At 39.4% G+C, this 933,174-nt stretch overlaps 9 protein-coding genes, 4 long non-coding RNA genes and 2 other non-coding genes across 38 annotated transcripts; 7 read left to right on the top strand and 8 right to left on the bottom strand.

Annotated features, from left to right (window-relative positions):
• Positions 1 to 33,261: 33,261 nt before the first annotated feature.
• Positions 33,262 to 217,812, bottom strand: SPTBN1 (spectrin beta, non-erythrocytic 1). Of its 6 annotated transcripts, XM_074341142.1 has the most exons (38): positions 217,580 to 217,811; positions 165,696 to 165,890; positions 146,734 to 146,758; positions 135,009 to 135,103; positions 100,150 to 100,301; positions 89,144 to 89,317; positions 85,337 to 85,428; positions 84,010 to 84,090; positions 83,520 to 83,635; positions 80,173 to 80,285; positions 79,206 to 79,393; positions 78,048 to 78,165; positions 76,881 to 77,039; positions 75,912 to 76,214; positions 73,690 to 73,843; positions 72,144 to 73,014; positions 71,904 to 72,041; positions 70,337 to 71,093; positions 69,325 to 69,527; positions 64,429 to 64,519; positions 59,392 to 59,538; positions 58,287 to 58,550; positions 56,875 to 57,099; positions 56,372 to 56,461; positions 55,930 to 56,211; positions 55,148 to 55,278; positions 53,706 to 53,910; positions 52,944 to 53,318; positions 48,886 to 49,130; positions 47,572 to 47,710; positions 46,711 to 46,795; positions 44,875 to 45,071; positions 43,669 to 43,781; positions 42,879 to 42,942; positions 38,316 to 38,554; positions 36,935 to 37,108; positions 35,412 to 35,454; positions 33,262 to 34,609 (listed from the first exon to the last, which is right to left on the bottom strand). In XM_074341142.1, exons 2-38 carry the CDS (start codon positions 165,841 to 165,843, stop codon positions 34,391 to 34,393), a joined length of 7,215 nt encoding a protein of 2,404 aa, XP_074197243.1. In that variant the 5' UTR covers positions 165,844 to 165,890; positions 217,580 to 217,811; the 3' UTR covers positions 33,262 to 34,390. The 6 variants fall into 6 exon arrangements, with proteins under 6 accessions (XP_074197243.1, XP_074197238.1, XP_074197240.1 ...); XM_074341137.1 differs by lacking the exons at positions 135,009 to 135,103; positions 146,734 to 146,758; XM_074341139.1 differs by lacking the exons at positions 135,009 to 135,103; positions 146,734 to 146,758; positions 217,580 to 217,811 and adding an exon at positions 216,892 to 217,042.
• Positions 217,183 to 403,153, top strand: LOC141573330 (uncharacterized). The gene is made up of 3 exons (XR_012498969.1): positions 217,183 to 217,540; positions 328,514 to 328,814; positions 401,515 to 403,153. It is a non-coding gene; the product is annotated as an uncharacterized LOC141573330 (long non-coding RNA).
• Positions 248,181 to 262,569, bottom strand: LOC123615915 (uncharacterized). Its single transcript, XR_006723726.2, has 4 exons — positions 262,497 to 262,569; positions 261,328 to 261,490; positions 257,228 to 257,324; positions 248,181 to 248,404 (listed from the first exon to the last, which is right to left on the bottom strand). It is a non-coding gene; the product is annotated as an uncharacterized LOC123615915 (long non-coding RNA).
• CIMIP6 (ciliary microtubule inner protein 6) lies at positions 309,705 to 329,953 on the bottom strand. Of its 2 annotated transcripts, none has more exons than XM_010951860.3 (5): positions 329,203 to 329,953; positions 325,786 to 325,996; positions 319,587 to 319,740; positions 311,036 to 311,151; positions 309,705 to 310,206 (listed from the first exon to the last, which is right to left on the bottom strand). In XM_010951860.3, exons 1-5 carry the CDS (start codon positions 329,226 to 329,228, stop codon positions 309,838 to 309,840), a joined length of 876 nt encoding a protein of 291 aa, XP_010950162.1. In that variant the 5' UTR covers positions 329,229 to 329,953; the 3' UTR covers positions 309,705 to 309,837. The 2 variants fall into 2 exon arrangements, with proteins under 2 accessions (XP_010950162.1, XP_045370291.1); XM_045514335.2 differs by having other exon boundaries at positions 325,963 to 325,996.
• On the bottom strand, positions 349,745 to 568,111 carry ACYP2 (acylphosphatase 2). 12 transcript variants are annotated; one of them, XR_012498963.1, is made up of 7 exons: positions 567,825 to 568,110; positions 564,330 to 564,390; positions 495,965 to 496,025; positions 490,877 to 490,945; positions 475,751 to 476,242; positions 471,240 to 471,280; positions 470,159 to 470,833 (listed from the first exon to the last, which is right to left on the bottom strand). XR_012498963.1 is itself a non-coding variant. In XM_074341148.1 (6 exons), the coding sequence occupies exons 1-6, from the start codon at positions 567,836 to 567,838 to the stop codon at positions 350,070 to 350,072; spliced, it is 378 nt and encodes a 125-aa protein (XP_074197249.1). In that variant the 5' UTR covers positions 567,839 to 568,098; the 3' UTR covers positions 349,745 to 350,069. The 12 variants fall into 12 exon arrangements, 5 of the variants coding, with proteins under 5 accessions (XP_074197249.1, XP_074197250.1, XP_045370301.1 ...); XR_012498965.1 differs by adding an exon at positions 496,866 to 497,000 and having other exon boundaries at positions 471,240 to 476,242; positions 567,825 to 568,042; XM_074341148.1 differs by lacking the exons at positions 470,159 to 470,833; positions 471,240 to 471,280; positions 475,751 to 476,242; positions 490,877 to 490,945 and adding exons at positions 349,745 to 350,184; positions 456,328 to 456,437; positions 457,914 to 457,930 and having other exon boundaries at positions 567,825 to 568,098.
• On the top strand, positions 376,661 to 379,100 carry TSPYL6 (TSPY like 6). The gene has a single exon (XM_010951927.2). It carries the CDS (start codon positions 377,847 to 377,849, stop codon positions 379,098 to 379,100), a length of 1,254 nt encoding a protein of 417 aa, XP_010950229.2. The 5' UTR covers positions 376,661 to 377,846.
• A 155-nt stretch (positions 568,112 to 568,266) lies between the features above and the next one.
• On the top strand, positions 568,267 to 653,564 carry PSME4 (proteasome activator subunit 4). Of its 2 annotated transcripts, XM_010951858.3 has the most exons (47): positions 568,267 to 568,647; positions 584,158 to 584,298; positions 585,052 to 585,168; positions 594,533 to 594,577; positions 596,573 to 596,722; positions 597,975 to 598,038; positions 598,609 to 598,683; positions 599,826 to 599,948; positions 602,062 to 602,154; positions 602,695 to 602,960; positions 605,284 to 605,470; positions 606,245 to 606,334; positions 607,042 to 607,106; positions 607,385 to 607,535; positions 609,187 to 609,285; positions 609,501 to 609,570; positions 610,004 to 610,071; positions 610,689 to 610,904; positions 611,375 to 611,532; positions 612,510 to 612,605; positions 619,719 to 619,774; positions 620,621 to 620,677; positions 620,894 to 620,949; positions 621,043 to 621,141; positions 622,461 to 622,523; positions 622,648 to 622,743; positions 623,692 to 623,823; positions 625,933 to 626,142; positions 627,212 to 627,348; positions 628,176 to 628,229; positions 628,507 to 628,636; positions 629,258 to 629,339; positions 630,530 to 630,683; positions 631,019 to 631,088; positions 631,952 to 632,077; positions 632,618 to 632,770; positions 634,337 to 634,441; positions 634,962 to 635,053; positions 635,824 to 635,955; positions 636,313 to 636,521; positions 638,177 to 638,262; positions 644,556 to 644,684; positions 645,628 to 645,783; positions 648,895 to 649,057; positions 650,523 to 650,656; positions 651,398 to 651,536; positions 651,994 to 653,564. In XM_010951858.3, exons 1-46 carry the CDS (start codon positions 568,406 to 568,408, stop codon positions 651,530 to 651,532), a joined length of 5,532 nt encoding a protein of 1,843 aa, XP_010950160.2. In that variant the 5' UTR covers positions 568,267 to 568,405; the 3' UTR covers positions 651,533 to 651,536; positions 651,994 to 653,564. The 2 variants fall into 2 exon arrangements, with proteins under 2 accessions (XP_010950160.2, XP_074197244.1); XM_074341143.1 differs by lacking the exons at positions 568,267 to 568,647; positions 584,158 to 584,298; positions 585,052 to 585,168 and adding an exon at positions 592,451 to 592,512.
• A 297-nt stretch (positions 653,565 to 653,861) lies between these two features.
• LOC123615943 (U6 spliceosomal RNA) lies at positions 653,862 to 653,969 on the bottom strand. Its single transcript, XR_006723772.1, has one exon. It is a non-coding gene; the product is annotated as a U6 spliceosomal RNA (small nuclear RNA).
• Positions 653,970 to 656,617: 2,648 nt separating this feature from the next.
• Positions 656,618 to 669,570, top strand: GPR75 (G protein-coupled receptor 75). Of its 3 annotated transcripts, none has more exons than XM_074341135.1 (2): positions 656,618 to 657,154; positions 661,707 to 669,570. In XM_074341135.1, the coding sequence occupies exons 1-2, from the start codon at positions 657,118 to 657,120 to the stop codon at positions 663,116 to 663,118; spliced, it is 1,449 nt and encodes a 482-aa protein (XP_074197236.1). In that variant the 5' UTR covers positions 656,618 to 657,117; the 3' UTR covers positions 663,119 to 669,570. The 3 variants fall into 3 exon arrangements, with proteins under 3 accessions (XP_074197236.1, XP_074197235.1, XP_010950159.1); XM_074341134.1 differs by having other exon boundaries at positions 661,473 to 669,570; XM_010951857.3 differs by having other exon boundaries at positions 656,620 to 657,154; positions 661,400 to 669,569.
• An 8,243-nt stretch (positions 669,571 to 677,813) lies between these two features.
• On the bottom strand, positions 677,814 to 701,495 carry ERLEC1 (endoplasmic reticulum lectin 1). Its single transcript, XM_010951856.2, has 14 exons — positions 701,186 to 701,495; positions 696,165 to 696,269; positions 694,938 to 695,018; positions 694,282 to 694,359; positions 694,082 to 694,145; positions 693,388 to 693,422; positions 691,137 to 691,360; positions 690,915 to 691,044; positions 686,678 to 686,839; positions 685,990 to 686,049; positions 683,026 to 683,150; positions 681,429 to 681,506; positions 680,990 to 681,065; positions 677,814 to 678,721 (listed from the first exon to the last, which is right to left on the bottom strand). The coding sequence occupies exons 1-14, from the start codon at positions 701,345 to 701,347 to the stop codon at positions 678,650 to 678,652; spliced, it is 1,452 nt and encodes a 483-aa protein (XP_010950158.2). The 5' UTR covers positions 701,348 to 701,495; the 3' UTR covers positions 677,814 to 678,649.
• A 22-nt stretch (positions 701,496 to 701,517) lies between these two features.
• Positions 701,518 to 784,967, top strand: ASB3 (ankyrin repeat and SOCS box containing 3). 2 transcript variants are annotated; one of them, XM_074341136.1, is made up of 11 exons: positions 701,629 to 701,745; positions 707,849 to 707,879; positions 727,445 to 727,653; positions 732,534 to 732,692; positions 748,060 to 748,172; positions 748,747 to 748,882; positions 751,508 to 751,685; positions 756,690 to 756,887; positions 766,182 to 766,439; positions 771,209 to 771,342; positions 783,159 to 784,967. In XM_074341136.1, the coding sequence occupies exons 2-11, from the start codon at positions 707,872 to 707,874 to the stop codon at positions 783,362 to 783,364; spliced, it is 1,599 nt and encodes a 532-aa protein (XP_074197237.1). In that variant the 5' UTR covers positions 701,629 to 701,745; positions 707,849 to 707,871; the 3' UTR covers positions 783,365 to 784,967. The 2 variants fall into 2 exon arrangements, with proteins under 2 accessions (XP_010950157.1, XP_074197237.1); XM_010951855.3 differs by lacking the exon at positions 707,849 to 707,879 and having other exon boundaries at positions 701,518 to 701,745.
• On the bottom strand, positions 714,591 to 723,099 carry CHAC2 (ChaC glutathione specific gamma-glutamylcyclotransferase 2). Of its 2 annotated transcripts, XM_010951926.3 has the most exons (3): positions 722,835 to 723,099; positions 718,017 to 718,052; positions 714,591 to 716,325 (listed from the first exon to the last, which is right to left on the bottom strand). In XM_010951926.3, exons 1-3 carry the CDS (start codon positions 722,967 to 722,969, stop codon positions 715,927 to 715,929), a joined length of 570 nt encoding a protein of 189 aa, XP_010950228.1. In that variant the 5' UTR covers positions 722,970 to 723,099; the 3' UTR covers positions 714,591 to 715,926. The 2 variants fall into 2 exon arrangements, with proteins under 2 accessions (XP_010950228.1, XP_045370298.1); XM_045514342.2 differs by lacking the exon at positions 718,017 to 718,052 and having other exon boundaries at positions 722,835 to 723,098.
• A 29,597-nt stretch (positions 784,968 to 814,564) lies between the features above and the next one.
• TRNAA-UGC (transfer RNA alanine (anticodon UGC)) lies at positions 814,565 to 814,637 on the bottom strand. Its single transcript has one exon. It is a non-coding gene; the product is annotated as a tRNA-Ala (tRNA).
• A 24,461-nt stretch (positions 814,638 to 839,098) lies between these two features.
• Positions 839,099 to 850,347, top strand: LOC123615926 (uncharacterized). The gene is made up of 3 exons (XR_006723735.2): positions 839,099 to 842,774; positions 845,915 to 845,978; positions 846,161 to 850,347. It is a non-coding gene; the product is annotated as an uncharacterized LOC123615926 (long non-coding RNA).
• Positions 850,348 to 850,475: 128 nt separating this feature from the next.
• On the top strand, positions 850,476 to 917,535 carry LOC123615925 (uncharacterized). Of its 2 annotated transcripts, none has more exons than XR_012499098.1 (3): positions 850,476 to 852,686; positions 885,662 to 885,794; positions 916,879 to 917,535. It is a non-coding gene; the product is annotated as an uncharacterized LOC123615925 (long non-coding RNA). The 2 variants fall into 2 exon arrangements; XR_006723734.2 differs by lacking the exon at positions 850,476 to 852,686 and adding an exon at positions 866,613 to 866,751.
• The last annotated feature ends 15,639 nt before the right edge of the window (positions 917,536 to 933,174 follow it).

Genomic DNA, 933,174 nt, shown 5'->3' with positions numbered 1-933,174 from the left:
AAGAGGATGTGAACTGGTATCATTCTTTGTAAGGAAACAGGAATCTATAAATCTGTCAAGTCCCACGGTACTCGCCAATAAGGGCACTACCAAATTTAAAAACAAAAACAACAACAAAAAACATGGTCTGAAAAAGATTTGGGACATAAGCAAAATTATAGATGACCAGTAATGCCATGCTATAAAACAATGCCAATGAATTACATAGACAGAAAATTCTATATAAAAATTCATAATATGAGGAGCTTTTCCTCCTCAAAGGAGCTTTTCCTCATAAGTCAGGAAAGACTTCATGGAGGAAAAAGGCAATAAAGGTAGAATTGAGATAAGTAAAGGTACGTTGAAAGAGCATTTTTACATGGGTCTATGGAATAAAAGGGTAGATGCTTGAGACAGCAAAGCTAACCCAACATACAGGTCACTGGTATTCCTAAATTGGAAAAGCCAACAAATGGAACAGAAAATAAAACAGGAATATATTAAAAAAAAAAAAAACTGAATCTGCAGATTAAAGAAGTACAGTATACACTAGAAAAAAAAAAGATGATCTTGAATACTCTCCATGGAGGCATATCCTAACAGAATTATTTAACTTCAAGATAAATAATATTTCAAAATTATTTGACAACTTTAGAGAGAACTATTATACTATTTCCGCCAATTAGTAATTAAAGAGAAACATTTAAGCATTTACTGTCTTCTTGGAGGAACTGAAGTTTACCCTTAGTTGATAAAGAAAAGCTGTTTACCTAATAATGCTAATATAATATTGTAAACCAACAATAATTCAGTTTAAAAAATAATAAACCATTCCCCTTAAAAATATCTGTTGATGATAAATTGTACTTTTATTGAAATGATATTTGTCATCACTAGGACATACCCTTTGGTTGATCTTTCCAGAGCCTGTTAAGTGGCAATATCAAAAGCCTGCCAGATCATTGAACACAATTAGGGCATATGAGTGTAGTTGTTTAACTACAATTTTCTCTGTAAAAGCTAACCAGTTTGTTTAGAACTGGAACTTGTAGCCTTGATCTCATTAGCATCACGTTTTAGATACCACTGAACTGGAAAAAAAAAAAAAAAAAAAAAGGCACTCTTTCACCAGCAATCAACTAATGGAGTTAGAGTCAACATTTTTAACCAAGTAAAAGACTTAAAAATAAAAATAGCACATGAAAAGATGCTCTACATTATTAGCCACCATGGAAATGCAAATCAAACCCACAGTGAGATACCACTTCACACCCACTGGAATGGCTATAATCAAAAAGACAATTACAAGCATCAGAGAGGATGTGGAGAAATTGGGACTCTTATACATTGCTAGTGAGGATGTAAAATGATGCAGCTGCTTTGAAGAACAATCAGGCAGTTTCTCAAAAAGTTAAGAGTCACCACGTGATGCAGCAATTCCATTTCTAGATATATACCCAAGAGAAATAACATACATCCACACAAAAACTTGTACATGAATGTTGATAGCAGCATTATTCATAATAGCCAAAAGTGTAAATAATCCTAATGTCCGTAAGTTGATGAATGGATAAGTAAAATATATATATTCATATCATAAAATATTATTCCTCAATGAAAAGGAATGAAGAACTGATACAAGCTACAATATAGAACCTTGAAAATATTATTCTAGATGAAAGAAGCCAGTTACAAAAGACCACAAATTGTATGATTCCATTTCCAGAAAGAATGTTCAGAAGAGGCAAATCAGTATAGATAGAAAGTAGATTGGTGGTTTGCTAGAGCAGAAGATGGGTAGGTGGGGGAAATGTGAATGATTACTAATGGGTACAGGACTTTTGGGGGGTGAATGATAAAAATGTTCTAAAATTAGATTGTGATGATGATTGCTCAAGTCTGAATATTCTGAAAACCATTGAATTGTACACTTTAATGGGTGAATTGATAGTATGTAAATTATATCTGAATAAAGCTATTAAAAATAAAAAACAAAGTTTGATGCATTTTACTTGGTTGTTGGATGTAGATTTCCTGTATATTATACACACTAATCATTTCTTTCTTTTTGATTTCTTAAATGCCAGTAATTTTTAGAGCAGAAATTATTTCTTATTCATAGAGGAAAAGATTGATTTTTAAATTAAAGTTCATGATTTTTAGTCTATCACCCAGAACTTTTCCTATGTTAATGTTGTTTAGAGGAATATCAAACATTTTAGGTAAACTATACAAGTCACATTAGAAGATACAAAATGTGAGGGATTAAAGGAATGGGTGATTTGTAGAGAAAAGAATTTTAAAAGTTTTTCCCCCATCTCTTCTCAAACATTTTTAACAAAGGATGAAGAGGCTCTGTCTACTGAGCTGGAGTAGACAGCACAGTCTCAGAGAAGATCAAATCAGTGAAAAGCTTCCATGATTTTTTATTGAAGACAGAGTTCCTCTATTTTCCCTATTCAATAAAGATAACATCAAAGAACCAGATCAGACAAGTAAGAAAAAGCCTTTTTAATCCATGTTTGAAAAGGGCCCATTCTGAAATGCATTCCTAGATACCCACCCACCAGAAGGTTTGTCTTTGAAATGTAACTAGCTATGACTCTATGTAAAGTCCAGTTTACCTGAAGACCAACTGCAATTTCAGATATCTATAACTTTAACACATCATTAAATATTTCTTAATCTAAACATTTGCCCTTGTAATAATTTTTTTTCTGCTCCTGGTAATAATTCAATCACAGTGTTCCTAATAGAGTCCCTATTGAAACTCTTGCATGAGCTCTGTAATCTTAAAGAGAGAATATGAAAAATTAGTCATATAGCTAATAACATATGCTATATGTTCAGTACATTTTAAATGTTTTAGGTTGATTATAATAGGGGTAACGTCTAGTTGTTAGATCTGGATCACTGAAGCTGACGTCATTACATATTCTTCCTAACTAGACCCTATAGGCTAATTAATGTACCTTCTCTACAATTTTTGCAGTGTTTCCTAGAAAGGGCAATGAGAGTTTCCCATAGATGTTAATTTGTGTTTCAAAACTTTAAAGATGTGCACCAATCTCACTGATACATAAGTTCCTATAATAATAATTTAATAATTATTATTTTGAATTATTAGTAGTTTTGTGTTAACTTCAGGTTTACTTTCTCAGTCTTACACTGAAGGAGAAACCATAATCATCTCCACCTGAGATTCACAGGATTCTAGAGCTGAAAGCTATCTTAGAGATACCTTAATTTTACTACTGAAGAAGGCTAAGGTCATGGCCAAGAATGAAGTGCATAACAACAACTTTATTGACTGCCTGTAGAGTTAGCAAGCAGGTAATTCCTGAGTACTCCTGTGGGGAGGGATTAATAATGCTATACAGAAAGTGTCACGGGAATAGTGTGATAGAGGGAAATCCTTCCAGTTCAGAAGACAAGGCTCTGGAGCCAGACTGACCAAATTGTAATCTTTACTCTGCCACTAAGTAATCTTTTGGCCTTGGGCAGTTTCCCTAATCTATGCCACAGTTTCCTCATCTGTAAAATGGACATAATAGCATAGGATTGTTGTAAGGATTGAATGAGTTAAATACATAAGCAACCTGAGGCCCATATACATGAACTCTCCTCTTCCTTATGGAACAAAGATTTTTCAGGGCCGAGGAGACATTCCCACCCAGAACCCATACACCTCCTGTCTTTACTCCAGGTGTTTGAGAGCCTGGAATTACCTGCACAAATGTCTCTGAGCCACATACAGGTCTGTCTTCTGGACAGCTCTGCCTGGGTGCTCTCTCCTACATCAGAGGACGACCTGAAGGGAGAGCTATCTATGGAGTGGGAAGGCATGAACCTGAAGCTGAATGCAAGGCCTCTCCAGGTGTGGATGGCGTGGGAGGTGGGACAAGAAGGGAGGCAGCCTGGAGGCAGGGGGCCGTTTCTCCTCACACGGCCACATTCTATCATGGAGCTCAAAAGTGTCTTAAGAATTCTACGTTGAATCTGTCCTTCCAGGTTATTGGGAAAGCACATTTGACATTAAGACATAGCTTGCCAGATAGCTAACTTTTAAGCATGTAGACATATGGAATGACCTGTAGTGTTCTCGCTCTGCCCCCAGGAGGGCTGGGGGAAGCCCGGTGTTTTGCAGTAAGTAGTCGATATATTTAAACCAGTATTATTGTTGTTATTACTATAAGAAATTGACTCTTCCCACAAAAGGTAGCAGAATAGAAGCTTGCCTTTCCCCCACGGACCAGAAAGAACACAGTCTGCCAAGGGGATGCTGATGTGCGAGCACTCAAGGGGGAAGATTTCCTAAGGCCCAGGCAGTGGCCCAACCACTTCTCAGGTTGGTGAGAACGCAAGGGGGGCAGGCAGAGCTCTGTGCAAAGATCAGCAGACAGGAGTTCCATATGAGGCATGAACTCAGCATCAGCATTGGTAAATATGAAGAATAAGAACTCCCCAGGAAAGTCTCTGCCGCAAAGAAGCCACATTGGCCGCATGGAGTGGTGGGGTAAGAGCCCTAAGGCCAAGAGGGTGACCAGCAGGTCAGGAAGGAGAGGCAGCCAGACCAGAGCAGAGCAGAGAGCGCAGACCAGACCGTGGATTATTCTCACAGCTAAGAGGGCCCAGGTGTCAGAGCCAGATCTTCAGGAAGGATGGGCTGGAGGTACAGAGCTGAGCTCGCTGTGGTCTTGCACTTCTCTGCTCAGATCACAGCAGAAAAGGCAGGTCTGTGTCTTCTCAACAGATCCCTTTGTTATTCTTATAAAGTCCTGAATTTTTAAACCTGCTCTGAAGACAGACCTTGATTCATTCCTTACACCTGACACCTGTATAAACTTCAAATGGGTCAGAAATAGACAGCTGACCTTTGAACAACACAGGAGTTAGGGGGCCCCAAACCTCCCAGGAGTCAAAAAAATCTGCATATAATTTATATTTGGTTCACCATATACAGTTCCTCTGTATTCATGGTTCCGTATCCCTGGATTCAACCAACCAGTAATTGTGTAGTTCTGTAGTATTTACTATAGAAAAAAATCCACAAATAAGTGGACTGGCTCAGTTTAAACCCCTGTTGCTCAAGAGTCAATGATAAATGTAAAAATAAAATAATCAATCACCATAAGAAAGCATGAGTTAATTCATCTACAACCTGGAAAAATATTTCTAACTATGATGCAAAATCCAGAAGTAATATGGGCAAAAATTGATGCAGTCAATTATTTTAAAAATTAAGAATCTTTTGCATGGCAGAGAATAATACAAGAAAGCAAAAAAAAAAAAAAAAAAAAAAGATTAACTGGAAAAAACATCTATAATCAATATTACAGAAAAGGGATAAATATCTCTAATATATGAACTTCTTTTGATAAAAATAAGTCCACTAATGCTATGGAAAACTATGAATAGGCAGTTTACATAAAAAAGAAATAAAAATGGCCCTTAATCAGATATAAAAAAGAAATGCTGAAAATAAGAGAAATGCAAATTAAAACTCCACTGATTTTTTTAAACCGTGGAAGATAGGCTGTACTTTCCCAAGGATGTACCTAAGGACAAAAAAATAAAATAAAGTGGTTATGTCCCTGAGGATAGAGTCTAAAGGTAAAAATGAAAATGTTTCCAGTCATCATGTTGGAGCATAATAATAACACAGAAATGCAATTAGCAAAATCCAGACTTTGGGTAATTCCAAGGGAAAACTATTTTTATTATTTTTTTTTAATCAAATAAATTATAAGAAATAAAAATGTCAGATGGAGGGGGAAACTGTGTGCTAGAAGATACTTAAAAGACCTACCAATCTCAGGGAGTTTACTTGGAATCTGATTTGAACAAACTATTTAAAAAAAAAAGAAATCCACTATGAGATAACCATGGAAATGTGAATACTCACTTAATATTTGATTATTTTAAGTGTTAGAATTTTCAGGTAATGGCATTACGAATATACTTTTTAAAATTTTTTTGTTTAAAAAATTTTTTTCTTTATTTAAAATTAAAAATTTTTGTTGTTTTTTTCTTTGTGATTATGCTCTGTATTTTTTTTTACATTTTTTATTGAGTGATAGTCATTTTACAATGTGTCAAATTCTACTGTAGAGCACAATTTTTCAATTATAGATGAACATATATATATTCATTGTCACATTTTTTTTCCCTATGAGCTACCACAAGATCTTGTATGTAGTGATTATGCTCTTTAAAAGAATCCTTATCTTTTAGAGATACATGCTGAATTTTTATGTATGAAATGTTTTGAGGTCTGAATTTGCTTAATTTGCTTAAAAATAATCTGGAGAGGGTGGGAGATGAAATCAGTCTGGCCCTGAGTTGATAATTACTGAAGCTGGGTAATGGCTACAGGCAGTTCAGTCTACTATTTTCTCTGCCCTCCCCTGACTTTTTTTTAATGGAGGTCCTTGGGATTGAACCCAGGGCCTCATGCATGCTAAGCATGTGCTCTACCACTGAGCTATACCCCCTCTTACCTTTTTTAATATGTTTGTAATTGTCTGAATATTTCATATTTCCAATGTTTTAAAAAAAACTACTCCAAATATTGTTACGGCCAGGATTCTGGAACAGGGCGGATCCTCTCTAACTGCTACAGCTAGGATTCAAAGTGGCACAGTCAGAAAAGTCACATTCCCTACAGAATTCTCTTGAGTTTATTTCCCTCTAAAAATGTTCACTCATTACTCCTGCAAGTGTTTTCTTTATTACATTTTCATTAAAATAGATCAAGTAAAATCTTGGTTTATTACTTCCACTGATGAGAACCAGGAAGTGCATGGTGATGGTTAGGGATTCAGGCTCTGGAGACAGATGCTTGCAAGCACAGCCACCTCTACCAGCTGGATATGAGACCCTGGGCAAATTATTTACCTCCCAATGTCTTCGTTTCTTCCTCTGTGAAATGGAGATGAAAACAATAATCCAATTCATAAATATGTTGTGAATGAAATAATATATGTAAAGTGTTTAGAATGCCTAGCACATAGTACATATTCAAAATATTTATTATTGTTAATGATATTATATATCATCAATATTTAAAATATCCTCCCACAGAAGGCTCCCAAAGAATCTAAAATAAGATTTTGACTTAATTGTGCATGTGTCTGTGTGATTGCCTGAGATACCATTGTTGTGTTTATATGCTGCCTGACCATGAAATTGGTGTCTGTTCTCTGAACCAAAGTTTTTTGACAAAATTGTAGAATATATTGGAACTGATGCTGTATCAAACTAGTAATTCTCCACAGCCTCAAGGGCATCAGCACTGTTTGAATGCAAAGATTTTAATGAGCTAAATAATATTCCACAAATTCGCTAAGTCATTAACATTGTAGAATATAATAAGTTCAAAACTGGACAAAGAAGGCACGGTAGTAGGTCATCAAATAAGTGGTAACACAAAGCCCTCAGAATCAACCGGCCTAGAGGGAGGAAAATTAGAGAAATATTTATAATCCAAATCTCTTGACCCTTGAAATCCTAAGTTTCTGAAAACATTTTACTAATGGGAAGGGATGAAAAAATGTATTACTTTTATAAACCCTGGTGCTGGTACCCACAAATACCTGATCTTCCATATTAGCAAAGGTTTTGATTCCACTGAGGAAAGGTGACCAATGAGAACAGAGGACAGATAGGGGCACATGGAGTCGAACAAGACCTGAGTTCCAGCCTTAATCACTTCCTGCACAGCTGCAAATAGGCTCTTAGTCTCTTCTGGTCTCAGTTTACTCGATAAACAACCTATAGGATCTCTTCATCTCTAAAATGTTATGACTAACTAAGAACGTTAATCTTATCGGTAGTACGTATTTCCAGGAAGTCGTACAGTTCAGCCACACATCACTTGTTGAGTTCCTACTTCAAAAATGGTAAAGAGAATCAGAGCTATTCCCGCCCAATCTAAGGCTCTCTAAAAAGATGAGGCTAAATCCTTGTGAACAGACGTAAAACAATGTTGTCAATTATATCTCAGTAAAACTGGGGAGTTGTCATTAAAACCACAGAATTATACATTTTTCAATGTTAAGTTGTATAGTATGTGAGTTACATCTCAAGAAAGAAATTTTCTTAAAAAAAGAGACTGCTCATACCTCCAGGAGTATTCTCAGCGGCCTAAAGAAACTTAAATGGTGATGTGGAGCAGAATATGAACCTTTATAACTGAACTAAGAAAACACGGACCGCACATTCAGTTAGACTGACAGTGAGAATTACCCTTTACCAAGGCCGGCTACATAATTTCCATGGTCCAGGACAAAATGAGAATGCAAAGCCCTTGTCCGAAAATTGTTAAGAATCTCAAGACAAACAGCAGAGCATTAAATCAAACTCGAGCCCCTTCTGAGTGGGGCCCCTGGGTGACTGCACAGGGCACACACTTGTGAAGCCAGCTGTTGTTACTTAATTGTTAAGATTTTTCTAGGTCCAAGGCTGAACACTTTACAGACAACTCTTTCAGTTTGCACCACAACCTTGCAAAAGTAATATTATTATCCCCTTTTGTGATAGAGGAAATAAAGGCTTAAAGAGGTTAAAGGACTTGTCCAGTTTCCCACAGCTTGTTAAGGACAGAGCTGGACTCTATGCTTAGGCCTGACTCCAAAGTTAGGCTCTCACCCATGGTCTTCAAACTTACTAGTAAAAATTTTTAAGTGAATATTCCAATGAATGTGTAAATATGTGACAATAGACTATATACCTATATTACTGTGTTAATACAGTATGTACCTTATAAATCGTGCAAAACAAAGATGTTTTGAAGATTCCATCAATAGAAATTCTAATATTTCCTTCCCATATCTCAACCAATCACTTTTCACATCCCTGTTGTACCAGGGGCTAGGGCCACCCTTGACCCAGCCAAATTTAGAGTTAATGGCACTTAAGATGTTAATTTCCCTAGGAAGTGTGAGCATTTTAATAGGATATTGTTAAAAGCTATCACTCAAAAAGGTGAGTTGTTCATGATGGAATTTTAGGCCCTGTGAAAAGCAAGGGGTATTTTTTTTTTTAAGTGCTAGAGGCTGACTTGCCTTGGAGAAATCTCATTTCACTCACTGATAAAACAAGCTGGCTGGATCTGACCAGGATTTTTGGTTTATTCTCAGTTATCTGCAGTTATATAGCAAAGGTTGATTAGCTGTGGAACATGAGAAGGAAAATATTCACTTGATAAACATTGATTGAGTGCCCATGATGGGCCAGAAAGTTCACTGGTTGCTGGGTGGACAGAAAGTGAGAGAGATTCTGTGACAGGTCCTGTCAGCAAAGGGCTCGGGTATGTTCTAAAGGAACAGAGAGAGCTCCACACCGACAGAAGTAACCTTAGAAAGAGATGCAGTTGGTAGCAGCACTATTTAGAATAGCCAAGACATGGAAATAGCCTAAATGTCCATCAACAGATGACTGGATAAAGAAGATTTGGTATATTTATACAATGGAATACTACTCAGCCATAAAAACCAACAACATAACGCCACTTGCAGCAACATGGATGCCCCTGGAGAATGTCATTCTAAGTCAAGTAAGCCAGAAAGAGAAAGAAAAATACCATATGAGATCGCTCATATGTGGAATCTAAAAAAAAAAAAAAAAGCATAAATACAAAACAGAAATAGACTCACAGACATAGAATACAAACTTGTGGTTGCCAAGGGGGCGGGGGGTGGGAAGAGAAAGACTGGGATTTCAAAATTGTAGAATAGATAAACAAAATTATACTGTATAGCACAGGGAAATATATACAAGATCTTATGGTAGCTCACAGGGAAAAAAATGTGACAATGAATATATATATGTTCATGTATAACTGAAAAATTGTGCTCTACACTGGAATTTGACACAACATTGTAAAATGATTATAAATCAATAAAAAAAGTAAAAAAAAAAAAGAAAGAAAGAGATGCAGTTGGTCCTCTCCTCCTTGAAGATAAACCTTTAAAAAGAAAGGACCGTGCTCACAGGTATATTTTATGAATAAAAAATAGTTTAGTATACTAGAACTTGATGAAAACCCTAAATTTTCCTTAAAAATTTAAGAATCAACCTTTCTTAATACTCTTTTTTCTCTAAACCATGGTCCAGTTTTTAGATGTTCTTGTAATATCTGATACAAAGTGAACTACGAAATTTCTTTTAAAATTCTGCTTTTATCTCTTTGTACATAACAAATAACCTTTGAGTCATGCAAGCGCTAAAAATCGACAGCCTAAGTCAAGATAAAGGACAGTTTTAAATCTCTTCCTCTAGATGGCGGCATAGGACTGTCTTTAAAACAGAGATCTGTCCCAAGAAACCAAATTGTGCTGTTTATATTAAATGGAAAATACAGACTTTGTTCCTTACTAAATCTACAAGGGAAAAAAAAAGTGTAAATAAATGATATCTACAGGACTAGATTTGTCTAGTCTCTGGTTCATTTAAAGGGTGGACTGTGGACAGTTTGTTTGCTTTGTAAAGGTAGCAATAGAAAAATAAAAGGATGTGAGTGGAAAGAAAATTGGGTGGCAGATTATTTATGGAGCTGGGTGTGTCAACAACTCTTCAGGTTCCTTTCTTTGTTTGCTATGGTAACACCAAGGTTTATTCATCCCAGGCCTCATTTTGATGCAGCTCAGAAGTCAGTGGGATGTTGGAGCTACAGGCAGATTGCCTCCTTCAAATTCCATCTTCAACTTTCACTAAACGTGTGATTCTCAACAAGTGATTTTTAACGTCTATTTCTGTGCTTCAGATTCCTCATCTGTAAAATGGGGGTGATGATTACTGTAACACACTTAGCACAGTGCCTGGCACATACTACACGTCCAATAAATGAGCAGTCATCACCAAACCACCATCATGGCCATTGCGTGCTATCTAGGAAGACTCATCAAAGCACTTCTTTCATCATATTTTAGGAAGAGGTATGATTCTTGGTATGGACCAATATCAGACAAGGAGGAAAATACTTTAGGAGCTAAATAGTATAATTTGAGTATCTTTGACTTATTACTTAAAATGTCAAATCGTTCAGTTTTTTATTTGATGCAATCAAATAAATTGATGGATGAATCACTCAATTCTGTTTAATTGTCATTTCAAATCTTTGTAATTTTTGCTTTCACTGATAATTACATAAAGTAAATTTATGCAGAAGGCCACATTTTTAAACAACATATTTCTTCTTTAAATAATTTTTACATGTTCCAATCCATGTTTTGATTTCAGGATTTACTCTGTAATTATTATGAAATAAAGAATAAAAATATGCATCATTTTCCAAATTGCAACTTTCCAAATTGAACAAGCAAGTTCAGTTAACTCATGTTTGCAGGAGAAGTTTGGTGTTATTTTACTACTATCCTCTTTTGCCTTTCCTTCTTGATATTGTTAATTACATTAGGATTTAAGAAGTACTTTCAACATTCACTCTCTTCATTGTCATTAATAATTTTCCACATTAACAGCCAATATGCCTGCTCCCAGCTGGTCGAGATTCAGTTAGTCTGTTGATTTGGTCAGTCTGTTTTGTTTTTCTTTTAAACAGATTCCATTTATCTGCAAAATCCCAATTTTCTTGCTAGCATCCCTTAGCTAATTAATTACTTAACCTCTACACAGAATTGTCTTTTGAATTTGAATGCTTTGCTTCAGATGGAATCATTTCTCATTTTGGTCGAGTGACTATCAGTGAGATGGCAGGAATTGCAGAGAAATCTGAGGCCACAGACAGAGATTAAGAATCCAGGACAAGGAGAGTCAAGAGGACCCATCTATGTAGTGGAGCTTGTCTCCCTTTAGCTGGATAAACTGATACTTTCTAAAACTATGCTGCACGTGACACGTTTTACCTTTGTAATCAACACTACTGGGCTGCACTCTAAGATTTTTGAGGGGTGTTTTTTAAAGTCAGAGGAACTTCACCTGTGTGATCTGTGGTACTATTTTGTGCTTCACTTGCTTCCTACTAGTGACTTCATCAGAAGGAAGTCAGTCCATCCTTTCAAACAAAACAGTAGAGAGAAACATGGTGCGGCAGCATGCCAGTCTGGTGGCCCCAGTGAAAAATACTCCCTGGTTTTCATGCCCTTGTGCATTCAAGCCCGTGAATCTGGCCTTGGTCACGTGACTTTCTTTGGCCAATGGGACGTTAGCAAGTGTGGTGTCAGCAGAGGCTTAATAAGCACTTGCACATGGGGGCTTGTCCCCTTGAATACTTCGTCTTGGAATTAGACCCCTGAAAGGTAAAAGGCCAAGTGGAGGGCGACCCTAGAGGCCACTTGGACATTCCAGTTCCAACCAAGCCACCAACAGAATGCAACAGCTTGAGTGACCTCAGCCACAGAACACGGAGCAGAAGCTCCTCTCAACGGAGCTTAGTCAACCCACAGGATCATGAGAAATAATAGATTGTTGTTTGGCTACTACCTCTTGGGATGGCTTTTCACACAGCGATAGACAGCTAAACACATGCTAATAAGTTACCTTCTTACTGACACATGGTACTCACCCTAGGTTGCCTCTTTGGAAAACATTACTGTGCACACATTTCATTTTGATAGATTCAGCTCTAAATTTATAACCAACTGAAATGTCAGAAGGATGCCTGACACCCTGCTTCAGCCTCTGAGCTATTTAAAAACATGTCACCCAGCTCAGCCTTGTCCTCACTGACATCTCTTCTGGGGGGCCTGGGTGGCTGGTGCTCCAGGCATTACGCATCTTATTTCAGAAAATGCTGACAGATTGTTTCACAGACTATTGTCACAATACTGTGTTATGGAATCTTGAGCTGCCTTCATGGTAGCAGATTCCTGCAGGAACTGCCCCTATCTTTTCAGATTTCTATGACTCTGTTTATGTTGAATCCTTGAAATTGGATAGTATCTCCAAATTATCATCAATAACTGCAAATTCTGATAAAGCTTTAATAGCCTAATCAATAGTTTTAATAAAGTTTCCTTTTTCATTCAGATGTATATGTATTAAAGGTACTTATGAAACTATAGAAACAAAGAAAAAGTGTACCTATAGAAAAAATATGAACATTGACAGTGGACTAATTGAATAAACTCCTGTATGTCCACACAATGGAGAGCTATGGAACTATTTTTTAAAAAATGAGCACTTCCTTTCATACTGATATGGAAATTACTCCTAGGTACATTATTAAATGAAAAAAAAAAGCAAGTTTCAGAACAGTGTATATGGTATGCTTTCCCTTGAGCAACAAGGGTGAGAAATTTGCATGTATGTGTAATATATTTTAAAATCTGAGGGCAGGAGTGGGAAACTGACACCTGGGGTTTCAGCACAAGAAGGAGATTTTTCACTGTACACCTCTTCATACTTTCTGGTTTTTAAACAATGTGAATGTACTATCTACTCAAAATATGAAGTAAGTTGTTGAAGTTTGCGGAGACAATAACTAAAATATTAACAGTGATTGCCTCTGGGTGGTAGGATTTCACATACAGTTTTCTTTTGTTTATATTTCCTATTTTTTTTTTTTTTGCAAACAAAATGCATGTAATTTAAAAAGCAATATTTATAAACAATTGAATAAAGGAAAAAAAATCCATTGCTAGTCCCACCATTTAATCCAACCACCATTACTATTTTTTCTATTCATAAGCACTGTAATCACAAATATATACAATCTGGTATCTGGTATCTCTTATCTGAATATACCAAGGCTTACTTAATTGGTATATTAAGTAATTACTTAACCATTTCCCTACAGCTGAACACTCTGATAGCTTTTATTGTATCCTTTGTAAATAATGATGCAATAAATCTGTTTGAACAAAACGTCTTTTTATCTGTAGGATAAATCCTCAAAAGTGAAATTCTGTTTCACAGGGTGTACACATTCTCAGAAGCCTGATATATACTGTCTAAATGTTTTCCAAACGGATTGTTGTCAGCAGAAATTTATGAGAACTCCAGGTTCATTAAATTATCACTAGCTTTGATTTTTAACATTTTAAAAATCTTTGCTAGTAGGCCAAATTTGAATCTTTTCGTAATTTTTTACATTTCTTTTGCAACTAATGAAGATGAACATTTTTCTATTTGGGTTCCAGTTTAATTCCTCCCTAAAAATCTTTATTTTTTTCCAAATCCTTTGTCCATATTGAGATCTCTTTGCTTTGTTTATGGGTTTTAAAAATATATTTTAGTTATTAGCAAGTGTTAGACCTTGTCTGTCTTTTCCATTGGAAATATTTTTCCTCTGTCATCTGCATTTTGCTTTACTTTATTTATTGCATTTTATAGGGTTAAGTTTTTATGTATTCATATCCAGTTTACATGTTTTGACATCAGTCCCTCCCATCAGAGGTCTAATAAAGATTCCATTTAATTTTCTTCTATTTGATATATTTAGATTTTTTTAACATTTCTTTAATTTATTTAGAATTAATTTCTGTGTGCAGTGTTAGAAGAGGATTTGAATAGATATTTTGAGACCATCCAAATTCCTTAATAGCATTTATTGAATACTCTTTCCTCATCAATCATGTGGGCCTTCCTTATAATATTTTTATTTCTTTTTTTTACATTTTTAAAGTGAAGTGCCATCTGTTACAATGTGTATATTTTTCCCTTATGTATACTAGTCTCCATTTCTATACTAGGTACTATGTTCCACTGATTTACATCAGTATCATACTCTTTACTGTAGTCTGAAACTATCTTTCCACAAATGGCAGTGCTAGTACACAGTAGGATGGTCACAACCATTTTCTTTGATGCCATCTCTTTCTTTAATATTTATCCATTATCTATTTCAGGTAAATAGTTTTAACTTGCAAAGCTGGTCCATGGTTTTTATTGGAAATTGGTATAAATCGATAAATTATTTAAAGTAGAAATTGTTTCTTTAATATATTCTTGCCTCCAAAAAGAGCATGATTCTTGCTCCCATTCAATCTGGCCTCTTTGCAGCTCATCACCATTCCTGTTTGTCTATTCAGTCGGTTGGTTGGTTGGTTTTCTTCTCATAGGTCATACATATTACACATTAAAAGTATTCCTTGATACTTTATGGGTTTTTCCCCTATTGTGAATGAGGTCTCTTTTTATTATATTTTCCTAACTGCTTATTCCTTACATAGGGGAATGTTATTGATTGTGTATTTACCTTGAATCTGGCCCATTTGGGGACTCTATTATCATACTGGAAAATGATTTCCAGTTTAGGTTTTCTGGAAATACAAGCTGTTTTGACACTTAAATGGGTCTGGAATTCTGTTAATTCATGGAGAAAACAAAAATCATTAGTGGCATCACAATGGCCAATCAACTGGCTGATTTGAATGTTTACTTTCAATCAACTTCCAACTTTACTGTCCTATGGACATAGGCTATGTCTTAGGGACGTTACCATGGAATCCTGTAAAAATAGATATGCGAATGAATGCTGATGAATTACAAGTACAATAGCAGTTCTTGATTTAGCTATGAGCAGGGTACCCAGCTCACTCTCACTGTGCTGACAATCGCAGGTCAGGAGAAGTGAGAATCCTAAAATGGAAAGGAAATTTAAGAAATCAGCAGAATGACTGAATCAGTGCAGGTGAGTTTTAATTACCTGCCTGGATGCCTGAGTCCATTTGACATTTAATTGGCTCTACCTTTGTCCAGATAGATTTGGTACCACCTTCATCCAGAGAGATTCCTAAGAAAATCTGAAAGGCACTGGCTTCAAGGATATTTATCACTGATGCCTTCATCTTAGACAAAAAAAACACCGTCCTTCTGTGTTATCTTCATCGCAAGTCTCCTCTAGGTACACAGGGAATGGGACTCTGGCTCCCTTTGCTTTATCCCAGGAGCCAACATGGCCAATCCTGCTGCCTCTACTGGGAGAAGCCGCCTTGCCCCAGCCCCTGATGACAAGGATGTAGAGAGGTAGGAGCAGGGCACTCTACCCCAAAGAAGACCTGCAGGAAGTGCAGGGGATAAAAACACTGAGAGGACAATCAGGAGAGGGGTGAGGAGGGAGGGAAGCTGAGAAAGGCTTGGTATGGACTGACAGGTGTCATAAGGGTAAAAAAAAAAAAAAAAAAACGGTTATAATCCATTCTCTGCACTCTGTGTATGCTCCAGCGACTAAAAGTCAGAGTTTCCTTCTGATGATGGCTGAAACTTCCTGCCTTCCAACTGTTAAAGGCCTGATCGAGGGGTTACCTGACGCGTGAATCTCTCTCCTCTGGAGAAAGTTGAAGAGAAAGGACTACAGCACGTGGGCCTCTGCCTTGTCTAAAGTCCTGTTTCTCCATGGAAAAGGTGAGTGAAAAGTCCAGCTGGAGTAGCAGTTTAGCAGAGGATGAATGTTGGAGCGGTGCACTCGCTTTAGTAGGAATGTTTCCACTAGGCGATGCCAATCAAATGCCAGGAGTTTCAAAGCAATATGGCTAGTAAAGAGCTAAGAGAAATGACTTTTGCTCTGAGAAGCAGCTGGAGGACAGTAGAATAGGGTCATTTTTTAACAGTAGTGAAGTAAACATAAACAGGCAATCTCTCTGTTTGATAAGATCTGTGGCAAAGGACCCTTGCCTGGAAAATCAGCGTCTGGATGCCCAGTGGCCCTGCCACTCAGAGAAATCCCCTCAGAACGACTAACTCAGAGCGTGGAAGGCCTGAGCAAACGAGCATGCAATTGCTTTTCTTCTTTAATTGTGTGTTCTGACCTCCAGCCTCCCTCCCTTCCTCTTCTTAGATGGCTGCTCTCTTGAGGGCTCGCTCTGGTATAAGATTAGGTAAACTGTCATTCCCAGTTACCTAGGGAGAAATGGGTTCAATACAATCTCCTTGAGGTGGGAAGCCCCATAAAAAGACCAGCAAGACCCCCAGGCAGGGCCACTACTCTCCTGCCAGCACCATCCGGTTCCCTGGCCCAAAGGCTCTATCTCACTTTTTGCCTCTGAAACGGCTTACTTACCCCTAAAATTCTATTGGTTTCCTGAGCTCACTCCTGACTGGTTGTTTCCCTCACTCCTGATTGGTTATTTCTCTCCCTCCTGATTGGTCCATTTCTACAAAGCTTGTTCCTAATTAGTCAACTTTTGTTATACCTTATTTGCATATGATGTTGCAAAGCGTAAACTGGCAGCCTATAAAAGCCTATGTAAACCTACAGATGGGGTCCAGAGCTTGGAGTGTTAACTCCTCTGGGTTCACTGGCATAATAAACCTGAGTTCTCCAACTCTCTGAGTGCTGAGCTGTAACACTGAGGTGTAACACATTCCTTTTGCAACATCCTGTGCTAGGACATCTCTTTTTCCTCTAATCTCTGAGCGAAACTGATTGCCTGCATTTGGGGATGAACCAGCCCCATCCTCTCCGGGAAGGGCCTCGCTTGCCTTGCTCACTACTACCCCCCGGAGCACGACATGGTGCATAGCACCATTAGGTACAATTGTTGAATGAAGCCTGCGCCAAACTATGTGAGCTCAACGTGCGGTTGTGATCCATCTCAGAGACGTCTGCGGGCAAAACCAAAAATTCCGAGCAGATTTTTTTGAAGCCTGAAGCTTATACAATTTGCAGAAAGGGAGCAGTTTAAGGGGAAAAGAACATAAGTTGATAAATACAAAATTAGCCAAAGAGCCTTGGAAGGGGCCTGAGCAAGTGAGGGTGAGGAAACATCAGCGTCCTCTGTTTTGTGATAAATCCACCTCTGCTACCCACCAGCGGTGTGGAGGGCACCGCCCCCCCCCCCAAAAAAACCCCAACAACACTACTAGTCCACAAAGATGGGGACAGAACTCTCCTGATGAGTTGCTGATCTCCCACAAGATAACCACACCCCTGGTTGACCACAGGCTTAACAGTTGTTGCAAACGCACCTAAAACGTTTGGTTATTCACATCAGATTCCTAATGTGAGTATCTGTGGCCTCCATTATAACCTCCATACCAAGACACGTGAAAGCAAGTCTTAGATTGAATTCTGCCACCCATGGAAATGTGGATTCACAAGCAAGCACGAAACAGTCCTACACATTCTGGGATCTCTGTGAAGTCCCAGCTCTGTTCTGTGCATGGAAGGTTGACTAGATGCAAATATGACAGCATTCTGGTGACAGGATATTATCAGATTCAGGCACAAGAATCCTGTATAAATATTTCAGAAGTTTTGTTTTGTTTTTCTAAGAACAACGGCATTCTCCTAGATAAGAACTGTACTAACATTAAAATCAGGAAATTTAACATTGATGCAAACCTATTATCTAATCCACAGTCCATATTCAAATTGTGTCACTGTCTCAGTAATGTCCTTTATAACTCTTTTTCTCTTGGTCTGGGATCCAGTCCAGGTTTACAGACTGCATTTGGTCATCAACACATTGCCTCCTTTAATCTGGAACAGTTCCTCAGTCATTTTTTGCCTTTCTTGACCTTGAAGTTTTTGAAGAGTAAAGACAAATGAGTTTGTAGAATGTTGCTCATTTTGGCTTTGTCTGCTGTTTCATGACTAGATTAAGGTTATGCATTTTTGGCAGGAATGCTGCAGAAGTGATGCTGTGTCCTCAGTGCATCATAGCAGGAGGCACAGGATAATGGCTTGCCCTGTCACTGGGTGATGTTCATTTCGATGGCTTGGTTAAGATGGGGACCATGCAAGATACCTCACTATAAAGCTACTGCTTCCCCTCTTCATAATTAATGAACAACATCGAAGAGGACACTGTGAGACTATGAAAATACATCATTCATCCTGAAACTCACCCACTGTTTTGGGCAACATGGATGAGTTTCTAATTCCATCATTTCTTTTATTTTTATTGTTGAATTTCTATTATAAGAAATTTTACTTGATTGTTTATTTCAGTTGGAACTCACAGAATTTTATTCAATAGGTAGTAATCCACTATCACTAAAATTTTAAAACCCTGTTTAGGTAAGAGTGGGATTGCCTGTAATTTCCAGCCCCCATCTTGTACACATCTCATTTTCCTGACGACATCCATTTGTCTAATTAACAGAGCCTCAACTGCTCAGCCAGGGTAAAGACAGCAGAAGCATTTTTAGCAGCTCAAGGACCCCTGCAGTGTATGTTCCTGAATCAAGAAAACTGAATTCTCAGATTGTAGATTAAAGCAAACACGCTTATTTAGATCACAGTGCCTATGCCGAAGAATGTAAAGTAAATTTTAGAGTACATAACAGTAATTAAACCGGGGAAGACAAGAGAATGGAGAGCTAGGTAAAGTTAAGAGGAAATGCTCCCACCTCCTCTTGGAGCTAAATTAGTATGCTTTTTGCTCGCTGTCTGAATTCCACCTCAGCTCAGCCCCTCCTCCCCTTTTTGCTCTTGGGAACCCAGCTTGCCTGCATGGAGCTCAGACTCCCTGCTCCTGACCAAAGCTGTAGGCTTAACAACAAATGTCCTGCCCTCCCCGGAGGAGGCCTGAGATGGTCCAGCACCTCTGTAATTGGACGGGTAGGTCTGGCTGGTGCTCAGATCAGTTACAGATCCCATTTGTCCTAACAAAGCCACTTCCTCCAACCTACCCTTGATCTGGTAATAAAGTTAATATTTTGGCCTTTCTCCAAAGAACACCTCTTGTCTCATTTCTCAGTTGGCTTGGAACATGGCTGGGAAGAGGCAAAATTTATCAGAGACCTCAACCTCCCAAGGTCCACCTGTTCCATTGCTATTTCAAGGCATTTAAGCAGCCTCTCTCTGCTGACGATGCTCTCTCAATCTTTAATGGACCGAAATGTCTTCGGATGAGGAGGAACACCCCGCAGCCTCTTCCTCACTAAATGCCGGTGCTCCCCGGGACTCGTGGATCCCAGGACCCCCCTTTCTCTTCTCTGTGCCACCTCCTTCAAAGTTGGCTTTCTATCCAGCATCCAGAATTACTCTGTGAAACAAAAGTAATCTCTTCTGTGCTCAGAATGTTCCTCCATTCCCCACCACCCTCAGAGGAAAAGCCTAAGTCATTACCTCGGCCTCCTGAAACACAAATGTGGTTCGGGTGACAAAATGGGGGTGTTGACTAAGGTTATCTTGCCTGTGGCCTGGCCCTGGCTCCCCGGCTCCCCTTCTAACCTCTGCCTCCTACCCTTCCCCTGCTCACTCCTCTCCAGCTATTCTGGCGTCATTTTGTGGCTCTAACACACCAGGCACATTTCATTCTCAAGACCTCTGCCCTGGCTGTTCCCTCTCTCGGGAACAATTTCCCTCACTTATCTGCATGACTCATTTCCTTACCTTCTTTGATATTTATCCAAATGTCATCTTCTCAGGGAGACCATCACTGAACCACCTACCTAAATTGCAACCCCCCCAAATACATACACCTCTTCAGTCTCTCTTCAGCATTTATCAGCACCTATTGTTATTATATATTCTATTGTTAATTGTCTGTGTCTCACACTAAAATGTGAGCTCTCTCAGGACAGGGCATACAACTGAAGAAAGAATTTGAAATCCGGAATATAGAGCTATTACGCAGAACGCCACTGTTGTGGACTGAATGTGTCCCCCCATCCCCAAGTTCATATGTTGAAGCCCTAGCCTTATGTGTGACTGTATTTGGGGATGAGGCCTCCAAGTAAGTAATTAAGTGTGGGGGGGGGTTCCTGATCCAATGGAATTATTGTCCTTATAAGAAGAGACATTGGAGAGCTCCACTTCCAACCGTGTCTCTGTGTACACAAAGAGGTCGTGTGAACACACAGCGAGATTGTGGCTATCTACAGGCCAGGAAGAGAGTCCGCACCAGAAACTGAAACTGCCAGCACCTTGATCTGACACTTCTAGCCTCCAAAACCATGGGAAAATAAATTTCTATTGTCTATGCCACCAAATCTGTGGTCTTTTGTTATGGCAGGCTGAGCAGACTAATACAGCCACATACAGAGATTTTTCTTTTTTTTAAGACACAGAGTAAGATGGTAGAAATAAAACTAATATGTGAGTAGTTACATAAACATAAAGAGATTAAACTCTCCAATTAAAAAAGAGAGATTGTTAGACTAAATCTTTAAGAATCCAGGTCTATGATATTTATAGGAGATACACCTAAAACACAAAATAATAGAAATATGGGGAGTGGGGGGAAGAATGGAAAAAATCCACATTAGGCAAATACTAGCCAAATGAAATAAAACTAATATCAGACAAAATAAAGTTTAAGGCAAAACCATTACTTGATAGAAAGATGGTAACTACATAAAAATGTTAAAACTTCAGTTCATCAGGAAGATAATAAAAATTCTAAACTTGTAGAGACTTAGTAATGAAGCTTGAAACAATATAAAGCAAAATTGACAGACTAATCCCCAACTCAATTTATGAAGCTCTCCTAACCTTGATAGCACAAACCTAAAAGGATGATGTAAGAAAGGAGAATGATACCAGTCTCACTCATGAACATGACGGCAAAAATCCTAAACCAAATTTAGTAACCAAATCTAGCTTTGTAAAAGCAGACAACATAATGCATCACGACTAGTTTATCTCAGGAATGCAAGTTGGGCTAAATATTACTGTTGCAATTTACTTTTCAACGAATTAAAGGAGGAAAAACATGATTCCATCAATAGACACAGTTCTGCCACTAACACATGCAGGGCTTGGGGCATGAATACGAGTGGAAGCCTGCATATCATGAAAATGAATTTTAAAGTTATAAATCGACCTAGGAAACTGATGAACAAAACATGCTTTATCCTTTTACCTTGATAAATATACCTTCATAAGGACAACATTTTAAAATATGCACAAAGCCTTGGTTTTTTATAATATCAAGTTGTGGTTATTTGTTACCGGAGCCCCAAGGAAGCAAGACAAAACACAGCTGTAGGCAATTTGTGCAACGATTAACCAAGGAATAAAGAAATTAATCACTTAGCAATTGGAATTTAAAGTATCAGACTTGAAAAAAACCCATGAAGGCCTGTCATACCTCGTATGTTATTGAAGAGCATGCAAAAACATCCAAGATGACTAAATCTAAGTATTATTCAGCATATCTCGATAGTCTTTTAAGGGACTGGCTATATTTAAATGAATAATAAACTTAAAACATAGATAAGGTGTACATTTGTTCCATAAAATATATTTTTATCTCTTCTGTTCTAGTAAAATTACTAATTTTGATGTTATAATCAAGATTGTCATATAACTTGTTGATAGTAATGATCTAAGTGACTGAAAATAAAACAATTTTATTAAAGACACAAAATTTGAATATATTTTCATCAAAAAGATAAACTGAGATAAATGTAAAAGTTAAAAAAAAAGCCTATTTTTATTACATTGTCTAAGAGAGCTATTTTATTTACACCCAGCACTGAAGTGTAATGTACCCTTGAAAAGAGAAATTGCAAATACATTTAACAAGCTGTGGTTCTACTCCCAAATTTCCACCACACTGTAGACTATCTGTGGATTAAATTGTATCAGTTACACATGAGATTAAGGACTAACCAAACAGTCTGAATTTCCACACACGTGCTGTCCTAGCAGACACAATTTTAATTTTTCTGACTCCCCTCCTTTCACTTTGGGGTGAACTAATACCATTGTTACAAACAACACATGAATGCTTACTGATTCACAACTTGTTAGGTAAAAGCAAATTTAAACTGTTACTGAGTTAGAATGCTTCAAATGAAAGCTGATGCATTGCTAAAAACATTCTAACTATACTGAGACTCACAGGAATAAACAAGTGTACTAAACACTATTTCACTTCAAAACAGACACCCTTCTGGATAGAAAAAAAATCAGTGCTTACATTTTAAATCCTTGAGTATTCTTCCTCTGCCTCTTTAACTGCACCCTCTTAGAGTTCAGATTTGAAAGAAAAATTCTCTAGCAGTGAATGGTGAAGGGAAGTTATCAAGAGCTGCGTCACTCGGGGGACTTTGATTAGATGCTTTTGTTCTGCAGGAGTGACAATCACTATCTCCAGAATCGAGAGCCCTGTCCCAGCCCCATCAAGCACCAGTCTGACTACCACCTCCCCATCCCTACTTCCCAGCACTTAGATCTGAACATGGATATCAGTACCTGATCAAACACCATATCAGCAAAATAAAACTGTAAAAACCAACAGCATCAAACCCTAGGAATCAGAAAATGACAATAGTAAGAATATGTGGTGCTGGTGGAAAAAAAATACATACAATGGAACAAAGAAACTAGAAATAGGCCCCCCAAAGTACGGAAAAGAGGATCATAGGGTGAAGTAGTGAAACCAACAAGGACTGACTAAAATATAAATTTATTATTAATACTCATTCATTTGTTCAAGAAATGCTGTGGGTTAAGTGCCTGCTACGGGTTGGGTTTAGGCACTGGGTCCAGGGGATTCAATGTGAACAGAAGACAGGGGCCTGGGTTCACCTTGTGTTTTTGCTGTGAGACAAAAATTAAGTAATGCTAACTGTACCCGGCACTTAATAAATCTTAGATGCTCTGTAGAAATCAGTCATTAAAATTCTAATATTGGAAAGAGGACGAGTGAAGATTGCTTACTAAATAACATTGAGACAATGGGCTATTTAAAAATGGGGGAAAACAATTTAGAGGCACCCCTTATAAAGGTCATCAAAATAAAATTCAGAAGAACTTATTGAACTATAAACATTGTATAAAAAGCACAAAATAACCAAGTTATTATATCTATGGAGAAGATGACTCTCCTCCGTGTTGAATAAAGTCATCAAGAGAAAAAAAAGGATAAATCTTAATATTTAAACATTTTAAAACTCCATACCAAAACCAAACAGCAGACCGGGGAAAATATTTTGAATCTGTATAACTGATAAACAGGGTAAAAATCTAGAGAAAGCATATCAGTTCATAACCAAATCACAATAAATAAATGTGATAGGCAGAATAATGCCCCCTCCCCAAAGACATCCACATCCTAATCCCAGAACGGAGGAATAGGTGACATTCATTACACAGCAAAGACGAACTAAGTTTGCCAATCAACTGACCTTAAAACAGGGAGACTCTCCTGGATTATGCCAGTGGATGCAGTGTAGTCACAGGAGTCCTTAAAAGTGGAAGAGAAACCTAGACGTTCAGAGCGGTGTGTTGCGAGAAGGACTTGTGTCCGCACTGCTGGCTTCGAACATGGAGGGAGGGTCCACAAGCCAAAGGATATGGTAACTCTAGCTGCTGGAAACGGCTAGGAAACGGATTCTCCCCCAGAGCCTCCAGAAAGGCAGCCGTGCTGACACCTTGATTTCAGCGCACTGACACTTGTGTCCGGATTCTAACTTACAGAACTCTAAGAGAATAAAATTGTGCTGTCTCTAGTTTACGGTAACTTGGGAAACGAATACAGCCACCCAGAGTTTTAACCGCATTCCTATGTTGCTGGAATTCGTAAACTCTGGGGCAGAACCCTCCCAAATAGAAAATTAAGATTCCTTTTCCCAGCATCCCTTGCAGTGAGTAAGTGCACGAGGTCGTGGCCCCCGTGTCCACCAATTATACACACCTGCATGGCTGTAAAGAACCTTAGCCTGGTGCCCTGGCCCTCCTGGAAATGCTGGGAGCCTTAATAATTTTCTTTTCTGCTAAATTAGCCAGAGTTGGTTTTTGTGGTTTGTGATCCAGAAGCCTCAGTGAACCAGGTATGAACAGATCATTGATTCCAAAGGAAAAAAGAAATTGTCAGACTCAGGAGAGGAAGTTTACCACAGCTGGTAGTCAGAGAATCTCAAGGCAAGCTCGAGATGCTATATTGCAATGATTTAAAAAAAAAAGTTTTTGTGGCAAGGTTATCTTTGTTTACAGTTAGTAACTAAATAGATGCATTGTTTGGGAAGCGGTAACAGGAAAATGAAGTAAAATCTGTAAACATGTTCTTAGCTTTTGACCTACCAATTCCCAAGAAAATGTGGCCAGGTATGTGGTAAGATGAAACTTGATTATTTGTGCATTTGTGAGAGAGATTACTGATGCAGGCTTAAAATTTGGGGGGTTGGGAAGATTTTAGGGAGCCAAGGGATAAAGACTCAATTCCAGTTTCCTGAAATGTAGAGTCCCTGAAACTGTCAGGGTGGCCGAGGTCAAAGCCCAGAGCTGGAAAGGGCAATGAATCCCCAGAGAGAATATTTCCACAAAAGTGGAAAGAGATGGGCTTATGAGATGTGTACCCTGTACCCAGGCAGGTAATTAAAAGAGACTACGGTCTGTGAAGTGGCCCCACCTGGAGGGACTTTATGCCCCTAGAGAATTGCCTTTGGAAAGAACCATGTCAGAGCTGTAATTTTTGGAATGCAAGCCTTTGGTGGGGAGTGATCTTAGTGCTAAATACCTAGCACTTGGAGGAACATTTTAATAACTGGTGGTGCATTGACCCAAAAGAGCCCTTGAAATAAGAATCACAAAGTCTCTGAGCCACATGGCAAAATATATGTGACGTATATTTAAATGAAAATACGATATAGAATGAGTACATGTGGGTTTAGCTGTGTAGGATCATACGCATGTGGGCAGTGGAATTATTAGAGAATTTTTAAAAATCTTTAAGAATGCTTTTGTTATCCTCTTTCCTATTGAGAATGTTGCATCTCTTATCAGTGTATTTCATTTAAAAAAATTTATGAATTAACCAAATCCTTATCTCAGGAATCAATTTTTTTTTCTTTTGAAATAACCCAGGAGGGTCTGGGTTTTAAGCTGAGGCATGATTCATTTTGCCCCCTCTCTGAGGCTACAGAGCACCCTGCTAATGGAAGATCCTCCCACCTCCCCTCTCTCCAGCCTCACTCTCTTCTCTCCTTCCCTCTTCACTTCCTTCCAAATATTTATTGTGTTCCTTCCAAGCCTTTTATCTGAGCTTACATTTGACCCAAGAAGGACTTAAGCATGTAGATTGTCCAAATCTGGGCAGCTGAAGATTTGTAAGGCTGAATCAGGCACCAACTGGCCTCCAATTACACTGCACACGCCTTTGAGAGCAGACGTGTGGCATGTCTGCCTGCACTTAGAGCAACATGGGCACTGGCGGTCAGTGAGGAGCTGGGACTCTGAGAACCCAGGCTCAGGTGGCTGTTTTAAGGAACTGACACTGGTCGTTACAGTCCTAAAAGGCCACCTTTAAGGGGATGCTTTACACACGAGACCATGGTTCTGTGTTTCACATTTCATGATGACTTTTCCTGGGCCCACAGAGCACAGGAACAGGATCGAGGTGAGGGACTTCCAGCAACAAGTTTAGTCTGAGAGAGTCTGGAAAGGCATGTCTGAATTTAAATCCCCAGTTGCTATTTACACAGGTGCTTAAGTCTCTAAGCCTTGGTCTCCTCTGTACAATCAAGACGACCACCATGAATGCGCTCACAGAGCTGCCACGAGGAGGCAACAAGATAACGCATCTCCCACGCTCAGCACCCTGCCTGCACGACGTTACAGCTAGTGTCAGTGGTTATTATCAACAAGACAAAGTCATCTGTCTGGAGAACAACAAAGGGTGAAATGTGTAACACCAGTTGTTCAAAGCCCTCTACCTAAATCACCAGCTGTTTTTTTTCCAACCTGTTGTTCTGGCACATTCAGACCCAGCCTGTGTTCCTCACTTCTCAGCGAAGACCCTCTCCCTTTCCTCTGCGGTATGTTTGCATGCACACGCCCACCTCCCCAGAGCCCGGGCTGGCTGAAAATAACAACTCAGCTGAGCGGGTGTGGGACTGGGGGAGACATTGATCATGGTGACACCAGACCTGGTCAAAGCTTCAGAACACTTTGGGGTGCTGTGTTCTTGGTTCTACCAAATGGTTCTCCAGTGTGGCTGTCTTCTGTTCCCTGCAGTGACAGTCTAGTCTCAGCTATAACAGTACCCTGGGAACAAGTGTCTACCTCACAGGGTAGTGCCATCACAGGTGAAGAGCTAAGGGCCACACCAGACGCGGACAGTCAGAGTCCAGCAAATGCTGGCTGTCAGTGCAGAAACGACCCTCCTCTTGGATGGGCCCCAAGAGCTCTGAGTACAGCCCCTGGACCACAGGCCCTCCACCGGCCTCAGCTCACATCCCCAAGATCTGACACAGCTGGGCTGCTCCCCTGAGAGGCAGCTGTGATAGAGAAATGATGGAAATGCTAAGCATCACAATTAAAAAGATAATGTACAGACAGGTTCATCTTTGCAAACCGTTCTGCTATGGAACTTAAATCCCTTTCCCTCCTCACTGAGGAATGCCAGGCATTCTGCTTTCCCTTCTTTTCCAAAAACTGATGGCAGTTTCTTCCACTCAGACCTCTGACTCAAGTAAATGGCTTTCCTCAAATTCTGCCTCAGCTCCCCCAGCCCTCAGGACACCCTTGGCCTTTTGAGTCATTCTGAGTCCGGGTACTTCCACCTCCCAACAGTGATGAGAGACTGTGTAAGAAGTAGGGTGCTGAGTGGTGAGGCAACGGCCCCTTCATGGGGCCAGGCACCCAGGGAGAGTGCACACCCAGAAGGCTCGTCTCTGCCAAATGAAGTTCCAACCATTAGCTCAGGCACTCAGCACTCCTCAAAGAGACAGATAACTAGCACCTTCTGGAAGGCTTTATTTGAAACAAACAAACAAAAATCCAATTCCTTAGACAAGCATTTGGTTAACTCATAAATGAACAGCATCCCAACATCAGCTCCTTTGCCTGCGGAGCTGGACCAACGTCTGAAGTCACCCCGCCCCCATGATGCTGAGGGACCCCTGCAGCTGCAAATGGGACTAGACCCCTCAGGTCCTTCTGACTCATGACCAAGCATCTGTTCTCCGAAGCCAGGTGCTCCCCAAACAAGCACCTTGGCGGGAAAGCCCAGGGGCGGTCTCAGCACCTGCAGTCAGGGGAAGGGCTTGAATGCATGAGTGGATGTGCTTTGTACACACAGGGAGCTTCAGGCCTGATTCCAAGAGGTGTTCCTTTTAGAACCACCACTCCTCCTTTTGCAAAGAAAAACTGGCTTTCAGAGAAGCTCCCTTCTTCCCATGTTTCTCAAACTCCACCCCCCGTTGGGGGCCAGCACTTTCATGCTGAGATAGGCAACATTTGGGGGCCTGGGCAGAAGGCGGGGGCTTTAGCACCCCACACTCACTCACACATAATCTCCATCAACCCCCACCCCGCAAAGCCACCCCTTGAGGTTGCTATTCGTTGATGTGGTTTTCTTGGTCTTATGTTGTAATGGGCACTGGGGTGTCCATCACACCCATCCCACTCACGTCCACTCTGTAACGGCCTGGGTTTGGAGAGATCAGGAGGGCACTCTGGTTGCCAGAGGTGATGTCTCTTGCGGCAGGTGTGGTTCAGGGATGGGTGCAAAACCTCTTAATCCACTCAGAGTGAAACTCAGTGTTTTGTTCTATGTTTGGAGGAAGACCCCCACCCCCCAGGACGTGACCAAAGACATGGTTCTGAAGGTGCTGGCAGCTGCCACACCCAGGAGGGAAGCCAGGCTGAGGCCAAAACTGACCCATGGAGGAGGGTGGGGTTGAGAGAATACAGACAAAGTCAACTGCAGTCCTGAGAATCTCTGGAGCAAGTCAGCCCATAGACGGGCCCTACTCAGGGATGTTTCAGTTGTACAAGCTGACAAAGTCTGTTATTTGCCCCATTTGGATGTGGACTTTCTGTTACTGAACTGTGAAGCCCTCTAATAAGATCATCTTTGGGAAAAAAAAATACAGGGGGCCTTTCCCTGGTAGTGGGAGAGGAGGAACTGATTTATGCAGTGCTGTCCTCATTTCTTCAAGCCCCTTTTAAAGAAAAGATGACCCGGGCGGGGAGGAAGCAGATGGTAAGGAGGAAGCTCCACAAGGGCTGCTCCCCAGAGTGGCTGGCACTTAGTAGGCGCTTTGCCAAGGTGATGAGGGAAGAATTATTGTCTGGCTGGTCAGTGAAGGGGCCACAGTTCCAAACATCGGGGCTCAGAGCCCATGCTCTTTCCCTAGAAGAGCAGAGGCCGGGCTCGCCAGATGAAGTAATCAGACCACATGCACCCAAAGCCACGGGGAAGCTGGGACAGCCGCGTGTTAACAGCGGGAAGTGGCTGCCTGGACACCAGTACACACGGGTCAGATGCATGCTGTCCCTGGCCATTTGACGAAGGCCCTGGGTGGGACAGTAAAACCTTGAGGGACATTTTCCCTCACAAAATCAGAGCCCGAGGAACAGCAACACTGTAAATCACTTACTGTGACAGAGAAATGGAAGTGGTGATGGAACAGAGGGGACCCTCCAGGGAAACCCTGTGAGCCGAGGCTCACCCAGCCCCAGGGGAAAAAGACCCAGACTCTGGAATGCAGGACAGACGCTCCCCCTCCCACCATTTCTATGTCCCTCTGGGCTTCAGGGAGAGAAAACTCCCTTTCCCTTTAAAGAAGCAGTTCCAGGAACTCCACCAACGTTCCGCCTCCCCCATTCCCAGTCTGGACACAGAGGGTCCCCAGAGCCTGATCAACGTTGGGGAGGATGCATGGACATTTGCACTGGGCCCTGATGTGGAGCCCGCGGGACGGCTGGTGTGGGGACAGGACAGAGACCAGGCTCACCAGGGAGCAGCCACAGGCTTTGGGGAGCAGGGTGGGCAGGAGGCGAGTTGGGGCCCCAGCTTCTCTTCCTGCTGTGATGCCAACCTGACCCTGAGAAAACCCATCCCCCCACCCGGTCCCCCACCTCACATGACCTTTGAACAGTGACAACTGAGGCAACTGAGGCAACCAACCCCTTGCGCCTAGAAACCGGGGCGTTTCTGAGGACCCCAGCCTTCCGAGCTCCTTCATAGAAGGGAGAGGCAAATGAGGTGCTACCCCGGAAAAATCTGGATTCTACCAAATAATTCTACCCACCGTCACGAACCCTCCCAGGTCACCCCCGTTCACATGAATAAGTCTTGGGTTGGTGGCGCTTCCTCTATTTGAAGGAAAATTCCCTGAAGTGCATGGGAAAGAAGCATCTGTTTCTCACACATCTTGACCTTTAATTTAAAGGGAGAGAGTACGTCCCTCAAATTCCATTTCCTGAATCCCTCCTTTTAGAAGAAGTCTGGCCTTTTACAAAAACATACAAAGCTCCAAACAGGATGTAACATTCTTTCTCACATCTGGGCCAGTGGGATTTTTTTTTTTAAACACAAGTTGAAAAGCTCTCATTTTTCTAGGGTGGACAGCATTTTTTAAGTTGGGGTTAAACTTTGAAAACCTTTGGAAGTTTTTCTCCCTTGGAAAATCTTTATTCAGTTCTGAACATAACAAAAGAGCACTTCACTTTAAGTGCTTGACCTAGTGAAGTGGCCAAAAATAAGGAGTTGGGGGGAGGTGGAGGCAAGAAAGAGGAACGAATTAAAAAATATAGATATACACATCAGCCACACCAAGGGAATGCGCTTCAGACAACCAGCATAACTAGAAAACACCTACATGTGGATTGGTGGTGACATATACGATTATTTGCAGAACTAAAACTGCAGGAGAGTTAAAGAGGGAGGGGGCAGAACCAGTAGCTCAGACACTGTAGATACAGTGAAATAGCCTCGAGGTTGGGGTAAAGGGGAGAACAGAGAGAGCACATACAAAACGTCCTTAAAAACTGTTCTCAGCACTCCTGGGCATTTCTTACCCCAGAGAAAGAAGATGTATGCCCACACAAAAACCCACGTAAATGTTTATAGTGGCTCTATTCATTAAAAACCAAAAACTAGAAACTACCCAAATGTCCTTCAGCAAGTGAATGGTTAAGCAAATGGTGGTACAGCCACCCCACTGAATACTACTCAGCACTGAAAAAGGAATGGATTTTGAATACACACAGTAACCTGGATGAATCTCCGGAGAATTATGCCAAGTGAAAAGAGGCCAATCCTGGAAGATGACATCCTGTGTGATTCCATTTATACAACATTCTTGAAGTGACAAATTTATGGCAATGGAAAACAGACTGGTAGTTGCCAGAGGTTAAAGGGGATGGGGCTGGGAAGCAGGAGGGATCTTTATGTCGATGGAAATGTTCTGGATCTTGGCTGTATCAAGTGTTCTGGATGTGATACTGTACTATAGTTTTGGAAGATGATACCATTGGGGGAGCCGGGGTAAAGGGTACTGAATTACTTCTTAAAACGACATGTGACTCTATAATGATCATAAAATTGAAAACTTCAATTAAAAAGATAAGAACTGTGTCAGTTAATTATATTGGTGGTGGTATTATTGCTATTCTGAGTTTAGGCATGTAATATAGGATAAATTACATGAGTAATTATAGGATATTCTAATTCAGAGCCTCCGGTGTCCTTGAGTGCCTTTATTTCTGAGCGAGAGACTAGGATGTAATGTAGGAAATGTTAAATAAAAACCCTGCCACCCTAAGCGGACAGTTCCACCTTTCTTCTTTAATGGCTTTTTGGGTTATGGATCCGGCTTAGAAAGGTTAGCTCAGATCACGGTAAAGACTCAAGCATTCACCCTGCCTCTCCTATACGAATTCTCCCACTAGATGAGATATTCAAGCACCCCAACTAATAAACAAAAATAATGTATCCAGAAGGAAATATCACAGCCACACCCCCCATACACAACCTATCCTAAAAGTGCCAAAAACTTGGTGAGATCTTGCAAAGTGTCCACTGCCCAGTCTGATATACCTCATTTCACTGACTGAAGATCTGTGGGTTATAAGAAGCATCATCACTCTAAATACAAAGAAAACACAACGCTGAGGTTGTGAATTGAAGATGCGTTCCAACTTCAGACATGCAAAGGTGACGAAAACAGCCTGTAATCAATCGAGAATGCCTGCTTCATATTCTGACAGTCTTAATTTACTGCTGCTCACTTTTCAGATGTATAATCACAGACCAATTTTATCACTCTCCTCTACCACCAAAAATCTGAGTAAAACAGCACATTACAGCAACAAAAATAAATGTGCACAATTCTCAAAATGTTAGTGTATGATTTAAAAAAAAAATCTATTTACCCTGACAGGATTGAAGATCACGATTCTATACGGCCTGTAATTTCAGCCCGTGAGCACGTCTTCGTTTGGATTTTCTAATCGCATCTGTTGACATTGGCTCCTGATGACCCACAGGAGCCAGTCTTCCACCTGCTGCCCATCAACTTCCATGTTCAGGCCTCAGGCATCCTCAGCAAAGGCGGTAAGGAGAGCATGTACCACCAAACCCAGGCAGCAGGGGTCTGCGAGCCTCTGGAATTGTGCAAAGTGTTCCATCCATATCTGTTTTTTGTGGGATTCTGGGATTGCTGGATAATTTCCTTCTGAGTGTGGCCTGCTTGCCATCTGCCTGGCTTTGTTAGGTAGGCTGTGATCAATCATGCTTATTTTCCAAGATGCTTTTTCTTAACTAAATATTTTGGTCCCAGGTTCACCTGTTGAGAACTGAACAACTCAACTCCAGTCCTGAGTAAGGCAAGGGCAAGGGAGTGTCACACTGAGATAAACGGCCTTGGGTGCATGTAACAGGAGTGGGGAGGAGATGATGAGTTCTAGGTTCACCCAGGGGTAACAGAAAGCTCTGATACTAGTCAGCTGCGGAGCCTAGGACTAACATCACATTAGGCATGGCCTCTGGGGAATAAATCACTGGCAGTCTGTAATACTAGCATCCACTGCTGGTTTATATGATAAAACATGCAAGTGGTTTGGAGTCAACACACACAGATAAACGGACAGGTGTAAGACGCATGTCTAACCCGTGACCTTGCGCCAACATCAGGAAACTGGCCCACGGGCCACACCTGGCCTGTCATATGTTTCTGTACGATCAGTGTAAAACAGATTTTACGTCTTAAATGTTTTTTTTTTTAAAAATCGAAAGAGTATTGTGTGGCCCATGAAAATGACGTGAACGTCAAGTTTGTGTCCCTACATGCAGTTTTACTGGAATGCACCCATGCCCACTGCTTCACACATCGTTGATGGCTGCCTTTGTGTCGCACTAGGACAAAGTTTCAACACAGACAGTATGGCCCACAAAGCCTAAAAGACTGACTTACCTCTGGCCATTTACAGAGAAAGTTTCCCAACCCTGCCTTGGAGCCCAGGTTTAGCAAGCTCTCTGATAACTTCTTCGTAAGTGAAAGAAAACATCTGGATGTACAGATGTGAAACGTTCCATGTCTGTTACTCAGCTGGCTGTAATTTCCAAAGCTGGTGCACCACACCTGCACGAGAAGGCAAGACAGGAACCGAGATGGACAGTCTAACATTGCCCCTTCGCTGTTTCCCAAACACGGCGTGAACGCGAGGAGAGGAAAAACAACAAGTACCCACTGCGCTAGATTTAAAAGCATTTAATGACATAGCATATATTTAACAGAGAGGGCAGAGGTTGAGAGGTACAGGTCATACGACGGAGCACCGGGCCTGAGTGACCACCTCCCTGCTCAGGCCCAGCCTCTGGAGTTCATTCCTATCAATGCCATTTTGATTGTGCAGTAAGATGAAAATTTGTCATTACAATCATTACAGTGACAGAGAAATGCACACTATGTATCAAAGAGCAAGGTAATGAAGCAAATTATAACACAGTGTGGCAACGCACAAGCAAGTAACCATTAGGGTAACATTACTTTGTCCAGTAAATGCTTCAGTTCCACTTGTACACTTACCAATGATTTAAAGGGTTTATTATACATCTAGTTTTATTATACTTTGTACTAGAATTATCTCAAACATACAATATAATGTATTTCAGCAAAAAAAAAGAAAAATTGAAATTACAGATTATTTAAAACAGTATCAGTTTTCTATTCCTTCTCGTATACCGACATTCTTCACCGTTGTCACAGCTGATGCGGAAAAGCCGCATGTCGCGTGTTAGTAAGTGATGCCAGATACAAACGGTTTGGTCTGCAGAGTTAACAATGGGGCCGCGCGACAGCTGCAGCAAGATCATAATACACAATCTGTTTCATCCAGGTAAACCCATCGCGAGCACTTCTAATAGTCAAGACTCAGGGTAACCACTGGAAGTAAATGGAAGAGAATGGTGTCGGGAAATCGGTACATTTGTCTGTGGTGAGCATGGGAAATATTGTTTGAGCACCGCTGCCTTGCATACCAACAGCACTAGAGGCGGGTTATTTCCAACACAGCCTCACAAAATTGAGGAACAGTTTAAATATTGAGATCTCATCTATATAATTTCATTTAAAAAAAATCTGGTCTTCCCTCTGCACCTCATACTTTTGTAACTTGGAGATAAAGTGTTTAGGTGTATTTTTCCCCACCGCCCCCCCACCCCAAGAAATGCTCTATAAATTAAAAAAAAAAACAAAAACAAAACCCCAAATCAACCACATTGATGAACATTTAGGCACAGAGAGTACTGTGTTGGTTCTGAGCTTGCATGCTGGAATTTCACTGAAAAGGTAAGAGAAGGGCAGGAGGTGAAGGAAAAGGAGTTCACTTCTTTTTGCCAAAAAGGCTGAACCTCTTTTCTTTGTCTTTCTCTTTGTCCTTCTCCCGTTTGCCGGGACTGGACTCGCTGGTGATGGTGACGACGCTGGTGGGCAAAGTCTGTGCCCGGCTGGATGCTGGCGTGCTCTGGGTGCTGGCAGACACCTCATGTTTGTCAGAGGTGATGGCAGAGGAGATGGCCTGGATCCATGTGTTCATTTCCTCCTGGACGAAGGAGGGGACACAGGTGAGACTCAACCAGGAGGGATGGGCGTGAGATGCTCTCACTCTGCCTGGGGACCATCTGAGCCTCTGTGGGTCAGAATGCTGGGGAACAGTGTGTCTGCCTAATGCGGAAGGGAAGGCAGCTCCCAAATGAACCTCTGCTTTGTCACGAGAGCAGTGAATATGGTTCAACTCGCACCAGAATTTGCTTTGTGGTACCTCAAGGTCCTCACTCTAGTACATGGTCCTATAACCATGGAGGAGCTGGAGGACTGGTCTACAGTAGGGTGGCAGGTCCCACCCTAGAACGTGCTTCTTCTTTTCTTTTTTAAATTGAAATATATGTGACATACAACATTAGGTAAGTTTAATAGAAGTTGCTTTTTTTTAATTTAAAGCCCTACACATGGTGTTTTCTCATTGGCGGGCCCCCTCTCCCTTCAAGGAGGAGCCTGGTCATGCAATGGTTAGTTAGAGGCAGTGGAGTATAGCGGGGAGGTTCCATGCCCAGTCCTGGGACCACCTCCCTTGGGCTGGGCAGTTTTCCTCCATGGACTTCAAGGGACCCTGTGCTGGCTCTCCTGCCATGGCAGGAGGACAGCGAAATGACATTCACTGAGAGATATGCCTCTGAGAGACATACGAGAACCAAACACCTTCCAGCGTTCGTGACCTTGGAGACTAGAGGACAGAAGCACCACTGATCATCATTTATATGAAGAACATCATAAATAAAGCTCATTGTGGTACAAACACTTGCAAACTTCAAAGTGTTTAAGAGAAATGAATCTTAGAAACTTACATCGTCTTTGGCTTGGAAGAGGTACTCATTGCCATCATTTAGTCTGTAATTTGAAAGAAGAAAGTCAGTCACAATATAACTTAAGAAAAAAAAAATCGTTCAACTCTCTTGTCCTACGTGGGATACAAGCAGCCACAGGAATCACACCTGAAATGCCCATTGGAACTCTGCACACATCACCCACCAGGCCTGGACATCAAGTCGCCACCTAAAAGCCACATACATCGTTGGGCCAATAGACAGAGATAACTTGGGTGTTTCAATCGCTGGAAGGATCAAAAAAGTTCCAAACATACCAACATCTGGATTTTGTTGTGACAAAGACCACTTGGATGACCAGTCACTGCTCTAAGTTGAATTCAAGAGAAAGCTCTTTAAAAATCATGAGCCCTTTTGAAATTCTGCCACTGAGCTTATACCCCCCACATTTACAAACACTGGACTTTATGAAGTGATATGTGGAAGAAGTCTCCTGGGTTTCTCATATGTGTGTCTCAGCATGAGAGAAACTGCTCTTGTGAGGAGGGTGGGGGGAGGGGGCTCCCTCGCTTTCCACTGGGGTCTAGAGGAGGGGGCGGAGGCGGGGCAGAGTTGATAAGTGCCCTCTGCTGATATCCTGACCCTCTGAAGCTGCATCTGGGAAGTACAGAGCGGCAGGCAGCCAGGGAACCATGCTGTCTGCTGCTGGCCTCCCAGTGTGTACAGCGTCTCAGGTCCTGAAGAGTCTGCCTCCAGTGCTAGAAATCACACCATCTGAACCGTTTCTGTGTGCAGTCCTCGGCCTTGTCCAGCTAGCGTGAGACGCACCGGTCACTGAAGACCTGAGCTTTTCGGAGCCCGAAGCAACAGATCAAATTAGTGTTAGACTAAGTATCATCCCAACAACTGACATGTTTACTTTTTTTATTTTTAGAAGAAAAACTGATTTTTCTGCCCTTTTCCAAGTATAAGCAGAACTTCAGACCTTGGATCCACCCTGCGGGGAGGTGTATGTGTTCTCCAGGGTAGAGAGATTTGGAACGAGATGGTTCCAGAGGCATCTGGAACATCCACTGGGTGAGTCAGGGGAGCACAGGGCCCCAGCCCCACCCCCCACTTCCTGTTTGTCTCCATCCAGCCCCAGGATGACTCAGCTTGACCCTTCTCCAGATAAGTCATGAGCAAAGAACAGCATCTCCTGGGTCTGGATAAGCTGTAAAGATGGGGAAACTATTTTTCTAAGCTTCCCTTAAACTACAAAACAGCTCACCTTATCTTAGGAAATGGTAAGCTCTAGCTTACAAAAACGGAAGTGCCCTTTCTTCAATGTTCAACTGCGCCATTAACCACAGGGATGCCAGCGACTGGCCACAGTGCCCAGAGACCCTAACCGAGACTTATGCCTGTCCAGTTTGTCACTTTATCGGTGATTTTCTAAACAGCAGGAGAGGAACTGACTGATCACCACATCTCTGAATCTATCTAAGAAAACCAACTCCCAGAGTGGAAATAAAACACATCCCCGCTACCCCGGCAACTCTCACCTTAGCTTGAACACGTGTTTCTTCTTTTTGTAATCAAGGGCCACTTCACAGATGGCTTCTTTCAAACTCACAGGGACCTCGCTGTGGTAGGGAATTCCAGAAGCAGCTGTCTTTGCATCTTTGTAGAAACCCATTTCTTGGTTATTTATGACACAATAAACATTGTGCCAGGACCTGAGCAGTAAAGAAAGGGAACGTCAAGGTTCTGTTCCACATTCCCTTAAAGAACTAAGAGTTTGATTATTAGGTAAATGATTCTCCCACGACAGAGTGTGATCCCATGTTAAAAGCCCTTCCTAAATTCTGCTAAAAGTAAACAAAGGAACAAAATTCCTCTATGTCCTCCATGTCCCCAAGACAAGGCACATGTTGCTACAGTGGCAGGTTTTGGAGGGCTACTTCTTGCTCTGAATTGGAAGAAAACCACAGTGCCCTCTTCTATTAAATAAGGGTACTCTGCTCTGATGGGAAAGCTTTTTCTTGGTGTTTCCACTCTTTGCTGTAGTGCCTTTTCATGGTAATGGGGTGCAAGCCAGCCTCCTTACTGCAAACATGCCTGTCCTTAAGCAGCATTTCAACCTTAGCTTCATTCTTTGACATGGTCTGGCAACTTGACAGGGAGACAGATCCAGGGCCACTAGCACTTAGGGTACATCTTTGGATGAATGATAAAATGGTAGCCTTTCCCCCATGATATGGCAAACTGTCATAATATACAGATTTTATCAGAACAAGATACTTTATTGTATTAACAAATAAGTCTATATTGTCCTCACTGTGGATGGCAACTCTTAGATGGGATTCCCTTGTACAGTGTACAACCAGCACAACTGTACATGATGGTCCCAGGCAATTTATTTTACTGGTTAAGCACCCAGGCTGTGGAATCAGATGAGTTTCACCCCAGCCATGTCATTTCCTAGGTTACTAAACAGGGTGAGCTTTCTTAACCTCTCAGAGCCTCGATTTCCTCATGTGTAAAACAGAGATAATAGAAGTAGGGCTATTGGGAGATAATGAAAATAAAGACTGCCATAGAGATAAGGTCGGAGAAATGGTGAATGTCTTAAAACATCCCACAAAGAGGAAAACAATAGGGAAATCATTTCATTCCAGGGAGGACTCTTCCAGCTCAACCCCCCTTCTCAGGAGGAACTACTGAAGATTCTTCCTGCTGTTCCCACACACGCTGAACTCTCCCTTCTCCTGCTGAATGAAAAGTACGCTACTCCCACTTCCCGGTGTCGTTCCTGAGAATGTGATGCCTGGGAAGTTCCGGGACAAACCAACCACCTGAGTGCACGCTCCCTGTTCAGCTCAAGGGCAGCCCGCCTCCCCCCTAATGGGTGACTTCCCATCTGACCACCTCTGCTACCCTCACCTGCTTGAGGCTTTCTTATTGTAGGCCTCCCACTCGTGCTTTCGATTCAGGAAGCCTTCCATCTGGGCCGAAGGCGTCTCCTGGGTCCTGGCTGGCAAGGTGGCGGCACTCTGGGCTGGGAGGGCAGTCTTGGCTTTGCGATCGGAGGTCGGGGAAGGGATGGGGCTGGACTCTTTCGAGCTTGTCCTCTGTTCTGCAGCGCCATTGACCATTTCGCTGGTGTCCACCGTTTCTGCCATCTAGGGACAGCGGAGAGGCCATTCAGCAAACCCCGTGGGCCCCGGGGGTGACCACATACGCTCTGACTCGCACACGTGGCTGTGTATAAATGCCTGGCGCAGATCGAGGCAGTACAGTAAAACCATCACACATCCCACAAAGCCAGCGGGACACCAAGGACATTAGAAGGTGGGAGTGGATTAATACCCGCCCATTTACGGGGAGATGAGAAAAGCGAAATGCCAGTATGAGTTTTACTGCACTCTGCTCCTCGGATCACTCCATTTTCTCTAATAGAACTCAGATCGTTTCCTCTCATGGTTACTTTAAAACAAAAGGACAACGGTAACAATCACACATATTAAGTATGAGAGAGTGGACGTTATACAGCAGCCACCTTACAACCAAGGACGCCACCAGAAGGGCTGGAGGTTTAAGCGAAAGGGCATTCACAAACAGATCTATAGACAACTCTATCAGAACTACACAGCATTCCCCCGAAGTCAGACAAGAAAGACCTTTGGTGTCTGAAATGCTCTCCGGCTCGCCCCACCCCCCGCCCCTGGATACATCGTCATAAACACATGCAGAAATTAGGACGGCAGTCATGCACCTCACATCTACCATCCCCGTTAGACTTGGGAACTTAGGAGCTGGAAAGAAATGAGGCAAGTCAACAAACATCAACTGAACCACATCTGCCGAAGTTGTATCGTGAGTGGGTTGTAGTTTGTGTTAAAGGAGCTGGAAAAGCCAATCACAGTCACTCAACACCACACGGCTATTTACCCCCAAACACAGACAGAACCAGGGCCTTCCCCATCACGTGCTGGTTGATCACGGTGCCTTGCTGCACTGAGACGAGGAAGCCCAGCCAGCCAGGCTTCCAGCGGCTCTGACCCTTCAGGCGGGAGACGTCTTCAGGAGCTGTTCCTTCCCAAGCTCATTTCTATTGTAACCCTCAGGGCTTTCCGGCTTGGGAAATGCGGTAGGGTCTCCATTCATTATCGCTTTCAGCCTGTGTGCCATCAACTGTGTACCATGAACTGTAGCAGCCCCTGGCTGGGACACCCAGGGCGTGGGATTAGCGAGTTACTGAAGCCGGGGGTGGCTGACGCTTTAGTGGATTACAGACAACCTGCACCCCTCGTACACGGACAGACATGGAGGTGTCAATGGCACGCTCGTTAGATACGTCCCCCACCACTGCTGCCCAGAACCAAGTGACGCCAAATCAGCAGCAACAACCTCGACAGGATCAACGGTAGACTGGCCACCTCTGCTTGAACACTCAGATATGTCAACTCGCAGGAACTGGATCTCTCCGTTAGGGCTCATCTAAGTGGCAGGGCGGGAGTCAAGTTTATATCCTGTCTATACGAACTATCACTGTTAGCATCAGGGTTTAGGGCCAGACTAGAGGCTATGCAGTTGAAGGGTGTTTTTGATTAGAATCCTTTATCCACACAGAAATGTGGACAACGATTCTTAGGGCAGAAGAGCTTCGGGGAGGAGATGGGCAGTGATTATCCTGGCCTTGCAGTGACAGCCTGCAGACATGAGCTTATGAGCGATAGGCTACTTAAGTTTTTCTCTCTTCCCTTTCACTTTTAAAGGAGAGATGGAGGGGAAATTAATAACCAAAATGCAAAATCCCAAGTAAGAGAAGGTGGGTGGATTTTAAAGTTGACAAATCTGTTCTAGTGTGAGATTTCAGGAAACTTCTGGTGTGAAGTGTGAGATTGGTCTGGAAGGCCTGTGCCAGGCATGAGTCCAGGGAGACATGGGGTTAGTGTGTATAGAAACCAGATTAAAAAAAAAAAAAAATTAGTGCTGCAGCTGTGACTTGAAAACTGTTAGTGACTGCAATGACCTGGATAGGGGAATGTTTAATGGAAAAAGGCTGAAATTTATCATACTTGGTCAGACTTCAAGGTAGCTGAAGGCCAGGGGAAGCCTCTTCTGGGGGAAATTCTGCAGCAAAAATTTTTTTTCTTTAGAGTTAGAAGGAAAGAGAAAACCCCAAACCAGTATGCAGAGATAATTAATGTTTATGCAAATGAATCACTAACCAAGGAAACAAGGAAAATAAAAGGAACAAAATGAATTTTAATGGACATGTACTTAAGCATGCCAACAGACAACACGCCACTAGAGACAAACATCAAAAGCAAATCATAGTGCTGTGACCAAACAGTGGGTACATGTGGATACACCCCCACCCCCACCCACATTGCTTCTCTTTAGCGATTAGTCCAGAGTGCTTTAGTGGCTCGGTACACCTGAGATATTTCAATCAGGAGGTGAACATAAATGCAACGTGACAACTAGTAGCACAAGAAACACCTGATTGGTTTTCTAAGTGTACGAAGCAACACTATTACTTTCAAGTTCATTAACTTGAGTCTCTGCACCGTAACTCAGAAAAAAACAAATGAAAAGAGCTTTTCTTCTTCTGATACAATCCAATCACAATTAAAAATTTTTTTCTGGCAAGCTACAATTTAAAAATCTAGATAAAACAGGCATGAGAACAAATGCCAAAAACATCTTAGCACTCCTTTCCTGTGTGCTCATGTGGCATTTTCTTTTTTTTTGGTCTTCTGAGTATAAAAAGCATAAAATTGGATGTTAATCCTGATGATACAAAATTTAAACATATATATATATGGACACATCACATATATACATATAGACCAATGACACATATAATTTGGAGCCAGAAACACATGCTCCTAAAGACCAAAGATGAAGCAGTAGTTTTGTTCTAAAATGAATTTTGGTGTGTTTTAAGGCAGAGACCCAATAATGGTGCGGACTACCCCCAGAACAGAAGAAGCTTGGCATCTATCTATATACCCATCTACAGTCGCAAGTAGATAGATATGTACATAGAAATAAGGAAAAAACAAACAAGATGCTATATGATGTTATCCTGACAAAAGAAAAAAAAAAAGACATGCATCATGAAATGAAAAGACAAATTAGACTTAACTCATGGAGAACACATATCAAAACAGGTTTTCTGATTCCACTAACATCTAAATATGGCAAATGAGCAAGTGAATGTCTCCCAAGGCTTTGACATGATACGGATCTGGTTTGGTTTTGCACTTTTCAGTACCAGAAAATCACCTCCTCATTAGCTTCTATTCCTAAGGAACAGAATTTCTGTTAAAACATTTTCGATTCCTGCTGGTGGTCTGATAAATGCCATCCTAGAAGACTCATTAGAGAGCGCCACAAAAAAGTTGTAAGAAAATGAAAAACGAATCAGAAGATCCGTACAAGACGTACAACGGCCTTTCTGTCTACGGAGACACTGAAAGGACTTCTAGAGCTGGGACACACGCAACGGCTCCCGGTTGGTCCACCAAGGGCACGGGTTCAAGTCATCAGGGCGAACCAGAATGGCTTTTGTTCCACTTGTTTGAAAAATTTAAACAGTTTGACACCCTGAAGTCATCAACTGTATGGGGAGGCCAGGAAGTCTGGTAGGCAGGCTTCTGAAACAGGCCGAGAAGTGCTGTCACGCCTGCCCTGACCCGAGGCCGGCTGTGCTCTCTGCCGCAAGTCAGCCTGGAGTTCCCAGCTCGGGACTTGGCAGAAGAAAGTAACAGAGGAACGGGTTTGTAAAAAAGGAACAAATGATCCGAGGATCTTAAAATGTTTCAGATTCTGGGCCTAAAATTAAAATAGCTTCCAAAGTAGATTCAACTGTTGGGTTTTTTTGTTTTGTTTTGTTTTGTTTTCAAAACATGAATGAATCTTTCATGGAATGTTACACAGCTGACTATAAGTTTTAATCCTAGTACTGAAAGTCTGCTTCCTTATACACCAGTCTTCCTACTTACTGGTAAACTACTGCAGGTTAATAGCGTCTGTAAAGGGGGCTAGGTATAGTGCGGTACTGCGCTCTGTTAGTATAACTGGGTGCGTCATACCTGTCGGATTCTAGTTTTCTTCTTCATTTTGTTGTAATCTCACTTAATTTCAATTACTCACGTAAGGCTTTTGCTGCAAAATCTTAATAAAGTAAAAAGCTCACGATAAATAAACAAAAAATACGTATGCTGCTTTCAGGCAACTGAGCATCCATCAGTTAAAAGACTCAAATAAACATGAATTAAACGCAAACAAATATGAAACCAAGGAAGGCTATGAATTAAGTAAAATTTTAACACTGTGGGTGAAGTGGAAGCCAAAAGGTCAAACCAACAGGATTTGGAAAGAGTGGTTCTTGACAAACGGTAGCGAACTTCACAGTCCAGACCACGGCTGGTCACTGGCTGTCCGTCTATTAAAGTTTTTGTAGTTTTGGTAGGTTTGAGAGCGGTAACTAACCCGTGGAGATCCCTGATCAGCCGGTAAACCATTCTGGGAAACTTGCTCTCCTTTTGAAGTATCCCTGTTGGGAAAAGGGGAGAAGAAGACAGAGGAGTGGAGGGAAGGAGAGGGGGACGGTGGGAGGGGAAGGGAAGGAAGAAGAAGACAAGAGAAAGAGAGGACGAGGAGGACAGGACGGGGGAGAACACAAGTCAACGTTACCACAGGCTTTCTCTCAGAAAACCACACGCAACCCTCTTTTACATAATGAGATTTCTTTTTTAAAAACTTCCCCAAGTGTTTCAAATCCACCCTAGATAGAGAGTAAGCCCACAGGCAGGACCCCTCCCTGCCCATAAAGGTGGCACTAGGGGTTGTCACAGAGCTTGGCCACAGGAAAATAACTGGCCTTTCAGAAATAAGAGTGACTTCTTCTGTCTTTTGTATGAAGTCACTCGATCTTTCAGAAAGCACCACCACACAGTCACTGGCCTGACATCTGGGCGGTTCCCTCCATCCATTTCGTATGGAAACTCTTAATGAGTGTGAACGTGCACACGTGAGTGCACACATGTGTATGGACACGCATGCACACAGCAGAGGAGCGCTGTCTACGTTCCATGTTTGCTGCCGACGCAGCACCGTGACTGGACAAGTCAGTGTCCCCAAACATGGTCCAGAGGTGACTGCGTGGAGTCTGAACAGTCTACGGACATGATTAACAGGAAGGGCCTAGCGCAGCACGGGCTCAGGAAACGCGCTCCCTAAACCTCCCGTGCCCCGGAAGCTGAGAACGCCCATGACTCACCACTGCTGCTGGGACTCGGTCTCCTCGGAAACCTTCGTGCTCGGCTCGGGAGAAGGCGGCCGCCTCTTCCTCTCCTCTTCCTCTTGCTGTCTGCGCACTTCCAGTAACTCCAACTGAAGGAGAACACAGCGATGCTCAGCAGAGCCCCGAACTCCACCTCTTTTAAGGCAAGGGTTCTGGGTGAGCTCTCCTGTCTGAGTGTGTCACACTGGAGCACAGTGGACAACCAGAAGCTCTGACAACCTCAGCAAAAATCACATGAAGGTCATAGGAACTGCAGCAACAACCCCAAAGCACAGGAAACAAAGGTCTTAGTGATGAGACAGGTCTGTTCTGGGGGCTGGCAGAATCCCTGAGTTTTGTGTGCCCCCTGGGTCGTTGGGTTCAATCTCTGAATGAACTCTGCAGCTCTCAACTTTGCGTAGGAAGACAGCACCTGAGCCTGAGGGTCTGTGCCGGACATCCCATCAGAGCTCAGACAAACCCCACTAAGACAGAGCTGCAATGACTCCCAGGGAGGTTTCCTGTGCCATGGTAGGGACTCAACCCCCTCCTACCCCAAACACATTAAAAAAAAAAAAGCTATGGAAATGAAATACAAGCAATATGCATGTACCAGAAGTATTCCATTTTAACACAAATGTATGCAGGTACATTTTAGATGCCCAGAACTGTAGAAAGCAGAAGGAACACCATTTTTGTACATCGTTAAAGAATCAGCCTTCCACCAGGAGTCAGAGTGTCTTGGGAGAGAACACCAGTGAGCAAGCCCTATTCTCAGGCCTTTATTTTGGCAGAAGAGGTTATTAGGAATGGGGAGAATTTTCAGTGGTCTAGGATCAAGCTGCTGCTATTTGATGGGACTTCTAATTCTGAAATCAGAGAAAACTGTAAGGCTGTACTTCCTAGAAACCACAGCTTCTAGGAGGAAAAGCAGATCAAAAAAGAAAAGCAAACCCTGATCAATCAATCAGTTCCCAGACAGGAAGTGATCACAGATCCAGGGGTCCAGAAGGTGAATGAGGGGGCAGTAGCCCCGGACAGGCTCCCGAGGTCCTGTACCAAGAGAAACACCATCGTCAGGAAGACCCTTCCTGCTGCTATGAACAGAGCCACGAGGTGAACTCCCCAGCCTAGGAAGTGAGCAGGAAGAGGCTGCCCATGGGCACCAGGAGCACAGCGCCCCGGCTCCCAGTGGCCGCTTACCGTTGTCAGCCTCTCCAGGGCGGAGAACCTCTCATCCCAGGTCGCTGCAGACTTTTCAAAAGCCTCGTGGCGCTTGATGAGCTTCTCCACCTCGTCCACGCTCTGGCCTATTTCTCGGCTGGACAAGTACGGCTCCTGTCCGAGCAGCCAGGCCTCGGCCACGCTGGCGTCCCTTGAGAACTGATGGACCTCCAAGACTGCACAGGGAGCCAAGAGTGAGTGTGGAGGGCAGGCGGGGGTGGCACTGCCCTCTGGTGGCAGCTGCGGGGCCCCAATTTACAGTCCGGCCTAGAACAGCGCCGTCCAACACAAGAGCCTTGTGAGCTACGTGCGCAACTTTAACGTTTCCACTAGCCACGTTAAAGATGGGTGAAATTAATTTCAAAAGCCTGTTTTTGGACAACCTGATATAGCGAACCGTTATCATTTCAACATGTAATCAGTATGAAAAAATTACTGAGCTGTGTTATATCTTTTTTCTTCTGTCTTTGAAATCCAATGTGTGTTTCATACTCAGAGCATATCTCAGTTTGGACCAGCCACATTTCAAGCTCTGAAGAGCCCCACGTGGACAGTGGCTACTCTATGATCGTGCAGAACTGGAAGGTATACTCTGCTTATCCAGCCCTGCTTCAGTGAGGTAAGCCCCACAGCCCTGTAGCAATCTGCAATCTATGCACAGCCAGATGATGCTGACGGAGCAGCCACGCATTGGTCACCCTTTCTGGGGTGGAAGTGCTATGTTTTCCTCAGAGGGCGGAGAGGGAGGGGAGGATCTGGGAGCACTGTAGGAAGTGGGGACAGTGCGGGCTAAGGCTTCTGCTTTGTCCACCCTGCCCCCTCCACACGGGAGGAACACAGCATGACCTCCATCCACTGCAGCCGTGAGAAGCAGGTCAAAGCTCAGCTCTGCACTAGGGACATGTTACCTCATCAGGAATGCCCAGCGTACAACCTGGTGCCTAGCTCACAGTGGGGCATCACCTGGGTTTTGCTGAACTGAACTGAACTGAACCTGCCCTGGCCATTGGCAAAATTTATGGACCAAATCCTCATCCAAAGAACGGTCAAAAGTGGGATTTCTTTTTCAAGAGTTGAGGTGCCTCCACCACATCTTTCAGAAAAGGCCCCTTGGATTCTGCTTCTAGAAGGCACCCCTGCTGTTTGACAATGGGGTTACAATGCAAGGACAGAGCCCAGAGCCCCAAACAAGGAATGGCAAAGTGTGGTAAATAGTCATCAGCGGGGCTACTGTCAGTGTTCATACCAGCTATGAATGCTGTTCCCAGTGCTGTGTATTAGGAGCTCTGTGTTAGCTCACATATTCCTTTATAAAATGAGATTAAAAGCAGAATCTACCTGAGAGGGTTACTGCGGGGAGTAAACAGAGAAGAGTGTCTGAAACACTCAGAATAATGTCCAGTCCACTACAAAATCTTTACCATTGTTAGCTTTCGTAAGACCTAATTAAGCCAACTTTCCATCCTCCTGACCCTGCAGTAACGATCCTCCTTCAAGACAAGAACGAGAGGCCTTATTTGCACCTTTCCCGAGGGATGCCACATTCTGTCCTCTCCACACGGTTCCTGAACACCCAAACCCTGCTTACAACATCCAGATCAATCGTGGGATAGAAACATACTGAATATGCTGCTGGGAACTACTTAAAAATACTTACTAACGTGACGTGGTGAAATAGCACATTAAAAAAGAAGCATTTAGAAAAACTCCAAAAATCATTAAGTGATAAACATCGTATCAAGTCAATTAAAATAAACTCGCATGCTTTCAGTGCACCGTAACCAAAAAGAGCAGAGACATTAAGCACGTCCTTACTCAGTCTCAACCACTCCCATCGGTCTTCCCACTTGTCAATCATTTCTTTCCTCTTCTCTGTCAACTGCAGTAACTTCTCCTTGATCTGTGAGAAAAGAAGGACCCCAGGACATCTTAATGGAATGTACCACACCCTCCTAGTCCGCCCTTCGATGGGCCACTTCACAGAAGAAAAACACACGTTGCGTAGAGACAACCACTAAGCCAGGAAACATCTAGAGACCCGCTCAGTCTATCTGCGCACTAGGACAGGAGAGGAAGGTGTGGCGACGTTCCTTCCAGAAGGGGCTGGGAGGAAGGCCAGGCTCCACCTGAAGCTGCTTAATTGCGAGGAGGCTAACAACACACTGAGCCCTCCCTGCCAGACTCAGGGGCTTACTCAGGAAGAGAGGGATGAAGAGACAGGCGAAGCCCCGAGCTCTCCGAGAGCCTGTCCAGACCCTGGGAGGGGCCACACGCTGAGGCACCCCTCACCACTCCATTACCAGCACCCTAACTCGAATTAGCAATTATCCACCAAAGAGCAAACTGATCTGGGGCATGTGTGACAGAGAAGGGGGTGTCACCCAGAGGGAGGATGGATGGAGGAGGTGAGAGAGGATGAACCCTCAACTGGGGGCCCTCAAAAATTGTCTTCTGTGCCACAGATTTATTGGCTCTGCACCTAGAGTCTTGCCCAGCTGTCTGACTCCACACACACAGGAAAAAGGCAAGCAGTTCAGAAGTACCTATCAGTGTGTGTACATGTATATGAGGACAGAGACACGCACAGACACACATACTCACAAAACAGTCATTTTACACCTGCACACCAGCTGCACTCACGCCAGGGACCCCAGGGCAGAGCGGCGTCCATCTTACCTCCTCGGATGCGTAGTGCTTCCTTGCCAGCAGGGATTTCCCAAGTTCAATGCAGGTTGTGAAACTGTCATTACGAGCATCGATTTCAGCTTTGATACCTTGGTGGTTATTCATTAATAGTTCAACAGATGATACATCCCTAAAATTAGACAAATAACACTTCCTTTAGGAAATGAAGCTTTTCAAATAAACGTGTGGGTTTCAAAACATGCAGTTGGTTTGAAGGAAACTGGTGGCACAGAGTGCGTTTCAGGTCTGATTCACAGTCTGGGCTCAGGATGGGTCACTGAGCTACAGTACAGCAGTGTAATGCAGGACCAGCCATGCAACCTGACACTGAGAATAAAGCTACTTTTATTTATGTGTGTGTGTGTGTGCTCGGAATAATTCAAAACTGTTGCCAGGTGGAGACCAGAAAAACCACTGGATTTCCGTTCACACTTCTACTTTATAACGCAATTCAGACTCTTCAAGAGGTGCAGAGGCTGTAACAGGAGTCCCCAGTCGGACCCCAATAAGTTAGCTGCCAAAGGTTCAGGACATGTATATTTCAGAGAGCAGCAAATACTGTCTCCTGATTTAGACATGAAGACATACAGTGCAGAAACCAGCCAAGAAATGAGCTGTGAGAACTTCTTCCCAATCAAAACCTACTGGCCGTGAAGTGCTGACCTAAGGAAACACAACTACTCTATTGTATATAACAAATACATTTCTCCTCTTGGGGCAGAGTCCATTTCTCAGTTACGCTGGGGGCTGGCAGTGGCGGGGGTGGACGGGGGGGGTTTCTATGTGTCTGCTTGTTCATCTACCAGCTTCTCCTCACTGCTCTGCATGAAATGCAGCCAAAGAGAAGATATAGAACAAATATTAAATAAGAATCCCAAGACACCATTAAAGCAGGTGTTGAGGGTAAGAGGCGCCTTTAGTAATGTGTATAAAAAAGGATACGGTGGTTTTCAATGTAACAGACACAGGAAAGAAAACTCAGAAAAGCCATCTCATTCCCATGGTGAGCGGAGCTAATCATGCCCAAGGTGTGCAGCTGCTGGGAAGCACGAGGCCTGCAGACGAGGGCAGGCGGGCCCGGCTGAGCGTGGACCAGGAGGACAGGGCTGGGAGGGGGAAAAAGGGAGGGCTTCACAGCATAGGTGCCTCACTCGCTGACAATCATGTGCAGGAGACAAGTGAAACAGCGGCGGCTCCCCCAGGACTCCTCCCCGCCCCTGCTCTGGCCTCAAAGCTCTCAGGCTGGGGCCCCAGGGTCAGGGAGCCTGATGTGCTCCCACATGTCCGGGAGGCCGGCAGCATTACCTGGGCTTCTCCTGGGCTTCGATCTGCCGGATGACATCCTCCATCCACAGCATGAGGTCGCGGACCATGCTGAAGAAGCGGAACTTGTCCCCCGTGTCCACCAGCCGCACCCTGCGTCCCTCACAGGCGTCCAGCAGGGCCTTCCAGGCTTCCAGGACCTCGTTCTCCCGCTTCTGGATGTCGTCGGCCTTGTCACCCGCGTAGGCTGCCTGGAGGCGGGCCGCATCCTCCTGTAGCTGCCTCACCTGCAAAGCCACGGGGGAGACAAGCCAGGTCAGAGGGCTGGGCCCCTGCTCAGTCGCCTGCCGCCCACTCCCTCTATACTCGCCACACACTGTTCCACCTTTGCACTGATAAAAGCACTGAGTCAAAATGGGGCTCCCCCATCCAGAAGCAGCTCACAATTTTTTGGGGAAGATCCAAGTCAGAAAAGCCCAGGTTTACTATATTCTGAAGTTCTGCACTAATGCTAAGACAAATAAAATGCTACACAGATGCAGACAGGAGATCTGGGTCAGGAAAGGTCCCTGAAGGTGGCCAGGGGTGTAAAGACTGTATAGAAAAACACAGTACATATCCAGTATGTTTAGAAATAAACGCCCAATCTGTTTCTGCACTTTTTAAAATCATGAATGAGAAACTGCCATGAAGAACACGTTTTGAAAACACCCTTTTGTTGCTATGTGATGTTTTTGCTGAAAACAATACACGATCACCTATAAAAGCTCCCACAATGGGACATTTCAACTTGAAAAACAAAATGCAGCATTTAATGTAACTGATGCCAAAGAAGGTGAAATTTTAACTGGACAAATTTCAATAAAAACTTTGGAGAACAGGAAATGCAAATGAGTCTTAGGAAAAGATGCTACATGGAGATGCTGTAACTTGCCATCACTTAGTCGGCAAAAATTCAAGCTTGATGATTTATCTGCCAGTGGTGCGGCTTCACTGCTGACAGGACAAAAGGCTACAGCTCCTATAGGAGGTGTGGGCAGTATCCACCAAACGTACAAAGGCATGTGCTTTCTGATTTTATGATTCCACTTTGGAGAATTTACCCTATGTATATTGCACTCTTAGGAAATGAAATACACATAAGGTTATTTACTGCAGCAGTGTCTCTAAAAGCAAAAGACTGAAAATAAATTGAACGTCCATCAGTGAGGGGCTGGTTAAATTAGGATAGCACCTCTGCACCGGAGGCTCCCAGGTGGTCACAAAGAAGAACGAGGAAGGGCTCTGCTCTGCGAGCTTACATGGAAAGTGCCCCGGGAGGACGGCTATGGAGAAAAAGCCAAGTGCAGCGATACCTACTTTCCGTGGGAAAAGAGGGAGAAAAGAAGAGACTTTCACCTTTTGTTGGGGGTGTGGCGGGGAGAGACACCTTTACAAAGCAAACTAGTAACCAGGCCTTATTTTATATCTGAACATTTCCTTCTCTTATGTTTTATACAAAGTACATAAAGTATTAGTAGTGCCCTCCACAGATACAGCTTTTAATGAAAAATGTATATACACATATGGGGGAATGTAATGATACTCGGTCTTCATCTACTGATCAGAGTCCAAAGACAACGGCTGTCCTGGACAATAGCAGTCTTTAGATGCCTGTGAGGGGAGGACGTGAAGAAACACCACGAGATGGATGGACAACACTGGGGCTGAGGGAGGTGGACCACTGACCCTGACCACACAAAACGGCTTTAGGTGGTGGTAGGTAAAGAAAACTGCAAATGATGCAAAGAATCAGTGGGGTTTGGTTTCCATGGTGATTTGATTTCCATATCCTAAGAGAATTTTGGAAATACTCCTTAATTATGGCTCAGGTATAACTGAAATTACAATGAGCAAGTTCCTAGGAAATTATCTGAAAAGCTACACAACTAATCAAATCTTTCCAAACAAGTAGAAAAGAGAAGGAAAAAAAAACTCTGCCTCTGGCTGTTTTTAATTTGTTCTCACAACAACAACAACAAAAAAGGTGGAGAAAGGATAGCAAAAGTGGAGATTCTCACAAGAATTAACTACTGCTTTGAGAAGTCACTGAAGATCATCATCAGAGGCACAGGCTGAGTGGTTTCCTCAAACCCCATGGCCCCATGAAGAGAGACTGGGGGCGGGTCAGGCTGGCACATGAGCATAACGGCCAAGGAGCTGTCAGATGCCACCAGCTTCTGGGAGCCTGCACCACATGTCTTCCCTGCTGCTCTAGCTCTGTTCTAACTGCAGGCTTGCAGAGTTTGTAGCTGAAATAGACTGGCCTGGCGGGTGCTGTAAGGTGGGCTGTCAGGCCTGATGGAGCAGATTCCTGCCCCGAATATTCCTGGACCCTCAGTGGGCTCCCTCATCTCTCTGAGCCTCACAAAGTGAAGTGGTTTAATGAAAAGATGAGGGAGCAACTCCATCATCTCTAGAGTCTCTTGAAGCTCTAGAAGTAAACGGTTTCAGAGGTGCAGAGGAGAGACCTGCTGCTAATCAGGCTCCCAGGCATTCCAAAAGTTCCCCTGAGCATTTTAAAAATATAACAATAGTTGAGAACATTCAGAGCTCCTGTGATAGCATACGTTCTGCACCCATGTCAGTCCTTAAAGCATCAAGGAACTGAAGCTCAAGGCGGGAAATTAAACTTGCAGCCACACAGGACTGTTGTCCAATTCAGTCCAAGGTCTGCCCGTCTCTGGTGGCCTTGCTCTGAGCGCACGTCAGACTGTATGGTTCAGGCTCCCTGCGTGTTCACACGGTGACATCACGTGCAATGAAAAATGCTGAACAGAAAGCTGACAAGTTTCAGAATGGTGGGTTTCCACAGAGCTGGGGGGTCCACCAGCTCTGAAGGAAAGCCTGGAAACGCTCACAATGCACAATGAGCCCTTTTAAATCCTGCATGATGCAGGCCCTCAGCCACTCTGTGTATCTCTTTTAACTATTCCCTCCACACCTGCCTCCTTGATGGAAAAGCTGAAGCCACCTAAATCTGAACGGAGCCCTAGTTGTGACCTACCTCTGCTGTGAGAAGGGGCAAATTCAGAGGACAATGGCAGTAAAGGTGGTCCCTCCACAGAGCAAACCCCAATGCACACACAAGAGTGGGGCCAAGGCTGACGCACCTCATTGGGGGTGGCCTGCAGCGGAATCTGGGCTGTGTGTTTTTATAAATAAAGATTCGCTGGCACACGGCCACACCCTCACTTCCGGATTGTCTACGGCTGCTGTGTGCTACAACAGCACAGCTGAGCAGTTGCAACAAGGACTGTACGTCCCACAAAGCCGAGAACATACTATCAGGGCATCCACAGAGAAGCCTGCCAACCCCTGCACGAGATCGTCAGTGCACTTCTGACAGATAAGAACAAACCCCCTGACATCCTCAGGGCTGGTATCTCGAAGGAAACTGACTTCTTCTCTAGGACCATGAAATTTTAGGGGAAAAAACAGACACAATTTATTTTTCACCTAACAGACATAAGGCTAAACAAGAAACTACACAGAATGAGTGTGAACTAGGGAGTGGTTATACCACAGATCCTTAATGTCATGTTGTTATCACTTTGTCAGACATCTTTTAAACAAAGTCGTAGTGTTCCCCCTTTATACTGGGGTGGGGGAAGACCAGGCATATTAAAACATTAGAATTTTGCTTTCTCTCTCCTTGGATATATAACTCAGACTCTGGTTGATGGAAAATAGTATGGTATTGTTTCAGAAATTATTCTGGATGGATACACCAACGTAATACAAATTCTTTTTGAGAAAACTTGTAACTTGCAATTCTTTGTGCGTGTACCTACTTTATTTTAATCATGGGGATGTTCATCTAACAATGTCTGCAACTGTGGCAAACTTAGAATTTCATGCACTGGTAAGTTCTCCCAAATGGAACATTACAACAATGTGAGTGTGTTTGTGTGTGAGCATATGCATGTGTGTTTAATGTGGGCAATTTTCTGAGGCAAGTTCTGAGGAGCCAAGGACTGGAGAGAGATGCATCAGAGAAGTACAAAGATGCTGTCTGGCAAGATAACCTCCCAGCACCCCTGTGCGGCGCCCCCACCTACCTGGGTGCCCAGAGCCTGGATGTCGTGCTCAAATGTGGTGTGCATCCTCTGTAAGGTCTCCACTGTGTTCTGATCTCTCCCGAGCTCCTCGGGGAGTTTCTTGTGTTTGTCCTGGATGCGACCGAAGATCTCCTTGGCATCGTGGTAAAACTTGTGCAGTTCATAGGAGGCGGCGAGGATCTGTGTCCTTGTGTCGATGAGCTCCAGGAGGTCAGCCCAGGCTTCATTGAGCCCGTCCTTCCACTCGGCGATGGTGGCGGCATCTGAATGTCCAGAGTTGATGAGTTCGTCCGCCATGTGATTGACCGTGTCCACGCGCTCCTGCCCTATGTTTCCCGTGTCACGGGCAAACTCCCGGAATCGTTCCTGCAGCATCTGAAATGGGGATGAGTGAAAAGAAATCAGTGTGATGATGGTGAACACTTTATTCCTTGATCACATGAATGCCCTTTGGAAAGAAACTCTTGACTTAACAGATTTCAGCTCTAAAGCCTCTTATCAGTCAGGCTTCCGTCTTGTTCTACACTGCAGTCGACTAGGGCACGGGCTCCATCTCCTTTGACCAGTGGAGAAGAGGGAGCACAAGTTAGGCAACCTCCAAGTGGCCAGGAGAGAAAAATGCTGAGTTGAAACGAAACCCTGTGACCTTTGATTCAAGTCGAGTCCGGGGTGTCTTCTCTGCTTGCAGACAAGGAAGGCAAACAGGCTTCCATAATCCACCACACACAGCGCACCCACTGGCACCCTGCCCGTGGTACTTGCCGTGACGTGCTCGTAGTCCTGCCCCAGTTCGTGCGAGCCTGCGACCACCTCTCTCTCGGCGATCCACTGCTCCAGGTCATCCACCTCCCGGTTGAGCTGGAACAGCCGGTGCCTCTCGTCCAGCTTGCCCCTCCTCTCCTCAGCGAGGTCCTTGAGGCCCGCGTAGAGTTTGTCCACCTTGGACTGCCGCATGCTGATGCGCTCACTGCGGGGAGGGGGTGGGAGAGGGGCCATAATGATACATCTTCTTCAGGGAGACAACAAATGAGGGGGAAGCGCCAAGAGAGCACATTCTGTATAACTTCTCAAAGCAAACTTTAGGTGAACCTATTTAACCTAAAAAACAGAACTCTGAAATTTCACCTCAACTTCAAGTAATAGAGACAACATCTAATAAAACACAGCAATTAAGGACAAAGGCCACCCTGCTTGTGGTGACAGAGGAGGGGGAGAGACGCCTTAACACGGCACTGCTGGCTCTGTACATCAGGATTTCCTCTGATGTTAAAAGTTCACCCAAGATCCGGGGCCGTCCTCTGTTCTCAGGTGCCATTGGGCCAAAGGGAAAATGACATCCCTGTCTGCATGCACCTTGACCTTCTCTGGCTTTGTGCTCCTCCCCGCCAGGAGGGTGGGCCCTGCTGCTCCGTTGCCTGGGGGCACTGCATCCACCCCCACCCTCCAACTTCCCTGAGAATGACTGTCTTTCAGCAGGAGAGACAAGGACTTGCTGGTGCCTGTCCTTGGCAATGAGGAGGGCGACTTTCCTGGGACTCCTGACCACCAACACCTGAAAGAACCCCTACACCAACACAGCCACTGGCCTTATCTCCAACCTGCCTGGGTTAATGCACAAAGCCAACTCCTGAGTCATAAAAGGCAGTTACAGAGAAAGCCGAAAATGAGGGCCAGGAAAGTGAGCCCAGTCTGTAACAGGGCAGGAGTACCACACACAGCCCTCTTTCTCCCTTATCCCTGAGGCATTCTCAAGCCTTGATGTTTAAGAGTTAGAAGGTGGTATTAACTTTGTTCTTCCCGGGAGTTCTTTTATTTTACAGATCTGTGTCTTCTTATACACCACTCTCTTAAAAATAATAATTACTTTCCTGAACTGGATCACTTTTCAACCCAGGGGTAGGTGTTTTGACAACCTGTTTATGTGTGCAGGTCAGTCTGTACTTCTGACTCACGACACCAATCAACTCTCAGTAAGTCTTGGCCAACAGGAAGCATGTTAGGAAATACCTCCTGTGGATTAACTAACAGTTCACCCTTCCTATTCAGCACAGGCCTACTGGATCTGCTGTAAAAATGCTTCCCAAAGACCTACATTCCCAGTTACTCACGATGAACGCTGCCATTTTCTTCTCATGGGTCAGAGCAAGAGGCCCTGAGTGGGAGGAACTGCTGGGTGGGTCTCATCTTTACAGGACGGCACTCACCTTTCAGGGTGGCTGTCAGCCACCAGGGCCCGGCTGGTCTTAGAGAGCTGATGCACCGTCTCTGCATAGTCCTCCACGGCTTGTTCCAGGATCTGGTGCTTCTTCAACATGGAGACGGCACTCTGCTCATCCTGCCAACAGAAGGGGCTGTCACAACCACAGCCACGCCCCCCCCACCTGACACCACCTTAAAGAGGGACCTTTGCATGGGGCGGGGCCGGGGCAGGAGGAAGACTCATCAGAAAGAAAAGATCCTCGAGGGGCTGAGGGCAGTGGGACGCAAAGCTCTTCAAGAGCATCAATGTGGACTGGACTGCGAGAGCCTCTGAAAGGCGACCATGAGGATGATGCAGGCTGATGAGGACCCTCTGCAGGACCCTCTGCAGAATGGGGGGAAGCCCAGGCAAACAAGCCAAGGGGCCCGGCTGCCTGAGATGCTTCTCAGTCTAACAGACACATAGACGACGTTCTCGTGGGAATACTGTCACATACTCTGAAACTGTTTCATAAGCACCTTGTATGTTGTCAAAGAAAGACTCCGGCAAATTTCTATTTAGAAAAAAAGGGCAGGATGAACCCAGTCTTAATGACATGCCAGGATTCAGAGAAGAAAATTCTGCATCAACATCAAGGGACAAACAGCCAGGTTCCAGCTACCTCTACGCACCATGCTGCCCCTGTGACCAAGGCAACAGTGCAATGATTCATAGAGATGCCACCAGCAGCAGAGAACAAGTTGGAGTCTGGTCAGTCAGGGCAGGGCTGGGGCTCAGCTTCCTTACCTTGGCCTTCTCCTCTGACATCATGTACAGCTCCTGCTCGCTCATCCACGCCTCGGCCTCAGCCGCATCAAAGTAGTACTGCTGGGCCCGGTGCGCCTCCTCCAGCCGCCGGTGCCGCTTCTCTGTCTCCTCGATGAGGAGGCCCCACAGCTGCGTCAGGTCGGCCAGCCTCTGCCGGATGGCCTCAGCACTGGGGCTGCTGCTGTCGGCGACGATGTTCTGGCTCCTCTCGAAGATGTCGTCGATGCGAGGCTGGTGCCCCTGGATTTCCTTCTGGAGGGTCTGTGGGAGCGGGGACACACTGGGGTTCACCAAACAGCATGCCCCTGTGCCACGCTGTGGAGGCCAGGGCCAACCGCCAGCCCTCAGAGCTCTCACGTTCTCCCCGGTAACCTGGAGCCAGTATCTATTGGACAGAGTAGGCCCTGGTGGAAACGCTTACCTGGTTTTTCTTGATTAACAGCTGCACGGTCTGGAGGTTGTGGCCGTGATCTGTGGAAGTTGCCAAAGGCATCCTCTCTCCAACCCACAACTGGAAGGAATTATAAACAGGTGGTCAGGGCCGCTCAAAAAGAACAAATACTGGATGCAAATGAGAGCAGGAAACGATAGCAGGGAGGCCCGCTTGAGAGACAGAGTGGGTTTAATCCCATAGGGAAGGGTGGCTGCGGGCACCTGCCCTTATTCTCCGACACAGGGTGGGGCTATAGCCTTCAGCCCTCACTTCACCCTCCATGGCAGACTCTGTGAGTTCTCATTCTCTGTTTTTGCAACTCCTATTCTAGGGGCACCAAAACCCTTGAATTATCTTTAGCAAACCAGACAGAAAAATAAGAGTTGTACTTGGTGTGAATACACAGAGCTCAGCCAACCAACGCGGCCCGAGGTGGGTCGAGCATGGAAGCGGGAATGTGGGCACCAGGCGGGCAGGCAGGGGTCACTCACGATCTCGTCTTCCACATCCCTGTTGAACTGATGGATCTCTTTGGAGGCCAGCAGGTTCTGCTTCCTCTCGTTCAGGGGCTCCAGCAGCTCCATGAACTTGGTCTGCACGGTGAGGCGCTTGCTGTCCACCTCGTCCGTGCTCTTCCCCTCCTGGCTCAGGGCCTGTGCCTGGCTCTGTAGCTCCTCGATCTCCTTCTTCCGCACCTCCATCTGATTCTCCAGCATCTGAGGGCAGGAGACAGACCTACCTTCACACCTGAGTCAGGGGAAACGCAGACAGTGCGACATGTGTCCCCCTTTGGCATCAGCCCAAGTGGAAGCTCGAGAAATATTAACTAACACAGTGACAGCCTAAGAAACGGTTCCGCCTCCGCAAACTAGCAATCAGCATGCCACTTTGTCAGCTGACTTTAAAAAAAAAACCCGTTCTAGGATTTCTAAAACTTGGGAGCAACAGTCAAGTTTATCCAGGAACTTAGGAGGCAAATGATGGGGGAAACAAGAATTAATTATGTGGAAAGGACAGTCTTCATCTGTCTGCTCAGAAGCCATAAGGATGTTGGAAAACAGCTTAACCAGCAGGAAGGTGTCAAGTCTAAGGTTTCCAGTTCTTTTAGGCCAGAAGGACAGCTAATGTTACCATCTCTTGATTTCTTCAATCAGAAAACTGATCATTCTTTTCAAACATGCTGGATAATCAGCTGCAAACAGACTGACTGTGTATTTACATGAGGCAAACAGGCAAAAGCAAAAGCAGAGGTGTTTCATTCAGGAAATATTGCCCTGGCAAGACCAGGTACTGATGGCTTAGAGACAAGGGGATAGCTTCTGGGAGTAAACTGACTCCTTTCTTAAGGTGGGAGAGGACTCGGCCATGCCCTGCAAACCGAGCCCGGGGAGCTCCTGGAAGGTTCTGTCACCAACTTGCTTGTCAACCTCACTGGAGCTATTATCTCCTATATTCGAAGTAAATTCGTTTGCCCTGAGAAGGGCTCTATCATGATGCAATCCCCCATCCCCAAATTTCTTACCTAAAAGGTACCCTGAACAACTCAGGTAACTATCACGTATCTACAGGTTATATAGTGAAGTATGAGAGTATGACTATGTTCTCCACGTAAACTGCGGAACTAAATGAAGTGAATATTTACTCAACTGTTGAAGGGTGATACTACATCAACTGAGATGATAGTGAAAGAAGATTCACGCACGGATGCCCAGTACTCCTAGTGACGCTGTGTCTTTCCACCTGACTCTACAAATGTCCTGGACACTGTCAGAGCCCACTGTGCTGGGTTAAAATCCCTTGCACAGGAAGCAGGTATTTGAGAACCGGGCTGCAAGTTAAGACTATGAGCACAAGGGCAGGGAAACAGCCCCGCCCCGAGAGTGCACTGGCCCCGCCCACTCGCCTGCTGCTTTTTCAGCAGGATGTTGACGCTGGTGAGATCTTTGCCGTAGTCATCAGACTGAATCTGACTCTCCAGGCCATGCAGCCACTTGTCCAGATCTGCGCAGCTCTGGGTGAAGAGCTCAGCCTTGTTTGCATCAAAGAGCCGCTGGGCCTTGGTCTGGGTGGTGGATTCAAGGACTTCCCACATTTTATGTAAACCCGTGAGTTTCTCCTTCACCACGGCTTCTGTCTCAGGCTTTTCTGAAATGAGCTGCATTCCTTCCTGGAAAAACACACATAAACACAGTTTTCAGGAGAATAGATGTCACTGAAAAACAAACCTGAGATATCTGATCTGTGATTTAGTTACTCATTTAACACACACACAGTCTTTCCACACGCAGTTCCGACTCAATAAAACCCACAATGGCCCGGTCTATTATGGCCTTCACAGGAGTGGAGCACCAAGTGACTGCTGGGGCTTTGGGACATTTAATGCTAATAACCTACAACTTCATCCCCTTCACATCACCCCCCAAGAGACCATATGCATTATTTTAACAGTTAAGAGTCTGAAACAATATAAAGAATGTGGAGAAAGAGAAGGGACGGTGGGGAACGTCGCACGTTCAGTTATGCTACAAAGAACCTGTGCCAAAATCATACATTTTAAATTATTACCGTGTCTACTATAGGAGTCACCCAGGAAAAATAGAAATATTATGCATTTTAAAGTTTCTCTAAGTTCTGTATCCTTGGGGCTGACCAGTCTCTGTTGCAGCCCAGTACACGTCACACGATCAGTGAGGGCGCCGCCCCGGGCCACGGTCTATGGAGTGCAGCAGACGAGACACGACAGAGATCAAACCCCTGGACTCATTAAAAGATAATGGAGGCGATTTGTGCCACTGGACTGGGTTTCTGCTTTTCTCCCTTCTGCTGGGTTGAAGTCAGGAGTTGGTAAATGGAGGTGGGGCTGCTCCTGGCTGTGTAACTTCTGTTCGTGGTCAGATACGACTCAAATATGCTAAAAATTGTGCTAAATACAAAGAAGCTCATTCCTACCTCGTTCGTTTTCTCACCACAGCTGGACTAGTGAAGCCCCACCAAACATTTTAACTCACCTTCTCAATTTTGTCAAGCCATTCTTTGTTGGATGCGAGTTCTGCCATAAACGCTTGATGTTTTAACCATTTACTGTGCAGATTTCTGGCTTCATCATAAGACATGTCCTGGGCTGTAAGCATCTTTTCATTGATCCAGAGGGACAGCTTAGGAATTAAAAAAAAAAATCAGGAAGGTTTCAGAGATTGTGATCAGAGACATCAGCCTTTTTTCTGCCTGGGAAGAGGTGTTACGTCACACTATGCATACTGCATGTTTCCATGGCAACAGACAACCAAACATTCACTTTACAACTCTGAGCCGTCACAACACATATCTCCACTGTATGGATGCTGTACCTGAGCCCTGCTCCAAACAATGTATCTAATATTAAACCCAGAAGCACAGAAGTGCTCTGAGCCAGCTTTCAAACTGTTTGGCTCTCTTAACCAGCTCTTCCCTCAAAGGCTTGTGTTTAAAATTCTGCCCTGACCAGTCTAAGTCACAACCTTCTCTCTCCTTCAAATATCCATGGCCAGTTATACCACGTTAATCATGATTAACTGTCTTTTATTCCATTTGGTAATCTTTTTACTCTTTTAGTTCTACTGTATAAAAACCAAACCCCTCACTCTTTTATCCCTCCCTCCCTCCCGGGCGTGTCTATGGGAATGCCACAGAGCAGAAGTAACTTGCTCACTGCAGGGGTAAGGTAACAACAGTGTCCTCTCAATGCTCCCTTCAAGTCTGAACCAACTTCACCTTTCCCTCTAAAGCCTGTCACTGTAAAGAGTCTTTCATTCACACCAACAACACTTCACACGACTTGATTTTGAGACCCAACACATCTGCCTGGATCTGAGCTCTGAGGAGCTTCTTCACAGAGCCTGCCGGCCACTGACAGGTCTGAAAGGGGCTTCTCTTCAGCCCAGCCCCAGGCCCTGGACATGTTTCTCTTGCTGGCTCTCATCCCAATTTGTCCAGCTCCGCACTGCCTGCCTGTAGTTGGCCATGCCAGGGTCCCAACTCCTGCCCCATACAAAGCACTAGCCAGGAAGAGCTTCTGTTTGCCCAGGCGGAAGATACGCAAATACACAAAGGGTCAGCCTGGAACCAGAAGCAAGTGTCTTCAGGGGCCATGTCCCTTCTGTGTGACTATGAGAAGCCACTTTTATGCCCGGTGCTGCCACAACAAATGTGCGCCCAAACTGCAGTATGGTGCCGCCACCAAAGGTTTAGAAATGCTGTATAAAACCAAGAGGAACCCTTGAAATCAACAATCCCAAGGCTATTTGCTCGCACTCTGGGCTGCTGCTGGGAAAGGCTTCTCCATAAATTTGCTTCAACAATAGGAAGTCTGTTCTTTGGAAACGATGTCGAGGGGTGTGAGGGTCACAGGAGCACTCCGGCTCTACCTTCCCCAGGACACTCACCCACCAGGCAGGAGGGGCTGGGGGCTGAAAGCAAAAGGTAGCGAGATCTCTTATGTCACTCTTTATTAAGGGGGAAAGCAGCAGTAAATTTCATAAAGCTCTTTGCAGGCAAGGACCACAGATTTGTTCCACAACAACAGAGACACTGAATTTCCTACTTTAAAAGAATTACCTATTTTCCTTACAGTTATCTAAGTCGCTAAGATCTGACATGCTATGGCCATTCAATCTAAGGAGAAAAGAGGTTAAAAGGAAACCAAATGGCCAAATGCTCCCCTGTATTCCATACACACACACTAAACACAATAAAAGGCATTTATCCAAAGTGCAAAGGGCATTCACATATTTGCGCTATTCATAACCACCTACCCGAGAGAGATTTAAAAAAAAGAGCTACATAAAAATCAAAGGCTTATAAACAAATCTGCTCTTTGCTGAACACATCATCCTACAGATAAAGCAGCATGTAGTGCAGCACAATGAAATGGAGCCATGGAACTTGCTAGTTCATCAGCCCTCCATCAGCATTCTGGAATCAGAACCACAGTTATTATCTGTGGGCATTTACAAAGGTCATTTAAGAATATACTCATTCTCTGCAGAAAAGAACACTGTGCAGATTGGGAAAGGATAGGAAAAATGCTTTGATCGCTGAATTAAGCTCAAAGCAAAGCACTGAACTCGCTACCCCTGTGCCACCACATCTAGTTACACTGTTTTCCTGGGGGGAAAATCAGTTTCAAAAAACAGGAGGTATGGTGGGAGAGAATAAAACAGGAAATTAGTACCTTTTAAATCCTTCATTTTTCAGGGTATCACCTTAAAATAACACTACAAAAATCACGATGCTCTCTGTAGCACCATGTGTAACTGGGCCTAGATGGCCCCTGCTCATTCCCCCACCACTCCGCACTGCTGCACTAAACTTACCCCTCCAGAAAGAGTCTGCGGAGGGTGGCAACCCCGGGAGGTTTCACTACCCAGCCTCCTCTAGCCCCCAACGCACGAGGAAGGCAGTGTGACAAGGAGGCGACCTGGGCTCCCTAGACCTAGAATGGTACCAGCAATGGTATTAAATCTGACCCCTGGGTGCTCTGTAAATATCTAGCAGCACAACAATAGGAAGGTTTTCAAATGTAGGACTGGTCTACATGCAAGCTCCATTCTTAGAGTCTGGATCTCTGAGAGTCTGGGGCATATTTTAATGAGGCTGAACGACGGGAAGTTTACAGCCAGGGAATAATACCTATCACCCCTTTGCTTGTACTTCTTCACTAAGGGTTTTACAGCCTCCAAACCTGACCTAAATTCCGCCACTATGTGGAAGCAGTCTCTGCTACTGTGGGACAGCTGGGACTCCCAGCAGATCCTAAGGTTGTACTAAATGATATTCAAGGAAAGAAAAGGTAAACCAGGGAGACTGCAGAGCAGTCCCAGAGAGAACTGTGAATCATCTCCGGCACAAAAAGCCCAGCCAAGACCCTTGTGCATACTTTCAGGAGAAATCACGCAGGACTGAACGCTCTGGGCGTGCCTCACAGTCACTGGTGTGTGTTAAGGAGTGAACGCCTTGAACCAAGGATGCTAATTTGGAACAAGCATTAACAAAGATCTAAAGATCTACTGAAACTGACTATTTCCTGTGATTCTACTTGGAAGGACTATCGTTTTATCTACTTACTTTTCCCACACATTTCTATTTATGAATCCACACGTATGTAAAGGGAAAACCGGGGGCTGGAAATTTCAACTGAGCTTCTCTGGCCTCTCACCTTCTGCTCATTTCCTGGCATTCTTCTTCCCAAATGTTTTACCAGGCTCACGTCAAGGAATTACATCTCATCAACTTGCCGTTTAAGCAAGGATATGGAATCCTACTGATTTCCCCAGCACATCCCCTTCTATATGGCCTGAGGTTAAAACAAGTCACCGATGGTGCTTCAAGGGAAACATCCAGGTAGTTTAAAGACCTCCAATTTGGGAAGGCACAGCCCAGGCTGCACACACCTCCTGACAACCTTCACTCCTTCCAAAGCTGAAGGACCACTTGGTATTCACTGCAGCACAGTATCAACTCCGCACAGCTACCAGTGGATCCCATTACACTCCCCGATGCCTTGTCTGGGGACATGAATGCCTCTTTTAAATGGGTATCCTCTTCAAATGGGTTGTTAATGCTGGGTGTCAGTTGAAGGGGCACTCTTGTCCTAAGCCTGTCTGGCTCCAGGCAAATCCTCCAGAGCCCAAGATTTATCAGTATGGCCCTGAAGCCGACAGACCCTGAGCGACATAGTTTAGGGGCTTTCTTTCCTTTGTAAGGTTTAGCTGCTAGAGCATATTGTAAGATTCACAGCAAGACAGCAGTTTCCTGGACATGAAGGATGGCTTCTGTCACCGACGATCTAACACGACTGTTATTAGAGCTGTATTTCTCCTAACACACAGCTGCAACTTTGCACGTGAGGGGTTTGTGATGGCTTCAGTCATGTTCTTAAGCACAGGACCTCGATCCTCTCCACACCTTCTAGCTCCCTCTCCCCAGTGTCCCTGCAGCTTCACTTAGATGCTCTTCATCCCATTTTTGCCTCTGATAGGATTTAATCTAATAAAACAGAGAGGGCTGAGCCTCACCGCTGCTCTCTGGGAGACAGTGAAACGTGATGTCCTCGTGATCTCACACATGTGAAGTCACCTAGATGCTTTCTGCCAACCAGCTTGCAGAGAGATTGTATTTTTCTGGCTGACTTTAGTTTCCCAAGTTTGCTTATTATGCATGTATCAGGGGAGAACGAAATAGTATGAGAATCACCAGATTAATACCACATGTTAAAACTCGGAGTTTGAAATCAGGGTTACTGCTCTTGGACACGTGCCTGAGGAGCCTGAAAGATGAATAATTTCAAGGTCTTCAGTGAATAAGAAACTCATTTTTTATTTTTTTATTTAGTTGTTTGTTTAAAAATTCTTGTGTGTGGGGTAGGTAATTAGGTTTATTTGTTTCTTTGATTAATGGAGGCACTGGGGATTGAACCCAGGACCCCATGCATGCTAAGCATGCACTCCACCACTGAGCCACAGCCTCCCCAGTTCGTATTTTTTTAAATCTTTCTTCTTACCTGGGTAGTCAAATGCAGTTCCCTTTATTCTTTCCTTTCATACTATTAAATATGTGTTACTTTAAATAGTTAAAACATAGTATTAGATGCTTTCATGTTATAGAATGTGTTAGAATATCACCACCTTTGACAATGGAAATGTCCTACATCTGTGTATCCAATGTGGCAAGCCGTGAATCACAGCTGGCTGCGGAGCACTTCAAACACAGTCAGTGTGACTGAGAAACTACACTCTTAATTTTATTTAATTTAAAATGAGATAGCCACATGTGGCTAGTGTCTTCTGTACTGGACAGCACAGTTCTAGACACGATATTCTAGATTATAATAATCTGGTTACTCTAAGTGGCAGTTTGTAGGTTAGAGAACTGACCGGCCCCACCTGCAAATTATGTAAGTGATATGAATTTCTGGCCTCGGGTAATTTTATAATTGAAAGGGCTCTTCTGCCCAATGCTGGATGGCTCTTGTTACAGAAGAGGAAAGGAGGGGTTAAAGGGAGACATACCTCCTGACAATCTTGCAGGAACTTCTGAAGATCTCTGTTGTCCTTCAGTCTCATCAGGAGCTCACTGGCTGCCTCACGATTCTTCCTATGTCTGTTATAATAAAAGTAAGAATTACTTTTAAAAAAGGAAGTAGGGAATCTTGAAAAACAGAATTTATAACTCAATTCTTTCCTGGGTTTCTGTATATGCTGAAAACAGTTTGCCTACGGTTCTCAATTACGTCACAGAGACAAGACTAACAAGAGAGTGTAGCATCTTCAAAATGAGTAAGCCATGGTACAATAGACCAAAACACCTGTCCCAGCCAGGCAACAGGCCAGGAAGCAGTCAAATGAGCTTCATAAATCTGGTGCAAGGGGAAGCACCTGAGCACACGCTGTTGCCCATGTTAGGAGCTGTGGGAGAATATGAAATAGATCTTCAAGAAACTCAGACCTGAGTGGCAGGCTGTGTACGCAGCTAAGAAAATATAAAACCACATGACTGGCTTTTAGTGAATGTTTCCTGATAACCAGATTCCCATCTTGAGAAGAACTCACCCAAAACAATAAACCAAGAATGAGAAGTTGTAAACGTGAGATTATCTACCTACTCAATCCCACTCTTTACTAACAGATAAGCGTAACCGAGGTTTAAAGAAGTTAAAGCACAAAACCTTAATCAAAAAAAACTTGCAAGACTTGGAAGGAGCTGCTGAGCTTGGTCAACGACAAGAGACCTGGGTGAATGTTCCCCATCTCGAACGCAGTACACAGGGCTTCTCAGCACACAATGCGGAGGTGCCAGAACTCACCACCACCAGCCTGTGGACAAGAGCCACGCGAATTCCATGAGTGCTGTGGAAAGGGCCACCTTCACATGGTCCTACTGCCACAGGGGAGAGCGGGCCACACTGAGAATCAGAAGCATTGCAGGAACACAGCTCCCCGAGAGTCCCAAGGAACCCAAGCCAGCGGGCCAGCCGAAGTGCAGGGCGTGGAGAGGAGCGAAGGGACAGTGCAAATTGGGAGGTTTGGGGTTTTATATCCAACCCCCAAGGCTGTGGTGCTTGAGCAAGGTCTCTCGACCAGCCCTCCAGCCCCCATGGTGGGGAAGAGGAAGATCATGACCTCTGACTCTGCACAACGCCAAGAAAGGGCAGCTCGGGCAGCACTTGCCACTGACTGGCTTTTAGAGGACCCTATTCCGGACCAAGAAAGATCTTACAGGAATGCCATGTGTCACCCAGGTCCCCAGTGAGCGCTGGCAACAAGTGACAGAGACAGCACCGCACCCGTGGTCTGCCTGGGACCAAAGGGAAATGCTCTCCGCTCCTACAGCTACCAGTGACTACAGAACACAGAAGAAAATAAACACAAGTAATACTGTCAGGGAATTGCAAGACACATACAATGACTTTTCAAATTTTTTTCTTTTTCAGTTGAAAAGGATACCCTAGTTTTAGGAGAAGAGGTCTTAATAGGTTTATGCCCCTTAGGCAAAGTGCAGAAACAGAAAAATACTTCTTATATAATGCTAAATGAAAAGAGTTCAGGCAGAGCCAATGACGTAAAACTCCATGGCACAGATGAGAAAGCAGAAACTAAAATGGTGTGTGTGTGATGGGGATGAGATTAAAAGGCAGTTTTCCACTTCCCTCCCGTTTTTTTCTTTATTGTGATTCTGCCCAAATTTTTAACAGTGGCTTTTATAATGACAGAAAACTGAAGGCCAAAGCCCCTCTACTTCACTGCTATCCTTTCTCAGAGACCAAAAATTAAAACAAAATTTTTTTTTCAAAGACTGTTACTGATTTGGGGCTAAAGGAATGAGTCATCTAAAAATGTGGGTGGGGATGGAATGTCAAGAAAAGCTCTTCAAGTTCCCAACCCTCAAATTCCAATCACCACCTGTAGGGGTTTTTAAGAAAATAAAACAAACGTTCAGGAGGAAGGTAACCTGAGTTGGAGTTAAGTCACAAAATGCAGGAATCCTGCCTTTAGTCAAAAGCCTTGAATAAAAGGGCCCGTTCCCTCCTGTGGCGTCAGACGAAGATGCTACCATGGCAGGGAACAATCAGAGACACGGGCAGTTGCATCAGGACGTGCAACCTTGAAGCTCATGGGAATGATGGAAGTAAAAATAACTTCAAACACTATCAGACAACTCACTGAGAGACACATACCACCAGACAGAATCTTGAATGTATCTCTTACATAATCAAGATTTACACGTGCCCAGCAGATTTGTCTGGACAATTTTTCTCTTGCAGTGGGTCCATGGAGGAGGCAAAGGCCTAATGGTAACTTAGGGTCCCGTGTCCAAATGACACAGATCTGCGAGGCATGATGATGGCCTCTGAGTAATGTGCTCTGTGGAGTGAAAGCAGCTGTACTAGCAGCTGAGACCGGTGGCTGCTCAGAAAGCCCCAGAGGGAAGAGAGAGTGGCTGCACTGTGTGCTTGTGGTAACCGACAGTGCTCATGGGAAGTGAGACCGGAAAGGTCTTTCAAGGCTGGATCGTGGATTTACTTACAGGGAAGGACCTTCTAAAAATCGGCTGTAGTTTCCCACAGTCCTAAGAGTGCTCTCTGGGGTGAGGTTAAATCTCTTGCTTTATTTCCATCTCTTACCTACAGTGAGACTCAAAATGAGGTGGATACGGGGTTTAACTCTCCCTCTAGTGAAAAGCGAAGAACTAAACAGGTATCTGTGGCAAAGTGGGATGGTAATTTTAAAGCTTTTTCCCCATGTGAGACAGGGTCTGGCTTTATGAAACTGGACACTTTTTCCTTTTTTCACAGGACGGCCTCGGGGCTGGAGTCTTCCTGAGCCAGGAAGCTCACCCGTTCGCATCCCCCGGGCAGGCTTGGATGGCAGGCTCCTTTCCGCCCAGTCACAAGCACTCTGAAGGCCACTCACACCCCACCCACATCTGTTCAGAGCCAGTGTCTTTGTTCTAGTACTTTTTCATTTCAACAGACTCAGTGGTAACAGGCGAGATTTCCAGAATGTAAGCACATTATGATGATTTTGCGTTCTACAAAAATAGCTTCACAGGAGCATCAGAATGTTTCTGGACAGGGATCAGATCTGAAGGATTAGACATTTACTTTAGCTTGTGCTCCAACACCACATGGAACTCAGATTTGTGGGGGTTTTTTTTTGTAACAGACCTGTATCCTCTAGAGTCAGTTTCAGATCTTGAGGCCTCTGGGGATGTTAAAGTGAAATCAGAATTCAGTAAACACTGGCCGAGGAAAATAAGAAAACATAGTCCTCCTGAGGGTAGATCAGTGGAAAGCCCCGTCCCCCTTCCATCTTTCCTAGGCTTATGGAGAGAAGAACTCTCCTCCCACTGCCTTTTAGAAATAGGTATCCTAAGGGGACCTTGGAACTTTAGGAGCCCAGGTTCTCCAACAAGGGCAAAAGGAAGGTTAAGCCACAGCTGAGAGATGCTGAAACATTTTCTCATATCCCGGAATCTCTGGTCTTGACAGCATCACCTGCTTCCAAGCCCTCGCAGCTGCAGCACCGGGGACGTATAAATACACCGAAGAAGCTGCCAGGCAGCTGCACGCCTGCCTGAATACAAGTGTCCCCAACGGCCAAGCCCGCTGTCAGGAAACCAGCTGTGTGCACCTAACGTGGAGGAACGTGGGGTATCATGTTTACAAAACAATGAGAATTAACATTAGGAGAAAAGGAAATTCTATTTCCAGGTTAAGAATTCCTTGCCCAATGCTTGTTTCTCACACTCATCTAAGAAAGGCCTGGCAGAGAGATCTTTTCTTCTTATTTTTTCCAGCTATTTAAAAAGCAACAGACACAACATTATCCTAATGTACCATACACCCTATTTCATAGTACCACACTTAGGGTATATGGATTCGGGTCTAAATCAGCGCAAAAGGCAGGCTGGCTAAAGTCAGGAGTTCAGTCTTTTTTGGGGAAAGAGTAATTCCCTCTCTTCACTGCATATCATAAAAAGTTCATCTGGCCCAGGGTCCCAGGAGACCCTCTCAGACATGTTAAGTAAAGAAACACTCTGAGCAAGGAGTTCTTCCTCTTCACTGCACTTGAAGGTCACAGAAGCCTTGGGGAAGAGCTTGTTTCTCGATGACATCAATCTCACAATGAGCCCTTAAATCCACCCAAACTGGGACCAGAGAAGATCAGCTGGAACAAAGGATAGCGACTGACTGAGATGAGCCACCCTGGGACAGAAGTGGCCGGCCCAGAGCCAGCCCACGCTGGTACATCCAAACCAGATCTGCCCAGACGTAGCACTTCAGTGATAACCAAGGCAGACAGAGAGTTAGGGATGTCCACAGAGAACACTGGCCTTCAGGCAGGGAGAAAAATCTTTTGGAATACAAAGAAAGAAAAAAGTAAAAATAAAAACAAGATCACCTAATCTTGGAGATGCCTTGACAGAAGAGGAAAAGGATCTTTTCTCCTATTATGAAGAACTCACGACAGTATTATCCAAGCCAGTTTTCTAAGAAAGGCCTGATGATGCTCCTTTGTAGCTCTGCCTGCTACTCAGGACCAGCAAACCTTGCCCTCCCTCCCCACTCCCCCCGACAGGCCTCAGAGGAGTCTTGCATGGATGAAGGTGAGTGTGGGTGGAGCTGGGGAAGCGCCTGGTTCTCGGGGTCCCGTTAGGTGACATGCTGGATATCACCTCTCAAAGGGCATGGCTTACACCCTGAGTGCCACTCAGCACAAAGACATCTTTGGTTAAGGATTAGTTTGGCTTCTCAGGCTTTTCTTTTGTAGATTAGATTTTGCTAGGTGCCCATATCCTGCCTGCTGGGGAATTTACACCCACAGCCCCAAGGACTGTGGCCAGTGATTCAGATGTTATAGACTCCCAGGGTGGACAACTCCCTTAAGAACCTCAGGGCACCATACCTGTCATCGATAGAGTCCACCTTCTCCTGGATGCGGTCTGAGTTGATGTTCCCATCGCTCACCAGCCTCCGGCCAGTCTCCACAACTGCGTTGATCTTCTCCTCATTGGCATCCATGGTGGTCATGAAGTCCTCCTGTTTCTTAATAGCTGCTTCAGCCCCTTCCAAAGTGGTGGGCATTTCAGTATGGGCCAAAACATATTCCTTATTTAAAAAGGGGAAAACAAAGTTATAGCAAAATGAGACATCATGAAACACAACTCACTTCCGGAAAGACAAAAGCACTCTTTCCTACACCCTACGTTTTCAACATATGTGGCAACACATTTGCTTTGTTACACTTAAATGAAATTATGGAGTCAGATGACATACAGTTGGGAGGGAAAAAAAATCCTGTGCAATACTGTAAGTGGTTAAATGCTCTAAACTTCTTCCCAAAGTGAGTGAGGGAAGTAAACAAAGGTTTGTGCATCAGCCACAAGAGTTCACTCATGGGCTCATAAGGCAATAGCAACAGGCCCTTCAAACTCCATCTTTTAAGAGAGATTAACCATCAGGATGTTGGTGGTCAACCTCAGCTCTTTTTCTCTCTCTGATCTCTGCCTTGTGTCATTGTCATCAGGAGAAGTCCCTGAGCATGGAAGACAGCCATTCAGGGGGTAAAAAACAAACAAAAAAACCCCCCAAAAAACACCTCACTGTACGTTTTAGAGGAGATGAATAATGTAACAGAACATTACCAATTGCATGAGCCACTACGTGGACATACTGTGAACTGAAGAGGTCCTCGACAACAGAACTGTACTTCGCAAGGTAAGAAAGCCCCTGCAGGAACCTTCAGCTCCTGACCCCTACACTGTCACTGGTTTCAGTGCCTTAGAAGGCAGGAGAAACTAATGTCTCTCAGTTACTCTTCTGATTGCACATGGTGAAGTTTAAACTGGCGGCCCCGTTGGCAACATTTCCGAAGGCAGGGAGGCTGCTCCCACAGGGAGGTGGCGGGGATGCTTTACCTGGTTGTTAAGAAAGGCTTCAGCCTGCTTCGTGTCCCGCAGGAACTGCTGGTAGGCGTGGGACTGGGAGAGGAGGTTCTGCCTGTTCTCCCACATCTTGTGAAGCTCGTTCCAGCCGGTGTCCAGCGCCTGCAGCCGCTGCCGCAGGAACATGTACTGGGCGTCGGTCTGGCCCTGGGTGACCATCTCACCCATGTCCCTCATCTTCTGGTAGTCCTCCTCGTAGTTGTCGATCTCGTTTTTGATGTTTTCGTGCTGCGTCAGGAGCTTCTCGGCCTCAGTCAGGGTGTTGGGCATGTCCTCCGAGGCAATGGCCGTCTGGGTCCTGGAGAGCCAGGACTGGAAGTCGTCCAGGTCCCGCAGGAACTGCTGCAGCTTGCTGGCCTCGCCCAGGGAGGCCTCGCGGTTCTTCAGCGTGGTCTTCATCTCTTCCCACACGTCGCTGATCTCGGCCAGCCGAGACAGGATGGCTTGGGCCTGGTCGGGGTGCTCGGATTCCAGCTTCTCGGCCTCCTTCTGCAGGTCGCTCAGCTTCGCCTCGATGGCCACCAGGTCCCGCTCCATGCCAGTCAGCTTGCGCTGCAGGGCCATGACACCAGCCAGGTCGTTGCCCAGGTCCTGAGTGGATTCGATAACTTTGGTCTTCTCCCGAATCCAGGATTTGGTTTCGTTGCACTCAAGATGGTAGTTCTGGATGCTCAGGGCAGACAGGAGAGCATCCTTCTTCCGGTCCACCAGCTCCCTGAACTGACTCCACCTGTGGGTGCAGGGGCGGCAGAGAGAGCAGTGTGAGAGAGGCCAGAAGTTCAGAGCCAGACACTGACATTAACAGTGATGGTCAAAGCTGCAATTTTCTCCCCTCCATCTCAACTTTGACTACGTGTCTTTGGAAAATCATCTCCCTCAATGAATGGACACCAAATATCATCACCGAAACTGCTCAGGGACACAATATAATCTGGAAAAGTCTGACACAAAGAGGGACTTGTAAAAGAGCTGCAAAGTGAGCAGTGATAACACATCTTTCCCCCAAAGGGTCCCCTAACTCATTTACATGCATATTTTACTTATCCCTGAGCTGCACCCTGTGAACATACTCCACACCCAAAGGCTGACTGTCACCTTCAGAACCCAGGCCAGCTTGCCACCACGACCTACTCAAATGTGTTTATTCAACAGAAAGATAAGGCCAGGACAAAGGTCTATGTTGATAATCAGGACTTTCATTGGCCAATTACCTCTCTAACAGGCTAAAACCCTGGCCCAGAAATTATTTTAAAAGGGATAGCACAGGTGCCACGCTGATGCTGTGATCCACCAGGGGTCTCACCCAGGCCCTTGCATCCCACGTGGTGAGGGGCTGCCCCAACAATGTCACCCCAGAGGCACTTCTTGTAAAACCAGGGTCCATCAAAAGGCAGATGCCAATGCCATGACATCAGCGCCACGATGCCAGTGACCCTGGGCAGGAAATTCCTGACTGTGAAGCTCAGCAAGTGACATCACCACCCCACCCCTAGCCAGCTGGGTGCACAGGGAGCCGGCATGCCTCTGGCCTCCTGCTCACCTCGTGTTGAGCTTGTCCTGCTGGGCCTTGATCTCCTTCTCGCTCGGGTGGCCACTGTGCATCAGCTGCCGTGCGATCTGGTTCACCACCGCGACCCGGGAAGCCTGGTTGTTCATTTCTGGTTCCAGGCTCTCGAATCTGCAAAGGCAATTCGACAGGGCGGTCACCTCCTCAGTTGCCAGTGGTCACGAGGGGTGGACAGGCCAGCTCCCTGCAGCGTCCCTGTCGCACCCCGCTCACCTGTGCTGGATGACCTCCAGGTCCTCCAGCTTCTCTGGGATCTGCATGTTGTTGAGCCACTGCTCCTTCTCATCGATCCAGAGCTCACAGGCGTCGGCCTCGCTGAACATCTTGTACAGGGCCAGGGTGTCCTGCAGCGCCTGCTTCCTCAGCCGTGTCAGCTCGGCCACCTCCTTGTAGCGTTCCTCGATGCCTGCCAGACGGCCCTGCACATCGGGAGACTCAGCGTGCTCCTGGGGGAGGGCGCCGGCCTGCTCGTGCAGTGAGTCGATGGTAGGCCGGTAGTTGGTGATCTCCTCAGCCACATCCTTGTGCTTCTTGACCAGAGACTGGGTGGAGTATTCATCGTGGCCCACGTCGTTGCTGGAGACGATCTTGAGGATGTCCAGCATCCAGGCGTCGATGTCATCGGCGTCCGCCTGGAACTGGTGCAGCAGCGAGGCCTCCTCCAGGCGCTTCTTGCGGATGGCCGAGAGCTGCTCCAGGTGGGCCCACTGCTCCCGGATGTAGGCGATCCGCTCCCGGATCTTCTCCGACCCGAAGTGCTCCTCAGCAATCATGTCTTCGCCCTCCTTGATGGCCTGCTCGAAGTGGCCGCTGCGGCCGCTCATCTCGTCCTCGAACGCCCGGTGCTTGCTGAGCAGGCGCACGACGCTGGTGAGGTCCTTGCCATAGTCGTCGGAGGACAGGATCTTCTCCTTCTCCCGGATCCAGCCTTCCTCCTCCGCCATCTCCCAGAAGAACTTCCACAGGCGACGGGACTCCTCCAGGCGGGCCCGGCGCTCGGCCGCTAGCTGGCAAAGCTCTTGGTAACAGAACTCCATGTGGGCCACGCGGTCTCGGATCACCTGGGGGTCGCAGGGCTTGTAACCTGTTTAACGCCAAGGCAGGCACATGGGTGATGGTGTTCAGCCCAGGCTCCTGCACGTCTGCAGGCAGTAATCTACACCCCCCCGCTCTTCCTACTAGATTACCAGTTCACTCTAAGTGCAGGGCCACGCTATGGGGTAACGGAGCACCTTCTAGGATTGTGTTTGGAAGAGGAGGGAGGGGTAATGGTAGGTGGTTTTTGTTGTTGTTGTTTTGCCTCAAATATTATTATTTTTTTGGATCACTTAGGAACCAAAAAAACTCACAAACTGTAAGAAAGAAGACAGCTGCGTTTAACTGTTTCTAAAATAGGACAAAACCAAATCCTTTAAAACATCCTTTAAACAAAGATACGTACAACCAGAGGTATGAAAACCATGAGATGTCTGAGCAACCACACTGGTTGTGGGTGAGCATAGGGTGTGGTCTGGCCAGTTTCACTCCCCAAAACCAAGCCACTCAAACCCAAGCAGCATTCGAGTATTTAAGGTAAAGACAGATTCATTTCAGAAAAGCAAGATAGAGTAAAATCATTCAGAAGACCACCCTACTGCATCTCATTATACCCAGGACATGGCCCTCTGGGAACCCACAGTCTCTTCAAAGGCCCCATCTACTTCTCTCAAACAGATCTCTGGTGATGAGGCTGTTAATATCTCAAACAGTCCATCCTTACCTTCCCCATCTGTTGCAAACTTCTGGGCAGAGGCATTGACACCTCTCACCCGTTCTGCCTGGATGCCAATGTCCGCTTCAACCAGGGCGTGCTTCTGTAACAGGTCTTCCACGCCGAGCAAGTGTTTGCCGTAGTCTTGAGACAGTAATAGCACCTGCACACAAGAGGCAACAGAAAAGGTGCCCATGGATACAACCCTCACTTCAGTGTCTCCTATTCTCTGGATGGGATGGGAGCCAACAACCGACCTGCACCCTCCCTCTGGCCAGACAGCCTCCCCGTATTTTTAGGGGAAGGTGATGGAGAGCAAACCAGGGCAAAACAAACCCCAATGCCGGCAGCAGGAGAGACATAATAAACTAATGATTGTCTACCTTGGAATAAGCAAGACAAACCTATACTAAAAAGTACAAAACGGGGGGAAAAAAAAGGAAGGGGGAACCAGTAAGAAATATAAACTGAGTCTCCAAGAAGAAACTGCTACAGTAACAGCTGTTCCAGAAGATAAGCTATACAAAACAGTAACAGACTCATAGACATAAAACACAAACTTGCAGTTGCCTAGGGGGCGGGGGGTGGGAAGGGACAGACTGGGATTTCAAAATGTGGAATAGATAAACAAGATTATACTGTATAGCACAGGGACATATATTTAAGATTTTGTGGTAGCTCACAGCAAAAAAAAAATGTGACAATGAATATATGTATGTTTATGTATAACTGAAAACTTGTGCTCTACACTGGAATTTGACACAACATTGTAAAATGACTATAACTCAATTTAAAAAAAAAGAGAAGATAAGATAAAGGTAATAGAGCTGTTTCATGTCAAAGTTTAAACAAATCTCAAAGAAGTTGCTGACACCTTAACTGGACGCGCTCCTCACCTGAGAGCTCATTGGTATGCCTCTGCAAAACTTACATAGTCAATGGGAGAAGAAATCTATTTGAAAAGCTTATAAACCACATCTCTAACCAAGTAAGAACAGGGTCAGGTGACTGTCATGTTTAGGGAGTCCTGAGCAACACCTTTGGTGGAAGTTTGAACTCACTAACATTTTCTTTTATTTCTTCCATCGGCCCAGTTTGGAGGTCTCATCATACATCTTCTCCAGATGGAATTTCTACTTTATTTTTATTTCTGAGGAATCTCTGGCCCAATCTGAATTATAAAGTGCATCGTGATTTCTAAAATGAAAAGCAGCTCTCTACTAGATTTTATGAAAATTTCTATTTTAAGAGATCAAGATAGACCATATATGAGAACATCATAAATCTGGGACAATAAGAGGGAAAACTGATGGTATCAGGTGACCTTCCACCTCTGTCTCCTGCCAGGAATGGTTCAAGAGGTAAGCCAAAGACCACGGCTTACATCCCAGGAAGGAAATCTGTTGCATGAGGTCAAGCTTGGGAACATGGTGTGCTGAGATAAAGAAGGCTTCAGGGTGCGGCCTGCAAACTGCCCTGTTCTGTCCTGGCTGCGAGGTTTCCAGCAGGGGAACTGCTGGACACGGGTGAGCTTTCATCAGAGGCCTGCATCAGAGGACGTGGACAGGCTCAGGACTATGGCACCATGCAAGTCTCTTCCTGCAGGGGCTGGAGAAAGCTGGGAACTCTGCGCTCAGAGCTGTCAGGAATGGAATGCACACACCAGCCCCATCCTGTGACGTGTGCACACAGCTCACACTTACTCCTCGCTGTAACCAGATGAGGCAGACAGTAGGTACATGCTCCACGTACAGGTGAGGGAGGGAGGCTCACAGAGATTTGGAACCTGGCTGCCTGGTTCCCGGGCTGCGTTCTGTCCAAACTGCCTGCTACTCTTCCATTTCCCCACACCACTTGCCTGGACCCCTCCCCAAAGCAGAGCCACTCACCCAGATCAGTGAGATGGGAAACTAGCTCAACTCTGAAGAATTAAAACCACAGGAAAACCACAATTTGATTGATTTTCCCAGCATGAATTATATCTAAATTAGATCTGCATCACAGCAGCAGACCTCCAGCTATGGAGCTGGTCGTCGTTACAACTTCTTCACGCTTCACATCTCATTTACCTCGTGAGCTAACAACCTTCCTGGCGGGGGACGTGGGTCTTCTCTGGCTGTCAGTGGCAGTTAGACCAGGGGCGCAGATGAATGTTGGGGGGTTAGTGGGTGGGTCCCAGAAAAGAGAGGCCTGACTGGATTAGCTCTGGCCTCCACTCGGCCCAGCTTTACCTTCATTTCATCCATCCAGTCCATGATGTAGAGCATTTCCTGGAATATTTTCTGCAGCCCCAGGTTCATCTCGAGACGCTGCCTGCGGGCCCGGAGCAGCTCCAGCAGGTACTCCCAGAGCCGGATGACGTTGTCCTTCCTTGCTGTGATGCGCTTGATATCGTGGTAGTTCTCCGCCTCCAGCTCCCTGGCCACGGCCACCACGGCCTGCACGCGCTCCTCATACGCGGCAATGTCCGTCTCTATGGCCTCATGCTTTTTCGTGGCGGCCTCGACTGCGGGAAGGTCAAATCCAAAGTTGTCCTAAGAGAAAAGGGAATGAAAAGAAGTACAAATTCAGAAGCCATTCAACTGGAACAAAGAAACAGAGAATGGAAGTGGAGCCCCGAGCACACCCCTTAATCTTTGGTAGTCCCAAAGCCAAACATCAACCTCCGAGTCCCAGCTCCCACTGGTCTCTGCCTTCCCTGGGGCCTGAGGACTGTGCCTGAGCTCAGATGTCATCCCCAAAGCAAACCAGCAACTTCTCACTTTGCAGAAGGGCATGGTTCGTATGTAGCATCTGACTTATGAGACAGGAGGAGGTGATGGCTATGTTAAGCCAAACAGGAAAGAAGTCATTTATTTATTTCATGACCAGTCTACCTGCCTTCAAGGGGTAAGCTGGCCAAAGACTTGGGGAAAGAGGGAAATGCTTAAAAGCTACAGAAATGTGAATGTTTTACACACACTCACTGGCTCTAAACAAACTCTGTTTAAGCTACTTCCAGATCTATGAAACATTAGCTAAATAGAAGAGAAAGTATATTGGAAATTATAAACATCCTCTTCATGAGAAGTGGTGAGATGGCTTAACAGCTGCTTCAGAACACTGGGTGTTAACTAACAGCTGCCCTAAGGCCCCTGGGTACGGTCTAGGTTCTAGGCCACCCAGGCAGCAATTTCTCGAATGCTGTTCTAGAGTAGGACCTGAGACACCAGACGCTGGTTCTCGCTCAGCCAGGTCTCTCTCATAGCTGCCTTGCGGTCGAATCTGCGGGCGAGCTGTTCCAGTTTCTCCTGTCTAATGAGCTCGTTCCGCAGGGCCAGTTCTCGCTCGTGCTCCGCTTTTTCCAGTCTTTCCCAGGCCTGTGGAAGTGAAAGAGAACAGTTTCCTGCAGTGTTCAAGGAACCGTCCTTGGCTGCGGTTAACAGCCAGTGCTTCTCAGAACTACCCGAGAACTTAAAAGGGAAATCTCATTTCCATCCTCAGTGACTCAAGCCTTGGGAAAAAACTCCCTTTTCTCTCAGTTGAGTCCCATGGGAACACTCTCCCCAATCTAAATCTAAAGATTCTGTGTTGCATCTGGGAAACAAAATGGTGTGCATATGGAGCAATGTAACTAAGTTACAAATCTCTTACTTTAATTGTGAGGAAACAAAGTATTTTCAATGGTTCTGAGCATAAAAAAAAGATAAATAATCTTTCCGAAGAAATCATATTATGAATCTCTCATCTACATCACCCTGAGTCACTTGTTTTTAATTCAGGAGTATTTTTTTCAAAATTCTCATCAACAAATAAATTCATTCCTATGAAATATATCTTACTTCGTATTAAAAAATTTCCACTGAAAAGAATCTAAATGTGAACAACTGACCACAGTTTTAGATTTTTTAAATTTCTACTTGGGAATAATGCTCACTGTGAAATTTTATAATTGCAGACATAATAAGCATGGTAACAAAAAATTTTTGACAGCTTCTTTAATGGAAGGAGCCCAAATCCTAAACCCCAATCTCTAGGGAGATTCCAGATACATGAAGTAAGACTTTGAGTTCTCCCATCTTCAATTTAAAGATGTTTTGAGTCAAATGCCTCAGACAGATGAGAGGTAAATTGATTGTGTACCTGAGTAACAAGATAAACAGGCTGAACCAAGACAGGTTTGATAAAATCTAACATCCCCCACCAAACCTCTGACAGGCTGGTCCACCGCAAGCACTCCCCCGACCCTCCACATTGCCTGAGCAACAGGTGCCACTTATCAATGTGGCAGGACAGGAAGGAGCCTTTCAAAATCACTTAGCAGTCAAGACCCAGTGAAAGAACCTGAAAGTCTGGCCCTCCCGGGACACCAGACGGATCCATTTTACCTTGTTAATATCAGAGATGAGCTTCCCCTCCCGGGGCATGTAGACCTTCTGGTTATTGGCCCTCATCTTGCTCTGAATAGTGAAAAGCAGGACTTCCAAGTTCCCCTTCTCAGTAAATCTAAGCAGAGAAAACCAGCCATTAAGATTATCTACTCTATTTTGTTCCTTCAAAGGGGAAAAATTCATTTGCTTCTGGAGGAAAAAAAAACTTTATGCAGCCACACCGTTTTAAAAGTCATTTATCTCTGGTTTGATTTATGTGGAACGCATGTTAGAGAAACCGCAGTGGGCTAGTTTTGGGGCATTGCTGACCTCAAAATGGGGCCAACTGTGGGATTTTCCTGTGGCTGTTTGCTGTGACTGAGATTTATATTTTGGGGTACAGAATACTATTCTTCTGTTAACCAACTCCATCAAGACTTAGACCCCAAGCCCTGGATGGTGAACTTGTTTCATTCAGAGAGCACAGCTGAATGCATTCAACAAAGATCAGTTTAAACTACTACCCGCTGTCACTGTCAATGGGTTGCAGGGACCTCAGCCAGGAATTCACAACTAAGTGGAGCTTTCAGGAAAAGGAGGAATGACTTTTGCTACAATAAGCAAGAGATAAGGCCCACAATCCTTACTGGACAATTATGCATTTTAAAGATATGTGAAAAATCAAACTTTTGAGGGTAGTAAAACCCGATCCGAACTGCTAAGAAACTACTGTCTTTATTCATACATTGTGAATATTAACAATTTGCTACAGATATGTCGGTGGGCTTGATTATGAGTTACTGCCTCAGACTCACCTGGAATCTTACAGTACACAACATAACATGCATCCCGCTACTTCTCTAAAATCCAAAAACTATGGAACTCTGAAACACATTAGGCCCAAGAATTCTGGATAAGGAATCGGGGACCTGCACCATTTCTTGGGATTCTCATCTATCCCAGGTATCAGTGGCACATTTCTACTGGAAAGGGCTCACAGAGGGTATGACGTGTAACACAACTCAGCAACAGAGGCTCAGGTGAAAAGGAGCAGGACAGGCTGCTGCTGAGAAGCATTCACTGAGAGAGGAGACCACACAAGTCAGAAAACGGGTCTGTGGCTGCCATGATCTCTCTTCCCACGTTAAGGGTAACATGTTCCAATCTGCATCTTACTTGGGTGGTTTCTCCACAGTGCGGTATGTGTTGAATGCCTGAAGCTGTTGCTGAACCCCAACCAGCGAGTTGGCAAATTTGCGATTGTTCAAAATAATGATGGTTTGTTCAATCCATTCCAGAAGGTCGGAGGCAAGGGATTCATACTTTTCAATCATTTTTTCTGTTTCAATAGCATTGTCAAGCACCTGCAGACAAGAGTTAGAACAATGGAAAAGCAAGATCGTATTGTTACTTAGAGGGAAACATGACTGCAGCCCTATAGGAAGCACACACACACTTAATGACTGGCTTTGAACGGGTCTAGGAGGCTTTGGCACAAGCACTTTTAAACTCCAGGAACCATTTGCTAAAGGCACTCAGATTGTGGATATTACTTGTGAGCAATGACATCTTAACTCAACTGCAACTGGTTTCGTAACCTCCCAACCCCCAGGCAAAGGGTTTAAGATCCTGAATGACTCCTGATGCCTAAACTCCAAAATTCCTAGAGACACAAAAAGGGCTCTATTTTGCTAGGTCCTGTCCTGTGAATCCCTGTGACGTTTCCTTTCTATTGCGCTGGGGAGACAATGTCATCTGGTCTGATGTGTTTTGAAATAATACATGGCAGGGGCAGGAAGATCAGCCAAACGAAAAATACTGAGGCCTTTCCAAGTGGGGTAAGTGGGATTTTCACTCCCATGACGTCAGGCAACTCAGATTCTCAATACTCAATTTTCTGGCAAAGCTGAGGGGAGGGATGTTTCTGGGTCTGAGATTCCCCCTGAAAGCCCTTCCTAAATATTTAGCCACCACTCCTACTTCCTGTTGCTCTTTGGGATGGAGTGGCTTCTGCCCACTTCCCTGCCGTGTGACGAGTCCACCACGATCTCCTAACAGCTGAGTGCCTGAGTGCGTGGCGGCAGCACATTAAGACATGGCCCTTGATTATGTCCCACGACTTACAGAACTAGTGCGAGCTCACCTTTCCAATTCGTTTTCCTTCAACAGCCAAGGCCTTCATCTTGGAGAAGTAGTGGTAGTAGGTCACCACGTAAGTGATAATGGACTTCTCATCGGGGTGGTCCACACTGATATCTGTAACCCAGAGAAGCCTCTGTTCAGTGCTCTGCTCAGGGTGCCGCCGCCCAGGCAGCAGGAACAACCCAGGACAGCTGCTCAACACTGAACAGGCTCATGCTTTTGTTTTTTGCACTTGAGAGTTCTGCCATCAGTGTGTTAATTGTACAGCTAACTAACTAATGAGGGTGAGACCCTCTCACTGGCTCTTTTACCACACAAATACTCAAAATGCCTTCTACTGCAATAAGGACACAAAAGTCTTAATAGACACAATTCTTTCTCTAGAGGATCCCAGGCCACCAAGATGACAAAATATATGTAAAACTACTATACAGAAATGAAGAACATAGTAAGAATTCACTCAGCATTCTTAGCAATGTGGTTACTACTCAGATACACCAGGTCCACCTCCCTACCTCCCCCATCTACCAAGCTGGTCTGTGCTTCAGTTCTAACTTTTTTCCCTAGTCACTAAGTCTACAGACATTGTTGTCTCCTTGTTACCCATGTCCAGTTAGTCACTAAGTCTGAAAACGAATGACGAAATCATGGTCACTCATGGGGCTGACTCTCATGGTCACACAACCAGGCCTGACACAATGGCTTCCTCACTGGATCTCCCTGTTACTCAATTCACTTTACACACTGTCCCTAGCTGATCTTCCAGAAACACAGCTGTGAACACACCTCCTCCTAGACTGAGTTACTCAAAAGTGCCCTGCAGTCTGAAAAATAAAGTTTAAGCCCCCAAGTTCTCCATGAATTGCTGTAACTTTCCTTCCTTCCATCCAGCTTCAAATATTTACAGGCTTCCTTAAAGTGCCAGAATTCCGTTTCAGGCATTCTACTAGTTCTTCTAAGACACCTTAGATCTGAACCAAACGGGACTATTCATCACTTCCCCCTACACACCACCATCCTCCCACCACCACAACTCCCAAAATTCCCTCTCCTCACTGACAAACACCCTTTGCCTGAAAAGGCTTTCCCCACCCCATCACCGTCTTCCTATCCTTCCAGGTCCAGCTTAGAGGCTACCACTCCTCAGGGCCATTTCTGACCCCTACAGCTGGAGGAACTCTCTCCTCTGGTTCCATAAGGGCTCTGTTTACATGGACACAGAGTTTGCCTTCTGCCAGGAACTATGATTACTTATGCACATTTCACTAGCCTCACAAGACTAAGTCCCCAAGGTAGGAACACAGTCTTGGGGAGCCCTTTGCCACCCTACCTCCCAACCTCTTAAGGGTGCTGTCTATGCAGAGAGGGTGGCCAATGAATGTTTATCGAGGAAGGGAGCAAAAGAACGAAGGTGGCAAGGCTTCCAGGTACGGCAATGTTCAGGGAGGTGCTCAGCTCGGAACAGACTGAGGAGAGAAGCCACAGATGGTTCATAATCAAAAGATTGGGCTCTTTTAAAATGTGCGTTCACATGTGTACCTCACTTCTGGCAGCCTGTGTGAGGCAGGGTTGTTTCTCTTAAAGATGAGACCACCAGGGTGCAGGGCAGGAAAGGTCCCTGCTCAGGGTCACCGAGGCAGCTGGTGGCAGTGGGGGCCACAGCTACTGTTCCCACCCCAGGGCTGCTGAGGCGGACTCCTGTGTCTGCCCGGTCCCATCAAAGTGGGCCCTTCGTAGAGAGAACTGGAGGGAGGCTAGGGGAAAATGACGGCCCTGTACGCAATTTAATAAACACAAAATGTTGACATAACCGGCAACGAGCAAGCAGGCAAAACCTTCCCCTCAACCCCTTTTTAACTTGTTTACAACTGTAATTTAATTGATGATCTCTGGGGCACCGGACAGCTAATAATAGCAGAGGACAACTAATAATCAAGATCAAACCCACAGAGTAAGTGACATCAACTGCCTTTTTTAGCTCCTTGTCTTCAAGTGATCTGGGAAACATCAACCCCCTTTTCACAGTGAGCAGTCATTAGAAAGATTAACTAACAAGTGAGTTATTTTAAAAATTTTGTCTTGGTGATTAAAAAAAAAGGTTCTTTATCAAAGGTTCTTTCCCAAAGCTAGGATTCAGGAAGGATGCCTGTCCACAGTAAGGCAGGGGTTAAGTACAAAGATTTATCATAGCCCAAGGAATTTTAGTTTTTTGTTTACGTTGAGAAATCATTTAATGGGCTAGAGCAAAGATAATTTTATCTCAGCTTCCTGCAGTGAACATATCAGTGAATCTGATGCACTGGAAAATAGCAAGAAGCCTGCCTGCAGCCTCCTGACCTTGAGCTGCCCTTGGGGAGCTCAACTTCCTGTTCTATATTTATAAGAACTTTAAACTTTCACTCTCTAATATTTGCTCACAGTTGAGAGGTTCTAAAAAGCTCCAGCACTACAAACAAATCCTCTTACATTTTAAAGGTTTCTCTATGTTAGAAAAAGTCTCCACAGGAGCTCACACTAAGACAAAGCCTACAACTGGGATTGTGTTAAGCAAGGGAGCTATGACCTACGGGACGGCCCCACACAGGTCAGCTCTGTGTCACCTGCAGCCAGTCTTTGGGTCCCACTGCAGGGATCTGCAGAGCAGAGAGAGGTGGGCTCCATGCAGAGCCTGGGGTGCTGGCCCCAAGCAGCCAGCCGTGAGGAGGGCTGTGAGTGTTATCTTCTGCTACCCACTTGCTCCTGGTGCACCCTCCTCATCTAAGCTCTTCTTGCTCAGGAGCAGACACCAGTCTCCTAGGGAGGCCCCCGCCCCCATCTCCACAGGAGCCAAACCAGGCTCTTGCCACCATGGGCTGAACGTCAGTCAACAAGCGTGTGGAGAACCTACAGCATTTCCTTTCCTTGAGAACAGAGGCTAAGAGCCTTCAATGACTCCCTACTGCCTGCTGAACCACATCTGAAAATGTTAACCTATCAGGCCCCCGCCTACCTCTCCAGTTGTATTTTCCCTATTACCACTCTAAACACCATCCCCAATGAACTGCTCATCCCCAAACACAGCCTCCTCTTTCCTGGTCCCTCTGCTCACACAAATCCCTCTGCCTAGCACGTCCTCTCCTTGAGAACATGTTTATTAAATCATACTCATCTTGCAAGGCCTTTTAACATGTAATCTTTTACACAAATTCTCAGGTAACTCCCACACCAAAATTAAGCTCCTCTTCCTGAGAGAATCTCCAAAGCATGCTCACTGAACAAATAAAACTGACACAAAGCAGATTTTATACTTAGCCCTCAGCACTAGAGATGCCCAACCAAGGTCCCACCTCCCACCACCCGAGTCCTCACCTTCGGGATCCAACAGCTTTGTGAGGCCGAGGTGCTGCTCTGCCAGGTTGAATGCATTCTGCAGATTGTAGTGTGCATTGGATTTCTTCAGTTTGTCAAAGTCTATCAGGTCAGGCCTATGAGAAACAAAACACAATAAAAACTGTGGCTTGAAAACACATCATGTGACCAACAGGACACAATGACTGCTCCAAAGAATCTCCTTAGCGTAGTCAAAGCCTATAGTACTATGTAATCATCAAACAAGGAAAACCGATTTTTGAATAAACACCTTGAAGTTTATTAAGAGAATCGAAGAGAATGGGCGAACTTGTTGCTTTGTTTTGGGAGAATTCACACATTCTCTCCCATTTTCCTCAAGTGGAAGGCAGGAAATTCCACCGTGGTGCAACATCTAAGGCAACGGACTTGTCAAAAGTCACCCGGATCTGCTACAACTGGAGGTCAACATCCTCCCCCAAAACTGTTAGCGTGACTTCCAAGGACTCACCGGTGTTTGTGTATCAGTGCGTTGAAGGCCATGCCATCCCTCCAGCTAGTGGTGAAATTGTGAATGTTGACGTTGGGGTACCTAACACCGACAAGGCACAAGAGAAAGGCAACGCAATTACCAAATAAAGGTCTGTGCTTTTGCAAAATGCAGTGTTTTTTTTAAAAGTCTGTAAGCAGTGTGAAAACATAAGGCAGTGAATATCAATAAGGACAATCAAGTCCAAGCGAATATTGCCTCAACTTCCACTTGCTGTGAAATAAAAATAAAATACACACCCACGTGGCTTTTCTTCGCTTGGCAATTCAATCTGAGAAAAGATGTGAACTGTGTCCTCGACTGAAAACACCACCCTTACTAAGAAAAAAGCGACCACAACCTAGGTGCCTCTGAGGCCTCCCTGCTTCACTGGCTTTCCTTGCCCCCGAGAGAGGTACCACAACCCTGAAGTCACCAAGACCCAAGTTCACCCAGCACTTCGGGAGAGGAAATGGCTGGGATGACCCGTTCGAACACCCAGCTTTCTTTCTTCCCCATATCACTGAGCTGGATGGGGTTTTGTAAATCAAGTAGCTCCCCAAAAGACCTCCCTATGTTTGAAACTTACCCCTCCCTTATCAATCAGCTACTCTGCACAACACTGACTGAATAATTTTCTATCTGTGGTTGATTAAAAGTTCATTCCTAACTTGATCCTCTTATTAAGCCTGACAACTCTTTATTTTCCATAGTTATCACTGACTGATCCTATTCCCTATAGTTACATCTATCCTCCAAGAAGTCCTGACAGTACCTTCTAATTACCCTGGTACAAAACCAGTTCTCAATAAGTACCTATGAGCTTGGACAGTTTCAGTGAGCAATAAATAAGACGCAGTCCTCTAAAAAAATCATTTCACTGAAATTTCAATAAAAGACTAAAAGAAAGGGAAACTGAGATAATGTGTAAAGATAACCCTGAAGTTTACTGCACAAAGCTTCCCAAAGTAACAGAAATTAGAGAGACAAGAAAACCCACAACTTTTACAAATGTCATGGACGTGATTCTTAAACATGGTTTCAGGGTTTTAAAATTCAAGATAAACTGCTCTCCAGGGCTTCCCTAATAAACAGAGGGAAACTGAGCAGACGACAGGTCCCCAGTATACATCAGAACTCCTTCTGTTCTGAGAACTAGCTGAAATGTTAGTATATCAACAGCTTTCGAGTTAACAAGATGGCTCATTGGAAGCAGTGAAAAGGATACTAGTCAACGCCTTGTTAAGTGATGACCATGGCAGAACCTGGTCCTGGGAGAAGCAGCCCCAGGCCCCGAGTTCACGCTCACCCAGCTGTCTTCATCTGGCACCACAAGAGCAGAGCGTCCTTGGCAGATTTCTTCTCTTTGTTGTCTTCAGTTTCCACACTGATATCCTGGATCTAAGATTTACAAAGAAATTTTAGATGAATAGATGGGTCAGCTTCCTAACGAAAGCCACAGAAGACCAGGTCTGCGTATACATAAAGAGTAAACTTTAGATCAACACCCAGCCCTGCAGACCGGCTACTCTGAGGGTCAGACGAAAACTGGTCTCTGAAGCCAGGGTTCACCTCTTAGAAACACCAACAGAACTCGGTTTTCTACTCTGCACAGGGAGAAGAGTGAAGACTAGTTATCTGCATGACTTCCCAGAAACAATCAGGGGTCACTTCTACCCCCAGCATAACCCACCTTTCTAACTAAAAGCCAGCATGGTGGTTCACATGGTAGACCTTGAACCTCACTGGACTCCAGAAAAATACTAGGTTTGGTTTTTCATAACCAAAGATTTTTCACACCAGGGAGAGCGAGTCCTTTGTGGATGACGACAGTGTGTGCATCATTTCCTGAAAACGGACCCAAACTCTGAGAGAAAGAGCGCACTTAAATGCTGTTTACGTGGTCTGTGCTGTGTGGTCTGAGTGGATGTACCCCCCACAAGTTCTTACGTTGAGATCCTAACCCCCAAAGGCAATGGCATTAAGAGTTGGGGCCTTTGCCAAGGTGCTTAAGTCATGAGAGTGAAACCATCACAAATGGGATCCTCGCCTTATAAAAGAGGCTCCAGAGAGATCCCCAGCACCTTCCACCCGGCGATGACATGATGAGAAGTCTGCAAGCCACCTGACCATGCTGGTCTCAAACCCACAGCCTCCAGAACTGTGAGAGGCAGATTCTGTTGTCTGTAAGCCACCCAGCCTGTGGTTCTTTGTTAAGCGGCCTGAACGGCCCACGGCAGTCTGCATCCATAAGCTACTCACAGGCTGCTCCTCTTCAACATCACGCAGAGCCTGGTCCACTGGCACCAAAGTCAGGCTTCCTGGTCTGAATCCAGGCTCTCCACTGACTGTGCGTCCTTGGGCCAGCTCCCTGGGGTCCCCTCCGAGGAGTGGCTATCTAACAGGGCTGCTGGGCCCTGGAACTCTTGGGGAGGACACCCGAACAGGTGGGCTCTTTGGATCACAGGCTGCCTACCAGTCACACAATTTTAGACAAATGCTCTAAATCACCTTTTGCCTTTAGTTCCTTGGTTATAATAATAAGATACGGGGTGGGAAGTAGAGGAAACAGTGTTGGCCTAGAAGGCCATCCATCCATCCTCTTTCAGCACTAACCAATTCAAGCTTTCCTGTCCTGGCCCCCATCAAAGGTCTTACCATTTAATCTAGAAACACAACCCAGGATTCTTTTTGAAGAAAGAAATAGGAAGAGGATAAAAATATATAAATGTAAGATTAAAAATCAGAAACTTTCAAGTAGGAGTAACACCTAGAAATTGGAATAATCATACTTCTAAAAAAATTCTCCACTTTTAACTGTAGTAAGTAACTCAAGTCAACTATGAGTTTGTGTAAGCTCCAAACTCCAAAGGGTGAATGTGCAAGAATGATTCTCCCTGGAGGGGTGAGACACGGACTCAACAGGCAAGGCAGTGGAATTTTACACACTAACTCCTTGCCTTTGTATGAAGGGACTGTGCTTCCAGACTTGTTCATTTAGAAACAAAGTCTACCCTTCTGAAATGAACATAGTTCCCTATGTGGACTAGGCAAACTCGAACACTTTCATTCACAGTTTCTCACACCAGCTTTTACTCTCTCTTTCAGGGAAAGAAGCATAAAACCCATCCGTCATCATTGGTATTCAAAGGACACCTGCTACACCCATCAGGGCGAGCTATGTCTTGGAGGCTCTGGGGACACACACACGCTGGAAACATAAGACAAGGCTATACGTTCAGGAGCTGGGGGAAGAGAGATCTTTGTCAACACTTGGGGAAGCTTTATAGGGGAGGCAGAATGTGCACTGGCCCTTGACTGGTGCAGAGTCAATGTGTCTGTGGAGCAGGGGATGATCTGACAAAGCTGCTGGAGGTGGGGGTGAGGAGAGCGTCGTGCCAGACACCAATCCTGCCGGCCATGCAGTAACATCACCGGCCTGTGTTTCTTGCCTCAAAGGAAAGTGAGAAAGTACTTATCAGCATTTACAGGTTCAAGCACAGAAAAAGGCAAGCTGGCAGGAAGCTAATGAGTCAATGACTCAACCCAATTCATGCTGAGAATCCTGGAAAGGGCTGTGTGTGCCAGCTCCCCAGTCCCCATGGGCACCGACCTGCTGTCAAGAGAGGCCACGCTCTGATTACTACAGGCCACAGGCAAGGGAAACAGAACTTTTTACTCTACAGAATGGATATGAGGCTCAAGGAGGGTCCTGCTCATTTCACCTCTGCTGGCCTAAGGCCGAGAGCAATAATTAGTGAATTTAATGGTATTCACTCCATTTTCAAATCTTTCAGGAACTAAATGACATAAGCCTACATAAGCATTCTGTTTGCAAAATAAAGCCGTTGATTGTTGCAATTAACTCCATTAATGATGTCATCTTCAACGGTGGTTCCCACCTCAGACCTACTTAATTAGAAGTGCTGGGGCTGGGAAGGGGAACCTGAATTAGCAGAAAGCTTTCCCAAAGAGGCAGATGATCACTCAAGGCTTAGGAACTACCCATTGGGGGAGTGTCTTTGTTCAGTCCCATCCCTCCACCCACACAGACCACTGAACTACAGCCAGATCCGATCCTGAGGGAAGTGAGAAGGAAAGCGATTGGTTAGAGGTTGAATACAAAGGGAGCTATAATTTGATTTCTGTTTTTGCCCTTTTTGGTGAGATTTTTATTTACCCAGATAAATCAATCAGACTTCATCAAAGGGGCCTAACAGGAAGGAAAGGCACAGAAAACACAGCCACCGAGGAGACAGGACTGCTAGGGCTCTTGTTTATAGAGTAACCTGATGCGACAGTAAGAAGTCTGTCCTGCATTTCAGATTTTAATTGAAAAGCAAGAGCATGAAGCAATATCCTGGAGAAAGAGCCAGTAATCAGGCCGATGGTACTTCAGACAAGGAAGGCTGAGCTCTCTCCTATGGGGTCAGAGGCAGACACAGCAGCCCAGCCTGGCCGTGCGATCCCTGGCAAGGCTCCTCCCTTTCCTCACAAAGTGAAGGAACCGCACAAAATGACCTTGAGAGAGTACTTTCTGGCTTAGAGTATTTCTAGACTTAGAACCTAGTATAACAAACCCATAAAAGCATCATCAATTCAAAAGAGCATAAGGCTTTTGCACATTCCCCCCATTCTCCCTGAAAACTGCTTCCACACATCCAAAGGAGAATGAGAAGGTGAAAACGGAGCCCACACATGTGTCATAATCCTAAACAGCTTCTCCTAAAAAAATATTCTATGATGCATGCCACAATCTGGTGAAGCTCAGATGTTCTAGAGGTAGTGGCTCTGCCACATCCTTATACCCCTGCACCTGGAAGATGAGCAGCAGACACCAGACATTCAGAGTAGGTACCGATGATGTGGTGAGCTGGGACACAACCCAGAAACCACTTTAAAAGAGCCCAGATTTTCAGGAGCTAGCAAGACTGAAGGAGGATATGGTGGCTGCCACATGCCCACAGGGCCGCCAAATGTGATACACAGCGCCGCATGCCTGACTCGGAGATGCCATTTCAACATGGTCTTCCTGTCCCTCTGAGATGGGGAGCCAGATTCACAAGGATGCTCGTAGCTGGGAGGAAGGCAGACGTGCCAGGGCCATGTCCCTTACCTGAAAGCGCAGGATGATGGTCCAGATGAGGCCAAGGGTCAGCCGGTGGTTCCCATCCACGATGTCATGGGAGCCCATGTTCTCAAGATGGACTCTCTGCTCCTTCAGGAACTGAAGGGCCTTGTCCACATTTTCCAGACAGTGGATGCGCATTCGTCCCTTGGTAGGTTTAGGCTAGAAACGAATGAGCAAAGGTAGAAACAGGTCATCTGGCAGGGCAGAGACAGGCTCAGAGCTGCTGCCCAGAGCTCACACGTGCCCGTTCATGCAGCACTCTCCCGCCCCCACAAAACAGCAAAACCCTGTGCTTCTTCAGTCCGAGGACAGTATTTATCTAACAGCCTTGGGAGAGAGAAGTTTACTTAGGGGGCGACAACCGATCACTCTTTGGAGGTTTGTTTAGTTGTAGAAGCTACACAATTTATAACGAGTACAGAAGCTGGAAGTTTAGAGAAAAAGGAACCCAATTTTTATAAAGAATTTCAGAAGCTACTGTGGCCATCCACATAATTTTTTGCAGATGCATGGCAAAACACAGAGGAGTTTCTGGCTCCTTTAAACGTGAAAATAGGTTTGCCACCGACTGGTTTGTGTCGTTTCCTAAAGTTGGCTCAAAATGAAAAGGGGGACACACCGCCAAACCAGAAGCATTCCGAGTGGGGTTTTCGTGAGGAAGATGGGGAGGGGGCTGAGTAAAAGGGTGTGACTTACTGAACAGAAAGGATACAGGAAAAAAAATATGAGGGTAGTCTACTTTCAATATCCCAAATGTCTGTTCCTTTTATTCAGTTATGTTGAAATCCAAAAAAGGCCCTTTGAAGGTGAACATTTTAAATAAACAAAGCAAACGATAAAGAGATATATATATTCACACACACACGAAACTTTCAATGGGTCTGTGTCGTCTCCTGTGTCAAGAGCAAGCTCAGGGCTCTCCCGCTGGCTCCGTCTTTCCTAGCCCCTCTGTCACCCATCACTGCCCTCTAGCAGAGGCTGCGTCTCAGGCTGATCTCACTCTTCCTCACAGCTGCCACCAGGCTGGACACATCCCACTGGCCAGAAGATGTGCTCGGCCTGGCTGCTGTCCTACCTCCTGGGCCACCACCACACCCCACTCATCTTCTGATGTTCGGTTCAAAGCTCATCTTTCCTTCTAGGAGTCACTCCCAACCATTCTCAACCACTCCAGCTCTCTCAAGTCTCCCTCCTCCCAAGACCTGTATATTCATGGTCTGGACCACAGAGTTCAGGAACTACTCATGTATCTTACATTTTTGCTATTATTTCATATGTACCGTTCTTAGTAATTCCAACTAGATTACTGGCTTCTTGAGAGCAGGGGTGATACTTTATAATTGTTATATTCTCAGTGGCCTCTGGTTTGGTTCAGAGTACAAGGCCCACATAGAGTGAACCGAATGCCCACAGATGGACAGGGCACGGTGTGTGCTCTGAGCTGGTGTCCCCCAGGAGAGGCAGCCAGGTGTGCAGCGACCTGAGCACACGCAGGTGAGGGTGCGGCTGGTCCCACGGTAACATCTTGCCTGTTTCCCACTCTCCCCTCTGTAGGTGAGATCCTCTGGTACATGCTAGATGGAAAACATCTGCAGAGAAGACGACTGGGGTAGCAAGTGGCCACTCTAAGTACCAAGCTTCAGAGCACATTATTTTTCTCCCTTGACCTTCTCTTCTCCTACAAAAAAGGACTAGCAGGCACAGAACAATGTGCTTCGACTGAGGAAGTAAGACTACAAACAGAGGCCTTACCACAAGCCGCAGGTTCTATTTTCAAATAACAGCAGTGGAAAAAGAAATCCCTGAAAGTCAGGCTCTTCACACTAGTCGGCCCTGCGTATGTATCCACGGCAGGTCCCGGAACCAAACCCCTTGGGTACCCATCCAGGGAAGTCTGTATTATGGGAGTTTTGCTTACAATCTCCCCACCAGCAAACAAGACATTCTCTCTCAGAAACTCCACAACTAATACATTTCAGGTATATCAGAAATGCTAGGACTTGTTATTCACGTTAAGTCAAGTGATAACATTTACATCAAAATCAAGCAATTCAGCGTGGTAAGAAAAAGGTTAGCTATGAAAAAGAAAGGCGGTGGGACACCATCTAAAATTCCAGGGAGCGTCCAGAAGCCTCCCCCGGGCACCCTGCACCAGGTGTCACCATGCTCCTTCCTCAGAGGGAGAGATGCCTCCGAGAGGTAGGGGTGCCTGCGCTCCCTCGGGGAGGCAGTTGCTGCCTCCGCGTCTGTTTTCATGTGTGAGCTTTCAGTTCTGATTTTCTCTGGATCAGCAGTCATTTCTCAAGGTGACAAAGTGACAACTCACAGTGGTCCCTTGTTTTTCTCATGTCCTGGGGGCTTCTGGACTGAATGAGGTTCCTGCTAAACCTCAATTCAAAGATGAGTGATGGGGATTAACTGCCTGCAGGAGGTGCAGGCACTCTGGTCCCCAGGCTTCTGACATTTCTCACTGCTGTTCCACGTCTCTCTAAGGCTGGAGCCCCTGACTGGAGAGACTGGGGCTGAAACACCCTGTGCCTGGCAGCACATGCCGAGATGGAGGACGGCAGTGATGTTCTCCCCAGCCTACCTCTGCAAGGCCAGAGGAGGTTATCTCCTACCTGAGCGTGAGAGGACAGTGCGGATGGCATTAGAATGGATGAAGGGAACTCAAGTATCAGGACCCACAAAACGGAGGCTGCCCCAGCGGCCCAGCCCATGTCACAAAGCTAAGTCAGCCTGCACGGAAGGAAAACCCCAGGCAAGGAGACCGACCACCACTCACTGCAGCTTTTCACCCAGCTTGGCCAGCTCACCGCACTCCGGAAAACAAGGCCCGCGCCCCCTAAGCTGGTCCCCTCCCTGGTCCCCTGCTGCCTCTCTTAACCTCTGTAAAACCCGCTCTGGCCCAGAATCCCTCAGGAAGACTGCCCCACCGCCTGTGAGGTGCAATCCCCCACCCATGGACTGTGTTCCCTTGAATAAAGGACAGCAAACTCTACTAATTGTTTCAGTCCTGTCGGTTGACCTGAGCAGGAGGAGAACAAAGAACAGGCTGGGCTGGGGGGCTGTAGGGAGCTTCCCAGGCTCCAGCAGGCACGACCATTGTTCTTTCACACTTTCTCTTGAAAACCTCTATCTCGAACACACAGGAGACAGCTTAAGCCTCTGTTCTCTCTCTGCGAAACTCCAGTGGCTCATGTGTTGGTTTCCACATGAATATAGGGTGCAGTGGTGTGGGAGGGGGAGGGCTGTGGGAGGGTCCAAACCTTTCCCGCAGGGTGGGAAAGTCTAATGCCACACGGCAGGGACCCCATGCAGGTGCTGACTGGTCATACCAGGTGGGAGCTATGGGTGGTTCACTCCAGACCTAGATGCAACTCAAGTCCCCTCAAGCACCAGCCATCAGACACCAGTGCATGGAACACAGAGGAAGGAACTATATTAAAAATGGCAGAAAAACCTCTCCAGGTAAATGATCAGACTCCTTCAAATGGTTAAAAAACAAACCTCACCAATTTCCAAAAGTCAGAGGAAATGGAAAACTTCCAGGAGACCCCCTCACCCTGCTTTGTTTTTCTGCAATTCTCCTAAAAATCAAACCAAGATTTGGGGGAGGGATGACACTCTGCTCTTCTTCCGCTAAAGTTCCCCTTTCTTTTTAATTTTCCTACTGCTCCTGGCCTTGATATCTTTTAAAACATCAAACATGAGCAAACCAAGTCTATGCATATGTTACTGCTGGGCAGTTTTGGTGTAGAAGATGATACTGGAGTTAAAATGTCCACATTTAAGTTACAACTTCCCTTCTTTCTAGCAAATCAGTGCCTTACTTCTCAACTGTTTAATCTATAAAAGGGCGATAAAATCAATAATTATCTCAAAGGGCTGCTACATAAATCGTAAACTAATCATTATGATATTCTTAAACCCAAAGTGTCTCTACCAAGAGGGCACTCTCTTACTTGGGCTTCAAATTGTTTAAAAATACTCCTCTCTGGAGACAATGGGAAACGTTCAGGGTCTGGACAGAACTCTTCCTCTGAGGACCAGAAAAGTTGATATATGTCAACTGAAAGGCAAATTTAAAGCCAGAGGAGAATGTTACTTAAAATAGTGGTGACAATATTACTCTTCTAATCCTGACACCCCTAAATTAAACTCTGGACCGGAATGAAAAGAAAAGGTGGTAGAGAAAATGCATGACTGGTTGGTGTCTGGAGAGGGGGAGATGGGATGAGGGAGGGGGGAGGATGTGAAAATACCCAAACCTCAACCTTTGGGCTTCTATACATAGTAAGAACTCTAATTCTAAGCTCACTAGAAAACAAGTCAGGAAAGATTTACCGAGATATTTTAAATATTACTACTACTGTTGTGCAGCTAGTAATTAAAACTAGGCTCACTGTTGTGTAGCGAAAGTTGCTTTATCGCCTCGCTATACCTCACTTCTTGTTTTTCAAACACTTCCCCACGTTTCATCTTATTGAAGCTCACTCATTTTCAGTGGCACACGAACCCCCTTTAAACCAAAAGAACAAACCAGATGTGCCAAGGTCAGACGATGTACTGGTGGCACAACGTGAGGGGTGAGAATCAAGACTGAAGCTCAAGAACACCAGCTCCCAAAACTTGTGCTGCATCAGCTTCAGAGACGGATTCGACAATGTCCTCAGGAATGAAACCCGGGCAAGTTTACGGAGCAATCGTTACAGGGAATTAATTTTAAGAAGTGTTAATGATTGCACGGAGCTGTACATCAAAACATGTAGGGTCATATAAACGGCAGAGCTCCCAAGACCTAGAAATTCTTAGCTGTGCAACCATGTTCACCTCTCTGTTAGGTGGTTTACATCTGTTATCACATTTCACTGTTGCAGTAACACTGTACAGTAATAATAACAGTTACTCTTGTTATTTTACAGATGAGGACACACCGGTTCAGAGATGAGGGGTCCGCATGGCTGGGGGGGCATGTGCTGAGCTCGGATCCCGGAGTGTGTGCTCGTCCTGCTACACCGGAAACCAAGATGCTCCCACGTGAATGTAAACAAGGAGACGTGGTTTCCACCTGGCAGAGAGTTTCCATTTTTTCAAAAAAAGAGCTATTTTTATTTTACTCAACTTCCATCTTCTCAAAAGGAAGATGAGATAACAATGGAGAAAGTAAACACAATGGAACAGGGGGAAGGGTGTCTCTCAGTAAGAAGCACTGAAGCGTTTCCCCAAGAGCAGCTTATTCTGCCAAGAAAAGGAGGCTTCTCTGTCTTGTCTCCATTAATTATTTTCAGATTCCCTAGGGTGGCACAGGCCTGTTTCCAGAGCAACACGAGCATCTCTGTCCTCTGTGTCCTTTCTGACAGGGCAGTGTGAAAGGCCATTAATGTGGAGGCAAGGATCGGTACCAGACTTGTGTGCGACTCAGAAACAAGGGGGGCTCTGCAGGCAGGGAGGGTTCCTCTGAGGAAATGCCTGTTTTTACTGATCCTCTTTTAAATCACTCTAACAAGTATCCCTGCTCTTCCCACACCAGGGCCCGTGTTCCTGTGTTTTGCAGGCACTTTTCCTGTTTCCCCTTCCCAAGGTCCCTTCTGTCCCTTCTAGTCCCAAATCTCCAACCACAGCTCCAACCCAGGGCTTGCTCCAGAACCCTCTTCTTTCCAACTTCAAAGGAGGAGTGGGAATTATGGGTCTAAATAACCAACCTCCAGCAGCTGACAGCATAATTCTAATTGCTTATTAGAGCAGCTAGTCCAAGCCCTATCCCCAAGAAGAGATGTGGTCTTGGGCAAACTCGCCGACCTCTCCCGGGTTCGTATCTCTCCCCCAACTGCCGCTCAGACTTGAGTTTGGATCAGTTACACGTGGAGGGCATCAGGATTTGCAGAATTATGGAATAACCACAATGGCAGGGTTTCTGTCAGAGTCCAGAGATGAAAAACAGAAAACAAATGTTCCCTGGAGCTGTTTTTAGTCTCCTTGAATAGAAGAGGAAGACATGAGGGAGGATTCTTGGCAGGGTATTTTGGGAGGCCCGAGGGGGGCTGGACCACTCTGCTCCACCCTGGTAAGCCCCATTCCGTCTGGTTTTCTCCATGGGTGTCCAGAGCCACCTGGAGCCACCTGGAGCAACAGCCCTCCGAGCACTGCAGGGCAGACAGAACACCATTCCTGGGAATTGGGAGAGGCCGACTGCCACATGCCAGCCGGACGGCCTTGCCGGCTGCTTACTCTGAGTTCCAGGACCTATGAGATAAAGGGGTCTAACTTCACTAAGTCACTTCCAGCTACAAAATACAATCTATGTGTAGAAGGGTGAAAGACCACTGGCATGCAAGTGCCTGCTGATCTCCTGTCTGGGTGAAGAAGAGATAGACAAGACACTACTGGTCTCAGTATACCAGTGTGATGGACACTTGCTCATGTTTTGTCTTTTAATCAAAAAATGTTTCCTACACACACCGCACACAAATGCTTCATTTAATAGAGAGGAGAGGATGGTAAGCACTAATTCCAAAATCCCCTCTGATATACAGCCAAACTCATTTCACTTTAAGTCCCCAACCATCTTCCCTACCCATCACACTTTGAGCTTTAAGCGTATAAAGGATTCCTGCCTGATTAAAATTAAACAACATGCCATGTTCCATGAATTCCTACACATCTCCTTTCTGGTCGAGACCCACCCCCAAGGAGAATCTTCTTTAGCAGGCTCAGCACAAAAGGAGGGGACCAACAGACAGGAGAGTGTGTTGAATTCCAATTATATTCCACAGTAGCAATAACTGGTCTTGGGCAAGACCCTAGTCACTCTGTCTGTTTCTTCTATAAAGTGTAAGTGTCCACTTTATTAGACTGTGAGAACTAAATAGATTACGTATGTGACAGTAAACATGAAAAGTAATGGACCATCACCACTCCTTCCAAAAACAAACCCCGGTTTAGCCAGGATGCTTTGCCTACACCAGCTCCCCGCTGATGTCCACCCTCAAGCGCTCTCTGCACTTATCCTCACGGCTGACCCTCAGCCCTCTGTTCTCTGGCTACCCACACCTGAGCCTCTCCTCCTGGATCCAGTTGGACCCCACCTGCTGGCTAGGGTTTCTAGACACTCCATCCAGAGAAGGTGTGTTTCCCCTTCTGAACTCTAGGGTTGGGGGTCATTCATTAGGTACTTTATCATAAGGTATTACTATTACCTATTACTATTAATTCGTTTTTCATATTTGTGTAATTAGACCTTAATTTAACAGTGGCATTCCTCTGTGGCCGGTTGTTTAGAAAAAAAGCAAATTCTCCCACACAAATGATATTAAAAAATAGGTAGGTTCTGTGGCCAGTTCATAAAACCTCATTTCTACAACAATACATACCAGTATGGTTCTCCTAACAAAGGCTTTATGTGAAACTCACGCAGGGCAGTTCAACGTGGGATTTAAGGCTTAGCAAATCTCATGTAAATCTATCTTCTCCACCTAGCTCAGCCTGTTTTGGAATTAACGGTGGCAAAGAAAAATGAAGTCCTTTTTTTTGGGGGGGGGGTGTTTGTTTTGTCTTCTTTGAGATTGATTAGTAGAATACGAAGACAGAGTATCAGGAAAATAACAGGCAAGCAAAAACCAGTGATATCTGCTACTGGGAATAGTGGGGGCTGAGGCGAGGGCAGAAGTGTTCAGAAAACCTTGTCTTCCCGGTCAGGGGTGGGGGCTCAGTCTGGCAGGAGCAAGGCAGGACACTGTCTTACTCAGAGCCACCTGGAGCAACAAAGCCCCTCTTCACGCTGAGGCCCACGGAGGACAGGGACAGACCCGGGCAAGCTTGTAACCTGGACGAGGACCCGTGGGCTCCATTTCACCACCGAAGCTCACAGGCCCCACTCCCTCCCAATGTCAGTGTTGCCATAGGACAAACCTCTACCCCTCTAGTCCCATTCTAATCTGGCTCTGGGACCTGGGACCGATGACAACATGACCAGCAGAGGTTGTGTTCACCCTTTTAACCTGGTCAGCAGATGTGAATGTCAAGGGTGGGTCTTTATTCTTTATGGAACTTCAAAAAGACATTTATGAAGTTAGAGTTCATGGTAATTCAGAGTAACACATTGGAAATGAACGGTTTTCTCTGTTGTCAACCCAATCCTGGTCAGCAGCAGCTTCCTGGCTCAGCCTCAGTCCCGTCCCCCCCCTCCCCCCCCCCGCTCCCGTTCCCTGAGCTGACACACCTTGAGGCAGAGACAGCAACACTTCTGGACACGGGCTCTGCCCAAGCTGGGACCAGAGGTGGGGGTTCTGCCCTCTGATGTTCCTGAGCACATCAGAATCAAGTGCCTGGATAACCCAAACACCAACCACAAACCTGTGCAAATCTAACTCAAACTTCATTAAGCCGAAATGCAGGGTGGGGTTAGGATAGAACAGTCTTGATCATTAAGCTAATGTGTTTCTCTGAACTTCACTCAGTAAAAATCAGACAAATTTCCTCCTCTGTAAAGAGGGATTAACTGGCTCCGAGAATCTATTAATAAAACAAACTTAGATACTCCAGTCCCTCAAACATTTACCTACTACCTACTGCTGGTGCCAAGTGCTGGAGCTGAAATGCCGATGGAGACATGGCTCCAGATGGAGCACAACTGTTTACGTGACCGAGTTTTGGATCACTGGTGCAGAAAGCTCAGTGCAAACTGAATGTTACCTGACAATACACATTTAGTTGTGGACATTAATCTAACCAATTCTGGAAGCTCTAGCAACCTCATTCGTTTTGGAATCTGAATATGCAAGGATCCTGTGGGGTGAGCCTTTGAGGATGGATGTCCTCTCCTGCAGGGAGGGTCTCTAACATGAGTGTCTGGCAGCCTCTGCAGCCAAGAGCAGAGTGTGGTCTATGTCCCTTCCAGAAGATTCCATGAACCAAATAAACCAGCGGGCCAAAGAGGCCAAAAATCTCCAGTACAAATGAATAAGAGCTCTAGCTCACTCTATCTATGGTATCTTTATTTTTGGAGTAAGAAGATTAATCAGACTGCCCAACCTATAATCAGGGTTGGCTGTGAGAAATTAATAGTAAAAGCAGTCAAGGCACTTGGGGTTTTACAAAGTGGTGGTCACTGCTAAACACAACTTCTGGCACTGACTACCTGAGAGGTTGGAGATGGTGGCCTCTCATGTTCCTGCCCATCCCTACTCTCCCAGGTCTCTGGGATACTGCCAAAGAAAGAAAAAATTATTGCTGGCAGCAAACAAAGAGAGGAGTGGGAGGGATCCACAAACAACCAAGAATTATGCTTTGCTGGTTGCTTTTTTTCCTCCCTACTAATATTTTTGTTGCCCTTCTCAGAATAAAGGGCAAAAGGCCTGATCCCATGTATTATGTGGACATTATCAAGGGCACAATCTTCTTGGTATAAAAGAATTATGGCCCTTCAAAGGTGAACAATTTACTCCCTACAGCCCTGAAGACTGGACACTGCTGGGACAAAAATAAATGTTCAAACTAACTTCTATCCACGTGACCTTTAATGATTTTTTTAAGCTACTTTCAAAACATCATTCCAAAAGAAAAATCAATAGACAATCATACTAGGTTAAACATTAAAAGGAAAAAAAGAGGGGATTGAGAATTAGGGTTGAAAAAGTCTAGTTACCAAAATTATATTTCAAGATGCACATCACAATAAATCTAGCCTAGACTCACCTCAAAACCCAAAATGCAGCAAATGACCGGCCCTCCCAGTGTGGATCCACTGGCCCACTCCCAGCTTACAAACCATCTTCCAGGCAGCCATCAGTCACAGAGGCAGGAGCCTCCTTTGTTTATCTAGTTTGTCTAGCTTGACCCACGACCTCTCAAAGGAAGCGAGGCAACAAGACCTGCATGCTCAGGGATCACAGAGCACAGACAAAACTCACTGAGGATGAGACAGGGCTGCACTCTCTTTTAGGGGAGCCTGTTCTTGAACAGAGGGGCAGGGAGAGAGAAAACCGACTGATTTTACCCAGGCTCAGAGAGGCCCTTTTGTCCTTGGGCTAATGACAGGACAGCGTACCATCTCAGCCCCTTGCCTGTGGTCAGAGGTGTGTGGGTCAGTCTGCGTAAAGACTCATTGTGGCTGTCAAGTTACAGGGTGGAGATCAAGCTAAAAATAGGGCTTTCTGGCAGCCCTGCCAACCACCAGCATCATATTTTCCCAGTGATGTCACTGCAGATGTGGGGCTCTATCCCTGGGCGTCAGCCTTTGGCTCGGCCCCACCACCATCTACGGAACTGCGTGTATTCTGGCAGAAGACAGCATCCATTTTCAAAGCATGGTGAGACAAAACCTGTTGGGTCAGTTACAGAGACTGGTTTAAGAGTCCTTGGTTTCAGGTTCATAAACAAAAATCACATCAGAGATAGCTGTGGTAGCTCTGGGAAACAGAATGGGGATAACATTTTCACTGTAGGCTAACAACTCACATGCCCAAAAAGGCTTGGTGAACTCATCAGAAGCTCCAAGGTTCCAAGGAGACAAAACACCAGCCTCTCCCGCCACTCCTCAAATAAAGAGTGTGCGGAAGAAAGCAAAAAACGCCGGAGACCTCTGAATTGAATTCCTGCCACCTTAAAATGGCAGCTCAGATTTTCCAGAGAATCAATAAAGACACCAATTTAAAATTATTCCATGATCTCAAGGGATACAGATTCATCTTGGAGCCAGCCCCTGAGCCTGGCCCTTAAATTTCCAGCACCGTGCCCTGTTTAACAGGGGACACCAGCCAAGATCTTTCTGACCAAAATGAGGCTGCTTCATTACGGTTCAACAAAATCACCCAGACTCAGAATGTTACACGGGAGCTTTCCCCAGCTTCAGTGCTCATCTAACTTACCAAATGTCTCTTCCTCAAAAATACCATTAATTGCAGAAATCAACAGGAGACGACAAGCCCACACTTGATTTTTAGAAAACACACTCCCACCTGCGGTGCAAGACACTTAGCACCCCCACTTACCAGTCTCTCTCCGGAGAGGACCTCCAGCAGCTTGATGAGCATCCGTCCATCCCGAAGGTCGGTGTACAGGTCTGTGATCCGGCAGGACACCCGGGCGAGGTGGGAGTTGACCCACTTGGTGAAGGTCTTCTTCTGCACAGCTTCACGTTCATCTGCAAGCAGAAGAGAGCTTGTTTTACCACCAACCACAGCCTGGGCAGCAACCGACATGTACTGGTTGGGGTACGAGACCCCAGCCAGAGGAAGAAGAGCAAAACCATACCGTAGGGACATGCAGCTCTTCTTCAGCACAGTCAACAACTTGGGAACAGAGGACTCATACAATCCTTGAACACTGGAGCTCTAAGCATAACCACCAGCAGAGTATCCTCTGCTCACATTAATTTCATTTTCTCCCACCTCTGCTGAAGAGGCAACAGGATGCAGAAGGTCACAGTGGGGTCCTCTGCAGCTTGGCCCAGCAGTGTAATTAATATTTGACTGGTGATGCTTCCTAAGTGTATGCCATAGCTATTACTCCTCCAAATGCAAGTGTGGGGGAAGCACAAAGTACACAGAAAGATGTGGGACAGAAAAGCTCAGGAGACAGCAAGAGATTGCTTCCCTTGTGTTCAAAGGATCAGGCAATGCCTGACGATAAGTCACTCATGACCTTGATCTGCAATGACCCTTTCACCCGCTTAGTTGTGTGTTCAGTGAACAACAAAGAAAAAGGCTAGCAACAGGGTCAAGTACTAAGAGACTCGGCCGGGCACTGGGAGAGCAGGGCCTGGGCCTGAGGTTTCATAAAAAATGTGCTAAGACACTGGGTTCAGTGCCCCTTTCTATGAAGTGAATGGACCACTATCATCTCCAAACTTCAACCATTTGACGAAAAGGCAGCTGCCAGTTAATGCTCTAAAGTGTGGCAATTGTACGTCTAAGTCATCCAGGAAACAGTATCAGTTTTTCAAGCCTCAGTGATCAAGTTCTGTCCAATTCAAAGCACAAAACTGTAGACACTTGTGCTTAGAACCGGCCCTCACATCCCATACAAACAGGCTTCCCATTTCCTTGCTTCTGAAGAATGTTCTCAGTGCAGGCTGCTGAAGACCTTCCACAAAGGCTCACAAAATGTGCCCTGGACCCACAACTCACTCCCCGACTGTTCTCTACAGAGCTGCTGCCCATCAGACACTAATCCTACTTCTAGTTCCATCAGCATGAACTTGTCTCAAAAGGACCCGAGACTTTCTTCTTTCACTGTTAAGCCCAAACCCACCGAGCAGTTTATACACGAGCTTTCAACTCCACTGAGTGGCAACATAAAAGCCATCCTTGCTGATGGGGCGTGTACTTGGTGTCCTTGGTTCCCAGGCTGGCCAGAGCATCCTGGGAATGTCAGCCTGGAAGGCTCCGCTGAGGTCTCCACCCACCACAGGCAGGGAGCGAGGCAGAGACAACAAGAGATGAGCCTTTACTGCTGCCGACCTGGCAGGTGAGGCTGACGGGGCACCTGCCAACACAGCCACCCACCTGCACAGCCAGCAGCTCCTCCCTGCCCAGCCTTCCCCTAAGGGAACAGCCCGCCAGAGGAAAAGAGGGCCTTTCCCCCTGGACAACCAAAAACAGACAAAGGATCAGAAAGGGCAGGGCTAGGGGAAGAAGAAAGAAGGCAGTGAGGGGAACAGTACAGACTGAAAAGGGAGCTGCACCAATAACATCACGATGGGTCACAGAGAAAAGATCCCATGCATTTTTAACCACCAATCATCCTGATGGAGGGTAACTTTATGACAGTGACATGAGAGCTGTATTTTTTGGCCTAAGGTTGTCTGTTTTGAAAGAGCAGGTCCAGAGCTGAGTACACAGATGTGTGAAGCTTCTCCTAGATACATGTCACAGATGGCAAGGTAATTTGTGGTTCAGATGCATTTAGGGTCAACTTTTTAAAATTATGGTATCTTTTATGCGCTACAATGGAGTTGGAAATGTCTTTAATAAAGCCCTTGATGGGTATCCTAGGCTGTAATTAAAGGGTTTGGGGCTCAAAGTCACTACCACACCCAGCCTATCAAGGCAATAAGATCAAAATGAAAACCTGCTTGGATTAAGTTATTTCTAAACAAACAAGTACCAAATGTGTCCTCCACCAACTATCACTCCTCTGGGTGAATCTCATATTACCTAAACACCCCAGCTTCTTTCAGGCTCTGAATGAACAGGTTCCTTTACAAGGAGATTCCGAGGATTTGCTTCCAGACAGTCGACGTGCACCCCCAGCACCCTGTCCTGAAGAGTCACAGCCCAGGCCTAACCCTCCTCCCAACGAAGATGTCACAGGTGGAGCAGAGAGAACTGAGAGGAAACAGAATGGGCTGAGGGCTCCCTGGGGCTGGTGCTGATCCTCAGGAAATCCAGAAGAAGGGAGGAAAGAAGAGGAGGAAGACAAGTTCAAAAACACAGCTAAAGAAAGGAGTGAGAGCTTGCTTTCTTGCCCCCTCCTCCTTCCCCTCGCTCTATTCTGCTCTTGGCATCAGGAATAGGCTCCAGGGAGCACGTATGTGTTGGAAAAGCAGAGGGTCCATGCTCCTCGGGCTCGTACCACCACACTGGAAAAGGCGTGGAAGATTCCATCCAGAGACTGGACCAGAATCAACACCCTCATGACACACTAGGGGCGGGAAATGGGCTCAGTCAAGAGCCACAAAGCCGAGCCAGTGTAGCGTGTCCTCTTACAATGGAGTGCTTGGTGAAGAACAAACCCTTCTGAGGCCGGAAGGAGGGGAAGGGAGGGAAGAAAATCTACCCAGCAGGGGGCCAGCTGAGGATGAGGCTGCCTGGTCCTTGGGGACTCCGTCCTTTGTTCCACCCTTCCTGGGAAGGCGCAATGACATCACCCCTCACTCCCAACCCAGCGAGGCCGGGGCAGATTAGGCCAGATGCTGGCCCGAGGAGGAGCTGGAGGCCCTTGACACAGACAGAGGAAGACAGTCCACAGGCATGCTTCCAACTTCAAGCCAGAGCTGGGTGAGGAGGCGGTGGGAGTTGTAGAGGGAAAGGCACCCACTCCTAGTTCTTCAAGTACGAGCGACTCTGGAGAGGTGAAAAGGGAGCCCTCCCAAGATCCCTTCTGATTTGGTTATTTAGACCAGTGGATCTCAATGGGGAGCGATTCTGCTCCCCAGGGGACATTGGGCAATGTGCAGAGACAGGTCTGACTGTCACAACCGGGGGGCAGGTGCCATGGGCATCTAGTGCATAGAAGCCAGGGATGCCGCTAAACATCTACAGGGCACAGGCAGCCCCCATGACACAGAAGTATCCAGCCCCAAATATCAGTAGAGCTTTGTGTGTGTGTGTGTGAGGGGGGTTGCTGAGAAACCCTAGTTCAGACATTCTGGGCTTACACCAACCCCAGCTGGCATTAGGACACCTGAGTTGGGGTGCTATTCATTCATGACTCCCTTTACTCGCATCAAAGGGTGTTTGATCCTGATGGCGTGCTGGTTGGTTGATGGCAGCAGAAACTCCCTGCCCTCGGGCCTGCTCATCCCACAAAAAGCTGGCTGCTTCCTTGAAAGGCAGAGGGAGAAACACAGGGGTGGGCTTGGCCTGGGTAAGTGTGACATAGGCATTTCTGTCCCCCATGCCACTTCCGCCCTCCTTTCCCCTTCCCGGGCCTTGTACTGCTATTCAAGCCAAATCCTGCCTGCCTTTCCCCAGAACTGACCCGAAGGAGCCCGACGCTCTGGCAGGTCCCACCAGCTGTGCCCCAAACTCCACAGGTTGTGCCTCCAAGGACCAGGTACCCATGGCTGCTCCCTGTGAGCATCTCAGCTGTGCTGCCCTCACTCCGCATTACACTGATGTCGAGATGTCGAGGGACTCACCTAGAGGTTGCTCTGGACATTCAACGAGAGGATGTGAAGTTCACCTCAAAGTGCCCGGCGTGTTATAACTGCTCATACCCTGGTTACCTCTCCCTCTCCCCAGCAAAGCAGCCCTCTCAACAACTCAAACCACTGGAGAAACTTACCAGGGAGCATGGAATCATATTTCCTAAGGGTGGAACAAAGCTTTAGCAGTCATCTGAATTAACTTTCTTTCAAAAGCAAAAACTCCCTTCTACTGCACCTGGACCGGCTAGTTAAAAATTCCAAAAAACGGGGGGAAACTGTATACGTAGCAGGAGATTGTTAATAGTTGTATAGGAAGAAAATGGCTTACTACTTTTTATTAAAATAATAATAGCATTCACTGTGCACTTACTATGTCCCAGGTATTGATCTGTGTGCTCTACGCTAACTACTCCATGAGGTAGGATCTAGTAACTCTCCAGGGCAGGCTGGCTCCAAAGATCAGGTTCTCAATCACTATGCAATAATGCCTCTGCCACAACATTAAAAAAAGGAAAAACATGGATCAGTGATACAAGATAAACAATCAAGGATCATCTGTAATCTCACCATCCTAACCCAAGTCCTTATTTTGTGTAAGGGGCCGCTCTATCACTGGTTAGCTCCAATTATTGGGATGCTGTCTCCCTGAAGTCTTGATCTCACTCTGAGCCCATCCAGGCTCACTCTACCTTTGAAGCTACGGAAAATAGGTCTTTTCACTCCTCCACAAAGAGGCCTTCAGGTCCAAACACTCCTCACCGACCCCTCTTTGCATGACTGTCACCATGGGGTGGGCAGAATGGAACCCAAGATGGTACCTGAGGACATGGCCACCTCTTGGTCACCTGAGTATCACTGTATACTACAGATATAAGCCTGGACTCGAGGCAGCTGCAGCACCAGCAGTCCAGAGACAGGAAAAGTGGAGAACCATGTGAAAAAAAAAGGGCAAAAAGAAACCAGCAGCCCTCTGCAGGAGGGAGCCTTGTGAGGCAGCCTGTGCGTCAGTGCAGGGGTGGTGGTCAGGAAGATGCTCTCAAAATAAGTTTGCCAGAACCACAAATTTTACCAACATGCCTCTGGAACCCTGAGAACCTAAGAATCAGAAGCTCTTCTAAGTGCAAAGGTCCAGCCAGCTAAGCCATAGCAACTCCACAGAAGCAAATGGAAAAACTCAATCTTGACTGAGAGGCCACGTCTGCGTCAGCTTTTGATTGGAAGGCGCCAATTATGACATTCTAACACGGTGCTCCTTCCTGAAAACAGAATTTTACAAGATGGCGGGCCTGCAGTAACACCATCACACATTTGAACAGCAATTTATACTTTATCAAAGCTTACTGGATCTGCACAGCAACTCTGTCAGGGAGATGGGACATTAGCATCGTGATCTCCAGCAAAGCCCTAGGCTTGGTGAGGTGATGGGGTGCTCAGTGTCACCAGCCAGCCGTGGTGGGGCTGGTGTACGCTGGGTGCCCTTGGGCTGCTCTGTCTCTTCCACTGTTCGGGTTAAAAGGATCAGAGTATTTGGCTACATGTTCTCCTCCAAGTACCAAGATTCACTTTCCTTTGCTCTTGATATGTAACTTAAAATTTTCAGAAGATGATGAGATATTTAGAACAGAGAAACATATTTGCTTAATTTTAACCAAAGGGCTGTGAATATCCTCTCCATCATCCCCTTCTAAAAGCACCTAATCAACTTCCTTTCTTTTCAGGGAATGACTATGATCTATACTGGAAGGTTGAAACACTTCAATAGTTATTTACTCTGGAGAATTGGCTGTAACTGGAAAAACAAACATGGTGTTAACATGAGTTAAGCTACAGGATAGAGAAATAGCCTTGATGAACAGAAGGGCATTGTGTTACAGAAATGACTGTACAGTGTCTTTCTGCAACACACTCTGTACAGAATGCTAAACATAACCATATTCACCATATGCCACAGTCCTAGCTATGGAAAGGGCTGGGAGCCAGGGAGGAAGAAAGACCTGAAGGTAACCATCTCTGGATGGAAAAGAAGGGAAATACAGAAATAAGAACTGACAAATGACCCCATTCATTATTCCCTCAAAGACTGAATTCATACCTGGCTGAGGGGAGCTAATCTTTTTTCTACTTTTCAAACAGTCTGAACCTGCTGGTGTAACCCAATAATATTTTCTATCAGGATATTCCTCAACTGTGCTAAGATAATGGCCTATCTTAAGAGTTGTATGATTTTTTTTTTTTTTGCATAGACACATAGCTAAGTTAGGTGTAGACTTGAGTTCATAGGAGGGAAAGTGGTACAAGGATGGAAGCTAGAAAGAAATCAAAAGGAGATAAAGCAATCATAACATGAACACATCCACATAACTGGCTACTGAAATCAACAACACTAGAGAGCTAGCCGAGTAAGGACCGATCTGAAGTTGAGAGTATTAATAAGCTCCAGTATTTACAAAGCGCATACTGCATGCAGAACTCTCTGTATAAGATAAGCTCTCATGCCCTCCACGAACTAGAAGTCTAGCTGGAGAAACTAAACAGAAAGTTAAAAAATAACAAAAGATATTGCAAAGCAGTACAGGATCAGTTGCTAAGAGAATGATTTCAGCAATGTATTTTGGGTGTTTGGAGGGAAAAGCTCACTACAATTAGGATGCTTTCAGGCCCCAACCTCTCCCAGTGACTGAAATCCTCTGCCTTGTGCCTTTCCTTACCCTCCTTAAACATCACCGCCTTTAGTTGTCTTCCCCAAACAGTGGTTTTTCAAAGTTACGCCACTGAACCAAAACCTTCAACGGCCCCCAGCCATCTACAAGAGGGTCCAAATCTGAGCCTGGCTTTCAAGGGTCCTGAGCAACCTCTCCCAGGGAACCTGCTTCCCTGGGATCTTCCGTGACATGCACTCATCTTCATGTTCCATCCAACCCCAGAGATCTTCTTCATCATGTTCTCAGCTCTCATCTCACATAGTCCTCTTTCCCACCTTGGCTTACACCACCCTCCTAACCTGGAAGGTACTTTCTCTTCTCTCACCCTCCTTTTAGCACCCAGGCCAAGATCAGCTCTTCCAAAAGGACTTCACTGACGGGATGAGTTCGTTCTTATCTTTTTATTATGTATCCTGTGTCCTATCTCCTCAATTAGCCTGTATAACTGCCTCCAGGGCAGGGACCCAATTCACATCCATTTAGAGCCTCAGCATGTGCCTGGCAGGGTGGGTGCCCAAAAAACAGTCTTGAATCTTGCTGCTGCTGATGGTCCCAATGAAATTGTTAACGAAGAAAAAAATTCCAAATCACACAGACAGGCCCCAAATAGCTAAATGTTATCTTCTTAGGTCACTAAAAACTTTAACAACTGAACTGTAATAGTAGTTCAGGGTCTGATAAATGATGAATATGCAGTTTTGTGGTACTGTCTTTCAGATTAAAAGGAGTCCAAAGCTAATCTAAAAAGTTTCACAAAATTTTATTTGTTTTCATTTTGTTTTGGGGCAAATGCCACCATATACCCATACAGTAAGAGTGAAGCCGTAAAACACATCAGGTTGTAACTGCAACATTATTTTAATGTGACCCAAACAGGCCAATAGTCACAAGACTTAAAGTATACTAATTTTAACTGATTCATTTAAGCTCAATCCTTGAGCTGTTTAAAAAAAAAAAAAAAGTTCTAATTTAAAACAAAAGAATACAGCAGGGTGGAGTCCCTCTGTGTGCCTTGGCTTGAAAAAATAAATAAAACATTTCCCATGAGCAACAGGCAAAATACACCAAGCAGGAAACTGGAAACAGGCAACTGGCTGTACTGATAATAGAGAATCAAACTGTTATCTTGAGGCAGCAAAAGGAAGGAAACTAATCTTTTGACTGAAGGCCCTGTGACGAATTCGTCTGGGGGCCTTTAATTTATGTTTGCTGATTTGTATATAAATAGAACTTGAGTTAAAATACTTTTCCTAACAGTTTAACCCACTTCATGGACAAAACACATGTAAACATCTGTTCTAAATGCATGTGTAGCAAACATGCCATTCTCTGCTAACACTTAACACTCTGATGGCAGACTATAAAACCACCCCAAACTCTCTGTAAGGCACCTACAGCTGACGTCAGAGGAGCAGGCCCTGTTCACAGCTTCCAGAGGGTCTCTCTTCTGGGCGGTCAACATGGACACCAAGGCCCTGCAGGGACCCTCTGGAGGACACCCGCAGTGCTGAACTGAGAAAGCAGGCCAAGCTGCAGGGGTCCTGCCCCCATGTCTACCATGGTTATCACCTCAAGGGGAGCCCCTTAAAGTCGTAAACCACAGAAACCCAGGGGTGGAGGAGGCTGAGGTCACGGTGGGGGCCAGCTCCAGCTCTGAGTGCGAGTGGGCAGAGCAACAGCACAGATTTCTCCGACAGGAGAGCCATGGCGAGAACCAGGGTGAACGAGGCAGCGAAGAAGCCAAAACCAGGAGGGAAAAATATGAGTCTCGGAAAACAGAGACGGGACCTTAGGAAGAAATATTCAGAAACCATTGGCTCAATGTGCCTGAAAATGGGTTGCCTCCACAGACGGGAAGCCATCCATGAGCCTGCCACTCTGCTCCTCCCCCTGAGGGCCTGGGGCGGGCCAGCAGGGAGCAGCCAGGACCACCGCCGGGCAGAACCGGGAGGACCAAGGATGCTGTCGGTCCTGCTAGGCTCCTACGCACTGCTGGACCCATGTCAGGCTCCTCCTTCACCCTACCTGGTTCGTTAGAAGCCACCAGTTCTAACTAGACAAGGCCGGGAAAGGTTCCGGTGACTCTCCTGAGGGCGCAAGGCTGGTGGAGGCACATCCAGGACCAGAACCTTGAAGGGCCCCTAAGTGCCCCCTCAGAGCGCCGCCACACGCTGCCCGAGGGAAACGAGACGTCACTTCCCCAAACAGCACAAAAATTGCAGCCGTCCACCTCAGCTCAGTTCCTTCGTGACTGAAATTTAAAGCGGGCATCGGCGCACTTGGGCCTTACAGCCTGTTTCTGACAGCCGAGGAGCCAGAAGGGTTCTCCCCTCTTCCGAGGGTCGGGGAGAGGCGCCAGAGGAGGATGAGCAGATTTAACAGAGACTCTCTGTGGCCCGCAAAGCCTCAAAGGGCTCCTGCCTGGCCCTTTACAGAAAAAGTGTGTCAACTCCTGGTTCAAAACATGTGTCACTGGTCGCAGACCCACTTGTCAGCTTCCGCGTTCAAGGACATGTAGCCAGGCTGAGGTGCGGAGGCCACATGCGCTTTTTTTGGAGTTACGTTACTAGGACACGGCGCATGTGCCAGGTCAGTAGAGGGTGAACTTGGGGCCCTCTCAGCCGAGGGGTACTTAACTGTTCCCTCGGCACAACAGGATTCACAGAGCTGCCTAGGCGGTCAGGAGGGGCGACGCGTGGTGAGCGCCTCGGGCTGGAACGCAAGGTCACCTCTCTTCTCGCGAGAGCCAGGAGGCCGCGCCCAGACCGCCCACCCCTCCAGGTGCGCAAGCTTCAGGTCCTCTGTTCCTACTCTGATGGGCATTTTTACTCTTCACCTCTCCTCCCTCAACCCTCCCTGGAAGGAAGACGATGAAACATTAAGTCCAAATTGGACTGGGGGTAACTTCTCATGTCCTCAAAAGATGGACGAGGCTTGTAACTGAACAGACACCGCATCCTTAATTAACTTATACGGCAGAAGGCTAACATTAATACAGACTAACTAGGAGAGAATTAAAGGGCAAAAACCATAGTAGGTCCACTAAAAGCGAGACTTTATGAAGGTAATTCATTTGCGGTATTTGAAGGTGTGTGTCTGTGTGGTATAATTTTCTCTGAGCAACAACTAAAGAAGCAGTAGATAATATATTCTAAACCAGACGATTATGTGGTACACAAATTCACTGGTGAAGATAAAATCCTTTACTTCATTTTCAAGGGCTTAATGGTAGGTTTATATTATAGGAAATCTTGAGATTAACTGGAGGTGGTGAGACAAGTTTACTATGTCTCTTTTTTTCATGCAGAAAGGGCAGCCATTCTGTCCTGTGGACTACATGTAGTTGGTCTAAGCCAGTAAATTAAAAATCAAATAGTGTGCACCCTTAGCCCTTGCTTATGATGTTTTGATCTTCTCCAGTTTTCCAGAATTCTTAAGGTCAACAGTGCAGGGAGGAAAACAGAACTCTTTCTCACACACTAGAGTGCCATTACCGTCAGACATTCAGGATATAAGAGGATACTTACTATAGTGTTTTCAGAAAGGCTGATGCTGCCAACAAGATGACTGCACCAACTCCAGCCACTTGGGATAGTTCCTGATAGCTCATCTCTACAATGAGGATGTCCAAATTAACTGTAATTCCTTGAGTTCAAAAAGCTAAGATGCAAGGGACTCTTTTTTAAACCAGGAAGACTCACAAACAAGAAGGAAGGAGCAAAGACCCAAAGGTAACCCCAAAGCTGTCTGCTTTCCATGGATGGTGAAGCATTTACTAAAATAATCATTTCTGAATGAATTATGGAAGCCCCCATGTAAGAAAACCTAAGATATCATGGAAGTTCTCCAAGTAAGGGTATGTGTGTAAATGTTATCTGCAAAGGACTGGCATTTTGGACAAAAAGCCACAGTGACGGCCAGTTATCACATGGATCTATATAGTGAAGACAAGGTTCCACTTAATGAGAAGAGAACTTATATTTAAAAACAATTGAAACAAATGAATTTTAAAACTGGCTTCTGTCCTAGGGAGCATTATGAATCAGTCACCTAAACCCCTTTTGGCCTATAACCATGATGCACTGCAGAAACTATCAGGGTTGAAATGACAGAATAATAAATTAAGTAAGACTGTCTCAACTTCAATGCCAAACTCCAAAATTAAATAAGCCCAAGCTTTCGTGTGTGTTTGGGGGGAAGGTGTCCAAATTCACTTGGATTTCAGAAATAACGAATGATTGTGCCAAGATTAAAAAACAAAACTCATAATGTTATTAAGATAAGCTTCTCTCTGGGCTGAACTAAATAATTTTAGAGTTTAGCACTGTTTTCTAACTTATATCCCAGGGCATCAAACCAAAATTTCACTTCTAATTGCATATTCTTGATCCAAGAAGTAATTACTGAATGATAAATTCTGTCCCAATTCTCGATTATGTATTTAACTCAGCCAACTCTTCTTTGGAAATTTATTCCATGCAGAACAGCAAATGTTACACACACCAGTATCTGACATTCAGCCATACAGGTCTACTATCATTTTTTTTTTCCATCTTGGGTTAATCTATCAACCAATGAGCAACCATTTATGGAGTAAGTGGTATGAAGGCACTGGAAAGGCACCTAACAGCATTAAGAATTCTTACCTTATGATGATCACTTCATAATATATGCAATTATCAAATCATTATGTAGAACACCTGAAACTAATAAATATAATAATGTCTATCAACTATTTCTATTGGAAAAAGTTCTCTCCTTAAAAAGTCAAGGAGCAATTTTCAATTCCTTAAGAATTCACAGCACTGGATAATTGATACCCATACTCGACTACCATTTAGTTAGTTTTAAGGTGTCAAAAGGAAAAAGAGAAAGTTATCACTCACAGGGTCAGACACTAAAAAACAATTCTGCTAACTTCTTTTGTGGCTTTCCTCAACCCCACATACAGAATAAATGGTTACACAAGATTTCTTACAAGGCCACAGTACAGAGTTTTGGCGGGCAGATTCTATAAGTACACAATGTACGTTATCTTGTTTTAATAAAGGAGGAGAGGAAAAACTGGAGAAGGAAATGACCTCAGATTCAACCCCTATAATGATCCAGTCAACAGGTGGGAGCCCTCTCACTAATCAGAGGGTAGGGCAGTTAACAGTTGACACTGGTTTTGGTCTCCCCCCCCCAATCAGTACCTGTTTTCCATTCATAGGAACCCTAATCAAGGCTTTCAGAAGACAATGTACAAGGTGTGATCTGGATCACACTGAACCTTCTTAGCTTAAAACTAGTTATCTCCCTTAATTTAATTTTTTTTCAAGTGAAAAAAGTAACAAAAGGGGGCATAAACAGGGCGATCAGTTTTTCTATTGTTCTATTTGTTTTGGAAAATTAAACCTGTTGCACAGTGTTGCTTAACTTAAATGCAAGTCTCTTCCCACAGAACAGAACGCAGACCTTTATAATGTCCCAAAGTACACACCCACCTGCAGGTCCCCACCTCCCCTTCCCTCCCATCCCTATGAGCAAGGTGGTAACTCTCACTCCACAAAATTGGGGGTTTACAACAGGTGTGGGCAGCTGGCTGCTGTAGCTCTGCCTGTCGGGAGGGGAATGGGGGACAGAAACCAACCCTGTCACAGGAGATGTATTAAGGTTAGGTACCTAGATACGGCCTGGGAAGACCACTACTACAGCCGATTTGTTCTCAGGGACACTTTATTGCTTAATAAAGACCTTGGCTGTTTCTCTGCAACAGCCTCTATAAAGATAATCATCTTGGAACTGGGTGGGGAGGGCTGGAGGCCCAGAGATGTTCCGCTGGGGTGGCAGATAGAAGTTCCACTTCCAGGACCAGATGGAAGGAGGTGAAACGAACTGTTCCCTGAACTTGAAAACCAAACCTTGTCACTTACTGAGGACCTGGGGAAACAGGCACACTAGTATGTAGTTGGTGTGAGGGTAAGTGAGCAGATTCAGACCTTTTAAAATGCACGTTCCTCCATCTATCAATCACACCTGTAGATATTTACTTTCTAGAAATGACTCTCACAGCACATAAAGTACAGGATGTGAAATGCAAATAAAAATAAACAGTTTCAAAAATAACTGTAAAAAAACAGATAGCAGAAACAACATAAGACCAGAAACAAATGAATCAACAGGCTGACTGATTAAAATATGGTGTATTCATATGTAAGAACAGTACGTACACATTAAAAAGAGTAAGGGAAATCTGCAGGCTTAGCAAGGTGGCCATGAATGAAGCTGTTACTTACAAAACAGTATATATTTAGCATGATCTTATGAATATTTACTTATTTAAATATCAATAATTACATTAAAAGGTACAGGATACTTTTCAAACTATTAACTTTGATTATCTCAAGGGAGTAGAACCAGATGCAGAAGGCATTTCTGCTTCTGTATTTCTGCAGCATTTGTTGTTTTTAAATGAGCAGATACCAGTTTTAAAATTACATAAAGGGCATTTCCATTTGATGGGAAAGCACACAATTCATTTTTATTTATAAATCTTTGTAAGGTTCACCAGTGGGTCTGAGATTGATAAGCACAAATTAAAAGGGCACTCACTGGAGGAAAACAAATTCTCACAGGGCACCACAGAAAGGGCATACATGAAATGCTGTCTTCAATGAGTACTTTAAAATAAATAAAATGCCACCTTGAATGTTCATGTCTTTCTTCTGGAGAATACTAAATCAGTACTGAACTCTATACAACACTTATAAGCAGAATAAGGGAAACAAATATTAATACTTCCTTTTAGTACACCGGCAACCAAGGATATTAATACAAAAATAAGTGACATTCCCTGAAGAAACACGTAAGTCTACAGGATGCTAGGCAAGTGGTTTTCAAACCAGGTTCCCGGAGGTCGGGCTCCAAGTACCACGTTTTCACCTGCACTTTGGTCAGAAATGCTCCATTTTATACCCTTTATTTACTGGGGGTTGTGCCTCAGACTTAATCTACAGGAAAGACAAATTTCACTTTTCAAAAGTGGTTGTAATTTGCTGTACTAAGCAATGGGAAATACAGAGAGATGCTGGAGCAGTTTACATTTAATGACACACCAGTCTCAACGGCAGGTAATTATACTGCACGGTAATGAGGAACAGCACGGAAGGATGGAACGACCGGTGGTGAGTCAAGGGGTCAAAGCTTCACAGTTGAGATGAGTCCAGAAGACGTCCCCCATCAGCAGCAGGGAGAAGATAAGAGCCGCCTGGGGCTGGTCCACCAGTACCTCAGCTACAGAGTGGGACGTTCCACAGACATGATCCTAAAATATGGGGATGTCCACTGTCATCTCCCGTACCCACCCCCATCCTTGCTTTACGGAGCACTTACTGTAAGGGCCACACACCCTTCTAAGCACTTCACCCACAATTAATTCTCATAACCACACTGTGAAGCAGGTACTCATACCATCAAACATTGTGCCTCAGAGTAAACTCAGAGAGTAAGGCTCGGAGAGGCTCAGTGGCTTGCCCACAGTCACAAAGCAAGCACAGTCCCAGGAGTTTGACCCAAGCTCTGACAACACAGCCCCCATTGCTCCAGAAACAGAATTCTGCACCAGCACAGACCTTACACTGCAACTGTGATGAAATGGGGTTCAAGCCTGAATGCTGGATTTGTTCTTCCCCCACCTATAGGGAGCACATGGAAGTAAGTCTCTTAAGTTACCCTGCAGCTTAATTCCTAACAATTCCAAAAGTGAGAGTTTTACTCGTAATTCAATGATGGCAGAAGCCCTCATCAGAAAAAATCCTCCGTATTTTCAACTGTTCTTTCAATTCCATCAGGGTCTCTCTTCAGTTCTCATCAAGGGAGGTGTCCCTCTCCCCTGCCTCACATCTGGGACAAGTGTAATTCGCCTTGCTCTCAGTCACCACCAATCCAAACCCAAGATCAGCACTTTCCGTCTCACACATCACTTTCAGCCACAGCACAGAAACGTCCATTACTCTCGCCCATCCTAACCACCCTTTAACTTATTTTTCAGACTGTGGAACCAACAAGCCAAGAAAATTAGCTTTGCAATTGTTTTGCTATAACAGATGAGATCATTTAAGATTGTACCTGTTTTTAAAAAAGCATCAATATCAACTGAAGGCTTTGAACAAGCTAGGTTACACACAGCCAGACTTCCAGGTGTGTTTTTCTTTTAACTTTGTTTCCAGAGCCACCCTATTGTTGGCCCTGATAATTACAGGCACCCATGTACCAAACCACAGAGCAGCACCTCTGCAGCCTGGGGAGAGTGAAGTGCCTGTTATCTGGCATGGGGAAAGGTCCCCATTCAGATCTGAAAGCAAGTGGAGCAATTAATTAATAAAAAGTATAGCTCTTAGTAATTAGCGGCAGCAACAAAAATGTTTAGCTGAGTTTCCCCTTTTTATCTTGAGGCAATTCCGATAGACAGATGCTCAGGATTAATGAAGTTTAATAAGACCTGCAACAGCTGGCTAATTAGTTGGTGAAGAGGAAGCAGTAATGACAAGAGAAAAAGGGTTTTATTCTTGTTATGAGCTCAGGCCTTCGGACAGTTTTCTTAAACTGTGGGGCTAATATCCCACCCCCAGAAAATTCCTGAAAAGCCTCAAAGTAGTCCCAGGGCAAATAAAATGTAAACAAACAAACAAAAAAAGGCAAAGAAAGCAAAGCATGAATGCTGGCTTCCCCAGGGTTGATTCAGCAACTGGAAAAGAGTAACTGCAGGAGCCCAGAGGCCACCGCAGCTCTGCAACAGCCAGGATGCCCTGAGAGCAACACCAAATTCTGTCAGCATCAAAGGACGACCACGTGCTGGGCAAGCTGGATAGTTACCATCTTGTGTCTCACTAAAGATCTCATTGAGAATTCTCAATTCAGAGAATCCCTTCCTCCCCAATGCTAAGAATAGCTAAAAGGTTATGAATTATGAAGAAGCACTTAATGACAACAGACAACGCCTCTGCTCTCCATCCTGCATTAATCATTAAATTGGTTATGTGTGCATCTCATCCTGGTAGCCTGGTCTGCTACTTCTGGAACTGCATGGTAGGAACCCAGGTCCTTTCAGAATTAACTAGTTACTGGCAGTAACATTCTCATTCTGTCAAGAAACAATGAGGGAGGCAAGATTTTTTTTGTTAAGCAGCTGATGGCAATACTTTTTTTTTTAATTTAAGTATAGTTGATTCACAATATTATGTTAAAGGTGTACAGCAAAGTGATTCAGTTATTCATATATACACAACTATATATATTCTTTTTCAGATTCTTTTCCATTATACGTTATTACGAGATACTGAATATAGTTCTCTTTGCTATACAGTAAATCCCTTGTTGTTTATTTTCTATATAATGGTGTGTATCTGTTAATCCCCAATTTATCCCTCCCTCCCCCTTTCCCCTTTGGTAATCATAAGTTTTTTTCTATGTCTGTGAGTCTGTTTGTTTTGTATACAGATTCATTTGTATTATTTCTTAGATTCCACATATAAGTGATATATGATCGGTATGTCTTTCTCTGTCTGACTTACTTCATTTAGTATGGTAATCTCCAGGTTCATCCATGTTGCTACAAAAGGCAATATTTCACTCTTTTTTTTATGGCTGAGTAATATTGCATTGTATACCACATCTTTATCCAGTCATCTACTGATGGGCACTTAGATTGCTTCCACGTCTTGACTACTATAAATACTTGATGGCAATACTATTGATTCTCCCAACTGACAAGGCCTGTACTTCAAAGTGCTTTCCCAATAATGTGAATGTATCTGTCCTTTATGTATTCAAGAAACAGGCTATGAAGAGTCAGTGTGGGCACTGAAAGTGAAAAGTACCCAGCCAAAGTGGGCCAGAAGCCTTTAAATGTTGCTGGTTTCCTAAAAGTTTCAGGTGATTTTTTTTTAGCTCCACGTATAGTTCTAGCTTTAACCTCCGCCACTCAGCAAACCAGCAAGAAGCAAACTCTACCTGTTATGTAACAATAAAGTCACCTCAGAGTAACCTTCACACTCTCTGGGTTTTACTTCAAAGAAAAACTGCCTTGCAGCCATCACTGCCTTGAAGAGAATATTCTAGGGTTCCATTTGAAAGCCTAAATTATTTCAGCATTAGCTTCCTTCCCTGCAGGGGCCAGAGGCTGTCAGAACTAGCCTGGAAACCACTTTCATATATGGATTTAATGTAAATGAAAATATTCCCCTGTTAATTATTTACAGAAGGAAGGTCATACAGGCTTGTCCCAGCAACACCAGAGAGCTGTTCTTGTCAGCAGCTCTTACTCCGGGAAAGGGGAAATAAAACACTCATTCAAGTCCAGCAGAGATTTGTGTTTATAACCTGTTTCCAAAGTAAAGACAGTTAAAAGTGCTCTAGGCTATTCACCTTTACTGGTTTAGGATCTCTGTCACATTGTACTTTCCCGAAAGACCTGACAAACAATACAATCACTTTAGTCTTCATGCATTGGCCAGAACTGGTTCCGACATTTCTCATCAATCCTCTGAGACTGGCATTGTCTCTAAACCCAAAGGTCAACAATCAGGAGCTATGAGGCCTCACAAAGGTGCTTTTCTTTACAGGGAGACATCTTCCCAATTCAAAAGCGAGACCGCTCGGCAACGCTCAGCGACCCTGATGTGCCCCAGCTAGGTAAGGACCTGGTCTGTCCAGTGTGCTGGCATTAACAGAACAGTAGTTTCTGGCCAACTGTGCTGTTCCTACTGTAACGGGATGAAGCGACCCTCACTGGGTGCTACAGTCCCTACATGCTGAATGTGAAAGATGGGTAGTTAGGTGTTTTCAGAAACATCTGGTGTGTGATATTCTATGCTTTACTCGTGTACTATAGAATATCGAAGACACATCTGGCTGTCAGCTCTACAGAATCAATCTCAAAAAATGGTAACTGATAATAATCCTGTTTTCTGTCTCTTTGGGTGACACTCTTAAAGCCGTGGCGTACCACATATTGAATGGAAACTAATACAATTCATCCTGGTTGCATGCTTGTCATAGCTCCTTCTACCCTTTAAGTACACTGTATCTCAAAGGTAAAAGAGATCACTTAAACTATAAAAATCCGTAAAATAAGCTTTACTCTCCAAAGAGATCAAAATGGAAGTTTACGACATACACACTCACCACATAGGAGGGTTTTCCTACAGCACCCTCAAAGGAAAATTTCTTGGGGCAAAAAAGAACTGTAGCAGGGACATGGCACCTTTCAGTCTAACAATGTCAGACCTCCCCAAGAAAGGCATTCACATGTTTCTGGACAGAGGCGCCAAGGAAGAGAACAACCCTAGTGTTCACCAACCGAACGATCCCATGATGAGTCTTGTGATTCCCAATGCTCAGCAGCAGGATGACCATCACACACACACACACGCACACACACACAAATGACAGTCAGGAGACATTCGCCTAGGCTAAATTAAATCATTTCTTAAACTAGGTGGGGTATAAACAAACATATATTTCTTGCTTCTTTTATGCCAAATTTACAACACAATGGATGGCAAACAAAATCAAGCTTGTGGTTTTAGGGTATAACAAATAAGGATGAACTGGTGCCCCTCTTAAAAACTGGTTTTACAGCTGCTACAGGGAAACTCAAAAGGTGGCCGGGGGTGAGGGGGTGAACAGCAGCTGGAAGTCTTCACTTACACTTGGCAGCAGCCGGACCAGAAATAGGGATTATCTACTTTATTCACACGCTGGAAAACCACAGAACAAAAAGGCAACTCGGCCTAAATAACACCAACAAATGCTCCAGCAGCTGCAAATGTTTAAAGTCCAGAAAAATGAGCAAACTCCAAGCATCTGAACTTACATCGTGGGTTTTGGCCCAGCTCCATGCTCCTAGGTGATGCCGTCACCGCTGAAAACCGCTCCAGGTTTACCTTCTGTAGAGCCGGTACCTTAGGAGCCAACATCAGGCTCCACATTTCTACTTCAGGACTGGGACCCCTCACTCCACATTCTCAAAGTTCCTTCACAAATAACTTTGTATGCTGGCAAAAGGCCAGGCAAATACAAACAAACACACCACCACCAAAGCAAAGCATCTAAATGACAAAATCTCAATAGTGGTAGAATAGAATGGTGGGTTCATGATGCAGTGACAAATAACTTGTACCACCAGGGGAAAAAATCGAAGAGTCTGCACCGTCAGCTCAGTACCTCCTATTCTGCCAGAATCACCAAAGTGCCATCAAAGAAAAGGAAACAAAGTCTTCCAAGATCAAGCAACACTTGAGTTTTACATGTGTTTATCGTGCTGCCTCTCACTGTCGCTGCCAGTTAGGAGCGAAAGTCAGCAAATCCCTCACAGTTGGAATGGGGCCAGGAATTTCCACCTCTCAGCAATTGCTTTCACCAAAGCAAGGTTTCCCAGGTGCTAATGAAATGCTAATCTGGGACCTACAAGAGCACGGGCCTTGAGCACTATGTGGGAAATGCTCTGGAGAGGCAGTCCGGCAACATGGTCACAGACTCTCAGAGTCCAGGCGCAGCCTGCCAGGGCTGGACCCAGACTCTACCACCTACCAGCTAAGCGTCCCTGGGCAATGTGCCTCCTGTACCTCAGTTTCCTCATCTCTGAAATGGAGATAATTCTTACCTCACAGGAATGCTGTGAGGAGCACAGGAGTCAATACATGCAAAGTACTTAGAACAGCACTGTCCCAGGATTAAGTTACAAGACGTTTTAGCTCTATTACTATTACCGCCACCACCACCTCAGGGCTAGAGTTTAGGTGGGAACCTACTTTCCTTCTCTCTTTGCATGAGGATCTATTTTTCTTTTGCTTTCACTCTCCTTGTTAGCCTGTTAGTTCCACCACAGGACTAAGTCTGTGAGCCTAGAGAACAGAGAAGCCAGAAATGCTTGCGGTATTTTTTTTAGCAGTGGGCATCTATCCAGCAGTCTCGGAGGAGCCTTTGGTGAAATGAAAGTTACCGTGGGATGGCCAGTAGTACCCTCCATGCACCCATTTGCAGAGGCCCTTAAATCTGCATCAGATGATGATCTAACAACCCTTCCTGACAGGTGAGTTGCTTGTGCAAGGTCATTTCACCGACATCAGCTCCTAAGCACCTGATTCCCTATACATGTGCCAATATTAGCTGAATGCTGGCTAACAAAAAGGGTTAGCAAAACCCCTGACTAATAATCATGAGCATTAATAATTGAAATGGAAGGTAAACATATACATCATATCCTAGGCAGAGGCCTAGCCAGTCCCCCAACATGCCTCAGGGTCTGTAGTTCCCTCTGGTCATACCCCATCCACACCCCCAAACACCCATGATCTCATTACCTAATCCTAGTCACATTCAAAGTTGCAGCTCAAATGTCAACTTCTCCAAAAAGCCTCTCTCACACCCCACAACCCAGGGGTGTTACTTGTTTGTCGTAGGATACCTGCCACTTTCTACCTGGTACTCTCTTCTAGAATGTAATTTGAGACCCTGGCTGTCTCTTACCCCTGTTTTTGCAGTGTGCTCAACAGCACTGTAACTTGCTGAACTGTCGAATGAACAGGTGAGATGGATTTGGTGGCTCCTTTAAAGATCTTAGAGCTACAAAGGTGTTCTAAAAACTCATCCTGCCTTCACCCACAGCACTGATTCTTCATTAATTAGGAGTCAGAGGCTACTCTATTCCAACAGTCAGTAGGAACTGGGGAATCGACCAGAACACCTTATAAGTGACTGACTTCCAGATTTTGACAGCTGAGCTCTGAATACAATTTCTGGATATCAATATTTCTATCACCAAAGTAAAGAAACTGGAGCCAACAGCAATTTTCCTGGGCCTAAGTACACCTCTCATCAGTGTTCCAGCTTTAAGTCATTCCTTGAGCCAAGGGAGCAGCAGAAAGAACAGACTGACCTGGGTAATGACAGGGATTAATGCAAACCATCACCATCACCCACCCTTCCCTCTAACTCTGCTGCCATAACCTACACTGAACCAGGTTCTGGAACCTGCCCTGAGCACCAACCCAAGCATGTTTCTTCTGTGCTGCAGGTTAATTCCTGTCTCACCCAGGAGAAAGGAAGAAAGCCCAGGTTTCCATGACTGCCTAAGCAGAGGCATGTTGGGACCCAGCTCTCCAAATGTAGGTAAGCACATTTTCCCTCTTTTGGTTCAGAGGTTTGTGGGCAGGTTCAAATGAGTCCTTGGTACCTTGAAGCCGAGCAGTCTGCTTGCTGCTGAGTCCCCACCACATCACTTCATCACAAGAGATGCTTGGCTGCAAGCAGCTCATCTCCAACAACTCAGGATCAGAGCCCTCACAGTATTAGCAGTGGGTCTATATCCATGTCCATGCCCTGAGGCTCAGTATCACCTGAATTTAGGCTGTTACATGGCTCAACATCCCTCCAAACAGCCCAAGTGCATTCACCAGACACTGTATCGACACGTGGGTGACTGTCAGTTCTGCCCTTCAAGGTATGCAGATGTGTTACCCGTCCCTGCAATGCCACGCCCCTTGCAATATCAATGGTAAGCAAATTAGCAGCTTGTGTTGTTTTTAATGCAAGGATTTACTCATCAATTGCAACAGTCTTCATTAGAAATTGACATGTGAGAAACCTACTGGTAAGCCTTCCATTTTCAAGCTGTGCATTTCATTCAATGTTAGGTTAAGTGGTACACCTATGAATTTGGCCAGATGCAAGTAAGAATGATTAAATACACGTTTTAAACAAAATTTGAAACAAAAATTAAAATCAATAAAATTCAGCCATGTGCTGCCAGACACATACACTATGCCCTGCTCTCTGCCTCCACCTATTTAGAAAAAGCGTGTGCTTGAAGTTCAAAGGAATGCTGAAAACGGCCCCCTCTTGCTGCAGAATTTCATGAAGTCACCCAGTTTGTCACTTGCTGGGTAAGAACCTGGCCACCTCATTGCGCCTTTCTGATCCTCAGGCTCCTGAGTCCACAGAGCAGGTACAATGCCACTTACCTCACAGAACTGCTGGATGGAAAAATTGTATGTAGTTGAAGGTACCTGGTTTATACCTAGTTCAGGCTGATAAGCCCACAAAAACTTCTTTTAAAAAAGTCACATTCAGAGCAAGAGAGAGCAGCTTGTGGTTTAACTTTTACATCACAGGAAACACTAGATTCATGAGCGATGTGGTTGTAAGGGTGTGACCTCCAATTCCAAGCCAGACAGACCACACGGCTCCGGCCCAAGCAGCACCCCAGCTTGCCGCGGGGTGACACGAATGTGACCCATCCTGAGCACAGGTGGGCAGCACAGTAGATCATCAGCAACCCCGGGGGCCACACCCCGGGGGAGAAAAGCTGACCTCCAGCGGCAGGAGGAAGGAAACCACATCATAAATCTCACACCTAGAGGGGAGGATGGTTTCTGAGGAGGCAGCGCTGAGGGAGATGCTTCAAAGCAGACTCAAGAAAATGTGTAGGCTGTTACAAGACCTGGTCCAACCGCTCCCTCCGCACCCAGCCACACCTGGGTCCTCCTGTGAAGACAGCTACCTCCGAGAGGCAGTGCAGTGTGGGGCTCTGGGAACATACAGCCGGGTGTCCCTGCCCGGCCCATCACTTACTGGCTGGCTGGCTCTGAGCAAGTTGCTTCACTTCTCCAAGCCTTGGTTTCCTCATCTGCAAACAGATAACATCTGTGCCCATCTCTAGCGTTCTGGGCGTGCAGTGAAGAAATGCACATAATAAATGGCACAGAGTCTTATTATTGAATAAGAATTTAATAAAATGCTGCCTGTTGTCACTCAAAGTTCTCAGCTTCCTACGTCAGTGGACACCAGACCAGCTGAGTGGACCTGAGCACAAGGACGGCCTCACTGTTTGTTTCCCTACCAAAAACTTCTTAGAATCAATTAGGAGTTTGTGTTTTTCAGCGGGAGTTCACACATTATGTAACTGATTCTCACAGCAACCCCAGGAGAGTGGGGAGGGCTGGCGTTCTCTGCTGCGCAGGTGTATAAAGCATCCCTCTTCCTCACACACATCCATTCAAATCCTATTACAAAAATGCTCTGACTGGTCTGTGAGCTTCCTGAGGACAGGGATTGAAACTGGACCCTAGTGACTAGCAAAGAGCTACAGACAGAGGCCCTCCATAATGCAGAATATTGACCAGGGGTTGTGTAACACCATTCATTATTCTAATGATCGGGCTTCCTACTCCAACAGGAGTTTTGTTTGTGGGTTTTTAAGGCAGGGAGCCTTAGCAGATCAGTTACAGTGTGAATTCCCCCTGGTGGAGGGGGAACAGAAACAGAAGATTCCAAAGCAATTGCTGAATCACAGAGTGACCTGTGCCTCACTTTCCTCTCCCCAAAATCGCTGAGAAGAGAAGAGCGGCTCCTTACCTTATCACACAAAGAGGGCTCGAGGGCCTGGGACACTATGTGTGCAGAGAGCTGTGAGCTCATATGAAAATGAGGTAAGAAAGGTCATCTCAGAATCCCTGGGTGATGACAATGGCTGAGAGGAGCTTCTGGGCCCCTCTCCCAGCTGACGCCCAGCAGGTCTCGGCTCCCCTCCCTCAACTCCAGCCTCTCCCTTCCCAAAAAGCCATCTGAATTTACTACCCTGATGAAGAGCGCATGTGGTCCCGGGGCCAAGAACTCCTAGTCGAGACTGGCTGCAGTCAAGCCCACTAAGGAACGAGTATGACTTTTAGAAATTGCTTCCTTGTGTTTCAAGGGAAAAAATAACCTCCTGTCTCAAAATTGAAATCATATTTATTTGCAGATGAAAACCATTTTTTTTTTAAGGCGGGAGTAGAGATTGGAAGGCACTGAGGGCTGGGGAGTAGCAGTTCTCGGGCCAAAATTAGTTTTCTTGTGGCTGTTTCTTCAGTTTAAAAGGCTACCCTTGCACATTTCTCTGGTATCTAAATTTGAGGCCCTACCTTTATTTGCTCAGAGTATTATTAACTGCCTGGCTTCTAGAAAGGCATTACTCACACGGCATCACCGTGAGCAAACGCATATTCGCATTAGAGAAGTGGCATTTGTTGTATTTACAGTCACACAATATAAAACTCTGAATGGCTACCACACCTAGAAGAATGGACTGCAGTTTCGCGCACTTTTACCTCTTTTGCTGTGTATTAGCATTACCCTTAAATTCTTCTCCTGGTCCAACTGCTCTTGCTCACATCCCACTCAAAGGAAAAAGAAAACAAAAATGAAGCAATAACCTGATGCCTAATTCATTTGGGGGGAAGAGTTCCTCTCTCCAAATCCGGTAGTCCTGTGGGTTTCCCTCTCCTCTGCTTTCCACCAGAGTTAAGTAAATTCCCCAGTGACCTGCAAAGTACAAGGGCTCTTTGAGGGAGGTCCCTGGGGTCCTATCAAAATTTCATTTTATCAGAAAAGTAGACAGACTGAGATAAGCCCTTCCTAAGTTATAGCTTAGCTACCTCACAGAGCCAAAATCATTATCGTGAGTGATTCATTCCTTCATTCAACACACTATTTACTACATGGCTGGTAAGGCCACCTCCTTCCTCAGGGAATAAGAGGCAACAGGGAAGGAGAGCCGCTAACTCACTTTAAAACAGGTCTGTGTGCATTACTGCTTCATTACTTGACTCATGCATTCATATATTGCTTTGTTTATGGGCCAAGGAAGGGATGCAGGGATGAGCTAACACACAGACATCCTCCTCTGTCCTCCACTCATAGTAACAGGTGCTTTCGTACATCACCCAGCTTGTCTGGGACTCAAGGAGAGTCCCTGGATGTGGAACGCTCAGTGCTAAACTGGGAAAGTCTCTGTCAAACGGGGATGAGCCGGTCACCTGACTTATATAATATCCTAATTCAAGCTTCCCAACCACCCCAAGGGCTCCTTATTCTTCCCAGTTTTTACAGAGGAAGAAAATGGGGCTCAGTGAGGTCACTGGTGGAGCCAAGATTTGAACGCTGCCTTATGTGAATCCACAGCCCACGTGCTTTCCACCACCCTCGTGTTTCTGAAACAAGAGCTAAGATGTTCTAACTCCAACACAGCCTTCTCACCACTGCCAGGTTCTGGCCACTCTCCCCGACTGCTCCCCCAGCCACTGCCGCCTACTCTCTGCCACAGACTCTGCAGCTGGGATCTCATCAGCTTGGCACTTGTTCGCAGATAATACATTATCTCTCTCTACCACTGCAAGACTGATTTTTTTTTTATAGCAAGTTGTTTAAACCTCTGTAGGAATAAACGTCTCCCTCAATAAAAATCAGGGCACCGTTCGTTTTTAAGCACCAGAAACACACTTTGCACGAGATTTGTATTCACCTCTCAACTACTATATGTTCAAGCTAGCAATCCACAGAATCTCACTGGCATTTAACAGTTCAGACTTTAAAAGACTCCACAAAAACTTTTAAAAGTTTTTCTTTTAAAAAAAATCTAATGCAAAATGCCAAGGCTACATTCCAAAGGATAACCACCATTTGCTTGTCAGTGTCACCAAAATACTGTCAATAGTTTGTGTAAGGATTTCAGGCCAAACACACACACACACACACACACACACACACACACACACACACACACACACACACACACACTCCTGCAACTAGTTGTATACTTAAACTGATAGTTCTCACTCCAAAACTCCATCACAACTGCACTCTCAGTGGGGGGGTAAAATTCACCCAAATAATGACACAGCCTGTGTAACTTCCTTGCCACCAGGGAAGATCAGGGCCTCTGGACTTTTTATGTTTTGCTCACATTCTTCATGAATGAATCGTGCCTCAGTGATCCTCAAATTAACTTTCCACTTGCATCATTTAAGCGTTTAAAAAAAGACTTTAAGGCCAGATCTTTCACAAGGCCTTTGTGAGACCAAATATAGGCCAGTCTGTGTCTCCGTGCCACTGTGTGTGATTACTGGATTTGCTACTTAAAGGTCCTGTGCCTCTTGAAAACAAGGTTGGGGGAGAGAGAGAGAGAAAGGCAAAGAAAGGCCTTTCAAAAGCACACACAGTAGAGGCATTCAAGAATCTACAGAGGGCAGTTAAAGTGAGTTTGGCCACGGCCGGCATCTCTGACAACGTGCCGGACGCCCTGGATGCGGCACTAACCGCTTTGCATTCTTTTGATGAACTTGGGAGAGGCACTGCCACCGTGTCCTCAACCTACATCAAAAGTAACCAGACTCAAGTGACTGCCTCCAACCCTGTGTACTTTCTAAAGGGGAACACTAAAAGGGGGTGTTTCAGCTGGGTGCACTTTCGGGCCAACTCAATGCTCTTCTAAACACACTGAAGGAAGCCACACCCAGAACAGGTTTCAGGGGTGGGGTGGGGTGGGGGTTGAAGCCTCAAGTTCAAAACTCTTGCCCTGCAGGGCACTGCTTGACCTCCCTAGGACCTGTAATAATAAAGCCTGTCCCTGATGACTGGGGGCCAGCTGCGCACCAGGTACTGTGCCTGAAAAATTTCCATGGAGAATCTTGCTTATTCTTCTGACAACCTTATTACATAGAACTCATTTTACCCACCATCCCACAGGAGAGATAGCTGGCTCAGGCTGGTAAATAAATCGTCCTGATTTGGAAAGCAATTTGTCAAGAGGCATAGAAATACCACATAGTAAAAGTTTACAATGTTAAGTAAAAAAAAAAAAAAAAGATACCAAGACAAAACTAAGTCTATATAATGATTATAATAACCATGTTAAATTGTATGTAGAAAAGAACTATCAGAAAGTTAAGATTTGTTGGGGCTACAGGATTTTACATGAATTATTCTTTCATTTGGAGGTAACATAATATGACTGTGAAATAATAAATGTAAAAATATTCTGGAGTAACACAAAGAAGAGCTGGAATGTGACTTTTGTCTATGAATAACCTTCAACCCTGCCTTTGAAGGAACACCGTCTGAGTCACCTCCTGACTGCTGCTTTCACGACCCACGCCCCTTCCTCATCAGAAAGGTTCTGGAGTGGCGCCAGTCCGGAAGAGAAGTCACTCATCTTCCCACCCCTTTTCTTTCTTCTAAGGGGCAAAAGATTTTGGCCGACAAGTTGTAGCAGGTGCTTTTTCTCCCCTACCTAATCAATAACCAGTAATTTTGAAGCTTCACCTGCAGACTCACAGGAAATGAGCACTTACCAAGTAACAGACATCTAATGTATTTCAAATCCACCTTTAACACCAAAACCTGAAGGCACTGCTGGGTAAGTCTGACAAACGTGCAACTGGACTAAAGTCTGACCAACTGCAAGACCAGCAACAGTCATGTAGTTAGGACCATTTTACTAAGATGGAGTGGGGGCAGGAAGGGAGTATTTTTGCTTAAAAAATAGTTTAAAAGTATACAAAAGGTTTAAGTCATGAATCAAGTATGGACTGATAAGCCTCTACTTCCCAGGACACCGTGTTGAAATTCTGGAAGAACATAGATAATGTAGCCCAGAGTATTTCTGTACATTAATACCAAATGGATAGATGAAAAAAAAACCTGTGTTTTTTTTAACCTCACAAATTTCTAGAACTGCAGGATTAGCAAGTAAGAAAATCCTAGCCAAATTCTACAAAGAGTTTCAAAGCTAAGAATTAGCCAACCATGCTTTAAAGCCCTGTAATCTGCTGGGGTAACACTAAACTCCCTTTAATTAACTATTATTCATTTGGATACTAGATTATTTTTATAGTTACTTAAAGGACCCAGTTTACTTTAAAAAAACACACATACAACTCCTTCCTTTAATGCAGACTATAAATGAAACACAAATGTGAAACCTCAGAAAGGTCACAGCCTTTCTAGGACTATTTCCCTCTTGGCCCATGGGGAAGAGGGGCAGGCAGAGATGATTTCCAAGGCAGAGCTTCTTAGACTTGACTGTGCATACAAACCACTTGGGGACCTTGTTAAAATGAAATTATATGAGTCAGGAGGTCTGGAGTGAGCCTGAGACTCTGCATTTCTAACACACTCCCAGGTCACCTAGAGACCCCACTGAGTAATAAGGTTCTAAGTACTTGCAGTTCAAAATTCAAGGAGGGTATGTTGTTTCCAAGTTTCTCACCACAACAATGCCACAGCCTCCTAAAGGACCTCCTGATTCCTCTCTTGACCACCACCCACCCTCCACAACAATCACTGTACTCAGGAATCAGATCAGCCTGTCTTTAAGGGGAAAAAAAAGAGTCCGAACAAGTCACTCTTTTATTTAAAATCCTTCAGTAGCCTCCCACCACCTGCCTTACTTTCCAGCTCTGTAACTTGACACATAGGACCATGCATCCTCTGGCATTTGTCTGTTATCCTTCCTCACTCTGCACTCTAAACTCTGGCCACCCTGGCCCAGCTTGAATTCCCCTACCCGGGTCCCTCACCTGGACCAAGTTTACTTCTCCACTTGCTTCTACTCATCAGTCAGCTCGGTCAGCATTTCCAACATAGCTGAAACACGTTCACACACTTCCTAACCAGAGGACAGGTGCTCACTGAAAAGCAGGCAGTCAAAAATATGTGTTAATAAACAAGCAGAACCACAAACGCAAGCCCTATATTGCTTAGATCAGTTTCATTTTATGATCTGATTTCCTAGGAGTCTTCTTGCTTTACATAAAGTAGCCCAGATTGGTGACCAACTAATGTACCTTTACATGGCAAGTCCTTTGCACCCATGATATACAAACAACTGCCAAAGTTGTAATTAAGCCGATCAAGCAAAGAATATTGAAGTCAGAAAAAGGCTTTACAATGCCCCTACCATTTATTTCCCCTGTCATCAGTTTTTCATCACTGGGGCTTCTAAGAGTTGACAGAAACTTGTCAGGCCAAAGGGAGACAAGGCCCTCAGATCTAAAAATGGCTGAGGTCTACCTGTGTATTTTGATAATGTGCACAGGAGTGATTCCAGTTGGAATAGATGAGTGGGTGTGAAGCCATGGTCCCCTGGAAACCTGAAGCTCTGACACAGTGTTAACCTCATTTGGGAGCTGAGGTGGCTGAGGCCCACGGATGTTAGATGGCTTCTCTAATTCAGGAGGGTAGAGTTCATTCCTGACTCACTAAGTTCCTTTTCCACTACTACACAATTTTGTTCTAAAACATACTTTTCCCCAGCTCTTCATTCTTCAATAAGAAATCAGATACAATACTTGCTCCCATCTGGGAGGAATTCCTGCCATGTGTTCCTCCCAAACCTTCCCACCCCCAAATTACAAAAAGTATACAAATGATCTCAAACTTTTAGTGCACCAGTCACCTGGCGGGCTAGCTAAAAACTTATTACTAGGCCCCACCCACAGAGTTTCCGATTCAGAAAGTCAGAAGCGGGGCCTGAGAATATATATTTCTGTCAAGTTCCGGTCATGCTGCTGCTGCTGCTAGTCTCATTTTGAGAACCACTGTGATAAAGCAGTCCATAATACTAACTTCATTCATTTACTCCTTAACAGATACTTAGTGACTGCTATGGGTACATCAGACTTTTTTCTTTATGCTCCCAGACTTTGTAAAATGTAAGGAAAACAAAGAGGCAGAGACTCAAACCGGAAACAAAAGCAAAATCAAAGGAGAATGACCAAGTGCTCAGACTTTAAATCTCAAAGGAAAAGAATCCAAGCAGAGATTCTGATCGCCTCTCCCTCAAGGAATACTGAGAATTTTAATGGCATCTGAACTGAACCTCAAAAAAATGACCCCGACACAAGAACTAATTCCCAGGGGCAGAAACAAGGAGAGCAGGGTCTCAAGGCCAGGAAAACGCAGGGGAGGTCGAGGGCACCATGGGTACCGTGGAGTAAGGAGCAGCTGGAGCTGGAGGTGGGAAGGTCGACTGGAGTCAAATCCCAAGAGATTTTGCAGGAAGGAGATTCCTTATCAGGGCCTGCCCTAGAGAGCTGAGGCAGCTGCATGGGGCAGGGGGGAAACGCTTTAGGAAACCACAGAGAGGCTCACACAGAGGAGGCGGCAGTGGGGCTGTGAACAGATGCCTTCCCAGGCCCAAGGCACGAGAAGAGGTGAAAAATTGGGAACACAGTCATTCAAAAAGCTTCCTCAGTAGAAGGGTATTCAGAGTCCCGTTATTTCAATGCCCTAAGTAAAGTGGTGTCTCCTCCTCAAAAGGTGTTATCTATTACCCTCCCCTTCCTCCTGACTGGTCTCCAAGAGTCCTTTCAGCAGTCCTCCCAAACACTGGACTTAAGCTCAAGGAATCAGTGTTCCTTGTCTGTCAGTGTTCCTAGCTCAACAAAACCCGAGAGCACCGCATGTCCCGAAGCTCTTCTGAGCTCGTTAGTTTTAACGCAGTCACGATAGCTGGGTAACTGTGTCATGGCTCATGCCTAACCCACACTTTGTGGTCCTACAGGAGGAGATCAAATCTGGAGTCAGAAAACCTGGATTCCAGAGATCGCCTCATACTGGTTGATCTCAATCCAATGATTTGTTTATTTATCTACAGAAAGTAATAGAATATCTTTTATTCTAGGATTATTATTAATCTAAGGAAATACCCACTTATTTAGAACTTATTAAGTACTAGATTCCATGCTGGGTACTTTGAATAATCTCATTTAGTTAATTAAGCAAGATGATACATACTAACGTTAAGTACTATACATATTAATAATAACTAGTAGCAGTAGGGGGACATCATTCAAAAAGGATCCCAATTCACAAACCCATTAGGAACCTCTAAATTTTGAGCTGAAACTCAGGTAACTGGTGAAAGGAGGGTTTGTTTTTTTGTTTTTTTTTCAATTGATGGCTTATACTACAAAGTTTTCTGGCCTTAGAAAGTCCACAGTATCATAGTACAGTATTGGAAGCTATCCAAACCAAAACCCCAATCTTTTATGCTTTCAGTAAATCCAGGAATGTTCTTATAAATCCTGCCCTCTCCCCTAAAAAACCAGGGTTATCATTTGTCACCAAACCTTTTCACTGTCACAATGGGACCTATTTGAAGGCTATTACTTTATATCTAAGAACTTTAAGTTTTCCTTATGACAAGCAGGTGTAAACCCAGCAATCTTTCTCTAAGGTTTAAGAAATTACACGAGAAAAACATCTAGGTACCGTAACAATCCGGAAAGTTCTTCTTAAAAACCTAAGAATACATTTTCATCATGATCCATGGGTGTACACCCAGCAATATTCTTTCCCTAGCAGTTAAGAAATCAAAAAATGAAGAAATTAAAGGCAACCCTGAGACAGCATGTAATAAACTCCCTCCCATGGCCTGCAACTCTTCAGTCTCCCTCTATGTCCCCTCCCTCCCAGTAAAAACAGGCCACTTCACAGCTCCTTCTGGACAGTGCGACAAATTCACTGAGCCAGAACAGTTAAGAGAAAGCACCTTCTCCAGAAACGCCAGGTGCTGGAGTCATGGTCAGGCTGCAAAGGAGGCAGAAAAAGTTCATTTTGATGCTGTTACAACTCCACTCGATGGCCAGAACTGACAGAATCAGCGCTCTACAGGGCTGGCAGGCAGGCGAGGGAAGGAGGTTGGGGAAAGCATTTCACAAGGTCACCCTGCCTCTTTTATGGCAGAAATACAATATTAATATCTAGAAGTCTGGGAGTAGAAATTTCGAGAACAACAATGTGCAGCCTGACATCAACAGTACCTGGGACCCGGGACAAGCTGTTCAACTCCATCTTATCTCTCAAACCTGGGGAGGAGGGGCAATGTGGGGGTAAGGGATTAAGAGGTACAAACTATTACAAATAAACTACAAGGATATATTGTAAAACACAGGGAATACAGCCAAATATAGCCAATATTTATAATACTATAAAGTATAACACAAATAAAAAGTGAATCACTATATTGTACACCTGTAACATATAAACTGTACATCAACTATAACTAAGAACTTAAATTAAAAACTTTAATTAAAAAACAACCTCATACATGTGCTGTGAAGACAACATGAGACACCACAGGCAAAGCTCCTACTAACTTGTCTGGTGTGTGGCAAACACCCCAAGAGACCTTTTCCCCACCAACTCAATGAGGAGCCAAGGAGAAGCATTATGGAATAATGGAATGTAAGCACAGTCTTAAACTGCAGGAAGGATTTCTATCAGGAAAAGGGAAGGGCAGGGCCCTTGAGGCAGAAGGCAGACTATGAAGGCAAAACCCAGGGCTGGGTTTCATGAAGAGCTGCAGGCCTGCCCACCTGGAAGATTTATTTGGTTGGGTTGGAATGTAAGAGCTGGAATCGGAATTTCGTGGTCTGGGGCCATTTGGAGGAGGGTCCTGAGTGCCAGGGTGAGGAGCCTGGAATTTAATTTACACAATAGGCAGGAGCCACGGTTTCCGAGGAGAGACGTAGCAGGAGGTCTGCCTCATAAGGAGTGGAGCCAGCTGATGTGAAACTGGAGAAAAGGTATCATCAGGAACCTCTGTTACTACAAACACATTTTTTAAAAAACACATGAGGTTGAATTCTGTTGTGTTTCAGCATGCCTCTTTTAAAAAAGAAAAACCAAACAATGACTCCAACTTTATAAGATAGATGAACAGACTCTGAGGAAGGTGGTAACTTAATCTTGCAGGTGAAAAACTTGAAAGAGAGCTTGAGTGCATGTTGGGTGTGCCCATCAGGTGCCTGCTGGGTGTCAGTGGGTAATGTTCAAAGCCATCAGGGGCGGAAAGTCCTGGCTGTGGTCTTCTACAAGGAGTTATCAGTACGCAAGACATGACTCTGCACCTCAATCCCTTACATCAATGAAGTTTATTTTTAATCACACTTGCTTATTACTTACCAATAAATCTAGAAGAAACAATTTTAATCTAAAAGACCAGACTCATTTTAATATCGTATTTCCCTTAGCTAGAACATCAAAACTCAGTCTGATCCCTCCTGAAATTTCTAGAATCCAGTGTGAAAATATTTGAAACCAACAAAAATGCAGAAATAACTCCTACAAAAACTACAGTACTTTCAGACTCTCAGGTGTAGACGCTAAATGAATAAGTTCATATAAGAAGCACTTAAAAAAAAAAAAAAACCAGTACTGATTCAGATGAGCCGTTTGACAATAGAGGAGTATAAGTACTAGGAAAGATTAAAGAGGAAAAAGGCAGCTTAGTAGGCATGCACAAAATTAAATTGGCAGATAGAATCTATATCAAAGATGTGATGACTGGAAGAACTACAAATACTAAACAGTAAGTAACAAATACCAGACTGTGAGTGGAAGGTGGGGATGGGAAAAGGTTATCAAAAATATTCCTAAAATTGCTTAAAATGCAGTCAATTCCATTTGTTACTAAGGACGATGCCAACTGTTCATAATTCTCCTGGGATCCACCACACTTGAGCGTTAATTCACACTTTCTCAGTTCCTCAACATGGGTGGTTTTCTGTTATAGAAATACCAACACTAAACTTGTGCAACCCTAAAACCACAATATTTAGAAATAAGAAAGTTATCTGGAACTAAGTTAGGGGACAAAGGTCATTAAAACAAAAAAATCACACAAAACGTGAAGCTTGCCCCTTTTGAAATAATTTCCTTGGGAAACACAACGTAAAATATCAGAGGCACCCCACTTTTTTAATTTAAATTTTACTTTTCCAGAGAGGACGGTTTAAGACATTTCCTGTGTGTAAGCTCCACCCTCGTCAGTGAGCAGTTTTACAGCCACACTCCAACCCTTCAGAATAACAGCCTTTTGTTATGGGTGGGCCTGTGGGCACACTCCTCCCCACACCTTCTTCTATTTTCTATTTGGTTTTGCATTTCTTCTGAGACTGCAGGAGGGGGCTGGCTGGACACTGAGGACAGGTCTTCTGATCCAGGATCCTCATGGGTGCGCTCTCAGCAGTGGGACACAATGAAGGAGGGAGCCTGGGTCGTTTGAAGAAGAGGTGCATTCTGAATTCTCAGACTCTCAAACCTCAAACCTCAAACTCTGGGCCTTTGATCACACACCCAGAAGATAACGGACACCCCCCCCCCCCAACTCATCCATTTACCACCTACAAGTTCCCCTCACCACCCCTGGCCTCCACTAAGTTTTCCAAAAAGCAAATTCTACCTTCAGAGAGCTCAAGAGGAATGAAGCAAAGATACGGAGCTTCCCCTGAGCTAACTGCCTCAGGAATGCAGCAAGCCCAGCAAATGTTTAAAATCACGTCCTGCTCTGCCTCTTGTTTTCCAGAAAAGTGTCGTTACTGTCAACTATTTCACAAGACAAATAAACCTGTGAATGAAAGATCTCATCCCCCCTCTTCCCAGTGAAAACATTCTAGGACGGAGCTGCTTCCTTCCTTCCTCCTCCTCCTCACAGGAACCACATTTGTGGCACCAAGAGGAGTTAAAATAAGAAACATACAAGGTCTGCAAAGGCTACTTTTCCCACTAGAGCCATTCCCATCCTACCACTTCCAGGGGCTTCCTAACCGAAGGAGTCCTGTCTTCAGTGAGGAATCCTTTCTCATGTATAAGCTCCAAGACGTGGCCGGCCAGGCCCGCTGGCAGGGCCAAAGGCTGCAGGGGCCACTCCCGCTGCAGGCCCTCACCCCACACACCGCTCTCCATAAAAATATGTGAGGTAAAATATTAGAGTCATTCAGTTTGTCTGAGACTCACACAGACTCCAAGTAACCTGTAATTGATCCAACTAATCCAACCCAAAGCATTGGAATGACAATAATGGTTTTTATTATAAATTACACAGCCCACTAAATTGATGGGAAGGCTCTATCCCAACACAATACATCAAAAGAGTTAAAATTAAGCTTCAGAATCAAAACTGTAATTTACCCAAAGCTTAGGAACAAAAAGACCACTCCCTCCTCCCCTTTGCTATTGTTCTACAGGGTGTCCGGTGGTGCACTTTACACCTTTAGGCTTCCGAGAGGTAAGAGGATGGGGGCTGGGAGACGGAGGCTACCGGGAATCAAATACTTGCATGCTAATAGGTTTATTAGCACCGATACGGCAAGATGCAAGACAGCTAAAAGGGCAGAAAATGTGTGTGCAGTGGGCATCAGATACCTGCCAACCAAGAAAGCCAAAGGGAAACTGGAGAGAGAGAGGGAGGGAGGGAGGGAGACTCCAAATGGTGGCTTTTCTGGAGAAGAGAGTGAGAAACTGTCTCCTTTAAGTAGTGAATGGGGTGCTCGCAGCCAACCAGAGGCTTTGGGGCCGGGCGAGCCGCTGGCGGTCTTCATTAGGGTCACGTACCATATGGCACAAATAAAGCCTCAGAACCTCCCGGAGGTACGGCTCCAGGGCAGGCCCGGCCTTTGAGAGGGGGGCTTACCTTGTAGCTGCTTGAATCTCCCTTCCAGCTGGTTGTAGTTGTAAGGCACCTGCCCCGTGTAAGCCGGCGACAGCGGCCCGGAGATGCTAGACGTCCTGTGCAATTCCATTATGCCCGGCGTAACGCCCCGGCGGGCTGCACGGTGGAAATCCCGCTCCGGCCCCCTCCTACCCCCATCCAACACGCAGCAGCTTCCGCAATGCTTGGCTCCCGGCCCGGGCTAAAAGGGCTGGACCTTAGGCAAGCCCCATTCCGGTCTGAAAGTCCAGCGGGGTGATCTGATAGCAAGTTGGCCGCAGGAGAGTCCACCTTAGCCCGGCCACTCACGCATCTAATTCCTTGTTGCTTTCCTTCCTTTCGTGGCCCTCGGCTCTAACCTTGAAATAAATGACTGAGGAGGGGAGGGAGGGCGGAGGGAGGGAGGCGCAAGCCCTACTTTAAATTTTTTGAAAATATGGCCAATCCTAAGCACGCCCTGGTCGCCAAGCCCGGGAGCTCGCGGGCGCAGCTCACACACCTCCTCCCGGCTGCCCGTGGCGGCCGCCGGTTTGTAATTTAATCAGGAGCCACTCGCCGTGCGCCCGGCGGTGATGTCACCTGATTAGCATAACAGCATTGTAGAGGAAACGCAGGCTGTACCACGAGGGGCGCAGGGGAGGCCGGCCGGCCGCGGCCCCCCACCCACCGGCCGCCGCAGAGCCCCGACCCCCTGGCCGGGCTCAGGACGCGCCTGCAGCGGTGGTACCTTCCCAAACAAAGCTGCTGGAATTACGATCTTTTGTTGAGAGCCTCACGTAACGGAAAAGTCTCTGATTACTATCACATGAAAAGGAGGCGGCCGGTAGGGTAAGGAGCCCCGTAGGTCCCCGGACCGGGCGGCTCATCCACTATTTAGCGTCTGCGGAGATCACGCGGCCATGCGAACCGCGCACCTGGGCGCGCGCGGCGTCCCCACCGCGCGGGCGCCAACCACGCGGCGGCGGCCGGGCTGTGCCAGCGGGTGAAAGTAACGCAAAGTCCCCCTGGGCACTGGGCCAGGCCACAGCGAGGGTTGGGGGCGGGACGTGTAAGTTCAGGCTCACGGAAGAATCTTCTCAACAGACTGCTGCTGCCAGCACGAGATGTTAAGCGGACGTTTTCTGGGGTAACTCCGGCCCTGTAATAGTAACTCGATGCAAGATTTATGGGAGCACCGATTTGCAAGGCATTGTGGGAGAAAGGTACACAGGTAAACACCTCCGGAATCCGTGACCGGGATGATTGTGAACCAATGAGGAGATAAAAGAAATTACCCTCAAACCCTACTGTGATTTGTAAAACAAGGCTTTACACTTTTGAGCTCTTCAGAAATTTAAAACTCTCCTCCCTAGCTGCTTCTCCCACCAATCTCAACCAAAAATAAAATCCCCTACATAGAAAATAACAGTGATCAAAATGTGTTCTTGGGAACACATAACTGACCCTAGTTACCCCCTACCCACCCATCCCCTTTCTCAGTAACTACAGGCAGACAACACAATACAAGTTTAGCATTTCCAGCGTGGAGCCATGAAGCCAGCCATACTCACTGAAGAAGGTGATGTCATTCCTAAGGGATTCCAACCTGCACTAAAGAGATGGGCCTCCCTTCACCTCAGGTTTACTTTAGTCCCCAGGGCACTTGTAATTCAAGTAACTGCATCCTGTTCAGGGCTAAAGTTAAAGCAAACCCAGAGTCTAGCTAACTCCCCAACTCAGATCAACCCTACTCCTTCCATCCGCACGAATGTATTTAATTCCTCCAGTGTCAACCTTCAGCTTTCTAAAGCCAGGTCCAGGATTCAAAGACATGTCTGATCATCCAAGATGTAGAGCATTTTCCAAAGCCCCTTTACTGCAATTGAAAATGCTAACAGCAAGGTGGCAAAATGAGGGGTCTTGGAGGAGGCCTTTGGCTAGAATTCCCAAGACCTGAGTTCCCAGTCCTGGCCAAGCCTCTTAATCACCTATGACCTTAGAAGGAACACTGGATTCTTTCTAAACCTCCGCTGTCAGACAGGGATGATTAATGCCTGCCTACAAAGTTACTGAAAATGCCCTCATACTATTCAAAATTGGGAGTATTTCTTGCAAAATGCACCTTTCTTGGATTTTCCCCACTATATCACATCAAGGCTACAAAGTGTAGGATAGAGAACTTCCTCATTTGACATATTTTTAACAGGCCCCTCTTCACTTTTAAATACACTGGTGAAGTGGTAAGTCTGTAAGTGTCCAGCTATGGGCACCAAAATGAGACTACAAAGTGCCTGCCAACTGACAACACTTTATTTTTAATCTTTAAGCCACTTAGTGAATAGAGTATGAGTCACCACTCTTAAGAGTCTCCCTTTCAGTTCCCTCTGGTATACGGAAGGAGGTAAATTAAGCTTTCTAATTAGCCAGGTTACATGCAGTGTGATGAAGACAGAAGCTGGGACTAGTGCAGCCACACCCGATACTAAAGAGCAGACAGAACAAGCCAGGAGCATTAGAACACAGGTATGTATTAGAAAGAAAGGTTTTGAGGCTAGGGGAGGGTTTAATAACCCCACAGGGGCAGGAGGTGAGAAGTGGGAACGCTCCGGTGTGATGGGGCCAGGGAAGAAGAGGACCCAACCCTGACAGGTTACATGACCACCTCCGCCTTGGCAGTGTGGAGAAGGTAAAGGCAGACCAGAGGCACTCATTCTTTATTCCGTGCAGTATCTACTGGACACCAACTGTGTGCAGGGCACATGGTCCAGTGTTTTGGAGGAGTCAAAGACAACTGCGAGAGTTGCTGGCCAAAGGAGATGGGGCAGATATGCCAAGAGTCCAAAACCAGAAGAACAAGGCAAGGGTTAGGTAGTGGAGCTACAAGAGTTCACAGGACAAGGAGGTCACATCTGCCTAGGAAGGCAGGTAGGAACAACTCCAGGAGGGACTGGCATTTGACCAGACCTGGAAACACAGGTAGACTATCAACAGACTTGACAAGGGGGACGCCTCCTCTTCTAGCTGGGGGAAAGCAGCCCCAGGAAAGGCACCGGCACTGACTGGACTGTCTGGGGAACAGCACCAGTGAGGGCTACTATTTGACTGAAGTATAAGGGACAATGGTCAGGGAGGAGGGAAGCCAAGAGAGGCAGGCTTGGGACCACTGGAGATTTTTGAGCCAGAGGAGGATGGGATCTGGGTTGGGCTTTTGGGACGATTAATCTGGCAGTGGTAGATTAGAATGGGTGGGAAGGACAGACACCGAAGGCAGCAAGGTCCACTTGTCCAGATCAAAGGGCCAGTCAGGGTGTGGAAACAGGAACAAAAAGGAATGCACTGATGCAAGAGTTAATCCATAGGATTCTGGTAACCAGCTAAAGCCCTATGGGACTTCAAAGGCTTTGGGAGGTTCAAAGGCTTAGGCTGAAGAGGACTCTGGGGTTTTAGAACTGGCTGTGGAGTATGGGGAGGATTGAACATTTCCTTCCAGACAGGCTGCAACACCACGGGGGGCATTTCCAGAAATGGTTGGGGACATGGACATAGAGTTCAAGGCTGAAGATACAGCCCATGCACAGTAGGCTGAAGTCTAGGAAGGGACATAAGAGGCAAGGGCCCAAGCAGAGAGCATCTGGGCCAGCATCTGGGAGGGAGGAGACACAAGAGCAGAGAAACCAAGGAGTTATAGAATGAAAATCCAAGAGAGGGGAGAGAGACTTGAGCAGGAAAGGTGGCGCCATGTGCTGCAGAAAGAACATAGAACTAGCAGTCAGAGAAAAAGTGATCCAGTGTGTCAATTAGGAGATCAGGGGGTAAGAAAAGCTGATGTGAAGTCACAGGAGTTGGAGAGTGAGGAGCAAAGGGAAGGTGCAGGACAGGAAGGTGGAGGCGGTAAAGGTAAGACCAGGGAAGGGTTCTGGGGCACATCCTCTGTGCACAGGCTCCAGCCCCGAGTTGGTACAGGCAGGAAAAGGCCAATGGGAGATGGCTCACAGGGGTAGGTGGCCTGTGTTAGCCTCAGCCAAGGAGGTCAGCTTACCTTCAGAGGCAGGAGGGCAAGGACGGAGACATTCTGAGGAGGAAAGTAGGAATGTAAAGGTGCTTGCCCATCTCTAATTTAATAAAGCAAGAGGCCAGGGGTCCAAGTCACAGTTTTATTTATAGTGATCTAGGAAAAAGAACGCTGCGGACATCTCCAGCAGAAACATGCAGCCGATGACTGGGGACAGCAAGGCAGGGAGAGTTTTCAGAATGTTCAGTGGTCAAGCTTCTGGAAGAAACAGACCCTGCAATTTTACCCTATCTTCTCCATCTTTTCTAATCTAAAAAATGACTGTCCCTCACCCACACCACCAAGGATACGGACACACGTGGCCAACTCTGACGAGTGGTTCTGCCTGCCTTCAAGCTGCATGAAGATTCCAAGGCACAATGAAAGATGGCCACGACCGATTGGTAAAGTCAGCTATGGGACTGAAGCAACTGAGCCCAAGTCACACGTATCTGCTGACCTTGTGATGCCAGAAAGGTAAAACCAAGTCATTCCAGTGATCTGCAGACAGCACAAACCAGAAGTGCTGTGGTGTGGTGGAAAGACTCAAGTCCACAGTCAGGCACTCAGGCTCACCCCAACTCCTGAGGACCACCCAGGAGCCAAGGAATTGCATGTGTGTCCTACCCCGCTGGGCCCTGCAATCCTCACTCATAAGTCAAACAGGCTGGAATCCATGGTCATAAAAATTCCTTCTGGTTCTAAATGTATTTATGAGTTATTCGGGTTCCCCTCTCTTGGAGACTTCCACTGTAGTCCCAATTAACATCAATCTCCACATGAACCGAATGGCCATAATAACATCACAACATTACGGCTATAAAACGGTTTCACGTACATTTTCTTCAGTGAGATAGGTACCGTGTCCATTTTGCAGACAAGGCAACAGAGGTTCAGAGAGAAGCAATGCCTTGCTCAGGGCCCCACAGTTGGTGAAGCAGTCACACCTGGACAGCAGACCTACCAGTCTAGTGCCCCGAGTATGAGTTTACTAATGGTTTCTACACTTTTCAGAAAACCCCTAAGACTCGATAAATGATCTCAAGGCAAACCTAAAACCCAAGCAAGCCTCCACATGAACCTATAAATACTTAAGTTTGGGTCAGGGCCGGGCACATTCTCTGCTGGTTCACACCAAAGTTACTACTTAGAGGGTTCTCTTGCTGGGAGGGTTTTGTTTGGTCTTGTTTGGGTTTGGTTTTATTCCTTTTCTCATACTTGGTGGACCTGTAGCTGAGATTCTGTATGACTTAGCATGTAGCATGTGAATGGGAACACTAAGGGGGTGAGATGAAACCTCTGATTGTTCCAAAAGGCTTTATATAGTCTGAGCGGTCAAAAAAAAAAAAAGGAACACTTTTCCTGCATTACAGGGAGCTTGAAAGGGTAAGCCATGAGGTGGTTGATTTCCTGAACATCTAAACATTAACAAGACTGAAAATGTCTGGGAGAGGATGGCCAAAATACTAAGATGTGGTGGGATTTGTACACATTCAAGGACTTGAAAACACCAACCCAAGAGCTGGGAAAAGGTGGTAGGAACAGAGAGGTACAGAAAACAACAAGGTTTCAAATATAAACTTTTCTGCCAAATTCTCTGCTGCTTTCTATCGCTGTTTCCAGATCTGCCTTTTGTTCATTGCTGTCAAATCCCTTGACAGATGGATGACCACAGCCAATTTCTCCTAAGCATTTCTTTACAGGAAACCAAAATACTACCACCAAAATAATCCTCTTCCACCGCTGTGGCCAGACAGAGAAGCCAGCTCCAAATCACGCCACTGCGTTTACGCTCCACACAGCTAAAGCTTACATGATCTTTCTGCCTCATCTCTCCAGTTCTACTTCTGTCTTTCCTCTCGGGCCCAGCTGCTCCATTCTGCGGGAGCCCCCGGCCCACTTCCCCTAGTCTTGAATTCTCAACTGTGATCTTTCTTCTTCTATTTCTACTCTATAATGCCTGGAGAGTCTCCCTCCTGAGAATTACCTAGTTCCCGCATTCCTCACTGTCCAAAGCCTGCCTCAGGATGTGTCTTCTCTTAGAAACCCATCGCTTTCTCAATCGAAATTGCCTTCCTAACCAGAAAACTCAACCAAGCCTACAGCCATGAAACCCAGCCAAAACCAGAAAACAAAAAGTTATCTGAAACCTCTTCTTCCCATCCCAAAGAACAATTTTCACAAAGTCCCACTGGCAGAACACATCTGTGACAATGGCATTTGTGTGCCATTGCTACCTGTCTGCCACCCTTCCAGAACGTCTCCCTTCTCAGGGCCCATGGCCTGGGCAGCTGAAAGCCGTCAGCAGCAACTCTCCTCCGTCACATCCCACACGACTCCTAGGTCAGGACTGAGACCAGCCCTCTCCTTACCCCTGGAGTACCGCCCACTGAGCAGCTGGGTCGGGTTTTGGAAATGCAAAGCTGGAGGAAGAAAGGTGATTAAAAACAAGACTTGGAATCTAGGAAGCTGGCTATGCCACTTCCTAGTTTGTGATTCACTGAGCCTGAAAAATGGGTACAAGAATGGGACCAACCTCATAGAGTTTTTCTACGATTGAGTTAAATGTTCAGAAAGACCTGTCCTAGCAGCTATGATCACTAGTCCTTAAACTCCTTGTAGAGGAAATTTCAAAAACTAATTCCACCCCACCTCTTCACCGAGGAAGCTACCCGCTGGAGGATGCCGTGGGTTCCACGTGGAATCACCGTCCTCAGGCTGGGAACCAGAGTGGTCACCCCTTTGGATCTGGGGACAAGGACAGTTTGGAATAGCAGGACCACTCCTCCTACTGGGAGGGACTGAGAAACCCCTTTCCCTTCTCTTTAACTCACCCCATTACACACTGGGAAAGGCATATTCAAAATCATATTTTAGTCATAAAAGTAGCAGTGTCTCAGAGATAGCAAGAACACAATCCTCACCATGAAATAAGTTATGAGAGGCCTATGTTTTCAGAAAGGCCAATGTCTGTTTGAGGTGGGGCTATCAGATTTGATACTTCAGGACTTAGCAAAACGAGAACAAAGATTAAAGGGAGGGCTAAAGGTATTTTCCACTGACAACAATTGCTAACTCTGTTCCTTGGAGGCCATGGATGGATGGATGGATGGATTTCTCCCTCCCTCCACCTGCCACACTCCATTCCCACAAAATCACCTACTTATATGGCTGAAATACCAGGGCAAATCTAATTTTTATTCATATCCTCTTCCTGTTTCTTGTCCCACTGGTCACAGCAGAACTGAATACAAAGCACTGACATCTCTGCTGAGAAGGAGAAAAATGGCAAGTTACACTCAGTGACAAGCACCCAAGGTCCTGGGGAAGGAAGGAATGCAGTTTATTGAATCTTCAGCCCCAGCCAAACCTTATCCTGCATTCTTATCTCATCTGTTATCTGCACACACAAAGCTGCCCTGTACAGGCAAAAGAATGCCCCAGTCCAGAGGCCCCACCTTTGGCAAACAGGTGTTGCTATGCCTGTGAGTATGTAACACCAGCCAGGGCCAAGATCGGGCTCCTCGCTACAGGTAGAGTGGTTCAGAGGAAAGAACAGCTGAGGAATGCAGCGGGCCCAGGCCTGCGCTTGCCCACGATTCTTGGTTCCGCTTCCCACCTCCAGCGTGGAGGGAAGAGGCTGACAGACACAGGTGTTCAGAGCCATTGGGCCAGAGTTTCACAAGGACACAGGTGGGGCAGTGAGAAGACGCCGTTTCTTGGTGGCACTGCTCCTGGGAAAGACATGGGGAAAGAGGAAATACAAATCTAGCCTTTGGGAAAACAGGCCTTTGGACCTTACCCACAGCCATTCATACCCAGGTTATCTTTTCCAGGACCTTAACACAGTCTGGCTGTAATGAGAAAAGGTGAAAAGAGCAGGCTGAACAGCACCTGGAGAGGAGAGGAGGAGGGGAGTGGGGGGATTTAAACCTCATCATCAAGACACAGGCCCCACACTGCCTGGTCTGCAGAGAGCAAACGCCAACCCATCCAACAAGTTCTCAGCCCCACCATGTCCTCAGCACAGGCCATCGGAGGGTCCCCCACATTATAAGAAGTGATTTCTTCTCTGCAGGTACTTCCAGCCTAGCTGAGTAAGCAGGACACACAGGCATGACACACAAAGACGTGGTAGAATAGAACAAGTGAGGTTAGTGACAGTTACAGTGAGTACCACTCTGAATAGACCGACAACAGTGTTCTCCTTGGCTGAGAAAAGACCAGAGCAGAATGGGGTTTCTGCCCCCCGAACGCTCTCTGTTGCTCTACCATCATATTCACAATTTTAATGCGGCTTCTAACTAAATCGCTGCCAACAGGCGCCATACTACCACGAGTGTGCAGTGTATTGTATTTATTAATTGGGGTGGAGGGGGGGCTGATTTCTTGCTCTTTGAAAAACAGGCCCTGATTACCCAGGTGCAGGGCCACGGAGCAGCACATGCAGCACTGGCATGTTAAAACGTGAAATGTTTTAAGGGTGCAACCATTCCTTCCTCCTTGGCACCTGAGCTTCTGCCGATCCCTCAATGAGATAGCACAGCCTCCTTCCCACAGGACTTTGCCAGGCAGCAACTGGCTGGGCACAGGCCCTGAATAATTCATGGGCAGCCTGCTCACCCAGGAGCACCAAGGCCCACCAGCTGCCATGCACTGGGAGGCAGGCTCCAGGCTTACGGTGAAAGAATGAATATTATCAACTCCCTTGGAGACCTTCTTTACAGAAATGGACCATCCATCCCTGACCTTTTACTGACTGACTTTCACTCTAAGGTGGACAGGTCCCAGGTATAGATGGGGTGGGGAGAAACTGATGTCCTCAAACAAGCGCTTGGTCAGGATGTCAATCTCCCTCCCAGCATGCTGAGATGATGCAGGTAAAGGGCCAGACACTGTGCCTGACACTAGACAGATGCTCAATAAATGCCAGTCCTCGTCCCCTACCCCTACCTGTCCCTCTGCTCCAGCCAAATCTGATCCAAGCTTCACCACCTGTCTCGGGCTTTCCCACCTCCATGCCTCTGCTCTTGGCGCTCTCCTGCTCTCTCCCTTCCAGTCTAAAGTCCACCTATCATCTAAAGTCCACCCATCCTTCAAGCCAAGCTCAAAACTTCCCTCCTCCAGGAAGGCTTCCCAGATATTCCGGCTGAGACGATTGCTCCTTCTCAGAAACCCGATAGCCATACTGTCAGCCCCCCTCATGTGGCACCTATCCTGTGCTGCCTTATAGTAATGCTTATCTCTTCTTGGGTACCAGTCTTATCTACCTAATTAAAATAATGGAGAGTGCCCCAGTGACAGACTCAAAAGAAGTGAAAAGTGGGCTCCAGTCTCAGCTTTTGACACTGACTAGCCTTGCTGACCCCCAGTCAGTCCCTCGACTTCTCACAATGCTCTCCCTAAAGCCCAAGGGATCTGCAATAGAACATCTCTAAGATCCTCTGGATAGAACGCTCTTGGAAATACACCATTTTCTGTTTTAGGGTGGATACAAACCTTATATAACCTTCACTCCATACCTAGTCCAATATCCTCTAAGAAACAATTGTTCAAAGGCAATTCAGCCATTTCAGAAACCTCAACACTGAACAGAAGCCTGAACAGAGCCACAGGGCCTCCTCCACCTTATAGAAACCTCTGCCCCGACCAAACCTTAATCCTTCACAACGACAAGAGAGCTAGAACTCCTGACAGGTGTCAAGAAGGTCCTTTGCAAAATTCATTCACCTGAACCAACCATCTTATTTATAGAGAAGGGAAATGAGGCAGAGTGGCATGGCCAGAGACAGAATAAGTCACTGTGTACCAGTACCCAGAAAATAGGCCTCCTGAACTCCTGCTGCCTCTTTCATTCCTAGGGAACACCTGAAGGTATCGGGAGCCAAGGACAAAGGACGTGACACCCATTTCTCATGCATTTCAGTCAGTGAAGCAGGCCCAGGGCTTAAAATCAGGGAGCACGAAACCTCATTCACCCCTCTCCCACCTCACCTTCCAGCAACCAACACCAAGTTGGAGCCAGCAGGCTTGTACTAAGACGACCCGAATCTTTCCGTGTTCTCCAACATCCAACTTGTACCCGCTCAGAGAGGAGGCCCCAGGCTGTGGTCCCGGCCCCTCTGATCTCAGCCTCCCAGCCCAGCAGAGAACCAATACACAGTCAGCCCCAAAGGAACGGAACCCCAGGGTCTGTTGTTCAAATCCCCTTCTCTCGGTCTTCTTCACCGGACTTTTCTCTATTATTATGATGTTCAAAGGGGACAGTTTATTCAGGAGGCATTTTTAAAAAGAATATCTGACAAATGGATTTAGTCATTATAACTAGAACTTTAATGTTAGGTAAAGAATGAAGTTGGAGAAGAGAGAGACTAAGCTCTTTTCTAAAACCCGCCAAGTTCACCCATAACCACCTTTCTACTCACCTTTTTTATTACCATTCCTATCACCCTTTTAATTACCACTTACCAGGAAAAACATGAATTATGACCATGATGGTACCTTTTCTCCACTGCATCTTATCTTAATAACATAATAAAAGCTTCACTAAAGGATGGGGAGAAATTGGAACCCTTGTGCACTGTTGGTGGGAATGTAAAATGGTGCAGCTGCTATGAAAAAGTATGATGGTTTCTCAAAGAATTAAAATTGGAATTACATGTGATCCAGCAATCCCAATTCTGGGTTTCTCCAAAAGAACTGAAAGCAGAATCTCAAAGAGACACTTGCACACCCATGTTCACCACAGCATTGTTCACAAGAGCCAAGAGGTGGAAGTAATCCAAATGAACGAATGGATGAAGAAAACGTGGAACATACGTACAATGGGATATTATTCAGCCTTAAAAGAGAAGGTCATTCTGTCACCTGCTACAACATGGATGAACTTGAGGACACTATGTTAAGTCATTATGAAAAAAGGCAGTCATAAAAAGAAAGGTAACGTACAACTCCACTTACATCAGGTACCTGGAGTAGTCAAACTCAAGGAACCAAAGTAGAATGGAGGTTGCCAGGAGCTGGGAGAAGGGGAACGGGGAGTTGTTATTTAATGGGTATTGAGTTTCAGTTTTGCAAGATGAAAAAGTTCCAGAGATCTGCTACATAACAATGTCAACATAGTTAACACTACTGAACTGTACACTTAAAAATAGTTAATATGGTAAATTTTATGTTTTTTAACCATATTTTAAAAAAATAAAATTTTAAAAGCTTCAGTAAAGACTTGGGGGGAATCCACTCCAGGCATGGGAAAAAAACAGATCTAAAGCCACGTTATGCGTCCATGACTCTGAACTTGAACAAACTGTTCTCAAATGCTATCAACCAACACATTGATTCCTCCAAGTCCTCCAAGTCTACTCTTCAACTCTTAAGGAAGAAAAAAAAAAAAACTTCTATGGGAATCCTGCCAGGTCTCATTTTTACAACGAAAGTCCTAATAAATTACTTATTGACTCCAAATTGCCTCCAAGCCTCACATCTGTGTACACGGTGCTGCAGAGTAACCTCCACTGACCACAGTTACCCCTGGTGTCAGGCCTGATCCCTGTTAAGTCCAACCTTCAGACCTGCCGCCCAGCTAAAGAATACTGATATCCTGTCAACGGAGCACATACATAGTTTCCTGCTAAGAATAATTTTAGTGTAATAAGGGCTCGTGAAGCAACAGATCACGGTTCCTGCTGATCAAAATGTCCTTCTATCCCACCTATTTAAGATTATGGAAGTGCAAATGGCAAAAACCATTACACAGGAGAGAAGATTATAAGCCAAGTCTTGTTAACACTCTACAAGCGCCTGTGTTTCTGACTCATCAAACATAAAAAGTTAACAGAAAATTAACAAGAGACTAGGACCTGAGTCAGAGTCACACGGCATTTATTATTTCCCGGAGAAGGACAAAGGTTGTCATCATCCCTAGACTCATACACAGTCTGCATCTCACTGTGTACACAGAAACCACCAGGAAGAGAGGCCCAAACTCACCTCGGTAACCACGGGAAGTCAGCCTTCCTAACTCCTCAGGAGCCCACACACAATCTTACAGGCCTCAGGGACTTGAGTATCTAACCAGCCCGCCCCCTCGTTTTCCAAATGAGGACACTGAGGCTGAGAGAGGTTGGATGATTCAAGTCTCATCTCACCCAGCCCAGCAGGACCCAGTCTCGGGGCTGCAGTAACAGCACTGACCACAGCCTCCTATCTGAAGTCCTTCTGTCAATGCCATAAAAAGCTGTTTGACCTAAGAGAAGTTTTTCCTAGAATTTAACGCCCCTGTTTAATGCCTGGCTTTTCTCTAACAGCAGAATAGCAATGGAATAGGAAGCACGTTAAATAAAGTGCCCAGCTAGTAACTGTCACTCGGTGGGATCTTAGGATATCTTCACTTATTTAATTCCCTCCTTCCTTAAGTAAAAATGTAACCTTTTGCAAAACACATTTTTCACGTTGTTTCTACAACCTACCAACAGTCATATCTAGGATATATTTTATACCTCCATACTTTACAAGGTAATTCACACCACCATACCTTTAGTACACTATTTAACATAAATAAACGTTTGACCTTTTTTAAAAATAGGTCACCAAGGCCCCCCTTTTTAAACTGGTCACACTTCTTTTGTGCTTGACAATCAGAAGAAAGAATGCTGTAAAATATCTGATTCTTAATTCAGTTTTTCTGTTAAATATAGGTAATGTTTGGCTCTCCTGGGAAAGGTTTCAAAATAAGCTCAGTCACCAATGATGTCCCAAATGAGTATTCATTACTTAAAAAAAAAAAAAAAAAAAAACGACTTTGCTCTAACTTCTGTTCCTCCAGCAGTTCTAATCTTCTAAGTTTACTCAAGGTATTGCAAAATCTTACTCGTCATTCTCTAAAATGGAGTAATTGAAGGGAGAGGTACAAGATTTCTTTTTCATGAATTAAAGGGCATTCAGAGGCCTACAAATACTTATGCGAAGGAGGGCAATTTCCAAGAGAATTAGAGAAGACAGGTCAAAGATAGGCATCAGAGGTTTGCAATTACTGCCCTGGAAAGCAGGGGACTCTGATTTGTATTACCACTAACGCAGGCAGGCTGGGGCAAATGACCGACCACATTCAGAAAATCTCAGACGGAAATCTGTGAAATGGGGGCAAATGGCCTCTACCAAAGACTGCTCTGAGTATTACAGTAATATTTTTATAATCTTCCCCAAGATGAAAGCAATACACAAATTTTAAGTATTATAAATAATCCCCCTGAAAATCTAGAAATATTTCTTTTTTATTATCCCCTGATACCAAACTACAGCTGTCTCAACAAGAAAGGACAGAGCACTAAAGCTAGTAACCCCCACCAGGGACCAACCCTCTCCTGGCAAGTGCTGGCTTGGATGTTCTGTGCTGAGCACCGCCCTCTCCCTCCAAGGAACGCAGGTCTCCCATCCCTGTCTCCATCCCACCCTCCGTCCGACCTTGGTGATTTGCAGGGAAAAAAATAAACAAATTTCTCAACCTCCACTCCAAGGAAAGTTCTTATATATTTATTGCACTTTCCCCCAAGTCACTCTCAAGAAATGATCATTTTAATGTGCACTGAGTACAAACCTAAAACAGGAAAATGTAGCAAGAGAAGACGCAAAAGCAAGGAACCTAATTAGGTTTTTTTTAATTAAAAAAAATGAGTCTTTTCCGGTTCTTTTCTCCCCCCACCCCCCAACGAAGAAGGCCTGGAGTCACAAATGCACTCTAAACACCCACAAGCAAAGCCACAGGCCAGCACTGTCTCTAGGCCATTGGACACATGCCCTTTGAATGTTCTTGCTTTTCCACCTTGACTTCTGATCTTCCCATCGTGCATCAATGTAATATTTCTCAGTACGGAGAAGACAGGAGCCCTCTCTTCAGAAGATTTACCTTCCTAATGCAAAGTTATAATTAACACTTCCCACGTGTGCCTATAGAGTGCAGACACTGAGCTAAGCACCTTCCCACATTACAGTTCTCTCAACATCCCACCAGGAGGATGTTTTGATTCTCTTCCTATAGAAGTAACTCTGCCCACTACCTTACAGCTGCTAAGTGGCAGAGCAGGGGTTTAACCTCGGACTCCAGACCTCGAAAGCCACTCTTTTCCTTTCTTTGCATCAGCCCTGAGACAAACGGTCCTGGACGCCTGAATCCAAACGGACGAAAAACTGGGGGCTTGGGCCCTAGGAGACCTGCACATGGGTGCGTGGAGAGGCAGATGAGAGAGCCTCGGAGCCCATACGGTTTCCAAAGGCTAGAGAGAATGTAGGCAAATGCAAGCAAAGGAAAGCATAATTCTGAAAACTGGAGGCCATGTGATAGAGCCAAACAAAAACAAAAACCGAAAACTGAACAGTGGCCTGCCTTGCAGATTCGTGACCAAAATACCCACATCAGACCCTCAAGATACCCCAAGCATCTGGCACCCAGAAGGAAAAATTTAGCATGAGGCTTCATATAACCAAACCTAACTCACCTTCCTCCCTGGTCCCTTTTCCATGCCCTCCGCAGCCCACTGAAGAGCAAGTCCTAGGACTCTGATGAACAGTTTAAGCCCTTGCTCTCTCAAACCCCTGGCCACTGCTCCACTTTCCGGACTTCCTCTCTGCTCCTCCCTGGACAGACAGGACCATCTCCCAGAACGGCCTCCCACTCCAGCCGTTCTCCGGAGCCTTCCTCCACGGTGTCCCCAGAGGGTTCCTGCTGAGACCAAGCCCCATCCGACTGGTGCTTCTCAGGCTAAGTCACTAGAAGGCTCAGGACCCTGGGGGGCGGAGATCTAGGCGAGACCACTCTGTTTCACCCAGAGTGGCTCCAAGTTTGCCATTTTACCTACTGAGGTAACAAAATTCTACTTAAAATTAAAAATTCTCCTGAACTCCATGTTGAAAACGACTGGCTAAAAGGATAAAGACTAAACTCCTGGGCAGGGCATTCAAGGACCTCCTCATCCACTTCTCCCTGGCAGAGCTGGGCACCTCAGTGCCGTTCAGGGCACCCCCTGCTCAGCCTGAACTCCCTTCCATCTACTGACACTGCCTCTCCTCTGTGAGAAGTGAACGTCTTTCCCACTGACCACAGGCTTGATTTCACTCAATCACCTATCGCTACACAGATGACCCTTGAACAACACTGATTTGAACCGGGCAGGTCCACTAATCTGCAGATTGTTTTCAATAGTAAGTACTACAGAGCTACACGATCGTGGTTGGCTGAATCGGCAGATGTGAAACCGCAGACACCGAGCACCCATGATACAGAGGGTCGCCTGGGAAGTTAGAGGCGGCTCTGACCGCATGGAGGGTCAGCAGCACGAATCCCCACACTGTTCAAGGGTCAACTGCATTTCTACCATTAATCACTGTGCCTGGCACACAGCAGGTGCTCAAAAAATATCTCTCATTCACTAATGAATGAAACAAAAAAAATCAAATAATCTCTAATAATCATGATTCACATAGCTCAGAAAAAGAGAGGCCACTTAGACATACTTTCAAACGTACCTGCTACCACAGGGCTTTCCTGTTAGTGATAAGCTCTAATTAGCGGATCAATACTAGTGTTAAAAAACGGAACTGAAAATATCAGAGCATCTCATGAAATGCAAGTAAACACTACTTTGTGAAATTTAAATGTGGGTGGATATATTCACACATATACTCATTTACAGACAGTCCCTGACTTATTGTGGTTCAACTCGACTTTGCAAAAGCAATATGCATTCAGCAGAAACTATACTTTGAATTGTGACTCTTCATCTTTTCCTGGGATAGCGATACGCCGTGCGCTACACAGTACGATGCTGGGCAACAGCACATCAGCCACACGATCACAAGGGTAAAGAAGCAGTATACTTACAACCACTCTGTCTCTCACTTTCAGTGTAGTATAAACAACAAATTACATGAGACAGTCAACACTTTATTATAAAATATGCTTTTGTGTTAGACTCAGGCTACTGTAAGTGGTCTGAGCACATTTAAGGTCGGCTGGGCTAAGCTATCGTTTAGGTAGGTTAGGTGTATTAAATGCATTCTTTTGACTCATGACATTTTCGACTTGCTGATGGGTTTATCAGAACGTAACCTCGTCATAAATCAATGAAGATCTGGACATATGTTTATGTGTGTGCTAGGCTGTCAAGTACAATATATTTCTTACCGATACTTTGCTCAATTTGTTTTCTTTCAAAATCTTAAGTCAGTTCTAGATTAGATCGACGTAATTAAAGTACTCCATTCAGTTTAAAAACCACAGAAACACCATCCTTCATGATAAAAATTCAGTTCAGAGAGTAATGGTGGTGGGTATGCCGATTAAGATGGCTCCCTGAATGAGGGAGTTAAAAAAAAAACCCTGCACGTGGTCACACCTGACGATTACGGCTGATTAAATGCACAAAGAAAGCAGCACAAGCACACCTGTTAATTCAGTGCCGGGGGTTTTGGGTTTCGAATGGGTATCAAGTGCCTCCTCCAGCCTTGCCTCCTCTCCATCCTGCACTTTGCAAGGCAGTCTTGAATACCTCTACATTATTTACAAGCATCCCCTCCACCTCTGGCTTTCTCTCAAATGCTTGGGGACAGCTTCATGGACGGTGTGTGGAGGGGCTCAGGGCAAAAGTGAGAGATGCACATTAACCCTCTGCAGGGCCACCAGCTGCAGGTACAAAATTTTGTATTTTTCCGGCAGAGACATATCAAGAGCTAACAGATTTGGTCTGTAAACTTATTTCTCCAAAATCGCATATAACACAGCTTCAGGATTATCAATCCATGGAACTGTCGAGCCCATGTCCTGAGAAAAGGTAAAAACCGACCCGGGGGCCAAGCTGGCTAAATGACGTGCCACTAGCCCCGTGGATTTGCAAAGTTACTAGATTGTTTCTGTTGTTAACCACAGAGGAGAAGGCTTACATTGCACATCAGTCAGGACAACAACCATGACAACAGCACTCCAGTCCCCTTGGAGCCTAGTCCGAGGAATAGACGAACGGCCTTTGGCTACTGCAGCAAAACGGAGGCATTCTAGGAACCATATACAATGAGAACGTTTCCTTCCCTGCCGTGTGCGGCCACCAGTCCCTAGTCACAAATTCCCTACGTCCTGCAAGTCACAGTACAGTATTCCAGGAGGGAAACTGAGGCCAGCTTTTACACATTTCTAATGAACCATTAAATTATCAAACTCCAACTGTTGGCACCCACTTGAGGATAATGATAGCACTTAGGAAAACACAGGCTAAACACAAACTGACCTGGGCGTGGGTATCTCTTTAGAGATGCCCCCCTCTGCTAAGCACCTTTAGTATCCTGGGCACATAGAAGGCAAAGAGACAAAGAAGAGGTTCAGAAACACTGCAGTGACCTGAAGAAGGAGTAGACAAATAAAGAAATCTTAAGCTTTAGCTCTTCCAACCAAAAAGCATAAAACCCTCAGATCAAACCCGTGCAGCACAAAAGGAGGCAGGAGCCAAATCGAGAGTTTCGTGGAAGGATGTCTGATCCACCATGTAATGGTTTGTACCAGCTTCCAAACAATGCCCTAAACTTCCAAAAGCATCTCTATCAGTTAACGCTGAAGTAGGGAGACAGGATCCTGCAGGAATGAAAACTGAATGAAAATAACCTTGGTGGCAGAAAGACTCAACTCCAGACTGGAACAATCAGCTGGTCCTGCTACTGTTTACTAGGGCAAATACTTCAAAAGATATGCATCAAACTTTCAAAAGGAATTATCTTTTGGAATGGGGATCAGTTTGGGGAAACGGAAACAATCACTGTCAGCTTCTGCAGTGTTTTTTTTTTTCCTTTCCTTTTTTTTCTTTTATTTTTTTGCAATGCAATGCATTATTTTATATGTTCTAATGTAAATGTATTTGTAAACATAAAATGTAAATATATTTTAATGTAAAATTCTTAAATACATAGAGCTCATTTTTCAATGGGTATTATAGAAATTAGGGAGAAATTTTCCCTAAATGAGGTGATACTTAGTAGTTCTGACCACGAATGGGTTCTTCAGTCTGACAAAAGTCATAATCGTGATCTGCCTTCCATGAGGTGCTGTAGAGAATGCCGAAAGGAACACTACTCGGTGACACCGTCTTCAAGACGCTTAGCAACCAGCCAGGGAGAGAGTGTGCCTACACCCACCCTGAGCACACACATGAAACTAGTAAGACTCAGGGAGTAGGGCATGGAATAACAAGGGCCAAAGAAGTTTCTTGAGAAGGTCAGTGTGAGCCACACAGGCAAGAAGGCTCCATGGAGCAGCTGGGGCTCAAGCTGGAGACGTGGAGAGGGCTTGGGTTCCCGGAAGACTCACAGGGCAAGCCGACCGGTAACCAGCAATGCAGGGAGGGCCAGGGACCTGGCACATGGCCCAGCATCTCCCTGACTTCAGTCCATCTGTTTCTTACGATGCCTCCAAACACAGTCATGTGGCTAATAAAGCAATTTCACACACACATTTAAGAAATCAAAGGAGTCTGCAGAAATTTAAACCTGGATGGCAAAATTTTTATCAGCCTCACCCAGTAACAAAGGCCCATCACCCAATTATGCCACTACCTTATTCTGAAAATTCACAGGTTTGCAGGAAAGAGATAAAAAATTCCCTTGAAAATTATCCAATGATACTATAGAAGAGATAAAAATTGTGGAAAATGGACCTGTTTATCAACCAGAAAATGAAGAGACTAAGATTCAGGTTTGGGGGAAGTGTCACAGCACTTTTATGTAATACTGTCACCTCCACTGACTATATTACACATACAATCTATTTCCCCAAAATAGATTACATGCTCCCTTTTTGGGAAGAGCTCCGTGTGGTTCCAGGAGAGCTACCATGTTCTCACATCTCCCTCCACCCACACCACAGTTCACCAGCTCAGGAGTTGCTCCCTGACTAAAGCCTCATAAATTACAGCCTCCTTATCAAATAGCCCCAATGTTTCCAACTGGAACTAGAAACACAGGGCAAGTGGTGGACAGTAAAGTGCTGGGACAGACGGCAACCACAGTCCCCCTTATCTGGAAGACCACCTGCAGGGGCAGAGACAGAAGCTAAAATCAAGAGATTGAGAGACGGAAAACCTTAATTTCTGTTGTTCTGGGGCCTGTCTGCGCTCTGACTTTTCCTCAGATTGGCTGTTCAGCTCTTCCTTTGATCACACAAGATACACCGATATCTTTTCCCGAAAGCCCTAATATAAAGTACCTTTCCACCCAACCACACACAATTCTGCATTATTTCTAGTGGAGGCCAACCACAGATCCAACTGCCAGCTAAATCCCCTCTAAGCCGTGGATGGATGGGCTGGTATGTTTTATATCTATGGCTTTCTGCTCTTCCCCATGTTGTGGCTACCTCTTCTAGAAGTCATCATTTGTAAGTAACCAGTTAGTCGTGACCTGATATAAAAAGATCATCTGGGCCCTCAGAGCCCCATCTCCATACTCAACCTCACAGAGAGCTGAACTAGAAAAAGCCAGGATACTGGGTCAGTTAGTAATGAGGTCAAAAGAGAAACCACTGGCTGGAGGCAGAGTTGGAGCCACAGCACACCTAAGCCAAGTGGGAGCTGAGTTATGACAAGCAGACGCTAGCACTGAGGAGGCACTGCCCCCTCTGAACGGTGAAGAATGCCTCCAGCCCTACAGCAGCCTCCATCACTAATGGATTTCTGGGTCTCAAGTACCTGAAATTTTGCAATAACCTACCCCATGCCCCCACCACACCTGGATCTTTTTCATTCAGATACTCAAGTGAATCTCTGTTCCTGACAACCAGAAAGGACTAACCCCAAATAATTTTGGATGCAGGATTCTTGCCAGAGAAGCCAATCAGCAGACACAGACCAAATGCTTGTTACCTTGCTACCCAGAACCCTCCCACCGGATTACTATTTAATGTGATCATGTCACAACTACTGATGAATACACAGTTTAATAATCAAAACCATCTTCTTTCATCAACTTGGTGTCAAACATCAAAATGTAGTTTAAGAAACTATTTAACATCTACCCAGCATCAATTTCCTCTACAAATTAGAAAATTAAACTGAATAGTACTGCTAAAAATGGTAGTTAAATAAAAACCTTAGCTATCTGAATTGCATTGTTAATGTAAAACCTACTTTGTGACATTTTTAGTTTGCTCTCATTGTGGGACATGTTTATAAAGTCTTTACAAGACTATAAATGACCTGCATAAAAATTACACATTTTATTTTTACCTCCTTATATTTTCTTCTTTACCTGCTCTCACATCCACTTTGGTAGAAAACTGGCAAAAGAGTTAAATTGTGTAAGTGAATTTAATAGAAGGAACAAAGATGAATGACCATATGAGACAACCAAACACCCACCAGTAGGCTTTTCTGATGACCACATCCAGGTAAAGGAAAAAGTACTTAACTCTGTAGTACTTTCAGATGCCTACAATGGAGCTGCCATCTGCAACCAACAAATAAAATCACAGTATTATGCTGTTGGAAACTTTCATACAATTTTTTTCTGTTCTTCCTCACTTATCTGCCACTACTCCTTACATAAGAGAACAGAGGGAGAAATGAGGGACTGATACATGTGACAACGTGGATGAACCTAAAAAACATTAAGTGAAAGACACCAGTCACAACAGCCACATACTGTATGATTCCATTTAGATGAAGTGTCCAGAATAGGTGAATCCATCGTTAGAAACTAGATTAGTGGCTGCCTGGAGCTGGGGGGAGGTGGAAATGGGAAGTGACCACAAGTGTGTACGCAATTTCTTGTGGAGGTGATAAAAATGTTCTGGAATTAGTTTTTTTTTTTTTGGAATTAGTTTTGACTGTTGCACAACTTTGAGTATATTAAAAAAAAAAAACCCAAACCAAAAAAACCCACTGAATGTATGCTTTACAGGGATAAATTTTATGGTATGCAAACAGTATCTCAATAAAGCTGATACTTAAGAGACAGACAGATGATGGCAGGAGCTGCAGGGCATACATGCAGAGAGAGCCAGGAAAAGCAGAACTGACAAGGAAAAGCACAAATTTTTCCTCTTTTGTTTACATAGGCAGTCCCCAGCAAAAACAGGTCCTATTCCCTAAGTTCAATTATAAATCAACCATAAAATGTATGGGATTTTCCCATAGACACGGTGATTACAGTTACTCAAAAGTAAGAGAATGACTTAAGGAAACTGTTCTGGTGGGGTGAGGAGTTAAGACAAAGGCTAAGGTGCAGGAAAAGACGAGCAACAGGATGAGGAGGGAGACGTTCTCCTACATGACTGAGGAATGAGACGGGGGGCTCTAGAAAGAAAGCCGAGGGGCAGGAATGGGGGCTGGTTAGGAAGAGGGAATGGTGTGTGGTTAAGAGGTTTAATGAAGGAGAGAACTAGTAGGCTGGTTTTCCCAGCCAGATTACTCATCTCAGCTCCTAGGGGGTTGCAGCCATTGCTGAGGACAGAATTTGAGGACTACAAGGAAGGGTGGCAGGAATCGAAGCAGTAAGGAGACAGAGAGGGGAGAGAAACCTGAGGAAACTGGGCCAAAAAAAGAAAGAATTCCTGCAGTCCTGTGGTCAGGAAATTAATGAAGCCTTATGTATAAGAAAATAAACAGAGGGTATGATCCAGGATGACATGTAATGACCTAAACAGACTCTCTCTTGCACGAACCTCTTTGATATGAAATACTCGTTCAGATTCAGATTTCAAAAATGAGGGGTGGTGCATTCACTGTGCACTAGGGACCATGCCTCTCTCACAAATGAGCCCAAATAATGCTTAATTTAGGCAAAGAGTCTCAAGAGTGGATGAGGGAAAAGATGGGTAGCTATTAAATCTGTTAATCCTGACTATAAAAATCCACTCCATCATGCAAGGAGACTTTCCCTGGGGGCATAAAAGTGTTCCATCTGAACAGGCCAGTGAAGCATGTGAGTAAGAAAAGCTCTAGCTTAATTTTCAAGGAGTGAGTCCAAGCTTCAGGTGGTGTATCATCTTGAGAAGCCAAAAGCACTTTCTGTTTCACTGAAAGGGGTCCTCAAAGACCTGCAGCCTGGCCTCCTCTGTTCTGCTGCAGTGGAACTGGAAGCAGGCGTGCCAAGGTTCAAGCCCCAGTCTCTCTCTCCAAGTTCCAATGGTCTTTACATTACTCGACCCATCCTCTCAAAATGACTGGTTTTTCCCCTTTTGTGATCAATCCTCCCCTCAAAATCACTAAGAGCACTCACTGCCCATACTACTTCCTTGGCACTGGCATACAAGTTTAGTTCATGTTTCATGTAAACAGGTCTCTTCCTCCTAATTAGATCATTCCAGATCATGTTTTATACACCCCTTTGCATATTCAATAGCAAGCTGGCACCATGCTCTCACCAGAAGGAAGTCACATATCTTGCATATATTTATTTCTTCGTGTATTCGCCTTGGCAGAGGGGACTGACTGATTAACAGTCGTATTCTGGGAAGTTTCTAAGTAAAACCATCATATTACAGGAGATCTTAAAAAGTATGAAGCCAATATCTAAACCACCTAATTGAAACTCATGACTATAGGTAGAAAAGACAGTAAGACAGCTCTCAAAAAACGTAAACTGAAAAATCTTTTACAGTTTTAAAATAAGTTTTCCTCCATTTAGGTGTAGGTCCATCTATTTAGGGATTAAGTAAAAAAATTTAGGTATATAATTTTAATACCTTGAAATTTGCAGTCAACTGGCAGAAAGTGATGGCAAGTTCTGTTCTATTTCTCAGTGTATAAAATCCAGTTCTTTTCCTCCTAAGAAAACCCTGGGCCTAAAGTATTTTATCTGTAAGTGCACAATTTTTTTTTTTTAGGATATACTTTTGAAGTGTCCCCACTAATTTTAATTAGCACTAGAGAGCTAACTTAGGCACCCAAGAAATTTTCTGCCCTCCTGGAGGTTACAAATCAAAAGGCCCAAACAAGTATAGGGGCTGGGGCAGGGGGACCTCAATCACCTCCTGGAGAAGGACCCACCCAGACAGGGGCTATAATGACGGCAGGGATTACAGCAAGAATGTGTTCCTCCTGCCAGGAGACAGCTCTAAACTCAGTTCGGGCAGGATTAAGCCTTCTTAGGTGTTGAGATATCAAAACATAACTGTGACCTACCTACTGGGGGAAAGGGCAGACTAATATTTTAAAGGAGAGATGAAAGTTGATTTTCACTTTGGTGAGAATATTCAAGGATAATAAGATCTGAATATCAAGTGAGAACACTCAGGACATGTCTCAGGAAAAGTATTTCTCAAAGTGTATCATATGCATTAAGAAATGCAGATTCGTGTGCTCTCCCACGGTAGTGAATCTCAAACTTCTTGGTGGGGAGGGAATAGATTGGAATATGCATTTTTATACAAGTGCACTATTAAGTCTTCTGCATCCAAAAATAGTGCTTGAGAACAGCACCGAAGTCTTCAGCTGAAAGGGCAGAGTGCAGACGCAGAAGATCTGTCTTTGATGCTACTTTGCATCCATTTAATGAAAGTTTAGTGCCGGAAAGTGCACACACATAAAAAAGTATTTATTTTAAAAATAATGACTCAATTGATGGGTTATTCTTCATCAGAATTTAAACCCACATTTAGCCAAGTGGCCAACTACTACTTCACAACTCTACCCAAGACTAAATCTGTGATGAGTATTTTAAAGCCCACATTTGTTCAGCAGGCTCTATAAAGTTTTAACCAATAAAAACGTCTGTGTGAAGGCTCTAGAGATGCACTGTTCAAACCAGCAGCTACTGGCCACATGGGACTAAAAATGACCACACGAAATACACACTAGATTTTAAAGATTTAGTATAAAATATGTACAGTATCTCATTTATAATAACGTTTCACACTGATTACATGTTGACAGTATTTTAGATAGTCTGATTAACTGATGTACCTTCCTTAGAAAATTTAAAATCACATATGGCTAGTATTATATTTCCTCCAGACAGCACTGATCTGACATTTAAAGTAAATCACTGCTTTAGCTGATTAAATACTCCACCAAAATTCTTGGTCATTCAAGTGCCTATGTTTAAAGGGAATCTGACCTACACATATAGCCACTAATAACTGTTATTTACTGCATCCATGTAATGTAAAAGATACAATTAGGTGCTTTCACCTCATTTTCCTATGTCTCTCAGCTGTCCTTCAATCTCCCATAACCATATAAACTCAAGGTCAATTTCTTTTGCTATGTCCATAGCTTAGCTGAAAGGCTCTTTTGCAAAATTTTAGTTCATAAATGCTGGTGAGTAACAACTCCCACAGTAATTCTGTTTATAATTTCTGTCATTTTTAAATGTTCATTCATACACAGGCTTTCTCCTACCATCTCTAGGCCACTGTTTTGGGGGAAAATTAATCAAAACTTGTGAATGTTAGATGTTAAGAGGTTTTTATGCTTTTTTTCCTAATTACAGAATAGCTCAGATTTATTTCAGGAAAAATTCAAATACAGGTAATAAAAAAGTAAAGCCACTTATAAAGACACTCAGAATATTTTGGTACACAGACTTAATTTTTTAAATTCACTGTGAGTGTTGATATAAAGATATTAATTCTAAATACTTTATCAGTATTTTCAAGCTAAATGTTGCACTTTTTAAAAGACCACTTTTCCTACTTCTCTAATTTGTGTTGATCCCACAAAATATAACCTAAACCATAAATACACATCCCCTGTAAAAAGAAAACGTTTACCTTTTACATTTCTTTAAAAGGTTACAGTTTTTTTAATATGTCAGTTTCAGGTGTAGAGCAACAGAACTCAACAACTGTATACACTACAAAGTGATCACCAGCAAAGGTCTAGTTACCATTCATTCACTACCGGGTCAAGCCCCCTCACCCCTTCACACCCACCCCACCCCCTGCCTCCCTTTGCTTCTGATAACCACTAATCTGATCTCTGTATCTGGGACTTTGTTTCTGGTTTATTTTGTTTGTTCGGTTTTTGTTTTGTTTTGTTTTAGATTCCACATATGAGTAAAATCACATTCTATTTCGTCTTTCCATCTGACTTTTTTCACTTAGCATCATAATACCTTCAAGGACCATCCATCTCATTGAAAAGGACAGGATTTCATTCTTTTTAAGGCTGAGTAGTAAATTCCATTGTGCATGTATATCACATCTTCTAGTTTTGTTAAACTAGAAGTTTAAAAACATTAAAGTTTTATGTTTTGTTTTTATTTTTTACAAAATTCTGGTTTCGAAAAAAAAGTCCAGTTTATCGTGAATCACTGTCTTCACCACCACATGGTCCACACTGCTGCGGCAACGTCGTCAGAGGCCAGGAATGCAGGTATGCCCTCGCAGGATGCAGTAACCAGTTACAGAACGCAAATAGTCACTGCACAGCGCTCTTGCCTTGGGGAATGGGCAGGGTGATCGCTTCACTACACAACATGATGGATCAAAGCTCTTCTCATCTTCGTTTCGAATTGTAAATGGTAGCACATTCAATTTTAGGCATAAATACGTATCTCACCAGCCTTACACACATAAAAATTTTGAATACGTGGCAATAGTCAATATTAACGCTGTTTTTGAAAGTTCAAAGTCTTGAACTTTTCACCAGCTAAAGATTCGAGAGACAGGGATCCCTCTTCACCTAACTTGCATGAGGTGGAACCTTCAGATGAAGGATTTCTCTACTTTGGAAAAAGCTGCTGTTTCCAGTCCCACCAGTCTCCCATGAAGACAGGAGAATTCAGTTCCCTGCGCATCCACCTGTGTTTCCCGCTTATGTTTCTGACCAATAAGGAGCAGAAGGGGTGATGAGTAACAAGACAGGAATCGGGCAAATTTTCAAGCCAAAAAGTTTAAGGAAAATGGAGAGATTCAACACTCACTGGGCAATGGAACTGAACCAACTCCAGACTCTTTCTTGTTTATGATGATAAACTGACACTTGATAAGTGACTACAGGTCAGGTTTCTAGACTTAAAAAAAACAGACACGTCACACACCATACCAGAGAAGCCATCTCCCTCATGAAATAGCCTACTGAGTCTGTTACTCCAACACGAAATGGGTGTCCTAGAATTCAATTCAATTCTGACCCTAACTGACCAGAGTCAGCACAGACTCCACGGCTAAGGGCTCAGCCCCACAAGACTGCTCCCACTTTCAGACACCACGCTCCTGCTCTGGGCTCTGTACTTCTGACTGACTGGCTCTTAATGCAGGCGTTCCCATGACCACCTCGCCTCAGGTTCGATAATTTGCTGCAGCAACTCACAGAACTCAGAAGAACACTTTACTTATGTTTGCCAGTTTATCATAAAGGTTAGAACTCAGGAACGCCAAGAGGTGTGCAGAACTCCCGCACCCTCTCAGGGAGCACCACTCTCCGAGAATACTGATGTGTTCCCCAACCCAGAAGCTCTCAAAATCTTGTTGTTGAGGGGTTTTTATGAAGGTTTCATTTGTAGGCATAACTGATTGAATCATTGGCCATTGGTGATTGAACTTAACCTCCAGTACCACCTGTCTCACCGGAGGTCGATGGGCAGGGCTAAAAGTTCCCACCTTCTAAACCACCTGGTGGGCAGCCCCGTCCTAAGGCTATCTATCTAGACGTCTCACCCTAAGTCACCTCCTTAGCATAAATCCAGGTATGGTGAAGTGGCTTTTTATGAATAACAAAAGACACTTGTTAATTCTAAGGATTTTAGGAACTCTGCCCAGGAACAAGGACAAAGACCAAATTTATTCTTCTTACACCACACTGAGTTAAAAGCAGTTCCCAAAGATGAAGAGAATGAAAGCAAGTAAAACTGAAATTAAGAATGATTTTTACAGTTCACAGGAAGAAAAAAAATGTATATATATATATCAGCCTAGTAATAAAGGATCTATAAATTGGGTAAAAATTAGTAGCAAGTAGTTTACCTAGCCTACTTCCTTAGAGATACAGACATTTAAAGCCACTTAGTAAAGGACACAACACTAAGTGGTGGTTACACTATCAATAAAAGATACACTGCACTGCAAAAAGATGAATTCCTGCATGACAGTCTTTTGTAAATTGCCTCAAAATTCAGGCAGCCGTCTAGGGAAGACTAGACAGGTAGAGCACCCTAGAGGGCCACAGAAAACTTGATGTGTACATTTCTACTGCTCCAACCCATAAGTTCCTGCTTCTAAACATGCTTTTGGAACAGAAACCCTACAACAGCACTCCCTTACGCTGAGCCTATCACTAAACCACTTCCTTATAAGGTAACAGAAGCTATCTCCCTTTCCTCAAAATCAGGTGGCCAGCCTTCCACATCATGCCCACATAAAGTGTATCTTTTAAGCTAACTCTGTTCAGTTTGATATTCTAATTCTCCCTAGACTTTAGCTGGGTCTGGATGAAATGGTCTTAAGACACCCAATGAAGCAGACCTGATGACCATCAACAGACTACACCAGTCTCAAAATGTGATGCCCCAGACCAGCGCATCAGCACCACCTGGGAACCTGTCAGAAACATAAATTATCAAGTACCATCCTGAACCTACTGAATCAGAAACTCAGGGGAAAGGGGGCACCATCTGTGCTTTAACAAAACCTCCAGGTGACTCTGAAGCCCACTCAAATTCTAGAACCATGGTTCTAGACACTGCTGGCTGACCTATTATCAGCATAAAAGGTTTCTTAGCGCAGAGTTTTTGAGTTTTTGGGTTTTTTTTTTTTTGTCCCACAGAACTGGGAAGTCAGGTAATAAGATAATTTCTTCCACTAAACAGACAGTTTTCCTGCTGTCTTCTGGATTCACTCAAAGCCATTCTTTTTTCTCCCCCACATTATTTATCCTAGAAGCAGCAAGTTTTCTTTACAATAACTTCTCATGGTTACTCATGGCCTTTTCCAGGCCACAGGATGCATTCCTGAGTTCTAAAGATCTTTTTAACATGTCTGAATTACCCATTATCAATACTCTACACCAACGAGCTTTGCATCATTTTATATTTAACTGAATAAATACTTAGTATACACTCTAGACCCAGTCTGCATTCAGCCACTTATCAGCAGTGTGATCTTGGGCAAGCTACTTAATCTCTCTGTGCCTCAGTTTCCTCATCTGTACACTGTAGATAATTATCTCCCCCATACTGTTGTTATGAGATTAACCGTTAATATACACAATGTGTTTAGAACAGTGCCTGGCACTCAGTAAGTACTATATTGAGTATTCACTATTATTATCATACCTACAATTGTTCAGGGACCTGGATAACATAGAGGGAACGGCATCTTAGGAAGCGTAGGGACAACTGATCAATGCTAAGGACAGCTGGAGATCTCCTCCGGAACTACAGAACAGACGCAAAGAGCAGGGAGCTGCTCTGCAGTTCACATGGAAAATTCTCCTTAAAAGGGAGCTAATACAGTTGACCCTTGAACATCATAGGGGTTAGAGACACCAATCCTCTACAGAGTTCAAAGCCATGGTGTTCAAGGGTCAACTGTACCTGGTATTCTGGAACCAGAACGTAAGTGACTCATGACCAAAGATAATCAGCCACTAATACACTGGTCTAAAGGCTCAAGTGAATACTCAAGAAAAAGAGGTAAGAGATTAAAGTACAAGTCAATCCACTAGCACAAGACTGGACCATGGTTTCCATAAAGTTCAATGTTAATGAATAAGCCAGAAAATAAAGCTCCAATTCTGGAGTGACTATCTGGTTAATCATTCATTTATGCCCTCAAATCAGGCAAACTCAAGAAAGATACTTAAAACCACCAGAAACAAATGATCCTCAGGCAGCTGAACAATTTTCCTATGGCATTTAGTTGGCTGCATCCCAATATCCATTTCCTTCTTCCTCCTTCCGGTTAGATTCCAAGTTTTCTAGCCAAGCAAGTTGTTTGGGTGGGACTGACCCCTCACCACCCCCCCTCCCCAAACCCCTGCACTCCAAGATGCATCCTGATTAGCTGGTGTCACTCAGCATAGCCTCTTCCCACTCAGTGCAGAGAGGGTCTGAAAGAGGCATGTGGCCCCAGCACAATCAGTCAAGGCAGTGAGGCTGGTCCCAGGGCCATGGTGGGAGTACAGCACTGGGGAGGTGGAGGTGCTCTTTTCTGCTGGATGTCCTTATGGTCAGATCTGGACCTGGGGCAGCCATCCCGGGACTCCAGGATCCCAGGAGCCTACCTGAGAGTGGAGTCCACACCAGCAAGTAAAGCCCAAAAGTGGAGAGAAAGAAACTGGATCCTTGGCACACCATTTAAGCCCGGAGTAAGTCTGGTTTAAAGGCTGAATTGGTCTACTATTCTGTCATTTCTCTTTGTCATTTAAACCACTTTGGGTTAGGTTTCCTTTTGCTTACAATCAAGAGAACTCTAAACAATGCACGCCTCATCATCAGATTACACTGTAAAGATCACAAAAAAGTGAGCTATCTTCACAATGAACAGTCAACTTACCTGTTTAAGTTACACCCTCAATTTACTTGTCATAATTAAACATAGTAGGGAAAATTTTTTCTTTTCTCACTTGGAAATATTTTATTTGAAATCTCAAAGTACAGAGGCAAGATTTGAATAAATTCCACATTGCCCCTTGGTTTACACAGGTTCAATACTGCTGAGTTTTCACTGAGATGGAATGCCTTCCTGATCTTCAGGGCAATTTCAGGACAAAACACTCCCCAGCCCATCTAGGCCATGGTAAAAGTGTGCTCCAAGTATTCAACGACAACAAGGGAGTAAGAAATCACAATGTAAGAATGCGTTCCTGTTCACTTTATCAATGGCAAATTTACCTGTTATATTGCATTAAATGTGCCCTCACCAGATTAAGCTATTTTCAGATCTAAAACCCTTATATGTGATACTGACCTTGGTCACTCAAAGTAAGTACTGTAACAGGTCGAGTTAATTCATATAACCTAAGTACACAGGTTAATCAGTACACAGTTGACCCTTGAACAACATGAGTTTGAACTGTGCAGGTACACTTTTACATGGATTTTTTTCAATAAATCCATATATGTACAGTAAATGTATTTTCTCTCCCTTACGATTTTTCTTAGTAACATTTTCTTTTCTCTAGCTTACCTTATGGTAAGAATGCCAGTATATAATACATACACATACACCAGTATATAACACATATAACTGACAATACATGTTCATCAACTGTGTATGTTAGAAACAAGGCTTCTGGTCAACAGTAGACTATTAGTAGTTATGTTCTGGGGGAGGGGAGTCAAAAATTATATGTGGATTTTTGACTGTGAGGAGGCTGGCACCCCTAACCCCAGCATAGTCCAAGGGTCAACTATATTTTTGCATAAGGTATAGTACACTTCAATATTCTAAACTGTAACATGTGTCAAAAATAAAAGTATTCTTACAAATCTAGGCCAGCTCTTTCTGAACTGCTATAAAACCACCCTGTACTCTGAATCATTTTGGCCTTGGCACTGACAGTTCCCCCAGTACGGAACTGGCCACCTTATGAAACGGTCAGCTTGCTCTGGTGGGACACGTTCAAGTAGGGGGGAGCTGATCTTATAGTGGGGACAGGGTGGATGATTTTAAGGGGCCTGTAAGGCTCCCCGGGCGTCTGCGGTGGGGCGTGAGGGAGACTGACCGGCCAGAGCCTTGATGCGTGACCGCTCAAAGAGCCGCGCTGAGCTGTTCTCGTTGTCCCAGTCGTCCACGTCCCAGCGGTTGTTGACATCGCTGTACTGCTGCTGGATCTCAATGTTGTCGTAGTCTGTGGCTACTGTGGTCGTCATCTTGGACTGTCTCAGCTGCTCCTCCACATCAGCTCCTTCTTAGAGGTCTGTGAGAAAGAGAAGGAAAACCCTGTTTAGAGGTCTAAGCGTGTAGATTCCCAAGAAACCCATGGGGACAAAGGTGGGCAGAAGGAAACACAATTCCTACATGCCAAGAGAAGGCCTCTGGAGGCAACCACAGCTCGTTTTCAGCTTCAGCACTGCCTCATGACATGTGTGTGACTTTGGCTAAGGGACCTGACATCTCTGAGCCTCAGTTTCCCCAGTCATTAAAGGGGGAAGGTACTCTACAGGTTGTCGACAAGATGGAAGGAGATGATGGGTGCCCAACAAAGGGTGGGTTCCTTCCTTCTTTCTAAAGCTTAAATTATGCAGTTTTAAAGCTTCATTAGAGCTGGATGAATATCTACCTTGGGCTTCCAAATGAACTAATTTATTTCTATTGTATGTCACCATAAACTACAAACCTTTAGCTTCTCCTGGAAATTCATAAAATGTGATATGAGAGAACAGATCATTGTTATCAAAACATCTTATTTACATATCAGAGAACTGATGCCCCAGACTAAATGAATAATAAATGTATGGCACCAAGGACAGGACTGCTGTTTAGCGATGCTAAATAATGACCCAGTAATGACTGCAATTATGTATATGGCTGTTATTGCATATTTCTACTACCAACCCCAATACCCATACCTCAGGGACCCTCCCAGGGCCAGTGTTTTACAGAGATACATGAGAAACTAGAACTTTGGCCTCAACTTTTGGCCCACTGCCATCTTTAGTTGATCACAGTGCCCTCACAGAAGTAAGAGAAATATATTTAGCTTTACATACATAGTTTCTCCCTTCAATACAGCTATTATTTACTCATGGAACCAAAATGTACTGCAGACCTACTACACATTCAGCACTGTTCCAGATGCTCGGGATAACAGTAAATAAGACAAGGACCCAGATCTAGTGAAGCTTACGTCCTAGTAGGAAGAGCTGGACGAAAAGCACACAAAAAAAGGCAAGATAGTTGAAAGAAAATAAAATGAAACTGGCCTGATGTGGTAGTGAGTGATCAGCGATACTGTATTATAACCGTTTTGCTGCACACCTGAAACTAATATTGTAAATCAATCACACTTCAATTAAAAAAAAAATACTGCATTAGACACCTCATAGCTGCGAAGGGGCTAGACTCAATCATCCTCACCATAAAAGAGAAAGGATGACTATGTAAAGTGACGGAGGTGTTGGCTAACACTGCAGTGGCAATCATACTGCAACACTTAAAAGTATCAAACCGCATATCCTTAACCCTGAACTTACAAAATACTAGCTGTCGGTTATCTCTCCATTTAAAAACAGAAGAGAAAAGATGAGTGAGTGACTATTTTAGATCTGGTGGTCAGGGAACACCTGATCTCAGTGATCCTGTCATACTTAGATCAAGAGAAATAACATTCCAGGCAAAGGAAACAGCTCGTGTAAAGGCCCCGCGGGGAGAAGAGCAGGGCCTGGGGGAGGAACGAGGAGCTCAGTGTGGCTGGAGTCTGGTGGGCAGGGAGACAGGCAGGAGGAGGCTGGAAAGGCAGGTGGGCCAGACCACGAAGGGCTGTTAGCCTAAGTGTGATGGGAGCCACAGCAGGATTCTGACCTAACAACTGACATCACCGGATGTATATTTTTAAAAGATCAACCCTGGTGCCGTGTGAAAGACAGCTTCAAGAAGGTAAGGAGGTGCGCTGAATTCTTATTGGTGTGGTTAAGTTTCTGCACATTCTATAGACAAAGCTGTCTGAGTAAATTAAAAAGAGGAGAAGGAGGAAAAAGAAAGATGCACACATCCCCCTCAGTGGCAGGACGATGTCCCGAGGGAAAGGATGTTTGTCATCTCCCCTCCCACCCTCTCCCACCTGCTCCATCTTAAGATTCAAAAATTAATGATAAGATTCTGAACGTAGATGCTCATTTCACGAAAACCTCATTCAGCGAGCACAAAGAAGGTGGGCACAGACCAGAGTCAGCAGCCTAATCACTAGAGCTCGTGCACCAACAAGACCAGACACCGTCCAGCAACCACAGAGCGACCACCCAAGCTGACATCTTCCCCTCACCAATGTCACCAAACAAAAAAGCCAACAAAGCCACATACTCAGAAAAGAAACATTTCTCTTAACGTGCTTCAAAATGTAGCTTTTCTCAAGTCCCAGCACAGAACCACACGTGGCACATGGAACCAGGATTCCGTGGTCAGTAAGTTAAGCTGAAACAAACGAGCTGTACCTCAGAGTGTTATAATCAGTGACACCAGCACAGATCTGCCCCCTATTGTCATTAGCTGTTTTCCCATAAGCTATCCGAGAACGCCACCAACACATCCTCTGTGTTCCTGCGGAGGAAGCAGTGCGTCCACCTCACAACTGAGCCACACAGCTGTCTCTCACAAAGTCACCCACTTTGCTCAAACAGGAACATCTTGGATGGGAGTAAAATCCTGGATTTCCACCAGGTGGACATGATAAACATCAACAACATGAAGTTATCAGAAGATTCATTTTAACATCTTCATTAGCAATGTATTTTAGAAATTTTATAATAACACCAAAACAATTCAGACAGCTAAGCCAGTAAGTATATTCTAGTAAAGGATCTTACAGTTGCCTTTTACATTCAGAGTCATAACCCCTTCAGGAAAAAAAAAATCAATATTGCTGTGTACCATTTGACCTTGGAGATGGTTCATTTTTATGACTCTATCAAATCCACAGACTTCTATAACATTCAGCCTTATAAGAGGCCATCTCTAGGGGGAAAGAATGTGAAAATGGTATTAACTCCAAATTGCTGAAAGTACACAAAGTGTGATTTACACCAGCTCAAGGTGAAATCTAAACACCACGTACCTCTTTCCAGATTTGTTCTGGCTATTTGGTGCCACCTGCTGACCAATGAGAACCAGCCACACCACATCCCGCAGGGCAGCTACCAACCTGTGCTCCAACACCCTCACCCCCGACTCTGCTTAAATAAGCCCAGCTACAACCCCACGAATTTCTCTTCCAACCCTGACTTAGCCCCCAAATCATTGGCTGCTTTCCACAAATTTCTCAACAAGCAAGTGTTAATCCTTGACTTAAGTTTAAAATAACTCATTCAGAGAATGTAAGCACATTTTTTCTAAGTATCTTTCTTTAAAGGTGTTCTTTAGTAACATCATTGTTCCTCAAAGTAAAGAGGTGACTGGAAGCTAAAGTTCCTATAAGTCTCTATACAAAAGTAATATCAGCTATAAGCTATTCTTTTTACTTCATTGTTTCACTGGAGTGTCTAGAACTTGCATATCAGGGCCATTTTTTTTCTTCAATAGTCTCTGTCCTAAGCCAATATCCTCACCAAGCAGTGAAATTTCATAATGATGGAATTACTATTTCTTTAATTTTCAGGGAAATGTCAAAGAAAACACCCCACACCCCACCAGGGCCATAGTGAAAGGGTGCTCCCTAGTTTCAACAGCAATAAGACAGGAACGTGAGGGTGAGGAAACAGTCAGCATCAAGGAACGAGCATGGAGGAGTGTGCCCGAGGCATGGGGATTCCAGAAAGCGCAGGGGCTACAGACATCACTGCCTCTGACCCACTTCCACCAGGGGCCGTGCCAGCTGCCAGGGCAGTTTACATCACACATGCAGCTGCCCCCACGAGGTTATCTGCAAAGGGCTAGATTTCCCCAAGGCACTATCAGCCCTCGATCCCAAGGGCCAGTGAAGTAATCTGTCCTTAAATGTCTGTGGGAAGACCAGGAGGAGAGAAGAGAGGAGGGCTGGCCATCTTGGAACTTCGCCTTGGTGGGTCCACCACTGGGAAAGCTTGAGAAGCCTTGTATGGCTGGCCTGAGTAAGACGGTCTCCTCTCCAGAGAAGTGTTCGCACTGCCTCCACGTGCTCAGTGAGGACCCGAATTCTCACATGATCACCACCAGCAGGAAATGATCCTGAATGAACAACAATCAGTCGTATCCCAGATGGGATATGAGTTATACCCATGCTTTCTGTGGCTAGATTCAGGGAAGATGAATAAACGTGCTTCCCTGCCCTTCTCCATCTGAACTATGTGTGCATGTGTCTCAAAATAAGGAATAAGTTAAAAAAAATAATGATAAAGCCAAGGTGAACCCCCTGCACCACGGTACTCTTCTCTAATCCTCTCTCCTTCTCCAATTCCTATGAACTGGAATTCTCTAAAAATACACAGATACTCCAAAAGCTTTTTCACTTTCTGCTTCATTACAAAGACAATCAAAGACAGAAACAGACGAGGAGACTTCTGTCACAGATCTACAGGGCAGAGAGGTTCCTCCGCTCGGGCATGTGCCTCCAGAAGGTGACAGCGTCAGGAGAGAAACTGAAGCATCACCACCCTCAGTCTGAGGAGTTAGTTCTTAGTTCTCTTCACTGATTAAATTCTGAAAGTCAGTACCCAGCAAAGCCCAGAGGGAAAACACTTCACCCGTCTAATTTCCCTGTCATGCAGGGAGTAGATAAATACACAGGTTTTTGTCCTTTAGAGTTCATCTCCAAGCTTCCTTCCACCGCCCTCTTGTCACTCTATGAAACCTCCCTGGGTCAGGTTCCCCACCACCCTATGCTGACAACAGTCCCTGGACAGCTACGGGCAGGGTCTCTGAAGGATCACCAAGTCGGTGTCTACAACTGAACCCCTAAGTGCCCCCTCCAAACCCTCTTTCTCCCCTGTCACTCCCTCATTTCTCCCAGTCACCTCAGCTAGGAACCTTGAGGTCATCCTTCATTTCTCTCTCCTCCCATATTCAGGCCCCAAGGTTGCTCACACCTCCTGAAAATCTCATAGCTCAGCTCAAGCCATAGTTCCTTATTCCAGTGCCCCACCTCTAATTGTAACCCCTCATCCACTTCCCTACACTGTCGCCGGAGGGACTTTTCTAACATGTAATCCTCATCACTTTATTCCACCCATGCCCATGCCTTCGGAATAATAAATGCCCACGCCTTCAGAATAATGCCCAGAACCCTTTGAAGAGAAGTAAGAACCTTGGCGAGGGGCCCTGCCCAGCTGTCCGGCCTGGTCCCAACATTCTTGTCCTAAACCCTGTAGCTCCTGAAGGAAACTCAAGCGCTGGTCTCACCTCCAAAACTACGACCTAGAACAGCTGTCTGCTCTTCCCACAAGCCCAGCTGAGGTGTCACTTCACCCAGGAAGCCACCCCAATCACTCCACCACCACCTGGTCTGACCTGGACGTGAGACAGCCTGCGTATGCCTCCCTCCTAGACCCCGTATACACCTCTGCCCGACTCCTTACCACAAGGCTGTTTCCTAGTTACAAAACTTCTACTCACTCATCATCAACAGGCCCCATGCTCTTCAGGTGGTGTCCCCATCCACTGTCTTTGTATTTCTCCACTCCTACCGGGGTGTGTGGAAACAGTGGGTGCCCATGAAATATGTATGGACCGGCTGGGGGGTGGGTGCATGGGAGACTAACAGGTGGAGGACTGGAAGGTGAGGCCGCAGGAGCAATGTCACTTCAAGCTACCACTCTGGTTCCATCTCTGTCAGCCGTGAAATCCAAAACGCATGCCCTTCTGAGCTACAGAGACCTGCTGGGCACTCTGCCTCCCAGGCAGACACACTTTTAGATCAGGCTGCTAATGGACAAGAACATACATTTAATTAGGTGCTTCTCTAAGTACGTATTAGAATGTATTGCTTCCTTTCTAATTTACCTTTTACCCATGAAAACTATGTTTTGTCCAAACTATCAGATATCCAAGAGTAAAGCAAGGAACAGAGAAGAAACAGAATGTTTACTGGCGCTACACACATGCACAAACACAGCCTTCATTAGCACCCAATATTAAATAAAGGCTCAAATACATAAAAAAGGAAAAGGTGACCAACATGCGCCAACCCCTTCTGAGGAGGAAAACCATATGCTAAGAATTACTTCAAGAGAACACTTCTTTGCACCAAAGAACTGGAATTTCATATACCATGGGCCCCACTCATCCTGTCGCTGATACAAAAATTCACACTGGGCTACCCGCCCCTTGCCTTAACGTACGTACTTGAGGGAAACAGTGATGATTTAGCCATCTTCTGCCTGCAACATTCAAACACTAAAAGCACTCATTATAAGCCTTCTGCTACAGGCTGAATGTCCGTGCCCCCCCAAATCCACATGTTAACTCCTAATGCCCAACGTGATGGTACATGCAGAGGGGCCTCTGGGAGGTGATGAGGTCAGGAAGGCAGAGCCCTCATGATGAGGACTAGTGTCCTTACAGAGAAGACCTCAGCGTGTAACCTCACTCCCCCAACCGCGTGAGGACGCAACAGGAAGGCGGCTGTCTGTGAACCAGGAAGCAGGCCCTCACCACACACCAAATCCGCCAGCATCTTGACTGTGGACTTTCCAGCCTCCAGAACTGTGAGAAATAAATGTTGTTTAGACACGACCCAGTCTATGGTATTTTGTAATCGCAGCTCATAGGGACAAAGACACCTTCATTCCCAAGTTTCAGAAATCACCTCTTTCCCACACAGATGAGATGCCACTGGAAGGCCGGTCCTAATTTTCTAAACCAAGTTCTAGGGACAAATTTTATGTCTCAACATGGGCAGGATAAATCAGGCTCTACTACCTGGAGGAGCAAAACTAACCCTTACTACAAAGAAAATTAATTATTTTAAAAGATTCAGTAGTATGAAATACACCGACTATAACTCACTTTATTTTAAAACAACCTATAAAAAGATTCCATCCCTATGGCTTAAGAACATATTGTTATTATACAGTATGACCAAGAATACACTTCTACAAGGAAAAATATAATGTAAGTGGAAAAATAGGGCATCTCCTTGACCCTCCACTTTACAGAGTAAACTGCACAACAAAGAGTGATTTATAAACAGATTTATTATTTGAGTGCCTTAGATGAAAGGAGAACTTGATGCATTGCATAGAATTTTCTCTTCATGTACAATTTGTACATTAAAATTTCAAATAAAGTACCTTCTTTTCCCTGCTTATATATGACACATCTCATACTATCTAGATTCTAAATATAAATTTGCAAGCCCTAAAATTTTTTCAAACTAGCTTTATTTCAAAAATAGATCTAGAGGAGGGTCACCTTTTCCAGTATGTACCTATAAGCCTCAAAATCACCTAATTTGAACCAAACAAAAACATTTAAAAATTATGCCTGTTAAATACAAGACTACCCTTATGTACTTGGCAGATAAAGGAGATTCTTGTTTTTGTTCTACCTACAGAAAAAAGCAATTAAAATTAAAATCATTAACTCAACGCAGACCTAATGCCATGGTTTTATGGCCTATGTGGGGTTTCTCAGCCCCAATAAATAACCACTTTGGTCTTATCTTTCCTTCTAGATAATTTGAAGTTACATTAGGATGTAGATCTAATGGTACTGCTGCAAAAATGCCAATCCTGAATTTCAGTGAGTTTGACATTTCACTGCCTCATTCTTTGTGAAATTTCATAAGGCATGAGCGCCTGAACCACAGAGGAGCAATAATGTGCTATTTGGAAGCTGACTTTTACTCCTAGAACAGTTCAGTGCCAAAATTCTCTTCAAATCTATGAAGTGAAAATGCCTATCTCAATTTCCTGGAACAAGGATCAAATGAAAGGAATATGTAAAATCACGATGAAAAGCAACACTACATGAAATGATGGATCAGGCACACACACAGATACACACACACAGCTCCACGAGGGCAGAGACCCTCTGTGTTCTGTTCATCTTTATACCACCACCACCAGCCAAGTGCTTAAACCACAGCACATGCTCAAAAACAAGTGCTAAATAAAATGGCAGGCAGGTAGGAGTGGTGTTACCACAGAGCATTCTAACTGAAACACAATGCTTCTTTCTGCCTAAATAATATGTATCCTAGAGCAGGATAAACTGTAGTTGTTTCGTAAGGGGCAACCGTCCCCTCACCCAGATTCATTAAGCAAAGGATGAATTTTTGTCAGAAATTTATTTTCAACCAGCAAAATAAGAAAGGTCATATCTGGATAGGAATGGAGTAATAATTTCAAATTTCACAATCTCATTTGGGATAAATAAACTATTTTAATATGTAATATTTTGAGAATCACCCCCTTTGCAAAATGACTTAAACCCTAGGCTTATCTAACAATATATGAATTTCCAAAGGTTTAAATATTATTAAATTGTCTCAAAGAGTAGTTCAAACAGCTCTCATTTCTTAGATTTCAACAGCAAGTCCTTCCCTTTTGCAGGGTTGGTAAATGTTTCCCAAACTATTTAGAAATCTGTAACCTTCCAGATAAACAAAATGAGTAGAAGTTGGCCTTTGATACTTGAAAAGGAGAAGTGACATCAATCCCAGAGAAAGCATTCAAATAAGTACCAGTTTAACATGATCAAATCTCTATTACCAAAATCTGTTTAAACCTGATCAATGTGAAAAAAAAAAACTAAAAAAACAAAAACAAAACCCACAGTTTAACAATATATACACACTGGAATCTATTAGAATTCTGCACATTACTGTTTATAAACCTGATTCCAAAGGTGCTCGGTATTAAACTTGGTAACAATGGTCTGTCAAAGTAAATGTGGAGATTCACTTTGGCTTTCCATAATATTTAGATACTGATACACAAGAAAAATGAGCCACGGTGTTTAAAACACTGCCGTAAGTTTAGGATCAGAGAGGAGCTCTCTGATACAGAACTACGAGCATGCATTCACCATAGGTGACCAGACACTAGCACACACACACCTACCACACGGCTGGACCATAATCCAACCACGCAGACAACCCAACACTCCAAACTTCACAGAAAGACACAGGATCAGGCACGGCCTATCCAAATTTGCTTGGCTCCCACTCTATTGCTCAAATTACTTCAAAATGAAAATAAGGTCTTAGCTGGTGAAGCCCTCATTCAGGTGCAAGAGCAAAGGAGCAACAAGGACATACCGTACAGCACAGGGAATTACAGCCACTATCTTGTGATAACCTATTATGGTGTATAACATGCAAAGATAACTGAACCAATAGGCTATATACCTGAAACTAACATAATAAACATAACATATACTTCAAAATAATAATTAAAATTTTTTAATTAAAAAAAATAGAGCAAAGGAAGTCAGCAACTTTTCTTGTTCCCTTAACAGGGGGATACAGGTTTAAAAGAATACCAACTAAAGCATCCAGACCACTCTAAATTTCTTTAAAAGCTCCCTGGTGATGTGGTTTTGGAAACTGTATCTTTGAACCCCTTGCTGGACCAAATTCAAGCCTGTACTTTCATCTCCTAGCAGCCTGTTACTATTAATAAACCAGTTTTCTACTTCCCAGAATAGCTACAACATAACATGCGCTTTGTTTTTCCTTCCTCCAAATACTTTCCAAGAAGTTAGCTGCTTCTCTTGTCAAATTCAGCAACAGAATTAAGCAACAGAATTAAGAATGAACAGGATGGTAAGGCAGTTTAGAGAACTGGAGGGGATCAAGTTCGGTTAGCATGCAATAATGCGCAGATTGGGGGCTGAATCTTCAGTGGTGTCCCAGTGAACTCTAACGCTGTCTTCCGTGTCATGAAACACCAATTCCAAACCCAAAAGTATTCTGTAATTAGGAGGGCTCTCTAATCTCATTCACAATGGAGCTGCACTCTCTTAATAATCTGTCACTTTAAAGATAGGGACAACAGACAAACAAGAACCAGACTGGCCTAAACATGACTTTCTCCAGGAAGGCTCTTCTGAAGCCCCAGCCGAGGGCCTCCTGTCACATGCTCTTGGAATCTTCTCTTCCCGGCATCTACCAAAAGTGTTTAAATAATTACCTGAGTAATTGTTAAATGACTGTCTCGCCTTATTTAGCATTTCTCTCTTTTTCAGCCATGTATCCTTAGATATAATGCCTAGCACATAATAGACAATAGGTAAGCATTTAACAAATAAAGTTTATACTTAAAAATGTCTAATTTTCCAACGGCTTTTTTTATAAGCACTCTCCCTACCAAAGCAGCTGTATCAAGAAGAAAATTTTTCCAGTTTATCCACTAGTAAATTTGTTCAAGTGAAAGCTATAAATAGTAAAAATCAAACAAACAAAACTGAAATAAACCCTTAAATGATTAAGAATGATCTACATTTTAAAAAAAATTTTTTTTACTATACTTGCCACATCAGAATTTTTAATTTCCCACAACGGACCAAAGGTGCTGACTTGAAGATGAAAGGTGGTGGGGCAAGTTCACAATCCAGTGCCCAGGCTAGCCAACGCTTTCCTCCTGACCTCGGAAAGCACACTCAGCACCATGGAGCACCCTGGACCACGAAGAGACTCAAAACTGTCCAAGAACACATCGAGTCCCACATTTAGATTTTTTAAGAGGTACCTAAAATTACAGGGAATAATAGCCACTATAATGAATATAGTGGCTATACCGAAGTCAGCTTCTGCAAAGCAATGCAAAGAGAACATGGGAAGCTCAACATGAAGCCCCAGCAGGAGGCAGTGCAATTGTAGGCAGCCTCCTTGTGAGAGATGAAGTCATCACTCAGGGTACAGACTAACTCAAGAGTGTCCGGAAGGGGGCAGCCAGGCTGTAAGCAGCTTGGGAGTCCTGGCCCAGGACTTAGGACCCCCTTAGGGGGAAAAAGTCTTAAAGGCATACCAGACAACAATCTTTAAGTAGCTTCAGGAGCGAGCCCTCCTGTGGGTACTGGCACGAACTCCTTGGCAGGCAGCGAGCAATAAATTCATAGTGATTCAGGGTTAGAAAGAGCTTTCTAGCAACTAGAGCTCTCCAAAAATGCAGAGGGCTGGCTGGAGAGCAAGGGAGCTCACCAGCATCACCAGGGGTTCCCGAACCCAGGGTAGGGAAGGACCATCTGACAGGGCAGCCACAGGGGGATGGAGTGCTGGGTGCAAAGCAGGGCTGCAGGAATTCCAAGATCCCTGCCAACTAACAGGCCTCTGCGATCTGGTTAACCACAACGCGTTCACCACTCTTCTCATCAGCACACCGCAGTAATACTACAGTACTCACAACTTGGTTCCCACTGTATGCACAGTACACCAGAAGAATGGTTTCTCCATTCCCACTCTTAACTAAGTCTCTACTGCTTTCATTATAACCATTCTTTGTTGGAGTGTTTTCATATTAAGAAAATGTTTACATTCTCTTTAAAACGAAGTATCCTTCTGCGAACATTTATAAACATTTTCATTAGGTTTCACAACTGCACTGAAAAAAATTTGCAAAAAGTTTTGAAAACAGCTTTCACATTTTAATGAAAACATTCATTTTAAGTGCACCACTTCATTTATCAGCAAAATAATTATTTCATCTCGTAATTTTACACTTTGTTTAATGTCATAAGATGCCAAGTAAAACATCTATTCATTAAAAACTTTTCATTAGAAAACACTGCCTATGATGGTATGACATATCATTGGGGGCATATTATTGAGTCTGGGATTTTGTTCTTCACAAAAAGTGAAAACATTCCTGCTATCTAAATAGATATGAAAATGCAAACAGGTTTTATCTAAGAATGTCATAGAAAATCAGAATATAAAACAGTTGATACTTCACAAGTCTTCTGTCTATACTGCTTACATGAAAACTTCTCTTTTATTCTTCAGAGTAGGGGGAGAGAGAGTAAATTTCAGGTTTCCCTAAGAAATTACTCTCTGATCCTCCTGATCAGATTTTTGCTCTAACAGACGGAATTCAAATCATCAGTCCCATCTAGTGCATTATTTAAAAGTCAATGCTCACATATCCAGCATCGGACATTTTACAGTTAAATCCTGACATAATGAGGAAGATACTCAGAGGATGAGCTGGTGACAAACTAAATCAAATAACAAGGTACCACACCTGCGGTCGACTTTATCATGGCTTTTTTAAATGCGTTCCCAGAAGTGTCCTTATCTCACCCGTTTTCTATAGGTAGATTATGATATCACTAAAAGCACTTCTAAAAAAAGTGAACTGATATATTTGGAAGCATCAAGAAAGTACAGAAAAGCCATTCTTTGTAACCATACTTAGTTACAGGATGATGAAGAGTTAGGCACTTAGCAGTTTCCCAGCCAGAAGTTGGTTGGTTTTGCTTTATGGCAATGGGCATATATTTTTGACACTGATGTGTGGCTCAAAAAGAACTGACTGGTACGTTCAAAGACTAAAAAGGGAAGATGTGTTTGTAAGACCAGTGATTGAGAACAAGATCAAACTGGCGACCTTCACGGATGGTCATTTTCTTGCTTATGGAGATTTCTTGCCTTGGATACTGTTAAATCCCTCAGATCCTCCAGGGGAGGGAGCAGGGGCCAGGGTCAAAGAGCTCTTTCTAAAACGCGTCTTGCCCCACACTGGCCTGCAGAAGGATGACAGGAAGTGCTGGTCTCCTTAGTTTGCTCTGACTGCAAAGGCACCAAGCAGGTGAGCAAAGAGACCCTGCTCGCTACACCTGGTCCTCTGAGAAAAGGAAGGCAGCTGTCAGCTGATGCAGCGTGCTCACAGACTGGCCTCATTCCCGAAAGAGCATTCTCCTATCTCCAGGTGCAAAGAGATGGGGCATAATACATCAGAATGGAGACTCCAGACTTGGGGGCAGGTGAGGCTGGATGATCAGGCTTCAAAATTGTCTTTTTTTCTTTTTTTTAATGAATAAGCTCAACAGAGTAAGCTCCACATGGCAAAAGGATTTTCTTTTTTAAACGTAGGGATTGCTACCAGAAAACTAAGAAAGTACCCAGTTTTTAAAACCCCTCTTAGTGTAAAATCCAGAGTGACCGCTGTGCCAGGAAAGATGCCAGCTACACGGGCGGGAGCACAGCTCTCTCCTTCCTCATGACCACAGAGGGAACACGAGAGAGAGGTCAAGTGCATTCTCCCGGGGGTGAGCTGGCCACTGTGTTATTAGCTCAGGAGTCTGGGCAGAGCTCCCTTCTGACTCTGACTGAGGGCAAAGCCAACAAGTACTGGCCCTCTTCCACCCCCCTGCTCACCACTCACACTCTCCAGGTTCTCCCTCTACAAGTTCCAGAGAGGTTCTGCTAACCAGCTTGATAGGCTTTCTAAGTGAGGGAGGAGGAGCCCCCTCTCCCTTGCTTTCAGTGTACATTCCAAAAAGAAGAAGAAAAAAGGAAAAAAAAAAAAACAGCAAAGCCAGAGCCTGCCCCTGGTTTTGCACTGAGCTAGATTTTTTATCAACACATCTCTGACTGACTTCAAACTAAGTCCGTTAATCTGTAAACCCAGAACCGTGCAGGAAAAGCAGGCAGGGGGCTGTCACCCATGTGTGCCCATGCCGGCCTCAAAACGTATTCTTTAAAGTTATTTATCTGACTTCCTCTAAATGGCAGCAGGCATCTTCCACCTCTGCTGTCTGTTGCCAGAAATCGACAGCGATGTCAGGCCTTCTCAGATGTGAACCAACTCCTCACAGAGCAGGAATGGGCAGGTAAAGCCAGACAATGCCGGCAGCCCAACCTTCCCACAGCCCCAAACTGATGCCATCTGACCATGACATTCCTTAGGTCCTTCTCACACCAGCTCCTGACAAGAGTAAGACACTTTCACCATCAGCTTCCAGATGATAGCAGGGGTGATTCCTTTGGGGCCAGAAAGCAGAAAGTTACCAGCTTTCCCATTTCAGTCAGAGGTTCACTCTGGGTGGGGTGTGGGGGGGGGGGGTGGAAGGTGGGAGGAAGGGATTCATGTCAGAGGCCAGTGAGCATTTTAAAAAGATGAGTGAATTCTCTGATTGGCAGCCTGAGAAGAAAAATGCACATCTTTCTTTTCCTCATTGTCTTCATTTCTCCAAGTTTCATATTTGGAAATGGATGCTGTCACATTACAAGAATAAACGGCAGCTCTGGAAATGAACCAAAGCCCTTTAATCCAGTCTTGCTTTACAATGCAAATGTTTTTCTATCAAATGTTCCAAAATATGCTAATCATCACCTGCAGCACAAATTTTCAGAGAGCTATAAATACTTACCAAAATGTGATCAAACTTCTCTCAAGAAAAGTCTCGGTGCACACGAACTCCTTCATACCCTGGCTTCCTCTCCTCTCACAACCCCCCAGCCCCCCTTCTCTGTGACCTCCTCACCCAGGTGGGGTGCCCCACAGGTGCCCAGTGCAGGGAGCGGGGTAAGCCAAGTTACCACCCGCCAGGTACCACTGTCCAGTGCGCAGCCACAGCACCGACCTGCCCCAGCAGTGACCGGCAGAAGTATGCAGGCAAGGAGGGCATTTCAGGCAAAGCCTCTAACAGGAGAAGGGCTAACAGACCAACTCAGAGTGCATGCCGTCCAGCCCTGCTTTTGGATCCCACAGACCTGCACTATGCTGTCCAGTTAGGTTAGCACTTAATTGGTTTAAATTATCCTTAATGAATATACACAGCATTAGCAATTTGTCAGTTACACCAAACACTGTGCCTAAATAATATGTACTATTTCCCTAAAAGGGGAGAAAAGAGGCTTCTAAGATAGACAGGAGGTGACCAGCTATTCAAAAGGCTCTTTGGTGATAAACAGTAAGTGGTCTGGAAGCTACATCTCATTTAGCTAATTACAAACCTATTTGTTTCTGGGAAAAGAAACAGGAGCACCTGAGGCAGTCTAGCTCCTCTCTCACTGAAGAATGCCACAGCTGTAGCCGAATACAGAGGGCGGTTTCTACTTGGGTGCAAGGGGCAGGGAGATCAACGCTCCATCCTCCTCACTGGGCTCCTGCCTGCCGCAGCCTCCTGGCCGGACTCTCTGCAGGGCAGTCCGCTGGCCTCTGCTGAGATCACAATCGGAGATCACAATCAGGAGATCTGCACTCAGAGACCCTGACATCCCTTCCAGAAACCAATTACCCCACGTGCAGGCCACACCCAGGGAAGGCCTTGGGACCAGTCACCGATAGGCTCTGGGCCTGTGTCCTCGTCTGTAAAGAGAGAGGACTGGACTGGAACAATGAGCAGTTCCTAGCCCTGGACACATGTCACCATCACTTCTGGTGACTCTGTGATTTAATGCGGCTCAGGTGTGGGTGGGTGTTGGGCTCTTTAAAGCTAAGGGTTGACTGAGTACGACTGATCAACTAGAGCCCCTTCTCACTTAAACAAAACACTCCCCAAGCCCCAAGTATCAATTCAATTATCTGCACCCTCCCCCTCTAGTGGCAGTAGATGAGGATAAAAAACTGAGCTTATCAACAAGGAGGGCAAGTATCTCAAAGCCAACCTGGCCCTGAGAAGGCGGATGAACACTGAGGCTGCAGCCTACCTGAATGATCTCGATCTTTCCAGTCAGCCCTAAAATTTGTACACTACATTTGGGATTCAGATATTCTTCCCTCTGCTGCCTAAAACATGAGTCTCACAATAAAGTATCTTGAACGAAAATGTTGTGGTTATTTTAAGTAAGTCTTCCGCTAACAAATGAGACTACTTGCCATTGTTTTTTTAAAACAATGAAAACTGCTTGAACATTTGATCCCTCCCTCACTGTCAGTCGATTAAAGATCACAGAAAAAAACATAAAACAAGTCCGAACAAATAATTAACATAACAAAACTGAAAAGAATCATAATACTAAGTTGCCAGAAATATGCTTACATTTCGATTACTATTTGCACTTTCATCTGGAAAACATATCCTCCGTTGGAAAGCACCCAGGGAAACAGCTGCATTGTTTTTTCGACTTTCACAAACACGCTAAAAGTTAGCCAGAACTCTGTGCTGGCTGACATCCAGGGTTTTATTATTATGTACTATTAGTTCATAGTGAGAAATGTGGGCTGAGGAAGGAGGAAAGCGAAGTAACAATGGGGGCTTCCTAATTGTGTGCAGATGTGCAGGTTTCTGCAGCTTTATCTGCCAGAGAATGTCTCCCGTTTTACGTCTATTACCTGTAGCCTTTATTAATTAGATATTTACAAATGTCGTGTTCTTAGGACATGATTTAGAGACTTTAACTTGAAACAATTTTTCTTCTGTCAGTGGCTCGGCCATGTGACATTTCAACATTTTTCATATGTAAAGCAAACTGGTCCAGTCTCCCCCTCTCCCCGCACTTCTGAGCAAGGGCAGGAAGCAAATTTAACAGGACAATTCCCAGTCCCCTTCCTTCATTATGTCCATTTCTCGTCCAAGCAATTATGACTCAAAAGACTCTCACTTCTGGTACTTCATAAATGTTGGGGCTTACATTATTTTCTTTAAAGGTATACACAAGCCAAATGGAGTGGTAGGGTCCAGCACAGACTTTTCAAGATCATGAACCTGCAAAGTTAAACAGAAAACTAGAGGGACCAACATGGGTTTCCAACTTTTATTTAGTTACATAGGAGTAAAAATTAAAACGGGGGCGCACAAACACAAAAAAAAAACAAGTATCTGATACTGCCGCTATTTTATAAAGAAGACCTCAAAGAGGAGAAGCAACAGCATCACCATCTGAGAACTGAAAGATCAATCCTTTGCAGAAGAGAACAAATGGTGGTCTTACATCAAGGCTCCCGAGGTGGGCAGTGAGCTCCAGAGGCCACACCTGGTACAGAGGCAAGTGTGAGCTAGTCATCAGGGGAGGAAAGCTGAAGTCCCAGCTAGCTGATCAGGAACGGGCACAAAGTTTCTCCAGGCTTCTGCGTCTATACCTGAACCTTGGCCCTACTTCTGAAGTCCCTTCCTGTTTGAAGGTCCCATAACCATTAGATGAGAACACTCTGCTAGACTGCTACCTATTTTATTAGGATGACGGATAAGCACCAAGTCTCTAATGCCCCACAATGTGTATCTCCAGCACCCAGCACAGCCCTGGGCACAAAGTAAGGGCTCAATAAATATTTATTGAATAAATTACTTTTCCGAGCTCCATAGTACTTAAGGGATTTTAAGAAAAACACACTGATGATTGATGCTTCGTAGCTTCCCGAAAGAAAATATAACATGAATCCAGCTTTAATTCTTAACTTTATGAATGGATGTGTATTTGCATTATTTAACAAACATGCACCTAGTTCTATATGCCAGACCTAAGCCCTTTATAAATATTAATTCATTTAATCCTCCAAATATCGTTTTTGAAGTTGGCACTCTTGTGTTTTACAGATGAGAAAATTGTGACACAGAGGGGTTAAGGAACTTGCCTAAAGTCAGAGGTAAAGCTAGTGGAGTGAGGATTTGGAACCAGGAGGTCTAGTTTCTGAGTCCATCCTGTGCTGTCCCATATGGTTGCCATGAGTCACGTGGGGCTATTTAAATTTAAATGAATTAAAATTAAATAAAAATTAATACTTGGCTCCTCAATGCACTAGCCATATGCACTCAGAAGCCACATACACACAGCTTAGGGCAACAGCACTGAACGAGGCAGGTAGGGAACATTTCCACCCTGGCAGAAAGCCCCACCGGAAACACCAGTCTACACTCTCAGGGGACACTCTACGGCTGCCTCTCCAGACCCTGTAGTCCCATCTCCATGCCGAACCCCGAGCCTAATAAAATGACACAAAGGGGATTTCCAATTGGGACTCTCGAATGCCCATTCTTTCAGCAAAAGTATGTAAAAGCAAGTCAACAGCAGCTTGATTCCCAACAGACAACCTCAACAAGAAAGCTTGGTCTGGTTTCCCCTTCCTTCACTCTGCTGTACTCCTTCTCCCGGCAGGATGTTTGCAGAAATGGTCTCCGGCTGTTAGGTCACTGGTGCACACTTGCACCTGTCCTGCTGTGAAGGGCAGAAACCCTGTTTTATGGATTTTGTGAGTAGAGTTCAGCCAGAGGGTAGCCCTGCCCAGAATTTAGCTCCCCAAATATTTGCAGACGTTTTTCAAAAGATAGAAGGCATATCACACAAGACTCTTTCTGTAAGAGAGAAATAAAGTTCTGGGTATCAAGGTAGCCTCTAAATTCTGTCTCAGAGGATGATTTAAGGTGAGCTGCCATTGAGGGGTGGGACAAGGGGGTGTTGTGATTTCTGCATCTCCCCAAATAGCCCCATCTTTGAGAAAGGGTAGTTAAGAGAGTATAATTACCTAAGAAGGGTGACACTTCAAGTCATTGTTCAATCTAAGATCTGAATCCAGAAGGACTTGAGGGAAAATGAGACCCAGGACAGGGAAACTTTGATAGGAAAAAAGTCAAGTCCCAGAACTGAGGGGCAAGAAAATAAAGAGGTAAAGAGGAAAACTTGTTGGGTGGAGCAAGTCTTAAGGGAAGAAGGAAAGCAGGAGGAATGGAAAAGCTGTGGCTGGCCTTCCAAGCTGTAAAATTCTATGTCTAATCTATAACAAAATGTATTCATTCCATCTCACCCTCTTCCAGTCAAGGCATTTTGATGATGCTTATTTTCAGAGAACCCCAGAGGGTTCCCCATGGAAACTCCAGGGCTTTCTTGACCGGACAGGTTTCTCTGGCATTGCAGTAAACAGAGGAGGAAGCCAGGTCTGCTGGTTTCCCGGTAGGGGGCCGAATACCCACAACCAGGGGGTGCTCAGAGTGTGGACGGAGCTCGGATCTTCTCCATGCTGTGTCTGTCCCCACTTACAGTCAGTCCTCCACATCTGTGAAGATGGAGGCTGCCTGCACTATGCCATTTTATATAAGGGACTGCAGCATCTGCAGACATTTGCATGGGGTGGGAGGGTGTTCCTGGAACCAATTCCTCCCCCCCACCCCGGATACCAAGAGACAAGAGTACTATTCCCTGAACAACTGTTTCCATGAACAGACGCCCAAAGCATTGTTTTTAATTGCTGAGTGTTGTTCTACAGTATGGTTGTGCCATAAGTTATTGAACCAAGTCCCTTATAAGATACACAGTTGTTCACTATTCTCAATAATACACTCACGAATGTGGTAATATCATTGTAACCTTGTCCATTATTATTTTACTACAGTAAATTTCTAGATGAGAAACCTACTGCCCAAGAGAAATGGATCCTCCCAGTAGTACTGTAGGAGAGGGTTCGTTTCCCCTCCATCCTGATCAACGCCAAGTAGGTGAAGATCACTGCAAGTCTCTAAAGTGACATCTCACTGTTATTTTAATTTGCATGTCTTTGCTTCCTAGTGACATGACCTTGAATATGTTTTCATAACTAAATGGATCACTTATTGGGGCAAATCACTAACCTCTCTGTGCTTCAGTTTATTTATCTGTAAAACAGGAATAATGATTGAACCTGTCTCACAGAACTGCTTTGAGAATTAAATGAATTAATGCATGTAAAATGCTTAAAACAATTCATGGAACATTCAAAGAAATGTCAACTATTAGTTACACTTTTTAACTTATTTCTGATAAGGAAGAACTCTTTCTTTGAAACAACAGCATTCACATTGGTAGTTACTTTTTGAGAACAGCACAGATGAAATAATTATCACTGGGTAACAAAGAAGCACTGTAAGTACCCATGTGTAATTCTAGAATTGGGTCTCCCTCCCCTTTGTTTAGTCATAATATCCACTAGACCAAGGCTATTCTTCTCTAATATAAACAAAAAAAGTTTGAATAAAATTTTAATAAATTGTATATTCTTGGATTTATTTTTAATAAAATTCTGATTTTTCCAGAATTTTAAAAATTTTATAACAAAATTTTATAACAAAAAGGAAATCACCAAACAGAACTTAAATAAATCATGATATATGTAATAGACTTTCACACATCAAATAAAAAGAATGATATTTACTATGTATGTGTAAAACATGGGTCGGTTTGGATGAAACAGCAGGTAACAGAATACGGACATGATGATTCTATTTTTGTTTGAAAACAGACATTTATGTGGAACAATACATATACCAAAATGTTAAAAGTAGTGAGCACTCAGTGGTGGTATTAAAGGCAATTTAAATTTTCTTATTTTTCTGAAGAAAACTATATTTTCTTTGGTTTCTACCAAGAGCATTTTATTTTTGAAATGAGGAATTTTAAGTGTTTGTACAGGTGGGATTCCAATGTGGTGTGCAGTTTCTTGGACAGAGCAGAGCTGTCTGGCAAGACAAGTCCCTCTTGGATAACAAGGTTCTCTCCAGCAGGAACATTCTTTGCACAGACTGGGGAGCGGCATGTCATAAGGGCTCCTGGAGCTCAGAACCTGAGATTCCCACCTCTCCATCCTCCCAGATATGCGCGAAGGTCCTGAGCTGATTTTGTCTTCCCCTATTTACCACCCATCAATGATGCCCAGGGCTTGCAAAACAAAGCTTCAAACTACCTGATAGGTATACAAAGCCCCTGCTTTCCCCCAGTTTCATTCCATCACAAACCCACACACCCTCAATTCCTCAACCCTCTTGCAGTTCCCAGACTCTGGACACCCACTGAGATACCCCTCACTCACACTCGCCTCAAGCTCACCTCCTGCAGGGGGCCTTCCCAGTACCCCCGTGCCCATATCTAGCACAGCGTTCTGCACGGTGGACCACAACTGCTGGCCTATTCCCACCCACATCTTGACTGTGAGTGGATCAGGTGGGATACAGCAGAGTAGTGGAGCCAGTGAACAGGTAGGGGAGGACTTACAGAGGTAGAGCTGACATATGGTTACTACAATGAACTGCACATGTATATAAATTACACAAACTGGTAAATCCTGACATGTATACATCTGTGGAGCCATCACCACAATCAAGAAAATGAGCATATCCATCACCCCCAGAAGTGTCCCTCTGTAGTCCATTCCTCCCAGCCCTCCCCCACACACCCCTGGACAACCACAGGTCTGCTCTCTGTAGGACGCATCTTCTATATACACGGAATCATTCAGTATGAATTTTCTGTCAGGCTTCTTCACTCAGCACAATTACGTTGAGATTCACCCATGTTATCTGCATATAGCAACGGCTGTTTCTTTTTTTTTTTTTTTTTACTGCTGAGTAGTATTCCGTCGTGTGGATATAACACAGTTTATGTATTCATTTACTTGTGATGGATATTTGAGTTGTCTCCAGTTTAGGGCTACCACAAATAAAGCTGCTATGAACATTTGTGTACAAGTTTCTGTGTGGACAAGTGCTTTCACTTCTCTTGAGTAAATGATTCCGAATGGAACACTTGGGTCATACCATAGGTTATGTGGTAATTTTTTAAGAAACTGCACCACAGAATATTCTAATGAAGTTTAAAAAAAAAGCAAAACCAAAAAAAAATGAGCAGACAGGTACCCAAATGCACGAGGGGAATATCCTTTTTAAAGAAAGATAGTAAATCCTTTTATAAGGGATGAGTCATTTTACAATGTGAATAATCAATCATTCTCTGTGACTTTTAAAATTCAGTCTTCACATATGAAGTTTTCTTAACTTCAAATGAGTCATGCCTGTGGTAATTACAGTTACATAAAAATTTGTAGTCTGTCCACTGCCCAATTCTCCTGCACTGAGCCGCATTCTTTTCAGGATTTGGATGGCACTGTTCAATTGCTTCTCTCTCTGTAACCGTCTACAGTGGTGCTGTGACAAAGAGCATGACGTGATTCTATCAGTCCTGAAGAAGGATCTTTTCTTTGTATGTGTTCCAAGAGAAGACAGTAACCCGCTCACGTGACTTTGGGGGAGTTACATTAACTTTCTGTGTCTTTGATAGCCACCCTATCAGCACCCAAAATTAGATATGAGATGTAAAGGGCCTTTTGTTTAAGAGGCTATTCAGCAGTAAATACAACATGAGCTGAAAATAGAAAGCAATTCTACATGGAAATAGTCTATCTTGGCACTGAGGCTGGGACCCTCTCCTCCAACTTAAACCTATTTAAATATAGAACACATAAAAGGATACAGTTTGTAGAATATAAAAGTAAGAGTAATCTGGAGCATAGAGGAAATTATAAGACAACTGCTCTTCGGTTCTATCTAAACTTCAAAGGATTGGGTTTTCTGGTAAATACTGTATTCAATATTCTGAAGACACTTTAAACTGCACAACAATTTTCTAAACATAGTTTTAAATGAATCTGTGTATAAAAAGCGTAATAGAGCTAAACAGTGTTTGACAGCTTTTATTATTTCTATTAACTTTTCTGCTCTAGTTTATACAAGCCAATAAAGCTCATTTTCATTCCACATGAAAAGAAAGGAAATCCGCTCAGTAGTCAATTACATTTCTGCTGCCGGCTGGGAGTATCTTTGCTTGAGACATAAGACACAGGTCCATGTGTCTTCAGCGTGAAAACCACTGTGATTTACATAAATGTTCCAGAAGCAAACCTTTTAAGTAACAAAAACCAAGTCCCATATAAAATGTCACCAGCCTGCTTAGGTTTGAAGGCATGGGCCACAGGTGTGAGTCAGTCAATACGAGGGCAGGAGGTAAGATCCCTGCAAGGAGGTCGCTGGGATGTACAGCCTTAGAAACAGGTGGTAAATGAAACTCCTTAGATCCAGCAACGCCCTGCTTAGTAATCTATGGGAAAAGGTGAATCTGCATAAAAATTTGAATGCAGTGGTGCTCACATTATTGTACTTTCTATAGTAGCCCCCCCAAAACACCAAAACAAAACAAAACAAAAAAACCTGAAAACAACTTAAATGCTGGGTAATAGGGGACCATATGGGTACTTGACATAGTCAAGAAAATCATTTTCAAAAAAAACATTTTTAACATGGACACAACACATGATGTAACAAAGTGAGCAAAATTATATAAAAACGACAGGGTAGTGTATGTGTGCGAACAAGTGTAAATACACAAGACCGGGGAGGAGTACACCCAAATGTTCACAAGGGTTAGCCCTGGGACTGCAGGACTGTATCGCTTTCATAATCAAAAGGCTTTTTTTTTTTTTCTGAATTACAATATATCCTCAAAACAAATATTTTACCAGTTTTTAAGTTCTTAAAAGTACCACAGTATCTCTCAGGAAACATCTAACGAAATACCTAAGTTCCCCAGCAATGCTGAACGTCAATTTCTTTAAAGCCTACAGGCAAAGGTTAACAGGGAAATCTGGATTTATACAAGAGAGAAATCAGAAGTAGGTTACATTAAAATGATTCTTCAAACCACAGAAGTTTCAAAAGGATTCATTTAAATGGTACATGGATAGAAGGCATTTAAAATATAATGTTCAGATTTTTACTTCACATGCCAACCCTTCAGGAATATACTGATTCCAAAAAATGATTCTTTGATAACATGACCAACAGTTTCCAATTAGTTCTTCATCAAGAATGTTGACCACCACAAGAGTTTAAATCTTAATATCTAGTAGGTAATGAAAAAATTGTTTCTACCTAACCTTAGAGTAATAAAAAAAAAACCACATTTGAAAATTAAGTTCTGTTAATAATGCGGGCAAATCTTCAACCTGTGAATCTGGATTTGGAGACTCTTTCCCATGTATGACTACGTGGGAGAAAAGGTAAACCCACGCAGTCACGGACCATGACGCCCTGGAGATGCAGTTTTTCCTGTCAATTTCTCTAGACACCCCCAAAATTATGAACTATAACCCTGACTTTGGTTACAGCATTTCTTGACTGAATTACTGCTTACTCTGCCTAATATTATGCACTACTGAAATTCATTCTCTCCCACACTGGAATCCAAGGAGCTTTGTAAAACACAAACTTGCCTGAAATCTTTCAACAACCTCCCCTTTCATCTTTTGGGTAAAACTTCCTTTCAAGGTGCACAAGACCTTCCACCTTGCTTCACTTCCCTTCATCCTCAACACGTGCCCTCCACTCTGGCCTTCACAGAGCCCTTCCCCCAAAGCACACTACCCCCTCCTCTCTCCCTGACTTTGTGCATGTGGTTCCCTCTGCTTGGGACTCCCCCATGCCCTAATCTTTCCAGCCACCACCACTCATTCTTCAAGAGTCACAGCAGGCATCATTCTTCTGCAGAAAGCTGTCCATATCTCCTCCCATCTGCCACCTACCTGCATAAGATAAACCAGTTCTGTGCCCACAGTTTATACTAATCATGACAGTAACTTGTCACTGGTTCCCTGTTCCCTCCTCTGAACACTCGCCCTGTGAGGGCAGAACTGTCTCATTTCTGTGCCCTGGGGCCAGCGCTGCTGAACCCAGCAATGGGAAGTACTCAATATACTGGCTGAAGCTCCACACCCATGATGCTAGTGAGGTAGTGATCCTACTCAATCCAATAAAACACATTCAACTACTGAGGGGAAATTCAGACATGGTAGATTCATCAAAGTATCCAGTTATTTTTAAAGTGCTTATTCCCAACCTGAAATTTCTGGAGAAACTGCCTTTTGAAAGAATGCTCTTATCATCATTTCAGTGGTGATTTCAAGATTGTTCAAATGTCGTATTTTCCTTTTTTTGTGGACCCTACCTGAATTAAAGCACTACCAGAGTTTGGAATTAAAAGATCTGTTTATAAAATCTCCAAAGATCTGATTTAAAATCCCCAAAGATCTGTTTTCTATTCTCTGCATCATCAACCCAGCAAAAAAACAGATTTTGGGATGGCTCTGTGAGATCAGCAGGAATGATTAATGGTAAGGTGCTCTTGTATTCTTAAGGAAACACGGCTAGGATTAAAAATATTTTAGGGTCTATTAAAAAAAAGTGGGCAAACATTATGAATAGCAAATAAAATTTGTAAGTCATTAAATTATCTTGTAAAAAAATATTTTAGGCTCAAGTAATAGATCACAGGTCTTCTCCTTGATCCAGAAAAATCCAAATTAAAAACTACAGTGAAAAGATCATTTCAAAGGATATTTTCTATAAATAACATAGTAATATTTTGCAAAACATTTCCAATTACGAATTTCGAATTTTGGTATGCATGCTCTTTGCAAAAGGCTCTTAATCATCTGAAACATATCAGCTCTCAAGTGAGAATTACGATTTAAAAAAATCTGAATATTGCCATGTATTTTTCAAAATACTTTCAATTACATCATTTTACTTGATTCCATTTTTGGCACTCATTTCTAAACATTAAACCCAAGAATTAAAAGTTCTTGGAAACAGCCTAAATGTCCATCAACAGGTGACTGGATAAAGAAGATGTGGTGTATTTATACAATGGAATACTACTCAGCCATAAAAACCGACAACATAATGCCATTTGCAGCAACATGGATGCTCCTGGAGAATGTCATTCTAAGTGAAGTAAGCCAGAAAGAGAAAGAAAAATACCATATGAGATCGCTCATATGTGGAATCTAAAAAACAAAAACAAAAACAAACAAACAAACAAAAACAAAGCGTAAATACAGGACAGAAATAGACTCACAGACAGAGAATACAGACTTGTGGTTACCAGGGGGGTGGAGGGTGGGAAGAGATAGACTGGGATTTCAAAATTGTAGAATAGATAAACAAGATTACACTGTATAGCACAGGGAAATATACACAAAATGTTATGATAACTCACAGAGAAAAAAATGTGACAATGAGTGTGTATATGTCCATGAATGACTGAAAAATTGTGCTGAACACTGGAATTTGACACAACATTGTAAAATGATTATAAATCAATAAAAAAATGTTAAAAAAAGTTCTTTTTCTTAATTTTCTATTTCTAGAAAATTGGGTTGTTATTTTAACATATGATCTTAAAGATGTAGAAGAGTAACAAATGATGTGAACATGTAACATTAACAATATTCTTAATTTTTGCCAGTGGAGTTAAATTTTGTATACAAGTATGTTTGTTCAGTGATTAGTCACTTTACAGAATGAGTCCTTTGTAAGGTTAATAATTTCATTAAAATTGAAAGTAAAAAAATAATTCATGAAAAAGTGTGAAAATTTGTTATTTTTTTTCCCTATACAAAATGTACCATCTGGAGTTAGTCTGTAGCCAGAAATCTATCAGGAGATAAGACTTTTTCTTTTTAATGGTGAGGGAAGAAAAGACATTGTAAATCACAAAGAAGCCACCAGGATGAGATATGCACAATACTGAAATCTGAGATAAAAGCTCCCAGAGATCACCCTCAAAGCTCACACCAGCTTCTGTGACCACGCAGGACATGTGACATGCCACTCTTTATAATGAAGCAGAAAATAGGATTCTGGGAATGAAATGGAGCAGAATTTTACACACTGCCAAAATTAAAAAAAATAAAAAGTCAATTTCAGAAGACTATAGAGTGAGACATCACATCTAAGGTGAAATCTGAGAGATTACTGGGTGGGGGGAGACTTCGGTCTAGTCCTGGTCTAGTCCTCCCTCTGGCTACCTTTAACTTCAAGGAAATTAGTTCACCTCCCTAGTCCTCAATTTCCTTATCTGAATATTGAAGCAAGTGGTCCTTAAACTTGGCTACTCACCTAAATCATCGTGGAACTTTAAATACAGATTCCCAGGCCCTGGGCCTTAGAAATTCTACTTAACAGGGATGTGATATGGCTGGAACCCATAATTTTTTCAAAATCTGTCAGGTGGTTCTGATGTACATGTCTGGAAATTACCAAAAAAAGATGATTTCTAAGGTACCACTTCATCCTTTGTTTTAATTGCAATTTAACCTCATTGTCAAGAATACCAGTCTATTTATTTCTAGAAGATTTCTCTGTGTACTACACTAAGAACTAAAAGGTTACATATGATATTTCAGAACACAAATTTTCAAAGGCTTGGGGGTAAGTTTTCTACTTGTCCTTTAAAATTCAATTCTGTAAAGATGTCCAAAATCCACAAGCAACAGATAACCAGCTGCACTCTGCAAGTTTCCAGGAAGGCTTCCTACTACACAAGATATTGATGAATCAATTCTTGCTTTCCTATTATTCTTGGCATTTCTTTGTGGTCTTTCCAATCTTCCATTTTCCTGCTTAAAAAAAAAAAGGCAACATTTCCTATCTAAGCTCTCTGAGCTTGAGAAAAGAGAATATATAAAATCAGGCAAAATAAAAGTGCTGGACGTAATTCAAAATAAAAGATGAGTGTTAACAATGTATAGAACGACAGACAATAGAAAGAAAAGGAAACATGCCTCTTCTCCAACAGCCACAAGCAGAGTGCAAGTCATGGGGGGGAGGTCACAATCACTTACTCCGCAGGGGAAGGCAGGCATACTATGGCTTATCATTTGCCGAAACAGATATTTAAATATAACCCTGTCAAGAACACCTACCTGGCCAGCATACCAAAGTGAGGGAATGAGGCACTTACACTTCACCCTGGATTAAAAGAGGACAATGACAAAATAGGAAAAACTCAAGTGACTCACAGGCCCGATTAAGCCATTGGACACACACCCCTGGACCACTTGCGTGCTTTTGACTCATGCACTGTCAGAGCTCTTCCTCTGCTCTCCCTGCGCCCACAAACACTTGGCATTTTCTTTTTGGTGGGCTCAGGGAAAGCAACAGAAATCTTTTCCTGGAGAGGTGTTAGTGTCCAGTGAAATGAGAGAGAGGCAGGCCAGCAGAGAGCCTGGAGGGTGTAGACTTCAGTGCTGCAGAGGACCTGCCTGCGGAGAGTACCATTTGGAAAACCCACATCTTTAGCATCCTCCACCCTGTCCATTTTCCATGATCCTACCAAACGTGGCTGTTTACGTGAGATGTCTAAATAAAAATGATTCCATTTGTCCTATTCTCTCCACCCCTATCTGTGCAACCCCCCAAGAACAAGGGGGCTCACAAAGAACTTTATTTCACTGGAAACATGTGCCTTCTCTCCCACACAGTAGAGATGCACCCAGAGAGGCAAACGACTGAGGCAGGTGTCTCTTCAACAGAAGAGATAAAACCTGTTTTACCTAGTTTTACCCCAAATCCCATGCTTCCGTCCCAAAAGGGCATTCCTCAGCTCTGCAGGAATAGAGCTTAATTCTCCCCTCCCTGGCCCTAGACGCCTCAGGGTTCACATTTTCCTGCCCTCAGTGGTTACCACATCCCCATCAGGCCGGCCGACCTTAAACGGGGCCTTTCAGCAACATGCGACACCTAATCTATTGAGCCAACTGCAGCTTCTGGTGCCAAGAGATCATTGACAAAACGGCTGCTAAAAACGTATGCGGTAACCGGGTCCTGGCAAGTCCTTTTGGATTAACTCTATTCTAAGCCTGTCCTTCCTGTGTAAGATTCTCAAATGTTCACCGCTCCCCCCATCTCGGTGACATCCTACAGACAGCCTAAATCTAGTCTGTCTTCCAGAACTTTCTCCCACATTGCAAATGTTCTGTAGCTGCAGAATCTATACAGTAGCCATGAACCTGATGTGTCTACTAAGTATGTGAAATGTGGCTAATGTGACTCAGGATCTGAGGTTTTTGTTTTCCTTAATTAATTTAAATACAGGCAGCGACATGGGGCTCCCGGGTACCCGACCAAACAGCATAGGCTACAGCCATTAATTCTCAGTAGACCAAGGGATAACACGCAAACTTGGTTAGAATCCCCTGGGTAACTGTTAAAAAAGTTCCAGTGCCCATTTCTGTACCAAATTCTCTGGGGGTAGGACCCAGGTATCTGCATTTTCTAAAAATTGAAGAATAGTCAGTTTACAATGTTGTATTAATTTCTGGTTACAGCAGAGTGATTCAGTTACACACATATATATTCTTTTTCACTGTTGGCTATTACAAGATATTGAATATGCTTCCCTTTGTTATATAGTAGGACCTTAGTATTTATCTATTTTATATATAGTAGTTAGTATCTGAAAATCCTGAACTCCCAATTTATCCCTCCATCCTCCCCTTTCCCCAATGGTAACCATAAATTTTTTTCTATGTCTGTGAGTCTGTTTCTGTCTCGTAAATAAGTTTATTTGTGTCATTTTTTTTTGAGATCCCACATATAAGTGATATCATATGGTATTTTTCTTTCTCTTTCTGGATCACCTCACTTAGAATGATGACCTCCAGTTCCACTCATGTTGCTGCAAATGGCATTGTTTTGTTCTTTTTTGTGGCTGAGTAGTATTCCATTGTGTGTTTTTGTGTGTGTGTATGATTATTTCCACATCTTGGCTATTGTAAATAGTGCTGCTATGAACACTGGGGTGCATGTATCTTTTCCAATTAGAGTTTCCTCCAAATATATGCCCAGGAGTGGGATTGCTGGATCATAGCGTAAGTCTATCTGCATTTTTTAAATCTCTTTGAATGATTCTAATGCGCTGCCAAGATGGAGAATCACTTCTCTAAAAGGTGGAAATTTCTACCATTAACAGCCAATATTCATCCAACCAGACTCATCCAACCAGACACCTCCAAGTACTAAGCCATTTAAACAGTTACCCAAATTTTCCACCCATCATGCCAATCAATTCTGTAACACTACGATACAACACTATGACACAACATAATGAACACTATCACAAGCCTGAGGAGCAAACCATGTTCAAAGGCAATGGGCCACTGAAGGAAGCAGTGAGGAGTTAAGCAGACAGCTCAGAAAGGGAAGCAAAAGGAGAGAAAAGAGTTTTTCAAAATAACTATCAGCATCCAAAGCCTGGCTAGCATGAGTCTTTACATATGAATAATTCATTTTCTGGAAAGCCACCAGTTAACAACAAAATACACCTCAAAATTGAGTACTCACCAAACAAATCCAGCTCTAATTGGATTTTTTTCCCTCAGCTAATCTACCCACACACAGTCTGTGCCTTACAGTAAGCTTTCACCACTGTGTATTTTTCTGCAAAGGATAACCTGAAATCTGTGCTTTTTCACTGGGTATGTTAAACTTTTTAAAAGGCAGCAGTTAAAAAGGGAGCATTGGTCCAAAACCCGTTCGCTCTGGCTCACCTCTCCAGTACGCACAATTGCAACCTTCACTTGCCATTACGAATTTCACCAAGTGTATCATTAACCAGGTGAAGCTTTTTCTCCAAGACTTGGCTTAACAGACGCATCATACCCAGAGTGTAAAAAATGCAAACAGACACTCAGGTTTCCACAGCCTCTAATCTTCCAATCAGCATTTCCCAAAGGCATGCAGTGCCCTTCAGGTTGAGTACAGACAGTTCCAATGCTGATGCAAAAACTTCACCAGCATTTTCTAGGCAGCACTACTAAAAATGGGAAAAGTATTTGAAGGTCACTCATCATGACTGTAAAAGCTGTTGCCTCTATGCTGACAAGTGAAATATAAATGAGCCAGAATGAAATTCCCCCTCTTCCAAATTATTACTAAAGTAATTCAGTCACAAACTGAGAGCTCCCTGAGTTAGACAAGACTTCAGTAAGTCACCTTAACCAATGGACTCCCCTCCAAGGAGAAAGAGCTGGCTTGAGTCCATCCAAACTCACAGCCAAGAAGTTCTCACAGAGCAAGTGTAATCCCTGTTGCTGTGGCAAAGGAGGCTGAATGCCTTTTTACGTTGGCCTTAGTGGGTACCCAGCAGCAGCTACTCAATAACAACTTTTCTCAACTGTCCATTCCAAGGGAGGGTGAAAAACAGACTTTTTAAAAGTTAACACAAAACCTACAATAGGAACTGCAATATACTTTTGTATATACATCTGAATGTGGGTTATAGGATTATAAAGTCTCTTTTGACTATATAACTGAATTGCCAGATAAATACAGGATGCCAAGTTAAAGCTGAAATTTCAGATAAACAATGAACTTTCACTAAAAGATGTGCTGTTTATCTGAAATTCAAATTTAACTGGGTATTCTGGTTTCTCTGTTTTCCTAAATCTGGCAACTACATATCAGTGTGCTGAGAAAACATACTTGAGAGAGGCAAGGATGAGGTCTAGTTTTAGGGACTGAGAAAACATACTTGAGAGAGGCAAGGATGAGGTCTAGTTTCGGGGACTGAGAAAACATACTTGAGAGAGGCAAGGATGAGGTCTAGTTTCGGGGACTGAGAAAACATACTTGAGAGAGGCAAGGATGAGGTCTAGTTTCGGGGACTGAGAAAACATACTTGAGAGAGGCAAGGATGAGGTCTAGTTTTGGGAATCCCCACCCACTCAACCATCCAACCATCCCTATATCACAAGGTCGACTGTGAAAGCTGTGCTCTCTAGTGTGACTACTAATTAGCTACCACCTGATAAACAAGAACCCCAATGCCCATCCTTCTCTGGACCACAGGTGCTAATTATATAATTCAGTGTCATGGATAGCTGACCAAGTAAATTTTACTTTAAGAGCCTTTATCAGAGCAAAAATAAAGACACAGATAAAGCAAGTAATTGAGTCTGAGCAGGTACCCTAAATGGAAGAAGTCATTAGTAGACGCAAATTCATTCAATAAAACTAAAAGCAAAATTTGCTGTGGAGAAATAATATGAAGATAACAGAAAGTAAACTGACTATGTAAGTGGCTATTATGTGAATTAAGCATCCTGAGTAATATTTTTTACGTAGCTAACTCTGCTGAACACCTACTACGTGCCAAACAACATTCCAAGCACTTCACATGTTTTACTGCACTTAACCTTCACCCCCTGAGTACTATCACCATGCCCATTCTATAACGTGAAGAAACTGAGACACAGAGATTAGGCAATCTGATAAAGCCGGGGGACCCTATCACCTGGTTTGCCTCAGACAGTCCCAGTTTATGCCTGTTGTCCTAGTACAATTTTATTCAAAGTGCCCACTTTCACACTCATGAATTACCCAGTTTGGATGATAAACCACTGTCAGTAACGAGCAGAGGCAGGGTTCCATCCAGAGAGTGCAGCTCCAGAAAGAGACGCCAACCACTGAAACACACTCCCTCCCAAGCCCCACCTACCACGGCAGAGGATTCCAAAGGGAGATGGGATTAACCTTTATACTTTTACCCTCATACTCGCCAGACTTCCTGCATGGTTACAAATCAATGTGGGCTGATGGGGGGGGGGGGTGTAGGTGAGGGTCATGTTTTTCAGAACCATCCTTTATCTCCCTTTAAATCATTGATAATACACAGTACAAATCATCTGTGAGCAGAGAGAATTCCTCAGTCAACCTATATCCACAACCCTGGGTCTGAAAAATTTTAAACTTAATCAACTTAGAGTAATGTTTAACTAGATCCTTTTCTATTTTGGAATGACCTTCATCTTCCTTCAGCCTAGTCTGGGCAGCCAGGACACAGCTGTTTGCTATTTTTATTAAAACAAAGGTAGGCATGCTGTATGTGCTGGCTTTTAGTTCTATACACGAGCTTTCCTTCTTTCCCTAATAAAATAAGTAAAAATTTTAAATGCTCTCCTTTAAAAAAAAAAATCCTTGGTAACACACTATCTATTTTCCCAATAAATATTTCCCCAATAAATGTTAATGATAGTTTGACAGCCTGAAGACAGAGAACATGAGCATTAACTTGTAGGCTCACCTCATACACATAATTTGGAAATGCATCACAAGTGGTCCAAGCAAGCACAGGTGAGCCGCCTTACAAGGTTCAGCACAAGGAAATGGTCACAGGACGGCGTGTTCCCACATACCTGCAAATGCTTCAGAATAAGTGTTGCCGACTTCACGTGGTAACTTCAGCCCTTCACAGTTGACGCTGTGTGACTCCGCCTGGACTCTCTGATCTTATCTGCTCCTTATACAATGGAGTGGATGGACTGAGGTCTACAGGGTCCCAATCAGCTCTCAAACTTCTAACTCTACATATTCCCTCCAGTCTTCCTGCTGTGCCCTGCAGCCTACAATGTGAAAAGTCTGCTCCACCACACACCCTCCTAACATCTGGCTGTTTAGCCGACTGGTCCACAGAGGTGGTCCATGAGGGGACAGCACCATAGATCCCCAAAGGCAAGGAAATCGACATTCCTCTCTCAATAGCAGACCTACACCAAGGCTACCTTTGCTGAAAACCAACACAAGCATCTGAGGTCATCAAACACCTGAAAGACCTTGGACGGACAATGGTCCTATGACCTGGCCTGGGAGCTGCCCTGTGCTCAAGAGGGATGTTCTCATGTCTCACATATTCCTGAATATACTGAGTTTGACTCCTCTCAGCCCCAGGCCACGTGAAAAATGTTTTTTTAACATTTATTTGTGATGGGTCACGAATGCTTTTTTTCTACAATGACACTAAAATCAACAAAAAGGATAAAACTGGGAACCATGGCTCTGAAGATTTTTTCCTGACTCAGATTCTCACCAGTCACCTTGAAAAGGCATGTTTACCACTGGTCAGGTCCTGATTATAACAGCAGGGTGAAAGGGGTGGGATGGGGGCTGCTGAGTTAACCAATAGATTTAAAAGCGTGTTTCCTGTCACGTAACAGCGATGGCCCTTCACATCTCTTCACTCACAGAGGGAAAAAACAGACAAAATAGAAAATGAAAACTGAATTCTTGGCCTGGATTTCACATGATTTCTCACAGAAACTGAATTCATCACATAAAAAAAAAAAGCCATAACTTGGAGGTCTGGGGAGTTACTCATGCACAGTTATGAAACAGAAGGAGCACCTTCTCACCTAAAGTTTTAGTGCATGAAGTTTACAGCCACATTTAAGTGAAAACTTCCATATAGAGATTTGTTACATATGCAGGCATAAAAATCCCTGGCAACAAACATGACGTTTAAATCCAAAGCCTCCTGGTAGAGAAATAAGTTATACTTCTTGACAAAAGTTGTCCCTCTGCTTCTTATCAAAGCCCTCATTTTCAGTAAATGTCAAAACTTCTAGAAAATTTGTCATGGAAAGTCAGAGAGAACCAAGAAAAACGCTGAAAGCAATAAACAAAAAAGTGTGTGTGTTTGGGCCACCTGTTCAAACCAATTTAATCTTTTATAACCACTAAGAGTGTGGTCACGGTTTGTTTACCTTTCCCTTTCCAATGGTAAGATTAGAACACAAAAGCTACTAAATGAAGACAAAAACCGATGGATTCAACACAGGCATGAAACCAATAATGACTAAATTTTTAAAACAACACTGCCTGCAATGTGATTCGTAATAGCAGAAACCAGACCCTTCAAATAATCAACACTTTTAGCAAACGATAAAAACAAAGCTTCTTCCCAGGATATGTAGTCATTAAAACACAATCTTAATAGTTTTGCTTTGTATGAGAACAGACTGGACTAGGGCATCTCAAAGCATATCCTATGAAACCCTGGCCTAAGAGAGACTATGAAAAAAACAAAACAAAACAAAACAAAACAAGAATTTCAAAGTCAGGTAAGTTTGGGAAACAACACTCATCACTCTCTCCCTACAATGCCTGTTGGCTTACAAAGTCTCTGAGAAGTCCTTCTCTAAAGAAATCTATTACATTTTACTTCACCTAGCATTCTCTTTTTAAATAAGACATATTAACATACTGCGAAACTAGCACTTCAAAAACTTGGTAAGAAATGCCAAGTTAGACCATATTACCTACACCATTATCTACGTTCCGTCAGAAACTTCTAACGCTCACACATACCCAGTCTCTCCTCTTTCCCATCACATGCGTAGATTATACCTGCCTGTTCCCCTGCAGTTGGGCAAGATCACATGACTAGTTTTGGCCATTGACTTATATGACCCATCAGCCAGAGTTCCTGAGGGCAAAAAACACAGGGAAGAGCCCCCTGCCACCCTTGGATGGACATAAAACATGAATGAAGAATGCATTTCTGTGGGTTTAAGTCACTGAGATGTTGGAGATTTTGTTATTGCAGCACCAGCCTAACCTGCCTGATATGACACAGAGGGTAATTTTCTTAAATAAATCAGTATAAATTGACTGAAGTGACAAAATAGATATAGAGAAAGAAATATCTGAAGGATGGGGAGGTAGATAGGAGAATAAGCGTACAACAAGAACGCGTTTCTTTTAAATTACTAATTTAAGCCACTATATATATAGATAGATTTTTTTTAAGTTTCTGCTGTATAGCACCGGGAACTATGTTCAATATCTTGTGATAACTAATGAAAAAGAACATGAAAATGAATATAGGTATGTATATGCATGACTGGGACATTGTGCTCTACACCAGAAACTGACACATTGACTGTACTTCAATTAAAAAAAAAAAAAAAAAGACAAGCTAGATATACTATAAGGTCAAAAAAAAAAAAAAGCATCTTTAAGAAGGCCACTTTGGTCTACAGAATCTTAAAGCAAGCACTAAAGATCAGAGAGCTAAAAGTAAACACCATGGTATGGACTAATGTGAACTGGCCAAGTTCAGTTTGCAGTTTAGTTTGTTGGCAAGGGTGGGCAGTGAGGGTAGTAACATTACTTACCAGGTGCCTATAATGTGCTAGACCCTGAGAAACAAAGTGTACAGACTGCTGCACTAAATCTTGACCCTGTGATAGCTGGTAGGTGGTAACTGCTCGCATCACGTCCCTTTCACATAAAAAAACCAAAACTCCTTAGATATTTTGTCTAAGGTCATATCACTAATAAATGGCATTCATATAACTATATCCTATATTGTCTATGTGTCTATATTCTCCTTATTACACCATTAGTCTGAATTAGTAGAAACACTTAAATTATGAAATTAAGAAAAATACATTTTGGAGTGTCATTACTCTAAGGTACTTTGTAACAATGTGAAAGTACTGGAGAATCGAAAGGAGGGAAACTGGCCAAATGGAAGACTTTGAGCTTTTAAGGAATAAACAGGATGTTCTCACAATCAACATACTATTTGCTTGCAAGGCATAAACTTTTTTTGAAAAGTGCATGTTATTTTTTCAAATTATAAAAGCAAGACATACTCAATGTAAAACCCAAGAAAACACAGAAAAGCACTGAGACAAAAACAAAAATCACAAGTAATTCTACCACTCTCCCCCCAAAACTAATATTTGGGATATTTTCTTTGTATCTCTTTTTCTTTGTTTTTCTACATAGTAGAGATAATACCACTTATAATCCCGTGTTCTGCTTTCTTCTCTTATATTAAAATTTTTTCTATGTTATTAGAAGGTTTTCAACAATATTTTATCAGTATAATAATAACTAATAGTTGTATATTTGCCAGGTATTAGACTAATCACTTATATTAACATATTTAATCCTCACAATCACTCTTTAAGGTCTGTATCATAATTGTCCCCATCTTACAGATGAGGAAACTGAGATAGAGTAGGGTTAATGACTTGCCCAGGGTCACAAAGGGAATCCATGGTGGAGTCGAGATTTAGACCCAGGCATAACCACTATCTTGTACTGCCTCCATAATATTCCTTCCTCTAACTCACTGACGACAGACATTTGGGCTACTACCAATTTTTTTTCTATTATAATAATGTTATAGACATCTTTACAGGCATCTGAAGCAATATTTTCTATAAGCCTATTCAGACAGCAACTCTTACCATTTCAACAAGTTCAAATTATTTTCAGCTAGCTGACAACAGCTGTAGAAACATCTAAGACAGCCACCATTTCATGAACCAACTCATTACTCCACCTATCCCTGGTATGAACTTCCATGTGGTCCTCACCTGTCCACCCCACTGCCATCTGCAGCAGATTTCTGTAATGTTCCCATCTGCCTTCATACGGCATAAAGAGCCAATTAAAACCCTGGGTTGTTATGTGTGTCCTCCAATATATATAAGCAAATTCCATAAATTTTTATGTCTGGAATATTTTAAATGCTAACCTTATTTGTTCCTAGTCTTATGAGCTTGTCCTAACACAAGGCACACACATGTAATATGCATGTATAAAATTAAAATAAATCATCTTCTAAGATAATAACCTGAAAAGGAATATTCAGATAGTTTCTTTTTGCCAGCTTTTCACTGCTTAGACTGAATGCCTGAATTCTCTTGCAAGATTAAAGGAATGGTCTAAGGTGAAAGCTACCCAAAATAGTTTCACAAGAAGATCAGATAATGGTGTTTGAAGTAAAAAGGGAACTGGTTTGTGGCTCTGGCCCACAGTTCACCCCTTCTGAGCTCAACTTACCAATATGGCTATTCAACAGTATGTTTTTAAAAACAGGGAATGTGTAAAACAAAAGAAGGGAAAGGCAGAAACATAATTAAAAAAATTGAGAAATCATAAAGAAATTTCCCAATATGTCAACAATACCACATAGAGAATTCATTTGCCATTTAAGAATGAAAAAGACCAGTATTTCTGAGAAGCTAAGTATCTCCACATTTTCCATGAAATATTTTTCCATGTTGTAAAAACACAAAATGTTTTTTACAGATTCTGAAAACATACCTAGAAAAATAACCTCAACTCTATTGACCAAAAGCCTAATAATTATAAACTATAAATCTCTGTATAAGGCACTTACATAGAGCCAGAAATGATGTTTCTGCACAAGGAGAGGACCTCTGAAATATACGTAGGATAATGAAAGTGGCAAAACAAAATTCAAAATATTATAAATCTGAAGAAAGCAATATAAAAGAAGCCAAGTCGTTTGCGGGGTACTCTAAAAAGCTTTAAAACTATCGCAATTAGTCTAAGTCCAAACTTCTAATGGACTTTGATTTAGAGGATAATTAAGATATCTGTTAATACCGTCTTTCAGAAAATTCTTAATTGGAAAGGGTTTGTATTTAAGCCCTTCAAGATAAAGTTCACTCATTGTGTTCATATTATATTCAACATCTAAATCCTCTGTCCTTATTTTATTTCCACTCAATACTCCAAATACTGCATTTTTAAAAACCTCACCTTCACAGCACCCAAACTAACAGGTTGCGTGGATTATCCCTGCAGGCAGCCCCCTCCGACCCAGCAAACTTCCACCCTCCACAGATGCTGCTCATGTTACCCTCAGGCTCTGACCTGCACAGGAGCCTTCCTGAAGAGTATACATACCCATTTCACCTTATTTTTATCATGCTGACTTAAAAAAAAAAATCTTTCTATTCAAAAAAAATTTTTGAGAGACCACAGTTAGAAATTAAATCAACCACACATAAGAATCAAGTACTGCACACAAATGGCCAATGAACTCGTTAATACGAAGTCAGAAAGTGAATTATCAAAGGGAAAAATAAGATTCTGCAGGACAATAACCAACGCCTTTCCCTCTGCTTCTACAATGATTCAGTGTCCAAGCATCAATAATTCATATTCACATGACTATCAGACATATAAAATACAGGACTTGTTTGTTTAAACCTTCAGGGCCCAAATTTTCCTTCGGACCACAAAGACTGCATATTTGGCAGGGAGTGGAGTAGGTGGGGCAGGGGAACCTCCGCGTCAAGTTTGCGAGAATGCGTTACTCAGTCCAGGTAAAAGTATACAAGCTGCGTTGTTACACAGAAGGATTTTCCTACATACAGTCCCAAGATTTAAGATTACTGGAACAAAAAGATAAATAAATATAAATAAAGCTTGCTAAACTAAAGAGGAAAGCCACCACTTTTTTGCTCAAGTGAAATGACGAGTTTCAAGATATTTTGTTAAACTGTAGCTATTTTAAGGTAGGACAGGCTGCATCGGTGCTTGTCACACAGCTTGCTCCCAATCTCTTGGCAGCTCTCCAACACATTCCAACTTTTTATGCACAGCCTTGCTGGAATCTCACCCCACTTATCTCTAAAGACACACTAAGTAAGATGTTGCCACATTACTCAACCAACCTGCCATTTATTCCCATCAGTTCACTTTGCACTATGTCTGAGTAAAAAAAAAAAAAAAAAAAAAAAAAATCAGACCACCATCTGCGCAGATGCAGCTTAGTCCAAATGATCCAGTTCACATGGGTCCCCAAAACAAGTATTAGCATACTGCTCGAACGAACTGGGAGGAAAAGCTGTGTCTCAGTACCCAGAAAAAGGCTGATTACTCACCAACCAAGGAAGGAGAACTGACGTGAAGAGAAAAAAGCAAGATCAAATCCTGACTACAGAGGCTAGACCCTAGTTGTGCCCCAACTGCCTACATTCTGAAGCAGATTATTAATCAGGGTGTATTTTAAAGGTTAATCTCAGTATTTAATGAGGCCCATTACCTCCATGAAAAGAATGATTTAACGTAGCATTAAATCCTCTAAGTCAGTGTACACTCTAATTGTTAATATTTGGCAAAAAAAAAAATCCTCTTCAAAAACAAACTGGATGGTTAACCACATGCTGCTACATTCCATTCTTGCTAAAAAAAAAAAATAACATATATATATATATATATATATATATATATACACACACACACACACACATACACGTAAAATTAGCACATTTGAGCCTCATGCTTGCACAGCTGCACAACATTCTAGTGATAGGCTAGCTATCAATATACTCTTTACATTAAACATCTACTTACTTTAAAAGTTGGGGAGGCTAAGAAGCAGTTCTCAAGTATGACCCACTAAAGATATATTTATTTCATGTGAACAAGTTTCCCTTTAACAAGGGTGTAGTCCAAAGGAAATATATACTATAATTAAGAATAAAATATTCATGCAAATATACACTAACAAAACCATTCTTCAGAGCTGGAAAAAAAACATATTTACATAATTCAACTGACAGGTAAGAACAGTCTTCCTCAGGAACAAGGCAATAAATTAGCCTGCTCTCTAAACTTGCACCCTTTCTGAATCAAAGGAGATTTTTAGAACTAAGATGAAAGCTGATGTTCTTAATGTCAGGAATACACACTTGAAAAGCAAAACAAGCCTTTCAAAATGAGGCATCACCCTGATTGTGTTCATATTATATTTAACATCTAAATCCTCTGTCCTTATTTTATTTCTACTTAATACTCCAAATACTGATTACCAGGGAAACTCAGGAATTCCTTTAGCAGTGGGTATTAATTTAAAAACAAGCAAACAGATAAACAAAAAACCTACCTTAAAACAAGGAATAAAACACAGGGTGTGCCCTGGTCTCTCTCCTGCTCAAACGGCACACAAATGTCTGCTCCAGGATCAGGATGCTTCCTCAACTCTGCCCCAGGAGATAAGTTGGGTATTTAAGGACAGCTGGCAGCAGAGAGTTGTCAACCTCACCGTGAGAAGGACCAGGCCCCTCTCATAGAAGTCACTCGACTGACACCTCTGACCACTCGCCTCTTAAAATAGTGAGAGGTGTGCTCATCCAGTCAGAGGTCCAGATAAGGCACATTCCAGCCCCCTACTTTCCCAAACCTGGGATGCTAGGACCACACTCTGGACACTGTCTCATCTCAATGCATCCCCAAGTGCCAAGACCCAACGTTTGCAGCTGCCTGCAGGTCAAGATGAGATCTCTCCCAACTCCAGGCTTCAGTCAGCCTAGGCACATGAACCATCAAGCATTTCCCTTGATGGCTTTTGGCCATCCTCCAAGGGAATGATTCTATCAGGTTGGCAGTTTCTGAATAATCCCTCATTTGGAGAGAGGAAGTACACATAGTGTAGCTAAGCTCTACCACCAACCCTCCTCCATCCACCACCCAGCCCAGCTCAGATTTCCCCTCTAAACTGTGCAAGGTGCTACCATGGCTTTAGTGTTTCAACCCAGGAAGAAGGTCATTTGCCACTTTTCCATGGGGCCCGCCACCCCAAGCAAGACCAGTAACAACCACAAAGCACCTCACAGAAATTGCTGGCAAGGGCTTTCTTTCTCTGCCAGTGAAAGGGTATTTCTCCCCTCTTCCCACTCCCTCTGTCCCTTAGCACATGAAGAAACCATTTTAGCACCTTCTTCAGGAAGAGGCCAAACACTAGAATTCAGGCAACAAAGAAGTGCCAGCAAGTCAACTCCATCCCCTCCACCTATCTGATGTCCCAGGGCTTAAGGAACTGGCTTGCATAATCAGATATGTATATTGCTTTTTCTCCTTGAAATAGACCCCAGATCCAAAGACAGAATTTTAAAGAGTTCAGCTGATAAAAAGATCCCAGAAAAGCGGAGCTCTACTGTATGCTTTCAACAGTCACAACCAAACCCAGCCCAGTAAAATGTATTACATTTAAAACCAAGATTATATAATGACATGCATTCCATTTACGACACTTTATAGGGTAGCTGTTTCAAAGACTCTGAAATCTGGAGACAAAACTAAAATCATATGTTGTCCAAAGCATGGGGAGGTATCTCTCAAGGGAATTCATGCAACTCTGATGGGAATTCCTCTCAAAACAAAACAGAAAGCACACATTATCTAATGAGAACTTAATCTCTGGTACTTTTCCACTGTAAAACAGTTTTTTCAAAGAAGAGAAGTACCTACAATAAACAAATTTTGGACTCTCTCGATCTTTGCCATTTTTCTTTAACACCCCCACCACTAAAAGCAGCTCAGGGAAACCAACAGTACCCATATGCCATAGCTTAAATATGACCAGTAATAGTAAGATTTTATGTTTTGTGATGCTATGTATACAAAGGCAACAAAGAAGTTGTTGGAAGAGTGATAAACAGCAAGAGATTATTTAGACTGTCAAAACTTTACATCTTTAGCTTAAGATTTGAGAATTGACCCTTATTTATAAAATAAACAAATAAGGGGCAGTGGGAAAAAAGGTTTAAAGGACAAACACCAAAATGATAACTGCATGTTTCTGGGGTCACTGAATGGGGTGAGTGACTTTAATTTTCTTCTTTGTATTCATTTGTATTTTCCGGACAGTCTACAGTAAATATTTATTATTTTGGTAATAAACACTATTTTGAAATTCTTGAAATTTTTATGTTATGATGATTTTATGCTAACTTATACCTTTATGAAAATATACATGCTTCATAAATTCATAAAACACTATGCATATTGTATATATTAGCAGACACTTTCAAAAATTCAGGGATTCTAAAAAGGTGAAAAAAATGAGTAACTTTTAAGACTATTGTTCACACTTTAAAGCACTCCTATGTTAAAAAAATACGATGGAAAGGTTTAGACATCAGGGAAAAAATAAGTATTGTTTTAGGCAAGAATCTAGGTTTTCCTTCCGCTTTAAATAAGATAAAAGATGAAAAAAGCCCTAAATCATGATAAAAAAAATATGTATTATCCCACCCCAAAGACTCTGTACAGCTGGTGAAGAACATTCCAGAAAGACGTGTAGCCCTTGAACATTCACCAGGACAAAAAATTATCCCTGAAACAGCCACCCAAGAGGGTAGGGAAACAAGAAATTTCACCCAGAGCCAAAGGCAGTAGCAATTCGTTGGCGGATGCTTGTCAGGCTCCCTTGTGGCCCCGTTTCTACATCTTTTCCCACACTCCGCGGAAACGGCAAGGCTCTAATACAGTGCACATTTAAATGAGGAGTGGAAAAATCTTTTCAAAACTTCAGTGTTCTTTCCACCTTCAGTACTATTAATATTGCACAGAAAGCCTTGGTAGAAAAAAAATCTGAACAGCAGAGGTATATTTGCTGATCAATCATTCCACCTATTAGTTTTTATCCAGCTAAAATGAGGTTTGGTCCGATACGTGTTAAGATATTTTTGATAAAGATCAAGAGTTTTTGTTAAGTATTTTCAAAAAATTTGGAAAATAGGGAGAGATGAAATTAGAATTATTCCACAATCCCATCTCCCAGAGATAACAACTGTTAGGCTAATGAACTTCCTAAGCATAGACATATTTAATTATACAAATTAAACACTGAACATATACACTTAAAGAGAATAAACTCTACTTATATATCACTCTAAATCTCATCCTAGTTCATCTGCTGAGTAAAAACCTGTGGTTACATTCTGACACAGATTTTACAGCCTAACTAATGGCTTCAAGTTTTTATGTTAAAGATCAGAACCAGCAAGGAATTCTAGATTCTAGGGCAGAGATGTCACGTGGTTCTAAAAATCATTCAGGTGTTTACTCGTACAGCTTAGAGTTTACCAAGAATGGAATTATGACACCTATAACAAGGGCCAATTTTAAAGCAATCTTGAAATTATTAACATCTTACTTTCATATCTTAAAGCACACATAACCTGAAACCTCCTCAATCGAACATTTAAAGTTCATTGCAGAAAAAATACAAAATTCATGGAAGCAAATTAGTTCATTTTTATAAGCTACACTTTACAAAGCACCAATCCAATTGAAGATTTGGACCATAAAACAAAAAGTACTATTTCCTCACAAATATTTCCCCTCACAGGTTAAGGACAAAGTGACTCATTGCTGGGATTCACCTTTAAAAATCTCTATTAAATTCCCCACTTAAAAAGCCTTAGAAGTCTTAAGATAGCCCTCTGCCTTCCTTCATGGTGGAGATTACTCAACCACACACATTTCTCTTTCTCATCTATGTGATGGACAGATCACATGCATACATCATATGCATACATAAACATCACATATAACACTAAGAATTTCCTTTCATATGAAAAAAGGAAGGATATCATTAAAATTCATTCCTCCCACACTCAGCCTGAATATTCCCAAACGCTGAGAAATCATTAATTGGAAGTCGTCTAAATCTGGAAACATGTTTATTTTAAAATTTTTACTTGGAATTTTATCTACAATTCTGACCAATTCCAATGAAACCTGATGGTCTAATGGCTACAAAATTAGCCCTAGCAGCTGCGTCGGGGCTTCCGTAAGTGAGAAGAAGTACGCCACAGAAATCCACTGCTCTCTCCGTGCAAGTGTGCAGTTTGGAAATAATAAAGAAACCTGCACTCCCCCACTCCCCACTCTTAAAGCTGACCCAGATTAGCACAGAGTCAAGTTCGCATTCCATTTCGTCTGAATGCTCTTCTCCTTTCTCAGACCCACAACTTTAAGAGGTGACTTACAGATGCTAGTGTTTCCCACAGCTTGTAGCTAAGTGCGGAGGACAGGTACGACAATCCTTTGCAACTGCAAACTACTCCCTCATAATCATCTACAGTTGGCTGGATTTGCTTTTTTCCTCTTCTTTTTTAAAAATTAAAGTGTTGACTGCTTTTTTGATTATTAACAAAATGATCTGCATGGTAGTCTATTATATTATTTACTGCACTCTTCTGTTTGTAAAATATTTCAAAACTCAAAATGAGAAACATTAAGTCAGGAATTTCCTTTCATAGAAGAAAGGAAATCACCCATCAACCAACAATCCAAAGCAAACCATGAACATTTTAATGTATTTCCTTCCAGTCTTTTATTTAAAATAACGAAACTGGAGTTACACCGTATTACACAGCTTTGCATATGAATATTTCCACTGAATTGTTACTGTATTTTATTGAATTTATTGAATTGTTACTGTATTGTAAGCATTTTCTCTCTTCAGTAATACTCTAAGAAACCATTATTTTAAGCACTATATTGAATGTCATCCTATGCCTGTGCCATAATTTATTTTGATTATGCCACAATTGCTTTCTCACTATTAATAGTGCTAAGTAAATCCTTGTTTAAAAATCTGTCCTTATTTTTCACTCTTTCTTTAGGTTATAGAACTACAAGGGGAATTTCGGTCCAAAAGCTATAAATATTTATAACAGAAACCTTATATATAAAAGAAACCATATATATAAACATATACTATATATAAATATATATAATTTATATATATTTAAAATTTATGTGTATGTATGTGTGTGTATGTGTGTGTGTATAAAAACCCACTGTTTTCCACTAAGTTTGTATTAATCCAAATATTCTCCCAACAGGTAATGCAGGGGTCACACCTCACAGCATCCCCGAGAGCATTATTCCCGTACCAATTTAAATGGAAAAATAATCTAATTGTTTTAATTGGGTTTCTTATTACTGGTGAGTTTGAACAATTAATTGAATATGGTTACTGGCTTCTCTGACATACTCTTTTATAAACTGTATTCCTATCCTTTCCCTAAATACTAGAGTTTTAGTGTTTTCTCGTTTGTTAAAAGGTAAATATTAATCAGGTTTGCCTTTCCTATTATTGAGACATAATACACAGGGACAAGTTTCATATAGACAGAACTTAGCATTATTTATCTGAATGATGGTATTGTTTCCTGGAATGTATCTTTTCTGAATAAATCAAATTACTTATTTGAAAAGAAGCACAAAATTGAGATAAACTAAGCAAAACTTCAGGTGTATTGTGATGGGTACTGGATTATGTCGATTTATCTTTCATAATCCTTTGTGATAGACATTGTCAATACCACCACTTTGCAGGAGATACTAAAGAACGTAGAGAGGTCAGGGTCACTCAGTCAGTGCATGCACTGACCAGGATGAGGAACTCCAGAGCCTAAAGCTCGAGACCCCTGCACCCAACAGCCTCCCTTCAGTCACACTGGCCTTGACCGCTCTCCTTCAACTCTTCAAATGTCATCTCCACAAAGGGTTCTGCTGGAACCTCAAATGTGACATGTTTTAAGACAAAACTTATCCTCTTCCCAACTAGATATCCACTCTTCCCCTTGTCTATTTCTCTCATCATGGTGACAACCATGCTTCTCTTTGTCATTATTTGAATTTGAATCCTTTATTTCAGCTCTGCATCCACTCAGGTCCACTCCCATACAGTCACCCTACTAACAGTCAGCAAAAGATTGGATCTCACAATCTTTCTCCCCCTCCTCCCCTCCCCCTCATCCCCTCGGCGTCCACCACTACTTGCTCCCCTAACCTCTGGACTCCCACCATCACTTCTTTCCTCTCTCCTTGCTTCTAGCCTCTTCCTGTTCCACTGTTTCAAACATTGCCGCAGTGTTGTGTTACTCAAATATCTTACGATCACAGAGGTTTAGAGATGTACAGCGTCTTAAAAACTAGTGCCAGATCAAATCAGTTGGTAGTTCCTGCCTAGAACATCGCATTGAGAGCATTCCTGAGGCTCTATCTCAGCTCTGCAGAAAGAGTGCCATGACTGATTTTCTATGCCTGCCAGGGACAGAGGGAGTGGTGCCCATGTGCCAGGTTTTAACCCCCACTATGACTTCATCTAAGTTTTTCATTTTATAAATTTAGATCTGAGACCAGAAGGATTAATGGCCTGCTGAAGTTATACACCTGGTCAGTAAAAGGTCTTCTATCCTCTGTGAACATATATAGAGTATGAATAATATGGTAGGATTATGTAGTCCCTGGATTCAGAAACTAGTTCTTACCCAACTCTAAGCCAGCCCACACCACCATCACTCTAACCCGATGTCCAGCCCTGGCAACAGAAGATATCCAGTAATTATTTACTGCATTAAAAACGATATTGCAAAGTAATCTTAGAGTAGCAGCAAAAGAACATTAGTATAAATGCTTCTTAGTAAAAAGAACTATACTTAACACTACTTTCAAGAACAGGAGACTGAACTGATGGAGGGTTTCCACTAAATGGTCTTGTACAGCCTGCGTTAATCAATATAAAAATGCCACTTTTAACACAGTCTTTTAAAAAATGAAAGAACAATAGCTCTTTTACATAAAAATGTTAACACAGCTTTGAGAAAGCACTCCAAAATGGGTCAGTGGTTCGTATAGCTTGGGTAGTCAAAAGAGAAAAGAACGGAACTGTTATCAGCTAAACACCTACTACGAGCCTAGCACTGTATACTGTGGTCTCACAATCGTATGAGAAAGTATTATTACTTCAACTTTACTGATAAGGAAACTGTGGTTCCAAGAGTAATGAACTAACCCAAGGACCTAGATGTGACCACATGGCTAGGATCCAACAGCATTAGGATCTGAGCCCATATCAGTTTAACTCTAAAACCCAAGCTCTTTCCAAACTAAGGAAATGTTTTCTACAATAACAAAGTCATCCTCACAATCTTTAAAGGACAAAAACTGATAATGACTCTACTGAAATTATGAGTGATTGTTCATCAAAAGAAACCACAAAGAGTTTTAAAAAACAAACACAAACTGGGAGGTAGTTGTTGCAACACATAATCCACAACAGATTATTAGGCAATCTACATTAAAAACTCCTACAAATCAGTAAGAAAAAGAAATCTAAAAGATAAATAGGCAAAAGACTAAATAAGGACTTCACAAAAGGGACCCAAAAGGCCAATAAAATAAATAGATACTTAATCTCAACAATTAGGCAAATTGCAAATAAAAAGCACAATGAGATAACAGTTCATAAATATGACTGGACAACATTTTGAAGTCTGGCAAGGTTGTGGAACAACATCTACATATTTCTAGTAGGAATACAATCAGTGCAATCACTGAGGCATTATCCAGTAAGGTTGATGATGCACATACCCTATGACCTAGTGATTTCATTTCTGAGAGAAAAACAGCTGTTTCTGTACATGTGCATGCACCCCCACTAATGTAATAAGAGACACATAGAAGACCCACTCATAGTAGCCCTTTTATAGTACCAAAAAAAAAAAGCTAGAATCAACCCAAATCTCCATCTACAGTAGAAGGAATAAAGAAGCCATAGTGGAATACTATAAAGCAGTGAAAATGAATGGACTACAGCAACAAAATGAGTCTCAGGAATACATTAATCAAAATATATAAGTCACAGAAAAATACATAAAGTATAATTTCATTTATATAAAGTTCAGAAACATACAAAATTAAGTAAGAATTTTTAAAAGGATAACCCATAAAGAAGATCAAGGGAACAATAAAGACAAAATCAGGATCGTGGTTGCTTCAGATTGACAGAGGCGCACATAGGGGACTCTGAATGTATGATGAGATTCTTCTTTTTGAACTAGGTGGTGGCTGCCTGGGTATCCACTGGTTTGTGATTCTGTAACAGATCTTTTATGAGCATTATTCTGTATATACACATCACTTAATTAAAAACAACTTTAAGAAAAAAATGGACCAGAAGGGCAGGATATTGAATATACCAGGAAAAATAGCTGATGTAGCTGATGACAGAGAACAAGATGCCAGAGGGGAGCAGAGGGAGTAGAGGGGACCCGGTATTCAGGGGTTTAACTCCCTGGACTCCAGTTCTACTGTCTCAAAGCTAATGCCTTCTTTGGTGGTGGGAGGGGGATTGTTTTTCAGCTTTAGAGGTATTCTAGGAAAAAATCGTAAAAAATTGACTGATCTAAATGAATGATAAATCAAACTCTTCCACCCAAAAATTATAAGAACTTTATAAAATATTTCTATATTCAACAACTTACAGCAAGTGCATCAGTTTCTTGCTGATGCAAGGAGGGAGGAAATGTGATGACACTTTAGCAAGACAAAAGATACTACTAGGAGGAACCTTTAGATATGGAGGTCCCTGAGCTGAAGAAGCAGAGCAGTTTCTTTATTTAATGTGCATACAAACCACTTAGGGGTCTTGTTAAAATGCAGATTTTGATTGGACAGGTCTGGGTTGCCATCTCTAAGGATCTGCATTTATAATAAGCTCCCAAGTAAGTGATCCTGTCTCGATGTTGCTGGTCCATGAATCTCACCTCACTACGACAGCAAGAGACATTGTGAAAATGCCTTCTACAGGGATGTTTAAAAATAGAAGTATAAGGGTATCTAATTGGGATAGTTTCATTTTCCCACCAAAGTAGAGCTTGATAATGTTATTCCTGCACTATAAAAACTTGGATACAGAACAACTGTTACCAGAAAAATCAAGAGTATTAAATTCGGTCTCTTGCAGAGAGAAGGTACTTTGAGAAACAGCAAAGACTGAAAACTTACAAGAGAACTCCATGAGATGTTTTATTCACCTCCAAAGACCTACAGAAGTAGCTTTCCAAGCAGGGGTATTGGCCCTTTCCTTATGGAAGAACGGTTTACATTCATTCCCAATAGTCTCAAAGGAAGAAACCAGGACTACCTTAAGGATGTCCACAGAACATTAAGGCCTGATTACAACGCAGATGTTGGTCTGGGCCAACATAATTAAAGGAGCATCGCATCATTGCATGTAAAAAATATATATGTTGGTCTTTAACATTCTAAGAATATGCTCTTAAAATGAAAAGCTTATTATTTTAACAAAAACCACATCAAATAATTTCCACTCATCCTGTTTGTTTGTTTAGTAGCAGTAAAATCCTTCCATCTCTAAATAGTACTTCTACATGTGAAGTCATACTTTCATACAGCAAGACAAAATAACCACTCAAATACTCTTCCAAGGAAACTCTGCCAATGCCAAGTCTCTGCTAAGGATGTGTCACAAGGAGAGTGAGGTCTTCTCACTTGCTCCTACAACATCACAGACTATTATTACTACTCTAGTCCAAGAGATGCCTTTTGCAGAAATCCTGCACAGCAGGGGACGACCCAGTGCCGGCAGTTTCTTCACTGCCCCAATACTTCTCATTCTCTCAGACGAAAGTTTTGGTCAGTCCAGAGCTGACAGAGTTACAAAGAACTTAACCTAACAGAATTCTGCACCTGGTGTGTAAGTCAGAACAGCTAAACCTCCCATGACATCAACACAGGATATTTTCTTACAACATAGTAAATCCAAAATGTCTGGATAATCCATGGGAACAATACTCCCAAACATCTTAATACAACATAATTTTATACAACCAGCACAATGATGAAGCCCAAATTTTAAAAATTCTACATACAATATAGTGGCCCTCTAGTATTGAAACTCAAAGTAATGCACAAAAACCACACAATGTGCAGGCAGTTCTACTCTGCAGAGCCACATAAAATCAAATGCCATTAACCTGGATTCACTAGAGATTTAAAAAATAAAAGTGGACACGCCCTTGCTTTGAAACACTGATCTTGCCTTCCTATTAACATAGTGAAATTCCCTTTTTCATCTATACATTCTAGAAGAGCCTGGGGTGACAGCTGAAATGTACCCTATTTGCCATCCCATACTGAATAAATGAATTGTAAAAGTGGCATTTAGAAGGGAAATACCCTATGATTAGCCCAGACTAAACAGATGAGGATACTGGAACCATCTCCCTCTGACCAGATATCAGCCACAGAGTCCTTGGTGGCCTGCCCTTCTCAACCCCCTCCCCAGCCACATCTGCAAAAAATGTGTAATCAACAAATACATATAAACAAACATAAATGCAGTCAGTTAACATCATAATCCCAGTTAAAGACTTAACTTGGCTTTCAAAATCAATCTGAATACCAACTCACCACCAATCCTGACACTCATTCACCGAATAATCCTTAATAAAGAATCCAAATATGTAACTGTATTTGATTTACAGAAAAATCAAACGATGAAAACAAAGCAAATACAGGTTCAAGAAATCATTTGCCACCCATCAAAAATATACATAAATTCCTTCTAAAACAACCTACAGAATGTTCATATTTTTAAAAACGTCTCAGGGACATATGATCTAGAATACATCAATCGTTTCATTTCAAAAAATGGTTTCCTATAGGAAAAATTCATACTTTTAGTATTGACCAAAGACAGAGGTACTGTAATGACATAGCTGTGCTGCTTCAATTAATAAACATCAACTTTTCACATATTAAGAAATTCATGGATAGTTGGGTTGAGGTTTACAGATTACGGGTGATCCACAGAAAGACGCTGCGACTCCCAATACAGACTGCACCACTGCCTCCGCACACCACGGGGCCCCGTCCTCCCTGCAGCCCCTCCCTACCGCTCAGGTCCCTGTGTCGGAGATCAGATTCTGGTCCGCAGCCGCAGGCCCACTCCCTCTGCCCGCATTAGCACTGCAGGGCACCCCTTCATCCCAGCACAGCCCAACAGGCGGGGCGGAGGGGGGCACCCAAAGAGAAAACTCCCCCCTCACAGCTAGGTGACCTGGTCCTCCTGACGCCACATCCAGCTGAAGCAACATGACAAGGTAGAAGCAGCTCCGGGTCTCGGCCAAGGGCAGCCCGGGCCTGGGTGGGGCCGGGCTGGGGCCGCAGGCGCCGAGCGGCCGTGCCAACCCCGCCAGCGAGAACCAGGGGAGGCTGCGATACTGCTGCATTGTGCTGCATCACGGCAAGGGCACCGTGAGCCATCCATCTTGCCAAAAAAAAATCACATCCTCGTCCAGATAAACCCCACCGAGTCCATTTTTCTCCTCCGCCGAAACAACCCCACACTCGCCCTCTCCTCATTTACTATCTGGTTTGACTTTTGATTGGAAAAATAACAGACATGGTTTGCGTTCTGATCCCCACAACACCCACAACACTCCCCCCTCCATCTGATGGCAGGCACTTGGCATCTTTCCTATCACAAAAACAAAGGGAAGGCTCCCCACCAAAAAGAGGGCCGCGGGCGTGGTGTGCGGGCTGATGACGAGAGGGGCTTCCAGCCCACCACCCCAAAGGCAGACCCAGAGGGTCCCCGCGCTGACACAAACCTGTTGAAGAGAGGGTGGCAGGAGCTGAAGGGCGGGCGCAGCGGCTGCTCCGCGCCCCGAGGCGGCTCCCGCCCAGCCCTGGGAGAGCGGGGACGCCGGGAAGGGCGGAGGGCTGGCGTGAGGATGGGCGGGGGTGGGGGGCGCCGGGCCGCCGCCTCCGGTTCAGCTGCAGCGCGGCGCAGCCGGGACCACGCCTGGCCGCATCCCCGGTACCGTTACGCGCAGAGCCTGGCCCTGTCAACGCCTCCCATGCTCGCCACCAGCCGGGGCTGGAGGGAAGGCACCCGAAAATATACCCTCCCTGCTGCCCACTCCGCAACCACCTCCGCGCCAGGAGGAAGGAGGCGGCGGACTCAGGGAAGAGGAATCCGCGCCGCTGCGCCCAGGGATGAGGCTGGGCGGCCGCGGTGCGCACGGCGGCTCTGCGGCCGCCTCACTGCGGAGCCTGCTGCCCACCGCCCCGCACCGCCCGCGTACTAATAAGCACTGGAGACCTGGCTCCCCGCGCCACCCCCGCCCGGGCTCTGCAGCCTCCCCGCCCCCACGCCGCTCCCCGGGCGCAGGGCAGCGGCGGGGCAGCCGCGTCCTCCCGGCCTGGGCCCGCGCCCCTCCTCCCGCCGCCCCAAAGCCAGCCCAGGAGGCAGCCCCAGTGAGTTGGCATCTTCCTGCTTCAGGGCCCCCTACCTACCTCCCGCGGATAGGGGGTTGGGGGCGCCGGGGTCCCGTCCTCCTCCCGCTCCTCAGCGGCCGGGCGGGTGGGCCGGGAGGCGACTCCGCGGGGCTGTCCGCGGCTGGGGCCGGGGCTCACAGGACGGGACCGGTGGGCGCTGCTGCGCGGGGCTGCGCTGTCGCTCTGGGCGGAGAGGCTGCCGAGGGAGGGACTGGAGGAATCCGCAGCCTGCACGGCAACAGCTGCACTGATTCCGGGGGCTGGGCGGGAGCGCGGGGAGGAGGGGAGGGAGTTGCAGGGAGGGAGCGAGGGGCGGGGAGAGGAGGCGCGCGGGCGCAGGCGGGCGCCGGGAGCGCGCGCGCGCGCGCACGCTCTCTCCCGCACACTCTCCATCCTCCTCTCTCTTGCGCTCCTCCCTCCTCGGTTCCTCCCTTTCGCCGGCCCTCCGCGCTTGCCCGGAGCCCCGCAGCCGCCCACCGGGCTCCTGCTCCGCGCTGTATCCGAACCTCGGGCGCGTCCTCGCTCTCCTCGCCGAGGCTCTGCCCTGGCCCAGCGCCGACCTTGTCCCCTGCCGCGAGGACTGGCCGGGGCTGGCCTGGGCAGGGTGGGCACCGCCGTGCTATCCGAGCCACGGGACAATGGGGGCTTTGTCCCCACAGCGGGCGAGGGCCAATTTCACGTTTAATTTGAGGCTAATTCGATTATCGCCAGGGAAAGGGGCAGCCTAATTTTCTACGTGACTTCTGCAGCCTCTTTTTGCCTGTGATGTTTGCGTTTGGAACGTGATGGAGAGAGCGTGTTGGGGGAGGCTTTAGAACGTCGTTTGATTGGTTTAGTTTTGGATCTAAGTAGTGATGCCTTTTAAGTTCCGCCCAGCCTGATGAGCGATAGTGACTTCTCCGTGGGAAACCGTGGGCCACGGAGGGAGGGCGAAGTCAAGAGGTTTCTCCTTTTGGAGTGCCTTTTCTCTCTTTCCTTCGGGGTAGCTAAGAACAGACCTGACAAGGGTTCGTTCAATTCCTGTCTCTCTTGTCCTAAGGCCGGCTCCCTTTAACCTGATTTGGGTGCCCTTCCCGAGCCCTTCCGTGGGAGAGGGGCGTCCCGGCTGCAGTAGAGGCAATGGCTTCAGGGCTTGAATTCTCCCGCTACCCACATACCCTGAGACCGACACCTGATGATTCCTTGAGTTTTTGTCAAGAGCTGGTGCAGGTTCTCAACCAGCTTACCCACCCCGCCAATCCCCCAGGCTATGTAGAAATTCTGGAATGGCCACTGGTGAGGAGAAACGATGGTGTCATCACCATGACCACGAATAGAAATGCTCTTTAGAAAACAGTCTAGAGAAACTGACTTTCTGCCTGCTCTGTAAGTGCCCACGGCGGCACTGTAAGTCTTCTGAGGGAAGAGGGCCTTTCTCGGTTAGAAAAGCTCTAAGGCTTTCCCCCTAAAGATCTTACCCTCAATCCCTAAATTTAAAAAAAATTAAAAGGTAGTCAAATAGTTTGGATCATGCTTATATCTCAAATCAGTAGACTGGGGGCCTCATGAATTTATATATTCGTGTATATTTTTAAATGAATATTTTAAAAATAAAACTGAATGAAATTGTCCCAGCAAAGTGAAGATGATTCTTCCTTATACGCCTTCACCATCAGTTTGAATGTTTGTACCAATGTTTATTTACATTTGATATATATGAAAAAATTGAGGGAGTCAAATAATTTAACGTTTTTCTCAGAAGGTTGACCGACACAGCCAGGTGAACCCTCTAAGGCAGGTGGAGTTCTTTGTTCACTGTTCGTACATGGCAGGCACTTAAAAGGTGCTCAAAAAATGTTTGTTGAATTGAATTTGAACAGAATCAACATGCGGCTGTCCTTATTAGGTAATGCTGGAAATACACTTGTAATAAAAGTTGTTTCCCTTTCACTTATTTTGTGCCAGGGCCCCCAGTGCCTCCCCACCCACAGTGTTAATGAAATACCAAAAACAAAAAAACACTGAACAATGGCAATACTGGGAAATACCTGTTTAAATTCTTCCAATTTTACTCTGAAATGGTGACTCTTAACTGCTTCCTTCATCATAGATAACAGTACTGAATAAATCTTCATATGATGGATGAGTCACCACCTCCCCTACCTCATTCCACTCCCACTTACTTTTTAAATTTTCCCTTCAGAAAGGGAAGCCACACACAACTTTAGTAAGGTACTCCAGTAAAGTGGCAGTTAAGTATTCCAAAAACGTGAAAGACAAGGACTCAGAGTTTCACCATAAATACCTGACTAGAAATTTCAAATTCTTACCCTTCGGTGGAAACAGCAGTATCACCCAGGAAAGCCCAGTGTACCACTGACCAAGACAAAGTAACAGCTGGAAGAAAAGACTGTCTAAAGCTGAAGAGGTTACTGGAGAAGATACATATCCCTGTGGAAGGCAAGAACCCAAAAAAAGATAAAGAGTCTTAGGCAGTAATGATGGTAACTCAACAGGATTATTCTCAAATATCTCAGAAGCAGCTTTGCTAAAGTTTATCCTTGCATTAGAATCAAGGTTGATTTAAAGGAACCCAAAACCCCTTGGTTTCCTCTCTGTAACATTCTACTCTCCATTTTAAAAGCCCTGTGAGTATATACAGCTTTGTCTTCCATAGAAATAGTACTTTTTTACAAAATTTTTGCAGATATGAATGGTTATTTTAACTTTCCATTCAAAATGTAGGGGAAAATCTTGTCAACATGTATATTAGTTGCTACAGACTAGGTTAGGATGTTATAACACCCAGTTCCCAAATCTCAGTATAATATGCAAGTTCTAGATCAACAAAAACTAATTTATTGCTTATGCAAAGTCAGCTGTGGTTCCTAGAAACTCTTTGGGGAAGCTGACTTCCCAGTGTCATCTTAGTATTCTAGAATACTTTAATATTATGGTACCTCCGTGTCAATGGGTACTTCCACAATATCCATTGCAAGAGAAGAATGTGATGGAGGGTTAAGTACCAGTAACTAAATACTTCTGCCCAGAAATGATACAATGGCCATCATCCATGTTGCTGCAAATGATATTATTTCCTTCTTTTTATGGCTAAGTAGTATTCTATGTGTGTGTGTATATATATATATGCAAACCAGTTATCTGTTGATGGACATTTAGGTTGTTTCCATGTCTTGGCTATTGTAAATAGTGCTCCTATGAACACTGAGGTGCATATGTCTTTTCAAATTATAGTTTTTTTCCGGATATATTCCCAGGAGTGGGATTGCTGGATCATATGGTAATTCTATTTTATTTTTTTTAAGGAACCTCTATACTGTCCTCCACAGTGACTGCTCCAATTTAGATTCTCACCAACAGTGTAGGAAGGTTCCATTTTCTCCACATCCTCTCCAGCATTTATTATTTGTAGACTTTTTAGTGATGGCCATTGTGACTGGTGTGAGGTGATACCTCATTGTAGTTCTGATTTGCATTTCTCTAACAATGAGCAATACTGAGCATCTTTTCATTTGCCTGTTGGCCATCTGGATGTCTTCTTTAGAGAAATATCTATTTAGGTCTTTATTTTATTTTTCTTTCAAAATGTGCTTCAGTGATCAGGCAATGAATTATTAGATAAGATACCAAAAGCATAAGAAACAACAACAAAAATAGACAAATTGGACTTCATCAAAATTTAAAACTTTTGTGCATCAAAGGCCATTATCAAGAAAGTGAAAAGACAATCTACAGAATAGGAGAAAATATATGCAAATCATATATCTGATAAGGGTCTAATATCCGGATTATGTAAGGTACACTTACGACTCAACAACAAAAAGACAAACAACCGAATTCAAAAATGGGCAAAGGAGTTGAACAGAATTTTCTCCAAAGAAGATATAGAAATGGTCAATAAGCAAGTGAAAATATGTTCAATATCATTAGTCATTAGGGAAATGCAACCCACTAGGATAGCTTTAATTAAAAAAAAAAAGCAAAACAAAAATAGAAGAGATCAAATTTGTGGTTACCAGAGGAGTCGGGTGTTGGGGGTAGGGGGATTGGACGAAGGTAGTTAAAAGGTACAAACTTCCAGTTATAAACAGTTACTAGGGATGTAATATACAACATGATGCCAGTACTTAACACTGCCTTATGATATATATGAAATTTGTTAAGAGAGTAAATCCTAAAAAGTCTCATCATAAGGAAAAAAATTTGTTTTCTTTTTCCTTTATTTTGTGTCTATAGGAGATAGATGTTAACTTATTGTTGTAATCATTTCACAATATATGTAAGTCAAATCATTATGCTGTACACCTTAAACTTATACAGTGCTATATATCAATTATATTTCAATAAAAATGGTGGAGAGGATGGAAAATAACTAGTGTTGGCAAGAATGTGGAGGAATTGAAATCCTCGTGCATCGTTGATGGGAACAGTGCCACTGCGGTGGAAAACAGCTGGGCAGTCCTTCTAAATGTTAAACATAGAACGACCACAGGATGCAGCAATTCTTCTCCTTGCTCTATTCCCAAAAGCATTGAAAACAGGTACTCAAACACTTGTACACAAATGTTCATAGAAACACTATTTACAAGATCCAAAAAGGTGGAAACAACTCAAACGTCCATCAATGGATGAATAGATAAACAAAATGTGGTATATGCATACAGTGGAATACTGTTCACCATGAAAGAAATGAAGTACTGCCATGTCCTACAGTGTGTCGGTACACTTAGCATAGTGTGAAAAAAGCCGGACACAAAAGTAGTGTATTATATGATTCCATTTATATGAAATATCCAGAATAGATAAATCGATAGAGATAGAGATAGAAAACAGATTGGTGGTTGCCAGGGGCTGCAGGGAGAGCGCAAGTGAGGATGGGGTATAATTGCTTATTGGGTATGGGATTTATTTTAGAGCAATGAAAATGTTTTAGCACTATATAGAGGCAGTAGTTGCATAACATAGCGAATATAGTAAGTACCACTGAAATGTTTGCTTTGAAATGGCTAAGTTAATGTTATGTAAATTTCATCTCAATTTAAAAAATGTAATTCAAAAGTAAAATTTTTTTATTAGTTCCCCATTTAACATCATTTTTCCATAACCAACCAACCACTTGTCACATCAGGTAAATGGGCTTCTGCATGTTCTTTAAAACCTTCCTACGTGCTCCTCTTGAGAAAGGGATTTTCACAATTTACCTCGCAGATACAAGTTAATTACTACACTTGCATGTTTTCAGGCAGCTTGATTCTAATTATCCCACTACAGAAATATAAAAGTGATTCTGAGTCCTTATGGTTGGAATCAAACTAGATATTTTAACAAAGAATTTTCTGGAGTCTCCCTTTGGCAAGTAGCAGCTGAGGATGGAGAGGGGAAAAGCTCGGAGCATGATGACTGCATACAACACTGCACTGTTCTTCATCTTCTCCGCCTGCACAGCCCAGTACAGGAGCCACTAACCACGTGTGGCTCGTGAGCACTTGAAATGTGGCTGGAGTGACAATGTTTAAATTTAAACATTGATTCTTGGTCACTATTAGACAACTTTTAAGTATGTTTAGATAATGTGGGTATTTGAATCTACTTGTTCTAACTGTAAATCTTATGAAATCTACATACACACCAAATTCAAAGACTTAGTAAAAACAAAGATTATGAAATATCTCAGTTTTTAAAATACCAATTATATGTTGCAATGATACTATCTTGGATATAATGGATTAAATAAAACATTTAAAATTAATTTCATCATTTATTTTTAATGTTTTTCAAATATAACTGTTGCAAAATTTTAAAATTACATATGTGGCTCACATTATATTTCTCTTGGACAACTCTGTTCCAGACATTGTCAATGGGGACCTCAGTAACTGGCATCCTGACTATTTAGGCTTAGGAAAACTGAAGAAAAGAGACTAGAATTTGGAATATGCCACAAAGCAAGAACTCCAAAATGGGGTGGTTTCCAACTCCCAGGCTTCCCATAATGCCTCCATCACGATGACTTCGGTATCTGTGGGCAGCAAGCCGTGAGGCTTTTTGAGAGCAGAAGGCAGGCATGGCTGATGTTTTCATGACTGATGCCATTCTTTTGGAAGTCCAGTAACAACCTTGGCAATGACATCGTGCCTTTGCCTCAAGAGGAACCACCCACCCACCCCACTTTGACATAGTTTGCCAGCCTATGTAAAGGATTCCAGAAGTGGGCTAGATTCATGCCTAGAATTCATTCAAGAAATTGCAGAAATTCATAGGCTGATGGGTGAGGAACAAAGAGAAACACAGAGAAAAACCGATTCCTCGCAGAGATCAGGGAAATTTAACATGTAGCTGGTCTGAGCAGAAACTCAAAGTGGATCGAGTGACTGGCCCTTGCCTCCTCATGGTACTCGCAGCGTTGCGGTACCCTCACTTCCTATCCTCCGCCCTCAGGTGCTGGGCAGGCAGGGATGTGTGGTCACAGCACAAATGCTCCATCTCTTTCTCAGAGGATGACAAAAATCTCTAAGCCTATCTAACCATCTGCCCCGGAGGCGATGAAATTCTGTCCTTGCTTGCTTCTCACGGTTTGCAGGCTGGTCTCTTCTCTTGGGTTCTTTCTTTTACACACGAGTCACAGTTAAAATTGAAGCAAGAGTTCAATTTTAATGATAAACCTTAAAGACTGAAATTGGGACCCTTGAAGAATCACAAAAATAAGGAAATATCTGCTAAATTTCAGTTAATAAGTATTTTCCCCAAATGAGAAACAAGATACCATAATTTTTGTTATTGTTCTAACTTTATTTTTGCTATATATGTACACAGGCACTCTGCTAAGTACTCTACACATACTTATTTAATCCTCACAACTAAGCTATGCAATGTGTACTATAATTATTGCCATTTTATCCATGAGGAAATTGAGGCACAAAGAAGTTGGGGTAGTTTCCTGAGGTCTTAGAGCTACCAAGTGATGAAAACACAGTTCAAACCCAGATCCCTCCGACACCAAACCTATTTCCAAAAGTCTGAAGAGGGAAATGGGATCTTATTCCTTTCACTACAAGCTTTAAAAGCAAACATAATGGCACAAGATACGTGGTCAAAGGCATTCTTCTTTGTTTTAACTGACATAGAGTTAATGAAACTTTAAAAAGGTATTTTTTAGATGCGTCTGTTTGAAAAAATGTTAAGCACCTGGACTCTAACGTGCTTATGTTTCAAAGGTCACCACCCAACTTGAAAGTCATCCATTCCTTAACAAGTGCGGCCAATATGGAAAAAGGAGGAAAAAAAAAAAAAACTTTAAACAGAAACCCCTCCTGTGTTTGGTGAACAGAGCGCTATTGTTGTTTGTTTTTGGAAGGGGACAGGAGATGGGGGTAGAGGTGGGAGTGTTTGCTTTTATGAGGTCTGTCTGCTTTGAAGAGCTTTTCTGAGGCCTTCCCAGGAGCAGGCGTGCTGGGGTCTGATACAATGCGTGCTGGGGAAGTCGGGGCCTGTCTCAGCTGCAAGTGATTTACACTCCCAGGATTCTCTCCAAAGAGGACCTTTGAACAAAGCAAGCTGAGAAAATCATATATTGGATTTCCAATTGCTATGGGACTCTGGTAGGAACAAAAATATTTATAGGTCTAAGTTTCTTAAGGCAGTAGGCTAACTGAATTTGAGAAGAACTGGGGATTTTACCCATTTCGTGGGAAGATTTATGCTATCTGAGGGGTAGATTCTCTGGGAAGGCTGGACCAGTTATCCAAAAGCATGTTTTGAATTGTGTCTTAGCTGTTGGAGTATAGGCACTACCATCTCCCAACCACAGGAGAAGAATCCAGCCTCCTCCAGCCATTCCTCTGTTAATTTGCCCTCCAAGAGGATCTGAGAATTTACTAGGCTGCCCCGGCCTCCTCCTCAACTGAATTCTCCCAGATCCTCCAGACAGAATAGGGAAGCTGATACTGTAGCCGTGGGCTACACACAATCACCGTGGGTTACATCCCAGATGGTTGGAGGCCTCTGGTTTCTAAGCATCTGCATCTGGTGGCATGAACTGGAGAATCAGTGCAGCTGGCCTGAGAAGAAAACTCCAGGAATGTCTCGACTGAATGTTTCCCCTTTCCAGTGATAAGTCTGCCACAGGGATTCATACCCCAGCACAAAGCTGCAGCAATAAATTAGTAAATCATTCCTTAGTTCTTCCCTAGCCCCGCTGAAAACTGAAAATCAACAAGTAAGTTAAACTTCTGTTTTTGTTAAAAATACTCACTGTCACAATCAGGCATTTCTCTTTTCACTTTAGCTTTTTCTTTGCTTTGGCCTTACATTTACATTCTTAAATAATCAAAATGGCATTAAAAGGTATGAAATTCTCACTCTCACCCTGTCCCCACTCACCTCATGGCCCCATCTCCATTCCCCATAGGTAACCACTTTTAAAATTTCTATGTACTCTAACAGGACACCTGCCCAGTATCTCTTTAGTCATGTATAAACAAAATCAAATATAGATTATCACTTCTGTCCCTTTATGATATAATAGGTAGCATACTACAAACACTGTTCTATACTTTACCTTTTTTCACTTAATGCATCCTAGAGACCTTTCCTGCTCAGCACATGGTAAGCTTCCTTACTCTTTGTTGTTGTTGTTACAGCTGCATAGTATTCCATGATATACCATCCTCTATTTATTTGAATTGTTCAGTCTTTCGCTTTTAACAGTGCAATCAAAGGTTTCTGAACAGTCACTTGAAATCCCACAGGCAGCCCAAGGTATGTACACTAGGCTTACAGAAGGGTAGAGATAGAAGAGGCTTCAGAGCTTGTCTAATCCAATGCATTGTTTTAAGAAAGAGGAAACCAAAGCTCCATGAAGTGACTTGCCCAAGATTACAGAGTGGTTGGCCTGGGACCAGAGCCCTGTTTTCCTGGTTCTCAGCCTAAAGCTATCCCTGCTAGATCACACTGCTGGGTGCTGAGTGTGTGTGTATGTGTGTGTGTGTGTATATTGGCTCAAAACTCATCGGATACAAAGTTGAACATGGTAAGAGCCCAGAAAGAGCTACGAAGCCCTGAGGGGATTCCTTTGAGGAGGAAGACATCAGGATAGGGGAAATCTGGACAGGCTTCTTCAAGCAGGTAGCATTCATGGTTGGGCCTGGATGAATGGATAGTACTTTATAGGCAGGACAGGTGGAGTAGGACATTCCAGGTGAAGAGCAAAGACATGGACATGGGAAAGCATCAGGTATCTTTGGGTAACCAAGAACCCAGTGTGTCTGGAGCATAGTGTGTGATTAGAAAATAAAACTACTAGTAGCTTTAATGAGATTATGAAGCACTTATCTTATGCCAGGTGCTATTCTGAGTGCGTTATCAATATTAACTTTTTTTCCCTTTTTGGGGCGGGGTGAAGGTAATTAGGGTTTTCTTTTTAAATTTACTTATCTATTTTTTAATGGAGGTACTAGGGATTGAACCCAGGACCTTGTGCATGCTAAGTACATGCTCTACCACTGAGCTATACCCTCCCCCCAATATTAACCTTTAATCTTCACAACTGTATGAAGCAGTTACCATTATTAGCCCCATTTTATAGGCACTCAGTGCCTGAGTGTCCATAACTGGATTTAAGTCACAAGTCACACAGTTTATATTCTAGAGAGTCTGGCTCTACAACAGTGTTAACACTTCATGTTCCTGAGAGATGGGACTGGAAAAAGAAAGTGGTCGTGATAGAGAGGATATTGGAGCTTATGTTGAGACACAGAAAGACTGATACCACCATGGACTGCCTAGGGAAGGAGGCAAATATTTATTGAGCGTATACTATGTTTTCAAAGATCATGAGAGATAGATATTATTTTCCACATATTGCTGATGAGGAAACTAGGGCTCTCAGAGAGTAAGTAACTTGCCCAGATTCTCAAAGCTATCAAGTGGCAAAAAAGCCTTTGAGGTCCTCATGTTTAAGTGAAAGCTAGTGGTCTTGCTTATCCACAGGTAGCCCACAGAATGCTGGTGCATGGCCTAGAGGGGGAACGGGGTTCTGTGGTCAACCTAGCTTGGGAAATGCTAAGTAATCAAAAATAGACCTTGATGTAATTGCATATTTTCCCAGACTTTAATAGACCACCATGCTTCATAAAATAGATGTCGCATCTCCCATTTCCAAAGCTAATTTTACCACAATCCCCTCCTCTTCCAATACTCTCAAGCCCTTTGTTCAAGTCACGTTCAGTGGAAACAGTGCTGGGAGGGGAACTGTTTGGGAAAACCTACATAGACCACACTGGAGAAAAGAAGGAAAGGTGTGTTTCCTGATCACCTGGGTGTGTGGCCTCCCTTACAGATACATAATGCTAAAACACAAAGGGCACCTGCATCTCACTTCCTGAGAACTGCACAGAAAAGAAGTTATCTAAACCTCCAGAAAACCGGTGTGTTTTGTTTTTTGTGGGGTTTTTTTCTTTTGTCTTCGTTTAATTGTTTTAGGGATCAAAATGGAAAAACCTGATTTGATTTCTATGGTAGAAATTTCCCAATTCCTCGTCTGGTTCTTTCATACCCTAAGGTAAAGATGTCGGGATATCAGAAACTAAAAATCAGATGTAGGCCCTACTTGACTGGGTTATGCCTGCGAACTTAATTTCTAATCAGCTGGTGGTTTAATATATAACCCAATGTTGCTATCATTATCACTATAAAAGAGAGTATGTCCAAAAGGAATACCTTCACCCTCTCCCTTCTGACAATCCTCATGAAATGTAAAACTTATACGCAGTGTAACTGAACCAAGTAAAACCTTAGGCATTAAGAAAGGATTCTGTAAATCTTAAACACTGTGTGAAAATAATACTCTTTGACTGACTACAAATTCTACCTGTCAAAGGACATTTTTGTAGGCAGCTTTTTATTGCATTTGGTGAGTTGGATGGGCTTCCTTTTCCATTCTAGTGGTATTTTAAGAATTTTTAGGAGGATTATTGGAATGGCCAGAAATGCCATTGGTGGTGGTTTTACTACCCAATAAGATGACCTAATTGTAAGAATGAGAGGCTACTTAATAATGCTCATTCTTATTTAGAGAGCCAGGGTATGGGTGAAGGCTCCAAATTTTTGCAAAAACTTGTAGAGTCACTTGCAGTAGTTTTATTTCATGGTTTGGGGGCTGTTTGATAGTGATCTCTTCAGATAAAGACAGAATTGACTGTTGGGTGTTTTCCCTGAGAAAATTTTTGTAACGAGTAGCTTGTTGCTGCAGCAGCTGTGGCTAAAATGTAAGTTTAATTCCTCAAGGCTGTGAATGAAGTCCAGGCTCCCTTTTTTACCAACTGCATCATGACTGGATGGTGGAATATTGAGGATTATCATCAGTTCATTTTTTGTCCTTAGTCTATATGGGAAGAGGACCCCAACGAAAAAATATAAATAAAAAAGGAGTGTTCATTCATAATCTTTCTTAGGCAAAGTGAGCAGTATCTAGTGATGCAAATGCTACTGAAGCAGATTGGAAAATAGAACAGTACAGGAAAATTGAGGAGAATGCAAATTACAACAAAATACAGATCTGCGCCTAACCTAATTAATTCCAATCTAGCTATCCTCTTTCTTTTGGACAGCCTATGACATGTACATCTACACTGGAATGTTTCTCAAGTATAGGCAATCGGGATCCCCAACCAGAGAAACATAGCAGCCTAGGGAAATGGTTCTTACCTTAGGAATCACAGGAATTGGAATTCTGTACAATTCTGGTGGCTTCTTAGTGATGGAAGCAGGTTGGAATTCTGTGTTCAAGATCTTGGGTGAAAGGAAACTGGAGATGGGCGTCTGAATTGTAACCCTGGCACCACCCCTTCCTGTGAGCTCAGACAGATGACTTCATCTCTTGTGCCTGTTTTTGCATCTCCCAATTTCTATTCTCATTCTTTTGCATCCAGAGGTGCATGTCATCTGAAGCCTTAGGGGCTTTGCATAGGAACAAACCCAGGTGGGAGAATGAGACAGGTACCTGGTTCCTAACACTAAGTCTCAGCATAAACTTTGCACTAGGTTTGATGAACCTGTGGTAATGTATGATGTTTCATGGGCTGCACCATTTCTTCACATTTTCTCCTGGTCCTTGGAAAACTGGTTTCTGTGGAACATTCCATGAATGATCATCAGTGTTATATCCTACTAAAATAACCGGTACCTGTTTATAAACCATAGGAAATTGTTCTTGCTCAGGACACAGTCTGAATAAGTAATTTAGAAAATGGAAAACATTGCCTGTCATCCACATGTTTTCTCCATTGACTATTTTCCAAACTGGCCTTGAGCGTTTCTATCACTATACCTTTGCTCATGCTGGTCTCACAGCCTAGAACACCCTCCCCACTTTTTCACATCCTCTCTTCCCTTAAGGTTCAACTTAAATGCCATTTGAGGGAGATAGAAATTTCGATACCTTTTTGACATGCTCCTTCATCGCCATAACCCGGGAATCTCTTTTTTCTCCCAATTCTGAGTCACTTTTAGCCCCTAACATGTCACTTAGCACCTAAGTGCTACCCTACATTGTTCTCTCCTTTTTGCCATTAGATAAAACTGGGATTTCCAGAGAGATTCAAAACTCCTTCAGAAGAGGGTCCTACGTGAATAACCCAGATAAGCACCCAACACAGAGCCTAGAACATGGACAATACTTAGCGTTCTTTGTACGAGGTGGTGGTTTTTCAAGTGATTTAAGCTAAATGAAAGAAAATCACAGAGATCCAATGTGCAAAATAGATGAAGGCTGACCTACTGTGGTAGAAGTTGGGGTAAAGGTAGGTACACTGCATCCTGTCAGCTGGACCCCCCTCTCTGCCCTCCTCTGAGCAGCTCTGGAGCGCCGGAGGGTTCATCCTCCTTTGCTCCCCTGTTGGTGTCCTATGTTCTCAGGCTTTCATGCTGGGAACCTAGGCTTCCCCAGTACCCAAGCTTCCCCATTCTGTTCCCTCCAGATGTAAGCATAAATGTCTCTGAGCTGAACTAGTAAAACTCTTGAATGTCTGCTAATGCAACCCAGCCTCCCCCAAATGAGTGCATTCTTGGAGTTTTCTTGTAGAGCACACCTTGACCTGACCCATGCATCCCCAACCAGTCAGCTGGAGAACTTGGTGTCGCTGATCACAGGACAGTCCCTGTGACCATATTCCCCCATTCCTACTGCCCCAGCATATTCCCAGAGGAATTCCTGCACGATTGAAATTCTGGAGTTCCTTTCAGATCAAACTTCCTATCAACACAAGCACACTCTTCCCCATAAGCAAACATTTCCTTTCTCCATACTCCCAGTTGACTACAAGGAAATAGAGTAAACACATTTTCCGGTGGTACTTTTAATGGCACAAGATACTTCCCCTTCAAAGCAGCAGGGACAGAATGAAGAATGGCTGTTCCATCCACCCTTTGACCCTGGCATCACTCCAACCCATCCCACCCCAGCATTGTATGGACTCCTTCAACACTGGCTACCTTGGCTGCCTGCTATCCCTGGCTTCATGTTTGCACTCTTTCTCTGGCCTTGATCTGTCAAACAATTGTAAGAGCAACATGAGTTTGTCCTTGACTTCACATCCTGCGGATCTCCTTGGATGTGGGGATCCAATTTTCATCCCAGGCCCTAATGCAGTCTGGTGCTCTTACCTGTTGTCCACTGACCAGTGGCTCTTCCAGGTCCACCTGATCCTGCTTTCAAGACACTAGACCCTGCACAAATAGTGAGCCACACATGCCAGCTGAATCTAGGACTGTTTTCCAAGAGACCCTCTTGCCTGGCTCTGAATTGTCTGTCCTACTAGCCCATTTCCATTTAGGTCCAAACCCTTGACTTAGCAACCCCAACCTCAGTAGCCTCCTGACTTGACATGGTACACATTCTTCCAGCCATTTGACTTGCGCTTACCTCCACAAACATCAGCCTGGCTCACCTTTGTGCTTCCAGTGCCCTCCAGAACCTTTTGCCTAATCCCCAGTACCTGCCCCACTACAAGAAGTCACACTCTCTGAGGGGAGGGTATAGTTCAGTGGTAGTGTGTGTGCCTAGCATGTATGAGGTCCTGGGTTCAATCCCCAGCACCTCCATATAAATAAATAGAGCCTAATTTACCTCCCCCACCACACACAAAAGTATACAGTGCTGTATGTCAACTGTATCTCAATAAAACTGGAAGGAAAAAAATTTTAAGTCATATTCTCACCATCACTATTGTAGGACATTCCATTGGCCCCAGAGGAGTCATCATGAGCCAGTCAGGAAAATCATTTTACAGAGACAAGCTTTTTGATTTCCTTAAATTCACCGTGTTAGTCAGGAGATTATTCTCAAAAGGAAATATAAAATAGGGGATGTAAACCTGGAGTGTGAGCTCAGTCAAGAAGGAGGTACAAACGTCTTCTAAAGGAAAAATGATTTAATCTCTTTCCTATCTTTCTACCAGATGGGATGAGGCCTTCTGGGAATGTGTGTGAGGGAAATGCTTATTAGGAGGCCACGTAAAGGACTCAGGACTCTTTTGTGATCCACCTTCCATAGCAGTCAGTTGTTTTCTCTTTTGTATTTTTTAGAGAGAAAAAAAAGCGTTGGCTTGAACTCTGAGTGCTTTCTTACGTAATAAAAGAGTCAAGCCAAGGGCATGTCTTGGTTGGGCGTGGACTGGGCGGTCTGCCTGCTTTATCACAAGTGCTGGGGTTGAAGGCCCCGTGCTCCTGGAGGAGTGTCACGCAAGTCTTCTCCAAGTGCTAAGCCTCTTTCCAGGCAGAGGGGGCCCATCTCAGGGCAGGCCATTAAAATGCCTGGTCCCTTGGTGATGTTTCAGCAAGGGTTAAATCACTCTTTACGGGCTTATTGTAAGGGTACTAAACTTGAAGGCAAGATTGCCAAAACCAGTTTTCCTTCTAACTGACTCTGGGCACACATCACCTAGCCCGACTGGGTCCCTTTGGCTCATCTGTCAAATCATGAGGTTTGTTCCCATGGAACCTCAAAGACACCTTCCAGCTCGGAAATTCCCCAACTTCATAATAAAGCCTTGTTGGCATCTGGGCACTAACTGGAAATCTGTAAACCAGATAAGACATTCTAGAATTGAATATATTCATATCCCTCAGCAATAATAGTAATAATTAGAGTTTTAGCTTCAATAAGAAGTCATCTTCCTCTCCTATAAAATAGCCAAGATTCAATGAGATAATATATCCACGGGACCAACTGGGGGAGGGTGGATGGGGTGGACAATACAGTTCAGTTAAAGAGGCAATTCCTATAGTAGTATTTCCCAAAATATAATTCTAGAATTCCTATTCTTTCACCTAGATTCACCAAGCCAACTGTGTCCTAAAAGTCCTTTATACTGTTTTTTATGCATTCAGGATCTAGTCAAAGATCTCACATTGCATTCAGTTACTGGCTCTATTTAGTTATTCTTACTTTAGAACAGTCTCTTCCCATTTTCCATAGCATTGGCAAATTCGAGGAGTCTGGGCTGGTTGTCTTATAGAATATCATGTAATCTGGATTTATGGAATTGTTTCCTCGTGTTGAGATTCAAATTTAACATATTTGACAAAAAACTACTTCAGTGATGTTCCTATTATTTTTTTAAAACTATTTTTATTTTACCTTTACTATGTGATCAAATATTACAGAAATACATACGGCAAAATGGAAGGTGCTCCGAAATGCCACCGCCAGAAATAACCAGTATTTACATTTTAGCATATATGCCCTTAGATTTTTTTCCCCTTTGTATATAACAAAAACGGAACCATTTCTATACCATATTTGTAACTTGGTCTTTTCACTTGTTGTCATATCTTAGAATACCCTCTGTGTGAGCACATATAGATCTACCTCATTATCTTTACTGGTCTGTTTCCAGTTTTTGGCTGTTAGGAACTAGGCTGCAATCATCATCCATGTGCATATGTCTTTGTGTGCCCACGTGAGTGTTTCTAGGTTACATTCCTAGGAGTAAAGTTTCTGGCTCAACTTTGATATTGAAAACTTGCCACTATGAAACATTACATCAATGCGTTCACCAACAATGTATGACAGTGACTGTTTCCTCACATTATATCCTGATATTACCTCTCTTTTCGATCTTTGCCAATTGGAAGTGAAAATTACTATCTCATCATTATTGGAATTTTCAAACTATGAGCAAAGTTGAGTGTATTTTTATATGTCTGTTTCCCATTTGTGTTTCTTTTCCTGAACTGTCTGCATATATCCTTTGCCTATTTTCCAAAAGGATTGTTCATCTTTTATTGATTTGTAAGACTCACTTTTTAAAAAATTATTTCATTTTACTTTTTGAGGAGGTACTGGGGATAATTAGTAATCAATTAATTATTAATTTAATTTTAGAGGAGGTACTGGGGATTGAATCCAGGACCTTGTGTGTGCTCAGGATGCGCTCTACCACTTAAGCTATATCCTCCCCACTAACTCATTTTTATACTAAAAAAATTAGTCATTTGTTTTCTATACGTTCAGCTAATTGGAACACCTAAGTAACATTCCCATGAGACATGTTCCAAAGAATATGCTTAACTTAGGAAGAAGCCACGTTTACATCCTCCTCTTTGAACTTTCCATATAGCAAAAGGGCCCAGGCACCCATTTGATTTAAATCTTGTGTGAATAAAATATACGTTATGTATTCATGCACATACACGTGTATACTCTATGTATAACTGGAAATTGGCTTTTTAAAAATGTTTTCTCTGTCATCATTTTCTTTCAAAAAAATAAAACTACATTAAGATTCTTTAAAATTGGGCTGTGGTGGGTTATAAGGTAGAAGCAGAAATTGCTCTGAAGCTGGAAACTGGCTGCAGATAATTAAATCCAGTGTCCACAGCTGGCCAGATCTCCCCCCTAACCCCCCGCCCCCTCAACCCCAATGGATGTACACAGTTTGGAGCTCATCACACTAGAAGGTGTCAGGAAGCTCTGATAAGAAGACATCTTCAGAAGGTAGACTGTCCACTTTATTTTCTCCCACCTAGACCTGCTGGGTTCAGTTCCAAGCAGCTGGCTGGCTGCCTGCAGACTGCGCCTTTCGTGCCCTGCAGGCCCAAGTTCAGTCTTGAAAAATCTTTCCTAACATAAAGGACTTGTGGGCCAAAGTTTCGTCGTTTTTGTTTTGTCTTTCCTATCCCAACCAAACTGATTCCTTTTCTCACAATTTGGGTCATGTTCCTGCATTTCCTATGAGTAAGATTGGCAGCTTCAGAGACACCTATATTTGGTGATAGTGAATTCTGTTCAGCAGTTTTACAACATTCTCCTTAATCATCTCTCCCAAGCCACTGGATGTGCTGGCTCTGTGCCTGGTACAAAAATTAAAGATTAGTTAACTGAATACACTAGGTACATCGTTGCCAGCTCAATGTAGGGCATGATTAACTTTCTTACCTCTCCTAAGTGCTGCCCTCACCCCTTTGCCCTAAAACTAATGCAGTCTTTCTTGTTCAATACTATTGACTCTCTACAAAAAGAAATAGTGGGGGAAATGTCTCCAACTTTTGAGAGCCCAGAGCTGGATTTGTCTGCAATCTGAAATACATTTGGTCTCCAATAATAAAACATTTTTATATGTTGCTCAGAGGGAGTTAGAATATATTTCCTCGGAATTTGATTTCACACATGTAGATGGTTCATGAGGGCAAAAGTAAGATGTCCATCCCCAGCCCCCAGCATAGCCATGAAATAGGAAATAGAGAAATAAATACACACAGCCAAGAAATAGGAAACAGGAAACAAACAGACTCTGAGAGTTAAACTATGAAATCAACACACAATGGCTCTGGGCAGAGCTCTGTAAAATCTTTAAGGGGCAGAAATCAATTATCTAGTCCATGCCTTTAAGGCTTGACTGCTGTCAACTCAAGCATAAACACATATTCAAAGGAAAAATGCACACTATTTGCAAAAGGAAACATAGAAATGTTACATAGCAGCTTTTTTGGTTGTTATATAATATGGATATATTAATTTTGTCTCGTCACTGCTATACTTTCCATCTGCCTTTTTTCCCATAGGAGATACTCCCTGAATAAAAATATTTTCCCCTTTTATTTTTTTAAGTGCTCTACTTGCTAACATAGCGGATCTGCTTCAGTGCTGTAATTAAACACAGTCATCTGATTTAGTTGGGCTAGAACCTTCAATATCTACTCTATTTAAGCTACAGCTGAAATATTTTGATAAGAAAAAACAGGAAGTCGTTCTACAAATAAACAAAGGTACATTCAAGATGGAATCAAAACTTTTCCTTCATGGAAAATAAACTAACAATATCTCTGTTTTCTTTGGAACAGAAAAGAGCTAGCATAGAATATGGCTTGTATAGCACTGTTAAATTCATTTAAATTAGCACTTATAGATGAAACAAACAAGTTAGGTCTTACAGATGAAACATGACTATCATATCATTTGGTTGGACTTCTCAGCAGCTGTCCAACAAACTAGGCTTCGTAAACAGAACATTGAGAAAAATATTTCTGCTGCTTCATGGACACACCCATAACACACTCATACAATGGTCTTCCCACGCCCTGGACTTACACGCTCTCCATAGTACACAGTGAACAGTCAGTAATCAAATACATGTTGATTTGATTGTATCACAAGCTAATTAGCTAATCATTTGTCAAGGATATTAATCTCCGAAAAACTTTTAATTGCTAGAGATTTTGACTGAATTTTTTCAATCAGATTTGATGCTCTCCTACCATCTCACCAGTTAAAAGGAAAAAAACCCCGAAAACGACTGCACTCCTCATCCTTCCGATTTGAGTGATTGTGCCATGATTACTTAATTTGCTTTTCATACTTGGTGGAGGCATTTAAATAGCTCAGATGTTTAACTCCTGAAAAAGTGGTTACTAGTCACACATAGCAACTACTTCCTTTAAGAAATGTCACAAGGATGTGTATAATTTATTGCTGGGCTTGTTCAGCATAGCATGCAAATCGACTTACATATTTACATCCTGCATCAAATAGGATCTTAAAAACAAAGGCACCGGTCGTTGGCAGTACCATGGCTCTGCTTTTCCTCACTTTAGCATTTTTCTAGATGTTAAAATAGTCCCACTCCTATGATGTAGGAGTGCATGTATGTGGTCAGAACCACCAAACACAAGTAAAAGGTGGTCTGGGCACCACTCCATGACTGTCCGTAGACCTCAAAGCCTTCACCAGAAGGTGAAGGGAAGTCCAAAGCAAAGGCCTTACTGGAAACCATGGGAACTGGGATTTAGTGGTTATTTCTCATAAGCCCTGGGGAATAGTTGTATGACTGGCCCCGAACCAGAGTGATGGCAATGACCTTGTGGAGTTGATCCCTAATATCACACCTGAGAGCACAGGTAGAAAAACATCTAGGCTCGATTAATGGATTCTGAGATGAGAAGGATTTCAGAATCAACCTGCCATTCCTCGGGACCATCACCCGGATAAAAACCCTCTCCAACTACTGCTAACGGCTGTCTAAAATTGCCTTATTTCTTTGGCTTAGGACTTTTATAAGCCTTTTTTAAAATGAAAATATTTGAGGGAGATGTAATACTGTATGCTGTTGTTAGTTACTCGTGTATGAACAAGACATAGAATGTTCCTAAGATAAAGTGTGTCCATAGAGCTCAGGGATGTAGGAAGAACCTGCCTGCAATGAACCCCTGAGGAGAGGATGCTACTGAAGATGAGGAGCGGGGGCTTGATGCTTGATGTTTTGCTAACAGCCTCCCTGGTACCCTTCCTTTTGTAAGTTTCATTGCCATGGAGAGCACTCCTGTCTACATTGCCTTTTGGTGATCCCTTACAGAGCTGAAGCAAACAGGAGGTGGGGCTGCCTGGGTGCTGAGCAAGAGAAAGAGCTGCTGCTCCACAGAGGCAGTGCTGTGCAGCAGAAAGAAATGGGACTTGTGGCTGAGAAACCCTTTTGTAGCTCTCTGTGGCTTATAGGTTCTTCCTATACAATCGAGTCCCCTCTTATGGAAGACCTGCCCTCTCTAGATCATTTACAGAATTAATATTTCAAGTTAATTCCCAAACCCAGCCCAGCCCTGAGAGCCTGCCAAAGCATAGGGCTGCAGAAACTCTTCTGCAGCAATGGAATGGCAATCGGTGGGTGTCAGGAGAGGGGCCAAAGTCCCTCCCCGCTTCGTCACTCTTGGCCACCACTGCGTCTCTGCCCAGAGATTTAAGATTTGTTTTGCACCTTTCTCAGTGGGTCTCAAGGCCCTTTACAGACAAGAATAAGGGTTATCCCAGGACAGGACTCGTAGTTTGTATTCATCAGATTACACTTGGCCAAAGCAACAGTCGCAGTTGGAAGCAGGAACAGGCTTCATGCCTCCTAAGAAGTCTGGTAGGGATTTTAAAATCACAGGATGAGTCTGGAGTCCGAGGCAAGTCTCAAAGTAACTAAAAAAATGTGGTAGAGGCGTGCTTCACTGGGACCTACACACTACATATGCTCTTTCCTTTAATCCAATCGGCCAGGTGGTGGTTGTGGGCAGTGGATAATAATAACAAAAGGAACAACTAACACTTACGTAGCATTTACTAGGCACCAGACACTATTCTAAAACTCATCGGTACATTAACTGATAACAACCTATAAGACAGGTATCATTAGTATCCTCCCATTTGCCGGATGAGAAAACTGAGGCACAGAGAGATTAAGCAATCTGCAAAGGGCACATAGCAATAATTGGACTAATTACATTTTAAATTCTCAAAATAGCGTCTACTCTTATTGCCTTCATTTTGCAGATAAGGAAGTTGAGGCTCAGAGGCAAGTAACTCATCTAAGGTCACACAGTGTTGAAGTGGTCGGGGACTTAGAGCAAGAGTACAAATAGAGACCCACATTCCCTGGCAAATGTTTTACACCAAGATAAAGTTAAATAAAATATATTCTCTTCTCCTGCTTTGAAAAATAAACCTTTAAAAACAACCTGGAAGACCAGATTCAGATTTAGACTTTTCAGACTTCTTGGTCTGGGCTGGAAAGAAGTGATGCCCAGAGTCACACCCCAGCCCCTGGCCCAGGGCTGGTCTTCTCTCACCTGTGAAACTCAAATACAGATACCCCAGCATGCACTGTCCAACTCTAGTTCATACTCTCTACAAACACCTGTCCCTAAGCCACCCTGAAATCTAGGGGATACGCACCCTGGGAGGACACTCCTGGGAAGAGGCTTGCATAGGTCCTGGAAGCAGGCTCGGGGCCACTAGCACAGGGAATTCTGGTGTTTCACTACGGTCTAGAGGGGGTACATGGGCTCTGATAGGCACGTTTCTTATACCTGGTAGGCTCTTCACTCCATGGGGTGGAGCATGCCTTAAGGAGGGCCACAGGAGCACCCTCTAGGGTGCATGGCCCAGGGCAGAGGGCCCTCAGACCTGGGTCTGAGAGTAGCACTGGTCATAATACCAGGCCTTTAAACACGTCTGCCCCACTCCAATGAATGTTCCCGCCCTACTGAACCACCATTAATGTCACCCCTCTGCTTCTGACCCCCGTATGGGACTCAAAGTGGTAAAGGAAGGAGGGTGTCCTCAGAAAAGGGGACAAGGGATGAGGGGGAGGAGCCTCAGAGATTTCCCCTCACCCACACCCACATTTCCCCCTTTCCCCTGGATCCCGCCTCAGGCAGCTGGCCGGGCTGCATAAACACTGCTGGGAGCAAATCCAAGTCCTGACCACACCCTTCCCTTGTTTACAGACACAAAGCAGGGAAAGAATAGGGACCGCCTTGAAAAATGATTCTTTCAAGAACTGTTAATTCTCTCTTCCAGTCTTATCCTGGAAGATAAGACTCCTGAAAAAAAGAACTTACCTAGAGACAGACCTTTTTCTTTCTTCAAACTGTAGGACAGCCAAGAGGCTTGCCGGCCTAGCCAGTCCCTGCTAGTGCAGTTACTTCCTGGCACCTGGCTTGGGCTATTTACATGGATTTAAGAAGGATCCTGTCAATCTGTCCAAGTTTCTAAATTTAGTTTCCATACATAAATGCAATTTCCTGTGTTAGTTATCGTAACTAACATTTTCCACAGGCTTAATTTTGTATTGTTGACGCTCAAATATCATCATTCATGGTGTCATACTGCCTTTTTTAAAGAACCACTTTAACACCCTGACTTAACCAGCAGCTTGCAAGCCCTCAGAGCTAAAACTCCAGCCGGCAGTGGCCGTGGATCCAGACTGTTGCAGGGCAATCCCAGTCGACGGAGGGATGAGTTCATTCGCACACTCTTTCCTTTTCCGAAGGCACTGGGGGAAGTGAAGACAGACCTGCCCAAATACCAGAGCACGTGTGTCCTAGTCCTGGAAACTCAGAAATCCACTCAAAGCAGCATATGAACAAAAACGTCGTGTTCTGTCGTAAAGGGCAGGCCAGACTTCGAGAAAAAAATGTATCATATCTTTCTGGAGGGTTGGAAACAGAATTAGGAAAGGTGTCAGGAACCGATCTTTTCCTCTCGGCAACCCCTATGCCGCCACGATGGTTTATTGTGTCTCTTTTCTCCCTCCGATCCACTTTTCTCTGCTTCCCCACCCCTCTGCACCCCAAATCGCTGGGCAGGAAGCTCTGCAAAGCCGCTGGTTAGGAGCACTGGCTTAACTGACGCGCAAGTCCAAATCCAGAGCATCTGACTGGTCCAGCCTGAGTCAGGTGTCCATGTCTTGTCCAATCAGCGTGGCTCAAGAGGGTGGTGCGTGGAGGCAGGGACGCTGCGAATAGGCCTGCGGGTCAGCTCCTCGCGGTGGAGTGGGTGACGTCCTCGTGGAAGACGGGGTGGGCAGATGCCTTAAAGGTAAGCCGAGGTTCACTACCTAGATTATACCCGTGTTTAAAACAGTTCGACTACTGCCTCTTCACGTTTGCCTTAACTATTTTGGACTTTTAGCAGTTTGCGGTCAGGTTTCGCGTCCGTGCTTGTTCTGTGGCACCTTGTGCACCCTTATTTACCACGAATCATCATCATGGCAATATCCTCCTCATCACACCTCTCACCATTAATATCTTTTCTGGCGTTAAATTATGGAGTCATGCCTGACGCCCACTCTCAAAAGTAGGAAGAAATACTGTTCAGAATCCAGTATAATCACTACTTAGCATTGTGCCTGGTTTAAGCCCGTTTGAAACTTGCACAGAAAATGACTATTGTCAACTCGGTTCATTTTTTAGGCCCTGAGCCCAATCATAGCTTTCACTGCCTTTAGTTGACTTGTCTAATACGTAAAACAATAGCCTTTTCTACAATCTAAAATATCATAAACCTCTCAGTCCATAAATCTCAGACTGGGATATCTGAGGAATTTTTGGCAGATCCACCAAGAAACATGGCCAATCTAGATGTTAGAGGAATTTCTTGAGTTTCAAGCCAACCAAGAACATTAACACTTCACCCATATTCCAGAGGAATGCAATAATTTTGTACAGTTGGACTGTCCTTAAGGAATGGGCAATATTACTGTTATATATTTTAAGAAATGTGTATTTGGTTTCCCTGACATTAATGTTCAGGGGGAACAAAGCACTCATTGCAAACTAAATTTTGAGCAATATATAATCTGTGCTGCCAGATTAGTTTCTTTCTTTCTTAACTTTTTCTTTTTTTTTGCTGGAATAACTAAAGAAAAATTCTGAACCAAAATCAAGATGTAAGCTAAATTTCATTAATCCCTGTATTAATTCACTTGCTGTTCTTTGGGTATTTGCTATGAGCTGGGCACTGCACCAGATGCTGTGTATGCAGAGATAAAGGACACAGTCCTTGTCCTCATCACACTGCAGTCCAGCAGTGAAGACAGATGTATAGACCAAAAAATGACAGTGCCACGTACCAAAGGTATAAGTACATAGAATGTGAAGGGAGGACAGAGCAGGGACTCCAAACTCAGCTTGGGTTGAGGAGGGTGAGGAAAAGATTCCTGGTGGAGAATGAGGTCTAAGCTGACTTTTAAAGTTGAGAAAAGAGCTAACCAGGTAGATGAAGTGAGAAGGGTATTCAGGCAGGGGAGATGGTGAAAGAGTAATATGCATTGTGGGTATTGGTGATGGCTTGGTTTGGCTGGAGTTTAGGCCAGGAGTAGTACTCTTAGGACTGGAAAGGTGGGCCTGGGACCCGGTCACAAAGGGCTTTAGGCCAGACTAAAGTATTGGAACTTTATCCTGGGTTGATAGGGAGTCTTCAGACTATTTGTTTTTTAAGAAAAATGTTTTTTGAAGTATAAAATAAATGCAGGAACGTGCACATGTGATAAGTGTTCAGCTGGATGAATTTTTATGAACTGAACACAGCTGTGTAGCCAGAAACTAGGTCATAATGTAACCAGAACCCCTGAAGCCTGCTCTTGTTCCCTTCCAGTCAGTCTCCCTCTCCAAGGGGGACCCCTGGCCCGACTTCTAACGTGATAGATTTGTTTTGCTTGTTTTTGAACATTATTTAAGTGGAATTTTAAAGTGTGTAGCCTTCTGTGTCTTCTACCAGCCAGCACTGTTTCTGAGCATCATCCATTCTGTCATATGGAAAGACGGTTCGTTCAATCTTACTGGTGTACAGTATTCCATTTTTTGAATTTGCTGTAATTTATTTATCCTTTCTATTATGTATCAATATTTGAATACTTCCCAGTTTGAAAAGTGCTGCTCTGAACATTCTTGTACATGTCTTTCAGTGAGTATATGTGTGCATCTCCACTGGATAAAATACCTAGGAGTGAAATCTCTGGGTCATAAGCTAAGTCTATAGTCAGCTTGATTGGATTCTGCCAGTTTTACAAAGTGATTGGACTAGTTTAAAGCCCCAGAAGCTGTGTATGAGAGTACCAACTGTTCCAGTTTCCAACAATTGATATTGTTTGTCCTTTTCATTTTAGCCATTCCTGTGTGTGTGTAGTTAGTTGTCTGTCATCACTGAATTTTGCCTTCCCCTCAAATTTCTATGTTGAAGCCCTAACCACCCCTCACTCCAAATGTGACTGTATTTGGAGTTAGAACCTTTACAGAGGTAGTGAAGGTAAAATAGGGTCATAAGAGTGGGGCCCAAATCTAATAAGACTGGTGTCCGTATAAAAAGAGGAAGAGACACCAGAGGCCTCTCTCTCCCTGCACAAACATAGAGGAAAGGCCATGTGAAGACACAGTGAAAAGGCAGCCAGGAGGAGTCCTCATCAAAACCAACCTTGCTGGCATCTTGATCTTGAACTTCCAGCCTCCAGAACTGGGAGAAGACAAATGTGTGCTGCGGCAGCCACCCAGTCTGCGGTGTCTTGTTATGGCAGGCCCAGCCGACTAGGAGAGAAATGGAATCACATTCTAGTTGTAATTTGTGCGTTACTCCTCAAAGAGTTTCAAATAAGAGAGGGAAGTTGTCAGATTTGTACTTTAGCTGCAGGACTAGTAACGGGGAACCGATCAGAAACCTAAAGGAAGAATCTAGGCAAGAGCGTAAGCCTAACAAACTCAGGACCAGCTGGGTTGGTTAGGAGGGGTTAGGTCAGGAAGTGTGAAAGAGGTAGAATTGGCAGTCATTTAGGTGTGGGGAGGAAGCAGAGGGAAGTGCCAATTTTGCATTTTGTCTAAGAATGGCTCTGGAGTCAGACTACCTGAATGCAAACACTGGCCCCATCATTTACTAGCTCTGTGACCTTGAGCTACATATTTGACCATCCTAAACTTCTATTACCTCAATTCTAAATAAAGGAATTAATAAAAATAATAACTTCCTTTTTGAGTTACTATGAGGACTAAATGCGATACTGTAAAATACCTATTTGGGAAAAAGTTATTATAAACCCAAATATATTTGACTTAGCCTTGATTACAATCAAAGTTAAAACCAGAGGCTACAATTTATTTATTATTAAAATGTATTAGTTTATTATTATTTATTAAAATGTATTAGTTTATTAAAATGTATTAGTTTATTATTATTTAAAATTTTTATTTTTTTTTTAGGGGAGGAGGTAATTAGGTTTATTTATTTACTTATCATTTTTTAAGTGGAGGTACTAGGGATTGAACCCAGGATCTTGTGCATGCTAGGCAGGCACTCTACCACTGAGCTACCCCCTCCCCTTATTATTATTAAATTCACAAGAAAGAGAACATTTTTTAAGTCTGATGAGCACTTGTTTTCTATTATTTGTGAATATATATAATTGTGGAAAACATAAATTTTGTATCCTACTCTAAAGGCATTATTTCAGCAAATATGAAAGTGTAGTTTATTGAAGATGCTGACAAGATTACATCTTTCAGTTTTCTTTGCCCATATTTAGCTGATAAAAATATAGGAGAAAATACCCAGAAAATCTTTAAAGCTGGAATGAGTCCAGTCCGGGGCAAGGGATTAGTAAATAAAAGGTCCATTAAATGACAGAGAATTTGTTTTCATTTAATCCTTGTGAAATAAGTTGATGAAATTTACATGCATTCTATATCATCTCATTATAAAGTTGAGATTTTCTTATAAATAAAATAAAAGGTGATTTTAATGAATAACTTTGAACACAATGCAGGATTTGTCTTTTCCTGGACATTAGCTCAGAGCAAGGAATGTGCTAGGCAGTCAGTAAACATAAGCTACCATCACCACCACCACCACCACCACTACCACATTATCATTATGGAGACCTCTAGAATTACTTCTGTGGTAGACTGCAAAAATCGTTGCACTTCTCAATCACTGCATATCCGCACCAGTTACAATTTGACTTTGTAGCTTCTTCTATCAAGATCTGTGTGTATTTCTCCATCCCTTGAGCTTGGGCTGCCTTTGTGACTTTTGGCCAATGGAATACAATGAAAGTAATAGTGAGTTCATTTCCATCTTAAGCTTCCAGAAGCCTTGAATGGTTTCTGCTTTCTCTCTTGGACCTCTGCCCATCTACCACATGAATAAACCTAGGCTAATCTGGTGAAGGATGAGAGACCATATGGCCCAGTTAGGCCAGTTGTCCCAGCTGAGGCTCCAGACACAAGGGAGTCCTGCCAGGTTCAGCTGAGTCTGGCTCAGGTCAGCAGAAATGCCCAGCTGACCCATGGACTTGTGAGCAATAATAAATGGCTGTTGTATTAAGCCACTATTTTGGGGATGACATGTTAGGCAGCAGTAAATAACTGATACAACTTCCAAACAGACATAAACTGAGGGAGAGAACATAGGAGGGAAAACCCATCTGAAGGTGGGAGAGCTCTGTTTCAGGCATAAGGAGTTTAAGATAACTGAGAGACATAATGTGGAGGTGTTGAGAAGTACAGTCTGATCTGAAGGCAAAGATTTGAGAGAATTCATCATTAGTTGGAAGCAGATGCCCCAGAAATGAGTTTCATTTTCTAGGAAGACAGAAAAGAGAGCTGAGGAAAGAACCTGAGGGAAAATTAACATTGAAGGGATGAGTGGAGGAAGAAGAAAGTGGGAAGGAACAACTAGAGATGTAAGAGGAAAACCGGAAGGGGTATAATGCAAGAAAGACATGAGAGTTTTGGCCTCATTTTCTTTTAATTTTTAAAAATTGAGGTAACATTGGTTTAGAACATCGTATACATTTCATGTGTACAACATTATATTTCTAATTCTATATACACTACAGTGTGTTCACCATCACAGATGAAAAATTTAATTTCCATCTGTCACCGTACGGTTTACCCCTTTCTCCCTCCCCCTCACTTCCCCTTCCCCTCTGGTAACCACTACTCTGTTCTCTGTATCTGCATGTTTGTTTTTGTTTGGTTTGGTTTGTTCATTTATTTCGTTTTGTTTGTTTGTTTTTTATATTCCACATGAGCGAAATCATACAGTAGTTGTCTTTCTCTGTCTGACTTATTTCACTTAGCATAATACCTGCAAGGTCCATCCATGTTGTAACAGATAGGAAGAGTTCATCTTTTTTATGGGATATGTATATACCACATCTTCTTTATCCATTCATCCATTGATGGGCACGGAGGTTGCTTCCATATGTTGGCTATGGTAAATAATGCTGCAGTGAACATAAGGGTGCATAGATCTTTCCAAATGAGTGTTTTGTATTCTTTGGATAAATACCCAGAAGTGAGATAGCTGGATCATATGGTCGTTCTATTCTTAATTTTTTGAGAATCTCCATACTATTTTCTGTATGTAAGTTCCCACCAACAATAAAAGGTACGAGAGCTTTAAATGACATTATCAAGATAAAAGAGAAAGTATGGAAAAGATCTAAAGCATCCTCCCATACACGGATGACTCTGTGTATTGAAAGTGCGAGGGGAGCATGAGATTAGCCCAGAGAGACCATGAAGGATCCCATGTACCATCCTGAGGGGTCTGGATTTCAACCTGAAGGATTTTTCCCAAGGGAGTGTCTTGAAACAAGTTTTTGAAAATCACTCTGTAGCAATGTGGTAGGTGGGCTGATTGGAAGGAGCAAGGCAGAAATTGGGGAGACTAGTTGGGAGGCTCTGGGAGAGATCCACGTGACAAAGGATGAAGGCCTGAAATGAAGGAATGACTGTGAGCATGAAGAGAAAAGATGGATTCAAGAAAATGTGGGTGATGGAACTGACGGCGCTTTGTGACTGAGTATCCGTGGTAGGTGAGATAATACAGAATGACTCCTAGTTTTCAGGCTTAAGCGTTGGGGTAAATGGTCTGATTTAGATGGAAATAAATGTAATCCAGAAGGAATACCCTGGCCTCACTGGCCTGTGACTCCAACATAAAGTTATTCTTCCGTAGTTTATCTAAATTCTTAGAGCATGGAGCCTGCACTGGAACTACTTGCTGGAGCCCAGCTCCTGTCAGAATGTCTTGTTTGTTATTTCTGACAGCATCTTAGAGGGCCTCTCGGCTGAGCTACTGAACAAGTCCCTTGGGTTCTTCCTCTCTGACCTGCTAATCTTGCCTCTTCACTGCTGCTGCTTCTGTCAGTGCCCTTCTGAGATCCTTGCTCTTCGGGATCAGATGACTTATGGTCCCTGCTGCCTGTGGACCCTTATTCCAGCCTCGGAAATGGGATGTCCCCTCTAGGAACTGACCACGTCCACATTTGCTGCCTCCATCTGGCGTCTCCAGAAGTTGCCCCTCCCTGTTTTTTCTTTCGGCCTTGCCTTTCCAACCTCCACGTTGCTGCTAGGTCAGAACTTGGTGTTACCTTTCACTACCTCCACGTGACAGCAATTCCTCTGCCAGTAGAGCGACTCTAGGCTTCTCTGTATCTGAGTTGGTCTGAGACCCTAGATCTTTCTCTCTTCCAGTTCAAAGCAGTCCCCATTTCCTCTTTCTTGTCCCAAGAGAAACCACTTCTTAGGACGATGGAGCAGAAACATCCATTCTTTGCTGGGAAAAACTCCATATCCACCCACCAATCTGTGGTCTTATTCCATTGCTCAAAAGATGCCTTCACACAATAGTTCAAGGTTACCATGTTTCCCGTTGGCCAGGTAAATCACCCTTATCCTTGGTTACCTTGAGAAGTTGAGAATAAAGGGAAAGGTTTATGGGAAGATGGTGTGTCCATTTTGCCTTTGATGACGTTGAAAAGATGTGACATTCAAATAGATTTGATTTTGGAACAAATGAGAGAGAGAGAAGAGGGTGGGATTTCAGCATGTAGGTGGTAGTGGAGCTGACGGGCATGGTGGCGTGCTGGAGCCGGCTTGTGCTGCTGGTGAGGGCCGGTTTTGTGCATCAGTTCCCAACTCCACAATGATTGGTGGCTTGAAATCAACAGTGGCGAGAGTATGTACACCACACAAATCAGCAAACACTACAGATCTGGGGCTTTTTACCCCCCTGGAAGAGCTGTTTGTTAACATTTACCACACACTGTTGTGGGTTGAGGGTGAAATCATCCAAAGAAAACAAATACAGTAAGAGAGGAAAGGCTCTGAGAAAGAGCGCTAGGGAAGTAACATCTAGGGAGTGGGCAGAGAAGGAGGAGTTGTAAAGTATAACGAGAAGCACCCAGAGTGCAGCAAACACATTGTACTCTCGACACTAAGAGAGGACCGTTTACAAAATAACCCTGTGGGATATGTGTCTCAAGATATCCATAAACAAGGTCACATTATGTGACGGAGACCAAAGGATGGCTATTCTTAATTTTAAAAGCTATTTTAGCTATTGTGAAAAGCTCTTTTAAGTAATCAGAAGGACCACTTCATGGTCAAGCCAGTCAGTGATAAGGTTGCCGAAATCATCAGCCAAGTGTTTTTTAATCTGGTTATCTTGGTCATTTCAATAACTGAATGATATAACCATTTTATTCTTGGGCAGCAGACCTAGTCAAACTTTCCGTCCAATGACACAGAGTTATAAACATCAAATCACGTTATTTTGGAACTAGAAAGGATATTAAAGATCATCAATACCCTAATTATCCAGCCAAGGAAATAAAGTGCAGAGAAAGAATGTGACACCATGTGACCACCATCCAGGCCTCCCAGCTCTGTCTCTCTCCTCCTGTCCCCACCTCCTCACAGGGATTCTCCCTAGGGGTAAAAGACTAACCTGAGTTCAGCTGAGATAAATCTTGAGGCAAAAATGTTAGAAGCCTTTTCAACCTTTTTTATTAAAATTCAAATAAATCAGGGTCCCTGGGTCTGTTCTCTTCTGCTTGGGAATATATCCCCAACAGCATGCAGGATTCAAGCCCAGCTCTGAATGCTGTAACCAAGGGAGACCAGAGGGTCTGCGAGCCATTTTGTTTCCAAGATGTTTGCAGGAGGAGCCTGTTTGGTGGGCATTCTCTGGTCCAGGAAGCTTGGTACCAACGTTCTTTGCTTGTCTCGCGTACCAGTGAAAGACTCGCTTGCTTGCTGCATCAAAAGAAAAGATTTTGAACTGAATTCTAAATCACAAACGTTGTTCAGTGTTTATTTAAAATATGACAACTTCTACTGGAACCACGTAAAAAGAATAGCTTTGGTTTTATCGGGAATTCGAATGTATCCACTAGTATTATTTTCCACTTAAGCTCTTCAGGGGACTTGTGGTTCACGGTATCAACTTACTGAACAGCCTCATTTCCTGACTGCTGTTCAGAAGCTCAAAAAACACCCCCATGGCTTAGAGAGTGTGTGGGAGAAAATTCTACGCCTTTCCCTCATCAGAGACAGCTGCTAATTGAGTTTTCTTACTTCTTGACTTGAGTGGATTATGTGGCTGCCCCCTGCAGAGCTGGAGATCCAGATTGGAACCATTATTCCTCTAATGATTGTTCCCTCTTATTATTGTTGTTTGTCTGGAGAGCCAGACGCTGAGTCCGCTTACTGCCCTCCAGGAGCCCGCAGGTCAATGAAATGACCAGAACACTTAGTCCTTATTGTAATTTGCTGTATGTATGACTGCAGTCACCCGATGCTCCCCTTGAGCCCTAAATTATTAATTTCTTAAAGTGGCATCTAATGGGCTGTGACACACGTCCCAGCCACCCTGCCTCTTACACATGCAGGCTGGCGGATGCCCCTCAGCCCAGGTCTTTCTCACCTTCTCCCTTTACAGCTGGTTTCTACTCACTGTCATTTTCGTTCTGCATATTCTCTGCAAGCAGATTTCCTCTTTTCATCTGAAGTAAGTCATCTGGGGAAATTATTCACTTTTCCATTTTCAAAATATATTCTCCTTCTCATGTGGGTGTCATTGCTGAATAAATGGGTTCAGCAGTGAATGTGAATAACCCTTGCTCTCATCTGTCTTGCATGGTTTTGTTTCTTAATTTCCCCAATGGACTAAACATTTTTTTTTCAATTGTCTCTGTTATTTGTACCTTTTTAGCTTATTCTTTAAAAAATATTGATTTCTAAAACAATGTACAGTAAAAAGAAAGGAAACTCTATTCTGTGTTTTATGTAACAGAACCACGATACTGGGTGTCTTGGTCACTGTTTTCAGTGGGTCCTACCAATCTTTTTTACATGTTACAACTCTACTCACCCACCACCAGTTTCTTTTTTCGTGCATTATACACACACATGCACACTCACACACCCATGAACATGCACATACATGTATTCATTCATTTACTTGTTTCAGATATCTTACTTTTTCTTTTTGAATGCCTGGCCTTATATCTGGTTAATGTATTTGAGAAAAATTCTAAGTAACATTTCAGTGCCAAGTTTCTGAGGCCACTTGCACATCGCAATACCCTGGGAGAGAATATTTATCCGAGAGTTTCACTTGGCTGTAGACAAGTTGAGAAGTACAGACTTGGGAAACTTCCAGTGATGGCCTGTTGACCTTGGACAGTCACTTAAGTCAATGGTTCCCCACAATGTCAGGGGTGACATTTCCAAAGGACCATAGGGCAATGAGAGAAATAAAATCAATAAAGGAAGTTTACAGAAAATTAGGTTTATTCAATTTGAAAAAAATGTGAAGTTTACACCTTTTCTCCTTTTTTGGAAATTAAATGTCCTTTATTTTATGATGGTGGTGACAATAGATGATAACTCTCCCCCCACATATCTTTACTTGGCTAAATAAAAATAAAATGATTAGTGTATGTCAATCTCAGTTATTCTGGACACTTAGGGATTATTGGAATCTCAAAGTCTGAAAAGCGAACAATTTACTTCTTTGTGTTCTCCTGTTTGCTCACCTCCCCCCACACACATCCTCTACTCTCTTCACTGTCCCAGTGGCATTTACTAATCCCGAATCAATTTAAAAATTCAAGGTCATGCCTGCATTGGTGTCTTCTTCCTTCCCAGTCATCATGCATGCTTTTTGTGGTAATTACCCTCTGGTTTTACAGGAAAACAGACCTCCAGAGATGCATCTGTGCATGCCTGTATGCATTCAGTAACAATTTGTTGAGTGCCTAGTTGTTGGTGGACTAGCAGTGACTAAGACATATGAGTCCCACCTCTCTCAAGGCGCCTTCTATTGGGGTGAGGGGCAGAACTGTGGGGCGGGGGTGAGAGTCACAGGAAACAAGTCAACACTTAAGTAACAGAATTCCATATAGTGACAAATAGGAGGTTAGCCACTGCAATGACTGGTGGTGGTGCTGGGAGGGAGGGGCTGATTTAGATGGGGGCTCAGGGGCAGCTCCATGAGGGAACTGATGTTTGAACTGAGATCCGAATGACAAAGAGGAGCTCTCCATGAAATGACTGGGAGAAGAGCGCTCCAGGCCCAGGGAAGAGCACGTGCAAAGGCCCTGACCTAGAATTTGCTATTTGGGGGGACAGGGGTGTGGAGTGAGGGGACAGAGTCCCAAACTCTGTTCTGAACATATTAAAGTTAAGTTGATCATTGGCATCTAATGGAGATTTCACATGTGCAGCTGGATATATTAGTTCTAAGTTCAGGCAAGAGGTTGAGGCTGTGGATAAAATTTGGGAAGCAGAGGTGTCTGGATGACTTGTAAATCAGGTAGGGGTGAGAGGATAGGGCCGAGGAATGAATGCCTCTCATGTGAGTTGACATTGAGGAATTAAGGATGAACAATCAGGAGACAGAGAAGGAGCAGCTACAGAAATAGGAGGAAATCCTGGGAAACTCAAAGATGAAAGAATTACACAAATGGGGGCCGACTATGCCAAAATGCAATGTTCGTGGAATTTTTTAAATACCAAAAAAAACCACCTTTGTTTATGTTATTTTAATAAACCCGCAGTTGTAATAAAGGCACGGGTAGCTTCTTTCACTTGATTTGGTCGCTGCTTAATTTAAATTAACCCCGGTTCCGTGCTCACCTTCCCTCTCCTCCGCTCTGCTTGCTGCTTCTGTTTTTCCAGAACAGCCTGGACCACTGGATTCCAAGCACCAGGTTAGGTTTGGTTACTTTCCCCGGTAAGGGCATTCCAGTGAGTTCAGCCCACTGACACAGGGATCACTCTTTATTACCCTCTAATTCTGAAAGCTTACTTTCCTCTCATGCTGAGAAAAGAGAATATAGAGTTTTCAGAGACACTGAGTCTGCTCAAATTCCAGGATAGAGTCAACCCAGTCTCCCTCTACCTAATCAATGTAGATTAAATTTATTTTGCATAGAATAGTTTTGATTTCCCATGAACAAGGTTAGTGAACTCTCAGATTCCCCACCCCGTCTCTTTTTTAGAACTTTGATGTCTTTAAAGAGTGGTCTTTTCCTCTATGCCTTTGAAAACCATTTAGAGAAGCAGAACATTTCGAAAGCAGGCTCATGTGGCGTTTCTTGCATTCCCCTTTGTCTGAGTGATGGCTGTGAGGATAGCCTGGAAACCACGGAAGCTGGAGAGAAGAGGAGGCCTTATATTCTTAATTGTTCTGACCCTGTTTTCGAATATCAGTTGGCAAAGGCACAAGATAGAACAAAAGATATGGGACTGGAATTTGAGAAAGCTGAATTCTGCTCCTAACTCTGGGCAAGTCAAAATTTCTTTTCAGAGTTTCAGTCAGAGTTCCTCAGGTGAATGGGGCAGGCCTCCCTGTCCCAGCTAACATGGTATAGTATAAAAGGGTAGAATCATCTCCCTCAGGCAAATATAATATGAATACATGTCAAAGATTGTATTTATTGAGGGGAATATTACGATGTTAAAACTGGTCCAAAGAGCGTTAGAGGTGTGTGTATACAATTTAATTTTAAAAATTGTAAGATTGCCAAGTTAGCTACAAAACCAGTTAATGTTCAACAGGACAGTAAACTAATCTTTGTAGGGCTTACCCGCTCAATTGGACAGAAATGATCTACATCTTCACCAGACAAAAATTTTCAAGTTAGCCTCTGCACCTACCGAGGTATAAAGTCAGTAGAAAAGCAATCCCATTTCTGCACTGAAAAGAAGGCTTAGTAATCTCGGCCTATTTTCAAGTGTCAGATAATTTTTCTGAGAAACATGTATAAAACAATAGTTGGCTAGCATTTCTTAAGTGCTAACTCTGTGTTGGTCAGCACTTCACATGTATTATCTATTTGGATGCTCACCACAATCCTATGAGGTAGGCACTTTTATTATCCCATCTGATAGGAAAGAAGATTAAGGCTCAGCATGGTTAATTAATCAGCCCATGGTCACACAGCATGTAAGTGGCAGGGGTCACAATCAAATTGAGGTCTTTTTCCAAAATTTTTGTTTGACCTTGCCCCTATTATTATTGTTATTATATTAAGGGTCAAAAGGAATCATGAATGTGAAAGTGCTTTAAAGATTGTGAATGTGCATGAAATGAGAAGCTTTATTGTTGAATCGACATCACTGTTAAAGAATAAGGCAGTACGAGTTATTGCCAGCCCAGTGCAGAGGGAGACGTGTTAATTATGGAAAAAGCCTATTGTCCCAGGAATGCCTCTGAGACTTTATCTTAAATCTGTTCCCTTGAATTGAATAGGTTTTACTTAACTCAGCCTACTCTTTCCTTCCTCTTTTTTTTTTTTTTTGAGGGTGGATTTCATTGAGTTTCTTAGCCCATTTTTTATTTCGTATGTAAAGAGGTATCTACTCTGAAACCCTTTCTCCTTTGTGTTTTCTTTTCTCAGCCTAGTAGAGTGAAAAGAACATGGGTCTCAGAACTAGATAGACCCGAGTCTGAATTTCAGCATCACGATTAACTCTGTAAGACTTTGGACCAGTTACTTAGCCCAGCTTGTCTCAAACCCTGTCCAATTGCATTGGAATCTCAGGGGAGAGAGGGATGGGTATGGCTCATTCAACACACAGGAGAGGGTGCTGAAGAGTCTGAAATTTCAGGTCCTCATTGGAAAGAGCAACATTGGTACCTACGGTGGAGGTGGTTTTGAGAAGTGATATCTAGTAGGACATCAGAAGCATTAGTTCCGTTCTTCCCCTCTTCTTACCAATGAAGTCTGTTCATTTGCCGTTCTCTCCTCCTGTCCCCTCCATATTTCTGTTCCCTCCCCTCCATTCCCTTCCTCTCCCCTCCTGTCCATCCAGTCCCCTTCCTCCTTTCCTTTCTCCTCTCATCCCTGCCTGTCCCCTCCCTTCCCTTCCCTTCTGTCCTTCCCCACCTCCTCTGTCCCCTTCCCCTCCATCACCTCCTGAACTGCCCCTCCCTTCCCCTGTGCCCCTCCTCTCTTGTTTTTCACCCCCTCCTTCCCCTCCCCTCCTCTTCTCTCTCACAAGGACCCTGAGACCAGACAGCACCTAAGCAATGAGACAGACCTGGTCCTCACTTTACTGATTTAGAGAAACTATGGAATTTCAATTTAGTGACAAGTGCTGGGGCCTCTTTCTATTCCGACTCACTTTATCAATGAGGGAACCGGGAACAGAGAGGTTGAAGCCAAACCCACCCGACTGTGGTCAGTGGTCCTCCTAACACCTAGCTCATCAGGCTGCCTCTGCCCTCTGCACTTGAACACGGTGTTATGGGTCACCCCCATCTTCGCTTCACAGTTATCTGGAGACCAGGAGAAACGGGGTGATGAATTATTGCTGTCGTTTGTTTGTGAAGAGTGAGATACGGAATTCTAACTCCTGAGACCACCAAAGAAAATGTGCTGTGGTGACAAAAAAAAGTCAGACTTCGCCACCAAATATGACCTTAGCTGGTCAGGAAAACATGGCAAACTCAAATTTCAAAGAGACTCATCTGTGGTCATTTCCACTGAAAACCAGAGCTTTTACGTTCAATGTCCGTGGAAGAGAAACAAAGTGGTATCCTGCAGGAGAGGAAGAGAGTTAATGAACTTGGTGAAGGCGGCCAGAGGCCAAGACACCACACAAGCCATGCCTCCTGCCAGCACCGTGGTAGACAAATGAAAACGCAGCCTGGGTTTCCTCTGTGCATGACACCCCCCACCCCCACCCCACGTGCTTCCTGCCCTGCCCTTGCCCTCTCTGCACACTGGTTTTCACTGGTCTCGCTCTCTTGGTATCAAAAAGGGAAGCTGGGAGGTGGGAGCTCAGGTGGTGCTCATCTCAGGGAGTAGCCGCTCAAGTTAGGAGGGTGACCTTGAGAACCCCACAGAGCCAAGCTACCTGCTCCTGAAGCAGAGTCCAGTTTCACTTGAGTGTCTGTTGAATTCTCTTGTGTTACGTCTGAGGCTTTACTAGGTGGTGTTTACATGCATTCTGTCAGCTGCACTCTGGGGAGGGCCAGTATCACACTGGGGAGACTGGGGAGACTGGGCCAGAGCACTGAATGGGTGTTGCCCCTGCTTACCCAGGCCCGCGAAGGACAGCAGGGGTTCAGGAGGCTTATCAAAGGTCAAGGTGAGGAATAGGCACGTGCACAGACACGGAAGGTAGATCAGTGGTTGCCAAAGGCTGAAGGAATGGAGAGTGACTGCTAATGGGTTCCTTTTCCAGGTGATGAAAGTATTCTGGAATTGGTGGTGATTTTTGCACAACTTTGTGAATATATTAAAAGCATGGGTTTGTATATGTTGAGTGAATTTTATAGTATGTGACTTTTATTCCAATAAAAAATTGAGGGGAGAAAAGGGGGAAAGGTGAATTTCAGAACAATGCTCAGTGCTGTCAAGGTCAGCTGCTCTCCCCCAGGTATCCTGCCTGCAAATCGTAAATGTTTTTAAGTGTCTTACATACTTTTCATAATTTTCATTCTTATGGTGGAACAGTGGTCCACTGTGTATCGTAGTTCATGAAGGGATAGTTCCAATGTTGGTGGTTTAAGAATGTTCCATTTTTTTTGCTATTATAGATGTCAAACAAGGGCAAGAAGTTTCTATTTCCACACTGCCACAAATCTTGGTTTTCCACAGACTTCCTCCTGGAATCTGTTTCCACAGTGCTGGACCCCTCCTTGTCCCTATTTTAACTCTCTGTGCCTTTTTGACTATAGTTTCACCTTATCCCCTTCATAAGCCTCCTCTCAACCCTGCCACCTGCTCTCTCTCTGCTGACTTCCCCTACTCACCCCCATCATAAAAATCCAGCTCATCTGACTGCGTCTGTTTTTATTGCTGGACTCACTGAACCATTTTGTAATATATTTATTTACCTATGTGACTTCTCTGCCAGACAGTGAGCCCCCTGAGGTCAGATACAGTGTCTTATTAATTTCTGATTCCCTACTGCCTCTGCTTGGCAGGTGGAAGGTGTAAAATATATGCTAATTGAATTTAATTAAATTGTCAAGACTCTGAAGAACAGTGCTGAGTGTGTCTGCTTCCGTTGAATTATTCTCCTTAGCGCTAATTGCAAAAACTGGAATTACTGGGTCAAAAGGCACAAATGTTTCTCCGTGTTTCTCAAAGGCAGTACTAATTTGTAGTGCCACCTGAAACGAATGAGTGTGCCAATATCACTGTCACTTTGCCAGCCCATCATTTTAAAAAATGCTAATTTAGTAGATGTCAAATGACATTTCAAGGTTGCTTTAATTTGCATTTCTTTGATTGCTACCAGGGCTGAACATTTTCTCAGGTGTTTATTCACTGTTTCTTTTTCTCCTTGGGAGAATTGCTAGTTCATATCCTTTGCCCATTTATCTATCAGAGGGAAGAAATACAGCTAATAAATTTAAACCAGCTCCTTTTACATTTTACTTATGACCCGATAGTCTGTCACATATGATATAGGTTTTTTCATATTCTGTACTTTTTTTACACTTTTGCTATTTTTTATTGTACAGAAGTTTGCAGTTTGTATATGTATTTACCTATCTTTTTTCTTTCTTTATGGTTCTTTATAAAGTTTTACGAAAAAAAGTTCTTTCTCACAAATTTTCTAAATCTTTTAGTGTTCTGTTCTTTTCTCCTAATAAAAAATTAACTAAGTAATCCATCTGAAGTATATTGAGTACTCAGCTAATTTAAAATTGCTATCACTAATCCAATACCTCTTATCAAATATTTCTTGTATCAGTTATGGTTATATGACCACAACTAACAAAAGTCCAAATAACAGTGGCTTAAACAAATAGAGGTTTATTCTTCTCACTTTGCAAGAAGTCTAGAGGTTGGTAGCTGTCCCGAAGTATACTTGTGAGATTTTAATTTATAGAGGTAACTGAGTGATGATGACACAGATAGATAAATGGCATTGAAAAAAGAATTTATTACTTACATTTCCTGATTGAAGAGGGCATGCCATGCCATGCAGGACCACCGGAGAAAGATTAAGTTTTGTTTTAGAAGCAGGAGCTAGAAAAAGCTTAGGCCAGAGCCTTTACTGGGGCTTCTGTGAGAAAGACAAGGCGGGGCAGAGTGAATGGCTCAAAACTGGCTAGTTTGAATAATTCTGGTTGGCTTTGAGCTGTAAGGGTGGTCTGCAGTTGCCTTGTATGTGGCCCTGAGATGATGTAAGGCAGCAGAAATATTGGCTTGATGTATGAGAGTTAAATAAATAAATGGAGTGGTTGGTTGTATCTGAGAAGAGCACTTCCCAAGCAGCTCATCCTGGGAGGGCAGTCTCTCCCTGGCCACCAAGATTTTCAAGATGTAAAAACATTATAAGATACAGAAAATTTTAAAAATATGATTATTATAGTGGTTTCTGCATCATTTCAGGGTCTCAGTGATGTTGAGGTTGGAGACCAAAATTCTCTTGGCCTTTCCCTCAGGCTAACCCCCTCATGGTTGCAACATGGCTGCCGAACCTCAAGCTATCATATCTGTATTTAAAGCAGGAAGAATGTTGTATTCAAAGCAGGAAGGAAGGACAACAGTGAGAACCACAGCAGTTCATTTTAACAGGAAGGCAAACATTTTCTCAGAAACGTACCTGCAGACTTTCATTTATGTCTCCTTAGCCGGAACTGCATCACATGATCACATCTAGCTGTAATGGTGGCTGGGAAAGTATTTAATTCTTCCTGCTTCTGTAGTAGAAGACAGCAAGGGAGAAGGGGATTGAGAAGGACCATTGAACCAGCCAACAGAAGTGTGTGCCACATATCTTCATACTCTCCTTACATTAAAAAAAACTATTTTGTAGTATTATGTATAATATATATAATTTACATAGTTATACTTCAGTTTACACAAATGCTTCTGTAAATTGTTAGGCCTTTTAAAGTCCGTTTTTGGTTCCATTATTATGATATAGTTAGCATATTATTTTAATCCTTACTCTATTATGTAGTAGGTTTTAATGGCTAGTATTGGTAGAAATTTTTATTGCTTTCCTTTTCTGTACTCCCTGTTGATGGTATTATTATTCTTATACATATATTTTAGAATAGTTTCGTGGATTGAAAAAATTATTGGACTTTAGCTCAGAATAGTATTAAATCTATAAATTCAATTAAACTTAAATTCAATTCTATCAATTGGTACAGACATTTTAATAGTGTTAAGTCTTTTCACCTTAGAACTGGCTCTGTTTCTCCATTTATTTGAATTATCTTATCATTTTCTAAATGTTCTAACAAAGATTTAAAGTTTTCTTTTTAAAAGTCACATTACATAGTTCCTAATTATTTTAAGTTTTGAAACTTGTGAGTGTGATGTGATGTGTATGTAGTTATAAATCAAATCTCTTTTTTCATTGTGTTATCTGCTTATGTTAGTAATTAAAAGTATGTAGGATGTCCTCTATTTTGTGTTTGTCTTGAAAATCAAGCTTCTTCATTGAAGATGAGTAAGTTGTAAGTTGTAGATCTGGGACTTGCCTACCTACTCGTTGAACCAATCTCACCTGTATCAGTTAGGCTGGGTTTGATTTTAGGTAACACAAAACTCCAGCCATGCTGCTCTAGACAAGAGAGGCTCACATCACTGAGGTTAATTCAGCAGCTCTACCAGATAATGAAGGGTTTAATTTCTTTTTAGCTCTTCATTCTGCTGGGTAACATAGCCTTCCTGTGGAGGCTGGTGGTCCTTGTGGTGATCAGAGGGCCCACAGTATTGACTAAGCCTATGCACTTCTTTATTTATGTCCAGTAAAGAAAAGACAGTGTTTCTTTCCTAGACCTTCCCCCATTTCTCTCCATCCCACCCTTTTCCATGTTTTTCAGTTTTATTGGCATAGTTTAGGTCCTTGCTCACTCCTGAACCAATAATTGTGACTAGGGGCATGAAATTCTGCTGTTTAGCTTAGACTTGAATTGAGGGTGTTGAAATTGTTCCCCGCAAAGCATGTGGGCTTCATGGAGGAGGTATGAGTGTCTTTGCACTCCGACATCCCCCACCGAATCAGAGCGATTACCGGGAGCTGAAGTGTGGATGCTGAGATGGCCACCACAACATCCACCACGCTTTGGACGTCACTTTTTCCAGGACACCTGCCTGCTGCCCTAAGTCCCTCGTATGTGATCCTGCAACACAGGGAATCACACCACAGTAGATCTGCCTGTTTACTTATGGGACCAGAAAATAAAAAAGTATTTATAATCCGCTGCCCTTCTTATAAGCAGGGATATCTCGTTAGTGAAAGGATCTTTGTTTGACACCTGAGATGTAAGACTTAAACAGTCTGCGTAAGGAGAGAAGAGCCAAAGAGTGGCCTGCAGGGCAGTCCCTGGGCCAGGGGGGCCTGTCCCTGGACTGGGAGACTAGGGGTAGGGTAGGGTCGGGTGAGGAGGTTAAGGATTGATGTGGTGGGAAAAACAAAGATGCTCACGGGAGACTTTTGGAGAGAAATTCTTTGTATCGTGAAGTGTAAACTCCTTCCCCTATGCATTCTTCAGTAAAATAACCTTTCCTTCCTGGCCTTATAGAATGGATTTATTTTAGGAGAATGAAGAGAAGGGCAGAGGTTTGCATTCAATATGGCAGAGCAGGAATGGGGGTGAGCATTGGGACACGATGCATTGGGTTTCACCCGATGGTGCTTCTCCCGGCCCTCCAGGTCCTGTGAGACTGGGGGACGAGGTCTGTCTTGTTCACCTCTTCGCCTGGCTCAGTGCCTAGTACACAGTAGCTTAGCTAGTATTTGTTAATGAATGAATGAATGAATGAATGAACAAACAAGCTTCATAAAGTCAGAGAAACCTTCATCAAATCCCAAGTCTGCCACTTTCTCGTCTGTGGAATGGAGGAAATAGTAATCACCTTGTAAACTTGTGAGATTTAAGTCTAATTTAATAAATGGCAACTATATTCCGATTACTAGCTCTTCCCAAATGCTACCAGCTAACCTATAAATCACTAATAGTAACAACTGCTCACATATGTTGAACATTTTCTTTGAGCAAGACGCTTTGGTAAGCACTTCGCATGTGTTACCTCCTTTAATTTTAATCCTTTCAACCACCCTGTAATTATCCAGATGTCAGCTCTTCCTCCAGGATTATTCATATACTCAACATCCAACAATATCTCTCATCACTCACGGCACCAAAATCTAAACAGGCAGAGAAGGAATCCTTTGCTGGTCTGGTATTTGCTATTCCACTCTAGAGATGCACAGCTCAGTTGCTCTAACAAGGCTGGACAGAATGTAAGTGACTGGCAATTTACTTGTAATAGTGAAACATGATGGATTCACGGTTGTTGTAGCAACGAAGACCCAGTGACCTTAGAGGCAGGCAGAGGCTGAGCGTGTGGTCACTAGTGATGGGAAAAGTCAAGGGTGGATTTGTGAACACCAGGAATCAGTGGGCTTTATTTTCTGGCAGGGTCTATTCCTGGAACAGCTGAAAATTCTGAGGGCTAAATTCAGTCTCCTGGGTGAGACACGAAATTGACTAGTGAGCAAGAGAAGGGAGAAGGGGACTTTGTTCCTGGGCACGTTAACATTTGGGGATGTTAGTGTTCTCATTTCTAGAATAGAAATAAGATATCTGACTCCCCCTGTCTCATAGGAGTATTTGGGTGTTTAATGAAGTGGTGTTCAGAATTTCTCTATGGAAAAATGCTACAGATACACAAATTATTTCAATAACTAAATATATGCAAACTATGTGTATGCTGAAAAGTTAAAGGAAAGATAACACAGATGCATTTAAGATTAATTTCTTAATGAGTTTCAGATCAGTGTTGTGCACTGAAATCTCCATAACGCACAATTCTACATGTGTATATAATATAGATAAATGTACTCATAACCTTGGATGCTTTTATATGCAGAATCACATTGCTTCTTGCTACTCTTAACTCTTTAGATTTCTGTCTTTCCAGAAAATAGCAAGTGATCAATTTGACAATATTGTAATAGTATCATATAAAGTTGTCACTTGCTTTACAAGTCAAAGGGATTGCTCAAAACTTAAAGCAGCTGGTAAAGAATGAGGTAAGAAGAAGAGCTGCCTTTAAGGCTTTCAAATCTTCTAGACTGAAGTAACTCCATGGTGCAGGAGAAGATTTTAATCGAGAGTGATAATGATGATGCCAATGATTGTTAGTAGGTTTGGGTGGTTAAAAAGAACATGCCTCAGTTCTCTGAGATAGATCCCCTGGAATGGAATGTTCAATCCTCTAATCATGAGCTTTACTCAATTCTAAAGGGTTTGGCATTTGGAGGACCTGTGTTCTGGTCTGAGTCTTGCCACTGGTGACCCTGGGAAGGTCACTTAATCTTGCTGGATCTCTGTTTTCTTATCTGTCAAGGGAAGAGAATGGAGTAATTAATCTCTACAGTCCTCTCAGCTCTAAGGCATTGTGATTACTTTCAATAATTTCCAGAAAACTTGGTGCTTATCTTGGGAACACTGCTAGGCAACAGTCTGAAATGAGAGCTAAAAATTAAATGAGGCCCAGGAAGGTTACAATAACAGCTAATGCTGACATCGATGAGTGACTGCGCTGCCAGTGCCTCATACTTCGCATGTATTGCCCATTTAATTGTCAGGATAACCTCAGGAATACCCGGGCACACATCTCCAACAAGGAATTATAGCAGCTGTGGAACTTCCAGCTCCCAGCCGACTGGTCCTTACTTACATAAAGACAGATCCAGATCCTGTCAACGTCACTTTGGAATAGTCCAGGGAGAGGCGGTTCCTGGGATTGCTTTACATGACTTCTGATCCATTTTAGGTACGTGGGAGTTTACCAAGCGCCAGAGCGTAAGTGCAGATCACATCTTAGTCTTCAGCTCACTAGACTTTTGGGTAGCGTGTGACGTGGAAAATTGAAACTCTTCTTGAAACAATTTCTTCATCTGGCTCCCGGGACCCTGAACCTACCTGGTTCTCTTCCCACCTCTCTGACCTTGGCTGGATCCTTCTCATCTTCCCAGTCCCCACTTGACCACAGCTGCTTCTCTTCTCCCCCATGTACCCACTCCCTTGCTGATCTCATCCAGGCTCTTGGTTTTAAATACTACCTATACCTGAAGATTCTAAAATTAAACCTCCAGTCCCGATTTCTGCCCTGAACTCCAAACAGATATATTCAACATCTTCACTTGAATACCTAATCTCAGACTTAAGAGATCTGAATTTCTGATTTTCTCCTCCAAACCTGCCCCTCCCCATGTGCCAAAATGCAGTGAAAAGCACTATGGAGTCACCTAGCCAAGAACCTAAGTGCCACACTGGATTCCTCCTCTTCTCTTACACACCACACTTAATCCATCGGCAAATTCTGGCAGCTCTATCCTGAAAAATTATCCATCACCTCCACCTTAGTCCAAACCCCCAGCACCTCTCACCTAGACTGCTGCAGTAAGTCTCTTAGCTTTCACTCTTGCCTCCAGTGTTCTCCGCCCCTAGTCTGTTCCCCAAGCAGCAACTTGTGGTTGCTTTAAAATATAAGTCTTTGCAAACCCAACTACTTTCCTCTTACTGGGAACACAATCCCAAATTCTTACCTTGGCCTATGGGAGCCTATGGGATCCAGCTTCTGGGTTTCTCTCTAATCACATCTCTTTCTCCCTCACCCACTGAACTTGCTCTTTTTTCAACACATCCAGGATGCTCAGGTCTTAGGACTTCTTTACTTTTTCTTTTCTCTATCTGGAAAACCGTTTGCCCAAATATCTGCATATCTCAGTTCCTCGCTTCATCCTGGTCCCGTTCAAATGTCACCTCCTCATCAGAGAAGGCTTCTAGGACCTGCCATACGAGAGAGACCTTCCCTCTTCTCCCAGACGCTCTCCGTGCCCTTACCTTTCTTTTCTTTCCTCAGGACGGTCAGCCCTCCTCTCTGGTTAGGGACTTTGTCTGTTGTGTTTAATGCTGCCTCCCAGTGCTGACAATAATGCTTGGTACATAGGCGGTCCTCAATAAATATTTGGGGAATGAATGAATGAATAAATGTGGTAATTACAGAGGCGTATTTTAGGATGTGAATAGATAATTCACTCCAGAATAAACAATAACAGTAAGAAGACATCTTGGCAGTAATTACAGAAACAATCTGCTCTTCCTTCCGAGTCTAAAGGTCTGGTCTGTCTCCTGCCTTGCTACAGGGGCTCCTGACAAGCAGCTGCCCTCAAGCCCTTATTTCTAGCTTCCTGTCGGCTCGATTGGCCGTCTGCTCCAGTCTCCAGTCTCTGTGGACTCCCCACACCTTGGCTGTAGATCCGTTGTGTATTCTTGTCTCAGGTTCTCCATATTCTTTCTGATGACCTTTTTGGACCCTTTCATTACTTACATTTGCCTGTGCCAGAGCTATCAAAGTTCAACTTATTAAAAGTAAAATAATATGTTGTAATTGCTTTAAACTCATCATCAAATTAATACATATTCAGCTTATAATTAGAAAAAAACTAGGCAGAAAATCAAAATCAGACAAAAATCTCCCTCACATACTTTTCAGAGATACCTTTCAAAAGATTATTAGCATTTTGGTTTAACTTAGCTCTGGGTGAGAAATTATCTTGCCCCAACTATGGTCATAAAAGATCCTTCCTGGCTGGTTCAGTCCTCTGGTCTCTTTGCCAGGAAACAGGAAAATAATGGAAATTAAATATATGTAACATCTTATAGTTGATAAATCAGCAAACAGACATCTAAATAATGACAATACCATGCTAGTGAGGTTGTGATTAAATTTGCATATATATATATATATATATATATAAAATTAGTAATATTTTAAACCACAACAGTCATTCTGATAGTATAAGAATATGACAGTATTTTAAAAGTTATAAAAATAGTCATAGTTCTTTTTGAGGGATACTTGACATATAACATCATATAATTTTCAGGTGTACAACATAATAACTCCACATTTGTATATGTTGTGGAATAATCACCGCAGTAGTCTGGTTAACATCAGTTACCATACATAATTAAAACTTTTTTTCATAGGATGAGAACTTTTAAGATTAACTCTTAACTGGCAACTTTCAAATTTGCAATACGATATCAACTATAGTCACCATGCTATACCTTATGTTCCCAGGACTTCATAGTTTTTTTGAACTTAAAATAATCTATTAGCAGAAGAAACTTATACACACAAAGATGTTATTATAATATAAACTATTCTAGCCAAAAAATGGAAAATCAACTGAGTTCAATAATACGGAAATAGTTAAGTAAATTGTGATATATAAATATTAATAAAAATTTATTTTTCCATTTAAGGTTAAGATTATGAACAATACATAGAAAAATAGGAAAATATGTATAGTGTGATATTAAATGAAATAATGCAAAATTAGTTTGTAAATAGGTAAAAAATATTTATGAATATGGACTATGGACAGTGAGAGGAAAACAATACACAAAAATGAAGCCTTTTTAACAGGGATGGAATTATGGGTGATTTCTTTCTTTTTTCAAAGTACTATTTGAATATATTTACTGCTATTATTGTCTTGATTTTTTTTTGCTTTGTTATAAAAGGACACAAAGCAAATAAAAATATGCAATTGGTGATCATTAAAAATTTATACTCTGTGACAGATGTTGGTGGCCTCTTTGCCTATCTCCCACACACAAGGTTGAAAATGTCATATTAGATTTTCCAGCCCCCTTTGCAGCCAGTGTTTGCCACATGACCCGTTCCTGGCCAATGAAATCCCAGGGGAAGCCTGTTGAGGTGCTGCTGCAGTGTCCTCCTTGATAGAGAAGTGAGACTCATGAAGACAGTCCTTTTTTCCTTTGGCGTTTTGCTTGTGAGGACTGGTTCTGGAAGCTGTGACAGCCATATTGAAGTGTCACCAACTCTTTAAGAGGGGCAGGGTGGAGTGATAGAAAGACCCTTTGTACTAGGCATCATCACCGAGTTACTGAACAAATTCAAGGACAGGTTGCCTCAAGACTTCTTGATAATTAGACAATAAATATCCTTGTGGTTTGAACCACTATTAGGTTTTCTGTTACCTGAAGCTCAATGCATTCTAATTGATATAGCCAGACAAAAATGAGACTCACCAGCACACACAGCTATCCAAGTGTATAGAAACCACAAAGTGACGGGAAACATCACAACAAGTATACAGATTAACGTGAAAAATTACACTGTTACAGAAGGAAGTGAAAAACCAATAACCCAGTGAGTACTTAATTTGTTGCAAGGTTCCCTAGATCTGTTAATATTTCCTGATAGAAAAAATATTGCTTTGCATTTCTGATTAAGATAAAACAAGCATTCAGACACCTTTTGGGGCTTGTAATCTTTTTCAAGTTTGTATGAGTCAGGAAGCAGCCTGTTAGGGGATGATATGGTCGTGGTTTTTCTCCCTCCCTTTATCCTCCGACTGCTTGCATTAGCATAGATACTACTAAATTATGTAAGCTGGAGCTCCCTGGGATTTGAGGATCGCTACCTGGTGGGGTGAGAGTATGACTTCTTTATTGATCTAGTATCAGGAGTCTCTTCAACTCAGTCTCTGTCTCTACTCAGTACAAATCTGGTTTTGAAGATAACGAGTTTTGGGATTTGCTGAGAAAGGAATTGATTGCCTAAAAGCTGGAGACGTTGGTGACAAGATAGCTTGTTATAGTGGACTCTTTTATTTGAAACATAATTCTAATTTATCCTATTTTTTCTAAGTGGTAAATGACATAGCAAGTTAGCTGACCCTTAGGTTAAAGAAGGAGGGCAGGAAAATGGACACTGTGATTATTGTCAGTGAGGTAGTGGCTTTGTATAGGCGGTGAGAGTGAAATTTAAATAGCATGTAAGTGGTAAGAGTGAAGAAATTGGCTCTGCCCTACAGTGTTATTAAATGAGGATGGGGTGGGGGCAACATGGCCACACCATGTGTCATCCCTGTGGTCTCTGGTGTTAGTTTAGGTGCTCTGGCTGGCTGAGGGGTTGGGTGGGGAAGAGAGAGGGTGAGCAGCCTCTTTCATCCTTCACTGCTTCATGAAGTTCCCTCCTGAAGCTGCTTGGGGAAACAGTGGCTATCAGTTCAGATAGCGATTATCTGCAGGTAACAGAAAAGCCATCTCAAAGTGTCTTTATATTCATATCTTTCTATTTTGTTTGTGTTTTCCCACATAACGAGACCCAGAAGTAGGCTGATGCCTGTTTAGCTCAGCTGATGGACAGGACCACCAGGCTCCCAGTCTCTTTGTATATATCTGCTGAACCATCCTTAATGTGCCAGTTTTCATCTTCATCCTGGACTCCTCATGACTGCAAGATGGCTATAAATCCATCATTTCCAAGCCAAGGCAGAAAGATGGGAGGGGAGGGGAGGCTACTACTAGCTAGATAAATTTTTTAAATCTAAAAAGCAAGATATTTCATTGAAAAATTCATTGGTCCAAATTGTGTCACTTGGCCATCCCTGATACAGAGGGGCTGGGGAAGAAAATAGCTTGTTATTCTGCCAACCTCAGCAAAATTGGGATTCTGTTAGCAAGATGCTGCTGCAAAACTATAAAAAGAGCAGGTACATTCTCTCTCGCTTTGCTAAGTATCATTGGGACACTTTGGGTTCCTTGAGGGCTCCAGGAGCCATGGTGGAGACAGCAGCAGAGCCCAGGAAGGGTAGCAGTGTTCTAGTGGAGGAACATCCCTAGAACAAAATCCTGGCCTCTCTCCCCACCCCTTACTTTCTTTTCCTGGTGAGAGGAGGAGTGACTTCTCTGATGGGGGATTTTGGAGAGAGGAACTGGGCACACTCAGCTCATTCCTTTCCTCCCCCTGCTCCTTTGGGGTCTCCTACTTGTCTGTTCCTGATCATGCAGGAAGCTTAGCGGACAGACCTTGACCCTGGGCATGAGAACTGAGGTTATCCAGCTGTAATTGTGACTTGGACAGCGTGGACTAAGCCTATCATCCCACAGCGAAGCTTTGTCTTCTAACTTAGCCTTTTTCAGTAATGAAGCTGACCATTTTCATTATCATTTATCTGACACCTATGTCTAGCTCTTAATTTTTATTGAACTCAGATGGGTACAAGCTAGGTAACATGTATGAACACCCTAATATCCTTAAATGCATGAACCCCCGTGTACCCTCAGCCTGGTATGGCCTGAGGACACTCAGGTTGCTTATGCTCCACACTGGTAAACTTGAATTTGGAGCACAGCATCGAAAGGGGTAGTCTCCTTTAATTGGGTAATGTTTGACTTCCATTCCTATGTCTTTTTTCCTGCCAAGATCATGTAGTTGAACACTTGTAGGCCCAGCTGGACTGATTTTAGTCTGTTTTTTCCCAACATCATAGGCCGTTTTATTTATTTATTTAAAATATAGTTGATTTATAATATTATATTAGTTTCAGGTGTACAACATAATGATTTGGTATTTTTGCAGATTATATTCCATTACAGGTTATTACAAGATACTGGCTATAATTCCCTTTGTTATACAGTAGGTCCTTGTTGCTTATCTATTTTGCACAGAGTCATTTGCATCTCTTAGTGTCATACCCCTAATTTGCCCTTCTCCCTCCCCTCTTCCCTTTGGTAACAACTAGTTGTTTTCTATATCTGTGAGTCTGCTTCTGTTTTGCATATAAATTCATTTGTCTTATTTTTTAGATTCCACATATAAGTGATATCATACAGTACTTGTCTTTCTCTGTCTGACTTATTTCATTCAGTATAATATGATTTTAGTCTTTTTGCTTCAACTTAAGCAAAATGAATCCAGCATAATTCAGCTAAGGTGTAAGGTCGATTAAAGCAGTAAAGCCACCCCCAAATTACTTCAAGTTTGGATATTTGGAGTTAACAAAAAATAAGTCTTCATTCTTGTATTGAATGAAAAACAAACTCTAGAGGAAACAAAACAGATTTCTGAAAATATCCTTTCCTTCCCTTCATAAAAAGAATGTTGGCAATCTCCATTGTCAAGCAGCTGTGTTTGGAAACTGCTCTTATTCACCAAGGTTTGGGGTTATTTAAGATCCTGTGCAGGTCATGACCCGTATACCTAAGTTGGATCCAAAAGAAACTCTCATGTTCAAAAAAAAAAAAAAAGGCATTATAAACTTTTTTTTGAGAATTTCTTAAAAAGCTTTCCAGATCCCACCAGCTCTCTGCATAAACATGCATATAACCAAAATGTATTTTTGTGGCTTTTGGGCAACTCTCATAATCTGAAACATATTCTTTACAGTCAACAGACCCACCCATGTAGAAGAGTCAAGTGAATTCTCACTGCTTGGCTACTCAAGGAGATGACTATTTTCCCTAAGAAGGCCTCTTCTTAACACATCCCATAATGTGGGGAGGCTTTCTGGGCAGATCAGAGGGCCTCAGGATGCCCTGAACCACCCAGCTCCCCTGGAAGACTGGCAGCAGGGCACCCCCTGGCCACTCAGCACTCCACTAACCCATCCGGGGCTTGTTCGTATCAGAGAACCTAAAGTGAAGTTGCTGGAAAAAACCTTAAAATGCTCTGAGTACAGGAATGGAAGCTGATGATAATACTATTGGTTCAAATTCCAGGTGTCTGACCCAAATAGAAATGTTTGGGTAATGTACCGAAATAGAAGTGTGACTGGGGATTTCCCACGCAGGTGAGGCTGAGGGACAGGTAACTTTGACCTTAACAGTTGTAGCTTAAGTCCTTTTTCCTTCATTTGCCAAAATGCACCCAACCAAGGAGAGTTAGCATATACATCAAGGTTTTATCAGAGAAGCACAACCACCAGGTGTGACATCATAATAAGGGATTTATTTTAGGGACTTGACCTTGTTTGATTGTGCAAGCTGGTTACATCATTTCTGTGAGGCTTTACTTCTGCCTCTGCTGCTGGAACTTGAAGTTCGCAGGCAGACAGTCGGGAAGGAAATATGGGTGTGAAGGGAGGTGTAGACACACTGGAATGTGTGAGGATGAGGCAGAAACTACCAGGATGGCTGGGCCTGGAATTGGACTCTCAGCTACCTACATGCCTCCAACTCTAGGATTCAGGTCACTTTGCAGGGTAAGCTAGTGCCTCTCTCCATGGAGAATGGTGGACGTGGCCTTGGAGTCAGAGAAGTTGACACAGGAGACTTGGTGAGACCTGGAGAGCTGTGGGCCAGACCTCTGCCCCACAGCAACCAGTGGAACCATTAAATCTGCAGTGACACGTGTAGGGGCACCCACACCCCATGCCGGTATCAACCTTTTGAAGAACATAGCTGCTTCATTTCTGCCTTCTGAATCTGAAACGCAGTTTCTCTTATGACCCAAGGCAACTGTGTGAGGAGGAGAGTTCTGGGAAATGTAGTCCAAGCTTAGCTAAACTGACACAATACACATTCACCATCGAGAAGGAAAAGGCAGCTGGGCAGACTAAAAATATTACTATCTCGCTCATGTTTCTGGATGGAAACTTGAATGTGCTTTACAGTCAAGTAGCCAGATCAATTAACTGAGGGTGGGAAAATGTGAGCATTTTCACTTTACATGACAAAAGGAGTCTGAGATGGAGCAAATAAACACTAAAAGCCCAGCATACATTATTCAAAATATAAAAAGATACAGAGAAGATTAATAGATACCCTGAGTAGAATGAAGGCTAAAGGCATATGAACTGCCTTTGGGGGAAAATAAGGTTCCTTGAGGGGTCTCTAGGAGCCAGAGCAATAACAGCTCCAGCTGAAAGGGTACCTGGGTCCTCACTGACATCCCTCTGAGTGAGGAGCATGGATGCAGGAGAGAAAACCAGGGAATTTCTCTGCTCTAAAACTCCCTCTGAAGGAAAGTTCCCTGTTGATCAGCACTCCTGGGTCAGTTCTCAATATCTCTAGAGAAGGTGCCTCTGCTAAATTATCCAAAGGATTAGGGCGAGGTAGTGTACCAAGATATGTGATCTGCCAATATTGTCACGTCATTAGCAGCTTGGGGGTCCCGATGGTGGATTTATGCTTGAGTTCCTGGAATTCTTCTCTATGTGTCTGTCTCTCATGCATTTTTCAACCCCCATGATTTTCTCTAATGGGAAACTAGAGCCTTGAGTCACATCCAGATGGGTAGAATAAACCAGCCACTCACTTCTACAAAGGAAAATGGCAGTTCTTTAAAACCATCACTGTGATAACTGCTAATGACAGACATTCTGACATGTTTCAGAGACATTTGGAAGATGTATATTTAGCTAGAGAGGCTTATGTTATTTGCAACTGTCACTTTTTCTATATATCATTAGGCTGTGCATCGTACTAATTGCATAAACACAATCACCCTCAGTGCTCTTATCCTTGACCTGCCCACGTTATAAATATTTCAGATCCATGTGCTTCTCTTCTCGTCGGAGATTACTTGTGATTCATCTTTTCCTCTCTGGATTGCAAAGCAGGTTGCTGCTTACGGCTTGAACAGAAAGCTGGGGAGCATTATATTTTGGGTTTTATGAGGGTATTTTAAGGGGAGAAGAATTTTAACTAACATGAATGACATAAAATATAAATAATGACTGCACATTTGAAAGGGAAATTAATGCCTTGAAAATTGAAACTAAAAGAAGAAAATAAATACATGTTTTAATGGGTAAAAAGATAGGCATCTTGTTAACCCCATGAAGGAACAAAATCTCTCCCTGAATATCCTGCCTTATCCTCCGAATGTTATTTTCAATGTTTTACAGAAGCTAGGCCTTGACATTTATGAGGTGTAAGTGCAATTTATATCAACCATATATCAGTTCTGTGGCTTCTGACCAGCGCGAACTGGAAACATCTTGAGAGCACCCAACACAGGTCGATTATGGAACATCCTAGCAGCATTAAAAATATTCAAATAACATTAATACATGGATTTTGTGCTTAACCAAAGTATTCCAAGATCTATATTGTTCAAATCCATTTCTACTGAAAGATCTATATGGTTTGAAAGTTGTGACACTAAAAGCAGTTTTAAATAAGAGCTCATAAGAAATGGGGCCTTAACTGCTTAAGGTCTCTAAATGGAAAGGGGTGAAACTATGAAATGGAAGGTCCCTGACAAGATCCAAAGAGCCAAAAAGCCTACCATTTGGTACCGCTGGTGCGCTCTTTAAGGACAGCTGCCTTTCAGGGGTTGAATGCTCACAGCCTGATTGGTATGGAGGAGCCTAAAATACAGGTCAGCCTCAGACAGAATTACTGTCCAAAGCCTTCCCTAAAGTCAGTCAGGGGGGGACGGGTGAAGGCTGCGGGGAGCGGACGTGGTCAGATGAGGGACTACCCTTTCTCTACAGGTCACTCCCTGGAGACCTTCTTTCTTTAAATGAAAAAAAAAAAAGGGGGTTAGAACAGGCATGTCCTCCCTCCCCAGCAACCAAACAACAAAAGAGCCATTTGAATGAGTGCTCCGAACACTTCCTCTCTCACCTTTAGACCCTCCACTACCCTTTGGTCCTTCCCTCTGTCCCTAGCTCCACACTGAGAGAACGTGGATGCAGGTGCTGATAAGTTATTTACTGGGATTCAACTGCCAGCCCTTGGTTTCATAGATTAGAACAGATTCCTCCCAGGGTAAAAGCAAGGCCTAATCTGAGTTTGTGAGGGACTCAGCCCCTTTCTGGCAGCTACACTGAATCAGGGAGGGCGTCTTGGTGCCCCCGTGTGCTGGGATGGCAGTGGAGCCTGGAAAATCCACGCTTGTGGAGCTGATGTTCTCCAACAATCTGCTCTCTCTGCTGCCCTTGGCCTTGAAGGGCTTGACTGGAGAGCCTGGACTATTCCATGGAGAGCTTGGGCAAGAGCAGGACAGGTATGAAACATTCCCCCTACCCTGAAGTTTCCCTGGGAGCACCCATTTCTCACTGGCCTAGGCCCCATCTTGGCTCTTGGTGGCTCTGAAATTAACAGGGGTCTCCAATTTCAGAGAGAATCACAACAAAACGGTGTGATACCAGCAACCCGCATCCCCAGGAGAGGACTGCCAGCCACAGAAGCAGATTGCTTAAGCCTCTCAGGTCCCTCTCAAAAGCCCTCAACAGGTAAGCTAGGGCCTCAGAAGTAAGGGGCTGGCAGGGTCGGAGCCAGGTCCCCTACCCCACACCCAATACACCCACAGACACACGCCAAGCCTACCCTGGAGGAAGAGAAAAAAGCTTTGAATCCCTTATGAGATTAGTTTGGACAAATTTTAATAACTAAATGTAACTTGAGAAATGTCAAATCTGTCTAAAATGACATTAGGGATAGAAATGTTACTGAACCAAACTTGAGTCCACTTGCCTGCACAAAGTGAAGTCAGTCTACTGACACTGGTTGTGCTGTAGGAGAGTACAGCATTTATTGTAGGGCACCGTACAGGAGTCCGGGACAGCTGGTGCTCAAAAAGCCGGAACTCCCCATAGGTTTCAGCAAAGCATTCTTTTTTGTATATATATATTTTTTATTGAAGTATAGTCAGTTAACAATATTGTGCCAATTTCCAGTGTACAGCACAATGCTTCAGTCATATATGAATGCACATATATTCATTTTCATATTCTCTTTCACCATAAGATACTACAAGATATCAAATATAGTTCCCTGCACTATACAGTATGAACTTGTTTATCTATTCTACATATACCAGATAGTATCTGCAAATCTCTAACTCCCAGTTTCTCCCCTCCCACACCCTCTCCACCCTGGTAACCACAAGTTTGTTCTCTATGTCTGAGAGTCTGTTTCTGTTTTGCAAATAAGTTCATTTGTCTTTTTTTTTTAGATTCCACATATAAATGATATTATATGGTATTTTTCTTTCTCTTTCTGGCTTATTTCACTTAGAATGACAATCTCCAGGTCCATCCATGTTGCTGAAAATGACATTATTTTATTATTTTTGTGGCTGAGTAGTCCATTGTATAAATATACTACAACTTTATCCAGTCATCTGTTAATGGAGATTTAGGTTGTTTCCATGTCTTGGCTATTGTAAATAGTGCTGCTGTGAACATGAGGGTGCATGTATCTCTTTGAATTAAGGTTCCCTCTGAATATATGCCTAGGAGTGGGATTGCTGGCTCATATGATAAGTCTATGTTTAGTCTTTTGAGAAATCTCCATAGTGTTTTCCATAATGGCTGCACCAAACTACATTCCCACCAACATTGTAGGAGGGTTCCCTCTCCAGCATTTATCATTTGTGGACTTTTGAATGATGGCCATTCTGACTGGTGTGAGGTGATATCCCACTGTAGTTTTGATTTGCATTTCTCAGATAATTAGCAATATTGAGCATTTTTTCATGTACCTATTAGGCATTTGTATGTCTTCATTGGAGAATTGCTTGTTTAGGTCTTCTGCCTATTTTTGGATTGGGTTGTTTTTTGTTTTTTTTAAACTTTTTTTTTTTATTGAGTTATAGTCAGTTTACAATGTTGTGTCAATTTCCAGTGTAGAGCACAATTTTTCAGTTATACATGAACATACATATATTCATTGTCACATTCTTTTTCTCTGTGAGCTACCACAAGATTTTGTATATATTTCCCTGTGCTATACAGTATAATCTTGTTTATCTATTCTACATATTCCTGTCAGTATCTACAAATTTCGAACTCCCAGTCTGTCCCTTCCCACTTCCCTCACTCTTGGAAACCACAAGTTTGTATTCTATGTCTATGAGTCTGTTTCTGTTTTGTATTTATGTTCTTTTTTTTTTTTTTTTTTAAGATTCCACATATGAGTGATCTCATCTGGGATTTTTCTTTCTCTTTCTGGCTTACTTCACAAAGAATGACATTCTCCAGGAACATCCATGTTGCTGTAAATGGCATTATGTTGTTGTTTTTATGGCTGAATAGTATTCCATTGTATAAATATATACCACATCTTCTTTATCCAGTCATCTGTTGATGGACATGTAGGCTGTTTCCATGTCTTGGCTATTGTAAATAGTGCTGCTATGAACATTGGGGTGCAGGTGTCTTTTTGAAGTAGAGTTCCTTCTGGATATATGCCCAGGAGCAGGATGACTGGGTTATATGGTGAGTCTATTCCTAGTCTTTTGAGGAATCTGCATACTGTTTTCCACAGTGGCTGCACCAAAGTGCATTCCCACCAGCAGTGTAGGAGTGTTACCTTTTCTCCACAGCCTCTCCAGCATTTGTCATTTGTGAACTTTTGAATGATGGCCATTCTGGCTGGTGTGAGGTGATACCTCATTGTAGTTTTGATTTGCATTTCTCTGATGATTAGTGATAGTGAACATTTTTTCATGTGCCTATTGATCATTTGTATTTCTTCCTTGGAAAATTGCTTGTTTAGGTCTTCTGCCCATTTTTGGATTGGGTTGTTTGTTTTTTTCTTATTAAGTCTTATGAGCTGTTTACGTATTCTGGAAATTAAGCCCTTGTCAGTCTCATCTCTTGCAAATATTTTCTCCCATTCCGTAGGTTGTCTTTTTGTTTTGCTTAGGGTTTCCTTTGCTGTGCAAAAGCTTATAAGTTTAATTAGGTCCAAATTAAGTTTTAAAGGCCAGGTGAGGGAGGGGCATCCCAGGTTGTGTGATCAGCTTGTGCCCAGTTCTCTGGTTGATGCTGAGGTAACAGGGTAGTGTCACAGGGGTGAACATTATGAGTCCTTAGGTGCCAGTAGGTCTGGGTGCTCCATGCTCATGGTCATTAAGTAGTTAATTTCCTCCATTTTGTGGGGGTCTTAGCAGCTGTGAAACAAGTCAGGAAATGTGCACCAGATACTGTTATCTCTGTGCTTCAGAGAGGAGCTACGGCAGAGGGTGTAGGGGATGGGTCTGTCCTGGGAAGGCCCCACTGGGTCCTGCCTCGTTCCAGAAAGGATGATTTGACAGGACGTGGTTGAAAGCAATGATAAAAAAATACATATCTAAAGCTATTTTCTTATATTTCCTTCTTCAATTTAAGGCTCTTCCAATAAACCAGCCACCTAAAATGTTTAACAGCATGGCTTCTGTAAATTTTAAGTGTAGAGATAAAACAATACCATGGAGAGAAAAAGGGAAGGCCAAAAAGTTCAACTTTTTCTAGTCTTCTGCTCTGAGGATGTTTCACCTGTCCATAAAAAGGATACCTTGGCAGCCTGGGGTCTCAGAGCACTGTGCAGTGAGTCATGAGCCCGGGGCCCTGGCTCCAGCAGTGGCAAACCTGTAGGCTCTGAGAAGTCCCCTGCCTCTCTAGTTTCAGTTTTCTTGTCCATCAGAGGCTCTGTAGCACTGGTTCCCCAGCTGCTTCCAATATCCCCTGGACTGGCTCATGGATGACTCATAACCTGAGCTCTTGTAGGGACCAGAGTATTTGAAACACAGTAACTGTAGGTTAAATACAGCTCAAATAATTTTCCTATGTGAAACACCAATTGAGTAAGTAAAGAAAGTCCTTCACTCCAGGGTTTGTGTGTTATTCTGGAAGTCAGGTTAAATCTCTCCGACACTGCAAAGTGGAGTTATTGCAGTATGCATCTAGTGTGGTGGCTGTGGGATGGGCTACCTGGGACCCCTGAAATCTCCACCCTCATCAGCAAGTGGGTCCTGGTAGCCAGCAGCAGGCTTCCCCACCACGGCTGTTTTGCCATCTTAGTATTAAAGGAGGAAGAGGAAATACACCAAAGCCTTTATTGAAGGAGATGCTCCTGGCTTCTTTTTTCCCCCTCAAAAATTTTTTAAAAAGTTAATTGTTAAATATTTCAAGTGTGCAGTAAGATACAGATGAAACTGTAATAGCACACGTTTACCTATGCCTGGGTTTTTACTTTTCTAAAGCTCTTTTTAATTTTTATTTTCCTTAATGGAGGTGCTGGGGATTGAACCCAGAACTCTGCACGTGAAGTATGTGCTCTGCTGCTGAGCTATACCCCCGACTCCTGACCCAGGTTTTAAAGTAAACATTTGGCCACATTTACTTCAGATTAATAAACAACAATTTAAAAAAGATAGGAAGGAGGGAGGAAGGAGAACCTTTTAGTTACAGTTGAAATGCCTTCCAAGTCTCAACTGAGGAGATATTACCGCTCCCCAAAGGTAATAACTTTCTTATTGTTCATGCGCGTTTTTCCTGCTCGTGTTTTTATACTTTTTCTACCTATTTGTGCATGAGTATATATATTATTGTTTCTGTGTTTTAATATTTTACACAAAGGGCATCATACTGAAGATGACTTTTTGTAACTCGCACTTTTCACTCAACATTATGTTTTACATTAATCTATGTTGAAATATGTAGATGTTATTTATTCATTTTAATTGAGTATACTGTTTGATTGTACGATGATGAAACCACAATTATCTGTCCACTGTTGGAGGGTGTTAACCCTTCCAGCCTATTCACATGACAGTGGACACCCTCGTGTGTATCTTCTTCTGTGTCTGTCTGAGCAGCAAATACCTGAAGGGAAGTCGATTCCTTGAAGGCTATGAGCATCTTCTACATTGTTATTTAGCAGATATGGCAAAACTGCTCTTCTAAATTGTTGTACAAATTTACACCCCCAACAAGTCATACAGCAGAGTTCTTGTTCCTCAATATCCCTGCTAACGTTTGGTATTGCCACACTTTTGGATTTCGGTCGTTCTGGTAAGTGTGAGGTGGTACCTATCTCATTTTGGTTATCATTGGCGTTTCCCCGATTACTAAAGAGGTTAACGATGTTTCTTGGTCTTTCAAAGCTTCTCTTTTATTAACTGACTGTTTGTGTCCTTTGCACACTTTTCCATTGGGTTGTTGCTTTTTTCTTATTGATTTGTATTTCCTTCTATTTCGAGATACTAATCCTTTCTTGGTTGAAAACATGAGTTGCAAATATGTCGTGTTTATTCTGCTTCTTGCTGGTGGATGTGACTGTCCCTCTTGTTGGGGTGGTAACAACTGACATGGGGATGGAGAGCAAGAGTTAGCTTTTCACTTGGCTTTGGGTTTTGGCTCTTCAGCTGCCCACCGGAGCAGTCTCCGTGAGCTCCGGCCTAGCTCACTCCAGTGCTGCAGTCAGATTTGGGGTCCAAGCTCCTGACACAGTGTTCTTGTTTTGCTTTCTTCTCTGCGCCCCTCATAGGGAGGGGGGTGTCGTTTAGAAGGGCTTAGGATCCCAGTGAACGTACACCTGTGTTTCTCATGACTACCTGCACATCCAAGTCACCCGGGGAAGTTCTAAAAAATAATATAGATAACCTAGCCTTACCACAGAGCAGTTAAATCACAGTTTCTGAGGATGGATTCCGGGCATCTCCAGGTGATTGTAATGTGCCTCCAGGGAGCCAAGCCACTGCCTTAGACAAACACATTCTTCACTGGGTCCCATCAGTATTTCCAACACTGTGAAGTTTAAGTCAAGACACTTGCCCTCATTAAGAAATATTAATTAGCTACAGGGAGAGGTTGAGTTCCCTATGCAGATATGAAATAACTATTAGCACGTGTATTGTTAAAAGACCTGAGAGACTGATGACTATGCGATCCAACAAAGCTTCCAAATCACACGCAGCGTCAAGGTCAGTGAGATGGGGAGCTCTGTATTCCTGCTTCCACCCCTGGCATTATTTGATCTTGTTTTGATCTCCCTGAAAGACAAAGCTGCGCAGTCTGTAACATTTTGCAGCTGGAAGGGTGGTCCCTGAAGCCTGAAGCCTTCGTTTTATTCTGAGGGTTGCAATGGTGACCCCAAGGGATTTACAGTATTTTTCTGTCCTCATTACTCCCGTCTCTATTTTCCAGTTAATCCCGCAGCTCAAAATCCTCTCTACTATGTTGTGCTGCATTTTAGTTCCACGGAGGATCCTTTGGCTCTGACCGCCTGAGGTCCCATTCTCCAGGGTTACCTAGCTTCCCTCGGCTTCCAAGCCTTCTTGAAGGTCAGGCCAGATGCCTCCTGCATGCATCACTGGGGAGAATGGCGGTTCTTGGAAGATGCCGGGTCTCAGTGGACAAACTGTTTCCAGATTTGCCTTTTAGGCCCTCGATTCCTCTCTCCAGGGAGAGGGACGACATTTCCTTTTTGCATTGGCAGACTGTTCAAATGCAGTCCCAGGGGTCGTTAGGGTATATGAGCAGGAGGTAACTGGATGATATTCAAAAGGACACATGACTAAACTCTTGAAAAGAAATGCCTGCTGGAGGGAAATACCGGGCGCTGTCGCCAGACCATTAGGAACTCCTGGATCAATTATGCAAGTCTTGAAATGCCACATTGTTCCCTCCACCCACCTCTCAGGTCTACTGACATGGTCCATTCTTCAGTATTCCTACCTCAGCAGCACAAATTTACACTTGATCTTAGCCAAAAGGCCGAGAAATGATTCAACAGCACGAATTTAAAAATTCAACCCAGCTATGCTTTTTAGCCTCTTTCCACGCTGGGAATGCATGTCTTTTCCTTGATCGTGTTTTCCACTTCATCTCTCATCAGTTTTTTTTTCTTCACTTGAAAGAATGTGATTCTTTATCTCACGCTAATTATTTGCCTTGAGACTTGGGTTTCCTTTAAAAATCCTTTCTTCTTATCCCCTTCAGAAGGCTTCTCCCACGCAGTAGCACTGGTGTTACCTCAGAAGGAGGGATCTGGAAGGGGATGATGAGATTATTCACTTGTTCTTCATAAAACTTTTTTATCTTTACTTTTTTAAGATGGACACATGTTACTTCAGCAATGAAACATATTAAAAAAAAAAGTCACCAGAAAACTAAAAAAGTACGTCCTTCATTGGAATTTATGCAACCCCATAATATGTACAGTTAATATAAAATATAAACACATATATAAATATATACATGTATAAATACATACATATAAATACATTCATGTTTATAAAGCACTTAGGACACTGCCCAGCATGTAGCAAATAAACGAAAACAAATATGTGTGCCACCGTGTAACAAAACAAAGGGTTTGCATTAAATCTGTGACAGGAAATTCCGTGTTAAGGGTGAGAATACAGTGCTTAGCCCAGCGTGGAGCCAACTGCACTGCCGATGGATAACTTCTGATGTTTTCTTTGTTCTCATTTGAGAAACTGGAATGAGTTAAAGTCAAGGAACATGCTGAGGTTTAACGCGTTCCATAGTTCCAAAGTGACACAAGGCGTGATTTAAAGCCAGACAGCCTGCCCAGATTTTCAGTTCTTAGTGGAAGTTGTCTGTCTTTGATTGATTACACAGGACCAGGGGTTCTGAACACCCACTGTGACTGACCCAGGGCTGAATGGAGCCGGGCAGATGGTTTGCTGCAGTCCCCATAATTTTTCTGGTTCCAGTCAAAGCCTTTGGAATTGAGTAGCTATGAGGTTGATCTGGGATTCCTTGGCTGGTCCTGGACCCAGCATCTGCTGCAATGGCCTCAAATCATCTGGGCCAGACCAGGGCTTCCTGAACCTTGAGAGGGATGGTACGCAGACCAGGGCTTTGGTCACCTGCAGAACTGGAGTTGGGCTCCGAGCTCAGTTCCGTTGGGGGTGGGAGGCAGGGTCAACCAGTTGCAGCCACAGCCGAGATGGTCTGAAACAGACAGAATCCTACTCAGACTTCTGCCTAGCAGGGAGGTCCGGCTGGACCTGCTCTGACCTCAGCAAAGTGGGTTTAGCCAGCTCTAGGTCAGCTATTGTCTTGGCCCAGTTGAGTTGGTGTCAGTGCTGCTCTTAAAGTTTTCTTAGAAGGCAGCCAAAAATGGGAGACAGTTACATTTGCACTATATTTTTTTTGCAAATATAGTCTTCTGATCTTTAATACTTTTTAGTTGCTCTTCTTTTTTATTAGAAATTCTGAATCATAAATAAACATAAAAAAGATCTATTAAGTGGTTACTTTGGTGATTGGAAACAGCCTCTTGGTAAATTAAAAAAAAAAGTGTAACTTGCTTTCATGAAAAAGGGGAATTCTACAGGGACTTGAGAAAAAGTACAGGGTCTTCTTTTGTATTCTTAGGCACTAATTCAAAGAATTCAATTGTTCATGGATCAATAGTGCTACAACTATTATAACTTCTGAGGGAATTCATTCTACTGGGGTTTCTTTAAGCTTAAGGGAGAATATTTTTATGAGGCTGACTTTGATGGAGGAAAATTCAGTGTGGATTCATGATTGCTTAGGGAGGGATAGTTCGGGAACTTTCCTGATGACTCCATCCAGAGTGAGGAGCCAAGTCCAACCCCTGGCACCACAAGGTCATGTCCTTCCGGCTATTCTGGCTGCAGAGGGAAGTCCAAGAACACCTCCTGTCCTGAGACAACTGGTTAGGGTGGGGACCAGTCAGGATACAAAGCCAAAATACCAGAAGCTCCTGCCCTGTCCACGTCCCAGGCTTACATTCTTCCTTGGCTTTTTTAGCCTCGTTTAGCTCCCTGAATTGGTACTCTTTGAGGATCTGGCTTTCCTAAAGGGATAGGAGTTTATCTGTAATGGCTTCAGGACAAAATCAGCCGTGCTGGAAATTAAGTGTATGCACATTTCATATAGAAGATAACTAAGCATTTCAGTTTCATTCCCAATTCATTTCAGTTCTCCAAAGACATATCCTGGACAAAATATTGATAATGATATTTTGACATGGCCTGGGTACTTCTATTTTTTCTATTAAGAACAAATGTTCCCATAGTTGGAGTGTAATTTCTCTTATAAGCTGTGTCTACCTGGTAGCATAAGAGGCTTAACAAATATTTGTTAAATAAATGATAAATAAATGAATGAAGAATAAAAGTTAGGTTTAATTCTATTTGGAACATTTATCGAGTGCCTTGAACAGACAGAAATAGCTGCCCCTAAATCTGGCCAATCTCAACCTCAGACGTGCTGTGTCATCCAAAAGAGAGATCACCATCCTCCCCGCCCCCAATCTAATCAGCTGTTCTGTGAGCACAGCTTCAGGGTGAATTTCTACACATTATGTAATGGAGTCATCATATTTGTATCACAACGTGAGCACTATTGGCATCGTGAACCAGATAATTATTTGTTGTGGGGACTGTCCTGTGCACTGTGGGATGTTAGCAGCCTCCCTGGCCTCTACCCACTAGCTGCTGGTAGGACCCACCCCCCTAGTCATGACAACCAAAAATGTTTCTAGATTGCCAAATGTCCTCTGGAGGAAAATCACCCTGAGTTAGAAACCATGAATCTATATAAAAGAACAGAGGGAGGGTATAGCTCAGTGATGGAGTGCATGCTTAGGATGCACAAGGTCCTGGGTTCAATCCCCAGTACCTCCGTGAAAAAAATAAATAAGCCTAATGACCACCCCCCAAATAAATAAATGAATATACATATATTTTAAAAAGAAGACTATGTGGTAACCTTAAGCAATACTAAAATGACAGCAAAACCCAATAACCCACTTTTTTTGTTGTTGTTCAGTTTTCTGTAACATTCCGCTGCAAGGAACACACACTCAATGGACTTTTCTCTGAGAAGCAAGTCTTCTATTTACAGAACAATAAGTGTTGTTTTAGGGCAGAGATTTGTAGTTATAAAACTGACCAAAAAAATCATATTTGATTTCCTTTGAAACAAAGTAATAGAAAAACGAAGACCCAAATGGTCACAATCGTAATCTTGATGAACTCGAACGTTAATAAAATAAAATTAACAAGCACAAATGGTAAAAAAAAATGAATACAAGAAGGTAAAAATAAACAAGTATCTCCGTCCTTCTGTTCCAATCTCCCTTTCTCTCCCCAAAGCTCACTGCTTGCAACATTTTTCATTTCAGAAAAAAACAAAACAAAACAAAAAAACCTACAGTAAGGAAAGGTTAAGCTTTGCTTTGGGAGAGCTGGAATCAACATAGGTGTGAACTTGAACTTGAGTGGAAACAGAGTGGTGACTTGAAGCTAATGCCAGTTCCAAACAAACCAGAAAGGAAGGCGTGGGCTGTGCTTTCATGAGAAGAGTTTGAGACTGTTCACAACTCACCTACCCTCCCTGTGTCCCGAGGAAGGGATAGGCTTCTTTTTCTCATGATGCACTGGCTGCATACTTTGGAAATTTAGCTGTTTTTAGTTTAAATCTGATAGCGTTCTCTCTCCTGGAGCAGGCCGACTGAGACCGGGTTTTGGCCGAGAGCTCTGTCCCATCTTTGTGAAGGCTGACCTGTTGTGGTGGTGCCAGGGACTCATTTACTGCCTTTTCTCCTCAGGACACAGGGCACCCACTCTTCCCCTGCACTGTCGCCTTGTTCTAGAGAGAACAATTCAGCCTTTGTCTTGCAGCTGAGGTTCCTGAATGGACACAGGTTTCTGGTGAGCCGGCGCCATCGGTCCACTGGTGACGGTCCTCTCCTGAAGGGGTGCCTGTGGACTCAGCAGCCTTCCTTAATGAGCCGGCTCTTCAGAAAAGTCCTGGCTTTACTTGCTGTCCTGAAGCACTTGCGGCTCTTTATCGGAAAATGTAGACATTATGACGAATCTCTCAGCATTCTCTAAGCATGCTTTTCATCCCGTGAATGAGTCTCTTTATGCGTCCCAGCCACTGGCAGCCTGAAGTTCAGAGGCACACAAGTAAAAAGAGGCATTTGTATGAGGGAAAAAATATTTCGGGACAACAGAATTTTTTGATTATTTGTGAACTTTCATGGCATTTCCCTTCAGCATGTTACCATTTGTTTATTGACTTATTCATGCAGTCGCAGACATTAATTAAACCACAACTGTATGCAAGAGACTTTGTCGGGCTCGGGCTCCGTGTGGGATACAAGGTCACTGGGAGGGGGTGGATCAGAGCGGCTAGAGCTCCAGTTTGGGAAGCAGAACACTTGTCAGCTTCGCCTCTTCTGGGCTATGTGATCTTGAGCAGATCCCTTAACCTCTTTTGGTCTGAGATTCCACATCCGAAAAATCAGAATAATATCAGAATCTACTTTGAAGGGTTATTGTGAGAATTAATTGAGATAGGCTGGCAGAGCACCTTCTAATCGCTCATTTGATACTCATTTAAAAGAGAAAGCAACTCGTGGACTAGAATGGAAAAAAGACATTTATGCAAATAATTATATCATATGTGGTAAAGAACAATAAATGCTAGGAGAAGTAGAAAGGAGGGTGTATTAACAGAATAAACAACACTAGCTACTGTAACACACAAGCCCAAGCCTGTGGTTTAACACGGTAGGGGTGGCTTTCTAGCATACCTCTCCTTTAGGTGACTCAGGGATCCTTCCATCTTGTGGCCTTCTAGAGCTTCAGAATTAGTCACTTCAAGGTACACGTGTAGGAAAAACAAGAGTGTGTATATGAAATACTACTTGGGGTGTTTTGTAGCTGGGCTTGTAAGTTAGTTCCCTATTGTTGTGTGACAACTTGGCCCAAATTTAGCAGCTTAAAACAACTCATAATTTCTGTGGGTCAGGAATTCTAGAGCAGCTTAGCTGGGTGGTTCTAGCTTTGGGTCTCTCCCGAGTCTGAAGCCAGAATTTGGCTGGGTTGCAGTCATTTGAAGGGTTGCAGTCATTTGAAGGGTTGCAGTCATTTGAAGGCTTGCTTGGATGTGGTTGGAGGATCCTCTTCTAAGACAGTTCAGTCACGTGGTTATTGGCAGAAAGTCTCAGTTCTTGGTTGGCCTTTGGCAGGAGGTCTCAGTTCCTCGCCATGTGGACCTCTCCACTGGGCTGTCTGTGTCATTACAACATGGCAGCTGGCCTCCCGGAGAGCCAGTGATCTGAGAGAAGACGAACAAGGAGAAATCTCTACTGCCTGTTATGATCTAGTCTCAGAAGTCACAAGCTGCCGTTTTTGTGATATTTATTCATTAGAAGAGAATTGCTAAGTCCAACTCACACTCAGGGGAGAGGAGTTAAACTCTAATTCTTGAAATGAGGAATACCAAAGAATTTGAGGACCAAATATATATTGAGCACAGAGCTCCTGAAACCCTTATAATATCCTAAGTGATAAGAGCAGAGCAAAGTGAAAGGAGTCTCTTTTGTTATTGATAAGACCACCCTGAGTTTATTTTAATGAGATATTTCTTTGAAAGCCACTAAGGATTAGGGGCTCATTGCTAGGGGAAGCAAGTTTCAGCCTTACTCCTTGCAGCCTCCAGTGAGGGAAGAAGGGCTAGACGCATTAATCACCAACATGCCTATATGATAAAGCCTTCATAAAAAACACTAAAGTGTGGGGTTCTGAGACCTTCCTGGTTGGTGAACATATCCACCTGCTAGGAGGGTAGGACACCCCAACTCCACAGGGACAGAAACTCCTGCACTTGGGACCCTTCCAGACCTTGCACTATTTATTTCTTCAGCTGGCTATTCATCTATATACTTTATAATGTAATACACTTCTCAATACAGGTATTTCCCTGAGGTCTATGAGCCATTCTAGCAAATTTTCAAACCTGAGGAGGGGGTCATGAGAACCACAATTTATAGGTAGTCAATCAGAAATGCAAGTGACAACCTAGGACGTGCAATTGGTATCTGAAGTGAAGGGACAGTTTGTGGAATAGAGCCCTTAACTTGTGGGAGCTGAACATTGCTCCAAATGGATCATGTCAGATCTAGTCAAGCTGCAGGATGCCCAGCTGTGCTGTAGAATTGGTTGGTGTGGGGATAAAAACCCACATACCTGGTCACAGAAGTGAGTAAAGCAGAGGAAAACAAGTTTTCCTTTCATAGTTTTTAATTCCTTCTTTGCTCCTCACAAGCTGTGTACCTTTGGACAATTTACTTACCCTCTCTTGGTCTCAGTTTCTTTATCTGTACAATGGGAACAATAATATCCCTTTGAATGGGTGTTAGGATTTGAGAAAACATAAATAAAATATTTAGGGCAGTAAATGGTAGCTCCAGTGATCAATGGAACCTCTTTAAGGTGAAGAAAGAAACAGGCTTAGAGAGTTTTAACCACTTACTCAAAATCATGTAGGGAGTTAGGAAATAGATTAGAACCTCACATTAGAACCTCAGATGAACAAAAGCATAGGGTCTGGACCAGAGGTGGCAGAGGAAGGTTTGGGCAGAGTGGGGCGGGGAAACACCAGCCTTGAAAGCAGGAGAGGAGCTTGAGCTCCTTAATTCTTGGGCAAGGGGTGGTTTATGCAAACATATTCTGAGATTCGGTTGCAAACAGATGAATGATATAGTTAATACAATAGACCTTGAACCAGAAGTAGGAATACAGTCATTTAGCCACCAAGCTCCGTGGAGAAAGATCTGCTAAAAACCACCCAGAGGCTTTTCATCATTCTCAATATGTAGTCAGGGAAACAAGGAGACTGAAAAAGATATCACCAAAGAAACACTGTTTTGAAAATATCTATAAAGGAAAGAAGGGAACCAGCTATGCATTCTGTGCCCACGTTCCCATGGCAGCTCATGTCTGTGTGGGTGACTACACTCATAGGCATGGGTGTAATTGTGTGTGTGTGTGTGTGTGTGTGTGTGTCTGTGCGTGTGTCAGAGCAGGTGTGGAGGACCCACACCCAATTCATATGGTGTTGCAGTTGGGAGAGAGGGTATAAGCACATGGTCCCCTATAGTACCTGCAGGTGGATGAGGAATTCCCAGCAGCTTATTTTTTCTTCTGAAAACTCCCAAATTATACTCAAGCCCAGACTTCTTTTCTGAGCTCCAGACCTACATCTGACCTGCTTAGCAGACATTTTTATTTGAATGTCACATTGACATCTGCAATGTCACATCCAAATCCAAAATCATGATTAAGAATGTTTTCCTGCTCTTGGATTGGAAGAATTAATACTGTTAAAATGGCCATACTACCCAAAGCAATCTACAGATTTAATGAGATCCCTATCAAATTACCCAAGATAGTTTTCACAGGGCTAGAATAAATAATCCTAAAATTTATGTGGACTCACAAAAGACCCAGAGTTGCCAAAGCAATCCTGAGGAAAAAGACCAAAGATGGAGGCATAGCCCTCCCAGACTTCAGACAATACTACAGAGGTACAGTAATCAAAACAATGTGGTACTGTCACAAAAACAGGCATGTGGATCAACAACAGAATACAGAGCCCAAAAGTAAACCCACATACCTATTGTGAATTAATCTTCAACAAAGGAGGCAAGAATATACAATGGAGAAAAGACATTCTCTTCAGCGAGTGGTCTTAGGAAAGCTGGACAGCCACATGTAAATCAAGTTAGAACACTCCCTCACACTATACACAAAAATAAACTCAAAATGGCTTAAAGACTTAACTATAAGACATTGACTCCCCGCAACTCCTAGAAGAGAACAAAGACAAAACAGTCTCTAAATTGTAGCAACATTTTCTTAGGTCAGTCTCCCAAGGCAATAGAAATAAAAGCAAAAATAAACAAATGGGACTTAATCAGACTTCAAAGCTTTTGCACAGCAAAGGAAACTATAAACGAAGTTAAAAGGCAACCCATTATACCTAAATAAAAACAAATAAGCAAAAAAACACAAACAAACAAACAAAAAACAACCTATGGACTGGGAGAAAATATTTGCAAATGATGTGACCAAACAAAGGCTTAATTTCCAATATACACAACAGCACATGTATGTAATTCAATAACAACAACAACAAAAAACACAACCCAATTAAAAAATGGGCAGAAGACCTAAACAGACATTTCTCCAAAGAAGACATACATATGACCAATAGGTGCATGAAAAAATGCTCACTGTTGCTAATTATTAGAGAACTATGAATCAAAACTCCAATGAAGTATCACTTCACACCAGTCAGAATGGCCATCATTCAAAAGTCCACAAACAGTAAATGCTGAAGAGGGTGTGGAGAGAAGGGAACCCTCCTACACTGTTGGTGAGAATGTAATTTGGTGCAGCCACAATGGAAAATAGTATGGAGGTTCCTTAAAAAACTAAAAATAGAGTTGCCATATGATCCAGTGATTCCACTGGATATATATCTAGAGAAAACTCTAATTGGAAAAGATACATGCACCCCAATGTTCACAGCAGCCCTATTTACAATAGCCAAGACGTGGAAGCAATCTAAATGTCCAACGACAGATAAATGTATAAAGAAGATGTGGTACACACACACACACACACACACACACACACACACACACACACACACTGGAATATTACTCAGCCATAAAATGAATGAAATAATGCCATTTGCAGCAACATGGATGGACCTAGAGATTATCATACTAAGTGAAGTAAGTTAGACAGAGAAAGACAAATATTATATGATATCACTTATATGTGGAATCTAAAAAAAAATGATACAAATGAACTTATTTACAAAACAGAAACAGACTCACAGACATAGAAAACAAACTCATGGGTTACCAAAGGGGAAAGGGGAAGGGAGGGATAAATTAGGAGTTTAGGATTAGCAGATACAAACTACTATATATAAAATAAACAACAAGGTCCTACTGTATAGCACAGGGAACTATATTTAATATCCTGTAATAAACCACAATGGAAAAGAATCTGAAAAAGAGTATATATATATCTATATATCTATATCCAAATCATTATGCTGTACACCAGAAACTAACACAACATTGTAACTCAACTATAATTCAATAAAAAAAGAACTTTTTTCTTTTTAAACTCTTTTTTAATCTAATGTTCAGAATCTTAGTAAGGGACACCACATCCATTCAGGTATTCAGTCTGAAAACTTGGACATCATTTTCTCCCCTCCTTCTGCTTCACCAAGTTTGATTGTTCTCATACCCCTGGATGGAAGCAGCAATCTCTTTATAACCTAACCTCAGATATAGCATTACTTCTGCTGTGTTCTATTTGTTAGAAGTGAGTTGTTAAATCCAGACCCCACTCAGGGAAAGGGTATTCCACATTTGGGGGCCATCTCAGAGGCTGCCCACTGCACTCCCCACTGTTGGAGCAGGCTTGGTGACGATTGCTGGGGTCCTTCTGTGGTGCTCGAAGCCCTGCCAAGGTCTTCTCTCCTTACACTGCCACAGGGCCTGGTTGAAGCAGTTGTCAGTTCTTCTTTTGGATTCCAGTGCTTGGCATAGGCCTAGCAGTGACCTGCTGAACTGAGTTGAATTGCACATCTCTAAGCCATGGTTAGACTGTATCAGTGGTGTTGATGGTTGGGACTAAACTGAGATGCTTTTTGAGCTTTTAGCTCTTAGAGCAAATGACCTATGGAGGAGCATCTCAGGGGTCATTTTTGGTCAATATAGAAAATAGCTGGAATCTGGGATCCCGAATGTGTGCAAATGGGAGGTGCTCTGGGTGGGGGTGGGGTAGGCAGTGTGTTGTTGTGGAAAGAACTGAGGACATGGCGTCAGGTGGACTTGTTTGGAATCTAGCCTTAGTACTAACTCACTGTAGGGTCTTTGGCAGTTTGTTTCATCACTACATTAGTGTCTGACAGTCATCACTGAAAAAAAGGGTAAAATCTACCTTTAGTGGTATTGTGAAAATCAAGAGGCTTCTTAAATATGAGTACCTGGCATGTAGGAGGCAACATATTTATTTCTCTTCTCTCTCTTTTCTTCTCAATAAGAGTCTCAAACTTTATAGTAACATACAAGTCTCCTGGGAGATGCAGCCCTCACCTCACCTCCAAGAATCTGATCCAATAGCCTGCAAATGGGGCCCATAAATCTGCATATTTAACTAGGGCCACAGGTGATCTGATGAGGTCATTCAGCAACCACACATTGAAAGGCATTGTCCTAGAGGAAACTAGAACGAGAGTCAAAAATAGAAGTCAAAGGATAAGATCTCATATGAATAGCATGGGTCCTTTTCTGGCTATTTTATTATCCAGGTAGATGAGGAGGCGTTGTTAGGAGCAGCCAGATCACTTTCCCGAGATGTCAGTCACAGTGACCTAAGGCCAATAAACCACATTTATAGCAAAAGTCTGGTTTTTAAGTTGAATCAATGTAATCTTCTGTACAGCCAGGTGAGGAAACTGAGGGCCCCAAAAGTGTGCTTTACCCAAATCCACAGTTGTTCCTTCATTTGTTGCTTCATTGGTTCATTTACTCATTCATGAAATGAATTGCCTGGTACATGAAGTTTACGTAAAAGTATGGCACATGTTCTCTGCCCTCAAAAACAAATGTTAAATATGACCTTTTGAATGTCTACAAAGGGCAACAGTAAAGAAGGTGAGGAAAGTATAAACTGAGCTGTAGAAATAACAAGTTCTCTAGCTGCAAGAATATAGGCCATGGGGGTCCAAAATGATTTACTGGAGCCCTTGTAGGGACTTGAAAAGGAGGGTTGAATTGAATAGAGTGAGGGGAAGGCATTCCAGCTTCCACTTTCATTGAAAACTTCTTTTTTGTTTATTGTTTTGTGAATTATTATACATGCTTTAGTCTGTAGATCTGTTACTAAATTTTGTCATTCAAACCAGTACCTCTGCACTTCGTTGATGATTATAATATGCTCTATTTTCTGGGCAAGCTGGGCACTCTTGTATTTCTTCTTTTCTAGATAATTTATTTTGGTCATCTCACCTGCATATTTTCCCAGGTACATTTTAAAATGAATTTCTGATGTTCTACAAAAAAAATCCATTAGCATTTATAAAGTATCCAATGTGATTAATTAATTAAGGAAGAATGAAAATTGTTACAGTACATACTTTTCCTGTTTAAAAACTTTTTAAACTCCTTTCAGGCTTGTTTAGGTGCAGGTCTAGCACCCTGGATAGGTTTGTGTGGCCACAAAGCATGTGAGGCTGAGATTTTTCTCCAGAATGAGTAGCACTGGTTATCTAACCTTGGTGACCCAGAGGAATATTATCACCCCAAAGCCAGGAGAGTTCTAGCTCTAGAACTTTCCACCCCACAATGACAACCCTAATTGACAGGGTTAAACTGCAGACTGTAGCCAGGCGCCGAAATGATACAGTCAGTGTGTCTCCCAGCCTGATTCCCAAATCAGGTAAAAAGAAAAAGAGAGCCAAGTTCAGTCTGCCTGTGCTCTGACACTGCCTGGCTCTGCAGGTCTTTCTAAATAGCTCTAATCAGTTACCTGGGGGATCTGTGGAGATTCTCGATAAAGAGAAAAATTGCTACTATTTATTTAGCTCCTGTTATGTGCTGAGATTTGTTTTGTTTTGTTTTGTTTTTTACAAATATCAATCCTTAAACCTCACATCTGCTCTGTATTTAAGTATGTTCTCTACCTCCTCTCTTTCTTCTTACAGCAATCCTATAGGTAATATATTATTAAATTAAGAGTTAAAGATTAATTATTTTTATTAAAGTATAGTCGGTTTACAATGTGTTAATTTCTTGTGTACAGCATTGATTCAGTTATACATATATATATTCCTTTTCATATTCTTTTTCATTATAGGTTATTACAAGTTACTGAATATAGTACCCTGTGCTATATAGTAGGACCTTGTTATTTATCTATTTTATACATAGTAGCTTGTATCCACAAATCCCGAACTCCCAATTTATCCCTCCACCTCCTCCTTCCCCACTAGTAACCACAAATTTGTTTTCTATGTCTGAGTTTGTTTCTGTTTTGTAAATAATTTCATTTGTCTCACTTTTTATATTCAACATATAAGTGTTATCATATGGTATTTTTCTTTCTCTTTCTGGCTTACTTCACTTAGAAAGATGATCTCCAGGTCCATCCATGTTGCTGAAAGTGGCATTATCTTGTTCTTTTCATGGCTGAGTATTCTCTATCTATCTATCTATCACAACGTCCTTATCCAGTCATCTTTCGATGGACGTTTAGGTTGCTTCCAGGTCTTGGCTATTGTAAATACTGCTGCTATGAATATTGGGATGCATATATCAAGTTAAAGGTTAATTAAATTGCACATTGACACAGAACAGTGAGTGATCTATTTGACTCCAGCATCCATGCCTTTCTTCATCTACTACACGGTACAGCCCCAACACCAAGCCCAAGGAGGCATGAATACAGACATACCTCCATGTACAGACACCTGTCTACACATAAACAGACATATGTATTCTCCAAAACATTGGGAGGTCTGGGCTTCCATTAAGGAAATTGTCGGAGTCCTAAAGAAAGAAAGCAGAGAGAGACAGAGCTATGGCAGATTCAAGTCTATTTTTGGAAGACCTGCAGAAGGGGTCTGTAATTAAGACAGGAGCCCATGCTCTGCCTACAGGATTTGGGAGAGACCCGCAGAGAAGCCTCTCCAGATGGGACTAGAAACTGTTTTTCTGCTTGCAGGCTTGATTATTTAACCCCATAGGTGTGAGCTGATTGGTGGGTTCTTATGCAAATGAGGGGTTACTGAGAGGTAAGTTTTGATTGGTGGGTATACTGAAAGTGAAAGGGGCTTGTCTAAAAGAGAGAGGGGCAGGGATGAACTTTCCCGCCAGTAGTCCTCAATCAGGGAGGTGGGGGAAGGAAGTTGTTATGCAGATAAGGTAATTGCTGATTGGTGGGTTTTGCAGAAGGTGGAAGTTGTTACTTGCGATAGGCTAGTCCCGAAATAGCGGCGGATCGGTGAAACGAGTGGCAGTCGGAGAAACTGAGGTTCGTCTAGCTATCAGAAATAATGACTGTGAGTTCTTCAGGAGAAAGAATATCCATAACATTTGCAGTGTGGTAGTCTCAGGGTGGTGTGGGAGCTGGCTTATATTTGCAAGAGTCAGTCGTTGAATTTTCCGAACTTTTGTGGGCTAGTTGCTAAACTCAGCCATTGTTAGAAATGTATCTATATAAACTTATAATTAAGTACATTTTAGTAAAAAAAATGTCATTCTTACAACTCCGTGCTTCCTAATATTTTATTACACTTTACTTTGCCTCTGCTCTTGCGGTAGAAATACTGTACAATGTGTGCTTTGAATTCATTGCTTCCCTGCTGACATCCAGTGACATTTTGTCAGTAATTTGAATTTGGCCGTGGGAGTTGCAGCCACATAATGGAAATCAGTAAATATCACAAACCAGGGCATAGTTTCTCTACGAGAATCAGTTGTTAAACATTCACCAACACACCACTGGGCAGTTCCCATATAGTTATTGTAGTGAATTCACTTTATAAGGACATAAACAGTCCACAAGCACTAACAAACATCTCCTGTAAGCCCAATAGTGCTCACCACTCAATAGAGACTTGATCAGAAAGTCAGGAAAACAAGAGTCTGTTAGCAAGTTGGTAAGGTGAGTAGTCAAGTTTCCTTACAATGGAAGAACAGTAGTTCATTCACAAAATTGTGGCACAGGCTCTTGTGTGAGCGTGACAGTGATCCTGAAAGGTAGAACCATTGCCCTCAGGGAAAACCAAACCTGATTTGTGCTATGGGGACAGAAACCCTGGAGTGTGGAGTGCTTTTTCCAGAATAGTCTGCTTCCTGGGCCTCAGTGCTGAGGGCCAAGCGAGGGTAGCCCTGGCTCAGGTGTGGGAACACACATTCACAGCAGGTTGTGGGATGTGGTATCTGACTGGCTTTCTTTAATTCACCCTGTACGACTCCTGATTCTGGGCACTGCCAGCCCATTGCCCTGGACCCTGTCTGTTCTGGGAGGCCTTCACTAAAGGTAAGATTTACTTCCATGGGGAGAAGGTATCTGGAAACGAGTAAGACAGAATAATTGGGAAGAGATTCAGAAATGAAACTCATGGCCTCAAATGTGAAATCATGTATCTCTACTCATGCCAAGAGAAGGGGCTGTAATGTAAACTGGAAATTTTAAGGTAAATATGGTCTTAGGGATACTGAAAGCTTGGTAAGTCGATACCCATGAGAAGAATATAGGTAAGTTTTTTTGGATATTGTTTATCTTCAGTTATTTTCATAAAAAAATTAGAAAGTGATTCATGTCACTATAAAATGTTTAGACAATATGTAAGATTATAAAGCTAAAAAGGGAGTTGCTTCTTTATCGCAGAATCCCACCTTTCTGGGGATAATCCCAATGATGTGTATCCTTCCAGAACTTTACACACACACACACACTTATCTACATGATTTGAAGATTTTTAAGTAAAAAATTGGATCATACTATCTATATAAATAGTTTGGTGACTTGTGCAGTTCACAGTATATCTCTGAGGCTCTAACCCATGCTTTTCATGTACAATAGAGAATTCTACTGTATCAATGAACCATAATGTAAAGAGCTCTCTATTGAAGAGCACTGAAGTTTTCAACTTGCAACTAAAATAACATAGCATATAAACATCCCTATAAATATGCTCTTGCTTACTTGTTTAGTTTCTGTAGGATGGCTACTGAGGCATAAAATTATAGGATAAAAATGTATATGCATCTACAGTTTTGATTTTTGTCAAATTGCCCTTCAAAAGAGTTGTACCTACTTATTCTCCCACAGCATTATAGTAAAGTAATTGATCCTTATTCCCCTTGATCCTTACCAACATTTTGTATGAACAATCTTAAATTTTGGCTCAACTCGGGTGAAAACTTGCATCTTGTTCTTATTTTATAATTATTTGATACTGCTTATATATTTTTTGTATTTCTTCTTTAAATTTCCTGTTCATGCCCTTTTGCCCACTTTCCTATTAATTTGAATGACTTTATTTTACTGATTTGTATGGGTTCCTTATATAGAGCATTTTATATCTTTATATATTAGGGAATATATTAATATTTTACCATATGCTACAAATGTTTTCTCTCTCTCATTTATCTTTAACTTTATTAAAGGTATATTTTGGGCCATATTAACATTGAACATTCTTTTGTAGAAAAGTCTGATTTGTTCCTTCTGACTTCTGGGCTTGGGGTCGTGTTTTGGATATTTTTTAAAGGCTGATAAAGTAACTGGAAAGCCTTAAGGAGAAGCCTGGAAAATTTGAACTGATTAATGTCATAAAGTGATGGCCAGCATTTACTTAATACTTTACTAGATATTCTATTATGTGGGGAAGCAAAACCAAAAAAACAGTTTTTCCAAGAAGATTAATTAATAAATAGTTTTTTACAGATCAGGGAAGAAAATGCAGAGCAGAGAGCTGCGCTGAGCCTTCTGTGCACTGCAGACATGCAGGGAGCAGAGTGAGGGAGGCAAACAGGAAACGGAAAGGGTGTCCTGATGTGTGCATTTCATTACTTGCTCTAGAGCCAAAATTTAGCACCTGCTTATTCGGTCTTTATTTGCCTTGTAAGAAGAAAAGAAAGGGAATTAGAAATCAGTCAAGTGCTCAGTGTTTGAAAAGTGACCACTGTTTTCAAGGCCAGTGCTGTCTCAGTTTTCTCTTTGTGACCCACGTTTTGGATAATGTGTATGACAGTCCTCTAAAGGGACCAAAATGGAAACTGGCTGATGTTTCAGTTCTTTAAATGGAAACAAACAATGTTGTTATTTTGGGAGGAATTATTCTCGGAGAAACTTAGGGCATATTTATTGGTTCTCTAAGCATTGTTCTGCTTTTACTTAAGATATTAAAATTCTTATGCTCCTTTTGCCCTGAGATAGCTTTTCTTTTAACTTGAAATCCCATCAGTGGCCAAAGTGATTGTCCAAACAGTGATTAAATGTCATTCTTCAACCAGATAACTCAAATCTAATTACTCAAAATACCTTGTTTGAAATAGGACTCCCAGGACATGGGTAATCATTGCTTGGATAATCTCATAATAGAATGAGAAAAAAGAAAAGAAGAAAAGGTTTTCCATTTTCAGCATTTTAGGATCCCATCTGTATGAACTATAGTGTAAAGCAAGAAATGCTCAGACAAAATTGTAAAACCAGTTACTATGGAGAATATTGAGGACATGAGAGATAAGTGCATTGCAGGTGGCATCTTGTGTAGTAAAATGCAGGTTAAGATAATTAAGATAATTGCAAAACAAAACAAAACAAAACAAAAAAACAAAACCCCAGTACTTCTGATGTCAAATATCTATAAACCGTTGCCTAAGCAACAGGCAGTAAAGAAAGTGAGCTTGCTCTCTGACACCCAGAAAGCAGTATGACCTCATGGGCAGTCCTGAGACTGGATGTAGAGACACCATGACAGGAACGGAAGGTTAGACGTTGAGCAAGAGAAAGAAACTATTAGGAAGATAAATATATGAGTAGAAATTCAAACCCTGAGGACAGTGTCATGCTGGAGATGAGCTGGGTGCAGACAAGGGGAGAGGGGTTCAGGAGCAGCACAGAGGTGGACAACGCCCACCCACCTGATTGGGCAGCTTCAGCTGTTTAGCCATTAAACTAAGTCTCCTTCAGCCCACAGACATGGGTGTTGGTCACAGATGCCATGCTCAGGAGTTCTGTCTTCAGTGGAGAGCCACCGACATTATTGAGGGAAGGTGGCCTGTTGGGGGCTGTATTTTAAGAAGCCACAGTATGTTAGGGTGGAGAGTGTTCCCTGAATTAGAGCAGCAGCAGTGGGAATCCTAGAAGCACTGAGGGAGTGTATATTGTATGCCAAGTGGGCTACACAGTAGGCCCTGGAGATGCAGACAAGTAACAGGTACGTGCTACAGAGTGACACGCAAACTGGGAAACAATGGGATGAACAGGAAGGAACAGTTTGTTCTGCTGGGAGCTTTGGAGACGGTGATATCTGAGTAGGCCTTGGAGGATTAAAAAAATGTTACAGACGTGGGGGAGGTGTGAAGTCGTGGGCGGTCCAGGCTGAGGCAACAGTATGGATAAAGGCACAGAAGCATGAACGTGTCTGGCATATTCTGGAAAGAGTGAGTAATTCCAGGTGTGAGCACAGGGCATTGGGCTGGGGGTGGCCACCTGGGAGAGGCTGCCTGGCTGTGAAGGACTTGTTAGTCCCTTGGGCAGCAGTGGGGAGCTGTTAGGTTTTTGCAAGGCTGAGACTGATCAGACGTACGTGGATCTGCAAAGATCAAACCCAGCTGCAGTGCAGAGAATGCAGAGGGTGTGAGAAGCTACAGGCAGACAGGTCAGTGAAGAGACTGTGGATGAGTGGCGTGGTCCTGAGCTAAGGAAGGCGGAGGCAATGGAAATAGGAAACAGGAAACAGATGGATGAAGTAGAACTTGGTGACTAACTGGAGATGGAACCTGAAAGTTACCCATCAGGTAACCTATGGTGCCACTAACTTAAAGGCAGAAATAAGGGAGGCAGGGATGAGTCTGGTTTGGGACGTAATGAGTGTTCCAGTATCGATTGTAGTACAATAAGTGACTCCAAACTTAGTGGCAGATGATAATAATCATTTTATTATACAGTGGACATGGCTCATCTCTGCTCCCCAGTCTGGGGCCTCCGCTGGAAAGATGGGGGATGACTCAGATGGCTGGAACAGGAAGAGCTGGAGTTGCAAGAGCTGCTTCCAAGATGAGTTTTTCTCTCATGTATCTGGCACCTTGGTGGAGAAGTCTGGAAGGCTGGGCTCCACCAAGGCTGGTTGGAATGCCTGCATGTGGCCTTCTCTGCATGGCAGCCTTGGGGAAGTCAGAGTCTCACATGGTGGCTTAGTGTGCCAGTGGACAGTTGTCTTTTATGACCTAGCCTGGCAAGTCCGATGTCATCACTTCTGCCTTGGTCTCTTGGTCTGAGCAGTCACACGCCCACTCAGATTCAAGGCGAGGGGGCACAGACTCCTCTGAATAAGAGGAGTGTCAAAAAGTTTTAGGGGAGGGTATAGCTTAGGGGCAGAGTGCATGCTTAGCATACACTAGGTCCTGGCTTCAATCACCAGTACCTCCACTTTAGATAAATAAATAAACCTAACTACCTCCCCAACAAAAAAATTTTTTTTTAATTTTTTTAAAGAATTTCAGCCTGTGTTTTAAAACCAACACAGTAAGTCTGAGAGAATGAAAACAAGAAGACAAATAAGGGACACTCATAGACTCTACAGATCTCAGCACTGATTGACTATTAGGTTAAGGGGGAGGGAAGCCTCCAAGATGAATACACATATCGACATTGCCCACATTATATAACACTACTGCTAGGATAAAAGGGCAGACTTGGTCACACTCCCCGGATCTGAATACCAGCTCCATTGCATATTAACAGTTTGACCAGAAGCGAGTTACTTAATATCTCGTGTGCCTCATTTTCCTTCTCTGTTACCCATTTTAATGGGAGTAATAATAGTAACCTACCTCAAAGGGTTGGTGAGGCGTCCAGGAAGACATGTGAAGTTCATGGAACCCTGGCAGGGTGCACAGCACCCACGCAATACATGTTAGCAGCTATTACTGTTTACAGAGCATTCCACACAGACTGTCTCATTTATTCCTCACGGGGACTGTCTCATTTATTCCTCACGGGGACTGTCTGATGCAGCTGTTCGCATTATCAGCGTTCAACAGATGAAGGGAGGAGAGGGGAGGTGACATTCTCAAGGTCACACAGCTGGAAAGTGACTGCTGGAACTCAGAAAACTGCTTTCCTGCTTCCCTGGACTCGGCTCTTCCCACGGCAGCCAGCGCAGCTGCTTCCCAGGCAGGAGGAGCCTGCCCAGGCCCACTCCCGCGCCCACCCACACTGTGGGATTAGCTTCCTGGCAAAGCGCTGTGTTTCTGGCACTGATGTCGTCCTCCCAGGCGGGAGACGCCGCCGTGGCTGCCTGGGCCCTCACCCACCGCCAGCATGTCTGAAATTTACTAGAGGCAAGAAGTGACAACTGTGACAGCAGGTGTGACTCCTGCAGGCACCGGGACTCCCTGCTTGACATCTCCAGACTGCTGCATTTGCTCTGGAACAGGGGTGGGATGGAGTTGAGCCCTTTCTCCAAAGCCATAGGAACCCGCGACTGGACACATCAATGCACCCTCTCTCCCTCCCTCGGGATCCGGCACCAGAGCGGATGCCGGGTCCAGATGTTCCTGCCGCCTTTCCCGGCCCAGATGGCTGTGGGGATGGGGGTTGCTGAACAAGACAGGCCTGCCTTTCCCCGAAAAGCTCAACACAAGCCAGCAGCCTGGCGAAGGCTATCAGCCCGAGGGTGGTCCCTGCTGGGTGGCACCTCTCACTCCGTGGGGCACTGGCCCAGCGTAGGGCTCTTCCCAGTCTCACCCCGCCCCATCTTCCTCTCTGGAGGGAGGGTCAAAAGCGAACAAAGAAATATTCAGAACAGTGATGGCTTTTTTCCTTCCTCCCCAAGCAGCCTGAAACATTGATACATTGGTGAAAAAATGACTCTCTCAACCCATCAGAGACCCTGAAACTGTGGAAAGGAATAACAATGTCGGCTGCTTTCTGGTAAAGGTCATCCGCTAGGCCCTGGGGAATTTTTCCTGAATTACAAAGGAGGAACAGATCAAATGCCTGTCATAACACACTTCAGAAAACAAGGAGCAACCAGAAGTTTCCATTCATCTAAGGAATCTTTGAAAATCCTGCCTTGGGTGGAGTGACATTTGGTAACAATAAAAACAGTTCCCTTGGCAGGCGGCCCTGGGTCTGGCCAAAGCTGACCGATGGACTGTGCCTGCAGGGATTGGGCCCCACCTCCCAAGGCTTCCAGGAAGTTCCCAAGAACATTGGGAACCCTGTCTGGTCTTGGTGGGTCCCAGCCCACTCTCCACCCACATCCCAAAGGAGAATGCCTATAAATTTTTTTTGATGGAGGTACTGGGGATTGAACCCAGGACCTTATGTGATGCTAAGCGTGCACTCTACCACTGAGCTATATCCTCCCCTGGGAGTGGGGCCTTTAAGACAGAACTTTCTTCTAAAGACCTGTGGGGCTACTTCACCTTTCCCCACAGTTTAAGCTGACCTAGGACAAAGTTTAAGCCCGTTTAGGAAGAGTCACCAGGCAGAACTACTCATACATTTGTCTGATTCCAACAAGATATTTGAGTTCCAGCCCAATTCAGATTCTGAGGGGTGGAATCCTGGATGGCAAAACCAAAAAAATCACGTCAGCTGTTCAGCAACAGGTCTGACTTAACAAACTTGCTACTCTTCTATATGTGTTTTTTTTTTTTTAAGAAAGCACTAAAATAACAACTCATATTTTTTAAAGGAGTATGTAATTTTAAAGGATGATGCCAAATATTTTTTATAATTAACATCTCTTGATTTCTACAGCATTCTTGTAGAGGGAGCAGGGAATTGTACCTTTTTCCCCTCTTCCTTCTCTGAAAATGTAATTTTGACTTTTTTTTTGATAGCTGGCAGCACTGAAATATAATATAGGACTAAAGTAGCATCGTAGAAATACTAAGTGTTTTTGTATTGTGTGAATTTATTGGCAATAATGTTAGAAGCAAGATGAAGAAAGGAACATCCCACTCCAGCATTCTGCAGCTGGACGCCGTGCGTTGCTGTCACTGAATTCTTCTAACGACTCTAGCAACTTCAGTGTGATTGGTGATGAGAAATGTCAGCGTGACACTGATTTACAAACTACCCTGTGGCCTAAGAAGGAATAATTTCACATACATACATATGAAAATACATGCACTCAGTAGTAGGCTTTCCTCCCTTTGAAGCAGCCCTTCGCTGTAACCAAGGAACTTTCCTAGTTATTTAAGCTACCATTTTTATTTGCCTTTTAAAATTTTCATAGTCATGACTTCAAAGATGTGATCTTGAAACCCCACATCTGTCAATTGCTTTACAAATTTTAAAGCACCTTTCCAGCCAGTTTTTGTTTCCAGTTTCGTCCTCAAGATCATCTGTGACTGAGTCAGAGCTGAATCTAATTGCTCTTGCTTGAGGGATTAGAAAACTGATGCTTCTGTAGATGAGATGACCTGCTCCAAGTCCTGCCTTGGTTAGAAACCAGGTTTTTCGGCATTTGGTTCAGGTTTGGGCCAAGCTGCCTTCCCAGCAATTTTCAGGACTTTTTTTTTTTTTTTTTTTAAGCCCTGAGAAGGGATTACTGTCAGATGATACTAATCAAAATGTCTGTCTGTGAGTCTAGTGATCATTTCACTTCAGACAGACAGACACACCCCACACAAGTTCTTGAACATCCAGCCTATGTCAACTTTTGTTTGTTTGTTTGTCTGGTAAACTGAGGATGTAAGTGCTTATGATGAGAGGAGTGTTATTCTGTGACCTGGTGTGATGGTGTAAGGTTCTTGTGGCCGGGGAGTGCTTCATGTGCCTGAGGTATGAGGCACCGCAGGTGAATGAGGAACTTTAGAGTGACTGTGCAGCTCCCGAGGAAGCTGGGATTTGGTTTTGAGAGGATTCAAGATTTCCAAGAATGTTGGAAGGACGGTTGGGCTAGACATGATTGAACCTGCCTACTGGAACATGAATCGGGATTCCCAGATTGGGCAAGGGGGCGGCAGAGAAGGGGGTAACGTGGCTGGGGGAACACCCCTGGCTCACTCCCGGTGCTCTCCTGACCTGGTCCCACGTGTGGGAGACAAAGGAGATGAAAGCTAAGAAGTGATAACCCACCTTGGAGGGAAACGCCCTCCCCCTGCTCCTCTTCCCAGTAAGGGGGTCTCTAAGAGGGCTGGTAAGATGATGAGATGAAGACCTTCTTAGAGGGTGCTTCCTTGGGGCTTGAGGTCTGAGTCTGTATATTTTTTTGACGAGCCCTGTATAGTTAAAGTGTTTCTGAATTATGATATCTTTAAAGGGGCCTGGACTCCAGAGTTTTCTACAGGTTTAAGCACTGCCTATTGTCTTTTTTGTAATAACGTCATTGAGATGGAATTCACATGCAACAAGAATTCCCCATCTTAAAGTGTAGAATTCAGTGCTGTGCACTGATCACCGGTATCTAATTGTAGCACATTTTCATCACCTCAGAAAGAAACCTCGTATCTTGCAGTCACTCCTCCTTCCCCTTCTCCCACCCCGAGAGCCCCTGGCAACCACTGATCTCCTTTTGTCTTTATGGATTTACCTATTTTGGGCATTTCCTATAAATGGAATCATACAACTTGAGGCCTTTTGTGTCTGGCTTCTTTCACTAAGAGTAATATTTTCAACATTTATCCGTGTTGTAGCACGTATCAGTACTTTGTTTCTTTTTATGGCTGAAAAATCTTCCATTGTATGCATATACAGACGGTCCCCAACTTAAGTTTTTTTTTTTTTTAACTTTAGATGGTGTGAAATTGTTATTCACTCGGTAGAAACCATCAGCCACATAATCATGAGGGTAAACAACAAATGCACTTAGAACCATTCTGTTTTTCACTTTCAGTACAGTGTTCAATAAATTACTTGAGATATTCAACATTTATTATAAAATAGGCTCAGTGTTAGATGATTTTGCCCAATTATAGGCTAATGTAAGTGTTCTGAGCACATTTAAGGTAGGCTAGGCTAAGCTATGATATTTGGTAGGTTGGGTGTATTTTCAAATGCATTTCGTGTTAAAATATTTTCAACTTACGATGGGTTCATTGGGACGTAACCACACTGTTAAGTTAAGGAAGATCTGTTCTGCATTTTGTTTATTCATAAATTGACAGGCATTTGGATTGTTCCTGCTTTCTGCCTCATAAATAATGCTGCTAGGAACATTTGTGTATGCGTTTTTGTGTGGACATATGTTTTCTGTTTTCTTGGGTATATACCTACGAGCAGGATTGCTGGATTCTATGATAACTCTGTGTTTAACTTTTTGAAGAATTGCCAAACTGTTTTAAAAGTGGCTGCACTGTTTTATAAACCTACCAGTAGTGAATGAGGGTTTCAACTTCTCCACATCCTGGACAACTCTTGTCTTCTTTTTGATTTTGCCATCCTAGAGGGTAGAAAGTGGTTTTTCATTGTAGTTTGTTGTTGTTGTTGTTGTTGGGGGGGAGGTAATTAGATTTATTTACTTTTTTGATGGAAGTATTAGGGATTGAACCAAGGACCTCATGCATGCTAAGCACGCACTCTACCGCTTGAGCCATGCCCTCGCCCCTTCATTGTAGTTTTGATTTGCAATTCCCTAATGACCCAAGAAGTTGAGAATCTTTTCTTGTGTCTATTGGCCATTTATACAGCTTCCTTGAAGAAATGGTTATTCAAATTATTTTCCCCTTTTTAAATTAGGCCTTTTTTATTGTTAAGTTTGAGTTGTTTATATGTTTTGGATACAAGTCTCTTACATGATTTGCAAATATTTTCCCCAGTAGGTTGACTTTTTACTTTTGTAATGGTGTTCTCTGAAGCACAAAAATTTTAAATTTCGATAAAGCCCAACTTGTCTATGTTTCCTTTTGTTTTTTTTTTTTTGTTTTTGGTGTCATATCTAAGAAATCATTGCCTAATCCAAGGTAATGATTATAAAGATTTATACCTGTGTTTTATTTTTAAAGATTTATACCTGCGTTTTATAGTTTTTGCTTGTAAAAAAAATTGGCGATCCATTTTGATGTTAATATTTCTTAGATGTAAAGAAGGGGTTCAGCTTTATTCTTCTGCATGTGGTTATCCAGTTGTCTAGCACCATTTGTTGGAAAGATATTTCTTTCCCCATTGAATTGTCTTGGCATCCTTCTTGAAAATCAATTGACCATAGATGTATAAGTTTATTTCTGGAATCTCAGTTCTATTGCATGTGTCTATATGTCTATCCTGGTACCACACTGTCTTGATTTACTGTAGCTTTGCAGTAAATTTTGAAACTGGGAAGTGTGAGTACTCCAACTGTGTTCTTCTTTTTCAAGATTTTTTGACTGTTCTGGGCCCCTCGCATTTCCATATGCTTGTTAGGATCAGCTTCAATTTCTGCAGAAAAGACACCTGGGATTTTGAAAGGTATTGTGCTGACTCTGTAAACCAGGCTGGGGAGTATTACCGTTTTTAACAATATCAATTGTTCCAATCCATGAACATGCACTGTCTTTCCACTTATTTAGAGCTTCTTTAATTTCTTTCAATAATATTTTATAGTTTTCAGTTTGAGTCTTACACTTTTTTGTTACACTTATTCCTAAGTGTATATGACAAATATACTTAGAGCTAAACAAATGCAATTTATTTATTTTATTCATTTTGAAAGTGGGATGGGAATAGGGCAAGTTAAAACACTGCAAGGCTCACTGTTTTCATAGAGGTTAGTTCATTTTTACTGAATAAATGCTCTTCCAATTGTTGTAAGCCTTTGGTTAAGTTTCACAGTTTTGAAACAGTTAATTTAGACAACTTTTGCGAGTATTCTCATTTCTTTCATGGAGGAATGGATTTTCTGAAGTCTTTTCTCTGATGCACCAGAAATCAGAACTGTGTATTATTTATACCACTGCCTTAGTTTGGTTACCTGCCTGGCCTCTGAGGACATTTGAGATACAGAGGTAGGTGACTCAAACAAAGACGTTTATGATCCAAAAGTTCACTGGGTCACAGGGCATCTTGGCTGTCAAGGTTGTATTAACAGACAGATAGATTGAGCCAAAATTCCTGTTACTGAGGCCACAGATAGAGTGGTGTGACTGAGGAGTGGTAAAACTAGAAGTTGTTCTTAGGGAAATGGAAGTGAGAGAGCAGTGAAGTGTCCAATAATAAGGCATTTTTTCATGTTTCCTGGTAAAGGCTCAGACCAAGAGGAATGTCATCAAGTTCCTAATCTAGGAATGACAAATACATTTCAAGTGTCAACTTTAATCAGTTCACAGTTACAACCTGGAGCTTGGTGTTGAGACGGTTCTGTGATCACATGTGGCCTTAGTGCCAATCACTGTATCAGGCAGTTCCAGCTAGAAAATAATGCCCACCCAAATAGGGTGAATGAGGATAAAGGGATTGTTTAGGGAGCTGTGGACAGAGTTAAAGGACGTCAGTAAAGAGGGTCCTATACCATAGCCCAGAAACAGTGATTATCACTTCAAGGCCTAAAGGACCTTTTATAGTATTGATTAAAGAAATGAGAGTTTTACTGACTGATATAGAGTTCTTCTTTTGGTCATTTCTTAGTACCATAACTAAGATAAATTGTAGTAAAATCACTGCTTTGTCCTTAAGTTTTTCAGGATTTCTTGGTTGAAAATGCTTGGGAATATTTTTAGAGCTAAACCAATGCAACTTATTATTAACTTCTATCAAACATTCCAACTCCATCTAATACAGTGAGAGAGTCTACATTACCAAGGAGTTTCACTATAGACTTAATTATCTTGCTTAATCCTCACAACAAATAAATCAGCATTGCAATGTTCAAGATCCCCCAAGACCATCCTCACTTCTGAAATATTGTAGATCATCTTGATATAATTTATCAACCAAAAGCATTCTCTTCATAAATCTTAATAAGTTACCAATGAATTTCTGTGGTGGAAGGGGTTTTTTTCTTGCATTTAAACATTTTGATTTATAGCATGCGCTTTGCTGGGACATGTCTCTAAGAGAACAGTGATTCTCCCTAATGGTTACATGCAGCCAGTCGTCCTTACACCATGAATTCAAATGTCCAACAAAATATCTTATTATCAATAGTATTTTTTATATGATACATTAGCAATTAACCTTGCTAATTTGCTTTTTCAAAAAACAAAACCTTTGTTGCACAAGAGAGTAAACCAGTCGTTTCTAGCCTTTATGACTTCACAGACTGGGAAAATTCCCAAAACTTTTTGGGAAACTGACATAGAATTTTTTTTTTTTTTTTGCCTAATAAAGACACTACAAGGGAAAAAAATTCCCTAGAATCTAGTATCACAATCATTTCACAAAAGAACATTTTTGTAGTTAATATATAAATTAATCAATATGATTTACTGATTTATTTGTCTTATTTTTCTGCTTACATCTTACTTTTTTTTTTTTTTTTTTTGGTCAGGTTCTCAATGTCAATCTTTTAGTACTAATTTCAATGAAGATCTGTGAGTAACAAACTCCATTGCCTTGTGAGTGATTAAAACCATGGTATCTGGCACAGAATGTCTGCACTTGAATCGCAGTTTGGCCACTTATTAGCTGTGTGTCCTTGGGCAAGTTACTTAACCTCCCTGTGTCTTAGGTTCATCATTTTTAATAAAGTAATACTAATAATATCTCAGAACGTTGTTGTGGGGAATTACTAAGTGAACGTATATAAAGCGCTTAGAATAATACCTTGTAAAATTGTATTATGTAGCACTTACTATTATTATGAATCTGTGTATGTCTGAAAATGTCCGTATTTTGTCCTCTTTCTTGAGCTATAGTTTAGTTAAGCATGGAATTCTATGTTGACCGTATTGCCTTCGGCATTTTCAAGATATTATCCACTCTCTTCTTGCATTTATTGTTGTGGATGAGAAGTCCGTGGCTATTATGATTGTCTTTCCTTTATAGGCAAGAATCTCTTTTCTCTCTGATTTGCTTTTAAGGTTTTTCTCTTTGCATTTGGCATTCTGTGCTTTCACCATTGTGTGTCCATGTGTGAATTTATTTTTGTTTTTCTAGCTCAAAATTTTTTCTCCTTCAAATTGAAGACACGTCTTTTTTCAGTCCTAGAAAATTCTCAATCATTGTGTAAATCAGGATGAGGTTCTGCTGCAAGTGATAAAAACAAACAAACAAACAGAAAAGCTCTCAGTCAGAGGGGTTTATACAAGATAAAAGTTTCTCATATAAACTAGGCCTTCCAGGTGGTGTTTGATGATGTCAGGGGCTCAGGGACCCTTCTATTTTATTGTTCCCCCATTCTCAGCAAGTAGATTCTCTACTCAAACTTAAACTATAACTAGCATTCCAGTTACTAGGAAGCAAAAAATACAGAAAAGGGCCTACCTCTTCCCTGTAAGTACATTTCTGGAAGTTGTATCTTCTGTTTTGGTTACATCTCAGAACATAGTCATATGGTCAGTCTCGACACAAGGGAAGCCGGGAGATACTGTCTTTATTCTGGGCAGCCACATTCCCAGCTCAAAATGGGTGATTCCATAAATAAGGCAGAGGGGGAGACTGGTGACTGGAAACAAGTAGTAGCTCTAAAAGCCATTTTTTTTCGTTGCAGATTTCTCCCATATTCCCTCTGTTATGTCCTTCTGGAACTCTTAGCAATGTTCTATTCTCTGTGCCTCTTTCTTTTTAATATATATATTTTTTATCTTTTTGTGTTATATTCTGTGAGATTTCTTCAGCTCTATCTTCCAATTTACTGATTTTCATTTAAGCTATGTTTAGTCTACTAAGTTTTTTTTAAATGATCTATTTTTATTGAAGTATAGCTGATTTACAATATTAGATTCAGGTATACAGCACCATAATTCAGTATATTACAGATTTATCTCCATTAAGTTATTACAAGATAATGGCTATAATTCTCCATGCTATACAATATATCCTTGTTGCTTATCTATTTTACACATAGTAAATTTGTACCTCTTAGTCTTGTACCCCTAATTTGCCCCTCCCCTCTCCCCTTTGGTAACAACTAGTTGTTTTCTATAGCTGTGAGTCTGCTTCTGTTTTGCATATACATTCATTTATCTTATTTTTTAGACTCCACATATAAGTGATATCATACAGTATCTGTCTTTCTCTGTCTGACTTATTTCACTAAGCATAATGTTCTCTAGGTCCATCCACATTATTGCAAAAAATTAGATTTTTTTTATCTTTAGAATTTCTGTAGCTTTTTCCCTGAAATATGCCTGTTATTTTTTTAATGCTATAACATTTTTTTTTCTGTATAGTTTGTATTCTTTTAGATCTCAGATGATTTAAGTACACTTCATAGTCTCTTTTCTCTACTGTCTGTAATTCTTGAGGGAATGAATTTTGCTAACTTCCTCCCATAGAAGAGATATACGCATAGATATAGTGATACATACAGATGTATAAACATATGTGTGTATGTGTGTGTGTGTATATATATATATATATGTATATACATTTATGTGTGTGTATTTTTTCCATCCCATCCATGATCTCTTTTTCTAGTATCTCATGAATCCAGGATTGCAAAGTGTTATTATGGAGCAGCTTTGTATTGTCTCTGCTAGGGTCCTTCAGGTTTCCCTGGTTCAAGCCAGTTTTTCTGTTGCTACTTTAGTTTGGGTTCCCTGCACTATTCATGAATGAACATTTGGCCCCCATTCCTGTGCACAGTTCATGTCATGTGGGTGGTAATCAGTCTGCCTTCTCCCCTAACTGTCAGGCTAATGGGAGAAAGTATTCTAGAACCCTTTTCACAGCAGCAAAGCTCTTCTGGGATCCTGGCTCTGTGCTCAGCTCCAACTCCACTGTACTTGGAACCTTCCAGCTCAGGTATTAAAATCCCAGCCCTTAAGTTCAACTTTCAGTTCCATTTCTCCAGTTGCCTATTTAGTCTCACCTCTTGCTCACTACTTTTTAGTGTTCTCTTCATTTCAGGCATTTGAGGATTTTAATTTCTTGTTTTAGTGCTTAGTTGTGCATTTCAAATGTTTTTAAATTGTATTTCATGTAGCATTTATCTGTGTTAGGAACGATGGGTGCTTTCTACATCAACTTAGTCCATCACAATGATAAAAAGTCTGGAAAGGAGAATTTTCAATCCCTCAAAGCAGTGGAATGAATATCTCTGTATACAAGTGTTGAAATTATTTGCTTTAATACTTCTTATACGATCCTTGTTTATTCATTTGTAATGGGTCAGCATTGCCCTTTGGGTTGACATTTGAGAATTAATGGAAAGAGTATTGAGAAACTTAGGTTCAGGTCCTGGATTTGTTGCTTGCTAATTGCAGACTTGGGGAAATTACTTAAGTTCTCTGAGCCTATGATTAGCTGTAAAATTGGCGTATTATTATTTGCCCTGCTTCACAGGATTATTATAAGGATCAAATGAGATAATGAATTTGAAGATGTTGTAAAGCTTAAAACACATCATACAAATTTATGGTATTATTAATAGCAATGTCAAGGGTTGAAAACCACTAACACATTTATTAAGATAGTCTTAAAATATGAAGAATTGTGGGTTTTTTGGTTTGGTTTTGGTAAATTGAAAAAAAATCCTGTATCCTAGTAAAAGCTATAATTCTATGAAAATACCTAATAAGGGAACTACTTGGAAACATTCAAATATTCTTGTGAAATTTAAGAGCAGCATTTGTACTGACAGGCAGCTACAACTTTAATAGACTATAGAATTCATTGCAGAGAGATACACTCTTAGCAGTTAAAAAACAGAGAATCTGAACCTGGAAGTCATGATTGCTTTTTGTTACTATGTGTTTTCTCAAAAAATGGATATTAAAAGTTCAGTTACTGTTTTATGAGAAATACAAACTTTTAATTTAATGCAGAAAAGATGTCCTCATATTTGAAAATGTTGAGAACTACCAACCTAGCCTATGGAAGTGGTCCACTAACTGGGCAATTGGGTTCCAAATCCTCCATCTCTCTCTAACATATATTCTCTAAAACAGAAGGACTATACCAGTGATTGTCAGTCAACAGTGAGGTCTATTACAGAGTATCTGTGATTTACTAATATTTAAAGTACTAAGTTTGCAAATTATTTACTTAAAAGAAAATCAAAGATTGACTCAAGATGGCACACTGATCTACACCTCTATCATTCACTGTGTACTAAATCACCTTTGTATGATTTGTAATTTTTGTTTGTGACCTTATCTTTACCAGGGACTGTTTTTTCTGTGGATTGTGGAAATACCTCTTTACGGAGCGGGGAGCACATTTGCTTTTGTCAGGCGTATCAGTGGTATCACCAGCAGGATTATTTTTTACATTAATTTAATATCCTATGAGATGATGTGCATGTAAACTCATATCCAAACTGGAATGTGGCGCAAGCTTGAGGTTTTACTTCCTCGCAGAGGTTTTATTCAGTATCTATAGCTCTAGGCAGAGGCAAACATTCTTGCTGTCTACTCATTAAATGAGTGGAGTTCTAGTCTTCCTTGTACTGAGATGCCAGCTATTCCTGGGTTCCAGCTTTATGCAGGTTTCAATTCCATCTCTCTACTTTGGAGGCCATCAGATTCCGTCTTTGTTTTGATGTGAATTAAAATTCAAATCTGAAGCCTTTTTTTTAAAAAAAAAAAAAAAGTATTCTGAATTTTTTTTTCCAAGTCCCTAGCCTTTAAGACCTCTCTCCAAATCTGCTAACAACCTCCACTTCCTTCTCCCCTCACATGAAAGCTTGTGTTCTTGTTGCTCCAATTATATGGTGTATCTACACTATGAAAGACTCTGCTGCTATTAAAATAATGAGGTAGTCTACATGTATTGACAAGGAAAGATCTTCAAGATACATACTGGTGCACCAATAAGCAAGTTCTCTCTTTTGGAACATGAGGGTTTCTCTGTTTTGTGAGCTTGGCTATAAATTTGTTTATTGTTTCATTTTATTCAGCATTTCAAGGTGTTTGTAATGAAAGGGGTTCACTATTAGCCATAATCTGCCACGTTTTAATAATTGGAAGTCCCCAATAAACAAATATTTAATAATGGCATTCATTCATTTGCAGTCCATTAAAATTTCATTAGTGGAGGAATAAAGATACACCTGTAGTCTTACCAGTACTACAGGTAATAGTGTGCAACCATATATTCCCAGGGAAATTTGTTGGGCCTGTAAATATTCTCTTTGGCAGCAGAGGACTACTTCACCTACTTTCACTTGTGTGCAACATAACATAGCTTATAGTAGATATATTTTTGGCACACTAAAATGTACCAAGTAGAATAACTGGTAGAATTAACCATACCAAACTCAGCCAAGAAGTAAAGGTTGAGTTAGTGCTAGAAATAATTTAAGTAAAATAGAAACCAATTTAGGAAATATTTTGATATTCTAAGTACTCATGTCTTAGAATTAAGAGAGAGAAAGAAATGTGTGTGTGTGTATTGTGTGTGTATGTGTTTATTTTGCACTGGGAGAAATGTTTTTAGTTTTCACTCTCTTAATTGTATGTAGAGGAGTTCAAAGTTTTAGAACAAGAGGAAAATTCAAGTTTATAGGAGAATGTCATCCTTAAAGTGAAATTTTAATTATAGTAAAAGTGATGATGTGACTACACTGAGCTCTGATCAATGCGCATGATCTCATGCTCAGTATCCTTAGGAAGTTGCTATTTTCCTAATTTTACAGATGAGGAGACTGAAATCTAGAGAGTTTAAGTAGTTTACCCAGAGTCACACAGCTTATATGTGATGGAGCCAAAATTCTAACCCTAGTTTGATTCTAGAGCCATGACTAATGACTATTTAATAGGGCTTCCCCTCTAAAAATTTTATAATATTTGTTAATTACATCCATTGTTGTTCAAAACAAAGTTGTTATAGTTACAAATATTATGACATAGAACTATGTATCATATCCATCACTTATTGGAGACCACATGTACATTTTTGGTGTATTTTATTATCTTTTTTTCATTTTCCCATTTATGTAAATCGTAATTTTTGAGGTTATTGATAACAGAAAAAGCAAATGTCAGGGCTTTTACGATGATCTTGAAATTTCTCTACATTCCAAGGATTATGTTTGTATCTGGAAAAGATAATTTATCCTGATTTGTCCTGACTTTTTATTGGTGGACTTAAAGGATCATGCCTGGTGAGAAGAGCATTTACTGCAGTTATTTGAAAGACGCCGGCAGTCCTCTCCCTTCTCTCAGGAGTTCTGGGGCATGCGTTGGCTGCCTCTCTGATGTCTGTTTCTGATAAGTGAGTTGTAGTCTCCAGCAACTCCTGGGAATTTTGTCGGGAGAGACCGGGTGAGATCATTTTGCTTTCCGCTGAGTTTCCTTTCTCTGTTTTTTTGGATTGTTCTGATGAGCATGACCCCAGAGCATTCAGTAATACCTGTGTTCCCTTAGGAACTGTTGGCCTACTCCCTGGTTTTATCTCTGTCTGCACAAAAACTCCATGTCGCTGGAAAGGAAAACAAAGCTGACATTAACCAGGGCTCACAAGTTGCTGGAAGATGCAGCTGTGAACTGAGTTCATGCATTAGCTCAGGTCCTGGTGAGACAGGCACTTATGTCTCTGTCTCTTCATTGGCTGTCACCTTAGTCCAAAACTGAAGACAGCAGCATAATAATTATTAGTGAACCTTTTAAACAAATTATAAACTAGAGTGCACCAGCAAATGGACAGGAAGGGAAAAACAGGAAGTCAGAGGAGCGGCATCTCATTATCTCTCATTCGCAATTTTTCTATCATTTGGATTGTGTAAAGCTATTTATATCAAATTTCATTTCTCTGTAAGTTGCTATGGATACAACAGAAACTACAGTTCATAGACCTAAGGATTTATGATTGCATCACAAATGTTCCAGCAACTAATAGTTGTTGTGAAATGTTATTATTAGCTATAGTGAAATATGAAAACAAACATCTGCAGTCGGAAAAAATCCAGCAATTGACTTACGTTTCTGTTTCAACTTATAAACCTTATGTTCTTCCCCCTGCCACACACATATGTAAACATATCAAAAATTTATCAGACTGATCTGATGTTACCTTAAGTGAATGATTTTAATAATTTGAACCAAATTCCAAAGACTGTGATCCAAAATTATGACATCACTCTTTAGTTTTGACCATGATATGTGGTTAAGATTTTATCCTCCTAATAACCATGTTAGTTTGTTTAAATAAACTTTGAGAAAGATGATTACCACTTGAAAAAACTTAAATTTCTACCATAAATCTTTCCCATCATAAAGTATTAAATAATTGATTCTAAATACTGCCTCACCTTTCCCCGGATGGGCTCATTGGGTGATTTCCTGGCATCATATTGATGTATAAAAGAGATGCGTTCTATAAAACTCTTTTGAAGTTCTGCTGATGCATCAGGAGAGGCAAGTGGAACTAAAGAAAAAAAAAGAGCTTTTGTGAAGTCAGGATAAAAGTTAGATTTGTATATGGAAATGTAATCAGTATTCATAATATTTCTGCTTTGTCAAAAATGCTAATGAAACTAAAATTCTTTTAGGTATGCAAGGTTACTTAAACACATCTAAATAATATAATGGATTCATCATTCTTTCTCCATGTAAAGAATCAAATCAAAACAACCAAATTAGCTCCACATGTGGAATTGCTAGTAATTTTGAAAACTAACATTAATGCAATAATGGCTTTTAAAAATCTACTGTTCGATATGCTTCTTGTACATATACCAGCCAAAGTATTAGGAAAGGCATAAGTACAATTTATTTGTCAACTTATTTTTTGACTCCTAGAAAGGCTTTGAGAAATGTATGCGCAAGTTGCTCCCAGCAAGCGCTGACAGATGAACTGGAAGACTCCAGGGCTGCTGCACTTAGAGCTGAACACATAATTCTTTTCATTTCCCATTGATGGAGGGTCTGAAAATTTGCAAGAATATTAAACCCCCTAAAATCCACTTTTAAATAATCTTTCAAACCGTGTCATAGGTATATAAGGGTTCACGATACTGGTCTCTCTCAGCTTAAAAATTCGAATCATTTTGAAAACTCACTTTAGTTTTGCTTTGAGCACACAAGGTTATGTAAGAAATCAGAGTAACTTCCAGTTTAGTGATACGAAATTCTGTCAAGGAAAAATTTAAAATGTCTCCCTTTTATAAAAAATGTAAACGTAGTACATTAAGTACACCTACCATATCTGTGGTATGATGACAAGAAACTGATGGCAGTGGTTATCGCAGGGGGAGGGAGTTAGCGGACTGGAGTATAGAGATGGGTTCGCTTTCACTGTTTATCCTGTTGTACCATTTGAATTTTGTACCGTATGCACATATTAACTATTAAAAAATTAATTTTTAAAAACCGTGCTTTTAAAATTAGGGAGGATATATAAGAAGGAAAAATGTTACTAAATTCACATTTATTAAGCATTCATGAATTCAATTCAATATTCAGACATTGATATAAACTAATTTTACTGGCAGGAATGATGAGTATTCAAACATTTGTATATTCCATGATAGGAAATGGCAGTCTTTTTCAGTGAGCTGAGAAAAATGCTAATTGATAACATTTTCTGGATTTCTAATTGAGATCAGATACTCAAAACTCATTTTCTACTTGATCATTAACCTGTTAGGATTTGCTAGCACACAAGAGAATGGCAGGTGCCAAAGACTTAACAAAAATTTGTGGACAACTACTACACTGAGAATATTCTAACCGTAACTTGTATTTTTCTACCAATTTGGAAAAGATTACCTGGTTTTGAGTGAAGGCCACCATGGTCCAGCTCACAGAATGTTAGTGTTTTCAGGAAAATAGTTTGATAGCTTTTTGAATAAAATGAAGCGGCTCTAAATTTAGGTGTTAATCAGGTGGGGTTAATGGAGTAACCAAAGCACGGGCTTTGGGATAAGATAGATATGTTTTCAAATTCCAGCTCTACCACATTTCCTAGATGTGTCACTTTGGACAAATCACTTCCTCTTCCTCTCTAAAGTGAGGATAATAGTAATTTGCTTCCAGAACGGTGAGCATTAAAGACAATGTTTATCAAGTCTCCAGGATGCTGGGTCAGATTAGAAAGGGGCTTCCAAGTTAGGCAAGGGGTGGAAGCGCTTTTGTATCCTGACAAAAGGGGAAACCACGGAAGCAGCGTGAAACTAATGAACTATCAAAAAAAACTGAGAAACCCGAAGGGTTTGGTGAACTGATATGAAGGGTTGGTGGCAGCATGGGCTGGAGGACAGGGAGATCAGATGTAGCCAGTAGAGAACAGGCTGGGGAGAGCTTTTAAAATCTGCTCTCAACTTTTCCCCCACACTGCCTTGGGAAGACCATTGCTTGCCTCAGGGCAACAGAAACTGGCAGCGATAGTCTAGCCATCTGTGGTCAACTTAGAAATATGGGAGCAGCACAGCAGTGCCTCCAGGGCAAGGAGCTGCTGAAAATGGATGCATGCGGCCCCCCTGGGGATTTCCTCCTCCGCCATTCCCCTAGCAACTGTCAGTGCTAGTGGACTAAAAACATCAAGAGATTGCCTTCTCTCGGTGATGCCTCTTTTTAGGAGTTTAAAAGGGAGAGGAATGGAGCCCTGACCAGAGGACTGGTCTAGAATAGTGACAACAAATGGAGACGGTCAGAACTGGTTCTGTGGGGCCCGACACTCTCCAGTCTAACGTTTTTTCCTTCCTTAAATTCATTGGGAGGCACCCAGGCCAGACCTTGGTGTTTAGCCTTTGCCCACACAGCGCTGATGATTCCTCTTGGGGAATATGACCTAAGATAAACTAGAGAGACACTGTAAAAGAAAGACAGCAAAGTTTAAAACATACGCTATGTGAAGCAGAGTTCTTAGAACCTGTGCTCCAAGAATTTAAACTAAGTATAACCGATACCTGCAAAGGTAAGATGGTGTTATTCATATAAAGCATGATCCTAGGAGTGAACGCCTCCTTCCATTTTGCACCTAGACCTCTCACTTGCCTCACTCTCCTCCCAATCCTGCATGGTAGAGAAGAAAAAACTCACACCTAAATCACGTTATAGAGAAATTTAAGGTCACCCAAAACAAAGAAAAAATTCTAAATGTTTTCAAAGAGGAGTGATAGATTACTTACAGGGGAGTAAGAAAAAGATTTATATCAACTATCACAGCAACAATAATGGACACGTGATAACTGATGAATTTTTTGTACTGTTAAAGGGAAGAGAACTTGAAGTCTGGAATTTTTATATCCAACCAGATTGTCATTTAACTATGAGGCCAAAATATAAAATATTGGGAGGCAAAGAAGGCCTCAGAGTACTTCCCCATAAAACAAACCTGCTTCAAAAAATTCCTAGAGGAAGAACTCAAGTAAGAATAGAAGTAAATCAAGAAGGGTGCCTAAGGAAGCAAATAACAAAGTTTTTTGTTTTCTTAAAAAGACAAAGACTAAAGAACAGAAAAATAAGTAATATACCTATAGTAATTCAGAACTTAAATTCTACTGTCAACATATTAGTGGAGATTCTGGTGAATATTATAAAGAATGAAAAAAGTAGTATAATGGTTGCAAAGGAAAAGAAAAAACTGTCATTATTTGTAGGTAATATAATTACCTGAATAGAAAAACCACTAGAATCAATAAATGATGAGAACAAAGGTGTGTCAAGACAAGCAGATAAGTGTACAAAAATCAAAAGGATCTCCTATAATGAAAATAACCTTCTAGAAAACAAAATGAAAAATAAGATATAGTCCCTGTAGGAATAAAACTATACAGTACAAAGTTTCTAGAAATTAACGAATTCACAAGCCCTCTATAGAGAAAAAAAATTTAACTCTCTTAAAGACAAAAACAGAGCTGAATAGACTTTCTATTCTCTTAGATAGAATGGGACAGTATGTTACTGTAAAGGAGACAATTTTTCCTAAATTAATCCATAATGTCAACACAACCCAATCAAAATTCTAGCTGGATATTTTGAGAAATGTCATAAATTCCAAAGGTGAAATGGAAAAATAGAGGTCCATAAGTAGAGAGCTTAACTATGAGAAGGAAGCGCAAAGAATGGGGATTTTTTCTGTCAGATATTAAGACAAGCTAAAAATCTATATAATGAAAACATTTTAATTAACAATCCAAGAACTGAAAATTCACCTAAGGAATATCACAGAGAGCTCTGAGACAGACCTATTTATGTAGCAATCCCTAACATACAGTTGAGGTGGTTTCCCAAGTCAACAGGGCAAGTGTGGATTGTTTAGTAGATGGTATCCAGAAAACTTCTTCACTTCATGGAGAAAAATGGAACAGGTTCCATAAAGGTGGATTAAAGATATAATTATGCAAGGTAAAATTATAAAATCAAAAGAAAAAATGTAGAATATTTTTGTCACTGAAGGGTAGGAAAACTCATTTACACTATTTATATGTTTTTTAAGTTTTTGAGAAGGTTTTGATTGTCAAAGTTTTACGTTGTCTTTGTTATTTAAATCATTTAAGAGGAAAACATAATTAAATAGAAAAAACAGTTTAAAATGCTCATGGAATTTAACTGACTCTGTAACCTGAGTTAATCAAAGAACAAGTGAAAGTAATTAATCTAATGTTATACAATATTTAAAAATTAATAAGGCTTAAGTAAAATGTTTTTTAATTTATAATTTTAAAATTACAATATTAATTTAAATCATAAATAACTATAAATAACTTTCTATATACAAAGACCTCCTTAGAACATGAGAAACATATCACCTTCAAAAGATTAACAGCTGGACTGCTTGCAGACTTGACGTAACAATAGAATCCATTTAACAATGGAATAGTATCTTCCAAATGTAAAAGGTTAAGTAAGTATGTATCCAGAATTTCATAGCCAGCTATAGTTTCATTCATTAAAGAGTGAGGGCAACTTCAAAACATTTTCAGACAAAGAAAGCTGAAGAGCTGGCTATTCCTAAACTCTCATGGAAATAACTATTGAAAGACATGGAAGTGGTCTGTTACATTGGTGGCCCGAGTGGCTCAGGCCTCCTAGTCCTCTCCTTGTGAATGTGAACTGGCCTTGTAATTAGCTTTAACCAATAGGATGCGGCACAGGTAACACTGAGCCGGTTCCAGGCATAAACCTTTGCAGGTTCTGTTTTCACACTCTTGGGAGCCCTGAGCTGCCATGTGAGAAGTCCAGCTACCTTGCTGGAGAAACCACATGGAGAGACCACATGAGAGAAGCCCAATCATTCCAGTGTCCTAGCTGAATCTAGTCCTCAGATGACCTGCTAAGTAAATTCAGCCATTCAAGTGCCCACCAGCAAGACCAGCCAAAGAACGACCCAGCTGAGCCCAGCCCAGGTTGCAGAATCATGAGCAAATAAAATGATTGTTGTCTTAAGCAATGAAATTTTGGAGTGGCTTGTTATGCAGATAACAAACAGAAATAGTTTAGAAGGAAGTCAATTAAATCAATTAAAGTGAATCATCTTTTATACAGTGATGTAGAACCTCACAGAACCTTAAAAATAATAACTTAAAAAAATTCTTCATGGAGACTAATAGAGAGGAAAGGTAATCTGAGCTATTATTATATAAAGAAATCCCCTACCCAGACATCATACCTACTAATAGTATAACTACCATGGTCATTTATGCAAATGGATGAGGTTTTTAAAGAAGCCCACAATAGTGAAGATCATCTAAGTGGGAAAACATCAAAGAAGATATTCAAGTTCTTAGTGGTTGCTCTACTTAAGAATTCAAATTGGACCCAAAATAATTACTTAAAAGAAGCCTTGTTAGATGAGGCTTACAAAAAATACGGCAAAGTCCATGAAGAATGTTTGAAATCCACTCTCTGTTTCTTGGAAACTTCATCTAATTAAAATAGGGATTTTCCAAACAAGGATACAACAAACAAGTTGGTGTCTAGCCATCTATATTTTATCAGCAAAGCCAGGATTTATTCAGACACACACTTGCTCCTCGTATTGATGAGAATTCAGCAGCTTTTACTTTGAGAAATTTTCTTAACTTTTTGTGTGTGTCTACTTAAAAAACATTCATCAGTATTATTTTTCTATTAGAAACTCCATTTTCTGAATACTATTTATTTTCATCTTATATGAAAAAGATTATTAATGAAAAAAGTACAGATTTCAAAATACAGTGAAAAAAAAGAAACTTGAACATAACTATATAGCAAGAAATCGTTATGTTACACCTTGGTACAAAAGAAGCAACACAAACTGAAACCCATTTTAGAAAAATATTTTTAGCACTGTATCTGAACTCACAATTTGAAAGAAGGTTGAAATATTAAGTAGTTGACAAATAGCCAAAGTTTCATTTGTGTGAGACAGCTCCCTCACAAATTAGATCAGCTTTTCCAATTTTATTATATAAAACCAAAAGTTTTATTATGTAAAACACTTATTCTTACGGGGACTCAGATATGATGGAGCATAGCCATTTGTTGAACTGACCATGGATGGCAGCCAGGAAATTGTGTGGTGGTACAAGACATAAAGGGCACTTTCATTATCAGCACAAGATGACATTGCTGAAATGCCAAAACTCAGGCGTAATTAAGTGGGCTGATGGAACAGAATGACTATGAGATGACTTTTGTTACTAATGCATGATTATATACACATTTTCTACCTCTATATGCATATATAGAGGTATAAAATCTGGCATATACAGACTAGCTTAGATACGTATTTTAATATGTTATATAAAATATTTTCTTTTAAAACTCATTCTCATCTAGTATCCAAACACCATCTAAAATATGAATAAATGGCTGGCCTATATTGTGATTATATATTCATTTAAATTACATTATGACTTTAAATAATCTGTTGAATAATATGCAATTATCATTAAATTAATCAATGCACATTTGTTGAATCTGGGCATTGCTGTAGGACCTGGAATATAATAATGATCACGGCAATGAGAAATACCAATAAAAGAACAGAGAGAGAAATGAAGGAGAAAGAGGAGGAGGAGAAAGGGAGAGAGGGAAGGGATAGAAGGGGAGGGAGAAGGGAGACCTCCATGCCAAGTTTCCAAAGCTAGATTCCAACCCAACAACTAACTTAGTACAAGGCAATAATTAACAATAGAAATAGCTACCATTTGTTGTCTACTATGTATGAAGCATGGTGGTAGGCAACTGACATGTTATTTCATTTGTTTCTCAAAACAATCCTACAAAATAAGAATTATTACTCCCACTTCATAAACTGAGTAAAACAAGATGATGAAATTTAAGTCATGGGCCCAGAATCAAACAACTCTAACTGCTGATCTCATATTAAATTCCAAGGGGAGGTAGTGTTGATGGTGATTTCCAGTTAAACATTGCAAATTCAACATGTGTATTGCCTCAAAGTCTCTCCCCCAGCCCCAGTACAGTGATAGTAAAGAAAGGAAAGGGGCTTAAAGCCTTAAGGGAAAAAGAGAACTAAATGCGAGCAGAGCCGTTAACAAATTTGGAAGCTGGAAAGCTGATGGATGAGCTGCAGCTGACTTGAGTAGAGCACAGAAAACTGGAAGCTAAGTGCTTGTGGAGGAGAAGGTGGGATGGAAATCAAGCCAATTCATGGCAGATCTCAGGGATTGGAGGCATCAGACACCTCTGAGGCAGGGAGCATGGGTTGTGGGACCAGTTGAAGCTGTAAACTGAAGACTGGGAGACTCCCAGATTTTCTGTCTCCCACTCCAGGCAACGGCTTGGAGGATTCCTCTATGGGAAGATTGACAGACCTACAGACACTGATTTGGGGGCTTCCCTTATGAAATGGCTGGGCCCTGCCTGATCATCCTAGAACAAAGTCTTAACTCTCTTGTCTCATCTTCCACCGCTTCCCGTATTGAACTAGAGAAGAAACAACTGCTCCTTATAAGGAAGTACTGGGACTTGATTGGTTAGTTAACAAAAAGTCAGTTAAAGCAAAGAATCATAGAAATTATATATACCAGACTTAGATATTTTAATCAGTTCATTCACCAAATTTTTATTGGAGTGCCAAGCATTTTCCTTGAGGAAGTATCTGTTGGTTGGAATTCCACTTTGTATTTCTTGCACAAACCACATCCCTAAATGCATCCTTTTCAGTTGCTGTGTCTTTGACACAGAATGGAAATTTAAAGATGCGTCTGAAGGAAAATGAGTACAGAGTCCTTCAAGATTTTAAAAAATTCTCTCTAACTCGTCTTTGATAGTTATTTTACCCTCATCTAATCAGCATGTTTAAAGTTAGTGTTTTGTGAGATACCAGTCATGTGAGATGATCTTCTGAAAAAGGGTGAAATTGTGAATATTGGGGAAACAGCATTCTTTATTCTTCTTCTTGGAAATTCATTATGCTTATGCTTAGAATAGGGTTTTAAGAGTTCTGTAGAAAAACACCATTTACCTTTATAGATTCGGTTTTTGCCAAACTTATTTGACTTTCCCTGTTTCTTTGAGTAGTATCTATAATCATCATAAAAACTAGTGTCCCTCAAAGTGCACTTTGAGAAATACTGCCCTACAGTGTGCCTACTATCTTAACAGGAACAGTTTCTAAGGTTTCCTGGCAATAATGAGCAGAATGCTACTAAATTTCTGACTTGGAGGCTGGTGTTATCAATGATTATTACAATTTTTATTATATTCTACAGAACATGTTTGAAACTAAGTTGTCCACCAGGACCTGATAAAGAACAAACTTGACAAGGGCTGCACTTGCTGCATGTATATTTTCAATGCCTGTAGAGGACTAACTTTCTTAGGAGGTGCCAGCACATCTAATACATCTTAATTTGATCGCAGTAACCTGAAACCATGGAGAAGAGGTTTTACCACTGCTAACATTACCTATTCCACAAGAAGGCTTTTGCAACTTGCTGTATTTGATTGGCGAAACCAATGGACATGTTGGTTTTTGAAAGTCACTCCTCTGGGTGCTCTTAGTGTCATAAGGTGTTTGGAAGGGGTTTTCCAGTCCTTTACTATGTGACCACCAGTCACCCTTTATAGGGGAAAAAAAAAAGGAAACAAAATTGGATATGGTAGGACATTTTCATGTGCTGCTTGATCTCTATGAGTGTTCAGTTATTTGATTCAACAAGTTATTGGATTTTCTAGTACTAAAATAGACTTCTGAAATCTAAGAATAAATACATTTTCACAAAAACTATTTCTTAAGAAGTACCTAAAAATGCATTACCATATATTTTTAGCTAAAATACAGCTGCTAAATTGTTAAACTACCTTCTATCAACAGATAGAGTGGTAAAAAATCAACAAAATAGTTATGTTTCTATATTTTGTACTCTAATTTTTATATATATGTATACACACGTATGCATATGTATATAGTATACATGATTTACTCTAAAAATTATGTTCTATACTTTTCATTACGGCAATATAAATAATGTGCTATCATCTAAGATGGTGGTTTTCAAAGCTTTTAGTCCGTGACCCACACGATGAAATACATTTTATGTCACCTAAGAGCACACACGCATACACGTATGTGAAACTAGAAGTTTCACCAAACAATACTCTAGACATACAGTGCACTTGGCTATTCTTCTATTCTATTATATTGCTTTTCTCATCTATTTCATTTCATAATACTGATTGCAGCCCACATTGATTTATAATTCACTAATGACTTAGTTTGAAAAACTTTGTTCTAAGCAGAAATATCTCTAATGTTACTGAATTTTTGATAATAAAAGCTGACCTCAGTATGACTGTTTGGTCTCTTAGAAGTTGAGAAAGCCCTGACGGGAATTGTTACTCGTTTTAATGCTGACTAAATTTTTTTTTTTTTAATCTGGTTGATTGGGTAGAAGAGAATCTTGGGGGAAAGGCAACTGTGACACCTAGGAGTTCTTGGATATTTTAGAGAATGAAAGTAACCTTGGGTATATTCAAACACCCACCTGGGGCTTTAAGGAAAGAGATCAGCCTTTTTAAAAAGTCAACTATGATTGCACAGTCAGAGACTTTAAAATATGATTCAAAGGGGACAAATATAAGATTCTAATAAGTTAAATACTGGCAGTACAATTGAAGCTACATTGATATAAAAAGGAGGCATTTAAAGAAACATATGTGGTTGCATAGGGAGTTGGCTTTCAAATGAGCTTAGTTTCTAAAGAGACAAGTATGTATAAATGAGGTGCATAATTTAAAAAAAATTATTTAATGGGAGTTAGCTTGTCAGGAGATTGTCTAGAATCTTAGAAGAAATTCATGAAATATACCAACGGCAGCAAAAATAGAGTATTCTGGGGAAAAAAATTCTGTTGTAGCAAGAAATCAAAGAAAGGCTTAGAATTTGGAGAAGTGTACATTGTTTACAGCTGAAAGTCTGAGCTATTCAACTTTTGGTTCTTTGTTAAGGGAAATTATCTTCAAACTGAAAAAGATGAGAAGAACATGGGAAAAAGAAGAAACTAAGTCCTGAATAGTTGAAGACAGAGTCAGACCTCACTTTGCAACTTGAAATGAGAGCCACTTTTCTAGGCAAATGACAAGCTGGAACCAGGGGTAAAAATGAGTAAGTTTGCAGAGGACAAAGAAATTTAGGAACTAGGGAATTTTGGAGAATAGGAGAGATGGACCAATGCCTCATTTTTCAGAATGGGCTAGAAGGTGAATTGCAAAAGTAAGACTCCTGGATGTAGATCCTAGGAATTCTAGAACAGATCACTAAACAGATGGTGTCTTCTCTCTCTGGCTCAGAATAGTCACGCCTTACTGTTTCAGAGTGCCTGCTTCTTGTAGCTCTTCTCGACTCCGGGGTGACAAGAGCGCTTATATGCCCCAAGGTCTAGGCCTTCTCTCTCCTGTTCTCATCACAATTCTACGAGGTACACCCACTTTACAGATGAGAAAACTGCTGGGAGATTACGGTGCATCACCAGTGGGTAGCAGAGCTGCCACAATTCAGGCCCCCACCTCTCTGTGCACACCTCTAATGGCCGTGCTACATTGTTATACAGCAAATCTGCTGTGGAAGGCAAAGCCAGATAAGCACAAACTTTTTTAAATAATTTCAAAAGTAAAAATAAAGAGGCTTGAAGTAAGTACCCTAACAAAGATGTTCTACAGTGAGGTTTTAAGGCGTACTCTTTACATTTCTTCTTTTGTTGATCAGGACTTATTTTGCTAACACCCAAGTTACTGCAGAAGTGACTCTGAAGTAAGTTAACCACCGTATCTGGCAGTCTCAATTTTTTTCTTAAACAGGAGCGTACTACCAAAAGCTGCCCTTAAAACAGAGATAATAATTCACCTTTCAAGAAGACTTGAACTTAGAATGCTACCAAAGTGGTCTCTTTGGTTTCACATATATGTATAAAGGAAATAATGAACAGTTTATCCTGAAGTGGGATTAAAGACTTTAAGACCCTTATAGCTGGTGAGTGTTCTAATTGGTGTTGTAAATTGGATGAATCTTCACTTCAGTAGAATGAAATCCTACAGTTCCAAAAATGTTGTTTTTAACTTTTCTATTTGTGGATAGTCTGCCCTGCGTCTGAGAAGTCTGGTTCCTTCCTGGAAGAGTGAGGGTGCAGGCGAGCCCATGCACATGTGCATGCCTTTCTGGTCCAAGCATTTGCTCAGAGAGACTGTAAGACTAAAGATAAAGGTACAGGCTTGTTTTTTTCTTTACCTCACACCGACAGGAAAACCAAGAATAAAAATTGACTGCTCTGTATACTGTCACTTACATTGGATTGTGAGTGGTTGATGTGGAGTTACTTATGATGAAATAAACCAAACTGGGAAAAGTCCTCTATGAGATTGCTTTGTCCAGGCACTGGGGGTCAGACCACATCATGCAGATTGTGGAGGCGGTTTTGCCTAAAGAGAGAATTGTTCCCAGGTCAAAACTTTGGACCCAGAGAAAGGACGACGTCCTCCCTTCCAGCCCAAGGCCTATCTCTTTTCCTGCCCCAGGATGACTGCCATTGGGGCTCCATGGTAGGGAGATGCCTGGAGATTCCTGATGACAAGTGTCCCTGTAACCCCCGGCTGCTGGAAGGCTTAAGAGCTATTGTATTGTGAGCCTCTTGGCCATGTTTGGAAACCACTGTGAGGCAGTCTCTATGGTATACTCTGTCATCCCTATGTCTTCAGAAATGCATCAGTAAACATTACTTATTTCCATTCTTTGGGAAGTTAAGAGAGAATACAGGCGGAACACAGTAAAAGCATCCTGGAGAAACAGTAAGAGAATGCACGCGGTAAGCCAGGCTCCACAGCAGTCTGGCCAGGATGGCTGCTGCTGCTGCTGCTGCTGGTGGTGGTGATCAGTGGAACACAAAATGATGCTTTAGGAATTTCTAAGGAAATACGGACTTTTGACAATACCTTACAAGTAGATAATCATATTAGTAGAGCACAGTGGCTTTAAAAAAATTTATAGTGTTATCGCAAACCCTAGAGTTACATTGTATCTCTATCCATCTCCATTTTGTTGTGGTCACCAGAAGCAATGCTTAAAAATTGCTTTTTAAGCAATTTGTAATGTCCCCAATTACAGTTATTCCTGAATTATGTTCTCTGGGACACTGGTTCTGCAGCATATTAAAAAGATGTTTTGCAAAAGAGGTTTCCATAGTTAAATACATTTGAGAAATATTGAGATAAGCAAGTTAAACCATTTTATCACAGGATTTCTCAGAACCTTTATATACTAACGTGATTGTGATACTCTGAGAAGGGGTATAAAAGTACAGCTTTTCCAAAACATATTTGACTTTGGAACTTTACTGAGCACATAGGCAAGGGCTAGTGCTCCAAAAAATACACTCTGGAAAACACTGACCTAATATAATCTTTTTTGAAATATCAATTATTCACCAATGTTTAAAAATACAAGACAACCAAATTAGTTTTCATTGGAAATGACTGGGCAAAAGCTCCTTTTAACTTTTTCTAGCACCACCAATTTTATGTCCCTATGTAGAACTGTATAATTGATTATTTCATTAAAGAATCTTGCCAGTAAATAAAATCAACCAATCTGGTATTTTAAAGAATATATGTCAATTTAAATATTTAGGCAACTTTATTTTCTTTTCTCTTAAAGCCAGTATTACTATAAACCAGTTAATTGTTTTTAACCAAGCTAACCTTTAAAAAGAAAACTGTCATCTTAAATAAAAGAACGAAGGTTACAAATACGTGAAATGAGCATTCTTTATTACTCCTTAGGTACTTGGAAATGAATACATTTAGGGGTTTTTTGGTGGTGGTGGCGGCGGTGGTTTGTTGTTGTTTTTTAAATATGAACATTCCCTTTACTCCACACCCAAAGCAAACACTGAACTTTGTGCTGCATCTTTGGTCTTTGTCACTCCTCGTTCATATCCACTATCAACCTCACTCAGCTATCCTCTTTAAGGTCTCTGACTCACGTAGCTTTCAGCACTAATAAAGATTCTACTACCACTGTGACCTAGTCTGGCTGTTAGCAGCTCCTAACGCTTTTGTTCATTTATTTTATTCAAGACACCTACAAACTAAGAGCAAGAGAAAATTAGATGGATTAATTCTTAAATTTATTTATGTTTCGTATTTCTATTCTCAAACCAGCTTTTCCTGATTGTCTCCAAGGTAAGGAAGGGTTCAGGTAACAGTCTGGTTTAAATTCAGCCCTGAACTAGAACTCAGGAGAGACATTCACAGACTCTTGTAAGAAATATCAGAACTTCACTAACCTGGATTACTGTATCAGATTTATTTCCCCAGAGGCCTGGTCTATCAATGTCTTTTAAATCCCAAATAATTGTTTATAAAACAAAACAACCTTAAGTAAGCCCTTGTAAGGGTTTACTACATGATACTAAAACACATTTGACTATAGGAATTCCTGCCCTGCAAAGATCTCACATTCACACAGTGCCCTGGTGTGCCATCTCTTTTATGATGAGAACAGCCAACGTTATCAGTGTAAGGAGAGCTCACTAAAAGCAACTCCATTTAAATGTGAAGTTAAATCACAGCTACATCTAATCTTACATGGCAGAGGAACTCTGCAGCTGTGATTAAGTTAACTGCTAAGAGGAGGTTATCCTGGATTATTTGGGTGGTCCCAATGTCACCAGAAGGGTCCTCAGAAGGAGGAGGCAGGAAAGTCAGTCACAGATGTGAAGGTGCTATGTTGCTGGCTTTGAAGGCGATAGCAAGGAATGAAGGCAACTTAGAAGCTGGAAAGGACAAGGAAATGGATTCTTCCTTAGAGCCTCCTGAAGGAACCAGCTCTGCCAATAGCCAATGAGATTGATTTTGAACTTCTGAGCTTCAGAACTGTTGAGAATAAATTTGTGTTGCTTTAAACCAGTGTTTAAGTTTGTGGTAATTTGTAACAGCAGCAACAGGAAACTAATCGAATAGATTATACCCCAACAAACCTGGTTTAAAAAAAAGATAATGGAATATATTTAGTATGGTAGTGAATAAAAGTGTGATTTGGCTAAACTACAGTGCCGGGTCAGAAACATGTCTGTGACACTTGCTTACTATGTGAATAATCTCAGGTATGTTAATGTACTACTTTGGAGCATGTTATCATCTGTAAAATATTTCCTAGAATAACTCCTAGAAATTGTTGTGCAGATTAAAGGGTGTAATTTATATAAAACACTTAGCTCATTTCTAACACTTCATATACTTTCAGTAAGTGGTAGTTATTATAGGAAGTACCTGAATTACTGAGTATCATGGGAAATTTTTGTTAGAATGTGTCACAAATACAATATTATACAAGAGATTTCTTCAGTAACCCCCTCCCCAGCCCCCAAGCACTGCTGACTATAATCTGACCCAACCTAAAAAACCAACTATTTGAATTCCTTCCCTAAATATATTGTTTGTTTGCAAAGATTATCTGCGAGAATAGTTCCAGGTTACTGCTTTTAACTGCTGAATTATAAAAAGTATTAGTCTGAGATATGCCACATCCTTTAAGTAGTCTGTGACAAAATTAGACTGTGAAACAGCTTTTGAATCTAAATCTATATTTGTATTTAATGAACATCCATCCAACCTGATCTTCTGGCTCTTTTTTTGGATCTATGTAGGGAACCGGTTCATTGCATGTTCTTGCGTTTGTGTTAATGAACTTAGCATAATATACACGTCCTCTCCCGACACATGGTTTTGACTGTTGTACACTTTTTCCAGGTTTTTTTTCATGTTTGAGTTCTTCTTTTTTTTCAGTTACATACACTATACCAGCATCTTCTATTTTATGCTGTCTGAAAAACAAAATTAAATAGTATATCATTTATCCGAATGAGCATTTCAGTGATGAGTCATAATTACATAAGATAAGATTTAAATATATTTCAAGTGTTGAGACAATTTAGGCTTTAATAATAACTACTACGGGCTTGTGCAGTTAAAATGTGGGAGGGTATCATTCAAAATCATATAAAAGATATAGAGATTTGTGTTAATAATGATTATTCATTACAATATACCAATGCCGTGTACAGACTCATTTGCTTGGAGTCATGAGTTGTGCTTTGATCCTGCTCACAAATCCTGTTTACAGTATTTATTCATGTGCCTAAGATACATGCTAATCATAACTCATCTTCTTTAAAAGTTACTCAGTAAATTTAGCCATCTGGACCAAGAAAACTAATTTTAAAGCCTCACCTGGCAAACTTAAAAAAGCTACTAAGTGACCACTATTATTTCTTTTCAGGAAAAGCGCACCATGCAGACATAGAACAACTAATTCAATCTCCACACTTTTTGCTTCTAATTACTACACTGGAACAAAAATAAAAATTACTGTATTTTTTAAATGTTAAAAATATTTTGAGAGAAACAATTTATAAAAATTTTCTCCTTTTAAATAAGGAGTAATAGACATTATAAAAGGCACTATTGGAAAATTTCACATACTTGAAAAATAAAGGTAAGAACAAAATACTTGAATTTGGATACTTTTCATGTAGACATTTAAGAAAAATCAAAGCCCTGACCCAGGGGAGTAGCTAAGACTCCAAATTTATATAGAGAGAGTGAGTAGGTCTGTTAAGCCTTGTCCGTGGCCCTATCTTAGTTCAAACTAAAGCCAGGTCCGTCTCTTCTGCCATGTCATTTTTCAACTAAAACCCTCCAGTGACTTTCCATTGTATTTGCTATGAAACACTTCCTCCTCATCTAAGGGCCTGTGTGACCCCGCTCCAGCTAATCTCTTCAACCACACTCCAGCCTCTTCTCCAGCCAGCCTACCTGCCTTCTTTCAGTTCCTGGAACACACAGCCTCCTCTCCCCTCAGGGCACCTGCGAGCTACGTTCCCTCTGCCCCCACTACTTTTCCCCAGCTCCCTGCACAGCGGCCTTATTATCATCAAGGTCTCAGCTGAAAAGTCATCGCCTCAAAGCTTTTGCTAGATTTCCCCCTCCCCATCCATGTAGACTCTATTTTAGAACTCTGTTCATTTCTTTCCTAACACGAACCAGAATTTATAATTTATGAACCTAGTTTTTTGTTTACTTGTTCTAGTAAGCACTCCAAATACCCTTTACTAGCCAGTAAGTTCCATGAAGGTGAAGATCAGGTTTCATTTATCCTTAGGTACCCAGCACCCGGACAAGCATCCTGTGCATTGCAGGTAAATACGATTTATATATTTCGGGTGAACCTCCTGGACTTGTTTTTCACTCTGGCTTTGTTTTAGCTGTACACCCCTAACCCTCACTCCAACTCACACACAACATTCCACACCCTTGATTCTAGTTCCCTGCATCCCAGCAAAAATTGCTCTCTGTGAAGAATTTGGAAAAAATGATTACTAGTAACTTGTAAATTACTTTGAAGGCTTTTTCTATTACCTTTCCAGGGATGTATTTATTTAAAGGCCATAACTGATTCATCGTTGTAAACTTCTGGCATCAGTTTTTTCCACCTGTTTCTCATAGTTGTAACCCAGCAACACACTTACACTGGAATCAGGTCCTTAAGGAAAGGACTGACTATTTGCTTGCATACTGGTGCATTCATTTGATTAAACATCTGTGGTGTGAGTGGCCACAGACTGACTCATAAATGGGAAATATATGGTTCTGTAGTAATCTTTTAGTAGAAGGAAAGCACAGTTAAAAATACTAGTTGGGCTATGAAGTAAGTTGGACCTGGGTTGGAATCCTAGCTCTGTCATTTACTATCTGCCATTTACTATTTACAATCCTTTGCATGATATAGGCAATAATGCCTATTGTGAGACGTGAGAATAACATTAAATAATTCGTTCTTTAAATATTTATTGAGTTATGTACCCAGTGCTGTTTGAGGCACTGAAGATAATGGAGTAACAAAATAAACAAAAATTTCTGCCCTCACAGAGCTTACATTCTAGTGGGGGAAGGCAGATGAGAAATAAAAGAAAAAGTAAAATATACAGTCTATTAGATGGTTTTAAGTGCTAAGGACAAAAATAAAGCAGGGAATGGGGGAAAGAAGCGCTCGTATATGGGAGGTAGATGGCATTTTTAGGTATGGTGGAGGCTGCGCTGTGAAGGTGGCAACTGAAAAAAGACAGGAAAGAGGGGAGATTGCTAAGTGGTATTTGAGGAAGAGCGTTGGAGCGGAGTGACCAGTAACTGCCAAAGCTTTGCAGCAGAAGCACCTGACCATACCGTGATTTAGGGTCCATCAGAATCACCTGGAGGCCTTTTAAACTCCAATTAGCGTGCCCTTCTCCTAGAGTTTCTCCTGTGGTATGTATGTGGTGGGGCTAATTTGCATTTCTAATAAGTTCCCAGGTGATGCTGATGCTGCTCTGGAGACCGCACTTTGAAAATCACTGCGGAAGTAGCAAGGAGGCGTGCGTGCTCGCGTAGAGCCCTGGCAGACGGAGGCAAGGAGCAGACAAGGCCAAGTACAGCAAAGCGGCACGTTGCGTAGGCCCCATAGGCCATCCTAGGAGCCTTAGCTTTTCCTCGGCAATGGCTACGGGAGAACAGTGGTCCAACTTTATGCTGTAAAAAGACCACTCAGACGGCTGCGTTGAGGAGGCTGCAGAGCAGCAGAGGGGCCCAGACTATCGCAGTATCCAGGTAAGAGACGCTTGTTGTTGGGCTAGGGTGGGAATGATAGTGGAAGTGATGAATCATGGTGGATTCTGCATATATTTTAAAGGTAAAGCCTACAGAATTTGCTTCTAAATTCGATGTGGGGTGTGGGAAGGCATGGATGATTCAAAGTGACGTCAAGAATTTTAGGCCAAGCAATGCCTGTAAGGTGCCCAATACACAGTAGGTGGCCAGTAAACAGTGCGTTTAAAAAAGCATTATAAGCGTTCAAGACTAGAAATGAGAGGTAGGACTAGGGGTTGGGGGAGAGGAAAAGACCTGAAGACCCACCCCTCGGGTCTCGATTAACCCTCCCCGAAGGAGGAAAACATTCTTCGGAAGGGGAAATAGAGAACCAAACCCCTGCACTTACTGCTGCTTATCCTCCTTTCCCTCCATGGGCTCCTACGGCCTGACACGAGGCAATGAGGAGCCTCACGGGAAGACGAGGGACTAAGCTCTGCCAGGAAAGGGGTGCGCGGAGCGCCGCGACTGTGACTCGTGCGTTGCTAAGCGACAGCAGGCTCTGGGCACCAGGCCTCGGAAAGCGGCTTGGGGCGGGACCGCGAGCGCGCAGGCGCAGGAACCAGTAACGGGGTCCGCTCCGCAGTTAGCGGGCGCGGCTACGCGGCGGGGTGGGGCGGCTGGCTGGGTCTCCCGGCGTCCTTCCCGGACCAGCCACGGGCTGGACACCGTGCGCCTGAACTTGGCCTTCCCGTATCGGGCTGGGCGGGGTATTTATCAGGGCTCACACTGTCCTTGGGGATCAGCAAGGGCCGGTTCCGGAACCGCTCCCGCGGCCCTTGGCCCCGGTGCCGGGGGCTGCGCAGTTCGCATCCCTGCATCGCCCGCCTTCCAGAGCCCGGCAGGACGCCGCCCTGCGTTGCCTGCGTCTGCCGGGGCTGGCTCCAGAAGTGCGGGCAGGCAGGAGAGAAACTTGTTTTTCGGTGAACCATTAAACATTGTGCAAGTCATGATTTGCTGAACCCGGACTGCATAGTCTTTTTGCATGAGAAGGCTTGGCTGTCGCTGTTCTCCATGATTTCTGACACATCCTCCTTCCCCAGCTTGGCAGCGAGCGTTAAAATAAAACGAGAACCCTCACTTCCTGCAAATGAGGCTCCCTGCGGTGTGTGCATCTGCTCCAGCCTGAGCGGGGTTCAGAATCGGGTGGAGGGAACTGGAGGCTCTAGCGGCAGGTTGGGGCTTGTACTTGTAGCGCTTATCCAAAAAGAGCAAGCTCCTGGGAAAAGCAGTTGATGACTTGTGTCCACCTTCTGGCCCTGGAATTTCTTACCTCATTTCACCATTGCTTCCCAATTTCCACTTCCAGAGCCAAATGTCTCTGGCATCTGTTACGGTAACTCATGAATTTCCCTGGATAATGGGGAGAGAAAATTCCTTATTGAGTCGAATTCTGCAATGTATCGGGCTATGCATGTGCTTCTGTTTTGTAACCCAGAGTCAGTCTTTGTGTTTACGTTTATCTGGAGAATTGTGGGAGATAAGAGGTTGGTCCTAGGATTCATTGAACATATTCGAGTTTAAGTCCTATGAGGAAGAGTATATGAATAGAAGTTTGATACCTAGTTACCCAGATATCTGAGTGTGGACCTTGCTGGTAAAAAGAATGCAATGTGTGTGAATGTGTTACGTGTATGTGTGCTTGGGGAGTAAGGAGTGGATTGGTAAATAAATATGGAGTGAGTTGAAAACCCCCAAAGCGGGAGAATTAACATTAATTGAAGCTCCTCCTTGGGAGCCGGGCATTTGCCCTGCACTGTATTAAATGCCACATACTTACCTGATTTTATCCTAACGATCAAACTGTGATTAGGAGCATAGTCAGTGTTTAAATCCTGGTTCCACCACTGAGTAGCTGTTTCAGTAGGGCAAATGTTTTAACCTCTCTGAGCCTCAGTTTCGTCCTCCACAAAATGGAAAATAGTATCTAAGGGTGTTGCGAAGCGTAGATGATTTAACACAGGCGGAGCACGGAGAGGAGTGCCAAACGCATAGTAAGTCCTTGGTTATTAGTTATTACTTTTATTGAGTAGTTTGATCTGCATATGCTATCAGACATCTTAAGGCTTTCGAATTTCTATTCAACCCTCACCAATCTCTTCAAGCTCCTAGAACCCCTCACCCTCGGGGACAATCTAGCTGCTTGATAGGGAAAGATGCGGAATTTTCTCAACTTCCTCCCTCTCAAAATAACATATTCATCTGCATCCATACAGGCTGACAGTTGTTTGATTTTGAGTTGTATAGTATTAGTCTAAAATGGAAATGTTTTTATGTGAATCTCTTTCCAACTGTTAAGCAGTTTGTGTATGTATAGATTTATTAAGGAATATAAGACACATTTTAAAAAAGTGTGCCTACCACAGGGAAGTCACAATCTAGTTATGAATACAGGAAAAAATTGTGAACAGCAATAATATATGACAGCATTTTTAAAAATTGAAGTATAGTCAATTTACGATGTCATATTAATTTCTGATGTACAGCATAGTGATTCATTTAACATATATGTGTATTCCATTTCATATTCTTTTTCATTATAGGCCATTATAAGGTACTGAATATAATTCCCTGTGCTATACAGTAGGACCTTGTTGTCTATTTTATATATAGTAGTTAATATCTACAAATCCTGAACTCCAAATTTATCCCTCCCCATCCCCTTTCCCCCCTGATAACCATAAGTTTGTTTTCTGTGTCTCTGTTTTGTAAATAAGTTCATTTGTGTCCATTTAAATTTTTTAAATTTATTTTTTAAAAATAGCATTATATAACTGATAGTCACAAATGTTAAATTTCAATACTGATAAAAATACAGCATTATAAAAATGTGCCAATGGTTTATTGTCGGAACATCCTCTGCAGGGCACTGCTAATAATATGGATTTTTATAACAACTATTGACTTTTTAATGTAGAAAAAGCACTAGACTGCTATTAGTTTTTCTACTACTAACTAGCTAGTCTGACCGAGCAGAGACACTCCCTGCTGTGGAGTCTCACTTGTAAAGAGAGGTAGTCAGATTAGATCATCTTTATGATCCCTTCCAACTGTAAAATTCGGTGATTCTGTTGGAAAATTTATGTCTGAAAATCAGTGAACACACAGGCCTAAATAATACATGTAATTTTCTCATTTGTGTTAGGTAATTTGGATACTTGTCCACACAGAATAATTCAAAGTAGTGTACTAATATTGTGCAAGTTAAAAATACCAGCGCTATTTGAGCTAGAACACCATATGTGAGGAGAAACAATAGGATGGAAATTGCTCATCCAAAGTGTTAGAGATGCAGAAAATTGTCAACACTTTTTTTCGAACCATAGGAAAATGCCAAAAATAATGAAGGTGCAGTTGTATAACCTGAAAGGCAAGCTGAGGTTCAGGGAAATCCAGCTTCTTCTCAGTTCTTTCTTCAGTAATGTGATATGGGTGGGGATCTCAAGAACATGGCAGAAAAACAAAGCCATCTTTAAGTTTATTTATCATTTTAAAGATAGGGTTTTTTGCATCATGTACATGTGTTCTAAGGATTAAATGACAAAATGCATGCAGAGAACTTATCCTAGCACGTAGTAAACACTCATTAAAAGTTGGCTGTTAGTGTTCTTCCTATCTGTATGATTAGTAGGGTAGAAAGTTCATTAAGTACATGCATTACATTCTCTTTATTTTATTACCTTAGACTATAAGAATTTTGTCAAACCAAAATATACTTCAATTAGAGGGCAATGGGAATGAGAAATGTTAGTGTTGGGTTTGCCCATCTTTGAGGATGGATGAGTTCAAATGAATTACAGATAACAAAGGGCTCTGAGTTTTCCTCTGGTCTGTTCAGTGCTAACCTCACTTTTAAGGAGAGAGCACATAAGTATGAGGTGTTACATCTCTTACAAAATAAAAATCTCTAGTATAACTCATCTTGATCACCCTGATATACGTTATCCTAGATGTGTACATGGTGTGTTTATTCATATAGATGTATGAATTAAAATCTTAAAAATTTTATGAAATCTCTTGAAATAACTAAAACAATTACCGACAGCCTGAGTTACTCCAAAATCATTGTTAGGGATCACTAGCTTGGAGATCCACTGATGGAAGGAAGAAAACTGTATTTTTATGATTTTGAAGGGTTTTAGCCTCCTCTATAATTTCATGATTCAAGTTCATTTTGAAATAATCCAACTATGGTCACTTATATAGAAGCTGTATAACCAGAGGATGACTGAAAATCTGATCTTGGGTGGCTAAAACAGTAGAGGGCCATTTTGGTACTATGGTGGTCTTTTAAATAGAGTGATTGTGTAAAGATTTGTGAATAGCTCTGGACAGATAACTTCTTGAGGAAGGAACGATGCAAAATGAAACATGGTAAGGGTGTTACTATTATCAGAATGTTAGGAATCACTAGTCTAAGCTGTCTAGTTTTGGTGGTTTTCTATGTCTTCTAGTTTCTTTTTTGAACTATTTCCCTTGTTCTATTGGTAGGCTTCCAGAGATGTAATCATCTTCCTTGCAGGTTGTTACCTCATCTTACCTAATTATTGAACAACCCAGTATATTGAGCACCTTGTGTATTTAAACCTATTCTCACTGGACTGCGAGGTTGTAGTTTATTCATTTGAGATTCTCAGCATCTAGAAAAGTACCTTGCAAACAATAGGCCCTATGAGTGAGATTGTCCCAGAAAAATTCTTCTTTCTAGCCTACAAAATATATACTACGTTTCTTTTTTGTAGGTGTTTTTTATGGACACAGTAATTGTTCGACAAATTCCTTAGAGAATCTCCACATTTTAAAAATGGTAATTAGAACTATCTTTTAAGCTAAGCAGCTTCAACCTCTGCCCATAAAATCTACCTTTGATCCCTGTGATGATACAAATTGCTATTCTCTGAATTTTCCTTTGGGGAAAAGAACAAATATTTATTGAACTTCAGAGTTAGTAGACATGAGTTTAAGTCCTAGCTCTATGATTAAAGCTCTGTGACTCTGGGCAACTTATTTAACTTCTTCAAGCTTTAGATTTTGACTATGTCTCATGTTAATCTGTTTAAAAATAAATGAATAAGAAAAGACCCCCAAAGAGTAGGAATTTAAGAACTTACCTTGTAGGGTTGTTGTGTTAAATAGGATAAGTGTAAGGCACCTGGCACAAAGCGGGTCCTCAACAAGCTGCCCTCCACACTTCCCCATCCTTACCCCTTGTGCAAGGTCACCAGCTAGAAAGTGATACAGCTGGGATTTGGGTTTAGATCCATTTCTTTTTTCATACCTCTGTGCCTTTATATCTAGTTTCTCTACCTCTTGCTTTAAACCGTGACAATGAAAATTGAATATAAAATTCTAAATAGGGTCTTCCCAAAGTCACTATGGTATGATGAAAATGGGTAAAAATAACTAGAAAGAGTAAACTTGGCCATTGTTACAGGAGTGGATGCCTTCTAGACAGGAAGGTGTCCTGGGGGAGGAGACTGTGATAACCATGCATTGATGGGGGGAGGACGTATGAAAAGTGAAAATTTGTGTACCATCTACTTGTAAAATGTCACCATACACAATGCGTTCTGACAGATGTGCAGCAGTTAGGTTCTGTGGTTGGTAAAACAAACAGTAACAATCCAAGAATAAGCACACAATCACAAATCACCACTCCGTGTAAACTCATGCCTTTACATGGTGCCACACTTTCAGAAGATGCCAGGGAACTGCCAAACAATAGTAGTCATTTTGATTTGGATGGATGGTCTATTCTATAGACCTATGATAAATTAAAAATTGCTCTCCTTCTGTAACAGAAGTGAAGAGTTAGGAGATAAATTTAGCTTCTATTTAAAGAAAAATGAGAGGTTTTGCTTAAAAGGTAAAATATACCTAAAAAAGAAATCGCAGTTGAGGTTTTAAATAGAAAAGTACAACACTTTTAATTAGTAAAGTTTAGTTTCGTTTACCTCAGATACCTCCTAGTCCCATATCATTCCTTTCAAAATGGTATGGCAAATAAACATTTTAAAAGTCATCGTTTTTAAACTATTTTTCTTTTTTTTTTTTTAATTGAGGTATAGTCAGTTTACAATGTTGTGTCAATTTCTGGTGTACAGCACAATGTTTTAGTCATACATGAACATACATGTATTTGTTTTCACATTTTTTTCACCATAAGCTACTACAAGATACCGAATATGGTTCCCTGTGCTATACAGTATAAACTTGTTTATCTATTTTATATATACCAGTCAGTATCTGCAAAACTCAAACTCCCAATTTATTCCTTCCCACTCCCTTCCCTCCTGGTAACCATAAGTTTATTTTCTACATCTGTGAGTCTGTTTGTTTTATATAAAAGTTCATTTGTCTTTTTTTATTTCTAGATTCCACATATGAGTGATATCATATGGTATTGTTCCTTCTCTTTTTTGGCTTATTTCACTTGGAATGACATTCTCCAGGATCATCCATATTGCTGCAAATCGCATTATTTTATTATTTTTCATGGCTGAATAGTATTCCATTGTATAAATATACCACAGCTTCTTTATCCAGTCATCTCTTGATGGACATTTAGGTTGTTTCCACGTCTTGGCTGTTGTAAACAGTGCTGCTATGAACAGTGGGGTGCAGGTGTCTTTCTGAATTAAGGATCCCTCTGGATATATGCCCAGGAGTGGCATTCCTGGATCATATGGTAAATCTATTTTTAGTTTATTGACGAATCTCCATACTGTTATTCACAACAGCTGCACCAAACTGCATTCCCACCAACAGTGTAGGAGGGTTCCCTTTTCTCCACACTCTCTCCAGCATTAATCGTTTGTGGACTTCTGAATGATGGCCATTCTGAGTGGTGTGAGGTGATACCTCATTGTTTTGATTTGCATTTCTCTGATAATTAATGATATTGAACATTTTTTCATGTGCCTGTTGGCCATTTGTGTGTCTTCACTGGAGAATTATGTTAAACTATGTTTCTAATCTGTCCTTTTTCCCTTATGTAATTGTAATGGTGTTATGTGCTTCAAGTTATAGTTAATTATTTTGGCATTTATCAGCTTTGCAAGCGTTTGGAAACTTAGCTATGTCTTTATCCTCTTATATAAGCCTGGGAGCAAACTATTTACCTGATTTAAGTCCCGTTCCCTTCCCTTCCCTTCCCAGTCTCTGAGGCTTTAATAATGTGTTGTAAGATTGAGAAGAAGAAATCTTACAAGATTTTCCTATGTTTTAAGAGAGGGTAGGCAGCATTAGAAAGAAATCTGGCATTTCTGCAATTTTTTGCCAGGTAGAGAAATATCACAGTCATTACTTTAAATGGACATGGCTGGTCAACCCCACAGGGATTGCAGGGACGACTTGAGCCATTGTTTGAGGTAATTGTTGAAGCCATTGTGAGTTACCACAACCAACAGGGGCCTGGGCTTCCTTGTAGGAAGCCAAGGTCGGGGAAGTCTGACCTTTCTGAGCCTCTGTGCCTTTGTCCTTACTCTCGAATACTCACATTTACCCTCCCTGTCCCAGCAAGGTTAGGGGAGCAGCCACACATGGAAGAGCTTTGTTCAGCTGCTCTTTATTAAATGCATCAGTTGGGCCATAGTGATGTCCTAACTTCACCCTCTTGGGGTTGGTTTTGCAGGACAAGGCAACTCCCTGTGTGTTAAGTACAGTTTTCCTCAGCATGCACTTTGGTAACAGCCTCTCTTGTAAAATTTGCTTTTGCTTTTTGTTTATATTTTAGGTTCTGCTTGTTTGTCAAGCCTGCTTTTTATCCTCATTTTAAACCATATTTCAGCTGTGAGAATAGGAGTCTGAGATGCTCATACACAAGATAATCTGCTCCAAACTCATGTTTCTCCCAAGACAGGCCAGAATAGTATAGGACCAAATCCTTTCCACTTTTGCTTTAACTGGAATATGAGTTGATTAGATTGGATGAGGACAGAAAGTCTTACTAATGGGAAAATAGAATGATTCTAAGTATGCTATTTCTCTAATGAATGGTTGAGGTTACATCAAATAAAATATATAGAAACCATGTAATTTTATCTTGGGCATACTTCATGCTTCATGGGGTTATATCCCAAGCTTATTATTTTCTTTCTATCAATTTCTATTCACATATAGCAATGGGAGACTTGTGATTTTTTTTTCTTATGATTACTATTCTTTAAACTTTTTATTTTAACTTTCTTTTAAGAATTTTCTATACTTTTTTGCTTAGATCCATTATGGTCTTCTGAACTGAATATAGATAGAACTGAAATTCTACTTCTTATTTTTAATATTCTTTTTGCTTCTCATTCAGTTTTTGAAGCAATATAGCATCATGGTCACAAACTGTGCCCTGAAGTTGAAAACCTTGTTAGCAACATGACTTTGAGCAAGTTTTATCTTTCTGAACCCTAATTTCCTCATCATAAGGTGTTAATAATTACGGTACCTGCCTTTCTTTTTTTTCTGGGGGGGGGTGTAATTAGGCTTATTTATTTATTTTTAAATGGAGGTACTGGGGATTGAACCCAGGACCTCATGCATGCTAAGCATGCACTCTACCACTGAGCTATACCCTCCTCCATGTATCTGCCTTTCTGATGGCTTTTTTTGTGAAGCTAAAATAAGATGCTCCCTAATACTCTGCCTGGCACGTAGCAGGTGCTCAGTCACTTGCTATCTATCCATGTTGCCATCAGAATCAAAACGTCTTCAAGGTTGAAATTGTCTCATATTCTCTCTATGTGCCCAGCCCCAGGCACAGTGCTTGGCGTCTGGCAGATCCTAAGTAGATATTCCCTGAATAAATGGCAAAAACATCCAGTAAGTTTTATATAGTCCCTGCTCTTTCTCTGCCAGCCCACTGTTTTCTCCCTCCTTCTGGGATTTTTCACTGAGAGTTATGGTACCAGGGACTGGACTTCTGGAGTATCCTGAGATCTTCATTTTTTTTGGAGGTATAGTTGATGTACAATAATTTTCAGGTGTACAACATAGTGATTCACAATTTTTAAAGATTTTACTCCATTTATAGTTATTATAAAATACTGGCTGTATTCCCTGTGCCATACAATATATCCTTGTAGCTTACTTATTTTATACATAGTAGTTTGTACCTGTTAATTTCCCACTGCCCACTTCTCTCTCCTTACTGGTAACTAACTAGTTTGTTCTCTATATCTGTGAGTCTGTTTCATTTTTGGTTATATTCACTAGTTTGTTTTATTTTTTAGATTCTACATATAAGTGATATCATATGATATTTGTCTTTCTCTGACTTACTTCACTTTGTATGATAATCTCTAGGTCCACCCATGTTGCTGCAAATGGCAGGATTTCATTCATTCTTTTTATGGCTGAGTACTATTCCATTGTGTATACATACACCACATCTTTATCCATTCATTTGTTGATGGACACTTAAGTTGCTTCCATATCTTGGCAGTTGCAAACAGCGCTCTGCATGTATCTTGTCAAATTGGTGTTTTTGTTTTTTTCAGTGAGACCATGTTTAGGCAAGAAAGATTTCACCTTTCTAATCAGACTGCTTATTTTCCCTTGGGTATTATTTTGGCTTTGGCTTTCACACTCTGAAAAGGCATGAATTTCTGGTCCCAGGGGTCTCATTGCTCTGCAGTTTGGATCCTGTGATCCAAACAGAGTATTCTTTTACCACAAGCCATCCTCATTTTTGCTTTGCTCTGCTGGTGGATATAGTTACACTTATCTGGACTGCTTTTCCTCCTTTTTGGGGAAGGAACTTATTTTCACGTTTGTTCATAGGTTAGAAGGAAATTGTTGCTCTATTTGTGGCATCCCTCTCTCTACCCGCTTCCGTTGCCCTGGAGAACAGACTTGCTCAGCAGACTGTCAGAAATGGAGGTTGACTGGGACCATTTTCCTGTATGAAAGATCACTGTATTAAAGGTCATTGCTCAGGGATGGTTCACACCCTTCCCCTCTCGTGTATTTGTCTCCAGGAACTGGACAAGCCAGACAGGGTCTGTCTCGCTGTCCTGGCCATCTCAGCCCTCTCTGTTCTACCCGCCGATGGATGGGGCCGATTATCATCCACAATCATGCAGCTGTTTGGGGAACGTACAGAATTCAAGGGCTATAGGAAGGAAGTGGGCTCACTTTGGCTCCCTACTCTAAATCAACATCTGTAATCTAACTTCTACTCGTAATCTACTTTCACTCCATTGTTGAATTGGGTCCTTGTCCAGGTGTTGAAATCAGTACTTAGTTTGTGATTTGGCTACTCTTTCTCGTCTTTATGCTCCTTCAGCAGAGAATTCCAAAAATAAGACCAAAGCCACTTGCAAAACCAAATCCTTAACACCATTCTCCATCCAGAACAACCTACTTCACAAACCTTTTTAGACAGCCATTGTAAGCATCTTTTTCTAAAACTGGATCTTTTACAGTATTCGGGTGCACAGCCTATTCCAGTCACCTCCTATTCATCTCGTTGACAAAGGAGAGATTTCCTGCCCCAGGGTTATGGGGATGGCTGACCACATGACACCTGACACTGGACAGGACAGATGAGACTGGCAGCAGTTTACAGTCACATGTGCTGACAGCCAAGGGGACAGGACAGCACACCACGCAGGGCCACATCGGGGTTGCACTCAAGAACAGAATGAACTACCAGAGGCTGTGGGAGGCAGGTTTGGAGCATCAGGAGGATGAGTTCACCCCTGGTTTCCACTGGAGGATGTGATTGGCTTGTTGGAATAATTTTGCAGGCTGGCAGAGAACTGAAACTTGCTCCTTGAGGATAAGCAGGATGTGCATTTGGTCCCTTGTAAGGACAGTTGTTTGGCTCCAGGACTTTTTTCCTGGGAGCAGACTGGCAAAGAGAACTTGTAGTTATGTGCCATTTGAGACCCTCCGATTTCATTAGCTGTCAGGGCAGCACATAACATCAGGCCTTAATTTTAGACTTATACCATGCAGACCATAGTACCATAACATCATTTGTTTATTACCTTGGAAGTTTACTCTAGATGTGTGATTGTGAATATCTTATTTCCTATTGAAATGGTATGGGGGGCAGGGTAAGAGCTCAGTGGCAGAGGGCGTGCTTAGCATGCACGAGATCCTGGGTCCAATCTTCTGTACCGCCATTAAAATTTTTTTTTAATAAAATAAAAATTAAAACATGAGTGAACTACTCAGGGGCAACCAGCACTTAAAATCAATGCACATTATGGTTGGGAAAACATAATTTGCATTAAAATGATCTCTTCTGTCACATCTCAAAGTAATATTTTCAAATTTCATTATACAAATACCATTTAATACACCCAGGTTTTGTCTTTGGACGTGGTTAATTTTTTTAATGTAACAAAACTTAGTAGTGAAGGATGTGCTAGGTAGCATTTAAACCTGTATTAGTAAAGAGTTTGAATTCGTGGCTGGCAGTGACGCCCATGTATACACACACTGCTGAATTAAAGGCATGTGATGTGCCATGGATTGACAGCTCTAAACATTGAGAGTTGCCCACATATGCTGACAGTTGAGAAGAGCTAATGGGGTTTTTTCCCCACTCTCTTTTCAAACAATGGGTGAAACAATAAAATGAATGGGACACTGGCATTCTTTTTAAAAAGAGTTAAGCTACAGCCTAAACACCAGAATGCTGATGTCTCAAATGTATTATTCAGACTGCATATTGTAGCAGTAATGAGGCCCATTAAGAGCTCTTATTGTTGCCAAATTGATGCAAATTGGTATGAAGGAGGGAATGTAAGGAGGTCATACACAGATTGGAAGAATTTACAGTGTATCTCCTCAATTTTCTTTAAAAAAAATCTAATATTAAATCTTTTATTCATCTCAATTTAGGTCCATTAAACTAATTTTATTTTCTACTTTATTAAAATATTTGTTAAATTTTATGCAACCAGAATGCAAACTCTTTCCCTTTGAGTTATGATATGCAATTAGACAAATGACTGAAAGTTTCAACATTTAACTGATTTTTATACTGTGAGAGAAATCCATTATGTCTGAGAATGTCTTTTCTCATATTTCTTACAAATAATTCCATTTTGATCCATCACAGTGCAGACAAAATATTATTGTTGTAATGAAACTACTCATTTCACTGTAATGTGAAAATTTAAAACTGATTCCCTTACATTAAAATGAGATTTCCATTGCTAATCTCTTTGTTGGTATAGAAGTTTCTACCGAGTGATAAAAACTACTTTTAAGGATTAAGTGCTAATTCAGTTTTTGTACTATTAGAGTTTCTAAACTTTTCTGGAGACATCACCACTTATCAATCCAAGTTAGATATTAGGAATTTAATGTACACATTTTAAAAATAGGTTTTTTTTTCATATTATTAAAAGAAAACATATTCTAGAAAAAAATTACTAAACATAGATATAAATCAAAATCTCACCAGCTGGAGACAACCACTGTTCAGTTTCAGTCGGCATGTTTCCATTTTCCCCATCAGTCTAGAGCTGTGCTATCCAGTATGGTGGCCATTGGCCACACGTAACTTAGCTTCCCTGAGCTTCATCCTCTGCCTGCCCTTCAGCAAGGTGTGCGGGCGCTGTTTGGATTCCCGCTTCCTACTCCTGTGGTCTGGACATCAGCTTCAGGCAGAAAACCGTGGCAATTGTAGGGCTCACTTCACTTGTTTCCCTTTTCTAAGGAATCATGCTCCTGCACTGCCTGTTGTCCAGTGTCTGAAAACAGTTGTTCCGTGTATTTTGTCCAGCGTTCCGGTTGTTGACCATGGGAGATTAAGTCCGTTGGTTGTTACTCTATCAGGGATGATTGTGGAAGTTTTTGTCACCTTATTCTGTGTCTTTTATAATCAGCATATGCTTGGCTTTTGTGAAGGTTTTTATAGAGGAGTTTAACCTATTTTTATGTATAATCATGAATGTGCAGTCTTACTTCCATCATCCTAGTTGAAGCCCTTGGGTGGATATTTCTTTTCCTCTATTTTATTCAACAAATACTATTGAGCATTCGCTGTGACCACGGGTTACTGTAGGTACCACATGTACAGCAGGGTCCAAACCTACTCAAATTCCTGCTCTCACGTAGTTTACACTGGGATGAAAGACTGAGTAAAACATGGGAGACTAGTTAGACAGTGATAAGCACCATGGAGAAAGCAAAGGAAGGAAGTAGATAAGGAGTTTGGGGACTGACTGTTAGACAATTTAAATAGGTGGCCAGGAAAGGACTCACGGATTAAGGGACATTTACCCCAAGACTGGCAGGTAGTGAGGGAGTGATGTCTGAGGATCTCTGGGAGGAGAGCATTAAGTCAGAGAAGATAGTACATGGAAAGGCCTGGGCACAGAGGGTATTTGGGGCATTAAAGGAATAGCAAGGAGTTCCTCGCGGCTGGAGCAGGACAAGCAAGGTGGAGAATAGTAGGAGGTGAGGTCAGTGATACAAGGGGAGGCCAGATGGCACAGGGCCCAGTGGGCCACGGTGACAATTCTGGCCTTTACTGAGAGTAAAATAGATTGCGATCAGAGAGTTTCAAGCTGAGGAGTGTCATGATCTGATGTCTGTTTTGACAACATCCCTCAATGCTGTGCTGAGTACAGACTGAAGAAAGGCAAAGGCAGAAGCAGGGAGTTCAATTAGGAGGCTATTACATGGTGACTGGATCAAGGGTGTTGCCTTAGAGTGAGAGGTGGTTAGATTTGAGCTTATATTTTCAAACTTTTTATTCGGGAAAATATAAACAAACAAAAAGACAGGGAAAGATCTAAGGAACCCCTAGGACCCCCTTTAGTAGTTGTCAGCTCATGTTTAATCATGTTTTATCTATACAACTGTCCACTTTCTGGCCCATCCTTCCTCCTACTGGATTATTTTTAAGCAAATTACGGACAGTTGAAGACGGAGACAACAGGGGAATGAACGACAGAGAAAAGTCGATGGTGACTTTTATTCGCCCTGAGTGTTTGCCCTAAGCGTCTCTAAATGAAGTGTTGCCACCATCAACAGAGGTATAGACAATGTTGGAGGAGCCATCAGCTGAGGTGGGGGATGTCTGTGGGAAGAGTACATTTGGGACTCAGTTTGGAACATTAAAATTTGAGATGCCCAATAGAATTCAAATGGAAAATGTCAAGTAGGCTGTTGGTTATATGAACTTAGATTTGAGAGAATAAGTCTGGATGGGAGATGTAAATTTTGGGGTTGTCAACAGGTACATAATATTTCAAATTATGAGACTGGATAATATTGCCAAAGGGATGAGTACAGATTAAGAAGAGAAGACGTCCAGGGCCTGAGTTCTCACATCCTCCAAAGTTAAGAGATTGAAGAAAGGAGGAGGAAACACGAAAGAAAACTGAAAAGGTGTGAATAATGAGGTAAAAGGAAAATCAAGAGAGTGTGATGTCCAGGAAGCCAAGTAAAAGAAAAAAAGTGCTGATAGGTTTAAGTAAAGAGGACAGAGAATTGACCAGTGGAGGTAGCAATTCTGAAATGAAACCATTAGGGGTAATAAGAGGACTGTTGGTAGACAGGAGGGGGAGCAAAAGCGAGATGGAAAGACTCAAGAATGGAGGGATGGGATTACAGGAAATGTGGACACATGTTTCGGAGTTTATCTGTAAATAGCAGAGATCTGTGGTGGTAGTTGGAGGAATCAAGAGAGGGAGGAATAAAAGCATGTTTGTAGACTGATGGGAAAGATTCATTCGATAGGAAACAATAGTTGGTGTGGAACTGAGAATGGCAGGAGCAGCATCCTTGAGGGCACGGCATCCAGGCGTCCAGATAGTTTCTCTGTGATAATTGGCACAAATGTGGGTAGGTAGGTGCAGTGGCAGCTTGTGGAAGTTCTCTTCTGCTGGAAATAGCAATCAAAGCCAAAGCTAAGTTAGGAATATGCGTGAAGTGGTTCTCTAGGAGGGTGGGGGAGTGAATGGATTAGAGAAACAGAACAGTTGCTGGGCAGCAATTAGGTCCTTTTTGAAATAAATGCTAGAAGGTTTTTTGTCTATATTAATAATTGATTTTTAGCCAGGCTTTATGTATGAGCCTCTTTTAAATAATTTTTGCTTAAAACTTAAGTCGTTCCTAACTGTATAACTTTATACTGTATAGTTTATATGCTATAACTCAAGAAAGTTTTCTTCTATTGTAACTGATTTTTCCTTCTGTTTGAATTTTTCTGGTTTTTTTCCCCATGAATTTCTATTATTGATTTATTAAAGGATTAGTCAGATGCATAGGTGCCCTCTTTCCTCTAGATGAATAATTTTCCCTCTCACATTTCCATTTCTTTTCCTGATGAACTTTTCAGATTTATTCTCTACACCAGTGTTTCCTAAGCCTGGCAGATTGTCAAAATCACCTGAGGACATCTTTAAACATGCAGTTTCAGGGACAAAACCCATGGAAGAGGTCATTAGGTCTAGGGTGGAGCCTAGTAATAATTCTATTTCAAATGCTCCTGAGTGGGGTAAGGTATAGCTCAGTGGTAGAGTGCATGCTTAACATATGCAAGGTCCTGGATTCAATCCCCACTACCCCCATTTAAATAAATAAATAAACAAATAAAAACCAAATTACCTCCTCCCACCCCACCAAAAATGCTTCCAAGGTAATAATCACCTGGGTTTGACAATCACTGCTCTATAATGCTAATGAGATTTGCCAGTTACTAATTCTAGAATGGATTACAATTCTCCTGTCCTCTTTTGGGTTTCCTATAGTCTGTCCATAGCTTAGAATGTGAGTATGTGTGTGTTGTCTGTTCTTCAGAATATAATTTTTATATTTCAGTTAATCCATATATTTTATTATGTTTTGCTATTTTAAAATTTTTTTTAAAATAATTTATTATTATTGCCAACAGAGTGTATCCCTCTCAGGTCTAAAGCCTTTGAATGGTTGATCTGCCCTATCCAGGTTTTTGTTGTTGTTTTGCTATGAGATTTCCTGGAGCCTTAATTTATATAATAAAAAAATGAAATACATCATAGATATAGGATGTATAAAATAATGTATAAATAATTATAAAAAGAACATTTATAAAGCTACGTTGCATCAGCTTCCATGCTTTAAGTAACAGGACTTCCCAACCTCCACTACCTGTTCCTTCTCTTCCCTGTGTGCTGTGATTTCAGAGTTTTATTATCCCCAGTCGTTGGACAGAGAGTAATGGTTGGGATCAGAGGAGGGAGTGGAGGCATCTACCTACCTACCCATATTTGTGTCAAGTACGTCCTCTACCTTCCTGCCTATTACCATAGTCAAACTGTCCAGATGCCTAGATGCTGTGTCTCAAGGATGCTGTCCCTGCCATTCTCAGTTCTGCACCATCAATTATTGTTTCCTATTGGATGAATCTTTCCCATTCTTCTGTTGCTACCTTGGAAAATAATACCCGAGAAGAAGGATTTGTTTCACTTTTTTCTGGTTGTTGTAAACACTGCATCTCAGAAATAATGGTACATACCTTCTAGTCACTTTATGCCAATTTCCTGATTAAATATTGTAGGCAAGTTCTTAATCCAGATTAATCTGCACTGAATTCAGTAGAAGCTCTGCCTTAATGCTTGCAAATGACCAAATGGCTGACTATGATCCTTGCTCTTCAGAGTTGTTTTGAAACAGAAACGTCATTTCCAATACAATGAACTGCCTGCATTTTCTATTTCTATGTCTTCTAGTATTTGTTTAAAAAAAAAAAAAACTAGAAGAAAAAAAAAGACACCATATTGGAAACTTGTATCCGCTGCTTCTTGTAGAGTTCATTGTGCCAACATGGAGAATAAAACTAATCAAAGAAAAACTTAGTTTGAGGATGAAAGATGTGTCTTGGACATCCAACCAGACTGTATACTGACCTTTCAGCAGAGGAAAGAGCATAAATCGTGCTCTCTAGAAGAGGAAGACCCCACTTTCTATAGAAAAATCTTCTAATGAGATCACACATAACTAGATGTTTTAATTCTAAAATTTAAAATTTTTTCAGACTTGGGTTTTATTCAAAATCACTTGAACCTATTAAGAAAAGGAAACTTAGCTTTTACGCATAATTCTAAAATTTAGGTTAAAATCTCCAGGATATGCTTATAAAACACTTTTTAATTAAGCCTCCAATTATGTATTTATGTTTCCTTTTGTATATGTTTTATTTTGGTAACATCACAATAGAAACAAAAGACAACAGAGTATCAATTTCAGAAATATTTTAGTTACCATGGATCTTTATCACAGTCACTATAAAAATAAGAATTTATTTCCAACATTCCAATAGTCACTTGTCACAAAAATGGAAATGGCTACAGGTAGAGTATACATACCACACTGGTGTGACAAAATTAGTCAAGAGACTAAGCAATGCATTTGACTTTAGCGTGTGTAGAAATTTAGAAAAGACCCCAGGTACTAAATTCAGTGTCTTTGTTGTTGTTGTTTTGAGGTGGAATTCTTCTCAGTATGTCTTTTGGAGAATCTTAATAAATGAAAGAGATGAGAGTAGGGCTGCTCTGACTGGGGCTCTCAGCCGCCCATCTTCCTAACTTCCCTCTGTAGTCTTCTGGTACCACCTCCTGGAAGGTGTCTTTCTTACCGGAATCCTATGAGACGTCCCAATGCAGTCCAACTTCTTGACTTTGCAACTGAGTCTACCTGGGCACACAGCTAATGAGCGGGTGGGCGGAGCCCAGAATGCAGGTCTTCTGATTCCTAGACCAAAATAATATTCTCTACCACACCATGCTGCCTATTTCCAGTTCCTGAAATTAGTTCCAGATTTGAAAATCTTGTTCTTTTAACAAGTAGTGAACATTCTTTGATATCTGTTTTAATGGAGGCCAGGGAGAGCTACTATATGAAAAAATATTTGTGGACTGGACTCTATACTTCCAAATACAAGCTCCTTTTTGGAAGTGGATTGTTTTTTTTTTCTATTGTCTCTAGGAGTTCAGAGACACATGCTTCTGAAAAATTCCTTCAGTAGACAAAATTGAAAATCTTTTGTTGTGAAAATGGTGACCAGCTTCCAGCAAAGTCACACTAGTGGGTGTTGTTGCCATAGTAACCCACACCTGTTAGTTCCCCCGCCTGCTGGTTAGTTTGCTCCCTCATGCTTCTCTGCACTTTGTTAACACAGCTCCCCCCCCCCCCCCCACTTTTGAAGCACAAGCCTTCTTCAGGCTGCAGGGAACTCCACTGTACTTAGAAATTCCCAGTCTCAGATGAAACTTGAATTGCTTTTTCTCAAGCTTAGAAGTCCATGGACTTCCAAGTAAAGAACATCTGTTTCTACCACACCCCTGTTGCTTCTCTGTGCCCCGCCTGCCACAGGGTCTGTCTTGTGCATCTTCCCCCCAGCCTAGAAGATTCTACTGAGCCTTACTTCTTGAGTTGGCTTTTTTAAAAGCTAGGTATTTTTATGTAACTATGAAAAATAGTTAAATGTTTTTACAAATCATATCCCCCTAATACTGATCTATTCCTTGAGGAGGGTGTGGGCATGTGGAGTGTTGATATTCCTGGTTGATGGTCACTAAGGTCGATTCCCATCTTTTGCTCAGTTTTTTTTTCTTATGTTTTAAAATGCCTAATTCTGGCAAAATTAAAACCTATCAAGGTTTGCTGTTATCTGAAAGATGATACTGAAATTTAAAAGTCCTTATGTTAAGTTCAGTATGAAATTTGACATTCTAAAGTTATTGTTAAGATGTGCTGTCTGGTCCCTATAACAATTTTTAAAATTGCTTTACCTTTTTTTCCCTCTTGTTTTCTATCAGTTCATGCACACCCACTTTTACTCATTACCTACATTTTTCATCCAGTAATAGAACTTGGTTATGTATTCATCATTAAGCAACCTTGACTAATGTGATTCACTTTGTGCAGTTAGAAGATAGTGCCAGCACAGTGTGATTTTTAAAATAAAGAGTAGGGAAGGGAACCACCAGAGGAAATCAGGCTAATAAATAGTGACATATTGGTGTCACTTCTGAGATTATATTTTTCTAAAATCATTCAGCCTTTCTGTGTGTAAAGAGATACAGATTTTATTTTCAACTTGACTGTGTAAGAAATGTCTAAGTCAAAATGAGCCTGCTTCAAGCCCCAGCTTGTCTGGGAGGTGGGAAGTTAAATCTTTCATCCCTGGTGCTTTGCACCCTCTCTCAGAAGGATCATGTAAAGGAAAATGCAGAGAGAGCATTTAGGGAAGATCTGGTCTCCTCTCCGTACCAGTTACCAGGACTACCATCCAAGCCACCATGGTCCCTCGGAGTCAGGATGCTTTGCAGCACTTTTCGGGAGCCGGAATCATGCGAGGGCTGGGAGTCCCTGGGCCTGGGATCCAGCTTCTCTGGGTAGGCCACAGCTGCTCCCTGTCTCAGGTTTGGCCATCCCCCAGAGGTGCTGTTGGAGAGAAAGGTGCAGGTCTCCATTTCTTGGGAACTCTACTGCACTTGGTCCCTTTCCAAAGCCTTGGATAATCTCGTCCCCTCGGCTCTTGCCACTTCTGCTTCTCTTTCATGCACTTAAGGTCTGGTGTTTGTCTTTCAACTCACAGCATAATGCTCTCTTTAAAATGAAACCTGGTGAGGGTGGGAGTATATAATTCAATGATAGAGCGCTTGCTTAGCATGCACAAGGTCCGGGATTCAATCTCCAGTACCTCCATTAAAAAAATAAAATAAAAATAAAATGAAACCTTGGAAAGAAAGTTGTCTTCAGGGGATCTGGTACCAAAACCCTCCCTGAGGTAAGGGAACTCAGACTTGTCTACCTTCCTTGAACCAGGAGTGGGGAAATAAAAGGAGAGCAAAATCCAGAGTATCACAATAGATTCTCCTTAACATGGCAATGGTATTGAAACAATGGGAAAGTTCTTTATTCAAGTGTATTTGGAGAGTTAAAAAAAAAAATCTTTGTCATTGTCTAATGTTGTGTTGCCTTTGTGTACATATATTATATATACACATATATATACACACACATATACATACATATATTTGATATCAATATTATCATCGAGTTAACCATTCAAGTGAAAAAAACTCAGCCTATCTCCTTCTCTTACCTCTAATTTTGCAGCAGGTAGAAAAGAGAGGCCTGAATTCTTTCTCCATGCCATGGAGTATAGCAGTAGAGATTTGTTCCATAGATAGAATGGTGATTTCTAGCCTGTATTTCCAAGGCATTTGAAATTATTGGACAATTGCAGAGGGAAAGTGAGACCAAGTGTGCAGGGCTCGAGTGACCCCCCCCCCAAGCTTTCTAATCATGCTAGTTGTCCTTTTCCACTTGCTTTATGTATTAAATTCCACTGAAATTTATTTTAATGGATATATTATAAAATTTTGGAAATCATCGAAGGGATATGTAAGTATTACCTACAACATTTGAAATTCCTCAGTACTTTGAGTTAAAGGTCTTCCTTTTTCAAGAGTGTAATTCTGTAGTATAGAAATAAACCTTTCCCTTAGAATACTGCTTAATTATCATCCAAATGTGAAAATCCTCAGATGGTAGGCCAAGTATGGGGACAGTATGATTTATTTAGACTCTCAGTTACTTTCTGGTTCATAGGACATCCATTGCAGATGGTTGTCGCCATAAACCTTGCTGCTGACTGTACTAACACTGTGGCTTCTCTACTCATCTGTTCACTACAGAGAGCAATACTGTTCACAGAAAGCATTAACTAGCTCCAACCTAAGTACCAAATCATATTCTCATTTAACCAGAGGTTTAAAATTAACTCTATTGATTTTATGGCTATACGGTTGGTCATCACGTAGACATTTATATCTAACTACTGGTTATTTTTGTTTGTAATTGTTATTAAACAAATTACTCAACTTTAACAACAAATTATTTTTCAGATTTTAGAATTCAATTCAGACAACGGAACCTAAAAATAATTTTAAATGGTTAACTTTATTATTATGTCCAGCCAAATAACATACATGCCATAATATTCATTAGAATTAAAGATTCCATGAGACAATATTGTTTAAATTAAATATTCATATTAAATATTTTGTAATGACATTTTAAATTTTAGAATGCTAAGTTTTTGCTTGTTTAAAACACAGCTGAGTAAAACTATCTCAGCATCAGACACTTGTAGTGACAATGTTACAGCTTTCAGAGCAGAAAGTTCCGTTTTTTAACCTACTCTGCTATTATTTTAGTCTATAGACTTAAGAGTACAATGTCTATCATACAGTATAATTTCTCATATTAATATCGAATACTAAAATTAGAGTATTCAAGTTTAGAGATGCTTTTTTCATTGGAAAAATTGGTGCGGTCAATACGAGAACTAGGACTTCCAACCTTGCTCAGCCAGGATTTCCTACAAAGGAAAAAAATTGAATAAAAATTAGCATTTAAGTATACAGACAAGCTAAAATGATCCCACAATAGGTAACAATGGGAGTTTACTTTTACTAAGGAAACTTTGCATATAATGTGAAATATATATGTGTATCTACAATGTAAAAAGTTTTATATCAGAATACCAAGAGTTTAACATAAAATTTAATGTAAACAAAGGAAAGCTAAAAACAAACTAAGCATAGTCAATTTCTGATAATTTCATAATGGGGTTATTTCCCTCCTCTTAAAACATCCAAGGCCATTATTACCTAGTTCTTGTATGCAAAAGGATAAAAATATTTTTACAAAGCGGTAACTAATAAAAACAATTCACTGTGGGTTTTTTCCTTACCCAGCACATGGCAGATGTTTTATACATTTATGTGCAGAATGAGAGAGAGAAGGAATAAAGAATAAATGTGATTTTTTCCCACCATAAACATTAAAATAAAATTAGATTAACCTTTTTTCTTACCTATTCAAAAACCATTTCTTAGCACATATATTAGCAAAGCAATTGCATTAAAGGGACAAATTTAATGTTCTGATACTTTTTCTGCTTATACAGTGCAATGGTTTTTCTTACTGTATTAGTGTTCTCCATGTGTCTAATTTATGCTTTTGGGTACTGACCTGAGATGCTTCATATATAATCCAAGATTATTGTAATATTGCTGATACCTCAGATACTGTTATGGATTTTCTAAAATCTTTCTACTGAAAGATTTTTATTTATTTTATAAACAGTAGTTTGTTTTAACCCCTTTCTTAGTTCTTATTTGTAACAGTTTTCCCAGGTAAATTTTCACTTTTCTTTTTCAGAAGCTAAGCCATCAGTACAGTAACACAATTTCTTCACTCTTTCAGTTGAAACCTTAAAAATAAAAAATTTTATGTGTTGAAGAATAAAGTTACTATAAAATGGGCTGATGGCTTTAGTTTTATCAGTCAAATCTCTTTGACACCTTCTAGAAAAGAAAAGGCCAGAAATAATAAAAGCTAACATTTATGGAGCACTACCTGTTGGCTCAGCACTGTGCTAAATTCTTCACATATCCTATTTCCTTTAATCCACACATTAACCATGTAAGCTATAGTCCACTATTCCTCCCAGGATATTGATGAGGAAAGAGACACAGAAGAGATAAATAACTTGCCCAGGGTAGTAGCAGTGGTGGTGGTGACAAGTGATCAGACTCTGGATGTATTTTGAAGGTACGGGCAATAGATTTGCTGACAGATTGGATATGGGTGAGAGGACAGAAGGATGACACCAGGGTTACTGGTTTGAAAAACTAGTAGGATGGGATTGTCACTGAAAGGGAAAGACTGTGAGAAGAGCAGATTAGGGGGAAAGATCAGTTCAGTCTGGGAATGTTAAATTTGAGATATCTGTTAAACATCTAAATGAGATGTTGAGTAGGTGGTTGGATTTATGAATCTGGCTGGAGAGAGAAAATCTGGACTTTGTCTGCAGATAGGTGGTATTGAAAGCCAGTAAGATTGGAATCACCAAGAACATGAACATAGATGGAAAAGGAAAGTGGTCCAAAGACTGCACCTTAAGGCACCCCAATGTTAAGAGCTCAGGAAGTAGAAGTCAGCAAATGAGAAGAAAGCATGCAGTGAGGTGGGAGAAAACTCATGTCCTGGGAGTCAAATGAAGCCCCTGGGAACAGAGGCAGATCAGCCGGGGCAATGCTGCTGGCACATCAAGTAAGGTGAGGACTGAGAAGTGACCACTGCATTTAGCAACACGGAGGTTAGGGACCCTGACAAGAGCAGTGTTGGTAGAGTGAAAGTCATGTTTGAACGGGCTCAAGAGAGAATGGGAGGAACTGGAACCAGTGAATTTATGACCAGGAGTAGTGGCCATCGGTGCTGCAATGACTAATCCACTTGAGTTTTAAGTCAATGTATTTAACTAGTTAAGAGCCCGACTGCCTCCTTCTAGCTGGTCTACATCAAGAACTTCTTCACTGGCCAGACCTACGGCCAAGGAGAAATTTATGCCTTTGGTAGGGGTATGCGGGTCATGCTGTTAGGTGATTCCACTCTGTTTACACTGTGTGTGTTGTGGGGGGGGAGGTGAGAGAGAGATGGCTCCACACATGCCACCCCTTTTGCTAGGAACCATCCTGCCTGACCTGCCTACTCACCTAGGAGTGTTCTGGTCACCTGTCACCTGACAAGCCCTAAGACCTCAGACTTCATGTGCTGCTCTTCCAATCTGGAAACGGCAGAAATAAGAATTCTCCTAGCCAAAAAGTAATTAGTCACAGATTTTTACACAATTTTATGTCTAATTAGTGTGGATATGATTGGGATGAGAGATTTTTTTACTCACCCTTAGTGTGAAAAAGAACCACATAATCAAACAGTACCCATTAATTCAATATGTATTTAAGTAGCACTATATGCAAGCTATATTCTAGATACTGGAGTGAGTACGTAGATACTTACAATGCTTTCCTTCCCTTAGTGACTTAACAGTCTAAGAAAAGTTTGAATAATAATAATATAAAAAGGCAGAATGTGCTGTGCACTGTGATTCTATAAAGGGAGAGAGAGGAACTAGGGGGGTTAAATTCTGGCCATTTCTTAGGGTTATCTTTTTGACAGCATTGGCATTTGGGCTCAGTTTTAAAGAAAATACTATTCAATTTTTCAAATGGGAATGCCACTTTAAGCATGACAGGAAACCAAAAAGCATAAGAAATATTGACAATGTTAACTATTGAAATGTAATACTTTTGAATCATCAAAAAAATGTCTTAAGCAAAGCCAAAACAAACAACAAACTGGAAAACTTATTTGCATTTTTCTTTATATACAAAGAGCACTTAAAAATCAATGTAAAAGATGGCCACCCAATAGAAAAATGGACAAAAACTATAAAATGGACAATAAATATATTCTCACTCTTACTCCTAATTTAAAAATAGAAATAATGAAACGCCATCTGCTTAGGAAACGTCAAATATTGGAAAGTTTGAAGTGGCAAGTTAGTGTAACCTTCACTGAATATGTCTGTTTTCAGCACAACCTGTATCTTTGCACCTGTAAGATCCTCCACTCTTGAGTATGAAACTCTGCCTTGCGCCTGGAGGACAGCTGTACCCCAATGTTGGGTGGGGAATAACTGCTTAGTAAATTTTGAGTTAGTCCTCCTATTTTTAACCCCATCTTTCTGCCCACTTCCATCGCCCTGAGCTTTGGCGGGCTTCCGCAGTGTTAAATGGGCCATTTCTCTGCTCCCCGCACTGCAGGTTTATAATGTAGGTCTGCGTTACCACTAGATCATCTGCTTCCTAATTGCCAAAGTTTTGTTGCTACAGTTTTCTCCCCCATTCTTGGTTCTTATAGGTTTTTACACCTTTTTAAGAATCCACTTTATTCATACTTAAGTAGGGTTTAGGAAGGAACAGTAAATGCATTTGTTCAAAATGTAACCGTCTTTAAAAGTATGACTTTATCCTATATATTTAAATCTTTAATCCATTTGGAATGGTGTGATTGCATTATATGAAAAAGATGACTTGGTTTTGATGGCTAGATATTTTTCCCAGCACAACTATGATTAATACTAAAACTGTATACATGCCTGAATCTACATCCTAGGTATTCTGTTTAGCTTCATTGATCGTTTGGTACTGGCGTAGGGATTAACCAAAGACAATGATCATAGCCTGAGAATATATTTTCATGTCCTGCAGTCCCTGCACCCCCCCACACCTCATTATTCTATTTCTAAATGTCCCTGTCTCAGTCTACTAGATTTTAGCATAATTCTGCCCAATCCCTTCAAATCTCCTTTTAAATCTTAAAATAATTCGGAGAGAACTGACATTCTATCAACATTGAATCTTACCATCAAGAGTAACAGTTTTGTCTACTTTTGTTCACGTCTTTATGCTCCTCATTAAAATTCAGGTCCTGTGTATTTCTTGGTGAGTTTATAATTAGGTATGTTCTATTTTTCTTGCTATTTTGAACAAGATGCTTTTTAATCCATGTTTTTAAATGGGTATAGAGGGAAACGACTGATTTCTCATCTTGTAAGCAAATGCCTCACTGAACTTCCTTGGTGGTACAGTAGTTTTTCTTTTCTTTTCTTTGGGGTGCCTCGGTACACCACCTCATGTATTTTTCCAGAGTTCATTGTTAGTCAATTCTTATCCCACTGACCGAATAATTTCAAATTGCTCTTTATTTTAGTCTCTCTAGCCGCATTTTGGCTGCTTACATGCCTTTTAGAGAGACTTGCTACAGTAACTATGCAGAGAAAGGATGAATCATGGCCAGTGTGCGTCCAGCACGATCATAATACACTAATGCATGCTCTAACCAGCACATTTTACCTATTAGTTTCATAGTCTCAATAAATATTGAATGGATGGTTGGATGGATGGGTGAATTATATTTGCTTAAAGAGACTGAAGTCTATTATTGCTGCTGTAAATCTGAATCTGCTCTGTGTGCATGTATCTTCTAGGTATTTTTATTTAAGAAACATGATCCACTGGGAGGCTTTAAAAGCCAAAAAAATAAGAGGGTTCAATATATAAAAATGAAAGAATAAGAATGTAAGTTGGAAAATTACATTGACAGAAGTCCTGTTACTTGACAACCGTGTCCTCCCTTCACTTTGCTGTAAAAGCCTTAGGTAGGGATGTTGAAAATGAAACCAGTTTTTGTAAAGCTTAGTTCTTTTACTAAAACCATGTTGCCTTTAACCATTAGAAAGAAATAATGGAAGGAATTTCATTGGGTGCATTTCTTACATGTTGGAAATGGATCACACACAGCTGTGAACTTTGATGGTGTGCTAAAGGATAATGATCTTGCACATACTACTTTTAAGTATTCTTCAGGCCATCTCTGCATTCAGAAGAAGCTGATAAATGTTCGGTGACCAAGGGAAAAATCTATTCATTCCATAAAGTAACTATGCTGTGTTTTTCTGTTTCTATTCAAGTCGTCACCGACTATTGGTCCCCTCAGGGTTTCCACAGCATTCTCTAATTCTTGGGTACAGATGGCACACATTTAGCTGTCAAGCGCAGTAAGTGCCACACATTTATGGCTTGGCAGCCAGCAAACAGGCCAGCTGTGGCCTTCTCAAATGTACTTAGGCTTTTGCCCTCCCAGAGACCCTTCTTCTCTGACTGCTCCTATTTAGAAAGGTCCCCACCCCCACCCCATTGTGTGCATGATGGGGATTCCCACTTTCAATAATTGCTCTGTCTATGGAGTTGTTTATGTCTTCGCTAAGAGCCTCCTCCACATTAGAATGCAGATTTTAAGAAGGCAGGGTCAGAGTCTTACTATTGTAGCTCCAGCATCTAGTAGGATGCCCGGTGATAGTGGGCACTCAAGGAATACTGACTGAGAGAAGTGGGTTGCGGACACCTGCCTGCCTTCCTCAGGCCTACAGCTTCCACCCAGGAGAGGGAGGGCTGTTTCTAGGGTCCTACACTGTCCACACACAGAAAGGAACCCTCAGTGTGACCTGTTAATTGTTTCATTTTATCTCACACAAAGCAAAACTTTCGAAGTATACTTCTTAGACTCTTTGAGAGGTGAAGAAGCTGTTGCTTCTAGTACAGAGAGTGAGTAAATGTTTTATTCATGGCAGCTCTCTAGGAAATAACTCAAATAACAACATTCAATCTCAAAGGAAGTTGGAGGCCTATGGATCTGACCTAATACCCTGAATATAAGCATGTGATCCAAGTTTATCTGAAGAATCTGTCCACTTATTTTGCCAGCCCCCAAATTTTACTGTGTTTCTTGTGGTTATGAGTTGACTCATGACAGAAATAAACATGGTAACTGATGTCACCTGGAGTTCAGGGTGACCATGACACCACCACCAGGGGGCCAGATCTATCCTGCAAACCCAGTCACTTGGCGTGCCGCCGGCTCAGTCAGGTTCAGCGCCTGGTTGGTTGTACGTGCTCATGCATATTGTGATTATCGAATAAAAATCCTTAGACATTTTTCTTAGTATCCCAAAGGTGTACAAAGATCTACTATTTGTTGACTTGTTGCATTAATTCAGGATTTCTAAGCTTTTTAAAGAGAAGAATCCCTTCCTCCAGTATAATCTTGCACAAAAGCTTAATGCTTAAAGCAGGCGTAAAGTGCTTCTCTGAAGCAAGGGAATGGTTGGGGGATGGGGGTGTTTAGAACCTCCCCCTCAGGCCTCTCTCCTTCCCCAACTGCACTTCAGGTACCGCTGGGGAATCCCAAGGGCTCTGAAGAGCTCAGTTTGAAAATGTGTCTATTAACCTATCACTGAGCAAGGATACAGGAGGAGTGGAATGTATGGAGAACCCATCGCACGCAGAGGTGGAAATCAACATAGGACTATCTTCTCTATAACTCAAGTCAGTGTTTCCTACAAAATGTAGTAAGCTCCTGCCATGGTTAAAAAAAAAAAATCCCATTTAACTAATGTCATTCTCTGAAACAAAGAGGTGAAATTAAAGCACTAGAAAGCCGATACTGTTAATAATTCATAGCAGTTCTACTTCCTAGGACTAAAGTGGGGCAGCATACTCCTTCCGTTCAGATCTCTGCAGCACCAGTATAAAATGTAGACCAGAGCAAGAAAGCAGACAGCCGGAAAAGACAGCTAATGAATTAAAAGCTAACGTGGTGCCTGCTGGAAAATATTGAGTTGCCTGCTCATTTCAAGCTTTCAAACAAGCATTAATAATGGAAGGATAGGATATAATATTTTTGCTATTCTCCTTTTGTTGCCGATAGATGCAACTGGTGTTCCAGGTTCTTGTCCCATCCCAGAAAGAATTAAGAGACAAGAATTAGAGGTTAAAAAAGGTAAAGTGAGGATTTATTAAAGGATGGATAGTACACTCTCAGGGGAGAGCGGGCAGGCTCAGGTGAGTGGCTGCCCTGAGTTTCTTTGGCAAGTTAGCTACATAGGGTGTAAAAATGAATGGGTGGAATATTCATTGGGGAGGGAAGGGTTTGGGGTCCTATTCCCTGATTATTATCTCAACTCCACCTTCCCAAAGGGAGGAGGGATTTTTGTTCTTTTTGGATGGGAAGTGTCATGGCATTGGTGCATGATGGGTACTTCTGATCTGCAAGGCTAATTTTATTGAAATGAGGGCATAATGAGCAAAAGGTTACATTCAGACACTGGAAATTCCTGCCTTTTCTCACCTTTCTTTGTTCTTCTCCAGGCCACTTGTCACCCCAAAAAGCATGATCCCTTATCAGCCCCAAGGTTCCTGCTTTTCTTTCTCTGCTCAGGGACCCCTGCTGCTTACATGATGTGTGGTGTCCTGCATTTGGCTTGTGCCCCTCCTTTCTGCCCAATTCCTGCCATTTGGTCTGTGTTCCCCTTTCTCTGCTCATATCTAGCTGTCTGCCTGCTCTAACACTTCCTTTAGCAAGCTTTCTAACTCGGTTACATGTAGACAGATAATACCATGTACTTCTTTATTCTCAATACAAGCATGTTAAAGGTATTTTGATATAATGTCCAAAGTTTCTGTTAGATATGTAGCCCATGATTAGTGAAGAGTTCAGTGATTATCGAGGGAATCCCAGGACATCCATAATTCAGCTGAGACCAGATTCCTCATCTTTAAAATGGGATAATACTCACTTCAATGAGTTATCCAAAGGATTAGAGTTGATAAGAAGATTAAAGAAGAGAGTCTGTGTTAAGCATTTAACACTATCTAGAAAATAGTAAGCACTCATATTTTTAGCTCTTGTATCAGTCAGGGTGCAGTAGCAGGTAATGAAAACCACCTTAGTTATTTCACAATGGATTTAATATAGGGAATTAGGTTCTTACAAAATCACTGGAAGGGCTAGAAGAACGGATTTGGATGGGCCTATTGGAGTAACTCTAGAATTGGCTGCTGACGTATAAAATGTTAAAACTGTGATTCTCATGCAAATATACAATTTATGTCAAAGATTTCTATTCAACACATTAATTAATGATGGAACCTGGAAGATGTTATGTCTAGTTCAAAGGAGAATATAGACACACACACATATTCATGCATACAATCAGGAATGCTGAAAACTTGCTAATAGATGCAAAACTAGTTAAAATTCACTGGGTAGCACTGTCCAATAGTACTGTTATGTGAACCTCAAGTGTAATTTAAAATTTTTGAGGAGCCACATTAAAAAGATAAAATTAATTTCACCCATTTATTTTTAACAATATATTGTACTTAGTTCAATATATCCAAAATATTAAGATGTAATCCATATAAATAAGATGAATGAGATTTCACATACTTTTTTATATCGAGTCTGAAATCTGCAGTGTGTTTTACACTTACAACACATCTGCATTCAAACTTGCCACAGATGCTCAACAGCAGCACGTGGCTAGTGGTTCCTACATTAATGTAGTTTTAGGGCAATGAAAAAGGAAGGTTTGGGATTATCTCTTTTAGGGCAAAAGTCAACTGCATATCAGAAATTTGTTTTGCTAGGGACAAAAAGTATTTGCATTTGTGTCGTTTGCTTCAAGTAAATTTCTACCTTAATGTGGTTGTAAAATAGCCTGGTCAACAGGAAATTGGTCAAAGGTGCACATCCGTATAGAATTCTAAAAATTCCTGGAAGTTCCATTAGACAATACCCAGAACCTCCCTGAAAGACACCCTCTAATCTCCATTTTCAAGCCTTGGACAATTTTTTTCTGAGAGGCGCATTAGAGGAACTGCCAGGAATCAGGAGGCTGCCACCTTTATGAACACACTACCCTAACCACAGTCCAAGAGTCAGGAAGCCCCTCCCAGCATTGTAGGCTCCAGAGCCAGGTAATGTCTGCTCTATCCTCACCCCAGCTAAATGGATGACTCAGGCCCGGCTGCTTCTCTCCTCACCCAACTTGGTTCCAAATTCAAACTTCACATGAGCACTTGCATTTGAAACTACCTGCAAGAGAGTCCGAGAAACATAGCTCTTGGCTCTCAAGAGCCTGCAGTAAAGGAAAGGCACCAGAAGGCGTTTGGAACAGAGGTTGAGCAAGGCAACACACCATGTCTACCCCTGTTACTATTCAGTTTACAACAACTTCGTGAAACTCTACAGTGTGGGACGCCGGAGATCAGAGGTATTTTTTTCCTGGTCTGCATGATAGCAACACTTTTGTGAACTCTCTCAGACCTGGAGTTCTTCTCAGCACTAGAACAGAATCCCAAGAAACACTAACATTGAAGGGTCAGGTGGAAAAGAAGTAGATGGGGGACCAGAGAAGGAATGACCAGCGAAGAGAGAAATAACCACAAAGTGCGGCGATAGCAAAACTAAGGACACAGTATATTAAGAAGGAAAGAGAAGTCGACTTCCAAATGCTGCTAAGACCCAAGTAAAATCTGAAATGAAGAGTGCTTTGGGGACTTTAGCAAGTTTCAACAACGTGGTTGGGGTGGAAGCCCGATTAGGATGGTTTTAGGAGACAGCAAGAACAGATCAAGCTCTTGAGCTGTCTAACTGAAGGAGCAGCTTTACACAACTTTTAAGGTTCTTGGCAAGCCAAGCCTCCCTCAATTCTGAATTCAGTGCTTTCCAATATTTACAAACGCCTTGTCTCAGAACAATAGTTGGGGAGGGTTGCTTTAAGGACACACGGTCTAGGATGTTTTCTATTCTGAGTATGCTAAAACCTCCTCCTACATGGAGCCAAAGGAGAAGGGAGCTGGCCAGACTCGCCTGTATTTTCACCCCTCACTGTGACCTCTCCACCTCCCAGCAAAATGCTCATAAGCAGATTGAGTTTGGGGGGTGATGCCATTAGCTGATAGAAGGACTGCTTGATTTTAGAGTCAAACTGTGACCCACCCAGAGTGGAGGCCATTATTTTAGACATTTTTTAAAAGCCTTGTTCCTGGCTCTATTTTATGTCCCCACCCTTGTTTTTTTATCCTCTTTCACTTTTAAATGTGAAAAACTAAACTTGTTACAGTCTTATGCAGCCTTACAAATCACTTTAAATCATATTGGGAACAAAGTGAGGTGAGAGTTTTATTTTGTTTTCTTTTTCTTCTTGAGACTGTTTCCTTGATTTTTATAAAGGAGATTATTGGAAGCGGATGTGGAGATTTAGTTCGTTTTTTTCGACTTAGCTAGATACCTTTTCCATTACAGCGAGACATGCGTCGTTCTGAGGCCATTAAAAACCACGTATCTACAAGGCAGCCGTCTCCGCAGCCACCCTCCTGACTCGGGCCTTGAACATGGGGACTAAGAGCTCTCAGCCGCGACCTCGGGGACCAGGGCAGCTACGGGCAGGATCCAGCCTCCCGCCCGCCGGGTGCTGATGCCCCGGTGCTGATGCGGGGCCCCGTGCAGCGCTTTGCTGCGGCTGCTGCGGGCGGAGAAGCCTAGCAGAGATGCCCGCGCTGGCTTTAAAGACAATTCACAAAGCCTCTCCGTGACAGTCACTTTGAAATAATTTGTGCAGACTTGAATCAAAAGAACACTTCGAAGGCAGTATGGAGAAGCAGCTAATGACAAGTACCATAGATAAAACAGGAGATTTGATAGGTGGAAAATCAGAAAAATTAGACTAATGGAAGGAAGACTGTTGGGCTGTGTTTCAAAGGGATCGTCTGTGACAGAGCTCACTGCACTACATGTTGTTAACTCTGAAGATGCAGGCTTTCAGAATACCGGTAACTATCTGATAAGAAAATGAAAATAGTTAAACTCTTCTTTATGGATATGTCTCATGGTTGGGAAGTGGCTTATGTTTTGAACCAACAAGGGTTTAAAAAAATATCTTAAGATTCTGATTTTCCCCTAGGAAGGTGTTTTATCTTTAAATGTAAGCCTGTGACTCCATTCATATGGAAGTTCATGATAGGAGGTAAGAACACCATTTCAGCTCGTAAGTGGTGCCACCTGACAATAAATTTAAATAGTAACTGCTTGTTGGATGACTTAAATTAGATTTCTTTATGAAAAATACAACAATTCTAACAGCTAGATTAATCTTAAATAAAAGGACATCAGTATATCCAAGTTACCTATCTAGGTGGGAGTTGACAAAATGAAAGAAGAGAAAAGGATTTAATGGAAGAGGCTGACATACATGTAATGAGCCCCCTCCTCTGAGGTAAAATTCTACGTAATTTGAATATTGCATTCTAAAATGTGCTTATTTCTCTGAAGCCATTAATAGACTGATTAAAGAACGTCTCCTACTAGACTCAAAATGCAAGTTAATTAACTCCATCTCCCTCTTTTGAATTGAAAGCTACTTAGATAGTAAACGGTTGTCATACTTAGTTTTCAAAATGACTCTCAGATGAGGCCATTCAAACCAAGCATATAAAGCCAGACTCACCAGAGTGATGTTTGTATCTGAACAGAATTAAAAGTCTGAAGTCTCAGAAGTATATACCATGAAGCTAAAGCCAGAACATGAGTCCTGCTGTGGAAGAAACCAGACTCCCTGACACCGGGTCTAGAAAGTACTGTTGGATGTGATAATCATCCTGATGAAGACTGTTTGGGAGCCTCTTCTGATCACACTATTTCCTGCTATAGCTGAACTTACATCAAAGAGAAAAAGAAACTAGCTAGCTGTCTCCTGTAGAATCCTATGAGGCATCATTACGTTGGTGGAGATGCCAACGGCCTTCAGTGGTCTAGGGAACTGATCTTAAAAGCTTTCTATGAAATGATCAAATTCAGGGGAACACATGGATGCTAACCAAATTCATAGGAGTTCAGTTTATAAAATACAATACCACGTATTCATTTATACTGGGTGCTGTATTGGCCAACATATCATCCATTTATATAAGAATTTTCTGACTAGGGAAGCACACTAATGAGAGAAAATACAATAGATTGTTCTTTCTCCAGTTTAGGCATATTTTGGTCTAGAATATATATAATGATAAAACCCTCTTCCCTAGAAAACAGTGAAATGGTGATATTGATCTCCTTTTAAAAAAAACTCTACACAATCCACTGCTTTGCACTTAACACATCATTGCCTCACACAGGTTACTGAGCTGATGGTTTTCTTTACAGTGGCTTTGTTCCTGTCCTGAGGAAACTCTCTGGACACCTGGATTACACTGAAACATATTCCAGTACGTCCTTGTTTCTAGGGCGGAGACAAAGAAAAACCTATCACTCATTGTATGGTGTTTACAAACCATATCTTAAGGCTATATTTTAGTGTAGGCCTATCATATAAAACTACTCAAGCCAGCACATTCTAGAAAAGGTAGTTGTTGAACAAATTTGTATAAAAGCAAATTATCTTTTCTACCAGCTTTATACTTTGTGACTGACATATAAGAAAAGTTTTCTTTTACTTGCAAAATATTTCCAGTTGTCAGTAAGTGAAAGGAGGATTGATCTGAGAGACAGAAGGTTACCAGAAACCTCCAAATCACTAAATTCAAAGCATCATATTTTTTGCCCTCATCTTGGTATTTCTCCTTCTCTCCACCTACATTTCTGGGACAACTTTTCGTCTTCCTCCTCCGTCTCCAGGGGCTCCTCCTCAGCGGGAGTTCCTCTTTCTTTGTTCAGTCCTTACTTTGGTGATCTCTATGTTTCTGCTCTTAATCCCTTGTTGTCTTCATCGCTACTCTTGGAATGATTTCATCTAAACCTTGACTTAGCACAAAAGCTCCAGATTCATATAATCTACTATGTACTGAGTCTCCCCATTTGATTGACTATACCCACTTCCACCCAACTCCGGTGCCCACCGGCACGTCCCTCTTCCAATGTGCTCTTCCTCCTACGTTCTGAAATTGGACAGAACCTGGGAAGTCAGACTCTCAACATCTGTGCACAATCAACCATGTCCCATTAATTTCAACCATCTTTCATCTCTCTTCCATCCTTATTACACTGGATTTACATCAGGCTCTTGTCTGTTTTCCAGGAACACAGGTCAAGATTGGCTCTGAGGCTGGGGGCCATTACTTAGCAGGTGCAATGAAAAGATTTGAGATGTGTTGCCTTCCTATCAATAGTAATTGGCTTGGGACAGCTCCTATGTTGGGGGGGGGGGGTGTCTTGGTTAGGAATAGAAAAAAAGTCACAACATTTGCATTTTGTCTTCACAATACTTGACATTTATCTTAAAATAGCCACAGAAGATGAGGTGGCAAATGCAAACCAGGGAGCACGTAGTTATTAGGTATCTATTTTGTAACCTGTGTCAGACATCTGGGCTCCAAAGACAAATATGGCATAGTCCCTGCCCCCAGTGCACTCAGACTAGTGGGAAAAGCCAATGATTACAATTATCAATTACATGATAAATTTGATGAAGGAATGTGTGAAGTGTTGTGTGAGGACAGGAGAGTGTTTTCATTCTGTCCTCACTGCTGCTAGCCTGGAAGATAGTGAAGGAGGGAGTGCCTCCCTTCCTGAGAAAGTGGAGTAGGGCTTCCAGAAGATATAAAAATGCACCCCATCTTATAGTAACTTCAAGAGATTATAGCTCAGGATCCTGACACTGGGGATCTGCGGAATTTTGCCAGCTCTGTCCTCAAGTTACTCACCTATTTGATTCCTACTTTTCACATCTCTAAAATGAAAAGGTTGGTTTAAATCAGAGGTTGGCAAACTTTTTCTATCTAGGGCCAGATAATAAATGTTTTAGGCTCTGTGGTCTTATAGTCTGTCAGAATGATTCAACTCTGCTTTTGGAGCACAAAAGCAGCCTTAGTACAGCAACAGATGGACCTGACTATTACAATACAACTTTATTTCCACAAACAAGCAGTGGGCTGTATTTGGCCCATGGGATGTAGTTTGCCAATCCCTGGTCTAAACGATCTCCAAGATGCCTTCCAGATATACTAATCCATTGGTTCCAGAAATAGCAGCTCTCAACTACTTGCTATACTTCATATTGGTTTTTGAATTTACGTTTGTTGTGGCTAGTTAGCTCAGTAGGTGTGAACGTGAAATTTCAAGTGATAAGATTTGGGGTTTGATTGATTATGGGTCAGTTACTTTCTCTGATCCATGACCACAAACCACACCACAGAATTCAACAAATTCATACTGCTTGGAGCCACATCAAGCGTTGTGATTGGGCATAGGCTATCCTTTCCTGCTTCTCAGGACACAACCCTTGCACGTGCATCCCTAATGATGGTGAAGGAGCATCCTCTTTACATATGGACCAACATCATTGAATTCATTTCAAAAGAGAAACTTATTTAAAAAAAAAAAAAAAACTTGTAACTATAATGGCAGGCACTGGGGAATCTGTAGGTAAGCAGAAGTGTCTCATCATCTTACAATAAATCAAATTCATTTTTATGCTACTAAGCAAAAGAATGCTACAGAAGCATGCTGCTATGCATATAAGCTAAAGCAGAATCAGAAAACTATGGCACGAATGCCAACAATCTTCCCCCTTCTTCCCGTAGTAGACACTGCTAATCAATCCCAGACCTCTCCCCTACAGGTCCTGCATGTGTTCTCACAATTCTTCCAAATACATTGAATCAGGAAGCTATACTAAGTTGACCGGCTAGGTTAAAGCAGTTGTCACATTGCAACAGAAGTTACTATGCCTTATTTTTCCTTTCACTTTCCATCCCTACCACCAAGTTACTCTTAATTTAAAAGATATGCATATAATACTGGATGCAGTGGCTATAAAATTCAGCAATGCGAAAATGAAGATCATATCAATCTTATATGTAGATAGGAGCATAAATCAGCGAAAACCTTTTACAGAGGAAAAATTGGCATTGTTAAGGGCCTTAAAATGTAGATACAAGGTGGGTAGTTGGGGCTTCATTATATTATGCTACTTTCTGAAGTCTTCTGTAATAAAAAGTTCTAAAAGTGTCCAATGAAGATAAAATTATAGTAGCTGATAAGTGACTTAAAAGTAAAGTCTAAAGTGGTAATACAGAACTGAAATAACTCAATGTTGCCTTATTGTAGAAAGCTGTCTGCCTATGATTATCTAGCATATAAAATTATAAAACAAATTTCACTATTGAAGCCATTTTATTAATTTCTTAATATGAATATACTAAGTGATTTATATGTATAAGCTTATAAATGTATGACATATACAATTTGCAGAACAATCTGTTCTGCAAAAACAAATGAAAGTACTAAAAGTAGCTGCCTCCCAGGAGGGAGAAGAATATTTAAAGGAAAGGAGAGGAGGGTGGCTTACTTTTCACTGATTATCCTATTGTTCCTTTTGAATTTTTGTACATCTTGCATGTTTGCCTAATTAGATTAATAAAATGTGACTCAGTGATTCTAGTCTGAAAACTTTATCCTAAGGTATCATTGATGATGTAGGTAAAGATTTTGCCTGAACGATGTTCATTGTATGTAACAGGAAAATAGTTCAAACAATTTAAATGTCCAATAATTAGGATTTGGTTAAATAAGTTACTGTATTTCCATATAAAGGAATAATAGCCATTAAAAACATGAAGATGAATTTTTACTAATTAAGATACTTGTAATATGGCATTAAGTTTTTTAAAAGCAAGTTGCAAAACAAGATGTATAATATGACCTCACTTCTATATGTAAACATATAGAGACAGAAAAGTATTTGAAAGATGTACCAAGTGGTAACAGTGGTTATCTCCTGAAATATGATTACTTTCTTTCCTTTTTTCTTTGCTTGTTTTCAAGTTATTTTCAAAATTCTGTAATGACTATGTATCAATTCTAAATTAATAAGATTATGAAAGTGTTTGAAAAATGCCCAAGGAACTAGAAACAATAATTCTTTTTTTCCCTATGGCAAAGAACAATCTGAATATAGATCAAAATGTAAAATATGGCTTTTGTGATCCAAATCAAAGTTATTAATGAATGCTGAAATTTTATTGGCTCTCTTGCTGGGAAGTGATGACATCCAGAATTAAATACGACATAATATTTACCAATGGTATTAAGTCTTTTCACTAGGTTTAGTAACTCCAACATGGTAATTCAAGGAACGATTTTTCCTCATGTGTAAATGAGTTTTATACTACTGAAAGCTGTTAGGCGAACTTACTTATGGTATGTTATTAACAAAAAGAGAATGGTGGCTGAAATACCTGAACTAACAACGTGAAGACAACAGACAGAGTGGGAGACTCCTACAGATTAATATGGGTCATGGAGCCATGACTAGATGGGGAAGCGTCTTGTACAGCTTGCTAAGGATATAGATGTTTTTCTGTAAAGACACAGACCGAGTTGTATTTCTGAATGAAAAGTCAAGGTGTCCACAGAGGATAGATTAGAGGGAGTAAATATTAAACAGAGTACACCTAAGGCATTTATAATTTCTTTGAAGTAATTTCTCCTAACAAGCATAGAAAGGGCAAACATGTAAGCTATTTTACTTTCATCTTCATTTTTTTCCCAGCAAAAGATATGTATGATATAGAAATATAAAACCCATAGCAATTGCTATGTAAACTACTATAAAATATAGTTAGAGATATGCTTAATGTTGTATTTTATTGTTTGACTAAATATTAACTGATTAGAAATTACATTAAATTGGAGCTTATTTTGTCCTTATCAAATACACTATTAGGCAAACCAGGTAGGGCTTGGATGTTCATTACAGGTCGGCACATGACATTCCAAATTCTCCTAAATGGAGTTCACTTAATATGTTAGGTTCTATAAACTTGCTTAATCACTTCTCAGAGCTTGATGTTCCTTAGAAAGAGGACTGTTAAATACCTGCAAAGCAGAGCCACAGTCAGAGCTCTCAACTACCCCCCAACCCCACCCCTCTGCCCTGAGGGCCTCGGAAAGCACCTCCCTGAGGACGGATGCTGAGAGAAAGCACTAGAAGTTTTCCCCGTTCTTACCTTATTCCAAGATTTTGGGGAAAATGCTTTAAAAATGGTTTTCTTTCCTGATCTAATACCAGAAAATAGAAATACTCAAGTGGTATTAGTTTTCTTTCAAAATTAAAAACTGTGGAAAACATATTTATGTGACTGTCACCTCTGTCACAGTCCCACAGAGCTAGTCCCCAGTTGCCTGTGGCTGGGAGTCACAGCGTGAGATGCAAGCAGTCAGATGTTACCAGGAAAGGCCACTTGGATGCGGGTTCGCATTGCTGTGGCTCTCTGTTCAAGAATATAGTTGAGCTCATACGGTTCAAAGGCTTATCTGAAATTTAACTTGAATAAATACAGAAAAGCAGCCCCATTAGAATCATCCAGTAGAGCTGGATCATTTAAACTCAAGGTCAAAATAAATCTTATTGGTGCCTTTATTAAAATCAAGGTTATTTAGGTGATGAGATTTTTTTTCCCTCTTACATAGCCTACCTTGCACAGAACTTTACTATTAGGAAACCTGAAACAGTCTAGAGAATTCAGGACCATCTCAGTTCAGGTTGCCATGGCATTTTCTAGCAAACTAAAATAACACTGAGAATGTAAAAATTATGCACACAATGAAATGTTATTACCAAAATGTAATTAACATGATGTTTTCCTTTCCTTGTTCTGGGACAATAAAGCTAAATGCTATTACAAAGTGGTAGAAACATTTTTTTGAAAGTAAAGACATTTGTGACCGTATTGTTTGCTTCTCAGGTTGCAGCTGAACGCAGATATTTTGGTTCAGTTCAAGGATATAGAAAACACCACTGATGCTCTGTACTGTGGCGGCACAAACCTGCTGCTTCCATGACGTCACGCTCCTTTGTCTCCATGTCGGAGAGGCTGCCTGGTCTCTGTAATGTTTTCTTTTCCTGCAAGTACTAGGGCTCATAAAAAACAGCTTGACTCCTTACAGCTTTTCCCCTGTATGCTTCCTTTTCTATAAAAACTTAGTTTTGAAAAAATGGACATTTAATTTTCAACAAAAATTTAGTTTCTCCAGATTTTTCTTTTAGTTTCAGAGAATAATAATTTTATAACCTTAATATAATGCTGGTTTTTGTGAATCTCAAGAGACAAAACCGGACACTTGTGCATGCTGCAAATTCCTATTTTGATTCCAAAAATAACCTTTGTAACTATTTGGCAATACAGGTCTTCCCCCTGCCCCCTTCGGCTGGGGATGGTGGAGGGGGTAGGAAGGTTGTTGAGATATCTGTTCAGAATTTTTCAGACAAAGATTTAGAAATATTAACTAATGACTTCAATGAGATTTCAAGTTTAAAATCAGTAATTACAAAATCCACATAATTCTATGCCTCCCAAGAGCTGCATACCTTCCTTTGGATTTTTTTTTTCTTTTAGCATAAAAAGAGAACGTGCTGTTAAATAACGTGCAAGAAATTTTATTATATCTTCTAAGGGTGCATTTAAATATTGTGTTTAAATTATAGATATGAACATAAGACTTGGTAGTTTTCTATTGTATGTCCAAACAGAGGTGTTAAGACATGCTCCCCACAGTTCATCATGTATTCAAAATTGAGTTTGGACAGACTCTAGTTTTATTAGATTTGGATAGTCACAGTTTTGTCATGTTGCTGCTAGAACAGCAGCACAGAGATAAAAACAGCCCAAATAGCCTTGTTAGAGAAACATCTATCTGCCGCAGCTCTCAACCTGGATCCTTTCTAGGCTTCCTGCTTTCCTAACCTTAATTCTTTATTCTTTTCAGAGGAAAACAAGCTGACCTTTGCTAAGCATCTTCTTACAAAAAAGACTCATGACATATGGCATCTTTATAAAAGATTCCACAGTTGAAATGTGAAATGAGACTTCAGGGGGCCCCCACAGGAAACTCTGTTCTAGCACTGAAAATCTCTTGTGAGAAAAGCATTGACTCTTTTCTTTGATTGATCAATTCATTCATTCATTTTGCATGAACAAATATTCATTGGGCACTTGCTATGTGCAAAGAAAGCAATATGAGTGATTCAAGAACGTGGAAAATATAGTCTCCATCTTTGAGGAATTTGCAGAAAAGAAGAGTGTAAGGTATATTCAACAACAGTCAAACTGTCAAAACTGGATCGTTTATCTGACTCCTTCATTGTATAGATGAGGGAATTACTGCACAGAGAAGTGAAATGACCTGCCCAAACCACACCACTCGTGTAGACATCACTGGGAGAATGGAAAGACCACTGGCTGGGGAGCAAGCCACTTACTCCCTCACTCACTGATCTTGGATAGATTCCTTAACCCACTGAGCTAAGCCAGACCTCGAAAGCCTGATCTGGGTTGAAAGGTTGGGGAGAAGGGGAACACAGACTTCCTTCAGGTTTGCTCTCACTCACATTTACTGTGTAACCTGGAAGCAGGAAGTGGGGAGCATATGTACACAATAAGGATGAAAGTGAGCTGACGCAGCTTCTCCATGCCGCCCCAGCTCCCCAGACCCTTGGCCAACGTTCAGTGTCAGTGCGGCACCCAGGGAGGCATCAGCCTGCCAGGTCAAGGTCTCCAGAGCCACGGGCCCACGGCCTTTCTCACACACACACTGTCATAGTCAGACACTTCCGTGTTCCATTTCTTATTGCTTTTTTGGGCCTAGCATGGGCCAGCCTTGGCTTCTCTACCTGCTAAACTTCCATTTCCTTACCTAGGATATTTAATAACATCCTGTATGCAAGATGGACTAGGTAGAGTGCCTGACCCACAGAAGGTGCCTCACAGAGGGCTTTCACAGTTGAGGAACTGACAGTAGGATTCAAGTTTCCTGACTCTCAGCCTAATGCTCTTAATACTCATGTGGCAACTGCCACTTAATGGGTATTCACACTGTGCCAATAGAATGATACATGAAGAGAGAAAACTAGGATTATTTGCAGAAAGCACTGCATGTCTAGAAATCCTAAGAAATCTGTTTGATAAACTTACAAGATAATAAGTTTAAAGTGACCAGGTTTATAATGAAAAGGAAAGAAATTCCATTCAAAAAAAAAAAAAAAAAAAAGAGGGTGGATAGATAAACAGAATTGCCTATGACGGTTATAAAGAAAATTATAAAGACATGAGCCATAATGTAATGAAAACCATAAAGCTGCATTGGAATATATAACAAAAGATGAACCAATTGAGTTACGTACTGTGTTATTATACAGGAAAACAAGTTTCACCAAGTAAAATCTATTTGTTAAATATTAAAATCCTGTACTAACCAAGAAGCCTTGAGTTAGGATGCTGATCTAGTTCCCAGAAAATCCTAAAACAAAGTATATTAATTAAAGGATTAAGATAAAGAAGTATGGGTGAAATAGACATATTTAATGTATTATATAACTATCATAAAATTAGGGAAGATGTTTAATAATTGCCTAATTCTATTTAATAATTGCCTAATTGTACTTTAACATTGCCATGATAACTGGCTAACAGTTAAACACGAAACAAAAAGCGATTTGGATCAGCCCTTAACACCGCATTACCAGTGCAGGCCCCTAGTGGATTGAAGAGTAACTATTTGCTTTAATTCTTAGCAAAGCTATGAGAAAAAAGAATCAAATATTTATGAAATCTTGAGAGGGACAGTATGTTTGAAACGCTTAGGGAAGTGATGAAAACCACAGAGGAAAAAATAAATAGCTCAGAAACATCAAAGAAAAAATGGTTGTAACAAAAACTAACAAAATGAAAAGAAGAGAAACATAATTGGGAAACATTTGTATTGATCATGATAGAAAAGAAGTTAGTATATATAATATATAAATAACTTATTCAAATCTTCAAAAGTATTAAAACCTCAAGAGAAATGGTTAAAGGATATAAACATAGAATTCATTTATGAAGAAATACAAGTAGATAATACACATTAATAAGTTCTTTGAAGGATATTTCTAATAGCAAAATACTGGAAACAAAATGCCCAATATAAAGTACACTATATCAATTCAATAGACTATTATATAGCCATTAGAATTATAATTATGAAAACTGGAAAAAATTATTTGATGGTGGAAGGGAGCCAAAAAAATTCTATTATGCACATCAAAAAAAGCAAAAATGAAAATCGCTATTGACAAAGAACAGTGGAGTCATGGATTTTTTTTCATAAATAAGATTGGGAAGGAAGCAGGAAACCACTATACTAGTAGTTGAACAATACTAGTTGTTAAACATTAAAGATTTTAACATCTATTGTATTTTTCAACATCTGGATGAAGAAAGCAAAGAGTTAGAAGAAACCAGGAATATTAGTGTCAAATGGTTAAGTTATTAGATTTCGTCGAGTAAGACTCTTTCACGGCTCCAGAACCTTACAGAGAGCAGTCGCATTTCCCAGAGGCACTGGAGAATGCAGGAACACACCTTGAGAGTCAAGTGTGTTATTTTTGCCATACCTTTGTCTATGGAGCCCCTTCTGGGCCATTGGTACCATGTTTGTCTTCCTCCTTCCTGATGCTTTAATTTTACCATAATACTTGCTTTAAAAGTTTGCCTGCATCTAGACAAATGTCTGCTTTTACATGTGAATTTCTTTTTTCTAATTCCTAAATATTCTGATTTATTTTTATGATCCTTTATCTCCTTTCACTGCCTCCCCTATAAAAGGCATAATTTAGATTAGGAGTTAATAACTCAGAATATCTGACATGGATTTGAATCCTGATTCAGTTATGTGACTTTGGGCAAATTACTTATTTGTAAGCCTCAGATACTTTTATTTATAAGATGGAAATAATAATGCTTCATAGGATAATACTTCATAAGGTAATTATGAGGTTTAAACTAAAAGACATAATTCATGTAATATACTTGGTGTTGTACTTACTTGTAACACTGTAAACTCCAAAGTAATGTGACATATAAATAAATATGGTACTTGAAACATTATTCAAAATGTTAACTATTAAGCAAAAAAACTCACAACCTTAAAATGGTTCTTTCTTTCCATACATCTGGCAGATCACATTTCTTTGTAAGAGTCATGGCTTAATTGAAGAGAGGAATTTTCCCATATTTTTCTATCCTGTGTTTGCCTTTTTAAAGATGCTTTGAATCCGTATGGATTGGAGTCATGTTTAAGTAAATAGATATACCAAGTTTCCTTAATCACAGTACCTAACTGAAAATTTTCCTGAAATTGGAGAGAAGACAAAGAGAAAAATGCATGTATTCTGTCCTGGCTTTATGAGTTTAATAGTCCAACCATCTCATTTCACTACTGAAGGCTGTGGAATGGTCAAAATCAAACTACAGAACTATTGGTATAGCTCTTATTTAAACTATTTAAACTTTTGAAATGAAAATGAATCTCAGTTGAAAAGTTCAGGCAGGGAGGAAGGGGCATTTTAAAGGAATTGAAATGTAGGGGCTCAGGTTCAAAGTAACTATGACTGGCAGAAAATCAAGGCTTTCCATATTGTGTCAGGGGCTGGAGTGTAGGGTTTTTTGTGTGCTTTTTAACACTCCTTGAAATCGATAAGTGTCATATGAGCATTACTTGGACTTTATTTGAATTTATTTGAATTTCAACAGCTACCAACAGATGTGCTTAGAATGAATAGGCCCCAATTTCCAAATAGCGCAGTATTTCAAATCTATTTTAGACTCTGAAATGAGAGCCGACTCCAGGAAGACAGCTCTGAATCTTTCTCCCAGCTGCAGAAATAATTCCTCCTGTTGCCCCTCTGACCTACACCAAGGGAAGCCTCTTGAAAAGATGTTCTTTTGCCAACAATCATTTTACCATTGCGACCCACAAATGGAAAAATAAACTGTTGGCTCCTCTTCAGAAAACCTATTCTTACAACGCCAGAAACAGGTAGAGAAAGAAAACCAGAGTTCTTTATATTCCTCTCTCATTTTCCAAAATGATCTTGATATTTTTGTTACCTCAGTGAGCTTATAAAGTGGGGCTTATCTACTAACAAGTCACAGTTAATATTCTCCAAACTAAGTTCATTCATCCAGTGTTCTAGGACCGCCCCCCTACCCAATTCCTCAGGACTCTGCTCCATTGGTTAATTCCTACTTGCCTAAACCAATGGGCTCTCCCTCCCACTGGTTCCCACCCCTCACTTTAGGATGTACAAGCCCCTCCTACTGGAAAGTAAAAACCTCTAACCTGAATTCTCCTTTAGCTATTCCCCTATCTTCTTCCCTTCACACCCAGGCTTCCAGAGATGACAAATCCCTATTCAGTCAAATGGAAACTCTGACCTGGCTTTCAGACATAATGACTACGGGGTGCCTCTCTGTGCCAGGCTCTCTTATGGGCCTTAATATTTTTTTCTTGATTAAAAAATACATGAATAATGCATGCTCATTCTAACAATGCAGGAACAGATAAGTACAGCATCAACATTGCCCAAGCTGAACATTTTATTTAATTGTTGCAACCGCCACAAGAGATAAGAATTATTGACCCTATTTTATTGATGAGGAAATTGAGGCTGAAAGACTCAGAGTGTACCCTGCAGTGTTTAACAGGAAGAGCTGCAGGGTCTGATTACTTGGGTTCACTTCTTGACTTTGCCATTTACTCTGTGTCCATAAGCTTATTACTTATTTTCTGCACCTCAGTTTTCCTATCTGCAAAATGGGGCAAATGATAATATCTAGTTCATAGAGTACAGTGAGGATGTAATGTAACAAAACAAAAACGTTGTTTCTAAAGGGAAAAAAAGATCAAAAAGAGAAGTTATTTAAAAATGACAACTGAGGAGAAAATACTAGAAATTAGAGCAAAACTGTTCACCATTCTGCTACTAGTGTAGAGTCTGAGTTTTTAAAGCTGCTAGAAACTTCCGCCCCAAAACAATGCTCTCAGTGCAATAATGACATCAATTTAGTTTGTTTTTTAAGATCATACTATTTTTTAAAAGATCCAATAGTATTATTTCAGTTTTTCATGATTAAATTTTATTCATTTACTATAGTATTAATTCCGTTACTTAATATTTTTATCTCAGGCTAGAATGATTCTCGATGTTTAACATTTAGATATTATAAGCATGTTTTATATCATGTTTTGACCCATATTGTCATTTTTGTAATGGCTCTGTATATCCCTGGGTGATCTGGTCACCCCTGCCATGTGGCCCTACCCCCCAACCTACACAGACTTTAGCCTCTTAGTTTCATCAGGCACCATAACATATATTTGCGCTCTGTGAGTGCTACAGTAGTAGAAAATGATTAAATCCTAATTTTTAACTTCCCCAGGGCAAATCATTACCCACACCCTGGTAACTCATATATTCTCTCTCTACTTCTCTATATTTATATGCTATTTCTAAGAGGTAGTAGAGATGACTGCAGTTGTAACAGCTACTTGGTTAATCACTCAAAGCTGCTTTTTTACCATGTCCTTTGCAGTTTAATGGACTTTCTATGGGAAACAGAGGAAATTAACGAAGTGTACATCTCCTTCCCTTGTCTGCCAACATTCTTTTGAGTCTTAAGAAAGTAACATTTTATTGAGGCCCTCAGCTTTCTAAACTGGGTGGCCTAGCCTGAAGAACAGTAATTCGGTATGCTAAGCCACTAAACAAACATACTTGTTTAAAGAATTCAGGTCAAGGATGAGAGATCCCTTTCAAAACAAGTAAGAACCGAACAACATTATTTGAGGAGTCGAAGAAAAATAAGACTATACAATTCACAGGCTCTCTTCATTCATCTTATATTGTTTATCTTTTAAAACCTCATGCTGTTTCTGTTTCCCAGAGAATTTAAACAGTTCACAATTCTATGATGTGAAGATTTATGGCTAAATTGTACTCTCCCCAAGAAGCCATCTTCTTTCTTTACTCATATTTCTTCTTTTATCTTTGTCTTTCTCTCACTCCCCCTTCTGTCTTTCTGCCTCTGGTTGATTAGATATTGCTGAGATTTTGTATTAGCTCTCCTCATTCCCCTTAAAAATTTTTCTTTTGTAGCCAAAATGTTTCAAGCCCCAAGTTAAAATCATTTTTGCTCTTTTCAGTAGTTTCAGTCCACACTCTAGGACACAAGCAGAATGAAAGATCCCAAAAGAGAATAACATTTGACACTGAACTCAAAGAATATGATCACTACTCACTTTCCAATTTTAGAAAACATATGCATTCCTTATTTTTGATCAACTAATATATGTGTATCCTTCTTCTGAACACTTTTAAGAAAAAAGTAATGCAGGCTCTGTGATATTAAGTAATATGAAATTCTAAAGGTGCCTCCCTTCCCACTCATTTAGCCAGAGGTGGTGTCGTTACGCAATGAACCTCGTCCCTAGAATACAGATCCAGCTTTAAGTCTCCTTTCATCGGTTTAGATCACCTAATGCCCTACATTCTCATGTCATTTCCCCCTCATTTCTCACAGATTTTAGCTCCTGGCTTATTCTTACTTCTCTCCTGTCTTATCTTTCACATAGGTGATCCTTCCCACCCAGGCCTCTTGGCTGGCTCACCTCCTCCCCTACCATGACCTTGTGCTCAGTGTGCCTCATTACAGCCCAGGTTGGATGGATGAGTAGTGTTCTAACCAATCCCCTGCAATCCACTCTCAGACCACCATCTCTCATCCTTCTAGCTCATTCTAGTACTTGGCCACCACGACCCTTCAATTCCCTGGGTCTTCCAACCCTCTGATCAGGCCACCCTTTCACTGCCCCTCATGCCTATGTGTCCTCTATTCTTCCAGCGTAGATTCTAAGATCGATCATAATCATTCTCTTGCCCTTCTTGCTTCAGGTCTGACTAAATCCAACTCTGCTTACTCATGCTGCACCTGTAAACTGACCATGGATGAAGAAAAATTCACAATCATGCTGATGCACCCCACTTCAAATTCATGATCTTAATGCTATTCAACAATCATACCATATGTTATAGTCCAGTCACTCTAGGTAACTGTTTCTTACCTCTCTCTCCCCAGAATCCCACTGCCTCGTGCCTCATCCTCACTCTCACTTGAGTTGAATCTTGCCTTCTCCTTTACTGAGAACACTGAAGCAATCAGAGGAGAATCTCATAGATTCCACCATCACTTCTTCCCACCAGCCAGCATCTACACCCTCCTACTTTGCCTTCCTTCCGGTTCCCACAGGGGAATTTGTCATGCTCCTGTTAAGGGCCGACTGTTCTTCCTCTGCTTAGGCACTAGATTCGCTTTCACCAATTCAAGGATATCCTTCCAACAATTCTCCTTTCTCTCTTCTACACCATTAATTTTTGCTCTCTGCCCAATCATTCGCATTAGCATGTACACATACTTCTTTTTCTCCCATTTGAAAAACATTTTCTTTGACCCACTTTCTCCACCAGCCATCATCCCATCTCTCTGGAGCAAAATTTCAAGAGTCATGTATACTTGCTATTTTCACTTTCTCCCTTCCTGATTTTCTCTTAAACCTGTTACAGCCAGGCTGTCACCCTAACACTTCTCCAAAACTATTCTTGTCGAGTGGTGCCTCCATTTAGTTCCCACTGGGGCAAATCCCTCAAGAGAATTATCAGTATTCACAGTCTCCAGTTTCTTTCCTCCCATTCCCTTTAAAGCCTATGCCAACCCCCCACCACTTCTCTTTAAAATCCACTGGTCAGTTCTCATTTTACTTGATCCGTCAGCACCACCTCACACAATTGAACACTTTTTACACATTTCATCTAAGTTGGATAATGTATTAGTCTAAGTCTGTCCAACATGTTCTCTTATGTTTCTTTAAATCACTACTGACTATTTTTCATTCCAAAAATTGTTTACTTATCCTCTCTCCTTTTATTTTTAATCTTTGATTAATACTCTCTATTGTCTTTCATTAATTTCTCCTCTTATATTCATCATTACCTTTTCTCTACTTTCTTTGGCCTAAACTCTGCTGGTCTTGTACACACTACTCAAGTTACAGTTTGTGGTGCACTCATCAGAGTGCTTACCAATATTTTCAGTTTCCTTCTCCTAATCTCAGGGGAGGATTATACTTCCCTGACCCCTTAAAGCTAGGCAAAGCCATCTGAGTAGCTCTGGCCAATGACATGTTACTTTTAATGGAAACATCAAAAACCTATGCATGGGGAAGGATGGTCTTTTCAATAAACATTACTTGGTCAATTAGATAATTTTATGGGAAAAATTAATCTAACTCTTATCACACCATTCACAAAAAGCAATTCCAAGTGGACTGCAGATATAAATGTGAAATATCTTAGAAAGACAAGATTTCTTAAAAAGGGCAGAAAAAGCACCAAGGGATAAAATAAGTTGGAATATATGAAGATTAAAAACTTTTGTTAATCAAAACATCATTAAGATACTGAAAAAGCAACTCACAGTAGGAGAGGCTGTTTGAAATACACAGATCTGAAAAAGAACTTGTGTCTAACACGTATAACGGATTCCTACAAATCAACATGGAAAATATAAAACACGCCAACAGGAAAATGAGAAGACTCGGCTACTTTACAAAAAGATAGCCAAATGGGGAAATCAAAACTACATGAAAAGGTTCCCAATCCATTAGACATTAGGTAAATGCAGATTAAAACCACCAAAAGACACGTCCATCACAGACGCGCCAGAATAGTGAAAATAAAAGATGGCAGAAGCAGTAGAAAGTTTCTTGTGAGACCAAAAGTGGGTGTCGCGAGACTGAAGGCTAAGTATCGCGAGATCGAACGACGGATGTCGCGAATCCGAAGGGTGTGGTGTTTGCTTGAGTTCGTCTTTGTGAGAGAAGCAAACGTCAGGAAATAGCTGGTCAGGCTCCTTTACCACCATGAGCGTCCCGCGTGGGGTCGACGGGATCCCTCTCCCCCAGACCTGCCATTTCCCTGTTCCTGACCACGCGCTGGAAGACCCAGACCCACAGCAGTGCCGGAAGCGTCTAGAGGAAGCGGAGGTGAGGCAGGTGGTGACCGAGACAGGCGAGGGCAGCTTGGGGATCGTCGCACTCCCACCACCCCAGCTTCTGGAGGAGGGGTGCGCACCGCGGGACCCCGCGGACTGTGGCCCTACTCCCCAGATCCTAGTCAATGGGGGTCGCGGTCACGGAGCTGCCAAAGCGGGGCAGGAGGAGGCCATGCCGCCCGCGGAGGGCATGGAAGCAGCCCCTGTCCCTGTGGCAACCGAGAGCAGCCTAGGAAATGGATGTCAGCGGGGAACTGGTGGGGAGAAGGCCCTAGAAACCTGTGGCACAGGGAGGTCGGAGCCTGAGCTGATGGCTGGGGCGAAGGTGAGGGAAGTGAAGACTGAAAGGGGTACCATCTTCCCTATAGTAGTGGATGATGAGGAGAGGAAGGAGAAGCCAGTGGGTGAGGAAGTGGAAACGGTGGAGGAACCCAGAGCCGTAAACGTGGTGAAGGATGAGGCAGGGCCTCGGGCCCTGAATGAGGGTCTCCATGTGAACCCCTTGGAGGCTATCCAGCTGGAACTGGACGCTCTGAACGCTCAGGCTGACCGGGCCTTCCTCCAGCTAGAGCGCAGGTTTGGGCGCATGCGGCGACACTACCTTCAGCGGAGGTACCGCATCATTCAGAACATCCCTGGCTTCTGGATGACTGCCTTTCAGAACCACCCGCAGCTGTCTGCCCTGATTAGAGGCAGGGATGCCGAGATGTTCAGGTACTTAACCAATTTGGAGGTGAAGGGGCTCAGACATCCTAGGATGGGCTGCAAGTTCAAGTTCTTCTTTCGAAGAAACCCATACTTCAGAAACAAGTTGATTGTCAAGGAATATGAAGTCAGACCCTCCGGCCAAGTGGTGGCTCTTGCCACTCCGATCATATGGCACCCAGGCCGTGATCCTCCGGCTTTCAATCCTAGGAACCAAGACCTCACATGCAGCTTGTTTGCCTGGCTTTCAGACCACAGCTTTCCAGACTCTGACAGGATTGCTAAGATCATCAAAGAGGACCTCTGGCCAAATCCACTGCAGTACTACCTATTGCATGAAGGGGCCCAGAGAGGTAGACTTCATCAGATAAGGGAGCTGGTGGAGAGCCCCAGGCCCTGTGGATTCCAATCTGGTTAACCTTTGCTCTTAGGAATGCTCCCACACAAAGTCCCCTGCCAGACCTGTGTCTTGGCAACAGCAAGGGTATTCCTTTCTTTGTTTTTGTGTTGACCTTTCTGTACCTTCCCTCCTCTGGACATTGAGTTCTCTCAACTTCTAGACTGAGACCTTCCTGGCTGTGCTGCTCCACTTCCACATGGTCTTCATGCTGCATTAACGTTCTGCATTAACATCACATGCTCCATGGTGGTGGCTCACACTCTTCTAAGCCAAATGAACGATGCTACAGATTGCACTGCCTTTGTCTGCACTGCTTCGACCCTGTTTGTTCCCAAGGCTTCTGGTCTAGCTATTACTACCTGGATTTCTAGCTATGTTTAATAAGAGTCTGTTTTACTCATTTTGCTATGCACATGGCCTGTGGACAACTGCTGGGCATTAATAAAGTCAAGAGAGCAGCAATGGGCCACTTGGTCTCTGTGATTTATGCATCTATTGCTCTTCTTGCTCCTCTGGTCACCTATTGCTGCCTGCTACAAGCTATGCCCACCCTCTTAGGCTGCCACCTGTGCACGGACATTTTCCAGACCATTCTGGTTTTTGGTATATAAGGATCTTCAGAACTGGTGGTAGAACCAGGTTTGCCACCAGCCTATAAAAGACCTCTCTGTATTTTCCCTAAAAGACTTTAATTCCTCACCATCACTCAGGAACCCTACTGTCAGGCAAGTGGTTGAGGTGACAAGTTAGACTCTATCTGCATGACAAGGAGAATGATGCCCTTGCCAAGTACTGGGCTTTTTCAGCCTCAACCAGCGAAGCCATACAAAATTTAGGTACTTTTATTTGCCTTCCTTCCTCATCCTAAAAGTGGTAAGGTGCCAGCAGTGCCAGGGTAGATGTAGTTTGTCTTATCTCCCTTTCTCTCTGTGTCTCATCTCTCTCACCTTCCTCCCTCTCATATCTCTTCTCTTTAAAAAAAAAAAAAAAAAAAAAAGTGGTAGCTCAGAAACAGCTGCAAAGAACAGGCTTTTCCGTGTAACCTGACTGTATCATTTCCAGAGGCGGAGAGGCTGTCCTGTAAAGGAGACTACCAGAACTCTTATGCCCTCTCTGCTTTCTTCCCAGCCCCTCACCCACCTATAGCAATGCCTAGAAGGTTTGAAGGAAGACAGATATACATGCAGTGAATGGATGGAGATTGTGGTGGGTGCCCCAAGCAGGAAAACTGAACAAAAGGCCAGAGGCAGACATGAGCCAGGGGAAAAATGGGCCTAGAATTAAGAGTGGGTTGACTGAGGGATACCTTCTCTGTCAGTGGTGATGGGAGGAGAAATATTTTCTCAGAATTGGGATGGGAGAATTGAAGGTGGTTGAAGGGTTAACTATGTTGCCCTGAAAAGGGTTCTTTAAAGACATACAAACATTGCAGCTTTTTTTTCTTTCATAATTTCACACTCTCATGAAAAACTCACTTTATTGAAGTTAGCATTTTATTTAAACTATTACGTTCATTTTCAATTATTCATGTTTTTCCCTGAGAAAATGAAATCATAATTTAGGGCTGGCTGGGGTGCTTCTTGGAACTTGAGTATTAAGAGATGGGGTCCTAAAGGGTGTCTGTCATTCACTCGGGCAAAGCATGTATTAGAGTCAACAAACATTGCAGCTTTAAGTGTTTTCTGTTCTCATGTGATCGTATATACGCTGAAGATGAATACTGTGCCCTTAATTTCACTGGTATTTAGTAAAATCCTCTTACTTTCTCTGTTGCTGCTTACTGGGAAGATTTGGCTGTACAGATTTTCTTTTGCTTTCAGTTGGGAACATTTGGAAGAATGTCAGTCTCTTTCCTGTACAATATAGAGACTTATGTGAATATTCATAACAGTTTTCAACTTTTTTTCTGTTAAAACTGTATCTTTAGAAGTATAATCTGAGTAACTTGGTCTTGTCATAGTGAAGGCTTTGAAAACTGTTGTCTTTATGGAAAAATGACCTACCAAAAAATTGTGGCGCTGATTGTCTTGATAATTTACCTTGGTAATACCTTAATTGATAAATCTCTTTCCCTAAATAGCAGAAATACTCGTGAGATTGCTCTGTAAAATTGGAAGTGTACCATATTTATCTTTCCTTATGTGCGTGTTGATAAAATAAAAGCCTGTCAGTCTGAAAAAACAAAACTAAAAAGTTGGAAAATAACAAGGGTGGAAAAGCACACAGAGAAACCAGAATGTTCCACTAGCAATATATGAAGACTAGCTTGATGCAAATGCTTTAGAAAATTGTTTGGCAGTTATCTCTGCACACCCTCTGGATCCAGCTCTGGGAATATACCCAACAGAAATGCATACATATATTCACAAAAACATGCATAAAATTGTTTATAACAGCATAATTCTAATAGCAGGACCTGCCCCAGCATCCATCTCTAGTAGAAAAAATAAGTTTTTAAATATTCATACAATGGAATACTATGAGAAATGAAAAACTATGCCTGCGTGCAATAATATGAATGAATTTCACAAACATGAGGTTGGATGAAAGAAGCCAGATTCGAGTACGTGCTATGTAATTGAATTTATATGTGAATTTTAAGCACAGATATTTATGGTGGTAGAAGTTGGAATAGTGATTACTACCAAGAACAGTAAAGGGTCTGAGATTTTACCCTGCCTACGAACTAGTATGTTGGTCAGCCTAGTTAATGGGTGCTGAGTCAGAGACAGAGAACCTTACAACTCAATAGCCTGTATCAGTATTACACCAGTTCCTTGAGCCCTAATTCCTAATTATGAAAGATGAAGAAAGCCAGGTGACACCTGCACACACAGTGCGTTGCATTATAGGAGAGGAATCCTGAGTTTAGGGAACTTCAGTCTTTTAGAATGGCAAGTAAACATGCCTACCTTTGACTTTGAAGGGAGATACCCTGTTGTACTAAACAGTGTAATAAAAGACAATAATAAGAGACGATCTATTTTTTCAAGGCTTGAGCAAAATGGCCCTTTTCTCTGGAGGCAAACACTGTTTTTGTCTTCTAAGGCTATTCACGAAAAGATACTCTGAACAAAGGTAGATAGTATCTCTGCTCCCAAGGTGTGCAGAAATATCAGAGACCCATGATAATTGTTTCTTAACAGCTGTAGCGGGAGAGGGGGTACCTGTTGACTGGAAAGGGGGTATGATGTTGGGTTCTGAAGAACTGGAGATGTCTGTGCCTCCCCCTGGGTGCTGGATACATCGGTATATTCAATTTGTAACACTCATTGAGTTGTACACTTGTGAAACATGCTTTTCTATGTATTTATTATATTTAATAAAATACGCTTAAGAAAAAACAAAGCCCAAAGTAAACAAAAATAAAAATTAAAAAAGCCACCATTTCCCTGGAACTTCAATGCTAGAAAATGATAGGCCAATATAAAAGTGTGTTTCATATCTTTCTGGATAGGCTGTAAGTCCATATATAAGAATTCCAATAGGATCATTCACTATAACACAAATGGTTAAAATCGACTTTCTGTGGGAAAAAATATTTATCTAGGTATGGGCCATCAACTTTTAGTATTTATAGTGCTCCTGCTTATTTTTCAACTAACTCTTATCAGAGTAGAGTTGTAAAGAGTTTATTAATCATGGCTTGTGATGGTTCATTTTCAGAGCTCAGTTCTTCCAGCCAAATGATAAAATCCACGTATTATTTAGTTCTGTTGCTCAGCAAGGATGATGCTATTCTGAGAATTGGCCTCATCATATACTTGCTTTTTAAAATGGTCTGTATCAAAGTTTCATATCCTTTCTTTTTAGGCCTCCCTTTTCGAGGTAAAAATATTTCACTGAGTTAAAAACAGAATTTTAAACTACACCTTTGGCATATGCCATAGAAGACTGCAGTATTAATAGCAACAAAATCTTCTGTGAAACTAATGAAATCATTTGTTTTGGCTTCTTTGAGCTAAATCTTTCCACTATGTATACAGCAAGGTATTTGGGGACAATAAGGATAATTCAGTGTTGAGAATGCAGCAGGGTTTTTTTTTTTTTAACATAAAGGATATAAAAACATGTAATAATGTATAAGATTAACTTACTGCCTTTGAAACCTAAGGTAGATGTTTTAACGAGGCTTTTTACAATTCCTACTATCAATTCATATCACACATTATAATTTTAAATGGCATCCATATGGATGGCTTGCCCTGTATTTTCCAAGGGCAAAATTTTCTCTTTGCTATTGGTAGCTAGAAACGTAAAAGACACAAGATACTTTGATTTATGTAAAGAGATCCAAAATTCAAGTTTAGTCTGTTTTAACAACATAGATGAGGACAGGAGAGGTGGTAGGTCAGATTTTTAAATTTAGCATAAAACTAGAGTCTAGAGCATTAAACTAATAGTGCACTGAGTTGTAAGTTGGGGCACCTGGGTTCTAAAGTGCTCAGCCATAAACTGTAGGCAAACCACTTAATTCTAACGACAAAAAGTCTTCCTTATCATTTTAAAAACAAGTTTGAAACATCATTTCTTCTAAGTCTGAAGATTTACTTACCCCTTAAATCTACGCTTCCACAAGGCTCTGTGGCCTCCCCCTGGCTTGCTTTATCTGTGCTCTTCCTGAGTGACCTTAGCCACTGCCAGAGCTGCTGCCGTCACCTTTGAGAAAAGGACTCAAGTTTGGAATCTCCGATTCCAAGATCAGGGTCTTACTCCATGATCAGGCTCTGACATGTCCATCTGCACAGTGTTTCCAGAATTGCTCTCTTCCTTTCCATGTCTATTTTTCTTCAACATCTCTTGTTTACATTACTAGAAATTTCCAGACTTCTCTTCCTGAATCTGATCTTTCTCTTTCATCATTCATACTGTTGACAAAGTGATGCAGTCCCTTTAATACAAATACTCTGGTCAACACATCACTGCCTGCAGAACAAAGTTCAAACACCCTATCACTGCCTTCAAGGTCAGCTACAGCCAAGCCCCTGCCTAACATTCTTGCCAGTGTCCACACACATTGGTGGCCTTGCTGTTTCTCAAGCAACCCACGCACTTTCTTGCCTCTGTGCCTTTGCTCATGATGTTCCCTCATCTTGGATTCTCTTCCCCCACCTCCTTATCTATGGAAATTCTATCATTACTTCTAAATTCAATTCAAATGCCATCTCCTCTAAATAACCTCCCAAACTTCCTACTTCACATAGCGTACACTTTGTGGCATTTATTTCATACAAGTTTGTATTTAAGTTAGTTCTTTATGTGTTAGTAGTTTATGTACGTCTTTGTCACTCAATTTTAAGTTATTTAAGGGCCAAGATCACGTTTAGGTATCTTTTTCTTCCTGTCCTTACAGTCTGGCATAGGAGACAAAGTACTGTGTAAGAAATGCCAGAATACAAGTACAAGCAGACAGTGCTATGGGACCACATAAGAGGACTGTTTCCCCTGCCTGAAGGTTAGGGGCATAAAGGAAGGCTGATACTATTTTATAAGAAGTGGCTTTTAAGTTCCTTTCTAGACACTATACTAGATTGTAAACTTCTTCACAGTAGGGATCTTTTCATCTATATATCCCTAGGGATACCTATTTTATGTCCAGCACAAGTTAGGCACTCCCAAATTACTTTATGAACATGTCAGTAAAGATGCCCGAGTCCTTTATAGCTCTAAATGTGTACAGTATGAATCATATTAGTCTTTTGTAGGAGTTTTTTATTTCACTTATCAGATGGTCAAAAAAATAACTGGCTACCGAGAGCCTAATAAAAAAGGTAATATAATTATAGGCTTGAGGTTTTAGGTAAGTGTTAATTGCCATGCCTGTACAAATCATTCCTAAAAGAGCCAGGGCAGACTTCAGTCAAATCCCTTCAAGTACCTTGAGGAGAACTAAGTCTCAGAAAGAAGGCTGTGTCGATAAATGAGCTGTTTTGCAATTACGGATCCATATTGAGTCAAAACTGTGATATTTGTTCCTTGATCTCTAAATTCATATAATTTAAAGAAAAACAAGAGGCTTTATTACAGCCCTTAACAACAGGCTATACTAATAACTCTCATTTACTAAGGGCTTACGTCCTGGTACCACTGTGCTAAGCACTATATGTGCATTATTCTCTTAATTCTCATACAACTCTATGAGGTATTCCTGTCTCCATCCTGCAGGTTAGGAAAATGGGACTCCGTTGAGATTATGTTACTTGTATCCAGTCACTTAGCCAGGCAGAGGTAAAGCCGGGATTCAAACCCAGGTCTGACTCCAGAGTTTGGTAACTATATATAGATAGAAATGCTATCTTTTGTTTTACAGTAGAAAATTATCAAAATAATTTTCCCAGTGCTGTTTTTCTCATTTGTACACAAATTTTCTTAGCATGTTTACTAATTTTGATGTTTATTAATGAAAGTTATGACACATCAAAATCAGAAGTACAGTACTAATATGTAATTGCTTATTTTTTTAAAGATTATAAAGATATTATGACCTAATTTCTTTTGAGATCTGAATACCACCCAAAAATGAATGTAAGATACATCACTGATGACACATCTACTATTGGTTCACATCCTCTTGCACTGTCACAGCTGAAGCATGTTTTCAGGTGTTCAAATGGTGCCAACAAGCTTTCTGCCGTAATTCCAGGAGTAACCAGCAACACTTGGGAGACAGTGCACTTTGTCCAAATAGCAGAGGTCTTTTGGGTGGGGAAGGGATTATGTCACTGTCTAAAAATCCTTGATAAATTTGGCTCCTCAGCAATGGGGAAGAATGCAGAGCCAAGCAGCACATGTGAGGCCCCAAAAATGTGATGGAAAGAGAGGGACAAAATAGAAAATTTTCAAGGAAAATGCACAAAGGAAAAGAAAAATAATCATAAAAGAAATTTTCAATGTTAGTTTTATGTACCCAAAAGAACATTAGTGTGAGACCTAAGATACAATGATTTTTTTTTTTTTTTACTTCCAGCTTGTTTTTTAATATAATTTTGGGACTCCTGTGAGGAATTGATTGGAATTTATTACTGTGATTGGAGTTTATTACTCATAATGGGAGGGATATAGACTAGAAAGTCTTAAATTTCATTTTAGAGCTTTGGTCTTATTATAGGGAGGCTATAGATACACACCCCTGGGGCTTTCTTATTTAGAAAATGTTTAAACTTAATAAGGTAGAAATAGATGCATACCTTCTCAACTTGATCAAATATACCTCAGTGCTAAAGTGACCATCATGCTTATGGGGGCAACAGCAGAGGCATTCCCACTAAAGTCGGGAACAACAAAGGATGTTCATATACCACCACTATGACTTAGCAATACTGGATGTTAGACAATACAGTTAATAAGAGAAAGAACCAGAAGTACAGTAATTTAAAGAAAGAAAAACTATCACAATTTGTGGTCTTTATGGAAAACCTGAGCTATTGAACTGAAAAAGTACCATAATCAAGCAAATTTAGTAAGGTAGCATGATACAGAATTACATCAATACATTTCAGATGAACGGAATACTACTCAGCCATAAAAAGAATGAAACAATACCATCTGCAGCAACATGGATGGCCTCAGAGATTATCATACTAAGTGAAGTAAGTCAGACAAAGAAAACTATTGTATGATATCACTTATATGTGGAATCTAAAAAAAAATTATATAAATGAACTTATTTATAAAACAGAAAGAGACTCACAGACCTAGTTTACCTTTGGTAAACTTATGGTTACCAAAGAGGAAAGGGTGGGAGGAGGGATAAGAGTTTGGGATTAACAGATACAAATTATAATTATGTATAACTGAATCACTATGCCATATATCAGAAACTAACAACACTGTAAATCAACTACAATCAAAAAAATACATTTCAGGTAAAAAAACAGCAAGTTAGAAAATGAAATGGGGTAAGATTTCATTTACCATAGTAACAGTATAAGATAAAATATCTAAGAAAAGACATTAGAAATAGACAAGATTTATGACTACAATTTTGAAGCATTCCTGAAGGATGCAAAGACTCATACAAAGAGAACAGTGTAACAAGTTCTTAAATAGGAAGTCTGAATCTCATAAAGTTGTCTTCCTAAGCTAATTTAGAAATTTATTGTACTTACAATAACAAGGCCAAAATTTGAGGAAGGGGTTGGGGAGAGACAAGCAAATTCCAAAATACATTTAGAAAAAGAACGTCAAGGAAGCCTCCAAAAATAAATAGAAATGAAAGGGGCTATTCCTAACACTTGTAAAGCTACAATAATTAAAAGTGTAGTCCTGACACACAAATAAACCAATCAACAGGATGGAACAAGAGATCTAGAAATACATCCCAGGGCAAACAGAATTTGGTATAGGATAAACGTGGCTTCTGAAGTCAGTGAGGAAAAGATAGACAAAGCAAGGTACTGTCTTTAGACAACTGGAGAAACATTTTAATAAAATTAAGCCTCATGCTGTGTACCAGGTGAATTCCAAAGAAGCAAAGATTTAAATTTTAAAAATATAAAATCATAAAAATACTCTACACAAAAGAGAATGTATTAACTTGTATTAACTCTTATTTAAAATCCAGAGGGATAATGAGAAATATTAATAAATACACCTACCTGGAAAAATTTTTTTAATCTGCATGGTAAAACAAAAAATTCCATAAGAAAGTCAAAAGAAGAATCACAAACTGGGAAGGAATACATAAATTCATAATAAGCAGATTTTTAGAATGGTGAGAAAGGAAGTATACTAAAGGGTTGCAAATCACTGATCCAAGGATTTGCCAAAGAAGGATGCTAACTTCAGATTATACAGTTGGCTGTCTGTATCCACGGTTCCACATCCGAAGATTCAAACAACCACAGATTGAACATTTTTTAATTCCAGAAAGTTCCAAAAAGCAAAATTTGAATTTGCTATGTGCCAGCATCTATTTACACAGCATTTACATTGTATTAGGTACAACAGGAATTATAGGTATTACAAGTAATCTAGAAATGACCTGGGGAGAGGGTATAGCTCAAGTGGTAGAGCACATGCTTAGCATGCACAACAAGGTCCTTGGTTCAATTTCCAGTACTGCCTCCAAAAATAAATAAACCTAATTATCTAACCCCCAAAAAATCCTAAAAAATGAGTCACCTAGAAAATGCAAAGAAAAAAATAATTTGATAGAAATGATCTAAAGTATATAGGAGGATGTGCATAGATTATATGCAAATATACACCCTTTTATATAAGTGCTTTGAGCATCCTCTGATTTTGGTATCCACAGCGCCCAGTGGTGTCCTGGAACCAATCCCACACAGATACTGAGGGATGACTGTATATTTTACCTCAAGTGCCAAGTCGAATATAATCCTATTTTCCATTTTAACGCAGGAAATCAATCACCACACCACCACTGGGGCAAAATGAGTAATACAAACCTGCAATTGCCTCAGGAACATCAGTAATAGGCAAGGTCACCTCAAGATTACTAAATTCTGTAAGCATATTCTATTCACCAAGCCTCGTGGTTTCGTCATGTGTGATGCTATTCTGTAACTGCTATAGACTGCAGTGACTGCACCGTGAAAATCATTTCCGTAGTGGCATCCACTGGTTTGCACAGATTAACTCATATGTTAGGAACACTGTAAACCTGCCGTTGCCTTCACCAAGTGTGCAGTACAGTCATGGAGTCTGCACTTTCATTAGGCCTGTTATAAACACATAGGTAATTCCTCTCATATACTATTATTTCATCTGAAATATATTCATACTCAACAGCACATACATTTGAGGAATAAATCTGGTACTATGGAATATGATTTTCTCTCTTGAACAAAAACTTTATTTGATCATTCAGGAAAAGAATATGATTACTATCTTGTAATAACCTTTAATGAAAAAGAATATGAAACTGAATATATGTATGTGCGTGTATGACTGGGACATGCCGTACACCAGAGATTGACACACTGTAACTGATTATACTTCAATTAAAAAAAAAAAAAAGAATATGACTACTACTGCTTCTCCTGACACAGGTAAATCTCCATCTCAAAGGGAGAAAAAAAAAAACCCGCAAAACTTTTTTGTAATCTTTCCGTTTGACTACAGATAGAAACAACACAGTAACATCAGAGGTTTCAATTAAAGAAACCTAAAGGAAAGCCCAGGGTTACCGCACCTTGAATCTTTTCAGGTAATTTTTAAGTTAGGCCTACCTCTTGTGCACCTGAGAACATACCTGAAATACATTTTATTAATAGAAGGTTTCTTTTTTAGGTTCAGTATCACACTTAAAAAGCAGCTGGAAATTTTAGAAACAGTCCAAGAACATACTTGCTATTTCCATGGAAATCTGGATAAGGGTCAGCTGGCATATGTCATAAATAGTTTCCCATGATATGCCAAAATTAGAGATTATTTCAACTAATAACCGTATTGATTTAATTAAAATGTTTTCATTTGCAGGCATTTGGGGGAGGGGAGAGAGGCGCTCCACTCTGGTACTCCTTGCTCCAAGAGTGCAAAGAATATATTCTCAGACCGTGTCTGTGGCACTCGCTCTCCAGCTAGCCAAAAGAAGAGAAAAAAACAAAAATACAGGCTACCAGGTTGAAAGTGACGGCTTTACCAAAAAATAAAAACAAAAATGAATAAGGCCTCTTTACCTCAGTGAGAACAGAAATTCATCCCCTCAGCCTAAATGTTTTCTTTCCAGAATCACTAAAATAAAGTGCTAGTTCTGGGTCCCATGTCAAAGGTGAAAGGGATTTTATTTTGCAGCTTAAGCTGCTGAAGCTGAAAAACACAGTCAAGGTCAGGCTGTTTGGTAATAAAAGCTCTAGGTCTAGCCCTCGGGTTTTCTGACTCCTACATTATTGTGTTCCTCAGCCTGTTTACTGGAGAAGAGCTCATCTCAGATGCTCATCTAAAGTGCACCCTTTGTAATAGAAGCCTCAGTCTCAGGAATTTTCACTCATTATGGGTATGAAGAGGCAGGGAATGCTGCAACAACAAACTTCTGAGGACCCATAAAAATGGGAAAACTCAAAGTTGAAGAATGAGAAAGGTATTGATTTATATCTTTAGGTGTGATCCACAATTTCTGATTAGAGACAACATTTCAAGTTATTAGTCAGAAAAAGAAACATCTCTAAAGTGGAGAAGCAGAGTGAGTTCTCCAGGGCACAGAAGTGTTTAAGTGTTACTTTTCGGTAAAAGGCCATTTTCTTTTATGATTGATTCTCTGCTTGCCAGGGAGGTTTCAGTACAAGTGCGGACTGATACCTGAATGAGGTGTGTTTTCCCCCGTTAATTAGTAAACTGATTTATCCCTTTCTTCTTAAAGGATTGTGACTTCATTCCTCACCTAAAATTTAGTTTCTAAAAATGCAATGCTGAGATACGGTGATACTCCCTACCCCCACCCCATTGAGGGGTGCCCTCAGTCCCGCCTGCCTTCAGTGCAGTAACCCCAGATCCCTCTCAACCATCCCCTTCGTCACTTGGGTAGGAACACACCTTTAACTTCCTCCTGAGAAGAAATTCCCACCGCTAATGACAGAACTCTCAGCCCCTGGACCACTGGGGTTACACTTCCTTCTAGGGAACACTCTTAATTTTTAATTGGTGAGTGTGTGTACAATCTTTGATATAAATATTTTAATTTAGGGATTCTTTTTAAAGTGCATAGTTCTCCCAAGAGAAGAATTCTAAAAATAAACAAATTCATATGTAAATATATGACATTTAGAAATATTTACCAGTTTCTTCTTCCCTATTCCACCATGAGAACAGCTTTTTGGCTTTCTGGTGAGCCATGACTAAGCTCCTCTATTTAGAGCTTGTCTGCCATCCCACCTTCTCAGGTCACCATGGGTGTTCAAGTCAGAATCACATTAAATTTTAGCTCAGCTGTGATAATGCTGTGCCCTTTCTACCCTTGGTGGCTTAGACAACCCCCTGGAATTTCTTAGTCATTAAGAGCTCAGTGCTTCCGAAGGGGACGTATGGCACAGCGCCAGATACTCCTCTAGATCATATGAGATGCTGAACAATCCTATTTCAGGAGTGAGGAACAGGAGAGGCGGGGGGGGGGTGGATGCTTTCCTCCTCAACTTTTCTAAGAAGCACTTATTTACCCTGTTAGTTTCATTCTAGACTAGAAAGTACATGGGCGGTGGGGGCGGGCGGACTGAGTTGATGGCTCTATCAGTTCCATTTCTGTTTTGAAGCTGGCTAAAAGCCCAAGACAGGGACCACTCTTGCTCTCTTTATAGGCAGTGAAATGTTAAGAGTATAGCATCTTTTTTTTCAGGCAGAATCCCTTTGAGATGTTCCTGGAAAAGCAGCACAATCCATGAGCATCAGGAAGGCATGCTGACCTCAGGCAATCTAAAAAGACTGTAGGTGCCAGTGAGGCGAAAACATGACAATTAGAAGAGTCAGTTCTCCAGCCAGGTAGCTTTGTCCTACACTGTAGATTCTTTCTGAGTAGGTATAATGACTGCATACTGTGTGTAGGTCTAGGCATTATAGGTGGATTTGTGATTTATTTAGGGAAAGAAATTTACAAAAGACATTTAGAAAGTCAGAGTTACGTCTTTTGCTCATTAAAAAAAAATGATGTTTTCATGTGAGTCCCTAAATAGCTACATACTAAATAGATACCCCACAAACCACAAATGAAATAGATCAGGCATTACCCAGGTGCTGGCCAATTTAGGCTTTGTACTGATAAGTATTCACAATATTTTGCAAAAATAATTTTAATAAATTTTTATGTGCAATCACAATAATTTCACACTCTGAAAACAGAGTCTTGAATGTACAGACTCATTAATTCATTGGAATAATGCCTATTATTTGGCAGGTGCTATGAACTGAATTGTGTACCCCCCCCAAATTTGCATGTTGAAGCCCTAACTCCACTATAATGGTATTTGGAGACAAGGCCGCTGGGAGATAATGAGGTTTAGATGAGGTCAAGAGCATGGGTCCCTAGTGATGGGGTTAGTGCCCTTACAAGAAGAGGAAGAGATACCAGAGCTCGCTCTCTGCCATGTGAGAACACAGCAAGAAGGGATCCATCTACAAGCCAGGAAGACAGTCCTCACCAGAACCTGACTGCGCTGGCACCCAGATCTTGGCTCTCTAGCTTCTGGAGGTATGAGAAAATCAATCTCTGTTGTTTAAGCCACCTGGTCTGTGGTATTATGGCCCTCCAAGCTGACTTACGCAGGAGCTATAATTTTTTTTTAATTGAAAGCCTTTAAAAATGTATGGAGCACATGTGTAAACTAAATGATGAGATGCCAGTTAATTTAAACTAATGAAAGAAATACTTTGAAACATATTAATGTTTCATTTTGCTCTTCTATGTAACAATGATGGAAAGAAATGTGATCAATGATACTATCTTTACATACAAAAGAGCAAAATATAGATAAAATTAAAATCCTTGCTTAATTTCTTCTTGTCTGCTTTCTTCACTTTCTATGGGGAATTCTATCTTCCCATATCCATTATCTATTAATCATTCATTCATCCCACAAGTATTTACTGAGCCCCTAACTCTACTCCAGACACTATTCCAGAGATTGGGATATACCTGTGAACAAAATCTCTCTCATGGAGTTTATGTTCTAATGTAGGCAGACAGAATAAGCAAATACATATTAAACATATAATGTGTCATACTGTAGTAAGTGCTACGAAGAAACAAACCTGGTAAAGGGTTAGAGTACAATGTAGGAGAGGGAAAACCTGGGTAGTAATTTTGAAAACGTGATCAGGGAAAACCTCTCTGAAAAGACCAGATTTAAGCAGTGACTAAATCATGTACAGAAATGAGTCTTGGACATGTCTGGAAAACAGTGTTCCAAGCTAAGGAAGCAACATTTTCAAAAGTCCTGAGACAGCAGCATACTTGACTTGTTAGAAAGACAGCAAGATAGTTAGAAACAAGTGAACAAGACAGAGTGTGGCAGGGGATGGGGCTAATAGGTTGCCAGGAATCCATGAAGGTCTGACCAGAAAGTGAGTGAGGAAGGCCCCTGAAGCGGGTGGTGGGGGGAGAGAATGAGAAAGAAGCAATATTTGAGAAGATAATGGCTGAGATTTTCCCCAAATTGATGAAAGTCATAGATTCAAGTAGTTCTCTAAGCCTAAAGTAAGATAAATTTTTTGAAAAGCACACTGTGGCACATGGTAGTAAAAATGTTGAAAATTAAAGAGAGACTATTAAAACAAAACAGAGGGAAAAAAGAGATTAACTTCAAAGGAACAAATATTAGACTGATAGCTGATTTCTCAGAAGAATCAAGGGAACCCAGAAGCTGGAAACCTAGGACTACCTACAAGTTACCCTTCAGTAATAAATTGGAAAAGACATTTTTCAAGGGGTTGGGGGAAGTAGAAATTTTTCACTAACAATTTACTTTAGAGAAAATACTAAAGGGTGTATTCAGCTCCCAGATGGGAGCTCAAAGATGCAGAAGGAGTAAAGAACAGTGAAAAGGACAAATACGGATAGATCTAAATGAATTTTAACTGAATATATCATACTTATAATAACATATTAGGGTATTTTAAGTATATAATAAAAAATTAGGGGATTTTGTACATAAAATGAGGATGCATAAACAGCATATAAACCATATTTGTATCAAACAAAGGAGACTTTAAGGCAAAAACTATTACTAGAAATAGGTACTTCAAATGATAAATGTTTAAGTACTTTAGTAAAAAGATAATGATTATCCATTTTATGTACCTAATAACATAGTCCAAAATCATATATTAAACAAATATGGACAAAAAATAGACAAATAAAAATATAGATTTTTTAAACATACCTTTTTCAGATACATGACATAAAATAATTTATAAGGATTTACAAGATTTGAAAAACACAATTTATATATTCGACCTAATAGTCACACATACATCACTGTACCCCAAAACTGCAGAATACCCATTGCTTTTAAATATATATGGGCCACAGCAATCCCACTCCTGGGCATATATCCAAAGAAAACTAATTCAAAAAGACACACACACCCCAATGTTCATAGCAGCACTATTTACAATAGCCAAGACATGGAAGCAATCTAAATGTCCATTGACAGATGATTAGATAAAGATGTGGTATATATACACAATGGAATACTACTCAGCCATAAAAAAGAATAAAATGTTATTTGCAGCAACATGGATGGATCTAGAGATTATATTAAGTGAAGTAAGTCAGACAGAGAAAGACAAATACCATATGATATCACTTATATGTGGGATCTAAAGAAAAATCATAAGAATTCTATTTACAAACCAAAAACAGACTCACTGACCTAGAAAACAAACTATGGTTACCAAAGGAGAAAGGGCGGGAGAGGGATAAATTAGGAATTTGGGATTAACAGATACACATTACTGTATATAAAACAGATAAACAAGGACCTACTGTATAGCACAGGGAACTATATTCAACTTCTTATAATAACAACTGAAAAGAATCTGAAAAGCAAATATATATGTATGTGTAACTGAATCATTTTGCTGTACACCTGAAACTAACATTGTAAATCAGCTACACTTCAATAAAAAATAAAATTTTAAAATATATTAATAAATTTAAAAGGTGTGGTATATATACAATGGAATACTACTCAGCCATAAAAAGAATGAAATAATGCTATTTGCAGCAACATGGATGATTATCATACTAAGTGAAGTCAGTCAGAGAAAGACAAGTATCACTTGTATGTATAATCTCAAAAATGATACAAATGAACTTATTTACAAAACAGAAACAGACTCACAGACATAGAAAACAAACTTATGGTTACCACAGGGTAAAGGGTGGGGGAGCGATAAAGTAAACATATATATACTACCATATATAAAATAGATAAATGACAAAGTCATACTGTAAAGCACAGGGAACTACATTCAATATCTTGTGATAACTTATAATGGAAAAGAATACAATAGCCAAAGATAGATAGATATAGATATATATAGATATGTATATATATAGATATGTGTATGTATATATATATATATCTCACTATGCTGTACACCAGAAACTAACACACTGTAAATCAACTATATACTTCAATTTAAAAATAAATAAATAAATAATCTCCCCCTCAAAAAAATACATAGATTATAAAATCAACCATATTTGAAAGCAAACTGCCACAAATTCCAACAAATCCAATTCATACAAAGTAAATTCTTTGACTACTTAGGAATTGGACTAGAAGTCAATAAAAAAAATGCTTAGAAAATCTATAATGCTTGTAAATTAAGAAATACCCTTCCTAAAAAAACCAATGAGTCAAAGAAATCACAATGAAAACTAAACATATTTTGAAGTGAATGTTCATAAAAATTTGAGATGCATTAAACCCATTTTAAAAAGAAAATTTTTGTCCCCAAATACATGTATTAGAGAAGAAAAGCTGAAAGGTAATGAGTTAAACGTCCATAATAAAAGGTTATAAAAAGAACAACTTAAGTCTAAGGAAAATAGGAGGATAGAAATAAAAAGATAAAAAACAGCAATAAATAAAATAGAAAACAAACATACAGTAGAGAAGATCAAAGACAAAACTTGGTTCTTTGAAATGACACTTAAGTTTATAAACCCCCCATGGAGAATAATGAAGAAATACAGAGGGTAAGCTTAAATAATCAATATCAGGAATAAAAGAGGGGACATCATTATAGAGCCTACAGATATTTAAAAAGTATGTTATGAACAACTTAAGATCAATAAATTGTATATTTGTTAAAAATCATCAAGCTTTATGCCTAATATTACCACATTACTGTGTTGTTATATTTCAATAGAGATCAAGAAAATGTGCATCTTACAAAACCTGACAGCACAAGAAGAAACAAAATGTGAACAGTTCTGTATCTATTTTTTTTAATCAAATCAATAATTAAAAACCTTCCTACAGTGAAAACTGTAGGTCCTGTTGGTTTCACTGGTTGGTTCAAACCAAATTCTTAAGGAAAAAAATTACAGCTTACACAAATTCTTTCAGAGAATAGAAAAGAGAATGAAAAACACCCTCCAGCTCATTTACGAATCCAGCATCACTTGGATACTGAAGTATGACAAGGGCATTAGAGGAAGAAAAACTACAGTCCAGTCACGTTTATAAACATACATGCAAGAATCCTAAGCAAGATGTTAAATAAATGAATACAGAAATATGTAACAAAGAGAGCTAACACATAATGATTATGTTTGGTTTATTGCAGAAATGGAAGGTTACTTTAACGTTCAAAAACAATCGGTAATGCAACTAATCTATAGTGACAGAAGATAGATCCATGGTTGCCTGGGGGCCTGCGTGGAGGGATGGGTAAAATGAAAGGGACTGGTGAGAGGGATTACACGGGGGCGTGTGGAAACTTTTGGAGGGGAGTGATAAATATGTTCATTCTTTGGATTTCAGTGATGGTTTCACAAAAATATACATATGTGAAAAAACTATATATTAGAAATATGTGCAGTTTATTATATGCTATTATACCTCATTAAAGTTTTTTAAATTTATCAGTATAATTTATCACTTTAACAGAATAAAGAAAGAATTCACACGAACATCTCAACAGATTCAGAAAAAACTTCTAATAAAAGTCTATTTTCATTCATGATTTTACAAACACTTAGCTAACTGTGAAGGTAATTTTCTTAAACTGATAAAGAATACCTTTAAAAAATATATATATACATATATATATATATATATATATATATATATATATATATATATATATATATATATACACACACACACACACACATATATAGCAAAATACCATGACTCAAGGTAAAATGTTGAAAGCTTTCCATGTGAGATTGGAAACAAGACAAAGATGTCTTCCCAGTACCACTTCACCTCCTGCTCTATCATGCCCCTCTGTGATTTGGGCAACAATGACTACAATTTCTGGTGTAGGTTTAAACTAAGCAGATTAGCATTATTCCTCCTGTCCAGTGACTGAATCAAGGAAGGGCAAGGATAAGCCAGTCAATGCATTCCAACACCCCCAGCCCCAGTGATTCTGTCAAATGCAACACAAGATCAAAATTGATCCAGTCAAAGGAAGTCCAGAGGTTTATCTGGAAGAATAGAAGCTCTCCAATTCCCATGGAAAGTACAGCATAAAAAGATGTCATGTCAGGAACTGCTGTGGCCATTTCTAATACAGTGAGAGGAGCCATGGAGGAAGACAGAGTGAAGACAACCATAGAGAAATAGAGCTCAGTGAAGAATTATTCAGTTGTGTATGTGAAAATAACTCCATTTTTTTTTTGAGCCAGATCAGTTCTCATTCTCTATTATTTGCATCCCAAAGACTCCTAACCAATAATAGAGTTTGGGTGCATAAAGTAATTAGTGCAAAGTTTGCATAGAATAAGGCAGATAGAAGTAAAAAGAATATATGTTCTAAAACAAAACACACAGGTCAAAGTTGTGGCAGAAAGTCAGAGACCAAAAGTTTCCTGAAAGGATTATTATTACGATTAAATGAAATACTCTATCACTTAGTATGGTACTGGATACACACCAAGCTGTCATCTTTAATGGCAGATACCAATAGCTAATGGTGCAGCAGGCTGCGTGGAGTGCCCAGGAAGGCAGGAGACAGTCTTTTATATCAAAAGCAATTTCTTATAATTTGAAATTATATAACCCTAGAGTGGATAATCTTAAAGTTTGGGTGCCAATGAATGGTATCAGTAAGCTTCTACTGAAAGCCTACATTTGCAACTTTAAGTACATTTGCTTTTTCATAAGGATTCTGCAAGATAGGTATCATTGCCAACTGACATCAGAACAAACTCAGAGGTGAACTGACTTAGCAGCTCCTTAAACGGTGATGCCTGCATTTAGCACAGGTCCCAACTCAAACCCACGCTCATTCTTCATCTCAGGCCAACCCCTTAAGGTAAGATGAGACTCAAAAAAGCGTATGAATTATATCAATTTAGAGAATTTATGTAACAGAAAGTAATTGCATTCCCTGGATGCATTCTGTATTTTAGCATTTTTTTCTTTTATACATCTCAGACCTATTTCATAACAAAGCTATTTACTAGACAGAACATGACAAATGCATGGATTAAGCAAGAGAAATATTTTGGGGTAGAACCAACCCTAGGTTATGCCAGTCATCAGGAAAACAGCTTCCTAGCACAAATGAAACTAAACTGGGTTCTTAAAAATATTTTGGAAGAAATTTTAACAGTGCTGACAACTAGATCTAGGCCATTATATCCTTTAGAAAGAACAGATAATTGTACAGTTTTTAGAGCTGTTGTAAGGTAAAATATGGAGGCAGCTGGATAAACACAACTTGATTTTTATTTTTTTCTTCCACAGAATAGAGGATGGGACTGGCAAATGAAAACTCTTTAAATGATTTTCCAAAGTACTATTATCTTGAATTGAACGTTCACTCTATCTTTTAAGGATACAAATCAAGAGCCCCCCAAATCATCCACATTCTCCAAAGGTTAGACAACAGCATGAACAAGTGATACGAATAATTAAAAAACAATTTCATATCTAATCATTCTTCCTAATAACCTCCCAAATGGCTTAGCAAACTCTACAATCAATATGTTACATAACATACCGTGTTCTTAAAAAAACAATAAATAAGAGAAAAACAACTTAGATTAGGCCATAAGATATATGTGAAAGGGTTCTATTGAACTTTGTAATAATTATGGCCTGAAAATCCGCCTCCCTGTTCCACAGTGCTTGGATATTTAACGTCACTGTTACATGATCTCCCACCATCTCCCATAGAAGCAGGGGCTGCCGTGGTGGAGAAGTAATGTTAGTAAAATTAGCCTCTTGCCTGGAACTCTAATCCAGTTGGGTTAATTTGTAATGGCCTGCCTGGCTCTATGCCTATGCTTTTCTTTCGCTCTGAGCTGAATCTGTTAAATTAACCTGACTTACAGCTATGCATGTGACTCTAGGGCCAGCTCAGCCCTCAGCAGGGGAGAGAACATAAGAAATCCTTTGTCAAGATCTCCTTGCCTCTGCCCTGAATTACAGTTCCTCTGATTTCACACCAGTCCACCATGACTGGGTTCCTTGCCTTGTATCCCAGTTTCCCACGAAGGGTTTCTCACTGTCAAGTCTCTATCTCCTTGTTATGGGTCCCTAATACTTAATGGGAGACTGCCACAATACCCAATGCCTGTATTTTTTTTTTTTTTTCAGGATTACCTTGGTATTTAAGGTATTTGTGCCACTTCCTTAACAATCTAGAACTTGGCCTCTGTTAGGGACATGTTCCACCAATCTGCACCATCCCCTCCCCAATTAACACCAACTGATGGACTATACACATCTACTTTTCAAATTCATGGGAGGCAGTATGAATACCAGTTAAGAGTGTGGTTTCTGCAATCAGCTTTGCTAGGTCTGAAAGCTAGCACAGCTATGAATGACCTCGATTAAGTTTCTTAATCTCTGTATACCTTGATTTCTTCATCTCCGAAATAGGGATAAAGACAGCACCTGCCTTGCACATGGATAATCTATAGACAATATATTACTACTGTGTCTAATAAATAATGAGCACTCCTTAAATGTTAGCTGATGCTGTTATTATGTTTTTATCTACCCATTTATAGAAGTATACACTATATTACTATCTTTAGACCTTAAAGCCCTTGAGTTTAATGCTGAAGATCTGCCTGATCCCATATGTCTATTGATTTCTGATCTGCTCCCATACTTTATGTAAATTCCTCCTTCCTAATTTATAGTAAATGTGATCATTTCCCCAAAACCAAGTAGTAAGGCATTGAAATTCCTCACTTCTATCTTCCTTTCCTTTCAAAAAGGAAGGAGCTATTGCTCAACCAGCCTGAGCCTGTCCATACTTCTCTTTATGTATGAGATATGACTTTTATAGCCACTCTGTTGGAGCTTGTCTTGAAGAGCAGCTGGGGTTTAGCTTGCTGAGCAGATGATTTGGAAGTTTTGCAAAATCAAACCAAAATGGTGGTAGCTTTGAGTACTGGCCTGTTCCATTCTTGCGCAAGGCCATTTAGATCCTCAAACCTGGAACTTCTAAGCTGTGATCTCAGAGGTAGAATCTGAAAATTGTCATGTGTGGACCTTTGCACCTCATTTCATAGTCCCATATATTTGTGCAAATTTTATAAAATATGAATAAGAGTAAAGATTAAATGATATAACATTTGTTTACATGATTCTGTTTTTATTCTATGCCAAGTTGGTACCACTATTCACACACATAATAATACCTTGGGTTAATAAAGTCTTAAATATCACAATTATGTACATATATGCATGCCTGGGACATTGTGCTGTACACCAAAAATTGACACATTGTAACTAACTATACTTCAATTTTTAAAAAATCACTATTTCTGATATTTGAAGGCTTTATCACAAAGTGTGTTACATGTGTGACATCTTCAGAAACAGGGGAGCCAGAATTAGTGTGCATATTCTATAAATAAAAGAAACAAGAGATGGATAAAGTAAGTGATTTACTCCAAACTCTTGAAGAATTGAACAAAAACTCCAGTCCCTGAACATCTGATACTTAGCTAAACTGCCTGAGGAGAAGGGGGAATTGTTACTCATTCTTTGAAAAAAGATAGTCTAAATACACACAGGTATTAAGGCTGGACTTAAAGTTGAATATATCCTAACACTAATGATCCAATTTTGAAACATGAAACACTCAATTTACAGATTCAGCTCATGTTCAATATTTGTACCTAATGGTTTGCAGACAGATCTTCAGAATATATGTAACAATCCCTTACTCAATTTCACAGACTTGGGCAGCTTATCATTATTCCAGCCAAATTGATTGATAAAAAGTCTAAATCTGTGTAGAAAAATTGCACCGCCTTTCTTTAAGCATCAAAGGAGTGTCCTACTAAGGGTTAGCTATGGTAGTAGGAATGCCGTATAATTTTCAGTGCCATTTCTGAAACTCTAACTTAGGAATAACTTATCCTGTGCTTTCATCATTACTAATCAGTGTTGATTCATTGTAAGGGAGCGGCAGGGGCTTAGAGGAGGGAAGTAGACACTGCCAAGTCTAAACGTGGGGCAAGAATACAGACTCATCCAAGACTGTGTGTTCCACTCCGGGGCTGAACCCTGTCACCTCTCCCAGTATTTACTTCCCCTCTCTTTGGCTTCCCTTAGGGATTGATTACTCAGACTCATCTTGTGACCCGTGGCCGATGAACTGCCCTGCTATTACTTTTCAAGAGATGATCACAGAAAGTACATTCACAGCTGTTTAAAATTAACACGTCTTTCTTATCAGAAACTGCTCTTCTCCTGACATCAACACATGATTGAAAGTTCTGTACTGTAAATTCTTTGTCCTTCCTGACTCTGCCCTTTATTTCTGCCTACAGCCCATAATAACAACGGATTGTCTGTCAGAGGAAACTGCGGCCTCACCCAGGCACATAAAAATTCCAGACGCTCAACATCTTTAAATGATGGGTCCAGACTTATCCAGGAGAATCAGTTTCAACTCACTTGGGTATTTAAATATTTTTAGTTTAGGATATTGAATGTGGAGTTGGCTCCCATCTCCCAAAATATCCAGGACATCATGTGAATTTATGGTGACAGTGAGGACTTGAGTCACATTGGTGCGACTCTGGGATTTCTGCAGTAAATGCCAACAATTAAGACCAGCATGTTTATACAAGACTTCATTTTCTCACAAATGTTCCTGTATTTTCTCCAAATATTTAAGTTAAAGTAGGCACCAAAATGGTAACTCTACTGGAGTAAAACGTTAGATACAACACCAGATTACCCACCTCCCACCCCCTGGATTTTCTGCAGTGAGTTTTTAATCCTAGGTTGGCTGCCTTATGTTACTTGGCATCCTTTGGAATGTCCCTCACTCCCTTGTTGTATACTCAGAAAGTGAATGCCTAATTTATTATTTGTCTAAGAAAAAAATAAATAGGAAAGAAATCCTTAAGGCATTCCAGAGCCAAAAATGATTATCACTAATGGGGAGTAATCTTTGTCATTGGGTCCTCATTAGTATGAATAATGTATTATCCACTTATTTCCTTTAAAAACTGTCAAAGATAAGGATCACTAGCAATTTAACTTTTGAACACAAAAGAGGAAAATAAAAATGATGCCAAAACACTTAGCATCCCAGAATAAGGAGAACAGCAACAAGCAAGAGAGGTGAACCTTATTGTGACAATAATGTCCTTGAAACCTAAGAAGAGCTCCAGTCACACTCTGCCCAGCCCTCTCCTCACTCAGGCCTGCTAGAGATGCACAGCTGTGTTGTCCACACCTGGACTGGAAATTTTTAGAAAGCAAGGACTGCATCTCGTCATGGTGTGTATCCCTAATAACTAACATGGTGCCCAGCACATTGTAGATACTCAACAACCACCTGAAATGATTGGAACAGGCTTTTGTGAGGGCCAGTTAACAAGCCCAGTCATACGGTGTCCCAGGCTGGTGGTCCCTTCCCTGGCCATCTTTTAACCATTTAGGATTTGAGGACTATCCATTTTCAGACACGCTGCAGGAACACGTTTAAGCCCAACTTTCCTTCTCCTCCTCCCTCCTGCCTACTTTTTTGCCCCAAGAACATAATCACTCATGTCTGTAGGTTCTGTACACTGCAAAGTACTTTCACATACAGTGTTTTTCTCTAGACCTTTTGAAGTAGGGAAGGCAGACATAATTCCCATTTAACACGTAAGGAATGAGAGGTTTAGGAAGGTTAAATAATTTGGTCAAGGTCACACAAAGGTAAAATGCTTTTTTTGCAACCTTAGTATTAAGACCAGATGAACATTAACAGAAGCTTAATATCACTGTTCCATGGACTAGTGAGACATCCTGCTTCCAAATGCACCTCACATTCAGGAGCTGCCCGTCTTTCACTCAGTCTCCCTTACTACTGCTTACGTGTCTGAGACACATCCTAATGCAATGCTTTGCTTAATAAAGAAAATAACGTTCATTAAATGAAAAACAGTACCACTATAATCATGGAATATAAGAAAACATCAGTTCCTCAAAGAACCATGAAGGCAGTATCTTCGGTAAGGTTTGCCTTAAAGGAACTAATGTCTACCAAATTACTAGGAAAATTGCCTCCTAAATTAAAGATGAATCAATTAAAATTATATTAGAAATGAATGAGAACCAAAGTTCTTTGGGTCAACCAGTTTTCAGCTTTCTTCCATTTAAAATAATTCTGACAGGAATTAAAATTTTAGTGGCAAATCACAGAAGCAGAAAGCAGTTCTTCAATCATTTCTAACCCGTGCTGTAAAGGCAAGTGCTTGAGACTATTTAAATTCATATCAGTATCTAAATTCTATGCTCATAAACCAACAAAGCTCTCAAACTCCCAAAATTCACTCTGAATAGCTAATAGGAAGAGTGGTCTAGGGAAAAAAAAAAAAAAGTACAGAAAAAGCTTACACCCAGATTTATTCTGTAATTTTTGTAAATCACATTTTTAGAAAGAGGTAGGAAGTAAGTAAAATTCTAAAGATAGGCTTTTTCTTAGTTATGTAAAGTATTTTATTTCTAATCTAAGAGGAATAGCTCTTTCTTTTTTTTTTTTAACATTTTTTATTGATTTATAATCATTTTACAATGTTGTGTCAAATTCCAGTGTTCAGCACAATTTTTCAGTTATTCATGGACATATACACACTCATTGTCACATTTTTTTCTCTGTGAGTTATCATAACATTTTGTGTATATTTCCCTGTGCTATACAGACACAAGGCTAGCTCTTTCTTATATTAGATGTTTCAGTTCTCACCATTTAAGGTTAGTTGAACAAGGAAAATTCAATGAAATACAAATTAAAATTGAGCCAAATGGGAGCTGTCAGACTGATGAGACTCATTCTGACTTCTGCTGTTTTCCCAAAAGAATCTCACAATCTTTGTTTTTAACAAGACAGAGACAAGGAAGGCAGACATACATACTTCAGCTTGAGGGTAGAGTTGTGACTCCCAAAGCTGTCAGGTACCTGGAATATCATGGCTTCAAGGGAAAGGGAAAGCTATTCTGCAAAACAGAAGAATTTGAGGGTGGGCAGGGCATTGCAGTTAAGGGACAAGAACGAGAGGGAAAGGATAGTGGAAGACCTTATGGTTTGCAAGGGGACCCTTACCAATACCCATAAAATGCTTGAAGGCATGTGCTGTAGAAACTGGAAAGGATGGAGATTTATACCCAGACTGACATCACAAATTGGGGTGGTCTCCAGAGAGACACAGGAGAGAGACCATAAGGATGTAAGACCTGGGAATTAGAAATTGTACAGAGAGCTTCAGGCTTCCAAAGGCTATAAAATGACTGGGATCTACACTAACTACACAGATTTCTCAGTGCTGAGGCAATTCCAGATGATACAAGTTATATAGCAAATGATTACTAGGGATCACACAATAACACATATTAGGTCAATCAGTTTGTAAATTCTATCTTTTCTTGTACTCTCATTCTTCCAAACATCAAGAATCCAATTGTAATAACAGCATGATCTTTGAAGTCAGACAGATCTTAAGTCAAATCCTAGCTCTGCCCTTTCCTAGCTGTGAGACTTGAGCTAGTCACTTAACTTCTGATCCTCAGTTTTTCATTCAATAAAAATGAGACAATACACCTTGCGATGGCTGGCATATAGGAAGTGCTCACTAAATATATGTTTACTAATTGACAGGTTTGCTGTGAAAGATGTGACATGAATGCCAAGCCCATGTGTGGCCAGGCCCTCAACAAACCTTAGCTGGTGGCTCCTCTAGTCATCCTGTTTTGTGATTACTTGAAGGACCAAGGTTAATAAAGAACAAGGCGCTTCATGCCAGGCATTTTACTCAAAATTTGCCATGGCCACTAACCTAGAGAAACTCTCATGTGATTGGTGTTATGTGCTATTACTAATAAAGCAGGGAGTTGATAATTTAGTCATGTATAATTATGCTTTTTATTAATGTACATATAAGGACCTGTTTTTTTTAATAGACTGTATTAATCAGCTATTACCACAATAATCCTACAGAATAAAGCACCCCAAACTCAGTGAATTATAACAAGCTGGTTTATTCTCATGCTCACGTACATTAACAGAAGTATGGCTAGGGCTTGGCGAGGTGGCTCTGCTTCCACTTGTGAGTTGAGCCAGGTTTACTCCCCCTGTGTTCATTCTGGAACCAAGCTAAAGGGCCAGCAATTGCCTAGGGAAAGCCCTTCTCATGGCAAATTACCAGTGTGCACAACAAAAGCCCAACTACAAAAGCATACTTAAGGACTTGCATCACATTCACTAACAGTCCATTGACTAAACCGAGTCTCATGGCCAAACAACACCAGTGGGATGGGGGCTGAACAACAGTCAAAAAGTACCCAACAATGAATAGTAAAAATTTAGTTAGTTGAGTGTAATGGCATTATATATCTGTATTTCTACATGGAAATAAATTTATATTAATGGGACTAAAAGGAAAAATCTATGCTAATTAAGGAAGAGATTCTGAAGAGATGAGGCACTAGTGAAGATGAAAATTTCTGATATTCCAATTACTAAATAAATGAGGTAACTCAGGATTCAGATGTTCATTTATAATTATACAGGAAATACTTTCAAGCATGTTTTACATGTTTCAACTGAATCAGCCTTTTTACTCAAACTGCTATATATCAAACTATCAAAAGTAATTGATACCATTATTAAAGTAGAAGATAACAAATCCTTACTATTTTGTGAGATTTACAGTTGAATAAATATCTGTCATCTTTTCAAATTCATAAGTGTATTTGGAGAAAGTTCTAACACACCTCATTTATTAAAAAAAAAAACAACTTTGCAAAATGTATTAAGATTGTTTTTTAAAGAAAATAAAACATTAGGCCAACATAAGCACTTTAAAGTTTAAGCATTTTCAACAAACTTAAAATTCTCGGTTGAGAAAATAGCCAACAACAAAAGCACATGTAGTCAAAGGAGCACCAATCTGTTTTCAATCATCATTTTATAATTTATTCAGTGCAAGCTTAGAGAAATGATTTTAATTAAGAAAGATTACACTTGGGTATTAATATGATAAAATATGCTGACATAATATTTCAAATCCAAGGGGTGATAACAGAAACAAAGAATTCCTTGGCAGTATAACAGAAAATTTAATTTCTAGAGCTCCATTGTTCTCCATTTGGGGCTTCAGTGAAATAATATTAAAAATCCACTTTAGGTATTGGAGATTCCTTAGAACCAACTACTTTGGTAAAAAAAAAAAAATGCTGTGAACTGCCTTTACTGGATAGGAGGTACAGCATTAGATATTAATTCTAATAAGCTAATCTGTGATATATTCTTTTAAGCTCTAACATATTGTCATTTCTCTTCTACTTTCCCTCATTATTCCTCTTTTCAGAAATCTCCAATATGTCTGCTGATCTGAACAAATCTCAAATCCAAACTCCTCATGGTAGCATACATAATCCCCCATCACGCTGTCCCAACTCATTCGCGGTTACCCCGTGATATGAGTGCGTTACTCTTGCTAAACTCATCTGATGATTCAAAAACATATTTTGAGCATGTAATTCCTCACTTGCAAAACAGGCATCCAGTACCTCTGTGTAATATTTGACCCATTTTTAAAGGCTCTATTCAAGTCCCACCTCTTATATTGACGATTTCCTAGTCAAGTTCATCTTCAGAGAGTTCTTCTACCTCTAATCTTTGACAGCATTTATTGTCTGACTGTATACATGTAATTTATCACATAATCATTTTGAGTGGTTGAACTTTTCTTGTGTATCTTAATATCCCTTTGTAGATTATAATGGCTTTAAGGGTGAATTCCATGTCCAAAATACATACTATTCCAAGATTCAGTCTCCTTTTCTCCCTTATGAATAGAATTCACATTTTGTTTGGATGGCAATGCACCCATTTAAAAATACTCACTTTCCAAAATCCCTTGGCAGATGGAAAAAAGTCCATGTGACCCAAGTTGTGACTAAAGAGATAAGAGCAGAGATCTCTAGAAAAGCTACTATTTTCCTGATAGAAAGGGACAGAAACATGAATGATACTTGGAGGCGGAAGAGCCTCAAATGACCTCAAGGACAAAAGCTATATGTAGGACAAAAAACCTGAGACACTGATGACATCGTAATACAACTGTACCAGCCCTAGACTGCCTACCTCTAGCCTTGTTATTTGAGAAAAATAACTCTTGTTTGGTTAAGCTACTCTAATTGGACTTCCATTACATACAGCAAAATGGCAATCCTAAGTGAAATGACTTAACACTATTCTTATGAATAAGATATTTTAAATAATTAACAATTGTTCAATGCTTAGCATTGTGCTAGTATGCAGAAACAACAAAAATAAATACATATGATCCCTGCTGAACAAGTTATCAATTGAAGGAAAGACATACAAAGCAAATGATTAATACAAGTTGGATGTGACTCATTTAATATTTATTGCGTGCATGTATGGATATACAGCACGCCAGCAAAGGGGCTCTTCAGGACAGAAAGGTAAATTAGTCAAAGATTATTTCCTCAAAGAGCCTAAAAAAAATTATATATATATACACACACACACACAAATACATACATACACTGTATTATTTACAAAATCTGTTGTAAAATCTATCTTTAAATAGATATAGATATATATCTGATAAAGGCAATGTGTAGGTCTAAGCATTATAAAAAGAAAGCAAAAATTAAATCCTAGTTTCAAGGAAGGCAGAACTACTTTTAATTAATGAGGTCAAGAAAGGGTTATTTCATACAGAAGGTACACTTGTGAATGACCTTGAAAAGGGGGTAAGATGTAGCCTTGTGGAAATGGGGGTAGGGTGAAGGAGTATTTGGATTTTAGATAACAAGGAAAAGAGAGAAATCAAAAAAGTGATAAGGTTTTGGGCTAAGATAATGGTGGCAGTGTTAACAGAAATAAAATAGAAGAAGGTACATATTTGGGAGGATAAATAAAGTGTTGGATTTAGGATCACAGTTAGTCTTAATAACAAAATCAACAGATGGAAAACAAGGTTTCCTTCAACCCTCATCTCACTCCACCCATCATTCTATCCTCTACTTCCTTTCACATCCTGCTGAAGGCACGTGTTTGGCAATTATCTACATGATAATCTTACTTTTACTCCAGTCTTTAAGCCAGCTTTAACATATTAAAGACCCAACTGAAATATTCAACATAATTAACAATGAAAACCTGGACTTGTGCTGCCCAATGCAGTAGCCTCAAACCTGTTGGCTGTTTACATTTAAATTAATTAAAATCAAGTAAAATTAAAATTCAGTTTTTCAGTCTCATTAGCCCTATGGTAAGTGGTCAATGGCCACATGTATTGCCTAATGGGGAAATACTCCCACAGTTGCAGGAAGCTCTATGAGGCAGTGATGACCTAGAGTCTTTCTCTCAAGTCAGGGAAAAGCTCTGCTGCCTTCACAATATTTTCAACACTTTTCTAGACTAGGTTTGAATTTATGCAATGAGTCAGAAGGGAAATAAGATGTAAATAATGGGAAAAATAGGAAAATAAAATAAAAATCTAGTAAAACGAATGATTGAAAAATAACATAAAACAAATATAATTAATATGTACCTGCACTAGCGATAATCAGAAAATGTGAGAAAAGGCTCTCATTCACAGTATCAAAGGATAAAGTATTTTGAAATAATCTCCACAAAAATGTGCTACAGCTACATACATAAAACTTTAAAAAGTCACAAGCAAAAAAATAAGATGAATAGAGGTAAATTTTATGTTTTTCCTGAGTTATTGAGAAATAATTGACACGCAACATTGTGTAAGTTTAAGGTGTACAACATGATGATTTGATGTATTTATATACTGTGAAATGATCACCACAATGAGGTTAGTTAACATATCCATCACCTCACATCGTTACCTTTGTGTGTGTGTGATGAGAACATTTAAGATCTACTCTCTTGGCAGCTTTCTAGTACAGAACACAGTACTGTTGACCAAAGCTATCATGTTTCATATTATTTGATGGGAAGATATTATAAATATGTCAGTCTTCCCAAATTAATCTTTATATTTAACATAATTTTGATTTTAAAAAAACACTTAAGTTGCAAAAAATGTTTGCAACTTGACAAATTATCCTCAAATTTATCTGGAAGATGAGCAGCTGTTAGGAAAAGCCAAAAAACTTTAGGAAGAAGTTTTGCTCAACCAGACATCAACTGAAGCATATTACAGACACTCAGTAATTAAAACAGTATGCATCTTGCACAGGAGTAGAACAGATTAACAAAACAAAACTTTAAAGCCTAGGAAAGATCCAATTATTTATATGGACCATTGTTTATGACAAAATTGGCATCTCAAATTAGTAGAGGGGTGAATTATTTAACAAGTTTTAGAAAAACAGAGCTAGATTCCTGTCTCATAATATTTAGAGTAAATTCTACATGGGTTAAAGTTTTTAGTTTTAAAACAGAAAACACCAAAGTACTAGAAGAACACAGAGTTGAGTAATTTAAAAATACCTGTATTGGGAAGGAATTCCTAAACATGATCCCAAAGGCAGAAACCACAATGAGACTGCCAGATTGGATTCATAAAAACGTAAGATTTATGTATGGTACAAACTCCACCATAAACAGTTATCAAAGAATCTTTAATGACCTAATTTTCATCATTATGAGCTTTGTTACATAAGTTTTTTATATAATTTCATATAATTATATAATTTTAAATATAATCTTATACCTCAATACAGTGGCATGTCATACAGCTATTAGTAATGACCAAGGAGGGAAATATATATATATACATATACATACACATACACACACACATATTTACTGACATGGAAAGATTTACAAAAAAAATTATATCTAAATAAGTATGGTGTGCTTCCAGTTTTATAAAAAATTACATACCTAGTCATAAATTTATATAATTTACTATGTAATTAAAAGTCTGGAAGAATAGATATCAAGATCTTAATATCAGCCATCTCTAGATATTATTATAATAGATATTTGTTTTATTTAATCTACATCTTATCATTTTTCTAGAAGTAAATCTGTATGTATTACCTAGGTAATAAATAAGATGTATTTTGAAATTCTTGTGGTGAAAATGGCCAAGACATAAAAGTAAAAGGTAGCTTCTATTAAAACGTGGTTATTTCTAGGTGACAGGATTATAGGTGATTTGAATTTTTTCCTTTACATAAGGTTTTTCACTGTTTTTGTACAGGAACATATTTACTCTTTTTAGTCAAAATGAAATAAACTTGATTTATCAACTGCATCTGGCTCCTGTGCAGCCACAGATCACACAACTACTTTATAAAAGGAAATCTGCTAGCCCAGTGGGTGAGTTGACTAATGAAGGAAACACACGTCCCTCAGTTTCACACTTATCACTGGGATCATATGTCATAAGCTGTGTGTGTAATGTCAGAAATAAAGCATTTTTCTTTGTACCCTTTCAGTGTTTTCACGCCTATTTTGATACTGGAAGCAGGGAAGCAGAAGGCCTGCAAGTCAGACCACTATTTATATGATCATAACCGGGTTATTCCAGCCCCAGTGAAGCACAGGGAAATGTATTTGGTCAGCAGGCAGGGGAAAGGAAATTGCCTCTGAGGTTCCAGGATGACAGGTGAACTCAAACTAAAATTAAAAAGCAAAAGAACGTAGAAAGCCTATGTGTAATTTGATGTGTGATCTATGACAAGTGTTTCCTGTCATGTGAGAGGCAACCCATCCACTATGGTTATGCAAAGATCATGTTCATCCTAAGTGTTAGCCAGAGGAATTAACAAATTAACAAGATTTCCACATCTCCAAAAATAAATAAAAGCTCAGGCAATAGGAAGATCAGTAAGACAAAGTCTCTAGCTTCAAATGGAGAAACAATCCAAAACGTACCCTGCTAAAAAACTAACACGGACACAGCATCACCTCTACAAGGACACCAAATTCATTCATTCACTCATTTCATCATGTGTTTAATCCTTCGTTCACCCACAATGAGCACCTACTATGTAAGTTCTACCTACTGCCTGCTTTAGTGCTTGGCAAAATCAGCCCCTTATCAAATGTAAACATGTGATGCCCTTGACTGAAATCCTGCCAGAAAAAAAAAAAAGAAAAAAGGAAATCCTGCCAGATATAAATTAACTACAAATAAATTAGAAAGAAAAAAAGGAATAAACAGAATAACTGGCATTACGAAAGATACAGCTTTGGTCTGATTGGATTTTCAAACATTGGTTAGCCTACCCTTCTGGTTAATTAGAGATGGAAATAATGAGTTTTAAAGTAGTAGGTAAAGAGGGCACTGTAATGCAATACATACAGAAATGGGAGATGTCATTTAGATATTGGAAACACAGACAGGGTAGAAAAAAAAAACTGGTGAGACTAGAATTTAATTTATTCTTTAGTAAATGAATTGCTTCTACAATTTAGGAATTAAATATAAGTAGTAAATATCTGAAAATTGAACATCATAGTCCTCAAAGTAAAAGAAAAATGATATACTCAAACACAGAAATAACAATCCTGCCCAGAGCCAGGTCTGGATACAGAAGACATCAAAGCTGGGCTTCATAGTCTTTCAGCCCAGCTAATTAGATGACGATGCTCATAGCTTTCACAGAGCAAGGGACTAACAATGGTTAGGTTTGTCTCTTAAAACCTGGAACATACCTAAATTCCTTGTATTTCACGTCAGGTCCTGGATATCAGATTTCAATATCATTGTAATGCTATGCTTCAATAATGGATCTAGAGTTGAGAAACTACCAACTTAAATAGACAGAAATCTGGATTTGGAGCCGAAAGTCTTTTTTTTTCACCATCAGGAACTGTTGTGTACTCTACAGCAGTATATTTCAAACTGAGATCCACAGATGTACTATTAAAGGTCTTCTAATTCTTGATGTTTTGAAAATACTCTTTGTTTTAATTTTTATGATCATCTTTTAAAAAGAAATTTAAAGATAGTATGCATCTTTTGGATGACCTCATGCAACTGCATACTGCTGTAAGGTTTTTATGCAGTAGTTTGTATGTGCAAGTGAGTTTATGTCGAATAACATCAGGGAAAACTGTATGACTGGAAGGCTCTATGTAAGCAAAAAGGTGGGAGAGCCCAGTGTTATCTTTAACTGCCAACTCATATCAACTTATTGGGAATGAGTATGGTCATAAGGACACAGAAGAGTTTTTCTATTCCTGATTCTAGCAATAGTTGCATCAAATATGTATTTAAGGAAGATATCAATTAGAATAACTTTATCTTCAAGTAATAAAGCTTTACAGAGTTGCCAAGTGATATATCTTTAATCTGCTGTTTCAAGATTACTCACTGGCAGAGTTTTACTCAAGATGCAGTTTGATTTGCCTAAGTTCTAAATCAGAGATATAAAGGTATTAATATTGTTTGAATAACAAAACTTATGTAAGCAGGCATTTGCTAAGTATTGTCAAAACCCAAATACAGAACTAGATAAATCACAGAACTAGACTTGTGGTGACATCTTTCTGCTATAATTCTCCAAATCAATGCTATTTCAGCAAAGCAGCGTCACCTATCCCATTAAATCCACGTTGATTTGAACTGAATTGTAATGTTCAATTGTAATGGTTTTGTTGTCCTATTTAATTTGTACACTTGTTTTGGTTTGATTTAGTATAAGAGTCATAAGCGTAAAATTTATCTAGTTTTATGTTTGTGCATACTAAGTAACATACTAATATAAGTAAAATGGATAATTTAAGTAATATTATAACAATTTCAGTTGACACTGGAAGTCCACAGGGATTTTATTTTTCTTCAAAAGGGTAGGATACATCCCTCAACTTGAGGAACTCTGCTTTATGACACACATTAATTTTATTTAGGATTTAAAAAGAAAAAGAGCATGGTACCATGGTTCTCTATTGGAAGCTGAAATTTTACTTTTTGTTTTCAAAATAAGTTTCTCTGCATCTTTGCTTCTGTTTTGTTCCCCAACTTCAAAGCTCAAAGTGGCGGAATTGACACCAACAGGAAAAGGAATCCCTTTTCTAACAGTCACTCTACTGAATATAATTGCTTTCATTTTTGTCTAAATAGTCAGTTTCTTTAGAGACAGGACAGCGTCAGAGCCTGTCACAACTTAATAAATATCTGCCAAATGACGGGACGAATCATCCCAGCTTATTTTCTCAACTCTTCTTACTCTAGTCTGGTTCAAATAAAGTGCATCAGAACAATATCTTAACCTAGTTATTTTAACTGTGTAAGAAATACTCTATAAAGACAGAGTTGTTGTTGACGGATCAAATAGTCACGGTCTACTAGCAAGTATCAAAATCCTTGGAGACTAACCCTCTCGTAAGGAGCTCCCTGAATAACAAGAAACTATTCTAAGGTGACACAAAGTGTATTAAAATTTTCCGGAGAAAATAAAAATGTGAGTAACTTTCATCTCCTTTCCATAAAAATCATTAACTATGAAATAATGAACACCCAAAACAAGCCAGAAAGCCAACATGGAATTAAAATAAGCAGTATATTAAAAAGCAATATTAAAAATGTACTATTTAAATATAGTTTTCAAATCTGCTAGTGCACAAAATGCCAAGATTCCCTATTCTACCCTGCAAAATATCTTATTTTCAGAAAACAGATTTGTAAAAAATTTCTGGGTGGTACTAACCTGGGAGCCAGCAAACATTCCTGGCTTCATTCTTAAGAACTGATGAAACACATCTGCAAAAATCAACAGCTTGAAAGAGCTGAGTTTGCCAAAAAATTAATAAAAACAAAAACTTGTTTTGATCACTTCCTCAATATTTTTCTTTAATAATGGAGAAATCAAAGTAAAAGCTAATAAACTTTACATTAAGGATTGCCTGAGTGAACCTATGTGCACCCCCAACTCACAATCACACAATAGGGTATAAAGACACAATCTGACAAATGACTAGTCCTTTAAAACTTGATTTATGACACAGAATATTGCTCAATACTATATGAAACTAACATTTTTTCTTCTTTCTTTTCTCTGTAACTGGGGCCTATCTCCAGCTCAGGGGGGAAAACAAAATCTCCCTTTCCTTCCAAAGTCTAAACATAAATTCTTATCAGCAGGCAATCTAATGAGTTAAGTCAATCTTAGCCACTCTTTCAATTTGTGCTTTTGCAGCAAAGAGGCTTTGGCACTAAGAAAATCATTCCTGTTGTATCCTGCTATTCTGGACAAAAACTAATTTCCTGCCCAACCCTGGGGGTCACAAGAAGGCAAGCCAATGGAAAGTCATATAGAGATTAAGCTCAAACAATTAAAAAGATACACACACACACACACAGCTTCCATTCACCATTCTAGGATTTAAAAAATAAATTGCAGTAACCTTAGAAAAACAACATAGATGGAGACTGCCACGTAAGTTGAAATCCAAGTAAGGAGAGAATATTATTAACATCAGGATCAGAACTGAGAGAGAAGAGAGGAAAGAGACAGAGGGAGAGAGGGAGAACCACTTCAGGACTGTAGGGGAAAAAAAAAAAAAAGATATTTTATGTGAACTGAACTATGGAAGACAAATAAAAACTCAGAGACCAAAAAAGAAAAAAAAAATTAGAGGGCAAATGTAACTAGAAGACCTCCAACTGAATCATGCGAGGACAAAGGAAAAGCAAGCTTGACATCTCCCTGAGCTGGAAGCATACACAAACCACATGAGGAACATAACCCAGAAGATACATTTCATAGAAACGTGTGAGGTCCTGGAACATTCTGTGTTGTAACAATTTTAGGATTTCAGAAATTCCACAGGATAGCAAGTTCATTAATTCCCACATTTTGGCTACTTTTCTAATTATGTGTTCAAAAATGCCAATACTGAATGCATACACAGAAATTGAAAGCTAAGTTTCAAAGGACAAACTGGAACAACACTACTATAGGAGATTACCTGGGAAGAAAATATTATGGAAAAAAATCCAAACTAGTAAGAAGGATGGTTTATGGTTTATATGTTTCATGTCCCACCCACTCAACTTTGGAGTACTAATGTATAAATTTGCATCTTTATTACTGCAGAATTATACTAAATATTGAATCCAAGCTACCAAAAAAACCTAGCTACCATTATCTTTAATTATGATTCATGCCTGAAGTGACAAAAATGTATGCAAGATTCCCACTGATGATTAATTTTATGTGTCAACATGGCTAGACTATGGTACTCAGTTGTTTGATCAAAAACTAGTTTAGATGTTGCTGTAAAGTTATTTTTTAGTTGTGATTAACATCTACAATGAGATGACTTTAAGTAAAGCAGATTATCCTCCATAATATGGGTAGGACTCATCCAATTAGTTGAAGACGTTAAGAGCAAAGACTAAAGTTTCCAAGAGAAGGAATTCTGTTTCCAGCCTGCAGCTTACATGTTTTACCTGAATTTCCAGCCAGCCAGTCTGCCCAACAGATTTCAGATTTGCCAGCTCCCACTATAAAACTCTCTCTCTCTCTCTTATATATATATATAGTGTGTGTGTGTATATATATACACACATACATATATACAGCACACACATACACAATTGATTCTGCTTCTCTGGAGAACCCTGATTAATACAATGCCCAAAACCGTAACAAAAAGTAAATTTATTGCATTTTTCCTAACATTATGCAAATTTTACAACTTGAGGAAAACAACAGCTATCATCAAATATCCAAGGGTTTTAAACCACTTAAATAACCTGTGTTAACATGGAGAGAGCCTACGAATGTTCCCTCTGTGGTTTGTAGCTTTTATTACACACATTAAGAGTTTACAACAGATTGCACCCCCTACAGGGGAACATTTAGTTTGCATTTCGAAATTATATTTTGGAGTAAGTAAGTGAATGTCACTCTGCAATTATGGAAAAGATCATAAAGAAGATTCAATTGAACTAAAGTGAAATGGGTTGGTATACCTGTTTCAGAGAAACAAAGAGACACCAAAACCACGGAGAATTTATATAATGCTAATAGGCACCTGGTATAAATAAAGGATGTCATTTGTGAAAACTACAAGAGTCTCGGGTCTGTCAAAGCACACAGGATAAGTTATCTTGTTCTCCAGTAGTTTTGAATCAAACACAATAGAGATAGAATTTGCTAATTATACCTTTAGCAAAGTGACAGGCAACCTAATTAAATGAAAACACAATAACATGTTTGGGATAGAAACATTTTAGAAACAAGACTTAAAAAAAACTTTTCAATTGGATAGCAAAACAACTCAAAGTCATTCTCCAAGCATAGCCAGCAATGACAGTAAATAACAGACCTGAATTACAATTCATGACATAGGCCTCTAATTCACAATATTATCCATTGTAAATATTTAAGATTATTTGCAAGCAAATACATTACAATGACATCTTGAGCCCAAGGTCCCAAACTTCAAAGCCAAATGCCTTCAAAGATAGGGGAGCTAATAAAAATGTAGACAGTGTCAGGTGTAAGTGAGGTGTGGGGAGGCAGGGCGTGCCTGTCCCATCAAAAGGTAAGCTTATATTCAAACAACACAATAACAACTTTATTATATCCCAACTGAATGCATCAGCCCTAGGTGGAATTCAGCAAACAGCTGCCACTTCATGATACTTGAACTAGACAACAGAAGCAAATTAGAACAGTAAATACATGAATTATTAAAAGAGAAAAGAACCATAAATATCGAGAAAAATATACTATAAAAGGAGATAAGGACATAACTCATGATTATTGATCTGTATTTAACCCTAAAGCAAAGCCTGAATCACATGGCAGGTACAAAAGGAGCTGGAAGTGAGTATCCCTGACCCAATGACGTGAGATACTTTGGCCAATCTGTACAGATTAAAGGCTCTAAGAAGACAGTTAAACTTTAGGGAGTGAAGGAGAATTTCACAAAGGGGATTGAGGAAAGGAATGAAATTGTTTGGAAGAAATGCCTACAAAGGAGCTCCCTGATGAGGTTAACCTAAGTCACTACAATAAGGATGTTGAGTAAATACAAAACAGAAACAGACTCACAGACATAGAATACAAACTTGTGGTTGCCAGCAGGCAGAGAGGTGGGAAGGGACAGACTGGGAGTTTGAAATTTGTAGATACTGACAGGCATATGTAGAATAGATAAACAACATTATACTGTATAGCACAGGGAAATATATACAAGATCTTGTGGTAGCTCACAGTGAAAAAGAATGTGACAATGAATATATGTATGTTCATGTATAACTGAAAAATTGTGCTCTACACTGGAAATTGACACAACATTCTAAACTGACTATAACTCAATTTTTAAAAAAAAGGATGTTGAGGAGCTGGGTCTCCATCTCCTGAGCCCTGTGTGGAGATAAAAGCATCTCACGGCAACAATGATGTGACTGCCGCCCAGTCTGGGAAGAGAGATCAACTCAGGCACCTCGGGAAAGGGGTGGAGGGTGGGTGTGTGGTAGGAGCAGGTGGGGCGAGGAGACATAACTTGTATCCTAAGAGGATATGCAAAGGTTTTGTGAGAAACCAAGGACAATTAACAAAAAAACAGCAGGCCTCCCTGTCAAGAACTGAGGTTTCTGATCCTTCCATGGCTTATCTGCTCTTCTCTGGGTGTTACCTCTTCGATGTTGACTTGTTTCCTCTGGTTCTTTATCTTGCCTTCAACTAAAAGAGCCTCTCTAAACCCAGATGCTGTCTCACAATTTTTGAGCTCAGTTCCTGCAGGTCACTGGCAACACTCACCATGGCCCAAACAGCCTTCACTCGCCACACCTATACAGGTGTTTGGGAGGACACACTCCTCGGACCTAAGAAAGCAAAGAACTTTCAAAGACATCTAAGAAACTGCTTAGCAGTTCAAACTAGGGAAACCAGAATGGGCAGAACAGGCAGCTTCTACTAAGCCAAGTTAATGGGAGAAACAGTAACAATGTAATAAGAATGTTTAAAGGGATGCACATAGAGAATAACTACAAACATTTTGGAGAGGGGCGACTAAAAGGAACATGAAATCTAGGGGTTAACATTGCAATACAGAAGGTATTGAAAACCAAACTAGTAAAGAGGAAAATGAAGTGAAGGAACTACTACCTCATAAAGCAAAAAAGTACAAAGAAATGTCAATTATTGGTAAAAATGTAAGAGACATGGAGGACAGGTCCAGAAAACCTAATATGCAAATACTAAGATATTCAGAAAAAGTGAAGAAAACAAAAGCAATGATCAAATAATAAAACTTTTGAGCTGAAGAAAGAACTGAATTTTCAGATCAAAGAAGTTCACCAAATGCCAGGCAACTATAATAGGGGGAAAAAAGACAACTGACACATTATGGTGAAGCTTTTGAACCCTAAGAGTAAAAATCAAGTCTTATAGAGAAGAAGAAAAGGGTACTGACAAGGGTAAAATAAACAGACTGCCACTGGAGCTCTCCTGTGCCATACTGGAACCTGAAAGGTGTATACAGACTAAGGAAAAAAGGACTGCATTCCAAGAACCCTATGTCCAGGTAAGATATAATCCATAACTGAAATGAGAAAAATTTCAGACATAAAGGATTCATAAAACTAATCACTCATTTACCCTTTTTAGAAAGAAAAAAATATTAGAAGTTCAACACATAAATCAATGTGGGTTGGGAAGGGATAAATTTGGGATTTTGAGATTTGCAAATGTTAACCACTATATATAAAAATAGATAAAAAACAAATTTCTTCTGTATAGCACAGGGTACTATATTCAATATCTTGTGACAACCTTTAATGAAAAAGAATATGAAAATGAATATATGTATATAGATATATATGCATGACTGGGACATTATGCTGCACACCAGAAATTGACACATTGTAATGGACTATAATACATTTTTTTAAAAATCAATGTGATATAAATTAATAGAAAGAAGGCAAAACAAACCATGTGACCAGTTCAACAGATGCAGAAAAAAATTTGCCAAAATGTAACATCGTTTTGTGACTGAAAACCACTCAACAAACTAGGACTAAAAAGTAGCTTTCTCAATCTCACAGAAGACATTTACAAGAAATCCATAGCTAACATCACACTTAATGGTGAAAGGCTCCCCCCTAAGATTAGGAACAAGATGTCTGCTCTCACTGCTTCTGTTCAATGCTGTACTGGCGGTTCTAGCCAGGGCAATTAGGCAAGAAACAGAAATAAAAGGCACTCAGATTGGAAAGTAAGAAGTAAAACTGTATTTACAGATGACATAATTTTATGTATAGACAATCCTAAGAAATCCACTAAAAAACTATCAGAACCAATAAATGGGTTCAGTAAAGTTGCAGGCTGCAAGATCAAATCCAAAAATCAACTCTTTCTAAACACTTGGCAATGAAAAATCTGAAAATAAGATGAACAATTCTATTAACAGTAGAATCATAAGGAATGAAATACTTAGAAATAAATTTAACAAAAGGAGTGCAAGACTGCACTAAAACAATGTTGAAAAAATTAAAGACCTAAATAAATGAAAAGAAATTCCACCTTCATGAATTGGAAGACAATATTGTTAAGATGTTAATACTCCCAAAACTGATCTACAGTTTCAGTGAAATCCTTATTAAAATTCCAAATTCCTTTTTTGCAGAAATGGACAAGCTGGTCTTAAAATTCATATAGAATTGCAAGGGACTACAAATGGCCAAAAACAAAAAAACCTTGAAAAGGAAGGCTAAAGTTGGAGGACTCACAGTTTCTAATTTTAAAACTTACTGTAACTCTACAGTAATCAAGACTGTGTGGTACTGGCATACAAGTAAATATATGGATCAATAGAATAGATCTGAGAATTCAGAAATATGCCTATATATGTATGGTCAACTGATTTTCTACAAAGGTACCAAGATTATTTAGTGGGGAAAGAATAGTCCCTTTAACAAATGGTGCTGGGACAACTGGATATCTAACTGCAAAAGAATGAGGTTGGATCCCTAGCTTTACATCATATATAAAAATTAACTCAAAATGAATCAAAGACCCAAACATAAGAGCTTAACATGTAACCTCTAGAAAAAAAAAAGTGTACATTTTCATGACTTTGATATAAGCAAGATTTCTTTTATATGACAAGAGCATAAGCAACAAAGGAAACATGAATGTCATCAAATTAAAATATTGTTGTGCTTCAAAGACACCATAAAGAAAATGAAGGAACCCTTAGAAAGGGAGAAAATATTTGCAAACTCTGTATCTGATACGGGTCTAATATCCAGAATCTAAAAAAGGACTCTTACAACTCAATAATTAAAAAGACAAATAACCCAACATTTAAAAAATAGTCACACGATTTCGACAGAAATTTTTTGTCAGAGTATATATGAATGGCTGAAAAACACCTGGAAAATGTTCAACATTATTAGCCATCAGCGAAATGCAAATCAAAGCCACAATGAGATGCCATTACATATCCACTAGGATGGTATAATAAAAAAGACAGTAACAAGCATTGGGAGAATGTGGAGAAAGAACTCTCATACACTGCTCTGTAAAATGGTGCAGTCACTTTGGGAAACAATCTGGCTACTCCTCAGAAAGTTCAACACACAGTAACCAAATGACCCAGAAATTCCACTCCTAGGAATATACCCTATACCCAAGAGAACTAAAAATATGTCCACACAAAACTGTGTACATAAATGTTCATAACAATTGTGACTATATTTCAATTTTAAAAGTTCATAACATTATTCATAATAGCCAAAAAGTGGAAATAATCCAAATTCCATGAAGTGATAATGGATATACAAAATGTGGAATCATCATACAATGGGAATACTATTCAGTCATAAAAGGAATGAAGTACTGATACATGCCACAACGTGGATGAACCTTGAACATTATGCTAAGTGAAAGAAGCCAGTCACAAAGGATATTTATGATATCATCTATGTGAAATGTTTAGAATAGGCAAATCCATAGAGACAGGAAGTAGGTTAGCAATTGCCAGGAGTTGAGGGTACAAGGGGTGGGAGAGTGACTGCTAATGGGTATGAGGTTTCTTACTGCAGTGACTAAAACATTCTGGAATGAGACAGTCATAATGGTTGCACAATCTTATAAATATGCTAAAAGCATTGAATTGTTCTCTGAAAATGGAAGAAGAGGAAGTCAGAGATTTGAAGGATTCAAGGCATGGTAGCTGGCTTAAAGACCAAGGAGGCCATGTGGCTCTTAGGAGTTGAGAGTGATCCCCAGCAAACAGCCAGCAAGTAAGCGGGAACCCCAGTCCTACAACCACAGGAAACTTAATTCTGCCAACAACTCATAAGTGCTTGGAGGTGGATTTTCCCCTAGTTACTCCAGATGAGAGCTCAGCTCAGTCAACACCATATTTTCAGCCTTGTGATACCCTGAGCAGAGAACTCAGCAATGCCACGTCAGACATCTGACCATAAAACTGAATTTTAAATGAGTGTTGTTTTAAGCCACTAAGTTTGTAGTAATTTGTTACCTAGGGACAGAAAACTAACATTCCCCAAGGGAAAAGTGGCTGGGTGTTTATCAATATTGCTCACCATTTTTATCAGTGAAGGGAAGGAGGGTTAATGCCCCCGGGAGTAACCAATGGGAGAGTCAGTGCAGAAATTTCCCAGCTTCTTCCCAACCTAGGGAGTGGAGAGAGGAAAATAGTTCTGAGATGCATTCTTCCCAGCTCCTCATAAGTGTAGTGCCTATGGTCCTGTTTTAACAGATCCCAGCTCAACATCAACCCTTCACTGACTTTTCTTTCTTCCCTGTTTCACTCTTCCTTCTCTATCACTCAGCTTCCTGGGATCATCTCCCAGATAAACCACCCACACCCAAGTCTGGGTCTTAAGCTCTGCTCCCAGAGGACTTCAAGTTAAGTAACCTCTAAGCCTCATTTTCCTCATCTGTAACAAGTGGGTAATAATACTTTCTAATATCATTAGTACCATCTGCTAACACAGTGCTGTTATAAGGATTAAATTAGGTAACATAAGTAAAGTTCTCATCATGGTGCCTGGCACGTGGTAAAAAGTCAACAAATACTACTTTGTTCATGACACTGACAGTGAGGGGCACTTAAAGTTACACTTAACCTACAGGGATATATTTTTACAGGAAACCAAACACAGTTCAAGTAAACATGGGGTTATCTTCCAGCACAGTGTTTCTCAGGGGGTACCCTTGCCCCCAGGGGAACATGTGGCAATATGTGAAGACAATTTTGGTTGTCACAACTTTGAGTTGATACAGAGAAGCTGCTAAACATCCTATAGCACAGGACAGCTCCCCACAATAGAGAATTATCCTGCCCAAATATCAATAGTGCAAAAGTGGAGAAACCTTGTCTAGCACAACATCCTGATTTTGATAGCAGTTTGATGTTTGATGTGATTCACCAAAACAAACAAAAAAACCCCACTACCTTTTGAAATAATTACATCAGAATAAGAAAATTAAGTCTTGACGAAATGTTTATGCTGATCATAGAAATATACAATATGAAACAGATCTCCATGACTCCCTTGGAAAAAAGGACAAATCTTAAAAATAAAATGGGTTAAATATTAAGATGTGGCAGAAGTTTCTAAATGCCCATATAATACACATTCAGCCTTTTTCCTTAGTAAAAGAACCCCAGTCTAAATTGACACGACAGTATGCCCAGCTGGATGGTATTGGCACAAAAACAGATATATGGATCAATGGAACAGATTAGAGAGCCCAGAAATAAACCCACAGACTTACAGTCAATCCATCTTTGACAAAGGAAGCAAGAATATACAGTGGAGAAAGATAGTCTCTTTAGCAAGTGGTGTTGGGAAAACCAGACAGCTGCATGTAAATCAATGAAGTTAGAACACTCCCTCACTCCATACACAAAAATAAACTCAAAATGACTTAAAGACTTAAATATAAGACAAGACACTATAAACTTCTTTGAAGAAAACATAGGCAAAACATTTTCTGACATGAATCTTAGCAATGTTCTCCTAGAGAAGTCTACCCAGGCAACAGAAATAAGTGCAAAAATAAACAAATGGGACCTAATTAAACTTATAAGCTTCTGCACAGCAAAAGAAACCATAAGCAAAACAAAATGACCACCTACAGAATGAGAGAAAATGTCTGCAAATGATGCGACCGACAAAGGCTTAATTTCCAGAATATACAAACAGCTCATACAACCTAACAAAAAAAACAAACAACCCGATATAAAAATGAGCAGAAGACTGAAACAAGCAAATTCTCCAATGAAGACATACAAATGGCCAATAGGCATATGAAAAAATGCTCAGTATCACTAATTACCAGAGAAATGCAAGTCAAAACTACAATAAAGTTATCATCATCATCTCACACCAGTCAGAATGGCCATCATTCCAAAGTTCACAAATGAAATGCTGGAGAGGATGTGGAGAAAAAGGAACCCTCCTACACTGCTGGTAGGAATGTAGTTTGGTGCAGTCATTATACAAAAAAGTCTTGAGATTCTTTAAACAACTAAAAATAGACCGACCCTATGATCCAGCAGTCCCACTCCTGGGCATATATCTGGAGGGAACTCTAATTCAAAAAGATACATGCACCCCAATATTCACAGCAGCACTATATACAATAGCCAAGACATGGAAACAACCTAAATGTCCACTGACAGATGACTAGATAAAGAAGCTGTGGTGTATTTATACAATGGAATACTACTCAGCCATAAAATAGAATAAAAGAATGCCATTTGTAGCAACATGGATGGACCTGAAGAGCATCATCCTAAGTGAAGTAAGCCAGAAAGAGAAAGGAAAATACCATATACTATCACTTACATGTGGAATCTAAAAAAAAAAAAAAAAAAAAACTTGTCTACAAAACAGAAACAGACTCACAGACATAGTAAACAACTTAAGGTTACCAAGAGGAAAGGGAGTGGGAAGAGATAAATTGGGAGTTCAAGATTTGCAAACTACTATATATAAAATAGATAAACAAGTTTCTTCTGTATAGCACAGGGAACTTTATTTACTATCTTGTAGTAAACTATAATGAAAAAAAGAGTATGAAAATGAGTATATGTATATGTATGACTGCAACATTATGCTGTATGCCAGAAATTGTAAACTGACTATATTTCAACAAAAAAAGACTAATGTTTCCCCTTGGATTAAAAAATAATAATGATTTGAAATTTAAAGCAGAACAATGCCCCTTTGTCCTCCTCCCATGGTACAGGCCTCAAAAATACTACTTATGTGATTTTTAATGAATGAACAATATTTCATTATATGAATATATTATAATTTATTTAACCAATTCCCTATGACTGAACACTATAATTAATTATAATTTTCACCATCAAAAATACCTGTGCTTATATGTAAGTCTAAGTACACCTAATTATTCCCTAGAGTGAAAGGAAAGGGCAAGAACACTTTCAAGGTTTTTGGCTACATACTGCAAGTTTGTCTTCGAGAAATATTTACACCAATTCTTAATACAAACTGCAGTGGCTGAGAGTAGGTGTTTTCCCCTTACACTTCCCACACCGGGTATTATCAATCTTTTTTTCCTCTCTCTTTCAAAATTGAGTTGAATTTCATATAACATGAAATCAACCATTTTACAATGAACAATTTAGAACATTCACAATGTTGTACTAGTATTCTTTTTCATCTGCTAATTAGGTGGTTGGAAAAAACTTCTCTCTTTAAATTTCCTTAACTACTAGGGATATTAAACATTTTGCATATATTTGGTGATCATTGGCTTTTCTTTTTTGTGAACTACCTGGCTATTTTTTTTTTCTATTTGGATTTTTTGGGCCGTGTTTCATGCAAGTATTTAATACGTGTTATATTTACAACATACATAATGCAACTATATTGACAACTTACCTTTTGACCATAAATTTTGTTTATGATTGGCATATAAAGTTTTAATACTTCAAAACCATCCTACATTTCCTTCACATTTTATTCGACATTCCATTTATAAGGCCCTCACTACAAGATTTGTTATCTATACGTTCTTCCTGTTAGTTAATGGTTTCATCTTTTACATTGAATGCTTAATCTAGATAGGATTTATTTGGTAGGAGGGAGGAAACGAACTTACTATTTTTGCAAATAGTTACCAATGGTCTCAGCATTGTGTATTAAACAATCCTTCTTGATCATATAGTAATTACATGTATTAGGGTCTGCTTCTGAATTTTCTGTTCTATTTCATTGACCCAACTGGCCTGTATTTGTATTAGTATTACACTGCTAAAATTACTGTAGGATTTTAAATTCTTCATTCTTCTAAATAAGTTTTAAAAGCATTCTGTTGTTTCTCTAAAAAACATCCCTAGGGGCTGAACACTGTATTAGTTAAAATGTCCTAGGTAGCAAAAAGACTGAAAGCCAATTCAAAGAGGCTTAAACAATAAAGGATTTTATTGGCTCTCAACTGAACCCAAAAGTAGATCAAATTTCAGAGTTGCTTGAAAGAATGGCTCATCAATATCATTAATGACTCATGTAATTGCATCTTCCATTTTCCAGCTCTGCTATCCATTTTGCCAAGTTCACCCTACAGCTAGGTCTCCTCATAGGTATAGGACAGCTGCCAGGAGCAAATCCAGTCACTGAGTCTTCACATCTAGCAGAAGACTAGTAGACTAGGAACCTTCAGCAAACTGCTTTTTGCTGAATCATCAGACTGAATCCTATCACCTACCCCCCCCTTTTTTTTTTAACCAATCACAGCTAAGGAGGACAGGATTAAAATTATTTGCTTGGATTAATCAGGAGCAACCATAGCCCTGACATGGAATGGGTACTGGGGAGACAATCCCAACTTTTACTATAATTAGAATTGCTTTAAATGCATTAATTTGAAATGAATTGGTATCTTCATAATACTGAATCTTTTTATCCAAAGATATAGCACCTCTCCTATTTAAGTTTTCTGCTTTTCTTATATTTTAGTAAGGGCTTGTAGTTTTCTTCACATATATTTTGTACATGTATATATTTATTCAACCAGTCTCTTTAATTCTAGGTAATTTTATTTAGGGTTCTATTGTGAATAGGATCTTATTTTCTGTTATATTTTGTACCTACTTGTATGATTTAAGATCTTCTCTTTTTTTAATTTTAGTTTACTATTTTATTTATTTATTTTTAAAGTTTAAACTAGCTTAAGCTTAAAAGAAAGTTTACTGGGTTATATAACTGGGAAGTCCTAGGCCACTCTTAGATACAAGCAAGAGGCCCCCAACCCTGGGCCCACACTCTATAGGGCCCCCACATACAACAGAAAAGAGAAATTTATTAAAGAATGCATGAATGTCTCTGTTACTCAGGATGTGGCACTTAGAACTGACAAGTGCGACTTTTAATGCTGAACACTCCTTTTCATGACTACCATTGTTCAGGCTCCTGGACTGTTTCTCCACATTTCTTGCTCTGTGACCTCAAGTTAAAAAATGACTATTTAAATATTCTACCACTCTGACCTTGGAGACAAACCCTGATCCTAAGTAAGAATAATTTAATTATGTTTTCATGAAAATAAAACTAAAACAAGATTAAATTTTCCAGAGATTCAATTTTGAAGTTCAGATTTAAATTTTATTAAAATTTGATATTAATTATTATAGTTCCTCTTCAAATATCAATATATAATTTAAAGTATTTCAGAAGATAAGCAGCACATATGAAAACATTTAATTTTTCAAATTTTTGCAATTGTTTTAATTTACATTTTTGATGAAGTATATTCAAATTGGGTATATTTTAAATATCATTACATTTTAAAATATTTTAGATCATTATTGTGAATGAAAGAAAATTAATATTTTGATTATAATAATGTTAGTGCTGAAATAGAAGCAGGAGAAATTTTATAGAATAAATTATGATTTAAGAGTCATAATTTATTCTGTTTTATACTACCATTATATTACCACTCATCCTAAAATTCTGGCCCATCCTCACAACATGCAGGTTTGTGTTTTAAAACGACATAAAAACAACACATGGTTTGTGGACCTCCATTCTTAGTCTTACCCAGACTCTGCCAAGATTAGGGCAGGACCTGGTCCTGAGTTTTCTGTGGCCTATTTGTAGGTGGATCCAGGGATCCAAAGGCATTGTCAGGGTCGGATGGTGCTGACAGTCCACTCATATCCCAGCCTAGTAGAAAGTGAGCTTCTTTCTCTCAGTGTTTATTAATCCCACTTGGACCACATGCTCATCCCAGACAAATCATAGTACTCAGGGAATATGGCACCATGACCAGCAGCATCTCATATTTTCCCTCGTAACTGGAAGTTGGAGCACATGGAGTTAAGAAGGAGCGAGTTCCTAAAGATGCTGGCAGTTAAAATTAAGTCCATCGCACTGGAACCTAAGGTAGGTACTTAATTTTGCAAATTCATTTTATATCTTCCCTCTTATCAAGCTCTTAAATTCTAATAGGATTTCTGGGTTTTGTGGGTTTCTGGATAGACAATGCTGTAAGATGTAAATAATGATATGCCCCCGCTTTATAAAAAGTTGTATTATTTTGCCTTTCTTATTATATTGCCTCAAACTCTCAAAGCAGAGTTCAATGGTGGTGACAGCAAGTATTCCCTATCTTGCTCCTAGCTTGAATTGGGTGTGCCTTTAGCATTTCAGGATTAAATATCATTTTGATGTTGTTTTAGCAAAGGTATTCTTTGTTCTTTCTGTGTGGGATCTTTCCGAAACTATATGGCCAGTTCCCCCTGCCAAGTTTTGGGGAAACTAGGTCTGCACCAATGTGGGCACTGCCACTGTATACAAATGATAAATCAAGAAAAAATAGCTCCTATTTTCATAAACAAACTGCTGTAAATCCAGTCACTGCCAGTCCTGCTAATGTGACATCACTGAGTGCCTGCTCTGTTCCTCCCAGACTGAAACAATCCAGAAGAAAGGCTGTCTAGACTCCAAATGGTGGTCATAAATTTCACCATGTATTTTTCAGTTTCCTTTGTTATTTTTAGCAGAGGAATAGTAGAAGTTTATAACAGGCACATAAATAAGCATTTGGGGTTTTATGAGTGAAGACTCAAGATTTTAAGATTCGTGGCTGATGTTTAAAGCACTTTGTGCATCTTTATTTTGCAACAAAAATTTAACATAAAATATCCTTATTAATGAAGTGAAAAGTTGTTATTACTAATTAGGAGGTAAGGAATGGCCTTGTGAGTCATGGCCAAATAAGATCATTAAGTGAACTCTGATGAAGCAGAATGGTGTCTGTTTCACTCAGCATTATTATCACCATGGGTTGGCACACTGTAAGTGCTCAGTAAACATTTGATGAATTAAATTGATTCAAAGATGTATAGAACAGTTTCCTGAAGTTAGGTCACTGCAAAATGGGCATTACAGAATTCAGATTATATATAAGTTTTAAAAAGTTAACAAGTATATCAGTATTTATCTGTGGCCTGGCAGAAAGTAATGCTTACTATGTTCAGAACTGTCTGAGTCAACTCCACAACTACTCTAAGTAGTAGGCATTATCATCATCTATGTTCAGCCTGTCAGGGTGTTCAGAGAGGTCAAGGACCCTGTAAAAGGTCATGAAGCTGGGCCTCAGATTCACTCCCTCCTTCCACTGAAGTAATCTACCTACCATAACACAAAACATGAGGTTTTTATTTATTCCTGACCATCCACTCTCAAGTTCCCTGCCTCATTTACTTTTTCGTCATCCTATTTATTTCCTTCTAGTACTTACAGTACTCCTTGATTATCTGGTTTATTTGTCTGCTTGTTAACTATCTGACTCTTGAGAGATAGTGCTATGAGAACAGGTAATTTATCTAACTGTTCACAGCCATATGCTGGTACCTAGGACATGGTATATGTTGAATGCATTGAATGAATGAATGAATGAATAGATGGATGGAATCAAGTGCTTTTTGTAATACTAGAGGAAAGTCAACCTAAGTAAAGAGAACTTAAACAGGGTCACCAAATAATGAAGAGAACTAGCAGCCCAGAATTTTAAAATTCATGGTTACTTCATTCCAGTCTCATACTCCCTGATTAAAACCTTACTCTTACTGTTTTCAACTATAATGCTATTCTTATGCAAGCTACATGATGATCAAAACTATATTCTCTTTCAAATTCTTTCCACTAAATGCTTTATATTTTTCTAGAATTACGAGCACATAATATATAATATTATGAGTCACCTAGTCCACTATCCAGCATCTAAGCAAAGTCTGGCCCAGAAAACAGAAAAGATCTCAGATTCAAGTAAAAGTGTTGTTTACACCAGTTCAAATGTTTTAAGAGCCCAGAACTAAGGACCTTGAAGTTGTGGGTTTGGGCCACAGCCTTGCCTTAGTCTATGGTAGCTACAGAGCACAGCCAGCCAACCATCCTGGAAATACATTTCCTTTGTCATTGTTAAGCACTGTATAAATCAGATGAATGAGAAAAAAATCTCTGTTACCTCTGAATAAACAACTCAAGGAATGTGCTTCACCCATAATAAAGCAGTCATTTTAAAAGGTGTTTACTGGGAGTTTTTAATGGCATAATAAATGTTTTGATATGTTGTGATAAATATCAGTATAAAAATTGTATATATATTTCAACAATAGGGAATTGTTTAAAAAAAAACAGAACACTAGTAAGTCTGCATGATGAAATTTCATGTGGCCAATAGAAGTCATGTTTTAGAACACTTAAAGAAGTGGGAAATGCTTTTAGTTCACCTTTGTATCAGTCATGGTCCTACCAGGAAGTAGATGGGGTGACTGAGAAGAGTGACTATTCACAAAGGACTGGGCAGGGATAACGGAAACAAATGGGAGCTGGTAGAGCACCTTGGGTGCTAGCATCCCTGGGGAGTCACTACCGTCCAAAACCAGAAAGGGCAGGGAGGGAGCAATTAACCTGAGCAAAACACAGTAACACCTGTAGCTGTCAAAGAGGGCCTCGTGGTGGGACCTATGGCCTTAGGTAGAGAAATGCTCCTTCTAACCACAGCCTAGAAAGGAGTGATCTGGGGAATAAATACCCAGGCTTTTCTACCCCTCTGCCATCTGATCTCATGTCAGTGCTTTCCATTGTCAGAACCAAACTGGAAGGCAGAGGGTGAGGGAGCCCATTGATGGAGTCTATAGAGGTCAGCCTCCCAGAACAGGGTTGGATGGAGGAGGGAGGAGTGTGGATCTGAAGGAGCAAATGGAGAATACCCAGCACAATATTCAGTGAACAGTCAGATTGTAACACAGTATTACAATGTAATTCCAAATTTATAATTAAATATGTAATATATATATATATATATATATATATATATATATATGCACGCACACACAAAACATACACACACAGCTCAGGTTCCCCAGCAGATAGACTGATTTACATGTAGGAAGTTTGTGAAGGACTCTTGGGAACAGTGATGCGAGTGGGGAGGGAAGCAGGATTGACAGAGGGACAGGTTGAACTGTAACTAGGTTGTAACAGAGGCCATGGCCATTCCTACGTGGAGCTCAAACTGGGATGGCCCTTCAGAGTTGTCCCAATTGAATCAAGAAGGCTGGGCTCTGGTAGTCCTTCAACAACTGGTTATTGAACGCTGGCTGCCCCATGAGGCCAAGGGCAATGCCTGGGTAGAGCCATTAACGGCTAACACCCCCAGCACTGAGTGACTGAGAGCATCATCCTACAGACAGTGGGGGGAAAGGGGCAGGGAACTAAGGTATGGCAGGTAACAATGGCTGACTCTGGGTCACAGAATTATGGTTGAATTATTTTCCTGTATTTTTTGTTTGTTTGTTTTTTTAGTAATACTTTTGTGTTGTTTCAAATGTTCTAAAAAATAGGAGGCAACTGGCAACCTGTATCACAATATGTCTTAGTTTGATAATCAGTAAGTTTACAGTAAAAATTAAAAAAGGAAATTGAGTTGTTGTTATTGTTTGGTAACGTGCATACTCCTAGAAGACTTAGAACAAAACTTTTTCTTCCCTTTTAATTCTTCTAATTTCCACTGCGTTGCAGACACATATTGACAGAAAGTCAGTGCTCTTGGCTACATATTCCATAGAATGGCATAAGAGCTTAAGTCAGAGGCTACCGTTACAATGTCTATTAATACTTCAGTCTCATCAGTGTGATATTAAGTAGGTGCCAGTCAGTCTAACTGTTAACGCTGGGGGTGGGCAGGTTACTTGCTATTAAGTATCACAATGCAGAGTGGTCAGCTGGCATTATATATAAAAAAGGCAACATTCTAGAGGCAGCGTCTACAGATCTTTCTGCCATTCAGATCAATCAATGACACTCTGCCAACTAGCATGTTATCTTACTAAAAATACAATTTTATTGGTGAATTACCGACTTATTAATTGGCATGTGTTCAAAAAAGATTATCACTGGTGACACTGAAAGTATTCAAAATATGCAGATTAGCTTGAATGATTTAGGAACACCCCTCAATCCTTGTACAAATAGAAGAATCCAGCCAATTCTAACACGTACTACTAGAGATGACATCAGGGGTTTGATTCTCTAATTGGTCCCCCGTTCTAGCTACTGGTTTCAGTGGAGTTCTAACTGCATGAGAGTGCCCCGTCTGTCTGCTATGAATTTCGCATACAAGATGAAGTGTAAGCACTTAAAAGAATTCCACAGAGCAGGAGGATTCTTTTGAGTTTATAGAAAGTTTGAATGAACTACTTTGGTCTACTTGCTAATGAATGCTTGGTTTAATAAACGCCTTTTGTGTACCTAAATTTTGCCTGAAACCTGCTTTTATTATTGCTAATGAGTGCTTCGTTAACAAATGCCTTTGTGGGCCTGAGTTTTGCCTGAAACCTGCTTTTATTATTACTTGGTAGCAAGTTTGTGAGGTATAGCTAAACACACCACCTCCTTGATAGCTATTATTATTCACCAAGAAGAATCTAAGAGTCATGCATGTCTAAAATGGCTTAGGCTCATTTGGCAACATGTACTAGCCAGGCCAAATACCAGGGACATCAAAAGAGCATTATTATTCTTTTCCTTCCAGAGCAAACTATTGATTCAGAATTGATTTACAAGAATATTGTTGCATTCTACTTTTAGGAGTAAATATATTGATTTCTTCACAAAAACAAGCTCCCCCTTTCACTCTGCTTTTTTAATTAAATCACTATAATATGCTGGTCGTAAGTGCTGGCCAATCATTGTTCATCAGAAGCCCTCAAACTCCAGCCCATAGGCCAAATCTGGCCAGCCATCTGTTTTTGTGCAGCCCACAAGCAAAAAAAAAAAAAAAAAAAAAAGAGGTTTTAACGTATTAAAATGGTTAAGAAAAATGAAAAGATTAATATTTATAACATGTGAAAGTTACATGAAATTCAGATTTCAGTGACCATAAATAAAGTTGTATTGGAACACAGTTTCATTCGTTAGTTCACGTGTCATCTGTGGCTGCGTTTATGCTACGATGACAGAGTTGAGTAATTGTAACTGAGACTATGAGGCCAGTGAAGCCTAAATCACTTGCTATCTGGTCCTTCACAGAAAAAAAAAATTTGCTAAACCCTTCCCTTGACGATGGGACATACCATTAAGCAAGTCAAAATAGAGGCTCAATTCTCATGAGACTTAGGTTCTTGAGGGAGACTGAACACACACACACACAGAAATACACAACAGCAGTAAGTGCAATGGAAAATAAGAATGTCATACGGAGTGACAGGCCTACTGACATGGAGGCCGACAAAGTCCTCTCTGAGGAAGTGATATTTGGTTGGGGATCTGAATGACAAGAAGACAGCAATATGAAGATAGAGACTCCAAGCTTGGAGTACTGGGGAAGCAGAAAGATGGACAATGGACCAAGTGCATGGACAGCGAGGGGACAGTGACAGAAGAGTTTATGTACTCCCTTTGTTTCTTAGAATTGTCAGGGACTGTAAGATAAGAATCTCCCTGGAACTTGGTGACAGCAGCTGAAGAGTCATTAACAACTTGGTCAGTGTAAAACAGTGTCAAAGGGCAGACAGGCTGAAAGATTCTACCATCTCCATCAGTTCATACCCCCAGAAGAGGCAACAAATCACCTGCAAATTCTCCTCTCTCCTCCCACTTTTCATCTCTAAAGTATCTGAGGAAAGATGTGAGCAAATGAGTGGAAATCAAAGTAACACATAAACCTTGCAAGGTCCATGAGCTACAATCTGGAGACAGAGGAGCTGCCAATTTCCCCCACCTACTCCCATGCTCATACTGCTCCTGCTCCTGGTGTAGAAGTTGACTTATCTTCTCACCATTCACTCACTGTCATGGGTTATACACACTACTGTATGGCTGAAGATCTGGGGAAATGAAGGAAATCTGAACCCACGCCATCACTTCAGTTGCTACAAATGTGTTCACAAATAAAAACACGTGATCACCTTAAACAACTTCAGTTTCAAAAGCTTCACTTAAAGTACCCAACTTTTGTGCTGTCTCTTAGCCAGCATTTGTATGTATTTTTAATGATTATGGTTATATGGGGAATATGAATTTTTAAATCAATATTCCTATTAGTACAGGCAAAGAAGTCAGCACCTTTTTAAAGAAAAACAAGCCTCTCCACTGGAATTTGACACATTGTAAAATGATTATAAATCAATAAAAAATGTTAAAAAAAAAAAAAAGAAAAACAAGCCTCTCAAAAGAGGAGAATGAAATGTAATTAGAAATGTATTAAGGTTTAAAAAACTGTTTTTAACTTGTTTCCTAAGAAACCAAAAATAGAACTGACAAGTACAACTTCCAAAGAAGCTTAGATCTACTTACTCTATTATTAAATTTTCCAGTTTAAATTTTTTAGAATCACTAATCTAAGGGGTGAAAAAAGCTCTTACATGAAATAAAATTAAATTCCCCAGTTAATTGTGTTTGTGGTTATTCTACTAGTGAACATGGATCTTCATGAACAAAGAAAAGTGCCAGGGTTGCTCTCAAACAGGCTAGTAACGTTATTTTGCAACCAACAACACACTGAAATTCTTATGCAGCCACAAATACCATCATAGTCTGCTAGATTTGTGCAAGTAACTGCCTGGCAGCTAAATTTACTTAATTAAAAAAAATTCAGCCACCAAGAATGAAAACTCTTAGTAGGGAGACAAAAGTAAACTCATTCTTCTGTAGCATCACCTCTTCCCACTCAGTGTCTTCAGGATGAGGAAGAAACATGTGACTGAAACTGAGCTCATACATTTATTTTTAAAGTGTTTCTAAGTAGTTATATGAGATGAAAAAGTCCGTATTTGGGGCTGGAGAGAGTAGACATGCGAGAAGGCCAGCAGAAACTTCGGAAATATGCGATTAACACGTGAGCCTCGAAAGCCATGTGCTCAGCCTCACGTGCTCCCACCATTCCCCCCACGGATAAGCCATAGTAGAGGGCAGTAAAAGGTTAGCTGGAGGAGAACCCTCCTCTCACCTTTGACTGCCTTCACTATGTTCCATTCCAGGAGCTCCAGGGCTTCAGATAAAAAGGTCAAGAGACCAGGAGTATACAGCACATTCTCCTTCCTTTTGCCTGTCCCAATCCTAATCTTTCCCTTCAGATTCCCTCTTCTAGGTGAAGCCACAAGCACAATCCCTGCTCTCAAGACTCTTCACAGTCCAGCCAGAGATATGAATATGCTTCCAACCATTTAAGAGGTTGTGTCTACTCTGATTAAATGTTTTAATAAAGTGTAACAGGATTTGGGGATCAAAGTTTTCCTATTGCCTAGAATTGACAACCAAGTATTATTAAGTATCACCAAATTCTAAAAGGAGAAATGAACAGCTGGAATGAGATTCCTCCTTGGAGGTTACTGAGGAGGGAAATGAGCAGCTGCACCCCACTCTCAAGTTTTAAAAGAATAAGAGAAGGGGGAGGCAAGTCACGTGCCTGCAAGTGCAGCCTTCTAAGTGCCACGTTCTTGGGAAATACACTGTCTTGCTTAGCAGTCAACATATGGTTCTAGGAAGATAAAAACCGACTGCTGATTCATTTAACCAGCAGTCAGGTGTAACCATAATGGGAAATGAGAGAAGGAAAGCGTCGTGTAAGTAGTGTAAGAGAGTTACGTCTTCATCTATCATAATAGAAAGTCAAGAGATAATGTCTAAAATTAATCATTTAAGAGACAGCAGTTTGAGTTATCTTAATTTGAAACTGGGAGGAATGCCCAAAGAAATCACTAAAACTGTTATTGAAAAGTGAGATGGGGTGGGTTGAGAGGTGCGCGTTTTTTAAAATATATTTTTAGCACTTTGAGACTTAAACATGTGCAGGTATTATTTTATTTAAAAAATAAAATTAACTTATAAAAACAGAAGACTTTTTATTTAGGTAATAATTTTTGTGGACCTTTTCTGTGTGCCGTTTATCAAAAATGTACAAAAATTTAACACTAGTAACATGGATATAGCTGATAGATTACAACTGGTCTTAAACTCCTAGAGGTTGAAGTTTATTTAGTATTCTAATGTGAGGGCCAAATAAAGGTGAGTATATGTGTATGTCTGTTAGTAAAACCCATATATTAGAAACTGAAGTGGGGGTAGGGGGTTCTCCTGCACATGCCCTAACGTCACAGAAAGATAAAAACCAGGCAGACCCACCCAACAAAGTACAGAAGAGTATCATACAGGGACACAAGAACTTATCAACACGGTGGCCATTTGGTGTTGGCATAAATAGCACTGCACGTGTTGATCGGCCCTGTAAGAGTCATTGCTGAATTTATAGATAGAAACTGTCAAGTCAGAAACCATTATCACAAGAAGGTTAAGTTCTGCTAAAAAGCTTCCAATCTGGGGAGCAAAAAGGGATGAGTTTAATACAATCTAAAATGGTTTAGGTAATAAAATTCTTCTGTAACATTCCTAACTGGCAATTCAAGCAGCAAAATCAAGTTTTACAAATCTCAACAGATTTAAAGAAATGCAAACTGGTGCCAAAAATAGAGCTTTGGTTTATCTTACCAGTCTTAAACCATGGTTGACCATTTTATGTGCTATTTAAGTGAACACATGCAATGCAAATTTTGACTTTATCATCCTTAGCTATCCAGAGAATGGCAATACCTAAAATTTTATTTCTAATAGTTATAGACACAGCCAGACTACAACTAATGTATTATCTGTAATAATCATCCTCTACAGTAGTAGGGTCTTATCCATTTTAATTTTCCCAAGAGATACTTTAAATTCACATTCACAGCTCTTCCTCTTGATTAACTTCATTGAGTTTCTCTTAAAGTCAAGGATTACATATACATATTTTAAATAACTCAGCAGATAAAAGTAATTGACTTCTACTATACCTGTCTATTATCCTAGTATAGGTCTAAAATCACATTAATAACTCTTTCCTTGGTAATACCCAATTACTTTTTATGATCCCTACATCACCATTCATTGTTGCTTTTTTCCTTTATTGCACATTCTGATGTAGCAGATGAGACAGTGGTTTTGTCTGGGACACACTTTGATGGAGCCAGCAGGCAATGTGGACATTTTAACAAAACAGTTTGGAGAATTCTACATCCAAGTATAGAAACAATCACAGTAAAACCAGGGGTGCAGAAATGGGATGGAGTCAGGCTCTGGGACTGCATGAAGCCCAAGAAAAGGATAAAGATTTCTTTCTTGCACATTAAGTGGTAATTTTTTAAAGTTGGCTTGTTATTTAGAACTTATTAAAATATTCTAGACTCACAACAGCCGTATCAGTACAGACGGACAAGGATCATTTAGCCATTATCCCGACTCTTAGCTGCCTCCTAACCAACTCTCTTCCCATTGGATTCTTCAAGACAAACCCAAGTACTATAAGACTATGGACATCGTGACGTTTCACCCAAATACTTCAGTACATAGCTCGGAAAAATCAAGACGTTTTCCTACATAGTCATGGTGTTACTTTAACATCTAACAAATTTAGCACTAATTCCTTAATGTTCTTTAATACTCAGGCCATATTCAAATGTCCGCATCAATAACTAAAATGTTACAGCTGGTTTGTTCAAATTAGAAAAAAACTGTTTCTGACAGAAATATGGAAAATATTACAACTGTAAAATCGAGATGTAGATGTTTGTTATGCAATTGCCTTTTCTATGCATTTGTAAATTTTTATAATGTCCAAAAGAATTACATCATATCGTTGCAAATATGTCTGTATATGTGAAAGAGGAACTTTCTAAATCATGCTACTGAGCCCTGTCCTGTTCGATACTGTCATAATTATCTGTACAATGATACAGAAAGGATGTTTACCGTATTTCTCAGGTGATGAGCTGGCAGGAATAATTAATGTGTTAGACAGCTGAATCAAAACCCAAAACCATAACAAGGACGGATCAAGAAATGAGTAGTGATACACTGAATATATTTTTATGGTCAACAAGAGCTGGAAGCAAAGGTCACAGGCCAAGAGATATAGTAATGAAGAAAGGACTGAAGGATCACCATGTAGCTTTTGTGACGGCTAGATCAAGTGCAATTGTTGGAAGCATTTTAAAAAATAGGGTGTTTTATTAAGAGGGGCTGCTGTCCTCCCTGACTGTGAGCTGCATAGTCTAGGAACTTTGCTTCAAGTGCACTCCCAGTAGAGACAGCAAAGAGGGAAGAGAAAAAGAAGTGGCGACAAAATGTTTCATCTGTGTCACAGGAAGGTAGCTGTTAACACTCCTTTGTACACAGTAGGGTAAAAATAGTTGAAGCAGTTACTATAGCAACAGCTATGTTATCCACAAGGTTTTATTCTACTAATATTATTCAGAAAAGGAAACCCATCTTATAGAAATTCTGTTTTAACATTGAGACTTATCAGAAACAGGAACCATGGGAAACACATCCCATTCGACATTAAATACCATGATAACATTACAGATTTAAGATGGATTTGAAAATGACCCTGAGGCTTGGATTTGGATTCTTTGATCAAGCAGTGTAACAAAAATATGAGTTTTTATCTCTATGGCTCTAAAACAAGAAAATGAGAACAGAGCAATACTGAGAATGTTCAATCAATTAGTTTTTAAAAATAATCTCAAACAGTTCCTTTTTTTATAAAAAACAGACGCTCAAAATTATAAATAAAACAATATATGTATGTATAAACCAAAGAGCTCCACCTAGAGTTTGAAAAAGTGTTCTTATTACTTAACACACACAAATACAAATAACAAAGCACTATTTACACATATCTTATCTATACTCTTTTTGTTGATGTTGAAAATATCTATTTTTATTAAATCTTTATAAAAAACAGTTTTTAATGATGCTGTCTATAAGCTATTTTTCTTCTAAAAATTTGGCAGTAGTATTTGTTACTGTGGATGATTTAGAAGCCATTATCTTAAGGCCAATTATTTAAAGGTTGGGATAGTGTTTAAAGCATTGTGGAGAAGACAGCTTAAAAGATGGATTCTTACCTGTACTTGCTGTAGGCCCTTGAGAAGCTCACCTGCCAGCTCTGAGTTTTCCCATCAGTGAGGGTTAGACAAGATCAGTGGTTCTCAGCCCTGACTGCACTTTGGAATCACCTGGGAGCAATAGAAAGAAATTGATGCCTGGGTCCCACCCCCAGGGATTCTGATTTAGTCATTTTCCTCTGGGGCCCAACCTAGATGCCATGAAAAAGCTCTCCAGGTGATTCTAATACACAGATTGGCTCCTTAGGATCAGATGATCATCAAGCCCTCTTCCACCCTCATGTCTGTTACCCTAGTTGGTGGTTCTTAGGCTTTAGGTACTTCAGAGTCATCTGGAAGTGAAAACAGAGATTGCTGGACCTGCCCCCAGGGCTTTGATTCTGCAGGGGCCCAGAATTTGCATTTCCAACAAGTTGCCAGTAATACTGATACTCTAGTTCAGGGTCATACTTTGAGAATCACTGTTGTAGATGTTGACCTCAGAATTACATTTTCTGAATTCCTCAGATTATTCTTACTCTACGGCAAACCACAGTCCAATATTGTTAATTAGTCTCTCTGACTCCAGTCTCTCTTCCTCCAGGTCTTAGCCCATACTCCCAACAGTTAGTATTCTAACCCACTAATTCTGTGCTACTCCCTGGCCTGAAACTTTTCAGTTACCCCCTAGAGCTAACAGAAGATAAGACAAACACTACAAGCAAGGCTTTTCAAGTTTGACCCCAAACTTCCTTTCCCACCTCAATTTCCAATAGTCTCTGTCATTTGCCTATGCTCCAGTCTCATACCCAAACACACCACAAAGGCAATTTCAGCTCAGTTTCTTTGAACCTGATATTCCCTTCTGGAATGTCCCTATTCTGCCTTTTTCTCTGTGCTGTCACTGTCCATGCTGTGTGCCTGGTACTGTGCTAAGCACTGGGAATTCAAGGAAGAACAGGACAGACAACGACTTCCCTTAAGGGGTCTTGAGATGTAGACACTGTTGAGCAGTGAACCCAACACCATTACCCTCCTTCTCCCTCACTGTATTGTATAGATTTTTTAACTTTCTATGTATCATGAGGTTTTGACATCTTGAAAAACCTTTCTGGCTAGAGAGAGACTGCCTCTCCTGAGGACTTGCCAATTCTTAGAGATTGCAAAAAGCTCAGCCCTGAGCCTGCCTTTAAAATGCCCACTAACCAATCTAGTGTCCCACCTCCTCTATGGGGCTGCGCATCCCAGGAGGTAACAGTCTTCTCCCTTCAATGTCCCAGGGCCAGAGGCCAGGCAACTAGGGACCATCCCTACAGTCCCAAGCCTTCCAGAATATTTCAGACTAGCCAATCCTAAACTGTCCACCTGCCCTGCCTTTCCCACAGACACCCCAACAGAAGCTTTGGCCTAAACCTTCCCCTCACTCCCTCCTAACTACCCTGGTGTTGTCCCCTGTGACCCTGCATGCATGCCAGGCCTTCTGTCACTAGGACCTGTGAGCATAAACCTTTTTTTTCTGAGCCTCAGTGAGGCTACCTCAGAAAGGTGCCTGCACCTAACCAGCCATCTCATTGAAGAACACGGAACACTCACCTTCCTCACCAGTGGCTGGAAAAGCCACTTACAGCTAGAGATGACCAATGGCACACCCCTGGAGTGTGGAGCAGGCTTCTGGGAACGTTTGCTTCCCAGATAGGATGGAACAGACCCAGAGCCACGTCTTCCTCCAGCCTTGAGTGTGGCTGTGATGCTGGAAGTTGGCGTGGTCTGTTTACAACCAGGAGAGAAAGGACAAGAAAGCCGAGACCCAGACATGGACGAGCAGCTGGCGGAGTGCAGCCTCCACGGACCACCCGCCCCTTCGTATCTGAGAACAGACCACTCCCGCCCGCCTGCTTGGGCCTCTTGCTTTATACCGTTACTTACAGCTGAAAGCATTCTCTCGGGGTAGAGCGGGGGATATTAAACAATTAATTCTTCATAACAGCTGTGCTAAGTGACTTGAAGAGGCAGAGCCTGTGGTGAGAGGGTGTAACCGCCTGAGTGGGAACTGGCAGGGCGGGGAATAATCAGAGAGGCCTCGAGATAAAACAGGCAGAGGAGAGAACTTCTGCAGAAGTCCTAAGGGAGGGAGAGCATGGGGTGGCGAAGGGATGGGAAGACCAGCGAAAGGGAGAGTGGCAGAAGAGGCCAGAAAGAGAGGCAAGGCCTGGCCTGCGCCCCAGGACAGGAGGGCGCGCCTCCCACCGTGCACCCCGGCTAGGCATGCCCAGGCTCCACCCTTGCACCGCCCATCCTGCGCTGAATCACCTGTTTCCCTTCTTTCCCCCAAGGGATACTCTCTGCCTTTTCACAGTACCTTCAGTCATCTTTGTACCTAGCAGAGGGACGAGGAAAGACACCTACTAAGTATTCACTGAATGAAAAAAGTACCATCATAGGCGATTTTAACCATTAAAAACTATCTCAAAAAGCCATACACCAATAAGGGGACTAATTTATGACTGTTTTTGAGGCCCAGGTCTGCAACTGAGTCCCACCAGGCACCCACTTTGCCATCTTTACATGATTGGATGAGATGTTTGCTCCTTTAGAAACCTGCTGGGGTTAAAATATTAGATGACCTTCGATGGGCCTGTCAGCTCTATAATTCCCTGACTTGAGTACTTTTTAAAATCATAAGGAGCCTGATGTTAGCACCTCAGCAAAAGAGAGAGACAGAGATAGAAATAGTTCTATTACGCATTGAAATATTATCTATATTTGCCTTTAAGCTGTGAGTTTTTGGGTGATTTTATTTAATGTCCGTTTCTTAAATTTTTATAATTGTCTTGATTCACTTAAATTACCTAGATTGGTACAATTGTCACAAATGACAAAGAACAAAACTTCCTCTTCCATGAGTCCTTATTTTTCTCAGTATTTATTTGAAAAACACTTTATAAATTTTATAATTAAAAGTGAATCCCCAAGTTTAAATGTAAAATGTACATAGCCTATTTAACTCACGTCCAGGAATCAACACATCAAAAATACTCGGAAAAGCATACAATTTCAGCATTGTGATGGGGAGGGCAGCAGGGAGCAATATTTTAATGATCTTAATTGCTGGCACCCAGTGGTAATAAAAAGTGGACTGATTTTAGTTGGTTTTCAGGCTCCCTGCACGCCCACCCTTATTGACTGCACCCAAGCCTGCATGCTGCTCCCTCCGCTCAGATTCAATGCACTGGCAGCCTCTTCACCACGCAGCTCTCAGCCCAGATGTCACCTCCCTGGAAAGCCCTTCTCTGACCATCCCATCTAAAGCAAGGAAAGCACTATTCCCTTCAGGGCATTTACTGCTTCATCTGAAAATAGCCAGTGGATTTATTGTTTGTTGTGGGGATCTCTACACAAGGGACTGAATGTCATCCCTGGCTCACTGCTGAACCCCAGCATCTGGAACTGTACCTGGCACACAGAACAGGTACCAAATAAACCAGTATCGAATAAATGAAAAAGATACACATATACATATGCACAAGAATGCTCAGGTAACAAGATTCATGAATAGCAAAAGAAAAACTGTAACAACCTGAATGGCCAGTAATAGATGAATGATAAATTATGATTTATCCATACAATGGAATACTCTGCAGTGATCTAAAAGAACATTTACTGCCATGAAAAGATGCTAACAATATACATACAGCACAGTGAAATTTTTAAAAGTTGTGGAATAATATGTGTAGCTTGATCCCATCTTTATAAATAATGAGATAAATGTAATTATATGGGTATATATAGTTGGGTTTTTTTTTTAACAATAACAGAATTATACTATACATATTTTAAACATATATGCATGTTTTTATACACATAGGGGAAAAATGTGTAGGAGTATAGTATTAGAAGGACAGGCAGGGTTTATATCTTACTCCATACAATTCTGTATCATTTTAATTTTTTGAACAACCATGTAACCTTTTGCAAATTAAAAAAAATTATCACATTTATTTTGTGGTGGGGGTGACTGAGTAGGTTTCAAGCTTTTGGAAATTTGAGATGTATTTTTCAAAAATATCTTATGTTCACATTTTTATATTGTAGATTAACATTAAAATATATAAAATAAATACTAAAAAGGATATTTTATTTACAGTATCAACTTTTAAAAAATGAATTAGTCTCTTGACTGCCAAAACTTGGAAGCAACCAAGATGTCTTTCAACAGATGACTGGATAAACTAACTGCAATATATCCGTACAATGGACTGTTATTCATCAATAAAAAGAAATAAGCCAAACCCATAGAATGTACAACACTAAGAGTGAACCTTAAGGTAAACTATGGGCTTCAGGTGATTGTGATGTGTCAATGTAGGTTCATTCCTGGTAAAAAAAAATATACTGCTCTAGTAAGTGATGTTGATAACAGGGGAGGCTATGCATGTATAGGGGCAGGGGTATATGGGAAATCTCCATACCTTCCTCCCAATTTTATTATAAACCTAAAATTGCTCTAAAAATAGCAAAGTTTTTTTTTAAAAAAGAAAAGTTAAAAAAGGAAATGTTCTTGTAACTTTATAAACTAAAGCTATAGAATTATCATCTAACCAAATTCTGTTTCTTGAAATGAATTCCAAAATCACACACACACACACACACACACACACACACACACACACACAAAGAAATGAACTATCAAGTCACACACACATACACACAAAAGAATCTTACAGGGATATTTCTAAATGAAAGAAGGCTGTCTGCAAAGGCTATATACAGTATGATTCCAGCTACATGACACTCCAGAAGAGGCAAAACTATGGAGACAGTACAAACTTTAGTAGTTTTCAGGGGACAGGGGAGAGGAAAGGAGGGATGAATAGATGGAGCACAGAGGATTTTGGGGGCAGTGGAACTAGTATTCTGTATGACACCGTAATGATGGATACAAGTCATTATATACCTGTCAAAACCCATAGAATGTACAACACAAAGAATGAACCCTAATGTAAACTATGGGCTTTAGTTAAAACTAGCATATCAATATTGGCTCATCAATTGTATCAAACACATCACACTAATGCAAAATGTTAATAAAAGAGGGAATGGGGGAAGGGAGAGATATATGGGAACTGTACTTTCTGCTCAATTTTTTTACAAACTAAAACTGCTCTAAAAATAGTCTACTAATTTTTTTAAAATTAGTATGGCATTATGCATTCATTTTATTAAATAGGATTACATTACTAAATTCACACATTTAAAATGTAAAGTTTAAAGCAAAAGCCATGCATTTAAGTAATTTTAATAAAGATGTTATATTCCAAAAGAAAATAAATGACCTAGTATTAGAGGTCTAAAACTTGATATTGGAACTCTGACTCTTCTGTAGATATTTTTCATGTTTCTAGCTTTCCATTAGAATAATTTATGTCAATTAGGTTACACTAAAATTTTTTTTACAAAATTTCAGCTCCTTAGTGAGTTTTTGTTCTGAAAAATGTCCAAGTCTTCTATTTTTCAACAAAACATCCAATGGAACACACACACACATGCATACACAAAAATAGAACATCCAATGGAAATTTCTTAATTGCCCTATTTGTATAAGAAGGACTTTGAAGAATAAGGTATAAAAATATTAGCAAAGTGCTTTAAGACTCTCAGATGAAAAAGTTAGGAAAAATTAGCAACTCTGGCAACACAGAAATTCATGCCACTAATGGTCTGTCAGAGAAAAGTTATTTTTATAAATTTTAAATAATTCTGAATCTGACACTACCTAATTATTCACAAAATCCATTGCTTCATTCCAATCCACTACATAACAGCTGGAAATTTAAAACAATGGGATTTCATAGTTAAAACAAAATTCTGTTGAAATTTCACATTTCATACAAATGCTTACTATCTGTGGAAGACATAAATAAAACCATATTGGTGAATACATCTATTCTATTTCTGACTCTCAAACAATGAACATATTTTAAGCACATATATTTTATCAACTCTGTACAGAATCACAGACTCTGAGTCGGACAGGACCTTTGACGTCACCCATACTAACTATCTAGTGAGTTAGATCTTCTACAACACCCTTGACTGGACTGTTAACCACACCAGGGGTCCAAAAACTTTACTATAAAAGGCCAAATATTAAATAATTCAGGTTCTGTCCCCATCTGGTCTCTGTTGCAAATACTCATCTCTGCCATGATAGCACAATGGCAATGGCAGACAACACATGAATAACTCGGCATGGCTGTGCTCCAACAAAACTTTATTTACAAAACAGGAAGTAGGCTAGATGTGGCCGGAAGGCCATACCCCTGATACAGACTCCTCCGAGTTACTGATAAAATTCCATTAGGCATATTAGATGCTTTTGGAGGAAGATCTTTTGTTAGGGAGAACTGAAATAAGCATATTCATCCATTGCTATAACCAAAATTATTGCCTTCTGAAACGAAGAGAACATATATCCTTTGCCATGTATCAGCCCTTCAAATACTTGAAGTAAACTATCATGCTTCCCTCAAGCAGTATTTTCTCCAGTCTAAATACCCCCAATGCCTTCAAGCATTCCTCCTATTATGACATAGTTTTCCAGACCATGTGACCAATTAATCATCCTGTTGTATACATACTTCAGCCCCTTAACTATCCTTTGAAGTGCAGAGTACAGATACATGACATATGGTTTTTGAAATATGTAGTAATCAAGATGGAATTTTAATTTTAGAATTTGTCTAACTGTCTCCAAATACAAATGTTTTTAGTTTTCTGAGTTTTTTATTTTAACAAAATTACCATTCAGTCTTTAAGAAAAATATATTGTGTGTAGATATAGTCAAAAGTTTATGTCCAGTATCATTAACTCTATACATTACTTTAAAATGATTGTCAAGAAATAGAAAATATTTTTGTTTAATTTTGAATAAGAAAAAAAAGTAAGTAGGCTTAATAAAACAATAGATTCAAAATAGTTCCTACACATCCAAAAATGTTGGCTGAACTTACCTCGACAATTGGAATCATATAGTGCAATTTATAAAAGAAAACCATCAGTCATCTTTTCTGAGAAAATGAAACACAGAAGGGGAAGAAAACACACACACCACATGCAGTGTGTCCTTGGATGCCGCTGGCTTGTTAGCAAGAACAGAGCAGGGCTGCTACAGTCATAGCCAGGCCACCTCTAAATGATGTTCCTTCCCGTGGTCCACATTTCAATAACTTGGGAAGAAACCACATCCACATTTTTAATGACAATTTAACTCTAATTTCCGTGACTTACTGTCATAGCATTATAAAAAAAATTTATAACTAGAAGAAATTAAGGCCATATTTATATAGCTGTAAACACTTTATAACCCATTTCTGTAACTTACCGTGGCTTAATTTTTTGATAATTCAGTACCCTAAAGAGTATATTGCACATATTAGATGCTAGAGGAAGAAATTCATTCTTTAATATATGGACATTTTTATTTGTCATGACACCACAATTTATAGTGTTTGTTAAGCTTGATTTACACTCTCTGGTGTCTGCTTCCTGCTTGCTTCATCACAAAAGCTCTCCCTGGGTAATCTCATCCATGTACCTGACTTCAAACACTGTCCACTTACTGTTGATGACCAAATTTGTTTTTCAAGCCCAGTTTCTCTGCAGGCATGACCCATATATCTAAGAGCTTAGGGGTACTTCCACCTGGACAGTCCAACTGCCACTAAAACAACATGTGCAAAGGTGGAACACCATGGGTCATATAATGATAGAGAATGTTTACTGATTATTCATCATGTGCCATGCACTGTGCCAAGTGCTTCCCATGGATTTTTTTTTCAGTCTTCACAGTGCAATTCAACTTGCTATGTTCATTTCCTTTTACCTGAAACCCCATTAAAACGATAGCATCAAAATATGAAATATGTAACAGACATCATTCACTAACTACCTAGTACCCATTCCACTCCCCTTCTTCCTGGCCAAGAGAGCACAACTTTGCTCAGTGCATCAACATGTCAAACCAATTTCTCAGTTTTCTCTGCAGCACGGACTAACTATATGACCCTATAGGAGGAGCCAATGAAACACAAGGAGATGTCTGTTTTGGGAAGTTCAGGAAAAGCAACACCATCCTTATCCTTTCCTGCCTTCTTCTTGACTTAATAGTGAATATTATGTGCAGCTGCACTGTTTATTTTTGGACCATGAGGGAGAGGCCGAGAGAACCACAGAGACATTGGCCCTCATATCACTGAGCCACTGAACCAAGGCCAGTGACCATCTACCTCCAGACTTCTTGTTACTGAGAAAAATGAACTCCTATTTGTTATCTCCATTTTCAGTACGGTTTTCTATTAACTTGCAGCTGAAAAAAGTCCTAGTGGATCTAAAACTATAAACAAGAGATTTCAACAAACTAGAGGGAAAGCAGATGGAGGAGGAGTAACTACACAGAAATACAAACCCTAGCACTTGTAGAAGGAAAAACAATGAGAAGCAAGCAAGTCAGCTCACCTCATGGAACCCACAGAAGACTCAGGATTTGGAAGCACCAAGGACTACAGAAGACAAGACCTACAGATAATAGCATTTGGAGGTTTCCCAACAAAAAGCCAGCTTTCCACCACTCACCACCCTTCTTCAAGCCAACAAGTCTACAATTACATGTTGGAAAATTTCCTTAAAAGTCTGTTTCTTCTTGGCTGTCTGTTTATATTTATGAATAAGTCACTGAAAATATGATTGTAGGGAAAGTCTGTGGTATAAAAGAAAGAAGCAAAACAAACAGAAATAAAAAAGGAAAGGCAAAGATGGGTGAAAGAAAAAAAAAAAAGAAACTTAAAGGAAACAAAAACAATGCAGAAAGCAGAAGGAAACCGCCAAAAGAAAAACACACACTATCCTCAGAGAACTATGAGGGGGGATAAAAAAAGAACAAGGTGCTATGAAGTAGGAACAATCAAAATAGCACAGCAGAGACAAAGAAAATTAGTAGGAAGGTTGGAAGATGAACTTGAGACAATTTCCCAGATAAAAAAATTGGGAGAATAGGTGAGAAAAATTGAAAATTAGAGGATCAGGGCCATGTAGAAATTTCAAAAGAGGAGAACCAAGAAGAGAGAGAGAAAGAAACTGTCGGAGAAAGACAATTAATTCCCCTCCCCGAAGAGCCCAGCATCTAAAGTTAAATTAAAACAAGCATGAAGGCAGATGACTGAAAATGCAGAAAAGGAGGGATAAACTGAACATCTCAAAAGCTTTCTGGGAGGAATAAATAGGTGTAGCTCCCAATCCTTTGGGAGAATGACATCAACTCTCTCATCAGAAACACAAGAAATCATGGAATTATGCCTTCAAAGTTCTGAGTGGGAGATAATTTTGAGTGTAGAAATTTATAACTCCAACAACCAATTAAGCATGAGGGCAGAAGGCAGGCAAGGATACAAACTTTTTGTCTCTCATGCACCTTTCTTGGAGGAGCTTATGGAGAATTATGTTTTAACAAAATAAGGAGCTAAATCAAGGAAATGAAAACACATTAACTGAGGAAACAGAAACCCGCTCCAGGAAAGGGACAAGGGGAGAATTGGAATGACAGCTGTGCAGCAGGCCTAGATCCAGACTGGAAGACAAGCTTCCAATGAGAAGTGTAACTGATAGGTTATTATGAGATTCACTTTGACATTTGGAGGTAGATCTCCTGTGAGGATTAAAAAAATAGATTGATAGGTACATAGAGTTTATGTTAGAGAAAAATAGCCAAGTATTAGTTTGAACAATATGAAATTGCTGTCTTGTTGCTCAAAATTTTGTCCAACATTGGCTGTTTCATATTGTTCAACGTAACTTACAAGTGAATAATATGATGCAGGAAATTTGCATCAAATACTCTAGCAATAAGAAAAACAAGAGAAGAGTTGGAGGAATATGTGAAACAAGAATGCCAGATACTGTTATTGAAACTGGGTAATAGACACATGAGGTAGTTTATTGTCCTGTATATGTTTGAAAATCCCACGATAAAAAGTAGTTTAAAAAAAAAAGAATGAACGAAGGAAAAAGAAGAAAATCATGACAACACAAAAATGTGCAAAATTTCAATAATCTTTCAGATACCTGGAGGGATTTCTACTTAACAATGTTCGGATGAAGTTCAGTTGTAGAACCCACTGGAGACAGAAAGAAAAAAGTCAGTGACAGAGCCCATCTATACTGGACCATTACTCACACTGGGTCAGGCAACATCAGGGATGCTTCCCATCCCCTGTTCCATCTCGTCCTTTATGTATGGACTCCACTGACTTCTAGGACTGCACTGTGCAACAAAATGGTACTGACAGCTGTTAAAATCCTTAGATCCAAAACTGAATAAGGCAACTATTTCCCACTGCCCATCAATTTCTTCCCGGTTCATTTCTCTTCTTGTCCAAACTATATTCCAGGATTCATCATTCTGTTCACACCCTTGCAAATACCCTCAAGTTCCGGTTCTCTCACTTCTGCTCCTTGTAGCTGGCAACAACCAGCCCTGGATGAACCCTACTTCCTGCCTTCTCTGCATCTGTACCCAGAGAGCTAAATATTACTGGAGAAAATCATCTAAACCAGCTGACAGGCTTAACGTTATATTTATTACTGCAGACTGTAAACTGGCAATTTTATTATTGTTACTGTTTTAAATGAAGCTAAGTTACTTTCAAGAAGCAAAGCACAAAACCAACAGCCAACTTCTCAACGAAACAATGAATACCAGAACACCGTGATGGTACCCACAAGGCACTGAAAAAAAAAGTAAATGCCATGTTAGAACTCTACTCACAGCAAAGATATTTTTCAGGAATGAAGGTAAAATAAAAACACAGAGACAAACAAGGACTGAGGTAACACATCGCCAGTAGGCCCAAATTAAGAAAATACTAATGAACATTTTTTTGGTAGAATGGAAACACTCCTACACAGAAGCCTAGAGAACTTAGGAAGGAAAAAATAATAATGAAAATGGCAAATATAAGAAAAACCCCTAAAATACTGACTTTTAAAAATATCTTATGATCTTTAAAATAGGTAGTTAAAATACATCACAATAGCATCTTAAGTAAATGAGAGATAAATGGACATAAAGGGTGCTACAGAGCTTGCATTGTTGGAAAAGAGCATAAAGTAATATCAGTTATGGTTGTATGTTGTATTTCCAGGGGAAGCACTAGTAAAAGGAATAAAAGAATACACAACTTCTAAACTAATAGAGAAAAAAAGTAGAATAATAGAAAATAGTCAATCCAAATGAAGGCTAGAAAAAGGAAATGGAACATAAAACTGATAGAACAAGTGGAAAGAACAAAGAAGATACAAATTTAATTCTAAATATATCAGTAATGCCATTAAGTTTAAATGGACTAAATACTCTAATTTAAAAACAAAGATTATATGACTACATAAAGAAACAAAACCCAACTGTTTACAATGGATACATATAAAACATAATGACAAAGAAACATTGAAAATAAAACAATGAAAAAAATTCTAGGCAAACATTCAAAATTAAGGTTGTGATATCCCTATTAATATCAGATAAAGTAACTTTAAGGCAAATAGCATTATTAAAGACAGAAACATTCCATAAAGATAAAAGGCTTAAGTCACCAGGAGACTATAATAGGTCTAAATTGCATGCATCAAATAACATGGACTCAAAATATATAAAGAAAAAATTGACAAACCTACCAGAAGAAAGAAGCAAATCCACAGTCATAATTGGATAAGCAGTCAAAGACAAAATCAATAAGGGTTTTGGACATTATGACTCGGTAAATTTGATTTAATGGCCATATATAGAACACTATATTCAATAATTACAGAATATACATTCTTTGCAAGGCATAGTGAACTTCTATAAAAATGATCATATACTGGGCCACCATCTTCTTGCCCAACAATCATCTCTTGATTTACTGGCCTGTTGTGTGGCAAGCAGTACAAATTTGGACTTGATAACAAATACATATATTGACGTATATATAAGTATATATATATATGAAATCTCATATGTCTTAGAAAGAGAATACGCCTTCTTTTCAGGTCTCTTTTACAGCAAACATTGTTGGGTATCTCCCTAACAGCCATTCCTCTCTCTCTTCCTTGACACCAAATCCCACCTGCTAGGAGGAAAGCTAAAAATGCCAGAGACTTCCCTAACAGCACTTGAGGCCAGGGCACAGGCCTGAGATCTTGTTCTGTCCAGTGGGACCTGTAGAGAAATCTTCCAGGGTCTTTTAAGAATTTCCTCTCTGAGAAGAGAAGGTTGTGTGATGAAAAAGCCTCACATTCTTCCTGCCTTTGAATCAGTTTTGTAAGAGTATGAAGGACTTGCAGGCAAGCAGAGGAGATAGAAAGCCAAGAGGGATCCAGAGAAACTGACCCCAGAGCCCTAACATAATGGTGTTCCAACTCTGGAAGTGCCTGCCCCAGTCTTTTTGGAAAGTAAGAAAAACCAGCCTCTTCATTAAGCCACTTTTAATCAGATATTCTGTTACTTGCAACCTAAAGCATCCTAATTGGATCATCCATCCTAATTGATTTATCCAAAATAAATCATGTCATTGGAATGGTATAACAATCATTTTAAAGTAGAGATCTAGGCCCCATTCTCAGGTGATAATCAAATAAAAATAGAAATGAGTAATAAAAGATGACTTTAAAAAATCATAACCACTGGAAATTTAAAAACGCATCCCCAGAAAACCATTGAATATTAGCTCAAAGAGGAAGTAAAACATGAAATTATAAACCATCCAGAAAGCAATGAAAAGAACACTTTTTAACAAAACCTATGGAAAAATCAAAAGCTATATTCAGGGGGAAATGCCTAATCACTATCATTAACATAAAAGCACTAAAACTAAAGGGAACTACCACTCATGTTGAATACTTAGAGAATGAGCAGCAAAGAATTTAAAAAGAGGGAATTAATAATGACAAAAGTTGAAATTAATGAAATGAAAACCAAAAATGTAGAAATGATCAATATATCCAAAGCTGTTTTTAAAGATATACCAATAAAATAGATAAATTTCTTCTGAGACTGATTAAGGAAAAAGGAGGAAAGAGTAAAATTATATAAGATTAAGAATTTTCAAAGGAGATATAGACACAGATACAAAAGAGATTTTAAAAATTATAAAATCTACAACTACAAATTTGAAAACCCTAGAACAACTGGATAATCTCCTAGCAAAATATAAATGAATATGGGAACAAGTGGCAAACCCAAATACACCAATTACAATAGACCAGACTGGAAAGATGATTAAAGGACTATCATTAAGAAGAAACCAGGACCAAGTGATTTCATAACTTATTTTAGTTAACTCAAGAACAGTAATTACAATATTACTTAAATCATTCCAGAATGAATGAAAAGGGAAACCCTCTAATACATTGCATGAACCAGTAAAACTTTTAACACCAAAATTTGATACAGTAACCACTCCCCCTACTAAAAAAAGGAAATCATAATCTCACTTGTAAATACAGATGTAAAATTTCTAAATAAAATATTAGCAAGCAATATTCAGCAGACTCAAAAGAACAACACACTGTGAGCAATCAGAGTTTAATTCAAGGAATTCAAGAGTGAAATTCAATGTAATGAAGCATATTTACCAAAAATCAGCAGCAAATATCATTTTCCTTGGTGAAAAACTGAAACCATTTCAAATAAAATCAGAAACCAGACAGGGATACCTGCTATGGTTATTATTATTCAGCACTGTCTTGAGGCGTTTAGCAAATGAAATAAACACTGGGGAAAAGATAGACTTTTTCTGCTAAGTACACGGTTGTATACTTGAAAAATTCAATAGACTATACAAAACAAAAACAAAAACAAACAAAATCCAGTACAATTAATGCAAATATTTGAAAAGGTAACTCTATGACGTAACATAAATACACGAACATCATTAGGCTTTCCTTATTCTACCATAAGCACCCAGAAACAAAAATGGGGAAAATATTCCATACACAACAGTGAAAAAAGCAATAAAATACTGTTATGGACTGAATGTTTTTATCCCCCCCAAATCCATATGTTGATACCTCATCTCTAATGTGATAGCATTTGGAGATGGGGCCTTTGGAAGGAAATTAGGTCATGAGGGTGAAACCCTCATGAAAGAGGTAAGTGCCCTTATAAAGAAGAGACCAGAGAGCTAGCTAGCCCTCTTTGTGACATAGGAGGACACAAGGAGAAGTTAGTAGTCTGCAACCCAGTAGCAAGCCCTCACCAGAACCTGACCATGCTGGCACCCTGATCTTGCACTTCCAGCCTCTATAACTGTGAGAATTTCTGTTGTTTATAAACCACTCAGTCTATGGTACTTTGTCACAAGCACCCAAACTGACTGAGGCAAATACTTAGGAATAAACTCAGCAAGAAAAGCACAAAACTTTTATAATGACAACCATAAAATCTCACTGAAAGATAAATTTTAAAACCTGAGCAAATGAAAAGACATCTACATTCTTAGATGGGAAGATTTAATATCAGTTCTCTTGATATCATGAATATGTGCAATTAAAAAGCAAGTAAAATATGGATTCGTAAAATAGAAAAGTTAAAAGCTGAGGAAACCTAAATCAACCATAGACTTTGGTTAATACTAATGCATCAATATGGGTTCATTAATTGTAACAGGTATCATACTAATGTAGAAGGTTAACAGAGGAAACAGTAAGAAATGTACAGAAACTCTCTGTACTATCTTCACAATTTTTCTGTACATCTAAAACTTTTAAAAAATAAAGTTTATTTTTAAAAACAGATTTGTAATAAAATTAGAAAAATTTTTAAAAAAAAATAAACAAATATCATTTCAATTAAATGGATTAAAGTATCTTAAAGTTTAGAGAGAAAATAAATGCCCAAGAAAGCAAATAAATGAATGAACTATAAAGCCACAGTAATTAAATCAATATGAAGTATTGGTATTGGAACAGGTAAATCAATGAGTGGACCAGAACAGAGAACCCAGAAATAAAATCCAGTTTATATGAGATTTTAACATATGACCAAAACGTATTTCAATTCAATGGGGAAAGAGTGACTATCTAACAAATGGTGCTGGCACAACTGGCTACCCATCTGGTAGAAAATAGTCCCCAGTCTCATATTGTAAAGAAAAAACAAATTCCAGCTGGAGTAAATGCCTGATGTAATAAATAAAGCATCAAAAAGTTAGAAGGAAAGCTAAGAAACAGCACTTACAATCTGTTTTTTAACCAGAAAGGGAAAATAGCCATATCTGAGTTTACAAAAATTAAAAACAATTTATGTTGCAAAAGTGATCATAAACAAAACTGACAGGCAAATGATAAATTCTGGAAAACAGTTGCAAAAGAGATAACAGATAATGAGTTAGCAGTCATCACCAATATACAAAGTGCTCCTAAAAACTGGCAAGAGACCAGCAATCCAGTGGGAAAATGGGTAAAGGTTGTGAAAAGAGAATCCATGTGAACAAATTCACATGCGTGAAGATGCGCAAACAAACCAGTAATTAGAGAAATGTAAATTACAGTAAAAAATAACACATCACTACACTCAAACAGATAAAAGAAAGAAAGAGAGAGAGCAACAGTACCAATTGCCAACACAACGAAGATTTTTAAAAATGTAAATTGCTTACAGTTGTTTTGAAAAGCTGTCTGACAAATATTTTTAAAGCAGAAGTACATAGAAACTTTAGTCAACCAATCACACTCCTGGAAATTTATCCCCTAAAATAAAATCACCAATAAAGTGTTCATTACAGCATTGCTCTTATTGCAGGGGAAAAAATACAAATAAAAATAACACAATGAGTTCCTAGCAATAAGGTAATAAATAATGATATGCCTATACTGTGGAATATTAAGCAGCCATTAAAAAGATTGAACTAGTGCTGTATGTAACACTTGACTTGGAGGGACTTTCCTAGGTGTATTTTTGAATGATAAAAGTGAGATGCAGGGAGGGGCATACACCATGACTCTGTTTTTAAAAAGCAGATATTGAATAAACCCCCAAAATATATGTGCACCCAAGTGAGTGTGTATGTGTGTGTGTGTGTGTGTGTGTGTGTGTGTGTGTGTGTTTGTGTGTGAAGGACATGGAGACAAAACACAAAAGAAAACACACCAGGTTGCTAACATAAATGACTGTCAGTGTGGCAGGGGAGGGGGTGTGCAGGGGCTGGAAAGAAAAAACTGGGCAGAATATATGATACGATTACATAGATGTTAAGGAAATTATCAAAAATCTGCTATAACATGGATTAGGATATAACATGATTGGCACGAGTGCCCATCCTCCATGTAGTCCTCATTCTCAAACTGTTTCGTAGTCACTTGGCATTTTTCTCATCCACTGACCTATTAGTTCTGTCAATGTTAAGTCTCACAATCCTTTCTTTTTTGTATTTTGTGACAATCCTACTGAAAAATAGTTGTTTTCATTTACTGTCACCCATATTTTATGAAATTGAATTTGTGCACCCCACTTATCAAGTTGGGGTACAGTTTTACACACAAATGCAAGTATGTACCTCATACACAAGGAAATTAGGAAAAATAAGAAATTGGTAGTTACAAGTTTCCTGATTGCTGAATATACATAAAGTGAAAAACTAGTTATAAAAAAATGCATAAAGTATTCTATTTCAGTAAAAACAAGCAAAATCCTAATTATAAACGTACTCAAGTATTTTCAAGTGAAAGGCTAAGCTTCAGAGAGGATTCACAAAGCCACTGGCTCAGGTTACATAAAGGGAGAGAAATAAATGGGAAGGACCAATTACTAGCTTTGCTTTTATACCTCCCTGTATTTTATTACTTCACTTATTACAATAAGTAAAAAAAAAGTATTGCTTTTGAAATCTAAAAACATTAAGTAAAGAAAACAAAGATAAATTGCAAATGATAAAATAAAATAAACTGGGTATTAATTAGTACCTACCTCATAAGATTGCTGTGAAGATTACATGAGCTAATTCATGTAAAGTGTTTAGTATACTACCTAACATGCTGCAAATGCTCAGTAAATAGTAGCTATTTTTACTTAAAGCAAAAAACGCTACAGAGAGCAGTGGAAATCAGGAAACTGAAAAGACAAGGTCTTTGAAAATGACATGGTGTACAAAGGGCACTTTTTTCCCTATTACTGAATCTGTTCCCCTTGGACTGAGAGGACTCATTATGGTAACCATACAGCTCATCAAACACACATCCATTAACAGTAGAAGTAAAATTACAATTAGATAAATAAGATGTTTAAACAATAAAAAGGAGATGGCAACCTTTTTGCCTTGCAGGCTCTTTAAGAACTTCAAGAACCATCCTACAGCACAATGCTTCTGCCACAACCACTCCAGGTAAGAAATACTTGGACAAGGATGTTTTCCTCATGTTAGAGGAAACTGAACAGAACACAGTTCATACAGATGGGAGAGTGATGCTACTGCTCTTTTTGACGGCCTCAAGTGGGAAATCCATTCCCAAAGGCAGAAATTCCGCTTTCGACTCCGAGGATTTCTTTGCTGGTCTGCCTAAAAGCATGTGAGACTAGTGATAACCTACAAACTGAATTCAGTTCATCAATACTGCTGGCTTATTGTCCAATCACCAAACATGAAATCAGTTCAGAAGTTGCACGAGTGTGTTATTAGTCTTATTACTTACATAGAATTGACTTTCTCCTCGGGGCCTTGCACCTGGCCTGTCACGGTCCCTTTGCTGGTGTTCTTCACCCAGCCAACCACTCCTATCTTCCTAGCCTCATCTTCGGTGTACTGGTTTCAGGAGAAAACAAGAGAGATGAAGTCCATCATCAAAACTCTGAGAGCATCCTGATTTTAACATTCAAAAAGTAATAAGCTGATCATGTTTTTCTACAATAGAGTCTAGGCCAACCATTGTGTAGCTGACCTATGGTAATAGCTATATTTATAAGATCCTTCATTTAAGTGGTATTTTTCGTTAAATTCCACTTTCAGCAAAGACAGGCATGTTATGAGAAGATAGACTGATAGCGGGAAGTACCAGAAAACAGTTTCCATGACACGTTTGGGATCCGTAAAATTCAGCTGCGTTGCCCTTACGCCTGCTAACGCTACATTACATTGTCAGTCTGGGTTCCAGGTGATGATCACTCCAAGATTCTCACTCACTGATAAAAAATATCCAGTTATGATCAGTATCAAGTACTGGATTAAATGATTCCAATGTTTTCTGTTGGCTCTGGACTTGCCACACAAATGTTGTAATTGTCTCTGGGTAAATTTATTTCTCCTATTATTCTTAATAGTTTTTTAAAAATTCCTTTCCTGGTTCCAAATTCAGTTATGCTACTGCCAAATGAAAACCCAGCAATATTTTGGTTTTGAATTATTTGAACTACATCATACTAAAATTCTCGTAGCTCCCGTCTGCTAGCCCTTTTTAGAAACATGCTGTTCGCCTGTTTGGGGGACAGGATGACCAAGAGCTCTACAATCCCGTGTCCCCAGCCGAAAGAAGCAACACAAACTGAGACAATCCATCTGGGATTGATGTAAGGGCTGGTTCTGAAACTAAGTTGAGCCTTCACAGATAATAAGGAAAAAGGAGGCCATCTGAACTGCAGAGGGTGGGATCACCTCAAAATGCAGAGACTTTACTTGTGGGAACCTGTTAGAACCCTCAGAGGTTAGGAACAGACACCCACCTACTGATTCCCAGCTCAGACAGTAGGTGAAAATACATGCCACATTAACATTTAGGAAAGGAGTACTATATTTAAAAAAAAAAATAGATATTTGTAAAGTCTTTTAAAATAAATATTTAAAAAGCAATATTTTAACTTGAGAAACCAAGGAAACACTTCCTTATGCAACATGGGCATTTCTTATTTTATAATTCAAGATATGTACCCTTGCCTGGAGAGTTTCTTCCATGCAGAACAAGTGGAAGATCCCATACTATGTATTAAATATACCTAATCAAAATGCTTTATTGGATCACCCCGAGAGAAGTAACTTTGAAATTCACAGAAATATTTACAAAAAACTAGGAAGGCTGTAATGTTTTTAATAGACTGCTTTTAAAAGACATCCTTAATAAAAATCTCAACCAGTAATTTGAAAGAAATATGAATATTTCTTCATTTGCTGTCAAGGACAGGAAATAAGCAATAGGTTAGTGCTAAGTAGAAAATTGCTCTGTCTCTGTGACTAGAACGAACTGTGGGGGGAAATGGCAAAAATAATAAACAGATTGTACTGACTTACCATTCTGAAGCAAACACCTGTAGAAGAGAAAGATAAAAAGAAATGTCAGCTTGTCTACCTTTAAAAAAATTACGTATTTCCTGACTTGACTGTCATATAATTTATTAAATAGTAAGTAAATGATAGAAACAAAACATTTAATATCTGAATGTATTAAGAAAACATTTTTAAAAAAATTATTTTCTTTTAAAATAAAAAGAGAAAAGAAAAATTTCTTTGGAGAAGAAGAGTAAGATTCTGAAACTAAAGTATAATGAAATGCTAAACTGCATATTCATTCTATTTAATTAATTTATTTATTGAAGTAAAATTGATTTACAATGTTGTGTTAGTTTCTGGTGTACAGCATAGTGATTCAGCTATATATGCACATATTCTTTTTCAGCTTCTTCTCCATTATAGATTATTACAAAACATTGAATATAGTTCTCTGTGCTATACAGTAGGACCTTATAGTTTATCTATTTTATATATAGTAGTTTGTATCTGCTAATCCCAAATTACTAATTTATCCCTCCCCACCTTTCCCTTTTGGTAACCAGGAAGTTTGTTTTTGATTTCTGTGAATCTGCTTTTGTTTTGTAAATAATTTCATTTCTATCATTTTTTAGATTCCACATATAAGTGATATCATATGATATCTGTCTGACTTCACTTAGTATGATAATCTCTAGGTGCATTCATGTTGCTGCAAATGGCATTATTTTGTTCTTTTTTATGGCTGAGTAGTTCATTCTATTTTAAAATGATAAATAAAACAAAATACTTATTACAAGAACAGCTAAGTATATTGGCATAAAATTTACCCATCCTCAGCTTTTAGAATGTCTTCTCTAAATATAAGGACTAAATTCAAGTTTAAATGTAGTAGGACATTTCTATTTTAATTTTAATTCCACATTCTGGAAAAGGCAAAACTACAGGGACAGGAAACTGATCTGATTGCGAGGGCTGGGAGTGGGAAGGAGAGGAGAGCGGAGCATGAGGGGAACTTTTGGGGGTGATGGCACTGTTCTGTATCTCAGTTGCAGTGGTGGTGGTGGTGGTGGTTACATGACAGTATGCTAAAAAGGATAAATGTTACTGAATGTAAATTATATCTCGGGTTTTTTTTTTTTAAATTAAGGGAAAAAATATATTGGCAAATCACAGGGGATAGATCAAACCAATCTCAGAAAGGTCCAAAGATATTGCTTCCACAAACAGCAACTGAGCCTGGTTAAGAGGATACAGAAGAAGAGATCAGTGGCTTAAGTAATTTTATGTAGTTTTGTAAGCAGATTTATCATAACAAGGAGTATCATTTGTTTCCTGATGGTTGTGTATTATGGTACCAAATGAAAATGAAGAAAAAGAGCAGTGAAGCAATAAAAACCGGATACTATCACAAATGAAATTTTTATGGGGCTATGAAATACTCTAAAAGATACACATAAAATATGGAGGAATGATGAGTGGGGACTATTGATCTGAAGGGGAATCAGAAAGGCATTCTGTTATACAGATGGAGAGAAAGACAGGAGCTAGTAGATATCAAAGGAAGGGGCAGAAAATTCAAGAGAAACTTCAGGTCAACCGGACCATATAGAAGAGAAGACAAAACAGGCGGAACTGTCAACTGTGCAGTCATTTTATCCTAAGACTGAGGGGATCCCGGAAGATGTTAACCAAGTAGAGCTGAAGGTCTGGGTTGGGGCATATTGCGCATAGTCCCCTCTGAGTTCCTTAACAGCGCACAGCCCCAAATGATGCTGACATTAAGAAAAGAAAGCATATCAACTGAAGTAAACAGAAATTGGAAACATATGGTCCAGCTCTTGCCTATTCAAATTGTGGTCCATGAACCAGAGGCATAAGCATCACTTGAGGATTTTTTAGAAAATAAAGTTCTTGGGCCCCTTCCCAGACCTAAAGAAACAGAAACACTACAGATGGAGTCCAGGAATCCAGTTTTAATATGCTCTCCAGGTGATTTTATGCCCACTAAAGTTTAGAATCAATGGTTGGCTCCATCTTAAAGGAAGGTCTGGGGAAGGTTTGAAAAGGACTTATATTTCAGGTAAAGAATTGTATCACAAGGGGGAAAATGCAAATCTTGTAGGATGCTGCAGATCTGATGCATTTCCCACCGATGCTGTTTAAGTTCGTCCTTGCATATCAATATTGCCTCAGCTATTTCATAAGTCGGCAGCCCTAAATGAAAAAAACTATGGACAATGAAAAGGAAAAAAACAAAACAAAACAAAAAAAACCCTGTCTTGCGCTCTAATTGGACTTGGTATTGGAGCAGCCTAGGCAGCCTGTCACTTTGATCACTCCCTCCATCCTTATTACTCACCACCAGAAATACTGGAGCTGCCAGAGAGGAAGGTTGACAACATGCTGCCCACCCCTAACCTCCACCCCGCCGGCACCCTCATCCCCACCTCCACGCCTCTGTGAGGAATAATACCTTTCAACATTTATGAATCCCCAGCAGCTGTTTCACCATCCATTTACTGATGACAAAAAGGCCATTTGCTTACAGTGACAGGGTTTGAGAAATTTGTAAAAGAGGTACTCCACACATTGCAGAGTTAAGGAAATTACCTACTGCAGTCTACTGATGTAATAACTAGTTTCACACAGACATAGTCTAAGAACCGGGCATCTCAGATATATTTAATAAGCAGACTATTTGACATTCTGACTATTCACTTAACAAATATTCATTAATTGTCTAATTCTAAATGCAGAGAATGAGATGAGTAAATGACAATTCTTGCCATCTAGGAGCTCACAGTCCAGTGGGGAAGACAGACAAGTCAACTGGCAATTGAAACGTAGAACACAACAGGGACAAACTTCTGATTATAAGATATGTAAGACTAGGGATGTAGGGTACAACATGATAAACATAATTCACACTGCTGTATGTTAGATATGAAAGTCGTTAAGAGAGTAAATCCTGAGTTCTCATCACAGGGAAAAAAAATTTCCTATTTCTTTAATTTTGTGATGACCTATATGAGATGATGGATGTTCACTAAACTTACTGTGATAATCATTTCATGATGTACATAAGTCAAATCATTATGCTGTACGCCTTAAACTTATACAGTGCTGTGTGTCAATTATATCTCAATAAAACTAGGGGGAAAAGAAAAAAGAAGAAAATGTTAAAAAATAAATAAAAATATAACTATGGTGAGTTGTAAAACGCATAAACCAGGATGCAAGTAGGAGTTCACAGGACAAACAAATGACCCAGTCTTGGGTGATTTTAGGGTAGGTTTATTGAAACAGGGTCTTTGAGACAGAAATGATGAGCAAAAATTAGTATGATGAGAATGGAATAACATTACACACGGAAGAGCATGTGCAAAGTCCCAAAACCAGGATCACCATAGTTAAATATTCAAAACCATATCATCGCACTCATTTTACTAATTATTTCTAGCCCCAAACTTCACTTAAGACTTGCTAAAAAATAGTTTAATTCTGTTTCAATTGTTTCTAGAAAAATGGGTAAAGATGTTTTTACACCCTGGTCCAAGTTATCATCATCTTTCAACTAATCCACAGCGACTGCCTCCTCAAGTAGTGTCCCTGCATCTAGTTCTGCCCTCCTACAGTCTAGTCTCCATAAAGCAGCCAAGGTGGTTTTCTTTTCTTAAGTAAAATAGAATCACTTCTTTCCCCAGTTTAAAACCCTATAGTAGCTCCCCATTACCTTCAAAATAAAATATATTCTGGTTACCACAGCCTCCAGGCCCCTTTCTAATGCTCTACCTCACCTCTTAAGACTCCCCTTTGCTCATTCCATTCCAGCCAAATGTTTCTTCCTTGTGTTCCTCAACATCCCAAGCATATTCCTGCCTCATGGCCTTTGCATTTACTGTTCCCTCTGCTTGAAATGCTTTTCCCCTGATCTTCTCATGGTTGGCTCCTTCTCATCATTCACATCTCTGCACCAATGTCATGTTAACAGAGAAATATACTCCCTGACCACTTATCTAAAACAGCAATGTACTTGTATATATTTCCTGGATATGGATATCACTGATTAACATACTACATAATTATCTATTTATCTGTTTACTTTATGTTCATTTCCTGTCTTCACTGTCAGTTCTTTTAGGGCAGGATTTTTTCTGTCTTGTTCACCACTATGCCCCCAACACCTAGACCAAAGCTTGGCACATAGTTCAATAAATAAAGGAAAGAAAAATCATCTGGTGAATATTTAAGTGAAATGTTTTATTTGTCCTGTAATAATTCATTATTAACATTGCAAATATATATATATAAAACGATATTGACCAGAATTTAAGTTTAATTTCAAAGTGATGATGATAAATTCACTGCATTCAAAGATGGAAAGAATCATAAAAATTCTGTATTGATTCTAGTAGAACTTAACCTAAATGGTAATACATAGTGTTTGGTGTGTGTATGTGTGTCTGTTTATACATAATATACTATATGCTATAAAGAGTTGAAAGAAGTCACTAGATAATGCCTAAGTTAAAAAATCAAGAAATATTAATATGAGTATGTGGCTTACAAATGAAAGTTTAATAACACAAGAACTGAGAAAAAAAATTGGTTGTCTACAGAACTTAGAGGACTTGGGATAGGAGACTAGAGCAGGATATGGTGGCTGTATTTATAACTGTGAATGATAATGGGCACACATACATTTATCTTTAAACAGTAGAACTAAAGGACTGTCCTTTAAGACTTAATTTGAGGCTAAGTTCATACTGCTTGACAAACAGGTAGATAATACAAGTGTTATTCATTGCTTTAAGCAGTGATAGGTGGAAAAAACACTAGACTGAGATAAGTCATATATGAAAGACTCGATATGTATTTAATAGAAATTTAGGTTATCTTGGTTGTGGATGAAGTGTTTTGAGGTTGAGATCATGGAGATCAAAGTCTTTCAGTAATCAGAAAGCATCACTATTTGGGAAAGAATACCAAATGTAATTATTACGTTGTTAAATTTCTTTAATATGTGAATATGCATGGCAGACACTGCTAGTTGCCTATACTAAATCCATTTTTCCCTTCTGCTTTTCTAACACAATTCTGATTTTACTTGGGCAGCAACATGCCCTTCTATAGTTCCTGGTTTTTCTTATAAAAGAAATGGCCCGTGAGATATAAGCAGTCATTGGTTGAAGCTTTCAGGAAAACTATTTCACAGGAGATGGCTCAGCCAGGGATTTCGTCCTTGTAGCCTCCCTCTTCCTGACTGCAAGGTGAATGTAATGATTGAAGCTACAGCAGCCACCTTGAAACCATGAGGTAAAGTCCAAGGAAATCACAGAGACCTTGGCTGAGGGATGGGGGAAGTGTGGAGTGTGGGATGGGGAATGACTGGTAAAGGGAATTGTCGGGCAGGGACTCTCTGGGGTGACGGAAATGTTCTAAGTTAGATGGCGGTGACAGCTGCAAAGCACTGTGAACATAGTAGAAACCACACTATATCTGGTATGCTTTAAATGCTTTAAAAGATTATATTTAATATTATGTGCATTAGATCTCAGTTTTTAAAGATGTCACACACACCAAAAAAAGGAAAGCAGAAAACAGGACTGTGATGTAGTCCTTCCTACCTTTCTCTGTAGAACAAGGGCAGTCGTTCTCTGATTTTGCTCAATGTACAACCTCCCTGACTTCTCCCCTAACTGTGCTGTGCAGATCATCTCAAAGTAATAGTTGAGCTCTCTCTAGATTTTACAGCTCATTTTTTTTTTAAAGGAGAAACATACATATCCCAGGTGCTTCCTCTTCCTCCTTCTCCTGGGAGTTAGTTACTCAAAGGGATCATCCCTTCTGCTCTGCCTGTTGAGGGAGCCCTGCTTGTGCCTGGGTTGCTGTGTTCAATTCCGCAATACATTTTATCATAAAGTCCACTTCCCTGAAGATTGACACCACACCCCCAGAACTCTGCTTTACTCGTTGTATTACTTGTCAATAACTCACATAATTAAGAGGGGTCTTACTGACTAGGGCCCTCAACCACGACCCTTATTTTGAAGACTTAGAAGGAATGTGTATCAAGAGATGTCAGGACCTCCAGCCCATCAACTTTGTGAAGCAGTGAACCATGCGGGAATTAACTGCTCAAATCTCCATAATCCACTTGGAATTTTCTCAGAGTCTTTTTGAGAGTCCTGATCCCTAGTTTGAAGCATGCTGTGCAACACAGGGAGGTCCATATAGGAAAAAAAAAAAGGAGGGGGGTATGTGGAGACAGATCTTCAGCAGTTGCTCCACACAGGCTGGAACAGAGCACTCTGGGGACAGGGTCTGTGCTGGAGAAGATGCTTCCACTGGCTCCCACGGCCTCTCTGCACTGCTGCCACCTTGCTTGCTAAAGAGAAGGGAGCTGATGTGACACATGCGGGGTTTTTACAGACACATTGCTCTGGAAACTGGGACAGACATCAGCTGCTTCGGTTAAGAACGCCTCAAACACAATATGCAGCTCAGTCGGGTTCAATCAGAGGCAACTGGACCTCACTTTGTGGAAAGATGTGTCAGTGAGAAACTTGGAATGTGTGCAAAGCAAATCATACTTGGAATCTACAAAGAAATGTTGACATTTACAGAAACCATGTGGTGGATTTTAAACGTCAGCATCCTCTCGTGTAAAATCAAATTTTCCTATTGAATTCCACCCCTTCACCAACTGCACATGTCAATTTTAAGTGCAAGAAGTCATCCAGTCACTATCTTACAAAGCAGCCCTTAATGATTTTAAACATTTTTAATTGTTAGAAAGGCCTTCCTTCTACGGAATAAAATTCTGCTTCACTTTACCCTTTCACCATCCATCCAGGATCCGTCCCCTGGAGCCACACACCATGGCATCTTTCAAAGAGTGAAACAGCCATTACACTACTGTTTCTTCTCTAAGCCAACTATCCTCAAGCACTTCCATTTAACTTGAGCTACTCTGGAGGTCCCCACCAGAAGCATGGCCTGGAGGACATATAAAAACAAGCTAGCTTGACCTTCAAAATACTATCCTTATTGTCTAGTGAGAGACACAGATATGTGTACACAAATAACTGTAGTGAAAGGAGAATGGATTAAAGAGAAGTCAAAACAAGAAGCAGAACAGAACTACAAATGAAATGCTATAGAAAAAAGATGAGAAAGGGAATTAGAGTTAAACATGTCTCTTGACTTTAATGTACTAAAATTTTCAACCTCTAAAACAGCTTTTCCACTGACCTGTCTACATAAAGAAAAATGTGTACCCCTAAATCATGTGGTGTCTGACAAAGCTATTTAGTAATTCATCCCAATTTTCATTTTAAGTAATCTTACAGAAAACTGCTATTTATTCCTGTAGTCCAATAAGATATTCCTATTCTAAATCTGAGTTAATGCTGTCAAAAACAAACTACTGAATTTCCAATGCACAAGGAAACTAACCAATCGCCACAATTCATTTCTACCTGAGTATTTTACCTTAATAGTCACTTGAGAGTTAGTAAAACATCAAAGAATCTATACACAGCTTAATCAATTTCCCTTTCAAATTTTCAGATTCTATTATTCTGGATGTAATTGTATAAACATTTACAGGAACATTATAAGTCATGCCATAGTTAAAAACACTCTAAAAACAGCGAGCCAGTCTCCTAATCCCCCATCTCTCATCCCAAAGCCCCCAGTGCAACAGAAATTGGTGGGAAAAAACACGGAGCTTCTTAAGAATGTGAAGATAAAAAATAGAGGGTGGAAAGGGAGGGGAAAAAAGAGTAACTTAACAGTGAACAAACACTATCTCAGCCAAGTGATCAAGGTGTACATCAACAGTGATAAGTCACGTTGCTAGTGTGCACCCGTGATACTGTGTGATGAGAATGGCACTCGGCTGCTGCGGTCTTCCTCCCAATAACCCACAACCTCAGTCTTATCATAATAAAAATACCAGATAAATCCTCATTTGGGAGTATTCTACAAGGTACCTAGCCTCAAAGTACTTCTCAAAACTGCCAGGGTCACGGAAAACAAGGTAAATCTGAGAAACTGTCACAGCACAAAGGAGCCTAAGAGGTGAAGATGACTAAAGGTAACGCCACAGCCTGGATGAATCCTGGAACAGAAGAAGGACTTTAGGTAAAAACTAAGGAAATCTGAATAAAGTATAGACCTTGGTTAATAATAATGAATCAATATTGGCTCACCACTTGTGACAAATGTATCATACTAATGTAAGACGTTAATAACAGAGGAAATGATGTGGAGAATACAAGAACTCTCTATAGTATCTTTCCAACCTTTCTATCAATCTAAAACTGTTCTCAAACCAAAAAAAATTATTTAAAAAAACAGAGGAAGGGAAACAGCAGTGGAGAGCAGCAGCAGCCTAATGGAAGAAACGTTCACATACTGGGGTATGGGGAAGTCATTCTGGCTTATGTATGAGTTAACTCGAATTTTATGCTAAGTAGAACAGCCTGTCTGTAGCCTATCAAAAAAAAAAAAAAAAAAAAAAGCTCCATAAGCTAATTTAATTCATTTTACACCTGCTTTCATTATCAAAGAAAAAGGCACATTGACTGGAAGTAAAGAATGTCCATGTTAAAAATAAAGATTTAAATGCCTCCCTTTCTCGGACACCAATGCTGACACTCCTTCAATGACAAGACTCCCTCCGCTGTGTACATGCTGATCTGTTTTTTTGAAACCTTGAAGGGATGTACCCCTGATTTGCTTGATGTTCTTTGTTCCAACAAGATATAACACTGTGCTGAAAACCATGCTTCTCAGGAGCAGTTCCTCAGAGTTATTGGAGAGGCTGTCTTCCGTGCCATAATCTTCAGTTTGGCTCAAATGAAACACTTTTCTATTCTCATTATAGATTTTTTTATTGATTATTTGTCAAGAATTCTATGAGTCTATGAGTAGACTTTGCAGAAGGGCCTAAGAAGTGAACCCACTATTTCTAATATTATTCCTGTAAGTTTATTTTCCTGAATTTCAAACAACCAACTTATAAACTAATTCTTGGAACACAATCTGTTTGCAAATTAGAGTGTGTGTATTTGAGAACAAGGCAGAGGACAGTTGACCCCTAGAACATTTTGACTACCATTTTATCACCAAGGATGTTTTAAATTTGAACGTACTAAATGTAACAATCTACGTCATTTTGGGTTAGAAAATATTTTCTGTCAAAACCTCCATAAGCTAATTTAATTCACTGATCAAATTTCCATCAGAACAGTTCAGTCATTTTCTGTTTTTCCCATGTTCATTTTTATGTCATTGAAAGTTTTCATTGTGAATATTTTTCATTTAAATGTTTTAATGACAATTTTATTTATCAATCTATATTTTGTCCATATCAAATGCTCCTAATTACAGCTTCCATCATTGTAAATTTACTTTCATAGCTATTATTTCCAAGAAGCCAGCATTCACTAAGATTTTACTATTCCATACTTTTAAGAGTCTCTTTTATTCTCCATTTTACATTATTAAAATTAAAATTTTTCATTTTTTATTGTCAATTATTTCTACATAGTCATTATGATTCAGGCAAAAAGCTAACGGTTTGTATTTATTTCTTAGGTAATTCATGAGAAAACTGTGAGCAGTTTTGTGAGACACAGAGAGACATAGACTGACATACAGCCACAGTGACAGTGCCAGCTAGCAACAGAGAGAGAGTCAGAGGCTGTAGTTCTGAATGTGCCGACTGCTTACTGACCAGGTTAAACTCCCTTAGACCCAAAAAGACCATAAAAATGTCCTCAGCATTATCTGGCACAGTCCAGATGGCCAGGTCCAAAAGTCCTGCTTCAGTGTATGTATGTGTTCGGTGCACAGCTTAGGAGGAAAGCAAAATAATGGTGGAAAGGGTATTGAGAGGAGAATCAATAGGATATAGTGATTAAGAGCATGGGCTCTGGTATTAGACTGTCAAGGTTGAAACCCCAGTACTACCACTTAACTTACTGTGTGAGCTGGGAAAGTTACTCCACTACACCTCAATTGCATCATTTATTAAATGAAGAAAGTGGCTGAAGTCAGAGGGTTGAGGATTAAATGAGTCAATGCATATAAATCAGCGAACACTAGAGCTTGGCACATCCCAAACTCTCAGCTAATGTCACTACATGTGTGCAAATATGTGATTGTTAATTTGTTCCACATACTATGCCTTGATAAATCAATAGTACTCTCTGCCATTTAATGTACTGCAAACGACAGGAGTTATTGCCCGAAAGCTGATTTTTTTAAACCCCACTGTTTATGTATGGCACATTTCTCTTTCTTCTATGTGTACTGTTGCCAAAAATCAATTTTCATATACCATTTGACCACCATATGGATAAAAGTGCAATTATATAGTTAAAATCAATAAAAATACATTATGTATTATCAGAAAACACTGCATAATGGAAAAGTGCAGGTTTTCGAGTTAGAAAGATAAAGGATCAAATCCCATTTGTCGACTAAGCACTTGTCCAAGTTACTGACCCTCTCTACCCGTTTTCTCATTGTTAACACAGGATTAAGGCATATATCTCACAAAATTGTGATGAGGCTTAAGTAAATAACAGTAAGATGCTCAGCACATGGAACATCCCCAGTAAATGCCACCCATGTGCATACAACACACACACACACACACACTCTCACACTCACACTCTCCTTAACTACACTGCCATCTCTGTCCAGTAGATCAAATATTTTGTCAGGTGATCTTTGCCATCATTTTCATATTTTATGCCATGTGTTTGAATGACCTATTGTGGCAATTTTCAATCTAGAGTATCATAACCTTGGGCGTGTCCAAAGACATGCTGAAGGGTATAAAGCACAGATAATTTTAAGAAATCAACTTCCAGGTCTTCAACTTCCGTGTATATTCTTCCCTAAAACTGAGCTGCCTGAGAAGGCACCTGTAGTCTGCTGTAACTCTCCTTTCCCACTTCCCTCTTCACAGTCACTCTTGAAAGAAAGGCCCATCTCTTTACAAAAGGCATACTCTCACCCATCCTTAATCTTACCCTGGTACACTGCCCCAAAGTGTAAAAACCACTAGAGTACAAGGATAATCCAATCCTTCCTTTAATCAAGGTTCCAAAAACACCCCCAGCTTTCTCCTTAAGAAATAAATTTCCAATACAAATTTACCTTTAAAATTGAATAATGTTTATCATACTTTTAAATGTATCTATATGATTTTCATCAATTGTATTCTAATTATAATCACAATTGTAACTCAAGCCAGAAGAAAAAAATTGAACACAGCTCTTTGTAGTCAAAGGAAATTAAGAAAATATATGTAAAATATATGAATGTACACACATACATATTATGTACCTACATATTGCAGTAAAGTTTGGTAGGTTAGGGCTAATCAGAAACTCTCAAGCATAACAGTGGGATAAAATTCTGTGGGAGAAATGAAATGGAAATCAAATTCAAAGAGAAAAGGTATGATGCAAAATTTCCCACTGTTAAAAATCTGTACTTTGAATAAATGTTGGTAAATACTAAATCATTGCCGTATTTGTATTCCATTGGATAAATTTCAGTGATTAAATAACAATAGTTACAATAAGCCAGACAGTACATCTTTTGCAGCGATTTAAACTATTATAAATCAAAAATTAGATAACTAAATTCTCCTAGGAGCTACACAGGAAAAAAAAAAAATCTCCGACAAAGTGAACCCTCAAACACCATCTAATTGTCCTTCCTGAAACTCAAGTCAAGCCCAGCGGTTTCAGTGGCAAGTAACGGGGACCACTAGTTCAAGGGCCCTCTCTTTTTTCCTCCCCGGCTTCCTTTTGCCCCCACCCCGCCTTAGGCGGCCCGCACCCTGAGCCCCGCGATCCCTCCTCCTCCCAGCCTCTCCCGCCTCCCAACCCTCCGCTCCTCTCCGACCGCCCCCGCTACCACCCAACCAGCTCTCTTGCGCATGCGCCCTTCGCCTCCTTCCCACCCGCCGCTGCTGTGTCATGGCCGAGCGGAAGTGCCGGCCACGACGATGCGGGGGGCTTTATCAAGGGATGTGTTCCTCTCAGCTTTCTCCTCCTCCCCTAACACCTTAGATCTCCCACTGTAGGGGGGTCCCGTACCCTGCACTCTCCCGAACACTTCGTAGTCCACGGATTTGAGTGGCCTGGCGGTAGACATGGCGGCGGCGAGCCCTCTGCCGAGGAGCCGGAGCGGGGTTCGGGGCGCGGTGACTGCGGCGGCCGCGAGAGGGAGGGGGCACATGGGACCGCTTGGCGCACCCCGCGCCTGTCACCGGCCCGGGACGCGAGCGCGCCGGGGTCACGCGTCGGAAGGCGGCAAATGAGACAGCGGGGACTGGGAGTGAGGGCACCCCGGGACGCCTGGAAGGAAGAGGCCACGCGGCCCCAGGCGCCCGGGCTCCTTTCCCTGCCCCTCCCTCCTGGCGGAACTGGACTTGCTTCCCGGGAGGGATGCCCGCTCCGTGTCCCTGGGATTTATTGAACCACAGTGCTCCTTTCTCAGCGCTTGTAAATAAAAGCCGGAGGCTCTGCCCACATGTCAATTGTTTGATACGCCGAAATGATTGCTTTTGAAATGAAAGACCTGCTAGCTTGATAGTTAAGAGTATTTGGTTAGTGAATACATTTTTATTAAATGTTCAGGTAATTGCCAAATCTTTCAGGCGATTTTGAGCCAGTTCTTAAGGTGACATCTGCATCCTGTTCTCTACTGAGTCAGAAAGGCTTTGGGCCTGAATCCGTAATCTAAATGGATTATGATATATTCTGGGACCAGGAACTCTAAAAATCTAAACGCTTTAATGCTGGTGGAAACAGCAAAAAATAAATTGAAAAAAAGAAAAATCTTGTCTGCTGTTAACTCATACAGCTTTTTTTATGGTCTTGATTATTGTTCAGCAACACCCCAATTGCCTAGAAGGTTAAAAGAAATTTATACTTAGAAAAATTTACATCCTGGTGAGCTATTGTGAAATCTTAATTTAAAGCAGCCAGTACCCCGAAGAGTCTGGATACAGCTATTGATAAGCTGCTGCCTTCTAGAATTCCAAATCCTTTTACTTGTGAGAATTTGCCTTTTTCAACATATTTATTGGCTTCAATACCTTTACATATTTCTCTGCATCTGGCCACAGAGTAAAAATAATCCTCTGCAATCTGATTCAATATTGTGTGCCAATTCTATGAGTGCCAGAAATCATCTAAAACTTGGTTATAATGTGGTTAAATCTTTTTAAAGTAAAATATATTTTGGAAGGGCTAATCCAGGTAATTTTATGTAATGAAGATCCTGGTTTATTGCAGAGACCTTACAACTTACCTCTTCCTCTCATCTCCCTTCCTGTTCATTCCTTGCAGACCCTAGAATCAACACAGGTCTGTCATTCTTTTCAGTGACATATCTTCAAAGTCTCTACACTGTATTCAGAATAAAACCAAAGTTCTTCAGCCTCCACTAATCTTATTACCTGCTTCTACCCTTCCTTTAGTTTATAGGTAACTTATTGTCAAGACACTGGATTATTCTGTTCTCTGAACACATCCTGATCTTAAAAACAAACAAACAAAAAAACTATGCTCTTGGATCTACTTTATCTGGAATACCTTTGATTACCACATCTTCTTCTATCCTGTTCCATCACCTGTGCAAGTACTTACCAGATATCATTTGATATTTAGTATCTTCCCCACTGGTGCTGCACCTTCCAAGAAGTAAGACCTCAAACTGAGTTTAGGTCCTGTCCCTGATTGTCACTGATCCTGTCAACTGCCTGGGAAGGTTGATATTTGTCTTTTCTTAATCAGTTTTTGATTTTTCTCCACATTTACCCAAGAGTACCCCTGCCAATTATAATGTAGCTTTATTGTAATTTTAGAGGTGCTATGGCAACAATTGACATTTACTTAGCTAAAAAATTGACTGTGTCTGCCAACAGCTGAACATCAGCAAACAGAAATTTTTATGTACCATTTCAGCATGGATTGCCAATAATATGTGATTCTAAGACTTGAGAAATTTAAAGCAAATGTTGCTAATGCTTAAGCTAATTTTAAACAACAAAAGCATTTGTGCAAAATTAGAGACATTTTTGAAAACAGAAGGAAAAACTCCATAATCCTAACACAACTTTTATCATTTTTGTGTATTCTCTTATATGTTTTAGGTACTTAAAATCATAGTATAAATTCAACTCTGTTCTTTCTTCTTCCATGTTATAGTTTTTCTAATGAATATTTTATTAATTTCATGATGTTCTATTAAGTGATATAACCATAAATTTACCTCCTATGTCCCTGTTGTTACATATGCAGGTTGCTTCTAATTTTTCACTACCGTGAAAAATATTGTGAAGGAAATATTCCTGCTTGTAGCTTCCTTCACATATTTTTTAATTATTTAGGGTAGAAGTTAGACTACCAAGTCAAAGGATACAAGTATGTATTGTTCTTGATACGTATTACCAAATCATTTTCCAAAGGGCTATATCAATTTAAACATATCACTACCAACACTGTATGAGTATATAATTATTTGGCTTCTGATGCAAACAAATGTCTTCACATATAAAACATGGTTAAATTAGATGAAAAGTTTTAATTTTGAAACCTGACCAATAGCTTTGGAATAATTGGGCTTTGTATTGCTGCCAGTTAAAGTTAAACCCTAGTCATATCATTCCCTTCCTTGAACCCTTTAAAATAATTTGTGTGTGATGCAGGATCATGTTTAAGGTAATACCTAGAAAAGGAAAGTCCTGCTTATATGATACGGGTGTAAAAAATGACCAGGTCCTAGAACCTGTGAAACATAGACAGATAATACAGTCTCTCTGTCCAATGACACTTAAACTGAGGAGGTACCACCTGTAAATCTCTGTAATTTGTCTTGATAGTCTGTTGAGAGTGATTCCTAGAGTGATTTCTAAGAAATTGGGTATTGAGGTATATAATTGATTTCAGAGACAATGAAAATTACTTTATCCATCAACATATTTCTACCCCTGAAATATTTTTGTAATCATTATGTTGAAAGAGCAGGACTCAACAGGATGCAAATAATTAACTCTCACAATTGAAGAGGACCAAACAAACCAATTTGATGATTTCCTCACGGAAGGAACACTTTACAGGTAAAGAAATGGTTAGATAGTTATTACTCAACTGGATTCAAGGTCATTAGACCCCCAACTGTTAGTCAGCTGAAGAAGTGGCTGGTTTCCCAGAAGAAGCTTTAATCTCGTTACAGTTTATCAGAAAATTACTTCAGCAGTTTATCAGGAAAGCATATTTCTTCCCAGAAGGAAATTCTGACCCAAATTTGAACCAATTTTTCTTTATCACAGTCCAATTTGATATTCAGAACTCAGGAATACATTTAACCTTAAAGCTGCTTCGCTCTCCCAGCGTGGTACTGCTTAGGTATGGGTGGGAGAGGGCATGGTCGATTCCTCCCCATGCTTTAGTTTCCCCCTTCCTAGATAAGAGTTGGTAGCTACTTTGGGGCTCTCCGGGATTGGCAGATAATCAAAGCTGATTAGTTCTTTTGCAGGATCCTTTCTGTGGGGACTCAGAGCTTTTCTCCAGGAGGATTTTCTGACTTTTACTCCCTTGATGGACAATGCCTGTACTTTAGTTGTGCACACTCTCCCCCATTCCAGCCTCTCTTATTGAATGTTACACCTCCAGCCTCTTTCTGCTGAGAGACACTAGCCCCCAGGTAGAAGGCTGTACGGATGGGATCCCTTTTTAAATGACCACGGGCCCAGATCCTCCTTCCCATCACATCTAATTGCGGGGGCTCATATGTCTGCCCTACCACTGACAGAAGTCACAGTTTGCTCCGAGTTTGACCCCCTCTCTTTGCTCCACTTGGCAGTCATTATTCGGGTATCCCCAGCCACAGCCTGTCCCTCTACTTTCCGCAGGTCTGGGTCAAATACTAGTCCCTTCTAGCTTCAAGGAATAAAAGCCAAGCCCGCAAAGTGCTTGTTGTAAAGACTCTCTCACTAGGCATGCAGTGAAGGGAAAACACCCCATTTCTCTTTCCCATGGTGGGAGAGAGGCAAAGAGGGAAAAGCTGCAGCTCCCCAGTAACTTTCTCCGAGGAAACCCTCTCAAGTTTGAGGTGAGTGTTGGACTCAGGACCTTAAAACCGGTTTTAAACACCCGTTTTGGGGGACTGTGTAACTATTGTTTTGTTTTCAGTCTCTGGTCTCAGCTAAAACTGAAACAAAAGCCCCATTTTTTCAAGTCAGCAGAATTCAATATGTAAACCTTGTTTGGGTATTGATTTGAATTTATAAATTTAAGAAGACATTTTTTGAGACAATTGGGGAAATTTGACACAGGCTGACTGCTAAATATTACAGAATTATCTTTAACTTTGTTATGTTGTCATTCATTGTGAGTGTATTTTTTAAAGGCCTTACCTGTTAGAGATATGTACTGAAATACATAAGTGTGCTGTGAAATTATATTTGGAACTTGCTTTAAAGTCCTCCAGGTTTGGGGTAGGACAGTGTAGATAGAGTAAAGTAAACTGGTGATAGTTATTGAAGCTGCATCATGGATATGTGGGGATTCATTGTACTATTTGCTAATTTTGTGTATATTTGAAATTTTTATGTAAAGTTTTAAAATGAAATTAATATTTAAGAGTCCATTTTCGTTCTGTAAAATATGTGAGCGATAATCCTCAAAACTGTCAAGGTGAAGAAAAACAAAGATGGCCTGAGAAACAAACAAAGGGAGCCTAAGGAGACATGATAACTAATGTCATGAGTAATCTGGATGGGACTGTGCACAGAAAAAGGACTGCAGGTGAAAACAGGAAGACTTTAGTTAACAGTGAGGTATCAGTATTGGTTCATTAACTAATAAATGTACCATCTAATGTAAGATATTAATCATAGGGGAAACAGTGTAGGGTATAGGAGAACTCTCTGTACTATCTTCATAATGATTTTATAAATCTAAAACTGTCCTTTAAATTAAAATTTTACTTTTCCAAAGTCCATTTTAATATCCTGTTATATATCTTCATAATAACATTTCAAAATAATTTCTCACTGTACTGCATGAACATTATTAGTTTTAAAATATTTTTAAAACTATTTCAGTATGTGGGACATGATTTAAATTTTTAGTAAACCTGTAAATCATGCTCAGGCTGAGAGAGGACTAAACAGTTGACTTTCAAAGTATTACAGCAGATCTTAACTGGGTAAAGAAGCACAAATAGATTATTAAATGTAATAATAACTCAATTAATGAAAAGAATGCGTTACAGAAACATAGTTCGTTTCCAGAAGAAGAAAATATATAAAATGCATAAGAACGTGTCCAGAAGAAAGGAAGCAATATGGAAAAACACAGTTATGCTTAGCACTATGTGCTTTAGAAAACATGAAATATGCATCTAGAGGTCTTGAGTAAGAGAAGGATAAAGGTAAGATTAGCTAAAGAGGGGACTAGTCATAGATACTGCTGCTTGGACACATCACAAATGGCGAAGCCACGTTTTAAACAGAGTGCACCCTGGCTCTGAGCTATAGCACCAAGATAGGGAAGGGGAAAAAGGGACAGGCACTAACTCAGAAAAAAATAGGCAGAGCAGGCCCATCCCCTCCTAATAACCTCTCAAGCACAGACGTACAGACTTCAGCCAGTCTCAGGTTTGCTTTCCCTATGGAAGCGAGGAGCCTGTCCGGGGAAGACGTCCCTTCTGATTCCTTCTTAGCGCACACACACACACACACACGTGTATACACACACACACACACACACACACACACACAGACTTATTCCCTGAAAGGTATGACTTATATTTACCTTCAGAACTGGGCTGGTGTGACATCAAGGATTCTCCAGTGTTTAAAACAACTCATCTATTTCATTATGCCTTTGGTGGGTCACAGGATTGGTATACAGCATCCATTCCAGTCTCTTCCTAACTTGCTTTCCTGTTCTGTGGAGCTGGAAAGTTTAAAGCCACATCCTGTAGACATCCTTGCAATTAGGACTGCTTGTGCGATGAAGAATCCACCATCAGAAGTGCCATGCCAGATGTTGAGGGAGGGGGTGAGTGAGGCTGGGCCATCTGCTGCTGGTTCTGTGATAAGCACAGTGGAGAAGCTCAATTTTTCTGGGTTTTTTTGTTAACTGAAGTCACCATAACTGCAACTTCTTGGCACCAAGAGGCAGGGAGTAGGACATCCATTTTACTAGTTAGACTCTTAGTAGTGTCATGGAGCGGGTTCTGGAGTTGCAGCTTCTGGAGTAGCAGCTTCTGGGATGCGGCAGTTTCCAGACCATGGCAGCTTCCTGATAGTGGCAGGGAAAACATAGTTTTAAAGCAGGCAGCTTCCTAATTCATGAAACAGTTGCGTGGTTTCCTAACTGCAGAAGAATCAGCTCCTTAGTGGCCTAGTTCTGCCGGAGAGTGGATTCTGAAATCTCAGCCTCAAAGTGGTTCTCAACCCTGGCTGCACACTAGAATCACCAGGGGAGCTTGTTAATTACACACATACACAGGTCCAGAGGTTTTGATTCAGTATGTCTGCAGTGGATTCCAGGATCTGTATTCTTAAAAACAACCCAGATGCTTAGGACACAAAGCTAAGGTTGAGAACCACTGACCTAGGGATTCTTTCTATCATTACTCCTCCCAAGCTATTTAATAACCAACGTTAAATCTATTTCTGCTTTAACTGTCTAGAAGGGTTATTATTATTATTTTCTTTCTTTCTTTCCCTTTCTTTCCTTCTTTCCCTTTCTTTCTTTCTTTTCTTCCATCCTTCCTTCCTTCCTTTTTTTTTTTTTTTTGTTTGGTAACTAAACCTTGACCAATGCAATGCCTGGGAGCAAAATCTTCCCAATAGGAATAGGTCAAAGTTTAAGCATCATGAAAGTTGAAAAATGCCATTCCCCTCCTGTCAATAAAGAAGCATTAAAATTTTCACTGCTTACAAAGAGAACAAATAAAGAATGTAAGAAAAAACAAGAATGATAATAAAACTAGAATTTTGAAAAATATGTTGCTCAACGAGATTATAGCATAAAGGCTTAGATAACATATTTAGGAAATTAGTTAATCCCACTTGCTTGTTTTTACTGTCTACTTGCTTTGCAGCTATAGTTTTATTATGGAAAAAAAAAATGAAATAATACCTTTAAAAAGAACACTCCCAAGGCCCTGGTTGTTGAACTAAACTAATTTCTGGTCTGTTGCTGCCACCTACCGACTATCCAAGGCAGTGCAGGGTATGATTACTACTTCAAACTCAGGAATGTTAGGGCCACCTAAGTTCTCTCATTTCGGTGTTACACTTCTAAAATACTTTAAGGTGCGTGCTAAACCCTTAAATGGTAAGCAGTGTAAATGTTATTAGGGATTCACTCAACAAATCACTTAAATATGAAAGTATCTTGATCATAAATTACTATCAGATATGGATGGTAGAGGAAAAGCAAGTTATGAGAAAATCCGTTCAGTAAATGCTGGTTTAACTCCTATATACTAGGTGTTATAGTTTATAGTATACTCATCTGCATCCCTTAAAATTAGCATTCTTTCAAAGTTCTGTATTTTAGAGATATCTTGTTCTATAAATAAGACAATGATTATTTTGCAATATGAAAATTTTTCATCTAGAATTATTTACTTTTCATTACTTATAGAATCTTGTCTTTAAAAGGTTTATAATGATGATGAATGTAGTAAAGTGTCAATAATTCAGTACTTAAAACATAGTTTGCTGATATGTGATTTCCTTTTGACTCACATTTGCAGTAGCACTTTAGAATTAAGACGCTTTTCTATACCAGCTCTGATTTGATGTTTACAGTAACACTGTGAACTAAGTAGGGCAGCTGCCATCTATATTTTAGAGGCAGGGAAATAGCCTCATAAGACTGAAAGGCTTACCAAGATCACCCAGGAATAGACCCTGTCCAGAACCTGATCTTCTGGGTTAAAATCCAGGGTTCCTTCCACTACATCACACTGCCTTCACGCAGTCGTTCATTCACTGGCTCAATAAATATCTCTTGAATGCTTACTGTGTGCTATGCGTGGGTGCTGGGGAGAAGATGGTCTCTAATTTAGAGGCAGAGTGGGAGAGGACATAGATTGTCATGGCAGGTCTCTGTGGAAGTGACATCTGACAAGTGTATAGGAATGAGCCAGGAAGGAAGTGGGAGAATTTAGTCCAGGCAGAGGGAATAGGGTGGAGAATGCCTCAGCTTCCCAAGTAGGAGGAACTGAAAAAAGGCCAGTGTGGTGAAGCATTATGAAAAAGGAAGAAGGTTGCATTAAACAGGGCTGTCAGTTCAGGCAAGAAGAAACTATGTGTCAGGCTATGTAAGCCAAGGCAAAGAGGCTGGTATCTGTTCTGGGAATAAGGGAAGCCAGTGAAGGTTGCTCAGGCTCTGTGCCCCATGCTGCAAATCAGAAAATTTCCCAACGGTGGGAATATCAGCATAAACTGTTCAGCTCACTTCAGTACATTTCCTTTCTCCCCCAAGATCTTGTCACACAAAGTCCTGGATGCTTTCGTTCCTTTCCAATGCTTCAAATACCTGGAGATTTGGTTTGGTTTGGCTTTTATCCAGTTTTGGTAGTTTTCCTCAACTGGTGATTGGTCTGATCCAAGCTAACCCAAAGCAAAAGTCCTCTCACTTTCTCTGAAGGCGACAGGCATACCTCAGAGAGAGTGTGGGCTCCAGACCACCGCAGTAAAGTGAATGTCACAATTAGCGAGTTGCAAACATTTTTTGATTTCCCAGAGTTTATGAAGGTTATGTTTGCACTATGCTGTAGTCTAGTGAGTGTGTAATAGCATTTTATGACTTAAGAAACAATGTACATGCTTTAGTTTTTAAAAACGTGGAAGAGGAGTGGCCAAAATGGTGGGGTAGGAAGATCTAGAGCTCACTTCCTCCCTCAGACACAGCAAAATTACAACTATTTACAGAGCAACCATTGATGAGAAAGACCAGAAGAATAGCAGAAAAGGTCTTCTACAGCTAAAGATCTAAAGAAGGAACCATGAGACAGGCAGGAGGAATAGAGACATGGTAGACTCCAGAGCCATACTCTTGGGTAGATAACCCAGAAACTGGAGGATGATTACAATTGCAGAGCTTCTCCCCAAAAAGCAAGGGGTCTGAGCCCCACACTGAGCTCCCCAGCAAGTAGATCCTATGCTGGGAAGATGAGTCCCCAGAATGTTTGGTTTTGAAGGATAGTGGGCATTACTTTTGAGAAAGCCAGAGAGCTGTAGGATATATACCTCGCTCCACTCTTAAAGGGCACACACAAAACCTCACATACTCCAGGACCCAGGACAGAAGCAGTAATTTGAAAGGAGCCTGGGTCAGACATACTTGCTGATCTTAGAAAGCCTCCTGGAGAACCAGAAGGGCATTAGGACTCACCATTTTTGAGAACTCATCCCACCACAAGGACACTGGTGCTGGCAAGCACCATTTTGGAATCCTTCCTCTAGCTTATTAGTGCCAGCACCCAGCCACACCCACCAGAAGGCTGGCTGCCATAGGATCACCTGAGCCCCCAGCCACTCTGGGACCCAACCCAGCCCACCAGAGTGCCCAGGGACCAGCCCCTCCCACCAATCGGTTGGCACCAGCCCAGTTACCCACAGGGCCCAGCGGCCAGACTTTAGACCCAGGCCCTTCCACCAGTAGCCCAGCACTAACTCCAAGGCCCCCAGCTCCACCCACCAGTGGATCAGCACTAGCCCTGCCCTCCCCACATAGCCCGCCACTCCATGGGCCAGCCCTGCCCACCAGTGAGCTGACACCAGGACCAGGACTCCCCTGGCCATGTAGTCAGCCATACCAGGACTCAGCCCTGCCCATGAGTAGCTGGCAACCTCTGCACAAGGTAGGGCCTGGTAACCAACTGGACTGAAGGCCAGCCACACCTCCCAGTACACGCACAGTAGTCAGCCTGCTACAGCACAAGGACCAGTGCAGCCCACATACAGGACATCTCTAGAACATATAGTTCTGGTGACCAGAGGGGAGAGCTCTGCTGGGCCCTCATAGGACATTTCCTATGTAAGGCCACTTCTCCAAGACTGGGAAACTTTACAAACCTACCAAGTACGTGGAAATAAAAACAGCAAATTAGGCAAAATTAGGTGACAGAGATATATGTTCCAAATGAAGGACCAACATAACCCCTTCCCACTAAAAAGGCTAAGTGAAATGGATATAAGCCATCTACCCAATAAAAAGTTGAATATAATGCTATCATGACGATGCTCAAAGAACTCAGGAGAAGAATGGATGAACAGAGTGAGAAGTTTAACAAAAAGTTAGAAAATATAAGGAAGAACCAAACAGAGCTGAAAAATACAATATCTGAAATAAACAATAAACTAGAAGAAATCAACAAATTAGATGATACAGAGGAATATATTAGGAAGACACAGTATTGGAAATCACCCAAGCTGAGCAGAAAAAAAGAAAAAAGAATTAAAAAATAAAAAAAAGACAGTTTAAGAGACCTCTAGAACAACATCAAGCATACTCATAGTCACATTATAAGGTCCCAGAAGGAGAAGAGGGCAGCAAGGGGGGCACAGAACATATTTGAAGATGTAATAGCTGAAAACTTCCCTAACCTGAGAAAGGAAACAGATATCCAGGTCCAGGAAGCAAGAAAGTCCCAAACAGGATCAACCCAAAGAGAACCACATCAAGACACACATTGTAATTAAAACGGCAAAAATTGGGCAGGGGGGTGTAGTTCAGTGGTAGAGTGCATGCTTGACACGCACGAGGTCCTGCGTTCAATCCCCAGTACTTCCGTTAAAAAAATAATGATTAAATAAATAAATAAGCCTAAATACCTCCCCCCCAAAAAAGGCAAAAATTAAAGAAAAAGAAACAATATTGAAAGCAACAAGGGAAAAGCAATAAGTTAGGTACAAAGGAACTCCCATAAGGCTATTGGTTGACTTGTCAGGCCAGAAGAGAGTGGCATAATATAGTTGAAGTGATTAAAGGGAAAAACCTACAACCAAGAATACACTACCCACTGAGGCTTACATTTAGATTTGAAGGAGAAATCAAAAGTTTACAGACGAAAAACAAAACAGAAGACGAAAAACAAAACAGAAAACAAAAAACAAAACAAAAAAACCCTAACGCAAGAACTAAAAAAAAAAAGTTTTACAGACAAGCAAAAGCTTGAAGAATTCACCACCACCCAACTTTACAATAATTAGGGGTAAATATACGTTGTATATTGTACATTACATTGTAATTTAGGGATAAATATAATTAACACTGCTATAAATTACATATGAAAATTATTGAGAGAGTAAATACTAAGAGTTCTCATCACAAAGAAAAAATATTCCTTTCTCTGTCTTCCATGTTGTATCTGTATGAGATGACGGATATTCATTAAACTTACTGCGGTGATTATTTCATTGTGCAAGTCATAAGTCAAATCATTCTGCTGTACATCTTAAACTTCTACAGTGCTGTATATCAATAAAACTGGAAGGAAAAATAGTAATAATGCTGTTGGGGGCAAAAAAATGGCACCAACAGACTTGCTCAACACAAGGGTGTCACAAAAACTTCAATTAATAAAAACCACAGTATTTGCAAAGCGTGATAAAGTGAAGTACAATAGAACACAGTTTGCCTGTATTTCATTAAGCCTTCGGTTACCTCAGCTCTCTCGCCTTCTTCATTGTCCTTTATTCTCTCAACTGATCACCTAGCCTAATCCCTCAAGGAGGGAATAAAATCTATAAAACCCACTGCTAACTTGTAAAAGGTAGAGCAGAGTAGAACTCTCAGCATTCCCACGGATCCAGGGGAAAAGAATTAGCGTTCAGGAACAAATGAGACCAGCACTCGAGGAGTGAGCCCTGCATTTGATATGGCTTCTGCCCTTAGGACTCTTACCAGGTCTTAAGCTGTGCAATGGTGCGAAGGCAAGAAACCAAGCAGAAATCATCTGCTCAAAAGATGAGCAGAGCTTTTGGCAATTTCATCATACTGGGTAGAGAGAGAAAAATGATAGATTGGGGCCCACCAAGGAAGAACAGCCTTGGTAAACTTGCCAGCCTCCTTGGATACTCCTCAAGACACTCTTAGGAATAAAGGCAAATAAAAATAGACCAACTCTCACAAAGCCTGTAACAGCCTAAAATTATCTCAGTCTCCAAGAGCACCAATATGGTCTGGCCCCACTCTAACTGCTGACAAAAAGAAGGATAAATCCTTTTAAGGGAAGATAACATCAACCAGAGCCTTATATATATATATATATATTCACATTTTGGGATTAAAAATCACACCAGGCATGCCATTATTGGTGAAAACTTGATTAACAATCAAGTTAAAAAGAAAAAAAGGGAACTTTATTAGAGCCAAACTGAGGATTATAACCCAGGAGACAAACTCTCAGAAGCTCTGAGAACTGTTCCACCTGTTAGAAGTCAAAGGCACAGTTGTGTACATTTTTGAGACAAAGGATCAAACATCAAATGACATACTGACATTTTACATAAAGTTCACCAAGGATACCTAGTCCAGGTAAGCACACAAAGAGAGCAGCAAGTCACCGTGACCTCTTACAGACTTGGGAAAGAATGGTAACTTTTTAAGAAGTTACGTTGCTAGTGTCAGAAGAAAGGGGGAAAATTGATCTTTGCGGTTGAGCATCTTCCTCATCTTTGAGGAAGTCTGGTTAATATATAATGCAGATGCGTATTGCACATTAGGGAGGGAGGTAGGAGGCCCAAACAGACAGAATTTTATGTTTGAATTTTCTTGTCTTGCCTTAAAATATAAATTCTATTTAATCACCAGGAAATAGGACCAAAAGACAGAAAAGCAAAAGGAAAACACAATGGAAACAGACCCACAGGTAATCCTGATATTGCTGTTATCAGACATGGATTTTTTTTTTTTAAGTGGCAGCATGAGCTTATGAGAAAAGTTTTGTGGGATTACCAACTATATGAAATGTTTATTTGAGACTGGAAAATCATGAGTTTATGTTGACACCAGTCTGCTCAGTTGTTTGATTTTTCCCCCCAACAATGCCTTTCTATCCCTGGATCTTTCATTGTGCCTTAGCCCACTTCTAACAGAATCTCCAGCCCTGTGCTTAAGAATTCTTTATTCCAGAATTTTCAAAAGCCACACTGGACTCATAACAGGCCCAAAGGGCTTCAAATAATGATTCCCAGGAGAAGGTATATAAAGGCCAAAAGAAGACAATTCTGAGGTGTGTGTTTCATGGTTTCCCAGAATTTCCCCATAGAAGCGTCTTGTGGTGCTGGCTTAATAGTACATTTTCTACCAGATGTGGTCCTTCCCTTTGCTACTTCCACATCTCTCAACCACTATAATCCATATTTTCCAGGTAAACTCTTTTAACCCAAATCCTTGTTTCAATGTCTGCTGCTGAGGAATCAAAACATAAGCACTCAGATGTATAGGTGTAGGCATACAGAAATATGTCCAGAGTTGGAGTTTTGCCAATTAAGCACAACAGAGTGAAGGAGGGACAAGGGGACATTATTATAAATTTAACACAGCCAAACTTGGGGAAAAGAAAAAAAGGAAAAAATGTATAAAGTTTCCATTGGATGGATACAATTTCCATATGAATTTTCCTCATTTATAAAATGCCCTCTCTTCATCTCTACTGCCAATTCAGATCATCTCAACACCTGCAAATTATCTGAAGTTTTTCAAATAACCTTCAAAAATATCTAAAGAGGAGAAAAAAAATTCTTCCAGAAACAACTAGATAATATGCCAAGAACTGTACCATTTGGGAAGGGAATGCTTGAATTATTCACCATGCCTCAGTTTGGCATGTTACATTGTATATGCAAATATTCTCTAAGACCTGACTTTAAGTTCCTAAAAAATCTAAAAATAAACTTACCATATGATCCAGTACTCCCACTCCTGGGCATATATCCAGAGGACAATAAAGTTTGAAAAGACACAGGCACCCCAATGTTAAACAGCAGCACTATTTACAGTAGCCAAGACATGGAAACAAACTACATGTCCGTCAACAGAGGACTGGATAAAGATGTAGTGTACACACACACACACACACACACACACACACACACACACACACACACACACACACTGGAATACTACTTAACCATAAAAAAGAATAAAATAATGCTATTTGCAGCAACATGGATGAAACTGGAGGTCGTCATTCTAAGTGAAGTAAGCCAGAAAGAGAAAGAGAAATACCATATGACATCACTTATATGTGGAATCTTAAATAAAAAAGACACAAATGAACTTATTTATAAAACAGAAATGGAGTCACAGACATAGAGGACAAACTTAGTTACCAGGGGGTAAAAGGGGTGAGAATGGATAAATTGGGGGTTCAAAATTTGCACCTCTTGGGGAGTGATGGAATTGTTAGATATCTTGATTGTGGTGGTGGTTTCATAGGTGTTTACATCTATCAAAATCCATCAAATTGTACATCTGAAATATGTGTAGTTTACTGTACGGAAATTATACCACAATAAAGTTGTTTTTTAAAAAAAGACCTCATATTTTATGCATTGTCCTATCAACCCTTTTAATCTAGCTGCATATTACAATCACTTGGGGGATGTTTTTTACCACCTCTAGAGGTTTTAATTTAATTAATATGGGGCTGGGCCAGAGGTCAGCATTTTCTTAAAACCCCCTCAGGTAGCTCTAACATTCAGCCAGGGTTGTAAACCACAGCTCTAAGAGATTGTGATAAATGACGTTTATATAATGCTTTCTCCTCTTCAAAGTGGTTTTCACAAAGTGCAGCACCCCCAAACTAAAATAAGCCCAAAACAGTGGTCTGCACAGGAAACTGAATTGTTTCTCTGGTTTGCCACTCAGGCCCCAGAATCTAACCGCTTCAGAAATCTCTATGTTACAATTCATAGAAAAGCTCTTAACAAAGATGACAAAAGGACTTGTGGAGCATGACTAAACTCACCTTTTGTGGTGTTTACATTTTACTATACATTAAGTTAAAATATATGTGATGAACTACCAAAGGTACCTAGTGGGGAATTCTGACAACAACTTCCAGTTCTTCCCCATGAAGGAATTTATAAAAACTCTTGGTCATTGTGATCAAAGGAACAGTTCCTTTCTGGTCCAGTCTTGATTCTGTTCTCCAAAACTCTGCTGATCGCCATCCATGCATCAAGCTATTCTTGTCCCACAGAAGGCTGCATGAGGATGTGTCTTGTATCAGAGTCCTAATTCTACTTGCAGAGAGTTCTTAATCTGTATATTTGGAACTGCTCAAAGTTCATTTTAAGTGCCAAGTCTATGCCACCAATAGAGGCTGTTCCCACAGTCACCCTCAGGAAGAGACTGGCCGCTTGCTTTCTTGTGCAACCTGGGGTGGGTTTTCCTCTGTCTGGCTTAGCCCTGTAGCCGTGTCGGGCTCTCTCTAACCTGCAGGCTCTGGCATCTGTGTTCTCTGTAGCTACAAGCATTTCCTCTGCCTGCTGCAAGCCTTGGCTGGCTGGGGAAAGCGGGGAGAGTTTATTCTGCTCTATTTGGCAAGAAGAGTAACTTCAAGCTGTAAATGGATCACTCTTGGTACTTCCTATGGGATACCATTAAATGTCCCCTGGCAGCATGGACTCAGAGCATTGCTCTCTAATAGTTCACATCCACTATCCTGAGGTCTGTGCTTTGAAATAAATTAATCTTATTTGATAGTCATACAATGTTATAAGAGTACAAAGAAAAGTTATTGCCCATTTTATGGACGAGAAAACTGGGCCACAGAAGCTTAATCAGACTAAGCCACAGAAGTAGTTAGTGCTAGAATTAGGATGAATAAAAGCATAATAACCACCGCATGGTTCCATACGCAATTGTAAATGGTTTTCTTGTGTAAAAAGGTACATAATGTAATTAAGAAACAAATGACAAACTGGGAAAAATATTCACAGCATGTGTAACTGAAAATGCTTAACATCACTATGTTAGGAACTCCTGCAAATCAGTAGGATGAAAGTGCTGCCCTCATAGAAGAACAGGCAGGAGACTCATAAAAGGACAAATAAAAATAGCCAACAAATATACGCACTAACGTTTATTAGTGAATACAAGTTAAAACAATGATTTGGTGGATATTTGTCACTTTTTGTCTATGCATTATTCCTTCTCTTTTTTTTTTGAGATTAACGACATTCTTCTTTTTATAATTATTTGCACAAACATCTTTTTTTCTCTTAAGAACATATCTTGTTCTTTTTTTTAAAAATAGACTTAATTTTTTTAAGAGCAGTTTCAGGTTTACAGCAGAGTTGAGCAGAAAATACAGAGTTCCCACCCACACATATATAGTCCCCTACCTGCAACATCCCTCATCAGTGTGGCAGATTTGGTATAATCGATGAACCAGCATGGACACATTATAATGAACAAAATTCCATAGTTTACATTAGGGTTCACTCTTGATGTTCTACTTTCTATGGATTTTGACAAATGCATAATGACATGTAGCCACCACGATAGTATCATACAGATTCTCTTTTTTGACATGAAACATTTTTCCCCCAAATCCCAACTATGTGGTTCTAGGAGGGCTGATGACACTTGTACTAGACATCTGTTCTTTTGGTTGGTGCAGCATCCATCCACTCTCCCCTTTTCTCTTTTACAAACCCTCTGCCTCCTCGGTGAGTCCTTGTGGTTTTGTGGGGCTAATACCTTCCTCCATCCTTGTGCCTGAGCAGCACACGACCCAGTCCTAACTGATCAGATTATCTCATCCCCCTCTGCTACTGTGATTGGCTCAGAGATGAACAGTCAACCCAAGCCAACCAGAGTCCTCCTTAGAACCTTTGCTGCGAATGTAAAAAATGATGTACAGTTGGCCCTCAGTAACTGGCTTTCACATCCAGGAACTTAACCAACTGTGGATCAGACATATTCAGGGAAAAAATTCCAGAATGTTCCAAAAAGCAGAATATGAATTTCCTGCCCACTGGCAACCATTCACGTAGCATTTACATTTTAATAGGTACTATAAGTAATCTAGAATGATTTAAAGTATACAGGAGGATGTACATAAGTTATATGCCAGTACAACACTATTTTATATGAAGGATTGAGCACCTTCGATTTTGGTAATCTGCAGAGGGTCCTGGAACTAACCCTCCTCAGATAGCAAGGGGCAGTTGTACTTCCTTTGAGACTCATGAGACTTCTGAGTCATTTCAGCCTGGAGTTGCCAGGAACCATTTTGCCAACAGGCAGAGAAAGTTTGCCTGAGGATGAAGTCTGCAAAGAGAGCTGAACAAAAAATAAAGAGCAAGTCCTGATGGCATCGTCTGAGTCCCTGGGGCTAGCTGTTCTTGAAAGCAGCAGTCTTTCCTGGACTTTTCAGTTACATGAGCCAACAATATTCATATGTTTTGCTTAAGTCAACTTAAATTGAGTTTCTGTCAGGGAAATCAAATAAGCTCTGATTATTGTAGAATTAAATCAAAGAGAACAAAGATTTCTCTCTCCTCTAGACCTTCTGGGCCGAAATGATATAAGCCTAGAGCTGCCTGCAACAATATCTCCCCCTTAGAAAAAGCCTGTGTGCAATATAAGAGCAATGAGGATGGCACATTCTCTGACATCTACTGAGTTCCAAATCAAGTCAACCCTGAGGCCAACATCCAGATGAGTGAAGAAATAAATCTCACATTTTCTTTAAACCAGCTTGGATTAAGTCTTCATCATTGTAACAAAGAGCCCTAACAAAATATTTGTATTTGTCCTACTATAAATGAGGCATAAGTTTCCCTAAAATCAAAAATAATAATAACCTGTATTATTGATAATGTGCCACATTAGGGATTCTCACACACTGTTGGTGTTTGGATAAAAACATTTTGTATAGTATTTTGACTATAGACCTGAAAAGCCTTAAAAATTACACATAGTTGGAGGAGGGAGAAAGGGATGGGTAAGTAGAACCCAAGGGGTTTTTAGGGCAGTGGAACTATTCTGTATGATATTATAATGGTGAAAACATGACATTATACATTTGTCAAAACCCACAGACCTGTACAATACAAAGGGTGAACCCCTGACGTAAACTATGAACTTTAGTTAATAATAATGTATCAATATTCATTCACCTATTGTAACCACAAAGTACCACACCAATGTAAGATGTTAGTAATAAGAGAAACTGTGTGGGTGAGGTGTATATGGGAGCTCTCTACATTTCCCACTCAATTTTTCTGTTGACCTAAAACTGCTCAGAGAAATTAAGTCTATTAATTTTAAAAGAAATTTAAAAACTACACATATTTTACCCAGCAGTTCTGCAATTATAAATTTCTCCCAAAATGGGCAAGGATGCGAAGAATATAAGTAAAACAATTGTCACTGCAAAATTGTTTGTTATAGCAAAAAATTGGAACTGCAATCTATTTAGATATCCACCAGGTTTTTTTTAAAAATGTTAAGTAAATGATTACTCATAGGCAGTCTCAGAGAATGGTAATGCTGATTGGGGTTTCTTATCTAGGGTCCATGAATGAATTTCAGGGGTTCCAATGCTGGCTCTCTCAAGGAGCCATTTGTGGGATCTTTGGATGCTCTGTGGGACCCACTGACCACATAGCTCCCTGACATGGTGAGCACTATTAGGGCAACCAGAAGAACTCTGGAATTCCCTTGCCCTGGCGGGTCACCCTCTTTGACAGACTCCCTCCAAGAAGGCTTAGGTTCAAATACTTGCACTCCTTAAAAACTCTCAAGAGCCTCCTAGGAGCTACAAAGTTCAAACTTCTTGGCACAGTGTTCAAGGCCTTCTATTATGTGGTTTGAGTTGTTTGTTCCAGCCTCATTTCTCATTTAAAAGGGACTTTTTTTTTTTTAACTAGGTACGTTCTTCTGTCATTGCTCAAAAACATAGTACCTTATGAATAATATGATGATGGAATGGTCAATTCAAACCACAGTTTCAAATATCACTCCTGGCATGGATCAAATACAAAGCAAGTTAAAACGTGGTATGATTTTATACAATTGGTGGAGTGTTAAAAGTTTCAGTGTGATACTCAAGACATTCTCCTTTGACTGGCCCAGGGGTTCTAACGTTGACCCTATAAAGAGGAAACCAAAGGGTATTTTCTGAAGCTACAGTGAATTAAATCTGAAAAGCCACAATAATGTAAATGTTCAAATATTATTTTTTACAATTTTAGAATAAACTCATAGAAAAATCACAGAAGACTAAATTGTTATTACAGAAAAGAAAATGTTATCCATCTGGAAAACTTTTAAAAGCAAATGTTCAGCTGACTAGTGGTTGGGAAGTAAAAAGGAAGAAGAGCCGATGTAGGGGACCATCTAAGCACAAACGTCCTCAACAAGAGATGCTCTCTTGGTCGAAGGAACAGCAGATGGAGGTTCAAGGATATTGCCTGAAATCAAAGAGGTGACTGGTGGAGGAAGCCGAGATTAGTGACAAAATTATGTTGGGGGAGGGAGATAGCAGAGGAGGGAGGCAGGGCAAGTGAGCTAAATTCATACCCATCCATACATCTAAATCAGGAAATAACACATTTAAGAGATATCAAGGTAATCACAAAAAGAACTAAAAACAGCAGCTGCTAAAAGTAGCTGCCTCCAGAGAACACGTTAAAAGGACACCACAAGGAAGCAATCACTCAAGTCCAGAATATGGGATGTTCTATGAGGCAACTGACCTAGATTCTCTAATAAATCAATGGCATGGCAGGGCGGCAGGGAAAAGTGAGTCACAGAATAAATCGCACTTCGGAGACAAAACAATTGAATTCAACGTGGAGACTTCATTTGGATCCTTATTAGAACAATTTTGAAACAATCAGAAAAATTTGATTTGGAGCTGGATACAAGATGATGATATAAGAAATTATAACTTTGTTAGATATGATAATGGCACATAGGTCAGATTTTAAAATATCTTTTGTAGTTAGAAGCATAGTAAAGTATTTCTAGGTAAAATAACATGATGTGTGCTTTTAAAACACTTTATACCCTCATGCCCTCAAAATATAGGGGGATAGAGAAACAAGACTGGTCAAATGTTGCCAATTGTAATAGCTGGTTCATGGGGCTCACTGTACTATTCTCTCTGCTTTTATGTATATTTGAAACTTTCAAAAATAAGAGATTGTTTTGGTTTCATTTTTATTTTTCAAAAAAGCAGGTGTCTCTGAGGAGCGGGATGGGGCTTGGGGAACAGTGATATCAGCAGAATTGTTTCATATTTTTCATTTATTCAATGAATATTTATTGAGTCCCTACAATGTGTGAGGCACTGTTTAGGCCCTTTTGAGCTATGCACAGAACAGATCAAAATGCCTCTTCTAGTGGAGCCTACATGCCACCCAGGAGAAAGAGACAATAAATCATAGACATAATAAATAAGTTTTGATATGTTGCAAGTGGATTACTGCCATGAGGAAAGAATAAAGCAGGGTAAGATGGATCAGGACTGGGGCCAGGGTTACAGTGATCAGGAAGGGCTCACTGAAAAATGTAACATTTGAATAAAGACTTGAAAAAAAGGTGAAGGAGATTATAAATCCTTCTCAACTTTTGTTTTTTAATTATACCCATAGATTACGTTGATAAAAAGAACTGAAAAAGATTACCTTAAAAAAATAAAATAAAATCTCCCTCCTTCTCACTCCTCCTACTCTGCTTATCAAAATGCCCCTTTATTCTTCAGGACAGCTTCAAGTGATCAGCTTTCATGAGGTAAAGTCTTCATCCACAGCCAGAATTAATTGCTTTTTTTGTGTTTTTTTGTACATCACTAGTAACTCTAACAAGCATTTTATTCTCCCATATATTATGGCTCTTCATAGCTTTACTAAACATTTTCACTTTCATTATTTTATTTATACTTACGATATTCTTGAGTGGTCTTTATTTCAGTATCATTATTATTTCCACTTCTCAGATGAGAAAACCAGGGCTCTGAAAGAATAAGTGACCTTCACCAGACTAGCCAAACATAGAGACAGCGTTTGAACTCTAGGTCACATCCTCTGAATGCAAACATTACTTCCAAGACCTCTCCATACATAGTCATTTCTAAGAGTCTTTTTGTTGGGGATGTATAGCTCAGTGGTAGAGGGCATGCTTAGTGTGCATGAGGTCCTGGGTTCAATCCCAGTACCTCCGTTACAAAGAAAAAAAAAGAATTTAAAAAAGCAATGTCTAAAACTCTTTTTCTATGTTAAAATTAGATTTGAATCAAGTACTATTTGCATATGATATTAAATTAGGTAGTTCAGAAAATCTTAGGAGGAAAAACCAGTCCCACCTGGTCATTCCCCAGTTACTTTATAAGAACAATACATTTTCATCATTTCTATTTTTAGTTCTTCTGGCGGTTGTCTGTTTTAACTCTAGATAGTACACGTACGCCTCCATGCATCCATCTTACCACCTTTAGATATTATCTGCTGACTGTCTCCCGTAAAAGGGGAGGGCTTAGCCATTTGAATTGCCTTAATGTTTTAGGTTAGGTTCCCCAGAACACTGACTCTGAGACAGAGATTTGTAACCAGGAGCTTTGGGGACAACCCTGGAGGAGTGAAGGCAGCAGGATTGAGCTGTGGGAGGAGCTGACCTGCTCTGCAGTTGTGACAGAAGCATCAGCCCATCCCAGGAGCTCTGGGCCTGGGAAAGCTCCTTATAGTTGTCATGAATTGAGACAAGGGGGCTGGGCCTTTATACCCCACCATCAACCAGTCATTTGATGCAAGATGAGGAACATAAAATTAGCTAAGGTACCTCTCCTCAGCTGAGACCAATCCCAGAAAAAGGCCTCAGAGGCAAGTTGTCAGCAGCCAATACTTCTGACAAGTGGAGAGTGAATGTCTCAGTCCTGGAGTGGGACTCTGCGCAGAGCAACATGGCATCCACTACAGCCCACCCTCTGCATTGCTCCGCTCCATGTACTTCTTGCAGTAAATTCACCCTATTTGGAATTAACTCCCGCAGAGTTCTGGTTGGTTCCTTTGTTTGGAGAATCTTACAAGATCGTTGGTGAACCAAATTACAGCCTCTGCAGGTGCTGTCAAAACCACATCTGAGACTCACTATTTCCCTCTACTACCAGTTTCAGATTCCCCTCACCCTCAGCTAGCACATCTGCTGGCCTTGGCTGGGGTTGGGGTGGAGGAACCGTCATTTTCATTCTGAGGCATCTGAGTCTATGGTCATCAAGCCTTCCCCAGGTTAGGTTGGCTACATGGTCCTCCTACCACCAAAACTGGGCAGGGGAGAAAGAAGAGATGCTTTGTTGGATAAGCTGGGTGCCAAACGTGCTCTTCTCTGCCCCACCGTGAAGCTGAATTCTTATCCTCTCCTGATGAGCAGCATCCTTTATTCCTGCCCAGATGTGGTTCCTTCCCCTCCCCTTCTCTCCTTCACGTCTCACATTCTAACAAGTGCCTATAAGACAGTTTTAACCCACTGTCCCCTAGCACAGCAAGTTCAACGTCTTCCGAACTGAACCGATTTTTTTCTTTATTCCGCTTTCATCTATCCAGCTCCCGTGCTGGAGACCAGGTTCCTCTTTGGGTTGTCTACCTCCCTCACCCTCTGTATCTACCAAGTTCTACCAATTCTACCTCCTAAAAAGCTTCTAAATTCACCGTCACTCTCCTCCCTACAGTCGCTGTCATTGTTTGGGGGCCCGTCATTTCTCACCTGGGCTGTTATGAAAACCTCCCAACTGTTCTTCCTTTCTCCAATCTCCCCCATACTCCTCCCACCCACATCACACCACGTTGTTAAAAAGGTATAGCATTTCACTGCTTAAAACTTTTTTAATGTCTAGGCTTTTCAGAACCTGGCCACTTCCTACATCTCCACACACCCCGCTTCCATTCCCCTTTGCACCTGCTTTTCTCTTGCAGCTGCCCAGAGGTGACAGGCTCCTTTCACTCCTTCATGCCTTTGCCCCCTCTTCCCCTTGTCCCACGTATCTCCTGGCAGACTCTACTTCTCTTTAGAGACTTACTTCACTCCACCCATGACCATTCCTGACAGGTAGGATTGGGTGCTTCTTGCCCCAAGGTCACAGTGCAATTCTTCCATACATTTATTAAGACACTTAACACATTATGTTCACTTATTTGCCTTACATATACAATTAACTGAAATATGTTTTAAAAATTGCAGTGGTTTTGTATTATATTCAGCTGTGACCCCAGTGTATTGTATTACCTTCACAGTTCCTATAAACAGTAGATAATCCAAAAATGTCGAATGAATGAATGAATGAATGAAATATACAAATGTTGTCCTGGGCATGATGCATCTGACTCACCATCAGCAGCTGAGTGTATACTTTGCACTGTTTCTCAATAGTGTAGACTGATGTGTGCTGACCCATATTCTCTTGCCTGACCTCAAGATGACTGCAAAGATGTTATGTTCATTGCCTAATTCTAAATGTTCTCCCTGGGCAATGAACCAATGGCTGCAAATCTGTTTCAGGGAAAGGAAAAATTAAAACAAAACAAAGCAGGCAGACTGAATGAACACTGGAGAAAGAATCATCTTCTTTCAGTGAGGGCTTCCTTATCCACTACTTACTTACCCAGAGTTCAGCACAGTGGCTGAAATATGGTAGGCACTCAATAAATAATTGTTGAATGAGAGAAGGAAGCAAACAGAGTAACAAATGATGCCCCTAGGAGTGATGCAGAAGTTGTAGAGAAGTCTCAGGATGGCAGAAGGGAAAGAGATAAGCTCAGTTTTTAAACAAGTTTTTAGCTGTTTACAATTACTACATGTTATATTCTTTATACATTTTCCTTTGTAAATTCTACATATGAGAATCTGTCTCTGGAATTTCATATTTATTTTATCTTGGTGTCCTTGTTGGAACATTAGTTTTAATATCCTGCTGCCTATCCATCCATCTGTCTATCCTTTTATCCACCTATTTACCCATCCATTTTTCTTTTCAGTTTTAAGCCAGAGAATAGTTTATTGACAACAGAACTTCCACAGTTTTCATTTTCCTCTTATACACTGAGTGGTAACATTCAAGATCATGGCTGCTACATCAGCCTGAGTCCCTTCCCCAGCAGGATTTCAGAACTGCTCTGGAACCAGTTATTGCTCTGTTTCTCTCATTCCTCTGTTTTCCAAATGGGTGTGTTTATTGTGGTTAGATAACAGGTTTAAAGGAAAAGTCATGGGCAATAATGAAGCGGGAGAAAATAGCAGAAAGAAAAGTATTAAAGAATGAAATTAGCATGTTAATGCCAATAAGATTAGGCATATTTAGCACTGGAGAATAACAGAGGTATATTTTGATTTCCAAAGTAATGTGTGTCTGTGAGGGGAGGATATAGCTCAGTGGTAGAGTGTGTGCTTAGCATGCACAAGATCCTGGGTTCAATCCCCAGTACCTGCATTATAAATTAAATAAATAAATAAATAAATAAATAAATAAATAAATAAATAAATAAATAACCTAATTACCCACCTTCCAGAACAAAAACATAGTATGTGTGTCTTGAAATGTGTAAAAGCGTGTTTTGGGGTTTTTTCATAGTTCTGCCCTTTACTAGCCATATGCATTTTATAAATTTAGGTCTCCTGAGCCTCAGTTTTCTTGTTTTTGTAATTGCTTCGCTATTTTTTTTTATTTGAAGTATACTCAGTTTATAATGTTGTGTCAATTTCTGGTGTATAGCATAATGTTTCAGTTACATGCACATATGTATATTCCTTTTCAGATTCTTTTTCATTATAGATTACTACAAGATATTGAATATAGTTTCCTGTGCTATACAGTATAAACTTATTGTTTATTTTATGTATAGTAGTTAGTGTCTACAAATCTCGAACTCCCAATTTATCCCTTCTCACCCCCTTTCTCCCTGGTAACTGTAACTTTCTTTTCTACAAGTGTGTTTTGTTAAGTTAGACTTTCCCATGAATTAATACTATTATTTTTAAATGCTTCATTTTCATTGAAGATTCCCATTGGCTCCCAGAACTCTAATTGGCCATCCCTTCTTGTACCTTACATAATGTAGTGTGTACCAATCCTGCTTCTGAGAAAATAATTGTTTCTAGATTTTCATTCAATAGCAATACATTTGTTAGAAAACATTAATATATGATTGTCTAGCATATAACGTCCAGCAATGTGCCTCCATTTGTGTGTGGACATGCACGTGCGCGCGCACACACACACACACTCTAACTGTCTCTCCTATCAGAAACTCCTATGATGGCATTTACTGCTTTTGCTGTAACAAGTTGCTCTTTGAAACCAGGGAGACAGATCTGGTTCTTAGACCAAAGTGATAATTAATGATGCAGCAAAATATGGCAAAGAGAAAAATATTAATCTCCTAAATACCATATGTTTTAGATAATACTTTGTGCTTAACCACCACCTCCCATGTCCACTTATGAGACCAGTGAGCCGATGGATGCCTGGTGTAGAGGCATTTATGAGTGTAAGTCTTCCATTCCACAGAAAATATAGAAGTAATACAAAGAAACTTCTAGTCACCAGAGATTAAGAACTACATATTCTTTTATATTTTTTCCCAACATTTGTTTTGAAAATTTTCAAACCTTCCAAAAATGCAAAGAATGGTACAACTGATACCCACACATTCTTCACTGAGGTCAAGTCATTGTTAACTTTTGCTGCATTTGCTAGTTTCACCTGTCCCCCACCTATCTCTCTCTCCATTTATGTTTTTTGAAAGTAAGTTGCACATATCAGAAAATTTTACCTCTAAATATTCCACATGCTTCATCTAAGAACATTCACCTACATAATCACAATGTCTAAGAAAACTGACATAAATTTAATAGTGTCATCTAACACACATTCTATATCTAAATTTTCCCAGTGAGGGATTCTCTGAGTACCACCCTCCAAGGCCCTTCCACATTCTGATTGGACACGGATGGCAGGAAGAGGGCAGCACAAGGCCTGGAACTCACCGTGTGATGCAGCCCCTGGAAGCTGGAGCCCATTTTTGCTGATTCTTGTAGTATTTCTTTCCTAGGAAGTAACACAATTAAATGGTTAAGAGTAATTAAACTTCTCGCTTAAATAATTGTGATTGTTATTTGTACTTGCAGCAAATCCATAAGAAGAAAATCAAATCTGTACTATTTATAAGTCAAAGAGATAAAGCAGATACTAAGGCTTGGATCTAATCCTTGGACAGATAGTCTTTAAATGGATATATTCTTCAGGCTTTTAAGGATGCTGGCATAGAAGCCATTCTCATATTTTTTGCAGTAGGGGAGACTTATTCACCAGGTCCACCTTTTACCTAGAAAGTAGAATTTGTCTTTCGTGTTTGACTTTTTTTTTTTTTTTTTTAGTGTTTTTGCCCAGGATCTATGAGAGTGTCTAACATATTCCGTCCAGACCCTTTTTGTGAGGGTTGGGGTCCTACAGTCATCAGCAGGACCCTGGAGCCTCATGTCAGCTTCTTCACATCAGGCCAGACTCTCCTGGTATGCTTGTGTAGGAAGTCATTCTCATGACACGTGTCTGGTTCCTTTCATCCTCCTACCACCCTGTTTACCACTGACCCCCCTACCACTGGCTGTTCTCTGTAAACTTAGGGCTTTGGTTTCTCTTGAAAGTAACAACCCACTGGGACTTGTGCCAGTCAAGCATTCTGGGTCAGCAGTGGGATTTAAAATCTTTACGGCCCACAAATAAATGTAACTGAACAAAGAAAGACAGGTGTGCTGCCATCAGAGCTTCAAAAATAATGGGAAAGGAAGACAATGCGTCAGCTCCACCTGGCTTGCAGCTGCTGCAGTCTCTGGGAAGATAATGTACTTATCGATTAGTCTTCAAAAAAGACATCATTCGCAAACTGACCCCTGGCTTGTGGCGGCAGACTAACATTTGCGTTCATTTCGGTAACCGTAGGAACAGATCCTGTTGCTGGGAAGACATGGGCAGCTGTTGCCTTGACAACACAGCACGCAAGTCTCTAGTTCCCTCCGTAATTTCCTGCAGAAGACAGTGATTAATTATCAGGCCTACTTATGAACTGGAATTTTGCCTACAAGATGAGAAATGTTAACCTGTAACTCATTTACCAAAGGTTTGTCAGTCCCAGAGAATTTTGTCTAGATTCAGGTTGCAAACTCTACAAAGCAAACTTAAAGACATGAAGGGCCATAATCATGTAGAACGTTAGGTTTAAAACTTGATTTTTGGAGGGGCAAGCATCCTATCTTAATAAGAAAGTACTTTTGCTAGAAAAGAGTTATATATGTCTGCAAATCATGTATTCTGACTGAAAACTGGCTCTTGTGGTCCCATCTGTGAAACAAGCAGAGACTTGAAAAGTGTTTATATATTAGGACTTGCTCTCTCTTAATGGCTCTTGGAACTATGACTGCCCTATGAAGAAGCCCAAGCAAGCTTCCTTAGAGATGAGACAGACGTGGCCTCATCATCCCTGCTGCCTCAGCGGATAGCAGCCAAGCACCAGTGAGCACAGAGAGGCCGCCTCAGATCACACAGTGGCATCTTATAAATCATGTAAAAAATGTGATAGAGGGTTTTCCAAATTTGACAAACTGCACAATTTGCATGTCATTACAAATATAGTATAAAACCAAGATAAATGTTTTCACGTTATCAAAACAAAACAGAACAAATTCTGATCAACCATGGAAAAGGAAACACTGGATTCTCTCTGAGATTACAAAAATCTCCCTAATGCTGTTATCTTATGAAGAGCACATGGTCTCATGAAGAAGGTATCAAGGAAAGTGGATCCCAAAAAGTAGAAGGAAAAAGTATCACAGAGATGCACTGAGCAGGTAATAAAACAAAAACGGTGTTGTTTTATATTTGGGAATAATTGTGACATTTGCCAGCTTTTCAAAATTCATAGTTGGTATGATTTCTTTTCTCATTCTAATTAAATATTCACATTTGTACTTAATTTTGCATTTGTATTGTACAACAACACAGCCAATATTTTGTAATAACTGTAAATGGAAAGTAACATTTAAAATAGTATAAAAATTGTTTTTAAACTTGGGTTTGGGATATTTGATTGTAATACTACTACAAAATGAATTTAGAAACTGCGATAAATTCCACCTTCAAGTTTCCACTTCCAAGTTTCCACTTTCAATAAACAAACAACACATGCCTACTGCCTACTTATGGAGTGGAAGAAAATGCAGTTTGTGACATCATGAGTTTAGAAGCTCTTCGGAGGGGTGTGGGTATAGCTCAGTGGTAGAGAGCATGCTTAGCATGCATGAGGTCTTGGGTTCAATTCCCAGTACTTCCATTAAAAAAAAAAAAAAAGAGCTCTTCAAAATGTCTTAGACAAATAAAAAATTAAAATGATAAAATGTTTAAATAGCTAAAAAAAAGTTCAAGATGGTGGTAGACGAGATCTAAAATGGTATAAGAATAACTTCTGAGTTGGACAGATGATAATAAGGCTACAGGAGTTTTAAACTATATATATGTCACTATGCTGTACACCAGAAACTAACACAACATTGTAAATCAGCTATACTTCAATTTTTTAAAATTTGTACATATGTATACACACACATACACACATATATATACATAAAAATATGTATACTTGTGTGGGGGGGGTGTGAAAAAAACACACATATATGTAATGTACTATTTTAAGGAAGCTATTACTTCTTACTGAAAAGGTAGATGATTGGCATTGACCTAAAGTATATACTTGAACTTTCACTTTCAGCCAGGGTTTGTTTCAGTGATTATTTCCAATGTAGGTGATAAACAGGAAGCAGGTACAAGTATGCACTTGACTACTGTGTTAGTCTCAGTACTCAGTTCTCTTGTAGGTCAACACACTTCCTTGTGTCAGAGATGAGACAGAAAGCACAACAGTTACTACTTCAGTAAGCAGAGATGGGGTGTGTAGAACACAGACCCAGTCTGGCATTTCATGACTTTGTCTCAGTCTCTAAAGAAGGTGAAGTGGTACAATGGAAAGTACATGAGTCCAGGAGCTAGAAGATGGTTTCTACTAATTTACTTGATGCTCTGGGCAAGTCACAACCTTTCTGAGCCTTAGTTTACTCAGAACATGGACCAATCCCTATTCAGATTATTCCTCTGTTCTATACTTTCTAGGCTCCTTGAAGGGCTGCTTGCCTTGCAGGACCATTTTGCTGGACACTCTGACACTCAGTTCACCTTCACAAGCCATTTCTCTGTGTAATTGCCACCTCCTCTGCCTCTCTTCCTTGTACTGGTTGGTTTTGCCCTTGTTGGTAAGTATTTCCCCACCTCCAGCAAGCACACTCTATACACTAAGAATTGTTTAATCTCCATCACTAGCTTTGCATTGAGCCTTTGGAATCATTCATTGCACAAATATTTATGGGGCACCCATTATATGCCAGGCACAGAGTTAGAGGTAAGATGTTGAGCCAAAAAAAAAAAAAAAAAAAGTTTAAGGCCAATGTTTCTTTATGGGCATTCTGTCTAGATGTTCTAGCTATTGACGTAAGTAGAGCTTTAAAGTCCCCTACTATTATTGTATTCCTGTCTATTTCTACCTTTAGGTCTGTTAATATTCACTTTATTATATTTAGGTGCTTCTATATTGGGTAAAAAATGTTTATAAATGATATATCCTCCTATTGCACTGACCCCTTTATGATTATGTAATGCTCTTTTTTCTTATTACAGTCTTTGTTTTTAAGTCTATTTTGTCTGATGTAAGCATAGCTACCCCAACTTTACTTTGGTTTCCATTTGCGTGGAACATCTCTTTCCATCCTTTCACTTTCAGTCTGTATGTGTCCTCAAATACTATTTTATTTCCAAATAACACTTATCTAGAAGACCCTGAAAACCCAGGTTTAGGTTTAGAGTTAAATAGAAATAGTTTAGAGAAACAGTTAAGTCTTCATGCTCACAGAGGTGAAATTACTAAGACAACTTCCAAGATTCAGTGTAGGCAGCTGCTAAGTGCTATCTTACAGTCTACTTCCTCACTTATTTACACTCCATGGAAGCCATACTCAGTCATTTGTAAGGGATCCTAGTCTGTACACCACCTCCCCTTCAGGCTAGCCAGAAGCCTGCTGCACCCTCTTTTTCTCCCACCCATCTCCAGCCCCATGAGTTCTTAAAAGTCCCCTCTCCAATACAATCTGGTCTTTTTGCTGGCTCTGAAAAATAAATTAAACTTAAATCTTCCTATTGAGTTTCTACATAAAAATCTACTAAACTTCTTGATGAGTTACTATTTTCTATCTTCAACATACAGGCATACCTCATTTTACTGTGCTTTGCTTTACTGTACTTTGCAGATAATGTGTGTTTTTTTTAAAACAAATTGAAGGCTTGTGGCAACCCTGCACCAAGTAAGTCTATTGCCACTATTTTTCCAATGGCATGTGCTCACTCCATGTCTCTCTGTCCCATTTTGGTAATTCTTGCAATATTTTAAACTTAGTCATTATTATTTTATTTGCTATGGTGATCTGAGGTCAGTGATCTTTGATGTTACTACTGTGACAGGCTGAAGGCTCAGATGATAACATTTCAAAGCAATAAAGAAATTTTCAATTAATGTATGTATAATGTATTTTTTTAGACTTAATGCTATAGCACACTTAATATACTACAATACAGTATAAATATAACTTATATGCATTGGAAAATATAAAAATTTGTGTGACTTGCTTTATTGTGATATTTGCTTTATTGCTGTGGTCTGGAACAAAACCCACAATATCTCCAAGGTATATCTGTATGCAAAAAAGCCATTTTTTAGCTTTTTCATACATTACTGGTGAGGTAGAATATTTAGAGCATAGGACTGAGTGACAGGAGACCTGGCTTCTAGTCCTATCCCTACCACTAACAAGCAGTGCAACCTTCCTTGAGCCTCTCAACTTCTAAGCCTTCACTCCGCAATCTGCAAAATAAGGGAATCAGACCAGATAAATTATTTTTCATTGCTAATTATATAACTGATAACTGCATATATTCTTCATGTCAATTTTTAATATAATACAGATGAATTTGAAGTCTCTCTTATACTTCCCCCATTTTCTCAATCCCAGTTACCTTTTCATCTCCCCATTATTATCACTTTGCTATACCTCCTCCAGAACTCTTTCCTTGCATTTACATAGGCTCTCTACCAGGTTTAATATTTTACATATAAAAAACTAAGCAGCCTTTGTACAAAAAAAAGATAAGAGCTTAACTTGTGTTCAAAGGTATAATTTTCCAGATGGGAACATTTTCATTTCTGGGCCCTAGTGAATGTTGAAGACGCAATGTTAAATCTAAAATCAAAACTCTTTTTAAAATGCAAAACTCACACTATCTCTTACAAGGAACTCACAAAATATAAATGTTAATAAAAAGAAATGTCAACATGAATGACATTTTAAAACCTTTAGTTGCATAAAAAGTTTAGGGAAAAGGAGACTTCTAGAGGTAGATACTGTGTCATTTTATTATTAGGAATTATTTTTATCACCCCCTTATTAACTCTATTAATAGCCTAATTAGCCTGTCAGGCATGCATTGCCCATTGTACTTTCACTCTGCACAGCAAGCTATATCTAGAACTGCTTTTTAGGCAAATTAACAATGCCATTTCCTAAAGTTATCCAGTCTCTGGGACCAATGAAAAACTGGGAAAAACAGGCCTTTGTGAGGTTTTTATGTGTCACCCTGATACAAAAGCCGGGCAAAGATATCACAAATAAGAAAACTACAGATCAATATCACTGATAAACATAGGTGCAAGAATCCTCAACAAAGTATTAGCAAACCAAATTCAACAATACATTAAAAGAATCATACAACATGATCAAATGGGATTTATCCCAGAGATGGAAGGATGGTCCAGTATCTGTAAACCAATCAATGTGACACATCACATTAACAAACTGAAGAATAAAAATCACAGGATCATCTCAATAGATGCATTAAAAAGTTTTTGACTAAATTCAACATTCATTCATGATGAAAACTCTCCACAAAGTGGGTATAGAGGGAACATACCTCAACATAATAATGGCCATACATGGTAAGCCCAGAGCTATCATCATACTCAGGCATGAAAGCTGAAAGTACTTCCTCTAACATCTGGAACAAGACAAGAATGCCCACATACTGCTTTTATTCAACATAGTACTGGAAGTCTTAGCCACAGCAATCAGACAATAAAAAAGAAATAAAAGGAATCCAAATTGAAAAGCGAGAAGTAAAACTGTCACTATTTGCAGATCACATAACACTATACATAGAAAATGGCGGGGTGGGAGGGATAACTCAGTGGTAGAGCACATGGTTAGCAGGCATGAGGTCCTGGGTTCAATTCTCAGTACTTCCATTAACAAAAAAATTTTTTTAATAAAAACATAAAATTTAAAAAACAAAAAACAAGAAAAATCCTGAAGATTTCACGAAAAACTAGTAAAGCTCATCAATGAATTTGGTAAAGTTGCAGGATATAAAATTAAGATACATAAATCTGGCATATTTCTATACACTAACAATGAACTATCAGAAAGAAAAATTAAGGAAACAGTGCCATCTACAATCACTTCAAAAAGAATAAAATACCTAAGAATAAATTTACCAAGGAGGTAAGAGACTTGTACCCAGAAAACTATCAGACATTGATGACAAAAACAGATGGAAAGATATAGCCTATTCCTGGATTGAAAGAGTTTATATTGTTAATATGACCATTCTATCCCAGGAAATCTGCAGATGCAATGCAATTCTTATCAAAATACCAATGGCATTATCCACAGAACTAGAACAAAAAAATTTTTGATTTGTATGGAAACACAAAAGACCCAGAATAGGCAAAACAAAACAACAGAGCTGGAGGCTCTGTTCTTCTACGTTCCCTGACTTTAGGTATACTACAAAGTTATAGTAATCAAAACAATGTAGTACTAGCACAAAAACAGACATACAGATCAAGGGAACAAAATAGAGAATGTAGAAATAAACCAAAACACTAACTAATGGTCAATTAATCTATGACAAAGTTGGCAAAAATATACAGTGGGGAAAAGACAGTCTCTTCAATAACAGTGCTGGAAAACTGGACAACTACATGTAAAACAATGAAATTATCACATTTTCTCAGACTATATACAAACATAAACTCAAAAGGAAATAAAATCCTAAATATAATACTGGAAATCATCAAATTCCTAGAAGAAAACATAGGTAAAACACTCAGTGACATAAATTACAGCAATACATTTTTGGATCTGTCTTGTAAGGTGAAGGAAACAAAAGCAAAAATAAACAAATGAAACCTAATTAAATTTAAAACCCTTTGCAGACCAAAGGAAACCATCAACAACACAAAAAGAAAACCTACTGAATGGGAGAAAACATATCCAAACTATATAAACAACTCATAGAACTCAATCTCAAAAAAAAAATCCAAATTAAGAAATGAACAGAAAGCCTGAATAGACATTTTTCCAAAGAAGACATACAGTGGCCAACAGGCACATGAAAAGATGCTCAGCATTGCTAATCATCAGAGAAATGCAAATCAAGACCACAATGAGATGTCACCACACTCCTGTCAGAATAGCTATCATTAAAAGACCACGAATAACAAATGTTAGCCAGGATGTTGAGAAAAGGGAACCCTTGTAAACTGTTCATGGGAATGTAAATTGGTGCAACCACTATAGAAAGCAGTATGGTGGTTCCTCAAAAACTTAAAAATAGAACTACCATATGATCCAATGATTCCACTCCTGGGTATTAAAGACAATAAAAACACTAATTTGAAAAGGTGCATGCACCCCAATGTTCACAGCAGCATTATTTACCATAGCCAAGATTTGGAAGCAAACTAAGTGTCCATCAACAGATGAATGGATAAAAAGATGTGGTATATACATGCATGGACTACTACTCAGCCATAAAGAAGAATGAAATTTTGCCATTTGCAGCATGATTAGACCTGGAGGGTATTATGTTTAGTGAAAGACAAATGCTGTACATTATTACTTATATGTGGAATCTCAAAAATAAAGCAAGCAAATTAATATAACAAAACAGAAACAAACTCAAAGATTTAGAAAACAAACTAGCAGTAACCACTGGAGAGAGGGAAGGGGGGAGGGGCAAGATGAGATAGGGAATTAAGAGGTACAAACTACTATGCATAAAATAAATAAGCTGCAAGGATAAAATGCACAGCACAGGGATATTAAAATATAAAAATACAGCTGATATTTTATAATAACTCTAAATGGTATATAATTTATAAATTTTTTGTATCACTATGTTGTACATCTGAAATTAATAAATTATAAATCAAATATACCTCAAAAAAAAAAAACTGTACTGGCCCACCTGCATATTCATCACCTGGTCACCCTTATTGCCTTCTAAATATGGTAGGTGGCAATACATGAATCTTTCCAATCACTCCATATTTTGCTTCATTTGGACAGTGGGAGATGTTTATGCAAGTCTAGGGAAAATGGAGGTGGAAGATATCAGGCAAATTATCTCCATACATGACAAAACTGAATCACATTATTTTTCTGGTTTGGTCATATTAATACGTCATGCCTCTGATTACTGTCACTGGGCATATTTTAATACTGACCATTTACTATCAGGGATTCTATAGGCTGGCAAAAGCAAATACAGCCAAATAGAATCCCAAGTCAGAACTGAGATGATTTGCAATTTCTGAATCTCTGTGTGGCTCTAGAGCAGGGACTACATCTTCATGATCCCTGTATTCCCTGGACAAATACAACTCACGTTAATGAATGAACAGACAAGTTCACCTATTTGTTTATAACATAAAATAAATTATATTAGAGACTCAATAAGAATTGTCATTTTGCATAATTCTGTAGCTAATAAGAAAAGCCACTATTAAATATCACATAATTTAAGTATTTTACGGATATTCCTGACAAGGTTGAACAGATTACTCCTGATCCCCAGTGAGTGCCATCTATCAATATTTGGTTAATTGTTCTCAACAACTCAATTATTTTCTTTTACAAAATAAACAGTAACAAAACTCTCTTTAGTTAGAAATATATTCCTACTTACTAAAACTGGCCAGGTTTGCCTAAAGATGTCCCATCCACATGGCCATATTTAATGCTCTCTTTACATGTTACAATGTTTCATAAATTAAGCTAAATGAGGATATTTAAAATAAAATGTAATTATACCATCTAAAATGGCTGTATCAATAAACATATATAGAGCCTCTTTCTCAAACAGCCTGTGTAAGATAATTTATTTTATTAACCACAACTAAATAATGTATTTATTAAGATACTTTGGGTACCTGTAACAGAAAATCTTTACTTTTAGCAAAAGCAAAAAGAGGATTTATTACAAAGATATAGACATCTCATAGAACCCAACATGAGGAATTCAACCAGGCCCCAGAAAAGAATTGGAAGTAAGAACTAAGAAGCTATCAGAACTGGGCATTCTTTTCTTTGGACCTAGTTTATCCTCCTTTTCCTACAGAATAGCTTTCTCTTCACCATCCACATAGGAACTGTTAACCAATACCAATAAAGCAGCCAGTTATTTCACCAGCAAAATGGATTTATTTGGGAGTAGCAAAGAATTGCAATTCAAGACATACAACTATGTTGAACCACATGCGAGTCTGGTAAAACAGCAGAGGGGAAACTCTTTTTCAGAGGAGAAGGGAAATTTCGGAGGGGCTGTTACAGACAAAAAGTCCATTGGAGGAAACTGGAAGTTCGAAGTATAGTGGCTTTTCATTGGCTGAGTTGTGACAGTCTCTCACTGGCTGAGCTGTTGCCAGGCAAGGAGAATTCTTTCTTCCTCTAGCTGGCAGTAGTAAAGTAGGGTCGCTTTCTACTGGAGATGCAAAGTACATCTATTCCTGTTGGGATCTGTATTGATGTCAAATGGTACATGAATAAGAGCTCCCCCTTCTGGCCATCTGACTCCATGTTAGTGAGGTTTCCCTTTTATTAATTTTCACACAGTAAAGCAATGGCCATGCTCAAACTCCTGTGTTTACATATGTATTATGGCCAGACTGACTCTATTCAATTCCAGAGAGAGGAGACCTCATTTGCCCAAACTGGCTCACCTCCACCTTTGGCAGGAGGTGAGCATCCTGCTGTTTGCAACTCACTCCTGGAAGCAAGGAAGTTTTGAAGAGGTGCTTTGTAAGCTAGGAAGACATACAGAAGAGTGTATTCTACAAATGGACAGGACTATGCAACCCAGTTCCTCTCTCAAATTCAACAAAAGGATAAGACAGCCCTCCTTTCCAGGAATGAAGTGACTAAAGGAGCAGAGAAAGGCCGAAGATTGTTAAAGGAATCAGTGTCCCTCCACATAGAAATATCAGTTAGAGTGTAAGAATAAGCTAAGCTGGCTTATCAGTGACACATTCAATGGACAACTTCCAAGCCAAAATAGACCTTTAAAATGAAATGTCATACTGAACAATGCGCGTTTATTCTCCTTTCCTCAATGTTTCACTTAAATCCTATGGTTTATACAAACAGAGCTAAAAATACTTCATGCTTAAGATCACCAAAGCACTTAGGCTAATAATAAAACAATTCGTGCCTACAGCCTCCATTTGGAAAAGGTAAACAACTTAAATGTTAACTATAAAGAGTTGCTGAACTGATAACTATCTGTTGTTTTGTGAAGTTTCACTTTCCCCTGAGGGTTTGCTACTCCATTGCATGGACATATCAGTAAGTATGGGACATCTTGCGTAGGAAAAAAATAAATCACTTTCAGATATAAATTCAAAGTTGAGATGTTTGAAAAAGAATTTTAACTACAGTTATCACAGATTTTCCCCCTTAGTGATGAATAATTTGCTAGACTGAGCTCTAGGAATACCTCAAACCCAACTTTTTTCCTAGCAGATAACAATTCATGTTAAGTAGGCTCTTTCTCTAAATATATTCTCTTAGTCTCATCTTTCAACATTATCTGCTAAATTTAATCACAGATGCTTAAGTTAACATTTTTTTCCATAAATGGTGTTAAGCAAAGGTAGTAAGTAAGTAAAAGGGGGGAAGTACCGTGTAAGGTAGAATTAAATCCTAATTTTATTTCTAATTTTCTCTCTGACACTGGAGAACTTCCTCTTTCAGCTTCTTGTTCTATAAATTTTAGACAACTTCAATGCCTCACAGTGCTGTTGTAAGAAGAAAATAAAATGTGAAAAGTGAACAAGTATAAAAATGCCACAATGGTTGGTACTGCTGTTAGTAATGTTGCTTTACTTATAGGAACATGAACATCATTTGACCTAGACTTAACTTCCAGAAATTCAGTCTCTAGGGCTTCAAGTAAGTTAACAATAATATCTTTATTTACATGAAGCTTTATGTTTTTTTAAAAAATAATTTCAGAAACGAGTAACATTTAATTCTCACAAATGTTGGGTAACAGAGGTGTTACCATCCAAGGAGACAGAAGCTCTGTGAAGTCAAGTTCACACAACTGGTAGTAAACCTAGGATTCAAAGCTGGGACTCAAACCCTGTCTTTTGACTCCAGGTCCATTGTTTTCCTTTTATTGTAGTGGATCTTGTCTGATTTTTTTTTTTTAAACTTCTGATTCTATTTCTCACCCTAACATATTCTGCTTCTCTCCACTAACTTTTTTGGATTGATCAGAGATCCTGAGGACTTCTTTTAACCACTTAAATGTTCAATTTCTTTAACTACTTCTTTAACTACTCACCCTACTTACTTTTCCCCTTCTTCCAGTTTTATTGAGATATGACATACAGCACTGTGTATGTTTAAGGTATACAGCATAATGATCTGACCTATATACATCATGAAATGATTATCACAGTAAGTTTAGTGAACATCCATCATCTCATATAGATACAAAATTAAAGAAATAGGAAAAATTTTTTCTTCTGATAAGACCTCTTAGGATTTAATCTCTTAAAAAATGTTTGTATATAACACACAGCAGTGTCAAGTATACCCTAGCATGTTGTGTGTTACATCCCTAGTACTTATTTATCTTACAACTGAAAGTTTGTACCTTCTGACTACCTTCATTCAGTTCCCCCTTCTGCCTCTGATAACCACAAATCTGATCTCTTTTCCTAGGTGTTTGTTTATTTGTTTATTTTGAAGTATAACTGACCTACAACACTATGTTAGTTCCTGGCACATAACATAGTGATTCACTATTTCTATACATTTCAAACATTTCAAAATGATCACCATGATAAGTCTAGTTTTCTGTCACTGTACAAAAATATTACATAATTATTGATTATATTTCCCACACTGTACATTTCATATCCATGACTCATTTATTTTATAACTGTACTTCATTATCTCCCTCATCTATTTTGCTCCTACTCTTAACCCCCTCCCCTCTGGCAATTGCTTGTTTCTTCTCTGTATCTATGACTTTGTTTCTGTTTAGTAACATTTGTTCATTTGTTTTTGTTTTTAGATTCCACATTTAACTGAAATCATATCGTATTTGGCTTTCTCTGTCTGACTTATTTCACTCAGCATAGTACCCTCTAGCTCCATCCACATTGTTACAAATGGCAAGGTTTCATTCTTTTTTATGGCTGAGTAATATTCCAGTGTGTGTGTGTGTGTGTGTGTGTGTGTGTGTGTGTGTGTGTGTGTGTGTGTGTGTACCACATCTTCATCCATTCATCAACTGATGGGTACTTAGGTTGCTTTCATATTTTGGCTATTTTAAGTAACACTGAGATGAACTTGGGTTGTATATATCTTCTCACCTTACTTATTCATTAATTTGTCTATGCTTTTATCTCTGTTAGAATGCATTACACACACCACATGATATCTTCAATCTCAAAACAATATAAAAAAATTCAGGATTGATATCAGTTGAGGGAACACAGAATAAAGGAAAGGAACAAATGATAAGTCAGATGATCTTGTGGCCCAGTGGTTTGGCATGGGCCTGGTAACACATATCTGGGTTCAAACTAGAATTTCAAAATGTGGACCTCAATTCCCTCATGTGTAAAATGTGGTCAATAATAGCTATTTCACATGGTTAGAGTGAGAGTTAAATAAATATATGGTGTGCATGAGGGTGTATAAATACGTATTTATTAGTGGTTTGCTGAGTCAATGGTACAAAATAAGCACACAATAAATGGAAATTTTATGCTTTTGGTTTGGGAAAGTTGTAAATAAGTCAAGTTTGGAAGAGGTACTAAACATGGCTTGGCTAACATTGAGGAGGCTGTGAATACCAGTAAGCAACAAATATTAGCTTCACAATTTCCGGATGTTAGGTCATGGTGTACGTGCTGATTATAGTGGACTTAAGGCAATAATTCATTCAACTGAGGATGCATAAACAAGCCCAGAAGGACATTTAAACAATGTCCTCAAACAGAAAACAAAATTTAGAGTTTTCTCATGAATGGAGACGCTGCATATCCCTCTCCAGCTACCCCCTATTAAATGTTTTATTCACCAGTTATGCATAAGAAGGAAAGCCCATGAACAACAGATGGCAGCCCAATTCTGGCTTCTCTAAAACGGTCTGCCTCCTACTCATAAGAGTTAAAGGATGTGTTGACTTGAGTGTTGCAGATGAATCCTCAGCACAGACTACTACTTCACAGTGTGACTCAGACTGACTGTTTCTCCTCATTAGTGATAGCCAAGCACTGAAACATGGTCTGAATTCAGAGTCTGAATCTGAAGACAATTTGTGTGCAATTTGGCATCCAACTCCAACAAGTTTATGCATGTATATAAAGCATAAAAGGATGGAAAAATCTCTTTGATCAGCCATCAAGTCCTGGGTAGCAATCAAGGCTTTAAACAAAGTAGTTGAACTCATGCAGTCAATCAACACCACTTCAGGAAGCAGAAAATAAGGACTAACCTTGATGCCTCCCTTTCCTTAACCTCCCCTACAACCAATCACAGCAAATTCACTTGCTAAATTACCCTTACACCCATGGACTTCTCTTTTTCTCCACTGCAACCCCTCTTAGTCTAAGCCAACAGCACCCAATTTTTGGTCTCCCTATATTTAATCTAAACCATCTTTGATGCAGTCTGACAGATTTCCCCAAAATTCAAATTTGATCCTGTCACTGCCACTGCTCCATTCCTACTACTTAAAAGCCTTCAATAGCTTTCCTCTGTTTCTATGATAACAGTCAAATCATTTACTGTGGTCATTAAAGCATAATGTTCTTAGTTATCATAGTGTACTTTGCTTATCAGTGTTCTTAGTTACCAGCCATGTAAATTGACTCTAGTTGACTTAAGGAGCAAAGAAATTTATTAAAAGAATATTGCAGGTAGGAGGAAATTGACTCTGACCCATTCAGGCAAGAAGGAAATTCATAAAAAGGATGTGAGCCACCAAGAAGGCTGGGGGCCAAGCTGAGGAAACAGATGCCACAGGTTGCACTGCCAATATCCAAGAAACTATTGCTGGAGCCACAGCCACACCTACCCTGAGGAGACGAGAATTCTCCACTGTTTTGCATTTGGCTCTTGATCCAAATATTGGGTGGGTGCATTTGATTGGCTGAGGCTGGGTCATGTGACCACACCCAGCCATCCTGAGCTGAGCTTCTATACCAGGAGGTTGACCCACCTACCACTGACACTATTAAAATGGTGAATTTCCCAAACACAAGAAGGAGTTTCAAATGCTGAGCAGCCAAAATAAAGAGAAAGAAAAGGAAAGGAAAGAATAACATCCACTACAGCCTATGACCTATGATTTGTCTTTGTCTCCCCCACCAGCATCATCTCACCCTGTCTCTCTCTGCACCAGCTACTCTGTCCTTCTTTCAAACATTTCCCCCATATGGCTCACCTCTCTACCTAGAATGCCCCTTTATTTATCAGTAGCCCCACCTCACTCTGGTCCAGGCTGGCTAGTATAGAGGTCCAGGTACTGTTAGAAAGAGGATAGCACATTCACGCGTAAGTTCAATGAGAGGACCATTTACAAAGAGGTGGACCCTGTTAAAGGAAGCCAGCCAGCTGTAATGAAGCATCCTCGGCTAGCAACAGTAGGAAGCCCTAACCATCCTTCACTAACAGGGGTAAGGGAAGTGGGGCGGGGGGGGGGGGGTTCCTGGAACCCAGAGAGAATAGCTGGGGCCTCCAACAAAGAAAATAAGTCAATCTATACCTTCAGGGAGGGGGAGTTAATAGCCTGATTTCACCCTGCTCCCACTCTCTAACTTCCTGCTGACGCCGCTTATGGCCAAACCCAAACCAAGGCCAGAGGGACAAGCTGCTTACTGATGGAGGCCACCAAGGCAACTTCCTGGAACACAGAGTAGGGTCAAGAAAGATGAAGCGTGGATCTGGAAGGGCTACTAGAAAAAATCCAGGCTAGTCAGTGTTCTTTGTTTTAGGTTCTTTTCCTTGACAGTACTTAAAATTTTTTTATTCATTGAGGTATAATTGACATATAACATTTTATTAATTTCAAGTGTACAATATAATGATTTGATATCATGCAAAGTCCTTAACAGTACTTATCTCTATTTGTAACTATAATCATAAGTGGTTTTTAAATTATCATTAATAAATAATTATTAATATAATTAATACATATTAATGATAATTTTAAATTCCTTGAGGTCAGGGATTGTGTCTGTCTTTTCTTACCACCGTTTCCTTAGGAACTAGCAGGGTACATAACACACAAAAGGGCCTCAATAAATACTTCTTGAGTTAAAGAATCTTCAATATGGGATGTATTGAAAGTATCTTAAATATGGAAAACAGTCTAATTCTTGAGTCTTTAATAACTAGAATAGGGAAATCATGCCTCCCTTCTTCCTTCTCAGCCAGGCTCTTTCCCAGTTTCTTCTTTGTCCACCTAGTAAAATGGCCTGTAATCACAAAAATCTCTGAAGACCTGCCCAGAATGAGTTAAAATGCTAATAATTTACTTTTATTTTGCCCAAAGTTTCTCCTGCTCAGATAATTTTTCTAGGTGATTTACTGACAGCTCATTCTATGGCATAGATGTAGAGAGCTAACTAAACTCAGGCTTCATGATAACCAGAAAGTTTAAATCACAATGCACAGCAAGTATTTCACTTTAAAACTTTTTGCTTTATTAAAATATGCCTTGAAATGGGCATAGTGCCATATGATGAATAACATATGGTGAATAGCATATGGTACCCAACAGTCCCTATTTATATGGAAAATGTGCTAATGATATCCTGCACCTGAAGTAAAAGTGGAACCAGATTTGCTTTTTCTGTAGAAGTTTATCTGGAGTCAGCATCTAAAAGTACTGACTTCCAATGTCACAGAAGAAATGATCTGAAGGCTGAACAGAGATGGCTGGTGTGCAAGGTCAGTTACAGAGTAATCCATCGGAGGAAGATGGGAGTAATCCACGACCTGGCTGGTCAGAGTCAAGGTAATGTTGAGGGCTAGTAAGACACATTGAGAGAAGCCCCTAAGCCTTATCAAGGGAGTCCTTCAAGGCTCAGCTCTTTTCCAGGTCAAAAGAACTCATGCCAACCTTCGGGAAACAGAGTCAGCATCCCTCAGACATTACTGTCACTAGTGGATCGTGTTTGTTTTACTGGCCAGAGTTCTTTCAGGCCAAATGCTCCCTCTTTTGTAATGCCTCCTCTGCAATCCTGAAATGGAATTCATAGGTAATATTATTTATACAAGACATTTTTTTAAACCAATGTAATCATCCAACTATAAAACAAAGGATAAATAAAATACACTTAGCATAATATATATCCCAGAATTTAAATTCTCAGGCTCTTAGAGGCTTACACCTACAGGTAGAGTCGCTGCAAATGCAACAGTCACAAATGCCTATCATGTTGTACCAGAGACTCAAACACCATGAATCGCATTGTCAGGGACGTGTATTTTCAAAATAGTGAATGCCTCTTGGTAAAGCTCCCTGGCAAACAATGTATAATCTTCTCTTGGCTTACAAAGTAGTTACATTCTTGGAAAAGTCAGTGATCTTAAAAATACTTAAAAACCACTAAGAGTTTTATGTAAAATGGAGTTGGGTTCTAGGCACAGATGACTGTATATAAGTTTTACCCCTACATGAAAGTCCTACAGAACATTTGAAAGTCTCATTCAACTTATAGAACAATTTTTTGTTATATGGGTTTGTATTGTACATTGCAAAACATCTCTGGCCCCAGCCCAAGAAATGCCAGTGTATCCTCTCATCATTTTAACAAGCCAAAATGGGTCTACAAGTTTCCAAAATGCCCCAAGGGTGTATAGTATCTTCTCTGTTGAGAATTGCTGGTCTGGAGGATTCAGTAATCAGTTGTCTCACTACGACAGTCTTACTGCGATGCTATCAGTACGTGACATTCTAAATCCACCTCTGGCTGATACAGTTCTCTCCAGCTGGTCCAGAAACAAAACCACTCTAACTTGAGAAAAAAAAAAGTTAATGAGAAGGATACTTGAACAGCTCACCCAATAAAAGGGAGAGCTGGGCAAGAAAGCCTGTGTATCATGTAGGATTAAGTTCCACTAAACATGACAGAAAACCCAAAATAACAGTGGTTTAAACAGACAGAATTTTAATTCTCTCTCAAATAAACAGCCTGGAGGTAAGAAATCCAGAGTTGGCATAGCAGCTCTGCTCCATGGAGTCCCCTGGAACCCCTGCTTATTCTGTTCACTCTCTGCTATCCTTAGGGGCATGACCTTCATGGCCCAAGATAGCAGCAGAATGCAAGAAGGGATGAAGAACCAGGCAAATCCCAACTATCTTCTAGGAAAGGTTCTCAGAAACTGCCAGAAGACAATTCCACTTACAACTCATTGTTCTCTTAGTCATATGTCCATGCCTAGCTGCAGGAAGGCTGGGAAAGTGTTCATTCTGGGTGGTTGTGTGACCAGATGAAAATTCTATCATTACTAAAGAAGAAAGGAGAATGGACATTGGATGATAAACTAATAACAGAGCTTCACTTGGGAAGAAGAGAAATCAGGACAGCTCTGGGGTTTCAGTTAACAGCACTGTACATTCAATGTTGGCAGCAGTGGGGATTTATGACTGTGTGGTGCTGTAATCCAGCTGTGTTTAGACTTCCTTGGTGTGGTGGGCTGAATAACGGCTCCCCAAAGATGGAACCTATAAATATGTTACTTTACATAGTATAAGGAATTTTGAAGATGTGATTAGTTTAAGGCTCTTAAAATGGGGAGATTATCCAGGATTATCTGGGTGGGCCTAATGTAATCACAAGAGTCCTAATAAGAGGCAGACAGGAGATGAGAGAGAGAGAATATGTGTCAACAAAAGCAGGAGGCTGGAGGGATACAAGGAAGGGGCAGCCTCTAGAAGCTGAAAAAAGGCAAGAAAACAGATTCTTTCCTGAAGCCTCCAGAAGGAACAGGTCTTGATTTTATACTTCTGACATCCAGAACTATCAGAAAATAAATGTGCATTGTTTTAAACCATAATGCTTATGGGAATTTGTTACAGCAGCAGTAGGAAACTAATACATTTGGGAACTGATTATTTTCTGAGCAGGCTTTAAATCAGATTCTAAAACCTTCTCAAACTTCACAGACTACTCAATATGCTCTCATTAAATCCCTTTCCTGCTGAGGCTAATCAGAATTGGTTTCTATTATGCCCCCAAAAGATCCCAGGCTGGTACTATCGGAGACATTCCTCTAGGGGTCGCCAATAAGGAAACTTAACACCATGACCACCCTTTGTCTCCATTTACCTCTGTTCAGGAGTCTTATTCTCAAGGGAGCAAAACCAAGTTTCCAGATTAGATCACATGCCCACTCCTGTGGTCAGAAGACTGAGGTCTATGATTGGCAGCCCGACCAGAACCACTCGGATTGGGAAAGGGGCAGTTCACTCAAAGTAACGAGGCAATTGCTCTTACCAGAGGAAGGAGGAAAATAATACTGGCCAGTCAAGAACAACAGATATTTATTAATTTCATATTTCAGAGACATAAAAGACTTCTTCATATCCATGAGCCAGATTGCCAAAATAAAAAATTTATAAAGAAATTCCAGTTAAATATGGCAGATTAACTAGATGTGTTTGTCTCTTTTTTTCCCCTGAAATCCCATCAAAAAATGGTATAAGCCTTAAAGGCAAATAGGAAATGAATACTGGCAGACAAAAACCAAAACAAATTTTTTAAAGAAGAATAGTAAGAAACACCGCTGAGCAAAAGAAGCTAAAACCTAAGTATCCAAAGAGGTGGGTACCAAAAAGGAGGCAGCCAGTTTACCACACAGACATTAAGAAAGGCTGAGGACTTCAAAGCATGAGCACTTCCTACACATAAAAGAAGCATTTTGTATCTCATTATTAAATGTGGTTGTATAGACAATTTGATAAAATTCTGTCTTGTAAATATAAAAGATATTTAAACAAATAAATTAGTATACTCTACTCATCTCCGGAAAAAACTGTTAGACTATTAAAAATATAAGTGGATAACTAGTGACTACCAGACATGGGGAAAACCTTCAACATCAACAACAAATCCCAGAGGAAACAAAGATAAAACAAGGAACAAAACAAAACCTTATTTAAAACTATAATTGATATCATCAGAGAGAGAAAAGAAGGTATTGTATTTATGAAACAAGAGGAGGATGATTGTTTTAATAAAGAAACTATCAGAACAAGAATAAGTTTATGGAAATTAAAAACATGGCTATAAAACAAATAAAACCCATTATTTAATCTAAATTATTATATCCAAAATTTAATCTATTAAAGGATTAGAAGATACAAGTAAGGAAATCTTCTAAAAAGTAAAATCAGAAGATAAAAAAGAAGGACAATGAGAGGGGAAAAATAAGATGCTTAAATAATCACTACAGAATGTCCAACATCTGACTGATAGGACTTCCAGAAAGTGAAAACAGAAAAGAAAAAAAAAAGGAAAGCAATCAAGAAAATATCCCAGAGCTGAAAAACATGCCATTTAGACATGCAGTCTCAGATATAAAAAGCCCACTAAGTGACCACCCCCATGAATCAAAAAAGACTTAACCTACAAGTCACAGAACAAAATTTAAGGATACTAAGAATAAACTTAAAACTTCTTGGGGATTGGAGGAGGAGATAATTACATAAAAAGGATCAGTAATTAGGCATCAAAATTCTTGATAGCAATGGAGTTCAGAAATCAATGAAGCAAAGTCTCTCCAGCTCTGAAGGGAAGCTATATTCACCCTCGGGTTCTATTCCTACCCTAAGTAACAACCAACTATGAGGGTAAACGTGTAAAGACACTCAAGTACTCTTTCTCAGGAAACTACTGAAGGACAGGTTCCAGTGAAATGAGGGACCTAACCAAAAAGGAGAAAACATAGAAGCTGGGAAACAGGGACTGTCACACATAAACGGGGAGAGGGACTTCAGTCCTGGGATGAAAATTTAGGTAGCAACCAGTCCAGACAGGAGCGGGAGGACAGAGATAATCAACAGACTATCTGAAATGTTAAATGTAGTATTGGTAAGCATCTGAAAATCAAATTAAACATTTGGTTAGATTAACAGAAAACTGATAAGCTGAAAAACTAGGAAATTTTCAACTCCAAAGAAAACAAACTGTTGTACAGTGAAGGAAAAGTAGTGAAAGTACATTTAACTGACTTACCAATGACCAACACAAAATAATGTAAATACTAAATATCGAATTAACTAGAAATTAGACTAGGATTATATTAAGAGGATAGGGGAAGAAATGTATATGTGTGTGTGTGTGTGGAATCAATAGACAAAATCTAAAATTATAAGCCAAGAAATAGCAGTATAGCTATAGGCATATTATATCAGGAAAAACTGCCAAAGGCCTAAAAGCCTCAGCTTGGTGGAAAGAGAAAGCACTGCCTTTTTTTTTTTTTTTTTAATATAAGCTTTTTAGCATTATTTAATATTCTGTATAACTTTTTTCTCATGTTTTTACAATGAAGTTTAACAGTACAGAAAAGTCACATGAACTTCATGGGTCCCCCCCCCAATATCTATTAATGTATAACTTTGACTATTAAAAAATTATACTGCCCCCCAAAAAAGAACCAATGAGAATAAATCCAGAGATAATTCATGTTTTGCCTTGCATCATGCATTAATGCCAACACTCAGTTCAAATTCTCTTCAGAGAACCAACATTTGCTGAATTAAAAAAAAAAACTCATTGGGGTTCATATCCTCTGTCCCCCTCAGAGACCAATATTTGAATTTTCAAAGATTGCATTTGAAATATTTCAAATACTGAATTACTCACAAGGGAAAAAAACATTCTTTTCTATTTCCTGTGTGTGATTAGTGAATATTCCAAAGCATGAAATTTGATTTAAAAACATTTGTTTTCCAAATGTTCATTCATTTTTCGTACCATCTCTGTATGGCATTTGATAACCAAATGAAAGCCTCCCTTGCTCTGTTCTCCTTAGCCTGGTTCTCCCTTAATCCCCTCTAAGATCATGACTCTATTACATCATTCAGGATCTTCTCTGCTCTAACTCCTAATTTATGTGAGTAATTCCTACGTTTCATCTTATAAATTGCCATTCAGTATTCTATAAACAAGAGTTATTGTGTATATTTTTGCTAACAACAAATATATATACATATATACTACAGTAAAGAAGTTTATAAATTCAGAACCTATTAACAATCTAGGTCTTAAATGCACTTTTAGCATAATAAAATACACTTTTCTGATTGACCAAATAAAGTTTGTCTATGACTATGTGACAGAATACAACTAATAACTGAATTATTCAAACATAGACTCAATATTCCTTTTTTTTTCTTTTTTAAAAAAATATTCATTCCTTTACATGGGCATTTTTTCCTTAGAATGTTTCTATCTGATAAATTCTGACATACTGAGGATAATTTTACACACTAAAACCTTCTGAGGAACTATAATGGGGACATATTCATTAAAATTTAGTATTTATGTTGAAGGATCACTTTAGCAAATTGCTGATTTTAAGAAAATGATTGAGAAGCAAATAAAATATTTTCCAACCATGGTTCTTCACTCATAATTGTGATTTGGCAAAAAACAAACTCTGGTACTGTATGGATTTATAGCTGGAAAATAATATATGCGATGTATAGCAGGAAAACAAAGGTGAGAACAGTAAGAAAAATTTCATCACCAGGAAACCCCTAGGGGCAGGTTGCTTAGTTATCTCATGAAATCAGTTAATCTAGACAATATAGTTTATGGTTCAAGTCAAAATTCATATGCCTTCCCTATCAACCCATTACTTAGGGGAGAGGGGGATACACTAGAAAGCATTTTTACCTAAATTATTTGGATAATGGCTATAATTTCCAATGAATTTGCAAATGGAATTAATTTTTCAGTGTAAAGAAGGTTTTGGTAATTATTTGTCAAACACTGTTCCCTTGTATTCTTAATGCAGGAATCAATCAATATAGTAGAAAACTGTTAAAGAATAGGTTGCAGATGGCAACTAAAATGCCTTCAGGCACAACATGCAATATACTTACTAATTTTTGAATAAAAAATCTAGACCCAGATAAGCAGAAATGCTTTAGGGAGAAAATAATGAATAACTTGAAATCAGAATGGTCTCAGAAAATCCAAAATGTGTCATTGAAAATATACATCATTATAAACACAGAGGGAGACATTATTCAGTGAAAGAATAAAATGAGAGTTCATTGAATGTTTATTTAATCATCTAGAACTTAACTACATATTCTCAGCATTTTTTTTAAAAAAAGAGAAATAGAAATGTAAGTACAGACAGTTATGCTTCTGTTAACCTCAATGAACATGAGCCCTTACTAATGGATGTGATCAAACCTAAATTGGTCTATTGATGCTGACAAACCTGTGGAAACAATGTATGATTTTATTTGAATGGTATCCTTGACCGTGAGTAAAGGAGTCAGAAGCATCACCCACATCATCAGGCCATGAGTGGTGATATCTCTGCTGCCTCTCAGATTGACGGATGACTAGTTCTACCAGTGAAACTCTCTAACAATACACTGGTTCCCCTCTCTAATAATACACTTATCCTTTTCAAAGCAGGGCTTCTTTCTGTGATCAAGCTGATAGAAGAAGGCCGGCTCTTTTTCCTTGTTCCCTGAACAACCTTTCCAAATGGATCTCTCTCTGGAAGTCTGTTACATTAATCCGGAAAGAGCACATATTTTGGAATCAGAGGGATCTAGATTTAGATAATTTACTTAACTTTCCTGAGCTTCAGTTTCTATGTTTATAAAATGAGAGAAATAATATTAGCTACATGATATGTATGAGGTACTGTATCTGCACTATCGGCCTATGCGCTTCTCACAATACATGCTATGGAGTACATATTTAAGTTTAGTTTGTGCCCACTTTTTCTCTATTTGACTTCAGAATTAGACTCATGCCTAATTCTTAGAAGCTTTGTTTTGTCTGCCAGATTAGACTTCTGGGTGCATATAATTAGTTGAACAGATGTGCCTAGTATGCTTTGGCCACCATGTAATGTATGGAGGAGAGAGTGGTTGGGAGAACAGGTTTTGGTGAGTTCATATTCAACCTCCATCACATACTAACAGTATATCTTCGGGAAATTCAATTAACCTCTCGGAGCCTCTATCCTTCAATTGTGAAATAGAATAGTGCTTTTTCTAGCTAGCTAGCAAAGATGTCAGAATGCTTCAAAAACAATAGAATATTATGCAAATGTAAATTATTGGTTTATTACCATAATTATTATAATGGAATTACTACAAATAATACTTAATTTTTATTATTTTTGATTTAGAAAAAAGAAATTATCTTCTTTAAGAAAAACTAGTTATTGCATAGCCAGCTTCTTCTTATACTGAGAAAAAAAGATGAAGTTAATAAATATTTAAGTAAAGAATACATACCAGTCAGAGGATGAAAATATAGCTTCTAGTCTGAGTGCTAACACTAACAATTTCTTGGACAAATTGCCCTAATTTATTTATTTTCTTATCTCTAAAATAATTCCTACCATAGATTACTTTGAGGACAAATACGGAAAAGCAATGGGACAGATGTCAAATCCTTTAAATAAAAGTCTCTCGGATTCAGATGAGTTATTTGTTCCTTGTTATTTGAGCAATCATCTCACCTTGCTTATACACCTTGGTTTATGATTATCATATGACTGCTATAGATATAATCCTCAGAGATTTATAGATGTGGTAGGGTTAACTGAGGAAATCTTTAAGAAACATTGGAGGACTTCAGCTTCACTTTTTAATTAGAGCATGATTAACAAACAGTACTGTTAAGACTATTCAAACCACAGCCAAGTAAAATCCAGAAACTAAAATCAACCATTATCTGCAGCATAAGAGAAACAGAACATTCAAGAAATTTAAAGTAAGATCAATTTGTCAGCAGAATCTCTTAAGAACTTCAAACCTCCTTTTCAGACCCAGGAAATTTTCTTTAAAAGAGAAACTTAGAAATGCATTGTTGGCAGGAATCAGAAAGAAGCAAAGGAAGATTTTTTTTGTATTAATTCATGCCCAATCTAGAAACTATCTGGCTATTATGCCATTTTTAAGTGCCAAGCTCAATGAAAAGAAGCTGAATTTTACATCTCGGTGTAAGTAGTACTGCCCAGAATAATTCATCTTATTTCACTCTAGGCAGAAGCCTAACAAACGTTTTGAACATTTACGGGCCCCAGGTTACAATGAGTACTCAGTACCTGCCCCTTCATCTTACAGGGAACTCCCTTTCTTAGAACTCTGCCTTTAGCTACAAGCCAGGATCTAAGGTCTGGGGTCTGAGTTATTGGTTAGCGTTTCTATATGGATTTGCTCCCCGACCTAGAGAGCCTGGGACAGCATCCTCATCAAGTTTCCTGACAGGAAATTGCGTTCTTCTCTTTCTTGAAATGAGATTTAATAAAAGACCAAGAACACCTGTCCTTTTCCCAGTGAGAACGGACTTTAATTAGTCACAGTCAAATCAAGAGCAGAAACAACAGAGTAATTTAAACAGGGAAGCTTACTATAAAGAATTATTGAGCAATGATAGGAGAGTAACTATAAAGAAGGAACGAGAGCTCAATGGGTGCTGAAGAACTGAGGGGAAGAACAAAAAAAGAAAAAGTTGGAGGAGGTCAAACGTTAAAGTTCATTGAAGAAGGTATGGTCACAGTAGTGTACATAAAATCTAATGGGGGGGTATAGCTCAGTGGTAGAGCATGTGCTTAGCATGCATGAGGTACTGGGTTCAATGTTCAGTACCTCCATTAAAAGAAAAAAACTTTTTAATCTAATAAAATCTTAAAAAAGAAGAAGAAGAAGAAGAAGAAGAAGAAGAAGAAGAAGGTATGGTCACAGCCCACTTGATGGCAGAGAAGTTGCCTAGGCGAGAGATGGCCCAGAGTTGCCAGGAAGGCACAACCAACCTTCTGGGCACAGGCCAACCAGAGCCAGTGGGCAGGCTGTGTGTGCAGAGGAAAACAGGGGGCAGGTGAATCAGAGGGCCACTGCAGGTGTGAGGCTGGAATGAATAATGCCACATGAAACAATTCTGTGGGGCACAGGTGAGATGAACCTAAAGGGTGGGTGCACAGAGGGAGCTGGGCTGCCATTGAGACCAGGACCTGGAGAGGCCCCTCTACAGGAACCTAGCACACCTCTGCGAATAGCTTGGGACAGAGCAGCTCTGACCCACAGAATAGGACGAAGGCTGAGCATCTAGCTCACTAGACAGGCAGCCCAGTGGGAGTCCCAGTATGCCCATACAGAGCAGCAACCTGGCCGGGGGTGAAAGCTGTGCTGTCTGAGGCTCCCAGCCACACTGCTGTGGTTTATCACAAGAACTGAAGAAAGCACACAGGAAAAGCTACACACTACAGGACCTTAGCACTGAGCTGGGCAATGAGAAAGAAAGCATGCTCCTCAGTACCAAGCCATCAAAACTAAGAAGGAAAACCCCTCTTTCTCCTTTAGTGGCTCCCTCCAGCACCCTCTACTGACCAAACATTGTGCCAGCTGCCAAAGGAAAAATATTTACAGGGCCCAGACCTGTTTAAGCAGACTAGTCAATGAAGGGGGTTGAGAAGCAACAAATTAATAATGAACACATTCTCCCTCTGGCTGAAGCCCTCCATTCAATCAAACCTCCCCAGTAAATTGCCCTCTCTGCTGTCCCCTAGAATTTAACCTGTCCCGTGTGGCACCTGCTTCCATCAGCTCCCCAATAATTGATCATCTAACCTGCTCCTCTAGCCATTTACAGTTGGATGTATCAGTAATCTCTCCGCAGCCCCTTTTGAGGATAGCTCATAATTGTGAGCCAGTGGAGCTCTGGTGGAAGACACAGTATTGCATAGCTCTTTAAAGCAATTTATTAAGAGCAATCAAAAATTATTTAAAAATTGGATTGGAGATTAGACAATTTTTAAAGTGATGAGATTGTTCTGTATGGCACTGGGATGGTATATATATGACTATGCATTTTTCAAAACCCATGGAACTCTGTACATTACAAAGAGTGGATTTTAATGTATGTGAATTTTAAAAATTAACTAGGATGTTAGAGGTTTGCAGAATGGAATATAAACTGTGAGAAATAAATCTAACTGTATTACAAATGCATGACATTTTGCAGCAACATGGATGGACCTGGAGATCGTCATTCTAAGTGAAGTAAGCCAGAAAGAGAAAGAAAAATACCATATGATATCACTCATATGTGGAATCTAAAAAGAAAATGAAAAAAGAGGACACTAATGAACTCATCTATAAAAGAAACAGACTCAGAGACATAGTAAACAATCTTATGGTTACTGGGGAAAGCGGGTGGGAAGGGATAAATTTGGGAGTTTGAGATTTGCAAATGTTAACCACTATATATAAAAAAGATTAAAAACAAATTTCTTCTTATAGCACAGGGAACTATATTTAATATCTTATAATAACCTTTAATGAAAATGAATATATGTGTATATATATATATTCATATATATATATATTCATATATATATATATATTCATATATATATATATATATATATATATATATATATATATATATATATATATATATATATATATATATATATAACTGGGACATTATGCTGTACACCAGAAATGGACACATTGTAACTGATTATACTTCAATTAAAAAAGAATTTTAAAAAAGAAAAGGTATATATATGTATAAATGAATCACTGTGCTGTACAGAAATTAACACAACATTGTAAACTGACTATACTTCAGTTAAAAAAAAGATGGGCTGAGATTAAAAAAAAATGTCATAAACTTTTTGAAAGGGATGGGAAGGAGCTGACCTAAAATTACTTTGAAAAATGAAATCTTGACTACATACTGTAAAGCTAAAGATAAAAAGAACTGTATATAAACACCGTACTCTAATAAGTAAGTTAGTTTCTTATAGGGATACAGGTTAAGAATTCTGAAAGTAAACAAGTTTATTATACTGTATAGCACAGAGAACTATATTCAATATCTTGTAGTAACCTATGATGAAAAAGATTATGAAAATGAGTATATGTATGAATATGTATGACTGAAACATTATGCTGTATACCAAAAATTGACACAACATTATAAACTGACTCTACTTCAAGAAAAAAAAATTCTGAAAGTACTTTACATCTATACTAGGGTTGAGCAAATGATAAATGACAGATAATAAGATCCAAGTTTCTCACAGTCAGAGGAAAAAGTTACAAATAAACAGAGGAGAAGCTAGAATGAACCCTGTGATACTAAGTTAGATTTGGGGACATCAGCATAAACTTATGTTTAATTTAAATGACTTGGATAGATAGTAGAGAGATAACTTTAGATACGTGTGTATACACGGGAATACATGCATGTATTTCCCAGCTCTGTCCCCTCAACAGCACTGGGCACACCTGTACCCAGATCTTGGTTTCTAAAAGCCATTCTCCAAGAGGCAGAACAAAGGCTCCTTGGGGAAATGGCTGAGTCTAGGGTGCAGGCAGAGAAGATATAAGATGGGCTTGGAGAAAAGTATGCTGCCAGAAAGTAATCAAGTGCCCCGATAACAAAAGGGACAATCTGAAAGAGCTCCCAATGGCCAAAGATGGAAAAATCTGGACAAGCATGCTATTCTGAGACGTGGAGATGAATTTTTTTTTTTTAAATATATCATTAAAAGTGGAAAGTGGTTGCTCCTGGAGAGTAAGAAGCAGTAGAGGGGCAGAAGCTGTTGTTTGCTGTTAAAGGCCTTGGAAAATAATTTGACACTTTAAACCATGTCCATGTTGGCTTTTAGAGCTTTGAAAGAAAAAATTTGAAACTACATTAAAATTAACAAACAAACAAAAAAAGGAGAATGTGGAGCTAATAAGGGAAGATTCTGACAAGAGAGGGTTTTGTTTGATTGCTATGTTTTACCAAAATGGGAGACACAGCCAGTTTGCATGCGGATAGAAAGCCAGTAGAGAGAAAGGATAACTACGGGGAAGAGAAAGAAACAGTTGATTAAGGTAAGTGTCTGAGAAGGAGAGGCAATCTGACAGTTTCTTGTGAGGATTCACAGAGGAATGGGGATGGCACTAGTAAGTGCCATTATTTCTAACCTATCTCAGGACAGAGATTGACACATGTTGAATCTCAGAAAACCTCTGTCCTGGTCCCCCTCACTTCTTGCTGCGTCCTGAGGTGCACCCACCCTTGCCTGGTACGGGGTGCTCTCCATTAAACTACAAAGGTGCACTCCCTGAAAATGTCATAAGCAAGTCTGTCACTTCCTTGTCAGCGTCTACACTACTTAACTACAGAGATTTGGCCACTGAAGGCCTCCCCCCCCCAAAAAAAAAGCAAGATATATATTAGTATACCACTGAACTGTACACTTAAAAATGGATGCAATGGTAAATTTTATGTTGTGTAGGTTTTATCACAATAAAAAAATTTTAAAGCAAGATATAAAACTAGGGAGTCATCCCTAAATCGACAGCACTGTATTTATCAGATTATCTTTAGTGATGGAGGGAAGCCCAAAGTTAAAATGTTTAGAGAGAGGTGGAGACCAATTTTGCCTTCACATTTAACTGTGGTTCTAGCCTTGTTTGGAAAGAAAGAACTCACTTCCCACATCACAGGGGCAATTCTGTCTTCCTAACAATCGAAGAGTTTTCTTCTAGAACTATGACTCAACTCTCTGGGGGAGAGTTCCTTATCACAGTATGGCAGCAATGATATTTCCACTAAGCTGAGGTATTTCCACTAAGTAGAGTGGACATGGATATATTTAATATATTAAAACCTTTTTTAAGAAATCTATTTCACATTTTAAAAATTTGTTCTCAACTTCACAAATAGTTTAAAAAGGACTGTCAGAGACTACTTTTAATTATAATAATAAGCAAGGAATTAATAGGGGGTATTCACTCAGAATGGAAGAAAATGCTTCCACTCAGCCTTATTTCCACATTTCATTCTGCACTTAGTCCAAACCATATTCTAATACAATGCAATCAATTTATTCATGACAAGTGATAATTAGTATGTAGTCCTAGCAAAACGGGTCTGGCGATCTTTTTGATTTGCACCTTCTTTGTTTGGGAATATTGCATTAAATAACTGTATGGCAAATAAAATGACTTGGCAGGCCCACGCAGAGAAAGAAGTATTCTCAGAAGCAAGTTGCCTTTATATGGGCATATTTCTACATTCTAAAATAATGTCTCCATTATCTTGGTTAGAGTTCAACTCCTTTAAATCTATAAGAAATATGCGATGCATGAGTGTATGTGATGATTCACAGATTTGAAATAACACCTACTCTCCTTTGGTTCTGGCACAAAATGTGTCAGTGAAGCCTGCAATTAAGAAAATTATCTTGGCCTATCTTGCCACAAGGATGGTGACATCAATATACGCATCCAGAGCAGAAATGTGTTAGCAAAAATGAGTTTAGAAAACAATACTATTCCAGCAATGGCTGGTGCCTTGGTGCCTTTACCATGTCATCTAAACTTTTGACATTAATAGCATTAATAATATTTACTAAATACTGCTGAGTTGTTTCTTTTAGTCATCAGAACAGCCCCATGAGATAGGTACTGTTATGGCTCCTATTTTACAGATGAAGAGAGGTTAATAGGTTGCCCAAGAGCATACTCTTAGCCAGTGGTAGAGCCTGGATTTGAACCCAGATCTCTCTGACTCAGATGTTCACTCTTTTGATCAGGACTGGCTATATAATTTGAAGAGCCCAGTGCAAAATGAAAATGTGGGGGCCCCTATTCAAAAATTATTACTTTCAGGATGGTGGTGCCAAGGCATTAACCCAATCACAGGGCCCTTCTAAGCACAAGGCCCTGTGTGGGCACACAGGCTACACAGCCATGAGCTGGCACTGCTCTTACCATACCACTGCCCTCCGTTGTGTCCTTCATCCCCATGCCTCAACCGAGTTCAGCAAATATTTTGTCCAAGCCACAACTCCACCATAAGAGGTCCTGCCTGGATTCCTGAAGGACATATGTCTGGTCTGGAGACAAACAACACTTATGTCTCAGTCAGTTCTTTCACTAGATTTCACATTATGCTCAAGAACAGAAAGTATCCCCTAATTTTATGAGTTTTGAATATCAACCTTCTCTTTGGTCCCTAACACCTCCCTTTTAATTAGTCTTTTCCCCTCTTTTAAAAAATAAATAACTCTGCCATTTCCACTGCAATTTCACGCATATAATATTTGCTTCTTCCTGCTGTGATTATTTGCAGCAGCTTTCTCCTAATGATGGGATAAGGCCTCAGATCGTTGTAATTGTAGGGTCCTGAATAATGAGCCCTTTGCCTCTCTGGATCTCCTTTTGAAGATCCTTCCAAACCTTTCACTTGGCACCTTCATTCAGATGGAATGTCTGGAGCTTGGTGGGCGGCATGTTTTAGGGTAAACCTTCTACTGTCCAACACATATCTTGAGAACAAAGGAAGTCTGTTTGCAGTGTTTATAGAGTAATTGGGGCATGCAGGTTACATTTGTAGGGAAAGGAACCAGTTATGTGTGGATATCTGTGGTGGAGGAGAGTTTGGAGGTGGAAGACTAAAAGACAGAGAAGATACCATCTCTGCCCCTGGTGGGGATTTCCACCTAATCTGATGCCTGGCTCCAGATTCTCTCACCCTCACATACCTTTTTTACTGTGACTTCCTTTTCTAAAGAAATTTTGACTATTCCTATCTTTAATTTCTGCCTAATGTGGGGTAAGAAGGGAGGAATCACAGGCAGTGTCCACCTGAAACTCTTCATAATTTAGGACTTAAATGTGGACTCTTGAGATCAATGCCTCCCTACCTCATACATAAAGCTGAATGAAATTGTTGATCATTTATAAATTTGGCATGGGAAGAATAAGGCATAAGCAAATATCTCAAACAGTAGTTCTCAATTGTATCAGATCCACCATCCCCTCTGTACAACAAAATATCTCCTTCGTTGTCCTGCAAGGAAATTAATAGATTATGATATAACCCACCAACACATAGAAAAAACAAACCAAAACATCTTTTAAAATTAACATAATGCTCCAAGTGTGATATAAAGGAGAAATAAAATTAGAGTTGGGGACTATGTACAAATAATTATAAATAGGTATTTCACTCACATCAGTGCCCTAAAGGACATTTGATAGTTGGGCAGGACAACTTCTATGTTCTATGGAATTGTTCCAAACATCTGTCAGTCCTGGCCCTCAGCCACCAAATACCACTTAGCACGACTTCAATCACTGTGATAACCAAAAATGCACCCACAGTTCCCAAAACACATCCTAAAAGGTGGTACTGTGCCTGCTGAGAACCACTGGCCTAAGTAGGAGTACCTGTGTATTAGATTCCTTTGGCTTCTCCTTTGGTTAGGATTTCCAGGTAACAGAACAAGATATACTTGCCATACTCCCAGGGTAAGTGTTCCAGGGCTTAACAAGCCTGAACTCAACAAGCATGCATTTTCTATTTGCACACAACTATTTTTAGGCCACTAGTCTTAAAATAGTACTCACACACACCAAGGTCCCTGACCACGAAGAGTGACAAGGCTTTGGTTAGGGAGTGGCCATGCTATGTATAGACTGATGATTATGTAGAGTGAGGCAGCAAGAACATTTATTTTTTGCCATATTTAAAATTTAGGGAGGTGGAATCAATGGGTGTGTCAATGCGGTACGCTGGTTGGCCTTGTACCTTGTTTCTTGGTCCTCTCTGACCTTTACCTTGGATTAATGGAGACTCTGCACTGTAAACTTTTTTTTTTTTTTTTTTACCTTGGCCAAGGAAATGTTGTCTCTCTTTCTGCTGGCTGAATACAAAATTGAAGGCAAATCGAGACCCAAAGGGAGTAAGAGTCCCCCCACCTTCATGCCCCTTGACACACGCCCCTAATTAGGATCAATCTAAATATCATTCACCAGACACTTAGAAAGAGATCTGGCCAAAAATAAAAAGGGGGGAAAAAAAATGAATGTTTGTGGAAACTTCTGTGAGTCACCCTCTAACATTTACCAGAGGTCAGTACTTTGCTGCCAGAATAAGCTCATATTTGAATGGAAGAAAAATTCTAAACAACATAAGGGAAAACTTAAACAGCAAAATCCCTGTATGCCATGACCTATGATATAACAGTTGCCCCTCTTAAATCATGCTCATCCAAGAGCATGTTTAACCACAAACATGATGTCTGGGTGATATAGTTCTTAAGTGGGCCATTAACAAGAAGGTGGGTTTGAATCAATGGATGGGAGAGAAAAAAATGTGTTCCAACTGAAGAAACCATTTCTTCATTCACACATACATTCATTTGTTTCCTTTCCCAGCTAAATTTCACTTATAATACATTGCATGTACTCTTAGCTCCCTCTGACACTTTGAGATACTGACTTGTTTAAACAATGACCCTTGTTAAAGGCAACGTTCCTTGTAGTCCATGCTTATACCTGTGCAGCTAAATGTGACTGGTGAGGAACCAAACCACAAAGAGAAATCCCACTTTAAATTTCTGATCATATACCTCGAACAGGCCCTTAATGCCACCAGCAATCACACTATATTTCCCACGTCCTTCTATTATCCCACTCTCCCAAGTGATATTATATACCTTCACTCTGTCCTCAAACCCCAAATACCTACTCACCACTCATTTTCATTCTCTGTTGATGGCTTTGCTTCCTATTTCACCGAGGAAATAGAATGACTCAGAAGAGAGGTCCCACAAACACCCACCACCTGCAACAGTGGTGGGCTTCTTTCCTATGGCTGTAGATGAACACTTTGTGCCCCTAGAAGAGGCCAGTTACTCTCACCTACTCAAGGACATCACTCCAACAGTTCTGCTCTCAATTCTCCCCTTTTAAGTAATGTCCATCAATCTATGGACATTATTTTTCCCATCTTTGAAAAACACTCTCTTGACCCCACTTCTTCCTCCAGCTACTACCTCCATTTTATATTTTCTAAAAGTTCTCTGTAGTCACCATCTCCAATATCTCCCTTCCCATTCTCTCTTAAACCTACTACAATCAGGTATTTCTCCAATCCACTCCAATTAAATTGCCCTTATCAAGGTCACCTCAACCTCCCTGTTGCTTATACAATGGCCAAGTCTCAAGTCTTTATCTTACTTGATCAATTAACAGAATATGATCATTCCCTCCTCCTTGAACCACTTTTCCACTTGGCTTATAGAAGTAGACTTGTCTGGTCTTCCTCCTACATCTTTGGCTCCTCCTCAGTCTTCTTTGTTGGGTTCTCTTCAACTCTCTGATCTCCAAAATTTGGAGTATTACAAAATTCAGTCCTTGGCTGTCTTCTCTTTATTTTCTTCACTCACTTATTTGGTGATCTCACCTAGTCTCAGGCTTTAAATACCATCTAATACATGCTGTGTCCAGCCTTCATTTCTCCCCCTGAAATCCAGACTCACATATCTGGCTGCTGCCTTAATATCTCCACTTGTATGACTAATAGACCTCTTCATTTAACAAGTCCAGAACTGAACCCCCGTCTTCGTCTTGCTACCTCCCTACTGCCAAACCCTGTACCTCTTCTACTTTTCCCCAGTTGCTCAGGCCAAAACCTTGAAGTCATCTCTGATGCCTTTCTTTCTCTCATTCCCCATATCTGACCTATCAGCTTAACCTTCAGCACCAGTCCAGAATCTAACCACTTCTCACCACTTCCACTGCTGTCTCTCACCTAAATTGATCTTTCATCTTTGACAGCATTCAGACTCTTCTCAAGACACAAGCCAGAGTGATACTGATAAAACATAAGTCAGAGAGCCACCCCTCTGTTCAAAAACCCTCCAATGATATTTTTAGTAAAAGCTCCTAAAATTCCTTTAAAGCCTACATGCTCTGCTCCTGGCCCTTTCCTTTTCCATCTTCACCCCTTGCTTCCTTCCCCCTTGCTCATTCCATCCTAGTAGGACTCTCCCCACCCTTTGCTATTCCTTAAACCTTCCAGACACCTCAAGACCTTTGTACTCACTGTTTCTGGGATGTTCTTTCCCCAGACATGACTCACTCACCCACCTCCTTTCCTCAGATGTCACCTTCTCAGTGAGTCCTTCTCTGTTTACCCATATGCAATGTTCATTTTATGTGTCAGCCTGACTGGCATGCCCAGACATTATTCTGGGTATGTCTGTGAGAGTGTTTCTGGATGAGATGAACATTTGCATATGTAGACAGTAAATCAGATTGTCCTGGGTGGACCTCATCCTATCAATTGAAGACCTGAATAGAACAAAAAGCCTGAGTAAGGGGAAACTTTGCTGTTGAACTGCAGAGCTAGGGCATCCATTATCTCCTGCCTTCAGACTGGAACTCATATCATAAGCTCTCCTGGTTCTGGGGCCTTCAGATCTGGACTGGAACTACACTGCCTTGCTGGGTCCCTGGCTTGCCAACTGCAGATCTTAGGGCTTCTCAGCCCCTTTCTCAGCCTCCACAATCACATGATTCAATTCCTTATAATAAATCATTTATATGTAATGATAGATGATAGATAGATACATAGATAGACAGACAGATAGATAAATACCTCATGGGACTGTTATGGGGATTAAATGACTGAATATTTTTGTAGTGCTTGGAAGAGTGCCTAGTATAATACTATAGTAAGTGCTATATTAAGTAAACTAAATTTTATATATATATATTCCTGCTCTCAAGAAGTTCACAGATAGTGGAGAGGAAAACTTACCTGTAAAAAGTACAGAGTATACAGTGGTAGCACAGAAGATGGGAAGGGTCAATTTCCCCTTAGGGTCAAGGAAGCCTTCACAGAAAAGGTGATATTTAATGTGAATCTTGGAGAATGAAGGAATGTTTACTAGACCAACAAGAAGGGAATTCCAGGCCAAGGACACAGAATAAATGTTTAAATCAGGAGGCTCAGAGGTAAGAATAAATCCATCCTCCCACCTTCCAGGAAGTGATGATCTGGAGTTGTCTCAATAAACCCAGCTTGTTTTTCCAGCTTTATCCTTTAATTTCCTTATTATGTAAGTGAAGGTGTTGGCAACACTGAATATTAAATTAGAGTCATTTTACTGTGTAGGAGAGGAAGTTTTGTAGATTGCTGCACCCTTGGGGAAAGTTCATCCCAATCTGTTTGATGCATTGGGTGAAAAGAATCTGCTAGTTCTAAGTCACCTTAATATTCTTGAAAGAATCTTCAAGTTTCTTATAGTTAACTAGTATTTACAGTATTTTATCTGCTGATGCTATCATTGATAACCATTCCCTTTAAAATTAGAATTCATTTGTGTAATGAATTTCAGTTTTTCCATATGCTTCATTCATTTATTTTGTTAGTTAACTAAAAGTATGTTTTATCTTTCGTTACATTGTCAGAAATATTAGCTAATGGCAGTTTTAAAAAATAAAACAACTCTAATATCCATTAAAATACTTCCTAAGAGACCTTTTTTCTATATTAAAAAATATTACATAGGGACAACATTACTTCACATACCTTTGACTATGTCCTTTTAAGTGAATGATCTAGAAATCAGTGGAGCGAGCCCTTAGAGGGAAGTGGTCAAGGGGTCATCCAGGGAAGGCAGCAGGAGCTGGGCAGGATTCATCGAAGCACCACAATTAGATGTGTCCAGTTTTCAGGATCTGGCCCCAAAACTCACTCCTGCAGTGTCCCGGGTACAGACCCAGAGAGACTGACTCATGCACAAGAGACAGAGGTAGACATCCAAATGCCAGTTTATTCATTTGCAGTGAGAAATTAAACTCCCACATGGACCAGAATGCTCTCATTAGCATAGTTAGTGCATTTTCTCCTTGAAGTCAAGGCAAAGACAGGTAATTCATACTCGGAAGGTACTTTACTAATTTGCCATGAGAAACCTCTTCATGTGGACAGAAACCTCAGTTTCTGTATGATCTGTATGTCTTCTCCCTAGAGATAGCCTAAGTGGGAAGTCAAGCCATAATCAGAATGTTGCTCAGTAATAAGAATAAAGATAGATAATCAAACATATGGAACTAGACTAAAAGCTCCTGTGGCAGATAAAATAAAGACCCCAAAGATGTCTATATCCTAATACTCAAAACCTCTGAATATGTTACCTTACATGGCAAAAGAACTTTGCAAGTGTGATTAAATGAAGGATCTTGAGATGGGAGGATTATCTTTGATTATCAAGGTAGACCCAATATAATCACAAGCATCCTTATAAGAGAGAGAAATGAAGGTCAAAGGCAGTAGGAGGGGATGTGACTATGGAAAGAAGAGATTGGAGTGATGCCAAGAGGGGGCTCGGAGCCAAAAAATGCAGGCAGCTTCAAGAAGCTTAAAAAGACAAGGAAATGGATTTCCCCTTGAAGACTCTAGAAGGAATGTAACACGCTGACACTCTAATTTTAGTTTAGTTAGACTCATTTTAGACTCCTGACCTCCAGAATTATGGTAGAATAAACTTGTATTATTTTAAGCCATTAGGTTGTGTTAATTCATTCAGCAAAAGGAAACTAATACTGACTTTGAGGCATCTGCATTAGTTAAGATTAGATTCAGCTGTGAGTGGCAGAACTCTCCAAATATAAGTAGCTTAAACAAGGTGTGCTTGAACAAGTTATGATCTCTCACAAAAATAAAGTCCAAATTAAACAGTCTAAGAATGATACAGCAGATCCACAGTTACCAGGGACCCAGGATCCCTCTACCTTGTTGCTTTGTCATACTCAACATGTGGTTTCTGCTTGATGGTTCAAGATCGCTGCTTAATCTCCAGTCGTCACACACATATTCTAACCAGCAGGAAGGAGGACACAGTAAAGGGAAGTATGCCCTTTCAGTAAGCAAACTTACTGAAAGTTGCACACACCATGTCAGCTTGCATCCCACAGAAAAACAATTGGTTATAGAGCCACACCTAGTTTCAAAGGAAGCTTTAAGTATAGTCCTTACTCTGGATGACTTTGTGCCCACTGGAAAATAAAGGATCCTATTCCCAAGGGAAAAAAAAAAAAGGAATAATGGCTACTTATAATACATACCATAGCATCAATCTCAGTTGAGATTATCTTACAAAAACAAAGTCCTCAATAATCCATTAGCTGTAATTCCTGCATCCATCTCCAATCAAAACCAGAAACATACAAGCCAACACTTCCTTTCCTAATCTGAGCTTGGATAGGTACTACCAGTTTTGCCTATGTGTTTCTTTATCTAGGAATTGAACACTTATTAAATCCGTTTTTGACCAATATCTTTAGATACATTAAAATATCTTTAGTTAGGTTATTGACATTTTAGCTGGCCCAAGTCTTTCAGGTAATTATATGTTTTCCTACCATGATCCTACAGTTTACTCTCAGAAGGCACTTCTGTTCCCTCCTTCACAAGTCCGTGGAAGATACTTCTCCATGGCCCCAAAGGGTAACAAATTCTAAAGGGGAAACATCTGCCATTGGGTTAAAGCGTGGTACCAACAGATAAGTTTTACTCTCTTCCATGGCTGCGAATCATGGCCAGCCATTCCAATCTTAGAACTGTCTGAAATTTGTCCCAATATTGAGCAAAATGTGATCATGTAGATGGTGGAGATTAAGTCCAACACCACTACTTGAAAGATAACTATCCAATTTGCCTCTGAACTTCTTTTTAGCTAGAGTCATGGCTGGTCTAATAAGTAGGTGGAGTGAATACTGATGCTCATGGAATTACAACATGACAGGTATAATTAATATCCTCATTGCTGATGAAGAAACTGAGGCCTAGAGAAATTAACCAATTTGCCCAAGGCTAGGGCTATGCAATGTCAGAGTGAGGATTCAGACCTCTTAACCAGAGTCTGACTCTAAATTATTACACTATTGATATGATTCAAAAAATCTGGGGAATGTCTCTGTTGCAAAGTATTTCCCCATTCTTTTTCAAAGTACCTGAAATTTCAAACATTCTTTTGGTCCTGAAAGCAGATATAACAGCAAAAGTAAAGCCAACTCTTTAAAGCATCCAGGGGGAAGAATCATCAAGTTCTTTCTGTCTCCATGATCAATACCTTGTTTCAGGCCACCATCGTCTCTCACCTGGAGTGCCACAATAACCATCTCCCAGGATGGCTCCTTCCAATCTGTTCTACACATTATAGCCAAAATGATCTTTCCAAAATATACATCTGATCATGTCATTTCCCTACTTAAACCCTTTCAGGGACTCTTCATTGCTTTCAGCATGGTCTGTAAGAGTGGTTCTCAACCTGTTAGGCAAAATTTTATATAACAAATAATTTTCATCAACCCCCTCTTCCACAGCATCCCAATATTTCCTCTGTTATAGCACATGGCAGTCACATTGCATTGTAATGATCCCTTTACTTCTCCGGCCACTACCTGAACAAAAAGTTTCTTAAGAGGACAGACTGTGCTGCAGTCACCGTTACAGCACAGAATGGTTGATACAGAGGAAAACGAAATCGGAGAGCATCAGACTAACTTAGCTGAACTGTCTTCTATTCCCACTGGACACTTCTGAGAAAGAAATAATGAGGTTGGGAGTATTATGGTCAGCTATTACTTTTTAGACATCTTGAAAAAAGAACCCTGACAAACTTTACCTGTTAAGGTGAACATCAGCAGTGATGAGTCATATTGATAGATGTACCCTTGATACAATGGGATGAACTAATGCTTTCTCTCTGCAGTTTTCCTCCCCAAAACCATAATCCTAGTACAATCAAAAGACAAATATCAGACAGATCTCAATAGAGGGGCATTCTACAAAATATCTAATGAGTATTCTTCAAAACTATTAAGGTCATCAAAAGCAAGGAAACTGTCACAGCAAAGAAGAGTCTAAAGAGACATGATGCCTAAATGTAATCTGATATCCTAGATATGATTCTGAAACAGAAAAAAGACATTAGGTAAAACCTAAGAAAATATGAATAAAGTATGTACATTCATTAATAATAATGGATAAATATTGATTCATTAATTGTAACTAGTGGTACCATGTTAACATAAGATATTAATAATACTGGAAATTGGGTACAGAATATATGGAAACTCTCCATACAATCTTTGAAAATTTTCTGTAAATCTAAAATTGTTCTAAAATAAAACGTTTATTTTTTTAATGGGCAAAATATTTAAATAGACGCTACACTCCAAAAAATGGTGTATAAATGCAATAAGCCCATGAAAAAAATCCAACATTGTTAGTCATAAGGCAAATGCAAATTAAGTCATAATACAATACCACTACAGACACATTAGAATGGTTAAAATGCAAAAGACTAGCAAAATCAAGTGTTTGTATGGATACAGAGCAACTGAAATTCTCAAACACTGATTACAGGACTGATGATAGTTATTCTAAAAACAGTGTGGCAATTTCCTATCAAGTTAAACATACACTTTCCACAAGATTCAGCAATTCCACTCCTAGGTATTTACTCAAATAACAAAATACATGTTCACACATACATACATAAAATGTAAAATTATATCATCAACCACAAAAATAACAACAACAAAAAAGCATAATCACTTAGAAATTCATGAAAACTTTTTGAAATAACTACAGGGTTATATTCTTAAGTTATGCATGCGAAAACATTTAGAGGTAAAATGATGTCTGCATCTTATTCTTAAATGATTCAGCGAAAGAAAAAAGGGAGGAAGGGAGGAAAGGAGAGAAATAAGCAAATCTGACAAAATGTTCAAAATTGGTGAATCAAGAGAAAGAGTATATGAGTCTTGTTATTCTTGTACATTTTCTATACAGTTTCAGATTTTTTAGAATAGAACGTTGTGGGGAAAAGTAACCTCAGTAATAGTACTGTTAGGATGAGATGAACTTCTCTAGGAGTCAGTTTTTTATTTTTTACTTTTCTCACTGGCCAAAGGCTAGCCAAAGTATTTATATAGTCTGAGCACTTAAAATGTGACTATCTTCACAGAACACTCTGTGAACTGTGAACTGTTTATTAAACTGTGAACTGTTTATTAAAAGTTGCTCAGATGGTCCAACTAAATTTAGGGTTATATGTTTAACACCAGTACAACTCAGCTATAAAATAAAAAGTCCCATCAAACAATTTCTTTTGTATTCCATAACTGGAGATAATGCTCAACTTATTTGTCCACTTGTTCTGGAATCAGTAAGACATTTTTATTTAGGATTGATTTTAAAAGAAGGCAGATTTGGCAATAAAGGTGAGCTAACTAATTTTTAATTTAAAAGAATAGTCCCCTTGGGAGCCTATGTGTTTATTTCAACAATACTATTACTGCTCAGACATTTCTGGGAATCCCACTTTGGTGCTTCAGAGCCCATTTCTGAAATTCCTAATAAAATCAGTGTAGTTATTTTAATACATCCACATTTTATTTTGAACAAAATGGCATCTAAACATGTAATCACTCAAGTTATTTACCATTCTTTAACTCAAATGACTATTGGCATTTTTGAAATATCAAGCCTACCTTAACAAATAAAAAATTGCCATCATAACTGCTATTCAAAAAAACTTTCCATGTCTTTAAAACAAAGAAAAAAGTAAGAGCTCCAAAATTATTTTAGGCCAGGGGTTGGCAAACATTTTCCGTGAAGATTCAGACAGTAAACATTGCAGGCTTTCTGGATCATGTGGGTTCTGTCACAGTTAGTCAAGTCTGCTGTTATAATGTGAAAGCAGTCATAGACACTGCTAAAATGAATGAGCTTACCTGTATTATAATAAAATTTTATTTACAAAAACAGTTTGTGAGAAACATTTGGCCTACAGGCCCTAGTTTGTTGATCTCTGTTTTAGGTAATGACAGAATAACAAATAACTATTTTGCCTTCCAAAATGATGGATATTACTGGGATACATACTTTTTTTACTTAAAAAAAATTTTGACCCACTGTTTTATAGTCACTAGTAAGGTATTTTAAAACCTGTTTAATATCAATATTTTTATTTACCATCACATCAAAAGAATAAAATACACAGGAATAAATCTAACTAAAAACATAAAAGACTTGTACTCAGAAAATTATAAGATACTGATGAAAGAAACTGAAGATGACACAAACAGATGGAAAGATATACAATATTCCTGGATTGAAAGAGTTTATATTGTTAAAATAACCATACTGCCCCAGGCAATCTGCAGATTCAATGCAATTCCTATCAAAATACTAATGGCATTTTTCATAGAACTAGAACAAATAATTCTAAAATTTGTATGGAACCACAAAAGAACCAGAATAGCCAAAACAATCTTGAGAAGGAAGAACAGAGCTGGAGGTATCATGCTCCCTGACTTCAGACTATACTACAAAGGTAGGGTAGTCAAAACATATGGTATTGGCACAAAAACAGACACACAGATTAATGGAACAGAATAGAAAGCCCAGAATGAATCCATACTTACATGGGCAATTAATTTATGACAAAGGAGGCAAGAATATACAATGGGGAAAGGGTAGACTCTTCAACAAATGGTACTGGGAAAACTGGACAGCTACATGCAAAAGAATCAAACTGGACTACTCTCTCACACCATGCACAAAAATAAATTCAAAATAGATTAAAGACTTAAATGTAAGACCTGAGACCATAAACCTCCTAGAATAAAACATAGGCAGAACATACTTTGACATAAATTATAGCAGTATTTTTCTGGATCTGTTTCCTAAGGCAAAGGAAACAAAAGCAAAAATTAACAAATGGGACCCAATTAAACCTAAAAGTTTTGACACAGCAAAGGAAACCATCGACAAGACAAAAAGACAACCAACTGAATGGAAGAAAATATTGGCAAATGATATGACCATGAAGGGGTCAATATCCAAAACACATAAATAGCTCATACAACTCAACATCAAAAAACAAACAAACAAACCGAAAAAAAAACCCTGATTTAAAATTGGGCAAAAGACCTGAATAGGCATTTTTCCAAAGAAGATACAGATAGCCAACAGGCATATGAAAAGATACTCAACATCACTAATTATCAGAGAAATGCAAATTAAAATCACAGTGAGATATCAACTCACACTTGTCAGAATGGCTATTATCAAAAAGACCACAAATAACAAATGTTGGTGAGGATGTTGAGGAAAGGGAACCCTTGTACATTGTTGGTGGTAATGTAAATTGGTACAGCCACTGTGGAAAACAGTACGGCGATTCCTTAAGAGATTAAAAATAAACTACCATATGATCCAGCAATACCACTCCTAAGTATTTATCTGAAGAAAACAAAAATACTAATTAGAAAAAATATATGCACACCTCTATTTATTGCAGGACTATTTGTAATAGCCAAGATATGGAAGAAATCAACAGGTGAATGGATAAAGATCTGTGTGTGTGTGTAATGGACTGTTACTCAGCCACAAAAAAAAGGGTGAAATCTTGCCATTTTTGACAACATGGGTGGAGCTAGAGGGTATTATGCTGACTGAAATAAGTCAGACGGAGAAAGACATAACATTGTATGTTTCACTTATATGTGGAATCTAAAAAAGCAAAGCAAATGAACAAACATAACATAACATAAACATAGTCATAGATATAGAGAACAAACAGGTGTTTTCCAGAGGGGAGGCAGGGAGGGGGAGGAAAGAAATAGGTGAGGGAGATTATCAGGTACAAACTTCCAGTGATGCCCAGACTGCTGGTCCTCAGACAGTACTTAAAGTAGAGGGGGATTATGGTATGGTTTCAAATTCAAGACATTCACTGAGGCATAATATTGAAATAGGGAGAGAAAGCATGCCACAAAGAAAAAATAATTTTTTTACCAAATTTATTATTCTAGTCTGTTCAATTTGTTTGCAAGGAACAGATATTTCTCACTCAACCAGGTGAAGTAAAAAGGGAGACAGGCCATCAGAAGAGAACATAGAGAATGTCATTCTAAGTGAAGTAAGCCAGAAAGAGAAAGAAAAATACAATATATAACTCATATGTGGAATCTAAAAAAAAACAAAAAAGAAAACACTAATGAACTCATCTATAAAACAGAACCAGACTCGCAGACATAGTAAACAATCTTACGGTTACCAGGGGAAAGGGAGTGGGAAGGGATAAATCTGGGAGTCTGAGATTTGCAAATGTTAACCACTATATATAAAAATAGATTAAAAACAAATTTCTTCTGTATAGCACAGGGAACTATATTCAATATCTTATAATAACCTTTTATGAAAACGAATATATGTGTGTGTGTGTATATATATGCATGTTGGGACATTGTTCTATATATCAGAAATTGACACACTGTAACTAACTATACTTCAATTAAAAAATTTTTTTTTAAATTTTTAAAAGAACATAGAATTTTACAGAAACAAATGCAGAGAGTATGGCAGACTGTCTCCACGGAACAGAAAGGCGAGACACTACTATCTCTATCTTTTTGACTGTATGCTTTCTAGTCTCCTTCTGCTTCTTTCTCCCGCTTACTCATCAGTTTGCCCATTACTCTCAGTCTGACTCTAAATAACTTTCAGTTCAAGCCTCTGGCACCATCTTACTGTGGGCTCTTTATGTCTCAGTTCATATTCTCAGGAGAGAACCTGACTGGACCAGTCTTTGGATGGGTCCCCAGGGTCAGGAGTCCATCTCTGGTTCAGTTATCTGTTACCTGGACAGAGAGAGAGTCTTTAATATGATATTTCAGGGACAGTGAGAGAAACGAAGAAGGAAAGTTGGGCAGGGCAGGCAAACTGACCAAGAGATCTGCTAAACTGACTGGTGGGAGAGAATCTCAGGTTCAGCGGAGAGGCCTCTATTGTTTGCACAAGATGTCAAGTACTTTCCCTTCTCTAAAGGCAGTTCTTTTCTGAACATGTTAAAGCATTGAGAAACCAGTTCTGCCAGCCTTGAGCTATGATCTACCTCCAGACTACCTGAGTTGGAGAAAAATCCACTGAGGTTGAAGAAGCAGGTCTGTTCCCAGCATTGCTGTGCATTCCCTACCCCAACCACACATACATGAGCCTGGAGAAGGGAGTTCCTAACCCTCAAATGAAGGAATTTTTAAGAGAATCATTTGGAGAGCTTGACTTGTGTCTCTTGGAATTTGGGGGTACATGGGAATTGTAGTCTCATTCTGAAAAGTCTAAAAGTGAAAGACTGTGGCTACACCAGCTAGAGATGGCAGAGCAGAGGAAGGAGGGAAGGGCAGAAGGAGACAGAGAGATGCAGTCCCAGAAGTAAACTACATTCACATTGATGTGGAAGGGGGAATAGGACTTGAACAAAGTAGGATCCTGCAGGAGGAAACTGGCCTTTAAAAGGTCCTTGCTCCTTTTCAGAGTAACGCTGTATCAAATGCGGACCGCTAACATGATGGACTAGACTTTTCATTATCTAAGAATTACCTAAAAGGTATGAGATCTGCCCAAGATTTTATCCTAGTGATATAAGAAAAAGTGGGGTGCTAGGGGATGGCCATGTCCCAGGTGTCAGTTGAGTGCCTGGGATGCCCTCCACCAAGTTAGGGTCCTTGGGTTCAAGCAGGAAAGAATTCAAAAGCAAGCCATAGTTGAGTAAAAGTAAATTTGTTTCAAGAGATGTACATGGGGCAGGGAAGTGGGGAGGGTGTTAAAGTAAAGTTAGATACACACTCCATAGACAAAGTACGGACCATCTAGGAAGGCAAGAGAGAGCAACCTCCTGGAAAGGTGTTGCTAGTTTTCATATGCTAATAAGTGAGAGGATTACTCCAACTACTTCAAGGAAGAGGTGGGGATTCCTGAGAATTGGGCCACCTCCCTCTCTTTGACCTTTCAGGGTTAGCTTTGGAACTGTCCTGGAGCCTACGGGTGTGTCATTCACCATGCTAGTACATTATAATGTGCATAATGAAGCTCAAGATCCACAGGAGGTCAAATCTCCTGCCACCTTGGGCCTCCAGGTCTCTTGGGAGTTGACTTTTCCACCATCTTGGTGCTAACTGCTGTGTCATTCCCTTAACGGCTGTGTCCTGCCCCCTTCCATCCTGTCTCACAAGGTGTGAAGAACAGTGAATCTTCAGAGCTGGTTTAAAGGGAGAATTGCGGGGGAGGGTCTTGCCTGCACCCTACTAAATCCAACGTGTTCTTTAAAACAGCTACATTTGCCAAATTATGTCATCCCAATTGTGGTTACAGATTCCAGGCGGCTGATTAATTGGAGAACAGTCTAGCAGCCTAAAAACAGAACTTGGAATTAAAGATTTGTTCATTTTTCAACTTCTATTTTTTTTCCTTGAGATAAAATTGTGCTTCATTTGGAGTTTAGAACCCAACAAAAAGCTCTCTAGATGCTCCAATGAATTAGATCTTCAGGAAATGGATATATGAATCAAGAAAGAATGACAGGAGATGAGGGAAAGAGAGAAATATTCTCACTTCTATAAAAGCCACACAAGATTTTCTACTGCAAGTTTATGACAGACTGGAGAATGGAGAAGCTAGCCGAATAGTATCATGTACTTTGAGATCATCAGGTGAAATGTAATACTTAACAGCCTCAATTTATCTCAGTTAAACTAGTAAAGTTGAGTATGACTCCAGCCCCACCCTTATCTTCACCAAAGGAGCCCATAAGCTGAGGAGGGAAGCCAGCCACAAAAACCAAAGGTTTACATCCCCCGGTGTGCCCCACCTTCCTGGATTCTGCTAAGCTTCTTAGAAGTTCCACTGTAACCACAACCACAGATTCTTATCCAGTGTCCCAGGTGTTACTTTGATTAGTAAACAATTCTCATTTCTCATGCTAACTGTTAAATTAATTCATTCAAAAAAATTTTTTTTCTTGTAGTGCTTTCTCTGTTTGGCAGTGTTCAATCAATATACTCATAAACTCTTTTGAAACTTATATTTGAGCTTATGGCAGTACACATAATAAATAATTAATCCATTAAAATATATCAGATGATGATAAATGTTATATTAACTAAACAATGGCATGGGAAAGGAACAGGTTGCTTGGAGGGTTGGGATTTAAAAAAGAGGGTCTTTATCCAGAAGATGTGGTATCTTTATACAACGGAATACTATTCAGCCATAAAATGACAACATAACGCCATTTGCAGCAACATGGATGTTCCTGGAGGATGTAATTCTAAGCGAAGTAAGCCAGAAAGAGAAAGAAAAATATCATATGAGATCGCTCATATGTGGAAACTTAAAAAAAAAAAAAAAGAAGATAAATACAAAATAGAAACAGGCACAGATATAGAAGACAAATTTGTGGTTGCCAAGGTGGCAAGGGGTGGGAAGGGACAGACTGGGAGTTCAAAATTTGTAGATACTGACAGGCATATGCAGAATAGATAAACAAGATTATACTATATAGCACAGGGAAATATATACAAGATCTTGTGGTAGCTCACAGCGAAAAAAAAAAAGTGACAATGTATATATGTATGTTCATGTATAACTGAAAAATTGTGCTCTACACTGGACTTTGACACAACATTGTAAAATGACTATAACTCAATAAGAAAAGTAAAATAAATAAGTAAAATAAAATAAAATAGCGGGTCAGGGAAGGCCTCCTAAAGGTGACATTTTGAGCAAACATGTGAAAGAGGTGAGGCCCCCTGCCACATAGACATATTTGGGGAAAGCATTCCAGACAAAGACAATACAAGTCTTGAGGTAGGAGCATCTTGACATAGTCAAGGGACAGCAAGAAGTTAGTGTAGCAGGTGCAGAGGGAGAGAGATTGTGAAAGATGAAGTCAGAGAAGGAAAAAAGGCCAGATCACTCCAGGCCTTGTAGGCTACTGTGAAGACTTTGGCTTTTACTCTGAATGAGATGGGAAGCCATTTGAGGGCCAAGGAGTGACATGACCTGACCTGTTTCAATGGGATCATTCTGGCTGCTGGTTAAGAAAGATGATAAGGGATAGGGAGTGCCAGGGACAGCCTACCAGCTGGGAGGTTCTTGAAATTGTCCAGGCCAGAGATGATGGAGGCAAGGACTGTGGGTCAAGGTGGCAGTAGAGGAAATAACTGTAAGCCGATAGGTTGGGGGGTGGGTGGGGTCCCAGAGAAAGAAAACCAGGCATGGCTTTCTTGACATAGAGGAGCCATTTTGGGCCCAAGTCATTTTGTAGTTTAAGCCTGGACACAATGTTTGCCCTTGAACAAGTCTCAGTAATTAATGATCTTAAGGGAACAAAAGAATGCAGAGACAAATGACTGTTACTGGGTAAGAGAACTAATAATAGCAAAGACAAAATATCAGTTTTAAAGACTCCCAGTTCTGTTTCAGTGGTAAAGATTAGCCTGAAGCACTCGACCACCAGACCAACTAGAACCTTAGGAATGATGATGCTGACCTTTTCTGTCTCTCATGACTTCAGTCAACTAAAGCTTGGACTCTCTTGACTCCCCAAGCCCCTTCATGAGAATGCATGTACCCTTAGCTTAAAACTTCCCCAATTTTGCTGTTTGGGGAGACATTGCTTTGGGAAAGATCCCTGGTCTTCTCCTTACTTGCTGCAAGTAATAAACCCTTCCTTCTCTGGATCTTTGGTTTGGTTGTGTCTTTTGGCTTGACTGACACCCACCAAGAGACGAACCCAGTTTTTAGGTAACATGCGGACAGAAGGAGAAACCAGATTCTGATAAATAACTCCCTGAATGTCATAGTAAGAGGTACAGTGTTATGCTTTTATTTGGCATGGCAAAATAGAAAGGCAAATGCAAAACAAATTTAAATTTCACCTACTAAATAAATAAATGGACTATTTATTTCAGGAGTATTTTAAATCAGTAAAATCTTTAGGTACTTCTCAAGTACAAAAACTGTAAGATATAGATACTCTGAAAATTAGAAGAGCCTTGAAACCATTTTAAACTCAGATCAAATTCTCTGAAAGTGTTTATGAATTTGACAAAGTGTACTAAAAGAGAAAATGCCTCAGAAAGAAAAAAGAGATTAGATAAAAAAAAAAAAAAGGAGATACACACAGAAAATAACTGACAATACACTTAGATGTCAGATTATCATCTGATGTTTCCAATAAAGGTGTAGTACCAGAAGTATACAAGCTCATAAGCTAGCTCATTGCTAAATGACACAGACCATTTTCTAAAGAGGAGAAGCCAATCAGTAGAAATATAGAGAGACAAAAAAGCAAACTATAGCATTAAATGTTTGTGACTTTGAAAGAGATTAATCACTGCATAATAGAAGTCTCCCCCCATTATTCTTATTTTTATGAGAGAGAGAGAGAAGGAGAGCGAGCAGGAGAGCGTGCATGCCCACCAGAAGGCAACTGGAAAAAATGCTATGTATTCATGACAGATAAGAGAATACAAATCTGAGAATGGAGGAAGCAGAGACATTTTTGAAATGTCATCAAAGAGTGCCAATGAATATTATTTCTGCCAGGGAACAGCATGGGAATGTTTTATTCAAGAATATCCAAGGAAATAAAAATTACATTTAAATGGAACATGTGTCAGATACGTCAAAAAGTTTTAACGAAAAATAGAAAAGCAGCTTCTGGGAATAAAATTGTTGTATTTCTATTCTGGGAATAAAATGTTATACTATATATATGCTCATAATAAATAATTACGTATTTAACAGCTTGGTTTTCAATATTAAAATGAGGCAAGCCAAACAACAAAGATTTAACAATTTTTTGAGACTTTGCATTTGACTTTGTCATCAATTAGCCGTAATTATTAGCAATGCATCAAGTGTTTTAGCCTTTGTTTGTTCTTCACCTTTCTCCAAAGTAAAATAAAGGGGATTTCCTCTCCAAAGTGAGGTGAGAAAGAGAGAGAAAAAAGAGGGAGAGAGAGAGAGAATGAGCAATAGATTACATAGTTTCCTTTGAAATGTTTACATACACTCTTCCCAATCCCTTATGTTCCTTTATAACCTCAGGGACTTCCCTCTTTTTCACAAATAACATCATCCTTGACAATTTCAACATCTCTGTCCACGACCTTTTGACAAGGTCACATTTTCTCAGCCTTACTGGCTTCTTACTACCTACCTTTCTCTGATATCAAATCTGCTCAACCTTCCAGATTTTAAACTGAAATGCCCATCCCCAGCCAACACCTCTTGCCTCATCACTTCTCCCATTCTATTGATCCTGGTATTTGTCCTCAGAGTAACATAAATTCCATCAACCCTCAACCAGCAGTGTTGTGGTTAAGACTACAGATTTAATTGATTAATTTTTATTTATTATTTTAATTTATTTTTAAGGCTACAGATTTTATTTTTTTTAATTTTTTTAAAATTGAAGGATAGTCAGTTTGCAATGTTGTGTCAATTTCTGTTGTACAAAGGCTACAGATTTTAGAATGAAACCACCTAGGTTTAAATCCTGACTCCGCCCTTCACTAGCTGAGTGACCAGGGATGAGTTACTTAATCCCTCTATGCCCTAAATTCCTCACAGGATTCCTGTGAAGCTTAAATGAGATAATCCACATTAACCTGGTACATATTAAACACGTGATGAACATTAGCCAGTAGCATCAGTATTTCGTTTGGCTTTACTTGTCCTCTGTAGAGCCTGGTCACCATAGTCATCCTGGCTCTCTCTCATTCTGGTTAGTACTAGTCCCTTCCATTATTCACTTTTTTCATCTCAGCTCCTTGATTGAAACTTTGATTACTTCCTGGATCTTGCTGGATCCTGACTTTAGACCACTGGGGATACTCAGGATTTTTTTAATAATTAATCTCTCCTTGAGTCCTTATTCCATTTCTCACAATTGTTATTCTAAATCACCTCTACTTTCCTCAAGTCCCATATCTTCCCCTGCCTGAAATATTTTTATGACATGAGGTTGTTTCCAACTTTACTGAGAAGACAGAAACCACCCTGTTGACAGAAAATGCTTCCCTTATACCCTTATTCCTTTCCACACAGAGGGAACTCAATGGATTTAACTCTTGGCTTCTCTGCCTCTGTACTCTATGTTAGGGAAAGTGCAATGACTCACCTGATTGGTAAATTTGTGAAAAGAAACCAGCACTCCCTAACCAGCCTTTAGATCACTTGGTAGCCAGCCAGTTCACACAGCCTGAACCAATAGCTCTGTCCCTGGATACAAGGTGCTCAGGAGGCCAGCTCTACTCCTGTAAGGCCTGGGGAAATCTACAGTTTAGAATGGGAGTATAATCCTGAAATTTGAAGACCTTCAATCATATAGATGATGAGGAATATTGAAAAATCAAAACCAAAACTGGGAATGTAGAGGAGCTATATAAATTAACAGATATGAGTGGACTTCAGTGTGTGGGCAGAATGTTTTGACCTTGGCAGTTGTATGCGCTTTTGACAACTGTAGTCTGGGAAATAGGCTGTAAGTCTCAGAGTATGTGGTACTCTAACCATAGGAAGCAACTATAGTTTATGGCAGCTTGGTCGATAGGTGAGTGGGTATTTTTACAAAGGCAGGCTTCAGCAAAGGCTTGCGAACCACATGTCCCTTGTCTTGGGCACATGATGTGTAAGTGGTCCCTGCATCCTCTGAAAGGTGAGGCCATACAGGTAAACACTGTGCACGTGCAAAGGCTAGATGGTGGTGAGATTAGATCCTTTTAGGCATTTGTTGTTTTTAAACTACAAGTCAAGATCTGGATGCCCTTCAGAGAACTAAACAAGTTCTAACTTTCAGTTGTTAGTGGCATTCAGACAAGTGAAAAATTAAAGGGACTAACTTTATGAACTTGGCTTGTCCACAGACTCAGGAGTAGAAAATATTATAAGAATTACTGGCAACTTGGTGGTTATAGATGGGCATGCAGGAATTTCTGTGCCCTGTGGGAACATAACTGAGAAGTTTATGAAATTCAAAAACAGAGGAGAAACATAGTGTCTCAAAGAGCACTTGGCAAGGGTATTGATTCTCACTAGTCTAGAGTCCTAGGGGCACAGGCTTTAGAAACATGAACACCAGTTTTGGAATCTGCTGCTGCTGATTATTCAGGTGAAACAAAGGCAAGAATAAGACAAAAACCTATGCTACTCTCAGAAAATTAGGAATAGAGTTTAACTTCCTCAATTTGATCAAGAATATCTATTTAAAAAAAACCTTACAGGTAACACCATACTTAAAAGTGAGAAAATGGAAGCTTTCCCCACTACATGAAGAGCAAGTCAAGGATGTGCTCTCTTATTACTCCTTTTCAACATCATACTGGAAGTCCTAGCTAATACAATAAGACAGGAAAAGGAAATAAAAGGTATGCAGATTGAGAAGGAAGAAATAAAATTGTCTTGTTCACAGAAGACATGATTGTCAACATAGAAAATCCAAACTAATCAACAAAATAAGTCCTGGAAATAACAAGCAATTATAGCAAGGTTGTAGGATACACAGTTAGTATACAATAGTCAATTGCTTTCTTATTTACCAGCAAAGAAGAAGTGAAATTTGAAATTAAAAACACAGTATTATTTACATTAGCATCCAAAATAATTAAAATATTTAGATATAAAACCTAACAAAATATGTAAAAGACCTGTATAAGTAAAACTACAGAATTCTGATGAAATACAGCAAAGAATTAAATAAATGAGAGTTATACCATGTTCATAGGTAGGAAGACTCAATATTGTCAAGATGTCAATTCTTCCCAACTTGATTTATATATTCAACACAATCCCAATCAAAACCCCAGCAAGTTGTTTGTGGATATTGACAAGCTTATTCTGAAGTTGATATAGAAGCAAAGACACAGAATAGCCAATTCAATATTGAAGAAGAATAAAGTTAGAGGACTAACACTACCTGACTTCAAGACTGACTATAAAGACAGAATAATTAAGACAGTGTGGTTATATGTCAATTACATCTCAATAAAACTTGAATGGAAAAAAAAGAGTAGATTACTGGCAAAAGAATTTTAAAATTTGATGAATGGAATAGAATAGACCCACATAAACATAACCAGTTGATCTTTGCCAAAGGGACAACGATAATACAATGGAGAAAAGACAGTTTTTTCAACAAATGGCTCTGGAACAACTGAATATCCACATCCAAAAGAAAGAATCTAGACACAGATTTTACACCTTTCACAAAAACTAACTCAAAATGGATTATAAACCCAAATGTAAAGCACAAAATTATAAAATACCTAGAAGATAACCCAGGGGAAAACCTAGATGGCCTTGGGTATGGAGATGACTTTTTAGATATAACATCAAAGGCGTTATCCATGAAAGAAATAAGTGATAGCTGGATTTCATTAAAATTAAAAATTTCTGCTTTATGAAAGACACTGTCAAGAGAATGAGAAGACAAGCCAAAGGCTGGGAGAAAAATACTTGCAAAAGACACATCTGATAAAAGACTGAAATATATACAAAGAACTCTTAAAACTCAGCAATAGGAAAATGAACAACCTAATTTAAAATGGGTAAGAGACTTGGACACCTCACTAAAGAAAATATACAGATGGCAAAAAAGTTTATGAAAAGCTGCTCAATGTAATAAGTCATTAGGGAATTGTAAATTAAAACAGCAATGGCATGCCAATACACACATATTAGAAGGGCCAAAATCCAGAACAATGACAACACAAAATTCTGGCAAGGATGTGGAGCAATAGGAAACCTCATTGCTGTTGGGAATGCAAAACGGAATCTCTATTTTGTAAGACAGTTTAGTAGGATCTTACAAAACTAAACATACTCTTGCCATATGACTCAGCACTTGGTATTGGTATTTACCCAAAGGAGTTGAAAACTTTATGTTCACACCAAAACCTGCACACAGATGTTTAGAGCAGTTTTATTCATAATTATCAAAACTTAGAAGCAAGCAAGATATCCTTTGGTAGGTGAATGGATAAACCAATTGTGGTATATCCAGGCAATGGAACATCATTCAGCACTAAAAAGGAATGAGCTGTCAAGTCATGAGGTACCCTAAATGTATAATACCAAGTGAAAAAAGCCCATCTGAAAAGGTTACATATTGTACGACTCCAACTATGACATTCTGGAAGAGGCAAAACTATGGAGACAGTGAAAAGATCAGTGGTTGCTGGGAGTCAGGCAGAAGAGAGGAATGAATATGCAAAGCACAGAGGATTTTTAGAGCAGTGGAACAATTCTGTATGATACAATAATAGTGGATAAATGTCATTATACATTTGCCCAAACCTATAGAATGTGCAACACCAAGAGTGAACCCTAAGGTAAACTATGGACTTTGGGTGATAATGATGTATCAATGTAGGATCATCCGTTATAACCAATGTACCATTCTGGTGCAGGATTGCTAGTGGGGCAGGTTGTGCATGTGTAGGGTTAGGGGGTGTATGGTTACTCTAGGTACTTTCCACTCAATTTTACTGTGAACTTAAAACTATTCCAAAAATAAAGTCAGTTAAAAACACCTATGCTAGGAAGGAGGTTTCCTCTGACTAACAGGGTATTTTTAAAAATTCTTAGGTCTCATCTCAAATCCACTGAGTAATTACTACAGGAATAGTATATAGGAAAAAATATTTTTAATAACTGTATTCAGTTATTAAAAAATTACAAGCACTCAGCTGATTATTTTGATGAGACAAGTTTGAGAAACACTGGTTTAAGCTATTCTATAGCTTAAATGGCCGAGGACTTAACTTTTTGGCTCACAAGGTATTACACAAGCAGTATTGGTAAGCAGAGTTCATTCTAAATGTAGCAATGAAGGGGCAAGAACTTGGAGTTCCAGGACAAGCTTATCCTTCCATGTTTCCTTTGAAGTTGGAAGGCCACATTACATGCTTTGGCCAATGGTATGTGAATGGAAGTGATGTCAGTGGAAGAGATGTGCACTACTTCTGGGCAGAAATTTTAAAAGCCAGGGAAAAACTTGTCATATTCCCTTGTCCCTGTTGTGGTGATCATGGAAAAACTTACGGAGATTGTGTCATCCTAGCTCATGATGTGAATACAGTGTGAACAGAACTCTCTGCCGATTCATGATGAATGTGTAGTATGAGTGAAAAATAAACTGTTGTTGTTTCAAGCCACTAGGGTTTTGAGGCCTTTTGTCATTGCAGCATAACCCAGCCTATCATGACTGATACAGTCTTCAAACTCTACAAATTTCTAAGCTTCACAGAATACAACAATATCTATCTCAAATGCTACTCTCTGAAAGGAGAGTTAATATGTAGTAAAATATCCCCCTAGAAATGGAAAGTACAAAGTGCCAAATTAAACATCTCCTAATTAAGTTTATGTTCACAGGACATGGATTCCAGAAACCTATATCAGGTCAACCATCTTGGTAAAGCGAAAACTCAGAATTTCTCTCCCACCCATCCCTGACTCCAGACCTGGTATTTGACTCCCTGACTCCTCTAACCAGGTATTTGACAACACTGATTAATGGGCTTTGGGAACATATTTTGCCTGAAATAACTACACCAGAGGCTGAGACTTTTTCTAGACTTGATGAGTTTTGGGTCAGTGCTGTAATATTTGTATGTCTTATTCACTTTTTTGACTCTCTAGAAACTCAGTGAGAGACTTGATGTTAATCTAATACAACTCAGCAAGAAAAAAGAATAAAATAATGCCGTTTGCAGCAATATGAATGGACCTGGAGGTAGTCATTCTAAGTGAAGTAAGCCAGAAAGAGAAAAGAAAAATACCGTATGATATTATGCGTATGTGGAATCTAAAAAAGAAAAAGAAAAAAGAGGACACTAATGAACTCATCTACAAAACAGAAACAGACTTGCAGACATAGTAAACAATCTTATGGTTACCACGGGGAAGCGGGTGGGAAGGGATAAATTTGGGAGTTTGAGATTTGCAAATGTTAACCACTATATGTAAAAATAGATTGTATAGAACAGGGAACTATATTCAATATCTTGTAATAACCTTTAATGAAAAAGAATATGAAAACGAATATATGTATGTATATGCATGACTGGGACATTATGCTGTACACCAGAAATTGACACATTGTAACTGACTAATTAAAAAAGATCCTTCAGTGAAAAAATAAATAAACGAATACAATTTCTGTAGTCTACAACTATTTACCAAAAATTCCAGCCCTACTTAAGCCTTAAGTACTCCTCTAATTAAGACTGAGTGCACCCAACCCCTATATCTTGTGGCCTTTCTCTTGCCTTTTGAAACAGCCTACACTCTGTGTAGTATGTAGTTCTGTAAATAAATCTATCTTTATTCAAAAAAAAAAAGAGAGATTGAATGACATATGAAGTGAAAAGAATGAATTCTGGATATTAATTTCTCTGAAGTTTAAATCTCAAGGGCAAGAGAATCTGACTTCAGCCATTAATTTCTTTGGGCTTTACTTTGCAAGGGGTTTTAATATTTAGCCTTTCATTTTTCTTGGAAATTTGATAATGGGAGAGAATTTATGATCAAGTGTGAAGGGTCGCTGTGTTGACTGCATTTTATTACCAAAGTATCTTAATGGTGTCATGTAGCTCATTGCAAGCTCTCTTACATGTAAAATTAGACAATATTACTGAATATAATTGGTATGGAAAATAGATGAGGGGACGAATTCTCAGATTTGGAGTTTCTATAATTAATACTACCTGTGGTAGTTATAAAATGTGGCCTGTTTTAAGTCCTGTCCTAGCAACTTCTCTCTCATGCAGGGCTTGGTCCTGGAAGGAAGCTCAGGTTGGTTCTGAGAGTGCACAGAGCTTGGACCATTCTAGCATCATCTCATCTTCCCACAGTTCCCTTCTGTTCACCTGAGAAATGTAGCCCACAAAGCTTCTCACCAATTTTGACTGCTAGCCTCAGATGAACTCTCTGAGCTTTATACACCAAATGGGACTCCTTTTTCTGGGGGCATCTTCTGGTAATTTGATGTTTTGTTTTGTTTTGGCTCTCTCTGCTTCTTTCTACGTGTAAATCTTGTTGCTTTTATGATGTGTCCCCACCAATGTATACATGGGAGCTTACTGCTTGCTAAACTTGTTATTGATGTTCATGGGGTTTAAGTTTTGCTATCCAACTTGCTCTGTCTTTATAGGAAGATATGGGGATATTAAAAACTATGCCATTTCCAACTTCCCAGAATTCCCTTTGCTTTTTTCTTGACCCCTTCATTTGGCAAAGATAAACTATATAATCACCAAATTCCTTTTCATATTTATTCGACATTTTCTGTCCCCTGCCCCAATTAAGTGTGACAATGTGAGTAGTTCTGGCTAGTGAAACATGAGTAGAAGTAACAGGTGTCACTTCACAGTGGTGGCAGTGACATTCCCTTGTATCACTCCCTTGTCTTTCTTTTCTCCTTCAGTCATGAGCATATAGCCTAAAGGTTAAAGCAGCCTGGATCAACGGGACTCAGCATAGAGGACAGCAATTTATAGTAGAGTTTGCATTAGCAAGAAAGAAACTTTTATGTTTTAAGTCATATTCTTTTGGGGTTGCTGGTACAACATAAGCCCAGACTACCAACACTTCCCCACCTACTTCTTCTATTAATTATCCCCCTTTTACCTCTTCCTCTGTAGATGTGCTCAAGTATCTCCTATCCAAAAAACAAACAAACAAGCAAAAAAACTTGCCCTGATCTTCCTGTTTCTCAAATTATCATATATCTCTCTTCTCAATCACTGATATATTTCTGGAAAGAAAATCTACCTCCACTTCCTCACCACTCACTCAGTCCTTAATTCCTGGGAATCTGGCTTTTGCTTTCTTCTTTCTTTAGAAATCTTTTTTTTAAGATTATCAATGATCTCCTACTTTCTAAATCACCCTCAATCCTGCTTAATCTCTCCTTACCAAGGGCCCAAATCCTGGTCAAATGGTTTTAAATCGTTTTATGATCACGGACCTCTTTGAGAATCAAATCAGATAAAAGCTATGGATCCTACTGCCAGAAAAATCACATACACATGTATACAAATTTATATATATTTCAAATAGTTTTTGATCATCAAGCTCCTCCAAAGACCGTCCATAATAGCCTAAACATCTCTGTACTTTGGGTAAAGAACTCTGGCCTCATCTGTACCTAAGAAAGAAACATAAAGTGAAGAGGGCCATTCGCTCCCACACAACAGTCACACGGGATATTCTTTCCTTTGCCGGTGTATTTTCCTGCATCACTGTGTAGATCTGTTTCTCTTCTATTGTTTGCATTTCTGTAGTGGCTTCTTACCAGCTATCTTCCCTCATTCATCTCTCTCTTCATTCAATCATGGAGTACTTGCAGAGAAAAAACTAACATTATGCTCCTGTTATCCCAGAGGAAATGACAATATAGCTGAGAAAAAGACATACCTTAAAACTTGAGCAATAAAATAAGGAAGAAAATGAGTAAGTGGGAGACCTATTGAACTGTGTCCAAAGTAGAGTCAAACTTTCTGTAGGAAATGGAATGTAAACTGGGGCCTTGAAAGATGGGCTGGGTTTTGATAGACAGAAGGGAGAACGGCATGCCAAATAGAATAGAAGGTATTATGAAAGCAACAAGAAATATGTAACTATAAATGAAATGTTAGAGAGACTGCAAGTAGGCTCCACATGGATTGACCAGAGAGGACACGAAGTTAGATAAAAATAGAATGGTAGGTTGAGGCCAATCCTGTGTTAGGCTTGAGAACCAGGTTAAAGAGTCTGGGCTAAATTTTGTTAATAGGGAGACACTGAATATTTTTTTGAGCAAAATCTAGGGTAAAAATGGTCCCGTAGGAAGATGAATCTGCTAAGAGTGTTTAATAGAGAGATAAGGGATTGGCCAAAAGGAGGAACTTCGAACAGAACTGAAGCATTTGAGGAGAGCAACATTAGGAAAGCGGCACAACTGGTGTTGCAAGCATGAAGATGCGTTGCTTGGACCTCCCTTCAGCGGGAAGAATGCAGTTAGCCAACAGCTTCCAGCTGAAGCACCTTTGGGACCTACCACATCAGCGCTCAAGCTGAGGTCATCATGTTCCCAGTGCAGCATCCCACCAATGACTGAGCACGGCAGTATCATTAGACCTCACCATTTCCACCCAACACAGAGCTTCTCTATCAGGCAGCCTTTGCTCTGGAGCTCCCCACTGGGCCGTCTAAGACTTTGCTACATCTGTATCAGTCTGAGGCTCTCCCAGTCCAGCCCTGTTTCTTTCTCACTTTTCTTTCGCAAGTGTCAGCTCAGCCTCCAGGTCTGAAGACTTTGCCTACTCAATCCTCCTTCCTCCCCTTTATCTCTCAAAGTGTTACACCCCACTCCCCAATTAACATAAAAATACTTTGGAAATGCATGCAAAGCTACACATTATAAAGTTCATACAAATAAAAATTGATAGCCCTGAATTAACTGTGTCTAGGAAAGGCAGACTCTGAGTTTAATCATTTTGCAATCTAGAAAACAGAAATTTGATAATACTGATTTATGTATTGAGAAAAACACCAAGGCCACTGCAGGCTTTACTTAAGTGTTTTATATACTGAAATCTTTTTTTTTTCTGATTTAACTTGAGATTAAATTAGAGACTAACGTAGCTATTTGGACATTTCTTTATTTAGAGAAGCCAGTTTATTTTAAAGAGAATATTTTCATCTCACAAGTGAAAGTAACAATGGGATAAATGGGAGGAGCAGAGCAGTTCTCTGAGACAAGTAAGTGCTGCAGCTAGGGTTCAGCAAACTGAGAGTCAGTACACGCGCTGAAATGTATCCTTCAGGCAGCAAAGGTTCTTGAAGCTTCTTTTGAATATACTTTATGTCTCATGTTCATGAGACACTTCCGTGAAAATGGAAAGGCACTCCTGTCATGTCAGTGTTGAAAAAATATATATATATATATACACAGAAATAACTGCCACATAATTCACCAACTTGATACTCAGAATGTAACGGAAACTCAACGTGACAGACCATCTAACACTATCAGCTAACATAACCACTCTTCCTGTTTTGTTTGATGGCGGAAGTCATAGCATAGTGTTAGGGGTATATTTCGTGCATTTACTAGCCTGGGAGAGATTAGTTGGGTCACTGAGTTTCAGTCGTCCAGTGGTAATTTAAGTATGAAATTGTTGCATTAAACTTGTTTTAGACTAACAAACAAGAATATTTGGTTGAAGTCCTGATCATTTCATGACTATTTTTAACTGCTACCTATACAACAGTTTCCTTTTGAAGCAGAGCTTAGTAGAGTTTGATGTAAATTCAAGTTATTGCCTTTCATTAATAAAACATTTAGAATATAATTATAGAGTCCTCTTTAAGCCCTACAATGACCTCTCTCCTGCCAGCTTCCTAATTTATATGCTCTCTTTCCCAAATTATTTTTCTCCTTCCTCTACAAATTCCCAACTTTCTACTTTACGTTCACACCTTTCCCATCTTTTCCACAACCCTCCACTCTCAACTGAGGACACTGCCTTATATGTCTCTGAGAAAACAGAAGACATCAGAAGTTGCTCATCTTCTGATTCCCAAATCTATAATTCTTCCTGCACCTGTACAACATTTTCTCCTTCTTCGCTTCTATTTCAATGGAGGATCTTCTCCCATCATTTCACTCCTGCCCTGGATCCGACCCCTCTCCCCACATCATCATCTATCCCTTTCTAATCTCAAACAAACATGTGCTAGTATCCCTCATCTGTAAAAAACTTTTTCTTGACTTTATCCTCTTTAAGCTACTTTCTCCCTTTCCTTCTCCTCACAGAAAACTTCTTGAAATAGCCTGTCTCTACATGCTGTCTCCACTCCTTCACCAACAAGTCACTCTTGAATTCTCTCCAATCCAGCTTCCCTGTCCTACTATGCCTCTGAAATTGTGTGTCAAGGTTAACAATGACCTCTGTATTGCCAATTCCATTGGCCACTTTGGTCCTTATCTTACTTGATTCTTCAGCAGCATCTCTCTCCTTGGAAACATTCTCTTCTCTTAGCTTCTGTGATACTACTCTGTGCAGAAAAGTGTTAACACAGCAGGCCGGAGACTGCTAGCTTTTGAAGGGGCCTGTAAGGTCAGGCCTTGGCTAGCAACTGAGAACTTGATTTTCAGGAGCGTCCCTGTTGTTCCCTAAGTGATAACAGTGGCTTACCTTGCCTACGCTGAAACAATGTAGTTTATGCTGAACATCTGCTTTCCTTCTGAGAACCTGAAATTTTGTAGGCAGGAGGTGCGTAGATGGCCAGATCCCAATAAATATCTTGGGTACTGTGTCTCTAATGAGTTTTCCTGGGTAGAAACACCCCAATACCCTACACATTGCTGCATTTTCCTTGCTGGGGGAAGAGTGTGCTCTGCATGACCCTTTACAGGAGGAAGATGGCATAAGGGAATCTGCCCAGGGATTCCTCCAGACTCCACCTGTGTCTTTTTCCTTTATGACTAGTACCATGTATTTAGTAGAGTACTGTGAGTACAACTGTATGCTGATTCCAGCGAGTCTCCTGGTGAATATCTGAATGGGGAAATGGTCTTGAGGACCCCTAACACCACTCTGTCCTGGTTTTCCTTTTCTCAGACTCTGTTAGTTTTTCTTGCTCTGTTCCACTTGGAGCCTCAAGGTTTTACTCTCTTTTCTATCTATACTATTTTCTAAGTGATCTTATTTAGTCCCTTACCATTAAACATACTAAAATCTATATGCTGACAACTTCCAAATTTATAGCTCCAGCTTAGTTCCTACCACTAACTCTAGAAGCTAATATCCAAAAACCTGCTTGAGTCTTCACTGAGGATCTTGCAGGCAAACTTAATATGGCCAGTATGCAACTCATGACTGCTTTTTCTCAAAACTGGTCTTATCTTCTGTGTTTATGAATGACTGTTTCTTACATGCTATTACCAAAGACAGAAATCTTGGAGTGACTCTTCTCTCTCACACCACATTCTATCATCAAATTTTGTTGGTTCTACCGCCAAAATATTTCTAAAATCTGACCATTTCTCACCATCTCACCCTGATACAAGCCATCATCATCTCTCACCAGATTGCTAAAACAGCCTCCTAATAGTTTCCTTATTTCCATTCTTACCCCTGTATAATCTAGTCTCCATTCAGAGTCGGAGGGCTTCTTTGAAAGTTTAAATCAAGTGATACCATTTTCCTGATTAAAAACTTGTCTTTTGTTTCTGTTGTTCTTAGAGTAAGTCTAAATTCTTGGCCCACTTACTAGGTTAGAAGAAAGAGTAGGTGCTCTTGCATTGTGAAAAAGCTTGGCTTGAACAAGAAATGGACAGAAGGTCAGAAGGAGCAGAATGAATGTGCGGGGATCAAGATAAGAGATAAAATAGAAAGAGAGGAAGGGGTGTTCTCTTTCAGGACCTTCTTTTTGAGTATTTATTACATAAATACATGCTTGCATATGGAAGCAAAAGTAATAACACAAAACTTTTCTCTAATGAATTTATCATTTACAAAATGAGTCCCTACTCAAATATTTTCCTATGCAAAACACTAGTACTTATTTTCCCCACCCTATCTCATTTAGTGGTCCTTCAGTTGACATCCTCATTGGTATGAACTTTGAGATTGTGGTACACATCCAAAAATATTCATCAAATGTAAGTCAAATGAATCAAAAAGAATTGCAAATCTTACAACAGGTATAAGATTTCATGAAGTTTATGAAAGTGATATTAGAGAACTCTTCAAATCACATGCAATGCTGTTGGCAAGTGAGGCTCTGCAATCATACCAGTTAGCAATAGAAGCAGAGAAAATAGAAAAAGAAGGTGCTTCAAAAAGGAATAATTTGAATATTAAGCAATTAAGGGAGGTCATTAAGAAAACTCGATGGGGCTCTTGATAATTTTTGCAAAAATGACTCTCTACCTATGAAGAGAATGATGGAAAAAAAGGACCACAGACTGGGAGAGCACAGACTGCAAATCACCTATAGGGTATAGGATTTATGCCGAGAATATATAAAGAACTCTCAAAACTCAATAATGAGAACACAAGGCCCCCAAAAGGGGACAAAAGATTTTAATAGATGTGTCACCAAGAAAGATATATGGATGCTAAATTAGCACTCAAAAGGATGCTCATCATTATTAGTTATTAGGAAAATGTAAATTGGAAGCATAATGGACTACTACTACATGCCTACTAGAAAAGCTAAAAAGATTGACCATACCAAGTAGGCAAGGGTGCAGAGCTACTTGAACTCTCATACGCTGTTGGCAAAAATGTAAAATGGCATAACCACATTGAACAACAGCTTGCAGTTTCTTAAAAAGTTATACATATACCTACCATATGATCCAGCCATTCAACTCCCAGGTATTTACTCCAAAGGAAAGGAAATATATGTCCATAAAGACTTATGCATTAATGTTCATAGCAGCTTTATCTGTAACAGCCAGAAACTGGAAATAGCTTAAGTGTTCATCAACAGATGAGTGGATAAGCAAATTGTAGTATTTTCAAACAATGAAATACTAATCAGTTATTTGAGAGAAAACTATAAAACCACACCAATCTTGATGAAGACTGTGTAGTCACTTGACCACCTGGGAATCTGTCAGAAATGCAAATTGTCAGGCCCTACTCTACACCTACTGAATAAGAAACTCTGGGGGTGGGAGCTCTCTAAACCACTGCCTTAGACTCATTTGCTAAAAGTACCAAATGAGGGTTCTTGATATGTCAGTGTTCTTTATTCTCAGTAACCATTTATGGCTAACTTAAAGATAAATTTATCGGAAAGTATCAGGTAACTGACAGATTTGATGAGAAAATATAAGAAACATTCTCAGATAACAAGCTGCAATTAAGGGAGTCAGGGTAGTGGGGGAAGGGTATAGCTCAAGTGGTAGAGGGCATGCTTAGCATGCACCAGGTCCTAGGTTCAATCCCCAGTACCTCCTCCAAAAAAAAAAAAAAAAGGGGGAGACAGGGTAGCTAAACAGTCTAGTTAAGATGATGCTGCCACACCAACGTATGGCATCTCTTCTACTTGCCATAGTGGTCACTGTAGGCAACCATCTCTCTGTGATAACACAGCCATGAATGTCAGACTGCCTATACTATAGTTACCATAGATCCAGCATCATCCATCATCCCTTCATCTTGGCATTACTTGCTCAAGATTCAAAGTACATGGTGGCCAAGCCTGGGTCACAAGGCTGTCAGGGGAGTGAGTAGAGGGTGACTCCTTAGGCTTCAGAAGTTAGAGCTTACTTCTTACCAAGTCCTAGACAATGGGGGATTTCCCAAATTTAGCACATGGGTTCAAACACTGAGTAGTCAAAGCCAATTACAGATGCCCACTATTGTAAGTGTTCTGCATAAAGTAAATTAGGTGTATTTTTGGCAGGACCATATTCTAGCAGAATCAATCAAATGCATTCTTTGTATTACTAATTATGGATTATTCATAAAAGAACTATCCATAAAATTTACTCTTTCTTTTTGAGAGATACGTCTTCTCATTCAAGTGTTGGCTTACAGTGGACCACAAGAGTGGATGGTACCAGTATGTGCCTTTCGATTCCATGTTTGAGTAAAGACTATTAATGAAATGATTGGGTTCAGAACATCGCTACTTTGACTAAACTCTTGGTGGCCTTCAAGTGGTGTTACTTAAAACTGAATTAATTGGACATTCATAGGCAAAAATACGAACTTTAACCTAAATGTCACACCTTGTACAAAAATTAACTCAAAATGGATCATGGACTTAAATGCAAAATATAAATCTATAAAACTTTTAGAAAAAAAAATCTCTGAATCTAGGACTAGGCAGAGTTCTTAGATATGACACCAAAAGTTTGACCCACAAAAGGAAAAGTTCACAAGTTGGAGCTCATCAAAATTAAAAACTTTTACTTTGCAAAAGAGCGTATGGATGAAGAGGATGAAAAGACAAGCTATAAACAAGAAAATATATGCAAGCCATATATCTGACAAAGGAATCATAACTGGAATATATAAAAAACTCCCAAAACTCAAAAGCAAAAAAACCAAGCAATCCAATTAGAAAGCAAATAAAAAACAGGAGCAGAAATTTCACCAAAGACATGAAGGTGGCCAACAAGCACATGAAAACATAATTAACATCATTAGCCATTTGGCAAATGCAAATTAAATCCACAGTGAGATATTGCTACACACTAATCAGAATGGTTAAAACAAACAGTAATGGCAACATCAAATGTTGGCAAGATACAGAAAAACTGGATTAGTCATACATTGCTGGTGGGAATGTAAAATGGTACAGCCACTCTGGAAAACAGTTTGGTGGTTTTTTATTTATAAAACTAAACAAAGCAACCCAGCATGACCCAGCAATTGCAGTCCTGGGCATTTATCCCAGAGAAATTAAAACTTATGTTCACACAAAAACTTGTAGATGAATGCTCATAGCAGCTTTATTTGGAATAGACAAAAACAACCCAGATGTCCTTCAGTGGATGAATGGTTAAACAAACTATGGTACATCTATACCATGGAATGCTATTCAGCAATAAAAGGAAACAAACTATTGGTACATCTGACAACTTGGATGAATCTCTAGGGAATTATGCTGAGTGAAAAGAGCCAATACCAAAAGGTTACATCCTGTTTGATTTCATTTATATAACAGTCTTGAAATGATAAAATTGTAGAAATAGAGAACAGATTAGTCATATCCAGGGATTAGGGACATGGCAAGGGTCAGGGAAGTGAATGTGACTATAAAGAGCAACAGGAGGGATCCTTGTAGTGATGGAAATGTTCTTATCCTGCTTGACTATATCAATGTAAATATCCTGATTGTGATATTGGACCACAAATAATACCAATTATGGGAAAATAAGGTAAGGGTACAAGGGATTCCTCTGTATTATTTCTACCACTACTTGTGAATCTACAATTATCTCAAAATAGAAAAGATTAATTTATAGAACAAAACAAAGCAACAACTAAACAACTGAATTACTCAGGTTCTGAGTCCAGAAAGGCAGCCCATTCTCTATGGGTAGGGATGAGCTAACACTATTAGAAACATACCACCAACATACATAGATACATGACTTTGTAACCTGGTCTCAGTTTACCACCTTGTCTCTTCTCCTGCCATAATCCACACTTTCTGTGCTCCCACTGCAATGTACTCATTGCTCCTTGGCCTAACTGGGCCCACTGAAAACTTCAGAGCTTTCCATTACTGATATCTCTGCCTGGGATATACGTAACTAGTTGACTTCAAGACTTTAAGACCCTAATGTTGCCACTTCAGCTCGCCCAAGTATTTGGTTACTGCCCACAGCATGGTATTCATCTATCTGAAATAGCTTTTAGGATAAAATCCAAAATTCTTAACCCAGTTTACAACGTACTATGTGATCTAACTCTGCTTGCCTTCTCAGCCTTATCTGCACTCCTACTTTCTCTCCCTGAGCACACTGGTCTTTTCTGAGCTTCTCAAACAAGTCAAGTTCTTCCCCCACCTCAAGCCTCTACTCACTGTTTTCCTAACCAGATTATTTCTATTATCCTTCTCCCCAACTCCTCATTCATCAAGTGCTACTTCCTCAAAGAAATCTTTCTAGACCTCCCAGTCTAGGCTAGGCCTCCCCTGTTTTACACAATCAGAGCACCTCTGATCCTATTAAAGCACTTAACAAAATTATAATTAAATACCTAGAGATAGAGTTGTTGAATGTCTGACTGCCCTGTTAGACAGTAAGCTCAATAATAACATGCAGAAATGGATCTTAGGAAAATAGATATTTGATGTTAAATTTTAAGTTGTTTGTATTTTGAGCATATAAATCCCTTTCTCTTCCTGAACCTGTTTTCATTTTATTGACACACACATACAAAAACCTTGTGTGAATGGCTTGCTGTATAGAAATTTAGGAAAAAAGCCAGGTTCCATGTTTGGGTTAAAGCAGTTCTGGAAACAGGGACAACAGAAGCCTTGTGGTAAACAGAACTAGTTTGGCAGAAGCAAAAGTTTAGAGCTGGGAGTGACCATAAAAAAGTTTAAGTCCCCATCCTCCAAAACTGACAGAACTATTGGATGAGGCATTGAAGTTCTCACAGTCTGTAGAAGGAAGTTTAGTTTTACCTAGAGATCTTAAGAGGTAGAAAGATCACAGAAGACATCTGGTTACCATTTTAATTTATCTGTTTACTTGTTTGTCAATCCACTAGACAGTGAACCCCTTGAGGACAAGTTCTGTGTCATCCATTTTATGATCTCAAACTTGGCACTCAGAAGGCACTCAGTAAATGCTTACTGAATTAATGAATATATACTTCACTCTGAAGAATTAGGGATTTGATATATTACCCTTCGTGTGAATCTGTAAATTTCAAAAGAGATTCTGCTTAGCACAAAGTAAAAGATTGCAAAGGGTAGTATTTCAAACATCAGATAAAATGTGTCTTGCTGGCTGTTCAAATTATTTATGCAGACAATTCCATTCTCAGCCTATGAGCAAGGCCTGTTCTATTTAACATATAAAAACAGGGTAGGTGGAAAGAGTGTACATCCTCCTTGTGCATTAGTTATTATCTCTCCAATGACTCTATTGTTAATTTCTTCAACTACTGTTAAAAAATACAATACATCTCTTTACTATATTTGATTATGAGGGAAGCTGTGACCGCCTACATTATTCACAGCTTGTCAAAAAGAAACATGAAGAGCTTCAGCTGTGTTGAAAAACCCCTTTTTGCATTTAAATATCAAATAGGCTTTTTTTTTTTTTTTAAATAACACAAATTTATTATCTTAGAGTTCTGGAGATCAAAGCCTGAAACAGTTTCATTGGGCTAAACTCAAAGTGACAACATCAATGGCCACTTATGTGATATGAAGATTCTAAAAAAAGCTCTTAATCGCCCAGATTACTCCCTTTTGTTCCCATGATGTCTAATATTTTAAAGTTAGAAGTTCACTCCTTAAAGGTCCAGTTCCAGTAGTACGGCAGACAGAGCTAATGCAGAAACTGTCTTATATAGGAATGCTACATTAAACATAAAAGTAAGTGATAACCATAGATGAGTTCACATACAGAAAAAGAAAATCTCCGGATACTAGAAACAAAGAGGAAAGGAAAGGTAGAGTGATAAGCAAGTGAGTTAACTTTGCATCAACTTTGGGGCAATGTTATTTGATCTGGAAACAGCAAATGAATCGGGTTTTACTTTACTATAGAAGTTGAAGCCTTGGACCTTAGGGTGTTCGAAGTAAAATATTGCATAAAAACAGAACTCCCCATGGTTGAATTCCTGGGCCTTTAACTTGCATGGGATAGAAATCCAAATCTTACATTTACTGAAAAATGAACAGAAATATTGGTTGGTACTAGGCCTGTCATAGTTTTGTGGATCTGGTGCAAGCGAACAAAAAAATTTCTCTGGGTTCCATGGGATTTCCACAGAATAAAAAAGCCATCTGAAGATGCTCTTATAGTATAAAACATAAAATACAAGTAAATGATCCATCAGGAACAAAAATCAACACATAGCACACTATTATTTGAAATAATAGAATGCCTACATATGATTCTCTAAAATAATTAAATAAGTATGTCTAAAATGATTAAAGAAGTCATTAGAGCTATAAAGAACAAAACTCAATAAAAAGTAGAATAGGGAGATTTGAAAAAGAACCAAGTAGAACTTCAAAGCTTAAAAACATAATCATTGGAATTAGAAACTCAATGGACAAGTTAAACAGCAGATCAACACAGATGAACAAAGAATTCTAAGAATTAGAAATAGATATGATAAAGTTACCCAGAATGAGGTAGAGATAAAAAGACTTGCAAAATATAAGTAAGAAATATCGAGGTTAGAATAAGAAGGTATGACATGTGTCTAATGGGCATTCTACAAGGAGAGAAAGGGAACAAAAAGTTGTGAAAATACCTGAAAATTTTGCATGACTGATGAATGATATGAATCTTCTGATTTAAGAAACACAAATCCTCTGAAAAACAAATAAAAAGAAGCCTACACTTAGCTACATTGTAGTCAAATAGCAAAATGCCTAAGAAAGAGAAAAACTGTAAGATAATAGAAAAATTCATTCCATTGGCTCTGATTTCCTTCTTACTAAATATACTGGGTAAGAAGGGGTTTTGGTTGAAAAATTCACAACTTAAAAATCCTATAGGAACTAGGGAAAAAAACCTCTCATTTCTCAGGTCCAATATTCTTGTGACTTTAATAAATGCAACACAGAAGGAGTTTAGATATTTACTTCTAAATAGTGTGCTCTGACAATATTCATCTACTTGTCAATATACCCCTAGTCCCAAATACATCATATACAGAAAAAACTAAGGCAGGGGAAGGCATGAAACTAACAACCTGTCTTTTTTGTTCACCACTAATAAATGGATTATGAAGTAGTGGGCCAATAAGTATTTCAGTGACATAAATATTTGATTGATAATTATCCCTGCCAATTCCTCTAGCTTGAGGAGAAACCTCTCTCTTCAGAATACTTTCCATGAAGGGCTACTGAACTTTCAGGGTCTCCCAAGAACAGCCTGTTTCCTAGAAGGGTCTCATAAGAAACTAACGTTTACCTCAGGGTCTGACTAAAAGCATACTGGGTTATTATCCTTTGGCAGAGTACCCTGAACTTCAAGAGAGAAAAAAAATGCTTGAGAGTTGGTTTGAGAAGATATTAGCCCCAGACTTTGGGCACTGTCTTTAATGATGAGCAGACCAGGTCTTCTGGAGAAACTTAAGGTCTTCCTCTATTCTCAACAGAAGGGGCTTGAATAGTGTTTTCTATACAACTTCACAAAGAATAACAGAAAGGGAGTTCATCTCTTTTGCTCCAATGATTCTTCCAATTTTTGTAGTTCAGACATCCATTCCCAGGGAAACTAACATCATCTGGAACTCTTTCTTTGAAATCTTGAATCTAAACATTCCTGTTCTTCCATATCCTTTGCTTCATATTGTTCTTGTACCTCATCAGGATCTGAGTCCCTTGACAGCTCTGCTCTTTAATCAGTCCTCTTCTCTTAGACTTCAACCAATTTAGACCTTAACCATTTTCTTTCAAACATTCTCAACTCAATGATCTCTACTTAGAGAATTCCATGAGTTAATACAGATAAAGCAAACAGGTTGCGAGAAGTCCTCAACAAATAGTAGCTAAAACCACCACCATCACTACCACTAACATACAAAACATTCTCTTGCTTCTTTGCTATTCTATCAAACCAGTCTGTACATCATACAATTGTGGGCTGCTAAATATTATTGGGGAAAATCACTAAACTGGGCAGGCAGATGATGATAAACTCATACTTCCAGCCTTAACTGGCAAGCAGTTCTGTTTCTCTAATCAGTTTTCTGAATTTTGAGACTACTGTAAGCCTTCTCCAAACTCTTCCTTCACAGAGAAAAAAAAGAAAAGAAAAGAAAGAAAGAAATCATCAGAAAGAACTTCAACTTCCAGCCACCAAATCTACAAACCTTTCTGCTTTTGTACCTGTCCTTTCCTGCCTTCCTCCTCCGACAGCAGCAAGAGAGTATGGTTTGCTGTAAGGGCCAATGACTCTACATTCTCCCCCATTCTCTATCATCTTCATCCATATACTTTCAACCTCTCTCTCCACTGGCTCCTTCTCATCAATACTTAAACATATCCCACCTTCTAAAATTCCTCTTTTCACTCCAACTACCCTCTTCTCTCTCCTGTTCTTCCCACCCAAACTATTAAAAAATGTTATCTACCTTTGCCATCTCTATTTACTTCCCATTCATCCTTTGTCATTGTAATCTGGTTTCATTCCTACACTCCACTGAAACTGTTCTTCTCTGTTCTATCAATAACTCCAAAAAACCCTTTTTGGGTCTCATTTCATTTGACTTCTCAGTCACCTTGGTACAGTTAATCACTTCCCCCATCTGAAATGCTGTTTTTTAAAAATGCCCACTTTCCTAGATTGCCCACTTCTCTGACTGCTTCTTTTGAGTATTCTTTGTAGACTCTCTCCACTTACTCTGTCCATCCTTAAATATGGGGCTTCTCAGAGTTTGGTCAAGGGCCCTATTCTTTTCATACGGTTAATTAAACAAGGAGGCCATTAGGCAAAGGTGGCTCTAATGCCTTGGTGGCCTATTTAAGCAAACCAAGGTATAAGTGTGTAAATGCCCCAAGATTATGAAATCTAAACACTAAGGACAACCAATCACAAACAGTTAACTAGGCTTTACGCTGTAGCCAGTCAAATAATTAACTTTCTTTGCTTCTGCACATTCTCTATATGTCTTTCCCCTGGCTCCTGTGGCGCTCCTAGGTTGGCTCTCCCCAATTCCAACTGACCTTTGCTCAAATAAATTCTTCAGATTTTTAAATATGCCTCCGTTTGTCTTTTAACAATGCTCTATATCTTATTCCCTCCAACCCATCCATAAGCTAATCCATATTTCATTTTAGACGGCCCTCTTGATTCATACATCAAAATTATTTCCTTATCCCTTAGGCATTTCACCTCCATAGCTGTTTCTGCTGTGTTTTCTCAATGAAGGGCTTCAGTATCTATTCAGTTTCCCAAGCCAGAAATCTGACATCATCCCGACTCTTCCCTCTGTTTCACTCTTCATATTCAATCAACTACCAAACTCAGGTCATTCGTGCTGAAATAGCTCTCAAATCAATTCAGCTGACATGCAGGCCATCATTATGTCACATCTCCTTAAGGGAGTCTGCCAGTTTCCAATCTTGTCTGTTGTAATCCATTATCCACACAAAGCCAGGGTGCTTCTTCAAAAATGTAAATTATATCATGCCACTCCTGTGCTTAAATTTTTTCAGTTTCTTGTCGCCTTTAGGCTAAAGCTCTAAAAACTCCCCAGTACGTCCTTCTCAGTCTCAATTCTCCACTCCTCTCTCTGCAAACAATCTTCAGTCATTCTGAAATTCTGTGAATTCCTAGAGTGCATGCATGCAAGCTGAGCTGAAATACACGTTCCTCTCCATTCTTTCTCTAACCAACTCTGCACTCAACCCTTAAGCCCTTTAACTCAACTTTGTGTATCACTTCTAGGAAACCATCTGACACCCCTCCGTTTGAAGTCCTCTTTAGGTGTTTCCAGAGCATCCTTCACTTAACTAGCAATTAAGCGCAGTATTGTCTTGTAATTGCGTATTCCCTAGTCTATTGCTCTACGAGATTGTAAAGCCCCCGGAGGGCAGAAATCAGGTGCTTTTAAACTTTTCATCTCAAGGGCCTAAAAGGAGCGTCTGACACACAACACTAGTTCAATGGATATCTGTTGAATGAATTTGAATTTTTTTTTTTTTAATGAAGGCGGCCAGGAGACTACCAGAAAGACGAGGGATTAAAGGGGACAAGTAAAAAAACCCATAAGCAACAAGTGGGACGGACAGAGTACCTAGCTTTTTCCATAAACTCGGCGTGGGGTCGTCTACCTCGTCGGAGGCCACGGCGGCTACGGCCCCCGAGGGCGGCCTCAGGGAGCGCGCGACCCCACACGAGGAAGGACAATAGCTTGGAATTCGGCCTCGTGTTTCCGGTGGGATAGGCTCGCGCTCGGCCGGCGAGGCCCGGGGGGTGGGGGCTCCGAGCCCGTCCCAAGGCGAGGAAAGCGCGGCCCCCTCGGCTCTCACCGCCTCCGCCGCCGCCACCACCTCCTCCGACGCCGTCGCCCCGCCCCGCCCCGCCCCGCCCCGGAAGTGACTAGAGGCCCGTCCGGAACCTCTGGGCCCGGCGGCTGCAGCGTCACCAGACGAGCCGGTGCGGGACGGGTGGAGCGGCCGCTGCCGCCGCCAACGAACCGGGAATCGCGCGGGCCAGCAGCGCGCCGGCTAGGGGAGGGGGCCCAGCGATCGGGCCGAGGGCGACGGGCCTCCTGCTGCCGCAGGGCGACGACGACGCGGAGGAGGCGGAGCCCGGAGAGGGGTGGGGGCCGGGGAGGGTTAAGGTGGGAGGGAGTTGGGGGCTGTCCCGGGGCCAATGGAGCCGGCCGGACGGGCTGGCGGCGGGGATCCCCCGGAGCCGGGTGGGCGTCCCGGGCCGGACCCGCGGGGCTTCGTCCCGCAGAAGGAGATCGTCTACAACAAGCTGCTGCCTTACGCCGAGCGGCTGGACGCCGAGTCCGACTTGCAGCTGGCCCAGATCAAAAGCAACCTGGGCCGGGCAGTGCAGCTCCAAGAGCTGTGGCCCGGGGGCCTCTTCTGGACCAGAAAACTCTCCACGTAAGTGTGCTCGGGGCCTGCAGGATGGGCCGGAGGTAAAGGCTCGGTGTGACGGCGTCCGCGGGGGGCGGTTCTTTGTCCGTGCCGGACAGCTGGACCCTCAACTCTGCCCGGATTCGGGCCGATTTTCTCCGTGCAGTAGTCCCACGGTCGCGACCGAAGCCTGGGAAACGAACACTCAGGCCTTCTCCCTGCCACTTTGCTACGGGATCTTTCTGGCCCTCACTAGCCCTCTACGTTCTCCGCAGCTGATTCTCCCGCAGGTTTCTGGTTGCTGTCTTCCGACATTCCCGGGGAGCGGGAGGGCATTGGTCCCCCAGGGAGACAAGCAGATGAGCGGTCCTCCAAGGGTCCTCGTTGGACCTTTGCCCGCGGCGGGAGGCGGTGAGGGGAAGCCGAGAGGATTCGTCTTTGGGCGAGCAGCTCTCGACTTTTCCTGATGTTGCCTCTGGTTCTTTCTTTCCCTACGGTCCCTGCTTCTATCCCTTAATTCGCGTCTAGAAACTTTCTGAATGGGAAGGAAGCCGTAGGGAACTTCCAGGTTCTGCTTTTTTGGGCCTTCTCTGTCTTTGTGGATTTGATTGAAAAGATTGGTTTAAAGTTAGTTTTCAGCGCATTCTTGGGCTGTGTACTAGACGTTATTGTTGAGAATGTTGAGTCTTAGAACCTCGGGAAAGTGTATGTTGCTCCTGTTGTGACATTTCCTTTGGGAAAATATACTAAGGAAAATAGAGAGAGCTGTCAGATTGTCCTGGGCGTTTTTAGTATCGGCTTTCTGTAGATTTTTGAGTTGCTACGATGAATATAAATTACCTAAATCCGTTTCAGTTGTTCTGGTCTTTTGTTTGTTTGTTTTCGCATAAACTAGCTGCAAACTGTAGTGCTACTGAAATTAGGGGAAGCCGAGTAAAATACAGTTGGGGAAAAGGTTAGAGACTTGTTTGCTAGATGGGCATCTTCACTGTGTCAGAAGAACTTTTTGAAAAAAGACTTTTGCTGTATCTCGTTTGGTTGACTATACATAAAATCTGGCAACATTTTATGGTCATGCATGTGGGTACGGGTCTTTGAACACAAAAGACTTAAGTCACTTATCCAGTGTTTACCCAAATCTGCTGAGTGAACTAGGTGATGACTAAGGGTTTTGTAATGCAATAGTCGTCTCTCCATTTCCTCACAGGATGATTCTTATCTGCCAGTTATTAGGGAGCCTCTGACAAATTTCTCCACTTGGTGGTGGTGGTGGGAATAATTACCATTTTAATTGAAAAGCAAAACTAAAACACTTAATTTGCCCTTTTCAAAGAGTGACCATAAAATGTCAAGGTTAACAGCTCTCTTCTTGATTAAAGTGTGGTGTTAGGATCCATGGGAGACTTGGAGAAAAAAGAAATAGAACATAGGGAGAAGAACCAGTTTCAGTAAAAACAGAAGAATGTTTTATAAATGATTAAAATCGGATGATTTCTCAAGTGAGCCTCCTAGGTTTTTGCGTTACTTGGGCACTGTAAAAATAAAGTTACTCTGTCAGTTTCAGTGTTTCCTCATTTTAATCACTTGGATTAGATTTTCCAGAGAATAACCATTTTGGGGGACACATAAGGCTCTTTATAGGTGCACAATATGTAAATATTACCAATGTGTGAATGCATATCTGGTTTGGGTTTATGAATCAAGAATCTACAGAGGTGTAGTTAAGCACTGTTTTCTGACTTTTTTTGTTACTAAGCTTGGCAACTTAACACCTAGAGATTTATTATTTTTGGCTTATTAGGTATATTTACCTAGAAAGGGCTAAAAATACAGTGGAGACAGCCCTTGGTATTTAGGACAAGATTGCAGTTATGTGGCATAATAACCTATGAACCCAAAACCATTTATATCTAAGTAACCAGCAAGAATGCTATCAGATAGAATTTTATTTTGGAACAGTGGTTTAACGCTGCAAAGTGATTCTTGGGATTACGTTATAAGACATTTTGAACTTGGTGGGACATGTTGTGATCTTGGGTGTATTTTTTTCTCCTAAGTTATGTTAAGGTGACCTGATTATAGTTGTGCTTGTTTTTTAAGCCTTGTGTGTGTTGCACAAGTTTACATCTAAATGATGCCAAAACATGTGATGATAGCTGTCGGTTAGTTCAGTAGTGATCTAAATGTACTTTGTAGAAGAATGGAAAGCAGCAATGAAAATAAGATCTAATTTTTCCCATTAGCTCTGTGATTGTGGTCAAGTATTCAATCATGTGTTTCAGGGTACCGGTGAGAGAAATGAGGGATTTGGACTGAATAATTCCTCAGAAGCTTCCCTGCTCTGTTATTTTATGATTTTATTTTTTATCATCTAGAGGCTCAAATAAGCCAGTGTATATCTTTCTACAAGGACTGTTTGAGCAGTGTGTAAAGTACTGGAAATAGTTGCACAAATCAGGTGCATTCCTAAAGAAGACCAGAGTGTAAATGCTGCTGTTCAGAGGCACTTGGACTGGATCCCTGACAGTGGTGTTTGTCCACTAATCTGGGTGTCATAGGACTGAATAGAGTTCTGGTTTAGGAGATACTCAGGCTCCCCTTTTCTTTTTCTTTTTTACTTTTTACCTCATTTTGGTAGTTATAATTATCTTCCAATCCATCTCAAGACATGCAGGTCTGTTTAGCAGATCTCTGTGAAGAAAGGTTATTTCTGTGTGTTAAGAATTGGCCCTGTGATACAATACAAGCTCCCTTAGTTTAAAGTACTGCCTGATCAGGAGAGATTGTGTGATGTAGTACATCACAAGACCAGTTTTAAAGAAGCAAGGAAACAAATCCTACAAGAGAGGCTCAAACCTAGTGGTCTTTGGGAAATGGCAGTCAAGACAGAATGAAAGGTACCAGTAAATGACTGCTATGGCCCATGTAGAGAATGAACGGAACTGAAGAAGGGCTAATCTTGAAACTTGCCTTTTCTCCCTTGTCCTTCTGGACCTTCTGTGAGAGACCGTGAGGTCTAGTCAGAAGAGGTTTGTCTGTACCTGGCATTGCCATGAACATTATCATAGGTCTTGCTTAACCTCTCTGTAGCTTTAGAGTCCTCTTCTGGGGAGTGAGAGTGTGAACTACAAATGATTTTTCAAACCTAAAACTTAGTAGTGGATTGTTTCATAAAAGCAAAATCTTAAACACAAAATAAGATAATTTCTTTTGTGCTAATTTTTATTTAAAGCAGAATTTTGATTTTAGTGACAATGTGGGTTTGGAGTATTATGAAGCAAATTTAGATGCTTTCTTTCAGTGAAAATGTATTCTCTACTGTTTTATAATGAAATGACTGTATTATACTAGAATCATTTTATTTGCTAATTAAACTATAGCTTCCTGGTTTAATTATTATTGAGAAAGTTATGTAGCCTTACTGGATAGGAATTGGATTAAACCACATAATGTATTTAATTTGATTATACCACCACTGGAAACTTAAGTTTAGTCAAGATATGTGTTACCAAATATACTTACTTATCTTCTCTTGTGAAAAGTAATATGTGACTACAGGAGCACCCAAATTCATATTATCTCTGTGTTGGTGAAGAAAGGAGAAAATGCTAACCATTGAATATCAGTTGTCTACTAATAGTGTGTCTATTTGAATATTGACATTGTGAAATACACAATAAATATAAGTGCTTTTTACTTGTAAAAGAATCTTGAAATCTTGGCAAATTACCACATTTAGCAGTGAGAACCAGTTAGAGGTAGTGGGAAAGGTTTGTCTTTGTTATTAAGTAACCACACTCAAAATGGGACCCAAAATTTTGTAGTGAGAAAGTTGATTTTCCATAGAAAAAACAAAGTAAATGAATTCAGTGATTTTGGGAGACATGAATTTGTCTGATAAAGTTCTATGACAGTATGGTAAGGTATCCTTCACTTTTGTTTTTCTGTTTTGTTTTGTTTGTTTTTTACTTAACAGACTATTTTTTAGAGCAGTTTTAGGTTCAGAGCAGAACTGAGCAGAAAGGACAAAGTTCTCATATACCCCCTCCCCTGTCCTCCTGACATGCACACATTTGATTTTTCATAGCAATGCCAAACTCACATATTTTTTTTTAAAATGTTTGAGGCCCTTCCCATTTTCCAGGGATGTCTCTTACTCATTCTTTTAAAATTCCTTGTCAGTTTTCTCTTCAGTAGTTAACTGGCTATTTCTTGTCAGTTTCTTATGTCATTGTGACTATATGTGTGATTCTGATGTGAACAGTTTTCTAATTTTTTTTTTTTGCTTTAAAACATTTTTTAATATGGAAAGTATGAAACATACAGGAGAGGGAAGAATAATATAATAATCCTGGGTGTACCCACCACCCATGTTCAACAGTTACCAACTCACGGCCAGTCATGTTCCTTTTGCCATCACTCCCTTCAACCATTTTTTTTTGGGGGCATATTCTTCATTCATAAATGTTTCCAATATATATTTTTAAGGAGAAAGAAAGTAAACAAAACATCGATACCATTATCAAACCTAAAAAAAAACTATTTCTTTGATCAACCTCAAGAAGTTGGATTCTTCGTAGAATTTATGATTTTACTTCTGAGTTTCCATTTCATTTGCATTGTTTTGTCTAAGGTTTACTATAAAGAGACCTCATGAACAGATGAAAGAAGCCACTCATTAGTGAACATTTTCATATTATGACATCTTTCTTTTCCCCTCTTAACTTTGGAGACATAGAATCCTGGGATAACAAAGGCTCCCTTGAATTATCTCTATTATAAAATTGAAGACGCTTAGGTTCATTGATTAATACATAATTTGATGCAAAGTAGTAGAGGCAAGAGTCTTCTTTGAACAAATTATTTTGTAAATGCTTTGTATGGGCGAGGCACTGTTTTTGTCACTTGCGATATGTCAGTGAAAGAATTCTGCCCTCCAGGGAAGTTCCAGAGTGTTCTTTTTCTCTTACTGCAAATTTCTGTTCATTTAGGGCAGAGCAAGCAAGGTAATTCCATCAAGAAATTTGGGGAAAGAAAATATGAATTCTAAGTACATTACTTAAAAAAATTCTTATTCTGACTAGTATGTTTTAATGCCTTACACTGAGGCACTGAGACAGGCAGTTAGAAAAAAAAAATAGTAAAACAACACCATTCATTTTTCTTCTAAGATCTGAAAGTGTCACTTAACAACAATTTCCCCAAGTGTTCTTGATTAAGTGTTATAAAATAAAATTATCTTTGAAATACGTGTTCTTAATTGAGGTGAAACAGAGGCAAATTCTTAATGTTTATTAAGGGACACTTATGTATTAGTGAGTAAGTGCACAACTTCTAAACCAGTTTTTCTCAGTGTAGAACCTGGGAGTTATCTTTTTTCTATTAAGTGAGATTCATTTCTAGTGAATCTTCTTCACCACCTCATGTACTTTTTAATAGAAAATTCAAATCCATGTTTCCCTCTAACCTTTGTAGAAAATTTAGACCAAAATCTCATTTGTACTGTGTGAAAAGCAAGCTGAGGACATGGTAATAAAAGCAACAGCAAGCAAACAACAACAAAAACCCTCCGCATTCATTGAGACCGGCCAGTGGAATGTTAAAAGCAGCACATACTATAAATATTCCCATTTGGAATCCTGAAGTTGGCTCCTTCCATATTCGGCCTCCCCTCAGCATTTCTTCCCTTGTAGTGCTCTCGCTCGCCCTCCCTCCCTCCCTCCCTCCCCCCCCTCCATCCCTTATTCATGCTTTTGTATTCTTCATGTGCATGGCTTCTCTGTGCTTTGAGCTTCCTTGAGGTCTGTGTCTTCCGTGTTTACCTCGCCTTCTTTTTGCCCCCAGCACTGAGGGCAGCAGCATAGATAGTCATAGGTACTCAGTAATACTAGAGTGAACTTTTTTTGTTATTGGTAAGTTAAAGCATTATGCAATTCCAAGGATTTGTTAATTTTAATGGTCAAAATGGAGAAAATGAACCTGGGATGAGATCTATTTTAATATTGGGTTCAAAAGGAAGTATGTATTTAACCAAAGAAGTAGAAGAAAGGAGCATCTTGGTTGAGGAAAAGAACGGTGTGTTTCATAAAACAGAGAGGGTACGGGGGAGTGGAATTTAATAAAGTTAATTAGAGAGCAAAGCAGATTATATTAGTTGCATCAGGGAGTTTGAGACTTTCACTTAAAAAGAAATCTGTAATTATTATACTTAAATATTTCATATTTGTGGGCATCTCAATATTTCTTCTGTATGTTCATTTTTAAGTGTTCGTAGAGAATTTTCCAAATTGTGGGTTATGACCAAAGGGTTGTACAGTCAGTTTAGTAGGTCTTGACCAGTTTTAGTTTGGTTGGGTTTGTTGAACTAGACTAAAATTATTAGAATGGATTTGTAAGTAATAAAGGTGAATGATCAGGACCTTTGTTTCAGTTATATGTATGTTTATGTGTATCTTGGATTATGTATTTATTACTATGAGTTGTGGCCAAAAAAATCGAAGGCTACTGATTTTTACAGGCTTCTTTCAGTACTTCAAATATATAATCCACACCTATTTATTGAGCTATAAAGATAGAAAGGATGGAAACAAAAAGCGGGAATAGTTAAAAAAAAAAATCAGTAACCCAAGGGATTTTATGAGAGAGCATTCATAGATTGTTAAATGAGTGGTGTAGATACTGCCTACTATCTGTTAAGGGCTCAGAATGTGCCAGCACTATGCTAAGGGCTTTATATTCATTTCATGTGATTTTCACAAACAACTCAATTAACTGTAGGTTTGTTTATTCCAATTTTACCACTGAAGAAATGAGTCTTAGTGATTATGTAACATCCAGTTTGCCTGCTGACCCCAGGTTCTTAACCATGATGTCCAGAATAAGGAAAGCTCCCTGGACTGTATCACCTGGGAAGACTACCAGGGAAAGAGAATCTGCAGCTGAGCCTTGAGGTAGGATTTGGTTAGGTAAGGAGGAATTTGGAGAAAGACATTTAATGTGTGGGAACAGAGAGTGAGGAAGTTGATCATACAACTGTTAGTCTATACTCAGAGCATTATATTGAAATAATCAGTTGTCTGTCTCCCTCTCTAGGCTGCCTGCTCTAGCGCCATTTGTTACTTATTTTTATGTTTCCATTGCCTGTTGCCATGTCTGGCTCTTAAAGTGACACTCAGTAAAGCATTTTAAGAAATGAATGCCCTTTATCCATGCCTCAAGAGAGACAACTGGGAAAAGAATAAAGGCATCATTAGGTGTTAATAGTGAATGACTTTATTACTCTAGAAATTGCCATGTCATTTTTAATAAGTCATAAAGGATATAACTATGACATACAGTGTGCTGAAACTCCAGTGTGTTCAACGTGTGGTGGAGGGGAATAAAGAGATGTAGACCCCAGATCTCCTTGTCCATTTAGAGCCTTCCATCACAAGTACTATGCTTGGTGAAGATGATAGACTCAGTTTTTAGTGAGTTTTGGAAACCTACTCTCAATGTTTTAAAGCCAATTTGTTTAATTTGGTCAAATATTTATTGTTAGTTTGAAGGTTGTTTTTTTTTTAAAATAGAACTAGCCCTGATGAGCTAATTGTAATTATGCACATCACTATATATCTCAAGATATAATTGTACATTCAATCAATTGAAAAAATGTTTCCCAGTATTCTCACCTTGTTTCATTACCAGTTAGAGCTGAGGGTTAAATCTATGTGGAGGTGTGGTCCCTGTCACCAAGGAGATTTCAGTCATCTGCAGAAATGGAAGAATGTATACATGCGTAACTATTGTATGAGATAGAATGTGAAAAATTCTCAAGTTTAGTACAAGCTATTAAGGAGCAGAGAAGACAAGATAGCACTTTTGATTGGGAATGAAGATGTTGTGAAGGGAGGAATCCTTAAAGGATAGATAAGCTTCTAAGGATATGAACAAATAATTCAAAAGAAAATAATGAGAAAACATAGTAGGCAAACCTCTTGTTTTTTCCCCCCAGGATAATAAAACATAATAACTTTTATTTATCAAGAATATTTTCTTCTCAGGCAGGCAAAAATGCCATTCCAAATACATTTTATACTTAGTGCTTCAGGCTGAAATTTATTTCTGTAATGAATTTCAACATAAATCCTGTTTGTTAGGTTTTTGTACTCCTCCACCAATACGTCAAACAATTTGAGTTAGGAATTCATTGTTCAGTATTTGTACACTTGGACAAATATATAAATGCGAAGATGTCTATTAAATATTGTTTGTAATTTTTAAAAAAACAAAAATAACATAAATGCCTAAAAATAGAATTGAGTAAATCACTATTTTTAATGGAATACTAGATAGCTGGTAAAAAGAATATGGCCAGTCCATATTTATAGGCATAGAACAATATCTTGAACTTCTGTTAAATGAAAAAAAAAAGTAGTAAATGATATCTATAGTATCATTGCATTTATGTTTTTATGAAGTATATACATATGTACATTTGTTTATAAATAAAATCTAGAAGGATATATCCCAGCTGTTAACAGTTGTAGACAACAGTTCAAATTTGTATGATTGGTGAACCATTTAAATAAGCCTATATTGCTTTCCTAATAAAATAATAATTTCCTCCCAATAGTATTTTCCTCTCAGGTCTCCAGGATGCAGCTTATAGTTGGTAGGAGAGAGAGAGAGAGAGAGAGAGAGAGAGAGAGAGAGAGAGAGAGAGAGAGATAATTAAATATATAGGTTTATGGGGCCATTCAAAGATTTCCAGCATAACTAGATATAGATACCAAAGGAACGTTATCTTTTTATCCATCACTTAACTCATTGTTTATCTTCTGGGTTGACCTTATTCTTTTTTTTTTTTCTTTTTAACTAGGCAAACATCTTAGGATATATTTAACATCTTAAGTAATTAAAGAAATATAAGATGAAATAGATTGTGTATTATGTTTTTAATGATTTAAATAGATTTTTAGAAGCATATATTGTGCTCCAGTCAGTCTGCTAAGGTTAAGTGGTTCTCAAACATAGTGAAACATCTGGAAAACTTAAAAAAACAAAACAAACAAACAAAAAACTGGTGCCTGGTACCCCATTCTAGAACAGTTAAATTAGAATATGTTTCATGCACATTAATCAGTTATCTATCACCATAGCCCTCTAGGAACCCCAGGTTTTACAAATAGACAACATTGAATAACTTGCCCAGGGACTGACACAGAGCAATTTGAATTCTCAGCAAACTTGTAGGACCATGCTGTTCCTGCTTGCTTGGCTACTGTGTTGAAATCAACTCATATTCTGTCTATCCAGAGCTGATTATAATGTTGGGAGTTGTAAAGCAAGTTAGCATGGAAACATAAGACATCCTCCACTTTAGATAAGGCCTTTATTTCAACCAGCAGTCACTTGGAATTCATATCCTTGTTTATTTGTTTATGATGGCCTATCCCTTTTTTTGATCCTCAGCTTGATCTTTTTTGGAGGGGAAATAGGAGAATAAGCAGTTCTTTTAGTTGTGTCTTCATGTCCCAGAAGTATGCTGTTCTTGCTCTGTTCCCGTCTGGAGCTGTCCCCTGTGCCTCTTGCGTCCTCTTTCCCCAAATGCTCAGATTATCTTGACCTTGAGTTGCCTATTCAGAGTGATGACAGCTCTCTAGTCTTTCAAGATTCAGTTCAATAATCACATATATGATGAAACTTTGGTTTAAGAAGCAAGAATCACAAAACTCTAGAAAGACTTTATCCCCCTCCTCATATATATTACTTAGTTTTATGGGTATCTGTCTCCTCACATCTGATTGTGAGTTCTTGGCCTAAAGGAACTATTTAGTTCATACTCTTGTGCTATATCATTTGCTCTAGAAATGCTTTTAGAAAACAGGTAAGTGAGTGAAAAGAGGAAGAGAGGTGGGTTTATGAGAAAAGCCTGCATTTTACCTGTCTACTTTTCTAGCAGTGAGGAGTTATATCTGCATTTTTAACGTTACGTGTATTGATGAAGGACTTAGTCCTGGAATAAAGCCAAAGTAATTAATTCCCGGTCCTCTAGTTTTCTCTGCTAATTTTGCCTTTAAAAAACTTTTTTTTTTTTTTTTTTTAAAATTTGGTGACATCTTAGGAACAGAAGGACAAGCCTGGAAGTGATATAGCTACAGGGAGGTGTGTATATGTGTGTTTTTGGTGGAGGGAGGAGTTGAAGCTACTGTCTGAAATAAAATTTTGTAATTGTTCTGGGATTTCATTGGTCATGGTAGTTTTCCTGGCTGTAAAATACTTGTCATTTAGCCCTAGCTGTCAAGTATTAAAACACATTAAAAAAAATCCTTATGACTCACTATTTATTCAAATAGTGTACATTTTAGTACAGTTCCATTGTTTTAAAATGTAACTCTTGCACATTTCTTTTAGAGACATTTCTAATCAATCACTGGTTGGTATTATTAATGGAGCAATTTTCCTTCAACTACCATTATTTTTTTTTATCTGGGTGCCATATAGGAAGCCTGCTGATTTTAAAAAACCTGTTCTTAGATTTTCTTACATCGTCTAAAAGTAGTTTTTAGTTGATTGTTTCAGATGTTTTAGGTATAATAATAGAATTTACACCATACTGTTCTTCCTTTCCTGAAAGAATTACCGTTATAAAAGTTTCCTAGTTTACTCTTTAGTCCAGATTCAGAATAATGCTAAATAATAACAGTAAAAAAAAAAGTCGTTATTGCCTGAATATTATTTTAAAGGAAATACCTCTTGGAGGAGGTATACCTTAAGTCTGATAGTGGCTATTTAATTAAGACTCATGCCATGTTTTTAAACGATTTGGTTTCTTTTCGTTATATCTGGTTAATATTTTCTAATTTACATTTTATTATAATCAGACTGGCCAGTATAATATCCACATGTTAGAATTAAATGAGGTTTTCTTTGTGAACTATTTTACAACCAGTTTTATAGGTATTCACAGAAGATTGAAAGGAGGGCATAGTTTCTGTAAGCTCACAATTTTTGTTTGTCTTAGTCAGCTTTATTCATTATATAATTTCTAATTAACTTTAGTTGAAGTTAGATTTAAGTGGTAAAGACACAGTAGTTGATTTTGTTGCTGTTAGCGCATAAAGTTTCATTTTCTTTTTCAAGACTATGTAATAGTTGGTACTGTATACTTTTATCAGGAGTTGCATTAACCAGTGGTTCTCTCTTTTTTTGTAGTAGCCATCCTACATCTATTAGAGATTGAGCAAAATGATGATAGCTTTTATTCTTTATGAATATAATGAATTTAAACATCTATTGCAGTTACTTATTGTGATTCCTGCTCTCATTTTTGGCTAGTGAGAACCATGCAACCTGACTCCTTTGCTCTTTTAAATAGGACTTTAGTAATCATTGATAAAGGATTTTTTAATTAAGGTAATAGTAGGCATGTGGAAATATTGATTACCTAATTTTAAACATTGTATAACAGAAGCTGATGTGAAATGTTTTTACCTGTTAATTTTAACTATAATAATTGACTTTAGAAAAGTTTGAATAGATAAAGGCATATAAAAGAACATGAAAGTCACTCCGTTTTACCACCCAGAGGTAACATTTTATGGTGTTTGCTTTATCTTTTAATCTAATGCATGATTGTGTCTTCTATTTAATTGCATATTGTATTTGTTTTGAATCCTGGTTTCTTGTATAACACTCCATTTCACATCCAATAAAAGTTCTTTGAAAACAATTTAAAATGACTACATTGTAGTCTAAAGGCATAAACTACAAATTAACAAACTATTCTCTTATTTCAGGCTTTTTCGTCCACCCCCTACCCCAGCAAATTTTTATTATTGCAAATGTGCATTGAGATTTTTTGGTATTTTGATTTGATATTCTTCGTTTTTATTTGGGACATATTGCTGGATGTGGGTTTTTTTTTAATGATCCATAAATACTTTTAAGTACTTACAATGGTAATAGTTAAAATCTGGTTTTTAAAATTTCAAGCTAAAGGTTCCATTTTTTTTTGTCTCATAAATAGGACTACCCTAAATAAAACATTTACTCAAGATTAGATATCACTGCCAAATGTCTTATATGTTTTTAGTAAAGTCTTAATGCTACTCTGAAATGATGTTAGTTTTACTTTATTGATGGATATATTTAGAACCTTAGAAACCCAGTGATCGCCTTGAAGAAAAATAACTGATGAAAGACAGAGCTTTTATTGAAAACCAGTATTTTTAGCCTCTAGCCAAACTCTAATTCTTAGTTCATTTCCATAGTGCTGTATATGATTTTGTATTTTACTTTAAATTTCCTTGCAATGTATAGTAACTTATATTTAGAATATTTGGTAGAAACAAATCTTGATAGTATTGTGTGTTTGATTAAATAATTACTGTTCCAGGTATGCCACTGTCTTTCTTTACTTGAGAGTAAAAATTAAAGCATTTTATTAATACACTATAAGACTGTGAGGAGGAATCAGTTGAAAAGTGCTTTTGTATTTTACTGGTTTTTTTGCCCTTGTGGGAGGATGGAACATAATGACTTGTCATCTATATATTTTGAATACTTTAGAAATATCCTGTTCAAAAGTTCAATCGTGACTGTTGCCAAGGTTTTCAAGTATTTTAAGACATCTAATAGTAATTTTTAGTACTAAAATTTAATGTGAAAATTAATTGGAAAAAAGAAAGGACTGTCTTTAAATATGGTCTGAAGTACAATTTTTGAACATAAAAATACAGAAAAGCCAACTGGAATAGTTTTTAAAAATAGAGACTCTTAGTCTCCACTCTCAATAATTTTCAAATTTTTCTTTTTTTAGAAAAACAGCTTTATTGCATTTAATACTCCCAGTATTTTTGATGGACTAGTATTTTGATGGAGCCCAGGAATGTGCATTTTAAATGGTCTGTTGTCTCATAGACATTTACTAGGTAATGTCAAGCAGTTTTTCCAGAGTGGCTGTACCACTTTATACACTCACCAGTAACAGCATATGAAAGGTCTGGTTCCTCCACATTCTCACCAAAACTGGGTATTGTTAGGCTTTTTAATTTTAGTCAGTCTGGTGATGTGAGGTTTTAATTTGCTTTTACTGATGAATAATGATGTTGAGTATCTTTTCATATGCTTATCAGTCATCTGGATGTGGTCTTTTCAGAAGTGTCTACTTGAGTCTTTTGCTCATTTTTTATTCAATTTTGTCTTACTGATTTGAAGGAGTTCTTATGTAATTTGGATGAGTACTTTGTCAGATGGATGTATGTATTCCAAATATCTGATTAGGCTTTTCACTTTTAATAGTGTTTTGTTATGAATAGAAGTTCCTGATTTTAGTGAAGACCAGTTATTAATTTTCTTCTTCTAGTACTTTTTGTGCTCTTCAGAAGACAAAATGCTGAGACAAGAATCACTTTCTGGTTTGTAGGAACTATTTGCTTTTGACAGGGGAAGTGGATTTCTCAGTAATCCCCCTAAAACCTCCAGTTTTGTCAGCAGCTCTGCACTCCTCTAAGAATCCCCTTGTTGGTCTTTTCTTTTCACAGTGTGAAATTTTGGACCCTGTGAATTTCATGTCCCTAACGTCTACACAGTTGTCTCAATACTGTAGGAAAAGTGGTGGGCTTGTAGGTAAATTATTTCAACGGCTTAGAGCAGTATTTCTATAGTTTTTCCACAGAAGTCATCTTAGCCATGGGGGAGAGTAAGTGAATAACCCGAGGGGCGTTTGGAGCCCTGTCAAGGCCTGAAGTAGCTACTAAGAGCAAGAGATGCTGCTTTGGACTCTTTTCTGTTTTACCTTTAAAGTGCATGCTTTTTTTTTTTTTTCAGGGATTTGGTTTGTTTTCATTTGAAGGTAGCATTTAAATGATCCTAGCTTTTACTCTTAACTTTTCAGTGAAATTGAGGGAGGCTTCAAGAGGCTGTACCTTGTTGATTCAGGAGCTTGAAGTACCTCTGGAAGCCCTGGGCTTAGTGTCTCTATGTACTGTCTTCATTAATCCATTTGCATTACTAGTCCAAGGTGGTTAAGAAACTTTCATAGTAATTACTGACAGAGGCAAAACAGTGTCTCAGGTCTCATTCATTGCTTCCCCCCATACTGTTTGGTTGCATAGTACTAAGGTGAAATCATGGAGTTATACCTTGAAAGGACAGAAGAGAACTGAATAAATACACAACAGCCTGAGAAAATAAAAAAAAGAGTGCTCTTAAAGGATCAAGAATTTTAAGGATTTTCTGGAAAAGGAAAAGCAGTTAGGTATTCTAATTTTAGAAGTTATGCATAAGTTTAATTTGATCTTAGCTATTGGGGAAGTACTAAATACAATATAAGGAATATTAATGGTGTATTTTCTGTTGATTTATGCATTTGTCTGTACAATGGTCTTCCTCAGAAGTTTATGATTTCAAGTATCCAGCAATTTATTCTAAGTAAGTTTTGGTTCCTTAAGTTTTAGTTACTTCTGAATCCTCACATGTGCCATGATTTGGTCATTCCTGCTTTTGGGGACACTTTTTCCTTAAATTTGCTTACTGTTGATACTTTTGATTACATTGATTCTCTTAAGTTAAAAAATGGAAAATGTATAATTTTGAGATAAAATACTGTGCCATTTTTAGTAGTAACTTTATTTTATTAGTTACGAGTTAACTTAGAAACATAGTACAAATTATGTAACTTGCTGTATTGTTTCAGGATTCTCAGTAAGCGTTCATAAAAAATTCTTGAGGTTAAAACAGTAAAATTCTGTGTCTGTACTCTTGTTCTGTTTTATTTTTTAATTATGTTGTGATATGTAGTTACAGCAAGTTTAAGTAGATTGTGACCTTGAATGAGCACTTGCTTCATAAAGGAAATGGTACAGAGGGATTCTTTTCAGGTTACTGTGACCAAAGAATGTCTTTCTTGAACAATGAGTGGATGCAAAATGTTTCACATCAAGGACATTTGAAATTAAGGTGTAACAGTACATATTTTTGATACCCATTGAACAATAGCTCCCTGTCTCTGCTTTCCCAGCCCCTAGCAGCCACCATTCTACTTTCTGTTTCTATGAGTTTGATTACTTTAGATACTGCACGTAAGTGGAATCATACAGTATTTGACTTTTTATGATTATTTTATGATTATTTATGGCTTATTTCACTTAGCATAATGTCTTCAAGATCCGTCTATGTTTTGGCATATGACAGAATTTCCTTTTTCTTTTTCTTTTTTTGAGGGGGAGGTAATCAGGTTTATTTATTTATTTATTTATTCATTTTTAATGCAGATACTGGGGATTGAATCCAGGACCTTGTGCATGCTAAGCGTGTACTCTACCACTGAGCTATATCCTCTCCCCTCCCCGAATTTCCTTCTTTTTAAAGGCTGAATAATATTCCATTGTGTGTATATATGTGTGTGTGTGTGTGTGCTACATTTTCTTCATTCATTCATCTCTTGGTGGACATTTGTTACTTCCACACTTTGCTTATATGAATAATGCTGCAGTGAACATGAATGTGTCACTAGAGCTGTTTTTAAAGGCTGTATTGATTTTTGTCTTGCAGATATATTCGACTTTATGGGAGAAAATTTAGCAAAGAAGATCATGTTCTTTTTATCAAGTTATTGTATGAGCTGGTATCAATTCCAAAACTGGAAATCAGCATGATACAGGGATTTGCCCGTCTCTTGATCAACTTGTTAAAGTAAGTCAATTTCCTGTGATGTCTGCTGAGATTTTTTTGGTTTGTTTCTTCAAAGTGTTAGGGAATGAGGTGAGCTAAATGTTTTTTTTTTTTTTTCCAGTTAGGTACAATTTGACTGCATATATACAATATATTGCACACAAATATGTATATAGAATATACAGCATGAGCTAAGCATTCTTTGGTAAGAAGACCCAAGTCCCAAATTACCAGTTTGGAAAAAGATTGCAGAAAACTTAATCATAAGTTTAAACCATATGTGTTAATTAACCTTTTAATTAAAATTGTTTTTCCTTCTTGAAGCCTTCTCTTCTCTGGCACACATTGAACTATATGTTGTCTAATTGTTTCATTTATACTAATTATCTTCCCTTATGTAGTTTGTAAGATCCTTGAGAAGACAGGGATCTTATATTCTTTTGTGTATCGCAGGCACCCAGCACAATTTGAGAAACATTAAGTACTCCATAGATAGTGTGGGAAAGTGTGAGACTCATCAACAGTAATTGTAACATAAATTCTAATGCCTTTTTTTTAAACCTGGTGTTCTTAGAGGTTTGGGCAGCAGCAGAACTCTGGTGCATTGTTCTTCCTACTACTATGTTTTGCCAGTGAGTTGCTGAGGATGTGGGGGGAGCAAAACCCACTGTGATGACAGCAGCATTTAACAACTATCCTCCCTGTGCAGTATGTGTAACATACACACCCCTGTGCACACATATACACACATGTATTTACTTTTCCTTTAATTAGGAAAAAGGAACTGCTTTCAAGAGATGATTTGGAGTTACCTTGGAGACCACTTTATGACATGGTGGAAAGAATATTATATTCCAAGACAGAGCACCTGGGATTAAATTGGTTTCCTAAGTAAGTATTTCCATGTAAAATTCTTTAGGGGGAGCACTTTTAGGAGCTTTTAGGAGTTTGATCATAATTGAGAAATATTGGGTTGAGATAAGCAAGCAAATACACATTTTAATGTGCACACTTCTTTGTAACTTGTCTCCTAAAGCAATTTATTGCTCTCTTTAAACTGTATCTGAAGCTGCACTTAAGAATTTCCCACCCACTTATCTCTAACAGCAAACTTCACCATGCTGACCAAAGAAAGCAAGAGATTTTTGTTTGGAACCTAGTATTTTGTTAAAAGTAATGCACATTTGGCATTCTTCGTAATATATCCACTTGCGTTTTAATTCTTCAAGTAAAATAAATGCTTCAAGAAGAGGAACTTTGCCTATTCTGGGGGCACCCACATCCCAGAGGGCACATACTCCCAGTTTCAGTGACTGACTGTTCTTGCAGTGCAGACTATTGAAATCCATGGTCCTTGGTTTATGTTGTTTCCTGGTAATGTTCAGACATACTAAGATTATAAGTCTCTGGCTCTTTATGGTTTCTTCTTGTACATACATCCTCATTCTTCCAGATCTCTAATTTTGGTACATTTTGTATTTTATTCTGAATTTATAGAGTACAGTGGCGATCTGTCTTTTTGATTAATAATGATTTTAGACTTGACTGCAAAGTATCATTTTTCCCTGTTAACAAGGTTTGTGCAGTTGTGATCTAGCTCTTAATTTTCTGTCTTAGTATGTTTGATTTAAAATAGTATTAAATTACTTGTGATTAAAGTTTATTTTTAGGAAATCTTTTCTTCAGTTTTTAGTAGCTGTTTCCTCTCATTACTTAGAGTTGTTTGTCTTAGACATGTGTACTCATTTCCTGAAGAACACCGTTTTATGTGCCTATATTACCTTTTACCCATTTATAAATTAAGTCTTTAAAGATTTATTTCTGTGGTTTTGCCTCAACCCTAGGCATGTTTACATGTCTCCTCAGTTCAGTTAATCCATGATTAATCTTCAGGCTTCACTAAGTCAGCCTCTTAAGTGATTTTTTTCTGAAAATATCTGCAGATGGCAGGCTTTAAAGGATTTTCAGGTCATAGGTAAATAGTGAAATGATGTAAATGGAAAGAGTTAAGGAAAAAAAAAGACTGTAGGTGATCATGAACTTAGTTCCTAATTGGTTTCTGGTCAGGGGTGGCAAATAGATTAGCCAGAAGTCATTTATTTCCTGAAGATTTCATGAGTTGAAACAAGGAAACCCATTTCAGTCATACAAATAGGAAAATTCATCATGAAACAGTATAGTACAATGTTCAAATATGGTTTTACAAATATTTATTATAAAGAACCAAAATTTAACATAAAAGATTACTTTTGAAAGTTTCCTTTCTGCTGGAGTGTGGCCCAGAATGGACTGACTAGGCCTTAAAATCTGAGCTCACTGAAGTTTTGATTGGAATCACCATTTCGTAGATTTCAGGGATCTTTAAACTATTTAAGTATAAGTTATCTTTCTGAAGTTTTCCTGGTTAACTTCTTTGACTGCCTCTGAAATTCTTTGGTAAATCATGGGGAGAGGAAAGCAATTTCTTCAATTATATTTCCTTTTTTAGTATGTCTTTTACTTGCTTTTTTATAACCAAGTGTCATACTTCCTCCCCTTACAGGTGTACCTTTGCAAAGGCAGCCACTTTCTTTTAAGTCCTGTGTGGTCATTAGTAAGTGTCTGTGGCTTTCCTCTTCATTGATAGCACTGTTTTCCTGGAAATTTGGTTAGAGCTTATCACTGTGTCAGTCATTCCTTATAGCTCCTCCCCTATATCTTGATACTGTACTCATTACCATGTCGTCTCCTGAAGCTTCACATCATCCTTGCTCTTGTGGAGACCTTCTTCCTTAAACATTTCACTGTGGCTCTTCTTGGTCTTTGGAAGAGGTTTAAAGCAGTAACTCCTGACTCTAACAGACTCAGCACTCCTTTTTGTAGTCGATAGTTAACTATTCTGAAGTGAAATTCATAAATAACATAACCTACCTATACTCAAACATTAATATAATGTCTTAATCATAAAAGGAGTAATGGGAAAGTAGTTTATTATAAAACAATGTAAAAAACAGTGTCGTGTTCAGATTTTTCATCTACTTATAATGAGTAAGTTTGGATTTAAAATAAAAAAGATGAAAACACATTCTGTATCAAAAGTATAAGAAAATGAAAGAGCAGAATTATTAGTGGACATTAAAATAAAAACTAGTGCTAGGATAAGGAATAACAGGCCATATGTATTTAAGTATGATAAGAGAAATAACTTTACTTTCAGGCTACTGACTGAGAAAAAAGGAAGTATGATATTCTTGCAGGTGAGCTGGCCCTATAACAGAGTGTCACAATAATTCTTTATGTAATAATGTGGGATGGTTTAGTTACTTAGTATTACACAACATTATTTTTGAACATTATATTGCATGTGAAAGAAATAGAGGTAGAGGATGAATTGGGAAAAGAAACATTAATAGATGAAGCCATAGAAAATTTGTAGAATGGACTTCTGGGGAGAATATTAGAGCAAGATTGAAAAGTAATAAATGTCAACGTGTCATTTTCACAACATAAATTGCCTTTTGTGCCATACAAAAAAAGGATGACATTCTAAAAGAACATGAAGCATGTTAACAACAAAATTATGAATGAAATTCTGTGACATCCTCATGTTTTGTGTATCTGCTAATTGCTGGCGTAATGACACTTAGTTTTAGGACTATTAAAACAATGTTCATTCTTAGTTACATGCTGTGCAAAACTACACGTGCGCAGGGATATGGTTTGGGCAGCTCAGGTGTGGCAGCTGGAATTGCCATTATGCTCTGATTCCCCAATGTCCTTCCCCGCCAAATCATGAGTAACTCTAGGTAAAATTTTCAACAAAATAAAGTACAGCCTTCCTTCAATTTACATATCAGTTGTATTCCTAGAATATCCTGTATCTGTTAAAACTGTGTAAAAAATAGTTAATGTTTAAAACAGTTAGCTTTTAGGTTCACTATTTTTTAACCTATAGAACCATGCACTGGGACATTTAAAAGTCTTGCAACAATTTTTTGTGGCGTCTGGCTATTCCATGAATTGCAGAGTATCTAATATACCTGGCTTTTAATCACTAAAGTTCCATTGAGTCCTCCCCAGTAATCGTGATAATTAAAAATGTCCCATACATTTCCAAAATGCTCCCTGCATGTGGTTAGGAGGCTTATGGATTTGCTATCTCCTCATCCATGCAAGTTAAAGTTCCTGCCTCACTAATCAGTCCCTCCTGTTTTCTTATCGTTGGTCCAGCATTTTTTGCCTTCTTTTTTCCTGTTTTTAATTCTATAAGATACAGGTCTTTTAGTTTCCAAACCAGTATTCTTTTACCTTTACCAGTGCTTCTCAAACTGTCCATTTAATACTCCTTCCCTTTTCCAAAGGTGTTTCCTAAAAGGTGTGTGAGACATTTCTTGGAATTTTTACATTTTATGTTGAACATTCATATCTGTTGTATTAGGCTTATTAAGTAGTGTTTTCATAAGTAAAAATTTCTTCCCTGTATATCTCTTGACTAAAATTGATGCTCCAAGATGAACTGTATTGGTCTAGTGGCTTGGAGTACTCACATTCAGGACTGTGTACCTCTGTTGAAAGGAGTATGTGTTGTGAAGTACAGCTCTGTTGATGCAGCCTTTTTTAACAGTAATGCGTTGTTCCAGTGTGAAGGGGTCAGAAAGAATACTGGGTATCTGGAACTATTTTTGAGGGGGCTCTTTCTTGGTAAGAGGCAGCACCATAGGACAAAATTAGAAACTTAATGTCTGTTTAAAAAAAAAAGTAGAAAAAATTGTACTTAAAATATTTTTCAGGACTATAATTAATTTTTTATTCATTTTCTCCAATTTTCTATAATCTTTTTATTGTTATCATCATATATTTACCTCTCCTTTTGAAAGGAGTACCTGTTACCATATTTCCATTCTGGTCACACTGTATTTTTTTATTTAACATTAAAAGATTTTCATATTCTTTGGTTCTTAGACTTTCTTCATCTCACTTGCATTGGTTTTAATATCAGAGAAATCTGATGATTCTTACGCAGTAATGTTAGAGACAGTAGTTGGAGAGCCATACAATAACACTTAACTACTTACTGTTCCTCACAGCTAGTCTCTGTCCACTGAATTTCAAAGACGGAACCATTTAAAACATTTTAAAGTTTATTTTTCTACTTAAGGTGCTATTTAGCTACAGTAGTGTAGCAAGTGTTTATAGCCAAGGGATAAAATACGACTTTTTACAAACATTTTCTTTGAGAAAACCCCTTAAAGGGCCTTTTAAATATGTCATGCTTTTGAATTGGTATTTTGTTTTGAGTATTTTCATCTTAGTTGCATTCTGACACATTTTGAAACAGTTTTGTCAGCTGACTGCATGTGTTCATACTATTTTTAGAATACTATTTTTATAATCAAAAGTGAAAGATTGCTTCATTTGTTAACTGTTTGCCTTTCAGGACCTAACCTCATGGTCCATATATATTTGTCTTTATTGAAACCACTGCTTAGAGTGCCATGCATTTCAATATGATTTTGAAAGCTGGTTCCATTGTTTGGCTGAAGGATTATTAAACTTTCTTCTTTCCCTTACCTTCTTCTCCCCTCTTCCCTCTTCCCCTTTGTTTCTTTTCCCCCTTCTTTCCTCCTCCTTTCTGTCTTTTTGCCTTAGGGGAAAAAGACATTTTTATTCTCATCTGTTTCAAATTTGTGCTGGAGAAATTGTAGGATTTTTTTATTCAATAGAAAAATTAACATTGGAAAGACTCTAGGTAGTTGTGAACTTGATACTAACAACAGAAGAATTTTATTGTTTACTTTGTAAAAGAAGCATTTGAATCTTACGGATGTGGTTTTATTTTATATAGCAGTGTCCCCCACACTTAACTGGAGTAGTATATTTATGCAAGTTACAATATGGACAGCCCACTTAAGGAAGGGTGCTGCTACTAAGAAAATGTGAGGGAAATATGCATTGATCAGTTTTTACAAATGGGCATGGAAAATTCATATTTGAATTGCCATGTATGTAAATTAGTCTTATGATTGATTCAGTTTTTGTGGTTTTTTTGGTCTTTTAAAGGTTTACATATTTGCACCATGAGTAACTTGGACCTAGGTAACTCATTTACCTTTAAAAAAATTTTTTTAAGTGTCTATTTCTCTTTCATATATACTGTTCTAAGGGGATACTATAGTATTAAGCTCTTTCACTTTTCATATTAATCTGCCTCTGGAGAAATACGGTATTTCCCTTCTCTGGTCCTTGTTCTTGATGACATTTGTTTCTCTATTGAACTATCAAAGGATCATTTGAATGTTTGCTCTTACGGATAAGATACAGTTAAATCCTTTGTTCCTCCATCAACAGGTGGAAACGACATGTTCCTAACCTCTGTTGCGGGTTACTTGATACATGTGGCCACATTTCTAAGCTTAAGTTACTAGCAGCACCTCAAGAATGATCTCTACCTACAGAATTTAATATGATAATGAAATGATGAAAGCAATTTCTCTGAGGGCCTGTTGAAGTTTAAAATAGTTTAGTTATTTTGTTAATAAACAATAATTATAGTATTTGCAGTGATTTCTAATAAGGGATTTGAGGAACGTTCTGTTTTTTTTTTTTTTAACATTCTGCTTTTATTTGGAAATTAGAGAATAAGTGGTTGATTTTATTAATTTTTATTCATGACTTTGGTAGTGTTTCTTCCAAAAGTTGTGCTTCAATGATCTTTCTTTAGAAATTGCTCTTTTTAAAGCAATTTAAAAAAATGCTTAGTTCACATTGATCGGGCTAGTCATCACTTCAGCAGTTATGCATGCTCTTTTTACTAGTGGTCAGAATCATTACAATTTCTTAACACTTGCTGTGGAGGCCTACTTTTTTCTTAAAGCAATTGTAATGAAAAACCAGTGTTAATGCTACATTGCTGATGAAGGTGTTACACTTTATTTATAGTTTTCTTAGGGTTAAATTATCTTGACCCTAATTTTGTGTGAAGTTGCTGTGAAAAATGAGTACTTGCTGGTTTAACTAAGCAGTATTCAGTTTTGAAAGATAAGATATGAGATGAATAGTGTTTGACGAAACTGATAGTGGATTTGTTTAGATTTAGAAAAAACAGGTAAAAATGGATACATTAAATTATAAAGAGGTTGTGACAGAAGTATGTAGAATGTACCAGTGTTAAGTTTCCCAGTGCATTTATGAAAAAGCAAATACTCTGAAGTTAAATTTTAGATCAAAAATTGTCGAGTGAAGCTGAAAGTACTTTTGGCTATGGGCAGTCCATTACTGCTCTCATCGGGAAAGTATCATTTGCTGCACATTTTTCTGGTTTATAAGTGAATATTGTCCTGACAGGTAAGGCTAAGATGGTGGGAAGCATAAACCTCCAGGTTTACATAGCTAGAGTAACTGGAGGTTAAGGCTTTTGGCTTTCCTCGGGCTTCTCTGCTACATATTTGGCATTTACTTATTAATGTCATCTTAAGGACTCACAAAGAATGTCGTCATAAGGAAATTGCATCCCAGAGAAGAAAAGTCACACTGAGTCATTTGTTGAAACTGGGGCAAGAACTTACTTTCTGCTCTGATAGAGTGGCAATTGGGAGAGGAATTTCCTATTTTTGATACGATTTCCTAAATATAAATTAATAGCTACTTAGTGGCAGTAGAATAAATGTAAAAGCAAAATGTATACAAAATTTTAGTTTTTGAGAAGATTGAAAATACAATTTATTTTGGTTAAATATGAAATAATTATAGTTAACATTTATTGTGCTTAATTCTGGGCCAGATAACTGCTTTCTTTACATTATCTCATTTAATTTTTGTAACAGCCTTATGAGAGGTAGGTATTACTGCTCTAACATAGATGGGAGGCTGTAATACTGCTCTGCTAGTAAATAGCCGGACTGACTCTAAGCCCAAGCTATGAACCATTCATTACGTGATGATATACTGTGGCTTTCTTTTCAACTTAACATACCTTTACTAAGAGAAGATCGGGTATGAGTAAACCCACCAAGCTTAGACCCTCTAGATTCCTTTTGACTTTTTAAAAAAGTGTTTTGAACTGTTATCACTTCAACATTAGAAATTTCCAACAGTTGGAAAAGTATTTAGTGATTATTCACTCCCTCTAAAAATTAGTGAAATATAGTCCAGTAGCATCTAGCCTTAACCTTTTATTTTATTTTTAAACAGAAACATTGTTTCCTTCATCATGAGAGATTACAAGAATCACAAAAGGTCACTATACAGATATCACAGGTTAGAGAGATTGTACCCTTTTCTGGATAAAGAGCATAAATCCAATGGCACAGGCCTTATGTATAAGGAGGGGTTGAAATTGACTTTATCTAGATAAACTAAATCACATTCCTACACACCTTATTCCTCTAATGAGTGAAGTGACAGCTATCAGGTCTTATAATTAACCTCCTGTTCTGAAAAGTGAAGGGAACTGGAGAAAACATACAGCTATGCAGCCTTTTATAACTTGCTTTCTAGAATCATTTTTGACATTATATGAAAGTTTGTTGGTAGAGAAGTGAACCAGTGAAAATAGCAGGTTTTCTGTGTTGTACTCTCAAATGAGTTGTCACAGAAACAGTTTCAAATAAATGTAAAGTTAACATGAACACAAACCTTAGGAACTAGTAGAAATTATAGATCCTCTGCTTGTTTCCTTGGACCATAAGTTTACCATTTTAGAATTATCTTTTTTAAAGTCTGTATTTAAGTTGATACGTTATTTTGTTTGGAACTTTCAAATTAACCTATGAATTCTGAAGTTTGTTTCTAAGTGGGGTTCTTTGGTCCAACTAAAAAAAAATCCAAAGATTGCTGCTCTTCGTTGCCCTAATAGAAATGTTTATTGAGCTTTGTAAATAAATAAATATATAAATATAAATAAACACATAGCCTTGTTATAAGCACTGTGGAAATGACCAGAAGTAAAAGTCATACTCACAGTGTCAGGGAGTTTTAAATGTAGTTGGAGAGAAGCTGCCCACCCCATCCCCACCCCTCTTTTAAACTAGGCAAACTTAGATGTTTCCTAAATTAAACTCTTTCTGAATTGCTTAGCTTTTTGTGTGAGAGAAAGTAAAAATCTCTCTCTGATAATCAAAAAGTGCTCCATGATGGCTCTCTGGCCATGTGGTCATCTTTTTTATTTTAGAATTACCTAATGAGTTATAGCCCAGTTTCCTGTTCAGTTAATTTTTTTCTGAGTAGTTTTGAAACTAAAGAGGATTCCTACAGCTTCAAGTAATAAAATTATAGTTTTCTCTCCTGGTTGTATAATACATTGATTACTTGTGCTGAATTTAGATTGTGTTATTCCTTAGAATTTCTTTGCAAATTAGTTCTTAAGCTTTCAGAGAAGCTGGATAGACTTCTGGGTTTTAAGAATTTCAGGAAGCTTTATGAAAAAGTGTCAGATGGAAGCACTGCCTGAAAATTACCCCTTTCCCCCATAATTGTTCTTCCTGAGATTTGGGGACTTGTTTTATTTTTACCTGTATACATCATACTGTAAGTAGTCACATTTATTTTAAAATTCCAGTTCAGAATTACTTGATGCCCCTTTGTTTTGTTTATTTGAATTTGACCTCTTTGACTCTGGTCTAGTTACTATTTTAAATATTCCATTCTGGTGATGTGTTTAAACCAGTCCACACTGGCCTTTTCATTAGAATAGAAATATTTATTGTAAGTTCATGTACAATTATTTGTTTTCCTAAATTCACTTGAGCTGCCTACAAGTTGAAAAAGAAGTTACAGCTTTTAATGTTCTTCGACTAACTTTTAACTAGCTGGTCAAAAAAGGTAGCTGTTGCTTACTTTGATAATTGTTTCTGGCAGTTGCTGATAGAAGCACACCAGACTTTGTCTACTGTTTGTGTTTAGAGTAACAGCACTTTAATAATAAAAATTTAAAATTAGTATTTGAAGTTTTAAGCCACTGAACTTAATTCTTGAGGTGTTATAAGTATGGTCATTGCTGTCCACTTTGTAAAGATTGAAAATCATTTGCCCCTTTTCCAGTTTCCTTCCTGTTAGTTCATAGCATAGAGTAAGCAAAATGAGGGCAAAGGAAAGAACAGATTATGGTTTAGGTAGTTAATCCTTACAGTTTTGTGTATATGAAAGAGAAGTGTTAGTTATTGCATGTACACAGATAATATCTAAGTGTATGAGCTTATCTTAGAGATAATTTTTAATTGAATTAGATCTGTTCTTAAAATATACCAACCTAATTTATCAAATGGCTTTTCCTCCCTAGTTCTGTAGAAAATGTTCTCAAAACACTCGTGAAAAGCTGCCGACCGTAAGTAGCTCCTCAATTTATAAAGCCTCTTACTGTTTCTTTGTGCCTTTCCCCATCTTTAGTATGCTTTGAAGAGGAAATTAAAGATATAAATAGTTTCTGACATGGTGATGTTAGTCACTGGGCACAAAATATCATTTCCAACCCTTGAACTGAACTTTTCAGATTTCATTTATAAATTTAGAAATTTTCAAGTGGTGTGGGTGTCAGTCCCCCATTATAAAGTAAGAAGGTCAATTTATCCATAATCATCTTTATTTGAAACGTTTTCCTATGATTATGATTAGATTTCCTATGATTATTTTTAAAATTAAACATTTTTTGTATATAAATTTTTATTGAAGTATAGTCAATTTACAATGTTGTGTCAGTTTCTGATGTACAGCATAATGCTTCAGCCATACATGAACATACATATATTTGTTTTTATTCTATGATTATGATTAGAGTATGATTACTCAGATCAAAAATATTTCCCAAAATAAGTGTTGTAGGTATTGTATTAAAATGAAAAATAACAAGGAAGTGTCTTGTAAATTTTTTCCTAGTATTTTTCTCTCTCAGTAGAATATTTGACTTTAAAAAACCATATTCTGATGTTTAAAGGTAAATGTGGACATAGCTTATTTTTAATTAAAGTCTAGTCCTGGGGACTTGAACTGTTTTTCATTTTTGTTTATCAGGCTGTTCTAAGACTACTTACTCTGCTATGGATGCAGTGAATTCTGTTGAATGGAAATTCATATATTTACCGTATGCTTGTAATATGAGTTAAAATTATTTTAGAGATCAGCTATTTACTGCTGACCTACTATACTGCTCAGTCTTGGGCAAATGTATTTTCAATATATAAAATTTCCTTTTTAAGAGGCTTAAGATCTAATGTGAGTCATCATCAATGAGGTGCCTACTGGATTTTAGGTTTTAGGAAATTCATAGAATGCCCAAGCTTTTATTTTGGATTCTGACTCTGAAAAATCAGGAAGTTGACAGTTGAATCTGAAAAATTAGGAAGGGTAATTGATGTATGAGATCTTTGAAGGCAGAATATGTTCTGCTTTTTTTTTTTTTTTTAATTTTAACTTGTTGCACAATAATCTGGTACATAAATCCTTGATGAACTTGACAGAAGTATTACTAGAAATGTAATTTTATTTTTCAGGTGACAGAATGAAGTGTGGTTCTCATAACATAGATATATAAAGATATAATAAGATAAAAATACGATGTGTAGGCCAAACCTATGCATGAAATTGAAAAGGTTTCCTAACTTTTTTGAAATACCCAAATCAAAGGTTTTCATGTGCTTTTTGTTATTTTAACCCCCTTAGTGGGTGTTTGATAATTATACATGGGTCCTCTTTATCTATTTACCTTTGTTTTGTGTATGTCTGCATGCTTCAGATTTTACTTTTTTAAAATTTTCTGTGTCCCAGGAATATTCTTGCCCATTTCCTAGAATTTTATAATGTGACAGCCTGTAGAACCAGATCATCTAGTCCAGTCCTCTCTTGTGTCTGTCTCAGAGGTCTCTGCGGCCTGTCGAGGGTAAATAGTTTGTTCCCAAGGTGACTAGAGAGTCTTGGGCTGTTGTTCTCTTTCTTACTTCCCTGATTATCCATTTCTTTATTAGACTAGATTCCGTATGGCAAGATTTTTTTTTCTACTACTGTTACACAGCACACAGGAAGAAACTTCAATCATGTTTACATTTCTAGATGACTTGAGTGACTTTGTATTTTATCTGCGGTTTATCAACTTTATAACGTTTTTCCAAGTCCATAGACAAGAAAAAAATTTACCTTTTCTTAAGTATGACAGGCTACTTATTTTAGAGTTGTAAAAATGTGTTTCTTGTAGGCTAACTTGACATTTTTAGTGTGTGACGTGTCTTAGGAAGTCCATTCCCCTTCTCCCCTTTTTTGTCAGCCATATTATGACGATGTGGAGCTTTTAGCCAATGATCAGATACATGAAAACCTTCTTTTTTATTAGATATTTTCCAGCAGATGCCACAGCTGAGATGCTAGAAGAATGGCGGCCTTTAATGTGCCCTTTTGATGTAACAATGCAAAAGGCCATCACTTATTTTGAAATATTTCTTCCTACCTCCCTTCCTCCAGAACTTCATCATAAAGGTTTTAAGTAAGTATATACATATCTTGACAAATTCTAGAATACAGCAGGGAATACAGATGTGTGTGTATATGTGTCTGTCTATATATGTGTGTGTGTGTGTGTGTGTGTGTGTGTGTGTATGCAAACTAGTAAAGCAATAATAAGTAACAAAAAATTGACTAACTCCACCATTATGTTTATTATTCTTGAAGTGTTGAAGGCTAAAACTGTTAAACATAATATTGCATATAAAGAGAATAATGCTTGTATGTTAAGCCAAGTAAGTGAAGGCTTTAATTAAGAAACAGGGAAGGATAATAAATGCAAAAAAGAGTTGAAAATGTCAATAAATAGACTGTGATAAAAATGTTAAAATTGCACAGAGAGAAAGGAAAAGTGTTTTTCTAAAACTTGGTTTTAACTCTTAATCATGTGTAGTTTTTCTTGAGTCTTTTTTAATTTATTTTTTATTCTAGTGTGCACCGTTTTTAAGAACTAATTTTTCCTCAGATGATTGTAGGTATATAATAAATCCTAGAATGAAAAATACTTATGTTGTACTTTTGTTAAAAAAAAAAGTAGAAGGTATGAAACAGACGGAAGGATAATAGTAATTATGAATATATTGCGGGTTCGTGCTTAGTCACCCAGCCCCCAGCATGTTTCCTATAGTGAGGTGCCAAATCCTTTATTTCTGTCAAATTAGAAATTTTGTATCTAGCTATATATTTGTGAAATTTTAATTAAAATCTTTTAAGATTTCTTTGATATTTGTGAAGATTGGTTAATAATAATCAAACATTTTCTTGCCCCTGTATTTTCTTCTATTTCTTTTATTTGAAATAGTTTCCCTCACTATAATTGCTCCTAACACTTTGTGGCTCATTTCTTTTATGGAACATTTACTGTAGTGCTAGTTAATGGCATAATTACTAATTGGCCTATTAAAGAAAAGAAAGTAAGGGAGGAACAGGCAGTAACAGGAAAACATTAAAGGAGAAAGGCGGAGAGAGGAAGGAGAAACTCAGAAAGCAGTGTTATATAAGGGTGGACAGTTATTTACCAATGAAGTAGAAATTTGGTGAGATGATTCTTTTTAGCATAAATAAATTGGAAAGGACAGAAGTAGCCCCTCGTTCTGTTGTTTGTAACTTTCAGTATTGTTTTTTTTCTAGATTGTGTAGTTATCAGTAAGAATAGATTAAAAAATACAAAGGATACCTGACTTTGAACCACTTTCTATAAATCACTTGCTATTCATAACATTTTTCTCCTTCAGACTTTGGTTTGATGAATTAATTGGCCTTTGGGTTTCAGTACAAAATCTCCCACAGTGGGAGGGGGTGAGTATCCCATTTTTTCTTCTATACTTTTTAGTTTGAAAATAAATATGTCAGATCATTTGATTAAGTCACTTCAGTTCCTTAGAATTGGCTGTTAACAATGTTGTCATCAGTTTTTAAAAATTTTATTTGCTGTATTCTAAGAGAAGTAGACATTTCTTTATTTTGGTTTTTTATTAATGTCTGGTTGTATATGCGTGTACTGTGAAATGCATGAAGAGTAAGTCCCTGTTTGTTTCCTTTTGTACCCTCATTCCCATGGTGCTGGACTTCTGGTGGATGTTTTCAACGTGTGTTTGATTAAAACTTCTTACTCTGTTTGCATTGTGGATGATGGTTTGTCATTGCCCTTTTTAATGAGCATTTCAACTGCAATTGATTTTAAATGAGCGGCAAGAATCAGAACATAAATTTGAGGTTTAAACAAACTGGGTCATAAATCAAATACTAAATTCATTTGTGCCAATAGTGATTGTTCTGAAAAGAAAAAATGGATAGAATGGGACTATGATGCTTTAAAAACAGCAAAGTGCTTACTTAACTCTTTTTTGTTTGTTTGTTTACTTTCAGCAACTAGTAAATCTCTTTGCTCGGTTGGCTACAGATAATATAGGGTACATAGATTGGGATCCGTATGTACCAAAGGTAATAAGAACATTTGAACATACACAACAGCACTGACATCATCTTTACGTCTTTAAGGAGAAATGTGTTTTGTATGCTTAATTTATAGCACTGCATAAAATACTTTTTGACCGTTAGTAAAAACATGTAATTTATAAGGATGGACCATTTATTTTCAAAAAGTAATTGAGTCATATCAAGCTATCATAAATGCATGATTTTTGTCTTACCTTCGCAGGATATGAAGTATAAGTTTCAGAGTGAGTGTCTTAGAAGATGCTAAGAATGTTATTCAGGGTATCATACATTCTTCCCTTTCAACAACTTTTGTGTATCTGATTGCTCTTCTAGAGTGTTCCCCACTTTTTAGATCACAGTGTATACTTTTCTGGAGTAAACAGAGCTTGGAGAATGTCTCTAGATGCAGTGCATCTTCCGTATGGTTTCACTTGTGGTAGAATCACTTGTGGAACCTCTGGAGGGCCACTGTAGGGCATCCAGAGGTGGTTCTGATGCACACGTGGACAGTAGAGCAGGGCTAGGGAGCAGCAGAAGGCAGATGCTCTGATGGCCTTTGCTTGTGCTGTCTTCCTTTGTTGCTGGCCAAGAGAAATAAGGAGGAGAAGTAGATTTCCCCCACCGTTAGCCTTCATATCTGACATGTAATGACAGATTTGAAATATAAATCTAATTGTATTAAAATGCAATTATTTAATGACAGATTAAAATGTAAATTCTTACACGGAAAAATCAAGTCACTGCTAAAATTTTGAGAGGGAAAGTAGTTGGTTAGAAGATATTTGTGTTTTGTGCATTCTTGGATTGAAATAAGAACATAGGAAAAATAGCTTGATATGCATTTAGAGAGAAAGGAGTCAAAATATTTCACATTTAACTGCAGTTATCTACATTTTGCCATTTTAAGTTTGCCTATGTCTCATCTGTCTGTTTTTGGGTACATGGATATGAATGCTTCATAACCACATGCCTGTGACCTCATACAGATACTTAAATGTAATTTTTAATGAATAAAGCAGATTACAAGCAGTATGTCATTTTGCTTAAAAACTAATAAAGTGAGAATACATCCAATAACACTAATATATGAAAGAGCTATTTGATATATGTAAATATTTATTAATTTTTTTCTTTTCTTTTTAAAGATATTTACAAGAATTCTGAGAAGCTTGAACCTACCAGTGGGAAGCAGTCAAGTGTTAGTCCCAAGATTTTTGACAAATGCTTATGATATAGGACATGCTGTAATATGGATCACTGCCATGATGGTTTGTAATGCATTCTGTTTGTTTTGTATAGTTCATCTAAATTTTGTGTTAACCATATAAAAGTTCAGCAGAATTGCTTAAGTCTAGATTAATGGCTTAGTTGGCCACTTGATTCTTGGATATTTTCTGATGTAGTAAGCTTATGTTTATGTAGTAGTCATACTACATAAACTACATTCATACTACTATATAGAATGTAGTCATAAAGGACCATTTATAAGTCTCCTTAACCAATGGACCTTAAAAATAAGAGTCAAAAAAAGTTCAGAGTTTTGATTACTGTGATCATTTTGTAATGTATAGAAATACCAGATTGCTATGTTGTACACCTGGACACAGTTATACCATAGATTAATTATACTTTAATTTTTTAAAAAGGAGTCTGGGATTTAGAGTTTTAAGAGATTCAGAATGTCTGTAATAGTTTTATAGACCATGAACCAGGGTCACAGATAAAAGGACTTTCCCAAGTCAGATTGATAATTGAAAATGATCAAGGTGGGATTTGAACTCAGGGTTCTGCATATGCTCCGTATTAATGCATTTATTGTCAGTGCTCACATAAAACATTACACTGAACACAAGGCTTATTGATGAAGTAATCTTAGTGAAGGGAGAAGTATGAAGAATTATTTTACTGACATCCTTGAAGGAAAGTAAAGATATATCTGCATACTTGGATTTCAATGTCATCTTTCAAATAAGAGTATTAGAATGACTTTATACTATAATTTTCTGGATTGTCATTCATATTGCTTCTACTGTTATCTCCTTTTTGAATAATTCTGCACTTGATCTGTGATACTGTTCTGTGTTTGCTATTTTCTCCTTGGTTATATTTTTGCTTGGTTGTTTCTGTGAGAAAGACAGAATGTGAGAAGCTTAGCTCTTAAATGTCATTATAAATTAAAAGAAAAAAAATTCAAGCTCCTCTTGTTTTTGCTATTTCGTTATTAAATAGGGAAAATTCCATTTTCTTTCTGATATTCAATAAGAGCAAAAACATCTGGATATTTATGATCTTACATAAGCAATGAGCTAGAACTTGTGTTTTAGGAGCCACAAAATTAGTGATTGGCATCAGCCTTGTTTAGTTAATGTTGCTGCTTTTTCTCACAGTTTTTCTTGTTGGCAGCTTCATGTTGTGTTAAAATATGAATATTTAATATAATAAATCTACAGTGCTAATTATGTTAGAATTTTGTCGGTATTTGGGTCTAGAATTATGGTCTAAATTGGGATGCGAACATGGATTTCATTTCAGCAGAAAGACGTGTTCCCAATTAATTTGATAATATACCTTAGGTCTGTGCAGTTGTTTGTTTTTTTTTATTTAAAATAGAGTTGACCAATATTACTATGTTAGTTTTAAATATACTACATTGTGATTTGACATTTGCATACACCATGAATCTATACCGTTTATTGAAAGATCATCTTGAGACAGATAGGTTTCAAGGCCAAGTTATAGTCCTTTATTCCCAGGGTTGTTCAACTTGATAAGGTGAATGCTGGCTTTTTTCCTCATGCCTTCCTCCCTTCCAGGTTATATTGTTGTTTGGGTGGTTGTTTTGTGTTTTTGTTATAGGTTAAGAAAAAAGATTTTTTTCTCTTGTGTCAAAATATGGTCAAATATCATAATCATTCAAAACATTTAGAAGTAATTAACAAAATACTTGAATCCATTTATGTAACTCTTACCTCTTTATTTCCTGCAATGAAAAACTGACTTCTTGACTCATTTAAGGAGTGATTTTTATATGCTTGATGTTACCACTCTTGGTTATTTTAAGATGACAATCTTAGTGACAAGTTGGTTAACTTTGGAGAGTAAACGATACTGTTACTCTAAATTGAAAGATATCTTTTCCATTTTCTAAGTTGGTTCAGTAAGTTTCCCTTTGTTCAGTAGAGTGTCTTGAATTGATTTTTATGAAGTTCATCTGAGAATGGATTTTGACTTTTATTTAGAGATAGAATTGATTTTTGCCAGCAGGATGAATGCGGACAATGTTAGAGATTTATATGTAGACTTGGGCATGTTAACCCCTCGATTTCACGGTATAATTTGGATACTGATATTTTTGCCTCCCCTCCCCCAATTTTTGCACAGGGTGGACCAAGTAAGCTAGTGCAAAAACACTTGGCTGGATTGTTTAACAGCATCACGTCTTTTTACCATCCTTCAAATAATGGCCGCTGGCTGGTGAGTATGTTCATTTTTCACTCTTAGGGTTTGGCGTTTTAAAAAATATGGTCACATGTAACTGTTCCCTATTGCATAACCTATGATATATTTTCTGTCCTTCTTATATAAGCTTTGACCTATGTCAGTGATTAAGTTCACATTAAATTACAGTGTTCACAGAACATACAGAAATAAAGATAATACTAGTGTGATGACTCGTGACAAAATGGCACAAAAGCATGGGATCATTTTTTCAATTTTATTGTGTTAGTTTTTGTTAATAGTTTTTAAGTTGCTTGGTTAAAATGGCTTTTCATGTAATGGAAGATTCATATGATACTAGAAATTAAAACTGAAATTTGAAACATGTTATTAATTATTATCAACGATTAATTGATAAGAATATTTTATTCTATCTAGTTAGGCTATTCAAGCCTTTGTAATAAGATTAGACGAGCTGTTATTTTAAAAATCTTTGCTTGAGAGGTTAGAGAGGAACCTTGAGTATCTCTGTGGGAAACAGAACCTACCTAGGACCTTCTGCTTCTGTGTCCCCAGAACAAGTTAATGAAACTACTTCAGCGGTTGCCAAACAGTGTTGTTAGAAGATTACATCGTGAAAGATACAAGAAGCCTTCTTGGTTAACTCCTGTGCCTGATAGCCATAAGCTGACTGATCAAGATGTTACAGACTTTGTACAATGCATTATTCAACCTGTCCTCTTGGCTATGTTTAGCAAAACTGGTAGTTTAGAAGCAGCCCAGGCTCTGCAGAACCTTGCACTCATGAGACCTGAGATGGTAATACCCCCTGTACTTGAAAGGTAAGTGCAGCTTTGCGTGTTCCACTGAAGCCTCAGCCGAGGCTACGTTTATTCTGGTTATCTCTTTGCTCTTCTGCTTGGTTTTCTTCTTTGTGTCTTCTGTTTTGCTATCTCAGTGCTTATTCCTGTTCCTAGACATTTTAACCTAATTATTGGTAACTTTATAAAGGTTTATTGGAGGGACAAGAATACTGACGTGAAAAGGGTAAAATAAGTATTTTGAATTATTTGCGCATTTTAGTTACTCAAGGTTTTGCTCATAAAGCTCTGGCTTTTTTTTTTTTTTTTTTTTTGAGTGTCACAATATTGAGAACACAGCGGTGAAAGTGATTTTGGATTTCTGTTAATTTCTTTGATCAGTGGTAGCAGAGAAACTTTGGTTATCAATTATTTTCATACATTGTATAATCTTGTGTGTATTTCCACAGTGTAGGTTTTACTGCCTTCATTTTGTTTTGAATGTTGAAATAGTAACAAAAATAGTTTTCCATTTGCCTAGCCACTCAAGAGCAGATTGCTTAAGCTTTCTGTTACTCCTCTGCTGCCTGAACTTAAGCTTTGTGAGTCCTCTCTAGATGTCTTTGTCAAAAGTAGAAGAAAAAAGTTGGTTTTTGGAAACCAGAAGGATCTAAGAATTTGAGTTTCATAAAGCTCTTTAGATTTGTCCAGGGTCCTAACTGGCAGAATGTAGATGACGGCCTGTGTTCTGACTCACTGTTGAGACAGGAAAATTGGTGACATTTACTTGGGGAAGCATATCCTGTTAAAGATCTTTGCTGAAATGGGGCTCTGTTATTGGTAAATTTGAGTTGCTTGTGCTAACTTGCCCTACCCTCTTTGCTTAAATATGTAAATTGTACCTTGCTTTCCCGACCTCCCCCTTGCTCTTTGTGTGTACACGTCTTGGGGCCCTGAAACTTCCAGCACATGTAACTTAAGTAGGAAATGGAATGGAGAAGTTAGACAGCTTCTGCTCTGTCTTCAGCCTGCAGTGTTCTTTGCTACCTGGCCTCTGTGTGATAGCAGAAGCTGGTAGTCAGTGGCAGGTCCCTTGATGTTCCTTGAAGAGAAGAGACTTGCCTCTAAGGAGGGACTTCAAATGTTTGCATAATTAAAATTATAAACTTTGAGAAGTTTTCGTGTTTCTTTATTTCCTCTTGTTTTGCCTTATTTCAGTGTTTTGCAGCTGAAGAATTATGAATATTGAGAAGATAAATTTTTAGTAGAAGTAACAAGGCTTCTGAATACAAATAAAATTATCGCTCATGTTTTTCTTTAGTTCTCACTTTTTCAACAAATTTAATATCAACATATTGAGTGGTTGGTTGCTTGGCCAAAATGAATATTTAATTGACAAATTGACAATGCAGTGACAGTGTTTTGAGACCCTTTCAGTTGTGATTTATCCTGTTTAGAAGTGGCATGAGTACAATTATTTTTTTGAATTTTTTTTCTTCTTCTATGAAAGCAAACATCTTTTAAAAAGTAAGAATGTGGAGGAAAAATTTTAGGCAGTTTTGTGTCTCCTGAAGACAACCTCTGTTAGAGAGTTTGGTTTGTTTTATTCATCTTTTAAAATAAACATACATTTGGTTATTTTAAAAAGCTAGTTATAAATCCTCCTTTTGTCTACTTTTAATGGAATTTTTCTTAAAATTTACCTTTTCTATATAAGAGGAATTTTAAATGACAGCATTTTAGATTTGTTTCCCCTTTAGGATAGATTCTCAAAAGCTAAATCATTAGGTCATAGAGTTAATGTTCTTGGCTCTTAAATACTTAATTAGTGATCAAAGATTGCATTTGTCTTGTTCCCCCTAATGTATTCACTCTAGTGTCAGGAGTATTCGTTTATGCTTATGATAGCTGATTTCTAAGTTTGAAGTACAAGCTTTAAAAAAGTATAAAATAGACATTTCAGCATTTTAGTAAGATTGTTTTTCCTGTGAAAGGGAGGGGTGGAGTAGTTGTAACTTGTTATTCCTGAATTCCCAAAATTACTGACCATTAAATTAGGTGTAGTTCTGCTGGAATGTGGAAATGGATTAAGATGGTTGAAATAATGCACAGTTTACCAGTTTATTTTTCACTGTGGAGTTTGCATGGAGAAAAGTGGTGGGATGGCAGGGGATTGGGGAAACATTTACCTTTCCTTTATTTGTGTCATTTGGTTAACTTTAAGAGCAAATAATAGTCAACTCAAAATATTCTGTTAACTGTGAACCTTTAATCTAAAATGCAACTTATGAATTTAGTATATTTAATGTATTATATATGTTTACCTGTGATGGAAATTTCTTAATACTCTGTTTTCAAACTGTAGAACATACCCTGCACTAGAGACTTTAACAGAACCTCACCAGCTCACAGCTACTTTAAGTTGTGTAATTGGAGTAGCCCGCAGTTTGGTATCAGGTGGCAAATGGTTTCCTGAAGGTCCCACACACATGCTACCTCTGTTGATGAGAGCATTGCCTGGGGTGGATCCAAATGACTTTAGTAAATGCATGGTGAGCATATTTATGGTTCTGCTTTGTATCTAAGTTAAAATTGTGTAAATGGACATCTTGTTAATTTTTCTTCAAATATTCTTTAGAATATAGTACAGTGTAAAATGTATTAATGGTAAGAGTTATATCTATAGGTGCCCAAGTTAGATCTGTGGATGGTTAGTTGATCTATGTAACATCTTCCTTCATAAGTAACTTGCTGTAACCTGTATTCATGTATGATACTACGATGTTTTACAGCTCATTGTATATTTGCTGTTTTCCTTAGGCAAAGGCATTAAAAATCATAGCATCTGATCATTTGCACTTCCCTTCATCTACACTGGTGACAAGGAGCATAATAAAAATTAATGGGTCTAAAATGCCAGATCCCACTTACACACACGTCTTCGCCTGACTTAAGCATTGTTTACCTTCCCTCTTCCCTGGCCTTTAGCTTCTGTGTTAGCATTTCTATTTACCTTTAGTTAAATGTTCTATTTTCAGTGGGAGGCAAAGTAACTTCTCAGTGATAAGAGGTCGGAGAACTTTGTGCTTAAACCTAATAAATAACTATATGGAAATACAGTTTAGTAAAACTTCATTACTCAAGTAACAGCTAATTAATAGTGAGGGACCTTAAAATGTTCAATTATAAGCAAAAAACTTCCAGAAAGGCTGTTGTGGATCTTCCCTCAGGATAATTTATTTGGGTCCTTTATTGTAGCTTAATGTATACTTATAATTTTACTAGAATTATATAAATTAATTTTAAATCTTTTCATCTTTCTACAGATCACATTCCAGTTTATAGCAACATTTTCCACTCTGGTGCCTTTAGTAGATTGTTCATCCGTACTGCAAGAAAGAGATAACCTCACAGAAGTAAGGATGCTTTCTGGTTGTAAAAGGATTGGTTAACTGAGTTCTTATGGTATATGCTTAGTAATATTTGATAGTTTAAATGCAACTTTGAGAGATGCTAACAAATTTAAATTACTATTTGGTGACTAGAATGACATAAATGGAGAGCCGGGTCATCATTGGTAAGATAATCTGCAGAGCACACACCAAAGGAGGTGGGTCAGAAATAGGCTATTTTTGTAAATAACTGACATGTTGAGGTGTATTTCAGTATTTTTTTTTCACTTTTGAATGTTTTTTTAAGCAGAAGTAGTGGCATTTTGTTTTTCCATCTTACGTTAGGAATAAATCTTTTGGGGTTTGGCAACTAACACAAATTTTCATTACTCTCTGGTATTTTTTTAAGAACTATTTTCTTTACTGCAATCATATCACTGCTTGCTGTATACACCAGCAGTTTGAAAACTGTTAGTAAACTGTTTGAAAATTGGTAATAAAAATGGCTGCCTGACTTTGGCCCTTACAGAATACATTAATTACTTCTTATTTTGGTTCCTGGAAAGTGGTAGATGAGTTATTCTAAATTGATACGGGTTTATAGTGCTATTTCTCACAGTGCTCAATATGATAATGTAGTGTTAGCTGTATTTTGTAGATTATAACTGAGTTTTGGTTGAGAAAAAAATGAAAGACTATTTTTAATTTTTCTCCACATTGACATGTTACAGGTGGAACGAGAACTTTGTTCAGCCACAGCTGAATTTGAGGATTTCGTCTTACAGTTTATGGACAGGTGAGCAAGTACCCTAGACCTGCCCTGTATCTGACATTCAAAAAAATGACTGTCACGTTGCAGCAACGTTAGTCTCTCTCTGCATTGCAACCTGCATTTAACTGCTACCTAAGATCGGTGCTTCTGAAGTTAGAAAAGGCCAGTTGATTTTTGAGCTGTGGACAAATTAAGTATCTATCACTTGAACAGTCATGACAATAGATATTTATCTAATCATCATCAGAAAATGTTTAGCCAGTTTTTAATTGCTGAAATTTTACTTTCTTTGGGTTGTTTAGATGCTTTGGACTTATAGAAAGTAGCACTTTGGAGCAAACAAGAGAAGAGACAGAAACTGAGAAAATGACTCACTTGGAGAGTTTGGTCGAATTAGGTCTGTCTTCTACGTTCAGTACAATCCTCACACAATGTTCCAAAGAAATATTTATGGTAAGAGTGCGTTGCTGCAAAAAATTATATTCCAATCTAGTAGTTTTATTTGCTGTTTTAAAAATTGAACTTTAAGTTACTTTAAGTGTACATATCATGCTATCCTTTCTTGCCATACTAAAATTTGAAAAAGACCCAGAGTTGATCCTCATTATTTGCAGATTCTGTATTTGCAAAGTCACCTACTTGCTAAAATTTATTTGTAACCTCAGAATTGGTACTCTCATCGTTTTTGTGCACACTTAAAAAAGTGGCAAAAATTTGAGTTGTGTTCAGCTGAGGTCAAATAAGGTGACGTTCTGTCTTGTTCCACTTCTCATACTGTAAACGAGTGTCCTGTTTTCATCTGTTTAGTACCAGGCCTTTCACATTTTTGTATTTTTTAGTAATTTTGCTGTTTAAAATGATCCTCAGGAATAATGCTAAAGCACTCTCTAATGTTTTAAGAGTAAGAGAATTGTGGTGGGCCCAATGAAGAAAATAACATGTTTTAGGTGAGCTTCGTTCAGACATTACAGTGCTGTTAGCTACGAGTTCAAAGTTAGTGAATCAACAATAATATTAAATAAGTTGTTTTTATACAGAAACATATATAAAACAAGATTATATATCCATCAGTTGATGAAAATACAACTGGAGGCTTAAGGGAACTTAATCCTGTATTTCCCCTAGGAATGGTGGTTCAATATTAGTTGCTGATTCAGTGCTCACAGTGACCTATAGAACATAACTCCTACAAATAACAGGAACTGACTGTATTTTTTAAATTTACAGTTAAATACTATTTGGGAGGAAAGTTTTAAAAGTTGTTCATGCTGTCTTATGATAGAAATTAAATCCTAAATGTAAAAATCTGGCAAACTGATGAATGAGAAATAGTTTGTCCTCATAAGGCATTCTGTAAGCATCTGCTTATTCAGTGTTGGTTAATACCTGTTAAATACAGTGTGGTCTTTATCTCCATTTTTCTATTTTACCACTCTATTTCAGTTTCTGTTTCTTCTGTCTTCATCTGAGATTATCATTGTTCAATATATTTATCCTGGTTAAAAGCAAAACTGCTTTACAGCTGCATGAAATATTTACTAAGATTATGTTAGTATAAAGAAGTTAATACAAATAATTTATTTTATCAAAATCTTTTGAAAGGAGTTTATAATTTTCAGCATTGTTAATTCACATTTAGAGTGCATTCTTTCATTCAGCAATTAAGTTAAAATTCTGTAAATTGATTGTAAAATTAAATAGAATGCTTCAAGTCTTTTAGAGGAGAGAGAAATATTTATAGTTGACAGTTGTCAGAATGACAAACTGAATATTAGATATTCCCCCAAATTCCCTTTGTTTTATTGAATTAGCCAATAAGATAATTAAATTGCACTTGCTTCCGGCAGCTCTAATTTTGTGTTTAACATTTCTGTAGAAACAAAATCTTGTGCCTCAAATGTTCTGTTCACTTTAGGGTCTCGTGCAAAGGTTGTTTGCAGACTGAATGTAACGTTTTAAGCAAATCCTTATACATTCATATGGTTAAAATTTTCCTACTTGGTTACTTTTAGTATAGTCTGAATATCATTTTCTTTCATAAGACGTTTAATTGTCTTAAAAATACTGATTAGGACATTTTCATTTCTTACATGTCTTTTAACAGGTGGCCCTTCAGAAGGTTTTTAACTTTTCTATTTCACATATATTTGAAACAAGAGTAGCAGGCCGCATGGTGGCAGACATGTGCCGTGCTGCTGTAAAGGTGAGTTGGGTTTTTTGACTGCTGAATTAATGAATCAATAACCATCAGGTTTATGATTAATCACTTTAGGCATGCTTTTTATACTTAAAATACTCATTTCTTTCAGTAGCTGCTTATTGCCCTTACTTGCCACTGAAAATAGTGCTAGTGTATACTTTGTGACTGTTAAATATTTGTGCCTTTCAAAAAACTTATTTATACAAATGTGTTTTCAGTGCTGCCCAGAGGAATCTTTGAAACTATTCGTTCCCCACTGCTGCAGTGTTATAACTCAGCTTACAATGAGTAAGTTTTAAGGTTATTATTCTGTATGTATAATTTTAGAAAAGTTTTTCCGTGGTTTCTAGACTCTGTTGGTAAAAACAGATCTTAACAGATTTTAACAAAGTATCATCCAGGTTGACAGGTATCTTTAAGAAAGTTTACTTCATTAAATTAATGTCTTCATACATACAGGAGCCGGTCAGAGGCTGCCATCAAAAATATCACTTATTTTGTGAGATACGTAGGGCCAGGTCTCCTGGGTGATGTGTTTATTTTTCTTGAAAATTGAGTTTCTACTTCCTCTCTACCAAGTCCAGTTTAATGAAGAAGGAATGAAAAGTCTTTCTAAAAGATACTTTTCCCAGCTATTAGAATTATTAGATACAAATATTTTTAAATGATGCATTTAGTTGGATTCATTTTTTTTCTCCTGATACTATTTTGCCATTTTTAGATGATGATGTATTAAATGATGAAGAGCTAGACAAGGAGTTACTCTGGAATCTTCAACTTTTGTCTGAGGTATTGTAAATCTTTGGAGTAAGAAAATAGTACTATGAAAATGTTGACTTGCTTTGAGGATTTATCCTGTTTTTTGAGAAATAGACTTTAAAACATGAAAAGTCATATAAGTTATAAAAATTTCTTGATATGGCTGCAAAAAGTCAGATGATATTTTCTTGTTATCAAAGGTGTGTGGTAATTGTTCACCACTTCATGCACAACACGCAACTTGACTTGTTACTGATTAATTCTAATGTGTGTAACTCATTAATTGAAAAGTTTATCAGATTTGGCTATTTTTCTCCTCCCTGTACATTCTAAGTTTGGCCATCAATCAGACTTGCATCTCCCTTATGGGTTAGTTCAGGAACCAAAGAACAGAGAAACCCAACTAAGTAAGTTTTGTCTTTGAAAGGATGTTACTCTGGCCCATGACAGCCTAAACTTAGGAAATGTGGTTTGAACTCAAAAAAATTAACTGTTAGAATATAATTAAAATGGCAATTCTGAAATGAATTTAAGTTATTTTAAGAAACACTGTTATTACTTTAGGCTACTTTAGTGGCCAGGCATTGACTTTAATGATTAATTCGATCTTTTAACCACAGTATCTTCAATTGTTTTCTTCTTTTCAGATTACTCGAGTGGATGGGAAGAAGTTGCTTCTTTATAGGGAGCAGCTTGTAAAGATTCTCCAAAGAACCCTACATTTAACCTGTAAGCAGGGTTACACTCTGTCTTGTAACCTTTTGCATCACCTCCTTCGTTCTACCACACTTATCTACCCTACAGAATACTGCAGTGTGCCAGGCGGCTTTGACAAGCCTCCTTCAGAATACTTTCCTATCAAGGCAAGCATTTTCAATAATTTAGGATTCCCACGTGGTTGGGTTATTTTTCTAAGGGATTCAAAGTGTGGGGTTTTTTTCTCCCTTGTGTGTAAAGATGTTGCTTCTTTATTTTTAACGTAGATCATTAAAACTGTTACTGAAATGTTTTGAACTTGGGAAGTGCCGTGTAGCACTGCAGCTCACTGTCGTTTTCTTCTTTTCTGTTTGTATGTGAAATGACTTATCTAGTGTGTGCCATATCTCACCTGCATAGTTTCATATAGTTTGGGGTGGGGAGTAACCACATACATTTATTGTTATTATAATAAACTCATTTGAGTGACTTCAGGAAGACCTTTTTCAGGAGTGATAATGAAGGAATAATTTAATGTTTTCATGCTGTTCTTTTTTTGTGCATTATTTGCTACTTTTTAAATTACGCATGTACTGTTTTTAAGTTTTCAACTTGCTGAACAAATGCTGTGTTCTAGGACTGGGGTAAACCAGGGGACTTGTGGAATCTGGGAATCCAGTGGCATGTTCCTTCTTCTGAAGAAGTGGCTTTTGCCTTCTATCTGTTGGACTCTTTTCTTCAGCCTGAGCTCATCAAACTCCAGCGTTGTGGGGATGGAGAACTTGAAATGTCTAGGTTAGTTTTTTTTGTAATCAATTAATGTTATATGGTTGCATACTAAAAAATTCTTCTTGTGTCTTTCCGTCTCATTTTCAGTGTGTGGTTTGAATACCTGCCATAAGTGTAATTAGAAAACCATTTAATATAGTGTATAACAGAAATTTTGTCATGTGTTTAAACATTTTAAATAGAAAAACTTTTTTTTTTTTTTCAGTTTAATCTCTTCTACTTAGCAGTTCCACTTGTGTATCTTTTGGGAAATGTGTGTAAATATACCTCCTTTGAAAGGAAATGCCTGTTTTTCAAAGTTCACCTTAGATTTTATTGGCTTGTTTCTTTTCATAATTGACATTAATGCCACTCAGAAAAATAGCTGTAAGATTATTCTTTGTCTCTTCCAAAGAGCTTTAACAGAAAACAATTATTTGAGACCATTAGACTTTCATAGTTTCAATCTATGAAAGTTCCTAAATAATGGTAAGAAAATTACCGTGTGCCCAAAAAAACCCAGGAAATTTTAAGAAGCGAATCCAGTAGGAATGGGTTTGAAGGAGGAAGAAATATGATTGACTTATGTTGACCAAATGGCACCCTGAACTGCCTTTTTGGAGTGAATGCTTAGCTAGTCCCTTTTGAAAGATGGACTATACTGGAAGATCTTGTGTGATGCTGTTTCCCTTTGGTTACTGGTAGTGATCTTTGGGTAAACAGGTGATTAAATTTAGAAATGTTTCACAAAGGGCAGTCAGTTGTTAATTGTGATTATTTAGAGTCTGTTTAAATGTGAGCAGGTTTAATATTATCAGTAAATGCCTGTTTAATGACATTGTACTACTAAGTGGGTAAATTGAAGACATTGGTCATTTCTTTGCCTTAATTTTGTATATCTCCACTTGATAAAGTTGTACTTCATCTTAGACTGTAGAAGGCTTTTTGTTAAATGGGGATTTGGAATCTTCTAAAGTATGCAAATGATTTGTATTTTTTTCTAGAGATGACGTTCTGCAGAGTCTGACTATAGTACACAACTGTTTAATTGGCTCAGGAAACCTCCTACCTCCATTGAAAGGAGAGCCAGTTACTAACTTGTAAGTAAAAATAACTACTTTACATATTTTGCTATTTTGCCATTTGGCATATATTTTAAGACTTAGTCACATAATGAGTCACTGGTTTTGTTTTTGATGTTGTTTCTGTATCACTTTAACTTCTTGTCATTATTAGGCCAAAAATCCCTGAGACCCAGTTTAGGTCTATAAACTTTGAGGCTTTATTCAGATTTTTATAAGGTACCAGGATAAAATAATTCTCAGTATTAATTAGTTTTAAAAAGTTAGCTTAGAGATATTAAGTTCATCTGTTAGTTTACTGAGTTAATTAATTAAATATTCTTCTTTTTAAAAAGTAAGAAAACCACGTTTTTGGTCTGAAGTCAGTGTTAAGGATTTTATAGCAAATAACCTGAGGTATATTTTAATAAAAATTTATTCAGTGTAACTCATTATAATTTTGAACTTTTTAGATCCACCAAGTTGCTTTTATGAATTTAAGTGTATTTCACAGTATTAGTATTTTGAATAAATGTCTTGATTTAGTCCACTGTCAGTGCTACCATTTAAGTTGAAAACAAAATTGGGTTTAAATGAAGTTAGCAGTTTGTAACTTTAGATCAGTTATTAGTAGATAGATGCTAGTTTCAGTGTACTATCTTAGATCATTTTCTCTCAGCATCAACATCTCATTCCTGAGCAGGTTAATGAAAATCACATAAAAATGAGTAATAACCCTTGCCCCCTCAGAAAACACAAAAGGGAGAATTATTTGTTGATTTCGCAACAAAAATCTTAAAAAGCTTCAAGGAGTGGTTTTTAATGTGGCTTGCTTGTCTTTCCCATATTTTGCATAATCAGTTGTTTGGAGTCATACTTTTTTTAATAACTGCTACTTACTTAACTCTAAAAGCTGTTACCAGGAATTGAACTTTTGATTGCTCATTAGATTTAAGAGGGAGAAAAAGGGTCATTTCAGGTGAGGAGATCTGTTGTAAGTTTACTTAGGAAGTTGCTGAAATCTTTGAAGAAACTTTTGTTTTTCGTCAGTTTTGTAGTTTGGTATAAGAACAATTTTACCAAAATTCACTTTTATCGAGAGAGATTTTAAGCAATATTTAAAAATGAGAGACCTACAGAAATGGTTTTGATTTTCCTAATGATCTTTAACAGAATGTAATATATTAAGACCTTAACTCTTACAGCATGTTAAAACACTATTCCACACGTAACACATTTATTATATCTGTAAACTTGGTTTTGCTGGAACATGTCGAGAAGTGTAGTCCTTTAATCCAGTAATTTATTTAAGAGCAAAATCATCTATTTTCCATGTATATAATTAGATGACTTTTTAGTATTGAATCATGATTAGGATACAACACTGAAAGATCAGCTCAGGAGGCTTACAGGTTTTTGTGGCTTTCAGCATGTAGCCATGTGCACTATGATAGTGAATTGAAGCAAAGTCTTTATCCTTTGAAATAAATGTGCATTAAGACAAAAGTTCAATATATTTGGATATTATAAAGCCCATTATGTTTGTATATAATGAAATGCACTTTCAATAAGGAAAAGAATACAATACTATAAAAACTTTATGAATGCCAGTAAATAAGCAGATTGATAGCCTTCATTACTATACATTATGAGATATAAAATTGACCTGAGTATCCCTTTGTAGGTTTTTTCCAGAAAAGTTGAAAAGTAAAGATAATTTAGACTTAAAAGTGTTGTGTTTTAGAATTTTCACTTAGAGTCAAAATTTTAATATAATGAAACAATGAAATAATACAAAATTATGTTTAATATAATTTTGTTTATATATTTTGATATATTTTAAATTATAAATATAAAATTTTTCTTGTATATTTGATAGTATATAATAATGAAATAAAATACAAAACAATGAGAACTCCAATTGTTTTAATCATTGTGTAATACACAACTTGAGGGTACTTTAGTAATATGCACCTATGCAGAGTAATGATTATACAAAGCAGAGTTAGAGATGCATGAGCAGCCCTTTGCCTTTGAATTGTCAAAAGAGGGAGTTTATAAAGTCTTCCCTGGGCTTTTAAATAATTCTTTGTTGAATCCTTTCTTTCAAAACCAATTTCTAACTTGTATCACCTTCATCTAAAATTTTCAGTTATTTTGGCAATGCGTGATTTTTTACATTTATTTTCTTTTATAACATTTCAACTTTTTTTGCAGATGGTAAATTGGTTCTCACCAAAGTATCATAAAATAAAGTTAGCCTTTTAAATTTCTAAAATGCTTACTCTCATATAGGTCAATAATCATTAAAATCTAAATGTAAATTGATTTGAAAAACTAATCATAATTTCAGTTGATGGTGCCATTGTTCCGTGATATTGAATCATACTGCCTAGTGGGAAGAAAGATCTGGAGCATAATTCTTGGAGATTATCAGTAACAGGTCAACATGAAACTAGTAGTAGTAGACAAAAAGAACTCTTTACCTTGGAAATTAATTACCCCAAAGGAGATAGAGTAAAATGTACCAAGTTGGGGAGAAAAGGATAAACTGTGACCAGTGCTTTAGTGTAGTGCCTAAGATGTCTAAGGAAGTCACTCTCGTCAATAACAATTTGGCTGTGGGATTATGGGACATTATGCATTTTCTGAAATACCAGACCAGTTTTTGGAAGCACATAGCAACTCAGTTTTTTTTTTTTTTAATTTAAACATATTTTTCTTATATAAATCTCAGGTAAAACATTCTAGCTACTTTAATTTTTTTTTTGTCAAATCACTCTCATTAATAAGTTTGCCTTACACGTGTATGAATAGTATTGGTCTTCTGGAAAATTACCGCAATAAAAAAACCAGGAGCTTAGTTTAGTTCTGAATTTTCCTGAAAGAAGATCTTTGTCCCTAATAGAGTGTATGGGATAGTCTCAGAAATCACTGTTCAGGCAAATGGCTACCAAATGTGAGAAACAATTTTCTGTGCTATGTGATTAGAGACTAACAAAAAAATTAAAAGCTTAAGTGAGATGAGTTGATAGTCCTAAGTATAAATTATATATGTAATGGTTATCGACATTGTACTTTTCGACCTTAAGCTCTGTAAGGTTACTAAATACCTTGTAGTCTATAAATTTTACTGTTTCAAAGGATGGGTGAAATAAGGTCCCATGAGGGTAGTTAAGGGTACATTTTTTTTTTTAGTTTAGTTCAATTTGAAATTTTAATACTTTTGTCAGATATCAAGGTTACTGAATTAATCTTAAAATGGAACCTCTCTATTTTGCTCTTGGAACCTTTAGTTAATGATTTCATAGAAATATTTGTGGTATAATTTATACTCATAGTTCTGCCTTTATAGATGTGGAAGTTGGGTTATGTCTTTCTAGGGTCATATAGGAATTTTGGACACTTGCCTTTAATCCTCAAATCGTCATTAATTTCTCCTTTTGCAGTCCATTCTTTAGAATCTTTTAGGTCTAACCAGCTACCATAGGATGCAAAAAACTAACATCTATAAAAACAGGGTTACTCAAGGTAGAGGAGTCATCATTTTTCATCTCAAATATTTCTTCTTTACTTTGTGCCCCCTTTCCTCTGATAGATCTGTTAAGTCATTCTTAGTTAAATCATTCTTAGGATCTCAGCTTTTACTAACTTTTCACTCAAAAAAAAAAAAAATCATACTTAAGGTCTAAGAGTTGAGACCATTTCTTTAATATGTGAAAGGATGTGTTGTTATGCGATGAGGGGCAGGGCTAGCTAACCTCTCTTGGCACCTCCAGGAAACTACCCAGCTCTGCTGGGGGAGCTGCACACAGAAAAGGAAACAGTAACTACTCCACGGTGAGTAACCCTGTTTTCTCCTTATTTCACCTTCTGACTGTTTTCATTGATTTTTAAAAGCTTGTGTGTCAGACATGAAATAGTTCTTATGCTCCGAGTTAATTTTAAACCTCGCATATAAGATTCTCTTTACTTGGCAACCTTTTGTTCACACAGTAGAGTAAGAGGCAGCCTTTCCTTTGTGTTTATAGCTGTCACTCATGCCCAGGATTGAACTGAATAACAGAACATAGAAATAGGCCAGTTGTCTGTTGTGAAACGCTTATAACCTTGAAGGGAAAAAAAAATCTGTTAGTGGCTTGGTTTTTACACTTTTTTATGTTTGTTTTCATTTGGGACAGGAGGGATTTTGGGGAAGGATAGGGTATTCTTTCACTTATAGAGACAGGAAGAATTACTGTTTGCAGTTGTTCCATGACAATTCACCTAGCCTTCATTTGCATATTTGATTTATATTGTATATTTTGTTTTTATGATATGGGTCATTTCTTCCTTTTTCACCATCCTTTCCCAACAGTGATTATTTTCAGTTCTACTCTAACCAAATCTAAAGAAAGTTGCCATCTAGTGGTACGAATAACATTGTAGAAAACTTACAAGGCTCTTTTTTTTTTCCCTTAGTGATACAGATATTGAACACATTTTGTTATAAGTGAGGTGGCTTGGTGGTACTATCTAGTTGCTATGAAGCTGGTTTACTTTATTATTGTATACATGGTGTTATTTATAATATGTTGTGTTGAAATTATTTGTCAGAATTTTATTTTTATATTGCCGTTTATAAAATGAACCAGTCAATGAGTAGAATGAATTTCACTTGTGTTTGGGGGGGTGGTATTTGATTCAAATTATACATATATTGCTACTATAGTTTTTAGTCAGAATGCATATCTGTAATTGTTGATAGCACTTTTAAAGTCTATTCGGCTACGATTATGTATATAACTAAAAGTTACAAGAGCAGTTTTCAGTGTTAGAATACAGCCCAGCACACATAGACTTAAAATGTGGCCATAAAGAGATACAGTCATAAAGTCTTACTTGGGTAATAGATAGAGATTCCTTTAAGAAAATTATTCTTCTAAAGATCAGAAGAATGTTTAGTGTAAATATATTTTTATACTTGCTGAGAAACATTTAATGTAAAAGATGTCAATCCAATCAGTGTTTAATTAATTTATTAGATAAGAGATCAGTTAAAGCTGAATCTTGGATAAAGAAGCATAAAAGAAAATTGGGATATATAAGAACAAATAAGGCTAAAATATGTATCTAACCAAATGCCTTCTGTACACTTGAGATATGGAAGATGTGTTTTAATTCAGGTTTTAAAAGTAAAAGCCTAAGCCATTTTTATTTGAATCTACTACTTAATATTTTAAAATCCCATATAGGTTGACTTATTTTTAAGCAATTGTAATTAGTGATAATATTTCTTCAAATTTTCTGATAGGGAAGCAATTTAGAGTGATACATGAATTTTTAAAATTAGCATCAGAGCTCTTGGATGAGACGTTTTATATGTGATTACAGTAAAATTGGTCTTACTAGAGTCAGAAAGGCATACAAGAAAAACTTTTCAAATTCCCAACTGATAGCCTTTTGTTTGTTTGCTATAGTAAAAATTTTCCAGAATAGCTTACTATAGAAATTGCTTTTTGAATTTTGTTGGTTAAGAATAATTTTGTGACAATAATTAAAATGCATGCTTGGTTCAGTATTATGTGGTACTTGGTACGGACTGGATAAGGTACAATTGTATTCTTACTTAAGAAAGCTACTTAGGTTTATAGCAGCAGTGAGAAGACATGTATTCTCATGTGATAGCTCATGGCAAGCACTTCTCCATGCTCTACCAGGGAAGGGGGCGGCGTTGACGGGGAGTGCGAGGAACAGTCTTATGCCTAATGCTGTTACTATTTGAGCACAACCTTTTTCTCTTTGTTGGTAAAAATCTAATTTCAGTAAAGATGTTGGACTCCCCCTTGAAGTTCATTGTGAAAGAATCTGATTTTATTTTTTACTGACTAGACTCTCGATAGACATATATGTATATACATTTTCAGTCATACAATTTTACCAAATGTTCAAGTTTGCAGGCTGGTGCCAAAAGCTGAAACTTTATGGGATGAAAATCAGATTTTAAAAAGAATTTGGGCACAACATAGTAAACTGACTATAACTCAATTAAAAAAATAATTAAAAAAAGAATTTGAACTTGAAAGTCTCTGGAAAGCAAATTAGCATTTTATATTATGAGACATTACCATTCTTTTTTTAAACTTGGTAGGCTTGGTTTTGAAACTTGAGACAATATTGTTGCTATCCTAGGCTCTACATTATGGCAAGGAACATAGATAATTGGCATTTTAGTAGTCTTAATGTTATTACCCATTAGATAAATCCCGGAATTCATAACTACCAAATATTAGAGTAGCGATAACTTACTTAATTTGTCTTTAAAAAGTATAATATGGGGGGGTATGTTGATTTTAAAATAATTTTCTTTATTACAAATGTGTAGTTCATGAATGATGAGCAATAATTATAAAATTTTTATTTATTACTAATTAGCCGTGTATTGGATATGTTTACTTCATGTTTCCTTGGCTCTTGTGCCTTTCTTCTTTTAGAAAGTTTTCTCTTTATGCAAATTTGTTGAATCTCATATTTTGAAGTAAAATTAAAGTATTTTTTCATTGAAGAAAACTTAGGTTTCACATATAAAGGTTCTTGTTACTCAGTAGAATCTGTTCTTACATACCTAAAAAGTGACTTTTAATGCAGTATTTTTACATCTGAACATCTTCAAAAGTAGTGGCATTTTACTGCAGTTGTTAGGATAGATCAGTTTGGCTCGTTTTAAGAGGAAGGGTAATGATTATGTAAAGAAGCTTGTGTGTTATATATTCTAGAGTAAAATTTGACGATATTTTGGTGTCTTCGTTTTAACCTTTATTATACCATTATGAAACCGACTTCCTTGTATAAATGCTTGTTATATTGAAGCTTTTACAATTGAATATTAAATATTAGTGTTATATTCATTTGGGCAGTGAATTTTTCCTCCTGAAGTCATTCAATTTAATTAACATTTTGAAAAAGATGAGTAATACTGTCCTTACTGAAACAGAGCATTAATCTTCAGGAGGCTAGAGTAAAGAATTGAAGTATTAAAGATGGGAAATCTGTGTTTGTTAAAAGATCATCATCTTTGTTTTGATTTAAACATTCTAGCAATGACACTTTTCCCTTTAATCCTTCTTATTGGTATTATTATTAATAAATACAAGCATTCTTGTTTTTATACAGGGTACCAAGTATGGTGTCCTTGGAAGAGACAAAGTTATATACTGGACTTGAATATGGTATGTGAATTCTAGTCTGAGTAAATCTGTGTGGAATGTTTTCATCAATTACTCTACAAGGATTTAAATGGGATAATTTTGTAGTTAAAATTTTTCTAGTCTCTTTTATGTTTATAAAATGAATATTAATTACAGTATTATCTTTGGTTTTTTTTTTTTGGTTTTTTTGAGAAGCTGGAAAATTATTATTTAAAGAATAGCCAGTAGATGATAGGTGCTTTCTATGTGTAGAGGCAGACTTTCATGTATTGTGATGTTCATTTATGTTTAGAATTGTTTTAGGACTGATACATTATACTTGATGTGAGTAAGAATAATATAATAAGAATATAATATTCTTACCTTTCTGACATAGATAGTTAAATTTTGTATAACTGTTTATGTAAAACATTTTGTGTTAATTTGATGTTTGAATCTAACATTAATAGAAATTTAGCACATTTTCTTATTGCTAGATTAACATTGGGGTTCATCACATACATCAATTACTTGGGTATAATTTTTTTGGTTTGATTGGGTCACCACAACTAGCGACTTCTGTGCATTTACAGTCTCTAATTAGTGAACAGAACCTTTGAAAGATTGGCAGAGATAGTTTTTCCCTCCCTTCTCCTTCCCTACCCAATAAAGTTTTATAAGCAGGTTAGTGTAAATGTGAAGATTTTAAAAGTTATCCTGTATCATGCGAAGCTACTAACCAACTCTGATAAAGGCATACCCATTTGTTTTTTTTTTCCTGGATGCATTATCTCTTCTTGACATAATTATTGATATAAACTTTAAACATTCCCAAGCTGGGCAGCATTCTGTGTGTGTAAAATACTTTCTCTCATTTTTTACAAATAGATCTATCCAGAGAGAACCACCGAGAAACAATTGCTAGGGTCATAAGGAAACTTCTTAGTAAGTACATATATGCATTTAACTTACTTTTACTAATGAGTATTTAGGAATTTTATTTTTTAGCATATGTGCTTTTACTTAACCTTTTAAAATTCTAAATGGTGAGAATATCAGGTAGCTTTTTTTTTTTTCTTTACTAATAAATAATTAAGGATAAAGAGTCCTATAGTAATTCAAAATATTTTAACTGAAATTCTTTTCCTTCTTCTATTATAGACCACATACTTAATAATTCGGAAGATGATACCAAGTCTTTGTTTCTTATCATAAAGGTATAATTGTCATTTAATAGTTGTATAATTATTAATATGACTAGGTTTGACATGATAACTTTTAAATATAAAATTTGAAATTTGTTGACACAGATTATTGGAGACCTTTTGCAGTTCCAAGGATCTCACAAGCATGAATTTGACTCCCGTTGGAAAAGCTTTAACCTAGTAAAGAAATCAATGGAAAATCGGGTCAGTATTTTCACCTAAAAGTCTGAATTAATTTTTTTATAGGTATATAATAATCGGTATAACCACCTGATCTAGCAGTTGTTCACCATACAAAGGAAGTTTCCCTGTAACAATAGTAGACTTTCAAATATTACAGCATGATATAATCAAAAGGATCATAAGGGGGAAATGTGTTTCCCTTGTACAAACTCTTCTTTCAGTTTCTATGATAGTCTCTGAACTCTCTGTGGGAATTTGGAGTATGATTACCTGGCACCAGCACTCTAGCTACCATGTAAGAACCCAAAGGAGTAAAAGATGGGAGGAGTTGTCCAGAGGCATGAGTTTAAAGCACTGCATTTTATGTAGATCTGAGAAAAATACATCTTATGTTATTTTTGTGCTCCAGGAGAAGTCAGTACAAGCTTGTCGAGGAGCATGGAAGAGAGAATACCTAGGGCAGCTGTTTGATGTTCATAGCAGTGTTCTTCTGTAGGAGACTGTTGTTGAAATTGAGTCTGAAAAGGTGATACGGGTTCGTTGTTTAGGCCGAGGGTGCTATGTATTTTAGACAGAGGGAGTGACATGTACAAGGGCAGGGAGATACACAAACATGGCAAGATTTAGGGAACTGTGGCCATAGAGCAGAGGGGCAGGAGGTAAGCCAGGTTGTTTCTAGTTTTGTCCTAAGAAAGTACTTCCATTTTACATTCAGCAAGGGGGAGTCTTAAAAGTTCCTAAGTAGATCTGATGGGAATAGTGGAAAGATCGACACTGAATTCAGTGAATGTTGAAAAGCTCTGCCACCGCTGTGGAGGATAAGCAGTAAGACTGAGACTGGAAGCCGGGAGGCTTTAGGTAAACTCTTAAAATCGTTGAGAAGGAAAAGCACAGCCTGAATCAAGTCACTGCCTTTGGGGTGTTTTGAAAAAGAGTGGCTGGGACTTGGTGATTAATGAGATAAAGGAATGAAAGAAAACAATCTTGAGTTCTAGGTATCTGCATTTAGTGACTGGGTGGAAGATTGAGCATGGGAGAGCTTAAAAGATAATTTTTACAAAAATAAAAGATACTGTATTCTGTAGTAAACATACACAGTTACCCAGAAAGTCTATTTATAAATGTAGTAGAGTCGAGCAGTTTTCTTAGTGGGCTGTTTCAAACGGAAATACTGTATTTTAATATAAACTTGATGGCTTTAGAATAAATGAAATACCTCCACTACCCACCAGCCCACACTGTACCTTCTGTGAACCAGTTTTTCCTTAAGGGATTCAGGAGACTCCATTGTTGAGGTCATTCAGGGGAAATGTTGAAGTGTTTGCTACTTTGTCTTTCAGCTCCATGGGAAAAAGCAGCATATCAGAGCACTGTTGATTGACAGAGTAATGTTGCAGCATGAGGTAAATAGCTTTTCAAAATCATGATGACTTTTTAAAATGATACTTTTCCAGTGAGTATTTAATTATTAAATGAACTTTTATTAAAAACTTTGAGATTTGATGTACATTTTTATTCTTTTTGTAGCTAAGAACACTAACTGTGGAGGGTTGTGAATACAAAAAGATACATCAGGATATGATCAGAGATCTTCTTCGTCTATCTACAAGTTCATACAGTCAGGTAAGGCTAGTCGAAACACTCTGGGCATGCCCCTTCTCACCCATTTTGTAATGTGCAATCTAATGTAGCCCCATTTTTAACAAGGAAATTTAAGTAATTGATTGGTATAGAAAACACCTTTTAGCATACAAATATATTCAAACTAATTTTGCTTCTCTTTTTAAGTTAATGTTTATTTTTGCTGTTTGTGATTGCTGCTTAAGTTTTTTTTTTTAATTTTTAATTAAAGTTGACAATGTCAGTGCAATGTTGCTGCTCATAATTAAATCACACTATGAAGGCCAGTTTATGAAGGCCATATCATTCTTCTTAGGCATTATGCTTGGATTTCAGGAAGCTGCTGCCATGTGAATTGTGGGGTCTATCCTTTAAGGAAGCATAGGACCAAGAATTTATCTCTAAACACAGAAAACTGGAAAATTTAAAGAGATTCACGTACAACCAGTTAGTCTGTCTTTATGAAATAACGTAAATTAGGAAACCAGTCTAACCCAGGGATTTTTTTGCTTGAAGTATTTTAAAAAGTTTGAAATACATCAGTGTATTGCTTTTACTGTAGTCAGTTATTATTCATTACTGTTAACTAGTTCATGGGTTATAAATCTTTTGTTTTGGTTCAAAATATGTGGCCTGTACTTAGAATAAAAAGTTTAATAGTCTGCTGATAATGTTACTGAACAAATGAATGTCGGTTCCAGTCTTGCCTTTATCGAAAATATTTTAACAAACGTAACCTAAACCATGGACATGGTTGGTGTTAATTTCCTTTCCTTTTGGTAAAAGGATAATAATCATTGACCAATTTTTGTTAAGGCATGTGCGTTGATATATTTTTCTGTTATTACAGCATTTAAATTATCACCAGTTTGTTTTGATGATTCATTTAGAAAGTTTTTGTAGTTTGTCTATCATTTGATAGAAGTCCTCATTTAATAATACTTTCTTTAGGTCAGAAATAAGGCCCAGCAAACATTTTTTGCTGCCTTGGGAGCATATAACTTCTGCTGCAGAGATATTATTCCTTTGGTTTTGGAGTTCTTACGGCCCGGTAGACAAGATGTCACGCAACAGCAGTTCAAGGTATAGGGGTTTTTGTTTTGTTTTACTACAGAAATTTTCAAATACAGGGAAAAATTGAAAGAATTCCACAGTGAATATCCTGTGTCCATCACTCGGTTTCTGTATTTAACATTTTGCTTCATTTGCTTTATCACATATCTGTCCATCTCCTCCATCTATATTATTTTTTAATGTGTTTCAAAATACTAAGTTGAAGACATCAGTACACTCAACCTTTAAACAGGTATAGTCTTTTTCTTCTCCTTCATTATTTACTTATGTACCTATGTTTATAATCAGTGTTATGATGGAGAAAGTATAAGCAATTTGAGTTGAGCACCAATGGATGAGTAGCCTGGCTGCCCTATGGGAGAGGGGGATGAAAGACCAAAAGGTTTAGAGTGGTGAGACCAGCCTGAACTAGGAAGAAACACAGTTAAGTTTGAACATCTGAGTGAAAGTTTGTGTGATTAGAGCACAGAAGGAAGGTAATGACAAAGATAATGGAAATATTACATCTCACTGGGGGTAGTAGAGTGTAAATGAAATGCAGTGATTGCTTATACCATCAGGTAGAAATGAGTTGATTGATAGTGATTTAAGAGGGAAAGTTAAGACGACTCAGTAGTTGAATATGAGGGCACTGAAAAAAAGAGATCAGAATAATTAAGGTTCTGGATTCTATAACTGGTTGTTGTACGTCAGAGAGAGAACTTGGAGAATGGATGATGAGTTCCTTTGTTTGGACAAGTTTAATTTGAAGTGGTTTCTATATACTAAGAGGCAATGTCAAGTAGGCAGTTAGTCATCAGAGATTAGAGCTTAAAGATGCCATTTCAGTGTGTGTTGATGATAATTGAAATTTTTGAGCGGTTGTAAAAGAGCCTGGGAAGAGAGTGAAAAGAAAAGAGAGGACCAAGGAGCAAGAGCTGAGAAAATTACATTAGAAGAGCTAAGTGAGAATGGAAAGGTCAGAAAGATAACAAGAATTGAGGCGGAATTAAATAAGCCAAGGAGAGATCTTTCCAGAAGGAAGACTCAATTAGCAGTGTCAGTTGCTTTCTGGAGAGATGAGATGAGATGAGTTAAGATGAGAACTAAACATGTTCCTTGAGGTTAGCTTGGAAGACAGGCCAGCAGACTACAGCTTGGGCTCAGGGTTTATTGGAACGCAGCCATACCCATCCCTCCATGCGCTGTCTCTGGCTGCTTTCATGCTGCTGTGGCAGAGATTAGTTGTTGTTTCAGAAACTGTATGGTCAACTGTCTGACCCTTTACAGAAAAGGTTTGCTGACCCCCAGAGCAAGTGTGTAATTCAAGAGTGTACAGAGGTCTAACTCATTGGGTGGTTAAGTTGTTGACCTTGTTGAGAGCAGTTTAAGTGGACAAAATAGACAGGTCAGGTAAGATTAAAATTGGGAACCGTCTATTAGATCAATAAAATCAAAGTTCCAGTGCCCTTCTGAGACCTGTAAAGAGGAGTAGAGCACGGCGTGGGTAAGAAGTCAGATTGGAATTGAGGTAGGGTGAATGTTTGGGAAATAGGTTCAGGAATGTTCAGGAAAACAAAGTGTTTTGGTACTAATAGCTCTTTCCATTAAAATGGAGTACCTTAAAAAGAGGTACCTATTGTAATCAGAGTTATTCTTATTGATTGAACTTCTGTGAGTAAAAAGTACACAGTATTATTAAACAACCTAGTTTTTATATACTTAGGGAAATACTTGGCAACCAGATTTAAAAGTTACTATTTTGAAAGTTATTCCAAACATTATGCCCTAAAATGCTAAGAATGGCACATTTCATAGCCTTTGTGCTTTTAGTAGAAGAGAATTAGAAGGGAAGCTATGTTCTTGAAAGTAACATCTATACATTTCTATAGTACCTTATTATTAGCCGTTCTTTGACCTAACCCTTTGGTAAATGATTAGAGAAAATATTACTGTCAATTTAAATGTCAAGTTCAGGTTTCTAACAGTAGCATGTTAAATGTGTGAACCTATTTTACTAACCAGTACCAAGCACTTAGATAATAAGTGTTTAGCAAATGTGAAACCACATGTAGGTGAGTTGGCCACAACTAAGCCATGCCTCTCATTTCTCACATTGATCTTTATTTTTTCCTGCAGGGTGCCTTGTATTGTCTCCTTGGAAATCACAGTGGTGTATGTTTGGCAAGCCTTCACGACTGGGACTGTATTGTACAGACTTGGCCAGCAATTGTTTCTTCTGGGCTTAGCCAAGCAATGTCCCTGGAAAAACCATCAATAGTGAGACTGTTTGATGATCTTGCAGAAAAGATTCATCGGCAATATGAAACAATTGGCTTGGACTTCACAGTAAGCACAGTCACTTTCTTAATTCAGATTTTAGTGGAAATACTGCCCTGTTAAAATGCTGTTATTTTTCTTGTCTTTTTTCAGTAATAATATTATTGGCATTTGATTCTTTTTTTTTTTTTCCTCTGTTGAGCATCTGTTTTCTGTTTCCTTTCAGTATTTTTAGTGGTCATTCCTGTAGATGGCAGGTGGAGTAGAAAATTGGAGCATGGCCAGGAGAAAAGAGATGGGTGGTTTCTACCAAGAAGCCACAAGTGTTATTTGTTGCATTTACCATTATTCTCTGTATGTCCATGGCCTCATTTTTCTAAGAGTGGATTATATTTTAGGAAGTCGATGATACTAGTCAGAGTCACAAAAGATTGACCACAGGATTCATAATTTATAATGAAGAAAATTAAAATTGGATGATTTGACAAATGAAAAAGTAAACACTAAGTTCAGTGGCGCTCAAATGGAGACAGATGATCATCGAAGAATTTTCAGATGCCCCTTGGCACAAGCACTGGAATTTGAGATGTGTAGAAGAGGTGTGAGTGCAGTCGAATCCTCCTCTTCTTTAAAATGATTATGTTTGACATCCACCCTTGGTTTTAAAAACAACTGCTCTAAATGTATTTCTTCTCTGCAAAACATAGTCTTGCTACTTGTAACTGTCATTAAATTATGCTTTCTTTAAAATTTTTTTAAAAATTGAGATGTAATTCATATGCAAAAAAGTTTACCGGTTTAACACAACACATGTGTGCTTAAAGTCACAATAGTATGTTCACAGGGTTGTAGAACCATCACTGATCTAATTCTAGAACATTTCAATCACTCAAAAAGGAACTTTGTACCCAAGAATAATAGCTTCACATTCTCCCATACCCCTACCCGTTGGAAACCATTCATCTGCCTTCTTTCTCTGTGAATTTGCCTGTGATGGACATTTCATATAAATGAAGTTACACAGCATGTGGCCTTTTATATCTGGCTTCTTTCACTTGGCATAATGTTGTGAAGATTGACCCATATTGTGGTATGAGTCAGTACTTCATTTTTTCCCCTGGCTTTTCTTTTTAATAAGATTCCAAAGTCGTGTACTGGAGTAGCAGAATTACTTCAACAATCAAAAAACCCCTCTATCAACCAGATAATGCCTAGCTCGGAAGAAATTAAAGAAGGACTTAAACGCCAACAAGTGAAGAATGCTGATTCCCTAAGGTAATTATGGGTGCCTATTCATCAAAACAGATAACATTATCAATAGTAGGTTTTAAATATCTCAGAAATATAGAGGCACCATAACTACCTAATGAAATACATACATCGATTCTGAAAAACTACCCAAATATTAGGAGATAATTATTGTGAAGACCCCTGGATCATCACTTTTAGCTCTGGGGGTGGAAAACACCATCTTAAAATGAAAGCTATCTTAATATCATATCTTCTTGCAACATGAATTCACTCTCTTTTTTAGTACACATATTCCACTCATTAAACCTTAAATTCAAGTTCAACACATGTATCTCTTCATAGCTTTTTGATCAAATTTGACATTTGGATATTAGTAAACTGTTTTTAGATTTTTAGAAGCTAAGGATGACAGTGCTTCAATGATAACACTCAAGCAGGAGCCTTCCTAACTTTTTTTTTTTGCCGTATGACTAAGCTTATTAATTTTTTTCTAACATTTCCATATACATAATAAGCTTTGACAGCTAGCTCATGTACACTTGGAGGGCTGTACAGGTAGACCACTCCTAACTGATGGACTTCCTTTTGAATGCCCACGCAGAAGCAGTTGAGTTGCTCAGTGTACCTAGCACTGTTTTTGGTTTTCTCTCTGCCCCTCATGTTCTTTTCCCGGTGTCTCTGTTTACCCTGCTTTCACTCTGACTGACTTCTCGCTAGCCCTTTACAGTCTGGTGATGAGAAGTATGTATAAGGAGGGTGAATTTGGCCAGAATTTGAATTTATATTACATTATTTGATATCTTAGTGTATATTAAAACAGTACCTCACCTGAATTTTTTTTTTTTTTTAAGGAACTATGAAAATTTGGTAAATGCTTTGCTAGATGGTGTGGAGCAGAGAAATTTGTAAGTGCAAGAAAATTTTATTTTAATTCTCAAAGGTTTTCAATATTATAAGAGGTCTCTACTCTGAAGGCCTTGAATGACTGTCACAAAAAACTAGTCTGATTCATGAATTCAGAAAAACTAAAGAGGGAAAGTTTGAGGCTAATGATAGTAGCAGTATTTTTCAATATACCTATTTTGATTCTTGGGAAACTTAAAATTATAGTGTTTCAAATACATTTTTTAAAAAAATGGTTTTATGAGTGTTGTGATTTTCTTCCTCCTCTTTTCTTTTCAGGCCCTGGAAATTTGAACACATAGGCATTGGGCTTCTGTCTCTACTCTTGAGAGATGACCGAGTGTTACCTCTTCGTGCCATACGTTTTTTTGTTGAGAATCTCAACCATGATGCAATTGTAGTTCGAAAGGTGGATACTTTATTTTAGCTATACTCTTAGGTTTGAGACTTTGTTACCTCATCTAATACCTTGAAGTGTGTTGATTTGAAATCTACCTCCATTGGTTCTGAGATGATAATAATTCATCCAACAAATGTATGAGGACATGTTCAAGCGCTGTGCATTCCAACACTGGGGATATAACAGGGAACACATTTATAGGTTAATGGGAAAGATTGACTTTGAAAAATTAAATTTGAAGGCATGAAGTGTTACTTGCAAAGTATTAGAGGTGGGTACAAGGAGGGGTTGACCTGGCCTCGTGTAGTGGAAGAAAGACCCTTAAGAAGAAATGTTTAGGCTGAGATATGAAGAATGCACAGATAGTGTTTTAATAAAGAAAGGATCAAAGTTTTTTAGGCAGAAACCAGCATGGATGAAGGTTCAAGAGTAAGAACCACACATGACTAAGTCCAAGTCAGAGCTGGTGCTCATGTGGCTGTGCCAACAGATTTCAGTGCAGAAGGTATTTCTTTGCATTTGAAAGAAACAAAACCCAGCTTTTGCTTCTGCCTTCAGATCAGGGCTGGCAACCAACCATTTAAGAGATTTAAAAATTTGATGCAGATACCTTACCTGTTTCTTCTCTAGATGGCGATCTCAGCTGTTGCTGGTATTCTTAAGCAGCTAAAAAGAACCCACAAAAAGCTGACCATCAACCCCTATGATATCAGTAAGTGCTACCAAATTAATTAATAATGCTTCTCAAACTCGGAAAGTTTCTTTGAAATGTATAAATTACAGTTCTTGATCCCAAGTATTTTTCTATACAAAGTGTAGAAGTATAGAAAGATTTTAATACAAATTATGAATTAATATTATAAAGAGAAAACAGTTCACTTAGTAAAAACTAGTCTTTAACAAGTATTTATGAAAGTAGACTGACCTTTTTGTCTTCATAATACAGAATACGTGTACCTTTCACACACCCTGGGCACACATGTCATCTACTTATTTTTTACTCCCCAACTAAGCAGTTATACTAGTTTTTCATCAAATTATTTCAAAGACTTAAAATGCCATTACCATGAATTCATCGGTATGTTAAGTCTTTCTTTCTGGGTGGTAGGATTAGGGGCAAGGTTAGTTTTCTTTTTTATACCTTACTGTATTATCAGACTCTTGGAATCTCATATAATCAGAAAAAATTAATAAAATAATTTGATTCTGGAGGGGGAAAAGTGTCATTTTTATTCCTTTAGCTATCATACTTTTTTTTATCTCTGATAACTTCTGTGATATTCAAAGAGCTGTCTTCAATTCTCCCCCACCCCACCTTTGGGAGGGGAATATAGTTGTACACCACTTTATTTTAGAACACTATAAAAGGGTGTTAACTAAATGTGGGAAGGACTTTCATTATACTCCCTGCTACTAATCTTGTTTTATCCTCACTTGAAACACATGTTTGTAGGTCCTACGTTAAATTAACATTTAATGGTTCCAAAAAACAAGTGTGTATATGAGCATGTGCGGATGGGGACAGAGAGAGAATGTCACATAGTGTGTACACATAGTAAAATGTTAAGATTGGAGGCATCAGGGTGAAGAATATGTGGGAATTCTTTAATTTTTATTAAAATATTTTAATAAAATTTTTTGTATTTTTGGTAAAAGGAATTAAGTGTGGATCAGACTTGATTTTCTCCCCTCAAATAACTATCCCATCACCATTTAGTGGATAATCCCTTCTTTTCCCCTCTGATTTGAAATGCTTTATGTATCTGTGGTCTTGTCTTCAGCAAATTATTTAATAGAGTCTTGTTATGAAGAAAAAGTCACACCAGCACTATTGATTGAAAGTTGAGAATAATCATTGCTAGTTATTTTGAAGTTCATCAGATGTAATTGTCTTTTCCTTAGGTGGATATCCTAAACCCACCCAGATCCTTGCTGGTGATAGGCCTGATAATCATTGGTTGCATTATGATAGCAATAGCATACCAAGAACTAAAAAAGAATGGGAGTCAAGTTGCTTTGTGGAAAAAACTCACTGGGGATACTATACCTGGCCACAGTAAGTTGCAGTTTGCTGTGCACCTTATTATTAAACAGCTTATCTTTCATATAATTTGTTTTATCATCTGAATTTCTGGGGAGCTTCAGAAGCAGTTGAATTGGTTAGAGATACTCTCTCACCAAAAATCCTCAATCTCTAGCTTTTTTCCTCTTCCCTCTTCCTCTTTTTGTTTTGCTCCTGCCATCTTTAAGGCGGAAGGCTGTTTGTGATGTACTTGTAATCCCAAACTTAATGTCTAAGAGTTCATTAAAAGTGCCTTCTAATGCTTTCTATCAATGAAGCTCTAATACTTTTTCCTGTGTGTATTACAAATATAATCTCTTGCTTTATAGGAATATGGTTGTTTACGCTGGTGTGGAAGAGCAACCTAAGCTTGGCAGAAGCAGGGAAGATTTGACAGAGGTAAGCATTTTTCATTTCACCACATATAGACACTTAACCTGGTTCAAATGCATCTTCCTTTCGGCTACTGATTTATTTGGAACTCAGTTCATGTTTCTCCCCCCAATTTGTGTATTGCAGTATGTATGTAGCACAGTAAATATTGGTGCATGTGTACTGCCTTACTCCCCTCCTTATTAACCCTTCTCCCTTCTGTTAGGACCAGTTGGCACAATCTTTGTATCTAAGGTTACTCTCAGGTTACTACCTACTTAGCGCTCACTTGGGTACTGGCTTTTATTTTTTTTTAATTGCATATAAATGATGAATACTCAATAGATGTTTGTAGATTTAAGTCGAAACTTCTTAGTCTTTTTTTATCATCTTGAAAGTTGATGAAGGGCTTTTAAGCTTATGTCTCCCTCAATTAAGTTAATGTTGTTATAGCTTTCATTTTCTAATTCTGAACAAAGTTTATCTTTTAGCTTCTGATGTTTTACAAATAGAGAAATAATTTGCTGGGGTTTCATTTGCAGTTTGGAGGATTCTCCTAAATTGCTCAGAAATTGGCACAAAAGCATTAAGTCTTCATTTCTCAAGCAGAACCTTTTTGGTTTTATTTATTTCACAGTTTGAGAAATGGAATCTGAACTCAAAGAGCTAAAGGAAAACTTTTAGCTATTCTTACAGAAATAGCATTTTCAAGAGGCAGTATTATTTTGGTTCCAGAAAGCCTCTACGAGAACTAAAAATTCTTTTGAACAAAAATAACAATCTGCTGTTGAATATCAAAACTTTACAGTTGAATTTTAATGTTTTCAGAATCATGTTTTTAAGTAGATTTTAATCCCTGAATGTTCTTCTTTTTTTTTTTAACTTTATAGGCAGAACAGATTATATTTGATCATTTTTCTGATCCGAAATTTGTTGAACAGTTAATTACTTTTCTATCTTTAGAAGACAGAAAAGGGAAAGATAAGTTTAATCCTCGACGGTTTTGCCTCTTTAAGGTAACTATTATATATCTTCTTCATAAACGTAGTGACTGTCAATTTCCAGGTTCGTAAGTTTTAAAGTATTTGATTAAAGTTGAGTTTAGTTATCTGTTATCTTCATCTAAAATGGCTCTGAAAGTAATACCAATCATATTTATCTTGGCTAAAGGTCTAGGACTCACAAAAAAAAAAAAAAAAGCAAGCTTTTTAGTATTTATCTTTAATATTTGTAATTAGCAGTAGAAGCAAAAAGCCAAAATCCACAAGACTATATGCATTTGTTGTTTATTTGATATTTTTGAGGTATGTGTGATACTTTTAAGGTCAGAAAGATTTTAAATTTGTATTTCATTGATTATATTTAAAGTGACATGTTAAATAACAGTATTTTTACCATTTTAACTTATAGACATTGTTAAAGCAGTTCTAAAGGGGGAGAACATGGAGTTTTTAAGCACAATAGTAAGGTAGTAAACAAATACAAGCATGTTGTTAAGGATATGCTAGTTATTTGAGTACTGAAGAACTTTCTGTTGTTGTTGTTTGTTTGTTTAGGGTATATTCAGAAATTTTGATGATGCCTTTCTACCAGTTCTGAAGCCCCATTTAGAACGTTTGGTTGCAGATTCACATGAAAGCACCCAGCGATGTGTTGCAGAAATTATAGCTGGTTTAATCAGAGGCTCTAAGCATTGGACATTTGAAAAGGTGAGGCATTTGTGCACATTCCCTCTTAGAGCTGCATTATCCATTTATGTAGCAATTCCCAATGCATTAGATATTAGCACCTAGAATACAAAATGTTCACTTCCATGTTGCTTTTGAGTATAGGTCACAAAATAGTGGTCTGTGGGTGGCGTTGAATGTCTTTTAAAATTTGTATTATTTTCCATCCAAATATATCATGTAAAGAGGATTTCAGTTTCTCTTGAAAAATAGAAAGATCCTGGAACACTGGTACCACGTCGCTGCACTGTATCAGTTGGCTCGTGAAGCTCTGTCTAGCTCCTCATTGAATCTTTTCTCTTAAGCTTCCGTGCTCATCTACACTACCCATTTGGTAGATAGCTGGGTTTGACAGCCTTTTTTTTGAGTACCCTGCTTTTAATTGTAAGATTAAGTTTTACATACCCACCCTGAGGTTAATTTCTTAGCAAAATGCCCTAGATTAAAAATAACCTGGAAAATGTAAGGAAGGCCTGAATATAAGGTAGACTACCATTTCTTCAAAGAAAGGACACAGATACTGTTTCTGGCAAACTTAGTTGCACATACTTTTAGGAGGACTGTGAACACTTTTTAATATATTAACTTAGTTATACATACTCAAATCACTTATTAAATAAAAGTTTTTGTTAGTTTGTAGTACTACCTTTTTCCTGCTCACATATAAGGAACAGTTTTATTTAAACATGTCATACATATCATTGTCATCCTGTCTCTGTCATTTTTGAGTTAGCCCTTTTCCAGAACACATCCCCTTTCCTTATTAGTTGTTGATGACATACCTTTTTTTTTTTTTTCCTTCTTTTTAATCAATGCCTAGTGCTACCATTGGAAGTTTTATCCCAAACCCTCCCTCCCCATTTGTCCTGTCTAGGTCCTTTTGACTAAAGTACGGTCCCTGGACCTGCAGTATGGGCATCACTTGGGAGCTTGCTAGGCAAGTAGGATCGCAGGTCCCGCCCCGAGCTAATGAGTCAGAATCTTCATTTTTATCAAAATCTCAAGGTGATTTGTATTCTCATTAAACTGTGAGAAGCATCTGTACACATATTCTCACAATCTCTATACAACTGAACACTTTTTAAAGGCTATTTATAGTCATCTAAAACTTGGAATTTGAAGATTATACTTCAGGCTACTCCTGGATTGTACTGAAATAGCATTGTTTTCTATATTAGGATTCCGTCAAGTGACCTTCATGAGCATGCAAAATAGAGGTGACTGAGGTTTTGTTTCAGCCCAGTGTACTGTGTTATTCAGAAATTTAAAAAGAACTTTTCAATAGTATGAGAGATTTTGTAAGGAACCATATAAAGTGTCTCCTCTTTTCTGAAAATTTTTTTTGGAAAATAAAATTCACCTTATACCTGGGTATGTATGATGGTAATACAGTGAAGTTACTTTCTTAAGATTATTTGGGTATTCTAAAAATAATTTGAATGAAGTAACAATTTGTGTGTTTGTATATGTGTGTTTGCAGGAAAGGATTGTTGAAGAAAAATTTTCTGAGTATCATTAATGTTTTCCCATGTATTTTATTTTGAGTAGGTGGAGAAGCTTTGGGAACTTCTGTGTCCTCTGCTTAGAACGGCGTTGTCCAACATTACAGTAGAAACATACAATGACTGGGGAACTTGTATAGCAACGTCCTGTGTGAGTTCTCCTGCTCCCTTTTGAGTCTAACTGATCTGGTCAGACTCTTTCATACCCCATCTCAAAATGTGTAAAATCTCATTATACTTCTTGAATCTTAAAATTTTATCATCTTACATAATTGGCTATGGTTATGTATAACCTTTCAAGTAAGCCTCAAGTGATAACTCTTAAGTGATTATTGTACCTTCTCTGCCGTGGTAATGCATTTTTAGATTAAGTGACAAGTCAGATCATATGTCTGGAAATGTAACTTACATATAGATGTGACAGATGATACAAAGCTATGGGTGTTATTTTTGACACCAAATATGTCCAGAGCAGTTATACTTTGATTTAAAGACAGTCCATTTACCTAACAACAGTTTTGTCACTTTAGTCTTTCTGACATGAGCTATGATGAAACATTTGGATTTAACTTACCTATGGGTTTTAGTTTGATTTTCTATCATTGCGATTAGATTTAATTGCAGAATTGTGGGACCCCTGTTTTAATTGTTGCTTTATATTTTCAACACAGGAAAGCAGAGATCCCCGGAAACTTCACTGGCTTTTTGAATTGCTGTTGGAATCCCCTCTGAGTGGTGAAGGAGGATCCTTTGTAGATGCATGGTAAATAAGAAGGAGACTTACGAGGTTCACAAAAGATTTTTCCAACAGAAGATAACATCTTTGTTCTTGATGTATGAGTGGAAGTGAACTGTCTACAGTCCTATAGGCTAGATAATGTAACTAGTTTCTTCTGGGAGATAACGTGATCCAATTCAATACAACATACGATCCTAAGTAGAGATTACTCAGTTGAGAACAAGTAGGAGAAATAGAGGCAGCCTAAGCAACTCAGATATAAAGCAGAGCCAGCCTTCTCTGCTGCCACATCTTTTATATCAGGACTGCATTTTTGTACCATGACTGTATTAATAACTTTTTTTCACATGCTCTTCTTTTCATTCTTTCCTACTAGGAAAGAAGATAGTAATCCTTTTAAGGAAAAATATACTTGATAGAGCATAAGGAGCTGGAAAAAAATTACTGGACAAGAGCAAGAAATCTAGATAATCCTGTTAATGAGAAGAATAATTTATTACTATTATTATTATTATTAATATTAATCACTTGTGAGGAAACTTCCCATGCTTAGAGATTAACTCAACGAATACTCTAAAGTCAGCATTTCTTTTGATTATATAGTAATGGAGATGAAATGAGAACATGGAGAAAAGTGATTTAGCAAAAATAATGCTATCTTCATAATGATGCTGTTTTAAATTGTTGATTTGAAAATGAAACAATTTTCAGTGGAACACAGGGATTAATCTCTCCTGTCAATATGTAAAAGCAGAGAAGGGCTCTCACCCAACTCTCCTGTGCTTCAATTTTAGTCGACTCTATGTTCTGCAAGGTGGCCTTGCCCAGCAAGAGTGGAGAGTGCCTGAGCTGTTGCACAGACTACTGAAGTACTTGGAACCCAAGCTCACCCAGGTTTACAAAAATGTCAGGGAAAGAATAGGGAGGTGGGTATTGTTTTCTCTGTGGTATGGTATACCTCTTGAGTTATTTTTATTAACTTTAACGTCTCATAGTACATGCTGGTTATGTTACTGTTAAGTTTCACGATGTCCTCTTCTTCGAGTTTTGTTTTATATTGTGTTACGGTACATTAAACAAGAGGCTCTGAATGTGAGGTAGGATGGCAGTGCGCTCACAAGCCAGTGGTGAGCAGTCGCCACACTCAGAATTGTAGGCCCAGGCTCCAGACCCTCTCCAGGAATTGTCTTGGGAACATTTACCTTAGTTGGGTTATACTTTTGAACCTTTAGTTTTATTGATAGTGTGGAATCCCTTCTTACTGTATGTATTTTATTTTACAGTGTGCTGACCTATATATTCATGATAGATGTTTCTTTGCCAAACACTGCACCAACAGCATCCCCTCGTGTCCCTGAGTTTACTGCTAGAATTCTAGAGAAATTGAAACCCCTCATGGATGTGGATGAAGAAATTCAGAACCATGTTATGGAAGAAAATGGAATTGGTGAAGAAGATGAACGAACCCAGGGCATTAAGCTCTTAAAAACTAGTGAGTGGCTAAAATTAGTAGAAACTCCCTATAAAAACAGATATTTTAGATTATCCTATTGACTTTTCTCTCCCTTTTTAAAAATTATGGTAAAATGTACGTAATATAAAATTTACCGTTGAGTGGCATAAAATACATTCACATTGTTGTGCAACCGTTTTTTTCATCCATCTTTAGTATTCTTTTCATCTTGCAAAACTGAAATAGTAACTCCTCATTCTCCTGTCCCCCAACCCGTGGCAACCAGCATTTTACTTTCTATCTCTATAAATTTGCCTATTCTAGGTACCCCATACAAGTAGAATTATACATTTGTCCTTTTATGTTTGGCTTTTTCCCTTGGTGTACTGTTTTCAGTATTCATCCATTCATCTGTTGATGGACATTTAGGTCGTTTTTTACCTCTTGATTATTGTGAATAATACTGCTATGAGCATTAATGAAGAAGTATGTCTGAATCTGTGCTTTCAGTTCTTTTGGGAATCGAAAGCAGAATTGCTAGACCATATGGTAATTCTATGTTTAATTTTTTGAGGAGCCATCAAGCTGTTTTCCATAGTGGCCCACACCATTTTATGTTCCAACCAGCATTGCAAAGGGGTTCCAACTTTTCCACATCCTTACTAACATTTGTTTTTTGTGTTTATGACTATAGCTATCCTAGTAGATAAGAAGAAGGTATCTCATGGTTTAGATTTGCATTTCCGTAAGGATTAATGGTTGAACATCTTTTCATTTGCTTATTTTCCATTTTTGTTTCTTCTTTGGAGAAATGTCTATTCAAGTTCTTTGCCCATCTTTGAATTAGGTTGTCATTGTTGAGTTGTAGTTCTTCTTATATTCTGGATATCAATCCCTTATCTTTGTTTTGTTTGCTTTTGATTGCCAAATGCAGTGTCACAAAGTTTTTCTCATAAGTTTTCTTCTAAGAGTTTCATGGTTTTAGGTCCTACATTTTGGTTTTGGTCTTCAGCCCTCTTTGAGTTAATTTTTGTACATGGTGTTAGATCAGGGTCCAGCTTTATTCTTTTGCTCATGATACCCAGTTTCCCAGCACCATTTATTGAAAAGACTCATTTTTCCATTGAATAGTCTTGGCACTCTTGTTGAAAATTAATTAGCCATGTGTGAGGGCTTATTTCTGGGCTCTCTGGCCTTTTCAGTTCAATTCAGTGTGTCTGTCTGTCCTAATGTCAGTGCCACACTGTTTTGATTACTATAGTGGAAGCATGAGTCCTCTAACTTTGTTCTTTTTCAAAATTGTCTTGGTTATTGGGAGTTTCCCATTGTTTTTATATCTAAAAATTTTTTTTCAAGAATTCTGTGTGTAAACAACTAACTTAGTCATCTGTTTTGCTTGCTAAGATTTTCAAAGTCTAGTTTTAATTTGTACTTGGTGTGGGTGTTTATAAACTGTTAATAATTTGCTGACTCATTCTTTGAAAGTGGCTTCAGTCCCCTAGATTGGTTGATACCCTTTGTTATGGGTCCTGTCACACTGCTGATCAAATCTATGAAGTAACACAAATGATCTCTTTCTTTACATTGAAGAGATAATCAGAGTGGCTGTCTGACACTAGCATTGTAGAATTATTTTACTTTGTAGTGTCTAACTGGATAGCAAAGACTGGCTCTTTGTGTTTGTTTCCATTTAGTATTGAAATGGCTGATGGCAAGTGCAGGAAGATCCTTCTCTACAGCAGTCACAGAACAACTGCAGCTTCTACCTTTGTTTTTTAAGGTGAGTTTATGGCTGAAATTAAGAATGTCTCCAATATGAAAAGGAATATATGTATGTATATATATGACTGAAACGTTATGCTGCACACCAGAAATTGACACAACATTGTAAACCAACTATACTTCAATTTTTTAAAAAAGAAGAAAAAAAGAGTACATTCCCTTTTGACCTTCAAAAGGAATTTATAATTATCATCAGATGGTTGTTAGGTTTTCAGGCGGTGTATGATTTGGTTCAGTCTCTAAGAATTAGAATAGTCACAGGAAAGTTATTTGGCAATAGTGGCTTAATATTTGTTGACTTAATCTTTTTAATATTAGATAAGAATAGGATCTTAGTTAAGTAAAAAATTTACAGATTAAACATTGTTTCAATAATGACCAGTTTCCAAGCAATAGTTGAGGAAAGTACTGATAGCTTAAGAAATAAAGCCTCAGAGACATTTTTGAATATAAATCTGAGGGTCAAAATGCTCAGGATACTTTATTTTACAGTGTTAAATGGCACTATAACTGGTTCTAACAAATATCTGTAGGAAGTAACTTGTCTCTAGTAATCACACCATGACACTGAAATTTTATTTGATAAAAGGTATAATCTGAGGCAGTTTTAATTACTCATCTAGTCAGAGGATGAAGTTAATAAACTAAGGTTGATGTATTAGTTTCAGAGATGACAGTTTGTAGTCATGTTGTGGTTTGTTGTGGTTAGGAAAACAGTCCAGTCTTACTGGGAGGTGGGAAGGCTTGGCACAGTCAGCACCGCTGCTTGACAATTGTCAGTTGGTATAGTTGTTATCGTTCAAGCAGGGGGCCTCGTCGCTATTTATTAGCGAATGGTGTGCTCAACTTTTGATCAGCCACGGAATACTTTGTCTTTACAAAGTTTCAGAAAGATAGCACTACTGGTAATTTTCAAAAGATTCACTACTAAAATACTTTTTAAATACTGTGTAGGGCCTGACGCTCACGAATACCTTTGGGATCTTTGGGATGTAAAAGCGGACAGTAGCTGGCAGTGTGTATATAGCCTTTGTTACTTGTGGGTCCTTCGTGTAGATGGGGTTTGTCTTTAGGGCAGTGTTGCTTAAACTTTTTTCCACTGCCACATACAGAGTGGGTATAGAACATGATCTCATACGTTCATAAGTGTGTTATGTGCAATGAACATTGGGATAGCTGGAGTTCCACACCTTTTCTTTCATTCCAAAAAAAGTCAGAAATAGTATATGAGAGTGAGGTTGATAGAAAGTTGATTTGAATCTACTTGAAATTTACAAAAGTGTAAACTGTTAGAAAGCTGTACTGCATAATTTGTGAGTGGCAGACCTAACATTTCACCTGAATATACAAATATTGAGGTTGAGAATCTCCTTTAGGCCTTTATGGTAAATGGGTCTGGGGTATGAAGGCATCACAACACAGATGAACAAAATTATTGTGTAGGTAATCAGATATATATAATGAAGATAAAGAGAGGACCCTACAATTACTAAACTGTAGGGGGAGCACAGAAACAGTTGGAGATGAAACCAGAAATTCTGCTTTAGACATGCTTGAGATGTTTGTTACATTCTAAATGAAGTATTATTTATCCCATAAAAAGCCGTTTTATGTCCTCCCTCCCCCCACCCTCCAAAAACACTTGATATATAGATCAAAGTGAAAGTTTCAGTTGTCTCTTCTAGTTTTAAGATTCTTCATATTGCTCAAGATTAAGAGAAGAGGATTTCTAAACCAAGAATAGTTTACAGAGCACTAGCTTTGGAGAAAGTAGAGACCTAGTTTAAAATCCTGTCTGTGACAGGTGCTTTTTTTAGTGGCCTTGCACAAGCTGCTAAACCTCTAAGATTATCTTCTTATACCTAAAGTGTGGGATATCAGTGGCCCTCAGAGTGGTTATGAGGATGAAATGAGGTAATGCCTGTAACCTGGAGAGCAGAGGGTAAAAGTAGGCACTTACATTATTTTTGTTACTAGTCTTTAACTGATTTTCAGTTTAGAATGATCAAGAGCTCAAATGGTGGTGGTCAGGGAGAGAGAGGGGACATGTTTCCTTCTAGTTTCAAACGTTACTAAATGTCCATCAGAACTCACCAGTGTAGTGTAATAGTTTTGTATACATCAAATTAGAGAACGATTTGCAGATGTTGTGATAATTGGTATGAAATCACATGCTCATGAGGGCATTTCTTCAGAAAAAATTATTCTTAATAATTAGAGGAAAGGAAGACCCTATAAAATACTTCCTTTGCTAAGTAAATGGGCAGCATTTTCTACAGGTTAACACAGTTTAACATCCATTAAGTCTTGTCTATGATATACTAAAAATAATAAACTTGTGTGATAACAAGGCAAAAGATTAGGATCTCTCTCTTTTTTTAATACCATTTGTATCAGTTAAGGTATTTTGATTGCAGGCATTAGAAACCAAATGACTATGACAAGAAAAGTAGGAAATTAGTTACTTAGAAGTGTCTAGGTAGTTCACAGAATAGGAGTAAAAGCTTAAGAACTAAGTAGGAGCCACACCAACTCTGAAGGCCTAGGTAGCTGAAACTAATAGCCATTTCAGAGTACCCTCTCCTTGCATGTTTATCTTTAAGATTCAGCAGGGAGGCTATAGTTCAGTGGTAGAGTGCATGTTTAGCAAGCATAAGGTCCTGGGTTCAATCCCCAGTACCTCCATTAAAAAATAAATAAATAAACCTATTACCTGCCCCCCAAATTAATAAAGCTCAATCTTCAAGATTCAGATGCCCAGAAGAAAAAGTCTCATGCTACTCTTTGTCTAGGGAGTATGGTCTCTTGATTGACAGCCTGACCAGAATAACAGAAAAGAAAGATGATTTTCCAAAGGTTAATCAAAATCATTATCAGTAGGACTGGATATTCACTAGGAAATGCACATATTTCTGCCACAAATGACCATTAAAACATCCTTATTTCAAGTCTTAAGGAAAACCCAAATCGATATAGATCAGTTTGTTCTACATTATGGCCAGAAAGCAAAAGAAAATAATAGGCAATACTGAAGAAGAAAGCCCCCAAACTTTGTGCGCATAGACTTTTCCCCCCAAACTTTATATTTTGAAGGAGTCACAGGAAGTAGGCAAGGATTGTACAAAGAGGTCCCATGTACCCTTCACTCAAATTTCCTCCAATGGTTACATTTTTTTAAACTGTAGGACATTCAAAAAATCATAAAATTGAAACCAGTACAATGTGTGTATAATTGTCATTTTATCACACGTGTGGTAAAAACACCACCATAATCAAGATACAGAAACACTCCATCATCACAAAAATCTCTTTGAGCTACCCCTTTGCAGTCACACCTACCTCCCTGTCTCACCGTCCCTGACCCCTGACAACCACTAATTTGCTCTCCATCTGTGTAATTGTCCTTTCAAGAATGTCATATAAAAGGAGGTATGTGACCTTTTATAATTGTCTTTTTTCACTCACGTAATTCCCTTCAGACTCATCCAAATTGTTGCAGATAGGACTTTTTTTTTTCTTTTCTATTTTTAAACTCCCCCCTCCCCCCATCGATGGGAAGGAAGATTATAGCATATATTTTTTTATGAAAGGGCTAATCCACCCCATTTGGTGCCAGAAAAATACTCCTAAACTTTAAGATTGTCTGGGTCTTAGCTTTTCTATAACCATACATGGTGATTCTTAGAAAATTACGGTGTACACATGTGCTCTTTTAAGTCATATTTTTTTAAAAGTCATATAATAAATAAAAAGAAAAATAATGCTTTTAGGAAAATATCAGAGTTGAAAATTGAGAAGTGAGTCAAAGTGAGTCAACTGAGATTCAGGTAAATTTATCTAAAAAGCAGTTGCTGATAGAGAATTATAGATAGTATTTCTTGTGATTTCTTGAAATGAACTAATCAAAGTATTCTTCTAAACTTAGAGGCTTTACTTTGTAACAGAAAAAGCTTTCATTCCACAAACAGTAGTGTTGCTTATAGATATATTCACTGCAGAATGAATTATCCAAGATTTTTATCTCACTAGCACGTAGAAGTAGTCTGTCCCACATGAGTTGTTGTCTTACATCTGTAACTGGTTAATTTGCTGTTAGGGCTTTGGATCATGGTACTCTATATAGTGAAGTTTGTCTGTTGGATTTCAGAATTTTGCTGTTTTTAGTGGAACATTTTAACCCATTCTAAACATGAGAATATTATGTCTTAATTTCATTCGTAAAACACATTTTTTTCTTGAATGGTATACTGAGTCAGCAGGTGAGTGAGTCACCTTAAATTTTTCTGATGGTAATGGTAGGCCTGCGAGCAAATGCATATCTTCTTTTTTATACTGCAGTTCAACTAGCCAAACTTAAATCATGTCATTTTTTCTGTGGGTGAATTAATTGGCAAAGGAAAACAACTCTATACATTGCCTAGAGATTTGGACTGTTGGTTATTTGTAATAATCCTTACACTGGCTTTGTTTCTTTGGTGTATATCCTTTTATACCTTTGCCTGTGAACACAGCTGTGCTATACACTGCACTGGGGTGTATGTGGGATTTTTTACCAAAAAATGGAACTATTTTATCTGCAAATTGACTTTTTTTTTAAACCTGATATTATGATGACCATCTTTCTACACAATTGCCTCTTATTTCACCAGTTTTCTACTGATGGGCACTCTGGTTATTCCCAGCTTTTGGTTGTTAAAAACAGTGCTCACAGTATTTTGCAAATATGAGTATATTTGTGGGATAATTAATGTGTGTAAAATTTTTGGGTAAAAGTAATTATGTTGGATACTGCCCTCCAAAGAGTCTGTATTGTATTCTCTCTTTCCCCACAACTCTTGATATTTTTAAAATCTTTGCTGCTTAAATAGATATAATAAATCACTGTATTTCTTTAATCAGACTATCTTCACATATAGCTATTTGAATTTCCTGCCGGCTTTCTTCTATTTTGCCTGTTTTCTGTTGTGTTTTAAATGAGTTCTGTTTTTATAATTTTCTTTATTTTTAAATGATGTTTTGAACTATGCCAATCCAGGATTATTTTTTATAAGCAGTTCTGTTTTCTTCTAACATTTTTGTGATTTTTATCTTTACATTTAAATTTGCAGCATAAGATGTAAAATTTATGTCAAAGTTGTATTAAATGTTGGTGTAGAGCAGCTTAATTTTCAAGATAATACATCTTTTCTCCACTGATTTGAAATGAAATCTCATATACTTGGTTTAATAAAGGCTGCTAAAAGAAATTATTCTCATCAAACACTGGACACATTATCACAGAGAATTAATATATTCAACTTGGAGGACCAGTTGTTAAAGAATAAATTATCTTGACACTTGTTAAAATCATACGGAAGACTTTATTCAGGACTGCAGTGATAGGTGTAGGCTGTCTAAGTAGGAGAGAGAGATTGGACTCAACTCTGAATACAGCAAAGACAGCTGGGGATATTTAACCAACAAGTATTAGGAAAATTATTAAGAAGAGACTTCAGAGGTGGAGGATTCTTGCTGAGGCTGAGAGCAGGTCAGGATGATCAGATTTTCAAGGGTAACAGATGAGGAATTTGATCAGATATAGATGCTAAGGGATGCTCTCAAAACAGATTGATCAGATCCTTGCTACATCTGGGCTCAGAGGAGCCTGTCTAAAGTTTGGTCAAAGATAGAATCTTTGTCACAGTAAAGGTATGGTTAAGTTCCCGTTTGTTAATAGGTATGCAAAGAAATGCTTGTTTAAAAGGAATTTTAAGTGGTGGGGGGAATTTATAGATTCTTTTTAAAAATATTTTTAATTGTTAAGAGAGATACACCAAATGCAGTGTCAAGTGATCATTATGTTGAACCAGTTTCTCAAAAAACAGTTGTAGTAACACAAGTGTGAAATAATTGGGGAAATTAGAGCACTACTACTGAATATTTTATGTTATAACTATAATGAATTTTATGTATGATGTCATTACACATTTTTATAAGAAATTTTATCTTTTAGAGATAAACAATAAAATATTTATGGATGAATTACATCTGGGATTTGCTTCAAATAATTTAATTGGGGGAAAGGGAACCAGAGGGGAATGAAAAATAAAAAGACTAACCATGAATCTGTCATTGTTGAAGGGGTGATTGATTCATGGGGGTTTATTATACTGTCCTCTAGCTTTGTATATGTTTGGATTTTTCTGTAGAATTTGTTAAAAGTAGAAGTGTGATTTTGTTCATGTAAGGATGCCTTTGTATTTATTGGCAAGTTTTCCACTTATGTCTTTGGTTTGTTTTATTGTTCTCTAGATTGCCCCAGTGGAGAATGACAATAGCTATGATGAACTGAAAAGAGATGCAAAGTTATGTTTATCACTAATGTCTCAGGGGTTGCTTTACCCTCATCAAGTGCCTTTGGTACTTCAGGTGCTAAAACAAGTAAGTGTGTAACAAATACTTACATCTTTCATTAGAATTTTGGTTTACTATTCTGAGAATTTCACATTGTCAGCTGCAGTACACACAATACCTGATCTTTGCGTTCATTTTGAATTTTCCTCTAGTACAAGAGAAGACTTACGTTGACCAAAGAAACAGGTTTAGATTCTTTACCTGGCTCTGCCACCAACTTCTGTGACCTTGGTCAGGTCACTCAGCCCCCAAGTTACCTGTTTACACAAAGAGCTAATTATTGGGGCACCTTGAATACAAGGTGCTTATGAGGGAGGGGGATGGGCATTCCCTTTTACCATTTCCCCTTTATTTTATTCACTTATATTGTCTGATCTGTGGTTGGAAGACTTAAGGGAGTGTATATTTTCTGGTTGCACTGTGTGCTCAGCTTTAGCCAGGTCATACATATGCTGTATAGTATAAAAATGAACATGTTCCCATGGTTTTCAGATTTTTAAGTTTGATAACTACTGAAAGATATTTTGTAACAGCCCCAAATGATATATATTTTTTTCCTTTCCTTTTTTTTTTTTTTTTTTTTTTTTTTGCAGTAGAATGTAGTAGTTCTCAGTCTTGTTTGCTTTCATTACCGTACTCGCTACTATCAAAAGTAAAATAAAATAATGTACAACCCTTGGAGGAGTTAGCATCATTAATTCTAAATAATTCTCTCTTCTAAAATTAATTTTTATCTATGTGTTTGTTTCCCTTTACTCTCAACTATTCATACATTCTGAATAACTGACTCTACCTGAACTAGCTTGTGCAGCCTTTTATTTAGAAGGAAATACAAGACGAGCTTGCTCCAGCTGTACCTGTAAGAGTAGAATTCTGTTAGAAGATTGTATTTTCTCTGTGTAACTTTGCTGTCATCTTGTGTTTTTGTCAGCACTGGTTTTCATTATTTCTACTTAATTCTCATTCACAGACAGCAAGAAGCAGTTCTTGGCATGCTAGATATACAGTACTGACCTACCTCCAGACCATGGTGTTTTATAACCTCTTTATTTTCCTAAACAATGAAGATGCAGTTAAAGACATCAGGTGGCTGGTTATAAGCCTTTTGGAGGATGAACAGCTAGAGGTAAAATTTAGGTTATAGCAAATTGAAATTTAATAAATTTAAAGAAAGCATTATTGTCCCCCTTTTAAGAAGTATTTATACACTGATAGGTTATAAATCATAAGCATAAATTATTAAAAGTACTTAAGTTTTAACATAGCCCTATGTGATTAGTTTTGATACCCTAATCGTGATTTCCTATAGTACAAGTGGAAACAAACATTGGGCATCTTCTTGCTCTGGCTTCTCTCTGCAGTTGGGCAGAACATTTGTGAACCAGAGTTTTCTCATCTATGAAATTGTGAGTGATAATACTCTACTTATCTTACTGTTTTTAATGGACTAATAGGGATGTGTATGAGGGCAGTTTCAAGAGAATGAAAATCTACACATAGATGCTTTTATCCAGTAGATTTAAGATAGGATTCTTTTCTCTCTTTAGTTTCCTTGGCAGAGAAGTTAAGTCAGCTTTTGTGGTGAGGTTACATTAATATTTTGTACAAAAAGACAAATCTATTCAAATTAGCCTAATACAAGAAAAACATATTGTAATAAACATGGAATAAGATATAATTTTCTAAATTGACCATAGGTAAAGAAAATATAGTTGAAAGTTCTGTGAAATTTTTGCTTATTTTAATAAATTTTGTGGACTTCATGGGTTTTCCATGTAGTGGAGCTCCCAGTAATTATATATATTTTATTTGAGAGCACTGAAAACAGATTGTATCCACAGGAAACTGGGAATGGAAATTTCTCCAACTCCTTAATGAACCTGTTCATTTTGCATCCTAGCTTTCCTGTGTTCTGGGAGCTGATACGTCTAGTTCCTAGGGTACGCAGTGGTTATAACTCTGACAAGCAATTAAAATATTTGTTAACTATCTGTAAAGTTTTTTAACTTACTCCTTTTTTTTTAAATTAAAGTTAAAGGAATGGAAATGGAAAGGTGGAAATCTCAAAAGTCAGTGTTTCCTACCTGTAAATATTATGGTAAAATGTACCTTGTTTTAGAACATTTCTATAGATTATTTTTATATTTTGTTCCATGTAGCAGGCTTAAACATAGCTGTTACTGTAAATATAACCATAACATTTATTAAAGCTATCATTTCAAAAATATATACTGAGTAATAATTAGCCAGAACTATTCAGGATAATATTTTTAAAAAACTATATAAATAATCTAAATGTGAAATGTTTAAAAAAATTATTAGATTTAAAGGAAAATTTTTTAGATGGAAAATTTTTTGCGTATAAAAAAGCTAAAAACTTTCCCCTCGCCTTATAAAATTAATTAATTATAGACATGAACAGACTGACTCTTGGAACAAAAAAATCTCAGAACTACTGGTAGTAGACCCTACTACTGGGAAAGAGATATTTGGGTAATTTGTTACTAGTTTGGAGAAAAAGAATCAGTTAGAACCTCTCACACTGAAATACATTCCAGATAGTAAATCACCCCACCCCCTCTCCGTTTTTTAACTAGAGAAAGTAGGAGAAATTAATTTAGATATTTACGTGAACTTTGAGCAGAGAATGACCTTCTAAGCCTTTAAGTTAATAGATGTTGCAAATCCCAGAATGGACATATCTGACCACAAGAATACTAGAAAAACTCATCAATTTTAAGTGCTCAACCTTCAAACTAGAGAAAAACATTAGCATAAGAAAATCATTAAGACCTAGTAGCATAGAGGGGGAAGTTGTAGCTCAAGTGGAAGAGTGCATGCTTAGCATACATGAGGTCCTGTGGTCAGTCCCCAGTACTTCCTTTAAGAATAAATAATAAGTAAACCTAATTACCTCCTCCCTACCAAAAAACAAGAGAAAACAAAAAAGACAGTGGGGTGGATAGTGCTGATAGCATCACATATGTGTAGATGAAGACAACATAAGCAATAAACAATGAAAAGTCAATTTTCTCTTAATGACCAGAGAAATGCAAACCTAAAACAATGAGACATTTCACTTACTCTTAAGTTAGTGTTCTCTCCACCCCCAAAAGAGAAAATGTGTGCTAGTGACTTGGTAAGTTAAAACTAGTACTCACATTGGTTTTGTATCATATATAGGTTACTAGCTCTGGCTTGTTGAAAAGCAACTGATAGCTACAAAATTAACAGTAAAATTGGATATACATCGACATTTAGTAATTCCAGTTTTTACAATTAACCATGTCCTAGGAGGAAAATACATTGCAATATGGAAAAATTATATAAATAACATTATTTTGTAGCATAGTAGTGAGAAGTTGAAAGCACTATAATCACTAGTTGAGTATAAAAATAAATCATTGTATGAAAGGAAATAATTCAACCAAGTATGAAGTAGTAAAACATTTTATAATGTATTTCATATAATATAAAGTAGCAAAGGATATAGTAAGTACCCCAAAATTGTCACATTGAAAAATTTAAGAAAAAACCTTTTGAAGGAATAAATAGCAAAGTATTTAAGTGGTTTTTCCCCCCGAATTATTATTGCCTGTCTTTATGACAGTTAAGCAGAAATTTTTGTGATTTATATGAGATAACTTTTTATAGCTTTTTTTGTCTTCCCCAAACTGGAGTTTGCATTTCAGTTTGAAATGGACTGTTATACACTCTTCATTTAGTACTTCTATAAACTGTGTTTATAGTCTGACAACAGCCTATGAAATCTGTAAATAAAATGGATGTATAAGTCTCTGCTGTACATGCCAGTTATAGAACATGGTTGTTCTATATCGTTGTTACTAATGAAAACAACAGCAGCGGTCATTTTAATAGATGTAGAGTCTAGGAAGGATTTATTTTCATGTCAGGCTCTAGCACTGCTTCTCCAGTTATAGCCCTAATGTGAAGAACTGTCAGTCACTGGGAGAGTAATTAATGCATGGAGAAATTTAAATTTGTATAGCATAGTTAAATGTTTACCTTTTGTAACCCAAGTGTAGTTACTTTTATCCATTTTGAGGCCACAGACCCTTTGAGAATCTGATGAAATATCTATTAAGAAACTGCAAAAGAGCATTTATACAGTTTGCATACAAATATCAGGGCAAGTCCCCACCCCACTTCCCATACCACGGTCCTAACCTCCCCAGGCTTAAGATCTCCCCTCTAATGGAAGTGATTATCTCTGTAGGTTCGAGAAATGGCTGCTACCACCTTAAGTGGTCTGCTGCAGTGTAACTTCCTTACCATGGACAGTCCTATGCAGATTCATTTTGAGCAACTTTGCAAAACAAAACTACCGAAGAAAAGGAAGCGAGACCCTGGTTTTGTGGGAGATACAATTCCTTCTGCAGGTAACAATACTGGTAGAACATACCTTTTGGGGATTAACCAGGCTTACTCAGCAAGTATTTTCTGAATGCTTTTATGTGCCTAGGCCTGAGCTAAGTACCAGGAATAGTTGTCCCTGCTTTTGAGAAGCTTTGAGTATAGAAGGCAAGATCTGGGGTGTAAACGCTAAAATTGAGAGAGGTGCAAAGGAACGTATCCACTGCTGCATACAGCTATTACAACAAATCAGGTCTGGACACTCCCAACTGAAATAGCCTTATAAAGAGAGAGATCCAGCACTAGTTATTTTGGAGGATCTAAAATATTTGTTTTTAGAATTTATAGCTTATGTGTAGATGTACTTAAGATAAAAAACTAAGTAAACCAAACAGACTTTGCTTTCATTTCGAGAGAGGAACATCATTACTTCACTAGGCATTGGGTGAGAGGGTGAGAAGACTGCTTACTCTAGAGGAGTGTCCACTCTAATTGAGCATGAAGGTAAACAGTAGTATAAGATCTGATGACTGTGTCATGTTTAAAGAGAAATTTAAATGTGATTGCAAAGAAGCATCTGATCTTGCCAGTGTTGACTACAGATAATCACAAGAATCATGGAAAACATGGAAACGTTGTTAGTAAATAGGAAGTTTATTCAGTTGCAGGAAATACCTGAAATAGGAATCTCTTCAGTCCTGATTACAGTAGGGTCTTAATTATGTCATATTGTTACCTAATAGCAATTTCTAATAAAATACCAATGTATATTGTGGGGTTTTTTTTTTGTTTTTTTTTTTTTGCTTAAAAACTTTTTTTTTCATAATTAAGTACTACAGTAGTTTTGGGTCTTTGTTATACCAAATAGTGTTGTTTATAATTATGACTACTCCAAATTCCCTTTTTCTTAACATTCAACTCCCTATCTACCATGTGTGCATATATGATATACTTACAAACACATACATACACACATATTTATTAAAAAACAGTGAGAATTTGGAAGCACTTTATCGCAACTTCTATCCTAAAAAGGAAGAATAGAGACCCTTTGGAATTCAGACACATTGCAGTTCTATTTTGAGAACTACAGACATTCCGCATATATGGTGTGTTTACCTGATGAATTGATGCATGTGGAGGGTAGTCACATCCAGAAAAGTAAGATCTAATTTTGATTGGTGATTGTTTTTGGATCAGGGATTGCACATTCACATGTGATATGAATTTATCAAAAATGGCATTACTGTGTGAGTTTTACCAAATATATGACACATTTCTGACCTAAATATAATTATGCTGTCATTGAGGGACAGAGGGTGTTTTTAGTTTAGCCTCAAAATTGTCTTTGATATGTATGCAGGCCAGTTCATTTTAAATGCAGAAATTCACACATTGAAAATAACTAGCATAATGGAGAACTCATTTCACTGTAGCAAGTGCAGTAGAGTCCTGTGAATATTTGCACAAATATTGCTGTTTCCTTTGCAGAGTTGGTGAAGCGCCATGCTGGGGTGCTAGGACTCGGTGCATGTGTTCTCTCTAGTCCTTATGATGTTCCCACCTGGATGCCCCAGCTTCTTATGAATCTCAGTGCACATCTGAATGATCCTCAGCCTATTGAGGTAAAGTGCTTCCTTGTTAGTTTCTCTGCACACATGTTATCCATGATGTTTTGTAAGAAACCATTTATACTGATAGTTTCCTATATACTCTGGATCTTCTGCTTTGATAAAGCTGCTGCTACCACTGCCTCTGCCAGAGCCACATCTACTCATCCATAATTACTAAAATCTTGCAGAGACTTTGCTACCTTGTTTATTTGAGGTCTTTTGGTAGCAAGGATAGTACCACAGCTGCTGCTTCATCTTTTTTTTTTTTTTTTTTTGAAATTACCATAGCTTTTATCAGTCCCAGTCCAGTGGAAGTATTGTCAGTGTTGTCAGGATAGTTAAATTTTATGCTTATATTTCACTAGCATTGTATATTTAGGAAGTATCTTAACTGGGAGTTAATATTAAACAGGAAATTGTGATGGTATTATTTAGTGAACATCTGTGTTCCTAAATTAAACAACTTGGAAGGCCAATGCTTTGTCCTTTTCACTTTGATAAACAGATGTTAAGTGTATATTGAAACTGGTTTGATAATGTGGTGTAAGTTCTAGTCACTTAAGTGCAGCTAGTGATAAATTCTAAAGAAGTGGGCTTGGTGGCTTTTCGAAGTAAGATTGGTTTATTGGTTTTGTAGCACTCAGTGAAGTGTCAGGTTCTGAAGTCAAGAAGGATTGTTAATTAGCTGAAGGTATTCTAAATATAACCCTGGAGAGGTTAAAATAAAGTGTATGTGGGTTGCCTACCCTACAGATGACCGTAAAAAAGACCTTATCCAATTTCCGAAGGACACACCATGACAACTGGCAAGAACACAAACAGCAATTCACTGACGACCAGCTGCTCGTTCTCACTGACCTCCTTGTGTCACCCTGCTATTATGCATAGAAAGGTAAGGCAGCACAGTTCAGAGTTTAAAGAAGCCTGGCATCCTCAGGCAAATGTCACTGGTTTGATTAACTGAGAAGTGGGTGTTCGTAAGTTTTTTCTCTCATGGCTCTTGCTATGGCCAGTGGAAGAAAGTTCCCAGAGAACTGACTGCTTTCAGACCTTTATACGTGTGTGGGCTTAGTGGCCTGGGAACAGTTAGATGAAAGAAGGGAGATCATATTCGTAGTTGCCTCCTGAGTGGGTCCTGGACATTTTGAGTTGTCCGAGGGACTCTAGGTTCTGTACAGTTGTGAGAACATTTCGTCTGAATTCTTCAGTATTTATTATTCATTCTGTATTAGAGAGGAATAACCCAGAAGCCTTTCTAGTGGGATAGGTAGAATAAAGATTTTCCTTTTTGGGCTCTTTGAATTGGATGTCCTTTTGCCTAATTGAACTTTTTTTCCTCCTTGATACAGATGAGTAATCCTCACTTCGAGCTCTTTTCATCAAAAATTCCAGATCCTCAGGTATCATCTATGGTGGTGGCTCTTCGCAGGTCTTAAAACTCTGCCCCTCTTGAGCTCTCGTCATTTTGGTGGTTTCTGTGTTTGGTCTCGTTAGTCCGTGTTCCACAGGTTCTCAGCTGCCATTTGATTTCCTGACTTGCCCAGAAATGTTTCCAGAATATTGATCACCTTTTCTTCGAGGCATCTGACAAAGCCACAGTGTCTCAGACCAGAAATAATCACCCACTATGATCATGGCATCCAAGACCAGACAGAGTCTAGGAACTCATTACGAAACAGTTTACTTGGAATGGAGAGTGTCCATCTGTCATACAGGTCCTGTCATTTCATTCATCTCAAATTACTCTGAATTCTTTCCAAATGGCTGTTGGGTTTAGATGGTATTAGGGCTGTGGGCCATAAATCTGAAGCCTCGTGAGCCTTGGGTCTGGAGAGCCATGAAGAGGGAAGGAAAGGAGGGCAAGTCTTGAACCCAACGAAGGACCTGATGGATTGCTTGACCAAGACACAGAAGTGAATTCTGTGTCCACGTGCTTCCCACAGGCTGGAGTTTTTGGTGCTGAGTAATAGAGCAATTGCTGAAAAACCGGGGGTTTGCTGAATAAATTTTTGATCGATTGTTGTGTGTGTTTACAGTGTGTGATTTTGAAAATAAATAACAACAACAATAAAAACCCTGACTGGTTGATTTTTACTGGTTGTATTCTTCACCAATATTGTTTGACCCTCTTTGAAAACTGTTATACTTCACCTCATGGAGGACTGCTGTGTTTGTGGAAATTCTGTAATTTTTTTTCTCTTTTTTTTTTTTTCCCCGTTTGTTTTCCTTTTTCTTTCTTTTTTTTTTTTTTTTTTTTTTTGCCTGCAGAATCGTTGAGAGACTAATAAGTCTTAATATTTAATTGACTTGTTTAATAAATGTTACATAGATGTAAAAGACTGTATAAACTGTAGACATAGCATTGCCAAGACTTTGTACAGACGCAACCTCTTACACAACACCACTGTGTAATTAATTTGTAAAGATTCACATGTAGCTCTTTATTATAGTGATTTTTGGCTTTTGTACCAATTGAATGCCATTTTTTGTGTTTTTAAATTATTTTCTTTATCTTTTCATGTTACAAAAGCTAAGGTGTGGGGTTTCTGTTTGAGTTCATTTATCGTTAGAATGTCTGAATTTTTATGTAACTTTTTGTGTGCATCTTTAAATGCGAGCGCCACATGTTTGCCTATGACAAATTGATAGAATGCCAGTTATCTTCTAGGTTCAAGTAATTCACAAGTCGGTGAATGTCATCTTACAACACACCCTGTACAGTCTTCCTTAAAGGAACACTACAGTATATTTTTTAGTATCTACTTGCAGAGTGACTCGATACAGACCTAAGCCCAGCAGAGGTCCTGATACAGTATTTAAGTGTCAGCATACACAGGCATAATGCCTGTATAGAGTAGTGCCAAACTGATTATTTCAATTGTGTAACTAGTTTGAAACTCAATAAATGGATTGTTTTTAACACCTGGCTTTTTGTCTTCATTACAAGGAGAAGACAGTTCTATTGGCAGTGACTCTCGCAGATTCCTTTTGCGTTGATGGATCTGGATCCATAAATTCATGCCCTCTGACCAGAATGAACTATTTAGATCAGACCTGCCCAGTACAGTAGCTCATAGCCACCTGTGACTATTTATTACATTTAAGTTAAATTAAAAATTCCTCAGTCTTCACTCACCACATTTCACGTGCTTATTAGCTACCTGTGGCTGGTGTTTACCCTACTGAATAGCACAAGTGAATGCTTTTTTTTTTTTTTTTAAATATGGAATGCTTCACGAATTTGCCTGTCATCCTTGCACAGGGGCCATGCTAATCTTCTCTGTATCGTTCCAATTTTAGTATATGTACTTGCCGAAGTGAGCACCAGGTGAATGTTTTCATCATCAAAGAAAGTTGGATAGCACTGATCTAGACGAGTCTTCAAATTGATGAGAATCACATGAGGATTTTGTTAAAATGTGAATTTTAATTCATGCTCCCAGCTCATGATACTGATGCCTAGTCTGGAAACCACACTGAGTAGTGAGGCTTTATGTTACATTGACCACTCCGGCTTTTCCTAACTAAGCTATTTGAAACTCTGCCTTAGCAAGTTCCTAAAGTGCAATATTGGGAACCTACTGCGTTCCTCAATCAGAATATCTCTGGTTGGGGCTCAGGCATCAGCATCTTACAAAAGTTCCCTAACACTTCACTCCTGCAGCCAGGATGGAGGACCACTGGTGAAGATTCCTGAGGCACACTCTGCACCTTAAAAAGAGTGTTTCTTAATCTGAATTTTTAACGTGCCCCAAGTGATTCTGATACCAGGCTTAGAAGTTGCTTATTACTTTGATACCCCAATCTGATTATACTGTGAATCATTTAATTCCGTAAGTTTTCTACTAATATTTTCAAAAATGAAAGGGGGGTGGGAGAGAAAAGGGATGGATGGCAACAGTTGTCTAAGACAGTTCTTAAATGGATGTTGCATTCAAAAGAACAGGGAACCACAGCAGGAACAGTGTTTAAGGGAAGGTAATGTGTGAAGGCAGACGAGTGTTTTGAAGTCTCAGCTTGGTTGAGCCTGGAAGACAGAATCAAGGTCAGTTTCTAGGTGGCCTGCAGGATGGGGGAAAGTGAGTGTTGGGAAGTGAGGGGAGGAGAAAGTCTGTATCTTTGATGTTGTAAGAGCCAATAAATATCTTTAGTTTCAGAATGGATCCTTTAAAAAAAAGACTTTGCAGATTGTTTGATAATTTGAGAGAAAATTTACCCACCTATTCCCTTAATGTGAATGATTAGGAGTATGGCCACAAAGGACCAGTGAGGAGTTTTGTCTTACTGGAAAAATTAACTCTTTCTACATAGCCTTCATGGTTATTATTTTTGTGGCCAAAGATCATTTGTCTTGTTAATGTAACTAAGCATTCCCCCATTGTTGAACATCAAGGTTGTTTTCAATTTCTCTACTACAGACACACTGCAGTGAACATTTTCATACCTTCATGCTTAAAACTGTTTTCTTTTCCTCAAGTATTTCCTTTGGATAAATTCCAGGGAATGAGATTTTTAGGTCAATCTAAACATCTGAATAGATCTGATGTTCTTCTCAAAGTACATGTGTCAATTTGCATTGTCATTGATAGTGTGTATTAGAATGGTGGTTTCCCTGCAAATTGATAGCCTATTCATATTTTAACATGTTTATAGTCAGCCCTGTTTATTTGCATATTTTCCATTTTTTGACTACTAAACCAATGTTCTTTCCAACTTGACACACTGCTGGTACATTTTGTAGACCTAATTGTAGTCTTAGCCTTGTTGCTGGTCCTAACTAGCTCTGAAACTTTGGTGGTTCCTGATTTCCTCTTCTAGATCTCTAGAATCCTTTTAACAACTTGTGAATTGTTTATTCAATATGAGATAATTTCTCCCATAGGTGTAACTCTAATGGTGGCATTCCAGCCCAAACCTATTGTAATCTCCTCCTGTATTGTGGCCACATGCCTGGAAGTGGATGGCAATTACTTATGCAGTAGCTAATTGACATGCAGAGGGATATAACTTTGCCACTCTGAATGCTAACTCCACTCTAAATACTAATGGTCTTCTTTTCTTTTTTTCCTAAGGCCTAAGTCACCGTTACTGACAACACAGATTACAACTGAAGTTATTTCTAAATTCTGATAGCATTGTCAACTCCTGGACTGAATGTCTATTTCATAATTTGGCCAGCCCTCTTAATTTTCTCGAAAGCAAGGGGGGAACTGGGAAAAATAAGTTATATGCATAAATCAAATTCTTTGGAACTTGGTACCAAATGGTTCTGTTTAAAAGGATAAACTATTGGCCAAAATGGAGATTTCAGTAGCAATACTCTTAAGTATTTCACTTGAACAGAATCTTCTGGGTTTTCTGGCAATACGTGGAGGAAAGTACTAAGATCTTAATTACCCAGGTTGGGACACTGAAGGAGTACAGAGTTTAATTGGCTCTCTTTTGTACCTAGAATAGCAAACACTTAGGAATGCTACTTGATAACCCCTGAGACTAAAATTAAACCCATTTTATGAGTTCATTATTTTGGACTTTAGAAGAAAGAGATAGGTAGCTTATTGCTTACTAAAATTAGCTGTGTAACATAGCGTCATTGCTTTTCAAGATAATATACATTCAACACAGCATTAAATAGTGTCTGTGATTTCTTGGCTTGGTTATTTTATGTGAATGGGTAGTGTCTTTCTACTTTGCATTTGTTTCCTAGTAGTTATTCCCCTTGCTGGGTTCCCTCAGTAAATTCGTTAATACTTTCAGAGAGCTGAGAGAAGGAAAAAAAATGTGTAGTCGTTTTGTTTTACATTAAGTTAAAGTTGGTTTGATTTAAATTCTGTTAAAAAATGACTTGATTTACAAATTCTGTGTCTCAAAATACCAAACTGCACGACGCCAGTTGAATCCAGGAGGGAACGTATTAGCTGCAGCGCAGAGGCGCTAGGCAGGCGGACTTGGACGCCCCGGAATGAGGCGAGGTGGGCGGCGGGCCGGCCAGACGCCTAGGGGGGTCCAGACCCCGAGAAGGCCTACGTGAAGCCGCCGTCCAGCCCTGTTCGCGGCCCCCACGGGTGGCTGTGCGCCATCCGTGCCCCTACCTGTGCTCTCCTCTCCACCCAGCCCGCTCGCCCCCTCTTCCTCCGTCTGTCAGCTCTTGTCAGCCTCAGGGAGCCCCCACTCCCCGAGCGGCAAGACGCCGCGCCTGAGAGACACCTCGCGCGGCGCGGAGGACGACGCCGGGCGGCGGGAGCGGCGGGGCACGAGGGCACGGGGAGGCCCTCGAGGCGGCGGGGGCAGGCGGGGCGCGGAGCCGGAGTGTCCGGCCAAGGGGGCGGCGCCCTCCACGGCTCCGTGACTGCGCCTCCGCGCCCCCGGCTCGCCGCGGCTCCCAGGATGCGCGGAGGCGGCGGCGATGGCGATGATGCCTCGAGCCCTGCATCATCCCCGGCGGCGGGCGGAGCTGGGGTCCCGGCTGCGAGATGGTGGAGCAGGGGCGGCGCTACGGCCACCAGGCAGGTGAGAGGCCTCGGGCCCCTAGAGGAGGACCACCCCGCGGGGACCGGGAGGGCCGGGCCACGAGAATCCGGAGGGCGAGCGAGAAGGCGGCTGCGCGGGTCTAGGCCCGGCCGCCGCGCACCTGCGGCCCTGCGCCCCTGCGCCCCTGGCGCGGCCTGCGGGGAAGCCATGTCGCCCCTGCCCTGCCGGCTTCGGGGCTCCCCCGGGCCTGTGGCACCCCTCCCCCACCGCCCATGCTCTGGCTGAGCCCTCCTCACCCCGGCGACCCTTTTCGGAATCTTTTACAAGATTCCCTGGACCCGGCTAGGCCCTCCTTACCTAACCTTCCCCAGCCCAGGGAGCGCCTATCCCTCGCCAACCCCTGACGGAGGTCGACAGTCCCTCCCAGCAGCCTCCCACTACATCCTCAGACTGGGGGTTCTCCGCAGCCGCCCCATCTCCCTCATCCACTGACCCTACCCTACCTCATCAGCTGCACCGGGTTTCAGTATGTAGTTCAGCTGCGGCGAAAGAGCATGATCTCTGAAATCAGATAAATCTGGCTTGAATCTTAGTGACCTTGGATAAGTCATTTAACTTCCCTGGGGTTTTTCCTGATTAATACAAATTCAGTGCGAATAACAATATTACAAAACCTTGTTCTCTTTTGAGGGTTAGACTCTGAAAATGCCTGCCCTCAAGGAATTGAAGGCATTGTGAGGTTTAAAAAAAAAATTAGTTGGAAGAGTCCAGGTCGTGAGTTGACTTGTAAAAGTTCGTAGAAAATGTTTTAATATATACTAAAATATTAAGACAGGACACTATCAGAGGCGTTTCACACATCGGAATGAGGCATCACTGCTGTACAGTAAATTTTCACTTAATATTCCTTGCTTACTAGTTAGGATCTCTCCTCTTTAGTTGTAACAAAATGCATATGATATAAATTCATTCTATTTTACTGTGGCTAATAAGCCTTAAGACTGGAGTTGCAACTTAAAATTTTTCTGATTTTATTACCTTAATCACATCTTCCAGCAACTATTTATGGTCCTAGAGATAAAGAGTATCTTGTATGCTTGCATTGAAACCAATGTTGGGAACCTTTATTTAACATTTAGGAGTAAGTAGTGAATAGGTATTCATTTACCCGCCCTCCCCAAATCACTGAGTTTTATAGTTCTGCCATCATAGCTTTGTCCCAAATTGTCATCTCAGCCTCCTCTTTCTCAGAAATAATACCTGGGTTTACTTTCTCTCCATTTTCTTATTGTTTCCAAAGTTTCTCTGCCAAAACGTTTACTTCTGTTCTGTCTTCTGCTTTTTCTTCCCATTCTCTGATTCCTTCCTTTTTCCCTAATTATCCCAATCAGAATGATTTATAGTTACTTTATACCAAAACCATAATTATCAACCCTGCCAAAAAGGGTACACAGTAGTATGTATACGTATATCTGCATTCAAATTTTGGGCTCCAGGAACTTTGAGTTGGGAAGTGATTGCAATCCTACTTCATAGGATTATAATGACAGTGAAATAAAGTTTGATAGTATATGTGAAACTTCTAGTAGAAGTGCCAGGTAGATACACAATAACCACCCAATAAATTATAGCAGCTGTAACTCTTTTCTGACCTGGGGTTCCCTGCCTTGATTGCTGTTCTGTTTAGCACGGTGGAGTGTGGGCTTTAGAGAGCAACTGCTTAGGTTCAAATCCATGCTCTACGCCTTTAAGAGAGGGGCTCACTTTCCTCATCTGCAAAATGGAGGTAAATTATACTATCTCATGGTTGTTGTAAGAATTCAGTAAGTTTAAAGTGTGGAACATTGAGTGCATGGCATATCATAATCACTGAGTAATGTTAACATAATGATACTGATCATTATATTCCTGACTTAGAATTCTCCTTTTTCTTAATCTATTGAAAAATTTTAAATTAATTGAAAAATTATAACGGACAGGAAGTGAAAGTTGTCCCTCAGCTCCTCCAAATCTTTTTTTCCCCCTCCTGCCTCTTATCCTTGACTAATGTTGGTGCCTCACATTCCATTTTCCCCTTGACAACTCCCTTTCCATATATCTCCCAGCCTGGGGTCTTCATAAATTCCATCACCCATGTCTTCATTATTACCCGCTTACTCAATATTTCTCTTAGCATCCTAATTCCAGATTTCATCCTTTTAATTTCCCCAGACCAAATTCCTGCTTTCCTCTTCACCCCTGTTCATCTCCCTACTTACAAAGAGGGAGCCCTTCAGGGTCAGGGGAATTTGGTACAAATAATATTATCACCTTTCTGCCCTTCCTGTGTCCACAAATTGGATTTTCTCTCTTACTTCTTTTTTCATCGGTTAACCAGAATCCTCCAATTAACAATTAGAAAAGCAAACAGTAAAAGTGTTTTTTCCCCCACTACGTAGGTATCAAAAAGGGTTCAGAAATGGGTACACAGTCTTTAAGTGAAAACAAAAAGCTATCCATTATTACTGTTTTTTAATTCTAATCATCAAGAAACAGAAGATCAGGATTTAATTTTTCTCTCATAGAACTTTTATAAGGAAAGTACAGAAAAGTTCGTCTCACTTCCCAGTGGAGAAATTCATGATATTGTCATGATCTGTTCTGTTTGACCTCTGAGAATGTGGAAGAGGTTATCTTCTTCCTTCAGGAAGGATACCAGTTAGTTACATGGATCTCCCCAGGACTGGAATTTGTCTGATCCTCTCTGGCACAGCTGTACTTGTTATTGAATGCTGAGAGACTTCTATATTGGGTGGTCCATAGCTCCTGCTTGGCGCTCCCGGTAATCCCTCACTGACCTGGCCCCTTCCTCCTCACCCCATGATCCAGCAACTAAAGGGTTAACCCCTGGCACAGCTGGAGGCCTCTGAGACCCAGGTGGAGTTAGTGGTTAAATATTCTGAACATCACCCCTGGACCTCCCCAATGCCACTGGTTATTCCTAAAATGCTGGATTAAAGCAAATTCTTTTTGGTTGCCCAGAGCATTGCACCAGTCTCCCAGGAACAACTTAAGCTGGACCACCGGAAGCATCTTTGGGAGCAGGGTAGGCACCAGGCTACACAGGGCTTTGGGATTTGGAACAAAAGATTGTGTGAGTGTACTACGTCAAATATCGCAAAATGGAGGGGAAGAAAAGGTTAAGAAAGTAAAGGAGCAAGAAGAAAAAAGTTACTCTTTGAAAACACAGGCTGAGTCTTATCTTTGCAGCCACAGTGCATAGCATAAAGCTGTCATATAGTGCACATGAGAGATGTGAGCCAGGTGAATGAATGCATGACTGAGTGCATACCTCTTGCCTCATGAAGATATTCCTGCTGGGATAATGACGACTCACATTTATACAGAGAGTTTACAAAGTGGTGCTTTGTACCTTGTGAATCTCAAATATAATTCTGACACTCTTCATTACTTCTATGTTTTCCCTCTCAAAGGTAGTCCTATACAAAGTTCTTTTCCAAAGCAAAGTATGGACTTGGCCAAGAAATCAGAAGCAGGGAGAAGAAAATATAAATACTGGAAAACAAAGGATTCTTCCTAGGGAAAAAAATGGGATTTGTTAGTGACTTGTGAGAGTTCTACAAAGGGCCACAGCATCCGCCAATGATACCCTCTTGCTCATATGTCAAGCACATGCTATTTCTTGCCTCAATCCTGCTGCAAAGGCCTACTCCCCTTCTCCCCGCCTGTCCATCCCCCACTCCCTGCCGCTCACCTTTCACCCAGCGAGCTCCTCCTCACCCCTCAGCCTCTCTCAGGTCCATGCTGGGCTGGATTACATTCAGCCTCTCTCCCTTCCGCAGTGCCCTGTTGTCAGCCAATTTGCTGCATTAGGCTGCCGTTACATCGTGAGGTTGATCTCCTCCAACTTGATTGTGATCTCTTGGTGGAGAAGTTATGTTCCTGTGTCTCCAGTGTCCGCCACCGGGGTGTTTCTGTACATCTGTACACCTACCCTTCAGTCACAATCTCAAGGGGTGACACCCAGGAATCTGCCTTTTTAACCCTCTCTCCAGGCGATGCTTAAACTAGCTTGAAACCACTGTGTCATAAAAGCTAAAACTAGCTGTATGAATGTATTCTGAGGTGTCTGTGTCTTTTCTGTGTTGGGCTTTGAGAGGAGAAATGCTTTCCAGGCACAGGGTCAGAGCTGAAAAATCCTAGAGCTTTTGTAAAAGCTCCTGAGACCAGTCTGCTTTCTCCATTAATTCCTTTCTGTTTCTGGGTGTGCATTTTTGTGTGCAGGCTTTTCTGCCTTGGGCCTCCTTTGTCAGATATCGCTCATCTGTGAGTTGAGGCCCTGACTCCCTTCCCACAGAAGGAAGAGTCATCTCTCTGAAGATGAACTCAACAGACCACCTCCAGGATGCTCCCAACAGCACCCTGCTACATGTGCCTCACTCCCAGGGAGGAAACAGCACTGCTCTGCAGGAGGACCTCCAGGACCTCATCCACACGGCCACCTTGGTGACCTGTACCTTTCTACTCGCAGTCATCTTCTGCCTGGGCTCCTACGGCAACTTCATTGTCTTCTTGTCCTTCTTTGATCCAGCCTTTAGGAAATTCAGAACCAACTTTGATTTCATGATCCTGAACCTGTCCTTCTGTGACCTCTTCATTTGTGGCGTGACGGCCCCCATGTTCACTTTCGTGTTGTTCTTCAGCTCAGCCAGGAGCATCCCAGACGCTTTCTGCTTCACCTTTCATCTCACCAGCTCTGGCTTCATCATCATGTCCCTCAAGACAGTGGCGGTGATCGCCCTGCACCGGCTCCGCATGGTGCTGGGCAAGCAGCCGAATCGCTCGGCCTTCTTTCCCTGCACCCTGCTCCTCACTCTGCTTCTCTGGGCCACCAGTTTCACCCTTGCCACCTTGGCCACCCTAAAAACCAGCAAGTCGCACCTCTGCCTTCCCATGTCCAGTCTGATTGCCGGAGAAGGGAAAGCCATCCTGTCTCTCTACGTGGTCGACTTCACCTTCTGTGTGGCTGTGGTCTCTGTCTCTTACATCATGATTGCTCAGACCCTGCGGAAAAATGCTCAAGTCAGAAAGTGCCCCCCCGTGATCACAGTGGATGCTTCCAGACACCAGCCTTTCATGGGGGCCCCGGCGAAGGGAGGTGGAGACCCCATCCAGTGCGCCATGCCGGCTCTGTACAGGAACCAGAATTACAACAAACTGCAGCACGTTCAGACCCACGGATACACCAAGAGTCCCAACCAGCTGCCAACCCCTGCAGCCAGCCGGCTGCAGCTGGTGTCAGCTGTCAATCTCTCCACGGCTAAGGATTCTAAGGCGGTGGTCACCTGTGTGGTCATCGTGCTGTCGGTCCTGGTGTGCTGTCTTCCGCTGGGGATTTCCTTGGTGCAGGTGGTTCTCTCGAGCAACGGGAGCTTCATCCTTTACCAGTTTGAACTCTTTGGATTCACTCTTATATTTTTCAAGTCAGGATTAAACCCTTTTATATATTCTCGAAACAGTGCAGGGCTGAGAAGGAAAGTTCTCTGGTGCCTCCGGTACGTAGGCCTGGGTGTTTTCTGCTGCAAACAGAAGACTCGACTTCGAGCCATGGGAAAAGGGAACCTCGAAGTCAACAGGAACAAATCCTCCCATCATGAGACAAACTCTGCCTACATGCTGTCTCCAAAGCCCCAGAAGAAATTTGTGGACCAGGCTTGTGGCCCAAGTCATTCGAAGGAAAGTGTGGTCAGTCCGAAGATGTCTGCTGGACATCAGCACTATGGTCAGAGCAGCTCAACCCCCATCAACACTCGGATCGAACCGTACTACAGTATCTACAACAGCAGCCCATCCCAGGAAGAGAGCATCCCGCATAACTTACAGCCGGTGAACGCCTTTGGATTTGCCAATTCATACATCGCCATGCATTATCACACCACCAATGATTTAATGCAAGAGTGTGACCGCACTTCAGCCAAGCAGATTCCAGTCCCCTCTGTGTAGCCCAGAGAGGCCAGAGAGTCTGACGTAAACTGCTTTTGTTTCTGATACAAATTGATTGTTTTTTAATTTTGTGAGAACAGTAGTAGATCAAAACTTAACGATTCACCCGAACAGTTGGCACTTAGGATTTTCTTTTGTCTGATGTGTTAGCATCTGTTGATTTGCTTTGTGTTTTCTTAACAATTTAATAATTGATGTAAAAGTTTATTATTTAGTTTCTTACCCGGATCTGTGCTCCAACCTTTTGTACTAAACTTTTAAATAGATGCCAGGGAATGATCATGCTACTGTATTAAAGCTGGGAATGAACTGATGATCATTTGAGTCAGTGTTCTGGATCTTCAAAGTAAATATGAGTTGGATTTTTTTTAAAGAATGTGAAGGTATTGTCTTTTCTGTGTTATTTTTATTGAGTTGTAAATTTTGATTGAAGTGTTGAAATGGGGAACAATATGCTTTTTTTGGTAGCAGGCTTACTGGAACAAATATTACATTGTTAAAGCAGAAAATCAGAAATGTATTATCTAAAACTATCCTTACCAAAAGAACACAAGCATTAGGTACTTTCCTTGCATACGACAGTCAACCAAGAATAGAGTATTGTGATAATTACCATTTCTTGTTAGAGACATTATTACTTTGTGTCAATTAAGTAGCTATATAGTTCTTTTAAAAAGAAAGCAATTTTTGCTTGCTAAAAATGAATTGTTCTATTTTGGAATGATCTGATCCAAGAATCCTAGTGAAGAGGACTGCATCTGCAGCAGAGGGATGCTCTTCCTGGGAGAGTCATCTCACCAGGGTGCTGCTCTCTGGGAAGTGGGCTAGGCTCTTGTATGTGTGAGGTGGTCGTGGTTATTGCCTAAGAAGGCATAGGGATGAGATGGGGGTACTTCGATTCAAGCTTTCCTTCTGTGTAAGAATGGTGGTTAACAACCTGACAAAGAGTACCTAAGTAACTATTTAGAAATAATTCTTTGGTCTTTGTTTATATATCACTATATTAGACAAGTTCTTAACATGACCTGTTGTTAGACTAATTGCGCTAATTCTCTCCCATTAATCTTAAACTGGAGATGGGCAGTAAGGCAAAACAAATGAAGTATTTGTACACCGAAAACTAATTTTATTATATACTCTGTGATTCCTAGGATAACAACTGTCAACTTATATTTTTATGTAAAAATATTTTCATTATAAGGTTAGCATTTGAACTCTGTACAGTTTTGGAACTGTAACTTTTAGACACGATGAGCATCAAGATACAAAAGCTATCTTTATAAATTGTTACATCCAAGAACTGTTTGCAAATTGGAAGGCCCTTTGTCCCTTTGGATGGAAGGTTTTCAATTTATAGCATCCTCTCCCAGGCTGTTCCCAAATCCAGAGGTCATGGGAGGCATGGAGAAGACAGGTGATACTCAACTAGAACCATGCTCAGCCTCATCTAATAACGCTTACCGTCCCGTATCAACCAGTCATTTCTATTTCTGAGGTTTAAGTATGAGATAGGGGTTTTATTTTGTTTTTAAATTCACCTTTTAGGACTCTCGTCTTACCTTCCTTCTCTCCCTTTCGTCCTTTATTTTTGCTATTCAATTTTATAACAGAAAAGAACATATCCACTCTCTCATTTTTTTTTTGTAATTGAATGCTATTTTTGGAAGTCACTATGACCTATTTCAATTGTGCTTTTATATTTTTAATACAACACTTTTCATTTATTAATATTCCCATGAGATAGGTTAGTATATTACCTCTTTTTAATGAAGAATTCAGAAATCTAATATTCTCTCCCAAGATCATTTGAAGACTTGAGGTAAATCAGGAACTAGACTTTTGTCTAAATTCAGAACCTGGTGTTTATTTCAATAAGCCAAACAGCTTCATAAGTAATAATATTAATCAAGAAGATATTTCACACTTTTTAAGGCCTATCTCTCTTTTTTGGCCAGGCATTTTAAATGTGACTCAATAAAATATTTTTTTAAAAAGTAGTTTCTACTTGTAAAATTAACAATGACAGGTTTCCTGTGTGACCTTCACATTTGAGACGACTTGCCCCGTCTTTGGGAGCTAAAAGTTACGGCATAAAGAAAACTAAGCATGTGCATATGACGTACTGAGTCTCTTTATGCTCATCAAGAAATTATTAACTTGCATGACATGTACAGTGGGCTAGATTATTCACCTTCCTCTGTATCTGTCTCTGTCTCTCTGTCTGTGTATGGATATATGTAGATGTGGAGACTGAGGCAGATATGTATTACTTGTCTCTTCATAAGTGATATATGTCTCTCTATACCGATATCTATATGGAGGTAAAGCTATAGATAGACATATGTAACTTCTCCATAAGGGCTAAAATGAGAACTTTTATAAAAGTATTGAGAATTCAGTTGACTTTGACTAATTAGCAGGGTATATTAATTAGTTCTATTGATGCTTTACTGTGATGCAAAATATGTGATGTATTCAGACATTTTATAATTGTTCTGATGTTAACCGTTAGGTCAGATTTTTATTTCTGACGCTTTTAATGTTCTTTTAAACTAATGTTTGGAAAATAAAAATACTGAAAATCCTAACATTTCTGAACATGAGACTGCAGTACTCTTAATTTCCTGTCCAATCATTTAAAAACCATCAGAGAATAGCCAGTGTTGAAGCTGGGAGAGAGTAATTTTCCTTGAAAGATGAAATAACTTGTTTGCCCACATTTTGTAGCAGGCAGTAAGGCTCAGAATAACCAAGAATAAGTAGCTCCAAAGGTTAAATATTTACTAAACAAAGTTTCTCACCCAGCGGGAAAAGTCCGGACTAAACATTTAAAAAACATCCTTAAAATGAAATGAATCTGGAAGAAGATATGGAATTCTGGATATTTCAGTTTATCTGTTAATCAGGGTTTGGTTCTAAGAATCAGAAAGCATTAATTTAAGCAGGAAAGGATTGAATACAGGAGATTAGATGGCTACTAACTCATTAGAATGTCAAGGCTCCGTGATGCCGGGTCTCCAGGGAGGAGTCCACAGGAAGCACCCTCAGCCTGAGCAGCCAGCTGAGCTGCTCCTCCAGCCAGCAAGGGCCGAAGCCGGGACGCCTCCGGGGACTCTGTCTGACTTCTAGGATACCTGTAGAAGTAGACATCCAGAGATCAGGAGGCCACTGCCCTGCCACTGCCTCCACAACGAGCCCTCGTGACACCTCCAGAGCTAAGCGACCGGAACATCAAAGCCCTGCTGCAGAAAGCATTTGGCGCTGGGCATGTAGTTGGCAGAACCCAATTTGCATTTATAACCCTAGCTTCTGGGAATCTGGTAAAGAACAGATACTGAGTTCCAGTCCACCCTGTCCACAGTGGGTCTTCTTCCTGGTACTCAGCATTTACAGCCACTCCTTCAGCCATGTGTCCAAGCAACAGCAACAGCCCCACTGTCCCACTTGAAATAATGCAGCTTCTCTCATTTAAACAAAAACCTGCCTCCTCTCCTCCAGAGGAAAGATGCAAAGTCCTGTCAACTACTCTGCTTATTTCTCGGTGGTGTCTTCTAGTTCAGTCAAAAATCTAAACTTGATATTCTGTAACCTAAGGATGAAATTTTAGAGTTTACCACCAGCAAATACGTCTTATAGGAAGTCACAGGGAAAACAGGGCAAGAACAGGAAATAGGTTGAAATATTTCATAAGGAAGAAAATATAGGAGCTAATAGAGACCCTACTTGCCTCTGATTAGGAGGCTGTGGTTGGTATTTTGTAACTTCCTTCCACCACTCTTTTATTTCCTTTATTTTTCAAACTAGATTTTCTGTTTATTGTTGAGGAATAGGAATACAATAGCTTATGTAAACTTTATGCCATTTTTATATTTAACCATTTTGCTAAACTCTCTCATTTCTGATAATGTATCTAAAGAATATTTTGGGTTTCTATGTAGACAGCAATGTCATCTGCAAATAATAATGGTTTTGTTTCTTCCTTTGTAAGCCTTACACCTTCTCTTTTTCCTGTCTTCCAGGGTTGGCTAAAATTCGGTATAATATTAAAATGAAGTTTTATTAGCAGACATTATTATTATTATTATACCCTCACCCCCCTCATTTCCTTTATTATTTATTTATGCTTTCTCCTTTCAGCTTTTCTTGGTGCATCTTACCAAATAGTGACAATGTTATCAGTCTTTCTAAAGAACCAACTCTTGCCTTTATTGATCCCTCGTATAGTATTTTTGTTTCCTTTCACTAATTTCTAGTCAAATTATTTCCTTCTTTCTACTTCCTTGGGGTTCTATTTTTTCTAACTTTTTTTTTAAGTTTTTTTTTTTTTTTTTTTTGTAGTAAGGGGAGATAATTAGGTTTATTTATTTATTTTTAATGGAGGTACTGGGGATTAAATCCAGGACCTCATGCATGCTAGGCGTGCACTCTATCACTGAGCTATACCCTCCCCACTCTGACTCCTTAGGTTTGATACTTAGCTCATTAATTTTCAGTTTTTCTCTTCTCTAATGTAAGCATGTTAAGTCATTAAAGTCTACGAATTTCCCTTGAAGAGAAGCTTTGCCTCCAACCCACAGATTTTGATATGCATTTGTATTAGCTGAAGCTGAGTTGTGCTGTGATAACTAGCAATTTCAACCCAATTTCTGTGGCACCACAACAAAAACCTATTTCTTACATGTTGACCGTGGCTCTACACCATCCTAGGATCCAGGCTGAAGAAGCAGTTACCTGCACCATGCCAATCTCTGGCAGAAGGAATACAGTAGGGACTCGTAGAGACTTCTGCTCAGAGGCAGCACACATCACACCACTCACGTTGCACTGGCCAAAGCAAGTCAGATGGCCAAGCATGATGTCAAGATTTCAGAAATACAAATCTAACAGGTTGGGGCACTGTGAGATCATGACAATGAGCTGGACTATATAATTCTTTCACAGGGTAGAGCAGAAACTATTTGGAATAGTAAGACAATTTACTGCTGTATTATTTTTATGATCATTTCATTCTAAGTATTTTCTAATTTGCATTACTGTTTTTTCTTTGGACTCACAAGTTATTTAGAAGTGATTCTCTTAACTTCCCAAAATTATATTTCAATGATTGATTTTTTAACTTAATAGCATTGTGGCAAGTGAGATTTATACAGCTCCAACCCTTGAAAATTTATTTGAGATTTGCTTTATGCTCCCATATATGGACAGTTTGTGTCAGTGATTTGAGTATACTTGAAAAGAATATGTATTTTCTTATTGTTGGGTAAAATTTCTCCAAAGATCCATTAGTTTGAGTCTATTGATTGTGTAGTTCAAATCTATATTCTTACTGATTTTCTTTTTTGTTTGTTTGCTTAGTCCTGAGGAGAGACAGTAGCAGAAATGCTTATACATACGTAGAAAGTATTCTGCTGGCACGTGGTGTGCATGGGTTCCCTGCAGAACAGTGTACAGAGGGAAGAGAGAACTTGTTACTTGCTGGGTTGTTAAAGTAGAAGTCAGGAGAGTTTCTATGGGAGTAGAATTATTAAAATATTATTAGATAATTCTTATTTTAAGAATTCAATAAAGAAGATTGTTGATATTACTCCAAATTCACTTCTGAAGCTTATTACTATTTAAACATGCATTTGTACACAGTTGTTATCAGAATGTCCATGTTTTAGCCTCTGTTTTTTTCTGTTGAAATGATAACATCATCAAAATTTGAAGAGCAGATTCATTTTATGAATACTATTGAAAGTACTCCCAAACCTATATCTGTTCAAGGAAAGTGATGTAGAGGAAAATTGCCTCAAGGCAACCTAGCAAATAAGAAAGAGCTGCAAATAGAGTGTTTCCTTACAGATTGCATTTACAGCAGTTTTTTTAGGAGTCAAAACTGAATTGGCAATAGGAGTGTATCTCTAGGTAGTAGGTTTAAATTTAGAAACTCATCTAGTTGACCTAGAGAGTTATTCTAGACAAGAGAATTTGTATCCTGCTTTGGGAATATTGTTAACCTTATCTGATTAATCATCAGTTATCCACCTTTCTCTTAGGTGATAAAAGAGCGCTCCACGATACTACAACATGCTGACATCCATTCTACAAGTTTTGACTGTGAAAATGCACACATGCCGATAATAGCAACAGCCATTGGGCTTACATGATGGTAAGATATACCAACTGCAGAGAGGTTACAATGTGAAAAAAAATGCCTGTCTTAGAATTGGTGATATATGTCATTTAGTATAAGATAGGGGAAAACAGAAAATTACTGTCTCTTGGTAAATAATCTAAGGATCCTTCTTTGAAACTAATACTTTGAATAGTTCTTGGTTAGCAATCCTTTACATCCATGAGCAAGGCCTCATAAGGTTCCGGGTGGGAATTATTTTGTAAAGTGGGAAGAGGGCAGTAATGAAAAGGCAGTGACTTTTCAGAGAAAAAGCAGCATGAGGTCCTAAAGAGGAAGGCATAGTAGCTTCTCAAACAGCTCAGTCTTAGGGACCTGAAAACGAGCATCTATAAACCGGGTCCCTTTTTCATGCTCATTACACCCTGGTGGGAAGCGCTCTGCCTTAGGCCACCAGTAGCCGTCCTTGGGTGCTGGCCAGCTCAGGTCCCCACCGGATCTGACTTTGGATTTCAGCTCATTCTTAAATAATTCTCCAGAATCTAGCCAGGCTAGGTTACGGAGCCTTCCTTTGAAGGCCATCCTCTTCATTCACAGCTTAGTGGCAACAATACACAGAAACTAGTGGGATTTTTGACTCCCAGAGACAGGCTTTTTCTCTCTTATTCACTTAAAGGAGTTGTTGTTTTTCTTCTCCTTTAATGAAAGAGGCCCACAGTCCCCTAAAAGGCAGGCAGCTGGAGGGGGTGGCGGGGGAAGGCTCCCCTCCTTCGGGGATCCAGGCTTTAGAGAGGCCAGGCCGAGACTGAGCTTCAAACCGGGGGCAAAGCAGCTGAGCTCCCTCACGGGGCGGACTCTGCCTGGGAAGACGCCTGGGCACATGCTGCGGTGTGTACCTGTTAGCAACACCCGCCTGCCCGTGTGTGATGAGGCACAGGTGAGCCAGAAGTCCCTCCCAGTAGTGAAGACACGATGACCTCTTGAAGCCAGATGAGGTAGTTTTTGAGGGGATGGAGTAGGGAAAGGAGGAGCAGAAAGATAGGAAAATAGCTCCCTATTTCCTCCCACGTTCCCAAACACGGATCTGTAAGTTGGGAAGCAGGGGCTGGCAGCCACTGTGATACTCAATCTTTCAATACTGCTTAAATGCTAATGACACTCAATTTTCTCTCTCTGGTCCTAACCTCTCCCTGAACTCCCTGCTGGTCTATGCAGTTCAACATCTCCACTGGGATATCTAATAGACATCTTAAATTTTAACATGTACAAAACTGACTTTTTTTAAAAAACATTTTTTATTGATTTATAATCATTGTACAATGTTGTGTCAAATTCCAGTGTAGAGCACAATTTTTCAGTTATACATGAACATATATATATATTCGTTGTCACATTTTTTCTCTGTGAGCTACCATAGATCTTGTGTATATTTCCCTGTGCTATACAGTATAATCTTGTTTATCTATTCTACATTTTGAAATCCCAGTCTATCCCTTCCCACCCCCGTCCCCCTGGCAACCACAAGTTTGTATTCTATGTCTGTGAGTCTGTTTCTGCCTGCTTCCCACCGAACTTGTGCCTCCTGCCGCTTCACATTCTCAGTAAGCGGCACTGCAGTTCCCAGCTGCCCAGTTCAGTCAGGTCCACTCTTTTTGGGCTCTTGCATACTGCATCTCATCTACTTGAAAATATACTCTGAATCAAACTGTTTCTCACCTCTCCCATCCCCGTCCCTTCCAGCCCACGCTCCCATCATCTCTCACCTGGGCTATTAAACCAGCCTCATAACCATTCTCCACCTTCCAGTCTTTCTCTCCCATTGTCTCCCCTCTGTGTGACTGTGACCTTTAAAGTAAATCCTATTTGTCCTTCTCCTGCTTAAAGCCTTTCCATCCCACTTAGAACAAAATCAGAAGCCCTTGCCATGGCCTGCTCGACCCTAGTGGGCTGCTCCCTGGTTTCCTCTGTCCCCATTTCCTTTCCTTTGTACTCTGCCTAATGTGTTGGGGCTACACGGGCTTTCTGGCTGATTCTCACATGCCTGCATTCTGTCCCCATGTCAGGGAGTCAGTTCCCCCAGGAATGCTTCAGCACGAATGGTCTTCCCCAGGGGCCTTTCCTAGCTGCCATATTCAGCGTAACTGTCCACCCCATCACCATCTGTCCTTCTGCCATGCTTTATTTTCTTCATGGTTCTTAGCATTACCCAACATTGTACTACTGGACTAGTCTGCTCAGGCTGCCATAACAGAAGACCACAGACTAGGTGACCTAAATAACAGAAATTAATTTTCTCACAACTTTGGAGGCTGGAAGTCCAAGACTGAGGTCGCACAAGATTGGTTTTGTGTGAGGCCTCTTTTCCTGGCTTGTGGAAGGCTGCCTCCGCGTTGTGTCTTCACATGGCCCCTTTTCTGTGCATGCATGGAGGGAGAGGGTGGGGCTCTCTGGTCTCTTCCCCTCCTTGTAAGGACACCAGCTCCACCCTTATGGCCTCATTAAACTAGATTACCTCTTTAAAGGACTTATCTCCAAATACAGTCACATTGGGGGTTAGAGCTTCAGATGTGAGTTTGGGGGAGTGTTGGCACAATTCAGTTCGTAATAGTTACATATAATTGTTTACTGGTTGTCTCCCCACTAGAATAAAGCTCTAATAGGGCATAAACTTTGGTTTGTTCAACATCATGTCCCTAGTACCTATCAGTCCTTGGCCCTGGTAGGCTTTCAGTGATGACTGCTGAATAAATGAATCATACAATAAGTGAGTGAATGGCTAAAGCCTGGAAGTGATGTCAACCCAAATCTCTGGCTGGCTGGGTTACAATTGCCCTGAGTTTGTTACTTTTTGTATCCCTCTCTATATTCCCAGGACAATTATCAGCAGGACTCTAATGAAAGGGGTACGGTCTTGATTTAGGAGAACTACAAGGCCTTGTTTCTGTTTACCCAGTTAGGGGACCAGCTCTGAGGGCATCTTTTGCCAGGGGACCACCCTGGCTGCTCAAGAGCTGCCAGACAACCTTCATCCATTCTCACTGGAATCCTATGCCTCATTATGCTGCCGAGAACACTGAGGATGAAAGCAAACTCTTCAGCAACCACACAGGAGTTAGAGGGGAAAAGAAGTAACTGGTTCTTGGAGGGAGAGAGGGGAGGATACAAGTTACTTTGAAGTAGATGACAGTTTGAATAAAGGTGCAGATTTAGTGAAATTTTGCTTTCCGTGAGAAATAATTAACAGGCAATCTGTTTAGGTCCAATGCCTCAGAGGTTAATTTTACCAAAGTGAAAATATCCCTTCCTTGTTTAGGGGCAAATGGGTGAATTTTCCCTCCTCTACCCCAGTAAAGAGGTAATTCTGATTTAAAAAAAATACACTTAGCTGGTTCTAAGATAAGTTCAGTTTGTTTCTCTGAGTTCCATTAATGTGAAGGTTTGCCCTTTTGACCCTTTCCCCAGCCTTCAGCTGCCAGTAGCATGCTGATGAGGGGGAGCTCTTTCAATTGTGGGAACCTTGATTTTCTTGCAAAGCCTGATGTTTTGCAAAATGTACCTTGTTCAGATGCCAGCTAGGCCTTAAAAAGTGGAGCAGTTCACAAAGAGTGCTTTATGCCTGTCTCCTGGGGCTGTGGCACTAGGCTAGGTTTCGTAACCTGTGTAAAATTCTTCAGGTTCAGTTCGTTTCATATCTGACATTAGCAAGAGCTTACAAAAGCTTCTCGCTTGTCTGATTGGCTTTAGCAACAAAATATGTCAAAGAAATTGTAAGAACTGATTTTATTAATATTATTCTGAGGAAATATATGACTGGGAATTGTGTTCTTCACAGAGAACCATAATGTTAGACACTTTCTTTGATGAGTTCAGAGGACTACAGAATTGGAGTGTTTTCGGATCGTGGAGCTGGAGATTGAAAATTTAATTCTTATTGTTTGTTGGGCTTTTTTTGTTTGTTTTTATTTTGGGGGGGGTAATTAGGTTTATTTACTTATTTATTTAATACAGGTACTGGGGATTGAACCCAGGACCTTGTGCATGCTAAGCATGCACTCTACCACTGAGCTATACCCTCTCCCACCAAATTTAATCCTTTTCTTAACCTTTGAGATCAGGGACTTGACTTCAATCACTGCCTATAAGTGGGGGAAATAAAACACAATATGGAGACATAGACACTGTACTCCTATTAGGAAGGAGAAGCAACATATAGAACCAGGGGAAAGCAATGTAAGGCAACAAAAAAATAATGAATGAAAGGAATCCAGATGGAACAAATCGACCATTCTACTCCCTTTTCTTTCCCAACCATTGTAAAACTGAGGAAAATGTCTTTTCCTCTAAGCACAAAACACTGAAAAATAAGGACTGGTAGGAAACCTGTGGGAATTGGAGTAGTTGGGGAAGATTTTATAAGGTGTGTATAAGAGAGGGTGAAGGTTCAGTCATTTATTCAGCAAATATTTGTTGAGTGTCAGTTTTACACAAGGTCTGAGGAGAAACAAAAATAAGGTATATTCTTTACTCCAATAAATAAAAGATATAAAGGGATTATTTTTATCATTTAAATCATAAATACAATCTAGATCTAGATGAATTGCCTCTGCACTTGGCATTGTTTACCATCACAAGATTATCGAAGAAGGTAGGGTTTGGGGGTGGGGATGGGGGTATAGCTCAGTGGTGGAACAGGTACACACGTGCTTAGTGTGCACAAGGCCTTGGGTTCAGTCCCCAGTACCTCAATTAAAAAAAAAAAGTAGGGTTTGATGGCATTTAACTAAGCCCAAATTTCCAAGGTGACACACTAATCTTACTAGTGAACTTTCATTTGCCAGATTTGTGGGTTGCATTAGTTTAAGAAAAGTTAGTGGAGTCCCATGATAAAAATAATATGTAGAAAAAAAATGTTACAGTGTACCAGGACAAGAATCAATCATTTCCCGCATTTTATACGACATTTTGCTGAGCCCTTCCGTGTGTTCTCTTTGAAATAACCAAGAGTGGTTCATGGGGCAGAAGATGTTTCTGTGAGTAGAGAGCACTACAGCATATTATTCACAAACATGGACTCTGGAATCTGAACTGATTCAAATGGTGGCTCAGGCACCTGCAGTTTAGTTCAGCTCTTGGAGCCTCATTTTCCTTATCCGTGAGCTTAAGATAGTAAACCTACCTCACAGGGTTGTGAACATAAGGTATCTGAAGGGTTTAGCATAGTGCCTACAGTTCAATAAATGTTCAGTAAGTGACAGCTATCATTTTTATTATCAGAAAAGCAGTCTGAGGTGGCCTGTAATCTGAAATTCAAAGAATAATGACTCAAGATTGCTCACAGCTGGCTTTTGGGGAGTAAAGTAAAACTTTCTTGGAGGTGGTTAATGAAAGTTTTTCTGACAAATAATTCCTGTCAGCATGGCTTAAGAATATTAATAAATACAAGTTAAGTATGAAAAACTAATCTAAGGGAACAGTAACTTCCAATTTCCTTGACCAATTATTCCTATTTTCTAATCTACGGGATAATATTTGGAGCTCCGATGGAATTCTTAAATGAGTAAATTAGTTTTAAATGCTATTAAAGAACACTGCTGGCAAACTATTTTACTGAGGACACAGCTTTTAGAACCTAACAAAGTTCACGGTTTTTGGCTGTATTACTAAGTGAATTTAGATAGTAAAGCAGATTTGACTTACTGAGTTTTGGAACTTACTTTGCTGGACTTTTAAGGAAGTTTGATCCTTAGTGTATTATATATTTACAAAATGAAAATTATATTTGTCCTTCAGGCAAATATACAGGAAGCTATTTTTCCCTTAAATTCAAGGCAAAGCACAATTTAGTCTTTTGACACATACTGGATAGCAATTTAATAGATTTGAAATACATAATGTAGTTGATGAGATGTTTAGCATTTCATAGTCTCACAAATGTCTTGCATAGTTGATTACCATTTCCAGAATTTCTTCATGATTTGTTTTTGATGAACTTTTTGTTTCAAATATTAAAAAGTAATAAAATTCTTAAAAATTTACAAATAAGTATGGATGTAAAACACTACAAGTCCTATATTCTATTTGTTAGTAATTTTGCCTTTCTTCTTTCCATTTTCTAAATTTTGTGATTGTCAGGCCTGCCTTTATTTTTCTTTAGGTATTAAAGACTGGAATTCCAGTAGTCCTTAAACTGTAGTTTCTTCTGACTGCAAGTGAGGACATACTCATTCTTCCTAACCGCTGTGAAAAAGCATTAGTGTACTGTGTCACTTCTAACAGAGAAAGCTTGTAGGATACCAGAACAACAGTGACTGGAGCCATGACTGGTGTAAGTAACCTGTTAACTGCTCACTTTAATTCTTACTGGTTATGCACCTAATAATGTCTGATCCTGATGCTAATATTTAAAGTGACGGTTCCATTTTCTAAAAAGTGATGGAGGTATTAATTTAGTCTAGGATGATGCAACCTGGTGGAAGTGAAGAGTAACAATGGCATCCCCACCAACTGTTCTACCCATGTAACACTCGCTCTCCCCCTCAGGATACTTCATCTTTTATCATACAAAACCTGATTTACGAATGTGTGCACCAGTGTCAGTCCACCTATTAAATATTAGTGAAGCTTAATTCCTCTTTCACAGATGGAAAATTAGTAGAATTTCTAATGTTTTCTTCCCGTCACCCACTGGATCATCTCGCCTGCTTGTACAGCCTACTTTGAGACTACTAGCATGTGAAATAAAGCATGCCCTTAGTATGTAGTAGTCCAAGGTTTCTCTACCACCCCTGCCAAACAACTGAGAAAAAGAAATGGAGAATTGGCTTTTCTTTTAAGCCATGTCACTATGGCAATATATTTTGAAAACTTTTACTTCAACAGCTCATTATCACATAAAACATTCATATATGTATCATTTATTTCTGCCTTCAAATGGAAATGTAAACACTGATAATAAGTAAAATCACCCAAAAACTAGGAAAAGAGTTTAAAACCACTTTCTGGGATAGCTGGTATTTTATTTTCACTTGAAACTCTGATTGCAAATACTATTTATTCAAAATTTAAACCTTGATTTTAATTTCCCTGTTTAGGTTGAGTCCTTTTTATGTTTGCTCTTTGATGCTACTGGGTCAGTAATTTGGCCTGATTATGTACAATGAAGTTTCAGCATTGTCAGAAATCAGATCAGGCCTTTTTGTTTATCAGACTGACTGAAAAGGCTGTTTCACCAGGGACTACACAAAGCTTACTATTCAGTTTAGCTGAGATAATTTGTTGACCTTTGGTGCTCAAGTCCTTTTAATCAAGGATGTAAGACTATAAACAAGGCCACATCTAGTGGTATCTTGAAGAAAAGCAAGTGAAGCTAGAAATAGGGGGGGGGGGGAAAGGTCTCCATGTCACAATCTTCCTATAAAGATGAGTTACTAGTTATTTCCTGAAACCCGAATCAGGAGGGTTAGTGTGTGTGAAACTGTTAAAAGTCAAGTGTCTGAGCCAGCGATTCTCAATTACTGAAGAATTTATTTAAAATACAGAGAGTCACCCAGGAAACATTTAAAATGCAGGTTCTTAGGCTTTGCCCCAAAGAATCTGATTTAGCACCCACCTTAATAGAAACTCCACTGTGAGAAAGACTTCTCCAAGCACACTAGGTCTGCTATATAGAATGGCTGCACAGCAGAGGTAGCAGCAAACTACAGAGATCGGACTTCATGGCCTCTGACAGGGGACCCAAGATTTAGAAGGGCTATGGAGATGCCTGGCCCAGCCCTCCTCTCAATGAAGCTGAAGCTGTCAGCCAAGGTAGAAGACTGACTGACTTTCTATTATGACTTCTATTTTTAAGAATCTTCTGTGGTGAACTATTTCAGTATAGTTTCTAAGGTATTCCACCCCCTCCTCCCCCATACAACAGAGCTTGGCCTAAACAGTCCCAGTGTCCTCTGGTACTAACCTTTCCAGTCTAACTCCCTCCCCACCTATACTGAGAATCTAAATGTGAAGGTAATTCTTGTTTAATTCATTGGTAAAGTAAATATAATTCTATCATTTATTAAAGAAATAAATTTCAATGGCTTTGGCCTCTGATCTTATGATGTTAACAGGAGACAAGGGAGCTATTAGGAAATAAACACTTATTAGGAACTTAGTGTCAAGTACTGGAGCTAGGCTTTTTATATACAGTAAAAATGAATGCACTGTCATAACCACCTTATGAAGTACGTAGTCTCTCTACAAAGAGAAAATGAGGCTCAAAGTGTTTAACTGCTTTGTCTGTGAATCATACAGCTAGTAAGTTAAAGAGAGTTTCTGGACCTATGTTTGAATTCAAAGCGCATGCTATTTCTAAATGTGCTGCTTCCTACTTAAATCTACAAACAGCCCTCCAATAGCCAACTGTATTAACCTTTTCTCAAACTAAAGTATCTTTGACCAGACTGCTGAAAAGTAGGAAGAGTAAAGTATTTTACGGCTACTTTTCTGTCCTTATTTAGATAATGTAGGTGCAAAATACAACAGGATGATGCTGTGTGCAACAAGGTAATGGAGAAAATAAAGAAACTGAATAATCTGCCATTGATTACATCACAACACTGCTTGTGGACATTTTATTCACTTTAAAATAAATATTGTGCTGTAAAACTGAAATCTGCAGTATAGAATAGGCAAGTACAAAGGATAGCCAGCACAGTGTGTTTTGTTAGAGTAAACCATTCTAAGCCAGAAGAGAAGAAAAACTGTCTGAGCCAGGTACATACTTTGGGGGACACAATCATATCAAGGAGAAAGAAACAGATAAAAGTTCTGAAATAATCTATTACAAATAAGAGTTTCTTGAGATTAACAAGGAGAAGAAAATGTTTATGTGAGGCTCTGTTATATGCCCAGTTTCTAGTTTAATACCTGGTAGGCAGCAGTTCCTAAATAAAAACTTGTTGAAAGGATTTCAGGCACTAGAATTTACATATTTAACATCGTCTCTCATTTAAACACCTCCTACTAATTTCTTTCTTCGTTATCTTTTCTTAATTAACTAGCTATATATACTATAATTTACATAATAAATCTATTATTTAAAAATTTTCAGTAGGTACAACGATTATGACATTTCATTAGGATGGACTCTAAATTGCTTGGATGCGATTTATTTTGGAAGTACATTATCCAAGCAAAGAAAAACACACAATCAGTTCATAAGACATAACAAAAATGAAACAAGTGAGACAATGTCTGCCTTAGAAGTTTATCAGTAACCTCTTATATACACATATATATTCACAAAGTGGTTGAGAGTCCTTTTATACGATCCTTTAGATGAGGTCCAATGGCTGAGCTCTATAATGAGACACATGGTCAGACAGAAATCATCAAGATTCCAATGATCATTTTTTGCCCCTGAACTTTATTATCCTTTAGTTGGGGAGAGAAAGAAGTCCATTTTCATCTGCTGTATCTAAGATTTTACAGATCACTGGAGATTCAACCTAAAGAATAACAATAATAAGACCATTAAAAAGTTGCTAAGGTGAATACTTTCTTTATTCAGTATTAATCTGCTGAATGAATATATGCATATAAATTTGTTAAATGTATACCAGTGCTTGTTCTGGAGAAATAACCAATGTTATTTCTACAAATGAAGCTTTTTGAAAAACGATTTTTAGTCATCCATATAAAATGCCAGAAAGGTGGGAAAGATATTTTTATCTTTAAGTAAAAGATGAGAGAGAAAAGGAGTAAAGGACAAGAATAAGAGGGCAATACATAGCTAGGTCTTATATAACAAAACGTAGCAGATTATGACAAAAAAAATCAGTTGTACAGTTCAAGAAAGAGGCAAAGAAAAATATAACCCAAAGATGGGCCTGGTTTTGAAATTATCAAATTTAAGATAATTACAATAAATATGATGTAAAAAATGGTAAAAATGCAGACAACATGTGTGAACAGATGGAGAATTTCAGCAGAGAAAATAAAATCATAAAAAAAACTAAATGAAAATGTTAGAAATGAAAGATATATCAGAGATAAATTCACTCAGAGTGGTAGAAGGGACACAGCAGAGGAAAGAATCAATGAACTTTAAGACAATTAAATAGAAATGAAATGACCCAAATTGAAACAAAGAAAAAAGTAAGAATAAAATAAAGGATATATGAGATTTGGGAATAACTTCAAACTAACATATTTAAACTAAGTCCCAGAAATAGAAAAAAAGTGGGGCAAAATAAATTTTTGAAAAGATGATGGCCAAAATTTTTCCAAAACTGATGAATTGTATCTACCCACAAATCCAAGAATTTCAATGAACTCCAGCCAGGATAAATATAAAGAAAATCACCCTTGAGTATCACATAATCAAAGGTAGACTACAGAGTTTCTAGAAGGAAATAAGAGGATTAAAATCTTCATGATTCTGGGGTGGCAAAATTTCTTAGTACAAAAAAAGCATTAAGCAAAAAAAGGGAAAAAATTTATAAAATGCCCTTCATCAAATAAACATTTGCTTATCAAAAGACATTATGAAAACAAATAGTCAAGCCACAGATTGGGGGAAACGTACAATAAAAATACAAAGAACTCATGTCCAGAATATATTTGAACTCCTAGAAATAAATAATAAGAAGACAAACCACAACAATGGGTAAAAGACTGAGAAAGACTATCCTTGACCAAACCATAGTAAGGCTACCCTGAACCTTCTTTTTGACTAGGTCTCTCTTTGTTCATGCACATGCTGAGTCCAGTTATAGCAAGAATTCTGGTTAAGTCAGTTTAGAGAGAAATCATTCAGTATCTAATCACTGTCCATATCTGATCAAATTCCTCTTGTCTCATCTTTGATATCTGATCATCCTGGCCTGCCTTCAGCAATAATCCTGTTACGTCAGTTTAGCAAGAATCCCCTACCCTTGATGTCTCCTTTTATTAGTTTTTAATTTTCCATCCACTGACCACATCCAACCTCCCATTCTGCTTGTTGGCTACACACTCTTGCTGTCTTTTCTGTATTTGGAGATGAGCTGGATCTCTCTATCCTATTGTGATAGTCTTGACACCTGTGGCAATAGTCCTGAATAAAGTCTTCCTTACTGGTTTTGTAAGTGTCAGAATAGTTTTTTCTTTAAAGAGACTTAGCTAGATACTTCACCAAAAAAGATACATGAATGATCACATGAAAAGGTGCTCAACACCATTTTTTCATATGGGAAATGCAAATTAAAACCACTAAAATGGCTAAAATAAAAAAGACTGACAGCACCAAATGTTGGTAAGGATGTGGAGCAACTGAATGCTCATATATCGCTGGTAGGAGTCAAATGATGACAACACATGCTAAGTCAGAGAGGCCAGGCATAAAAAACTATATACTATATGATTCCATTCATAAGGAATCAAAAGAAAAAAAGGTAAAACTGATTTATGGTATGGGGGAAGGTATAGCTCAAGTGGTAGAGCGTATGCTTAACATACACAAGGTCCTGGGTTCAATCCCCAGTACCTCCTCTAAAAATAAGTAAGTAAACCTAGTTACCCCCTCCCCCACTGCCAAAAAAAAGAATTAAATTCAACTCAATACTTAAGAACTCTGCATTTTATTTTATGTAAATTACCTCAATAAAAAAAAGATGTCAATTTTTATAGAGGTAATATGAGGGTTACATTAAATTTGGAGACTACTTTATAGACTCAATGCTAAAAATTAAAATGTGGCCCCAAGATGAATTTCTGAGTATTAGTTTTTTACTTACCCCAAGGATATACTGACAAGAATGAGGCTCTAGCATATATACAGTAACAGCATGAGGAGAATCTGATTCTTTACACCTAAAACAGAGAGTACTTTAAGGCACTGCCCAAACCATACAAAATTATTTTAAACTATTTTCCTCTCAAGGATTAAAAATGACTGTGCATGGTTCTGTATAATTTAACAAATAACTGAAATAATTTGATAATTATTACAAATAACATAAACAACTACTAAAATCATTTTAGTATTTTAGTATAAATGATAATTTTATAATAAACCCATAAATTATTATAAATAAATACTGTATATTTTATAATTATATCTTATTTTATATAAACTTTTCCCCTTAGGAAAATTATATTTTATATTTATAAAAACTCTTCCCCATAGGAAGCACACTAAAGAGAAAGGCATAAAGCACGATTTGATGGTCTTACTTTAGTTTTACAGTCACTTGTCTTGGTTTGTCAGTTATATCACAGATATCTCCATTCCCATAAAAATGTGATACCATCCTGAATCAGAAAAACACACACGTTTTATTAGACTAAAACTTCACTAATTCAGAGTAATTATAATGGGTAGGGAGAGAAGATAGAGGAATCAGTTTTGCATTAGTTAAAAAAAAATCTGAATATATGTATATATATGCATGACTGGGACATTCTGCTATACACCAGAAACTGATACATTATAACATTATAACTGACTGTACTTCAATTAAAAAATTAATAAAAATCTGACTATAAAATATTCCTTAAAAATACATATTCTTAAGATTATACTACAGAGAAAGCTTTTCAGCTTTCTATAAAGAGAATATAAAATTGAGATAAGAATTAATTAATAAGAATGATCTTCAACTTGCATATTACTTATTTATATACAAATAGTAAAGGTTAAACTGCTTTTTAAAAAGTTTTCTCTTAAAGTTGACCATTTCCCCAGCCCTGAATTTTGTTTGCTTTTTTGTGTGCTTCTTCCCATCCTCCATCCAGCTCCACTCATTAAAATACTGTAATGCAAGTTGTAACGGTAAAGCCTAGGCTAAGTCATACATTCCAAACGAGCAGGGTGCAAAGTTTTAATTTTGTTAGCCTCACAGCTCTGTGCTTCAGTATTTGTTGCACATGATACCATGAGATATTTTCATTTGAAACATAAACATAAGACATATCCATCTGTTTAGTATATTCTAATATTTAAATGCCCATCTCTTAGTTTTGCTACTTTTGATTTTGGTCAGTCCAAGAAGTCAGCACATTCTGAAAACAGTCTCTCTCAATACCATATGTGCTAGGAAGGACAAAGTTAACATCTGAGATGGAAAAAGAATGAATAATTTAAAATTCAGTGGGTAATAGACTATAGGAAAAGTTAAAGCTTAGTTATCCTTGGGACAGGAGATTAATTTACTTCTGTTATAACAACATATACCATATAGCCCAAAACAGATGTGATTAAGTTTTTCAAAAAGTCAATGTTTAACTATTTTCGACCATTACTTCACAAAGGTTAAGTAACAAAGGGAAATGCTGGAGTATATTTAAAAAGAATTAAGTAACTTACAAAGGTGAAGATTACACATGAAGGGGGAAAATGCTCTGTAACAACCTTTTAGAACTAATACCAGAAGTTGCACCATTGTTAGTAACACCACCACTATTAAGGGCGGCAGCCAAAGTTTATTGCATGCTATTGCGAAGCACTATGCTTTACACGAATCACCTCATTTAAATGTCACAACAATTCTCTGAGGCAAATACTCCTAGACCAGAAGAGTGAGGCTTATGAAGATTATGTATTTTGCCTAAGGTAGTAAGTGAAGTGCCAGTATTTAATTCAGGGTATACGACTTCAGAGACTGTGCTCTTACTATTACACTATGTTGTTACCCCTGAAAAAGAAAGTAGACCTAAAAAATGTCCCTGAAAAAAAGTGACTAGAAATTTTACTTTAGATTTATGTTTTTCAATAGGCTGAGTTTTAAATATTCTTCTAATCAGATTCAAAGGCAAATGAAGTTAATCTTACCTGACTGTCTGGGTACCATCGTCTTGAAGGTGATAGGCTCTAGCAGTGTTCTTCTTAGCCCACTCTATGTGCTCTTCTTGGTTCCATGTCCCCACAACCACAGAGGTCTTCCCACTATCCTTGTCCTAAAATGTGAAAAATATTTGTCATAATACACGCTTGACATCATCAAGTAGACATCTATGCTGACAGCCTATAAGCTCTAGTCCTTACCTTCATCTGCACACAGGATATCTATGTTTAGATGTAATAACGTTCATCAAACTTGATGAGTAGAAATTTGAGCTCATTATTCTTTACTTGGTGTTTCTTTTAATTATGAAACCAGTACTTTCTAGTCTGGCTAAGTCTAGATGTAGTTTTTTTTCTCTTTTTGTATATATACATTTTTACTGAAGTATAGTCAATTTACAATGCTGTGTCAATTTCTGGTATACAGCATGCTTTAGTCATACATGAACATACATATATTCGTTTTCGTACTCTTTTTCACCATAAATTACTTCAAGATATTGAATATAGGTCCCTTTGCCCTACAGTATGAACTTGTTGTTTATCTATTTCATATATATTAGTCAGATGTAGTTATTTTTGACTTTTATTTCTTTCCTCTCCTACATCTGTCAGTCCTGTCAATTTTTTTCCTGGAGATGTTCTTTCTTTTTTTTTTTCCTGAAGACGTTCTTGACTTCAGGCTCGTCTTCCACATGTCCACTGTCAACATCTCACGCCCACCTAACAGTTTAATTTCTAATACTTAAATATTATGACCACATACTACTGTGATTCTTAACGAAATCTCTGGCCTCTATTTGATACCATGCTTATTTCTGTGTCAAGACTTTCTGTTCAGAAACCCACTTTCCCATTATGCTTTTATTATTTCTTAAACACTATCTATATACTGTACTATATGTGCTTTCTCTCTCCTTCATTTTCCTTCCCTTCCGTCCTTCCTTTCCTTCTTCATATTTTGCCAGGGACCCTGCTAATCAGTAGAATTAAAACCCCTTACAGTGGCCAAGGACACAGGCACAGCCACTGCTGAAGTGGAGCTTACTGCCGAGTGGCAGAGAGAGCCATTAACCATTCTTTTAGCAACTATATTGTAAATTCCTAGATAGACCAGGATTAGAGCTGCATCATGAATTGTTTAAAGAGGTTGGACAGCGAACAAGGCTGCCTGGGGGTTTGACTTCTAGTTTCACCATTTACTACCTATTTGACTTTAGGCAAATCTTTGCTTTAGTCTTCTCATTTTGGAATAACAATACTCATCTCTTAGTGTTGTTATGAGCATTAAATAAGTTAATATGTGTAAAGTACTTAGAATAGTGCCTGGTATACAGTGAGCACTATATTTGTTAGTTACTATTATTATTCTATCTCCCAAAGCTCCTAGCAGAGTTCCTCAAAAAGTTCTAGGTTATATAACCTTGGCCAAAATAAGTATGATAAAACCTAGTGTTGGGCAAGCGTATGGGAAAACAACCATTGTTAATGGGAATGTAAACTGGTCCAACCCTTGGGAAGGCAACTGTTCAGTTTGCATATACTTTGACATGGCAAATACATTGCTAGAAATGTGCCCGATGAATATACTTGCAAAACTTCATGAACACAACTATTTAAGAAATGCTCACTAAGATGCTACCACAGCAAAAACTGGAAAAAACTTAAAGGTTCATCAACAGAGGTCTGGCTAAATACACTGTAGGTATAGGGACAATTTCCTGTACCTGCTGAAAAAATTAAGATCAGTTGTTGCTGACATGGAAAGATCTCCAACATACTAGGTGATAAGAACAAGCGCAGAGCAGTGCATTTAGTATATCCCTTCTGCATAAATATAAAAAGGTTTTAATAACACTTACATGTATGCATTTTTCCCCTTGTGGTGGGTTAACTAAGAAAATGTTAACAGCTGTTACTTTTGAAAAATGGGCCAATGGTGGAGGAGAATTTTACTTTTCATTCTGAATTTCTGGCATATATTTCTTCAGTTAAAAAAAAGCCACTGGATATTATCTGGGCTGTACTCAGATGATACTTTACCTTTTTTTGTATCAGTAAGTGTTATTAAAAATAAATAAAACATCTACAAAGCAGCAAGAATGGAAAGAATAGTGAAATGGAACATCTCAGGTTTAAATGAAGAAAAGAATGTCCTAGTTTACAGATGCCTCATAACTTTGAAGTGATTTAAATGTGGAAAGTGAGCTGATTTTTCCTGGTATGATCCATCTTGAAATTTAAGACTGGCTCAAAACATCTCAAGAGGGCAAATACAATATTTTCTAATTACCAGTTGTTACTTATTTTGGGGAATAAAAAGAGCCTTTTAAAACAGCCAAGTCAATATTTATTTATGTTTGTTTTCAATGTCTAGTAGTTTACCTTACCAAAGTACAACTATGGCAAATAAAATTACTGGGGCTTGAATTTTAGAATTTAAGCAGCTTGCCTCAAGGGTGGGAGAATGGAGATTTATAAAATTATAAATAAAACAATAAAAAGCCAGTATGTGTAATCTTAAAACTTTGAAGATATAGTACTTTCTTTAGTGGAGAAACTTGCTGTATTTACCCTATTTTTATTAACTTGAGTGGTAATGTACTATCTTATCATTCACTCTCTTAATTTGAAGATGAATTATAACAATGACATTATTCGGTCAACTAAAGAGGTTAGTCACAGTAGCTTATTATTCCTCCAGGCTGACAATAATACACAAATCTGAGTAGTTAATAAACAATGTTACTATAAGATGACTGACTTAGTCTTAAATAACACCAACCTTTCCATTTGCCAGAATTTAGAGACACTCTGATGAGTATTTCCATATTAAAATCATCTCATAATTAAAAATAATACCAACTCCTGCCCCTTCTTTTTTTTTTCCAGGAAAGATTTTTGAGACTTTAATCCATCTAGTGGTAGAACAATATAAATGTTGTTCTATACCTCATGGTACTGATGTACATGTTTGCCATAGCAGAATTCGTATTTCCACCAACCAACACCCTACAGGAAAGAAAACAGATCAAGTTACAGTACAGAGAAAGGGAAACTGGGGCCTGTCTCAATATTGCCACATGATAGGGATGGACATATTTATAATTTAAAAAAAAAAAACTGTATTAGCAATAATATAGTTGAAAATTAAAAGTAAAAATTACTAAGAAACTTAAAAAAATAGACATGCAGAGAATAACTGCTGTATTGCCTTGGTAAAATAAAATAAAATGAAAATTTCCCTTTAAGTATGTTTCCCACTAGAGCTCTCAGTCAGGGGCAAAATTTTACTTTTATAGATGTTAACTCAAGTTTTAAAGCTACATAATCAAAATGCAGGCTATATACAATCATTGATGCCTACTCCAGCAATCAGCCAGAATCACAAATGACTTATATATATATATATTTTTTGTCAAGTAAAGGTCAAGTTTTAGCTTGTGAGTAAAGAGAATATAATGGCTATGCATTACATTATAGTAAGATGCAGAGAGAAATTGGCCATGGGGAGGCTTCCAGAATCCTGCCATTTCTCTAGAGACAAAATTCTTTTTCAGTGTCACTAATGCCCCTTGACTAAATAATACACCGGTGAAAATTTTAAGATAAATGTTTAAACTGAAGGTTCACTTCTCACCCCATGAAAGCAGTAGGAACCACTAAGGAACTCTTTTATGAGTTGGTCATCTGTCAATTTGGATATGTGGGTTGTTCCAACAGTGAGCATTGGCTGCGAACCAACAGCAATTGGTTTGTGGATTGCTGGAAATCTCTCTTCCTTAGTTGATTGCAAATCTTCCTAAAGTTAAACAAACACGTTTGAGGACTTACTTACCATACGTAATGTTTTTTCAGTATGACTTAAATTACTATTTTTAACCTTTAAAAAATTTGGAAAATAAAAGTTGTCCACTCATTTTTAATGTGTTTTAAGAAAATAAATTTGCCAACACTTAACAGTACAAAGAAAGCTCTACACAAATGTTAGTTCCATCAACCAGTTATGGGAATGGTGACCATTTTTACATACAGTGATAATTTCCATTTCATATATTTTATATCATTATTCTTACTAAGTACTTTGATAGTTGTTAGATTTTGTGTCTCTACATTTAGTTTTAGAAAATATAATACTATGGGTAAAGAAAGGATAACAAGCAGGCTAAAGAAGAGCTGAGTGGGAGCAAATATGAATATTAATTATAATCATTAAAATGTAGCAGGACCTGCTTGCTGCCCTGGAAGAACCTGCAGTTTAATAAAGGAAGATGCCAACTAATAAGGGTACAGGGAAGAGCAGATTCACAGATAGGGGTGATTCAAGTAGACTCTGAAGAACTGAAACAGGAAGCCATTACAAAGAGAAAACCCTTGATTAATTTATGAAACAAAAAATAATTTGTGAGTTATGTGAATTGTCTATGTATGTTTCATGTATGTGTGTGTGCATATGCATGTGAACCTGAGGAAGAGGTAAGAGCAAAGCTGTGGAGTATAGTTTGGGCATTCTCTTTAAGGTTTTAGGCAAAGATATGGTGTATGATCAGATTTTTAAGTAATTACTTTAGCAGTGGCAGGGACAAAGGAATAGTAAGAACAAATCTAAAGGTGGAGAGCCACGTTAGGAGCTACAGTAAAGAGATGCCAGAGATGAAAGAGGCCAGAGATGAAGAGAATCTAAAGTAAGGGTGCATACAAGTCGGGGAGCCAGAAGAAGTCAGTTATGAAAGAGGTTAATGAGTTAGAATCTGGTAGTTCACTGGGTACTGACAGTGAGCAGAAAGGAAATGAATCCAGACCAGGATTGAAGAAGTGAGTGTACTAACTAACTGAATAAAATAACTGAAAAAAAGTCAAACAGTAAAACGGTTTCCAGTAAATGTATAGACTCCTTTTTCACCTGCTGAAATTGCCATTGACCAATTGTGGTTCTTTTCCGGTTTCGCTTATACGAGTCACCTGATGGTTATTCTGGAAACCAATGACCTTAAATTCTCTTTCCTCCAGTATTAAGGAAGAACAAAGACTGCCAAGATGGCTTCTTATTTTTTGAAATAACCTTGAATTTTACATATAATTCTTTCTACATTCAGAGCCTAGTATGCTCCTGGCACCATTTTAAGTGCTGAGTATTAAAAAAGAAGCAGACATAGTTACTACCCATAAGAACTAAGGTCTAATAGACTAATTACCTGGAATATGTGAGACCTACAGTAAGGTAGTGAAGAAAAACAACAATACCGCACAGTGAAACGTTCAGCTGAGATAAGAGGAAGAAGGAGGAAGAATAGAAGCATGACCCTTTATTATTGCCTCTTATGGACAGAGCATCTACTTTCATTTTTAAGGAAAATTATTCCAATAAATGCAAGATGATAGTAGTTTTTGTAGCAAGGTTTAGAAATTCATAAAATGGATTCCTCCTAAGTCCACTAATCTCCAAATTAATGTAATATAATAACACAGGCAGAACAGCAAACCAAAATTCTGATAGTAAGATTTGTATTTTTGCTTAAAAAAGAAAACAATTCCTTATGGTAATGCTTGGTTCACACTTAAAAGGCAAACTGTATGCCAAATATCAATTTTTTAAAGAAAAGTTATGTGTAATAAACTAAATTTATAAAAAAATTATTCTGAAATAAAGGTGATCAGTTTTAAGTAATTACTCATCCTACATTATTACCTAAGATTTTCACGTACAACATGTACTCTAGAGATCTTAGGTATTTTAAAGCATTATCATCTGTACCTTTTTAAAAATAATTTTTCTCAACTCACAGATTAAACACAGAAATTAAAGAAAAATAAACTGGCACTTCTACCTTGAAGAATAATTAAAGTTGGATTTGTGAAGTATTTTGATTGAGATGACTTTTAAGTGCCTGTCAGTACTTATCAAGAAGAAGATCAGAAGAGAATATCATCTCCAGTCTTTTAATAGAGCAGTTCAAATCAAATGAAGATTAATGTTAAGATAATTTTCTTCTCCTATCAGAATGGCAGGGTTCACAATGTCCACAAAGAGTCTGGCAATACTTTTGCAAAGGTCTTGTAGCTGAATGTTAGTAACCGACTGCTAAGTAGCCACAGCATACCAGGAATCATGCAAGGAGCTGGAAACCCCAAAAGAATGAAAGCACTATTTATTTTCCCTCCATTTTAATGTAAGAACCGTAGGAAAAACAGCCAATTTAAGCCACGTAAGTGCTACCGTGAAGGACTGAGTAAAATACAGGATCACAGAAGAAGAAACGTTTACCTCTTCCTGGGGTAAGCCATTAGAAGATGTGGCTCATTTGCAAAGGAAGTGACACTGGAAGCACATCTTCAAGCAGAAGTTCATCAGGTGGAGGGCAGGGAGGGCAGAAGGCAACAGAAGAGGGAAAATAGTATCTCCAAAGGCAAGGAGGTTGGAAAGAACATGGTACTTTTAGGAAACTCTTACGCTGCTCAAAATAGCTGGGATCAAAGGAATGGTGACGAAAGATGAGGTGGAAGCCGTATCACAAATGGTCTTGTGTTCTCATTTGATAATACCATTGTATTAGCAATGGTTTTATCCTGAAGTACAGATCATGTTAACAACCAAAAGATTAAATACATAATCAAAAGAACATTTTATCAGCTGTATGGGAATGACTGGAAAGAGGATGCATGAGGGAGACCAGTTTTCTGGTCTTAGGAAATGATATGGTCTGAACTAATGACAGGACAGACTTGAAAAGCAGTTAGAACACTGATAGCATTAAGTAAATGATTAGAGTTAGAGATGAATTAAGAGATAAGTAAGAAAAATGAGTTAGGTTTCTGACTTAGACAATTGCTTTAAAAGCAATAGGTAAGATAACAAAAGGGTCAGTGTGAAAGAGAAAAAAATTAGTTTGAGAATACTGAAAATGTATGTATGTCCAACAGGCAGATGAAAAGGGAAGATAGCATATCAAAAGGGAGAAGCAGCAGAGAGAAGTAGTTAAGAGGCTCTAGAATCAGACTGTTTTAATTCCAACCTCTAACCAATCACGTGTCACTTCCTCTCTCTGAACATCAGTTCTCTAACCTGTTAAGGAGGATGATAATAGTATATCTTATAGGTTGTTGTGAGGATTAGATAATACTTGTAAAGACTCAATACATATTAATTACTTTGATTATGGTTTGAGTTCAGGAGAAAGATCAGGGCTGAAGATATATATTTGGAACTTATGGGCCTAGAAATGGAAGGAGAAAGAAAGGGCATGGACAAGCTCACTTAAGGAGACTATGTACAGTAAGAAGAGAGGCAGCTATTGATAGAACCAGGGGAACTTCAATATTTTAAGGGGCAGAAAGTAGAGAAAGAAGTAGTACATAGGAGAAGAGAACCAGAGAGAAGCAGATACAATGACCTGAAGTAAAAAAAGGAGAAAAAGTTCAAGCTTCAAACGTTCAGCTAAGATTAAGTTATGCATATGTCTAGCAAATTTAGAACCAAAAGATTGCTGTTGACCTTAGTAAGAACAGTTTCAGAAGAATGATAGGGTGATGGTTTGATGATAAATAGCAATGAGTTCAAGAATAAATAAAATGTTAGGAGATGAGTTGCTATTTCTTCAAGAGGCTTAGCTGGGAAGTCCAGTTAACTAGCTGAAAATTAAACTTAACTGCAGTGAATAGGATGGCAAACTTTATTATGAAATCATGAGTGTAAGAGAATGCTAAAACAGTTTTTGAAAAGTACTCGAATAAAGAAAAGAATTAAAATCAATTAAAAGAATTGAAATTGTAAATTTTGAGTCACGAAAATAAATTATTATTATACTACAGAAATCAGTAAAATGTTGACATGTGCTCTGAAATTTGGAAAAGGAAACACTGTTAGATAATTCTCATACCTCTTTATTTCTCCTGAAAGGCACCCTTAGTATTTCCTCCTGCTGTTCCAGCTGTCTCAGGGTGAGGGGTTTAAATGGTGATCCCGGTAGTGACTGGCAAAATATGTCATTCACAGGAGATGCTCTGAATCTATTAAATAAGAACAAAGCATTAAAGCTAAGCACACAACACTTTAAAGCATGTGTGCATTTCATGTTTAAAATATTAAATCCACATCCTACCTATATTTAGGATGATTGCACAAGAGTGGTGTCAAAATGACAACTTCATATTCACAAGTTGTAACTTCAGCTACTGAAAGAATTTCATGCTTAGATTCAGGATGACATATGTACATCACAGTACTTGATCTGGGCCGGTTCTGTTTCAAACTACAAGGTGTACCATTTCCCATTCCCACTGGATAGTAGGGTGTCATCTGACCTTCGATATTTTTAGTGGGAATCTTAAAAAAAGAGTATAAAACAGACTTTTCATTAGAAATAGTGGTGGGGTAAGGATGGGAGAAGCACTTATTCTGAAAGGAAAAAAACTGTATTTATAAACTAACATTTATAAAGGTAACATTTCTGTAGTTACAATAAGCTCTCCCTCTAATATTCTTTTGATTCATATTCTTATTTGAGCAAATACATATTTTCAGAGCTAATTTAATACAGCATAAAAGGAAATTCGGTGCTAAAATTAAGATGTACATTAATATAAAAGACTATAGTAACATGATTACTATGAATTATTTTCAATGGTTCTAAAAAAGGAGACTAAGATAAAATACAGAAAATTACTATACTCAGCTGGTCAGAGCTTTCTTCACTAAATTCAGTAAATGGCTGTGTTAGAATCTGGATTCTAGAGGTCTGAAGTTTGATTTGTCAAAAAGTAGGGCTACACAGTAAATACTGTCTTCTAAAACAGGAATCTAAATACTGTACTGGTTCACCAATCGGCTCATTCTTCTTCCCTGTTATTAACAGACATATTTTTCAGCATATAAACTACTGTATAAATCTATTCAAGGCTAGAAGACAAATGAAGACATTTTCACAGAATAGGGGAATAAAGGAGATGACCCCAGAAGACAAAGATTTTTAAGGAATCAGCTCCCATACTTTTAGCTACATATACACAAGAAAAATTGAATGGAAGGGCTTTAACAAAATATCGTTAATAAGATCTCCAAGCAAGCTCTTTGGAGGCAGGCAGCTCATCTTGTATCATTTTGGTACCCTGTCAGCTCCATATGCAAAACAGACAATAAATAAATGTTTCCAGGGAAAATATTTTGAGATTTCTTGTATGCTATTTTCATGCTAGTGTCTGGAATTAGAAAATCTTGGGCTAAATCCAAGCTTTGAATTTACTAGCTTTATGACTTTGACCAAATTTCACTTTTTGTCATTTGTAAAATTAGAGTAATAATACAGACTGAAAGGCTGTGGGGAGAATTGAGCATTATCTTTTGTTACATGCCTGGCACAACATCTGGCTTATAAACTGGGGCTCAATAAATGTTAGTTTTCTTCCCTTACCCTTTTCTTCCTCTTCCTTTATCATTTCACACTTTGAATTCCATCTTGCTATCCTCCAGAGCCAAAAATATTTTGAGATAAATATTTTATCTGAAAGGTAGTCTGTAAAATTAAAATCTTTTAAAATAGCAATGCTATGTGTATCTTTGCTTAGCTTATCAATTCCCCTAAAGCCACCCTTTTAAATGATAGGCATCCCTTTTAGATAATTTTTAAGGCCTTTTGCCATTTCACTTTACTTCTAATAAAAGTATCATTATGATATGAAACCACTTTTATTATTAATATCCTCTATCAATAAGTTATTTCACTCTATGGAAATTCTTAGGATTTAGAAAGCATTCCTCAAACTATATGGGCATTTAAAAATTGTCATTAGTCACCCCAAGGAATCATTCTTTTTAAACAGTCCTATCTTCCAGTCATCAATTATATATTCACATTCAGTAACATTTACGAAGGGCCTACATTATGTCTGGCACTCTGCTTTGCACTGCGGGGTAAAGAGATAAAAGACAGTCCCTGCTTTTAAGATGCTTGCAATCTGATAGCTTGTTATTTACATGTATAGTTAATCTGTTTCACCCAAAAGAGACAGGGTCCCAATAACAGAAAAATTTGCAAAAGTTCATATTATAACTGTTTCCAATGTTAAATAGAGGGAAGGAACTACTGCTAAGCATAGAAGTGATATAGTACTATTATAGAAACTTTCCCAGACATATCTTTGGAAATTCATTTATTTTTGTATGATCTTAAAAATAAATAAAAGTATTTTGGCATAAATTTTCTCAGAAAAACCTAACACATTGTAAACTTTCTTTGATCAAATCTTTTGAGGTACTTGATAGACAGTTAAAGAACAAATGTCAATTAAGTTGTATAAATTCTTGTCTCACTAACAATAGATGTTAAGAGTAAAAAATCAACTTTTATCACTTGCCTCTTTTGATTTTTCCTTTTCTTCTGCTTCTTGTTCTGTGGATTAATATAAGACTAAGGTAAGTGTAAATAATGACCAGTGACTTATATGTAATATATAAATGACTAAGTTTTCAATCAACTTTGTAATCTTAACTTCTTTCTAAAGAAGACCCAAAACAAACATAATTTTTAACTTACTACTTTTAGCTAGTTTCTCTGAAATGTGTTTGTTTAGAAGGACAGTCATATTTTAATGTTTATATCTTCAGCTGGGGAATACTCTATTTGAGCCAAAAAAACTCGCCACAACAGAGTGTTTTTTTCTCAGTGAAAGGTTTAATCTTAAATGAGTTGACCAATTTGAATAAAAGATTAATAAAAATATTTAATAATTTAAAGGATACATCTATATGTCTATTTCCATATATAAAAAATTTGTTTAAATCACGGAAAAGACTAATACTATATAAATAACACTGACATGTATGTCTTAACAGGATTTGAAAAATTTATAAATAGGTAGAAAAAAGCATGTTTGTTAAAGCAGAAAATAATGAAAAGATCTCTTTGAAAAAGTTTTCTAAGGAATTGTTCAGAATTTTTAGTGCTTTAAAATTCATACAGTTTCTAACAAGATCACTTAAATTCCAATCTGAACATATACTTTAAACCAAATTCCAGCATTGCTATCAAATCATGTTGTACAGACAAACCTTTTTCAGATAGAAGATTCTTCGCCAGCATATTCCCAAGGTAGTACTCATGAATATTTACTTTCTACATTTAAAAATAAAATAAAAATATAGTAAGTATTTTGCAAATACATTTTTAAGAATACAACTTAAAACAATCATTTTCATTAAAGTTCTCATTTTATAATGTTCTATATTTAATATTTTAAAGAAAAACATACCTGACCACTTTCTTTCTCTTCATGGTACTGCCGAATGTGTTTTCCATGACATACTTCATAAGTCCAATAAGACTCAATCTAGGAAAGATGGGTGTATTTAAATACACAAAAGCCATATAACTCAACTGAATTACTTTTTTGATATTTTAAGCAGCTGAATAGATTTCTCCGAAGATTTAGAGTAAGTTTTCATTAAATGAAACTTATTATCACACCGCAGAAAATAGGAAATTTCTGAAGCTTACTGTTTTCACTAATTAACTAAATGTGAAAATTCTGTGAAGGAAATAGGTCTAGAATATAGCGGGGGCTGAAAAAACCACCTGGCCAAGGGATCATTTTCTACATAGCCTAAAAAGTAACAATTAGCATTTTTAATTATAATTTTATATAAGGAAATTTCTTTTTATCTGAAAAACATTCAAAGCAGTTTGGTAAGTGATATTATTTGATAATTGATATTACTGGGTGTTTGCTGCAAATACTTTATAGGAATTTAAATGAACAAAATACTATTAAGCAACAGCTTAGAGTTACAACTGACTTAAAAATTGATACAACATAATAGAGTGAAAAACACAAAATTATGTTCAAGGGTCTGTTAGCTGCTGGGATGTTATCAAGTTCAGTTAATCAAGTGAACATAAAATACATACTCTGTAGGAACAACTGCTTTGTTTAAATAGTGGCTCCAACAGCTCTCTTGGATTAGGGCCTTTATAATCCTTTTCTTCTTCCTGTGAAAGAACTAGAGTTTAATACTTCTAATTATTCTAGAACTTCAACCAACTCTATTGTTTGGATATTAACTCACTGGTCAAATCACAAATGCTTGGAAATAAAAGGGGAAAAAAAGTAAAAAACCTTTAAAAAGATCTTATGGTATGCCACTTCTTTCAAAAGACCTGAAGTATAAAATATGAAGCCATAGAATAATCTTCCATTTTTTCTTCTCTTAAAAAAAAGGTTTTTGAGTATCAGTATCCTGAGCAATTCTTATAAACCTACTTCAGAATTTTTAAATGCTTGCTTCTAAACAAATTCTAGCTATGAAAGCCTCAGAATAGCTGACTCCTGTAGAATACACTGGAAAATTTTACGGTATTTCTCCCTTTTTAAATATTTTTATATTTCAGACTTGAATGTCATATATATGCCTGTAATTGCATGTGTGTGTGTTTGTGTCTTAAGGAGGTTTAAACAAAATGAAACAGACAGCTGTCTTTCACAGATTTCAAATCTGAACAAAACCTAAGAAAGCACTAACTGGGTTTAATACTTCCATTTTACAGATTGTGAAAATATTATAAAACTAGGTTAATAAATTTACTGGGTGGAGGAATTAGGTTTCAAATTTGTTCAAGGTTCCACAGCTAACTGTAGCCTATACCTCAGCCTCCCGGCTCCTAGACTGGTTTCCTTTCCATTTTACCATGCTGCCTCTCCTGTCTCATCTTGAAAGAAGTCATTGACTTGAAGGATGGATAAGAGGCAGTTAGGGCATTGTACAAGAAAGAAATGGTCATGAGCTCAGATAGAAAACACAAGGTACCTACAGATTTATTTATTAGCAATTCTTTACATAAAAATGTCACATATACATGTAAAATTTTTATCTTGTTTCAAAACCCTCATTTCTATAAAAGAAAGCAAGTGGGGAGTTAGATTTTTCATCTAAAGCACTAATAATTGGTTGCTAATTTTTCCAAGTTGAACTGTAAAATCAATCAATTCAGGAATAATAAAAGTGATTACTATTTTTATGGTAAAACAGGATTAATGAGAAACCTGTCACTCAATTTTATTTTAAGGTTAGGTTGTTGCAGTGTTTTAAATAAGTATCTCTGGTGACAGGGATTATCAATATATTCATAAAAACTTACCTCATCCCCACTTGTCACAAGGGGAAGAATGCACTTATATTTTTCTTTATGTGTAGTTGTCATGATGACATAATTATCTTCTTTATACAAAACTCCAGTTGTAGGCTAGAAATAAAACAAAAATGTACATTACTTTCTCCGATTAAATTGAACTACACTGACTGACAGTCCTAGGTCAAACTAATTCATCATTTCAAGAGGATTTTTAAGTATACTTCCAAAAGGAGGAAGAAATTCTACCTATTTTTAAATGACAAAGTGAAGATAATAAACTTTATCCTGGTGTTATAACTGGAAAAAATGAACAAAAATAAAGTTTGGAGTATAAAGAAAAAAGCAGTAATGCAACAGACTGAAGTTAAAATATGGATTAAAAATCATTAAGAGATAATGAATGTTCATGGATAAAATATGACTGAATATTTATTACTCCTATTGACAATTATCACCTGTATGTGAGAATCTATAGCACTTTATAAACACACTCTCAACTGTGTTGGAGGGGCCACTTGAACATAATATAGTGCAGTATTTTTCATATTTGGATAACATATGGATAAATCACTTATAAAAGAAAAATCACTATGGGTCTTCTGTACTTAGTTTTTTTAGTCTGTAGAGAGTCAGCAAATTTCTTCTGTAAAGGGCCAAATAGTAAATATTTTAGGGTTTGTGGGCCACATGGTCTTTACTGCAACTACTCAACTATGCCACTGTAGGAAGAAAGTGCACAGGCAGTATGGACAAATTTTTCAGAATAAGCATGGCTGTATTCTGAAAACAACCTTTATTTACAAAAATAAAGATTGGGGTGGGTCAGCCCAAAGGTGTAGTTTGCCAACTCCTGGTCTATAGCAACAAAACTATTCTTAAAGCTTTCTACACTACAAAACCTAACAAATTCACAAATTGAATATGAACCCATGTAATTCAAATAAATATTCAATTAATATAACTGATATTATTTAACTAAAAAGAAATCTCTGCTTTATAATAGCAAATGTATTACTAATCACTAAGGCAGAGGTTTTCACAGTCTATGAAAGGTGTTCTGTGGTAATTCAATTCTCTCTTTTCTCCACAGTATTGTGAAACCACTGTAACTATTTGGCTGTCTCTGGCAAGGAAAGAACCACTCTTATTACATACCTTGCTCTTTTCTCAACTTAACAACTTTGATCTATAATAAAACTAGTACTACTTGAAACCAATATCATCTTAAACACAAATACAAATTAGGGCAATGATCTCTCAAGACAATAAAACAAAACAAAAAACAGCAGCAAAAACTAGCTGTATTAGCTATGCGACTACCATACTATGTTCTACACATGTATTACCTCATTGATGCGCAAGACAGGCATTGTACCCATTTTACAAGAGAAGGAAACTGAAGCCCAGATCTTAAATAAGTCCAAAGTAACACAGCTAGTAAGTAGCCCAGCCCAGAGATGAACCCTAGCAGACTGGTTCCATATTCTGTGTGCTCTTCACTGTTTTAACATATTTGAGCTCTGTTAACATTTTTTAAGATTACTATATAGACTTCTGGACTATGGCCAAGGATCCTTGCTTAAAAGATCATTTTAAGTGAAGAGAGGAATCAAAGAGATTTGAAAGTGAGAGTTGCAAAGCCAAATTTATGATAAAGGGATACTTAGAAACATTCAGTTGAGCCAACAAACTGCTGTAAGACATAACATTTATAATGTCTTTCAGTGTTTTTCAGGTATATTCAGAATATATGACAGTGAGTTGTGCAAAGCATGACTCACATGCATTTAGCAATGGATGGCCTGAAGTCTTGTCAGATCATTCCTGACCTGTAGTAAAGGTGGACAGTAGCACGATTTAAATGTATTTGTCTCTATTTGTGAAGTACCTGCAATCTAATTTTTCAGAGTTGGATTTTACAGCAATATTGACTTATTTACTAAAATGTTCACCACAATTCCAACAATGGAGATAGAAACTGCTTGTTTGGAACCACAGCAAAGAAAGAATTCTTTCTTTGTAGTTAAAACTAATCTTGTGTTGTAGGTCTATGTGATGAAATTTATTTCTCTTCCTATTGTTTTTAAGGTTTAGGTAAAGTAAAAGGTAACAACTAGAAGCTATCACTTAATGTTTGAAGACTTGTTGAAAAGGTTTGTTTTTCATTAGTTTAGGAAGGGCTACCTTCCTCTTCAATAAAACAGAACAAGTGGTAATTCTTCAGTCTGAAAATTTTTGCTGTAATACTGAGTCACTTACTGGGATCACAAAGTAAACATTTAAACAAACTTTACCCTACTTTTTAATAATAGAAATTATTGGGAAAAAGTTAACCTTTTGTGGTTTGCTAAGAAATTTTTTTGATCTACTACTAAAATGCTTCCTACTTATTTTGTAAAACAAGTACTTTAAAAAAAAACCCCCAAATATTATAAATTCTGAATGTACAGAATCACAGATAGTGTTTAAAAATTTGTTTTATATAACTTAACATCTTAAAGTATTTCTAGTGTAAGAGGTAATATTAGTGATTTGATAAAAATTAGATTTTAATACGTTGAAACCAGTCAAAAGGGGTGGTCTTTAGGGTTAAGGAATTTAAACTCAACGCACAGCTTGTCAACCTATATAACATGCTTCAAACCATGAAGGTGGTCACCATTCTTTCCAAGTGTAGTGTTTGGGGAAAATTCTTGAGTGGGAATACATTTCAGTACTAACAACGGAAGTAGAAAGAAAATTAGATTTATTTTGTGGTTTTCCTTTGGTGAAAGTCATGAACTCTGTAAAGTAATGAATAATTGAACACTTTAATGACACAGAGATGCTATTTCAGAAGGAAAATATATACACAAAAACAAAATTGACTGCTAAAAACCAGTAACAAAGAATATAACAATCATTAATTATCATAAACATTTAGAAATGTACACACTTTTGGTGCGTACCTGAATCCTTCTTCTAAGGATTTGAAAGCAAGATTGTAAAGATTATGTATTATTTTAATATATCTGAAAGGGGAAGATGATTTAGAGCACAGAAGAATTTTAAAGCTAAAAAAATTTCAGATCTTCTAACTCAGTCTCTTTCAAATTCAGGTGGTAGAGAGATAAAGATCTTTATTTCAGTTCACACAGCTGCTTAGTTACATACAAATGTCCAACCAACTGGCCTATAAAACAAAATGACAGTGCCAGGTGTGGAGGGCTGTAGTCTCAATTACACAAAGTAGGAAAAGGAAGCCTTATGATTATAACACTATTTTTTAAAAAAAAGGCTAATGATAATGTCTCTTGGGGCTTATTTTGGCGTGAGAGGCACAGACCTTTTACCAGCTCATAGAAAAATGTCTCTAGATTTTTCTCAAAAAACTCGAACTTTAAAAAAAGAAAAAAATTTTCTCCCCAAATTTTCAAATGTGCCCATCTTAGATTATGCTACGCCAAAGAAAAGTAATTAAAAACAAAGTTTCAGAATAAAATTGTTCTATGTATGAAAGGTTGTTACAGCATACATTAAGACTGGTATCTTTTTCCATAACCTTTTTTTCAGCCAGCGAACACCAGTGCCAGAAAGAAAACTGAATAATTTGGTAGTAACTTTTAAAAATGCTAGTTTTAGTTATGCCCATATAGGTCAGTTAAGTGTTCAGGGCCACATATTGGCATGCCTTTTTTAATTTAAAAAAACACAGGTGCAAAAGTAAAAAATTTTAATGACCGCATTCTTTAAACGTTTGCCAAGTTCATGCTAAGTGTGCTCTTTGGAAATAATACTAAAGGCTGTACTAAAGTATTCTCATCCCAAGCCTCCTAAAGTTATATCTGACCTGTAACAAACTTTCATATAAGTATTTTAATATATCAGTACTTCCTGGCATTACTGCAAAGGTAAATCTGGTTTCCCACAGAAATATTCACTTAGATAAATTTGAGAACCACTGAACTACCAGAATGGGAGAACTGAAAACTGAGAGGTGGAGAAACTAACCAGGTATAAAATATTACCAAAAACTAACATTTGGAAATAGAAATCTGTTGTGGTAATGATGACATCTGTTATCCTGGTTAAGTTCTGTTTTGATATCATAGTATCACTTACTCACGTTTCAGTGAAATAGTAATAGAACAATATAGTAAAATAGTCTTCCAAGTAGAACGACTGCAAGTAATTGGAGTAAGATTTTTTTTTTAAAGTTTGCACTTTCCAGGACTTCAATTTGAAACAAATGAATTAATTACCATATGGTAAACGTCACAAGACTGCAATTTTTATTGGTCTACAGTGGATAGGAAGACTTTTCAGCAGTCCACTTCCCAAAGGCAAAAGGCCTGCGAATTTTCATTACTGAGGTTATAAAGATGTTCCTCAACGTAGGAAAACCGATCACAAAATCTCATGTTCTGGGGTCTTAAATAACAGTCGTAATACATTAAAACTATAAAGAATATTCAGCAGAGAGCATCGTTAACATCGCACAGGCCAAAGAGCCCTCTCAGAAACAAATCTGAAGGGAAAAGTGCTGTGCATATATGTATTTGTGCTGTGTGTGTACTCAAGAAAGAAAGGACGAATACGAGAGAGAAAACTGAGACCAGCAGTACAACTGGTTATGTGGGTAGGGTGGTGTGTAATACTCCTCGAAGGAAAGAAGGCTGCTAGTGGAGGAAGAGCTGCAGATGACTTTCCAAAGAGAAGATACATGTGTGCGCCTGATGTGGTTCTAGGAAAGCTTCTTCCACGGGGTGGGAGTGTTGGTAAGGTCTAGTGAGATAGATTTTTAAAGGGGAGAGCAGGTGACCGCTGTATCCCGAAGGCGTAGCAGGGAGGGCACATCCACATAAACATGTTTGATAAACATTTGCTGTTACGAATGAATGAACATGGATTAGTGAAGCTTTGGACAGAGGAAGAAGGCTTGCGCCTGCAGGTTCTAGGAGAAAAAAGCGTAGAATACGGAGGGAAGGGGCCGAACCCTCAGTGCCGGGAGGAAGTGAGATGGCTACGGGGTTAGCGAGGGCACTGACCAGAGAGAACTCGGTGCCGGGCCAGTTGACTCGGAAAGGGATGTCATCGCTGAGCTGGGGGAGCGCTCGGCCGCCGCCGGAAGCCTCTAGGAGGCCGCAGAGGACCAGTAACACCGGCCCGCCTGGGACCAGACTCCGTGCGCCGCCGCCTCCTCCCTCCATCCTCCGCCGCCGAGCTCTCCAGCCGCCGCCACAACCTCCTCGGCCCACAGAGGAGAGGAGGGGGAGGAGGAGGAGGAGGCGGCGGGACTACCAAGCTCCCAGGCAGCCCGGGGCCCAACCGCCGCCACGTCTCCTTCCGGAGAGCCCGGCAACGCCGCCCCCGCCCCCTCGGGCTTCCCGCCACCGTTTCCGGGGCAGGAGGCAAATCAACATCCGGGGCCGCCGGGCCGTCTGCCTACGGAAGCCGGAACCCAAGCCGGGCTCCTCTCCTCTCCCACAGCCGCAGTCTCGCGGCGGCGAGCGAACGCAGCGGCCTCCTGGGAGGCGACGCTGGGAGACCGGGCCTCGGAGCAGCGTTTTCGGCGGCGGCGGCGGCGAAGTGGCAGCACGAAAAGCCGGTGAGTCCAGAAGGCGGCGGCCGCTCTCTCCCGCCATTCGCGCGGCTCTCCAGCGGTTGGGCGCTGACTGGAGCGGGTAGAAGAGCGTGTGAGGGAGGCGGGTGCTGGTTTTCAGATGAAAAAATTCGAGGTAGCCATGAGAAGTGAAAAGTGGCGATGTCTCTGACTGCTCTACTCTATCGCTGCTTTTCTTTTTCTTTTTCTCCGCACGTATCCTCTGTCCACTTCGTCTTTCCCGCTTGAAGCTTCTCTCCGCCTCTTTGCTGTGGGCTGTGGTCATCTCAGCACTTACAGCTCCTGACTAACGCGGGAGAGTCGGCTCAGTCTTTACAGCCCCGGGCTCGGGGTGCCCGAGCTGAGGGAACCTGTCATCCCCCAGTATGAAGAATACTGTTTCTCCGAGGGTGGCATGGACGGGGACTCTTCTCGTGGGGAGGGCAGCTAGACAGCTCGACCCCTGCCTTTTTACCCGACGTGGGGCTCCTTCTTCATCTCAGAGTTGGGTTGTTGGATGGCTGTTTTATCAAGAAATTTCTGTGAGGTTCAGGGCTAGGTGAATGTAAAGTTATGAAGTCACATAAGGTTAAGACCCGCCTGATTGCATTCAAGATAACACAGAACGTTTTGGATTCCCCTCCCCCTGTTTAAAAAATGCCAACGTTTTAATTTCCAATATAATGGGCTATATAGTGGTAGCTATAGAGCACCTGTCATTGTCTTTCTGGACGTAGGAAAAGCTAGACCTTCTTTCTAGATCTGCTAAAGATGGACTCCTCCCCACCCCTGGAATTTGAGACACACACACACACACACACACAGAAAATTACTTTGTTCCAGAATTGAGGTGTTGTTCATTAACTAATTTATTAATTTATTTATTAATGCTTAATATGTGCCAGAGCACCAGAACACTGGAATTGGTAAATGGCAGATGAATGGGTCTCTGTCCTCTGTCTCTCATGGTCTAGCAAGAGAGATTACACAAATAATAGTAACCTATTGTGGTAATAATAAAGTAGCTAGCATTTATATAACATTTACTGTGTGCACTAGTCTAAGTACTTTTTATGTATTATGAGGCACATGCTATAGATTATACAGAAGAGGGATGTTAAGAGTGGAGATATAAAGAAGGGCAGGGATTGAATGGGAAAGGCTTCCCAGGAGAGGCGATGTTAGAACTGGGGTTTTATAACTTATGGTTGACAGGGGGAAAAGGGGTGGAGAGGGATAAATTGAGAGTTTGGGATTTGTAGATACTCACTACTATATATAAAATAGATAAACAGGGTCCTACTGTATAGCACAGGGAACTGTATTTAGTATCTTGTAACAGCCTATAAGGAAAAAGAATACGAAAAGAAATACATACATAAATGAATCACTATAATGTACAACAGAAATTAACACAACGTTACAAATCAACTATACATCAGTTAAAAAAATTTTTTTTAAAGTTTGCCAGCAACCACCGGCAGCTGGGAAGAAGTAAGGACAGATCCTCCCCTGGAGGTTTCAGAAAGAGCATGTCTCTACTGACTCCTTGATTTCAGCCTTCTAATCCCCAGAAGTGTGAAGCAATACATTTCTATTGTTTTAAGCTACCTGATTTGTGGTAATTTGTATGGCAGCCCTAGGAAACCAACATAGGAGGCAAATGTGGCAAAAAGGAGACCAATAAGGAAGCTGGTAGTGGTGTAGATGGGGAGAAATGGCCTGAATTGTAATATATTTTTCACATAGAGCAGCTTGAATTTGCTGGTAGGTTAGATGTGGCACATTCTTTTTTTTTTTTTAATAGACTTTATTCTTTTAGAGCAGTTTCAGGTTCACAACAGAATTGAGCTGAAAATACCGAGTTTGCACATAGCCCTCCCCACCCACACATATATACTCCCCTATCCTCAACATCCCTCATCAGTGTGGCATATTTGGTACAATTGATGAACCAACATGGGCGCATTATTATCAACCAAAGTCCATAGTTTACATTAGGGTTCATTCTTGATGTTGTACATTCTATGGGTTTTGACAAATGCGTAATGACATGTAGCCACCACCATAGTATCATACAGAATAATTTCATTGCCCTACAAATCCCTTGTGCTCCATCTATTCATCCCTCCCCTCCACCTCCCCAACCCCCTGGAAACCGTGATCTTTTTATTGTTTCTGTAGCTGTGCCTTTTCCAGAATGTCATTTGGTTGGAATTATACAGTTGGAGCCTTTTCAGACTGGCTTCTTTCATTTAGTAATATGTCTTTTAAGTTTCTTCCATGTCTTTCATGGCTTGATAGATCATTTCTTTTTTAACTGAACATATATCTTTTAATTTACATATATGTATTGTTCATTGTTTCTAAGAATGTTTAGACCTTTAGCTTTTTAAACTTACATAGTTATCAAAGAAATAAAGCCAGCCACAAAATAAGAATTAATTCAAAAAGATAATACACCCTGCTTTTAACAGCAACATTGTTTATAATTGCCAAGATATGGAAGCATCCTAAGTGCACATCATTAGTTGAATAGATAATGAAGATGCAGCATATATTTATATATGTAATGAAATACAACTCGTTCATAAAAAAGAAGGCTATTTTGCAATTTGTGGCCCTTCATTCACTTTTTATTTTCACTTCAAAAACCAGAATTTTATAACTGGCAGAGACATTTCCATTACATCAAAAACAACAAAATACCTAGAAATAAACTTAACCAAGGTTACCTATACTCTGAAAACCGAAATGACACAAAGAAATGGAAAGACTTCTTGTGCTCTTGAATTGGAAGAATTAACACTATCAAAATGACCACACTACCCAAAGCAATCCACAGATCCAATGCAACCCCCATCAAAATACCCGTGACATTCCTCACAGAACTAGAACAGTTCCAAAATTTATAAGGAACCACAAAAGACCCCAAACAGCCAAAGCATTCTTTTGTAGGACTCTCTTTTTTTTTTTTTTCTCTTTCTTCTTTTTGTTCTCTTTTCTTACGGTTTGATGACTAGAGAAGGTCCTTTAACATTTGTTGTAAAGCTGGCTTGGTGATGCTGAAATCTTTTAGCTTTTGTTTATCTGTGAAGCTTTTGATTTCTGCATGAAATCTGAATGAGAGCCTTGCTGGATAGAGTATTCTTGGTTGTAAGTTTCCCCCTTTCATCACTTTAAATATATTGATGTGGCACATGGCACATTCTTACCGAGATGAATTAATGATGATGTTTAGATATGTTTTATGAGGATCTAGTGGTGCAGTCTACTGAAACAAGGAAGAACAGAATGTGGACTGATGGGAACTGTGTTTTTGTTTGTTTGACTCTATTTTGAAGTGATTTCAAACTTACATAAAAGTTGCAAGACTCAAACTTAGATTCCCCAGTTGTTAACATTTTACATATGTGATTTGATTACTATAATTATAATTTCTGAATCAAGGGTTCTGTTTTGGATAATGTTAAGCATTAGATATCAGTTAGACATTAAGTGGAGCTAACGAGTTAAGTAAATCTGAAGCTCGGGGGGACGTCAGGGCTGGAGTTGTAAATTCTGGCATTATCAGCATGTGGATATAGTTAAAACCATGGTTCTGGTTGAGATCATTTAGGGAACAAATAAGGATAACAAAGGGAAGATAAGGGTCATTGCAACATTAGCTACAGAACAGCAGTAAAGACTTAATGAAACAGACTGGAAAGATGTGCCCATGAAAGCCAAAAGAAAATCAGGAAACTGAGATATTAAGGAAGTCAAGAGAAAGGAGGTAAGAAAGTTTCAAGAAGGAGGTAATGACCAGCCAGCTGAGTCAAGTAAATGCTGCTGAGTAGTTGTTAAACTTGAGAATAAGTAACTAACTACTGGATTGGCAGCATGGAGGAAGAGTAGAGGGGGGAAAAAAGCTTGATTGGATTGGGTTGAGGTAGAGGGCTTGTTTATGTGTAAGTTACACTAAAAACATTATGTTTTTGCATTTCAGTGGAGTATAGACCAGAGTTTCTTGGCACTGTTGACATTTTGGGACAGATGATCCTTTGTCGTGAGGGGCTATCTTGTGCATTGTACAATGTTTAATAGTATCCCTGGCTTGTTTCCACTAGATGCTAGTAGGATGGGTCACCCCCTCCCCCACGCCCCCAAGTTGTAACGACTAAAAATGCCTGCAGACATTGCCAAATGTTCTTTGGCAGGCAAAATGGCCCATGATTGAGAACCACTAGTTTAGATTCCTAAATGAAAGGCATGACTGTTCCCGCTAAAGTTTTAGGCATTAGTGTGAAGGTGTTTAGGGGCAAGCAGGGGACCTTTCTAGCACTCCAAGAATTTTGTGATGTAGTGTATATCTACTTTGCCTATAATGCTAGTGGTCTTATTTTATCTTTGATGATTCATAATGAATCTTACCTTGCACTGTCATTATTATGCGCATTAGTTATCATCATAGAGAATTTTGAATGTAAATAGGTAGAAGATGTGCCTGCATATTTGTTCTGTTCTGTAGATTTCTCTGCATTGTCTTAATCCTCAATATAATCCCACCTGCTTTTTCTCTTCCAGATTAAATGAATTAATTTCAGTGGGATTTTGGTAGGAAGTGGAAGAAAATTCATGTGCTTATTTTGTCTTATACAGAGTAGATAATTCATAAGCATTTGTTAAGTAAATCAATTAGTACTATTGAGAAAATTGGATAAAATATATTTCTTTTTAAATTTAAAAAAATTATGGCTGTAGGATGTGGGTAATTAAATGAATCCTTTTTCATATATTGTATTTTTTTCCATTCTTTTAATTTTATTATGTTTTAGGAAAGAATCTCATTGGGGTTAAAATTTACCAGTGGAGGTACAAAATAAAGCTGCTATCTCTCACTTTTTTTTTTCCCCCAAATTACAGGTCTTAATTCCATTTTGTTCCTTTTTAGTGTTTAGCACTGTGCCTGGCATGTTGTAAGTATTCAGTGATAGTTAATATTTTTATGTTTGTTTAACTTAAACTCTTTTTGTCTCTCATTTTTGTCATTTAAGAAAATTGGGATTAATACATGTAAAGTACTTGGAATAGATTTTGGCATTTTTAGTTAAGTGTCCCATAAGTGCACTACTGTTCCTTGATCCATGAACAACTATTTTTTTTTCTGTGAAGCTTTTTCTGATCTTACTAGTTTGATTTAATAATCTGCCTATCTGTATTCTATTTTATGTCCCAACCATTATGCTAAATAACATTGACTTACTTGCTTGTGTGTCTTCCCACCAAATGTGGTTCTTGATATCTGGGGCCTGTCTTTTTTTATTTTGGTAGTCTTGGTGCATAGTTACTGCTTGCGACATACTGTTAACCCCTCATTTTTGCTGGGTCTTAATGATTGAAGATGATGGTGTGACTGAGCATGGTGGGGTGTGCATTAGTGGAAAGTAAAATGTGACAAACATGCTAACACCAGGTTGTAAGTAGTGGGATAGCAGGTTAAAGAATTTGAACTTTATTGTTTGCCCTGGGAGGTGTTTTCGGTTATTGACCAGCCTAATTTCATATTTAAGGAAGATAATTCTGAGTGCAGAGTAGAGAATGTGCTAGAAAGAAGAAATAAGTTTAGAGGCAAGAAGATGTAAAAACTCTTAACTCTTGCTATAAGTTTCTTTTTTTTTAATTAAAATTTTTTTTACCTATAGAGCAATGTATTTAGTTGAGCTTCAATTGGTTTTTTTTTAACCATTTTTTAAAATTGAGGTATAGTTAGTTTACAGTGTGTCAATTTCTGGTATACAGCATAATGTTTGTCATATATCTACATACATGTATTTGTTTTGGTATTTTTTTCATTATATGTTACTACAGGTATTGAATATAGTTCCCGGTGCTATACAGTATAAATTTGTTGTTTATCTGTTTTATATATAGTAGTCAGTATCTACAAATCTCGAACTCCCAATTTATCCCTTACCTCCCTGGTAACCTTAAGTTTGTTTTCTATGTCTGTGAGTCTGTTTCTGTTTTGTAAATAAGTTCATTTGTGGGGTTTTTTTTTTTATAATAAGATTCCATATATAAGTGATCATAAAATATTTTTATTCTCTTTCTGGCTTACTTCACTTAGAATGATGATCTCCAGGTCCATCCATGTTACTGTAAGTGGCATTATTTTATTCTTTTTTTATGGCTGAGTAGTATTCCATTGTATATATACCATAACAACTTCTTTTCTTTTTTTGATTGAGTTATAATCAGTTTACAATGTTGTGTCAATTTCTGGTGTACCATAACTTCTTTATTCAGTCATTTGTTGATTCACGTTTAGGTTGTTTCCATGTCTTGGCGATTGTAAGTAGTGCTACTATGAACATTGGAATGCATGTATTATAAGGTTCTTAATTTAACTGAGATATCTTGCAGCTCATACTTGAAGGATAGGTCTTAACAACATGAAACCTTTTAAATCATATCACAGCTAGGCTTCAGGGCTTCCCTTTAACTTTGCTTTTTGACTTTTTATTACAAAACATTATATTAAGTTTTTAGTAAAATGCTAAAATTTATTGTAAACAAGGTGTACAACTGCATTTTGAAAATATTCACTTTCTATGAAAGCTTGTAAGTTGGCGATATTTTCACCAATTTATCACCAAACAGGTGATAAACCTGTTTGTTGTGTTTTCTGTTCTATCTGTTGTTCAACATTTAATGTGTATCATGTGCAGGGAGGTAATGTGGGACACAATTTTTCTAGCTGGGAAAGGAGATGAATTCTGTTTTTAGTATACCAAGTTTCAGGTGTTTGTATAGCTAGGCTGGAGATACCTTACCTATAAGACTTACAGAGTTGTAAAGACTTTGAGAGGGGGTAGAGATTGAAAGTTTTCTAATAAAAATGGTAACTGAGACGTAGGATTTGATGAGTTTATGTATCTGAAAACAGTAGTCTAAGATGTAAATAGAAATGCAGTGAAATGTTCTGCTTTTTTTTCACTAGTGTTTGATGCATCAGAATTATAAAGGATGAAAACTGAGATCTTGGAGTAGAACCAAGAAGGGTTCATTGGAGACTTGAGACTGCACAATTGGGCAGAGTACAGCAGAGTAAAGTCAATTAGAGGGGCATTAAGATGAGTTCATAAGGAAATAGAAACTGTAGTTAAAAAGATTCTGTGAAGGTTAGGAAAGCTGGAAGAGTAAGAAAAGAAATGTAGGATTAAGTGATGGTTTTTCCAGTTAAAGAAGGTGGTATGTGTGTTGGCAAACCATTTATAAAGACAAGGAGGTTCATTCAGTACTGTTAAATAAAACCACTGAGAAATTGGTACTGAACTATATAATATTTTAGAAAGGTAAAATGAAACTTAAGAAGAATTGAACAACCCAGGAATTGAAGAAAGCTGATTTTCATCATATAAATTTGACATACAGAAGAATAATTTTAGTAGTTGTTTCTGGAGGAGTTAAAATTCTTTGAAGAGTAGGCACAGGATTAAAAAACAATTCTACTAAGTGTTGAGTTTTTAATGTATGCTTAGGGTGAGTTTATTTGAAAGCTTTAGAAATGCACAAAAGTAGATTGTTAAAAGCTGAATAAATTCATAGAAAATATAGTCACAGTAGTTTTGTTGAAAACAGATAGGCATAATTGGAATACTGTATTTGATATGTAGATTTTAACATGGTATGATGAGAGGGGATTTTAAGCACATTTATCATATAATTGACTTTGAAATAAGCAGGAATGATCAATTACAGGGGCATGATGCTTACATTGATATTCACAACTGCTCCAAAGTTATAATTTTAAAAATATACGTATTTATGAAAAAGAGTGATCTAATATAGTGGAATGAAATTTTGACACTAAAATGCTTGAAAACTTCTGATAGACCAAACATGGTTCTTAAACTGTAGGCATCATTGTAATCATGAATCTCAGAGATACTAAATTCATGGTATTTTTTGAATATTCCATATAAAGTAATATTAGATAGTACTTATTGAGTATTGGGTATTATATCAGGTACTGTGTACTGCTTTACATATACTAAAATTAAATGGGTACTTTTAAGATATAAAATACACAGTCAGGTAAAATAATAAACAATTCAGTAGGAAATGAAAGAGAGTTTCCTATTTAAGATGAAATGCATATCTATAGGCAAAGGTGAAACTTTCAAAATCAGTCTTAAAGAAATGGGTCACATTCGTGCTTTTGGATACTCAGAGTTGACATCATAGCAACCTTTGTTCCCCTGAATGATAACAATTAATGTATGGAGGTGGTATTTGGATAGTGCTTACAGTTCTTGGTAGGTTGAATGGTGAATATGTTGTTTGAAAGTGTGAAAAGGAAGTATAATAGTGGCTCCAAGTAGGAGTAGGATTTTAAAAATCCAATCCATTAGATATTTATATTAAAAGTTTCTTTTCTCACTTAATCTAATAGATCTTTCTCCTGCCAAAGTCATATAAGCTATTTATATTGTGCCCTAAGATACTATACCCTCGTTTTTTTATATTCTTTTATTGAGTAATAGTCATTTTACAATGTTGTGTCAAATTCTAGTGTAGAGCACAATTTTTCAGTTATACATGAACATATATATATTCATTATCACATTTTTTTTTCCTATGAGCTACCGCCAGATCTTGTATATATTTCCCTGTGCTGTACAGTATAATCTTGTTTATCTCTTCTGCATTTTAAAATCCCAGTCTGTCCCTTCCCACCCCCAGCCCCCTTGGCAACCACAAGTTTGTATTCTATGTCTGTGAGTCTGTTTCTGTTTTGTATTTGTGTTTTGTTTTGTTTTTTAGACTCCTCATATGTGCAATCTCATATGGTATTTTTCTTTCTCTTTCTGGCTTACTTCACTCAGAATGACATTCTCCAGAAACATGTTGCTGCAAATGGCATTATGTTGTCAGGTTTTGTGGCTGAATAGTATTCCATCATATAAATATACCATATCTTCTTTATTCAGTCATCTGTTGATAGACATTTAGACTGTTTCTATGTCTTGGCTATTGTAAATAGTGCTGCTATGAACATTGGGGTGCAGATGTCATTTTGAAGTAGAGTTCCTTCTGGATATATGCCCAGGAGCAGGATTCCTGGGTCATACAGTAAGTCTATTCCTAGTCTTTTGAGGAATCTCCATACTGTTTTCCACAATGGCTTTCCTTGCTTCCCTCTCCCACTCTTAATGATTTAGATGTCTTCTTTTACAATTTTGTGTTTATTCTTTCTGTAATTCACGGTAGTTATCTCCTTTCCAGTTACGAGTTTCTCATTTTTGTAGCATCCTGCTTCTTTTCTATTTAGAGTAGACCTGTGAATATTTCTTTTAGCATGGGTTTAGTGTTGCTAAACTCTTTAGTTTTTGCTTGTCTGTGAAGTTCTTTGTCTCTCCTTCTATTCTAAAGAATAGCCTTGCTGGATGGAGTATCCTAGGCTGCATCTTTTTTTCATTCAGGACTTTGAATATATCTTGCCACTCCCTTATGGCCTGTAGTGTTTGTGTAGAGAAATCAGCTGAGAGCCTTATGGGGGTCCCGTTGTAACTCACTCTGTTTTTCTCTTGCTGCCTTTAGGATCATTTCTTTATCCTTAACTCTGACCATCTTGATTATATGTCTTGATGTGAGTCTGTCTGGGTTCTTCCTGTTTGGGACCCTCTGAGCCTCCTGTACTTGGATATCTGATTCCTTTAGGTTGGGAAGTTTTCAGTCATGATTTCTTCAAATACCTTTTCGATCCCCTTTGTTCTTTCTTCCCCTTCTGGAATCCCTATTATGTGTAGATTGGCACGCTTTATTATTATCCCATAGGTCCCTTATATTGTTTACATTATTTTTTATTTGTTTTTCTCTCAGCTATTCTGATTGGGTGCTTTCTGTTGTCCTGTCTTCTAGGTCACTTATTCGTTCCTCTGCATTATCTAGCCTGCTTTGTACAGCCTTTAGGTCAGCTCTTATCTCAGCAAATGAGTTTACTAATTCTACTTGGTTCTTCTTTATAGCTTCTATTTCATTTTTGACATATTTTATATCTCTTAACACTATTTCTTTTAGTTCCTTCAGTACTTTGATCAGTCCTTTTTTGAAATCTTGATCTAGTAGGCCATCAATGTCTATTTCCTTGATTGTGCTTTCAGGGGATTTCTCATGATCTTTTAATTGGGAGTGGTTCCTCTGCTTCTTCATATTGCTCATATCTGTCTGGCACTGTGGCTTAAGGAGTATCAGTTATCTAGTTCTCCTGGAGATGGTGTGCTGTTAATGATTTTATCGAGAGGTCTTTGTGTCTTTGCCCTGTTTCTCGAACTCAACTTGCTGTTTCCAGAGGCCCTCTGTTGGCGCCCTAATCTGTGCTGCTTCCAGTTTCTGCTGGCGAGCAGATTGCACCCCCTCCCAACACTGGGTCAGGTGCTGAGCTCTTACCCAGTGGGCGGGCAGGTCACTCCCCCTTCCTGATGCCACAGTCAGATGCTGCGCTCTGGTGAGGCAGGTGGGCGGATCGTGCCCCCTCCCAGCACCGTGGTCAGGTGCTGCAGTTCCTGCGAGGAAGGCAGGTGGCTGCCCACCCTCTCCTGGCTCCGGTCGCTCCGCTGCTCTGTGTAGCTGCCCGCTCCGCCTCAGGTCGCTGCTCTGAAGGTGGGCTCAGGGAAGACCGCAGAACGGCCCCGCCCCTGCCCCGTGCCAAATCTCAGCTCCTTGTTTGTCTTGGTAGTGCAAGAAAGATCCTATCTGCCTCGGGCTGTAAACAAGTCTCAGTCCTGCCTAGGAGGTTTCGGAGCCCCTGGGTGCAGATTCAGGGCTCGGCCCCGCTCCCGCCTGGGTGCTGCACACAGGAGGATATGACACTGTGGCTGTGCCCTGCCTCTCTTCTCACGACAAGCGCCAGTAATGGCGGCACAGGTCTGAGGAGACAAAGGCTATGGTGTCCCTCTCCCCAGGGCACACCAGCAGTGTTGCTTTGCTTTTTTTGCAATTTATGGGGGACTGAGATGGTTCTGCTCAGTATCCCCTCCCAGCCACATCATGCAGCACCCTGCATTCCCCGAGGCTGCCTCAGTGCAGCTGCGCCAGTCCTCCGCCCAGCTCGGGCTGCCTGTCCTGGCCCCCAGCTGCCTGCTTGCATCTCAGGCTGGATGTCATGGGGACCCTTTGTGCCCGTTAAACTCAGTTCTGTCGGTCAAGGGGTGCTCGGGGCAGATCTGAGCCTCGGAGGCTCCCCCTCAGTCCCACTGGCCTCTCCATTGGAGAGGAGAGACCCAGAGAATGAGCGTCAGCCCTCCTTTGCCGCACTGTCCCCGTGGGACCGGTCCCGCACTGCTTTGCTTTTTCTTCTTTCTTTTTTCCTTTTCTCCTACCAGATTTTTGGCGTCTTTGTCTTTCGAAGAGGGCGATGTTCTGTCGTAGTTCAGCAGGTGCTCTGGTTGGCTGAGTAGGTCCGTAGATGTGAGTTTTGGTGTATTTGTGGGGGAGGGTGAGCTACAAGCATCCTTCTACTCCGCCATCTTGCTTCTCTCCTATACCCTCTATTTTAAATTTCTTCACCTCCATTAAATATTTTAAAAGCAAATCAATGTATCACTTGTATTTCAAAAAAAAAAGTTTCTTTTCTCAGTGTAGGGTTTACACTCATACTTTTCTTAGATTCCTAAAACTTAACACCTGACTAACATCTCTTCTCTGAGGAATAACAGTCTGAGTTATGTGTGTGTGATGAGAGCACAGTGAGAGAGAATGGTTTGGAACTGAGGTCCAAACGCTGTAGAGACTTACAGTTTTGCTGACAAAAGTAAATTATGTTGTAGGTAACTCAGTACTTTTATGATTCTTGCTAGCTGGGAAGCTCCAATCCTAGCTTCTCTAATTCAGTATTGTTTAACTTGTCCATTTTAGTCATGTTTCTCCATCCCAGGGAAATGAGTATCTATCCCTGGGCTTTTTGGAACATGGTCTGCCTATAAATGATGGTATACCACATGTGTATTTTCTAGTCTGACTTCTCACTGAAAGCCTGGAAAGACATATAAACGGGAATCCCAAAGTAATCCTCCCCCCTTGATATTTCATAACATAATTGTATATAAAATGGAAGAAGAATCACTTTGGGGAGTTACAAATTCCTTTCGACGTAGGTATGTATGTGAAATGAAAGGCTGGATCTCTGAATTCACCTGTGTGATTCTGACCTATGGCATGTGAATCTTGGATAGGCTTATTATATTTGTGGGAATTTGTATGCATCTATCATAACTGACATCTCTATGTAACAAGTCACATACTACTTCATTATAAAAAAAGTTAATCTAGTTTACCTCCTGGAAAAAAAGATGCAGGATAGTGAAGATGGGTTTTTAAATATATTGTAGAAAGATCTTGTGCTTTAGCAGAGACACAGGTTTCTGCTACTTACTAGATATGTAACTGGGCAAGTTACTATGGAAACAAGCTCAGAGGATGCTTCCACGTGTAAAGTTCCTAGTACATCCTTATGAGACATTCATTAATGAGTATTAGTGTACCCTTCCTGTTGTACAGGACAAGTGAAATGCCTTCTTGAAAGCTAATATTCAAATGTTGGAAAATATTTTATTTTATCATTATTTAAAAAAAATTTGGGGGGGGAACATAATTAGGTTTATTTACTTATTTCAATTATTATTATTATTTTCAGTAATAATAGTTAGGTACTGGGGATTGAACCCAGGAACTCGTTTGTGCAAAGCATGGTCTCTACCACTGAGCTACACCCTCCCTGCCAGAAAATATTTTAAATAGTTATGTAGGTGAGTAAATTATCAAGTAAGGTGTGAATAAATTTAAAAAAAACATGAAAAAGACTACTGTTCCCACTTTGTAGGACAGCTTTATTTTATTTTATTTTATTTTATTTTATTTTATTTTATTTTATTTTATTATTGTTATTTTTTTGAGTTTAGGAGAAAAGAGGCAATTTTATTGCTTTGTCTGGCAAAGGGGGCTCACAGCAGGCTAGTGCCTTCAAAACTGTGAACCCAGCTTTATTTTATTTTATGTGAAAAACCTCTATACTAATTATTAGTTTCATGTTAGATTTAATGTGATATTGAAATTCTTTTTATGTTGAAATTTCAGAGAGACCATATATCCTGCTGAAAAAGAAATCACCTATAATAATAAATAATCTGATTAGTTTGAATCAAAGTTACTTCTACCTGAGTTAATAATGTGCATGTATGTTTCCTACTTGAGTAGAATCATCACTATTCAGTGGATACCTTTGTTAGGTGACAAGATACAAGAAGGAAAAAAAAAAGCTGTGTAGCAAACAATCAGGTAATGCCACTTTTTACTGTAAAAAATTAAAGTTCTAAAAGCCATTTCAAACACCAAACTTTCATTATATATATTTCTGTTAATTTGTAATATAAAAAAGCCCATCTTTTTTTTTTTTAAGTTTCAGTATAAGATTAATACAAAGTGAAGGACAGACTGCACTGTTAGTGATCTGTATAATGTAATTTGTGCTTTTTTTTAGCTAAAAGGTTTTTTTCCCATGTAGTAAAGTAAATTTATTCAAAAAGGAGAGGTGTAGTACATTATAATTCCAAGGAAATTTTTATATTAAAATGCTGGGGGTTTTTTGGCTTCAATTGGAAAGGGTCTCATTTAATACCTAAACAAGGAAATTAACAATCAAGGCTGAAATCTTGTCTATATTACTGTACATTTCTAATTAAACATTATTTTAAGCTTTTATATTTTAAACCATGGTTACAGAGTTAATGTATGGAAGATATTGAAGGTATAACCTTATTTACTGGACTTTTGGTTTAATTCTCAACAACTTCAAAATAGCACTGTGATATAAAACAACAGAATTACATTTATTCAGATAAAAACAGGTTCCAAAATAACTCTCATTATATTAACGAAGAACTCACTTCTCATGAGCAAGTATTAAATTTCATATAATTGGAGAATCATTATATTATTGAAACTTGAAATTTTTTCTTTAACTATACCCCAATATTTTGAATATGTGCTTCAAGCCACTTGCAGTTAAACTATAAATTTTGAAGATAATTTGACTACAACATTAAACACAAATAAGATCTTCAAATAAACACATTTACAAATTATATTGCCATTGTACTGTTAAGCTGTTTTCTGAAGACTAAAAGCTCTGCTTGTTTGGAAAAGTCAATGATTAGGTCTTTTTAAGCAGTTGAGGTTCTGTTTTTCTTCTAAACGTTCCTTTACTAATTTTTCCAAAGAGAAAAGATGCTCATCTGCATCTTCTGGTACAAGTTTTCTAATAGAGTTTGCAAGTTCAAAAAGATATTCTATATTTCTTCCACTTGGACCAACTGCATTAAAAATTTGTTCAGCGATTTCTTCCAGAGGTGCGGGACCAAGATAATTAGGGTTATCACATGTTCCAATATATAGCAACACAGCGAATGGTTTTGTTGTGGAATCTTTGGGATAAAAATCAACTGTTGTGGTCCTGTACCCTCCTTTCTCTCTGAAATCAAGGTATGCTTTTACTTCTTCTTCCTTTCCTGTTGGCAGTTTGTAAGCAACACCCCATACACAACCCTGTAAATAAATAAAAAGAATATATTATTTCATATTTACAAGGCTAAAATAGGTGAAGATATATTATGATCTAAGAAAGTATCTTGTATATCCTTAGAAATCAGCACTGTTTTGCTTCACTTAAAGTGCACTGAAGAGGTATATATGAAACAATAAAGAAAATCAGCACTTTAAATTTTTCAATCTGAGTAAATGACTTTCTTGCACACCAGGATATTTATCTTTGTTTACATTTTAAAAATTATGGGACTTATTTTAAACTTACGAGACTGAAATGAAGAAAAAATACCAGGCCTGCATTTGGTCATTAAAAATACAGTTCTGAAGCTTTAAATCTATAAACATTTCATTGACGGTATAGGGCAGTAGTTTCCAAATTGCTTTATGGAGTGTTGTAGTCACCCTAAAGCCTAACTCAGGGCTGTCTGGATGTAAGTATTGGGGGGCTGGCTGCAAGGGCTTTGACCCCCCAACCCCCTTCAGCTAGAGTTGAACATCACTTATCTCTTTATGCATTAGGTGTTTCCCTGTTTGCAGAAAGGGTTCTGTGTTTTAAAACCTCTGTAATATAGTAGTAGTAGTCGTCGTCGTCGTCGTCATGATAATAATAATAATAATAATAATAATAATAATAATAATAATAATAATAATAATAATAATAATAATAATAATAATAATATAAATATACTATTAAGGCCATAGCAGTTTCATTTATTTGTTCATTTCTTTACTGCCAGACTTATATCCTTCGTAAATTACTTCGTCCAGAACACTAAATGGCAGCCTTTTTGTCAAAATAGCCTATGAACAGTGTCAGCAAAAGCAATGTACTTTAGCTATAAAGATTTTTGGTAGTACTAATAAAAGATGTGATATAAGCAAGGTTTATAGTTTGTAACAAATTTTCTAGTTTCTTGACAACCTTTAATTATTTAATTATTAAACTTTAGGTTGCTAAGCATCTTTTTGAATGAATTAACATTCTATAGAAACAAAGTGCCTTTTATTAACTTCAATTAGGAGTTTGTTACCATTTGAATGTAAATGAAAGCATTTCATAATTTCACGTTATTCATTTGCTGTTGCTAGCAGCTTGATTTTTATATATCAGAGTCCTTTTTGAAGTTAAATGTTTAATTTCACAATACAAAATTTTGAACCTATACCTCAATAAAATGATTGAAAATATTTAAGAAACAGAGGACTACAGGTAAGTAAAAGTCTTCTAGTGCTTCAAACCTTTAAGGAAACCTGTTGTTATTGATAAAGTTAGGCAATAAAGAAAGTGATAATTCATGACTGGAATTTTTGGTGAAATATTAGACTTCTAGCAAATGTCAGGAGATCTTTAAGGGTCCCATTTGAATCTTAGTGGTAGTCTGGCTGTCTGAGGGCTGGATCCATTTATATCAAAGGGAACCACAAAATTCTCAGTCTACAAACTCATTAAGAAAGAAAAAATAAGACTACATGCCATTGGTTTTATTTGGTTGTCTGCCTTAGGTTCTGCATTCCAGCTTTTCCCAACAGGTGAAAAGAAATACAACAAATACATCAGGAGTTCTAGACTTAAGTGTAGTTCAAGTTGTCTGTGATGACTGTTAATTAAAATTTCATTGATTATTAAAACTGAGAAACAACTTAACATTTTATGATTAAAGGCTATACAAAAAAGAGTAATTATACCATACCCGAGGATCTTCAACAAGAGTCACAACTCTTCCAGGCTGTTTTAAAAAAAAGTAAAAAAAAAAAAAATTTTTTTCTGAATTAAAGTTCATTATCTAACCGAGCTTTAGCAACTTACTGTTGACATGGAATATTTTAAGTTCGTATGCTCATACTAAGCACTTTTTGAAAAGTACTTATTTTTATGATAAATTTTAAATGAATTTAAATGAAATAGGAGAAATATGCCTTATCCAAACGAACTTGGTCTTTCTAAAAGATTCTCTTTAATTTGTATGTAATAAGTATATTATGTTCACTTAGAATGGATATATTAAAAAACACGTATCTGCCTAAGGCTCATCTAAAATGAAAAGCAAAAGCAAAAAGTAATTATAAATAGAAGTTCTGGTCAATTTTTTCCCTTTAGAAAAAAAGATTGTTACAGTTTTACTGGGTAACAAAACATGACATTTTAGCATGCTTCCCTGTAGGGAAGTGGTTCTAAAACTTAAGTGTAGATCAAAATTACTTGGAGGTAGTTCCTGATTCTATAGGTCTGGAGCTGTCTGAGAATTTACATTAAAAAAAAAATACAATTCCTACCTGGTGTCAAAGGCTGTGTATCTCCTGATATGTTATCATTAGTGAGAAAGCTGAATTGCAAGCCATAACTTTACCTTCTCATATGCCTATTGTCTGGCACACAGTGAGCCTTTATATTTCAGATATTTGTGTCATCTTTGTTGCTATTTCCTTTTAGTCTTTGTCCATTGGTATAGATAATTCATAATCATGGAACACATGGGATTTTGAATTATGTTTTTTTTTAAATTATACTTTCCTGTTAGCCTTCTCATACATTTTAAAAGTTGCATAATATTCTACCATCAATGAACTATAAACATTCCTGTGTTTTTTGGACATTTATATTTGACTAGTTTTGTATTTAATAGTGCTACAGTGAGGTTACTACAGTGTGGGTCATTGCCATATTACCTTCAGTTTCAAAGTGAATTTGGAGCGATTTATTGAATACCTATACTCTGTGTTGTAGAGAAGGTAAAACCTTGATTCTTGTTTAAGAGGTTATATTGTAATTCTGGAATATGAAGTTAACATGTGAAATAGAGAATACTTAAGGACTATGATGTATAGTATGTATTAAGTGCAATAAGAATTCTGAGTCTTGGCTGGTCAGAAAGGAAGACAAAATTCTGGCAAAAGGGCACTGTGACTCATGATTTATGAGTGAGGGTCTAGAAGCAGGATTATACCAGGACAAGTGTCTGATTTTAGCAGAGGGTCCTCCACTATATGGACGATGATTCAGAAAGATAACTTGAGAAATAGGATAGAGTCAGATTTGAAAAGCCGAAGATTGGAATTGAAATTAGAGAAAGTGGAAAATAACCCACTGAAATTTGGGAAAAATAGGAAATGAGGAGCTACTATAGCACTTGAATAGTAGGTGACTGACATGGTAAAAGATGAGCTTTTGGGAAGATCAGCGTGGTAAAGTGTATAGTATGCAAATTTTGAGTCGGAATGAGGTAGACTTTGAGTAAGAAATGTTTGTGGTCCAGGTGGCAAGTTCTGCACTCTACCCTTCCTTGCCTCCCTTTTCATCCAGCCCAGTCACCAGTTCTTGGTAGCCCCATCTTCTGAATCTGGATTCTCTTCATTCTGCAGTTGCCTCCTTAGGGATTTTGCTGCCTACCTCCAGTCTTTTCTCTACTTGGCCGTAGAATGACTTTCTGGTGCAAAAATTAGGCTACTCACTCCTGTGCTTTGAATTTTTCAGGGTTGTAATATTCTACAGGTTAAAAGAAAAGTTCCTTAGCATGAGTTAACTACAGCCCTCATTTCTTACCACTTTCCCTCTGAAGCTGTGCTGAATTATTTATAACTTTTACAAACATTCATATTTTTGGATATACCAGTACCCTGTGTGGAATTCTCTTCCTTTAGATTCCCTTGGATATCCTCCTGCCACTGTCTCCATAAATGCTTGGCTGTCTCCCCAGATGACTTTACAGCAGCTCCTTCTAAACTCTCATTGCTGCTTTCATTCTTCCTTACAGCACTTATCAGGTATTGTTTGCATAGGTGTCTCCCACTTATATGTGAGTGCTCAGTAGTAATTGTTGAAAGGAGAAGAGGTAAAGTCCTAGATGTAGGTGGTGGCAGTTGAAACAGAAAACAAAGAGTGTACATACAGGGAGTCATTAAGGGAAAATAAATGGATTCCTGTGACTGCTTATGGATGATACAGACATGGACTATTGGCTCTACTGATATATTTACTCAGAAATATTTCCTAAAACTTAAGCTCTTTGTTCCTAAAATAAATATGTTACTGAGAAACAATATAAATTTGCAAACATACTTAAATGGTTTTTTTGGGGGGGGCAGTGAAACTGAAGGAGGGGTCTTGGAAACTGAAAGGGATTGGAAAATATGAAATATGAGTAATGACGGGTGCTTTGATTGGGTAATGAGTGATGTTTCTGATCTAGATCTAGAAAAGTTAGGGATTTAGTAAATGTTCGTGACTATCTCTCGTGTTAAAATGTTTTCTCTTTTTGAAATTGAAATATATTCTCTCTGATGAGAAAAATTTTCACATTTAAATAAATCCTTAATTTGATGAGAAATTGCCAGCTTTGTTATAAATAAATGAGATTTTAATTAAACTTAGGAAGATATAAAAGTTTAATAAAGCTAAAAAGAAAGCATAATTTAGTCAAGCAAGTAGGTTTGGTATTTTTCCTATAAATGTCACGTTGCAGTATGTGGAAATGAGACTAACATTTGTTTAATAATATCACATTTCATATGTAATGATGATTAACTCACCAGGAGCATATGTTGCGGTAAAAAACACAGTCCTATATTGCATCTATGTCATTCTTTTAATTTGCTAGATATTTCTGTAGCCTTTTGTATTCTTGTTTGTCAGATAGTTAATATTTATATAAGGCTGGTGATCCATTATAAAAAATGTGAAGTAAAATAATAATGTTCTCAATTTTTTTTTTAAAACAGAATAGTAGACTTAGAAAATGTGTAGTGTCTGGGCTTTCCTTTAATTTGCTATGATGGATTCTTTAAATAAAAATAGCTGTCAAACTATTAGCCATTGCAGTTTTTTCCCCCCAACTTTTCCTATATTTTAGTACATTTAAATAAAAAGAGAGATGTTGGCTTTTATAGCTACCTTTTATAGCTGGCTTTTAAAAACTCATGAACTGTTGTAGTGAATTGGCAGTTTCTTATCACAAGTTTGTTGACAGTGTACACATCTCAGTGTGCTATGTAACAAACATAAACATTTTGGTTGAGACTAGAGTAGTAAAATATGCCATAAGCATATTTGTAAGTATTTAATTCATTAAATTTAAATTTAAGTCATTAAAATTGAAGCCTGGGCTAAAGCTTTCCTCTTCAGAATGGCAATTTTAAGTGCTCATATCTGACAACTCAAAAGGCATTTTATTTAACTTAGTTCTTTAAAGTTTTAAATACTGTTTTATAACATTCTTAGAGATACTTTGGCCATGAAGTTTCTGTTGGCCTATAAATGTGTATTTGCCCTAAATCACTGCCCTGTTTTCAAGTCATCTTGTCTACCTAAAGCCAAATTCTTAATTCATCGACTCTAGAATCACTTATAACTTATAACTTTTGTGATTTTTGTGGTTTTAATCTTGTGTCTCATTTATGAGCAGGTGCAAACTACAGCCTTACTCTCTTCCCTTTTCCATGATGCACGCCTACAGACATTTCTTTGGAATTAACCCCAATCTCTTTCTACATCTGATTTCTAGCATTTTAAATATTGTGTTTTTGGACCAAAATTAAATTCTCTTTTAAAAGGTGGTAATCAAGCTTCTATAGAGTATTTTAGAGAACATGTAAGCAATTAAAAATTTTTCTACTCTTCTAAAAGTTAGGAGGTTAACTATAAAAAGTGTTCAGTTTATCAAAATTATCAGTTACACCAAATTTAATTTTCCTTACAGATTAGTTGTTTTGCAGCCAATACAAGGCAGATTTGCATAAGCAGTGGGCTGCTACTTTCTCAACACATATATTATGAATGTCTTTGAATGAATGACTGAAAAATGGATCAAGGAACTTACATTTCATATTCATAATTTAGAGGAGAACCACTGAGGAAAAAAAAACATTTAAGTAATGCTGGATAAGATATTGGTACTATGTTACTCAGGTAACAAACCAAGACTCATTTAACTTCAGAAGTACCTGACAACCAATGTGATCAAAGTAAACTCCTTAATAACTGGAGGTAATTTTGGAAACTAGTTCTGTGACCTTAGGTGTCATACAATAAAATCTTTGGAAAGATTTAAAGAAACCCCAGAAATAACGTGCACCTTTAAACTGAAACCAATGAAAGTCTGCCAGAATGCAGAAATGCCAACAAACTTAATTGCTAAAAAGATGAATTTGCTAGTTGATTTTAGTATTTCAACTCTGTGGTGACACGAAAATTTATCTCCTGCCTTTTGGAGGAGGGGGCAGTGGTTGCTAAGAGATGGGACCCCCTCCTAGCACGTCAGCCTTGTGCGAGCTTGTGCCCACATTTCTTACCTCCTCAAGGACTAACCCCCAGCATCTCAAGCGGCTTTGGAAAGAGTGCGCTTGGCTTGGGAGAGAGTAGGGGGCAGGTGGCCGAGGAAGGTGCACAGATATAACACATCATCCCTAATGTACATGATCGGTGCCTGACGTTGGGGTGTGGGTCCCAGGAGCTGGGCCAAGAGTTGAGGAGCAGTGCTCCGGGGGCAGTAAGTAGGGGACGGCTGGTGCCTCACCTTGCCAGGAACGCCGCGATGGTCGGTGCTGCCCTGCCAGAAGCGTCTGCTGTAGCCTGAGATATATCCAACCAGCTTGTCCTGATAGGGGAAGTCCACCTTCCAGATGAGGGATCCGTAACCAAAAACCCACATCCTTCCCCTGATCTTCCTCCACGATGGCAGTGGCGGTGGTTGTAGCGTACGCAGCCGCCGTCCGGTTGGCTGTGGTCTCTGCAGGCTGGGACTACAGCTTTTTGGACGCAGGCAACCGGCTGCGCAGGCGCAAAGGCTGCACTCCGTACGTGGGGGCGCAAAGCACACTGGGGCTTGCAGTTTGAGGAATATTTTCCTACTCTGAGTCAGTAGTATTACTTTGCTTGCTTAGGGTTTTAAGCATTGACCTCGTTTATACTAAGCAGAGGATTCGTCAGAAGTCTCCATAAATTTTCCTACCTTTTCTCCGGTGTGCGTCGGCAGAAGACTACAGTACCCACAGTCCTTTTCTGGGATTTGTGGCTCTGAGGCAGGAACTGTCTGCTGTTTTCAAATGAGGAAGGGAAGGAGTAGAGAAAGGGCAGGCGTCGTGGGTGTGTGGTCTAGATCCTGAGACAAGGTATATTTGGGTGCTGCAGTTGACATGTAGAAAACATTTTGTTCTGTTTTGAAAAGTGAATTTTTGTCCATATAACAGCAGACAGGGGGAGCACAAGCTGGGAAAGTATGCTGTATTTGATTTTACTTAAAAAAATCTTTACCTTTTGAATAAAAACAAAGTTTACTGCAGAAATTTTGTACCTGTAGAAGAGCTACTATTATTTCAACAAAAATTGCTTACATATTTAAATTTTCCGTGTGAAACGACCTGATTCATCTTTAGTATGCTTAGGAGCTCACTCAGAAAAAAGTAGACAAAGGTTTTTAGCTCTTGTATAGAATTTGGAAGTCATACATGGAACCTTCTGAAATTGTATACACAATTCCGGATCTGTGTATATTTTGGGGGGAAGAAATTTAATAGCTTTCATGAGTTTCTCTAATGGATCAAGTATCCTAAAAAATGTTTTGATCTACTGGTTAGAGCTGCTGCTCCAAAATGTTGTTTAGGAAGCTCACTTGAGCCATGAAGGCTATGATTCTGTATGTGAAAACAGAAGCCTTAACAAACTGATTGTTCTTTCTTGAGCTTTTATGTTTTCATGGCCTTTAACATTATGAAAGAATGTTAGAACATCCAGGTTCAGAATGTGTAATTTGTACTCTTAAGAAATCAGCAGGAACAAGCCAAAAAGAAAAACTTAATTTAAGAATAACTAGGTCTTACATATACAATGGAATACTACTTGGCCTTAAAAAATGATTAATACCATTTGCAACAACATGGATGGACCTAGAGATTATCATACTAAGAGAAGTAAGATGGAGAGAAACAAATATCATATCATTTATATTTAGCATTTTAAAAAGTGGTACAAAGGAACTTATTTATAAAACAGAAACAGACTCACAAACATAGAAAACAAAGTTACAGTTACCAAAGGGGAGAGGGTGGGAAGGGATAAATTACGAATTTGGGATTAGCAGATACAAACTACTATATATGGAATAAAACAATAAAGTCCTACTGTATAGCATAGGGAACTATATTCAATGGCTTATAATAACCTATAATGAAAAAGAATATGAAAAAAACCCCAAACAGATTCACAGACATAGAAAACAAACCTTTAGTTACCTGGAGGGGAGGAAGAGAGAGGAGGGATAAATTAGGAGTGTGGGATTTGCAGATACTAACTACTATATATAAAATAGATAAACAACAAAGTCCTACTGTTTACCACAGGAAACTGTATTCAGTATCTTGTATAATAGACATTTAATAATCTTGTTGTAATAACCTATAATGATAAAGAATATGAAAAAGATTATATGTATGTGTAATTGAATTAATATCCTGTACTCCAGAAACTACACAACATTGTAAATCAGCTATCAGTTAAAAAATAAAAACCAGATCTTTTAATATTTTCTCCAAGTTGTAGTTTCACTTTGCCTGGAATGGTTAGTTTCCCCTAACTTTTTAGAAAAATTTCAAACGTACAGAAGAGCTGGAAAAAAAGAGTATAGTGACCATTCATATACCCGCTACATGGATCCAATAATTATCATTTTGCCATAGTTGCTTTACTTTTTTTCCCGCTCTGTATATACTTTTTAATCTAAAACTTTTGAAGCAAGTTGCATGTGCTGACTTCACTGCTGAAACTTCTAAGAATAAGGACATTCTCCTAATAACCACAATGTCATTATCACATCTAAGAAAATCAACAATAATTACAAAATCAAATGTCTATTCCATATTCAGATTTCCTTAATCATCTCAAAATTGATTTTTGAGCTGATACTTTGTTTACCAGTTCAGGTCCATCTGAGGTTTATATAATATACGTATTTTGTTATTACATTATATATATTCTGTTGTTAGACTCTGTACTCTCTTTTCATCTAGAACATAGGGAGGTTTTTAATAAAAGGAGATCTTATTAACAGTTTATTCATGTTAACTAGTTGGTATTAAGGGTTGAAGGGAATGATTCTGCTATTATAGTACTTTTCTTTTGGCTTCCCTTTCCCATAAGCTCAGAGGTATTATCCAATTCTGTTCATTTTTTTTAGGTTCTTGCATGTTAATCTGGATCTATTAACATCATTTGTAACTGTGAGAAAAGCTAGTAAAATTTGGAAGAGAATTTGTATCTGTTTTTACTTGAGTGCTGTTTTTAATGTCTTTGGAATAGTATTCTTACATGTGTGTGTGGTTTTCCTACGTAGAAAGAAGTTTTCTTCTGTTAGATGAATATGCATATAAATTGCCCTAAAATGTGAGATTTGTTATTATTTTGTGAAACTTGGATGTAATGGCCTTGGCTAGAAGTAGTATAGTTCAAAACAGTACAGCTTAGCATTCAGGATTCTCCAGTTTGGCCTTCAGCTACCTCCATAACCTCTCTTTTCTACTGTTCTTTGTTTACTTGATCATCCTTCCAAAGTGAACTAATTGTTTCCATTATTCACTGTCCCTTACTCACCCTTGCTTATTTGTTTCCATAATTTGGGGTATATTTTTCCCTCTGCCTAGGAATGCCCTTTTTTGCCTGTTATTGCCACATCCTCCCTCTTGTTTAGGCCCAGCTTGAATCCCTCACCAAGTTGAAGGAGTATCTCCCTTCTTTACTCATGGCTCTTTATCTGTACTTCTCTTATGACACTCCTGCTTTCTGTTCTGAATCACATGTATTTATCATTTCTATGAGACGGTATATAACTTGAGATAGAATCTGTCTGTGTTATCTTTATATTCTCCACATTGCTGATCATCTAATTGGTGCTCAGTAAATAACTATTAGCTGAATAATTAAATGTTCTGTAATAAATATCTTTACTTTCTTAGCAATGGGCCAGTTGATCCAATCAGATTAATTCATAGCTAACATCAGCTCTTTGGCTCACTATAGAAGCAGCTTCTTGCAGTTACAGCTTTATACTTAAATGTGACTATAGATAAGTTTAAATTTACTGTCGGAAATACTGTGTGCTTTCTTTTAACCTCTTCCCTCAAACACATCTTTTCTGATTAAATTATTTAGAATGTGGTTCTAGAAAGTTTTTCACCTGTATTGGACTAGCCATGTTGTTGGCATTTCCTGAACTACCTCCTAAGATCTTTAGAAAAACTAAGAGGAAGGATGGGATCGAAGTGTTACTGAGAGGGACTACCCGTTGGGTGATTACTGTTGCCCTGAAAATCCTGGATCTTAGCCCAACCTGCCTCATAGTGTGACTAACAAGAACTGTCCTTGTAAGAGTCATATGCTGAGCTACACTGGACACTGACTCCAGGGAAACTTGAGATGAACTTTGAAGGGAGATTGTGAGGAAGAGGGCAGTAATGCTTTGAAAAGCTTTCTGGACTAGTGTAGGAAAGCTGGACCCATCTCTTTATGATGCTCTTTATTCCTTTTAGTATATTCAGTCAGTGGGACTGTTTCATCAAGTAAAGAGAACCTGAGTGTTTAGCTCCTTCTGGAAAGGACCAGCAGGGTCAGAAAAACTGGAATTTCTACTTAATCTTTCTTCTTTTCAAAAAATGTCCTTCACTTTTTTCCTAGCTTTTTTCGGTTTAGTTTTTTCCTGTAGAGGGCTATAAAATTAATTCTTGAGGCTGAGCATTGCTTGTAGTTAAATGGCCGTCTCTGCATAATATACATTTGGGATTAACTGAAGGTGTTTAGTTCTCTCCTCAACAGAGTTCCATTGAGTGCATTTTGTTGGAGTATCCACAGAAGCAGAAGCCTGCAGGATGGAGCTGCTTGGACAAGGAATGATGGAACCCTTAAAACTTCCTTGATATCTTTAATAAGAGCATTCTTAAGAGTCCCAGTCCCCCAAGCAGAGAGACTCCCTGGTTTAGACTAGCAGAGGCTATGGCTTAGCAGCTGGATGTGTCTACCTCAGGGTCTCGCCCAGCAGTGTCCAGAGAGGTGCTGGAAGGACCACTGTGATCAACTCATCCCTAGGAGTGCAGTGCTGTTTTACTGACACTAGTGTTTTCTTTCTGCCTTGTTTTATAGACTGGTCAAAAGGATGGATTTTACAGAGGCTTACTCTGACATGTGCTCCACGGTTGGACTTGCTGCCAGGGAAGGCAATGTCAAAGTCTTAAGAAAACTACTCAAAAAGGGACGTAGCGTTGATGTTGCTGATAACAGGGGATGGATGCCAATTCATGAAGCAGCTTATCACAACTCTGTGGAATGTTTGCAGATGTTAATTCATGCAGGTAAAGTAAATTCAAGGTCTGGGAGGCCAAGTTTGCAAACTGGATTAATAAAACATAGAAAAATGGTAGTATGTGACTTATTAACAGTAGTATTTGTTTACCTTTCTATAGCCATACAGTAACTGCCTCTGTGTTATTAAGAGTGGTAAGATTGCCCACCTCATATTATATGACTATGGTGTTCCATCTGGACATCTATAAATGTTGTCCTTTATCTGAAGGTACTTATGCCTGGCCTGTTTTTGTTGTCTGAGCAAAGTGATGTGGCAAAAGTAGTCCGCTATCTCAACTTAAGTATTTCGTAGTTACTGGTCATGTTTATTCTTTGTCCCTTCTCCAAAGAAAAGGGACTGTGCTACTGAAATTGAGGATGAGTGTTTTGCTTGAAGGAGTCTTTTTTTTTTTTTTTTTTAACTTTTCAGTTTCCTTAATTTTGAGACTCTTTCCAATTACTTTGACTTGGTGTTTGCTGAGGATGCAGAAGAGAACAGGACGGACAAGGTCCCTGCCTTTATATTCTTGTTAGTGGGGACAGATGATAAATACATAAACAGTTAAACAGGATAATTTCAAAAGGTAAAAGTGTTGTGGGAAAAATACAACAAGAGTGATGGGACAGAGAGTAATCATGCACCTCTCTTTCCAACTCTGTATTTGGTTGACTTCATGCTTGTAGGTTGAGATCAGCTATGTGGGAGTGTTTATACCACAGAAATCAGCCAGTGCTACAGACCAATTCTATAAACTGGTTTTCTTCACTCCCTGAGAGCCAGTTACACATTTGCCAGCACACTACTGGGTGAAAGGCTCAGTAAATGAGACTATATGAGAGTCTGGCACCCAGGAGATGGGGCATGAGAAGAGAGTTAATGGTGATTGAGCACTGCTTTGTAGCAGTCACTGTACTAGACGCTTGATTTACATTATTTATCTAACATACAAAATGCCGTTGAGTCAGTGTTGTTCCTGTTCTATTATTGAAAAGGCAAAGGCTCAGAGAAGTTAACTTGTCAAAAGTTACATTATAAAGTAGGATATCTGATTCAAATCCATTTCTCTCTGACTCTAAAGCCCATGTTTTTCCACTATAGCATGCTTCCAACATTTAATCAGAATAAACATTTTTGAACATTCAGTCAGTTTAAACTGAGGTTGAGTGTAATACTTCATGTTATGACACTCAGTAGACCCTTTACGTTTCACTGATCATGGCAATTCAGATTCTTCTTCCCTGTGTACTTACCACCACATATAGCTGCTCAGAGTGTAGACTTCCAGGGCCCTAGCTCACCAGAATTATTAACTTACTATCTCATGGATAGGAAAGGAAGCAATCCTTACAGGTTTTTGATGTGGTTTTTTGTTTGTTTTAAGGGATGAGGGATGGCAAGGCTGAATTCTCCAAATGATAACACAGGGAGTTTGTTGTGACTGCTTTTTACATTGCATGTTCTGGAGTCTATTATAGTGGAATGTTTAAAGGTATTAGAAAAATAGATTTTATGCCTCAAAATTTAAAATACACGTTTTCAGAATTGAGTTCTCAAACTATCTCTAGTGACAAAAGCATGAATTTGAATATTCATTTCTAGTCAGAAAGCTCATTCCAGATATACTGTTGTCTCTTTCCTCCTCAGAAGAGGGTTGTTCATGTTACATTTTTTCCCCTGTAACTGTTGAATAAAATGAGGCATACTTTTGACTAAATGTGTTTGAACTGGCTATTCAAGTCATCTGTGTTTTCTCTTAGAAATTAAAAATATCACCTTCATTGTTAATGACTTTTTTAGGCTTGGTGTTTTTGGATGATAAGATAGTCAGACATAGTTAAGTGTGTGAATAGTTGATATAAGTGGTCAAATAAAATTTTCTCACGATTTTTATTGGAGTTGACTATTATGAAATAAATTTTAGGTGAGCCTAATTTGTGTACTGCATACACAGGGATTACAGTGAGAGGTAGGGAGATAGAGTTTACAGAGGGTAGGAAGCAGCTATATGACTTATTTTAGGAGATAGTGACATTTTTGGTCTTGGTCTTCCATGTGTTTGGTTGTTCTGTGTAGTTGGAATTAATGTCCAGAATTCTGTAACATAATGGTTATCTGATTCACTAAGTAGAAAAATCAAACTAAAATGAAGCAAAAAGTCTGTATGGTCTGTTGGTCACTTTAAAAATCTTTTCTTTATACCCTGGCTCATTCCTCCTTTTGTAAGTTAAAGCCCATACTTTATTCAGATCCTCTGCCTTTTAAAAAAGATTATAATTTCAATGTCTCTGAAAGTTCAGAAATATTGACCAGTGGGGAGTGGTAGTTGAACACTACGTAAAAAGTCAAGCTAGCATACAGCTACATATAAGGAGGTACTTTAAAGTGATGGTGAAATAGAAATATTTCTAGTCTTGAGAGTGATGTGAGGGCTCTTATGCTTAATGATAGCAATGACATCTTTATATCTGTACCAGGTAACTTGGTATTATGGGTTAATCTTAGAAGTTTCCAAAGCAAGTTTGACATTTCTGTCATTCTTTATACTTGCTATACCTGTGTTTTATATGATTCATAATTCTCTTGTCCCTTGTGGTTCAGCTGGTGTACATAAAAGTGTCTTTTACTTTATAATTTCCACTTCCTTGAATTTCATCTAATATTAGTGAACTGCCAGAGAGTCCTAAAACATACTTTTTTAAAGTACGAAGGTGCTCACATCTACACAAAAATAATGAAAGAGTCTTAAATGGTTAGAAAGGCTTTGCTTTACTGTCTTCAATTTAGATCCAAGTCTAGAAATCATCCATGGTTGTATTCTTTTTAAAAAAATTTTTAAATTAGTTTTTTGTTTGTTTGATTTCTTTGGTGGGGGTGATAATTAGATTTGTTTGTTTGTTTATTTTAACATAGGCACTGGGGATTGAACCCAGGACCTTGTACATGCTAGGCATGCACACTACCACTGAGCTAAACCCTTCCCCTGCCATCCATGGTCTTCTCATTCAAGTTGGAGAACATTCAAGTGTGGCATGGATTACTTAGAAATGTAATATACATATGTATGTATATACTTCACTTTAGCTTTCTGTATAAAGTATTAGCACAAATAGCCAATTTGCTTGTCTTCTTTCCTGTATTGGAAGTTTGGTGTAATAGGTACTGAGATTTCATGAAGTTTATCATCTTGGAGGGCAGTATTGATCTTCAGTGGCAGTTAATATGCCATTTAATATTAAACCATCTGCTGACTAAAGGTCACTTAAAATCTTGTAATTAATTAAAACATGTCGTAAACAAATACTTGTGTGGCAAATATATGATCTAATTCATAGTGCTATTTATTGATACATGTTAAGAAAATATTATGCTGTTATATTGGGCATGATAACAAGATACTGAAGATCCTTAGATGAATAAGGCAGTGTAGCACAATGATTAAGAGTTGTGTTCAGATGTACCACATTATTTTGCTAGTTCTAACTTTAACACATGGTATAATTGTAAGTTTAGGCTCCCCTCCGTATTTTCATTGTTTATTTTTCTAAATTCTTTGTTATTCTTACCTGCCTTTCCCCAATCCCTATCAACTTGAGTCATTTTCCAAGTATAAAGCCAACCAATCAACCGACAACCAGCTCTTTTGACATTTTGATTAGAATTATAATGAATTTATTATTATTTGGGGAATAATCAGCATCTTTATACTGTTGAAATGTTCTATTTGGGAGCTATGTACATAGCTAAATCTCTGTGTGTTCTTAGTTTTTCACATCTTAACCTTATAGTTTTACGGATATCTGAATAAATGTCAGTTTCTGACTAATCTGGGGAACACTTTTGTGATACAGAATTTTAAAATATAACTACTCTATCTTGCCATTTAGTTCGGTATCCTGTAAAGTTGAAGTCTGTTTTCTTGATTGAAGCTTGCGAGCTGTAAGTTGAATATTATTATGGCTTAGTCTGCCACTTTCACCGTTGAGTTACAATTACAAGAATTACTTAAAACATGATTATTTTAGTAAGGATCATTCATTTTAATTCTGATATTTCAAGAGAATATTATTTAAAGTTTTTAAAAAATTGTTTATTTTTTGTTTTTGTTTATCACTGCTCTCAGAAATGCCTTCCCCATTCACCTTACAGCTAGCCCAGCTTTCTGTTGTGGGCTGTTGTGGGTTTAGAATTTTATTGTTTTGGAAGCAAAGGTGAAAAAGTCACCTAATACTATCTTTTGCTGTGGAGTTAAAAAACTTTAATGTAGCTATTATTTACATAATTTGAATGTTACCAAAGATTTTCATAGCAAGCCTCAAAAACCTTAAATCAACTCATAAGTTCCTTACAAATTGTTTGCCACTGTTTGATTTCTTTGGAGTGCATTTTATTATTTTAGAAATGCAGTCCTCATTAATGACTAGAATGTAGTTTTAGATTAGAAAAGGAGTATTTTAAACTACCTTCATGTTGTTAGTTGAATACAAGGAAGTAATGCTAGAGATGAGACCATTTCCCTCGTGGAAATTTAGAAATTAAAAAAATCTAGTTTATTAATATTTCAGTAAATCTTGCTTAAGCAAATCTCTGGTTCTTGATCCTCTTTGAATCCTGCTTTGTGTTACCTTTCAGTTCCTGCCACTCTGCTTCCCCCACTTGCCAAAAATTAGAGAAGAAAAACTGAGTGTGTGGTTAAGATTACTGGAGAGCTATTTACACTGTGACCTTTGTAGAACATTTTCTTGATTTTCTAGAGAGTTTTAAACTATGAGAACTCCCATTTATAATTGTCTTTCAATATTTTATTAAATTCTTCTTGGAATCTTTGCTTTTTAATCACAGGGAACAGAAGTTGTATCTTCTAGCTGATAATTTTTTATTCTTTCATAGATTCATCTGAAAACTACATTAAGACAAAGACTTTTGAAGGTTTCTGTGCATTACATCTTGCTGCAAGTCAAGGACATTGGAAGATTGTGCAGATTCTTTTAGAAGCTGGGGCAGATCCTAATGCAACTACTTTAGAGGAAACCACACCACTGTTTTTAGGTGAAGTATGTTATTTGTTGTACAGATACAATTTTTTATTTTTAAATTTTATTTTGCTAAAGAAACTAATTTTCCCTCTCGCTGTTGTACTTATAGTATGTTCTCTGGCAAATAGTATCCTGCTACTTCTTTGATTCTGAAAACCAAAAAGGTATTTTTAAAGTTTCCCCTTTGTTTTCTACTCTTGGATAGGTGATAGCATCTGGGATTATCTTTAAGTGTTTATTTAAAGTTGTGAAATCTGTTCTGAATTGTAGTCACCGTCATCCTTGTGTTCTCTGTGTTATTCTGAAGACCAAGTAAAGCTTAAATTGTAGCAATAGTTACAAAGTTACCTGTGAATGCCTTATGTTTGTTTTTGCCTTTTCTTAGCATTAAGAAATAAAGGTTTTAGACTCATAGACATAGAATACAAACTTGTGGTTGCCAAGGGGGCAGAGGGTGGGAAGGGACAGGCTGGGATTTCAAAATTTGTGGATACTGACAGGCATATGCAGAATAGATAAACAAGATTATACTGTATAGCACAGGGAAATACATACAAGATCTTGTGGTAGCTCACAGCAAAAAAAAATGTGACAGTGAATATATGTGTGTTCATGTATAACTGAAAAATTGTGCTCTACAGTGGAATTTGACACATTATAAAATGACTATAAAAATAAAAAAAGTTAAAAAAAAAGAAATTAAGGTTTTATGGAAGAAATCATGGGCTAATCCTTTAATTAACTTAATATAATTACTTTGTTGTCTGTATGGATTCAGACTTCCTCAGTTACAGACTATTTTTTAATGTCGTTAAGAACAAAGGCCAAATTCTAAAGGGCACACTTGTAGTACCTGTCTTTTTCTTCCCTGCCTCCTTTTCATCCTGTTTGTCTTCAGGGACATTGTGGCCCATAAAGTTTGGTGGAACATGAGAAAATTAAGAGAATAAAACATATGTATAGAATGAGTGTTATCTGGACTATAGTTTTGGTCCTGCTATGTGTAATTTGTGTGCTCATTTGTTTAGTGTGTGCTTCAGTTTCCTCACTTGTAAAATGAGAGTTAAAGAACCTACCTAGTCTTTACTGGACTGGGAATAAAATGGCTATGAAAATAATTTTTCCTTGTGAATTTAAAAATGTATATTCTTAAAGTTTATGTACAATAAAATTCATTCTTTTTTAGTGTACAGTTCTATGAGTTTTGATGTATGCATTAAATTGTGTAAAGACAATAACAGGCAAGACACAGAAGAATTCCATCACCTTCCAAAATTGTCATGCTGCCTATTTTTAATCAGCCTTTTCTCCCCTTTTCAGCCTTGACAACCACTGATCTGTTTTCATCCTTATAGTTTGCCTTTTTAAACAGACAGTCATAAGTATATATGGAATAATACAACATGTAACCTTTGAGACTGACTTCTTTCACTTAGCATAATGCTTTTGAGATTCATACATGTTGTTGCATGTATCAGTAATTCATTCCTTTATTGCTAAGTAGTGCTCCTTTGTATGAATGCACCACAATTTATCCATTTAGCGGTTATTAGACATTTGAGTTGTTTTCAGTGTTTGATGATTATGAGTAGATGGCTACGAACATTTGCATGCAGGTTTTGTTTGAATATAAGTTTTCATTTCTCTTGAATTTGTACTTAAGATTGTTGGGTCCCATGTGGTAAGTGTATGTTTAACTTTGGAAAATAATTTGGAAGTTTCTTAGAAAGTGACTCTACCATTTTGCATTCCCTCCAGTAATGTTTGAGTTTCATTTTCCCCACCTCCTCACCAACACGATATTGATAAATTTTTCTTTTTTTTAATTTTAGCCATTTTAATAGGGATTTAGTGGTATCTCATTGTGGTTTTAAGTTGCATTTTTCCTAATTGCTAATAATGTTGAACATCTTTTCATGTGGCTACTTTCCTTTTTTTCCTGTTATTTTTGTGTTTAGTCAAAACTGTGTTTTGTTTTGAAATAATTTCAGACTTATGGAAATAACAGTAAAAAGGATTCTTACGTACTTTTCACCCCAAATTTGTTCTTTTGCCTTATTCACTTTATCATTTTTTTCTCCCTGTATATTTATCCATATATTATTTTTTGGGGGACCTTTTGAGATTAAATTGTGGACATAATGCATCTTTACCCATAAATACTTAAGTGTGAAGTTCCTAAAAGAAATGAAATTCTTTTATATAACAGCTATAAAATGATCAAAATCAGGAAGTTAACATTGCTACAGTGCTGTTATTTACTCTATACATTTTGCTCACTTTTGCCAGTTGTTTCTCTGATGTCCTTTATAGCAAAAAAAAATTTTTTTGTTAGTTCAGGATAAGTCCAGGATTATATATTACATTTAATTGTTATGTCTCTTTAGCCCGCTGTAATTTAGAACAGTTTTTCAGTCTCTATCTTTTATGATTTTAACATTTTTGAAGAGTTCAGGCCATTTATTTTGTAGAATATCTTTCAGTTTGGGTTTGTCTGGTTTTTTTTTTCTTAATAAAGTACAGATTATGCATTTCTTCAGGACTGCCACAGAAGTGAAATGGTGTCTTAGAACATCTTATCGGGAAAAAAATTATCCGTTACTGGTGATGTTAATTTATAAAAGTATTTTGAATATGTGAAATATATCATTATAAAGATGCTTCATGGAAGCCTTGGTATAATATCGGTTGAGTTTGCCAGAGGGGAGATTGTTTTTTATATAAAGTTTCTTTTTTTTTTTTTCCTACATCCACATTTAACCCACTTTGGATATTCTGTACAACTACATGGTAAGCTTAAGCTTCTGTTGAGGCTATGCTATGTACAATTTCTGATATAGTTGCTGCCTTTAAGGGATCTAACATATAGAGGAGTGAACAAAATGAATCAAGTCCTGTAAAAGAATTAGGAGTAAAGTGTTCAAGATACTGAAAGAGGAAAAAATAAGTCTGTCCTGCGATGACAGAGGAAGATATGTGCAGGATATTGTATTAATAGTAACAATAAGATTTATTGAGCACTGAGTGTGTGCCAAACCCTGTGTCAGATGTTTTACATGAATTAACTAGTTTAATTTTCAGTATGGTTCTGTGAGATATGTACTATTATTATTTCCACTTTCACTGGTGGGATTTAGGATTAGAAACGCTGTATTTAGTATTAGAAAAGCTATATTTGAGTCTTGATCCTCCTGTTGTCTGTGTATTAGTTAGTATGGCATTTCTTGAATTCATTCGCTGAAATGTTAATAGATGTTCATTGACAGAAGGATTCCTTATCACAATGTGTTTGGGAAATGCTATGTTCTATATTCCCCAGTGTGGAAAAACAAAAAACAGTAGCCATGTAGCTTAACATGTCCCCCCAAGTCTGCGGTATCTTCTGTACTCAGTGTTAACCTGTTTTAGTATCTTCCTAGTTCTTATCACTGGCTGCAGTTATTTCACTTATTTGCTTCTTTGTTTATTGACTTCCCTCACCAGAAAGAACGTTCCACAAGAGCAGGGATTTTATTTATCTTGTTCACTGTTGTAACTCCAAAACTCAGATCAGTGCCTGGTATATGGTAGGCATTCAGTAAATTATTTGTTGAGTGAAAGAATGAAGGTCTCTGGGATGGCTTCTTACAAAACATCACTTGTTTTAACTTGACAGCGTTTGGAATGTATTTGATCGTTATACTATTTTTCTTTTGTAGAACACTTAGGAGTATCTCAAAAAACAATATTCCATGGGACTGTTTGAGAAATGCTAATTTGATCACTTAGTTTACAGTTTCAAAATATAGTAGTTCCATTTATGAAATTCAGTATTGTGCTCATTTATTATATAAGTATTTGGAGAAAATTAGAGATGCAGAGTTTTTAGTGATTTACATTTCAGGATATAGTTAACTTGCTGTTTTTTATGTTAATGAAGGAAGAGTTGCTAAGATAATTCAAACCAGTGACTAGCTTTAAGTCACTTATTTATAGTAATTGGATTTAGTTAGTTTCTTTGGCAGCAAAACTTACCATCCTAATTATGTCTTGTATTGGCTAATACAAAAAATAATTTGACTCAAGCAGAGAGTTTAAGCCCAAGGAGACACAGTACCCAGAGTACTTTTACATGCTCAAATACTGCATTAATTGTATAAACTCCTTGTTTGGAAGTAGAGTATTTTTAAAAAAGGAAAATACAGCCTGAGGTTTTGCAAGATCATGGTGTTGAAAAATGGATATGTGATTCTTAGGTGCTCTGGGCTCTAGTGTCTGCTCTCTGCCATAAATAGTATGACAGACTTTCACAATCTGCTTTGCTTACCTGTATCTTTCTCCCTTTTTAAAATAACCGTAGTGATCTGTGTTTCAGTATATAATGGAAGAGATTTTTTTATTAAAACAAAATCCAGAATACTTCAAGGTTTGCAACAAACTATAGATGATAATCTTTAGGTAAGGAAGAGTGATTGGACTAACTGTATTTAAAGTGAGAAAGGGGGACTTGTATAGAAAGGCCCATCTTATATAGCTTCCTCCCTCATCTGTAGAATTATCTTCCAAAACTGTTCGTTGCTGAAACTTTGCAGTGTGTTGCCCCTCACCCCAAGGGAAGCCATATTCCTTGCATGTTACAGCACCTGTCCTATGGTCCATTTACCACCTAAACCAGAGCATCAAGAAAATGAATACAGAACTGTGGAAACTTACAGGTAACTGGAAAAAATCAGCAACGTCAGTGGCATGTGATTATGACTGAATTGAAGGTTAAGTCCAGAAATTTAGGAAATTTACTACTCCACTGTTTATAATGGGAATATGCTCTCTACACAGAACTCACCAAGATTTTCAGAAAATTTAGTTTGGAAGGGAACTTTTTTTTTAACTGAAGTACAGTTGGTTTACAATGTTGTATTGATTTCTTTGTAAGGTTTTTTTTTTTTTTTTTTTTAATGGAGGTACCGGGGATTGAACCCAGGACCTCATGCGTGCTAAGCATGCGCTCTGCCACTGGGCTATGCCCTCTCCCACTGAAAGATAACATTTCAGTTTGATGGCAGTAAGAATTAAGATGAGAAAACCCCACAAGAAAGGGGAAATTCAGGAAACTTCTTATTTTTCCACATGAAAATTGTCTGTATAGAACATCATTTGCTAACATGCAATTTGAAATTTATGTTTAACAAGGAGTCTACCGCCTTATTTCTCTTATTTACCCTTGCTTTCTCCTCTCCCCACTCCCTTTCTCTTGCCTCATAAATGCATACACAGTAAATATTCTGAGGATAGGTTTGTAAAACTGCTTTGGAAATAAGAATAGCCTTATTTATAAGCATAGTAGATTCTAAGTAAAAATCTAGCTAATTATATAAGAAGTAGATTTTCTCTTTATTTTGCTGTATAAAAAACAACACTGATAAATTGGAGGTTCAAATCCAACCCAGTGTGGCTTCATAGAACAATTTCTATGGAAGCTGCACAGCATGCAGTTTTGGCTTTTGATGGATTATTTTTCATTTTTTGTTCTTCAGAGTCTGCTTAATCTATGTAACCTTCAACATTAAATGTAGCAGTAATGTTTATTAAGAACAAAGTGTTTTATAAATAGTGTTATGGGGAGCTGCCTATTTCAATATTTAATTGTCAGATATGCCATATTTTAGCTCATGTGGCATATCCTTTAACTCTAACTCTGCTGATATGTTCCAGAGTTGAACAAACCAACCTGTATTTTACTTTTCACTAGTATTTTCATGGATCAGTGATCATTCAGAGTTATTTTTTGAGGTGTTAGGAATTTTGAGGTTTAGCATTTATGTATTAAACATGTATTGTATTAATTAAACTTTATATTTGGAGTTATTTTTAGATTTTTTTCAATGGAAAGATTAATCATGATATAAACATTTTTGAGGGCATATTAGTTATTGGAAATAGGAGTTTGAGTTTTCCCAGGTCTGAAGTATGGCTTTTCGCTAAAAAGTTACATTTAAAAAAAAATGTTAATTTTTGTTCTGTTTACCTTCTCGATGTAACTTTATATTTAACATCATTCTCTTCTATGTTTTAAGATTATATCATTCCTTAAGGTAAGCAATTATGCATCTAGTATATTTATCACCTTTCTTGGGTTACCTTCCAACAATTAAATGTATTTATACAGTATGTCATTTTGTTTGTCATATTTGATGTGTAAAGTTAAAATTCCAGCTTTTAAAGGTGAGGAAATCAATATCCTTATATTCTCCTTGTGTAACTCTTTTCCCGTTTTCCTTCCTTTCCAAAAATTTGTTAGTTTGTTATATCACATTACATTGTCAGTGGAAATAACGTCTTGCATCCTATTCTGGCATCTTAATACCTTTATTTTATTTTATTCTGATAGTTCTGTGGTTAAATTGCTTAGAAGTTTATCATCAGTTATTTTGCCATGGTTTTTCCAGTCTTGCTTGGATAACTGAATTCTTCCTTTAGTAGAATCCTCTAAAAGGACCCATGGAAATAATGTTCCCTGAATTCTTGCATGTTCATAACTAAATATAGTGATTTTATACTTAGATAACAGTTTGATTAGGTATATGATCCTTGGGTCACGTTTTCTTTGAGAAATTTTTTTACTGGTAATCTCGTGTGTTCTATAGTTGAAGTTGGAGGACACTACTTTACTTCTCTTTTTTGTGACAGTATTTTTTCCTGTCCTATTTTAGTTTTCTCTGAGACATGGTGTGCCTTTTATTTATTTTCCTTATTTTAATAAGTCTTTCTGGAATTTTATAGATTTGTGCATGTTCCTCTGTGATAACTCATGTGAGTTTTTGCTCAAGCTTCACCTTTTTTCGGGAGATTTTTAATGGCAAGGAGCTAAAGTCACATTCTAGACTGGCTAGTTTCTGTTTTTACTCATGGTTTTGGGTGTGACTTCATTTAGCCATTATCTTTCACCAGCAGTAGGGCATAGGCAGCTGTGGGGTTTTTGCAACAGAGCTTCCCTTCTGTGTTAATAGAGACAGACTATTCTTGCAAATATAATTTCTTTGTGTAATTCCTTATTTAGACTCAGCTCTTCTGACTTTCAGATTTCAATTGTGTCCAGAGACATTCTGCTTGCCAGCTCATGAATCTTATATCCTTCTGCTGGCAGTTTATGTTTTGTACCTCAGAGGCATCCTCTCACCTTTGAGACATTTACTTTGCTAGCTTTTTCTGAGATGTGCAGTTGAGACATTTTCTCCCACAGGTACCTAGGGTTGACCTCCATTCTTTTGGAAGCCTCCACTTATTTTTGATCTGGAGTTTTAGCAGGATCCTAGTTTTACTAAAAATGGAGAGTGTGTTATTGTTTCTTATTTTCTTTGCTGATTTTGGTATAATTGCTTTTGGATGCTTTCTAAGAAGAGTAAGGGGAAAAAGACACAAAAGAACTTATATACAAAACAGATGCAGACTCATAGACATAGAAAACAAACGTATGGTTACCAGGGCAGAAAGGGTTGGAAGGGATAAATTGGGAATTCGGGATTTGCAGATACTAGCTACTATATATAAAATAGATAAATAACGAGTTTCTATTGTATAGCCCAGGGAACTATATTCAATATCTTATAGTCACCCATAGTGAAAAAGAATATGAAAAGGAATATATGTATGACAGAAACATTATACCATACACCAGAAATTGATACAACGTTGTAAACTGACTATAGTTCAATAAAAAAAAAATTAAAAAAAAAGAGTAAGAGAAAATGCTTACTTTATCCACAATATTAAGATTGGAAATCCATGTTAATTTTTAAAGTAAAACAAAAATTCTTGATTTCAGTATTTTAATATTCTAGTATATGGTAGAAATAGACCTAGATGAGCTATTCCCCACCTCTGCCCCACCCATACAGTGCAATTGCTGTTCTCTTTAGGTTCCATAGGTCAGTGATAGTCAAAATGTCAGTCTGTTGTTACTAGGGGCTTGAGCCTTAGTGTAAATCGATGCACTATTTCCTTCATCAAAGAAGTCTTCTTTCAAGAAAAATACCAGCTGAACTAAACAGTGTGCTTAGGGACATAACTGATTTTCATTCAGGTTAAAACTTCTTATTTTGTTGAGGACTGGTAACAGTTGGCAGACCAACAGTCTGTCTATGAACAATATTGAGTAGCACTTTCTGTACAGTGTGGATGTGTGCTGTCAAACTGGATCATTACATAGTTAATGCAGTTGTCTCTTCATTCTTCATAATTATTATTGCCATTGGCCAATTAATTGTAGAACGAGTATCACTGGTTATCATAGCTGAAATAAAAGTGTTGCTTGTATATAATTAGGAGTCCTTGGGATGAGGGATGTTTTGCCATATACTTTTTCTCTGATAGGGACTTCTCAGTGTCATGATTTATTTCTCGGAGCCATACTGTGGAGATCATACAGAGGTGGTTCCAGTAAGGCAAATACTGCTATATGAGTACTTCAAAGACGTGAACTGGATACTTACAGAAAGTGGTAGAATTCAGTGTTACAGCTCTAGATGAACGTCTAAGTTTGGTGATATACTATCTAAATCAGATGTTTCTCTTGACTCTGTTGCTTGAGAAACATGGAAAAATAGGAAGGTGGTGAAATTTTAGGTTTTTGTCTTCTGAGACTTTTATGTGGTTGAAAGATGTGTTTATCTAATTGGCCATGAGATTCCTCTCTGTCAGAAACAGAGATATGTCATTGGCAACATGTAGAATTAGATTGGAGTACTCATTACCGTCTTTCTGTTATATTCTCAATGTATGAATTTTGTCTGTGAGGTAACAGTTTTTCCCATCAGTATACATCATTAAGATTGCTAGTCATTGAGCTGACATGAGCTCTTTTTTATAAGAAAGAATTATAACTTTTCATTAAAATTTTAGAAAAAAAATTTAAATAGCAGTAAAATACTACGTTTCAGACTAAAGATTCATGGCCAAGACACATTATAGGAATATATCTGAATATATAGGGAGAGTGGTTTGAAATTATGTTTATATCTTTGATGAGAAAGCCTTACTTTATAACTGTTCTGATTATAAAAGTTAATTATGAGATACATAACTGGGCAGTCCTACTTACCCAGTGACATTCTTGAAATAATTTTCCATCCTTACCAGTAATATCACCATAGTGAAAGGTTGTAACTAATGTATGCCATCTATGGAGTTAGGATAGAATTTTAATAGCTAAAGTCTTAGAAAAACATAAACTCTTGCAGTCACATAGAATAAACATAGAACTCACAACACTAGGAAAAAAAAATCCCTTGTCATTGCAGTCTAGTTTCTTTTCTAGCGCCGCCAGGTGTCAGTGTAACCACAGGACCAGAGAATTACCACCGTCGATAAAATGACTACAAATGTTCTGTTTTGCTTCGTGAAAGAGGTAGGGAAAAAAGTTCTATTCAAATTAGGTACACAATGGAAAGATTATTTTATTGTTGAATTGTATAGAAAAATGAAGTGCATAATGGAGAATAGAGTACATGTAGAACTTAAAACATACAGTTAAAAATTCATATGTAGATCAAATAGAGTACATGTAGAACTTAAAACTACAGTTAAAAATTCATATGTAGATCAAATAGAGTACATGTGGAACTTAAAACTACAGTTAAAAATTCATATGTAGATCAAATAGAGTACATGTGGAACTTAAAAGATACAGTTAAAAATTCATATGTAGATCAAATGTACTAATAGAATATGTAGGTGATCTGCTGCTATAACTAGAGGAGATGGACAGCCTGTGGTTAAAGAGTTCATTAAGCCTTACTGACCATGATGTTGCTCAGTAGAACTGCTGTCAGAATCTGAGCCTTAAAATGAAAGAGTATATTTCTGGCTTACAGATGTAAAACTCAGCTTACTATGATTTACATTTGGTGCAGAACTTGTCTACAGTAGTTCCCTAGAACACATAGTCACATTAGATATTTAGCCAAAAGAGCATTTGGTAGGATAATTACATTTTAAAAAGTCCCTCTTTTAGAAATTTATTCTTTAATTAATTCTGTGTTAATAATGGTCATTGTTTACTATTCCTAGTTAGAGTTTACTCTTCCTACTAAGATTTATCACTTCCATGTATGTATAGGTCTGCCATATTTCTGCAAAATGAGAATCGTACGTTGAGTCCATGCCTTCTTGAAATCTTTGTGTGGGCTTGTGACTGCACTCCATGTGCTACGTGCCTCAGTTAAGTTTTGATTTGGTTAGAAGTTTTGTGTGGGCCAGCAACTGCTTCTATTTCCTTGATTTCTTCTTTTCAACAATATTTTGTTATTCTGATTGTGTTTTCCCAGATTACTTCTTTTTTACTCTTAAATATAGGAAATGGAAAAATGTTTCTTCAAAAATATAAATGTCTCCCTAGAAGTTATTGCGGGAAATGATATTCTCATGTCAGCGTTGCTATCTTATACTTTTGCTTTTATGCTTCTTCAGTACAATAATCTGACCTGTTGTGGGAGGGGCAGTGTCCCTACCATCAGAGCTTCTGGTTTTTCTTTCCTACTATCTTAGCTGGAGTCTTGTAGGTAATACCTATTTGGATTGAAGGGAGGAAAACCTTTCTCCCATCTCTCTGTGTGCCCCAGCACTTTGAGCTCTTTCTTCCAAAGTGAGGTGTTTTATTTCATCCTTGTTCTTTATCCTGGGGCTCTGGTCTCTACTGGATGCCAGTGTAATACCAGATCCTGTGATTCTGCTTTCTTTTTCTCTCTGGGAGTCCACAGTACTTTTCCAGGTTCCAGAATTACTCATTTCCTTTCTCTCCTTGGAACAACTGCCCCAAGCCATAGGTGACACAACTAATGGTCTGGCTCCCTGTCCTCATTGACAGGCATGTATCTTGGAGATAGATATGCCTGGTATTCTAGGTTAAATTCCTATTCAGTTAAATTCTAAACTCTAAACCAGAACTATTCAGTAGAACTTGGAAATGTCTTATGTCTATACTGTCCAGTATGAAGGTCACTAGTCAAGTGTGACTCTTGAGCACGTCAGATGAAGCTAGTTTGATTGAGGTACTCAAATTTTAATTTAATTTAAGTTAAGTTAAGTTAATTAAAGAGCCATGCATGGCTACTGGCTTCTGTGTTGGAGAGTGCAGCTCTTCATACATTCTTAACTGAGCAGTAGTCCTCTTTGGTTTAAAGTGTTAGCCTCCTTTGCCATAGCATGCAGTACTAGGTAGGTCCTATATAGAGAATTTGAGGGAGCAAAGAAACACCTGCAAAGAAACACCAATCAGCTCTGCTTATCAGTGGGATGGTAGAAATTATAGTTGAATTTCCCTCATTATTCTCAATGGATTAGGTGATTGTCAGAGTTCTAAACTCTAAACAGTCTAAGTAACTCTCTTTAGGGTCTGTGAAAACTTGTACAGGAAGTACAAGTACAAGTGGAAGAACAAGAAAGCATAAAGTTTCTGTGTTAACAGTTTCTGCCTACCTGCAGATCCAGTTCTGTTTTTTGGAAGAGAGAAAAATCTGGCAAGTGAATGACTGTTCATACTAGTAGTGGCCATGGAAAGATAGAGGATTATGGGCTTTAGATTCCTTTTATGGGAATGGGAAATAGTGTATATGTTTGTAAGACATAATCAGTATGTGAGGAGGAAAGATAAACATACATGTTTATTTAAACTAATAAAACCATTCATAGATCATTATCATGGAGGAAATACATTGGACAGTAAATTCGGGAAACCTGAGGGTCTGGACTCTGACTTTGAAGGGAACCTGGATATGCAGTTCTTGTAGTGCTGGGTAACAGTTGCAGTTAGTTGAGTTGTTGGACAAAAGGATTGATCCTGCAAAAGGAAGAGGCTGTCCGTAGGGTGCAGGGGCTGAAGGTGACCAATGTGAGAAGTTTAGTTGGAGGACTGTATTGGTCTTGAGGGAATTGTGATTATGGCCTAACCTCTCATAATTGAAAAGCTGAAGTATCCTCTCAGTGAAGTTTATTACAAAAAGAAGTTGACCAGTTGTATATCAGGGATGGGGATAAGGGGGATTGAGGGGGGGAAAGAAGGAACATTTATTGAGCACCTACTATATTTACTTACATTAATTATTCAATCAACATAAAAGCCCATAGGGAAGTAGATTGCCCTCATTTTGTAAGTGTAAATGAGGTTGAGGGAATAACTTGCTCACAGCTGAACAGAGTGTCTGACTACACAATTTCTGTCCTTTCCATCACAGTTAGGGTACCACCTTGATCCTAAACTGTAATTCACATATATCTGAGATATCTGAGCAATTGTGTCATAAACTTGTAAGTGGCAAATTCCAGGGTAGAATTAAAGTTTTTGAGGTGGAGATTTTTATTTGAGTGATTGGGTGGTAGAGGGGCTTCTGGGAGATGAGTGGAAGAACAGCCTGGCGTTGCAGCTGCAGATTCATGTTTGAGCCAATTTGAGAGGAGCTGAAGGCAGAAGGTGAAGGGTCTGCTTCCAGAGCGACTCTGAGAGACACAGGGATATAAGCAGCCCTGCTCTGTAGGAGGCCTCATGACAGAGCATGTTGCAGGTTAGGGAACAGGGCATCCTCTCCACTGCTGCTCAGAGGTAGCATGTTGCCTGTACAGTGGGCACTGCAGGGAAAACAGCATCACTTTGGCATCTTGCATATTTCAAATTGGGAGATAGATGGCATCTATAGCCTGGGAGACGTAATTGTTATTATCCCTGTGCCAGTTATAACCCTCAAGTGGCTTTTATAGTTGAGTGCATCAGGGATGTGTCTCACAGCAGAAGATGACAGGATTATTTAGGGGAGCAGAAATCCTTGGTGCGGTAGAATTTGTCAGGAGATGCAGCTTCCATATTAAGCAAGTGGGGCTGTGAATTGGTGAAAAAAACAAAAACATTATTGTGTAACATTTAAAATATATATGAGAGTAGAGAACACAATATAGTATACTGTGTACCATCAGTGAGCTATAGCTTTTATCAAGTTGTTTCTTTTGTAACCCAAAGTCAGGATTTGAAATTTTAGTTAATGGTTAACATGACTTCACTTGTACCTCCAGGCTCCAGGCTAGTGAGTCCCAAAGGAACTCAGGTTAAAGACAGTGTTATATTTTGTTTATTTAAAATATTTGAAACTCAACTAGTTTCAAAGAGAACTTGGAGTTACTGATGATTAAAGTAAGAGTAAACTACATACCTGCCAGAGTGGCTAAAAAGAAGATTGAAAATGCCAAGTGTTTGTGAGGATGTGGAGCAACCAGAAGATGGATTGCTTGTGAGAGTGTGGATTAGTATAGCCACTTTGAGAAACTATTTGAAAGAATTTACTAAAGCTGAGTAGGTACATACTCAGTATCCCAGCAATTTCATTCCTAGGCATATATTCAACATTAATATGTATCAGTGTTCACTAAAAGACATGTACTCGAGTACTCTCATTGTAGCACTCTGTAACAGCCTCAAACAGGAAGCTATCTAAAATGTTTCTGCCAACAATAGAGTGGATAAATAAATTGTGTTCGATTTACACAATGGAATACTATACAGCAATGAAAATGAATGATCTACAACTAGAGGAAGTGATATTGATAAATCTTACAAACGTAACGCTGAACCAGAGAAGCTAGATGTGATAGAGTACAGATCTTCCTCAACTTAGGATGGGGTTACATCCCAATAAACCCACTGTAAGTTGAAAATACTGTAAGTTGAAAATGCACGTAATACATCTAACTACCAAACCATCATAACTTAAGCTAGTCTACCTTAAACGTGCTTAGAACACTTACATTAGCCTACAGTTGGGCACAATCATCTAACACAAAGCCTGTTTTGTAATAAATGTTGAGTATCTCACGTTATTTATTTAAACTATACAGAAAGTGAAAAGCACAATGGTTGAATGGGTACAGAATGGTTCTAAGTGTATCGATTGTTTATCCTCATGATTGTGTGGCTGACTGGGAGCTGCAGTTGGGTGCCACTGCCCTGCATCATGAGAGATGATCATACTGCCGGCCCAGGAAAAGATCAAAATTCAAAATTTGAAATACAGTTTCTATTCAATGTGTATCCTTTTGCACCATTTTAAAGTTGAAAAATTGTTAAGTCAAACCATCTTAAGTTGAGGACCATCTGTATTTATTTTCTGGCCCTTTACAGAAACAGTTTGCTGATTCCTATTCTTAATGTTACCAGGTGTAGTTGAGGGAGTCCTGACCAACAGACAGGAAGCCTGGGTTCCAACCTGGTAGGCATTAGCTCTGTGACTTTGGTAACTTTTTATATAAGGATGAAGAAGTCAGTCCAACTCTTCCAAAGTAGAGGCTTTGGTAGTAGATATAAGCTCTAACTACACTTTTCTAAACCACTATTTCTTAATTATTAACCATTAAATTTGCTTTATTTTGAAATAATTAGCAAGAGCTATAAAAATGCTATTTGCATTTTTTATTAGAGATGCAGAAATAAGGTCTCAATATATTTATGATATTAAAAGTGGAAATCATTTTTTTGTCTGACTTCTATAGTGTATATAATAATCAAAACAAAATGTTCAGCTTTCACTTTTACACATATCTTTCACAACTATCCGTATCTTGTGCTAATGTTAAATTAGATATATGGGGGGAAAAAAGCATAATTTGATGAAATCAGTAAAAGAGGACACAATTTTTAGGCCTCTGTAGGCATGCAACCATTTCTTCAAAGGATCTACTTTAGCAGCAACTTGGAAGTCATTAGTTTCAGTTACTATGGTTAAGGAATATGCATTTCTTTAACAACACACTCAAATTTATCTGGAGTCCCCTTTTAGTTCAAATAAGCAAAGTTTTACTATATTTTCACTGGTTGATACAAGAACATCATTTTAACAAAGATTGTTGTTTATGATGGTAAAAAGAAAATCTAAGATACAGACTTGGAGTATTCTGCTTTTAGTTTGCTTGTCAGTGACTATTGTCATTTGTGATCAGATAGTAATAGTAGCAAGCCTTTCAGTTCTTTTGAGACTCTTTGTCCAGATTGGTGCTATTTCTTCTGACCTGTTCATCCCATCGCCCTACCAGTTGCATTTTTTAACAAAATAGAAACATATTGTCTCCATTATCAGAGTATAAATGTTTGCCTCTTGCTTCCATTTCCTCTGTATCTTTTAAGAAGCAATTGAAAATAATTTTGTATGTGTACAGAAAGAATGTAGATGTCAATGGGTTTGGGCTAAGACAATTGTGATAAATGTTTTGGCATTGCATAAGAAGTACGTATGTTTTGATTTGTTGATAGGAATGATCACAGCATTGTGAGTTCTGAGGTGAATAAGTGATGAGAACATCACCAAAGTGCCCAGTCCTACAAACATGCTTCTTTACTGACAGTAATTTTTTTGACTGCTGTATTGCAGCTGTTGAAAATGGACAGATAGATGTGTTAAGGCTGTTGCTTCAATATGGAGCAAATGTTAATGGATCCCATTCTATGTGTGGATGGAACGCCTTGCACCAGGCTACTTTTCAGGTAACCTCTGAATTTATTATTTCATTTCCATGTAAATTGTGTGTTTTACCCTTTTAAAATGACAGTTCTGTACAGTTTTTGCTTCCTGCTTGCCTGTGATTTATGATGGTTAGTGCAGTACAGAAAAGGCAGTCTAAATGCTAATGATCATTCTGAATAAGCCCATTGCTCTAGTAGTTCTAGCAGTTTGGGGCTGCAGGGATTATCTAAGTTTTTCAAATGTTGATAACATAGTTAAGAGACCATCAGAATATCTGGGATATAAATTGATGACGAGCAATGGCTTATTTTTTTTTTTTAATAGCAGCATGTTTAGAAACTGTGATAACACTTTAGTGCTTGGGCTTGCAAAATTTTGTAGGATTTTGTAAGAATCCTAGAGATCAATGTTTCATCTGTTTATGTTTAATGGGCTAGCTAAAGGTACAGAATAATCTGATTAACTCTTTCTTCCCATCTACCAATACTCTCTTAAAAAAGAGTGAGGATAAAACACAGACACAAAGCAGTAAGAAAAGCAGTATCTTCTATTTTCTTTGTTTTCTCTTATTTAAAATATGAATCTGTGCCTTAGGAGAATGCTGAGATCATAAAATTGCTTCTTAAAAAAGGAGCAAACAAGGAATGCCAGGATGACTTTGGAATCACACCTTTGTTTGTGGCTGCTCAGTATGGCAAGCTAGAAAGCTTGAGCATACTTATTTCATCGGGTAAGAATAATCCATTAGCCTCTGCGTTGTTTAAGATCATGAGTTTTAACTTTGTATCTCCCTAGGAAGAATAATTCTTGACCAGATATAAATCAGGTTCTGAAATTTATGGTTTTATATTAGAGGTAAATAAGATATATATATACAAGTGCATTTTATAAGCCTGGTTGCTAAGTCTCTATTACCAACATAAGCAATACACAGCTACTAATTTATCTGAGTAGGACCATAATGATATATCACTCCAGCAGGTTTATTGGCAAGATGAATGATGGGGCTGTCCTTTCCTATAGGAACCTGACCATTTCCAGCTTCCCATGGTAAAAGACTCGTACAGGCCTAATTAATTTTTTAGTTAGTTATTTTGTGTATTAACCCTTTGAGTTGTATGTTTTGATCAATTATGTGATATTTAAGTGGGTTTATTTCAAAGCATGTGTACAGTATATTAATGTTAATAGCAATATAAACCTGCTAAAGGTTTCTCGGTGACAACTATTACATATTCAGCATTGTCAGAGAAGATGGTGCTGAGGTGACATTCTTATTCTCTGTGACTTTTCTGTGACCAGAAACATTTGGTATGCAAGGGCTTTTCAGTTCTTCCAAACACTGTGTATGTGCTAACGTGCTAATGTGACAAAACATGGATAGTCAAGGCAGATGGGAAATAGACCAGATATGCCATCATGCAATATTTTTTTTAATACCTAGGCTTCTCAGATATCTTCTATAATTCCTAAACTTTTAATAAATTACCTCCAAATACACAAAACAAAGTTCATTTAGACAGCAGAGTACATATTTTCTTATTCCTACTTTCTCTTTACAAACCTTCAAATTCTTAAGTTCAAATAGGAAGCATAAGAAACAAGTACTCATTAAGTGTTAAATTAAGATACCTGTTACAGATACTGAGTCTATAAATCTGAGCATTGAGAGAATCTCCAGAATCATTCAAGCATGTGTGTGTGTGTGTGTGTGTGTGTGTGTGTGTGTGTGTGTAATTAGAATCCCAGCCTTGAGCGTTTAAGTGCCTTGCCAAAGATCTAGAAAGTATTTCCTGGCAGAATCAGAGCTTGGATCCAGGACTTCTGATTTCTCATCTTCCTTCTGCGTTGTACCTTCCTGAGAACTATCCTGATACATTTATGACTTCTAGTCCCACTAGTTTGTATGTAACTAATATTTAGGTTAGTAACATTCAGGTTAAATAGGTTAAACTGCACTCTAATGACTCCTCATGCTGATCCTGTCTCCTGGAACCCTAAGCACCTGTTTTGTTTTGCTTTGTTCTTTTTTTCCCTCCTCCCTTCCTCTCTGAATAATTATGAACGACAAGTTGAAAAGGTATGTAGGTACGTTTATAATGTAATATACATGCTTCTAACTTTTTAAAATGACTTTCCTTTTAGTGAATTATCTGTCATTTTCCCAACTTTCCTACCTGTAGTCTTACAGAAACTGGTTCCTTATTCCTGATACATTGAAATTGTCAATCAAAATAGAACATTGTTTAAAAAAGAAAGTTAAGTAGGTTTCTTTCGTCACTTAGTCTTTTCTCAGTTACTGTGTAGTGAGGCTGATAGGTGAAGCATCTACCTTGTACAAGTCAAGAAGATTCTATATATCTAGACTTGTTGAATATTCAGTTGGAATTTCTGACCGTTCCATAAACTGCAACTTACAATTTGTGTTTTGCCCAGTTTTTACCCATCTCAGGGCTTTGGTTTATTCAAAGTGTATTTATGGAACATCCTCTTAAATAAAGAGTAATCTTTTCTCCCTTAATGGTGATGATTTTAACACTGAGATGTATTGCAGAAATTTAAAAATTCTCATGGTAGTGTATTAACACATACTTAACATACTTAACACATTATTTGTCAATGAGAAAAGTTTGGGAAATTCTGTTTTTGAAACCTTTGCAAAACTTGAGGTCACTTTAAACTTTTTCACATCTTTATACATTAGCATCTAAATAATTGATTAGATTTATGCTTAAAAAATCAGCTTAGAAACCCATTTAAATAGGCCTTTTTCTGTTTATTGTAGGCTCTGTCATGAAGAAAACTGATGTAATGAAGAGTATAGTGAACATTAGTTTTAAGGCACAGCTGCCATGTATGTCATGTCTGCTGAATGGTTTTTTTTTTTTTTACAATTCTTAGCCTGAATCTGAATCAATTAGTGCATCTATGAAGTCTCATAATATAGGCTTTTTCTTATCCTTTCAGTAATTATCAGAAATGTTATCCATATTTGATGGCTTGTGCTTTTCCTTTTTTAAATGACTGATGATTTAAATGACCTCAGAGTGCTTGTTGGAGGAGGGATTGGAATGAAATGAATCCTTCATTGAGTAAGATTTTTATTTTAGCTTAAAAATGAATTCTAAAATATTAATCACTTACTTTCTTGCTAATATAAAAGCAGAACCAATTTAAATGACTACCAATAAGTTATGAAAATTAGTATGTTTCAACATCAGTATCCACCAAAGGGGAAAAACTCTTGTACTGTGAAACCTTTTTAAGGCAGCTGCTTTGAAATTTATGTTAATTACCATGGTTTTGTTTTTTTTTTTGCATAAATGAGGGTTATCTGTTAAATATTTTATTTTAGGTGCAAATGTCAATTGTCAAGCCTTGGACAAAGCTACTCCCTTATTCATTGCTGCTCAAGAGGGCCACACAGAATGTGTGGAGCTTTTGCTGTCCAGTGGGGCAGATCCTGATCTTTACTGTAATGAGGACAATTGGCAGTTACCTATTCATGCAGCTGCACAGATGGGCCATACAAAGTAAGTGTTAAAGATGAAGAATAAAAGTGAACTCATAATTCAAAGGTAGTAAGGAATAGACTTCTTGGCCAGACTGTTTGCATCCAGGCATAATCTTTGGTATTCCCTTCTCTACTAGTCCCCTGAGTGATTAGATCCACCCACGCATCTGTCCCCTGTGCCATGCCCGGAGATTCTTAGTCTTACCCTTTCCTAGGGTGAGGCGAGGTAGCTCTGGGGGCTTTCTTCAGGTGTTAAGTCTTCCCTCTGACTTCTTAAGCTGTGGCTGTACTCCCCCACTTCTTTCCATTTTTATCCCAGACGTCTTTAGCTACCAATTTGATGGCTTTATTCAAATTACTTATGTTACCTCCCTGAGGCCAGAAAGTTTTTGAGTTTGTGACCCCTGTTGGAGTTGTCTTTGTCTTTCGTGTGCTCTGGGTCGTCCTCCACATCTTGAACCCTTTGAACTTCTCTTTGTCTGATTTCAAATTCAGCCCAGTACTTTCTCATGCTTCTGTTACTCTTCTTTCTTAACCCAAAGTTCCTATGAAATTTTTGGTGTTTTCTGGAGAGAGAGAGACTTAAAGAAGGAACTCCCTGAAATTGGGGATTCCAGGGATCTTAGAAGTTATTAACCTGGTTATACTTATGAGAATATGGCAGCCTATTAATATAAATTGGCATCAGTTTTTTAAAATACATGTTTAAAGTTTTTAGAGTCATAATACTCCAGTCATAATTTTTATAACATTATTAGTATTATTTAAAAAGTAATAGTGAAATGGGCTTGTCTTTAGTATGTTTACATAGTAGAAAAACAGATTCTGCACTTTTGTTATTATGCCACTAGGTGGCATGGTATTTTACTATTTCCTTAAAGATGTTTGTAATCATGTTTGTGTTTTTTTGAAGAGTATAATTTTTCCACCCATTAAAAAATTGAACACATTTATTAAATGTAAGAGACACTAAATAGATTTTTTTATTTTAACAAAATGCTTGGGTTTTAAAGTTTGATGTTTTTCTTAACTTGATTATTTAATTATAAATCTTAGGTACAATTATACTCTGAGCTTTAAATTGATACCAAAACCCTCTTGGGAATTTGCCCTTATTTGTTCTCAGTTTTGAGAATCCTATTTGATGATTTCCTCCATAGTGAAATATAAGTTCTTCCTAAATATTATTATCTTAGTCTTGCCTTACCTAAGGAAAAGTAGCAAAGAGAAGGAATTTTATAAAGATACTTTGGAGTAGCTTTACCTTTCTTTTCCCAGAAAGAGGGGAATTTCCTGGCTTACATTATCCCTACAGTTTTATTTTTAATTTCAGGAGAGTAGATTAGTTCTTTCTCTCCAACTGAGTTTTGGAGGTAAGTTTACAAATAATCTTAAGAACTTACGCTTTTTTTAAAATTTTATTTTATTGAGTTATAGTCAGTTTACAATGTTCTGTTAATTTCCAGTGTAGAGCACAATTTTTCAGTTATACATGAACGTACATGTATTATTTTTCACATTCTCTTTCACCATGAGCTACCACAAGATCTTGCATGTATTTCTCTGTGCTATACAGTATATTCTTGTTTATCTATTCTATATATACCTGTCAGTATCTACAGATTTCAAACTTCCAGTATGTCCCTTCCCATCCCCCTCCCTACTGGCAACCACAGGTTTGTATTCTTATGTCTATGAGTCTGTTTCTGTTTTGTATTTGTGTTCGTTTGTCCTTTTCTTTTCTTTTCTTTAGATTCCACATATAAGCGATCTTATATGGTACTTTTCTTTTTCTTTCTGACTTGCTTCACTTAGAATGACATTCCCCAGGGACATCTATGTTGCTGCAAATGGCATTATGTTGTCATTTTTTATGGCTGAATAGTATTCCATTGTATGAATATTACCACATCTTCTTTATCCGGTCATCTGTTGATGGACATTTAGGCTGTTTCCATGTCTTGGCATTGTAAATACTGCTGCTATGAACATTGGGGTGCAGGTGTCATTTTGAAATAGGGTTCCTTCTGGATATATGCCCAGGAGCAGGATTACTGGGTCATATGATAAATCTATTCCTAGTCTTTTGAGGAATCTCCATACTGTTTTCCACAGTGGCTGCACCAAACTGCATTCCCACCAGCAGTGTAGGAGGGTTCCCTTTCCTCCACAGCCTCTCCAGTGTTTATCATTTGTAGACTTTTGAATAATGGCCATTCTGATTGGTGTAAGGTGATACCTCATTGTAGTTTTGATTTGCATTTCTCTGATAATTAGTGATATTGAGCATTTTTTCATATGCCTGTTGATCATTCATATGTCTTCATGGGAGAATTGCTTGTTTAGGTCTTCTGCCCATTTTTGGGTTGGGTTGTTTGTTTTTTTCTTATTGAGTCGTATGAGCTGCTTATATATTCTGGAGATCAAGCCTTTGTCAGTTTCATCTTTTGCAAAAATTTTCTTCCATTCCGTAGGTTGTCATTTTGTTTTGCTTATGGTTTCCTTTGCTGTGCAAAAGCTGGTAAGTTTAATTAGGTCCCATTTGTTTATTCTTGTTTTTATTTCTATTGCTTGGGTAGACTGCCCTAGGAGAACATTGATGAGATGTATGTGAGATAATATTTTGCCTTTGTCTTCTTCTAGGAGGTTTATTGTATCTTGTCTTATGTTTAAGTCTTTGATCTATTTTGAGTTTATTTTTGTGTATGGTATAAGGGAGTGTTCTAGCTTCATTGATTTACATGCTGCTGTCCAGTTTTCCCAGCACCACTTGCTGAAGAGCTTGTCTTTATTCCATTGTATGTTCTTGCCTCCTTTGTGGAAGATTAGTTGACCAGAAGTTTGTGGGTTCACTTCTGGGCTCTCTATTCTGTTCCATTGGTCCATATGTCTTTTTGTACCAATATCAAGCTGTTTTGATTACTGTAGTATTGTCTAAGTCTGGGAGCTCTGCAGTATTGTCTGAAGTCTGGGAGAGTTATTCTTCCAGCCTCTTTCTTTTACTTCAGTAATGCTTTGGCAATTCTAAGTCTTCTGTGATGCCATGTAAAGTGTATTATGATTTGTTCTAGTTCTGTGAAATATATCCTGGGTAATTTGATAGGAATTGCATTAAATCTGTTGATTGCCTGGGCAGTGTGACCATTTTAACAATATTGATTCTTCCAATCTAAGAGCATGGGATATCTTTCCATTTTTTTAAGTCTTCTTTAATTTCCTTCATCAGTGTTTTATAGTTCACCGTGTATAAGTTTTTCACCTCATTGGTTAGATTTATGCCTAGGTATTTTATTACTTTTGGTGCTATTTTAAAGGGGATTGTTTCTTTACTTTCTTTTCCTGTTGGTTCATTGTTAGTGTAAAGAAATGCAACTGATTTTTGAACATTAGTCTTGTAACCTGCTACCTTGCTGAATTCTTTGATTAGTTCTAGTAGTTTTCGTGTGGACCTTTTAGGATTTTCTATATATAGTGTCACGTCATCTGCATATAGTGGCACTTTTACCTCTTCTTTTCCAATTTGGGTCCCTTTTATTTCTCTCTCTTGCCTGATTGCTGTGGCTAGGACTTCCAAGACTATGTTGAATAGGAGTGGTGAGAGTGGACAGCCTTGTCTTGTTCCAGATTTTAGTGGGAAGGTTTTGAGATTTTCACCGTTGAGTACTATGCTGGCTGTAGATTTGTCATATATAGCTTTTATTATGTTGAGATATATCCCCTCTATACCCACTTTGGTGAGAGTTTTTATCATAAATGGGTGTTGAATTTTATCAAAACCTTTTTCTGCATTTATTGAGATGGTCATGTGGTTTTTATCATTTCTCTTGTTGATGTGATGTATTACATTGATTGATTTGCATATGTTGAACCACCCTTGTGTCCCTGGGATGAACCCCACTTGATCATGATGTATAATCTTTTTTATGTCCTGTTGGATTCTATTTGCTAATATTTTGGTAAGGATTTTTGCATCTATGTTCATCAGTGATATTAGTCTGTAGTTCTCTTTTTTGGTAGTGTCTTTGCCTGGTTTTGGTAGTGTCTTTGCCTGGTTTTGGTATCAGGGTGATGGCTTCATAAAATGAGTTTGGGGGTATTCCCTCCTTTCTAGTCTTCTGAAAGAGTTTGAGAAGGTCTGGTATGAGTTCTTCTTTGTATGTTTGGTGGAATTCCCCAGTGAAGCTGTCTGGTCCTGGACTTTCATTTGTAGGGAGGTTTTTTTTTTTATTGCTAATTCGATTTCAATTCTAGTGATCAGTTTGTTCAAGTGGTCAGTTTCTTCTTGATTCAGTCTTGGTGGAATGTATGTTTCCAGAAACTTGCCCATCTCTTCTAGGTTATCCATTTTGTTTCCATATAGTTGTTCATAAGAGAACTTAATGTTTTAATAAATTTTTTTTAGAACTTTCTCTACTTAGCAACCACTTTTTAAAATAAATCTGCCTCAATACTTAAAGAGCTTATTTTATTTTCTGAGCATGGAATATTTTAGCAGGAATTCTGATTTCTTTCTGGTGAAAGTACTGTTTATTTCATATCATTCACTATCTTAAAAAATTCTTACTAATTAGGGAAAAAACTTTTGATTGGTACTTTATGGAGGAAAATAATTTATTTTCTTGGTACAAATTTATATTTAGTATAACGAAGTTTTAAATAATTTATTAGATCCTAAAATATCTGACATAAAATTTGAATTTTAGGGAGTAGGGTGGTGGTAGTAAGGTAAATAATTAGTGCAAAGATAAAAAGGACAATATGTTACCTATTTACTTTTATAAGAACATAGTTTTATCCTACTTCAAATGTGTTTAAGGACCTTTCTATTAAGCTTCAATAATAAGTATAACATCTTGGAGTATGTAGCCTGTAATAATTTTATTATAGATAGGAAGTACACCAAAGACAGGGTTTTTTAAAAACATGTATCAGTGGATGACTCAAAATATGTGCTGTTAAAATGTTGTCTACACTTCTGTACATATAAAAAGCATTAAATGCTCCTGAATTTGTGTACTTGCAGAATCTTGGACTTGCTAATACCACTTACTAACCGAGCCTGTGACACTGGGCCAAACAAAGTGAGCCCTGTGTACTCAGCAGTGTTTGGAGGGCATGAAGAGTGCCTGGAAACATTACTCCGGTGTGGCTACAGCCCTGATGCCCAGATGTGCCTCATCTTTGGATTCAGTACTCCCATGTGTATGGCTTTCCAAAAGGAGTATGTATATTTGCTATATTTTTATTCTTTTTTAGCTTTATTGATATGTATTTCTAGGTAACTTTGTTTTGTGATAAAATTTAGTATCTCTTAGAGCTAAACTGGTAACTTAAAAAACAAACAAACAAAAAAAAAACAGGCAAAAAAGCCTTCTATGATGCACCATGTTTAGTCAAATTATAATAAAAGTGAGGTGATTATGTCTGATTTTTTTTCCTTCCCTCTTTGGCTCTGGATTATATTTTTAGTGTAGGAATTTTAGGTAGTGCTTTCAAAGATATTAAAGTAAATTCAGGAATTCTCTGATATCCTTGGTCTTTAAAACAATTCAAGAATTAAAGCAAACTTTAAGTTATATGGTGAGTAAGGCCTGAGGATTTAATATATGACATGATGACTGTAGTTTATAATGCCATATTATATAACTGAATTTTGCCAAGAGTAGAATTTAAATGCTCTCAGAAAAAAGTAAATATATAAGGTGATGAATATATTAATTAACTCAGTGGAAGAATCCTTGTACATTGTATACATATATCAAGTCACCACATTATACACACTATAATCTTTCAGTCTTATGTCTCAATAAAGCTTGAGGGGTAAAAAGATAAACAAAGAATTAAAAATAACGTTATCAGATATGGTATAGACTGTGTTTCAAGTTTACCTTTTGAAATTTATAAGACTTGTTATGAGTCTAAAAATAGAACTTTAATTTTATATATTATTGCCTTTTTAATGTACTTTGTATGTAGCATTTCTTTCTGTAAGTCATCCTAATTAAATTAAAAAGCTTTAAAAATACTTGTTTTACTAATCTGCCATGATCCTATGAGTAGAATAAATGAAGAATTATTGGTACTTTGTTAGCTTCTGGCAAATACTTGCTTATAAGACTCCTAAGGTTTTCTTTATTTAAAAAGATTTATTTAAGAGATGATATTATTATCATCATCCTTTTTTTTTTTTTTTTAAATGAAGGTACTGGGGATTGAACCTAGGACCCCGTGCATACTAAGCATATACTCTACCACTGAGTTATTCCCCACTCCACTTTAAAATAGATAGTAAGAATAAGGCTATGTGTAAGAGAAGACATACTGGGTAAAAATCTATGGTCCGTCCAACAATGGAATAATTTGTACAGATAGTGCTATTGTTTTTAATGACACAAAAGAGTTTATAGGCATACTTCAAATTTCATTGGCTTTCCTGAATTCACCGTTATGGATTGCTAACCATGATTTAATTTAAACATCTATCAAAAACTTATTTGCTAAACCTTTCAGTCTCTACCATCCCTTAATATTTGGTATATGAAATAGTAGTTCATTTTGTTTGCCCTGAATTAAGCTTCTAGGTATATACCGTAGTCTGAGTATTTGGGGTTTTGGTTAATCTCAGTATCTGGGATCCATCTGCATAACTTTCATGATTTCATAGAAGCTCACCGTATACACCTCAGGTTTTGTCTTTCTACACAGAGGAGCCCTATTTTAGTTTACTTCCACTAGGGCTGTGCTGATGACTTTAGTTGTCTCAGTGTTCTCCAAATATATCTTATTTCCATTATATTTTATAATTAGGTCAGGATTTTAACATTTTTAAAATTAGAACGTAATGGTTTTGTATGCTTGTGTGTCAGTGTGTCCAATATAACAATAATCTGTTCTGGCCTTTGTCTTGCCTTTTGGAGGAATGATATTTTTGGTTTTTCTGGTCATAGCAGCTAAGCTCATGCCTCATCATCTTATAAGTATAGTTTGAATTATACATTTTTAACCATACCAGTGACCCTTTTAGCCCCCAGACACCTTAAAATGTTTTTCTGGCCTGAGAAATTAGGTAAATGGAACCTGGGGCAGAATGTATGAGGAAAACCTCAGAGAAGAGAGAGCTGGAGAAGGAGTTCTCTTAATTCTGTGTACAAACCTGTATATGCCCAGAGCCCACCCAAGCTTTGGGTTCATGGGACAGACCCAAGTTGTTGAAAACAAGATTTGAACTATCATCCACATCTCCAGGCCCCTCAGTGGCACTTTCATGGGTCCAGACCCAGAACAGCATAGCAAAGGCTTGAGAACTGAACCAAGATTGGAATGACTGTGTGTAGAGATGAAAAAGAAATTGCAGTCTGAACCTAACCTAACCTAGCAGGTGATATGCCTGCTAAAATAAACAAGCAAATTAGTATTCTTCAAAGGATTATAACAGGACACAGGACCCAGAGTCTACACACCATTAACAATCGACAGTGTCTAGGATATAGCCTAAAATTACTTGACATCTGAGGAGCCAGTAAAATATGACCAATTTTGAAAGGAAAAGACAGTTAATAGGTATCAACCCTGAGACGATCTAGATGTTAGAAATAGCAGATAATTAAAAATAACTATTATAATGGTGCTTAATGAGGTAAACACAGTTGAAATAAATGGAAAGGTAGAAATTCTCAAGTGAGAAATAAAAACTAGAACCAAATGGACATTTTAAACCTGAAAAATATATCTCAAATAAAAAATTAATTACATGAACTCCATAGCTGAATGAAATTGACAAAAGGAAGAGTTAACTGACTCTTCAAGTTAATTGACTCTTCCTTTAACTTGAAGATAGACCAATAGAAATTATCCAAACAGAAGAAAACAGAGAAAAATGATTGGGGGTGGGGGCAAGAACAGAGCCTGGGAAACCTGAGGGACAGTATCAACAGGGTTGACATTCTTGTCATTAGGATCCAGAAAAGAGAAGAAAGAGATTGGTTCAGAAAAATTATGTGAACAAATTATGAACAAAAACTTCCCAACATTTGTTAAAGACATAAGTTTATAGATTTAAGAAACTAGATAAACCTGAAATAAGATAAACACAAAGAAAAGCAAGCTTACAAATAATCAAACTTCTGAAAACTAAAAATAAAGAAGAAGCAGTATGGCTTATGGTGGTCTTTTGTCACAGACATGAGCTAACAAACTTTGTTTTTTGCTACCCTTGGCAATTTTGTTCTATGAAGTGGCCCTCCAGAGCATAACTGAAATCTGTTTTGGTGACTTCAAAGGGGCTTGTCAGCTATTTTATTCCATGTGGGAACTTGTAACAGGACCAAATGTATTTTTAATTAGGTAGGTTTTCGTAAAAAAAAAAAAAAAAGTCACTGAAAAATATTATTTGTTAGTTTCTAGGGAAAAAGCCAAAATATCAGAATACCTGTTTTATGAGGGTACATTCTCCTTATCTTTCCAGTTGACTTTTTATTTGTTTGCCTGGGACCCGTGGCAGTAGACTTAATTTTGATACATCTTTGCCATTATTGCCTACTTTGTGGGGAATTTAACTGAAGGGGAAACATTTTCTAAGGGACTGAATCTGAAAGATGGTAGCATCAAAATCATGTATCTGTGCATTTAATGTGTGTATATATGTGTAGTACATTGCACAGTTTTTGACACGTAGTCGTAAAATATCAAGGTTAATTCTCTTCATTTTTGGAAAAGAAATTCATCTTTTGCCATTCTCCATTTATCTAGAAAACAATACCAATTAAACGTCTAATCTCTATGTTACATTTATATAAGCTAATACCTGGCCATCAGTTTGCATGTTGTCTCATTGTACATGTAATGTGAAAATCATTTGATCATTTTGGGAATCTCTATAAAGCTGATCAAGCAAGAAAACTGTCATTCCTCCAGTAGGTTTTGTTTTAGCACATCAAGAGTGTAATATAGTCAGTGCTAGGAAAAGAAATCAAAATTGAAAAATTTGTTAATTTTTTGTTATTTCTTTCAGTAAGTATGGATTCTCTACAACATACCTGAATTGATTAATTTAATTAGAATTATCATTTAAAAAGCAAGGACAATTGAATATAATTTTCACTTAAAAATAACTTTTTTGTGCTGTTTTCTCTTAATGAAATAGTTTATGAATTTCTTATATTACATAATTATTATTAATAAAAATTTGAGTTTTGGTCAAAATAATGGTACCAGGGAACTTGGAAGACTCTGTTTTCCAAAATTAATTATTAGATATTCAAATTGTCAGAGATTGGGTAATAGATAATTTTAGTAGTATAAGTTCTGAAATTTTATTTTAATAGCATCATTGGGTTGTTACAATAATGTTAGTTTGGTGTGAGATTGTTGTATAAAAGATTTAATTGACACTTACCTGACTTTAGGTGTTAATGAGGGAAAAGCTTTTGTTTTCTTAATTGTATGTTTTTTGGTATTTCTCTGAGATCTAGAAGTTTAGTATTTGTGACCTTTTTTGCATTGTTGGCCTGTTATGTTCTAGTAAACTTCTATCTGCTTTTACAAATAGTATAATTAATATCAAAAGATGATGAAAATAATGAATATAAATAATGGCTTTGGGTTTTAAGTTTCCCTTCTTTATTGTTTTATTCAGCTGATTTAACTTTTTAGCTCAGGATTAGCATTCTGAAACATTTTTGCTGGATATCCCTTGGAGAGGATAAGCTTCTGTTAGAAGCAGTGACCTTTAGCTCTTCTCACCACTCCAAGGCGCGATGGAAAGGTGTCTAGTCTTTTCTACCACTGTACAAAAGCAGTCTTTGTCCTTTGGGGCTAAAAAGTTAACAGCTTCACTGATGTGAAGGCAGTCTTTCAAGGGCATAGCTGAGTAATTCAACTCAAATGAGAAAATTTAAGAACAAGAATCCTTTAACTGGAATGGGTAAGAGAGGAGGGAAGTTGAGAAATTTCAGGACAGTTTGAATAAATATTAATGCTTTTCATATATGACTGTAGAAAGAGGTCATGGTTTAACTGGCCTGATTTTGTCTGTTTTTCTAATTGATACTAATTGTTGTTACCCATTAGTTTTGTAAAAAATCATTGTATCCATTCTTGTCATCCTATCACACATGGATGCATATAACAGAATCTAATGTCTTTATTTTCAGCTGATGGCTGAAAGCCAGTCAGTAAACTTAGTATGTGGCCTTTTGATAATTCAACTAATATGTTGGGTAGCTATTTTGTTGGCTAATTGAAAATAAAATGCTTAAGGTATTTGCCCATTTCTGTTTGTTTAAAAGAAACCTTGTTAACATGTTGAATTTTCTTTTACTGTGCTGCTTTTATCTGGGCACTGTTTCTGTGCACATCTTTAAACTTCAAAGAGCAGAATGATGAAAAATGTACAGGCCCCCAAATAAGGTCTAGACATTGCATTTTTAGTTTTTAAACTTCTCTTCATATCTTATGATTTTCACTGTATAATGTGCAGTCTCTTTATGTGCCACAATTAGTTCTTGATATTTATGTTATATAGCAGGTACTATTTCTTTTTAATATATAGGACTTGAAGAGTTTTTTTGTTTCTCCATAAGGGCTTGGAAGAGAACTTATATTAAGTATTGAGAAATTCATACACATGTCCATGTAATTTATATTTTAACTGAAGATTATCAAAGCCTTATGGTCTACTGTTGCTCAATAGCATGTAATAATAATCAAGGTCATGTGGAGCACTGAAGTTGCTTGAGTTTCTGGAGCTTGTACATATATTTGAGACCTTTGTAAGAGTCTTTGCAGAAGCTCAGGGAATGCTGACAATGTATTATGAGCCTCCAGTTTATTGTGTGTTTACTATTCACCATGTAAATGGTAGTTCTGTTGGAAAAGAGTTTATAATGTAGCAGTTGGCAGTTTCATAAGCCTTTTAGGAGTGTGCTTTTGTCCCTTCTAACACAAGGCAGTATGATAATTGGACAGGTTTAGAGCTAGGTTTTCCAAAGTGTGTTTTGTAGAATACCCATGCTATACGTTGTTAATAGATAATACACAGAATATTAAAAATAGATACTAAAAAGGGTTCTATAGTTAATTAAATTTGGGAAACATAGGGTTAAGCAGTGGTAAATAGGTTTCTTTCCTGGAGGACTTCTAAGAATTTTTCTTATGGTGATGTATTTTATGAATTTCTAAGAGGGAAATGAATCTACAAAGGTTTGAAAAGGTGCAAACAATAAATATACCATTGTTCCTGTGTTTACAGACTTCTGGGGCTTTTTATACTCTCTTTATTATGCTTTTTTCAGATTAACAGTTGGACCCATTGCTTTAATTCTAAAGTTAACTTCTTCTGAAAGGTATCTGGAGGTTGAAGAAAAACAGTTGAGCATAAAATTTGAAAATATAACTAGTATACTGTTTAAAATTAAATTTATCTTGTATGTCTCCCTTTTCTGGACTAGTGTATACTGTAAAGGGTTTTTCAAATATTTTTATTATGGAGCCTTTTTCATATAGATTATTTTCAAGGACTAGTGTTCCATGGAACATACTTTGGGAAACATAAGTCTGTCCTTGAAATAATTCTCAATTTGTTTATTTCATGAAGTGTTTGGTTTTTATAATTAGGATAGATGTTTCAGTAATTTGCTGTATCATGTTCACTGTTAGATTTTGGTTTGTTTTTTTTTAATGTATTTTTATTGAAGTATAGTCAGTTCACAATGTTGCATCAACTTCTGATATACAGCACAATACTTCAGTCATATTAGGAACATACATATATTCGTTTTCATACTCTTTTTCACCACAAGTTACTACAAGATATTGAATATAGTTCCCTGTGCCACACAGTATAAACTGGTTGTTTATCTATTTTATATACATTAGTATGTGCATGGTTTGATATTATGATCTCAATTCTACCAATTACTAAGCTTCAATTTTTGCTTTTAGAGTGAAGATGGTAATAGAACTTACTTCTTAGGGTTATTGTGAGGATTAAGGCAAATTTCCATGTAACATTTAACATTAATGTCCAGTACAGAATAAACACTCAATAAAATTTGTTATTATAGGGAATTATACATGCACATGTTCCTCTCATATTTAGAGATGGATATTTTATCTATGGCCTTATCTTTAAAATTTCCTTAGCATGAGAGCCACATGTCTAGGTGCTATATTTGAAACTTTAATAAGAAAGCCTCTTGGTTTTATAGTTTTTTCTAAATGGAAAATAGCCAGAGAACCTATCTGTAGCACTTAATCTAACAGGGTACATTTAGGGCTTCCATTTACCTTGTATTCTGTAGCAAAAATATGTCCTTTTTAAGCACCAAAGTATCTATGGTTAGGCCATTGATGGTTTCCCATTGCTTGAGGGAAGAATTCAGCTTGTTCCTGAATTGCATATATAAACACACAGACCTTGAAAATTAACAGTCTTCTTGAGAATTATGGATCACGTTTGTAATGAGGCAATGTCTTGAGCTTTTCCCACAGTTTACCTACATATTTATTGGAATGTGTTGAGCAGTCCATGTCATATATGCTTGTCTGTTCTGTAGTAGAATCAACAAGTAATAGCTGTAGGCAAAATAAGGAGAAACTAGTTACATGAGATCGAAGTAGTTGAAATAAATTGGTGATAACTTGTTTAGAACCACCAGTCAGAAGTATATACTTTAGCATTTCTCGTAGTTAAGGACTACTGGCAACAAATTCTTTTGGCTTTCCTATATCTGAAATCGGCCAGAAGCAAAAATACATACAGGGCTGTTTATAAGAATAGTGATATGAATGATGGAGTTTCTAGGAACAAATAGCAAGCTATAGCAGACAAAAAACAAAGTTATTAATTTTTATAAAGGAGTTTTAGAATTACAGATTTTTCTTTTCTAATTGATATGCAAATGATTAGTAATAAAATAATTACTGTTTAATCTTTTAACTGAAGAAAAGAAGCACAAATCAGAGAGTAAATGAAATAGATTTACAAAAATTTACATGGGGTAGGTGACATTTTACTTATGTATATAATGTCTTTTTTTTTTTTTTTTTTTTTTGGTGGAGGAAGGTAATTAGGTTTACTTGTTTATTTACTTTTAGTGGAGATACTAGGGATTGAATCCAGGACCTTGTGCATGCTAAGCGTGCTCTCCACTGCTTGAGCTATACCCTCCCCCCATGTATATAGTGTCTTAACTGCTTTAAATTCTTGATTTCAAGTTCTGTGTGTAAGTCCTCAGAAGTAGTTGGCCTCACATGACAATGGTTTAAATGCTTTGTTTGTTTTCTCTGTTACTTTTATGACTCTTACTTACTTAGATTCTATAATACTATGATTAATGAAATGTTTCTTTTTTATTTCTAGTTATTCAAAATAGCATTAATGCCAATTTCAGAGGGAGTCTTGTTTTATTTTTGCATATTTAATTTTAGTTGTCCACAGAGTGAACATACATGTTTACTGAGCTTTATTACATTTAGAATTATATAAGAAACAATTTTTTAAATGTGGCCACACAATCATCAAATTGTAGTTTTTGATGACTATTGCATATTTTGTACTTACCTGCTCCTCTGTTAAACATTAAGGTAATTTCTATCTTTTGAACATGTTATAGACAATACTATGGTTAGTATATTTGTACAAATAGAATATAATTTTTAAAATTTTATCTCAGAAAGATTAAGTAACTTGCTCAGAGTCATACAGCTGGTAAGTGTCTGAGCAGTCTGGGCTGTAAAGTCTATGTTCCTCATAACTTTGCTGTGATGCCTCTTTTGATACGTTTTGCCAAATTAGCTCTCTCAAAAAAGGGTTACACTTATCTTCAGTCAGTTTAACCACAACTGACCAGTATTGGATGATGATTTTTTTTAAAAAGTAACCAACTTAATAGGTATAAAATGATATATTTTTATTCTATAGAAGCACTTGATAAAGAAGATTAATTTAAATATCTAAAGCTATAAGTTAAATTTTTGTTCAGTAAAAAAAAAAACCTTTTCTCTGTGATTGCTTTTTACCATTAGAAATTTGAAAGCAGGAAATTGACTAAGGCTATTTCTGAAGGAACTGGTATCTTAGACATTCCTAGACTGAGTCATCTGTCTTTAGGGACTGATCTCATTGTTTTATTAACTTTGTTTAGCAAGTATTTTGCGGTAGAGATACTTAATTGTACAAAAGAATCACAATTTGAGAATAGTTTTCTATTTGTCAGTGATAATTTAAAAACTTATTTAAGATAAATGTTTTAAATTCTAAGGGCATGAGTTGTTCATAGTTGAAAATTAAAAACCATGCACAAATTATAAATTAAAAAGTTTTAAAAACACACCCTGTTCTCTAGTCTCCTGGTCTCAATCCACTAGTTATATGAAAACCATCCACTGCTCCATCTGCCATTCTTGTTTTCCATTTCAAACTACTATTAACTATTTGTGATAATTATTTTTTGTTAATATAAATGTCTAACCTCCCCTTCCCTCCCCTCCCCTCCCCTCTCCTTCCTTCCTTCAGCTGTGAATTCTTTGGAATTGTGAATATTCTTTTGAAATATGGAGCTCAGTTAAATGAACTTCATTTGGCATACTGCCTGAAGTATGAGAAGTTTTCAGTGTTTCGCTACTTTTTGAAGAAATGTTGTCCATTGACACCTTGGAGCCACATATCTGAATTTATTAATCATGCAATTAAAGCACAGACAAAATATAAGGAATGGTTGCCATCTCTCCTGCTTGCTGGATTTGACCCACTAAGTCTACTATGCAGTTCTTGGTAAGAAATCCTACCATTGCGGACCTTACCTTTTTTGAATGAATATTCTGCCTTTAATTTTCCCCAATTTCTTGAGTGTTGGGAGGAGGGTGGTGGTGTGTGTATGTGAAGACTTTGATAGCTGGATTGGGGTGAAGGAATTGGGGGCTGCTAATAGTGAGATTGAGTGTAAGGATAGAGTCCTGGAAAAAGGTCAGAGGTGGCTAGAAGGGAGTAGAGAGGAATGGGTGTCAGGGACCCCTCCTGAGAGCGATATTTCTTCTACTTAAGCCATCCTTCATGCTGCTCTCAAAACGCCTGTGACAGAGTGGTTAGAGCTGCTGTGGAGATTTCTGTCATCTTTTAGTCAACTAGAGTGAATACTCCTATCCTATAGCATCTTGTCTATTTGAACTTTGTCTCCCTCAATAAGTACTGATTTTTGAAGTAGCTGAGGATAAACTGTTTACTTCAGGTGGTTTCTCACAAGGGTAGCCCCTATGAGTGATTCTGTGAAAGCTGAGTTAGGATTTTTCTAGGGCAAGAAGAGAAAAACTTTCTATCAGCCTCTGCAAAAGTTTGAAGTGTTTAGGTGGGCTAAGAAGGTAATCGTACCTGTGAGAGAACTCTCTTGGCCTGATAATTTGAGTCAAATGAGAACACAGAAGAGAAGTCTCCAGGAATATAGAGAACTTGGGTATTTTGTAAAATTTCAATAAAACATCCAGAAAACTTCCTTTTTTTTTTTTTTTGCTTCAGAAACTACCATTCACTAAAGTAAAATGTAGACAATATTGAGATTTTGGGTGTCAGAAAAGTGCTTTGATATCTTGTTATTTGAGTTTTGCTTTTCAGAAGAGATCCTCTTTGAGGTTCATGCGGGCAACACTAATGGTTCCCATGCATAAACTTTGTACTTCTGGGACTCCCTCTTCCACCTGGTGGCTTCTCTATCTTCCTGTGAAGAACAAATCTTTATTTGGCAAGATCCCAGTATCTCACCTTTTTATTATGTCTGCCATAATATAGAATTCAAGAATTTTCACTAAGCAGAGGTTTTATGCTTAGAACTGTCATCCCTTTCTGATACTAAGTGTTTCAGGTATGTGGTTTGTAAGGAAAAACTGCTTTCTAATAGAAAGTTTGAGGAATACAGAAGTAAAAGCAGATTTAGATATGTGTTCTGATCTTGACTTCTTTTTTTTTTCAGTTTATGATGGGTTGAGTCCCTGATTGTATTTACTTCTTTGTTCAACTGCTGATTAAAACATAAGTTATCTGTCAAAGACTCATTGTTGCATTGTCCTTTATTCCATTTCAGTAAATACAATGGATTTTTTAGATAATTGAGTGAAATATAAAGATTATTGACAATTGATTGGGAAATCTCTGATTTTAGGAAGTTTTTTATATATGCGTACTTGTTTTGCATGTGCACACACACATACTCTGCTGAGATATAAACATTCGTCAATGAATGTTATATCCAGTTATTAACAAAGCTGTTTAAGTACCCTTAACTATTTACTTAGTGAATTTTATGTTGTGTTTGGGCTCCTGACAGCTAGCAACAGTTGCCCCTCGTCATTCTAGAATTCATTCCCCAGCTGCTACTGTAAATCCAACCGACACATGGTAGCAGTTGGCACCCCTGACAGAGTGTTCCCTTTCTTCTCTCACTCCACTTAGTGCTTATTTTCAAGGCACCCACTTTCTTCTCAGCCACACTCCTTGTGTTTCTCTACTGAAGCTTCTAACTGAACTCCATATTACTTGCCCATTACTTTCAGCCTTCGTACTCCATTCTGGTTTCTAGTTTGTTCATTTCTTTAACCAGTACTTAAAATACCGCCTGACACACAGTAGGTACTATTTTAAGTTCTTGACTATTAACTCATTTAATATAAAATATAGTTGATATTATTATTCTTATTTTACAGAAGAAGGAATTGAGGCACTGAGTGTTTAACATAGTTGCCCAAACTCACAGTTTTCGCTAGAGCTTAGATTTGGACCCAGGCTGTCCTCTAGTGTGGCTCAAGTCTGTGTCTGTTACCACTGTGCTCTGCTGAGTTAGCCCTATGTATCCCCAGTGATACAAAAGTTATAACACTTAATTTCAGATACCTTAATCCCTTGCCTAACTTGGGGAGATCTGCGCCAACTTTTCTTGCTCCTTTCTACTCCTAAATTAGGAAGAACCTGTGCAGGGAAAAAATTAAATTTATCTTCTTTTCCTTTCTTCTGCAGACAACTGCATAGACTGCTGGAAGGAGAGGAAATTATTTAGCTTTATTCTCCCAGAAGTCTTAGTAAATATACTCTCCCATCCCCAGTTCTGATACATAGTCCCCTTCTACCTATGTGATGAGCCCATTTGCAAATTTTTGTGGTAATAAGCTACTGGGTTTATGTTAAATTTATTGCATTTGTTAGGATAGAAAAGAACTAATAAACTGCAAATTGTTTTGAATTGTAAAACTTTCAGCTATCTGAATTGAGAATGCCAGTTGCATATGTTTTACTCCAAAAGAGTAACTTTATATTTTATATTCATTAGAAAAAATACAATGGAAAATTTCACTTAGGCAATGAAAATGCTTAACATGGTCAAATTTTTGTTCACAGATCTTTTATTGAATGGATAAAGCCAGTGTTTTTGCTGAGTATGATAAATGTTTTGCTTTCTTTGATCAAATTTACAAAGAGCTGTTATAAAAAAAATTATCCCATGAAAATTCCAATATGTTGTTAGAGTGGATTTTGGTTGTATCTTATTTATAGCACATCTAAGTCTGTTGCTTAATCTTTGTCATGTAAATTATAAATGTCTTTCCTAGGTATTGGTTGTCTTAAACAGTCTTAAAAAAATGTATCTGGCTGAATAATTGCCTGTCACAATATAATCTACAGAGTTGAAATATTTTCTCAACTTTAAGCATAACTAGATTTCCATCCCATCGGCAATGCAATAGGCAAATAATAGAAAGTAAATGTCATCTGTGCGTTTAGTTGATTAACTGTCACTCGTTTATGATTGTACAACTGCTTTGTACAATGTAATGGTCAATGTAGTACAGTAACAATACATTTTTAGTGGCATTATCAGCATTGGTAAAATAAATTCACCATTAACTAAAGCTGTATAAACAGATTTATTTCTCATGTGTGTGTTTAGATAACTGCATAAAAATGACTTGCGTTTGGTCACAGTGAAACTTAAAGCACATTAAGGTAGAAAAATTAAACCATTAAAAGAGAAATAAGGACCCAAAACCAAGTAATCTTTGGTGTGGGGCTCCTAGAAAGTCAAGGAGGTTGTTTGCCTTTGAATGTATTTTATCATTTCATTTATTCTCAGTATTTCCTAATAAATTGTGACTTCACTGAGAGCTTGAGAAGTAAAATGTTTCCCAAGGCATTTGCGCTACGCTTTCAGTTCTTCCTTATGTAAATTTGAGTAGTAGAGAATTAAGAATTTGGGAAATAATTTTTAGCCTCTCTAATCAGTCACTTGAAGGATACTTTGACCCTGAAATACAAGAAATAAATTATCTTTGAGAAGACAAGTTTAGAGTATTATTCAATTTCTTTCCTTTCCTTCTGTTTTTTCCCTTTTGCTTTGCTCAGTAGTGTGTCCAAAAAAAGCAACCATGAGAAGAATTTCTGTTTTTGAAGTAATCACCAAAGACCCTAATCATTTTATTTTTCTTCAAACTGTGTGATGGTAGGGGAGTATCTAACTGAGTAGAAGATAAGTAATCTTGTTAGAATTTAGAGTTCTCTTTAAGCTTTGACTGAATTTCACGTGTACTGTGTTATAAGGCCCACTGAGAATGTAATACTGAAAATCTCAAACCAACTCTAGTAATATCAAATATTTATATAATATCTGGTAGTTTTAAAAGTCTGTTTACTGTATTATCTCAATTATTTTCATGAATAGTCCCGTAAAATAGGCAGTTGAGTATTATTCTCATTTTAGAGACCAGGATCTAAGGCTTAAAGAATTTAGACTCATATGATTGTAAGTAGTAGAGGTGGTATTAGAAATCAGAACTTTTCTTACGTTATTGCTCCTCCCATTAGGATTCAAGTGCTTCTAAAATTTAAGACGTCTCTTCTGGGTGTGTTGGTAGGAAGTCTGACCTTATTTTGAAAGAATAGAGGGAGAACTGTTTGTCATCAACACCTTCTTTCAGTCTTTAAAGCCAAAACTTATTCCCTACATCCTTCAGAGCTGCATCTATAATGGAGAACATTCTTAGAGGAGAACAGTTGTAGTACATGCCTGGGAGTTGGGCAGAAACAAGCCATCTCTCCTGTACACTCAGTTTAGGGATAACTTTCAGTGTTTGGGCTTTATCCTTTCAGGACTGTTAAGTAATGTGTCTGTAAGGATGACCAATCTAGATTTGGCAATGACCCCATTGGGAGGAGATAATGGCAAATCCACTGATAACACTGGTGCTAAATCTGTCTTTTCTTACCACTGCTGCTGGGGAATGAGAAGGAAAGACTAAGACTACCCTCTGTGAGAGTAGACACTCCTCTTGTCATCTACTGGTCAGCCACACACAGAGTTACTCAAGTTTCATGCGGGAACCTGTAGATGATTCTTCACATCCACTGAACTTCTCTCTAGTTATCCGAATATTTTCTGTGCCTTCAGTCCTCTGTCTGCTTTCCACATTTAAGATGTTGTAAGAATAGGTATGTGGTGTTTGTTTTCAGGACAAATACTTGGTGTATTTTGTGTCTAACGGTGTGTTAACATCTTGCTAATATAGGATTGACTCAGTCAGCGATGACATCCTTATCTTCACTTTGGAGTTTACTAATTGGAGGAACCTTCCTCCAGCTGTTGAAAAGATGCTCTCTGCTCGTGCCTCAAACTCCTCTCGGGCTCTGCAGAAACATATAGGTAAGAAAGTACGGTTTTCAAACACACGTCACTATTTTTTCTTCTCTTCCTTCTCTAAACTAACTGTTGTAATTTTAAGTGATAACTCATTGGAAAACATATATGTAGTTGGGCATTATCTGCATTTTCTTTGTGTGGGGCAAGGATGGGATTGCGGCAAGGGCATCATAGTAATTTCCTTCAACAAAAATCACATCTGATTTCGTAAATTTAGCCTAAGGAGCAAATAAAGAAAAACAAATGTTTACTGAAATTGTAATGATATCCTTTTATTTTTAGTAAGGGTTGTACAAACAAAAGTGAGTCCTAAAAATCTTATTAGTGAATATTTAGTTTGTGGTCAGAAGAATGCTAAATGCAGTTTTCTTCTTTGGAGTTTATGTGGATTTGTGTTCTCTCTTTTAATATTTTATCATCATCTAAAAGGAAGTATCACCATTCTTTATTTTTACCTGTTCTTACTGAATGTATGCCAGTATGTTGGTATGACTGTAAAGGTGAGCTATTTTAAAACTAATTTTCGAATTACCCTCACTTTTGAAAAAAGCTTTTAAGTTAGTTAAAACATTAAAGAGTGAGCAGTAGATTTTACACAAGGAAACCAGTTTAAACTAATCATAATATATGCAAATTATTTCTATTTATTTAGTCAGATTTTACTCCAACTATATTTTGTTAACCAGATTATGTCTTAAGTTAGAAAAATTATTTCTTCACTGATATTTTTACATGAAATTAACTTCATAAAACATGTTGAATGGGTTTTTAACAAGTAAACTTAATGCATGTGTAGAAATGTGTCTTCTAATTTCTTGAAAAATTACATTTAAGTAAATTTTCTCAATCAAAAACAGACATTCAGGAAAATATGCTCTTGAACTGAGGTGCATTCAGACTGTTAGAGAGGTTTCTTGCTGAAGAAAAAGTGTAATCTGTTTGGATTCTGAGCCTTCTAGTAGAGAATTTCTTTAATGGTAATGTTGGAAAACTCACTTGCATATAAGAATTGCATCTGCTTTTACTAACTATGTATCTGTGGAGGTAGAGGGCAGATACCTATTCTGAATTGATAGAATTTGGGACAGTGGATTTGGAAACAGAAAGTGGAAAAGAGGGAACATATGCCAAATGGGAAAATTATTGCAGACTATCAATTAGTAAAGATCTGTGAGAGTTTACTCTGAAGACTTTAACATATGGCAGGTTTGTCCAGATGAAGGTAAAAATTGTGCATGAGTGCATTAGCCTGCAGTTGACTAAATCCATCAAAGGCTCCTTGTTTAATTAGGCAGTAGGTAGAGCTTGTGTGAGGTAATAATCGTCATCTCTTAAGAGGATTTTATTTTGGCTGAAGACTTGCAGAAGCCTTTCTCAGAGGTATTAATGTAGCTAATGCCTTTCTGCTCTATTTCTCTAGCCACGACCTCTTTTCTTGGTTGTGGTCTCATATAGCTAACTGACTTTTGCATATCTCCACTTGGTATACCACATTTTGACATATCCAGAATTTGAATTTGTCATTTTTCCTATGAATCCTGATGGTTTTTCTATTTCCTGATTCAGGAGGTGAGGTGGTTTACAAATGCTGTTTACTAAGAACGTGAGTTATCCCTGGCAGCTGTTTGTTACTTGTTTCATCCAAAGCAGCGGTGTTCAACAGGATGATTTTGCCCCCCTACAGGGGATATTTTAGTTGTCACAATTGGTAGAGGTGCTGTTGCCATCTAGTGGATAGAAGCGGGAGTGTGTGTGTGGGCAGGGGGATGCTGCTAAATATTCTGCCAGGCACAGGACAGGTCCCACAATGAATTATCTGGCCCCAATGTCGCTAGTGCCAAGGTTGAGAAACCCTGATCCACTTTGACTCTTGTGTTGTCCAGTGTTTAAAAAGCCCTTTTATTTCTATCCCAGAAAGACTTTTTAACCCTATTCTTATTGCAAACTCCTTAGGGAAAGCTTGTGTTCTTCCTTGAGGTCATAGTGGTCTCTCACGATAGTCTTCAGTGGTTACTCTTCTGCAGATAATGGGAGCCATCACAATGCTGGACTTTAGTAAGGCTAGAAGGAAAAGATATGCTTTCCTCCTCAGTTGCCTGAGTTTCAGAGTGGGATTATGATTCTCTTTCTTCATGTAGTTCAAGACTGTCTTGAATGTACCCAGCTCTTCTTTTTTCTTCAGTTTTCAGGACATTGAGTTTCTGTGTACTGGTCACCTGTATTCTCCCCTCCTTTATTTGGATTTTAAGATGCAAGATTTCTAGTAAGCAGAAGCATGATTAGGGTTTTAACACCAATGAGAGTGAGCTCAGATAGTTTTTTGATTACTTCTCTAAATGTTTGACAGTCTTGGTTTCACCCCACTTTCTCCAATAACTTATCGTGGTATTAAAAAAAATTGCCTTGTCGGTATATTCTTTTAACTTTTTTGGAAAAGATGCTTCTTGTAGCTCTGCCACAATCAGTGAGCCCCTAGGTAGCTTTAGTTCCCTAGCTCCTTTAGGTATACCAGTGTCTATCGCAAGGGAAGGATTTTCTCCATTTTTTTCCTAAGCTCTTTTCAAGTCTTGGAAATGCCTTATACTTGGTCAAAACCCTCCTTTCCTCACCTTCTTCCTCCTTAAGGAAACAGCAGCTTGGCCTGGTAGTTTATAAATAAGAAAGACAACCAATTCCTTGCTGCTCATCTTTTAATCATTGAGTAAGATTTGTCTTCAAACAGTTTGTTTACATTAGGAAAGAAATGTGTGCCAGGTAAACTCTACTGACTGGCTGCAGCTTTAATGACAATTTTTTGATCATGAGTCTGTATATACCTCTCAGAAACATCAATTCAGCCACATTGCAGTAGACTTGTTAGCCGAAAAATTTGCCAACCCCTGGCCAACTGACCAAGATCAAGTCTAGGAAATTATGTTCTTATGGGTAAAAACACTTGGCTTTAGTTCATCCTGAACTTTAGTGATCAAACATAAACAGTTCCATCCAGAGTATTACATGGATCTGATCCTACAAAGGACTGTAAAAGGGTTCCTGGAAACTCTCTTGATCTAGTCATTTCAGTGTTCCTCTGCTTTGTTCTAAACATGATGTAAAACAGTTTATACATACAGACAATCACAAACAGTAAAACATGTAGAATCTAAAACATAAAACAAACTTGTGAATATTACAGAGAAGAAACAGATTCATAGATACTGAGAACAAACTAGTGGTTACCACTGGGGTGAGGGAAGGAAGAGTGGCAAGATATAAAGGGTAGATGATTAAGAAGTATGGACTACTATGTATAAAATAAATTATACAGCACAGGGAATATACCCAATATTCTATAACAACTGTAAGTGAAGTATAATTTTTTTAAATGGAGTATAACCTTTGAAAATTGGGAATCCCTATGTTATACACCTGAAACTTACATAATATTATAACTTAACTATACTTCAATTAAAAATTAAGAACCCCATCAGTATTGGCCTTTCATCTTCAAAAATCAAACATGTGACCTTCTATTTGTAGAGGAGGAAACTTTTTACCTCCCTGCTACTAGCCATGTTATGGGCCTTCACAACTTAAGCAGAGTCACGCCTTGATTAACAGTCCTGCAGTCCTGCAGACTGCCCCTATTATGAGATTTAAGAGCCAAGCTTGGTTTTGTTTTGTTTGTTTTGTTTTAATGAGAAATGTATAGTTAACTTAAAATTTTAACAAGTTTCCATTTGCCCACTTACAATTTTATCATTTTTGCTTCACACAGCCTCTTATAAATCCAAGTGGTAGTTTTTTGTTTTTTGTGTGTGCTTGGTGGGAAACTTAACTAAACTAGGTACTAATGAGTTGTAGCCACATTTGCTGGGACGTTTTGCTGTTAAAACTGCTTTGATGATATCAGAAATCTATCGGTGTGCTAAGAGAGGGGGAAAATGTTGCCCTAGAGCAATTAAAACAGAATTTTTAAAAGTGTCTTGTCGGTTCACCGATATTACTTTAAAGCCCATTTCACTTCCCATATATGTATTGCATGTGTGCAGGCACACCCCTGGGACAGCTATATCCTAATTAAAACAAAAGAACATTGTTTTCCAGATCCCAAATATTTATTTTAGGGTGGAAAGGCAATTAGGATAGGAGCTTTAGTTTTTGATAGCTTGTTCATCTGATAACTTTTAACCACTCAAATCTATAATTGTAGTTAGTTCCAAATATGGATCATAGGCAGAAGTCTTCAAAGAAGAGAAGCTATCATGTAAGTATTTCTGTAGGTAGGCATTTACAAATATAGCTATTTATATTCATTAATTCCTTAGTGAGTGAATTTTTTAATTACACCCCAGCTATGTATCAGACACTGATTTAGAATCTATGAATGAAAAAAAACCATATTTCTTTAGTGCAGTGGCTAAAAGAGAATGATGCAGGGTCATGGCAGAATTTTCTTTTAAAACAAGAGAGGCTTGAACATGTTTTATAGGTTAAGGGGTCTCAGTTTGTTTAAAAAAACATTAGATTAAAGATTTGGAGATCAAAGTGATAATTTATATAGTAAGATTTCACATAAGCCAGAGGGAGATGGAATTAACCTTAAATAAACAAACTTTTTTCCTTTGAGAAGAAGAGAGATGACGGGGTAGATGTGAAAAAGTTTATAGTTTGAGTATTAGAAACTGAGAGAAAGAGAGCCTAGAAGACTTCCTGTTTTTACTTAAGAAGTCGGAGGTAAAATCTTGCTAAGAAGGAAACTGAAGTGAGAGTTGGTAGGAGAAACTTGGTTTGGAATGGTTGTTGTGGGAAACAGGAACTAGTGAAAGATTTACGAAGCAATCCTGGGGGCCTCGTGGCGGCTGGAAGTAGTATAGTTTGTACGGTCACATGGTAGCTTTTTCCCAGTGTGGCTTCAGTTTCTCTGTATTGGGGAGCAGAGGGAATATGGTTAGACTGATTCTGGGGATTGTCAGAGCAGGTACAGAAGAATTGAGTTTGATAAAATAAAATAGCATAAGTGATGGGTCTGTGGAATTCCATCAGACAGAAAAAGAAGTGAGAAAGGAAGGGAGGGACCTGATAGACTAGAAGGCAGGAGGAGTCAGGGCCCGAGGTCTCAGTGATGGTAACGATCAGGTGCAGTGGCAGTCAGGGAGAGCAGACTCTGGAAGGAGAGGAAGTAGTATATGTTGGAATTTAAGGACAGAAAAACATGAGTCTGAAAGTGGTGCAGAAGGGCTATGAGAATACTAACCTGCCTTCGAGACTTTGTGGTGGGTGTGACAAAGATGTGGAAGAATGAGAAAATTCTATTTTATAAGTTGGTTGAGGAAGTAGTTTTCTTGGGAGGATCAGGCTTCCGTGAGTACAAGAGGTGGAGAGAGTGTCCTGTAAAGTGTTCTAGAGGAAGGAGAGTTGGTTTATGATAGAATAGGGGTTCCTGAGCACTTTATGGAAAGGTTTTGGTGGGAGTTAAAATTTACTTTATCATCCTAAGCTTGATTTTTCTCCTGTTAACCTCAGACCACTGTGTTACATTTCCCTAAACAAGTTAGGGAAATGAAGAATGTATTTTTATTTCTGAGAGATTTGGAAACCATGATTCATTTTTTTCATTTGTTTACCACTGGAAAATGCTTAAGCTAGATGATTTTACTTAATTTTCAAATATTCCAGGCATCCTAAGGGAGAGGGGAAGATGGAATTGCTTATCAGTGATTAAGTTCCCCCTTTCATTTTATCTTTTCTCTTATAGTAAGGTTGTAGTTGTAAGACTTGAACTTTCATTTTTTTCCCACTTAGCACGCATGGCCTGATGCCTCGTACCTACATATCTACGTGGGTTAGGTTTATGCTTCCCAAAGTGGGTGACCAGGCACCCATACTTGTGGTGTAATTTAGTGAATTGTAGTTCATGTTTGATTGTGATTACATTATCCAGTTTTAACTCAACCAATTCTCAGAAATTGGCCAAGTGGCTTAAAAAGATTTCTGCAAAAAATAATGTTTTATGCGGATAATACTAAAAGTACAAGTAAAAGTGAACCAATAAAATAATCATAGAGCTGCACTCCAATTCTTACCAGATTGCCATGTCATGTGATAAAAAATGCTGACCACCCAATCCGAGCTGACAAGTAGTTCAGAAGAATCAAGAAAAGTATTTAAAAATATGGTTCACCTTTACTAAAGTTAACAGTGAGCCTTGGTGTTAGTTTGTAGTGTGTGGTGAGATATTAGGTAATGAAAATATCATAATCAGCAAGGTGTTCTAATCTAAGCATCCAGAACATGAAGATAAACCCTGTGATTTTTTTCATCAGTATTTGTCTAATGATGCTCAATCCATTATTTTTATAAAATTTGCTAAACACAATGATAAATGCTTAGAGCTTTTAAGTTTTCTTATTTAGTAGTGAAAAGACAAAAAATTAACATACCATTGAGGAAATGTATGTTCTTGCTGCCACAGTAAAACTGGCTGAAATAACATGGGGACAAAGTAAAATGCATTTCTTATTAGCAAATATTATTGAAAGAAACATAGAAAACGTTGCTAAAGAGTTAAAAGAAAGGAGTAAAAATATAACCTTGGAGATAGGAAGTATGGTGTACTACAGTGGAAGAAGATATGTAATATTTATAACATGTCTCAGCTTAGGGTATTTGTTAACAAAGATTCTGTTTCAGTAAGAAAATGGGTAGTTACTTTTCTGAGAGCTACTGAAGGAAATACATACCAGAAAAGATATATTTGAAACAGTAATGACTTACTTAATAGAATAATGTTTATTTGGAAAAGCTATGTAATAACACTGACTACTTAGAGTGGCTTACTTTTCTGTAAATGTAAGGAAATGAAGATAACATCATAAATGAAGTGAGTTTAGTTCATCATCAATCGTCAGGCTAATACAGGAGAGTATGTTGAAACCAGAATTGCATGAAGTAATATAGTTGTGAATAATTTTATAAAAACATGACCTTTAAAATTTGTAGTCTTTGTAGTACTTTATAATGGGGTGAGAGTGACCGTGGTTCTTGTTTATACATCCAGCAGTTTGCTGTTTATGTTGTGACAACTTAAAAAGAGTCCTTGAACTTAGAGGTGAATTACGTATTTTTCTTTTGCGAAGATACAACTGTTCCAATTTCCTTAACTTTTGTTTCCCGTAGTAATGAATAGCTATGAGTAGTATGAAACCTAGTACATATTTCCTAAAATTCTGTTGATTTAAGGTAAAAATAACATTTTAACTGAGTGAAAAAGAAACTGCTTTCTGAAAGAAACTTTGCTATGGGGACATGATTTTGAAAACATGCTGGAAAATATTTTTATTGTTATGTGATTTTTCTGGCCAAAAACAGTGTTGTATCACCTGGAAAAACTCTCATATTGACACACTTAAATTACTTGGAAACAGTTTCCTTAGATTTAAAGGCATTTAATAAAAATGTGAAAAGGCTAAACTTTCTAATTACCTTATAAACTGATTGATATCAGGAAAAACAGAAGTTTACCAGATGAATTTTGATAACAATTTTGCATAATTACGAGATAGGATAAGTTAGTATCCTGATTAGTTCAGCTAAGCCACAGTCTACTCTTCCTGTTTGAGTCTATGTGTTCTTTGTAAGATATTTTTTCAATTGCATCAGACTTTATAACTAAAGTATCAAAGTAGACTGGACCTAGAACCAAATCCTGGAATTATCGTATCACGATGAATTAATGAAGCTTAGTCACCTCGCTCTTATTAAAAATTGGTAGTGTTTTTAGTAAAATTGAAAAGGGTTTTTTATACCTTTAATAAATAAATGAAATCATTTAAAATATAATTCTTACTTCATTTTAGCTTATTCTTTTAACTTTGTGTATTTAGTACAAATAATGTTAATAGTATACATATATAATTTATATTTACATAAATATCCAATATCAAGGTTACATACTCAATGACTTTTCACTAACTGGTTGTACATTCAGAACATTTGGAAATCACTAGATTAGGTGGTGCCTAGGATTTGTATATTGTTTACAGTTTATAAAATGCTTTTGCAGGTTTGTGCTAACTTGAACCTCACCAACAATCTTTTGATGCAGAGAAGTGTCAATTTTGTCCATTTTACAGATGAGTCATAGTCATTTCGTAGAAGAGGAGCTCAAGGTCAGAGCATTTAAAAAACTTGCTCAGGGTCACACAACTAGTTAATGGTGGCTCGTCAACTCCAGCTCAGGTCTTTTTACTGGGTAGTGCTCTCTCCATTCATTCTATTCATTGCTGTTCTTGATTTAAGTTTTTGATTTCCTGCCCTAATCTGTCTCTGTTTATTCTTCCGAGTCCTCAGAAAGTAGCTTTTCGTATTTTGTCCAAGTTTCTAGTTGTAATTAGTGAGAGAGAGACTGTACAAGTAAAATCAGAAACACTGGGAACAAAAGGATAGAACCAGAAAGACAATATATTAGTGATGAAAATCCATTGTAGTAGATGGCCCAGAATACATTTGATGTGGAAAGCCATGCAGAAGAACCATAGAAATAAAAAATCCAGGCAGATGTATCATTTGAATATTGGCATGAGGGCAGGCTAGAGATGAATGGTTGTGGAAAATATAGATATGTATGTATGTATAGGCATGTGTGATGTGCATGTAGTTCTGTGCTTTAGTAAACTTGGCATTAACAGGCATAATGAATTAAGAATTATAGGACTTACTTTGATCATTGTTTTGATTTTAATATAACTTCATATAACGTGGCCTTCTGTTTTGATTGTAACATACAACAAAATTAACAAAACGGAAGACTTTTATATAGAAATGAAAAGTTAAAGGTTGCTTGTCTGCTAATAGTCTAGAGGTAAGCTGGGTTTAACATACTAACTTGAAAATGATTGGGTCAAAAAAGTGAATCAAAAGTATGGTATGGTTTTAGACATCATTTTCTACGTTACGATCAGTGCCATAATGTAGGAAAAGAGATTTATTTAACAAATTAAAATCTGGTTTTAACAGGTTTTCATGGAAGTTATGTTTTATGTATAGCTTCTGGGCTTTTTCATATTATAAATTCAAGGCATGGCTTGATCTTCTCTCAGCCTAGTGGCAACACATCTGGAAATACCATGCATCACTAAAACTTGCATAGAAATTTTGCGTACTTTGAAATATTGCATGTATGATTGTACAACTCCTTTAGTATTCCCTGGCGTATTAAACTAAGATGGAGCTGATGGGTGTATTATTGTCTGTGTTAATAATCCACAGATGGAAGACTCCCTCAGTTCAAATGAATACAGTTCTTACCTCTAATTGTTCATTGGGTCAGTGATCTATTGTGCTCACAGGAGGAAAATGAAAACGGTGCAGTTAAAATTAGAACCAGTAACTGGAGTTACTATACCCTTCCCCTTTTGTTTTAATTATAAAGTGGGAAGATCTTCTGAAACTTACGATAGTTGCAGTGATTTAGAAGATGCTGAAGAATTATTTTGGGCTTGTCTCATTTTAAAGAACCCCAGACTTGGGGTCAAATCATTTGGATTCTAGTGTCAGCTCTGTTCATGTACAGTGCCAGCACAGGCAAGTCAGTTCAGTTTCCCATAGCAAATGTGTCCTGGTCTGTTTTGGCTTGATCACAGATGATTAAGCTTCTATATAACATATTAGCACAAAGAAACAAATGGTTTCTTTAGTTTTAAAGATAGGGCTACAATGGTGTAGTCAGAATACCTCGAAAGGCTTGTCCACACCGCAGTAGGCTGTGGGGCAGCTTGAGGAGCTGGTGAGTCAGTGTGCTCTGCCAAACTGGTCAAGCTGAGCAGCATTAAGGATCCTTTAGCCCCAAATGATCAGCTCTCCTCTGGGTTGCACAGCCATCCTATTTCTTCCGGTTGGTTTTAAACAAGGATGTGCAGAATGAAGAGATTTCAGTTTAACAAGATGTGTATTATACTCCACCTGAATATAAATAAAAATTCTTTTAACCAGTCTCACTGTAACCCGCCCACTCTAGTTTTGTCATTTGCTCTGTCAGTCTCATCTGTCTATGTTCATGGCATGCTCAGTGTTTGTAGCTGATGGGCTACTTTCTAGTATGTCAGCATACTTCTGTCTCTACCAGCTGAGTTGTGTGCTTACCTAGAATCAGTTACGCTCATTCCCAAAACTTTAATTACATTTGTGTGTACCCAGTGACATGAGGAGCAATTATTTTTCCTGATCTCACTGGGTAAGAGGGCTTCCTTACATGTAATAGTTGAACATGGGCAACCTGCTTGTTGAAATTGAACCTGCTTACTTCTTTGGAAAACTGGGGGTTTGCAGTTTGAGCGTGCTCTCTGTATGGTTTCCTATGAATCCCTCCAATGTTTCCTTTATCTGTGTTTTCTCATCTTAGAAGTGAGAATGATGATTCTTCCTTTAAGTTTACAGAAAAGAGTTAAATTTAAGCAGTATATGGGTATGAAAACAGTAGAAATAAATGTGCTATATATTATAGATGAAATAGTCTTATTATTTATAATGGGGAGTCTGTATAACCCATGGTAATTTAAAGAAATACTCTTTTTAGACTCAGGTTTTATGTACAGAATCAGGTAACTTTCTTTTCTAATTTGGCATTTTAAAACACTATGGTTTGAGGAGTTTCCCAGACTCTGAATAAACTAAACTAAACTTAAACCAATAAGTTTAAACTAAAATGTAGGATGATGGATTTAACCTCAGTGGTTTGGGAGATGTTGATGTTAGAGAATTAGTATGTCGCAGGCCCTGTGGGATATTGCAGTTTAAAGGACCCTAAACTTGGAGTCAGACCAACTGGTCTGATATCAGTTGGGATCTTGATAGTACTTATCTTTGCTGCTCTGATCCAGATCTGTTTAATCATTGGTGTATTTCACAGGGATTTATAAAAGATTTCTTGGACTAATAAAAGGCAAAAAAGGCATTAAATTTGATTTGCATAAAAACCACTAGCTGTTTTTAGTACTCTCAGTTTTCATGGATGTTAACTTCTTTAGTTAACAGTCTTCATTTTGGAAAATGAAACCACTATCTTATGATTCTTAATTAATTGTGTGTGAGTTACCCTTTAATTGGTAATTAGCTTTTGTCAGCGGTGTACATACACATGCACATGCATGTTTTGGAGTCATATGCACTTGAATTTGAATCCTGGTCTACGATGTACTAGATGTGTGACCTTTGGAAAGTTACTTAAACCTCTGTTTTATTATCTCTGTAAGAGCATGATAATATATACCTTATAGGGTTATTGAAGATAAAAAGAGGATGTGTGTGAAGTAATATAGGCATATGGGATTGTAGGCACTTGATAAATATTCCTTTTCTCTCTGGTTCAGTTTTAAAATTTCGTTCTATATTATGGATAAAAAGAGCAAAAATTATGTAAGCTACACATTTATTCACTTGATGTGGTAGGTCTGGAGACCATTTGCAATGAGAGTAAGAGGGAAGTAACATTTACTGCTGTGAGTTTCTATCATTTCTAAAGTTAGATCCTTCGTTTCCTAAGTCCCAACTTATGTCACCGGATTTTTAGAATTTGAACATTCAGTTTTATATGGCCCTGGGTACTGACTTGGAATGTATGGCCAGAAATTGGAGAGGAACCAGATGAAGGCTGTAAAAAGGATAAAGTTTATTGTGGTCATCTTGGTCCAAGTAATTGTCTTTCAAAAGTAGTCTAAGTAAACATCACTTCTCTTGTACTACACAGAGATGGGGGGGAAGAAAACGACATGTACCTTAATGTACTGATATATCTCTCTGGTTAAAATATTTGTATCGTCTTTCTTTTGTTTGTTTCTCAGCCTCTATTCCATCCCTTACCCACCTTTGTCGATTGGAAATTCGGTCCAGTCTAAAACCAGAACAACTGCAATCTGACAGTTTTATCTGTCAGTTGCCACTTCCCAGAAGCCTACATGATTATTTGCTCTATGCAGAGGTTCTGAGGATGAATGAAGTTCCAGAACTGGCAGTTATTCAAGATGGAAAAATCAGCGAAGCTACTTAACGCAGCTCATGTCTTACCCTGAAAACCAAGATAAGGAGCCATGGAGTACAAATTCTTCATGATTTTATGGTCACAAAAGATGGTTTTTGTTTGTCTGATTGGTTAGGTGTTAGAGGGCAGTAATTTAATGCAAATGTTTACAACTGGGCTTCCAGGTAAAAAAGTATTGTAAACCTCACTCATGTTACTTTATTGTAGTTTCATCACCAGTACCCTTTATGTTGTAATACTCATTTACGTAACCATTTTCTGCTTTATTCTGTTACAGAACTGTGATGCTACTTCTAGTGCTAAACGTGGCATATTTCCACCTATAGTTCTGTGTTTACCTAGGGCTAGAGTTTAGAATGGAATGCATAAATCTTCACTGGAAGTATACACACAGTGGGGTTGAATCTATTATTATTTTATTTGAGGTTGAATATCTTTTATATTTATAAAAGAACTATCTTATATTCCATTCTCTTAATTCAGTCTCTTTTATCAAGAATTGATATTCATTGGCTTTTCACGGTAAACTCAGGGGAGAATTCTTTTTTAAAAGACTATAGTAAATGAATCATTTTGCTGTTTTTTTTTTTTTTTCCAGTTCCTCGATAACTCTCTGGCTAAAAAAGACTCCCATTTCTGCAAAGGCAAGAAAAGATCTAAATTCAAAGATATGTTCAGTTGAAAGAAACTTAGGTTGGTATTGAGATAAATAAGCATTTTACCACACTTACAGTGCTAATTAGGAGACAGAGAGACATTTCTGTGGTACCATCTTTAAATAAAGAAAGGTATGTATTCCTGTGTCACTCAGTATCAAATAAAACATTGAAGCTCCATTCAGCCTCTAAATCAGAGGGCAGCTTTGATCCTATGAAGCAATGATTGCTAGTTCTGTTAATATTATAGTGTATTTCCTTTTTGCTATCTAGATAGGTTATCAAATAGTCCATGAAATTTAAACCCTGGAATCCTAGGTTAGTGAGACATTGCCTCATTGGTGTTAAAATTACTCAATCTGAATCTAGAGTCAGAGAGGACTAAACACTCAAGTGAGCTTTGATAAAAGTCTGTGGGCACTAGCCTTGAGAGAAAGGTAGTGAAAGCAGGCAACTAGAGATGGAGTCCAAAGCAGGGGAAAGTATTCTGTCCTTTTAAGAGCCGGTGGCTTAAAATAGATGGAAGTGGGTCAGCCATATTTATCTCTGATAGGCTTTTCCTGTTTGATGAAAGCAGTGATGACGGCGTACCATTTGATAGAGACATTGTTAATGTCCAGGGGGTTGACTGAACTTAACTCAGATTAGAGCTGTAGTTGCTGCCTTTGGGGCGGAGATAGAGTTTGAATATGGGTATACAAGTAGAAATAAGGGTAGATATCGAAAAACAGGTGGAAATTCTGATAGTTAATAAAGAAATTCTAAAAAAGTATATGCTATATGATATTTTTAAAACATTGTCTGTTTCTTTGTTTTTCCAAACCCCAAGTCTCTGATTTTAACATAACCAGTTTTTTGTTAGGGTCCAATGTACATAGAATGTTTACATTTAAGGGTGAATCTTTTTGTGTTTTCATGTTCAAATAAGTAATAAAAATTCAACTATTCGTAACTTATCATTAAGCTCTTATTTTTAAAAATCTGAAAATAAATATTTTAGAGACACTGAAAATCCTTAGTATTTAAAACATAAATGATTTTACTTACTGTATACATTGGACTATTAGACTATTTTATAATAAAGTATTTATGATTTTTATGACTAATGGCAAGGAGTCAGTGAGAAATCTAATCGAAAAGCATCTAAAGGTAAGTAAGTTATAGTTGCAGCTTCTGATCAAAATGATGCATCTGGTTAGCATGAACTTTAAGCTTTTGCCCTGTGTGTACCATGTTGCTTTAATACTCTTAAAGTCACAAGGAACCTAATGAAGAACCCTCATACAGTAATTCTCTGATGATAGTACATATTACCAGAGCAGGACACAAATCAGTTTTAATAACAGTTGCCAAAATTTTACCCTTCCTTGATCTGATGTTGTCCTTCAAGTGTATTTCCTGTGGATCCTTCCTGTCATAGGACATCTTTCTGTGATCATTTGATGTAATAGTGGTAACCTGAACATTGTTTTTTATTTTTTTAATTGAATTGTAATTGATTTACAATGTTGTATTAGTTTCAGGTATATAGCAAAATGATTCAGTTATACATAAATATATATATATTATATATATAATTTCTTTATTAACTATATATAATATATACATATATATGTATTCTTTTTCATATTCTTTTCTGTTAGAGGTTATCAAAATATTGAATATAATTCCCTGTGCTATACAGTAGGTCTTTGTTGTTTATCTGTTATATATAGTAGTTTGTATCTGTTAATCCAAACTCTTAATTTATCCCTCTCCCCTCTTTCCCCTTTGGTAACCATAAGTTTGTTTTCTGTGTCTGTGAGTTTCTTTCTCTTTTGTAAATAAGTTCATTTGTAATCATTTTTTTTAGATTCCGCATTTAAGTAATATCATATTTGTTTTTCTCTGTCTGACTTACTTTACTTAGTATGATAATCTCTAGGTCCATCCATGTTGCTGCACATGGTATTATTTTTTCTTTTTTATGGCTGAGTAGTATTCCATTGTATATATATCACATTTTCTTTATCCATTCATCTGTGGATGTACATGCTACTATGAACATTGAGGTACATGTATCTTTTCGAATTAGAGTTTTCATCTTTTCCAAATATATGCCCAGAAATGGGATTGCTGGATCATATGGTAACTCTATTTTTAGTTTTTCAGGGAACCTCCATGCTGTTTTCTGTAGTGGCTGCACCAGTTTACGTTCCCACCAACAGTGTAGGAGGTTCCCTTTTCCCTACACCCTCTCCAGCATTTATTATTTGTGGACTTTTTAATTGATGGCTGTTCTGACTGGTGTGAGTTGATACCTCATTGTTGTTTTGATTTGCATTTCTCTAATAATTAGTGATGTTGAGCATCTTTTCATGTGCCTGTTGGCCATTAGTATGTCTTCTTTGGAGAAATGTCTATTTAGGTCTTTGGCCCATTTTTTTGATTAGGTTGTTTGTTTTTTTGATATTGAGCTATATGAGCTGTTCGTATATTTTGGAAATTAATCCCTTGTTGATTACATGATTTCTAAATATTTTGTCCCATCATTTGTAAATATTTTCTCCCATTCTGTAGGTTGTCTTTTCATTTAAACATCGTGTCTTTGTTTCTCTCTCTCTTTTGCCCAAGTAGCAAATGTCCTGATATGCAGCTTTCTGGTGACCCTACTTCCCAGAAATCAGTTACATGTGACCCTACTTCCCAGAAATCAGTTACATGTGTACCTCTGTGTCCTGTGACCACCTATGACATTGATAATCTTTGAAAGGCAGCCTAAGTGTCATTATATGTCACATGACCAGATGATATGTCTGACTTTAGATTTGTTCTTCCAACCTAAGTCTATCTATAAACCTGCATGAAAATTGTGATGCTTTATAGATCTTCAGGTATTGTGTCAGGTACAGTTTGAAGACCTATGAGTATTTTTGATTGGTTACTCCCTAAAATTCCCCTATAATTATCTTGGCCCTCAGAAACTTCTTGTAAATAATAACTGTAATAAAAATGTAAATAAATATATGTCTTCTCTGGACTTGGAGGGATATAGAAAGACATTCTATATCCCATCAGCATGGGATATAGAAAGAAGTTGAGAAAATCCATCTAAAAGTTTGCCTTTTACTTTTATACTCTTCTATATTCTTAGAGATATATTCCTCTAATTATATTTCTTGATTAGTTATAGAAATATTTGTTTGAAGAACTCTCAGTACAATTATTGCTAGCAGGTCCCTAGCACTATTGTGGAAAGATTTTAAATGGTAGGAATGGTTGGTTGAAGTTGCTTGTAATGTGGCCATTTTCAGTTTTATGATCAAGTGTTTCAGATCTAACAATTTGGGGAACGTTTTAACCAGTAAATACTGCCTTCCTCCAGTTTCATGGGTTTGTCCTCTGTATAAGGTAAATAGAAGCTCAGCCCACTGGCTTATCCAAATACTTATTTTAAAGAGGATCTCTAAGCCAAGGGGATTTGTAAAACTTTTCCTGTGATGTGCAAACATAATAATAGCTGCTCCTTTGGTACTGTTAATTCCCCTGAATTTCCTGTGCTAGAGCACTTGCCTCCTCCGTTCTCTCTTATCCCAAACAGCTAGTCACACAAAACTGTCAAGACTATAAATGAGAGCCCAAACCAGGAGATTCCATCACTCGTGACTCTGTGTGACCTGGGTAGTTATCTAAAAGATAACGCAGAGTGGGTGTCCCTACATCAGGAAAGAAGTGCTATATTCTGATTAGAGCTAATGCTGGATCTCTGAGTTTACACCTACACATTCTCTCTAGGAAAAAGCAGTGTTTATGAATTAAGGTAAATATGGGCCATGTTTGAAGGCTTAGATGCTATCATAATGATTTTATAAACATACTTATTTTTTTCTCTTCCTCTTTTTTCATTTTTTAACAAAACGTTTAAGGAAAATTTCGTATTTTTGTGCGTGACTGTTGAGATTTACTTTTTACTTTCTCTTCCATTGTTTGTTTTTCTGTTTGAGGCTAAATTAGTCTGTCTTCATATGTATTTATTATTATCATTGTTATTAAATAACAGGTGGTCATTGAAACAGAATACCTAGCAGTAAGTAAAATGATTTTATCTTCTGTTGGAGTCAATAAAACCCTGTGGTTTTCATGAGAAGGAACTGATTATGCTTAATATTTTTTGTGACATATTGGTAGAAAATGTATAGCCTTATTTACAACATATCAGTAATTTACACTGAGAGGAAGCCAGTCAATTATATTTTTTTTACCAAAATATATACTTTGGGCAGAGATTATAAGTACATATTTTCCTCAGTTGCTTTACTGAATAAAACATTTAAATTTTAAGTAAGGGACATCTGTTAACCTGTCCCTTTGCTAATAAAAAGCTTTTAAAGATAAAAGATAAAAATCTTCTAAAAAAATTCTCATATAGCCGTAACAATAATAGAATTTTAAGTGTTTCAAAGTTTAAAAGAAAAAAAATCTCTTAAAACTCAGGAGAAAAAAGGAGGAAACAAAATGGAGCCATAATCCTGTTATCCAGACCCAGTAATTAATGTTTACCTTTCTGTTGGAATGTTTTCTTTCTCTTAGGTTTTCAAAAATCTGTGCACAGGTTTAAGAGTGTGGTGTTTTTGGTTTTTTTTTTTCCCCTTATAATTAAAGTCAGTTCGCCTTTACAGTTTTGTATCCTGATCAGGCCTTTTCTTTGTCCTGTTAATGATGCCTGCAGCCAAGCTCAAGCTATGAGTTATCACAAATTCTGAGTTGGTAGGAATGAAAAATAATGAGGCATTTCTGGGCTGATTCTTTTCATAAGACATCTGCTTAAAGCAAACAACCCCTTCCTCCTCTTTATAAAGGGTAAAAAGAGAATGGAAGTGAGGCCTTTGTGAACCCATGCTAGTCATCTGGTCTCAGCCCAGAATAGTCATGTAATTGCATTTCCTTTGCATTTCTGTGTTATAACTATCTATGTATGGTATCTATTTATAAGGAAGGAATTTAAAATATACCATTGTTGCAGTAAAAATTAGTATCTGCATGATTTTTCGGTCTCTTGGCTTCTTGTTCATGCACAGCACTAATAGGTGAAGCAGAACAGGTGGCAGCTGCCATTGGCGCACTGAGACTTGTGAATAGCATCTATGTCTCTTTTACCATCAAATGGTTAGCATAACCTTCTATTCACTGCTTTCCTATGTGGATGATCTAAGTCTATCATGGGTCATTATAAGGTGCTAATTTATACTCTTTTTCTAATATGATGGAATAGGTGAAGAAGAAAGTCCATCTGGTGTCTAAATATGACTATAATTTGAATCAAACAATTAAAAAGAAGGCATAATACTTTTGAGGTTATTATAGAATATTGGATCAAATAATATGTGCTAAGATACCAGTTCCAAGCCAGAGTAGTTCCAGATATAGATGTGTTAGTTTGTAATGTGTAGTCTGGATTTTGGTTTTGACACTTAAAAATTATTTATTTTAGAGAGTAAAACATTCTAATTCTTCTGGTCTTCATCTTGCTTGTAATTACTTGGTTTTATTAAGCCCACTCTTAAATATCATAGTGTGGTATTTGTTTATGTGTGTTCATGTAAGTGCATACTTACTCTTTTTTATCTTTTTATTATGGAAAATTTCAAGCATATAAAAAATAGAGAATTGTACAATGAACTTCCATGTTCCTATCACCCAGATTTGATAATTATTAACTCATGGCCATTCTTATTTCCATTTCCTCACCAATTCCCTCTCTTTCATAACCATTTTGAAGCAAATTCCAGACATAATATTGGTAAATATTTTAGTATGTGTCTTTAGAAGTCAAAGATTCCCTTTTAAAAAAACGTAACAATGATACCCTTTTAAAAAACATAACAGTAGTACCATCATTGTATCACCTTAAAAATGAATAATTTCTTAATACCAAATATCCAGTCAGTATTTACATATTTTTAATTGTTCTGTAGCTTTTTAAATGGTTTGCTTACATCCAGATCCAAAAATTATCACTGTGATGTTATTTTTATTTTCTTTGGAATTTTTTGATTGAGATATTAGGTTATTTTCTTGTAGAGTTTCCAAAAGTTTGGGTTTTTTAAATTGAAGTATAGTCAATTACAATGTCAATCTGGTGTACAGCAAAATGTCCAGTCATATATATACATACATATATTCATTTTCATATTTTTTTCATTGAAGGTTATTACAATATATTGAGCATAGTTCCCTGTGCTATACAAAAGAAACTTTTTTTTGGATTTTGTCGATTGCATCCCCGTGCCATTATTTAACATGCTCTCTGTTTTTTTATCTTAGTTATATATATCCTTGTGTACTAAATTGCCTCAAACTTAGCAACTTAAAAAAAATAGTTAACTTTACCTCACACAGTTTCTGTAGGTCATGAATTGAAGAGTGGGTTAGTTGAGTAGTTATGGCTGGGGATCTGTTACAAGGTTTCATTCAAACTGTAAGCGGGTACTGTAGTGGAGGAATTAGATGCCACCTTTTGAAGGGAGAACTATCAAAGAACTTATAGACATCTTTTTTAATAGTTACAGAAACTTTTATTTATATATTTATCGAAGTACAGTTGATTTGCAATGTTTGTGGTATGCTACATTGTGAGTCAATATTTTTATAGATTATACAACATTTAAAGTTATTATAAAATATTGGCCATATTCCCTATGCTATATAATGTATCCCTGTAGCTTATTTATTTTATACATAGTAGTTTGTGTCTCTTAATCCCTTACCCCTATCTTCCCCCCTGCTTCCCTTTGCCCACTGGTAACCACTAGTTTGTTCTCTGTATCTATAAGTCTGTTTCTATTTTGCTATATAGTCATTCATTTGTTTCATTTTTTAGATTCCAGATATAACTGATAACATACAGCACTTATCTTTATCTGACTTATTTCATTCAGCATAATACCCTCTAGATCCATCCATGTTGTAGCTAGTGACAAAATTTCATTTGTTATAACTGAGTAGTATTCCATTGTATATGTGTATATCACATCTTCCTTATCCAATTATCTGTTGATGGACACTTAAAATTGCTTCTATATCTTGGCTATTGTAAATAATGCTGCTGTGAACATTGGGGTACATGTATCTTTTCAAATGAGCACTTTCATTTTCTTCAGACATCGTAGGAGTGGAATTGCTGACTCATATAGTAACTCCATTTTTTAGTTTTTTGGGACCTGACAGTAACTCCTGGTAGACAGTGTCAGAATTGAATGGAATTGTAGGACACCCAGCTGTTGTCAGAGAATTGGTCAATGTGGGGGGGGGGGGGACTCATACATTTGATGTCAGAAGTGAAATATTGAGAGTAATGAGAGGAAAATACAAAAATGTTGTAAGGAGTAGTAAAGTAGAAGGAAATCTTTCCCCCTCATTACTCAGTGTTGGCTGTTCTGGATTGATTTTCCCAGGTGTGTGCTGTGTCATTTCAATATATAGACAAAAAATTTTTTTTTCAATTTTGTAATTTTTAATTTTTTCTCAATTCCATTTCTTTGGTTCTCTTCAGTGACTCCTATTGTACATATTTTTTTAAAACTTTTTTTATTGAGTTATAGTCCATGGTACATATTTTGCATCTACTTCTCTTATCATCTGTACTCATTGCTGTCTCTCAATTTACAATATTTTTCATTTCCTTTTGAATTAAGATTTTTTTCCTTTTCATGTTTTATTTCCTTTAATGTGTTACTGATTGTACACGTTTGCTGTTGTGTTCCTTCTGGTTTAGACTTTATTTCTGAAGTAATTCATTTGTATATCTTAAATTATTTTCTAAATTTTTTCTTCTGTCTTGTCAAATCTCCAGTCCTCTCATTTGAGTTTTTTTAATTCCAGTTCAAGTTATTCCTTAATTCTCTCTTATCTTCTTAATTTATGTTAGCTCATTTAAATATAAAGTTATAGTTCTCATCTGTTTGTGGGCATGTCTCTCTGGCATGCTTTTATTATCTGTGGCATGCTGTTCTTCTTATCATTCTCTTATCCTCATATTTACTTTTTATGGAATTCCACTCTTTTCTGTTGCTTTATTTTGGTACTATTTTAATTCCCTTGTCATTGCTTTTACTATGTATTTTAAAAAAAATTTTATTGAAGTGTAGTTGATTTACAATTTTAGTTTCAAGTATACAGCAAAGTGAATCAATTATACATATACATACATGCATATATTTTCTTTTCAAATTCTTTTTCATTATATGTTATTATAAGAAATTGAATATAGTTCCCTGTGCTATACAGTAGGTCCTTGTTGTCTGTCTATTTATATATAGTAATGTGTGTCTGTTAACCCCTAATTATTCTTCCCTGCCCTTTCCCCTTTGGTAGCCATAGTTTGTTTTCTATGTCTGTGAGTCTGTTTTTTGTTTGTAAACAGAATTTGTATATTTTTTAAAATTTAGATTCCACATATGAATGGATATCACACAATATTTGTCTTTCTCAGTCTGACTTCACTCAGTATGATAATCTGTAGGTCCATCCATGTTGCTGCAAATGGCATTGTTTCATTCTTTTTTATGGCTGAGTAGTATTCCATTGCGTGCGCGCGCGCGCGCGCGCACACACGCACACACACACACACACACACACACACACACACACACCCCACCTTCCTTATCCAATCATCTGTTGATGAACATTTAGTTTGTTTCCATGTCTTGGCTATTATAAATAGTTCTGCTATGAACATTGTGGGGCATATGTCTTTTTGAATTATTATTTCCTCCAGACATAGGCCCAGGAGTGGGATTGCTGGATCATATGGTAACTCTATTTTCAGTTTTTTAAGGAACCTCCATACTGTCCTCCATTGTGACTGTACCAATTTACATTCCCAACAACAGTGTGGGAAGGTTCCTTTTTCTCCACACCCTCTCCAGCGCGTATTATTTGTAGACTTTTAAATGATGGCTATTCTGACTAGTGTGAGGTGATTACCTCATTGTAATTTTGATTTGCATTTCTCTAGTAATTAGTGATATTGAGCATTTTTTCATGTGCCTGTTAGCCATTGATATGTCTTCTCTGGAGAAATGTCTATTTAGGTCTTCTGCCCATTTTTGATTTTTTTTTTTTGTTTGTGTTAAACTGTATGAGCTGCTTATATATTTTAGAAATTAGTCCCTTGTTGGTCGTGTCATTTGCAAATATTTTCTCCCATTCTGTAGGTTGTCTTTTCATTTTGTTTATGATTTCCTTTGCTGTGCAAAAGCTTTTAAGTTTAATTATGTCCCATTTATTTTTGCAGTTATTTCCATTACTCTAGGAGCTGGTTCAAAAAAAATATTGCTGAAATTTATGTCAAAGAGTGTTCTGCCTATGTTTTCCTTGTTTTATAGTATCCAGTCTTAACATTTAGGTCTTTAGCCCATTTGAGTTTATTTTTGTATATGGTGTTAGAGAATGTTCTAATTTCATTCTTTTACATGCGGCTGTCCAGTTTTCTTAGCACCGCTTGTTGAAGAGACTTTCCTGCATTATATATTCTTGCCTCCTTTGTCATAGACTAATTCATCATAAGTGCATAGGTTTATTTCTGGACTTTCTATCCTATTCCATTGATCTGCGTGTCTGTTTTTGTGCCAGTACCATGCTGTTTTGATTACTGTAGCTGTGTAGTATAGTCCGAAGTCAGGGAGCCAGATTCCTCCAGCTCTTCTTTCTCAAGATTGGGCTATTTTGGTGTCTTTAGTATTTACATACAAATTTAAATTTAAAAGAATTTTTGTTCCAGTTCTGTGAAAAATGTCATTGGAAATTTGCTGAGGATTGTATTGAATCTGTATATTGCCTAAGGTGGCAAAGGACCTGTACTCTGAAAACTATACAACACTGATGAAAGAAACTGAAGATGACAGAAACAGATGGAAATATATACCATGTTCTTGGATTGGAAGGCTCAATATTATTATTATTTCTAGGTATTTTTAATCCTTTTTGATTCTTTTACTATGCATTTTTTAGGTATTTTCTTAGTGGTTGTCCTGTGAATTACAATTATTCATAATTTATAATAATCTTGTTAAGGTTAATACCAACTTAATTTTAATATTCAAAAACTTTGTGCCTACATAGCGCCATTTCCCCCCTCATTTGTGCTGTTACTGTCATACGATTAAATCTTTATATACTGTGTGTGTATCCCTTTCTAACCTTTGTGTGTTGACTTCATGGAGGTCAGATAATTTCTGTCTTTAATTCACAAGACTTCAGGTGGGGAACTGAGCTCAAGAAGCTGAATTTGAGGAACTAATCGGAGCAGCCTCATCTGCAGTTGGACCTGATGGACGTGATGAAATTCTTGTCCTTGAGTCCAAGCTTGTTGTCATGATAGACAAGGCTTGAGTGAGGTGGGGCTTGGGAGGGGGTGAGTGTAATTTGCATGTGGGAGGAATGTAAATAATTTTTGGTTATAGGTTAAGCTATAAGTTCTTTGACATTCCTACCATTGAAAAGAACAGTTTGGGATATGGATTGGCCTTAGTTTTAGTGACTTGCTTCTAACCAATAGAATGGGTTAGAAGTAGTAATAAGAGGCTGGGTCATAAGACAGTACAGATTCTGCCCCGTGTCTGTGCTTGTGCATGCTCTTGCTCATGCACTCTCTCTCTCTCCAGCTTCCATCACCCTTGGAACTTAGCTGTCATATTCTGAGCAAGTCCTAGGCGCCATATGTAGGTGTTCTGGCCAACAGCCCCAGCAAAAGTTCCAGCCAACATCCAGTATCAACCACTAGACATACGAGCTAACAAGTCTTCAGATGATTCCAACCTTCAAACTTGAGCTATCCCAGCAGATGCTAAGAGGAATAGATTTGAGCTATCCCTACCAGTCCCTGCCCAAATTGCAGAATTTGTGAGCAAAATAAATGCTATCGTTTAATCCACCAATTGGGGTGATTTTTAAAGCAATAATACCTGCCACCAAGTACCCACTACCCAGCTGAACTCATAGTAGACATTGTTTCATTTATTTTATTTTTTATTGAAGTATAGTCAGTTTACAGTGCTGTGTCAATTTCTGGTGTACAGCATAATGTTTCAGTCATATATATATTCATTTTCATATTTTTTATTATAGGCTGCTATAAGATATTAAATATAGTTCCCTGTGCTATACAGAACAAACTTGTTGTAACATTGTTTCATTTATACACCTACTCATTTTCTCTAGTCTAAAGCAGATTCCAGACTCCATACCATTTCTTCTGTTTTTATATACATATATACACAAATGCTCTTTTTAAAACAACATAAACACTTTTCTTTATCACATCTAACAATTCCTTAATTGTCGAATATCCAATATTTGACTTTCGGTCATTGTCTCACAAAATTTTTCACACCTTTTCTTTTTGAATCAGGATCCAATTAGATTTCCATATACTACAATTAGTTAATACGTCTTTTAATCTCTTTTTTAAAATCTATAGATTTTCCCAACATTTTAAAGGACCTACCTTGTACAAGGCTTTAGGAAGTTTGTAGAGTAAGACAGCCTTAAATTACTTAGTATAGAAGAGAGATGCAAACACAAAGATTATGAAACAAAGAATAATATGACAAATGGGATGAGTAAAGTGTTGGAAGATTTGAGAAAAGGAAGAGAATATAGTTTTATCATCTTCAGGCCACAGTGGTTTCGGTATTCAGAGAGGCCTATGAATTCCAGAAGACTGACAAAAATAAAGAATGGAAACCTCCACTAGTTCCAGAAGACTTCACTGATGTCATGTCTAGTGAACCAAAGGAGTAATCATGTTTTTCATGATTTTCTTTGGAACAGCTCCAGTTGGGATTATTGATCCTTGAGCCAGTTTGAGCTTCCACTCTCAAGTCTTCATAGTTCATCTGCGAAAGTTTCTAAGATAATTTGCATCACAAACTCTCAAAATTTACTGAGAAGTCCTTTAAAATTGAGATTTTACTCTGGGGGCAATAGATGTGAGAGCAGTTTTACTGTAACAAGAGTAACCATAAATATTTTAAATGTGATTCAGACAGAGAGTGGGAAACCTCAGCAGAAGGAATTTTTGCCCAATCAATGTTAGTAGTGCATTTTGGGGCAGTACAAATCAGAATTAAGCTTTACTGTTCCCGTTTGGGAGGAAAATGCAAATAATACTGGTCTTGACAATGCTTTGACTATCTCTCCAGAATATTTATAAGTCTAAACATGATGCTTTTAAGTGGTTAAGAGAGCAGTTTATTCACTGTCCTATTTTAATCCCCTAAAGACCCACTGCAAGAAATAGGGGAGATTTATGACCTGTGACTAATACCTAGTAATCACGATGGACAATGAGTTTTGCCGTTTAAGAGCTACTTGAGGAAGGAGAAAGACCTTCAGTGATCAGTAGGGCATTTTTAAAATCTAATAAACTGCTATTACTGCTTCAGTAATAAAAATGTAATGGCTTGTTGGACATAAAAATTGCATGAAATTTATTTAAAGACAATTTTGGGGTCGGAATGGGAGATTTACACATGTAATTATCCTGTTGATCAAGGTGAATGTGAATAACTTGCTTTTAGTAAAAAACATAAGAGGGCATGCTTATTTTATTCTCTTTGTATGTTATGAGCCTTCAGAAAATATTAGATATTGGTGGTGGGTGCAATTTCAGAGCAATAATCCTACAGCTGTAAGTTTTCTTTTCATATCACTCAAGTGGGGTTTTTGAGAGGAGGTGCAGAACTCTAGAGAGCACTGGGAATCAACTGACCATTTCTTGTCGAGCCTAGACAGTAGCACACCCAGGCTCTAGGTGACCTGGGTAGTCGGAATTTCTTTCCAGGATCTTTGATTCCAAGTGTGAATAGCTACAGGATTTAGGGCAGCCCACACAGTTGCTGGCTGGCACCTTAATTTTAGCTAAGGGCAGAATTTGACCCATTAATTTGTTCTGTTCACTTTTCTAATGTTATATCCAGCATCCAAAAAAATTGAGATTGCTTAACTACCGAAAGGTTGCTATTTTCTCCTTTATTATTTAATATAAATAATGATTACATTTGTATTAGGTGTCTATTGCTGCATAAGAAATTACCACAAATTTAGTGACTTAAAATGATACACATTTATTATCTCACAATTTCTGTGGGTCAGAAAGCTGGGCACAGATTAGTTGGGTCTTTTACCTCAGGGTCTCTTACGAGTTTTCAATCAAGGTGTCAGCCAGGGTTAGTCTCATTTAATAGCTTTACTGGAGATGGTTTTGCTTTTAAGATCATGTGGTTTTTGATAGGATTTAGTTCCTTGCAGCCTGTTGGACTGAGGGCTGTTAGCTAGAGACCACCTGAAATCTTAGTTACCTGTTGGCCAGAGGCCAAACTCAGTTCCTTTTCACATAGGTCTCCCTAACATGACTGCTTCCTTCATCAAAGCGTGCAAGGGAATAAAGCAATAGAGAGAGTCTGCTAGCAGGACGAAAGTCACTACTGTGTAACTTAACCATGAGAGTAACAAACCTTTACCATCTTCTAGAAACAAGTCACACATCACATCCACACTAAATGGAGTGGATTGTACAAGGTGTGAATTCCAGGAGGTATAGACAACGAGGCTATTTCAGGGTTTGCCACAATTTTGGTAATATTCAAAGACATATTCTTTTAGAAAATATAAGCCATATGGATAAATTTTTTAAAAGTCCTGCAATTCCACTACCCAGAGATGAAAACCACTAATATTTTGGTTTTTATTCCTCTAGTCTTTTTTTCTATTTTGTATGTTATTAAAATGAATAAAAATTGGTCATAACTTGATACACTCTTGAATACTCTATCTCATTTAATTCCTTAAGGATTCTTGCACGCTAGTAAATAATCTATATGGTTTTAAGTGGCAGCATAAATTTATGCTGTCATTCAACCATTGGTTGTTTATTTAACTGAGAGTTACAAACTTTTTATGTAAAGGGCAAGATAGTAAATATTTTAGGCTTTGGGGGCCACATACCCAACTCTGCTGTTATAGTGCCAAATAACATGTCACAGAGAGCCATAGATAATATGCCAAGGAGTGTGGATGTGGTTGTGTTCCAGTAAAACTTTGTTTAATGGAGCAGAAAATTGAATTTTATAATAATTATCATGTGTTACCAAATATAATTCTTTTTATTTACTTCAGCATTTAAAAATATCAAAAGTACTGCTAGCTTATGGGCTGGATGAAAAAAGGTGGTGAGGTAGATTTGGGCTGTGCTTGGTTTCTCCTGTTACTTCTAGATGGATATTCAGATAGTTCCATATTTTTAGTACTGTAATTAATGCTTAGGTTAACAGCTTGTTAGCTGAATCTGTGAGATTTATTTATGATTACTTACTGAGGAAAATTTCTTTTTTTCCCACCCTCTATTTATTTATGTTTGTTGAGGTATAGGTGATTTACAATATTATATTAGTTTCAGGAGTACAATATAGTGATTCAAAGTTTTTATAGATTATATTCCATTTATAGTTATTATAAAATATCAGCCATATTCCCTGTGCTGTACAGTATATCCCTGTAGCTTATTATTTTATGAATAGTAAATTTGTATCTTGTAATCCCCTTCTCCTATCTTGCCCCTCCACCTTGCCCTCTCCTCACTAGTAACCACTAATTTGTTCTCTGTATCTGTGACTCTGTTTAGTTTTTTTATATTCACTAGTCCCTTCTGGCCTGCAGTTTCTACTGAGAAGTCATCTGATAGCCTTATGGGAGTTCCCTTATGTGTAACTTGTTGCTTTTCCCTTGCTCCTTTCATATTCTCTCTTTAAGTTTTGTTGTTTTAATTACCATGTATCTTGGTGTGGTCCTCTTTGGGTTGATCCTGTTTGGGATTCTGTGCTTCCTGGACTTGGAAGTCTGTTTCCTTCCCTAGTTAGGGAAGTTTTCACCTATTATGTCTTCAGACATATTCTCTATACTTTTCTCTCTTCTCCACCTTGGACCCCTATAATGTGAATTTTAGTACACTCATTGTTGTCCCAGGTGTCTCTTACACTGTCCTCATTTTTTAAAATTATTTTTCTTATTTCTTTTCAGCTTCAGTGATTTCCACTACTCTGTCTACCAGCTTGCTGATCTGTTTTCTGTATCATTTAGTCTACTCTTGATACCTTCTAGTGTATTTTTCATCTCAGTTATTGTACTCTTTATCACTATTTGGTTGTTCTTTTTATTTTCTGACTACTTTGTTAAAAACTTCTAACTTCTTGCTTTGTTTATCCATTCTTCTCCCAGGATCTTTGATCATCTTACTGTCATTACCTTGAACTTTCTTGGATAGATTGCCTATCTCCACTTCAGTTTGTTCTTTTTCTGAGGTTTTATCTTGTTCCCTTTGTTTGGAACCTGTTCCTCTGTCTCCTTATCTTGTCTAACTTACTATTTTTATTTCTGTGTATCTGGTAGGTTGGTTACATTTCCCAACCTTGGAAAATTGCCCTTTTGTAGGCGATACCCTGTCTGTCCCAGCAGTGCACTCCCCTCTAGTCACCAGAACTATATGCTCTAAGGTTGCCCCTGCTTAGGCTGCATGAGTTCTTCTGTTGTGCTTTGTTGACTACTGTGGATGGTCTAGGTGCGGCTGGACCTTGGTCCAGTTGGTTGCTAGGCCCTGCCTTTTGTGGAGGCTACTGGCCATTGGTTGACAGGGTCAGGTCACAAGGTGACGGGCTGTGGATCCCCAGAGGGCCCTAGAGTTAGCACTGGCTCACTGATGGGTGGAGTTGGGGTCCAAAAGTTCCTGGGGCTGGTGCCCACTCATCAGTGGGTGAAGCCATGTCCCGAGGCTAGTGCTGGCCCAGTGGCAGACAGCCATGTTCTCGAGTTTGGCTGTAGGGCCCAAGGGTCCCAGGGTTGGTGTTGGACCATTGGTGGGTGTCGCCAGTTTCCCAATAGTTGACTGTGGGGCTGGGTGTGTCCCAAAGCTTGTGTTGTCCTGGTGCTGGGTGGTCTGGGTTTGCCATGGCAGGCTGTGGGGCAGTGGTTTTCCTGGGGCTGGTGTCCACCTGCTGGTAGGTAAGGTTGGTCCTGAGGCTAGGGCCTGGGCCCAGGGGATCCTGGGGCTGGTGCCTGCCCACTGGTGGGTGGAGCTGGGTCCTAGATTCTGTGGCTGCAGTGCCCTGGGGGTCTCGGGTATAGTGACTGCACACTAGTGTGTGCGGCCACATCTTAGGCCCTCAGGTGGTCAGGACCATGTCCAGGGGTGGCTGTGGGCTCAGGGTTCTTAAGGAAGCCTGTTTGCTGATGAATGGGATTGTGTCCCCACCCAATGAGTTGTTTAGCCTGAGGCATCACAATACTTATACCTACAGGCTGGTGGGCAGGGACAGACCTGGGTCCTGAGGCTAATAAGGTAAAGGGAGGATTCCAGAATGGCCCTTGCTAGCACCAGTGCCCACGTGGTAGAATGAGCTCCCCATGATGACAGCTGACCATGTGTATGTCCCCAGAGTGATCTCCATCTGCCTCCTGTCTCTGGGAAACTCGAAGATTAGCAGGTAGGTCTGACCCAGGCTCCTTTCATAATTGCTTCTTCCCTGGGTCCTGGAGTGTATGAGACTTTCTGTGTGTATGTGACCTTTATGAGTGGAATCTCTATTTCCCATGATCCTCTGGGTCTCCTGTAGATAAACCCCATCGGCCTTCAAAGCCAAACGTTCTAGGGGTTTGTCATTCCAGTGCAAGATCCCTGGGCTGGGGAGCATGATGGGGGCTCAGACCCCTTGTTCCTTGTGCAGAATATATTTATTCTCCTGTTTGTACCTGGCGGTACCTGGCAGTATAGAACTTGACTGTACCATGACTCTGCTTCTCCTATCCATATCATTGTAGTTTCTTCTTTATATCTTTAGTTGTAGAAGATCTTTTCTGGTAGGTTCCAATCTTTTCATTGATAGTTAATCTCTAAATAGTTGTAATTTTAATGTGCCCCTGAGAAGATGTGAGCTCAGGGTTTTTCTACTCTGCTGTCTTAGGAATTCCCTGGGGACAAATTCTTAGAAGTAGAAATTATTGGATCATAAATTATGCACATAAAACTTTACACATGTTGGTAGGTTTATCCTCTACAAAGGCAATGTCAGGTGTATACTCCCACCACAGTATTTGGGTGTGCTTTTTTCCCTCTGTCCTCTCCAACACTGAATATTATCTTTTTAGGAATCTTTGCCAATTTGATAAGTTAAAAAATTACAGATTCCCCTTTTCAAAAATAGTTCATATTGTACTTTAAATTAACATTTAAAAAATGTATTTCAGTACTGTAGTTTCTTTCTGACAGAAGATCTAGGTGTCCTAAGATGCTTGGTTGAAGTGATACGCAAATATAGTCAAGGCTGAGAGCTACTTGACTATTAAAAATCAGTGCTATCCTGCTAATGCCTGTTACAGGAGAATACTGATTAGATGACTGACTGGTTAGAGCTTCTGCCTATGTGGGCCATCAGCACTATATCACCAGAAAAAAATAAGTTGGCAATATAGATATTTTATAGTTGGAAAGTAACATATTAATTGTACCTAAGAAGGAGATACGCTAATAGATTTGGACCATTTTGGGAAAAGGACAAAGTGGAAATTTAAGAAATTCAAATCAATCTTTGTATCTATATATTTATATCTATCTATATCTTTAAGGTCTTGATTCTCTTTCCTTAAAACTCAGGTATGATTGTGTTACTCCTGTTACTAAATTTTTTATTGCTTTCTTGCCATCTAAAATCTAGACTTTTTAGCATGATAGTCAAGATTAAATAAGCACTGTCCTTATCTTTTTAATGTCTTATAATGCTGCTTTCTCATAGGAAATAATAATGAAACAATAATATCAAATAATGTTTTTGAAGCCTTGAACTTTATGCCTGAAACTGGGGTAAGTGCTTCAAGGTAGATATTTTTACTATATTAAAGATGGAAAAATAGGTTTTGAGAATGTAAGCAACTTTCCCCAGATCAAATGATAAATAGAGTTTACTTTTCTGCCCTCCTGGCCCCAGTACCCTAACTAATTAAATTTATTTTTTGCTGATGTAAAGTTCTCAATTGACTGCTCTATCTAGCAGAGTCCAGCAGGGTCTCAGAGAAAGGGTTTTTTAACTCCCCTCTGCCTTGGAGGAGCTTTAAGAGTTCCATTGGGTCCAGCAAGTTACTTAAAATAACAATATGGGGATGGAGATAAACTTGGAACAACATACTAATTTCCTTCTTCTGGACACTTGGAGTATATTAGAATGCCCGAGAAGGGAAATGCACCTCCCACAGAGTATTCCATTGGATAATAAAATTCTTGAGTGAGTTGGTTTGAGTTGATGATCTATGGCAGTGTGCATATTTTATTTTTATATTCCATAGCAAGATACAGCAATAATAATTTGGGGCATTAGGGACAGTAATAGATTGTCAACTATTATTACTTTTAATGAAATGAGAGTCCCATTGGAAAATGATGGGGAATTAATGATTTAAGCAATAAGCCAAAATCATTCCACCTTGTCCAAAAGAGATTGAAGGAACATCTCCCTTCTCAATAAGTTTCCTCCCTCTGGCTTAGAGGAAATGATTTAAAAGTTGAAGAAACGCCCAAGTTTATGAGGGAGAATAACATGGCTATACAAAGTGCTGTGATTCCTGAGTCCCTGCTGTTGTGTGTGAAGTAACTTTGAGCTCTGTTGAAGATGCCAGTGCTGCATAGTGTATTTGGTTGCCAGTGGCAATGCTTGGCTTCTAAGGAACCATTCTAAGCTCATAAACCTGAGGCTTCTTATTAGAAGTCCCTAACGTAAATAGCCTTACAGAATTGCTGGTCCTCAACTCCCCTTTCCACCATGCAGAGGACATTCCCTTAAAAGGAATTGCTCAAGGGGCTTTACCACTTTCAGTCATTTTTTCCACACAGTTTCTACCCAGGATGTCCATCAAGAGGCTCATATGTGAACATTGTTTGAAATTCCACTTCCTAGGAAAACTTGGTAAAGGAACTCTGATGGTGTTTAGTTTTTTTCACCAACCAAAGTATGCAAAAATGTATGATTTATTCATTATTCTTTGTCACAGAATATATAGAAGCGAAAAATGTATCTCAAGTTTTGCCCTGCCTCCCTCTTTTCCTTCTATTTATTGAGAGAAAAGTGCCCTTGTGAGGTTGGTGACTTTCTCAGCTCCCTCCATAGCTGAAGCTGCTGGCAACCTGTATAAAGAAAGGCACAGCAGCAGCCTGCACACAAGCAGAGTGTTCTAGGTGTGTCCCTCCCCACTGGCCTCTTAGGACCTTGGATCTTATTTGGTTCTCTTGGCTTTACTCGGACACTTTGGTCTTCACTCCTAGCCTCTTTGGATGATGATTCAGGTGGATGGTCTGCCCGGGCTTTGGTTTGGCTCCTCCCCGCTATGCTGCTTCTCATTGTAGCCTGTGGGTAAGTGTCAGACCTCTCTGTGCCCAGGTCCCTGGGCTCTCCTACTTGGCCCAAACCTCAGCCTTTGGGCCCTGACTTGCCTGGATAGAGGGTGCTAAATTCAAGGCAATATCAAAGGTGCTGAGGGAAGAGGTGCTTGAGAGGAGTATGACGAATTAGGTGGCAATGTTTCTTCCTTTCTAGAAGTCAGGAAGAGTAGATGAGAGGCACATTTGAAAGATAATTTATGATTTAGAAAATATGATTCATAGGCTATTACAGGATAGCTGTACAGATCATTCAGTACATATTTACTGTGCATCTACCCACATGGTACTTTTTTTTTTTTTTTGTATAGTACCATAAATTATTATTGGGTGTAGTTGGTAGAGAATATGTTCCATTTATTTCAATATTGAGTTAGCATATGTTATATGAGGTATATTTATTTTAATGAAATTGACTAGAATATACTTAATTCTGAAGTCATACTTACCTTTTGTATTTAGTTTTATAATTTAATGTTTTATTATACCCAGTATACCAAATGGAAAAAAAGCTCATTTTAACCATTTGGGCTTTTTGTTTATTAGACAACAAATTACACAACACTGAATATGCTTTAATCTTGAATTATTCAGAAGGCACTTTGTGGGCTTGCGTAGCCTCAGGGCAGATCAAATGAAGCTGTAGACACATTGAAATGTAGATACATTACCCAGAGGTAAATAGATTTATGGTAAATATGGTGGTGTACAGGATAGGAACTGAAAGTACCTGGTATCAGAGAATTGCAATAAACAGAATGCTGAGTTTATCTAAAGTTTAACTTTATTTCGGAGTAGAAAGCATATGATCCAGAACAGTTAAGAAAAAATACAACCTGAATACTTGTATTCAGTATAAATGTATTAAATTGTACATATAAATTATTGAATGTAGGCTATATACAAAGCACTTGGCCCTGCTGACAAGATGCACAGTGGGCCTTTTGAAGAGCCTGGAGGGTATTGACTGCTCACCAAGAGTTTTTAACTTGCCAAAGAAATAAGACAAGGACCCAGGTAAGCAGTTTGTGAAGAGCTAAAGTGTGAGGGTGGCAGGAGGATCCTGTGTTGGGAGTTGTATAGTTTGAAGGAAGTAAGACTTCCAGAAGGAAAAGAAAAATTGCAGATTAATTTGTTGGCAAGGGTATAATCTATTCTGGTCCTCACAAAGCAAACATCTTAACAGTGTAGAGACTAAGATGGAATTATGTTCAGTAACTAAAGTGCACTGTTTGTTTCTTAAGTTCACAGCCATTTTGGAAGCAGCATAGTACTTAAGTGTTCTAGAGCCTTGGTCATTAAATGTTTTGTGTAGAGTGTGGCAGGTTGAAAAGTTTGGGAACCTGAGATGAGGGGAGAAAGATCAAGCTTTCCATGGGTTTGTTCTTTCCTGCCCACACAGTAAGCCCAATATCTTTCCAGTACAAGCCTAACTGTGTGCTAGTGTTTGCTGATACCAGGACATTTCTTTAGGCTATTTTATACCCCTCCTTTTCCTCAAAGTCAGTACTCTAGTATGAAATATAATGTATTTTCATAAACATAGTGTTTTTCCCCTTGTAAAACCACTTCAAAGTATTTAAAAATATATGTATATTGAAAGCACTTCAGTGTTTTTCCCCCAGGAAATTTATTTGTAAAAGTGGGGTGTATGTTATACATGTGTGCATTTGCTATGTAGATCAGTAGGGTACCAGGGCTGGCAAAGATCTGTGTTGGAAAAGGCAGTCTTTTGGCACCCACTTGATTCTATAAGAATGGGCCTTTGAGCTTAGAACACTTCCTTATCAAGTGACAAAAAGCCCACACAGCCTGTGCTGGGCTTATCACCTTGTGTGGGGACATCTTTCCCTGTTTCAGGCTCAATGGATGCTCTCTTGTTGCTGCTTAAATCGTATGTGTCATATAGCTCCTGACTTACCCCAGTTGTTCTCCAGAAGAAGGAACAGGGTCTTTCTGCTGTGGTGCCTGAGGGATGTGCATAGCAAACTGACCTGCATAGGCCTCTGGCAGAGATTCACTGGCTGTGGGGACTGATGGCCCCTATTAAAGCTAATCTTGCATTGTCTTTTCTCTGTGCATGTACAGCATTGATCCATCCAATATTTGACTGCATTTTGTTCTTCGCCAATCCTACACCAAGATACAGTGGGTAGAACTGTTTAGAATCATTCCTTGGGATTGGTAACTAGTGAAAAGTAATCTAGTTGACAGTCTGAGATGGAAGTAGAAGATAATGTCATGTTGATGGTATTAGTGCCCTTATGAAAAAAAGAAGAGATCAGAGGCCCCCTCTTTCTCTACCATGTGAGTGTGATAGAAGTTCAGGAAAAGAGCCCTCACCAAGAACTGAATCTGCTAACACTTTGATTTTGGACTTCCCAAGCTCCAGACTATGAGAAATAAATTTTAAGCTACATGTATGTGCATACTGACAAAAATAAAATCATATGCCATTATTTTAAAATAATGCAAATACAGATATAGCCAAGATGGTGGAATAGGAAGACCCTGAGCTCACCTCTTTTTGCAGGCACACCAAAGTTAAAGCTAAAGATATAAAAAAGGAAACAATGAGATGCGTAGGAGGGGCTAAGATGTGGTATAGTCAGGACTCACACTCCCATGTAGGTACCCCATAAACAAAATAATCACAATTGCAGAAGTTCTTCCCTAGGAGTGAGGAGTCTGAGACCCATGTGGCACTCCCCAGCCCAGGCATCCTACACCAGGAAGACAAGCCCCTAGAACATCTGGCTTTGGGGACCAGCAGGGCTTATGAATGAGAGCCAGGGAACATAGGAAATGAAGTGTCTGCCCTTCAAGGGTACACACAATGTCCTACGTGCCCTGAGTCCCAGTGCAAGGGAGTAATTTGAAAGAAGTCTGGGTCAGACCCACTAGCTGATCCCAGACAGCCTCCTGGAGAGGCAGGAGGCAACTGGGATTTTCCCTGGGAACATAAACAATGATGGCAGCCATTTTCGGAGCTCATTCTACACTAGTGCTGGCAAGTACACTTTTAGCACTAACATATTAGCACTAAGGGCTTATTTGCCTGCCAGTGTGCTGACGCCAGTCCTGGGCCCTCCCTGACCCAGAGCAAGGTGCCCCAGGAACTGGCGCTACCCATCAGTGGGCTGCCACCAGCTCCAGGACCCCACAGCCCCAGCTGCTCTGGGACCAAGCCTTACATGCCAGCTTTTCTGCACCAGCCCCAGGACCCACTGGGCCACAGTCAGTTGTGCCAGGACAAAACCCCACCCTGTAGTGAGCAAGTACCAGCCCTGGGCTTCCTTGGACTAACAGCCAGTTGCCCCAGGACCTGGCCATGAGCAATGGTGGGGCCTGGCAGCCACCCATCCTGCGAGTGTGCCTACAGTAGCCAGTCCTACTGCAAAGGATCTGAGCCCCATAAGATGTCTCCTACAAAAGTTTACTTCTCCAAAATCAGAAAATGTAACTGAACTACCTAATACATAAAAATAAGCACAGAAAATTAGGTAAAATGAGGAGGCAGAGGAAAATTTTCCAGATGAAGGAACAAGACAGAACTCCAGAAGAACAACTAAGCAAAGTAGAAATAAGGAGTCTTCCGTAAAGAGTTCAAGGTAATGATCATAAAGATGCTCAATGAACTTGGGAGAGGAATAAATGAACACAGTGGAAAAGTTTAACAAAGACTTAGAAGATATAATGAAGAACCAAACAGAGCTGAAAAATACAGTGAGTGATGTAAAAAATACACTAGAAGTAATCAATAGTAGCTTAGATAATACAAAGCAACAGATCAGCAAAGTAGAAAACAGAATTGTTAAACTTACTGAAACTGAATAGAAATAATAAAAAATAATTTTTAAAAAATGAGGATAGCTTAAAAGAACTCTGGGACAACATCAGTTGTACTAACATTTGTATTATAGGAGCCCAGAAGGAGAAGAGAAAGAGAAAGGGGCAGGGAACTTATTTGAAGAAATAATAGCTGAAAACTTGTTTAATAACCTGGGAAAGGAAACAGACATTTAGGTCCCAGAAGTACAGAGAGTCCCAAACAAGATCAACCCCAAAAAGGTCGCATCAAGATATATTATAATATTAAAATAGAAATAATTAAAGATAAAGAGAGGATCTTAAAAGTAGCAAGGGAAAAACAACTACATGTGTATAAGGGAACTCCCTTAAGACTAGCAACTGACTTTTCAGGAGAAACTTTGCATGCCAGAAGGGAATGGCATGATATATTCAAAGTGACAAAAGGAAAAAACCCTACATCCAAGAATACTGTACCTGGCAAGGCTATCAATCAGGTATGAAGGAGAGATACAGACAAGCAAAGAAGAGTTGTACAGACAAGCAAAAGCTAAAATAGTTCAGCACCTCCAAGCTGGCCTTAAAAGAAATGTTCTCTAATTTGAAAAGAAAAGAGCACAACTAGAAATATGAAATTACAGAAGGAAAAATCTCATTAGTAAAGGCAAACATACAGTAAAGTTAGTAGATCAACCACATATAAGTCTAATAGAAATATTAAAAGACAAAAGTAGCAAAATCAACTTGACCCTTGAACAACACGGGGGCTAGGGGCACAGGCCCTTTGCACAGTGGAAAATACACATATAACTTATAGTCAGCCCTCACATACAAAAGTCCACATCCATAGTTCTCCATTTCTGAGGTTCCACATCTGTGGATTCAGCCAACACTGATCATGTACTACTGTAGTATTCACTTAAAAAAAAAAAAGTTCAAGTGGGCACACAGAGTTCTTCAAATCTGTTTTGTCCCAGAGTCAACTGTATATTCATAATAAGTAGTTGAGGGATATATAAAACAATACTGAAAATATGATGTCAAAAACATTAAGTCTGGAGGGGTAGTAAAAATGCAGGATTGTTAGAATGTGTTCAATCTTAAGAGATCATAAACTTAAAATAATTACATATATAGAGATTATTATATATAAACCTCATAATAACTAACTAAACTAAAAATCTGTAACAGATACACACAGAAAAGAGAAAGGAGTCCAAACACAACATAAAAAACCATCTCTAATCTCAAGGGAAGAAAGCAAAATAACAAGAAAGTAACAGAAAAAAATACAAAAACATCCTAAAAACAACAAAAGGGTATTAAGTACATGCCTATCCATAATCCTTTAAAGGTAAATGGAATGAACACTCCTATCAAAAGACATAGAGTGGCTAAATGGATAAAAAAAACTAAATAAATAGATAAATAGATACAAAAACAAACCCATATATATGCTGCCAACATATATATGAACAAACAAGAGACTCACTTCAGATTTAAAGACGCATACAGATTGCAAGTGAGGGAATGGAAAAAGGTCTTCAATGCAAATGGTAACAAAAAACCCTCTGGAGTAGCAGTATTTATTACACAAAATAGATATTAAAACAAAAAGGCAAAGGAGGACATCATATAATAATAAAGGGATCAGTTCAACAAGAAGATATAAGAATTGTAAATATATATAGGCCCAACATAGAAGCACCTAAATATATAAAGTAAATACTAACAAACATAAAGGGAGAAATTGACAGTAACACAATCATAGTAGGGGACTACAACACCCCACTTAGATCAATGGACTGGTCATGCAGACAAAAGATTAGTAAGGAAACACTGGTCTTAAATAACACATTAGAGACACATAAACACACATAAAACATTCCATCCAAAAGCAGCAAATACACATTCTTTTTAAGTGCACATGGAACATTCTCCAGGGAAGATCACATACTAGGCCACAAAGCAAGTCTCAGTTGATATAAGAGGACTGAAACCATATCAAGCACCTTTTCTGACCACAATGACTGAAGACTAGAAACTAACTACAAAACAAATAAACAAAAAAGCAACAACAGCAACAAAACTAACCCGCAAAAAACACAAACACATGGAGGCTAAACAATATGCTACTAGACAACCAATTGGTCACTGATGAAATCAAAGTAATTTTTAAAAATTTCATGGAGACATAAGAAAACAACATAATGATCCAGAATTTATGGGATCCAGAATTTATGAAAGCAAAACAGTTCTAAGAGGGAAATTTATAGTGATACCAGCCTATCTCAGGAGAGAAGAAAATTTTGAAATAAATAATCTAAGAAACTTACACTTAAAAGGAACTAGAAAAAGAATAAACAAAGCCAAAAGTTAGTAGAAGGAAGGAAATCATAAAGATCAGAGCTGAAACAAATGAAATAGAGCTAATTCTTTGAAAAGATAAACAAAATCAATAAACCTTTGGCCAGACTTACCAAGAAAAAAAGAGAGAGGGCACAAATAAATAAAATCAGAAATTCAAAAGAAGTTGCAACCAATATACCTCAGAAATAGAAAGAATCATAAGAGATTACTATGAACAATTATACACCAATAAAATGGACTGTCTAGAAGAAATGGATAAATTCCTATATACATACAATCTTAAAGACTGAGCCAAGAAGAAATAGAAACCAATTACTAGTAATGAAATTGAATCAGTAATTTAAAAAACTCCCAACAAACAAAAGTCGAGGACCAGTGACTTCACATGTGAATTCTCCCAATCATTTAGAGTTTACACCTAGTTTTTCCAAACTATTCAAAAAAAAAATTGAAGAGTAAGAAGTGATTCTGAACTCATTCTATGAGGCTACCATCACCCGCATACCAAAGCCAGACAAAGACACCACACACAAAAAATTACAGGCCAATATCCTTTATGAACATAGATGCAAGTATCCTCAACAAAATATTAGCAAACCAAATTCAACAGTGTATTAAAAGAATCATGCACCATGATCAAGTGGAATTTATCTCAGGGATACAAGGCTGGCTCTTGCAAGTATCTGCAAATCAATCATTGTGGTACACCACATGAACAAACTGAAGGACAATAATCATATGACCATCTTAATAGATGCAGAGAAGTGTTTGACAAGTCAGCATCCACTTAGTATAAGCACTCTCAACAATGTGGTTATAGAAGAAATGTACCTCAACATAATGAAGGCCATAAGAAGGGCAAACCTAAAGGCAGTATCATACTGAATGGTGAAAAGCTGAAAGCATTTCCTCTAAGATCAGGAACAAGGCAAGGATGTCCACTCTTGCCGCTTTTATTCAACATAGTATTGTCTTACAGTCCTAGCCAAAATCTTTTGTGTTTCTATACTAACAATAAAGTATCGGAGAAATTAAGAAAACAACCCCACTTACAATCACATCAAAAGGAATAAAATATCTAGGAATAAATCTAACTAAAGAGGTAAAAGACCTGTACTCAGACAACTATAAGACATTAGTGAAAGAAATTGAAGATGATGCAATAGATAAAAAGATTACAAGAACTCATAGATTACAAGAACTGATATTGTTAAAATGAGCATATTACACAAGGTAATCTAAAGGTTCAGTGCAATTCCAATCAAAATACCAATGGCATTTTTCATAGAACTAGAACAAATAATTCTAAAATTTGTATGGAAGCACAAAAGACCCCAAATAGCCAAAACAGTCTTAAGAAAGAAAAAGAAAACGAGGTATCATTCTCCCTGATTTCAAACTATACTACAAAGCTTCAGTAATCAAAACAGTATAATTATGGAACACAAATAGACACAATGGAACAGAATACAGAGTCAAGAAGTGAATCCACACTTACGTAGTCAATTAATTTACAACAAAGGAGGCAAGAATATACAATGGGGAAAAGAAAGCCTTTCAATAAATGGTGTTAGAAAACTGAACGGCTACATGTAAAAGAATGAAATTGAAACATTTTCTCACACCATATATAAAAAAAACCCTCAAAATGGATGAAAGACCTAAATGTAAGAATAGAAACCATAAAACTCCGGAAAGAAAACAGGCAGAACATTCTTTGACATAAATTGCAACAACATTTTTTGGGATCTATCTCCTAAGGCAAAGGAAACAAAAGCAAAAATTAACAACTGGGACCAAATTAAACTTAAAAGCTTTTACATAGCAAAGAAAATCATTGACAAGACAAAAAGACAAAGTACCGAATGGAAGAAAATATTTGCAAGTGATGCAACTGATATGGGGATAATATCTAAGATATATAAACAGCTCATACTCAATATAAAAAAAAAAACCCAATTTAAAAAAGCAGAAGATCTGAATAGATATTTTTCCAAAGAAGACAAACAGATGGCCAACAGGCCCATGAAAGGATGCTCAACATTACTAATCATCAGAGAAATGCAAATCAAACCACAGTGAGATATCACCTCACACCTGTCAGAATGGCTATCATCAAAAAGACCTCAAAAATCCAATGTTGATTTGGATGTGAGGAAAGGGAACACTTACACAGTGTTGGTGGGAATGTAAATTTGTTTACCCAAAACGGAAGACTATATGGAGATTCCTCAAAAAACTAAAAATAGAATTACCATATGATCCAGAATTCCACTCCTAAATATATATCTGAAGAAAACAAACATGCTAATTCAAAAGGAAACATGCACTCCAATGTTCATAGCAGTATTGTTTACAATAGCCAAGACAGGGAAGCAACCTAAGCACCAATCAGATGAATGAGTAAAGATGATATATATGGAATGGAATACTCAACCACAGAAAAGAATGAATTCCTGCCCTTTGCAACAACATGGATGGACCTAGAGTAAATTATGCTAACGGAATTAAGTCAGAGAAGACAAATACTGTATGATTTCACTTACATATGAAATGAAAAACAAAACAAATGAATAAACATAAGAGAAACAGACTCATAGATATAGAGAACAAACAGGTGGTGTCCAGAGGGGATGGGATGGGATGATGAGTGAAATAGGTGAGGAATATTTAGAGGTACAGAATTCCAGTTATAAAATAAATAAGTCATGGGGATGTAATGTACAGCATAGGGAATATCATCAATAATATTGTAATAACTTTGTATGGTGATAGATGGTAACTAGACTGACTGTGGCTGTCATTTTGTAATGTATAAAAGTATCAAATCACTGTTTTACACCTAAAACTAATGTAATTAAGTCAATTACATTTCAATTAAAAAATGAATTAAAAAATAAAATGACACATTATAGCCACTAATTTATTAGAGCCACTAATTTATTTAATTCAAACCAGGCCTGAAGGAAAATAAGTGAGACACAGTGACTTGAGGTGATTCTCCTCACATAGGAATGAAAGAATTTTCTATGGCAGTATAGACACCAGGTTGAATAGTTTCCCATGACAACCAATTAGTATGTTTGAAATTAATGGTTACATTCCGCAGGAGATAATATTATAGTTTTGAAGTCTTAATATCTTCAGGGAACTTGTTACAAGTATGGTTAACTCTTGAACAACATAGGGGTTAAGGCACTGACCCCTGAGTAATTGAAAATCTGACTGTATCTTTACAGGCAGCCTTCTGTATCCATGGTTCTGTATCCCTGGTTCTGCATGAGGATTCAACCAACTGAGGATCGTATCATACTGTAGTACGTATTTATTGAAGAAAATCCATGTATAAGTGGACCTGTGCAGTCCAAACCCATGTTGTTCAAGATCAACTGTCATCTATATTTTGTTTTGATTACAAAACACAAAGTAGAATGGTCACAGGACCTGGAAAAGATAGAAATTTCCCCAAGGACCTGTTCTCAGTCTTTATCTTTAAGAAGTTCTTGTAATAGTTATACCACCAGAGTGTTGTTTCCACACTGCACGTGTGACAGCTACCATGGAGTTTAGCAGCTGTTGGTAAAATGGTACGGAGATTGAAGTAAGTTGTAAGAATTCAGAAAGTTCTTTTCCTTGCTATTTGTTTACATTATCTTTGTAACCTTGAACTTGTCACCTGATTCTTCATTCTTATTTGAAAAATCAGAAGCTGTACTTCACAGGGTTGTTTTTTTTTTAAACACTTGATCATTGTAAATTATGTTGAAAAATGAAGTGTTAGATAAGAGATGAAGGATACATGTATGGATGTTTATTTTAGAACTCAATCTTATATTGTCATTACTTTACAACATGGTTTTACGGTTTTCTCTGAGCCACTTTTTCCCTTCATTCCGAACAAAGCTTCTTGCCAGGTTTCTAACATCCATATGTCCCCTAACTAAAGATTTTGTAAAGAGTGTAACTAATGTATTGTAGTTGATTAACAAGGTGTATATTTATTCTGAGTACTGATTTAATAAGATACTCTTACACTACATAAATGCAGGTCCTTAAACGCCCAGTTTCTTACAACGGGAGCATTTATTTCCCATTAATTTGTTCTTTTGCCAAAATCTTGCATTGTTCTTAAGTATTGTAAGGCCAAAATATGGTGAGCTGCTGCCTCGTAATCTGACTTTTCACCCCCCAATACTCTCAAGCTTCTTTTGACTTCCTTTTTCTTGACAGTTTTAACTCTGCTTCAGTTGGACTAAGCTACTCACTGCTCTCCATGCATATCTGACACCTGTGGTCACCCTCTTTTCCCTCCTTGGAATGTTCATTCCCCTGCTCTCCTTTCCTAGCTGAGTGAGACCTTCTCATTTTGCGAAGCACAGCTCAAGGCTGCCCTGATCTCCTCCCTCTAGGAAGAGTTCTCCCTCTTTTGAGTTCCTACTCTTTCCGTCATCCATCCTGCTCCCATCTTTGTTTTGTCTCAAGAATGGATTGGAAGATCAATTATGATGTGATTCTCTTTATACCTCTTTGCATCTCCTTAATGTCTAGGTTTTGCGGACTTGATAAGTTGGTGGGTGTTGTGGATAAACTCTTTGATTCCATCCTCTAGTATTGGAAATAGTGTTTAATATTTTCCCAGTGAGACTATTTCAGGCAAGTCATATAAGGCCACCAAAGAATGAACAAAAGATAAGACAGGTTAGCTTAGCTTTTTAAATGGCTAACTCTGATGAAATTAATGTATAAAGTTAAATTTTGAAATGTTCAGTATAAAGAAGGCCAAAAAATTGCTGTGTTGATTAGTAGCATGAATTTCTTCTTTAGTGAAGTCTTTAATTGCTAGCCCAATGTAATTTCTTTTTTAATTTAAAAATTGAGGGGGGGAGGTAAAATTAGGTTTTTACTTATTTATTTTAATGGAGGCACTGGGGATTGAACCCAGGACCTCATGTATGCAAGGCATGTACTCTACCACTGAGCTATATCCTCCTCCCACCATGTAATTTTTAGTTCAATTAAAAAGTAGAAATTGTAGCCCTTAAACTTCTGGCTAGTTCTGTTTTGTCAGACAGTTATAAGATTACAACTAAACTTCTATTATTTGCTTATTTATGCAAGTATCTCTTCATGAATTTACTATCTCTTAAATATGGTATTTCATTCACTTAGTAGTTTTGTATTCACTGAAGGCTAAAATAGACCACAACAAGTAAACAAATTAATAAAATACTTATTCTACAGGGAATAAGCAGGGGAACTGTGATATCATGAGTCAGGCAAAGAGCATTCCAGAGGCAAGGAGTACTAAGCACAAAGTAGTGGAGGTAGAAGAGCTTCAGGAGTGCCAAGGAGACCAGAGTGATGGTCCACTGTGGCGGAGGGCAAGAATGAAAAAAAGTGAAGTTGAGGAGAGGGCCAGAGGCCAGATCAAGCAAGATCTAGGAGGCCACAGGAGGAGATTGGGCTTTATTGAAAGGGCAAGGGGAAGCCTTTGAAAGATCAGAGGCAGAGCAGTGATAGGATCTGTCTGCATTTTGAAAAGGATCTTTCAGCCTATTACGGGAAGAATGAGTTACAGGAGTCAAGAGCAGAAGAAAAAGGCCAGTCAAGAGATTGGTGCCATGGTGGCTTGGGCCAGGGTATTGAGTGTGGAGACAGAGGAGAGTATATGGTTTTGAGAAAAATTTGGAGATGGAACCCCCGGAAGTTGGTGATAGATGGGATGTGGCGGGTGATGTAAGGGATGAATCAAGGATGAATTCCATAGCTTTTCATCTATATACATCCTTTCTCCCTAGGTTATTTTTGCTTTTACTATATCTGAGTCTTTCAGATCTTAAAGAAAGACTAAGGAAAGGAATATAGGAAAAATGCATTCATCACTTTAAAAAATATTATGATTTTCTTGCTTATAATTCTGAACACTAGTTCTTACAGTGACTTTTGGCCAAAGGCAATAAAATTATAAAATGCACATTGGGTGCATAGCTGGCCAGTTTGTGGAATCATTTTGAAAAGTATGTTGAAAAATGTTTCTGTCTCTTGAGCTACTTCTGATTATAATATAATTTCTACCAGTCCAACTAATTTTATATGCTCAGAAAGTGGTACAACTCCACGGGAAATAAAAATTTTTCATTGACTAGCAGCCTGTAACTGCTTTAAGTGTAATTACACATTTTTCATTTAAGATCAATTTCACAAAATCGTTTTTATGACCTAAGGCTGCCTTCTTAATAATTGGGTGCAGCTAATTTATTAGGGTTTGCATGTGTTGGTACTGCTGTCATTCTCGCCTGGGTGTGTAGAAACAGGCTCCATGTGAATATGGAAAAGACTCTTCAGTTTCGTATTTATTTCCCTTATGCCAATCCAGCGAACCCTATTTTGTTTCTTAGCATATACAGTTCTGTAGAAAGCCCACGACAACCTGTTCTTAAAACAGCGCAGTAGTCAGATGAGGATATTTTGCATTTAATCCTAGGGAAGATGCCCCTCCAGAACATAATTAAATCTGATCTTTCTCACTTGAAGCAGCCTGAATAATTCATGAAGTTTAGGAATAATCAGGTTTTAGGCTTTGGGAAATTTTTAGTTGATGTGCAAAGGTTAATTTTTTTTTTTTTTTTTCATTGAAGGAGAAGATCCTGTGGAGCCATCTTCTATGCCAAGATTTAAGTGCTGTGGAGATTTCAGTAAAGGAGTGTAGGGCTGGGGGTAGGGGACCATGTTACTTTATGCAGAGGTAAGTGTACTTTTGTACACACTTAACACAACATGCTCATTTTAACCTGCATCTCCCCTCTCGTGTAAATGTGAGCAAGGGGCCTGACTTCACTGAGTGGGAGGAGTCTAGAATTAAGGGATGCCCCCAAAGCTCAGGCTCTTTGCCATGTAGACCATTAGGAGGAAACTGGCCCTTGGGATTTTGTCCTCTGACTCTGCTCTGAGTCAGGAATCCTAGAGAGGTAGCCAGCAGAGTTGCCCAAGGAAGCTCTGTTTGGACTCTGACTCCATTGTCTATTTCCCTTTAGTAGGGATAGCCTGGCCTTTTCAGTCTTCTTTCAGCCTTCTTTCAAAGAAATATAGGTCTTTCCCCTTTTCTCAAGGATGCCAACAGGGCATCACTGTAGATGCTAAGTATAACAATGATAATACGTGATTCCTGCATGAGAAACTGACCAGCAGGACAGCAGTCCCTGAGTGGCACCCGTGGCAAAATGCATGCTCCGGGGAGGAAGAGATCATTTTTCATCAGTAGGGTTGTGTGGAGAAAGCCCCTTGGCAGTGGAACTTCGGGTAGGTTTTGAGTGATTTAGGGAATTTTGATGAATGGTGAGAAGAGGAGAGGGCATCTTAAAAGGCTCATGATGGGAATGGACATGGCTTGTTAGGTGATAGTGAGGACACGAGTTTGATAAGCACAGGAGATTTGTACCAGGGAGATAAGTTTTGGGGCCAGGTTATGGAGGCCTTGAATGCTGGAGTGAGGCATCTGGGCTGAAGACAGTGGGGAGACTTTGAAAGCTTCTGGGCAGGGAGAATGCATGACCCAAATGGCATTTAGAAAGCAGGGTGGGTTAGTAGCAGTGTTTGAAGTTAGTAGAGAAAGAACTGCAGGTGGGGATCTAAGATTGTAGCCCCATGCACTTAACCATAGCATAAGTTACATATCAGCACATTTAGGGAAAATCAGTGGTCTTTTCTCCTTATGAATTCCAGTGATGTGCCCCAATTTTTCAACCTCTGAAATGAGGAGCCAGAGTAGAAGGTAAAGGTCCTTGTTGCATTTCTCCTGAGATATAAATGGCAAGATAGCACTTGTGGCAGGAACTTGGATGTTACATGAGAACTGGCCATGCGGCTCTGTGCTCGTTACTGTGGCATGATGGAACCTGTCTCATGGAGTGTATAGTCCAGTGAGCTTTCTACTTCTTTGACCAGCAGGTGCACCCACAAGATAGCCTGGAGATCTCCAGACACTGGATATTTGGAATTTTGTCCAGAAGCTCCCAGGACACATAGGAAAGCTGGGAAAACAGCACAAATATTGACAATTTAGGCAAGGACTGCTACTCAGAGGACTGAGGGCACAAATTGATTTACCATGCCCATCCACAGTAGTGAATACTCATCTTATATACTCATTGCTACAGGGCCTGGCACATAGTAAGTGCTTTAAAATATTTGAATGTTGTTGAATACCCTGTGCATCCCCTGGACCTCTCAGCTGCGTCACTGGATGAGATATCTATATGTATGTATGTGTGTATCTACCTACGAATCTATCTATGTATCTAATCAATCTATCTATCTAATCTATCTAATCTTATCTATCTATCTATCTGTCTATCACCTACCTACCTACCTATCTAAGATGGAGACAGACCAAGACCAACACCCATCAGATTATATCCTCGAGGGAAATCAGTGGGAGTTGAGTGAATGAGGGTCCTGTCAGTCACAGCAGGGTAGGATGGTCACTTGAAGGACTGTGTGTGATCGGCAGCAGCTTGAAGGCAACACTGGGCTTGCTTCCTTGGTCTAGTCCACTGGGGCTTTTTGAGGACTGACTGAGAGATGAGACCTCATAATGGCTTTCAGCAGTCCCTTTACAACATTAGGCTTCTCTCCACGCTTTGTGGTTAGAGAGCTAGCTCTGTGGCTTGGTGACTTGTCCAGGAACGTGTATTTACTGTTTGTGGGCCAAACAAAGAAGAGTGTGGCATCCATCCAGGGCCAAGGCCATGCTTGAAATACTAGAGATAAAGCTGGTGAGTTAGGTTTGGGTCTTACTGTGAAAAGCTTCATTTACTGAGGAGCTAGGACTATCTCCATAGGTAACAAGGAGGGAGCCACTGCAAAATTTTATAGCAAAAAAAGTGCAATTCTCCTATCTATGTTTTAGAAACATAATACAGTTGAAGTGTGCATGGAATTGGAGAGGAAGAAAATGGAAAGCAGAGAAACCACTAAGAATGCCATTACCATGCCCAAGTGAGCAGTGGTATGGGTGATTTTTCACGATTTTTCTATTGATTGTTGTGGGGATGCAGCTAAATATGCAAAATGGCAGAATTCTTCCTTATTTCCATCATAGTTCAGTAAGTTATGGGGTTATTATGCCCATCAATGAATCAGCAAATTAAAAGTCTGGAATTTTGCCATCTGCAGAATTATATCTCCTTATATGTTGTTCTTTGCCAGAAGGCATGTTTTTGGTTATTTTGCTTTTCTTCTTGTAGGAGTTGAGTTGGAATCACATAAGAATATAGCAGAACATTACATACTGAGAGGCACTAATAATATTGACCCCTCGTACCTTGCAGTAGTTTGCTTATTCTTCAAAGCACCTAAATTATACCCAGGAAGGAAGTTAGAATTGGGCTTACCTTCACAGAGGGTGATAAACATACAGGTTCTCTAGCTTTGGTCAGATGCAGTATGAGAATTGCTTTTTTTACTTAGCCTGTTAAACAGAGATTCCTCTTTCCTCCATGCACCGACCTGAAATAACCACAATTCCTGGAATTGCCTGGGTGTGGCTTGAGTTTGGTCAGGGCTAGGTGTGTAGAGTGGCTTTTAAAACACAATTTGGATGGAAGAATCTGAGAATTGTGTTCTTAGCTAAAAGGAAGGAGAAGACATCTTGTTTCCACTGTGTTTGTTTTCACTCCATGGATCTCTGGTTTCGGTGGTCCTGGAGTTACAGCTTCTGGATTAATCATGACAGACATGAAAAGAATAGCCCAGTTTCGACACAAGCATGGTGATTAGGAAATGGAATTTTCTTGTTCTTGGCTGAGGGATCAGCTCTAAAAGCCTTGGCTTAGTGCTAATGTAGAGTTCCTACCCGTAAGAGAAAGCTCACCGAGGGGCTTCAGTCTAGACTAGAGGTTGGCAAACATTTCCTGTCAGAGTGGTAAACATTTTAGCCTTTGTACAAGACCCTATGGCCTCTGTCACAACTTCTCAACTCTTCGAGTGTAGTCAGGAAGTAGCCACAGACAATACCTAAATGAACGAGTATGGCTGTGCTCCAGTAACACTGTGTGTACCAAATGGGTGGTGGCAAGACTTGGCCTGTGAGCTGCAGTTTGCTGACTGCGGGTCTGGGTGGTAACTAATTCCAGAGAAGTGGCCTGAGGCAGAGATGACTGCACAGTTAGAATATCAGACTACATTTCCCCTATAGTTTTCATCATCTTTGCCTCTAGGTACCTTGCCACAAATATAACAGAAAACTACAGCACCCTCCACACTTGGCAGCTTGTTTTACTTAAGAACTCAATGCCACGTCAAGGGGAATAAAGCAAGTGCCAAAAGTCATTATGGGTACACTGGCAAATATCATATTTGTTGATGGACTGGATAAATGCTCATCATGGGACAGTGAATGATCATATAAAAAAGGGGTATTTCCCATTCAGGTGAGAGATGTATATTTTTCATTCTTCTGATATACCCTAAAGAGGACTGTTGTTTTTTTTTTTTTTTTCCTCCACATGGCTGTGAACACTTGGGTTTCTCCTTTCATGTCCCATTGACTTTCCAGCTCTGGTTTTATCATTGCCCAGAGGTCATGATGCTTCACTGGGAGCCATTAGGTGTTAGGCTACCTTTCTATTTTTTCAAAGGTTAGAAAACGCATTGTGTAAGACCCCTCTTAGGCACCTGTTTATATTTTCTCAGTCTTGCCTGTTTCTTGGTCCAACTCTGCAGGGCCCTAAGTGACTTCACTATGTACAACGTAACAGCACCTTGTTCCCCACCCAGAGCTTTGAACACTACAGCAGGCCCATGCCCACTCCTTCATAACCCACAAGTAGTGAACTTTTAACAAATGGGCATGGGAGCCAGTGGATAAATTCTTTGCTTTTCTCCCCACTGTGGGATGATCCTGAAATGCTGCTTATACAACTTCTCAGGGATGCAGTCCTATAAGTGAAGCCATCTGTCACACTTAGGGGTGCGACCAGTTCAATGATGCATCAATATATTGGCTCTCAGTCCATCCATGCTCCCCATGGCTTGTTCCCCACCTCCGCTCCGTGGGACCATACTCTCTAATTAAGTGCTACAAGTCTCCTGGCTCAGGCTCAACTTTCTGGGGAACCCAGGCAAGATCTCTGCTCCAGGAAGAAATAGCTTATGTACCAAAGGAATTGCAGGACCTCAGAGAACGCATGCAGGAGTGGATCCTGTTGGTGATTTGCGGGGAGGAATTTTGGTGCAGAATATAAACCTGGGGGAAGCCAGCTGGCCGCTGGATTACTCAGTAGTTTGATGGCACCCTGGATCCCATTCTTGTAAGGGAGGCGGTGTCCCCTGGCACGTGGTGGTGTTGCAGTTATTCAGGCTCTCCTTCACCTGTGGCTCGCTGGGATGCCACACAGGTGGAGGAAGAAGTCCTGGGTCATACAGTAACTGCTAATAGAGCAGCATGGGGCGTGGCAGCGAGCAGGATGGAGGAGGACTATGGCTTCTGTTAACCACATTAGCCTTAAAAACAAATTTAAAAAGGACAGTAATAGACTAGTACACTCAACTTCCACCTCATGACATGCTTTGAAACCAGAAGGCCTCTATGACTGCTCTGAAGTAGGCTGTCATCTCCTGCAGCTTCAGGGAAGGCTTCATGGAATTGTCAGGATCTAGCTATAAGGGTGGCCGAGCTACAGACGAAGCTGAATGAATATGCCCAGCAGGTCTCCTGCGGCAGAGTCAAGGTCCTGCTAGGAAGCAAGTGGGGCCCTGAAGCTTGAGATGGACCCATTTGTTGGATGTGCCTGAGAACAGTAAATCCCCAGATTCTCCTGGAGCCCCTAGGATGGTGGAAGCATCCCCAGCAGACTGCTCAACGTCCTCACCTGAGGCAGATCCTTGAAAGATGCGCTCATTCTCAAAATCTGCCCCTCTCACAACTTGTTACTTTCAAGCTGATAAACACAGCCTAAGAAGGGGAGAAATAGCTTAGAGGCCAAAGGTATCGCAGGTCCTGGAGGAACCCGTGTTGGAGAGGATCTTGTGGATGACCGATGAGGGGGGCTGGATGAAGAGGTTTTATTGATTTGGGGCATTCACCTGTGACTCTGGGCCCTGTGTCCTGGCAGGAGCATCTGGAATCAGCACAGAGAGCCCTGGGAACTGCCTGTGCTTCACTTCACTTAGTGCTTCCTCCTTTGATTTTACTGATGATTTCACTCCTGCCTGGAGGGCCCATTTTACCTGATGGTCTTGTATCTTAGGAGCTGGCCCAGAATGCAAAGCAACCGCTGGCTGATATTTGTTCTGCCTTATTTTTGTGAGTCTGTGGGAGGGAGGAATTGTGTACTCAGCCCTGCGTTTTCTAACATGTCCTCATCTCAGCCCTGGCGCGATGCCTCCCTTCTCTGTGAACAGCCTTGGCCAGCAGCCTTGAGAGCGTTGAGGACATACCTCATAGCAAGCAGAATGTGGCACTGTCACGGAAGCTCAGGATTCCCCGCTGGGTTTGTGGCATCTCAGAAGGTGGCAAGAATTCTGTTCCAGATCTGATCTCAGACATGGAACTAGGTCCTAGAAATCCCTTCTGACAAAGCCACAGGGATGGTAGGAAAAAAGTGAGGAACACTGTGGCAAAGCAGGATGCCTCTCCTTGCTCTGGCCTAGTGCCTTAAAGGGAAGGTGTGCTGCCCACAGCTAATCCGTGTCCCTGCTCATGTTGGTGTGAATAATTATTACTTTCTCTCTAGTAATGGTCCTTCTGGCCCATTTACCCAGCAGTAAGGATTCTGATTCAGCATTGTCTTTTTTTTTTTTTTTTTAAACCGGCCTCTAGGATTTTTCTATTACTTTTCTTGATCGTATTAGTTTCATGCTTCAGCTATTCATGCTTCTGTAACTGCATCTGCATTTTTGTCTCCGGTCCCAGGCTGATTTCTAACAGTATCATCAGCGTTAGAGCGTTAGAAGGAAAAAATAGAGAAAAGCTCCAAGTAGACTGAGTGGCAGAAAAAGAATGAGACAACATCTGGGCCATCAAAAGCCCCTACTGCTCACACCTCCTGGTTCGCAAATGAATTTATAGTAAGTTTATTCACATGTTTTCATTTGAATGTATCCCCCCAGCCTCCTTCCTAGTTTGGAGGCAAGGATAAAAGAAATTTTTCCCAGCTTGGCCTTTCCTCCCTGATGAGCTTCCATTAGCAGCTCTAAACTTCTTAGGGCCTGTTGAAAAGATGTGAACTTTGTTACCTTGAAACCTATTTGATGAAAACAAAGGAAGTTGTGTACAGACTCTCTTGGCAACTCCTCAGGTCCTTTTATTCAAAGGTTCAATCCTGAGTTTGGCTCTGGAGATCAGGAAATTTCACCAGAGAAGAAATACTTGTGGGTCTGCAGTGCCACAAGTGCATTCCAATCTCAGAGCTGTGACCACATAATTGCTTTCACTTCTATTTGATGGTAATCCATGAGAAAAAGAGAAAATCATATAAGAGAAGTAGTATTTCTAATGCATGAACAAGGCAATGATCAAGTCTCGTTCTACTATCGTTATTGTATTATATTAAGTTTTTTCACCTCTCCGAGCTTCCTTCTGTCAATTGTAAAACCTTGTTGGGCTGGTGCAAGGCCAAAGTTTGTTAAGCAGCTCACACATAGCACATAGTAAGTATACAGTATACGACTTTTTATTAGGGAAGTAGGCAAATTGTGTATATGTTGACACTTCCACACTTGGTGACCATTAACTTGCAATCTTGGACTTGGTTTGCTCAGTCCATCAAAAAAAACAGACTTTAAAAGACCAATAAGAATCTCATGGAGAGAAAGAAAAAGCATCAACACCATTTATTACTGTCAAACAATTTTTTTTTGACATGCTGAGAAGATCCTCCTCAAACAACATCATCAGTGAAATGGGCAAATCATTAGGTTAGGAGATTAATCATCAAAGGACAATCGAGTTATTTGCCAGTCACAGCTGTTACACATGCACAAAAGACTAACAGCTAACTTTTACAGACCACTTACTATGTGCCAAGTGCTTGATGATCAATATTTCATCTACTCCTCATGACCATCCTGGGAGGCAGGCACTGTGGCACTGTTACCTCCAAGGGAGGACCTGGAGCCTGAGAGAAGATGGGCAAACTGACTTGCCTAAGGTCTCAGAGCAGGCGGCTGTGGAGCGCCTGGGCCTCAGCTGGGTCTGTTTGACTCAAAGTTCTTACCTGCAGCCTTCCCCCTCTGTGCTTAATCACCATGATCTCTAACACCAGGCTACCACTGGTGCTGCCTTAGCTGCAGCCCTGCGGGCGGGGGGCCCTGAGGGAAAAGACAAATGTGTGTGTTTTTGTGTGTGTGTGTGCACGTGCTCATGCACACGTGCCTGCATAAGCAGCTTTTGGCAGAAAAGAGCTCTCTGCAGGAGGCCCCTTTTGTCTTATCACTTGCTTAAGCTGTTGGTTTTCCCATAGATCGAAGAAGTAAAAATGCAGACTAAGCAATTCACGGATGACCAGATCTCCCCTAGCTTCCCCTTCAGTAATCTCCCGAATAAACTGTGAGAATGAGACAGCATCTAAGAAAAGATCACGAAAGGTCGACAGACCTGCGCTCAGTCGGGGATGGCGACGACTCTGACCCCCATCTCAGTGCTTAGCTGAAATTGTTTCCCTCTTTTCCCTGTAAAAACTTTCATGGCCACGCAGAATCTTCGGAGATGGTCTTTGGGGGACGCTGAGTCCGCCACCTCCCCAGACTGCCAGCTTTTCTGGTTAAAGCACCTTTCCTTTCTACTGACACTTGCCTCTAAAACCATTGGCTTTTGAGTGGCAAGCAGCTGAACCTCAGTTCAGTAACATGCATCTCTAGATAGACTGAACAAAATATCTTCCCATATTTCGAAACAATGGAAAAATTTAACAAAAGCTCTTCAGCGAGAACACAACAGATTCATGGTGTTGTGGGCAACAGATCAGTTTCAGAAAGATCCTGGAGGCAGAGGGCCCAGGAGAAGCTGACCCCCTGGGAATTTGCAAAAATTGTGTGGAAGTCTTTGTATTTCCATAGAGACAGGGGAGTGGGGCTGAGTCAATTTTATAGAAATCTTGAGGGGCAGGGAAGGCCCTAAAGCCTTGATTTTTTTCCTGAAAAAAATTCTAGAAGAAACTCAGCGGATGAGATTCTAGAAAGGGTATGGCTTGAACGAAGCTGATGCTCACAGGATTTCAGATTTGCTAAATGTTTTTCTGTTTCTCTTGTCTTTAGGTCCAGAATCATAGGTGCTTGGAGACTTCAGTAAGTTATCCCTCCCTTCTTGCTTCTCTCCCTTGGGTCTTACCTCCTCCCCAACGGGGACGTGTCAGGCTGGGGAGGTAGCAAGAGGGGTGTTTGTGCTGCCTTAGTGTTCATGTGTGACCCGGGTTATCAGTGTCCCTTCTGTTCTGTCCCAAAGCTTGTTGCTCCCTAACCTGGGTGAAGGGTGGTCATCAGGAAGCACCTCATTCCCCAGGACACGGAGTTTTCTCCACCAGTGTCCGTTCTGGTTAGCCACCCATGGAGAAGCGGGGGCAGGCAGCCCTGTCTCTGGTGGAGTTCTGCTGCAGTGGGGAGTGGATGAATCCCTCCTTTGTGGAGTCTCCCTGCTGCTCTGGTCTCTGCTCCATAAACCTCACCGGACTATTAGGCAAGTTTATGAAATTTTTATTGACGGGACAAGAGTATCTCAAAAGAGTGGTTCCGTGTGAGCTTTGTCTTAACTCAAAACTGCACAAATGGGGAGGCCCTTTCAGGCTTAGGACTTGGCTAGGACGGTGTTTCCCGTGCTCCATTCCTCCTTCTCTCCAGTCTCCACTCCCACAGGTCATCCCCTCTTCAAGCCTCTGAGTCGGGCACACTCGCAAACCACACTCTGTGGGGTTCAGGAAGCAGCCTGTCCTATTGGGGCTTTCTGCAAGTGCAACTGTGACCAATGTCTCAGGCTTCCGCCAAGGGCTGCAGGGAGGTGTAGGGTGGCCCCTGGTCCCATACGTGAGGGTCCACATGGGTGCCCTGAATGAGGCTCTGTTTCCCCAGAAAGGCGTTCTCCATGGCTGATTTTCTTACTTAGCTGCTTAAGAAGTAAGCTGCCTTTGCCAAGGTAAGCATTCGTTTTTCCTAGAAACCACCCAGCTCAGTCTCGTAGGAGAAGAAACATTCCCCCCATCTCGCATGGGCTTGACCTTGCGGGTTTTAGAGCAGCAAGCCCTGTCTTTGCTGGGCTGCGGAACGCTTGGCTCTTTCCTGCCTCACCTGAGCCTGGTTTGTTTTAGAGAGAAACCATGTCTGCTCAAAATTGTTTCTACTTGAGGTTCGGCCTCGATTCTAATCACGTCTTTAATTACACTTGTCCCATTGCCAATTAATAAAACGACACGTGATTCGGGAGTGAAAATATTTTACGTGCCTCACCCAAAATAGAAGTACTTATAAGCACCCAAATCTGGCCAATCACTATTTCAGGAATGGAGTACAAGATGTAGTTCTTGTCTCAAGTTGGTTATTTCTTCTTGGAAATAAAATTGAACATGTAACAGAGTAATAGAGTGGCCTGGTGTTCCCCAGCTGGCCCCTCAGCACTTGCACAGACTTCTTTTACCCCCCGTACCCCAGCGGGGATATTCTGTGCCAGTCGGGCCATTTTCCTTCCTGTTCTCTAAATGTGCTGTTTTTATTCTTGTTCAGATGAATGTAAACATCTCTAGTTAGCTGACCTGTGAGAACAGTGTTTCCTTTACCGTTAAAAGTGTTGTACACTGTCCTCCAAAGCTGTTGGTTGGAACTACATTGCTTCTCTTGCGCTTAATCAAACATTTCTAACCAATGCCTCAAGGCTCCACCCTTCTGTGAAGATCTGACTACTGTAGAATTACAATAGTAATAAAAATGTAGTGTTTACAATGTGCCAGGCACTGGGACCAGACTTTTATGTGTTGAGAGGTGTCCTAATTGAAAACAAATCTCTGGAGTGACAGAGTCTATGTCAAGCCTTGGCCCTGCTGCATACTTGGTAGGTGACCTTGAGAAAAAGCTTAAACTCTTTCGTTTACACATCTGTAAAATGGGGACACTTACAGTACTTCCTTCATGGAGTTGATGTGAAGATTAGATGAGTTTATGTATGAAAAGAACTTATCATAGAGATAGTAATAGAATTAGTAATTCTTCTATAAGAATTAGCCCTATTATTGTAAACAATCTAGCTGAGGTCACACAACTAGGAGGTGAGGGGGCTGGCCTGGAAGCCAGCTCTGGTTGACTCGACTACACCATGGCCACTTTCCAGAACAAGATGTTGTTTTTGTTGTCTACTGGAGAGCAGGTTCCCTTCTTTCCTTAAATGAGGGGAGAGGTGCTCATCAGATATCTCCCTTTCTTGGATGCCCTTTTCTTCCACACCCTTTTACTTGTTCTTCCCTAGAGGAGAAGGAATGATTCATCTGATTGGTAGCTTTCTTAAAAACTTATTTTATTTTATAATTATTATTTTAATTATTTTATTTTATTTTATTTTATTTTACTGAAGTATAGTCCATATGAGATCGCTCATATGTGGAATCAAAAAAAAAAAAAAAAACAAAAAACCAAACAAAGCATAAATACAGAACAGAAATAGACTCATAGACATAGAATTCTACAGACTTGTGGTTGCCAAGGGGGTGGGGGGTGGGAAGAGATAGACTGGAATTTCAAAATTGTAGAATAGATAAACAAGATTATACTGTATAGCACAGGGAAATATATATAAGATCTTATGGTAGCTCACAGAGAAAGGAATGTGACAATGAATGTATATATGTTCATGTGTAATTGAAAAATTGTGCTCTACACTGGAATTTGACACAACATTTTAAAATGATTATAAATCAACAAAAAATGTTTGAAAATTATTTTTTAATTTTTTTTATTTTTTAATTTAATTTAATTTTATTTTATTTTACTGAAGTAAAGTTTCTTCACAATGTTGTGTTAGTTTCTGGTGTACAGCATAGTGATTCGGTTATACATATATATATTCTTTTTCATTAGAGGTTATTACAAGACACTGAATATAGTTCCCTGTGCTCTACAGTAGGACAGAGAAAGAAAAATATCATATGATATCACTTACATGTGGCATCTAAAAAAAATGGTACAAATCACTGGTAGGTTTTGGTGAACGAACTGAGCATAAGCGGCTCAGCCCCGTCCTCCACCTCTCGTCTGCCTTCTACCTGCCCACAGAGGGTTTGCATTCTCCCTGATGGGCCCCCATGGGGTGGGTGTCCCCCGGGAGTCCAGGGCTGCCGGTGCCTGGGTGATGTGTGTTCTCTTCTCTTGTCTGGTATTGGTGAGTCCGTTGTGCTGTATACCTAAGATCTATCCTTTTACGTAGGCTTTATGAGTAATAAAGCTGATAACTCCATATTCATCTGCTTGACATCTGTGTCTATGTCTTAATTGGTCTGAACTAGGCCTGGAAAAGGGAATGCTATTTATCAACTCTTCAGACCTCAACAGTATCCTTCAAAAAGTCCATCAGGTCCTTTTGATTCCCTAGTCTAGGTTTCTCCTAAATTCAGTCCCCCCGCTGGCCTTCCTGACACTACCTTGGTGTAGGCTTTCAGTAGTACCGTGGTAGCCTTCAAACTACTGTCATTGCCAACAGTCCTGCCTCTATTTCAGCCTTCCCCCTTCACCCCTTCCTGCATCCTGCAGACGTGATCCTGACACCTCCCTCCTTGTGATCCTCTAATGACTCCCTGTGACTCCAGGACACTTAATTCCTTAGTGTAGAATGCAAGACTCTCAAGATCTGGTTGCCGCTTTCCCTTCTTGGTCATTTGTCTTCCTCAGGAAGCCTCTATTCCCACCAGTTAGAGCTGGTGGTTATATTCTTGGACATAGCAGGTTCTTTATTTCCACCTTGGCTTTGCAGGTACCTTTTCCTCACTGTACACTGCTTCCTCCGCTCTACCTGGCTGCCATCAGTTCTCAAGCCACTGGCCTAAGAGTTGTCTCCCTAGAAAGCTTTCCTTTGCCCATCAATCCCATTCTTCTTTCAGCTTGCCTTGCAGAGCTGCTGGTATTTGTCCTTGTCTGTCTGTCATACTGGACAATGAGCATCTATAGTACTGAGCCCTAAGTTCTAGTTTTTTGTCCTCAGGAGGAGTCATGCATTCACACCTTCTTGGCTCTAGCTGATGAACAGATAAATGACAGAAAAGGAAACCTGAGTAGTTGAATAAACTTATGAAAAGCAGCTCAACTTCACTAGTGATAAGGAAATATTCAAATTGAAACTACATTCGGATACCATTTCATACTTTTCAGAGTGACAAACATTAAAAATCTGATAAAACCAAGTGGTGGGAGAGATGTGGGCAACAGTTCCTGCCATGCACTGGTGATGGGAGCAGCAACTAGAATAATTACTTTGGAGCAATTCTAGAACAGCTAGTAAATCTGAAGATGTGAGTGTGTTATGTATGACCCAATGATTCTGCTTCTAGCTATAGACTCTGGACAAACTCTTGCACAAGAAGAAAAGTACATATATGTTCACTGCAGCATTATTATTTTTTTTAACATTTTTTTATTGATTTATAATCATTTTACAATGTTGTGTCAAATTCCAGTGTTCAGCACAATTTTTCAGTTATTCATGGACATATACACACTCATTGTCACATTTTTTTCTCTGTGAGTTATCATAACATTTTGTGTATATTTCCCTGTGCTATACAGTGTAGTCTATTCTACAATTTTGAAATCCCAGTCTATCCCTTCCCACCTTCCACCCCCCTGGTAACCACAAGTCTATATTCTCTGTCTGTGAGTCTATTTCTGTCCTTTATTTACGCTTTGTTTTTGTTTGTTTGTTTGTTTTTGTTTTTGTTTTTTAGATTCCACATATGAGCGATCTCATATGGTATTTTTCTTTCTCTTTCTGGCTTACTTCACTTAGAATGACATTCTCCAGGAGCATCCATGTTGCTGCAAATGGCATTATGTTGTCGGTTTTTATGGCTGAGTAGTATTCCATTGTATAAATATACCATCTCTTCTTTATCCAGTCACCTGTTGATGGACATTTAGGCTGTTTCCATGATTTGGCTATTGTAAATAGTGCTGCTATGAACATTGGGGTGCAGGTGTCATCCTGAAGTAGATTTCCTTCTGGATACAAGCCCAGGAGTAGGATTCCTGGGTCACATGGTAAGTCTATTCCTAGTCTTTTGAGGAATCTCCACACTGTTTTCCATAGTGGCTGCACCAAACTGCATTCCCACCAGCAGTGTAGGAGGGTTCCCCTTTCTCCACAGCCTCTCCAGCATTTGTCATTTGTGGATTTCTGAATGACGGCCATTCTGACTGGTTTGAGGTGATACCTCATTGTAGTTTTGATTTGCATTTCTCTGATAATTGGTGATACTGAGCATTTTTTCATGTGCTTTTTGATCATTTGTATGTCTTCCTTGGAGAATTGCTTGTTTAGGTCTTCTGCCCATTTTTGGATTGGGTTGTTTATTTTTTTCTTATTGAGTCGTATGAGCTGCTTATATATTCTGGAGATCAAGCCTTTGTCGGTTTCACTTGCAAAAATTTTCTCTCATTCCGTAGCTTTTCTTCTTGTTTTATTTCTGGTTTCCTTTGCTGTGCAGAAGCTTGTAAGTTTCATTAGGTCCCATTTGTTTATTCTTGCTTTTATTTCTTCTAGGAGAAAATTTTTGAAATGTCAGTCAGATAATGTTTTGCCTATGTTTTCCTCTAGGAGGTTTATTGTATCTTGTCTTATGTTTAAGTCTTTAATCCATTTTGAGTTGATTTTTGTATATGGTGTAAGGGAGTGTTCTAGCTTCATTGTTTTACATGCTGCTGTCCAGTTTTCCCAACACCATTTGCTGAAGAGACTGTCTTTATTCCAATGTATATTCTTGCCTCCTTTGTCAAAGATGAGTTGACCAAAAGTTTGTGGGTTCATTTCTGGGCTCTCTATTCTGTTCCATTGGTCTATATGTCTGTTTTGGTACCAATACCATGCTGTCTTGATGACTGTAGCTCTATAGTATTGTCTGAAGTCTGGGAGAGTTATTCCTCCAGCCTCTTTCTTTCTCTTCAGTAATGCTTTGGCAATTCTAGGTCTTTGATGGTTCCATATGAATTTTATTATGATTTTTTCTAGTTCTGTGAAATATGTCCTTGGTAATTGGATAGGGATTGCATTAAATCTGTAGATTCCCTTGGGCAGTGTGACCATTTTAACAATATTGATTCTTCCAATCCAAGAGCATGGAATATCTTTCCATTTTTTAAAGTCTTCTTTAATTTCCTTCATCAATGGTTTATAGTTTTCTGTGTATAATTCTTTCACCTCCTTGGTTAGATTTATTCCCAGATATTTTATTACTTTGGGTGCTATTTTAAAGGGGATTGTTTCTTTACTTTCTTCTTCTGTTGATTTATCGTTAGTGTAAAGAAATGCAACTGATTTTTGAACGTTAATTTTGTAACCTGCTACCTTGCTGAATTCTTCAATCAGCTCTAGTAGCTTTTGTGTGGACCTTTTAGGGTTTTCTATATATAGTAACATGTCATCAGCATATAATGACACTTTTACCTCTTCTTTTCCAATTTGGATCCCTTTTATTTCTTTCTCTTGCCTGACTGCTGTGGCGAGGACTTCCAGGACTATGTTGAATAGGAGTGGTGATAGTGGGCATCCTTGTCTTGTCCCAGATTTTAGTGGGAAGCTTTTGAGTTTTTCACCGTTGAGTACTATGCTGGCTGTAGGTCTGTCATATATAGCTTTTATTATGTTGAGATATGTTCCCTCTATACCCACTTTGGCGAGAGTTTTTATCATAAATGGGTGTTGAATTTTATCAAATGCTTTTTCTGCATCGATTGAGATGATCATGTGGTTTTTGTCCTTTCTCTTGTTGACGTGATGTATTACACTGATTGATTTGCGTATGTTGAACCAGCCTTGTGTCCCTGGGATGAACCCCACTTGGTCATGATGTATAATCTTTTTTATGTGTTGTTGGATTCTATTTGCTAAAATTTTGGTGAGGATTTTGGCGTCTATATTCATCAGTGATATTGGCCTATAATTCTCTTTTTTTGTAGTGTCTTTGCCTGGTTTTGGTATCAGGGTGATGGTGGCTTCATAGAATGAGTTTGGGAGTATTCCCTCCTTTTCAATCGTCTGGAAGAGTTTGAGAAGGACTGGTATGAGTTCTTCTTTGTATGTTTGGTAGAATTCCCCGGTGAAGCCGTCCGGTCCTGGACTTTTATTTGTAGGGAGGTTTTTAATTGCTATTTCTATTCCCTTTCTAGTGATCGGATTGTTCAAGTGTTCAGATTCTTCTTGATTCAGTCTTGGTGGACAGTGTGTTTCCAGAAACTTGTCCATCTCCTCTAGGTTATCCAGTTTGGTTCCATATAGTTTTTCATAATATTCTCGTATGATATTCTGTATTTCTATTTTGTTTGTTGTAATTTCTCCACTTTCCTTTCTTATTTTGCTAATTTGTGCGCTCTCTTTTTTCTTCTTTGTGAGTTTGGCCAGAGGTTTGTCGATTTTATTTACTTTTTCAAAAAACCAGCTTTTGGTTTGGTTGATTTTTTCTATGGTCTTGTTAATCTCTATTGTATTTAATTCCTCTCTGATCTTTATTATTTCCTTCCTTCTGCTGCTTTTTGGGGCTTTTTGTTCTTCTTTTTCTAATTCATTCAGGTGGTGGGTTAAATTGTTTATTTGAGATTGTTCTTCTTTTTTGAGGAAGGCCTGTATCGCTATAAACTTCCCTCTTAGCACTGCCTTTGCTGGGTCCCGTAGGTTTTGAGTGGTTGTGCTTTCATTATCATTTGTCTCAAGGTATTTTTTAATTTCAGCTTTGATTTCCTCATTGATCCATTGTTTTTTCAATAACATATTGTTTAATCTCCATGCTTTCCTTTTTTTCTTCTTTGTTTCTCTGTTGTTGATTTCCAGTTTCATGGCATTGTGGTCAGTAAAGATGCTTGAGATAATTTCTATCTTCTTAAAATTGTTGAGGTTTCTTTTGTGCCCAAGTACATGATCGATCCTGGAAAATGTTCCATGTGCACTTGAAAAGAATGTATATCCTATTTTTGGGGGTGAAATGCTCTGAAAATATCCACGAAATCTAGTTTTTCTATTGTAATATTTAATTTCTCTGTTGCCTTGTTTATTTTCTGTCTGGAAGATCTGTCTAGTGATGTTAACGCAGTGTTAAAATCTCCAACTATGATTGTATTCCCATCAATATCCCCCTTTATCTCTGTTAGTAATTCTTGTATGTACTTAGGTGCTCCTATATTGGGTGCATATATATTAACGAGTCTAATATCCTCATCTTGTATCACTCCTTTAATCATTATAAAATGTCCTTCTTTATCTTTCTTTATGGCCTTTGTTTTAAAGTCTATTTTGTCTGAAATCAGTACTGCAACACCTGCTTTTTTGGCTTTTCCATTTGCATGGAATATCCTTTTCCATCCTTTCACTCTCAATCTATATGTGTCCTCCCTAAAGTGGGTCTCTTGTATGCAGCATATTGAAGGTTCTTGCTTTATTATGCAGTCTGCCACTCTGTGTCTTTTGACTGGAGCATTTAGTCCATTAACATTTACAGTAATTAATGATAGATGTGTGTTTATTGCCATTTTGAACTTATCTTTGCAGTTGAATTGGTATATCCTCTTTGTTCCTTTCTTCTTCCTTTTGTGGTTTGGTAATTTTCCTTTGTATTATCATGGATTTTATTTAATTTTTGTGACTCCTTTGTAAACTTTTGGCTTGTGGTTACCCTTTTTTGTAAATGTATCAACCCATTACTATAACTGTTTTTATCAAACTGATAGTAACATGATCTCAAACCCATCCTACTGTTAAAAAAATTAAAAAAGAAAGAAAAAAATATTCTATATTTCCCTGCCTCCCTCTCCCACTCTCAGTGATTTGTATGTCTTCTTTTATAATTTCATGTTTAGTTTATTTGTAATTCATGAGTTATCACCTTTCCAGTTGTGTGTTTCTCATTTCTGTAGCATCCTGCTGCTTTTCTATTTAGAATAGCCCTTTCAATATTTCTTTTAGCATGGGTTTAGTGTTGCTAAACTCCTGCAGCTTTTTTTTGTCTGTAACTCTTTATTTCTCCTTCTATCCTCAAGGATAGCCTTGCTGGATAAAGGATCCTAGGCTGCATCTTTTTTTCATTCAGGGCTTTGAATATATCTTGCCACTCCCTTCTGGCCTGTAGTGTTTGTGTAGAGAAATCAGCTGAGAGCCTTATGGGGGTTCCCTTGTAACTTACTCTTTGCTTTTCTCTTGCTGCCTTTAGAATCATTTCTTTATCCTTGACTCTGGCCATCTTGATTACGATATGCCTTGGTGTGGGTCTATTTGGGTTCTTCCTGTTTGGGACCCTCTGAGCTTCCTGTACTTGGATATCGGATTCCTTCTTTAAGTTTGGGAAGTTTTCAGTCATGATTTCTTCAAAAACCTTTTCAATCCCCTTTGATCTTTCTTCTCCTTCTGGGACCCCTATTATGCGAAGATTGGGGCGCTTTATATTATCCCGTAGGTCCCTTATGCTATTTTCATTATTTTTTATTTGCTTCTCTTGTAGTTCTTCTGAATGGGTGCTTTCTGTTGCCCTGTCTTCTAGATCACTAATTCGTTCCTCTGCATTATCTAGTCGGCTTTGCACAGCTATTAGATCATTCCTCATCTCTGTCAATGAGTTTACCCATTCTACTTGGCTCTTCTTTATAGCTTCAATTTCATTTTTGACATATTTTATATCCCTAACACTATCTCTTTTAATTCCTTCAGCAATTCGATCACTCCTTTTTTGAAATCTTGATCTAGTAGGCTATCGATGTCTATTTCGTCGATCTTTCTTTCAGGGGATTTCTCTTGTTCTTTTAATTGGGAAAGGTTTTTCTGCTTCTTCATCTTGCTCATACCTCTTTGGCACTGTGGTTTATGGAGTATCAGTTGTTTATTTTGGTCCTTAAGGATTTTATCTATCTGATGCCTATTTAGGAATAGAACTTAGGAAAAAAAAGAAAAAAAAAATAAGAGAGAGAGAGAAAGAATTTTAAAAGAAGGGAGAAAGAGGGTTTGAAAACAGTGTATAATGAATAATAGAAGAGTGAGTTGAAGCAGAGTATTAATTGGGTTGAGACGTCCTTTTGAAACCTTTGCAAAAAAAAGGGGGGGGAGACGAATAGATGTATTTGAAACCTGTGTCTAATCAATAGCAGGACATCAAAACCCAAGAGAAATAGAAATGAATTAAGAAGTAAAGATTAAGAGAGTAACAGAAAATAGAACAGGTAAAGACAGATTTAAAAAAAAAGGGGGGGGTGGTTTGTCGGTGTTCTTCTGGAGTCTGTGTGCTTTTAATGTGAAGTCTTTCTGTCTTCGTCCTGTTTTGGAAGCTCAGCTTGCTGTTTTCAGAGGCCCTCCGTTGGCGCCCTCTTCTGTGCTGCTCCCAGCACCTGTCGGCAAGCAGATCGCGCCTCCTCCTAACACTGGGTCAGGTGCAGCTCTCTGCTGTGGGCGGGCGGGTCGCTGCCCCTCCGGATGCCGCAGTCAGATGTTGCAGACTGGCCGGGTAGGAGGGCGGGTCGTGCCCCCTCCCAGCACCTCGGTCAGGGGCTGTGTTCCTGCCCGAAAGGCGGGGGGGGGGGGGGGGTGCGGCTCACCCTCTACCTGCGCCGCCGGTAGTTCCGCTCTCTGTGCGGCTGCGCGCTCCGCCCTGGTCAGCGCTCGCCCTGGTCGGCGCTCCGCCCTGGTCGGTGCTCTGCATTTCGGCGCTCCGCGGGTGGGCTCGGGGAAGACCGGGGGACAGCCCTGTCCCTGCTCCGAGCCAAAACCCAGCTCCTTGTTTGTCTTTGTGGAGCAAGTTCTCTGAGGGACCAGAATGGAAGGATCCTATCTGACCCGGGCTGCAGGCCAGTCTCAGTCTGGCCTTTGTGGCTGCTAAGCCCTTCAGTGCGGATGCAGGTTTCGCCCCCGCCCCCGCCTGAGTGCTAAGCGTGGAGGATATGGCGGCTGTGCCTGAGCCCCGCCTCTCTTCCCCCGAAAACTTTCCGCGGGTTTTCAGAGATGGGGGTGTGCACCCTTCCCCCGAGAGCACATCAACCTTGCTGTTTTATGGAGGGCCCAGGTTGTTCTGCCCTGTGCACCCACAGCCACGGCGCGCAGCCCCTTGCGTTCCCCCGGGGCTGCCTCCGTGCAGCTGCTTCCATCCTCCGCCCAGCTTGTGCAGCCTAGCCGTGCCCGCCGCTGCCGGCCCGCCTCTCAGGCTGGGTGTCGGGGGGACGCTCTGTGCCCGTTTAACTTAGTTCTGTTAGTCAAGGGCTGCTCTGTACAGATCCGAGCCTCGGAGGCTCCCCCTCCGTCCCGCTGGCCTCTCAGTTGGAGAGGGGAGACCCCCCGAGCGAGCACCAGTCCTCCTTTGCCGCTCCCTCCCCGCGGGACCCGTCCCTTGCTGCTTTGCCTTTTGTTCTTTCTTTTTTCCTTTTCTCCTACCAGATTTTTGGCGTCTTTATCTTTTGAAGAGGGCGATGTTCTGTCGGAGTTCCACAGGTGCTCTGGTTGGTTGAGTGGGTCCGTAGATGTGGGTCTTGGTGTATTTGTGGGAGAGGGTGACCTGCGAGCGTCCTTCTACTCCGCCATCTTCTCCGTCTCTGACTGCAGCATTATTTATAATAATAAAAGTCAAAGGTGATTTAAATGCTCATCAAGATAAGAACAGATAATAAATCGTAATTGTTCATGAAGTGAGATGTTATATAGCACAGATAAACAAGCTAGAGCTAAAGTTATCAACATGACAAAGTTCATACGCTCACCATAGTGAGTGAAAAATCACATTGTAAAAGATACTTACAGTATACCATTTACTTAAATGTTAAATAAGCATGCACAACAATATCATATATTGTTAAGTACACTAACATATGTAGAAATGATGTAAAGGGATGCTTGTGAATGATAAACACCAAATTCAGGTTTATGGTCATCTCTGGGAGACAAGAGGGAAATGAACATAGGAGCCTAACTGTATGAAACGTTTTATTCTTAAGCTGGGTAGTAGGGACATAGGTGTTCACTCTATTATTCTTAATTATTCTATTATTTCTTGTACTTCTTTTTTTCAAATGAGCAAATTTTTCATCACTAAAAGAATTTTTGAAAGGCCCAAGTTTTGGAATTGGACTTGAATTCAAATTTTTGTCCTCTTTACTAGCATGATTTGACTACGTTTTAGCAGGATCACTGTTAAGCAGACTGAAGAGCATCAAACAAAAAAGCAGGAAGAGTAGATAGGAGGCTTTTGTGGGCATCAAGGTAATTCTCAGGTTTCGCATCTATAAAATGGAGATAGTAATTCCTTATTCCACAGGGTTGTGTTAAGGTCAAATGAGATAACTCAGTTCAAGTAGATAGCTCAGTGTCAAGCACCTGTATGGAACTTTCAGTTACTATTATCTGTGGTAAATCTAGAAGGCTCTTGATACACACTTATTAAATTTCAAATGAAATAATATTAGTTGTTGTAGGCGAGTGGGGGAAACAGGTGAAGGTGGTCAAAAGCTACAAACCTCCAGTTATGAGATAAGTCAGTTCTGGGGATGTAACATCTACCATGGTGACTATATTTGGCATATTGTATATTTAAAGGTTGCTAAATGAGTAGATCTTAAAAGTTCTCATCACAAGAAAAAAAATTGTGTTCATGTAAGGTGATAGATGTGGACTGGACTTAATTGTGGTGATCATTTCAAAATATATACATATAGCAAATCATTATGTTAAACATATACAATGTTATGTGTCAATTATATTCTCAATAAAACTGGAAAAAAAGAAATGATGTCAGTTATCAACAGCAAATAGGTCATCAGTTCTTTTCCTGCCTACCAGATTTCTCAAAGCCTCAACCCAAGAGTTGAATGCTACATTCAATTTTTCATGTTTACTGTTTAATTATGTCTTGTGTTTAGGTCATGACTACACAGGTCAATATTTGTCTTTAAGGCTGGGTTAATGTCCTTGACTTGTTAGATAATTTAGATAATTGAGGTGCCCTAGGCAGGGCCTGTCTAAATACATGGTTTGTGCACCACAGAAGAGAGCCTTGACACGTTAAATGTCCTCTCTCCCTCTCTCTCTCCCTGTCTTTCTGCCTGTCTGTCTCTCTCTCTCTCTCTCTCACACACACACACACACACACACACACACTGAAGTCCATCCTACACTTTGCATTACTCTTCTCACTTTAAGTTTTTTAGTAGCTTCAGGTTACTACAAGCTGAGCCTTGCAAAGTGAATCCCCTTGGCCTGCATCACCCTATTGCCCATGCTGGCCTCCCTTTCCCGCCTCTCTCTGCTCCAGCAAAACCGAGCGATGTGTTGTCTCCCCTCCACACCTGCGCTGCTCCATCAACAGCCAGGTGTTAGCACAGCCTTGGGATGTGCAGGCCTCCTCATCAGTCTAACCTCCCAGGGGGAAATGGAACAACCCAGGAACCCAGGGAAGATCCCCCGTATCTGCTGCAGAGGAGAATAATGTAATGAGCAGTGTGGTAGAAACCAGGCAGACATCAGAAAGCTGGGACAGAGTCAGACAATGTGCTGGATTTTTTGATAATTCCCTCCTACCATTTAATTGAATAATAGCTGTAAAATCAATTATGAACACCATGACTTAGTTTTCTAATTAATTAAAACTACTTGGAGGATCTAAAAGTCTTAGTAAACAAATCTATCTGTTGCAAATCTTGCTCAAATATTCTGCAGCTGGAATTCCAGGGTTCAAATTCCCAGCTCTGCCTCTGCACAGAGAGGTAAGTAACTTGTGACCTCTGGTAAATCACTTCACCTCTGTGCCTCTTTAAATGGGAGGAATAATAGTGCCTATTTCATAGGTTCATTGTGAAGATTAAGTGATTGATTATGTGGAATCTTAAGTGAAGATTACGTATAAGTCAAATAGTGCCTAATAATAGAAAATGTGCAATAATTATTAGCTATTATTCTCTGCCTAATCTGACTGGACCAGAAGAATTCTTTTGTGTCTTCATATAAGTTGTTCAGATTTTTAAAACACAAGCATGAACACTATGGTAGTAAACATTTTGCAATGTATCAGAGTATTGAATCAACCCTGTACACCTTAAATTAACACAATATTACATGTCAAATTTTATCCCAGTAAAGCTGAGAACAATAAACAATAAAAACACAAGCATGATTTGACTCTGTTTTAACAGGATTACTGTTAAATGGACTGAAGAGGATCATAAGAGAAAGGAAGACCAGATAGGAGGCTTTGATGGGAGTGAAGGTGAAAGATTATGGTGGTTTGAACAAGGTGGTAACACTTGAGGTGGTAAGAGATCTACACAACACCTACTAAACAATGCGTGCTTTCTGGTACCCATCTTTATCATAAAGCCAGTGCCTTTGTATGTGTGTTGTGTGCATGCATGTGTGTATGTATATCTCTGAGCTCTAGTCTATTCACTTTATCTATATATTTCTTCCTCTGTGAGCACTATATTATTTTTATCATGAGGATATCATGAGGATAAACAAAATGTACAATTCCAGGACCTTAGCAAAATAACAAGTAGGAATAAACATTTGTCCAATTATAATTACATCAAACCACATTCTCAGTCACAGTATCCTTCTTACTGGTAGTGATAAACAGCAGCAAAAGAATACTAATCTTTCAGCTTATATATATTCTCAGCATAGTAATTCAAAAGCAGATGTAAGTACCTTAATTCCTTCCATGTTTAAATTCATTACACTGCAACTAAATATCATGTTTTTATTTTTTTATAATATACAGTTGCCTTTACTGATAATATGAATATTAACATTATACTGTTTTCAATTTTGTTCATATATTGCATATATTAATTTAATGCAAGGCAAGATTTAGAATTATTTATCAATAGTAAAATTCACTAGGTATCTAAATATTTAAACACAAGACTGTAAAAGGAATCTGTTTTCAATTTTGTTTACTTACATATTCTCTCACATGAAAGGATACAGAAATCCATTAGTTTTTAACCAGCTCAGAATTACAGTTTTTCAGATTTAAAAATGATCATCCATTTATATAGATTTACAGAAGAAAATAACTGTGAGTTTCTTTGAACTATTCAAATAACAGTTTATACATTCACATTACTTTTTAGTAAGTACAAATCTTCAAACTTGGTAATAATTTAAAAAAATCTCTAATAATGCTATTTTTCTACCTAATAAAATACTGAGGAATATCATTTCTAGTAGTGAACAGTTCAACGAAAATACTGGCATAATAATTTTTTTGTAGACCTTTCATAAGAACACTCACACAAATTCCTTCTCTGGGGTGCGATATTCTTCTGTTGAGGAGTTTGAAGCTTTCCAAGGAAAAGAGTAAGTTGTATGCCCAAGATGTCTCTTGAAAAATTAGAAGCAGCATAGTAGGACAAAACTAAGGAAATAATTACTTAAATTATGGTGTGTCTACCTGGTGAAATGCTGGGCAGCCATTGAAATTTGAAGACTATACAGCATATGAAAAATATTTATGCTACTGAATAAAGAAGGAAAAATCTATAAAAATTGAACAAATACAAAGATCTTGACTATATGTTTAAAAATAATAAGTAAGAAATGGAAATTAATAGTTACTATGGTGGTGAGATCATGGGAGAATCCTCCATTCTGCAGATTTCCTGTGATTGTAATAATAATAGCCGTAAGAATGTCTTGAATATCTGCTTTTGTGCTAGGCACTGTACTAGACACTTTGTCCACATGACATCTAATTTTTACAGCAATCTATATCAGTGCTTCTCAAGCTTTAGTGAGCATTAGAATCCTCTGGAAGGCTTGTTAAATTACAGATTGCTGGGTTCAGTCTTTAGACTTCTGGTTTAGCATTTCTAACAAATTCTTAAAAATGTTGATGCTACTGGTCCAGTGCTGTAGACTGATTGTATTCCCCCCTCAGTATTCATATGCTAAAATCCTAATCTCCAATGTGGTGCTCTTAGGAGGTGGGGTCTTTGAGAAATGATTAGGTCATGAGGGCAGCACCTTCAAGAATGGGATTAGTGCCCTCGTGAAAGGGTCCTAGGGAGCTCCCTTGCTCCTTCCTCCATGTGAAAACACACCAAAAAGACGACTGTTTGTGAACTAGAAAGTGGGTCTTCTCTGGACACCAAATCTGCAGCTGCCTTGATCTTGGACTTCCCAGTTTCCAGAGCTGTGAGAAATAAATTTCTGTTGCTTATGAGCCATCCAGCCTGTGGTTCTCTGTTATAGCAGCTTGAACAAAGACATCCAGGGTCTACACTTTTAGAACAACTGATATAAAACATAGTCATTCCCCCTGTTTTACAAGTGAGAAAATTGAGAGTTAGAGATTAAATAACAAAGCTGGTATGTTGCAGGGTCAGGATTTAACCATAAGTTTGTCTAACTCCAAAGTCTGTCCTTTTTGGTCTATGCTTTACTTGTTCTTTAAGTAAGATCCTGTTGCTCAACCACAAAGTTATTTTTTCAGGGTCATCCACTCAGGGTGCTGCACAACTAGGTGACTGGTCACTAGGGGGCTTCTGAAGATGGCATATACCTGGAGGAACCAGAGGCTGGCTCAGTTCAGAAACTGAGATCTTCTTGGTATTCCTGAGTTGACACGAGTTCAGGGAGATCCCATGCATGAAAAGAAAGCTCTCAACAGGCTGATGTATAAAGTGAGAATGCCAGCTTAATAATTTACTTTGAGAAATGTAGTTACCATGGGACCAGAAATTCCTGGTTGGCCTGACCAGGCATGTTTTCCCTGGAGACATGTTATGTGCATGAGAAACCAAATTATCAGAAGGTTGCTTCATGACCATGGAAAGAAGACTAGCGGACTTATGACTCAAATATTTCATGTCATTAGCTCTGTTGGCATATCTCAGTGCGTATGTTTCCAGAAAGGAGACAGCACGTCAGGTGGATTGGTATTCAAGTTGGACCAACCAAGTGCTTCACTGGACCCTGGATGCTGCTGAAATGGTCCCATGCCATGGGCTACTAGGAGCCTTCCTCCCCCATGTTTCTAAGACCAGTTTGCCTCCTTTCAGATTCATTTTGCTGTCTAAATAGCTTCAACCTGATGAAAATCAAGACTTGTAGGTCTGGGACTGTTATGGGTTGAATGATTATGTCCTCCCTAGATTCGTATGTTGAATCCTAACCCCCAAGGTGATGATGTTAGAAGGTGGGGGCTTTGGGAGGTGATTAGGTTATGAGGGTGGCGTCCTTATGAGTGGGATTAGTGCCTTTATAAGAATGGTCCTAGAGGGGTTCCTTGCCCTTCTGCCATGTGAAGTCACAATGAGAAGACATCCATCTTTAAGGAGGTAGACCCTTACCAGACACTGAATCTGCTGGCACCTTGATCTTGGACTTCTCAGCCCTCAGAACTGTGAGAAATAAGTTTCTGTTGTTTATAAGCCACCCAGTTTATGGTATTTTTGTTACATAAAAGAACTGATAGGGAACCATTTCCCTCTTTAAGGTGAACTTACGTTTGTCTACCCTGATCTATTTTTATTTATAATTAAAGTTTCACTCTTAAGGGCAGTCTTACTTTTATCAGCAACAGCTTGATTTTTGGATTGCATAAGTAAATTCATGGAGATATTGGTTTTCTTAGCTTTATGGATGTGAGCCTCAAAGTTTAGAGAAAAGATAGAGAAGGGATGATAGTCCACATCTAGTGGCATCTATGAGACCTTAGATTGGCTTTCCACTGTGCTTAATGTTTTTCTGCTTCTTTCTGTCTCTTGGTGGTTCCTTGAGGGCTTTGATGATCAGGGCAGAAGCAGAAGGTACCACCTCAATCTGGGCCTATCTGTTCTGAATGGTCAGTTTCACTGTAATCCTCAGACCCGTCCAGTCACCAGTCACCTTGGCGATGTCATCACCAACCTTTTTTGGAGACAGATCCAGGGAACCAATCTTGGGGGCCAAGGCAGATGTGGCACTGACTTCTCTACTGGTGCACCTCAGGTATACGACTTTGATCTCATTGGGGTCAAACTTAGGCGGCTGGTGTCAGATGAACCCAGATTCGGGACAACTGAAGAAAGTTGCACCTTGGCCTCCTCCAAGCCAAAAACCGAAAGACAGCTGGTGAGGGTCTGAGAGGGCCCTACCCTGGCCAGCATAGTGGGGCTTGGAGTGAGAGGCATAAGTAATGCTCATCAATGAAAACAGATTCAAATGAACACATTTAATTTGTTGACACACAAGGGCGATTGCCCTTCTGGGGCTCCTGGCTGGGGCATGCCCTTCACATGTTGTTGTTGCATTCACTAGACCAGTGGTTCTCAAAGTGTGGTGCTATTACAGGTTGAATTGTGTCCCCCTCCCAAAATTCATATGTTGAAATACCAACCGCTAATCCCTCAGGATGTAACTGTATTTGCAGATGGAGCCTTTAAAGAGAGAAAATTAAATGTGATCACATGGGTAGGCCCTAATCCATGTGACTGCATTTGGAAGTAGGGCCTGCAAGGAGGTGACTGAGTTAAGCTTAGGCCCCTATGGGACCCTAGTACAGTATGACTGGTGTCCTTATAAGAAGGAGAGACACCAGGGATGCACACACACAGAGGAAAGGCCATGAGAGGACATAGTGAGGACTGCAAGCCAAAGAGAGGCCTCAGGAGACACCAAAACTTCCAACACTGTGATCTTGAACTCCCACCCTCCAGAACTGTGAGAAAAGTAAATCTCTGTTGTTAAAGCCATCCTGTCTATGGCATTATGTTGTGGCAGGCCTAGCTGGCCAAGGCAGGTTCCCTTCAGCAGCACCTGAGAGGTTGTAGAAACACAACTTCCTGGGACCACCCCAGACCCACCAAATCAGAAAATCTGGAGTGGGGCCCAGCAATTTGAGTTTGAGCAAGCCTTCCAAGTGATTTGGATTCTTGCTACAGTTTGAGAACCACAGTCCTATAGACAGTGTCCTATAGACATTTTTAGGTTACTTGCAAGAAGGGACTCTAATATATTCTAATATATTCCATTCACGGACAATATAAATAGTAATGTTATATTGCTTTTATAGTCCTTTTTTTGACAGTACGTAGACAAACATTTTACATTACCAGTCTCGATGAGAGTTAACTAGGACCTGTCCATGATGATCATGATCAAGAGGGTTGTTGGGTTATTCACAGTCACATGGATTTAAGAGCCTGAACTGTTTACATTCAAATCACTTATGAGATGTGTGACCCTAGGTAAGTTACTTAGTCTCTCTGCGCTCATTTACAAAATAGAGACAATGAGAGAGTATCATCTAACAGGCTTGTTAAGAGGCTTAAAGCACTTAGAACCCTGCTTGACACCTAATAAGGACAATATGAGTGTCCATTAAGTGAAATGATTAAATGACTTCATTAAGTTAAAAAAAAAATAGCAGCTGGAGAGGTTTGGGTAAGCTTTGGTGACTTCTCTTGGAGCTGGTCCATGAGCCTGCTTTCTACTTTATCTCTTCCTAAGGCTGACTGGCTAGTGAGCACTTAATAGCTGACCCCTGTCTAGGAAGGCTACTTTCTCAGGGTGTTCCTCACACGCTCCCCTGTAGGTGACAGAACCCCAATACCGTTGGTGTAATGCTGTTACAGAGTTTCTCTATCAACTGTCTCTGGTCCATTGTGGTTGAGAGTTACAGATCTTCCCTCTGAGAAGATAGGTCCTTGGTTAGTGTGGATCAATGCAGGCATGTGTCTCCAGGTAGCATTAATTTTTTCTTCTAGGAATACTTAGAAATTACCTCTTCCTGGGAGAGGACACTGGCGAATATATGTGTGACAGCTTCACTAATGCTTTTGCAATCCGTATTTGTTCGGAGAGAAGGCTTCACTTTGTTTGCTCCTATTTGGAGGAACTTTGAGAGTTTCAATTTCAGGACATTCCAGTTTAGAAGTTTCTTTAATTTGTTGTGCTTCCCTTTATGCCTAGAACTGCATTTTTAATATCTAGGCAGATGGTGTGTAAACACTCAAGAATTTTACACCCACAGTTTGCTTGGTGTGCTGGTAGGGCATTTCTTCAGTGTATAGATTTTCTTCATTCTGATTATGACATAACTGCTAGATTTCATCAAATGACTTGGAGGAATTTGAGTATATCCTACCTCTTTTTACACCTTAAGCAGAAGTTTCCGGCTCTTATTGCCTGCAATTTGATGTGTATTTCTTTTTTTCTCTCAACCAAATCTTGCAAAATTTTCTATAGATATTTCATTAAGGGGAAACAGACATTTAGGTTCTATGTGACAATTGAACTTACACCAAATTATACTCAAGGTCTTTGAGTGCTAATGTGTTCTGAATGATAAAATAGAGTTTTTGTTTGTTTGTGTTGTTTTGCTTTGTTTTTGTTATAATAGAGAATAAGGTTGCATGGTTTTAGCTCAGGTCTTTTGGATGAGGCTTTGACTTGGGACCCAGGTGCACACTGGCCAACCTATTGATGAAACAGATTAGAATTTCTAAGGTAAACTTTTTCACAAATGTGAAGAGTTAACCTTGTATAATCCCTGCTATTATTATCAGTCTTTTCAAAGACAAATATTTATTAACAAATATATATTAAATACTCATTCTTTACCTAGCATTGCACTTGCTTCTGTGAGGGATACAAGACATGTAAGACATGGCTCTTGTCCTGAAGAAGCTTAAAAATCCAGGTATAGGTATCAAACAAGTATGCACAGATAAATTCTATGCAGAGCTATGTGCTTGAGGAGAAAAGTGGGTTTTTTTTCCCCATTTCTGGCTTTTTTGAGGTGAAAATTTTCTGAGCACACTCCAGGCTTCTCTCTCCCTTTTATTCACTCCACCCCCATGGAGGGGAGGAGTGACCCATGTGACTGGTGAAACATACTCTAGATGGTTCCATCTTTCTTTCTCCTCTTGGGAACTAGTTTGTTCACAGATAGCGTGGGCTCTCCCAAATGCTTCTCTTCCTAAGTGTATTTTTTACCTGGGCATGTTTGTACCCCTTGCCCAGGTCCGGGGCTGCCTAGACTGGGAGAAAGTCTGCCTAAATAAATCTAGGGGTTAGTCTTAGCTAAAGTACTTGGTAATAAAGTTGGTGTTTTGGCTTCCATATTTATTCTTTTATTTAACTCTCAGTTTTTACAGAAACCAGGTTAGGAAGAGCCCTGAGTAGTATATGATGCTGCAGCTAACATCCATGGTAAGTCAGTGTGGGCTGTATGTGGCTGGGGAAGACTTTGTGACGACTCACTGGAGTTAGATCTTGAATGACTAGGGTTTGGAATCAGAAAGAAGATTTGAACTCTTTTCAGTCTCATTGCAATCTCTTTAACTTTTAGACTAATGTAGTAAGGAAAAATAACAATGATTTTCTGATTGCAGAGGACCTTCTGGGGTCAGGAAAAGGATTTTCATGAACATCACAAAGGAAAAGGAACTGAGAGTTGAATGCTAGATTTTTGTAATTTCCCAGGTTTGTAGATAGAAGTAAATTATGTTCCTGACCGGCTGAACTGCAAAACCATTTCTAAAGACATGTCATTTGCCCAAACCCACTAGTCAACTCATCCAAATTCTTAGAGAAATGGCTCCGTCTGCCAGAGGACACGATACCTTCAGGTTCTACCAGTTGAGAGCAGGAGGGGTAGGAGGCCGCCTCCTAGAACCACTCAATATCTTCAGTGCTTCCCACCTTTCCAGGGTCTTTGGGACGGACACTGAGAATCAGTTGCCAAATATGAATCACTGCCATCGGAAGACATGTTTGAAGGTGGCTCCTCTGCCTGCTGTGGGATTGTAGGCAAACCAGCTAAACGCTATGAATCTTACTCCTCTTGGGTCAGACGTTGGAATGAGTGCAGGCTCTTCAAGATCACTGCCACACTCCTGGACAGAGCTTTTGTTAGAAAATTTGTGTTAATTAATCAACAAGTTCCTGGAGCTCTATAAAACCTTGTGGATTTGAATACAAAGAGAAAATGTCTATTATCTCCAAATTAGCCCTCCTGCTGTGCTTTCAAATGAATCTGAAATCCCCATTGACATGCTGCAATGGTGAAAAAACTTCTCAAAGGTTATTTGAAATCTGAGCTAATTGCAAAAGGATTGATTTCCAGCAAATGTGGCAAAATGACCAAAAGGGATTCAAGACAATGTCTTACACAATGTGATGCTCAATAAAAGGTCACTGACTCAAGATGAGATTAAGGATTCCTTAGCATGTCTTGAACATTCATGTGCTTTATTGCTTCCTCCACTTCCTCTGTGCCCCAGATCTTTCCTCATTCCATGCCCAAACAAGTTACCAAATGTTGGAAGAGGAAAGCTAGAGTCCTGCTGTGTTGATTTTGCTTTATTTGTTCTGGATTTAGAGTTAAATCCTTCCAGTAGATGAACTGTATCAAGGGCTTTTCATTTCATATTGCGAAGTGTGTTGTTATGCACAGTTCATTCTATTAAAAAATGAAACACGTAGACCTAAATTAAAATGCATAATGTAGATCCCTCAGAGGGGGCTTCTGAAACACCAGGCATGAAATGTTGCATAGATTTCTTGTTAACCAGAAAATTATTTCAGCAAGTGACCCTTCCTGAGGCTTCGGGAAGGAGCCAGGGTGTCATGAGCCTCTGAAGCTACAAGGTGGATGCTTGATATTACTCACATTTTTCTCAGTTGCCAGCAACTCTACATTGCCATCTGTCTCAAGCTTCGCCAGAATCTACCTGTGGTTTAAAGGCCAGAAAGGTCTGGACAACAAGAGGGCTTAGGGAAATGATGAGGAAATAAAATATTTGCAATTTTTTTGTTAACTCTCCTCTTGACACACTGTGTGAGGTGTTCAGTTCTTTCTCAGGTTTCATGCTGTGAAGATACTTTTATGATGATTTTTTTTTAAAAAGACAAAAACCAACTTCCTATGGTGGACACAGTCATAACATAGTGTCCAGAAATATGTCCTGAATACAGTTATCAGCCCTTATATTTGAGCTATTTGGTAACGCTCTCAGTGGAGAAGTAAACCGCTGGAGGAAGAGGTCTCTGCGAGAGAAGCTGAAATTTGTTCACTAAAACTGAGTTCCTCTGTAGCCAAAGGGAATGAGAGAACTGAAATGTTCATCAGCAGAGTTCAGAAAAATCCTCTTGTAGGCTACATTTCCAGTAATTGTCTCAATGCAGTGGCATTTACACTGACATCTGCTCCTTCTGTCTTCCGCAGTTGCGTTCTAAAGAAAGAGCTTTGGAAATCAGATTTTAAATTGTGGCTACTCAGTGACTGTGGGCCACTAAGGCCTTAACCAGGTATATGAAAGGGAAATGGAAATTGCCCACGTAAATGGAAATGTCGCACTAAATATGTTGTGTTTTTATTTTCAGCCTTAAAAACCAAAGCCTAACCATGAAATATCATTCAAAAAAAAAATGAAATTGACATGGTAATCGGTCAGCAGTTCTAAAAGATCAAATATGGGCCAGCTACCTTGTTACTTGCTGGGTGACCTTGGCCAACTTGACTCCTGTTTCCTGATTTCTAAAATGAGGAGCAGTGAGGATCCTATGACAAAACCACATATAACTCCCCAAGCCCAGTTCTTGGAACATTGGGAGATTCATTATTTCTATCATTTTATTTCCATCCCTTTTTCTGTCCCTCTTTCATATTGTTTTCTGTGTGACAAGGTTAAATAGTAGAAGTAACATGGTGACACCAAAAGTCATGCTTTCCTGTTTATATAAAAACAAAATCACAGTATTAAAGAGATTTTCCTTGATCATACCAGGTAAATAAGTTGTCCAATTATGGAGGATCACCGGTATGAAAATAATTTTTCTTTCTGCATGATTGCATGATTCCAAGATGTCCCATTCTGACCCTCATCCTTCTGCATTTTCTCCATTCTAAGGAGAAAGTCTAAGTGTAAGGACTACATTCCTTAGTAGTCTCTTCCATCCTTCATTAGTAAATTCTTATAAAGCATCCAGTTGGTTAGGAGTAGAGGTAGATTTAGGATTTTTGGAAGGCCTGTGCACTAAGGAGTGGGGAGGCTAAATCTTGAGTCTCCCTCTACCTCTGACTTGCTGTGGTTCCTTGAGCAGCCTCGAGTGAGAAAATTAGTGTAGAAGCATTTGTCGGGGTCCTTTTTGCACGCTCTCCTTCTGGATGGAGACAATGTGAACGGCTGTCCTAACAGCTTACAGTTTTCAGCTTGTTGATATCAAGAGAGTAGTATTTCATGAGTCCTGGAAAGGCAAGGTGTGTAGGCCAGAGATCCCAGAGTCGCAGGGAATGGGGTGTGAGAGGATGGTCATGTTCTAGGCCTTGGGTGAGTCCCTGGCATGTGCCTTGCCAAGTGAGGGTCTTTGGCTTTGCACAGGAAAGAATTCAAGAGTGAGCCATAGTAAATGAAAGCAAGTTTATTTAGAGTTACACATTCCATGGACAGAATGTGGTTTGTCTCAGAAGGGAGAGCTGCCCAGGGGTGTGGGAGTGGTTAGTTTTTATGGGTTGGGTAATTTCATATGCTAACAAATGGGAGAATTACTCCAACTATTTTGGGGAAGGGGTGGGGGTTTCCTGGAATTGGACCCACTGCCCACTTTTTGGCTTTTATGGTCAGCCTTAAACTGTCATGGCCCCTGTGGGTATGTTATTTAGCATGCTAATGTATTATAATGAGCCTATAATGAGGACCCAAGGTCTATTGGATGGTGAATCTTCTGCCATTTTGGGTCTAGTTGGTTCCAACCAATTTGTGTCATAGCCTCAATGGCTGTGTCATTCTTTTAATGGTGCCATGCCCCCTTTTCTCCTGCCTCAGCAGGGCCCATAGGGATGGGTAGGTAAATGAATAAAGGTAGGAGCCCAGGAAAAGAAGAAATGGTGGAGACAGATGAGTTGGAGAGCATAGCCCATGTAAACTTTGCTCTACATTCTTCTAAACTTCATTAAATGCTAACCTATAAAAATGGCATCTGCTGCTGGATCTGGCGTCAGGTTGCCAGCTGACAGATTCTAATGTGCACCATGGGTTGAAAACTCAGGTGAACCTGAGAAAGGTGCTGACCAGCCTCTTCTGGGTGGTGTTCTTTTTGGGAGGGGTGGGCCCAGTCTGAGTTATATTTTTTTTCCCTATTTCTAAAGGATTCAGCCTCATTAGAGCCTATGATCCTGGAAAATCAGCAGAATTTTAACTGCCGAAATTTCTGAGTCAGCATGGGGTGCTGATGTGCTCCCAGCCACACCTTTGGTTTGTTTTGCAATTCAGAACTGGGTTTCCCTGCTGTGGCTGATGCAGTTGGCTTTGGTTATAGTGCAATAAATTCAAATAAACATTTATGAGGGTAAGTAATCATATTTTATGCAAACAAATTATTCTTCCTTAAAAGTCACTTTTTAAAAATGCATTTTATTTCTTTTCTCAGTCAGCATGTCAAGCTAATAAAAGTTACTGTATCCTCAAAATTCCCTTCATGACTGTTTATTATTCCATTTATGTTAAATTTAGAAGATTGGTCTCCATTTTGTTTCTCCCCTCTCTGCGCATTAAAATCTTATTCTCTTACCACTCACATAAGAAATCATGATTAGTTCACATATCCCATAATTATGGCAAAAAACTAGAGATAGTTCCTTCTGAGAGAGGACAGCGCCCATTAAAAAATGTATGTAGGTTCTAAATTCAAGGAACTTGAGTTACTAGCTCATTAAAATTGGAGTTCAGTATTAAAACAAAGAGCTTTGTGACCCAAAATGTCTTCTTGGTCAAGTGGTATAATACTTTTCTGACCTATTTTAGGTATCCAGTTTGCTTCCTTATCAGCGAATGCCTCATTGCTGCTGAGGAATTTATGCAGGCTGTGATGGAGAATGGTCCTCAGTCCCTTTCCCTCCTGTGAACGAAGAGCACAGTGAAGATCAGACCTAACATCTTGATGCACTCGTTTGAGCATGTGCTTTTGAGTGCAGGGAGGTACCTCTAGGAAAGAGAACGGGAGATGCTTTCAGTCCTAAGGGAGTCTGGAAGGGAGATTAAGATGAAATTATGGGAATGAGGGATTGGGAGGAAAGTGAGTGAATCCTTGTATGCCACTTCTGAAGTGTTTTGCTGGGGGGGACCTTTAGGGGGATAAAATTCACCACCCCAAAATGTCTCTTTGGCATGTAAATTATTTCTAGCTGAAAACAATCAAGGCTGAAAGGACTCAGGAATAACCTCTGACTTTCCTCCTAACTGCCTAAAGAATGTAGATGGAAGGCCGGTTCCAGGAAAGGTGCCATCACCATGGATGGCTACAGTATGAACTAGGTGTGCAGAGAGGGAGGAACCTAGCAAAGTCTGTTTGTTAAAATTCCTCTCTGTGTCACATTATGTCTGCATGGCCCAGCAAACATTTGTCTACCAAACACCTGTTCTTCCATCTCCATGTCAGTTGCCTTCCTCCCTTCTGAGTTTCCAAACCACAACCCACAACACCCCAAGTGTCCTCCATTCTATGCTATATGCAATGTTCTGTTAGGAACATGCAGTCTGCTGAGGGGAACATCCAAAGCCATCTGAACCCACAGGCTGAACCAGGCTCCCCAGATATTGTAGTGGTATAAAAAGCCTCTTCTGAGAATATAGCTCTCTGAAAAGAAACCCTCTGAAACCCACGTGAGTTCAGCTTGCATTCCACATGAGTGAATATACAGTCTGGTGACTTCTTGGCAATAGAACCTGACTCTCTAGAATCTTTGCCTCTGCATTCTCTGACAGGTTCTAAGATGATGGCTTCTGACTGGGCAAAAACCTTGTACCCAGAATAAGCACCTGCATGTCATTCCCCCACGGAGATGGAGGAGATGTCAGAGCATGAGACACTTGTAGAGTTGTGCCAGGCAATACAGGTTTCAGTCCTATTTGGCCACTAACTGGCTCTGTGACCTCGGCAGATTACATAATTGTTCTGCGCATTGGTTTCCTCATCTACAAAATAGGGTTAATAGTACCTACTTCCTGGGTTTGTTGTATTAAATAAGAGAACACATAATAAAATGTCCATCATGATGCTTGGAATAAAATAGGCACTCAAAAAATAGTAGCTTTATTACTTTTATTATGGTGATTTCCCATCATAGTAACTCTAGCATAAAACAGCTAAACTGATTTGCACTTACTACTTAGATATGCATTTCGCTCTGGTTATTTAAATCCATTTTTATTCCATATTCAGTTTGAAGTATAGTTCATGTCATGAATATTACTTTCAGTCTTTATACTAGAAACACTCAGAAAATTACTGTTAGCAATGTATAATAATTATAATATTTTTGACTTTGTGTTTTAAAAAATAACCAGTCATAGTTATAAATATCTAAGTGTAATATTTCCTTGTTCACTGAAGGGAAAATATTTTTCATTTATTGCAGTTCTACCTCTGAAAATAAACACCACAGTGTAAACATACCAGCAAGTCTGTCTTGAGTTTAAAAATCAGTGAAAATAAATTTAACTTCAGGGAAAGAAAATGAATGCACACCTCAAACCCCTGTTTGAGAAGATGTATGTCCTTGGAGGAAAGATGATGAAAAGTAGCTAGCCAAAATGGAATATTATTTTTCAAATTCTTGCTAAAACCAATATTTATCATCATCATTGTAATCACCATCATCGTTGTCATCATCATGATTGTCGTCATCATCATGATTGTCATCATCATCATCAAGCTTGGCAGGCTTAACGGACCATCATTTGTCTTTGCCATCCATAGAAATGAGGTCTCATCCTGCAAAAATATCAGGGGTCTTCAAGTTCCCAAGTGGACTTTCTAGTTCAGGGGACAGCTGCTGATAGTTGAAAGATGCATTGACATCTGTAAGAAACTGCATTAATTTCCCAAAAGACCCACAGTTTCCAGTTCTGGAACAGGGTGAGTACCACTTCACCTGTACAGCTTCTCTCCCTTTCTCCTCAGCTGGTCTCTGTCCCTGAGGTCCTTCCTCCCTCTGTGCTTTCCATCAGCCGCCTCTCCTCCTCTATGTTGACACTGACCCCCTAGAGCTGCCCTCTCTGTGGTTCTGGTCTCATTATTCTTCATTTTGCTTAACTGTATTCTTTCACCCTGCGTTTCTTTGTACTTCCTGGGCCACTGGATTCTTTGCTTGCATCCCTGGAGGCTGCTGCAGTCACATTCTGAGTCACTGTGATCTAGCCCTGGACAGGCTCCACCTTTGGCTGACTTCAAGTCCCTCCACCTGCAAGGAGCTCTTTCACATAAACTGGTCACCATGTGAACTGATGGCCTATGTTGAGCATTGCCAAAGTCAAGTGAGTCCCCACTGCTTATGAAACCTAGAGGGAAGAGGAGTTCATTTTCTTCTTCTTTTCTCCCTTCAACTACTCCTCTGGCTCAGAATCTGCTCTGTGGACCAGATGATGCCTCAGGTGGGCATATGTGTGTGTCAGTGTAAGATCTGTCTCTCTACTTGTGGTGGGAAGAAAATTTTGTCATTTTAAATGCTCGTTCATTTGGGATATTGTGTTCAAACCACAGTTTAAGATCCATTAGTGGGTCATGAAATCAACCTAACAGGTTACAGTCAAGTAGAAGTTTTTCATTAAAAAATGAAGTAGAATTAAAAAAAAAAAAAGAAAATATCAGGGAGAATTTTAATGAGGGTACGGTGTATCTACATCTCTTTCTCTCTTCCACCTATCAGCTATCTATCATGTTTGATGTGTGGTAGGTAACCGGGTTGCCATGTAAATGTATTTCTTATGGAAGGTCTCAACCAAGAAAGCTTGAAAGCCACTGCTCTCATAGAATTATAGCAGAATTTCACCCAGGAGGAACATTTTTCTTTTGTTTTGAAAACTTAAATACCTCCTTGGGATGGCTTCACAGAAATTGTGATTCCCAGCTCCATCCTTCTGACTGCTACATGGTCTGCTAGGGGGGGGGCATTCAAGAGAGAAAAATGATACATGTAGTGGAGTTACCACCACCACTGCCACTATCCCACCCCCTTTCTTTGGTGAAGAGAGCCCAGGTTTTGGGGTCCCTGCAAATGAACAAGAGAGGAATAGAGAAGACATTGCCGAAGCCAGAGGTCTGGGGATACAGAGGACAGGAGGAGTGATGTGTTTTATATCTACATAAAGGTTGCATGGGTAGCTGTTGAATATATGTTGACACACATATTAAATACTAAGCACCATCCTCGAAAGGAAGGGAAATTCACATCCTTCTCCCTAACTAAAGGCAATACCACAGTCTCTTTTGTGAATCCCATTCACTACTATCAAACTTTCAAATTAACGTATTAGAAAGCTGGGCCCCTGAGTTAAAATTTTCTAGTCTAATTTGGGTGACAAGGTCAGATGTCTTTAATGACGGATGGAATTGATTACCTCTATACATTTCGATGGAATCTTGGGGATGTGGATTTGCCGTATTCTTCGCTAAAAGCCAGAAGCTCCGTGGCTGGTCCAAAGCAGGGAGCTTGCGTGGGCAGCCGGCGGGGCTGGGGAACGATGTTGGCAACACAACATGTCTGTGCGGCTAAATTCAGCTCAGCTCCATTTGAAAGACAGCTGCCTGGGCTGCAAACTTAAAACTATAATGAATCACTGCACAGTAGAGTGGGTTAATGCCATAATATCACAGAGAAATCATTTATAATGATGGTGAATTATACAACGCAACAATATGCTGACTTTAATTCCAGTGCCATATGGCAGTAGGTTTACTTTTATGCCTTTGGGGGATGGGATGGGATGGTTTAGGGCTTTTTGCAGAGAAGATCATAAAAGCATGATGTTATTTTATTAGGAGAATGGAAATCTCAGTAAAATATAGGCCTAAGACACAAAATGAAGATGGAGGAGGATATAGCAAATGACTTTTATTATTTTGTAGTCAGTGAGAGCTGTGGGATATTTATGGCTTCTTTTTGTGATTTCTGAAACAGTGAGCAATTTCACAATGCCTGACCTCTATTGTGGGCCTGTAGCATGCGGTGCAAACCTGTCTCTGGGTTCTTGGATTAGGGGTGGGCATGGAATGCATACATCTAAGTCAAGAACCTTGCTGGGACAGTGGCCGAATTGAGTGGTGATTGTTCTAGTAATAGCTGAAAATTTTGAAGTACTTATAATACATCAGGTACTGGGCTAAAGGTTTTCATACATAATCTGAATTAATCCTCACGACAAACCTGTAAGGTAGGTGCCACTAATGCTCTCATTTTATAGGATGGGTACACTGAGGCTTTGAGAAGTTAAGTCATTTGTCCAAAGTCGTATAGCTAATACATACAAGACTTAAACTGATGTAGACAGAAGAGAGTATGAAAATATACAGTGTCTGGAATACCAGAAGGTTCTTAGAGGGAGGAACATCTGCTTAGATTTCTTGATTGGATTAAGTCAGAGAGCACTCACTGAGGATCCACCCTGCAGGGTGCTGGGACAGGCGCTGGAACCCCACTGTCCTTTAAACAAGCCACCTACATGAATGAGAGCAGGAGGAACCTGGAGAAGGAGCAGGGGACGCCCAGGACATGGAAGGACGTGGGGGTGCCTGTCAGTAGTGACTGTTACAAGAAAAGCGATGGGTTCCAGTGAAGACACCTGTAGGCCACTTCCATTCCCTTTGCATATATCTCATGATTTAAAATGCTGCCTACACATCCCTGTAGAGAAGGTTATGTTCTCCCCATCTTTCAGAAAAGAACTTTGAGGTTGAGAGGCATCACTCAACTTGCTTTAAGTAAACAGAACTGAAAGCTGTGCCTTCTAAGTGCCAAAATCATAGCAGATCAGAGCAGGTGCAGGTCAGCTGGCCCTCACTGAGACAAGTGACTTTACCAGTTGCCCTTCTCTGTACCTCTGTTCCCCAATCTAGCCAAATGCCCACCCTGGTGTCACATGTGGACCCTGGGTCAGCCAGGTGCTGGGATTGACACCCCCCCGAATCCTGCAATAGATGGAAGGACATGATCAGTTGTGCATCATCTGGTGACTGGCTTGTGACTCTGTCTACATTCTAGGCCTCTGGTTATACTCCTTGTCTGCCTTCCTGGGCTCTGGTCAGTGCTATCTTCTGACCTGGGACACCTTTGACACCTGTGCACCCTTTAAACCCTGCCTGCTTACTATTCTCCACTCCAGGCACTCTGCCCAACTAGGACTTGCCTCAGGTGTCCTGGGCCTTGTGCTTTGTTATCTCTTAGCTCTCCAGATCTAAATCACTCTGTTATCCTTCATTTTGGGGGTAATTTACAATATAAAAAGCAAGTTTTTATTTTTCAAATATAAAGTTTTATTATAATGTTGAATACACTTTAAAAAATACATGTATTTCCCAACCACCAGACCCAAGACACTAGTGATAAGCCTCAGATATGTCTCTCTGAGATCTTACATTAGAGTCAGTAAAGTCCTCTAGCATAGTGTTTCTAAGAGCTGGCTTCCCATTAGAACCCTTGGGAAGCTTGAAAGAATGGCTGGGACCCACTCCAGGGACTCTGATTTAGTTGCTCTAAAGAGTGGGCTCAGGAAACCACAGATAACTCTCATGTGTAGCCAGGATTAGGAACTATTGAGCTAGCCCCCTCCACATTTTTAATGTTAAAGGGTAGGGCTGCCAGATTTAGCAAATAAAATACAAGACCACCAAGTTGAATTTGAATTTCAGACAAATGACAAAAATTTTTTAGTGTAAGTATATCCCATGCAATATTTGGGAAATATTTTTACTAAAAAATTATTTGTTGTTTAACTGGGCATCTTGCATTTTATTTGACAACTCTATTTTTTGGAAGAATCCCCATACTTTGGAGAATGTATTTTCCTTTTCCTGGTTTGACAGATACTCAAAATAATACTGTTCTTTGTGCTTATGTTCCACTGAAAAGTACTTGAAATCAAGTTTTTATGCTTATACCCGCCTAGAAATTTCTGCAGGAGAAAGGCTTAGGTATCCAAAGAAGCAGACGTTTCAGCTAGCAATAGATTTCTCCCTGTCTAGCCCCCTCGTACATTTGCACACTCTGGTTGGTGGCTTATCCAGCCAACTTTATAATCAGTACCATTATGCTAGCTTCTTCTTTGAAATAAATCAGCCCGTGAGTCAATCTTCCTAGCTTGGAACAAGAGAGTATTTCAAAGAGTTCTTTTTGGAGGAACAATGGGAGAACTAGGAACAAAGCATTGTAGCTGAAGAGGGAGGAAACTGTGGTGGGATGTGGAGAAAGCATGTGCTCTATTGGCTTTGTCAAATGGGAGCAAAGTGATTGTGTATCAAGATTTCATCAATAATGTATGATTATTTTGAAGACATTAGAGGTAACAAAGTGTTTACAAGCTTTATGACAGTTCTGACGTTTTAATGGGCCCTTAAATGAAGTGAATTATTAAAAAGCGTACTTTGGATGAGGTCATGGACTCTCTAAGTTTAGGGATCAATAGAAATAGACTGTGCATGCCAATATGACTACAGCTCTGCCAGTAATTTGTGCTGTCAGGTTATGATATTATAAGGGAACAATGAGAACCCACCTTCTTCCCCTTACTGACCACCCTCCTCCAACATTTATGGAGACGATCGGATACAGGACAAGGATCCAATACCGAAAGCTTGATCTTGTTCAGTTCTCATATGGAGAATACACTTAATATGTTGATCTTTCCTTAAGTCATTATGATGAAAATAACAAGAAGAAAAGTAAAAATCACAAGAAGATAGAGAAGATCTGTCTCTTCCTGTCTTTCTCTTAATGATCTGATTGGTTTCTTTTTTGCCTGACTGCAACCCTCTGGATGGCTCCAAATATCAAGAGTGTTACTAGCATTTAAAAACTTAAAAAAAAGAAGCCTTTCTTCAAATGGAATATTCTGTACTAGACCAATATGGATGTAATATAGATAAAAGCAGAGCTTTTCATTTGAAGAGGGGGGCCAGAAGCGAGCCCTGCTTGCTCAGTCCCAACTACCCTCACCTTAGGTATTTCTGCAAAACCCTTAGAGTTCTCTGGCGCTCATAGAACCCATGAAAACCACTTATATAGACAGACTGTTTTATTTCTACTTTGTATTTAGCTTCAGGTTGTTTGAATATTTGCAATCATTGAGATGGTTGTTAACAGGGCCAGCCCTTGTTCCTCTGTCATGGAATCTGTAAGAACACAGTAGCTTAGGGCTCTTACTATCACAATCTTGTTCATCAGAGTGCTCAGTTTTCAATGTGTTGTGGATAAAGAGGTATTGAGAGATTTGAATTTAATGGCAGTAGAAAATGATGCTTGTCATTCATTGTAACTCATCCTCTTGAATTGGAGGCTGTAAGTGCTTAGGGTTCTGTGCTTGCAACTGAGAGAGAAGGTAAAGATCCCTGAGCACAAGGGCATTTGGAACATGAGTGAGAAACAGCTATGCAAACCCTGGGGCAGTGAAGACGGAAGGTGCTGCTAAGAGGGAGTTTCACTGAATACCCTCTCCTTGATGTGCACTGGCTTTTGACCTCTTTCACCATTCAGGAATCAGGTTCTTAAACCTGAACCACAATTTCTAACTGATATGAGAGAAAGAAACGAGCAAGGGGAAAAATATCAAAGAGGTTTTAAAATTTAGGATACCTTCAGTCAAAAATAACAGAAATGACATCTAAAGGTGGCTTAAAAGTGGGAATATATATTCTCTCATAGGACATGTTCTTAGGGAGGACAATTCTGGAGCTGATTAATTTCATGGCTCAATGTCACCCAAGACCCAGGTCTTACCGTTTGTCTGCTCCACCATCTCTAGCATTGGTACTCTGACCTGTCCTCTCATGATTTCAGGGTGCCCCACATGCTCCAGGCATCACATGCAGGTGGCCACTTTGATGCAAAGGTCTCTTTTTGTTCAGTGAGATAAACTGTTTCCAGAGACCACTCCCCACCACCTCTAGATATCCCCTCACATACCAGTGGCCAAGATGGCGAGACAAGCCCAAGCCTAAAACAATCACAGAAAAAGGAAGTACTTGGCTGGGGCCAATCATGCTTCACCTCGGGGGCTGGGGAGGAGACCAGTGCCCCAGAAGCACTTAATCTCTAATGTCAGTGAAGAAAAAAGGGAAGAAATCTCAACTGATAGCATCTGCCACAGGCCCCAGGCTTGTCACTCTTCGCCATTTTTGAGGGGACACTCAGTAATATCCATTGAGTCCTAGGAATATTGTAAAAATTTAAAGACAAGTTACTGTGATCTATTTTTAATTTAAAAAACGAATAAGCTAAAGAATAATTTTTAAAAATCTATATTTACCGTATACACCAAAACAAACTCCAGATGGATTTGAGGTAAATACAAAAAAACGAACAAAACACCTCTCCATAAGTTCTAGAGAAACTAGAAGAAAATAGCAGTTCATATCAGAGGAAGAATATGTACTCTTTTAGCTTTGCAGCAATAAAAAGCAATAGAAGAAATAACATAAAAAGTATTGATATATTTGAACATAAAAAATTATGAATTTTTGTATAGTGAGAAAGCAAACTATTAAAAATGGGCAACTGGCTGGAAAAACATTTTAATCAAAGATTATAAAAAGTTAATATTTCTAATCTGTAATTTTACATTCAAATATAAGAAAAAGTGCACTGTAAGATTAGAATAAGCATAAGCATGTAATACAGGAGGAGATAATTCACAAGAGGGGAAACAAATAGTAATTAAACATGCAAAAAACCACAGAACCTCATTAGGAAGCAAAGAAATTCAAATGAAAGCAAACTGGAGATGCAATTTTGTACCTGCTAGCAAAACTTTAAAAGATTACAATACAGTTATGATTATAGTATAGCTCATACACCTGTTCACTGCTGAGAAATTGATGTCTTTTTGAAAAAATGAATATGACAATATGTAATGAGAGCCACAAAGATGTTCGTGTCTTTTTTTTAAATCAGTAATTCAAATATAGAAAGTTTATTCTAACCAAGTAAATCAAGAGGAGCAACAAGCTATATATTTTAAGATACTCACCGCAGTAAAAGCTCTAGTAGAAGTAACTGGAAACTGCAGAAATGTGCAGTATGTGGAAATTGGTTTAATAAGTTATGATCAAATATTACTCAAACATTTAAAATGTTAACTATGAAGGCATAATAATAAGGGAAATGTTTGGCTAAACCATGAGAAAATGGTAGCAATCAGAATTGTATTTGCATTAGGATAATAATTATGTAAGGCATTTACATGTGGAAGATAATACGCAAAGATGGGAACCATGTTGGGGGATGGGCTATTGGTGTATATTAATTGTACAAAATATTTCTTTAATGCAGCTGTATTAGTTATGTATTCTTATGTAATATACTATTCCCCAAATTAATGGCTTAACACAACAAACATTTAAAAATTTCAGTTTCTGTGATCAGAAATTTGGAAGCAGCTTGTTTGGATGATTCAGGCTCAAGGCCTCTCATGAGGTTGCAGTCATTTAAAACTTAACTGAGGCTGGAAGTTCTCCTTCCAAGCTCACACACATGGCTGTTGGCAGGAGGCCTCAGTTCCTTGCTGTGTGGGCCTCTCCATAAGGTTTCTTTAGTGTCTTCATGGACACTTCTCCCACAGTGAGTGATGAGAGAGAGAGAGAGAGAGACAGAAAGAGAAAGAGAGGAAGGAAGGAAGGGAGGGAGAAACAGAGAAAGAAAGAAAGGAAGGAAGGAAGGAAGGAAGGAAGAAAGAAAGAAAGAAAGGAAGGAAGGAAGGAAAGAAGAAAGAAAGGAAGGAAGAAAGAAAGGAAGATGACAGAGGAGGAGGAGATAGCAGTGCCTTTTATGACCCGGTCTTCCAGTCATTCACCATCATTTCCATTGTATTCCGTTGTCAGAAGTGAGTCACTAAGTGTAGCCTGCATTCAAAGGGAAGGGAAAAGGCTCCACCTTTTGAAAGGAGGCACATCAAAATGTTTGTGAATATATTAAAAATCACCACAGTTACTAAGATTTCTTTTCTTTAAAAATATGCTGCAATGTTGGGAGAGGGTATAGCTGAGTGGTAAAGCATGCCCCTAGCATGCACAAGGTCCTGGGTTCAATCCCCAGTACCTCCATTAAATAAATAAATACCTAATTACCTCCCCCAAAACAAAAACAACAAAACAAACAAAAATAAAAATAAAAACATGCTGAAAGAGAAAAGTGACTGACCCATTTAACATTTATGAAGTATGCATGTTGAGTGGGGAAAGTATTTTTTAAAAAGAGAGGAAGGGACCTATCACGATGAAATTAAAAAGCCAAAGAAACATAGACTCTCCTCCCAGGCGAAGGTAGTTACCTGTCACTGTGGTGGCTGGAGCAGTGGTGGTATTGGTGTGCCTCTCATGTGGGTCCAGAGGAAATAGATGGAGGAATGGTACCTTGCCAACAGATGACAAGAAATTCCTTTTCTTTCTAACAACACTGCACAGGTTAAGCATAACACTTTCTCAGCCACCTCTGAGAGGGCAGGAACTTGTCTGCCTGAAAGCTCTGGCTGTTAGGTGTATATTTCACTTAAATGAACAATTACCTCTGAGCCATCACAATACATTTGGAATTCAAGTTAAAAAATTTTTTTTTGGAATTAAAAAAAAAGTCACAGAGCTACAGTCTGTAATTACTAAACACATATGAAAAACAGAAAGCCAATGCCAGTTAGTGTTAGAGCTACAATTAAGAAGACTGGAGCATCTTGCTCAAATTCTGGAATCTTTTCATTTGTTATATTCAGCTTTCAATTTTCTTGGGGACGGAGGACTAGACACCCCATCTGGCTTCTTCTCAGGCTCTGTTTTCCTCCTGCCAAGCTTTTGGTGACTCTAAATGTTTCTGGGTCCTGTGTTAGACAGAAAGTAGGGAATGTGAGGAGGATGTTGATGATGACAATGATAAAACTCCATGGTGTCTTTGAGGGGAAAGGTTGGAGAGTTTTCAATGGATGTTTTGAAAAGGTTATTTTATTCCCAGGAGCCGGTGTTATCTAGCGAACAGACCATGGACTTTGGAATTGAAACGACCTGGATTTGATGCCTTGCTTTGTCACTCCCTTCCTTTAATAAAGGTTTATTGTGCCAGATATTGTGATAGATGCCAGGGACATAGCAATGAAGAAGATGCGGTACCACCTTCAAAGAGTTTGGTCCAGTGGAGAATAAAGACAAGAAGAAAAGCAGGTAAATCCAAGGTGCTAATCGGAAGGCACTTACCCAGTCTTGGTGGTGGGAGGTTCCAAGTCATGAAAGGTTTCGAAGAAGAGGAAACATTTACATAGAGCTGAAGAGAGGAGCAGGAAGAACAGGTACAGGGATCTGGAAATAAGAGTGAGCTTTGACGTGTGCATCTGAAAGTAGCTCTGGACGGCTGAGGGGCAGACATGGCTGGTTGGTGGGCCCAAGGGCCATTTCTATCTTCTTTTTTCTTTTCCACCTTCCACCACAGAGGCCTCTCTTGCAGCTGATGACGGCTCCATGATACAGTTCTGGATGATGCAATGTTAGCCCAGTTTGCTGGAGGGAATCTGGGAAAGTTTTTGTTTTCAGGATTAAGAAGGAAATTTTAGCTGGCACAGAATTTTCCCCTTCCTCCCCCTCCTTGCTTTGAGCATTGATAGGATGCTTACAAGAACAGCTGTCATTTTGTGACCATGAAGTAACAACACAGCAAATCCGAATGGTGTGAAGAGAAAAAAACAGAAACAGACTGGATCCTTGCTGACATCATGCAGTTATTATGGCTGCCTGAATCTCCCACCTACAGACTTGGGTGAAAAAAATAAATTCTGTTTAAGCCAACACACCACATTTCTAACTGATAGAGAATGCGTCATCAGACTGGAGTTTGAGCCAAAAAACAAAAAAGGATGAGGTTGGAGATGTGAACCATGTGAAGAAATTTAAGCCTCATCTCAAGGGCAACTGGAAACCTTTGGCAAACAACTTAGTTTCTCTAAGGCTCAGTTTCCTCATCAGTAAAGCAAGAGTAATGATGTCTGCCATGTGCCATGTGAAGATTAAATGGGATAAGATATGTAAATACCCAGTCATGTTGGCACTGAATAGGCAACTTAATAATCTACAGCTATTTCTGTGATGACAGCATTGATGAAGACGAAAAAAATGTCAACTATGTGTAACCCTGAATTGGTGGACATGGTATACAGCTGCTCTGTTTCCTATGGCTTTTTGTTCATTCATTCACTCAGCAAATTTATAGTAAGCAACGATTGCGCGTCAGGCACTCTGTTAGGCCAGGACTGAAATGATCCTTGCTCTCGTAGGATTTAACATTCTCAAGGGAGGAGACAAAAAGAAGCAAGCAAACTGGGAAACAAGACAATTTCAGCTACGATTGACTTGTTCTCTAGGTTGTGTAGTACCTTGGTGACAGGGAGCTACTTCTTGGAAGTGGGTCTCTCATAGGCAGGGAAAAGTTCCTAAGGAATCTAAAAATACTGAGGAATCTAAAAACTCCAAGAAAAGCACATGTGGTAAAGTGAGTGTGCCTGCTTCAGCAACATCGTTAGACAGTACTGAGTGTGGACTCGGGAGAGAGGCAGGTTACAGAGAGGGAGAAAGTGCAGGGGCGCTCTGAGCAGCCCTCTCATTAGACAGTTTTGTGGGCCCTTAAGTGAAGTCCCTTCTCTGTTCTGAATACACACCACAGCCCGGTGGCATTCCCTGGCCAGGGAGCCCAGGTATACTTGGCCTGCAGGAAGTAGCTAGTTTTGTTGGAAAATAGGGATAATTTTAAGGGAGTATAGTGTGGGCTCTGGGATTAGGCTGTGTGGGCTCAGACTGAACTCCACACCTTTCACAGCTGTGTGAGAGTTACTTAACCTTGCTAAGTCTCGATTTCCTAACTGTACTTTGAGGAACAGTTGCGTAATTACTGCCTAAGGTCATTTTGAAGACTGAATGAACTGACCTATGCAAAGCACCCATGCATAGCAAGCATGCAATAGATATTAGCTAGTTTTGTTGTTGTCAGTTTCCCCAGTGGTAGAATATGACCAATTATCTGACCCGTCAAACTCAACCATCAGTTTTGGGGAATCAACAATCTCTTTTTCTCTTCTTAAAAGGATATGAACTGGGGAGCGGGAGGGTATAGCTCAATAGTAGAGTGCATGCCTAGCATGCACAAGGTCCCAGGTCCAACCCTCAGTACCGCCATTAAAAATAAAATAAATAAATAAATAAATAAATAACCAAATTATCCCCTGCCCCTCCATAAAAAAGAAAAAAAAAATTTTTGTGTGAAATTATAAGAAAAAAGAACACGAATTTTTTTTTAAAAGAAACTTTCTTTTTTAATATGAATGTCTGCTTAGGTCTTATGAGAAGTCTCTAAAGATTACTGGCAGGGTTTTGGTGCTCTCAGAAGAAAGTTCTTTAAGTTTCTTGGGATGTAAGTTATTCACCCCAGAAGGCTTGAATTTACAAAGTAAATGGGGTTCCCTTTAGCCTCCCACTGGGTGTTCATCAGAAGCCGGGACATCTCATAAGGGTCTGTGTGAATTGTCATTTCCAGCTGCTCATTTGTTTCTTCCATATAAGCTTGAGTGTGGCCAGTGTCACTTTGCAGGGGCTTTCAATCTTTTCAAAGTCAGAAAATGTGCACACATTGAACAGATATTTATTGAGCTCTTACTACATGCTGGCAGTGTTTTTTAGAGCACATAGCATCTAACTCTTCTGGTACCTCTCTCAGAGAGGCCATGGAATTTGGGCAGCCACTTGATAGCTGTAGCTGTTGCAACACTGTCTATAACCAGATGAACAGCTTGTTTGCCTGTGCCTGATCATCGGACCCTGGATGTCTGACCATCTTCCCTCGATATCATCACTTGCTGAAAGATACCAGCCTTTTATTCAGTCAGACACAGTTTTCTTCCCTCTATGAGAGAATACTCTAGCACAAATGTTCCTGCTGTGACACCATGCTGTTAAGATCTACCTTCTTCTTATTGGCAGCTCTCTGAGTCTTTGTTTTTATGGCGAATAACTTCCTTCTGTAACTGAGCGTCCTGCCACACCATGGTATTTGGCTTTGAAAATCATTTATCATGTGTGAACAGGGCGGGCCCCAGGCAGGTGAACCAACCTGATTTCCTGTCTTGATTAAGACAGTTTTGAGCTCGGGAGGGTAAAACACCATTGTCATCTCTTTATGGATTAGTCCTTCACGAGGACAGAGTCTTGTGGACCTGATGTAAATATGCATCCTTAAAACAAATAATGGATTATAAGAGGAATCCCAAATAAACATCTAGACACTTGAAGCATTGGTGTTCCTCAGGAGGAATCTCACCGTTCTGCACTCTTGTGTCAAAGCCATAGGAGGAGCAGATATTTTAAGTCAGGATCGATTTCTACTGTGAACAACAGAAATTCTGACTACAAGCTCATTTTCCCATGTAACAAGCTAACATTATTAGCTCAGTGACTCAGTATTCTTAGAGCTGGTGTCTCTAAGATTCTCTTGGCCTTTTTTTTTTTTTTTTTTTGTCCTTGCTCTTGACATCACATCTGTGTTCAAGGCAGGAAGAAAAGGGAAGAAAAAGACAGTGCCAAACATGTCTCTCTGCTTTATTAGGAAAGTAAAACCTTCCCCAAGGTCTCCTGCCTGACTTCCCTTGACAGGTCATTACCAGGGCTGGGCAACAGGGCTACCCCTCAACTCAAGAATGTCTGGGAAAGTGGGCAGTGGGTGGCCATGATTGATTTACACCGATCAAAATTCATTCCCTGGAATGGGATGTATTCTCACCCCAATCAAAATTACAGTTTTATTAGCAAGAAGGAGAAATAGATACTGTTTAGGCAACTAACCGTGTGTGCCCCAGAGTTCATTTTCCCAGTCATTTTTGCCATCAGGAGCCACAGGAACAGGCTGTTGGAAAGCACTTTGGAGCATCACTCTTTTCAACTCCATTCCCACTGTGATTTAGAGCATGGCAGGGACCAGAAACACTCACCTCGTAAGTGGGGAAATGCTCTCATGTTGCAGTTCCTGCCTTTTCAGGGGCACTACCTCCACCAGTTCACTCCTACATAGAGACCAACAGGGTTACCTCGTTCCCCATCCTCCCTCTGAGCTCGTTCCAAACGCTTTTGATGGCTACAGAGCGAATAGCAGAGCCTTTCTGCCTGTCACAGTCACGCACACGTTTTTGGGCTGATAATAGAGAGGGAAGTGGACTGTCGGTAATAGATGATTATTTCAGCCAACAGATGCTCTTGGTGTTTAAAATGAAAAGCAAAACAAATCTCCAAACCCTAAAACGTTAGAGATCCATAGGTAATGCCTGATAAAAGAATTTAATGTTAGCATCACAGCTCTACCCAGCAGAGAGGAAACAGTTTTTATCACTGGTAGTGAGGTGGGAAGCCCCATAAAAAGACCGGCAGGACTCCTAGGCGGGGCTGCTGCTCTCCTCCCAGCACCGTCTGGTTCCCTGGCCCAGAGGCTTTATCTCACTTTTTCCCTCTAAAGTGGCTAACTTACACCTAGAATTCTATTGGTTCCCTGAGCTCACTTCTGATTGGTTATTTCCTTCATTCCTGATTGGTTATTACCCTCACTCCTGATTGGTTATTACTCTCACTTCTGATTGGTCCACTTCCCTAACTTCTGATTGGTCCATTTGTGGTACTTCATTTGCATGGTGCTCACTCCTGATTGGTCTAGTTCTACAAAGCTTGTTCCTGGTTGGTCAACTTCTGTCGTACTTTATTTGCATATGATGTTGGAAAGTGTAAGACTGGCAGCCTATAAAAGGCCTGTGTAAACGTACGGAGGGGGTCTAGAGCTTGAAGTGTTAACTCGTTTAGGCCCGGTGGCGTAATAAACCTGAGTTCTCCAGCCGTACGAGTGCTGATTGGTCTCTCATTCGGATCCAGGTTGCTGCCACGACTAAGCTGTAACACCAAGATGTAACACATTTTTCCGCAGCAGTAGCAGGTAAGTAGAGTGTCCAGAGATTGACTTTTTATTTCAGACTTGTCTTATGCTAACGTTTTCTTGTCCTAGAATGCTTCCCAACCCCACCAGTGGCAATAAATTAGAATTACGACCAGTTGGTCTGTCATCCTATTTTGGGGATTGTGAGGAGGTGGGCGTAAGACTGAAAGGGATAGTGAAGACACAGTTTGTCACCACGTGCTACCGAGGGGCACCTCTTCGCCAGGACCGCACTGGCATCAGTGAGGGCGAGAGCTGCCATCTGCTGTGTGCTGCTCGTGGTTGGCAGCCTGACAGTCACAAAGGCTCAAGTTGGTGTTTGCGTTACCTTTCTAGAGTGCAGGTGGGCCAGGCATTCGGTGTGAGAAAAACCTTCTCACGACCTGGGAAGGATTGTTGTTAATCTTGACCCCTTTCATGGTCATTTCTCCCCGCCTGCTTTTGGGGCACGCATGTTGAACATAACCAAAGGAGTTCTATGTAACAAGTCCTTTATTTTTCTATCTGGTGAATAAGGATTTGAGTGGCCTCTGACTGAAGTTTGTAATTATATTCCAAAGTGGCCCCATTATTGATGTTGTCCTGAGAGAGGAATGGACAGTTTGACTCTCTTGAGAGCCAGTTGTGGAGCTGTTAAGGATTAGCCAGAAACATCAGTGAAGCTGGACACTTCTCAGGACAGAAGCGCATTCATCTAAATTGAAATCTAAAGTGAGCCGGGAAGGATTTGAGAGAATTTCCCAGGCACGTGGTCCATTCCTTGTTTAAAAGCACAGAGGAAGTTTTCTTTCACCATTCGTGCTTTAACCAGCTCATAAGTGAGTGAAAAAAATGCAAACTCAGGAATTTTAGCAAAGAAGCTTTGATTATTATGTCTTTTGTATATTGAATAGAATATATTAAGAAACATGAAACTTATGCGTTGCTTTTGGCTGCAGGTAATTTTAAATGAAAAATGAAGTTGGTGCTGCTTCCTTCCTTCCTTCCTTCATAGTATGCTTATGCGTTTAAGAGATTTTAATTTACCATGAGGAGAATAATTGAAACAAAATGACTGAAGGGCAAAAAAGACAAAAACAAATCCCCAAGAAACAGAAAACCTGGTATCTTCTTGATTCTCATTTCTCTCAATTTCTTCAACTTAAGTTTTCCCTTACCTGCTTTGCTGGTGAAAACCCTAGAATGACAGGAGGAAGAAACCCTCTTTCTGTAATTTCAGAAAAGGTTTAAGTGTTTCCATCCTTGATGGAAGTGACTTATTTCCCGCGGGAACCTTTGTGTTCCTGACTCAGCATCCTCAGTTCTTGGTGGGGAAGGTTTGTCATCCCTGACCTGCTGTGTGAGCTGATGGTGCCAGGAGCGCAGGCCTGATCAGTGTTCACAGGAAAATCTGCCCTGGGGGCTTTGCAGGAAAGGATGTTGTGGGTGGAAACTGTCAGTTTTAACTTTTCTACACTCAATTATCTTATTCCCATTGTATGTTATTTCCTGAAATGAGCTTTTACAAGTGTGGTTTCCAGAATCATCTTAACCTGAGCTTTTCTTGTGATAATTACTTTCACAGGAACCTTCTGTGGGGAGGTGCCTTCAGCTGCTGTGTGACTTCTGTTGTTAATGGCTTATCAGTTCACAGATGAGGAAACTGAGGAGGTCCTGTGGGGGGTGGGAGTGGGACTTATCTACAAAGTAAGGGTGAACGTGCAGGGGGTATGAGATGAGGCTTGTGACACATCTCCTGTGTTAGGTTGTTGTCTTTACCCCTGATACGGCCACGGATAATACCATTTTCTCAGAGATACTTTCTACCAAGCTGATTTAGGAAGAATTAAAATAAATTTGTTTTTTCTTTCATCTTGCAAAATAGAAGTGCTGCCACTGTCAGGAAAATATAATTAAAAACCAAATCTCCCAACCCAGAAAACCTCTCTGCAAAGTAGTGGAGAAGGAAAACAATTTTTTAGTTGAATAAGCATTAAACCAAGATGTGGTGTGCATCACAGGCAGTCCACTAAGCGATTGCAAAGACAGAAAGGAACTGACTCCCTTATATAGCCAAGCAGATGCCACCTGTTCCATACACGCTCCAAGATAAGAAATAACTAGTCCTATAGGAAGAGGCCTCGATGGAGCCATTTGTCACAAATAATTCAGCCCATCTTTATCTGGTAATTGGGGTGAACATCTGTGTTAGCTTATTGGCTTGATCCAGAGGAAAACAAACTTGTCTTTATGATAGGAAGCAGCTTCGCAAATAGGAGGAAGGCCTCCACCGCGGTTAGGCTCCGAGCTTCCCGCAGAAACTGGCTCCCAGGCTCTCTGAAAAAGACATTCCTGGGTCCTAGACCTGACAAAGGGCCTATCTAGTTTTCAGAAGGATTTATATGTATCTCCAACAGGGGAGAAAGTACTTACTTACAATGATGTTTTCTAGAGTAAACCTTCTAAGGAAAAGGAAGTGGGAGGAAATCTCTTCTGTTGTTATCAACAGGAAGAATTAAATCTCTTATTTTTAATATTTTTTGTGCTCCTACTACTGACCCAAGGGAAAGATGTCAGCCGTCATCAGCCGCAAGGGAGCTACCCACAGTAACTGTAGGAGAGCCTCCGGGAGTAGGGGCTGTGCCTCCCGGACTCTGGCATGTGTTGGTTCTCCATTCACAGGGCCTGTCCGCTGGTTGGCCCACGAGCTGGATCTGGGTGATTGAAGGTCCCTCACCCCCTCCCCTGTGTTTGTTATGCACGTTCTGCCCACTGTTCCCGTAGCTGGAGCCATTTCAAGGATGCAGCTTTGAAAGAGTAATGTGTTGTTGAGACCATGTGGGTGCTGTACATGACTGAACCAGTTAAGGCTCTAGATAAGCATCTAAGATGCTGGCGGGTGAGCACAGAGATCTTCTCATCTTATGGCGCCCAAGACAAGTCTCATTAGGAAGTTCCCTTCCTTATTATACCTGCCACCTACCCATTTGGAGTGGCCTGCCTCTTTCTTCCATCTCTCTTTGCCCTCCTTTGAGTATGAGGACCAGTTGCAGATTTCACCTGGGAAGCTCCTGTGGTTTTGAACTGACAGCCTAGAGAAGAATTAGCCAAGAAACTTGTTTCTACTGCAGATGCCTGAACTCTGCTGGTCCCAACCCCAGGGAATCTAATTCAGTCTGTTTGAAAAGGGACTCAGGAATTTGAATACTTAGCAATCCCCATCGTGAATTTAATACAGATGGCCCTCAGATCACACTTTGAAAAACCCTAGCGGAGTGGACTGACCTCCGGAGTCAGATGGATCTGTCTGTGGATCATTATGAGTTGAACGGTCTCAGCAAAGTTACTTCTCTGAGCATCAGTACCCTGATATACAAGGACATTTCCTCGTCAGGACTGAGTGAGAATGACAAGAATGAGTATAAAGTGCCCCAAAGAGTGTCTGGAGTGTAGCATGTGCTCAGTAAATAGTAGCTGCCATTCCTATTTTTACTGTATAAACCATTAACCATCATGTTTATAAATGGCCCTCCCACATGGAGTTGAAAGGCCATGTAAATTGTGAGCTCTGTGTATGATTTGAGAGGTGACTCTGACCTCATGAATGCATCAGATTGAACCACATTTATTATAAGGATCCTGGGTGTCATCAGGAATGTGTGGATAGGAATCGAGTTGCAAAGTATTCGGGAGATCTGGGAGGCTGAGAGCCTGTGCTGGAGGCGCCTTCTTTTGTCTCTGCTTGTTTTTGAGAAGCTGCTTCACTCTTGTCTCCTGTCTGTAGACGACTTCCCACCTTGAATGTCGACCTGAGGCCCAGGGTGCAGTGGGAGCCTGTGAATTCTCGCTAGCATCCACAAAGTGATGAGCATGAATATAAAGCCGAGGGGGCAGAGGGCAGGGGAGGGAAAACAGAAAGGGCCGGCATCCTCGGCAGTGTGGTCCAGCTGCCGCATCAGCCCTGCACTGCCCATGCAGGACTCCCTGCGATGTGAAGCAAATAAACCCTCTCTGTTTAAGCCACCAGAACACAGGCTTTTCTGCTACTGATGGCTGAGCGCTGACTGAGATGGGAGTTTGGGTCGTTAGTGTCACTGTCATTCCCAAATGGTGCTGGGACGGCTGGATTTGTTATCACCTGGCCACATGTTTTGGGGGGATATGTGCCAGATTCGAACTCGATTTGCTTGTAGTTGTTGACTGGAGCCTCCCCTCTCTCAGGGGACATGTTCAGTCTGGCCTCTGTTAACTGACTCTCTGTGTGGGGGGCAGTTGACTCCCCCATCATGACCGAGGACAGTGATGTGCACTTCCCATCCTTAAACTGTGCCTGGTCCAGGCTATCACCTCCCAGTGGACTTCCCCAGATCTCTGCCAAGTGTGGTTTCAGTCAGGGGTGAGACCCCCCCAGGGAACCATTTTTGCCGATCTCGGTTAACTATTCTGTTTTATACTCTGGGGCACTCATGTGGAGCAGAGGCAACCCATACACTGTAGAGGAGGTGTACTGGGCATACGGCACCTGGTGTAGGTGTCCCACTGTTCTATTTACATCATTTTTAACATGAATTATTTCCATCCCACCTTGATGCTGTGGGTAGCTTTTTTTTTTTTTTTAGTTGAACAATGTACCTTTTATTTTATTTTTTTATTAAAGTACAGTCAATTACAATGTGCTAATCTCTGGTGTACAGCACAATGTCCCAGTCATGCGTATACATACATATATTCATTTTCATATTTTTTTCCATTTCTTGCATAGATGGTTGCATTGCCTACTCACTGATGCTTCTTGTCATCAGTCTCCCTCTTCCCAAGCCATCCTGTTGACACTGTAACCAGGGTTCCCTTTCTGAAGGATTTGGACAGAGGAGCACGCCAATTCCCAGACACGGATTGGCTCCCATTCTTAATAGGTAGGACCATGCCTGCGAATATGCCTCCTCGGTCCTGTGTCCTGTCCCAGGCCGTGAGCTGAGGAGGAGGCTACCCTCCCCATCTGGGCAGGGCCACCTTACTCTTTCTTTTCCTCTGACTATCATTATCCCCTGGGCCCTGCCTCACTGGAAGAGGCCTGAAAAGGCCTGCCTGTGTTAAGCCTAAACTGTGTGCTTTAGGCCAGTTTAATAAGTCTCTGCAGTGGAATGAAGGGCACAGGTCTAGCCCACACTAATAAAGTGGGTCATGTTTTCCATTTTCTCTTGTCTCCTGGGAGTTTATCTCCATCAAGACCATGCCAGGGGAGACACTCCAAGTCAGGACTCAGGATACCTAGTCAAACAGCAGTTAATAACACGCCAAGGCCCTCCCAAGCACTGCAACTCACCATTACTACTAGTATCATTAATATTACAAATAACTATTATTATTATATCCTCGTATTATTACCTTGATTTTGTCTGTCTAGAAAAGGGGTTACAAACCTAAGTTTATAACCTTGGAAGCCAGGCAGGCAACATAAATGAACAAAGCCGACCCTCATATGTCTTCTCCCCATCTCCTGTTCTCCCGTCTGTGATAGAGACATGGGTTCAGAGAAACATTTCTCTATTTCGAGAAGAATAAGATCAAGATCAGTGATAAATGGCAGCTGAGACTCGTCTTAGTGTTGGAAAGGCTACAGGGAACTGGACTGTGGCAAACTGGAGAGTGAATGCTCTGTGTTGGGAGCCAGCTGCTGCTCCTGTCCCACTGCTTCAGTCCATGTGGCCTATCATTGCCCATTCTGGGTTAAAAAAGAAAGCAAGCCAGATTCTGGGGTGGGGGAGGGGGAATTCCTGAATTTAAATATTAGCTCAATGTTTTAAGAAACAAACACTGTGTGGAGCAATTATGAATGTCTGGGAGCCACTGGATGATAACCTTTGGCTCAGAAGGTGAAGCTCAGCCCCTTAGCTTGACACACAAACGTCCTTAGGGTTCTACCTGCACCTCCTCTTGCCTCACTTCCTGCTTCTCTCCAGACACTCTGCAGCCACTCTGCACTACTACCTGACATGCTTTCCCCTTTCCTGGCCCCTGGCTTCTGTATGCGCTGCTCCGTGGAATGTCCTTCTGGCTGGTTCATTTTGTAAATAGTTTATTCTTATACGTCCGTATCAAAATTGTCTCCTGTTTCTTTTATAACCTCCCTGCCACCTCCCAACTAGGCAGAGATAGAGTCTCACTTCTCTGGGGTTTCCGAGCACAGTCTCCTCACAGAACTTACCAGACTCTCTTGTCTTTGTGAGGTGCATACTCACCCTCCTGGCTCATCACCGAGGCTGTGCCGAGTGGTCCCTGCACTCTGCACAGTGTTTGGCCCTGGATCAGTGCTCAGTAACTATCGTACGAATAGATGAGTAAACAAATTCTCTATGCACTACACTTGGGTTAGATTTAATTTTCTTGCAAGATGCCTTCATGTTTGTTGGAATAAAATTTCGGAGTGTGTGTGACAATGGCTATCACTTTATAGTGCCCATTTGGAATGGTCTAACACATAGCTAAGCTATTGTGGGAGTTTTATTTTTGTTTTTGTTGTTTTTTTAGTATTTTTAAGTTTCCTTTATTTTATTTTTTGTTGTTCTTGGCAGGGGGAGGTAATTAAGTGTATTTATTTGTTTTATTTTTTAATGGAGGGACTGGGGATTGAACCCAGGGCCTTGTGGATGCTAGGCATGTGCTCTACCACTGAGCTGTACCCTCTCACCTCGTGGGAGTACTGATATGTTGGTGACCTCTCAAGGTGACACTACTCTTTTCCAAAGGAGGACATCTGAAGTGGCGTCTTTACTCCTGGGCTAAAACATTAAAATTTAATGCAATGGCTTCATGCTTTGTTAAGAGCTTATCTGATCAAGAAGGGGTGAGAAAGGGAGGGTGAATGATATGGGGACTTTTTTTTTTTTTAACACCACTCTTTCCCCAGTGCTTTGGCAGGATTAATAGGGGAGTCAAAACAAGGACGAATATGTATGCCGTATCCATTGATAAAGCCTTAAAAGTAGTGAGCTGTGAAATTCCATTCGTATTTAAGTTTCCTGTTCTAAGTACACTTGCAACCCCTCCCTCTGGCCACCCATGCCACTTGACATTTTTCTCATCTGACAGCTTGGAGATCAGAATTTTGTAAATGTCTCTCTTGGGGTTAGTTTTAAAAAGAAAAGGAAAGCATGCTAAGTGCAATGGTTGAATTACAAATTTAATCAAACCTGTAATTCAAATAAGCTCCCAATAATAATAGGCTGAGAGCTTGTTGGGCTGTGTTGGGTCTGGTTTGTTTTACATGGATTATGACAATGGAACCACAAAGCGTAGCCTTTTAAGTGCTTTTACCCGTTAGCTTCATCAAGTAAGTGTAGGCTTGTGGCCATCAATAACAACGGAGGCTGACACCTGGGGAAGGAGAAGTGAATCTTTCCCTTTACAGACTTGGCAGGAAAGGAAAGTGCCCGAAAGCATGTGCTGCAGGCCTGTGGATGTTCAGAGCCCAGTGAAAGGAAGTAAGAAGAGTGTGCAGTGGAGCAGCTTTGCCTTGCTGAAATTAAGAACACTCGTTTCATTTCTACTTGGTCCCTTTGACGCATTCAGCATCCAGTAAGATTGCAGTAGGCTCACTGTTGGTCAGCTCAGCATGAGTGTGCCTCAGAAAATGCTGTTTTTTGAAAACGTAAATTAAAAGAAAAAAACTCGTGATGAAAATGGGAAAACAAATAGCCAGAGATGGCTTCCTAACTCCAGTTTGTTTAAACAGGGTGAAGGAAAACACAAAGCAATGAGAAAGTCCAGAGGGAAAAAAAAATCCCATTTATCTGAAACCAAGAATATCCTCCCCCCTCACCCCACCAAATCATTGATTGTGAAGAATTTTGTGTTCTTGGTTGACACTGATCTTGGAAAGGTCACAGTTTTCTCTGGTTAGAAATATTTACTATTATCTCTGGAAGGAACAATATGGTAATCTTGTGCTCTAAAATAAGCTTCAGGTCAGTAAAAAGAGTCAAATATATATCTAGATTAACTTTAAAAATGTTGACTGTGGGAGATTAAATTGCCAGATACTTTTTCTCTTGGGTGAGATAAATTGTTGGGAGCTCTTTTGGTGTTATTAAAACATGTATTTTTACCGTCAGTTCAAAATTTATTTGAGGGAACCACAGAGGTTGAGTTACCTATTAAAATTAGTTTAGGCTGGTTTGGAGAAAGGGGGTCATACTTAAAGCCATTTTAGTAGTTCCTGTCTTGAGCTACACTTATCATTCTTTGAGGCAGGGAAGGGTTATGGACAGTGGATGCATATGAGAGTTAACTAGGGAATTTTATTTATTTATTTGACATCTCTCCAAAAGAGGGAATGCAGATGGCCAACAGGAGCATGGAAAGCTGCTGAGCATCACCAATATCATGGAAATGCAAATCAAAATCACAATGAGACACCATCTCACACCTGTCAGAACGGCTATCATCATAAAGAACACAAACAACAGATGTTGGCAAGGATGTGGAGAAAAGGGAACCCTTGTACACTGTTGGTGGGAACGTAAACTGGTGCAGCCACCATGGAAAACAATACAGAGGTTTCTCAAAAGCCCCAAAACAGAACCACCATATGGCCCAGCAATTGGGCATACAGAGAATTACCTAGGGAATTTTAAAACATACTGGTGCTCAGGCTTCTTCCAGATATTCAAACTTAATTTACTGCATTGGAGTGAATGGAAGGGGCGTTGGTATGTGTGTTTGTGTCTGTGTGTGTGCATGTGCATGTGTGTGTGTTTAGCATTTCCCCCAAGTGATTCAAATGTGTGTTCAGAGTTGAGAACCACTGGAATCATGAAGATGGGGTGACCTATTGTGGATTAAATTATGTTCCCCCAAAAAACATGAAGTCCCAAATCCTAGTATTTGTGAATGTGATCTTATTTGGAAATAGGGTCTTTACAGATGTAATTAATTAAGTTAAAATTAGGTCATACTGGATTCAAGTGGCCCTAAATCCCAAGTGACTGATTTCCTTATAAGAAGAGGAGAGACACAAAGAGACACAGACACACAGAAAAAAGGACCATGTAAAGACAGAGGCAGAAATTGGAGTTATGCTGCCACAAGCCAAGGAATGCCAGGGATTGCCAGCCACCAACAGAAGCTAGAAGAGTCTAGAAAGGATTATTCACGGTGGCCTTTGGAGGGAGCATGACCTTGCTGAAAACTTTGATTTCGAACTTCTGGTCTCCTCCAGAACTGTGAGAAGATACATTTCTGTTTTAAGCCACTCGGTTCATGGTAATTTGTTATGGCAGCCCTCGGAAACTCATACACCTATTGTTCTCCTTCGTTTAGAAGAACCACGAACTTGTAGGGAAAATACTAAAAGGAGACTCACCTTAACAAGATTTGTTAGATCTTAAAAGAGATTCCAGAAAGAGATTTTTTGGCTGTTGGCTATTAAAATAGTGTGACCAAGGCAAGAGGTTATAGCTCCGTAGTAGAGTGTGTGCTTGACATGCATGAGGTCCTGGGTTCAGTCCCCAGTACCTTTGTTAAAAAATAAATGAGTAAACACAAATAGATAAACCTAATCACCTCCTCCCAAAACAAACAAAAATTTAAATAGTTTGACCAACCATTCCAGTTTTCCCAGGACTCAGGGAGTTTTAGGGATTTGGAAGTTTCAGTCGGGGTGACGTGTAGAAAAATCTCAAGAAATCCAGGACAAACTGTTCACCCCAAACAAGATGGAGGCATGTCAAATCAGACTGTCAGAGAGTCCTGGACAGCAGTAGCTAAACTAATGTGGTTCTCTAAATTTGGACCAACTTAATCAAAAACATGTTAAAACAAATGGTTCTGGACTACTGTTGGCTTTGGCTTTTTATTTCTAGGATTGGATTTGTGTGTTGAAGGCCAGTGTGGTCTTTTAGACTTTTGAAACAGGAAGATTAACAAATGGCTGAATCTCTTTTACCAAATGAACGGGTCAAAGGTGAGCCGTTCTTCCCTTTCCTGTCTATTCATGGAAATCGGGAGTCAGATATGGTTTCAGGAGAAGCCTGGGGATCTGAGTCTGGCCAGGTGAACCCTTTCAAGAAACACAAGGGCATCTCAGAGGAGGCCGGATTTCTGTTCCACGAATGAGGAGTGATGGAAGCCAGGACCAAGATGACTGAGAGTACCACTCGGGATTGTGGAGATGAGCCACTTCTTCTCACGTCTCATCGGCGAGCCATTCTGTTGCCTTTTAGGTAAAACCGACTTGTGATGAGATTATGTCACAGGAGCCAAACCACTCTGGCTGAGCTCTAAGAGCCTCTCTCCTCATACTGAATTTGGTTATAGGATGAGTTGTGTTACATTTGTGTTTCCTAGTGTCTGTCAGTCACGACAGGACTTGTAAGAATGTGCTAGGTTGGAGCTATGATTCTTGAAAGAAGATGAATATGACTATGGTATCTGTAGAAGAAAGGCTGCTTCTTTCAAATAATAGGTCGTTGATTCTCTGTGATGGCAAGTGCAAACTTTTCTTTAGTTGGAAAGTATATTCTAATAGCAAGTGGTCCGTGCATTTAGGAGGAAGATCTAATGAAGTATCTAGTCCAATTGGGTTATTACCAAGAGGCAAAAAGCTTTTCAAGGACACTCAAATTTCAAGTGCTACCTAGGGGGAAATAGTGATACTATGCTGCATATGCAATGGTAACCGTGAGGGTTAGAAAGGACAAAATCCATCCTATTTCCAATGTTCCACGTTCCACATTTTTGTTGTTCAAAATGGACACACATTTGGTAATGTCATTCTGAAGAGCTATCAGAGGACATTTCATAGACTCTTTGTAGAGACATATTTTCAGTTAAAAATATTAAAATTTGGAGGACTGAGAGGAGACATTCTTGGGGACCAGTAGTTGTTTTTATTCTTTGCATGATTTTTCTATACTTGGTCATTGTCTCCTTCTTAAATGAAATCAGAATAAAAGGACTGACTCAGCCTATTTATTTTCAAGATATTCTGAAAATTGACCAATACTATAAAGCACTTTTTGATTTAAAAACAAAAGTGTCATTAGTGGAGAATACTACTGTTAACTGGCAGCATGTGACCTCAGGGCACCAGCCATAGTTACTCCCGTGGACTGTGCTGGAAGCCACACTGATAGTCACAATCCGTCGGTTGTTCTCTTTTTGTAACATGTGATTCCAGATTATGAATCTCTTCCTCACATGACAGAGGCATCTCTATCTTGGTCCTTTCTGGCCACAGTGGTTTTGACCACAGTGGTAAGTGGGGATGTACTGACCACCAGCCTTATTAGGCAGCATTTGTTTCTCTAGACACTTTCATTAACATTGCGCTGACCTCTGTTTCTAAGAAAGAATAATTGGTTCCATGTCAAAAGGCTACAGAATGTTCTTCAAAGCTGTTCCTTTTTCTGGGTGAGGGACGGTGGTGGAGACAGTATTTACCTTTGATTTTCTGATTTCTATGTCATGGCCAAAGCTGCCAAAGTTACTGAGTTTTAGATCTCATTTGAACTTGGCTTTGTGTAATGCAAGAAAACCTCTATACTTAAAAACCACTGCCGCATAGATAAGTCTGAGGCAGATAATCCTCCCCTGCACACAACTTAATAAATAAGCCATGCAGCCCTCTGCATACTCACTGATTTTTCCTAAGAAATCCGTTCTATTTAGCCTTTTAATTTCCCCAGTGTTCACAGCCATGCTGGCATTTTCGAGAGATAAGCCCACACACTTTTTCCTGAGGAAATAAAAAAAAAAAAAAGCTTTGACTAGAGCAAAATGTATTCTGTGCTAAATCATTATTTTCAAGCAGTACCTTTTGTTTCCTTGTTTTTCATATTATCAAAGGGATGACTCTTATTCCTGTGAAGAGCATGGTTGCTGATCACGCCAAAACTGGGTCTGTCTTCATGTGAACAACTGCTTTCCTTCCCCGAATGCTGGTGCCAGGCATGGAATGCCACCCAAGAGAATTTGGGGAACCCCAAGTCTCCAAAGCAGAAACAAAGGGAAAAACTTGTCCAGGATTACCTTAGTAACATGCAGTTTATTATAATATTAATTTGCATAATGCCTTCCCTTTTGGCAATGATCCCACTGTTAAAACCAAGTGGCCTTATGAAAAAAAAAAAAGTTTCCAGCTGCCTAAGCTCAGAGGCTAACCCAGGAGTAAAACCCTTGCCACAACAGCATAACGTCCCCTTATTAACAGCCTCTGAAGGCCTGTTCTGGGCAGCTAGCTCTTATTTTGAGTGTTTATTGTTTTTTTTTTTTTTAACCTTCCATTGTTGGGATTGAGTTCTTAAAACTGGTCTTGCCAATGATGACCAAAGTTACTTGTCAGAGCAGAAATTAAGGAAGAAATGAAAAATTTGAAATGATGCATTATCTTTAGAGTGGGTATGTGGTTAGGGGATGGCATGTGGGCACCAGTGGAAGGAATTGGAGGAGGGAGGTGCAAGTGTTCATGTGAAGAAAAATGGCTCAGCAATTTCTTTTAATGTTAAGCCCTATAACTACCCTATGACTTAGCAAGTCTGCTTCTGGGAATTTACTTAAGATAAATAATGTGTATATTTATCAAAACACTTGTACAAATATGTTCAGAGCACCTGGTTTATCATAGCCTCAAACTGGAAACAACCCAAATGTCCATTACCAGGAGGGTAGAAAAACAAACTGTGATATATTCACATAATTAATAGAATACAGACATGGGTGAACATTGAAAATATTATGTTGAATGGAAGAAGCCAGACATAAAATAGTACATACTGTATGATTCTATTTATGTGAAGCCAGAATAAGCAAGACTAATCTATGGTAATAGAAATTAGAACCATGGTTGCCTCTGGGTGGTAGCGGTAGGATTCACTGGTAAGAACATGAAAGAACTTTTCGTGGTGATGGAAATATTTTACATCTTAACTAGCATTATGGTTACATGGGTATATACATTTTTATCTCAATTTGAAAGGAGGAAAAGAAAACAAATAAATAGCTCAGCTTTTCTATTGTTCAAGTACTTAACTGATTAATTGGCAGCAGTCGGCTCATTAGCAGATCATTGCAGTGTGGACGGAACTTTGTTCTCAGCCTAATGGTTTGTTTAACTGTGCTCACCAGGAACTCTTAATCCATCAAAAGGATTTTAAGACCCTAAAAATTAGCTTTAGCACTGTAAGAGGACACACAGACACAACTCATCTTCCTGCCAGGACTGACAGATGCTGTTTTGAGAAGCACAGGAACCATCAGTTCAAGTTACGAATCATTAGACCAAAGTAGAGTTCAGATGAGTGGAATCTTAATTTGTTGAAAGTTGATAGGCTGCCAGTTGTACACACATTTTTTTTTCTTCCACTCTTCATTTGCACTACTTCTGTATCTAAAATTATGGAAGAGTTAGATGTGTTTCCACGATACTGGCCATTTTGCTTCTGAAAGTCATGTCTGGAACTCTACTACAGGTGCTTGGCTTGTAGGAAGGACACAGGGCACTTGGTCCCACCGTGAGCAGTTGTCCTCTTAGAGTCATGGGAATTGAGGAAATCCAGGAATGTAAAACCAAAGGTGTAGGCAAGCTCAAGCTGCATTTAAATTCCAGGTTTGTGAGTCTAAGAGTCTCAAGAACCTAAGAGGACACCTGACAATTCATATGTGTTCTGTGGACCTGAGCTCTGACAAATAAGTGTGCCTTCCCTTTAATACTTGACAGTGTCTCACTTCTTAATTTAATATTTGGCTACAGTTGTCACTGTAATAAAGTTACATATTTGGGGACTCCGTTAGGTTCTGGAAGATTTGCTAGTGTATTTTCTTTCCTGTGTATTTCATAAAATTGTTTATTAGTCTGTTCAGTTTTGTTTGGAATTGCAGGTGTGAGTTGAAAGCCAGATGTAAACTAAATTACAACATATGCAGAAGGGACCCCTTACAGATGGAAAATGCTTATTTTCAGCTGACCCACTCCTCAGGTAACAATAGGTGGGAGTGAAATACTCACTGTAGACTATGTAATTACCATTTTGCTATTTTTTTTAAAGCTTCAAAATTGTGATCAAATAGCATTTGATGGGATTGAGTAGCAGAGAAGGAGGAAGGGGAAGGAAAATTTGATCGAGAAGCCAAATCATTGAGAAACACGTAGGAGGCTGTGGACGCTCAGATGAGCTCTCCGTGCTGAGGTAGGGTAAGGCATGGAGGGGAGAAGTGAAGACACAGGCGGCTACACTAATTGGAACACACAGAGGGGCAGTCAGTGGGACCGGCTGAGGCCAGGCTGCAGCCTCAGAAGCACCAGCAGTGTCCTAATAATTAGGAAATGCAAACATTGTGGTGATTGGTTGCACAACCAACTTACAATTTCAGGTCATCCAGTATTTAATTAATTAATTAATTAATTAAGGTATTGGAGATTGAACCCAGGACCTGGTGCAAGCTAAGCGTGAATTCTACCACTGAGCTATATCCTCCTCCCACATTACTTTTAAACAATAGTGATTTTAGCATCAATTCCAAGAGACTAAAGGAATTACACTTTAAAAAGCTATATTTTAAAATATCTGAATAAGTAACTCCTAAAGCTTAAAACACGACATCTTATACAATAATTCACAATAGAGTAAAAAAGGAGTTTATGATTTTCCTGACTGGAACTCCATTTAGTTTAATACTGACGCTTGTTTTTATTACAAGGCCTGGTAAGATATGTTTTTATCATAGTATTATAATAAAATACCTGTTAGGAATTTTAACAGTGCGAAAGCAAGGCAAATAATACAATTCAGTGAATTTAACAGATTTAAAAATGCATTGCCTATTTTGTTCAGATACAAGTTTTCCAAGACTAACTCAGCATTCAGTGTTATAACCAATAAGTGGGCAGGGAATGAGTTTGTATGTGTGTGTATGCAACTGAACATTTTTTAAAAAAGCAAAACATTTAGTGGAAACAATGTACCAAACCTTTAAAAATAGTTTAATAGTTCCTATCTTATTAAAAAAGTTTCTTTAAAAATAAATTAAAAAAATAATTTATACACAGGAAAATGCACTAATGTGAAGTATATAGTGTGATGGATGTTTTGTATACATAAACAATTATGTATTCATCACCCCAGAAATTTCCTTGATATTCCTTTGTAATTAAAACCTCTTTATAGTCAAAAGTTACTACTATTCTGACTTCTGTCACCATAGATTAACTTTGTATTTACTTGAGCTTCATAAGAATGGAATCACTGCTTTGACTCATTTTTTGCTCAACAGGACACTTTCAAAATTCATCCATATTGTTGCATCAGTGATTTGTTCTTTCTTATTGCTGTGTGTTATTTCATTCTATTGAAATTTGTTTATCCATTCTCTTGTTGAAAAGTTGGGTTTTTTCAGTTCGGAGCTGTGAGGAATGGAGCCGTTATGAGCATAGTGTTTGTGAGTCTTTTGGAGACATATGCACTCATTTCCAAGTCCCACCCTACAGATGGTGATTCAGTAGTTCTTGAGCCCTTCTTCCAAGCCCCGCACTCCCCACACCCCCTTCCTCCTGTGATACCGGTTACTGGTCAGGTTTGGGAAATTTCACCCACGATGGCAGGTGCCAAACGTAGAATATAATTTAGGGAACCAAATTATGATCTTGAAAATGAAAGGTCTACATAAAATTTGATTCTGCAAGCTGAAAAATCAGCTTTATTTTATTTTAATGACCACCACTGGATGGCCGCTTGGCCAGTTGTCCTCGGTGGAATTCAACTTGCCCTTTGCCCTGTATTGCAGAGCCCTAATCTGGGTTCTGAGGGCTCAGTCTCTGTAATGAGGAAGGGAGGCTTGTTCTACCTCCTGTTGGAAATGGGAGTGCCTTGGGTGTTTGACTTCTTTCCCATGTGTCGACTGAAAAAATGCGCAACCTAAAAATGAGAGTTATGTTTTATTCAGCAGATGTTTCTGAGGACTTAAGCCTCGGATGCTGCCTCTCAGATCGCTCTAAGAGACTGCCCTGAAGAGGCAGGAGAGGAGCCAGGATACATAGGAGTTTTGTAGCAAAGGCCAGGTAGTCGGGAATATTAAAAGATTATTGTTAATTAAAGAAAGTCAGATATCTCAAGTTAAGGAATTTGGTGCTTTTCCATGTATGGAAAGATGCAAAATCTGGGATCATTGAAATCATTCCTTTGATATGCACCTAGCTGTCTAGGGCCAGTATCCCGTGCTTTCCTGTCCTGAGTTCCCTCAAGGTGCACTGCTGGGGGTGGAGGCAGAGGCTGGGCTGCCTGCTTGTCTCCATCCTGAGTTCCCTCCGGCTCACCGTCAGGGGCGGTGGTAGTGGCTGATGATCTGATGGCTGCAGCATCCTTTGTGCCTGATATGGCAGGCAGTATATTTCATTTACACAAGCAAAACTCAGATGACCCTTGTGACACCCTTGACTGAGGGAGCTACAAACTCAGGCAGCTTTTGTCCCCCTTGGGGCTGCTAACAGCTCCGGGTAGTATTTGTTTTCTTAAGAAGTGGCCTCCCAGGATACGAGTCCGCAAGGCTCCTGTTTCCCCTGACGCAAGGGTAAAACTTAAGACTTGATCTTTCTTTTCTAACGCTGTGACTCTACCATCACTAAGACTTGTGCCAGGCCAGGGTCAGCCAGTGCTCAACAAAGTGTGGGGCTACCAAATCCTATAGCCTCCAGATAAGCCCCGGAATTCAGCCAGCACCGTGCCTGGTGGTACTTTCCACTTGCTCTCACCTTTGTTAAAACGCCAGCTCCTTAAACAGCTTCTGTTTTGCTTTCTCTGCTCAAAGAATGGCTTTGTGTACCTCAGACTGTATTTCATTTTCACCTGCATTTTTTAGGTTGTGGAAAACAATTCTTCTGCCTCAATTAAGAAAATAAACTGAGATTTCTGAGTTTTTCTGATTTTCTTTTATCTACTCAGTCTTCTGAGAGATTACAAGTCCTTTCCTTTTGATGAAACACTTAAGTTTCCCTTAAGTTCTTTTTTCTTCCAACTATGATTTTCAGATAAATTACTGCATTCATTTTTCTCCTGTCCAGATGGTCACATTCAAAAGTGCAATGCCCTTCCTCTGGGAGATAAAATAGAAGGTTTTCTTAAGTGAAGTGGTTTTATGAAGTGGTCCTTTTCAATCAGTTGAATCAGTAGCCACACCTTGAGGCCTGACTTAGGTAAAACTGCGAAGTTGCTGGTATCCACTGCTTTTTGAGTCAGTGTCTATTTTTTTTTTTTGTCTGTTTTGTTTTGTTTTGTTTTAATTGAAGTATAGTTAGTTTACAAGGTAGTGTTAGTTTCTGGTGTACAGCATAGTGATTCAGTTATACATACATTTATTCCTTTTCATATTCTTTTTCGTTATAGGCTACTGCAAGATACTGAATATAGTTCCCTGTGCTATAGAGTAGGGCCTTGTTGTTTATCTATTCTGTACATAGTAATTTGTATCTGCTAGTCTAAACTCCCAATTTACCCTCCCCCAACTCCTTTCCCTCTGGTAACCATAATTTTTTTCTGTGTCTGTGAGTCTGCCTCTGTTTTGTAAATTAGTTCATTTGTCTCATTTTTTTAGATTCCACATATAAGTGATATCATATGGTATTTGTCTTTCTCTGTCTGACTTCACTTAGTATGATAATCTCCAGGTCCATCAATGTTGCTGCAAATGGCATTATTTTATTCTTTTTATGGCTGAGTAGTATTCCATTGCATAAATACACCACATCTTCTTTATCCAGTCATCTGTCGATGGACATTTAGGTTGCCTCCATGTCTTGGCTGTAGTAAATGGTGCTGCTATGAACATTGGAGTGTTGACACATGCTTCTTGAATGATGACAATCAGTTTTCTTGGATTTCCTGGACTTTGTTTCTCTCAAACTCTCCAATCTGGCTCCAAAATCTATGTACAGAGAATGGATAGATCAATCTGCAGTTCCTCCCTCAAATCAGTGTGTATTTTTCCTCTGTTTCCTTCATGAGAAGGTAATTCATGCCCACAAAAGGATCCAACACTTATTAACATTAAGCTGCAAATATCTGTGAACTTTCACATATGGGCTTCATGGAGCAGTTTGCATTTTACCAGCCATCACACCAGAAGATCAGGAGTAGAATGTTGGTTATCAGACAACAGGAGTGTTCCTAGGGCAACGGGAGCTCTCTCCCCTAATGTGCATAGCTGTTGGAGCTGTGAGACCTTCTGCAGTACACTTGCTTAGTGAGGACTCTCCAAGACATTCCAGATGTTCTGGATGTCAATGACTCTGAGGCAAATATTCTATGAGCACCCTTTGGGGAAAGAATCTATCTTGAGAGTCAGTGGTTTTCCTTGATGTTCACTGTTTATCTCTTGCCAATGACTGGCAAATGCACTGTTTTTCCAAACTTGGAAGATAAACCCAGTCCTGAGTCTCTAATGGACGCCAGTACAGATAAATGAGAAATAAGAGTGAAGCTCTTGCCAGACCTGGGTTTCAGCCCCCACTCCTTAGTTGGGGAGCTGACAGTTGTAATGGATGGTGAGAGACGGGGTTATATCTGAAGAGCCAATTCTGGTTTCGTTTTGTGCTTCTTTGCTCACCTTAATGCTGTGCTGCCAGAAACAAGCTGCCTCCTATCTCTCCCACATGGGGGTTACATTCTGTTTGCCATTTCTACAGAATCCATCCCTTCAAGGAGTTTTATACCCCTCATTTTACATCTCAGGCCAGTGCTACAGAAAAGTCATCATGTCCCTAATTTGTGGATGGGGAATCCAAGATATCCTATTTTAGGGTCTGTTATGTTTCTCTTAACTATGTGTTTCTTCTCAAATTACATATAATTTTTTTATTATTATTGCTATTAGTGGTTAACATCGTATAGTCCTTTAACCTTCTCAGATCACTTCTATGTTGATTATCTGTTCATCCCTCCAGGTGTGGAAATGAGTTTGTATAAGGATCATAACATTCGAAGAGGCTATCTGGGTGTTGAAGAAAATAAAACAAGGAAAAGAGAGAAAAAGGGGCTGATTGTTTCGAGAGGCAGATGAGGATAACAAAATGAATGGTGAGTTGGGCTAAATATTAAGAAAAAGAGCTATTGTTGGTTGAGTGGTTTCTGTGCGCTGGGCACCATGTGAAGCCTCGGGTAGAAGTTTTCCATTCATCTTAGCCACAGCCTGTGATTAAGACCCTATATCATCACCCCTGTTGTACAGAGGGGAATTTAGGCTTAGAGAAGTTAAAGAAATCGCTCAAGGTTACACGGTTAGTAAGCGCTGGAGCCAGGATTGAAAGCTCAAGTTCTTAACTATCATGCTCTACTGTTGCTCATTATTTGAATCCTGTGATGAAGTCTACTCGGTCAGGCTCTAGGTTTACCAAGCACAGACGTGGCTAGCTAAATTGATGACTGTAACTTCCTTGGGACACATATTTGTTATTATAAGTTAATAAATTATTTTTCTAACTTAATTTAAAAAATGACAGCTAACCTTTACTGAGTGCTTACCATGTGCCAGGCTTTGTTCTGAGCACTTTGTATGTATTAACTCATTTAATTATCACAGCCATCTTTGAGGATGTTACTATTAACGTCTCCATTTTGCGCACAAGGAAATATAGCCCAGAGAGGTTCAGGACTTGGTCGAAGTTTGCACTGTCAGCAAGTGGTGGAGTTGGAGATTGACTCTAGGTATTCTGGCCTCAGTATGTAAGCTCATAGTTACTCTTCTGTACTAGCTCCAAGTGAGTGGGTCTTATAAGCCTGGTCATGTAAGTCCTTTCTAGGAAACAATTTACTCACGATGTGATGGCACATTTGGTGTCTGAGACTGCAAGTCCAGGAGACAAACCTTGGACCTGGATATATTCATTAAGCTAAAGAATGTCACTCTGTGAGGCTTCTTAGGAGACAGCCTGCTGGTTTCCCTGGAGATAACCTTGAACCCACAATTGGCCGTATTTTAAAACACTCCACACACACTCTATGGGATATAATGAATGCAAATGATGTACTGCAGACATGGCGCCACAGGGGCCCAGAAGGAGGTCAATGGCTGGAAAGGTAGAGCAGCTTCATTTAGGTCAGAGAATCAGGGTCTTCCTGGAGAGACTATGTAGACCTGTTAGAACAGCCTTCTCCTAATTTTATGGTGTCCTTTTACCTCCATGACTGCACATTTGCAGTCTTTTTTTTTTTTTCCCTCTTATGCTGGCACCTCTAGGTCTTTGTACTCTCTAAATGCTGGTGTTTTTCTATCCAGGGTTCTGGTCTCAGCCGTCTCCCCCCACTTCCCACTCACACTCTCAGCGTGACAGCCTTGAGAACCATCCCTCACCTACCATCCATGTGTCCATGACTGCTATGGCTGTATCTGCCATCCGGACTGTTCTCCTAAAGCATGGCAGCGTCAGACCGGGGATCAGGAAAACTGGTCCCAAAGCACCGCAGGGATCTTTGTCCTTTTCAGGGAAGGAGACTGCAGCCCCAAGTTTGCCTGAGCACTATAAAATAAATGGCCGTGTTTACTGGTGGTTGTGGTAGGGGGTGGAAGATGAGAAAATAGAGATAAATCAGTTTGAATCCATTTCCAACCCTGGAAGGACAACAGCCTATTCCTGCCCTGCTGTTTGCAAAGGAGACACGTGGATTGTGCTCAAGTGGGACATATCTGAGAGCTCTCATCAACACGTCTCACCGACTCTGCCCTCTCCTGAAAAGGGGTCACTGTGACACAGGGCACCCAATTAGCAAAGTGTTGACTCTAGAAATTCTTCAATACACATTTAATGTTCTTTCCCATGGCATTTTCCAAAATGAACATTGCTTGAAGTATCACACATGCACACACACACACATGCACCTGTATACACACACAGATATATGTGTTATATAGATTAGCTTGATAAATTTTTACCAAATAAACATACCATATTACTATCACTCAGGTTAAAAAAAAAATTATTATCACCCTGTAAACTTCCCTCTTGGTCTCTCCCAGTCATTACCTTTTCCCAAAAGGTAACCTATTCTTCCTTTTATGAGATTTATATCAATGGAGTCATACAGTTAGTATTCTTTTATGCCTGGATTCTGTCTTTCAACATTGTTTTTAAGATTTGTCTGTTGTTTTGAATAGCTGTAGTTTATTTTTATTCTGAATATAACACAATTTCTTTATCCCGTTTGCTGTTGGGGGACATTTGTACTGTTTTCAGTTTCTGGCTATTTCAAATAATGAGTCATAAACTTTCTTGCAAGAGTCAGATACTCATAAGCAGGTATTTCTGTGAGCTGTGTAACTTGAAGTAGAAATGCTGGGTCAAAGGATGTGCATGACTTCAGATTTAGTGGATGATGATAAACTGTTTTCCAAAGTGGTTGCACAGTTTACATCTATACCAGCGGTGTTGGAGAGTTTTCATTATTCTCCATCCCCACCAATACTTGGTAGTCTGTTTTGGAACCCCCCACCAAAAATACCCAGTATAGTGGTGTGTAATGACATTCCATTGTGGCTTTTTAAGTGGGTTTTCCTAATTACTAATGATGCTGAATAGTATTTCATAAGTTTATCAGTTATTTGGATGCCTCTTTTACAAGTCTCTTGTCCATTCTTTAAACTGGTTGCTGTTTTTTTTTAAAAGTTGATTTACAGTTGTTCTTTGTATATTTGAAATATAAGGCCTTTGTCTAATACGTGGGTTGCAAACATCCTTTATTTTCCACTCACCTTAAGTTGTCTTTTGATAAACAGAATAATACAGTCCTCATGCTTTTCCCTCTTTGCTTATTGCGTTCTGTTTAGGAAAGACTGTGAGGATATTTTCTTACGCTGTATTCTAGGAGCTTTATTGTTTCACTTTCCACATTTGATTCTAATCTATCTGGATTTGATACGTTTGTGTGTGTGTGTGTGTGTGTGTGTGTGAGATAGAATTTAAGATTCATTTTTTAAAATCTGGGTGTCTCATTTACTGAAAAACCATTTACTGTAAAGAATGGTTTACCATCCTTTCCTACCACCCTGCCAGTGTTGCTGTTCTTCAAGATTGCTGTGGCTATTTTAGGCTCCTTGAATTTTCTTATCGATTTTAGAACCACTTCATCATTTTCCATGAAAAATTTTCAGGAAAAACTTTGACTGAGATTGCATAAAATCTATAGATCAACAGGAAAACCGACATTTTTGCAGCTTTGAGTCTTCCATTATTAATTAGGAAATTTCTCTCTATATGTAAGTGTTCTTTATTTTCTCTCAGTAATATTTTCTTGCTTTCTATATTGAGTTTTTTTAAATTGAAGTATAGTCAATTTATAATGTTTTATTAATTTCTGGTGTACAGCATAGTGATTCATTTGTACATATATACGCATTCCTTTTCAAATTCTTTTTCATTATAGGCCATTACAAAGTATTGAATATGGTTCCCTGTGCTATACAGTAGGAGCTTGCTGTTTATCTATATCAAGTCTCAAACATCTCTCATTAGATTTATTTCTTGGTATTCACTTTTTAAATAAAAATATTTAAAAATAATGTCATGTTAAAAAAGTTTTATTTTCAAAATGTTTTGGCTGGAATATAAAAGTACAATTTGTTTTTGGACCTATCTCAGTGACTTTGATAAGTTCTCTTATTAATTCTAATAGATCATATATATTCTTTCAGATTTCTGTATAATTATGTTATGTGTGAATAGTGACAAGCTTTTTTATTCCTCCTTTCCATTTTTTTTATCCTGTTTGTTTCTTTTTCTTGTCTTTTCCCCCTTGGCTAGTTCAAGGTTGAATCAAAGTGGAAATGGCTGGCATTCTTGTTACCCTCCAGATCTCAGGGATAAAACGTTCAATATTCCATTTTGTGATTGTTTTTGGTAGGTTTTAAAAATACACCCTTCACTATATCAAGGAAATTCCTTTATATTCCTAATTTTGCTGAACTTTTAAAAGTTATAAATGCACGTTGACTCTTACCAGATGTTTTTTGAGCATTACCTGAGATGAAGATAGGAGTTTTTTCCTTTCTTCTATGTATGTGGTAAAATTCACAGGTTAAGTGAATGAATTTTCAAGTGTTAAACTGACCTTAAATTTTTGAAATAAATTTGGTTGTGATGAACTGCCCTTTTCATATTTGCTGAATTCCATTTGTTTAGAATTTTTGCATCTATATTTATAAAGGATATTTACATTTTTTTTCTTTGAATATCTTTGATGGGTTTTAGTATCAAGGTTATGCAGGTCGTGTAAAAGGAATTGTGAGGTGTTCCTTCTTTTTCTATTCTCCAGAAGAACTTATGTAATGTTGTCATTATTTCTTCCTTGAGTATCTAGTAGAATTCACCCGTGAAAGGCTCTGAGCTTTATTTGTGGGAAAGTTTTAAAATATGGACTCTTTCTCATAGATTTTACTTTTCTGGTGAAATTCTCCACGTCTCATGAACATATTAAACAATTATTTCAATAGCTAATAACTCCAATATCTGGATTGCTAGTGGGTCTGTTTCTATTGTATTTTCACATATTTTATGCCTATTTGCTCCTTTCTCTTAGCATGCCTGTTAAGTTTTAATTTAATGCCAGCCTTTGTGTATCACAATTTACGGGTAATCTGAATGATATGTTATTCCTTGCTGTAGGAAGTCACTGAGAGGATGTGACCACTGGTTGACCCATGAGCTGGAACCAGGCAATTGGAAACTCCCCATCCCCTCCTGTCCTTGGAATAAACATTCAGCCCGTGGTTCCCACAGCTAGAGCCATTTTCAAGGATGCAGCCTTGAGAGAGTAGTGTGTTGTTGAGACCACCTGGATGGTGTATGTGACGGAACCCCGTTCAGGCTTCTGTATAAACGTCTACTATTCTGGTGGGTGGTGTGGAGATCTGCTCATATTGCAGCGCGCAAGACAAGTCTCATAAGTTCCTTTAATTGTTAAACCTGCCACCTACACATCTGAAATGCCCTTCCTCTTTTTTTGGTCTCTCCGTGTCCTCTGGGTAAGAGGGCCAATTTTGTATTTCGTCCAGGGATCTCCTGAGGTTGTGAACCAACACTCCCCCAGGAAGACGAGGTTTTCTTTCGGCCAGCACTTAGACTCTGTTCGAGCAGGGGCACATCTCCTTCATGAAGTTAGTGATGAACACAATGTAAGGCTGAATTTCAATCCTCGTGGCAAGTGCTTATTTATCTCAGCTACAGGACGGCATTTCAGGGATTTCACCTGGAAATCTGGGGTGTTAACTAGGGCCGTTCATCCTTGAGGGTCCTGAACTCCGAATTCTGTCTGCAGGAGGCGTGCTTGCATTTTCAGTTTAGATGCACTTTTCTTCTTTGCTTCTTGGCTTGTTGTCCTGCACAACTTAGAACCTGATAAATGCCCCTCGGGAAGAGCCAGTGCAGCTTGTGGGGGTCTTTCTTTTGTAGTTTCCTTTTCTCTAGTACCTTGGCTTCTGAAACCCTGGTTGAAAGATTTAAATTGTTCTCTTCTGCTCAGGGACATACCTACACTGAAAGCTGGAAAATGCCGCCAGGAAAAAGCAGTGGAGAATGGCAGAATGTGTACCTTCTCCCAGGATTTGCTACAAATAAGCCAGTTGTAGCTGGAAGTAATTGCACCTCCTTCCTCTAGTATTTTGTCATTTCTCTGAGTTCACACATAACAATTTTGTTTAAAAGATTATTTTTATCTTAGACTATGAACCTCTGGAAGGCAGGTGACTGCTCATTTCACTTTTTAAAAAAGTAGCTTTATTGAGATAAAGTGTACTCTCTATAAACACACCTATTGTAAGCATACAGTTCAGTGATTTTTACTGAATTTATAAACTTGGTCACCATCACCACAGTCACGTTTTAGCACAGTCCCCTAGTACCTGTTTGCAGTGAATCCTGGCTGCCATCCTGGTCCTAGGAGCCATTGATCTGCTTACTAGCTCTATAAATTTACCTTTTGTAGGTATTTAACATAAATAGAATCATTCTCTATGTGGCCTTTTCCATCTGTTGTCTTTGCCTAAGTATAATGTTTTTGAAGTTCATCTATGTAGTAGCAGACATTAGTTTTTATCTTTTTATTGCTGAGTAATATTCCATTGTCTGGATACATTACATCATGTTTATCCACTCACCGGTTGATTTGGATTGTTTTAGTTTTTGGCTGTTATGAATGATGCTGCTGTGAACATTCACATCCATGTCTTTGTGTGAACATGTTTTTCATTCTCTTTGAGTAAATTCCTAGGAAGGAATTGCTGAGCTATATGAAAGGTGATGCTTAACTTTAAAAAAAAAAAAAAATATATATATATATATATATATTTATTCATTTTGCTTGTGGGTTTTATTTTTTTGAGGGGGGAGGCAATTAGGTTTATTTATCTATTTAGTTATTTTAATGGAGATACTGGAGATTGAACCCAGGACCTTGTACATGCTAAGCATGTGCTCTACCACTGAGCTATACCCTCCTCACTATGTGTGCTTAACTAAAAAAAAAATACTACCAAGTTATTTCACAAAGTGGCGACACCATCTTACATTCCATCACCAATGTGTGAAGGGTTCAGTTTCCCCACAGTCTCAGTTGCATCTGTTATGGTCAGGCTTTTTGATTAATGCCATCCTAGTGGGTGTGAAGTAGTATCTCATTGTGATTTCAATTTAAACTTCCCTAAGGACTAAGGATGCTAACCCCCTTTTCATGTGCTTATTGGCCATTTGTATATACTCTTTGGTGAAATGTCTATCCAAATCTTCTGTCAATTTTTAAATTGGATTGTTTATTTTATTAATCAATTATAAGACTTCTTTATATTTGGGATAGAAGTCCTTTATTAGATATATAATTTACAAATATTTTCTTCCAGAATTTGACCTGTCTTCCCATTTTCTTAATGGTGTCCTCCGAAGTGCAGAGATTTTTAATATTGATGAAGTCTAGTATATTGATTTGTTTTCATTATGGATAGTGTTTTTGGTACTATATCTAAAAGTCTTTGCCTAATTCAATGCCATGAACATTTTCTCCCATATTTTATTCTGGTTTTATAGGCTTAGTTCTTACATTCAGGTTTATGATCCATTTCCAATTAATTTTTGTATGTGTGTAGGGTAAGGGTCTAAGTTCATTTTATGTATTTTTTTTGCTTGTGCATATCCAATAATCTCACCATCATTTGCTGAGAAGACCATCCTTTCCACGTTGTATTGTGTTGGAATCTTTGTCAAAATAAATGAGTTTATTTCTAGAATCTTTTCTTATTAATCTATATGCCTCTCTTTATGTCAATACCACAGTCTTAATTACTAAGGCTTTAAGGTATGTTGTGAAATTAGCTAGGGTAGATCATCTAACTTTGTTCTTCTTTTTGTTTTGGCTATTCTAGTTCCTTTACTTCCGTTTAATCTTGGGATCATCTTGTAAATTTTTACAAAAAAATCCTGCTGGGATTTTGATGAGGATTGAATTGACTTTATATATCAATTTGACAATATTGAGTCTTATATCCATGCACATAGGAAGTCTTTCCATATATTTAAATCTTTACTTTCTTTTAGCAACTATAGTTTGTTTTTTTTTGAGGGGGAGGGAGGCTTAAGTATAGTTTTCATTGTGTAAGTTTTATACTTTTTTTTGAAAAGTAATTCCTAAATACTGTATTTTTTTTTGATGTCACTGTGAATAGAATTTTCTTAATTTCATATTCAGACTGTTTGATGATTGACTATAGAAATACAATTGGTTTTTATATATTATATTTGCATCCTGTGACCTGATTAGTTCTAGTAGAGCTTTTGTGGATTCTTTAGGATTTTCTTCATGTATGGTCATGTCATCTGCAAATAAAGACAGTTTTCTTCATGTATGGTCATGTCATCTGCAAATAAAGACAGTTTTACTTCTTCCTTTTTAATCTGGATGCCTTTAATTTATTTTAATTCTTGTTTTTTTTGGAAGTGACTAAAATTTGCAGCACATAGTTTAATGGAAGTGGAGAGAGTAGACAGCCTTTTTTTTTTAAATCAGTCTTAGGGAGAAGTAGTTAAGCCTTTCATTTTTAAATATGCTGTCAGCTGTGGGTTGTTTTGTAGATGTTCTCTGTCAGGTTAGAAGTTCCCTTCAATTCCTAGTTTGTTGAGAGGTAGTATTTTTTTTGTTTAAAACTAAGAATGGTGTTGGATTGTTCACTGTTTAATCTGTATCTGTAGCAATAATCATGTGGATTTGTCCTTTATTCTATTGATACGGTGTCAGCTGAGGGAGGCTGGAGACAGATTCAAGAAGGTGAGCTGCCCAACTAGAAAAATGCACAAGGAGCTGACATAATGTGCGAGGACCTGACATGAAGCAAAACAGCACTTTATTGCAGTACAAGCGGGGTGGTGCGTGTACTCAGGTGCACGCACTTGTCCTTTTATTATGCTAGTGGTGCATGTGTATTGTTCATAATGCTAACTCATGCTACTAGCACATGTGTATATTTACTTCTTACACCACACACACAAGGTATTGTGAACTTTGGCCTGCGTCCCATGCCCTACTCACTTAAGACTGCCGACATACCGACATACTGTGTATTACACTATGATTTGCAAATATGTTAAATCAACTTTGCATTCCTGGGATAAATCCCACTTGTTCATGGTATATAATTTTTTTTTAATATGTTACTGGATTCAATTTGTTAATATTTTATTAAGGATTTCTGCATCTTTGTTCATGAAGAATTTTTTTGTAGTATCTTTTACTAGGTTTGTTCTCAGGGTAACACTTTCATATAGAATGAGATGAGTAGCACTCCCTCCGTCTCTATTTTCTGAAAAAAAAAAATTGTAAAGGACTGCTATTTTTTCTTTTCAAAAAATTCGGTAGAATTGAATAGCAAAGCCATTATTAGGGCCTGGGCTTATTTTTGTGAGAAGATTTTAAATTATACATTTATTTTCTTATTATAAGTCAATTCAGATTTTCTGTTTCTTATTGAGTCAGTTTTGGTCATTTGTGTCTTTCTAGGAATTTGTATGATTCTTCTAAGTTTTCTTAAGTTTTGTGGCATTAGGTTAGTTATAACATTTTTGTCGTAGTGTTTTTAATTTTTGCAATGTCCATAGCAATGCTCCTTCTTTCATTCCTGATTTTGGTAGTTTGTATCTCTCTTTTCTCCTTGGTCAGTTTATTAGTCGCCTGTGGCTCCTGTAACAAAATATTACAAACTGGATGCTATTTTATATTCATTACATATTAAAACAATAATTTGAGTATGCAAAATATATTATTGAAATTAATTCCACTTTTTAAATGTGGAGTCTAGAAAATTTAACATGCTATCTGTGGCTCATACTATATTTCTATCAGAAAGTTTTGCATTAGACGGTCTGCTTCTTTCTTGAGAGTCTCAAATGAGTCTCATAAAAGGAGTCTGGTCCTCTGGATAAGAGCCACTGTAGGTGGTTTAATTATCTGACTCTGGATCAAGCCAGAGGATCAGACATCCACATAAAAGGACCAAATTATCTTGTCCAGTGGAATTACTTCCCTGTGGGAAATTGTGGCATGTCATAGTAATATTGTTGAAAATTTGTCCATTTACTCATATATTCAGTAAATTTGCCAGATACTGTTATAGGCCCTGGGATACGCAGAGAAAAACTCAGATCCCATGGAACTTATATTCTAGTTGGTGATGGGCCTGGAGTTAAAGGCGATAAACAAAGTGAATACGTTGTATGGTATGTATATTAGAAGATAGTAAAAGCTATGCAGAAAAATAACCAGAGAATGGGGGCGGGGGAGGGCAGGGGTAAGAGTGGAAGTTTGCAGCTTTCAGCAGGGTTTTTGGGGAAGGCCTCACCAAGACAGTGACATTTGAGCTAAGACTTGAGGCCTGTGACAGACAGGGGAAGAATATCTCAGACAGTGAACAGTGACCCCAAGGCCCGGGGGCAGAAGTAGGTCTGGCCTGTTCTTGTAACAACAGGATAGGGTGCTCCCTTTGTAAACTGCATCTGGGCATGTTGTTTCAGTACTGATGCTAACTTAGGACCTGGCTTCTTCCGAGGAACTGGGGTTTTATCCTTTCTGGTAACACAAATATATGTGTTGCTGAGCAGTTTTCTCTTTCCTTTGGCTCTCAGGATGTTTGGAAGCAATTTGACAGGGCTCTGTGACCTATACACAATGCATTTTCACTCGTCTTTTTTTTTCACTCTTGTCTTCACCTTGGTTTGTCTTTCTAGTGTAGTTTGTACTTTCCTTGATTTTCATGCTTTGTCTTTATATGTTACTACAATTTGTGTGTGTAGGATGACATCAACTGCATGGTGGAAGGAGGCGGTGAACACTTAGGGAAACCAGGGAGACCAGCAGCAGGATCCACAATTCATCAGTATTAAGTCGCTCCTTCCCTCAAATCATTTAGCAAATGCCTCCCACGTGCCACGTGCACACTCACTGTGCGCACACACACACGTGCCACTTACTGTGGGATGAAAGAAGCTACCACATATGAAAGGAAATCCACTTCTAGATATTTGTAACTTTAAAAATGTGTTTAATTTCCGGCTTGCTCACCCATACATTTGTGTCTTCATATTGTAATACTATCATGTGGGGCAGTTTGTGGTCTGTACTCTGTAATTAATAGTTGTTATCTGATCGTACATCACCAGGTGAAAACCCTCTGTAACATCAGCTTTCCCCCTTTATGCGGTGGCAGCATGTGAATTCTGTAGCAGTTGCATCAGCTGTGGAGTTTGGGGCTGGCCAACCCTTCAGATGACCAAATTAACACAATCCAAATCTCCCTTTCCGAAGACATGGGGAAATCTTCCTTGGAGACCCTGGGGGCTCCTCACATGCTAACACAGGGAAACTGGAATTTGGTGGTTCCGCTTTGGTGAGTAGAGCAGATGGGCTGCTAAGGAGGGAGGCGCACTTGTGACTGTGGGTGGCTGTTTTCTGTGTGGACACACTGCATCTCTTTGAGATTTTGTTGTTGTCACTGTTGTCGCCCATGCATTCTCTTCTTTTCCTCCTCCGAGGCTTGAGCATATTTTTTGCGAACGAGAAAAGAAAAAATAATGACAGTTTTGAATTTGCAGGATGTCTGAGGTCATTCGTACCCAGGGAGATAAGTAAGTTTATTAAGTGTGCACCTGCTGAGGTACTAAAGAGAGGCAGAAAGTGTTTGTCCTTCATCTTTATTCATGAAGCCCTTGAGGGTGACGGGAAAGGAGACTGGCGATCAGGAGATGGGGCAGACTTGCAGCCAGCCAGCCTGTGCAGGCGCTGGTGGGTCCCGGCTGCCTCCACTGCTGTGCGTGCAGGGCCCTGCCAGGCCGGCTACCGGGGTGTGCTCTGCATTATGAATGCCTTCCTGGGGCGCTCATTTGTATGCTGTGGGGGAAGCCGGCTTGGCACAGTCTCATCTCCCTTGAACCCTGCCTATCCACCGCTGTGACACCAGGGCTCCCAGAATCAGGCAGAATTGGGCAAGCACAGCTGGAAGACAGCAGATTGTCTGGAACCGGGGAGAAAAACATGCGTTCAGTCAACTTTAAATTAAGAGGCTTTGTTTACGTTTTCTCAGCTCCTTTTACAGAGTTAGTCAAATTTTAGATTCCCTCCCAAATTAAACAAGTGTCAGGAACAGATGGCAGGTTTATTTTACTTCATTCAACCTGTTCAAGGAGTGTGAATTTGGGGACTGATCAGGGCGACACATTTCATGGGAAATTGTCAAAAAAAAAAAAAGCTTGCTGCATGGCTCCTCCAGGATGAGCGATTTCCACACATGGGAAGTGGTGGCCCGGGGTGAGACTGGTCTGCTGTACGGAGTTGGCTTCATCCTCTTATCCTGGGAAGGCTGCTAAATGGGAAGGTAGAAAGACAGGTCTGGCCTTGTATTTCTGGCTTCTATTCTACTGGGTTTCTTGTGGAGGAAAGAGTAAATCTGGATGGTGTGGCTAATAAAATTTATTGATTGTGTCAATGATCTTCGTATGAGTGATCTAAATTTACATCCACTTTCCAACCAATTCAGGTTGTTCTGTTGCCTTCACAGAAATTTGTGTGTCTTCTCCACCCACCATGACCTCCTCGCTGGAGGGAGCAGGGGAGGGAAGCGGCTTCACTGGTTTTTCAAACACGTTGAAGGCCTTGTTTTGTTGCTTTTTCGTTTGAGCTGGCATTTGGGCAAGGCTGACCTCGTGGGAAAAACCTTAATCATTTAGACAAAGTTTTACTTGTGGTGCCACAGACAGAGTTCCTTTCTTTTTATAGATGCAAATAATTGTTTTTCAAACCCTTTGAAAAACAATTAGACATAATCACATTGAAATATTTTCTTTGCTTTGGAGATTCATCTCCCAAATGAGGGAGTTCATTTGGAAATGAATAGTGGTTAAAGGACAGGCAGTGATCTTTTAATGGATAATTTGTGTCTCCATTCCCTGCTTCCCACCATCCCCCCTTAAAAGCATATCACGATTTTTTAAATTATCCAGAGAATTACTTCAATTCTCCTCTTAATATTGCATTTGTAGATACAGCATATAATATTGGGTTTTTAGGCAAACGTTGAAATACTCTAAATCTCCCCGCTTCTTTTAATCGGTTACTACTATAAAATGACTGCAGAAGTCAATTTCTAATTAAAAATAGAAAAACACCCAGATCAATAGGTGCTCAGCTGTTTGGTATTCGGCTCGGACTTTTCTCAAAGGTTCCCATTCCTTATTGAATCTGAATGGCTGATGTCAGCTACTCAGCAAGGCTTCAGTCATAACTTAATGTAATACATTGACATAATTGTTATGTGAAGTAAATGATTATCCAGATAGCTAAAGCTTTTCTTAATCTTGTGGTTAGTGTTTACACGCCTGTGACAAGCATTAAACATGTGACTATCAGTGTTAAAGAAATCTTTTCATTAATCATAATAAAACAAAAATACTGAGGTTTTTAAGCATACGCCCACAGGAATGGTCTCACTGGCCATGATTGCAGATTTGCAGAGAAATGTATGCATGCTGAGGTAAAAAGATGTAAGACAATTGGCTGGTGAAGGAAATTCTCTATGGAAAGACTCCCCCCTAAATATTAATGGAGTAATTTGTCACAGAACGATGATGGAGGTGTGTTTTCCTAGTTACAGCCAGTTGAGTGTGGCCTGACCTGAAGACAAAAAGAAAGTGAACTCCTGAATTCCTGTAAGAAAGAAAAAATTAAGTTTCAGAAATTATTAATTGGTTTGTACTTAACTTAGGGAGAGCCCAAGACATGGTATATAAAGGAAATAGATGTTCCTCATTATTTGCTTGCCTAGGCATGAATCTGAAGCCCATCATCATTAAGCATAGTTTGCTGTTCAATTCATGAATGTAAATATACTACACTGTATATTTTCATAATTGACACTTCACATATTCTACGCATGTACCCATAAACAATGATAATGTTGCTGAAGTGTCAGCCTCTGTGCACCGGTGTCAAATTAAGTCTCAGAGACAGAGTTTTGGGTGAAGTAAAAAAGAAGCAGCTTTAATTGCTTTGTCAGAAAAAGGGGACCACAGTAGGCTAGCACCTTTACAACTGTGTGTCCACCAGGGATGGGGTGTGGAGAAGTTTCATGGGAAGGGTCTGGAGTGTGAGATGGGTGATAAGGATCAGGGTGTGCAGGTCTTGCATTCTTCTTGTTCCAGAAATCCACTCAGACACAATTTTGTCTGGTGTCATGGAAATCTCGTGGTGGATTTGTGGGTTTCTGGAGCTCAGGTGGTTATCAGAATATGACCTTCTTCTTGGAACAAAGGAGGCTTAGGGTGGGGGTAGTGAGAGTGAGTGTAATGGGAAGGTTAGGGGCTGTTTAGCACAAAAGCAGTTGAACAAGTTAAACAGATGGGGATTTGTCAGAGGAAAAAACAAGTTGCAAGAATTCCAAGTCAGAGTGAATCAGCAAACAGCTTTAGCATCAGGGAAGCCATTTTGGAGCAGAGGCTAGTTTACTGCTTTAAATACTTTTAATACAGTCTTCAGTGTCTGTTGGATCCTCGTGATGACCCTGGAGATGATCATTTTATGGGTGAAGAAGTCAGGGATCAGAGCAGTAAAGACCTTGTTCCAGGTCACGCCGATGGTCAGTACATTTGAACTCAGGTCTGACTGGTTTCATTATGCTGCCCTGATGAGAATCTATCCATGGTTTCACACTTAAAGATTTTTACTTTTCGTATAGCTAGAAATATTTTAGAATCTTACTCTTGAGCTTTGGCTGTCTCCATTTAAAATTTTCTGAAGATGTTGGCCTGTTTTGTCTAAGCCAGTAAAACACCCAGTACATCTTAGCTTGTGGCAAGGAGTTGAGGGAGAAGCTAAAAACTTCTAAAAGGAGACTGAAAGTCTAATTATCACATGTATCGAAAAACCCTTAGAAAAAGTGGCAAACTGAGTTTATAAATTTTAAAAATTCCAACAAAGTTGATTGACATATGAGGAACTAACAAATAATATGTTAAAACCAAATTAGTTTTCTACAATTATTAGTTTACAGAATATTTGCATTCTCCTGGCAAATTAAAACCCCAGCACTTGGAAGTCATGTTTATTATGGTGATCTATAAAATTAAGAATCTCAGCCTCCTTCTGTAGTTGGGCATGCCTCATATGATAATTTGCAAATAGGCTTAAACTTTTGCCCTAAGAGTCTTACTATGTGTTTTAGCAAGTTAGAGAACGAGGAGGAAAAAATATTACATAGGAAAATAACTTTTCACATTGTCATTGTCTAGGCACTATTCTCTTTAACTGCTTTAAAATCATCAAAGTGTTGAAAAAGTGGGAGGTGAAATATAAATAGAAAAATTAAGTGTGGGTATTTAGAACTTTTGGAGAAAATTCAGTTTTACTAAAAATAGCCATCAACTATTATTATTCTGGTAAAATGAGCAACATGAGATATTTTTATGTTCTCATTGGTGAGATCTAAGGCTGAGAGAGATGGACTGCTCTCAGCATTTCAGGGGTAGCCATGAAAAAAGGAGTGAGGATTAGGAAACAGAAAAATGTATGAATTAATTCAAGGAAAATATGGGCAGGTCTCCCAACAAAGGAGGGCACTAACACCAGGAAGGAAGTAGTTATTTTCAGTTGGCTCCAGATTGTGAAAGGCCCTGGAGGTCTGACTGAATTCCATTTTGATTTTCCCAAGGCTATTGACTATCTACCATGGTAATTGGTTTTAAGAGATGCTGGAATAAAACAGTAAGGAAAAGATACAAGTTGCCCTGTCAAGGATATTTTAATCCAAAAGGATATGTCAAGAGAAATATCGAAAAATTGGTGTGTACACACATTTTCCTCATATGCATAAGAATGAAGACCAGAAACACGTTTGGCAGGGAGAAAGAGGAAGAAACCAAATGATTTATCTAGACACTGAACTTCTGTATGGACTCTGTGCCTTCAGCTCTCTTTGGAGGTGGGATCAGCTGAAGAAAACTGCCCCACTCACAGTCTTGCCTCCTTCCAGAGACAGCCTCACATCTAATGATTGATTGACACTTGAGTATAAAGACCTGGCTTCCTTGTCCCAACCTAAGAAACTCAGGAGGTCCCTCGCGGCTCCAGATATCCTTGTGGGGTAGGTGGAAGCCTTTGCTGGTCCTGCGTTGCACCGTAACTCCTCCCTCTGCCTCCTTCCCCTGCTTCTACAGGCTCTGTCCCCAAGCCCTCCATCTCGCCATCTTCCTTCTGAGAAACCCAGCCGATGACAGCTTCTCGGATCTGTTTATGCCACCTCCCTTCTTTTCCGCGACACTGCTTCTCTCTGACTTTCTTTCCATCCTGTTTGTCGGCCCTTTTCCTGTCTATTCACTCTTTTCTTTTACTCATGCCCTATTCTTTCACCTAAATATAGACCTAAAATAAGTTTATTATATTTATCAAGTAGTGTTAATTGCACCTTAATCTTAAAAAGTATTTTTATCTCTTTCACATTGCACTCTCCTTTCATTTCTTCTCATTTCTCTTAAAAAAAAAAAAAAACTGTAATCCAACACAGTCTCCCATCAAAAATAAGTAAAAAATTAGCCCAAACAACTGCATCTCATTTTTGAAAGTACCTATGTGGCCCTTAACCAGGTTGACAGTATTTTCTCATTTATACTATTGTCTCAGTACATTAATAGTGCCCCCTTTTACTCTCAGAAGTGCCTTGTCTTAGATGAAAAATTAGTCACTGTCTCCTTGAGAGAGCTTTGTGGGTGTCTTTTGATCTGCAATTGGAAAAATGTTCCCCTCTTCTAGTTTAAGTGGATATTTATCTAATAAAAATTTAATTTCAAAAGGAAATCAAGGTTCGTGTGTCATTATCTGTAAACCAAACAAAAAATAGCTTTGATCTGACTCAGAAATAAGCTCTTGCCCTTTTAGAATTAAATTAAATGCTTTAAATGCTTGGGAAGAAATTTAATTTAAAACAGTAACCCAAGTAAGGGCTGCCAGTAGTCTTCGTAATAGTTTGCTACCTTCCCTGAAGAGTCATACATGTTAACTCAACTCACAGGGGGTTTACTGAAGAACTGCTTCACAAATTAGATCTGAGGACAAAATTCATTTATTCACCAAAAAGTGGTGGCGTGAGCACTATGGCCAGGCCCTGTTCTAGACATTTTGGGAGTACAGTGGTGTCTCTGCTGAAGCAAATAATTGCATGAGAGAAGTGCAACTTATGAACAGAACTAAGGAGAAAGTAAAATGGTCGTAGTAACTGGTTGGTAGGATTGATAGTCAGGGAGGGCCTCACTGAGGATGGAGTTCTTGAACTGTGATCTAAATGGCAAAGGTCTGCAGATACTACTACTATATATAAAATAGGTAAACAACAAGGTCCTACTGTACAGCACAGGGAACTATAGTCAATATCTTGTAGTAAATCATCATGAAAAAGAAATATATGTATGTGTGAAACAAATGAAAACAAATATATGTATATATACATATCACTGAACTATTATGCTGTACACAGAAATTGACACAACATTGTAAACTGACTATACTTCAGTTAAAAAAAATAAATGACAAAGATCTGGGTATAGAGGGTTCTACGGAGAAGGAACAGTGAATGCAAAGGCCCAGAGGCGGAGATGAGCTTCAGTATCAAGGAACAGAAAGAAGACCTGAGTGTTTGGAAGGCATCGAGTAGGAGGGAAAGAAGAGTAAGTGGGGCTGGTAATATGGAGGTACTGTAGGATTTTATTTCAAAGAGATTAGGAAGCCACTGGGATGTTTTCAGCAGAGCATGACATAATTTGAATTACACTTTTAGATGGTTACTCTGGCTTCTGCATGGAGGATGCAGTGCAGCGGAGGCAAGAGTAGAAGCTGAGAGACCAGTTAGGCTGTTACAGGAATCTCAGTGAGGATAGTGGCGTGGGTCCAGGTTGGGCATGGAGGACATGGTGACAACGGTTTACTGAGGGGCTGGATGTAGGGGAGAAGAGAAATTGAGCCTGTGGTCTACATTTCTGGCTTGCAACCTGCCTCTAGTATCTAACAGAGCAAAGGATTCTTTATTTATTTTAAACATTTTTTATTGACTTATAGTCATTTTACAATGTTGTATCGAATTCCAGTGTAGAGCACAATTTTTCAGTTATACATGAACATACATACATTCATTGTCACATTCTCTTTCACTGTGAGCCACCACAAGATCTGTATATATTTCCCTGTACTACACAGTACAATCTTGTTTATCTATTCTACATTTTGAAATCCTAGTCTGTCCCTTCCCACCCCTCGTCCCCCTGCCAACCACAAGTTTGTATTCTATGTCTATGAGTCTGTTTCTATTTTGTATTTATGTTTTGTTTTGTTTTAGATTCCGCATATGAGTGATCTCTTATGGTATTTTTCTTTCTCTTTCTGGCTTACTTCACTTAGAATGACATTCTCCAGGAACATCTATGTTGCTGCAAATGGAGTTATGTTGTTGGTTTTTGTGGCTGAATAAATATACCACATCTTCTTTATCCAGTCATCTGTCGATGGATATTTAGGCTGTTTCCATGTCTTGGCTATTGTAAATAGTGCTGCAATGAGCATTGGGGTGCAGGTGTCATTCTGAAGTTGGGTTCCTTCTGGATATATACCCAGGAGCGGGATGACTGGGTCATATATGGTAAGTCTATTCCTAGTCTTTTGAGGAATCTCCATACTGTTTTCCACAGTGGCTGCACCAAACTGCATTCCCACCAGCAGTGTAGGAGGGTTCCCTTTTCTCCACAGCCTCTCCAGTGCTTATCATTTGTGGACTTTTGAATGATGGCCATTCTGGCTGGTGTGAGGTGATACCTCATTATAGTTTTGATTTGCATTTCTCTGATAATTAGTAATATTGAGCATTTTTTCATGTGCCTATTGATCATTCGTATTTCTTCCCTGGAGAATTGCTTGTTTAGGTCTTCTGCCCATTTTTGGATTGCGTTGTTTGTTTTTTTCTTATTAAGTCATATGAGCTGCTTATATATTCTGGAGATCACGCCTTTGTCGGTTTCATTTGCAAAAATTTTCTCCCATTCCGTAGGTTGTCGTTTTGTTTTACTTACGGTTTCCTTGAGCAAAGGATTCTTTAGAGGTGGTTCATGGAAGCAGAATGCAGCGTCATTTCCTTTCTCCTTTTATGGAAGAGAGCAATGTGCATTTTCCATCCCACAAAATGAGAAAGGAGACCCAGAGCCCCTCAGGGAGGTTGGAGTTGCTTGCCCAAAGGGGCAGCCTAGTGTGCAGCTTGCTCTTCAGTAGATCAACTTTGCTAGCACTGTATCCCTTCGTTTCCCAAGGCTCCTAGGCTGTAGGGATGAGAGAGGAGTGTTGCTTGTATTCGTTGTGTGTTGTTTATTATCCTGGGTTTTCACCCACATGCACTGTGAGATATAGCTTCCATTGATGCTAATGGAAATTTGAAATTTCACAGGTAAGGCAGAAGTTCAAACTGGTAGATTTTCTTACATAAAAACAGTATTGGAATCTTAGCTTTGGTAATTAAATTCAGTGTCCTCCACTTTTAAATAAACTGTGGGCCAAAAACAATTGACATGCCTTGGGTTACAGCCAGTCAAAGTGTAGCCAGGCCTGGGACCCAGACATTCTCTTGGTGATTTTTGCCTTAACGGTCTGTTTTTACACGAGAGGGGAGGAAACAAAATTCTCACTATTCTGGGGTTCTTTTAGAAACTAGCCAGTAATGGGATTAAGAACAAGGCTTTTTTTGTTCTTTTCCTCCATTGTTTAGGGATACTTAACTCCACTTCTCTGAAATCTTTACGTCTGTAAAGTCTTTGATATTTTGGTTTAAGTAGAAAAAAATAATTGAAATGAAAAATAACTGAAATTAAGTAGAAAAAAATCATTGAAATTTAAGCAGAAAAAAATCATTGAAATATTTTAGTTTAAGTAGAAAAAGTAATTTAAGTAGAAAAAAATGAAATCAATTGAAATAATTGAAATAATTGCATCTTTTCCTTCCTCCTAATTTTTCTTTTCTGTGTCTTTTCCTACTTCCTCACTCTTCTTTGTTCTTGTTATCTTGCTGGCAAACTCCTGAACCTCACTGTGTTAAATATCTTTCTAAACTGTGCCTTAGCTGCCCCTTGCATGGAAAGGGGAAGGAGATAACATGTGTGTTTCACCTTCACAGTGACATATTTCCCTTGGCATTGTATTTAATTAGATTACCGTGAATGTCACTCTGTGTGGTACTGTGTTTTATTAAAACCAAAATGTGGTTCCATGATAAAACATGCTGTAAGCCCTGCAGTGCAGTGCAACACGGAATTTGTAGCAACACCTATGCCTGCTATGGTCTAGGTGGTAAATACTAACCAAAACTATGTAAGGGAGAAAAAGGCCAGAGGAGATAAAGGCCAGAGGAGATGGTACTATCCAAGTAAAAACATTGTCAGCTTGTGGCATCAAAGTTTAGTTTATAGTAGAAAGTGTCAACTTTTATAATAGTATGAGAATGGAGTATTTCATTGTGGGAATAGTGTTGTGGTCTAGGGTGGGCATTGCGCAGGGCTGAGGTCAAGGAAGGACTGGAGTGTTCATCTGTTCACTTGTCCATTGGTTCAGTAAATATTTACTGACAACCTGCTTTCTACACAGCATTGAGAGAATGCGTAGCATGGTTCCCCCTCAAGGAGCTTGCCCTGCTGATCCACTTCTGAGCTTTATTTTCCTTTTTATTGAAGTGGACCCTGGGTACAATTAAATGGCTTTCAAGAAAGACTTGAATCCAAACAATGTTTGCTGACTCTCTCTGTAACAAGTATTAGACTGAGTTCTTTCTACATTCTATTCAGAGCCTTGGCTGTTTTAAAAAAAAAAAAAAAAATTTGCTTTTTCCTCCTCTTATTTTCTTATTTTCTTCTTTTGCCAAATAGAGGAGACTTTGTTTTTTTGGCCATGATTTGTACTAAAGGACACAGGGACATTCTTTATCTGCAGTTACCTTAGCTGCTGACTCTGCTCTATCTCCTTCCACTGTCTAACTGGGGACTCCTATGGAAATACTCCAAGAGACAGCAAAATGGCATGAGAAGAAGCCACGTGCTGGAAATGCGTCGTACTCTTAGTTAAGACATCATGGCGGTTGCTTGTATCCAAGGAGCGTGCTCTGATTTTACGTAGCCTGTGTTCAGTCTTGGGCAGCACCCAGCCATTCACAAGTCAGATTTGTTTGGAGTCTGAGGCTACAAAGAAGTCAGGGTGAATGCTGATTACTGGTGTGTGTGAGCGTTCACTGCAGGAGCCAAGCCCAGTTAATCCAGAGGGCAGGCTTTCCAAGAGATTTAAAAAGCGGCACTGAAAGGAACATAATGAATCCACTATTTCAGGCCTGCCCCTCTATTTGAAGCCTTGAAACATCCTAAAATAGGGCTGTATTGTTAGCTAGCACTTACCCTACTGTGGACTCTGAAAAGAAAAGCTTTCAGGGGCTGAGGATTTTCCCAAATGAGATAGAATCCAGTTTCCTTAAAGGGCTGTGGGTCTGACTCACCTAGAATGTTTCTGGGAAGGCAGTTGGTAGCTCTTTTCAGTGGGAATTACAGAAACTAGATGGTATCACAAGACTGTTTAGGGATGAGGCACCAGAGCTGGGTTACTAGGACCACAGAGATGGATCGATCCGTGCAGTGAGCCCCACCAGGCTTAACACTGGTAGCTAAAGAGCAGCAGTTCCCGTGTTCATGAAAGTACAGCCCTAAAGTTGATCTATTGCTGTGAAGCGGATACCGCTGGAAGCAGGAGTTACTGACAGAATATGATAAATAACACAGCTAGATTATACATGGAAAGAGGCTTAAATCCTTCTAAAGCTGGTGGACAGATGACAATGACAGTTCAGTCACTGCAGATAAATAATGACAAGTTGCTGGAGAATGGAATACAGGATTAATTCGTACACCATTCGGCATATGAGACTTTAAAAAAGTCAAGGAGTCAAGTATGTGTAGCGTTAAATATGAATGCCTGGAATGAAGATGGGACAGAGTGAAAGTCAAATCTGTATGTGCCATTGAATATGAGCCAGTGGTACCTAAAGGCATTTTTTTTTTTTTCAGTCTCTTGGAGGATCAAACGGTACCTGCCTCTTAATGTGTATGTGTTTCTTAAATGGGAAAAAGAGTCAATGTAAATTTAAAAAAAATTTTTTTTAATGGATAGCATATTCAGAAGGAATTGCTAATGTGACTTTTGATTCTGAATGTCTGGACCAGCATGAGCAGTACTGGTATTTGGCTCTGAGAATGAAAGGCAAGGAACTGAAGAATAAAGAGCAGCTCTAGTCGGCGATGGATGAGAACAGAATGGTAGATAATGAGGGGAGGACGGCCAGACACGCAGGGCCTTGGATCTCTGGGAGGATAATGGATGAGAAAGGGTGCAGTCGGGGCAGAGAGGATGGAATCATGATGTCTTTGATAAATTGTCTTCACTTCAGCCTAGGCATTCTTTACAGCAGACAGAAAGGAATAAAAAGACCGTCCAAAGGCCCATCTTTGAGTTCCACTAATGATGACGTGACAGACGAAACACCTACATCCATACACAGACTCTTTGAAGACACAGATGAGGGAGATGTCATCGAATCTTTTATCTGTTTATTAGATCATCTGAAACAGTGTTTTGGTTAGAAGCAAAGATGTATGTCTGGCTAGTTAAAAAATAAAGGGACAAGCTTATTTGTATTAATCCAGGGAAAAGTAGTTGTCCACAAGTCACTGACGTGGTTAGAATGAGTCTTCCTGTTTCATCAAATAAGCAGTATCGTGCACATCTGGATACCCTAGCCTCCCTCCAGACATCACCTAGAGACAGATTTTGATGCATTTTGTCTTAAAGGGGTGATCAGAGGAGACCCTCGGGAGACAACTGTTTAAGAGAGATGTGGCATTTGTGTGTATGTTGCTGTTATGGCTACTGCTAAAAAAAAGTAAAATTTTAGTTAATTGATTATTTCTGTTCCTTCGTTTATAATTAATGAAATAATCAGTTTTGAGGAGTTTCACAGTGGAAATAGGATAGTTAGAAGTAATGACTATTTCTATATATGGATTACCAAAGCATCCTGCTGCAAAGAGGATGATTCAACCAGGCTGCCTCCTTTCTTTCTCCTTTGCCATTTCCCACCTTCTGAGAAAGGACCTCAGAGTTCAGAATGCTGCCTTCCAAGCCCTAATAGTCTTTCAATAATCAGCATCTCCTTTTTCTCACAGAGATCTAGACTGGTGGGAAGGTGCAAGAGATTCCAGGTCAGAGAATGTTAGTGTCTTTCACTGTTCATAATAAAGCTCGCCCACCTGGCCTCATTAAACAAAACACAACAACCAGATAAGCTATTTTTTGTCATCTGTGTGGGCAGGAGAACCTTTTTGTTTGAAAGGGTGTGTTGGCTTGCATTACCGACCTTGCTGGAGAAACTGGAAGGTTTAGATTCTTAGGAGTGGTCAGGACCACATGGGGTCATCTAGTTGTCCTGAGAGGATATATTAAAACCCTATTTCAGAAACTTAAATCGTTTGCTCATGCATTTGTTTATTCATTCAGTTATTTATTCTTCAAGGTCCTGGGGCTATAGAGTTGAGCAAAAACAGATGTGACCCATGCCCTTAGATCTTCTTCTAGTTGGGGATGTAATTAGTTATATATGCACCTAGTCACACACATAAGGGTATGTGATCACCATCAAAATGAAGGTGCTTGGAAGCAGAGCACCATGCTCTTTAGGCCTGATGGACAGCTGTCGTATTGCATCTCCCTTCACCATCATCCTGGCGTTCCCCTTTACTTCTCTATTCTCTGGCTTTCCTTTTCTCTTGATTATGTTTATTACTCTTTTTTTTCCCTCTCATTTTGATGGAGCACATATTCCAGTAGTTTCCTGAGAAAAGGCACATGGGATTAAAAATTTTTGAAATGTTGAATATCTTAACATGTTTTTAATTCCGTCCTCACATCAGATCAATAATTTGTCTGGGTATAGAATTTTAAGTTGGAAAACCTTTTTTTTCCCCTCAGTATTTTAAGGTTATTTCTTCCTTTTTCTTTAAGATTCCAGGAGATGCTTTTAAGAAGTCAGTGCCATGATTCTTTATCTTGTGTTTGAAAAAACAGTTTCTTACCCCTTCAGTAGAAGCTTATAATATTTTCTCTTTGTCTTCTAGAATTCTCATCATGATATATATCTGAATGTATGATTATTTTTATCCTTTGTACTGATAAACATTCAGTCTGAAAAAGCATGTCTTTTAGTTTTGATGAACTTTATTGAATTATGTGTTCAATTTCCTCTCTTGTTCCCTCTTTTCTCTTTCTGAAATTCTTATTACTTAAAAGTTCAACATCTTTGACTAAATGTCCCAATTTTCTTTTATTTTTCTTCTCATTTTCCATCTCTTTTATTTCTCTCTTTTTGTTACATTTCCTCAAAATTATTTTCTAGCCCTTTTGTTGAATTTTTCATTTCTCTTTTCATACTTTTAATTCCTAAGAGCTCTTTTTGTTTTTTGAATGTTTCTTTTAAAAAATAGAATACCTTTCTTGTTTTAGGAATGCAACATATTCTTTTATCTTTCTAATGATTATTAATTATAAGGTTTTTTGAAGTTTTCTTCTTCCTCATAGCCTCTAAGTTGTTTTTTTGGGTCTGTTTTATTACAGTCTCTGACTTTCATATAGATGCATTCCTCAAATGTCTGTTGATTTGACTGTGTGTATTTAAGTGTGAGGCACTAGAGCAGATTAGAAGCTTCATTTGAGCTTGTGTGCTGTGGTCTTTACTATAGGGAGATCTGGCTGGGCTATTTGCCTGGGAAGCTTCTGACACCAGTTATCAGTGTTATTGGATGTGTTCTTTTGGACTAGTCAGATATCCAGAGAGGATCTTGCCTCCTGTGTGTGTGTGTGTGTGTGTAAGTGTGTGTACACATGTGTGTGTGCACATGCTCATGTGTTTATGTTTGTATATGTGTCTGGGTGACAGCATTCTGGGAACCAAGTATGGGAGGAAATCTGGGAGTCAGTAAGTATAGTCATCCCTCAGTGTCTGTGAGGAACTGATTCCAGGACCTACCAAACTGGTTTCCACCCCTACGCCCCAAACCAAAATCCCTGGATGCTCAAATCCCTTGTATGAAATAGTGTAGTATTTGCATATAACCTACACATGTCCTCCCGTATACTTTAAATCATCTGTAGATTACTTATAATACCCAATATAACATAAATGTTAAAATGTATATAAATAGTGGTAAATATAAAGTAAATGCTATGTAGTTGCCAACACCCACCAAGTTCAAGTTTTGTTTTTTGGAACTTTCTGGACATTTTTAAAAAATATATTTTTGATCCGTGGTTAGTTGAATCTGTGGATGCAGAACGCATGGATATGAAGGGCTGACTGTACGCATATATTTATTTATTTCTGTACAGCGGCCTTTTCTTCAACTGGGCGTGGTGTCTCCCACTTCAGGGGCCCTTAAACAGAGAATAAACCTTTAGTCCCCTACCAGAGCTGGGGAAGGGGAGTCACCCAGTTGCTCAGAGTGGAGGAGAGAAATCCTGGGTGTCATCTTATTTGCTCTTAAACAGATTTCCAGTCATCCCACTTTTACCCTTACATCGAAGGGCACTGCTACTCTGGGCCTGTTGGGGGTTTGTGATATAAAATGGGTGTTTGTTCTTTGCTCTTTTCCTGCTGGCTTAGAAAAGTCAGCTTCCTTAGGGCCTGCTAAGCCAGATAACTTGAATCTACCTGCTTTTCTGACTTCCAGTTTATAAAATATGGTCTCTTTTTCCCATTGTTCTTTTGAGTCTGTACCTTTAAATTATCCTTTATTGTGATTTTAGAAAGCTTAAAGGAAAGATATATGTGTCCAATCTACCATCTTTAGCTGAAAGTGAAGAAATTCCTTGAATTTAAGTATTTTCTTCTATAGAGAACATTTAACACGTTGGAAGTTTTTTTTTTTTTCCTGTTCCTTCCCCACTTTACATATATTTTCATCTAAAAAAAATCCAAAACAGTTTTTAGTACTATTTCAGTATAACATTTTTATTACCATCGACAGCTGCACTATATTTTCTAATGTATGGATTGAATATGTTCAGACTTTATGGAAAGGCAAGTTCAAATCACATTCTACATGTTTTCTCCTTTAATACTTGTTGGTTTGTTTTAATAAAGCTGTAATTGTAGTTGAAAGAATGATAGTTAATTCTCTATAACTTAGGGACTCATTGCCAGTTTGGGGATTATTTAGATTCCTCGATTTTTGTTTCCTTTCTTTAGGGCTGCTTTGCTTTGGAAATTTTCAGTTCTCATTAATGTCTTCCTCCATTAAATTTTTTAAAAAATACGGGAAGTAGAATAAATTCGAAGTACCATCTTTGGTTCAGTTCGACAAACATTTCCCAAATGTTAATAGTATTGTACTAGGCATTGGAGATAAGAAAATAGGGCACGGTCTCTACTAGCCTAGCTTCTTACTGATAATCCAGTATGGAGAAAGTTGAAACTAAAATGGACAAGAATTAGTTTTTGGTTATCTGTGTATTTCATTGGATCTACTGTTTCTACTCATTTAAAATTTTTATTGTAACTTTTTTTGGTTTAATCTTTTAAAACAAAGTCAAAGCATAGGAAGAAAACCTCAGTACTGCTTACCTCTAAACACTTTCCCCAGTCAACTAACAAATGACTGATATCCACCATTAATATTCCTGCCTTTACTTAAAGGTCTGAACCCCATTAAAATGTAAAAAGCACATTGTCCAATTCATGTCTCAGGACTCTGAGATTCTTTCCCGTCAGTAGGTTTGGCACGCTTGCTAATGGGGAGAATAAGGGGTACTTGGTCATCTATAGGGGAGGTAAGGGATGTATTGGAGGGCTTATGAGAGAAGCGTGCACCTGAAAAGGGAGACTGGTAGTGCCAAAAGCAGATCACCAATTTCTCAATGTTCTTATTCACTTTTGGATCTTTAAAAAAAAAATGATCTATTTTGGTTTTTTTGAAATCTAGGAAATTAACAGTCCTTGAATGCTCTATGTAGCAATTCTCAACTAACTAGCATATTTGATTGACCAGAACATCTTTGTTGCCAACTATTGTGGACCATTGAGCTTTTATGGTGGATCACTAATTCCTGGAGGGAGGAGACCATGTGTGTCTTTTATTTCTCTTATATCCCTTCTCAACACTAACACCTGTCCTCTCAGCAGGAGTGCTAGGGCCTCAGTAGAGGTTGTTGATTGACTGAAGGCATTCTACTATCTTGCTACATTCTACCCGGTATGTTTCTTCTTGGCTGAATGTTTTTAAGGCTGTCCTTCCCTACTGAGCACTCAAATCTGCCCTCTTTCCTATTCCAGCTGGTTGGCCTGGCCCTTATTACCTCTTGCAGTTGGAATTGATCCCTGAAGCTGAAAATTGCTCCAGTTAATGGTTCATGGATCACTGGGTTGTCAGGCCCTGCAGCCTGCATTGACTAACATCGTGGGGAGGCTGGATGTCCAAAGGGTGAGGGAGGCTTCTTAGTGTTTAGGAGGTTATAGTGCCTCTCACCTTTGCAGAGAAGCAGAACCCCTGGGGAGACCTGCAGGGACTTGATCCTGTAGGGTAGGTTTGTTGAGGGGGTGATAGAAGGGTTCAGATAAGATGCTCTTCCAAATAACCCATTCTTCCACCATTCTCTACCCATTAGAAAAACATACACTGCACCAGAATGGTTAGTGCTCAGGCTCCAAAGTCATTCTTCTCGGATCCAAGTTCAAGCTTCAATATTCTCTAACTGCAGTTTTTAGAAAAGTTGCTTAACCTTTCTGTACCTCAGTTTTCTCATTTGCGAAATCGGGATAATAATATCTACCCACCTAAGGTCATTGGGTCGGAATGGAAATGAGTTAATACGGGTTAAATGCTTCGAATACAAGTGTCCAGGAGGTGTTAGTAATCATCATTATTATCACCCAGATGATCAGATCAAAGGTGTCTGCGAGAATCCAGGGGAGTTGGGGAACCCCTGACCTCCACGTCCCTCTGAATAGCTTCCTACTCAGAAGAGAATAATGATCAGCTCTGCGTAAACCCTCACTGTCACTAGCTTACTAATTAGGTTTCCAACTTACCATAGCCCAGAGAGCGACAGACAAAATGAGAGTGTGGAAGAAAAGAGTTGTGCCTGAAAATAATGAGAAATTGGCTAAAATACATTGTTGCTAAGGAGGTGGCGCTGCGCAACGTGTACGGAAGCAGCAGTGGATGTGGCCAGAGAGGACCTCTGCCCCTGGGGTGGACCACTTAACCTCTGGGACCCTCCGATTCCTCGCCTGTAAAATGAGAGTAAGCATATCTGCCTCACAGAGCACTTTGAGGATTAATTACACACAGATGTGGGTGCATGTGCATGCGTGTGTGTGTGTCTGCGTGCATGGGCACACGTTCACACATGCTAAGAGCTAATATTTATTGAGCTGTCAGTAGGGTGCCTGGCATATAATAAGCATTCAGTGTATGTTAGCTGTTTTTCTTGCGATGTTACATTATAAGTAGGTGAATGGCTTTTTCCCTGAGTCAGCCTGGCCTGATAATCACTTAAGAAGGCTCCATGTATTTGTCCTCCTGAAACCATGAGAATTCAAGGAACAAATAAGGCAAAGCAATGAAGAATACAGCACAACAGTGCGGCTGAGGCCTCTGAGGGTCAGCAGGCATGGATAGGCCATTCTGGCATATTAACCTGGTAGAAAGGCCCCTTTGACAAGGTGGAATCTTACCTAACTACTGAGTTTAGGAACATCTGAGCACCTGGGCAGAGTATAACAAAAGATACAGTCCCGGGAGTTTTGTTATCTGGAGATCTGTTTCCTTTGGACAATTGAATTATCTCTAATAAACTTTTTTTTTTTTTTCAGGCCTTATCCTACCCTATCGACTTATTCTCTCAGCATGAAAAAAATCCTCCCCCCCTTGCCTTCCTTGACACCATTCTCTTCAGGACTTTTTCTGTCTCCATAGTGACTTCTTCTCAGTCTGCCTGTGGGTTGCTTCTCTCTCAAATGTTAATGATCCTCAAGGATCTCCTGGCACCCCTTATCTCCTCTCAATTTATACATCTGTGGCAGAAAGAGCTACTTGTTTACCTCCAAATCCAATTTCTGCCTTTGTTCTTAGCAACAGACCCTCCATCTTAGGTGAGCACATGCCCACTTGGGATCAAGACACCATTTCCCAGCCTCCTTTGTATCTGTGTGATGAAGAAAAGCTTATTTTGTGTGGAACTTCAAGGAAGAGGACTTTTTTTCCTCTTCTGCCTGTCATCCTCCTGACCCACCATGAGGATGTACTGTCATCCTCCTGACCCACCATGAGGATGTAATGGTGGATGTCCAGCAGCCCTCTTGGACCATGGGGTGACCTCGAGGATGGAAGCCATGTTCTAGGGTGACATGACAAGGCCCCACCGTACCAACCCTAGATTGTTTACCTCCAGACTATGAGAGAGATATTTCTATCTTGTTTAAGCTGTTGCTATTTTGCCATTTTAGGTTTTCTTGTTATATGCTTGGCACACTTAAAGGAACACTCAGGCATGGATGATGAGGTGATTGGAGGAGAGGATGATGGACTGAAGAGTAGGGGCCATATTTTGTTTTGTGGGCACCATCAAAGGTTCTGAGATTCTGGTACAGGTGTGGGAATGTGATGTAGGATGCTCTGTTATCGGCTAAGATGGAACTTTCTGCCAAATTGGGGGCTGAGAGGTAGATTAGCATGAAGAAATGAGATGTTTCTTGTACATATAAGTTAGTGAAGTTGGATTCATCTTGATACATACATAGATGATATTTTGTATGAGATACTCTTTAACCGCCCTTTTCCTCCTTACTATATTGAGGACCCCTTTCCATGACAATAAATGCATATATATATGTGTATATATATATATATACACATATATATATGCTTTTAATGAATGAATCACAGTATGCTGCACAGATGTGCTGCATATATTTAACCAGTCTTCTTTATTCTTTACCAATCCTTGCCAGCTAGTATCTCAGATGATATATTAGACTCTGGTCCTCGCAGTCACTTGTGCGTATATTGGGTGACTTGTCCCTGAACTTGGCCACTCTCGGTGACTTTTCTGTGACCCTTGACTAGCCTGTAGTAGTCATTCTCCTGACCCTTATTTAGGCTTAGCTGGTCCCATGCTGGTACATGCCCTCTGAAAGGACCTCATACTTCTTGTGGTATGAGGTACTGATGTCCAGAGATGTTCCCATCTTATCCATCAAATACCGTCAACTACTCAGTCTCCTCTGACCCACGCACTGGGCAGAAGTCATCTCTCTCCATCCGAACAGTTTATATACTTGTGCTTCCTGTGTGACTTCACCATTTCCCATCTATCATTTTAGGTCCGAGCCCACATTATCCGTCTCTGCAGGCCTTGAGTTCCTTAATAAAAGGATTGATGCTTGTCTCAGCTCCCGACCCCAGTGATCACAGCATATTTTCACAGGCAGGGCTTAAGAGTTGTCTGTGGGGTGAATGGCATTTCTGTTGATTTTCTTCGTAATTTATTCTTGGTGCCCTTGCATCTCTGTGTCACCTAGAGGCTTGCCATTGTAATACAGTCTCAAGGCTCCAGAGATAAAATTTGAATGTCTGAAATCACACCTACCATCCTGCAGAAGCAGGTAGCAGGAAATCACAGTTCTACAAAAGGCATAGCTGCATTGTCCTGTGTTGTTCTGATGATTCAAGAGAGATGATTAAGGCAGCAGAAGCGGTTTTCCCACTGCCTTGGCATTTCAGGTTGCAGCATCTCAGGAGACTGTCTTAGGTTGCTCTTGGCCTGAACTCATTCACCAGTGGAAATCTTTAATCCTGAAATATTCATCTAAAAAATGTGATGTCTTCAAGTGATCAGGCAGCCAAACTGACCCAGGCCAAATCCTTTCAACTGGCTGACGCACTAGTAATCTAGGGCATTGAGTTTTGATGAGGTTCCTTTTGCTGCTAAGTGGAGATTCAGTAAGAGACAGGAGAAGTGGATTGCTATTATTGCGGGGTGGGGATGTCTAGGAAGCTTAATGAGGCCAGCTCTGGGCTTTGCAATCTGCTGATGGGAGGCCTGGTGTGACAGGCAGTTAATGTTTAAAGACAATGAACTGTCTTGCTGCGTGATGGCTGCAAGACGGTCTTTTATGGTCTCATTGATGAGTCATCCTCTCTGGGCAATCAATTTTTTAGCTGGCTAGACTCGCTCCGCTTTCCCTATGAATAAGTTTATTTATAATCTTCAAATCCTTTCTTCCTGCGTGGTTTCTGGCTTTGAACTTTGGCTGGGCACCGGCTGGGAGAATTCAGGCTGTTTGGGTGTGGGGTGTGTATTTCAAAGTCAGATTGTCTAGACATCCTTTACAGAAGTTGGCGCAGCTCTGCTGAGCATGTCACTTGGGAGATGGATTTCTTTGTGGCTGGCCTGGCATCGTTAATTTTAGTAAAAAGTTTTCTCCTTGTAGTTTTATACACTGATAGTCTGAAAGTGCTCTGCATTATGATTCCCACAGGCCCAGGGAGATGAACGCTTCTGACAGAGTCCATGACAGGAAAATATTACCAGCTCCAACACCTGATTACTCATGGAAGTTTCCACGGAATCTGCCAATGTCTGAGCCATCTGCTCCACCTAGACTTTTTTTTTTTTTTTTTAACCCATTTAATATGAGAATGTAAATATACCAGTAATGCTGAGGAACAGAACAGCAGCAAGAGTGATGATGATGATAGTCATGATTTATCAGGCATCAAGAACCACCAGGCAGCTGGGCCAGGTGCTCCGAGCACCTCCGTGGTTCCCATCCCTGGGGAGATAAGACAACACAAATATACTGGGGTGCCGCCCCATATCAGTTAAATCAGAATATTCTTCTTCATTATTATTCTCAGAGCTCCCTTTATAAACTCTTCTTTTTTTTTTATAATTAACATGAATCTTCCACTCTTATTAAAGCAGTGTATCATCCTTGTAGGATATTTGGACAATAAAAAAAAATAAAATCATATATGATTCTACCATCCGAAAATCCCGCTGTTAACATTTTTAGACGACTTCATTGAGGTATTACTGAGATGCAATAAACTGCACGTATTTGAAGTGTTCAGATTGAAGTTTTGACACTTGATTAACATTGGTTTATTTCCTTCTGATCCCTTCTTTCTCCTTCCCTCCCTTCCCTCCCTCCCCCCAACACATATAACGGGTATTAAATAGCATACACATTTTTTCTGTCCTGTTGCTTTGTATTAACATTAATCATCAGTACTTTCCCGTGTGATTTTATTTTCTTCAATAGATGAATTTAATGGCTGCACAATATTCTATCATATGGTTCCCTTGTAATTAATTTAACATTCCTTTATGGTTGAATAGTTACATAATTTCTACCTTTTTACTCTTAGAAATAAAGGTGTCATGAACTGTTAGAAGCTATTGTTGGATTAGACTTTTATAGTAGAGGATTTTGGTCAAGTTCAAAAAAAACTTTGTGCCTCGGTTTTCTTATCTGCAGTTGGGGCTAATGTGAATACCTACCATAGAAGGATGCTGTGACAAGTACAGAAAATATTGCTTTAACATAACAATATTTAGCACAGCACTCAGCACTTTATAAGTGTTCAATTTATATTAGTCATTGTCATGATCCTTACTGGCATTTAGATATCTGTGCATGTGCCCTTTCTCCGGTATTAAGTGGTGCCTCTTTGAACACTAAAAACACGCGTTATGTTTCTTGTCTCCTTTGGAAGGGACTTCACATGATGGCATATAACAAGGTCTGTACACATTGTTAATAAAGTCACGGAGTAGATCCACCAGTCCACCAATCTGACCTTTCAAAATGGATTTTCAACATCCTTAGACTCTTCCAGCTCCCCTCCAACCTGAAAAGTTGGCAGCCCAATTCACGGTTGCTAGTTCCCTCCTCTCCTCCACACTCATCTTCTCTTCATGCATTCTGGCTTCAGGGCTCAGAGGTCACAGGTGAACTGCAGCAGGGATGCTCAGAATTCTTTGGCTTTGCCCAATGAACACCTCAGTTAGTTGCCCTAGAAAGAACTGAGGGGTTTGGAGATTGGAAAAAAAAAGCGCAGACTAGGTTCAGGAAGATATGGCAAGAGAAGCGCTGAAAAGGGGGTGGGGATCAGCTCGCAGTACTCTCTGGTCTGAGAGGAGTGGGAATGATGTCATACTAGTGGCAGGGGGCCTGGTGGGGGATGACGGCTAGATGCATGTGTTCCCCTCCTCATGTGGCTAACCTCAAAGAAGGATTCTCACAGTTCCACATTATTGTAAGTCTCAGGATCTACTGATGGATGGGAGACAGCCGTGAGCAGCAGGCACTCCTAATATTTGCCACCGCATTTGCTGGGTGTATGATCATCCCGGGTTTGGAGGTAGAGCCCAAGGTGATGAACTCTTCCCAGCATTTCAGTTTCTTCATCTCTGTGGCAGAATGATAAATTTGACTGCTAAGTTGACTGCTGTTTGTTCTTGATTTTTCCTTCTTCCTTTTGAGCAGATTGCTAAGCCGTTGGTGAGCCTTGGAATCAAGGATTTAGAGGTTTTTTTGGCTGTGTGAAAACAGAAGCTGCTGGAAGTCAGTATTTCTTTTCTTCTTTTGGAATAGCTAAACTGAAAAGATGATACCTGGTGTTCTCAATAGGGAAGGGAGAGGTTTCCAGAAATTGAGATGTTTCACCTTCATCATGAACCCACAACTGGCTTCATAGCAGCACCCTGGAAAATTGCAGTGGCTCAGAGGGGCTGCCGTATAACAAGCCTGGGGAGGTGGGACTCTAGGCACCAGGAGTCCCAGCCTCAGCAAAGATTCTTGGGGCCCCATATGTGTGTGGCATGGAAGTGATGCAGGAAAATGTGGGGCGAGAGGATGGCCCTGTCCCAGGTATCAGTTGAATCCCTGGGACGCACCCTCCCAAGTGTGGGTTCTTGGCTTCGCTCAGGAAAGAATTCAAGACTGAACCACAGTTGAGTAAAAGTAGATTTATTCAGAGAGATATGTACTCCATTGACAGAGTGCAGGCTGTCTCAGAAGGCCAGAGAAAGGCTCTGAGGTGTGGGAGTTGGGTGCTTATTTCAAAGTAAAGGTAGACACACACTCCACAGAGTGTGGGCCATCTTACTCAGGAGGGAGAGAGGCTGTGAGGTGTGGGGGTTGCTAATTTTTATGGGCTCAGTAACTTATATACTAACAACTGAGGGGCTTATTCCAACTACTTCAGGGAAGGAGGTGGGATTCCGAGGAACTGAGCCACTGCCCACTTCTTGACCTTTCATGGTCAGCCTCGGAACTGTCATGACGCCTGTGGGAGTGCCATTCAGCATGCTAATGTATTCCAATGAGCATATAATGAAGCTCAAGTACACTGGAAGTAAAATGTCCCACCATCTTGGATCTCAAGGCTGACTGGGAGTTGAATTCTCTGCCATCTTGGTGTTAATTGCTGTGTCATTCCTTGAATGGCTGTGTCCTGCCCCCTCCCTCCCTGTCTCAGAAGCAGAGGGCTACCGTATCTCCAGGGACCACAATAGGCTTGACTGATGAGGATGATATTGATAGCCATGATGAGCTAAATGTTGGTCCCTGCCTCCATTTTTCTAGCAACACATGTTGCCAGTGATGTCTGACTGAATTGCCCTCTGGCCTGGTAAGATGGAGATTTGAGTTGGAGTTAAGTTGATTACAACAAATTAAAGAAATGTGTATTTCTTGCAAGCCCCAGTTTTCATACCCACTGAGATTTCGTTCTCTCTGCATCTCAAAATTGAAGATGACATTTCCCCTTGTCACAGGGAGGAGGTATATTCCGCATGAAGGTGAAATTGGAAATTATAAGGGCTGTGAGCTCCACGAGGGGAGGGATAGATCCAGCTCTCATGCTGTAAGTCTACAGTAAACCTGTGTTAAATACATCATAAGTGAATAGATAAACCAAGCATAAATAGTTATTTTTGTTTGATGGGTTTAGGAAGGAAAACTGGGAGAGAAGACTGGCTGCACTCTAGTCTTGATAATTACTGTTGGTTCATACGCCCCACAAAGGGCCAGAACGGTGGACAATACCAGAGGATGCGTCGAGGTCCCCATAATAACTGGCTGCCCTGACTCTTGAAAGTCAGTCAGCAAAGGCAGACCTATTCAATTACATTTCTTTAGGCTCACTGACTTGTTACCAAGTCTATTGCCTAATTTCCCTTAGGCTTCTCCAAGTCTTCCTATACACATGATCTAGGAGGCATACTTGCCTGATAAATATCCCCAGGTGGCAGAAAAGGTCACATCTGTGTCCAAAGCCCATCACCAGTGACACAGCTTGTTTTGGATTCAGCCCCCCGACCGCGTGGCTGGCACACAAGCAGCCTTCTGAGGTTTTTTGCCCCACCCCCCACCCCTCCCATCTTCCAAACTTCCTGGTTCATAAAGCCCTGATTCAAGCCATTTTCCCCATTAGCACTCCCTGTGCATGAATGCCTCATTGAATTCCAAATGTCAAACTCTAATGGAATAATAGTCTTTAACCTAGAGCAGACAGCAAGGCTGATCAGGTGTTAAAGAAGGATTATTAATGAAAATGAGAAAAACGGTGTATTTAAGGGAGAGTGTCAAACGAAGAGAACAGTGGGCTGGGAGAATGGTTTCCTGCTGCTCCGGGGCGGCAGCTGCGAAGGCACAGCGGCGTCTGCTTTCACAACGGACATGGGGACACTCTGTCTCCGGGAGTAATGAAGACGGAACCTTTCAGCACAGGAGGGCCGCATATTTCCTGAACATTAGCTCCTTGCTTCTCACTGAGTCCCTGAGACAGATGTCACAGAGTGTGGGGAGAGATGCGGGCGGGAGGCTGTGTTTCAGAACTACCGAGTGTGTGGGGTTGGAAGGCGAAGTGGAAAGTCAGGGTGATTGCAAATTGCTTTGGGATCCAAAAAGGCCCAGAACAGACTGAGGACCATGAGAGCAGAGCTGAGCAGAGAAAGCCCCACTTCAGTGCTGAAAGCTGTGGGACTTCAGAGGAGGAAGAGCTCATTTCTGGCTTGAAGCCTAATGGAAATCGGGGGTCAGGAAAGCTAAGACTAATGACTGGGCAGATGGGGTGGGGGTGGCATTCAGGGAAGATGATGAGAAAGACATGGAATGGAAGAGGCCTGGTGGTTGGCGGTGGAGGAGTGGAGGGTAACCCAGCTGCCTGGAGTGAAGGGTGCACGTGGAGGAGGGTGAAAGATGAAGCTGGGCTAGGAAGGAGGAGCGTAAGAGCGAGGGTCTGGGAAGCCAGGCTGAGAAGTGAGAACTCTGTTTGTAGCTAATGGGACTTTTGTCAAAGGAGTCGTTCAAGCAACTTGTTTTGGTTGGATGGTTTACTGCGGATTAGAGCGAAGAAAATGGGAAACCCCAGTTGGGAGATTCCTGGAATAGTCCAGATGTGCTGTGTAAGGCTGGACTAGGATGGTGAGGAGGGCATGAAAAGCAAGGCAAAAAGGCAAGACGTAGGAGGAAGGAAAAGTCATCAGGTGCCCAGTGGATACAAGGATCCAGGGAGAGAAGAAAGTTAAGAATAGGAAGAAACAACAAGTTCCTGCTGTAGAGCACAGGGGACTATATTCAATATCTTGTAACAACCTATAATGAAAAAGAATCTGAAAAAGAATAGATATGTGTATGTAACTGAATCACCATGCTGTACACCAGAAACTTACACAACATTGTGAATCAACTATACTTCGATTAAAAAAAGAAAAGAATAGGAAGAAGAGGGGTTAGGAATGAGCTGGAAGACAGCAGGTGGAAGGTAGGTATGTGGGACCCGTGAGCTTTCGAGTAAGATGAAAATGGAATCCAATTTGTCTTTTACGAGGATCTCTATGTAAATGGGAGTTCAGAAAAACTGGAGGCAGAGAGAACTCTCAGAAAATTGTATAATCTGTCCAGATAAAAAATGATGTGCTGGGATCAAGGGCAACAGAACGAGAGTTATTTTTATTTATTTATGTTTTTTATTTTTTATTTTTTACAAACTCTCGTGTTGAGGGCTGACTTTCAATAGATGACAGCAAGGGAGCTGCTCTGCTCCTTAGAAACCCTGACCCAGAAGCAGGTCGTCTACGAATGGTTTAGTACCAGGTTCCCCACGAACGTGTGGTGTGTGATGGTGGTGGGGGATGGTGGTGTTATTTTTAAATTAGAATGTAGAGGAGAAGAGAGAGAGGAGTTGAAGATGACTCAGGTTTCTACCTGTGGAAAATAGATGGATGGGGACATCTATTCCTGGAAACCAGGGAGACAGGCAAGGAAGGGTTTTGTGGAGGGTGGTGATTGGTTCAGCTTTGGGCATGCTGAGTACAGAGTGATTTTAAGACATCCAGGGGACGATGTTCAGGAGGTGATTGGAAATAAAAAACAGGAGCTCACTGGAGACACAGGGGATGAAAATAGACCTGTGAGTGAGCAGCACAGACGTATAAGTAGAAGCAGATCTTATAGGACGAGAATCGGACCAAGGATGGGCTCCTGGGTAACTTCAAGCATATGAGGCATTTTATAGTCTATATAGAGCTTTAACAGCCGTTACATCTTTTGGTCATTGGAACCCTGTGGGGTAGGTGGTGAAGGTTTCATTATGGGCTGGGAGTCTTGGCAAGACACGTGCATGAAGATGGGGAGATCCAGTGGCCTAATACACCATAGTGATTTCCTAACTTCACGGAGGAAATCTGTCCGTTTTCCTTTATCATCTCTTTATTGCTTATAGGTCTTTGGAGGAAACATTTTCTGCTCTACTTTTTGAGCTGAACTTTTTATCTGAGCAGATCGCCAGGAGAGGAATTTCTTTTAGAAGACAAAGGGCCATGAAGTGGATAGGATATATGTGTATCAATCAGGAATGCTTTCAGCTGCAGGTAACTAAGGGGGCGGGGGTTAAACAAATAGGGATTTGTTATACCTATATGATGAGGTCTGGGAGAGGGAATTGAAGGTGTTGGTTCAGCAGTTCAGTGACATTAGATCTACTGTTTCTAATTCTCTTGGCTTTTACCTAATGGTTGTTATATGATTTCCATGCTCCGAGCATCATGTCCCCCTTTAGTGCAGGAAAAAGGGAGGATACCATCTATAATGATTTTTTTTTTAAATCAAGAAAGCAGAAACTCAGTAAAAAAATTTTTTTTTTAAAAATCAAGAAAGCAGAAACCAAACCACAAATGCTACAGAAGATTTCCTCTTACTTCTCATTGTCCGGAACTGTGTCATGCCTTCACTCCTAGCTTCTCTCAGTGTTTAGGAAAGTGAGTATTTAGCTTTCCAGCCCCTATAATGGAGCCAGGCAAAAAAAAGGACTGGGAAGAGACATTTGGCTGGCCAACCAGCAAGGTGTACCACTCATATCACCTAATCCTGCTGCCTTGTCTCAATCAGTATTTATTATTGTGGTTAAAAACTGCAACCATAAAAGTAATAGAGCAATGGAAGTAATCCCTGGTTACTGCATAGCATGTTTTACTCTTAAAAAAATTTTTTTTCCACATTTTCAAAAATTTGTGTTCTTTCCTTACTGCAATTCTAGAAGGTTGGTATTCTTTGACAAGTGAGGAAACTGAGTCCAGGAGTGACTTGCCTGATGTCATGGAGTGGGTGGGTAGCAGAGCCAGAATGATGTGATTCTGGTAGCCTGCCCATGTGACCAGGACATAAATAAATCAAGACAAAGACCTCAAGTCTCCTGACCTCCCAGCCCTGAACCACAAAGCTTTTTGTTCAAATGCTAAAATAGTTATTATTCCAAGTTCTAGGCCTTACATCTTGATGGATGAGTTAGAATTTGTGCTCTGAGTGTCAGGGTATCCTTCAGGGCTTCCCACACCGTCTTTGGTCATAGATGAGTAGGGACCATAAGAAGTTGGAGAAACACTATTGGGGCCCCTTTCCTCCCTGCTGTTATAATTCTCCCTCCCACCTCCCCTCACAGCTGAATAGATGCTGTAGAGTTCGAGACAAAAGCAACTTTATTAATCATAAAAATGTAATAAGGCATCTAGGAAACTTGATAAATAGGAGATAGTCAGCTGTAAATGAAACCACACATATAATTGTAGCCCAACTGCTGGTGCTCTGAGATTCTCCAGGCGGCCAGGATCACTCTGCTAATTAAATTTGTTTGCAGACCCCAGACCATGAGTAGTGAGACACCAAGTGCCCCTCTTCACATCTCCTGACATTCTTGGAGGAGGGATGTAGAGTTTTCCAGTGACTTCTTGTTCTGGTTCTTCTCCTTTTGCTTAATTATTTCAATTTATGATCTACAGTTTATGATCACCAAAATGAATATGTATGTACCAAAAATTATATAATCCCATTTTGAATCTTACCACTTTGTGAATAAGAAGAAGTTCTAATTCTTTAGTTTTCTCAAAATATCACCTACACGTGGCTGTGTACACTTCAGACTTTATCTAAGCTTCAGTGTCCTGTGCAGGAGAACCAGGGCCAGGATGAGGTTGAGGCCAGCACCACAGTTCGCTAAGAGGGAGCAGCTACTCAACTTTTGCCCCCTAGGTGCCTTTCTAACCACAACCTAGTCTGCCTCTGGGGATGACATCCCATCATGGAAAAGCAAATGACTTAAGACCAAATAATAAGCATTTCTGTACTTTAAGTTTCTAAGTTTTTCATCCCCAGATCTCCTGTACAGAGCCTGGCCACCTCTCTCTGTGTGGCACATTCCTTATGATCCTTTAGAAAACCACCCCTCTGCCTGTTCCTCTCCTCTTAATTCCCTTTAGCTCAAGGCTGTGCTCCCAGGGCCTTCATCTATCATTTGTAAGAGGCCACGAAGAGTTTTGGCTAAACAAAAATCTTGTTCTACCTAAGAAGAACTCTGGTGCAGGCCCGTAATTGCAGACTGTCAATCTACAGAGACGTGGCAGATGAATGTATCTGGGACCAAGTCTCTGAAAATGATAGAACTCTGGAGTCAGCTGACCACACTGGGAAGGAGACCTTCTCACTGGGAAGTAGTGCAGCAAGGTGGACAGAGTCCTGACCTTGAAGTCCTGACCTTGAAGCTGACTAGCCTAGGGTTGTGGAGGTGGGTACCTGCTTGCAACGTATATGTCATGTGAACTTGAACCAGTCTCTTAACGGTCTTGAGTCTCAGTTTACTCATCTGTAAAATGGTGGATAATATCTATGTTGTTGTTCTTTAAACTATACAGTGCTCGAAAATGCTATTATTATTATAACAGCAACAAAAATAAAGACAGGCACAGGAATGTTTATTAAAGCAAACTTCCTATTGTCCAGGTACAGCTCGTGTGGCTGGGGTGGGGGCGTAACTTGGACTGAGGTGAGGTACTTGAGGTGTGTGGGGCACGAAAGGCCCCTTTTTCTGGAAGGGGAGGCCACCATGTTTTCTGCACAACGACTCGTTGCAGGAAGTCTCCCCTCCCAGAGCTCCTCCCTCAGGAGTACCAATTAGGAAGGGGCTGAAGAGGCAAGTCCAATTAATGACTAATTGCCCAAAGTAATAGAAGAATTTCAACCAGCCTCCGAATGATCACTCAAGAGACTGTTTGGTACATGTACCAGGTGGTGGGAGCAGCCTGAGGAAAACACACAGAAACCTCTTCTCTGTTGGGGGTCTCTCATTCAAGGGCGTTTTGAAAGCATCCCTTAACTGGGAGCCTGTTGAGACAGTCTGCGGAAGTAATACTCAGGACTCCTTCTGTTTGCGTCCTGTGTATGGGTTTAATTTTCAATGTCAGCCAAAGAACAGGGTGGAATTCTATGTAGTATTCAGTGTTGGCACTGGGAAAATGGTTGGCACTTGACTCTGTTATTTTCCTTTTATTTTTGAGAGGGCATCAGTATACTCTAAGACAAGTGCTTTCCTACTGCGGCATCTCTTCTTTATTGGTGGATTGAAAACATGGAAAATTGTAGCTAAAATTTTTTCTCCCTGGTAGTTCCAACTAGAAGAGCTGTATTTCAAAAAATTAATCCTCTGAGTCAAGCAAATACATTTGCTGGAAGTTAAGGTGGAAACATGGCTTCCTGAGCGATGAGGGTGCTCTTCAGAGATGCACGTTCTTAAAGCACTGAGAATCAGCCTCATTTTCCTCTGAGATGTACAGGAGGGACTCAGCGAGCAGTGCCTTGCCGAAACGAGGAAGAGACTTTTCCATTGTTCTAGTTTTATTTCAGAAGTTTCTAATTAGAAATGACTGGGAAAATTGTTTCTGGAGTAATAAAGCAGGGCACACACCTTCTTTGATTCATAACAAATGGGAAAATGTGAAATTAACCAAAATCTTAGATTAAGAAAGTGAGACAAAGTATTAACCTTCTGGTTGTTTTACTTCAGTGCTTCTTAACAGTAATAATTAAATACTAACTTCTTTATTTTACTTATTTATTTTGAAATGCAGAAAAGAATTCTTTTCCTCTGTCGTTTGGGAAAACCTATTGGCCTGTTTGCAGAGAAAAGTACTGGTGTTTGCTCTAAATATTCCCAAGTCCAAGTGCAGTAAGGACGCACATTCCCATTTGTAGTTCAGGACTTAATAAGCGAGGCAAAATTCCTCTACCATCTATGGGGAATTGAAGTGTAAATTTTTAAAAATCGCAGTAGCAGGAGAGTCAAATGCATTTCCCATGGTCAGCCCTGCTTTATTAGTAGGATTCTATACTTCAGTTCCATTATATTTTCAAAAAAGTGGGACTGAATTTTAGGGAATTGGTATAATCTGTCAGAAGGTGCTTGCAGCTGTGATTCAGTAAAATGCCCGCATGTGGAGGAATTGCAAATGCCGCTAGAACCTAGCGAGTCCTGGTGACTTGAGAATATTACATCATTTTTACTGTAAGTGTTGATGTCAGTGTGTTACCATGTCTGTAATTCAGTTTAAATACTTCAGCATAGATGGGATAACATTAAGAATGTGTGAGTTCATTTAAGCCACATTTTAGGAGCAGGCAGTTGACCTAATCAGTTCATGTTCCAGGAGCGTTTGGTTAACAACCCAGAGAAAGGCTATACCCCAGATGGGGCTACTGGGGACCTCTCTTTTATTTATTTTTTTGGGCAACCCCAAAGATTTCATCAATTACCACAATAGGTATGACAATGAGTTTTAACAGGTGAAATTAGTGCCAGCGTAATGGGTGTTTGGAAACGGGTCACACTGGTGAAATGTGTTACTCAAAAAGGAGGGGTCAGTTAAAATATTTTAGAGAAACTCGCTACCTTTGTATAAATGAATATAAAAGCCCAGCAAACTCTGTAGTCTGTACCTTTAGGGATGTCTCATTACCTAACGCCTCCAGTGTAGGTATTGGCAATCTTTTCCTATAAGCAACCATATAGTAAATATTTAATGCTTTATCAACTATGTGGTCTCTGCTCCGGCTACTCAGCTCTGCCTTTGTCCCCTGAAGGCAGTCATAGACTGTACAAGAATGGACATGGTGTGTTCCAACTGAATTTTATTTATGAAACTGGGCAGGGCCAGATGTGGCCCAGACGTTTGCTGACCCCTGCTCTAGGGTATTGTTTCATCGGTCCCGGGGTGAATCTTTCAGGCCAAGTTGGATCACCAAAAATGATGGAATCCTGGGATGTCCGGAGTGGAAAGAGCAGATTGTAAGGACTATTTTGGATTACTCACTGAAAAATATTAGCATGTGTGGTCAAATTTGGTTATAGACTTGCTCCCATAGACTCTCATAGAAGGGAATTAGATAAGCCTCATACGTCTAAAAAGTGCCAGTGGCTGTACTAACCTACCAACTTAATGGTTGGATGTACCGAACTGGCCTAAGCCATGACCTTGAATGCCTTAGGCAAGATCGGATGCTCCTCTTAGCTGGCGGCCCCGCTCTTGCAGTGAGTCATGGTTGTGCCTGCATGGGGTACGTGCTCAGTGCAGTTTGGTTGAATTAGTGAATGGATTTATTTTTGCTTGGCCATTGAGTTTGAGGTGGGCTCTTTCTTGGGGTCCTGGTTTGCTTAGCGTATAACTCAGTGTGAGTATGGGAATGAGGTAGACATGTGGATTAAAACTTGTGCAAATGTATAGTATTGACATTAGAGATGTTAAGTCATAAAGTTAGCACTGTTGTCCAGTGAAAGTGCTTCACATCAGGTTGCATGGAGGAGGAAAATAAAAAAGATTATGAGCGTTGTATACAAATTATTTTTTTGACTCACCTTGCTTGATTTAGTCAACATGACTTGGAGATGAAATTTTAATTTTTGCAGTCAGCTAACCCTCATTGTAGATAATCCACTAAAGATAGTTGGTGTAATAAATTATTGACTGTAACTGGAAGAAGGGGGGAGTGACTCCTTTTTTCTTCTTATTCAGCTTTTATTCTCCTTGCTTTTCTCTACAGCCCTTCCTATTACAATGAACATTTGCTTGTTTTAATATACGTCTTGTTATTTGCAAATTAAGCAAATTTTAAAAATTTTTCCTTTTTTGCATTCTTTTTTATTGAAGTATAGTTGGTTTATAATGTGTCAATTTCTGGTGTACAGCATAATGTTTCAGTCATACATATATAAATGCAGATGTTTTTAAAGCAACTCTTACGTGCAGAGCACTGTGCCTGAAGGCACAGGAATAAAAAAGACACAATCCCTGATCATCAGGTCCGATGGAGGAAGTCAGGGGAGCCCTTTTTCCTTTGGGGAAAATCACGGAGCACTTCATTTTTTCTGGACCTTCAAGAACAGGTAGGATTTGGATGGATGATGGTAAGGGCTTCCTGGTAGGGAGAACTGGATGAATTGAGATTCAAAGGTGGGAAAGTTCTGGGTTGTTGGGGTGCATCCTGCAGGCCTGCAAGCCTTGTAGGTGCCAAGCCTCCAGACGGAAGAAGGAAATTGGAGGCAGCAACAAGAGATCAATGGTTTATTGAATAGGGATGGAATCTTAAATGTCTGAAACAAAGGGTCCTGGAGCGAAGCCCCACTGTGGACAGCAGACAGCAGGCAGGTCGCGGCAGCACTCTTTGCTATTTGGGAAAGGAGGAGGGTCCCATTAATGGGGGAATTGACATCAGGTTGGCTCATCAGTTACCAGGGAAACCAGTGGCTGGGGCAGGGAGTCTGCACCTAGGCAGTTATGATTAAGCCCTATAATTTAGAGGATTGGGTGGCCATGTGAGTGAAGCAGGGGCTGGTCGAGCAGGGGGTGCAGAGAGAGCAAGAGAACAGCCATTTTGAATGGCTTGACCGCACAGGAGTGTGTTCGCATAAAGGTAAACAGTCTAAGGTCAGGTCTTGGGGGGGCCATGTTCTTGTATGTCTTGGGTGCCTAGGGGGTTGTGAGGGATGGTGGTAAGTCAGCTTGGGGATTGGATCATGACTACCCCAGGATGAGCTCTTTTGGCGGCTAGAGAACCCCACTGCCCTAAAAGCAGTGCTTGACAAGTGATGTGACTTGTGTTTTGACACCTGCTGTTCTGTTCTGAGAGGACAAGAGCCAGGGTTATGTGTGATGCTGAGTGGTCACCAGGAGGGAAGGGAAAGCTGTGACACTGAAGGTGGCCCCACCTCTAGGACTGAGGGGCTAGTCTGAGGAAGCCTTGAGAGAGTGAGAGAAAATACTGCCAGTGCTGCTGCGAAACCGGCCTCTGCTACCTGAAAGCCAGACTGAGACTGGGAGAGAGATTTGGGAGAAAAAGAACAGCTTGATTGCTTTGCCAGGCAAAGGGGAGTCAGAGAAGGCTAATGCCTTAGCAACTGTGAATCCCTCTTGGGGTTGGGGTCTTGAGGTTTTATAGAAAAACTGGATGGAACAAGAAGGTGGTAACAATCAGGACGTTTCACAGGGGGCTACATTCTTCTTAAAACTCCACGGTCTTCCTAGCGGCCTTGGAGGAATTTCAGAGGGTCTGTCCATTCTTCTGAGATTATCGGCCCATTACCTCCTTCCTGGTTAAAGCTATTGAATGTTGGAGAGGTTGTTTAGCATAAAAAGCTAAGGGAGAGAAAGCAAATTGCAGGAATTCTTAGAAAGCATCGGCATCAGGGAAGTTAGTTTCCTACGCCTTCACTAGGGCTGCCGAGACTCTCGCCTCGGGTCCCCTGCCTCCCTCCTGGCCTGGGTGAAGGGAGGCCTTCCATGCTGCACTGAGGAGCTTGAATTTTCATCTGTGGGGGCAAGGGAGTCTGTGAAGAGTTCTGCTTGTAGGTGGTGGATGCATCAGCGAGGGGGCAGCATGAACTTGGCAGTCGGACTGCTTGGCTTTGAGTCTTGGCTTTACTGTTCACCATGGCGTGGCCTTGACTTGTCATTTAGCCATTTTGTGCTTTGTCAGTTGGGGATAATGGTACCTCCTCCCTTGGGTTTGCTGTAAAGATTAAATAAGATAATACATGGAATGAGCTAGAATCCTGCCTAGTTCATGGGTGCTCAGTAAATATTAGGATCAGTGTACTTTATACACACATACATATTCAATGGTGTGTACATGTAGCTGCCTATGTGCACAGCTTAATCCTTGTGCTGGTATTGGGGCAGGGTTAGGGTGCATCACTCCACGGGCCTCAGAACAAGGAAATGATCTGAGCGAGAGTTGAAACCAGGCCCATCCCTAAGGCTGTTCGGCTCCCAGTCCCCTGCTTTTCCTGTGACATCACTGTTGCCCCAGCAGCAATAAGATCTCTTCTCAAAGCCAGCTCTAAATATTTCCCAATGATGGCAGGTTCTGGCATCTTTTTGGGTGAACACTTAGTAGCCCCTAGGGATTAAGGCAAAGCAAAGACTTCTTTTCAGCACGTGTGGATGGGTAGTTATGCAAAAGTTTTCGAGAGAGGAGAGGGTATATATATCAAGTTATTGACTGAAATAAACGCACAGCGTAAAAGTTAAGAGCTATGTTTTATTTGGCAGCATTTCTGAGGACTCGAACTCCTTCACCCGAGGTTGACAGCCTTCAGCTCTGAGGGACTGCTCCGAAGAGGTAGGGGAGGAGCCAGGATATATAGGAGCTTTATTTACAGCAAAGAACAGGTAATTGGAACATTAAAAAGATTACTTGTTAACTAAAGAAAACCAGGCATGTCAATTTAAAGAATTTAGTGCTTTTCTATGTATAGGAGGGAGCAAACGTGGGCTCATTGAATTCATTCCTTTGACAAGCATCTAGCTATCTAGGGTCAGTATCTTGTCCTTTCTTATTCTGAGTCCGCTCAGAGTGCCCCATTGTGAGTGGCTGCAGAGGCCTGGCTGCAGGCTTGTTTTCCCTGGGGGTGGTGGCAGCTGCTGATGACTTGATGGTTTCAGCATTCTTCGTTTACTGATGAGGTTTGCAGTATTTTTCATTCACAAAGTATTCCCTGGCTTCTGTGAAAATTACCTTGAATTTTGGAAGATTTTTTTTTTTACATTTCAAACCTCCTTTTCCTGAGGATGGTCAAGGGATGGGCAGGAGGTTTCAAAAAGAAGGATAACATTTCAGGTTTGCTGCTTAATGATGCTCAAAAGAAGCTATTGTAGGTGATTGGAGTGTGAACCCGCGGGCAGGGTGCATTTTAATTTCCATTTAAAGTGGGGAGCGAGCCTGTGGGGAGCCAGCCTGACCTCATTTAGCTGGGAGAAGGTACGTATGTGCATAGCTAATAATGAAAGTATCACGTTTGTAAAGGGTTTTATGCTTTGAAATGTTCTTTGACACACTTTATTATATTTTGATCTTTCCAGTAGTTCCAAAAGGAGGCCAGAATTATTATCCTTTTTTTGGATACATGGAAAATGAGACTCAGAAAAATGCGATGAGGTAATCCAGTGTCACCAGGTTACCCACGATCACACTGGTACAATCACAGCTCTAGAGATCATGTCTGGTGCTGTTTCTGTTGCTGTGAAACCACCCACGAGCTGTGGTGGAATCCTCCTTTAAGAGTCAAAATTAAGTAATTATTATACTAGATACCACTTTTTACTGCACTGGATTCATGATCCAATCAGGCAAAACATGAAGTCTCTCTCTGGATCTTAAAATCCTCTTTTGAAGGATCTCAGAGGAGCCTCCATTTCCCTCATGTATTAAAATTGTATGATTCTCTTAGTCATTGACTTTCTGGAACACTTTGTTACACAACTCCTTACTTAACTCCCAGGAAGGTCAAGGGCATCTTAATTTGCTTCCTAGGAATGGTTTGGCTATTTTGGATTCTGTAAACACGTCTAAAAAAACCTGTGATACAGGAAAATATGGGGCGAGGGGATGGCCGTGTCCCAGGCCTCTTGAGTCCCTGGGATGCGCCCCGCCAAGTGTGGGTCCTTGGCTTCACACAGGAAAGAACTCAAGAGGGAGCCACAGTTGAGTAAAAGATTTATTCAGAATGATACGTACTCCATAGACAGAGTGCAGGCTGTCTCACAAGGCAAAATAAAGGCCACAAGGCGTGGGGGATAGGCCACAAGGTGTGCTCAGTTTAAAGTAAAAGTAGATTCACACTCCATAGACAGCGTGCAGTACGTCTCACTCAGAAGGGGGAGAGGCCCCAAGGAGTGGGGTTGTTAGTTTTTGTGGGCTCAGCGGCTTCATATGCTAACGAGTGGGAGGATTATTCCAACTACTTTGGGGCAGGGGGTGGGAGTCCCAGGAAATCAGTCATCACCCACCCTATGAACTTTCATGGTCAGCCTTGAACCTGTCCTGGCACCCGTGGGAGCACCATTTAGCAGCTACTGTATTTCAATGAGCAGTGGATTGAAGCTCAAGGTCTACTGGGAGTTGAATCTTCCCCCATCCTGGTGCTAATTGCTGTGTTATTCTTTT

This window comes from Camelus bactrianus, chromosome 15 (genome assembly GCF_048773025.1).
Source record: "Camelus bactrianus isolate YW-2024 breed Bactrian camel chromosome 15, ASM4877302v1, whole genome shotgun sequence".
Classification (NCBI taxonomy): domain Eukaryota; kingdom Metazoa; phylum Chordata; class Mammalia; order Artiodactyla; family Camelidae; genus Camelus; species Camelus bactrianus.
The sequence above is the reverse complement of the archived record's forward strand: the minus strand, read 5'-3'. Positions and strand labels throughout refer to the sequence as shown.

Excerpts from the sequence above, each read along its gene's own strand:
- SPTBN1 (XM_074341142.1), bottom strand. The coding sequence starts at position 165,843 with ATGACGACCACAGTAGCCACAGACTACGACAACATTGAGATCCAGCAG. Across the intron at positions 59,539-64,428 it reads TCCTGCAAGATTGTCAGGAG|CTGTCCCTCTGGATCAATGA; the intron begins GTATGTCTCCCT and ends TTAATTCCTAAG. Across the intron at positions 47,711-48,885 it reads GAAGCCCAGGAGAAGCCCAG|GGATGTATCATCTGTTGAAC; the intron begins GTAATGCTGCCG and ends GTCTAATTTTAG.
- CIMIP6 (XM_010951860.3), bottom strand. The coding sequence starts at position 329,228 with ATGGAGGGAAAGGAGGATAAGCAGCA. Across the intron at positions 319,741-325,785 it reads AAAAAGAGCCAGAAGATCAG|GGTGACTGGTGGTCACATAG; the intron begins GTTGGATGGATG and ends TCCCCTATAAAG. Across the intron at positions 310,207-311,035 it reads ATGAGCCCATCCGGGGAAAG|CGACATGGAGTTTTTGTGCA; the intron begins GTGAGGCAGTAT and ends TTTCCTTTCCAG.
- TSPYL6 (XM_010951927.2), top strand. The coding sequence starts at position 377,847 with ATGAGCGTCCCGCGTGGGGTCGACGGGATCCCTCTCCCCCAGACCTGC.
- ACYP2 (XM_010951859.3), bottom strand. The coding sequence starts at position 470,162 with ATGTGCCCCCTCCCTCTCGCGGCCGCCGCAGTCACCGCGCCCCGAACC. Across the intron at positions 350,185-456,327 it reads GAGGAGAAAGTCAATTCTAT|GAAATCCTGGCTGAGCAAGG; the intron begins GTAAGTAATAAG and ends TTTCCTTTGTAG.
- PSME4 (XM_010951858.3), top strand. The coding sequence starts at position 568,406 with ATGGAGCCGGCCGGACGGGCTGGCGGCGGGGATCCCCCGGAGCCGGGT. Across the intron at positions 568,648-584,157 it reads TGGACCAGAAAACTCTCCAC|ATATATTCGACTTTATGGGA; the intron begins GTAAGTGTGCTC and ends TTTGTCTTGCAG. Across the intron at positions 585,169-594,532 it reads GGATTAAATTGGTTTCCTAA|TTCTGTAGAAAATGTTCTCA; the intron begins GTAAGTATTTCC and ends TTTCCTCCCTAG.
- GPR75 (XM_074341134.1), top strand. The coding sequence starts at position 657,118 with ATGGTGGAGCAGGGGCGGCGCTACGGCCACCAGGCAG. Across the intron at positions 657,155-661,472 it reads GCGCTACGGCCACCAGGCAG|AAGGAAGAGTCATCTCTCTG; the intron begins GTGAGAGGCCTC and ends CCCTTCCCACAG.
- ERLEC1 (XM_010951856.2), bottom strand. The coding sequence starts at position 701,347 with ATGGAGGGAGGAGGCGGCGGCGCACGGAGTCTGGTCCCAGGCGGGCCG. Across the intron at positions 694,360-694,937 it reads AAAGCAGTTGTTCCTACAGA|ATTGAGTCTTATTGGACTTA; the intron begins GTATGTATTTTA and ends CATCTTTCCTAG. Across the intron at positions 686,050-686,677 it reads GTTCCTACTGCTTTCATGGG|GGTGTTGGTTGGTGGAAATA; the intron begins GTGAGAAGTGAA and ends TCTTTCCTGTAG.
- ASB3 (XM_074341136.1), top strand. Across the intron at positions 732,693-748,059 it reads AACCACACCACTGTTTTTAG|CTGTTGAAAATGGACAGATA; the intron begins GTGAAGTATGTT and ends GCTGTATTGCAG. Across the intron at positions 766,440-771,208 it reads AGTCTACTATGCAGTTCTTG|GATTGACTCAGTCAGCGATG; the intron begins GTAAGAAATCCT and ends TTGCTAATATAG.
- CHAC2 (XM_010951926.3), bottom strand. The coding sequence starts at position 722,969 with ATGTGGGTTTTTGGTTACGGATCCCTCATCTGGAAGGTGGACTTCCCC. Across the intron at positions 718,053-722,834 it reads ATCGCGGCGTTCCTGGCAAG|CCTGGAAGAGTTGTGACTCT; the intron begins GTGAGGCACCAG and ends TTTTTAAAACAG. Across the intron at positions 716,326-718,016 it reads CTCTTGTTGAAGATCCTCGG|GGTTGTGTATGGGGTGTTGC; the intron begins GTATGGTATAAT and ends ATTTATTTACAG.